Source organism: Rhinolophus sinicus, chromosome 15 (assembly GCF_057876585.1).
Source record: "Rhinolophus sinicus isolate RSI-liver-muscle chromosome 15, RSI-T2T, whole genome shotgun sequence".
Lineage (NCBI taxonomy): Eukaryota > Metazoa > Chordata > Mammalia > Chiroptera > Rhinolophidae > Rhinolophus > Rhinolophus sinicus.
Window position 1 is genome coordinate 12,020,690 of NC_142515.1, and position 1,122,022 is coordinate 13,142,711.

A 1,122,022-nucleotide genomic window follows, 5' to 3' on the forward strand; every position below is an offset into this window, starting at 1 on the left:
GGCAAAGAAACGACTTATTCATAATAATGTGACACAGTTATGTATGATTGATTGGTATGAAATAGAAAGGGACTTTGTCCTCAGCATAAGCTTAGAACAGTGTGGGCTGCTTGTCCATCTGCAGCCAGCCGGCTGAATTACTGGTCGCCCTTCTGGTAAGAGACTCAATAGATTTTTTGCAGCGTAATTTCCACTCTACAATAAACGACCAATCCCAATTGACACTGTTTTAAGATGTTTCTAGATTCCAATTCATTACAATACAATAACTTCAACCTTATTTTGGATTTTAGGAATCTCATCATGGTTTTTCAAGTTTTAAAGAAAAAAAAGGCAGACAAAATACTCCTCAATTTTGGTCTTCTACAGAAGAAAACACTACTCCTGAAAAACACAATGAGTAGTATAGAAATCTTCCTGATTTCTACATTTTAAAGCTTTTCTTTCTCTTTGCTTTTCCCCTCTCATCTCAATAGTTAGGACAGGAAAGGAAGAAAAGCGTTTCTAGTCTAGTGGTCATGCTCCACATCCTATAATTTTGTTGCTGTTTTTCCCCTAGCCAAACAGCTCCATTAATCAGCAGGAAAAATATGCAGCAAACTATCTATACATCCTAATATTATCCCCAATAGAGAACGGAGAATTAGAAAGTCGCTTCTGAAAGAACTTGTTACAGTAAAGAACTGTGGTGGCACGCCAGGAACCTGAGAGCAGTGTCATGCTGCTCTGGGGTAATTTGCACTTTGGCTGTAAGCAGGTGTGGGGAAAAGTCAATGAATTTCCTTAATGAATGAGCATTCATTTAAAAATTGAGTTTCTTTACAGCCAAATTCTTACTTCCATAGTAATTAAAGTCAGTCTGAGATACATTTTTTTACCCAGACAATGTGTTATTTTTCCCACTTTTATGAATTACTAATTCTTTAAAAAAAAAAAAAAAAGGCTAAAAACATACCTACTATACTGCTCATATTTTATACTGACTGCAGTTTGGGTTTCATATACTGTGATTTCTACTGATTGTTGTATTTCCTTTGTTCGATGAACTTGTTCCTTTGATTACACTGACTCTAACAGTCCCAGTGACTTTGATGGGTATCACATGAGTAGTGCTTTGTATTCCTCTGCCGTGCAGTGCTAAAATAATCATTTGATTGTTTGAAAATTAGTTCAAATCTTAAAATATGCATTTTAAGTATTTTGAAATAATGAAAATACTGAACGCCCTGTTTTTTCACAAACTGAATTCAAATGAATCCTGAGTCCATTACTGAATATTTAACCTAGAGATTCTGTATGATACACACACATGAAAAGACAGTTTATCAGCAAGAGTTTATTCTGCATATATGCCATTGTGTTAGTTATGCAAATAAGTGGCAGATCTCTAGTTCACATTAATATTTTAGCTACAAAACCAATAATAAACAAAAATTACTGTTAAGTGAAAAAGGCTTTATGTGTAAATTCAATCTACATATTAATAATATGATATACACTTAATAACAGATATTCATAAGACTTAGAACTAGAATGTGGGTAAATAAACGGATTAAAATAAGAACTAAAGTCATGGCTAATCCTAATAACTATTTCCCACTCTATATTTGCATATAAAATAGATTGCAATTCCCTGGTAGCTTTCATTTTTTTTCTTTTTAAGCAAAAATAATTCACTATTAAATATTTAAAGAATCAAAATAGAAACTACTTCTGAAAATGCAAATTATTTAAACAGATGGTAACCGCTACACATCTCAAAGGAGAGTTTTAATTTTGCTAATTTTTAAGAAATAAGAGTGTAAACAACATATACAAAAAAGCTATGCCATAAGACTTGCTCGGAAACTAGACCTAAGTACAGGATCTTAACATCAGTAGATATAAGGCATTCGTAAACATCTCACATGAGATGTTAAACTAATTCAATACAACCACAAAAGAAAACATGATTCTCACATTTACACTTAGTGCTTTGAAATACATGCCCAAATAAGTTTTATTCCACTCCCTCACCTACTATAATTGAACGCCTTAATGCAGTTTTAATACACTTTTTTTAGAAACTAGTGAAAATATATCTTGCTTCCTAGTCAGGATTGCTAACAGCAGAAGGACATGGGATGTTAGAATTTTGATGGCAATACCAAGTTTGACCCAAATATAAGTACACTGTTTTCAGTTGTAATGTTTCAGGCCACCAGCGAAAATGAATCCTGATGGCTGAAAGGAGATTACATACCTCCCCAAGTGGATGACTTATTTCATTCTAACCAAAACTGGCATCGGGAAGAAAACTGGCAGGCACAAACTGCTAGAAAAAGCTCAAGTGCCCCAGACTTAACTCCATAGACACATCTAGAGAAAAGTGGAGAAAACTGGCTTTTGCAGATGAAAGACCTCAGAAGACCTCTGTCAAAAGACATCTTATAAAAAGAGAAGGATCAAAATGAAAGTAAGAACCTTGTTGGTAGATATGGCACCGACAAAATTGGGTCAATAATCTGAGCGTTTCTTCCTACATGTTTGATTGGACTTGAGGTAAGCTGCAATAAAAAACGAACGACATCAGAAAGTACAGATCAGCTTAAGGGTAAAGGGGATATGAGAAGCCTGAGAACACAATATCTACTCTTTTTCCTTCCCTTAGAAACAAAATCAAACCACACAAGAACTCTTCAAGTTCCAGCAAGTAACACGACAAAAAATTATTTTTTTAAAGTTCCTATGAACCAATTCTAGATGTCAACAACTTTGACCATTCTGGACTTCACATTCTCCACAAGAATATATTGTCATGGGTATCAATCATTCATGTATCTACCATAAAGAATTGATCTGAAGATCTCTTGATCAAATCTCAGGTAGTTGATCAATTCTCTACAAGTTATTTGTTTTCCTGAAGATCTTTCTGTGCCAATGTCTGAAAGTAAAATAAAATTATTCATAAGGAAAATGAAATTCTTAATAAAGGAATAACATAGAACTTATGTAAATTTAACACAACAATCACTCTGGGCATTTCTAACTTTTATTTTTGAAAGTATTTATAAAAAATATAAATCCTAACAACCCACAGGAACATTTTTAAACAAGAAAATGTTTACAGAAAATAAACATGAAACAAAATGTAACATATTAAATTAAAATTATATTTTAACATACTTTAAAGCTAGTTATACACGTCGCCAATTAAAATAGAGCATGGTAAATAATGTGTTCACGTTATAAACAACCAAAGCAAGAGGTTAAAAGCAATTTAAAGTCCTCCCACACAGTCTGAAAATAAGTTTCCAATAATTGAATCCAAAGTTCTTGAGATCATAAAAATCTGTAATAAGGAAGTTTTAGGATCAAATATAATAAAAGTATAATTTATGCTTATCAAAAACAAAAAGCTTTTAGCATTATGACAGTTAAATTCCTTTAGTGCATTAATCCTCTAATAACAGTTTCAGTCAAGGGAATGTTGTGAGGTCAGGTTTGAATTTTGTTTTAACTTAGTTTGAAATTATACATATTCTCTTTGAATATAAATTGCTTTACATAGCACCTAGCTCTCCAGGAACTCAAAATACTTTAGAGCTTTATATCCTGACCTTAGTTTTATTCTTGTAGCTGCTTTGCTTTTTATATCTAGCACAAATCCATGTGAATAGCAAAACACTGGTTCAATGACATGTATACCAGCAAAATCATTCTTACCAGTAGGTAAATCATGGTAATCAAAAGTTAGAAATGATCAATAATGGCTTACCAACTCCAAAAATTCTACTTCTGTTTGGAGAGCTTCATAAACACTTTGCATGTCATCCTCCTTGTAAAGTTCTAATTCTTTTTTAAGTCTGTTTTAAATAAAAAATTCACCCTATTAGTTCAGCAATAAACTTTTACAATAACTTTTTATTACATGGATCGTGGCAGGTTTGCATCAGACTTTAGTTAACACGGAAGAGTGTGGAAAGAAATTTTAATTCTCTGTAATTCTGTAAGAATACATAAAATTTTGGGAAAAAATACTGCCACAAATAAAATAAGGTAGATTGAATAATAATAGACACTTAATAATTTTAGGGTAATTAAAAGAGCAACATGCTTTAGTGGGAGAAACTATAGTCTGAAGACCTCTATTGTAGTTCTTGCCATTAACAAGCTGAATAACTGGCTAAATCATTTAGCCTCTCTGAACTTCCCCTGAGAATTTTAAGTACGGGAAAAAAAAAATGACCTCTGCAATTTCTTTTTGCTCTAAAATTAAACATTAACTTTATAATACACATATATCATTAAAATATATTTTAATGAGAGTAAGTAATATCACTATTTCTTTTCCTCAATTAAGTCTTTAATCCTTTGAATACCTGAAATTACTTTTGTTCAAAAATTATTTTATGCCCATATTTAAGGTGGAAAACAGTCAAGAAGCAGTCTTCCATTACCAGCATTATGACTAACATTACTTCTGGAAAAAAAACACACATCAGCAAAAGCCATGAGCTGTGTTTGGAGAGGTGGAGAGCTAGGGCTTGAGACTGGGCAGCTAGGATGGTGACGCTGCCTTGAGAGCAGACAATACTAAGAACAATATTGCTCTTACAAACCTAAGCAATTTTTCCAGCCACAAGGGGAAAAATATAGATCAACTTGAGCCTTTGCTGAGCCCTGACCATTAAGGGCAGGCTGAAGGGATCCTAGGCCAGTGGTATTCCCTGTATACTAGCAGAAACAAAAGAAAATCCTCTCTGAAGGAAAGTTTAACATTATTTAGGTTATAGGCATCCCACAGATTAAGAGCAAACAATGAGTTTACAAAAATTACCAAGTACCCAGGAAGGAAAGCCACTATAAGTAAAAGCCAACAGAGACAATAAACAACAGATTATAACTGTAATATATGAAGAACTACAAGTCAATAAGAAAAAGACAACACAATAAAAAATGAAAACATACAGACACACTATCTCTCACCAGATTATTCACAAAAGATACCAAAAGGCTAATAAAAATATGAAAAGGTGCTCAACTTCATTAGTCATCAGAAAACACAAAAGAAAAGCACAACGTAATGCCATTACACACCCACCAGAATAGCTAAAATGAAAAACAGGCAATGCCAAGTGCTGACAAAGAGGAAAAAACTAGAATTCTCAGACATTGCTGGCATAGAATATCATTTTCCATCCTTTTACTTTTAACCTATCTATGTCTTTATTTTTAAAGTGAGTTTCTTGTAGAAATTATATAGTTGTATCTTACTCTTTTACCTAATATGATAATCTCTGTCTTCTGGTTGGTGTGTTTAGGCCATTTATAATTAATATAATTATTTATTTGACTGGATTAAAAATTTTGCTAATTGTTTTCTATTTGTTCCATCTGTTCTTTGTCCCTGTTTTCCTCTCTTACTGCCTGCTTTTGGATTGATTTTTTTTTATGACTGTATTTTATCTACTCCTATTGATCTATTTTTATACATATTTTAAATATTTTGTAATGCTTGCACTAGGTTTACAATATACATCTTCAATTCACTACTGTACTCTCAAATAATATTATACAACTGTACTTACAGTACGTTTCTAATTACTCCCTGCTGTTTTTTGTCCTCATTGTCATCACTTATTTTTCTTTTACATTTACTATAAACATAAAATATACTGCTAGTATTTTTGCTTTAGTCATTTATCTTTCAGAGCAATTAAAAATAAAAAAGGCTTTTATATTTACCTCCATTTTCATCATTTCTGGAGCTTTTATTTCTTGGTGTAGCTCCACATTCCTATATGGTATCTTATTCTTCCTGAAAAATTTACTATAGCCTTTTTGTAATGTAATCTGTTCTCAAGGAATTCTATACACTTATGTGTATTAAAAATATCTTAATTTGCTTTCATTTATGAAGTATATTTTCATTGAGATTTCTCAGTTGACAGCTCTTTCAATGTTTAAAGATGTCATTCCTTTGTCTTCTGTTCTGCATGATTTCTGATAAGTCTACTGCAATTCTTATCTTCATCCTTTGTATGTAATGTGTCTTTATGTCTTTTCTTTTTCTGCCTTCCTTCATGATTTTCTCTTTATCTGTGTTTTTCAGATGTTTGAATATAATGTATGAAGATGTTTGCTGTTTTAAAAATTGATGCTGGGAGTTCTCTGAGCTTCTTGTAGCTGTGCTTCAAAGCACTTCGTTATTTTTGTAAAATTCTATGCTTGACCCGCTGATGCTCCTCTGGTTGCTACAAAGTCCATTTTAGATCAGGTCAAGGTTCCAATTATGAAGCTAAGAGAATGAGGCAGGGGCTGGGCGTGCTTACGGACCCCCTCCCTCCCCTCTCCCCCAAGCGCCCTCTGTCCCCAGAAAGACTCCCCCATCTATTTCACAGCCAGGAAGCTGGGGCGGGACCCCAGGACTGGCTGCTCTATGGCTGTTAGTCAAGAGTTGTGTGTTGCAGTTGCAAACTCCTTCCTGCCCAGTTGAGCGTCACCAGGCTTCATGGATATTAGAACAGTATGGCTAAATCTCAAATGCATTATGCTACATAAAAGAAGTGAGACAAGAGGCTACATAGCATATTATTCCATTTATATGACATATAGGAAAAGGCGAAACTAGGAAAAGAAAATAGATCAGAGGCTGGGAGTGGGTTGTGAATTTTGATTATAAATGGGAAAGCAGGAACTTTTGGGGTAGATGGAAGTATTGTTTTGATTGTGGTGGTAGTTACATACCGTGTTTCCCTGAAAACAAGACCTACCCCCAAAATAAGCCCCAGTTAAGATCGTCAGCCAGACGGACGCATTTAACACGTTATGACGATGTTCCAGAAGATGACATGACTGTATTTGAATAAACGTAGATTGCTGTACATGAAAAAATAAGACATCCCCTGAAAATATGCCCTAATGCATTTTTGGAGCAAAAATTAATATAAGACCTGGTCTTATTTTGGGGGGAATATGGTAACTGAATGTGTTTGCCAAAACTGTATATTAAAAAGGGTGAACTTCGTTGCATGTAACTAATACTTCAATAAGCCTATCTTTAAAAAAAGACAATAACAGGAATCCAGGTTCCTATAGAATACTGACAACCACCTAAATAAAAACAATTGCTTAATAGGAAAACAAAATAATGCCACCCATAAACCATACTGACAAGCTAACTAAGAAACAAAGGATATTACAAACTTGAAATTACATGTAAGTAGGGAAATAAACATCTAAATCCAGAAAAACCACACCAACACAGAGAGTGAAGCAGCAATTAGATGGACGGGAAGAGAAAGGAAAGGGAGGTCATGGGGAGATCCTCAGAAAGAGCAAGTCCCACCCTATGTGGGAAAACACTGAGAACAAGTCTGAGGCCTCAGGGTGGAGAATACTGGCTTTTGTAGAATCAGAGGAAGTTTTTTGTTTTTTTTTAAATCAATGGCTTTTTACTTTGGGGGAGGAAAGGGGTGCTGTGTTTTTGATTTTATGACTTTCTTTAGTTTATCCATGGCCCTTAATTTCCATCTCTTGCTTTTTCCTTGTCTTTAAAGGTTGTAGCACTTTCAAGTTCTATTTCTCACCCAATAACTATAGCTGAAATGGAGAAAGTTTTCAAAGAACTATACTATCAATAAAAAGCAAAATCACTTTTAAAAACCAAATAATCCCAATACTACATATATTGCTTCAAAGTATAAAAATAAGGAAAAGTCAACTTCTTTTCTGAAGCAAATATATACCTAAACTTGATAAAGATAGTACAACTCACACACACACACACACACACACACACACACACACACACGCGCGCGCGCACACACGAAACACAGTAACGCTGTAGGACAGCAGTTACATCTGGGGTAAGGGAGGGTGTGTGGGATAAAGAAGGAGCCCACAGCTAATGTGAGTTATTGGTAATGTTCTAGTTTAGATCACAGGTCCTCATTATATTTTACTTTACAACTTACATATAGTTGCAGAATAAAAACATAATCGTTACAGGGATGGATGAGGAAACAATACCCTATATATATGAAGTTCATTGTGTTTTGAACTTCGAGGAATTTAATGGTAAATAGGAATTCTGAAGGAATGCTCAAATAGGAAAGACAGAACAAGTTATTAATTTTGAGCATTAGATGTTTACACAAGCATAAAACCTCCTGTAATAGATATTTTTAAAGGGTAAGTGGAAGGTTAAATGCAGAGCTAGAATGTACCACAGATGCTGCTATACAATCTACTTAAGGCTTCCTTTTAACATATTTATCTCTTCAAATAAAATCGTAGGGATCTTTCCTCCCAACATACCCATCAATACTTGCCCTCCTCCTCTTCAGTTCAAATGGACTACAGGTTCTGTAAGATCTTTCCTGTCCTTCAGAAATGGGTGGTGACCACTTTCGCCTTTAGTTAGCTAACAATAAGAATGAGACTACGGAAATTAAGGAGGGCATTTAGAGCAAATTATAGGAAGTATTTCACTATTCAGCATGTAATCAAGCTGTAGAATTTAGATCTGCACTTAAAGATTGCTGTTGCTAGCTTTCAGAGAGGCTAGATGATAATGGCATGAATATGAATACATTTGCAGGAGTCACAGCTGTACAACGGTAAACGGATTTCATGCTTTGGGACACAGACCGACGCCTACAGGAGTCAAGAACTTCCTTCACCTACTGTGCAATAACTAAGGGCAGTTTGCACTGGTTATTGTCACCTTTCTCTGAACAATCAACTTATGACGAGAATGGGCCAATATTGCTATTAATAGTTTAGCAAAGCCTGTGTTCCATGTATTTTTGATTTGCTGTATCATTGCAGTTTTTTTTTTTCAGTTACCTCTAAGTGTCATAGAAAAGCCTTAACCTAAAGAATACCTTTTTAGCAATAAAACTGTACACAAGCACTATTTAAGTAGAAAGAAGGAAAAATTTCAACCAAAGTCCTAGTATACAACCTCAACTGCTATTAAAATTTAGGCATATTTCATCATGGTCTTGTTTCCATAGACTAGTGATTATGTAATTTTACCTCCGAATTTTTTCTTTTGCTTAATGCTTATCAAATTTAAGATAAATATGCGTCAGTCTAAGTGGTTACACCACAGTTAACTTAATCATTCATTTCTGGTATAGCATTTAAGTTGTTCCTTTTTTGTTCTACCATAAATAACATTTCTATGAACACTTTTGTGCATAAAATTTCTTCTGTACTTGGAATTACTTTCCTTAGGAGAGAACTGCTAAGTGGAGTTATTGGGTCAAATGGCATAAACCTTTTAAAGATGCTTACAGTAATTTATAGGCTTCAAATTGCATTCTAAACATATGCAATATATACTGCCATAACAGTGTATACATTATCTCTATACCACACTCCTGCCAATTTTGATTACGGTCATTTAAAAATCTCTTTCAAAATCTGATATAAAAATAATACCCAGAGGTTTTAATTTACATTTATTGATAAGCAGTTTAACTGAATTATCTTGTCTTACTCATCGTGGTATCCCCCAGTAATGTGCACAGTGTATGGTACAAAGTAGGTATTTAATGCATGTTTGGTGGATACATACATGAATGAAAAACTATTGATTTTAATGTTTTCTTATTGATTTTTTTATCAGTTGAATATTTGATAAACTGTTATCCCGCTTGTCATAATTATTATAAATTTCTCCCACTTTATCATTCTAAGTTGATGACTTTTCTGACACATTGAACTATCTTCACGCTAAGTCTGTTAATCTTATCCTTTTTGGTTTCCTTAATCATACCAGACGTTTAATAAGTCCGCTTTTCTACTTTCACTAGTTTTTTCATGGTTTGACTTTCTTACTATTTCCCTATATTAATTAATATGAAAATTATTTTAGTGCCATTTAAACACAAAACACTGTTTTTAAAGACATAACACTGTTTTTAAAGACAAATAGGGCATCCTCTTTCACATACAATTTATTTCTAAAAGGTTTGAAAGTTGAATATATGAAAGCAGAATTTCAGTTTTCTAATTATGCCTTTCCCTCAGTCCAGGCCACCAGCAGACAGAGGAGAACCTTCACAGGTGTGTAAGGCTGAACCAGAGACCTGCTGAGAAGAAGGTAAAAGATGGGTCCTGCTCTCACCTGTGTTACCGCAAATCCTGGGTTGGGTGGATTAGGCACCTTCTTTTACCGCACATTCTCTATTGTCTTCCCCATTCCCATAACAAATGGGGTTGTTTATTAGGTTGGTGCCAAAGAAATTGCGGTTTGAAGGGTTAAAAATAATTGCAAAAACCACAATTACTTTTGCACCAACCTAATAAAGAGGTAACACATAAAAAATTAAAAAAATTTTATTGTAGTATCAAAGATACCAAGGAATTTTGAAAATGATTACTTTAATATTATATATGGCTCATATAATAAACAAAATTATTTCAAAGTTTTGGTATATTTACAATTAGGCACATTTATGTCAGACTACAACTTTTAAAATAATCAACTGATTCTACCATCCAAATTTCCCTTGTATTTACTTTGAAACTTTAATAACTATAGCATGTGCCAAGAATTCACAAAACGGGATCTCTATTAGCTTGAAGGCTACACAATCAATGCTGTAGAGACACTTCTGTTAGTGAATAAATGATGAAGTTTTACCAGAAAAGATGCAATCAACAGAAGTATTCAACAAAATACATAACTTAGAATTGTCCTAGAATTAGTATATTTTCATATTTTATAAATGTTAAAAAAAGAGAGATGGATTAGTTACAGATATATAATTATTTTGACTAGTGTTTTCCAGAAATTTTAAAACTAAGATCTTGTTACACTTGTCTACTTTGAGTTCATTCTTGTTGACAACACAGATACTACAAAGTAAATGTGCGTTTTTTTCTCACTGCAGCTTGGACAACAATTCCTACTACTCTAGTAAATGATGCTTATTCTAAATAATGTTACAGAAACACTCCCACGAGTATTTAAGGGTACATTCATTAAAATGTTTCTAATTATGACTATTTAGAAACTCTTATACATCTATCAATGGGAGAAAGGTAATGTAAATATGGTATCTCTATACATGGGCATTAAAAAGAATGAAGCTAATCAGTACAAAGTAACACGGGAAATGTCTATAATATTTTGCTACGTAATAAGGCAAATTACAGACCAGTAGTGATGTGATCTCATTTCTTTGCTACACACACATAGACACACACACACACACACACACACACACACGCATAAATTCTGGAAGGATATATGTGAAACTTTTAACAATGGTTACCCTGAGGGTTTCTAAAGTGAGGCAATGAGAGAGACTTTGATGTTTTACATTTTTGTAGTGTTTGAATTTTTTATTCAATCAACATAGCCTACTCATAATTTAAAAATATCTACACATATTTGGTAAAATAAAAAATATGTACATGTGTAAATATACATTTTTATCTCTTTTAGAGAGGTTGAAAATATTGAATACCATCATGTGTTTATGCCTTCTTATAAATCTAAGGACCATTGATGTGAACTCTATGACCAACTTAGCTGGATGACTTTTTCACTGAAGAGGCACCAGCATTGACTTACTACTTCATATAATGCATTTAGAGTGTCTCAGTAGCACTCTAAAGTTATATTAACTTTTAAGCAGTTTCCATTGTGAATAGTGCTCTTCACAAAACCATACTATCTTCAAATGTTCAGAAGGAAAATTCCCGTGCTGTTGACTTTGCAGTTTCATTTCTGAAATAAACTTCCTGCTGCATTAAACAAGCACCAATATTTGGTTATAAAAAAAAAAAAATGTAAAACCATTCTAGAAAGGAGTTTTGTGGGTAAGGAAAATGCCTGAAGGGTTTCAAGTTGTCCTAAGGTATGCTTAATTACTATTTGGAGTAAATGAAAAGTCATGCTCTAGAACTGCATTTTAGTGACCACTGTATTAGATAATAATAAAAATGATAGATGTTGGGAGTCCAGTATATAACCTTCTTCTTTCCTGTCTGAATTCTGCCCAAAAGAGAAATAAGGAAGGGAGGAAGGAGGCTAAAATGTCACAATTACTACTGATGTAGCAGATACTGGCGAATGTGGATTATATCTACAAGGAAAGGACTTACCAATATGGAACCACAGAATGAGACTAACCTAACTGACACCATTAAAGGTAGAATTGGATGCCACAAGCTTTCTCTCATTGAGTCCTACCACTCTGAAGCTCAAAGAATAGAGGAACAGAGTGCAACATATGCTCTCTCAGGCAAGCCAGCTCCAAAGAGATAGGGGAAAGGAAGGGGCTGGGTTCTCCAGTTCACCTTTCCAAACTGACCAGATTGAGTCACTCCTCCTAACCTTGAACAAGAGAGGGGAGGTGCTGGGGGGTGGGAGAAGCTAGGAGAGTTAAACCAGTCAAGTATTTTCTACATGGAAGAAAAAATCAGTAGAAAAAATTCCATCAGTCTATCCTAGTGGTTAGAATATACCATGTTTTTGCAAATAACATTGAAAATATGTAATGAACTTCTATCTTCTTTGTCTTGAAAATAAAATTACATGTAGACTCTCAATGAGTGCAATAAATATTTGGAACACTATTAGCCCCTGACTGTGCTAGATGCAGCGACTGATAGAAAAATGAACATGAAGTGGAGGGAGTTCCCAGTCCAGACGGACAGACGGATACATATAACTATCGCAGAGTATGATTAATAACAGAATTATAAGCATATTCTCTAATACCACAGAGAAAGGAACAGTAGAAGAAAGCTTTCATAATTTAGCACATTTGTTTATTTCTCCATTTATTTCTTCAATGCCTACTATATTCCAAGCTCTGTACCAAAGCACGAGACCATTAGCATACAATGGTAAACAAAGTAGACAAGATTCCTCCTCTTACTGAGCACACGGTGGAAATAAAGCAAATAAATATGTAATTGCAAAATGGAATCTGTGCTATGAAAGAAAAAATAGGGCGCTATTAGGAAACATAACAGAGGTTACACAATCTAGATCACAGGGTAAGGAAGGGCTTCTCTAAGAAAACATTTCAACTGAGACCTAAAGGATGGGTATGTCCCACCAGGTAGGAGATAGGCAGGCGAAGGAGAAGGAGAGGCGTGGACAAAGGCGCTTGGGTGGAAGACATTTTAGAGTGCTTGAGGGAGCAGTGTGAGGTGGGAATCATGATTGAAAATAACATCAGGGATGTGGTCAGAGGCCATATTGTGGCAAGGCATGAAAGCCACACAAAGGACGTCAGGTTTGCTGACATACATTACGAAGCCACTGAACGATTTTAGTAAGAGGGATGACGATTTGTATACAATGCATTGGAGGGTGCAAGAGTGAATGAGTGGCAAGTAGAAGAGAGATTGTTACTGTGATCCAGGTGAGAGGGTGGTGGCTAGAACTTGGATCTTATTAGCAAAGGAGACAGAGAATTGAAGGATTCAAGAAATATTTTGGAGATAAAAGCAACAAAACTTGATGATAGATTGGGTAGGGTGAAAATGGTGTGATTTGTGAACATGTCAAAAATGTCTACTACATTTTGGATTTGAGCAATACTCAGAAAAGATGATATGTGAGGTGGCCCTTGACAAGTAAGCTGGATTTTAGCTGATGGAGAAAAATACAGAGGTGTGATGGCCTGCTGCATATTTGGAATTCTACAAATAGCATTCCGATGTACTAGCAGCATAAGGCATGTGATAAAAATGCAAGGAGATAAAGGACAGGCAATTATGAAGACCCTTTGACTTCTGACAATTTTTGGTTTTGATTTTGTTTGTTTTTTAATCAGAGCAGCATCACTTTCATTCTATTTCTACGTTTATATTAGACTGTTTGGAATTTAGGAATGGAGCTTAGGAAAGAGGAGTTAGGGACAAAAATTGGAAATTATCTATAGAGGATAACTAAAACCATTAGACCAGATGAGATCTCCCACAGAGAGTACAAAGTAAGAAGACAATCAATGATTAACCTTTAGGAAGCCTCTCCATTTAAAGGACAAGCTGAAGAAAAAATGAGAAAGAAGCTTGAAAAGTGTGAAATCCTCATGGATAGTATGAAATAAAAATAAAATCATAAGTAATTATATAATTATATCTCGTAATTATAGAGCATTTACAGTGTGCTAAGCAGTGTTCTGAGGGATGTATATGAATTAAGTAATTTATTTTTTACGGTAATCTTGTGAGTGGGTGCTGTTACTAACTTCATTTTATAGATGTAGAGACTGAGGCATAGCCAAGTTAAATTGCTTTTCCAAAGTCACTAACCTAGTAAACAGCAGAGCTGGGATTCAAAGGATTTGTATACTTAACCTCTATGTTTACTTGTTCTTAAGACTCTGAGCTTTATCATTTCTGGCCTCCCTACACCATATGGAAAAACTAGCTCAGTCATGGTTTTACAGGCCTTCGGAAGCTTCTTAGGAATTAATCCAACCCCTGGGTTAGGTGTTAATCATAGCAAAATTCTACAAGTTAGTTGCCTTAACATGTGCTAATTAATAATCCCACAGGGTTCAATATAGAATCTTTTAAATAAACAGACATCTTGATATTTATAAATAGGGACAGATTACCTAAGGAAGAGATGATTAAACCATTATGAATGTAGTGTTCTCTACTTTAATGGATGGTATCAAAATAGAGTTCAACAAATAACCTGAACATGGCAAATTAACTTAAAAAACAACAACATACTAATTATAAAAGAATTCAGTAATACAGACAAATAAAATATGTATCAAAATCTTCTAATTACTAAAAGTAGAAATAATTAAGCTCATAGATATGAACTAATATTATTTTTTTGTAATTGCTTTCTTACTAAAGTTTAATGAAAGTATAATTATAATAACCTTAAAATAAAGCTGGTTGTCAACTGGGGACGATTTTTCCCACACCCCCTGTTCCCAGGGGCCATTTCTGGTTGTCATAGATGGGGGGTGAGAAGTGCTACTGGCATCTAGATGGTAAAGGCCAGGGATGCTGCTAAATGTCCTACATTGCATAGGACAGTCCCCACCACAAAGAATAACCTGGCTCCAAATATCAGCAGTGCCACGTTTGAGAAACCCTCCAGTAAAAATAGCATCCATGCCAGTAGCAACTAAACCAGAAAAATTAAGAAAAAGGCAACTATTACAGAATTCAGTATATATTTGAACATACAGATGAAACAGACTATTAAAAAATTTAGGGATAAAACCATTTAATTTTGCCATTCATGATAAACTTGAATAACGTCATATTGTTTCTTGCCATCACTAGCTTCTTGTTATTGCACTAATTATAAGACTGATGGACATAAAGATACATATATCTCTACAGATAAATTTATTGTTTTCAGATTTTTTGGATAGATACTCAGAAAAGGGATTGCTGGGTCATATGGTAATTTCTATTTTTAATTTTTTGAGGAACCTCCATATTGTTTCTCATAGTAGCTATACCAATGTATATTCTCACCAACAGTGTATGAGGGTCAGCATTATTCACAGTGGCCAAGATATGAAAACCAAAGTGTTCTTCGATAGATGATTGGATAAAGAAGATATGGTACATATACACAATGGAATATTACTCAGTCATCAGAAAAGATGAAACACTGCCATTTCCAACAACATGGATGGATCTTGAGATTATTATGTAAGCAAAATAAGTCAGACAGAAAAGACGAAAACCATATGACTTCACTCATATGTGGGATATAAAACAAAGCAACAAATGAACAAGACAAAGAAACAAAAACTCATAGACACAGACAACAGTTTAGTGGTTACCAGAGGGTAAGGGGGGAGGGAGGTGGTAGAAGAGGGTAAATACACCATCTATATGATGATGGAAGGAGAACTGACTAGGTGGTGAGCACACAATGTGATATATAGATGGTGTATTTTAGAGTTGTACACTTGAAACCTATATAATTTTACTAACCAATGCCACCCCAATAAATTGTTAAAAAAAATTTTAAAAGAGACTGATGGCCCTCTTTTAAAATTTTTACACTTAGTACTTGGACTCTGTTCTTCACACTTCAAATAACTTTTATAGAACTAAGTGGGGAAACTAAGCTACATACATCAAAGAATTTAGAGTGGGAATCGATAGATATCGGCATGTCAATTAATAATTGCTAAAATCTAAAGAATGGACTAGGTATATGGACTGATGCTCCTTTCTATCCAAATTTCCTCCGTCACCATCAGTGAAGGAAAAAGCACTAACAGACTCTGTGTGTTTAATTTTAACCCAGGGCAAATTTTTATGACTGAGTGATAAACCCACAAAACTGGATGTTCCTATTGGAAGCCCTTACACTACTAACTATAATGATACCAGTGGGCATTATAATTTTAAAAGTGTAAAAAAATTAATGAGCAGAGTGTTATTATGGAAACTAATTCTGTATCACACACATCACCCAAGAGATTTATATTTCATGCTTACAAAACTTATTGCAAATATTTTCTCACAATCTACTAAAATGATGGCCTAAGGCAATACATTACTAATTTGAGGAATCTGTTCAGCTCTAGTGGACAGATTTCCTATATGAGTTATGTAGAAGAAGGCTTCATTTACTTCTTTAGAGACTCAGGAATGAGGTTTTTTTGTTATATTAAGCCTAGACAGGACAGAAACTTCTTTAAAATTAAGCCTGCAAATAGAACATTGAATTGTTAATAAATAATAGTCAAATTAATAAATTGTTTATTTCCTCCTTGTGTATATGACCATGTCATTTTAAACATTAGCCAGCCATTCTTTCATTATCCAAATACATAAAAAGCCTCTGAATATTCCATACAGAAAATATATTTTCATTCTTTAGGCACAAAACCAGAATAACAAATTTCAAACAAAATATCAGACTGTGATTTCCCCCCCTGAAATCTAGAAAGATTAAAAATAATTTCAATCATTTCCAAAAGAAAAGTTAGGAACAGAAAGAAGAGTTGTGGGACCAATGCTTTTTCTTAATCTATTTGGATGTGAATAACACTAATCTACCAGATATAAGAAAAAATTGATTTCAGTATTATCAACCCAATGGATCATGAAATTTATGTGCAATGCTTTCTCGACAGTGAAGTGTTTGCTTATTAGCATGTTACCATCTAGAACTTAAAAAAATGTATGCATTTAGCTTTATGCTGAAATCTATTTGACAACTTGAAAAATTACCAGATTTTATACCAAATTATAATAGGCAATTCTTACCTTAAGCATTCAGCATCATTTTGAGGCTTTTCATTGATTTTTATTTTTTCTGCCTCGAGGTATTTGGTAGTACAAACGGCTGCATTCTTTTTATCCTCTAAAACTAAACAATTAACAAAATTCTTACAATCTTTTAAAAATAAAACATAAAGGTTGTCTGTATTCATTCGTAAAAACAATCTTCTAATTTTTGGTGCTTCATGTAAAATCTACATACTAATGATTTTTATTTTTCTACTTTAATATACTGATTAAAGGCACACAAAAAATCTTAACAAAATTTGGGACATTAAAAGAATCAGATCTAACACTGATCAATTCATTGTTTGACCTATTCCTTTTTTATACCAATAATAGCATTATATCCCAATAGGCGGATGCATTTTGAAAGAATATAACCCTATCATGTGTATATAAATACACTCATCAGCAAAATACACTAACACATAAAGGTCATACCTTTAATTTTTCTCTGCAGAGTAAATAATTCTTGCATTAATTCACTCTTTTGTTTCTGAAGTTCATTTAATGGGCCATTGTCATGTTCCATGGATTTCATTTCTAGAAACAAATAAACAAAAACCGTATTTTAAACTATTTAGGCTTTGCCATAAATATGTCAGCACTTATTAACTTTTTCTTGTGTAGTAAAAATTTAAGCAGCATGTGGTCAATTTTAAGCCTGAACTAGCTTCTCTTGGCCACCTAGGAATTGTTTCTAATAAACTGACCAAAATTAGGCTAAGCACCAATTAGATATAAAAGAATGTTAGTTGATGGTTAAGACTAGAGAGAATTCAAAAGAGAGAATTCAAAATAATATAATTATCACTAAGCAAAACAAACTTCCCAATGAGATAATGAGAAAACTATGTCCTTCATAACTAAAGCATATTTAAAATGACTCTGCATAATAATCTCTATATGGCTACAGCTTCCACAGTATTTGCTAATAATGTCTTTTCTACCTAGAATTCCTTCCTTTATTCCCAGAACAACTTTTATATTTTACATTTATATTTTTATCACAAAAAGGTATTGGATCTTATCAAATGCTTTTTCTGTTTTTTATTTTTAAAATATTTTTCATTAATCTCTTTATTATATCCATGCCATGGAGTATATTTATAATATTTATGAGAGCAATTTTAAAGTCTTTCTTTGCTAATTGCCTCATCTCTCTCATCTGTGGATATGTTTCTATGGACCTAACTTCCTCCTTGCAATGAGTTACAATTTGCTGCTTCTTTAAATGTCTAGTGATTTTTCATTGGATACTAGACACTGTGTTTACTATTTTGTTAAATGTTTGAGTTTTGGTATCTTCCCCTAAAGCATGCTGATGCCTATTATTTAGCAGGCAGTTAAGTAACTTGTAGATCAGGTTCAAACCTTGTTTTTAAAATCTTTTTTAATAGTAGGTCTAGAATAGCCTTAAATCTAAGGCTAGTTTAATTCAACTATTAAGGCAGGATTCTTCTTTTTAATGAGATCTTCCTATTCTGACATGTTAAAGTATGAATGTTTGTCTTCCTTTATAGGAACGTAGGCTCTACGAGCACAGGGATTTTTTCTTTTTCTTTTTTGCTCACTGCAGTACCACCAATGCCTATAAAGTGCCTGATGCACACACACAAAATACAATAAGTAATTATTGAATGGATGAATGAACTAAGCACATTTTAGAAATACACAGGTGATCAAAACACACACAGTTCCTGTCCTTACACGTTAGTAAGGGTGATAGACATGAATCAACTAAGTATGTAATTATAATGTTCTCAAGAAAACAGTATAAAGTCATGAGACAATATACTCAGAGGAAATGACCTAACGTGGGATGGAGGGCGTACGTGTCAGAGAAGGATTTCCTGAGGAAGTAACATTTGAGCTGCTATCAGAAGAATGACTAAATTAAATAAAGATAAGGAAAATATTCCAATAAAGCATATTCAAAAGTCCTGAGGCAGGAGGAAGCACAGCACAACCTAGGAGACACAAGAGGGCAGTGTGTCTTCAGGACAAAAAGAACAGGCCACTGGGTGAGGTAGGAAGGAAGAGAGGCACTAAGTTGTACAGAGATGGCAAAGTAAGTCGAGGAACTCGGTTTGCTGTGTTTATCATGATATTTTTAAACAGAATATAACTAAATTAAGAGGTTCACTATAATAGTTCAGTACTAATAATTTATTTTAAAAATATACGAATTTTAAATTTTGGCAATCTCAAGAAGTGAGAACAGAATCCAACTCTGGAGTTAAAAAAATAATAATTCCAAGAAGATGTCTGGCAGTGAAAAGAAACCACTCTGAAGAGTACAAAATAATAAAACAACTATGGATATTTGAAGATGAAGATTATTCAAAACCCAGTGAAACTGGATGACTATTCATAGTTTTAAGCTAAAAGCTCAATGGAAAAGTTCAGAGGTGGAAGCCAAGGGAAGAAGGAAAAGAAAGGAGAAAAATCAGGTGTCAGGATATAACAGATGTAGTGGTACAAATTAGAAGAGGGAATGGAAGAGCAACCACTGACAGGAAGGAAGACAAAGAGAACCTAAAACTGTTCTGGGAAGAAACTGGCTCTAATATCTGCTTAAAACTTGAACACCACCAGAGAAAAAAGGCACCAGAAACAGTTTCACAGGTGAATTATTTCAAACCTAAAAGGAACAGGTAATTCTACTATTTACATTTTTCCAGGTAGAGAAAGAAGGAAGCTTTCACATTCTTTCTGTTAAGTCAACATAACACTCACAAAAAGGATTAATCTCACCTATACTGATGCAAAAATCTTAAAGAAAATATTATCAAACAGAATTCAGCAATACACTAGAAGACTAAGAGACCACAGCTACACAAGGCTAATAATAGGATATTCATTAATAAAATTCACTATGTTAATAAAGTGATGTATGTATGATCATCTTACAAGGGGTGGGAAAGGATGGAGGGAAGGAGGAGGAGGAGGAGGAGGAGGAAAGAGAGGGAGAAGAGAAAGCTTCAATCTGCCATCATGATTAATAATAATAAAACTCTTCAAGTATTTCCATGAAAATTAGTAATAAAGAAGGGTATCCAACATCATCACTGCTAAAGATTGAATATTTGTGTCCCCCCAAAATTTATTATGTTGAAATTCCATTTAAAATAGTAATACTTAGAGAAATATTAGCAAGAGAAAGGCAAAAACAATTGAAATACGTATGTTGTTTTAGATAGGAGATTCACGATTGTGAAGTTACCAATTTTCTCTAAATTCATTAATAAAATTAATGCAGTTATAATTAAAACACAAGATTTTTTTGAACTTGATGAGACTCAATTTTATCTAGGAAAATAAACACAAAAGAATCAATAATAGAGTAAGGAGAGACGACTGCTCTGCTAGATATTAAATAATCATACTAAGAAACTAGGATAATTAAAAAACAAAGTAGACAGAAAAGATAGAGCACAGAAAGACACACAAGCAAAATATGAATTTAATATATAATAAATGTAGAATTTCATATTGGTTGGAAAATGGTGAATTAAGTAACCAACAGTGTTAAATAACTGACCAGCCTTTTGAAAAAAAAGTTGGATCCCTAAGCTCTTATATCAAAATAAATCAGGGATCAATGTAAAATATAAATAGAAAAAAGGAAACAGAAAGTTACCAGAATAAAATATGGGTGGTTTTTTAAAATTAATGTTCCACAGAGAAAGTCTTTCTAAGCCAGAGACAAAAATCCAGAAGCCATAAAAGAAAAGATTCCTTAAGATGACTGCAAAAATTTTAAATCTATATGGCAGACACACAGAGACATATACAGACACAGACACACATACATACACACACACACACACACAAACACACTATAAGTATAACCAAAATGTAACAATAAACTGGGAAACAGGATTTATAACACATGACACAAGGCTGACTACCTTAATTTACAAAAAGTCCGTATAAACTAGTAGGAACAAAGAAATTAAAAGATGAACAAAGAATATGGATAGATTCTTCACAGAAATAGAAATAAAAGTGGTCAACAAATTCAGAGAAATAAATCCAGTGTTATGCAAAATCAAAGAAATGCTAATTAACCCAACAATGAAAATAATATATATTAATTATTATATTAATATTACTTGTCAGGTTGGCAAATATTAAAGTTATTGATAATGCCCAGATTGGTAACAGTATGGGATAATATATAGGACAACAAGCACTTTTCTATACAGTTGGTAGGAAAAGCAACTAATTCAGTGTTTTGTTTTGTTTTTAAGTTTATTGGGGTGACAATTATTAGTAAAATTACATAGATTTCAGGTGTACAATTCTGTATTACATCATCTATAAATCCCATTGTGTGTTCACCACCCAGAGTCAGTTCTCCTTCCATCACCATATATATATTTAGGTCCCCCTTACTCTCATCTCCCACTCCCCTCCCCCTTACCCTCTGGCAACCACTAAACTATTGTCTGTGTCTATTTTTGTTTCTCATTTGTTTGTCTTGTTCTTTTGTTGTTTTTAGTTTATATACCATGTATCAGTGAAATCATATGGTTCTCTGCTTTTTCTGTCTGACTTATTTCGCTTAGCATTATACTTTCAAGATCCATCCATGTTGTCACAAATGGTCCTATTTCATCTTTTCTTACTGCCGAATAGTATTCCATTGTGTATATATACCACAACTTCTTTATCCATTCATCTGTCGAAGGACATTTTGGTTGTTTCCATGTCTTGGCCACCGTAAACAAAGCTGCAATGAACATTGGAGCACACGTGTCTTTATGTATAAATGTTTTCAGATTTTTTGGGTAGATACCCAGGAGAGGAATTGCTGGGTCATATGGTAATTCTATTCGTAATTTTTTGAGGAACTTCCATGCTGCCTTCCAAAGCAGCTGCACCAGTCTACATTCCCACCAACAGTGTATGAGGGTTCCTTTTTCTCCACAGCCTCTCCAACACTTGTTACTGTTTGTCTTGTTGATGATAGCCATTCTGACTGGGATGAGGTGATATCTCATTGTGGTTTTTATTTGCATTTCTCTGATGATTAGTGATGTTGAGCATTTTTTCATATGTCTATTTGCCATTTGTATGTCCTCTTTGGAGAAACGTCTCTTCAGGTCGTCTGCCCATTTTTCAATTGGGTTGTTTGTTTTTTGTTGTTGTTGAGTTGCATGAGTTCCTTGTATACTTTGGATATTAGCCCTTTATCGGAGGCACTGTTGGCAAAAATCTTCTCCAATTCAGTTGGTTGCCTCTTTATTTTGTCGATGGTTTCTTTTGCTGTGCAGAAGCTTTTAAGTTTCATACAGTCCTATTCATTTATTTTAGCTTTTACTTCCCTTGCCTTTGGAGTCAAATTCATAAAATGCTCTTTGAACCCAAGGTCTATAAGTTTAGTACCTATGTTTTCTTCTATGCAGTTTATTGTGTCAGGTCTTATGCTTAAGTCTGTGATCCATTTTGAATTAATTTTGGTTCATGGTGACAGATAGCAGTCCAGTTTCATTCTTTTGCACGTGGCTATTCAATTCTGCCAGCACCACTTACTGACGAGGCTATCTTTTCTCCATTGCATGTTTTTTGCTACTTTGTCAAAAATTATCTGTCCATATTTATGTGGTTTTATTTCTGGGTTCTCAATTCTATTCCATTGGTCTATGTGTCTGTTTTTCTGCCAATACCATGCTGTTTTGATTATTGTAACCCTGTAGTACAAGCTAAAGTCAGGGAGTGTGATACCTCCAGTATTGTTCTTTTTTCTTAAGATTGCTTTGGCTCTTCGGGGTCTTTTGTGGTTCTAAACAAATCTGATGATTTTTTGTTCTATTTCTTTAAAAAATGCCATTGGGATTTTGATGGGGATTGCATTAAATCTCTATATTGCTTTGGGTAATATGGCCATTTTAACTATGTTGATTCTTCCAATCCATGAGTACAGAATGTCTATCCATTTCTTTGTGTCTTCTTCAATTTCTTTTAAAAATGTCTTGGAGTTTTCAGCATACAGGTCTTTCACATCCTTGGTTAAGTTTATTCCTAGGTATTTTATTCTTTTTGCTGCAATTGCAAAAGGAATTGTTTTCTTTTTTTAATTTCTTTTTCTGAGATTTCATTGTTAGTATATAGGAATGCAATGGACTTTTGTACATTTATTTTATAGCCAGTAACTCTCCTGTATTCGTTGATTGTTTCTAATAGCTTTTTGGTGGAGTCTTTAGGGTTTTCTATATATAGCATCATGTCATCTGCAAAGAGTGACAGTTTAACTTCTTCATTCCCAATTTAGATGCCTTTTATTTCTTTCTCTTGCCTGATTGCTCTAGCGAGGACTTCCAACACTATGTCGAAAAGCAGAGGTGATAGGGGACAGCCCTGTCGTGTTCCTGAACGTAGAGCAAAGGGCTTCAGTTTTTCACCATTAATTAGGAGATTAGCTGAGGGCTTGTCATATATGGCCTTTATTATGTTAAGGTATTTTCCTTCTATACCTATTTTATTAAGTATTTTAATCATAAATGGTTGTATCTTGTCAAATGCTTTTTCTGCATCAATTGATATAATCATATGATTTTTGTCCTTTATTTTGTTTACATGTGTCACATTGATGTATTTGCATATGTTGAACAATCCTTGTGCCCCTGGGAAGAACCAACCCCACTTGGTCGTGATGAATAATCTTTTTAATGCATTGTTGTATTCAATTTGCTAGAATTTTGTTTAGGATTTTTGCATCTGTATTCATCAGACATATTAGTCTGTAGTTTTCTTTTTTTGTGTTGTCCTTACCAGGTTCCGGTATTAGCATAATGTTGGCCTCATAAAATGAGTTGGGGAGTACTGTCTCTTCTTCAGTTTTTGGAAGAGTTTGAGCAGGATTGGTATTAGATCCTCTTTGAAGGTTTGGTAGAATTCACTAGTGAAGCCATCTGGTCCCGGACTTTTGCTTTTGGGAAGGTTTTGGATGACTGATTTAGTATTAAATCTCTTAATATTTCACTTTGACCCAGCAGTTTTGTTAATAGATTTTACCACAACAATATATTCACGAAAGTATAGTGAGATATATACTCAGATAATTAGAGGTCCCTATTGATGGTCATGTAGATTGTTTCCTGATTTTTATTTTGTTTTGGTTTCTTCTCAAAACACCACCAGTCCCGCCATTTGTGTACTGCTTCCTCTCTTCTCTGGGAACTTCCCTTCTCTCCTGAGTCTTCAATTCTTCCTCTCTACTGTCTCCAGTTCATCAGCATTTAAATACATTAAAATATCTCCTATCTCAAAAAAGAAAAATGAAAAAGAATAACCCCACCTCCTCACTAAAAACCCTCTCCGGGCTTTGCATCCTTCTTGGTTACCGGACTCTATCTTATCCACAGAGAAACTTCTTCAAAGACTTGTCTACAATCATAGTCGCCAATTTCTGTCCTCCCACTGCTCAACCCATTACAACCTGGCTTCTGCCCTTCTCTTATTATTTCAATGGCCTGCTTTTCCTAAAGATCACTGGGGACCTCTAAGTGCTGATTGTCAGTCCTTTTGGTTGACAGTCTGGCAGTATTTAACATGGGTTGATCACTCCCTCAAATCCTCTTTCCCTTTCATGATACCGACTTCACGCTGTAAATGTGTCCTATCTTTATTGAAGCTCTTTCTCCGACTCGCCTTTTTTCTCTTCTTGCCCAGAAAATCCTGGTGTACCTTGAGGTTCTATTATTTTATTTCAATAGTTCTCCCTGAGTGACGCCCAAAATTTAATTGCTCCACGCCAGCCCTCTCTCTGAGCTCCTGACTTAAATACTCAACTATCTGACATCTATACTTAAATCTGTCACTTGGCTAACCCTATGACCCTTCAGAACTCAGTCTGAAGGTCACTTGCTCAGGGAGATCTTCTTTAAGGACCTACTCCAGGTTATGTTCCCTTTTTATATATTTGCATATCATTTTATACTCCTTTTGAAGCAGTCATCAATTTATAGTGATCTCATTCATGCTGTTGGAGATAAGAGTATTAAACAAAACCAATTCCCTGCCATTATGGAGATTCAAGTTTCATGTGGAAATGTTATGAAATACCTAGAGATAGACTTTCTGAAAATATAAAGAACCAACAGTATCAGGTCCATGGAAGTAAATCTGTTAAAATTAATGCATATTTCTGGAAGAAAGGACATAAATAGAGGGCTCCTAACGTATCTGTGGTATAAAGGACTTTTTAAAAATCAATTTTACTGAGGCATAATTTACATTTAGAGCACACAATTCCATGAGTGTTGACCATCATATACACCTGTGAAACCACCACCAGAATCATGAAAACATTTATTTCCATCAAACCCAAGAGATTCCTTGTGCCCCTTTGCAGTTCATCCACTATTATGTGTCTAGGCATGGATTTCTTTGAATTTATCCTGTTTGCATTGGCTGAGCTACCTGAATCTGTGAATTCATCTTTCAGCAAATTAAATTTTTTTTCTATTATTTTTTCAAATGTATTTTCTGCTCCATTCTCCTTCAGTAATTCTCCTAAATTACTCACAGACATTTTGAAATTGTCCCACAGGTTCCTGAGGTTCTTTTTTGTTTGTTTTGTGTCAATTTTTTTTCTCTTCTCTGTACTGAATAATTTCTGTTGCTCAATCTTCATATTCACTGACTCCTCTGTCAGCTCTTCTCTGCTATTAAGCCTATTCAGTGACATTTCTATTTCAGATACTGTACTTTTCAGTTCTAAAATGTTCATTTGACTTTTTAACATTTTCTATTTCTCTACTAAGATTACCTATCTTTTCATCTACTACAAGTGTATTTTCTTTAACTCACTGAGCAGTTTAAAATGGCTGCTATATTCAGACCACTGTGACTTTGACAATTCGTGATTTATTTTATTAAAATGGAATTTTATTTTCTTAGATTAATGGCCAGACTTTTTTTTTTTTTTTTTAAGATTTTATTGGGGAAGGGGAACAGGACTTTATTGGGGAACAGTGTGTACTTTGAGGACTTTTTTCCAAGTAAAGTTGTTGTCCTTTCAATCTTAGTTGTGGAGGGTGCTGTTCAGCTTCAAGTTGTTGTCCTTTCAGTCTTAGTTGTGATGGGCGCAGCTCAGCTCCAGGTCCAGTTGCCGTTACTAGTTGCAGGGGGCGCAGCCCACCACCCCTAGCAGGAGTCGAACCGGCAACCTTGTGGTTGAGAGGATGCGATCCAACCAACTGAGCCATCTGGGAGCTCAGTGGCAGCTCAGCTCAAGGTGTTCAATCTTAGTTTTAGGGGACGCTGCCCACCATCCCTTGCGGGAGTTGAGGAATCAAACTGGCAACCTTGTGGTTGAGAGCCCACTGGCCCACGTGGGAATCGAACTGGCAGCCTTTGGAGTTAGGAGCATGGAGTTCTAACTGCCTGAGCCACTGGGCTGGCCACTTGTGATTTTCTTTTGTCGCTAGGTCACATTTCATTGATTCTTCATAGGTTGAATAATTTTGGATTGCATGCTAAACTTTGTGAATTTCATGTAAAAACGTTGGATTTTTTTGAAAATAGCCATCTTTATGAGTGTGAAGTGTTATCTTATTATGGTTTTAATTTCTATTTCCCTAATGACTACTGACATTGAGCATCTTTTCATGGGCTTACTGGCCATTTCTTAGGAGAAAGGTCTATTCAAGTCCTTTGCCCATTTTTTAATTGTGTGTGTGTGTGTGTGTGTGTGTGTGTGTGTGAAGTTGTAGGAGTTCTTTATATATTCTGGATATTAATCCCTTATCAAATATATGATTTGCAAATATTTTCTCCCATTCTGTGGACTGTATTTCTACTTTCTTGATAGTGTTTTTTCTGCACAAAATATTTTAATTTTTATGAAGTACAATTTATCTATTTTTTTCTTTTGTTTCCTGTGTTTTGGTATCCAAGATATCATCAGTAAATCAATGTTATAAAGTGTTTCCCATATGTTTTCTTCTTTTCTTTTTGCCTTATCCGCTTTTTATTTGGATAATTAAGCAAGATGGAATATAATGAAGGTTTCATTCCTATAGTTCTGTACAGGTCATCGGCGTATTTGTGGATTTTCTTCTCCATCTACCACATACATAAACATTTGAATTATTTTCTTAACTGGTTTTTACCAGTTTATGTGAGTTTGCATGATCCCAGCATCTTGAGCTAGCAATTGTCTTTGCTTTTGACATTTTATACTTTAATATAGATTATTTTAGAACTCAGTTAATTTTCTAATTTTATTTGGAAAATGCTTTGGTAATAAGAAGCAAAGTGAAACATATATACTAGTACATTTTTTTAATGTACTGATATTTTCTCTTCATGAAACAGCCAGCAGCTTTGCAATGCAGTTTGATTTTTCTGTATGCCGAATTTCAAAAGCAATGAGGAGATGACCAAATTCTGCTTCTTCTAAGAGCTTTATAGTTTTAGTCCTTAAGTTTAATAATTTGATCTATTTTTAGTTAATTTTTGTAATGGTCTTAAGATAAGGGCCCAACTTTACTGTTTTGCGTGGGGTATCCAGTTTCCCAGAACCATTTGCTGAAAAGACTGTCCTTTCCCAATGAACGGTCTTAGCACCCTTCTCAAAAATCATTTGACCACGTACATGAGGGCTTATATTTGGGCTCTCTATTCTATTCCATTGCTCTACATGTCTGTCCTTATTCCACTACCACACTGTTTTGATTACTGTGTAGCATGTTAGTAAGTTTTGAAATCAGGAGTGTGAGTTTTGGCTATTTGGGATCCTTTGAGATTTCATATCAATTCAACGATGGGTTTTTCTATTTATGAAAAAAAATGCTTTGGGGATTTAGATAGAAATTGCATTGAATCTGTAGATCATTTTGGATAATGATGTCATTGTAACAATATTAAGTTTTCCAGTCCAAGAACATGGAAGGTCTTTCCATTTACTTAGGTGTTCTCTAATTTCTTTAGGATGGTGATTTTTATATGGCATACGCTAATAAATATTACTTATATTAACAATTCTCATATGCAAAGCACAATAAATTATTCATCACGATAGCTCTAAGTCAATACAAATGTTAAATGTGTTTATTATTCCCTATTTACTAAAGGCATCAAAGCAACAGTATATTTTACAAAGGCTTCCATGAAAAACTCATTTTCTATTTAATATCATTTATATTTTCATTTTCTACTTCCTCAACTCCCATTGGCTCCTCAATCTATTACTACCAGTTTTCTACCACTCTACGATAGTGCTCTTGACATCTTCTGAATATCAAATTCATGTCCTATTTTGATTCATATTCTTCTGAGGAAAATTTTTGTTTTGCTTTTAGTTTTTAAAAATTACTCACTTCTGGTTCTCTTCTTGCCCTCTTCAACTACTATAATTCCTTTCTCTTCCTTTCCTTAAATGCTATGCTTTCCTAGTTTCCGTCTTTGGTCTTTGCTCTGCCTCTATGCTCCCTTTACCTGTTCCCTCAGAATGATGTCACCAACTTCTCTGGATTCAGTCCCAAACCTAATACTCTAGCTCTGATCTTTCTTATCACCTTCACAGCCACTTCACAGCCAAATTTCCACCTGCCACCTGGGCATTGCCACCTGTTTATCCCCTAAACATCTCCAACTAAAAATACCTAAAGTCAAACTCAATCTTTTTGTACAGAAAAGGCTATAGTTTAGAAAGGCTTCTCCATCTCTGCTCTTCTGGTACCATATTCTACCAAATCGTTGAAGTCTGAAAACCGTGATTCATCATTGACTTTTTCAATTTCTGTTTACATTCATCAGTGATCAAGTCCCGTCATTCTTCCTAAACATCTAACTCACTCTCTCCTCTCCTTGGCAACTTCTTTAATTCAGGATCTTATCACAGTCTGCAATAACCTGCATTCTAGTGTTCCTGAAATGAAATTCTCCCCACCCCACTGTGTAACCTTGTTTCCTACTAGTTTAAACTGGATTGACAGTAAAATGAGTATCATAGCCCCAGTCTTACCCCATAAAAGCTTTTACAACACTACTATAAATATCTGCTTACACACTTGATTCTCCCACTTTTTAGTTTAATATCCTGAGGACCTAGAACAATGCCTATCACAGAACAGATGGTAAATATTGGATTACTGAATGAATGACCAAACGTTTATGTCACACCTATAATATTTCTAAAGAATTTGAAATTGCTTACAAAACATACATATCCATTAGGGCAATTAAGATAAAACTAAAAGAACAGCTATGCAACAGCCTAATTTGCTTATTGATAGAGTTAAATTTCTGGCAAGTCCCTTGATTCAAAATAAGTTATTTTCATTAATGTCAGATAAATGAGGTAACGTTATATATTCATACCCATTTTCAAAATGTTTGCTTGGTTTTCTAAGTCAGATATTTCAATCTTGACATTTTTCTTCATCAAAAGCTCTCTTTTCTTTGTTATTTCATACTCATTATTGAAGTTGGAAATTTCCTTAATAAATTTTTCCTCTTCCTCTGTCACTTTTTTCATCCTACCCTCCTAAAAAACAGAAACAAAAGATCAAATGCAGGTGTTAATTGCAATATCTTTCTTTAGTGATTTAAAATGCAATCATTTGAAATTATTAACAAAATATAATATTACCCTTCTTGGTTTTATCACAAAGATGCTTTATTTCTCCAGCAATATTAATAAAACACTAAAGCTATTATGTAATAACAACCATTTTCACATGAAAGATTTATTCTTAATGTTTTGGGAAAATTATTGATGTAGAAATTCTACCACTCATTGTTATATATGTGTTTGTACATTAAACTTATAACCACATATGCCATTTTGTCATTGCAATATAAATTCAGTGGTAAAATAATTCAATGACCAAACCTGGAAATAAAAATCTATACTCAAAGAAATTACTGCCTGATAGGAAAAAAAAAGAGAAAAATAAACAAAGAAGGAAATCTATTGAAATGTATAAAATGAAGGTAAAATTATATATTCACTTCAAATTTAATTCTAAATAATAGTTTACATTTTATGAAATATCAGTATGTAATATAAATAAGAATTTCCAAAAACTGTGGACAATGCTAGAACTTAAGCATTACTATATTTTCTTTTTTCTAAGAAATGTAAACTAATTATGAGCTACATTTGGAAACTGGCCGTGTCACTTATAAACCACTGACAGTTGATTTTGTTGACTTCAGATACATAGTTTTAGTATTTTAAAATGTATTTTCTTTGAAATGTCCATTAATTACAAGTCATAGTCCTAAATTGGCCCTGTCATTTAAAACTACTGTGTCTGCTGGCTCTGACTTATGATAAAGAGATAAATAAAATCTATCCTTTTACCCACATCCATAAATATGCCTAAAGTGTGAACCTCTCTGCTTTTCAAAAGCATTAAAACCAATGTCTAGAAGCCTGAGCAATTCAAATCAGTTTCACTGTTTCTTTTATGCTTATTACAATTGCAAATAATTTCTATATTGCATCCCTGCCAATAGAATTCTTTAAAACTATATTATTCTACCAATTGGTTTTAAATAGCACTGAATACTTTTCCATATCTGAACAGGACTATCTGCCAATATGCATATGGATACTTTTCTAAAAGTACACCTAAGTGTATTTAAATACTTTTGATACAGTTAATGAAATAGATTTTTCTAAGTGGCTGGAGACTTACAAAGGTTTGGAGAAGCATATTCCTTTGGTTTGTAATTTCACTGCACTGTCTTTCTAAGGCATTTTCATGAGTTTTCGAAAGCTGTAAGATGAAGGATTTTTCAGAAAACTCCTGAACCTTAAAATGAAAAGCAGAAATCAGAATGAAACAACTAGACACTTTAGGATACCTGAGTCAAAAGAACAGACCTGTATAGTATAAAACATTTTCTGTATTATCTTCAAAATGCAAAATACAATGCAGACTAAACATCTTACTTTATATACACTATCTTATAATATTTTATAAGTGCTTTACAATTACAACTTTTATAATCTCTTCCCCCAATAAGACTATAGTCTCCTCAAAGGCAGAGAATTTATTTTCTTTTTCCTTTCCAACATCTAGCACATTTCTTAGCTTAGGTACTAAAGGTTTTGACAACACACATTGAAATCTGCTTTAAGACAGCTTGTTTCAAAGAACAAGTTTCTAGTTTCATCACTTATATGAGGAAAATATGGATAAATAAATCATGCATAAAATATGACTAATAAAATAATGAGGTAAAACCTACAAACCATAAGCAAAAACCCAATCTCATGACTATAGTTACACTAAATAAAACACAAATCTGCTAAAATCCTCAAATGGGTTTTGAAAGCTCATTTTTTATTTTAGTATCTCATTTGGTTGTAACTAGCAAAAGATACAATAAACATTAATATTAGATATGTAACTGTTATTTCATTTGGGCCATAAAGAATAGCATCTCCTGAGACCATGAATACTGAAAGAAAAGTCAGGAAGTTATAATATATAAAAGCTAAAAATAATGCTGGACTGAAAATAGTCTTTCCACTACTACTTTCGGTACTGGCCCTCATAAGAAAGCATCACTTCTAGTTTGGTGCTGTTCCCATCTCCACAGAGAGAAAAAGAAAAGGAAATAAAATTCAACTTAAATTGCAGAAAGCAAGATTTATGTTAGCTATAAGAACTTCCTCAAGGTGAGAGACAGGGTGTGAAATCTCTGTCCCAGAAGACATGGAACAGTAAAGAGCTTAGAAACAGTCTCATCCAGAGGCAATGGGTTAGCCATTTGGAAATGAGATGGCTCAAAAGTCCTACAAATATTGGCATAAGAAAAACTAGCCAAAATAAAACAGAAAATACAAGCTTACATTTATACATTATCATAGCACATCTGCCCAAACCTTCAGTGCCTGGTGCTGGTCTCATCAATTCTGTCTTAAGAAAGACATTGATAGAGACAGATCAGAGAGGTGACATTTACATGACCCAAGGAATTCAGAAAGGACTTTTAAAATTGGGGGAAGGGAGAATGGGGCAGTAGTATTTTACTGCCTGACAGAAATTAGAAAACATGTGTCCAGATCTATAAAAATTATAGAAATTAGTAACAATGGCAAACAAGAGTATAATCATGAATTCTATCACATTTACTTAGAATAAAAAAATAAAACAAAAAAACACTTGAGAGCTATTTAGTATATATTATGTAAATGAGAATAAAACGAGTTCCAGAAAAGTCGAATACCTTACAAAGGTTATTAATTAGAGGAAAACCCAGGACTAAAATGCAGGTCTTCTGGCTTCTTTTTTTCTAAATCATGATGTTAACATGGAAATATTAGAACTACTTCAAAGAAATCGATATTTTTGGAACTAAAAAGGGACTTTAGTCTCTGAGAATAGTACAAATTGAAAGTATACAAGTTTAAGAAAAAAATTATCAAATACTAGGTCCATCAGAGCTTATTAAGAGAAGGTTGCTTGTAGTATATGCCTAACCTAGAGAATTGCTATTATTGATGGTATCCATGAAAACCTGCAAAAATGCTTTGAGACCAAATATTGGACCGGATAAATTCTGGTTTCATTTAATAGGGCAGTTCATGTATTACACCTTTCAGAATCCATATTCCTGAATTCTGATTCTGTTTCTGCCACTGATCTGTTGTAAAAAAACCTGAGTGGAAATCCAAAAATTATGAAACTATTACTTATCAAATGAAGAAGTATTTTAAAATAAAGACTATTAAAGAAAGCTATTAGACATATTGGCATTGAATTAGACTATTTTATCACAACCTGAAAAATGAAACCTATATAACCAAAAGTGAAAAGTAGAAAGCTGTTCAAAAGTTTTATAAGAAGGTCACCCTATAAGTTTCCTTTTTCCCTAAAACCCTGTATGAATTATCCATTTTGAGATCTTTTCTGCTTCTTTGTTTTTTTATTAGTCTACTTTTCTTCTTCATTCCCACGTTCTTATACTCTGTCTTTATCATTTACTTCCACATTTTTCTTTTAATCAACGTAAACAATCCCAAAAAGTCAACTACAAAAAAATTACAGTAACAGTGATTTTTAAATTTACTCAGGATATGTGATAAAAATACTTAATACAAAAAGGAATTGGCAAGTAAGGGAAAACAGCATAGTAGAGAAAAAAGCAGGAATTTGGGAAAGCTTAAGTCAGGAAGGTCAAGAAAGAATAGATCCTACAACACGCTGAGGACAGCAGTAAATTAGGGTTGCAGAAGCTACAGGGGGTCTAACACTAATAGAGAGCCTACCTATTTTAAGGGACTAAAGGGACAAAAACTTTCTGATCTGCCCAGTTCCTCTCTACCAAGTGTAAATTAGTAACTCTTAAGAACTAAAATAGGTTTTCATGACCACCTATTTGCAGAATGTTTCTCATTGCTCCTTTTGTTCTTTCTGCTGTCACAACTAATTTCTTAAATTATTTTTTACATTCTTGTGTTTGAAAACCAGACTTACTGATACGTAAAATTTAGGTAAACATTCCAAACATAACCCTGAACATACTGATAGGATTACACGATGAGGTCATTGCACAGAATAAATTATCATCAGAAGCCTCTTACCTCTCTTTTGTTGCAAAAGTGATGGGTGGGGATCAGAATTAAGAAGACAGAAGAAGAGATGTAAAATCATGACTTAAATATTTTTGAAACTACTGACTCTAAGTTACCCAGCGATCCTGAGGGACTACAAACAATAAAAATAAGAGAGGAAGGTTCCTAGCAGCGGTACTACAAATTTCTCTTTCTCCTCTCTCTCCCTCCTATGACTACAAATGAAGAAATAATATTTGCATGCAGTGTTAAAGCTACATTGTAGAATCAAATAGCCAAGCTTTGTCAGAAAATATTGCTGCTTTTGGAAAATTTTAATTTATAGCAGTGCCAACACTCTGGTTACTTCTGTTTCTCTCAGCAATAAAGATTTTTTTTTTCTTTCCCTATTTTATTCCTTGTAGGATATTTGATTTTTCAACGGAGCTTCCAGTTTTCTCACTGAGCTGCCTTATCTGGTCAACTAGGTCAGTTTCAGCATAGCCATGATTTGTGACTCTTTACTACTCTTGCTGCCTGGGTGCCTTTAGGTATTTTTCTACCAGAAGAACTTGAAAATTGAAAATGACTGAGGGTTTTAAATTAATGTTTGGGTCCAAGTAAGCAAAACACAAAGCTACTCTTCTTGTGGTTGCTGTTGTTTAAAATAATCTCAGCCTTTAGAAACTGACATTTTGCTGATTAAATGCTCTGCCAATAGTATAACAGGCAACTTTACATAAAAAACCACACCAAAACAAAACAACATAGAGTTATGCAGAAGATTTCACACTCTTAAGATCATAGTGATTGGGGAAAGAATGTGTTTATTCTGACTATGATAAAAGACATTTTAAACACTAGAGTACATCAATGAATATGGTATCAGTAACACAGATAAAGGTTTTTCAAAGAATAGATGTATTTTTTATAAATACATTTCCTCACCACAGATGCAATGCCTAAGGAATAACTCATCGTGACACAGTAATCCTAATATAGAAAGTAAGGAAGGATCAATATTAGGAAATATTAGTCCTCACTCCTTATTCCCTCTCCAATCTTATCTTCCAATCTTATCAGTCTCCTCAATCATTCCTCTCCAGCCACACCGTCCTCCCTGTTATTCCTGGAACACACCACGCATACTCCCCCCCTCAAGGCCATGGCACTGACGGGTCTCTGCCTGGAGATCTCTTTCCCCAGATTCTTCACGTAGTTCATTCCTTTACCTCAGTCAGGACTTTGCTCATCTTTCACCTTTTCACCAAGGGTTATCAGGACGCCTGATACGAACACTACTATTTAAGTTTGTTCTGGAAGTTCTTGTTAATGCAATAGGGCAAGAAAAAGGAATAAGATATAATTATCTGAAAAGCTGACTCACAATAATCTCTCCCTTTTGTTGTTTGGGCAAATGTCATTATTAGATACCTAATAAATCCAAGAAAATCTATTGAGAAACTGTACTGTTAAAAATAAAAAAAGAGTTTACTAAAGAGGCTAGTAACAAATACCAAAAACTAAGTATCTTTTCCGGTTACCCAGAGGGAAAAAACATGAAAAAGATCCTATTCACAATAGCAAAAACAACATAAACAAAACACATACTTAACAAGAAATAAAGAAGAGCTCATAACAAAGGAAAAAAAGAACCTTTTAGACTAACAATCTGATCTATTTTCCTATTGTGGTGATCACATATCTCCCATTCTTTCTTTTTTTCTGTCTTCTCATGGCTATGAATATTAAACCAAATCAAGACAATAAAAATTCATTCCCATCTTTTGACCTGTGAGTTTTCTTTCTCAGATAACTGCACATTGTCTTTAATTAAAGGAGAAACTGAACTATATTTAAAGCCATGTAACTAGTCTGAATCAAAGAAGCTGAGGTAGGTAGCCTTTCAACTTACCTTGAAATATTAAATCAGGCAACAGCAATGCGTAAGACCACATCAGTACCAAAGACTACATGAGAAATTCTTTCCAGTAGCACTCAGATCATAGGCACAGCTGTAGGTAAGTAGTTGGCCTTTGACCGCTTCCCTTCACCTTTTCTGAACCCATCTTGTGTTCCAAATGCCATAGCCAACCTAAATCTACCTTCCTCCAAATAACCACCATTACCCCAAACTATTCTTCCTTTTTCCTCAAGTAAAACTCCCATTCCCAGAGAACTGCTGATTAGGGAATGAGCAGTAAAGCAGAAATACTGATAGGCCAAGAACATTCTCTAATGATAATTCTTAAACTGAAAGACTCTTACCAGGCAGATACTTTGAAATACGGCGACTTCTGTGTTATTTGACAACTCAGGAGGAAGTACCTAATCTTACCTATCACCATATCTTCTTATTCTGTCAGGATATAAAATAATGGGATGCTGAGGGTAGTAATTTTTCATGTACTGCTTTTAATAGAACGGTAAAATGTCACAGATGCCTTAAAATATACATTTCCCCCTCATAATAGAAAATTTGGCACATGAGTAAGAAAAGATCATCCCTCAGTCAAGTATACTACAAGAACACCAGAAACTGGGTTGGGGAGATTCACATCAACTTGTCAACCAGCAGCTTTAGCTTTAAGAAGACAGTTCATTCTTCAAGAACTTAAGAAAACAAGAATGGGACCCAGAACAATTCATGTGCTTTATCTGTTGGCATACTCTACGTCTTAACAGTTCTCACAGCATAATGATATAAACCCTATCTAAAAAAAAATACTGTAACAGAAGAGAAAAAGAGAATTACCTGAAGATTACAGAGAAAAAAATACTGTCTCTCTCTATAATATTTCATACAGGGTACAAAAAAAAACTGTTAATCAATTACTTGATGTCCTCAAGAGTACGCAAAGTTACATCCACTAAAAAACAAGAGCAATGAAGACTTAAGAAAAATAAAAAACAACAAAAACAAACAAAAAAAACCCCACAAGTTGAAGGGCCAGCCTGGTGGCTCAGGCGGTTAGAGCTCCGTGCTCCTAACTCCGAAGGCTGCCGGTTCGATTCCCACATGGGCCAGTGGGCTCTCAACCACAAGGTTGCCAATTCAACTCCTCGAATCCCGCAAGGGATGGTGGGCTCGGCCCCCTGCAACTAAAATTGAACACAGCACCTTGAGCTGAGCTGCCTCCCAGATGGCTCAGTTGGTTGGAGCGCGTCCTCTCAACCACAAGGTTGCCAGTTCGATTCCTCGAGTCCTGCAAGGGATGGTGGGCTGTGCCCCCTGCAACTAACAATGGCAACTGGACCTGGAGCTGAGCTGCACCCTCCACAACTAAGACTGAAAGGACAACAACTTGACTTGGAAAAAGCCTTGGAAGTACATACTGTTCCCCAATAAAGTCCTGTTCCCCTTCCCCAATAAAATCTTTAAAAAACAACAACACAAGTTGGGATTAAAGTTAAAAAAAGATAGAAAATTAAAGAACTGTAAAAAAGTAAGACATTGATACAATTTAAATTTGCAGAGTATTAAATAACAGAACCAACACTGCAAAACAATGGAATCAGTGATGCAAAGTAGAAACAGTTGTACAAGACTGCTGAGAACCAGCAGTAACAGAAGACAAGAAATTCAGAGAATAAAGATCTAAACTGTAAGAAACAGGACATTTGGGAGGCTGGTTGGCTCAGCTGGTTAGAGAGCAGTGCTCATAAGACCAAGGTCGCTGGTTTGATTCCCACATGGGCCAGTGAGCTGCGCCCCCCACAACTAGATTGAAAACAATGACTTGACATGGAGCTGATGGGTCCTGGAAAAACACACTGTTCCCCGATATTCCCCAATAAAAATAAGAAACAGAGTATTTCTAAAAGAAAAGAATATAATAGTTGAGGTTAAAATGTGAGGTTCATCCTTGCTTCAGACAAAATTAATATCTGTATACAAATTTGGAATTATAAGGATAATAAAACTACAAGCAACCAGAGAAGAAAAATGAAAGAAAAGAGGTTACCTAAAACAATTTTTAAAAACCAGGCTGACTTTAATTTCTCTTCTGCATTGAAAAATTTTAGTGCTAATAGTGCCAGGTCTATAGTTTTCTAAAAACAGGTTTGAGTCAAGAATTCTTTATATACACAAACTTTCATTCAAGTATGAAAATAATAGAAATTTCAAAAGATTAATGGCTTAGAAAATCCACCATGTGCATATTCTTTCTGAAAACTTACTCAAACATAGACTCACCAAAAGAGAAATAAAAAATAAGAACGCAAGAATGAGGAAGATGAGGCATTAAAGAATTTTATAGTGAACAATTTTGGTTAATATGGCAGTCTAAGCAAATGTGGGAAGGACCCACTTTGTACTCAAATACAGAGAAATGTTGGATAAAATATAACCAATTTAAAATATGTATCATTTACATAGCTAAGCTGAAAACTAGAGAAAGAATTCATCATGCCAGAAATCATCATGCTAGAATTCAAGCTCAAGAGATATCTTTGAGATTGGATACGGGCATCAGAGACTAGGGTTTTAAATGCCCACATAAGACCAAAAGTCAAGGCCAGAGGGAGCTGGAACTGGGCTCACTGACTAAAGTCAGGAATCCAGAAGTGTCTATGCCAGTTATGCAAGTGGAGTAACAAAATTCCATCCAAAGGCTTAAAGATGTAGCATATAAGCGATCTGCCTCGATTGAGCCCTATGTGGAAGAGGAGTCATACCTGAGAAACTTCAACACCAAGCTTGAACTGTTCACAGACACAAGAATCAAATATCTCTTAACCACGCAGTGCAGAAGCCTTGAGCTCAGAAATTAACATAAAAACTGGTCCTGAACAAGTAAAATCTGCAAGGCCCTGGCAACAGGGGTGAAACTGCTCCTGAGGGACAATTTTTTTTATCAAGGGCGTATGTGGGAATCCCAATTAGAAAAGCCTTGCTAAAGATACGTTCACAATAAAAAATGTTAAAGCTCATAAGAAAATGAACCACCCTCTAAGAAAGTCATGAGATGAAATAAGCAGAATTTACAGAAGAGGAAAACAGAAAATCCTATGAGAAAAATTTCCAATTAATTTATTATTCATTCAATATTGTGTATTTAACATGTACTGTTCTAGATACCAGTAATAACGGTTGTGTCCAAAATAGATGAATTTGTATTCCCTGTGGAGTTTACATTCCACTGGGGGGAGACAAATAATAAACAGATCAATGTAAAATACATCAAGAGACATTAAGTGCTACAAAGAAAAAGCAGTGCAAAGAATAGAGGTAGAGATGGGAGGGGGTGATGCTGTTTTATATATAGAGGTCAGAGAATTCTCTACAGTCAACATTCTCAAACTTTTCGGTCTTTCAGACTTTAGCGCCTTAAACTATTGACTTGTTTTTGTTAGTTATAGCTATCAACATTTTCTGTATCAAAGATCAAAACGGAAAAAATTTAAAAACATTTAATTCATTTAAGAATAATATTAAACCCACTGTATGTTAAAATAATTTTCTTGAAAAAAAGTAGTATTTTCCAAAACAAAAAACAAATAGTAGGAAGAGTTGCATTTACATTTTTTGTAAATCTCTTTAATGTCTGGTTTAATAGAAGACACCTGGATTCTCATATCTGCTTCTGTATTCAGTATTTTGTAATACTGTGTTTTTTGGTTGAAGCAGATGAGAAAAACCTGGCCTCATACAGATGTGTAGTTGGAAATGGAAGGGGTATTTTAATACCCTTTTCAAACGATTGTGCATATTCTTCTTTGATACTACATCCGAACTTGACAAGTGGGAATTCCTTCAAGTTTAATTGCAGTGTGGACTGAAGGCATTTCAATAAACTTTTCGTCCTCTATTAAAATGAAATCCATTGGTCTATCCTGTGTTCTAAATGGGTCTTTTATCCATGCACAATTTTGTAACATTATGCACTGATCCTTTGGAAAATATTGCTCACTGAATTATGCAGGTCCTCCACACGTTGACACATTTCGTGATACAGTATTAAAAATAACGTCTATTAATATCGCCAACAAACTCATTAGAAAAATGTTTAAGTACTTAGCAAACTTCAAGCTTATGGTAACAGTGAGTCACTGTACAAATTACAGTATAGAATGAGTCTCCCAAAATTTGAATGCTTGTTTGAAAGGCTGAATATTATGATTGGTAAAGTAACAACAACACAACCACAACATCAGTTGTTTGCCTTGAAATGTGAGGGTCACCTTGTTCATTTTTGAGAAAATTTTGCCAAATACTCGAGTTTAAATGACCAGTTTGTCAATTACTCAAGGAAAAATGGGGTTTCAGAAAAAGAATAGCTAGTTCACACTGCAATTCCAACAATTGCCCAAGCACTCTCCCTGAGACAATCACTGTACTTTGGAATACAGAGGTGTTTGATGTGAACGTCTTATTTCATCACACACAACACTGGAAACACATATACTCAATGGTCAGCTTCAAAGTAATATTTTTTACACTTTAGTCAAGGTCATACAGTGAAACTGGTAGGTTTTGGTTTTTTACTGTGAGTGGATGACAGTGAAGAAGGCAATGACTAGCACACTTTGGTGCCACTGCCTTGATTTGTGTTAAGGGACCAACAATTTTACTCACCATTGCCTTTGCACCATCAATGTATATGTCAGAACAGTGAAAATCACAAATAATGCCTTTGTATTGTTAAGAGAATAGTTTAACCTCACAGACTTTCTGAAAGTCTCGGGGACACCTATGGATCTACAGAACACACTTTGAGAACTTCAGCACTAAAGTGGCAAATGAGTAGAGACCCAAGGTAATCAACCATCAATATTTGCACAGGACTCTGCATGTTAGAACAGAGGGTCTCACATTCCAGTAGAATAGGTGGCAGCTCTACTGTACTAGGAGAGACCCAAAGAAAGTGAATGTGCCTAAAACACTAATAGCTGAGAAAACAAGCATTTCAGGCTGAGGAGTGCAAAGGCCCTGAGGTCAGAGAATGGCTGGTTTACTCAAGAACAAAAGAACCCATTACAAAGGTACACACACTCCTAGCAAATCAGATTATCCCCAGGCAGGTGAGCTACTAGAAAGTGCCAGCTCTATACTAAAAGGACATCTGGTGATCTTTCTTCCATTTCCACATTTTAGGTAACCATTCATGACAAATTCATGTCATTATTCATGACAAAGGTGATAAAACTTTATACAATTACGTAGAGAAGATTAAAAGTAATCACACACTTTTTTGAAAACTGAGAACATCAAGTATTTTGAGTTTAGTAATTAGGTTAGTTAGGTTAATATAGTTGAAGTTGCTTGATGTCAAGTGTCGAATTAAGCCAGAAATTTGTTATATAATTTACTTGTCAATTATTCATGGTATGATTTAGAAGTTGCTCAATGAATGTTTGTTGAATGAATATTTATCCAATGTGTGACTGGAGACATTTAGGAGGTGAGGAATACAGTTAATTGATTTCCCAAGAAATCACAAGTCAAACAGTAAACTTCTTAAAAGGCATTCTTTTGTGCTGCATAGTTCGTACGAGGCTAGTAAACCAAATTTTAATCCTGCGCTTTCTGCATACTGAACCACACACATGCTGTTCTTCAATTAAAGGACCATTCTCTCAGTGTCCGAAAAGAAGCTTTCTTTTGTTCAAAACATTTCTAACATTTCATGTTAAACAATTTATGCGGAGTAGCTCCTTAAAAAATAAAAAAAGAAATAGAGACACGCTGGTAGATTTTACAATTAGAAGCAGTACAGTAGATTTTCCACTTTGTGGATCTTAAGTCAGAAAGTGTGCAGCTTTTGTGATTTATAAGCACCTGCAAACAGAAAGGCTATCTGGCATACTGTTACAGAGTTTGCTCTAAACTGCTATTAACGTGAAATATTTTTTGGATTTTCTTAAGACCATGAAAACAAAGTTGAGAAAAAGGAGTCCAATAAATGCTATGTATGATATTTTTCACTTCATTTAGAAATATGATCATTTCAGTTCAATTACTATTGCTACTTCTCAGAGACCATGCCCTCCTAAAAGAACTGTAACCACGTACATGACCATTAAGTAACTCACGTCAAGTATAAATGTGCCAAATGGCCAATAAGTACCTGAAAATATGTTTGACATTCATGTTATTAGGAACTGGAAATATAAACCAAAATGAGATAGCACCTCACACCCAAAGAGATGGCTATAAAACAAACATAACCCCCCCAAAACAAACAAACAAACAAACCAAAAAAAAAAACCACACAAAAAACCCCAGAAAGTAACAAGTATTGGAGGGGACACAGAGAAATCGGAACCCTCTTACATTGCTGGTGGGACTGTAAAACGGTGCTGCTGCTATGGAAACAGTCTGGCATTTCCTCAAAAAGTTAAACCTGGAATTACCACATGACCCAGAAATTCTACTCCTAGAGAATCAAAGGTTAGGTTTCAAATATATAAGTCAATAGTTTCCCAATATTGTTTAAGCCATTTTAAACTGAATTTCTGTTACTTGTAACCAAGAATACCCTAAACTGCGTCAACATAAGAAACATCCAAACCTGTAGAGAATTTTTATGAGTTTATTTGAGCCGAAAAGACAACATGCCAGGGAGCAAGATCTCAAATACTCCCAGGAATGACAGTTTCCCAGTTTCTTTTATACATTTGGAATTAAGGAGAGGCTACAAGGCAGATTACATGAAGGTGGGAGAAAGCAAGGTGGAGATTCAATTACAGGACAGTTAACAAGATTATGCACTTTTGAGGGTGGTTAAGCTTCCCAGCCCAGGAGTTTGAAAAAGAGGCATTTCAAAGATGTGTTAACCTAGATGCACAAAAACAATGGACAGGGCTTGCTTAAGGCAAAGATAACCTTTTACTAGGGAAATTCTAGGCCTGAGGCATGAGTACCCACCATGACCTGCCCAGTTAGGAATTTATGATCAGATCACCCTGCGAGGTGACTTTCAGTTAGATTTATTAGAGCCCCTTCTTTGTCCACAACTGATAGAGCCTCCTCTCCAAGGAAGGGGTAACCTCTGGCTTGACTCTAAGTACGTCGAGGGCAAAGGCCACATACTCTTCATCCTAACCTGCTGGCTGACTGATATGGATCTTTAGTCATGAGTGGCGAAAATGATTACAGGGAAACTTTTCCCAACTCAAGTTATTACCTTGCTGGCATAAAGCTACCTAACTGGTAAAGCAAAAGAACAAGGAAATAAAGCATTCTTATTAATAACTTCATTAAACATGACCTATACTTGTTAAATTTGTTGAAATAAAGCTAGGAGACTACTTTTAGTAAACCATGTCTTCAGTTTCCCGTTACTCTTAGGTTGGTGCAAAAGTAACTGCGGTATACAAGGTTAAAACAATTGCAAAATCCGCAATTACTTTTCCACCAACCTAATAAGTCTTCAGACCTTCCTATATCCTCATTGTTTCCTTCTTCCTTCTGTTTATACTATGCTATAGTGGTCAATATCGTTTTTCTCCGAAAATAAGACCTAGCTGGACCATCAGCTCTAATGCGTCTTTTGGAGCAAAAACTAATATAAGACCCTGTCTTATTTTACTACAATATAAGACCCGGTCTTATGTTACATAAGTTTTTGCTCCAAAAGACGCATTAGAGCCGATGATCCAGCTAGGTCTTATTTTTGGTGAAACATGGCATTACCGAGTAATATTTTTACTGATATATCCCCTTGGGTAAGGGAAGTAAAAGAAAAAATAAACATGAGATTACATCAAACTTAGAAGTTTTTTCATAGCATAAGAAACCATCAATAAAACAAAAAGGCAGCCTACTGAATGGGAGAAGACATTTGCCAATGATACATCTGATAAGGGGTTAATATCCAAAATTTACAAAACACTCATTCAGTTCAACACCAAAAAAACAAGCAATTCAATTAAAAAATTGGCAAGAGGACAAGAAGAGACGTTTTGCTAAAGAGGACATACAGATGGCCAACAGAGATATGAAAAATTGCTCAACCTCACTAATCATTAGAGAAACAAAAACCACAATGAGATACCACCTCACTCCGGTCAGAACAGCTATCATCAACAAATAAACAAACAAGTGCTGGCAAGGTTGTGGAGAAAAGGGAGCCCTGGTGCACTGCTGGTGGGATTGCAGACTGGTGCAGCCACTATGGAAATCAGTATGGAGGTATCTCAGAAAGCTGGAAATGGAACTACCTTATGTCCAGCAATTCCACTTTTAGGTATGTATCCAGAGAAATCCAAGATGCTAATATATGCACCCCTATGTTTATTGCAGTGCTAGTTACAATAGCCAAAATTTGGAAACAACCAAAATGCCCATCGGCAGATGACTGGATTAAGAAACTGTGGTACATTTTCCGATGTGGTCCGGAAACTGTGGTCCAAGTATACAATGGAGTATTACTCGGCTATAAAGAAGAATGAAATCTCATCATTTGCAACAATATGGATGGACCTAGAGAACATTATGCTAAATGAAATGTCAGTTGGAAAAAGACAGATACTATATGATCTCACTTATATGTGGAATCTAAAGAACTGAATAAATGAGCAAAGTAAACAGAAATAGTCTCAGAGATAGAGAGGAAAAACTGATGATTGCTAGATGGAAGGGGGTAGGGATGAGTGAGAAGGGGAAGGGATTAGATAGCATAAATTGCTACTACAATACTGCCACAGGGATATGAAAGACAATTTGGGGAATATAATCAACAATGTTGTAAAGATTTTACAGGCTGTCAGACGGGCACATGTCTTATTAGGGAGACCACTTCATGGACGGTGTAGATGCCTGACCACTGTGCTGTACACCTGAAGCTGAAGCTGAATAATGTTGTATGTCAACTATAAGTTAATATATATATATATATATATATATATATATATATATATATATATATATAGTCATGAGATATGGGGAATAGAGTCAATAGAATTGTAATAGATATATACAACATCAGAGGGGCTCAATAGATTGGGGGAGAGGAGTTATCACTTTGTGAAGGGTGAAATGTCTAACTTGCAATGTTTTGTACACCTGAAACTAATAAAAAGTTCATAAAATTTGATTATTGTTATGATGTTTACGCAGTAAGTTAAAATTGGGAGAAGAAAAAAATAAACATTACCGCAGACTTTCCTTCATTTACTTCCTCTTAAGGGAGTATGATACTATATTAGGTTTCATATGGTATGTTTATAAAGTTTAAATGCTATATGCAAATTTTAACTATATTCTTTAAAATAATAAAACTAAAAGAAAACTCTTTTAGATGCTTAAAAGAAGCTACAAATATTCTGTGAGCCCTTAATTTTGATTTGCATTGTCATCAATAAAACCTTTCCTTGCCCATCACAAGCTCTGGTATATTGGTAAGCATTAATGCAAATCCAGGGCCCGTTCTTGTCTTTCTGTTTTCATATTACCAAACCTAACCAGGCATGCTGTAGCTGTCCAATTCACGAAGTACTCATACTGTATAATCTGAGACTTTTGCAACCATATATTTTAAAGGACTCATCGAGCCCTGAAAGGCAAATGCTATCATTCAAGTTCTAATTACATGCTACCTAGGTTTTAAAGAACAGAAGAAAAATGAATACTGTACTTCCTAAATACATTTTTTGACCACAGGCAACTTTCAAAATAAACGCCCAAAATATTTTCTGAAGTATTACTATACACGGAGCTGAAGCACTGGCCTATTCAAATTATATTCTAGTTTCTCTTTTTGCTGCTTCTACTTGATACATTGGTCAATAAATGCCAAGTCAAATATTCAAGTAAATATATTTTCATTGTTATTGGCAGACATATAATTAACTCTGAGAATAAAAAACAAGAAATCAATTTATGATTACTTCTTCAGTTCTTCCCATCAGTCACTTACGTTATGATTGTGGTTCTACTTTTAAAGTCTTTATACACCTACATACACACACACCATTTTGACTATATCATAAATCAAATTATTTTAATTACAAACTAGTATTGTATGAAATGTGACCTTCTTATGTTAATTTTATTAATAAGATGCAATTGCATTATTACCCACATACACGAGCTGATTAAAAAGCAATACACATTTACGAACCTATACTAATTAGTAATTTCAGCAAATGTTTCTAAACAATGTTAGGGATTTGCTCTCCTCTCAGGTATAAATATTTGAATCTACATTTTTTATGTACATGTATATATCAACAAATTACATTTCCATTTTCCAGCAAAAGAGGCTGCCAACAAATAAAATATTACAAAGAGTAAACCTAATTTTTTTTCAGAGAAGGTATTCAAATAGCAAATCTTTTTTTTTTTTTTTTTAACATTTGCTATCTGTCAGGTCAATATCTTCATCAATCCAGGAAAAATACATTTTTGTACAAAAACTTACATAAGTGCCCTTCTAAAAATATTGCCCTAAACTCTACGCAAAATTTTCACATACGTTATATGTGAATTTCATGAAAAAAAGTTTAAGATGAGCTCAGAAATCTGTTTTAATAAAATATACTGTCGTACTTTCATTATGGTAGTTTGTTTTTAAGTTATATACCATGGATAAGTCATGTAACCTCTGTGTTTCCTCCCCTATAAAGGGGGATTAAATGATGGTGCCTTATCACAGGATTCGTGGCAGGATTAAAGGGGTTAATATAGGTGTGGTATTTAGATCAGTGCCCAGCAGAAAGCAAGTGCTGAATGAGTGGTAGCTATCTATGCATTACCTAATTGTTTTGCCTATTACTTCTAATAGCTTCTAGTTACCAGTCCTCAAAGTATATTAATTGTTTTCTAAAGAAAAAGAAAGCTAAAGTATATCATGACATTTTTAATGCTTTGCCCATCCCATCAGCTTTTAGCATTGTTAACAGCTAGTCTATCTGCTATTCAGGCAAAACAGGACCTAAGATCTTACTGAGTAATAGTTTCAAATTCTATTGTAAAAGACAGCACTCTCCCTATTATCTCATTATTAGCACTCATTAAGTCATTTAAAATGCTAATATATACTAATGCTAGGCATTGGATAAAGGCTGTGGGAATAAAAAAAATGGGTAAGAAAAAAATTCCAGCGATACTGCTCACAAAATTGAAAGATACAAACACAAACACAAGTATAAATTGTTGCTTAATTGTAAGGTGATGCACTGAATGTTATAATGAAAGAATTTTTCCAAGATGTCCAAGGGAGGGCTTCACAGGTGATCCCTGAGCAAGACGTGGAAGAGCAGAAGCTCCCCTGGTAGAGAAAAGATCTATAATTACATTATTCGAAAAGAGAACTGGAAGTTCCTCAGTGGTAAGTTAAGACAGACATATTTTAAGGCAAACAGACTTCCTCAAACAGATTTCCCATTGCACACTGCTTGCTTAGTGATCTTTAGGAGTTGAATAAATATTTTTGTATGACTGTCTGCCCCTTCTCATAGCAAGGCCTTCATTGTGATATACCTGGACGATGTTCATAGCTCTCTTCCTCCCAGAACTCAGAGAGATTTTCTGAAAACCACTTTTATCGCTCCTGCTTCCTAATCAAAAACCTGCGATGGTTTCCTCCTCTTCCCAGATATCAGTCCTCTGCTTTGGGTGACTTCTCTCCCAATATGCGTTGGGTATGTCTCCCTTTCCTTCAGATCCTCCCCTGACCGGAATGTTTCTGTCCTATTAATTTGCCTGTCCAAAAGGCACGCTTCAAAATCCTCCTTCAAGAAACCATCAGATTCCCTTGCTTCTATTTACAACAACAGAACTTTACAAATGCTACAGAAAAAGGAGAAATGCTAGTAGAAAAATTAAGCTTTTGGATGACAGGCAAGTACAAAATGTGGTAGAGAGTTGAAAAACAAAAGGCAGAGACTCATTTGAAAGCTACATTCAACTGTTACATCAACATAGCACACTGCTTAAATTATTTATTACTCAAAATGTACATAGTGCACCAACTACTTATGGAACAATTATTTTTCCAATGACATTGTGCTCTTTTAAAATGTTAACCATCCCACAATATGGCCAATGAATGCCTTATTACTTAAACTGCTTTCTTTAGGTCAAATTCATATTAGAATGGAACGTGTCACTGGATTCAAAACTTTAAATATTCCCAGGCAACATACAATATGCTAATCAGGCCAGTAACCTGCTTCCTACTTGAAGGACAACTCGTTAAGTATCTTCCAAAAGTCAAGTTAAAACAGACTTTTTCAAATGATAATGAGCACACGCCACAGGTCAGTACCTTAGTTTCCAACTTGATTTTCTCCTCATTCAGCTCCTCTGTTGCTTTCTTAAGTTTTTCACGGCATCTGTTGATTTCCGACCTGACTGTAATACAAAGTAAATCCTTAAACACATCAATCTTTCTCGAGTCCCCATCTCGGTGGCCTGTGAACAGTCACCTTTCAGCTGTCTCTCCCCTCGACGTGGAGAGCACACTCCCCTAACTGCTCAGACCACTACGCTGGGGATTTACTTCTGCTCCAAGCTGCCCACTGAAGGAGACACAGGTCCCGTGCAAACGACCCCACCGACCTTGTCGCATCAGGCGGCGACTCTCCTCCGCCCGCTGCTCCGAGAAGATGATGTGCTGGAACAAGGACTCCAAACTCATCTCCGGCACAGGCGCCTGCGGATCCTTTTTTTGCCCTTAAATATTTTATAACCGCCTCTGAAGCTCCTGGAAAGCACAATAAATAAGGATTATTCTGAGACTATTCCCATATGGACCTCCAAGTCCGGGTCCCCTGCCCACACCCAGGACGGAGCCCGAGGCAGGCCGGGGAGAGGACCCGACGGCCCAGGGGTGCCGCCCGGGCCGCCCATCCCACCGCCCGGCCTTTGTGTCCTGTTCTAACAGACAGACCCGGTGTTGCCCCCTCTCACGCCCTCGTTCCGCGTGTGAGAACCGTCTCACACTCTGCTTTTCCCGGGCTGAATGCAGGTCCCCTCAGCCCAGGCCTTGGCCCCTGTCTCCGGTTTTCGTTTTTGTGCCGGCGGGAAATAAAAATGGAGGCCCTGAGCCTTGGCTTCCGAGCAGGTCTGGGCAGCGGCCCTTTCTGCGCTCAGCCTTTACCTCTCAGTCCCCTCTCTTGGAGAGAAGGTCCTCACAGTGCCCCGCCTGTCAGCACAACCTGTCCTTACTGACGACGTCGCCGGTGGAGGCCTGCGGGGAGGCTGAGGCAGCGCCTCAGGTCGGCCCGGCGTCGCAGGGACATAAACTACGGCGCCTCCTTTGGCCCATTTGCCTTCGGGTGCTTTTGGTACCGACAATCCCAGGTTCTGCTGCTGGCCCCACAAACGCCGAAGTCCCAGAGACAAAGGTTGGCGGGAAGAAAAGGAGGTTTATTCAAAATGCCAGTCTTCTGGGAAGATGGCAGACTCCGGCCTCCAAGGCCATCTTCCCCATTTCTAGAACAGCCAGAAGGTTTGATACAGGCCTGTAAGAAGAGGCAGAACAAAGGGAAGGGCGAGTTAAGCGATTCCTGGGGCTTGACGCCCAAAAAAATCCATCCTGGGGTCCATCCAGTTCTTTGGGAGCTCATGGTATCTCCACTCAGTTGGAGGGGCGATTCATGCGTCATCCGGTGGAAAATTGCAGGGGAGTTGCAGCCTGGTTGTCCGCTTCTAGAAGTCGAAGGGCTGCAAGTTTCTTTTAAGTCCATGTTCTTGACCAGATTAATGAGGTATGTATGCAACCTTGGGAAAACGAGAGCAATTGAATCAGGGAGGAAGGGAAGGAAACAAAAGAAGAAAAAAGAAAAAGAAACTACGTTGTTAAACCTTGCAAAATACACCATCACCCTTACATTTTCCTGTGGCCATGTGTCCCCCAAAGGCCTTAGGCCTTTGGAGTCAGGGTGATCTATCTCCAAGGCACAAACACCCAGTATTATAAAGTCGGCAGTATCCGTGATTCTAAATATAAACTTTTGCAAAGTCTTATCCTTTGACTATGGCAAAGACTGCTATAAATGTGCAATGTCTGACATTCCGCTTTAATCATTCCTTTGTAATCAGGACATACCTTTTTTGTCTGCTTTAAAATTAATCATTGCCTTTTTGTAATCAAGCTGCAGTATTATTAACACTTCAATATCTGCGCAATATGTGTCAGAGACCAGAGTGGTTGCTAATTAGAGCTTAAACATGAAAGGCACCTTTGGGAATTTTTTAAATTAAAAAATAATTTTTTAGTTTTAGTAGGTCAAAATATTAAGATTATAATAAACATTTGAGTTTATTTCTGAATGTTAAATTGACATTGCTAAACTTGAAAAAGTAATTCCTGGTTAGAATGTATTTACAACAAAGTAAAAGAAGGTAAATGTAAATTCTGTCACGTCATCTGTATAATACTTAGTTAATATTTCATTAATGCATAGTATAATTGGTTATAAATTTTAACCTATTCCAAATTTCAAACTTAATTTCCATCAAGCCATGCATGCTTAAAACTTAATTTTTAAACTTTATTTGAAAATACATACTGAGAAGTATAACAAAGTAGAAAAGAATTGCCCACAAACATCTCATTCAGAAACAATAATACTTCAGTTATTGCCTTCCAGGTAGTCATCCTCAGCTTGCATTTTTCCTTTACAAACTTGAAAATATTGTAAGTTACATTATTTTTTACTTATTATTATTGTTTATTGAGTATTTTCCAGGCACTGTTCTGGACACGATATCCTTTTGAAATGATTTTCACTATTATCTTCATAGTATAGTTGAGGAAACTGAGGCACCGAACAGCTAAGTATCTTGCCAAGGTTGCTTATCTAGTACATGGCAGAGTAAGATCAGAAACCAAGAAATATGAGATCAGAGGCCATGAATTTAATTTTAGATTCTGCTCCTTTTCCCTCTTATTACATCACAAGCATTTTACCATTTCATTGAAAACTCTTCATAAACACACTTTTATAACTTCATAAATCTCCATCATATAAATGTATGTGTAAAATTTAGATATACTGAAATAAATTTGACTCTTTTATCTGTTCAAGGATGAAAAACAAAGCTGAAATTATGTTTTGAATCACTTTCTTTGAGCATTCGTTTTGAGGCTTATGAACTGTGCCACGATGGCCATCAAAGACTAGGGCTTCCAGAAGATAAATTATATTACTAATTAATATCACTCCCTTCAGAATTATTTCCCATGGACTTGCACAGAGAGTATCCTCACAAGGAGGCTGGTTTTCAAAAGCAGGCTGCTCTTTAACATTCTAATGTTATTAGTTACATTCAAACTTACATTTATTATTTAACATGTTCTTTCTGGCAGAGGGAAATTTGGGCAGCCTTTAGGGAGCCCAGTCACCTCACTCACACAGGAGTACAGACGAGAGAGCTGCTAGAAATTCTGGGAAGGAAAGGGGGTATGAGGAGAAATGGCTTCTTCATCTTCTGCAGTCTTTTTCACATCCCAGAATATTTTGGTACTTTTTTAAATCCTAAATTTGAATCTGCTTAGAGGAATCACAGCTATAGACATTAGCAAGGTTTTTTTTAATTTTATTTTATTTATTAAAGCAAACCTGATTATGCAAACCCACAACTCAAATTTTAAATGTTTCATTATAATGAGTACAAGTAACATACTAAGGTATTAAAATATTGCTATCATACATCTAGCTTTATTCATACATTTTCTATAATGTTAAGATATTTTTCTTATAGCTATTCACCAGAGCAAGAGTAGCATTACTTTCATTTATGCTGAATAAAAATGATATACAACATGGTAAAACTAGGGCATACTATTTCCTGGAAATGTATCTTATAAGTCTAAAAAAAAAAAAAAATGATTCACTCAACAACTGTTTAATGAATCTCTGCTATTTATTCAACATTCATTCGACAAATATTATTGAGCATCTCCTATGTGCCACATTAGAGAAACAACAACAGGATTTAATAAAAACGGAGCTACATAAGAAGTATGTTTCTTCCCCCGGATATTTCTAACCTCTTTGGAGAATTATTATATTTTTCAGCATTTTGGCAGCAGTATAAACAACTACTTTCAGATGTTTCAACAGATGTTCTTCAGAAAGAAAGCCAATTATTTGCATTATGATACCCACGTATGATTCTCAGATCTAAACTTTCCATCTGTACATGTTTCATTGAATTGCATACCTATGGAATATAAAAGTTAAGATCATTCATTGTCTCTCCACCTTAGACTTTTGTTCATAGTAACACTTTGTTCAACAACTAGCACCTGGGTTATTGAACCATTGATAATTGCTTTGCTAGAAGGCCTTATATAAGGCTATATTGCTCTTGTGATTTAAAATGCATTGCCTCTCCTTCCTTAGATTGATGACTTCCCTAAATTCTAAAACAGGCTTGCAAAAACCCACTAGCCGAGGGCATATATACTGCAATGAAAAGAAGAAAAGTAATTTATTTATCTTACGTTTTCCTTAGGGCATCTGCCAAAAAGAAAAAGAAAAAACATGTGGGTTCAACCAAGTTTAACAACCATTTATTGAGTATCTACTAAGTGTAAAAATCTCTGTTAGATACTATAGGAGATTGAAAGGTATAGGCCCTGCCCTCCTGGAGGTCATAATCAATAAATTGGACATAGCATGCACAATAAGTCATAGGCAGGATGTGTACAAGAGTTTCACCCTTGTGCTATGGGAATACGGCAGAGGGAGAAAGAATAAGTCTGTTGTAGGTGTTCTGGGAAGGCTTATCATTAGGGGATGAAACATGAGCTGGATTTTCAAGGAGGGTGGGACTTCAACAGATAGTGAGTAGGGGAGAAAAAAAGCAGAAAGGAAGATAGAGCTGACATTTGGACAGTGTTTAACATTTTCTCTATGTGATGGAGGAACATGTAAAGTTTTTTAGCAGGTGAATGGCATGTCAGAGTTGTTTTATGCAGTCAATCTGTGACAGTGGGTTAGAAGTACTAAAAAAAAAATGTCTTTTAGTCAATCCAACAACCCTATGCTTTTGCTATTTCCACATTACATTGGAGAACCGAGGCAGAGAGAGCTAAGTAATTTGTCCAAGGTCACATACAATAGCTAAGAAGTAGCAGAATCGGGATTTGAACCCTGATACTCTCTCAAGGTTACCCTTCACCACTTCATTTACTGCCTCCAAAAACTAGACACTGGCGAAAATGACACCATTTCAGCAGCTGTGTTTCATTTCAAGGCAGATACATTTCCTAAAAAATGCTTATTACCAACAAATTAATAACTTTTCTGAAGACGTTTTCAGGCTTCTAGAATTTGGATTAGTAGTGCAATGCATCTGTAATGAATTAAAACTAAATGTGACCTAAGGAAAAATAATTGAGAATGGATCATCCCTTGTTGTAAATGCTTATTTAACCAGCTACCTATCTACTATGTAAAACTAAAAATGAAATTTGTATACAAAGCAGTATATTAGTTTCTTAATATTTATATTAATTTCCTAGAGCTGCTATAATGAAATACTACAAATGGGTGGTTTAAAACAACAAGATTTTATTCTCATCGTTCTAGAGGTCAGAAGTCTGAAATCGAGGTGTCCGCGGGGTTGGTTCCTCTGGGCCCTCTGAGGAAGAAGCTGTTCATTGCCTCTTCCTAGCTTCTGGTCCTTACTGGTAATCTTATGGGTTCTTTGATCTATAGATGCATCACTTCGATCTCTTCTCCCTTGAGAGTTCTCCTGCGTGTCTCTGCCTCTTTGTCTCTTTTTCTCTCCTTATGAGGACACCAGTCATATTATAATGGATAAGGGCCTATCCTGCTCAAGTGGGACCTTAACTAACTACATCTGCAATGCCCCTATTTCCCAATAAAGTCACATTCTGAGCTGTTGAGGGTTAGGACTTCAACCTATTATTTTGGGGACACAATTCAACCTATACTACAGAGCTTGAAAGTTAAATTGTGGGAAATAGTTATCTGAGTTTTTTAAAAATTTAAATGACTGATTTATTTCTATTTTAATAAAGCATTTTTAGTCACTTAACAGACTTTAGAAAATATCTTGACAATCCCTTTTTTTATATATAGATATTAACACTGAGGCTGTGGTGGTTGATGGATTGTCCCAACATTGCACAGGCTATTAAGGTCAGAGCTAGGCCTGGAACTCCCTCCTAATTCCTTGTGCTTCAATGAAAGATCTTTTTTGTTCACCAGTGGCTTTCAACTACTACAGTTAAAACAACTCCTCTTTTATCTGTTTTCTATATTGAACTCTGTAGTAAGAGTTTAAAGAAAGGGCATAACAGCTAGAGTACAGAGCTGGCCTGGGGCAGTTTATCTGCTGCAAGAGGGTTTCTCCATTAAGGATATTAGAAAGACCAATGATAGGTAGGTAGGAAGCCAGATAGATATATAATAGATGCATAGATAGATAGATAGATAGATAGATAGATAGATAGATAGATAGATAGATAGATGGTAGCTATAAATAAGGAGAGAGACAGAGAGATACATAGATATAGATAAAACACACATACATACATGTACACACATACTGATATATGATAAAGTCATATATAAATATAAATGTTTAAGGTGTCAATTTTATTTTAAGTTTCACACTTTTATAATAGAAATTTAAGTAAACTCATTTCTTAATTACTGATTAAGAAAAACATACTTTTTAAGAAACACTTTCATCAATCAATGCTCATTATAGAAATTATGAAAAAAACAAACTTGTTTTGGTTGCGAAAGATACTACATAAAGAAATTCCATTAACACATTAGGAGTCATTAAATATCAAAATCTTTGGAAGAAAAAAAAAGTGTAGCGTAGCTGGTAAACTTGGACTTTCACAGTGTCAGAGCCCAGAGCCCAGCATAAGGTCCAGGAAGGCTGCGCAGGTGCCCTACCCCAGAGATTAGCCTGTTGACCCCAGAAAACAAAACAAAACAAAACTTGGAAACCACTCTTCTCCACCTTGTACGATTCATTTGTTTATTCAGTATCTGTTTATTGGGTATATACTATATGTAAGGCAAGTAAGAATTTGGAATTACAAAGATGAATAAAACATGGGGCTTGAAATCTGGTTGTATCAAGTTGTCATTTCCATGACAATAAATTTAAACGGTTTAGGATTACATAGAAAGAATTAAAAGAGAAATTTAAGGTATTTTTTTCTTACCAGTTACCTGTTTTAGTCATTATTGTATTCTGTGCCTTCCTATTTAGAACATGGTTATTTAGTAAATAATCAACTCTTTAGTTGTTCAATGGGTCCAAATTTATACCAACAATCAACAGATTCTACCCTAAATTTCTATGAATATGTCTATTAATCTGAGTGAATTAGTCATAGTGATTATTTGGAAATCTTGGATAAATTTTAATATTTCTATTACTATATATTTGTTATTCACAGTGACCCTGGAAAGTTTGAAAAAAAGTTAATGTACATATAAACATACATGTGTATATATAGAGTGAACCATAAATTCTGTTTTTCCTTAAAACAATTTTCAAAATTGCTCATTCATCAAGATACAACTACTTTACATTTCCAATGTTTAAAATGACTTTGATGGCCTTAGTACAATAGCTTAACATTATAAAAGTCAAACACTGCCATTATTTTCACAATGCCATAGACAGTTCAGCATGTTTTATCATAGTTTACATGGCTCATAAACTTTATCTTTTATTTGACATTGCAAGTGTGTTGATAATAGAAGATGGAAAATCTGTAAGATAGTTAAAGGAAACAATTAATTAACATTTAAATAAAAGAGGTCACTAAGAAACATTTCAAACAGAATAAGCTGATTATTTCATGATATTTCATAATAGTAAGCAGTTTAGGGATAGTATTGAAGGGAATAAATAAACAGAGTGAAAGGAATTTAAATATCTGAAAACAAATATGGAAATATTGCAAAATATTAGAATTACTAAAGTGGTGTATATATCATCATTTGAAATTTGGCAGTCTTGTAACTCTGTGCCTGTTCTAGCTCATTATTCTACTTGTAAAATGTGTCCATGCATGGGTTTTTTAAACTGTTTGATAATCTACCTTTACCATTTCCTTTTTCAAGGTGTTATCATGGAAAAAAGCAGAAACAGCTGAGATCCTGTACTCTATTGTAGCTTAGCCTCCAGTGAATAGATGCAAGGATTGTGCACATGGGATCCAAACACCCATAAAAAAGATTCATGGTGATATCCTTAGAAGAAATTAATAAAACCTAAGAGAACTTGTCAGAAGAATGTCCTAAAGATGATTTTATTTCGGTAATTGTTGTATTTTAAATGCTCTCATTTTCTTCTGTGATGTCTTTTATCTTACTTACAGATGCTATTACTCATAAAATATGATATTTTAGTCCAGAAGGCTGTAACTGTAAGTGAGACATAATAGTCTCATCTAGAAGTAGATAAGGGGATTCATGGCTCCTGCTTCACAGTGTAAGCTGATCACCGCAGAGGTCAGAAAACTAGTTTCCACTTCCTTTAAGTGCCCGCTATCCTGTTTTATGTAACTGGCCAGACAACTTGTCTTTCCTTTATTCAGTCCCAGCATCTGATTGGCTGCTGCCTGTCTCAGTGGTTTACAAGACAAACTGGGAATTCTGTGCCTTTAAGAATGGTGATATGGCTTTAGGGTGAGGCCATCAGGAATGACCACAAACATCATTCACTAACTGTGCATTGAAGAACTACTGTGTACCAGGCTCTGCCACAACAATGAACAAGATGAATGAGTTCTCTGCATTCATGCAGCCTATAGGGGAAACAAGAAGCAAACTCCACATTCATTAATTCAATACACATGGTGGAAGTGTTGGTATAAAATCTAACAGTGTGGGGCAGACACCTACCATAGACAGTGTGGACAACACATTTCCACTTCTACAGAGTCCCTCAGGCTGGACAGAACTGGCATCTGAAGAACAGAGAGGAAGCCAGTGGGATCATTGTGCAGATGGGATTGGTGAAATGGTCAGGGCCCAATTACGCAGGGCCTTGAAGGCAATGGAAGGAGTTCAGATTTTATTCACTATGCAGTGAAAGGTCATAAGAGGGTTGTGTAGGGGAATTATTGCATTTTAAGAATAAGAAGACAACCGCTAAGCACTGTTCCCTTGGTGGGGAAGTGACTACACATCACTGGTTGGAGATAGAGGGTGTTGACCCAGGTCCAGGGCTCAGTTTGGTTGATAATTAGCTAGATGACCTTGAGCAAGACACTGACTCTCTTTTCCCCCTATTTTACTTGTTTTCAGATGGAGATAGGAGAGACAGAGTAAAATAAAAGAGAAAATAGGAGGAAGGAAAGAAAAAAAATACTCGATACTTACAGATGGAAAGTTCAGATAGTAAATTGGAAAAACAAACAAACAACTACAAATTTAGTGATAAAAGCCTTTAAGTGAAAAGTCATCCCTGTTCACGCTCTGGAAAAGCCCAATGTAGGACACATAAAAAGAGGCTACAAATCCATTAGAATCATTGCATTGGCCATTTTGGTTATAGGTTAATATCAACGCCTTAGGGATGATGCCAGAATCCACTCTACATCTGCAGAAGGGTGTGCACTGGTTCGCCCATTGTAAAATTATTGAAATGCTCCCACAGTGGTTGGTAAACAACCTTGACCCTTGCCCTCCAGTGCCAACTTCCACCACAGGGCTGTCCCATCTCCATGACGACGCAGATCTCGCACAATCCAGCAACTAAGGGTTAACACCTGCTCAGGGTAGTTCTGATTTCTCAGTGCTTGGGCCTGTAGGTGCATTGTCTTATTGCTGCTATAACAAGTCACCACAAACTTGGTGGCTGAAAACAATATAAATTTGTTATCTTACAGTTTTGAAGGTCACCAGTCCAAAAATGGTCTGACTAGGCTAACACGTCTGACTTTGCTGATCTCAAAGGATCAGCAGTCCTTCTAGAGATTCTAGGAGATTGTTTCCTTATTTTTTCAGCTTGTAGAAGTTGCCTGCATCCGTTGGCTCCTGACCCCTTCCTCCACCTTCAAGCCAGCGATCTAGCATCCTCAAATCTCTCTCCTCTGACATCTCTGCTGCTCTCTTATAAGGACCCTTGTAATTACATTGGGCCCACCTGGATACGTCAAGATGATCTCACCATCTCAAGAGTCTTTAATCACATCTTCAACGTCCCTTTTGCCATGTAAGGTGATACAGTCATGGGTTTCAGGGATTAGGATGCAGATATCTTTGGGGGCCATTATCCTGTCTACCACAGTGATTACATATTTTAAATGTCATACCTGAGTGTAGCATTCTCATAAAATAAAACTGAGTGTGTTACTGTCAAAAAAGTGAGATGTGAGAGGAAAGAATCTGAGTGATATAGAAAAAACTTAAAGAAGGTCCATATCTCAAAAACTTTCTGGAATACTGCAGACCTTCAATTCTTCCCCTTTGGTTTAGTAGTTACCAGTATCAAATAGATGAAGTAGTTAAAAGGAGGCAAGAATTAGGGCAGTAGAAAGAAAGGAGAGAAAAAAAGAGAGAGAGAGAATGCCAATCTTACTCATGTAATGACATCTCCAGGGGAAGAAGACAGAGCATGGATCCTCAAGTGGAGGGAACCCAGAGAGAGCAGAAGGGTCTTTCAGAAACTGACGGTGGTGTGGCACCGGGTAATGTCTGACTCTTTCAGGGTCAGTTGTCTCCTAACCTGGGATACTGAGGGACAAAGGAAGTGAAAAGTGACAGTTTGATTTCCTCTGTGACTTAATGCCATGGAACTACTTGGGATTGGTTTGATGAGGTTTGGGGAGATATTAAGATGCGTATGGAACAACTGACCTAGTATAGTTTATTTGCTCTTAGAGGGCAACACCATGTCTGATGGGTCGTTGTATACCAAAGTGCTTATACGCAAATGTCCTGAAATAAGATCCAGGAGCCATAGCATGGTGTTAGCGCCACGAAGGAACGCCTGGTGGTCTTGTGTACCACGAATTCCCAGCTCTGGAAATCCCAGTGCCAAGCAAGGAGCAAGTGCCCAGTAACTCTGAGTTGAGAGAAGGAAAAAAAAATGAGTGTATGTAAAGTTTGATGCAAACAACCGTTTTTGGTGTAAACAATGAACATTTAAATGTTCCTTTTAATAACCAGTCAATGCTGGAAACCAACACTCAGTTCAAAGTACTGACATTTTGATATACTCTTTCAGAGCCTAAGTGATCAATTGAATTGAAAAAGCATATGTCTCTGTTTATAAATAGGGTTGCCAGATTTAGCAAATAAAAATACAGGATACCCTGTTAAAATTGAAAGTCAGATAAACAGGGAATAATTGTTTAGTATAAGTGTGCCCCAAATACTGCATGACAACGTAGCTGTAAAGTCACCTTGCATCGTATTTTAGATAAATGGTATCTTTGTAAAGATGTAGCATCCTTAATGATGTTATTATTAAGGATGAAAAAGGAAGTGCTTTCACTACATTGTGTTCAAAATGGGAGTGGGGGAAGGTGAAAACTGCGTCGTATTGTGTTTTAAAAGCATGCTTTTCTGTGAGCGTGTGCCCATGGAGGAGAACTGAAATTCAGCTTCTCATAAATTCTACAGAGCTACCAGGGAACAGTAATCAGCAAGGATAAAATCTGAAGGGAAGGTTAGGTAAGAGCTGCTGCATCCATATTACCTAAAGCACACACAGCTCCACAACGCAGGGCCAGGAAAGAGAGCAGGAGAGAAGAGAATCACCCCATGGGAGCGTGGTCAGCTTGCCTTTAGGAAAAAGCCCCCCATCAGCCCCAACAGCTACTTTTACTTTATATGCATGTTGTGCTGCTTAGTTCAGCATGGTCTATGTATTAAGTGGTCTGTCTTTGTAATGCCCTGTTGCTGCTGAAGTAATTCACTGTTTTTCATAGAAAGGGCATGGTGTTGCTGTGTTCATTTGTGCTTGATCTGAAGAATCTCTATTGATGCCTTTTTTTCCACTAGGCATTGCTACCTGGCTGTTAGGCCTGAAAATACCAGATGGAGCTTGGGAGCAGAGCAGACACTGTTGTCATAGCAACGAGATGCTATCCCAGCTCTATGCAGCTGCCATCTTATTTTTTCTTTCACTGAGAGGAGCTCTGATAGGAACAAGTACTGATAAAAAATATAGATACCCCTTCCCCCCCACACACTCACCCACCTTGGAAAATACATTTCAAATGTTGCACGGATAATTTGTTCATCGCTCAGCTTGCCGAGAGCCTAGAACTCTGTACAAATGACTTGATTTCCAGGTCTTCTAATCACAGTAGAACTGGGAAGCCCATGCTTTGACATCATCCTTCCTCTAAACGGCAATGATGCATTTGTCCTATCCCAAAATTAGACAATGTCCTGTGCAGACAGGGGAGCCTCAGCTTTGGCATTCCTGGAAAATGCTCCTAAGTGTCTGATCACTCTGCAGTGTCTGTACTCAGCAGGAGAACGGGGAGTGACCTCTCCTGACTCCCTAATTCCCCACAGTGGTTGGCAGAGTGCTGAGCACACAGGAGAGTTCTGATGAATTCTTGTGGCTTGAGGTCCAAGCTTGAGGGATGCAGTCATTGGCCACGGTCCCACACTGCTGCCTTTTCCCTTTAGGGCAGCAGTGGCATCCTCAAGGGAATGTGAGGGAGGTGCTCCACGTTGATGGGAAGAGGGGGCAGCAGTATTTTCTAGAGTCAAGGCTGCTGTTGTGTCCCTCCATAGTTGGGGAATGGGTTAAGTCCTAGGGCCTCGATGCTCTGGCTTGAAGTGTTGTGTTTAGCCACAGAGGACTATTAAAATTGAGGTGGCTTAGGGCAATGATGTGTGTATTTATTTCCTATTGCCACTGTAACACATGGCCACAAATAGTACCTTAGAACTTTTACGGCCCTACAGGTCAAAAGTCCAAAATCTCTTTCACGGGGCGAAAGGCAAGATGTCAGCAGGGCTGGTTCCTCCTGAGGGTTCTAGGAGAGAATCTCTTTCCTCACCTTCTTCCACTTCTAGTGTCCACCTACATTCACTGGCTCTTGGCCCTTTCTCCATCTTCAGAGCCAGAAGCCTAGCCTATTGCTTTTATTATCATTTTTCCCTCTTCTATGGTCAAATCTCCCTCTGTCTCCCTCTTACAAGGACACCAGCGATTACATTCATTGCTCACCCAGTTAATCCAGGCTAATCTCAAGAATCTTAATGTAATTATATCTATAACCTCCCTTTTGTCATATAAGGTAACATCCACAAGTTCCAGGGGTTAGGACCTGGATATCTTTGGGGTCCAATATTCAGTCTACCATCATTCAGTCCCCAAACCCTGATGATCATCAGAATTACCTGGGAAGCTTTTCAGAAATGAAGATTCCCAGGCCCTACACTAGAGGATCCTAGTAGAATTCCTGAGAGTGGGTGGGAGCCTGAAAATCTCTTTATAAGACCCTCTTAGGTGATTCTGTTGAACATTCCTGTTAAAAGCTTCTTCAGACGCCTTCCCAAACATGTGCCATGAAGATTTAGTAACACTGCGATAGTTCTTCAGGGTCAATGAGGGTGTGGGAGAGGTTTGAAAAATGTATTCGTTTGAAAGCCCGGATAGTCATACCATCCTCTGAGGTTCACACGCTCCCACAGAATGGCGTTGGCAAATGATTGTGTCACGAGATCAGGGCCTAGCAACTCTTCAATTTAATGGTAAAAATACCAAAATTGTTTGCTAATGACTCCTTAGACCTTTAATCATATGAAATACGTATCTTGATATCTGGGATCAGCTGTTGTTTCTTTTCCTTACGGAGGCTCCTCCACTTACTGCCTCAGAACGTTTGCTTCCTTCGTAGACGCTTCCTTGTTGTTCCCAGAGCTCTTAAAGTTGCCTATTTTGCCTGCTTCAAGAAAAATGGCTGTGGTAGAGGAAAAACCCCATATAGTATCTTTAGAAAAACTATAAATATTTCATCGTTTCTTACTAAACATACATTATTTACTCCATAATGTAAATATTTTATGACCTGCAACTGGCAATTTTGGAATATATTGGTATGTTTGGAGAACTGCAGTTCAGTTAAAAATCCTACACTGCATACCCAGTTCATGTTTAACTTACACAACTCTTTAAAAAGCATTTAACTTTCAGAATTAAGGGAGTAATAGAATCTATTTTTCAGAAGGGCCTTGAGGACCAAACTCAGAATCCAAGACAACACATTGGCGTGAAAGGAGAAAGTTGAAAGCTGTAACAGCCCAGGACTTCACTGCAGAATGACAGATTGATATACTTACCAGTGCCCGGGTGGGTCTAATTTCATCCAGTGGAGAGAAGGGCAGACGTGCCTACAACCAGCTCATTAGAATGCCCACAATCTGGTCGGGAGTGGAATCTGAGAAGAAGAATTTTACCACACACAAAAAGGGAGGAAATCTTCCCCAGCTTTAGAACAAGTATTTGGAGCTGGACAAGCAAGTCCTTTCATTAAATAAAATGGCTACATGTCAGAACATTTAAGCCAGATTTTCAAATATAAACCTAAACTGGAGATTTTTTTTTTTTTTTAATTCCAGTGACTCTCCAATACAGAGGTCATAGGAGCTGCCATCATTCTAAATTACAGCCCATTTCAGAGGTTGGCTGTAATCCAGGAGGTTGCATTATTTTAAATTGCCTGTCAAAAGCTGTCAAAACACTGCCATTATCAAAAAGTAGTCCTTTTAAATAATTTTCTCACTCTTTTCCCTGAAACTTCACTGGCATTGAGCCTTAACATGATAGCTTATAGGCATAGTAAGTGAAAGCCTTTCAAATGAGAAGTGGAAAAAAAAAAAAAAGAAAGAAAAACGCAAAAAAACATTCTAGGCATACAGCACACAAAATTCCAGGCAGAAAATGGAGTCAAGTTTGGAAATGCTATCTCCCCCCAAAAGCAATAGCCGTTACTAATCTACATGTGAAACGGTAACTGAAGAATACAGATTATGGGTCCTCATCATATGACTTTTCTCCCACATTTAACATATGGAAAGAATTCTACAGTTAGTCACTAGACTCCTTATTTTTTCCTTTTTTTCCTCTCCTTCCATACCAACTTTTTATGAAAAAGTGTCTCTTATAGATTACTCATGTCTGTTCCTTTCATAAATATGGAAATTGACATCGGATAGCTGCCTGATATGCCCACGGCTTCCTGACAGATCTAGGCCTGGACCGGTACTCTTTTTAACATACATTCCAGCTCTCTTTTTTTTTACTTGGAAATCCATTTCCTTTATGTTCTCTTCTTTACGTTAGACTTGACCCTACAGAATTCCCCTGCTTAGCTGAGAAAAACCTACCCAAAAAGGAGTAATCCATGCCACCTACATTCTCTCGGATATAGACCTTGATGTTAAAACTTCAATTCTAGCAAAGAATTTCAACAACTATTCTAAGACCATTTATCTTTCAAAGAGTGTAAGATGACAAAATATTTGAGAGAGACTGCTCTTATTTTCAGTCATTACAATTCAGACAACGAATTAGAAAATCAACAGGGTAATGCAGTCTTACCATCATTGTGACAGTCATATTTGTCAACAACTAGTTTTCAGAAGAAATGGCACTCAAAGAAAATACAAAGCTTCCAAATTCAGACAATGAGATAGACAGAAATATTTCTTGAAACTATCAGAGGTATAGTCTAGAGAAAATTTAATATGCAGGTGAATTCCTTTAACAGAAAGACAATACTTTGAACAAATGTAGCATAAAGATATTTCAAAATAGCTCTGCAGCTACAGCGGATGCCGGTAATATATGTAATGGCGCTTGGTCTCGTTAACAAGCAGCTCAAACTCTTCAGCGACCATAAAATACAAATCATCATCAGCACATTGTCTCAAGCAGTTTCTCTGTCTGACCTGACCTCTGCTCTGCAGTTAACAATTTTGTTTTAATCCATAAAAAAAGAAATTCTCATCATCTCTAAATTGTGCAAATGGGTTCCCAAAAGATCACATTTAAGTCTAGTTTTCATGGTGCACGCTGTTCTGTGTTCCCCAGCCATCTCAAGGACGTGGGGCTCTTTTCTTTAAAATCACAGACAAGCCATAATTAACTCATTACCAACAAAGATGACCCCAAGACCTTCCAGGGGAGGAGTCCACGAAACCCACTCCTGCCAAAAAGAGTATTTTGTTGCGTACATTTGGTTCTTCACCATCCTGTTATGAAAAATGTACCAGTCTAAAATATCTGAAATTGAGAAAAATGACATAAACAAGTATTTTTCCAAGCTGAGCCTTAAGGAACCCCTCATATCCCTCAAGATTTCCATAGGCTTTCTTTATATAAAAAAAAAAAATGAAAACAATGATTCCACATGGAAATAAACGGGAAAACTGTACATTCTACAGTCTTCTGGAGACTCACAATGCGCATTAGTTTATTAAAGGTTCTGAGACATTCTGCAACAAAGAAACCTGATTTGCATAGTGTAACAAAATGTTCCCAAACGTATTTGGCTATGATCCTTTTTTCATGAGGAGTACTTAGCCATGTTAGGGCGAATCGTGTTCTGCGATATACAGTTTTGTGGTTCAAAGCCCGGTATGGATTTCTGTTTGGGCAGCTACCAAGGACTTGGTGACAGGCCACTCAGTCTCCTTCTGGCCATTAGTTCCAAAAGTTGTGATTCTGGTCTAGGCTAGCATTTTGGTTAACTCTTATTCACCAGAGGGACAAGAGTGTATGTTTCGAACAGAGTAAATCACCTCTGATAATTTTGCTGCTAAAATGTAGGTCCCCTTGATAGTATGAAGAATGAACATTTAGGAGGCATTTAGAGCATGCAGAGACACCATTCTCAGTACTTTAATCCACACAAACATACCTCTTTTTTCCCCCCAGATAAGAACACCGAAGCATAGCAAGATTGAGATTCAGTTACTTGTCGGGGTTACAAACAAGTAAGTAGGGTTCAAAGTTAAACCATCTGGTTCCAGAATCCCTGCTCTTAATACACGATACACAAACAGACACACATACTGTGTTTTACAAATGCATAGTTGGGCCTATCTGTGCACATGAATTTTCCTAGATACCTATGTATGACCGACCACTATTTCCTATGTCCCCTCAGCCTAGGAATAAAAATAGGATTGCGAAACAAATAGCACAAGGGTATCTCACTTTCAAGGCAATAGCTACCTTTGGAAATAATGTATTGTCACCCTGCTGCTTCCACATAAGGCTGCATCTAAGCTCTCTAAGAAGAAATAACAGCTGTAATTCTCTTTAAATTAATTGATTTGCAGATACTAATAATGGCAGCTGACATCTGTTACCTCGTTTGATTCTCACAGCAATTCTGTGGGGAAGCAGCACTATTATTATTGTTGTCTTTAATTTACAGATGGAGAAACTGAGGTTCTGATGTTGCTCAAATGTGCAAATGACAGACCTGGTTCTAGACTCAAAAGCCACCACTTGGGGTTGACTTTTTCTGAACTGAGAAGCTAAAAGTATACAGCTCCTTTCTACAATTATCAACATTGTCTCAATGTCACACGCTTTTTAAAGAAGGTGAGAAGTCAGTTGTAGACATAGCCAAAGACCATTATAATGTCACTTGAAAAATTGACCCAAGATGCCACTATTTAATTATGACTAGAAATCATGGTTTTCACCCATTCTGCAGTCATGTTTATTGGCTATTGCAAAATCCAACATATCTATTATGATTTTTCTGGTAATATGTTTTTCTCAAATTTCATTATGAACACAAAGCATGGTGTGGCCCATTCCTGTCATCCCAACTTCATGGGGCTCTTTTTCTAAATTGTATCTCCCTTTTGTACTTAATTATCATTCAGAATGATAGATGACCACAAGGAGCCGTATCTTGCAACTGTTCAGATGTTTCAATAAATCACAAACGGTCAACATCTCCCTGTGGTGTACATATCTAGCTAAAAGTGAATTTGAATAGCAGGTATGTGAATGAAGTCCTGGGAAATTCTGCCACAAAGTGTATAGCCCTAAGTACTCTTGTTCACGTGTTTATTTTCAATTTGGTCTCTTCAATCAGTCATAATTTTTTCTTTGTATATTAAATAAGATGAATTACAATGTTTTGAAGCAGTTAACTATAAAAGTAAGGTACAAAAAGGTCTAGTTATAATACAGCCAAGTGAAATTTTTTCATGACTTGTTTCCACGCGAATTCATATTTCAGCTCCTTTGTAAGATATGAATTCCAAGTCAAGAGTTCAATAGGCAAATATATTTTAAGGCACGTGGCACTGAATTATGTACCTACTTCCTATTTGTAACATAGAGGGAACATTCATACTCATTTTTGAACTATTACCCACACTGCACTTCAGTGAGAAGCTTATGCTTCCTTCTGTCTTCTAGAAAGTATGCAGCTCAAAGGTTACACATTAACAAATTCTAAGACTTAATTCCCATGAAGTGACATGTTGTTTTTGAAGGGAATGTTCGCATAACAAGAGAAAGTTCTGACGTGGGGGAGGGGAGAGGCTTTGTGTCATGGCCTTTTGGGCCCAGTGTTAACATCTCATTAGGACCTCCTCCTTCTCTCACTATAATCCAACTCATGTGGTGCCAAATGGCCTAGGTTTTCAGTGAAGGAGTCCAATGCCCTTCTCTTTCCTCTTGGCAAATAACAGGAGGGTGAAAAGCACTGAAGGTCATCCCTTGGCCTTCTGGTGATATCCAATATGGATCAATATCATAAGGACAGTTCCCAAATGTTGTTAATGTAACACCTTGATGAAGAGACAAACAGATGAGGTAGGTGGTACCAGATTAGAATTTTGATGTAATGTTTGCTTCTGTGGTCAGTACTGCTTCTGGGGCACTTTTCTAATAGTTTCTGTTGATTTCAATATAATCCTGTATGCCAGGTACTGTGTAAAACATTTTTTTTCATGGATTGTCCCTTTTGATGTTCAAAAACTCTATATACATTGAATAATATTGCCATTATTCCTATTTTAAAACTGAAGTCTACAGAGATTAAGAAATTTGTCCAAAGTCACACTGTTAATACATTGTGGTGCTGAAACTCAAACTGCAAGGTCCATTCAGTTTCTGTTCGTTTGCGGTGCATTTTGTGGACTTTTAGCCAGAATTTCACCCCTCTTCACATTTCTGCATACATTTCTACCAAAGACTTGTTTTCACATAAATTTGTAATCTCTTTCCTAGCAAGGCAAAAATTTAATGCGATTTAATCTTCAAAAGATGTGTTGAATGCTAAAAAGCTACCCAGATATTTGGGGAGACAAGATAATGGAAGAGAGGGCAGAGGAATCAATTCCTGGATTGCTCCTTAATTTGATATTTATGTTAGTAAATTCTTAAAAATTATTTGAGTAATTAGCACCATCCTGCTATAACTATTTATTAAGTTTTCACAAGGCATCAATTGCATACAGACACATGTTTTTGCTCAGTGGATTTGCTCTCTGAAGTGAAACTATCCCCCACTCCAGTCCCCCCCGCCCCCAAAAAAATTGGAAGAGGGAAGAATGGAGAGAGAGAGAACAGAGAAGAAAGTTTTTCATTTTCCTTTCTTATCAAGTCTAGTTTTCCCCAGCTGAATTCAGGTGCTCTGTTTTTTTTTTCTATTCTGTCTAAAAAATATTTTTTCTATCACTTAACATTGTGTGGTCCCTGGAATCAAGGCTCTTTCTCTTATAAAAATGCAGCAACGGACAAATTTCCACAGCTAGGAGGAAAGGAAAGATTGAGAAGGTTTTCTCAATAATTGCTTCAATCTCCCCCCTTGTGCTAGCCGTGGCAGCTTGGCCAGCAACTATTAGAGAGATGTCGGATTGATTTCGTCCGTCCTCCTGTTGCCATTTCCTCTGCCTAAAACGCTGTTATCCTTCTCCTAAGTCATCACACTCCCACTCATTCTTCTGGTCAGATGTCACCTCCCCTGAGATACCTCTAGTGACACCCCTCTCTCCCCACTTCCCTGATTACTGCTCATTCCTTCCATCCCCAGCCAAATTAATCACCTTTTCCTCTTTGTTCCCGTAACACTTCATTATACCATTCTCATAATACTAATCACATTGTGCTAGTTAGCTACTTGCTTTTCTGTGTTTCCCTAAAACCTGTGATTTTTCTGAAGGCAGGGAATCTTTTAAAAACTCACTAATATGTCCCCATAAGGCCTGGTATATAAGAAGTGCATAGTACCTTTTTATTTGACCCAATTTGCACCAGAAATAGCAATCTTCACCCCCTTAGCCAGATTCCAAGGGGAGAGAATTGTCAAATGCCGCACCTTGTTTCCTGCAGTAAACAGCAGCTTCACTACTGCACGGCCTGGTGCCATGCCCACATTTGAAGCCTAGGCACGTGTGTACATGTTTTGAGCAACACATTTTTGGTCAGGCTGTCCAGGGCCCCAGCATGAGGTACAAACAAGTTTTCCTTTCCTCATTCAGCTACCAGTGACAGATTTCCATACTGGAATTATTTCAACTGGCTTAATGGGACTCAACTGAATCAGAAAACTGAGATCAGGGAAAATCACATAAAACAACAAATCCTGGTGCTTCGCAGTGATTTCGGTGGTTGAGGTGGAGTATATTTCTTAATTGTGTGTGGTAGAACACTTCCTTTTGCAGACTGCTTCCCTCACTCCAATTGCACATGTAATCGGTGGGCCTGTCCGTCAAGATTTGATCCCGTTCCCATGGGGATGGGCATGCCCTAGGTACATCAGGACATCCATCCCACTGGGCACAGTGATTGGCCAGAATGTACCTAAGCAGGACCAGTTGGTGTCCTGTGTTAAAGTTTGATATGGATTGGGGGGGGGCTGGTGGGTGGAGAGAAGAAAAAGAGAATGAGAAACAAAGACAGAGACAGATAGAGCATCGTGTCTTGTGAAATCGTCATGGAAGCCCATGAGCTGAACCAATACAAGGGGACAGAGTTGGGAGTGTGTGTGTGGAGGGGAGACGAGAGTACCTGTTATGAGGTAAGAGACTCAGAAGAGTGCTCTGGGCCTCAGTGTACCGATCAATACAAAACCAGTGTAAATTTTTTAACCAGTTTACCCTTATGGGAGCATCTGGGAAAAAACCTCCTCCTCCTCCTTCTTTCATCAGCCTTGACTGTTGGGCCCTCCATGTGGTTATAGTCAATTTGGGAATGAATCTATTCCAGAGGATGAACAGCTGAGAGATGGAGAGAAACAGACATAATCCTGATGACATCATCTAAACCCCTGGCTCCAACCTTACTTGAGCTGTCTAATAATATGTGACAATAAATTACCTTTTTGGCCTAAGCTAGCTTGAGTTTGGTTTCTGTCACTTGCAACTGAAGGAGTTCTGACCAGTTGATTTTTATAATACACAAATCTGCTTCCCATTTCCAGGTTATGGAAAGAGCACTCACTTCAAGTGCAATGATGCGGGGCCGTTGGCTTGATTTCTTAGTTACTTTTGGGACGATGTTACCTAACGGTGATTGAAAAGAAGTGAGTAGGTTGAGAGAGTTCAGATTCAGAGTCTATGAGAGCATGTCTCACCTATACATCAGAAGTTACTTCCTGATAAAATTTCGTGCCTACATAAATACGTTCTGGGCCCCTTAAGAGTGATTGCTTTGGCCTGCTAGAGTTTCTTTCCTTCCTTCCTTCCTTCCTTCCTTCCTTCCTTCCTTCCTTCCTTCCTTCCTTCCTTCCTTCCTCCCTCCCTCCCTCCCTCCCTCTCTCTCTCTCTCTCTCTCTCTCTCTCTCTCTCTCTCTCTCTCTTTTGCTGCTAAAAGCTTTGTTGTTTCAATTTGGTCCACATCATAGGAGAGGGCTGCAGGGTGGAAGGGCCTCAGGCAGAAGCCCAAGGCCAGGGGGATGTAGCTGGGCCCCGCAAAGGCCTCTGGGCTCCAAAGGTTCCTACTTGTGGTTGAAGGTGAGCCTAGCCTGAGAGCTGGCCAGCCTGCAGAGGGTAGTCAGGTGTTCGCCCATCTTCTTGATGAGGTTCACGTCCTCAACCAGGGAGTGGTTCTCCAGGGAGTCACAGAGATGGGGTCTGTGCGGCAGAACCCAGGACATGCAGATCGGAAAGGACTTGTTTTAGGCTCTTTTCCACAACCGTGGCAGCTTCCATGGCATCCTGAGTTTTACCCCACTCCCCTTGGGTGGGGTAAAACTACAGGTCCTGGAAGAAGGTGCGGCCGCCACACTGGTTTTGTATCTTCAAGAGAGACTTGGTACGCACGCGCTTCTCCGCAGCCAACTCATGGAAGAAGTGGCCCATGCCCTCTAGAGCCACATGATAGTCGTGGCTAAAATAGAAGCCCAGAGAGAGGCAGGTGCAGGAGTCCTGCAGATGCAGTTGACCGGGCGGTTGACGGTGGCCTCCACCTTGGTAGAATAATTCTGACGAACATGGGACCTCATGGTTGCTTGGCAATAAGGGGTTAAGCTCAAAAACACAGTGTTGGCTGGTCTCTCAGAGACTAAGGATGGCTGAGTTGGTTTTTGAGGGTTGAGAGTGGAAAAGAGGTTGGAGGGTGGTTGGATGCTGGAAGAAGGGGTGTCTCTCGGTCTGTTCTGTCCAAATTCTGTTAAAATAAGAGTTGAAGCAAGAGACAGATCGGGGGAATGCCGAGGGCACTCTGTCCTGCAAGAGTTTCCATTAAGGGCTGTCACTGCCTATGGATTCTACCCAAATATGCCCTTCTCCTAACACACAGTGAGTTCATATTCTAACTGGACGTCTCAGTACTTTTCAAACTATAAAAAAGATGCTTGGTATAGAAGGTTTGACATTGATGAGATTCCTCCTAGTTTGTATTGTTTTTTCTATAACCTAAAAACAATATAAAACCTAAAACCTTAATAATTTAAAATGACCATTGACCAGTCAAATAGTCCTCACATTTTCAATTTTCCTGTAATATATCATGTCTCCATTGAAGTGGACTATTATAGTTGCCTGAAAAAGTATTGTTTGATGTCTGTAAGCGCAGTCAGCAATCAATAATTTGAAATTTGTACCATTTGTACCTTTAAGTCCTGGCACATCATTTTTTATTTCATTCAATCTGCTTACTGTTGAAGAAAAAGGATTTTGAACCATTGCCACAGAGCACATTTATGTGTGAAATGGAGTTCATTTACATGGTGGGAAGTATATCATTTTGACGTTTATTTGCAATATTAATTGTATATATTGATTCAGTTTTTCAGAAATTGTAAATTTATTATATATACTACCACTGATGACCTTATTTTGGTGAGAATATTCTTCTACAGAACTTGAAAACATTTTGGAATAAGTCATGCATTTTTAAATTCAGAAAGACAACATATGCTGTAATATTAAATTAAAATTCCATAATCAATTGTTAGTTCAAGGACCAACTCGAGCAGGAAATGCATTTTTTAAAAAAATGTCTTTTAGATTAAGTATGAATGACCTTTTGCAATCAGCTCTTCTTTATTGGTTTTTGTAACTCATTTCTTGTGTTTGATCTTAACCCAAATAGAAATGTAGTGTGGAATGTTATCTTTAGCCATTTCTAAGTGTCACCAGTGTTGTCAGTTAGTAATCACAAGAGCAGCCGATCTCGAAACCCTTCTCTGCACTCCCAGAACATATCACCCCAAGCACATTACACAGTGATAGTTTTGGGGTTTGAAATAGCTGAGTAATGACCCTTATAAGGAACACTGGAGTTCAGCACACGTAGGAAGAAAAAAAGTCAGAGAGCTGCCACCCAAAAATCCGGGGAGCATCTTCGGGAAGAAGAAGGAAGACTTCAGACTCCTCACAGGAAATGATGAGTTGCTCTCAAGCTGTTAAAAGGGATTCAGGGTTTAGGCTGGGCAGGCAGGTTTGTGCCTGAAGGATTGCCGCCAGCAAGAGAGGAACACTCTTCAGAGAGGATCATTACCTTCTGGGAGACAGAGTGAAACTAGATTCTGTCCTTTCACTCATTCAACAGTATAGGTCAGTTACTGCCTTTTGCAGACATGATCATTTAAAAAAAAAAATTACACCAGACAATTTAGTGCTTGCATTTTTATCAGGCACCTCCTGTGAGATGTGATAGGTACCATGGAACGGGTGTGGGGTGGGGGAACTGAAAGACATGGCCCTTGCAACTAAGATGCCTCTAGTGTGATGGGATAGAAAAGTGAATATACAGAACTTTAAGACAATATAGGAGGAGATAAGAACTGGCAGAGATAAAGTGCTGTGAATATGTATAAAATGGAAAGATGATTTCTGTGCTAGGGAATTTGAGAAGACTTCATAAAGGAGGGGGCATTTGAGCTGAATCTTGAAGGATGGGTCAAGAGAAATTGAGGGAAGGACACGGAGCAAAGGGAATCCTATAAGCAAAAGGTAGGAAAATATATAAAGTACTCAGGAAACATTGTCTAGTATACATGACATGTAAAATATATACAGTGCAGAAGTGGAAGAGACGACTGGAAAAGCAGATTGCAGCAAACTTTGTCAGGTCAGGTCTTAAATGACAAAAACAGAACTAGAACTTTCCACTGCAGACACTGGGAGGGCACTACTGGTTCTAGGGTAGGAGAACCAGGATCCTAGTTAGAGTCTAGGAAGGTCATCCCAGCACCGTTCTTCTTGTACATGAGGATTGGGGCTGCCTGGAGGAAGACGTCCAGGAGTAATGTCCAAGGTGGTGAAGGGCTCACTCGGGTGAGGGCAGCTGGAATGGAGAGTAAGGGAGCAATACAGGAGACATGGCAGACGAAAGACGGTCAGGTCTCCTGCCTGAGTGAGGGTACAAGAGACAAGGGGAGAGGTTGAACCTGGGGAAAGAGAGGATGGTGGGAAGTGATAAATTCAATTCTGGACATATTGACTTCAAGTTTCCGGTGTGAGATTTAGGAGCAGAGCCCAGAAGACAGCTGGAAATGTGGTCGGGAGAGAGGCTAGATAAAGACTTGGGAGTGAGCCATAGAGAGGTGAGAGTTGAAGCTGTTGGATGAGATCACCAAGGAAAAACCATATGGAGGGAGGACCAGGGATGAGCAGAGAGGAAACTGAAAATGGAAGGGGAAAACAAGTCCTTTGGAGGACTGGTGAGATATGCTATATAGTAATGAGGAATCATAGAATAAAAGCCTATTATTTGGAACTGAAAGAGACCTTAGAGTCCAATCTTTTCATTTGACAGGAAGCAGAGGCTCAAAAAGGTTAAATTACAGCTGTCTAACAGCTGCATTCCGGGCTGTACTTAGTCCAAACTGAGAACCAGGTAAAGCTCATTTTCCTGTCCTCCCACCTCCCTTTCCCAGTAGGTCTTCTCAGTCTTTATTATTTATAATAACATGCATAGTAGCGACATTTGTGGAACTCTGTCTCTGAGACATGGCATAGTGTCATGATGATGGACTTTAGAGCCAGACTGCCTGGATTCCACACTTGGCCCTCCGCCTCCTAACAAACTACTAAAACTTCCAAGCCTCAGTGTCCTTAGCTGTACGTGGGGTAATAACAATATTTGTCTCATAGTTAATATGTGTAGAACATTTAGAACAGTACTTGGCATGTAGGAATCGCCAAGGAAGCATTAGTCATTATTTTATCAAGTACTCTAAATTAAGGTCACCATATCATTTATTGTTCCAACTGAGATGCTTTAGAACAGAGTCATGTGGAGAAATCACGAATACTGATGCTTCTTTTATTTAAAAGCTTGGTATTTTGTTAATCACGGATTTTTTTTTTTGGTATTAATTTAGATTTTTAAAAATATTGCCTTAAAATAGGATTTACCTTGATTACTAAGTGTCTTGGTGCCCCTTAAATTGTGCACCCTAGGGGAATACCCCACTCGCCTCATTCCCCTAGTTCTGGCTCTGTTATTAAAGGTGATATGGAGGACATTTAATAATTATGCTAGGACCGCAGACATAAATCAGTACTGTCGGGGCACAATGGGACGTGTGGCCTGCCTCACTCTCAGTGCCCCATCTGTAGAGCCCCTCTCTATTTGTAAGTGTGTATGTGTATGTGTGTGTGTGACTTATCTCCCATCAGTGTACATACTACCTTTCCCCGGGCATAGCTGTGGCCTCAGGACCAATTGGAAACAGTGTATGAAACCCAGGTGTATTCCATAAATGGTCAGCTGGAATTGGAACCTGAGCCCCAAGCCCCTGCCTCACGGAAGTTGTTGTCCTGTAAGGTTGTGGCCTCAACCTCCAATCCTTATGTGCCTGAAAACATGCTGCTGGGCCGGGTCATAAACTGCTCTCATGAGGTGAAAGTGACTAACCACTTAATGTCTTACTATTTCCTGGAGCATTTGAATAATTTGAGGGATAATATTAGAAAGTACCTCATAAGATGACATGGAATAGTGTATATAAACTACTTCGCAAAGTGTGCACCTGGTAGATACTCAATAGGTGGTAATAGCTGTTACTGATATTAAATGACGAATAATTATATAATACCTAAATAGGTGGGTATTATTACTATAGTTGAACTCTATGAAATTGTTGGTAGTCAGCAGCGTTGGACCTACAAAAATAGCAATCTCACATGGTTCAACCCACCACTATTATGATGATAATTAGAATATTAGAGTGAACCATATTAAAGTGCCCCAGGGGAGATCAAAAATGGTCAAGTATTAGCAATTTCATATGATTCAACCTAATAAAAACAGTACATGGTTGGCAACATTGAATTAATCCAAAAGGCTGAGTAATTAACAATTTTATATTGGGTAATCACGTGGACAGCTGCTTGCTTTATGAATTAGAAAGCTCTTCCTAATTATATGCTTTACACTTATCTGCGTGGTATCGTTGCATTCATTCCACAAACATGTATGGGGCTTCCCTAACATGCCAGGTATTGAGAAGTGACTAAAAGGACTAGATGTCAGCCAGGTGTAGGTTTTCTCCAGAGCACAGTGTTCTGGAGACTGGGGTTTACCTCAGATTGTGTTCTTTTAGAAGACAGAAATTACTGTCATTGCTGCACATGGTCATTTTCATATGTTAATAACTCCCAAGTTTTCCAAAAAGAGCATTAATGTTTTTCTCAGAGCCAGTGAGGTTCCCAGGAATGATATATGAGACAGGGTCAGATGGTAGATGGAAGTTTCTGGCTTTCTTCCCAGCTTCATAAGATGCAGCCCAGAACAAGCTGAGAGAAAGCGTACACACTTGATTTTGATTTGCTGACATACACTGTGAACCCCTTCTGCTCAGACTCCCTAAGTCATCCCCAGGAGAAGACAGGATTTAAACATGTATAAGCATTATTCTCTCCAGAAACAATATGGTTTAAGTTACTGTATATCAGCTAGCACGACCCATTCATTTGCGCGTTTGGAGAGAACTGGAGGAATTTGCAAACTCTTCCCTCTGTCTTTCCAAATTCTCTCTTGGATCCCAAATCCTGACTTCTTAGATTCCTCCCCCCCCATTTTATTAATTCAGCCTCCCCTGGTTTACAAAGAGTTTGGCCTCAATTAAAGTTTATTTAAAAGTAAGATTCTGGTTAAATGTGGGCCAGAAATTTGGGAATCATCAGGTAGTTGAGTGAAATGCCTACGAAGCCAGTTACCAAGAATCTACACGAATAAACAGATTGAAGATTTTCCTTGAACTCCCATTAAAACCAGTAGAGCAATAACTGGGACATGTTAATTCTTACACAAAGCAGGTGGGAGATAAGCAGGTATATGTGAACTTCAACATAAACAACTTTGATTACGGGGAAATTTTCCCCTGAAAATGGCCAAATATGAAATTTTTTTTAGAAAGAGTTATATCAGAAGAAGGTGTGTCAATGTCACTTAAAATAATATTTTGAGGCTCAATCTTTGTTTTACTGACTATTTCACTTATTAGCTATAGTTTTTCCTCTCTTTTTTTTGTGGTGAGAACATTTAAGATCTACTCTCTTAACAAATTTCAAGTATATACTACAGTCTTAATAACTATAGTCAGCGTGCTGTACATTAGATCTGCATAACTGAGACTATACCTTTTAACCAACATTTCCCCATTTCCCTCACCATCCAGCCTCTGGTAACTACCATTCTACTCTTTGCTCCTATAAACATGAGTTTTTAAGAATCCACATATAAGTGACATCAGGCAGTATTTGTCTTTCTGTACCTGGCGTATTTCACTTAGCATAATGTCTTCCAGGTCTATCCATTTTGTTGAAAATTACAGGATTTCCTCCTTTAAAAAGGCTGAATAATATTTCATTGTATATGACTGCTTGATTTAGTTTTCTTTGTCTCTCTGGGATAGAGGGGAAAGAGGCTTTCAAACTTCAAGTTAAAACTTCCTCTCGTTCCTTTCTCTCTCCTGACCCTTTCCCGGCTAAAGCATTGATCATGTGTCAGTCTGGGCCACTGGATTCTTGGATGCACAGACTACAAAATGTGTCTGTTTGCTCTCTTTTATCCTATCGCTCACTCTGAGCAGTCCCTTTATTCCAGGCAGTGTGGGATCCTCAGCTTCTCTTGGTCTGATGCTTAGTCTGGTTTGTCCTTCTAGACCAGTGGTGTCCAAACTGCGGCCCGCGGGCCAACTGCAGCCCACAATCGATTTTTTATTGGCCTGCAGAAAATTCCAAAAATATATTTAGTTTACTTAAATAAACCAGGTGAGGCAATACGTACTTCACCTCGAGTGAGTGGCCCGGCTGTTTGTGTATTTTACCGCATATGGCCCTTGGTGAAAACCGTTGAAAACAGTTTCGACACCCCTGCTCTAGACAGTATCCCCATTTCTGAGAAGGGCACTTTTTGAAGGATAAGCCACATGCTTCCTGAGGTAACAGCTCTTCTCTAAAAGCAAAAAACCCCCCAAGACCCCAAACAAACAAACAAACAAACAAAAAACAAAAAAAAAAAGAAGGGGGGAAGATTTTATTTGCAACATTTTATTTCATAATTGTTTTGCTGCCTACCTTCTCTAACACATAAATGTGTTAATTTTAAGCAAATAGTAACCCATTTATGCTTCTTTCCAAATTGCTGTTTTGTGAATTGTGTTCATTTATTTGTTCATTCACTGAATTTTTATTGGATCTCTATTTGGGAAGTATCCAGCACGTAATATATTGTGAGTTGTTCAGGGCTGTGAGTTACTCAGTGTTGTAGCTGAGAGCTATTAGAAGACGATTAAGAAATAGTTCCTACCTTCAAGAAACTTGCAATCTGGTAAGGTAAAATCATAAATATACACAATTACCTATAATACAAGGTAGAGTATGATAAATATCATCCAAATTAAGTGATTTAAGTATTCAAAAAGCACCATCCTGAATTTCTTTGAGACTCCTGCAGCGTAAAACTTGTATCTCTGACTCAAGCATTAAAAAAATTATGTTCCACCAGGCATTTAAGAAAAATAATATCAGATCTTTAAAAAGTAATTTAGCCATGAAAGACTTTCTCTGTTTTCCCTCTCAAAGAACTACAGCTTCCTAATCAATGTGTCAGGATGTAGCATTGGTCGGCTCTAGTAATTGTGAGAGTCATTCTGAAATGCGAAAACCAAGAAATCAATACAAATATTTCATCAATAACAAAAGGATGGGTTAATGATTGAAATAAATAATGTCTCAAAAACCCAGAAATCATGGCTAAGTTAAAAAAAAAAAGTTGATGTCATCAGCCCAGGTGTTTACAAATAGGTATTTAAGTATTAAACAATTCTTTGACATTCCCAGGGCTCAGCAAGGAGGGAACTCATTGATAAGTAATATATATAGATAGATTTTGTGAAACACTTAACAAAATTATACACAGCAGCGATTTCCTGCGACTTTTCAGCACCCAGCACAGGACCTGGCTCATTGTAAGCAAACAGATGAATAACCCCATGATACATAGCAAGATGCCTGGCGTACAGAAGGCACTTAACAAATATTTGTTAAAGGAATGATTGGTTAATAACTCTTGTTCTAGGTACTCAACCAAGTAATGACACCCATTTACAGTTCTCAGTGCTGGTGAATGTTCTTGTGGCAATTCCAATATCTCAGTATTTCAGGTGAAGGTGAGAGTTCACACTTCCAGGTTGACAGGGTCCTTGCTGTCACCTCCTCTTCACTTGACCAACTCTCACTCATGCTTTGAGACTCAGTTTGAATGTCAGTTTCTCAGAGTGGCTTTCCCTGACCCCTAGACTAACATTTTTCAAAGTCTGGCTCATGACCCACCTGTATTAGGTTCACCTGGGTTATTGGTCAAAGTGCAGATTCCTACGCAAACAGATCCTTGTACACCCATGTTCGTAGCAGCGTTATTCACCATAGACAAAAGGTGGAAGCAACCCAAGTGTCCATCAACAAATAAATGGATAAACAAAATATGCTATATGTATACAATGGAATATCATTCAGCCTCAAAAGGGAAGGAAATTCTGATGCATGCTATATCATGGATGAACGTTGAGGACATTGCACTTCTGGAGGGAGTGGGGGAAATGGGGAATTATCATATGAGTTTCAGATTGGGAAGATGAAAACTGTTCTGGAGATAGATGGAACATTAGATAGTTGTACAACTACGTGAATGTATTAATGCCATTGAACTGTGCATTTGCAAACTTGAAATATTAAAATGGTAAATATTTTGTTACCTGTACTTTACCACAACAAAACAAAACAAAAAACTGGGAGCATATGCCTGGCTTTGACCCTGGCCTATGAAATACAAAAAATTGAGAGAAAGATCTAGGAATGCAATAAGAACCTGCAAGCTCTCCAGATGACTCTGATATAAAAAATCGAGACTACTGATACAGAGCACATTAAATCCTCTATAGTAACCTGTAGTTTTACTTTGTGACCATGCTTATTCAATAGGAAGCTTCATGAGGGCAGGGACCATGCTATCTTGTTCCGTGCTGCCCCCCAGTGTTTAGCATAATACATGGCTCAGAGTGGCCCTCATGATATGTTGATTGAATTACTTTATTTGGACATGAGTCTCACATTCCTTGTTTGTAAAATAAGTATAATAATTATCTTGAGGGGTTGATATGAAGATTTGAGATAATACACATAAAGGACCTCCCACCATGCCTGATTCATGTAAGTGTTCAATCACCAGAAGCTGCCCTATTACGATGATGATTATCATTACTAGGAGGAGGAAGGGTATAATTATTCAGGGTTTCAACCAGGAGTTACAGACGCACATGCCTGTAGGCTCTAAGCAGATAAAGTAATTGCATTCAGCGTGCTGGTTTTATATTACCCAATAGGAAGTGATGGGAACTTTGGAGAACTGGATTTGTATATGCCATATAAAGCAGGTTGCTACGATAAGAGTACCCAGGCCCAAAGCTACCACATCTTTTGATTTTTCAAGGACATATGGATTTTTATCTGAAATTTCTCAGTTTATAAAAGTCACCTGGTTATTTCAAGGTTTTTAAAGCTCTGTGCAAACCAAACAGAACACGCTTGTCCATGGGCCACATGTTTGTATCCCCTAATCCATCCCAAGGACCAGGGTCTCTCAGATTCCTAGGATGGACTCCTTCTACTGAAAAGCGAACTGGAGTCATCCATCTTGACCTGGCCTACTTTACTTCTGGGTTTGGCAGACCATCTGGTTCAAACCAATCAAAACAGTAGGAGAAAGGGTGGTGACAAGCATCCTTATAATTGACCTGCCAAGAAGTTCCAGGGTGTGGAGGGCCAGGATAGATGTCCATGGATGCTCACAACGAGAGTTTCCAGGCAGAAATTCCCGCCCATTCTAAGGAATTTTTTTCGCTTTTGATATAAATTATGGGAAAAATTTATATCTCGAATCCCGAGATATAAATTCCTTTCTATTCTTCACGATGAATCGTTTCCACAGAGTGACAGGCGGTACTACCAACCACCTGGGTTCAAGGAGCTGATTTTCCCTATTGCCCGACCAACTTTTCTCGGGATTCAGGAACGGAAAAGTGAAAAAAATTCCCGAGAACGGGTGGGAAGTCCTGCTGGGAAACCCTACTCACAACAGTGCCAACATTACTACCAAAGCAAATTTTAAGACAATAGTGGAAAATCATGCTGTACGCTTTTATTAATTATTTTCCAGTAGGTTTCTTGGTGGACTACTTACTGCCTTTGCAGTAAGATTATTTATCTACACCTAGGAGAACAGAATTATTTCCAACAGCTAGAGGGCTCTAGCAGTCCACCTTTCAGACACAAATAAATTTGCTCTAACAGTTTCAGTTCTAAAAATGGATGACTCCTCATTGTCATCTCTAAATATTAAAAATGGATGTTATCTAAACATTATTTACTCCATATCAAATTTACTGATTTTCTTGGTCAAAATTTATTGTTTTTCCTTTCCATGAAATTTTTTTCTCTATGTAATTAAGCTTGTTGATTTTATGTTGAAAGTGTTCTTCAAATTCTCTAAATTAAGAAGTAAGTTTCTACTGATGTGGTAAATTATTGAGATGCCTGGTAATTGTATGAAACATTTAGGTTGGCATATTTTAACTCAATTTTTATCTAGCACATCTAGAAAAAGACTATATATTTATACTGATAGATAAGAAAAATAAATTCTCACTCTACAAAAATTATGTAATTTAACTATGTTAGACCCAAACAACTTTTCAGCTTTCAGGGATGCTCAACAAAATAAGATTTAAGTGGAGCTTCTAAAGTTTTATCTGCTTATCACTCCTGTTATTTTTTCTGACATTTCCACTATCAAGACACTTAAATGTAATAATTTAGCCTTAATTTCCAGTTTCTCTTTCTTGTGGCCTCCATTCTGCTCTACGGCATGTTTTAAAAGCACTTAGAGGCACTTAATGGACAGATTTAGCAAAATCTTCATCCTGTTTCTACAGCTCAATCGCATACAAAAGCCTGGATAAACTCTTTCCTCTTTCTGCCTTCATTCCCTAAAAATATTGATTATGGTCAAGGGGCGAGGCAGAGGGAGATTTCTCTTGTGTGAAAGCTACACAGAAAAAAATTTTTTTTTTGAATTGGTTCTTTTCAGATGTTAAATGCACACTTCCTCTTTCTTATCAGCCACTTTAGTGTACTACTGGAAATAACCCTACTTAAACAAGTACCCACACATATTTTAGTTTCCTGAACCTTTCAAACATCGCTCTTCCCAAATATACTGACTTTAGGAAAACAGAAAATGCGTTTTATTCCAGACCCTTCTTTTCAATTTGCAAACCCAAGAGAGTTTAAGGGAAATGCAATCCACATGTTTCTGGCCATTTCTGCTCAAATGCATTCATCTAAAGGGTTCTTTTTTTTTTTTCTTTATGAAAGTGATTTGATGTCTATGAAGCTTTTAAAATAAATCTTGGTCCCTTTTTTTTTCTAAGAAAGGACGTTTCTTTGGATAAGATTTAATTACTCTAAACCCTTTAGGATTTGACTTTGGCTTCAAATTTAAAAGTCATTTCGGTAAGGGAGGGTTCCATACTGACTTCTAAACTATCAAATCATCTAGTCCCTCATCTATTTTTACCATTCCTTTATCACATTGCTTCAGATCCTTTTTATATTGTAAATGATTCATTCACCCAACTTATATTTAGAGTGCCTACTTGTGCCAGGCCCTGTGCCAGGCCCGGGGGTACAGCAGGAGCCCTCCCTGCCTTCATGGAGCTTACAGCCTAGAGGAAAAGAGAGAGATCAAACAAGGGATTACAAATCTGATGAGAGAACTGCAGGGGATAGCAGAGGAGGCTTCCCGGAGGAAGTGTCTATAAGCCAAGACCTTCAACCAAACAAACGAGAGGCTAAGGTAAGAGCCAGGCTAAGGGGCCAGCAAGGGCGAAGCTATGAGTTTGAATAGAAAGAAGGTTAATGTGTCTGGAGCTTAGGAATGATGAGGCTGGGGCAGATCATGTAGGACCTTGTTTCCTCATCTGTCTCTTAAAATTCATGGCACAGTCAGGGCCATGAATAGGGACAAAACAGGATCCTCCCAGCCTGGCACATCTCCCAGACTAGCCCTTTGGAAACTGTTCACCTGAGTGCCACCAGCCAGGCAGAGCAAAGGCTCAAAGGGCAAGGGTGCCTCCTCTGAAATCCTTCATATCGGTAGCAATAAATATATATTCATATGTATCCAGCCATATATATGAATATGCATATATTTTTATATGTGCATATACATGTGAATATGAATGTGTCTGTCTTTTATATTTTACTAGCTTTTGAGTGGAGCCCTTCTCTCTCGCACTGCGGCTGCCTTGTTTCAGGCTTCTTGTTCATCACTCCCCTAGACTTTGAAATCACCTCTTTCGTCTCCCTACTTCCAGCCTCTCCCTTTCCCATCTCCAAACTGCTGCCAGGTTTAATAATGTCACTCCTCTAGTTAAAAATCTCCGGAAAGTTCTAGATGAAACTCTGATAAATCTGCTTTGCCCAGAATGCAGACTCCAGGGCAGTTTCTGGCCCCGATCTCCTTCATTGGCGTGGCCCCTGCCATGCCACATCCTCCCGTCCTCCCTGTACTGCAGTCATCAGCCACACAGACTTTCCTGTCTTCACCAAGTCGAGAACCTCTCCGTCTATGCACAAATCACTGGTTCCATGGGATGTTCATAGGCCCTCAAATAATTAAACATATTGGGAAATGATGATAAAGTCTGTTATGGGTTGAATCATCTCCCCTCAAATTTATGTGTTGAAGTCTTAACCCCCACGCAGTACCTCAGAAGATGCCCTTATTTGCAAATAGTGTCTTTTTGAGATAATGAAGTTAAAATGAGGTCAGTAGGGTGGGCTCTAATCCAGAATGATTAGTGTCTTTATAAAAAGGGGAAATTTGAACACAGACACCTACACATACACACACACACACACACACACACACACGGAGAATGCCACGTGAACATAAAGGCAGAGATTGGAGTGATGTATCTACAATGCCAAAGATTGCTAGCAAACCATTAGAAGAAGGAGAGAGGCCTGGAATAGAATCTCCTTCACAGCCCTCAGGAAGAACCCACCCTGCTATGATAAAAACTCAGTATTGTCAGAGAGAAAAAGCAGAGAACCATGTGATTTCACTGATATGTGGTATATAAACCAAAAACAACAAAAGAACAAGACAAACAAATGAGAAACAGAAACTCATAGACACAGACAATAGTTTAGTGGTTGCCAGAGGGTAAGGGGGGTGGGGGGCGGGGGGTGGGAGACGAGGGTAAGGGGGATCGAATATATGGTGATGGAAGGAGAACTGACTCTGGGTGATGAACACACAATGGGATTTATAGATGATGTAATACAGAATTGTACACCTGAAATCTATGTAATTTTACTAACAATTGTCACCCCAATAAATTTAATTAAAAAAAAAACAAAAAACAACAACAACTCAGTATTGGACTTTTAGCCTCCAGAACTGTGAGACAATACATTTCTATTATATAACCCACCCAGTTTGTAGCACTTTGTTACGAAACTATTACAAAGTTAAACAGTTTATTTTAGTGCAAGAGCTTTCAGAGTTTTTAATATGCTAATGTATACCCTAAATCTCCAAGAAAGGATAGAGTATCTCAAATTTATTTGACAACAAAACTCCCCCCCACCCCTTGCATTCCACGGGAATTAGTAATCTGAAGAACAAATTTTGGGAAATGCTGACCTAGGATTTGGAACTCAGCTAAGGGTTAAGGAGGAGATTATGCAGTGAGTGAATGAGTAAACAAGTCCATCCAAAGTTATAACTAACAGCCATTTAACATTCCTGGGACATTCTCCTCCAGAAAGTGAATCTATAATTGGTAGACTTTCAGGCCCTGTGGAAAGCTGAATGAAAAACTGCCAGTGGTGAGAGAGTAAGCCTTTGGGGTGACAAGAAGGTCCCTTCTGTTTTCTCTAAGTATCACCTTGACCCAGGACCAATTTTATAATTTGCAGTGCCCAATGCAAAATGAAAATTCAGGATCCTTTGTTCATAAATTATTCAGAATTTCAAAAGAGTGACAGAGCATTAAACCAAGCCCAGTGCCCTTCTAACAATGGGGCTCTGTATGACAGCACGAGTCTCATGCTCATGAATCCACTCCTGCCTTGATGGATCCAACATAAAGCTTTATGATGTATATTGCTCTCTGTTACTTTCATGAATTACATTTAGAGTATTTCTGTGTTGGAGGTCCCCAAGATGACCCCACACACCACAGTCATCATTCGATGATTCCCTAGGAATGCTCACAGAACTCAGCTTCTAGTTGTGCTCATAGCCGTGACTCATCACAGCGAAAGGAGACAAAGCGAGATCAGAAAGGGAAAAGGCATGGCGCAAAGTCCAAAGGAAACCCTGTGTAAGCTTCCAAAAGTCCTCTCCCGGAAGAGTCACACAGGACCAGGTTAATTCCCTCAGCATGGAGTTGTGACAACATATGAAATGTTGTCTACCACAGAAGCTCATTAGAGACTTGGTACCCAAGGTTTCTGTTGGGGGCTGGTCATATAGTCACACTCTTCCTAGCATGAAGCAAAATTCTGGACTCCCAAAAAGAAAGTGAGTGTTTAATACAAACCATATTGTTTTCACAATTTTCACAAACCATTTGGGCTCAGTGATCCATTTTTACCAGGAAATGACGGGAACCTCCTGAAATTCAAGTTTGCAGACTCCAGCCAGGGGCCAACCTCGTAAGAAGGCCTTTCTAAAGATAGTATTTTCAGGCCTCCTGTGTTAGCTCTTTTCTGCACAGTTCCACCGGTGTGTTTCCTAAAACTCAATAATGGATTCAGGCACAAATCAGCTTCTCTGAACAGTCTTTCCAACTCATGCTGAATGGATGCACTTGTCAATGAATTCACATTTCTTCTGCCCAACAATTTAAGATTACTTGCATAAAACACCTGTAATAGATGGCACACAGTCTCAGCCATCTGGTGAAGAAACATTCTCTTTCTGCTTCTACAACTCGCTCAGGCATCAGGTGAAAGTGAGTTAATCACACCTTTTTTTAGAAGCTTACATTCAAGCATTTGGGCACTGTTAGACATGGCTGACATCCTCCCTCACACACCAAGCTCCAACCCAACTAATGTCCTGAAGGGAGTCTCTTTTGGGGAGCTCGATGCTTATCTCCTCTAGAACATCATGTCAGGGGGTGCAGTAGCCCTTTCTCCTTCCAACCAAGGGACTATAAACTTGGTCATGGCTCAAGTGAAATTGACCAAAAACACTTCTGTGTTAACTCTTGCAAGGATGTTGATGTTTTGACAGGAGATACTAATTATATCAAAGCTTTAAAGATGGACCCTCAGACACTAACCTGCAAGGTAGAGCATCACTTTGGTAGGACAGGGAGCTGTCTTGAGGCCCCTAAATGGGCATGCCACTCATCGTGGAATGGGTAGCATGTAACAGAAGTCTCAGTTTGTCCATTGAAAGGCTAAGCTGACTTGAAATTCTTAGCCATTTCTTAGTTTTCACTTGAACAGACAGTGAGGCATATGGGAAGGGTCACTGGACTTAGAACTTGGCTCCTTGACTAAGAAGATGGGTGACCTTGGGCAAGTCACTAGACAGCTCTGAGCTTCAGTTTTCTCATCTGCTCAATGGAGAAAATAGTTTTTCTCCATCACAGAGTAGGTATAAGAATCAAATAATGTAATTGAATTTATGTGGAAGAGGTTGGTAAGCTATAAATTGTGGTGTGTGTGTGTGTGCACGCATGCACACGCGTGAGCTAAGAGAATAAGGGAAAGTGACTGCATTTAAGAAAACCTGCACGTTTAATAAATGATGGCAATAACCAAGCCCCATTATGGGGAGCAGTTACTGTCATCATCTGCATTGCTGATGGCACAATTAGCTTAATTAACACATACCTCTGTGGTGAGTCTGCTGAAATAACACTTTTCCTTTCCATATAGCCCTGCCTTGCCAGCGAGTTACCCCTAAGTCATGCATCTTCCAAGCAGGGAGGCCAGAGTGTTAAATGGCTTTGAGTTGGTAGGCAGAAAACAAAATTCCGTAATATCCACATCGTTAGTAGTGCAAATTACCTAAAGAAATATTGGAAGCCTCATTAAAATCTTGTAGAATAGGGCAGAGACCAATGCCTCCTAAAGTGGAGGTGTGTCTGGGTGGGATGGCTGTGACCCTGTGAGGAAGCCATTCTCACCAAATCCAGAATGACTTCCCACAAAGATAGCATCCTGTTCAACATGAGGTTCTAACCAAGGAGCCTGTGGCCTTTGGTCTGTCATGGTGGCAATATGGCTTTTGACAAATGAGAATGCGTCTGTGTCTAGATAGGAGCAAGTCTGTAGATGGTCCAGTTTGCCATAGCATAGACCCCTGCTGATAGTCTTGGTTGAATGCTATACAGGGCTGGAATGGGGAGAACTGAGACAAAGGGACATATAGCTTCCATTTTAGAGGTCTTTCATTTCATTCCGGATCTTCAGAGTAGTTGAAAACATCTCAGGAATCTTCCTCCCACTCTATTACTTTTTCCTTTCAAGTTTATGGATCCATTCATTTTGTACTTTTTTATCTATCTTTTCTGACTCTGTAGGGCCTTATTTTTATTTCCATTCATGTTGACAATTCATCTTACACTGCCTTACAATATTATTTGACTATATCAGACATGCCACTCATCAATGAGAGCCCACTTTCCTTCAGAGCCAACATTCTCCTGTATTTCCCACAGTGACCTAGTAGAGAGCTGGTCCACGTTAGAGTCTCAGTAAATAATGGTTGAATTGAATTTATTTTCCTTTCTTTGTCTTCTTTCGTTAGAAATTAGATGCAGTAGTTCCACCATATCAGCTCATGTATTGGAGACCCAATGTAACTGTGGTTTAAATAAGAAGTTAATTTGGCTCTCACATAATGGTATGAAGGTGGAAGGTCCAAGGTGGTCAGATAGCTTTGCTCCAGGAGGTCAGCTTGGGATTCAGTTCCCTCCTTTCTATCTTGTCTCTCTGCCGTCTCTGTTTGTCATTCTCACTTGCCTGGTCAAATGAACGTAGCACACCAAGCAACCGGATGGAAGACACTGGGAAATTGGAGAGTAAGGGTGCCCATCAGAGATTCTTCACATCATTTCTGTCACAGCTTATTCATCAGATCCTGGTCACATGACCACAACTGGCTGCATTGGAGGCTGGGAAGAAGAGTTTTTATTCTGGATGACCAGATGTCTGAATAAAAATTAGAGAATTTTAATATGCAGTAGTGGTATTCAAAGATTTTAACTATGACACACAATACGAAAGGCATTTTACATGACAGCCCAATGCAGGCTCCATACACATAGAGAAACTAAAAGTTTTTTAAAACAATATTTACTCATACTTTGTGTGATGATGCACTTTCATACTTTTACATTTTATAAAACAAGTGTTTGTGACTAACGAATGGAGCATGGCCTGTAATTTGAAAGGCGCTACTGGAGAAGGATGAGAGAAAAATCCTAGCCGGTGCTCTGGATTCTGTGCCATTGGGAAGGAAGCATTCAGGTCTAACCTTAGGCAAGATCGTTGACCCGCATTCTTTGTACTAGCTACTGGGTAGGTGTAAGAAAATAAATAAATCCACCAAAGCAACCTATCCATGAATCAATCAAGCAGTCAATGAATTCTTAGAGTATACAGGTGAATCTCTACTGACACTTGAGACAAAATATTGAAGGTTAGAGGGGACTTTTCACCGAGGGATACTCTAGTAAGGGGAAAAGGAGAAGTTCTTTGTGTCTCTTCATAAGATTGTGTACAGATGAAACACTCACACACATGTTCATCTCATTGGTCCTTCCATATTTTAAACTTAACAGATAATTCAGATCAAAACCAAATTGATCTCATTTTAATTCTTTGTCACGGTCTCAAATTTATGAACTGTGTCAAGGACAACCTCATCTACTTATTGTTATGGTGTATCTCCCAGGCTATCCTAATTCACTTTTGTGCTAGAGTAATCTATATAAGAGATTTGTCATTCCGTCTATACTTCAGATTCGAGGAAAACCTCATATTGTGTGATGTTTTTTCCTTGACAGTTTCAACTGACTTTTGTCAGATTTTTGACAGGGGAAAATAAAACCAACAACTCCAAGAACATTACACTGCATTTGTTTTCAGAGCAACAGTTTTGGATGAGTTTGAAATGACTTTTAAATGATGTCACAATAAAGGCTTTAAAACAGGCCCCAAATCCTTTGTGCTACAAACAACGTTGGCTTAATTAGTTCTGGTGGGGACATCATCATTAACCACAAGCGAATTGTCTTAGTGGGCTCATACTACAGTGCTTCCAGAGGTTTGGGCTTTGGACAACAGTGCATTTCCATGGCATTTACCGAAAGATGGCTGGGTAAGTGGCAGTGACAAGGACCATTGCACTACCGAGCCTTTCATTGTTGCAGTCAGGGCCTCCAAGCCACTCACTCCCAAGTTTTTGTTGCCTGTGCAGCTTCCCTGCTCCATCACTGCTGGGAGAGGCTCCACCCCACTACTTCAGACCTAATGAGCATCAATAGGAATGAGAAGTTTTTACTGCCTTAAAGGCTGCTCAAAAGCTTCTGAAGAAATGAGTCAGTATTTTCCGTCTTGTTTTCATTCTGCGTCCCAAAGCTCATCCGGATTGGCATCTGTGTTTGCTGCCTCCAGAGAAAGAGAGGCTAATTACTGGACAAAGCTGGGGATTAAGCTTCCCTCTTGCCCTTAGGAAGAAACAGTCCCTCTGGAACAGGGGTTAAGGCTTATTAGGAGAGTGGTGGAGAGAAAAGGTGTTTCCTTAGTGCAGCCGTACCCCGTCCTTTCTGGATAAGGAGGACTGAAATGTAAAAGGCTTTTAATCCAGCACCTTTGGCAATCACCAAGAAAGCCTTGCAAGTCCCCTGAAGATGGGGTATCTTTTGCCATATATCTAAGCAATAAGACGTGACAGGCACTTTATTTCATCAGGGCTGCACACCTTGAATCATTTTGTGGCATAAGGCCAAAGTCAAATGACTTCTACGCTCACAAAATGCAATATTGTTTCACAAATGCACTAAAATCCTTGCACTGGCTTATGAGTACTAAGAAATGAGAATTACTTGAAAACCAGGAGGAAGAGAGGTTTCCTAAGATGGGTTCCTAAGGGTCAGGCACCTTGACAAACAGTAAGAAGCTGCCATTTGCAAATAATGTTCAAAAGATGCATCTTAACATAGTCAGCCTGGACAATGGATCTGAAATCTGAGAGCAGCTGGCTCTTCCTGTATCGCCAAAGGGCAAATATTTTGAGTACACATTGGAAGGTGAGATCTGTGTCAGTGCAGAGACCCTTACAACAGCCGTCCGATTTGGATGACTACTATTTTCTCATTTTCCTAAAAGGTTGCACCAGGTCTTGTGTGTTTATAAAAGAATTTTTAACACCCTTGGGTCAAATTTGGCTGTTAAAAAATGTGCTTTTGAGGATGATGTCTCTAGGGTAGTTGTAACCTGGCCGTTCTAAATCCATTTCTCCCAGAGAGAAGCACATTTCTAGATGATTAGAGAACCTCAGGTGGGAATGTTAACTCTGCCTCTGGCTTTATGCCTTAAAATATGACCTAAGGCAAGCTATCATTTCCCAGAAATGAAATATGTCATATGTTACTGTGAAAGTGAACCAGAAAAAGAGCATTCTATTACAATAATGGGTTTTGTTTAAAAAATGTAAATGTCAAATCCCCAAAGGAATAATACCTATTTGATAGTACTATTAGAAAGCAATATCAGTAATTACATGAGGTACTTATATTTAGTATTGTTCATATAGCAAAGGGATTTTATGTAAACCTTTCAATAGAATTATTGTGTCAGAGGAAAATGAGGAACAGCATTACTCATTATTCAGGCAATCAATATACATTGGGGTGACTGTGTATCAGTCATCAGTCTAAATGTTGGAGATACAAAAAAAAAAAAAGTAGAACATTTCCTGCCTTCAAGGAACTCCCCTTCCAGTTGAAGAGACAGGTATAGCAAATAACCACAATGCAATGTCACAACAGCTGTAATAAAGATTCCAATGGGGCCATGAGAGTCGACTACAGAGAACCATTCTTTCTGACTGAAGGAATCCTTGCTATCCTTAGTGGCTCATTAGAGCTGAGGTGGGTCTTCAAATATCAGGAGAAAGCACATATTAGGCAGATGGAACAGCCTAGGCCAAGACATAGTGGCAGAAAAAAAGCTGGTTTTGCGTAGCTACAGAACTAAGTTTGTTAAACTGTCTAATATCACATACTTTGATGAACTAGTTTGAGTTAAAGAAACCTGAGTGATTTTTAAGCAGTATAATTTTACATAATGAATGTATTTTGTATTATATTCTATAGGGCCAAGGCAATGAGTATAGGAGATAAAATATTGCATGGAATAAAACTGTCATTCTCACCATGACTCATCTGTTAACTTATGAAAATACACTTACATCAAGAAGTGCAAGAAAATTGCTCACTTCACATGCTTACGGATGGATTGAACCTAATTTTGTAGCATTAAAACCAATTTCTTACTGAGAAAACATGTCACAGGAGATGGCATGAATTTTTATAATTATTAATAGTATTTGATAGTTCGATGTCACCTTTTATCCTGAGATCAATCCCGTACACATGGGAACAGATAAGCTCCAAGGAAACAGATAATATTAATACAGTAAGTCACACTGCATTTCTATCTTCCACATTCCAAAAGCTTTCTAGCCGTGCGTTTCTCTCACTTTTTGAAGATATAGTTGTAAAGCAGTGAATTTTTATTATCTCCTGCTATAAGAAATCTTAGGGTAGAGTAAGGGCCACATTTTTTTTTCTTATACAGCTCAGCTCTTCTTGGGAGATCAACTTTTGACATTTCCAATCACCTGTTCTTGGCTTCTTTGCCTGCCCATCTCCTTCTGAGTGGAGGACACACCAGCAGTAGGCTGTGTCTTCATGGACTCTTCAACTTCCTCAAGAGATTAACAACTCATCATCACCATCATCACCATCACCATCATCACCATCACCATCATCATCATCACCATCATCACCATCATCACCACCATCATCACCACCATCACCATCACCATCATCATCATCATCATCATCATCATCGTCATCACCATCATCACAAGAACTACTGCTGCTGCTTACAAAGAACTCACTTTATGCCTACACTATCCTACTGTTCTAAGAATTTTATATACGCACACATTAATTTCACATAGGGTAGCACTGTTCAGTAGAACTTTCTGTGATAATAGAAATGTTCTGTATCTGTGCTGTCCATCCAATATGGTAGCCACGAGCTACATGTGGCTTATTGAGCACTTGAAATGTAGCTAGTGCTACTAGACTGCATTTTAAAAATTTAATTTGAATTAATTTTCATTAAAATAACCACTTAACTATTATATTGGACGACACTAACACTGTCACAGTAGGTGGTTTATTCATCATCAGTAAGAGCTTAATGAGGACCAGTGTATGTGAATGGTTCTGAAATATTTTTGATGCTATAAATATTTTAAAGGAAGTCCCATATTTTATTTTGGGGAACTTCCATTCCACCCTTCCCCCAGCCTGTTACATTTTTTATTTAACAGATGCCTGTGGAATATTAGGGTAGCTCAAAGTCATTTCTTAACAAAGAACGCATACAAAAGATGTGGATGGCGTCCTTAAATAAAATCTTATTGTCATCCAACCTTCCCACAGTAATGATCGGTACTAGGTTATCCATTGAAAATTGAAATTCCAATTTCTGAATTTCCAATGGGTCATTCACCTTCCTTTTTAAAACGGAATGATGAAAGAGGGTTTTTCATGTTTCGGGTGTCCATAGAGGAGAACAGTCTTCAGATGAGCTCTTAATTCGGCACTTCTCTCACTAAAACCACTTCCCCAGGATTTCTCTGGTTTGTGTGTGAAAAATTGGGAATACACTTCTTTAAGGTAAAGAAACTGATTGGAACGTTTACATTTAAGTACATTTCCGCTTAGTCTATCTTGTAACTTAAACTGTTCCCACTTCTAGAGAGAGAACTTAAGTAGCCCTTGGTTTGAACCATCTGTCGCGCAAATGTGACATATGTTTGCTTTGTTTACTCAACAACCAAGTGTAAACTGATACACTGAACCAAAACTCGGTGTATGGTGTGACGTGTGTGTGTGTGTGTGTGTGTGTGTGTGTGTGTGTGTGTGTGGAGGGGCGTACTTGATGAGGGAATCAATCTCCTTGTACCTGCTCCCTAGGAACACGAACACAAGAGCGCTCGCTGATCGTCGGGATGTCTTCAGGGCTCGGGGCGCACATCCAGCCGCAGATACACTCTAAACAATGCGCTGCACGCAGAGGAGCCGCCACTGCAGCCTAGGGGCGCGCCAGGCTGATGTGTGGCTGAATGGAGAGCTATCCACCCCTCCTCCTCCTCTTTCCTCCTCCTTTTCTCTCCTCCCTTACACCCCAGCCTGAAACTTCAACAAAAGCCCATGCCCTTTTCAATTAACCCCCCTCGATCAACATGAGCGTTTCTTTTCTCTCCTCTGCAGCTCATTGTCTGGTGTGATGGGTTTGCAGATTTGACAGCTGGGTTCACCCAGACTTGATTCAAACTCGTTTTCCCTGAGAAATGAACTTGAACATCAGCAAGGATCCCGAATACAAGCCCTGAGCGTCCTGATGGCCATCGGCCACTGCAGGCTGTTGTTCCCCAGACCCTTCTTCACACCCAGTGTAGACTCCGGTGTCCCGGGAGCCCCCGGGCATTCCGGGGGAGGGGAGTGTGTTAAGCGAGGGGTGGGGGGGTCAGCAGCTCGTCTGAGAACGAGAGGTCACAGGGATTGGGGTGTAGGGATGTGTATATGTTGGGCTTTTAAATTTATTATTTTAAAATTTACTCTTGAAACAGCCAAAATGGAGGTCAGCTTATAAATTCCCCAAAGCCTGGTCTGACGTGGTTTAAATGCAGTGGGCTGGGGGGTTCCGCTTTTGTCTCCTTGTTCAAGCTCGAGGAGAGAGGTAGAGACTGTGTGTACATGTGTGAGTGTGTGCGCGTTGGCGCGGATGAGTGGGTGGGCGCATCCCGGGATCGCTGCTCGGAGGGCCTGGGTCTGAGTGTGTCTTTAACTCGCCAAGTCGTGAGTCACAGCCGCGAGTGATGTGGGGAAAAACTTTGTGTTTGGAAGAAGGGTTTAGTTTGATTGCACTACGGCGTAAGAAAGAGACCTCGTGCATGGTGTGTGTGTGTGTGTGTGTGTGTGTGTGTGAGAGAGAGAGAGAGAGAGAGAGAGAGAGAGAGAGAGATTGAGAGAGAGAGAGAGACAGAAAGACAGACAGAGAGAGAGAGAGAGAGAGAGAGAGAGAGAGAGAGAGAGAGAGAGAGAAACTGGTAGCGCTCGCGGTCGGCTGCATAGAGCTGCGTGTCCTGTGCGCGCGTGCTGGGTCCATCCTCGAGTCCCACCGCAGGCGAGTTTGTTCATCTGCGGCGTCCCTGCGCGCGAGTGTCGGAGGGGGCTGGTAGTGTGCTGCGGTCCAGAGGGAGCAGGAGCAGGCCGAGGTTCCCCTGGCAAAAAAATCTGGTCTTGGAACCCGCTATCCTTCGCACAGCTCCCAGTAGCCATTGACATCTCTAACGGGCATCTGAACCCTAGGGGGCTCTGCTCGGAAATCGTCCTGGCCCTAGTAGGTCCTCTGAACTCTCGAAGATTACCGCATTTTTCTTCCTAGCGCAGAGAAGTGAGCCCGGAAAGGGAAGGAGGGGGCGGGGACACCCCCTAAAATAAATAAATAAACCAACAAATTGGCTCCTTGCTGCAGCTGGGCACAGTCGGTTGAGTCCAGGTTGGTGGCATTTGGAGAGAGTTTTCTCATTCTGTCGGTTTGGGAACCCATCGCCGTTCCCCCATCCCCTTCTTCCAGGCTCCCCTCAACTTTGGGTCCCACAGGGGTTCGTGCGCCGGGCTGCACCTGCCCAGGCGCTCCGGGGCTGCGAGCCAGTGCGCTCACCCAGGGCGGTGGCACTGGAGTCTAGGGCGTTGGGCTAGTGTGTGCGCGGAGCGAACGTCGGGGAGGGAGCCGAGGACTCGCGGAGGGTAGGGGTGCACCAGCCTGGTTTAGGTTCCAGCCGGGAACTCGCTTTCCCTCCGCTCTGCTGCCTCAGAAAGAAGGCGAGCCGGGGAGGAGGGGATACGGCGATGGGGGGCAGCGATTGGTGGTTTGGGTGGGGAGGGCCGGCGGCTGAGCCAGCGAGCTGGCGCGAGGAGGGGGCGGCGAACTTCCCAGGAGAAGGGGCTCTTTCCGCGCCAGAGCTGGCGAGAGAGCCGAGGCAGCCGAGTGCTCAGACTCCAGGCAGCGGCGGCTTCGCTCACAGCGCTCGGAAAGTAACATTACTTATTTATTTATTTACTTGCATTCAGCCTTTTGGGTTGGACCCGGTAGACACCCCTTTGGACTTTGGGAGCCTGCGTCTGACCTCTCTAGCCCCACTCTGTCGGTACGGGCAGCTCCCCGGAATACACGCACACACACCCTCCGCGCCCCCTCCCCACGCCCAGACACGGGTTGGGGTGGGACCTCACCCGGGCTCTGGAAAGTCCTCCAAGGCGGGAGCAGGAGAGGGCAGAGGGGTGGGGGGCGGTTCCAGCGCTCTCAGCTCTCATTTCAAAGCACGCTCTCCCTTTCAGGTTGGGTCGGACCCGAACCCCTAAAAGCTGAACGGCCTCCCGCCCTCACTCCAGCCACCAGCCAGGAGCTGAGTCGCCCGCGGCGGTAGCAACAGACGGACCCGGGAGTTTCCTCTCGCGCTGGATGGAGCTGAACTTTGGGCGGCCAGAGCAGTGCGGCTGTCCGGGGATCGCTGCATGCTGAGCTCCCTCAGCGAGACCCAGCAGCGGCCAGGGATTTTGGGGGGGCGGGCGGGGAACAGCTGCGCGCCGGCACCATGTTTCTGGCGTCTCTGTACTTCGCGCTGCCGCTTCTGGGTGAGTCGAGGCTGCCGCTAGCTTTCTTAACCGCTGAGTCTTTCCAAGGAGTCCACGGTAGCCCACTCAAAATTAAGGAGCGGGAGCGGCGGGTGTGAGAGGGCGAAGTTTCGTTTTGGGGAAGGGGATCATCAATCTTCAACACCCCGAGCTGGGGAAACGGGATGGCGCGCACTTGCCCGCAGCTTTTCGTGCTTGGTTTTTATTTTCTGTGGTTTTTAACGACTTAGCCTGGCAGGGAATGAAGGGGTCCAAGCCCTCCAGCGCAGGACCCAGCACTCGGTGCGAGGCCAGGGGAGCTCGTGGAGACGCGGCGGGCAGGTGGGGTGAGGGCGAGCATTGGGCCTGGAGACAAACTTCGAAGGGAAAACTTTTCGCCAAATAGCAATCCCGGTGCTTCCCGCCGTGCGGGCAGCGGACCAGGGCTCGCCCGCCCAGCACCCAACCCGCCGCTGCTCTCCTCTTCGGAAGGCCCCGGGACTTCAATCGGGCCCAGCGGAGCGAGCCGCTAGGGTCAGGGGTTCCGGCAGGTGGGCCCCGGGACAGAGGGGCCGGCATGTGCGGTGGGCAGAGCTAGCTTTTTGGCAAACCGCGAAAAGCCCGCAAAGCCTCGGGGCCCGATTGGGGTGAGGGGGAGACCAAAGCAGCTGGAGGTCCGGGGGCGGGAAAATGGACTCCGGGTATAGAGGGGCGGGACCGCTCCGCTCACAGAGCTTCCCAGAAGCCTGGTCAAACACGCGCCCACCCCTGGGGTTGGGGCATCGGGCAGCTGGCTGCCCAGCCGCCCTCATGCGCCCTCTCCTCCACCCGCAGACGTGCTCCTGTCTGCGGAGGTGAGCGGAGGGGACCGCCTGGACTGTGTGAAAGCCAGCGATCAGTGCCTGAAGGAGCAGAGCTGCAGCACCAAGTACCGCACGCTGAGGCAGTGCGTGGCGGGCAAGGAGACCAACTTCAGCCTGACATCCGGCCTGGAGGCCAAGGACGAGTGCCGCAGCGCGATGGAGGCCCTCAAACAGAAGTCGCTGTACAACTGCCGCTGCAAGCGGGGCATGAAGAAGGAGAAGAACTGTCTGCGTATCTATTGGAGCATGTACCAGAGCCTGCAGGGTACGCGCCGACTGTCCTGCTCGCCCCGCCCAGCCCCCCCCACCCCCCCCACCCCCCACCAAAGGCAGGCGGGCCCCTCAGTCCCGGGTCTGGCTGACCTCATTCTCCGCTCACTTCTCCCCAGCTGCAGAATGAGGACCTTTCATTGGTCCCCAGGGACAGTGGCAGCTGGTGTTTGCTGCCTTTCCAGCAGCATCGTTGGGGCCTGCTTGTTGGAAAACCCGTGAGGGGGTGAGGGGGACACCCCTGGGACCCTGTTGACTTCTTTCAAACGTGGTCAGACCATCTAGTAGGAACCCATTAAAGGATGGGTTGCATGCGAGGAACCGGCAACTCTTCTCTAAGGAGAGTTGGCTTCACAGAATAGCAATACAAAGACTTGCACTGCATCTTGTCTGGAGTTTCCCCCTTTATTCGTGCCTTCTGTCTATTCTGACTTAAGGTAAAGAATTGCGCAAAAATGGTCCAGTAGAATCTATTCTGTCTTAACCCCCTCAAACCTGATCAAAGGCAGATGTAGGAAAAATCATTTGTCATCTTAGATTAGCTGAGTTTTGAACCAGCTGGTGTGGTTCAACGTTGGTTAACACAGAAGTGGCTCAGAGAGGGAAAGTTCCACTTGTCACAGCCCTCATTCCAATGACAGTATTTTGGTCCTCGTGTGACAGAGGTGGCTTGTCTTTGTAAGTCAAACACAAACATCCAGTATGTTCATTCTTCACTGAGACTCACACCAAAAATTTGTAATCTATAGATTTGACTTCTTAGCTGCCACTTCCTCCAGAACCTATTAATAAAAACCTATTTCAAAGACTGTTAATAGCTAGCCAGTGTACCTGCTTTCTCACCACAGCTCTGTTTCAGGAGCAAGGAAATGGGGCCCTCTTTTGAGTCACCTTTCTTTCATTGGTTCCTGGAGGCAAGCTGGGCTTGTGATGTCACTGGTTTCTTCCTCTCTGCTTTCATTCTTTTGCAAAAGTGGGAGAGTTTTCTGGCAAGATCAGGCTGGGTTGCTTTCCAGTGTTTTCATGGCACTCTGGGGAGAGCAAGGACAACGAAGGCAGAGGCAAGGAAAATAAATAACTATAGCCAAATTGATGCATTTGAAATCTTTGAAAGTTTCAGCATCTTTTTGTTACACAATCATAACATAATTAGAATTCAGATTCAGTAAGGAAAACTGCCTGAAACATGTCTGTTTTCCAGATCTGAGCCCAATCTTTCTGTTGTTTTTAGGAAATGATCTGCTGGAAGATTCCCCATATGAACCAGTTAATAGCAGATTGTCTGATATATTCCGGGTGGTCCCCTTCATACCAGGTAAGCAGATTTATACTTCCACTCTGGTACTCTTGCCTGCTTGAAATCTGTTGGCTTTCATTCTCTTTGGCTCTCAAATAGTGTGTAAGTAGATAGCTGAATGGTACAGTGTTTCTGGGAAATTAGAAATAGGATGATAATGAAGAGGCAGAATGCCTAGAGATGATTGTATGACTTGAAAGTAATTCTAAATGAAGTAATGTGGTGTGGTGGTTTGGAAGAAGTTGGAGGGAGTGACTTGGTTGATTTTTTTTTTTTTTCATATTAAAATATGATTGGCCAACTCCTGCAACGGGGGTGCCAATTCTGTCTGTAGGTGGCAATCGAATTCCCTTCTTGCTGTATAACATACACAATGCCTCCCTGAAATGGGATCTGTTTAAATGATGACACATACTACTATATGAGACGTCTGAAGATAATCTTAGATTGTTGAAGAATTTTGGATTTACTCACTTGTGTGCCTTTGATTTAAAAGATTAAGCTCTACCATTTGTTAACCGTTCTTTTGTTTCTAATTTTTCCTGAGCAAGTGTATGCGTGTGTAACAGAATGTCTTACTGCCCCGATGGCCCTTTAAAAAGCAGTCTTGCTTCCTATGGTTTGTTTTGTCTCTCTTTGCAATTCTACGTTTGGTTTGGAAGTGAATTTAGTTTAAGAATTAAATTTTTCAAAACATCTGTGTTCAGACAGCCACATAAATAATGAGCAAGGCAATAATCTCTCTGAATGACACACAGATTCCTGACTGATGTGGTCTTTATTTGTTTACAGTGAAGACATTTTCTCAAGTATATATAGCCATCACAAACGATATGTTTCTCGGTGGTTAAACATGGTGGTTAATGTGGAATTTGATTTTATGAGATGATGGTTTGTTACTGGTGAGAGCGTGCTGGTGTTCTAAATGTTTGATGTTTTCCTACAGAAAGCCGTAGAACCAAGGGAGTGTGTAAATATTGACATTATGCATGTGTGTATTCTACATACATTTGTTCATTCACAAACATCCATTGAGTACCTACTATGTTTTAGCCATTGGGATTTTGGCAGGGAGCCAAACAGATGTTGTCTCTGCCCTTATGAATTGTCGAGGCAGCCAGCCACTGATATTTATCAGGCCCTTATTACATGCCAGACACTGTGTTAAAAGCTTGACATCACTAACTTATGTAATCATCACCAAGTACTTCTTAGGTATTCTTACTTCCATTTTAGAGATGAGTTGGTTGAGGCAATGGGAAGTTGGGAAGCCAGCCTAAGAATCTCAACACTCCTAAATGGTGGAACCAGAATTCAAACCCAGATTTGTTTGATTTCAAGATTGTGTAACATCTACCCCTTGGTACTTAGGGCGTGGGCCTCAGAACAGCGGTATAGGGTCACCTGGGAGGTGATCAGTAGTGTGGGGTCTCAAGCTGTATCCCAAACTTACTGAGTCAGAATTTGCATTTTAAGAAGATCCCTGGGCTAGGTGCCTCATATGCTTGCTCATGAAGCTTGAGAAGCACTCCTCTATCTTATTTTGTCCTTTAGTTCAGAAGAAAAGAGTGTGTGTGTGTGTGTGTGTGTGTGTGTGTTTTGGGATACATTATAAGGGTACAAGTTTAGTGTCAGTCATTCAAACAGTATCCTGAAGAATGTCGAAAATTTCCACTCTAAATCCCTACTAATGCTATCTGTCCCCTTGGCCCAGCCAGGACAGTGGTCCAGGCAGTGGAAGAGAGATACACAGACAAGTGTATGTGACCATCTGGGCTGTCACGGAAGCAGGTCTGTAGGAACTAGGATGGGATGTGGCAAATGGAGTACTAGAAGTGAACTTGGCCTTCCTGGTACTTTTGAAGGCCAGTGCCTCTTGCATGCTGCCTGCCCCATGTAAGCACTCCTCAGTCTTTGTACTATTGCCTGGAAGGAGATGAACTTCTCCACTGACAGTGGGAATGAGGAAGTGGGCAAGGAAGAAAGGCCATTTGAGTTTTTAATTTCTGAACTGCTATGAGCTATGGGACTTGAACAGACTCATTTTCTCTCTCTGGGTCTCTCTTTTCTTGGTATAATGAAGCCAGTGGAGGAAATAATCTTCAGTCTTAACATCCATGATTCTGAGGGAAGATTGAGGTCATCTCCAGAATGCCTCCACGTGCTCTTGCATCATCTTTTCAATCCTTGCATTCATTCTACACTCCGAGTGGCTGGGTCATTCTCGGATACCACTGGTTTGTCTAAATTTCTTTGATGAGTATTGGAAATTCTCCTGCATGGACCAAATTTCACTCATTCATTTTTTGGATCCCACTCTCAGCCAGTTGTCTTTTCATAGCAAATGTGATCCTGAGTTTGTGAGACCTGTCGTGTGAGAACCCAAAAGTCATAATGAATTAATCAGAACCAGAAAGGCCTTGTCTAGAGCTACATTTTATATCTCAAGGGCATTGAATTTAGGTTCCAGCACTAATGAGCTTTGACCTCTGACAGCGACTCTGGGCCTTAAGTGAGTATAGGAAAGCCAAATGGAGCCCTGAGAGGTTTTAAGTTATTGAATAATGCACATTACACAGTTTGGCATTTGTAGGATGAAGAAGGACAGAGGCTCAGGATGATAAATGCTGCTTTCCATGGTTTGACTCTGAGTTTCTAGAACATCGCTTCTGTCTTGAAAATCTCTCTGAAGAAGAAACCAGGACAACATAGCCTCTGCCTTTTACAGATATGGTAGCAATTAGAGTTTCCATATTTGGATTTCTCTGCCCAATGTGAAGAGAATGTTTATCCACATACGTTAAGTGTGAGCTGAATCCTCTCACCGAACAAGACATGTTTGACATTATGTGTTTCCATTTTCTTTGGACTCTTCAAACCCATAGCCATCTTTGCCATTGTTTACTTGATCACCAGTTAAAAGGCCATATTGAGGTATTCTCAGTGGCCTGGCAGGAACAATGAAGGGAACAAAAGCAAGGTAGGATCTAAAAACTGTCATTAATTCTGAAGCTTGAGCTGCAGAAGGGAAATGAAGCCACTCAGTTAGCTGAGAACTGAGGTTGGAGGTTGGGGGGACCACTCCTGTGGAAACATGATAGCAGGAACGTTTGACCTCTAAGGCACTTTTTAAATTAAATTTATGGGGGTGACATTGGTTAATAAAATTATACAGGTTTCAAGTGTACAATTCTATAATGCATCATCCACATTTTGCATTGCGTGTTCACCACCCAGAGTCAGTTCTCTTTCTATCACCATATATTTAACCCCCTTGACCCACTCCTACCTCCCCGGTTACCCTCTGGTGACTACTAAACTGTCGTCTGTGCTCTTTGAGTTTTTGTTTGTCTTGTTTGTTTGTTGCTTTCAGTTTTATATTCCCCATATGAGTGAAATCATGTGGTTCTTGACTTTTTCATTCTGACTTAGTTTAGCATGATAATCTCAGGATCCATCTATGTTGTTACAAATGGCACTATTTCATCTTTTCTTATGGCCGAGTAAGAGTCCATTGTGTGTATATGCCACATCTTCTTTATCCAATCATCTATTGAAGAGCACTGTGGTTGTTTCCAAGTCTTGTCTACTGTGACTAATGCTGCGATGAATGTAGGGGTACATATATCTTTACGGATACATGTTTTCAGATTTTTTGGGGTAGATACCCAGGAAAGGGATTGCTGGATCATATGGTAATTTTAAGGGCTCTAAAATGTGCCTTTACTGTGGGTTGATGCCAGTGTGGTTTTTAGGGGTCTCGATCTCGACCATGAAGAATCAGGCTATAAGCAGGAGTGCACAAAGGAGAAAGTGAGCCAGTGTAGGAAGGTGTTGGAGGAGAGGAGAGAACACAGGAAAATACCTTGGGAGCCAAGAGGGCAGAGTGATGTGTGTGCTCTGAGGCCCTCAGGACAAAGCCACAACCTGGTGTTTCCCTTCTGTGTCTCTCACAGCCATGACTCTCTACTCTTTAACCTCCATTCTGCCTCCTGTTTTCTTCCTCACAAAAGTTCAAGAAGCAGCAAGAAGTAAATCATGATTTAAAAGGAAGATGAACTTGTTGGCGATGCTTTTGGACTCTCTGGAGGGGGATAACAAAGCAGAGAGAGATTTTGAAAGTACAGTAGGTGCCAAGAAAAGCCTAAGGATGGAGGATCAGAGGGAGGATATAAGCACCTTTATGGCAGCAAGAGGAAAAGAGGGCTCCAGGGTTTAAAAGTATTGATTGAGAGGTTGGATTCTGTAAAGAAGAGTCAAGAGATGCCAGACCTTCCTTGGATATAATCAAAATCGGTGGTATTGCGAACAAGAATCAAGTGGATAACTCATGGGGAAAGAGGGATGTGAGGATTTGAACAGCCTAAATCTGATTTGGTGAAAGACAAAGTTCCAGGTCTCTGGTTGTGCCATCATTCTCTTCCAAGTCCCAGGAGTGGCTTAGACCTTCCCAGGAAGGCTGAAGATCTTGGGATTTGTTCCCAAGTAACTGGAATTAATTTGTTCCAGGATGAGATGCTCCTAGACTCTCTCTTGAGTCTGGACCTTTTTTTTTCTGACTGATGTTATGAATAATTAGCCATATTTAGCATTTATGTTATAATGTACCATCATATTTATGTCACTATTAAAAAAACTTTCTTAAAAATTTTACACGTTGAAGAAGAGCCTCATCTGGTGACTCGTCAAATCACGATGAGAGAAAAGGATTTGTAAATACCAACTACTGGGGGTGTATAGTGGTCCTTTCCTTTCTACTCAGCTCTCTAAAACAGCTCTTAATTATGTTGTCCCAATATTTGAGAACCCCATTAGTTTCTTGTTATCTATTCTGGCATATGCTAAATAAACTCCTTAGCAAGCCAGCTTGGCCCCGCCCTCCTCTTCCAAGCACTGTCAACTTCCTCTCCACTCAAGCTCACTGAGTAATCCATTCCCCAGGTATGTCATGCGCATTCCCTTTCTTGTGCCTTTGCACATGGCTTTGCCTCTGTTTTGGAAGTCTCCATCAGTTCTTCAAGACTAGATCAAATTTCATTTCTGATGGCCATGCTGCAATTCCCCCTGACAGGTACTTCCACTAAGGACTTCTTCATGCTCTGTTTTGCTCTTGCCTTTATGATAACTGTTAATCACTGCATATCAAGATGACTTATTTATGTGTCTACCTGTCTCACTGGAAAGTTGGGGACTCGCTTGTTATGCTGCGTGTCTGCTCAGCACTGTGCATCTTTCCTACCCCTGAGCAGGCATCCCTTGAACCATGAGTGGTTGAACATCAGAGAAGAAGGGCCTTAGAGATCTAGTGTGACCCTCTGCTTTTACAGAATTGAAGCTCAGAGAGGGGAAGAAATGTAGCCTGGGCTATACTGCTTGAGGATAACCTCCAAGAACTTTGCCAGGACAAGGCAGTGCCCTAGGAGAGGCCAGTGTTGGCCTCCTTCTGTTCTGCATGTTCTCTGGACAAACTTCATACATTACTGGGACCTCATCTACCACTTACACCCATAACTCAGAGTCTTCCCTCCCATTCCACCCTCTCCTGATATAAGTATTTCCAGCTGAGTCTTGGATGGCTCTGTCTAAATGTATCTCAGTTACTTCAAATTCAGCACATCCAAAATGGACTTCATCATCTGTTCCCTTTCTCCTTACACCCTTCTCTTCCTGAGTCTCTGTCTTACACAATGGCATTACCTGCCTAAGTTACAAGCTTTGGGGTCATCTCCACCCCTTCCGCCATCCTCGTTCCTTCAGGTGGACCCATCACCAGGTCCTGCTGAAATTACCTGCTGTCTTTTGAATTGCTGTCTTTTCCATTCCCTTCCTACCTCTCACTTGAACTTTGCACAGGCCTTCTTAATCACCTCCCTGAGTCTAGTTTCTCCCGACCCCACCTGGCCTCCTCATTGCCAGGTCTTATCTTAGCACATTGGTGACTTACAGAAATGATCTAGCTTCAGTCTTCCTCCATAGATTCCTCTATTAGTTGATCTTCTGTCTTGCCCCAGGCACCCTGTGTCCAAACCCAACAGTGTTGACGCAACAGCTCTTGTTCCAACAGTGCTTCAGGCAGCTTCCCGTCTCCATGTCTTTGTGCACCGTGGTGCTGGAGAAAGAACACACGCTCTGGAGTTCCACTGACCGGGGTGCATCTTAGCTCTGCCACTCACTTTGTTTTGGGCAAGTCATTTGCACTTACTGTGCCTCAAACTCCTTGATTGTAAAATTAAGTGATGATAATGCCTGCCTTATAGGTGCTTGTGATTTAGAGGTGCTATGTGTAAGACGCGTAGCATAATGCCTGAAACATACTTGGTCCTTGATAAATCTCAGTCATTTTTAATGCTATACCAAGGCCATGTTAGCTATTGACTTGTTCTTGACTCCAAGACTGGGACTCTTTTCAGTAGACTGTATCTCCTGATCGTGGGCAATGATTCTATGTCTCGGAAAGGAGAGCAACCCTGAGCCTTTGGGAAGGCGGCTCATAAACTACCTTGGACAAGAAATTAAAAAACACACACACAAGTCTGTGCTCTATCTAAATGGCCCTAGAGAAAAGTCCTGTCTCTTAATAACCCAGCTTGCGTCTTAACTCCCCTTTGGGGGAAGGTCTTCCTTATTCCTGCTCTGAATCCTCCGGTTCTTCCCTTTGGGGTCCTATCCTTATGTTTTTTGGTCAGAGGTGAGTTTGCTGCATCCGGTGACCACCTGGGTGGGAGCTCTTTCTGTGCTTAAGGATTCTTGTGATCAGCCTTCCCTTCTCAGCTTGACTGATTCCCATTCTTCTAACCTCTCCCCATAAATCTTCTTTCCAGCGCCCCTCAGAGTGCGAGGAATTACTGTTCCCTGAGAAGGGCATGCCTTAAACCTGGGAGATGCTTCCGTCTCCACAGGCTGTGCTAAGTACACTTACATTTCACTTTCATAGGCCACTACTTTCGGTTTTTAATCTTTCTCTCTCCCGCCCCTCAGCAATCCATTTTTAGTGTAGAACAATAAGGTGTTACAAACAAGTGAAAAAAAGGAAAATGAATCTAAATTACCCACAGTCCCGGCTCCCAAAGATAACCACTGTTAATCTGTTGATGTGAGCATTTTCAGATTTTTTCCTATACATCTGAATGTGTGTGTGTGTGTGTGTGTGTGTGTGTATTTATTTATTTTTAAAGCAAAAGTGGAGTAAGTAATACATATACTTTCTTATTACCTACCTGGTGACCTGAAGAATCTGTGTCTTCCTGTGTCACTGACCATTTCCTAAAGACAAATGTTATTATTAAGATTATTATATTATTAAGATTAACTCTCAACCTCAAGAAGTTTTATGAATCAAGCAGCAGGTCATCCCAGTATCTGGAAGCTTATGGCAAAGGCCTAAGCATTCTAGTGAAGGCTGTGGAGGTAGACAGTCAAATATTTTGCATAGAGTGAATATAGGGCCCAAGAACAGAAGAGGGGAGATAAAACATCAGTGAGTGACAAGTAATTGCATGAACTGAAGATTGTTACAAGGTGCAAAATTATTTATAGCCAATATGTCTGTCTTCCTTCCTTCTCTTTAGTCCTTTGAAGTATTTCTTTCTGTCATCTCTTAATTTTCTGCTGGTGAAGTTTATTCTTTCCAAAGGATGTCTTTCCCTGGACCCCTTGGGGATATAGTACCAAATTCTCAAGAGAAAGTATCAAATCAGGATTGTTTGGTCCAAAGAGCATTGGTCCAGGAGTCAGGAGACCTATGTTAGGCTTCCAGCTTTAGCCATCACTAGCTGGGTGACCTTGGGCAAATGTCTACCCTTCCTGAGAGTCATCCTTTTATAAAATGAAGCCAGTGGACTAGAATGGTCTTTGACATATTTCCCGCTTTCTCTGAGGGCCTGCGTATTGAATCTTGCATTGTTCTGGACTCACTCTTTTTCTTTTTAGCATTTTCTTCACAACAAAAAACTTGTGATCTTGGCATATGTATTTTTCATATTAATAACATTTATAAAGCATGATTTATTAAATATACACCTTACTTTGAACCAGAAATTATTTATAGCATCTCATTTGAATACATGGAAGAAGATGAAACAAAATAAGAAATAAGGAAGTAGAGAACATAGGGACAAGGGGAAAATAAGAGGAGGAAGGAGAAAATGAAGCCAGGGGTGAGTTCAGTGGACAGAAATGCATGTCATAAGATTTTATTTAAACCACCAATTAAATGTTTGGAAGTGCCATGTTTATTTTACACAGGGATAAATAAGATCACTGGATTGTAGATATGGTAGGACTTTTGGAGGTCATTCTACTCTGGTCCCCTTATTTTACTGATAAGAAAACTGAGAGTGCCATAAATTTCTAGGACAGTAGCACATAAATTGTCTAGGACAGTGATGACAAGTAAAATTAGGTGTGTGTTTGTTTTTAAACTGATATTCAAAACTCTCCGTATCCTGGCATTTTCCCACCTTTTAAAAATTGTTCTTCACCTATTCAGGTCTGTGCCCCCAATAGAATGCCACACGTTGTTTTTATGCAGTTAGGGTGAGAAACACAGCCTTCGCTTTAGTTAGGAGGGTTGTTGTCCATTGTTTTGGAATTGTTTGTAAGGGTTAATTAATAGGTCTCTGCTTGGCAACAGAAACCAGTGGCTGGAATGTTAATTTTCATATCTTTTGGCCACCTTCAGAGTTACCTACAAGGGAAACTGAGAAATTGTTTGTTGCTTTAAGCCCTCCCAGCCGTCAGATTAAAAAAAAAAAATGAATCCTTCATCTGGAATTTTTTGTTAAAGAAGCTAACCGCTTCCGGTAATTTAGAGACTCAACTAGCTGGGTCAGTGATGAAAACGAATGGGTGATTTGCATAAGGGGCTAATTTATTATGTCCCCTGGGCATTTCTTTCATCTCTCTTTCCATTCTAATTAATGTTCTAAGAGGGTCTATCACCATATCAGAAATTAGGGGTGAAAGCAGCCATTGTTAACCTTTATTCTTATGATTTTTTATCTCCTGTGATCTTCTAACCATTTTCTTTTCATATCCAGGGACTTACACAGATGGGGCTGGGAGTGTGTGGAGAGGAGAGTTTAGGGGTGTGCTGTTTTATGATCTTGATTCAAAGAGTAGATTGTTGTAAAAATAAAAAGTATTCAGGATCGCTCTCCAACCATAGAGGGAGTTGCAAAACCTACAGAAGAATACAACTGTGGTTCAGAATTCTTTCTGCTCTCTGAAACTCCTATATAAACACATACACACACTCAGATACAGATACATTTGTGTATCTGCCTGCTCACGTGTACGTATATTTGGAGTGTGTGTGTGTGTGTGATTGTGGATGTCTATATTATTAAAGATTTTGCCTCAAAAAGCTCTTCCTTGTCACGTGTTTCAATTGGTTCTGGCTATGACAAAGGCAGCTGTGTGAGAGAGTGTGACACAGCTGACGAAAGGCAAAAGAACAAGCAATTTCTTCGAAAATCAATTGCAATTTACTCCTACTAAATTGGCCCAAGGTCCGCCCAGTCTAAGCATTAGCATATGACAGACTTTTAATCATTTGGTCCAATGGCCTATTTTTGGTCAAACCACAGTTTCCTCTGGGACTGCCTGTCAGTCCCAGAGCTGTGTAATCTTCAAACCTGCAGTCTCTTTAAAGGGGAGGTAAGTGTGGGGAGAGAAAAACCCCTGGGGAGCCCTTGCTGAATGCTCTGCACTGCACAGCCTGCTAAAAACTAGGCATTATCTCTGATTTCTGAGGAGGAAGCCTGGACTCAGAGAGGTTAAGTAACTTTCTCAGAGCCACACAGCTGGTAAGTGGAAGAGTTCAGATTCACATCTTGTTCCTGCATCTCCAAAGCCTGTGCTAACAGGCTAACAGCAAAGCCTCCTGTTCTATGATGAAATTTTAAGCACAGACCTGGCTCCTTTATTAAAGAGGAGATATCTAGTCCCTTCTCTCCCTCTGTAATTCTTAGTTTATTCTCCTCTGTCTTCCGCCTTAAAACACTGTTTGACAAAGGATCTTTAAAGTTGAAATATAAGCTAGTGTCTATTATTTTAATACTTATCCCTGCATTCTGATGCATTCTTAGTCGACAACTGAAATCCAGAACACGCCTGCTACTGAAACCATTCCTGCGGAACTGCAGAAATATTAACCAAAGAAGCAATTTCTGGATTGCATCTTTTTTCATTTCAGTGTGAGACGAAGACTTCTAAAGTAGAGCAGAATGCCTAGGGCTATTTTTTTGTCACGTTGTCATATAAATAGCATTACACAGTAGTAAGAAAGGAATGCATAGTTTCTTTCCACTTTAAGGTGACCTAATATGCTATTCATTTGTCTTCTGCCATGCTGGCACTACTTTCCTTCACATCCCTCTGAATGGTCTAAGAAGCACCATGCCGACTGTTACTTCTGTTGCCCTTTGCACATTACCGTTTTGTGTACAGTTAATAATGTATGAAAATAAGTATTGATTGCATTCTTTGTAAGAATAGGCCAGCAGGTTTCTTAAAGCCCATGTTTATGAAATGTTTCATTGATCCCTATAATATGAATTTCAAATAAACTCTTCTTCAAGAAGATCCCAGCTGATCAGGGAATTCTGGAGAGACTTCGATGGAACCAGTATATTCTTGTGTGTGTAGGAATGGCAAGTGGTATTATATTTGAATGGGAAAAGGAATGACCAGACTGAAACTCTGAACATATTCCCGATTGAAATGAATACCCTCCCTATGAGACCTTAAGAGAAATAAAAGCAATAATTACAACAGCTGTGAGAAGCAAGGAGCTAGGTTTTTTATACGTAATAACTTGTGTCAACCTTCTTTAGTAGTCAGAATTCTTAGCCCCACTTGATTAATAAGGAAACTGAGGTACAAGTAAGAACCTAAGAATTGGTAGAGCCACATTCTTAACCAGGAAATCTGACTCTAGCACTCAGGCTGTAGCACCATTCACGTGTACATAACAGGAGAGAGAGTCGGTGAAAGTCAAGTGTACAAACTGCATGGAGGATTATTAAGCATTTGTGCTGAGTGATACATATATGTATGTGTATGAAATATACACGTATATATCATATATTACATGTAATGTATATCATACATATATTTATTTATTTTAGAATGAAAGAAGAATTTCTCTTCTATGACCTCTGTCAGCTTTCAACATTTTTCAGTGTGATGGAATAACATTTCTGCCAAATTGTTCATCAGATACTTATTGAGGACTAACTATTATCTCAGTGTGAAGTCTAGGTGACTCAGAGGTAAATAGGACCCTGACATTGCCTTCTAAGAATTCTCTTTTTTTGTTTAGGGCGAGGTATAAACAAAACGAATTGTGATGCAAAGTGGTTGTGAATGAGCAGAAGTCCTTACAAGGCTCAGCTGTAACTCCAATCAGGAAATAACTGATGAGATGGAGTGTAGGTCAGAGAAGGCTTGCTGAAGGTGACCTTGCGTGGGGTTTTGAGGAATGGATAGGAGTTTGGGAAGTAGAGATGGGGGGAGGGCATTCCAGGCAGAGGCAACAGCAAGGGCAAAGGCACTGAGTGTCCAAGGTGCTAGTATTAATAATAAGCCACTTGCTGTGGCTGGAGCGCTAGGTATGAGCAGTGGTAAGAGAAGAGCTGGGCAGGGTGGCAAGTTTGCCACACTCAGGGGCTTGGCTTTTGTTTCAGCAGAGCTGGGGGAGGATGCTGGCTAATTTACCTCAGCATTGCAGGGATTGTTAGGTTGAATCATATGAAATTGCCATTTTTGTATGTCAACAGGGTAGACGAGCAGAAATTTCATACGGTTCATGTCATCTCATCTTGTAAAAGCATACAGAGGGCCCCTGGATGATTCTGGACTAAAGAAGGACACAGGCTTGTTGTGAATGAGGAACTCATCATCGCAGAAAGTACCTTCTGGGGAACTAAAAGTGTGGCCTGGAGCACCGTGCTATCGACCTCAGCTCCTGGTGGCCTTAGAGCAAGTGTAGGTCAAGTTCAAGTTCCTCTGTCCCAGACTTACCTTCTCCTTGGGGGGAAAGATGCACAAGGTCCCAGGATGCAAAGACCAAGTGCACACAGGCCCCCATTTAGGTAGGCAGAGGAGCAAGAGTCAGTGAAGCTGCCTGGGTGTCCCAGGGTGGTCCTGGGAAGGTGGGTGGGCACGTACAGAGCAGGTGGCAGCAGAGCAGAGAGGTGCCAGCAGGAATGAGTGCAGGAAGCAGAGTGGTGTGGAGCCAAGGCATGAAGGTCTTAATGCCAGTGGTAGGAGAAAGGCATTTTGGCTTGTGGTAGGAGAAGTGGTGTCACTGAAAATTGTTCAGTGGGGCCCCTTCGACACTGAGTGACCTGGCTGGTGAAAGGAGGCTGCCCTGGTGGGCAGTGGGATTGTGGACAGTCTTGGCTCCCCGGCTGCCTTGCTGCAGGGCCACAGTCCCAACCCCAAGGCTGCCCTCTCTCCTGGACTCAGGATGGGCTTCTGCTTTTTGACTTGGGGACAGTGGCTCAGGCCTGGGAACTTGGATCCCCAGGCCAATGTTCTCTTCCTGGCTGGGGGGTGGGGGGGAGATGGCCCTGTCAACCTCTCTCTGGACCTTTGGCACCCTAATGGGTAGCACCTGTTTGGTGGGAGGACTCGATGTACAGGTTTGTGTCTTCATGTACTTTCTATGTGCTATTCAGTTTTTCTAGCTCCCCAGTCCTGTGTCTCACTTGGCAGTTTTCTGCGCCAAATTCCCAATTTGCTTCAGAACATTTCACAAGAGAGTGTCTGAATAAAAACTCAAAGATTCTAAACGTAGGAGTTGTCTTAATTGAAAGAGATGCCCACTAACCCTGGGGAACGCCCAGTGAGGGAAGGGAGGGTTGTTGGGGCTGCAGCCCATAATTACCAAGCTCACAGAGCTGTTTCCTAAGAAGTTACCGAACCATCTCTGTGTGTCCTTTGTTGAGTTCAGGGTGTGTTTATGACAGTTTTAATGACCTAGTGGGGGTGGAGGTAGGGAGAGGAGACGCTGCTCTTCTGGGCTGCAGCTGCTCTCCGGTAGGCACTGCAGCACACTCCTACATCAAGAGCCACTAAGCAGACCATCTGCATTCATTCCAGAGACTGGGGTGGGGCTGGGGAGGGGCAAGGGATGAAGTCCTGATGAGCCTAGAAAATTAGGAAACACAGGATCGCCATGGTAAAGAGCAAAGTCTTGGGGTTAAACACACCCAGGTTTGAGTTCCGCTTTCCAGCACTTACTAGCTGTGCCGCCATGGATGCGTAGTTACTCCGTTCTAGGTCCTCTGTCTGTAAAGGGGGATAATGGTAGTATCCAATGCGTAAGGATACCGGAGGTAACACTTAGAGCACTCGCAAGTGCTCAGTAAATGGTAGGCGAGTGACTGCCAGTCTCTTCCTTTTATATACGCCCTAACTCCTTCTTCCTCCTCTCCCAATTTATTAGCATGAAATAGGAGAAGTAGATTATTTGAATGGATATAGAAAGGAGAGAGAGAGAGAGAGAGAGAGAGAGAGAGAACAATAGCCATTCGGGAAATGACAATCACCAATTTAATTCAGTGTAAAACATCAATTATCTTCTCTAAGAATAACAGTAGTCACATTCTTGACAACATACTCTGTGCCTGGCACTGTGCTAGTTGCTGGGGGAGAATGATGGAGAACCAGAAAGAAAATGCGGAGCAGAGTGGAGTGCCACTGGGGAGAGGGGAGGAAGGGAGACTAAGAGAACTTGGATGCCAGAAAGAAAGCAAGCTCTGAAAGGAGGTGGCAGAGATTGGGTTTTGGGGTGTGGGGATGGATTCCCACTGAGCCTAGTCACATTGGTTGGAAAGGAAAGGGTATTCACCCAGCCCAGAGAATTAATATTGGATATGCCAGCCCTGTGTTGAGCAGCTGTGAGCATAGTGAAAACCTAGTGTTTTTTTCTGATTATTCTCAAGAATGTTAAAAAAAATGTAATGTTTGCAAACAAAGTAGAAACAGTCGAAGTATTGTCTTCTATTAGCAGTATAAGGTTCACTGACTATGGGTATTTTTTCATTCTTGCCTTCCAAATTGTAATTTTAAAAGATGAGGCATTTCATATTCAAGAGTTTCCTTTGTCTGCAATAAATTATTCATTTCTACCCAGTTTCAGAAACAATGAACATAATACTTAATGCATCACAATTAAGCGGGTGTAGCTTCGTATAAAATTATGTTCTGTGCATTTTGGTGGCAAACAGAGCAGTGTATCCTACATCTCGTCGACAATTGTTCCTCATAAGCGAAACATAAAAAAGTAGAGACTCAGAAATGTGTTTTCTTTCCTCTCCTGTTGGGGGAGGAGTAACTTTAGACCCAAGCAGCCTTGTTTTTGACATTCCACAGCTGTTGGTGGCTATGTCACTGCAGAGAAAGTGAAGTTACTTCTATATTGTGCCTGGGGTCAGGTGGGGGTCAGAATTCTTGAGCATTAGTCATTCATCCCCATCCCCTGTGTCTGGGTTTGAGATTCTTCTAGAAGCCTCTCTTAGGGGGGCTGCGTCTAGAGATGACTTCTTTTTGGGTGTGGTGGCACCTGCTTCTTGAATGCTGGCAGGGTGGTCATATGTACCTTTTCCAAAGAGCTGGCACGTGGAAATGCCCTTCTTGTGACAACATTCCTCCTTAGGAAAATAGGCATTGCCAGCAAGGGTCGAGATTTCCGTGGAAAAGCCTCTTCAGGCTTGAAGGTTTCACTGTGACGGTCCCCAGGAGCTCAAGTCCCAGCCCTGAGGTAAGAGTCAAAGCTAGCTGCGATTGACAGAGGGCGCTGTGAAAACATTAATTGTGGAATGCCTGCTGGGTGCCCAGCAGTAAGATAGGAGATACTTTCATAGGTTATTTCATTTCATCCTCACAAAAGCCCTGAGTGTTCCCCCAGAGTTGGGGTGGGGGGAATTATTCACATCTTACATAAAAGGACACCAAAGCTCAGTGAAGTTGAATGACTAGCCTAAGGCCACACAGCTAGTTGCTGGACTCCAGCCAAGTTAGTCGGGCTCCGGGTGGTGAAGCCCCCTTGCATGCTATTCTGCTTGTTGCCGTTTTGATTGTTAGGTCAAGAGCAAAAGCAACCAAATGCAAGATGGACTCTCTCCTACCTCTGGTGTGAGCACTATTTTGTATTTGAACAGAAGCAGTGAAATCTTCCTAACCTTAGGAAGGCTTAGGAAGAAGGCCCTGCACTTGGTCAGAGGTTTCTTGGATGCTTCCCTGCCCTTCACCCTGATTTAGTTTGCTGAATGCCTGCCTCTGGCCGTCTGGACCGACTGTAGCTCTCTAAGGAGGTGGAAGTGGTCGTGGTCTCTGCTTCCATCCATGCACCAAGGCCACACCTCAACAAATTCTGCTGAGTCCCTTGCTCTGACCAGTATTTCCTGTGTGGGGTTCAGAGTCTCTGCACTCTCAAATCGAGGAGCCCTCTTTTGGGCTGCATCTATCCATCCAGCTGCCTGCTGGATAGTTCCACCAAGATGTCTTGGCTACAACTCAGACATGCTCCTTATTGAGCTCACCTTCTCTCTTAAACCTATGGAATGAGAAAGAGGCATGTTAGAATCTTGGGGAGGTATTTTTAAATGTTGGGGGGCAGGAGTAGTGCTGTTGTGGAAAGAATGTGGATTTGGAATCAGACGTGGGTTTGCATCCAGATTTCATCGTTTCATAATTTCCACAAGTTATTTAACTGCGTTAAGCCTCATTCCCTGATTTGTCAAATGTGGGCATTATCTACGCTGCATGGCCATTGTGAGCAATGGATCTGAGTTGTGAGACAACGTGTTTATAACTATAACCTACTGTGTAGGGACCTCAAAATGATAGAAGTTCTTATTAAAAATCAAGAACTCAGAGAAGGTCCAAGATGGTGGATTAGGTAAGTGCTATGCCTGCCGCCTCCCAGGATCATACTAAACTTACAAATAAATTATGGAACAATAAACCTCAAGAATCATCTGAAGACTAGCTGAACAGAACCCCTATAACTGAGGGCATAAAGAGGCCACATCGAGACTATTCAAATAGTCTCAAAAAAAAAAAAAAGTTCATCTCACCCTAATGTGGTAACACCCTTTTCAAAGAAACAGTTGAATAATTTAGATTTAAAAAATGACAAAGTGTTGACCAGGAAGGGCTCTTTATAGAGTAATGTCAGCTAATAAATGTAAAAAGAATGCTAGAATTATTAAATTACCAATTTGCAGTCCCCGCCATTGTTTCGGACATGGTTGATCAGTGTATTCAAAACCATGAGATTAAAAAGTTCTTGCAGGAAAAGATATTCCCACAGACCCACGGTACTATTTGTAAATCGCATAGGGAAACATCAGACTTATAAAATGAGGAAACCTAAAGGTCATTCTTTACACAAGTGATCCAACTTCACATCACTAATATCGTGACAAGCTAACATGTATGACTCCTAATGTGATGCTCGCCAACAAAAAGTGTCTCCAATAAAAAAAAGTAGTGTTGTTAAAAAAAAGTTTAATATAACCAAAGCTTTAGAGCTATTGTTCTGTTTATAGAAAATAAAGTAGATAGAGTTACATATTTCCTGACACTACTAGAAATCAGACAAATCTAGACTATGGGCCAGTCTGTAACACCTTGGTTTCTTCAAAAGGCAATGCCATTAAGGAAAAAAAAAGAAGGATGCATTTTATATTAAAAGCGATTAACAGAAAAGTTAAATATATATATATAATGTTGGAAACTACCTTCTGTTCAGTTTTGCTGTGAATCTAAAACTGTTCTAAAAAATAAAATGTATTAATTAAAAAATGTAAAAAACCCCACAAAAACAACACAAACTCACTCATTGGTCTCAAGACGGTTCACTGCACTGAGGGAGGGCGTGTGTGGTGATCCCCAGGCTCGTCCATCTAACTTTCTTTCAGACTTGGTGGCTGCTTCTACAGACCTCTTGCTGCATTTGTAATTGCCACCTTGAGATGCATGACCCCTGGTCATCCTGTATGCCTGTAAAACAGGGCGGCCACACCACGTGGCATGAGCCCTCTGTGTGCCACCCTTGTTATAATCTGCAGTCCTGCTTTACAGTTACTTAATTTTCCCAAACATTCCTGCGGCCTGGCAGAGCTGATGCAGTAGCACCCTGAGTGTAGGGTCAGACGTGGACTGGCTCCCCCATCTTCTTACCTTTAATGAGGAGGAAGTGCAGGGCACACAGACAGACCTTCCGGAAAGGGCTGTCCTGCAGATTCTGGAGACTGAGGGAAAGAGAGTGCTTATAGGTTCACATGCAGGGCGAGTATTCTGAGTTGAATGTAGAGCTTTCCTATTAAAAGCAGAATTAAACTGTTTTTTAAATAAGCACTCTGACGTGAGCCAGAAATGCCCAGCAAATATTTACCTTAGATGTAAAACACTTGCTAAGTTCAATGTTGTTTAGGAATCCTAAAATAGAAAAATTTATACTCAGGGTTTTATATTTGGTAATTGTGGGGAAAAAAGAAAGGTCTATTGTTGTTTTCCATTTCTTCTGAGGTGCCTTTTATAACATGGAATGGCAACAAAGCAGTGGCCTCCATGACCTGCCCCTTCCCCCCTCTCTCAGTCAGCTGTCATCTGTGTCCCACTCTCAGACACATACCTCTCCCCATCTGAGTGACTCTGGCTTTTTTGCTCTGTAAGCCCTGACCCTGGGCCTGGCCCCACCTTACAAATCTCCATAGGCCAAGTGTGGGAGGCTAGTGTTGGAAGACCTACCTCCTCACCAGCTTCTGGGAATAAAGGAATTCTATTGAAGAAGGTATTTAAACTGCTAGAGGGCTAGCTCTGGGGACTTGAGAAATTCCTTGTACGTGTTACACACCTGGGTTTGCGTCTCCGAACGTCTCATTAAATAAGGTACTTTCTTTTGCTAGACCTTTCTGTTTCTTGGGCTGAAGCAGAACACAGGGCCACACCAGTGGTTCTAACCTATTGACATCATGCACTTTGTGTCCTATTGTCCTCTGGGGAAGGTGTGTGATATTGTGCTAGCTCTCCCACCCCCACCCCAGATGTGTTGTCTCAGTTGAAAATGGTGCTACAGGTAGATGATTTGCCCAGGAACTCTACAGTTCCTACCTGCCGTGTGCTTTCCAATGCTGTGTCAAGGATCTTTGGGCCACTTCTTCCTTCAGTTAGTTCATCTGTAAATACTATCAAGCCAACGTTTTGTGGGCTTGACACTGTGTGAGGTCCCAGGGACATGGACATGGACAGGACAGATGTGGCCCTGAATTCATGAAGCTTACAGCCCAGTGGGGAAGACATAATGAGTGGTTTTTGATGGACATAAGTACTCTGAAGAAGGGAGAAGGAAAGCCCCTTACACAGGGAAGTCAGGAGGAAATTTCTGAGGAGGAAACTTTGTCCTGAGACCTAAATGATAAGGAAGAACTAGCCATTCTGAGCACCAGCGGAAGTGCGCTGTTAGTGCAGCACGAAGGTCCCCAGGTGGGCAAAAGCCTGATGCACTCTCCACAAACAGGGTGGCCTGCTGGTTGGAACGCATACCTTTTCTTGAGAGATGATCTCCTTCTGCTGCCCTGGCTGGGGGTGGGGGATGGGCAGCGATGAAAGGAAGGCCACCAGCAGGGGTCAGGAGGGAGCTGTGGCTGGGGGTTGTGGGAGCACTAGAAGGCTTCAGTGCGATGGCACCTGCTTTAGGGGGGCTCATGTATCTTACAAAAAAGGCATCCATGGCTGCCTCTCACCCCTCCAGAATTCTGAGAGGTCAGCAGTACAGCTGCCTAATCAGAGACTTCGTGTTTGAGTGTGACGGAAGCGACAAACTTTGCCCTGTTGCACTTCTGATGTATGCTTTGAAAACGTATTTTTTAATGATAGTTCTCTTTTAGGGCTAGGTGCATGTTTTCTATTGACTTGTCTCTTTTCAGACGAGATTGGGCACGTTCAGGGTGGTATGGCCGTAGACAACTTGTCTCTTTTTAAAAAGACAACGCAAAGGCAACTAATGATAGGACATTGGAGTTGAAAAAGTCTTTTATGATCTCTCAGTCCAGGCCCTTGGTGGATGGATGGATGGATGACAGAATTAAAGACTAGAATGATTAAAGGACTTGCTAGGAGACACACTCGTCCTAGAGCTGTTTCCTCTCTCCTCCTGACACACGCAGTATGTCCACGTAAGAAGTCCTGAAGGATGAGCAGAACTGGACTCCCCTTGGAAGAACGATTCTTAAATAATCAGGTCCCCACCCACTTCCCTGGCCTCATCTTGTCCCATTCTCGCCTGGAAGGATCATGAACTCTTAAGCCACTCTGCCTTTTTTCCTGCCCCTGAAGCACATCAAGCTTGTTCTGTCTCAGAGCTTTTCTCTTGCTTCCCCATTATCTGGAATGTTCTTCTCCATCATCTAGAAAGCCACATTGTAGGCACTTAGCAAATCTTTGTTGATTGAATAAATGCATGTGCAGTGATGTGAGCCAGGTAGGTGAAAACAAATACGTAACAAATTATTACTTATTTGGTGTCCAGCACTTAGGTGAGCTAGGACAGAAGAATACAAAACCATGCTGTTAGAGAGCTTACAATCTTGTTGGAGAGGTGCTGTCAGGATTCTTTGTCTTATGAAGGACAGAAAACTCACTTCTAACAGGCTTAGGTGATAAAGAGAATGTGTTACTTTTTGGAATTTGTAAGCTATCCAGAGGTAGGGCAGGTTCCGGCCCTGTCACCAAGAACATGACTTCTTGATCCCCAGCTCTTGGATCTGTCCTTTGTGTCACCTCCAGGGTCAAGAGAGTGACATCTTCCAGCAGCTCCATACTCCTCCCTCATGGCCCAAAAAGGGCCTCAACATTTGCAGACATCACAGCCTTGCATACACCATCCCTGGCTATGTATTTGGCGGTATAATAGTGAATAAGGTCAGATTGGCGTTGCCTTCATGGAGCTTAGAATCTTTCAAGGGAGAGAGACACAAATCTATCGTAAGTGCTTTCTAGGAGAGACAGATGGTTCTCTATGAGAGCCTGTAATGGGAGTCAGACTCGGTCAGGTGGGAAGATCCTTCCAGACAGAGAAGGGAGAAGCCATGTGGTGGGAGGGAACAGGCAAAGAAGAAGGTCAGTGTGAGATGAGACAGGGGAAGTCATCTTGGGCTGCTTAGGACTCAGCTGGGGAAGATCAAGCCTGCACACTCAGCCTGTGTGCTTAAACATTGGAATGTACCGTGGTAGGAACTGTGGGGCCTGCATGGTTTTCTCAGCCCATTGTCGTCATTGTCACATTTGAGGACCAACTACACCCATCTGGGAACATGAGGCCACTGGAGCACAACTGCTAGCATACTAGGGGTTTAATTCACTTGATTTTCAATGAGAACCCGATTCTCTTTGGCCTGCCCCTTAAACCTCCCAGCTGCAGTTTTCTCAACTGCAAACTGAGGGTCATATTCATACCTGCCATACTTTATAGACTTGTTGGCAGGCTTGCATGAAATCACACATGGAAAAATGCTTTATGAACTCCACAGTTGAAAACCACGTTGCTTTTGGTTGTTTTTATTTTTCTTCAGTTGTGGGAAGAGATAGGGATTCAAGACAGTTTGAAACAACGAGTCCTACAACTCTGGGACTGGAATGACCCAACGGACCTTTTGATTAGACTGTGAAAGGTGCGATATGAATTATTGAGGCTGTGTACCAGTTAGGGATTGAGGTCATCTCAAGGTTGGCCACCTGTCCTCCCTGTGGGCAGTATGTCCACTCCATGACCTATAAGGCTCCAAGGGAAGGAATAGCTGCTCCTCTTCCCTTCTGATTGGAGCAAGACTGGCATGTTTAGGTGGAACCCAGGTCTACAGACTGTAGGTAACTTGACCCAAGCCTTGCAGCAAGAGAAAGGCAAAGCCCAAGCCCCTTCTGGTCTCTAGCTCTGTGGCTGTTCCCCACTTTCCACCTTCCCTCCCCTCGTCCCACCTGGCCACATTCTGGAAGGGAGAAGTGCAAAACTACAGATCTGTCTGATTCAGCTTGTGGGACACACAATTGGCTCCCCAATTTGCCTCACGTTTTTTAAAAGGAACTCTTATAGGTAAAGTTGAAGTCTACTTCAAGAATCATTGAATAATTGATTAATTCTACAAGTATTTTCTGAGTTTCTTCTCTAAGCCAGGTGCTGTTCTGTATGTTGAGAATCTAATGGTTGAAAAGCCAGAAAAAGGCCCTGCCCTACAGGAGCCTACATTCTGTATAAGGGTAGACAGACACTAAAAGACTCTATAATAAAGACAAATTGAGGATGTTACGGTAAAGAGTAATAGGGAGTGGGCACTATTTTAGATAGAGAAGCTATCTGTTCCGATTGGGTGTTTTATGCTACCTTATCATCCAAATCGCTGATTCAGTCCTCTGCTTCATGTAATGTACTGTTGATTCTCTCTAATGTATTCTTCATTTCAATTATTGTATTCTTAATTTCTGACTGGTTCTTTTTTGTTTTCTATCTCTATTTTTATGTTTCCTATTTCTTTGTTGAAGTTCTCACTGAGATCATTGAGCATCCTTGGAACCAGTGTTTTGAACTCTGCATTTGGTAGATTGCTTGTCTCCATTTTGTTTAGTGCTTTTTCTGGTCTTTGTCCTGATCTTTCATTTGGGACATGCGTCCTCATTTTGGTTGCCTCCCTGTATTTGTTTCCATGTATTGGGTAAAGCTGCTATGTCTCCCAGTCTTGGCAGAGTGGCCTTATGTGGTAGGTGTCCTGTGGAGCCCTACCTGGTAACCTGAGCCAGGTGCTTCTGTTATGTCCCTTGTGTGGGTTGTGTGTGACCCACTGTTGCAATCGAGCCTTGATTGCTGTTGGCATGTCAGTAGGTGGGATTGATCCTCAGGCTCATTGGTTGTGAAGACTGGCTGTGACTACTGTGGAGGAGTTGTTGTGCAAGGGTTGACCCTATGGAGCAGGATTTACTTTAGTGGAGCTCTGGTGCCTGCTGAGTCTGCCCTTTGGGTGTGTCATTTGTGGAGGAGGTTGGGTGGTGCTCTGATGTGGTCTTAAGTTGGCCACCAGCTGCGTTGGTTCTGGGGCCTCTTGGGAGGGCCTCTGGTGCAGATTGAGATTAGCTGCTGCCTGTGCCCTGCCTGTGGCCACTTGGTATGAGCTACAAAGTGATCTGCAGATGGTTGCCACTTGTGCTGGGCTTGGAGGTGCCTGGGAGAGGCTAAGCTGTGAACTGAGGCCAGTTGCCGCTAGTACCAAGCTTGGGGCTGCTTAGCAAGAGGTACAGGGCATGCTGAGGACAGATGCTGCTCGTCTGGGGTTTGTGAACCTTTGAGAGATTTAGGAAAGTCCACAGCATGAGCCAATATAGGCCTTTTGTATGTAAAGCCACTGGAAGCAGCTTAAGTGGGCCCATGAGTTAAGTGGGGCAGGGTCTCAGGGAATCACCAGGAAGGGGTGAAGAGTGTTAGCCAGCTTGATGGAGTATCAGATATAATGCCTGCCTACGTGTGCAGTCTTGGTGGGGGTTGAGGGAGGCAGGCTCAATAAAGGAACAATGGCTTCTTCCAGCACTTCTTTCTGGTGCTGCCCTTCCAGCTCTTGCTCTGAAGCCAGACAACTCATTTCCTCTCCGTATGTCCCTGGCAGCTTTCAAGTTGCTGTCCCAGTACTGGAGCTCAGAACAAGTGAGTCCATCAATGGGTAAGTCCATGTGCGGGCTTTTTAAGAGGAATGCCTGGGACTCCAGTCACCCTCCATCTCACTCAGCACAATTTATGCTGGTTTTCACAGCCAGAAGTTATGGGGACTTCTCTCCCTGGCACTGGAAACTTGGGCTGGGGAGCCTGGTGTGGGGTTGGGACCCCTCACTCCTTAGGGGTACCTCCTCATCTGAGATATCTCTCCCGATTTTTAATGACCATACATGGGTGTGAGACAGCCCAGTCTTCGTCTCCGCCCGTCCTGCCAGTCTTGAGGTGTCTTTTTCTGTATATCCTTAGTTATAGGACTTCTGTTCAACTAGATTTTGGGTGATTCTCAGTGATGGTTGTTCTGCAGTTTAGTGTAATTTTGAGGTGGTCATGAGAGGGGACGAGCACAGCATTTATCTCTTCTGCCATCTTGACTGGAAACGCTGGTAATTATTTTCTTTTAGCACATTTGCAATATTACTCCCCTGTCAGTTGTATGTAATCTGTTGTTGCTGATATGAAGTCTGTTGTCAGCCTAATTATTGTTCTTTTGATTTATCTTTATTTTTCTTTATTTCTAATAGTTTAAAATTTCCATCATTTTTATTCACTGATTTCACTGATATTTAGGCATTATTTGTTTTTACTTTCTTCTTTATGGTATTAGGTTCAATTTTGGAATTGGACAAGGAATACTCATGTCCTTGTTTAGTTCTGGAAAATTCAGTGATTATCTCTTCTAATACTTCCCTTTTCTCTCAGTTCTCTTCCTTTTGAACTCCTAGTAGAAGGCAGAGTTGTTACTTGTTCCTCCACTTCTCAGAACTTTGGGTTCATATATTTCATTTCTTTATTTCTCTGAGGTGTGATTAGCTCTTTAGGTCTGTCTTCCTAGTCATTAATCCTTTCTTCTTGTGTTTCATTGAACCCTTCTATTAAATTATTTATTTCAACAGCTATATATTTGCATTTTAGATTTCATATATATATATATATATATATATATATATATGACTGATACTTTTAATGAGGTATGTTCTTGTGGTTTTCATTTCTTCCTCTATCTTAGTGAAGACATTTTTTAAAGTCTCCTTTCAGATTGATCTGTTATCTCAATCTCTAATTTGTTGCTTCTGCAAACTCTATCATGACTGCTTATTTTGTTGTATGTTTTAATATTTCAACTATATGTTCATTTCTAGTGACAGTGGCTTTCCTTAGGAATCCTACATAAAGTTTTGAAGTCAGTGTAACTCAGCATAGACCAGAGTCAAGTTTGAAGTTCTGGAACCCTGTTTTGAAAATTTAATTAAAAACAGAGATCATTCCTTTTAAACTCCATCCCCTATAAAAATCACTTAAGCAGATAATGACAACTTTTTACCCCCAAACCAATCCATCCACAATAAAACAGCCCTACGTTGCTTCTTTCATTGTTTGAGGAGAGAAGGTATCCATGAAAACAGAGTTTTCAATAACAAAGAGCCCCTTCAAAAATTGCCCCCTTTTAAAAAAAGCTTCAGAAACCACATTGAAGATCATGGGGTCTTGAAATAATCTGTATTTGCTTGGCTGAACCACAGGTTTTAGTGGGTTGTGGACCATTTTTAAGTGAATTCCTTGGCTTGGAATCCACACATCATGTAAAGAATGTTTTTGGGACTCCACACTCCTCTTTCTGTGTCTTGTCCTTAGACCAGTGAGTGGTTTTTGAGAGTTTCCTGGGCAATGGCTTGTGACCATGGTGGATACTTTCTCATGTCCCTCTCACAGTGGTTCTCAAGATGGGCTGCACATTGGAATCTCTTGGAACTTCTAGGTCCTGATGCCTGGACACCACCCTCAGAGATATTTTTAAAGCACCCAGATGATTCTAAATGTCCAGCCTAAGTCAAATATTGTTGCCTTATAAGAATATACCCAGCTTTTTTCTTGCTTTCATTTTTTTTTCTTTTTGGTTACATTACATTTCATATTTTCTCTGTTTTTTCTTTCCTTTTCCTTTCCTTTCTTTTCTTTTTCTTTTTTCTTTTCCTCTTTCTTTATTTTTCAAATTGCTGTTGGCGGGATGGTTGTATACCTACACCATATTGACTATACTGACCAGAAATGAGAAGCACCAAATTTTAACCAGAGAGCTTAGACAAAGATTCAAACAGAAGGTTTCAAGAAGCCTTCCTGGCTCATTAAATTCTTCCTGTGATTGTTAATTTCTCTGCAAAAGATAGCTCTTTTTTTTTTTTGTGCCCTCCCCCATTCATTTCTCTCAGCATGTGTGCTTATCACATATCTTTAATTAAAATGAATGTATAGTTTGGGGCTGAATTTGAGTTAGTGACATTCCCTGTTTCTCCTTTGTGATATAAATATTTGAATATATGCTATAGTTGGAGAATAGATTCCAAAATAAGTTAGATTTGGGAGGGACATAAATGTAGTAAGGTTTAAATGTCACATAAGAAATGATGGAAATTTATTTTTGGGGGGTCAATAAAGTAGATTGTTCAAAAATCAAGGTGAGGTGAAGTGATACTTAGAAGGGGGATCATTTTTCTACTTATTTCAAGAAAATATATTTGATGTTAATGCATGTGATTCCTGAAGTGAAAGGGTTCTCTGTTATTAAAAGTTCTGCTTTCACAGATGCCTTCTCCAAATAATGAAAGGATCACAATAGGGCAGTTTTAAGGACATTTTATTGTACGAGTATATGAGTTGGGTTTTTTTGGACAAATTGTCATTATCTGGCTAAGTGACATTTTATAGGGAGTGGAGTTTTAAAGGAATGATTTTGTTTGTGGTCTGATTTTCAAAACAGGGTTCCAAAACTTCAGACTTGACTCTGGTCAGTGCTGAATTACATCTACGTACAATAGTTACCATAGACGCTTGTGTTCCTAAGTGTGCACTTTCAATAGGCAATGCACAGGACGGGCTTTAAGCTGTGTATACGTAAGAACAGTGGAGAGACAAAACAATTATCTGGATAATCCAAGCCAGAAAACAAGAACCCCACATATTATATCTTCAATTTTCTGGAAATTTCAGTTGAGGAGATGTTTGGATTGAAATCTTCTGAGTAATTGCCTCAGTTTTCCACTTTACTTTGTATATGTAAACACAGCTCTTGTATGATTGACTTTTTTTTTTTTTTTTTAATTTCTATTTTGGAAATGGCCGTTTTTCAAGATCAAAACTCTTGCTCAGGAATTGTGTACTTGAATCCACTTTTCAGATCCTTGGCTATTACTTGCTGCCTTTCAGTGAAAATGGCTGCGTAGCCAGATGCTTTTCCTAACCCTAGTGTTGAAGAAACTTCTTTCTGACTCTTGGGATATTTCTAGCTAGCCTCTAGAGAAGATACACAGTAGCTTAGCCAGTGCTATCAAATTCTCCGCATAAAAAAGCTTCAGTCGTCACCTGTGTCTAACAATCACAAATAGCATGGCAAATACTCCCATGTTTAGAAAAATATCCAATTTAACCATCCTCTCAGTTCCAGATGGTACCTGCTTCTGATGAGCCTATTTACTGCCAAAGTGGAACCTCAGCCAATGCATTTTAATTCCATCCCCAAACTCACGCGCAGCATGTGTGTTATACGTATTAATACCCATTGGGCTGCCGCCTGGATCAGCTGAGGATGGTAACGTGTGGAAGGGAGACAACATAGACGTTCAGCTGGGAGGCTTCTGAGACCTTCTGAGACTGCATTTTTGCATCAGAATGAAGGCAGTATAAGAACGGAGAAATTGTGTGGTTGAGATTTGTTTTGACAGATTTGGTTCTCCAAGGCCTCTCTGTTTTGTCAGTCTCTTCCAGGCAATTTGAAATGCTCACAGGATGGTTGGACGAAAGCATGGGGACCGTGAACCTCTTGGTGACAGGTTCTTGGATATGTGTGAATTGGTTTTATCCCCTGTTGTTGTTTTTAAAAATTATTTACGTTCTTCTGGCAAAAGACGCTCTGTCACTTCAATATCTAAGAGCATTGTTTTGGAAAAACACACATTTTAGAAATCCAATGTATTATGCAATTACCCATTATGTGAAAACAGGTTTATCCATTATGTGAAAATAGGTGGATTTAAGTAAGGACTTGCTTTTGAAAATTGAGAGCCATTTTATTAATATAGTAAGCACTTTATCACAGTGGTTGAGAGCTTAAGGTCTGGAGGAAATAGTTGGGTGTCAGATCCCAACTCCATAAGTCTTGGCTGGATAATCTTAACCTCACTAAGCCTCAGTTTCATCATCTGTAAAATGGCATGATCTTAATTGTACCTACCTATGGGATTGTCTGGAAGATTAAAAGCTTAGTGACATTCCTGACATAAAGGAATCACTGTCTGCTGGCTGGTATTCATTTGTTTTTCCTTTTAGTCTGCAGATACTTGTGTGGGATGCAAACAGCTCAGGGCTAATGGGTTAGAAAAGCAGGTGAAAGTTACTGTGATACTCTGTGGTGAGTGGAGGGTAGATAGACATATCCTTCTTAGTCGTTTCCTACCTATTTGAGGACCCTCTTTTTACCCCACCCAAATGTGTTAGGTGGCCATGAAGGGCAGAAGTTCAAAGTGTGTCATTCACTCTTTAGTTGCTTCGATTTTTGAGATATGGTAGGACACATCCCCTTGAAGAGAAATCCATCTCTAGCAAAATGCCTCTTTGTAAATGTGGTTTTGTTACTGCTTATGAGAAAGAAAACAACCATGGGGCATCAAGGTTTCAGTCTTAATTTTTGCTGTGTGGGGAGATGGGCGGGGTGTTATCTGGGCACAGGAAGGGTGATGCGAGAATGAAGTAGAGTAAGTGAGCTGGGTGCTCGGCGTTCTCATCATCCAGCAAGAAACGAGCTGTGGACCAGTTAGGTCACAACCATGGGAGTGGAAGGCAAGTGCGTTAGGTCAGCCTGTGATAAAACACTGGGAGCTTTGTCCTGAAGACTTAGGATTATGGCAGCTGCTTCCTAAAACTCCAAATTCACTTGGATTTTCTTGATGGCTTGAAAAACCAGACACATAATTTAAAAATGCAATGGCTTCCCATTTTTTATAATACACCATGGCGAAATCAGACGAACACCTGCTGTAGATGTCCTTTGTCTCTCTATGCAATGCTCTGATTTCCTGGCTCTAGCAAAGCTCTAAGCGACTCACTGTGACCTTGTAGTCTGATGACCCTTAACTCACGTAACGAGGAGCCATGCTAACAGGGCTCTCTTGTGGAACACTTTCAAAATATTTTTCTCTAGTTTAACTCTTCAAAAACGTTGATAAATCCTAGGGGACGTGACTATTAGCTTATGACTTCGTTATTGTTGTTAAATTAAAGAAAAAACCCAAGTAGAAATTATCTTTTAATGAAGACCAGTAACCTTTTGTTGAAGATGATACTTATGTATCACAAGATAAATAATCATTTTAATTATTTCTGTGGCATGGGAAATGACTAATTAAAAAGAATTTTGTTCTAAATGTATGACAGACTAAATTAGTATTTAGGAAGTACTGAAAGGAATTCATTGTTAAGTTACGATTTTATCTTATATCCTATCTGACTTTCTTTCTTTAATTGAATGTTATTATTTTGGACTTCATAATATTTGCTGTGGGTTAAAATAACAATAACTCATTAGATTTACTGCCTCTGCGTGAGATCAATAACAAAATTTCCATTATTTATTTTCCCAAAAGACCTTTAGACACTGCACTTCCAGCATGGTATAAAGGAAAGGGATTTTATAATGATTTACTTTAAAAAGATTTTCACCTCTGATATATAGCTGGCAAAGCCTCACTAGAATTGCACTGTGATAATAATAATTATAAAACAAAAATGTCAAGAAATTGTTCCATCGTGGTCTCCATTTTGACTATCCATGAAACCTAAGAAACACAAGGAATGCAAAACATAACAGTGTTTAGACACAGACTTTATTTGCATAAAATTTATTAACGTGATATGTTAGGAAAAACCATAAATATAAACATTTTTAATGGAAACCAACCAATGAAGATGAATTTGTTGAGTGATTGGCTAGCTGATTTCTCTCTCTCTCTCTCTCTCTCTCTCTCTCTCTCTCTCTCTCTTTCTCGGTAAAATATGTTTTCCTATTTGCTTTTAATATAGCTGGACATGGCTCATGATATTCCTGCTTTGTTTTCTGTTCCACATTTCAGTGTGAACCCAGTTTAGGAAAGTGAAAAACACATAGCTTTAAAAGTTTCTCACTTCAGGGGAATTGCAAATACTAATCCTATCATTAGCAAGCTAGCCTTAAACATGGGCAAAAATTATAGACTTTCTTCGGTGTGTTGTAGCCTTTAAAAGGAATGGCCATTTGTTTTGCATGTCAATAATTTAAATTAAATGTGGAGGAAGAGATTTTAAATATTCTGTCTCAGAAAAATCTGTAATGTCTCATAGATTTTAGATTAACCGCATTAGATTAGAATAATTGTAGAGGACATTATTCTTTCATTGAGCAGATTACAACCAATTAAGTGGTAATTCTGAACTCTTGTTAAATAAATATCTCTTATTATCAAACACAACAGCATAGTGTTAGAGGAAAGACAGATGTGTGTTTTTCCATGCAGTTGTATACTTTCCAGAAATTGCACATGTATACGGAATATATACAGAGAATGTGGACAGGAATGGTATATGTCATGTTCTCAGTAACTTTAAGTCCCGGCCTTCCCAAGGCAGCTGTTCATATCTTTTGAGGGACTGGAAAGCTGAATGCAGATGACAAAGTTTGCAATGTTCTTCTAACACTTACAAGTCAGAAGAAGTAAACCATTCTGATACCTTGTGAGGTCGCAGGGAGGTTACTTTTCAGGCAAGCATTCCCCAGGGCCTGTACTTTTGAAAGACACAGCTTTCCTGTTGTCAAATGCTGCACCTTCCCAGCAGCTGCTCACGAAAGAGCCTGTGAAGACATCAGGTGTGTTTGAATGCACTTCATGTTGTGCATAATGCTGGTGTTACATTTACTGGACTGCTCAGCCATATGTAAAACACAGTATAAAAATGAGGCTACATGTGTCAGCTTTTGGGCACATGTGGAAGGAGCTGAAGGTTTTCAGGATGTCTGCATTGTAGAGGAAAACCGGCTGTGAGGCTCCGGAGTGAGGCGTGGAAGTGGGCAGTTTAATCCCTAGTGACACTCAGATGTGTCAGTGTGATGCCTGGGGATCTCAGCACAGGTGTTGTTTGCCCCCAGGAACTCTCTTTCCTCACTCCCTTGTGACCTTGTTGAGAAGACCTTTGGGGCTTTTGGCCAGCCAAGGTGCTGCTTGCATCCATTCCAGGATGTCCTTTATCCAGGGCTTGAGTAGGATTAAATAATGTGTGGGGACTAGGCAGGACCCAGGAATGCATGAAAACCTCTTTTTCTACTACCCTGATAATATCGGGGTGGGTGGGTGTGGATGCAATTATCTATGGGGAGGGGGGAAGAAGAGCAGTGACAGCAGTAAAGGATGGAGGAAAAAGAGCAGGATCGTTCCTCTTGCTTTTTTTTTCTTCCTTTTTTTGCTATTGGTTTGTTGGTTCATCAGTCTAGTCAACCTGTGTTTATTGAATATATGCTACGTATCAGGTGTTGTGACAGGCAGTAAATACAGGAAATTGGGTAAGAGCTTAGGCTTGCATTTAATCAACTCCAGCTTGAGCCCTTCCTCTGTCAACTGAGTGACGTTGGACAAGTCACTTAACCTCTCTGAGCCTCAGTTTTCTCATCTGTAAAATATAGTAATGTAAGCGTCCATCAATAGAGGTGTGATGAAATATTTTATGGTTCAACCACACAGTGGAATACTATACAGCTGTAAAAGTAGAGATCCCCAAGATAAGTAAAAATTTCAAAGTGCAGAGCAACTTGTATAATATGCTACCTTTTGTATAAAATGTGATATATATGAGTGAGTACACACACACACACACACACACACACACTCTTTTTAAATTAAATTTATTGGGGTGACTATGGTTAGTAAAATTACATAGGTTCTGAGTGTACTTTTCTGTATCATCTATACATCACATTGTATGCTGACTACTCAAGAGTCAGTTCTCCTTCCATCACCATATGTTTGACCCTCTTCACCCTCTTCTACCACCTACCCTTCCCCCTTACCCTCTGGTAACCATTAGACTGTTTGTGTCTATGAGTTTCTGTTTCTTTGTTTTGTATACATAAACTCTTGATGGATATGTAAGACACTAATAATAGTTACACGTGAAAGGGGTGTGGGAATTTGGACAGAAGTGGGAGTTAGATTTCACTGAATGTTTTCTTGTGTTCTTATATTTGTGGACCATATAAGTATATTACCTCTATAAAATAATAATAGTACAGCTTTGTAAGTTTGTTGCAAGGATTAAATGAGATAATGAACTTCCAGTTCTTATCCCAATGCCTGGCTGAAAATTAGCTCTCAAGCTATGTTTTTACTAACGTTATTGTTGTGGTGATGTTCAAACAAAGTTGCATCAAAGAAGTAAACTTTTCCTGTTTAGTGGAGAAGACAGATAGTCAAAGGATGCAGCCAATGTAATGGCAGGGGAAGAAATAACATGTTTTAGAAGCTCAGGTGAGGTTGTATCTTAGTGTTTTGGAAGACAGGGAGCCTCATAGATGGTGACTAGACTGTACCTTTACTTTCCTCTTTCAACTCCTTTCTTGATTAAATAAATGTTATTTAATTCTAACAGCTGCCCCTTCCTTCACATGGGATTCACATAGTGTATGTTTAATTTGTATAGATATTGGGGACTCAATTGTTTTCATCAGTTGCCTGCTTTTAATCATTTTTTCCCTCTGGGTCTGTTTTCTCCCAGGTCTCTGGCCTCCTGGAAGGCAGGAACCGTACCAATTTAGCTTTTTTCTTTTTTCCATAGTGATTTGTTCTTACTTGGAAATTTTTATAAATTTGAAACAGTATGCACTTTTCTCCTTTTGTATCTGAGAAGGTACTGGCAACTGTTTGGGGGGAATGGAGGGGAAATTTTCCACCCCTTTTTTTGCTGAAGGAGAATTGTTCCCAGTTCTGTGGTTCCTGGCAAAGGCAGGATTCAGAGATACCTGTCCCAGGTGAGAAAGGCTGGCTCCGTTTTAGGATTCTAGCCCGTTTCTCCACCCCAGCTGGAGCTCGCTGCTTCTTCATGCTTGTGCTTTCATTTCACTGGATCCCAAGATGCTGTTCTGAAGAAAGTAGCTTTGACCCTGGCCAGATAAGAATTGAATGGGTCCCTATAGCCAGAAGTTCTTCCTGGCACTTTAAAAAATTTCACTGGAGGAGAAACAAAAGCAACATGATTGTTGGCATTTTCCTTGAAAGGTAACCAACCCCACCAAACAAAGAAAAAAATAGAAAAGTGGATAATCAGCTTTGTTCTGGTTCAGCACAGAAAGCCTGCATTCATCAGGATTGTAAATATAAGTACAAGTCTACCATCTCCCAAAGAGCAGGCAGGTGTGAAATGCTCCTTCAAGCCAGGGGCTGAGGACAGAGACAAAAGGAGCCACATCCAAAAATGAATCAATCCGTCAACACCCGTTCCTATCATCCACCTCAAGGGACACCTATTATGGTAAATGACAGACTCTTCCCCAAAGCCATGTTCTGAGGAATATAATTCTCTCCCCCACTTTTCTGTAAGATAGAGTTTGTGTTGGGGGAAAAATGCAAGAAACAAGTGTGTTTGTTCAAAGAAACCAGGCATAGTACTTAGATGATTTAGTTTTCAAAGAGGAAGTCGGGCAGGCAGGAGATGCCCTTGAAGGAGGAAGATGCTGAAAGATTGGGCGCATCTGATGGGTTGTGGCCATGGGTAAGATGGTGAGAGGGGTCCGGTGACCAAGGGAAATAGGCAGGCTGTGCCTCCAGGAAGCTTCCGGTTTAACAGGGCAGAGCAGGGGAATGTCACCAGAGAGGATGGTGAACTATGGGTGCTTAAACCAAGGGGCCTCTGGGCTGCGCCAGGCCAGGCTGCAGCAGTATCCGCCCAAGCGGTCAGTGTGGGGAAATCATTAACTGTGTGGCTCTGAGATGCTGGTGAATCCTGGGAACTTCCTGAGGCAGGGAATCCTTATATTTTAATCTGCTGACGTACTGCTAGGTGTACTCAGAAAGCTAATTCAATTAAAAATAATTATACCGTTGAAGTAATAGCAAAAAAGAACTAAAGATGGCTTCTTAGAATCCTGGTTTAGGCCTGAACCTAAAGTAACTTGTTCTTTGGCCTGAATTAGCAAACTATAATTAAAGGTCTGTGGCCCCCTGAAGCAGGAAAACACATGACAGTGGGCTTCCCAGCAGTTACCTCCGAATGGGCTCATCAAAGCTGGGGTCTCAGACGGAGAACAACCCTCCAGTTGGAGGCCCTGGAATGATCTGAGGCTTTGGTGCCTCAGAATTGAAGGTTGTCCCATAACCCTCCTGAGTACTTTTTAACACCTTTGAGGAGTTTAGTGATTAAACGTGTTCCACTTCAGAAAACTTCAGAACAAGCTGTAAAAGGTAATTTGCAATTCTCCCTTTCTCCATATCTATGCTGAATGTGGTGTTTAATTACTCCATAATAGCTTTTTGTTCTGGTGATTTGTTACAAAAACAGACAAGTCCTTTATCATCATTAAACACCAGGATTATTAATTTTTTTTTTTTTTAAATTGGGAATCATTTAAGTATCTTAAAAGGTTTGAAGAAAAATGGCAGAGAACTTTTCTTGAGATATGAAATTTTAAATACAATGCCTTGATATTTACAACAAATGGATTCACTCAAATGGTGTATATTTAAAGAGAAGTCAAGGCACTAAAATACTCATCTCTTTGAATCACCCAACAGCTCTTTAAGACAAGATCCTGGAGGGCTGCCAAATTAGACTCTGTAATGTATATTCCCCGGGAGGATGAACTTGCTGGTGTTTTTGCTCACGTTACTTCTGAGTCTATGGAATATGTTTCGTTTTTAACCTGTTTATTTTAACTGTTTCCAGAGTTCAACAGCAGGCTTGGACAGTTTGACATAAAAGGGCAACACTCATACCTTAACCTTCCCACCAGTTTGATCAGATATTTGTTGATGAGAAGATAAACTGAGCCTTTGAAGAAGAAAGAGATAGGTTTGCCTTCTCCTCTCTCCTCCTTGGCTGCCATCTGCATACTGAGGTCCCGATTTGACCCCAGTAATAACATCTACTCGTCCCCTGTAGACACTGCCACCTTTTAAGGAACTCCTTCTGCCAGGGTCCTGTTTGCAAAAGGAAGCCAGGTTGATTCCCAACTCCACTGAATTCGTTTTCAATACGCTTGCGTGCCCAGGTCTTGATTTAGGTGTTGTGGAGATGTGAAGTAAGGCCTGTCACAGAGCATTAGCTTTTATATTGTAGTTAGAAGTTAAATTTATGGATATATTCCCACAGATTATTTTTCTTTGCTAAGCAGATGAGTTGAGAAAAGGTTGGCTGCTGTTTTCAGTTAAGACAAAGGTCTCCAGTTTGGAAAGGGAAAAGGGGAATACTTTTTAAGACTGGGAAATGAACGCAGTATTTAATCAAGGGAGCATTCACAACAAGAAGCTTGCACTTTGATTCACCTAACACATATGCACTGAAAAAAATACTTCATATAAATGATAGCATTTGAATCCACAATAAGGTCCAAGTTGATCTTAGGACGAGTTATTGCCACGCTTTGTATGATACAAAAGCACCTTTGCTGTGGTGTGTAGGGGCTATGGTCTGTTTGTATGCATGACCTCTGTCTAGTAGTTGCTCAATAAATATTTTTAGAGTTGAAACCAGTTTTGTTTATGTCACCAAGAGCTCTTCCCTTAGCTAGCTGGGGAAGGTAGATTTCAACTGAGAATTGACATATAGCAGTCTTTGTATAGATGTTATATTCATTGCAGCAGTTTTCAAGAAACTATTGGGAAGCAGATAGTTCCCACCTTCGGAGGCCAGGCAGTAGACTGAGAACTTGGACTTTGGCATGAGAGAGACCTGAGTTTGAATCCAGCTCTTTTGTTTACCATCACCGTGATCTTGAGGATGTTATCAGTCTCAGTTTTCTCATCTCTAAAATGGGATAATAATATTCATATTTCAGGGATGCCGTAAGGACTAAATCAGAAAATACACCTGAAGTGCTTGGAATAGAGTGGGCACTCATGATATGGTGGTAAGAACCATCGTGATGTATCAGGAATCCCTTTGGTCAGGAACCACACTTTAGACAATTTGAAAGTCCTCAATTACTCTGTTTGCCGTTCGATGATGCCCTTTGGGTGGATGAGATTAAACACTGAGACACTGAGACATCAAGGAAGTTGACAAATTGGTGGGTGACTTTTCCTTCAGATGGATGGTTGAGTAATGTATCAAATGACCAAAAGAAGCCCCTTGGGAATCCTGAGTCAAAGACACAGCTAGGGATTTGCTCCTTGATTTTCAGGGAAATCTAGGAAAGGGCAGCTTCCCAAGGGGTGCCAGATGGGAATGTGTGACACTGTAGAGCAGCCTCCTCTCAAGACAGATATTTGTATCAGTAAGAACTGGTTAAGATAAACTGTCATTTGTCCTTACGAAGAGAGGAGATGTAGAAGGACACCCACCACACGGTCCCTGCCACTGCTCGGCCATCTCCGTCATGAACTGTGCCTCAGCAGTGTCCAGGCGCTAACATACTTGTTTAAAACGTGTATATATTAGAGGGGAGGACAGTCCTACAGCTGGGTATCTGTACAGAAGCACCACAGGTCCCTGTTTTAAGCTAGGAGAGGAGCCACCTCCTCACCTTCATGAGTCCCTCCAAGTATCAATCTGCATGGAACACATCATGCTGAGATTAAGGAGGGTTGGGAGGGGCGGAGTCTTAGGAGCAAATCTCTGGGAACACCACCCTTCACTTCCCCAATCTCCTTCCACATGAGAAGAGGTCTGTCTGATTCTACTGTGGGTGCTGAGCAGGCCCCAAAGGAACAGAGACCGAGGAATCTGTAGGACCCAGAGCTTAGGAAATCAACCCCCGAGTGCCTCTTCCTTCTGTGTCGCCCAGTACTTTGAGGCATTTGTACTTGCAGTGCCCTCTTGGAATGGGCCATTCCATAGAAGAACTGGAGCTTTCTTTTGGACAGAATTGCCTAGCTGGTTGAGCTGGCTGTTCTGATTATGCCATCACTGCCCTCGTCACTTGGCCTCCTTGCCTGACCGTCCCACTGTTATGTAAAACTAGTATATTAGTTTTCTATTGTATTATAGCACTTTACCCCAAACTTAGTGGCTTTCCCAATGGAAGTTTACTGTCTGACAGTTCTGGAGGTCAGAAGTCCAGCATGGGTCTTACTCAGCTAACATCGGGAGTCAACAGTGCTGTGGCCTGTCTGGAAACTCTAAGGGAGAAGCCACTTCCTTGCTTTTTCCAATTTCTGTAGGCCACCTGCGTTTCTTGGCTCCTGGCTCCCTTTCTCCATCTTCAAAGTCATCAAAATAGCATCACTCTGACCCTTTTTCCTGTTCAAACTTCTCTCCAGGGAAAAGTTCTTTGCTTTTAGAGATTCATGTGAGTCAAATTGGCCCACCCAGAAAATTCAGGAAAATCTCCCCTTCTCAGGACTCTTTAAGTTAATCATATCTGCAAAGTCCCTTTTGCTGTGTAAGGTCACATAGGCACAGGTCCCAGGGATTAGAAGATGGACATCTCTGGGGGGCCATTATTGAGGCTACTATTGCCAGGGACGGAGCAGGCGTCATGCCATGGGTCATCCTTTGAAGCCATCCTGGCTTCTCAGGAGTCTCTGGCTGGGAGATGAGTGAGGCACCTTTAAATCTCTTCATCAGAGGCCTCCAGACTTTCGGTGGCCTGCAATACCATTTCCATCATAATTCCGTTAACTTTCCAAATCACACCACCCAGGGCTCCCTAAGCCAGCCAAATGCTTACTGACTACCGGGCCTGGGAGAGAATGGGAGTGGTGGGAGGAGAGTGGAAAATGATTACCTAGGCCCAGGAACAGTCCATCTAGAAATAGCCATGTGACAGCCCGTTCTTTGGAAACTCTAAGTCAGGTACATTTTGTAACAACTGCTACAATTTGAAGATGTATCAAGCCACAGACTAGCCCCAGAGATGAGCTTTGTTCTTGACAGCATGCTTGGCCCCAAACGCAGGCCCTTTAAAACAAGCTGATAGGCACTTACTGAGGAAGATCCTAGAGGGCAGAGATTGCGCTACATTCATCTTTGTATATGCCCAGCATTGAGCACCATGCTGGCCTGCCCTCAGTGCTAAAACAAGCTGCTACAGGGTATGTTCTCCCATTTATAAGCACATAGAAGAAACGGGTCAAGTGTGACAGGACACAGAATTAAGCACCATGTTTCCCACTTCTCCCCAGTGCAGACCCAGAAGCGATGAAGGATCCAGACGTATTTTGTCTCTGCTTTCGTAATGCACAAAATGGAGGCAGTTAAGTCAATGAAACTGTCTTCTGTTTCAGGTTACTGGAGATTCTGAACAAAAGTAGGTGCAGGAATTTGAGAATATGTCAGTTGGGGAGGCAGGAGTCTAGTATATATATATATATATATATATATATATATATATATATATATATAAAAATATATATATATATATAATATATATATATATATATATATATATATATATATATATATATATATATATATAAAATCACCCTAACCTTCCATTGCCACAGCACACAACAGGGAGTAATGCTGTGGGATGAAACAATGACAGTATAGCTCAGTGTTTATTAAGGGCGTTAGCTTTGTAATCGGAATTGTGTTTGTGCCGCTTACCAGCGTTGTAAGCTGGCCATGTTATTTCACGTCCAAACCTGCTTTCTTAACTGCATGCGGAGAGTGAAAGGCTCAGTTGATGTAGTTCTTGGGCATTGGTTGGGTAAAGAAAAAGCAACCAGATCTGTTGGTAGGGGTCTTGGCCCTGCCGCTCTCTGATAGCATCTTTATCTTCAGAGTCTGCTGCATCTGAGGTCCGTTTCTGTTTCCTCTCTTGGGGCACAGACGTTTCTCTGGATAGTTTGCTTCAGCAGAGCCAAAGTTTAGAGCTTGGCCCTGTTCTTATTGCCCTGGACATGTGGATCAAAGAGGAAGCCGGTGAAGGAGAAGCAGCAATTTCCTTAAATAAGTCAGGGTTCCCAAGTGAAGAGCAAAGGGGGAGACCCTCGCAGATGGCATGCAGAGCCCCTTCTAGATAAAACCCCTTTGAGGGGAAGTTTTCTTTTTGTGAACAGTGGTCTATCATCTCGGTTTGATCTTTAATCATTTTTCAAAAGACAACCCTTTTGATCATGATTTTTAAAGAGTTCAGAGGAAGGTTTCTGGGCCTGCCTTATTTGGGAAACATTTGTGCTTTGTGAAGGATGGGGCATGCCAATATTTAAAGGGCCATGCAGAGAGCATCTTCAACTCTAGTCCAAGGGACCAATTGGCAGAGGGCAGCAAACAAGGAACCTTTTGTGCTGCCATAATTGCCAAGCAGCAGGCATTTTATAACTGCTGAGTGGACTTCAAAGTTAATTACCATTTAGAAGTCTGCATAACATAATCCCCCCAAACACCGGGACTCAGGAAAGTTTTGATGATTTATTTATATTTAAAAATCTGAAGCAGTACTACCCAACAGAAATAGCATGTGAGCTACACAGGAAATTTAAATTTTCCAGTACCACATTCATTCAAAACATTAAAAAGCACAGGTGACGTTGATTCTAATAACATTTAATTTCACTTAATTTATCCAAAACATTTAAGCATATAATTTAATATAAACAATTATTAATGAGATAGTTTGCTTTTTTCCCTGACCACATCTTTGAAATCCATTGTCTATTTCATACTTAGAACACATCTCAGTTCAGACCGACCATGTTCAAGAGTTCAGCAGCCATCCATAGCCACCGCGTTTCACCAAAAATAAGATTGGGTCTTATACAGCATTTCCCCGAAAATAAGACTGGTCTTATATTAATTTTTGCATTAGGGTGTATTTTCAGGGGATGTCTTATTTTTTCATGTACAACAATCTATATTTATTCAAATGCAGTCATGTCATGTTCTTCTGGGACATCGTCATAATGTACTAAATGTGTCCATCTGGCTGACGATCTTAACTGGGGCTTATTTTCGGGGTAGGTCTTATTTTTGGGGAAACACGGTAGGTGTGGATGGACACACTCGGCAGTGATGATGTTGTATTTCATCTGCACTTGGTTTTCTCAGTGCCCAGTGTGGTGCCAGCACCTGAGCATGGTTCTTTAGATGTGTTCATAGCATGAAGAGCGGGATACAGTTATGAGAGATTGGCTTGCTCAGCTGTGGCCCAGACAGGTGCAGAGGTTGACAGTGTTAGTCATTAGAAGTGTAGTCACAACCCAGGATTCTTTTTTATTTTTCTTCAAACAGCTTTACTGATACTAATTCATATATCCTACAGTTCACCCATTTAAAGTGTACAGTTCAGGGGTTTTTAGAATATTCACAGAGCCGTACATCCATCAGACAATCAATTTTAGGACATTTTCATTATCCCAAGAGGAAACCCGGCACCCCTCAGTTGTCATCACCTCTCCATCCCCTCATCCCCTCATCCCCTCATCCCCTCATCCTCACCAGCCCTAGGCAACTATTAATCTATTTTTGGTCTCTGGATTTGCCTATTTTGGACATTTCATGAAAGTGGAACAATACACTATATGGTCCCTTGTGACTAGCTTCATTCACTTGGCGTAGTGTTTTGAGGTTCATCCATATTGTCGTATGTATTAGTACTTAATTTCTTTTTATTGCCGAATAAGATCCCATTGTGTGGATAGACCACATTTTATTTATGCATTCATCAGGCAATGGATATTGGGGTGTTTCCACTTTTGGGCTATTATGGATAATGCTGCTGTGAACATTTGTGCACAAGTTTTTGTGTGGATGTGTGTTTTCCTTTCTTTGGGGTATTTGCCTAGGAGTGGAACTGCTGGATCATATGGTAACTGTATTTAACCATTCGAGGACCTGCCAGACTGTTTTCCAAAGCGGCTGCACCATTTTACAGTCCCATCAACAGTGTATGAAAGTTCCAATTTCTCCAGATCTTGGCCAGCACTCGTTATTACCTTGTTTCCCTGAAAATAAGACCTACCCAGACAATCAGCTCTAATGCGTCTTTTGGAGCAAAAGTTAATATAAGACCTGGTATTATGTTATATTATATTATATTATATTATATTATATTATATTATATTATATTATATTATACCCGGTTTTATACTCTAGTAAAATAAGACTGGGTCTTATATCATATAAAACCTGCTCTTATAATAAAATAAGACCGGGTCTTATATTAATTTTTCTCCAAAAGATGCATTAGAGCTGATTGTCCAGCTGGGTCTTATTTTCGGGGAAACACGGTAACTATCATTTTAATGATCACCATCCTAATGGGCGTGAAGGGCTATTTCATTGTGATTTTGATGTGCGTTGCCCTGACGACTAATGATGCTGAGCATCTTTCCACATCCTTGTTGGCTGTTTGTCTTCTTTGGAGAAATGTCTATTCATATACTTTGCCCATTTTATAATTGGGTCATATGTCTTTTTATTTTTGAGTTGTGATAGTTCTTTATACAGTCCAGGTACGAGTGCTTTATCAGGTATATGATTTATAATTATTTTATATAATTCCATGGGTTGTCTTTTCACTTTCTTGATGATGCCCTTTGAAGCACAAAAGTTTTTTATTTTGATTATATCCAATGCATCTATTTTTTCTTTCATTGCTTGTGCTTTTGATGTCATATTTAAGAAACCATTGCCTAATCCAAAATCACAAATATTTATACCTTGTTTTCTTTTAAGAGTTTTATAGTTTCAGCTCTTTGATCCATTTTGAATTAATTTTGTATATGGTATGAGATAAGGGTCCAATTTAATTCGTTTGCTTGTGGATATTATCCCAGCACGACTAGTTGAAAATATTATTTTTCCCAATTGAATTGCATTATCAAAATTTAATTGACCACAAATGTGAGGGTTTATTTCAAAACTCTCAATCCTATTTCATTGATCTATATGTCTATACCTCACACTTCACTGTTTTGATTACTGTAGCTTTGTAGTAATTTTTGAAACCAGAAAGTGTGAGTCCTCTAACTTTGTTCTTTTTCAAGATTAATTTGGCTATTGAGTACTCCTTGTGATTCCATATGAATTTTAGAACCAGCTTGCTAATTTCTGCAAAGAGAGCTGGAATTTTGATAGGATATGTGTTGAATATGTTTGAGGAATATTTCCATTTTGACAATATTAAGTCTTCTGATCCATGAATAGGACTCTGTTCCCAATTTAATTCCTTTTCTATTCTTCTACAGAGAGACATCATTGTACTATGTGAAACTTTGCAAAGAAATCTGATCTCTGTCATTTACCTGATAATTCAGAGTATAGTAGGTTGTTAGATCTAGAGGAAAAATGGGCAGAGTAGTTAAATCACCTTTGATGAGCTAGAAGAATCAGATGTGCAGGAAACTTATTCAGGAATACGTACCTAAAATGCACAAACTCAAAAACCCTAGTGATGTATTACATGTAGAGTATTTATTATAATTTGTATCTTTGGCTAGCTACTATATATTATTAACACCCAATTCCATGAGCTCATTTTCCCAACATTTTATTATGAAAATTGTAAGCATAAGAAAAATTGAAAGGACTGTACAGTAAACACCCAAATACCCACCGACTGGATTCTACAGTTAATAGTTTACTATGTTTGATTTACTACCTCTCTCTCTCTTCTTCTTCTTCCTCTCCCTTCTAGTCACCTATACCTCTATTAAGTTATGTTATTTTTAATTACTTTCAAAGTAAGTTACAGGCATTTGTACACTTCATTACTAAACAATTCAAACACTTCAGCATTAATTAGAATTCAATATTTGTTGATATATTTTACTATGGTGAAATGTGAAAATCTTAAGTGTACTATTTGTGGGTTTTGACAAATACATATACTGTATAAGCTAAACCTCTATCAAAGTATAGAATATTGCGACCACCCCACAGAGTTCTCTTCTTTCCCATTTTAGTAAGTTCCAACCCCTTCTTCCCAGGTCCCCAGAGGCAACTAATTGTCTATTTTTTTCACCATAAATCAATTTGCCTGTTCTAGAACTTCAGATTAATAAAAATACATAGTGTGTACTTTTTTGTATAAAGTCTATGTTCATTCAGCATAATATTAATGAGATTCATTTATATTGTATATATAACTATATCTGTTCTTCTATATTATTGAGTAGTATTCTTTTGTATAAATAGACTTAAGTTTGTTTATTCTCCTCTTGATGGCCACCTGGGCAATTTCTAACTGTTATGAACATTTGTTTACAAGTCATTTTTGTGGCTATGTGTTTTCATTTCTCTCGAGTGAATACCTCGGAGCAAAACTGCTAAATCATGGTGTAGGTCCATATTTAGTTTTACAAGAAATTTCTAGACCTTTTCTCAAAGTCATGCCATTTTACACTACCACTAACAATGAATGAGCGTTTCAGTTGCTATTTATCCTCACCAGCATTTAGTATTGTGCGTCTTTTTTATTTTAGCCCTTCTGATGAGTGTATAGTGATATATTATTGTGGTTTTAATTTACGTTTCCTTTATGATTCATGATGTTGGACACTTTTTATGTGCTTATTGGTCATTTGTATATCTTTGTGAAGTGTCTGTTTATATATATATATATATATATATATATATATATATATATATATATGTTGTACATGAAAAAAGTTGTGTTGTCTTTTTATTAGTGAGTTGAAGGAGTTCTTTACATGTTCTGGATATTTGTTAGATATAGGTTTTGTGAGTATTTGTGCCCCCAAATAGCTTATTGATTCATTTTCCTAATGGGGTTTTTTTTGAGCACAGATTTTTAATGTTGGTAATTTTTTTCCTTTTATTCCTATTGCTTTCAGTTTACTGTCTAAGACATGATTCCCAAGTCACAAGTGTATTTTCTTACATTTTTTTAAACATTATGGTTTTACCATTTATTTATAGGTCTGTGACCTAAAAATTAATTCATTCTATGTATGGTGCGAGGTAGGAATCTAAGTTTGTTTTTCTCTGTATGGGTGTTCCAGTAGTATTTGTTGAAGAGACTTGCCTTTCCCCATTGGATTGCATTGGTTCCTTTGTCAAAATCAAATTATTGTAAAATTGCATGTCTGTTTCTGGCCTCTATTCTGCTCCATTGATCTGCTTCTCTGTCAGTGACACCAACTTGATTACTGTAGCTTTATTGTGTCTTGAAGTCGAGTAGTCAGTCCTACAACTTTGCTCTTCTTTTTCAAGATAGGTTTGGCTAGTCTAGGTTCTTATATATTTTTATTGTTTTAGAATTGGCTTGTCACAATATTGAGTCATCTAGTATGTGAATATGGCATATATCTCCAACTATTTAGGTCCTCTTCAATTTCCCACGAGCCCATTTAATTTTTTTCTAACTCACTTGTCCTGTTGTTCCACTGTCTCTCATTTCTACCTTTTGAGTCTTACAGTGCAGGGACAGTCGGATTGCCTGTGGGAGCTTTGGCAAATTAACTTACTGGTAAAATGAGGCTGAGAACGATATTTACTTCATAGAGTTTGGGGAGCATTATATGAAATATTTAAGTAAAGCCCTTACCATGAGGGCTCAATAAGTGTTGGCTTTGTTTAAGACTATCCTTCATGATCCAGCTCAGATTGTACCTGGTCCATGAAAACTGCTCAGAGCCTAATCATTGAAATTTTTCTCTTCTTCACAACTGTTTTCCTCTCCATGTAGAATTTAGCACTTTTTCCCTGAGTGTGTTTGACTCTCTTTTTTATTATGAGCTCTTTGACTGTAGGGTCTGGGTTTTAGCTTCCTTTGGGCCCACTAATTGCTCATTATAGTATATCAGCTCCAATGGGCACTAACAAAGTATCAGAAAATTTAATTTTATTTCTTCAGAGTGTGAGCACATCCACTATCTTATTCTTTCCTTGAAGAAGTAAAAGGCAGGCTTTAAATTCCATTACAGATGATAAAATGAAGGTGCCCCAGGAGAGACTAAGCCATGAGCTATATATAGCCAGTTAGGGCAGAGGTAGAACTAGAACCCAGTTCTCTGGACTTGAAGAATAATAGCCATGATGCTTAAAAAGAAAATACATGTATGTAGATCATGCTTAAAATATCTTAAGCTCTGTAAGATACTGGAATCCTTTTTTTTTTTTTTTTCAGGGCAAGCCAGCGGCACAAATCTGTCATGAAAATGACATTTACATTTCATGACTGTGTTGAGCCACTGAATAATATCATACAGGTTTAAAAGAATCTTAAACTGCAGAATGAATTTCCCCTTCTGTTTCTGAAAAGGTTCTCGGTAGGGTATGATCTGTGGTAACCAGATTTACTGCTAGCTAGCTCTTCTTCGCAAGGATAAAGATTTACAGCTGCAGAGGTTGTCTGTAAGGTGTCCTCAGCTCTGTCAGTGCTCTGCCTCTTTGAAATACCTGGCTTCATTGTTGAAGGGCCCAGCCCCATGTGTGGTCCTGTCATGCACAGCCATAGCATGAGCTGGTGGAGACAGTGGAGCAGTTTTAGCTACTGAGCTTGTGAGTGGGTGACTTTAAAAAATGTATTGCCTTCCCGAAGAAAGACCCGTGCTCTGAAAGATTCATAAGAAGGTCTATAGTTCACATTTAATTACTTGCTCTCAACGACTTCCCAAAAGATACCAGCACTTCTTACGTGATATAGAGTGTAGAGGTAATATTTGTAGGGCTTATTGTTTGTTCCTGTGATAAATATCGATCCGATTTCCAAAGGAACAGGTATGATTATGAGAGAATGACCAGCAGACTCTGGGATATTTCTCTAGGATCCTCTGATTTTTCAGTTTTACATTCCGCGCAAGTACATTTTACTTATCACAAGTGTAGTTCCCAGGGTGTCACAGATATTGTTGATCTTAATGATATCCTGAAACGTGTTTCTCACAAGTCTCTGTCCAAATTACCTGTTTTCCATTAAGTGCCTTCTGGGTGTCAGGCACTGTGTTAAGTCTTTTCGAGCTTGACCTCTTTAATCCTCTTAATAGCCCCTGGAACTCCCAGCGTGTCAGATGGAGACGCTGACTGAGTCGTAGGGCATCTGACTTGCCCAGTGGCAGAGCCAGGATGACAACTCAAGCGCTCTGACTCCAGGAACACGTGTCTGTCCCCTGCACTACAGCGCCTCTTACCCTGGCTCTTTCCCTCCTACCACCTCTCACACCCTCCTTTTCATGAATCCTAGTTGGGTGACAGCTGAACCAGGGACAACACCACAGTTTTTGTAGCTTAGTCATGTGTCCTTGTATGGTTGTCCATTTCCTTCCCCTCTTCTTGGAATTCTCACCTTTTCCTCTTGCCCTACATCCTCTCTCCATGTCCTTACCTGAGCTGTTGCCATAAACCTACTGAGATAGTTGCATTTTTTAACAAAAGGTAATTTATAAAGTTTTAAAAAAGTAAAGACACAGCTAGCTGGTTTCTGCAGTTGGACCCCAAATCTGCAGATAATAAAGGTACAGAAAAAGTGTGGTCGGAGTGCTAAAAATACGGTGATTACGATATTTAAAATATTATGGATATGGCTCAAGTGGTGAGCTCTCTGGGGTGTTTTGTTTTGGAAGAAATGAGGCATTTTTCTTGTTCATCCTCCCACACCTCTATCAACTGGGCCCTCAAGGAGAGACAGCGTGGTCTAGTCGTTAAGAGCTTGGGCTCCGAAGCCAGACTGCTCGGATTAAAAACCAGATCACTTGCTTCCCTGGAACTTCTGGCAACTTTACTTACCCTCTCTGGGCCTGTGTTTCCTTATCTGTAAAATGGGGATAATAATGATAGCTACCTTTTAGGGGAATTGAGAGGATTAAGGCAATTTACATGAAATATAATACTTAAAATTGTGCCCGATATATGGAAAGCTCTGAAAATGTATTAGTTATTATTAATATTAAAATATGCCTACTATACTCTAATATTCTACCCTGGACTTTGGGGCTACAGGGGACAACACATCCCTGGCATCATGGTGCTTGTAGCTTAGTTGGAGAGAAAGAGAGAGCGAAAATTATAAGTGGACATTACTGCACCATAAAGATGTGCAGGTTATTGGGAGTTTGTAGCAGAGGCCCTAGTAAAGGGTCCTGGTCACATCGTTATAGAACTTGAGAACCAGACAGTACTGTAGAGACTATCTAGTGAATCCCCCTTTGAAACCCAGAGTGCTTAAACGATATGCCCTTGTTTATTCAAGGGATTTGTGGAGAGCCTGGCCAGAACCTGTACCTCCTGAAACTGGGGTCAGGCCAGAGCGGATCACGTGACCAAACCTCCTCCTTGAATGCCAAACTTGGCCAATTTGCCGAAATGTATTTGCTCCCAGATCATTCTAATCAGCAATGCTTGATGTTGGGGGCAGCTTTTCCGAACTCAGACTTTAATTGTCTCTGGCTCCTGGAAGCTCTCCTGATAGTAATTTGTGCCAAGCCTTCAGAATAATGATGATGACCATTGTCTTATGTTTACTTTCAAGTTGTCCATCCTGGTAATGATCACCTGGCAAACAGAGAGATTTATTCTGCTGGACATTTGTAAATACCTAGTTTGAATTTAGCAGACTGGGTAATCAATCCTATTGAAACCTGGATCTCACAGACCTGCCCGAGAAACATGAATGAAATGCAACTAATCGGTTGACTTGAAAATGAAGATGAAAGAGCATCTTTTAGGAGGTGTATGTTGGGTGGGGAGGGGTAAATAGAAATTGATTCAAGAAGGCCCTGTAACCTTAAAGGTTTCAGCTGGTTTATAATTTATCTGTAATGGGAAAAATACTTTACTGCCGAGATACTATCTTGGGATAAATCTGAAATCACCAGCCGTATTGTGGATGTGTTTGTGGTTGTATGTGAATTACAGGGAATGACATTCTTTTCTGTGAATGTAATTTAGTGTGGATAAGATGACAAATAAGCTATATGCAATAAGAGCCCATTTGATATAATGTGTGTGATTTTAAACTTGAAACCATCATGTTTTAGAACTGGAGGGGACCTTAGAGATCACCTAGTACAAATCAGTTTTCAGATGGAGGAACTAAATCCCTGAGAAGATGAGTGCCTTCACCTACAGTGCCAACAAGAATCCAGATATTTAGACTCTTGGGTTTGGAGACTTTGTAGAGCATAGGGCTTAATAGCCATAGAATCACTGTCAGTATTTTACCATTAGTGGTTTTATGTCATTGCTAATCAAAGCTATAACTGATTTCTTCTGGAAGATGGACCAACTCTGCAGCCCTTTGCATATGTAGATGCTAAAAATACTTTCTGTGACTCCTAATTAATACTCAATTACATTAAGTTTAGGGAAATTAGAATAAAATTATTTGTCAACCTCTTCTTTTGTTTAAGTTCGTAATGGGGCTCCTTGTGATTTCTCAGTTTAAAAGAATTCAGAGAAAGTCATGTATGCTGTTCTTTTCAAAGAAAAACACTAAGATTGAGTTAATATAGTTCATATCAGAGAGGTTTTAATAATGCAGTCTAAAGTATTTGTACATGAATTCATTAAGCCCAAATTAGTCTTATTATAATTACTCAAAAAGGAATTCAATTGAAGAGGAAACATTTTAAATGGATATAAAATACAGTTATCTGGGAAGCCATACTGTTCTACTTTATCAGCTCCATAAAGTACTAGCAGATTTGAACATAACTTTCACAGTGTACAGAATGCAATCATAAAAAGTGTTATTCCTAAATCTACTTTTTTATGTTTTTTTCAGTAGTTAAGAGTGTTAGCCCTCTGTGCTATGAATGAGATATACTAGGGATGGAATGTCATAAAAATGTTAGGGACTTATTAGCTCATGGCCCTTGCACCGCCTTCCCACATCAGTGTAGGCTGATGGGCTATAAGCAGATGGCCTAAGATAGATGTTGGTGGCACGTTACTTAGAAAATGTAGCAGGATGATACTTCAGGGCTTTAAAAAGTTTTTTTTCTGACAAATGAAAGACATTTACTGAATGCCGTGTGCCTTCAGAGATATGGCAATGACAGGCAAAGTATTGGTCTTCATTTCTAACACGATGAAAGGTGGAGGCCAGAAGCCAGGAAAATGATAGAACTTTTCCCGGCCTGCATCCAAAACAAGAGAAGTAAAAGGAGAGAGAGAGATATAAGGCCTCCCCGCATTAAAAAATGGGTTTGTTTTTGGCATCGAGGGCTGGAACTGGAGTCCTTCACCGAGCCTCCCAGGGCTCTGTTCAGTTTGCACTGCCTGAGTATCGCTGCGGGAAGCAGGAGGGGCATGGAGGTTGGCTGTCTGAGTTGTCTGGCTATGGAGACACAGGAAACTAATCACAGCCCCCGTGTGTGGTGCCATGGAGGCCACGTAGGGACTCTGGAGGAACCCTTGACTCTGGCTGTGCTCCAGGAGAGCGCAGACCTACACCCGGACAGGAAGGGGCTCCATTTAAGTGGTTTGTTGTGTTCAAACTTTAATTTATTTAATGAAGTAGCAGAACTCTTTTCTCAGACAAATTCTTCATAGAACTGTATGAAATAGGGGTTTTTAATTCAGCTGCCCCCATGCAGTCCCTACCTCTTTTGAACCTTAGGCTTCCAGGCAGCATGACTTGAAACACTGATCAAAGCACAGGGCAGGCTGGGGGAGCTCCTTACATGGTGGCCGTGAGAAATAATGACAGGTCCAGAGGAGACAGGCAACGTCAGAAGAGTGAGTGGTGCCGAAAATAAAGGCTGGGCCCTGGGTTTCTGGAACTTCTAATCACAATCTCTTAGATCATTGATGTTTGAAGGCAGGATGTCATTGGGCCTCTGATCTCAAAGACGAAAAATAATTCATTCGTAAGGTACTATTTGAGAGCTGCCTTCGAGTTTCTTAATGGCACATAGATAGCTACATGGTAACAAGAAGAAATGGAAACGATCCTTTTATTTTAATGGATTTACTCTTATGATACATTTACAGCCCTATAGAAAGTCACAAAGGTTTTTCAAATAGTGGGCAATCAATACATGTTTGTTGACTAATAATGCTACAATTCGAGGGAGTCTTTGTGAGGAGTAGTTACTCTACACTCTTACATGCATTGCCTCGTTTAATCTCCATCACCATTTATGAGGTAACACTAAAGGTAGCTATTATTATCTGCATGTTGCTGATGAGAAAAGCAAGTCTTGGGATGGTCAGTCATTTGTCCAAGATCACACAGCCGGACATGGGACAAGCTCTGACTTTAGGACCTGAGCTCTCGGCTACCCTGGTCTACTGCTTATTAGTAGAATAACATTAACTTTCATTTATTGACCATGCACCATAAACCAGCCACCGGGGACTAAATGAGGGCTTTACATGTATGATCTTGGTTGTCCTCATGAATTCTGAAAGCTAAGTTATATTATCTCCATTCAATAAATGAAAAAACTGAGACTCAGAGGGGTTAAATAGCTAATCCAAGATGGCTAGGACGGTGGACTGGCAAGGATCTGAGCCCAGTGTTGTTTGACTCCAACGTCCACGTGGTCTGTATGGATTAAATCATCTGCCTTGATCCTCAGGGTATCCCTATGGTAGGGAAAAAGCTTAGCTCTACCACCCCCGTTTTATAGGGAAGAACATAGGCTGCAAGAGGTTTCACCCCCAGCTTTCTACCTCATGAGTAGTTGGGACCCAATCTTAGGTCGGCCGTGGAATCCGATGGCCACAATCATGTAGTGACATGGCACCAGATCGTACTGGGCAGAGAGAGGTTAACCCTGCCCTCCTTGGGAAGCCCACCTGCCATTTTTGGACCTAGGCTTTGTCAGTTCGAAGCAGAACTACTCTGGAGCGGTGCGTTTAACAAGAGAGGAGGCCCCACTTTTCAACATAGAAAAGGAAGAATGCACTTCACGCACAGAGATTGGCAGCACACAAAATCACAGACTGAATGCTAGTTACTCACTGTATCTATGTATAGAGTTTGCTGGGTTTTGAAATTTGGCAAGGAGGCAGCCTCGCCCAGCTTCAAATTGACTTTGGTTAATGATGACCATGGCCCTATTCAAGGAAGCAGTGTTCATTCCAGCTGTTCCCTACATCTCTCCCTTTACCACTGGTTAGTTGGGTCACAGCAAAATTTACAGTCCTTTACTGTAAAAGCACTTGTACTTGAAAGAGAATTTTCTTTCGATAGCTCAAACCACAGGAGGACTCACAAGACAGCTGTCTCCCCAGGTGAGACTTTTTAAATGGGAGTTAAGTGCATGCATTTTCAAGAAACTAAACTCTCCTCATATATAATTTAACCTAGAAAAGAAAGCAAAATTGAGAGAGCCGTATGATTACATTGTTTGAGAACTAGTAGCTTTATTTCCCCCAGTCTTATGGAAGTCATGCACGCTTTCACTGGTTGGCATATCCTGAATGCTGTGGGGTGGGGGCTAAGTGTGATACTGTAATAACAGTGAGTGCGTCTCTAACCATAGTTATGGACTGTGGATTGAAATAGTAAATTATTCTTAGCAGACTGAACGGGCAATAAGACTGCCATCCAGTTCTGCTCATAAAACAAAGCAATAGATAAATAAAGGAGAGCCAACTCACTTAACCTGCGTGACTCTGTGCACTGCTAATTATTAACCCCGGGCACAAGAGAGGGCTTCACCCAGAGTGTAGTTAAATCATTTTTAATAGAGGTAAACACTGGCCATGTGGATGAGCAGCACTCAGGAAAGTTTTTAATTAGCAACGTTTAGGAATCGCCCGGCCTAATTGCCACAAGTTATTAATAATAATAAATAATCGAGTCTTTTTATGGCCCCTGTCTCTGGAGGACTCAGTGCATTAAAGATCTTTGGGGTGTGAATCTCTCAATAGCTTTGGGGGAGGAGAGCAAGTATTCCTCACTGAAGAAACTGGACATTGAGTCGTATCTGAGTTCCTTCTTTCTTATTTTCTTCTTCCCACATCTGAGCCACCGACTTATACATGGCCTTTCATCTATCTATAGGACCAGAATGGCTCCAGGGGGTGGGGGTGGGGCCGGAGAACAGGCTTTCTTTGTTACCATGAAGGACTGGGGTTTGAGGCTGTCTCCCTTCGGAAGTGAGTAAGAGCAGAGCTTTGTCTGAAAGAGTTCATTTCCTCCTGAGTGTCCCTGGAGTCCTTCGGGCTCAATCTGACTGTGGTGGGTGGGCACTGGAAGCTCCCAACTCTGCGCTTGTGTGACTTCCAGTTCCTGGGAGAGCAGAAAAGATGGCGGGAGTCTAATTCACAGAGTGATTCTCCTCAGCAGCTGATGGGAAAATGTGTCAATTATCTAACTTAACCTTCCCAACACCAGTGTTGTGGAAGATATTAAACAATATCTGCAGGTCATCAACAAGAAAATGCAAGCCCAGGGAGTATAGGGACCTGTCCCTACGGTTTGGGAGATAGGGGTGGTGGATATGAACACCAGCACAGAAGATGGTAAGGGTATTTCTGTGGCTAATATCGTCTGAGGTCCACAGTTTGCGGGCAGGGGTAAAATGTAGCCAAACAGCACAGAATTTACCTTCTTCTTACTTTCTCTTCTTCTGGCTGTGAGTCATTTGAACCTGAGCCTGGATGGCTGTTTCAGTCTGGAAAAGTGAAGTTTTAAAGAAGGTACCCAAGTCACTATTATACAGAGAAAAGGGCTAAGTAATTCTAAGAACAGAGCGATTTATGCCACAGACTACAAAAGACATAAATTTAGAGTGTAAATTACAAGATAACTCATGAGCAAAATTACTGCAATATTTATACTAGTGTTTATTAAAATTTTCATTTGAGTATAAAGGTGCAAAATGTAAATGAAGCTGAAAAGGGGTTCTTTTAAAAATCTAAAACAGCTTATGCGAAAATCAAGAGTATCTTTTGGAATAGAAGATATGAATGCGTAGTACTCTATGAAAATTTGTCTGCTAAGGCATGAAATACACAGTGGAATTGGAAGGGATAAGGTTGCTGAATCCCTCCCTGAATTCCCCCCCTCCCTGCCCACGGATACTTTCCAATGATCTGTACTGAATTTTGAAGGAAGTGCTCCCTGTCAGAAGCCATGGAGAGGAGGTTGAGTATTCTGGACGGATGTCGAGATTGGATCCGTATTTGAAAGACTAATCTTATTTCAGTGATGTTTTCAAGGTTGGAAATTTTTGTCTGTATTCATTAGAGGAGAATGATAAATCTCTAATTTGTACTTTGCTAATAATAGGGATGAGCTTTTGTGCTTCATTAAGGTTAAATGAATCTCATGCAGTCCTGGCTCAGCCTTTAACGCCATGTATGACCTTGGGAAGAATCTCTTACATCTCTAGGACTCAGTTTCCCCATCTGTAAAATGAGGGGTTTAGGCCAGATGAGTGCTAAAGCCGACCAGCCCTTCTTCCTTCCCTCTTTTGTGAGAGCGTACCATGCCAGCCAGTTAGGACCCATAAAAGTGATTAAGATACCTAGCTCTCATCCTCAGGAGCTCAGGGTCTACATAAATAACTAATTATAATAGGAGCTATAATTGCAACGTGCACAAATTACTCTAGGAGCACAGAGGCGGAAACAGTGACTTCCGTCTCCGTGGGGATAGGCTCTGAGGCGCTTCACGGTGGCTGTGATACTTGAAGGCTGAGGATGAGGGCCTCTTCCAGGTGCGCAGGCTGGTGGGGGGGGGGGGCAGTTCAGACTCAATGTTCCAGGCAGCAAATGCAGGTGACAGTGGTATATTTAGAGAGCTGCGCACAGCCCTTCCCACAGTCTCTTGACAGTGTCAGGGCATGGGAGGTGAGTGACATTCCACACACTGCTCTGTCAGAATTTGTACTAACCGCTGAAGTTAGAGAATAACGTATAGCATGTATAAATTAGGGCAGAGTTAACGTTGTCCCGTAATGGTCCCAATATGGGCCGCTTCCATCCCAGTTGGCTTCCGTGAGTGTGAGAGAAAGGGTGGTGTTTTAGCCAGTTCCCTGGGAATTGCGAATTGAGTCTGTAACCTGTCTTATCTGTGCCACTGAAGTCAGTGGCCTGGGTGTGCCTTTGGGAGCATGTGTATTGCCTGTGGATAAGGCATTCCTCAAAGGGATCTCATGTGCCCCTTTGAAATGAAAACTGCTCTGCAGGTATTCTGTTCTTGCAGTCTGTTTCACTCACCAGGGGCACGTTTCATCTACATCATTCATGGCCCCTTGGCTCTTTGTGACCTCGTGGGAACTGATGGCTTAGTTGATGAATGACAGCAGATCTGGATGTTGATGATATCGTTCTTATTTATAACTTGTAAGATGAAAACAAGTTGTGTTTTAAAACTCAGATTGTAATTGTAAGGCCTGTTCATTCTTATAAATTAGAATAATGTAGAAATGCTTATATTAAATTTAAAAACTATGATATAATCCCATGGTGGAATATAATACAGCAGTGAAAAATGAAATGACCTACCACATGCTACAGCATGGGCGACTGCCTTAATCACTATGGAGCAAAGAAGGCAGACAGGAAAAATTTATACTGTATCAGTCCATTTATACAAAGTTCAAAAATAGTCAAAACAAATGTAAGGTGTTAGAAGTCAATGCTAGTGGTTCCCCTTATGGGGGTGTGAGGGACTGATTGTTCATTTATGTGTTTTGCTAGATGTGTGGGTGCCAGAGCCAGACATAGGGCTGGACATGTAGTAGCCTCTCAAAGACGCGTTGAAACAACAACAACAACAACAACAAAATTTGACCTTTTAACTGACTTTGACCTAGGATTTAATATGAAGACGTGGTGTTATTAGTTGTGAGTTAGGATGTGGAGAATTTATACCAATGTTTTGTTATATGATTTAAACATGGAATTTTAGTATTTTCATAGACCCTTCCTCTGTTCATCCTCTTGTGTGACCTTGTTGTGATTTCTAAACTGGTCAGGCAGCTTAGTAGTGGGTAAGAAGATGGTTTATGGAATCCGACAGATTGGGGTTCACTCCTGAGCCCATTATTTACTGCTCTGTGGCTTTGGATGAGTTACTCCACCTTCCGTTTCTCCATCTATACAATGAGAATGATCACACAACCTACTTTTATAGGGTTGTTGTGTGAGTAACAACCACCAAATTTTCTGCGTTTACTATGTCTTGCGCAGTGTTCTGAGCCTTTAAACCATAGGGCGTAATTTGTTTAATCGTTCCAATACTCCTGTCTGTGTGGTTTAGGGAATGTCAGCCACAGAGTGAAGAAGTATCAAACCAGGATTTAAACGCAGACAGTTAGTTTCATCCCAGAGCCCGAGACCTTCACCACTGGCTCCGAGTTGAAGGGGCTATTGTGTGACGAGTGCTTCGCCAAGTCAGCATACGTTAGCTAGGATGATCAGCATTGTGATTGTCAACATTTTTATTAATATTTTTTTCTCCTTTCTCTCTCCCCCACTCCTCCCTTGGTTTTCCTCCTTCCTGGCAGATGTTTTCCAGCAAGGTAAGTTCACTGCCTCCTCCCCGCTTTTCCATGGGCTGAGCTCTTTTGGGAACAAGTGTATATAGTCTGTGAGCAGAGGGTCGTGGGGCTTCTCATTGTCTGTGGACGTCTCATGGGGGGGGTGCTTTAGGAGGCACCGTGAGAACAATGGCCTGAGGTGACCTGAAGTGCCATCCAGCCTCTGCTTCTCCTCTGGACCATTTTCAGGGGTAAGGTGGGAACTGGACAGTTGAGTCAGGGGCACGGGGGAGGGGTTCCTGGCTGCACTCTCGTCATGGGGCAGGGATGCCGTAGGACTTGTGAGACTGGCGAGGGGCAGGTGTCTCTGGAGGGGTGAGGCGGGAGGCCCTGTCCCTTAGGACTGCTGCCTCAGGAGCAGCTACCGCTTGGTTAGGCCTCCATCTGCCAGCTCCACACGGGCATTTCTTTGCCAAACAAATGCTGTCCTGGAGGTTTGGGCAAGGCCATGGCTGGCTGGTCTCTTTGTGTCCTTCCTCACAACCCCTTCAGCTGAGCCTGTGACAGAGACAGGACCCGGCCAGGAGGTTCCTGTTTGCCAGCCCATGTCATGTGTGCCAGGGAGCTGGAGACTGAAAGCCTAACCTCGGACTTCGTGTTCTGGCTCGTGGTTTAGTCCCACTTAGGATGCACGGCCACCATGCTCTGGGAGACGCATGGGCATGAGCTTGTTGAACCTGCTAGACATACATTAAAGGGAAGCAGCCTCTTTCTCTCTCTCTCTTTTAATCACAGTCTGAAACTAGTGGGTGAAGTGGCAGCGAGTAACTGTTTGTATTCAAGCTGGGAAGTATGTTTGTAGCACAGTCTGCTTCAGTCTTTCTTAAATCCAAGTCTGGCTCAGGATAAGAGACTGGTGTAAAAATACATCTCTGCATTCCATAAATAGCTTCCAGATAATCGTAAAGGCTTGATATTTTCACAACTATTATTTCAGCCCCAACATGCAACGCGTGTTGTGGAGAATGTCTGCCTGTCCTCTCTGATAAAAGCGTTGTTGTGGCTATCAGTGAAGGGACTGTGGTCTTGTCTTTTAAGAGTCTGGAGTCATAGACCTACTTCTATAAATAATTCATAAATCCCAACGAGCTACAAGTAATAAGTTCCATTTGGCTAGAGACTAAGAGATGAGTGAAATTGAAAAGGTGCCACGAATGTTCACATACTAGAAGTGCTGCTGTCAGGGCCCCTGGTTGCCTTGCGTCTTCTTCCTCAACAAATTGGGGGTTCGGTGGGGTGCTCTGGGAGGAGAGCGTGTTTTATCCGTGAACTAGAATGCAAGCACTACCCGACACTGAATTGCTTTTCTCCTTTTTGAGAAACAGAACATTTGAGTTTGGAACATCTTTCTGGAGCACGGGGGGTGTCCTGGTTGTTGTCATCAGTATAAAAAAATGGCCTGTCAGACCGCTGATGTCACATTTGCCTCCTTTTTAAATCAGTCATGCCTTTTGACGGATGGCGTTTGCCTGTCAGTAACAGTGATATGCAGAGCAAAAGTTATAATCAGCTGCAAATCACTGGCGATCGAGACTTAATAGCATCTTCCAGAGACGGAAGCTGCTCGCTACCCATTGCCTTGTGTGACGGTGGGTGGCAGTTCCCTTGTAAGATATTCTTAGGATTTCAAATGGAGTGAACTGAACTAGCTTTTGTGAATTATTTACATGGCACTGGCCTTTTAGGACCATTTCGTATGGAGAGACATTCTTTGAAATGGTGGCGAAGACCTTGCCAGCTGGTACCCCCTCCTTACCTTTGCTTCTGGCCATGCTGCCTGTGAAATTAATGCTCAGTAAAATGTGACAGTAAAAAGGTACCAGTAACAGTCGCATCGGACCAAGACGAAAGGTTCGGTGTCTTACAGGCAGAATCTATACAACAGGATTCCACAATAGCTTTTGTGCTTGAAACTCTGTTCCAGAATTTCACTTGAAACCTGGGGGCTAAGCATTGTGCTAGAAATAAACAATCAGAAAAATATGGGGCTTCAGATGAACAGAAGCCACGGGGTCGTCTCTGAAGTCCATCCACACAGGGCAACTCTGAGTAGCTCTGGCCCTCTGACCACACCAGGGGCACCCAGGCCCTGCTGGCTTTGGCTTGTCCCAGGAGTTCTGGGACACTGGGGAAGATGCTGCTTTGCACATGTGTGCTCCTTGCGGGGAGTGAGTGAGGCCTCTTTGCCCAGAAGAGTCCCTGCATGTTTGGGCTGCTGTGCACCAAGGCAGGCAGGAGAGGGAAAGTGACAGGCTTGCAAGGTGACAACATCAGACATTCTCAGAGGAAACCCAAGTTATTTCCTCTGGATTACATTACCTTTTATTTCACTATAGATCAATCTTGTTATAGTAGGTGACAGCCCAGCAGCTACTGCTGGGCCTTTCTCGGCTGCATCCACGGTGTGTGCTCATGGGAGCATGTTTCTACCCTGCCTCTGTGCCATTTTATCGCTTTTTTTGGTTCTTTCATCTGTAAATGCCACTTGCTATGGCTGTTAGATCACAGGGCATGAGGACTGTCAAGGACCAGTGGGCCCACAGCTGGGGCCTTCCATATGCACGAGTTCCGGGACCACGGGGCCACGGTTCCTTAATTGGCCCCCATTCCCTGTTGTTCCCAGGGCTCTGAGCCATTGGCTGGCTCTCAGAAATTCCACAGTGCCATAAAATTGGTCTTCACAATATCAAATGCAATTGAAAATGCTCTAGGTGCACACGTGTCTAGAATCTCGAGGTTTAGAGCACTTTTATACAATCCTTTAATAATGAAGTCAGGAACACATACACACACGCACACACACCCTCATCTGAAGTTACTGAAGCACCTTTTGAATACTCATCCGTTGGCTCAACCTTGCTTCTGAAATCGAACAGAAACGGAGCAAGTGGCCTGGAAATCAAGCGACGCCACTCAGCAGGGTGTTTGAAAACATAAATGGGCTCAGTATAAAGATGCCACCACTGAGTTAATTCTCTGCGCTGTGCACTTAAGTCCCTTACAGACTCTCAGCCGAAGAGGCATCGTCTTTCCTCCTCCTCTGTTCTCACCTGGAGCTGGGATCTTGTTGTTGGAGATAATTTTCTCCCAGCTCAAGTCATTTTTGATCTCTCTCAAATGTAGTGCACTTGTTTATTTTGCAACTGGTAACGATGCGCCTGGCACATTCTGGGCCTTGAGGATAAGGGAATGGACAAATAGCAAAAGCCCTTGTTTTCATGGAACTGAACAGTCTAGCTAGGGGCACATTGGTGCCAAGCATGCAAATCAGTAAGTTCTGAGAGGGATACCTGCAGAGAAGACAGTGTCACAGGGAGGTGTGCTGGTGGCTAGGAGGGCCGCTTTCGATGGGGTGGTCAGAGGATGACAAGGAGCTGCTGTTGAAGGATGTGGGGGAGCAGCATGGGGACTTGCAAAGGAGAAACCCTTTAGGGAGAAACAGCTCCGTGCTCGAGGATCAGAAGGGAGCCGGTGTGGCTGGAGCTCCTGAGCAAAGGAGAGACTTGTGTGCGTTAAACAAGGAGAGGAGGACAGGACCGTTTTGGGATCGGAGGAAGGAAGTCAGTGGGGGATTGTAAGCAGAAGCGTTGCCCGGTCTTATTTACATTACAGATTGCCGAGCTGGTGCTGTGAAAATGCTCAGCAATAGAGGTTGAGAAGTTAAACCAGGACCAGGGCTGAATGCTGAGTGGGCTCCGGCAGGGCTGAGATGGGGCCCTGTCCATAGGCCCTAATGGCTCCTCTTAGTGGGTCTGTTTGGTCCTGGGCAGTGGAACGGGGCAACCCCACTCCCAGCAGCTCGCCTCTGCTGACGGCCACACTTCCTGTGGGGGGTCTCATGCCTCCGACTCACGCCTCTTCTCCTTAAGGCTGGCAAGTCATGTTCATCAAGGGCCTCACTGAAATATTTCTATGTGTGTCTTTAGATTTTAAAAAGCCACTTTTCTCCAATACATACACACATTTGCATCCTATGTATTACATATTGGTATATGTGTATATTAATATGCTCAGGAGAGTTCAGTTTGGCTCCCAGCAGGGTTGCTCCCTTTGTGGGGAACTTAGATCAGTTGCTTCGCCCTGTAGCCTCAGTTTTCCCATCTGTAAAATGAGAGTTGGGGAGATCCCTGACCCAAATTGGCCTCCTGCTCGTGCTCTATCTTGAGACGTTTTAAGTGGATTTGAGTTAAGACAGTATAGAAATAGCCTCTGCTACAGGTTTTAACTGTTTTCTAGAGAAACTGGGTGAAAGAGAGGTTTCCCTAGGGGCTGAGAATTAAGGTTAAAATAACTGTGTCAGAAGTGTAACCTACTCACGTGGCCATTTTGAAGCACCAGTTTGTTCCCACATGGATTAATAGTGGAATTCACAATGGATGGCACTGTTTTTACCCATTTGAAGAGAGCAATCAATCATAGTTTGGTTTCTGGCAGCCCAGCCAAGCCTGTTAATTGTTGGGGGTGGCTCGTGGTGACAGGGACCACTGCCATTCATAACGTGCTTGACTTAAGCTCTTCTGCATATTTCAAACTTATTGGCCAAACTGCTGGATGTTCGGTTTTCCCAACCACTTCCGAAAACCCATCTATTATAAAGCCCTGACCTTTTAGCCATGAATTATGGTCCCTCTGGTAATGTTATACATTATGAAATACTGTTTTCTTCATGAGTGTGGGATTGGCATCAATAAATTAAATCTGTTGTTACCATTTCCAGATAAAAATTCCAACTTGTCATATGATGTTAACTAGTAAACGAGAAAAATGCGTTCACATTTTCGGTGGTGGAAAGTGTTTGGTTCCCTGGTCACATTTCCTATATGCTAATATTTACTGTATATGTATATCATCCCCGTTTTGATCCAGAATCAGTAGAATATTCTGAGTCATGTAGGAAACACATCCATCTTTCCAGCACACACTGAACAACATTACCATTTAATTTTACCTAGATTCACTTTGCGTGTGTGTGTGATGTATGAGGAACACGATAACCACATTTAAATAATCACATTCTCTGAGATGCTTCATCACATTCCTTGTGGGCTGGCCGGGCAGCCTGTTCCTGGCCAGGTGACCTTGGGTTGGGTTTCTCGTTGTAGCAGATTCGCTGTGCTCGCTGCCATCAGAAGGCATGAGGTTGGGGTGAGGTTTCAGAGCCTCTCCTCCCAGTAACTTGAGTTTTAAAATTGCCACGTCAGCAAAGGGGGAAACTTTTAGATTCTTTTTCTGAGCTGGTTGGTAATAAGAAGAGCAGTTTGTCGTCTTCAAATTTTATTTTATTGGGATGATGATGATGATGATGCCAATATTTTTATACCTCAGGTGCTTTACACACATTTCTCTTTGAATCTGCCCCCAGATTTTATGAAGTAGGTATTCTAACCAATAATCCCACTTTGCAGAGGAGAAAACTGAGGCACAGAGTAGAATCAACACAGTGATGGTTGTGTAACTGTGTTGAACAAAGAATTCCCATATAGCCCACACCCCATTTCCTCTATTATTCATCTTACATTAGTGTGGTACATTTGTTATAATCAATGACCCGACATTGATCCATTATTATTAGCTAAAGTCCGTAGCTTACTCAGATTCCTTTAGGTTTTACCTAATGTCCCTTTTCTTTTCTGGGATCCCATCCAGGATATCACATTACATTTAGTTGTCACGTCTCCTTAGGTTCCTTTTGGCTGTGACAGTTTTGAAGACCTCCCTTGTTTTTGAAGACCTCCCTTGTTTTTGAAGACCTTTACAGTTTTGAGGAGGACTGGTATTTTGAGGAATACATTGTAGGATGCCTCTCTCTTGAAAGTTGTCTGATGTTTTTCCGCATGATTAGACGAAGGTTATGGGTTTTGGGAAGATCACAGAGGTGAAGTGCCATTTGTGTCACATCATATCAAAGTCACCTATGAACATGACCTGTGGCTATTGATGTTGATCGTCGCCACTTGGCTGAAGTAGTGTTTGTCAGGTTTCTCCACTGCACATACTGTATTCCCTCCCTCCTTTGCACACTGTACTCTTTCCAGGAAATCCATGCAAAGCCCACTGTGGAGTGGGGACAGTATCTATATAAATTATTCTTCTATGTGGGAGGTTTGGCTCTTAGCCCTCATTTATTAATGTAGTCAATCATTTAATTAGTTCAACATGGTATCATGGATATTTATGTTAAACCTTGGGTAATAATACAATCTAGTTTTATTTATTTTTTTGCTTTGGCCACTCAAGCTGTTTTCCAGCTTTGCCCACTGGGAGCTTTTCAAGTTGGCTTTTTATGCCCATTTGTATATCTCTTTCATTCTTTTGGAGCACTTCTGTAGTACTTACTGATACTGTAAGATGCTACAGGGTCATCTGGTGTATTCCCACCTCTGTCCAAGATTCAGCCATTTCTCTAAGGAGTCCTGGTTCCTCTTATTAGAGAATGATATTAGAAACCAAGATCTGGGTGCTGGATGTGCTTGTGCTACTGGAGTGTCATTTATTTTAAGTCCTCTCAGCTGACACAACAAATAAATATATGTATGTACATTAACCAGTGTGTATAGCACATACCCATAACTATTTCTATGTTTCATGAGGTGTGTCTATCATAAGCATGAGTTTTTACTGACGTCTCTACCTCTTATCCATTACCACATGGATCACCCTAGCTTCCTCCCCTTGCTTTCCTGTACATTCTCGCTCCCAAGATGAGATACCCGATTCAGGATTTTGAACCCAAGTGGTCTGGCGTCAGGTACTGCAATATGCTCACCTGACTTTTTGACAGCAACGTGCTATCTAGGGGCTTTTGTCTGTCGCTGGAGGGACAGTCACAGATCCTTGCCCTTCTCAAGGGCCAACATGACTGCCCAGGTTCAGAGGGGTGAGTTTCTTGGGCACCTGTCTTGGTCAGTTCAGGCTGCTATAACAAAATCCCATAAACTGTGGGGGCTCAAGCAACAAACATTTATTTCTCATGGTTCTGGGGGCTGGAAGTCCTAGATTAGGGTGCTGGCAGATTTGGTATCTGCTGAGAACCCGCTCCCAGGTTCATAGACAGCTTCCTTCTTGCTCTGTCCTCACAGGGCAAAAGAGGGAACGAGGTCTTTGGGGTCCCTTTTGTAAGGACACTGATCCCGTTCATTAGGATTCTACTCTCATGACATAGACATGTCCCAAAGGTTCCACCTCCTAATGTCATCATCACTTTGGTGATTGGGATTTCAGTGTATGAATTGGGGGGGGGGGGGCACAAACATTCAGGCCATTATAGTGCCCCTCTCTGTCCATTACAGGGCCCCTCTCCTTACACACCATACCCAGGCTTGCCGTGTGACTTCTTAGCCATTCCTAGCTCGCATGCTTCTAAGTGGGTTTGCTTTACCTACACCGGAAGATGACTGGTTAGTGCCTTGTTTCTGAGCTAAAACAATGCACTTTCTCCCATAGCCTGGGCAGGCCAGGGACAAAACAACTCATCTGTTCATGATATTCTAGCTGTTGAGTGCTTAACGTCCCCTGCACCTTCCTTAGATTGATGGTTGCTCACTGGGGTCCATGATAGACCCATTCTTTAAGTCACTGAGTTGGTCCTGGGACAGATTATGAGAGTGTGAGTGATTTCTGCATTGGCAGGAGGGTTCATGGGAGGTTGAGCATGTTGATTCTTTGGCACCCACCAGCCAATCTCCCCCAGCTTCCTCTGACACTTTGTCGCATTTGCCTGGGCTTCTGCACTGTCCCTTCCAGGCAGAAGGATTGTTCTCATGAGGAGACCTGCTTGTGATGACCGAATTCATCAGCCAGCTGATGGGGGTGCCCGTAGAGACAGGTGGTGCCCATTTGCCAATATCCTCTGCTACCTCTGGTGCACGTGGTCCCCTCCAGCCCAGCAGTCAGGGAGTGGGGACTCTTGAACCCCATGATGTCAGAGAGGTCCACTCCCGTTGTTTTTGGAGCCTGGCTTGCTGGAAGCACAGAACATTACAAACTGTACTTGATTCATTCAAATATTTTCTTCATAGCTGAAGCAATCTTTTGGGAAGCGTTTTGTGAGTTGATAGAAATGTGGGTTTTTTTACTTGATATTGGGTTCGATAATGTGTTCCCAGGCTGATGTGGGCACTTGTTGACAAGCAGCTTCTCTTAGGGGACACTAAGCCAGACCGCCTCAAGCCATGCCCGTTTTCATTTCTGGCACCCCTCCCCCATCTTGTCCCATTCATCACCATAAGGCTCTATCAGATTGATCCCTATTCTTCGAAATACTTGTCCACACCTCTGTGCCTTTGGATCTGTTGATTGCTCTATTTGCAATGCTTTCTCCTACTTTCAGCAACCTTTGTACCGTTCTGTACCCCACCCTCAGAAAAGTACCCAGGTTCTGCCATCATGGTGACTGGCCCAGGGGGGGATGCTGTGGGTCTTCAGCCTGACACTGATGCCTCCAATGTATGTGAGAAGTGGACTCTCATTTTCACGTGGTTCTCTGATGTCTTGGTATTACAATATTCACAACCATCGTGACAACATTTTACCTTGAAATCATTGAGAAAGTGCCACCCAAATCCCCTCTTAGTTATGTATGCCTCTCTTCCTGCTTTCTCTTCTACTCTCAGCTTAAGTCCTCTCTGCTAGGTTGTTCCTACTCAAGGTGGAATCCTGCCTTCCACTCTGGAGCTGCATGTTACCTTCTCAAGCCTCTGTCAGCACTTCTCTCACACTGTTGTAGTGATTGTTTAATCATGTTTTCTCACACCAGATGGAGCTCCTAGAAAGAAGGGATCTTGTCTTTTATTCTGAATCTTTAGCACCAAATGCAGTGCTTAGTACATAGGAGGTGCTCAATAGATGTTCAGGGAATGAAAGTGGATATGAAATAACAAGGCTCAGAGGAATTCACTTTCTGTACATGGTTGGTGTGTGTGTGTGCGCATGTCTGCGTGTATGTGTGTGCATGCACATGCTTCTTTTACGTTTGACACTCTAGGTCCTTTTAGTAAAGTTGAGACAGAATGTTGTCAGTGTAATAGATGGTCATGTTGCCAACCACGCCAAATCATTTCCTATCCTTGTGTCCCCACATCTTTTTCCATTGTGTGTGCCTTCATCACCATGTTTTTTGAGCGGACGGTATTTGGACTGAGAATGAGCCAGCAGATATTTGACTGCTCAGGTTTGTGCAAGGCATGAACATGAGCTTGGGATATTTAGCAGACGCTAACTATCTCAAGTCTTGATCTTCGGAGAGCTGACGATTTCACAGGAGACCTATGGCTAGTCAGTCCGTGGGCCAGTGGGTGCTGTCCTCTCCCAGTGCTGGAGGAAGTCTGGATCCCTGGGAAAGGGGGAAGCACTGCCGAAAGGGTAGTGCTGGCGATGGTTTTGAAAGAAGCAGAAGGTCTGAGTGGGACAAGGGCAGGCCTGGATGTGGGTAGAGTCGGGGAGGACAGTCTGAATGGATGTAGAGATGAAGACAAGTATGGTATTGTGTTTATGAGATGTCGAGACGGTCATGCACCCGACAGGCTTTGCTGTAGGATGGGGTGGGACCAGGTATGGAAACTTCACAACCTATCCATTGTTTCCTTGTGCTCCCCTCTCCAACACTCCCGGTATGATTGAAAAGATGTTATCTACCAAATGAACAGTACTGGGTATTGAGTTTTCCCATTTTTTATTACTCATTTTATTACTCCTTTGGCTATTCAAGGGTGACCAATCCGTCAATCAGCATTCCTGATCAGCACAATGAATGTTATGCCTCTGAGTTGATGAAATTCCAGCTCATAAAAAATCTAGCTTGATATTTCAGATAGCTTGAGCAATGGTGGTCTTGGTTATTTTAAAATCCAGGCAACAAAGTTTAGACTTGTTCTAGGATGGTCAGTAAAGCCATTATAGCTTTTTGAGCAGAGAAAAAGGATGTACCGTGCACACAATAAAGCTGTCAGTGCCGTGTTGGGTGGCAGAGGATAAAGATGGACTCTATTTCCATCCTTAGCAAGTGCCAGGTACATACATTAACTCACTGCTTCCCCAGAATAACCCTGTGCGCTTCACATACTCGTTGACCTCCATTTCTATCCGCAATTTTCAGACACTGAAGTAGATTCAGAAAGCATATAGTTTTGCTTTACAGAAGGTCTCCCAGCTAGTGAATGACCGAATCTGAGTTCAGACCCAGGGAACTGGACTTAGTCTGAATTCTTACTGCCCGCGTCCCACAGTCCTCTTGGAGGGATCCGGAGACTGAGGTGGGCTCATCAGTGGGTCAGGTTAGCAGTACAAGTCGTCATAGCAGCTTTATTTATAATAGCCTAAAACTGGAACTAGTCCAGATGTCTCTCTCCGTAGGAGAAAGGATCAGCTGTAGTGTACACATGCAATGGAATGCTACTGAAAAATAAAAAGGAGCAAAATGTTGATACAGGTAACATGGATAAATTTTAGAAATGTTATGCTGCTGAATGAAAGAAGCCTTTCTCACAAAAGAGATACTCTATATGATTCCATTTATATAAAATTCTTAAAACTAATCTTTGATGGACAAAACTCAATATCTTGGTTGCCTCTGGGGAGAGGGAAGTGGAGACTGACTTGCAAGAGGCAAGAGGGAACTTTCTGGACTGATGGTGATGCTCTGTCTTGATAGGGGTTTGGCCTTTTCAGGTGTACACATTTGTTAACACTCAGAGAATGTACACTCAAGATTCGTGCATTTCACTGAATATAAATTTTACCGTAGAAGGAAAAATAACTCTAAACGAAGATTGAACTCTGGTGAATGATGTGCACACTGAAGTATTTTGGGGCAAGTGCACTTAACGTCTGCAACTTATTTTGAAATGCATCCAAAGAAACAAAAATATGTACTGCTGGATGGGTAGGGGGTGGATAAATGGATAACTAGATGAAAAAGCAAGCACAGTACAATGTGCATGGTTAATGTAGGTGGTGGGTATGTGGGTGCTCATTGTAAATTCTTTCAACTTTGCCATATGTTTGAAAACTTCATAATAAGATGTTGAGGGGAAGAAAGAAATCCCAGTTGGGGTCCTTTATATGAATAGGGAACATATGGCCTCAGTAACCATGAATGCAGAGTTCAGTCAGAGGTTGGGCAGTGCCAGGAGAGGTGGCAGGGCCTGGGGTCTGGCTGCAGGATGCCAGGGGAGGAGGAGTCTCCGGGTCAGAGATAGGTGGACAGAGGGCGCTGGACGCTCCGCTAAGTTTCCTGGAGCTGCTGTAACAAAGTACCACAAACGTGGTGGCTTAAAACAACAGACATTTATTCTCATAGTCTTGGAGGCTGGAGGTCTGAAATCAAGGTGTCGGCAGGCTATACTCTCTCTGAAGACTCTCAAGGATCCTCCCTTGCCTCTTTCAGCAATCCTTGGTGTTCCAGGGCTTGTGGCTGCATTGCTCCAGTCTCTCATCATCACCTTGCCTTGTTCTCTGTATGTCCTTCCCTCACCTTCTGAGAATACCAGCCATTGGATTTAATATCCACCCTAATCCAATATGACCTCATGTTAACTTAATGACATCTGTAAAGACCCTATTTCCAAAAAAGTTCACATGATGAGGTTCAGGGTGGACATGAATTTGGGGGGACATTATTAACTGTTGTAGGTGACCAACCAACCTGGGGGGTGGGGGCAAAATGAGGAAAGGGCATCATGGGAGGACTGGGGCAGAAAAGAACAGTAAAGGGGCAGAAAGGGAAGAAATTCTGGGGAGGAAGGAGCTCAGTCAGATTTGGGAGGAAGAAACGAGCTTGGGAGAGAGGAAAACAAGTCAAGTAGGTTTTCGAGGAAAGGGCCGTGCCTCAACATAGGCCTCTCAATCCATTTATCTCCTGAATATCTTAAAGAATTAAAATGTAAATCTGGGAAATTAAACCACGGGCACAGTGTCAACAGAGGAGGCTTGCAGAATAGACAAAGCTGTTCTTTTTTCTTGTTAAACAGCCATGGTGGGAAACCACGTCTGTATGCACAGGTTTTATTTGAGGTGGATTAAGGTTCGTGATGAGCGGATCTCGGAAGGATTGGAGGTGCAGTTCTCATAAGCCCACAAAAGTTCAGCTCCTTATCTGAGGCTTATCCAAACCTGAGGAAACCTTTTAGGCCGGTGTGGAGTTTAGGGACCTGTAGCAGCTGAAAGTTAATATCCTGTATCAGGAAACCACCTGCACTGCGAGGGGGAGTGGGGAGAGAGGCCTATAAATTAATGTGCTCTTGGAACAGAGGCCTGCTGTGGTTTGGGGTTTCCTGAGCTCGGACCACCCACCCGCTCTGGTGGGCAGATTACAAGTTTAGCCCTTTGAGTCCTTTTGGAGAAGGAAGTAATACACACTGGTTCTTGAGAGCTTTTACCACATTCACTTCTCACGTCAGATGGAGTGGTCTGGCCCCAGGCATCCCCGGTCATGTCTCTCTCTAGTGTGTCTCCCTTTATTGTGTCCCCCTCACCTCCCTCAGTCACTTCCTCCGGCCTCCATCTGGTCTCCTGGACTCGTCATTGGAGCTCACTTGTGCCTCAGGGCCCTAGAATATTCCTCCTGACGCTGGCTACTCTTTGTTAGGCAAGCACCTTCTCAGAGCCTCCTTCCCTGGCCATGCTTGCTCAAGTCTTACGCCCTCCCCAACACTGTCCACCATTTCCTCGTTTCATTTCTTTATAGCTCTTGTAGAAAATGGGTCGTGGGTTGAAGAATGTGTCCCCGAAATTCATGTCTACCTGGAACCTCAGAATGTGACCTCATTTGGAAATAGGGTTAGTTGAGGACCTTGAGATGACATCATCCTGAATTTAGGGTGGGCCCTTAATTCAAGGACCAGTCGTCCTTATGAGGAAAGGAGAGGACCCAGAAAAGGCCACATGAAGACAGAGGCAGCAATTGGAGTGATGCTGCCACGAGGACCCCTAGACCACTCGAACTTGAAAGAGGCAAAGAAGGATTCCTTTCTAGAAACTTTAGAAGGAATATGGCCCTACTGACACTCTAATTTTCATCTTCTGGCCTCCAGAACTGGAGAAAATACACTTAAAAACATTTAAGCCATGAAATTTGTGGTAATTTGTTGCAGCAGTCCCAAGAAACTAATACAGTACTCAACACTGTTTGAAATTATTCTGTTCACTTTTTTTGTTTACTTGTTCCTCCAGCTAGAATATAAATGACTTGAATGCAAGGGCCTGGCTGTGTTTCTCATCCCTACGTTCAATGTCTAGAACAGCTCAATAAATATTTGACAAATTAATGAACCTGTGAGATTGAAATTGTCTTGATCTCTGGTTGATAAAACTGACACCCAGAGAGGTTTATTAACTTGCCCATGGTCACATATTTGTAAGAAGCAGGATTCAAACTTAGGCCTTTTGGTCCTCAAGTTCAGGTTTATTCTACCACATCGCAGCAGCTTTGTTGTTATTTTTTTAAAAATAATTTTTCGTGTCTTTATAATTTATGACATGCACCCCCCAACTAGAACTTTTCCCAAGGGGTTTTGGGTTTTGGTCGGGAGCCTGCCCGGGGGGAAGGAAGTCCATGCAGGCAGAGGTGTGCAGCTTGCTGTCACACCAGCACAGCTGAGGGTGGAGTCTCTTGGGGGCTGACCTTCGGTGAGGGAACAGACAGGATGCTCTCCACACCTTGACTGGGCGGGTGCGTATCTATAAACAGACTGGGGAGGGATTTACCGCTTGGATGGATTGGAACTCTGAGGGTCACTGCTCTTCTCTTCTCCCCCAAAAAGGAAAACAAAAAACTGGATTTGACGTGTGTTTTCTTTCCTGGTTATACGAGCCCATCTAGATCACCCATTAGGCATTTGATAGATAATTGAACGAATGGATGGATGGGTGGTTGGTTGATGAATAGCTTTACAGTAAAGACAATTCTGAAAAAAAGAACGTGTTATAGCACTTAGAAAAATGATGATGTGTGTGGCTACATAGCAGCGTTCTGTTCTGTTACAGGAGGCCCCTCTTGTATATGGTCATGGCTTACGTGTTTGAGTTAATCAGCAGTGTATTAACTCTTTGTCTTTTCTTATGTTTTCTGTATCCACGAAAGTGTGGTTGTTCTAAAATCTAGACAAAGTATAGATATAAAGTAGAATATTCACGCCATTGTAGATTGGCATTCAGAGGGCATGGGGACTTTTGGGGACACCATACCTAACTACGGGGTGATATCAGAGAAGTCAGCTTTGATGCTTGAATTTTCTCATCTAGAAAATGAGGGGATTACTCATCACCTTGAAGACTCATCCTGTATAGTCTATTAGTCTATGAAATAATGACTTCCGACCACTTCTGCTTTGATACTCTAAACAGTTTTACCTGTGTCTTTCCCTCCATTGGTATCTTCCTTCTTAACTAGATTTTAAGCCTCTCCTCAATCACTATATCCTCAGTGGCATGGTTGGCTGAGGATGGCTGAGTATATGTATTTAACCTCGCTCTAGATGAAGTGTCATCTGGAGATGGCCAACATTTTTGGAACAACTCAGGACTAATTTCTGTGAACTTGCTTCTTGTTTGAAATAGTGATATGTAGGTTTCCAAAAAGTCAATCAGAATTGGGGGGAGATGTTGAAGCCTTACTTGAAAGGTTTCTAAGCTATAGGTGTTGATCCATGCCCTGCTTCTTTGTGTCTGGGGGGTGGGATTTCCAGTGGGAAGAGCTTCAGTTGGCATCACTCCTCTTTTTCAGAAACGTTAATGCCCATCTCTTTGTCCTCATGACCCCTATTCACTTAGATTTTAAAGATAGTGTGGTAGACAGAATAATGGCCCACTAAAGATGTTTGCATCCTGATCCCTGAAACTCACAGATATGTTATGTTGCATGGGAAAAAGGACTTTGCAGAGGAGAGTAATTTAAGCATCTTGATATGGGAAGATGATCGTCCATTATCTGGGTGGGCCCAAAATGCAATCACAGAGGTCCTTATAAGGAAGAAGCAGAAGGATCAGAGTCAGAGGAGATGTGACAAAAAGAATGCAGGTAGCTCTAGAAGCTGGAAAAGGCGAGAAAAGGGTCCACCCCTAGAAAATCTGGAACGTGCACAACTCTGCTGACACCTTGATTTTAGGACGTCCAAGCTCTAAAACTGTGAGATAATAAATGTGTGTGTTAAACTACTAAGTTTGTGGTAATTTATTACAGCAGCAATAAGAAGCTAATACAAACAGGGAAGCCTTTACTATTAGATTAAAATACTAAAGGAAAGAAGGTTACTTAGGCAAGATGATTATATATTCTTTCATCCAGTGAACATTTATGGAACATTTTTTATATGCCAGACATTGTGTGAAGCACAAAGTGAGTATGTTGGATTTAAAAAAATCAGACATAGATCTGGCCCTCAAGGAGTTTATGGTTCTGTAAAGATGCTAAGACAAGTGTAAGAATAATATCACAAGGCTTAGAATGGCCAGCCGAGCAGCTGCTTATTGCATCCATCTATAAGCGGGGGTAGGGGGCTAAAACATCATCAGATATCGCTTGGAAAAGACTGTACAGGCTCTTCCTGAAAAGAGTATGAGATATGTATGGCAAACATTATTTGATAAATAGTTTGGGTAAGAAGTAAAACCGCAAGACCCTCTCTTCCTTAGTGAGGCTTAGGTTTCACTCAATAGGTTTGCAAGTTTGAGTCTGAGCTGAATTGTTGGGTAGGGAATCTGACAGGCAGGGCAATCTGAGTGCCCAACGGGTGGTCCTTTTTACCCTTCCCTGCCATAGCACTCAGTCTGCGCTCAATAAGAGTGCCAAGCAACTATTTAAAGGCTATCAGTTTGGAAGGCACAGAATTAGCAGTCTGCCTGGCAGGCCATGTATCTCAGTCAGACTGTGAAAGTAAACAAAAAAAAATAGAACTAAATCATTAGGGCAGTTTGAAGTAGAGAAAGAGTTCTTCCGGAAGGCACTAAAGAAGTCTCAATGGGGGAGGTGTTTTCTAAATTTGACCGTGAAAGAAAAGAAACTATTAATTTAGTGCAGGGGTTGACAAACTGTGGCCTGCCAGCTGGCTGCCTGTTTTTGTAAATAAAGTTCTATTGGAACACAGCCACACCCATTCATTTAAATATTGTTTATGGCTCCTTTTGCACCCGAGTGGCCGAGCTGAATGGTTTCCACAAAGACTGTATGGTCTGCACACTGAAAACATTTATCATCCGGCTCTTTGCAGAACGAGTTTGCTGACCTCTGCTTTCCTGTGTCTCTATAGCAGACATTTGGTCAGAAGCTATCATGAATCAGAAGTTTCAAGAATGGTTCTTAATCTGTTTAGGGAATTAAGATGAAGATATTGATAGAGTGATGAAATAAGTTTACCAGTGGCTTAGAGGGCTCCTAGATGCTGAAGTAGCTTCTTAATTCAGTCATGTAGCAAACACTTATTGATGCCCGGCTATGTGTGAATCGGTAGGCCGACAATTGAATCATCAAAAAGAAAAAAAAGTTTCCCAGTGGTTTTGTTCCCATTCTAATTATTGGCATCTATAGATATAGGGTGATTCTATACAACCAGAATTCTTAATTATTCAGAAACCCAGTTCTTGATCCAGCTAAGCATTGTGTTCTTAGTTAGCTATCGACAATAACTATAGCAGCATTCTTAATTAAACTTTCAAACTCCCTTTTGATTTCTTCAGGATAAATTAGAGCACAGAGAGTGTCTGCTGGGCTCATTTGCCATGAGGGGTAGTTTAAAGTTGACCCAGAAAGGTGAGCTGAGTCCACAATGATTCATTGGAAATGGCTTTGTTTTCTTGACTTTCTGGTGGGAAAGAATTCATGGGGTTATTTTTAGATATTCTATTTTTGTTTATCACTCAACTTGGGCAACATCATCGATTTACCCAAGACCCAATTTGTAAATAGTAAAACAAATTCATGGCCATATTTAGAAACGACTTTCTGCATATACAGCAGGTCTAGACACAGCAAATTATTAGAAACTCACTGGCCATCCTAAGTCTCCTCATTTAAGGTTTTATAATGAGCTTCCTTTTTATAGATTGGTAACTGTGGTAAACGGGGTGGGGGCGGGGCTCCCTGGAAGCAGGTTCAAGTGCAAGAGTACCCCCATGGGGTTGGCTTAGAGACTGCACCCCTCTGCCTGTCTACTCAGGTAGCAGAGCACAGAATTTTCCCAACAAAAGCAGGATTTGTGTCTCTTAGGAGACGGGTCCTTCTCTGCTGGCTACATCAGAAAACACAAAACAGATGTGATTGATGGTGAGGGATTGGTGACATTTCTGTGAACTTGGGACTTGATGAAACCCTTTATCTTCTACCTCGAGCATGTAGTTTTTTTCATTTTATCTCCCCAAATTGTGTTTGGTTTTCTTTTCCTTTCAATGGTAAAGAATATGTTAATAGATTTTTAAGAATCAATTGAAAAAACCCCAAATTCTTAAAAACTCTTTCTGCTTCCTTCCCCTCCCCAAACTTGAATAGACCCTGGAGAGGGTGTGGAGGTGGCAGGAGTCTTTTGTACTTTCTAAACCTGCTGTTTGTACAAGTGGCTGTTATGACTGCAGCAACATAATTGCTCTTAAAATGCTTCGATAAAAAAAATCTATTTTTATTTTGTAATCTTGAGGCTCCTCGGTTTCCATTTTTCCAGGCCACTTTAGTAACTTCTGAAAATTAGCCTGACGAATTTGGTTTCCCAGCTTGATCCAAAGAACAGCTCTTTGTCAGGGGGGCTGTGTGTGTGTGTGTGTGTGTGTGTGTGTGTCGGAGAGTTGAAGAGAGATGGAGGGGGTGGAGTTGTAAAAAGGGTGTAGGGATTTGATTCCTAGATGGCAGCTGTTTCTGCCTTCCCTTGACCGCTTTAAAGGAAGCAGAGATAGAAACATGCTTTTCAACATTCCCCTGGGACTGCTTCTGTCTAACCCCGGCTTGACTGAGAATGAAGGCGAAGGATCTCTAATTTCTCGCCCATTCTTGGTGCCTATAACTGCTTGCTGGGCTGGTCAGTTTGGATCTTCTGCACCGTGGAGGACCCAGGCACACTCATGTGGAGTTTTCTGTATGTTTCTGAGCTATGGATGCTTCTAAGAGGATGTGCTCAGGCTGAGGTCAGATGGACAAGAGCTTGTCCGCTCTGTGAGGGGTTTGCTGCTGGAACGAAGGAGCACCAGGCGGCGTCTTCTGAGTCTCAGATTCTACAGTTTGACTGTGGGTCCAGCCTCCTAACAAAGCCAGCTTTGTGTTTGCCTTGGATGATTCATTCATTAAACCATGGTGTTGATCTCAGTTGGGATGACCCTGGAAGTAGAAGCTCTCAGGGGTGGGGAAGATCACCTCAGATGAGTTTTCAAAGGCTAGTGGTGGTGCTGAGGACAGGCCTGCCCTTAACACTTGGGGGTCCATGGGCAGGCATGAAAGCAGAGGCCTTTCCTCAGCTCCTTTCGTAGGCAAGAGGCCATGGACGCTAGACACCCAACCTGCAACCCAAACTCCTGGTCTCTGGTAGGAATGAGGATTTATTCGTTTGCATTAAGATAGATATTTCTGGCCCATCGGGACAAGGAATGGGGGTGCCCATTCAAAGCAAGGACATTTTATATCAGTGCAGGCAAAGAGCCTCAAACCACTAAGAAATGAAATGACTCCTTCAATTCAATCACAGTGAGGAACAAAAGAAAGAATTCCTCTGGACTCTGCAGTGTTTGCCAGGCAACACCTAACCTCCCATTAACTGCAGACTAACTTGGATTTGTGCACAGCGCTCTGATCCCTGAAATAGCAGGCCTTGAGTTTGTCTTTTAAATGCTTTAGCTCACTTGAAAATGTTTTCAGCTATTTGGGGACTCGTGGAGACAGTATAGTAAAACCTTGTAATTTCCCCCCGGCAGTATGCAAGTGGCCCCTTCTTGTGGGGTGAAAATGTACAGTTGAAAAGGAAGTCAGGCTGTAGCATGCTATCTGGTATAGGGTGTTAGTTGTGCAAGATGTGGCTGCTGAAAAGTGCATTGCCTTGTGCCAAAAAAATAAAAAAAAAATCATTCTGATTTCATTTTGGAAAGTCTAATTGAAAACTCGGAATATACTTTCTTGATAATTATGCTTCTTATTTGGCAACATATGGTGAAAATTTATGCGGCTTATCAATGTAAAAGAGCAGAGCTGAGGCTCCAGGCTTTTATGGTGATTACTTCTACCTGTGTGGGGGCTTTATGTGCTTACAATTTGAATCATTTATAGATGCACACTGAACAGAGTTCTAGCATAACTAGTACTGTGGGGTTTTTTTGCTGACTAAATGATAGGCAAAGCAATTTTCAACAAATGTCTCCCAGTAGGCTGTCATAGAAGCCTTGTAATATTGCTTTTTAACCTTACACTGGCAGCTATCCAGAAATTATTGCATTGATACCAAACTGCCTTGCATCAGGCAGTAGCCCTTTTCTCCATGGGAACCCGGTGAACTCTCAAGGAGGTGCCAGCTCCCCCCACTCCAACTCCCTTGTTTTCATTTCTGGGAGACCTTTTACCTGTTCTTGTTCAGCTGTAGGTAGCCAGGCACACTGGAAGTTTAAAAATACAGCAAAACAATTCTCTGGATTGTGTTATTATGCCTTTAATGCGTTCAATTAACATGCAGTGCTTTGTCACTAAATATATGACGCACATCAGTGGCACAAAGAAGAAGAAAAGCATAAGGCTTTATGGGGTTTTTCTCCCCTTTAGGCCAAGTTAGATCCAGCTTCCTTCCTTCTTTCTTCCTTCTCTTTCCTGTCCCTTCCTTTCTTTTGCTCTCAGAACCTCTTGTAAATGGCTTCTGGGAATTAGTAGAGCATGTGTTTTATGGCGGGATGGGTTGAGACTTCTTAGGGAAGGCCTGAATGAAACACACATCCTACAGTTTCCCGGAACAGGAGATAGATGCTGGCAGCCTTTTTCAGGTCTCTGCAGGAAGTTTGGCTCCTGGGCCTGTACCTTCATGGGAGCTCTGGAGAAGGGTATGAATCTGGCTTCCTCCCATCTCCTGTCAGCAGAGCACTGACGGAGGTGGACTTGAGTTCCTTGGGAGCCCACTGGTCTTGAACTCCAGCAAGAGGGGCACACGGCTCATCTCTCCTGTCTAGGTTGAGAAGAGCAGACTGGTGATGACTTAGTTCTAGAAGTTTGAGTTCAAACACCCATTGAGTTCTGAGGACACCTGCTTGCGGTGTGTCATGATGGGCATTGAGCACTTCATAAGGAGCTCAGGCAGTGTGTTGAAGGAATGAGTCTTCTTCCTTTTGTTGGGAGTGTGATGGTGTCTGCACATGCCTTGCTGGCTCTGGACCTGACTCACCAGCGCTCCCCACAGCTGCGTCCCCGTTGCTGTGCTCTGGTGTCCTTCCCAGAGTTCTCCTTCCCTCTGCTTTGCCTGGGGCTCTCATCAGACTTGAAATGCCTCCCCGGGGGGCATTTGTCTTCTCATAGAGAACTATACCCATCTTTACCTTCATCAGGAAAAGAGACCTTAAAAAGAAACCTCTGGCCTAATGCATTTGCCCTGACCTTCTAAAATGATGAGTGCTCTATATGGAGAAATAGATAAAACTATGATAGATCCGTGGTTCAAAGACAATTCTGTCTTTGGCTTGGGGGGGGGGGGGGAAGCATTGTACTGGGTAAAATTGTAAACTGTAAGAGCAGATCAAACTCAAAGTGTTGAATAAATGTGTGGAAGTCAATCATTTTCAACCCACTTTCCTTATGTCTGTTGCTTAGAGGTTTCATTCATTGAGAATTAATTAATTAATTAATTAATTTTGGAACCTGTTTAAGTCGTAATTCTGCTATGATTGACATTTAAAGAGAATTAAACTCAAGATCGTTCACTTATCTAGTGGAAAATGTAAGTGTTGCCCCAAACGGTAAAACATACTTGGAGTGTGGCTGGAGGGGGTGCGGAGAGGAGTGGAAGAAGAAGGGGGGGATGGAGCTCCCTAAAATGGATAGGAAGACAAACATATAAACAAATGTATGCACCAAAGAGCATACTAAGGCTGAGGGATGTTATTCCTTGCTAACGAAACAAGACCTGTTAGGCAAGGAATCCCCTTGGAGGAAGTATTTCTTGAGCTACAATTTGGGGGGACAGAAGCACTACGTACCAGGTACCTCCTGGGGAGACACCCCCCCTTCAAAGGGTTGCCCTTTGTGGGGGAAAGATGTTTATTCAGTGAAGATGCAGAACCAAGTCTTCCTGAAGGTAGATTCATTAACTGGCCCCGGAGCTTGCTTAGGTGCATTAAAAATGCCCAATTGCTTGACCATCTTTGAAAAAAAATTGTGGTAATATATGCATAACATAAAATTGACCATTTTCATCATTTCTGAGTGCACAGTTTAGTGACATTAAGTATATTCACATTTTGTGTGATCATCACCACTATTCATCTCCAGAACCTTTTCATCGTCCCAAACTAAGACTCTGTGCCCATTAAACAACAACTCCTCATTCCCCACTTCAGTCCCCGATAACCACCATTCTATTTTCTGTCTCCCTGAATTTGACAATTCTAGGTAGCTCGTATAAGTGGAATCATACAATATCTGTCCGTTTGCATCTGGCGTCTTTCACTCTTGCCTACCTTTTTGGAGTCCAGTTGACCATAGCCAGGAGCCTACATAGCAGGGGCACCAGTTTTCATTCTTCTGAACCTCAGCTCCCATGGGCATCTCTGCATATGGTTGGACCCCCTAATCCTGCAGGTCTCATCTTAAATGAAGTTCCCTCAAAGAGGCCCCCACAACCATTCTATCTAAAGAGGTCCCGTTTCCCTTTCTACTCGGTCCCTGTATTCTGCTGGTTGTCCTATTTCTCCTACCGCAGAGTATAATGATATATAAGCTTATGGTTTTCTCCTCATTGGCTAACTGGTCTACCAAATTTGAAGCTACGAGAAGGATGGGACTTCTGCTGTCTAGATTTATATCTGGAGCATAACCAGTGCTTATCACATAGTAAGTGCTCAGTAAACACTTGTAGGGTGGAGGGAGGGGTGGAGGAATGCATCTCTGTCACCAGCCTTGGCAAGAACTATCACAAGATCATACATACAGCTGTGTTCTGAGTGCCTCAGAGATAAATGCTAACTTAATGCTGCCATTCTTGTCAGAGTCTGCACTGCCTTCACATAGATTTTCTGTGACAAATGTTTAGATTTCACACCGTCCCCCTCTTGTAGCCTGGTAAGGTTCTGGACTTTTTGGCTTTAGTCCTTCCATGGATGTGTGCTCAGAGAAGGCAAACAAATTTAATGTCAACCTAAGTAGAACACAATTAAAAGCTAAAACCTACTATAGAAAAGTCAATCCTTGTGTTTTCGTGCTGGATAAAAGGCTTTATGGATTAGCTCCTTCATTGGATTATCCAAACCACTAACTCCTAGATTGTTATGTTAATTAGACTTTATGAATATTAAAAATAAGATAGCAGTTTTCAGGCCCAGGAAATTAGAACAACTCCTTGAATAAGACTGAAGTCTTAGAGGGGCCTCCTTGAACAACTAGTTCAACTTACTCATTGTATGATGGAGAAAATTGCAAGCTGGTGACATCAGGGGACACTCAGTTCTCCTGAGATGCTGGCTGAGCAGGCAGTGGAACCCAGGGCTCTGGCCTCATGACCCCAAATGAGCTTTTTTGAAGGAAAAAAATAATATACAGATACTAAATATTCACAGACTATTTTCATTCAGGAAGAATTAAGTCTGTTTCTAGAATACGGGGTGCCTTTATTAACTAATTGCAGTCTTTTTTTTATACCTCGTTACCTTTAAAACCCTATCTTCCGTTCAAATACGTACTATGCTTTGATCGTTTACATAGCAGTTATCTGAACACACCTGTGAAAAACCTCAAGTTACTTCCTCATTGAGTTCTAATGTTAAAGTTCCCAGGGACATTATTGGTTCTTGAGAAAAGGACCAAGACGTGAACAGGTCATCTTTCAGCTTTTGGGGTAACAGCTTTAGTCGGAAAAGGACATTAACTTGAGCCTGGCGAGGGGAAGAAGCACTTGAGGTTTGCTTAGAGCTCACAGGAGCTGCAGATACAAATTGCAGTTAAAATTGGTTCTTTTTGTTTGTTTGTTTATTGTGGTGGGGGGGGAGTCATATTCCTTATAAATACAGTACTTTCATTTGCCAGAAAAAAAAAAAATCTCATTTCTTTTATGTTCTGTTCACCTGAAATGCAAATAGGAGTTTGCTTGCAATTAATTAAGCAGATGATAGATGGCACTTAAAATGAACATTCAGCATTTCCCCTCATCTGAATACAGAGTACAGAGATAATTGGATGGGAAGTGATACGGCATTTGAATGTGGATTTTTTTTGCAAGAGCCTTTCCCCTTTGACTTATATAGATAAAGAGAAATTGGCCTTTCCGAGTTGAGTAATGTCACAGACATATGTGTAAACCAATCAGTTGTGCCACATGCCCTCATTTCATAAGAGCACCCGCTCATTTGGCTGCTGGCAAGACTTTCCTTAGTGGTGCATCAGTAATTAGGGACTGCCACCACCTCTTCGTGAAGTGACGTGGCTTTTTTCTCTTGTCACTTAGTTCCTGGAGGGGTTGTAGGGAAGTCCCATTTTATCATGGGTAAAATATAAACCTATTTGGAAAGTGGTAGGGTGGTCCAGGACTGTTTTGACTGCATCGGAACCCTCAGAAGTATCTCTTTTTCCCAGGGCCTGTCATGTTGCCATCTCCAATAGCACAGGAGGCTGCTGTACCCATGTGTCATTTCCAGGTCCTGTGGGTCCTGGGCTGAGGACCTGGTCAAATCACAGAATAGCTGCTGCTGGCTGGTTCTGTGTTCTAAGGCTCTGGGAAGAAATTTCCCCTTGCTACTTCCTTCCTCAATGCCCCCACACCCTCCTTGCCCCCCCCAAAATAATACAGTAAAATAAAATAAAAGGGATTTAAAACTGCAGCTTTCCTGGAGGTACAGAGAGTCCATGCCTAGATATCAACTAGAGGAATTCAGTCTTATGGGACATTGTGAAGGGTGCAGTAATAGTTAAAATAGCAACAATAACCATGGTGCCCAGTGTTCAGCAGGCTCTGACACGAGAATGTGTGTGCAAGTGATTTCTTCAAGAAGAGATCCTGAAGATCCTGAAGAAACTAGTAAGGGAGCAGGGGGCAGGATAAAGCAGTGGAAGAAGCCCATGAAAACTCAGGTGTAGGCCTCTTGGGGGCATGTGGGCTCCTGGTGAAAGAGGTGTCCCACCAAAGAGACTCTCTACATTGGTCCTGGCTCCAGGGCCAACAACCTCCCCGTTCCTGATGACCAGGACTCTGGTTAAACCGCCAGGAACCTGGAGTGGCTGATGTGGCCAGTTTGCCCTGGGCCTCCTGCTTTGAAGACTCAATCCAGCCTCACATCAGGGCAGGGAAGATGCACTGAGGGGACCTCTTGTCTCTGCTGTGACCTCTGAGGAGATATTTTAATTAGAGCTGGAGCAGCCAGCCAGGGAACCAGCTGCGATGCTATCTCCTCTTGGAGACCAGAGCCTGGCGCACGAGAGAGCTGGTCTTCTCTGGTATCCAGAAGCCACCCCCAGCCTGTCAGGGGGTTGAGTTGGGGCTGTACCCAGGAGCTGTAGGTCCTTGCCAGACCCAGTAAAGGAACACACATTGCTTTTCCAGAGAAATGCTGTAATTCATCGTCAGCTTGGTGAGTGAAGGCATTTCTGAGAACTGGGAAGCTGATGGATGCTGGCATGGGGGCTCGGAGAGAAGGCTGCCATCCATCCTCCTGCAAGCTGTGTGGATCTCTCCACTAACAGCCGACCGGGAGGTGACCGGTCCTGGCAGCCTATGATTTTCAGGAGCTCCCCCAAGCCATCTGGGTGCTTTGGCTGGCCGCGCTTCTGTGCGCCTGAGATCGCATGCACTATTTACTAGAGGGTCAGGAAAGCTGCCCTTCTGGGCTTATCTTTCCAGCATAGGGAGATTCAAGGGTCTGTAAACTGTTCATTTCTTGAACAATTGGGCTTATGCAAAAAACAGTCCCTTTCTGAGGTTTCTAAAGCGGGGTGGGCACCACATCTTGTGAAAATGCTCCATGCAGCCTCAGGAAGCACTTTTAGCAGCCAGCACCGTGGAATGTTCCCAAGCACTGGCCAAGGCAGTGACCTTTACTCTAGCAAATTTCCCAGGGGAGGCAGTAGGGGAATGCAAAAAGCATTCATCGGGCAATCTGGAGATCTGTCCCAGGTCCTGATAGTGAAATTGGAGCATGTCTCTGGGGAAGCCAAGATGGAGCAAACACTCTCCCAGCCGTCAGGGAGCTTGAACAGAAACTGGAGTGATAGGTGGGCAGTGATGCTCAAATCAGGGGCTCTGGTGTGCTACCAGTCAGAGGAACCTGGTACCAAGATGCTGGATCAGGCAGCATGAGCTTCTGTTGCCCTCTCTGAGTGAGAGACCCAGTGGACCTAGAGAAAAAGTAGGTAAGTTAGAAGATCAGAGAGGGGAAGGGGGTGAAAGACAAGTGAGGACCAAAAGCTGGATAGCTCATCCCTGTCTGCAAGAATCCTAGGCCTTTCCCAGGGAGGAGGGAGCTGGGAAAAGGAAGAGTGTGGGGTTGTGTCCTCTACCCACCCCTCATGCCCTTATCATTTGATGGCATATGAGCACCTTGCCCTCCATCCATTGGGATCTTCCCACTCAGTGCTGAAAGTGGGGCAAAAGGGCATGATTTTAGACCAACTAGTGTTCACATCTACCTTACTCTTGAGCAAGTTAGCATCTCGTAGAATGGGGACAATAAAGGGCAGCTTATGGGTTATTGAGACGATTACAGGACATAGTGCATTTAACATCCTTAGTGGACATTGGCACATGGCACTCATGCATTCTTTGAGTAGGAGCTGTTAGAATTGGGTTGGACCCACTGGGGTAGCTCCTCAGTGTGAGGTGCTGTCCTCGTCCACCAGGCCTTATCTGACTTAAGGGGATCAGCCTCAAACCCCAGACCCAGCGAACAAAGCTTCCTTCCTCATCTTTGTGACATGCATTGATGAAATGGTGAAAGAAAAGGAAATTGACAAACAAATGCCATGCTTGTTCTCTCAGAGGAAAAGAATGCTTTTTGTTCCTTCAATATTCAAGACTTGGAAAAAGTCAGGAAGATAAAGAAAAACAAAGAAGACAAAGTGTGTTTAGCCAAACTTTTGGAAAGGCCTTTGGGTGACCTTGATTCCAAAAGACAAATTGCACAATGTTGAGTCACCACAAACCACTGGGCTGCTTTTGGCCAGAAACATGGGGAACCCAGGATCTTGAGATCCTTGTGAAATATCTTCCTGGAATGCTCAGCTCTTGGCAAGACTCAGAGGTGAATAACATTACCTTTTATCTTAGCGTTACTTTCAGAAAGAGCCATTGCTGGCTTCCTGCTGCCCCTCCAAGCATGGGCCTGGGCGTCTCTTAGAAATGGCAAAGTGATAGTGACAGGTCGTTGGTATTTCTTTCCTTTTGTGATATTGGGAACGGGGTGAGTGGGGTTCCTAGTGCTCCCAGAAGTTAGACATGAGGCAAATGGTGGTTTATTGGCTCCTGACCTGAGTCACTGAGCTGCTTCTGGATCATCTCTGGCTCAGAAGATGGGGACCAGCTTGGTCTGTTGTGCAACCAGCCTTAGCATTTGGGGCTTTCCTCGTAGTTCAGTGAATGCTGCTGGCCACAGAATTAAGAGCTTTTCAGATCTGCTCACTCAGCAACATTCCGAAGTATGTGTTTTATTAGGCTTTTGAGTTCTGGGGGTGGGGGTAGGGGAGAGAGTGCTTGCAGATACAATGACGTTCAGTCCAAACTCGACTGCTTAAAATATGTTTACTCTTTAACTAAACATTTGAGACATGTTGTCTTTTCACGGTCCCTAAATAAAATACAGAGCCAGCAAGGAAGTTATTGCTGTTATCATTATTCTTCTCAATATCATCATTAGGTCATCAGATAGTCTGAGGACTATCCCCCTTGCTTAATGGAATGCTATTATCATTGCATTGTCAGAGGGACAGCCCCTGTCTTTGGTTTATCTCCCCCCACCATTGTCCAGCTCTGCCTTCCTCCTTACACCTCTACCCATTCATGTGTTTAATCTCTATTCTTGAATATGTGTGTTTTCTTGAACAAAATGTTTTCTATGTGCCTATGTGTGTGTTTTTTTTAATACAGATATATGGCACTACCTTGCTCAGTTTCTTATTTCCACTCAAAACTTTTAAAGATCAACCAGTGTTTTTGTACATATAACTAGTTTCTAGCTTCTGCTCCAGGAGCTTTTTAATAAATTATTAGAAAAAAAAAAATGACCCAACAACTCAATGAGTTGTCATTGCGGCCATTTTACAGGTAACTAAAGTAAGACTTCCAGCATGAGGTCCTATGTTAAAGTGCATGGCAGAGCTAGGCCTTACTCTTGACTCCTGGCCCAGTACCCTTTCTACTTCTAGGCCAGTGACATCAGTTTTCTTTCGTCTTTTCAATTCCCCTGGTCACTTGAGCCTGTACCAGAGTCTGGCCTTGACTGTCTTGATGGTTGCACCCTTATCAAATCCTTGGGCAGAGGCTGGGTCCTGGGCTTTTGGCCTCTCCTGCACCCCCCCCCCATTCTCTTATTCAGCACTATGACTGTGCTCACAGGCCATTTCTACTCGTGGTTCCTGCTCTTTGCTACTCAACAAGAGAGAGCACTGCCTCCTACACACGAGAGCAAAGGCAATATCGAAAGCATGTTCTTCTTCTAGGTATAAGAATAATAGCATCTTTGTTCCCAGGTTCTCACAAATGGAGTCCAATCGGCTTATTTTTCAGTTCATTATCATCATCCACTTCAAGAGCTTCGCCAGAATCAGCTCTCTACCAGGAAACATGTTGTGGACAATAGTAGCCACGTGTGATGACTTAGAAGGAGGGGGAAGGTTGGGCTTCTGAACCCAAGGCCCTTTCTTGTTAAAACTGTGGGTCCATAAATGGCTTATAAACACTATTCAGAGATGGAACAAAGATATCAGAAAAGGGACGCTTTCTCAAAAGAGACTGCAAATATGATTTACAGAAGGGTCTAGAAAGAATGTTGTTTGGAGGGAGTGATAGTGGGAAGGACAGAAGGGGCGATGGGCTTTCAATTGGAACCTAAAAAGCAGCTCCAATCCCAGAACTCAAAGCCAAACCAGAGCCCTTAGAAACCTTAAAAGCAGAGGATAGAAGGGGCTGAAAAACAGGTAAGGAGTGGCCAATGATTGGCTATTGTTGAATGTAGAAGCTGACAAAGTTAATTTTGTTGGGAGAAAAAGTTAAGTCAGTGACAAAATCTGTAGTGACTGAGTATTGAGTGAAAGTTGATACACAACTTTAATTATATCATTCCGTTATTTGTTACTCTATTATTACCATCCTTTTTATTTAGTAACTGAATAATGAGAGAGAGTTGGTATTGATGAAGACCTTCAAGTCGAAATATTTATCATGGGACCCAACTTTCTTGGAATACGTGTCAGAGAATGCAGACTCACAAAGGAAAATTTTATATTTGTGAGGACAGTATAAGTATTTGGCTTTTATTTATGTTCTCACACGCTACACAAATAGGTTTTCTGTCCAGTATGCTGGAATTTATGCCACAGAGTCTTATTACAATATTGTAAATTGAACTACGTATGAATTTTCCTTTGGAAATACCATTATTTTTCTGTGAATGTTCACCTCAGCCAGGCACTTTAAAACCTTTGAGTCAAAAAGGTGTTGTCTGAATTAATTATGTATTTGTTCAGGAAGAAATATTTGCTGACTGGCATGGATTAGAATAATGATTATTAAGGAATCTAATTTCTTTGACAAATTGCGGATTGCCAGAGTTATAAGATTCACGGTGTAGGAAGCAAAATATCTCCTTTGCAAGGTCAGCTTGGTGGGTGACACCTAGAATCTGTGCTTTGTCTCTAGGGGATGGTACACAGGGCCAGCCTCGCTGGGCTACCGACCCCTGGAACTCTAGAGTCTGCATCCTGCCTTCCTGTAGCCAGGAAACATGCGCCTCTAGCTCTGTAAGGTGTGTGCTCACTGCCAAACCCCGTGGCTCTTCAGAGCCTTCAGGAATGGGTTAAAGTCACCTCCACCTACTGTTTAGAGGCAGCCTTTTGCTCTGTATCCAGCGTATGATCCAGTCTTCTTTCCTGCTGAGTTTCTCCATGTTCCCAACACCCCCAGCCAAGCCAGCTTCGCCCTGGTCCCCTCTGCACACTTTCCTGCCTCTCTTTCTGACATCTCTGCTGCATGGAGTGGCCTTTTCCTAGCCCTGTCTTCCTATCTAAATTCCACTCTTTATTTCAGGCTCAAGACACACCTCTCTGTCTCAGACCATTATCTTAGACTACTTGACCCAAAAGTCTGGCCCTATCTTCTGTCTCCAGTGTCGGCTCTGGTGTCTGCATGAATAAAAGGCAGTATATTGTGATGGTGAAGAGCATGGGTTCAAATCCTGTCTCTACCACTTACCGGTCATGTAACCATGAGCGAATCACTTAATCGCTCAGTTTCCTCATTGGTGAATGGTGATGAATATAGTTACCTCACAGGATTTGGATGAAGAGTCAATTAGTTACCATTTGTAAAGTACGTAGATCAGTGCTGGACATAAAATCAAATAAAATCCTGAGCTGTTTGGTACTGAGGGCCTAGGTGGCCAGTTTGAAATTGTATTTGATCTTTTCATCTGGACTATAAGCTGCTTGCAGGTCAGCCAACCTCATGCTTCTGTAACTCCTACATGAATACTGTACCGTGCACAGCAGCCCTGGTTAAGGCGGGAGCAACTGGGGTGCAGGCCATGGCTGGGGAGAGCTCTGGCTCCTACATACAGACACGCTCCACCTACATACTGAGTGTTCCAATGCATAGGGGGGCTTCAAAAGACAATCTGAGATTAGAGGATGACCCCATGGGGAAGAACCCTAGCAGAGAATGGAAGAGAAAGTCCTTTGTCTGCAGATGAGACAGGATGATGATTTCTCTGTTTGCACATCTCTCTTTCTTTTGGGACAATGTTTGGTCCCACTCAGAGTTCCCTTGGGTTGAGTATATTTACTGACACTAGCAAAGACACACACTATGGGGGACCCCAGTCAGATCAGAGGTCGAAATTTGTTCTTTTTTTTTTTTTTTTTAAAGATTTTATTGGGGAAGGGGAACAGGACTTTATTGGGGAACAATGGTCAAATTGTTGTCCTTTCAATCTTAGTTGTGGAGGGTTCTGTTCAGCTTCAAGTTGTTGTTCTTTCAGTCTTAGTTGTGGAGGGCGCAGCTCAGCTCCAGGTCCAGTTGCCGTTGCTAGTTGCAGGGGGCACAGCCCACCATCCCTTGCGGGAGTCGAACCGGCAACCTTGTGGTTGAGAGGACGCACTCCAACCAACTGAGCCATCCGGGAGCTCAGCGGCAGCTCAGCTCAAGGTGCCGTGTTCAATTTTAGTTGCAGGGGGCGCTGCCCACCATCCCTTGCGGGACTCGAGGAATTGAACTGGCAACCTTGTGGTTGAGAGCCCATGCTCCAACCAACAACTGAGCCATCCGGGAGGCAGCTCAGCTCAAGGTGCCATGTTCAATCTTAGTTGCAGGGGGCAGAGCCCACCATCCCTTGCGGGACTCGAGGAATTGAACTGGCAACCTTGTGGTTGAGAGCCCACTGGCCCATGTGGGAATCGAACCGGCAGCCTTCGGAGTTAGGAGCATGGAGCTCTAACCGCCTGAGCCACCGGGCCGGCCCCGAAATTTGTTCTTTTCTGAGCGCCCACAGCACACTGTTTCTACTGCTTTTAGAACTCAGTGCAATTACTCACTGGATATGAATCTGTCTCCAGCACCCAGTTTTGAAACCTTCGATTGCTTCCTGAAACTGCTGACTTAGATTCTCGAAGTGGTGCAGTCACTGAGTACCTGCTTTGTAACACACAGAACAGTATAAGTCAGCCCGTTCTCAGGAAGCCTGACACCTGGCTAAATGACAATGAAATAATAATACATCAAGAAGTAGTTAATTAACAGTACAAGACAGTAAAGACAATGCATACTGTGTGAGTGTGAGGGGGGAGAGAAAGCCCCCCTCACCAGCCCCTTCTAGGCTGGAATGCTTCAGGGCAGGGCTTCTGGCACAGCAAAGATCCCCGTGTTTATAATTCGGTTTTATTTGAAAACTCCACGATACCAGTTAGGAAGAAGCCAAGCCCAAACCAAATCTGTGTGCATTTCAACCTCAGGTGTACCGTAGGCAGGACTTTCCTTGCCTGCTTTTTGAAGTGTGCATTTTATAAGTGTAACATGCACACTTATAAAGAGGTCCCGAGGTACAGATATTGAAAATGCCATTGTGGCTGTAGCTAGTGGACCCCACTGTTAGTGGGTACAGCAGAATGAGCTCGGGCCCAGGTTTCTAGAGCGTCCTGCCTCTGGCTAGCATGAACCTGGGCTCTTTGGTGGACAGTGTTTCATGGCATGTTCCCTCTCCAGCTCAGGACTTGGGACATTTGGTTTTGTCCTCAGTGCGCCCAGATGTGCAGGTGTGTATACTTATTTGTCAGTAGGAAGAAATGGCAGGGGATGGGGTAGAGATGTTTAATTTATAGTGATACCATTCTGATATTCAGGAAGCGATTTTATTGTTTCATGTTCATGTAATTCATTCATTGTCCCATTCATTGTCCCATCTTCTTGATGGTACCTCAGGTCCCTATTGGAGAATGGGGAATGGGAGTGGATGCTTGGTGCCTCCTTTTTCTCCTTCTCTATACTCCCATCTACTCCCATGGTTTCAATTACCCACCTGTATTCTGACGGCCACCAACTCTGGCCCAGGCCCTCCTCCCGAGCTCTATGTCTTTTTTTCTGATGCTTCTCCCTCAACCTCCCTGGCTTCTCATGGCCCCAGCCCCAGGCCTGCCCCCTTCCCGTGTTTCCTATTGCAGATGAAGCACCATCTTGGCCCCGAGCCTCTTTCTCCTCCCTTTCTCCTCTTCTTCCTCCCTTTCTCCATTCAGCATCTGGACATTCATCAGGACCATCGATTCCACCTTCTAGGTCCATCTCAAATCCTTCCCCTCATCATTCCTGTATCTTCTCTCTTAACCCAGGCTCTTGTTATTTTGTCTGGACCATTGCATAAGGTCCAGACTGGTGACCCTAGTGACAGAGGGGAGGACAAAAAGAGAGTTTCCTGATGGGCTACTCTCTTTCTGTCCTCCCCACTGTCACTAGGGTCACCATAACACATAAATGTGCCCCGTTAATTGTGTAGTTTGAGAACCCTGGATGCTTCCTCATTGCTGGAGGAGGAAGCCTACATTTCTTATCAGAGCCTCTGATAGTCTTCATAGTCAGGCCTCCACCTTTCTTTCTAGCCTCATTTTCTCTCGCATCATCTATGTTCTAGACACACGGATATTTTTATCTTTCCCTGGACAAGCCAGATATGTTACAGCCTCTGTGCTTTTGCTCATTCTGTCCATTGGTCCCTGTCTGCCTTGTTTTCCTAGTGAATGACAGCTCACTCTTTCATACCCAGCTCAAAGTCCCTTCTCTGTGAAACTGTGCACGTGGACCACGTCTCCACTACAACACCTGCCACGCTGCATGGCCACCTCCTGCTTGTCCACTGGTCTGTTAATAGAAATTAACTTCCTTAGGGCTGACACTGAGTCTTATCTTTGTATCCCCAGTGCCTGGTCCATGGTGGCCTGACATTGTTGGTGTGAGGATGATTATAAGGATGGAAGGACAGATGGCTGAATGGAAGGAAAGAAGGAAGGAAGGAAAGAAGGAAAAAAGGAAGGAAAGAAGGAAGGAAGGAAAGGAAAGAAGGGAAAGAATGAAAGAATGGGGAAAGGGGAAAAGATGGAAAAAAAGGCATGACTGAATTCCATGTAGAATCCTAAAGTCATCTCCGTGCAGGCACTCCGGTCCCACCATCCCCAATCCCTAACGATGTCATGTACTTTTTGTTTCCTGTTCCAAATCTAACCAGGAACACAGGCGTATTTTAGGCTCTTAGTAAATATTTGCAGATTGACATGTGCTTGTGGAAAACGAGCTTTACAATTCTTGGGCTGTATAAAAAACAGGCAACTGGTTGACATTCTCTCTGCTTATAAATTAAAGATTTTGTTTGTCATCTTTTTAAAAAAATAGTGCATTTGCAGGGTTATTTGTGGTGGAAACAGTCTGCCTACGTCAGACATTAGTAGCCCCTATTTTTTTTTTTTTTTTAATCTACTTAGGAAAAAGCTAAAGGAAGGTCATTTGGTAACCAGCTGGGAACCACATCTCACATGTGGGCCTGCTTTTTGACTTACTGCTGAGGGGCTGCAAAGTTGAAGTGGACAGGTCCTTTTGGAAAAGAAAGCAATGAACATAAAAAGAGAAAAAGCAAGAAGACTTCCATTTCCTCCTGAATTTGCAAAGCAGTGCAACTCAGTTCTTTGCTTCCTTTGATTACCATATTGATGTTTACATTTTGTAACCATGGCCATGGAACAGTCCCACAGTGAGGGCTGAGGGGTAAGCATTTCCCTATGGTAGGACCATGGCAAAACAAAGGGACCCTGAGGATGGTAGAGGCTTGGGCCAGCTACCTTTACTGATTTTTCCGAAGCTTCTAATTCAGTTCACAAAGCAAAGTGAGCAAGAAAATTCTGGATGAGGTTCCCAGGCGAGCATTGTAAGGAGCATAAAATCAACAAGCATTAATCTCGCCCTTTAATGATCTGTGCATGATAATCTAACATTGCATTTTATCCCCTTCTTCTTCCGTCCTTGGCGGAAGGCAGCCTGCTGGGCTCCCACTTGCTCAAGCTTCCTGATAAATGTCAAGCCATCTTTTGGAGCTGGCACCTAGTTAGACAGCTAAGAGGTCACATATTTCCTTCAAGTCCCCCTCTTTCCCAAGGATATGGCTCCATGTCGAGGATAAAGCCCCGTGCACTTCCTGTACCAGGCAGAGAACAAACGCTATTAACCTGGAGGGAAGCAGACATTTCTGCAGGCGGCTGCAGTGTTGACATTTTATGTGCTTCCCTTGGGGCCTGACCATACCCTGCCTCTTCCCCGTGATGTGCTCAGGTGAAGCCTGAATGCTTTGTACAGGTTTTCTAACACGTTGGGGAAGAAAGAGATTTCATTTGGAGTCCTAGGACAGAGGCAGCGAGCAACACCTGCCACCTTAAATTGATTAGGACAGTGCATTTGCAGGCAGGACCCACGGCTAGGGCTTTCTCAGTTATGGGAAATGGTCAGGCAAATCTTTTGGAAAAAACTACAATAAATCCATAGCTCTCTGAGAGCCATTTATATATTGTAGTTTGCTTTCAACAGCGAGAGTGAAAAATCATGTTGTAAAGCTTATTAAAATGTTACCCATATAGATAGTTTTAAAAGATAATTTATATTAGCACTGGTGCATAACCTTTTAAATTAATAATTCAGAACTGTGACTAGAGGTTTCATAATCTCTAGTAGTATATTATCTGGCTGTTCCACTGAGAAATTAGCACTTATGGACTAAGGTATAAAATTGAAAAATCTAGCCCATTTGGTAGTCTGTTCTCAGTTAGGAGAGCCTTCGTAAATGAAAGCCTATTAGTGTGAGAACTCTGATTTCTAGAATCAAATCTGTTTTAAGTCATTATGGAGTTTTATAAAGAAAGGCCTCTGCTACTTAACAACACATTGAAGTCTTAAAAGTAGGCAGACTATTGATTTTTAGCAAGTTTTACTGCTCCAGACACTGAAGAATGATTCTCATGACTAAAATTTATAGGTTATTAAGGAGAAGAATGCAAGGAAAAGTCTAGTTGGAAGATTCACAAAATTAGCTCATTTTGTTCGTTAGAATTCACTTAGCACTCTTTCCTGAAATATAGCTATATCTGAGTCTGGAAAGCGCTTCTTGGTTACATGGTAAATTTATATAGATCAGAATATACAGGTATCATATTTTCACCCACAAGGACATAATCACTTTTTGTATGTTTGCAAAGAAAAAGAAAAGCAATATTTCTTGGAGGAGCTTAATTCATCGAAAAGATCAGGTTTGGCACATCTGGCCACTGGCAGACTTTTTTCACCTGGAAGAAAAACCTGTTTAGCCCAAACTAAATAGACACATTACAGAAAGCTTTCTCAAGTTCAGGTTGATATTTAATGCATTTTTTTTTGTCAGATTCTGTGCCTCTGTTTAGAATAGGGGACCTTTCTGAATCCGATGGGGGTGATATTCTATTTTGTGCTCTTCAGGGGGAATGTGTAGCGTTATTGACAAGGCAGTTCTGTGAAAGTAGAAAGTATACTCTTCATTAAATATGGGTTAAAATATAAAATGTGCCCTATCCCAGAGGCAGTGTAGTGCAGGAGAGACCACTGCACCAGGAAGGTTAGAAAGGGACATCTTCACTGAGCTAACGTGATACTAGACACTCTGACCCTCAGTTTCTTCATCTGTAAAGTGGGAGCCACAACACCCATCATATCTCCATCAAACACAATCTCAGAACTGTAATCCAGCATCCTATGCAGGGGCTGAAGAGAGCATGAACTCAGCAACCAGGAAAAGCACCAGCCTCATAGCATCTGTCCCTGGGAATGGAGGTGTGCTTAGCATTCAGGGCTGGGGGGATGTGGATGAAATCAAATCATCTACATGGAAGTGCTTTTAAAAGTGTATAGATAGATGTAAGAAACTGAGCAGGGAACAATTTCCTGTTGGAAAACTAAATCTTTACATTTAACACTAGGCACATAGTCTGTAGCCCACAAATGTTTGTTGTGGAATACACATATCAAAATGAATACTGTCTCCTTCACAGTGGTCCCCTGAAAAGTGCCACTCACAGCCCACCAAGGATGTTTTCATCTCGATTTTTGGTCTTCAACCTCCGGGTATCTGCCACAGCTAACCAAGGGGCTCTTGGCTTCTGAGTGTGCCCTTTCTTAAACCCGTGTCCTCACAACTGCCAGAGACATCGTCCTCAAGTGCAAATCAGAGCAAGTGGGTCTGCTTAGGCAGCAAGGGAGGTGGGGTGTTGAAACCCTCAAGTGGTCACTGCCCAGCTCTGTCGGAATAAAGTCCCTACTCTGTGGTCTGGGATACACAGCTGTGGATTTTCTGACTCCTGCCAACTCTCCAGCCTCTCCTCTTACACACTCTTCCTTCCAGTCCAGCTGGAACTACTCGAATTTCCCCAATGTGCCAGTCCCTCAGTGGGCTCCCACTTTCACACCCGTTCTCCTTTCTGCCTGGCATGCCTTCTCTGAACCCTGTTCTTCCTTCAAGAAGGGACTCAAGTGCCATTTCCTCTTGAAAACCTTTGCATCCCATCTTCCAACTGTGTCTGGGCTTTCTCCTGTTTGCCACTGACAACCTTCCTACGTCGTGCTGTAGTTTATGGTTTCTGTGTCTGCCTTCCTTACTGGACTCTGGCCATATTGAGAGTAGAATTAACATGCTTTCCTTTCTCCCCCATTCCTCCTCAGTGGGAAGCACACCATAAGGTCCCAGTAAACCCTGGGTGGGTGGGTGGGTGGAAATATGTAAGCTCTGCCATCTTACCTTTTAATTTCCAGTGTGTCATTTGTCAGGAGAGAACAGCATTGTAAAGGGATTAAGGTCTGCATATTTTATTCAGGTTTGTGAGTAATCTCAGATTCTTTTTGCTCTCTCTCCAGCAAAACGTCAAAGGCTTTCTAAAGGTGACAGAATCTGGCTAAGGGACATTGAATCTGGCACCATCTTCCAAGGGGTTCTCAGGGCTGAAGGCAGACAAGGCTAAAGTCTTGAAGTGTGTCCTCAGGAAAAGGAAGGCGTTCAGAATGGAGCTGTTGGAGGTCCGAGTGGAGACAGGAGAAGAGAAGGGGAGAAACTCCCAAACTGGGGCATGAGATGGTTGCGGGTGGGCTAGTCTCAGGGTTATTTCTTTGCCACACCTGCCTCTGTTTCTTTCCACACTGACTCCTGCAGAGTGACCCTTACTGAGGACTCCTCTTTAATAGTAATGGTGTGGGTGGAGGGGGGTGGTCATCATCAGCAAAGGCCTTGAGACCCTCAGAGACCATAGCACAGTGCATGGGAAACTGATGGATCCTTGGTCTGAGGGAAGTTTAAGGAAATCCACCACCAAGATGTGCACATGTCTGAGCACCCTGCCAATAGTCACCGTCACTCCAGCTATGTGTGCTGCGTCAGGAAGCCTTATAAATCTGGTGATTTAATTACACTAAATTACTCAATCAGAGAACTTTTTTATGCTACAAATTATTACTTTAATAAACCAGAGAGAATAAAGAAAAGTTTCTTGAATATCTTTGCCAAATCAGTCTAGGCATCCATTTTCAATTTAATAACTAATAGCAGAGGAGATTGAAAGAGATGCTATTACAGATTTTTACAAGGCAAAATATATTTAGGCAGGATCAGAAGGTTAATTAAAATTATAGTTGGGTCTTGTCATTACCCAGCCACTCTTTTTCTTCTGCGCGGTTGCTCCGAGTGTAGCGTCCGTTTGATAAAAATGCTTAAAATGGAATCCTCATTTAAAAGAGAATTATACTCAGTATTATTTCTGAGCCTGATCTCATGTACCTATGCCGGAAATAAATGCATAATTAACCCCTTTTCATGATAAATTAACATTCATTTTCCTAGGATTAGCAGGAAATAGCATAATACAGGACAGGGTTTGCCTGCATTCAAACAGTCCCATGGGACCTCTAACACTCTTAAAGGATTAGTGAAGCCTGTGAATCATTGTGTGTCTGTGCACAGGAAAATAGGATGCAGTTTCTGTCAGAGAGAGAGGTTTTCCTAATTGACAGCTTTTACAGCTAAGCATAGAAAGATTAGCCTGCAAATACTGCGAGGATGGCTTTGGAACCCTGGCCATGGCGTGTTAGCAAAAGGAAGTGTCCTATGAGTATTTAAAATTTTAAATGAATTCTTCCAGGACTTTGAGACATCAGGTTACAGCAGCCGTTGAAATCAAGGTCCCCGGAGAACAGATAAGCTTTCAGGAGGACCTCTTTGTCTGGTGCCTTCTTGTCTACACTCTTGGGGGTTTTCTTGCTCATCTGAGCCCCGTTCTATCAACTGATAGGTTTAAATGTACATAAACGGCATAGTTTGTTTCATTGGATTAATTAAGATCAGGTTAGAAAAAGCAGAGGCCTTTTGGAGAATAACATTCTGAGCCTCTCTGAATCTTTAACTCAAGATTCCCAAGGTCTCCGTGAACAGGACTGTGTTGCCATCAAATATTTATAGAGCACCCAAAAGTCACCAGATACAGAGCCTGCATTTTAAATGTTTAAGGGCAGGGGGTAGGGGGATGAGAGGATGAAAGAGACTGCTACTGCAGTCAATAACAAACAGAGTATAGGTTGCCTTTGATTTGGTCCAAAAGACAGGAGCTTAGGAGGGTGGGTGGAGCCACCATCTGTTCAGTAGCTACAAGGTCCAGGTCATATTCCAGGCATTTTATGTGAATCGTCTCAATAGGCAACTTGAAAGTCAGGAGTGAGACAATTGTGAGCAGTAGAACCCAGAGAGAGGGTGAGGTTGGCCTTTTCCATGCCACCCACCTACTAGATGCTTCCTTTTCAATGCCCATCACTTAGTAGATGCTAAAGAAAAAATAGTTAAGGATTCTCCTCCATTTGTCCTCTTTACTTGGTGGAATCCATAAGGAGACTGGCTCAGTGTCACGCTGTGGATAACCCCTGGTGACTTTCTCCTGGTCCTAACTTTAAAGTGAGCTCCTTGTGGGTCTCTAATTAGCGGACGATTAGGATCAGCATTGTGGGAAGGGGCTTTTTATTTTGCTTTTAAAAGTTTCAGGCCCCGGAGAATCTTTGGAAGGCAAAGAGTGAACTAAACTGGTCCAGTCAAGAGAACCTTGATGATCTCAGGGACGCTGGGTGAGTTTCTCAGTGTCCCGGAGTTCGTCTGTCCTGGGGTTGGAGGCAGGATCCCTGGTGGCAAGGTCGACCCACTGGATGGGGGTGACCAAGGGAAGGTGGTCAGGGAAGGGGGTTCTGCAGCCTCAAAGCTGCCACTCATTTCCCAGGGGCAAGGATCACTGAACTGTCCCATCTGGAGCCCTGTCTGAATACCACTTAGGGTTTTGTTTTCAAAGGGAAGCTATTGAAGTGCTCTGAGTACTGAGAGATTGTTTACATAGCAGAGTCACTGTGGGTTTTATTTTTGAAGGAAAATCTGGTACGCATGTAATCTGCATGCTGGATGGCTTCAAGAAACAGTTGGATCAAATAAAAGTAATGATGAATAAAACAACTCTAACGGCAGCCAATACACATGAAAGATTCAGCACCAGACCCAGTGTCTACCTGACAGACAACAGAGGGGAAGCTCCCTGGGAACCTTCAGAGAATTCCTTGCCCAGCCCCTGCAGGCTTGCCGGACCCCACCACTGGCCATAATGGGCCTGAAGGGGTTTAAGCATTTATTTCCGCAGGCCAGCACCCACACCGATCCTTCAGAGGCCTGATGAGCAGGTGGCCCGAGGCCAGGACCAAGCGTAGACATTTGGGGAAGGAAGTAGCTGACTCATAAGGACACTGGGCCAGGGCTGCCCCGTGTGGGAACTAGTTACATATGCTACAGAACCACATGTGTTTTGACCCCTTGAAAACGTCAGGAGCCAGTTTTGTCCTGCCTTGTCCTCTGTCCCGCCTTGAGACCTAGGTAAGTGGTAACATGGTGGATGGTGCACTGGCACCCAGGCCTTGCCAGAAGGCAGCGGGGATTTTCGCTTTGTTTAACTCAACTGCCATCTTCCAAGTGCCTAGAACAGTTCCTGTACTTACTAAGTCCTCAATAAGTAATTGATTTATAATCACATGTGCCTGTCTCACACACACAAAAATAAAATAAAATACAATAAAAAATATCCATGAGGTTTTTAACCACTGACTCTTCATAAGAATTAAGAATTTCATGGATCAGGACTGAATTTTGCCCCTGACCTGAAAGTTACCTCTCATGGATGTTTTGTAGCAGTGGTTATATTGTGAGTATGGATATAAAACAGCCTTCCTCAAAGCATGGCCTGGTCACTTGGAATGCTTGATAGAAATGTGGATTCTTGGCATGCACCCTAGACCCCCTGCTTCAGATTATCTGCAGGGGGAGCCTGGGCTTCTCCATTTTAAACTCGGGCTCCCTGGATTGTCTGCAGTAAAGACTGAGAGCTTTGGTTTTACAGTGGTGCCAAATGAGAGTCTAACAAAGAAAATGGGAAGGAAAAATATGACTTTGGTTACAACTAATTTTGAAAATGAACTCATTCAGCATTCAGCAGGCGTTGCATACCAGGCATTGGGCCAAATGCACAGAGATTTTAAGAGGATTGCGACAGTTTCCACCAACAAGTATAGGATCTGGCTAGGGAGAGACGATGGGAATAGAGATAACCACGCAGTAGAAAGTAAGAGGGCTATGTCAGGTGAAGTGTTCTAGGTCGGGGAGAGAAAGATGGAGGACACCAAAGAGAAGGCCTCATGGAGCTGGACCTGGGATGATAATGGGTAGGAGTCAAACAGTTGGTGATAGTGGGGAGGACAAGTTCAAGTCCGAGGAATTCCTTAGCCAAAGTATTGATATGGGAAAGTCTTAAAGAGCAGTTGGTAAATTAGGAAAACCTTGAGGATCTGGGGTCAGAGAGGGAAAGTCCATGAAGAAGGAGACAGTTGACAGTCTTCTGCTATTTAAAGGTTAAAGAAAATATGTCTGAGGAAACACTGCTGGATTTGAGATTGAGGAGATTGTTGGGATTCTTCAAGAGGAGAAATTGCAGGCAAGCTTTGACCAAAATCAGAGTTTAAGGAGTGGGAGGAACTGGTGGGTGAGGAAAGGAGACTGAAGTGGAAGCTCCTCTCTTCCTGACGCCAGGGTGTGATAGTGGATAGTTGGCAGGTAGAAGGCAATTTGAGGAGCTGAGGGAAGGTGCTTTTAGGAGAAGCAGATCTGAATGTGTTTATGCAGAGAAGAGGTCTTGGTGGAGAGAGAACTTTATTGAAGATGCAAGAGAAAAGTGAAGTGGTCCCACAGGAGAGTGTACATCTGGGAGTGAGGCCCTCCTCCTACTATTTCTCTCTCTCTCTGTCTCTCTCTCTGTCTCTTTCTCTCTCTCTCTCTCTCAAATGTGTGGTGTGTGCGTATATAAGGTGGGAAGAGAGAGAAAGAGAGAGAGAGAGAGACCAGGACCAAGCCTGTAATTGGAAACCTCACACATGCACAGAGTTCTAGAATTGTTTCGTGACCTGGGAGAGTAACAATAATCCACCAGACTTATCCTGGTTAGAAATGATTTCAGGGACCAAGGGAAATGCTGTTAATGGCCGTAGTTCAATAACTGATGTGAATTACCAGTTGAGAGAGCAGAAAGTACAATTTCATGAGAGTTACAGCCTGGCAGTGTTATTGAGTAGCGTTTTTCTCTTGGGATATCCTCAGTATTGTAAGGAGAAAAATGCACTAAAACATTTTTAAACAATTTAAAAATATTTAAAATAATTTTTTATCATCCACGGTAGGAGAAGGATTATTGAGTGATAAAAACAAAGTATTGCAACATAGAGTCTCCATATGTCTGTTATTTTGAGCATTCCTGAGATATTTTTGAGGAGTAGGATGTATTGAAGGCAGGCCAAGATATTAAGATAGAACTACTGAAGCAACATACACTCTGATTTATGCAAAACCCACCTCAGACTCAGAGATTACAGGACTGAAAGCTCTGAGAAACTCAGTGTTTCCGGAGAACACAATGTCTGAAGGAGAGTTATAAAATTCAATGACATTATCAAGAACCTTCTGTCCCATGGAAGGTAGAGTGAAAAAGCACAATATTGGAGAGTAGTGCTACTTAAAAAGAAAAAACAAAGAAACTTATGAAAATTTCATTTAAATGGTTTAATGAGGAAGAACAAAATGTCTGTGGTACTTTCAAATGGCCTTTTCTGAGAGAGGTCATTGGGAAGAAAATAAGGGCGGGTTTTAGAGGGATGCGGGTTCTGGTTGGGCTGAAACTCACTAAAGGCAGCACTGGGTTGCTGCTGTTTGAAAGGGAAGTAAAGATCTTATTTTTCAAGTGCAAATCGTGTTTGACTTTAATAGTATGAATTCTGTCAAGTAGTCTCTAGAATAAATTTGCACACAGTTTAACATAACACGAGTACATTAAACAGGATTTGGCATTAAAAGACCCAACACCGAATGGGAATCTGAAAATAAATGCCCACATTCTCCCCGAAGACCATTCACCCTGAGGCCTTGGGCATTAATTTAACTGAAAGAGGAAGCCACTGGGGCAGCTGTCGGGACCTTATTTGATTTGTGAATAAACAATGCCTTCATTTTAAATGCTGTTCACTCTTACCCAAACCAACGCAGGACCAAGAGCACAAAAGAGACTAATTGGTTACATAAAAAATACTGAAAAACAAAACATTTAGAGATATTTTGGGGGTCAGTGTTGGATTTTTATTTAAAGAAAAAATTCAGAACTCGAGAGGTGCTGCTAATTTTGAAGCCCAGTGAATGGTACTAAGCCCCAGTTTGTGTCTTCCTGTGAATTGATACAAAGCAGTCAGACATCCAGTAATGAGGAGCTGGGGTATGACAGGCCATCCAGTCGTCTAATCTTTGGGCCTGTCAGCCTGAGTTAGCGGCATTCTGTCTGTGGCCTATGGGATGCGTGTAACAAGGAGAAGGGTGGAGATGAGTGTTTGTCCTTCGTTGATCCCCTCAGGGGAAGTGAGAGGCCAGGTTCTCCTGACCGAGTGCTGTGGCCAACCTCTTCAGGAGTAGGAACGAGTGTATCTGAAAAGAAGAGCCAAGTGGTTCAGTGGACACATTTATGGAGCGTCTACAGCAAGGATTTGTTGACATCACACAAGGTCTGGTGGCATCCAATATCCACCATCTATCTCCCTGGTGCTGGACAGATCCGTTCAACTTGAAGACGCAGACCCTAGAGTATTCACTTGGGTTAGAATCCCTGAATGAGTGGGGCACGTGAAGGAAATCTGTGGCCGAGATTTGAGCCAAGTGTGAGATTCTAGTCCACCAAGATCCCCTCCCTCCATGGCTCACAGATTCAGCATGTGCATTCCAGTCTGCAAAGGGAAGGTGGTGCGAGAACCAGGACTCTCTGTTGTGGCCATGTGCTTTGGGTTCTGTGGACCTGTCTCAGGCTGTGTGATGCTGGAGGATGGAGGCAGCACAGCCGGGGAGGGAGGCCTCCTGGGAAAGGCAAAGGCATGTTTCCAAGGAGCAAATTGTATTTATTCATGAATCCGCATGAATTTCAAGATGCAGCTTGGAGTTTGCACTTAGCAACTGACAACACAAGATGAAATGGGCCTAGAAGGCACCATAGTGATGTTGGAAATCTGGGTTTGTGGATAAATTGTTTCCTGACAATGTCTCCAGTGTGTTGAGAACAAATAGGCTTGTCTGTGGTGTTGGTGGTGCTTTGGATTCTGGTGTTTCTCAGCGAGTGCCTGGCCTATGGGCACGTAGGGAACACTGGATCCAAGCAAGGGCAGTTGGTATGGACAGAAATGAAGAAGACAGTATTAGCATGAGTGCCCTTGAGTCCTTTTCCTCCCCAAATCACATGTGTTCATGGTGCATGGGGTCATGCCCTACTCATAGAATTTTACGGCATTTTCTTTCCTACAGTGCCAGAGAATAACTAGAGGTGCTTAGTGACCTTCTTTATGAGTGGGCTCCTCTTATGGGTCATTACATTGATTTTCCTCATCCAGGACCCGGGGAGATTAAGAGCGTGACACTTGGCCTTTCCCACACGGTGGACCAGGGGGTTGCCCGCCAGCTGCAGCGTGTGACATTAGAATGGTCAGCAGCCTCGTGACCATGGCGGTGAGGAGGTGACTGTCTTCCCATCCTGATCCACATGCAGGGATAGTTGCCTTTTCTAAGACAGGAGATGCAGATCTGAAATCTGTCTTTATGAATCTAGTCATATTGTCTACCCACCAAAGGCACGCACAGCCCTTGCAAAGAAATCTGTGTAAGTCAAAGTCTTTCTTTAAACAATTGAGCTATAATGTACATAGCATAGACTTCACCCTTTAAAGTGCTTTTTAGTATATTTACAAGATTGCGCAACCATCACAACCTAGAGACATTGAACAATGGAATAATTGTCTTTTTAGAAATCTGTTTTGATTGTTGGAAGTTTTCAACATGGGATATTTGCTTTCCTGTGAGCTTTTTCCATGAAGTGAAGTGCCTGTATGTGTGCACACATGTGTGTGCTTGTGTACGTGCACGTGTGCATGTCTCTGTGTGTGTGCCTCTGTGTGTGTGCATGCATGTGTGTGTGCATGTGTCTCTCTGTGTGTGTCCATGTACGTGGGCGTGTGTGCACACATTCTCTAGAGCCTCTGCAGATGAACTTCCTTGGAATGGAGTGTGAGGCCTGACCACACAAGCTTGGCAAGAAGAGAGCCCACAGCCAGCCAAGCTTGGGAAGTCTGGCCCAGGAGGCTGCCTCAGCCCTCCAACCACCTCCTGACTGTGATTCATGCAGAGCTCAAGCTGGTGGATAAAAACACGCCCTGAGCTCTGAGACTAGTTAACGCTGCTCTCATAGGAGCTCTGACCTCTGGCCTCTCTCAACCTAGACCTCAGTCCCTGGTCTCTGGCTTGACCACCTCCTGCTAAGATCCACGATATGGGCCAGACCAGGCCTGGCTGCACAGACTCCAGGTCCAAGTACTGCTGGTTATCCCAGTCTTGGTGTCCTTTAGATTCTAGGAAAGCTGATAAAACATGATGTGGTCTGCACTTGAGGTAAATTCAGAAACAAAGTTAGGAAAGATAATCCTGCTTAGAAACCTGGAGCTTGAGAAAGAGTAAACAGGAAACCAGGGGGAAAACTAGCCCCTTCTCAGCTGAGTGTCATTATCTGAGGTTGTGGCCTAAAGCAATTATAAAATTTTTAAATGGCCTTAAATCCTGCTTCTTGTTTAAACAGGGCCAAGTAACCCATTTGCAGATTGGCCTTCATTTTTTTTTTTGCACAATAGTAATAAAATGGTACATAGGACATACATTTTCAGGGCATCCTTGTAATCGATTTCCTTCTTGATATTAGTAGTTTCCAGGCTCTGTTACAGAAATGCTGCTCTTTCCAACTTAGTTCTGGCAGAATGTGGAGGGATTCATCATAAATGCGAGTCTGCATGTTTGCGAGTTGGAAGATGAGGGTCTTGGGTTCGGAACGCGCAGGAAAAACCACTGAGGAAAAGCTAGAGTGTCCAAAGACCATGGAAAGTGTGTGTCCTAGTTGAGTCTTTCCCAGACTGTACTTAAAGGTGCATATCCCTCCTCTCCTCCCTCTGCTTGGTCTTATGGATGAAGCACGGGACACCCGGGCTCACCGCTCATCTCCCAGTTGGCAGTATGGCTCTTACGCCCAAGTTCTGCCTTCCAGGCCCATCTTCTAGGCTGGAAACCATCCTGTCATTCTGGCTACCTGTGCCATCTTGCCCAGAATTCTCCTGAGAAGGAGAGTAGAGTCCTGGGTATGTCCCGGTTTCTATACTTGCATGGATTTCCTATGAGGAGGTGAGCAGTAAATTAAGATCCTGTAACCAAAGAATTAATAATTCATTGTTGTTATTGACAGGTGTCCTCCTTTCCAAGTAGTTCAGAAACCCGTGCAGATTGCGTAGAATTGAACGTGGCCTGTGAGTGGGTGGTCAGATCTATTCATGGCTGTGTGCCTGGTGGTCCCCACCACTTGGGGGTTGTCTAAATGCATGATTTGTTAAAGGCAATACATCCTTTTGTGAAACTTATATTGCCCATTAATTGGTCATTGATCTCCAGCCCATTTAGGACAGTTATTCTTACAGATAATTGTATGCCTTTGTCATGTTTTATAACATTGGATCTTAGTTTATTGCTTGTGGATTATGGTTTCATCTCAGGCACTTGAATGATGTCTAATGATTGCTTACTGACATTCATCCAGCAAACATTCCTGGAGCCTATACTGAGTGAGATGAAACACCAAGCACATGATATGCAAAGATGGATAAGTGATGTTTGCTGCCTTCCAGGCACTTTCTGACTGGTTGCGGAAATGAGACATATATCCAAATAACTATTATGGAAATGCGCTAAGCACCCTTCTTCTGTGGTGTTGGCAGGAATGTAAACCGGTTCCAACAGTTTGGGAGAGTAATTTGACAATGTCTTTTAAAATTAAAAATATTCTTCCCTCAACTCCACAGTCCTCTTTCTAGGAACTTAGTGTACAAACGTGGTACGCAAAGACATAAAATCCAGAATGCTCACTGCAACAATATTTGTAACAACAAATAATAAAAACCAAAAGATGAAAACCAAAAGCCTTTTATATCCAGGAATAGGGGGCCGGGGAATAAGTGACAGTTCTTACAAGGGAGTAGAATGAAGTTGATAGCATGGATGAGGCAGTTCCACGTGTCCCTGATATTGTGAATAAAAGTAGATTTCACACGATTCAGTTTTTGTGTAGACAAAACATTCTATGTTTTGACATTTTTATGGCTCAGTTATCGATGGGAGGTGGGATTAAATACTAACATATGATTTGTAAATTCCGGAATTGTAGGTGGTCTTCCCTTTTTGTTTTGTGAATTGACCTAAGAACAGCTTATGTGGGTGGATGGAAAAGCGGATGATGTGTGATCCTTTGGCCTCTGTGTGTGGTCACCTGGGACCCGCATACCTCAGGGAGCATCTTGTGCTCAGCAGAGCAGGACTTTTGACCCAACCCCCCCTGAAGCCACAATGAATGTCTCACTTCCTTTGACCATGGAGGGTGTGACTCAGGCAGAAGCACTTCAGTGTGTAGTGCAAGTTCAGAGTTCTCGCCAGACCCAGGGCTTCAGAAACATAGAGTTTTATGCCCTGAAAGGAGCACCTTCCTGTTGGGACGGTTCCCATGACACAAAGCTCTGCATGTCCTCTGTTCTCTTACCCATTCTATGAAGTAAGCTGGGAAACACAGCATAAGGCATTCATTCATTCATTCATTCATTCATTCACTCCTTCATCAGGCCATCATCATTGTATATGCTCCTGGGAATATAAAACTTACTAAGGTGATTCTGTCGTAAAGAAATCCCAATTTAGCAGGACAGACAGACACACGAAGAGATACTGGGAGAAGTGTCATTGGTGCTGTGAGGGTGTGGTAGGGCGGGGAGGAGGAGCCGCATTGGAGAAGGAAGGCTTTTTCTTCAACGACAAGTAGGACATCACCAAGAGTGCAAGGAGGTGCTCAAGGCATAGGGACAGTATGTTCAGAAGAATGAAGGCTGGGGCCAGCAGAGTTCTGGATTCTGGGAGGGGTGACAAGTAGGATGGCGCCCCTCATCACCGATAGTCACCAGAGTGCTGATGTGCTGGGAGTTCCCAGGTAGCTAGCTCAGAAAAGTGTCAGAAACAAAATGTCCTCCCCTCCTAGCCACCTGATGCCCAGGTCTCACAGAATTTGAATATTAGACCCTCAGAAGAAGTCACGAAAACCCTACTTTGGAACTCACATGGAGAGCAGTTTGCATGCAGTTCAGTCAGCAGGATTTCTTCAAGTAACCACTTCCAATTGTTCTACCTCCAGATTTCACTGTCCACTTGCAAGTGGTGCCCAGAGAGCTAATGCCAGAGGAGATGTTTGGATTAACCTTTCCTTAAAATTTGTAATGTTCGAAAGCACCTTTTCACTGAGTTTCCACCTTATTCATTCTACCGGGGAGAGCAATGCGGGTTGCAGTTGAGTCCATTGTCCTCTGATGGTTTGAAGACAGTTCTGCTGCTAAATCTGCAAAGTGGTTATCCGGCAGTTGAGAGTAGCTGGTTATAATTAGCCGGCACTGGCGATGTTAATTATAAATGAGGCCACACCATGCGACACCGTGGAGGAGGAGATAATGAACCCTCCCCCTAGCTTGGTAACACAGTGGTACAACTCAAATTAAAGAACAAAAGGGAAACGGCGTAAAGCTCGCAATGAAATATCATCTCTAATTGGGTTTTCCTTTCACAATAGCACAGATTAAATGCAGAGTATCAACTTAACCTTTCCATTTGCCGCCTTTATCAGCCAAACACAGATGGTTAACATGATTTATGTTTTTGTTCTTATTGTAGTTCTTAGCCTTTTAATTGGAATCAGATTATCAAAGTGTTTGGTAAAGAACCTGGAGTTTGAGGTATTTGGTTTATCACTGAATAAAATAAATAAAGAATAGGTAGGGATGGATTGTTCGATTGACCCAGAAAAACACTGCATGGGAGATGTGAGGGGCTAGACAGGTTTGTGAAACAGTTTTAGTTGTATTCCAACATTCAGCCTCCACACCATTCTTTGCACATGAAAGGTTTGTAAAATCATGTAAATAGTATTTGTCCTCTGAATGAAAGATGCAAAATAAAATTCTGGGGAAATTCTTCAGAAAACTGAAGAAAATCATTTGAACCCATAACTTAATTTGAAATTACTGCTAATGACCTGTAATTTCCTCCAATTGAAATGGTCCCATTACATTAATCAGATTGATGCAGTGGTGATAGATTATTCTCATTAAAAGCAATATTCTTTGGTCGTCCTTGTGGGTCTGCCATCTAGAATCTTGAACTGGGAATAGTCCAGAAAGCGATGGCTCCATTCCCTGTTTGGAGTGGCACACTTTGTCTGGCTTGGTTTGCTGTGGGACCTGTGTTGGTTCCTTCCTCTCATGGTGAAGGAGACCCACTTGTGAATGGAAACAGTCTCATGCGTTACCTGCTTCAGGTGACACTGATTGGCCTGGGTCACTCAGCCTGCTTAAGATGGTGGTGGTCTTTGTTTTCTAGCATTTTCTTTCAGCGGGTACGCTGGAGAGCCTCTTCTGTTGGAGGGCTTTTCCCATTCCAACCAGCCAGGTTCATAAACCCGAGTCGGTCTTTACAGCCACCTATTTTTTTTACCAAGTCCATAAACCTCAATGGCTCTGGCACTGCCTGTTGTTCCAGCATGCATCCGGCATGATGATTTGGTGGTATAGAAGCAGGGCTGTTTACACCCTGACAGCCAAACCTTCAATTTTTCATGAGGTGCTAGAGGAGTGAGTGTGCTTTCCGGCTTTTTCCTCAGCGTACTGCTTTCAGAGTTTTACCTTTGTTAACCACTCCTCTGAACCTGACTGTGTTTGAAGGGTACAAATGGCTCCAGAAATCAGTGAACTTGGGGATGAAATATAAAATCATATTTTAGAATTTCTTTTTATTCCATTAATGTTTTATCAATTTCTGGTCTTTGAAAGAATGGCCTTTGTTTTCGTCGGGGTCTTCTCTAGGTGTTTGAAGGTGAATCGGAGCAACTGACTCTCATCTTGGGGCTGGCTGTTGGCACCCCAGGAGTGAAAGGCAGTTGACAGGTGGCTTTTGTTGCTGGCCTCTTCGAAGGGTGAAAGATTTCGAGGGACAATGTGTCACCATGTTGGGAACAGCACCACCAGTTCTTAATAGGACATGGGAACAGAAAAACCTGAATTTAATCCATTTTACTCTGCCAGGCACCAGCTTTGTGACCTTGGGCAAGTTACTTCACCTGCTTTTAATCTACTTCCATGTTTTTAATATGGGAATAATAATACGTATCTCATAAGATTGCTGTGAGAATAAAATCACAGAAAAGCTGTTGACCCATAGTTCACAGAAGCTGTTGACAATAGTATTACATTACAATGGGGCTGAAAATGGCGAGTATTTTCAGCTTTACTATATCTGGTATATAAATATCCACTCTAGCAAACAGGTAAGGTCCTGGGCAGTTGATTGTACTACTCAGGATGATTCCATTTTCTGAAGAACTGGCAGTTACTTTGAATAGGGTCTCCTCTGACTAGTCTCTATTGAATAGACTCTATGGAGTTAACAGTCTCTATTGATCACTCAGCAGCAGCCACGGTGGGGAGAGGCCCAGGGGCTTCAAACGTAGACGGCCACTTAGGTGGGACCTGATCTTATGCATGGACAGGTCCTCTGTCCTCTCTGCCCCAGCCTGGGACCTGGTATATAGTAGGTTCTCAATACGTGCTTGTGACAAGGGTATTACGAGTCACTATTTTTAGAGCTGTTTATTGAAATTAACAGAATAGTGAACAAACCATAACTATTCAGCTAGATGCAATGTTACAAAGTGAACACAGTCATGTAAGCACCACCAACAGAGAGCTAGGGCAGTCAGGATCCAGAAGCCCTCTCCTAACCCTTCCTGGTCGCTGTTCCCCCAAAGGTAGCCACCACTCTGCCTCCTGTGAGCCTGGATTAGGTTTGCCCATTTGAACATTACATAAATGGGCTGATATAATATGTACTTGTTGAGACTGGCTCCTTTTGCTTATCATTATTATGTCTGTAAGAGTCATCCATGTTGTTGCTTGAAGAGACAGTTTGTTCCTTTTCATTGCTGTATAGCATTCCATCATATGACTATATCACAATTCATCTGTTCTACGGTTGTTAGACGTTTGGTTATATCCAGTTTGGGGCTATGAGTAATGCTGCAGTGAAAATTCGCCTGTTTGTCTCTTGGTGCACATTTCCGTTGAGTAAAATTGCTAGGTCATAAGAGAATACTTATATTCAACTTTAGTACAACCAGCTTATTTTTCCAAAGTGTTTGTACCAGTTGACACTCTGATGAGCTGACTAGAAGAGCTCCGTGTTCTCACTCAGGTTTGTTTTCAATTTTGTCCCTTCACTTGAGCCGTCTTGGTGGTTGTGTAATGGTATCTCATTAGGGTTTTAGTTTGCATTTCTCTGATGACTAATGACATTAAGCACCTTTCCAATTTTTGTGTTTTTTTTGGATACTTGAGTATTCTCTTTCGTGAAATGTATGTTTGGGTGCTTCACCCATTGTTTTCTACTAGGTTGTCTGTCTTTTTGTGATTGTTTTGCAGAATGCTTATAAAATTCAGATATAAATTATCAGGTAAATGTGTTGCAAATATCTCCTCTCATACTTTCATTTTTTAAAGGGTATCATTTGACAAACAAAGTTTGTTTATTTAATTTAGTCCAAATTACCAGTTTTCTGTTATGGTAAGTGCTCTTTGTGTTTTAAGAAATCTTTGCTTATCTCAAGTCATTAATACGTTTTCCTATTTTCCAGAAGCTTTATTGTTTACTTTCACAATTAGTAGAGTCACTATTTTTAAAAGAGCTCTCAAGTAAATGGAAAGCTATCCAAAATGATGTCTTAAGGTGATGGATGTTTGATTTCCAAAGCAGCAGATAACACCCAACCTGGCAGGAAATCTATTAATAGTGTTGTTTAGGTGGAATGTATTTGACAAAGCCCTGTTGCCCCACGAAGCGCCTGACCTTGACCAGGTAGCCATAGGACATTGCTTACTTTTCACAAATACCCTAGTCCTCATCTGTACAAACCTGCTCCTACTCTAGGAATTCAAGAAAGTTCTATAAGGGAAGGGGCATGGCGAAATAGTAGCCCGGGGGCTCTGGGAAAGGTTTCATCCTTTGTTCCCCTTGCTTAGCACCTCTGTGTCTTTTGAAAACCTTTGTGTTCATCATCTAAACCTGCCTCCTAGCTCAGAAACTTCGTAGATTACTGGCTTTGTAGTGTTAAACAAATCACTTAACCATCCAGAGTCTGGTTTTTGATCTGTAAAATTGGGGCAATAAAGAGGACCATTCAGTATTTATTTGTTGGATGGATGGATGGATGGATGGATGGATGGATGGATGGATGGATGCATGGATGGTCAACTGTGTTGACCATTAAATAAGACCAGGTTTATAAAGTACTCAGTCCAGCGTTGACATGCAGTCAGTGTTCAATAAAAGGACTTGTCTCCGGCTCCTTTCCTAACAAACAGTAATTGCTTGCTGAATAATAAAGTGTCATCGTCTTAGTGAATCTAGTGCAGCAGATATTAAAATAAGTCTAAATTATGTTAAGAGGTCCACAGTGCAGCTTTACCTGATGCTCATGGTAGCAAATGTATGTGATTTTGTAACGTCACCAAAATAAATAAATACGTAAAAGACACTGCCTTAAAATGTTTAAATTGGAGATATATCTGACTGCTGCCAAGTGTGTGAATATGCTGTTAGAGATGTGCTTTTGGGTGAACATTTTTAAGTGATGGATGGGAAGATGTTGTATGATTACACAGCGTGAGGTACTGAATTATTGCAGTCGCCTCCCAACCGGTATGGCTGCTGCTTCTCTGGTCCACCTTACACCGCCATGCCCCTCCATTCCCCAACCAGCAGACATGAATTGGATCATGTTACTTCCCTGCTCAGAACCTTTCAATGATTTCTCACTGTACTTAGAATAATACCCAAACTTTTCCCCATGCTTATGAATGTGTGCCCACCTGACCCTTCCCAGCTTTTCTGGTCTCATTCTCTATCACTCCCCTATCCCACTTCATACTCTAGACACATAATCTCCTTCCTGGTGTCTCCATATCTCCGGGCTTTTCCCTGTCCCTGGGCTTGGCTCAACTCCACCTTCTTGGAGACCCCTTCCCTTACTTCTCTTCCTAAAATTGGGTGGTAGAGTTCACAACTCATCTTACCATATTGTTCCCCTCATAATGCAAACTAGTCCAAGTCGATCTTGTATTTGTTTGTTTGCTTTGCTTCTCTTTCCCACTGGGATCTAAACTGTGGTTCACTTCTGGAATACCGTCGATGCTCAATAACTGCTTACATGAATGAATGACGATTTGTTATCAGCCTCTCCCCACCAAAGCCTGCCGGGTCTTCATCATGTATGTACGGCCCTGCACCCTGCTCTCACCAACCACCCAGCCTGCTCTCTGCCTCCCTCAGTGTCATTCACAAATTCCAGGTGGGGCTCCTCCTTTTATCTTGACATAGGAGCTTACAGCCTCGGACCTCCCTAGCAGATTCATTGTTTCTATTCAAGTCTCTCTTTAAATCCTATTTTATTCCGTGACAAAAGTTATTGCTCCAATCCCATATTAATGATTGTCCGATACCTCCCCCCCTATGAGAAGTGTCAGTGGTTGTAACATAATGGTTGTCCCCTCCTTATTTGGCTTTGTAGCAGGTATGGGTGTTCCTAGCATTCCTGCCAGGGGAGGGTTTTCCTTATGTCATCAATTAAGTAACATAAATGACCAAAGCTTCCCTTTGGAATGTTTCTTAGTGGTCTCTTGGTTGGGGATAACAGAAATCAACTCAACTTGCTTAATCACAGGGGGAATAAGAACCCAGGCATGTCTTACGGAAACCTAGGACCAAAACGCACGTCCAGGGCTTGTAAGGGGCCTGGCCTTGCTATTCATTCTCAGTGTAAGCAGTCAGCAGAGCGTACCAACACCAGATTTCTGGGAGAAAGGGTTAGATTAACCCATGCGGTGACCTCTGGTTCAGGCTAGGGTGGAGGACCAACTAGCAGGGGGGTGCTCTTTGAATGTGAAAACAGTTTTTAGGGAGATGTGGACTGTGCAGACACCCGGGGGGTGTCTACTGAGGAACCCATCAGAGGCATTTCCATGTCCCCTGCTTAGGAGATCACATATCGGGCGGGAACATCAGCAGGAAAGGCTGGCCGCCCCTGATCTGGTTAGCTTCCTGAAGGAAATGCAGTGTGGCCAGGGTTTTTCTTTAATGATGAGCATAGGACAGCTAAGGAGGTTGGAGGAAACTTTTTCACCAGGATAGAAGGAAGAGGAGCCCTGCAAACTCTGAATACCAAGACGGACATGGCTTGGGATATGGAGGGCTGGGGAGCAGGTGGGTAAGAGAGGAGTACGAGGCCTTCAGGAATGCAGGGGACCCAGAGCTCAGGCATCTGCCCGAGTTCAAATCCCAGCTCCACCACTTAGCCTTCCCTCACCTTTAAAATGGAGAGAACAGAGTAAAAACATGTATGTGAAGTGCTTAGTTGATACCATGCTAGACACATAGTGAACCCTTAATGTAAGTAAATATTAACTAATATAACCATTAATCTCTAGAAGACTATAACTGCACTGCCCCCTGTGAGGTAATTCTTGGAAGATGTTAAGGGTTTCTGTGTGAGGCTCTTGACCCCTGGGACCCTGATCTCAAGCTTTCAATGGTAGTGGTTTCGTTGTTCATGATGATGAGTGTTTGATAAGTGGTAAACCACACTCATAGCCTACCTAACCTGAGGAATTAAGTGACTGATTCCTGTCTTTGCAGAATGAGAAATGCACATAAGAGGAAAAGTCCTAAGTCAATTCCTTCATTGATGTCCTAAATTAACCTGCTGGGACATTAGGAGGAACTGAGTTCATTAGGGAATCGGCAGGTAGATCTACTTGGACCAATTTGAAAAGTTTGGGAATTGTGAAGCAGTCATGATGTACCAAAGAAAAAGTACATTTTCGATTTCTCAAATTATAGGTGTCTTCCTGCGGGGAGGAAACGTGTTTTCTTCCTCCAACGTGTCGTGAGCAGTTTGTGTGCACACAGCTTAATATCCCTTCAGCTATGCATTCCCTTTGATCCCGAGCTTATTAAAAAATGCAAATCTAAATTGTATCTTATTAATGTGATTCTTTGTGTTAAAGCTGTGGGGGGTTAAAAATCCGAGTTTCTCTAACCTATTTGGATTTTTAATGTGCGAAGTGCGACACGAGCCTGATTTTCCCCAGGCTATGTTTTCTAATCAACTGTTATGAAAAATTGTTTATTGTGCTGCTATTTCTTGCTTTTTTGGAATTCAAGGAGATAAGTAGCAGTGACTTCATTGTTATACCCCAAGTAGTCTCGAGCGTGTCGAGATCCTTATTAATTCGCTCTAACTTCTCCAGCACGACAGTGACTCTGTGTTAGAGGGGCAGCCTGGAAGCATGTTTGAAAGATGTGCATAATGTTGGACCTACGTCGTTGATCCGTATAATTTGCTGGAGATTCCCCTAGGCTTGTGGGGCACTTGCGTGGTGACCGAGCCCAGCCCATCGCTTGTCTGGATGTTTGCAGCAATCCTTAGATCCACTGTGCTCTTATTAGAACAATTTCTTTCCTTTAAAAAATAATGCGTTTGAAATTTAATTTGAATCAAGTTAAAAATTGATCCCCTTAGAGTACAGTTGCATTTTTCTCACTTGCCTCATTTCTAGTTTGAGATTGCAACTCCTCATTCTCTCATCCCGCCTCTCTTTGCTCTGTGCCCGGGAATAAGCTGCATCCTTGCATGTAATGATTTTTTTCTTCAGATCAAAGCCAACTATTTTACAAAAGTCATCATATGGAAATGATCATTTTCTATATACTAGTCTGTCGGTGTGTGCCCTCCAGTAAAGCTCTTTCTGGAATAGTGTCTGTGGTAGTGGAGTCGTGGCAGTGTGGAAGAAGTAAGTGAATGGTTAATGATCAAATGAAAACAACCAAGGCTATGAGCGCTTGCTATGTGTTAGGCATGTGTGATCTCATTTAATCCTCACAACAACCCTGTGAGGTCCGTACTGTTATTATCATATTCCCAGTTAACAGATGAAGAAATGGCAGAATAGGGGTTAGTCCCTTGCTGGTGGTCACGTAACTGTAGGGCTCTGTGCACCACTCGTTTTCCTTCTGTGGAAAGATTTGAGTCCTCCTGGCTCTGCCCTCAGCTAGCTGTGTGGCTTCCGGCACATGGCTACTTCCCCTCACCTTTAAATTAGAATATTGGACTGCAATTATCTCTGAGGTCACATTCGGCACTCAACTTTTATAACCCTTGGTAATTATTTTAAAGTATTCCAAGGTTAAGCCAGAAGACAAAAGGCAAAAATTTCAACTCATCCTCGCCCCTCGCCCCCTCCCCTCACAAACGCTTCTCTTTGTCCTCACTCTTGATGAAAGCACAGCGGAAAACATCCCAGGCATCACATCCTACAGTATTCGTCATTTTAGGCAGAAATTGTTACAACTCATATTCCAAAGAAAGGTTCCATGTGGCTTTTTGACACCTCCACTCTGGTCCCCAGGAAACGGATATCTGGGGGAGGAATGTGTGTAGGTGGGAAGAGTGCAGGGTCTATTTTTAACTTGAGACCTTTTGCAGAATCGCTTCCTCCTCTGTTGTCTCCAGTTCTAGGAAATGAGATTTTACCCGCTCTCATTCACTGGGACGGCATCATGGTTCATAAAGGAAAATTTCCCTTGGTTACTGTTGAAGTGTTTTACAAAAAGAAGTTTGATGTGCTCTGTGAGAACAATGGCAGGTGGCAGCTTTTTGTGTCATTCTTTGACATGTGCCAGCTGATGTGAAGTGACATGTGGTGACAGAGTCATGCTCGGCACCAGTGGTTTCTTTTGTCTTGGTAAAACAGGTACCTCTTTTTGTGGAGAGTCAGGAGTGGGAGCGTAAGCTGGTCTCTTTTGGAAGAAGGATGTGTCACAACGTGTGTTTTTAAATTCGATGGTGTATGAGGAACTGCCAGGTCCAACCAGGAGAGCACAGAGCTTGACCTTTGGTGACAGCTGTCACAAGACCTATCAGACTGCCCCACCCCCCAACAGCTGTCTACCAGTTGTTCCGCAGGAGACTTCAGGATATAAGTACACTCAGTGTTTTCTCTGTCTCTGTTTCTATATTTTAATGGAACAATTCAAATATACAAACAAATGTAAACAGAAATACAAATGTACACACAAGTACCCACCAACCCAGCTTTATCAAGTCTTAAACTTTGCCATCTTTGCATCTGATCTCTCTCTCTCTCTCTTTCTCTCTCTCTCTCTCTCTCTCACACACACAGGTCCCTTCATTACAGGTCCCTTCCTCATCCCCAGTTCCCCAGGGGTAGGTTTGTTGTGAAGCTTATGAAACTTAAGGTGCTGGCCCCTTCATTCCGGAAGCCCTAGGAGAGGCTCTAGCAATATGTTTACACGATTATATGTTTTTGTAAAAATGTGTAAAACTTGCAGAAATAAGAGCTTTTAGCCACAGTGGATGCAGATCACTGTCTCTTTCCACTCTGACCTTTCCTGGGTCACACATTACCCCCTGTGTACAGCAGGATTGGACAGGTCTCAGATACTTGAGCACTTGGCTAAGGAGAAGTTGATGTCAAGGACACATTTAGTTTGGGTTTAGCGGGATATGGTTATGTGGGTTCCAGTTACTTCCATGTATTGTTAAGTCATACTAATGTCCTAGTGGAAGAAGGGAGGCATGGCTTCCAGGAAGACTCCTGCCGCCCACTGTTCTTACCAGCAACGTGACGAAGGCACAGGTCATAGAGCAATGCCAGTGTGTCCTACGGTGCCCACACCTGGTGTTTGTGAGCAGCAGAGAAACAAAGTGTGAACTGTATAGAGCCAGAAGCTAGTCCATGATACAGATGTCAAATCATTAAGTGTATCAAGTTATACGCAAATGCTTCTACTCATATCAACACCTACTCAAACCGGAAGTGCTTTCCTATCAGGAATATGTCTGATAATGTAGCATATATAATGATAAACACATTCTATTTTTCTGTTCAAAACTCTGTATTCATGTTTTAAAAAAAAGCATCCTAAATTATATGCGCTGTGACCCCACAAAACCTGGGATCCCCATAGATATTGGATTATGTCTCCTCTTGATTTGGTGTTCATTATGATCATTTTTAATACTTATTTAAATTTAATAAAATTTATATATATATAGGTATATATATATACACATACCGTCCTATGACAACTGGGTATCCTCTTGGAAAAAGATTTGTGTGTGTGTGTGTGTGTGTGTGTGTGTGTGTATTTATTTATTTTACTGTATATGTATTTTCACTATATATATAGTACAAAAACCAAATATGTATACACACACCTGCTTTCTAGGTTTTTATTCTTTATATAAATATTATTATTCAGTATCTATACTTCTACAACTTGCCTCATTTTCAAACATTGTTTTGAAATTTATCCATCGTGATACATAGTCCTCTTGTTTATTCATTTTCACTGCCATTTACAGTATTTCATGGCGTGAATATACCATACTTTGTTTTTCCTGTCTTCTGTCAATGGGCACTTGGATTAAAATAATTATAATTGGAAGTAAACAATGGACAATGAAATCTCATACTTATTCATACATGTGAAAGATTCTTTATAGCTGTGGTCTTTAAACTCTTTTGCTCAGATATTCCCTAAAAGAATTTTGGAAAACGGTGTGCTTCCTCATACATATTTTAATTGACAGCTAAAATATTTCAGCATAAGTTGATGTAGTTGGAAATGATTTAATTTGCATAATATTTTAATATAGATATTTAAAGATAAAACTAAAAATTACTTTTTATAGAATTCAATGAAATGAAAATCGTATAACGATTTGACTTTCACTAGCATCCATTTAAATGATATACTACTAAGATTTTCCTTAATAGTTCGTGAGTTTATATCACTTCTTTTGCCCTTTGGACTTGCAATCCTATTCTTTTTCATCCTCAGAATTTTACCATCATGCAGCATATTTTTATGCTGGACATTCTTTTATCGATCACCTCATCATATTTCTTTCTTTCCTATTGATTCACAGGAGTTCTATATGATTTCTGGGTATCATTCTTTTCTCATTTTGTGAGTTTAAATATCTTTTCCTAGTCTGTGGCTTAACCAAAGGTACTTTGTTTTTGGAATTTTTTTGTGGACTAGGTTTTTCATCTTAAGGCAGCCAAATTATTCATTTTCCTTTATTGTTTGGGGGTATGTGTGTCTTCTTTAAAAATTTCTTCCCTATCTCAAGTCATAAAGATAATGTAAGTTTTCTTCTAAAAGTTTTGTTTTTCACAGTTAATTCTTTAATCCACTTAGAATTTTGTTTTGCATATGGATGCCTTAGAAATCTAATTTTATCTTTTTCCAAGGGAATGCTCAGTTATCATAGGATGGTTTTTAAGTAGTTCATCCTTTGCCAGTTGATAGTTTCTGCCAAATTGCCATATATACCTAGCACTATTTTATGCTATGAGTGTATTTGCTCTTTAAGGCTTTAACCAGAAGGGGCTTCTTCTTCTTTTTTTTCTTTAATTAGCTGAAATTATCTTGTATCCCTCACAGATAACCAGCACATTTATACCATGCCATTCGTTTAGTTAATATTTACTAACTTGAACTGAGTGTGAATGGGTAGATTGGTCTTAGAATAGTAGGGGCAATATTTATATGGTTTACCTTGATAGTAAACACTGTAAATGTTAGCATAAATCCTGTGAATTAATGAATGAATGAGCAAATGAATGAATAATAAATGTGTGATAGAATTATTAAAGAATACTTGTTATAACTTAAATTAGTATTGGCTTATCTTATTCTTTGGATACAAAAAAATTGATCCCATTAATGGACTTAGCTTTCTAGGAAGGTTTTTCTTGTAGGAGTGAAGTATTCTCGAAATGTGGTCTAGCAGAATCACAGGAAGTGTGTGTTGCCTGGGCCTCGCCCCAGATCCACTGAATCAGGTTCTATGTAAGTCACTGGTCTAATGAAATGTCATTCAGAGCCCCTATTCAAATGCTCTACAAAGCAGAGCAGTGACATTTAGGCCAGTACACCTCTTTTAGCAAAGCCATCTGACTTGCAGGTCAAGAGAACTTGGGCCTGGGCTTGGGGTCCTGGAGTCTCATAGTCCAGTCTTCTTCAGAGGGTGCTGGTCTCTTACCATGTGTCCTTACTGCGCACGTTCCTCGGTTCTCTGTATTTTAATTCCCATCTGTGGCTCTTCCAGCTTGTTAAATTGGCCCTGTTCATTGTAAGGGAGAGAGAATTGAACTAGGACGAGGAGCCCTGCCAGCTGCTCTCTCTTTCTCTCTTCATAAATCTAAATAACGTGCAGGTAGCATTTGCGATGCATGGATATTTTGTCATCAGCTCAGAGCAAAGTGATCCTTGCAGAAATTTGGCTTGGGGTCCCAGCATCGCTGCTATTTGTAAGCTGTCTTGGCCAGTCGTACCATTATGACACCGACTACCTGAAGGTCAGTAGATCCATCCTGTTATGCAAAAGACAACCAAAGAATGTTGTTCACACCAACCTCTTTAATAGAATCATTGGGCCTTCTAGGTTTTTAAGGAAAAAAACAAACAACAACAACAAAAAAACTGAACTGATAGTTCCCATTAGTCTGAGAAGTGCTTTGCCCAGTGTCCTAAAATCCAGCTTCAGGAACTGGTTCATCACAAGTCTCCAGAATAGTCCAGCTTTTCCTCTTTGCAGCAATCAATGTGAATGAACGGACACTCAAAGTATATGACCTGCACAATGGTTTTAAGCAGGGATAAAGCTGGGATCGCCCCTACCTCTATCCTGAATGGTACAATCATTTTTTTTTTTTTATTTCATTCTGCTCGGCAGTGGCAGCAATTAAAGCTCCCAAAGTATGAAATGTTTTCATCAAGTAAGGCATTAAAAATATCGGCCTGTCAGAGGGGGAAGCGGACCCGTGCTTTACTGCAGCTATTCTCCAGCTGCACTAGGGCATGACGTGGTGAAAGCGTTCATTTCATGCAGTGGAAAAATAAGACCAACTTCGGCTTTAATCTTTATTATGAGGAGTCCAGTCCCCGTTGGAATGGAATGAGTGGATGCACCCCATTTAGCTTAAAGTAACATCTATATAGAGTTGTTAATTTGTAGATAAATATGGGTTTTCTCCTATGGATGTTTCTTGATTCACACAAAGTGGTTATATTAATACTGAAACATTATTAATCAATAGTTTGCTCTTTAAAAATACATCAGAAAGACTACCCAATTACCTTTAAGTATATATCAAAGGGCACCAGGCAATCTGATGGATACTCAAAGTCCATTAGAAGCCACCAGACATATTAATTAAAATTTCTAGTTACAAGGAAGTTTACAATGGGGATATGAATTTCTGCTTTTGGTAACAATTACTGGCTAACTGAAAAGCAGGAACTTGCACATTTATTTGGGCACAGGGAGGTCTTAGGGATTTTTGCCATTTAAACCCGGGGATGAATTCATTTTACATATAAAGGGTTTCTACTCAGGACTGCGAACTGAAAGATGCAGAGAGAGCTTCTCTCCTCTGTGTGTGTGTGTGTGTGTGTGTGTGTGTGTGTGTGTGTGTGTGTTGAAGGGAAGGAAGGAATTTGAAATTAAGCCTTATCAAGTGGTACTGGCTTTCAGGTAGTGCAGGTAAAGCCTCACTAGGGGGTGAGTGAAACTGGGAGAATGGATCCGCTTTCAGTTATAACTTCAAAACAAAGCAAAACACTAAGATGTGTGTAACACAGCCCCTTCTTGGTCCTGCTGTGTGGCCAGCCATTGTTGAACTTGCTCCATCTCGTTGTGGCAAATGATGGCCATTAATAATCCCGCTCTGTGTGGTCCCTGCTCCTTCAACAGCCATTTGTCCTACTGGAGGGCTCTGAATTTGTGTGGAGAGGTAAAGAATCTTTTGTTTAGTCATTTAGCAATAGCAGGAAGCTTTCCTTTACAAACTTTGGTTCTCACTGCCAACAGCCTAGACACATCTCTCATACAAGAAGACCCACTTACCCAAACTATTCACCAGACTGGCACCCAGAACTCACTGGAGCTTTAAAAAAAAAAGTGGGAGAAGGCCAAGACACGTAGATACTCTTCCGCTCCGCAGCCCGCTGCCCTTGAGTTCTGTGCATCTGCTTACTTATTGCAAGGAGAGAGACAGCATACGCTCTTACGGGCTGGGAGGGCGATTTATAGTAATGTGCTCACTAAACAAAACTCGACAACTTGGATGCCCTGAGGAACTTGCGATAATGGTACTGGACGATTCATTTCTAATTACTTTGTCAGAAAATGGCAGCCTTATCACATCTAAAGGAGGCAGCCAAGAGGAAACGTACCTGACATCCACATTTCCACATTTAAACATCACAGACCTGCATTGCCTGTTTGGGGATATACTGCACCCCCTTCAAACCCCCTTGGCGTCTGTCCCTGGGCCATTATCCAGCACAAGGCATCCACGGAGACTGCTGTCAGGTGTAACTGATTGTCATTCAACACAAGTGAAATCTTCAGGTGAACATTAGTCACTGTTTTAGGCACGTTCGCTTCAAGTGGAAGCAGTCAATTATGGACCAGAGGTTTTATGCCTACATTATTACCATCATACTATTAGGTTTTCAGCAGTAGCATTCTGTTTGATCGATCTGTGCTAGGACATTGATGGATAGCTTTGTTCTTCAAGTGTCAAATATGTGGGACTTCTGTACTTCGTGTATTTACTAACACACTAATCTCCTGTGGATACCTTTTCTTCCTCTGCGGTGTTTGGTTTTAGTAGGTGATTGTGATTCCTTTCTTAGAAGACAGTGTGGGGTTTGTAATCACGTTTATAATTTCTTTTCTATTCTCTGTCACATGCAGAAGCACACCTGTGTTACTGGTACTTTAAAGACGTCTTCCCCACACAAGGAGGACCTTTCATTGGTGTCAAAAAAAAGATTTAGACAGTTGCTTTTTTTTTTGCTTTCTCCCTAACATGCAAATACCATACTAGAAATGAATTCCCAATTTCAGGATATAAATTAGATTTCCACAGCGTTGTGGTTCTCTGTTATGATGCTATTTGACCTCTCTTTCTTAAATCTGCATTTAATTTTGGATTTTTTCTAGATGTATCCCTAAGCCAGATCTCTGAATTGCATACACCAGAACCACCAAAATCACTACATATGGTCCCACTTATGAGATTAGACAGAACTTCCCATGTGAAATCCTGGGAAGGGCTTGTAGAAAACTCGAGGGGAATGGATCTCCTTTCAGTTATAACCAGTAGCTCTTAAATCTAGCATTAAAGATCATCTGTCCCCCACAATAAATAAAATAGAAACTGGGAAAGCCTTGTTCCCTATCGAATAGCCAAATGGACTTCCATTTTGTTTTGTTTTTTTGTTTATTTTGAGAACTTCTGGGAGGGGGCACTATGGTCCTGGGAACGCCAGCTTCCTTCCTGAGTCAAACCAGTCAGTCCTCATTTCCACCTTCACACTTCTATGTTCAGAAACATAGTTCTACCCTAGTCTCCACCTTAGGAGCATTCTTAGCTCCTTTAGATTAGTTCATTAGCTAATGGCACAGCGAGAAAAGTTTCCGGTCATTCCTGGTAATGGAGGCAGCTCTAGACACATCAAGGAAATTCTCAGGAGTTGTTCATCATTCACTTTTTAAGGCCAAAGGCGAATACCTGTGTTTGACAATAGCGTGGTATGAAGACTAACTCACAGAGGTATAAGGTCTGACTTTGTGTGGTTCTTCTTGTGTCTTAACACAGGATTTTCTGCAACACAGAGCCTCTTCCATTAGAGCAGGGTTGTTTGGGGACCCAGGCTGACCTCCAATAGGGCGGAAATTCAGCCCTGCTTTTCATCCTTCCATTGCTTCCCCACTGAAGGGCAGCACGGCTGGCCATTCTGAGGCTGGCCTTCCTCACCCCTGTCAGCCCTGAATGCCCTATCGAAAGGGTGACCTTGCACCTCTGGCATGTCCAGGGGTGCTGAGAGCAGCATTAGTAGCTGGCCTGTTAACCCCCCCACCCCCGCCAGCACTTGTGCTGAATGTCATTCTGATCTCTCCAGGCATGTAGCTGATGAGATCTTCTTGACCCCAATATTCACAATCCAGCTTCAGACTCACCCAGGGTTAAATGTAACTGTTCCACAGGCCATTTCTTACAATAACTAACTAGCGTGTCCAAAGTCCAGGTCTCCATCAGAAAAGGCACACTCTGAAGTTTAAAGGCATTTTGGGGTAAAACACTTGCATTTCGTCTAAATTGTATCTTAAAAAAAAAATAAAGAAAGAAAGAAAAAAGCTACACAAATAGCTAGGTGGACATATCAGGCCCTAGGAGCTGGGCTTGTTCTCATTCAGCCCAAGGTTCTTAATTTGTGTGTACATCAGGGACACAACAACTCCATAGCTGAGAAACTGAGGAAAGACATTCCACAAGCAGCCTGAGAATGCTGGCTTTCCCCACCTGCCTCAACCTGCCTCACCAGACTCAAGCATCCATGGACAGGAGCCAGGTGGGAGGACACCTCCCGGGGAGAGGTGGCTTGGTGCCCACAGAACACCATGTAGATATGGCTGTATTTACTCTGCAATTCCTGCGGGAGACAGAGCACAGATTAAGTTGCAGAGACACAATGGAGGTCCCGATGAAGGAATTTTAATGTAGAAATTCCAGGGTTTAAACTTAATCCTTGAGCTAACTGGTGTAATCCTTCAAATGGGGATCTAACAAGAGTTCTACTGGGGCTCAGAGGGGTAAATGTGTGAATGCATTTGGAACCAATTTAAAGATGGAAATGAAATGAGCAGGGACTCTTGCCAACACACCATTAAAATAAAACACCGAGGTTTACTGAGGCATGCACACACACCCGTTCTGCTGTCTGCTTCCTCTGCCACTCATGGAGGCTGTGAGGGATGCGGGGTGGGGGGTGGGGGCGCTTTGTGTTAGCCCACCTGGGAAGTATCTGTGCTGGGGCCACCTGGTAAATCTAGTCTAGGCTTAATTCTGAAGTCACACTGGGAACATGGGCAAAGAAAGCCCTCTCAGCAACAAGAGCTTCGTGGAATGAGGCCTGAATGAGCTGTGCACTAGAGAATGCAGTCCTGAAAATGTGACCAGAACCAACCAGAAAGTTGGGAGTTACTACGACGCTCAGAAGGACACGGGAGCTTTGGAGAAATCCAGATACTCAGAGGGTGGGACAGGACCCAGGCGTCTGTGTTTTTATTTTTGTTTTTTTAAAGTGTTTTCTCCAGGGGCTTCTGGTGTCCCCTCGGTTTGGTCACCGCTTGAAGGAACCGACTTTTCAAACACTTATAACCTGTTTGCATAAAAAAGAAATAATGTGCTAATTTTCATTAAAATGGATGACTTAAAAATCCCTTAACCAACCAAAATATTATTAACCCAACTTGACATGAAACAAAGCAAAACATCATATATATGTATAAATTATATATATGCATATATAATTATATATAAAACCTCATGCGTGAGTGTGTGTGTGTGTATAAATTATAAAATCTGAATTCACAAAATCTGTCTCATTGAGATGGCCATTCCTTTGCCCCATAATGTTCTGGAATATGACTACCTGTAACTGTAGACATTCTGTCCAGCCAGTGGCTTTTCCTCTCTAAAACCAGCCTAAGCTTCTGTCTACTATCTTTTGAGAATTCACAGCCTGCAAACGTGAAGTCCTGCTATTATTATTCATGCAGCTTCTGTTTGTCTTCCCAAAAGAAACAATTGAGCTGTAGCAGATGAGTGATGGTTGCAGGGCTGCGATGAAGGTAAAAGCCACTGCAGGTGGAGCGGCTTAATGGGGTATTAATTGGGAAGCAGGTGAAGGCAAATAGGTAGCACAGCAGGTATGTAAATAGGCTCCTGGGAGGAAAGGCATTGAATTTTATGCTCTTTAACTAAAAATAAAGACCTGATATTTAGCTTATCTTTGCTGAAAATCCTGCACTGTGAGGGCCCTGACAACCACCACGATCATCAATGATTCATTATTATCTCAGCATCATCCAGGCTACTTAATAGGATCTTCAGCCTCTTTGTTTTTCATTGTTTCAGCTGATTCTTTGGCTTTAGAATGCATACTTTTTCTTCTGTCTGTGTATATCAGAGGCCAGAACAATGTTTTGGAGACTGTGTGGTCCGAGTGACCTTTGGGCCTCCAGGCTGCCTTCTGGTGGCATCCTTTTGCTCTAGCTCATTTGAGAAACACATCCAATGTACAGTATGAGTATGGATGATGAGCCCATACATCCAAATGAATATTGCCCTTCAAAGCGGTCCCCTTATTGTGGGGCTATCCTTGGCTCCTTTTCAGGAAAGCCACTTCACTGGTTGTTTTCAGAGCCGATTTGTAAGTCACCCCTGTAAAAACATCCTTACAGATACGCGTCACTTTCTACCCCGAAGCGTTGCCCATCAGCAGCAGCACCTCGTTCATGACCATGTTTAGTGTGAAATGACATTTGGTTTTGAAAATCCATCCCCGCCCAATGCAGAGGTTTGTTGTTGCTCACAGTCGTCCAGAGAAAATGGCTCAGGCTCCTAGGGAAGAATTTCATGAAATGTCCGGAGTGCTGGCAGCCTCTTTGGGATCAGTGTCCAGCTTTCCAGAGTGATTGCTTTGCATGGCCACACTTAGAGATTTCTAAATCTGAGTGTGCTGGTGTAAAAATTCAGGCACATTGCTTTAAGACTGCCATTTTATTGAATAGTAACTTAGACAATTATGAAAAACCAACTTCCTTCGTATTTCCCTTCCACTTACCCCTCTGGAGATATATTGGTGGAACAGTGAGGAGGAACTAGGATTCTTTGTTACTTGGTTCGCCATAATTGTTGTTTTCTCTGGGGAGAAGCAGCACCAGTTTTGAAGACATGGTTAGCCCTGCACTGCTGAAATTGCTAAATACCAGTGGAGCTTGCACAGGCTAAATATTAGTGGAGTTCCAGTTTGTACCCCATAAAATGAATTAGGTTTACGTTATCAGGCAGGTCTTTTCCTGTAGCCGAAGTACTCATTAATTTTACTGCTAATGAGATGTTAGCAATTAAATACCTTTCATGAAAATCAGACAAAAGCAAAGGAAGCTCTCTCTGTCTTCATAAAAGCAAAGAAGGTCTTTGTAGATCTCATTGTGACTTTTGTCCGTAGAAGGTCCACAGAACTGAGCTACTGTGGATCAGATGTTCTGATCCAGAGAAAGTCATTAAAAGATTTCTCTTTTAGAAAATTAAAGGCATTTGTGGATGTTATAAAGATTATCTGAGATTGGGGAAAAAATACTCATAACTGAGAGCCAGTCCTACATGTAATAGCAAATTTCATGGTTGAAGATGCAACAGAATTGAGTACAATTAATAGTTCTGAAGCAGTCATTGAATTCTGGGGTAGGCCCCGAACATAATTAGATTATTAAAAATGGCCTGTCTTAGGCCAACTATTACTAAATTGAAATCCAATTATGGCTTTATGATTTTGCTGAAAAATATTTAGCTGTTTTGCTTGAGTCCTCGTGGAAGATCATTTCCTCTTTGCATCAGCGTTTGCACATGTCACAATACATTTTTCAAACAAATCTGACCTCAATTATCTCAGAATCAATCTTACATTAGATAAAATATATTTTAATGAGTGTTTTTATGTCTAATATCATAATTGTGCCTCTCTATACTTGAGGAATTAAAAGATGGCGATAGAAGACTTTTGCAAAATATTTTTTTAATGAGAGGCATGCCTATTTTAGAAATAACTGCATTGTGCCATCTTACTACAGGGAAAGGCATTATGCTCAGATATGTGCCTGAGTGTGCTGCAAGACAGGCTGGGTTCGGTTTTCAGTAATTGGCATTGGAACTGTAATAAAGCAGTTGTTTGCAAAGAAAAGGCCTCAGAAATTTCATGCGCTCCTGCCGTGTGGATTTAAATGCTAAGTTAAATATTTATGAACCCGAGATTTTTATAATTGATCATTGTATGATTTATACATAGTAATTATAATTAGGTTGAAAGATTTTAAAAAGCCAGTTTCCTGGTAGCCAAGGCCATTAAATAACGCTAAGCTGCCAAAACAAAAATTAGGTGGGAACCCAGCCACCAAGTTCTGAGCGCCTGTCTCCACATCCTACATAGAGTGAGGCACCACACCTCACCAGGCATCTCACCTGGGCACCGACTCCTGCATCACCTGCTATCATTTTTCATGCTTTTGTTACAAAACTCGTTGAACATAAACAAGTAGGAAACTTCAGAGATCCAGTGTATAACAAAAAGAAAAGGTGGAGGAGGTTGGAAAGGTTAATTAAAAATGTAATGATCCCATTTGCTGAGACAGCACTATTAATCATTTTGCAGCAGCGAGCATGTGAGTTGCACACCACTTATAGGCGGCATCTAATTTTTGAAGGTATGGCTGGGCCACAGCGTGTGCATTATGGAAATGGAAGCACTAACGGGTGAGCTGGGGGTGAGGGAGCAGGAGGCGAGACCATGGCTTTGTGGTGAACCCTGGACACTGTCTTCACCAGACGGAAGCATATTTCCAAATTCACAGGTATTGAGAATAATTCAGTCACTGTGAACCCCAGAGAAAACATGGTTACGACTTGAGGCTTACTGCAGTTGTGCAAAGTATGGAAAAATACGACGAGGAAGAAACTCATCATCGTGTTATACAATATGTCTGAAACCAGGTATGAATGATAAAAATGGGCTTCCAAGAGCCAACATGTGCTCTTTCCATGTAATTTTTAGCACCCCAGCTGGAAAAGGCCAAGCTCTTGAAGGATTGATTTCATAGGTCGCAACCTGTTTGATCAGATGTATCATCTGATCCACGTGGAAATCAGAAGACCCAGGCTGTAAATGTGAGCTTCCAGAAAAGCCTGCTCTATCCCTGTGAGCTTTTTGCCCTGTGAGCTTTTTGCCCATTTTTTTATTTGCTGGGGATCACACATTACAGAGAGCCTGTTAGTAGAATGGTAGTTACGTTAACATGGTAATTAATCAAGTTCTAAAGGAAGAGGAAACCAGTTGTGAATTCAATTCTGCCGCCCTAAAGAGAAAGACAGAAAGATACCCGGAAATTGGCAAGCATTTGTAAACAGCGTTCTCTCACTGTGTCTTGTGACCTTTCTGCTTAATAAATCCCATCTTCATTCAGGCCATGCAGATTTTAATGTATTTATTGTTGTATTCTCCCTCGTCATCTATAGAAAGGGATTTCTAGTTTCTTGCATCTGTGTTTCATCCTGAATCATTTGGACTGGTTAGTTGGCCCCAGCAATTGCCAATAACAGTGGCATTTTCTAAGTGTAGCTAATGAGGGGCTGGCGGCCACAGTGACAGCTCCTTTGATTTGGGACAGTGTAAGGATTGTACTTGGGATAAAGGCGGTTCCTCGCTCCGGAGGAATTTAGAATGTGAAAGTTTCTCCCGGTACATATTTCATCCCTGACACCTCCACATGTCCCTGTGTTGGAGGGACCTTTTACATTTGCTCTGCCTGTAGGTCAGGGTTGAAATCACTGTTGGTGCCATGTACTCTTGGCAGCAGCAAACAGCTGAGAGGCGAGCCCTGGCCTTTGAGTGTTGGGGTTTTACATTCTGGCCCTGATCACCAAGTTTTATCCTAAACACTATAATCAGAAAATGCAATTCATATTCTGATTATAACCATTAAATGAAAGAACGTTGAGGCTTGAAGGGACTTGCGATATAGCATCTCACAAATAGGGAAACTGACACTTATCTGGGGAAAACTGATTTGTACAAAGACGCTCAGGTGATTGGACCACATTTCCCCACCCCCACCCCGACCCTGGCTCCTAATTCATTGCTCCTTCAGCAGCACCTGCCCCTTTTTATTCCATGTTCTGGGAGCTGGCCGTCCGGTTGGCTATGAAGGTTATCCCTCTCATGCCTAAGAAAACAGAAAACAAGTCTGTGATTACAGCCAGAGAGGCTGAGAAGGATGATAGAGAAAGCGATACATAACCTGCAAAGTAACAACATGGTTGTCTAACTTTGAAAGGAAAAACTCGTTAAATGCATTCTCCATAATGCAGAGCTGGGCTGATGCTGGGGAGAAGTTCATTAGCCTGCACAACCCACAGGCACACACCCTCCCCCAAGAAAAAAGGATTTCTAGTAAACGCCCTTCTTTCTGAGAATACTTCCCATTCAGACAGCATCCCAGACATTCTACTGAGTTAAAGAATGAATAACAGCAGATGGAGGAAGAGATTAGAGGTGGCGGGGAGGGGGGAAAAGCAACATTTTAATGCCGAGCTCTAAAATGAGCTGTGGAGAGGACGGCACTCAGAGTTATTGTAAAGCTGTTCCGAAGCCTCCCCACGCAAGCGACAAGGTGCCTGTGCCGAGGCTGTAAAACAGGAGCCGTGCCCCTGCTTCTCCTGCCCGGTGTGAGTTGATGGAAAATTGGGTGCGACTCAAGTGGCCTCTGTTGAATCATCTGTTCATTCCTCTCTCGCCTCAAATCATTGAGGTAGCATTTTTGTGCAATGCAAGATCGATTTAATAGATACAGGGGATCCGTCTTCTTACCAAGTGCAAACTCACCTCTAGTATCTATGTTCTGTGGTTTCAGGAGTGTTGATTTTGAACTCCATTGTAACAGGAAGTGTAGCAATACCTGAGAGTTGGAGGTGAATTTGTGAGATTAAGAAGGGAAGGGAAAAGGGGGAGGGGCTGAGTTGTTTTCCATATTCTGTGCCTTTGAAACTTTTTAAAAAAGAATAGGATAGACATAAATCTATTTTTACCAATATTTCGTTTGAACATTTTCAAACATATAGAAAAGGGGAAAAAATTTTAGTCAAACCACCACCTGGATTCTACCATTAAACTCGAGTGGGATTGCTTTCCAAGTATCCATCTATCCATTCTTGTGTCCATCTATCAATCCATCCAAGTTTTTAAAATGCAGATATCAATATACTTCCCCTAAATGCTTCAGCTTACATATCATTAACAAGTTTTCATTATTTGTTTAGGTTTTCTTTTTTCCTTTTCAGGTAAAATTTATATATGTTCAAACCTAAGTACACCATTCTCTGAGTTTTGACCCAAACTTCTATCAAGATAGAGAACATTACTATCACTCCAGAAAGTTCTCTCTTGCCCCTTCCCAGCCAATCCTCACCTCCATCCCCTACAAGCAATCACTCTTCTGATTTTTTTCATAATAAAGTAGTTTTGCGTATTCTAGAACATCACATATATGGAATTATACAGTGTGTACTTTTTTGTGTAAAGCTTTTTTTTTTCTCACTCAGCATAGTAATTTTGAGATTCATTCATGTTATTGTATGTATCATTATTTCATTTGTTCTTGTTTCTGAGTAGTGTTTCATTGCATCGATAGATCACAGTTTGTTTACCCATTTACTTATTGATGAACACATGTGCTGTTTCCAGTTTGGGGTTATTTTCAATATAGTGTTATCATATTCTTGTACAAATCTTTTTGTGGACATATGTTCTCCCTTCTTTGGAATAAATACCTAGAAATGGAAATGCTGGGTGATAGGGTAAGTGTATGCTTAGTTGTATAAAAAAGCTGCCCAACATTTTCCCAAAGTGGTTGCTATCAACAATGTGTGAGATACGTTCCTATCAACAATGTGTGAGATTCCAGGAACTCCACATCTTTGACAACATTTGGGCTCGTTAGACTTTAATTTTATATCACTGCTGTGGTGTGTGTTACGCTGTATCTCCTTGTAGTTTTCATTTTCTTGATAACTAATGATGTTGAACATTTTGCATGTGCTTATTGTCCATTCATATGTCTTCTTTTGTGAAGTGTCCATTCAAATATTTGGTCCATTTTTCAATTGGGTTGTTTTCTTTTTTATTATTGAGTTTTAGGCATTCCTAATATATTTTAGATACTGGTCCTTTGTCAGATATATTGTTTTGCAAATATTTCTTTCTAGTCTGATTTGTCTGTTCATTTTCTTAATTTTTTCAATGTCTTTTGATGAGAAATTTTAAGTTAGATGAAATCTAACTTATCAATTTTTTTCTTTTAAGTTTATTGCTTTCTGTGGTCCTCTGGAAGAATGAATTTTTTCTTTGTCTACTTCCAAGATTATCTTGTTTTCTTCTGAAAGCTTTATGATTTTAGATTTTATGTTTGTCCGTGATCCATTTTTTATTAATTTTTATGTATGGTGTGAAGTAGGGGTTGAGGGGTTATCAGTTGTTGTTTTTATTACATTGATTTTTAATTATTCTAATACAGTTTGTTGAAAAGGCTTTCTTTCTCCACTGGATTTGTTTTGTGACTTGGTCAAAAATGAAATGACTGTAGATGTGTGGATATTTTTAATCTGAGCTCTGTTTTCTGTTCCACTGTTTAATTTGTCTGTGCCTATGCTGTACCACACTGCCTTGATAACTAACTATAGCTTTAAGGTAAATCTTGATGTAAGTGTAAAGTCCTTCAGCTTTGTTGTTCTTTTTCAAATTGCCTTGGCTTTATTATATCCTTTGCATTTCCAGATAAATTTTAGAATCTGCTTGCCATTCCAAAACATACGATGATTTGGGGATTATTGACATCTTAACAATATTGAGTCCTCTGATCTATGGACATGGTATATGTATTTCCATTTATTAAGTCTTCTTTAATTATCTCTGCATTGTTAGTTTTCGGTGTAGAGTTTTGTATGCATTATGTTAAAAATCATTCCTAAGTGCCGTTTATTTTTTTTTGGGGGGGGGAGATTTGTTTTTGGTGCTATTGTATATGGAATTCCATTTTAAAATTTTGTTTCCTATAATTTTTGCAGATAGCATATAAAACTATAATTGATTTTTGCGTATTAACTTTATATCCCTTCACTATGAGAAATTCACTTATTAGTTCTAGTAGTTGTTTTGTATATTCTTTAGAATTTTTCAAGTCATCTGCAAATAGAGATGTCTTCCTTTCCAATCTACATACCTTTTATTTCTTTCCATTGCTTTATTACAATGGCTAGGACCTCCAGTGCAATGTTGACTATAAATGGTAAGAATGGTAAGAATGGGCATCCTTCCTTTCTCCTGATTTTAGGGGGTAAACAGTCAACATTTCACTATTAAATATGGTATTAGATTTAGGTTTTTCATAGATGCCCTTTATAGATTTCATAGATTGAGAAGGTTCCCTTCTATTCTTAGTTTGATGAGCACTTTTTATTATGGAATGAAAGTTGAAATTTGTAGAATGATTTTTCTTTGCCGATCGTGACAATTATATTGTTCTCTTCCTGTCTGTTAATATGGTGAGTTACATTGATTTTTAAATATTAAACCAACTTTGCATTTTGGGATAAACCCTAGTTGGTCATGACGCATTATCCTTTTAACTTGTTGCTAAATACTATGTACTAAACTTTTTGGACGTATATTTGTTAGAAGCATTAGTCTGTGACTTTATTCTTTTGTCTTTGTCAGGTTCTGCTCTTTGGGTAATACTTGCCTCATATATCAAGCTGGGAAGGGTCATGTGAATGCTTTGTGTGTATGAGAATCAGAAACAAAAAGGAAATCACACATTGACCTGTGAGCTGGAAATCAATTAATAGTTTTTTGCCTCTCTAAATGTGCCAGGTTGTGCATTCTGGAATTTGTCACAGGCTCTGAAATAAAGATAAGAAGATAATGCTTTGGCAATGTTATTTATCAGTGAGAACAGAATCAGCTGAAAGTGAGGCTGAGTCACATCAATTGCTAAATGGGATAAACTTTGAGCAATTGCTTTGGCCATAAAATGGTTCACCCTATTCCCACTTTATACAGAGCTTTTCCTTCAAAAAACTGACTTTCTTTTTGATACCATTAAGATGAAAATATTTAATTAGTAGTTTCTGTATGTTTAACAACTTTAAAAAAGGAACTGTTATTATAACTGAGCAGGTTTACACTAGGCCGGTTTTAGTTTTCTTGAGATATAACTGACATACAGGACTGCATACGTTTAAGGGGTAAAGCATAAAGACTTGACTTACATGTATTATGAAATTATTTACCACAAGTTTAGTTAACATCCATTACTTCAGATAGATACAAAAAAAGGAGAAGAAGAAAGGAAAGGGAAGGGAGGAGGAGCAGAAGGAGAAAGAGAAAAGGAAAATAGTTTCTTCCTTGTGATGATAACTTTTAGGATTTACTCTTAGCAACTTTCAAATACAAATATGCCGTAGAGAAATGTTCATTATAGTCATCACGGTGTAGATTACACCCCCATATCTTGTTCACCTTATCACTGGAAGTTTGCACCTTTCGACCACCTTCATCCAATTCCCCCACCCCCTCTCCCTGCCTTTTGTAACCACAAATCTGATCTTTTTTGTTTTGAGATTTATTGTATTTATTTATTTATTTATTATTTATTTATTTGATTCCACATGTAAGCAAGATAATACAGTGTTTGTTTTTCTCTGTCTGACATATTTCACACAGCATAATGCCTTCAAGGTCCACCCATGTTGTCACAAATGGCAGGATTTCCTTCTTTTTATGGCTGAATAGTATTCCATCATAGTATGAGAGTGTGTGTGTGTGTGTGTGTGTGTGTGTGTGTGTGTGTGTGTGTGTGTCTGTGTGTTTCTTTATCCATTCATTTGCTGATAGACTCTTAGGTTGTTTCCATGTCTTGGCTATTGTAAATAATGCTGCAGTCAACATGGGTGCACATGTCTTTTTGCCATAGTGATTTTGTTTCCTTCGAGTAGATACTCAGAAATGGAATTGCTGGATCATATGGTAATTCTACTGGTAATTTTTTGAGGAACCTCCATACTGCTTTTCACAGTGGCTGCACCAATTTACATTCCCACCAACAGTGCACGAGGGTTCTCTTTGCTCTGCATCCTCGCCAACACTTATTCTCTCTCGTCCTTTTGATGATGGCCATTCTAACGGGCATCAGGTGATACCTCATTATGATTTTGATTTGTATTTCCCTAATTATTAGTGATGTTGAGCACCTTTTCATGCACCTGTTGGCCATGTGACTATCTTCTTTGGAAAAAGAGTCTATTCAGGTCTTTTGCCCATTGTTTTATGGGATTGTTCGGGTTTTTTTGCTTTGAGTTGTATGAGTTTTTTAAATATATTTTGGATATTAATCCCTTATCAGATATGTGATTTGCAAATATTTTCTCCCATCTCAAAGGTTGCCTTTTCATTTTGTGATGGTTTCCTTTGCTCTGCAGAAGCTTTTTAGTTTAATATAATCTTGTTTAACTTTTTTTGTTTCTTGCATTGTATCCAAAAAAATCATTGCCAAGACCCATATCAAGGAGCTGTTTTCCAGGCCCATTTTTCAAAACTCGTACATTATGTGGACTACTTTCAGAGGGAAATAAGTTTTCCGGACCTATTATAATTTTATTTGAAATTTATAAACATAAAACTGCAGCTCTTATTCTTTGCTTTTACACAATTATAAAAGCAATGCACACAAATTAAGTATGAACAAAACTTTAAAAACAATGAAATAATGCACGTTAATATTTATTTAATATAAGGAATGGTATTGTTTTGCTGAAGCTAAATTGATACTTACAGTCGGAATGCAGTGCTCTGTTTCGGCATGAGTTCTTCTGAGTTTGGCAGGCCTATATTACTGGGTGCCATGTGATGACTTAATTCTTCTGCCATTTTTCTCCATTTGAACTTACACGAACTGTTCATATATCACTGATTACATCATTTAAGTGTTACGTCTACGTCTGTGTCTCTGTGCCAATATCTAGCCTTAAGGGCCTAATCCAGGTGATTTAGAATTTGGTCGTATTAATTTATTTTAGATTATCATAAAAAATGCACAATTTAGAAATCTCCTAGTGAACTATAGACCTTCAAGAATATAAATCACTGTTGCCCATGGGTCTATCAGCGTGGGATTAGAAGTTCTCAAAAGAAGAAAAATCTAGAAGTGTCACTAAGGCCTGGAGGCCCGAGTGGTCTTGTCAGGGCACGTGGTGAATATTTCACTCCCTGAGTCTTAAGGAGCCTGGGTGTGAAAACAGAGGAGCCAGAGAGAAGCCGATGTGGGAAGGTCATGATGTAGAAAATGTACCAGGTGTGTTTGTTAAACCAGCAGCGGTGTACACGCAGCTGCTGGCTTCCTACACTGCTCACCTATGCAGGGCTGAGTGTGTTGTTTATTTCCTTCCACACTGAATTGTTGGATTCAGATGTCATCGGCAGAAACACGAACTTAGGGCATAGTGAAATACTGCTCGTGGTGCCAGGGTATCATTTTGTGTTTTCAGACTTCTGCATATTGGGTTTTGTTAAAGCAAGGCACATCATCAGAACAGGGAGAGTGTTTCTGTCCCTGAGATGTTGGACTTGCTGTGTGTGTCCTTTACTTATTTACTTACTTAAACGTTTTTTGTTTTTTTTTCATGATAGTAAGAATATTTAACATGAGATACACCCTCCTGACAGATTTTTAAGTGAGCGAAAGAGTATTATTAGCTCTAGGTGTAATGTTGTATAGCAGCATAACCGAAACTTTATACCCCTTGAATAGCAACTTCCCATTTCCCCCTCCCCGCCGGCCTCTGGCAACTACCATTCTACTCGCTGCTTCTATGAGCTTGAGTGTTTTATGTACCTCATATAAATAGGGTCATGCTGTGTTTGTCCTTCTGTGACTGGCTTATTTCACTTAGCATAACATCCTCATGCATGTCGCAGATGGCAGGATTTCCTTCTTTTTCTTAAGGTTGAATAATATCCCATGTGCCCTCTAGACATACACTCAATGCAGTGCTCTTTCAGTCCCACCTAACCCATCTGGACTGTTTCTTCTCTGTTGTCAATTCTCTAGTCTCGTAATTTCCCAAATGCCTTCACGGTCCCTGTTCACTGGGAGCATAAAGAGAGTGAAAGGAGGTCCCAGAATCCAAGGGAGAGTTGAGGCCTGAGTAGGGACTTGCTAGGGCCTGACGAGGGACTTCCCACAAGTGTATCATGCTTTGCTGCTTCCCTGCTATTTCCAGAGGGTCACTACCACACCTAATTATTGATTTTCCGTGGACCATCTTATAACTTGGCTCTGGAAGGTTTTCCATCACTTCTCCCTGTGCACATACCTATATCCTAGGGCTGAGCTTAATTTCCCTTGTCCACTCATCTTTTAACTTTGCCCACTGGGCTTGGCCCTGCCAGCCCACCCAGCTACCCCAGTGGGCCCTGCCCCCACCAGACTCTCTCTCCAGGTCACATGGTGGGCAGCCCAGCAGAGCACAGCCCCAGTGTCTCTGACAGCATGAGCACCGAGGGCTTGGGCAGAGGGCTGCGTGTGTTTTGTGAGATTCCAAAGGCCCGAGGTTGGTAAGCCCACTGAAATGCTGTCTAAAATACTTATCAGAATTTTTCTAATCTGCAACCTCAGTACTCATGGATCCCACATTTTGTAGGTGGTAAGTTAAGTGGAAATTGAGGCTTGTAAATTTTTATGTAATTTATTCTGTGTTTTTTTTTCCAATGGCCTGGGAGCTAGAACTTAAATACAGCTTTGCTGTAGTTGCTTCTTCCTGTTTAGAGAGCCTGGCATAATATTTTGTCTTCTGGGCTCAAATAACCATGTAATTACTCTGTAATCATATAGTAATTAGCATGTACTATATGCATTTATTACATAATTATATTCCTGGAGGATTGCATGGCAATTATACTTACATTCAGCATATCATTTCATATACTGTATAATGAACAGGTATATAATTTGTTGCTTTTTTTTTATCCTAATTTCAGTTTACCAACCAGGAGCTGGAAACTTCTTCTCCTGTTGCCTTATTTATATGTAATCGGGCAGGTGCCTGAGCTCCTTTGGCCTCTCTCACTACCTCCTAATTATACATTTAAGAGAGAGCTGGGAGCTCGTGTTCTGCCGTGGGCTCCCAGAATTTGTCCTCCTCATACTTCCTCCTTGTCCCGAACTCATTAAGTGATTCTCTTCGAAACACAGAGTGGATCAAGGGCTCCCAGTGTTGCCACGTAGAAGGGAAGGTCTCAAGGCAGGGGAGGGGTGGGCAGCCCAGGCGCCTAGCACCGTGCTCACGCCTGGCTTTCTGTCCTTTTATAGTTGAGCACATTCCCAAAGGGAACAACTGCCTGGATGCCGCCAAGGCCTGCAACCTTGACGACACCTGCAAGAAGTACAGGTCGGCGTACATCACCCCGTGTACCACCAGCATGTCCAACGAAGTCTGCAACCGACGCAAGTGCCACAAGGCCCTGCGGCAGTTCTTCGACAAGGTCCCGGCCAAACACAGCTACGGCATGCTGTTCTGCTCCTGCCGGGACATCGCCTGCACCGAGCGGCGACGGCAGACCATCGTGCCTGTGTGCTCCTACGAGGAGAGGGAGAAGCCCAACTGTTTGAATCTGCAGGACTCCTGCAAGACAAATTATATCTGCAGGTAAGCGCTCCCGGCAGCCGGGTGATTAATGAGGTGGCAGGGAGAACCTTCGCGGCTGCTTCCATGGCCAAGATTCCACTCTTTTTTGTTGTTGTTGCTATTGTTGTTGTTATTGTTGTTTTGTTTCTACCAGGGGAAGAGGTGGGAGGGAAGGACAGTCATTGGAAGGGATTGGCCAGAAACTGACCTCTGCATCTGACTCGCGATTCTTCAGAAGCTGGTCAGGCGCTCATGCTGGGGAAGGTTCCCAGCTTTTAACTCGGGAAGCTTTGAGAGGTGCTGGAATGAGGGAAATGCCACTGTGCGGGGAGGGTCCCCTGAGGCCAGGTGAGCTTGAAGGCACATGCCCACTCTGCAAGCCCTGACATGCTGCCAGGTGTCACAAGGAGTTAAGGGAGGGGCTGGGCTGGAAATACAGAGGTTCTTGACCATCAATGTCAGAACGAAGAGACCAGAAAGAGATTGAGCTGTTTCGAGCCCTGAAAAGGAGGCCTTCCAGAATGCCTGGGTCTGTTCTAGGCCCTTCAGTCATGGACACTACTGAGAAAAGTGGGCACCTTCCCGCTCAGCCATGCTTCCGATCCCAGCCTCCCTCAGAAACTCTGCTCAGCTGGGCCGTGTTGTTGAAAACAGTCGCTTCCTTGTCCTTTTTGGCCATTTATTAATTTATTTTAATGTTTGAAGGAGTCCACAAACACAGTCTCTCTGTTTTTTGTTTGTTTGTTTGTTTGTTTTTTAAAGAAATATAGAATTAGATAGAGGGAAAGAGAAGGTCCCTCTTCATGCTGCTCTCACTTGCCCCCAACTGTCACTGTCAGCAATTTAATGTGTGTCCTTCCAACTGAATTTAGGATTGGGTTCAGTTGCTGATCGAAGCAAGTATGTTGATAAGCAGACTTGAGTCTTTGCAGTCTAAGGCAATGCTGGTGCCACATACAGATGCAAGGCTGGATCCAGGGTTGGAGTTTCAGAGGCCGCATTGCACTGACACCTGTACTTTGTCCCCAGGGTAGAGCCAGGAACCTTCAAACACTGCCTCTGACAACATCCTATGCACCCCGTAAATATTCACAGTGGCCCAGCAGATGAGGGCATGCTTACGTGCCCTTTTTCTTATAGATATTCCATGTCTAAAGAGCAGGGAAAAAATGTCTGATATTCTGAGGATTCTGGTGTGCTGAGGTTCTGGTCAATCTAAGTTTTATTCTGGTAGAATTGGATCCCATTCCGTCCTTAAACTAGCTCTAATAGTGACCAAAGAAAAAGAAAAGTCCTCATTATTTGTGGAAGGTTTTCTGCTGAAAGTTTTCTGAGAGTAGTGTCCCTACACCTTTTTTTCTAAGTTGGAAGGAGGTGACCTGGTATATGAGGAAGAGCTCAGGTGACCAAGGGGGACTTGGGAGGAGTCAAGCGTTCCTGCAGTGCAACTTCTGCAAGGACTCTTACTCCCACGCCCTTTTTCCATCGGGACCCTCTTAGCTGTGGGCTAGGATCAGGGATGGGTGTGCGAAAGGGTCCTAAGGAACAGGCAGGGCCTCCAGGCAACCACACCTGGGGAAGCTAGTCCACCAGGACCCCCTGCTGCAGATGGAAGCAGTGAAGAGCAGGACAAAAGGGAGAAGCTGTGGGGCGTACGACGGGAGGAAACAGAGATCCTGACCGCTCTTCTGAAGTCCCCTGGAGCTGAAACCCAAGTTCCTGGGACCCCTTTGTCTTTGAGCAGAAGGGCTCCCTCTTCTAGGAGCAGAATTGGGTTTCCAGGGTCTTCCTTGGTTTGAAGCCAGACAGGTACAGCTCCTCTCTGTCTCTACAGTAAGATGTTATCCTGTTCACTGATGGGTCCAAGCCAGGAGGTAGCTGTACAGGGAAGGAATGGAGCTCTCTGTCCACTGGTCAGTGGCTGGGAGATGGGGCAGGGCATGGGGTGCAGCCTTTTCCTTCTCTTCTCACAAGAGAAGACCTCTTGCGCATGAGGTCCAGAGGAGGCCCCTGATGTCTCCTACATAGGCTGAAAGCCCATTCTAAGCAGCTCATTTGAATTACCTGGCTGGCTCTTTTAAAAAGAGACAATACTTAGCCGGTTAGTGTGAATTAGTCAAATTAGATTGTTTTTGTGCTAAGCTGCAGTGAGAAATAGCTGGGAGATTGGGAACTCAGGGTGTTCTGGGTGAGGTAGCAGGAGGAACCTGCAGTCACGGGATGGTTTGGGTGCCGCTTGGGGGCTCAGACTGACCTGGTAAGAAGGTTCCAGGAACTGTTTGTGTTCAGGCAGCCCCAGTAGCATAGAGTGGCCTCAGCTGACGGGGCAGAAATGAACAGGGGCCAACAGGACAGCCTTCGCCTAATAACTGACTGTGCCTGGTCACACCAAGGTTGGGATGTGCCAACAGCCACATGGAGAGCGGTGACGGTGAGCTGGGCTGCACGGTGCGACTGGAGGGAGCCTTTATGCTCCTGCCTCATTTCTGGCTCTGGGTACAACTCGGAAGCTATTTGGGAATCCAGATCCTAGACTATCCAGGGTTCCTACCAAGTGAAATTTGCCTCAATGTGATTGATGGGTTTTATACCCTGTCTTGAGTCTTCCCTGGAAAGGTGAATCAGTGACTTCCCCTGGTGTTAGCTGTCATTATTTAGCCCATAATTTCTTTCCAGAGCCTGGACTTATTACTCATGATTACCCCCTCCCTGTCGGTTGTGGTGAATGTAATTTAAGCTGCTAGATAGGCTAGCCAGCAGTGTTTGGTTTTTTTTTAATCAGATTTTATTAATCTTGTCTTTAACTTTATGCCTTTTATTCCATCCCTCCTCAATCTATCTCAGCGAGGCCCTCGTAGTTGCTAGTACCCAGAGCAGCAGCTGGTATGAGCTGGAGCCAGGACTTGTTTGCGCTTTTACCTTGCACTTGCTCTGACCCATACCCAACCAGAGGGATGGAGTGCGGCTGATGGGTGATTTCAAGCCTAATTTGAATATCCCCAAAGCGAAGGAGTGGCAAGAAGGAAAATCGCTTCCTAAAAACCATGTTCTTCGAAAGCTCACACTTTCAAATGCTCCATTTCCATCTCAACATCACTACTGAGTTGCTGCTCAGGCTCATTACAACTTCCCTGCACTTAATGTTTTCCAAGTCTCAGCACACAGGTTTCCTGCCCCCGGGGCGCTGCCGTGCCTCTGCGTCAACCCTGTCTCTTTCCTGCCTGGTGTCTTCAAACAGAGGAGCTGCAACTTTAGCTTTTCCTTTTGACTTTGTTTTTCTTTTTTCCCTTCCCTTTTAGGGAAACTGACAGATTCCGTTCCTCTCGGGGTGGTTGGGGACAGGTGAGAGCTTGTCGGTTTGGGCCTCCAAGCTTGTCTACAGAAAAGCAAATGTGGAGGTATTATTAAAAGGGTGTGATGAAATGTAAAAGCCTCCCTTTCTTCCCCAGAAGCACAGTGTCTCCCTTGCCAGTTTCCTTCTGGTTGCTTTCCTTAGTGCCTGGAAAGATGTCAGGGTTTGGCCGTAAAGGAAGCATAAATTTGATGCATGTTGTTATATATATATATATACTTTAAACTTATGCCTTACCTCCTTTCCCCCAAGCTCTGATATCCAAAATAAGGTCAGCCTTTGAGCTGTGGCAATGGGTGCTGCAAATATGTTCATATATCTTTTTTTTTTTTAAGTGATCACTCAGGTGCCTCCACTATTTTTTATTACCAAGAGTTCCAGCATCTTCCTCTTGAACATGCCCTTTCCTGTTTTCATCTAAGTATTACAGAGCTATATTCCAAAACCCGTTGTGCCTCCAATGCCAAGCAAAGAGGGAGCCTGAGGCTCCTGAGCAGCCCATCTGCCTGTGACTTTACCTGCTGCCAGACGGTGTCGCTGTTGAGAACAGCCAGAGGGATGCTCGGTGGTTCAGTGTCTGTGCCCTTCCTGCATCCTTGGTTACCAGGGTAACAACTCTTAGTTCATACTCAGTATGTAGCCACCATTTCCCAAAGTATGACATTTTGCCCTAGGGGCTGGGTGCTAAGGGGTTCCAGCCAGAGACAGTCCTCCAACTGAGCACATAGTATCCCAGACGCTCACTTTCCTGGCGATGCATCCCTAGATGGAATTGAGTAGTCCATTTGTTTGCTTTTCCTTCCCTCCTTCCTTCCTTCCTTCCTTCCTTCCTTCCTTCCTTCCTTCCTTCCTTCCTTCCTTTTTAAAATTTTATTGTGGTAAGAACATTTAATATGAGATCTACCCTCTTTTAAGTATGCAATATAGGATTGTTATCTGTAAGCACAATGTTGTACTGTAGATTTCTAGAACTCACTATCTTGCATAACTGAAATTTCATACCCACTGATCAGCAACTCCCTGCTCCTGCCCCACCCCCAGCCCCTGGCGACCACAATTCTATTCTTTGCATCCATGAGCTGGATGATTTAGATACCTCATGTGAGTGGAATCATACAGGGTTAGTCCTTGTGTGACTGGCTTATTTCACTTAGCATAAAGTCTCCAGGTTCATCCATGTTGTTGCATCTGGCAGGATTTCCTTCCTGTTTAATATAGCACTGAAATAGTACTTGGTCACAGATATCTCAGTCCTTCAAGAAAGATTCTGACAATGCTGAACCTCAAAAGGGAAGAGATCAGGGCCTCTGTGCCCTTTGTCCCCAAGGCTTACTTGACCCCACTGGAGATTAAAGTCACTCATCTTGGTACCTATCCTCTGTGTCTCTATAGTTTCCAGGAATGGTGGCTTCGGTCAAGTCACCAAGTACATGGTTCTCCCTTTCCCCAGGGATGGAGGATCCTATCATTTTATCCTAGACATCTGTGGGTTTTTCGGTTTTGGTTTTTTTTGTTGTCGTTTTTAGCAGAACCAAGCAGGTCTCCATTGGTGCAGCTCCAGAAAAACAGCATATGTAATTTTTAAAGTTCTGCCCTCGCCAGCACCACATTTTCCACTGGGGCTGACCCTGTTATACTTAGTAGAAGAAATTTGTTGTTAATTTGTTAACTGGAACAATTGGGGAAACAGCTCACAAAACCACGCAGCACGTTTCCGCTCCAGTAACATACTCGGTATGACAGTGTTAGTTTACCTTTAAAAGGTGAGGAATATTGTTTTATTTGCCTGGAATCAGATCCCTTTCAGAGAGTGAACTGTGGGTCTTAGAGATCAAGGATATTCTCCACTGCTTGGGCTGAATTCCTGAGCTGAAAACTGGGGTCTATATCACTGTATCTGGGCTTGTCTTGACATGCGGCAAGCACGGGAGAAAATGTCTCAGAGGATAATTCATGCCTAAAACTAGATGGGTAGATTAATTTGGCAGTTAATTTTATTTTATACTGATTCATTCACAAGTGGAAATCAGCAATTAGACAATGCAAACTTTTGAACCATGGAAAGAGAGGTTCGGGACTATGAGAAAAATACAAGTAAAACATTTTCCAGTTCATTTGAGCAGTTTTCATTTCGAATGATTACACGGGTGTCTTTAGCAGTGCATTCAGAGTGCCGAATGGCTCGTTTTTTTTGTTCTTAATGCGCTCCACCTGTGCGAGCTGCCTGCCACCCCATCTCGGAGCTGGAGGCGCCATGGACTCCTGCAGAGGATGCCTCGGTGCGAGCAGAGGGTTTAATCAAGATCCGGAGAGAAGAGCAAGGATGTCCTCTCACCTCTGCTGCTGCCTCTTCTCCTTTGACTCCTGCAGGTGGGGAGGAGCATACTTCCTGTTGGCTCTTCCAGGTCGCCAACCCCAGCCTGTGCCCTGAGATGAGATGTGCAGCCCTGTAGCACCTGCTAAGCAGTGTGGGACTGAGCTCGCCGTCTCCCTGGCTCGCAGGGGTAACCCGAGCTGGGAATCAGGCAGGAACCTGCTACAACTTGCTCTGTCTTCTGGCCCCGTATCTCTTTCCTTATCTCTTCTTTGGCAGAGGCGGCTGTGAGAAGACATTTGTTCGTTGCTGGAGCCTGTCACTAAAACACACTTGCCTAGCTTGACTCAGTTCTCCTCTCTCCAGCCCATTCCCTACGCCTGCCCAAGTGCAGAGTCCTTGCCTCATTTTCCTCACCCTGTCCGTCACCTGCCCACGTCCTCACCAAAGTCACTTTTGCCACTCTTGGCCCCGAGACAGAATCAGACTGCTTTTCTTTACATTGGAACATTCTGTTGATTGTTAGATCCATGTGGACAGATGGAGTGTTGGCACCAGAATTGTCTTACTGTCTTTCAGTATGAAAGTGGATGGAAAAGGAATGGGATTGAACCTACCCAGGAAGCCCAAGCAGAGCCCCATGTTTCTTTGGGGGAAGAGGTGTCCTAATGGAGGGTCTCAGGAGTCAGATTCAGACCCAGCCTTGGTGGCTGAGAAGCAGGGAGAGTCAAGTAAAATGAAGGTGCCCAGTGTTAGGGAGATGCAGTGGCGGAGATAGGAGGTGGGGCCAGAGACTGTCCTGGGGGCAGAGGGAGAAAAATCGGTGTGATACAAAGGCAAGATGTTGGGGGCCTCCAGTGTCATGTTGAAGTGTTATATTTTATCCATCAGAGGTTTATAAGAGAAGAGAGACAGGATCAGCTGGGCCTCAGAGAGCTCACAGGTGGCAGTTTGGAGGGAGGACTGGAGTGGGGCAAGGCCAGGTGGCCAGGTAGGAGGTTCTTGCAGTGGGCTAGATGAAAGGTGACCAGGGGAACAGGGTGCAAGTTGGGAAGCTTGACAGACACCATTGAGGGGAGAACTTGATGGTTTATTGAGCATAGACAGAGGATAACGTGGGCCGCTACAGCCTGGAAACCCTGCAGATGATGGCGTTAGTAGCCAGGATGGGGAACAGAGGAAAGAGGGACAGACTTGTCTCTTGGGTTGGAAGCAGGGGAAGAAGATCATGAATTGTTTTGGCCATGCTACGTGTGAAGGATGTTTTCATCTGGACTCTTTTGATCCATGATGGAAACTTAGCTTAAGCTTGCCAGGGCTAAAGAGGGAGGTTGCATTAACGCGTGGGACTTGGGAGGGAAGGTAGTCAGACATGGCCAGGACGGAGGGCTCAGTGTCACTGTAACTGCACGCTTACCTCTGCTCCCCTCTGCTTGTCTGTTTCCTTCTCTTGTACTATTTCTTGGTGAGTGCTGCCACCAGCAGCTCTGTGCACCTCATGATCCTGTCACCTCATGATCAAGGAGATAGAGACTCTTCCCCCCAATGAAACCCATTAGAAAAATCCCAGTTAAAGACTTTGATTAGCCTTGCTTGGATCATGGACCCATTCCTGGACCGCCAATGAGGACAAAGACGAAGTGTCAGCCATGGCACAGTAGAAGCCAGCGTCAGCAGAAGCAAGGAGGGAGAACGGGGCTCAGAAAAACATAGCGGATGTGCGATGCACAAGGTTGTCCACATAGAGATAGAAGGCTCAGGCAATAGGAGGCGAAGGCACAGTCCTTTCAATGGCCCCACAGCCCAACCTAAACTGCCCCCCTGCCCTTAACTGTCTGGCCTCTTCTCCAGCCATCCTGCTTCTGCTCCTTCTGCTCCAGCCACACTGGTTCCCTTGCTGGTCCTCTGGTGTACCAGACATGTCCTGCTACTAAGTCTTTGCTCTAGTTGTTCCCTCTGCCAGGACCACTCTTTCCCAGATGCCCCTAGGCAAACTCCCTCACCTCCACATCTCCTTAAATCTCATCTTACTGAGGCTTACACTGGCCACCCTATTTAATACTATAAACCCCTACACACTCCTGGTCCCCACATTCAGCTCTCTCTCTCTCTTTCCTTTTTAAAAGCATATATAACCTTCTAACACACTATAAAATGTACTCATTTGTTTTGATGATTATTTGCTTCTTTTCTTCACTGGAATGTAAGTTCCACAGTCAGCGTTTTCTATCTGTGATAATGCCAAGTGCCTAAAACTGTGCAAAGACAATGTTCTTTACTTGCTAAATATTTGATGAACGAGTAAATGAATGAATACATTTAAAACATGAATGGATCTCAGAGAAGGGGCTGGGACATAGGGGTAGATTTTAGAATCTTCAACATAGAAAATGAATGGTAGGATTTATAGGGAAAGTGGGTGAGAAAAGAAATAAGCCAAAGACTGAACCCTTCGGAACACCAGGTTTATGGTGAAAGTATGTGAAGAGGCCTGAGAGAGGTAGGAAGTTGGAGAGTTTACAGAACCAAGCAAAGACCTCAACAAAGCGATGGGGATCAGAATCTTAGGATTAAAGGATGGTGGACCTCAGAGTCAGTTACTCAGAGGGTGGAGGAGAACTCACAGTGACACTGGCTTTAGTATATAGGAACTCTATCCATCCATCCCTCTATTCATCCATCAATAGGTCCTTTCACCAATGTATTCACCCATCTGCTTGTATATCCATCCATCATCCTTCCATCCATCATCCATCCATCATTCTTCCATCCATCCATCCATCCACCATCCATCCATCCATCATCCTTCCATCATCCAACCATCCATCCATCTAGCTGGCCTGCAGTTATTGTGCCAGGAATGAAGACCTGGCTTCTCACCTACAGTGCAGAAAGGAAGGCAGCCACACACACAATCATGCCAGTGTGGTATGACAGTCCATTGTCAGGAATGTACGAAGTCCTTCAGGAGAATAGCCAACTCCACCTGGCATGTCAACGAGGTGCCCTAGAGAAGCTGACATCTGAGCTGGGCTGGAAGGATGAGCAGTGTGGCAGAGAGCAGGTGTGGCTGTCATGGGACAGAGGCGTGGGCTGTGGGCTTGAGGAAGGGATGGGAGGCAAACCACAACCCATGGGCTGGCTTTGGACTATGAGCAGCACTGGGCTCCACAGCCCACAGATGTGATCTGCAATCAGCCCAGCCGCCCTGGACAGGGTCGACCAGTTGGAGTGCTGAGCCCAGCAGTGCCCAACTCCCACGTGGAGGATTTGGGAATGAACCTGGTCTTGCTGAGTCCGAAACCTGGTTTCTGTCACTTCTTCCAAATGATTGTCTTTCATGACAAGCATACAATGTTCTTACACTGTTCAGCCTTACTGCCTTTAGTTCCAGACAGGCAGAATGATTATCCCGGCCAGCCTCCGAATCCAGACGCTCTTTATGGCTCAGTAGCTAAGACAGCATCAGCTTTAAAGACAGTTTTCACAGAGAGTTAGGACATAATGTCCATCAGAGCCTCTCAGCGTCATTTAAAAAGAAAAAACTACTCAGGTAATACATGCTCATTAAGCTCTCACTTTATCTAATTTCCCTTTGAGCACTCATTGCTTATTCTAGAGGGGTTTCTCTGTGACAGCTTAGTGATTTCACAAGTCGTTTCTTCAAATAGGAAAAAAATCCTCCCAGACCACACTGAGTTTTTATTATTATGATGAACTCAATCACATTTATTGAGTGTAGTCTGTTTGACCCCGGGGGTCCTAGATGTGTAAGTCGTGCTCCCGTTTCCAGGAGCCCCCACTCACCTGGTTGGACTCTGTAACTCCCTGCTGAACCATCACTGGAGTTCAATGTCCTCAACCCTCACCTACCCTGAAGCGGCAAGTATCAGGGACCTGGCTGTGTATCTCATGGGAGATGAATTCCTTGCTGTCACAAAGTGACAACCAGCCTTAAATAATCCATGGTTATGTCATGAGGTTGGGGTCATCCAGGTGTTTGCCTACCTACCTTCTCCTTGCCCTGTGGCCATTTCATTAATCATAGGAAAGCCTCTGTTTTGTGGATTGCATCTTGAGTGCTGCGCTGGTAAAAAGTGCAGTGGGTGAGAGACCCGGCGTCATTCCCAGAAGTGCTGAAGTGGGGGTGGGTGGTGGGTGAGGACTTAAAGGGGAGTGTCTGGGTTCCTAGACTTCACACCACCTTGTCTAAGACTGAGGACAGCTGAGAGAGACCTCAATTGATTCCCCTTGCTGCTCAGTTAAGCTGGTTCCTCTTCAAAGGGGCCCCTTCTGCTCTGCCCAGCGGCGATTCCATGTACCGTGTTTCCCCAAAAATAAGACCTAGCTGGACAGTCAGCTCTAATGCGTCTTTTGGCACAAAGATTAATATAAGAACCAGTATTATATTGTATTATATTATATAATGTTATACCTGGTCTTATAGTAAAATAAGACTGGGTCTTATTATTAATTTTTGCTCCAAAAGCCGCATTAAAGCTGATTGTCTGGGTAGGTCTTATTTTTGGGGAAACACTGTACTAGGACCCACGGAGTTCATAGGCAGGGGAAATCAGCTTCCCATTCAAGCCTAGACGTAAACATAGATTTTACAGTCTCTCTGTCTTTTTTTTTTTAAATTTCAAGGGAAGGAGATGCTTCCATTTCATACAGCTGAAATGTGTTTTATCCACTGAGCAAGGAATGGGGTCAAAAGAATGGGGAAAAGGGAGACCCCAGTATTCCTCTGGGGCTGCCCGCTCCTCCTTGCTGGCCAGCCCCCATAGCCTGTGACCCAGAGTAGTCTCAGTTTTGTGCGGGGAAATCTGCCCCATCAGTTGCTGGATGGCTGTCACGTATAATTAGTGCTCAGGTCTCACCGCCAAGCTTGGCGTTCTGTTCTACCCAGAACACTCCAGACCCCCACCCAGGCATTACCACAAGTTACGTAGCCTGCAGTCACGTTGGCATTTCCAGTTCCGTGGGCATTTCCAACTCAGTGAGTGGGAAATTGCTCTGTAATTTCCAAAAGCAATTAATTGTGCAGAAAATGTTGTATCCAAGAAAAACAAGTTTCAAAGGACAATTATTATGAAACGTACTGCACCAAGCTGGAGTTGGGACACTTTTTTTCCTTCCCTAGTTGCTGTCAGTGTGTTTGCCAGTGAGATGGACCTGGACTCGCATCCTGGTTCTAGAACGTGGGCAGCTCGAGGCCTCAGTTGCGCATCTATAAATGGAGGTTACGACTCCATCTTCACAGGGCAGCTGTGACGATTAATTGAGGTATCTGCAAATGCATGAGCTCAGTGCCTGCCACCAAACACAGAAAACTGTCTGTCCCTTTTTCTCCCTCACTCTTTCCATAAGGTTTTATCACAGAGGACAAAGAAAGCGTAAGATTCCAAATGTAACATTTCTCCCCAATAGCAGACAGAGACCTTAAAAGTAGGATTTGTGGGTGGCGGGGGTAGATTCTTACTGCTTTGCACTTGGACGCACCCACAGCATGTGGAAATGTCAACCCGTTATGTGAGGCCGTGTTGCTAAGCTTTACACATCACTGGCTTTTCAGTTTTGTACCATTAGGGAAAACTGGGGGATGGAGGCGGGGGCAGACGAAGTCCAGAGGTGTTTGGAGCATGTGTCATCTCAAGAATATTCTTGTCCAAAATAGACAATTATTGACACACAAAGATACACACAGGAGGATGTGAATGGAGCTGGCCACGAGATTGTGGGCCTGGAGTCATAGATTCACTATTGTTTAAACTGAATAGGCAGTGGGGGGACCCCTGGCAGCCTCTTGGAGCACGTGCTGCCTCAGTGACCTGGAGTAACCGTGAATAAAGGGTTCTTAGAGGTGCTTGTGGCTGAGTCAGTGGTCTGTGCCACCCAAAAGGGCAGTCACTGAGTCACTGCCACCGAATCTGCACCTTCCTCCCTTCTGGGGGGTTCTGTGAGTCATCTGGTCACCCCGTTAGGAAGCCAGCCATAACCGGAGGCAGAGTGGCTTGTCGTACAGGACCCAGGAGCCCCAAATCTGCAGAGCCAGGGATGTGGTGGCAGGAATATGTGCATGACGGTGATGGTGGTGCGGAGGATGACGGGAGAGTGACATTTACTTGACATTTACTGTGTGCCAGGCACTGTGCTGAGAACTTCACAGCAACCCCAGGAGTGGGGGCTGCCGTGTCCTCCCTATTTCCCCGATGACAAAGTGTGAGCTTGAGCAGCTTCTGCAGTCGCTCAGGTGGTGCCAGTGGGACAGAAACCCAGAGGGTCTGTCGGGTACGAAGTGTGTGTGGCTTGCTGACCGCCTGCGTGATTTTCCAAAGACACTCTGGGTGTGTGGAATTGGATACTAGACCAGTTTGTTACGTGACTTTGTTTTCACATTTTATTTATTCATTTAAAAGCAAAATTTTTAAGTAAGAGACGTTTGGATTTTGACAAGATAGGGCTTAAGTGCCCCTCCCCAAACATATTTCATTTCTCATTAAAACAGTCGTTTTCAAACTCTGTGGTTCCAGGACGCCTTCTCACCCTTAAAAATTACTCAGGATCCCAAAGGGGTTTCGTTTATGTGGGATAAAGCTGTCGATACGAATCATATTGGGAATCAAAGAGGAAGAAATATTTACATATTTATTACTTCATGTAAAAATAATACCAGAAGTTCATTACATGTTTCTATAAATGACAGAATGTATTTTTATTAAAAACCACTATATCTTCCAAAACAAAAAAATCTTGGGGAGAAGTGTGGCATTGCTTTACATTTTTACAAATCTGGTGTCTGAACAGAAGATGCCTGGCTTCTTATATCTGCTTCGGCATTCGGTCTGTTGCAGTAGCCCATGTCTTTTGGCCTTTGGAAGAACCCCATGGCACTCTCGTGACAGCATGAAAGTGAGAAGGTAAATAACAGTATGGCTAGGAAAATAGTTTGGACGTCACGGACCCTAAAAGGCTCTTTGAGATTGCCAGGGTCCCGGGACATGGCTCTGAGAACGGCTGCACTAGAAGGATGAGAATAATCTCTGGTTAGAAGATGTGTGCGCACAAATGTTCCCACAGTGCCCCTGAACTAATAAGACTGTCTGGGTGTGTGTGGCTGCCTTGCACTCATTCTGTCCCATTCCAGCAAATCAGGATGACCAGGCTGTACAATGCCAGAGGGTCAGGGTGGCAACGCTGTGGGATGTCAGTGGGAGCCCTATGCCAGAGCCCTGCCAGGTGGAAATGGGTACTGGGAATTCCAGAACTGCTGAGCTTCCTGCCATTTGTCACCGGGGGGCCACGTGGCCGCTGGTGTGCCTGGCCCAGCTTGGTTTCCGGCTCTGAGACATGCCTTTCGGGCAGACAGCCCTTCCTTCTTTTTCTTGGCACAACAAATGATTTCAGCATCGTATTCAGCTCAGTCAGGCAGAACTCTAGCTGATGTGTGAAAACCCTTTGTGTCCAAAAGGACTTGGTGCTTTTCTCTTAAGTAGGACCTTGGGGAGTGTGTCCCAGGTAAACGTCTCCTCCTTGGAATGGGATGAGGTAGCACACCTTGATGTGAGCTGTCTCAGGTGCAGCCCCGCTCTGCTCCTCCCACTCTGTGGCCATTTACCATTTAAGAGCTAAAGGATCATAATGACATCGTGCCAGGGACAACCCTTAGAATTGAAAATGCCGGGAATCTGGAAGTTCGAGATTCCTGTGAAAACGCAGCAGTTGGAATTCCTGTTGGAGAATTAGCTGCCTCCATCTAACAGCTTTGAACTTCTTAGGCTGAGGGTCAGGGGAGATGGAATGCCACCTCTCCAGGAATGTTCCCTCTCGCAAAGGACCTTGACCCTGTCCTGCTAGAAAACCTTACTGTGGAAAAAGACAACAGCCAATGGGAAACACCTCTTTCATGTTCCAGGTTCCAAAATTCAGGTGGAAACTTCAGCGTCACATCAGGTTTATGGTTTAGAACGTTTGCTTTTGGCTTAGTGTACTGGCTGGTGGTTGGTTCCTTCACTGGGTCAGCAGGACTGGAACACCAGGTGCTTTGCAGGGTTCTGAGGGCAGACATGAGTGTGCTGTAATGTAGAATGTTCATGCACAGGCAGGAGGGGTGGCTCAGGGACTTCTCCAGATGCCATCGCTGTAGGGCAGTGATGTTCCAACGCCAGCCTGCGTGGCCCCAGATGCCTGAGGTCTGTCTGGGGTGGGGCCTCCTAATTTGCATCTGTAGAACTGCCAGTGGTGCTGCAGCTGCTCTGAGGTCCACACCTGGACAGTCACGTGTCTGAGGGAATGTTGACCCGATGACTTAGAAGCTGATGGACCTCACCCAGCTCTGAAAGGGATCAGCAGAGCCCAGGTGAGGAAGGAGTGGCAGGCAGAGGGGCCCTGCAGGACACTGAGACTGAGGGGGGGACGCAGGACAGGCACCGCGATCGTCCTGGGGTAACAACAAAGGTTATATTTTTGTATTTTTAAACTGCAGGGACTATTAAACAAAAAGGATGGCTGCTACTTCTATCATTACACTTTATTGGGCCTAGTAAATATTACTTATATCCACTTAAATCGGACTTTGGCTTCTCGAGCACACAATTCCCATCAACATGGCCACAAAAATCCAGGAACTAAAATTTAAAAATCAAACATGAATTTTTCTTGTAGTGTTATTGGGGGGTAAATATAAGCTTGAGACTCTGTGGTCCTCTTTTAAAAATCGGACTCTAACTCTGCCCAATCCAAGTATCCTCCCCTGTAAACAAGGCTTATCTGGCTGGTCAGGTTATTGGCTGTGAAATGACACAGGCCCGTGACACATCGGGCACAGTGACTGTCTCTAAGTAAATGTAGCTGTTAGTGCAGGGTCTGGAACAATTGGACACGGCTGCTGCTTCTCCTTGTCTGTGCCAAACCTGTAACACCAAGATGTTTGTGATGAGTATTGATTTGTAGGTGAGTGGAGCCATAGTACGTGGCACTCAGATTCATTCATTTGTTCATTCATTCATTCATTCATTTATTCATCAAATATTTACTGAATATCTGCTTTATGCTGGCATAATCCTAAGTGCTCACCTTCTCATGATAAAGGCAAGACTCTTAACAAAGGGCAAATATAAAGCAGAAAGTGATGGAGAGGAGGTGTGGGCAGGACGGCTGAAGCTGGCACCTTCCTTGGGGCTCAGAGCCAGCGAGGGGAGTTGGTGAGAGGTCTCAGAGGGGACCCTTGAAATCACTGTGAATGGGTCAAAATAAGCCTTAAGATCACCTGGTTGAGTGGGACAGTTTATTATTAAGATGGCTTTTGTGGACAATGTAAATGAGCTCCCCTGCCCTGAAGCAAAAAGGGAGAAATGTAGTTTTAAATTTAGCTGAGAGCTTTAGGTGAAGTGTAAAAAATGGGGCTAGGTAGGGGGTAAAGGGATGGATGGGGGGGGCTATTGACAAGGGGACATTAACAATGAGAGTGCAGTACAAAGAAGGGTTAAGGATTTTCTGAAAAGGGGGAAATTATCGTCTGATGGCAGTGGAATAAGGGATTTATTCGTTTGACATATAACACTACAATTCTGTGTCTCCTGAGCAATGTCCCATGTAGGAAGGAAGATGTTAGAGACTAGGTGTTTGTTGAGCTCAGAGTCTCTGTTGACCTTAAAACAACTTGCCTGCAAGAAAAGTGACCTAGTGTATAGTTCCTATTGAGCATAATTTTCCTTAGGAAGTCGGCAACCCTATTAAAGATTAATAGGGGATCTAATTTTCATATGTTTTTGCTTAAAGTCTGTTTGTGCAAATGTAGGCTGTTAGCCATTCAGACATCCATTTACGTTTCCCTTCCCCCCGCCCCTCCGTGCCCTCCCAGGGCAGCAGAAACTGGGCTCCTTTAATGTGTGGAAGATAAATGAACATTCTGCTGAGCAGAGCTTGGAGTTTGGGGTGCAGGTACCACAGAGATTTTACTGCTTATCCTTTGGGAGTGGGGGCAAGGGGAAGAGTTTTACAAATCATCGAAGTCAAGAGAGCCAATGTAATTTTATTTTTTCATCTTCTGAGAACCTCCAGAGAAGCAAGGTTTGACTGAAGGAGGCAAGGCAGTGTTTGGGATAATTTCTAGAATTTGCCTGTTCTTCCCTACAGTAATTAGACTTCACTTTCACTGGCTATAAACATCATGATGTGAAACTCCGTTGTTAGGATGTGGACAACATTTCCTGATGCCAGCCACACCACAGTGGGCATCGTATGGGGACCACATGTAGGGACCTGCTGAATTGCCTTGGTCTATTTCCATGGGTATGATTCCATTGACTCATATAAAACACATTTCTCTTGAAGATATGGAGAACTCACATAAGAAATCGCTCCTTGGTCTTAAAGGCAGGAATAAGCCTGATGTTAACCGTGAGTTCATCAAGCATATGCAGACCTTGAACGGGTGGGTTAGTGACCTCAGGACAAAGCATTTCATATGCTGAGCTATTAGCAGATGGATTCTAAGGGAAAGATCAGTGAGGTCGTCTCTACCTTAGGGCTTCATGGAGGTCTCAAGGTCAGAGTGGACCTCCTGGGCTGGTCCAGTGCACGACAGAAGACACCAGCATTGATGAGTCTTCTCCTTATCTAGGAATTTAGAACAGTTATAAGTGGTGCTAGGTGCCAGCTATACTTAACCCTTCAGTAACTCTTTGAAGGACTTTGGGTCATTCAACCAGAGTAAATTAAGCTCCAGAGAAATCAAGGTGCTTGCCCAAAACGTCATGGTTAGTAAGTAGTTGAATTGAAATTGAAGTCCTGTTCCATTTTCAGATTCTGTATTCAAAACCTCTACTGTACTGTTTTTTAATAGTGATTTAGTCTTCTGTTGTTGATGTAACAAATTACCACAAACGTAGTGGCTTTAAACAACATGAATTTATGTTCTTCCAATTTTGGAGGTCAGAAGGCCTACACAGATCTCACGGGGCTGAAATCAAGGTGTTCACTGGGCTAAATTCTTTCTGGAGGCTCTAAGAGTGATCCATTTTCTTGCTTTTCCCCTCCCTCATTTCTTGGCTTGTGGCCTCTCCCTCCATCTTCAAAATCAGCAAGGTCGGTCCAGCCTTTCTCACATCGCATCACTCTGACTTCATCATCTGCCTTCCTCTTTCACTGTTAAGGATGCTTCTGCTTACACTGGGCCCACCAGGAGAATCTCTCTATCTCAAGGTCCACAGCCTTAATCCTATCTGCAGAGGCCCTTTTGCCATGTCAAGGAACATATTCTCAGGTTCCCGGGATCAAAGTGTAGACATCTTCATTATTCTGCCTACCACAGTAGCGTTTCTTCTGGACATCTCCTTCATTTTAATTTTGGTATATCATGAATTGTGGAACTAGTTATTCCCCTCTCTTCCCAGTGACTGCCAGGAAGCATAGAGCCAAATACTTAGCCTTTATGAAGCCAGGGGTAGATGTACGTTTTATACCAGCTGCATCTCTGTCTTCTCTTTCTGAGGCCCTCGATTCCCTCAGTAATTTTTAGTCTTATTCTGTTGTACTGAAGCTACATTGGAATGCATCTCAAAATTCTTTCTGAAGCAAGAGAGGGAATAAATAATTAAAGGAAGCCACAGATGGGTGACCTTTGCGGCCCAGGGTTCCTGAGCGGGTGACTTTGAGTTTCTTAGGTTCCAGGATGAGTGGGAGGCAGCTTCTGAAGCTGGAGGTGCCTGTAGACTTCTACGTGAAGTAAATCCACACCAAGTTGGTCTAGCGTTCTAAGCTCTGGTTCTTCTGGCGAAAGATTGGTTGAACGCCTAGATTTCTATTTTTTTGTGTGGCCCCAAGTCACAAACCGGATTTCTAAAGTTGTCCCAGCAGAAATATGAGACTTACGGGATAAGATTTACTCGTAAAGAGTTTTCGCGTATTTGTCAACGGCTGTTATCAGAAAGCTATTGGATATCTGAGAGCGTTTTGATAATTTCAGCATCCAGAAAACCTCTGATTTCTTTTCTACCTCAATTTCTTCCCGTAAAAATGAATACTGCCCAAGCTAGGTTTTCGGCACTAATGACTATGTTGAAGCATGAATAGGACAAAACAACTTTATTGCCTTGGCCACACCGCATAGGGTTGTTTGCAATGTGTCTGCGCTCCCATTATGACTTACCGTCTGCTTATACCAGGACCATCAGGGTGTGCATTAGAAAGATTGGCTGACGGGGTGGAGAGGGCTTCCTGGCCAAAGGGCAGCTCTGACGCGTCCAATGAGAGGCTGCCCAGAGCCCTTTCTAAGTTGGAATAAAGTCCCTTGCCAACTACCATAACTTGCTTTTCAAATTTGCCACATAGAGCTGAGCTGTCAAGCCCTGTCAGCCTCTCTGCCGATGTTGATTGATGGCTGTCAGTGCTGAGGCAAGGTGGCTTCGTGAGGGGAGCTGGGATTGATCAGATGTGACCTAGACTTCCCTCAGGGGGTTGCTGCAGTTTGACGTGATCAGAAAGGCTAAGGAAGTATCACATCTCTGCCCTGCAGCCTGCTTTCACCGAACCCTCACCCTGGAGAGACACCCCAAGCAAGACGCATGGAGGAAAATGACACATCACTCCACCTGTATTCCCTGAGGCTTTCCCACAGCCCTGTGGGTCTAGCTCAGAGGGCAGTGACTGCAGCCTCCGGTGACCCATGTGCTGGGCCAGGAGCTGCCAAGGAGCCAGATGAGCAACCATGATCGGGGTTCCACAGGGTGCGTGGGGAGGGGTTGTAGCCTCCCGAGTATCAGAATGAAGCTGAGTGGGGATTTGGTGGAAACAGGCATTGATCTCTACTTGGCCACGGGGCCCTGCTGGCCCCAGGAAACAGGCATTAGGCGAGTCTCGAAGGCTTCTTGGACCTCACAGCAACAGGGGGCCATGGTTTGGCTGTCACCGAGAAGCACACCAATTGGCTGAGGCTTTCATCATCCCTCCAGGAGGGGACTCCATGTTAAGGGGCTGAGAAACACCAAATGGGCAGAGCTTCGGTCATCTGCGCCTGGGACATGTGAACCTGCTCCAGGGCCTTTGCTCCAGAGTAGATGCGTTCACCCCCAGACTGGGGGAGGACCCAAGCTGTCGGAAGGGTGTTCTGAGTCTCCACAGTCTGCTCTGGGGCAAATGCTGGTCCTTTGCTCCAGGAAGCCAGCACGCACAACCCAAAGTGGGGAAGAGCAAGGCCAGAAAACATCCCTGCAAAATGTATTTAATATAGACTCTGATTTGCTAACGGATGTTTTCCAGATGTGCTCTCCAGTAGGCTGCCAGAGAAGGGCTAAGGTAATTTTCTAAAAACAGAAAGAGAAAAATCTGTTTTGTGTCACTGTACCAGAAAATTACCATTCCAGTGCTCTTGCCATGTCGTCCCAGGTCTAATATTAGCAGCATGTTTTTCAAATTATTTTTATTCTGCATAAGAGATTAGCAGTATTAACAAACTTACTGATATTTAGTCATTTTAAATGTATGTCTTTTTCCCCTAAACCCCTGAGAACAAAAGTGGCTTTTCTTGAAATGCCTTTATATTATGGGGTCGTATGACTTAAGAGGTTTTAAGTCACACCACAGGACCCCTGGCTTCGGACTTCTTACATTTGTTTTGGTCTAAGTTGCTGCCTTCAGGTTACACAGATGTAGCCCGTTCAAAGTGTGTAATAAAAGAGGCATCAGAAGATAGACGAAGATGGACGTGTCTCCGTGTTCTGCGTGCTGTGTGTTTTTGCCACAAGGGCCAAACATTGGAATGGACTGGGGACCAGGGAGAAAAAGTGAAGGGATGGGAAGTAAACATTTATTTGGCAATGTGTATTCTGGGTTCTGGGTGAGACACTTTATATAATTGTCATTTCGGTCTCACAGTAGCCATTTAAAGTGACTTTAGACAGCATCGGCTCCCTTGTCCAGGTGACGAAACTGAGAGTCGCAGAAATGAAGTAACTTGCTAAGGTGTGAGAGCATAAAAGGTAGGGCTGGGCTCAGACCCAGGAGCGTGTCACTCCCAGGCCTGTCATTCTTTGCTTCCTCTAACTGATCCGTCGAGGAAGTATTCAGAAACTACACGGCTGCAATTGAAAACCATGACTTTAAAGCCCTAACGTTCACCTTGGGTACCAAGGAAAACGCTAGTGATTTCTTACACAGCAGCTTAATGAACAACGTGATCCTGTTCCCAAGGTTCTCGGTTTCTCCTGGGTAGTCCAGTCTCGCAGTCCTGCATGGATACTGGTGCGGTCCCACAGACCCATAGTAAAGGAAGCCTAATTCATCGAGAGACCCCCTCCCTCTTATGCAGAGTTCTGTCGGCATCGTCTGGCCGATCCTGTGACCCTGCATTGCATTCAGAGTGCTTGCTGAGGAAGGCTCTGAAGACAGTCTGGCCAAATGGTGGCAGAGGGAGAGCAGTTATACACTTGATGACTTAAATAAAATCCCAGAAAAATTAAAGTCCAACAAACAGCTTCTGCACTTTCCCCTCCCAGGGCTATGACACGCACCAGGCACTTCCTCTTCCAGGGAGAGCCATCTGCCCCCACCCACCATGTATGCAATTCTGGGCAGGACCTTAGTCTCTTTGGCCCTGAGCTTGTATGTGAGATGAGGGGATCGTCCAGAAAAATCTTGGTTTCTATACCCAAAGGAAACCAAGTACCTTGACACTGAAATCATGTGTAATGGCAGATGCAGTCATAGGTAAGAGTAATAATGCTTTGAAAACAAGTGTTGTTTTTTGTTGTTGTTGTTTTTCCCCAAGTAGTTTCGAGTGTCCCATAGACTGTATTTCTGAAGTGGGAGGGAAATCCAAGAGCTTAAGTAATTAAGCAACATATTTAAGGAATTCTAGTTAATTAGTGTCAGAGCCTGGATCTCATTCAAGATCTCACAATTCTTCACCCAGGGCTCAATTCCACCAACACACAGCTTGTGTCCAAGTACGGGTTTGTCCTAGAAAAACATTTAAATCATTAGGATAATCCAGGATGAGTTAAACTGGGCATTTCTAGTGTGATTGTTACCTCTTTGCCACAACACTATTTTCCTAAAAGTGTTGCAGAAAAAGTAGGTAAATGATTTTTTCCCACTATCAAAAAACCATCTGCTGTTTGAGAAGACGCGCCTAGATTTTATCATTATAATCATTTTTCTATTTCCAGTTAGCAGCATGCTTCCTTTAATATGATATTTTCTGCATAAACCACTGTTTTCTCTTCCGCAGATTTCCTAAGGCCAACTTGGCATTTGTTGGCATTTTCCTCCTCTTTAATGGTGGGAAATTTTCTCCTTCAGAGGGAGATACGTTTTTACATCAGTGCCTATTCATTTCATTTTCATTTTCTCAGAAAAACAATCATGTTCATCACTTCTGTCGTCATGGAGATTTCATGTCTCCAAAAGAAATCCAATTGTGGATTATCTTTGTTAATCCCACACTGGATGTTAAGGCTTCCTTGTCTGGATCATTGCAGCCCAGGCAGGGAGGCCATTCAAACAGGTGACAGGCTGATTCTTAAGCCAGGGTGGGCAGCGGGGAGTGTGCAGAAGGGGCCGTCGTGGGATGCTGGGGCTGTGGGGATAGCAGGTGCTCGGGCTGTGGTGGGGACTGGACAGAAGAAGGCCTGGGGCTCTATCAGCCTACAGGACACTTGGCTCCACACTGGGCCGTGAACTCCGCACAGCCTCTCCCCAGCTCACCACCTTCCTTACAGACCTATCCTCCCTGTTTTTCCCCTCGTGACACCCCTGTGCACTGAGTGGTCGGCGCTTGGATTCTGCGCCCTCCCTTCTGCGGTCTTGACTTCTGTTCTAGTGATGCATCCCTGTCAGGGCATCCTCCTGGCTTCCTCCCCTTCTGGCCCTCAGTTCGTCCGTCTGGTTCACCGCTGGCTACAGTCTCCTGAGTAACCACTTCTCCCATCTGTGGCCAGTTTCCTGCTCTCCCCATTGTTGCTGGAACAGTAAGGGCACAGGGTAGGTTTTAAGTAAATCTTTGCTCAACAACTGAGAGACAAACCTAAGAGTCTTCCTAATATGCAAATCTGACTGTGTTGCTTCTCTGTTTAAAATCCTTCAGTGGCTCCCATTGCTTTCAGGATAAAATCCAGACTCATGCGTCATTCAAGGCTCTTTGCATCCTTACCAGTGCCATCTCCCATCATTCATCCTTTGCATCCTGTGGCCCTGCCAGCCCCAGTGAGTGATTGACTATTTTCTGGATGATACATGTGTGAAGTGTGGTGGCTGAGAATGACCTCCGACTCTGGGGTCAGATCGCATGTGGTCACCTTCCAGCTCTACCATAGAGTTCTGCCACGAGGAGGGAGATATGTCACCCCTCTTTGCCTCAGTTTCTTGATCTTTAAAATGGGACTCATAATATCACCTACTAAAGTGGTTGTGAGCATTAAACCTGTGAGTACATGACAAGCACTTAGATCAGTGCCTGACACATACAAACACTCCATTATTGTTACCCTGGGGTTATTGTGAGTGTGGTTACTTTACATTTGCTGCCTCTTTCTGCCTGAAATACTTTCCTCCACCTTTACCTAATAGATGCTACACGTCCTCCAAATTGCAGTCCCAGTATCACGGCCTTTCCGCAACCAGCTTCTGCAGCTGTGTAGTGCTAAAAGCTGGAGCTGTGGGATGAGAATGTGTGGCTTTAAATCCTGCTCTTCCTCCTCACTATTTAACACCAGTCTAAATTTGGTAGGCTGTGGTTCCCTCATCTGTAAAATTAGGATAATAAAATAAAGGTCGCTATCGTGTTCGAGTTGTCAGGAAAAAATACAAAGTGTGTAAAAACATACGTAGCATATACTAAATACTTCAGTCATGTTAGGTATTATTTTGATTAGCAGCCTTTCTTAGCTTCTATCAAGAACTAACCACTGTGTTATTATAATCTTTCTACTTGTTTCTCTCAGCTTCTAGACTGGGAGTTGTTTGAGTTCAGGGACAGGGGACTTATTCATCATTAGATCACAAGTTCTTGACACTTCATTAACTCAATGGAATGGACTAAAATCCAGCTGCTTTGTCACTAGATGTAACCGATTGCACACATTGCTGTAAGAGAGTTCAGAGGCCTGCGCTGGTAAGAGAAGAAGATATTAGGAAGGAAGAACAGTCTTTGGGGGAGGCCCGTTTCCTTTCTTTGGAAGGTACTGAAGGCTGGAGGTTAATAGGTGCTCCACCATTTCATTTGGGCCAAAGGTGACTGGGAACGGGAGAGGACACCTGTCCAGGAAGGACTGGCAGTGACCCCCAAGACATGATATATGCTTTATCTGTGGGACTGACCACATCAGATGGGTTCTTAAACAGAGTTGTGCTGATAAATATTTAACAACTAGTTCTTCAAGAGCAACACAAAGCACTGATTTGTAGTGTTTGCTGATTGCTGTGCCGTAAATACTCCCACCAGGGCCGCTTTCAAGCTGCCACTGTGATGTTCCCCAACTCACAAAACTCCTGAAAATTTACCAGTCAGCCCGTAATGAGCTGGCTCCAGCACACCACTGTATAAACTTCTTCTTCCTGCAGTTTTTCTCTCTGCAAAAATGTGACTCCTGCAATGTGACCATCTTGTCTCCGCATATAAATGTCACAAGGAGCTGGGTCAAGTGTGATGGGACCCTGGAAATGCTAGTGTTTTCGCAGTGTGACCTGTGCTCGCTGTGATTTTGAAACTCTCCTTCCCTCCACTGACTGCAATTGTCCGAGCGCCAGGATCTGTGCTGATGAGCCCTCTAAAGCCAGCCTGTCCAAGGTTCTGCTCAGAGCAGTGTTATCTAGTTTTATTCTCCCAATCAGGGTTATGCTCTCTGCAGCAGACTGACTCAATTAGCCTTTCATTCCAGAGTCCAATTGTGAGTCAATTCGGAGGTTGTTAAGCAAAATGAGTCTGGTGGCAGTCGCCTTGTGCCGAAGGACCGTAATCCACATCACGGGCTGTTCAGTTCATAGTCTCCTCGAGAGACCACGAGAAAACGGGAGACACGTAGACAGAGCGGCCTTTTGTCTGTGTCTGGGGGACAGGCGAGAGCGCAGGGCTGCCAGGTCAGAGAGCTGATCTGGTTGCTTGCAGAGCTGGAGCCTCAGCTGCCTGAACCACAGTTGGCGTTTGCAAAGTTAGAAGCCCAGTCCCGCTAGATCATTAACTTTCATGACCAGGAAGATACTTTTGAAATTAACACTCAATCCAAGCTGGATGCCGTTGGAGGCGGTTGAGTAAGCCTGAGCCACCTTTAGGGATTTCCTCCGAAAAATAAATCCTTTAATCAGGATACAGAAAATGGCCAGGTTTTATGTGCTTCAGTGTGTTCAATTAGAGTCAGAAAACACCAGCTAGGCTCAGACTGTGGGAGAGATCCAGGCGCACACACACGTGCATGCACACGTCTCCTATGGAGGATTTTGCCAAGCCACTTAGCGTCAGCACATGGCCCTGCCTGGAAAACCACATAAAGGGCCTATCTGAGGAGTGTCAGGTGCTGTGCAAAGAAAATAAAGCAGAGCTCCAGCACCTGCCCTGGGGACTCGCAATGATAGAACCAGGCACATGACAGACGGAACGCACAGATCGGCACCGATACGGAGGCTCAGACACACCTTGTTTACAAGGGTTCAAGGAGAGACCAGTCTCATGAGAACGCTGCGCAGCATTTGCAGTGGGCTGTGAACTTTGATGATTTCATCGGGCCTTTTAATCCCCTTCTAGTTGAAGTGGTGGGAAAGGGACACATAGGTGGTCCCTTCATGCTGTTTACAAACCGTTGTGATCATCACACACCCTACCTTGCTCTGTCTGCTGGTTTATATCATAAAATATGCTAAGTAAATACAGTTTATTGGGTGGAAAGACGTAAAAACAGCACTGGGTAGGTTGGTTGCCAACTCGGGGGAGCTAAAGAGAAGAAAGCTGAGACAACCGTGCATTGTCTCCCGTAATTGCCAGATAATTTAAATTCTCTGGCAGTCCATTGTGTTCTTCACATAGAAACAGAGCTGTTGTCTGCTGAGATGACCTCAGAGGTGGCCCAGCTCTCAATCAGGATTTCTCCAACAATATCCTCTTCAGACTGAAAAACAGCCAGTTAGTCACAAAGAGGCGTCTTCCTCCCCAGACCAGCGTGTTTGCCGCCCCTGTCCACGTCTGGGTCTCTGTAACTTCACCACCTCCCAGGGCTTCCAGGTGGATTGTGTTGGACCTGGGGAGTTCTGAAAGCGTAGACAGATGCTGCATTTTGATCAGGGGACCCGCCAGGTACCACCTCCAATGGCAGGCCCACCACACTCAGTCAGAGACAATGAAACCATGGCCAAAGAGAGTGTTACCTTACCCCCTCTTGCCTTTCCCTTCAGTTCCAGACAGGCAAACTCCGCCCTATTGTCACTTGCCTGAAATAGATCAGTGCCCCCTAGGCTGGTGGATGAGAGATGACCTATAAGATAGACACACATATTTTTTCAGCTAGTAGGAATTACGGGAGCAGATGGGCTGTAGGATCCTATTTTGATGCCAGGAACATGTTTCTGTATAAAGTAAATATTTTCCCAGTGTGGATCTCCCGTGAGTGTGTAGAGAAGCAGATTTCCTAAAGATGCAAATAAGTCTAGGCAGAAATAAATATTGAATGGAAACTTCAAAGCACCTTGATTTCTCCCATTATAGGCCCTGAAGACCTCTCTGCAAACAAGCAGACACGTGGGTGAGGGCTGGGGAGGGTGGGGTGGGGTCGGCTGGGGGGTGGTATGAGACAGGATGCTAACATTTTAAGAGTTCACGTTTTCTACATTTTGGGGGTTGGAGGAAGGCATCTGAACAAAGGAATAAAGAAAAGTTGTGTCTGTCTAGAGGCTCAGGATATTTTAAAACACCCTCCCCCCTTTTCTTCCTATTGCAGATCTCGCCTTGCTGACTTTTTTACCAACTGCCAGCCAGAGTCCAGGTCTGTCAGCAGCTGCCTAAAGGAAAACTACGCAGACTGCCTCCTGGCCTACTCAGGGCTAATTGGTAAGATCAGGGAGAAGCAGGACGGGAGAAAAGGCAGGTTTACAAATCCAGACTCTTTCCGTGGTAGCCTGCCACTGCCTGTGAAAGTAACAATCTTCCAGTAACCCTCTGTGCTGGGGTTTTGATGTTAGGGCTTTAGGACTCGCCTGTGAGAAAAAGGAAAAAAAAAGATAATGGATGTGTAAAGGCGGGAAGCAGGGATTACTGAGAAGCAGGAAAACAGCAGGCAGAAGACCTGTGAAACCCCTCAGTTGGAGAACTGACCATGCAGAACAAAAGTACAACAGAAAGCCTGGTTATGGAAGAGGAGAGCAAGTCAGACCAAGTTAATTGAATTAGGGAACTTTGGAAAAAGGAAACATGGAAGTCTTATTCATTCTGGGAAACTCAAAAAGGCTGTTTCCCAAAAATGACTCTTTGGAAAGAAAAACCCTAACTGCTGGGGTCCTTCTCACCATTAATGTTCTTGGTAATCCAGCTCCTCATGGGCAGGGGGTGATTGCATCTACATTTTTTCCCCCTGAGAATAGACACAGCAGAAACAGTACTTGCTGCTTTTCAAGACCTGAGGCGTTTTAGAAGAACCAGGTGCTCAGCATTCAGGAGAACAGTGCAAGTAAAGAAAGTGCCATGAGTTGGAAGCGAGCCAGAGCTGAGACAAATGTGTGCCCATGGATAAGCAGGGCAGGCAGGAGGAAAGGACGGTGCTCCAGGTACCACGGACTGCTTAAGCCTTGGTGACAGAGCACCGTCAGGACCGAACGAGGAGTGAAGGCTGTGGCGGGATGAGGGAAATCACGCTTGTCAGAAGCGTGATGTCTCAGCCAGGGGGGGTGTTCCTGCCAGGATCAGACAGGTCACCAGCCACAAAGAACCTCTCACCAAGCATGACAGCACAGACGAAACTCTTTATCACCCGTGTCTTCAGCAAGAGCCACTGGGAAAATCAACCATGGTACTTAACGCAGGGATATTACAGGTATCTGCACCCCCATCCCGACTTTTTTGGAAAGGATCCTTGTGCTCTGTTGGGTAATGGCTTTCACCAGTGATGGACCATTTTTGTGGCTATGTCCAATGAGCGTATCTTCCTGAAGTCAGTATTCCAAATTGGCATTCACGTTCTCCTTTCCTTAAATAAGTCAGCCTCTAGTGGGGATTACTTATCGACTAGGAATTTCAGGTTTACGAAATAACAAGTAATTAAGGCATGCTCATTGTAAAAAAAAATAAAGATAAAAATAAAAATACGGAGAAGCCCAAAGGAGACAACATGAAGGAACTACAAGTCTACTCCCAGATGTAATTACCACGAACACCTTCGTCCACAGGCCCCCAGGCATACGGGCTCATTAAATCCTCCATGAGTGGCCAAGGCGCAGTGCTGCCAGGCATTTCTGGCTCGGCACACTGTTACATGCCTGAGGATGATGAAATCCTCATCGTTTAAGGGAATAATCTGCCAAGGCAATGCATTCTACCGACCAAAATTGACTTCTCGCTTCGGTCCGGAGCTCTCCCTCTGCACTGGTCGCTGGGTTCTAACTTCTTTCAGGACAAAGCTTGTTCCTACTTCTTCCATATGTCAGGGGCCCACTATGGGGCCAGGCCTGCTTGGTAGATACATTTTAACCTCTTTGTTCAGTGTTTGGGGTGCCTGTTCCTTTCTCACCCAAAATTAGGCGCTCCGTCTTTATTGTGGGTCAAAGTTCTCATCCCAAGGTGTAATGGCATATAATTTCATTCAAGTCAGTGAGGAATGTAGAGCAAAGAAGATATGCCCTTGACCCAGAAGAGCTTACAAAGAAATTTTTCTTTTTCTGTTTGTGAACCAAATATACCCTGTGGATCACTGACCACCTATTACTTCTTACTTTCACAAAATATATAAAAACAGAAGGCTTCTTGGCATGAGTAGGCATTGCCTGCTGTGAGCCACCCAGAAGAAGACATTTGGGTTGTATTAAGTATAAGCACATTGTTTGTTTGTGCCCATGCACAACTCATCTGCAAAACCATGAATATGAGAAGATGTAGGCAACAGCAACCACCCGGTATTTCTTTGGGGACTTTTGAGGGCTATTGAGATAGTGGTCCAGGCACCATCAGCTTAGAGAATTTCCAATGTTTGTTTCCAATTCCTTCACAAACTGGGAGACTTTATTTCAATTAGTTAAGAGTCTGGGGAGCTGCGGCCTCATGATATACATTCAGGACGTGGGGTAACCCATAAGGATAGCGTCGAAGCTTCCGTGTGTTTCTTTGAAGAAGCCATTTGACTCTGAGGGGAGTGGATTCAAAGTCCTGAAAGGATTTTTAAGATGTGGAAAACGTATTCTGTCTGTTTATGAAGATTAGTGACATTTTCAAGAAAATGCAAGGGATTTGGCAACTCATGCATTCAGTTAATTGTCTCCTACTCCATGACACCCATGCCATTTGTGCAGAAAAAAGAAAAAAATGCCCTCAGTGCAGCTCAGGGAGTGCTGTTATAATTTTTAAAAGTAAATGTGTAAATTATTTTGTGTGCACAAGACAAATTGTCAAGAAAATGCACTGCTTAATGTAATTTCCCACTCAGCAAACATGGGGTTTGTGATTATACACAGTGCATCCACCATCCGAGGAACATTTGTTTCTTTTTCAGGCTGTAGAAAAGTTCCTGTCATCACGCAAGAATAAAACACCCTTTTACTCTTTTAGGTACAGTCATGACCCCCAACTACATAGATTCCAGTAGCCTCAGTGTGGCCCCGTGGTGTGACTGCAGCAACAGTGGGAACGACCTGGAAGAGTGCTTGAAGTTTTTGAATTTCTTCAAGGACAATTCGTGTCTCAGTGAGTTCATTTAAAACATAGGACACAAGCACGTATTTCTCTCTGAGCTCAAGCTGGACCTTTGTGTTTCTTATGTCTGTCTCCACCCCCGCAACCCCCACCTCTCTCTCATCCTTTGTTTCCTGGTCACTGATGGTGAATCCACACCATTTGGCCACACTGCATAATGTAGCATGGAACAGAGCAAGTGATGAACTGTGCGCTGCCAAGACCGAGAATCCAAAAGCCTGAGAGAGCAAGAGATTCAAATAACCGAGGGCACATTATGTGAGAGAGAACACTTCTACCCACAGATCAAATTTTGATCTTGGCAGCCAGCACAAAGTCTGTTCCAATGGTTCTTAAAACCTGGGCACAATATACCATGTGGGACACTCAGGCAAATTAGATGGGGGTAGGCCTCCGAGGGCTGTCTGAGAAAAATTAGAATGTTAACATCAATAGCCCCCTGGATGTTCTGGGTTGGCTCAGAGGAGAAGCACTTCTTGAGTGGAAGAAGCTGGCGTTGCAGCCAGCAGCCTGAGGATGGTTGGTTATCTCCGGAGAGGGAGATGAGCACTGGGGGGTCCGGGTGGAAATAGCATCGGTTATTATTGCAGTATCCTTTAGGCAATTGGAAAGCATGTTTCCCAAAGGGAGAGGGATGGAGAGAACTGTATGGGCATGAACAGCAACATTCATCACACGAACTTCAGAAGCACCGTGCCAGGTCTCCCTTCTGTCCACTGAGATGCGTGCGCTCAAGGTGACAACCCAGCTGAGATGCTTGAGTCCTTCACTCACATTTTGTGGCAGCCACCATGCATTTATTGGGTGCCGTCAACTCACTCTAGGGAGTGTAATTTATATGTTACACCTTTGCTGTAATCCGTACAAGAATACTAGGAGATGTAGCTGTTATTATCTTCATTTCACACTTGATAAAGTACTGATCTTCCCATAGACCATCCATGCCAAAGATTGGATCCAAAGGCTTTTGCAGCCCCTTGTCCCCTGTGGTTGTTTGATCATGCCCAATACTGAAGGGCCCGTTGGACAAGAATAGATACCTGAACGTCAGGGACCAGGTATGACTTCCTGGTGGCAGGTGTGGACCAAGTTTCTAGGAATCAAGGTTCAGCTAGCCTTCTAAGAGCCCTGTCCTCAAATGACAATTTCTCTATGAGGCACTGCTATATGATGGCTGATTTCTGAAGAATTAGCGAACAATTTACCACATGCACATATTACTTCTAAAACCTCCTCATGGTTTCCTTTGTTAAAAAGACACATCTAAGTGATTTGCTCACTGTGTACTTGAGCCATGTGGCTGTAACCAAATCATTAAAACTAAAACAAGCTTTTGGATTCTTAAGTGAAATTCAAACCCACAAAACTAGGCTCAAGTATGGAGACATTTGCCAAGATATTGGACATACTATGCAACTATACCTTGGGCTGATTGTTTGGTCTTGACTTAAAAAAAAAAAAAAAAAAAAAGTATGTCCTCTTTTTCACATCTTGCATGCTCCTTGGGCAGAATACACGATTTAATGAAGATAAAGCAATGACAATAGAGGTCAGAGTGAGAAAAGATTATACCTGTGCTGGCTAGAGAACCTCTCCTTCACAGAGAAGATAAAGTTGTCCCTGTTTAATAATATTTTGGTGAAGGGGAGACTAGTCTGGTATCTTACTGCTAATGACTTTTCAATAAAAATAAATGCGTTTGGTCTTCAACAGAAACCAAAGCCAGCCAGAATGTTTTCTAGTCATTCTACTTGTACTTTAAGTAGAAGGGGCAACAGCATACCAGAGACGCAGGGTTGTAAATTCAGTCTCTTGCAAAAGGCCCTAGAGTAGAAGGAATTGGAGTTTGTACATTCCAACCCAAATGCAATTACCCAATTCTGCTCTCTTCAAATTCACCAAACCTCCCCAGCTATCCCCATCACATACGAGAGGCCAACCTATTGTTTACTTCTGGTTATTGGGGAGGAAACAGTTATTTTTACACCAAAGTGCATGACAGATGTGAGAGGGAGAGAGCAGAATGAGCTGGAGGTGGAGGCGCCTGTTACTGCCATGCCAAGTCTTTCTTCAGATGCCACTTTCCATTCCCTAGACCACCTCATCTAAACTGCGGCTCCCCATTCTCACCCGGTGCTCCCTGAACGCCACCCGTGCTTCCTTTTTCTCCAAGCATTTCTCACCACCTCATGTATTGTATATTTTACTTACTTGCCGCCCCAGTTCGAATGTGACCTCCATGAGGGCAGGGATTTTTGTCTTCCATCACTGTCATTGCTATTCATTGCTGCATCTCCAGCACAAAGCAGTGCCTGGCACTTAGTAGATGTTTGATTGACATTGGCATGAATGAAAGAGCAAATGAACAAAGCAAACTGCCCAAGTGCCAAAGCCAACACACTGGGAAGCACAGGTAGTTTTAATGAAAGGCAAAGGGTTTCATTAAACGAGAAAAAGGAAGGTGGTGGTGTTCTTTTGTTGTTCTTGGTCATTCCTTGGTCATTCAAGGAAACCAGTCCCCCATATACTGGCACCTCTTTCTGTACATTTTACCCCACCAGTTGAGCAATGTAACATGGCTAGGAGCATAAAAAAGCATTTATATTAATTTGAAGCTGTTCTTTACAGCCTAAAAAATGTAAAGTTGTAGAAAACAAGCTTCCAATTTTCTGAACTTAAAGGATAACAATTCTAGAACAAAATGTCACTTCTAAGAGGAACATTAGGCTTAAATTATTCTGTCTTGTATATCGAAAAATGCCAGCTAAGAGTCATATATTAACAATTTGTTCATTCAGGTCCCAAATGGAGGCGTTTGATTTCTTAGACAATGAATATGAAATAAAAAAAATAAAAAAAAGAAATCCTAAATCCAGGCCAAATCCCTGAAGACCTGATTAAAAACTGTTTTTTATTCATTTGGGGGAGGGGAATAATACACAACCAATTTACTCTTGCCATAAAAACAATCTAATCCTATGAAATTGTAATAAGCTTTTAAAATTTTACATTGTAAACTTTTTCATTTAAGCAGGGCTGCTCCTACCTAATTATGTAGATTTTGTTTGGAAGACTGGGAACAGAAAGGGGAAAAATAATCTTACTTAAATTTTGACTATATTATTGATGAGAGTGGGGTAGATTTTTCTTTTACAGAAGCTGGTTGCATGTATACTGTGAGCAATGCCTGCCTCGTCGTCGGGGCTTGGTGGTAGTGAATCACAGTTTTTGCTGTTTGATTTCACTGCCTGCCAAATTAGTGTGAACACTAGTGAGTCACCTCAGTCTCATATTTAGGAAGGTTGTACTTTAAACAAAAAATGGCACTAATGAGATTGCGTTTAGTATGTAATTTTGACAGAGCACAAAGATTTTTTTGGAAGATGGGGCAGTGTTTCTGATCTAAAGTAACAGGTCCAAGGCTGGATTTCAAAGGGCTCGATGGATGCGTGGTTCAAGGCAAGGACCAGGCACATGTGTAAATAGGGACATCATAAATACATGTTGCCCTTCGAGCATAGCTAAGTCTCCAGCTCAGTGTTGAATGAATGATTTTTGAACATCTGACCCAAAGGCTGGCTCTCAACAGCCAGGTGGATGGGTTTTGTTCAGAGAAGTCCAGTGCTGTAATCAGAATTTCTAGTGTGCTTCTCTGGTTTTATGTAGCTTGTCTGTTACAGTTGCTGCTTGACTTTGAAATTGGATTTCCTCCTGTTTTATTGCAGAAAATGCAATTCAGGCTTTTGGCAATGGCTCCGATGTGACTGTGTGGCAGCCAGCCCTCCCAGTTCAGACCACCACTGCCACCACCACCACAGCCTTCCGGGTCAAGAACAAACCTCTGGGGCCAGCAGGCTCCGAGAATGAGATCCCCACTCATGTTTTACCGCCTTGTGCAAATTTACAGGTAAGAGCCGGGGTTGAACTCCCTGTTGGAGCTCACTTTTGGCGGGACACAGACTCCTTTTCTGAGATGCATTTAGGGATAGATCACAAATGTAAAAAGTACATTTTAACCATGATAAATGGAGACTGGCAAGTGCCACAGAGTGGAGAGGAAGATGAACTTTGGAACTGACTGCCATTTACTAGGGGTGTGGCTTTGCTCAAGGCTCCTGTATATCTGCCCTTGGTGTCTTTGCCTATAACGTGGGGGAGAGGCTGCGCAGGTTTTCGTTTGTGGGGTGGTTAAGCTGGACTGGCTGTTTATTTATTCTACTTAGTCTGTGTTCTCTACAAAGCAGTAGCATATCAAAAAGAAAGGAGCTCTTGGGATTGTACCCATCGCTGCCACTTACACTGAATATGGAGTATTTAACTGTATCTGAAGGTAAACCCGAGACAGTGTTACTGGTGAAGCATTAGCTCAAATGTAGAGTCCTGTGCGGGAAGCAAAAGAGTTTTTCCTTAGTAAGAGGAGCCGCGAGGAGCTGCCCAGCAAAACCCCTGGTGTGGACAGAATCCAGTATGACTGGCCAGAGACTGCTTTAGGTTAGTCCAGATCTCCAAGGGCAGAATCACAACGTACTAACAGTGATTTCTTGACTTTAGTCAAAGCAGAATGCTTATTCTGTCTTCTTATTGATTTTTTTCCATAGTAATGAGTATTCAGCTGGTTGGCAAGACATTCCATATTTATATGCTCACAAAGTATTTTCACACACTTTACCTCTTTGGATGTTATTCTCCTGATGGCTGCAGGGGACATGCTATTATTCTAGTACTGTCAGCCTTGTTCTTTCGTTTGACGACACAGGGGCTCAGCAAGGTAACACTTTTGCTCGAGCCTGCAGAACTGGTGAGCCACAGAACCAGCCCTGGGGACCCAGAAGCCTCGTGTTCTTTTCATGGTTCTTCCTGTATTTGGGGGGTAGGAGTGACTACATGGTAACTTCTGCCTCCTGCTGTGCTGGAGAAAGTGACGTGTGCCAAGCACTGTGCTGTCACACTTGTCACACTTCACAGTGGAGTACATCCTCCCTTCTCTCCACTTGCTCCCCACTAAAGATCAGCCTTACCAGAATGCTCACCAGATCTTTCTTTTGACAAGTACCATCTTGACCCACACCCACTTTGCTCCCTTAGAAAGTGTTGGGGCAGTTTTTCCACTTCTGATTTGCTTGATATCTTCTCACTCCAATATCTCCCCTCTCCTCCTTGGATATCCTCTATGCTACTCATCTGAGCTTTGGTCTCTGTTCTCTGTCCTTCTGGGTGTCCATTCCCCAGTAGACACCCTCGGCCATCGAGCCCAAGGTCAAGCACGTATTCTTCATAGTTTAAAGCATTTCTTGAGCACTTTCTATCTCCAACGTACTGTGCAGAAAATGCCAGAACTTGGAGGAAACGGTGGCACCTATCTGCTCCACCCTGCGTCAGGGCCCTGAGTGTCAGGGAGGGGAAGTGACTTGCACAAGTCCCACAGCCAGGTAAAGGTGGGTCTGGAGCCAGACACAGTACCGCAGAGACAGTCTCTTTGCAGCTGCCCAGTTCTTAGCATCCTGCTTCCTCCCAGGTCTGTTTTCTGTTCTTGCTGGGTCCACTCACGTTCCAGCATCAGTAAAGACAAGTGGCCAGATGAGGGATAGGACCCTGTTGTCATAAGGTGATAATAGTGGGCCAGAGGTGGTTCCTGACCAGTAGAAGAGGGAAGCTTTGGCGGCAGCAAAACCAGCTTCTTTTCTGAACACGTCTAAGTGCACAGAGCATTACTGCAGAGGGAGCGTGCAGCCTGTTCATTAAGCGCCTTCTGTGTTTGGGAAACTTCATCCCCCAAAAAATAGGCATCCCCCCAAAAATTCTCTCCTCAGTGAATTTACAAACAGCAGGCAGGATGCAGCTTGTCAGCCTTTTTAGAAGGTCAGGCTAAGTTCCTAGATGACATCTCAGAAGACTCATCACTGGACACGCCGTGGAGGTGTTCTCCTGCCCCCGCCGCTCCCAGCCCCACCTGCCAGACCACAGCGCCTGACTTCTGCTTCCCGTGGTGCTGTGCATGGCTTGGACACACGGCATTTTGCCTCTAATACAGATCTGCACAACCACCCCTCCTTGCAAGGAGGACTCTGTACCGCCGAAGAGTTGCCCTGGCAACGTCAGAGGACACCTGAGCGCTATTCCAAAGAAATAGCACCTTTCCCCTCCCTGTATTAGTGATCAGAACTCTGTCCCATAAACAGAGCATGATGTTTATCTCAGGGCTGCCATTTAACTTCTCGACAGAGGGGACATGGAGGTAGGTATGGGACTCCCGAGGGATGAGGTGACGGCCAGACCTGTCTTCCCTGTGGTGCACACACAGTCTGCAAATCTCAGAGCTAAACAGCCTTTCCCTTGCAGGGAGCCCTTCAGGGTCCACAAAACCTTCCTCCTAAGGTGACTCCGGCTTGAGCCCGTTTTTGCACATGTGAGGCAGGGGGTGAGGGCATGGATGTGATAGCAAAGCCTGTGTTCAGACCCAGGTTCCTGTTCTCAGCAGCATCGGGGCCTCTCCAAGCCTCAGCGTCCTCATCTATGAGACCAGAGGCTGGCCCAGCTGCTGTCGTGTAGAGGATTAAAGGCAGGAATGCTTCAGTGCTTGGGGCAGAGTGAACGCTCCAGAATGGTGCTTAAAAATGTCACCTGCAATGCCTGATCCCACATCAGTTGGCCACTTGTTCCCTTTACAACAGTAAACAGATGGTGGTTGCTTGTGCCTTGCTTGGGGTGGGGTGTTATGCTTGGGGAAATTGGTATGAGTTAGCACTAACAGGTGTACAGTGCAGTTTATTTTTTTTCAAAACATTTTGCCTGCTTTTTGTCCTTCAGACCATGAGTCAGGTATGGTAGACATCCTTCTCTTTTGCAAATGAGGCAACTGAGGCAGGGAAAGGCTAATGACTTAACTGAGATCACACAGCAGTTCTCTGGCAGGGTTGGGATTTCTGACTCCAAGGCCAGTGTGCTTTTTGCCTACGGTGTTTCCCCGAAAATAAGACCTAGCTGGACCATCAGCTCTAATGCGTCTTTTGGAGCAAAAATTAATATAAGACCCAGTCTTATTTTACTATAATATACGATCGGGTCTTATCTAACATAAAATACAAGACCGGGTCTTGTATTAATTTTTGCTCCAAAAGATGCATTAGAGCTCATTGTCTGGCTAGGTGTTATTTTTGGGGAAGCAGTGTAGTTTTGTGACCTTGCACAACCTGGGCCCTTCCTTAGAATTAGAAATGGGCAGAGTGGAGGAAGTGAAAAATAGAAAAAGGAGGTCATGCAGTATTTGTCTTTCTGTGTCTGGCTTATTTCACTTAGCATAAAGTCCTCCAGGTTCATGTGGAATGGAAAAAAGTCGAGCTCTGAGAAGCAGAGAGAAGATTGGTGGCTACAGGAGGGTGCGGAGATGTTGGGCAAAGGGTACAAAGTTTCCGATATGCAGGATGAATAAGATCTGGAGTTCTACAGTACAGCATGGTGGCCTGAGTTACCAAGACCGTATTGAATACTTGAAATTTGCTAAGAGAGTAGATCTTAATTGTTCTCACAACCCCCCAAAATGGTCACTATGTGACATTATGGATATTATGTTAATTAGCATGATTGTGGTAAACCTTTCACAGTGTGTACATATATGAAAACATCACATTGTACACCTCAAATATATACAATTTTAATTTGTCAATTATAACTCAACAATGCTGGGTGGGGGGTAGAATAGGAGGAAGGAAGACACTGGTTTTGAGAGAGCTGAATGCCCTACTTCTTCCTGGAGGCAGTGATGTGAATGATGGGCCCACACAGAGTTCATACTTGGGCCTGGATGTCTTCATGCCGCAGCTCCAGGATACAGAGTATAGGGAAAGGACTGACAGTTCACCAGTAAAACTTTCTGCAGCTTGGTGATCTCTTTAGGATGACTTATATTAAGAATAGTTAACAAATATATGGGGATGGAAGGAGAACTGACTCTGGGTGGTGAGCACACAATGGGATTTATAGATGACGTAATACAGAATTGTACACCTGAAATCTATGAAATTTTACTAACAATTGTCATCCCAATAAATTAAAAAAAAAAAAAAGAATAGTTGAACGAATTCCTGGAGGACAGAGGGTCAGGGTATGAGCGAGTGATGAGAGACGGGCCTCAGCCCATGAGAACGTGGTCCCCAGCACAGATTCAGGACACCTGTTTTGGCATGGAGCCCCCAGGAGATTCATTCTCCCCATCTGTCCTTCCTCTGCTGCCTGTCTGTCTTCAGATACATTACCATTTGCCAAGGGGTCCTGGAAATATCTTGGAATGGCATTCATCCCAGCCGCTTGTATCGTTCCTCAGAACAAAAGCGACTTAAACCAGCTTGGGATCCATTGATAACAGATTTGGAGAAAGTCGACTATCTTTGGCAGCTCTAAAGTTCACTTCCCTTGAGAAGCACCCTCTTGTAATATTTTAAAATATACAATAATGTGAGAAAACTCTTGGGGACTTGAGTTTCTGTCTTAACATTTGAGATAGATTTCCCCCTTGGATGGGAAGCAGTAAGAATAAACATTTTCAAAAGTCAGCTTCCAAGTGTAATTATCAACAAACCAAATACACTTCTGTTTGGGGCAATGGTGGCCTTGGGTGTGGTTCACAGTTCCTACGAAAGGCTCAGCTTTAAAAAAGGAAAGTTGATTGATTAGTATAAAATGTCATAGAAATGTCCAAGGGCTGGCTCCCTGAGGTGATAAAATACCAGGTTTTGGGTAACCTGCCAAGTTCCCATGTCAGGATTAATTGGCAGTTGTATTAATAACAAGTGTGACAAAGGCAGTGCTATTGCTGGTGTATCTCTTTGACTTGTACAAAATGGTTACATGAAAAACAAAGAAATATTAAAAATTCTACCAATTGTTTCATCATCTGTGCATTTGAGTAGTCTGGTCGCTGGACCAAACTCAGAATATTTAAACCAAATGGATCGTGCTTGCCACTTATTTAAAGTTAATATCTTTTGGGAAGCGTAAGTATTGGAAAAGCTCTATTTGGCATCACTGTATACCTCTTAACTCTGATGGCCTAAGGGGAAACCTCTTCAAGTGGCATTTGTAGGCCCCTGATTTCCAGGGTCAAGTAGGGGTATAGAATCTGGGGAATACAGGCTTTCAACTAGGGCTCAGGACCCCGGAGAAAGTTCCGCTGCCTCTGCCCTTTTCCCCTGGAGATGTGGTGGATGATTGAAAGGAGATCGGGGGCACACACTCAGAACCAAGGCTCGCAGGAGGCCGCAGGATAGTTACGGGCAGAGTGTAGGAGCTCTAGTGAGCAGTGCAGGCCGAATTCAAACTCAGCTGTTTTTTGTTTGTTTTGTTTTTTGTTATCGGGGAGCCCAGTGAAACTTATCTGTGGTTGAGACATCGAGGGCCCGTAGTTATAGTTTGAAGTTCAAGTCCCCCTCCCCCTCCATTTTAATGGGACTTTCAAGGTAGCATTCAAACTATTTTCTCAGTCGTAAAAGATGTGAGCTGGGTTGAAATGGACACCGTGTTTCCCAGAAAATGAGACCTAGCTGGACAATCAGCTCTAATGCGTCTTTTGGAACAAAAATTAATATAAGACCCGGTCTTATTTTACTATAATGCAAGACCAGGTATAATATAATATAATTAATATAATATAATACCAGGTCTTATATTAATTTTTGCTCCAAAAGACGCATTAGAGCTGATTGTCTGGCTAGGTCTTATTTTCGGGGAAACACGGTAGCCTTTGCAAGAGTGCTTACTGCTAATATCAGCAATACAGAGGCCAGCTGTCCTCTTCCGCCTCAAGGATCACATCATCCTCTTTGGTGGTCAAACCATGCTAGCCCTAAATGGGGACACTGCTGGCCCTTGGGGGCCATGGAAGGGGCATTTTCCTGGAACAGAGAACCTGCAGCATCCACTGGATTTCAGTTTCGGTCCACACCCCCATGGCCTCCTGGGAAAGCCTCAATGCAGTCAGTCCCTTGTCCTCACAGAGTACAAGCTGAAGCTTATAGAAATGAGCTGGGCACATGTAGGATATAGCACAACACTCACAGATTGGTAGGAGGTGCGGGAAGGGGAGATGGGATTTACCCGTCTCTAACACCTGCTCGTAACCCATTTAACTTCTACATATTAGAGTATTTGAGTGCTGAATTTGAATATTAAAGTACTGCATTAGAATATTGAAAATAATCTGTCTCTGAAACAAGATTTTCCATCTTGGAAGAACAGCATGCCCTACCCCCTTCACAGCCCCCTGTGCCTCAGGAGACCCAAACAAAGTCCATTTGTACCAGATAGGGGCCAGAGCAGACCAAAAGTATTTCGAAACTCTTCTCAGGGCCAAACCCCAGAAGTCTGGATGTGGCAGGAAGGCGATTATCCAAACTTGCTAAATACCCAGGACTCCACTGGCTGTGACCAAGTGAAAATTGTAAGTGTTGAGTTTGAAAAGGAAAGCTGCCAATGGGTGTTCTGTAAATCATTTGTGCCAGCAGACCGACCTCATTATGTCAGCTAATCCTGGAAATACAGGAGGTAAATTTAAATCTTCTAGCATGAAGCACTTAATCAATATTCTAAATGTTTTTCTTGCAATTTATGCTCGCAGAGCGATGGGGGGCTTTGGCGTCCCGTTAATCTTCCAGTGGAGAAGAGGTGCTTGAGAACAAGGCCAGGGTGGTGGGAATTGGCACAGGATGGCTGGTGGGAGGCTAGGAAGGTGGAAGAGGAAGGAAAAATGCTTTTTCCAAACCAGGCCCCTGGCATGGGGACGCTCACCCTCTGTACTCACTCCACCCCTTCCAGAGGGCACCTCCTCAGCGCTTTCTTTGTCACCTGCAGTTGGATGACCGCCTAGGGGTTGCTTTGCCTGGAAGAGCATGAACTTGGCAGTTAGTTGGACCTCAGTGACAGTCCCAGCTCACTTCCTCTTGCTGTGTGACCTGGGGCATGTTTCTTACCCTCTCTAAATGTGGACTGTAAAACATCACCCACCTCTGGTTTGTTGTGAGCATAAAAGAACTGGTACCTGTGTGCAAAGCATCCAGCAGAACTGGCCAACCCTCTGTGCCTGGAAAGAGGCCTCCATTCTCACCGTGACTGAATAGATGTGTGAGAGCTTTAACTGTGGACATGGGAGCCGGAAAGGAAGGGCTGTTCTTGGAGGCTGGGGTCCATGGAGGGAAAAAGATGGAGTTCCTTAGATTTTGCTTTCTTAATTTGTAAGAAGTGTTTGAATCAAGTGATAACCCTGCTAGTCCTTGTAGAAAGTCCCAAGAAGGAAGGGAAACCAAAAGGCAATAAAGGACCAGGTCTAAGGAGTTAGAACTGCCCCAAACTCCATCTCTCTGTGCCCAGAAGGAGTCTCCTGGGAGCTACGTCCTAATAATCTGCTTCTTGGAGCCGTGACAGCAGTCAGGTCTTGGTCCAGCTTGGGTACAGTCAGAGGGGGACTGTCTGCCAGGGGCCATTACCACATCTCCTTAACCAGTGCTGACATTGGAAAGAGGTGACACAATTGTAAACAGGAAACAAAGATGGTGTTTGAGAACTAGCTCTGCCTCTTAGTCTCAAAGACCAGGATTTTGCAGTCTTTCCCATGTCTGCATTCTACCAGTAGTAGTGTGTGCTTAATATTTATCTTTAAACTCAATTACTAGGTATACTGTTAATAGTGTTTGTGAGACATATGTGAATCAATGTGCCAGCTCTTCCTATGTATATGAAAATCCCTATATAAAGGTTACATTTAAAACAATAAAAAATGTTCGTATGCCACCTAAATGTCATATACACCAGTGGTCCCCAAGCTCCACTTTGGGAAGCATTATAAACAATCTAATCATAGAACAGGTCCCAGAACTATTTGCTTTGATAACTTACATCACCTCTGCTTTTTATGGGTTGGTATTAATAAAGAAAATGTGCATATAGCACTTCCCATGAGTCAAGTATTGGTCGAAGCTATATATATATATATATATATATATATATATATATATATATATATATATATATATATATTTAATCCTGACAGTAACACTATGAGGTCAATACTATTATTATCCCCCCCCCCCCTTTTGGGACAATAAACCTGAGACTCACAGAGGCTTGATGAGAAGAGGAGAAATAGAAAAGCAGCACTTTTCTCCTCTATGCATTTTACAGGGCTGCACTCTATTACCTAAATCAGAGCGCTTTACCTTTTTGTTTCTGCACAATGTTATTCATTCAACATAGATTAAACCAGACCCTGAATTCAGGTTGAACATCTGGCAGATGGAAGTGCCAGACTGATTCATAAACCAGCATAAAGAAAGGTAATGCTGCCTATTCTGACACCAACTGGTGTCCAGCATTACAACTCAATTCTGCAGCCGGGGCCTGGAATTAGCACAGACTCCACAGGTTAAGGACACGGTCCCCAACGGCACTTAATTCAGATGCTAGGTGCACTTCAGGGATCCCTGGCCACCTGCACTTCTGACCAACAAGCTGTACATTCTTCAGGGGTCCTGAGACCCCCTCAGGTTGGATGACTCAGAACGCAGGAAAGCGCTGTACTTACAATTAGTTTTATTCTAAAGGATACAAATGAGGACCCTTAGCTGAGCTCGGGGAGGGTCTCTAATGCAGAGCTTCTGTGCCCTCTTCTATGGAATTCCCCACGGAATTAGGACACATCAACTTCCCAGCACATCCCTGTGTCCACCAACCCGGAAGCTCCACTGAGCTTCCATGACTAGAGTTCAGTTGGGATCTCATTACAAAGGCGTGATTGATTGAGCCATTGGGCACGCGAGTACATTCAGTCTTCCACCCCTCTTTGCTCCCTGGCGATCAGGAGGTTGGGCTGACCTCATGTGGCTCGAAGCCCCAACTCCTTGACCATGGGTCACATGCTTGGTCTGTCTAGTGACAGCGCCCATCCTGAATTATCTCACGAAATGTAGGTGTGATCTGAAGGGCTCCTGAATAACAAAGACACTCCTATCACTCCCGAATGGAAGGGTTTAGAGGTTATCTTCCAGGAACCAGGAACGAAAGCTAGAACAATGCCTTGAGGGGCCGGGCTGAGTTATGCATTGCTTTGTGGGTCCCCATTTCCAGCGGCTTTTCTAGTAGTCCTAGTAGCCAGTGGCGCTTTGCACCTGTGGAGTAGACCGCTATGGACAAGAAAAGGTGAGGAGACCTTGTCAGAGTGGTGGTTTTTAATGGAATCTGGAGTCGGATGATTCTCCATGGGAAGTCGCTTGCTTCCCTGGCATTCTTTGCTGAAGGTGGGCTGCACCCCTCTATGCCAGTCTTGGAAACTTCGGTTAGGATTATTTAGTGACCTCTTGGCTATGAATTGAACAGTTGCTCAGGCCAGGCTTCCTCAGCCTTGGCCCTGATGGCAGTTGGTCTGGAGAATTTGTCGCCGTCGTGGGGGCTGAGCTGTGCACGGTAGGGTGTTTAGCAGCACCCTTGATGTCTATCCTCTAGATGCTAGTACTACCTTTCCCTGGTGGTGACAACCAGAAACATCCTCAGACATAGCCCCATGTCCCTTGGGGGGGCAAAATCACCCCTGGTTGAGGACCACTGCCCAGGAAATGAGGGCTGCCTCAAAGACCCCCTCCTTTCCTTTCTACTAATGAGAAAATGGAGGTATTTGAGGGTCTTGTCAGGTTTCCTCCTCCTTATAAGGGAAGGAGCACGAGGACTTGTAAGAGCCGACTGGTGCATTGGGCCGTCTTTCCTCGGAAATGCAGGCAAGGACAGCAAGGCAGGGCTGTGGTGACCATCAAGTGCTCACTTGGGGACATTTAAATTAATTTTCCCAAGGCAACCCTCGCCTCCCAGTGGGCCCCGTGAATAGCATCAAAGGTGGTGTTAATGGAAGCTACGGACCTGGTTCTTATCTAGGGACCTACAGGAGTCACGGCCCGTGGGCCCCACACCCTCACCTTCTTGAATAATGTTTTCATCCATCCAGCACCCTGGATGAGTACCGTACAGGTGACATTTCAAAGGAGATTTTTGCCAGATGACCAGAGTGGATGTATGTGTTTATACTGAATCACACTCAGGTTTTCCATGTATGGTCTTCGAGGTTGGGGAGTTTTAGGAGGAGAGGAGAGTAACTGAGAGCCGATGGCAGTGCCAGACATGTAACACTGAGCCCTGAGCACATGCTCTGAATCTAAATGACTGGCAACACAGATTCTATTTCCTGAGCCTTTTTTTTAAGAAAATGGTCTCGGTGCCGTATGTTACTTCTGGTATTTGGCTTATGGTCTTTGTGAGGTTTCCATCATTTTTGTGTATTACAGTGTTTTCTAACACCCACTATTGTTTTGGTCTCATTAAAAACATCCAAGTCTTGGCCACACCTAGCATTTCCTCTTCATAACGCTTTCCTGCTCAGAGGGAGTTTATTTCTCCACTCTGGAAGAAATGAGCTATTGGGGTGAGGGTAGGAGGGGTCTTCTCTTAGCAGAAGGGCCCCCCCACATTCCCACCCAGGCTGTTTCTGGGCTCCCCTGGAAGCCTCCCAGCAGAGCTCTGGACCCAGCTGCCAAGTGGCCTCGGGGCCATGTTGATGGGCCCAGCTACTCCCAGCCTGGAGAGGCTGCAGGTGGCTCCCTGGGACTTAATCTTCCAGGCTCCAGGTGCCAGCAGATGAGCTCAGAGAGAAGCTGCATCCCAGAATCCACCCACGTTAGCCCTGGGAGGAAAGAGGCTGTTGTAACAACACTTTTTGAAATAACTGCTTATAGAGCATTTTCAGAGCCCTTCATCCAAGAGAGTGCTTGAATTCAGAGCTGAAAATTGAGTATTACTCTGTTGAGGCTGCCATACAATCCAGCACGCCGACATGCATTTTCGATTGTGTATTCAAACACTATTGGAAATGGAAGCTTGCAGGGTATAACTGGTACTAAAAAATAGGAATTTTATCTTAGGGGCCAGGCTTCATGGTAGGCAGGCATGCATATTGCCCGGTGTCACAGAAGGCAGTGTCGTGCATTGTATTCGTTTGCTCGGGCTGCCATAACAAAATCCCATCAACTGGGTGGCTTCAACAATAGAAATTTATTTTTCACTATTCTGAAGGCTGGAAATCCAAGACCAAGGTGCCTGCAGGCTTGATTTCTCCCGAGGCCTCTCTCCTTTGCTTGCTCATGGCTGTCTCCTGTCTGTGTCCTTACATGGCCTGTCCTCTGTGTGTGAGCCTCCCTGGAGCCTCTCTGTGTGTCCAGATTCCCTCTTCTTATAAGGGCACCAGTCTGACTTGATTAAGGTCCATCCTAGTGGCCTCATTTTAATGTCAACTACCTCTTTAAAGACACTATCTTCAAATAGAGTCACATTCTAAAGTACTGGGGGTTAAGACTTCAATGTGTGAATTGTAGAGAGACACAGTTCAGCCTATCAGATATGTATAAGGGGCAGGTACTCAGTAACTAAACATCTGTCATTTTAAAAATGTTGTTTGGGACAACTTTAAGGGAGGAAAACATGCTATTCCCACAATAAGCTTTTCCTGCTCTACAGGGTCCTGCTAAGTAAGCATCATATGTGCAGCCTTTGAGCCCCACAGGAGAGGCTCTGACTCTTGGCTTGGCCTGTGGTGGAAGGAACTGGGGAAAGATACCTGGCTCGGGGAAGGGCATGAGCTCTTCCCCACAGCCTGCACACTTCAGGTGTTCTCTGTCTTGCAAAGCAGATGCTATCGGATTTCAGGCTTCTGCAAACTTAATTCGAGTAATGATTCCTTTGTGATTGGCATGTTTGCATTGTAGCAAAGTTTGGTTCAACATATTGTTAGAATACACAATACTGTAATTTAAGATTATTTTATCAGCAGTAAAGGGTTTTATAATTCATTTAAAAAGTTGTAATGGGCTCGAGCATCTTTAGTGTAGTTTAATAATATAGCATTTTATAGCTGACTGTAAAATTTCAGATTACGGTTTTAGCAATTGTGCCATTCTATTTTATAGTTTAATAATTGGTGAAATGAAGAAGAGTAAAGTTCCTAAAAACCAATTTAATGACTTAGAATAATAGTCTTTTTCGAAATCTATTGCACACCTTCAATGAACCCAGATGTCACCTCTTCAACAAAGGCAGATCGTGGCATCTATTTTTCTCAACTACAGAGCCGTCCGACTAAGCACACAGAGTACAGTATCTCTGAGTTACAATTTGTCTCCTTTTATTTCTCCTGTATCCCTAATCTATAGCTAGAACAAGCCTATTTGCCAAGTGCAAGGTGAATACCAGCTGGGCCAGCAGGAACAGGGAGTAGCTGGATCTTTCTTGAGAAGGTTCTTCATTTTACAGATAGTCCCCTGATCACACCACTTCAACCCTAGCTCCTAAGTCTAATAAAGTGTCTTATTAATGCCTCCAGGTAACCCATACTTCACCACTGTGGGACATGAGTAGCAAAATAGAGAGCCCTAAATCCTAATATAATTCAATGCTATCGTTAGGAGTACTACAAGTGTTAGCATGTAGCATTGGGGAGAGGCCCTATGTCGCGTTGTCATTGGAATTATAATCGGTGTTATTGTATTTCTGGGTTTTTCCAGGGGCGTGTTTTCAGACAACTGAAAGGGATAAAAGAGCAGGCCCTGGACCAGGCACAAAAACACAGTTACCTTGGAGCACAAGGGGCACACCTTGCAAATATGGTCCCAGGACCCTTGGGTGCAGGGTGATTCTTGGAGACCAGTTTTGGCTCAGCCCTGTTTCCATTACACAGAAATGGTAACAGTCAGGGGAAGTCCCATGTGGCTGGGCTCCTTCCTCTCTGGGGTACAGTTCAGGGGATTGGGGCTCACAGCCCGTTTCCAGTCTGTGTTATAAATAGCAGTGTCTGTGAATGGCGGGGAGGCTGACTTTGAACTACTGACTTGATAGTAAGTTGGACAAACGTCTCCCACAGCAGCTAGAGCTCCTCTCTTGCATCCTCCTGAAATGATACGGGTCCCCTTTCCTCTGTCTCCCACTCAGTTCTCTAGTGGCGTCACCCTACTTTGTCAGCTCCAGAGAATTTGTGGTGGACATTTGGTGTTGGTTGGTACAACTTAAGGCTGTCTATCCCAGTGGCATCTAAGTATCTTTTGTCAAGTCAGTCATCTCAGCAATGGAATCTGTTCTTGCTGGCCCGGGATAGGCATTTGCTCCAGGCTCCCACTGTTGTCTCTATCTGTGCCCTGCCCAGCTCATGGCATCCCCTACATTAGAACAGGTTGAGGGGTAGTGATTCTGAGATCTTATGGCAAGTGGAAGCAACACCATCATTGGTTTTATTCCCGGACCAAGCCCACTTAAAGATAAGAGAACGCAAGCATTAACTATGCCAATGCTTGACAAGGCATCATGCAGACAGTAGGCCAACACTGGCATGGTTAGTTCTCAAAGTTGCCTTTTTAAGAGAAAGGAGCCGTTGTGTGTGAAGTGTAGAAAATACTGAAGGACCAGGCTTCTGCTACAATAAAATCAAGCCTTCCTGTGGACGGCAATGGAGAGTAGTTTCATCTTCTTAATCTTGGATTCATCATCTGTAATGTAGGAGTAATGAGCACTACTGCCTAGGAGGGTTGTGGTAATTAAACAACATTTTTCAGCACAGTAACTATTTTATCATTTTTTTTATCTTCTTGGTTGGTGTATGCTGGTCATGAGACAGAAGACTGGGCTCAGGGGGCATTGGTGGTCCTTACCCCCAAATTCATCTGGGAAATGAACCTGGGCGTCATACAGGCTGTGTATCCCGCAGAAATGGGCTTTAGGTTGAACCAGTGTTTTATGATCACCCATTTAGGATATCGTCTTTTTTTTAACCACTTTTCTCAAAAAATGAGAAAAACACCTTAAGAATGGGAATAAGAAGACTAAGCCCCCTCCATGCATTCTGGGAAGAGCCATTAGGCCACCTGCACCTGTGGTCCAGAGGGCAGGAAGGCTGGCCCATCAGAGGGACAGTAATTCAGCAGTTGGACAATCGCTTAACCCAATTGCTGGGTAATAAACATGCTTAATAAAATGGAATAGAGCGTCTGCACCATCTTGGCTATAAATATGCGCTCTTGTTCTGGGTAACCTACGAAAATACCTCTGAGCCCACTTAGATCACATACTATAAATAAATCCAATTTCTTGTATCCCCCACTGACCTTTTATCCTTAGGACTTCTAACCAACCGTGCCTCCCTAAATAATTGGCTCTGCCTTGTGTTTAAGCCACGGAGCTCACAAATGGGTGGAAAAATGGCTCTGGCTCTCTTGGGGGTGAGGTTCAGTGAAGGGCTTCTGTCCCCTGCACCCCTCATATTTGAGGCTCAAGAGGAGTTCATCATGGATGAGGCTGTCTAGAGAGGAAGCTTGGGATGGGAAGGGCAGGGGGAGATATTGTGGGAGTTTTCCCCAGAGTGGCTGTCCCTTGCCTGCCCCTCGGCTGCAGGCACCTCAGGTATGACATGAGAGGTGTTCACCTCTGGGCCCCTCAGGGAGGAAAACCCGCCAGGCCGGGCTTGACCTTTGCCTTCTGGCAGAGGTCACATTTGCGCAAGTTGCCCTGGTTTCTGGGGTGAGGCTTGGGAAGACCATGTGCCCGTTGTCAGCCACTCGGTTGGTTTCTAGGCTGCCCTCTCTGCCCTACTGCCCCCTCAGCACCTTCCTTAGGAATCAGGAAGAAATACTTCCACAGGTTGATCTAAGGATTACGGGAGATGATGTGGGCCGTGCCTGGCACAAACTCAATATGCATGGGTTTGGAAGTCGAAAAGAGCTCCAGTTCAAATCTCAGTGCAGCCACTCCAACCTGTGGAACTTGGGTAAGTCTCAGCCTCTCAGAACCCCTATTTCCTGTTCTGTACAAAAGGGGAGTGGCCTCCTCAGAAAGTCCTTTCAGTCCTTGGGAGGACTCAGTAAAATGCGGCTGGGATCACTACCAGTGGAGGCTCTTATTACTAGTAATGGTCAGTTATCACTGTGAGCCTACTTGGTTTTCCTCTGTATTCTAGAATATTCTCTGTCTACAAAAAGCACTTTTTTTTTTTTAAGATTAAAATTTTTTTGCTTTCACCTTGTGTTTTGCAGCACCAAGTGTGCTCCTGAACCAGAGAGTAGAAAAAAGCCCTGGGTCCGTCATGTCTCCAGACGGCGGCGTTTTCTATCAAACCTTAGTTACCACCATAACTCACAGGGCCATTACGGGGCTGCACTCAGCTGCCCATAAATGCACAGGACAATGAGAGTCTTAATAAATATTATCTGATGGTGATGAGGATGCCTGTCGGGTGAGAGGCTTCATGCAGGCCCTTCTCATCAGGGACCACAGTGAATCTTTTCTATTGGTCTTGCATTTCTGACTGCACATTTTGAGAAAACAAATGTTAGGGCTGTCCCCCTAGTTGACTTGACACCATTATTACTGAATGTTTGCTCTATAAAACTCTTCCCCCACCCCTCAAACCCATACGTCTTTTACACATTGTTTGGCATAATCTCATTGTTAATTGGGCATAATTTTCTAAAAATACAGCTCACAATTGCTACTTATCTGAATATTTTACTAATTGAGCAAGTTAACCGTGCACAAAAAACATTTTCTGATGTAGTTTGTAACATGTGTTTGCCCCAACTTGGAGAAAAGCAAAATAGCTGTAAGATGACCCTGTGAAGTTGTGGAAAGAAGAAAGGCCAGCTCCAGTGTCGTGTTAGGCTCCCTGTGGTAGACTGTGTCTGCTGCCACTGCTACCTGCCATCCTGCCATTGGTGTTACATTACAGGCGTGGGGCTGCAGGCATCCTTTTTAGGGTGTGCTGGAGACTGACAGGCAAGCCCCAGGGACTGCTTAGCTAATGGAGGACTGTTGATATAGCTTACAGGACTGTATCTCTTTCAGTGCATTAGTTTTTAAATCCAAGGAAACACAGATCATGAGCCAGTTTTACTCAATATCATGTTCATAAGCCAAATTAGCTTGAGCTATTGCATTTTTCCCATTCCTGCTCGAATCCAAGAACGACCAGCACAGGGACCACACAGACGCTAAGAGGTCATCACAGCAGCTTGGATTTTAAAAGGACTTCTACCCAGAGTATCACATTTGATTCTCTCAACTCTGTACTTCCTCAGGAAGGCAGGGGTTCTTGTCATTACAGCTGATGGTTGAAAAGCCAGGACTAGGACCTTCCTAACCTGTGTTCTTTTTATCATATCATATCAATCAAGCCAGTACCAGGAGCAAGTACGAAATCATAAAAGAAACTCTCTTCACTGACCCTCACTTAACCAACTCACCACAGCCGCTAACCTCGCCATTCCTCTGTAAACATCAGATGCCCAAGGCAGACTGAATGCCCAAGCGTTTGGCCTTTCTCCAGCTCACCTCTGCCCCTTGCTCTGTCCACCTGAGAGACAGGCTTAAAAGAGCCACGTACATTTGCTCTCAAACTTGTGTTTAGCGTTGGGCTCACATAACTGAATGAAATATTACATGAATGATTGAAATAAGAGCACAAAAGAAAGCCGAGTTGTTTCCATGAAGACTAAGTTGAATATATTGGAAGAAGCAAACTCCTAAAAAATAAAATGCCTTTGGATTAAGTATGGGTGAGACAACTGTAAAAGACTGAGAAACATTATAAAAATGTAGAAAGTTTCTGTAGATTTGGCTGCGGGTATCAAACAAATGTCACTCCTGTTTTAAAGAAAGTAGGACTGGAAATTGTAGACCGTGGATGATAGGGGTAGCTTAACGTAAGCCAGGGAACTCCAATCAGCATACTCTTTCTTTAGACCACCATTACTTAGCTTGCAAGCACCAGCAGGCAGCTTCTTTTTTTCTTTTTTTTTTTTTATTGTGCAGAAATTATCAGGCAAATACGTACCCAGTGCACAATAGAATGGTTATATAGTGAGGACTACCCATAAAATCAGGTGTATATCCCCGTACGTCAGGTATATAATGTGTAAACAGGCGGGTTGATTTTATTAACATGCTATGTGAAAAATGCAAACTCTGAAGCAGATTCCCCTCTCTGCTCTGTTATCCTTCAGAATTCGATGCACATCCTTCTCCCTACGTTTTGTCTTACAAGAAAATGTAAGGTGTGTAGATTTAAATTGAGAAATGGGTTTGAGTTCTGCACTATTTCGGGAAGAAGTCATGTAATGATTTTCCCTCGCAAAGGTCCAATTCATGCTACAGCGGAGACTCGTATGCTAATAAACTGGTATTGACAAGTGTGATAGATGCAGCTCGGTACTTAGCGAGTGCTGGAGAGCAAAGTTGATTGCATTTTACAGTCTGTGTATTTCTCTGTTTATTGCTTGTATTCTGTCATTAAGCAAACAGGTTCCTAATATAGCAAATCTCTCTAATCAGTAAAGCAAGGGAGAAAAGAACCAGAAGCATCATTAATTATGACCATTTGGCTGCAGCCTGGACAGTCTGTTGCTATTGGATTGGGCAACTTCCTCTGGTTTAATTTTCTGGAGGTAGAGCAGAAACTGGCTTTTCTTTTGCATGGAGGAGAGCAGAGAAATGTTCCATGCCTTGATGGTTGACAGCTGCCTAAAAACCCAAGATTAAACATTGGCGTCTCTACAGAAATGGAGTCCTGGGGCAGCAAAGGCCAGGTTCCGAGTGGATGCACTTTGAAACCTCCAATCCCATAGACAGAGCAAGCGTGCTGCTCCAAAGCCTGACCCCCAGTCCCCAAGGCTGGGGAGAGCGTACTGTGGGCAGAACTCTCGTGTGCGTGCTCTGTGGCTGATGGGTGGGCTCGACTAGGAGCTATAAATGATGTGTGTGTGTGTCTGTGTGTTCTACAGGGAAGCTGTGGGCACCTCGGCAGGCTTTCCACATGCTAATCACAGGGGTAAAAGCAGGAGAGTCCTTGGTCTGACTCCAGGTAACAGAGGTTAACAGCCTCTAATGCTTTTATTAACCCTCTAGTGCCAGGGACTGGCGAGATGTGGCCCGACAATTCCAGGACCATGGAAACTCTAGTACGTGATGTGCCTGAACTTGTGGCTTACTGCCAGGGACAGTTTCATAACCCTGCTGGAGGGATAAGGCTTATGAAATGCCCAAAGAACAGGTTCTCTGGATTTCCAGAATGACAGCAAGGCTACTATTTGGGGGTGGGTTTCTCCAGTATCCTTTTCATCTCTCCATTTTCAAGATGAAAACCTCATGGTGCTGTGTTTTGGTGGTGGTGTTCCCTTTAGCTCAGCGTCAGGTAACTTGCCCCATAACGATATAACTGAGAATTGGCTATAATGAAACACTCTTTCATAAAAGAGATTAAATAATTCATTTTCGACATGCTATAACAATGGCTAAAATTGGCTTTTAGAAAAACGAATCCGTTCTCGTCTTCTTTACCCCTCTTTTTAAAGAGACGTCCTATTTTAAAGCCACAAATGGTAAGGTTTCATGTCTAGATAGGTCGGGGCTGGCGTCCCAGCACATCCAGTAATGAGCAGGGCTGTCAGGCTCGCAGATAGGACTTTGAGTGCTGTGCCAGCACTTCCATTGTTACAGCTTTGGTTTTACTGGTTTAGAACTTGGTGATAAAAGGGACTCTTCCAGATTCAAATCTACCTTATAGCTTACAAGATCTAAGACGGGTTTTTATTGTTTGTTTGTTTTTTAAACTTTCCTGGGACTGTTCCAATTTTCAACGGAGATAACATTTAAAGTATGTAAATACCTTTTGCAATGGTTGAAAGAGGGGGACACCCTGTCATTTTATCTGTTAGCATGTACCATCCCTGACTGGCAGACAGTGATAACTTTGATGATGTTTTCAAAAATGCTCAGGATAAAAGCCTTTAAAATGTAGAAGTAACATGTTGCTCAGTCTTCTCAAACGGGCTTTCAGAGCCAGATTTTCGTAGGTGGACTCTGGATCGGCATAGGTAGATTTCTGACCTCACTGGTCACTGGCAGGGTCCAGAATGCATACAGGCCTTCTAAGCATGCAGCCAGCTAGACATACACAGGTCTGCTCCTCCACCTGCAGCTGATGAACCTGAGAGGCACTGGGCATCCACCCTAACAATGCTCTCCCTGGAGTTGATACCATTCTGTGTAAGCAGGTCAGACTCACAGACCTTTCTGTGCTCTGTGCTAGATTCAAGTGAAACTCCAGGGCTGCTCTGCTCATGTCTGCAACCAGGTCTCTCGGAGGGAAATTGTGTCAATACAGAGTATTTAAAGGCTGGTGTGGATGGACTGCTAAGCCTCTGGAGTGTTAAATGCTTCTGTGGGTTGGGAAGGTGTTTAACAGGAGAGAGGGCAGTTTCTCAGAGCATCTGGAGGGGCCTGACTACACGTTGTTACTTTTGCTCAGCAGTTCATCCAGTGATGACAACCAGAATGGTCCTCCAGGCAAGATGACCGTGGGGCTGCTGCCTTCAGATTTAGTGGAGCCAGTGGAGTTAGTGGGAGACAAGGCCAGAAATTGACCATTTCCTTTACACAAAGGCCGACAAGATGCCCGCTTTGGAGGAAGACGAGCCCAGAGACTTTACGGACTTAGAGCTGGTCTAAATGCATTTTGCTGTGTGATTGAACAGTTATCTCAGCCCCTCTCAGGTGGAAGGCAAGAACCTAGGGATTTAGGCCCGTGCGTGTCTACCTGGCTGTACACAGTTGAATACTCAGGGACCAATGAGGCCCAGAAGTGTACCCATGCAAATCCAGAGTCCACTTAAGAAATCCTATTAGGCTGGATGACTTTTCAGGTTCTTTGGTGGAAGGCCCTTTTCAATCATTTAATAATAGTGGGCATTACACCAGTACTTCAACAGGTTCCTGAAATGAGAGACGTATAGCTAGCGAGTGTCTCCGATTGTGCATCCAATGAGGAAAAGAGTGCATGCTGGTGCTAATGATACAGAACAAAGTAGGAGGGGGGCCTGCCCGGCCCTTCTAACTCTTAGAGGCCACTGTGCTGCCATTTAGCTGTGACCACAAGTACAAAAACAACTTGAAGGTATAATGTGTCCCAGACTAGAAGTCAGGCTGCTCTTCCTTCTCCGCACATTTTAGTGAACTTCTTAGTTATGCAAAGGCCCTTAGCAAAGGTTTATGTCTTTTGTAGATTATGGCCTAGAAAAGAACGGACAGCATGTGATGTTTTAGGGCCATTTTGGTGTCTGGGCACATTTCCAATTTATTTCTTGAACAGAAATAAAACATGTAAAGTTCCACACATTATTCTCCGTAGGTAACAATGCAATGGGCCAGATTTGCTATTAATATAGATTAAAAGTAGGCTTTTGAGTGAGGTTCAATTCCTCCTCCAATTTCCCCCTCTGATCTTCTTACACATAACATTTAGTGACCTTTGAACAGCCTGGGGATGCTTCACAGTGTCATATTCTTGATGCCTGTTTAAAGGTTTCTATTTCATACTCACAGCTGGCATGTGCAAATAGAGGTAAAGATTATGATGCCTCCCAAGTAGGATAATGGCCAATAAATTACTCCTTGGGTGAAGATGCTATCATGTCAGCCTAGTAGGTCTTCAACGGGTTGCAAAAGTCTTCCTACAACAGGTGTCCTGCCCGTGAACATTCACAGAGCTGATGGCCCAGATACTTGATTCTGATGTGATGCTTAACCAGGGTCATCTCGTTGGTAAACGAGCTCTCTGTGTTTCGCTCCTATGTGGGTGGGGTGGGGAGAGGTCCTGGGAGGGGTTGTGTGGATTTGGGGGCAGGTAGAGCATGAAGAGGCAAGCATGTCAGGATTCCCTGGGAGAAACACAAATGCAGGAAAGGGCTCATTCTCATGCAAGAGTTGTAGAGACCTGGTCTGTATCCTGATTCACAAGTGAATTGCTGTGTGACCTTGGATAAGTCACATCTCTGCACTCTAATTGTTTACCTTTACAAAACAAGAGGGCTATACTGGGTCAGCAGTTTTCACTGTCATTGTTTGAGCAATGAACATTTCCTTCAACTCAATCCTCAGGTAGAGGCCCAGCGAAGACTTATTCTATTGTGAGGACATAAGGAGCTCAAAGCTTTTATAGCTCAGCTCTCTGTAACCTCCCTGGAAGCAGTTTTAAGATTGCTCCATGGGGGATCTCTCGTGCCCTGCGGGGGGACCCATCTGGAAGCTTCCCTGCCTTGTGCCTTAGCTCCCAAACAGTGAGTGGTTTACTCACTAGAGGGCAGCCCCAAGAGCCCAGGGACTACGTTCTTTTGGTCATATCACCATACACCCAGCATTAGAAAATAGCTTGGTGTTTTGTTGACTGGAGCAATGAATAGACAAATGAACAAACAAACGAGCTTCAGGAAGACCTATCTCTGTACGTCTAATAAGTGGGAATTTTTATTACATTTTTATCTCAAAGGCACTTCCTGAAAATTAACACTCAGAAACAGAAACGAGTTCAAATGATAAATGACTTCAAAACTTTGTCTTTAGTAACCTCACCCTGTGCTTCTTCCACTAGCCACATGTACCTACTGAGCCTTTGAAATGGGGCAGGTCTGAATGGAGATGTGCCATGTCAAATTTTGAAGACTTGGTATGAAAAGAATGTGAACTATCTCAATCATTTTTCTATTGATTGCATGTTGAAATGATACATATTATCTTATGTAAAATATGTTATTAAAATTAACTTTACCGGTAATCTCTTTACTTACATGGCTACTAGAAAATTTAAAATCATATATGAGGCGGACAGTTGTGGCTTGTACATTTCTGTAAGTGGCATTGCCCTAGACAGTTGATTAAGGGATCATCCGTAATTACTCTTTCCTATTCTGTAGGAGTGATATTTATGTGTGTGTGTTTGTCTCTCCCCAGGCACAGAAGCTGAAATCCAATGTGTCCGGCAGTACACACCTCTGCCTTTCTGATGTGAGTTCTGTTTCTTTCTGGATCTGTCTGCATTTCTCAAGACAGAGCCTTTGGGGCCCTGGGGCAGGGTATGCTGTGAAAGGTTCAAAGACAACAAGGTTTCCCGTCCAGAAAAATGTAAGGCAGCCCCTTACGTCCTTCTTTCCTCAGAACACAGTACAGTCATTGGATCCCAGTCCACAAAGTTAGAACTAAGTGTGGGACGACCCGGGAGCTTCATCTCTGAACCGGACCCAACATGAATACCATTGTCCCAATACAATAGTCACATCAAACCATCAGGCACAGATAACAGCTCTCACTGCTTACCACGTGTCCTCGATCTATAGTTCCTTTAACTGCCATAGCAACCCAGAGGTAGGGAGGGCAGGCCAAGTTACTCTCCCCAATTTACGGGTGAGGAGATGGATGATTCTATCATGATCGCAGCTCCTTGTGGTGAGATGCGGCATATGGGATGTCAGTGAGTACTGGGGTGGGGGTGGAATCATGGGTCCTAGGGAAGGACGGCTGTGCTAACTGGACGGCCAGAAACCTGGGCTGTGGTTTGAGCTCTCCTGCTGATGAGCATGACAGGCTCTTTCATCTATAAAATCTGGGGTAGAATAGCCAATGGGAGAAAGGCCACTACTGCCTGCTGTGCTGGCCTCCAGTGTGATTTGTGATCCATCTCTTTATGAACCAGTACTTGCCTGGGCAAGTTTTCTGAGGTGATTCTTCTTGCCCTCCTTCCATGATGGGGAGGGACAGCCGGCATTCCTCCTCAGTCAGTGGTCCCCAGAAGGAAAAGGGTTCCATGTTGCCTAGCTACTGGGGAATCTGGGGGTTGGGGCGGGGATGGAAAATGGAAAGGCTACCAGAGTTCACCTCCCCCCAGCCCCCAAGTGGATATTAAAATCCATAACAAGAAAATGACCAGACAGTTTATCAAAAGTATCTGGTTCTCACCCACATTCATGATCCTTCCCATAAAGTCAGTGAACTGAAGTCTCAGTCAATGGTAAAATCCTGGGTCAGCTTTGGGGAGTGGTAGAGCTAGTTGGGGGCGATGGGAGGGCTGGGAGAGAGAAAGAGCGTGGTTAAAATATACTGTCAGAGAATGAATGCATGCAGTGTGTGATAATGAAAACCTTCTTTCTTACAGCGTGATTACGAAAAGGATGGTCTTGCTGGTGCTTCCAGCCACATAACCACAAAATCAATGGCTGCTCCTCCAAGCTGCGGTCTGAGCCCACTGCTGCTTCTGGTGGTAACCGCCCTGTCCACCCTACTATCTTTATCTTTGGCAGACACATTGTAGCTGCATTTGAAACACAATATGGACATATTGTAAGAAAACAAAAACCAAGTTATCTATTTCCTGTCCTCTTGTATATCTGAAATTCCGGTTTTAGGCGCTCAGTTAAGACGTTGCTAAGACAGTTTCATGCAAATGGAACTTTTTTCCCCCCTTTTTTTTTTTTTTTTTAAGAAAGCTTCTTGCGCTCCATAGGGCATCTATGGGCTACCCAACGCAGTACTACATTCCAAACTCAAAAGGCTTTGGGATATGTTGTATTGTAAAGGGACCATTTGTAAATTTGGCTGTAAAACAAACGGGGCCATGTTTTTTCGTGATGATGATGATGATTTTTTTTTAACAATTTAACTCTGGCCTTTACTAGCAAGCTAAGGAGTTAGTATTGCTCAAGTATCTTCCATTATTTCATGTAATAGCTTTGATTTCTGATGACATAACTGCAGCCTAACAAGCTTTCTTGTCCCATGTCAAAGATTCTCAAGGGAATCCTGACGGACTTTGTGCAAACGAGCTTGTACCAACCAGTGTTCACCTTTCTACGTGTTCTAGCCTTTTCCGTGCTAATGTTTGTGTTCTGTGAACAGTTCTGCACTCTCCTACGAAACCAAAAGCACCTGTCACATCCAACTCTAGTGTCTGTCTTCTAGTCAAAACAGAGTGTGAATGGGTGTGAAACTTCACAGAACCTTGATCATTGGACGACACTCTCCTAAGCCTTACCCAATGGAGAAGCCCTTAAACTAACAAGAGTCAAATATAGCTGGAGCGTCACTGTAATACTCTTTCCATGTATGAGGCTATATGTAGAAAAAAAATTTTATTACTCAATGATTTCCACTATTGGCTTTCTATATTTTGAAAGTAATGATGTTTTCTCCATTTTTTTTTACTGATGATTTCCTACAAAATACATGGAGCTTGTTTTCCTCTCATAAGTAGTATTCGCTCTGATAGTAACTTCACGGATACAGCTCTTCAGAAGCAGTCTCTGCAGAGCCTCCTGCTTGAGCGGAAAGCTCTGTGTCATGTTCCTGTGGACGGGCAGGAGGAAACAGAGCAGCCAAGCATTGCCTTTTATCATTTCTTGAAACGCAAGCCTGCATACCTGTGAGGAAACTGGCGACCACTTGTAAATGTTTTGTGGTGTCTAATGGCACCCTCACCTGTTGACACAATTCAGTACCTTGGTTTTCACGTTACCTGACAAAGGCGGCTTTGACTGGGACAGGGGACGAGGGCATGCTGTCCTCTTCTGAAGCAGATCTGTGCCAGGATACACAGTTCTCTTCTGAGGCATTGTCTTGACTCCCGACTGCGATGGCTTGGCCTCTGTGTAGAGCAGTTTGGCCTGAAGGTCACCAGGAATCTGTTTGCGTCTTGTTCTGTATCCTCCATGATAGACCGTCACTGACTATGCGAAAAAAGAAAGGTTTGTGGATCAAGAAGGCCAATGTTAGGTCTGTGGAGATGAGATGGTTGGCATGGATACACAGAATAGAACAGGACTCTGGATGGAAGGCATCTGGCTTGTTAACTGTGCCTCAGCTTCCATCGTTCTCTTCCTTAAACAAATCGACCCTAAAAGTACACTTTTGAAGTTTGTTTGAAAGGTGAGATTCAGAAGCTAGAGTCACTGAGTGCTGGTAGCCATGTTTCTCCAAAACTGAGTAGGGAAAAGTTTCTTAATTGAGTGCTGGAGGGGGCGGCGGGGAGGGGGCACTAGTTTTCTTACATCAGTAGCTGGCGGAGGAAACCCATGGCACACATGTCATACTGATTCCCTTTTCCCTCTGACGTTTGCCTCGTAAGAAGTAGTCAAATTGCTGGGATGGAAATCTATTAAATCCAAGATGAAGGCGTAGTCTGAGCTGTGTTGGTATTTGAAGTACGTTTCTATCCAAATGTAATACACACAGATGTATAATAACTAAGTCCCAACTTTTTTTTACTTCAAAATGATTTCAAGGGAAATGCATCAAACAAATTTGATTAGTGAAGGTTTCATAAAGACTCTCACTTTGAATAAACCCATTAAATGTGTCAAAATATTTGGAATTCCAGTCATCTATGAAAGCATACCTTTTACAGGGCATACTTTATTTTAATTAAGATATCTCTGTGTATCTACACTGAACTAATTGCATATGGGTCTGACTCTATGAGATCTACTGTAGAAAGCTATTGATTACTTCTGCAGTAAACAGCAGCTCTAATTAGCTTCAGATGACCAAGAGGAAATGGGAGTTATCAGCGCTAACAAGGGTAGCCTTCAGTGAAGAAAGCGTGGATGTACAACACATAAATTAAATTTTGAAAAGCCTCATCTATCACCAACAAAGATCTCATTTTTCTTCAGAGATAGAAGCCTATTAGAGTTACCAAATCCTCAATTCGAAAACAAATTGCTGATTAAATAACCAGGGGGAAGGATGTTCAGTGACAACACATTAGAGAGATTCTTATAACATCATGTCAAGCAAGTGTTTTCTGCCATTCAGTGTGATCTCAATTTAACACAGTGGCCTGAAACACCATCATTTGCCCCAGGACTAAAGCAGACAAGTGACTTAAATCTCTTACCTGTCTGACTTTTCTTTGGCAGTGCTAAAAGCAAAAAGGATTCACTATGTCCTGTCTTTCAGTCCCTGCTTTTAGGGTACCACCGAATACAGGGGCTATCTGCTGAGGCTTGGGCCTCTTGCAGAATGCATCTCATTGTAGTTGTCTTTGACCAAACAAAAACAGTAACTTCTGTTCCTATAGACCATGATGCCCAGATCAGGTCTAGCCATGCCCTACTTATTCCAGAGAAAAAAAGAAAGGCAAGATTGACAACCGGATTAGAAGCACATTCATTCCACTTCGATGTTGAATATCTTTGACGAGTCTATGTTTGTGTATCTTTTTAATAGAGCACATGAAGGAAGAAGGGCACAATAAAGAGAGGGAATTCAGAATGCCACCTGAATATTTATTTTTCCATGTCTGATTTTTTTCAAGCCTCTAGTAGAAAATGTGTAAGTTGAGAATTACATAGGTTATTTTTCATTAAGTATAGCAAACTGTATCCAAAGTGCGATCGGAGTGTGGTTTCCATTAAAATAAATTTGTTTTAAACAACTGTTGATCCTGTAGTGAACAATGTCTTAGAAGCTGTATGTTTGAGTTCATCAAATAACAGAACGCGGCTCCTCCAGAGCTGCTGTGGCCTTTGATACGGTCTGTTTTAAGATGGTTGTTGTCATGCGTACTCTCTGAGGATGGGTCTTCTCCAGCTGCATCCCATTTCCCACCTGCCTCTCTGTACTTTAAATCAGACACTCCCAAACACTCCATCTGCTGAACCACGAAAGTGGGAGAGCAGAAGCATTTCACAGTCAGTGTAAAGTGCTCAGGAAAACGAGATGGAAGAGCCATGGGAGTTAAAATAATTAGCAAATTCTTCTCTTAGAATCCAGCATGAATGTATTACTGTTGTTATTATTTACAAGACAGTGGCCTCAGAGGAGCTGTCTTTTGGAAAATAAGTTTTCATTCATGTAGTCAGACACGTACAGTTTATTTGAGTCAATAAACCGTGGACCAGAAAAGGACTGCTTAAGTGAATTCACATTTTCTAATTCTCTTTCAACGCTGTTTTTGATCTCCTGGATTCATACCCCAGTAGTCTTTGTTACTTTTGCTCTAGACAAAGCAAGTGAGACCCATCTTTTCAAGAAAGACCAAAAAGCAGGGGCAACAGACAAGAGTAAATTACGAATGGCCCAGGCATGGTCACAGCAGAAGGGCTGTGTGCACTGACGTTGGGGCGTTTGGAGAGAGAAGCAAAACCAAGGTGCAAAAAGACGCCACCGGCCTTGGGTGAATGGATCATGCAGTCTGCCGATGTTCCTTACTGATCTGATTAGGGACCGTGTCCTGACAAAACAGCCAGAATTCCTTGAATTAGACAGCAGTGCCTCTGCAGGAAGCAATCCGGAGCTAATATCTGGGTGACAGAGAGGGAATTTCTTTGTAGAAATTCTGAAACAGTGGAACAGCTGGGAATTTGGTTGGGTACCTGAAGAAGCTACGTTCTTCTCTTATTCCTAAGGTAGTCATCTTATGTATAGATCTGACGCCTCTCGACTTGGACTTGGCTTTTAGACTCAAGTGAGTTCTAAGTCTATTGTCTAAAATTCTTCCTGAGGACGACACCTCTGAAATACATTCTCTCTGCAGAGGCCTTAAATCTGTGGGTTTTGCCACTGCCTCCCTCCCAGGATGTATTTAGTGGGACATTGCATTTCGCAAGGATAGTTGTCTTAAGGAATTGGCTGATTGAGTTTCTTTCGTATTGATTACCGATGCCCCTGTCCCGTATTGCCTAAGTATTTAACAGGGGCCCTTCCCATCAGTTCTTCATCCTAATCACCCTAAATTTAGTCCTACCCAAATTAATTTTTGTTCCATCAGATGCTTATTTTACACATAAGCCTGGCTTTTTGAAGAGGGAGAAGCCTCTCTCAGGAGCCAGGTGACCTGAAGATGATGCTAATCCCCGAGTAGGAAGTTCGACCATCCAGCCGTCCCCTGAGCTCCCTCTTCTTAGCTTAGTCTCGGCTGCGGCATCCTCCCCAGGCATCCTCCCCTGGCATCCTCCCCAGGCATCCCTTTGTTGCTCCCGGGGCTCTCTGGTGAGCTCCTCCTCCGTCCTGGACACAGCATGGACTGGTCAGTGGGAGGTGCCACCTGCACTTCTGATTGTTCTGAGACCCAGCCCAGAGGGGTGGGGAAGCCCCACAAACCCTGTTTCAATAAACTGCCTGCAGAGAACTGCTGCCTGCTACCAGTCATTGAGGTCTCAGCCCCCTGAGGTCTCCAGGCTCATTTGACCAGTGCAGCTGCGACTTCGGCTGTCTGCCTCTGGCAGGTGCCAATATCAGCATCTTGTCCCACTGCCATGGGGAGTTTATTTTTGCTCAAGGGCAGCTGCCAAGTCCAGCACCAGTATCAATAGAAGGTTTTCTCTGATTTTCTTCTCTTCATCCCAGGCTGGGCTTTCTTACCAATCCCCATTTTTATTTTGTAGAAAGTGCCAAGTGACTGGCCAGAGACCATTAGCCCCTGTCTTTGTTTTAACATCTCTTCCCATTCACCCAGCCTGATCCATGGCAGGTACTTACACAATGCTGGGAGGATGAAAAATTGGAACATTGAAGGGTTTCATTCTATAAGATAGCAGAGGACTGGTGGTCCATTTGCATAGTCTTGCTGACACCCAGCTGTTACATATGACACTGAAGGTGTCCTGATGAGGTTATTGAGGGTGACCTGGGCGGAGGGGGTGCAAGAAAACATGAGATTCAAAGCAGCTTTAAATCTGCCCACTGTGTTTCCTGATGAGAGATGAAAAACTAGCATTTGTCCCCAGGAAGAGCTGAGCATGACCAGAAAGTCCCAGAAAGGATGGGGTGGACTAATTACATGGGAAGTTAGCCAGCGAGTCTGCTGGCATTTTAATTTGCCTCAAGTGCAGGATGCTAGCAAGAAAGATGGACCACTGCACCGGTCCCAGACCAACCCCAGGGATGGCATCTGAGATGCAAACACAGGTGCTTATCATTTGGGCACATTCACTGAACATCTACTCTCGCTGAATGAACCATCATTTGGAGCTAAAGCTCCCCCGAGAGTAACTTGAGAGTGTAGGGCCCTCTGACAGCAGCTTAGAGAAACACCCATCTTTTCCAGATTGGCAGAATCCTTGACTTTGCTATCCTTTGGAGAGTCTACATTCTCATTATAAATAGTCCCCGATGTTGTTTTTCAGGCTTAGTCTCTAAGAAGTAAGTCCCAGTCCATATGCCTACAGCATCCCACCCAGATGCACCATATGGAGAAGGCACACAGACTCACCCTTGTTCTGAGCCTAAAAGGCTGCCACAGAGAACCAAATGGGGTTGCCTTCTGAGCCTCAGCGGGCCGTGAGCGTGGCCAGGTGGGCACGCCAATGAACTATCCCAACTGTCAGGTACCAATTGGGTGCGAACAGGAGACCCCAGAACTGCTTTAACCAAGCAAAGCAAGCAGTCAGCAATGCTGATTCAAAACAGCACAACTTTCAATGCGCAGTGACCCCTGATGCCTGCCAAACATGACGTAGGTCATAAGACAAAAGTAGGATGGAGAATTGGAACAACCAGTGGATGTCCTAGGTGTAGGAAACGCAGGGCTGTTACAAGTGGGTAAAGATGTGTCATCCATCACAGAGGCTGGGCCAGGGTGTCTGTCTCAGGTACAGCTGAAGATGCTCTGGGCCTTCCGGGCTATGCTGCACTTGAGGCTCCATGGATAAAGCTCCCTGTCTTTCCGTGTCACAAATGCTGCCAAGCATGATCCAGCATTATCTTCCGGGTGTGCAAAGCGTGCTTGATCTAGGTTTTAGTTTTTGATATTTTAGCTTTAGCTAAGGGCATATCTGAAATGTGGGGGGAAAAGAGAATGGCAAACGTAGAAGCAAATCACAAATTGCCCTGCCTTATTTGGCTGTGGTCTAACAGTAATCAGATATTTCTGACATGCTTTTTCTGGATTCAGAAATCGCTGACCTCAGAGGGTTGAAGACATGGTTTCAGAAACTTGAAATCCAGGGCCTTAGAGTTCTCCTAATTATCTGCCTTTTCTTCTCTCTTTGTCCCCCAAGGGAGGGAGGAGGGAAACACTTCTCACCACAGTTTGCTTTAAAGAGTTTTCTCATCTCCTGTGCATTATCCCTTGATATTGAAATTATTTTCTCTTGTTTAATCCAACTCCTGCTGAGAAGCTGTGTGAGATTTAGGATGTGGGGTTTTTTGCTGTAGTCTTTTTGGATGGCGCTGCATTTTTTACTCTTAACCCAAGGGTATCTCTTAGCTCATGTTCATTCTGTTTTCTGCAGGTTAACAATACAGGTGGAATAAACTAAGGATTTTGTTTTTTAGCATAGTTTTAGAATTCTGCCCTGGGAGAGGGGTTCAGACAACAAAGCCTCATCAGAGCTGGGGTGACGGGTAGAGTGGGCATCATTGAAACCTCCTGTGAGGAGAGGGTACAGACGAATGACTTCCCCTCTGGGTTCCATTTTATATTGCATTTCCTGAGTTTTCTTTCCACTTGTAGAAGCGAATACATTTATGCTGTCGTCTTGTGTATCTGCTTTCCTAAGGAACCTGGGTGTTCTCCCGGGGTCATTCCCACACAGCTTCCTCACACAGCTGTTTGCAGTATGTTTTGGCCAGCACCCAGGGAGGATAGTCCACATGTAGAAGTGCAGATTTTGCTCTTTGGACTTTGGAAGTGGTTTTGTGACGTTTGAATTTTCTGTTTGCATTTGCTCGAGCCCTACAGAATGTACGTATGTAGTTCCCTCAGCCACCCTCCACCCAGAATATCCTAATAAACATTGTTTTCTTTTTTTAAAAAACAAAGAAACAATTATTATGGTGTGTTTTTCTTGTATTGTAATTCATTGGGAAAGGATCTTGAAGTCTACAAACACGGAGATCCCCAGTGTCAAGATATTGGGGTTTTTACAGCAGAGAAGATACGATTACCAAGAACTGAGTGTGGCTGACAGGTGCATTTAGGGGACGTTGTTGTTGCAGGGGTGTGTGTGTGTCGGGTGGGGGAACAGTATGGAATGACAGGGGTGTATCTGGTCCTGTACACTGTGGGATATTAAGGAGCGTCCCTGGTCTCTACCTACTAGATGCCAGTAGCAACCCCCTCCCAAGACATTGTCTACCCTCTGGGAGGGGGAAGGCAGCAAAATTCCCCTTGTTCAGAGCCAGTTTTAGACCCAGTCTAATAGTTCCCATATGCAGGGAGCCAGCTGCCAGTGTAGGGCCACACCTGACATTTTATCTCTTCAACTTGGTAGTATAATGAGAGGGTAGGGTTTGTGGGTTCTCTAGATAAAACATATACCGTGTTTCCTCGAAAATAAGACCAGGTCTTATATTAATTTTTGCTCCAAAAGACACATTAGGGCTTATTTTCCGGGGATGTCATCCTGAGAAATCATGCTAGGGCTTATTTTCTGGTGAGGTCTTATTTTCAGGGAAACATGGCATGTATTGAATTATTTGTATAAACTTACAAATAATTAATATTTTGATAAAAGGTAAAAGACTTCAAGTGGTTCATTTTCCTTATTTCTGGCATCTAGTTCAGAGCCTGGCAAAGAAGAATCACTTCACATCACACGAGGCCAGATTTTATCCATTAGAATTAGAGGATGTGAAGAAAAGGGAACCCTCATGCACTGTTGGTGGGATTGCAGATGGTGCAGCCACTGTGGAAAACAGTATGGAGGTATCTCAAAAATCTGAAAATGGAACTACCTTATGATCCAGCAATTCCACTCCTAGGTATCTATCAGGAGAAATCTAAAACTCTAATCCAAAACAAATATGCACCCCTATGTTTATTGCAGCTCTATACACAATAGCCAAGACATGGAAACAACCGAAATGCCCGTCGGTAGACGATTGGATTAAGAAACTGTGGTACATTAATACAATGGAGTATTACGAAGCCACAAAGAAGAATGAAATCTTACCATTTGCAACAATATGGATGGACCTAGAGAACATTATGTTAAATGAAATAAGTCAGACAGAGAAAGACAAATACCATATGAGCTCACTTATATGTGGAATATAAAGAATAAATGAATGAACTAATAAAAAAAAAAGAATTAGCATTGTGATTGTGGTGGCTCAAAAACATGACTTCCCCCACGTCCCTGGGGAAGTTACCAAACAGGAAATTGTCATACCTTATCACTTCCAGGACATTTTAAGGCAAAATGTTAAAACACAAACGGAGTAGTTAATTTTGCCACTGTTGTTGGCCTCAGTCTGCAACGAGTAGTCAGTCCCCGAAACATCAAGAAGGTCTTGCAATTATAGGATAGGGGCTGTGTTTCACTTGAGATTCTGCAGAACACAGTTTTGTTCTTTGTGATTTCTCATTCAACTGGGTTTTCCTCCTCCCTTGCTTCCTGGGCCTGCTTTCAAATGACCAAGTGTAGAATGATGTCCACCAGATGCCAGAGTGTGGATAGCAAGTTTGTGAGCATTTGGATCTGGGCCCAGTGTTTTAGCGATACAGCAAAACCCCAGACCCAAGCATCTCACCTGACTTGGGGGGCTCTCAAGGTAGCCTGAGCAGAGATCCCCAAGTTCACTGACGGAGAAATGAGGCCCAGTGTCTGCACTCCCTGAGCCGCTGACCCCTGGGAAAGGGCAAGACACTGACTGGCCCTGAATCACCAACAGAAAAGGGGAGGAAGCAGTGTTCTGGGGCCTCTGTTTCTCCCCAGCCCCTTAGTATTCTAATCACCTTCTGACTACAACCAAATCCCCAGGACGCAGGTGATAGAAATTTTAGGAGCTGGAACAAGAAATGACTAATAAAACCCTGAGAGAAATGCCAACAAAGTGAATAAAAGCTGTGACAGAAACAAGATACAGGACTGCTTGTGTTTGGTGATATAAATAAAGCATAAACGAACACACAAGGAGGGGAAAGATAGGAGCAAGAGGATCCATAAAAGTCACATCACTGGGCAACGCTGGCTGCACGGAGGGTTTTTTTTCTCATGAAGGTGTCTCCCATCCAGGCTGGTAGACAATTCACCGTGTCTAAAAGATAAGGTGAGCGTTTGGCCTGAGAAAACTTTGAGTGGGTATATAAATAGGGACAACCTTTTTTTAGAAAGCTGTTTGACAATATGTGCTGTAATTTAAAATCCACATTCCCTTTGAACCAACAATGCCACTGCATGGAATTTACCCTGCATTCTTACACAACATGCCAAGATCCATGCAAAAGGATTTTCATTGCAGAATAATTTGTAATAGCAAAGATACTTGAAACAGCATGAATGTCCATCAACAGTGAACTGGGTCAAGAACTCATGGTGCAACTAGATGAGGGAAGATTAAGCTACTATTTAAAAGAAAAAAGTAGATGTGTGTCCAGTAAAATTGAAAGTGATTTACGGTATATTAAGTGAAAAGACAAGGTAAGGACAATGAAATGTATATGTTTCTATTTGTATACATTTTAGAAACAGATAGATAGATAGATGATTAGAGATAGATGATAGACAGATAATAGGTAGGCAGATGATAGATAGTAGACACAGATAATAGATGATCGATGATGATAGATGATGGATTGATAAATAGATAATAGACGGATGGATAAATGTTATCTAGATATGCAGTTTTTGTTGTATCTGTATATTACTTTTACCTGTTATTTTTTAAAGAATAAAAAGGAAATGAAAGATGAGCCGTGCAGTTGCTGGAACCCAGGTAGGTTTGGCACCTGCTCTCTGGAGGGAGGCATCAGAGGCAGCCCTGGCTGGGAGCCCTCCCAGAGCGAGCGTATCCTCTGCATCCAGCTCAGCCCCACAGCCTGAGAAGCAGTGAGCGGCTGCCCTACAGAACCTCTTTGGAGAGTAACTGCCACAATTTGGGGAAGAGGCACCTTAGAGGCACCTGTGTAGACTGCACAGGAGGTTTTTTAAATAATTTCTCACTCGTGGACAGACTGAGTCCTGTCCACACAGTACCCACCCAGGGGAGTTCAGTGACAGGAACCGTGTCCTCAGAGAGAACATGACAGTCAGTTACTCGGTGCTCACCAAGCACTCCAAGCATCCAGCCCAGTGCCAGGATGGATGAGCTCCATGCACACGATCCTATTCAGTCCTCACAGTGACTCCAAAATAGAAGCAATCTAATTTTGCAACTAAAGAAACAGGCTTAGAGAGGGCAAGTGACTGATGCAAAGCCACACGGCCAAGGGAGGCAGAGTGGGACTTGAATTCAGTTTTCTGATGCCAGTGCCCATTCTCTGCCCTGAAGCCTTGTAGGGAAAAAGTTTCCTGGCTCCTGAGCAGGAAAGCTCATAGGTCCACCCCACAGCCCCCCTTCATTTTCCTCCACCCACACTCAGGACCATGTTATGAGAGCAGCCCAAGCTGACATATTTCGGCATGAGCTAGTCTTCTGAAGATAATTAGATTACCTTCCTTGCCTGAAGGAAAAGAACAGCAGATTAAAAAAGAAATACGAAAAGCCATCAGAGTGCCAGGACTGCTCCCCTGAGAGTCACACGTCCATTTCTGTCCCTCATTCTAGACATGAAACCAATTAAAGTCGTTGCAACGTACACAGGAACACCAAGTGACAAAAGCCTGCCAATGTGTTTTTAAAGATCTAATTTACCCACAGACTGCCCAGAAAAACATAGCTGACCTGTCATTGTACAGTTAGAAAGAAGTGTTTGGCCCAGCGACAACTTCTAGGGGTGCCCTGCCACTCTCCTCAGATCCCCAGCAAACCCTCACTCCATGGGTCTCTTCTATCTTTAGCACAATGATGACAGCACACACTGGGAGCTCTTGTCACTGGGGAGGTGATGGAAGGCAGGAATCAGGCCCCTGGTAGCGTGGCTGGCTCAGAAAACTCATTGAGTTCCTAGTACTGGTCTCGCCCTAAATTTTGACATCTCCCACTTCTGCCCACACCTGGAAAATGTGGGGGGAAGAAAGTGGATCTGCCTTCCAGTGTCCTCAACTCAAGGACTGCTGTCCGTTGCCTGTGTCTTAGGACAGGACGGGGCATCTACTTTTGAAGTGAGCTGTCCAAGATCGATGATGGAAAGTGGGTTTTATTCCTTGATTTACAAGCATTTCATTCCAACTATAGGGAAGGATCTTCCAAAAGAATGATCTAAATTGAGAACAAAATGCAACAAGCAAGAAGAAAAATGTCGTTCCTGCGATGCATGTTTCTTCTCTAAGTTTGCTTCTCTTCCGGTCAGTTGAAAATGAATCCCTGACACCATCCATCATCCATGGGTACCAACATCACAATAGAAAAGCCACCACACTCTGATCCTCCAGGAATGAACACAAAGTGCATTTGTGTTCATTCCTGGAGAATCCGTAGAGTATTCCGATAATGCCTCCTGAACTTGAAAGTGCTTTACTGTTCACAGAGCGCCTTATTACACATGTTCTCCTTTGATTCTCCCACTGGCGGGTGGGGTAGTTGATCATCCCCATTATATGGATGGGGAAATAGAGGCCTGGAAAGGCCTTTATCCTGTCAATGGCAGAGGAGCCCCTGCAATCCAGCAGCTTTTACTCCACTCCCACCTGTCTTTCTTTTCTGGCCTCTTTCCATTAACTCAGGAATTGCAAACTATTTTGCTGAGTTTTTCAAGGCAATTTTTACAGGGTATTAAGTGTTCTTTGACTAACCCCTTGACTAACCCCTAGTACCAACTGCAGGTACTCAGTGCCAGGCTGCCAGGTGATCTCGCTGCGTGCTGTTCACTTGCTCATAAGTCTCAGTTTTGGTGGCAAACAAATGCAACAGAAGCATGGGATGGCAGCTTCCTTGTGGATACTAAAATGCCTCAAGGTCACAAACCAAGGTGTAAGGGCAGGGGTCAGTACTACTGGAGAGGTGCCAGTGCTGCCCTCTGGCGGACCACTGACCTCTAGGTGCTGGGTGAGCTGGCCTTGCCCCACCCTGCAAGGAGCCCCCACATTCAGCTTGCCTCACCCACAGGACTCACACAGAGCCAGCAAAGCCCAGATCACTCAGGCGCCATCTGGGACTTCCAGGCACCCCCGACCATTGATCCCCTTTCTATTTAGGTCCCTGTTTGCGCCTTGGCTTTTCACATTTCCAGAAGCAAACCTGTGTTTCCCCTGAGCCCTTAGTTCAGTGAGTGCTTACTCTTCTGTTACACTGACCATCACTTTGGATCTTTGCAGCTGTCCTGTGAGACAGGTGCGGCTCTCAACGTTGCTAATGAGGAAATAGACTTAAAGTTTATGTAAGTTGGCAAAGTACCACAAATCAGAGGGAACCCCAGGATCTGAACCCAGGCAGCCTGGCTCAAGGATCTGCGTTGTCACCTCAGTGTTATATTGCAACTTCCTGGCTCCACAAGAGACTTCCTGCAAATCACATCATTTTTCAAAGCCACAGAGGAATTAGATCTTTAAGGAAACCTGAGGTTGTATGTTATTACTCCTCTTGTAACGTGAAGAACCAATGTATGCATTTGGATTTTTTCCCCTTAATTTGAGATTTACTGACAGTGAAACAGAACAGTCCTTTAGGTGATGATTTTGTTGGCAACATTTGAATGAGTGCTGACTGCAGACTTTGCTGGCGTATGTCACACAGAGCTCCCCTTCCCCGGGAAGGCTGTTTCTGTTCCTCTGCTCTTGCCTTGCAGCCCAGCCCCTTTTGGAGAGCTTGTTCCTTCCCCGGCTCCCTAGCTTCAGTTGCCGCCCAGAGCAGAGGAGTCTGGGGCTGCCTTCCGTGGGCTCTCGCTCAGTGTTCAGTATTTCCAGCTCCCTGGGAAGAATCAGCCATCTCCTCAAACCAGCCTGCCCACAATAGATGTCTTCATTCCTTAGCCTCCCCCAATTCTCTAGCCTTCCTAACGTGTCAATGCCCAGAGCATCCTTCCGGGCAAGGGAGACAGCCTAGAGGGTAAAAGAGAGTAGGCCTTTCCTTTCATTGAGCTTACACAGCCATGGGAGGAGCCTTTATGATGCTTAATGAGTACAATGTGACAATGACAGTGCCGGGACTCCTTGGTGCTTGGAGGTAGAAGGTGAGCAAGGGTAACTCCCAGGCTGGGCTTCCGCCACCAGGTGAACTGTGGCCCCTTTGCAGAGGCAGGGTACGTGGGGAGCCGCAGATTCTAGGAGGGAGGGAGGAAGAGATCCAAATTCTCGCAAGTTTGGGATTCCTCGACCTCCTCAGTCACCAGCCTCAAACTCCACCATTCGTGGTCACTCGTTCCTCTCCTTCCTGCCCGGACCTGAGCAGCAGGCAGGGCTGTGCCCTCACTGGTGCCCAGCCTGCCCAGCCGTTCCCGCTGCCTCCCCCACGGGCTCTCCGCCTCCAGCCTCCCCAGACTGATGCTCCTAAACGCCGCCATCACCACGCTCTGATTCCACACTACCCATCAACTTTCTCTCCTACTCGGTCCTTACACCGCCCTCTGTCCATCCATCAACCACATTCACCTGCTGCCACCACTGACCCATCCTGCAGCCACCCTCTGGGAAGCCTTCCAAGTCACTCCAATTCACAACAAGTTCTCTCTCTTTGGGGTGCCCACTGCTCTCACAGCCCACCTCGCTGGCTTCTATGCCCATATGTGACCTTGTGCTGCCACTTAATTCTGTGCACATGAGTCTCTCCTCCCCAGTAAAGGGGAGGACCCCCCCAAAAAAGGGAGGACCCAGTCCTCTTATAGCCCCAGTGGGTAGTGAAGAGTGTAGACTCTAGAGATTAAAGTTTTTTGACAGCTCTGAGTCTCAGTTTCCCCAGTTTTAAAACGAGATAAATATAGAAACTGCCTCAAGGTGTAGCTGTCAGGCTCCTAAATTGGCAACGGCTGCTGCCATAAAGAAGCTCACAAGATAAACTGATGATGACACTGACGGCAAAAGCTGCAGGTGAGGCCGGGACCCAGGCCAGCAGGTTGTGGAGACCTAACTGAGTTTCCCTCAGACTCCTTTCTTCGCTCCCCCCCTCCCCAACAAATCCATTGGAGGCTGGTCATGCGATAGACACTACTTTGGGAAAAAGAACTATAATCCCTGCCCGCATGGAAATGTATGAGTTTCCTTTTTTCCCTCTGCCCAGGCTTCAGGGGCAGGAGAGAGCCGTGTTCACACGAGGGAGGCCATTCCATCAGCTCTGCATTGGGACACACAGCAGAGTCTACGACATCCCCAGAGACAGCTGGTTCTTATACGTGGGACTGAGATTCTTCTGGGTTTCAATGCCTCATAGACCCCCATCTATATATCTGGTTAGGAGAGGGTGACGTCTTCAGAGACTGCCCAGTCCCTTCCTATTATGTACTAAGTTCCTTTGAGACAGGCTTCTGTCATGGTGACGTGTCTGCACGTGTTCCCAGCAATTGGATGACATTGTTCCAGCACTGACTGAAAAGAAGCATATCTGTGTCTACTCACATCCTGTCACTTAATTGTCATTGTCTAGCAGTTCATTAAGGCTCCTGTTCCCTTAATTTGTTGTGAAGAGTTAAAAGGCTTTCAAATCTACTCGAACTCAAAACTAGTTTATTTGCCTTTTATGATGATTGAAACGACGTGCATTGTGAAAAACCTTATGTTCAACACTCAGCGATATTAATTTCACTTGACTTCATGACTTAAGGTCAAATATGTTAATCAAACCCGCCATCATTAGCAGTTTCCTTTTCTATTAAGTGATTATGATCACTTACTATTAATGAGACGTGAAGGTTTAATAAATTTTTGCTGGTGTGAAATTGCAAAACAGTAATTATGACACATACGGTATGGATGGCTTGTTCCATGATGTAAATTGGGCCTAATGTTGGTAAAAATACAAACGAACATTAAGTAATTAATTAGTTGCCTCCATGGGACCCAAATAAGCCTTCACCATGAAGGCAAATGGATAAAAAAGGAAGAGCTTTTCATTGTTCTTAGTGAACTGTGAAACAGTGGAATACCGGCACTCAAAAATACTGATCCCAAAATAACACCTTGACTGACGCTGAAGGAGAAATAGCTTTTCTAGAATTGTTTGGGTTGAAGTCAACATTTCTGGCATGGGGCTGATTGTATGAGGGCAGCGTGGGGCAGGAGGAGGCTTTTGAAGTTAAATGTTGATGCAGGTAGACTGATGGGAATGGGACTAGAGAATTTCAGTCTCAGCCTTGAGAGAGAACCTATAAGGATGGAACCAGGGAAGCCAGGATTCACCACCCACATTGGGGGTTCTCTGCAGAGAACATAAGAATCCCTAGAATATTATGGGCTATGTCCCCAACAATATTAATTCAGAAGTCTGAAGCAGGGTCTAGTCCTCTGCATACACTCAGGATTATCCCGCTAGAAGTGGTCCCCAGCCCACATTTTGAGAAGCAATGATCTAGAAGCCCTAAGCCACAATTCTGCAAAGCTATGCAGGAGTCACAATTCTCAGTGAGCACATACTTCGTATGTGTCAGGCCCCACATTGTAAATTTTCTAGATTGTTTATAAGTGAGAAAGGTATGATATGCATATAAATCATAAGTAGATCATCATCTAAGATTTCCTGAATACTTTTATAATGTGCCAGGCACAGAGCTGAGGGTTTTATAGGCACAATGGGGTTTGGCCTCACTACAATCTCATTTTACAGATGTGGAAACGGAGACTCAGAGAGATAAGGTAAGTTGCCTGAGGTCACACAGCCAGCAATGCCAAGCTGAGAAGTGGGCTCTATTAGGCCGGCAATATGAGTAGGCAGTGACTAAACACATGAACCAGAGGGTAACAGATTTCTCCAGTGACAGGGCCAGGCAGCAGGGCTCAGGGGCAGAGCCAGGCAAGCCCTTTGGGAGGTAAATTCAGTTGTCCAGGGCAGTGGCTTTCCAAAGGCTCCCTGGAGCCCTAGAGGCGTTGTTGTGAGTCCCAGGCTCCATGCTGAGGTTGGGGGTTAGGTAGGGCTCCATGCTGTGGCCCTCCCATTCTACACCCCATTCTTGTTATATATCACCTATTGGGGAATGCTGTCATGTAACAAAATATGTGAGAACCCCTGCCTTGGGGCAAACAAGGAAAGAGGCAAAGAATGCAAGTGTAGGCTTAAGATGCATCCGGGAAGGGACCAGATGGAAGTGGCCAGGGGTCGGGGGAAAGAGGGGCTTGTGTTGGATGTTGGGCCAGGATGTTTAATCTGCTGGCAAAGAATGTAGGTGGCAAAATCCACCTAGAGGTCAGGAGACAAGTTGGGAGGTAGGAGACTTGATATTTATTTTGTAATCACCTGTGGCCAGTGATTCCTCTACAAGGCAATGCAGCCAACCAGGTCCTGAGCGAGGCTGAGTTTTACTCCCTGGGGCAGCCCTGAGAGGTCTGTACTGTTGCCCTGGCCACATGGAGGAAAAGGCTCACTGAGTTCAAGTACCACCATCAGCATCTCAGCTACCCTCGGGCAGCACCTGGCATGTGCCAGGCCCTGGCAGAGCACTGCAGGAATCATCATCTCCTATACCTCAGGAAAGCCCATGAGGAAGCCACGAGGAGTTTCTTCATTTTACAGATGAAGCCAATACATGCATCTCACTCCTCAGTGAGCATGCTGGGAAGTGAGGGTCGCCCCTATCTATGACAACATGGAGCAGACCCGGACCATCCAAAGAATTTAACAACAAAAGACAGAGCAGCATCAGTTACAGTGTAAACTGGACAGATGGGACCTGCCAGTTATGCTAATTTACAGCCTAGCTGGGCCGTTCAGACACTTCTCAAAGCCCGCCCCAGCTTGGGGTCACCTCTGCTGCAAAGAGAGGCAGGCTGTCTAAACACGTGAATAGATAATGAGAGTCTAGAAAACACAAGTCCAGGGAAGCGGCTGCAAAACCTGGTAGAAAATGGGCAAGGTATTTCCTGTTACCCGTCAAATACCTTACGACCCTGGATAACTTGCCTGGGAAAGATTCCCCCCACCCACCCTTCCCCATCGCATACGTCCATGTGACGCCATGAGTCTTCCAAGAATTTTCTGCCAAGCGCTTCACTCACGAGTGTCAGACCTCACAACCAAGCCCACAGCGTCCCTACCCTTCAGCTGTTCGTCGGAAACCACGTCCAGTTTTGCCAAGAACAGTGTGAGAACCAAACCCAGCTGGCAACTGCTGCGAGTTTGTTCTTCATAGTTACAATCATGTCCCTTATTCCTGGCAACCCTGGTATCATCTGGTCTTCACTTCATTACGTTTCCCTCAACCTTTACCCACACAGGAGGCAACACTGATAAGTGACTCAAAGACAAAATAGTGCCAACGTGGAAACAAAAATAATGAGGTGGTAATCTGCAAAAGGCTGCAGAGAAACATACATCCAAAAAGAGAGGAGCCCAGATGACCCACTGCCCAAATTCCAGGGTGAGACCGCCTGTGATGTGCCAATTACTCTCCTGCTGAGGTCACAGAAAAGCTTGGCTCAAGTAAGTGAGAATTCACCACCTGTGGACGATGCTAGAATGGCCCCTGACTTCACTTTAATTGATGATAGCAAGCATTCAAAGTTAATTTTCGTCGAGCACTAACTATGCCTCAAGAACTCTAAGTGTTTTCCAGAGGCATTTCCTCTGACATAGGCACAGTCATCCCCCATTTTACAGACTGGCCTCGAGAGGTCATTTTATTCTGTGGTCATTGTGAGGACCGAGCCCCAGAAAGCAGTTTCCAGGCTCTCGGCCTCACATAGAAAGCTGCTGGCTCAGGTAGTAAATGGCCATCAACTGTGATTGGATGGCCATCAGCTGTGGCTAGTTGGCCGTCAGCTGTAACCAGTGAGCCATTGGCCACTAATATAACTGCTATAGCTACGCTAGCAGAAAAATGGGGGCTAGCAAGAAGATGGTGACTGAGCCAGCAAGAGCGGATTGCAGAGAGGCGGATGCCGCCAGTGAGAATATAGTGATGTGACTCCCCCATCTGTGGCTCCGTGGGTGTTCCTTTTTGGCCTCACCATATCCTGCATTCTTATGTGGGTAGCGGGAGCAGAGACCCCACAGGCCGCCCCGCACAGCACTTGTGTTCTTGTGCAGGGAGCGGGAGCAGAGACCCTGCATGACACCCTGCACGACAAATGGTGCAGCGAGCAGGGTCTCCCGCACGACAGTCATACAACCAGCAAGTGGCAGGTCTGGGTCCCAACACAGTCTGACTGCAGGGACCACCATCCCCTACCATGCTCACCATAGAGCTGCTTCTCAGGGCACAGCCGCTCAGAAACCCGTGTCCTGAAGAGGAAGCACCTGAGGAAGGGGGAGGGAGAGCAGGCTGAGTGGAGCCAGAGGCCCTCGTGCGCTCCCAGGACACATTCTGGGCAGATCACAAGCGTTAGCTTTTTGGAGCCCAGGTGTGCCCGCGAGGCCCAGGTATATCCACATCTCTCAGGGCAAGAATGCACAGCTGTCAATGCTACGGCCTCTTAGAATTAACGTAAGATGTTAACGGTGGGACAAATGGGTGACAAGTATGCTTCTCTCTCTATTATCTTTGCAACTGTTCTGCAAATCTAAAATTATTTCAAAATAAACATGTTTAAACTTTTTTTTGACAATTCCATTTTTTCACTTATTAACTTTATAAAAAAAACACACATTAAAATAATTACATAAATACATAAAAATGCCATATGAGTCTGTTTTATATATTCATGGTCCATGTAAAATTTCACTGGAAGCAAAGGATCTGTGGCTATAAAGGTTTTTAAATTGCCCTTTTCCTTCTCTAACAGTTTAGGCCAAAAAACATTAGCTAGGACTGGGCAAGGAAGGTGACCACACCAGTGGGGCGGGGACACAGTGACCCAGGACATGGGCAGGGGTGTCAGAGACAAACAGGAGTAAAGAGGACATCCATGCTGGAGAGCAGCTTTGTACATATGGTGTTGGATTCTCAAGGAGGAAGAAAGGCTACCTGGTACAGGTGTCAGCACCTGAGAAGAGTGAGGAGGGCTTCATGTGTAGAGGTGGCCCAGTGTGGGGAGTCAGTGCTCAGGACGGAGAGGAAGGCATCCGTGCAGGGAGGTGGGGTGAGGGGTGCAGGTTGGCATGGGGAAGCAGAACCCCAGACGAGTGAGGAGGGCTTCTGTGTAGGAGAGCAGTCCTCACTGGGGGTCAGAGGCTAAGCAGGATGAGTCGGACAAGTCCCTGGAGGACTTGTGTGGGGCAGGACGCCATGGCAAGGATGCTGAAGCATGGGTGGGCTGAGGAGGGAGGCTGGGCTGGGGGGTGTGGTGGTCAGCAGTGACAGGACATTTGTTACCTTAGGTTACTGGTCAAATAAGTTGGTATATTCAGGATAATAGGAGTCAAGTTTCTCACTGTCAGAGTTACAGCTAAGGAAAGGGAAAACTTGGAATGAACTATGTGGTATTGGATTGGAATTGGAGGTATCAGTGTAAGCCCATGATTTTCAACACAGAGAAATTGAAATAAACACAGATGTAAATGTATGCGTATGTATATGCATACCTACAATCCCTTGCTCTGTCCATGAGAAGGCCTGGAGATGGTGACACCCCAATAGCAGTGAACACACTTCCTGGCATTAACGTGGTTTCTAAATACCATTCTCAACTAAAAGAAACCAGGGTTGATTGGAGAAACAGCTGATTCTAGGACTGAGGACAAGATGAGCTTGGGGTATCTGATATTGCAAAGTAAGAAACTACTCCATGAAATATGGGGACATGTCAAGTGAAGAGGCAACCACCGGCCATACCTGGGAAAATCTGAATATCAAAATATATAAAGAAGAATAAAATAGAAAACCATGGGCCAATATTTATATAACTAAATGAATAGACTGAAAGTTTGATAAGGAATGGGGTGCTTAGATAGTCTCAAAGAAGCTCCCCATGAAATACTTATTAATTAAAATGGGAAGTAACATGACAGTGGAGAAGGTTGACAGGTACTTCTTTAATCTTACAGTTAGAGTTAAAATCATCAGCAACGGGACAAATCAACACTGGGTGCCACCTGATAGGAGGAATAGGAAGAACTCACAGTCGCATCTGTGACATTCCTGCCAAAGATGCGTAGCCTACGTCTAATCATGAGGAAACATCAGACAAACCCAAATTGAGACACATTCCACAGAATATCTGATCATAAGCGCCATGATCACAAGTGTTTAGGAAAGACTAAGGAAAAGACAGGATAGCAAATGCCAACACACAATCCTGAACGCAATCTTTTAGCTGTAAAGGACATTGGAATGATTCATGAAACTTAAATTAAGTCTGAGGGTCCGATGGTAGTGATAGGTCGACACTAACTTTCTGATTTTGGTGGTTGGTTGTAGTGTAGTGATGTGGAAGAATGTTTGCATATGTAGGAAACACATTTAAAAAGTATCCAGGAGTGATGAGGTGTCATGTAAGCAACTTACTGTCAAGTATGTCAAGACCGGAAAAAAAAAAAAAAAGGAAAAAAAAAGTTATCCGTCATGTGCTCACCAAACTTTGGGTAGGTTTGAGAGTGAAAATTTTCCTTAGGACACACCCCAAAACATCTATTACGAATAGGGATTGATGCCTAAATGTTTCACATCAGACAGTGTAAATGTAACACTTTCATCTCAAGACATTTTGCAATAGGAAAATTTCAAACCTATCTCCACCATAAAAACACACGACTGAAATGCCCATGGGGTGCAGTGCTGATGTTCCCACCTAAAGAGCTAGTTGCCAAAAATCAAAGCCAAGATGAGTGAATGAGGGGAGCGGCTCCAATGGTGTATTAGCTATCCAGCAATTCTTAATTTGATCTGGCGATAATTAAAGAGCAAGGCTAGTTGTTCATGAGATTAATTAGACTAGGTCATCCAGATTGATGAATCCAGGTAAGTCCCGAGCATGGTGAAGAGTACAGAGTAAATACCACTGTTATGATAGTAATGCTCATTATAATCATTATTATTGTTACTGGCGCTTCCCAGACAGTAATAGCAAACTATCTCCCTGGCATATTTTTCTATTCTTCACTGCAGGTGGACAGACTCCAAGCTCATTCAAAAGTGGCATTCAATTCCTGAGGAACCAGTTAAAAAGATGTAGATTTAAGAAACTGTTCCCCCAATGCTGGAAATTCTTAACTGAGCAGCCCAGAAACATTTGTGCTGAGACAGTGATTTGCTCAGTGGCGTCCCAGTGTGTGCTCTGGGCAAGCCTCGATAACCAGGGACTACATTAAGTTCACACATGTTGCCCTAAAATTGCCTCCAGCCAGAGAGTCAACGGCAAAGGAAAGGTCTGTGAAAACAAATCTAATGGTGCTTCTCATTTATCTCTCCAGCTGCAACTCCTGTAAAACACTGACCTAAGAAATTCAGGCCAGCTGTGTTTGGTGGATGAAACAGGCCTAGTTTCAAGTGGCATAGCCAGTAAACTAATTGACATGTAACTAGAAAAAAGGGAAAAAAAACCGAGTAACTCAATATTCATTGTCAGTAAAATAACAAACTAGATAGCTTGACCAATTTTCCCATTGAAAATAGCTAAAAACGCAGGCCCAAAATTGTAAACACCTTCTGAAGTGCATTGACACGCTGGCAAGAAAATAAGGAGCATGAAGGTAGATGATGTGAAGGTGTGAACACAAGAGGTCAGCAGAAATGTGAACAGCTTTCACCCTGGGGGCATTTGCAGGGCCAGGTATATTGAGCTTCGATTTTTCAGAGCCTCACAGAGCACGAGAGACAGAGAACAGGGTCCTCCTGGAAGGAAAGGGGTTCAGTAGGAGACCCTGCCTAATAAAAGTACTAGGACCCCATGAGCTGACCTTTCAGTGTAAAGGTGAATTACAAATAACTCCACTACCTCCTAACCTCCAATGGGACTCCTAGAAACGTTACCTCTCTTGAACCTGGGAACAGATGGAAAGAGTCCCTGAGAACTGATACCCACAAGCTGACCCACACTTAGGTTTGCAGCCACAATTCTTAGGACCTAGAGTCTGAACATTCTCAAACCAATCATTTAAGTGGTCCTAGATTAGTAGTAATCTCAGGCATTCAGAAGAAGCTAAATTAAATTATCCCCGGAGAAAGCCATGTTCGTCTCACAGATAAAGAATTCCCACATACAAAGTTTCAAAGAAAATGAGTGTCCTGCAGGGAGGCCTGCGGGGTCTCTGCTCCCGCTCCCCACACGAGAACGCAGGATACGGTGAGGCCAAAAAGGAACACCCGCGGAGCCATAAGTAGGGGAGTCATACAAGTATATTCTTGCTGGCGGCACTATACTCTCACTGGAGGCTGGATCCACACTGTCCGCAACCAGCCATCCTAACTGCAATCTGCGCTTGCCAGCCCAGCCACCATCTTCTTGCTAGCCCCCCCTTTTTCTGCTAGCATAGCCACGGCAAATATATTAGTGGCCAATGGCTCACTGGTTGCAGCTGACGGCCAACTAGCTACAGCTGATGGCCATGCAATCACAGTTGATGGCCATTTACTACCTGAGCCAGCACCTGTCTATGTGAGGCCGAGAGCCTGGAAACTACTTTCTGGGGCTCTGCCCCCACAATGAGCAACTCGTTGCTGAGCCCACAAGGAAATAAGGAACTGTACGTAAGACTCGGCAAAAACAAAAATTAGTAACAATGACCAAGGATACTGAAATGATCAGAGACAGAACATAAAAGGATTATGTTTATAGAAATAAAAGATAAGTTTGAATATAAGCAGAGACAAGGGCGGTATAAAAAATGAATAAGAAGATAAAGCTGAAGAGAGAAATAGTGAAGAAATCATCCAAATTACAGTCCAGAAATAGCAAAGGTTTGGAGACATTAAGAAAACTGGAAGAGAGATAAAAAGGTTTAGCATATGTCTAAATCAGACTGGTTCTCAACTGTGATAGTTTTGCCCTCCAGGAGACATTTTTGGTTGTCACAACTGGCAAAAAGTAGGGGGTACGTACTCCTGGCATCTAGTGGCTAGAGGTCAAGGGTACTGCTAAACATTTTACAATGTTTTGCACAGCACTGCACAATAAAGAACTGTGGCAATAGTGCTGAGCTTGAGAAATCTGGGTCTAAATTAAGTTCATGAACGGGGCAAAAGTAATAATATTTGAAGAGGTAAAAGAAATCGATCCCAATGAATCCCCCCAAAAGAAATATGCACATATGAAACTTTAATACACCAAAGAGAAAGAATAAATATTTTAAAAGCCAGAGTGCAGAAAATAATAAGGTTCATTATACTATTCTGTATTCTTTGAAATTTTCATATTGTTTTAGTCTGTTCAATACCACAGACTGAGTAGCATATAAACAATGGAAATTTATTTCTCACAGTTCTGGAGGCTGGAAATATGAAAATAGGGTATCAGCATGGTCAGGTAAGGGTCTTTTTCGGGGTTTTAGACTTCTTGTTGGGTCCTCACACAGCAGAAAGGAGTCTATTTTACAAAGGTACTAATCCCACTTTTGAGGGCACCACACCCATAATCTAAGCACCTCTCAAAGTCCCCACCTCCTAGTACCATCACAATGGACATTAGGATTTCAACATATGAACTGGTGGTGGAGCTGAAGAGAGGGGAGCACAAACATTCAGACAGAAGCACATATGAAAGACCTATTAGAAAGGTAAGCCAGAACAAAAAGACAGACCACTTTAAAAAAACTGATAGCTAATTTCTCAGCAGGCAACATGGAAATGAGGACAGTGAAATGTTATCTTCAATGCGCTGAGAGAAAAATTACTGTCAACCTAGAAGTTTATACTTAGAGAATATATTTTTCAAGAACAAGGGAAAGTCTCTTTCAGACAAAAAAAAAAACTGAGTGTCATGCAGGGTCTCAGCTCCTGCTCCCCACATAAGAATGTGGGATATGGTGAGACCAAAAAGGAACATAGATAGAAGCCATAGATAGAGGAGTTATATCCCTATATTCTCGCTGGTGGCTGGGTTGGAGACACAGGAAGCAGGAGCCTCACGATCCGCAGCCTGCCGGCCACTTCTCTGCCACCCAACCGCACTTGCTAACTGCAATCCGCGCACGCTAGCTCAGCCACGGCAGTTATATCAGTGGCTAATGGCTAACAGGTAACAGCTGATGGCCCACACAGGCGACGGCCATCTACTACCCGAGCTAGCACCTTTCCACGTGAGGCCGAGAGCCTGGAAACTGCTGTCTGGGACTCTGTCTCCAGACTGAGTTTTCCAAATAAAGATCCTCAATAAAGGAAATTCTGGAGGAGGTCCTGAGGCAGAAGAAAAAGCATTTTATGTGGAAGTTCGGAGATTAAAGATGGAATAGAGGAAAGAATATATTTACATCAAAATGTTGTCCAAAATGACAGTGATGATGATGATGATGATAGTAATGCCTTCAGGGTTAAATTATTACCAGGGTTAAACTTTTACCAGAAGAAAGCTGCTGTAGCCACATTCGTAACAGACCAAATAGACTTTGAGACAAAATCATTACTAGAGAGTAAGATCTTTAAAATGATAAAAGTGAAAGACAAAGGAGTGTGTACCAATTTTAAATTTGTATGCATCATCTCCTCACAAATGTGACACCAATGCTGACAGACTACAAGGATAAATAGACATACTTATAATCATTTGGAATATTTTGACACATATCTTTCAGCAACTGAGAGAAACAACAGGTAAAATTCAGCAAAAGTAAATAATATTTAAATTCAACAAGTCTGGTTTAATGGACATTACAGAATACTGCACCAGACAAATGCATAATACTTATTATTTTCAAAATACACATGAGACATTGAAAATTTCATCACATACTCAGCCATAAATAGGGTAACATACTGTGGGGACAGAAACCCAAAAAGCAGTTTCCAGGCTCTCGGCCTCACATAGACAGGTGCTGGCTCAGGTAGTAAATGGCCATCAACTGTGATTGCATGGCCATCAGCTGTGGCTAGTTGGCCATGAGCTGCAACCAGTGAGCCATTGGCCAGTAATATAACTGCCGTGGCTACGCTAGCAGAAAAATGGGGGGCTAGCAAGAAGATGGTGGCTGGGTTGGCAAGCGCAGATTGCAGTTAGAATGGCTGGTTGCGGACAGTGTGGATCTAGCCTCCAGTGAGAGTATAGTGCCGCCAGCGAGAATATACTAGTATGACTCCCCTATCTATGGCTCCGTGGGTGTTCTTTTTTGGCCTCACCATAGCCTGCGTTCTCTTGTGGGGAGCGGGAGCAGAGACCCCGCAGGCTTCCCTGCATGACACATACATTCTGGTTTCTAGGACAGTACCAGTTTATTTCTCTTGTCTTAAACATCTATTTAGTTTAGCACTTATCCCATACAAAGTTGTCCCTGTTTGTACATGGAATTCCATGGTCATTCTAGCCATAAAGGCAAGTCTCAGAAAATGTCAAATAACTGTTGTCATACAAAGCATGTACTCTCCATCATATAGTAATTAAATTGGAAATCAGTAACTAGTGCAACTAAGAGATGGAGGCTTCCCCTTCCACCCAGCCCCCACTCAAGGGATGGAGTCTCCACCTTGGTCTAGGCACCCACTAAGAAGCTGGGCCTGATCACCATTTTCCTGGCTGGTGCTTCCATGCCAGGAGAGCCAAGCGAAGAAGTCTGGAATATGCTGCCTTCCCCGCCCCTGCATTAAGTGTTCAGCTCCCAAAAGTAGGGTTGCCACTCAGAGAATCACCCCATCGTCCCTACACCCGGCTCCACAGTTGAAGTTCAGCATTGCAGTCAGAGTGATATTTTAAACAAGAAAAGCTGTATTCCCTTATCTTGTATCTGGGTTCAAAACATAAGAGCTTAGCACTGCACTGGGCATCCACTGGTCACACCTGGTCAGGGCCTCAGGTATGGCTTCTGCTCATGATGGACTGGCCTGAATGAATGAGTGATTTACAAAGCACCTGCCTTCACGGGAGCTCTTTCCCCTCATCAAGCCCAGGAAAGGGCTGCCCTCTAATTCCAAACATGAGTCCCCTGACTCCAGAAACAGACAGAGCCCTCCTCAGGGGCCTTCAGTCTTTTCCCCTTTTGTGCCCTCCCTGTTCATCCTCTCAAGACTTGAAAACTGGCAAAAGAGTCATCACTTTTTATAAATGAAAATTGCTCAAGTACAAGATAAAGGTTTCCTGCAAATTATAATTCAGGGAACCTGGTCCAGTGGCTTCCTCTTCTCAGAGAAGCTTCCCCAAACTTACAGGAAACTCCAGGAGGAAGCTCTCAAGTGGACAGACGGGATGGGTGACTCCAGAGGCCTGGAAAGGTCTGTTACAGTAGTTGCTTCTCAAACTCGAATGTGCACAGGACGCTCCTGCCACGCTTGTTACAATGCAGACTCTGAACCAGTAGGTCTGGGGTGGGATGTGAGGGTCTGTATTCCTTCCAAACTCCAGGTGAGGCCAGTGCTGCCACTCTATGGATGACACTCAATAGAGCTGTTAAAATGTTCCTCAGGTGATTCTCCTGTGGCCCAAATCTAGGCCGCAGGAGAATCATCTGAGGAACATTTTAACAGCTCCATTGAGACATAATTCACATACTGTACAATTTTCCCAGTTAAAGTGGTCTTTGGTATATTCACAGAGTTGTGCAATCATCACCGTAATTAATTTCAGAACATTTTCATCACTCCAAAAAGAAATCCCATATCTATTAGCAGTGACTCCCCATTTTCACCCCCATCGCCCCCCAGCCCTTGATAACCACTAACCTGCTTTCTGTCTCTGCAGAGTTTTCCTCTTCTGGGCATTTCACATAAATGGAATCATACAATGTGTGTCCTTTGTGTCTGGCTGCTTGCACTTAGCATAGTGTTTTCAAGGTTCAGTGTGTTGTAGCACATATCAGAACTTCATTCCTTTTCATTGCCTAATAATAGTCCATTTTATGGATAGACTACATTTTATTTATCCATTCATCAGATGGGGGCATTTGTGTTGTTTCTACTTTTTGGTGATTGTGTTTAGTGCTGCTGTGAACACTCACGTGTAAGTTTTTATGTGAATGTATATTTTCATTTCTCTTGGGCTTATACCTTGCAGTGGAATTGCTGACTCACATGGTAATTCTGTATTTAACATTTTAGGAACTTTCAGGCCATTTTCCAAGGTGGTTGCACAGTTTTACATTCCCACCAGCAATGGAGAAGGATTCCAATTTGCCCACATCTTTGACAACACTTATTATTACCTGTCATTTTCAGTAGAGCCATCCCAGTGAGTGTGAAGTACCTCATTGTAGTTTTGGTTTGCATTTCCCTGACGGCCACCTGGGGAGCTTTTTGAAAAAAATGTGGATTTCCTGAATATACCCTGACCGTTAAATGGAAGTATCTGGTTATGGGGCCTAGGAGATCAGTAGTTTGTATAATTCCCTAGGTGCTTCCCATGTGGTTCACATTTGAAAATTTGCTGTGTCTGGTATTAGTTAACATTCTTCAGAAACACTGTGAACAGAAGATACATACAGATCTAGAGATAGAGGCGTAGAGATAGCTGTCTACATAGCTAGCTAGCTAACTAGAGATCTAGAGATAGATACGAAAATAACTATATAGCTAGCGCTCTCTATCTATCTATGATTTATCTATTTATCTGTCTATCATCTATCTACCTATCTCTAGGTTAATTCTAAAGAATTGGCTCACATGATGGTGGAGGCTTGGCAAACCCAACATCTACCGGGTAGGGCAGCATGCTGAAGGCTCAGGGAAGAGTTACAGATCTGGTCCAAAGGCAGAATTCCTGTTGTTTGGGGAGACCAGTCTTTTTCTATGAAGGCCTTCAACTGATTGGGTGAGACCACCGACATTATGGAAGACTATCTGCTTTATTCAAAGTCCACTGATACAAATGTTAATCTCATCCCAGAAAACAACTTCATGGAAAAATACAGAATAATTTTTTACCAAATATGCAAGTACTGTGGCCTAGCCAGGTTGATGCATGAAACTGACCACCATAGGTCTCCGTTCGTTATTCAGCAATATTGACTAATCACCTGCTACCGTGTTTCCCTGAAAATAAGACCTAGCCGGACAAACAGCTCTAATGCATCTTTTGTAGCAAAAATTAATATAAAATCTGATATTATATTATATTACATTACATTATATTATATAAGACCCGGTCTTATAGTAAAAAACACTCGGTCTTATATTAATTTTTGCTCCAAAAGACACATTAGAGCTGATTTTGTCTGGCTAGGTCTTGTTTTCGGGGAAACATGGTATGATCTGCCCCAGGCACTGGGAATACTAAAATGAAGACACGATCCCTCTCCGAGGAAGGTCACAGTGTAAAACGAGGACACTCCCTGTGACTACCTCGTGGGGAGATCATGAGGAATAAATGGAAAAATTGCATGTGTGGCAACCAGCCTCATGCCTGGTGTCCGTGGGTGCCCAGAGCGGCATCTATCTACACATTAACCCCAAAGAATGGTCATACCAAGTAGCATTTTTCTAGATGAAAAGAATAGTCTGATTTTCAGAGCAATTTCATACACAGAGCCACTGCTGCCACAGCTGTCCCCTGGTGCTGTGTAAGAAACCCTCACCCCAGAGAGATTTACTGCCATAAAAAATATTGCCCTGCTGGCCAGGAAAGCCGCAGTGCCTGCTGCGCCCTCGGTGGCCTGCTGCCCGCAGCCACACACACCAATCTAAGCAGGATTATTAAAGCATAAATCCCTATCTCTTGTCTCCCTCTCATTGGGCCGAAGCATCACCATGTTCATTAGCAGGAAATGTGAGGTTATATAATCTAATTTTTATAACTCTCCAAGGATAGTGTGGGTCATACATTAGGCTGAGATCTCAACCTTTAAAGAAAAGGGGAATGTCATTTTTATTAAAAAGGACCACAAAGCATAATGAGAATTATTACCCCAAATAGGCAAAATAACCCAGAATCCACAGAAAGGAGTGTTTCTAATTCTCTCCAAGACTCTTGTCTCTGAAGCAGGAGTGCAAATGAAGCAGGTAGGCATTTGCCAGGACTGCCCAAATGCCACCGGGCCTGGCACACAGACTGAGGGAGGGCAGAGCCTTTGGATCCGGACGTCTGGCTGGCGGGAGGCCACCGGGCTCCGTCTGCATCCCCTGCCTGGGCATGTGGGGCTCTGAAAGGTAGTGGAGCCGGGGAGGGGAAGATCCTGTGACTGCGCCAGCACCGCAATTCTGGAGATGTGGGTGGGCACCAAGGAATGTTCGACATGAGAAATCTGTGTGACTCACGAGAGGAGGGCAGGCCTCTGTGTCTGCTCCAGATCTGCAAGTACAGGTGTTGGCCGCTGCTGCCTGTCCCCAGATACCATTCTCGGGCCTCTGTGAGCTGTCTGCACATATGGTAGTGCTCCCAGGATGAAAGCGCTCTAGAAGGCACCCCAATAGATAAGGACTCTGAGCCATCAACAAAAGTCACCAGCATTTGGTCTGTCTGCCCAGGTGTTTAAGGGATCCCAGAATAGGTTTCATGGCACATTAAACGTGGACAGAAGTGGCAAATCCATTGGTGGTCAGGGTGTTCTTGACACACACGGTTTCAAGAGATTCAAGAAAACATTTAAGAAATAAAAACTTTAACCTATGAATAGAATGAAGATGACTGGCTTCCCTGGTAATCCCAGCGCCGTGGGCCTGCATGCCAGTTGTATATCCCACCAAGCTCAGGATATAAGCGCTCAGATCCGGGCTGTTTCCTGTTTGACTCTTTTGTCTGGTTCCCAGCCCTGCAGGCTTGGACTGGGCACTCATGAATTCAAGTCTGGCCATCCATCCATCATCTTATTGCCCTAACTAGCCTCACTTTAGTTTTCTGCCTATCCACTGTTAAAGGTAGCCTACTTTATGTGTAAAATCTTTTTTTTTCCTGGATGGTCTCCACTTCCTTCCTTTTCCCATCTCTCACTTTCCTGCAGCTCTGCCTGTGGGGTAAGGTTGCTGTGTGCCCATGGCTGGCCTCCTTGTCCAGATGACAAACTGTCGAGGGCAGCCAACACCAAGAACAGTACCCGGCACCATCGAGCATGTCTCAGTCACCGTTTATAGGTTGATGCCATCAGAAACTGTCATAGCTGCACAAACGGGAAGTGAGGAAACAAGCTGAGCTCTTGAAAATTCATTTTCCTACATGTCCAATTATGCTGGAGACAGCAACAACCTGTCTACTCAACAACTCAGAGAGACGTTCAAGGCGCAAAGAAAAGGAGAAGAGATGGACGTCTGAGGACAAACAGGCCCATCCCAGAGTCCACCCCTAGCCCCTCACTCTCATAACCCCGGGTCACTCGGGCAGGAAGTTCTGCCTCAGCTAATCTAAATCTTTCTTGTTGTAGTTTCAGCCAATTTCCTGGGCAGTGTGATGCACTTTTCATCAAGGACACATGGGTGGCAATTATTTTTGAGAGTGGCTATTACCCGGTAAGCTTAGCAGATGACAGCCTTTTAAGTTTTCAGAAGTGTGTGTGTCTTTATTCCATGCCATATGGACTTCCTGCTCTGTTGTTCTGCATATTTAAAACCTCATCTTCTAGTTTATCTGTTTGAAATACATTTAATCCATTGGAACAGTCAGGACATCAAGTAAAACCATACATGCAGCTTCTGATCAATACCCCACCAAGGGACGTGCTTAAGCAGAGACGACTTAGGCATCAACCTCATAGCAAAACTGACAAGGGCAGAGCTCTCTCCAAAATGTACCAGACTTTCACTTCTCTAACTCCCTGAAGTCCAAAACTCCAGAGATTTCTGATGAAACACAGAGACGGATGTTTACAACCAGGTTATTCTAACCTAGAAGGTATGTTTCCTTAAAGCATTATGTGCAATTTTACAAATGTTTATAGAGTCAGCTTATCCTAACTTTGAAAGTATGTTTCTTTAAAACATTATGTGTAATTTTAAATAATATGCTCTCATGTGCAATTTAAAAAGTCATCCAAAGGGAATGCTGTAGCTGAGATTTTTGGTAGCTACTTTCCCACAAAGAAATCCGGGCTCTGAACCCAGACTCTTCAGAAATAAATATTAATGGAGAGTCTGGTGTTAAGCAAAACCTCGTGTTAGCTTTGAAAAATATCCATAGTGAAACCAAACTCTAAAAAAAAAAAAATTTACTCAATGCCTTAACATAGATCTAGATGGAGGACTGAAACTTTAATTAGAAGTGTCTACCCACCCCTCATTTAGTATAGGAGACATGTCTTCTGTCTGGGTGGTCTGCTTTGGAATGACATTAATTTTTCATAATATGTGCTTATGGGAACATCCTCCCTTCCTATCATCCTCCAGTTCTCATTAGTGCTCTGTATGAATAAAATACTCCAGTTTTAAAATGCCCCTTTGAGGCAGGAGGGATAGACAGCTCTCTGCTGATCGCCAACAATGCTCTGCTTACAACTCAAAACAACAAAAGTGGTGACAATTCACAACAAGTTTTGGGGGTTCACTAAGGCTCCTGGTCTCCAGCTGTCAAACCCACTAGACTCCCAGGGTACGGTGCTGTCCTCCAAAGCTGGAGCCCCTGTGGAGAAGATGGCACCATTGTCACTCCAAGTAAGAGAAGGTCTGCTGAGAGTCATGGGAAAAATCACATGAGCAGTCTTGGTGATGAGGTGGGAGTGGAGAGTGGCTTTTGGACCTCAGTTCTGGTACTTATGGGTCACAGAATGAAGAGCTGGAAACACACTGAACTGCAGCTTCTGTGAATGACTGACCTGTTTCCCCTAATGGTTTCATGGAACAAAATGTCCGTAGAACAGTGGCAGGAAAAAAAAAAAAAATCCTGGGCAGGAAACCACTGAGATTCTCAAAGGGGATGGGAGAAAGAATAGAAAGTGGTTATTTTCCTGATGGAGCAAGAAAGTATTTTTCATCCAGTTAACGATTCTTAAACCAAAAATCCCAATTGTTATTAAAAAGTCAAAGGATTCATTGGTCTCTTGGGAGACACCATTGCCACATTTCAGTTCTGAACAAATGGGTTTGGTCTTTGTCTGTTCCATAGATACGTGTTTAATTTTAGTGTTAAATTTTTTAAAAAATATGTATATTTTCTGGATTTTAATTTTCAATACTTTTTATTTCTTCTGGATGAGCAGCAAGTCAAAAGCCATTGAATCAAAATTTTACTTCGCAATCCCTCAATAAACCAACGCATTTCACTTGTGTCAAGTTTCTAATAGCTAAGGCTCTCTGTTAATACAAATAGAAAACATTAAAATCAAAATCATTTTATACTAAAATATTCCATTATTCCCTCTCAGCCTCTACCCCTTTCACTTTATTTTATTGTCTTTATTATAAGGAACCCAAGAAGACGTAAGATGCAAAAGCAAGAAATCCTGGCTCCAGAGAGACAATTGCATTTCCAAGCACAAGCATTGATCATCTTCTTTTCCTATTCACGCTGTTCAGACTCACACTGGTCTTTCTAATTTTAACAGCAAAAGTCAGCTTGGAAAGAATGATTTTGTGCATATTTTCACAATATGTTAACAGTTCCAACAGCGAGGAGTGTGAACAGTTACAGCATACATCATAATCATGAAGACTGCATTAAGAGGAGATAATTATGAATGGAAAAAATATATATTATTTGTGTCTAATGGCAGCTCTGGGTGAGGAGAATGGGGCTTTGCTCATGAGAACACATGTTTGGTAATTGAGATCTCATTTTGAAGATGAATTGTTCAGTGACAGCTGTCTGAGACACACTCTCTTGTCACTGACAGGATGTGTCTCCTCTGAGTCTACCCTTCCGGAGTCTGTGGCTCTGGGCCGACAGGAGAGCAACATCGAAGGACGCAGGGCCTCAGTTTTGTGGGGACCTAAGGTCATGGTTCTCAGAATATTCCTTCCTTAGGAGCTTACTCTCCCACCAGACTCTTAGAGCTGTGTCCCCCCAAAGGGTTTTTCCAAAGGTGGTGGACCAAACAAGATATGAGATTTCATTTTAATCGCTATGTAGTTACTTTCTTGTGTGTTATTAAAACCACAATTAGCATGTCCAAATGTAATTTCAGAAGTTGGATTACTTAGAGCAAGGCAAAGTAATAAAAGTTAGTAAGTTTAGGTAAACGTGAAGAATTAACAATAAGTAGCTTACAGTAACAGGTACTACTTAGACATGGCAAGAGACGTAAAGGTGATTTACAAATGACTGAGATTTGGAAGCTGCTGTTATGAACCTTTGTGTCCTCCCAGACGGACCAGGCAGAAGTCCTGACTCCTTTCCTGGGGAAAGAGGGCAGGAACGACAGAGGATGTTTAGGTTGCACGTGGCCAACCCTCTCATTGAATTCAGATACGTCAATGGTCTCTTGTGGGCTTCAAAACAATACCTGCTAGCATTCCCAGGGTGGTCAACAGGTGGTCCTCAAAATTACAATCCAGACTTGGCATAGAATCAGGAAAAACAGAAGCAAAACAATGTGTGTATGTTGAATTCTATGCCTGAAACGTGTCCCAAGCCCAGCTTCCAAGGAATCCTATTCTCCCGGATCCAGAGACCCAATCTATCATGGAAACTCAGGGATCTGTGGCAGCAACAGCAATGCCTGAACTGCACAGGGGTAGGCTCTATTCTAAGTCCTTGACCAGAATTATCTCATTCTAGCCTCCACCATTCCTGGGGGAGGGATCATTATTCCCATTTTAAAGATGCAGAAACTGAGACTCAGAGAACGAACCACTTGTACATGGAAGAACCTGGATTTGAACCCAGGTATAGGGCCTGTTCTCTTAACCATGACAAATGTTATACTGCTTAAAACATTCTGTCACTCAGTGTACTCCCATGACCAGGTGCTCTGAGATGTGAAAATTCACAATAAGACCCAAGTCCCAAGAACCTGAGCCAGGAACATGACGGTTGCTGGAGCACCATTCCTTTCACCAATTATCTGTCCCTCTCCTGAAGGCTCTGGCCCTAACGGATCAGCCATTTTTAAGAAAAAAAGGAAGGTGCTATCAATAAAAAGTGAGATGTATGCAAGAAACTGATAGGTAATTGTTTATTTTTTTTAATTTAAATTTCTGTTAAGTAAGAAATTTAATATCTGGTAGTAGCATGATAGAAAAGACTCTGACCACTATGTTTTAACTTAATCAAGGAAATGAAACACATTCAGTCTTTCTTCCTTTTTTTTCAAACTTGATCTTCTCCCCCAGGCTCCATCATTTCATGATCAGATATGCCTTTTGAGAAAACATGATTGAAGAGAGTCTACACATCATTTCTCAGCTTTTCTTGGCTATTCCCAAAGAGAGCGCCACTTAGGATGCACAGAGGTGATTTTTCAAATCTACTGTCAAATTGCCTATGAAAACGACTCTTCTTTCAAGGTCAAATTAGTCTTTGAAGAATATTTGGGACCACTGAAGGGAAATTACTTGTAGGCATCCTAATGATAGGCAATAGAAAAAAGAACTCCAATCCCTTTTTAGAGTTATGAGAATTAATCAAATGCTAAAGTTAGGTAATGAGAAAAATATGCACTGTGTGAAGAAAGACACACACTACTGGAGAGGGGTGGGTGGCGGGTGGTGGGGGGCTTTGAGTTAGTTCTGCTTTGGCACTGATGCTGGTTAATGCCTGGTTTCTGACATGCACATGGGGAAAGCTGCTAGACCAAAGGCCTTGGGTGTGTTTGCAGGTCTTAATAAACCCTGTTAGGTTGGGTTGCAGGAAACACACTTGTGCTTACCATAGGAACAAGACAGAAAGCCATTGTGATGAAACACTAGAAGCTCTCATCTGCTTCTCCTGGTTTGAACAAAGACATGAAAGGAACACTTTAAAAAAAATAAGTCAAACTGTCTGTGTAGTCAAAACAGCCTAGGAGAGAACTCCCCCAGAGCAATCAGCACAAAATTCATCTAGCTCTTGCCATTGGCATTGGTTCTCATTTTTTTCTTTCTTCTCTTCCATTCTCTCTGTGTCAAACCAGCACCAACCAATGGCAAACCCAGAACCACAACCCTCACCTTGAAACCGGGGTTTTGGGGGGCAACTAGGACAGGCTTGAGTGAAAGGCCCAGCCAGAATCATGGCTCTGATGCTGCTTTTAGGGCAGCTGACCGACACCCTATAGACCTGTCATTGAAAACCCCACTCCCATTCAGAGTGGGGTTTCAGGACAGTACAATCACTGACATCTGATTCTCAAAAATTCGTAAACTAAGAACATTCGCAAAAGTCCGTGCTAACTTCATTGTCTACACTGCCTTTCTAGCGGCTGATACGTAACGAGAGCTGATCAGAGATTCCCTCTCTGCTTCAATAATGGCCGACGTTGGCTGAACACTTACTATATGCCAGCCTCTGCCAGCAACTTTGCTGCATTATCTTATTTCTTCTATACAACAGTAAAGATTCTCGTTTTGCAGGTGAGGACACTGAGGATGAGAGAGGTTACCTTGCCTGGAGATACACAGCAAAGACCAGGCCTGCCACTTGGGCAGGACAGTAGACCCCAGAGTTCATGTCAACCATCCTGGCTAGTTCAAGTCCAACTGAAGTGGGGCCCCTGAGGGTGGTGCTGATAACCACCACCATGTTATCCGCGTCCTTCGGTAGGAACCAAAACCAAGGGCAGAGCGCCCTGAAATCCGTGCCTTTCCATTCATTAACTCCACAAATAGATAAGCCCGTGCCACGAAGCAGACCCTGTTCTGGACATTCAAAATATAGCAGTGAACAAAAGAGGCAAATTCCATTAAGCCAAGGAGCTTATATTCTACTCAGGGGTGACAGACAGATCAATAAGCAAATAGCATGTTCAATGGTTAGTGATAAAGAAGAATGAAGCAGAGTGGGGGGCATGCTGTGTCATACCGAGTGGTCAGGGAAATCCTCTGTGATGAGGTGACACTGAGCAGAGACCAGAAGGAAGCCAAGGGAGGAAGTCATGTAGGTAACAGACAGCAGAGAATTCCAGACAGTGGGAGCAGTGAGTACCAAGCTTCTGAGCAGGAGTGTTCCTGGAGGAACATCGGGGAAGGATACTGGGGTTAGGGAAGGTAGGGCAGTGGGATTGTAATGACCCCTCACTCAAATACAAGCTGAGCACCTACTCAGAGCTATAGGGTCTGTGGAGAAACACAGAGAAGCAATCCAGCTCTCCTGGAAGTCCCAATCCATTGGCGACTTGGGATACAGAAACCTGGAAGAACAACTTGGGGACAAGTGAGAGTAATTGCAAAATGTGCTTCAAGGGAAATATAAAAGAGTCAGGAGAGATCCCTGTGTCCTGGGAGCATCTGAGAAAGTGTAAAAAGAAGTGGAAATGTTCCTTAACCTTGAAGGATGGCAGGATTCAGGTAGAGAAAAGGGGGCAGGTTTAATGAGCACACAGCACAGTGCCTGGCACATAGGAAATGCCCCGTGACTATTGGTTGCACAGACTGAATAAATCAAAAACAGGGAAGCAGTGGGAGATTAAACAGGAAGGCCAATTGAGTCAGATTTTAGAGAGAGCTGAGCACCACCCTACAGCATTCCATAGAAAATTAGAGCATTTTCGTTCAAACTTAAGAAAAATTAGTAAGGTGCTGTGTAAATTGCAATTTTATTTTTTACAGTCAACCATTTTAGAATACATCTTATAGGCTGCTAGAGCTAAAAAGATGAGTTTAAAATTTTTCTTCAGAGTCTTTGGCCCAACTGCCCTTAACACACCTGGTCTATAAATGCTTGTGAGCAAGTGGCACTTTCCACAAAGAGGTGGAAGGCCAGGCAGTGCCCAAATTTTGTAAAGGAGAAACTCAAAAATGCATGCTTCAGTAACCCCAGATTCTTGCTAATGTGAAAGTTGCATGCCAGTGTAGATTTTAAGTGGTGATGGACCTGATTCTTGGGAAGTGTCTGCAGTATTTTAACACGATCTCTTATTGCACCAAAGCACTTGAAGGAGACTAGTAAATTAGATCACATTGGTTGGAGAAAAAAAAATATTTTTTTTATTGTGGCAAAGTCTCAGGGTAGGTGAACCGATCTGTTTTTCCCTCGAGAACCAGGACAGCATGTGAACTTCACAAATGGACTATTCAACATTCAACTGTCAGGAGAATTGGTTTTGATGTGAAATTGCAATTTGGACTGAAGACCAATATCTTGCATGCCATATTAAATAAAACATCACATAAAGCTTCGAAGCAGTAGGAGAGAGAGAGGGGGGAAAAAAAAAGTTCGAAAAAATTTAGCAGAGTCACAGATGCCAGTTAAACCCAAGACAGAAGCTCACTTCCCAAGACACTGTATTATGGCCTATTGCTTGTAAAACAGAATGCATAAACACGGGGAGCTGAGCCATCACAGAGCTCAGGACTATTACAGGAAAAAGTGATTTGTTTATTTGATCAACAGAACTCTCTAACAGCAGCATCTGCGTTGCAGGAGGCAATTCACAATCAGTATCACTTGGCACTGTTGCTGAATTTATTAAAAATTTTTAAAAATCAGCTATTCCTTTTGTCGACTTCTGAGAAAACAAGGCCAAGTTTCAGAATGTCAAGCTTGTGAGACGGGGTGATAACGGCCTATGAAGGAGAGAAAGGCAGAGGGTACAGAACACTAGTCTCAGCTTTGTTTTTCCATTCCCCACGCCCCCCACTGGTTCCTCTTGCCCTCACCGGCAATCTAAATGCTCCTCATACCAAAGGCTTTGGTGCTGGCTTGGGCATAAGTGAGGTGAGAAGGTTTTCTAGCTTCTTACTTTCTAGCGGCCCCTAAGATGTGGGACTTCTTTCACCCTGTTCTTCTCCTGCTTCTATCAAAGGCAAGATGTCACCTAGAAGTAAAGTCCTCACGGCTGATAGAAAACTCCCCTGCCTGTCTGAAAAAGATTAAGCACACTAAAGGCCAACAAATGAGTGCCTTCCTCTACCTCCTTAGGACAAGTCCTCAAGCCCCAAACCCAGGACACACTTGATGAATTTCCAGGAGATTAGAGGAGGGACTGCTGTGATCAATCCCCCAGAACCACACATCATTTGGGGGGGAAATGACATGTTTCCTGTACTCTGATGAGAATTTACCGTCTCAGGTCCAGGAAGAGGAAGAAAAGCTTGACCGATCTTTCTGATGACTGCGTTATTAAAACTTTTTATCTACCACCATTCCATTTCTTTCCCATTGTCTAGTGACCTTTTTTATTGGATGGTGAGGAGAGAGCCTTGTTCTGTTAAACTTATGATCTATTGTCTCGATTTAGTATTCTATTTACTCAAATACATATCTATTGCCCAGAACCTCTGGCAATATGTTGGAAATACAGATGGGAAAAATATGACTCTTATCAACTTAAGTGCTTGGTTTAAAAAATTGCCCAAAGCATTATCTAGCAGAAAATATCAGACATCATATGCAATGTGTTGGGTCTTAAGCGAAAAGGTCAAGAAAGTGGGAAGGCGGGCAGGTAAGGGGCTGCTGTGTTTTCCAATGACACTGGTAAGATCCAAATACTGAGGGTACCAAACTGAAGGCAAGCATCTTCCCAGAATATGGGTAAATCCTTGTATCTTAATTCTTCTTTCTGTGATACAGTCATCACATTTATATATTTGCTTTGATGAATTGTAATAATGGTTCCACGTGGTCCACAAGTGCTTGGAACCTATATTCATAGAAGGCTAATTTATTCATCAGATTATCTCCAGGAAAAAGGGCTTATTGACGATGTGTAAATCTGTGCACGTGAAAAAGAAGCTTTCCCCCACCCTTTTAATGGAAAATAAACATACATTTCCATTGCTGATGTATGGAGTCAGAAATTACAGGTAGAGAAATACAACTTGAAAAGTCCGGCTCTTCATAAGAATGTCTGCTGTGGAATCGAAAAATTGGAAATGCGTAATTTTCTAGTCGGTTCAGTTGAACTCCTGGTGACCTCTGGGAGAAAGGCACTGGGTCAGGATCATCATAACATCTGGGTCTGAGGGAACGCTGATCTTCGGGGGTGGCTGATGAGGAAATTAAACCCAAGAATCAAAACTCCTGGAGGTCGTCAAGCCTCTGTTTAACATCAGCTCTGACAAACGCGTCTCAAGTTCTTAAAAGCCTGTGGTAGGAGCTGCTGTGAAAACAGAAGTTCATGGCTTTTTATTGCTGCCCTCTAAGTGATTCTAGTGTTAGAGAAAAACTTACTGAAGTTTTCATTGGGGTTTCGTTATTCCCTGAATTAAGATTTGGCAAAGAGCTAGGGACAGACTTTTTCCAAGACACTTCTAAATATAGAAGACTATATTTACCACTTTTAAAAAAATTGCTGGCCAACTATCCAAATGTACTTAAGATAGCAGGCTAGGGCTGCTTTTGGAGAAGAGGATGGAAGGTAACATGGCCTCTCGTTCACCTAACCCCCCACAGGAGTCGAGCCCCTGAGACTAAGGGGACAATGTACCTCATGGGAAGATACTTGATGCCACTGAACTGTACACTTAAAAATGGTCAATTTATGTTATATATATATATATATATTTTATCACAATAAAAAGAAAAAGAAAAAATACTAGTATAAGACGTTTCCTGCAATCTTGTGTGTGATAGCCAAAGACTGGCAACAACCGAAGTGCCTGTGGATTTGGGACTGGTACAAAGACTATAGCACATGAGCTATAGCATATTTAAGAAAACGTAACCATTAAAAATAAATAGATGGCTCTCTATGTATTAATAGGAAATGATCTCCAAACCTTATTTGTAAAATAAAAACAAGAAAACAGTGTGTACTCCCAATTGTATAAATAAAAAAAGAGGGCAGGGATGATATACACATACCCAGACACACACACATAGTTTTATACATAAATACATACACACACACACAGTATTTCTGGAAGGATACAGAAGGAACTGGCATCAACAGTTGCTTCTGGGAAGGGTGGAAGAGACACCTTTCCATTCTCTGAATTTTTACCATGAGCTTTTTCATTCAAAAAGAATTGTCACCTGCACGCTAGATTTCATCCTTTCTCAGCTTTAGGGGCAACTTCACCCCTACGCTTAGCTCCTCCCTCTAGTAATTTCCCAGCTTGCTCGTCACCAGCTTCTTCCTGGCTGCCCACTGAAGAGCATAGGCCCCTGCAAAAGCCTCCGCTCAGGTCCGCTGCTTCCACCAGCAATCTGTTTTCTCTCTTTCCTCTAACTGATAACGATCCTGAAATGATGGTGATGGCTGCTGTCTACACTTTCTCGCCTGCCACTCACTCCTCAGTCTTCTGCAATCTGGCTTCTCCTGCAGTGGTTGTCTCTCCCAGCCCCTGGCTACTGCTGCCTTCTTGCCAAACCTAAAGATTTTACTTGGGGCTCCTTTTCTTCACTGACTTCCCAGCACCATTCAGTTGTGACCACCTCCCTGTTTCTGAAATCCTGTCTTCTTCTCTCATGGGGCCGTGAGTCTGGGAGCTGCTTGGGATTTTCGCATCGTCATCACCATATCCTTAGCACCAGCACGACACAGCTTTGCATACAGCTGGTGCTCAATCAAGACTCGCTGAATGAAGCATGCCCTCCTCCCTCCTCCTACTTCTCCCCCTGCTCCTTTCCTCAGGGAGAACGTCCCTAACTGGGGGTGTTCCTCAAGGCCCAGGCTTGGCCTTTCTTTCCTTCTCTGTGTCAACAACCCCCCCTGACCCCCCCCCCCACCTTTCCCCCACACAGTCACTGACAGGTCAGCCCCAAGAGCTAATCCCTCTCCTACTCCTTTGTAGCAGTCACTGCTTAGGTGGCTCCCGTCAGTTCAGCGTAAGTGCGTGTCTGAACTTATCTGCTCTTCCAAGCCAGTGACCTCTCCACTGTCCAGGAATTTTTGATTGTTATTTCTCACGTATTCCTCCAGCTAGTCAATAAGTGTGAGCGGCTGCCGGCAAGTGTTGCTCCCTCTTCCTCACCCACCTTGCCCCACTCCTGCTTCCCTGCTGCCGGCCTCAGCCCCAGTGCTCGTACCTAGGGCCCTGCTCAGACTTCCCCTGGCCTCCCTGTCTCCTAGCTTTTGCCCACCCATACGTCCTTCACATGACCATTGGATGAATATTTTAAAAACTCGTTCTCAACCACAACTGAAAATGAAGCTAATCTCTTTAAAATGCTTAATTTTATGTTATGTGAATTTCACTTCAATTCAAAAAAATATCAATTATTGAACCGGTTGTAACATCTTACGGGTTACCTGATGAATTGAGTTAAATAAAACATTCAACATGCGTTCGTAAACAAATTAAGCTATTTTACCCTCATGTAACCTTCTTAAATACTATAAATGGTTCTCCAACGCCCTCCTGACAAAGTCATATTCTTCAGCTCGGTATTCAACAAGCTGAAGAGTAGGTTGTCCCTGAGAACTTTCCGCAGTGATGGAAATGTTCTGTACGTTCTGTCTAATACAGTAGTTTCTAGACATGTGTGACCACTGAGCACTTACAATGTGACTAGTGCAACTAAAGAATTTGTTGCATTTTGATTAATTTAGCCTTAAATAGCCACATGTGGCTACTATAGTGGGCGGCGTAATCTTAGACAATCTGATGGACACTGGTCTTTCTTTCCAGGCATTTCTTCTATTTGTCCTCAGCACAAGCCCTCTTTTTCTAGCCAAGCTGGTCTCTTCGAATGGGTTATGTCACTGAAGGTTTTCATTCTTTGCTTATTCCTCTCCTTTGACTATCCTTCCCACTCTCCTCTACCTATCAAAGCCTATCCATCAGTCCAGGTCAAATGCTTATCCCATTTTCTCCCAGAAATTTGGCTGACAGTCCATTCACCTGTGCTTTTCCCTGGTTTCATTCCCAGAAGACTTCACCTGTAATGCTCACGCTGATGCTGAACGCAACTCTGCTCTTGAAGAAATGTTGTTCTCTGGATTTGTCTAGACCCTCACTCAGATCGGGAACTCTGGATCAAGAACCCTTTGTAGCATTCCGTTTCCTCTACCTCCAGCTCTTTTCCATCATCAAAGTATGGTTACAGCACAGCTGCAAAGTGAACAGATGACAATAGTGAGACTATCTGCTCCCTCTTCTGCTCACACTGACCACTGTGATGGGCAAATGAGCATGAAACGCTAAGATGAGAAGACTCCTCTGAGCTTCTATATCTAGGAGGAACATGTTGAAGAGCATCACACGTGGTCTTTATACTTTTGTCCAATAAGAGACATCCTTTTCCGTTTAAACACCGGAAGTTGTTTAATATCCCCCACCAATCATGGCATTGGGCAGGATGTAAAGGCAAATGCAACCCAAGTAGGCTCAGGTAGGTTTGTGCATCAAGCCAAGAGAAGCCACGCTTGGGGTAATGAGAAAAACAGGCGGCAGCATGTTGGTGGGCGTGTTCTGAAGGAAAACGTGGTCTGCAGTGCAATGGAATTGATAAGTATGCACTTCAATTTGAGCAAGTCCGAAAACAGAGACTGAGAGAAAGATGCTTAGCATGCTAGAGTAAAACCTGTGGGCCAGGTGAAAACACATGAGGGCACAGAGGTGCACACAGAGAACCCACAAACTCGGACGATGCCTGAGAAGCCGTATCAATCTTTGACCATGAAGTCTCTCCTCTTTTTAGCCATTTTTATTGAAAGATTTACTAATGCTTAAATGAAAAAGGACTAGAAATTAATCAGCCTTACTAAATACCAATACTAACAGTAACAATAATAATATTGATAGTAAAGATGCAGAGGAAGGGGAGGAAGAAGAGGAGAAACCCTAAAAAGAGTAGTTACAGTAAATACCCTCGTTGATTATGATAAAATACATGTAGTTTTCCCTCCCTCCTGTGGTTTCAGTTGCTCTCAACTCATTCGTTGGCTGTCTTTATAAAGTCCCCCAGTGAAAGAACATTTTCAATGTGCCATTACAGATAAATATCTGAACTGAACAAACCCTGCCTGACTTCGCAGTCAAAATCATAGTGCCTGCGAGCAGATAACAGCACGGAAGCAGTCAATTCCCCCACAGAACTGTGTCTTCACAAAGCTCATTTCTCCTGAGATAAGTGTAACGCAAAGTCTTAGAAGTGAGTGGCCCCGGAGGGTAATGGATCGTTTCTGTACTCAGAGATGTAGGGAAAGGGCGTAACCATCCCCATGTTCTATGATTATTCTGAGGATTAAAGAAAATGGAGGTCTGCTTGGTGCATATAAAAGCTTAATAAATGGTGGAGATGATAACAATGAAGATGACAAGGACGTGGCAAAGAGGTGGCAAGGGCTTTCGTGGTCTGTGACCCTGGAGAAGTGGATACTAGCTTGAGGAGTTTTGCCAAGGCTGCTTTCTGGACATTGGGCCACATCCTGGGAATAGGGGCCAAGTTATAGAAAGGAGAATCCAGAGGAAGAGGTCCCCTGCCTTAATCCTTCTCCCAGCCAGGGGCTGCAAGTAGGTCTGTTGCAGATGTAAACACGGGGCCAGATCAAGATTGCAATGCAATTATAGGTCACGTAAGCGAATGCAAAGCTAATTCAAAGAAATGCAGAAGAAATATAGGTATTGTGAAAACTATCATGACCCCTCAGGGTGGGCTCTTATTTTAGAGCTACACACACACACACACACACACACACACACACACACACACATATGCTGATGATACCAGAATTATCATTCCCAACACCCTTTTCCTCTTCTGGAAAGAGGAAATAACATTTCCACTAGCTTGGTTATCAATTTTGAAGAGGGCACTATGACAAAGGGACTCCCTGCTGAAAACAGAGGTGATCAGAAATGTGTTATGGGTATAAAGCATGTGAATCTGAAAGGAAGAAAGCCATGTCTCAACCACATGTACCACGTGGAACCTTCCATGCAAACAACCAACAGGAAGCGACAGAACCACTGTAACCTGGCCTCCTCCTCTGTCCTGTCATTCAGGTCTTGAGAACCTGTGACCCCTGACCAGATACACATTGCATCTGCTAATGCTGCTGTAACAGAAACCCATGCTTGACCCCTTTTTACCATTTTGAACGACACAGAAGAGCTACCATGTTGGGTACCAGGCCCTGCACCAAGGACTCCACTTAATCCTGTCAACTACCCTATGTGGTAGGTGCTACTGTTGTTCTTATTGTCCAGATGAGGCAGACTGACTCAGAGAGGTTAAACCATTTGCCCAGAGCCCACAGCTTCTATTAATGGCAAAGCCAGAACAGGTGGCATGGAGGCCCCTGCTTGTCCCGCTATGCTGCATACAGGGAGTGTCTGAAGGCCATTGTCATACTGGCCAGGTCCTCAGCATCACTGAATGGAGCGCCAGCCCCTGACCATGCAGCCCTGGGAAGTTGATTTGGGATGGAGGTGTGGGGGAGGGAAGGGGAGGAAACAGTCTACCTCAGTTTTCCTGCCTTTGGAGACACTGATGTTTCATATGTGGCTCAAATGACTTTGCAGCTAGACAGCTCTGATTTAGGTGTCTCTCCCCTAACCCCCTACACTGTCCTAACTCCTGGTCCACGCCAGGAGAACACTGGGAGATCTGCTTCAGTTGTCACAGCCCACACCTCTCCCCTGGGAGCTTGAAGGCACCAACTACCCAGGTGACAGGTCCCTAGGCCACCTAGGCCAAAAGCACCCTCCAGGGTCAGACTCCAGGTACACTGGGCTGAGCTGTTTCCCTGTCAGTACATAGGACCAGAGGGGAGCCAGGCATAGGGCGGCATTGCCTTAAAACTCAGAAAAATTCACATGAGGCTCTTATGAACTTTGCCTCCCAAGGAGTTTTGAATGATAAACAAGGGAAGTGAAAACTCAGTTTGCAAAAAATAAAAAATAAAATAAAATAAGAGGCAAATTAAACTAAATTGGGGGGAAAAATAGCTTCTCGGGGCCGTCAAACACCAGAAGAGAGTTTTCGAAAGCATATGATTGTAGTTTCAGGGGTATACCAGATAGATTGATTTGGTGATAAGGGGCTCCGAAAGCTATTTTCTCAGCTTGAGTAGAAGTTAACCACCTCAGAATGCCTCAGTATTTAGCTTTGCAGCTGACAGCAAGCGTGTCAGGGAAAAGCAAGATAAATGAATGAACATTCTGGATCAGAGCCCTTGGCCAATCTGTACAGCTCCATTCCCCGCGGTCCTGATTCACACGATGGCCAGCTTAGAAATCTCACATTGTTTTTCTGGGAGCAGGACAGCAGCCCAAACTCAGTGACATGGAACCTCTTCTCAGCAGCCCCACAAATGGGAAGGAAATTGTTAACTGGGTTTTTAGCCAGGCAGACAAAAGGGGGATGGGGTGGGGGCTTTTTGTAAAAATCGTCTCCTGTAAGCTACTTCTAATGCCCAGGCTCAGCCCCTAAAACACACCCGCTCACAATTCTCACTCACTTGTGCTCTGGGAGGGAAGCAAAGCAAAATGGACTTATCATGAGACCTAGCACATGACAAACCTATAAACATTTGTTTTTGCAGGAAAAAGAGAAACATCACTTCTTTTGCGACACTTGTACAACCCCACTGCATTTGTATATTTTTTGAGACAAGCAATAAAAGCTCTGCCTTCACAGGTTGCTTTGGTCTTGCCTTTTCTTGAAATAAAGGTGTTCTGGAAAACTCAGCAAGTACTCACGAATTCCAGGCAGTGCTTCGGTTCTCCCTGCTCAGCCGCCCTGGGTGAATTACTAATTTCCCGTCAGATCCCAAACACTAGATACATATTATCACTCGTCTAGCTGCCTGGGAGAGGAATTGCCTTTTATTAAAGGCCAGTAGATCAGAGTGACAGGTTGGAAGGCCTGGACGGGACTCACAAGTCCGAGTGGGTCCCTCGCTCCAGGTGTTCTGTCTACCCAGGACAGTTGTCATGCAGACCTCTCTTTGATTTCGAGACCATATAAGAGCAACGTTCCCTCCACTTACTCCTTCATCAATCAATAAACTCGTGTAGAAGGAAGATTATATGCCGTGTTCCTAGAAGAAGAAACTGAACGAGCCAGCCAAGTTCCTGAGCTGGGCCGGGTTGCAGTGTGCAGACTGGGGAGTGGTGACACTCTCAGCTTAGGCTGGTCCAAGGAGTGAGGAGAGTTTCATCATACGTGATGCTGGCATGTGAAACACGTAAGTACCTCCTCCTCTCTGTTAGCTCATGGGTGGGCTTTAGTCACTTCCTTAGACTTAAAATATACTTAGTGAGTTGTAAATTTAGGAGACAATCAAGAAATGGTCACGGATGTAGTGTTTAGAGCCAGATAGACCTGGGGTCAAATCCCAGCTCCATGTCACCTTGAGTCATTTATTAACCTCTCTGTGCCCATCTGTCCTCCCCTGTAGGATGAAAACAACAGCACCTGTGATTATTGCTCTGTGGCAATGCTGTCCAACAGAATTACACTGAGAATCACAAACGCAAGCCATGTATTTGTACGCATACAATGCAAAATTTTCTAGTAGCAACTTCAGAAAATTAAAAAGAAAAAAGGTGACATTCATTTAAATTACCTTTTATTTAATCCAAGAGATCCATACTAGTAGCTTTTCTACATATAATCAACATCAAATCTTATTACAATCTTAATATTGTGAATGAGATATTTATAATTTTGTCACACTAAGTCTTTTCAATCCCGTGTACGTGTTGCACTTACAGCCCATCTCGGTTCAGACGAGCCACGTTTCCCGTGCTCAGGAGCCACACAGGCAGAGAATGCGGTAAGTCCACGTGAGCCCAGACACATAGAGAGCCTCCAACAAATACTGGTCATTGGGACTGTCACTAATAGGTTTGCCCATGGAAATGTGGCCAAGGGAGTTAGGACTTCCTTCTTTTGTGATTCTGGATGCACTGAGACAAGGCAAAGCCCGCCCACCCACTAGTCAGCCAGGAAGGACTTACACGGCACCCCTCATGTGCTTTGCCCCTAGCTAGGTCTTACAGGGTGAAATATACCCATGACAGGAAAATCCGCCTTCTCTGTTTGCAAGAAACTTGCAATTAGCTGATGATAAGAATTAAAGAACCATAGAAATTTCTATTAAAGATGAAAAAAATAGATCTGGGAAGGGAAAGAGACTAATTTAAAGGAGCAAAGAGAGCCCAAGGCCTATATTCTTTACACATGAAACCATCAGCATCCTGTTAAGCACTTGGTGGAAAGCTGAGGGCTGCAGCCAGCCAGGCAGGGTCGGGTAGAGCTGCAGGACTCCGGGAAGTTTTACCCCTGAGGCTCGTGGGGAGGGTCTAGGAAAAGCCACTCGTGTTGGGGCCCCTTGTGATCCTTTCTCCTTTCACCAAGACTCAACTGTTTTATCCCCATTCTGGGTTGGGTCCTTGTCAGTGTCGGGTGAAGGACCAATGACTTCAGCAGCTGCCCCAGATGTAAGAAAACATAATTGTCCACAGCAGGATGAACATTCTCTACCAACTTGACAGCCCATTAATTGACCCAGAAGCTCACCAGGTTAACAGGAATTCTGGCTCTCATGCAGCCCTGTGGATGAGATGTTTGGGGTCAGGGAGTCCCATGGTCTGCTACTCTGAACAGCCTTGGTAGGCCACCAGTCAGACATCCGTCCTACTCCATTCCTGGCAGCTTAAGCACCACCTTCCTTTTTGGGGGTCAATGTTCTCTTGAATTTATGTAAGTTCTTACCAAACAATGGTGCCTCACCAGCAACCAACTACAAGGGCCAGGCAAATGTGCAGTGCTGAAATCAAGCAAAGCAGCCAGTTAAACTGAGCTCATTAAAGGGTGTGCAGACCATTAACCATGCTGCTTGACAAAGACAGAGCTGTTCAACAGCAGATCCTTACATATGCATAGTGCTTGGGAAATTGCAAAGGGCTTATTTGCACCTCACAGACACTCTGTCTGATGATGGAGCAGGTATTATGATGACCTTTCTAACGCCCAGGTGTTTTGGCTCTGACTTGCAGTGTTCTGGCCACAAGTGCAGCACAGACCCGAGTTTTTTTTTGTTTTAAACCAGATTTGGGCCATCAGATCTGACTAAGGATGTTTGTGTGTGAACTTTCAAGAACAACTCTACGAAGTATGTGAAATCACATTGAATTACACATATAACATGCTTTATGGAAAAGCGTAAGAAGGACGTTGAAAGTCAGGACTCTCCCCTAATACCCAGGCTGTGTGACTGGGGTAGTGGTCTCACTGGGTACCAAACAACCATCTGCCCAGTCAGCAGCACTGATGAGCAGTCAGGTGACCTCAGCTCTAGGGGTCGGTGCAGTGGTTAAAAGGTAGCCCTCCAATCCCAGCTCAAGGTAACCATGGCCAGAGGCTCAGGGGAACCCAGATCCTTGGGAAGGTATCAGAAGGCCACCAGAGCAACTACCCCTTTGGATCAGATCTCCAGCCTGCCCTGCTCAACCCTCCTTTCCCCTTCTCACTCAATTTGTAGGTTAAAGGAAAGAGATTAAGTCAGGTAGAGGGTACTCAGAGCAGTAAGGCCTCCCTCTGACAAGGTCAACAGAAAAGCATGACTAGCCCTGAGCAGCAGCCCTGTCCTCACCGCCCCTCACCACCCCTCACTGGCGAGTGTGCAGTGGCCTCAATAACTCAGCAAAAGGTGCAGGCTTGACCCTGGGTGATAACCGGGCTCCTGAGCACTTCCTGCTTGGGGTCCAATCACTTTTCTAGGCAATTTTGTGCTCTGTGCAAGGGCAGACCCCAAGGGACTGGAAGTATAACCACTGTGGCCCCAGTTGGGTGATTTGAGCTGCCTGGAAAGTCTCCCCGTGTCCTGGAAGGGGGGGCGGGTGCAGCTGTTAAATGACATTGTATAACACTACAAACGGATTTCCTAAAATACTCATTTGTTCTGCCACCCCGAAGCTCCAAAGTCCCCTATGGTCTACCACAAAAATTCTTTACAATATCAGAATTCCTTTTTTCAAACAGTTTCATGTAGAATCCCAGTTTATGATGGAATTGGGCCCCGAAGCACTGGCCTTGTTTAAGTCCCTCAGACTGTCCCTCAAGTACTGACCCCCTCTCTCCTTTTAGCTGCAGGGACTGAACTCCTTTTGGGAGTTCTGGGTCAAAAACAGATGCCATGACTCCCTCCAACATCTTCTCCAAAAGCAGCCCTAGAGCCTGCCACATTAGAGTCCTAGGGCTGCCGTAAAAAGTACCACAGACTGAGAGGCTTAAACAACAGAAATGTATTCTCTCTGTTCTGAGGCTGTAAGTCCGAGATCAAGGCATCACAGGGCCACGCTCCCTCCGAAAGCTCAAGAAAAGGCTCGGTTTCAGGCCTCTCTCTGAGCTTCTGGCAGTTCCTTGGTGTCCTGCAGGAGACCCTGCTCGTTGCACCATTTGTCGTGCAGGGCAGCCTGTGGGGTCTCTCATCCCACTCCCCACATAAGAACGCAGGATATGGTGAGGCCAAAAAGGAACACCCACGGAGCCATAGATAGGGGAGTCATGCCACTATATTCTAGCTGGCGGCTGGGTTGGAGACACTGGAAGCAGGAGCCACACTATCCGCAACCTGCCGTCCGCTTCTCTGCTAACCAACCTCACTTGCTAGCTGCAATCCGCCGTGCTAACTGCAATCCGTGCCTGCTAGCTCAGCCACCATCTTCTTGGTAGCCCCATTTTCTGTTAGCATAGCCACAGCAGTTATATTAGTAGCCAATGGCTCACTGGTTACCGCTGATGGCCAACTAGCCACAGCTGATGGCCATCCAATCACAGTTGATGACCATTTACTACCTGAGCCAGGACCTTTCCACGTGAGGCCGAGAGCCTGGAAACTGCACTCCTGGCTCTGTCCCCACACTTGGCTTGTCGTGACACAGCAGTATTCACATGGCATTCTCCCTATATGCCTGGGGTCTTTCTCTGTGTCCATAATAGCCTTTCTTTTTTTTTATAAGGACACCAGTCCTGTTGCATTAGGGTCCGCCCTACTGACCGCTTCTTAACTAGATCACCTCTGTACAGACCCTATGTCTAAAATAGGTCACATTCTAAATTATTGCAGGTTAGGAATCCTACATATCCTTTTTTTTTTTTAAAGTGTATTGGGGTGACGATTGCTAATAAAGGTACATAGGTTTCATGTGTACAATTTTGTAATATATCATCCTTTTAAAGAGACACAATTCAACCCATAGCACATACTCAGAAGTGTCTTTGCTTCTGTCTCCCAAACTCAGTGAACACCCCTCCCCACTCCCATAGCGGAGTTTAACTTCTTAAAGCTATGGCTTGTATCTCTAGCATCTCTATTTCAGAAGAGGGTCTCATCTGTCTTGACATTTCCATAATTAAAGGCCTCAGTTGGGTGTTTTTCCCAAAACAAATAAACCATTTGCACCAAAGGAGTGTGGACATCCTCACTTCTCACAAGACGATCACTCATTGTTTTTACAAAGGGCAGGTTGGATTTTCTTCGTTGCTTTTTAGCTTCAGCTCAATAAGATTTCAAAAATGTTAGGGTCTACTTTTCTGCTTAGGTACTCTGCAACATTAATATAAATTTATTTTATAAGTCCACGTGATTAAACGTTTGTGAATACAATGAAGCCAGTGGAGAATAATGAGGTGGTTTTGACGCACATAAAAATTTGAAATCTGGGTTTATGGAAGAAATGACATCTTACATCAGCCCCAGCATGTAATTTATTTCTGTATTTGATTTAAGTTGCATAAAATGGAGAAAATCTTGATTCATAGCAGTAAAACTGATACCATTTACAGCTTAATAGCACATGTTGCAATCTCACAATAGTCTTCAATTAAACAGCTGTGGCCAGAGTTTTATTCAGAGAATTGATCGGGTCGACAATGTGTTAAAATTTAGTGTAAAGCAAATTTGCATGTGCCTGTGTAATTGTATTACTGTTTAAAATGTGAAATTTGGAAAATTAAATTTAAATTATTTACAGAGCCCTGGAGCGCCTCTGTAGTGCCTTGGGGGTTCTCTGGAAGGACATAATTAGAAAATCTCTGATCTCAGCCAGGCCCAAGCTCACCTGCATTGCAGTTTCCCCTTCAATCTTATTCCCCTTTGCTCCCCACGTGGACACTTCCAGCTTCAGGTGGGCTGATTTCTCAGGGCCCCTGGTTAAGTCTTTTCCAGGTGTTTTGTCTACCCTGCTCTCCTGCCTGAAATCCCACCTTGCTCCTGGCTTTTGAGTCCTGCCCGTTCTTCAGGTTCAAGTCCGTCCTCTCACCACCCCTTGCTGGGTGTCAGGCATCTGCTGGAAACTGCACTGTACAGCATGGCTATAAAGACAGCAGACCACAGTCCTAACCTGTGGTGCCCAGGGGCAGGAGCACGGGGGACAGGTGTGAACAGGCACCCCACGCCGCAAGCTTGCGGCATAAGGGACACGCCAGGCATGAGGACAGGCCCATAGAGTTCAGGAAGTGCAGGGTGGCTGGTGTCGCCGATGAACACGATGAATAAGAAGGTAAGTGTGGATGGAGTCAGAGGAGGGGACCACTGTAGGCAGAAAGGTGTAGGGAGCTGGTGCCTAAAGCTTCCACAGTACAGCACAGAAGGTCACATTCGCCCTCCCAGCTTGGCATCCTGTAGGGACTCCTCAGGTTGGGTTTTTAGCCCTGGCTCCAGTGATGGTGTAGTCTCGTCCTGACAGTATTCTAACTCACACTCCCTTGAATTCAAAAGTAAGATTTTGCACTGTTAGAACAGATGTGGCCGGCCAGCACAGAGTCAGGGGAGTTCTGTTAGATGATTAACAAAAACCCTGATTTGGCATTTGCCAATTTCTGTGGTGTAAATACTCCCACCATGGCCAATTTCAAGCTACCGATGTGATTTCACTGAACAGGGTATTGGGAAGAAGTGGTCACCATCGGCCAGTGTGAGCTGGCTTGAGAATAGCCCTGCCTGGAGTCAGCGTTTCATGCAAGGGCTCGCGTTCAAGGAAGGCTTCTATACTCAAACAGGACGTTCTGTCTTTGGTAAATTTCAAATGCGGTCAAAAATAGAATATACAAGAGTTTATTGACAGTACAAAACAGAGAGACAGCCCATTGCCTTTCTTCCTTCTAACTGTTTGTAACTGGCTTACGGATGAGACAGATGAAAGCCAAGAATAAGATGTTATTTGCAAGACTCTGTGAAGGTCCAGACTCCTCAGTGTCTCATTACATTTGAATTCCAGAAGCGAAGGTTCTTTTAAGATCCTAGACAATGCAGACCGTGGAACGTGGAGCTTGTGAAAATGCAGATTTTCGTCCTATCCCTACCCCACCCTCAGATTCCAATCCAGTGGATCACCAGGAAGGCCCATGAATGCGCACCAAAGTTTAGGAACCACTAATGTATGGATAGACTTTGGGAGACATGCAGGAATATTCGTGCAACAATAGGTATGGGCCAGTCTCTGTTCTGAGTGCTGAAGAAACCGCGACAGACAAACCAGATGCAGGATTTAAGCTTGAATGAGGAGAAGGTATATTAAAACCTGGCTGGTTTCCCGTTTCCCACTCACCCCCACCCACCCTTACTTTCCCCCTCACCCCACCTACTCTTACTAGAGGATCCTTCTTCCCCAGGTGACAGCTGGACCTGCCTGCCCAAGGGCCCGAGGGCTGGACCTGGCTCTTGTAGCTCCCTGGAGCTAGTCCCAGCCCAGGGGCGGGAGCAGGTGATGTGCCCATCATCTTGCTGTGGGAGTTGGAGAAGACAGGAACCTCAGACTCCAGACTCCCAGCAATTAGCAGTGGTACATGCCTTGGAAAGGTAGGACTTTGTCAGTATGCTGAAAGTTCTTTCAGAAAGACACCATCATGCCACTGTCCCAACATCCCACCTTTGACGAGGTCGGTCTAGCTTTCTCTTATTAGCTTCATCATTTTCCCTTTTCAAGGTCACCAGTTCCCACTCACTGGGAGTAGCCTCATAGGCTGAAAAGAATTCAAAGGGACTGGGGTCTCCTGGCTACCCTTTAGTACCAAACGTATGAAAGCTGCTTGTCAGTAACAGTTGCTGCTTTGACGGATGAGCCAGCCTTCAAGGGCTCGGATTAACAGTGGCTTCCATGAGGTAGTTATTCAAACTTCTCTTTGACTCCCTGAGCCATCGGCTGCATTGATGTTGAAATGCAGATGGCAGACATTATTGTTCTGTATCCTGCCACACTCCTTAGAAAGCTTTTCCTGCCTATGGAGAAAGAAACTTCAGAGACCTGAAGTCCACACATTTAAAGGCCAGCTGTTGGAGTCCTCCTCTGACAGGCGCCCCGGGTGTGGGCACTCCTAATTTGTCTCTGTCTTCACCACTGCACGGCCCCAAATTCATGAATGGGATTCTTTGCTTGCCTCCTGTAATTAATCTCCCTCTCATTGGGAGAAAACCCTGGCTAGCAACAATGCAGTTTGTGTATCTGCAGGCAGCAGACACTACACCTCTTAAAAGTGCGTGCACCAAGTTCATTTTCCCATCAAGAACTCTCTCAGCTTTCTAAAAACAAGACAGCTGGGTGAGCAAACAAAGGAGCCTGCGCACTGCAACTGGGCCACCAGGTTCAGTGAGCAAGGGACAGGGTGCATCAGGCCGGAGGAGCGGTTTTCATTCAGAGTCAGGAGACCCCAGTCCCTTCTGCTGTGCAATGGCCTCTCTGCACTCCCCCCCAATCACCCCCCTTTAACAATAATGAGGATGCCAGAGTGGTTTTAAGAAGGTGCCGTTTTCCTTCTGTGAGCTTCATCTGTGAACTTGCTGAGCTCTGGCAGCATCCCTGGGGGTGGGAAAGTCATGACCTTGGTCATTAACTTTCCTGTTGGGAATTTGTGCTCTCTCCTTTTCTGCAGAAGAATGACATCTGTGAAAGGGGGCGCGCATGCACGTTCACGAGCTCACACACACACGGTCATCGGTGGCCAGGACATTGCTGCCCTGGACCGTGGCTGCTGCTCTGCGTCCTGACAAGGCACTGAGTGGAATTTCTTGGCTGTGGAATCTGTTATAGATGGGGTGCAGGTGAGGGGTGGAGGGTGGGAAGAAGAGGCCTTTTCAACACATGGATGCTCATTACCTGAGGCCAACACATACAAACTACCTTTTGGATGAGGATTGAAATAGTCTCCAGAGAAAGGGCTCACTTTCTTAAAACTCCTCTGGTGCCCGATGCCTTGGGTGCTTATTCTCCTCCGACCTCTGGTGATTCCCATCAGTCTTTTTCTGGAGATTCTCCCGTAACTGCCTCTGTAGGACAGCCTTCCTCAAACTGGTTGTACAAAAATGGTTCTGTGTGTACATCAGCGTGGGGAGGTCTGTGGCTTCTCCTGGAGCTCCATCAACACTTACACACACTGGGTGGACTGACTGACTTCCAGACATTTATTCCACCAGCACCTCCCCACCCCTCCCCCCACCCCACAGACGACTGCTCAAAGATGGTCATGCTCAGTGCATTCCCCTTGCTAGCGACTGGATCAGAACAGGCTTGCAGCCGATTCCGAGATAACAAAAACTGAGGGAAAGAGAAAGCCTTTAGGAAGAAGCAGCCTCCTTTCCCCATTCAGCAGAAGCATCCATGTCCCCACCCTCCTAACCAAGCCCTCCCTGGGATTGATTCCCAGACCTATGTTTTCAGTCTCAATGCCTCTCCTGAGCTCCAGCTCCCTGTTTCCAGCTGCTTGTAGGAACCTAGCTTGGTGCCATGGGAAGAGCCACGGGCTGGCACTCAGGAGAACTGTTGTCTACTTACTTTTCTGAAACTGTTTATCTGTTGGGTTGTTCCATATGACTCACGCTAGGATTCAATTGTACAATGAAATTGGACTCCCCGCTTCTGAGCCCTCAGCCCCAGCTGCTCCTTCTGTCTGTCATCTCTGTTGGTTAATGTCATCACAATTCCTTGTGTGAGGGTTTTGTAAAGGGGATCTTCTTCCCAGGCCGGAAAACTTAGGTTCCCCTAAGTTCTTCTTTTCCTTTATTCTACCACATCCAACCAATGCCCTTCCTCGTACTTCAGTCAAGCTCCTGCCCCTCCCGTGGGCTCTGCCTCCTTATATGTAAGGATAACAATGATCACAGCCCCGGATTGGAGGTGCTTTGTGCAATCTCCCTCGTGGCAAATGATCTGCCACATGAATACTGCACAGTTCCTATAGGCACTGGTCTGACCCCTGTTCAGAAACATAAAATGGCAACCCACTCCCATTAGGATAATTCTAAAACTGTGTGCATGGATGTGTATGATTTAGCACTGAATTAAAAGCTTTATTACTTGTTATCCGCTTACGTTCTTGATGCATCCAGATCCTGGATAAGTGTCCCCCCAAGATTAATTTCTTCCCAGAACCTCAGAAGGTGACCTTATTTGCAAATAGGTCATATTGTAGATGTAATTTGTTAAGATGAGGTCCTACTGGCTTAGACTGAGCCCCAACCCAATGACTGCTCTCTGTATATAGAAGGTCATGTGGACACACAGATACATACAGTGGGACCGCCCTGTGAAGATGGAGGCAGAAATTGAGGTTGTGCTGCCACAAGCCCAGGAACGCCAAGGATTGCTGGCAGCCACCAAAAGCTAGAATGGGAAAAAGCAAGATCCTCTCCTAGAGCTTTCAGACAGAGTATGACTGCTGACACCTTGATTTCAGACTCCCAGCCTCTAGGACTGTAAGGCTACGGTTCTAGGCTGACAGTCAGTGCAGGGTACTCTGTCACAGCTGCCTGAGGAGAGCGAAGGAGAAACTCTCCATAAACTGCTCTGTGTTGTCCCACCTCCACGTTTTTGCCCATGTCTCTGAAAAGTACTATCCTTCACCTCTTGACCTTTGACATCTCTATATTTCTCAAGATTCAATTGAAATATTACCACACACAGTCCTACGTGGCCAGGAATGACTTCTCCCTCCATTTCCTCATATGTACCTTGCATGATGGTTTTCTGAGTGTCTCTCCCAAGACTGGGAGCCAGATGCCCCTAACGGGGGGCCCTGCCTCTCTGGGGCTCCATCAGCTAATGCGATAGGCACATGGCTGTGATGGGATCTCAAATGTAAGGGAAAGACGGAAAGAATGAACGAGTGAATAACGTGCTCCATGACAAAACATTGTGCTGGGCTTCCTTTTGTGGAAAAAGAAGCCATGTATACGAGGCAGTAACAAGACAGGAAGGGCTGTGCCCAGTTGTGTATTCTTCCAGTTTCAGAATATCAACTAGTTGCGTTATATTGTTGTCCAAGTCTTTCATAGGTTATTTCCTTTTTCTCTGAAGGATTGAAAGAGGGGTGATGAAACCTCTGACTGTAATTGCAGACATGCCTAGTTTTCTCTGCAGTTCTTTGGGGTAGAGGGAGTGTGGAGGTCAGAGGTTGAGTACCACCCTCTCCAGGAGCTGAGAATTAAACACCACAGTCAGGGAAGGGCAGCATCTTGAGAGACTATGGGAGTGCAGGGTGCAAGGAGGAGCCCCATGTGGCAAAAGAGGCTGTAATGTCTCTTCTAGAAGAGAAGACGCTCAGCTGGGCTAAACTCTGGGCTAAATGCTTTCCAGTTCCTCTAACGCAGTGGTTCTCAGGCTGGGATGCGTGCCAGGGTCACCCGAGTGCTTGGTAAAATACAGGCTTCTGGGCCCCATTTACAGCATTTCAGGTTTTGTAGGCTGTGGTGGGGCCCAACAATCTGCATTTCTAACAAGTTCTCAGGGGATGCCCGTGATGCTGGCCTGGGACCGCAGTTTGGAAGCACTGATCTAATGCAGCACGCCTTCCTCCACTCTGGGCCTCACACCGGCTCTCCCTTTGCCTCACCCCTCCTCCACCCCCCACCGTCCCCCACCCAGCCCTGCTTAACATTTCATCAGCTTCCTGAGTCTCCATGTCTAGACTAGTTGCCTCCTCCAGAGGCTCCGAAAGCCTCCCTGTGTTTCCATGCCACATTATGCAGTGACTGCCCATGACTCGTCATCCTGTCCTCCTCCTGCACTGTCAGGTCCCTGGGCCAGGCTTCGGGTGGCTCATTCACCACTGTAGTCCCAGAGAGGAGTGCACATGCCGACATGCACTGCACAAATGACGTCTAATTCCTCAACGTCCGAGTGGTCACAACAGCCTCACCTGAGCTTTCCATAAATTCTGTGAACAGAATAATAAGGATGATGTCGGCATTTAAGATATCTGGAAGTGGGACCAGGGCAGGGAGTTTGGGGGCAATAATCTCAAACACATCTCCTCGCTTCGGAAGTTCTTCCCCGAATGCACACATCACAAGTCACAGGTTGCGTGGCTTCTTCTCACAGGAGCTGTTTCTGTCATTTCTTATCCCTTCAGGGCAGCGTCTGCTTTGTGTCGGCGGCAGCTGCCAGGTCTAAAGATGAATGGTCCAGGTTCCGCCTTGATGGATAACTGCCCCCAACAAATTGGCGCATGATCTACAGAGATCTTCTTTAGGAAATGTGACAAATGGTGACAGATGATGAAGGTGAGCTGCATGTCTACCAGAGACACCAATTCTGAAGAAGCTTTCTGTGGTGGATGAAAAATCGCCCACCAGTCAAGATCCAAAGGAAAAAAATAGCACCCAGTTCAAGTAGTGAAATTAGTCACACTATGAATTTGGATGATATTGCATGTCTCAGAGATTGCTTTCACTCAATTTTTATAATTACCAGTGAGAGAGACATGCTGGGTACTATTATTCCCATTTCCCTATGGGTAAACAGAGGCTGAAAGAAGTTCAGTGTAAACATCAAGGTCACACAGTACATGGGGGCAGAGCCAGGACCACAGCCCAGCCTCTGATTTCCCATTCAGTGCTCCTTAAACCCATTAACAGGACAGGTAGGGTGGGGAAAACACTGTCATTTATTTTACTACCAAGTAGTACAGGAAAGGCTGACTGGTAAGAAATGTTTGTGTACACATGCTTTACTCTTGAGGATGATTTGTGAGAGAGAAACATCATGGGAAAGCATTTGGTTGGAACTGGGAATTAAAAGAAATGTGCCTTTTGTCATTGCAGGTACATTGCATGTCAAATGAGCCAGCAAGACCAAGGTGAGGTGGGTGGCTGGCAGGCAGTCTCTGCTGCATGCCTTTGACATGGCAAACACCAGACGCTGGGGCTCTATCCCCATGTAAAGGGCCTTCCTGAAACAGCTTGTCTGCACTGCCAATGCCATGTGCATCGCTTTAGGGGACAAAGCCGGGGTCCATGTACCAGCCTCAGGCCAATTAAGCCTAAAACAAATTCATCGGCTGCCAGAGCATCAATAATACTTGAAGGGCCGTGGGCCCCGACTCACATTGTAAAGCCTGCTGGACGTGCCCCTGTAATTGGGCTGATGCACTGGCTCAGTGTCCACAGCTTCCCTAATGACCAAGGCTGTCGGCTGTTTGTTTAGAAGCATTTACAACGAGAAAGCCCTAGAAAATGCAGTCAGCGAGCCCACAAGCCAGGCCCCCCTGAAAACCATTTGCTGGACACACACTCTGGATTTTTCTACCACGTCAAGGGGAATGAGTAAGAAAGCAGAGATGAAAGGTCAAAGAAGCCAGAGTTATTAAAGCAAGGGCTGGGAAGGCTGCAAGTGTGAACAGTAGCCTCAACTCAGGTGGGAAAAAAATCATGGATTTTTCCATCAAGAAAACACAAGCTCAGCGTGGAAGTGGGAACAATTTTTCATAAAGCCCATGTGTTGTAAATTCATGACCTCTCATCCCATTGGAGAAAAATTCCAAATGGCAAATGGCTTCAGGGAGATTAATTTGGACTGGATTTACCTTGTGTTGCAAATGGATCAAATCCAGTTTAGAGGTTAGAAACTGCTCGTTTCCACCGATGTATTTCCGTAAGCAGCAGAAACAAGAAAATGAGACTTTAAAAGAAGACAACTTCATCTATTTGATTCCACAAATGTTTCCTGAGTGCCTACTGTGTGAGGATATGCCTGCTCCTGGGAAGAAACAAGCTCCCAGGAGTATACACTCTCGGGCAGGAGACACACATTGACCGAGCGACGCCTGCCTGGTGAAGGATCCTGACAGCCATCATTTCCACCAATTGGTCTCAACCAAGAGACACACATAAAAATACACAGGCTGCCCCTCAGAGCCAACCAAATCTGAGGCTGGGACCTGGCAGGTTTGATGTTAAAAAGCTCCCCAGGTGATTCTGCCAGACAATAATCTAGTCTAATTCTTCCGTCGTCCAGAGGTGCAAAGCGAAGCCCAGACGGCCGAGGGACAAGACCCAGGTAAACTGCTGCAGCACCGCTAGGATGCAGATTCCATAGCCCCCGCCCCCTCCACCAGCACTCCCTCTACTACACCTTCTGACCACTCACCAACATAAAGCAGACAACGACGCCCCCAGAGCTGGGCCGGCGGTAGATGGGGGTCATTCCTACTGGGCAGATCTGGGAAATGTTCTAGGCGGAGGTCAGCTCTGAGCTGGGCCTCCGACACATGGGCTGTGGTGGTAACAAGGTTGTTATAACTAACAACACCTGCCTCTCCAGCCGCCAGGCCTTAGCACACCCCTGCCAACACCTCTGCTAACTGGCCCCTCTCCTCTCTCCTGCTCTGTTGAGAGGGCTAATCTTCTTAATACAACTTGTTCAAATCAAGAGGAGAAAGGACAGCCGCTCAACTGGAAAAGGGACAAACTACATTACCAACAGTTCACAGGAAAAGAAATACAAATGACCTGTACACCGATGAGAAGATAGATGCTCAGCCTCATACATAAAAGAGAGAGAGATTAAAATTATGCTGCTGATACCATGTCTTACCTGATAGGCCAACCAGATTCTAACATCCTGTAACAGTTGGGGAACCTGTGGCAGAGCAGGTATTCTTGGGTATTTTTGATGGGCACGCAAAATGGTGTGATTCCTGTGCAGGGAAATCTGACAATGTCCATCGAAGTTACAAATTAGTTTATGATTCAGCAATTTCACTTCTGGCTTTCTATACTTCCCATATCCCACATATACAAACTCACATAAATACAGTCAAGGTTGGTCAATGAAGCATTGTTGTGGTCATAAAAGACTGGAAACAGCTAAAGAGTCGATCAATGGAGAAAACATGTCATGGCACATTCACAAGGTGGGTCTGCCAGACGCGAACGGAAGAATCAAGACCCTGTGCTGATACAGGGACATCGTCAACATATGTTTTATGAAAAAGAAACAAACTGCACAATGTATAAAACATGCTGCATTTTGTGTAAAAAAAAAAAAATGCATATTTGTATTTGATTGTGTTTGCATGGAGAAACGCTGTAAGAAGTCTCCATAAAATAATACGAGTGAGAGTGGGCATGGCGGGAGAGGTGTGATGGACAAGTATGATTGCATAAAACTTGTCTGTGCAGCCCTTCTTGTATCCTTTCAGTTTTTTTTAAAACAAAGGACTGTATTTTTTTTCTTTTTTTTTAGAGCAGTTTTGGGTTCACAGCAAAATTGAGAGGATGGTATAGAGATTTTCCCCTATGCCTCCTCCGTCCCCCATTATCAGCATCCCCACCCGACTGGTACATTGCTACAACTGATGAAGCTGCATTGACACCTCACAGTCCATAGTTTACGGCAGGGTTCACTCTTGGTGTTTACATTCTATGGCTTAAGACAAAGGTGTAATGACGTGTATCCACCATTACAGTCACATGCAGAATCGTTTCACTGCCCTGAAAATCCTCTGTGCTTCCCTTAGTCATCCCTCCTTCACCCCAACCTCTGGCAACCACTTTTCTTTTCACTGTCTCCATAGTTTTGCCTTTTCCAGAATGTCATATAGTTAGAATCACACAGTCTGTAGCCTTTTCAGACTGGCTTCTTTCACATAGTGATATGCATTTAAGTATCTGTTCATGGTCTGTTAGCTCATTTCTTCGTAGTTGTGGAAATATTCCCTTGTCTGCATGTACCAGTTTGTTTATCCTCTCACCCACCCACTGAAGGACATCAGGAAGTATCAAGCTGCGGCATGGGTCTGGGTGCAGGTCTCTGTGTGGACATGTTTTCCTTTTGAGTTTTGAACGATGTGAATATGTTTCCTCCCCCAATAATAAAATTGAATTTTAAGAAGTTCTTTCCCACCTTCAGTCCCAACATAAACCTGTGCTGTGCTTTCTGCACCTGTCCCAGCCCTGGGGCTGACCACTGCAAACAATGGGCTTCGAAACCTGAGGTGGGGGTAGCTATTTAGGTCCCTCTTGAAAGTGCTCCTCCCAACTCAAGGAAAGAGGGACCTTCCCTCTTTTTCAGAAGGAAAAACAAACCACACACTGTGTGTGCTCGGGGCAACTTCAGTGTTCCTATCAACTCGCCTTCATAATTGTAAGACGGCCTCACGGCTTGGTTTGTAATGTTATTAAAGAGCCACCCTGAGAGCTACCGTTGAGCGGCCTGGGCTGTGTGTTATCGCCACGGCGAGCACTTCCAGCACCCCCTCCTTTTATCTTTGCCGCAGTCCTGTGAGGTAAGCATCCTGGGCACCCCCATTTTAGGAGGGGAAATGGGGGCCTGGAGAGATGAATCACTTGTCCAAGGATACACGCCCATCTCAGCCCAGATCTGGGGCTGTGGGATGCTGTTTCTGCTGCCAGAGTCACGTATGACCAGCCGGTATTGAAATGAATAATAGTAATAATAACAAATAAGAGCAGACGGCACATGCCGATCTCTGTGCTACCCAACAATACACATTATCTCATGTACTCTTTAGGATGAACCTGAACAGTAGGCCCTGTCTCCTATGTACAAAGGTGGAAACTGAGGCTCGGAGAGGTTAAGAAATGTTCCTGTGGTTATAAGCGAGTGAGAGCAGAACTGGAATTTGAACTAGGGTCTGACTCCAAAGCTACCTCTTAACCAGTCTAACCCAGGGCCTCCTATTCCAAAATGTTTCTGATTTCTAGTTCTTATTCCAGCTCACTATAAAGACGGTGGGATTATGGACCTTTCTCGAAGTGACAACCATAGCCTCCCCCCTACGCCATCGTCCCCATACCTCCTGAATCCTCAGCCACAGGCAGGCATGCGAAGGTCTTTACCTCTTCTTGCTACCTCTTAATCGTCACTTTTTCTCACTGCCTCACTGACAGTCACTTCTTGTGCTGGGAGGTGAGACGGGGAGGGAGAAAAGCAAGAAAGTGGATTTAGCTACATGCCCTGACTTGGACAGCGGAAAGGGCTGGATGGAAGGGGCCATGGCTCCTCTGTGAATTCCATTTTCCCTGCATCTGTGTCACAGCAACAGGGACTGGTCCATGCCAAGGTGGACCTCAGGACAGAACAGGGGGGCCACAGACATTTCAGATGGCTTGCTATACCCACAGCTGTGGACTATGACACAAGGTGCCATTGTTTTATTGCTCGTGACATTGAAGTGCCTTATACAAGAGCCTGGGCTTGGGCCAGCCCTCATCAGTCAGGGATCATTTTTGCTTTCTTTTCCCACTTACCCTTGATGTTCTAAATTACTATGGACACACTAGGACTAAAAGGCAGAAGGAGACTAACACAAGTCTCCCCAGGATCAGGGACTGTCATAGCCAGAGCCACACCTCAGGTTCCAGGCTCATGAGAGCAGAAAGATTCTGGGACAGAGTCAGCTTGCACAAAACTGAAGAAAAAGCTGCAGCTGAATAAAAACTGCATTTGTTAGGAGAATTCATGGGGAGAGAAAAAAGTCTTCACAGGAATAAACATGATTTTTTATTAAAATTCAAAACTTGCCAAGTGTGCGGAGCTCACTGTCTGATTATCGTCCATAGGGAATTTGAAAATCTGGGGGAAAATAATGCACTGAGGAAGAAGTGCTGGGTCAGGGAAACCAGCAGAGAAGCAGCAGAGGGCCGGGAGGCTGGTCATTACCGATGCAGGAGATGGAAGGTGTCAGGGATCCGAATACCATTTGGAAGCTCCAGGGAGAAAAACTCAGACGGAGGGAAAGATGGTGTGGGACTCCTTCATGCATGTGCCACCCCCCCCATCCTGCAGCACCTGGGAGCTCAGCAACCCAGCTGGGCAAGGGCTTCTTCCCCCAGTGGGAAGGTTGGACAGCACTGAGGCCGAAAGGAAGTCACTAGTTCTACCCAAGTCCAGGAGCTCACTGTCCCCAAGAGCCCTCTCAGCTGGGATCAGATGCCATCTTTGCCACTCACGTAATAATCCTGAGCCCATTTCCTCATCTGTTAAGATGCTTCACGGCAGGTCTTTGCTCGGCAGATGAAAAGAGAAAATGAGAAGGTCTCTGGCCCAACACCTGCACATTCCAGGAATCCAATGTCTATCCGTCCGTCCATCCATCCATCCATTCATCCATCCATCCATCCATCCATCCATCCATCCATCGCCCATAATATAACCATTTTATAGAACCCTGGCGTATGTCCTACATATACAGTTGCCAAATAAAAAATTTAATCAAATAGCTGACTAACAGACTAGAAATGAAACAAACCTTATTGAAAAAAACCCTCCTTCCCAAAACACAACAAGCAAAAGTCTTAGGCAATAAGTTGCTTAAACCATTACAATTCTGCCAATTTTTTCCCCCAATTCCAACCTGTATTTGCGTGTCTGGAATATCTGTTGGTGTATGTAGTAGGAATAATAAATGCTTCTATTTGTCAAGTGCGGGCTTGAACTACAGAGGCCAAACCCTGTGAGTTGCCCTCTGTTTACTGATATAGGAAATGTGAAGATTTGCTGTCTCATCCCACCGCTAGAAGTCGGAGCCCAAATCCACAGCTTCTTCCACAGAAGACGTCCTAAAAATGCCCAGGTCACCGTGAGCTGAGCCATCCTATGGGGACAAGTCTCAGGGTGGGAGTCGAGTCTCCCTTCTCTCTCTATAACACATACTAACTCATTCTAACATTAGCACCAAACAGCTGGTTTTCCAACAAATAGAGGGTGAAATGGGTCACCCTGCAAAAAGATCAGAGCCCTGTAAAGGAGAATCTTCAAATATTAGTTTGCGAACCACTAAATGCTTAACCTGGGGTGAAAGGGAAGTGTTTTAAGCAACTCTTGATTAAGCTACAGACATTTTTAAGAAAATAAATCTGACACCATAGTGACAAAACAAAACACCCTCACACATAGAGATGCAGACATTGAAGGTTGTATAATGTTGTTTGTTTTTACTGTTTGATGTAGTATGGTCTCATCCAGGGCTCTGGGGTCCCCCTGTGGCACTAATGCCCATCCCCCATCAGCCTTCCTGAGACTTGGGCCCCACAGAGATCAGAGCTGAGCCCCAACCCACCCAGGTCTAGGGCATCAGCTCTTTTGCTTTTGTAGGTTCCTAATCATTCTACCTGACCCTCCAGCACTTTTAAGTTTTGAAAGTTGCCTTCCAGAAGGGCCTTTTGAAAGCCCTTGAGCTGACGTGCACTCAGAGCCACTTCAGACCAAGGGTTTATAAATCCCTTTTCTCAGGGAGAGGCACAGCCTGGGGAGCACTTCCAAAATTGGTGCAATTTGGGGCAGTGTGATGTTTAATCTAACAGGCCTCCCGTCTCATGAGGCAGTTGCCAAGAATAAGGAGGAATCTGGCTGTCTCCGAAAGAGCATCCTGTAAGCTTTCCTTCCCTGGGCTCCACATTCTTCTATAGCAGACAAGATCCTTAGAAAGAACTGGAAGGCCTCACCCTGACCCACACTCTCTCAGAGGCTCACCTCTGCCCATGGGAGCAGAGGGAGGCTGCCCAGATGGGGCAAGAAAGCCGGCAATCAGGAGGCAAGGGGGACTCAGCTGTTTGCTCTGCTGAGTTCCTCACAGCACTCTGTCACACTGCACCACAGATAGCAGTTGCCGCCATAAAAAGCCTAGAGCAGTCGTTTTGTCTTCTCTATCACCTTGAGCACCGTCCTGACTCCTCGGTAGGTGCTCAACAATCATCAGAATAAGGGCTGATGCTGGGGAGGGGAGGACACAGAGGTGGCAGGCTGCCTGGCTGGCCTATGCGGCAGTGCTGGAGGGTCAGGTAGAATGATTAGCTGCTCCTTTACCAGGGGTTCCCGGGAGAAGCCAGAATCCTGGGCGGATCCAGTGAGAAGGGACAGCTTGTCAGAAATGGACTTGGATAAATGGTCCATTTGCAGGATAACCTCTTCCAACAGTTGCATTGGGCGTGCTGTGAGATCATTCGTCAATGCTCATGTCATTGGTCTTTAATAATTGAATATTTCCCCATCTTTTGGTACATATTGTATATGTGTTTAAAGCCACTGAAGGCTGTGCTTCACTGTTCTTCAGTAGCCATTTCCATCAAGCCTGTTCTCAGCAGAAACCATGAGCATTCCTACCAACTTGCTGCCCTCCACACCCATTGTGTTCGAACAGGTTACCTGGGGCCCAGTGGATGAGGGCAATTCCCAGGCTAGTTTCTTTACCCATCCCACATCACCAGGGACCGTGTCACTCCAAATCCTGGAGAGGGGAGAGAGAGAGAGCATGCAGGGCTGCAAATAGAAGCAAAACCTGTTTGCTATTTTGCTAAAGCTGGAACGCGTGGGCCTCTTTCACGGAGTATAATAGACTGAAAATCAATGACAGGGTTGTCTGAAGGCTCAAGTTCCATCTTATCTCAAGAAAGAAACACACACACACACACACACACACACACACACACACACAAGAATCAGTTACTCCAATCTTTATTAGATGTAGTTCAAAGATGTCACTCGCTCTGGCAGGCAAGTGGCATAGGCTATGTATTTGAAGGATACTTGGTAATCCATTTGTTCATTGAGTTAAGCAGGTGTAGGTAACCCTGTTTACTTGGAAGAAAAAGAGGTCTTGTATTATGTGAAAGAGAAACTTTGTATGGTTTATAAAGAGTTCTGTTAACATTAAAAAGAAAATTGTCAGGGTAGAATAACAAAAAACAAGTGCTGTCCTAAGGTCACAATATTTTCAGAGGAACCAGAAAGTTATGTGAAATGATGGTCTGCCCGGGGCGGGGGGGGGGGGGGGGGGAGCTTGCTCAGAAAACTCAGAAGTGGAGAGAAATTAGTCCAAGTGCTGGAAGCAGGGTGGAGTTGGGGTTGCTCGAGTGATTGTTCCACAGTTTTCATGTTGGCTTCCTCTAGACATGAATTCTTGTGCGGAACATGAAGAGGATGTTGAAAACTCAACCATAAATATGGTAAAGTGAACTCTTACACTGCGTGAAGGAAGAAGTATGCCGGAGGAAATATTGGAGACTTGTAAAGGGTCAGACATTTTAGACAACAGTGAATTTTGGTTGCTTCCAAAATGTTCAGAAAACAAGCTACACATGGACACAGTTTTAAGTCAGTTCCTTTGAGACGTGAGCAAGGAATCTTATAAACAAATTTTAGTAACTTTTAATGGCAGTCACGTCACCATGAGCTGCAGGCTGTCTTGAAAGAAAACCATTTTGGAAGAAAACGATTTCAAAAGCTAGTCCCTAATCTTGCTTTATCATCTACCATTGGCCATCCAGAGCTTTCTGGGGAGCTTCTCGTTTGGCCCGGATGGTGGGAACAGTTGGCGTTGAGGCTACCATGTCAAGGCGTGAGAACTGCATGGGCATTGCGGCCCAGAGGGCCATCAGGGTAATGCCATGAAATGCATTTCTGGGCCCTCCTGACATAGCACCTTTCTTGAAGTGACAAGCCAATGCTGGACTACTGACCAGCAGCAAGACCACAGCTCTCTAGCAAGGAACCTTCAAAATACATCTGACTCCAACCACTTTTCTCCACCCAGATGGCTTGCATCCTATTCCAAGCAACACTCATATCTCTCAGATTGTCCCCTCAGCCTTCTCACTAGTTTATGTGGGTGTGTTTGTGTCCACCCTTGTGCTATGTCATCTGAGTCTGTTCTTAACATAGCAAGCCAGAGTGGTTTCCTTAAAATACACTTCTGAACCGAAGATGACTGTGGACCTTAGGATGTTACCTCAAAATACGTACCTATGGTCCCCAGAGGATACGTATGAGAATGCTCATGGCAGCAGTATTTGGAAAGGCCTGAAAGAGTCCACTAGCAACAGAACAGCTAAATACATTACGGCCCGTGCACACAATGACACAGCAAGGAGAACGAGCCATCTATAACCATCAGCACAACACACGTGGGTCTCACAAACAGCGCTGATAAGAAGCCAGACACAAGAGAGAACATTCCACTCGATGAAGCTTAAAGATGGACCTGAGAGGTCTATGGAGATGGAAGTCAAGAAAGGAACTACCTTTGGGAGGGGACACAGTAGCAACAGGAAGAAGCCACCAGATGAGCTCGGGGGTTGCTGGAATATGGTTCTCGATCTGGTTCTGGATCAAGAAGCATACTTGCTTTGAGAAATTTCATCAAATTGTGTGTGTGTGTGTGTGTGTGTGTGTGTGTGTAGATTATATGTAATCTACACACACACACACACACACACACAGACGAAGACCGACAAGTTCACGAACTTGTTGCAACAATGTTGCTAACCTTTTCTGACATCAGAGGGATTATTCATTATGAATTTGTACCAACTGGACAAACAGTTCACCAAGTTTACTATTTGGAAGTACTGAAAAGGCTGCATGAAAAAGTTAGACGACCTGAACTTTTCTCCAACAATTTATGGCTTTTGCATCACAACAATGTACCAGCTCACACAGCGCTATCTGTGAGGGAGTTTTTAGCCAGTAAACAAATAACTGTATTGGAACACCCTCCCGACTCACCTGATCTGACCCCCAATGACTTCTTTCTTTACCCAAAGATCAAGGAAATATTGAAAGGAAGACATTTTGATGACATTCAGGACATCAAGGGTAATACAATGACAGCTCTGATGGCCATTCCAGAAAAAGAGTTCTAAAATTGCTTTGACGTGTGGACTAGGTGCTGGCATCAGTGCAGAGTTTCCCAAGGGGAGTACTTCAAAAGTAACTGTAGTGATATTCAGCAATGAGGTATACAGCACTTTTTCTAGGGTGAGTTCATGAACTTAATTATCAGATATCTATCTATCTATCTGTCTATCTATCTATCCATCTATAAACTTTTGAGATAATTGCATAATGTAAGATTTAAAAATAGTAATGAAGATAATAAAAACTTCTATGGCTACTCATATGCAGTGAACATAGAATATTTGGTACAAATTTTTTATACAGTGGACCTGTGTGTATGAAAAAAGAACTTTTTAAATTACAGTAGTTCAGGGTTGTAAAAGAAAATTGGTACTAATAGCACAATTTCTACATGATATTTTTCACTGTATAGTTTGGGTGTTTGTACGCTACATAATATTTTTAATGGTAGTTTTTGAGGCCAACTGTTTTATAAGATAGATTGAGAGTGCAAGACTAATTTCTTGATATCTCTATTGAAATGTCACTGATACAGTGGCAAGCAAGTCAGATCACATCACTGCTACATTCAAACCCTTCCAGTAGCCCCATCTTACTCAGGGTCAAAGCTAACGTGTCACTGGGGCTGCCCAGGCCTGCGTGACGTGGCCCTTCTTCCTCTCTCCCCTTATTCACTGGGTTCCACAGACACTGGCCTCCAACACGCCAGGTACATGTTCACCTCAGGACCTGTGTGCCAACTGCCTCGCTTCCTGGAACATTCTGCCTCCAGAGTTAGGCAAGCTTTTCTTGCTTCTTTTGATTTTTGCTTGAATGTCACCTTCTCAGCAAAACCCTTCCAGATGAACCCTCTCCCCCTCTGCCTTAGTTCTCTCTCTAATCCCCATCACCTGCGATTACACCATATTATTGAGTTACTTGTCTTTATAGTCTGTCTCCTTCTACAAGAATGTAAGTGCCATGAGTGAAGAGATTTTGGTCTATTCTGTTCACTGCTATATCCTTAGTGCCTAAAAGAGGACTTGGGACATAATAGAAACAATGAGCAGGCCATATGCCAATGGGTGAAGGAATTAATGGATGTGCGGAACTGACTTTGAACCCAATATCGAACGAAGCAAACTAGTAATTTACATGACATCCTAGTCAACAAAACTGGGTTGTAAGAATTCCTTAAGCCAAGTTAGAGTCAGATTGGGACTAAGGAAAGGGGAAAAGGTGCATTTCCCTGAATATGCCCTGATCGTAGTTCTCTTACTGGGTGCTCCAGTTCTTTCTTTCATTATCTCAAAACAAGACTGAGTGACCTCTATGTACTGGGCACTATGCTTGGCACTGGATTCCAGGCTAAGCGGCACCTTGATGTAAGATACTGATGGATGATAACTGTTATTAAAGTTTACATATTATTGGCATTATCTCATTACATCATCCTAAAATCACTGCAGGAGACTAGCACCTCCTAAGTTTATATCCTAATTTTACAAATAGGTTTGGAAGGCCAAGTGACTTGCCCAGTGTCACAGGGCCTAGAAGTGGCACAGCATGGGTTTGAACCAGCCGGCTGGGCTCTGGCCTGACCTTAACCATGACTCTTGTTCTCTGTGCTGAGGAATGCGTAAACTGCCTGAGGAGTCCTGGGGCAGACAGACGTGTACTCAGCGAATTGTCATAGTACAAGTTCAGATCAATTCACACAGGCACGCAGACCAAAGAACCAAAGCATTGGTCATGGGGGTGTTGTCAGGAAATGTACTGTGGGGTTTCTGAGGGACCTTGAAAGATCAGCAACATTTCAGCAAACCAGGCAGAGGAAGGCAGGAGAAATGGTTGCAGAATCGAGGAGGAAAGAACCTGAGCACATGGCGCGCCCATGGGGCGACCCCAGGTGAAAGCAACCCCAGGAGCTCTCCTGACATCCGCCTTACAGTGTGTGTGGGGGGTGGGAGGACCATTATCAAACATCTCTGGAGACTGATATGGGTGCGAAAGGTTCTGGCACATAGTAGGCATTCTGGCACATAGTAGGCATTCTGGCACATAGTAGGCATTCACTAAATGTCAGTTTTCCTTCTTGGGGTGGGAAGATCAGCAGAAAGGACGTAGACATGGAGCATGCTCTTTCTCCTTAGCTGCCCTGGCTCTCGTGGACACGTACACTGATTGCATTCACTCAAGGTTGAAGGCACAAGCTTGTGCTCGTCAGATACTATGGTCTGAACATTTATGTCATCCTAAAATTCATGTGTTGAAATCCTAACTCCCAAGGTGATAGTGTTAGGAGGTGCGGCCTTTGGGAGGTATTGGGTCATGAGGGTGGGGCCCTCCTGACTGGGATCAGTGTCCTTACGAGGGAGACCCCTGTGACCTCCTTATACCCTCCTGCCATGTGAGGTTGTAGCAAAAAGCTGGCTGCCTAGGAAGCAGGCTTTCACCAGACACTGAATCTGCCAGTGCTGTGACCTTGGACTTCCAGTCTCCAGAACTGTGAGAAATAAAGTCATGTTGTTTAAAAACCACCCAGCTTAGAGTGTTTTGTTATAGCAGCCCACATGGATAAAGACACTAGGGCTCAACCCACTTACTATAGTTAGAGAATCACAGTGCATTGGAACTGAGAGTGGCTTCAGGTCTCTGCAAGATTCTCATCTTGCAGGGAGCACAAGAGGAGAGGTAACCGATCACTAATCACACAACTGCTTGTTCAGCAGAAGTAACTAATCCATGATCACACAGCAAGCGGCTGGCACCCTCAGGACCATGCCAGAGTTAGCTTGTGTGTGCAAATGATGGCCACCAGAGTGGAGGGAAGGTCACTGGAGGAGATGATAAAGGACTTTATGCACCAAAACATTTTTCTAGAGCCCAAACCCTCCCTACTTCATTACTGAAGTGAATAGGGGAGGTGGCAGTCCGTGACACGTGGGCCATGCCTGGCTCTTTCACTTGCAAATGGCACCTCTTAGATTTCTGGCTCTGTGTTGGAAGCTGTGGTTATACTAGATTCCACTGCGCCTTTTATTCTTTGACCATCTGTGGGTTTATGATTTTTCCATGTGACATGCATTTCATCAGACAGTTCAGTGTCCTAGAAACCACTATGTATCGATTATGTCTCATTTCTAGTTGTTTTTTCCACCACCATCTACCAGACTGAATCCTGGCCCCTGGAGAGGCAGTCCTCTGGATTGAGGCATATGAAGTGTCTCTAGAGTTTCTAACATTTTACCCACCTTCATATACTTTTGTGAGTGATTCTATTAGCTTTTTCTGAAGCAGCTCTTAGAGCAGTGAGAAGACAAGAGCCTGGCTAATAGGAGGGGTTCAAGTACCATCAAACAGAACTGAGGGGTTGTCCTAAGCAAAGAAGAGAGGAAAGGGTCCAGGCAGGAGCAGGCAGTGAAGTGTAGAGTGGCTGAGGGTGGAATCACTGAGAAGTAGGATAAAGAAAGATTTTTAAAACCCAAAGGATAAAGAAGGTGGAGTGGGGGGAGGGCCCACGGCTTTGTTATCAGGCAGACCTGGGTGTGAATCCTGCCCCACCCACTAGCCTGTGGCCTCTGGGAGTGACTTACCTCCTCTGGGGTTGCCCTTTCCTTGTTTTAACAAAGGAGACCAAGGAGACCTCACATAAAGGTGTCAGGAGGCTGAGTGGGAGATTAGTGCTGGGTGGGTAGAAGGAGCTCCACCTGTTTGCCTCTTGCCTTCCTTGTTCGAATAGACGGTGCCATTTACCTGCCTTGATTCTGTTAGCCTAGGAGTCAGATTGATTGCCCAGAAAATGGCCCCGTTCTCTGAAGCCTGTTGAGTAATTATCTCCTGTGCTGTTTCAGAGCAATCGAGGTCTTGCCACTCTCGATTTCCAAAGATGCAAAACACGAATGCATTAGAGGTCCCATTGTACTCAAGAGACCTTCTTACGTTACTGGACATTATAGAAGAACAAGAAGACCAGTTTGTGAGTTAGACTCTGGACTGGCTCTTTGGTGAAACTTTCCCAGCTTCTGAGCTTGTGAATCCTGTAAGCTGGTCCCAAGACCACTTCATAATAATAAGCAATGTCCTCACAGCACTAACCAAACATGTGCCAGGCACTGTGCTAAATACCTTATGCACATGACTCATCTCCACAGCGCCTTGAAGTAGATATTATCTCTGCTTTGCAGATGAAGGAACTAAGGCACAGGGAGGTGCAATGACTTGCCCAGGCCAATCCAGGATATGGACCCAGGTGACCTGGCTCCAGAGCCCATGTATTTAGTCACTGTGCTATGCTGCTTTTCCAAGCTCCAAGGGGCACAGGGCAGATTGGCAGGGTCAGCATGGTAGTCCAGAATTCTATGCCACCTGGGCTTCCTAGGATACAGCCAATGCCAGGGAGGAAGCCAGCTGTACCCTGTTCTCTGTTCCAGAGAGAACAGTATTCTGGAGCTGACTGCCAGGGTCCCTGCTCCCTTCTGGGCCTGTTGCCTACATGTCCCTTCATCATAAGCTCTCCATTCTTGTCAGAGCACTTTTATGGCTGTGTTTTCAGAGGAGGAAATTGAGGCTGAGGGAAAATGGTAGAGTCAAGAGTTAAATTTGCTAAAAGTCAGTGTTTCCTACCTTCTAACTCTTAGGTCTCCTGTGAATCTTATACTCAGGGGACTTATGAGTTTATTTAGCAAGGCACTTGATTCCAAGTCACGCATCCTTGGGTAGGCCACGAAAGCTCTGTTTCCTCCACTGTAAGTGGAGAATAATAGTAGCCCCATTACAAGTGACTGGTGGGAACTGAGCTGAATAAGATACTACACAGGACATTCCTAGAACAATGGCCTTATAATAAGTACTTAGTAAGCATTTGTTGCCTTTGGTTGGCTATTCTTATCATGAATATTTTTAGTCATGTATGACCCACATTCAACGAGTTCATGGTGTGACTGAGACCATTCAAAGGAAGTCAACATCTGCTCAGATCAGCTCTGCTGAGAAGGAAAGAGAAGGAAAAGTGGATGACATGAAATACAGTATGGGGGAATATAATCAATAATATTGTAAAGATTATCTAGGCTTCCAGGTGGGTACTGGACTTATCAGGGGATCACTTCATAGACTGTGTAGATGCCTGACCACTGTGCTATGCCCCTGAAACTAAAGTAGAATAATATTGTATGCCAACTATAATTTTATATATATATATATATATATATATATATATATATATATATATATATGTATATATAGTCACGAAATGTAAAGTACAACATAGGCAATATAGTCAATGGTATTGTAACAGCTATATACGATGTCAGAGGGGTAGTAGATTGGGGTAAGGGGGTGATCACTTTGTGAGGGGTGTAAATGTCTAACTATTACAGGTGTTGTTTTGTACACCTGAAATTTAAAAAAAAAAAAAAAAAAAAAAAGCAGATCCACGGTTGCCGGGGGATGGAGAGGTCCTGTGAGACAATGGTCACAGACTGACATGACGAAACTTGGAAGTAATGGATGCGTTCCTTGTCTTGATTGTGAAGTGGTTTCAGGACTTTATACATGGATCAAAACTTATCTAATTATACACATTTAATTTGTGAAGATTATCATGTGTCAGTTATACCACATAAAGCTATTTTAAAAGAATTAAAAACAAACAAACAAAAAACTGGATGACATGTCCAGCCGACTTCTCGCCAAACAGTGAGCTGAAAACTAGAGCGTAAGGCAAATTTTTCGTTCATGGTAGTCAGAATAAACGTGGCACATTGCATATAACACTTTATAAGCCACATGCATAAAAAGATAATGATTCCCCTCTAAGTCAATCTACTTTTCTTTCAAGCTCCCATTCCAACCATGGCAGAATTTTAGGCAAGTTAAGGAAAGTTGGCTACTTGAAGGTCTCTCTTAGAATTTCCAGTTATTTCAGTCCCTCGAGCCATGTCTACACTCTTGTGGGCGGGGTGATGGGAAGGGCAAGGGGTGCCTCCATGTCAGAGGGGAAGATGCTCCCTGTCCCCCACTACCTTCTATCCGTGGTGGTATCACTGGTGATGGCCACCACCCTGTTTTGCTCACACCATAAGCATCTATCCCCATCGGTACCTGCCAAGGCAGCTGGTCCTCCACTGGCCTTGGACTTGCATAATCCACAGGCTGCTGCCAATAGCCAAGACCTTAGGACCCCCAAAGGGCACGTGTGTGCCTATGCACTCCTCACACACCCTCTGATCTTAGTGTGAAGGGAGGAACAGGGGCGTCAACTCTTCATCCAAACCTCTCTTTTTCTCTAGATTCTCCCTGTCTTCCAGGTAGGTGTCTATCATCGCCCCTGTCTATGGTTGAGGATGGCTGACAGCAGGAGTCTATTGGCTAAATAGTCTGTCAAACCTTTGAGTGCTAGGTATAGGAATTTCAAAATTTAGAATTGAATAGTATTTTATATCTTTTTGTATTTCAACTGGTCTTTCTCTCTCTGGGGTCAAAGAGCCAAGGTCTGCTTTTCTTGACAATCTGTTTTATTTGGGGAGTTGCATCACCAAGATGATGGAAACAATGGAATTTTTCAATGACAAAGTGCAAAAAACAAAACAGAAATCCACCCAATAAACTCCCCATCTCAGCCTTCTCCATTGTTGAAAGTGCGCCCCAAGGCTCAGCAATGGCCGCAAGGGAGCATAGCACTGAAAGGTAAGTTGACTCTTTCCAAACAAAGGAATCAGCACAGGGGACGAGACTCAGTGCCCAGCAGAACTGGTGGCGGGAAGACGGCTCTGAAGCACCGTCACCCACCGGCAGTGGAATAAGTAGCAAGGGTGGGCTGAGTGTTATTACCACCATTTAGCAGTGAATGAAGTTTAGGAGCAGACTTCAGGGCTGAGAGCTCATTTCTGAGAAAAAGCTGTGCTTGCAAGATTGTGACAGCTTCTTCCCCCTCCTTCCCAGCAGTAAAAACAATGATTCTTCACATTAGTCGGCCTCACTTCAGACCCTCATCCATCTCCATCCAAATGGCCTGAGATGAACACTGTCCAAAGAGCTTCTTTAAAAGCCTTCCTCAGCACAAACGTGCCAATGCCAGGAGTGGCTCCTTCTCTGTGTTGGAGGTCAGGCCCCACCATCTGCAGAATTATAGCTTCTCCCTGGCCTGAGCTGTGGCCTCTGCCCACTGGCCATAGTCTCTGCTTTGCATGAGACCTTCCCGTCCCCCCTACGTCTTTTCCAGATCCATCTCATGTCTCTTCACAGTTGCTAATGACCACCCTTTATTCATTTCAGTGGCATGTTTAGTCTCCTCAGAGCATCTGCTTTTGACCTTTCTCAGTCTTTATCGTCTTGTCAAGTGGTTTTAGTGGACAAAAGTGCAATTTACTGGGCTCACTATAGAACAAAATCTGGAAAGTATGTGAGGTTGGTTTTCTAATTGTGCTTTTTTTCCCCCTACTCTGTGAGCTGTTGAAGTCAAGTCAAGCTGTGAGTGTGTGAGGGGGTGCTAATCTCAAGCTCTCCTTCTTCCCCCCTCCCTTTCCCCCTCCCCCTCAAGCCCTGCCTGCTGCTGTGGGCAAGATGATGATGGTGACGAAGGACCTGGAAGCATGGTGGGCAAGTAATTGCCTCTCTCAGCTTCCTAGGGTCTAACTTCTTATCCTAACCCAAGCAGGACCTTATTTTAACAACATTGGAATGTCATAAAAATTTCATAATCTATAATTCCATCTGTAAGCTATATTAAAACAATGAAAAGGTAACATTGCTGGATTGAAAGTTATGGCACCGGGAATGTCAGCACTATAAGGTGGCTGTATTCGTTTTCTGTGGCTGCTGTAACAAATGACCACAAACCCAGTGGCATAAAACAACAGAAATGTATTCTTTTATAGTTCTGGAGGCCAAATGTTCAAAATGAGACTTATGGGGGTAAAATTCAGTTTTTGGCAGGGCTGGTTCCTTCTGGAGGCTCTAGGGGAGAATCTGTTCTTGTTTCTTTGAGCTTCAGGTGGCTAGTGGCATTCCTTAGCTTGTAGCCACATCATTCCAATCTTTGTTTCTGTTGTCACATTGCCTTGTCTCCCTCTGCTTTACTCTTATAAGGACACTTGTAATTACATCTAGGGCTGAGCTGGATAATCCAGGACAATCTTCTCCTGCAAAGTCCTTACCTTATTCATACCTGCAAAGTCTCTCGTGCCATGTAAGGTAACATACACAGGTTTCGGGGATGGGAAGAGGGGTATCATTAGGGGACATTATTTAGCCTACCACAATGCAGGAACAGTTTCTGCCTAGATCCTACTCATGAAGTGATCCTTCCCGCCAAAGGGACTGGATGACACGAGTGCCCTTTGCCTCAGCACTGAGGGAGAACATTAACATGCCCCAAGGGCCAGCAGGTAAGGGGGAGAGCTGCAGGGCCGCTCATGTGAACCAAAACCAGTCCCTGGGTTAGCCTCTAACATAATCAGCCAGGTTTCGTTTTTCTGTTTGTTTGTTTGTTTGTTTGTTTGTTTGTTTTTTCCAAAGCATTTTGGAAAAAAAGTAATAGTCACCCAAACAAGTGACAATCCCAGTATAGATTCCGATGGATTAAAATACTTTTGTAGACACTGATAGTTGCCTACCCCAAAACAATTTCCACCTTTCTTGCTAACATAATCCTGATTTTCCCAAATTACAACATGTCCAGCCTGAGGGGATGAAGCATCATTGGTTTAAAGCTGGAGCATCTCACAATTCCTGTCCACCTGAACACCAGATTAAACACAGATTCAGATTTAGTAGGTCTGGGGTGCTTCTAATAAACTCCCCGGATGGCTGTTCTCCTTGGATCACACCTTGAGTACAGAGGGTCTAAGCCAATCATGTAATCACATTGCCCCTTGCCAGAGACTGGTCCAGGATAAGCATGTGACTCAGTTGTAGCCAAAGAAAGCTAAGAGAAGATGTGCTGAAGGGCTGGGTTGGCTTCTGAGGAAGATTTTCCTTCCTGATGACAGGTAAGAGAATTTTAAAAGAGAAAGCAATATCACCCCCTTCTCTCCCTTCCAGCTTTGTACAATGTCATGTGAGGACTGAGGCCCTGAGCTGAGGCCGCCATCTTGTGACCAAGATAAACACACTTGAGGAGGAAGCCCAACCACTGAGGAAGGAGAAGAGGGGCACATCTTTGAGCCATCAAAACCCCAGGACTCTTACTGCCAGATGTTCTTGTTAAGTGAAATATAAATTCCTGATGGTTTAACCCACTGTTAGCTTGTCTATTATTTATAGCTGAATACTCTAGAGTTCTAGGAAAGAATGTTAATTCTTCTCCTAGCAACATGTAATGTGATTTGACCTGATGCAAACCTAATGCACCCATGGTAATATCATGTTTTATTCTCCGAGAGCTTAGAATCCTGGGAAGAACTAGGTAAGCGACAGTGCAAGACACAATCCAACAAAGAGATTTGTTTGTTTGATATAAAACAAGCTGAATTCCCCAACAAAGTAGGAACAAGGCACAGACAACTGGAGTTCAAAGCAACCTCCAAAAGGTGACTAGGACCAACCAATTCTTCAGTGAGAAGCAACTTTAAATTCTATCTGAACCCCATTGTTGGGCATCTCAATGTAGAGTTACTACATAACAAGTATGCCTATAGTTCTCATTTCTTTGTTTGTAAGAGTCTCAAGAATACTTATTTTCACAACTCATAAACTCAAAATTCCCTTCCAGTATAATGATACCTAAATTGGTTGAATCCTGCCTAAAATAATTAGGATTCTGATACTGGGATTGAACTGCTAAATTATTTAAGCCTCGTTTCCTCTTTTTCTAAAGTATCTAAAAGCCCTCCTTTTATAAATTTCACGCATGTCCTTTTCGGTATGCTTATTTCAGTCTCAGTATACCACGTCTCCTGTACACATTTTCCGAATCAGACAGATGCTCCCTTAGCTCCCTGCATCACAGCAATCAGCCATAGGATTAATTAATCCTGAGTGTAATTTAAGCCACTTTAAAAAAAAAATCTCAGGCAAATAGACATAAATATCTATTTTTCTTGCTGAATTGTTTGTTTGAATTCCCTCATTGATATCAGACTTAATTATGCAATATCATAAAAATACACAAACATCTGCGATTTCATTCCAAAGCAGATCTGAAAGACAAAGATTTCAATGTCCTGTGTGGTTTCAGGAACGTGATGGATCTTCTTGAGGCTAAGGGGTAAAAAAAGAAAGAAGAGAAAAATAAACTCCTTTATTCAGATGCTATGGAATTGCAAACATGTCAAAGCAGTTAAAGGAGAAAGGACCTGGGACAGTTCATAAGGCAGATTCTAAGTTCTACACTGATTTTTTTCTTTTAAGAAGTGACTCTTAAGGAAGGTACCACCCCCTTTGGGACACGGTCAAAGTATGCCTGTAGCATTAGTGACATAACTTAATCTGGAAGATTTCTAATATGTCTGACAACTCCCCTCCCATCCGGCCCTGTCCTTCTGTTTTCTGAGTCAGCACACTCACTCTTAGCAGAGCCCGCATCTTGCAGAGCTGTCACTTCTATCAAACACAATGCCCTCAGGGTTTATGTGCATCATTAAAGAAAAAAAAAAGTGTTAGAGTATTAGCCAAGCCCAGTACAGCGTCGTTAAATTAATTTTTAGAGATGTATCTAGGTCATACATCTGCATATTGCATATAAACACACCAGCTAGTTACCTCGTATTTGCATGTTTCTAAACTGCTAGGGCCATGCTTGATGGAGAATTACTATTTATTTGGGCCCCAAATGGAGAATAATTATTCCTTTTCAATATAATCATAAAATAATTGTGATGTTTCTTCTGAAAGTTGACTGTCACAAATATATTTCCAAAAATCTTTTTAGGTGACTAAAGGACATTAACATTCCTGTCTTTATTAACTAAAAGTACCTTATATAGAATCTTTTGATGCCCAAATAATTTATGAATTCTCTACATCTCTTTTTATCTTCTGAGTAGAAAGAATGTATTTCATAAAGTCCCTTTAGAGACAAGGACGGTTGAACACACAGCTGAAACAATGAAGTCACAATACACTCTCCTTTGGGTAGAAATTAAGCTTCACTGAGATATAAAATAAGAATTTAGTATTTTGGTGGTGGCGAATTAGGAATAGTTGACGTATGATTCAAAGGATCGCTGTTAGAAAAGATAAAGAAATTGTGTGTGCAGACTACAATGCCCATTTTTTCAATATTCTATCATGCCAATCCAAAGCATAACCAGAGTAGTCCAAAATTACAGAATAAAAATTTTGACCTTGTAAATGCCACTCTTAGGAAGAATTGTGTACCATTTTACGGATATGTATTTCTTGTGCAGCTGAACTAACTTGAAGGTTCTACATTCTTCTTAGAGCTGATTTCATAAAAATATAAGACACAGTAACCCAGGTAAGCACAATAGCATTGTCACAGGTAAGAATTCAGAGAGAAACAGCCTGTATGTCCTGAGATGGACCTTCACTAGACACATGAGAAAACTGAGGGGAAAAAAAAAAAGAAAAAAAAAAAGAAAGAACCTGACTAGTCCCATGAACACACTTTAATTGAAAAGTGCTATGTCTCAATTCCTGTTATCATGGGATCTGTGCAAAGACTCCAAGCTTAGATAGTATTTATGCAGCCACATCAGAGTTCCAGGAAATAATTTTAATGCCTCTCATAGCAACTTGTAATGTGACTTGACCTGATACAAATCTAGAGCACCCATTATAACCCATGATTTATTTTCCATGAGTTTAGAATCTGGGGAAGAGCAGGGTAAGCAACAGTGCAAGACAAAATCCAGCAAAGAAAGGATTACTCAAGAAAGGGTACAGAGTAGAGGAGGGTAGTTTGCTTGACGCGATCCAAATTTAGTAACAACAAACAAGTGACTCACTGCAAGGGCCCTGACCGCCATTCCCATGACTTTTGCACGGGGTTTCCACAATCATTCCAACTACAGTCTAGAGATTTGTAAATCAAAGCAAAGAGGAATACTGACAATATGATCACATCAAAATGTAACTTGTAATTGCAAAGTCACTTTTGATTAAATCACCAGCACTTTTGTGACCCAACGATATAACGTGATTAGGTCTGAAGCCAGCCTATGGACACCCACAATGATTGTGTGATTAACTCATGGGCACAGAGGGTCAAAGGCATCTGAAAGTCTGAGGCTGTCTGGAGCTGGGTAGAGGTAGAGCTCATTTTCTTTACACGGGAGGACAATGAAAACCCCAAAAGTTTAGATTGCTCATCAGAAAAGGGAACATATCTTTTCAATTAAAAATATTTCTGTCATGAGGAGATCCAAGATGACAGAGTAAATAAACACTGTGCCTGCGTCCTTCCGTAAACATATTAAAATTATGACTAAATTATAGAACCATCAACCTGGACAACCATCTGAAATCTACTTGAACAAAAGTCCTATAACTGAAAATATCAAGAAACCACATTGAGACTTGTAGGAGGGGCAGAGATGCTGAACAGGCCCCAAACCTCCCTGTGGCAGTAGAGAATTGGAATGGATATCTTGGCTGTGGAGGTTCCCCTTGGAGGAGCAAGGGACCCCAGCCCCCCCAAACCAGGTGCCTAAGCCTGGAGTACTGGGGCCAGGAACAGGAGACCTCACATGTGGCTATGAAAAACAGTGGAGATTCCAACCATTTGGGTGGGACGGAAGGCAGCAGGAAACCTAGAGTCTGCTTAAACGGCCCGTGCACAGACTCACTCACTCGCAGGCACTCACCTGGGGCTCCAGCGGAGGGACAGTGACTCGGGAGACCTTGGAGACATACAAGGGATAGACTGAGGAGAGTGGCTTCAGGGGGAGGACTGGAGGACATTCGGCATTTTCCTGTGCAGCTGGCAGGCGGCCGCCATCTTTCCTAGGTTGAGCCCACCCCCACCGGCCAAATCTGAATCTGATTGGCCTGATGAACTCTGCTTCTCCACCCTGCTAACTCAGCTGGGACCCTGCCCCACTCAACTCGTGCACAGCCGGAGGCACTTTCTCCACTAGCAGCCAGCACTGCCTGCATTGCACTCTTTCTTGGAAAACGATCGGAGTCCACAGGCACCAGGAGGGTGGCAACTAGCTTCGGTGTGCTCTGAGACTTTTGCTGAGTCACTCCAGGCTCAGCACTGGCACTAAACCAGAGTCTACATTAACCTGTTGACCACAACTCTTCCCACTTTAGTGAGATCCTGAGACCCTGCCTCACTCGACGTGCCTACCACACGAAGCTTTACCAGTGGCTGAATCTTAAGGGAGCTGGCAGGTGACAGCAGACCTCCAGGTGTCCTGGTGTGGGGGCAGAGCCCCAAAAAGCAGTTTCCAGGCTCTCGGCCTCACATAGAAAGGTGTTGGCTCAGGTAGTAAATGGCCAACTGTGATTGCATGGCCATCAGCTGTGGCTAGTTGGCCGTCAGCTGTAACCAGTGAGCCATTGGCCACAATATAACTGCTGTGGCTACGAGGAGGGAGAGAAGGGAGAAGAGAAAGAATGGGGCCTAGCAAGAAGATGGCGGCTGGGCTGGCGAGTGTGGATGGCGGTTTGCGGACAGTGTGGATCCAGCCTCCAGTGAGAGTATAGTGCCGCCAGAGAGAATATAGTGGTATGACTCCCCTACCTATGGCTCCGTGGGTGTTCCTTTTTGGCCTCACCATATCCTGCGTTCTTGTATGGGGAGCGGGACCAGAGATCCCGCAGGCCGTCCCGCACGACACCTGGCTTTTTGCAGAACTACCCCAGGCCTGGTACCAGTGGCAGAGTCCTCAGTTCACAGCATGGCCTCTCCCACATGTCTCCAGGTTTAGCACAGGCAGTGAACAACAGCAAATTGCTTTGTAGCTCCTACCAGGTAGCCCCTGGCCTGTCACAGGCAGTGGCTGACCAGGGCCTGCATGGAAGCCCCTCCCAAGAGGCCCCAGAACCAACATACTTGGAGGTTGGCTTTAGACCACAACAGATCACCGCCCAATTAGCCCCACAAGTGGCACACACAAAGGGTGGTCTCAACGGACACCAGAGCCCACTGAGGTGACTCTCACTCAGTAGGATAAGCCTCCCGCACAGCAACCCATAAGCTATGAATGTGGTTAAACCCCACAGCGAGCCAGTCTGAGAGTCAGTCCCACCCACTGACATGCCAATAGGAACCAAGGTTCAACTATAACAGGAGGGCACACAGAAATCACACAAGGGACACTCCTGGAGCACCAGGCTCAGGTAATTAGGGAGACTGTGCCACTGGGCCCCACAGAGCACCTACAACATAAGGCTACCGGCCAACACGGGGAGACATAGCAGATCTGCCTAATACATAGAAACAAACACAGAGAAGCAGCCAACATGAGGAAACAAAGAAATACATACCAAATGGAAGAACAGGAGAAAAATCCAGAAAAAGAATTAAATGAAATGAAATGGAGGCAAGCAACCCATCAGAGACAGAGTTCAAAACAATGGTTCTAGGGATGCTCAAGGAACTTAGTTAGAACTTCAACAAAGAGATTGCAAGCATAAAAAAGGACTTAGAAACCATAAAAAAGAACCAGTCAGAAGTGAAGAATACAATAACTGAAATGAAGAAAGTATTAGAAGGAATCACCAGCAGACTAGGGAAAACAGAGAATCAAATTAGCTATTTGGAACACAAGGTAACAGAAAACATCCAATCAGAACAACAAAAAGAAAAAAGAATTAAAAAAAAGTGAGAATAGTTTAAGAGACCTCTGGGACAACATCACGTGTAACACCATTCACATCATGGGATAGCAGAAGGAGAAGAGAGAGACTGAAAACCTGTTTGAAGAAGTAATGACTGAAAATTTCCCTAACCTGGCCAAAAAAATAAACATAAAAGTCCAGGAAGCACCGAGAGTCCCAAACAGGATGAACCCAAACTGGCCCACACCAAGACACATTATAATTAAAATGGTAATGGTTAAAGACAAAGAGAGAATCCTAAAAGCAGCAAGAGAAAGGCAACTAGTAACTTAAAAAGGAGCCTCCATAAGCCAAGATGTGGAGGTAGCCTGGGTGTCCGTCGATGGAAGAATGGATAAAGAGGAAGTGGTATATATATATATATATATATATATATATATATATATATATATATATACATACACATATATACATATATAATGGACTATTGCTCGATCATGGAAGGGAATGGGTTATTGCCATCTGCAGTGTCTTGGATGGACCTGGAGGGTGTTGTACTGAGTGGAGTGTTTCAGACAGAGAAAGACAGATGCAATGTGATTTCCTTATATGTGGAATCTAAGAACAAAATTAACAAACAAAACAGAAACGAAGTCATAAATACAGAGTGGGGTTGGGGTTGTGGGTGTAAGAAGGGGAAGGGATAAAGAAGTACAAAGTACTTATGGGGATGTAGGGTACAGCATAAGGGATATAGTCAATAATATTGTAATAACTATGTATGGTGTCAGATGGGTACTAGATTTCCTGGGGTGATAGATGGGAGGGGGTTGGGTTTGCAGGGGGAAAAAGGTGAAGGGATTTAAAAATGCAAATTGGTAGCTACAAAATAGTCATGGGGATGTAAAATAAAGCATAGGGAATATAGTCAATGACATGGTCATAACCATGTATCCATGTATAGTGCTAGGTGGGCACTAGGTTAGTCGGAGGGATCACTTTTTAAACTATATAAATGTCTAACCATATGCTGAACACCTGAAATTAATATAAAATAATATCAAATGTTAAAAAAAGATCAATATGTGAGACTACAATTTTGCTAAAGTCAAAAACACGATTTCTGTCATTAGAAAGTGTGGTAAGGGAATGATAGTGGAGTTTCTGACATCAGTTTTGCTGCCATTGTCTGAAGGTTGTATGAGAATTAATCGCCAGCAGGTCTGGGGGAGGCAGCATACTATGGTAGACTCTTTCCCATAACTTCCTCTTGGGCTTAGAAAAGTTGGTGCACCACGCCTCGCTTTTCTCATCTGTAAAATAGGGGTTCTAATATTCCTGTCTTATTGGTGGAAGGAGGATTAAAAAACATGCATAGTGCCTGACACATAGTAAGTATTATTAACTACTTGCACTTTGAGAAAATGTATTTCAGAACAGGATCCTCTTTCAGCATTTGATTCCTTGTCCACTAATTAATTTTAAGGACAGATGTAAATGTAATTCAATAACCATTCATACTTATGCACGAGAACCTAGTGCCCCCATCCCCAGTCTGCCTCACGATGGGGAAGTCGGATACAACCCACAGCCTTGACAGAATCAAAGCAAATCCCAACTGAAGTCATCACACTATGTGCACTAATTATAAAGCTGAGAGGCACACTGGGCCAATTCATGCCCCGTCATTGCAGTTTTGCCACATGTCAGGGAAAGCCGAGCGACCGAGGTCAGCCTCTGTGGTCGTTGGGCACTTGCCCCAGACAGAGGATTTATGAATGGGCTTCCCTCTGACGTTCTATACAGGCAATTTTAGCACCACTGTGAAGAACAGTTCCAGGAGAAAGAATGGGGTTTTCAAATAGAGTTCCCTAAACCTGTCTGTGGAGTTCACTGGAGCCCTTATTGAAAACACAGGTGCCCCACAGCCCAGATCATGCTTATCCGAGCAGGGCTGAGAAACATCAGCCTGGTCGAGTTTTTTACAAGACAGTTTGGCTTCTGGCATCGCCCATTAGCAACATATACTAGATTGTCATTTCCACTCAAAAGTTTGTTTTCAAATGTTTACAAATCCTCCAAAGCCCTTCACGGGATCTCTATGAATTAAAATACAGGCACTAATGCCACCCCCTTGCCCAAACCCACCACATAGTCCCTGCCCAACAGGTCCAGAAATTCACACAGAGGCCACTTCAGAGACACACAAGGCCCAGCTCTCTGGCAGAGAACCTGAGAAAAGTACACTGGAATCAGGAGGAAAGCAGAGTGATTGCTCAGTGCTGTGGCCTCCTCGTTCCGATTTATTTGTTTATAACTGAAGTTCTCAAAGTGCGGTCGCTAGCCCCACCAGCCTCACATTGCCTGAGAACTTGTTAGAAATGAAAATCTCGTGCCCCGTTCCAGACCTACTGAAACACAAACCCTAGGCGTGGGCCCAGCAATCTGTTTGAACAGGTTCTGCAGATTTTGATCTACTCTAAGGTTAAGAAGCAAAGTTTGTTTTCCCACTTACACTGAACCAATAAGTATTTAACTAGTTAGGTCTCTCAAGCTTTTCTTGAGATTTTTCTATAGTCAGTTGGAGGACGGAGAAAAAGAAAACCCACCTCATTTTCACATGATTAACGTTCCTGCAATGTAGCCTTGGTGTGAATGAAGGCATCAGAGTGAGATGCTAGCACCTGATCAGAAAAGGCAGTATTCTAGTTTAATTACTTTGAGTATTTATTTCCATAAGACATAGTCACCTGGTGAAGTCATTTGTTTACACAAACTGGAGTCTAATCGCACTGTACCAGCTCTTCCAAGTTCATGGCTTGTAAGTGTTTCCATGTACGTAATGCAATTTGATTTTGCAGCTCACATTATAAAGACACTCAGGACAGTTGTCCAAGGGGTGAAAAGAATTTTAAACCTAACGCTCATTTAAAACATATCGTTCATTATTCTTTTGCTACATATATGTAAATATACCCTTACATATATATGTTCTATATTTACAAGTGTTTATAATAAAGGTATTAGTTGTGTGCATACACACATTCCATATAGAGAAATGAAGGTTGTATGTAAGCAGGTTTTAAATGGAGTTCATTACATATACACACAAACATATAAGGAAAAATCATATTACACAATACAATACACTCTATTCAAGCTTCGATTGGTTTATAAAACTCAGAAGAACATAGTAAAATGAACAGGAATTGAAAGTGCATGATGGATGCGTCCCTCATAGCATTTAAATCTCTTCCACTTGATTAAAAATTCCTAGTTCCTCTTCACTGAATTGTTTAGAGTTTTTGAGCAGCCTCTGCCCTGATTAAAACAAATTAGCATCAAAGATCCCCTGTTGAATGAGAAATCATTAATTGAGAAACATGCAATGCTCCTTAATTACCTTTAGAACAGTGAGAGAACAAATAATCTCAAGGTCCAGAGGGGCCTGGCTGCTCTGCGCTGTGGACTCATTTCGTGGAGCTGTTGGAATAAAACTCAAGTTGCAAACACTATTAGGGAATATCAATGTAAGCTTCAGTAAACACACTGTAGATTGTTTATCTAGAAAAAAAATATCTAGAGATGACTAACAGGAAGAGAGAAAAATGTTTTTGTTTATTATTTTGTTGAGAGCTTTCAATGTGTCTTACAAACACCAATATTGATTGAGAATTAATGTGAGCTCTTCTTTCTGATAAAAATTTTAATGCTTTGTGTAAAATACTTTATTTATGTAATCACCTGATAAAATTTCAGAGGCTTATGTACAGATGAGTAACTTTATCATTTAACAGTGGACCAGAAAGTGCCAAGTGTGAAACTTCAGCTACAAATGGAAATTCAAATCATGATATGGCACGTTATGCATTTCTATATATATACCAATACAATAGTTACAACAGCGTCTTCAGGTCAGTGAGATATGATGCTTCCCCCCACCTTCAAAAGCTAGAAAACATTGAATAATAACCCATGGGAATATCTTTAGGAAATCAAATTGTTACAGGTGTTATGACAATTTAAAGACTATTATTACCAAAGGTTTATAGACAATACTGTACGGACAGACTTCTGATAAAAACAGTGGTACAGGACTGCATCTAAGGTTCTGAAAACTCTATTTCTCACAAGTACCCTGGAATGAAGGAAGCAGTGTTCTCATTTTTCTACGCAATATAAATAAAACATGGTGAGGCTTAGTCATTCAATGGAGGATGGAATCTTGGTTTTCTTCTAGTTTTCCCAGGTCTCCACTTTAACCACTAGATCATGTGTTGTCAACAGTCGTTGAAAAGATTGAGAAGTGATTCAACTACCTCTATTTCCTTGAATATTTTCAGTTCACTGTATAGTTTACAGACTGGTTCAGATAAGACAAAGCACAGAACACCCAAACAATGCTGCTATTTCAGATTGATATTAATGTGCGTAAGACCCAATTTTGGAAATTTGCATTTAATTTTCAGTGACATGAGTGACTTGTTTTACAAATGGAATAAAACATTATACCAACAGTCATAGGAGACTTCAAACTTTGCAGTTGTTAATCATTATTCTTTGTCTTAAATTCCACCAAGAGGATAAACTTGACATTGCCATAATCTTTGCAAATATTATAAATAATCCCTTAGAGACTACATTATGAGGGTAATTATCAAGACTACATCAAGACTACGCAAATTAATTTGCACCAAAAAAAGGGAAAGGCTATCATTAACTGTATTAATGCAGTATGAAAAGACATGGCTGTAATATTTAAAACACTACAAAATTGTTGAGTTTTTGTTGCTCCCCAAGAGGTTCCCATAAAAGCATGTGCTTTCTTTGGACATTCTTTAGCACAGAATAATGCTCAATTCACTAATGCACAAAACGTAAGTGGTTCATATATACTCTGAAAACAAGAATTATCAATAAAAATCTGCCACATAACCATTTATTGAACATCTAGAAAAGGAATATCATGTCACTAAAACATTTCATATTGTATATAAAAACACAAAAAAGACATCCTTATATGTCTTTGCAAACTCCTAGTTTGTAGACATCATCACAGACACCACCTTCTGGAAAACACAAGGATGCTATTGGGTAGTTTCCCTTACAGAAAGGCCATTTCTTTTAACAGCCACACTGATGGAATTTTTGCATTGGAAGGTCAAATTGGAGGTGTCACTTCAGAAATCAGCAAGGAGTGGTCGTTGGATACTTACTTTATTTCCTCTTCCAACTAGCTCATAAATGTTCGGGAGACCATATTCTTTTATCCTCCCAGGGTATCGAGCTTCAAATGAACCCGGAGTTCTGACTCTCTGCAGGGAGTAGTCTTGATAAGTAGAATATCCTGTTTGCCATTATCTGTTTGTGTTGCAAGGTAATTCATTTTGGGTTGAAATCAAATTGTTTTAAGCTGAGCTGGTATTTTTATTGGTGTCCTTCCAGGCGGCCTCCTTTTTAAGTGCCCTCGTATTTCAAACAAACCGATCTAAAGGAAAAGATTACTGCTGCCAACATGCATTGTCACAAGGGAATGAAGATGTGCAAGACGTATGTTATGTTACTTATTTATTTGTAAAGTACTGATAGAGGTATGAGACTGCTAGTCTGCTGCTGGGGGAAATGAGCTGACTAGTCAGTGAAGGGTCAGGAGAGATGTGTGGTGATGGGAAAGAACAACCCAACACGATCTGTTAGTATTTGCTGTAAAATTACCATTTAGTGGAAGAAGATGATATTTGAAATATGTAATAGCATTGTAAAAATCCTGAAAAGCACAACACTGAATCACCAGGTAACACATAACATTGGTTTCTATTACAATTTAATTATTCAGGAACTTTGACACATATATGCATTCTAGTGTTACAAAAAAAATTCAAGGGAAAAATCATTGCTTGTGATTCCCCGAATTTAACCTTGAACCTTTTCAAACTAAAAGAAAACAATAAATTCTGATCTACTTTCCATTTCAACAACAAAGCCCATCACAACACCTAGGTGAGTTGGATGACCATTTTTATCCCAGTTTACTTAGAAACGGTTTAGACAACTGGCCCAAGGTGTTAGAAAAAGTTGGTACTGGAGTTCACATTAAAACTCAAGTGTGTTCCCCCACAGCACCTATTCTAAGATACCTTATGCATCACAAAGCACAGACATCTTTTTTAAAAGATATCTTTTGGGGTGACAAAAGCACAAAGAACTGTTACATGAATTTATTCATTAATGCAATTTTCCTAGGGGGTTTCTCTAGAATAGGACCTCCTATTTGACCAGGCACACAGCTGGGTTGAAAAAGCTTATTCTTAAATAGCTAACTTGCCTGAGTGAAAATTATACTTGTGCCCAAAATAAAATTTATCAAACCTTTGGACGGTGAGAATATAGCCTTTCTGCAGTGGTCTTTAAGAGGTTTGGTTTCTTGTTCAATTTGGACTGCTCCATAACCTGTCCTTGAATGGGGCACAATTATTTCAAAAGGGTGGGTGCCCTGAGAGGCAGACAGGTCAGAATTAGGGAAGGGACATGCAGTGTATCAAAACTCATCCAAAAGTATAATATAGTCTCCTATTTGGAAAGCAAAATAATACCACTTGCTATTTTCATTAGTAGGGCTGGAGAAAGGAAAGCTCAGCCCTGGCTGCGACGACCTATGCCAGAACTACAGTGCCAACCCAGGGAACTCAACCCAAAGTGTGCCAAAGAGCGAGCAGACTTTTCTAGAAAACTCCTCAGCTATGTATGGCTGTACCAGTCACAGAAAGAGGACTTGTAGCGTCCTCTTTTTTTATGTAAACACAGGACACACAGCCGGCCAGGGCAGAGACCGTTAGTGATAAACGGAATCCTGGCCACTCAGGCTTTGAGCGTGGCTTCCATTCTAAGGAACATTCAAAGTGCTCAGCACACCATTCAAAGAGTGATGTAGAAAAAGCCAACAAAAATCAAGTGAAGAGGGGAAAAGAGAAAATATATTTTGAATGTGGAATTCAATAACACAAATTTTACAACCAAGCCTTAGATGGGGGAGGAACTTTTCAGCTGTTGAGTGCTTTTTCCTTTTATGACTCAGAAGGGGTAAAAAACACCACCACCACCCCCAAAATAAAAAACCAAAAAACTGCATTGGCAGTGGGGGTTGGACGACCCACTGTTTTCATTCCAGTAATCAATCTCCTGATAAACAGCACACGATAGCATAAAGTGTTTACTTTTTAAGTCTCGTTGGCATGCACACCTGTATACATATATACTGATATGGTTCTAAGGCTTAATTTAAAAAAAAATTGAGAAAACAAAATGTTAAATGTACACTATAATGAAAGCACTGCTATAACACCAAGCAGATGGATTGTATTTCTTGGAAAATTATTTAAAGCATTTTGAGTTAGAGAGACAACTTCATTACTTAAAGAAATTCTTCTGTTGATGAAAACAGCTCTTTGGCCCAGGGCGGTGTTTCCCTAATTTGCCCAATCATAAGTATCACCGAGGTGCTTATAAAGCTTATTAATCTCCAGGGTCCAATCCAGTCCTTCTGAAGCTTAATGTCTAGAAGTAAAGGTAGGAATCTGCGCTAATCTGGATGGTTCTTCTGATCAAGTTCTACACTCACCCTAGTAAAGTGGCAAATGGCAAATGATCCCTTCTTGCCTCATTTGAATGTGAAAGTGGCAATTGATGTTTCTGTCTAAATGTCATCAAGCAGTAATTTTAAAAATAGTCTATTAAAATGGTATATATTTTGAAAGAGTCAAATGCTCTATTGACCCAAATATCAAAGTAGATTTTTGTTGTTTGTTTGTTTCTGTACCCTAGAAATACAGGAACTTACTGAAGATTTTCATGAAATCTTCATTTGCAAAAGGCTACCATTTCTTTTAACCTATGGTGAAAAGATGGATGAAAAATTAAGAGCTGGATTCATAAAGCACATGGTAGAAAAAGAGTGGCCTGGTGTCCCCACAATTGTTGATCCCAGCTGCACTGCATTGTGGGCCTGCTGTGGGGGCTTCTCCTAGGCTCACAACAGTTCTGCAAAGTGGGCTACCCCACCCCACAGATGTAGAGTGTAAGGCTTCAGAGGTTAAAACTTGCCCAGCACCACACAGCCCAAAGCTGGTCCCAACGTTCCAACATCTGTCCTCAAGCCCGTCCACCAGTCTAGTCTGCACTTCAATGACCCTGCAGCAGCAGCCCAACAGCCATGTGCTCCCTCTGTCTTACTGGAACCCAAGGAAAATGAGATATTGGGAAGTACAGCAAGTATCAATTACACATGGAAATATGTCCTATTTGAAGTTTTCCTAGTGAACGTAACATAACTGGCATACATTTTCCTTCTATGTTAATCACTGAAATAAATTTTCATTTAAAAGCAATGATGAAAATCTCAATCCTCTTAATATTTATTAAATCAATCAGTAAGCTTGTGCAGTCTTTCAACAAGAATTCTCTAGGTGTGTCCAAATGGTGTCCCCAGGTTAATTTTAAAAACTCCCCATTTTATTTAACCAAAACATTTCATATTTGGAAGAAGAATACATCCTAAAATCTAAGGAATTTTTCAAAGTCATTCTAAACTGATATGGACAGAATTCCATTAAGATAAGTTTTCAAGAGAATCAGTCATTTACTTGCTAACTTCTTAGAGAGTATCTGCATACTTGGGGTCTGGGTAGAAAAAAAAAAGGAAGCATTTATATTGAAAGTTGTTGCGAGGCATGGAAAAAAAGAACACAACACATTCAAAGTGATTATCCCTAAGGTCTTTTTCAATCCACTTCACCTGAGGGTGAAGGATTTTATTGCCAGTAAAAAGCTTTGATAAGTTGAGAAGATATTGCATAATTTGTCATGAAGTTAGCAATATTTGGCCCAGACAGGTATAGTATGACTTTAACTTAACATTGCATTATGTCCCATAATTCTCTAAAATCCAAATTTTCAAGTTTGAAGAACCTGATGGGATTCCAGGTGGATGAAGCTGGATAATTCTCTCACAGTAATACTATTTGGGTTGACGCTCTAAAAATAGAGCTGAAATAGATTGTATATACAACTCTGTATGTTTTTGTGTTTTCATTATATAAGCTTTCTCTCATGACAATCATAAACAAAGTGGGCAATCATTTTATTTTTAAATGGTTATATTTTTGTAATCACCAGTTTTGTCAATTCATTTCTCCAGGAAAAGCAAATTAACATTTAAAGGAGTCCAAAAAGAAGCTAATAAAATTGCCCGATTGTTTTTAGGAGACATTTACAAACTTTGCTCACTTTTTGAGAGATCAAATATCATAGGGAGGTAAAAACAACAAGCTCCACTCCCCCCACTTCCCCCCCAAAACCCCACAGTCTATAGATAAAATTCCTCTAAGAATTAGTCTTATTTTTAATGCATGGAAAATAGCAAAATTATCATGCCAACGTAAGGAATATATGCTATACTTCATAAATGCCTTAACTGTTAAAACAATGATATTGTCATGGTTAGACGCAACCTAGCAATCTTGTGTACAATGCAACTACATTTTGCATGATCATTCCGGATATATATTACATTCGTTCCTCATCAAATTAAGCTATGTATAAATGGCATTATGAAATAAACATTTCATATCACAATAGGGTCGTGTCCCACTACTGCACAATAGCATGCAAGTAACTATGCATTAGCTGTAAACAGTGAAGTGTCCTTACCTTCCAGAAATCCAAAGAATGTGAAAAGTACATAGGCAGTACTAAACACCAATTGTATTTAAGTGACTTTCATATTGAACAAAACTGTATTGTATAAAGCAGCTTTGGATGCCTCTTCAGTGTTTTCTACATATATCTTGCCGTCACCATGAAGTGAAGAAACTACAGTTCCCAACAAGATCTGTTCATCGTGAACTGTGGTCAAAATTAGGACACAAATGATCCTATGTTCCAAGCTGTTTTATATCATTTTCTCTTTCTGCCATAATTCAGTTTTGAGTCATTAAGAATAGACTGAATGCAGGCAAGAATGAACTTTAGTTTTTAAACTGCAGACTTTCTCTGATGACACCAACGCTCTCGTGTTGGAAATAAGATTTCTGTAGATGCTTGCCAGCCAATGCTTCTCCCTCCTTGTGTTCTCAGTGTAAGAATGGACAGGAAGGGGCCTGGGTCATGTTGTAACGTGGGAGGTGTTGCCTCTAAAAAATAGTTTTCATAACATTTGTAAAGGTAGATAGAATCTAGCTGCTAGAAGAAGAAGGCCAAAAGAAGATGACCTGTTCTTATAAAAATGCAGATGCATCACTGAGGTCTGATCCAGTGATTCCTAGGCAATTAAAAAATTACCATACTAGAGCAGAAGCTCAGACACTGTAAAAATAACCATTTCAGCCTCTTCAGGTTTGTGGTATTGGAGGCTGTGTTTGGAAGGAGGGGGAAAATTGATTGCTGGACAGGCTTTTCCATGCTCCATCAGCTCTGATAATATGTGAGGCAGTTGGCTTGGATGATAGGAGGGTCTTCTTCATTCGGAATTCTAATAAACCACCTGTGAACTTGAATGTACCATCCACCCAAATGGACTCATCTGGGTCTGCATTCCAGTTAGGTGGAAAATAGTCACATTCTCAAACTGCATTTGGACATGATGCGGTCATGTGAAATATTTAAATACATTGCCTACATCCTACTAAATCAAAATCTTTCATTTACATTTACAGTGAGCTAAAACAGCATTTAAAGCCATTGCGATTTGTTCATTTCCTGTTCATATACAAGTGATTTAAGTTTGCTTATGAGGCAAAAACTGTACAATTCTCATCATTCAGGCATTATAAAATGTCTTTCTTTAAAGTCTTGGGATATAAACAGTTTGGTTTATACCAATTATGTTATTTTTCATCTGCATTAAGAAACAATATACATCTTTCCCAGAGTAACGTAATGTTATCTAGGATAAGCCTAAGAGAGACGTAAAAACTGACTTTATCACCTGTGACCTTCAACACTGTTACTTCTATAAAACTCATAAACATTCTTTGGCCACTTGGGTCATTGCCCATTTGGAGGGAACTGTACTTGGGTCCTGGGACCATACATTTTTGCCTCCATAACAATTGAGGCCATAGACTAGCCTTAATGGAAGCCATGTGCAAAGTCAAACGGTCCAGAATATCCAGGAGCAGTCCCTGCTTCTCAGACACAAGTTCCTTGACGTGTGGAGAGGTGGTGTTTCCGATTTCGGACTCCTGAATTCTTGTCTTTACTATCTGAAGGCTTCTGTTGTGAAATATCTATTAGAGCACTGGCAATTGCAAGGCCTGGAAGGAAAAGAAAAAGGTCTTTAAATATTTGGTTAGATACTTCTGGGACGGCGAGAGTGGTGGCTTAGCACCTTATTTTCATTGTTTGACATTCAGTCAGCAAACATTTAGCTGTTTATTGGAAGTTATCAAGTAGTTTACCCTTGACTTATCATGTTTCTTAACTCAGACATATGGACTTCGCATGTGAGGGAGAAGAACAGGGATCTGATGAAGTTAACTGCCTCTGACTTCAGACAGTTGAATTTAATGTGTGACAAAATACCACAATCAGTTGTGGACATGACCCCACACTTAGCTTCTGTGTCTGAACACAAGTTTGCTCTGGATGTACAAAAAATTTCTAGGGTTACTATTTTTTTGTGTGTGGTGCTTGCAGAACAATTGTCATTGCATTACTTTTTTTTTTTTTTTTTTAAATTTAGGGCAGTTTTAGGTTTATACAAAAATTGAACCAGTACTGATACATAATTATCAACTAAAGTCCCTAGTTTACATTAGGGTTCTCACTTTGCATTGCAGTCCTATGGGTCTTGACAAATGCATAATGTCATATATTCCCACAGAATAGTTTCACGGCCCTAAAAATCCTCTGTGCTTTATCGATATATCTCTCTCCTTCCCCTGAGTCTCTGGTAATCATCACTGATTTCTTTTTTCAAATGTCTCCATAGTTTGCCTTTATCAGAATATCATATATAATAGTTGGAATAGTAAAATATGAGCCTTTTAAGATTCTCTTATTTCTCTTATTTCACTTAGCACTATGCCTTTAAGATCCAGGATATCTTTTTTTTTTTTTTTTTTTTTTTGGCTCAATGGCTCATTTATTGTTATCACTGAATAACTGTGTGAGTGGAACACAGTTTGTTTAACCATTGAAGGATGATTATGAATAAAGCTCCATAAATATCCACATGCAAGTTTTTGTATGGACATAAGTTTTCAATTCACAAATTACCTAGGAGCATGATCCTTGGGTCACGTGGTAAACCTATGTATTTTTTTTTTTTTAGCTTTGAAAGAAACTGTCAAACTATCTTCTAAAGTGGCTGTGCCATCTTGCATTCCGACCAGCAATGAATGGGAGCTCCTGGAGCTCCACATCTCTGTCAGCATTTGGTGTTTGGGATTTCAGCCATTCTAAAAGGTATGTGGCTGTGTCTCACGGTTGTTTTAATTTGCAATTGCCTAATAACATATGATGTTGAGCATCTTTTCATACGCTTTTTTGTCATATGCATATATTCTTTGGTAATGGATCTGTTCAGCTCTTTTGCCCATTTTTAATTGAGCTGTTTGTTTTCTCATTGTTGAGCTTTAAGAGAGTTCTTTTATATTTTGGATACCAGTCCTTTATCAGATATGTGTTCAGTAAAGATTTTCTCCCTGTCTGTGGCTTGTCTTTTCATTCTCTCAAACATTTTTAAGAAAAAGAAAGCACCCTAAAGATAGAGTTGGACTGTGCACAAGTAGACATGGACGAAAGAGAATCTGTAGAAATTTAGCTGGTAAATGTCTTAGGTATAAGAAAAGGACCTTGAGTATTACTAACAGAATATCGACACAAAAATAGATCTCTAGCTATCATGGGTTATAAAAGAACACTGTTTAGTTACATAGTTTTGTTCATTGATTGACAAGAACATTTGGTAAGATGTTCAGGGAGAGTTAAGACTTTCCTAAATTTGTACAAGCAATGTCTCTACCAGATGCCCTGGTTTATCACGTCTACACAGGAATCATTTTAGTTTCTGTTGAGTAAAACAAAATGTACTATACCACCATACTAAACCAGTAGGCCAGATTGCCTTCTCCAAGGTCTTGGGGACTGGACTCTGAATTGAGGTGACCCAATCTCTGAGCCCTCACAGACATTTTCGCAACGTGCTGCTCTTAGAAGACCTAACTTTTGGGTCTTATCCTAGGTAAGGTGTGACTGACCTATTTTATTCCTGTGGGTCAATTTATTCTAAGCTGGTTTATAGGGGAAACATCAAGGACAGACGTGAAATATATGTAGATGCATATGATTATCTGAGTACATGTATTGTATTTAAAGGAAAAAGGAGCCATTTGAAAACAGAAGAAAAGATATTTGTGGAGAAGGAGAAATTGACGGTATTAGTAAGGGCAGAGGGTAAAAAATTAGTTATCACTGGCTAAACTGATATTCTTACATATTTACCTTTTAAGGGTTACTGTTAAATAATCTACACTTTCAGGATATTAAATATTATCCTGAATCTCTTAGGGATAATGCAAATTCAAAGGTTTGGTCAAAGTTTAAATAAAAATTTTTCATTGACTTTTGAAGAGCATATATGAACTTCTAAAGTGTTCAACGTAGATGTTTTAACCACTTATTCTGCTGTAGAAAATAATGATTTGTTATTTCTTTAACGGAGGGAGCTGAAGCACATTATTTAAAAGAAAATCACAGACCATAGTTTTACTAACTACAAGTTCAGTTCAGACAGACCTTAAGTTCCCTCAGATCTCCTGGCATACTTCTGTCATAATTTACAACCTTCTGTTATTTCATTCCTGGCACCATCTTATCCAGAGACAGCCAAATATGACAAATAATATATGTCTCTTTTAATGTGGACAGAGACTACTTACACTAATTTCAATGATCACAGCATCCAAATATGAAATCATGTTATTCATTAAACTACTGTATGACCTAGTCCAAAGGAGCTCTGAAGAACAATTCCACTTGCATGTGGCCGCAAAGGCTGTTTTCCTTACAGAAGCTACGGTGCTAGGAGAGAAGTAAACAGTTCGAGTTGCCAAAGGAAGAGATTTTATGCTAATCCGAAACTGTCACTGGATCTTTGCATTTCAGGGAATGTGAAGTCCAAAGCCTAATTAAAGCAGTGTCTCTCACAACATATCCTGGGTTTACTAATGATTCGTAAGCTTGAAAACACAGTCGGTTGAAAATAATAAATCATAAAGCATATTTCAGTTCTTCACTTACAAATAAATTTGCACATCATGCCTAGTTTTAATTTGACAGCTTTTTATCCTTTCCTATGAAAATGGAACAATCAACTACATTCTCAGGTTCCGCATATATGGCATTGTGTATGTAGGAAACCTCGCATTCCTCCAGGCAGTGACATTTGAGTGTCCACCACGTGTACTCACAGAGGATGCCCAGAGGGCCACCTGCCCAGGTCTTGTCTTCTTGATGGGCCAAGTGAAGTTTCCATTAAGATTGAAGCTTGTGTCCGTTACTTGTGGCCACACAGCTTAGGGCGTAGCATGAGTTATTCTGCTTTATCAATTCTGTAAGTTCATTACGAACAGAACAATAATCATAATAACTGCACGTATGTGTATGTGTGTGTGTGTGTGTGTGTGTGTGTGTGTGTGTGTGCATCTTAAGTGTCAAATTGTTGGGTGTAAGTTTTTGCTGCTATGCTTGCATTTCTTCATACTTTAATATATGGAGAACTTTAAACAACAACAACCAAGAAATTGCTAGGTCCTCGTTCAATCTCCAAGAGGCCCTGGGCCCAAGGGCACACAAGAGAGACAAGGTCCCTGTCTTCCTGAATTGTGTAGTATGCGGAAGACTCATTACAAAAGAGGGAAAAAAAATAAAGTACTTTCTGTTATTTCCCTCTAACATACTTTTTTTTTGGGGGGGAGGGGTGTAGAGAATGTAAGTTTCTTAATTGATAAAAAGAAAAGTCAAGTCTTTACAAGACACAATATTACCCCCCCCTTCCCCGAAATGTAATATTTATATGTGGTAAGAGACTGAATATACCAATTGACCATATATGAAAACAGAACTCTGGCTCCAGCAACCTACCTTGGAAACCAACCCCTTATCTACGATAACCAGCAGGGGAAGCCAGCCTGCTATATTTAACAACAATCAAGGAAGTCAAATAATTAGCCCAGTTACAATGGGCCTCAGATACCCATTGTTAGTAATTGACAGTTTTCATAACTTTTGTCCCTGCTTCCAACTTAGGACCAACCAGAGAAAGACAAATATGCACCCCGAACCAACCACACAGGATGCCCCACTACTAGTCAGCCCGCCTCCAGCTCCTGTTTCCCCTCCCCCCCACCAGCCTGGAGTCAGGGCACACTTGAAAAGTCTTCTCTTTTTTCTACTCTGAAGCATTCCTACACATTGGCCAATCTTTAAGTTTCCGCCAACAACCAAGCTGTGGAGGCTGACTGCCTTGCTACAGCAAGTTCTGAATAAATAGCCTTTGCTTATTATTCGGTCGGCCTTAGTTTATTTTCTCACTGGCAAAAAAGAGATAAACATAGCTTGAGATCTTTCCTGTATTAAAAAAAAAATGGGCATCGGTAAAATAAAAACAATTTAGAAATAAGTTCTCTGCATTGCCCTTTGAGGCAAACGCTTTCTCTTGATTTAGACTTCCCTGGAAACTTTCCCTCGACAGGTTATCTGGTGAGGACCCCACATTCCCGGTACCATAGCGGGAAGTCCTTCCAACCAGTAGGATGCTGAGCGGTGGCCCATGCTGGGTACCGTTAGAGCTCCATTAAAATCAGGTCACTCCAGAAGATCATTTTTCAAAACGCCACACAAATCATCTGATGAAATCCACTTATTGTGTTCTCTAGGCCTACCATAGTACCTTGTTATCAAAGCAATACAATTAACTGGGGGAACAATTCATTACTTTAGACTGGTGGTCTAAAGGAATTTCATTTACCATGTCAAGATGATGCACAGATGCCGCAGGCTAGCAAAATTTACATCAAAATATGCCAGGAGACTCAATAAAAATGCTGGGGTTTAAATATTTATTGTAAGCTCTACCTTTTTGCACTTGTAGTTCTTAAAAACCAACCTCTATGACATTCAGATCATTTAAATATGAATTATAAATCTCCTAAGAAAGGAAGTACTATCTTCTGTTTCCGATTCCATTTTGCATGGTCTCTTGGTGTTTCTAACTGGTGCTTGCTAACGTGGGGCATCACCAGTGACGGGGCCAGCTGTGAAGGAAGCGGACTCCTTTGGAACATGGGCAGATTTAGTAGTCATTGGTTTGAATGCCAGGAGATACCACCGATATTTTGTAAAGAAGTAGAAGATGCACCAAAATTAGACATTTATCAGAATCTTAGAAAAAAAAACCACAGTATTTTCTCCCTAAAACCTAAGATCTTTGTTTCTCAATAAGCATGTGCAGATATCATGCCCTAAAGTGAAAGCAATGCAAATGTCTAACAGCTAAACATTTAAGTAGCACATATACCCTTTTAAACCACCAAATTTGTGATGAAAACCACCAAGGAGAACCATCGGGAATTTAGTTATCTTTAGAAAAACTCTAGCTTTCCCTAATGGAAGTAGAATGGTATTAGCAGACTCCAGCAGTAACAATCTATGCATAAAATTACTGATGTGTGTTTTTTTACAATTATGCAGAACAATTAATAAGTACAGTAATAAAACACGGCACATCAAATGAAATTGCTTTGGAAAGAATATTCTCACTTTATATACAAACAGAACACTTTCATTTTACATTTGAACAAAGCCTCTGAAAAGTCATTCATTTTGAAATGCTCTCCTCCCCAGTCTGTATAAAAGCAGGCACCACTATATATTTTAATTTTCCAGGAAAACAGCTTCATTAGGCGTGAAAGGTTAATTGCAGGTTTAAGTGGAGCTCAGGGAACGGTGCGAGGTCTGTAGTGAATTGCACAGTCTGCTTCGGGAAGATGTGAATGAGTGCTGTAAACTGTTTGCCCTGCTGAAATGTTTTACTACCTCATTTACTATCTGTCTTCTTTTACGGCTTGTATTTGTAGTTCTTCTAAACCTTTAATGGCTACAGTTTTATTTCACTGTAATCAGATTTAAATGGAAATACCATGCTGGGATGTTGAAATGTTTTCCCTCTGATTGTATATAGCTACATACTACCAATCAGAGTCTTGGCTATCCTTCACATGGTTAAGAAAGTGACTTTGGGAAACTTTGATATTACATAGACTCCAGCTATTGTGCAAACTTCATTTAACATTCAGAGTGGCCACCCTTGCCAATACGCAACCAGGGCTGGATGCATAATTAGAAAATATACATTTCCATTTCAATTTATCTGTTAGAAGGCCAGCACAACTGAAGTCATTATTAGGCAAAACTCCAAAGGTTACATTGTCGAACAAAAATGGAAAACTTCAAGTGCGGAAGACACTGGAATGACAAATGGACGAGTCCTATTTGTCAGAGAGTTGAAAGAGATTATTTGCCTTCACCTACTAAAAACCAATGACAGCTACAGATGTCAATGTTTAAATACACATGATAATTGTATTCTGGCTATATGTTTTTGTTTGGCCTTTAATACATCATAACATTTAAATATTTCACTTAAAGAAACACGGCACAAGTACTCTCAATGTAATCCTACTCTAGTACCACTGAGGGTGCTTTCTATAACATTACCAAGTGCTCCCTAAATTTTACAGGAACTGTTCCCTCATTGGTTAGAATGTGCTGAGTAAATAATGACCATTACTGTCTCGAGTCATTGTTTAACGCAAATCTTCATGGTTCTTAACAAGTAAAGCTTCTTTTAGATCTTATCAATTCTAATTTTAATGACATACTAGGAACTTTTATTGGTTTATTTAAAATTTAAGCCCTAGTCCTCATTAATTTAAGTTAACTGAGGTACTACTTACTGTTCACTGAAGAAATTACACTATGACAGTTTTGGAATAATAGCAATATTTTATTTTCCATTAGGTAAGGACATTGTATTTTAGCATTTCTAAGAGTAAAATGTCATTGGTTGCTTTAAATGAAATGAGATTACATGTGAAAGTATTTTTTAAACTGTAAAGTATTATACAAAGTTAATCATTTCCATAATAAAACAATCAGTTACTCATGATAATAATACAAAATCACACTTTAAATCACAAATGTCCAGAAAACTCCAAAGTCCTAAGGATCAAAAAAATTGCTTGCAAAGCAAATCACTTCATTCAACTATCACTTTTTGAGTGCCTAGTATACCTATGCCAGGAACCATTCTGGTCCCTAAGGATTGAGAGTGAATGAGACAGACGAGACATAAAAGATCCTGTCGTCACAGAACTTACGTTACACTGGATCAAGTCCATATATTCTTTTGACCAAATTATTGTGAGGATTAAATGTAAAGGGCTTAGAAACTAATAAAAACAAACAAAACAACAAACAAAAACCAAACAAATGTAAAGGGCTTAGAAAAGTGCCTGGCACATATGAGCTCAAAAATGTCAACCATCATCATCATCATCATCATCATCATCGAGTGAGAAGTTTGGTCAAATAGGAAGTAGACAAAGTAGATAAAACACTGGGCAGTCAAGATTTTGCCTCTGTCCTTTAGTTGTATTCATTCATTCATTCATTCATTCAAAAATTAATATGCCTACCACGTGGAATGCCAAATAAAGGACAAAATCTGAGAGAAAGATGGAGTTAAAGATTCAAGGAGGGCATCAATTTAGAGCAACATTGTCAGTGAGGTGATCGTATTAAATCCTCAAGCCAGAATTATTTTGATGTCTTGGATAATATAATTCAGAACTTGCTCATGAAGGTAAAGATGACTTAATGTGTGTTACCTACTCATTAGAGAATGTGAAAATAATTGAAAGTGATAACGGCCAAATAGAGGAATGACAACATTAAACAGAGGAAAACATTGTTTATATCAACAGTGTTTGTATTATTGAAAATACTACTAATAGTCAACTTTTATCTACTTTTTAGAGTTTAAAAATGCTTTTACATTATCTAGGTTGTCCCTTAAGACTATTCTGTTGAAGTGGGTCAGGAAGCTATTTCTGTCCTTGTTTCACAGATGGCCCAAAAAGGGGCACAGAGTGATTGAATGACTAGTTCAGGCTCACACAGCTGGGGGATGTGGTGGGATCTGAACCCAGGACTCCACATCCCTTGACTTGCACTTGGGTCACTTTACAGCCACTAGAACGAAACTACTGCTGTGGTACAAATGGCGAGCACATGATTTATAATCAAAAGGAAAAGAAAAACAATCATTGGTATTGTTTATTTTATCCATTTAGGCAGATAGGAGTGGAGGACAACACAATTTATAGCCATAAACATGCACTGAGGGTACGTTGCCCATAGCATGGCTGAAGGTAGTTGTTCTCAAAGTCATTAGCAAATAGCATCAAGCTAGGGCACTCAGGCAAGAGCTCCTAGGTTGGCTCACAATCGCACACAGACAAATTCTATGAGGGAGGCACAACGCATGAGGGGACGAAGGACAGGAGGGAGGTCTCTGAGATGGGTGTGGAGGTCAACAATTCCCAGTGCAGAGGAATCTGAGCTGAGGTTTGAAGGATGCAGAGGAACTGGTCAGATGAAGAACACTGGCGTGGGGGGCGTGGTGTGTTCTGGGTGCAGAGAATTCCAAATGCAATAGCATGAAGAGAAGGGTATTTGGGAAACTTCAGGACATTTGCTAGGAGTGGAACACAGGTGCAAATGGGGGAATGGTGACAGAGAAGAAAGCGAGGTAAGGGGTTCAATAAAATAGACTTAGATGCCAACCTAGGATATTGATTTTTAATCTGTAAGCCAGAATGAACCATGGCATGATTTTAAGGAATGGAGACTTTTATTGCAAAAAGACACCTCTAGTGGTAGCATGGAGGTCAGATGAGAGTGTGTGTGTGTGGGGAGGGGGCTGAGACTACTGTTATTAAAACCAGATAAGAAAGCAGCAATCAGGAAGAGGGATGAACAGGACAGATATTTAGGAAATATAAATATGGAAGATGAAAAACAGGGAGGAGTCTGGAACCACTCCCAGCTTTCTGGCTTGGGTGGCAGAGTTCCAACAAATGCTTTTCACTAGTATATGAAGGAGGAACAGGAAGAGCCAGCGTGTGTGGGAAGGTCATGTACTGAATTTGATGACCTGGGGGCATCTTAGTGGACATGTCTAATTGGATGCAGGTGTGAAGCTCAGGGGTAAAGTCTAGTCAGAGACGTAGACTTGGGGGTTATTTGCTGGATGGAAGCTGAAGGCTTTGAACTGTACAGGTGGGTAACACTAGGTGTTGCAATAAAGCCTGAAATCTCAGGGGCTTAACAAAATCGAAGTTTATTTCTCACTACATCAAGTTCAAGGTGGGTGACCCTGATTAGTGTCAGAATGTGTATGTGTGTGGGGGGGGGGAGGGGGAGGGGATGCCAGATAGCAGCATGTGTTTTACGTAGTTACTCAGGGACCCAGATGGATGATGCTCTGCCGTCTTCAATCTGGGGTTTCCATGACTGCCTGAAGCATTGACATCTAGGTGGAAGGTGGGAGATGCGAGGATAGAAAAAGGTACACTCCCTTCTAAACCACCTTGGGCCAGAAAAGCTCATGACAGTGTTCCAATGCCATCACCAAGCTCTACTACCGGGAAACAACTCTTCACTAAAGGAGGTGGGGGCTGCAAATCTAGGGTGGAGAGCCAGCAGGCTCTGTCTCTGGAGTGGATGAGGCCACCCTGGTAGAAAGAATAGAATAAGAAGGAAAGAAGACCAAGAAGAGGACTGACGACAGAGGAGGGGATCCTCTGAGAAGACAGGAACATCCACCCAGAGAGGTAAGAGAAAGCCCTGACTGAGATTCTCCACGGACTCTGTAAGACTAGTTCATGGCTATGTATCACCTGAGCATCTATGTCTGTTTGCAACAAACAGTCCTGAATTCCATGACAACTGTCAGCCAGCCAAGTCTGTGGCTTCTAAGCCTTTCTTGATTTGAAATTCACAATGTCCCTTGAAAGACTTCTCTTAGAAAAAAGTTGGAGTAGGTGGCTGCTAAGGTCACTTCTGGATCTACGAATTTATGGCTGTAGCTGCCTTTCTTCAGCAGGCCAGCGGTAAGGATCCAGCTATCACTGCTGGCCTGCTCCCCCACATACACCCTCATGTGGCAGCACAGCATCACCATAAGTCAGGGGATGGCTGGGTTCAAGAACTCTCTTGCTAGAAATATGCATTTATTGTTCCTTGTTAAGGACTTGCGAAGAAGGACTGGACATACTTCTACCAGAGTGAGAACCACACTGGTAACATTAGGTATGATTGCACTTACTGTTGGGTGTGGTTTCTATGACACCAACAGCATTTGACAAGAAACTGGCTGTAAGTCTCAGAGGAGTAAAGATACTGGGCAAGTGTCAAAGATGAGGCTGGGACTTGATCTTATGTCTTAGAATCTCTGAACAACCTATGAGAGCTTTTTTTCTTAAGTTTAGTTTTCAAATTCTTTACATTCTGATACAATTTTGTCTTTATATCTCTGACTACCCCTCTCGACTGGGAGCGCCTTGAAAGTAGAGACTATGTTTTTATTCACCTTCGTATCCCAAACTTAGTCTAAGACAGGTGGGCAGTACCTATTACTTGAAAGAGAATTAAATGATGTATCATGATGCTTTGTGCTGCTGAGGAAGTGACTTCTGATTAGAAGTCTCCGTGTTATTCTACCTCCAAGGAATTTGGAAACAGGCTGACCTTATATTTCTCCTATCCTTGTATTTAGTTGCAGAGAAAGTACTGAGTGGAGGGTGGGAATACTGCAGTGGTGCGGCCATAGTTAGCCGATTGTCCAACGTGACGCAGGAGAGGTTCCCGCCTGGTGCCACCGTGCTACTAAAATGCTTACACCCCTTCCTGAGAACTGGACATGCTCATGCCCAGAGGGTGAGAGTTATACCCGGGACATCTGGCTCGGTGTCTTGGACAACACTGTCTCTGAACAGGTTTTAATATCTGAGGCCGTGTGTACAATATTGATGACAAATGGAAACAGCTGCCACACTTGCTTGCCATCAAAGCATTAGCCATTCAGCCCTCCCTGAATGTCTTTGGAGAGACTTTGAGTGTTTTAAATCGACTTTGGAAGTCCCACTGTAAGCTGCCTTCGGTTCCTGGATGCCACCTTCCGAAAGGAAAAACCAATTCACCTTTTATATTCTGATCCTTCCCTGGAGACTTGTGCAAAGTTAGAGACAACACGGAAACACAAATAATGGTGTTTTAAGCTCAGACACTTATTTATAAGAAACCAGATTACAATTTTACATGAGGGTGAAACAGTGTTGGGTGATGACGTGAATCAATGCTTTCTGTAGCATCTACATTAGAGCACTTGAGAGCACAGGAGACAAACACAAAGCTTACCATATCATGTAACACTGATATACCTCATTGAATATTAAAAGACACGCTGTCAACTAGGAAAATTAATTTCAGCATTGTCCAAGATATTTCTTTTCTCAAGTTCACAGCAATCGATATTTTTAAAAAATTTTAACATTAAAAGAAATTGAAAATATACAACTAGGTCTGCAGTCAAAATATTATTTTAACAAACTGCAATGGTAAAGCAAATTTATGCCTTTTATGTCAACCTCTCAGGTCATGGGGGAAAAAACTAAAAATTGCACTAATCCTCATTTCTAGTCACTTAGATAAAATGGAAGAAAAAAACCTTACACAAAATCATGATTTTTCCATTAGTATTATTATAAGTTGCTTAGACCTCACCAAAAGTTCTTAGATAACTTAATGGCCAAAGGCATTTTAACAAAAACAGATGTGTCTGTAGCCAAACTGATCCTTGATAAATCTTTGCTGAAAGAAAAGGCTGTATAGCTGAACAGAGTAGTTCTCAAAACAGACTTCAAACCATTCCTCTGACGTTTGCTAAGTGACCCAGGACACCAGATAGTACACATTCTCTCCAGTAATTCAAAACAGGGACTTTTAAGAATTAGTTTGTTTAAATGACCTCCTTTAATCTAACAAAGGATAGTATAAAAGAAGACTTCATTTTCTGAAGCAATTTTGCGAATCTGACTGAGCATGTCCCATAAATGCTAACTCTTTTGAGTGAAAAAAGGAACATTTCCCCCCACTTTGTCTTTGGGAACAATCAAAGTGGCCTCTTGAGCTACTGTAAATTGAGAAGTGTCACCAAGAGTCAGCACTGGAGGGAACCTTTTAACATCTACAGGCAGGTAAATCATAGAGGGAACAGACTTGAGAGATCTGGAACTTTCTGATATTATATCCAGTGGGAAAAACATTGCCCTGCATTCACTCCAAGTTATCTCCAGACACAAAGAAAATTCTGATACCTTGGTCCCACAACCCCTGACTACACTTTCCTAAGTGATTTGCCAAGTGTACTGTAAAAGGGACAGCTTGCTAAAAAGAGGTCCTTCAAGGGGTGGCAATGAAATGGGTTAAGAGATGGATGGAGATAGAAATTCTTATTAGCACATGTTATTACAGAAGGCCCGCTGGAGAGAATCAGAATGTCATTTGTGGGGAGAGATGGAAGACTTTGCCCTCTTTATTAGGCATATTCACTTTGGATGTTATCTACCTACTTTCAGTAAGTGCCTTAGCTGGCAGGAAGATGAAAAAACTTGCTTTCAGGTCAATAAAGGAAATCTCTTATGATCAATCGTTGATGAGAGCAGGATCTTCTGAACAGTGGGCTCTGGGCTGCATTCTGTAAAGGGTTTTCAAATTAGTCTTACTCTGAGGTCTGGGCAAGGAGCCAGTTCACCATCCAGCTGCCGCTGACATTCAGCCCAATGGTCGATGAGTTCCCATAATTAGAGGAAAAGTTTTCTTTTTTTAAATAAAGGGAGAACCTTACATTTTAGAGGCATTATATAAAACAAAGTAGAGAAGTACAGCAGAGGTACAGTACTATCAGGTTTTAAAAAGTACATATATTTCATCAGATTCAGTTTCATAGTCTTACTCCAAATCCTCACTTATTAAAATTGGAGAAAAGCAGATGATAATTTTTATTTGCAAAGGTATTTATGAATTGCCCTAAAGCTATATAAAAGGGGATGTTGCAGGACAATCTATAAATGGCTTATTTATAACTGACTAAGTATGTTGACTCTCCCCAGCTTTTTTGATAAAAGACTACCTTTCTTGAAACCGTTTTGACAAACTGGGATTATGATAATCAGAACAAAAGCAAGTCCTCTATGAACAACTGCAGATTTTAATTAATTGTGTTTCATTCCCATTTCGCTTTCTAGAGTTGCAAATAGCCATCCAGTTGTTTTTATTTCTTTGCTCAAGTACTAATTGAGAGAAGAGAATGGAGAAGTAAAAGTACTGATCTTGAGCCAATGACACATCTTGTCAAAGGGCTACTACCCACTTCTTTCTAGAGAACTAGAATAATCTGCAAGGATGGAAGGTCAGTGTCCAAAAAAACAGACCCTACTGCTCATGACTAGATATTACTGTCTATCAGCATTACTCTTTGTTGCACACAGCACTCTTTGCAGCACATTATAAACACTATTTTCTAAAAAATATGGGATGAGTTGCCTGAGATAATATGGCTGTCTTTGTACAGAGCTATCTATATAGCGTGAACTGACCCAGCTGAATCAATAGCTAAACCAATTAGATCTAAAATTTAATTTTAATTCAAATAAAAGCAACCGTTAAATTGTAGGTGGCTGAATTGCCTGGTTGTTTGACCGAACTGTTCAGATTAGTATCCAGTCATGGTGGCCCTTATGTAGTGACCAGATCATGTTCTGAAGTTTATGACCCAACATGAAGGGTTATCACACTCCGATTCTGAGCATGGCCTTTTATTTAGATGTATAATTAAACATGGCAGAAGCAACTTAGGAGGAAGTGCCTAATAAGTCTCTAGAATTACTGTGGAATGATATAGATTGTTAGTAATTTTAACAAATTTGGGAAAAATCCCAGTTTAGAAGAAAGAAATGGAGCATATGATGCCACATGAAGAAAACCTTTAAGTATGGAGCACTGGCATTAAAGTGTGAACTGGATGTAGCTAATCAACCGGAGCCACATCCTCTGACCCCATGAGAAAATATTTCCTAAACTTCCTAAAATGACCAATATTTTAATATGCAAGAATCTACATACCCCATTCTATGAAAGGATTTTCGGAATTGCCAAACTTCAAAAAGTGCTTCTCTCACACGTTATTTAACCTTTGTCAAACATTTATATTGGACTGATATTTGAAAAGAAAGGTGAGCTGAAAAGGGAAAGTATGTATTTTTTCTATATAAAGCAATCTGTTCAACTTTCCATCTTTAACATAGTGACATGTGTTTTATTCTAGTATTACTCAAAATCAGCGTTATAATAAAAGCTCATATTAATTATCCCATAATATAGTCTAATCCCTGCTGACATTTTGAATGAAGATGCTAAGAAAGCCAAGATAAAAAGTAAAATGCAGGTGAGAAAGATTACATATGTTCATCACACAGTGCTTCTTCCTCCATGACTCCATTTTCTCTTAAAGTAAAACCCAGCGATGACAAGTATTGGAGGCAGGATGAATTCATTGGATTCTCTGACCTACTCGAGCATGGGCTCCTTCAGACTTGGCATTTCTCTGAGTCTTAGATGATGAGCCAAAAAGATTTTGGATGTATTTCAGTATTAATTTCACTGTTTTGCTGATTTTTATGACTTTTAGTATGACATAAAAATAAGATGGAATGTGTCAAAGACTTACACTTTAGATTTCTCTTTCACAATTTAAGTGATTAGCCTTAGAGTTGAGCATTAAATCTAATCTGGCACTACCTTTTAAATTTAGTAAACATTGCAAACATCAGTATTAAAAAACCAGACACTTTTATTATACAAAACTTCCTAAATCCCAGCATGAAATACATATAATCAAACTTAGCTTCTATAAAATTTTCCTTTTAAAAGTGTGAGCACAATTAGCCCCTATCATTTACATTTATTTAGTCAACATAAAAAATTGAAATTTCTCCTTGTTGAACTGAAAATCAAGTACAAATGCAATTAAAATGCAAAAAGCAAAAGAAAAATACTAATTTTGATTCTCTCACGTTCTTCAGGGTAAGTATTCTATAAAATGGGGTTCGCAGATAGTTATGTCAAAGAAGAACACAAGGATTCAGTGAGTTTGCACATGACTTTGTTTTTTACAGTCCCACTGAAGTGAATTTAGATCATAAAAGTATGAGAGAATCAAGCTCACAAGACACATTTCTAAAGTCATTATTAAAATCTTATCTGACTACTAAAGACATTTTCCACACACATAAACACATACATCTATGCATGGAGTTTTAGTCTAAGTACTAAGAACCAACGAGTTGTAAAATAGTCTATTAAAATTTACTGGTACTCTCCGTATAATCAATGTGAACACAAGCAAAATACTTTCTTATTTAAATAAAAACTGCTTTACTTCCAGTTTTGATGAAAATATTCAAAAAAAGAGAAAGGTAAGACAGTGATCATCAAAAACTGAATCTGAGGCCCTTGGTTTGAGATAATTAACTAATCAATAAACAAGTCTCCTTGTCAGGAACACATAGGGCCAGACATTTGTTAAGGAACTCCTCAGAGCTTCATACAAGGCAATTAATACAGGCTTCACTATAGAAAATTACATTTTAATGATGTTCTGTTCAAGTTACATGAATTTTATGTAAGCTAAAGCTTATAAAATCTAAGATTTTCTTTCTACCCATGTTATTAAAATTTGTATTTCAATATCGTTCCTTTCATCAACATTAAATCAGTTAGCTCTAATTTATGAAAAGGGACTGCAAAGTTTTACCACAATAGTTTGCACAGCTTGAATTTGCATTCATGAAAAAACACAATAAATTAATTTGCTACTTGGAAAGCATTTGACAAATGCATTAATCATGAAGAAACTAAATTCAGTTTTCTTTACTCTTTCTCTCAAAGATAGATGTAAGATAAGAGATTACTGATTTAACATTCTTTAAGCAAAATGAGAGGTAATGATAATAATGGGGATATTCTTAGGACCAGAGAACTTCAGAGCTGGAAGGAATCTTAGAAATTCGCTGGTTTAACAAATGGGGAGAACAATTCAGTCTCCCAATCTGCCCATGGAACAGAGTAGTGAATTCTTTTTTCATTTTTGCCATTGGAAACTACCACAAAAGTTAGAATTATTTCAGGATAGACTAATTGGCTTTTCAATGACTTCGTTTCCTCCTGAACCGTGTTATTTTTCATCCCCAAGGTTTTGAGAGTACAGTTTGAGCTCCTCGATGATGCTGAATCATAACATGAAACATTTATTGCAGATTTTGATTTTTTTAAATTTTAAATTTAGATTTATTAAAAAAATATAGCATGAAAACAGGATTAAAACTGTTCCCAACACCTACAATTATACTGTGCATTGATTGTTTTGACAAGTCAGTGAAATATTGTCAAATACATTTATAAGTTTGTTTCACTATGATAAAAAAAAAAAGAAACATTCAACAGCAATCTATTGTATTGTAAATTTTTCTCTAATTTTGCTATTTGTCTTTTTACTTTGTCTATTTTTGTCTTTGTTTTTCTGTTAGCATCCAACTTGTGCTATGAGATGTAGTTCAAGAACCAGATCATCCTTATGACTCCTATGTGCTGTTGGAAAGCCTTCCCTACTTACCATATTAGGTTTTCCTATGTTGTCTTCTTTTTAATTTAAATTTTGGTATTATTGAGAAAATACAAAAGGTGTTACTAAAAGCAGTAGTAATCACAATATTCTTAGCAAATGTTCAAACTTTTATTAGTCACTTCTGAATGAAATGTTATTCTAATTTTTGATCACTACACACATTATATACGTGTGTGTGTACGTAGTTTATATATGTGTATGTAGTGGAGATATTAGCCATATATTGATTACTGGGCTACATGAAGATGTTGATACAATAATTTAAATCATGGGACCATTTCATTAGAGCCATTTCACTGTTATTAGAAACATTTCAATCCTTTACGTAAAGGTTTTGGACAAGAAAATATTATAAGTGTATACAGAATGATCTTAACAAAAAATCAGAAAGATTTTTATGATTCACACATTATGTTGAATCATGGAAGTGGTTCATATTCTCCCTTTACTGTGGGGTAAAGAAGCACTAATATCTTAAGAATAGGAAGAAAATAACCCATGTGGCCTCTTACTACTACTGAGTTGTATTTTACTTGAGCTAAAAATTCTAAATTACTTTTACTCCATTTGACCTTTGTTTCTGTTGGAACAAATTTAATGTCTTCTCTTAACTTACAACTCTTTTCTCTATATGTTATTATTTATACGAAAGACTTTGCCTTATCTCTTATTTACTTGTTAGTTTTTAAATTTTAAAATCTGTTCTTATACTACCACATATGCCAGCACGAAAAACAAAATGAGGAGTGGTTTGTCTGTAATCATTTAGCTAAAACTTAATTTTATAAAATTTTCTGAAGATAAGTAACCCATCAAAATTATGGATACTTAATAAAATAACACAACACTTTTCCATATATAAATAAGTAACTGGGATAATATTCTTTCTCAAAAATCACTAAGGGTTATCTCTAGCAAAAAATACCCTTTATTGTGTGGTACTGTTCCATATTCCACAGGGCATCTAGGATCCCCATGTTCTGCCTACTGCATGCCTTTGTGGTGGCCCCAATCCTCGTGCAAACCCAGCATGTCCTACAAATTCCTGAGATAAAACTTTAGGGGGCAGTATTACCCCCACTGAGAATCACTGTTGTAAATGTTTTCTTTTGGCTAAGTGAAAAATGGCAGAAATGGATCAAAGGCTTATTCTCCCTTTTCAAAGTCTATCAAAAAAAGAAGTAATCCTCACCTAATTCTCTGCACAGCTTTTTTACTTCAGCATAGCGCATTACTCTGTGAGGTCATTGGATCAATATTATACCAAATTACACCCACACTTAGATGCCTAAAATAACAAGCATTTATTCATCTCACAGTGTCTGTCGGTCAAATTTGGAAGCAGTTTAGCTGAGCGGTTCTGGCTCCAGATCTTTCATGCGGTTGCAGCTAAGACACTGGCCATGGCTACAACCATCGGAAGACTTGACTGGGACTCGTGAATGTACTTGGGAGCTCACTCACAGGGCTGTTCATTGGCAGAGGCCCCAGGTGCTTGCTGGCTGCCGACCAGAGGCCTCAGTTCCTCATCCATGAACCTCTCCACAGTGAGTGCCCTCATGTCCCGGTGTCTGGCTTTTCTCGGAGCAAGTGTCCCAAGAGAGAATGAGCAGAAGCTGAAGTGCCTCTTATAACCCAGCATCTACAGGTGTGCACTGTAACATCTGCTTTATTCTATTTCTTAGACATGAGTCGCTAAATCCAGCCCACATTCAAGGGGAGGAGAATTAGGTTCCCACTTTTGAAGGGAGGAGTATCAAAGAATTTGTGGATATGTTTTAAAACGACCGCAGTCATCAAAGCCAGGGACAAGTTGTCACTGTCTGGAATATGAAAGACCTGCAGAATGAACAGGGCCCCTATGAACCTCATATGACATGGGTGTGGAGTGATGGGAAACAGTGAGAAAAATGGCTGTCAATGGGTCTGTTTTGAAATGAGTTAGGAAGGATGAGATTGGAGTGAGATGAGACGAGAATACTGGGGGAATATGCACATGTGAGCAGACTTTTAAGGCAACTATAAATTTCCTTTTATATAGCATCTACATGTATATCTATATATCGATATAGATATCATCTGATGTATCATCATTTTAGCACAGAACTCTAATACCTTCATCATCATTTTATCTGAAGAAAAACAGATAAAACTCACCGTGATTCCTAAATGTTTGAACTTTTTGATGACAGGTTTAGCAGGAAATAATTAGACATGTGGAAAGCTTCCAATATGCCTTTTGTACCTATCACTGGAGAAGCTCGAGCTGAGATCATAACGAGCGGAGCTGTATTAGAAAACATGCTCCACCCTGCTGCACTTCCCCGGGGCTGAGTGAACGCATCATTTCTTACCAACGATGTTCTATTTAGCATTTCAGCCAGCTTTCCAATTTAGCTCACTTTCGGGTTCTCTTGTTTACTATTTACGTGTGTTCTCAAGTAGAATTTGAACATCTCCTTTGCATAAACACAATCTGTTGACCCCTTATCTTTGGGAGATTTGTGTGCAGAAACTCAGGGCAAAGCTGAGTGCCAACTGCAAAGGTGGTGTCAGTGGGAGTATTTCCTCTTTCCACAGGGTCATCTCTGTGAAGTTTTATCGCTGAGTAAGGGCCAATCATTTTAGCCATTTACAGTAGAGTTTAGCCATTTACAATAGAGTATCTGGAAATAGTTAACACACTCATAATATGAAAGAATTCACTGATGCCCACTGCAGATCAGAGATATAAAACACTTAGGGACCATGTTTTCTCTGCCTATCCAAACTCTGTTCGTCTAACCCTCAAGATCCAGCCTAGGACCTAACTTCTCCAGCAAGCTTTTCTGGTTACCACCAACACCACTAAAATTTCTTTCCTTTTGAACTTCCTCTTTCTTTTTTTCTTTTTTTTAAAGAGGGCACAGCTCAAAGTGGCCCATCGGGGATCGAACCGGCAACCTTGGTGTGAGTAGCAACATGCTCTCACCAGCTGAGCTAACCAGCCACCCACCTTCTGAACTTCTTTAGCACCTGAAGCCTGCACTACATAATTCAACTTCTAGTGGTTTTATTGTTTATTTTTGTTTTATCAGCTAAAATTGATTAGGATCCTTAAATCTCCCCATCCCCACTATTTTTTGCAGAAATCGCTCATTGGTTACTTTTTAAAAATCTAATTATTTCCTAAAATTTAATGAGATAATGACCTTAAAATGATTTAAATTTTTCCTGAGAATTTCTTAACCCTATATTCCACAAGGAATGTAGCTAACACTACTTGTTGACCTACATAACTACTTAGAAGGCAAGGAGAAGACACTAGAAAAGAGATACGTGTAAGCTAGGACACATATCACTCAAATCTCAGATTCTTTGTTTTATAGCCAGGCAAAAAACATTTTCTTTTTGTGTTGAAAATAAAAAAAAAAAAGACTTTAAAATGATAGCATTCTTTATCTCTGGGACCTGTTATTTACTATTAACAATTATTAGACACAGGATTTTATGTAAGAAAAGTCAGTCAACTAAAGAATACTTGTTTGTGATGATTGTAATAGCAGTGATTTTTGTTGCCTCCACTGACTCGGTTGTTCCTGGTTTACATGGAGAATACCAGTTGCAGAAGCACCGAGCTGACCTGAACTATTAATAATGAAGCTCTGGAGAAAATTTTCATTCAAGCATTATTATGAACAAAGTTTGGTTATCCTAACCATTTGGTGAGCTGTTTCACAGGGTCTTTGTTCCCCACGAAATGGCATTTGAGAAAAGACAAATAAGAGCTTTCTTCTTTAAAATATTAATCAGATATGGACTTTTTACTCCACAAAAAGCCTATAATACATTTAAGTAACCCTTCTCATTGAAAACAAAACAAAGCAAACAGAAAACCACTACATACTGAGCAGGCTTTCTGCATTCTTTATCTTATCTAGTCTACACAATCACTCTAGAAGGTGGATGTCATACCCTCATCTTACAGAGGAAGTAACTTAGAATCCCAGAGATGGACCAAGGTCTCCAAGTTAGCTATTAAGCTTGACAACAGAATTAGAACTCATCTCAAAACTCCTCCAAGAAGTCCTACAAGTGCCTTTACCAAGAAGACGTTTGTTGGGTTGCCATGTATGGGGTGGACTGCATGTTTCGCCTGGCTGTAGACGGCTGCCCTCTTCATTTCTATTGCAAAAGTGAAAACTTTGGACTCAACCTGTGTGCCACACCTAGAGACAATTACGGATGGAGACCAATACTGGTCCTGGTCCTACAAAGTGTTATAAATACCCAGACAAAAGGAAAAGGAGGGGCGTTGCAGCAAGAAGTCAGGGTTATCTCAAAGTGTGACAGAAATAACTTTCTCTGAGTCAGAGGAAGCACTCCCAGCAAAAAGAATATCCTGAGCTCCCAGCGCTGCAAATTGTCCAGCACCGAGCAATTCCTTAAAGACACAGAGCAGTTCGGGAGCTGGGGTATCTAGCAGTGTACACCATCTGGATCTCTCCACCGCGGAAGGTTTCAAATAAGACTTTCATGAATTCTAACGCACCTGGAATTATAGACTGGAAATCAGTAGGCAAATAGATTTGCCTTACAGAGATTTACCGTGTAGCCAAATGCTAGAACACATAGTCTGTAAGGCGAAGGACAGCTGGAATCACGATGCTGTGTTCACTGTCTGTGCAAGTTCCGTTGCTTTAAATGTTATGTTTGCAACCATTTTTCTTATTTGCACCAGGTTAGTGCAAGAACGATGGACAGAGACTATTTCAAGCAAAAGATCTCTGAGGGCTGTGGCTTTGTTGACTTAACTTGCTGTGTGGAACACTGGTGAGAACCCAGTAGCTATTCTAGGAATTTATAACGTTATTTGGCTTTGGTAATTATGATTAGGCTAGAGCTGAAATCTGAAACAATTCGGCAGTAAAATTGAGACTAAAATGTGAGCTCATTGCCTCCCAGCAGTCACAATGAAACTACCGGTGCATGAGTGTGACACTGAGATTTTAGAGAAGGAGACTGCCCTTTAAAATGGCCCACTCATACTGACAGCCTTCTGGACAAAAGGGTGAGAAGCAGCTGACTCACTAATGCTCCTGCAAACACTGGAAAAGTGTACTTTAAATGATGCTCTGCTTTGAACAGATAATTGGCTCAATTCTTCCCTTTCTCTGTGTCTGTAACGCCCATTCAAATCAATGAGAAATGCATATTCAAAAGGACAGGAGAACAAACTTACAGGTTGAATTAATGGGATAAAGGGCTGCAGATCTTTTAGAGCTTGTGCAATTAAATTGTGGCCTCGCACAATTCTCTAGAGTCACCAGCAATTTGCTGGCCTAGGAAAGCCAGCTGACTTCGTTTTCAGAGGTGTCACAATTTGTGGAATGTATTTTGTTAGACATCAAAACGTGATCCTTCTCAACTCAAAATCTACCCCATTCTAATCTCTTCAGGACCTGATACCGTGGAGTCTGGGATTTCATTCACATGCCCTTATCACCAGCTAACATCATCAATCAATCAATAGGCAAAATCTCCATTTAAAAGTGATGCAAACTAAGCACATAGAACTATCTTATTTTTCTATAAAAATGCGTCCATGCATCATTTATATACATGTTAATTACCTCTTGTCTTTCCCACTAGAATGAAAACTCCACCTAGCAGGCGAGCTCCAACTTTGTCTTATTTATCATTATATCCTCAGCACTTGACCTGGCTGTAATTGCATAATGTTTTTAATCATCAAAACACTTACAAGTATATTTGATTAGATATTCATAAAGCCACAAGAAAAAAAAAAATGTTTGCCCTTAAACATTGCAAATGTATAAAACTCACTATTTGCATTTAAACATTTCTCTGCTGAAAGGAAAGAAAGTATTTAGTTAGTAATGGCCTACTAATTCTAGTTTCTCTACAAATATTTTTTTCAATGAATTCTCACAGCAGTGAAGTGGGACATAGTGTGTGTGTGTGTGTGTGTGTGTGTGTGTGTGTGTGTATAAAACAAATACAGAAATGGAGGCTTAGAGATATTAAATAGCATTCGCAGAGACATACAACGAGCAGAGCTGAGGTTTGAATCCTCTTCTGACTCCAAAACCCATACTTATCTCTCTTTATCTCACTGCTTAATATTTGAAAAATAAGGAAAGGAAACACATTTATAAAATGGAAAGGGTCTCCACCAGCCAACTGTAAAAAAGAGAGATGCTTACAAGGCCATCAGCGTAGAGAAGTACCAAGCAGGTGTACAGGTAAGCTGAAGGGACACAAAGTGACAAGAAGGAAAAGGCCCGGGACTGCTTGTCTGGCAGAAACCCATGACGCAGAAATCGAAGGCCATGCCCCTCACTTGCTGGCTTGCTGACAGCACAGCCAGTCTAGCTGGGTACACATGTAACACACACATTTCTCCATCTGCGGCCTATTTCTGACCCCCCACCCCAACCCCCGCTCCCCACAAATCTGTGCTCTTTGGTTACATGACCTCAAAATTTCATCACTTCTGCATGTTTTAAGAACCATCCCAGATTTGTCTCTCAACGCATCTCCTTTCCCAGTGTTTGTCCCTGACACACTACCCCTCCCAATCTCTCCAGGAAGTATTTTCAAATGCTAACCACCTTCTCAATTTGCACTTACACTCAAAATCTACATCAGCTAGGGATTCACAGTTTAGGGATATCTATCTATACTCAGTCTGGACGTCTGTAAAGATGTTCCCCCATGCTCTGTAACGTCATCTATGCCTTCTGCTCTGGCTGATACTCTCCTGGGCTCTGGAAGCTGTTTCTACCCTCTTTAAGAAGACCATGTTGAGAGTGCTGGGGAAGGTACAGGCACTGCCCTGCAAGTGGGAGCTGAAAGCCTTCTCAAGTTTAATAATAAAATTATTATTAGTAGTAATAAAATAATATCAACTAGTACTACTAATAAATAACAGTAGTAATAATAATAATAAAAAATAATAAAACGTACCATTTATTGTTGATCTGTTTCAGGTGTTGCACTAGCTAAACTGTTTAACTGGATTATTTCATTTAATCCTTCCACAGCCCAATGAGGGAGAGGTTGCTGTCTCCCTTTGACAGTTGAGAGATCTATGGCTTTATAGCAGGTAAGCTCCTTGGCTAAGGTTTTGCTACTGGTAAAGGACAAAACTGAAACTTGAACCAGGTAATCCGACCCACAGCACTACCCTGTAGCGTCTGGGTAAAGCTGGATCTTTAGGAGCTGGTGTAGATGGGAGCCATTCAAGGACCCGGGACAGTTTGTGGAGGGCACTGCATAATTAGACAGTTGGGATTATGTTGAAGATACTGATGACAGCTGTGGAGTTGAATGTTCTATAGGTGGAAAGGAATGAAAGTTAGGAATTGGTTAAAATATTATATACAGGTAACCCCCGTATAACAAGGTTGTTAGGTTCCAAAAATGCTGTGTTATGCGAGTCTGTGTTAATATGAAACAAAGAACTAATACAAAAAAGGGGGTTAGTTTCCAAAAATTAAAAAAACACACTATTATATTTGTATAATTAAGAGGAATATCTTTATCAAAGCAATTTTCACCACAAGTGTAACATATTAGTATGTATTAAATAATGTTTTCTTCGTCTTCCCTACTAAGCACCATTAACCAAGGGCATTTTCTTTTTGACAAGATAGCTTCATCCTCTGTAATACTCCATGAACAAAATGGATTTAAAATTCTAATAAATTTTAAAATTCTGCCGTCAAATCTGATACGACATCCACGCTCAAATGAAAAATTTCAAATGAGATATATTTTGCTCTTAAAAGCTCTTATTACGCTCCGTGTTGTTCGGGGATTTCCCTAATTCTCAAACCGTGTTAGAGTGAAACCGTGTTCTAGGATGCCATGTTGTACGAGGGTTACCTGTGTACACATAATACATATATGTACATACATATATACATACATATATATGTACATACATATTGCAATTGAGTTTCTAAAGTACTTTCACAGTTTCTTATCCATTTCTCTAATAATTTTCTCTCTCTCACGCCTGGACTCTGTGCTAACAGCAGCCAGCTTCCTCAGCACAAGGCAGCGTTCATATACATTGTATCTCAGGATTCCCCTGCCGAGGTAGCAGCAGAGGATGCTGGGAGGAATTGGGAGCTCTGGGCAGTCTTGTGGCTTTGCCGAGGCCACGTGATTAGTAAGTGGCATGTGGTCCTCAGCCCAGAGTTCCCTCCTTGCCTCATATATCCTCCCAAGCACAGAGAAGCTCCCTTCTTCACTGTTTCCACCACCGGGAGAGCAATTACCTTCTTCTGAGATTGCAGGTGGATGAATTTTGACATGTGACAACTTGACGTTTGTCATTAGGTATTCTTTGCAGTATTATGATATAACCCATAACTATATCATTTATGTCCATTTTTATTATTGTTATTCATCTAATTTCCAATTTCCCACTACTATAAATAAAGTGGGGCTGACCATCTCTCTGCTTCTGATTATTTGATGAAATTTCTGATTCTCTCTTTCAAGTAGATTCCTAAAAGTGAAATAACTAAGTGCAAGAATATTAACTATTTTGAAGCTCTTCATACATAATCCCCATGTATTTACAGAGACTTATACTATACCTCTACAGCAGTATTTAAATTATGCCTTGTTTCAACATATATACATATTATGTATATTTAATTTTTACTAATTTGACAGGTGATGTTTATAGTTTTAATATCTATTTCATTGACTACTAGTTAGACTACAGGTTTTTTAATGTATTTTTCATTAGTCATTGATCTATTTGTCAATTACTTTGCATATTTTGTCCCTTTTTGTATTGCTGTTAGGTTTTCCTTATTTGTGTGAGCTTCCCCTAATATAAAACGATGTTTTATCATATATGTTGGCAATATTTCCCTAGTTTCTCCCCCTGGCTTCAGCTGCCATTTGATTGATGTCTCCATTATCAGTGAAGGCCTCTGAGAATGAGGTGCCACTGTCTCCTGTAGTTCTTCCAACCAAGCTCTTCCTGACACCCCAACGGATGGAAAGCTGCTTAAGTCAGAAGCATGAGATTAAATCATTTAATAGTCTTATGTTAGCACATGGTGCGGTGGTAAAAGAAAAAAAAAAAAAAAGGAAAAGAAAAGAAAGAAAAAGAAAAGAAAAGAAAAACAGTACGTAAGGGAAGTATACGATACGGAACTCTATTAAGGTATGCAGACATAGGAAATGAATCACAAATTATGACTTTTCAAGTTTCAATCTTTCCAACTGAGCCTGGAACAAGTTACTGAAATAATAGGCAGCTCAAATAAGGAGGAAGGGGGAGAAACGCAGGATGGTGCATGGGAAAGCAAGGCAGCAGCACTCCAAGGGGAGAAACCATAGCTGTCTGCTGAAGGGTTGTTGGAGAATAGGTAGACGGACAACCATAGCCCCCTCTCCTGATTGACACCCACTGGCTCTGCTACTTTAGACAAGTCAGTTGCCCTTGTTGGGCCTCAGTTTCACCATCTATAAAATGGGTATTGCACATGGTTGGCGCCAAGATCCAGTGAGGTAATGAATATGAAAACAACTTGTGACCTATAAAGCAAAAGGGAAACATACATCCTGCATTTTCATGGAAGTTTGGCTGTAGATATTTAGTATCCTAAAGGAAAAATTCATTGGCAAGCAGGGTAAGAAGCTATAATTTTTCTCACGTGATTACTCTGGTTTATTTTCTTTCTCCCACCCCTTTTCTATCCCCCTGCCCCATGATACACATTTAAATGTCCCTAAAAAGCAAGCACGGTAGTCATGTAACTGGATTTCTATACTGGCCAGCATAGCCTGCTGAACAAAATGTTTTGATGGAAAGTCTGCAGGAAAATGCTGTTATACACACATACATCCTATATAATACATTAAAGGGGTTGGCATACAATATTCATTACTGACCTTTCCTTGCTGTGTGTGTTAGGCTATGCTGGTCATTAGGAAGAGCCTCCCAGATATGATGCTGAGTACTGACAATGGGCAGGAATTGCCTGGTGTGCAAGCGGGGCGGGCAAAAGGGTGGCAGTTCCTGGAACAGCACGTACAAAGGTCTTGAGGTGTGAAAGGGCATCACGTGGGTCCGGAATGGCTTCTCTGAGAGGCGAAGATGGGTGTTGAGGAAAACAACCTGTCAGAAGCTCATCCACTCAGAACAATCTATTTGAGGACCTTTCACACAGCGCTTAAAAAGTAAAAGAGGTCTGTGTAAAGGGTATAAGGACACCGATCGAAGCTGAGAATGTAGTAACAACAACCTCTTTCCTCTATTCTCACAGCCCTGATCCCTTGGCAGAATATTCACGTGGTTTAGGTATTCCTCCTCCATCGGAAAGTGGTTTGGGAAGATGTGATTTTATGTCAGTGGTCCGTCTGCAGTTGTCTTGGGTTGCTTTTGCTTTTGAGCAGGTAATTGGTCCTGAGGCATCAGGTGAATAAGGTGAGATGCCCTTCAGGAATACCAAGCCCTGCCCAGAGCTGACACTCTCCCTCCTCACCCCTCCCCAGATCAGGCGGCAACATCCCAAGCAGAAGCTGACTTTCCATTTATTTACTTACTCGTAACGCCCATCAAGTGAGGTAGGAACCCAGTTATCCCTGCCTCTCCCATCCACTTTATCTACGGCAGATATGGTTTAGTAAAGCTGAAAACATCCCTCTGGCCAGGAACCACTGACCACTCCACAGTTACCTCTGATTAGCTGTATGTTCTAAACTGAAATGTGTATTTTACCTGAATTTAAACACATCTGCTATATTTCTTCCCTTTTTCCAGGATAATCATTGAAATATTTTAGAAAATCCCTCTAATAATGGTTGACACTCGCTCTCCCCTTTTCCTATTTATCAAAGTGAAAACAAAACAACAAAACACCACATTGAGAGAGAACTTGAAGAAATCTCCTGTCTTTGGCAGGTTCGGGGCCTGGCAGGCAGATTGGTTCATCAGAGGGCTGTGTGCAGTGGAAGCAGGGTCGGCCAAAGCTGCAAAGTTAGGGTGGGATCAGACTTTGAAGAGCCTTCTACGCTGAGGAGTTTGGCTTTTTATGCTGTAGGCCTTTGTCTTAGGCGGCCTTGATTGATAGCTGTTTTAGAAATCAAACATGTTTTAATAAACGACAAAAACGAAACAAGGGTTCCTGAGTACAGTATGAAGTGGAAAAGCTACTGCTATTCACATTTTATATATAAGGAAACTGAGGCACCAAAAGAGTAAGGAATTTGCCGAGGACGTCACAGCCCATGGCAGATCTGACTCTGGCAGTCATCCTCCCCTGCCCCCTTGGGCACCTTTAAATGATGGAATGAGGGAGAGGAGCGGACGCCAGTGCAGGGAGAGGGAAGAGCAAGTTCACTATCAGCCGTGCACATTATCAATTCACACACAGTCCTGAAAAGATTCTTTGCATGTGGCAATTCTCTAAAAATAAACAACAACAACAACAAAAAACAATTTCCAGAAAAAAATACAGTAGTGAAAGCCCAGAGATAAAGGTGGGAACGAAAACTATCAGCATGGATATGCAGACATCTCACACATTCATCTGTGAACACTGCTCCCTGCGCCCACCAAGGGTCTATCCAAAGGGCATTATTACCACGAGAATAAAAGGAAGAGAGTGGATCATGCGACTTCCTTATTGTTAGGGTTAAGGAAAAAGTAATAAGTAGGACCGGAAGCAGCAGCAAGTTAGAGCAGAACGCAAGGCACGTTAGAGAATCCCTAGCAAGTAAACAGTAAGAGGAGCCGGACGGATGTGCCCCTGAGAATCGAAGCAGCGGACTTGGCAGTTGCTCAGGGGTCCTGAGGAATCAATTCATCTAGAGTTTGCCAAGGGCTTCAGTGGTACAGAACAACACTCCCCCCACCCCCTGATGCCCAGGTCCTAATCCCTGGAAACTTTTTACATTGGCAGAAAGAACTTTACAGATGTGATTAAAGTAAGGACTTTGCAATGGGGAGACAATCCTGGATTAGCTGGATGAGCCCAATGTAATCACAGGGACCCTTACAAGTGGAAGAGGGAGGCAGAAGAGTTGGTCAAAGTAACAAGATGGGAGACAGAGTCCACCAGACATTGCCGGCTTTGAAGATGGAGGCAATGAATGGAGAAAAGCTGGAAACTTCTAGTAGCTAGAAAAGGTAACAGAGTCTCCCCCTAGAACTCCCGAAGGAATGCAGCTCTTCAGACCCACCGTAGATTCTGACCTCCTGATTTGTAAGGTGGTAAGTTTGCATTGTGAGCCACCTAGTTTGTAGTCATTTGTTAAGCAGCTTTAGGACAGGAAAGAGCTTCCTATGTGCTCAGAACTGTCCTAGGTGCTGAGAGGGAGTCATGGGATAGTCAGAATAATGCAAACGGCTAAGGTCTCGGGTAACTGCAGTCAAAGAACCTGAGTTTTCTGGGCTACAGGCGTGTCATCGTCCTCCAGGAGTTTATGATCCAGATGGCGAGAGAATCCATCAGTCATGCCATCCTTCCCACCTCAAGCTCTTTTCCCTCTTCTTACCATGCTGTTCTCTGCTGCTTCTTATAGGAAATATTTCTCAGAGTTACAGAGTCAGACCATGGAGCAGGGGGGATAATTCAAGTATTGTATAGTACAGAAAAACACTATTAATTTTTAACAATTGGCTACTTATAAAACTCATAAATAAGACAGTGTATGCTTTCTTCTTCTCTGCCTCCTTCTACATGGTACTTGGGTACAGAGGAGCAGGCAGCTTGCTGGGTAGTTTGCCAAGTTTGAAATGAAGTGAGTCTAACAAGGCCACTTTAAGACCTTCATAGACCCTCTATTATCTCATATGAAACACAGTAAAATGCACTCACAGGAAATATAATTGTTATTATTAAACATTCGAAAAGTTTTAAGATAAAAACCATTTTAAACGCATTTACTATAGGTATCACGTATTACTTGATTTGTGGTGATTATCCTGCTTACTTAGAAATGCTAATGAAGAGGCAAATTAAACCTATGGATTATCTGCAAGTACACTAAAATGTATATGAATTCTACATTTAAGGATGAACAAATTTGGCGTTTTATTACATTTGGTAGCTATTTCTTAATTTCCATTTTGTCGTCTTCTTACTTGAAACATTTTGTTTCAGTGCTTAAACATTTCCATAGGCCCAAGGCATTGCTCTCACAATCCTGATGGGTAAAATGGTCCTGTGTGTCACCATCACACCTACAACAAACTGAGCTCTCAACTATGTGAATGCTTCTTTGATAATGTCCACATACCAAGAGGGAAGAGTTAAGGTTACTGTGGAAACCACAATACAAATTCTAGCACTGAGTTATTACTCACTCAGTCAGCTTACTACTGCAACTCCCTTTTTGGTGATTCGGTCATCACTTTCATTAGTGGGAGGTAGGGTAGTTTAAGGATCGGGAGAATGGACTTTGAAGCCTGACAACACTGGGTTTCAATTCTGGCTCTCCTGCTTACTTCGCTGTGACTGTGACTAGGTCACTTACGCTCTCTATGCCTGAGATCTTCCATCTGTGATATGGGAGTCATGATAGCAGCTACCTCAGAGGACTAATATTGACAAAGTGGGTTAATAGTCACAAAGCACATGCAACAGAGACTGGTACATAAGAAGATTTTTATTATGAATCTTCCTGCATTTTTTTAAGCAAATATGTACTCAGATCTTACTGAGCTCAGGTGTATGTCCCCCATAATGAAGATGAAGACTAGGATGCAGCCCCTTGTCCTCAAGACACTGACATTCTAGTGGGAGGCATGTGCCGAAACACAGGCATAAACAAAATCAAATCAAATGTGGAGGAATAGAAAGAAACAAAGTACTAATACACACAACATGAGGAAGTCTCAAAAACATTATGTTAAGAGAAATAAAGCAGACAAGGGAGTCCACACTGCACGATTCCCTTTATGTGAGGCTCTGTGGTGACAGCAATCGGAACAGTGGTTGCCTTGGGGTGGAGGGACATGAAAGGGACACAAAGGAAATATCGGGGGTGATGCAAATGTTCTGTATATTGATTGGGATGGGGGAGACATGAGTGAATGCATTTTTCAAACTGCATCAAACAGTTGAAAATCTGTGCGTTTTATGGTATGTGAATTACATTTCAATAAAATGTGTAGTAAAAACAACCTATAGGAAAATAATTAATTTTAAGAATGAAAACTGTTTTACCCAGTGTATAGTTGAAATTGTTTAAATCATTAGAGTATTTCAAAATATTGAAAATAAGATGAACCAAAACATTCATTCAGAGCCTACTTTGTTTGCCATCCTGTCCTTGGGGTGTGGCATTTGTTAAGTAAGAGTGGAGGGAAACAAACAGAAAGCCCAGAGGCTTTTCAGGTTTTCCTAGTTAACTCTCTCACGTCTGCAAGTCTGCAACAGACTTTGATATGGATAATTGCTCCCATTTTACAAAAGAGTTACCTGAGTCTCCAATGTGCTAAGACAGAGAAGAATATGAATCCAGATAAAACCCTCAGACTCAAAGCTAATCTTACTATTGCTGAACCAGTGTTTTACAAACTTTGTTATCAGAAACCTAACTTTAAAAGACAATCATATGCTGTTAAATGCATTATTTTCTTAGCATAAATAGTTATGTTTACAACTTTTTAAAGTTATAGTTAAAGCAATATACACTTATTTGTCAATCAATGAAAATAATGAGCTGTAGTGAAGACCACACACGTTTGAAGTCAGAGGTTATGGGTATTAGTCACAGACATAATGGTCTCAGAGCCTGATTTATTTGTTTTTCTTTTTGTTTATAGTATTTAGAAACCCTGCGCCACCCTGTTGTAAATTGTAACAGATTTTTTAACAGGTCACCTTGTAAAGCAGGCTATTCTTCAACTAAGGTGACAGAGAAGCTTGAATGATGAGTAGAAATTAAATTTTATTAAATTCTATTTTACGACAACAATTATTTATCATGCTCCTTCTGTATGTTGGGCATGGGATGCCAGGGTTTTCACAGTGCACAAGACATACGTATGTAGTTTTTGGTCTCAAGGTAAGTGCTTTGAACGGAGAAATGCTGGGTCAACATTTCCTGGGTGGAACACTTACACCCAGTCAGTGTTTTTCCCCACAGATATAAATGTATGTGGTCTAGTTAACCTCTCATGGAGAGATTTTCCCCAGTTGAATTTACACACAGGTCATGGGTTCCAGGCATTAGGTATGGGCTGACTGGCATCCTTGGAAAAGTAGAACCAAGATTTTCTCTACTCTTCTTCACTCATTCACCACTGAATCTCTGGTATGGCTTTGGTAACCCCGAGTACTGGGATAATTACGTTAGGGACTGGAGACTAGTTCCTTGTCTAGTTGGATAAGTGTGAGGCCTGGGTGTAATAATCATCTTGAGGCTCCTAGGAAGCTTTTGGACTCATTCAAAATTAGCCTGTAATTTATGAAGCACAGGAGAACTACATTGTCCAGTGATGGACAGTCCAGGATGAAGCTGCTAAAGAAATCCTAACTCCCCCTGCACACAAGAATGCCACTAGTTGGCACTGAGCAATATGAGTAATTGGAGAGCATGAACTTGGGACTTAAAAAAAAAATTGAATTCACCAGAGACCCTGATTGTAGACTTTATTTTCTTTGGACTTTAATTTGTAAAGTCATTAAATACTTGGACTTAAATTTCTCTTCAGGAATTTGAAAATGGGAGGGGGTTTATATTCAAACTTAGGGCATCTTCATATTGGCAGTCTATTTTCAAAGTATCTTAATGGTGTTTGATCTCTACAGTCTGTTATGTGCACTCTCGGAAACATGGTTGCATATAATTTGGAACGGGGAACAGGAAATGGATTTTTAGCCTTGGCTGCAGCATAGCCTTGGAGCTCATTTAATTGATATATGGTTTTCATCAATTTCAGAGCTTTTGGGGGCGGGGAATTTACACTGCCCAGCAGTGATGTCATGATTCCCAATGGAGCAGTTGCTGGAGAACAACCAGCAGGACCAGAACCGCCATGATAGTTACTGACCTCTTTCCCTGACAGCAATAGTCACACTGCAAGTGGGAAAACAAACAGCTGGGTGGGGTGGCCTAAAAAAGTGCCAGTCACTTCTACACAGGTGCCTGACAGCCCCAGCTGCCTTGCCACCCCTGTGGGCCCAGCACCATGTTCACTGATGCCAGGATTCTCCCGCTTGCTCCCCACAAATGCTGAGGATGGTGCAGCCCCATTCCTGCCTGATGTGGAACTTCCTTAGCAGCCGACTAGCTTGAGGCCTTTCCCATAGGCCAGTCCAAAGCTTTCTTAGAATTGCACCATGTCTACCCCATCCTTCTTCTTTCCTCCTCTCCTTTCACAGGTGTCAGACATCCATCCTGGTCTGAGGCTCTCCTTACTTATTAATGCTTCCTCCGTGTATCCTTCATAAGCATCTCCCACAATAAAGCTCTTGCACATCTAATCTCATGTAGGTATCAGCCTCTCAGAGGACCTGAACTAACACACTGAGGAATGTTCAGGGGGAATAAAAGCATTTTAAAAGTGTCGAGCTAAAACAACACTTATGGGATCTCTTTATTGCCATGTCCACTTCCCCCAACGCCACGTTCCTTTGGATACATTATGCAAATGACTTCACAATAGTAAGTATGGAAGAAGAAACAAACAAACATGATTTTGCTGTAAGAAGAAAATAAAGAGGATTCTTTAGGGAATTCTGACCAGAGAACATCAAGGTTGAATTGGATCCCAAGACAAAAGAGAGGATATTAAAAGTGATAAATAGAGAACAGGGATACAGTCACATTTTAAGCTACAAAAGGAGCTCTGGCTAAAGGAGGTGAATCTCTTTTGGCTCCAAAGGAAGTTGCAGGTAAGAAGCAGGGTCCTTGTCATAGTTAAGAAAGGAAGCAATTCAAGTAGGAACCATCTCGGACACATTTTCTAGGTCAGTATGACTAGTAACAACATGCCAGAGATAGTGCTAAGCAGTCATGGGAAGGGAGAGATTGGAGGCGAAAACAATACACTACTGAGCCTGGTTTTTGGAGTAAAGGAAAGTCCAGGCTAAGGAAACGGAGGGCAGACTGAAAAGACCAAGGAACGGGCTGTTTGTTACTCAGAAGGCTGTGAAGCACGTCTTCAAAGGTTAAAATCTCATTGAATTCAGCACCCACCAGATGCAAAATCAACGTGTCAATATTTTTAAAGAAAAGATGATAGCATGGAGAGCTAGTCACTTTACATAATTTAACTCCTAAGCAATTAACCAAAAAAATGAAATGAGACAAGAGAAACTCCCCCAGTTTGTGTCAGATTATGTCAGTCTAAAATTTTAAACCTTCACAAGGTACACAGGAGGCAGAGGATCGCAGATTCAGACCCTACACTAAAGAGTCAGAAGCAGTTTCCAGATTTTGATAGATTTCAGGCAAGATGTGTCGAAAGATAAACTTGACATGGACAGGCTGTCTCCCCTGAAAATTAAGCTTCTGTGTACACAGTTCCTCAGGTAACCAATTTCTACTTTCACCTCTGCTTCCCAAAACAGGTCTCACAGGACTCCGCGTCAGCAAAAACCTGTCAAGTTCCCTGTCTGCTTTGCATTACTGAACTCCTTCTGTAAGTTGTGTCATTTGTGTTAAAATAACAAATTCACGTCTGATTGATTTGTGAAGGAAGAAACTGCCTCAAAATTATTCACTGATTTTCCTTCATATACAAACAAGCAAAAAGTGTAGAGGGAAAAACACATTTGTGAACTGAGCCGTCTGCTTTTTGTGCGGCTTCTCTAGTGTACAGCATGGAGTCGTTCATTCCAGATTCCACTTTTTCTTCACTTTCTAAGAGGATGATGATGCCTCCACTCATCTCCATGTGTTCCCCTTCCATTAATGCTAATTGAAGTCCCTCTTGTGTATCAAGGGGAGAACAGACCCCTTTGTCTTTTTAATTGGTTCAATAAAACAATAAATGAGTGCACTATGTGAGTTCTATCCAGAAATAAATTTTGGTCATCCATACTATACTGCTTTAAAAAAAAAAAAAAAGATTTTTTTAAAAGACGATAATATGTAACTTCCTGGTTGGACAGTAGCTAGGAACCCAATACATAAAAAAAGTACATCAAGATTAGAAGGATAATAAGTAATTTTGTTCTTTAGGAAGATGATGTTACTAAGTGTGTCTGCAGAGCATGGGGCAGAATACAAAGCACAAAGCGCCTGTTAAGATGAAGGAATTGCAACCGCAATTTAATGGAGGACAAGAAAGCAATTAACAGTGTAAAGGCATTGATGCGAAGGATAGACCTCGAGATTAGAATCTTATTAAAACAAAGGCTGGTACAACTTGATTATAATGAGTTAAGTTGAAAGATCTCCAAAACAATCTCAGTGTGCAGATGTGGAAAAGGAAACATAATTTACCCTATTATTACGCTTTGGGCCCCATAAGCTGCTGATAGCTTTGGGATTTTTCACAAATCAATACCTTAAACAAACTGGACAGGACCTGTGTCCAGGACTTAATTTTGCAGGACTGGGTTGAGGGGCCTTTTCTCTAACACTTGCATCTTTTTAAAAATGATAGTTCAAAGCATGCATTTTAGCACTGATCTTAGGAAACTTTCTAGAACAGCAAGGCTTTTTTTTTTTTTCTTTTTTTTTCTTTTTTTAATTCTTTTCCTCTGGCCTTTTTATAATAACATCACTAAGACTGTTTTGCAGGTCAGTGTAAAGATATACAGTGGTTTGAGATGAACTGAGCTGTAATCTTCTAACACTTCCCTTGCTGATTTAATATTTTAAGATAAATATCATACAAGGAACAGTGAGAAATGAGGCAAAGGGCACCAGATTAAATGATGAAAAACACAGACTAAAACCCTGCAATCAATTAACAGTTACCATTTTGGTTTGCCAACCCCTTCGAACTGGTATAAAAATCCTTTTGAAAAACAAGTTAAATAATTTTTTCACTCGATATATGTACCATTTTTTAAAAATTAAAATAGACTTGAATGAGGCTCAATTTTTCCATTAATTTTTAAAGACTTTTATATTTTACAAGCCATTTAATAAACTCCATATGCATATTTTATAAATTGAAACATATTTGCTTCCATTTTTAATGGGGCTATTTCATGTGTTCATGTAAGATAAACTGTTGTGGTAAAGAAAAATGTGGCCTAACCGGAGGATTTTATTTCACAAAAACTTTAGACAGTAGGATCAAAATATCAATTAATTAACCCTTAATAGGATGACTTTAATATATTTATCAATTTACGGTCCTTCCATCAGTGTAGAGAACTCCATATCCTTTCAATTATTTTATACTAGCAAACTTCCTAATCCTTGTCAATCTGGTGGACGTACATTTGTAGCTCTCTGTAGCTCTAATTTGCATTTCACTAATTGCTAGTGAAATTGTGCACTATTCGTGTGTTTGCTGACTATTAATATTTCCTCTTTTGTGAAGTGACTGTTAAATCTTTTGTTCTTTTTTTCATTGCATTGTTAGTCTCTTTGTTATTTTTTTGTAGTTGTTCTTTACATAATTTTGGATTATCATCCTTTATATAAAATAGCAGAGGTAGTAAGATGCAGTGCTAAAGTGGTTAAAAAAACAGTTTGGAGCCAATCTGCCTGGGTTCAAATCCCAGCTCTACCACCTAGTGTGTGAACTTAAGTTTCTTAACCTGTCTATGCCTCAGTGCTATCTATACAATGGGGACGGCAGTACTACTTGTCTTACAAGGTAGTTGTAAAGATGAAATGCATTTGTGTGTGTGTGTATGTATATATATATGTGTATGTGTGTGTGTGCGTATATGTGTGTGTGTGTGTATGTATATATATATGTGTATGTGTGTGTGTGCGTATATGTGTGTGTATATATATATATATATATATGTAGTATTGAGTATAGTATCTAGGACATAGTAAGCACACAAAAATTGCTAAATATTATCATTTGCCAGTTGCAGGTTTTTAAAATATATCGTGTTTGGTAGTTTATCTTTTCATTTTTTTTAATGAAGTGTTTTGATGACCACAAGTTCTCCAATGTAGTTCAATGAATCAATTTTTTTCATGGTTTGAGCTTTACATTAAGGAAATTTTTCCCTTCTTTCAAAGTCATTAAAATCTTTTGTAGACTGTTTTCTAATATTTTATATTATCTTTCATATTAATTTTTTAAAGCCATGTGGCATTAATTTTGAGTTGTTATGTGAGGTAGGGGCCCAATTTCTTTTTTTTAATGGACAACCAATTATCCCACACTGTTTATTGGAAAGCCCATTCTTTTCCTACTTGTCTACAGTATCAATTTGCCATGAATCAAGTTTCTAAATATCTGTAGACTCGCAATTTCTAAAAATTGGTTTATAGACCTGTATTGGGCCAATACTATATTGTCTTAATTACTATGCCTTTATAATAATTTTTGAAATCATGATAAGCAAATCTCTGCACTTTGATTTTCTTTGGGAATGACTTGACCAGTTCTGGCTCTAAAGTCAAGTTTGTATGAGAAGACAGATATTTACTTTTTTGAGGGGGAAATTCTCCTAATGAGATTATATTATAATGCTATACATGGCTCCTGAACTTCTTTCAACCATCAATCAAGTAAAAATATTAATTATTTGCTTTTTACAAAGATTATTTATTCCAGAAAATCAAAACTATAGGAAAATACAAAAACACAAGTAAAAATTGTCGTAAGTTCCACATCTTAGTAAGACAATCACCAGCAACAATTTTTGCCTATTTTTCAGACTTTTTAATATATATATTTTCCTATATAGAGGTATATTAATATATATATTTACATAAAGAGTTTCATATTATGCATTTAAGTTTTGCTGCTTGCTTTTCTATTCACTCAACAAACACCGTAGAGATCTTTTTATGTCAATGAAAACTGTCATAATTTTTACTAGTTTTTGTATTAGTCACCTTTGCTGTAATAACAACCCCAACAGTTCAGTGTTTTATAACTACAAATATCTATTTCTTGTCTATGGTACATCTGGAGTTGGGGGCCATCTGTATGGCTCTGCTTCATGTGTTGTCTCAGTCCAGGATTCAGGCAGCCCCTATGTAGGACAGAGGCAGAGGGAAGATGGGGTGGAGACATGTAATGGTTCTTAAAGCATCTTGGACATGGTGTGTGTTACCTCCACTCACATTTGTTTGGTCAAAGTGAGACACATAGCTAAGCTGACGTTAGTAGTGGGTAGGGCAGTATACTACTTCCACAGGAGGCACTGCAGGCACACAGTGGAGGAAGGGACAATTAAGTTCATGAACTCATCCTAGAAAAAGTGCTACAGACCTCACTGCTGAATATCACTATGGTCACCTTTGCAGTATCCCCTTGGGAAGCTGTGCACCGACGCCAACGCCTCGTCCACCCTTCAAAGCAATTTTGGAACTCTTTTTTTGGAATGGCCATCAGAGCTGTCGTCATACTACCCTTGAGGTCCTGAATGTCATCAAAATGTCCTCCTTTCAATATTTCCTTTGTCTTCGGGTAAAGAAAGAAGTCATTGGGGGCCAGATCAGGTGAGTAGGGAGGGTGTTCCAATATAATTATTTGTTTACTGGCTAAAAACTCCCTCACAGACAGTGCCATGTGAACTGGTGCATTGTCGTGATGCAAGAGCCATGGACTGTTGGTGAAAAGTTCAGGTCTTTTCGTCCAACTTTTTCATGCAGCCTTTTCAGCACTTCCAAATAGTAAACTTGGTTAACTGTTTGTCTAGTTGGTACTATTCATAATGAATAATCCCTGATATAAAAAAAGGTTAGCAACAACGTTGCAACAAGTTCGAGAACTTAATTGTCTGACCTGTTTCAGGGAAGGGAAATAATGATGGTTGTACAATATTTCATTATATAAATCAGATGGTGCAAATTGCCATCTTATAAGTCAAATTTGGCATGTGTATGTATATATGATCCACATGTGGTTTTCTTTTATAATTAGGTTTCAAATCCAATTTCTAGCTCCTCTTCCAGAAAAACTGGAAAATCTGGCAGCCTAGTGCAGCATTATCTCATAGTAACAAATAGTTGGAGCTGAGAGTGGTTGTCCCTTTGGGAATGTAAATGCTCCCCACCACACTCTATTGCCTCACGCTTGATCCACTTCCCTCATTTAACTATCATCCGGGTCCATCTAGGCATTTAACTTTTTATATCTGCCTAGATAAACGGGATCTCCTTCTGATTAACATTTAGGACATTTCTAACTTTTCATTATTATATAAAAATGACAAAATCAACAGGCTTGAATCTACCCTTGAATATCTGTTCAAATATCTTTAATTCCTAAGAGAGATTAATAAAGTACATTCTACATTTTGATAAACATTGCCAAACTATGCCTCCAACAATGCAGGAGCATGTTCCTTCTTTCAAACACTGCCAACACCAGATATGAAGTTATTTCTTTTTTGCTTATCTAATAGAAAGCTGAATATATTTTCATATTCTTATATGCCATTGTTCTTTCTTTCTTGGGTAAGTATGCACGTCAATGGCTTGTTCACTTCCTTTGCCTAGTTTCCAATTGGCAGATTTATTTTGAAAAATTAATTAATCAGGACTCTATGTTAGAAATACTCTCTGTGTTATAAATGTCCTAATGTTTGGCAGTGGGTTTTAGTCTTTCACTGTGACTTTGGTTCTGAAATTTATGTGTCAGTATTGCAGTCACAGACATTAGGCTTTTACTTTGAGTCTTCCTAATTAAAAGTTTGTAAAAATGTTTACTCACATTTTGGTTTAATATAGTTATGTGAGTCTTACAATATATTCTTTCATCCACCTGGAACTTATTTTAATGTAAGGAGTGATGTCTGAATTCATATTTTTTTGAATCGTACTAGCCAACTGTCTCAATACTATTATTGAAAAATCATCCTTCCTCTATTTACTTTATCTTCTTTATTTGTTTTTTACTAAATTACCATACATGTGCTTTTTTCTGTATTATTTATTGATTTGTGTATTTAGTCATTGCCCCACATTGTTATAATTTCTATAGTTTTGTGTTTTAATATTAACAATAATTATCCTTTTCATTATTTTTCCATGCTTTTACTAGATACTATGTTTTATAACTTTATCATTTTAAATAAACAGCATAACCATGTTGTCAAGGTATCCTTTTACTGTGCTTTCTTTGCTAGGTTTTGCATTCTGGTTATACCTGCTCCAAAAATAAAAAAAATAAACAAAAAGTTGACTTATTTCTCTATGCTCTGAAATAGTTTAATTAGCATTGAATTATTTCTTGAAAATTTAAGACCAGTTGCCTATAAAATCATTTTAGGGGGTATATTTAAAATCGCTTTCTAAAGTTATTTTGTGATTATTGGTTAATTTAAGCTTTCCAACTTGTGGGTCACAAGTTACTTTTTGATTTAAACTTACAGTTCGGGCAGGACAATAATCAAAGAGTATGTGTTATACATTAGAAAGACAACAGACCACTGGATCCCTGTCTAATTGTTTTTTTGTTTTTTTTTTAATCAATCTGCTGAATGCGTTGGGGGACTGGATCAGGGAAATAGGGTTTGATGATGAAGACGATGACGACGACAATACAGAGAAATCTGGACCCCCCACATGCCTTCTCTTGGTTTACGGCATCCTTAGCCAGCTGGGTGGTCAACGCAGCACACATAAAACCATTCTTTCTGCCTCCAGCTCAAGCTCTTTCCTTTGTCTGCTAACATCTCCTCTCCCTATTTGATCCACCTGATAAATACCTTGCATCTTTGTAGACCCAGTTCAAGCACCAGCTCCTCTGTGAAGGCTTGTGATTCCTTCTGCTCACCACCCTGGGATACAATCAGGTGTGGCTTCTTCTTCTTGCCCAGGGCACTTTGTGAACATCTCTATTAGGAGTCCTTATCATAGTTCAGTGTAATTCCTTCTCAAAATGCCTATCTCCTTTATAGGACATTAACACCTCTGAGCACAGGGTCTTAGTCCTCTTTTATCTGTCTTGTATTTAGTAGTGTTTGGTATATAACAGATGTCCTCTCAGTGTTTGCTGAATGCACAAAGCAGGGGTGGTGGCTTTCCTGGGGGTGGGGTGGCAGAGGCAGGCAGAAGATGCTTCATTGGGCATCTCTCAGATGGAGGAATCATAGGCAAGAGTGGGGAGGAAGTGACCGTAAGCTCTTGCTGGCACGTCCCAGAGCTGGAAATAATGTATTCATATTAGATCAGCAGGATGAGCACAAATTGTGTGCAATGTGCTGCTGGAGGAGTAGTAACGTCTCGGCAGCTGGGACTGTACTGCACTAGAAAATACTGACTTACAGCAAACACCTCCAGGAGATTCAGCTGTATCCCCATTGGACCAGTGTGGGGTTGTTCCTTCAATACACACAACCACCTTGGACTTTGCACCCCTTGTTTAATTTCAGATCATGCAAATCTCCAGTCATAGCTGCTAAAGTTATGAAGGTAAAAACGCTCCTTTCATTTCATTTTATATTATTAGAAATGATCTTTGGAGGAACCAAGAGAACATTAACAGGAGAACGGCAATTTAAAATAAGAAGCTTTGGATGAAATTGTTTTAATTACGTAGCCCACTTTGGCGTACTTCCATTTTGCTCATTATTCTGGACCTCATGCACTCAGCAATTTGAGTTTTACTTAAGAAAACAAGTAAACTAGAATTACCACACACAGCTTTTGAGTGAAACCACAGTTACAACTGAGTGGTTAGGAGCTGTCTAATTGACCTAGAGGTATAGCAATTAACTACCGAGGGATAAACTAAAAGCTCATTTTGTGGACTCCAAGAGTCTCTACCCAAGTCCCTCATGTTATTTCCACCAGCCAGAAGCAAAAGTCATTATGGTTGCCTTTGTATAAACAGAAGAAGGTAGATATTTGTCATGGATTTTAAAAGAAATGATATTGCCACTGTCACTGTCCAGGAATGTGATGTGGTGACATCACAGATAACACATGATTTTGCTGTGTAACTTAAACAAACAGGATAATGATTTCTTTTATAAGAACATTCTTGACCATTATAACAATGCAACAATGGTCAGTGCCTGGGTAGTGCCTGGGTACTTCAAAAACTAATGTTCCTTGGGCTTTTTGGAAACTGCATGAACATTTATATAACAACCCCAGCATCTTTCAGAGGCCTGGTAAATGTCTGTAATTTCAGAGAGGGAACAAAATTCTGTTAGGTGCTACCGCCTTACATACAGCGCACCTGTCCATAGTTAATTTCAAAGCTCTTGGATTTTTGTGGAGGTGAGACTAAAGTATTATTTACTGGATCAATAGTGACAAGGCCAGCAAATTCCTAAACAAAGCTCAATGTGACTTCCTAAAGAAGAGCAAAATTGAGGAAAAGCAACATGATGGCAAAGTAGTGTGCCAGTCATCAATTTCACGGCCTTATATAAAGGAGAGCAATCTAACCATTTTCTCAGTACCATTCTTCCAACCACTTTGTGGACAGTGGGCCATCTGGGGACATCTTCAATCAAAGGTTATGCTAATTAGCGTCATTAATTCTATACCAATTACGTTCAAGGCACTGGGCTTCTTATGTCTCAGCTCAGGGTTTTTTTGGCCCTGAAATCTTGTTGAAATTCTCCTACTTGCTTCTTTCCTCATCTTGTGGAAATATGAAGTCCTTCCAAGAGTTTTGTTTATTTTTGAAGATGGTGTTAGAGGGGTCTTTTCAATTTCCTTGAATTAAGGCTTCCTTGAAAAGCTTTCCTTTGTTATGTTGACCTGGGTCCATGTTTGGTTCTTACCATAAATATATCCATACTGAGCATTTGTGAGTACAGTAGACATTACAAAAGTCATTTTTGGAGGGAGTTCCTGGGGAAGGAGTCACATTTCTCACCATGCCAGTTGTCTGTCCTATTTGCTGGCCTTCCACTGACCCCTGACATCCCTACTGCCTAGCCCCTGTCACTTGATTCTCCTTTGGGAGCAGCCAGATCTCTGAGCTACAAATGCAGGGCCACTCAGCAACCCTCAGCCTGCTCCCAAAGTGCTTATGCTAATCCACCAACATGCTCAGCAGCACACAAAGTCTTCCAGTTGGATAGCACTCAACCTTCCTAGAAGGAAGCTGAGATATAAAGAAAAAGTAAATCTGCTATAAAAGCTACATTGAATTTTATCAACTCAACAATCTTTTGAATTACGTATCATGATTTCTATTTTTTAGAAGGAACAGATAGATGTTCACGGAGTCACATACACGGTTACAAGTCACACAGTGTGCAAATCCAAAGCCTGGCTCTTTGCTCTGCACCATACTCTTTAGTAAAATCCTTCCCAGCTGCAGGCTGTCATCTTCTCTGTAACTTCTCCTTTCTCACCATTTCACTTGGTTATTGAATGGTCCATAGTCATGGTTTCCATGTTCTACACCCATCTCACTCCATCGCGTGCTAATATCTTGAAATTTAACTTTTGCTTTCACTCCTATAATGAAACTCTAATCTGCACAGTTAGCAATGGCTCCTGAGTTGACAAATCCATGATCTTTTCATATTCATTATTCTCCTCCTATTCTTGAGGCATTTGACAATTGAAACACTCTCCCTTGTTGAAACTCTTTCCTAGGTTTTCATGATATACCCGTCCACATACAATTCAACAGCATTTTTTCAAAGTCACTTGTCTTGACTGTTTCTAAAGCATTGATTTTAATAGAAACAATTTTTTTGAGCTAACATTTTATCACTTTATGAAATGTTTAATTAGATTGCTTAATTATAATACAGTAGAAATATAATTCGATTTACAAGTACCAATACGGGCATAAACAGGCTTCAGAAACAACTTGATTCCTCTTCTTTCCCCAGTAGTCTGAATTTCCTCTATCTAAATACTCTCTGATTATGAAAGGGTTCTATCAGAATTCAAATCCATTGTATACTATGAAGTTCTATGACTTATTAATAGGGGTGACTTGAGGGGCTTTGGGTCCTCCGTTGCCCATCTGCTCCCTCCCCAAATAAACATACAGTATAGTTTAAATGATATACTTGCTATGCCTGCTTTCAAAGAGTTTGTAGTCTGAATATATATATATATATATTATATATATAATATATATATATGAATATATATATATATTATATATATATATATATTATATATATATTCATATATATATATTCATATTATATATATATAATCAGCATGAAACATTGCTAACTTAGAATCCACTCTTATCATAAGGCAATAAGAAAAGTGGTATCACTTTGAATGACTGCATCACACAGAAGTTTTTAAGATTTACTGTACATGTTGAAATTACTGGTGACTAAATAGAACAGAAGATGTTTTACCAGATATATAAATTAAAATACAAGCAGAAATTAAATAATTTTTACATTACATTTTTGGAAACTATAAATCCCCCCTAACTGGGTAAATGGTCTCTTCCACAAAACTTTACTGTACTCTTTCAACAGGGAATAAAAATAAGTGGTTCGGTCTGCACTGTCTAACAGGTTTCTTAAACAAAAGCCATTGGATTCTGCTTTTTAAAAACCACCTTTGCAATGTCTTGGAATTTCAGAAATATCCTTCTGAGAGAAAAAAAAAAAAGCTTCATGTGCCCTGATTCTAGAATTAAATTGGGTAACTGGAGCAGGAAAAAAACCCAGAAACTATTTGATAGGGTTTCAGCAGACTCAGTAGACTTTTTCCCTATTCACATTCATGAGTCTTATTCACGATTTTATTCTCATCCATATAAGGATAGCTTTTTTTTCTTACCTTGCCTCTATCATTCATTAAGTAAATGTGTGAGCATGTGTGTCACGCATTTGTAATAAATTGATGAGCTGGACTAATACCGTCCTATTTAAACTGTAGAACATTCAGAAAATTTAATATTATCGGATCAATGCAACAAAACAATTTAAGTTTTAGTAAGGAAAAACAAACCCTTACTAGCTACCTGAGCAAGTTAAATATATCTCAGCCAGATAACCTAGTTGTCAAAACACAAGAAAACTAGAACTATCTTTTTTTTAGTGATACTTCAAAATTTCTGTCCATTTTGAGGAGACAAATTCTATACAAGGACTTAAGTGATCTTATAGTATTTGGAATGATACCTTTTGATACAGAAGACATTGAAGAATAACTATGTTATGAATGGATCCAAGGATAGAGGAGATCCATGAAAATTCACCTTGAAACTCAGTCATTTGCTCCAAACATGGCATAATTCTATGTACAACTGAAATTGATATTAATATATTGTCCACATGAAGTTTTTGTATGAAAATAACTAAGTGTCCCCTCATTTATTTGCAAACTCTGCACTTCACAATAAAAAGACACAACCATCAAGCTGTCCCAAGTCTGTCCTTGGGTGCAGTTCACAGACTTAGACAGTTTAGCTATGACCATGAACCTTCCCACCTCTCCTGGACTCCCAGAACACTTACATACTCTGCACCCTGACCTGAATATCTCTTTCCATAAATGTCCTCACACTCCATTTTCTCTTTTGGCCACCATGTTTTTAATATAGTAATGGAATGGATGTGATTTCACATATTGCAAACTTTCATTTGGCATTAAAAGCATAGTTTATAAATAAGGTGAACATATAATTTGTTTTATTTTTACCTAGGGAAAACAGAACGTATTTTACCATTAAACAAAAAAATCCCATTAACGCTGTAGGCTGAATGTGCCATCTCATGCCCACACACCTTGATTTGCACCTTTAAAGCCAAATAGGAGTTTCCTTGGCATTTCATGAGTCCCCTGTCTGCATCAACAGTAAAAGGTGCCATTTGAGAGAAACCAGACTGACCGCCTCCAACTTGATGACCATAACTCTAATATCCAAACTGAATATTCTTCTCATCAGAAACCTCCCTCAACACTAATTTGGCACAGAAGCAAACAGGCCATTGAACAAACCTGTAAAGCAAAGGTGTCAGATGCTAAAAAGCACCATTAAGCTGATAAAATATCCCTGCTTATGAGTAGGCATCATTATGGGGCTATATTTCTTAGTACCTAAAGTTTATTGGCTCTTTCTCGAACCTGACAGTGTCCTTCATGAACTATCAAACATATCACCACACAGCTATTAAAGGAAATAGAAAGTGTATGTCTAAATAATATTTTCCTGTAGCAGGTAAACTTAATGCACTCGGAAAAAATGTGAAATAACCAGAAACAGCAAATTTCAAAAGCTGATTTGAGGAAAAAAAAAAATCTTACAGGCGCTGTGAGCCACATAAGGGCCCTTCATACAGCACCATTAGTGCGATTTTTAACAAAGATAGGATGAAAATAGGTGATGAAAGAGAGCGTAGAAAGTTTCATACACCAAGTGCTCAATCAAGTGTCTTTGTGTTCAATAAATAACTTTAAAAATTAACCGAATTAGAGCGATGAAAAATGGAATCCTTCCGCTTCTCAGTCAGTGCTTAATAGGTTCCACATTGTTGACACCACACAGGCTGCCGCTCTTTTCCGTGAGCTTTTGTGGCCACAGCCCACAGCAATGTGGGTGCAGAGACAACGGTAGAAGGGCTTCTCTGGCTTTCCTCTGATGAACACCTTCATGATTGAGTGTTTTGACTGTACATACAGCTACGCATAAAGCCAAAGGCTGGACTTATTTATGCAAACATAGACAAATGTATGTATCAAAGGAAAAAACAACAACAAGGCACTGTGTGGCCACCGTCTCACCTGGAAACACCCCTCCCCACACAGACCAGAAGTACGTTATCCAAAACAACATTGAGCAGTTGTGAGACTATCACTTTGGCTTTGGAGTACGGAACTTAATTAAATACAGTTACCTACATTCTTTGAGATTTGCCTACAGTCTTGGCAAAATTCTACAAGCGATCCCTCAGAGTCTATTACCCAAGTGAGGTCATGGGGATCACAATGGGTAGATTAATTACACCACTTCACTACACTCATTCTCAGGGTTGATAAATATTCAGAGGTTGCATAAACTCTGCAGTGTGGCATCGTGGTTAAGTCCATAGGTTTTAGAGTCAGACAGATCGGAGCCCACATCCTGAGGCAGCTATCTGTGAGCTGTGTGGTCTACAACAAGACACCTCATCTCTGAGATAAGAATGACTATTAATATATTGCAGAATGGTTGAATGAATTATTGTATGGCAGTGTCGTGAAACACACAAACATTATTCTGAAAATTTTCATTAATATCACAGCATAGGAAGCCACAACATTACAACAAAACCTGGCATGTGTAACAAAACCTGGCATATGTGTGTGTGGTGTGTGTGTGTGTGTCTGTTTTTTTTGGGGGGAGGCCCTCAGGTTAGTCAGCGCTGCTCAATGTGTGTCAGTGCTGAGAACAGACAGCAATGGGCATCGTATTGAAATGCAGCAATGGGCTATGAAGGAAATGTCTGCTAGCTTTGTTCTACATCTGCCTTTCTGTTTCTTTTTGGTCTTTTTAGCCTCTCTGTTTTTATCTTCTGAAATCTTCAATTACTCACTGAATTAGCAATTTGTATTAATTACCAAACACATGAAAGGTTAAATATATCAATGTTCTGTAAAGATGGCCCAGACTTAGATCCTGTCCTGTTTTGGGAGTTTGTGGCTTGGTAGAGATGATGAATTTTCACTCATAGCTGGTGCTGTGCACCTTCCTGGGCATATGGGAAGACTGTACTCCATTGTCCATCCATTTATGAGGGGTCAGATTACTAGCTCCTATAGAAGTGAGATGACATTTCTGCGTTAGGACATTTATTAGACTGTGAGGCATCTCGATGCCCTGTGGCACCCTTGTCAGCTACATGCTAGGAAGACAGCCTGATAAGATGAAGGGAGTCTAAATCCCTGAGTCACTGGATGGAGGAAGGACGGATGAAGTCACTGCGTTAGTCCATGGGCTAGGGTGTGGGTGAAACTTAAACTTCTGTTTACCTTTTCAACAACTAGTGGTTACTTACACCAATTAATACAGAGAGAGAAAAAAAGGCATAGTAATTATTGTAGAAGATAATAATTAGCATATGTGAGGATTTGAAGAGGACTTCAGCTGTGAAGACCACATATAGGAGATGTCATTTTAATTCAGTCTGGAAAGACAGTTATTATTTAGCAATGTATGTGACAATGCAGAGCTGGTGGTGGTGTGGGGAGGAATTCTATACGGAAGAACTACTCATAACAAAGATGGGGAGAGAGGTAAGAACCTGTAGGGCATTGCTTATTATCTGCCAGTCCCTGAGCTAGGTTACAATGGTGGGAAAAAAAACATGCATGGTCCTTACCCTACTGGAGCTTGCAGTCTCATGGGGAAAGGGGGAGAGGAGGAGGGTGTCAGATACTACACAAAGAACCACACACACAAAAATGAACGTTGAGTTACAACTGTGACAAGTATGCATGAGAACTAAGTGGTATCCTGTGAGATCACAGCATAACAGAAATGGATCTAGTTAGGGAGGCCAAAAAGTTTTCCCTGAGGAAGAAATTATTGCATTAAGATGGAAGGAAGAACAGGAGTTAAGTAGGTAAATTACAGTGGTGGGGAGAAAGCAGGGTGTGAGAGGGCTGACAGCTTAGAGAACACGTCCTGGGGCAGGTCTGCAGGGGCAGGAAGGGACAGATCTCGCATGACCACAGACACACGTTCATCTTCATCATGAGCACAATGGGAAGTCATGGGGATGTTTTAAGGAAGATGGTGATAAGATCCACTATGTGTATCCGAAAAGTTACTCTTACCCACAATTTGGAAAACAAATTGGAGGGGGGGAGGGCTGGCTCAGGGAAACCAGTTGGGAAGATATTGCAAAATGTCCAGGTAATAGGCAAAGGTAGCTTAGACAAGGATGGTGGTAGCAGTGGAGAGGGAGATGAAGAGGGTAGGAGGGATGGGAGAGATGGTGGACTTGGGGATAAATTAGATACGGGGGTTAAGATGGAGGAAGGTTTCCCATCTGCATGGCAAAGTGAATGGCTGTGCCACTCACCGAGGCAAAGTAAACTGGGACAAGAACTAGATATGGAAAAAAAATTATAAGGTCTGTTTTGAACATGCTGAGTTTGAGATGCCTTTGAAACAGCCAAGACGACATACATACCAGGAAAGCAGTTCTATGTCTGGGTGTGGCTCTTAGAACAGCACATCTCAAAACTGGATATGCCCACAAATCATCTGGGCATCGTATTGAAATGCAGATTCTGATTCAGTGAGTCTGGAGTGGGGTCCCTGATTCTGCATTTTTAACATGTTCACAGGTGATGCCCAAAGCTGCTGATCTACACACCATACTTTTAACACTTTGTAAGCGGGCATTTTCCCGCTAAATCGCGTCGTAACGCGGGGCTTTTTTGACATTTTCTCGCCAAAATTAGACTTTCCGTAAAATATTCATATCTTTTGATCTATTTGATATTTTTCTATGAAACTTTCAGTGTTTTAGTTTAAAAAGAGGTCTCTATTTATTTACTTTGCAAAATTTTTGCCGGTTCCAACTAGAGGCGATATGACGAGTTTACTCGTTTCCCGCAAAAAATGTGCTAAGTACAAAGGGTGGGAAGGAAAAGTATGGTTGGAGCTAAAATTTATGAGAAATTAATTAAAGCCTTGGGTTTGGGTGGAAAGGCTTAAAGAGAGTACAGCGTGATAATAGATGAGGGTCTAGAACTGACCCTTAAGTAACACTAACTTTTGGTGGCTAGATAGAGGTCTATAAGCAAAGAAAGCAGAAAAGAGATAGAGAGACAGGAGGAAAACCAGGAGAATATTGTACAAGAGAAGTCAATGCAGGAACATATTTTAAGAAAGAGGGAGCAAGACCTTTTTGGTGTACGCGGGAGCCAGAAAGCAGATTGAAGTGGATGGATGAATGAATAGAAGGTGAGGAGATGCAGGCAGCGCACAGAGAAAATTCTTCAGAGAAGCTTGATGTGAAGGGGATAAGAGAGACGAGGTAGTAGTGGGAGGCAAATGTGGAGTTCCGGAGGTTTTGTTTTTAACAGTGTATTTTCAAGCAAATTCACTATTCTTCGCATTTCAGCTTAATCATTACTTCTCTGTGAGTCCTTCCTTGACTCCCACACAAACTGAGGTAGTATTCCTTTTCTTATGCTGCCACAGCACACTACGTATCCATCCATCACATAATAATCATACTCCGCAGCAGTGGTTCTCAAACCATGGCCTGCAGACCCCTAGGGTCCTTGAGGCCCTTTTAAGGGGGGGGGGGGTCACGAGGTCAAAACCATTCGCATAATGCTATGACATTATTTATCCATAGTACTAAGACAGTATTTGACATTTTCATTGTGTAGATATTTGTGTTGCTGATGCATGTGATATATTGGGTAAAATTACTGGAGCTTAAGCATGAATCAAGGCAGCAGTACCAAACTGGAATAGCGGTCAAGTATTCCTCATCTGTCACATACTCGTGTAAAAAAGTAATACCAAATAAGAATGTTTTAATCCATTAAATCTTAACTGTTGTGTACATGTCTTCCGTGTGATGAAATGGGAAGCACACACAAAGCACTTCTCCACACTGAAGAATGATGGTTGTCTCCAGGAAAGCACTTATGTGATTGTTTGAATTGCCAGCTGAACTAGCTTCATTTTTCTTATGCGACACCATTTTTATTTTAAATGAATGACTGACAAATTATGGTTATTCAGATGCAGGTATATGGCAGACATTTTCTCAAATATGAACAAATGCCTGTCACTTCAAAAAAAACAATTGACAGTATGTGCGGCCAATGATAAAATATAAGCTTTTAAGTGAAAATAAGAGTCATGGCATTTAAAGATTTTATCTATTTACTAATACAGTAAATATCAATAGATGTAATCCACACAAACAAAAGCTCTTTGGGATCCTCCATTATTTTTAAAAAGTAAAAAGAAACGTTTGAAAACTGCTTTCTTATGCAATCACCTTTCTTTTAGTGGTTGGGCTCCTTTGCGGGTGGAGACTGAGTCCTTCCATCTTTGAAGGCCCAACAACAAGCATGATGCCTGTGCATGGGGAGCTCTCAATAAATATTTGGCAAACTAAGATGAATGGGTTATTGTGGAAAATATTACAAATGAAGGTGCAACTAAAGAGAGAAACAGTGACTTGGAGAATTTGTATTCAAATTTGACAAAAACATCAAAAGCCTTAGAATGTTTACAACATTTAACAACAATTTTATGTGTAGGCAATTTCCCTAAGGAAATAATCTATTCTAAGGATATGCGTACAGATGTAGTTGTGAGAACAGTGCAACCCAAACTGAGAAAAATGTATGGATCCACTTTAAAAGAAAACTTCCTACAGACCACCCCCCCAATATTAACTTACATTATTTTTACTATGTTACTTAAATGTGTAAAAATATCAAATTACATAGTTACTATTATAGTTTTTATATAACTACACAATCCAAACAAATTTAAAACAAATCTATAAATTCAATACAATATTGACAAACAAATAAAATTCAAATCAACAGAATTAATTTGGGGTGACTGATGATATTCATTTGAACCTGGATTACTGCTTGCTATGTGAATATGATATGAACTTCTTGGGGGTCTTTTTGAATTTGATGTATCTATGCTACTGCCATGTGATGACTTAATTCCGTCACCACTTGTCTCTATTTGAATTTCCATTTGTCTTGCACACTATGAAGTCTTTTGGTTTCACTTGGTGGAACCAAGTATACCATCATTTACTTATTAAGTCGACCTCTGCCCTTTGTCATCAGTCTACAACAATAAAAGTGACAAGCAATGACTCCAGTACACTGTGAATACAGATGCAAGCTCAGGCACTGAAGCTGTCACAAGGTAATTATTTAGAAGGGATAATCTAGAATACGCTTTCATGAAAACACAACATTTAAAAATTCTCCTAGAGAACTCTCACACAGTGAAGTGTAAAATAATAACTTTTAATAATTAGTAAAGACTACCAATATTGCAGACTATTATGAGATGATGGCAAATATGGTGAGAAATAATACTTCATTAGAATGTTCATAATACACGGCTTAAAAAGAGTAGGTTACAATTCTCTCTCTCTCTCTCTCTCTCTCTCTCTCTCTCTCCATCTAGTGAGAAATTCATCTAGAAGAAACTGCAAGCATAGACAACAAAATGTTAACACTGATATGGTATTATAAGTGATTTATATTTTTCTTCTGTGTTTCTTAATATTTTACAAACTTTCAACAAGGAATATAAATTTGCATTATAATCAAAAGAAATGTTTTCTTTTTTTTTTAAGAATTCTTACACAAAGCATCTGAAACAAAACTACTGGATGTATTCGCTTAGAGATAGGTCATATTTAGTAAGACAACTTCTAAGTACTTGTTATTTGATGTACACCCCCCAAAAACAGTAAGGTGACCTACACTGGACATTTTCCTAACAGTGGAACAGTATTATCATCTTTCCACCTCCAAAAAGCTAACAGTATTATTATTAATTCTTGACATGCTATACAATCTCCCTGGGAACAATGGAATTTATAATGAGACAGGATTTTTTGAATCTGTTTATTTTATTTTATTTTTGGGGATAAGGCACAAATTTTACATAAGTACTCTCTACTCACACAGTCACTGTTCATCATTTAATTATATAGTTAATGCCACAGATTACAATAGCAAATGCACAAAGATGTAATTATAGGATAAGTACCTGGTAATTTCTATTCTCTAAAGTGAAGGCTGAATGTTAATTAGCTTTAAGCATATTACAGTAGGTGCAATTATCAGGTAATCTTTGGGAATGTGTACTTTTTGGATCAGCATTTATTAAGGAAATTCATGTAGTTACTGAGTGAGGAATGTCATAAAAAGCTGCAGACCTTCATGCACTGATAAAAGAAAGAATTAGAGAAGTTAATTCCCCTGTCACCTTACTGGTATTATTATATTCCCATTGCTCCCTCGTAATTCTGTCCCTCTAACTGTTCGGTTTTTCAAAATTCCCAGCTACCTGGGAAATGTGAAAAAGCTGTATCTGTGATGCATATCTACGTACAAATGCCTGAAGAAGCCAAGTCCATCAAATAGGACCTCTCTTCAGCCGTTTTTGCATTTAAATATGAAACCATAATGAAGTGTCCAGGTGGCAAATTTTTTTGCTCCAGCAGCTGCAGCACCGACTCAGGAATTCAAAAGCAGAAGCCCAACAGATTAACGGCTTCCCATAATATTATCTCTGTAACATGCAATTTGTTCTCAATGCTAATTAGATATTTAGAGAGAGAGATAATTAGGAAGAAGCGGCTTAATGCTTGTTGTTGTTGTTTGCTGAGAATCTCCTGACAGCCGGGATCCACTCTGGGAGGGAGAGGGTTCTGACACTGGGATCTGCAGTAACCAGCGAGGCCAAGAAATGGCGGAAGCATTCTGCGTGGTGAAGTAAAACCACCCCAAATCCAAACCTTTCTGTAGCTAACTGGTAAACCCTATCTCCCATCCTTGAAAGGAGGCCGGATTCTGCCTACAAGTGCTTCATATGCATGTATTACCAGAAGAAATCTTGGGCGAGGTATAAAGAGAAATGAGGTAAAATAACAACACCAAACCCTTTTTGGAATGGTGATGGCCCAAACGTACACGTGAAGGTAAGACCCAGATGGAAACTGCTGTTTTCTTTGGCCTGTTTGTGACAGCTGGTTCCTTTCTTCCTAAATTCCCGTATGCCTGCTAAGGGAGCTTATATCTAAATGCAATGTTTTCCCTGGAATTTTATTGACAAAATCAACCATCAGGCTCCTTGCTTGGAGCAGAATGGACACCATGCTACTGAAAAATGCAATTTCCCATGCCCACCTCAAATGCCCCACCACAGGCTGAGAGTGGAGGGTACAAAAAGATGCCTGTGCATCCGAAGGGTGTGGGCCGCCTGGGAACAGGCACCCTGTTACCCCGCACGAGGTCCAACTGAGTCACAACATTCATCCCCACAAAGTGACAGTTCTCTCTCTAGCAAAACCTTAGGAGGCTGCCTCTGCTCTCTCCTCTCCAGAGACAATGACTAAACTGACTGATCACCACTGATTTGCTGTCATTTAAAAACAACTTTATATAAATGGAATCACACAATACACACTCTCGTGGCTGTCTTCTTTGGTCCAACCTTACATGAGATTCATTGGCACTGTTGCATGCAGCAATAGTTTGTTTATTCCTCTGCTGTACACTATTCCTGTGCATGAATATACTACACTTTACTTATCCATTCGACCTACTGTGTATGGCTGCTTGGCTTGTTTCCAGCTTTTAGCGATCGCCATTATGCGGCTATGAACGTGAATATATATTTGTATCCACCCATTTCTGTTGGGTTTATACCTGAAGATAGAATTGCTTACTCACTCCTAACAGCTGAAACTCATTCACTCACATGCACGAGAGGTTTGTTTTTCTGACAGAAGAGAAGAAAGTTTGGTTGAGGAATGGGTCGGAGGTGGAGTAAGAAGCATGGTGGGAAAAGCAATGGCATCTATGTTTCTGCTGGGGCTTGTGGGCTGGCTGTGTGCCCTGTGCAGGAGGGGTACAGGGGTGCTTACGGGTTTGGATAGCTATGAGGAGAGGTGTCCAGGAGCAGAGGGTGTGCTCCTGCCATCCCGTGCTAAGCGGAGCCCAGGTCTGGTGCCTTCGACAACAGGAGTCTGGGAATATCAAGAGGCTGCCACCTTGGACAGTGACTGGCATCTCTTCCTGACAGCCCACAGCAGTGGGAGGCACGTGCAGGCGTTATGGGCAGGGCACATGGGCAAGGAACAGTTGGAGTCAGAGGATTCAAACAGCCAAAGTCACATGGTAACTGTGGTTTATTCTTTTGGGGACTTCCAAACATAATGAGCAGTCCGCTGGGAGGCAGGGAGTAGTACTTGGGCTCCCTGGAGCTGAGGTATCTGTAGACGTCTATCTGGCTAGTTACAAGGCCAGCCAGCGCACAAAGTGGTCAGTGCTACAGCAGCATGAGGAGCAAACACCCAAGAACCGGCGGGAATAGAAGACATTCCATTCCCCACTGTGCTTCTCACTCTTCAGATCAGAGCCCTTCCTCTCTGAAACTTTCTCTCTACCCCACTGTTACAAAACAACATGGAACAGTTTTAATTTTACTTTGTCAGAAACGGCTAGCCCTCAAAGATCATGAAGTGAGAGGATAGGCTAAGTGTGTGTGAGGAAGTCGCCTGAAGCTCCAGTGTGGAAGATGGGCTGGTGGAGGCGAGAGTGACCGAGGGAAGCCATTTAGAGCTCCTTGAACAACTGATGGGCACCAAACAATGCAGGTGAAAAAGCCCACGGAGCTTGGGGTCAGACGGACCTGCGTAGGTAGCACTCATTGGGGCCAAAATACTTAAGCTGTTTACCATCAGAGTCCACGTTTACAAAACAGATATAACGGATGAGAACGAGAACCTATAATGAGTGCAAGATACAAAGTACCTGTTTTTTTGAAATATGGAAATCGTCTGTGAGAAATCAGAGGTGGGATGAACACTAGTGTTTGACTAAATGTAGAGGTTGAGGGAGGATTCAAAAATGATTTGAATGTTTTGGTTAGGCAAACAAGAGAGAGCCCAGGAAAAGAAAGGGTTGTGGGAGAAAGCTAAGGGGTTAAGTTACAGCCTAGGTGCGTCTGAGTGCCTGTATATGACTTTCCAGAAATGGAAGCGCCCCTGAGGGGTGCCTCCAATGGCTGTGAGAGCCCATCACTGTACAAGAATGCCTGGAGAAGGGGTGCGTATGGGCTGAAACGCAGCTCACACTCCGGGTGCCCATCCAGAAACCCTAAGGCAGAACTGCACTTGCTCACAGGCAATAAAGGGGCCAGTGGTGACCCTGGCAATACAACAGTACCATCTGTAACTAAGAGGTGAGCAGGGAAGGAGGGAAACCCCCAGCTTCATATCGGCCTGGCATCGCCCTAAGCACAAAACTGAGAAAGCCCCTGGGAGAGGGAGCCCGCAGTCCCTGCAAAGACAAGTCAGGCTCTGAGGACACAGGTACCAGTGCAGCTCCACAAATGGATGGGGAAGGAAACCCCCCCACATCTCTGCGTAATGTGCACTCAAGGGGGGTTAGGCAATTCAGAGTCAGAGAACATCTAAGTGAGAAGCAGCCTCACAACTACCCATTGAAAGCTTGTTCTTTTCAGTTTCCCAAGGGGACAAAGAGCCTATCTTGTGATTCACTGCTTCCCCTATCTCTTCTAAAGAGTCCTTTCGCCCTCACTTACTGCTGGACATAGTAAGTATGTAAGAGCACAAAGGGCTTAACTAACAGTCAGGATGAAAATACAACACTGGTCAGACAAACGACAAGGACACAGCTGGCCTAGGTGTTTTACATTAGTCACAGTTTTCTAGGCCCCTTCCAGTCCCACTGCCTTCCTAATTATCCCAGGTCCTCTCTAGCCAGAGCCTGAGATTCCCCCACTTTTCTCTGGAGTCCACCCTTTCCAGAACCAAGCTCAGGTTGCACCCAGTGTCTCAGAAACCTGGCTCCTCTGGAAAAGAGCTTTTTAGTCTGAGCTACAGCATCTGCCCATCTAGGTGACGCATTCTACTTGAGGGCTTGAGCCAGACGACTTTATCCTGAAATAGTTTGGGTTGCTGGTCCGGCATAGGAGATGCTTTCTGTCTGAAACCGTCTTTGCCTTATTTCCAAAAGCTCTGTGGCATCATCTCGGCTGTGTGAGCTTTTCCCATCTGGTGAATTTTGACTTCTCGTTTCTGAAAATGTTCCTGGCTCCTGAACCCAGCTTTTACTGCTCCACTGTGACCCCAGGCCCCTCCACACCCTTCTTTAACTAGCACCTGCCCATCATCCACAGCCTCTTCTGGGCTCCCTGATTTACTGGTGCCCACGGGTGAGCGGAAACTCAGCATCAGGTTGAAAATGCTTTTCCTGAAGCCACTTGAACCATTTTGGTCATGACCTCTAGTGTTCATTTCAAAGAAACTCGTGGTGATTATTATTTAATTATAATGTATCTGTGATTTAATTCTAAAAGGATTTGAAGCAGCTAAGTGACTATTCTCTTTTCAGTTTTAATCGTCATGGTCAGGGTCTTCCCCAGTTACCCTCGTCCTCTATTACATTCAAAGCTCCTAATTTCTTTCCTCACAATTCCCTTGGCCCTATTTTACAGCCTCATGAGGCTTATAAAGAAATCTGCCCTCTACCTACACCTCTAGCCTCGGGCTCCCTAGCACTGTGCTAGAAGCACCGACTTGACAGCCAGATGTCTGGGTTCAAATCCTGACTCTGCTCCTCATTAGCTTTGTGGTCTTTGGGCAGGTGCTTTATCTTGGCTTCTGCATCCCCAAACTCTCAGTACCAAGTACATTTATCCCATAGGGCTGCTTAAATGTTTGTGTGTTACATGAATGCACGCACAGAGAGCTTTGTAATAATATCTGGCATGGAATGTGTAACGTATATGGGATAGCCATTATAATTTTTCTCTCCCTGATACTATTTTGGTGCCTAAAACCCTACATTTTTATCTTTTTTCATCCCTACCTCTGCAATCTTCCAATCCTTCAATCAAACCATTAATATTTGAGTTAGGAGGTAAACTTTTTTACAACTATAGGTCATGGTGCTGCTGGGCCAAGAAGTGACTTGTAGTATTCATGCGTACACAGTGTCAGGGGCACCAGTGTTAATGGAATGGGTACCAGCAAAAACATGTATGACGTATGCAGCGGAAACTATAGGGACATAATACAATGTCAAGCGGAACCTTCTTGTTCTCAGCATAAATGAAGCACCTCTCCAAGTCCCTCTAGGACAGGGAAAGAGCGAAAGAAAAGTGTCTGTAAAGTCTCTGGCTCCCACCCCAGATTAATCTAACCCGACTGGAGACACACTGATCTGATCATCTGATACTCTGTTAGCTTAGGCCCCTTTGGCAGGTTCAAGTATTTGGCTAAGATGAGTGCGCGTGCGTGCGTGCGTGTGTATACTGAGCGTTCTTATAAGTTATCCACGTATATTTCTTTCTCATAACTATAGTTTCTTAGAGTTATCTATTTCCTGAGAGAAGTATCTTCCTAGTGGCATTCTCTCTTCCCTAAACCATAGTGATACACAGATCATGCCTCTTACTGTAAAGAGCAAATTGTGCGGCGTTAGGTTTGTTGGGAAGAAGTTCTGTGTCCTTGGGGTGTGGCCAGAGAGATCTGAAGTAGATTTAGGCCGGACGGTGCCCTGCAGAGCAGGGATTCTTCCATCATCCTGCACATCAGACCACATGCAACGTGGTTTCCAAACCAGGTCCTCAAAGCCCTAAAGAGGTTTGCCTGGAGGGTAGTGAGGAGAAGGAGAACGGCAGGTTCCTTGCCCTGGTCCATTTCTACCAGAGCTGCTCCACTTTTACCTGTTGGGGTTCATCCAAAGATTTCATGGGCAGAAAGGACGCTCTGGCACCACTTGATGTCTCTCTGACGCCCAGATAAGACCATGTGTCCAAAAGGGTGAAGTCATTGTTTATCTTACTTAGTGCTGCTTACCCAGTCCTAGACAATACTTAGGGTTTTGCCTGTACTCGGTAAATATTTTTGAATAAATGTATAAAATAGTGAAATCTACTTGTTAAGGGAAAAAAACATTGCCAAGTCCTTCAAGAGCTTAAACCAACATATGACACTTCTATAGCTATGTGGTTGGCTGAAATATTTAAAGTTAATTGTGTAGATGTTGTTTACTGTTTGTATTTACTAGGATTTAAATATTCTCAAGCAATGCTTGTTCTGAAAGGCCGAATCAAATAGTCTCATCCAGGTATTCTCATAGGGGAAATATGTGCATACCAGTGTCCCTTACCACCTAGCTGTCACTAACCTATTCCTGACCTCACTATATATACAGGTAGGCACTACCTAGATTGGGCCGACCTATGTTCCCATATTCTGGAGAAAGAGCTACGCGGAGGTTTCAGTAGCTCCTCATAGACATTATTGATTTGAGCAAATCTATACTCTTCCCACTGTGTTTTCTCCAATGGTCTCCTAGGGTCTGCCCGAACTCGGGGGTATCTAAGTCTACAAAGGCAGCTTCATTTCTAGCTGTGTGTATTGGCTACAGATCTTTTTTGCAGGCTACATTCTGCAAAGGAGTGAGCTCTCTATTCACATTAATAGCAAATAAAATGACTACTATTTGGCCTAAAGTGAAGTACAATGCATGTGGCATTCTACCTTCAATCAGATAGATGCCTTCTTCTCAATTTTGTTCTTGTGCTTCTAAGAAAGCCAGGAAAGTATTCTGTGGTAATAGCAGCTAAAAGCAGCTCTATTACAATGTACCAGTTACTCATTTTAGTTTGCAAATGCTTATAAAGCACAAAAGTTGTATTTTTGGCTTGGATCCATAAGGCAGAAAATTTACTGTACTCTGCTTCTAATTGTCTACTATGACTTTTAAAGGGAAAATCATTTTAGGTAAATTGTTTCGCTGAAATGCTAGAAATGTTTTAAACAGAAAAAAATGTTTCCTTTCCCAGAACTGTCAGAACAGTTCTTTAATTAAAACATGGTAGGCTTATAGCTAAGAGCATATTCAGAGAGCAAGAGGTTAGAATTCAGTTCACTAACCACTTAAAAACACAAATTACCAAAAATGCTTTAAAATTATTATTTAATATATACTATCTTAGCAATTAATTAATTATGCTTATCACTGTCAAATCTCTGTAATTAAATAGTAATCATTCATTCATCAAACCTTAATTGAGCACACACTGAATTCTGCTTCAGAGTAAATTTACATACTAATCCCATCATCCTCCCCCAATCTAGGGATTTCACTTAAGGAGCGCCTCAAAAAGTGTGAAACACAATTACAAATTGAGAAAAAGGTGGAAAAGACTCAAGCGTCTGAGCAGCAAAGAAAATGTTGGTTATAAAGTTCATGCATTTTACTAGGTATGTAGATATTTTCATGTTATTACCCAAATAAAGATGAACCAAATAAAAGAGCAAAAGAATTCGTGATGTGTGAAGAAAGAACATATATTCTGTGAAGCACTGAATTAAGCATGTTACAGACCTTAGCTCATTTGAGCCTTTCGCTATTCCTAAGAGATAGGCAGTATTATCCCCATTTGACAAAATGAAAAAAACTAAAGCTGAAAAAGGCTAAGTGTCTTCCCAGGATCAAACACCTAGGACATGGTCCACGTGCGTCTGATTGCAGATCTGACATTCTGACCATTAAAGCATGTTGCCCTCTCCACTTAGCTTGTGCCTAGAGGTCCCGGGCAGGATAATATGAGCACTTCACAGATAGTGGTTCATCAACTTACACTCACACTTGTCCCATTTTCACTTTGTATCCATGATGCTCAGTGTCTGGTTTCCTACTTTGCCTTTCAATGTCCCGATGACTGAATGTTGCCTTAAGCCAAGGGCCCAGTCTTTAAGGGATGGTTTTATCCAGGCCCTGGACTTGGGGATTAAGCTCTCTGCAAGTGAACTCACATCTCTTCAAAACTGGATCTCAACCCATGCTGCTAAGGCTTTGCAAAGCCAACAGCCAGTCCTCTGGGCCCCTGCAAATCACCCGCCTCCCTTCTGCCCTGAAACCTCTTTCTTCTAGTCTTTATCTGCCTAATCCTGGTCATCCTTCAAGTTTCCACTGCAATGTCTTTTACTTAGGGAGGCCGTCTCTGACCGTCAAATCTAAACGGGGAATCCTCTCTCATACCACCCTGTGTTTTCCTTCACTGCAATTATCACGATTTGTTATTAGGTACATATATTTGAGTGATTGTTTGTTTGATGCCTGTCTTCCATACCAGAGAGTAAGCTTCATAAGGGCAGGGACTGTTCCTGTTTTGCTCACCCTGAGCTAACACCTACTAAATACCCAAAGCATATAAACGAAACAATCTATGCAATGTCCACAATAGGTGCTCAATCCACATTAGTAATATTATTTCAAAAAAATGAATGAAATCTACTTAGACCTTTACCCTCATTCCATGTTCCTTTACGTCTCGGGGACTGATATCTTGGTTGAAAGGGATTTCTTGTAGAATCCCTTTCTGGACTATTCTTAGAAAAACTGACCCTGACCTTGTCTCTCAATTTGTACCTCGGGATAACCTAACCCTTCAAAGCGCTATCTGACTGGCTAGGCCCTCTCCCTCCCCAAACTGTGTAATGACAGTTAAGTTTCAATTGTCTGAATGTTTTATTTATATAGATTACCTAATTTTTAATGATGCCTTGCTTCCTAAGATCTTTAGGGTAATTCCAACAGCTCATTAACTTTATTCAACTGGAAAAGAACTCTCAAATCAACCTATATTAAGAACTTTGCTATTAACATAAAAATCTCTTTAATGAGCTCACTGGTAGAGACATATAATGCTGAGATACACAAAAGATAAATGATTTATTAGTCAATTTAATTCAATTTTGTCAGCAAGTCTTATCAATTTCTACTTTTTAATAACTTTCAAATTCATCAGATACTTTCCTTTTCTACCACTGTCTGGATCCTTAACCTGTTTGGATTACTATGATTTTTTATTTTTTTTCCTGACTGGTCTTCTACTTCTAGTCCTAATCTTTTACAATTGAGCTTGTGTACTGCGGCAAAGCTAATTTTCTTAAAATCCTGCTTTTGTAGATCAGTCCCTGCTCAATGACTATAATGGTTTCCCAATTCTGACTGGGTCAAATTGAAATGCATCTTGGGAGTGAGGGCCTTCCTACCATCTTCTAACTGCCTAGCAACTCCCCTTTTCTAAGTCTCTCTGATTTTTGACTCTTCTTTGTTCTTTAGTCCCACCATTTATGTTGACCTTCTTCTATATTTATTGTCCGCCCGAATCCTGCTCCTCACTTGAAAATACCAAATTCTGCTAACTGTGTTTAACTTTTAGTGTATTGGTCTATTAGGGCTTCTGTAACAAAACATTACAGACTGAGAGGTTTACACCACAGAACACAGTTCTGGAGACTGGAAGTCTAAGAGCAAGGATTCTCCTGAGGCCTCTCTCCTTGGTTTGTCGATGGTTGCCTTCTCTGTGTCCTCACATGGACTTAGCTCTGTGTGCAGGCACCCCTGGTGTCTCTTCTTCTTCCTGTAAGGACACTATTCCTACAGAATAAGGGCCCAATCCTATGACTTCATTTAATATTAATTATCTCTTTAAAGGCCCTATCTCCAAATGCAGCCCCATTGGGGGTTAGACCAGCAACTTACAAATTTGAGGGAACATAATTCAGGCCATAACATTCAATAAGCGTTTTTCCCTCTCTTCTTTTGATCTTCTATAGAAACAGAAATTTCACACATTTATTTCTGGTCTGCCTAAGGAGATTATAGTCACCTTCAGGAAGGTAAGTATCTAAATTTTATTTTATTTTCCTAAACTTATGCATAATTAACATGAATTTCTTGCTTCAGCGGTGCCTAGTACTGGAGAAATGGACATGTAAAGGTAAGCAACATCTTCATTTCCTGAGTCAGTAATGGAAGGCAACCTAAAATAAGGCAGGGACCTGGTTACCAGTAGGTTACGCTATCTGCTTGAATTAGTACTGGTCAGTTGAGAGAGAGGGCAATCAGAGAGGTAATCTTCAAGCTGGAAGAACTCGGCACAGCAAGTCAAGAGGGCACCTCTGGCCTTGGGCTCTGAATTCTAAGGAAGCCATAGGGTGAAGGCAAGATGTAGAGGAGGATATCACTGACAGGGAGAAGATCTTCTCCAACTGGCTGTCAGAGAGACAAAAGCATCTTGAGAAGTTGAGAAGCACGGAGAGCTGCGTAGGAGACAAGGGGATGGGAAGATGAAGGCGAGGACAGTGGTGGCACTAGCCCTGGACATTATCATGCTGTCTCCCTCTGGTTCTCCCGGAGCTACTGCCCCCAGCAATTCCCACCACATCGTCAGAGCCTCGCTTTTAGTCATTCTGGCAGTTAATTGCATCTGGGCTAATGTCCTTAAGTGATCCATCAATGAATTACTGAAACCCTCTTTACAGAATTCTCAATGTCATTTTTCCTATCTGAACACTAAAATTTAGTTAGTAAGTAAAATATTGTGAAATCGTCCATACAGGTTCTGAAACTAAGCTTTGAACGAATGAATGAATGAAAAGTTGCCAGTATATTTCCTCTGCCATTTTGACTGAAAGGCTAAATATTTACCTAACAGACGATCCATGGAGTAGATCCCAGAGTAAAGTTTTGGAGCAAAACAAAGTGTTGTCTCCTTGTGGCTTAGAGGGCCCTCACTCCCCCCTTTTCCCAACAAAAAATTACCTCAACACACAGAATTTCAGACCTGAACAAGTCAGCAAAGTATTTTATGGGTGGACTAGGGTGGTCAAAAGAGAAAGGCCTTAAAGTCACAAAGTATGCAACTTCTCACACTGAACAAGAGTTTTCTCAGTCCTACTTAAGTGCACCTTTTGGATGAATTTAGTACGGTATGAAATCCTCCCAGGAGTCTCGTCTGCCTCATATTTGCTGCTCTGGGGCCTATCTATATCCTGGTTCCGGGTCATCCTTGCCTTGGCAATAGCTTTCTCTCATTGTGGCATCACTAGTGACTTACAAAACCAGCTTCTCTGCTGACAGCACAGACAGAGCTGTATGAAGGTCACAGGCAAGCAAACAGATAGGTAGACAAAGGAATATCTTTCTGAAACCAGCTATATCTGGCATGTACCGTGTTTCTCGGAAAATAAGACCTAGCCGGACAATCAGCTGTAATGCACCTTTTGGAGCAAACATTAATATAAGACCTGGTCTTATTTTACTATAATATAAGACCGGGTCTTATATAATATGATAAGGCCAGGTCTTATATTAATGTTTGCCCCAAAAGACACATTAGAGCTGATTGTCTGGCTAGGTCTTATTTTCGAGGAAACAGGGTAGGTCTCCATTGATTACACTTTCATCTCCCATTTCAGGGTACTTATGTTACAATGAGGAAAATAAAGAAAGGACACTGTGAAACGTGAGCTCACATTTAAAGAAGGATCTCTTTAAATGGCCAGTCAATAGCGCGTACAGCTAGATTTTAAGGAAGTGCAGCTAGGCTGTAATCCTTGAAGATTTCCAGAAAATCTAGGCTTCCCAGAATTCTGGCCTGATTTACATAAATAAATCAAGGAAACGTTTTACTCACAGAGTCCTGACAAATGCTAGAAAAATTGGCAAACTGACACGTCTGCCTGATTTACGCTTGCTCTTTCCGTGGAGCTCCTGCAGTCAGGATATAACAGTATCTCCAGGAAACCGCAAATATTCACTTTATTTCAATTAATTTTCTCCACACAGTCCACTGCCTCTTCAGCCAGCTTGGAAAACATGACTTTTAGTCCTGCTGAAGCTGCTTGACTTATGAGATAAGCACTGAACTCCTACCTGGTCCTTCCCTAGGAAAATTGGGTCCTTTGTGTCTTATCTGTTTACCTGCTGGTATTTATTGAACACCATTTGTGATGAGCTCTCACTTCTTTTGGTCTATTTGAATTTTGACTTGATAAAATTTATCTTTATCTTCTGATTAACACAATTCTACCTTTGTGACCTAGAGTCAAAATTTCTTTTGAATAAGCTCGTCTACATACAAACCTCGGAACTGTACAGTCCCCACTTTGGGATAAGACTTTTAAGCTGGCACAGTCCCTATTAGGCTTTTGAACTTTTAACAAGAGGAAGCTCTGGCATCTTTCTGTCAACATTTTCCTGAACCACAAATTGCTCATGCATTAGAAATTCTCTAGAAATGACATAAAAAGGCTATGAAGCAAATGTATTCTTATAGTGCAGGTCTGCAAGTCAGGGTGATTTCAGAATACACCACATAAGCCGAAAAGATGGCAGATGCAAGAATTGAATTTAACCATAGATGATAACCCAATTTTCTCCATAGTGCTGTAACTCAATAAGTCTTTAATGGCTTCTTAGATAAACAGATGGATGTCATCAAAAGGCACAGGATGATAAATCTGATTGGTGTCTGAATAATTTGCACTGCTTTATCCCCAAAACAAGTAGCAAGAGAAAAATGGGAGAACCCACCCTTAAGCCCCAGTATGGGAGTTTAAACTATTTGATTCGAAACAGTTGTATTTTCCCAGGGGCATAGTATTGAAAACAACCAGAATGGCAAAGTCTGGGAAGTACAATATATCTTTTAAATTAGGGTTCTTCTTTTGAAGATTTATATTGCTTAGTTTAGCTGTGTTTATTCTTGTTTAGTTGACTCAGTTTATTTTCTTACAGATTTCCAAATATTCAATTAAAGCTCTTTGGAAGATTATGACTTTCAATTATCCACGATGGCCCAGAGTTTATAGATGCTCAGGTCCACGGCCCAATTTCTGCTGGTCAAGCAATTCCTGACTCTTTGAACAGTTCTTGAATGCTTTTTCATTTAGTTCACTTGTTCACCAGGATCATTCAATGGATTTAGACTTCAAAAGTTTCATTGTTGGAAGTCATATACATACGAAAAATCTGACTAAGCTTTTCCAGAGCTAAAACTGTCAAATTCTAAACACACTGATAACGTCAGTGAGATTTGTCCATTTGTCCAGATAAATCTAACAGGAAGGGTTGGCAAAAAAAAAAAAAAAAAAAAAAAAAATTCTGAAAGGCAATATGCGTTTTGTTGTCCTTGCCACTGATATATCTGGATTGTGAGGTTTTGGGAAAGTTCTATGGTTTTTCATTATTAATTAAGGAACTTTCTTGCCTTAAAATAGAGGATTAGGTTTTTTTAAATGTCTGATGAAAAGTATATTTTCTCTTTCATATCGGGGGAAGAGTGTCAGATGGGACAGTAATGCTAATGGTTTTTGTCTCTAGTATAAGACATTGCTTTCAAATATTTCTGAGTGATGTAAAAGTTTACTAAGCACAGCTGTCACCAAAAAACTTTTCAGGTACAGAACCAGAATATTCTTGAGAAACCAGTTGGACAAAAGTTTTATTTTTATCCACATAGTCCAAGCAACTGCTTTAAAATATTTTTATTATCTAACATTAGATGATATATCTAACATCTTCATCTGTTGAAGTGAATTCTTAGCCACTTGAAATAATAAAAATAAGAGATTCTTATATAACACTTACCATGGACCTGAATACTAAAGAACAAGTTCCTAGTACTTTACATGTATTAACCCATTTGCTTTTCTGACAATGCTAAAGGAAAGAACTATTATTCACCTCATTTATAGATGAGAAAACAGGCACAGATATATTAAGTAACCTGCCCAAGATCACACAGCTATTAAATGGTAGAGCTAGGAATTAAAACTCAGGCCGTCTGGCTCCAGAGTCTATGCTCTTAACCATTTTAGTGTTTTATTGCCTTTCATAAAAGCTTGATGGATGTATAAAGATATTCACGATATTACCAGTAATCAAGTAGAGATGGATTGGTTAGGCCCCATTGAACATGGGGATAACCATCTCTGCTTTGGGATCTGGTTACTCAATTATGCAGGTTGGGGAGCTCAGGGAATATCCCATGAGGAAGAGTCCCAGATGAGCAGTGCTCACCTCAGAAGCATTTAGGATGCAGGTGGGTATAAATAACATAGCGCATACTATGAAACGTACCAGACATATATTGGTAAGCTTCAGTACCAGCTCCTTCATGTGCGAATGAGAGGCCTTATCTCAATTTCAGATGACTTCTACTGAACTCGGCCTCTACTGGGTCCTTGCTGAAGCTTCCGGTTCAGCAATCACTCCCTTGATTGTGGAATCTGACTGTTTCTCTATGACCCATGGGCATTTTCTTTAGGGAGGGGATGTGGCTAAGATTTACTACCGTGGTTTTCATGACATTCAAAAGGCCTCAGCTGGCTGAATATAAATTGGTAAAATTTTCCTGAAAAGCAACTTAACAACATGTATTGAAAACCTGAAAAGAGCTTCATACCTTCCAGCTTCAGAACTAGTATTATATCCTAAGGAAGAAATCAGAGATGTGGACAAAATTTTTATGTGAGAATCTTAATCACAGCATTATTTACAATACCTTCACCCCCCCCCCCCCAAAAAAGGAAGAAGCAGCAGCAGACTGGGAACAACATAAATAGACAAGAAGAGGAGACTCGAGTAATTAAAAAGTTTGCGATACATCTATAAAATGCAATAGTACACGGTAATTAAAATTATGTTTCTGAAGAATTTTTAATGACACAGAGAAATGCTCATTATGTAACATTCAGTGAAAAAGCAGAAAGCAGAATTTCATTAAAAAAAGTATGCCACTTACATAAAAAGAAAAAAAACATCTAAATATGTCTAAAGTCCTGAGAGGAAATCTATCTTTGGTTGGTTATCTCAGAGTTGTTAAGATTTTGATTTCTCTTTTCCAAATTTTCATAAATGAAGAGACATTAACTTTATAATCACAAAACCAACCAATAAAACATAAATGCCCATGAGCTACAGGGAGAACTGGCAGAGGCTGGTGTGTGGCGTTGGTGGTGGGGGAGGGTGGAAGTGGGGAGCAGCAGAAGAGAAATGAGGCCTCCTTTTCCAGAAGAAATATGTGTTCCCCTGTACCCTCCTCCACCTCCTCAGTCCTCAGCACCTGTATGTGTGTGTGGGGGTGTATTCACATGTACACGCACATATATCTACAAACACCTGATTACCAATCTCATGTAGCTCTTTCCCATAAAACTTGGAGATTCCTGGCAACTATAAACAGTCAAATTATTTCAAGGTATATTTTTAAGCAAATTACTCTGAAGTCTGATTCTGATAATGTTCCCACAATAAGGTCTTACATTCTTTATTAAAACCTTAACTAAAGGTCTTAAACTAAGCCGGAGTGTCCTACACATACCTTCATAGGTTTTTAGAATGTACTATAGTTTGTACCACTCATTGGCTCTTCCTCTTTCCTTTTTACTAAACACCAAGTTCCTGTGTATCTTCTGGCTTCCATTTAGTGAGATAAAATGAGGTAAGATATGCGAAAACACTAGCTCTACCAATGCTCATTTCCTTCCTCTCTCTGTCTTCACAGGTCAAATCCTTGTTTTGGAAAGAACATGACGCAAGAACCAAGATGAGTAGGATGTGGGCATTTGGGGAGTGCAAGAAGGACATTCCTGGCAGAGGGAACATTCTAAGGAAAGGCGTAGAGCTGGGAACATCAGGCTCCGTAGATGTGTCCGTGGTGTGAAGGTTCTGCAGGTGGGCGTAGGGAAAAGGTGGCTTGAGGCCACATCATTGAGGCTCCTCTTAACATGAGGACGATTCCAAATATCAAACCTACCAATCAAGTGAGTGAAGATGGGTCACCAAGAATATTCAAGAGAACATATTGTGGGCTTTGGAAGCAATTCAAAGGAGAAGCCAGGACTTATTTTGAGCAATGTCAGTATGGTAGGGAACTAATTGGGCTGGGAGTTAAAAGACCTGGGGTCAAGTGCTGGTTCTGCCAATAATGAGCTGTATGACCTTGGGCAAACTGTATGTCTTCTGTGGGGCTTCTGTGTTTGTACCGTGTTTCCCCGAAAATAATACCTAGCCGGACAATCAGCTCTAATGTGTCTTTTGGAGCAAAAATTAATATAAGACCTGGTATTATATGATATTATATGATATTATATGATATTATATGATATTATATGATATTATATGATATTATATGATATGATATGATATGATATTATATGATATTATATGATATGATATGATATGATATGATAAGACCTGGTCTTATATTATAGTAAAATAAGACCGGGTCTTACATCAACTTTTGCTCCTAAAGACTCATTAGAGCTGATGGTCCAGCTAGGTCTTATTTTCGGGGAAACATGATATGTGTAAAATCAGAGGGACAGAATAGATGAATTCATTCATTCATTCATTCATTCATTCATTCATTCAGCGAAGTACTGAAAGCCTGTTGTGTCAGGCAGTGTTGGACCTAGGGGACACTGTGATAAAGAAAAAAATGGTCCTTGCTTGCATGGAGCTCACAGTCTAGTTAGGGAGACAGACAGATAAATAATTTTTATCTGTGGGTTAGGGAAAACGAGAGTTCACCAAATCGCCCCCATTAAGAGTTATGGAAGTCACTGGTGATCTCAGCGGAGAGATTTAATAGAGAAGTGGCTGCTGAAGTGAGATTACAGTAGGCTGGGGAGTAAATAAAGATGTGATAATAGATGCTATTTATGAAGTTGGGCTGGGAAGAAGCTGAACGAGAAGGAAGGGGCAGGAGCTGCAGTCCACTAGTCCTATCCGTTTCCAAAATACTAAGATTCATGTCACTTGAATAAGTATATTTAACCATCCAAGGTAACAGCCTTGAAGGGGGCAGCAAGTAATTCAATGTATAAGCTCCAGTATGTGTGTATAAAAATCACTCACACAGCAGGCACATTTCAAATACTAAAAGGAAATTAAGATTTGGAAATTATTATGGTGAGAATCTGTGTAGTCTCAATCTGAGGATGTTTAAAAGCCTGAGATGGAAGCTGCAGAAGACGGAGGCTAAGCAAAATGAAGGCTAGTTGTCTGATCCTGTTATGCTAATGAAAGTGAGATTGGAAGAGGAAAGGGACAGTTCAGGGAGGAAAAAGCATACCAGGAACCCAAGCAGCCGGCAGCTTCCAGTAAGCAGGCTTTGACCTCGTGTGGTACCATTCTTTTGTGACTAAAGATGGTGTAAATAAATGGAAGCTTCCTTTGACTGTATGACATTAGAGAGATATTAATGCTTAAGCAGTTAGTTGCTTGAATTTCCTAGATGTGTTTTCAAGATGACATTAAAACCAACAAGTGACAGCAGGGAATTCTACTGTTCTAAGAAAATGTTATAGTGGAATTTCATTTTATAAAACAGCTAACATTTGCAACTAGAATTTCTGGTAATACTTACATGACCGGTTTAACTCTAATCATTTTTATAAAAGACAAATATGCTTTTATTTTTTTAAAGGATTTTTTAAAACTGTGTGATAATACAGGAATTTCAGAAAGGCAGTTACATTAATGTTTGTGCTCAGAGTTCAGAGTTACTATGATAAAGATTTGGATTTATTTTTTTCATTAGCATTTTATCGATTGGACCAATTAATCTGAGCCAGCCTGAAATCCCCAGGATTTCCTAAAACTGACATCTGTGCCTTTCTTTAGCTGCTGGTGACACACATGATGTAAATTTACCAATTACAGGACACAGAGGTGAGATAACACAGCAGCAGTGAAGCCTTGGGTTGGAATCGGAAGTGCTCTGGGACAACAGATAAAATGATCTCTGAATCTCTGTTTAAAGTCCCTTTTTTCTTTTTGCTCTTTTTTTTCCTTAAATCATAAAATAGAGCAAATTAAATGTAAGCGTAATCTATTTCACGTGTCTTTTTTCCTTTTTAGTTTTCAATGCTATATTTAATACTTCTGTTAGAGTATATGGATTAAAAGCATAAACTTTAGAGTCAGAAAAAGAATGGATTAACATTCTGATTCTTTCAGTTATAGCTCTGTCAACTATTGACAAGTTTTTGAACCTCAATTTTCCTAACTTGTAAAATACAAATAGTAGCACCTAACTTATAGGATTATTACAAGGTTAAATGACAAAATATAAGAAAACAAGTATAGCAACTAACTCAGTAAATACCTTATAAACGATAGGATTTTTTGTTTGTTTTTGGTGTGGGTGTATGCACATGCGTGCATGTGTCTTTGTTCATTTTGGGCATTTGCACAGTCTACTGAACATATTTTTTAAATTGAAAACAATCCGTAGTAGAAATGACATTTGCATTAGGAGTCCCACTCCTTATAGTTGTTCAGTACCTGTTCATGTCAACATAATTTAAAGATATTTTTAATAGAAGGAGCTTCTTAGTCTGATCATGATCTTGAGGCGCGTATTTAAAAAGTTTTCAAAAATATGGTAATACATAGTAAGTACAAATATTTCAGTAAAAGTGCATCTTGTTTTAAGCTTTTATGAACCTTGCTCCTTATGTTGCATTAGAAGTCCGACGCTTTCTGACTTACTCATCAAATACGATTTAAAGATGGAAGGCAGAATTAGAGAAAAAAATCCACAAAATTCTTAGAAGTTAATATTTTATGAATAAGGTGTTCTAATGAGTAAAATAAAGATGAACATGTAGTTCAAGAATCAAGGGAAAGATTCAAGAGGATAGCACAGAGACATCCGTAAGATTTATTCATTTGCAGTGTGTCTAATAAGGGAGTGAGTAGCCTGGCAGATGGGGCCTCAGAGACTTAACAAGAGGGCAGCTCAGCACACGAGTCACATAGACTCATGTCTAAGATCAGCTCTACAACTTGCCTGCTCTAAAATCTTCGCAAGTGAAACACTTTTTGCAAGTAAAATGACCTTTCTGAAGCTTGGATTTTTTAGCTGTAAAACAGGGATAATTTCCCCCATGGGTTATTGTAAGAAAATTAAATGGTTTTATATATATATATGTATGTATACACATACACACACATATATATAGCACCTGGGATAGTGGCTGTAAAAGCAGGTGTTCAGAAAATTGTGGCTATATCTAATGTTGTTACTTAATTATGATAAGTTAAGAAATCACAGTTTTATTTATGTATTAACATATCATATAAAAATGGGCAGGCAGATTGTCACCAAATGTGGAGGTATTTTGGCAATGGCCTGACTTAATATAAACTATGAGGAATATATGAGGTGTGATCAAACAATACAGTGAATGTTTAAATTAAAAAAAAAAATATTACAGTAAAAGACACATTGTTGTTAATCCCCCTCGCTTCAAACACACTTATCCCATCATTCTTGCCATTTTCTGAAGCAGTTCTAGAAGTCCTCTTTCGTGAGTGTCTTTAGTTTCACTGTCATGGCTGCCTCAGTGTTCTGAATCGATTCAAAACGTTTGTCCTGAGTTTATTCAAAACGTTTACCGTTCATGGTCATTTTGACTTTGGGGAAGAGCCAGAAGTTGCACAGTGCCAGATCCGATGAATAAGGTAGATAAAGACATACTGTAATATTTTTATTTGACAGAAATTGCTATATACCAGAAGTGATGTGTGACACGGAGCATTGTCATGATGGAGGATGACACCCTTTGCCCATTTCATGTTAATGTGTTGTTTGTGACCCATGATTTACAGCACACTTTAAAACACACCTTCTCTCAACCGTAGCTCACACCTGATTGACTGCACCGAACAAGCTGAAACTTGTCACACACTGTTACTAAGATCTGATGCGCTGCTTCCAGTATTGAAGATCCCTGCCTGTCCATTGGATAGCACTCGGCAGCAGCATTCACCGTATTTTTTTTTTTTTTTTATCACAATGGAAAACGCTCTGTGTCACACATCACTTCTGGTATGGCAATTTCTGTCAAATAAAAACATTACGGTGTGTCCTCATCCACCTTACTCACTGGATCTGGCACTGTGAGACTTCTGGCTTTTCCCCAAAGTGAAAATGACCATGAAAAGTAAATGTTTTGAATTGATTCAGGACATCGAGGCAGCCATGACAGCACAACTAAAGACACTCATGAAAGAGGACTTCCAGAACTGTTTAGAAAGTGGCAAGAATGATGGGATAAATGTGTTCGAAGCAAGGGGGAGTATTTTGAGGGGGATTAAGGACAATGTGTCTTTTACTGTAATATTTTTTTTAATTTAAACATTCACTGTATTGTTTGATCACACCTTGTACAAGATTCATCTTGGAAATTCTGAGAACTAGCTTCAAAGACTGTGACTGCCATTTTTTAGGCAGCTGAAACAGAGGCATAAAAAGTTCAGATGGTTGTTGATTGGGAGAGATCATGGACAGAGAAAACAGTGATTTCAGAATCTGAGCCCTGAACTGAAAGTCACAAGGACAGATACATCAAATTGCAAGAGTAAGTTTGTGACTATGCTGCTTTTCATCTGGGTGCCCCATGTAGCATTTCCTATGGTGAGAAGCAGCAATACTCCCGATGATGGTTAATCATTCTTCCAAGAAATACGGGAGAGGCCAGGAGACAGTCGTGAAAATGATCATTCTGACCACCTCTCCTCTCTCTTCTCCCAGAGCTTCTCAGCACGCTAGTCTCCCAGTCACCCACCAGTCTCTACTTTGCTAGATCCTGCACAGGAACTATTTTCAGAGGTTTAGAACTAGAAAAATCTATATCCCTAATGTTCAAAGATTGTGGTGTGTGTGTGTGTGTGTGTGTGTGTGAAGTCACGTATACAGGGACCCTCAATATGTATTGCCTATTCTTAATCCATTGCACCTCTTGCTAAAGCCCAAGGGAACACAGCCAGAGTATATTATCTGTATTCCACTATAGAATATAGTGAGAATAGTTAATATATAGATGTCCACATACATTCAAAAATTCTAAGTAAGCTTTTTGAGGGCTGGCCCAGGAACCATATAGCCAGGTAAATAGAATTCCTTGAGAAGATACAGCCTATAACCTATAGATTAACTTTTGGAATGTGACCCATTTGCAGAAGAGGTGTGAGAAACACTTTTTATGAACCTTCACTTTGAGATAATTTTAGACTTGCAGACAAGTTACAAAGGAGTACAGAGTTCTCAATTGTTCTTGCACCAGCTTCCCCTGGTTTTACATAATCGCACGACAATAATCAAAACCAGAAAATAAACACAGATAAAATACTATTGAGGAATCTGCAGACTTTATTTAAATTTCACCAGGTTTTCCACTACTGTTTTATTTTGGGCCCAGGAATCATTCAGGATCTCCACTGCATGGAGACATCATTTTAGTCTCCACTCAGTGTTAATTCCTCAGTCTTTCTTTGTCTTTCATGATCTGACACTTTGGAAGAGTTCTGGTCAGTTAGTTTTGTAGACTGTTCTCCAAATTGGATTTGTCTGATCTTTTGTCATGATTACATCTGTGTTATGCATTTAACAGAAATACAACAGAAGTAATGTTTTGCTCTTTTCAGTGCAATATGTCGGGGGTATATGATTTCTGTATGTTTTATTACTGGTGATATTAACTTTGAGCATTTGGATAAGGTCATATCTGCTACATTTTTCTACTGTAAATTTATGTTCCCCTTTTTAACTAGTAAATGTCTTGTGGGAAGATACTGTGAGGCTATGCAAATGTGCTGTTTTACATGATGTTTTCTGCCATTAATTTTAGATTCCATCATTGGATCTTGCCTTCAATACTTATTGCTGTGCTATTTGTTTAATGGTCATTTTTTCTATTTCCCTGTTCTTTATATATTCATTAACTAGAATGCTCCTGTAAGGGAGAATTGCCCCATCTCTCCCGTTTATTTATTTATTCAATTATATAACTATGTTAGTATTGGATATTAATTTATTCTTTGACTTACAATCCAATGTATACTTATTTATTTTGTTGTTCAAGTTGTTCCAGCTTTGGCAATTGGGTGCTCTTTCAGGTGGGCTCTTGTGTCTTTTCAACATGTCTTCATAGTTTTTTTTAACACTTTCTTTCTGGAACCATAAGATGTCCCACATGGCCAGTGAGCTGTGCCCTCCTCAACTAAATTGAAGACAATGAGCTGCTGCTGAGCTTCTAAAGGGGCAGCCGGATGGCTCAGATGGTTAAAGCCTGAGCTCTCAACAACAAGGTTGCGGGTTCAGTTCCCGTGTGGGATGGTGGGCTGTGCCCCCTGCAACTAAAGATTGAAAAAACGGCAACTGGACTTGGAGCTGAGCTGCGCCCTCCACAACTAGATTGAAGGACGACTTGGAGCTGATGGGCCCTGGAGAAACACACTGTCCCCCAATACACCCCAATTAAAAAATAAATACAAGAAGCCTAGGAAAGGATGAAGATTCTAAAGTGCTGGGGAAAGTGAAAAGCATTAATACAAAGACTAAAAAGACCCAGTGGAGACATAAAGGGAAATAGAACATAATCTGTGATGCTCTAAGCATAAGACAGGTTTTAAAGAGATTGACTTGGTTTTACATGCAAGAGAAAAGGCTAATAACAAATAATGCTTAACATAGAGAGGCTCAAACTGTTTGAAAATCTCAGTCTTAAAGAACAACTGTGATCCAAAAACCCGCAAAGGAGAGACAGAAGCCACATGGCCAAGCAAGATGCAGAAGCGGCTGTGCATGGATGGTCCAAACAGAAGAGGCAGAGTCTGGTGACACCCAGGCCACTGTGAAAAGTGGTAGGGACTCTGAGCCTACTTCAAGCACCGAGGATGAAGGAAAAAAACCTATGAAACATTCATTTTTAAGAACAGAAAAAGAATGGTTTTAGAAATGCTCAATGATTTTAAGAATGACCAAACAATCAAAGCGAGATTTTTATATATGAAAAAATAACAAATGACCCAGAGCAATATGTTGAACATAGAAAAAAAAGTCACATATTGCAAAATGACTAACATGACTTGTGACAAACAGGTCTGTAGGATGGGGCTGAAATAACAGCCCTAGTTACTAGTGAGGAACTAGTTGTCTTAACCACAGTAAAGTTTTCAATTCTATTTCATAAGCAAAATTTTAGGTCAGACATTAAACTGGGTTTTTTGTTTGTTTGTTTGTTTGTTTGTTTTTTCATGTTTAAAGCCTGAGAAGCATCTAGAATTAATTTATAGTTAGATACCTGTAGAAGTACAGGGACAAAATGCAGTCGAAATTATGAATTCACAGCCAGCTTAAGAGTTAGACTGTGGGAACTTAGCACCAATAAAGACAGATGAGTAAGAGAGAGAAGGAAAATAATTAAGTCAATATACTGAGCTCTACTATGGTCTAGGCACCACTTAGCCCTGGAGATGCAAAGATAAAAATAAGGGGGAAATCCTTGCCCTTAGGTTGTCTAGGTAGAATAGAGACAGTATAATAAAAATGTTATAGTAGTAAATAAAAAATCAAAGCAATGGACTGAGGATGGGTAGAGACGGGGACAAGTTTCACAGAGGAGGCGACCCTTGAATTAGCAGTTCTCTTGGAGGAAAAATGAGGTGTGGATATTGGTGTGTGGGGGAGGATAGTCCAGGCCGAGGAGCTAGCATGTGCAAAGGGACAGAGGTATGGTGTATTCATAACAAGCGGTATTTTAAAAGTCACTTTGGAATCTAGCAGTGTGAGGCATTTAATATCTCCTTAAAATCATTCTATTTGCCGACAACACAAATGGGGCACAGGGCATGAGAATCGTATTTAGAAATACAGGATTAAGCTTCAAAACTGACCTTAAAACATCAAAGAAACTAACTGAAACTAACTTCTCCCTTTTCTTGTGCAAGAAAAAATTGGGCATAAACACAAAATGCTGAATGACAGAAAAGGTCAGGAAGGGGCCGAGGAGTCCGACTGAGCTGTAAGTGGGACCGTACCCAGCAGGGCAGTGCAGTTGGTTTTAAATGAGAGGTTAGGCACCAAGAAACAAACAATGAGAGTAAAGCTGGAGAGAGCCCCCTGGGTTCTAGCACTGGTTCTGCCCATCGTCAGTGCTGAACTCTAAGGGAGATTCTTCAGGCGAAGCTCAGTTTCCTCAACTCTAAAACAAAAGGGCAGGATTACCTCTAGAGTCCCTTTCCAGTCCATTGGTTTTGAGTTCATGGTATTTGGAAGGTTGAAGAACATTCTGACAGTCACAAAGTGACTTAAGCTGGAAGATACAGGCTCTAGCAAAGCATGGACAAGCTGGGACTGGCTTGAACCTGAACTAGAGGCTGAGAGGTGATTTTAAGACTGCCCGCTGCCATGTGATACACTATGATAAGGGGCCGTCAGCTGTTCTCTATGTCTGGAGGGATGGGAACAAGAAGAAGGAAAACAAAAGCAAATGGGATCTCATTGCAGTGAAGACTGTTAAACAACAGAATGAATTCATCCTGGAAGTCATGGACAGGCCTTTTGGGAAAGTCTCTAGAAACAGTCTGTCTGTCCAAGCTGACGGCGGACAGAATCACCAGCTGTGACTGCAAGCAGTTGGATGGGCCAGATGTCATTTCAGTGCCCTTCCTGTCTCTGTGTCTCTGCAGTTGTATAATAAGATGCATAAATAGAGTAATACCAAATTACTCTACTTATACATTTTTATGTATCTATTAATATGGACAGCAGTTTCCTTTCCATTTCACTAGTAAAGTTTTGAATACAAATGCACCTCGGCCTCTCCCCATTACAGCTCTACATTCAGAGCTAAGTGCCTCACAGAACACTTAAGGAGTCATTTTTCATTACGATGGTGAGCGAGGGGAAAGCAGATGGCACCGTGATGTTATTGATTGGGTGATCCTTGCCTGGCTCATCGAATAAATGGAACTGAATGTATGGTCACTGCAGCCAGACTTTTAGGGCCGTTAAGGTTCAGTTCAAATTATGTCAGGTTGGTGGGGCAAGAATCCATTTATTCCTCCAGGGCTTCTAAATGGTGATCCCAGGGACCAGGTAGGACTCTTCAAAGCAGTTCCTTCGAGCCCTGAGGATCAGCTGAGTCTCCCAGCTCCTAAGGAAGAGGATGAGCTACCTCTTAAGTTTTGCCAGTGCTTTGTCTGCCTGACAGCTCAGACCGTACTGCCCATCAGTTAGGGGCATTGGCCCAACTGGCACGGGTTATGCTCATTTGCAAATAATAAAGTGGATAAAAGGAGGTAACTTACTTCTCACAGGGCCATTAAATCTTTCCCGAAAAGCCCTTTAAGAAAGATCATTCTGGCTTTAAGGAGTTAATGTAATTACCACACGTGGTTACCTTTGTAAGTTAGAATTACAACACTATTACTGCTGGTGCTTATTCCTCCACTGGGCCATTCATTAAAATGAAGGCATATTCAAACTCAAAGATGCCTTTGATAGGTACCATGGCACCATGCTGCAGTAAATGGTAGGATCTGAGATTAAATCAGCTGTAAGTATAACAGAATTTTTATCAAAACTTGAATATACTTCCACTGGATTTGCTAAGGGACCATTGGCCCCATTTGAGGTGGTTCCCAGAAAAATGTTTATGTGAGAAGATGGAATTCCGGGGGCCCTTGACCTATGTTTTCTTAGCATTTTGTCAGTTTGCTGGTAAGGAGACATATTTTCTCAAGTGACTTAATTTTCCCTTTTGGATCTAGGGATTTCCTTTCTGTCTGCCATTTCTGGGCCCTGGTAGCTGAAGGTACGCATTATTGGCTTCTAGGAAGAAGTGGATTATTATTTTCTTTCTCTGATGAGTTTTTGCAACATGGCATACATAATAAGCACGAGGGAGGGGTACATCTCTTCCTGCATGTGAGATACAGAGATCTGGGCTCTAGTCCCTGCTCAGCTGCAAATACACTGACCCCAGACAAGCCATCTCTGGCACTGCAGGTTTCTCTTTTGCAAAATGTGGGCCAGAACTAGATGATTTCTAAGGGCATTTCTAAAGCTACAAAAATTCTAGAATTCTTCAACATTCAGGATTACCTTTCTATTCTTGTTAAATGCAAGGGGTAGGCTTCTGCTAAATTCCTTTAAGCCTATCTAAAGCATAACGATTTAATTCACAACCAATTAAAAGTCAAATGTCTTCCTAATTGGCAATTTTATATATAGACCTTGGCATCAGTTATCACAAGAAATACTGGGGAGGGCTGGGGGGGGGGGCGCTGATTTAGCCTGTATGTTTTATTCATACCTACAAAATCTTTATTTTTTGTTTTGTTGCTTCAAAAGGAGCTTGTTTATTCCAAACAAATCTTGATTTTACCATTTGGCTTTGTAAGTTGTCGAATAAGTGTCCACCTGTTAGTTATATTCAGGACAGAAACTCAAAATATACCATAAAGGCCTCCTACCTAGTCATCCTTCTTATTTTATGGATGAGGAAACTGAGGGTCCAAGAGGCTAAAATAACCGCCCAGGGGCCCCAAGCTAACCAGTAGTGCCTTGCAGGTAGGAATTGCCAAGGACTCTGTGGGTGCTAAACCTGAAAGAAGGCTGAAGAGAGGTCAAGGAGGACCTTGACACCCCAGAATAAATGTCTGGTCTTACTTCAACAGACAATAAAAAAGTCTGCAAAGGTTTATGAGGAAGGGAGTGATATGATTAGAACTGTGCTTTCCTTTGGCGGAAGTCCAGGTACCTGAACAAAAAATGGAGGGAACAAGCATGTCAAAGGGATGTCTGCCCTATCTGCCACACGGGTGAGATCTATAGCGCTCTCTCTTTCTCTGTGGGGAGAAAGAGAGAAGAAAGCAAGCTAACTCCAAGTTTCAAACTTGAGCCACTCTGAAAACCGTAAAGTCAGGTGAGAAGAGCTGGCCTGAGGAGCCAGAAGTGGTAACAGGGGAGGGGGAGGGAAGAGTGACTTTACACCTAAATAGCAGCAAGTCCAGATGCAGATGCTATTGTTGCACAGCTGAGAGGTGTTGGCTGGAGAACCAGAGTTGGGAGTCAGCTGCTGAGAAGCTCTGCTGAGCGAGCGGAGAGGCCACAATCCTAAAGGGACAGAGCGGAGAACGATGAAAAGATCAAGCCTCGGGAGTGACTCCTGTATTTGTGGGCACACGAAGTACACACTGCACAGAGGGGAGATGCTCAACACCTATTATCTCCAAGTAAATTTGCAGTAGGTACTTGAGGAAAATCAAGGCATAGAACACCAGGGTAAAGGAAGTTTCCAGAAGTTGGAGAGGCAACATGGGGAATACTCAATGGTCTAACACTACAGACATGATAGCAAGTGAGACCTGAGGAAGGGACATTTGAATGACTAAGTGTATCATTTTGTTACTACTATAGAAAGATATGATGCTTAGCAATTGTACATCAGCTTTATTTCGCTTCCCTCATAGCACTTACTGTCTTCTCTTTGTCCACAGCATTAAAAATACTTTGCAATTATGGGTTTAGTTGCATGATTATTTGTTTCATATCTTATCTCCACATAAGCTATAATCTCTTTGAGGGCAGGAACTCTTTCCATTTTGTTCACTGCAGTATATGCAGTGCCTGGCAGTCTAGCAGACATTTTAAAATATCTCTTGGATGAATAAAGGTAGCAACTGACAGTTCACAATAACTGTATTTTGCAGAGAAGATAAAAAAAAATATTTTCTACTGTTGAGTGTAGAGCCTTTTTAATTGGCATCTTTTTGACACAGAGTCATTTATTAACAATAATCTCAGACATTTGTTCTTATCTCTGTTGTCCCCAGGGTGCTCTGCTTAATTTTGTAGTTTATTTTGCCATGAAGCACTCCCTTTTTCTTTCTTTATGAAGACACATATACTGGATGTAAGTAATATTTGGATTTGAGGTTAAAACGTAGTTAACGTGTCAGATTTTTATAATGAAGTTTTGATACAATTCTGTAGTTTTATTTCTTATTCTAGCCACCTCTGAAAAAGAGAATGCAAAGATCAGATCAACAGGTGTGTTTCTACAAGTGTGAAGATACAGTGGCAGAGTTATGGAAAAAAAACACAACAGAGTCTCCAGTGGCTTCTGGAAAATGTAAATTAGCTTTAAAAAACTGGCTTCAGTGGGAAGAAGACTGCACTGAGTGTCGGCCAACCTGGAGCCTGTCCCTGGTCCACCTCTGAGATTTCAGGGGACCTTCCTCTTGCTGGTGCTATGAGCTTCCTTGTACTCCTAAAATGGGGGTAACATGAACTATTCACATCTTTCAAACGTGCTGAGAAGATTGGGAACTAGTCCTTATTAATAAAATTATTAAGATTTTTAAAAAAAGTTAAGGAGTGGTGCTAATTATTTTTCATCACTAACAAGAAACATATAGGAATATAATTTCTTAACTGGAAAGATAAGCTAAGGTACCACTTAGAAGCAAGTTATTTGCCCTTTCTACCCCACCTGCTATGGCTTAGCATAATTTGTAGTAGAAGTGTACAGTAGGGCTGTAGCAAATGCATCCTAGGAATCTAACCCAATCCCATCTTTTATATATGGGGAAATAGGACCCAGAGACTAATGGACTTGGCCGTGGTCACAGAGCTAGTTGGTGGCAGAACTAGGTACAGGGCTCAGGATTTGTGACTGCAAGTCCGCTGCTCACACATACAAGCTTAAATCCCTTTCCGATAACTGCATGCCCTTCACTGCTACTCCACACGCTGAGTTGTAGTTTCATTAGCAGATGTGAAGTTACCATGCACATGTTTGCATTTCACAAAATGTCTGGAGTTAAATCATCGGAAAAGATAAATCTATCCTTCTTGCCCCCTTAAGCCCAATGCTTAGCAGAACCCTTCAAGTCCTTCCTCTTTGAGTCTGGATAGAAAGACTTTTCGGGAATAAGGGCTATCTGGAGTACCCCATATCTTTTAGCCAGAGAAGCACAGTGATGAGGGAGAGTCTCACAGGCTGAGGACCCAGGAGGCCCTGGGTTTGAATTCTGGTTTACTTACTCACTAGCCGTACTGGCCCTGGACAAGTCATTTAGTCTCCTGAGTTTCAGTTTGTTTTTTTGTTTGTTTGTTTTTTAAATATGAAGTGTGATAATAACAGCTACTTTTCAGAGATATTAAGAGGGTTAGACCTATGAATGTATATAAAGCATCTACATGTATATAAGGCATAACATACATGTACATAAAGCTCAGATGTATATAAAGCATGTGATGCATATAAAGCATATAATGAATGTATACGAAGCTCAAAGTTACTAGTTCTCTTTCTCTCACCTCTTCTCATTTAATTAAACCAAAGTTCTCTTTTTGTCATCATTACCCATGACACCGTGGGTGGACTATCATTGTAAACATACATTATTTCTAGATTCTTCAAAATAATCTAGTCATCCTGCCAAAACTTCTCAGCCTAAAGAAAAAACACGGAAAACCTTAGACTTTCTAGCAGCATTCTTTTTGGTAATGTTAGAGTCAGTGAAGCAGGAGGCAAGACCAGGGCAAAATTCTCCTTTTAGTTGAAGCACACAGCTCCTTTCGGCAGTGGGCACTAGGGCTACTGAGAAAAGTTAATCTGTTGCTTATTAGTAAGAATCCATAAACTATGCAATCCATAATCCTTCATCACAAAATGACAGCAACCATTATCATTTTCAATTTATGCTTCTGAAGAGCTCTATTTGCTTTGTCCACATTTCATCTTAATGTGATTCTAAAACACTTGGAGACCTCGCTGTTTACGATGATTGGAGACATGCTTGGTTGGTTAGTGTCACGCAGCAGAGTTACTTGATGTGTCCACTTTTCATGGGGACATCAGTTTTTCAACCACTTCGAGGTCAGAAAAGAAAGTGGCTGCATAGTGTACATATGTCAACAGCAGAAATCCCACATTAACCCAAGAGCGTCTGGCATGGTTGACAGGTATGCTCACAGAACAGACAGGATAACGCAGCAGGTTTCCGGGGTTGGGAAGCAGGGAAGCTAATTAGCCTGGCTCCAGGAATGCCAAAAAACTTATTTAATAATTTTTGCTTTTATTTTTCTAAGCCACCTAGAAGGAAAATTGCTCACAAACACCTAAACTCATTACATTAAGAAAAAAAAAAAAAAGATTAATGCATGGAGTAATTTCAAGGATGAATCTGCAATTTTTCTTTTGACCTCTGTTAAGATAAGGGCCATGGAAGGGACTTCACAAATTTCACAGACGCTAAAAGGGCCATGTCTAATTATTACTTGCTAAGTAGTACTGAAATACTTGCGGGTGGAAAGAGAATGAAGTCCAAAGACAATGCTGTACTTTAAATTAAGAAAAAAACAAAAAAACTAGCAGCTCCTGAAAAGAGATGACCAAAATTAGCACCCGAATGTTTCTGAGTCACTTATTTGTTAGTGGTGAAATTCAGTTTCTGAGTGAAAACCACCACACTCATAGATACTGGCGCCTTCTCCATATCCGTAAACTCATCCTTCTCTTAAATGTTCTTATTCATGGTAACGAAGAGTGTATGATGAAAAGCATCACTTGACATTTAGGAAGCTGCATTTCAAAAAAGGGCCTGATCAAAATTTTTGAGATTGGGCAAAGCACTGCAAGAGGACCTTTAATCTAATAATTAATGCTAATTAATCACTGAATAGATATGCTAACACTTGGAGACATAAAGCCTATGAGCGGGGAGAAGACTCCTGGCGCCCCGGCCTTCACACAGTGGGGGTGGGATCAGGAGCCTGTGCACGAAGCTCCTCCCCCATCTCCTTCTCTGCTCCCCAAACCTCTCACTCTGCACCAATACTGGAGGAGGCTCCTAGGAGACAATGTGAGAAACAATGAATTAACCCCAGTCCAGTTGCTCATTGCTGTTCACTGAGGCTCACAGATGGAAGGGGTTGGTTGAGCTCATGTTTTCCAGGTCTCTTATCCTCCTCCTCCTCCAAAGCATTTATGAACTGCTTTCTACATGCAGGACCCTCTGATAAGCACAGGCACACAGATGTTAAAATTGGCTGTGAACACACCAAACATCTTGATGAAGAGTGAAAATAATAAGTCAGTTTGTATATTGGTGTCTGAATTCTCCTGTTTAGGGAAAATCTACGTTAGAAAATGTCTCTCTACAGACACTGCCTTTTGGTTTTCCTAATGAAGTTCAGACTTTAGTTTTGTTTCCCTCATCTTACTATAAAAATTTTCAAACATTACCCAAGTGGAATGAATTTCACAACGAACAACAGTATTCTACCATTAACATTTACTTAACTTGCTTTAGGACATATCTGTCCATCTATCCATCCTACCATCTATCCATCAATATGTTTTTGATGTATTTCAGAGTAGACTGCAGGCAGCAGATAAGATTGTATTTTACAGTAGAATCAAAGAGTCTTCCTACTCCTATAAGGATAGCTAGAAAAATGTATTCTTTTTTTAAACAAAACAAGTTCATTCTGAATAATGCACACAGATATTCAACATAATTCAATCTATATGCACTATAAAAAGTACAGTTAAGTTTGCTCAGGGTTTTGTCTACTTGTATCCATCCTGTAGACACTTCCCATACTCCCCCAAATGGATGGCTTTGTGAAGACATGGCTATAGATTATAGAGAAATAAGCTTTCTGCTACAGAGCATCAGAAAAAAAAAATTTACCTGGAATGTTAGCAATAAGTAATTTTTGTTGTTTTGCTCTATACTCTAGTATTTCCCAATTGTTCCTGAATGTAGAAATATGATGATTTTTATACCTCATTTCCCTCACTTATAAAGTGAGTTTTACAATATTATCTCAGAGGCTCGTCATGAGGATCAAATGTGAAAAACAGGAGAACACTCTGTAGAGCCCTATGTACGGCTGAGATAGTATTATCGTTAGTGATCATAATGCATCTGTAATAAAACACAGCTGAGGTAATGGTAATGGGCCACAAGGCTACTTGGCTCTTGCAAATCAGTCAAAAAGATCGCAAAGGGTAAAGGGACAGAGTGTTGGCAGTTGCCTTCATTCTGCCCATCAGTATGTCACCTTGTCAGGGATCGAGAAGAACCTTGGAGTCTATCACACAGACTTGTTTTCATTAGCGAAGTGTTTGTTTTGGACATAAGCCCAGCCTTAAAACAATACTTCCATTAGCTGGGCACAGTACCTATAATTATCCATCTTATCTGACCAGTGCCAAGCTATTCTACTTACTGCATCCCATTTACGCTGGTGGCTCAGAAAGGAGAGGGAGGCATTCCCTCAATGCATGAGAAGGTGTGGAGGGTGTTTACTGTTTGAATAAACGCCTACAAATGAACTTTGGGTGGAAATTCCTGCAACAAAGTACCATCAGGTAACGTAATGATGAGTCTAAAGGTGATGGAAACTCTCTGTCCCCAGATGGGGAGAATTCTGCTACATGCATATCTTAAGTTTTTAAGTATAGCTTCCATTTTTGTGTCTGGCTGGACACAAATCAAGAAAGTGAAGGACAAGGTCAAAGCTCACTAGGGAACCAAGAAAAGACAAAATAAGCAGGGAGGCAAACTCATCATCAATTACTGTTACTGAGAACCTGCCAGATGTCTCGCACTTTATTTTACGCTTAAGGAGGAATTGAATAGAAAGACAGGTTTAAAATCACCCTTTCCCTCAAAAAGCATCCATTTCACTAAGAGTTGTTTAGAACAAACAGTCAGAAGGCAGAGAAATGAGAAATTGTAATCAGATGGAATAGGATATGTCAAACGAAAGAAATAAGCATAGTTTGTGATTTAATTACATGTTCAACATAAGCATATTTATAATGGGGACAACATCACAGCAATGAGAAGACCCCTTAGAGGATGCATCTAGTTGTCCCACAATTCAAAGTATGCTTTTTAGATAGGAAAAGGAGAGTCAGGGGAAAAGGAGAGGGTTCCCGGCAGCAAAAACGTATGTAAAACATACAGATATGGTTGCATCAAGCTATCACACTCGGACGGACCCGGCTAAACATGCAGGTGAGTTCCCTAATTTGTTTCCATATTTATGAAGCAAACTTCTAATCAAATTAGTAATTTCGCATCCTACATGACACACATACTGGGAGAAAAGGGTCACGAAATTGTTTGTACTGCTAGGCAGATTTCTCGTTGTAATTATAACAACAAATAGGGGTGTGTGTGAACGTACATACATGCATATATTATATACAAACACACGCACATATTCCATATGTATTTCTAAAAGAAACACTGCAAAATTTGAATTTATAGCAATGGAGCTATCTAGCTATGTGGGTAAGAATTCGTATCTTAATAAAATTATACCATACTCTAAATCAGAACCACGTAAATATTTTTTCTGTGCTATTTGGTGGTATTGTTTATTTCTTGTGTTCAGTGAACATGTTTGACTTAACTGCTGATAGCTCCTCATATAGCTTACCTGACTGTCCAGGGGGCGGGGCACCTGATGACCCACGTGGCAGACACAGGAACACAGTCAGAACAGCAGCTCTGCTTCCAGCACATGGCTCAATGGCTATTGGTTTGGGCGCCCCCTGAAAAAGAAAACTCACTTTAAATTTGCACATTGGACATGACTATTTTACTTTTGTCCTATCTACGCTTCAGTCAGCTAAACTGTATATTCGCAGTGGTTGGGACACACCATGTTGCATTTAAATAGTTTAACTAGTTTAAATATTTAAAAATAGTTTAAATACCATATGATCTCACTTATATGTGGAATCTAAAGAAAAGAATAAGTGAATGAACTAATCAGAAACAGTTTTGGAAAAATGGAGGAAAAACTGAGGGTTGCTAGATGGGCAGGGGGGTGGGGATAAGGGGAAGGTGAGAGGTTTTGGGAACGTACAGAGGGATAGTGGATGGGGGGAGGGGGGTTCACACAGTGTGAGGGATATAAATGATAAATGTCTAAGTTTTGCTTTGTCTTGTGCACCTGAAACTAATTAATAAAAAAAAAAAAAAAATAAAAGAAAAAAAAAAAATAGTTTAAATACTTTAAATAGCTTTTTTAAACTATTTTAAATCGTTTTTTGAAACTATTTGAATAGTTTAAATAGTTTTAATATTTAAAAATAGTTTAAATATTTTACTGTAGTGATATGTATTTTTTTTGTAGTTGTAATCATTAGCATTTAGAAGATATTTTTCTTTGGGAGTTATAGATTGGCCCATATTTGTATAATTATTGAAAAATACTCTTTGCTTTGATCTATTGTTAGCTTGATTTTTTTTCTTTAATAAACTTTATTTATTTTTGAGAAGTTTTAGGGTCATAGCAAAAGAGAAAGGTATGGAGATTTTCCATATAGCTACACGTGAGTAGCCTCCCCTTATCAACATCCCCGCCAGAGTGGGACGTTTCTCACAACTGATGAACCTACATTGACATATCATAATCTCCCAGAGTCCACAGTTTCTATTAGAGTTCACTCTTGGTGGTTTGGACAAATGTATAATGACATATAATATCGTTGTAGTGTTATACAGAGTAGTTTCACTGCCCTATTCATCCACCTATTCATCCCACCCCCCTCTTTTCACCCTGGGAAACCACTGATATCTCACTCTCTCCATCATTTTAGCATAGAAATAGTGGTTTTGGCTATTTTACTAAAAAAAAAAATGCAGGTGAGATATGGTTGACATATCAAAGCAACATGTATGCATAAAGGGAAAATTAAATAGAAGAACACATATCACTGCTTTAGTTATTTTTAAAAAAAATGATTACGTAGTAAAAAATGATTACTGATGACATTTGAACTTTTCTGAAGACATACAGACATACATAGTCATTCACCTGGGATGTTGTAGAATACTACCATTTCCGGAAAGTTTAATGAGGCATTAAAGATAAAATATGTCCTCTTTCATGTAAAACTTTGACTGAAATTTCTGGTGACAATGGTTTTATGTGGTTATAAAGGTTTTCTTCTTTATAGCAACATAAATCTCATGTTTTAAAATTATCCTGATACAGATATATTTTGGGGGTTTTCCATATAAAGGTGAAAGTGGCCATGATGTTGAAAGTAAAGGGCACCAAAATCATCCGAGAAAATGCTGTAGGCCACGCTGCAATACTTGTATCAAGTTACATGATTTATGGTTTTACACTTTAAAGCTTACATTTAATTTAACAGACTTATTTTTGAAAATGTTAAGTCAAAATCAGCATAAGTACATAGACATTCTCCAATGAGGTAAATATTTAGAGAATAGGCTTGTCATATTCCAAGGCTAAAAGAAAAATACTATGAATGTTTGGAACCATATTTCAAAGCTACTGAAATTTATTCTAATGTAATAAATGTAAAATACATGTAAAGGTCAATTGGTTAAAACATACTAAGAGAAAATAGAATGAATTTAGGTTTAAATGATGGTGATATATTACAAGTACCAAAATCCCTTTTAATATACCTAAGAAATAATCTATCATTTCTACCATCAGGAAAGGTTTTCTTTGCTGGTTTTTTTTTGTGTGTGTGTGGTTGGTGTTTTTTGTTGTTGTTGTTGTTGTTGTTGTTGTTGTTGTTTTTCAGCTCTGAGTGCAATAATTGGCACTATTCAAAATATCTAAAGTCATGTTAAAATATTTGATTACAAAAATTAGAAGACTTACATGATTACAACAAAACACTACAGAGAAACAAAAAGCAGTTAAGAAACAGTGGTTGTTGGTTTAGAGAATCTAGAAAAACAAGACACAATTTGAGAGGACATCAGTGGACATTATTGCCAGGCTACCTTTCTGCTTTTTTTAACAATAGAAGAAAAAGGTTTGAAATAGGAAATGCTGATGCCAAAAGCACCAACTGAAGAGAAAAATTAGTAAAAGAATAACTACATTTCAGGTGGAAAATGACTTAATGATTTAGTACTTTAAACTTGAGAGATGCAGCAACAGATAAAGACAGGGTAGTGACATATCCTGACAATGGAGAAGGAATGATGTTGCATAAAAGCCACTTCCATAAAATCTTCCTTGAAATAATTTTTTCACTCTTAATTCTACTGCTACTGTACTGAAAACTTCAGAAATTTCTTTATATTGATAAGACATATGAAAGGAGATTATAGTTCTATTTTAAAATCAAATTGGCTTACAACTTTGTCTATTTTTGGCTATAAAACTTTCATAAAAGGATAGTAGCAAAAATGTGAATTATTCATTATATTTAAAATATTAGTGACTAGCTTAGCTCTTTGACACTTCTGGAAGGAATTCACATAATTAAAAAAATTATTTCCACAGAATTTGTGACAAATCTCACTTTCAATAAAGATTTTTAATAAAAAATGAAAAAGAACACTTTCTAGCACTTGAATTTTGCAACAGAAAATAGCAAAACCCCACAAATGATATTTCTGACATCTTGATATTTGTCAGTGATAAATATATAACCATGAACCAAAATCATTTCACAATGACATAACATGCTTACTGAAGTATGCAATTTATCATGCATTTTCCATGGCTGCCTTTGAAAGAGATAAGGAATGGGTTTGTTTGCCCACAGCACTCAGCAACTGTGATTTACTTCAAGGCATTTTCATATTTGTCGTATTGTAAGAAGCTGGTGTTCGACCGTGCCAGAAAACATCACTGACAGTTATGTAATTAGCAGCCATTGTTTATTAAGCATGCAGCACTTTTTTAAAAGACTCGTTTTGTTCACTCCAGTCTTTTGAAAACTATTGCACTCATATTTTCAAGTTCTTGTGTTGAGGGGGTAACAATTCTATGTTAAACTCTTTCCGTTTTTCAGCTGTTAGAAACATGCAAATTATCAGAAAAGTTTCTACACTCCTAAGGATTTTCAAGATTACAGTTCTTAAAATTTATAATGACGTGTTCTAAAAGTGAGGCCACATTGGCTCCATCTTGGGAAACTACTGCTACAAGAACCACTGGATATTTGGAAGATTCTTGCTTGTTCCTTCCTCTCAAAGTGAGTGAATCAGTGAGTGATTCATGTCTAGAAATCACACTAGATCTCATCATTGAAAACCCTAACTCCAGTAGGTGATGATTTCATGGAATTATCTGATGTCCTTGGAACAATCATTACAATTTCAGAAGGATTTAGTGCAATACTCTAGGACTCAAAAGATAAAAAAGATGTTATTTCCGTCCTCAAAAACTTTTAGTAGTTCCAAAGTAGGGTTTGTGAACTCAAATTTCTTCAAGGGGCAGGTGAGTAACAATAGCTAACATTTAGTAAGTGCTCACATTGTGCCTTGTGCTATACTATGTGCTTACATGGGTTTAATCGTACCCCATGAGGTAGGGACCATTCCCACTTTACAAACGATGCAACTGAAGCTCACAGATTTAAGTAACATATTAAGGTTGCAGACCTACTAAGTGATAAAACCAGGATGTGGAACAATGTAGTCTATCTTCTAAGTCTGTATGCTTAACCACTATGTACCTGCCAGTAATAAGCAAGAAGACTGTCTTAACTTCTAGAATACAATAAAAACCAGTGGGTACTGCAGTGAACTGGAAAGTACAAAATTTCTTGAAAGACATTAACTCTCCAAAGTTTTGCTGCCCAAAGGACATGTCTATGGGCCAAAATGGTCTGACACTGCCACGTTAGGATCGTTGTAAACTGAAGTCCCAAATGGCATTTCAGGGTTGCCAGGCTGTTGCATCTACCCACTCATCAAATCTCATCTTCTGTTTTGCACAAGTTCTCTGCTTTAGTCAATGTAAGTGCTCACTGTTTAACAGCTGTGCCCAGAGTTTCCACAACCTGTGCCTTATTCACTCATAATATTCCTATTGTCTAGGAAATCCTTCCTACAGGTCTCTAACTTTCCTAAAATCATACACCCTCAAAGACAACTCATCCAGGAAGCCTTCCCTGGTCTGAGGGATTTAGTCTCTCCCTCTGTAGTTCTTTAATCACAACTTTTATGGCCCTCTTCATTTTCTACCTTGAATGACACTTGGGTAAATGTGCCATCATCTCCCTGGGACAAGATGATGGCAGGTCCAGTTTCTTTTTCATCTCTGTTGACCCTATACTCACTTCCTCTCTCTTTGAAATGCCTAAGTATGGTGCCTGTGCCACCTTTTGCAGACTTATGTCTCCTGCCTAATCTTTTATTACAGGTATTGATATATTTATGTATACAATGTCACTATTCCATTCCTGCTCCTCCAAAGACGGGATCATGTTGCATTTTTCTTTGCCTTACCTATAGCATCTACTAGAGTGCATTCTGCACATCGTAAGGAAATGAGTGGATGAAAGAGTAAATAAAATTGTCACATGGTAAGATAACTAATAGGCATGACTCAATTTTATCCAAATTGTAGATATTAAAGGGATAATAAAACACTGAACAATATTACTAGCTAACATCTATTGAATAGTTACTAGGTACCAAGTGCTATGCTAAGCCTTTTACATGCATTATTGTTATTTTCTTTTTTAGACAGATGAAGAATTTGAAATTCAGAGATATCAGATAATATTCTCAGGGTAACATGGCTAGTGAGGGGAAAATCCAGGACTGGAACTTAGATCGGTGGGATTCTAGTAACTTGGTTCTTAACCACTATACGATACTGCTAAAAAATATAGCTTAAGAAGTCAAGGAGTCTCTCATTCTCTCAGCTTGGCTATTAATAGTAGGAACCCAACTAAAGATATTAGTTATAAAAATGATATGCATATACTTGCCCCATTTCTGACCAGGGTCAGAATACCTGAGTTCTAGGACCAGTTCTGCCACTAGCTAGTTGTGTGACCCTGGGCATGTTCCTAAGTCAATTTCCCCAATTGGAAAATAAACAAATAGGTTGGGTAATTTTTAGGGTGTCTTTAAGATTCTGTGACTATGATTTATGGACACCCTTCAGAATGTGTGACATACCAATACCGAACACTTTGTTTAAATACGGTGAAATTTGAAATTTTCAATACTTAGTAATCTTTTTCTTGTCCAGGTATTTTAAATTGCACATCTAATTTTTAAAGCACATTATTATACCACATGATGACTATATCACATAAGAGTAAATGGCCACCATCACATGCCAAAAAAGCAATTAGAAAATTGAATCAAGGAATTAACGATTAATGTGGATATGTTATACCTGTCAGCAGTAATAAGTGTTTTGACAAGGACAGAACAAAGTCTGACAGTATGCACAAATACTAATCTGATGTATGAGTGAAACATTAAAAATGCAAACAACTGCACATTCATCACTCTAACATTTCCCTGCTAAAACACTTTTAATGCTATTCTTATGAAAATCCATCTATAAATAAATATGAGTCTTTTTTCAACAGCTTGCACGGCTTGGTATTTGCAGTTTAATGAATGTTTATATTGATATGAAATTTAGTTTTTAGTCACATTAATAAAATAGAATTAATTTACTGAGCGTTGAATGAAGTCAGCCTGATGGTTTGGCTCACAGCTAATCAAGTATGTTGATTCCACAGGATCAACACATATCAAGACTCCACATTGCAAAAACAGATTCTTTGATTTTTGTTTCGATGTGGGAAAAAAATGAAAACGAGTATCATAGCCTTTCCTTATTTACTATTTGCTTTTCATGAAGCGATAAAGGGAAAAATACATTAGCTGGCTTTACTTGCTAGGAGACTCCGTATTAATAAAAGACATTAAACTGATGGACGCTCTCAAAACCAGCCTTAAAGTGTGTTAGAAGCAAATTCAAAGAGAATGAAGTATTACATGTGGGAGTAGGTAAAGGAATAAAACATAATATGCACAGAATCAGCATGCTGCTTCTGAGGTTCCAAAGATATTCCAACTGTAAACTTAATTTTCATATAGTATCAAATATGTTTGGCTTTGTTGGAATGTCTCCATGTTCAACTTCTGTTCAAAATCTCTTACTACACACAAACACACACACACACACACACACACATGCACACACATACACTCATGTACACACATCTTTAAGGTTGATATCTACAGTATAATATCTAGTTTAACTGGGTTTTGCTGTAAGTTTAATGATGTGGCACTGACTTGGGGAGGCTAGATTGCGATGGTTGGAATTTCACTACCTATTTTTTCATAGGTACTTAGGTCCCAGAAAATGAGGATACTATCGCTTTTGAGATACATAATCGTGCTTTGCCCTGAGCTGGCTAACAAATGTGAATGTTAATAGGAGGTGACTTTGAACAGATTATCTTTAAAAATTGATTCTTGATAGTATTTTTCAAAAATTTGAAATAGATTCTCTATTAAATAATTGCCATAATTATGTTTTTAACAACCTATACTTTTCTCGATAGCTCAGTGCAGAAAGCAACCAAACCACTACACGTACTTCATGTATTAATTTCAAAATTGGGGCCACCTTCCTGACCTCAAAAAGCACTGCTAAGTGTGAGAGACAAATGTGCCTGCCAAATCAGTTGACTTTCCATCATGTGTAAGCCCAACCCTGTGCTTTTTTGTATAGGCCACTCCATCCACCTACACTACTTGCCAGCACAGACCATTTCTGCAAGATCAGGCTAAAACTTGCAAGAAGCCATCCCAGGTCAGCCTAGGCCACTCCAGGACCCCCTCTCTCTACTCTATTTCAATAATTAGGTGTAACTCATGTTTCCTATTGTAACCACTGAGAGGCAGTGCAATGTAGTGGTTAAGAGAGCAACCTTCAGCAAACACTGCCTGGAGCGGCCCTGTCTCTCATCCATCTAAAGGTGACCTAGATCAAATTGCTTCACCTCGCTGTGCCTCAAGTTTCTCGTCTGTAAAATGCAACTAACAATACCTTCCTGTGGTGTTATTATGAGGATCAAAGGAGTTAGTATCAATATATATTTATATGTATAAAGTGTGGCACACAGTACTTGGTAAAAATCAGCTATTATCATTATGCCATTCTGCCCAATTCCCACTTTGCTTTAGAACTATTTTTTGTTCCATCTGAAGTATATGCTCAATTCAAAAATAAGCAACTTGAGGGCAGGGACCGTGTTTTTAAAATCTCTATTAATGGCTTGAAATGTATTAAGAAATTCAGCTTTCAGGACAGAAGTGCCAAATCTCCCACATATGTCACGTCCACTCTGCCACTGAATATTGGCCTATCTTTCCCAAGTGTGTTCCCTGCTTTTATCAAGGAGTCTGACTCACCATGAGGGCCGTGTGCTACTCAGAGCACTTTCCCTGGCACCAAAGGCTGTGGTGTTCTATAAAAAGCTCATGTGTAAGTGGGTATTCGTTTTGTCTTTTCTAAATTATGCACAAGGTGAATCTTTAATTTTGTGGCAAAAAGGTATGAAAGGTATGACAGAGGCTCATGTATAGCAAATGGATACAAACAAGCAGAAAAGGCAGAAAATCAAGAGCATGGTGTTTACTCCCCGGGCTGGTCCATTCCAAACGCATTTACTGTATGTCATTAGTGCAAACTGTGACCTTAGCAACGCAGCTGCTAGACCAATTAAATTCAAAGGTAGATGTACTTGGCCTCCTGCTGGCAGCGGGGGATGAAGGGCTCCGCTCCGAGGGCCCAATGCCTCCCCTGCGGGAGCCTCTTTCCGGCCAGTCCAGCTGACTGCAGCGAGGACTAACTTAGAGCTAAATGCTCACAGCAATGCTCGCAGCTTTGGGGGTGGGAGTGGAGGGAGGAAGGGAAGGGACCAGGAGCTTTCCTGGGGAAGGACTTTACCTTGCAGACGATGACCGGGAGTGCACAAGGAGAGTGAGGAAGGATGGAGATTTCTGGCAGGAGGAAAAGCAGGAACACAGAGGTGCAAACGCACATGGCTCTTTGTAAAATGGCTAGAAGCTGACTGTGGGCAGAGCCTAGGAGATATTCGGTAGAGAGGGATGAGAAGGGTCCACAGGGAACACTGGGGTCCTCTGTGAAAACCAGGTCCCTCACCAGCCCGTTCACACTCTTCCTGGCCATTCCTGGGATTTTCACTTCCTGCTCAGAAAGGTATGCTTAGACGTTCAGGTGGCACTTGACAAGTGCACAGGGGGTCTCTGTGCAACTTCCTCAAGATGTGGTGCAAATCGTCTCACACGGACACCAGCAAACTTTCAATCTTAGGGACTCACAATGCTCTTTTATTAAACTATTGGTCAAAGCTGTTACATTGAGTGAACATTAAATTAAAACACTCATTTCTGAAACTTCAATCATAAAACTAAATCAAGAAGCACTGTGAAAAGTAACTGTCAGCAGAAAGAATAAAAGTGCAGATATGGCAATATTCTTAATGAGGAATCAAATGTTAATAGATCCAGCATAATAAATGACTTTTTACTATGACTATTATACCAATCACAGCCTATTATATAACGAAAGCATAGACAAAATGCTGGATGAAGAGCTTATTTGACGTGTTACAAACACATGTATGCAATTACTATGCAGTAAAACCTACCTGGATCTCTTAGAGTTTGTCATTCTGGATAATAGAGTTTTCCCAGAAAGCTGAACATTAACCCTATAACGATGAAGACTGCTATTTTAGGATTTTTTAAATTAATGTGAAATCTCTTTAATACCCATTTCTTTGCTTCTCAACCAGACTATAATATGCTAAACATAATTTAATATTGTCTTGCTGTCCCATGAATACCACTACGAATCCCAGTTTTCACAATATGCTGAAGCTACACGGAGTTGCGAATGTCTGTTTGAATACGCAATATTCCTTTTCTTTTCTTTTTTTCCCTATGCCACCAATGCCAGCTTGCTTTTTGCTTATTTGTCTCTTTAGAAAAAAGCAACTGAAAGATATGCAGCTGCCAGTGGATAACATGGACGCTTTTCTGTAAAACCCATCAATGATGCAAAGACTGAAGTGACTTTCTTCTCAAGAGGTTTTCTCATCCTCCCCAGTATCTTCTTTGCTGTTGCTATCAGTGTGCTGTGACCTACATCACCAATCCCATGGACCACAGACATCTCTTGACAGTTTGTGACAATCCTCCTATGTCTCTTGAAGTGTGTGGGCAGAGTAGCCTTTCCAATTTCAAGAAGTTTGAAAATAGTGCTTGGGTGTAATTTTACTGTAAAGTTTCAAAATACTTCATCAGGCCCAAATGACTTAACTGCATGCATGTGAAGCAGACTCAGGTTCAAATCTCATGGGGTCGTGGGCAAATCATTTGGCTTTTCTATGCCTCAGTTTCTTCATATGGAAAAACGAGTTTATAACACTAATCTTGCAAGGTTACTTTGAGGATAAAGTATAATATATGGATAAGGCATTTAACAGTGCCTGGCAAGAAGTAGGTGTTTATTAGGTCAGATAATTCGCAAATACAACCCTTATTAGTCCAAACCAATTGACTAGCAGCCATTTTATTTGTTTCCACCTTATAGTTCCCTTCCTTTGTTTCGGAGATTGTGGTAGGGCAGTAAGGGAGGTTCATATGTCCTGACTTTTCTTATCTCTCCCTCCTGGGTCTTTTCATTCCCTCAGACTTGGTTCCAAAGTATTGGACCAGTATTCTAGTCTGCATATTAAAGTTGGAACCAAGCTCTAAGTTTGTAGAGAAGATGATGGCCGATCAATACAAATGGTGGAAGGTTCAGGGTGAAAAGCCATTAAAAAAGATAAATATTCTACTAAGAACTTTCTGCTTAGACAGCAAAGAGAAAACTATCTTATGGATGGACATGCTTAGAAAAGCTTCCTACGTGTGCTTTTATGTGTCTGTGTGGCTGGGAAGTCTCTTTCTTTGCCTACTAGGTTGCTCTCCGTTATTTGCTAGATTAAAATTTCCTAAATCTTTTAATCAAGAGGACTAGGAGAGGAAAAAGATGACAGGAGAATGGAGAGCAGGCAAAGGATGCTGTTAGCAGGACCATGGGGTCCTCATGCCGTCATCCAGGTCCCTCCCAGGCTCTCGAACCCACAGTCCAGGCTTGCTTCCCCGGCTATGTCCTGAGACAGGTGGGCTCCTTGTGTGACCAAACTAAATATATCTGCATTTCTTTGGGCCTTTTCCTCAAATGATTTGATTGTGTTAACTCAACTACCTCATCAGAGCTTGCTTTAGAAAACGAAGTATATAAAAAATGACTAAAATATCTCTTCAAATCTGTTTTCAGTATGACTAATTAATGGCCAGAGTCTGTGCAATGATCCATCCCCTGGATTTCCTTATGCTGCTTTACCGACTCCCTCTTGGTCCTACTAATTATTGAATTGAGTTAGCCTTTGAGGAACCTTCTGTCGATGGGTATGGCCCATGCACACATCTGGCTCACTGTGTTTTCCTTAAAAAGGACGGCAGGTTAATTGAAAGATGTATAGCACAAATAAAGGAAACAACAAGGAAACAGATCTTGTTTGTTTCCTCACTTGGTCTCTGTAGTGGGTTGAATAGTATCCCCCAAAAGTTCATGCCTACCCAGGATGTGACCGTATGTAGAAATAGGTAGGGCCTTTGCAGATGTAATTAGTTCAGACCAAGGCATACTGGATTAGGATGGACCTGGTGTTCCTATAAAAAGAGGAGAGGTCATACAGAGGTGACACACAGAAGACAATTCCTTGTGGAGATAGGCAGAGACTGGAGCGATGCAACTACAAGCCAAGAAATGCCAACGTTTTTGGGAACTACCTGAAGCTGGGAGAGAGGCATGGAACACATTCTCCCTCAGGGCCTCCTGAAGGAACCAACCCTGCCAAAACTTTCAGAGCGGTGAGAAGATAAATCTTTATTGTTTTAAGCCACTAAGTTCGTGGTAATTTGTTACGGCTGCTCTAGGAAAATAATAGTCTCCCGAGTCACAGTCTGACCTATAGCACAATGGTCAGAGAGGATTGATTGGCTGCCATCTTTTTCTGTTGTTTTGGGAACGATCATGAAGTATAATACTGAAACTGTGACTAATACCAATCCCTCAGGGCATTGCCTCTATTTTGGGGGCATTCAAACTACTTTCATTTGAGAAATAAGCCACATATCACATAGCATGGCAAATGTCAATGGGAAAATTCACTTAGTTATGGGAGTTTTGTGATCACTGTAAAATTCATGACATTCATAACATTGGAAATAGTCTTAGCATAGAGACATAGTATATGTTGTCTGTCAGGTTTCCTAGGAAACAGATTCTGAGACTCCAAGACTTGTACTTGGGAAGTACCCTCAGGAACAACATCTGTGTGGTGTGATGGAAGCACAAATGGGCAGAGAGAGAAGTTAATCTGTGATGTGGCTGCAACAGAAGCCTCTGCCTGAGTGGGGTGGTCCTTTGGAGGTGGTTAAGGCAAGAGGCCAAGCCTTTGGATGCTCCAAGGGAGGTAGGCTGTCCCCAGAGAGGTGGCATAATATTGGGTAAATCAGCCTCTTTCAGTAGAGGAAAATTCCTGGAGAGGGACACAGCTGTGAACTGTGAAAATGAGAGGCTCATTCCTGAAGGGGGATCTGAGCAGCACATCTCAGCCCCAACATAGTACTCATAATTCTAATTAAAAATGTCCTTGTTAGCTGAGCAAGTGACTTTGGCCAGACTCATATACAATATGTTATGGTATAAATAAGGTTATTAGACACGTACACCTTTGTTCCTCATGGAGTTTTATGAAGCTGCTGTATTATTGCCATCACTAATCTTTCCATAAGAATGCTTGCTCTTCTGGACTATGTTTTTCCTGTTCATTTTCCTAGCAACTCTGGTGGTGATTTTTCTCTTCAAAAAAAGCGGGGGGGTGGGGGGGTGGAGGGCAAAATGATGATCTCACTGCTAACTCCATGGTAGGTCAATAGTCTAAAGAACTGAGTAAGTACTGCTTACCCTTCACATGTTTTTTTTTCAAATGACTCAATGTATCTCATTTTCTGTTAAGTCATGAAGCTTCCTGAGAACGGTCACCCTTATTTTGCATGCAGACACAATGGAGAATGAGATAATTAATATCACTGAGGTTTTATAAAGAGCCCACAGAAATGGCAGAGAAGATTACTTCTCTTTGCCTGTTAAATCATACTCTTTCGGTAAACTGCAAATTTATGTGCCCTTTCTCTGATAATGACAACTGTTATTAACTGAGCACTTATGATTTATTGGGCACTCCCTTGGGCAAAGGGAGTAGTTGAACTAAAAAGCAATTACTGGCCACTGTGCTAAATACCAACATATGATCTAGAGTTAGCCAGATGACTCAATTTTTTGAACCCAGAACATGATTAAGTCATATTTGGTTGTGAAAATAACTGCTACAAACTAAAGCAGCTACATTTGGGGGAATGTTTCCAGCAATATATTTAAGACAAAGATGGCCTCCTAGCACAGTAAGGCAAGAAGATACCTACCAGAGTAGAATTCATAACCGTAAGTACTGATAGCTGACAGAATGTATTAGGATGTGGTATAAGGTAACAAAATGGTAGTACTACAATGTAGATTTCTTTAGAGGAAAAGAACAAACAAACAAGGACGATGCTTTCCTAATACGGATTCCAAATCTAACACTCGCTACATGTCTGCTGGCAATCTCATTCTGTTCAAAGCAAGTAGAAACTGATCATATTACCCAACTTAATAACGTACTAGTCGACAGTTTCATTTCTTAGGCTAAAAGAATAAAGAAGCAGATATTCTGGACTGGTTCTGACCTGCACAGAACTGAACAGGAATGTGATAAGAACTTTCAAGAGCATGACCATGCTCCTTTAGAATTTATAGTGCTGGACAAAAGTAATTCATTCATCCTATAGATACTTTCTAAAGCATATACTTTGTGTAGGACTGTTTCAGTCATTAGGCATAAAGCAGTGAACAAGACAGATCGCACCTTCCTATTCATAGAAGGGAAAAGGGTGATAAAAAAAATATATATGTAACATAGTAACAAGGAAAAGTAAGTGATAAGCAATATATTCTAGCATGTTAAGCGGGATTGAGAGTGATGAGCAGTGCTATGTTAGAGAGGACATAGCCTCTCAGAGGAGGGACAGCCTCTCAGAGGAAGTGAACTTTAAGCATGACCTGAGTGAAGCGAAGGGGTGATGACGTGTGAAGATCTAGAAGCCAAGGAGAAGTAGCTCTGAAGGCCAAGGTCCTCAGGCAGGACTGGGAATGGTGCATTCAAGCACCAGCAAGAACACCAAGCTGACTCAGGAAATGTAGGATTTGTCAAAGTTGGGGGTATAAAGTTGAAACACGGGTTTTGCTCTCTTGGGTTTTGTTTTTTCTAGCCTCATTTTGCTGCTTAGGTGTTGGATTGGAGTAGAGAGAAATTGGGCAAGTTGGGTTTAACCAAGGTTAGAGTAAGTATGAGAGGTGATAAGAGTGTGAGAAAGAGGCAAAGTTGTTCAGGGTATATACAAGGAAATGTAAAGTAGGGCCAGGAGAAACTTAAGACCATGAGGGAGGTGATCACCAACCACTGAATAAATGGTAGGCTCTATGGGTTGGAGGTCTCAGTGGAGCTCAAAGAATTTTTGAAGTAAGGTTAACAGAGTTAGTAAGCTAGAAGTACAGAGGGTAGGGGTCAGAGAATAGGATAAAAAAATCAAGTTATTTGGAGGCAAAGATGGCATAGCTTCAAAGGCACTGGAAAAGCCCACCTCTGCTTCCAAGACTAATGGTGTAAGGGGTACGGGACATGCCACTTGAAAGAACTGAGGGAAAGTAGGCTCTTCAGGTTTTGATTAGAGCAAAAAGGTGAAGGGAACATTCCAATTGGCTGACAAGTCTGAAAATATACGGATTTCTTGATAACAGCTATTCTAACTGGTGTGAGGTGATAGCTCATTGTGTTTTTTTCTGCATTTCTTTGATGAGTTTGAGCACGTGCTCAGATGTTCATTGCAGCTTTGTTTACAGTGGGTAAGACACGGAAACAACCGAAGTGTCCTTCAATAGATGATTGGATAAAGAAGATATGGTATATGGACACAATGGAATACTACGCAGCCAAAAGAAAAGATGAAATGGTGCCATTTACAACAACATAGATAGATCTTTAGATTATTGTGCTAAGTGAAATTAGTCAGACAGAAAAAGTCGAGAACCATCTGACGTCACTAATATATGGGAAATAAAACTGAAAGCAACAAAGGAACAAGACAAACGAATAAAGAAACAAAAACTCATAGCCACAGACAATAGTTTTCGTGGTTACCAGAGGGTAAGTGGGGAGGGGGGTGGTAGAAGAGGGTAAATGGGGTCAAATATATGGTGATGGAAGGAGAACTGGCATGGTGGTGAACACACAATGTGATACATAGATGATGTATTATAGAATTGTACACTTGAAACCTATGTAATTTTACTAACCATTGTCATGCCAATAAATTTAAATTAAAAAAAGGGAAAATAAAATATAGGGGTTTGCTAAATGACACTGTGAGTTACTAAAGAAAAGTGGAAGAGTTTGAGGATCAAGAGCTAATTAGGCAATCATGAGATAATTAGGCAATTAAGTCATGAAAGGAGAGATGCTGAGTGTTACGGATTCAGACAGGTATACCAGTACTTAGGAAAGTGGGTGTCAAAAAGTTCAGAAAAAAATACAGGTATAATCCCAACACTAGAAAATCTAAACTGATACAGCTCAAGGGACAGGAAGGTTTAAAATACGTAATCTAAAACACAATAAAAAGGGTAAAGAAGGAATTTTGTGTAGTTTCTAATGGATGGCAGTAAGATAAGCTAAAGTATCAGACCTACCGTGGGGAGCAAGTTCTTGGAGGGGAACAAAAACGTGGGGAATCGAAGGATGAAACAGACAGCTGTCTTCTGAGAGCACAGTAACTGCAACTGATTTAACTCTAGATGGAGAAATGGTCAGTTACGGGCAAGTCCATTATGATGTATGAGTGAATGCTCCCCCGGTTGGGCAGGGCACAACCATAGAGAATCATTCCATAAGAAATATTTGCTCCCTAGCATCCCCACCGAGAATCACCCAGATATTAAACACAAGTGGTCAAGGGCAGGCACTGATGCTTAGAAGGCAGATCTTTCCACTACAGCTTTAAAAGACAATACATTTTATATTAGAATTCAAATAGATTAAATACCGGAGCAAAATGAAGTGTGCAGTTAGTACAGGACCGAGGTTACACGTTTAGCCTCTGACACAATGCTACCTAGATACAAATTTTAACTCTGCCACCTACTGTGTTAACTTGGGTACATTTCTTAACTCTGTGCTCAGTTTCTCCATCTGTAAAATGGCAATAATTATAATATCTATGTCATCAAGTTGTTGTTGAGGAGAAAGTAAGTTAATACTTTTAAAGCATTTAAGCTGTCACCTGGCATAGCACAAGTGAATAAATGCTAGCTATTAGTATTTTGTTTTGTCCTTAATGGTCTGTTTGACTTACCATTTTTTCTAAACTATAACTTATGCTTATAATTTAGTCTAAATCTTCTAATTTATGATGGAACAGCCCACGAGCTTGTCTGTGCCTCTTGTGCGAGAAAAGCTTCGAGGAAGCTCTCGCAGGCAGGTTCTAGATTCAGCACACTCTAGTATGAACAGCAAAATTGAGTTTGAATCCTGAGTCTACCACATACAGAACACGTTACCTTAGGCAACAAGACTGTTATTTTTAGGCCCAAGTCTCTTCAGGAATAATAGTAGTGCCAATAACTCACAGGATTTTTACAGTGAGTAAACTTAATAACTTCTATAAAGTACTTGGTATATTGTGCAATATAGGGTAAGCTTTAGGGATATGGCAGCTGTACTATTATTCAGCCCCTTCCTCCTCCTTTAATTAAAGATACTTTTAACTCGCCTGCTTATTATAATTGAACACCATAAATTCTTAGTTTGCTATTTCAATTTCCTTTTTTCTCCTTTCTTACATGTCCTGAAAGAATTAAAAAAAAAAAAAACTCACTAAAATGAAATACTGCATCATGAAAATACTTGTGATGGTCATTCTCCATTTAGAAGGGAATTACCTTGCTACTTAACTGCATCTCTCAACCATAGATCTTCGTATGTTGAAACTATAATTCACGTTATTGTCAGAGCTGGGGCAGGGGCAGCCAAGGGTCAGTGGTCAGATGAGAGGCAGAGACGAAGCACCAAGAAGGAATAGATATGAAGCAAGCAAGGACAGCATAAGTAAAGGGAGTCAGAGGATGGTTAACACCAGTTGAGGTTTAGAAGTGATATACATAATAATAATACGTATATTTTAGTACCTAATGTTTCCCTTTCCTGTTCAAGGTAAGTGGAAGAGCCAGGACTTCAACCCATGCTCTTTCCCTCTCTCCACACTAGCATCTAGAAGACAAGAGATGCCACAAGAGAAAGCCCAACACATGGCCATTCAAAGTCCAAGGCTCAGAATCCAGAGATTCCATGAGACTTGAAGGAATGAGACAAAAGGAAAAGAATGTCAAGTTATGAGGGAATGTAGAAGAAACCTCCAAATGGAGGTTTTCTATCTTTCCTTCAGCACTGTCCTCTGATTCTTGATGATAAAAACCAATCTCCCCAGCTGGGTTGGTGGAAGCAAGAGGTGATTGGCAACTCCTTACCAAGATGAGGCTCTCAGGCCAGAAGCCAGGAGCACCAACTAATTGTGAGAAAATCCTATGCTCTTACCTCATTTACCCTGGCTCCCAGACAACTCTCTGACCTGGACTATGGTTTTATTTTAAAATGGACCGTGCCCTGTTCCCACAGAACCTAAACATTTTTAAAAACAGAAATATAAACTAATCTCCAATTCTAGCAACCACAAGCCCTCAAGTTTCCCATGACTTTAGCTTTTACCCTTTTATTTACCTCATAAAAGGGAACTTGGAACCTATTAATCTCTGTAAATGTATTTTCTGAGATCACCTCAGAAGAACATATGAATAAGATGAAATTCCTATTTGTCAGAGAATTTAATCCCATTGCTTTTCTTGCTATTGGTTGTAAAGTTGTTTAATGCCTTTAGTTAATAGCAGGTAGAGATAGTAATCTTAAACTGTTTCCTTCAGTGATAATCTCCACAATTTTTTTTTTTTTTAAGTTCCTAAGAGTTAACAAAATTTTTTAATCTCACTTGGAAACACATCTCGTTTGACCCTTGTAGGTACTCTGTGGGGATGGTTAGAGGAGTCTTTACTAGTCAGACGTTATAAATGGCAAAACCGAGGCTCTGAGAGTTGAGTCTGAGGACACCAAATCACTGTGTAATGTTGGCAGGTGCAAGATGTGAGCACATCAGCAGCAACTCCTGGGCCTGTCGTAACACAGATACACACTATCCCAGTGAACTTGCTCTCCACGCCCCACTCCGCCCTCACCCACTGTCCTTTCTACTGGAAGAATTTTCTTATGAGATCACGTGAGCTCTGCACTTTATCATGTCCATCCATTGGTACTCATATATGAGGTACTTATTCCTGTTTATGAAAGAATAGTGACAAATCTGTTGACAAAAATTCTAGACCACAGGTTCTCTCTCCTCTAACAATTCTGTACACTACTGTGAATATGAAAGATGCAAGACTGAGAGGTTGAAGGAACCATGCAAAAGGAAGGACGAAGACAAGAGGCGCGAGGAAGGGAGAGCATCAAAAACTAGCATCCCTTGTCTCTCACACTCTTCTTCTCTCCCCGTTGCCAACAGTTAGTGATGGCACTTAGGGAAACCCCCCAGAGGCTATTGACCCACAGCAAGAAAGAGGAAACAAACAAACATCAACAAACAAACCAATCTGGGGGTGTTTCTTGGTAAACAAGGGGAAGGTGGGGGGCTTTATTTTTTTTAAAATTTCTTTTCTAGGTATTTTTTCATAAAACAATTTGTGAAGGAATGTGGGAGAGGAGACGGGTACAACAGACAGGATAGAGTATGAGGCTAAGTGTTAGCGCACAGCCATGGATTACGAAGGCAAATCCAGAACCGTTTTCCATCTGCACATTTTCATATGAACTAGGGAAAAGTCACTCAGGCACTGAGAATGGATGGACAGAAATCAGCTGACATTGGAAGAACTGTCAAGAAGCCATCCTAGCACGACTGGCCAAAGGCATTTAGTTTTTCATGAAAAATGACCAAGAAGTTTTGGTCGAGGTTCCCCAAGGGGACAAGTTCAATTGTGGAAGCTTCTTCAGTATATTTTCAAGAACCCCTGGTTCCACTTGAAACCCTCAGTGTAAAATAGTCTCACCTCTGCTCTGTGCCTTTTATTTGAAAAGTCATAGATTTCCAGATACTGCAATATTTTCTGGCAGAGGGTCTGCATCTATCTCACTTGAATTTTTTGGAATTTGTGAACACAAACCCAGTCTGAAACATCATCATCACAATTCATCCCTCAAGCAGATGGTCAGACTAAAACCTCTAACGCTTACTGCTGCACGGTCTTCATAACAAGGCAGTCATTCAATAAATGTTTATTGAGCATAGCCTATGTGCAAGATACTGTAGCCACAGCAGATTTCTTATTACTCAGTGTTCTGTTCCATATAATGACAAGGTTGGTCTTGCTGAATTCCTAATAAGAGACGCTTCAAATCTTTCTTCAACCACTTCCAACAATATGAGGAGCAAAGAAGAATGTATTCTGGTTGTAACTCTATCCCTACATATCCTTAGGTCATTTGGCCAGGTGAGCTAGTTTTTACTAAAAAGCCTTTTGTTTGTTCACTTTGTATGTCCACTCACCAAATATGTATCGAGAGCCTCCAACATACCAGGCACTGCCCATATGCAGCGAGAGCTGCAGGCTTCAGCAGTCTCAGGGCAGGAGAGTTTTGCAGTAATCAAGGATTATCACGTTGCAGGTCTACTGATAAAGTAATGGTAGCCAACCCTTCCTGCATTTGCCCCAGAACAGGGGCAGTCCCTGTATTAAGTGTTTCACACAGCATAGACCAAGATGCATTCCTACCAGGTAACTGAAATCATGGCGCAGTAGTCACATCAAGTATAGGAAAAGTGGGGCTAAGGTGGCATCACTGTGTTAGTAAATGCCTGAGGGACTATTCCCAAGGCAATGTGATAAGAGCCTGAACCGTTAAGAGTGTATCTTCTAGGGCCATCTAGTGTTGACTTTTTTCCTGCTTTCGCTCTTACCGACTCCTCACAACCAGAAAGGATAAAGTATTCCCTGGCCCTGCAACTACTGAAGTGAAATTCCTCAGCGGCGACATAGGGTCTCGGGAACGGCTATCTTTCCTTTTCCTCCTTTTTTTTTTTTTGGCTTAAAAGAATATGGTGGTGCAGGAGGGAAAAGCCATACTACAAACCAGGAAGCACTGTGCTGCTCAGCTCTTGTTGCAAACAGCAGTACTTTACCTTGTAAAATTGTTTTGAAAACAAATTTTGAAAAGGAAGCCCATTGAACCCTCCTGAAGAGACTGAAAAAGTGGAAATCAATGTAAAACTGATCATATGATACAGCATAAACGTTCCTAAAATGTCCTCTCTGTCCACCTGTGTGTCTCCCTGGCGACAACCTTTGTCCTCTTCCCTGTTAAAGCCCCACCTATGCCAGGGCTGTTCTTTTCCTCACATTCTGCATCGCCAGTCCTCCTCCCAACACCTCTAATGCTCTCAGCTCTGGCCCCTGCCAATTTTGTTTCCTGTTTTCCTTGAGTAGGGAACATTTGTAAGGATAGAGAACCATTTTGCTGTAGGTCTGGTCCTTCCCTGCATTTTTCCCCCCTCAAATGCCATGTGACACATCACTCTCGTGCTCAAAATAGTTTATAAGTCATCACCTATTGCTTCTCGTGTGATATTTATGGAGGGAAATTCTACAGATTGGAAGACTGCAGAAAAGGATGACATAAAATACTGCCCATCTGCAGAGGTTAGAACTCTATCTTTAATTAAAGGTCCTCCCTCCCCCCAAAATGCCGTCAACATATAAGCATCTTGAGGGCTAATAACATTAGGAATTTAGAGAGGGCTAATGATGTGACAATACATTTTTTAAAACAGCAATTTAGTAACACTCTTTTAAATTTACTTGAAAACTCTTACATGTGTCCTACACAGGCTGATAAGTGCATATGTATTGCACTAGTAGTTGACAGACTAGATTGTAGTGAAACTTGCCAGCCATTTAATATTCTACTGTGAAGGTCAGATTAGCAAATAACTCCCCCCATAGACAGGTGAAATTGTAATAAAATTCAGGAAGGTAAATCTAATGACTTTCATCTGAGCTTGTCCAAAGCACAGAGAAATGTAAACCATTAATAAAGCCCCAAGAAATTAGAAAACAACAACGGAAGCAGGTACAAAGCTGCCACCATGCTATGTGTCAGAGTGAGAAGCAAACACTGCAACTGTAGCTAGTCAGACCCATCTAGTCAGACCTTCCATTGCAATTGAAATGTCCTTTGGAGGAAAATAATTGACAAGCCATGAAGAATCTCCACTTTATTTCCTTGATTTCCATTTTCCACAGCGCCTTTCCACACAGCCTTCGCAGCTGTACACAGTCTGCTATTCCGAGACTCGTGCCAGGCTTGGCGTTTCTCGAAGCGTTCCCTCCATTCCACATGGGTTGGGGCCTTTGTCGATGTCCTTGCCCTCCGCTTGGTCCGGGCTGCCGCAACCCTCTGCGATCCACTTCTCCTGGGTCCCGCGCAAGGACCAGCACTGGTGGCAGTGCCATCAGAGCAGCCCCATGGGAGCGTTCTCCCCATGACTTCACTGTGACCACTGCTTATGGCCTGAGTCCCATGTTTCACCACGTACCTGTTCACTGCATCCATGACTCACTAAATCCCTGTGTCAGTATGTGACACAACACTCTTGTCATCTTACCTATGCCAACATGTGGCACATGGGAGCCAGGCTATTGACAAGGGAGTTCCTGTCCATCTCTGATTTCATATCTATCCTAGGCAGCAGTTTGGTACAGCTGTTAGCATGTTGTCGGAATTCTTTTGTCCACCAGAGAAGTGAAATCCACACCACATTGTGCCGTATGTTCATGATGTAGTCATTCCTTTGGATAATCATCAACATTCCTATCTACCAGTACCCTGCCCCTGACCTCAGAGGGCTTCGGAGGGATGCAACAGAATGTGGGAAATACAGTCTGAGGCATAATCAAGCGTATCTAAAAATTTAAAATCCCAGAACATGGGCCAACATTACGTCTTCTCTCTCCCAGAACAGTTTGCAGGGATGTGGCCTGTACACTGGGGAGTCTGGGCTGCAAAACTTTGGCTCCTGCCTCATGGGTTTGTTTACACCTGTAATAAACCCATGAGTTGGAGTCATGCTATCAGATTTGCAGACCTTGGTGGTCCCTCTAAGGCACGGACACTGTTTTCTGGAGCACTGACATTGGGCTTGTGAATGTCCTATCACCAAGCACAAGACAGAGGCAGCCATGATGCTCAGCGCCACTCAGTTTCACAGATGAATCTGTCTGTGGAAATGTCCCCGTTGATAAAATGTAGCTCCTTGATGCATGATACCTGGATAGAGGATGCCAGTGTCCAGCAACTCAAGAGACATTCAGAGATAAACACATCTGGGAAAATAAATGGGATGCTATATTGGCTGACCCGATTCGGAAAAATGCAGTGGGGATAAAATCATGGGTAACATGATCATCTATACTTTCCCCAGGAAACAGCTCTCCAAGGAACTAGTTTTAAATCATAGGTGTATATTTCATGTTAGTTCAACCTTGCAAAAGGCTGCAAGATGTGTAACAGAAAATGAACAAAAGTGAAATCAATAAAAGTTAAAATCTCAGGTCCACATACACTAATTGTTGTTTATAGCTCATTCATTCAGCAAACTTACTGAGTAACATTTGTGCACTAGACACTGAGCGCCGAGCTCACCAGGTAGAGTAGTTACAGTGAGAAAGACACCTAAGGAAACAAAGGGTCAAGATGCAACAAAGTACAGACTGTGTGAGCTTACACAGTGTGACTAACTGTTCAAGGGCTAGGGACCCTCCCAGATAAGACAGCATTTGTCTCGAGATCTGGATCTTAAAGGACTGATATTTATTAGTGTGTGTGAGATCATGAGAAAGCCTGGTGTGCAGCTTTGACAAGATGAAAATACAGGTATCAAAACAGGAAAAAGGTGGGAGATGAGGCTGGAAAGGCAGAGTGTGGGCAGATCTCAAAGGGACTTCTATGTCATTTGTAGGCCAAGGATTTAAAATTTTAAGTATCTTTTAGGCAATGAGAAGTCATGGCTGGGCAGGGGACATAGGTGTAGGGAGGGTAAGCAAGATTTTAAGTACGGGTATAGCATGTTAACAATGCCAAACATATACATAAGGTTTACCATATGCTAGATACTTTTCTAAGCACGTTACATGTATAAACACATTTAATATTTATGATGACCTATGAAGTAGGTGATTTTACCCTCTCTTTATAGAATGAGGAAACCGGAGCACAGAGAGGTGAGACAAAGGTGACAAAACTATTCCGTGATAAAAATAGCTTAACTGTAGAGCGCAACTGTTTACCATGACGCTGGACTGCCTGTCAGGTAAGGATCTGGAGAAGGTGGTCTAGAGATTATGAAGAATGGATTGGCTCGAGAAAACACTGGGACTAGAACCCTTTGCCTCTGACAGACTGTAGTAACTGCATGTGACTGAATTCAGGTCTATCTGCCTTCATTAGAAAACAAAAATCAGAGGTTGGCTATTAACTCATAAAAGTTTAAGGCCTTAACATGTATTGTAGAAAGCACTTAGTGTTTTTCCCAAAAGATGGCTCTATCTCCTTTCTGGATCCTGATGGAGAAGAATTCAAGTTCCAGGGCAGTCAGGTAATGGGGCTCCCTGCAATAAACACTGGAATGGTGGAGATACACACAGCTGGAGGAGTCAATCAATATAGTCTATTGAAACAAAAACTTACTAATCGGTACTAGAGTGAATTTGATGAAGATGACATTTACTTACGTGTGACAGAATGAAATGATAAAAAGGAAAATGAATATCGTGTTCCGATAATTTATGGACTTTCTGTCAATGTTAAAACCACAGTGATTTTCAGAGTGAGGGTCAGAGGAAGAGCGGTATCTTACCCATGCTTAAAAAGGGATTTACATAAATAAAAACAGAGCAGCCTCGAGTTGGGCTGTATTCTGGAGACCAATTCCCCCTGTGGATTTTGCGCTGCAGTAACACTGTTAGAGCATCTTCTGGTCTCATCTCCTAGTAAACAACCTCATTGCCTCCTCCCCACCCGGTCTTCTTCCTCACCTTAACCAGATATTAGGATTTAAATATTTCCTGGAAATAGAATTCTACCTTACAAATGAAAGAATAGAAAGGGAAGAAAGAAAGCTGTTCCTGAGATGAGGCAACGGTTAGTGTTTAATACAGGGTTTAGTGGTACAGGCCGGTGAGTTGGGGTGGAAGACCGTGGTAGGCTCTGCATCTCAAGCAACTGCATCTGTACTGGGTATTTTACAGAATACAATGTAATTTCACATAGAAAGCCCATGGGTGCTTTCTATGCGTGTGGGGTGCTACTGAGAGACACAGATAGAGACAGCGTCTTAAAGGAAAAGCAGTGTCTTAAAAGTATAAAGGAAAGGGCTTCCACTAAGTAGGGTGTTGTGAAGATAATGACAAAAGGGGTGAATTTGAGAGATTCTGGTGATTTAATTCTCAGGACTCAAGAATCACTTGAACCAATTTTATTAGTGGTGAGGGAGAAAGAAGAATCAAGAAAACCTCTTAATTTATTCAACACGTATTTTGAATGCCTAAACTTATTAAGAACTAGAGATACAGACTTTTTAGAAAAGTCCTCCTCATACAACTCAACAACAACAAAAACAAACAATCCAATTAAAAAATGAGGACCTGAAGAGACATTTCTCCAAAGAGGCCATACAAATAGCCAATAGACATATGAAAAAATGATCAACATCACTAATCATCAGAGAAATGCAAATAAAAACCACAATGAGATATCACCTCACCTCAGTCAGAATGGCTACCATCAAAAAGACAAATAGTAACAAGTGTTGGAGAGGCTGTGGAGAAATCTTTACACAGTGTTGGTGGGAATGCAGACTGGTGCAGCCACTATGGAAGGCAGCGTGGAGGTTCCTCAAAAAATTAAGAATAGAATTACCATATGACCCAGCAATCCTTCTCCTGGGTATCTACCCAAAAAATCTGAAAACATTTATCTATAAATACATACGTGCTCCAATGTTTATTACAGCTTTATTTACGGTGGCCAAGACATGGAAACAACGAAAGTGGCCTTCAATAGATGATTCGATAAAGAAGTTGTGGTATATATACACAATGGAATACTATTTTGCCATAAGAAAAGATGAAATAGTACCATTTGCAACAACATGGATGGATCTTGAGATTATAATGCTAATCGAAATAAGTCAGACAGAAAAAGTAGAGAACCATATGATTTCACTGCTATGTGAACTGAAAACAACAAAAGAACAAGACAAACAAATGAAGAAACAAAAACTCATAGACACAAGCAATAGTTTAGTGGTTACCAGAGGGTAAGGGGGGAGGGGGTGGTAGAAGAGGGTAAAGAGGATCAACTATACGGTGATGGAAAGAGAACTGGCTCTGGGTGGTGAACACACAATGTGATATATAGATGATGTATTACAGAACTGTACACCTGAAATCTATGTAACTTTACTAACAATTGTCACCCCAATCAACTTTAATGAAAAATTAAAAAAAAAGAAAAGTTCTCTGTCCTCACAGAAAACAGTAGTGAATATACTCTAAGTAGATAGTGATGCTAGTAACTATGGAAAAGAGTGTGAGTGGAGGGATAAACAGAGTTCTAAAGAACAGATATTTAAGCGAATGAGTTCGATTTTGAACGTGCTGAGTTTGAGGTGCCAAAGGGACCCTCAGGTGGAGGTTGTTAGTAAGCTGTTGGCAGATCAAGAGAACTGGCATTGCAGGCATTCAGAGGTGGTCGAAGTCTGACGAGTCCATCAGATCACCTCTAGGGAACAGGTAGAGTACAAAGAGGGCCTGGGAAGGAAGCATGAGTACCAGCAAAATTTAACATAAAGAACACCCAGCAAATGCAGAGGACTGAGAAGGTAGAGAAAATCTGGGTTGAATGAAGTCATGCAATTAAAGGGAAGAGAGTTTTGCTTTCTGTAATTGCCTGTTTTCTTTGAATTCTTCACTAGACAATAAGCATTTCTGGGCAATAATCACAGCTATTTTCTTCACCTTGTCTTCGCAATGACTGGCAGGGCATCTGGCACAAGGGCTGTACTTAATGTATATTTTGGAATGACTTAATAGAGGCATAACCAGCAGTACAACAAGCTAGAGCCAAGTCATGTAAGACAAGGACCGGGTTTGCCAATTAACGAGATTCCTGGTAGTGTGAGGAAAGAACAATTTAAGTGGTTGGACGGAAAGAAACATAGTATCACTGGCTTTAAAATATTAGGAATATAGAGAACGCTTATTGAGGGCATAACAAACAGTAGTTTCTAGACAATACCATTTGTTTGGACAACAGTTTCTTTAACTAAAATGGAGTTGCATTATATTACTGACTTGCTGATCGCCAGACAGATATGGAAATGTAATACAGAAGAAAAATTATAATGAAAGTACTAAAAAATAAACAACAACAAAAACTCCAGGGCATTCATCTATCGAAATAAAGCCAAATCACTTTAAAATCCTGAGGCAAACAAGCTTTAATTGTTGCTTATCCTGAAGCTGGTTTCGGAACACAGCAGCCCACAGTTGCTTACAGGGTGGCTTCACCGACCAAATGGCCACCTGTTCCAGCTCCATGTCTCTGGTTCTTATTCACACAAACTGCAACTAATGAGTAAAGGATTGGCTGATTATTTAAAAAAAAAAAAAAAAAAAATGGAATCAAATAAATCTTGTACTTCAGCTTGGACTCAAGAAATTTTGTTTCTAAACAAGCACTTAGAAGCCCTAGAAAGTAATAAAATGAAAGGCAATTTGCACAGACTAATGGAGCAGTTAAAGAAGGGAGTGGGGAATGGGGACTGTGTAAGGGAGGAAAAGTTTTGTTTTGGAATTTTGTTGTAAAACAGTCTCTCCGTGATGATAAATCACTGGTCAAGGACAGCTAGAATTTTCTGTCGGAGCCACAGTGACTTCACTGTATGTACATTAAAAGAGAAAACAATACAACATAAAATCAAAACTATACACTAAGATTTTGTATTTTGGGAAGAAGTTTATTACTCAGGGCTAAATATCTCTCAATTAAAAATCAAAACAAAACCCTACTATTTATGGGTCATTTAGCTTAGACATTTAATGCTAAGTGCTACATAATTCAGCTCATGAGATATCTTGGCAGTTTTTCTTTTTCCTTTCTTTTCCTTCTTGTAGGAGAGGTGTTTTTATTTTCCTAATTAAACAGAAAAGGTAGAAGAAGGAAACTGATGATTAATAAGGTCTACCTCTATAATCACCCTTGGTATTTATCAGTGGGTGCACACAAGTGGCTCACTCTTTGTTCAGACCCTTCTATAATTCATGTACATAGCTGTTTTTATTAGATTGTAATAACTTTAAGGTCAAATGCTGTGTCTTATTCATCTTTGTCTTTGAGCCTTGTATTTTATACATAGTGCTCACTAAATATTGGTTAAATAAACTGAATATAATTCTTTAATTCTTCTTACAAGGATGACCCATCAGGGACTGCTCACATATATAATCAGGATAGAAGAACATCTGAGGAACACATTTCCAGAATTACCTGCCCACATAATTCTGGTATGAATAGATGGTAACCATTAAACAAACCAAAACAAGCCAAACCAAACAAAGGCCTCAGATAAGTTAATCTCATGCAATTCACACTAGGCATCTAAATCATGTTTATTATTACCTCATAAATAATTTCATGATTTTTTCCCCCCAAATTTAAAGATAATAGTAGCGCAGGATAATCATATTTGCTCCCCAAAGAGTCAAAAAACCTTATGTTCTTGGTTATTTAAATTAGACCAGGAGATGGAGCTTAAATTCTTGGCTTTAGAAAAGATGTCCTTAGAGACGCTCTGTGTTTTGTTGGCTCTAGGGCCAAATCTGTACAAGGAAACATGCAGATGGAAGCATGGGGATTCTGAAGGGGAGGAGGATAATACACAGTATCTAAAAGTGGACTATAAGCTCTTTATTTCCAATCTGGCCTGGGATTTGTGTTTAGAGAATCTATTTCCTTATAAATTATCTAGTAGTGCAGTAGGAAAAAGAAAAGTTAAGTAAAAGAAAGAGTTTCTACTTGATATACCGTATTTCCTCGAAAATAAGACCAGGTCTTATATTAATTTTTGCTCTAAAAGACACATTAGGGCTTATTTTCAGGGGATGTCTTATTTTTTCATGTACAACAATCTACATTTATTCATTTATTCACGTACAAAAATCTACATTTATTCAAATACGATCATGTCCTCTTCTTCTGGAACATCATCATAACTGTCTAAACCCCGAATTCCAGCTTGAATTTCTTGCGACTCCATTTCCTGTAGAACCATTGGCCCCAATCTCTCATGTCCAGCAATAGAGCTCTCCTTAAATGAGCACTTCTTGTCCATGTAGCCTGCTCGTAGTGCATTGGCAACACAGCTGTCAGTGATTTTATCCCATTGAATTCTTCACCCAAGTCACAACCTCTTGCAGGCTAGGCTTCACAAAGTTTCCATGCTGATTTCTCTCCATTCTCTTTTCAATGTAGTCACTGATTTCCACAGGCAAATGGTCCTTGAATGGCTTGTTTATTGCAACATCAAGAGTCTGGAGATAAGCAGTCATTCCTGTGGGAATCATTATTTGATCTACTCTTCTCTCTGCAAGGAAGTTCTTCATGTCTTTAGTGCGGTGAGTGCTGACTGAATCCCAGACTAGCAGACCTCTTTGACCACCTCGCAAAACAAGTGGCAGCATTAAATCGACCCACTTCCTTATAACTGCTTGTGTGCACCAGGCTTTTTCGGTTTTAAGAACATAAATGCCTGAAACACGTTCAACCTTATCTTTCTTGCCCTTAGTGATGATTAGAGGTGGGGCTTTCTTTCCATCCAGATGAATTGCCAAAATACAGGCAACACATGCACTTTTTTAACCAATGGAGGGAATGTAGATTGACGAGGCACCCCTTTGATCAACTGTCGTTTGAGATCTTTGGCCCATAAACACTGCAGTTTCATCCATAGCAATCATGTTGGCGAGTTGGTATTTAGAAAAGTCGATGCCATCAACAAAGGACTTGAATGCAAGTGCACGTTTAATAACTTCAGTGTCTTCCAGCTTAAACAGTGTTGTCAATCTTAGAGACAGTTCATATCACTAAAAGAAGCCATCCAGCCCGTGTTGTGATGCTTTGAATTCTTCTGGGGATATTTCTAACTGTGGTGCCATTGCAAGGGTAAATGCTTGAACATCAGCCTTGCGCACAAACAAAGCCTTTGCTCTCCTGTCAGCAATCCATTCACAGATGATGTCTTCCAGCTCAGGAAATAATGGTTGCTGACTTGATCCACACTTGGGCTTCTTAGCATTTCCCTCGTCTACCTGTTGACTGAAGTTATCGTACTCTGCTCGCCATTTTCAGACCACTTAGAGATTCAACTTCTCTTTACAGAAAGCCATAAAATTCTTGCCCTGGGACTCAGCCACGATTCCTTTCTTGTATTCGACGGGATAGCTCTTTCTTTTTGCACTCATCTTGTCTGGGGGTCAAAATATTATTCCCTTTAAATGTACCATTAAATCAAGTGTTAATTGAAGACTTACAAGACAGGAGTGGCAACAAAAATGATGACAGTTAAGAATGATGGTCCACACAAAAGCGACGAAAAATTGCAGGCACCAAAATTCAGAAAACATTTCTTTATTTCACACGAGTACATTAAGTACGTCTCTTACAGCACACGACATGTTGAATTATGAAGATTCATATTAGACACAACCATGTCCATTTGTCATCAAGTGTGCACATTATTCGTATGTTGTGTCTGTATTCCAATTGGTCACTGGTCATTCGGCAATAAATCTTGAGTTCATCTGTTTACCTCTTGTCCAAAAGCGCCCGCTTAGGTATTTACAAATACTTAATTACAATTTATATTATCATTTATATTAAGTATTAATGTCAATAATATTATTTATTTATATTTAGTTATATATTAATATTATTATTTTATAATTCAATACATCCATTGTGTGTTGCAATGCACGTACTAAATGCATCCGTCTGGCTTACAATCTTAACTGGGGCTTATTTTTGGGGTAGGGCTTATACTAAGAGCATCCTGAAAAATCATTTTTGGGCTTATTTTCTGGTTAGGTCTTATTTTCGGGGCAATACGGTAATAGGACAACCAGGCCTGGGAAATACCTGCTATAATCCATGAGCAACTTTGACGTGATTCTATTCTAATTGTCGATAGAAGAGTGAAAGGTATATTACAGATCAGAGTTACTTATTTTCCACCCTACTCCCCACAGTGAGGGTACATGATATAGATGAAAGGGAACAGGTATTATAGCCAGAAATACCTGGAACTGAAATTTTTATTTAATTTTTAAAACTAAAATTGCATACATTTAAGTTGTACAACATCATTTGATATTTTGTACATAGTGAAATGGTTACCACAGTCATGCTAATTATCATCTCCATGCATCGTTATCATTTTGTGTGTAATGAGAGCACCTGAAATCTACTCTTAGCAAATTTCCAGTATTCAATGCAGTATTATTAACTATAGTCACCATGTTGTACATTATATCTCTAGACTTACTGGTCGTACATAACTGCAACTTTGTGCTTTTGACCATCATCTCCCTGTGTCCCCCACCTCCCCACCCCTCGTAATCATCATCCTATTTTCTGCTTCTATGATTTGACATTTTCAGATTCCAAATAAAAATCCTTACAACATGTGCTCCAGTGTCTGGCACACAATAGGTGCTCATGAAGTATTTGTTGAATGAATTAATTACTTAAATAAATCTGATTCATGAGCCACTGCAATGTTTGGCTGGATTTCTCATTGTTTAGCATCACTCATGTGGGGCAACAGCCTGAAGAATTTAGTGATATAATGTAGCGAGGGTTCCCTTGCAAGACAAAGTGGCAGACGGTGAGAAACCAGTTGGCAGACTATCTTGTGTGACCACAGACACAAATAATCCTAGCAATTTGGCAGGTAGAGCTAGAAGGGAAGTGATTAAAGTTTGTGCTCACTAAATTTGAGTGATAACACGGATGCTTCTTATTTTTAAATATTGTCACATTGAAGAGGGGTTTCTTGTTGCTTAAAATCCTGTTGGTTAGCCCCAGGCTGTAATTCACTGACCCTGCTTCTCATGTGTTTCCTAGAGAACATAATTAGTCCCGTACTGCATGCTTATGTGACACAGGACTGAATGAAGGTTCATGGAATCAGCCTGGCTTCCTATTTATTCTCCTACCGGGCAATTTGGGATTGAAACATAATCTTTAAAAGAATTATAAGGCACGAAATCACCGAGAAGATGAAACGTATGCCACCTACTCAGAGTTCTCATTTTCTAGCCTTTCTGAAATAGATGTGGGTCTAGGGGCTCCTCCCACTACGCCCCCTTGTTCTTGGCACACGGGACTCCTTATGTGCACACATGCTTTTGTTGTGTTAAATCCTGCCTGATGATGGGACAAAGAGAAAAGATAAGTTAAATTTAAAAAAAAATCGCTATTCTGAAGTCATCCTCCACTTCAAGACAGTCAACTAAGATTGACCTGAAAATAACTCATGAATTCAGGATATTCTAACACACACACACACACACACACTCACAGACACGAGTGTCTGCATCTGTGGCAGGGTAATTCAATAGCAACTTCATTTTTAGGTATTCAAATTACAATTCAAATACATAAACAGAGAACAGAGTAATTTTATGACTCTCAAATAATAAAACTGTACTTTTCTACAATGCAGGATTCTCACAATGCAGGAGGAGGATTTCAGCCCCTAGTTTCAGCTTGTGAATTTTTATTATTTTCAATTTGCAGTGAGAATAAGATAAGCCTGAAAAAGGTGTAGAAATGGATTATGGATTTCATACTACCAGGGGGATGACCTAGGGACTGATTTTTTTTTGTGTGTGTGTGTTGATTTGTTTGTTGGTTTGTTTAATGGTTACCATCTATTCATACTAGAATTATATAGGCAGATAATGCTGGAAATGTTCTCAGATTTTCTTCTATCCTGAATATATTAATATATATATATATATATATATATATATAACACATATATATGTAATTAATATATGTACCATTCTTTGCCATTTGAAGAAAGTTTTTTCCACAGGATTATGGAATTTGGATAGCACAGTAATTCTGTGAGGCAGATATTACCATTATATTTTTAATAGATGAAGAAACTGAGGCCCACAGAGGCTTGATAACTTCACTCAGATTTTATATCTAGTAGGTAGAAGAGCTGGAACTCACACCCAGGTCTCACGGCTAATTCCTTTGTGCTTCCTGACGAAGCTGTACAGTGACACACCTGTTGTGAACATGAGTGCTTTGGGCTGATAACCACACCACAGCTGCCTCATCCTCGTCCTCGTCTGCCTCCTTTCTGTCTTACTCTCTTGGCTAAAGGCCTTCCTGAGTTCTGAGGGCTACGGCTCTATAGTAAGTTCAAGGGCATGTTAAAGAACACTATACAATCACACTGAAGGAAGAAAACATTGTCTGCCTAGTCAAGTTAGCCAATTGCTCTTTCAAATACTTGGATCTCAACACAGCTGGTAACTCACCAACACATGTGTCTATATTCCTGGAGTGCGCCTGGCAAATTAGAAAATTATTTTCAAAAATTAAATTCTATATTTTGAGTTTAATGAGATCTTTTGGATAGGTTAAAATAATTAAAATGATTGAGATGAGCATATAATCTTAATTTAACAAAGAACCACTACAATATTCTGCTCTTTAGCCAATGACAAGTTCTAAAAAATCTTTTTGGAAATAAGTCTTTCCATTGAAAACTATTTTGGGGAGGTAAGTTACTACTGCTGACCAAATCAACATCATGATATTTCCCCCAATATGGCTGATATTATGATGACTCAAGTAGAATTTTAAAAAGTATTAAGTGATTCACTAATTATATTCTCGTGTTTGCTCCTTACAAAAATATTTAGAAGGCTGAATTAGATCATTAAGTTACTTGTTACATTTATGTGATGTTCAGGGATGAACTAGATTTTGACCTATATTATTAAGTTTTTTGTTTTTGTTTTTTAAATAGAACATAACTTTCTCTTCTTTCCATAAAACAAAACATAATTGTAGCTTCCTACCACCATGATAATAAAACTGAAACTCACCATTATGGCTCAAATGAAAATACAAATAACTCTTTTAAGATTCTCCTTTTCAGATTGCATTTGGTTGTCAAAGAATATTATTTTGTAGGTACAGGATGTTCTAAAAATGTCTAAATAAAGTTAATTAAGAGAAAGAAAAAATATACTTGAAAATGTCTGCTAAAATTATGTTTTCTATAAATAGATAAACTACATTTCTCGTCAATACCTATTACCGTAATCTGTCTTGTAAGGATGTTTAAAAACTACATATTGTTCTTTAGGCATCTATCTATCTATTATTTAGTACCATTTTACAATTGCTGCTATCTTGATGTATTAATGGTGATGAATTTTGTTGTGGAAATTTTAAAAATCCATTTAGAAAAGGTTATTTAATGCTTTGGGATAATCTAATACAAAAAGAATGTTGTTTCATGAGAGTACCAAGCACAACCAGCAGCTATCCGATTGCAATAGCATAAAATCAGATGTTGGTCTTCTGCCAGTGATAACGTATTCAGACCACTGTCAGTGAAAAACAACTGCACTGAATTTTCAACAACTCAGGTTCAGTTTTCTGAAAGTATACACATGCTTTTTTAACTTGATTGAAACAGAAATTATCTTAAAGAGAACTTTCCTTTAGGCCTCACTCTCTAAAAGAAAAATGAAACAAAATGTCTAACTACACTGTAATTAAACAAACCGTATGTAAGGAAAGGACATCCCTGCAGGGATCATTAGTTTAACCGAGATGATCTCAGGCAGGATAAGCCAAAGAACTCCATAGCAGCACTCCAAAAGGAGGTTCCAAGAGCATGACAGAGAGTGGTAGACTCTCTTGGCTATCTGGCTAGGGGCTTCTCCTTTTATTTTCTATTTTTTACTTTATTTCATTTCAGTTTTTATTTTGTTCCTTTAAATTTTTTTAAATTTTAACCACATTTTTTTTTTTTGAGGGGAAATTATATTTTTATTTTTATTTTTAATTAGTTTCAGGTGTACAAAGCAATGTAATAGACATTTATCATTTATATTCCTCACATAGTGATAACCCCCCTCCCCTCATCTACTATGCCTCTGACATCGCATACAGCCGTTATATTTCCACTGTCTCTATTCCTAATGGACACTTGTCCCATTAGGGAGACCATCTCAGGGGTGATGTAGATGCCTGATCACTGCTCTGTACACCTGAAGCTGAAGCTGAACAATAATGAATATCAACTACAATTTTATTTTATATATATAAATAGTTACAAGAAGTGGGGCTTCTCCTTTTAAAGAGAAAGACAACCTCACTTATTCTCTAGCACACTCCTATACAGAGCTTAAGTTAAAAAAGTAATGCTAATGGAACAAATGCTCAGGTGAGTACAGCAAGGTAGGGAAAGGCACTTATCCCAGACTTAAAATATAAGAAAACTTCTTAGAGGAATATAGTCTTTACTGCAATCTGAAGGATGAGCATGAATTAGTTACGTGAGGTTAAGAAACAGGTTAAGACAGGACAGGGTGAACTAGGCAAAGAGAAAAGCTTGTGGGAATGTCAGGAAGTTGTGAAAATGTGGTCCATTGAAAGAATTAGAATAAGTTTATAATGGCTAACAAAGGAATGTTGTGAAACACATATAAGACTGGAGAAGTAGGGCAACACCCTAACAAGGACCTTGTAAACAAATAATAAGGTCATAGATTTTAACTCAACCACAATGATAATTACATTACGTGTAAGTGGTTTAAACACATAATTTAAAAGGTCAAATTGTCAACTGGATAAAAAAGCAAGACCTAATTATAACTTTTTACAAATAACCCATTTAAAATATAAACGCACAAATAGGTTAAAAGTAAAATGATGAAAAAAAAATATTCCATGAAAACAGTAATTAAAAGAAAGCTGGAGTGGCTATATTAATAGTGGAAAGAGTAGATCTCAGACCAAAAAATATCACCAGAAAAGGGAATGACATTATATAATGATAAATCATTTTATCAGATAACATAACAATTTTAAATGTGTACATGTTTAATAACAGAACTTCAAAATACATGAAGCAAAAATTAATAGAATTTAAAGGAGAAACAGACAAGAACACAAGTATAATTGGATATTCTGACAGTTCTCTTTCAGTAAGAACATAGAACTAAGGACAGATCAGTAAGAAAGCAAAACTAAGGATGTTGAAGACTTGAATAATATCGTCAAAGAAACTGACCTAATAGACAATTCTAGAACTCCACACAAGAAGAGAATATACATTCTATTCAAGCGTATATGGACCATTAACCAAGATAGGTCATATTTTGAGCCATAAAGGATACCATTATAAATTCAAAAGAATGAAAATCATACAAAATTATTCTCTGATAAAAACAGAATTAAACTAAAAACAAACCACAGAAAGATATCTGAAAAATATGCAAATTCCGTGTTTCCCCGCAAGTAAGACCTAGCTGGACAATCAACTCTAATGCTGCTTGTGGAGCAAAAATACAATATAATATAATATAATATACCTGGTCTTACATAATATAACATAATACCCAGTATAATATGATATGATATGATATATGATATAATACAATACAATATAATACTGGGTCTTACATTAATTTTTGCTCCAAAAGACTTATTAGAGCTGATTGTCCGGTTAGGTCTTATTTTCGGGGAAACACAGTACTTGGAATTTAAAGAACATATTTCTAAATGACTCAAAGATGAAAGGGGAATTCACAAGGAAAATTAGAAAATGTTTTGAATAGAATGAAAATGAAAGTATAACATGTCAAAATTTGTGCAATGTAGCTAAAGAGTATTTAAAAGGAAATATGTACCTTCAAATGCTTATACTAAGAAAAGTTTCAAATTAGTGATCCAAGCTTTCCTCTTGAGATATTAGGAAAGAAGTAGTAAATTAAATCCAAGCAGATAGAAGGAAATAATAAAGAGACAAATTTCAATGACATATAAAACAGAAAATAAATCCACAAAGCTAAAAGCTATTTCTTGGAAAACATCAAACATTTTGATAAATCTTTAGCAAGACAGATCAAGAAAAACAGAAGACATATATTAGGTATGAAAGAGAAGACAAACAAATTTGACAACTTCGATTAAATGACAAATTCCTAGAAAAACACAAATTACCAAAACACACTCAAGAAGAATTATATAACCTGAACATCCCTATACCTATAAGAAATCTAATCTATTAAAGAATTAGTAAAAAAAAAATCTCCTAAAAAAAAAAACCAAACAAAAAACCAAGAAACGAAAAAAAAACCACAACCCAGGGATGAGATGGCTTTAGTTGGTAATTTCTAGCAAACATTTGAATGATATAATACCAATTCTATACATACTCTTCCAGAAAATAGATCTGTAGGGCATATGTCCCCACCCATTTTATGAAGCCAGCATCACTCTGATACCAAAATTGCACAAAAAACATGACAAATAATCAGAATTATGGACCAGTATACCTAATAAACATAGAGGCAAAAAAACTTTAAAAGAATAGCAAATAGAATTTAGCTATATATAAAAAGATAATATGTTATGACTAAGTGAGCTTAATTCCCAAATGGCAATGTCAGTTTAACATTGGAAAATCAACCCACTTCATTTCACACAACAAAGTGAAAAAGTAAACCCATGAGATTATCTAAAAATTTTCAGAAAAACATTGTCAAAGGTCAGCATCCAATCCTGACAATAATTCTCAGCAAACTAAGAGAAGGAAATTTCCTAAACCTCATCAAGAACATTTGAAAAACCTAAATTTAACATCATACTTAATGGTGAAAGCTTGAAATTTTTCTCCTAAGATCTGAAATAAAGCAAGGATGTTGGCTCTCAGTTTCAATTCAGTGGTGTATTAGAAGTCCTAGCTAATGCAATAAGGCAAGGAAAAGAAATAATGGGACATAGATCAGAAAGTGAGAAGTAAAACAGTTAATTTTCAGATGGCATGACTTTCTACATAGAAAATCCTAAAGAGTTTACAAAATTTAATTGTATTTTAGTATTCAATGACCATATATGATTGGAAATTGAAAAAAGTACCATTTGCAATAGGATTAAAAATGAAATAAGTACAAATTTAACAAACTATTTCAATACAAAATATTGCTGAGAGAAGTTAAAGAAAACCTAAATAAATGGGGAGATATTATCATGTTTATAATTTAGAAGACACAAGACTGTTAAGATATCAACTTTCCGTATAGATTCAACCCAATTCCAATCATAATTCTACATGGTTTTTTTTTAATTAGAAATTGAAAAGTTGGTTCTAAAATTTATATGGAAATGCAAAAGACCCAGAAGAGCCAAAATAAATTTGAAAAAGAAGGACATATTGTAGGATTCACAATAGGTACTTCATTTTAAGACTTACTATAAAGCCATAATAATCAAGAAATTGTGGGATTGGCATAAGGATAGATATTATATATCAATAGAATAGAATAGAGTCTGTCAATAAAATTACATATATATACTAAATGTAATTACACATATATTTTATATATATATATATATATATATATATATATATATATACACACACACACACACATATGCAGTCAATTGATCTGCAACAAAGGGGTCAAGGCAATGCAATGGGGGCAAGAAAAGTGCTGGAACAGCTTGGTATCCATATGAAAAAAATAAGAACTTGGCCCTTACTTCACAACATATCAACCAAAAAATAACCAAAATAAAACCCAACAAAACAAACCTCACAGTGCAATATAGACCTAAATGCAAAAGCTAAAGCATAATACCTCTAGAAGGAAATAAAATAAAATCTTTGTGGCCTTGAGTTAAGCAAAGATTTCTTAAATTTGACATCAAATTTTGATCCATAAAAGATAGGAAAAAAACTAAATAAATTGAACATCATCAAAATTAACATTTGCTCTTCCAAAGACACTCTTAAGGAAAAAACAAGCTATAGACTGGGAGGAAATATTTGCAAAACACATATGTGACAAAGAACTTGTATTCAAAATGTATATTTAAAAGTCTTACAATCTTATAACTTAATAGCAAGACAAATACCCCAATTAAAATTGGGCAAAAAATGTGAGTACACACTTTACCAAAATAGTTATACAAATGGCCAATAAGCAAATGAAAAGATACTCAACACCAGTAGTCATCAAGGAAATGGAAAACCAAATCACAATAAGATACCCAACGGAATGGCTACAATTAAGTTAGAAAGTGGAGAAATTAGACCTCCCATGGATTGCTGGTGGGAATGTGTAGCAGTGCAGCCCCTCTGAAAAGAAGTTTGCCAATGTCCCATAAAGTTAAACATGTATTTATCATACAACCTACCAGTACAATACCACCCCTAGAGATTTAACCAAGAGAAATGCAAATATGTCCACAAAAAAGACCTGTACACAAATGTTCATAGCAGCTTTATTCATACGGGCTTCAAACTGCCAACAAAAGTCTGTAACCCGATTAATAGGTAAATTATGGAATGTTCATACTAAGGAATTCCACTTACAATAAAAAGGAAAATTTTCTTCCTAGCACTGGTGTAGGTGTGTGCTATGCTGAAAAGGACATTTTGAAAATTTCACTAATGCAATTTTTAACATGGTAACAACATAATAGCAACATTTTTCAAATAATGTCTTTCTCAAGTATAGTTTCCTTAAATTAGTGTTAGGAAGAAAGAAAGAAAAAACAGATGAATAGGTTAGAATATTTATTTTAGCCGTTTTATTGACATTTGCTTCAGTCCCTCATTATTATTACTTAATAAAACATAATAGCTTAATAATTCATACAGCAAAGACAAATCATGTAAGACAGAATGACAAAAGGTACTACCCCTCCAACCTCCCTGATCCAGCAAAAAAACTCTCAAAACTAGGGCATCTATATGTAAGAGAAACCTGTAATTAACTGGGAAATTAAAAGCAACTTTTATAAGGAATCTGAGTAACAAGACATGCTCAGATGAGCACATAAGCACGTAATAATAAGAACAAGTAGCTATTTCAGGTATGTCACTGACTAGGCATTTACATGCAGTTCAAAAGAAGCCCAAACTAAAATTTGTTAGTGCTGTTAACTAGAGAAGCAATACAGTCAAAGCAGTATAGCCCTTAATTCCACATTTTATCTTTATTTAAATTGCAATGCATATTGATTATAGGACGAGCATGTGCAAAGACAACCACACTGGAAAGCCTGCCGTCCTCCCCAATGCTGGTAATTAAAAGGTCCCGGCCGCTGTGTCTCTTATATTCTGGTCAACTGGCAATATTCTTCCAAATATTTTTCAAGAACTTCTAGAACCTCAGCAAGAGGAATCCTTTTACTTAAAAAAACGAACAGACACTTGGAATTCAGTTCCAGTGATATCGACTTAAAAGTATATATGCACAACTGCACATGTATCTTTTGGATTCCCAGGTGAAACACTTAAAAAGTAGGCAAATTCATGGTGAAAGACTCAAAAACAATACAAATTTTAGGAGTATTTTAAAAACTTAAAATTTTCTTCTAAAGATTTGGCTTGAGTGTTTGTAGGAAGAGAAAGCTAAATTAAAAGATTTAAAAAAATTTATATTGAAGAGAAAAAACAAATGCTAAGGGTAGTCAAATGTAGCACTTAGTCAAATGTACCAGGTACCTTATGAACTCATTCAATCCTCAGATCAACCCTGTTAAGATAGATGTTATTATGATCCCCATTTTAAAGATAAAGAGAGAGGTACAGAAAGTTAAAATAATTGTCCGAATTCCCACTGCTAGATGGCAGAGCCAGAATTCAAATTCAGGCAGTCTGTTTCTAGAATCTAATTTCTTAACCATAAAGCTATGCTGCTTAGCAAAATGTTTTATCTTAATCAATTAATTAAGTAATGTCTTTTATATTAAAGTTGATCACTTTTTGGGATGGCCTTGTTTCTTTGTCAAATTTGCCTTAAGAATTAGGAACCTTCAAAGAATGAAAAAAATAACCAACTGTGCAGCTTAATTTATTCTGATGAATTTTAGTGACTTGCAACTGTAGCGTATATTTATTCTTGCTGGCCACCCCCCCCCCCTTTCATTTCATTAATTTTCTACAGGAAATTGCAAGTTAATAGAAAAGGCAGCCCTGGAACTGCCTCACATCCTATAGTTATTAATTAAAGCAAAATCTGGTTCAGTAACTTTGGAGACTAAAAATATAGAGTTAAACAAAGCTGACTGCCTCTTGAAATGAAATTTCAACTTCAATAGTCTTTCTAAAAAATGTATGCATTAAAATCCACATCTTCTCTTGAAGAAATTCTCCACAAATTTTTTAGTGAATAAAGCAACTCAATATTATCTGACCATTCCTCTCTAAGACTTCAGAAGGGAAAGGAATCTGAGAAACACTGAAATAAATTACTCAAGTTTAAATAAGTTTTTTTAAAGGCAGTTAGTCACATCACTCTACTATATTCCCATCTACAGGTTATTACCCACAACCAATAAAGCAAGAAACTGTATAAACTATCTTATTAATTTTATATAATGGTTAGTAAACTTGAAAATACTGTACTATAAAACTTTTAAATGTTTCAGATGGTTTTAGATCACACAGGGTAATTTATCGTTTTATGTGGCATAAAGTGATAGGTAAGTGGAGATCGGGCTGAGAAAATGTACATAATTTCTGAATGTGAAAACCCATTCATTGTACAGTTTTCTTACATGATATAAGGATATTATTGGGATGATTTTTAGAATCCATGTCTGTAAAAGCCCCTAAATGACAAACATGCCACTATGTCGTCAAGTGCCAGGCTGTCTGTGTATACACGTTTCATCCTCCCCTCCCCGCTGCTGGAGAAACCAGGGCACTGTCAACTTCAAGTAGTTTTTTGGTTCTGTCATATTACATAGAACTAAAGTCCTCGATATTCTCTCAACACCCCTCTAGGAAAGCAGAGGCCATAGGGATGCTGCAGTGGAGTGAAATAGATGGAAAATATGCTGAGTAATAGATGTTTGATTCAGAGAAGCTAAAACATGAGTGGTAGGAAGTTCCAGATTATCTAACCATTGTCTTATGTATTTACAAAAATTACCTTACAGATTCATAAATGGTGAACAGAGAGAGAGAATGGACCTATCGAAGTAGATAACTCCAAGATGTAAAGAGAAGAAAGAATCATGACACTATTAAAAAATACCCAAAATAACAACAACAACAAAAAATCCCAGCATCTTGAAAACAGCACCATTTGCTTTCACAGGAGAGTGAAGCACCCAAGAACAACGTAAGCATGTCCTCTTCCGGGATTGCCGAGGGAATAGGATGGACTAACAGGACTGTGACTGAGGCCACACTGGACCGTTGGGCTGAATAACAATGGAGCATCCTTTTCTATCATTAGCAGGAAGATCTGGCGTGTTTGGGTGTGGATGTGTGCTCCCTTGAAAAGTACCTTCTAGATTTTCATAGTTTCCTTGGAGGCATACAGCACTGAACTCCATCTTTACCCACTCAGCACATACATACAATTACCGGTAGCTAAGCGCCCTATCTAGGGAGTAACACACAAACACGGCTTCAGCCTGGACACCTTTGAGTTGCTCTGTATCTTGGACACGCTACTTAACCTCAGTTCTGTTCGTTCCTAAACTAACGATAACCATAGTTCCGGTAAGAATTACCAAGATAATTATTTGACGTGCCATTTTTGTCATTTCAGGCTACCTCAATGGAATACCATAGAGTGGATAGGTTAAACAATAAACATTTATTTCTCCCAGTTCTGGAGGTTGTCAGGTTCTTTGTGAGGGAGGACCCTCTTCCTATTTCCTAGAAGGCCAGTTTCTCCTTGTCGCTTCACATGGCAGAGAGAGAGAGAGAGAGAGAGAGAGAGAGAGAGAGAGAGAGAGAGAGAGATCATCTCTCATGTCTCTTCTCTTACGGTCACTAATCATACTCACTCCATCCTCAATACTCAATTACCTCCCAAAGGCCCTACCTTCACACACCATCCCATTGGGGATTGATTAGGCCTGTAACATATGTATTGGCCCGGCAGGACACAAATATTCAGGCCACAGCACACGCTCACCACAGTATCTGGCACATAGTGAAGATGAATTCAATGTCAGCTGTATGAACCTGACACATTCATTTACAATGCACATCAGTGATTAACTATCAAAAAATGTATTTCATAATTCGTACACATCCCATTGTGCTTATACTTATTGGGGAGGCCATGGCCCCTCAGTACCGACCAGATGTCCATAACTGGTGGAAAACATGAGCTATAAACCCGGAATAAGGGAATATGTACATGCCTAAGTACACCTGTTCCAACTTTGCTCTTGGGAGAGCCTATTTGTAAGTCAGTAATTATGGTTACTATTTCCATAAAAGGAGAAAAAAAATACACGGAAAAATGATCTATATGGAGAACCTCATTAGGAATCAATCCATAGTAGAGATTGTGCTTAACCAGAAAGGTCTAAAAAACCTCATTCATTTAAGATGTAAAAAACACACTACGATAAAAATTATGCCAGAGTAAAGCCCCTTCCGTATTTCTAGTGGAAAGTAGACATTGGGGGAAACTAAAAATAAAATGTGATTCTCTCTGTTCTCATTAACAGTTTACAGAGTGATGTTTTTTCTGCAAGGTCGCATAAAATCGCAAGTACAGTCTATGTAAAAATGTAGTCTTTGCTCACGCTTCAGCAATGGGTTAATTCACTTCTTTCTTTAATGACTATTGGTAGATTCATGTCACTGCTATATATTATATCCTTCAGGAAAATATGATGCACCATTTAAAAATATTAACATATAAATTTCATTGTAAGAGGATTAGGTCCAAAGTAATCCTGCCAAATTAATTTAGGTAAGTATACTAGGTAAATAAATCAGCATCCTTTTACTTCTAGAAAGCACTCCAAGCAATTTCAAGTCATTAAAAATACTTTTAGCTGCAACATTTTGCCTTTTAGTGCGGTCTTAATGGTTACACGACAGCATTTCTACTCCAGGCTGTATGGCTTTTATGCCTTGATAGCAGCAGTGTTTTAAAAAAAACTACAAAGAAAAGTAAAATCAGGAGTAATTTTTGAACAAGTCTTCTACAATTGTTAAGTCAAAAATGACATAAATGTAAGCCCTCGTAAATTCTATCTTCATACATCTTTTTGCCAAACATCCAATGGGAGATGAACCCTTCCTAAGAGGATATATAAAACAGGAAACACATGGGAAAGGAGTAGGAGTCCCCTGATAGTTCTGGAAAAATTTTGCCTATTGGCTGATTTATGAACTAGTCTTATAGGCTTGTGACTTAATTTCTCTTAAGTCTACAAATGTCGCATATAGATGGATGTCATTATGTTTCCTATCTATTTAGATTAAAAGCCAAGTCCCACAAGGCAAGAGGTAGTCAATTATTTTCATTTTATACTGTTATTATGAAATATTGCTGTTTCTAAAATGCACTTCTGGAGCATGAGAATTGTTCACCAACATATTTTAAAGTGAATTTCAGATGTCTGAATACCAGAGAGAAAATAACATAATCTCAAAATGTAACTTCAAATGAATTGTTTTTATAATGATTTTGTATTTTTTCCACTAAGTTTTCTGTGACAAAAATGATTCTTTTTTCCGATTTCTGTGTTAACAATTGTAAGCTTCTGATAGAACGCTTTCTTTCCATGGAAAAGCATGATGCTTACAGATTCTATAGGATAAAGACACAAGGCTTCTCTTTCCTGAGCAGAATTAGACCTTTCGTTTAATATCATAATACTGAGGAGAAATGGCTGCAATCACTCAGTCCCATGTTGAATAGTGACTCCCTTAAAATATCAACAAAATAGGCATTTTTAATCCTGTTGATAAGACAAAGTTGAGTTCATTGCTCACCACCATGAGGGAGATAGCCTGTCTGACATGGTTTTAGTAGTTTCTCAGAAGACAGATGGCATGTCTTACTTACTCCCTTTTTTTAGGGGGATTTGAGGGTGGAGGTTCCAGTTTACGACAGGACTTTCATTAGGTGAGGGTTTGACTGGAATTGGCTCAGGATTACTATATAACAATTTAGGACTGGTGGACACACAAGGTGAGAGTTATCAAGTGTATCTTCGGATGCTCTTTATTGAAAGTTGAGTAGTTGAATATTCCTTTAAATGGATTTGCAAAAGTTCCTGAAAGGAACAAGAAAGTTGTTTGCAATTTTTATCTTCCTGTGCAAATGTTTTTTGAATAGTAAACTCACGTGGACAAAGACAGAATAGTAAAGTCACATTAATGAAGAAAACTGGAAAGTAAAGTCATGTTTATGTAGACACATAGCGTGGTGGGTAATCATTTTGGTTCTTAACCAAAACAGTCTGTGAACAATAACCCCATCCACAAGTTAAATAATTACAGAATTTAGAAAGTGAACAATGGCTAACCACATTATTTGCATTTCAAAGATAATAATATTCCAACACTCTTATGCAAATAAAAGACAGGATGGTTTATTAAATACAATTATAAGCATAATAATCCACTGAAATTTCAGAACCTCCGGCACCAATTTTATTTCTTCCTTTTACTGATCTTTACTCTCTTTCCTTCCTTATTTGTTTCCTCCATGACAAGTACCCTATGCCCCTTAAGTTCTCCAAGTGGCCATAAAAACCGTAGTTCCTAGAGGACTCTCATTTCCTCAAGTTCAAAACAGGCAGTCATTTAAAGTCAGACAAGACAGAGGGTTAACCAGCCTAGCATTTATTACCAAAGGTCCGAGCTACTAACCAATGGAAAATACTTGGCATTAAAGTAGGAAAGGAAAGGCTTACCCTTTCCAGAGATAAGGACCAACCACGACTAGATGGAGGGGCACGCCCTGGGTTCAGGTGCAAACAATGACCAGAAAGAGAAAAAGTCTGCCATCTTAATCAAGAGCTGAAAAAAGGAATGCACCTGCCTCTGAGACAGGTCTGGTTGAGCAAAAAAAAAGGCCTTTCAAGTGCATATTTAAAAAGTAATAAAAAGCCACTGTCTTAATCTGCTCTGCTGCTGTGACAAAAAAGACCATAGATTAGGTAGTTTAAACAACAGACATTTGTTTCACACAGTTCTGGGAAATCAGAGGGTGTAGCGTGAGCATGTTCTGATGAGAACGCTCTTCCTGGCTGACAGGAGGCTGCCTGCTTGCTGTGTCCTGACGTTGGTGGGGGTTGGGGTGGCTCACTGATCTCTGGTCTCTTCTTGTAAGGGAATTAATCCCACCATGAGGACCACACCCTCACGACCTCATCTAAACCTAATCACCTCCCAAAGGCCACACCTACTAACACTAGCATCACATTTGGGGGTTAGGGCTTCAACACATTGGGGAAACACAAACATTCAGTCCCTGAGAGTTCTGGTTGGAGTCTCTGGTGTGAGAGATAAGCAGAGAAGGAACAGGGATAAAAGGACAGTTAGAAACTTCTCTTTCCTGGGCAGAATGAGAGCCCTGGGGCTAAGAAAACAGAGATGGCAACATGTGAGTACATCGTTTACTTTTCTCCTGTTTCAGACATGTCTTTCTCCCCTACCTTTCTGTTTCTTTCTCCACTCTTTTTTTCTGATCTCTTTCCTTCCTTTATGAGGAAATTATAAACATGGCATGAGATCAGACAGGCTTGAAATCAATTCTTACTTATGTCTGCCACTTACTTAGCTGTACACTCTTGGGCCAGGGACTTTTCTTCTCTTAGCATTAGATTCTCTACCAACAAAATAGAAGTATCAGTACCGAGTGCCTTACAGGTTCCCATAAGGATTAAGGATAAAGCATGAATCTGCCTGGCACAGGAGCTGGTATATAGTAAGATCTTAGACAATGATTCAGTAGAACCCTGCCATAATGCAATGGATGGTGTCTGCTGCAGACCGATTGTTAACCCATTCACATGTTAACTCCTAATGCCCACTGTGTTAGTATTACGAGTAGGGCCTCTGGGAGGCGATTAAGTCATGACGGTGGGGCACTCACGAATGGGATGCGTTCCCTTATAACAGAGACCACAGAGAGCTCTCTCCCTTCTGCTAAGTGAGGACACAGTAAGAAAGTAAGATAACTGTCTTTGAACCAGGAAGCAGGCCCTCACCACACATGGAGTCTGCCCTCACCTTGATGTTGGACTTCCCCGCCACTGGAACTGTGGAAAATAAATTCCTGTTGTTTATCAGGCATTCAGTGTACTTGAATAGCAGCTCAAAGAATTAAGATGGTGTTCAAAACATTTAGCTGTGTATAATGTGAGGTTGCGTTATTATAAGATTAAATGCCCAAGGTGAGCCTGTGCAGCAGGTCATTTGGGAGTTCGGTGTCTGTTTGATCCAAACTCCACCTACTCTGGACTGAAGTATGGCGCCACCCAGTGGTAACAATTCCAGCTTAAAAACTGATGGGGACATTGGGACCTGAGACTGCAGTGGTGATTCCAGAAATCTTCTGGTTAGTTGATGCACATTTTATTGGCCTGCTCCAAAGAGACTGGGCTGAGAGAATGCTGGGGACCTACTGCCACCTCCCTGCTTCCTGAGATAGGATTATCTAAGATTTCTCTGTCCTCCATGTTCCTCCTCTTCTTCCTGAGGAACTCGGAGTAAAGGGATCAGGTAGAGGACAGGAGCCACTTGGCAATCATTCTATGTTTGCATTCACATTATTCTAATTCGCGTTCTTGCCAGGTGCATTATTGTAGGATTTATCGTTTTTCAATAATATTAATTACACTAATGTTGAATTCAAGAAATGCGTATTAAGTACATGTTTTGTGCAAAACAAACAGATAAGTATTATGAATGTAAAGATGAATACGGGCAGGATCTCTGACTTAAAGAAAAGCTTATTATCCAGTGGGCAGAGACATATTTAAATAAAACTGAAGCCAGGTAAGTAGATCATTTTAACTGGATAGATCAGGAAACTGTTCAGGGCGAAGGTGACACTAGAATGGAGATTTGAATTATGAGTAAGTTTTCAATAGGTGTGAGACTGAAAGAATATATCCAGGATGAGTAAAGGCAGAGACATAAATGTGCGGGTTATGTTCCGTAACAGGAAATACTCAGTTCGGTTAGCATACAAGGCAGATCTTCCGGTATTCTGGAGATAACACATGCTCCTACATGCCCATATTTTGGTATGACGTGTGAAAGGCATGGGCTGGGTTTCTGAGTGAGAGGACACAATGAGCTGTGGAAGGAAGATGGGCAGCTAAAGGGAGGACAGAGAGATTTGAAAAAGAAGCGAGTTAGATACCTCTTGTAATAGGTGAGAGGTGGCAGGAATCTCCACTGGGATAACTCAATGGGGAGAGGAGAAGATGGAACAGATTCCAGAAACAAGGTAAGTGATGTGGAGGAGAGAATTGTGGTGGGGGTGGGGTGGGGTGGGGAGCAGTCAAACATGACTCTGAGAACATTGGACTTTATGCCCTGAAATATTTGTACCATTGCACCGAAGAGAATTTGCACATGCTCTTCCCTCCGCCTGCAACATTCTTGTCCTGATAGCCACACGACTGGCTCCCTCACTCCGTCTTTGCCTGAGTGTCATCTTCTTAGTGAAGGCGTTCCTCACCTCCCTATTTTAAATTGCAACCCATACCTACACCCTACACTGAGTACTCCAAACCTCACTTTCCTGTTTTGTTTATGTCACAAGACTTAGCGCTAGCTACAGCTACTTCACACACATCGTCTTTGTTGTGTCTTCTGCTTGAATATAAGTTTCACGATGCAGGGCTTTTAGCCTGTTTTGTTCGCTAGAGTGTCCCCAGTGTCAGTCCAGCAACTGGCAGAAGAAACCCTTCACGTGGTGGCCCTGTGTCTGCACTACCTCCACCCTCAACCCTGCCCTCACCCCAAGTGTGCCTCCAGGGGCTTGTGAAGATTCACACTTGCCTGGTGAGCATCCCAAGTGTAAAATTAATAGCAAATAAAAGCACTGTATGGGCCAAAAGAGAGTCCACAGAAGAAAAGAAAAAGTGTTACATTTTAGTGAAAATGAATTAATGAACAAATTTGCCAGGAAGGATGCAAACAGATAAAAGCTTGTTCCTGTCAATAACTGAAAATGAAGGCTTCATAGTTCAGAATAAACCCTCAGTTTTTTTGTTTTTCCTATACAATGCTTTATTCCAAACATCATTTATTTTCATTTTCTTTCAATGTGTTATGTTCCTTGGATGAACCATAAGATTGATCATATATATTATAGAAGCTAATCCACTTATCTGTATTAGGCAAATGGAGGAAATAAGGCATAATTCTGATCACCTATGATTTTGGCTTCTAATAAGAATAAAAGCTATGTATCTAAATTTATGGTTTCAAAATAAATCAGTTCAAATGATCAGCAATTGTAGATAGGAGACTCAACCCTTGTGAAAAAACAAGTTCATTTTGTTGTAGTCTTCCAGACATACCCTCTTTGGAGAACAACTGGCAAAACTGCTTAAGGGTCACCTTCTTCTCTATAATAATCCTCAGAAGATTTTACCAAGATCACTGATAAAACCTGGAATTACATAAGTTCTCAGCTTTCAACGCGGATAAGGTTAATTTAATAAGCATTTATTGAGTTACTTTCCTACCTCTATGTATCAGATACTTTGATAAAAGCTGAGAATGAAAAGATGTAAAAAAATATGGTTCCTTCCCCCACAGACTTCAGTCTAGTAGATGAGACAGACATGTCAAGTTAAAATACAACGCGAGCTTTCCCCCTTCCCCTTGCCTTTTGCTTCCTTTCCCTTCCCTTTCTGAACAAGTCAGTTCTAATGCCATTAGGTGGGACAGAACCAAGGGAGGTGTCCAAAAGAGGGGCAAAAGTGAAGTCATGACGTCCATCCCAGGGGAGTGAGGAGGCGTCTGTGAAGAGGGCAGATGTGAGTCAGAACTGAGTGAGGTGAAGAGGCATCCACAGGTGAGCATGGCCTGGAGTAGAGCTGTCCCATGGACAGCGATGCAGACATCTCCACAGCGAGGCAGCCTAGCATGGGGTGTCATACGGCCCAGTGGGGTAGGGGGTATACGGCCAAGTGGGGACTCAGAGCCTGAGGGAAGTGAGAAGTGTGTGTGTGTGTGGGGGGGGGTTGGGGGAAGGGGTGGGCATCTCCACGTAGGCATTTGCAGCACGGGCACAGGCAGGAGGCATCCCGATTTAGGAGTGAGCTGGAATATGAGAGCCGTAGCAGGGTGCAGAGGGCCTTCTTGGGGGGCAGGAACCAGCCCAGCATGGGTGTTGGAGACTGAGTGCGGGGAGAAAGGATTCTGCACTGGGGAGAGGACGACAGATAAGATGAAAGACTGGCTACATAAAAGGGGATTGTTTTTGTAAAAAGTAAATATATGACAAATAAGGGAAACCAGGTTCACCACCCAGTTAGAGAAAGGAGTTATAAATTTGGAGAGAGAAAAATGAACCCTGTGATCCTGGACCAGAATTAGTTATTAGTATAAACTCATGGTTTTCAGTACACAGAGAAATCAATTTACCTGTATATACGCATCCATGTATTTTCTCATTCTGCCTCCCAAGCGGCCTGGGTGCAGCAACACTTCAATGGCAAGAGCACACCTAATGCCAGACCTTGACCTCTACCTACCATTCTCCCCCAGAAGGAACAAGGACTTCTTGGAGAAATGACTGGGGCAGAGAAAGAACAAGATGAGACTAGAACATCTTGTTGAGCCAGAAAGCGAGGAAGTACTCAAAGAATATGCAGACTTGTCAAAAGGACACAGAAGAGATCTTACAGAGGCTCTCGGGCAATGTATCAAAATAGTAACAGTAATGGGTTATTATGCACTGAATAAAATAGGAAATTGTGTCATATAAATAACTAAAGAATAAGTTGACAGTTTGATGGTGAATGTGAAATTTATGCAGTTTTCAACTACTTTCTATAAAATACTTATTAATTATAAAAAGGAAAAGAGTAACTTTATATTGGAAAAACCCTGTAGACCGCACCTTAATCAAATGATTGAAAGTGAACATCATCAGGGAGGGGACAAATTGAACGTGTGCACATTTTGATAGGATGCAATGAGAAGAACACAAGATCACTTCTGTAACGTTGCGGCTAGAGATTATCTCACCTGAATGTGATCATGAGGAAATGTGGGAAAGTTCAAATTGAGGGACATTCTAAAAGCCATTATAAAATAATTCTTCGGGTGGGGGGTGGGAGATGAGGGTAAGGGGCATCAAATATATGGTGATGGAAGGAGAACTGACTCTGGGTGTTGAACACACAATGGGATTTATAGATGATGTAACACAGAATTGTACACCTGAAATCTATGTAATTTTACTAACAATTGTCACCCCAATTAAAAAAAAAAATCTTCAAAAGTGTCAAGCTCGTCCAAGTCCAGGAAAGACTAAGAAACTATTCCAGGAGGAGGAAGACTGAGTTCAATGCATGGCTCTAAACTGGATTCTTCTGCTATGATTTTGCTATAAATGACTGAGACAACTGGTGAAACTTGAATGCGGTCTGAGGATTAGATGGCAGTAATACATTAATGTTAATTCTCATTTTGATGGCTCTATTGTAGTTATGCAGGAGAATGTTCTTATTTTTAGGAAATATACACTGATATATTGAGAGACAAGAGGGTTCCAGGTGGCAACTGTATTCTCAAATGGCATTAGAAAAGAAATTTTCTCAACATGTACATTTCCTGGAAATTGTGATTGTTAAAAAAATAAAAGAATCATGTTGCCAGGGCTGGGCTTTCTTGCTCATCCAGAGTAGAGCAGACACTAATCCCAAATCCAAGTGATCTGCCTTCTTCAGAACTGCCTCATAAACTGTCAGATGCATACTTGCCTAGTTGGTCAACGCTGGCTCGAAGCCAATATTATAATCAATTTCCTTTCTTTTTTTTTTACTTCCATCAATAAAGCATTTTTTCTAAATAGCTTTACTGAGATATAATTCACACACCATAAAACCCACCCATTTAAAGAGCATGTGCATAATTCAGTGGTTTTTAGTATATTCAAAGTTGTGCAGCCATCATTACAATCTAATTTTAGAACATTTTTATCACCTCCCCCCCAAATCCCATGCCCATTAGCAGTCATTCCTCATTTCCATCCTTACTAATTTTATTTTTAGAAATTCCTTCATTTTCCACTAACACAGGATGTAATGGCACATAGTAGGCAGTCAATAAATATTTGATGAATGAATGAATTGCCAGCTGATTGATATGACAGCTATGCATGACGGGCATCTTTACGGTTGTTTTCCATTTGCTACTTTCTATATTTTCATTAATAAAAAAAAAGTGGCCCTTAAGCACTTTGTACTAAAATAAGTGAAGCTATCAGCTTCTTGAAAGTTATTTTGTAAAATTCATGATTGTAGTATTATGTTTATTGCAGTCTCATAAAATACGGAAGATGAGCTGCTATTACACCAATATGTTTGGAAAGTGTTGAGGTCACTTTAACATAGATGATAATGACCAGCATTCTTAAACTTACCTTGGCCGCACTGGCAAGCCACCATCGATTTCTATGATGATAGACTAAATAAAATTCTCCCAATGCAGGATAACTCTATTACATGATTGAACTGCAGACAGACATATAACAGGAGGCACTTCTTCCAACATACCCGTATGACAAAAAAGTGGAGTACAGATGATGCATAAGCGTATGATTCCCTTTTTTATAAACTATATTTTATTTTCAATGAACACTGTCACCAAGACCTTTTCACAAGCAATTCAATGCAGAACGCTCAAAAACGATCTAATTATTATTTTGAGGTAATGGTGAAAAACATTTAAGCCTCCACTTTAAAGTATCTCCTCAAAATTTTAGTACTTGTGTGGATATAATCATTTATGTAACTGTATTCTTCCGAATAGTACTTATTTTTAAATGTTTGGCAGTAATAAGTGTCCCAAAGCATTGGATTAATTAGCCACAGAAAAGTGGGATCTCTAGAAAGAATAATTTTGGTACAAAGTAAATTTCTGAAACTAAAAATAGATACTGCCATTGTATTTTTTGAAGTGCAGTTTTTCTGTGTGTTTTAGCCTATTTAACCTTCAATTTACTAAGCAGAGAGTATTACAATCTCAACTCTCACTTAAAAACCTGTTCTTTGAATGAAGAAATAAATGCAAAAATATTGAAGCTAATAAAGAACACTAAACAAAAAATGACTTTTTTTTTTCCTTATAAAACACTCAATGTTTTTTTCATTTTACCAAAGAAGCTCCTAGACTACGTAAGGATAATCTATTGCTTCACAACATTGGTTTCTAGTAAAACGCTGCCAATGTCGAGAGAAGGCAGAACCCTGATAAATGCTACAAGGGAAGTTAGTGTAGGTATATGGTATTACACTATCACATACTGCTTTGGATGGGGAACATGGCGATACTCTCAATAGAAGATTTAGATGCTACACCTAATATATGTTGATAGTGCAGTGATTGCTGGATCTAAGAATTCATTTCAGGGGCCAGTGACACAGTGATTGCAGCTATTGTAGAACTCAGATTATGGATGAATGATATATCTAATTCTAACAACTTAAAAAGAAAATGAGTGCTATTCTCTGGACTCTGTAGTGTACAAAAGCAAGGTGGACATTGTTCCACTGAAAACTCAGGAGAAGAGAATAATAGAGAACTTCAACTAGATGAAGATGAAGGACATTTGCAAATAGGCAGAGGTCCCAGTGATGAGCAAGTTTCATTTGCATAACCTCTGATTACACATTTTGATTGTGTATGAAATGATTGGGCACATTATCAAAACAAAATGAGATCATCTATGAAGCCGTATGCTTGCTAGAATCTTTGGAATAAATCGAAATGAAAATTGTGCCTTGTACATGTGATAGCCCTAAGCCAAGCAAAGTCACTTTGAGGATTGGGCCAGAGAACAAAGAGAATTTGGCTGTCAAGATGAGCCTGGGCTTTCCTGCTACTGGCGTGGGTAACAAATATCAGAAACTCTATAACCGCTTAAGTTTCTTTCAGAAATAAAAACAAAATAAAATCAAATAAATTACCTGCTATTTGCCCAAGAGGTATTTTGGATTCTGAGGAGTGAATTAGTTTTAGTAAAATTAGGTTACCATGATCATTTGATTTAGACCTATCAAAAGTGAAGATTATACTGCTCGGGGAATTGGGAAAGAATCTGAAAATCTAGCAAGGGTAATTATCAGAGGTTGACATAAATGCCAAGCTAGGGGATAAAATTTGGGTGGGGGTTGGGAGGCAAAAAGATACAGCTGACATAGCTGGTGAAGGAAGAGACAAGTTGGTTGAGCTATGGGTTTTGGGGTGCTCTAGAATAGGTCTAGAATTCATTGGTACAAAGAATGCCAGGCATCTTGGTCTATAGTTTTCACTATAATAAGTAAGTAAATTATGTGTTACTATTAGTGTATACAGACATAGATGCTAAAACAATAAAGAAATATAAGGGAATGATTGTCAAAAAGTCAGAACAGTGGTTCCCTCTGGGAAGAATGCATGGGAGCATCTTATTCCTCTAACCTGGGTGGTGGTTATACAGGTGTTTGGTCTAAACTGTACATACGTGTTTTACACACTGGCCTGCATGAGTGATATATTACACAAGTAAAATGAGAAAAAGCACGTGGAAGATGATAATGGGTATCGTAAAGAAAACTAAGGCAGGGGAGGGAGGTGGCTAGGAGTGTGTGCACATGAGGAAGGGGGAAACATAATTTTAAACTGGCAGACTTGACAAGAACTCACTGAAAAGGACTCAAGTAAAGACTTGAAGCAAGCGAAGGAGGAAGTTATGGGGAACTTTGGGGTGGGGGAGGATTTCCAGGAAGAGGTCACAGGAAGTTAAAGGACCCTGGAACAAGCACATGTCATAATACATTTTTCTTAAAATTATAAAAATAATTACTAGTAGTCACCTGACAGATTCTTAACTTTCATTGATGTGTTCGACTCCTTTGGATTATTTTATGTAAATCATATAGAAACTGCATTTGGTTGGGAGATGGCAGAGTGAGGGAAGTGTCCAGTTGAAAGACGAACGTTCCTTTCTTTAGTACCAATGAAGTTTCTACATGAAGCATGAAATATACGTGACAAACTGAGAGCAAAGAAAATAGGTGCCTTTTATTTGTTTTCTACTCTAAACTTATTAAAGAAAAGTAGCAGAAGACAGGAGAAAGAGAATATAGCTAACAATGCAAGTGAAATAATACGTTAAGCATGGAATTTCTAAAAACATCCAGGCTAGGTCTCTCTGACACAAACATATGTAGTTAAATGTTTTTTTTTAAAAAAGTCAAGTTACAAGTTTTTACAGCTAAATGAGTCAGAGTATTTTGTTTTCTCTTCCTTTTTCCACCCTCACCCCCGGATGACTAAGACACCTCTGGTTGAATATGTTTAATTGAGCTATTATTTCGCCACTGTGTCAGAACAGTTAGCTAAAATACAACAGTACGAGGGATGACTGCAGAGGCACTGGAGATCAGGAGGAAAGATGTAGCACAGGGCCTTTTAGATCTGAAAGATTGTCATTGTATCAGGGTCAGATTCTTCCTGGGGCAGCTTTGGGTAACAGAAATGGGACCAGCGGGTGGAAGTTACAATGAGGAAGTCAATTCACAGTAAGGAAGCTCCTTCAAACAATAATTTTTTGTATTTTTATGTTTTGAAACTAACAGGGCTGCTTTGGGAGTGCCTGAGGTCTCCTGCTAGGTAGAAGCTAGGTAGGTGACCCTTGTCAGGTTTTCCTCTGGGTAGATGACATCTCAGACCACATATTCTATAGTCCCCAAATTCACTTGGAAAACACAAATATACACAAACGCACAACTGCAATATGCTTTGGGAAAATGAAAGCAAAGAAAATGTTTAATGGAATAAAAATACCTTTATGTTCTGGCTAGCAAGACTGTTTTACACTGCATTTTCATTTAAGTGAGGTCTGCTTATTCTTCACTTCTTGTGTAATTAATGCCCTTAATCCTTCTGTATTATCCTTCAATCATTGCTAATTTAAAAAATAACCTCTTGGTTGTGTATTTATTTTGGATACACTTTTCCAGGTTTTAATCTTCAGTTGTGCTGCGGCATTTAAACTGCTCAACCGTAACAGCGGATTTGTGTTTGTTTCGACTTCTACTTGAAGGTAAATTTTTACATAGTCTTAGACATTTTGCTCTTAGCTCATAAGGCAGGAGGTCCTGACTAAAGTAAATGACTAGGGAAAATATGGGGTAGGGCAAAGAAATTTAAAAATAGGAGAAAAAATGACAGTAAATCATTTTTCCTCCTTAAATCATTAATTCTTCTGGCCTACTTGTTCTATTTTTGGAGACTTTGACCTTCCCCGTCCTTCGCATTTCCAGGCGACTGTCTGGGCACAACCCACACAGCCGAGACCTTCTGGCAGTGACACTGGGGCTGCTAGTGCGATCTGGGGCTCCCCGGGCTATCTGATCACCAGCACCATCGAGCGCCCTATAATTTGTGCTGAGTACATCCGTTTTGAAATGTGGCAGGAGAGGGAGGGATTTAGGCTTTTTCGTTTTTCTTGACAGATTAATACTTTCAGGCATTTAGGGCACTGTCTATCTCAACATCTTTTATTTTCTTGTTATTTGAGAGCTAAATTGTTTGACTTGGCTGTCAGATAAAACACATTTCCCTATTTCTACCCCTTCCCATTTACATGGAATCACCAGTTGATGGTTAGGTAACAAAGAACACAGAGCACAATCAGAATTTTATGGGACATAAAATCTGCAAGCATCTCAACAACAAAACCTGCTAACCACAGGAAGCGTTCTGCTAACAGGTGAATTCCCTGAAACATCTGATTGAAGTTCTGTTGCCTGAAGAGCTGGTCAGGTTCAGTGGAAAAGCCACCAAAAACAAAACGATGTTCCTTATATGATCCTTTGTTTTACAACATGTGAAAAGCAGATGCCGATAACACAACATCATCAAAAATCACTACTCAGAAAGGATTTCACAATATGTTAGTTAGTTCCAGAAATGAAAGAACTTTGAAGATCACCATGCCCCTGACGTGGATATAAGTTCAGGTCCAAGTTTGTGGCAGGTTATTATTGGCAATAGGGAAATTGCCCCAAGCGCAGCCCTTTGCCAGAGGTGGAAAGGCTATGACAGCACCCTCAGAGAAGGTTGCTTACAGATCCAGGTAGGTCTAGTTCATGGTTTGTTTCACTGCCTCTCATTATGATATTTCCAGATGTATTAAGTCGCCTATTACTTTCCAGAGACTGGTTTTCTGCCCAGTAGACACTGGTACCATTTTTGTGGGTACAATTTTCATTCTTGTAATTAGTTGTGGGCATTACTAATTGCTTTCCTAATTACCTGCTTGAGAATGCCAATTATGCCTTTGCCCCCATGCAAGCATATGCAATTGGCTAATTAGACCTTCAAGTAGGCAACTAGAAATATAATTAGCCATTTCGGAGAACAATTAGTTGTACCGACAATTTTGCACCCAAAAAGAAAGGAAGCTTTGGTGTAATTTGTAATGTGAAATAAAAACTGAACCTCAGGCTTTATAAAGGAATATGGATGTTTACATAGTTGGAAATCTAAAATATACCATTCAGGTAGGGCAAGATGTGCCTCTTTTTAAAAGATGTCCCTGAAATAGTCTCCCAGTTCCAGAAACAATTCTGCAGAGAAGTTCAGAGTTACTTTGATAAGCAGATTAGGTATTACACCTAAGGTTAAAGGGAAGAGCTGTTACACAAAACTCAGTATCAGCTCAGAGGGGATGTGCTTACATACAACTACTGAAAAAAATAATTATTATATAGAAATCCAGTAAGCTACATTTTTGGTAGCTGTATCTCATATCATCCAAGGAAAAATGCTATGTACGTACTTGTATTTGTTTCCTAAAGCTGCTGTAACAAATGTCCCACATTTGATAGCTTAAAACAACAGGAAAATATTCTCTTATGGTTCTGAAGGCCAGAACTTGGAAATCAGTTTCCGTGGGTTGAAATCAAGGAGTTGGCAGGGCTGCAGTCCTTGTAGAAACTTTAGGGGAAAATATGCTCCGTGTCTCTCCCACCTTCTGGCATTCCTTGGCTCGTGTTGGCATTACTCCAATCTCTGCGTCTGTGGCTACATCGCTTTTTCCTCTCCTGCAGTTGTCAAATCTCCCTTTATCTCTCTCTTATAAGGACTCTGGTGATTGTATTTCGGGCCCACCCAGATAACCAAGGATAATCTCCCATCTTTAGATCCTTAAGCTAATCACACATGCAAAGGCCCTTTTTCCAAATAAGGTAACAGTCACAGGTACCAGGGAAGAGAATGGGAATTTTTTTGGGGGGGAGGAGGAGGGTTTTAGCCTACAACAAAATCTAAATGAAATAGGAGCTTAGAGCATGTGTTCATCAAGAAACCACACCCCAGCTTATTATAGCCAGTATGAGGTAGAATTTCTAAATATAAAGATCCCTAGTACATGGATGGTTGTGAAGATCAGACAAGTAAAATCTAACAAGTGTACTGGGGACAGAAGGGGCGCCCCCCCACACACACACAGAAAGAGTACTGCTTCATAGGTTTCAAATGCTAACATAGATACATATTTTCTAAGACTCAAGCAAGTAAAAAATAATATTCTTGGAATTAGCTGCATCATGTGAAAATAATGAAAGCATTGAGTATCAGTCCTCAGTAGCCCAACAGGTAAAGCTCAGCTATATATTGATGTTGCAAATCTCTACCCTCAAGAGCTTAGGAAGTACAATGAGTTTACAGTCTTAGATATCATTCTTTTCGTAAAGAATGACCTTCAGTTACAAACAAGGTACAAGACTATTGAATACAAAGACATTTTCAAAATTACTAGCAGCTTACACATTGACTTTGCCATTGATTGATATGTTAAAGTAACAAATCCCAGGCTGGGTAACCATGGCAGACCATGTATTAAACATCAATTGACAGAATCAGCTAAAGAACCCTTGATATTTTCAACTTGAGCAAGTAATTAACTATGAACAGAAACAAAGATTATTATTTAACCACAGTCAGTAGCAGGCAGACAAATTTAGTCCAATGAACTAAAAACAATGTTTTACTGTTTGTAACCTCACCTTGGTAAAATTCCCACCTCCATATACACATAATGTTCAGATTTCTCAAAATATTGCCATCAGTCTGTCAGTTTAAAGGTTTAACATTTAAGAAACAGTTTGAAAAGAAGCAGGGGATTAGAATGCAGGCAGTAGGTTAAATGAATAAATTGTCACCATAGCAACTTTAATATCCGCACTGTCAACCAACAGAGAGGATGAACAAAAATCTGGGATCTAAAAGAAACAGTACTGAGTTGACTAGTGTCCCATGTGTCCAAAATTCATGTCCACCTAGAACCTCAGAATGTGACCTTATTTGGGAAGAGAGTCTCTGCAAATGTAATTAGTTAAGAGAAGGTCATATTTGATTACCATGGACCCTAAATCCAATGACTAGTGTGCTTTAAGAGGCCGAATGAAGTTCATGTGGTGATGAAGGCAGAGATGGGAATGGCTACAAATCAAAAAGTGATGAGGATTGCCAGAAGCTAGGAGAAAGACAAGGAAAGATCTTTGCTAGAGCCTGCAGAGGAAGTGTGAGCCTGTGGACATTTTGATTTCAGACTTCTGCCCTCCAGAACTGTGAGAGAATAAATTCCTTTTGTTTAAGCCACCCAGTCTATGGTGATTGCTATGGCAGGCCTAGGAAACTGATACAAACTTTGGTATCAGGAAGTGAGGTGCTGTTATGACATATACCTAAAAATCTGCAAGGAATTTCATATTGTGTGATGGTTGGAGCTTGGAAGAATTTTGAGTCCCATGATAGAAAGAGCCTCAATTTTCTTGAAAAGACTAATGGTAGAATGTGGATATTAAAGGTGATTTTGGTGAGAGCTCTGAAAGAAGTGAAGAGAGCTGTAGAGAACGCATCCATTGTTTCAGAGAATGATAAATCTTGTCATTAACAGAATGTTGCTAGAAATAGGAATGTTAAAGGTGCTTCTGCTGAGGTGTCAGATGAGAATAAGGAACGTGTTATTGGAAACTGGAGGAAAGGCAATCCTTGTTATAAGGTGGCAGAAAACTTAGCTGAATTAAGATAATTCACTGGAGATTTTCAAGCAAAGCATGGAAGGTTTGGCCTGTTTTCTCTTTGCTGTTTAGTGTAAAATGTGAGCGGAAAGAGATTAATTGAGACACAAACTGAAAAACAAAAAACTGTTACTGGAGCCTCGGTTATTCTTGCCCATGCAGTGAAGAATCAAAGGTCAGCAAGCTGATTAGAATGCAAGCAGGGTTTATTAGTGATACGTTCTCAGGGAAGAGAAGAGGGAGAGAGAGAGTGCCAGAGAGCTCAAGGGCCAGAGAGCTTGAGGGCCGGAGAGAGAGAAAGCCCTTGTCCCAAGGACTTAGGGTTTGCTGGGTGGGGTGAGGGAGTTACATATTGATTTGGCAGGAACAGTGGTGATTGCTCTTCCATGAAGGGCATGACGTCCTAAGATGGGTGGAGGTCTGTTGACTCAGATCCTTACCTTGCTCCAGACTACCTCTTGTTACTTGTTGATGTAAAAAAGGATACGTGGCTGCAGGCAGCTAATCAAAGCTAGTTATGAGCTTTTTCTGTAGGCACATGGACCCCTTCCCACACCTCCTCCTCCTACATTTTCTAACTTCTACCTAACAGAACCAGCACTTGATGATTTGGAAAATTCTCTCCTATCTGGACAGAAAAGATGAGAAAGCATGTTCTGGAGAGAACACAAAGTTTGTAGCTAAACTACATTTTGTTGAAGAAATTATGTGTGTGATTCATGGATCCAATCAACCAATCTTTGCAGAAGCCAGCAACAGAGATAGGGTTATCTAGGAAAGATCTGTGGAGACCCTCTTGTTTGATGGTGTGAATACCCCTGTATTACAGCAGAGACCAATAGGGTTTTTGAGAACTTTATACCAAGAGAAACACTGCCAGCTTGGACCGAAAGGGACAGAGATGGGAAGAAATGAAGAAAGAATGACTCTGAGGGCAGAGCCACAGTTGCAGAGGCCAGAGAGGGTGACCACAGGTCCCAGAAGATAGAGCATTGAGCCAAAGAGGCTTCTTCCCAGGACTTGAAATCTGATAGAACTTGTTCTGCTGGATTTCAGACTTGTTTGGACCAATAATCCATTTATTCCTTCCATCTTCTCCCTTTTGGAATGGGAATGCCTATCCTATGTCTGTCACACCATTGTGTTTTGGAATTAGATAATTGTTGTTTTCTAGTTTCACAGATCCACAGATAGAGAGAAAATTTTCCCTAGGATGGATCATACCTAGAGTCCCACCTGATTTAGATCATGAGAGTTGGAACTTTTTGAGTTGATAATTAGATGAGAATTTTGATATAGAGTTAATGCTGGAATGGGTTAAGACCTTTGCGGATATTGAGATGGGGTGAATGTAATATGCATGAATTTGGGGAGAGCAGAGGGCAACTATACTGGTTGAGGATTATTCCCCCAAATTCATGCCGCCCCCCAAAACTGATAATGTGATATTACTTGGAAAGATGGTTTTTTTAGTTAAGATGAAGTCATACAGTATTGAGGTAAGCTTTATTAAATCCATTGACTGGTGTCTTTATAATAAGAAGGCTGTGTGAAAACATACAGGGAAGAGGTTATGTAAAGACCAAGGCAGAGTTTGGAGTGGTATCGTGTTTCCCTGAAAATAAGGCCTAGCCGGACTATCAGACTCTAATGCGTCTTTTGGAGCAAAAATTAATATAAGGCCTGGTATATTATATTATATTTATATTATATTATATTATATTATATTATATTATATTATATTATATTATATTATTATATCTGGTCTTATATTACAGTAAAATAAGACCGAGTCTTATATTAATTTTTGCTCCAAAAGATGCATTAGAGCTGATGGTCCAGCTAGGTCTTATTTTCGCAGAAACACAGTACAGCTACAAGTTAAAGAAGGCCAAGGATTTCTGGTAACTACCAGAAGCTAGGAGAGAGGAATAAAAGTGTTTCTCTTGTAGAGCCTCCAAAAGGAATCAATTCTTCTGGCTTCCAGAACTGGGAGAGAATACATTTTTGTTGTTTTAAGTCACCCAGATGTGGTAATTTGTTAAAATAGCCCTAGGTAAGTAATACAAAACCCATCTTGCGGCTGACACCTTTCTTACTGATCTGTCAGCGCTGAGTTTAGGACAATTTCCTAGAAGTCTTCTCTGATCCCACTGCTCCATGCACCTTGGGTATACTTTTATTAGGACTTCTTATTCTGCAATGACATTACCTCTTTACGTAATTTCCCCCAGTGGTCTATGGATTTAAAAGCAGGACCCAAGTCTTTCCCTAGATCTTGTATCCCCAACATCTAGGACTATGAGTGGCATAAATAAAAATCTTAGCAATCCTAATAGCTAACAGGCACTGTGTGTAGTGATTAATAGTCTCTTTTATGTTTCACAACACTGCATAAAGTAGATTATTCCCATTTTAAAAGGAAAGTAAGGTTTAGAGAAGTTTATCTCTTGCTTTAGCTCACAAAGCAACTACCATGTTTCCCTGAAAATAAGACCTAGCCGGACCATCAACTCTAATGTGTCTTTTGGAGCAAAAATTAATATAAGACCCGGTCTTATTTTACTATAATATGACTGGGTATCATATCATATCATATCATAACATAACACCCGGTCTTATACTAATTTTGCTCCAAAAGATGCATTACAGCTGATTGTCGGCCAGGTCTTATTTTCGGGGAAACACGGTAAGTGAGAAAACTAGGTCTTCAGCATAGTTCTGACCCCAAATCACTTGATCTCTCTCTGTCCCTACCATCTGAGCCTAAGGGATTCCTGCTTACCTCCTGTAAGTAATTCACTGATAAGAATTAGGTAAAGAGGAACCTAGGGGCGGCCAGTTAGCTCAGTTGGTTAGAGCGTGGTGCTCTTAACAACAAGGTTGCCGGTTCAATCCCCACATGGGCCACTGTGAGCTGCGCCCTCCACGACTAGATTAAAACAACTACTTGACTTGGAGCTGATGGGTCCTAGAAAACCACTCTTAAATAAATAAAAGTTAAAAAAAAAAAAAGAGGAACCTAATTAAGAGGAGCCTAGATAAATGAGCCTGAATAAAATTATATTTGAATGTTAAAACCCAAAGGTTATCTTAATAATATCTTATATTTGCAGGTACTTGGCAATTTATACATATTTTAACCTTTGTTATCATATTTAATAGTAAAACAAACTTAGGAATTATTGTCCTATTTTTAAAAATGAGCCTGCTGAGGTGAATGAAGGCTACATGATAAGTTCATGGTTATTTAGCTAGTAAGTCTAAGGAACCTGAACGTATGCTTCTGTTTCCAAATCTGAATTATTTTTATTAGATCACAACTAAGCTCCATATCCCTATGGGTCCTTATCAGTCTAATTTAGCACGTTAAAAACATTTATCTTTTCTCTGTATTATATGCCCTCCACACACAGTTAAACATACGTCTGTGTGCGGGTGTCTGCATGTGTGTATATTATACAGACAATGGGAATTTAGAGCTTCTAATTTTTCATCCTGTGCCTTAACTATTGACAGGGGCTGAGAGTGCACCATCACCTCTACAGAGCCATTAGACTTTAGAAGTTGATAATGAATTATACTAATTGTTCACTTTTAGGAGAAATACAAATCCATGTTCAACAATACCGACGAGGTTACAAACACTTTGCATATCCTCAAATGCAGTATCTAAGATTAGGAGACTTTTGTTGTAAAAGAACAAGTCATGTGTTCTGATTAATAAAACTGCCTCCAACAAATGTATTTGATCAATTAACATGCCAACTCTCTCCATAACTTATCATCCCTGTCCTGTTTATTTGTAAACTAATGTGTCATGAAAAGATTGGTCCCAATAGTAATATCCTAGAAACCCTTTTATATAGTTATAATATTATATTTTTATGACTGGTGTTATACTAAAAGTCACTACTCAAGACGTGTCATTGGCAAGGATTATTATATAGGATGAAAATATGAAGGTCAGGAAGGTAAAATGATTCTCCTAACAGACCTAATAGGGTGACCAATGGAATCAGAAATATGATACTGTCAATTTTAACTTCACAGCACCTTGCTCTTTTCCAAACATTGAAGAGCCATGCTATAGGATAAGCTTAGTCACTTGACATTTGATCTTCTATAGTCACGTGAATGGAATCAGTTAATTAATAAACAGGGGAGTGGAATCAGATGCCAGAAGGTGACCACAACAGTAAGCAAAATGACAAACTGATTATATCAACATTTCTTCTTTTCACCATCATTATTTGAACTGAAACAATAATCGATATTAGGGGTAAAATAATGTTAACTGAATCTAAAGGAGTGATAATTTTCCCGTTTATTCCTTTGATTCACAAGTTAATATGGGTACTTCAAAATCATCCTTTGATGTGCCTGCAATGAGTCTCTAAAGAGCTTGGTTAAATAAAGCATGTCACTGAGATGGTTTATCTGGGCTCTGTGGCATATGGCTTCCTTTTACAGGCATCCCCCACTTTCTGAAAGTTTGCATTACGCCAATTTGCTTTCATGAAAGACCTACCTTAGTACCTGTTTTCACTAAGCAAAAGAAATCCAAAGATGATTTTGCTTTCATGCATCATTAGTGAAAAAAGGTACTAATGTCTTCATTATGCATCCTATCCATTAAAAGACACTTAGATTGTTTCCATATCTTGGCTATTGTAATGCTGCAATGAACATAGGGGTGAATACGAGTGTATCTTTTTTAGTTACTGTTTTTGTTTCCTTTGGGTAAATACCCAGAAGCGGAATGGCTGGATCATATGGTAGTTCTATTTTTAATTTTTGAGAGACTTACATACACTTTCCACAGTGGCTGCACAAATTTACATTCCCACAAACAGTGCACGAGGGTTCCCTATGCTCTGCATCCTCGCCAAAACTTGTTCTCTCGTCTTTTTGATGATGGCCATTCTAGCAGGTGTGAGGTGATATCTCATTATGGTTTTCATTTGCATTTCTCTGATGATTAGTGATGTTGAACACCTTCTCATGTACCTGTTAGCCATTTGTATGTCTTCTTTGGAAAACTGTCTATTCAGTTCCTCTGCCCATTTTTAAATTGAACTGTTTTGTTCGTTTTCCTGTTGAGTTGTGTGACTTCATTATATACTTTGGATATTAACCCTTTATCAGATACATGGTTTGCAAATAGTTTCTTCATTCCAGAAGCTGCCTTTTCACTTTGTTGATTTCTTTTGTTGTGCAGAAACTTTTTAGTTTAATGTAGTCCCACTTCTTCTTTATTTTCTGCTTTTGTTGCCTTTGTTTTTGGTGTCAAATCTTAAAAAAAATCATTGCCAAGACTGATGTCAAGGAACTTATTGCCTATATTTTCTTCTAAGAGTTTTATGATTTCAGGTCTTATGGTCAAGTCTTTAATCCATTTTGAGTTGATTTTTGTGTATGGTGTAAGGTAGGGATACAGTTTCATTCTATGGTATGTGGCTGTCCAGTTTTGTCAATACCATTTATTGAAAAGACTATCCTTTAACAATCCATTTATAATTGGATCAAAAAGAATAAAATACCAAGGAACAAATTTAACCAAAGAGGGGAAAGCACTGTACACTGAAAATTATAAGACACTGATAAAAGAAACTGAAGGAGATGAAAATAAATGGAAAGATAGTTGGTGCTTATGAATTAGAAGAATTAATATTGTTAAAAATGTCATACTATCCAAAGCAATCTACAGATGCAATGCAATTCTTGTCAAAATTCCAATGGAATTTTTCAGAGAAATAAAAATAAAAATCCTAAAATTTATGGAACCATAAGAGACCCTGAATAGCCAAAGCAATACTGAGAAAGAACAAAGCTTGAGGCATCACACTTCCTGATTTCAAACTATATTACAATGCTATTGTGCTCAAAACAGTATGGTATTGGTATAAAAACACACAGATCAATAGGACAGCATAGAGAGCCCAGAAATAAACATATGCATATATGGTCAATTAATTTATGACATTGGAGCCAAGATTATCTGTTCTAATCTTGATTTACATTTGGTTATTATGAATAATAACCAAACAATCTGACAACAAACATGAACAATCTTGGACATGTTTTTTTTTGGGGGGAGGCAGTGAATACTTGCACTCATTTCTGTTGGGCTTGTATCTGGGAGGAGAACTGCTTGGTCAAAGGGTATGTATATGTTTAGCTTAAAATATACGGCCAATTTTTCAAAATGGTTGTACCAATTTACAAACCCAAACCAATGTATGCAGGTTATAGTTGTTTCATACCCTTGCCAAGATTTGGTGATGCTTGTCTTTAATTTTTGCCATTCTCATGGATATGTAATGGTATTGCACTGTGGATTTAATTTGCACTTTTATGATGACTAATGAAATTGAGCACCTTGGCATGTGTTTATTGTCCATTTGGACATACTCTTATGAAGTGCCTGTCAAGCATTTTGCTCTTTTGTCTACTGAATTGACTGCATCTTTTGTTATTAATTTGGAGGAGTTCTTTATATATAACGAGGCATGAGTCCTTTGTTAGATATTTATGTGGTAAATACATTGTCCCATTCCTAGTTACATTTTCAGTCTCTTAATGTTGTCTTTTGATGAAACGATTCTTAATCTAGTTTAATATATCAATTTTTCCATTATTGCTATCATTTTTGTGTCATGTTCAAGAAATCACTAAATATTCCCAGGTCATGAAGATACGATCTTGTTTTTGTTTAAAAACTTTATTGCTTTATTTTCACACTTTAGATCTGCAATCCTTTTGAATTTGAGTTTTGTCTATGGTGTGAGATTGGAGTCCCAATATTTTTTTTTCCTATATAGATACCCAATTGACCCATCATGATTTATTGAAAAGGCTGTTCTTTTTCTACTGCAATGCAACATCACCTTTGTCATATATCATACCACACTATCCATTGGTCTCTTTGGCTATCCTTGCATCAATTCCAAATTGTCTTAATTTCTTAACTTCTTTAGGAAGTTGAGTTCCAATGTAGTTGATCTAAACCATTTTCTGATATTTAAATTTATTTAGGTATAAATCAGTTGCAGTAATAGAATTTAGAAAAAATAAAGGGAATCCATTCAAAATCTTTCTTGTACTTAGCTTTCAAGTATCAATGATCAACTGTAATATTGGTAGGAACTGAAAAGAAGACAATTCAAGATGGAGGTTTCTGGTGGGTGCCCCTAATTGTACCTATTCTTAGTATTAATTGATTTAAGATCTATATACTTTAGAGACCAGATATATGGATGATACTGTAGATACTCAATTGTAAATATCACAGCCGTCAAAGCTAAAGGCATTCCACTAGCCTTCGTTGCCACCGCTAAGCAGATGACTCCCTACTCTAAATTCTACCCTAACTTCTCAGGTGAGCTACACCCACTCTCACATTGCTAATGCTCACATTGCTAATGCTAATTGGCCATTCCACCAGTAACTCATATTTAACATGGACAAAATTTAACCCATTCCTAAATTTGTTCTTTTGTCTGTCTAATTTCTATTTCTATTAAAAGTACCCTCAAACTCCCGGATGTTAAGCTTAAATCCAAGAGACTCTCCCCTCCTATGCCATGGCATACAAAGGTGGGAGGCAAGTGGGAGCCATCTGCCATAGGTACATGCAATAAAGGGGGCATTTTCTGTGGAGAATTTAACAGCAATAATAAAACTGAATAAAAACGGGGTGGCTTTTTGTTATCACCATTTACTGGCAATGCTAAACAATGTCAACGTCCCACTGCACTCCACTTTGGTACACTACGCTGTCTGCATGGTGTTGACATTGAATCAGTTGCAAGGTTATGTCCTTTTCGTCTTAGAAATAGTTCTTTCTGTGTCCCTGGTTCACTCCCTTACTGCTTTATGATCATTTTGCACCTGGACTTTTCCTCCAATTCATCCTACACAGGCTACCAGATTAAAAACAAATAACAAAAAAGGTCTGTACGTTTCATTCCTCAGCTCATAATCCTTCAATGGCTTCCTATTGCCAACAGAATGAAATTGAACACACTTGGCGTAGTAGTCAAGGCCTTGGTGGTCTGGATCAATCTCCCTCTCAACCACCCTTCTCTCCTCACAGTTTCCAGAAAGAATCACATACTGTTTCATGTATGTCCTTTACTTTTGTGCCTTGGTTCTTTCTTAGTGTTTTCCTTACTCTTTCACTGCATCTCTGTTCACATTCTACTCATTCTTCTTCAAAGACCAACTCAGTTTTACCTCCTGCATGAATATCTTCCTTATGTATTAACTGCAAGAAAACTCTCTTCTCTGAATTCACCTAGTATTTTACCTGGTCTTTTTTATGGCATTTGCTATTTTATACTTTGTATATTACAGATTTTTTTTTCTTAGCTCTTCTAATAGACTGTAAGCTTCAACTAGCCTGGCACACATTTGTTATTTAATAGATAGCTCTAGTTATTGTCACTTGTGGCCTCCTTGAAGTTAGGGCCAAATTTAATTCATATTAGCCCTCATCACTTATCCAAATTCTTTATATGAACTAGACATTAAATAAATGCCTCTTGAAATGACGGATGGATAATATTCATCTTGTGATTATTGTTAAATATTCTGTTCTCATTCTCTCCTCTTGTTCATAATTACCAATGAAAGGCCTGTCCTGAACATTACAATCTATTCAATTGTGTTTTGTCTTTGTATCAAAACCACATGTTCTCAATAAGTTATTTTCATGTTCCAAAGGGCTTAAATAGGAACTTTTAGGTCAAGGCCATCATGATTTTTTTCCCTCTTCTGAACGCTCAGCACATATTATCTATATTATTCATTTGATTCTTCATCATATACTTCTTTGTTACACATCTTATGTTTCCAACTCATGCATTGTTCTTTTTTCCCAAGGGCTGGATGTTTCTTCCTAACCACACTGAAAGTCTTTTGTGGATGAAGGCCTTATATTTAGCTCCATTTTCTCCCTCCTAGCATCTAACATAGGGTTATTTTTTGTTGAATGAATTGTTTTGTTGAAAACAGTATGTTGGCTAGAAGTTTATACTGGGTATCTCCTTTCTTATTAATAAACTAGAGTTAAATTTAAATTTGGTAAAATTAATCTTAAAATTCATCAAATGTCATGGAATTTATGTTCCTCAATGCTACAGAATTACTGCTGAATTTGGAGATTATAGGAAATATTTGGTTTGCAAAAACTTTACATTTCTTGGTATCACAATTAAAGTCACAATTCTTATACTGAAATTAATCTTTTAAATTTAGAAAGATTTTTGAAAGAAAATTAAGGTGTTTAAAAATATTTTATTCAGTTAATAGATGTAAAAACTATTAACAATTACAAAATTACTTGCATTTTTTGAATGTTTACTAAGTGTCAGACACTTCACGTATGTTCTTACATCTACTCTATACAATAGGTATTATTACTCTACTTTGCTAGATGATAAAATGAGAGCTTAGTGATTAAACTGATTTGTCCAGGGTCATACAGACAGTATGTGGAAGAACAGGGATATGGCGTTGGTCTTTCTGATGATAAATCCTGTGGTCAAGTCTGTAGGTAGGTTGCATTCCCAACCGGAAAAAGGATTTTTCCCTTTTCTATTGATTAACCTTTTCCCCAGCAACATTTCATTATGAAAATTTTCAAGTATGAAGAAAAGTTGGAAGAACTATATCATAACCCCCATATACCTGTCACCCCAGTTCTATAACTCTTAACATTTTGCTATATTTATCACAGGTCTTGTCTATTTGTCCATTTATCAATCCATTTTTTTGAGACATGACAAAATAAGCTTTCAACAACAATACATGTTATTGCTAAAATTTTCAGTATGTGTTATTATAATTAAGAACAAGCGCATTTGTTCTTAGGAGAATTTTAATTGGATCAGGTGGCATTTTTCTTGAGCACATAGACTTTCAAAAATTCTTCAGAAATATTTTTCTTGGTGTGGCAATTCAAATCTTCACTTTCTCTACCACACCTTCCAAAATATATAGCTGCGTCATATGGAATGTGATGTGAAAATATTGGTTCTCTCATTCCTTTAAATGAGGCAAGTATTCTATTGCCTGTGTCAATTTGAAGCTGGTAGGCCAACGTGTGAAAATGGTAGGCCCTTTCTGCTATCTTTGTCCAGGTTCTTTGATATATATACATAGGAAAAAACAAAGTCTGGCATGTCTTGATGTTTCCTATCATAGTTATAATCCAAGAGCCCAAATAATAAAACAATTCATGTGTTCTGAAGTATTCCTATACCTCTGACTATTATGCACATATGCACAATACCCTTTGAACCCACTCTACACCACTGTAGTAGCTGGTTAGCTTGGTGATATTTGCCAGTCAAGTCATCTTTAAGCTGCTCTCTGCCTCCTAAGGTTTCCTGAGAGTTGTCTGGGAATTTTGTGATGGTGTTGAGGTAAAGAAACGTGACCCACATATTCAGAATGTTCCTCCCTCAGTGCCGACTCCTACCAGGACCTAGGTTTGTGGTAGTGTCTATCTAATTGTGAAGATAATTGTGGAGGTAGCTGTGCTGCTATTTTTCTAAAATGCTGCTGTTGGCTTTACTTATCAGGATTCCCAGATAATTGACCTGCTTCAGGGCTCCTGCTGCAACACTAATGCCAGCAGGGATGGGGCGTTTTCCAGTGGTTATGCTCACTTAAGGGTTACAGTGGGCAAATCCTTAATTACTTTTCCATAAAATGGGCCACAAAGGACTATTAGTAACTGAGTAGCTCAGATTAAAGCATCCGGAGTCTCATTCATTCTCCATCCCCAAGCTTTCTCTTCTATACTCAGGCCCTTTCAGCAAGAGTTAAGAAAACAGTGTCATTTAGAGTATTACTTGCTAGTGATTAGAGACGAACAGTGGTTAGAAACTCAACAGACTCAATAGGGATGTGTATTGAAATGAACAACCCAGGACTCCACTAAGATCACTGAGCCTTTCTGGCAAAAGTGATCATGAGACGAAAAGGCTAGAGTCCTTCATTACTTTTTTTCTTTACCATTAAACAGATATCACTGTTTGTAGGATTCTAGCCTTTTCACACATAAGTTTACCATCACCCACTATTCTAAGGGCCAAGGGTGTCACATTCATCCTGCCTTTGTAAAAAGGGATATTGTCCTGTTTTCCAATCTGAAGAGTTGTTGTGGGGTGGCGGGGGTGGGGTGGGGTGGGAAGGGAGGCGGGGAAGGAATGTCTAAACAAAAGATGGAAGCTGAGGATGTACTCTGTCTCCTCAAATCCTTTATTCTTTCATATCTTGGTTCCTTAACTCTCATGCATTCTTATGATGCTAACTACTGTTGCAAATGTAGTAGCCCATCCCAGAAGTCCCTGATGCAACTGAATCTGTAATTTGGTTTATCTCTGAGGATCTCTTCCAATTACTCACTCACATGCCTGGCAAGGTGATGCTGGCATTCAGCTGTCAGCTCAGCATAGGCTGTCAGCTCAGCATTGGCTGTCAGCAGGGGCCTTCATTCCTTTCCACGTGGTTCTCTCCATAGTTGGGATGTATGAGCTATCTTACCGCACGGCAGCCTGGTTTCAAAAGTGAATATTCCAAGGCAAAGGATGTGGAAGCTTCCAGCCTCTTAAAGCGTGAACGCTAAACTGAAAATCTTCATTGCCACTATATTCTATTGGTTCAGCAGTCATAGCGCCTACTCAGATTCGAGAGGAGGAAACCTAGACCCCATCTCTTGATAAAAGGAGTGCCAAAGAATTTGAAGCCAACTTTAATCTATCAAAAGATTCTTTAGCAACTGTACATTATTGTAAAGCTTCTTTACCCCTCACCAGTTCATATTCTTCCAGGGAAGCCAAATGGCACTTGTGTAGTGATATACGAGTATAATATCTATTAGCTACAGACACTCCATGGCAGGATTAACATCTGCCTTATACAACTGAAGGCAAAGGTCTGCCTTGGAGCGAGGTCTTGGAGACTGACATCAGTACTGAATATACTTTCTAGATAATACACTACTTACTCTTGAACTATCTCATTTATTTTAAAGATGTGCTATCTTGTATTCACGATTAAGCTTGGTGACTGACTAGATCACAGACTAATTGACTGCCATCAAGAAAGCAGAAGGCTTATAACGCTGCTTAAATGTTATCTCTAGCATACTGAGTTCCTTCCGTAAGAGTATTTGACTTTTCCATGGATTCACTTTCTTTTTCCTCTTAAACACTTTGCTTTAAGCATATTATTAGACTGATTCCCCCAGATTTCTTATGTATTTTGAAGTCCATATACTACATTTGTCTTTTTAAATTCAAACATGATAACTTTTCATATTTTGTTATAGAGCCTTAGTTTTATGTTTATTTTGTTATATTGGATTATGACTGAAAGCCTATAAAATCTTAAAAAGGTCCAGTTCAGAAGCATAATCCAATACTATAAAACGATACTTGATGGGTAAATACTTTCTGATAGAAGAGAAAATACTATTAATACTGTTTCCTAAAGTCAAAGGAATCTATTGATAACAAAATACTCTGAATACAATGCTTTGAGGAAAAAAAAGTACTATTTTATTTAGCTCTTTGTTTTTTTTAAAAGAAAGGTAAAATAATAATACTGTTTTTAAAAATCAGGCCAAGCATATGAAGATGATTCAACACTTTCTTAACTAAACTATTCAAATTCACTTGCCAGTAAATTGACAAGCTATGGTTGTATGTTTTAGAAGGAAATAGTTAAAGGTAAAAATTTTAGAAGTATATACTTAGACTGGCACTAGATACAATTTAGTTACTCAATATATATATTACTTAAAAAAAGTTTTTAATAGTCAATTCTGATCAAAAGCAGGATTTATCATTATATTCTAAAGTGTAACATTAAAAATTAACAGCTGATTATTCAAAATCTCAGTGCTACTCATTTCTCAGCTAATGTGACTATTAGTCAACATCATAAAAATGCCATTATTTCATTTAACTTTTCTCAATTCCTGTGGGATGGGGCTGGGAGAAAGAAAAGACAGCCTTACTTCAAAAAAATGACCTCATTTACTCCAAACACAATTGAGTAAAAGATTAGAAAGCCAGAAGATTTATCAGCAATACCTGATCTTGAAAAACAAAGTAAGAAAAAATAATCTGGGGCATTCTGTCGGTGGTGGGAAGATTAATGTACTATTAATTATAGTGATATGTCAACAAAAGATAAAGAGAAAATTTAAAAGAGGAATCAAAAAAACATTCTGTTGGATTGGACTAAAGTCAAAACATATACTACAAAGGAAAGAATATTGGCTTACAGAGCCGTTTACTCAAATTTGAATAGGTCTATAAAATCTGTTCTACCCAGAGGTGCTTTTTATAGCTTAGGTAACCAAGACTTATAGGCTTAACTTTCCTATTATCCGGAATCTTAGAGAACTTTACCCCATCCCCAGCTTTCATTAAACTTTATAAATTTGGCATAACCACACACCATCCCCATGCATCCTAACCTCAAACCTGGGTATGGGAAAATGGCTGGTTACTCTAGGATGGATGCTGTTTGGGAGGTGACAGAGAGCAATCCTTGGCTTTTTGCACCTTGATGGCTCATGAGTTAGGTATGATAAGTGGGGACCAGGCTTTTGAACCTCAGGTTTAAGGGTAAAGGCATAGGGCCCAAACCTGAAATGATAAGGTGGGAGCTCATAAATCCTATACATTCCCTCAGAAGGCAGGCAATAAAAGAAAGATAGATAGGCAGATAAGACAGATAGAAAAAAAAAATAAATTAGACAGAAATAAAAGTTAGATGTAGTGATTTCTAAATCCCCACATTAACCTAAAAAGAATTTGAGCTCAGATTTTTGGTATTAGTGTTGAGAATTTACAAGTCAAAATATTTAGATATCGGGGCTGGCCCAGTGGCTCAGGCGGTTAGAGCTCCATGCTCCTAACTCCAAAGGTTGCCGGTTCGATTCCCACATGGGCCAGTGGGTTCTCAACCACAAGGATGCCAGTTCAATCCCTCGACTCCCGCAAGGGATGGTGGGCTGCGCCCCCTGACACTGAGATTGAACACAGCACCTTCAGCTGAGCTGCCGCTGAGCTCCCAGATGGCTCAGTTGGTTGGAGCGCGTCCTCTCAACCACAAGGGTGCCGGTTCGCCTCCCGGAAGGGATGTTGGGCTGCACCCCTTCCAACTAGCAAAGGCAACTAGACCTGGAGCTGAGCTGTGCCCTCTACAACTAAAACTGAAAGGACAACAACTTGAAGCTGAATGGCACCCTCCACAACTAAGATTGAAAGGACAATGAAAGGACAACAGCTTGACTTGGAAAAAAGTCCTGGAAGTACACACTGTTCCCTAATAAAGTCCTGTTCCCCTTCCCCAATAAAAATCTTTAAAAAAAATAATAATTTAGATATCTTTAATGAAACATTTTCATTAGCCAGACTTGGAGTACATTGTTTCTACTATTATAATGACTAAAATGCGGGCTGATTCCAGGGGTATGTGGCCTGTGCAGCTGCAGAGCCAGGTGCTTCACGGGCCCCAAACTTGGTGAAATGCTCTGCTGAAATGCTTGAAATTCTCCACCTTGAAATTCTTAACAATTCTCAAACAACGGGCTCTATATTTTCATTTTGTACCACAGATTATGTAGTTGATCCTGGATAAAATCTATGATTACATATGTCCATATAACCCAGTGAGAAAGAACAAACCAAATATTAAGCAAAAATGGGGTGTTGGCTGGATTAAGACATAGAGCAATCTTTTAAAAATATCCCATTCTTTTGATGCCCCAACCTCCCAAAGCAATTTTCTTGTGCTCTTCTGGCACTGAGTCTGGATAGGAAGCACCAGACATAGGAAGATTTTCACTCCTTCTGGATTTAGAAATTTTAAAGGGAACTGATGAACAAACCTGATAAAGAAATCTAAGAGGACTGAATTGCTAATGGTGAATGTTTAGGGGAAATGTTTTTGGTGATGGATTTTTCTCCACCTTTCCTTTTACATAATACAAAATATACACTTGATTTACTTTTAATGCCTGAGCTGAGAACTATTAAAAAGAGCCACTTACCCTGCTCTTGCTGCCTACCTCGTCTTCACTTCTCATAGCAAAGGAAACCCTCTTTTTCTGCTTCCCTACAACGTTTTCTTTAATTAGTCTTTCCAAATATTTTTTGCTAGCTCTTTGTATAAAGGAGGTAGCAGGAAAACATTGTCTCCCAATCAAATACCAATTGAAACTGCCTATTGGCTGTGGCTGATTTTTACCTCAATCACTACCCACAATTTCCAAGACAATGTCCCTTTATGTACTTTTACCTACCCCCAAATCTCTCCTTTCACAGCAAAATGAATCTCAATGTAGCTGAGTCACGGAGGTATGAGTTAGCCTGCAAAAGTGTCAGTCAAAGCAAGCGAGATGTACTCTCTGGCCTTGAGTGCTCTAAGCTGCTATGAATCACAGGTTTAGTTTTTGCCAAATGAAAAGCAATTCCAGTTGCAAAAAAATATCTGTGGGGATACTTGTGGCTTTTTGCTCATAGGGAAAATGTATGGAAATTGTCCAGGTAAAAAGAGATTGTGTGTGTGTGTGTGTGTGTGTGTGTGTATGTTTGTGTTTTATAAAACCAGAAAAAAAAAGTGCCAGAATTTAGTGGATTTGCTTTCAATTAAAATCTTTTATATTTTTTCAGCTTCATCTAACGTGTTAACCATTAGACTAATAAATTGCTTCTTCAAACAGACCATGTCAATGAGTTACATACTTAATAAAGTTCAAAGTATTATAAGGGAGCAATTCAGTTAGACTTGGTTACGGAGACTTTTGTAATTATTAACAGTTGCCAAAATATTGAACAATATGATCGTTTCTCTAATTCTTACTTACAAGCACCAGGCATAGTATAAATTTGGCTTTCTGAATATTATATTCCATCATTTTGGAATTTCTGTTCTTGTCAAAGAGGAATTTCACAAAAAAATGTTAGCCTTCTTTTTCACCTTGGACTCCAATTGCACAAATTGTAAGCTGTTTCTGTTAGTGTGGCACTTCGTCTCTAGCCATGGACCACTAGAATGGTCAGAGGAGCTTTCATTTCTCGTGCGGGCTGTCTATCCTGACTTTCCAAGTGCAACTGAAGACAGCGCTCAACATGATAAGTGTACACGAGACTTCAGCTAATCCAAGACTCCTCTAAACAATGGTTATCGAGTACAGTGGCAGCCCCATTAAGCTGTCTGAAACATCTCATCTCCTTTTCCCCCAAGATTATCCTTGTTATGTAGTGTAGAAAAGAATTGTGAAGGAGTAAGCATTTCAGATACCATTTCGGATTAGGCTATTACAATAAAATCGAGCATCCCAATCACGGCATCGAACTTCTAAACTGATTTACTACATCTGTGATCTTTTATGTTTTTAACTATTTGGAAGAGACAGAAAACTGTAACTGATTTCTCTCCTGAAAGTATCCTCAAGGAAGGAACGCACAGAAAAGTGTAAAGCTGGTATATTAGATTCACAATCTGCTGAAAACATAAAAATAACAAGGACATTTTCTATAAACGCTGAGAGATGACATGACCTAACAAAATGAAGAGACAGACTGGAAGCAAGAATCCTATGAATGTTTGTCCTGGTTGTACCAACAACCTTGGGGTTATTTAATCCTGGTTTTTCTTACATTTCTTGTCCGTAAAATGGGAATGATGCATCTTATCACATGCTAGGGGAACATAGTTGATAAATAGACCTTTTCTGTTACTAATTGTGCTTCAATTTCTCTATGATACGGCTTCCTAAAAAGTTAATTGTTGCCACGCAGCAACCTACCTGTTTGTCTCCTCGTACCTGCCCCTAAAGAAAGGAGAGTCTGTGAGACGGATCCTTTCAGGGACTTTGCTTCACCTTTGTACTTATGTCTCCCTGTTTGGCCCCAGAAAGATGGCTGGTCAGCCAATGACGAGTATGATTCCCCACGACGGTGGGGGGGGGAGGGGCTGGGGAGGGCAACTCAAGCCAAGCACAGTTGTGTGGGGACCAACAAGAGAATCCACGGGGTTGACGGAGATGGGCACAGCCCCCCACCTTCCCCCAGCTAAGGAGAGCCTCTGCCTCTGTGTCTGCATTCCTTCCCACAACCTACAGGGGAAGAGATTCAATGATGTGCTCTCTATCTATTCATATGCATAAAGGTTTTATCCCTTGGGGAAGTAAATACATCCTGAGACTTAAGGTCCAGCTGCCTGCAGGCAAGGGTGATTGGCTTGAATCAGTTTCCTATTATAATGTATGGGATTCACAGATCTTGAGATTGACAAGCTTTACTTCTTTTACTTCCACACCTAACTAATAAAAGCCATGTGTTGGCCCAATTTGGGGCTCAGTCCTTGAGGCTGCAGTCCCTTGGCCTAGCTTGCACTCTATTCTTGGCTACTGTCTTTCTTAACTCTGCACTGCCGTCCTCGCTCCCCACAAGACTCGTGGCGTGGGACGTGACAGTTAATATCATCTGTTTGATAAGATTGAAATTTTATATTTTTTAAGTGAAATATTTTTAATATAGTATATTTTATTTACCTTGAAGTAGATATACACTTTTTAAAGGCGCACATTTTTAAAACACTTGACTTGTAAATCAAGAGTATTTTTCTGAACTGCTTTATACTATATTTTTCACATTTCACATCTATCAAACAGGTAGGTGTATTAAGAAAATCCATCAATAAATTCTTTTAAAGACCAAGATGAGTAATATAAATGACAAGGCATATTCAGTGGCTTTATTAAGGTTTTATGTAAACTCACTGACTGACATCATCAGAAAGATCTCGAAGTAATGTTTTCTCAAAGTTTTGAAGCTAACAATTTAAAAAAGAATACATTTTGGACTGAAGCTTATTTTTATAATAGCAGAGTTTGTTTTATTGATTTCAAATATGTCATTTTCTCAGCTTTAATTATTGCATGTGTGAGTAATAGACATTTAATTTATAATTTGTTGGAATATGCCTCAATACTCTAACTTGAAGAGGACTAATATTTATTTTGAGTAAGTTTAATCGGTTAACTTTCTCACTGATCTGTTAAAACTATTTTCCTTTCTTTCTGAAAAACAGCTTAGAAAATAGAGTATAAAATATTAGACAATTTTATGTCACTGATTACATTTCTTTGGAGTTTCACTGCCATTCTCAAGTTACCTCTATTTTCAATTTACATTGCTTAATATGCCATTTTCACTGTAGCATCATTTTGAAGTTGCATGTACAATACGTAATTTATAAAATTTGGGTTTAAAATAGTAATTTAATATACATCAATTTGTTCAAGAGATAGCATACATTTTTGGACTTCCTTCTAAAGATGTTCCTTTGAATTTTTCAGTTAAAAAACAAAACCTTCAATGTAGTAAAACCTAGATCTGGGTTTCATGAAGAGTTGGAGTTTTGGACACCCTCTTTAAGAAAAAAAAATACAAAATTAAGAATGCAGTATTAAGTACCAGTCTTTGGGAGGGTCCTGTACAAACGAAGGACCTGTAGGCTTAAGCTTCAAGTCAATTAGCTTCATAGTCAATTCACTTCTGGGTTTCAGTTGTTGTTGTTGTTTTTTCTTTTCTTTTTCTTTTTTTTAAAACTTTTAATTTATTTTCAGTATGTTTTCCCAGGACCCATCAGCTCCAAGTCAAGTAGTTGTTTCAATCTAGTTGTAGAGGGCACAGCCCAGAGTGGCCCATGTGGGGATCGAACTAGCAACCTTGTTGTTAAGAGCACCGCCCTCTAACCAACTGAGGTAACCAGCCACCCCATGGGTGGTAGTTATTTTGACTCTTCCATATTGTTCAATGACAGGCATACAAAGAAATCTGAAGCCTCAGACACTATATATAGTAGTAAGAATAAGAATAATAACAGCTATTACTTATGAGTGCTAATAATACTGTGTTTCCCCGAAAATAAGACCTAGCCGGACAATCAGCTCTAATGAGTCTTTTGGAGCAAAAATTAATATAAGACCCGGTATCATATCATATCATATCATATCATCATATCATATCATATCATATCATATCATATCATATCATATCATATCATATCATATCATATCATACCTGGTCTTATATTATAGTAAAATAAGACTGAGTCATATATTGATTTTTGCTCCAAAAGACGGATTAGAGCTGATTGTCCGGCTAGGTCTTATTTTCATGGAAACACAGTGTGTAACCAGGTACTGAACAGCCCTTTATGTGTATGATCTCATTAAATCCTCAGGACCATCCCATGAGGCTGCTGTTATTTATTTTTATGTTATTGACAAAGAAACTGAAGTCAGAGAAGTTAGGTAATTTCACTAACATCACCCAGCTCTCAGATGATACATCTGGAATATAAAACCAGGTATGAATAACTCCAAAGTCAGTGATATTCAAGACTATTCTAACCAGAGAGCTCTTTCCCCCCCTTAGAAGTCCTACTTGAAATCCACTATAAAACACAGATAGGAAAACAAAGCCTCTGGAAAAAGACTGCCTTTAGCATTATCCCTCTGCCCACACCATTTTCTCAAAACAGCATGTTCCATTATTACAATGTACCAAGCACTAACTATGTGCCAGGTCCCACGCTAAGTGTGTTTAATCCTTCCAACAATTTGATGAAGTGAGTATCACTAGATCCATGTACAAGTTGAGATGAGAATCAAACACACATCTGTCTGACCCCATAAATCTATTGGAAGAAGGGTAATTCACAAAATTTTTCAAATACTTTCATTTTAATTCCGAGCCCTTGGTATTGTTTACATCTGTATAAATTTCAGCTACAAATGTTTTGGGAACTGTAAATATCACTATTTAGTAATGCTGTTTCTTTAGGTTTGATTAGTTTATGGGAACAGTTTGTGTGATTAACAGGCATTCCAAAGAAACCTGTATAATTTCTAGTTCTAGTGCAGGAGGGGATGGCCTCCACTATTTTTACAGCTTTGAAACTGAAAACCGAGGATAAATGTCCATGTTTAAAGAAAGGATTTCCTTCATTTAATTGCTCTGGACATTTTCTCCTGTCTATGGTTGACAATGGGACACTTTGGTTAATTCCCTTTTTATTGTTTTCATGTGATTTTATAGACAAGTCATTATTTAATACTTTTTTTCATAATGTTATATTTTCTTACTTTAAAAATATACAATTTCATTTTTTCATTAGTAAGAAAAGAAAATATGAAAAAGACTCATTTAACACATAGATAACAAAGGTAATTTACACAACAACTTTTTCTGTGGAAAACAAAGTGCTTTATATTTTCCTGCTAATTCTCACAAGAACACAATACATATTATTAGTCTAAATTTAATAGAATGTTATTTCTCTTAATATTATAAACTTTAAAATAAAAGTGAGCTAAATTAACCAAAAAAAAAGTCCTCCTTTGTTATTGTTTAATGGAAATAGAGTTTCTGTTTTCCAAAATGAAGAGATCTGCAGTTGGATGGTGGTGATGGTTGCACAACAATGTGAATGTATTTATTACCACTGTACTTAAAAAATGGTTAAGACGTTAAATTTTATATTATGTGTATTTTATCACAATAAAAAATTAAAGAAAAGTATTCCCTTAAAGTTCAGTTAGAAGGAAGAAACAGCCACTTGACAACGTCAGGTGAAATGAATAGTACACATAAATTTACAATGTTCATGGCTTAGAATTATTGATGACAAGCTGTAGTGGTACATATTTCCTAGAACCAAGGGAGCAGTCAATGGATGGATGGTCAAAAAATGGGACACTCATTTGCTTGAAATAAAAAAAAAAATAATTAGATTTAAAAGACATAAAAATTGCACAGTGATTTGATAGAGCCTTGGTGTCCTGTCTTCTTAATTCCAAAAATAATGTAGATAAGCAAATCTATCAAGTCATAAAACAGAGAATCCTAAAGCAAGAAAGAAAAAGGGGTTTCCATCATCTCCAGAAGAGCAGCGAGGACATGTAATATTAATACTAATAAAAATGACAACTATTCATCAACTATTTAGCTATGATGGATAATTTATATATATTAGCTCTACTCATAACATTTAGAAACATAGATGTTATTATTCTTATTTTACATATGGAGATGCATGAGGCTTAAAGAGAACAGGTAATTTATACAAAGTCATGGAGCCTGGAATTAGAAGAGGTACGAAGCAAATCATAGGCTTTGCAGAAAATGAATAAGAAACATTTCAATATTGAAAATATCGGTCAAACAATCAATTACTGACCACGAATCTTTAGCATTCTTACAACCAAGGTACTTAAAAATTGTTAGTTAGAAAGCAAAAAATGAAATAATATATCCAATAAGATGTTCAGACCACTCAATGTCAAAACTATGACTAAGCTCCACCCAGAATTATAGTCTCCAAAGGTGGTCCTGAGATTACAGATCAAGAAAATGAACAAAATCCTCCTAAGGTGATTTTGACCTTCAGCCAGAATTGAGATTCAAGACGATACACTAAGTGAAACTGGCCAAAAAATAATAAGTGTTAAATGTCAAAGAGATCACAATAAGCTGAAATATGGAGAAATGTGAATGATATTGGCCTTGAAAGATGGTGCTGGTGAAAGAACAGATGAAGAAAATTCTAGGGCAGAGAACAATATGAACAAAAACACAGATGCAGGAACGAGCCTATACAAAGAAAGAAAAAGTAGTTAGAAGATTGAATTGGTGAGAATAATAAGGAGTGATAGCAAGAAATTATTTGGATTTGATACAGCAGCCTACAAGGGATTCTCAGAAGCTTATAATCAAAGGGAGGAGCGAACTGAAAAAACTGATAGTCTAGCATACTAAGTCTGGTCATGGCATGCGGGATCCAGGGGACAGGATGCACAACAAGGCAGATGACTGCAAAGGTCCTGCCCTGAGACTAGATAATGATGGCATTGACAAAAACGGAGCTGTTGAAAAGGAAAGCCAGTTTGGGAGAAGATAACGGTGCTTATTTAATGTACATTGAATAAATGAGTGAATGAATGAATAAATGAGTGAATGAATGAATGAATGAATGAATGAATGGTGAGAATATCTGGGACTTGCTCAGTTATGAGGAAATTATATTGTAATGATTTAAGACTAGAGTTGGAGCAAAGGTACGGTAAAGATACAAAATGCCTATGTTTAATAAATGCATGACTGAGAACAGTTTGAAGGGATTACTGAAGCACTGAGAGGAGATAAACTCTTGGGACACTATGAGTCATAAGATAAAGCAGTGGGTCATAAAACCTTCGTAATAATTATCCTAAGCCCTTGCAATTGTGAAAGGCTTAACAATCTAAAAAATTAATTCTTATAATAACTCAGTGATATAGATAGAGCAAATGTTATTATCCACAGTTTTCATATGAGTAAATTGCAGCTCAGAGTTTATGTGACTTCCCGAAGGTAACACAACTAGTAATTAGGAAAACCTGCACTCAAATCCAAGTTTTCTGACTCCAAATTTTGTTCATTAATTAACACTAATTAATATAATTCTAGAGAAGATTCAGTCCATGAAGGCATAATAGTATGAAGATAGAAAGGATCTGTAACACTTCGATATTTTAACAACAACAAAAAGAGGGCAAATAGTATTTTTTTCTAGATGATTCTAGATTTCACACAGTTACTCCATCTCTTTCCCCTTACAATGGAAAACCAAACTTAGTATCATCACTAGAATGTACAATGCCAGGATTCATTATACCAAAGTTTTATTACAATGAGACTTCATATGCAAATTAAAACTGTGAGATCCTAGTTTTCACCATCAGATTTCAAAGAGCAAAATGTTTCCTGAAGTACTGTCAAGGCTGCAGGAAACAGTCATTGTCATAACTGGTGGGAGACTCCATCAGTAGAACATCTATAGTAATGCTTCTTAACAGGGAACATTTGTGACGTCTAGAGACAGTTTTGGTTGTCACAACTGGGGGATGTTAATAGCTTCTAGTGGCTAGAGGCCCGGGATGTTGTAACAACATACAATGCACAGCCCTCCACCACAAAGAGTTATCATGCCCAAAGGGTCAACAGTGCCAAGGTTGAGATAGCCATAAAGATCAAGTTGGCAATATTTGCCGAAATTACAAAAACAGATTCCTCTTGAACTAGTAATGCTACTTCTATTATTTTTTCCTAGATAGTTCAACGTGTGCAAAATCCTTCCATTCAATAACTAGTCATTGAATATTTTTTCTAGGAGCTAGGATTATAGCAGGAAACAAACCAAAGGAAAATCTCCGCCTTTTGGAGCTAACATACTAGTGCAGGGTGGGGTGGGGATTGACAATGAAACAAACAAGGAAATACATAGGATATTAGATGATGAGCACTTTAGAGAGTAGGGAAGAGGAAAGTTAATAAGAAGAGATGGACAAGAATATTCACTGCAACATTGATGAAATAGCTAATGATGAGAAACAGTCTAACGGTGTATCAGTGGGGGACCAGTTGAATGAATTATAGTACTGTGGACACTGCAGCCACTGAAAAGGTAGTTCCTTAGATGCTAATGCATAATTATGTAACACGGTAAAAAATATTGCATCGATAACATGGTAAAAAATATTGCATCTACAAGGAAGAGAACACTAATAATAGAACTTGTATAAAACATCTCTATAAAGAAACACAAAAATCCTGAAAATAGTGGTTACCTCTAGGAAGACAAACTGGTGGCTAGGGGATGAAGGTGGGAAAATGGCTTAATGTTCATTTTTACTATACCCTCTTTGGTATCTTTTAAATTTTGAATATGAATGCTATGTAACAGGCATTTAATACCTACTAAAACAAATTCAGTATTTTTTCTAAAAGTATATTCATGCTATAAAAGGTTTAAAAATATACATACTATGTATACATGTATATATACATATATGGATATGTTATATCTATCATCCATCTATCTATCTATCTATCTATCTATCTATCTATCTATCTATCTATCTATATACACACACACATGCACACATATTCTTAATTTAATAAAAATAAATATGAAACAAAGGTTTACTTAGAAAACATCCTTGCCCTGGATAAACAAATGAGGTAGAGGTGGGAAGGGTCTCTGCCTAGGAAATCGCTCCTGCCTAGGATAAAAAATTCAGGAGCATAGGAAATTTTGTGTGTTTCTTCACTGCTGAATCTCTAGTACCTAGAACAGTACCTGACACATTGTTGGAAATCAAGTTTTTGTTGAACCAATGAAAAATGAATAAATAAATAGCCGTGCTTTCTTGCTATTTCTTTTCTGATAGCATCCTAACACTTTCTCTGCTTTCAGTCTGTTTCTTACATTTATTCCCCATAATATCACCAGAGGGATTTCTCCAGAATACAAATTGATTGTGCTCTAGAATCTTCTCCAGTTCTTCACTGTATACCGGATTCAGACATTTTGTGACCATCCACTACCCCCCGTCCTTGCCTCCTGTCATTTTTCTTGGACTCCATGTTGCAGCTATGAACCATCCCATGCTCCCTCTTGAGTCCCTTCCTGAAATGCCCTCTCTTCTTTAGGGGAACTCTTAACATTTTTTTCTAAGACTCTGCTCAAATATTGCCCTCTGATTGAAACAATTCACTTCTCCTTTGACCATAATTAGTTCCTCCTTTCTCTCTGTTCTCAGGGAATATGTACATCTCTTTATTATTATGCCACATAGTCAAATGTCTGTGTCTCTACCTCAATAGACTACAAGTGCCGCAGGGGTGAGGCCTGAGTTTTATTCATCTGTTCATATGCAGCCTTAGCATAATGCGAGGCCTATGTCAACTGTTCAATCAGTATTCTGGAATGATGAATGATTACATTAATTCGTGGATGAATCTTAACCTTTGATACAAGCTGCATATAGTAATAGGATTAAAAATATATACAAGCAACAAAAAACCCTCATTGATAAGAATTTGAGTACATTATATTTATTGCATTATAATTTTATAACCTCTGCAAATTAAACTTGCACAATCTACCTAAAATTTTATATGCTATAGAAAAGTGAAGGGCACATTTTAATATAACATCTTTATATTTTAACTTAGTGTTTCTACAGACCTAATTTTCATTTAAGTTGATAAGGAATATTTCAATAATTTAAACAAAAGTGGGTAAAGATATTTATACACACTTTTAAAATGATAAGCTTTCATTTTATAAGCCACTGAAGGAATTCATAAGTAAAGTTGTTAGAGAATTATTATTTTAATGATTAACTGTTTACATTATTTTTTTTCTCTCAATATAAATTATTGATAGTTACTTTCTAAAGTATGGAGTAATTTTTCATATACTTCTATATAGTATTTTTTTTTTGAGAGGCTTAGCTTTAGATGGGATGTAAAAGCACCCTTTCTCCCCAATTCATGTTACAATCAAGAGAAATTCAATGGTAATTTCCAGTACCCTATGTTTTTCCTTAAAAAAAGAATTTATAAGTCCTGAATATTTTTTTTAGATGAGCTCGTTATCACTGAGTTGTTTCTTTTCACATAAGTGACTATGTTATCAATGGATACTTAAAACATTTTTTTTTTATTATTAGTTTCAGTTGTAGAAAACAACATAATGATTAGACATTTACACCCCTCATAAAGTGATAACCCCACCAAGTCTACTACCCATCTGACATCGTATATAGCTGTTATTATACCATTGACTATATTCCCTATGCTGTACCTCACATCCCGTGACTATATATACACTTAATTCTAGTTGACATTCGATATCATTCTACATCAGCTTCAGGTGTACAGTGCAGTGGTCAGGCATCTACACAATCTATGAAGGGATCCCCCTGACAAGTCCAGCACCCATCTGGTACCCTACATAACCTATCAATGGATCCTTAATCTTGAACTTGTCATTATTACCTAGGAAGTACTCGATTTTCCACATTCCATTAATCTGTCTTCTCTATATATTTTCAACCATCATGGATGAGGACACACAAATCCTAGCAAGTCTGCCCAGAGACCAGGCAGGCTTTCTGAAGAATCAGCACAGCAGTTAGTCAGGAGGAATACAACTCCCGGGTTTAATAACATATCTACCAAGAGTTTTCAAAAGGGGAAGGAAGAAGAAAACTGAGGGTTTGATATATTTTTTTTTTTAATTCCTTTTTCCAAGGAGCAAAGGTCGTTCCTGCTGACCGGGACATTCCAACTGTCTCTCATATCCTCCAGAGTTTATATCCAGGTGTCTCACAGTAGGTGATCAGAAAAAGGTGGATGGATATATGCATGACGCCAATGTCAATTTCTTCCATAGGTAACTTGGACACTCTTTTAATCATTGTGGTCTTAGCTACTTCAAAGATATGGTTTTGATGGAAGAGAGAGGAAAGAGCCCGCCTGGGCACGCTTCCTTGAAACGTTCATCTTAGGAAGAGAAAAGCAGAGGGAGAGACATGTTCATTATGGAACCCCTACTTTCTTCCAGGTGTTATGCTAGGGATTTTACCTATTTTAAGCTCATGTAATCCTCACTACAATCCTAGGTAGCCACTATTGTGCCTGCTTTTGTTTAAGGAACCCAAGTTCAAGGAACCTAATTAAACTTTCCAAGACAAACGTAAGGGAAAGAGCTGGGATTTACATGCAAGACTATTCTCTCCAAAGTTTACTCTAATATGCCACTCTTTACTTAAAGTAAATAAAATAAAATAAAACCACCACCAATAACAACAAACTGTGCTTTTATTTTGCCTGTCCCTTTCATTGTAAGTCACTTCAGCTCCTTTTTAGAAATAGAACAGAATATAATAATAATGAAAGCAAACATCCTCATGCTGTCTATGAGGGCATGCTCTTCAATGTTACTTGCCTAAATGCAGAATTTGATTTTGAGCAATTATTTATTGCTGGGAAGAATTATTTATGGTGTCTGTGTCTCAGCAACACATATATACAGCTCACCAGGTGCTGCATCCTTTTTTTGAAATCGGGTCACATCCTATTAATGAATGCGTGTTTTAGCTTTTCTCACCCAAGTCTGCGTGTCTTCCCCATGTCTCAGATTGTTTTCTGAGATGACCAAGGGTACCCACACAGTGGCAAACTTACAAAGCATAATTCTCGTTTACTTAAATATGTGTTTTAATATTAATTGAGGCCAATTTCAAGCACTTCTAACAATGCATTATAATAGAAAAAAGTTTTTTTTTTAAATAAAAACAGCCTTTTGCTATCATTTTCAGCTTTCTTTTGATAATGTGAATTGATTTTTTTCTTTTTTTTTTTTTACAAAGAGCTCCAACAGCACTGTCTTTGAAACTCTACCTCAAGTAGGTCAGAGTCTTACTTCCCTGGCTGTGCTGTACTGCATGAAAGGCTGCCTGCATTTTCTCATGACTTGACTCCCCGGGGGACCACCCATGGATCATTTCTTTTAGTCAAAAAGAATCCACTGACTGAGCCTATCCTAAAGCTAACAACTGAGCTTTCCACGGGGAAACAACGGCAAATTGAGTACAGCTATTGACCAGCCTTCTGTCGTTAAAAATACAACAAACTACTTTGTCTGATTTATTCTTGAATTACTGGTCATTTTCGTGCTCTGGTGTATTACTTACTAACCTGTTAGACAAGTAGGACAAAAATTCTGGTCACTGTCTTCTGTTTTTGTTATCTGTTATGTTTTCTCTAAGAGCTAACAAAAAAACTGTGATGTTATAAATATTAAAATACATGTTTTGTTTCAAAAAAAAGTGTTTAAAATTCTATGGCTTAATTACAGTGATAACCCAACATTTATATTTGTCTTCCTTTCAATCAAGGTAATAAGATAATAAGGAATGATATGTACCAAAAAGTAATATAATTAAACTACAAATTGTTTTATTCAGTATTTTAAAATCTTATATAGATTATTTAGGAGTGTTTAATATCAGTTGTGAATTATTTTAATTTAAAATTCAATATTAATGAAAAAGATGAAAAAATAAATATATTTTTCACTCATATATTGTTTTTTAGAAGGAGGAAAGTGTCATGTAATTATAGAAAAGAAATCTATAGGATGATGCTGCATGTACTAAAGCAACAAATTAACTTCTTCTCTCCTAAATTTAATTAGTATTTGAAAAATCAAAAACAAAACTAATGAAAAGCTAAACACAAATATATTTAGTACAAATGTACTATTTTATTATGTAAGGAGGGTAGAGTAATGAGCAGTGTTTTGTGGAAGAATTAATTGAATAAATCAAATGTAATGAGGTATATGGAAAGAATTATATATAAATATTTGCCTTATTATGACTAAAATTCACATTTTTATTTCTGTAAATTTTCATCAGAACAACTTCATATGTTCAGTGTTAGAAAAGCTATTTATTCAAATATTTAGTGACTATATCATACAATATCTTAAAATACATCTTTACTTTTTTAGTATATAACACATTAATCAGAACCTAAATAATTAAAACTTCGCCATGTTGAAATTTAAAGTAGTGGTTCTCACTGGTTTTCACTTGTTCTTACAAATGTCCCATGGTTACCGTGAAGGGGACATTAGACAATGTTTGGAGACACTTTTGGTTGTCACAAGTGGATCAGAGGTGCTACTGCTATCTAAAGGGTAGAGGCCACAGATGCTTCTAGATATCCTACAAATAATAGAACAGCACCCACAACAAAGAATCATCAGCCTAGTGTGTCAATAGTGCCAAGATGAGAAACTCTGGCTTAAAGACAAAGACAAATGAAGACAAATTTATTTTAAAATACCAATTTCCTCAACAAGACACATTAGGTCTAACTACTGAAAACTTCTGTATCTGCATAAACAATACAGTAGAATGAGGGCTAATTTTCAAAACGGTGTCTGAGCTCTTTTTATTCATCTCTGAGATGGGATAGTGCAGACGCCTATCTCAGTGGGCTGCTGTGAAGACAGAATAAAGCATTTTAAACTGTAATGCTAATACTTTGTTATTGATCTGTTATAATAACAAAAAGATTCTTATAAAAACTGATTCTTCACGTGTGTGTTCTACTTAATAAGGTAGGAAAATGAACTATTTTTAACATACTTAAGCTAACCCTATAAGATTTGAAATATGAAAAGGTTATAGTCATGTTAACCTGAAAACTTTTTTGTTATTGATAATAGTATGTCATTAATAACATCGACTACCGTCGGTGCTTCTCATTTCATCATGAGAGCAGTTATTATTATCCCTATCTTCTAGATGAAAAAATGGAGCCATAGGTAAACTAATTCACCTAGTGTCATAGAACATTAAATGGAAGGAGGGAGTCTGGTTTGTCCTTAGCCTTTGACTAAACTCATATAGAACAGTTCTTTCTCTGGACAGCTGAGCTTATTGAAGAATTGGAAATGTTTCGTTTCTGTGGAATTTCATGGGTAAAGCAAATTAAATGAAAGGATGACCACCATACATTCTGTTGTAAAGATGGATCTATTCTCAGTAAAGGCTCCGCATTTTAGGCCAAGGACCCAGGGGATGGGCTTTATTGAGTTTTGGGGCGGAGTCTAGTTTGTGCTTATGTTTCCATGATCATCAATTTTTCATCAAGCATTATCTATAGATTAACTAAATAATACAGCTTGTTTATAAATGTATTATTGCATTTCGAATGTATGTACTCACATTGGGATAATTAAAAAGCAAATTCATTTTTAAAAGCATTACTGATATCATTCTAGTCTTTGATAATTATCACATTTTAGCTCAATATCTTTCCTTTTCCCTTTTATTGTCATTAATGTAGTAATGCTACTAATGTAATTAAAGAATCTCCAGAGGAGAAAAACAAATTGAATTTATTTCCCTTTACAGTACAATCTTGAGTAATAAGACTAAATGGCACACATGATTGAATAATTATTCACACATATCACTTACATAATTAAATGTTATTAATATACTTAACATTTATTATAGAAATTATTTTTAGGTTCTAAGATGTAGATGTGCTCCTTGATAACTATACAAGTTGAAATTTATGAATCATTTCTGTAAATATCCCCTTATCTACTGATGTGTCAAATATTAGTTAAGCTTGCCTATGTTTAGTAAGCTCTACCTACTTAGAGTAATAATACTACATATAAACATTTCAGAGGCTGGACAATATACCTGAGTACAAAATAATTGCTAAGTTAATTTGTATAAATATACTTTTATTCCGTTTATGGAAAAAAATAAACATTTATTGAGTACTCTCATGTGCCTAATACAAGGCAAGCTCTATGAAGCTTCTTAGAAAGTAGATACTTTATATCACACTACATAGCACTTAGTTATATAAATGTCTGCCTCCATCTAGGCAGGTGAGAGTGGCTTGGTGATAGGAATGTGCCAGTTTTCGTCATGTTGAATAAGATCTCCATGATACTAAATTTAATGGTTATTGATTAAAGGTTTTCATCTTTCATTTTATTGTCGGTAACCCTTATCCCCACTTGAAATAGGTCCTCTCTGTGTAGTTTCCCCACTGAGTCAATCCCAATTTAGATTAATTTGTTAATTCAGAGGTGCATTTTTTGAAGCTTGCACCCTTTCCCATTTTCACTTAATTTTGCTTTGTAATTATAACACATTTTTAGGGATTCAGGGTCAGATCTGCAAAATAAAGTACACTTAGAGAAGTCTACCAACCATTCTTGTTCCCTTCACGCTATTCCCTTTTCAGTTCTGTGAATAATGACTAAAAACAAAACAAAAAACCTTTTTAATTTTTTCAGTTTTTAAAAGAAAATTTGTATTTACATTCTTCCCCTTCTTTGTACATAGTAACATACTATACATACTTTTTCCCACCTTGCTACTTTAGCAATATCGCCTGACATCATTCCATATATAACTATAGAAATATTTTTTAATAATTGCTTACCATAACATTTTACTACACTTCATTCAACTAGTCCCCCATTGGTGGATATTTGGGTTGTTACCAGTTATTTTAGCTCTTACAAGTAGTGCTGCAATAGCCTTCTGTTTATCTTTGTATTTTTGACATGTGTTTGCAGGGTCTAAGGGTATGTCTATATGTAAATAAAGTAAAATTCTCCTCATAGCAGTTGTACATTTTGCATTCCCAACAAGATATGAAAGTGCCTGTTTTTCCACATCCTCTCTTTTAGAATATTGTTTTAGTTGTCTATTACCATCGTAAGAAAGGAGCACAAATTGAATAGATTAGAACAACATACATTTATAATCTTACAGTTCTGGAAATCAAAAGTCAAAAAATAGGACTCACTGGATTAAAATCAAGGTGTCAGCAGGACTTTCTTCCTTTTAGAAACTCTAGGGAAGAACCTGTTTCCCTGTCTTTCCATTTTCTAGGGGCTGCCAGAGTTCCCTGTCTCATGCCTCTGTTTTTCCTGCAAAGCCAACAATGACATTACTTTGACCTCTGCTTCTATCATCACATCTTCTCCTCTGTCTCTCCTGCCTCTTTCACTGAGAAGGATCTTTGTGATTACATTAACCTATCCAGATAATCCAGGAGAATTTCCACATCTCATAATCCTTAATCATATCTGCAAAGTCCCTTTCTGAAAAAATTCTGGGTATTAGGATGTAGACAGACAACTTCGAGGGCCATTATTCTGTCTACCACAAGTATGTTGTCAATCTTTTGGGTTTCTGACAATCTTATTGGTAAGTAATGGTAATCTCAGTTAATTTTAATTAGCATTTTTATTATGAGTGAATTTGAACATATTTTCCTATGTCCTATGCCTTTTTCATTTCTTTTCTGTGAACTGTCTATATATATATCTCTTAACAATTTTTATAGAGTTGTTGGTCTTTTTGTTTCCCTTTCATTTTAAAACCTCTTTTGTATTTTAGAGACCTCACCCATTTTCCATGATATACACTTCAAATATTTTTCACATTTTCCACTTTACTTTTTAAAATTTTGGCCATGAAAAGTGTATTAAAAATTTTACGTAGTCAATTTTATTAATCTTCTCTCTTATTGCTTCTGGATTCTGAGGCATAGTTAGGGAAATTTTGGCAATTCTGAGGTTACAGAGTAATTCGCCTTTGTTTTTATCTAGTAACACAGTGGTTTCTACATTTAAATTTTGGACCTTTTTACCTTTGATTCTGCTGTATTTAAAGATTCTGTTTTCTTTCACTCCATGTAGCTCTTCAGTTATCCTAATGCCACTTCATGAGAAGTCCATCCCCTCCCCACTGATTCACAAACCATTTATTCCATATACTTAATTTCTACACACAATTTGATCTACACCTACATTTTTTCATTCTGTTTCATTTTAGATCTTTCTTTTGAACTTTTATAATCTCTCATTAGTGTAACAATTACTTGTTCTTGGCAAACATTCAATCAAGTCAAAGTCAATGGCTGAAAGTATTTCATTGTATGTTTTCCCCAACATAATTTGAGGTGGTTGGGTATTATATTATCCACTTTTATTTCCCTAGTGTCTAGCAGTGTTCCTTGTACATTGACAATAATCAACAAATCATTATTAGAAATGTATAAATAAAAATGTTGGATAGTAAATCTCTGCTAGAATACTTTATGTTTAGGTAACCATACTGAGTTCAAACTTTATTTAATCCAACAAGAACTCTGAGTGCTGGGCATAGAAGATATTTCTTAACCTCTACTTTACAAATGAGGAATTTGAAGCTCAGAAATGCTTAAGTTGCTTTCTCAAGGTCACATAAGTAAAAAGTAGAACTGGAAGTGGAATTAAGTCTTCTGACTTCAAATTTAATGTTCTCTACATTAGAGGTAAAATGACTACATTCTTGGCCTTGCTTTCATTCCTCTTTATTTCTCTTTCAATTCTAAAATAACATTCATACACGAGACGTACATTTTACTAAGGTCTAAACCTGATTAATAATGAGATAAACCAATTATTTCCCCCCAAAAGGAGTGCAGGAAAGCTGAAATAACATTTTCAAAAGACCAATTTTAAACATTGTTCTGAGGGTGATAATATTAATTACATGTCTGAAGGTGATATTAGATAATTAAAAAAAAAACACAGAGGTTTTTGTTCAATATTTTTAGTGCTAATATGTCTTTTATTATTTTTAAACTTCACATATTTTTTACTACAAAATTGTGAAGACTAATTTTTAAAATATATATGTAATTCTGTATATTCAGATACCATCAGAAGGCTACACACAAAAGAAGCCCAGGAAATAGCAATGCTGTGTTTCTATGTACAATTAACAGGACAAAAAAAAAAAAAAAGAAAAGAAAAGAAAAAGAAAAGAAAGAAGAAGAAGAAAAGCAGTGAGTTTTCCTTATTTTGGAATTCTTGGCTCATTGTTTCTAGTGATAAAGGAGGAAATACAATAAAATAAATATGACAAAACCATGAAATTATTGTAACAATATGGTTCAAATCTCTTTTTTTTTTTTACATTTAAAGAGTATAAGATCTGTTTAGCAAAATGGCTCCTTTAATATGGTATTATATTTTAGTTTGCCAGAAAACATATTCACTAATTGATTAATTTAAGAACATCAATTTTGAATTTCAGCTCTGTGGTTTATCTTGAAAGATTCACTGTAATATTTGTAATTTAAATCAGTTTCATTGTGATTATATTTAAAATCATCATAGATGCTAATAAATTGCCTTATACATTTTATTGTTACTCTATAGATCTATCATTAAATATGTATATAAGCTAAAATGCACTTGTATTTAATAAATGAACATTCTGAATCTAGATGGAATGCTTCTTTCCAGAATTAAGGTTCCTAAGGGAGAAAACAAAATTTCTGCTAGTGGGGCTGAACATAGTGCTGTATAATCGATTGGTTCACTTAAAGGCATCAGCCATGCTCCCTTTGATGATAGATTAAGTAAATATGAGAGTAGACAGCACCCATTATGGGCATCACACAGCATATTGTAGGAAAGATTATGAAAATTGCTCCTGCTTTAGAGCAAGCAAAATGGATGAAATCCTTTATGAGAAATGTATTTAAAAAGAAATTGAGGAAAACGTTTATATTAATTATGTAAGTGATGAATAGTAGTTATATAGAGAGTAAATTAAAATCAAAATAGTATTTACAATTTTCCAGAAGCATAAGAGTCCCAGACCTTCAAAAATAGCCAAAATTTTCATATAGGTTTATTCCTTATGTAAATAAAAATTTCCGCTTGCCCATGAAATGGAAAAATCCAAAGTGCACAAGAAGAAACTACAATCCCTAACAATTTACAATAGAGAGGCAAAAATGATGCCCCTGATCACGAGATCAGCTGAGCAGGATGGCCTGTTAGCTTTCCCTCATTGTATAAAACAGCCTTAAAGCTTCAGGACAGGTTAGAGTGTGCTTGCACAGGGCCAGCTCGCTCTGGGGGTAGGTTTCTGCGTGAAACCACACCAGGAGATCACTAACAACACTACATCCTACGTGACTCACAGGCGTGACTAACAAAGCAAGTGGGGACAGCCACTGCAGGAGTGGCCTCATGCTTAGGGACTACAAAGAACAGATAGCAATCATGGCTGCCTTTTTCTTTTCTGATCTTACTGTCCCCACCAGTGATATTCACCAGTTCCTCCTCTCGCTACCACTGTAAAGTGAAAACCAAGGGTATGTCTAATGCAACACAATGCATAATATTGTAAAAATTGGGAACTCTTCATTACATATACCTTGCTTAAAATCATGCCCTTAATAAGCATGAGTGATCTGTCAAATAGCTTGAATCTATTCCCATTGTTAGTACTGAGTTACTGATCCAGTTTTCCCACCTGCAAGAGGGGACCAACACCTTGATTCCCTCTCTTTTTTAACAAAGATGTGATAAGAACAAAGAAGATAAATGCTTTCAGCGATTTGTAAGGATGAAGCACTACAGAAACTGATGGTGTTCTAGCAGCAGGGTCATCATCCTAACACCAATCTGGGCGAATGACTAGAAATGAATTTGAACTCAAAGCTACTATCAGTAGAGGGTGAGATGACACAATAGGAAAAGGCTGCAGGCTGTATTTTGTTTCCTTTCTATCCCTGATAACTATGTTCCTTATCAAAGTGAATACCAACTCCTACTGCTCATTAACTCTGTCATGTTTTTCACAGTCTCATCTGCCTTATAATTGAAATTCTTATTTTAACAGCATTATCTTAATGTTATTGCTAGCTATGGAATGTCTTGTGAAGAGTGCAACATTAAAGTTAATTTGGCCCTACATCTTTGGTAATGGATACTGTCTGGGATATAATTAACTATAGATACTCATACTTGGACTGAAATATGTCAAGGTTACTTCCCCAATTATTGTAGTTTGTCATAGGTGGCCCTACCACAGTTGCTTATCATTTTTCACATCTGACTAATTCCATGTTGGTCATGGTCCTTTGTGTTAGAATGGTAAAAATCCGACTTCCTAATGATGTGAAGTTGCTTTTTCTTTTTTCATTCTTAATTAAAACTGGTTATGCACTTCAGTTGAGTTTCCCAGTGAGAAAAATTAGATCAGTATTATAATAAGACTTAAGAAAGTACTCCTAGGATTACAGTCAACATGTAATTTTAAAAATATAATATAGTAAATAAAAAAATAGATCACGTGGCCTATATTGTTAATGTAAGTAGCACCTTCCACTAAGCAAAGCCTCCAGTTCTTATAACAATGTCTATATAACGCTGCTAAAGCAACAATATACATAACATGCTAATGTTGTAAAACAATCTCACTTAATGAGCTTTTATTCCCATTCAGCTGTGATAATTCCTCATTGCTTATTGAACAAATACATAGCAAATACTTTACATTTCCCTTTAAATAGGTCAAACCAAAAGACTGTAACGTATAAATTGGATACAGATTTAAGTTGTTTTCAGGTTCGTACATTGTTTGGAAAGAGCTAGAAATGTTCATTAATTTCAGACTTAAACTAAGCCTATTAAAATTTTAAGAGTAATCACTAAAAGAGGAGAAACAGATTGTACAACATGCAAATTAGTTGAAGAAAAAAGGGAATAATGATTTTTTAAAATCTTCAATGCAAGAGAAGGCCAGCAAGGAAGGAAAAAGAAGAGAAAATTTAGGATCAAGACAAAGCAAGGGTAACGCCTGAAAATATTACTAAGGCAGTCTGATTAATTAAAAAAAATAGGGAAAATACAAAAATTTAATAGCAATATCCAGAAGGGAAAACATTTGTAACGGAAAATTTACAAACATTTAACATATTTGATTTATAAATAAGAAGCAAATAATATTCCAACAGAAAGATGAAGAAAGATATTAAATAAGCTATTTTATCATTTTCAAATTTTCTGAAACTAATAAAGAATTTCTTGTGTAATCAAATTATTATCAAAATGTGCTATTCTTAAAATAGAAGACAAGGGAATAATGGTCAATTGAATCAACTGGGAGAAATATAAATGATTAAAAAATATGAAAATAATCAATTTCACTGGTAATAAGAAATGTGATTCAGAGAAGATAACATTTCGTGTATCAAATTAACAAAATTGTTTTAAAATTGCTTCTAAAATCATTTTTGACAAAGATGCAGTAAAACAGGAATTCTCAAACTTTGCTAAAGTTAGTATGAATAAGGACATTTCTGGAAAGTAGGTAAGCAATATATCTCGTGATCCATAAAAGGTCATAATTTTTGATCTAGCAATTTTTCTTTGATAGATTAGGATCAAGAGTTATATACAAAAATTAATGATAGCCTTAATTATAACAGTGTGAAATTAGAATCAAGTAACTGACAATAAAATAAGCAAATATGTTAGGTTGTATTACAAAATAATTAATATGGCAGTTCAAAACCAAACAGTGAAAACAACAGAATGCAAAATCACGTAGACAATATACTGTCAATTTTGTAAAATTATGTATATGCAAAAAGAAAATGTAACTAGAAGGAAACAGAAGTTCTGGCAATGAATATTTATGGGTGGTGGGATTATGGAAGATTTTAATTTAAATTTTGATTATTTCTGCATTATTTTTTTCTACAATGAAGATTTATTATCTATGTAATCAGAATATTAATGGTAATGGGTAATAAAATAATTGCAACATCAAATATCACAAGATAGCTATAACACTCTGAAAAATAAGAAACCCAGGGAAAAGTAAATAGGCTGCTCGTGCCAGCCATTGGAACTGCTGTGCAAGAAGATGGCAGGCCAGAGATGAAGTGCGTATGGGGACACCGGCTGTGCTCAATGGCACAGAACAGGGCTCACGCTGCTCTGGGAGCGAAACCAGCAATGCTCTGAGCTTGAGAGCTGTTCACTGTGTCCAGTCTTCACTTGAACTACACGGATGTGCCTGTCATTTTGGGTAAGGGATTTCTTACATAGCATACGAGGGTTAACTGTCTCATTTATATGAGTATCTGAGAAAATGGAATCAAAGAATACTATACGAACTTTAAGTAACTCTATGCTTATAAATAGCTTTACCAGAAACAAATACTCCATAGATGCATTAGGGCCTAAGACGTAGTCTCAATTTGAACCAAAATCAGCATATTTAAAGAATGGTGTGAAAGAGAAACTGTTGGGCCAAGATGAGATTCAGAACCTGAGTCTTGCTCTGCTGGTGACTAAATGTGTGATCACGAACAAAGGTCTTATGCTTGCAGAGCCTCAGTTTCCTCAACAGTAAATAGAAAAAACAAAATCTGCTTAACCTATTTTATAAGATTGACCTAAGGCTCAAATGAGATGGAGAGAATGTATGTAAATGAATTTTAAAAAAACTGTCTTAAACTCAGTTTAAACATTTCAATTGTTCCAATGACATAGGAAGTTCAAGTTCAAGTTCCTTACCTTGGCATATAAATCCTCCTTCCTACTATCTGAAAAGCTCTCTCTAGTACATGCTTGATTGACACCTAAGCATTAATACCCCAACGGTCAGGTACGTTTTCAAAAATTGAACTATGGATAAATTAATTATGGTGGGTTAAAAAGTAACAAGGAAAGATGATTCTAGAATCAGCAAAAACACATAAGGACTCATACAAACTTTATACAACTGTCAACTCCCTCTCTCCTTCCTTCCCACCACCACTGCTCCCCAAAAATCATGAATAGGGTTTTCATTCTTTCATGTACATTTTAATACATCGTCCTTTCAACGTAGAGAGCTATATAGTAAATGGTTTGTTATAATATTGTATGCTATACTTTTAGTGTGACACCACACAGTACTAACAAGCCCAGTCCAGTCACTTCAGCAGCAGTCGGTGCTTTTGCCTCCATTTCTCATGGTTTCTATCAGTTACTGAAGAAAAGTAACATATGTTGTGTTGTTTTAGAGGATATACTATGAAACAATGGGACTATTATACATTTCAATGAATAAATACAACAGAATCAGAAGTTCTAGAACTATTACAATGCTGGTCAGAGAGAAAATCATTTCCTATCCTTCAGTTGGACCTTACAAACATGAAGTCACTGTAAAGGCTTTCAAAATGAGAACATTCTTCTCATAATAACCTTACAAATAGAGTCCAGAATCTGACCACTTCTCATCGCTTCTACTGCTACCAACCACTCTGACCTTGCCACCATTATCTCCTGCCTGGATTTCTACAAGTCTTTCTGCTTCCGACCTTGACCCTGGGAGCAGAAGCCGCAGGTTGATTTCCATGGGCCCTCAGTTTCCATGTCAGGATTCCTGTTGATTTCCAGTGCCAACTTGAAGGCTTTCTTGAGCCTCCTAGGAAGGAGCCCTCCACCAGTGACTAAAGGCAGTTGGGGAATAAATGCCGTACTCCCTCCATTGCCACTGGCGTCCACATAGTCATTCCCTGACGCCCAGAGTTTCCCCAATGGGATTAAGCGCTGGTTGTCCACAGTGGTGTTGGCTGCTTCCATCGCTCTCTCATGGCTCCACTTCCCCAGCAGCTCAGTCTTCAATCCCAAGTGAACAAATGCCTTATTTCGGTGCTTGCTTCTCAGGGAATCATATAAAGCCATCTCCCTTCAAACTATTCTTAAACCAAAAGGCAGAGTGATCCTCTTAAAAACAGTCAGTTTTTTTGGTGTTGAGTTGATTGAGTTTTTTACAAATTTTGGATATTAACCCCTTATCAGATGTATCACTGATAAATATCCCATTCAGTAGGCTCCCTTTTTGTTTTATTGATGGTTTCCTTAGCTGTGAAAAAACTTTTCAGTTTGATGTAATCCCATATGTTATTTTTTTCTCTTACTTCCCTTGCCTGAGAGGATATATCAGTAAAAATAGTACTCCGGGTAATGTCTGTAAACTTTCTTCCTATATTTTCTTCTAGGAGTTTTATGGGTTCAGATCTTACATTTAAGTCTTCAATCCATTTTGAATTTATTCTTATATATGGTGTAAGGAGGTGGTCCAGCTTCATTTTTTTGCATATGTCCATCCAGGTTTCCCAGCACCGTTTATTGAATAGACTGTCTTTACCCCAAAGTAAATTCTTGCTTCCACTGTCATAGATTAAATTACCATATAGGCATGGATTTATTTCTGGGCTCTCTATTCTGTTCCATTCATCTATGTGTCTGTTTTTATGCCAGTACCATACTGTTTTGATTACTATAGTAATTTTGTAGTATAATTTGATGTCAGGTATCGTGATACCTCCCACTTTGTTCTTATTTCTCAAGATTGCCGAGGCTATCCGGGGTCTTTTATGGTTCCGTATAAATTTTAGGATTATAGTCTTATTAGGGAGACCACTTCCAGGATGCTGTAGATGCCTGATCACTGTGCTGTAACCTGAAGCTGAATAATAATGAATATCAACTATAATTTAATGTGTGTGTATATATATATACATACATACACACACACATATATATATATATATATATATATATATATATATATATAAATTATATATATAATTTATATATATATAGTTGATATATATATATATGTGTGTGTGTGTGTGTGTGTATATATATATATATATAGTCACAAGAAGCAGAGTACAGCATAAGGAATAGAGACAGTGGAAATGTAATGGCTCTGTGCGATGTCAGAGGGGTAGTAGATTGAGGGAGGGGGGTTATCACTTTGTGAGGGGTATAAATGACAAATATATAACTATCACAGTGTTTTGTACACATGAAACTAATAAAACTAAATAAATAAATAAAAATTAAATTAAAAAATTAAAATCAGTCAGAATAGGTCAAAATTTTCTCTCAAAATCCTGCAGCTGGCTCTCGTCTTCACTCAGAAGAAGATAATGTCGAAATCTTTACAATGGTTTACAAGGTCCCCCCATACCGTCTGCCTACCCTGTGTCCCACCCACCCTCCCCCCACATTGCTTGCTGTTCCGTGAACTTGCCAGCCGTGCCCCACCCTAGGGCCTCAGCTCTAGCTATTCCCTCAGCCTGGAACACTCTTTCCCTGGGAAGCTGCAGTCTGGTTAACTCCTTCACCTCTTTCAAGACCTGTTCAAATCTCACCTTCTCAGTGAGGTCACCCTGATTACCACCCTCTCCAACAGAGCACCATCTCTCTCATCTCCACAAAGCACTCCCCAAATCCTTTCCTGCTTTATTTCTTCTGTTTCCATTGCACTTATCACCTCCTAATGTATTAAATACGTTACTTTCTCCTGCTAGACTACAAACTCAGGAGGATGGTGTTTTCTATGTTCCCTGATGTGTTTCAAGTGCTTAGGAAGTGCCTGACACATAGAAACAATCCATAAAAACGCGTTGAACGAGCACCATAAATTACCATGTTATCTCTTGGTGGAAGAAAAAATGACAAATATGTACTACAGATTACACAATTACTACGAAAATAATCCTCTTTTCAAGATAACTATAAAATACACTAATAAATGTGTTTGTATATAAAGTTATACTCTAAGTGCCTTTATTAAAATGTATTTTAATTTGGCACTATAATATAGGAAAATACAGTGATTCAGAGTCCTAACAGATAATTTAGAGGGTGATTAGTCAATCTTTCTTCATTCACAAAGGGTTCGACACCTAGGATGTCACCTACACAAAGGTCCTACTCAATACTCCTCATTCATTAAAAATTACAATTAAGTTATACATAAAAATTTTCAGGAACACATTTATTTCATAGAACAGGACATGTCTGTATAGAGCAATACACAATTATCTACAGATGTATCAAAGGTAATTCATGTCATATCACATCTTACATTCTCCCCATGATTGTAAGATGTAGAATTCAGGGTGGCACATAAGAGTCAAATTTAATTTAAAAGACAGAGATTCCTTAACTTACTACATTACAAATACTCAAAAAATATTACAGAACAGTAATTGCCAGCTAACCCATAGCTTTGTGGTAAATTTAAACACTGACTTTTAAGAAAAAGCCAACAGAGGAACTTTAAAATTACTTTGATTTTTAGGTTTAAATAAAATCCTCAATGTTATTTCAGAAAAGAACTAGGTTTCAGAATTCAGTATGTACAAAAATCAATAAACCACATCCTACTAAATCATGTATATAAAAAAAGAGATTTGGGACAGCTTTGAATGAACAGTAATAATGGAAAATAAATCTCACATATATATGCATATGTATATGAATATATGTCAGCTAGATAACCTCTAATTAATAGTAATTATTACAAAATGCTCAGCAAAGAAGAAAATAAAATATAATATTAAATATTTTGCTTCTACTTCTATTGTTTTCTAAAGTATGTCAAAGAAAGAAATTAGCAATTAGCTGCTAAGATTTACTTTTGATGTTTAATTTTTACAGGAAGAAGTAAACAAACAATTTAAGCTCTAAAAATTCTACTGAATAATAATGTCTACAACTTGAATTTTCAAAAAGTTTCTAAGTTGCAAATTTAATAGAGATCACTGAATATATATGACTATAAGGAATTTTTAATTTCAGAACTCATGATTATTTACCAAGATGAAGGAAATCTGATAATGAATTTAGGATTTTGAGCATGGAGCATGGAGGTACTCAATTAACAAAAATACCACTTTAATAAAGTGAATGTTAAAACACTATATATTCCCTCAAATTCATCTATAGATTCCCTATCAAAATACAAGCGAGCTTCTTTGTAGGAAATGACATAGAGATCCTAAAATTTAAGTGGAATTCAAGGGACCCAGAAGAAGCAAAACAATCTTGAAAAAGAACAAAGTTCGGACACTCACATTTTCTAATTCCAAAACTTATTACAAAGCTACTGTCATATAATAGACCTATAGAACAACGGAACAGCATTGAGAGTCGAGAAATAAATCCTCACATTTATGGTGAATCAATTTTCAACAAGGATCCCAAGATCATCCAATGGGGAAAAAAAGTCTTTTCAACAGTAATGAAAAATTACCACATGACCCAGCAATTCCATTCTTAGTTACATACCCAAAAGAAATAGAAACATAAACCCACATGGAAAATTGTACACAAACGTTCATTGTAACATTTTTCCTGAATACCCCAAAAGTGAAAATTCAGATGTTCATGAACTGATGAATGTATTAAAAAAAAAAAAGTGCTGTATTCATTCAATTGAAAATTGTTTGGCAATAAAAAGGAATGAACTACTGATACATGCCACCATAGAGATGAAGGCTTACCACATTATGCTAAGTGAATAGACACAAAAGACCACACATTGTATGATTCTTTTATGTGAAATAGAATAGGGAAATCTACAAAGAGAAAAAGTAGATTAATGTTGGCCTATGGCTGAGGGAGAAGGCTGAGAGCAACTGGGAGGCTGGGGGCATGTGGTTTCTTTTGGGGATGATGAAAATGTCCTAAAATTAATTTTAGTGATGGCTACACAACTCTGCATATACTAAAAACTATCAAATTGTACAACTTAAATTAATGAATTGTATGGCATATGAATTACATTTTAATAAAGCTGTTACCGAAAGCACGGAAGTATTATACATGAATAAGTATGACTTGATTCCCAAACAAAGAGCTTTCTAAGTGAAACTGTGCAGGTGAATATTTTCCTTCTTTGACATTTCACTAGAAAAAAAAAAAGTGCTACAAATGAAACAGAAGCATGCCAGCTATTTATATAAATAATAAAGGTGAGAAAAATAACACAACTGCCAACACTAACATAGTAATTTATGGAATACAAAGCACTTGCACATATGCTGCCAACAAGTGACAAACTAGAATGAACCATTTGTCGCCTCCCCTACGATCAAAAAAGGAGATAACATATAAGAAATAGGAAGGTTAACTCTCAAAACATACTCAGCAAGTCATACAAAAATCTTGAAGAAACACTTGAAAAGATAGAAAGTGGTTACACCTTTTGTAGGGCGTAAGTGGTGACATGGGCTAGTAGAGGGCCAGAGTCACACTGTCCTGGATGGATTGACACCTGCAGCCAGGCAGGAAAGCAACAGAACCTTCCAGTGCCTTCCTAAGACTGCAAACTAATGACAGAAGCTCTAGAGCTCAGCTTGGGTGAATAATCCCACAACCATACCTGCAGGAAGCTAGACAACCACTAAGCACGCACTTCTCCCACCTCAACTGCTGACCTGCAATTACATCAGAGATAGGCTACCATGTGATAAAAATAATGTTGGGGAGTGGGGACTAGAAAGTTCTCCATAGTCAAAGGGACACTGTGGCAAATGAGTAGCTGTGATTGTTAACCAGACCGTACACGAAGGACAGCTTCCTCCCCTCCAACAGCTAAGTTACCTGTAAGAGGAGAATCTAGAGTCCCTTTTCTAACATGGATGTTAGTAACTAAATTAAAATATATGTACACAGAGAAAATAAAGGAGACCTCTGAAGGCTGTAAGAAGCATGAAAGACACAGAAAAATGAAGCAATCTATACCAAAGGAAGTCAACCACAATGGAAGACAAGGAGTAATATTTAAATTAAATATAGTAATGATTACAGAAAGATAAGGGAGGGTATTGAAACATGATGCATCCACAAGCAGTTATGAATAAAAACCAACTGTAGGCATTAACAACAAAATATGTAATTGTCAATAGGAGGTCAATTATTAGTGGGTTAAAGAGCAGAAAGGATACACTCTAAAAAAAAATCAGTAGGCTGGAATGCTAGGTTGAGGAATATCCCAGAGGCATTAAGAAGAGATTTTTAAAAAGTAGAAATAATGAGAGATAAATTAAGAAACAGAAACACAGATGACACAAGAAGTGTCAAGGGTATCTAGTAGGAATTTCAGGAGAGAGAATACAGTCAGAAATATTTAAGGAAAGAGTAACCAAAAATTAGCCAGAATTATTCAAAGCAGAGATCTACAGATTTAAAGGGTGCATAGAGTGCCAAATAGCATAACAACATACAAACATCAGAGAGAAATTTCAGAATATTGAGAAACAAGAGAAAATTCTGAAAGATGCCAGAGAGAAAATGGAGATCACTTACAAAGGACAAAGAATCAAACAGACATCAGATTTTAAACAATGGAGTACTGTCTTCAAAGTTTCAAGGAAGAGAACTTTGAAATGGAATTTCATATCTAATTAAACTGTTATTTACAATGTGAGGATGAAATAAATATATTGATAGGCATTTAAGGTCTCAAAGAATATGCCAGATAAAATTTCTCTTTGAAAAAATCTTTTGGAGGATTTACTCGAGTGAAAAATGAAAGAAATCCATGTTCAAAACACTAGCTAGAAAACATAAAAGAGAGTTCATTGTTATTTAAATATGCTATAATAAAAAAGTATATGTATAAAATCTGGATCAATAATTCCAAGTGATTGACATAGGGTGGGAGGAACAGAGGCGGTTTAGCGTGTGCTAAAGTATTGATTTTGTTTGAGCTCGACAGGGCAGGATAATGTATTGATAAACTTTAGAGATTGATAGAGCAAAATAAGCATCGCTATGAATCTGGAGAAGGGGTAACAATGAAAATATAGAAACAGAATATGAAATACTCAATTTAGTAGAAAAAATCAATTTATATAAAAGAAGCTGGGTGTAAGAACCACATGGCAGCAAAGCTTGTAACACCACCACACACACACAATGGAGTAGCTAAAATGAGCCTTGGTAGAATATTAATTATTGTCAATGTAAAAAGATTAAGCTTACCAATCACAAGACAGATTCACAGAGTTAGAAAATAAAAAGCTAGCAGTCTTTTCTGCAAAGAATAGGTGTAAAACAAAAGGAAAAGAAGATGCAAATAAAGGAATAAAAGAAGGACTACCAGGCAAATGTGAACGAAAAGAAAGGAGAGGGAGAAAATTTTAAACTCTACAAAATAAAAATTCAAGGTTAAAAACCATCACAATGATAAAGAAGGAAGGAAAAATCGGACAAAAATAAAGCAAAGAGATAAAATGATTAGCAGCAGGGATACAGGTAACAATACAGTACTGAACACTGTTAAGCAGCAACTGACAAACCATGGTGACACATACGTGAATATATGTTAACTACATTTGTTCTGTAAGTTTCTGAGTTTTTCGGTTCTTTGATTACTCCTTTTCCTCCTTGGTCTTTGTATGTACTTTTTACATTCATTTATTTCTTGTTACTTGAGTTTTAGCTGTATCTGAGAATGTTTTAAACAGATGAGGGAGAAAAAGTAAGTTGGATTGAAATAGGTCCAGGTTTTCTATTTGTTAAAGTTTTTTTTACTAAAGTCATTTGAAAGAAGAGGTCAAAATGAAATTAACTTTCATTTCATCATTCTGTCTCTCTTCTAATTTCTCCCCAAGTAATGGCAGATATAAACTTCCTAATGTTCTAAACTGACATGGCAACCTGTGATCTACTGTAGTAAAAAAATCAAAAGCACAAAAGCTAAAAAAACATTAATAAGGAAATGTTTTCTAAGTACTGGCCCTTTGTATAGCATCCATGAGGTCTGATTTGGTTTAATTTTTTGTCACAATAATCAAAAATGCAGTAGACAGAATCAATTATATGTCTACTTAGGTGTTTGAAAGTGTCTATTTTTACATTCTTTGCTTTCCTTGAAGAAAAGCAAAATATGAAAATAGCAACACGAAATTAGTCACATGAGGGTATTTTTATAAAAGGGAATAAAAATGTTCCACTCTATAGTGCTTCTAAATCTTCCTACTTAAACATTTTACTATATACAAAACATAAATTAAAATAATAAACATACACATACAATTAAATTACTATGCCTTAAAATGCTTTCATTAGTCACTAATTAGAATCTGTGGATTTTTCCTGTTTGGAGATTATTATTTTCAGAAACCATTTCATACATTATTTCAGGATTCTAATACCACATTTACTTGCACATAATGATTTATCTTTCACTATACTCTATTTCTGCTCTCGCAATAAAATAATACACCAATACTGTCATTACCACAAAGAAAAATATTCACTGTATTCTACAATTCTCAACATTAAACATGAAACTATGTAATTAAAATGCAACTCATCTTCACCCACCTTTTCTAGTCACCTTTTGTTAATAAAGGTAACTGTGAATTGTTAACTAAGGGGCACTGGACACTCCAGGCATTGAATAAAGGGACTGTTTCTTTCATTATACCTATATCTTAAATTCCTGGCTGTCAGGGAAAGGCTGTCAGGTGAGCAGTATGTCACTCTTGCCAAGGCTAATAGATTCTCTAGTGGCTTTTGTTGCAGCTCATGTCATATTATTAAAACTATGTGCCTTGAAAATGGCATAATATATGTAGCTGAATCTTGTCAGCTCTAGATAATCAGACTCTGTTTGGCTTCACAAGCAGATGCAGATTAGAGAAGCAATATAAATATGCAAATCACAGTGGTCCCCTTTCAGCACCACTGTTCCTACCTCTAATGGCCCTCGCAGAAAGTCTGCTTGTTCGGCTCCTACTTCCAGTGCTACGTCAACGGAAGCAAAGGGACGGCTGGCCATCTGCTGTCGTTCTCGAAGCAGTTGCTGGGGGGAATGAAAAATGATTTGTTTTAAAATAAATTGAAAACCACATTAAATTCAACAATATCTGGTTCCAGGGTGAACAAATGGCACTCAAAATTTAGGAATCACCTAATACATATATCCATATCTAGATCACGAAAAATGAAAAGTCTTTTCTCACCAAGGCCTGTGGTATATTTCCACAGAAGCTTTAAATGTGTGGTACCTGCACAGCACTTTTCCCCTGACCTCCTTGACACAAGTCTAAAGAAATGGACTCAAAAGCATTTCGGAAACTTCAGGTGAGAGGTGCTACTTAAGGAAGAAGTGCTATTATGCTAGCACTTCTAGCTCATGCTTTTGTCTCAGCTGAAAGTAAATAACAGTAAAAATGTTTAAGAAAAGATCATGAGAAGTTGTCAGAATGCATTAATAGATTAAAGGAACATACGTATACCTTCCAAAACTAAGTTTTGTAAGTTGTCAAGATTCCCTGCCAATTGCTAGGGAACCAGCAGCAATTGAAATAGGCAGCATTTATAACTTTATTCAAAGCCTCTGTGTTCATTATTTAAAATGAGGATGATTAGTAGGTTGCAAAAATTGGGGGCCCGGGCTTCACCCCCAACTATTTGTTTTTCTTTTTCCTCCTTGTGCCTATTCTGGGCCTTGGCCAAACTCACACCAATGAATGAGCAAGTCCCAACCAACTTCTAACCTAATTTATGTTTCTGCCTCTCTTTGTAATTACAATATTCATTAAGTCATGATAAGAAAAAAATGATGACCAGCACTAGATATTGCAAATCTTGCCCTTCTCATTCTATACAGCTAATAAAATTATTATTAAATTTTAAAAGTGGATGAGCAATGCCATTAAATACCCTTTCGAATGAGAAGAAAATCATATCATTGAAGAAAGGCAAAATCCTTGAACACAATAAATGGCTTCGTTAGGCACTGAGACTTTTTAAATTCACTGGCGTTAACTTAAAATGTTAACAACTGGTCTCTGAATAAATATATACAGCACTGACACATCATTCATTACAATCCCCTTTTAGGAACAAAAGCCAACACTGGACGGCAGTTTGTTATTTAACATTCTGTTTTAACACTTGTGACACAGCAGTGGCAGTGGTCATGAAATGCGCACCTAAAATATAATTGAAGGCCTTGCTTTGTTATTAAAAAGAGAACATCCACATGTCAATAGGGGACAGAAATAATACAACTAGTACGGAGTAATAGTTTTTTGTAATATATATATATATATATATGTATGTATTAGAAGCAATGAAGACATACTAAAAACTTATTTAAAGTAAAATATGATCTAAACCACCAAATTATTCTCTTTAATATAAACTCAAAATCATATTATTAAAAATACAGCTGCTGGCAGATAGAATCTTGTTTGTGCCTCTCTCAATAGGAGCGGCCAATCGATCTGAATACTGTGTCTATGAAAATACAAAGTTAATGTTATTTCAAATGCCATGGGATACTAAGTATAGAAAACACCAGGCTCTTTGTCTCTCGTAAACACACACACACACACACTCACTCACAAATATACAGCGTACCTTTCCTATAGTAATGCACAGATAGCCTTATGAAAACTGTAAATTATAGTTTGGGTTTGAACACAATTTTTTAACATTTGTATTAAAACATTTCTTCATTTATACTAGTTCTCGCTTACAAATGGCAGCTCACATATGATTTTTAACAAAATGAACAGATTTTGTTTCATCATCTTACCTTTTCCCTATACCTAAAAGGGCTATAAAATATAATTAATGAATACTCAACACCACAAATTGTGATATAAATCTATGAATATTGCAAATTCAGTATTTTTGACAAAGAATAGAATTTTCCAGAATATATTATTGTGATACCCAGCCAGCATAATAAAGAACTATCAGTGACAGTCATATTTTTGTTCATTTCTTTCTTTATAAGAATACAAAAGTATTTTTTAAAGATTTCAGCTTGTGTTCTGAGCTTGAATTTCCATCACTTTTTAAGAACTGAATGCCTACTACAGTACTCTTTACAAAAAAGAAAAACAGTGTTCTTGCCCAGGATCATGACGCTATAGTTTGTAAAACAAGATGTGGTAAAATAAAAATCTTAGGGTAGAAGGTAGTGTACAGGAAAGGATACAAACAGGGAATTAGCCAAATGAATTTATTCCAGGTCACTTAGCAGGGGACTGGTTCATGGACTCTGGCTGACTTACTGAGTTTCTGTCTTTGGGAAACTAATGTAAATGTTCTGACTATGAAACTTTGGAATGGTAAATCACTTTTTCCTGAAAACTTCTTGCTTTGATGTGATGGCCTCAAATGATAAAATGGAATAAAGTGAGATTTTCCTCGCTACTAATTTCTGGCTCTCAGCTGTATATCCTTAATAATTGTCCTCTCTCTTGCCAGTTCACATCTGTATGCATTACTTCCAGATTTCTACCCCTTCTCTGTTAGAACAAAGGAGACGAAAACTTGAAGCTTACAACTTGAATTTTGTCAAAATTTAGGATAAATACTGACAGGTGATATAGCCAGGCTATGGAGTTCAAAGGGTCTGTGCTGGAATACCAGTTTTTTCACTTACTAGCTGTTTTGAGCTTTACCAAATTATTGAGACTTCTCTGAGTCTCAATGTTTCTCATCTGTAAAGTGGGGATATTAACGGTGCCCACACCTACACCTCAGAGGGCTGTTTGCAGTCCCAGCTTCTCCACCTACTACCTATTAGACCGAAACCAAATTACCTTTTAGACCTTTCTAATGCTTATTTTTTCTCTCTATGAAATTGGAAAACCAGTACTATTGTAGGGTTGGGATGAAAGAGATAATGCACTTGGATTGCTCAACACAGAGGCTGTGCATTGTGAGCGCTCAGTAACCGTTCACCGGTACAATTATTAGGTTAAATTTCAAGGGCTAATTTTGCCTTTGAACAAGCACACAAATTGCCACAGGCCCATTTTCATCAGCACTAGTGACACATTTTGTTCTATTAGTTTCCCTTGACAATGTTGCAAATTTAGGAGACAATTGGAAAATGTCATGATTGTGGTAAAATAAATAAAAATTTGGAACTACTTTCTGCCAATTGCAACGAAGAATGATACAAACTCAACCTGAAAATTTGGAGAATATAGAGTACTTTCTTAATATGTTTCAAAAATAATTTATTTTATGATTATGATTTTTATATAAAATGAAGTTTAACATTTTGTATATCCGTAAGAAGCCATATAACAGATGATCTGTTTCATAACTAATCTGCTATTGCCAATTATTCAGTAGAAATATAAAGCCAAGCAAACAAATTGATCATAATACAACAGATTATAATCATGCTGCCACAAATATTACTGTGAAGAAAATTTAAAAATTAAACTGATGTTCTTAATATCATGTTTGTTGTTCATAACTGTTCTATTAGTCAAAATCTCTTGTAAAACAAACCAAGAAATCAAAAACAATATGAAAATCCATGCTTAAATATGGCAACCAGGAATACTCATTAAATTTCTATCAATGCATTAGGTTGATGCAAAAGTAATTGTGGTTTAATAGGTTAAAAATAATTGTAAAAACCGCAATTACTTTTGCACCAACCTAATACATACACGATGAGTCTTCCATTCAATACAACTTCTTCAAATATTGTATCATTCTCCAAATTTTATGCTGGCCACCTTTCCAACCACCACAAAGGCATACAACTAATAGAGTTTAGGAAAATAATTTAAAAAACTACATACACAAAACAAAACGGTAATTAAATGCTGTCCCCAATTATCTTTATGTCTCCTTCCTCCCGTGTCTAGGTTCTATTGATCTTTCTCTCCCATCTCCGATTATCCTTCTATCCCACCCTAAGTATGAAGTGGTCATCTTGCCTATGAATTATTTATTACATTATGCCATGTCTTTTACATTATGCTATGCTATTATGTTATGCTATTATGTGATGCAATGTCTTTATATCTTCATGCTTTTCTGAAATTTTCTTTAAGGCAAAAATTTATTTTTATTTATTTATTTTTTCCCTATCGCACTTCGTAGTTGGTAGTTAACAGTATTTGATGAATGGACAATGAATGGGTGGGTTAAAGTATATAATTCTGTAGCAATCAAATGTGAATGAAGGCAAGTTATGATAAAACTTATTTTAATTATGAATTAGCCTTTATGATAAAACTTATTTTAATTATGAATTAGCCTTTAAAATATTATATGTCCTTTAATATTTTAGAATTTATGTCTTATCCTCCAAACTAAGTGGATACTGATTTTTTTAGAACGCAGCAATTTTGTGGACCTGTATTTCAACTCAACATCAGGTTTCATATTACTCCTCACCTACCTTATTGCGACACTGAAAAGATTATGAAAAACACTGCCATAAAGTTGTCATAATGCATTCATTTATATTTTCAATAAAAATTATATTCCTAAGTTTTTGGAAAGGTATAAAAGGAGCAATTAAAATGATTTAGTATTACTCTTGAGCTTACATCATAACAGGAGCAAAGCGTTTGAATTAGAGATTAAGGAACATTTCATAAAAAAAGAGTATTTATTTTATTAACAAACACATTTAACATAGAACAATCGCTTTTTATTCTTTGAGTTAGGATGGTAGAGGGAAGTAAAGAGAAGTGGCAATACCTGGTAGCATCATTTCATTAGGAAGTGTAATATTCATCATTCTATATAATTAAATCTGCAAGGCACAGCCCTCAAACTCTTATTCAGAATACTGGGAATCTATCATTTGTCGTCTTCCAGTCTGAAGTGGTTTTTGTGGACACTGGTGTTAACATCTTATGGGAGTGGCTTGTCATTAACATCTATCTTTAGGTTAATTCAGTTGCTTTTTCCCTAGCCTCTCCAACCTTTGACTTACCAGGACTATGTTACTCTTGAAATAGCATTGTTTACTTTAAAATGAAACTTTTTCTCACAGCTTCTTTATAGGTATTAACTGAGTTTACTGAAATTATTCACTTCCAATAATTTTTGAAATTTGTCAGTTGGTATTTTTGCAATATTTGTATAAACTTGCAAAATAAATTTCAGTGACTGCCCATAAGGGTTCTCATCATTCAGAAGATTCCATTAAACCCTGAACTTATTCAGTTTTTCTTCATTATTTGACAGCAAAATGTCTTCAGTTATTAACTGGCCATAGCAGATTTTCCAGGTAGGTTGTTCAGGTATTCAGGGTTGCTGTTTGAGCAGTGACGTGCCAAAACCAAAACTTGCTTTTATTATCATCAGGCCTGCTACCTACCAGACAGAGGAAGGAGAGAAGAATGGAAAATATCTATACTTTCTGAAATAAATTTCAATATGTCCCCTAAAATGCTAAACCTTATATCAGCTTGTACACATAAACATTACACAGGCATGTCAGTATGTGAGTATGTATGAGAGTGTACTTATGACTATGCATAAAGCTATATATATTATAATTCAAAGTAAATATATTGTAAATCAAACTAAAATTAAAACTGAAACTCACACATAAAAGGCCAAGATAAGGATTACACAGTGTCAGCAAATGAGGGTCTTTGTTGTCATTGGATAATACCAAGCATATAACTGATATGACTAAGACACAGTCTTGCTACTTCCTTAGACCCACAAGGGTCCTCACAGATCCTTGAGGCCAGAGATTCTTCCACCCATGCGTATACCACAGTCCTCTAGAGAGGAAACAGATGAGCATGAGAAAGCCTTACGAATATGTCTCTAATAGATGATACTTTTCCTCAAAAATGTTTTGCAGTTTCAGTGGGTTTAATTATTTAACTTACTGCTCTCTTTGGAAGCTAATTGTCCGTCATCCAGAACCAAAATGTAACCCCCCGAGTTCCCTAAATTCTTTCAACAAACAAATCTATCAACATATATTAATGCTGAAAAATAAAACAGAATGGAATAAATTCTGAAAGCAAGACTACTTTAGAATCCCCGACACATCCCTATTTGCTACATAAGAACTTGAAAATGATCTCAAAGATAGAACGAGATCAAAGCTCAAACATCTATTTTTAAGATTTCCTTTTATTTCTTGCTTTCGTCTAGCTCAGGGGTTCTCAATCTTTGGTGTTTATGAGGTTCTGTGTGCAACGCCACCTATGCGCTGCACTGAATGACTCTGTCTCCATATCAGCCTTACATACGGATTTCGATCATAAGGTCCATGTTAAATAAGTCTTGCGGATCTCCCAAAAGTGTCAATATTCTCAAAAGCAGAGCGGCACAAATTGTACGGCCAGATAGCATCACCATCACTATCACGGAATAAGGTCTTAAAAGTTTTCTACTGACAGGAATTAAAGAAAATAGATCTCACTTTTATAAGTGTGGGCATTTTAAGTATAGGCTGTCTTTGTTTAAGTTAATTTAGTTAATGAAAGAAAGTATGACAGCTCTTCCTGACTCATATATATTCATCATTAATTAAACACGACAGGAGACAAAACCATACTTTTTACATGGCACAATTCTTCTCAATCGAAGTTTAAAGCCAAGGAAATGGAAGGTATGCCTGACAAGTCCAGATATAGATATAGATATAGATATAGATATAGATATAGATATAGATATATAGATAAAGCTATATATAGATATATAGGTATATAGCTATATATCAATCACTATAAGTTCATGGAAAGTAGGTGTGATTTAAAAGGGGTAGAACTTAGCCAAAATTCGAATTCTTTTTTTTAAATATGAAAGCTGTATCTTGAAGCATCCACAAGGTTGCTTATTAAGTCAGTTAAGTTTCATCTCATTGGACCTTGAAAAACTATTTTGTTTGGAAAAATAAAGCTGGTTTGTGGTGTAGTATAAACAAAGAAAAATGAAACAATACCTCTATGAAATCTCACATCCACTCCAGAAATAGCTAATAATCCCCAATATTTCTTTTAATATTATGGAGTAAATTAGGAAAGAATTAGTAGGTTCATAATTTCTCTTTCGTCTAAATAAAATACTAACGTTTCCCAGCATAGCCAAGTCCTGGTTTCATAAACAGTGTACCTGTTGCCTGCATTAATGAAAAATTCCATCTTGTGAATATTTTTTCAAAAGAAATAATTTGTGTCTTAAAAATAGTAAATAGTTGATCTTCCATACAAAACTTTGATTATGCAGATTATATATCTGTGTATACTTGTTTTATCTTATAGTTGTCAACATATCTTATTTTTACTAATAAGAAAAGAAGTATGACTGTATGTCATATGGTACATCTTTTCATTGACTAGCAATAAGAAAATATAGTTCACCTTTGAACAACTCAGGTGTTCGTGGCACTGATCTCCTAGACAGTTGAAAATCTAAGTATAACTTAAGTCAGATGTACAAATTGCTAACCGCTGATTGAAAAGCACAGTGGACCATTGAACAATATGGGTTTGAACAGCATGGGTCTACTTATAAACGCAAAGTAATTCTCAGTCAAGTCTTACTGCCTTGTCAAGCAATTTCATTAAGGAACAGAAGCAGATTCTGAAGTTCTTTATTTGGCATTCTAATGGATGACTCTGAAAGAGTTTGGACTAAAATCCTGGCCAGAATTTTCTGCCCACCTGTCTCTCTCTCTGTCTCTCTCTCTCTGTCTCTCTCTCTCTGTCTCTCTCTCTGTCTCTCTCTCTGTCTCTCTCTCTCTCTCTCTCTCTCTGTCTCTCTCTCTCTCTCTCTCTCTCCTCTCTCTTGCTTTCTCTCTCTTTTAAAATAAAAGCCTATCCTTAGAGCAATTTGATCAAGTGTTCTTTTATATCTTGATTTACTTGGTAAATAAGTTTGGCTGTGATCATTCATTCATCGAAAAATTTTTACTGAGCTCCAACTGTGTGTCACACTTTTCAAGGAACTGATATATGAGGTGATTCTTGATTCAATTCAGCAAGCTTTTCCATGCTATTAAAAAAATACGAGGACCCTTCTGGACCATCTACTGGAGGCAGACAACTGGGGGAACATTCTGATGTTGGAGGAAGTTTAGGCATACCTCGTTTTATTTAGCCTTGCTTTACTGTACTTCACAGATATTGCATTTTTTACAAATTGAAGGTTTGTGGCAAGTCTATCGATGCCATTTATCCAACAGTGTTTGCTCACTTTATCTCTCTGTGTCATGTTTTGATTATTCTCATAATATTTCAAAATTTTCATTATTATTATACTTGTTATGGTGATATGTGATCAGTGATCTTTGAGGTTACTGTTGTCCTTGTTTTGGGGTGTCATGAACTGTGCCTACATAAGACAGTGAACTTAATCACTAAATGCAGTGTGTGTTCTGACTGGCCATCCCAGTATCTCTGTCTCTAACTCCTCTGGCCCCTCTATTCCCTAGGACACAGCAATACTTAAGTAGGACTATTAACAACCCTACAATGGTCTCTAAGCATTCAAGTACAAGAAGAGTTGCACGTCTCTCACTTTAAATCAAAAGCTAGAAATGATTAAGTTTAGTGAGGAAGGCATGTTGAAAGCCAAGATAGGGGGAGAGCTAAGGCTCATGCGCCAAACAGTCAGCCAAGTTGTGAATGCAAAAGAGGTGTACTTGAAGGAAATTAAAAATGCCTCATTAATGTGGAGAACGTTTTAGTGGTTTGTATAGAAGATCAGACCAGCAACAACATTTGCTTAAGCCAAAGCCTAGTCCAGAGCAAGGCCCTAACTCTCTTCAATTCTATGAAAGCTGAGAGAGGTGAGGAAGCTACAGAAGAAACGTCTGAAGCTAGCAGATGTTGGTGGTTCGTGAAGCTTAAGGAAAGAAGCCATCTCTGCAAGGTGAAGAGGCAAATACTGGTGTGGAAGCTCCAGCAAGTTATCCAGAAGATCTAGCTAAGATAATTAATGCAGGTAGCTACACTAAACAACACATTTTTTAATGCACACAAAACAGCCTTATATTGGAAGAAGATGCCATCTAGGACTTTCATAGCTAGAGAGGGGTAGTCAATTCCCGGCTTCAAAGCTTCATGGGACAGGCTAACTATCTTATTAGGGGCTAATGCAGCTGGTGACTTTTAAGTTGAAGCCAACGCTCATTTACTGTTCTGAAAATCCCAGAGCCCTTAAGAATTATGGTAAATCTACTCTGCCTGTGCTCTAGAAATGGAAAAACAAAGCCTGGATGGAAGCACATCTATTTACAACATGGCTTACTGAATATTTTAAGCCCATTGTGGAGACTTATTGCTCAGAAAAAAAATAGACTGCTTTCAAAATATTATAGCCAACCAAGAGCTCTGATGGAGATGTACAATGAAATTAATGTTGTTTTCATGCCTACTAAGCATCTATTCTGCAGCCCATGGAACAAGGAGTGACTTCAATTTTCAAGTCTTATTATATAAGAACTACATTTCATACGGCTATAGCTGCCATAGATAGTGATTCCTCTGATGGATCTGGGCAAAGTAAATTGAAAAACCTTCTGGAAAGGATTCTCAATTCTAGATGCCATTAAGAACATTTGTGATTCATGGGGAAAGGTCAAAATATCTACATTAACAGGAGTTTGGAAGAAGTTGATTTAGACTATCCTGGATAATGTTGAGGGGTTCAAGACTTCAGTGGAAAAGTAAATGCAGATGTGGTGGAGATAGCTAGAGAACTAGAATTAGAAGTGGAGCCTGAATGTGACTGAATTGCTGCAATCTCATGATAGAACCTTAATAGATGAAGAGTTGCTTCTTATGGATGAGAAAAGAAAATAGTTTCTTGACATGGAAACTGCTCATGGTGAAGATGCTGTGAAGATTGTTGAAATGACAATAAAGGACTTAGAATATTACATAAACTTTGTTGATAAAGCACTGGCAGGGTTTGAAAGGACTAACTCCAATTTTTAAAGTTCTACTGTGGGTACAATGCTATCAAACAGCATTGCATGCCACACACACACAAAAAAAATCATTCATGAAAGAATCAATCAATGTGGCACACTTCATTGTAGTGCTTATTTTAAGATGTCACCACAGTTACTCCAACCTTCAGCAACTGCCACCCTGATCGGTCAGCAGCTATCAACATCAAGGCAAAATCCTCCACCAGCAAGACGACAGGGACTCACTGAAGGCTCAGATAATTGAATTTTTTAGCAATAAAGTATTTTTTAATTAAAGTGTGTACATTGTTTTTTAGACATAATATTATTGCACACTTAATAGACTATAGTATAATGTAAACGCAACTTTTGTATGCACTGGGAAACCAAAAAATCTGTGTGACTCACTTTACTGAGATATTTACTTTATTGCCATGGACTAGAAACAAACCCACAGAATCTCTGAGGTATCCAAGCTGTGTTTATGCAGCTTGGATTTGAAAACAACAAAGCTTTCCCTATTCCTTAGTGGGAAAAACCTGAAAGTGTGTAAAAATATTGCAGATTTTTTGAAGGTTACTTCAGGCAATTTTTAAATGAAAATTTGGATTCCTAGTCCTTTCTTTGTTGACATAGGTGGCATCACTGATATAGACTTTGCCAAAGATGATCTCACTTTAGGATGAAAGAAATCATGCAAAATGGATTCATCTAGAAGAGTCAAAAATTCAGCAAACGCTTGATACAAGATCATCATTTCTGGTGAGTAATAGGAAATGCAACAGACCTTTTTGCATGGCAGTATTTTATTTTGTTTTGTCTGCACTCACTGAATTTAAAACAAATAGTGGGAAAAAAATGAAATGCTTATTGCCAATTTTAAGAATTACTCTGAGCACTTAAAAATCATAATTAACAGTATATAGACATCTTGTTTGTTTAACATATACTTATGTAAAGAAATAAATAAAAATATTACAGGAAAAAAATCACTACAGGAAACATAAAATGGTTGGGGCAAAGAGAAACAGTGGTAGGGTAAAGTGCTTTAGAGTGATGACAGGTCTCTGAAGAAATGACATTTGACTTGAACCCTTGAATACTCAGTCAGAATAGGCATGCATCCCCAAAACTCAGAAGTTTAATATAGAAAAGTGTATTTCCTGCTCCTACAAAATCTTCTATAGGTCCAGGTAACTCCCCATCTGGTAACTCAGCAATATAGATGGCTTCCATCTTGAGGCTCTGCCATGTTGACACAAGGATGCCTTGAGTATAAGGGCAGAAAAGAGACCAGTGAGTCCTGCATGGACTTTTCAATGCCCCGAGCTGGAAGTCACATATATCACTTTCCAAAAATTGTCACATGGCCCACTCTAATTACACAGGGGCCAGAACATGTAGGGGGAAAGTGGAATATTAAGGGAATAGAACAAAGGAAGCCAGAAAAGACCATTTCAAGCAGTGGAGACAGCAAGTGTGAAGTTCCTGAGCCAAGTCTGAGCTCAAAGTGTTTGAGAAACAGAAAGAAAACTGAATCTTATTTAGCAAGATGGCAAGAAGTAGATGGCAAAGGACAATTTCGGTTTCATTAAGGTTAACAGAAATTGAAATAACATGTAAATCATCAGGTACTACAGGGCCCAAATAAATCTGACTGCTTATTTTTTAAAACATAATTTCTCTTCGTACTGCTCAGAGAGTCCATTCCTATAATGTGAGAAACAGCTTGGAAGAAACAGGCAAAAGAAATAGGCTTTACCATCCTCAACTACGTTATTTAAGACATAACCCAAAAAACAGCAACAGAAGTTAATCTCAAATACAATGAGTCTAGCTAGCGCTCCCAATAAGTATCAAAAGGTCAGTTTTGTATGTAACCTTCTTTAATACAAAAGGCCAGGTGGTTGTAATTTATCTGAGCAAATCAAAATGAGCAAAAGGATGAGAACTGAAAAGGTCATTTAAAAGCTAGATCCCCAGAATGGCTGCTTAATATATATTACTCCTCAAAGAGCAAAATGGAAAGCTGGATAATTTCAAATTTTGAAACCTGCACTTGAAACAAATGTTTTCCCACACAGAATACCCTCACAGTCATATTATGGACTCTATTACTTTCCCAAGTTCAAGGTCTAAGTTAAAAGGGAAACATGTCCTGCTCTCAAGAAGAGCAAATGAATGTCTTTGACGTCCAAGAGGTACACATGATCAAGTCAACCCTGACGAGTGGAAATATAAAAGCAGCTGATTACAATAGAAATGACACATCGACTCCTGCTCGTATGCCAGTAATTCATGACTGGAGGCTCTTATAACAATAAAGCTCAGATCAATCCTTCAGTGGTACCCGCCCCCCTGCTGCTTAAGAATTAATTTACTAAAGAAATATTTTTTTTTTCTCCCTGATTCTGGGAATCCATACAAAGCTCAAGATTCAATTCTGAACCACAACATGCTAGCTCCTAGGTTAAGAATTTCTAAATGCGACATAATCTCGTTAGCTTTTTCATTTAGTGGATAACTAGTTCATGTTGAATATTTAGGTAGTTTGTGACAATGATTTTGAAGTTCTTCAAGAGGTACTTAAATTTTCCTGGAGACGTAAAGGACTCAAAGACTGGCATTTTCACCTTAATCAATAGTTTTAAAGTATTTCTTTCCTTTAAGGGAAATATGATTATTTTGTTCGTAGCTAATGGAGTCATTTTCAGTTCAATATTGAGAAACTCAAAAATGGTTCTTCTGTAAAATGTTTTTTTCTTTTTTGGTTTTTTTGTGTGTGTGAAATAAGATATCTCCTAATTATAATTTCGGAAAGTCTCTATTTGGAAGATATCTATGATGTGCTTTGACTAGTGTGATAGATTAATAGGCAGTTATTTGGTTTCAACCTTTTGTGAAAGAAGATGTAATATAAATGTTTTTAAAACTAATTTCAATCCTTTTAATATTTTAAATATGAAGGGCTGTTTAAAAGCATCATAGATTACTCATGACTGATATAAATTGGCTTTTTTACGTACTTAGAATGGTGTGTTAAACCACAAAAATCAGACTGTAAGAAAATCAATGGTCATAACAGGTTCATTGGAGTAACATTCTCACAGCTGAAAAGAATCCTAGAGGTTACCTAGTTCAATTTTCCCATCAAAGCAGGGTCAAAAGTGCTATGACTTTCCTGACAGATGGTCGTCCAGTACCTTCAAATATATAGAGCAAAAGAACTACTTTTTAGCAAGGCAGTATCTTTTCCCCAAAGATTTATAACACTGTTCAAAAAGTTCAATATACTGAGTGAAAATTTATAATCTTGGGCTCTTTTTGAACCATTAAAGTTAAATAGGAACACTTCAAATCTCATTTACTAAAATTCCTTTGACTATATATTATATATTTGAAACTTTTCTCATGTCTTCAAATTAAACAATTCCAATTTCTTACATTTTTCATTCATTATTTATGCAACAAATGTTCTGGGAACTCCAGTGCTCTGCGAACAAGACCAGGCACTGGTGTTTAGGAGGTAAGAAACATAGTCCTGTCCTCAAGCTTACTCAGAGTCTCATAAGTAGGGCAAAACCATTTCTCATGTAACATGGTTTTCAACGTTTACTTTTTCAATGTCCCGCTTAAAATGTAAAATGAACAGAATACTCTAGGTGTGATCTGTAGAATACGGTAGAACTATTTTCCTTATTGTAGTCTAAATTAACATGCAGTTTTAAAATAGTTTTTTTGTTTCATTTTTAGAACTACTCTTGTTTGATCCAATCAACAATTCTATGTTTTTCTCACATAAACTTCTACGAGTAAATGTTTTAATTTAAATTCAGACCTGTCTCATCGTATTTGGTTAATTTTTCATGTTTTATAGTTATTGTTTTTAACCTATTTTTCCTTGAGTGTAGAATTCTCCTTTATCCTTTAAACTTCCAACTGACACGGGTATCTTTCCCCATGCTGTCATTTGTGTTGAGTCCCTATTCCTCTCCCTTGACCAGGTCAACACCATTTGACGGCAAAGCAGAGAATCAAGTTGCCTTACTTGCCAGTAATCCAAGGCAAACACAAAATCCTCCAAGAGAATGACTTCTGCTTTTTATATTCCAGGGCTTCCTCCATACAGTGATGTGAAAAGATAGAACTGATAAGGTATATGGGTTTAGAAATATTTTGGCTTATTTTCAGAAACTATTTCCACATTTCCACTCTGGGAGAAAACAAATCTGTGGTACCTAAGAAGTTCCATAAGAAGTTAGCAGTCTAGGAACTCTCTCTTTTATTTTCAAATCTCGTGATATTAGCCTTTGGCCATTGTAAAAATTTATCCAAAATGTACCCTCCCTAGACCATCCCGATGTAGTTTTTTGGATCATATGTTGTTGAATCCTAATTTATGTACTTTGTATACATATCATATGAGGAGTGCATCCCAAACTTGGGACAACTGAGAGAGGTCCATGCATGTTTCAGTCTTAGCCAGTCCCTCACTAATGATGACTAAACAGCTTTCTTGGCTCATTCAATCTTATGCTCCAAGAATGCGCTGAAGAACTTTATTACTTCTTCCTGTGGACGTTGTCTGTTTCACTGACCCACCGGTACATATTTTCCTGAATTTATTGGCTTAGAGTATATTTCCACGAACAAAACATATCTAGTTATATAATTATTTTCCCTGTACTAACTATATTTAAGTCTCACCAAATAAATTCTATATTCTTAACACTTAACCTATAAATTCCCTTCATTCTAATACAATGTAGTTCCCGTCTACCAATTTGCCTATAAATCTCTAAATTGTATAATTAAGCCATTTATTTCCTGGTTGATAAAAACTTTAGATGGATCAGGGGAAAAAAATAAACCCTTTATTACCTTATTAGAGCCCTTTCTCTAGAAATGGTCAGTTATCTAGCAATCGACAATGAATCTATTAAACTGTTGGGGTCTCTGATCACGTTTCCAAAAAGTAGCCCCTTCTTATCCACTTGGGTAAGAACAAGTTGAAAAATAAAAAGTAAACATAAAGGACATAATATAATCTTTATCATGCCATTTATTTTACCTAAATTTACAAAGTAAATAGTGACTCCACTTCCGTAAGGGTAGAAAAAGTAATGGGGTGGTCTAACAAAGACGCAGCTCACCGGACTTCAGCTCGGGCCAAGGCATCGAGGCCCGACTTATGATGCAGGTGCAACTTTTCCGAAGCAGGTAAGCTGAGGCAGTGATTTAATTGGAAAAGAAAAGCCTTTGGAAATTTCTTGTCAGAACCATATTTGCTATTATTAAACTGCAAAGAAGCTCCATACATATTACAGGATCCCGAGTGAGCTTTAAATAGTTAGTATTAGGTCTGGGTAAGAAGCACTAGTTCCTTTCCATAAAACTCCATTGTGGGGGTGGCCAGTTAGCTCAGTTGGTTAGAGTGGGGTGCTCTTAACAACAAGATTGCCGGTTCATTCCCCCCATGGGCCACCATGGGCTGCACCCTCCACAACTAGATTGAAAACAACTATTTTACTTGGGGCTGATGGGTCTTGGAGAGACACACTTAAATAAATAAAAGTTTAAAAAAAAAAAAACACATAAAAAACTCCATTCTGTACTTCTCTCCTAACCTCTTAATTTAAATTATCAATCACCAGCTCTCCCTCTCTCTCTCTCTCTCTCTCTCACACACACACACACACACACACACACACAAACACACACTGCCACTACTCCTCATCCCTGCTTTGTCTTCTCCATAGCATTCTCCACCATCTGCCATGCTATATATTTTGCTTATTATTTGTTTATAGTCTGTCTCCCCATTGAGAATACAATAGATTTTTATCTATGTTAAAATGCCAGCACCTATAAAGTATCTGGTACGTGGCAGATGCTCAGTAAATATTTGACGAATTAAAGAATTAATTTTGGACCAAGGAGGGACCTATGGATGAACCTTAGAATCATGTGGCTTGTATACAGGATCAAGGTCACTCTCCACCATGTGGTCTCTGGTCATCTCTGAATTGGCTAATAACATGAGAGACAATTTTTCCTTGCCAGCAATGCCATAAAGATATGCAGTTACAATAGCCACAGTGAAATAAGATGGAAATGGCTGCCAGTAAGTTAACATGGGTGCTCCCTGCCAAATGCAGTCACTTTCCATTTAGTGCTGGAGTGAATGGAAATGAAGAGGTTTTGAACATATAGTCTGGGAGAAAAGCACATATGAGTAAGATATAGTTGGGGCCAATACGGTCAGAAATTTATAAACTTTGCAAGAGGGCAATACTGTCTCTCTAAGAGATAAGTATGCATAAATCCAAAATTAACCTTTTGTTTAGAGATGCTCTTCATTTGGACTTAAGTTCACAGGTCATGCATTTTGGACAACTTGTATACACCCTGTCCTTACCATTGAGTCTCTGCTATAGAGTTTGGTAGCACTAAGACCTAGGTTTCAGCCACATCATTTTGCCTGAGATAACTCCTGTAGAGACCAAGGATGGGCCTATTTCCTAAACTTGCTGGTTTGGGGCCAATGCTGTGTATTAGTAATGACTTTACTCTTCAAAAGTTAGTCCTATCTGAAAGGCTTGACACTGAACTAATACAACTGTGTTGACCCTGAAGGAACTTTCATGCATTCTGGTGAAAAACAGACAATGCCAACTCTATTTGTGAATGGCTGAGACGAAATAGGATAACAAAATATGGAAGAATAGTTTTTGGAGTTTATTTGAAGAATTTTTAACTCATAAAGGCAAAATAGACTTCACTGATGATTTAAACTGGAAAACACATATAATCTTTTAAAATTTAATGATTTTATCCTGAAAATTTGACAAAGTAAGGAGACTATTCAATTCGGATATTTCTGTATTGTTGGAATTTTATTATTTATGTATAGTTAAGTATTTTACTATTTAATGTAAACTAGTGTTTAATTTAGTTTAATTTAGTGTTTAATTTAGTATTTAATGAGTTCCTTAGACATAATTTAAAGTTGGAAGTAGACTGGGGATGAAGTTCCAGTATTAAGTACAGAGAATTATTACTATTTTTTTATTATTAGTTTCAGGTGTACAAAACAACTTAGTGATTAGACATTTACACCCCTCACAAAGTGATAACCCCACAAGTTTACTACCCATCAGACGTCGTACATAGCTATTACAATACCATTGACTACATTCCCTCTGCTGTATTTTACATCCTGTGACTATATTTTTAAATTACAGTTGACAGTCAATATTATTTTAGTTTCAGGTATACAGCGTAGTGGTTAGGCATTTATATAATTTATGAAGTGACCGGCCCAATAAGTCTAGTACCCATATGACAGTATACACAGTTTTTACAATATTATAGGTACAGAGTATTATTGAAATTGATTAGATAAATGTACTGTTTCAACCCATCTCAGAGCTTTCTGGGTGTAAAATCAAAACTGACCACCATGGGTACCAGAAGAATACCCAAAGAAGCAATGTCAGTCTTCCCCCTGAAGGTGGGAACAGATACCTTGGCAAATTGCTATCTGCGACCCAGGGTATATAACCACTTCCATCACTGACCATAGGAAACGAGTGATGTTTTTATTGATGAATTGGGGTGCGTTCAATTCAGGTCTACCCCTCTTCCTCTTAGAACCTAATCTGCCTACAGATAATGTGAATTCTACTCAGATCCTTTATTGCATAACTTCGTATCTGGGAAGCTCCCCACTGAGAATATCATGTATAGCTGACATACCCAGTGTCCATCCATGGCAGATAACAAAAGTTCTGGAGTTCAGAATTGGCAAACTCATTAGGTTTCTATACCCAAAGCCATTTAACTGTTTAGTTCACATTTGTTTAGAATCCAGACAGAGAAAAGAGTGCTTAAGGATTGCCTCTTGTATGGAGCATTAATTATGAACACAGGATGGATTTGAATAATTCTGATAGCTATGTCAGTCACAAAGGTGACAGTCATGCCAGATCATCACGGGAAAGGCGTATCCAGTGAATGCCCTAAGCAAATAACTCCAGAGGCAGGGTGGAGTGTGACCATCTGGATGTTTCATTGGACTGCAGATGGGGGCACCACACCCAGTCCCGAGCATAAGATCAGAGCTCTCTGACAGCTCATCACCGGGGCCTCAACTGATGAGCTGACAGCTGCACCTGCACTCGCCCCAGATGGAGCACTTGGAGCCTCGCCTCCTCACCGTTTCACCAGCCCAGGCTGATGCCTGATGCTACGCTCCCAAGAACAGAAGGGCTCTCAGTGAACATCGGACTCTCCCTCTCATCCTTCTTTCATAAGACTCTGTTTGCCTTGCCTGACCCTATCACTTGCAAACCTGTGTGACCCTCCTGTGTGAAACCTCTCTACCTGGACTATTGGGGGCCGTCCTCTGGCCGGAGCCTTGGTTGATGCTCGTGGTAAACTGAGTCAGTAGGACGAGCTCCATGGCTTTATTCTAATAAAGTCTGACATTGTGGACAGACGCAAACGTGTGTGAGACTGCTACTGTGATAGTCACGTCCTGCTCACGACACCTCTCCTCTCAGAAACCACCAACAATATCTATATTATTACCCAGTGTCCATTTTTCTATCTACTTCAAAAGAACATCAGATATTGTTAAATCCTTTGCTGAAGTCAAGATACATTGTATTTGCAGCACATCCCTGTGGTATCAGCCAAGCTATCCGAACAAAAAAGAAGAAAAGTTCAATTTTGAAGTCTGAACTCACGTGGAGCTTTAGACTTGGTAACACCATTGCTTTTACTTAATAAATGAATGACTGCGTAATTAGGATGCTTAACTTTATTTTCGCCTCTCTTGCCTTTTGAACAAACATAGCTTTTCTGTAAACATTTTGAAATCCAGCTTGCTAAAGCCTGGGGTATGTACATGCCTCCCTCCTGTATTCCTTTTCCTTTCTTTTACATATTCGAAAACAACATGATCAATTTCCCATCTCTCAGGAATCCCACACTCCCCACCGGGGTGGTAGTTTCTTTCACTGTTCTCTCTACTTTCTGAGAATTGAAGCTGTCAGCAAAGAAAGTCAAGAGCAGATCCTATCTTCAGTTTTCATCAGAGTGTGCCTTCCAGCAGCTGGCCAGACGGTTACTATTCCCCTACAATTACTCTATCTTGACTTGGTGCCAGTTGTGTAATCTGTCTTGGGACAAAGACAGTTTATCACAGGTCATGCAATTATGACTGCACACACTTTCAGCTTCCAGGGATATGTTTGGAATTACATCAAGCGCAGTACTCATTAGAAGGACCATCTCTATAATGTAAATAATCTGATTCATGTACCCCATTTCCATTTATTACACCCTTACTGATTCTATCTTGTCTTACAAGTACCAATCCTCCACCTCAGGGCTATCACATGACCAAAATAAATAACTTACCGATGAATCACATGTTTCAAAGCTTCTAAATATCACCCAAGTCTCTGCATGCTTTCAATACTATTTTTATCTGTCTTTGTCTCTTAACACAGGGTGAGTGACTTCCTTCGATGAAAAGTGTGGTATATTACACTCAGTCAGTCATTAGGAAACTGACAGCCCTCCACAGTGCAAGATGCTTTGCTAAGGCTGTGGAGACAAGCAAGCAATAGGACAGACTGCCTGTCTGCCCGATTTATATTCTACTTAGAATTGAGATTTAAAGCATGAGACGTTAACTTACAATACAAGACTTTAATGACAAAATAAGTCAGAAATGCAAATGTGTGATCCATTATCAAGTGACTGGCATAAACAAATGCTATGCTCTCAGAAGAAGATGGTATTTCCATGGATTAGACTGGTACTAAGGGCCTCGAGAAGTCTGTGAGAGAGAGCTGACACTTAACGGATGTGTAGGATTTGAATGAACCACATTATGATACTTAAATAATAATTTGTGTCAGAATGATTCTTTTATTTCACAATTCTGTTTTATGAGAATAAATGGAGCCCTTTATCTTTTTCTTCACAGTACACATGCCCGTATATTCTTCCTTCTCATTTGTCTAACACTATATACATTGTTTTTCTTTCTTGCCTTCCTTCACTTGGAATTTTGCAAACTATCTCATTTGCCTTCTCTATTTCTTTTTAATTACAGTAACCACAGAAAATAAGTTTTTACCCTTCAAACACACTGGAATAAATTAGTTATACGGAATTTGAGAAACATAACTACATCTGCATCAAATATTTCTTTGACATAAGCTTTGCTCACCAAATTTTGCAATATATGGTAGTTGGGTGTACATGGTATCCAAATGTGGGACATGCCAACAAGTAGCAAAAATTCTACTGTGTTGGATGTTTTAGGCTGTGCTTAAGAAACCCTCTTATATCAATGACAATTTGAAGGTCAAGTAGGTCAAAATTCAAAAAATTATTAGATTATTGGAAAGTGAACAAATTTTTATAAATAGTATTAAAATAGGCCTGAAAATTTAATTGGTCTCTGCTACTTTCAACCAGTTCTTCCCTCCATCAATAAGAAAAGTATAAAGGATATAGCATAAATTATTACTCAAGCCACTGAATGCTACAGCTCTCAACAAAACACATGTATATTTCCTTTCTGAGAACATTAAGTAAAGGGTTATAATTTATTTTCCAAAATCATTAGCTACTTGCTTCAAAAATAAAAATGAGGTGACTAAGTAAATGTTACTCTAATTTAAATGTTGTATTGACCTCAAAAAAAAAAAAAAAAAAAAGAAAGAAAAAAGAGAGGGGAAAAAATACCATATTTTCATTCAAGTTAGAAGTTACTATAAACTCATCAGCGTAAGTAATATATACCACAGACATTAGCAAATACACACACCCAATAAGAGATTAAGTGCTACCCTTTAGCAATTCTCTTGCTAACATTTCAGCCTGAACTTACAATAACATTTATGATAATTTACTGTATACTGCTGACTTAAAACATTTAATCGGAAATGATACAAACATGCCTTCAAAAAATAATGTATCAGATCTGGCAAGGTTTTCTTTAGTGCAAACAAAAGGAGAGGAAGACCAAGCACAATGTCATAAGAAATAATGCCCTCTTACTATGAAGAGATCTCTTAACCCTTTCAAATGAATAGCTTTAAAAATGAGAGCAAGAGATTATGAATTTTAAATGTATTTTTATTACCATCTATTGACATATCTTTTTATTCAAACAATAATTCCTATAGGAATATCACACTTTGAATGTGAATGTGTCTTCACAAGAACCTTGTGAAGTCAGGTTCCAGTTTTCTCAGGGAACAGTTAAATCACAAAGCGCAAATGGAACTTGCTAAAAGGCACAAAATAATTCTAGTAAGAGATCGAGTTTTATTTTCATTGTCTTTCTATTGCAGTATTGACAACTCTGATCTATTCAAAATAAGAAGCTAGAGAACCCCAGGCTAATAAGTGAAGTATATTTTCATCCTGTAATTCCGTTCTATAATCCCTGCCATCTTTAGAAATTATATTTGTCCTCCCAAATATTTATATGCCTTTGCCACTGTTAGTACAGTAGGTTAAGCCATGAGGATTTTATATCAATTTTATTAGATATGTAATTTAAATAACTTAAGAGGAAAGAGATTCATAACATAAATTGGTAAGAAGAAAATATCAAGGGATATTTTAAACTAATTAACAAAAATTAAATTAATGAAGAACTTCAGTAATTGTATTCAGAGATGCAATAGGTTTGGCCTTTTTGGAAAGCTACTTGCTAATAGATATCAAGAACATCGAAAGTGTACATATTCTTTGACTCCATAATTCCTCTTTATAATTGTATATTAATGAAATAATCAGAGATACAAGCAAGATTTATAAATTCCTACCAAAATATAAGTCATAATAGTAAAAAATAGGAGACAATTTGTTTAAATAAACTGCAATGTCAAAAAAGTAAAATATTATGTTGCCACTAAAACTATGTTTTCAAAGAATTTTAATGACATCAGAAAATGTCAAGGATATAAATTTATATGAAAATCAGAATAATATATGTATACACATATAAATCATATATAAAATGGGAATGATGTTTACTTTGAAAAGAGATGGAATGAGGGAGGGCAAATACCACTAACTCGGTATTTTGCATGAAGTGCAAAAGAGAAAAAGATCATTGTAAAGAATGATCCTAATTATGTATCTACATTCATATTATCTATATCTACATCTACACCTATGTCATTATGCCTGAGAGGAAATACAAGTAAATTTTATCTTTAGAACATGAATTTTAATTCATTTAAATTTATATTTTCCCCATCTTTTCCATAAAAGTTTCTACAATAGAGAAAGAAGGAGAATATTAGCTATTATTTTGATGCCTCTGAATTGTTTGAACTGTCCCCATATGAATGTATGATTTGGAAAACAAAAAAAAAACAATAGGATAATAAAGTAATAACTGGTATTTTATAAAGCTGGCATATTTGTATCTATTATTTACATATGACATGATACTACAGAATAAAAGTGGGAAGGATTAGTATTCGCCTAAAATAAAACCATTAATGAAACAAGTTCTAGGAGAAATTCTGCATATAAATAATCACAATTAAGATAAATAATAGTTAATTAAACCGTTAAGATAATAGCCAATAGCGAATTTTTATCTTAATTATAACCATACTGTGTTTCCCCGAAGATCTAGCCGGACAATCAGCTCTAATGCATCTTTTGGAACAAAAATTAATATAAGACCCAGTCTTATTTTACTATAATATAAGACTGGGTCTTTAATATAATATAATATAATATAATATAATATAATATAATATAATATAATATAATTCTGGGTCTTTTATTAAGTTTTGCTCCAAAAGACATTTTAGAGCTGATTGTCCAACTAGGTCTTATTTTTTGGTGAAATATATATACGTATACACGTATACACACACACACACATATATATATACATATATATGTATATATGTATACACATACACACATACACACACACACAATAAAATATAGGAAACTTGCAAGCATTTCTCTAAAAACAAGCAAATACAGCATTGGAAGAATGTTTGTTAAATGGAAACATTAATTGTCGATGTTAGAACTAGATGAAGCAGTTAGCTGTGTCAGAGCCATGAAAGTTGCTCAAAGGACAATTTAAAGACTCTGATTGTGTGTAGTTATTCTCACCAGAAATGATCTAGGGTGGTAAAAGTCCAATTGATCCCAAACTACACGGCACTATAACTGACTTTAAATTGGCCCATTTGACTACCTAGGCTGCAAAATTAGTTCAGATTAGGATTAAGAACAGTGACAAAGTTTGCCATCTGCTGGTCGGTGTGCTACAAATCAGGTATCTTCACAATAATGGTTTATGTCAGGATTTTGAACTCGGTCTAGAAATGTGAAGACAATATTGGTACTACATACATTCATGGATAAAATTAGAGCCGTGGCAGAGGAAAGTGTATTGTGTGATTTGGTCAGATAACTGCTGTGAAAGGCTAAAAATGGCCCCCAAAGATATCCAGGCCCGAATTCCTGGAAGTTATTTTATAGGGCAAAAAGGACTTTGCAGACATGAAATTAAGGACTTTGCAGACATGAAATTAAGGACTTTGAGATGGGGAAGTTATCCTGGATTAGCCAGATAAACACTAAATGTAGACACAGTATCTTTAGAAGGAAGAGGCAGAGGAAGAGTTGAATGCAGAAGGCAGCGAAGGCACTGAGCCTACTAAAGCAAGATGTGACACTGCAGGCTTTGAAGATGGAGACAGGCCAGAAGCCCAGGTATGCAAGGAAGTGGATTCTCTCCTAGAATCCCTGGAAGGGGAGTGCCCTAACACCTTGATTTCAGCCCTGTAAAACTGATTTTGGACTTTGGACCTCTCCAAATGTAAGGGGAGAACTGTGTGTTGTTTTAAGCTAGTTTTGGCAATTTGTCTCAGTAGCCACAGGAAATTGTACAATAACAGCTACCTGGAAGAAGACCTGAGGCTGGAGTGATGTAAGTGCTCTAAGAACAAGTGTGGAAAATGAACATTTCCAACTGATTGATCCTAAATATAACCATGTATGTCAATAAACAATGCATTATTACTCAAACATTTGTAAGCCTGAAAAATGTCATCAAGTAGTTCAGAAAGAAACCAAACAGAATGCACACACAAATCTTTTCTGTCTGATCAGTGTGATCTAAGTAATTTAGAGGAATAGAACAGTGAATGTATTTATTGTACTCAGCAAGTGTTTTGGGGCTTTTCCTCAAAGCATGGCAGAAATCTTAAAGCACACACATATTTCACTAACCAATGTAATGTGATATATTTTACAATTTTAAATATTCACCAAAACAAGGAGATAGCCTGTGGTAGAGGACAGATTTAGAATAAAATAAAGCTTGAGATAAAATTCAGAAAGTTAAAAAAAAAAAGAAAAGATATCACTGGCCTGAGAAGTAATACGCAGCACATTTCTTTGCTTTATTATTTTTACCAATACCTCTATGATTTTAACTAATTCTGTTTTCTGGTAAGTGAAGAAGAAAATTTCTACATGTAATGCTAAAAATGTCTATTACTATTTAAATCACTGTAATGTGTACTTACGCTTAAAAATAGAAGTGCATAGTCTTAGTTTTTTTAGTTCTCGGGATTCAGAGATAAATAGGTAGTCTGATGGTCAAGGTCATAGTTAGGTATAAGGGAAAAATAAATTGTAGATATTTCAGAGTATTGTTTTGACTCAATAAACATTTACTGAGTTCAGACCTGATTTTGGGTACTGTGTTAGGCACTGAAAAAGGAAGACACGACTCTGTCTTTAGAACATGTGATTTAAATATGCCATGAAAGAGAAATCCACACCCACTATGGGAGCAAAAGAGAGGGTCATTTCACTCATAGTGGTCATGAGTGGATGGTGGGCTAGGAAGGTTTCCAGATAAATCTTCAAGGAGTTAACTAGGAGAAGAAGGAAGACAAAGAGAGGAAGGTTAAAGGGAGAAGGAAGGAGGAGAAAGAGAGAGAAGATGAGAATACAATAAACAGAAGGACTAGAATAGGAGACGTAAAGGCAGAGTTATAAAATATTATGGAACAACCAATACTTCGCTTGTCTTGGAACATAAGGGAATATAATGGAAATGAAGCTGGTCAGTTGGGCAAGGATTCATTGCCGGTATCACAAAAAATATTCTGTAGGAGATGGGAAATCTAGGTATGTTAGCGTTCATTGTTTGATTTAAAAATTTTAGTGCACAACACAAAACCTTTGTTGTTCATAAGTTATACTTGCTTAAAATTTTCTCCTGAATATTTTTTCTTTAAAATTAAATTATGAAATGCATGTTGAAAATAGGAAATATAACATATATACAAGGTGAAAAATAATTATTATTACGGGTTGAATTGTGCCCCTAACCCCCCAAAAAAATTGAAGTCTTAACCCCCCAGTATCTCAGAACGTGACCTTCTTTGGAAATAGGGTCATCACGGATGTGATTAGTTAAAAAGAAGTCATACTGGAGTAGGGTAGGCCCCCTACTCCAATATGACTGGTGTCTTTATAGAAAGGAGGTAATATGAAGAGGCAGAGACATAGAGTGGAGGCCATGCGAAGATGAAGGCAGAGATCAGTGCGATGCATCTACAAGTGTAGGAACGCCAGAGATTCCAGCAAACCACCAGATGCTAGAAGAGAGGCCTAAACACATTATCCCTCAAAGCCCTAGAAGGAACCATCTCGATCTTGGACTTACAGCCTCCAGAACTATGAGAGAATACATTTCTGTTTTTAAGCCACCTCTTTGTTGCAGCAGACCTAGGAAACCAATACAGTCATACAATGATCACCCATGTACTTACAATTGCTCAAGAAAGAGAATGATCGATATCACTGATGCTCTTATGTTCCCTTCCCAGATTGTATCTCTCTCCATCCAGATGATATCCTGAATATTGTGTTAATTGGTTTCTTTATTTTAAATAGTTTTCCACATATCTATGTGTGTATTGCTAAACAGTATAGGGCTTAGGTACGGCTCTTCTCATTCTTTACATGCTGTGTATACCCTGCACTTTGCTCTTCCTGCACTCTGCTATGTTCTTGAGATTTATTCATGTTGATGACTAGCTGTATAGTTAATTCTTTTTTTATTTTCATAATATTCCATCATATGAATACAGCACAGTTTGTTTATAAATGTGTATTTGTTTTAGCTCCAGGTTTTTGCTATGGTCAAGAAAAATTTTGTACATATCTCCTAGCCCACATGTGCAAGCTTCTTTAGGATATTCATCCAGGAGTACATAATGTGTACCTTCCACTTTGCTAGACAATTTCAGTTTATTTCCAAATTAGTACCAAGTTATATTCCCATTGCTCTATATGGACACCAACTATTGTCAGATTTAAAACTTTTTCCTACTGTGGTGCATGTTAAATGATTTCTTAATGTAGTTTTAGTATGCATTTTCCTAATTAGTAATGACAAGGAGCATTTTTTCATTGTTATGGATTTTATAGTTATTGACTATTTGTATTTCTGCTTTTTTGATATATGACTGTTCATGCCTTTTGCCTATTTTTCTATTGAGTTGTTGTTTTCTTATTGATTCATAGCAGTTATTTAAATATTTTGGGTCCTTTGTTGATAATATGTTTACAAATATCTTCTCCCACTATATGAGTAATTTTTTCATGCTCCTTTTGGTAGTTTTGATTAGAAGAAATCTTTGGTTTTAATATAGTTGAAGTTTCCATCATTTCCTTTATGTTATTTGCTATTGAGTCTCAAGGAATTTTTCCCTGGCAAAACACTCTATGATATTGCCCTACAATTTTTTCAAACTGGCCAGAGGCACCAAGATAATTTTAAATAGAAGTGGGGATAGAAGCCCTCCTTCCCCCACATATGATTTTAAAAGGTAAGTGTTGCACATTTTCCCAATAAGTTCCCTGTTTGCTGTATGTTGGGACTTCTGCTTTTATCTGTTGAAAGAAATTTCTTTGTGTTCTTAGTTTGCTAAGATTATGTTTTAAATCATGAATAATGTAAAATTTTCTGTATCTACTGAGATAAAATCATATGGTTTTCTTCTATAAATAATGAACACAAATATTTGTAAGTTGGACAGTTGACAAATAATGAGAAGGAATAATCATAGAGTGGTTAAAGCACCAAAACTGTACAAAGGTACAGATACTAAAGAAAGAACGAGTTTTAAACAGCAAGTATTTAGATGTAACAGACATACCATGCTCCTGATTTTTGTCTCTGTCTCAAGCATAGTGCTTCTTATTTCTCTTGATATTGTCCTTACTTGATATTACTTGATATTATCAACACTATTAAAAAATATATCTGCTTTATTGAATTCATGCACTAGTGTTTTAGAACTGAATTTGGCTACAGGTTTCCATTTCTTAAGGATTCACTTTATTCCAGAAACCATTTTAATCTTATTGTTCCTTTCACTTTCTTGGCCCTGAACTGTTCTTGTACTGATAACATTGAAGTTCAATAGGAATGCCTTGACTCTCTTATTCTGATAAAAATTTTTCACAAAAAGGAAACTAAAATTTCAGTAGACTGTAGCTGACTGCTGTTTATGAGATGTACGCCTCAGTCTATGAGTGGCACTAGATGGTCCTCACTCTACAGGACTTTTCTTGTTCCCCACATGATTCAGTGCCATTAAAATTCCTCATTAAAAAACAAAAACAAAATACAAACACGCAAACAGCAACCAAAAAGGAAAAAGATACTGCACAAAGGAGACTGTGGTCTGGATTTGCAGTTCTATTTACATTGGGTAGCTGTGTTAAAATGTGGTTAAAATTTTATTTTGGTAACTTGTCACTTCCTGACTGTTTCTTAGTCTATTTGTAACACAGAAATGCTATTGATTGATCATGTGATTAAAGAGGAGCTCCACTATCTCAAGTCAATGTCTATGAACTGCCAAATTTAATGATTGGCAACCTTAGTGGAGCTCCTAGCACTTCTGCCAAATAGCAAAAGGTGTGAGAATACTATTTGAAAAAGTCTTTTTTTTTTTTCTTGTTCCTCTGTGTTAGCTATCCTACACACATCACGGGAGCACAAAGCACAATTCTGTGGATGTGCACTGTTGATGGTCTTTTTGACATAACCTAATGGAAAAAGCACTGGACAGAATATTGCTAGTAATGGGAATTTCTGGATAGCTGCCCTTTTTGCCCTCTTAGATCGCTTCTGGATACTAGTAACAACTACAGCATCTTTCAAAGTCTACTGAACTCTATCAGCATGCCATATGCTAGGAAGGTTCATCATGCTGAGATGTCTACATGATCTCTTCTCTTGTAAATTCTGGCATGTACTCTATTCAAGGGCATTCAGACTCACCAAAAATTCATAAAATTCATGGTACCACAGTCCAGTATTTTAGTTGGAAATATTTCACTTGATTTTCCCCCCACTTAGAGTAGTTTGTTTTCATAGCATTTAACTAATTGCATCACTATTAACTTGGTAACCTCTATATCACCTCTCTCCCCTCTCTCAGGTAATATTTCTTTCTTTCCTCCCTTCTTCCCTTTCTCCCTCCCTCCCATTCTGTCTTACTCTTTCTTTCTTTTTTCTAATTGTTACTGGTAGTAACAATCACAGTTTCTGGTAGTATATTTAAACTGGGTCTATATCTCTGACTGTTTTGCAGCAAAATATACAGAAACAATAGAAATATCCATAAAGAGTTAATTCCTGCTTCTCTTTCACTACAATGAGCTGTTCAATATCAATGCGTCAAAGAGAAGAAATCAAAATACTCTGTCTGGAATTTTAAGCTCTACTCAGTGTGTTTCAAAAGGAAAAGTGGGACAATTTAGAGTTCATCAATTATATCACATTAAATTAGCCTCCATCATTGACTTGGCTCGACAGCTTTCATCTATTTTAATTTACAATAAAAAGGACAGCCAAGTACAGGACAGTAGGAATGACACAGTCAAAAAAGGGCTCTGTCTTCTTAGCTATAAAAAAGTGCTTTACTCTGATACCACTGAGATGGTATTAAAGACCTCTAACCCAAAGGAAGCTTCAAAATAGCATATAATATATCCCACCATATTTAGATTCATAAAAATTGATTATAAAGGAATTCAATATCTAGCACTAAAATTTTTTCTTTAATTAAGAAATACGTGATATGCTTGTATTACAAAGTACAAATTCCAACTGATAGTATATTAAATATGGCAGAACACAACCAGTCCTTTACATTATTTACCATTCTAGCCCTTCAGAGACACATATTTCTCATATAATAAAAACAGCATCTTACAAACATTATTGGATATCAGCCTATTCATTACACCAACAACAAGACTAAAATATGTTTAGTTTCGTTAACTAGAATCAGGGCAAATGTACAGAATAGCCAAGGCAGGTTGTGCTAATTTGTCACTGAGTTCTTGGCTTTGAAGTTGAATAATAAAGGCAGATACACGGGGAGGACATTATCATGTTAACTGACAACTCCCAGATGCAAAGAAATAGAATACTTTATAGTAGAAAACAAGAACACAGGGAAAAGATAGGCACAATCCCAGAAAGATTATAAGATGATAAGCCTTTACATATTTAAGACTAGTAAACAAGTATTGATTTAAGAGACTTTAGCTGAACATCATACTATCCGGTATGTCTGGTACTGTCTAGGTGCTGGAACTACAATGGCAAATGAGATACAGTTCCTGCCTTTTAGGAATTTTGAAACAATCTGTTGTGACATTCATTCTTCAACTATTATTGTAATACTACTAGATGGCTGGAAATTATACGGCCATGTTCAGTTAGGGAAACATGACCAAGAGAAGAAAGAGTAGTGTTGGAACAAGCATCTTCTTCATCTACTTTAAATTTTACTTTTGATCTGATCTTTGGCCACTATAGAATATGTTTAAGAAGTTGGTCATCGTAAATAAAGCTGCAGTGAACATTGGAGCACATATATCTTTACAGATAAGTGTTTTCAGATTTTTGAGGCAGATGCTCAGGAGAGGGATTGCTCATGGATGGATCTTGAGATTACCGTATTATACTAAGCAAAATAAGTCAGACAGAAAAAGGTGAGAACCGTATGATTTCACTGATACGCAGTATATAAAACTGAAAACAAAAGCACAAGACAAACAAATGAAGAAATAGAAACTCATAGACACAGACAACAGTTTAATGGTTACCAGAGGGTAAGGGGAAAGGGGGGATGGTAGATGAGGGTAAAGGGGGTCAAATATATGGTGATAGAAGAACTGACTCTGGATGGTGAACATCCAATGTGATTTATAGATGATGCATTACAGAATTTTACACCTGAAACCTATGTAACTTTACTAACAATTGTCACCCCAATAAACTTTAATTAAAAAACAAACAACAAAAATCAAAGTTGGCAGTGGTCATGAGTGGGATGAGTGGGGTGTGTGTGTGTGTGTGTGTGTGTGTGTAGACTGTGGGGATCGGGATAATGACAGGGTGGAAGTGAGAAATAGTAAAGTAATATCTAGGAAAGGAAAATGGCAAATGGAAGAAAGAAGTATAGATCAGAAACGAGTAGTATGACTGGTTTAGGACTTATCATTAGTTTATCAGAAACATTGATACTGATTAACTTTACGTGTTATATTTTCTAGTTAAGTGTCCTTTTAAGAGATGTATTTTGGTGGGAAAGACATGGGGTTGGGGAAACAGGAGGATGATAGCTGGCATGGCTGTGGCTCCTTCTGGCCTCCACCCCTTAAACACAGGAATGTTTCTTGTATTTATTTTACATCTAGTCTTATGAATAATGTGGTACAAAGGATACTGAAGTTTTAAAAAAATGTAAACACCAATGTTTTATTGAAAAACTGTAAGCCAGCTATTGGATAAACAGATTTTTCTGGTCTAATAACTTTGCTAAATCATAGGCAATGTGTGCTCAGATGAAAGTGATGAATTTATAGCTATTAGGGTATTGGTAATAACCTGAATTTAAGTCCAGTCTAATTTATGCCCATAATAAATAAGATATTAAAAAAGAAATAGGTATAAAAATCATTTTGAAATAGTTACCTCTCTGCTATTTAAATAGTCACCAAGTATCGCTATATCATAAAAACAGAGGTTGACAATATACCCTTATTTGGATAAAAACCTCTTTTTACTCTATTACATATTTTAAAAATCCAACTACCGTGTTTTCCCCCAAAATAAGACCTAGCCGGATAGTCAGCTCTAATTCGTCTTTTGGAACAAAAATTAATATAAGACCTGGTTATATTATATATTATATTGTATTATATTATATTATTATAAAGACCGGGTCTTTATAATATAATGCTATAATATATTATAGTAAAATAAGACCAGGCCTTATATTAATTTTTGCTCCAAAAGATGCATTAGAGCTGATTATCCGGCAAGGTCTTATTTGCGGGGAAACACGGTAATTTAGGGAAGACTTTTCCACAGAAATTGCTCTTCGATACATAAATGTATCAAATTTCAATGGTTTCACTATAAATATGGTAACTTGGAAGCAATAATGCTGATACATAAAGAGGCACGTTAATTTTAAGGGATATGGAAAAACAAAACACTCTGCCCTACAGATTATATCTATAGGTCAAATGACAATGATGCAAGCATTAGGCATACACTGAACAATGAGTCAAATTTTTCTTTTCTAAAATATGAACATTTTCTACAACTACTATTTGGTTTTACAACTATTTTCTTCGTATTATTTATGTTGGATCGCAGTAGGTTAAAAAATCCATTCCACAAATTTCTTATGGGGCTATTTTGAAACACTGCTTTAACAATCTAACATCTGTTGTCAAGTAAAGCCTTCCAGGGCCCATTGGCTCATAAATGTAATAGAGTAGCCTCACCTGTAACGCATCTAATACAACGTGTGCTTAGGGTTCATGGCTCCTGACTGCACTTTGCACACTGATAGCACCATATGGTAATTTATTCTGCAAGTTCCTACACTATCTTGCTTACTGACAGTTATTGCTAAACTCTTGTTTCAAGAGTCTACTAAGGGAAGAACAACTCTGATTGCAATGAGATCCTTAAAGCAATGAGGTCCTATCGGACACCTATCAGCTTCACACAATTTTAATAAGAGTTTAGCTATCTGTTAATAGCCAAATCTTTACTGGAGTTGAGGGGAATCGAGGGTTTTTTAACTGTTCAGGGACGAGAAATTTCAATTATATTATTATATGCCATTCTAGGAAAGCATCTCAGAACATTGTACATCAAAGATGCTTATTGGTGAAAGTTCAGTATTTTATATTCATCACTGATAAGGTGCTTGGATCCGTATGTAGTAGTTCCAAATGTAGTAGTTAGGGTTTCTATCAATTTTATAACATGTCCAATGAAAAAACGGAAGAAGATAATTTGGATATCAAGCTTGAGTGTGAAACTTGAATTCAAAGACTCATATGCATAATTGACATGTATTGGTTTGGTCAGTTGACTTAAAATCTATTCATTTTACAAATGTTTACTAAGCACCTGGCTAATGTGTCAAGCAGGCACCATATTAGGTACTAGGGATGAAAACTAAATAAGACAGTCTCTGCCATTGAGACCTTACATTTCAGGAATAGAACTTTGTCATTGCTGCAGAAATGTAGATTAATGAGAGTCAATGGCAGCTCTTGCAAAACTCTCCCATTCTCTTGTGCGGACAAAAGGCAAAGCTTTCATATTTAGAAAACTGAGTTTTCAAACAGGACATATGTCAAGAAAGGGTCAGACTAGAATAATGTCAAGCGGGGCGGCCTACGGGGTCTCTGCTCCTGCTCCCCACATAAGAACGCAGGACATGGTGAGGCCAAAAAGGAACAGCCACGGCGCCATAGGTAGGGGAGTCATACCACTATAGTCTCACTGGAGGCTGCATTCACATGACGTGCGACCTGCTATCCACTTTTCTGCCAACCAACCGACTCCCCTTGCTAGCTGCAATCCACGCTTGCTAGCTCAGCCACCATCTTCTTGCAAGTCCCCATTTTCTGCTAGTGTAGCCACGGTAGTTATATTAGTGGCCAATGGCTCACTGGTTACAGCTGAAGGCCAACTAGCCACAGCTGATGGCCATCCAATCATAGTTGATGGCCATTTACTACCTGAGCCAACACCTTTCCACGTGAGGCCGAGAGCCTGGAAACTGCACTCCTGGCTCTGTCCCCGCAAATACTCTGAAACAAAGTCCTTGAGGGCGCAATGGCTTTTGCTGTAAAGGAACCACTTGCAAAACTGTACTGTTTGCCTCAAAAGGCAATTGTCTTAACCATTCAAACATGTGATTGTTGGGTTTTATTCCTTGATGTGGCATGGCATTAATAATTCAAAATTAACATAATAGCACTTCCTCCTGAGAAAACAGAACAAGTGCTATGCAAATTAAAGGAAATGCAAGCTTTTTAAAGAAATGTTATCTAATTATTGCTTTTCTCCTAGTGATGCCTTACAGGAACTGCAGAAAGAGTAAATTATAAATATTGCTCTAATTTTTTCAAACTTCTAAAATAAACTACATAGAGTAACTCAATGTGAAAAAGAGGTGAAAAAGTATACGGCATATTTGGCAATCATTTATTTTTATTTGCAATAAAACTATGCAGGCTTTCATCATTGTGCAGTTGGTATGTAAAAAAGCTTTGTTTTAAAAATGTTGAAAAAAAACTAAGGAGGAAAAATGTTGATAATTACATTAAATAAAAAATATAATATAGCCATAAATTATTTTTGAGGGGAGGGGTAAGGGGGAACTTAACAAAAGCACCAAAAGCCTACTCTAATACAAAACAGACAAGCCTTAAAAATCACCAAATTATTTGCATATATAGCTGGTGTTCAAAGACAATATTAAATTTATTGCAGAAAACCGAGATATTTTGTAAAATACTTTCACATTCAATAATAATCTCATATGTCTACAAAGACTAGCTCAGACTTTATGGTAGTATATGATATGCAAATATAAGCTTTTCTTCCTTTAAAAGTGATTTTGGCATAAGAAAAATTATCTTAGTTGATGGTTTTCAGCATTATGGATTCACAGACCAGCAATGATGAAAGTAATTTTAGCTGTTTATGGAATGCTTATTATGTTCTAGAACTCTACTAAAAGTCTTGATATATTATTTAATTTTATTTTGATAAATACCCATGAGATAATTACTATTGGTATTCACACTGTATAGATGAGAAAATGATGCACAGAGAAGTTAAATAATTTGCATTAGGTCATATGGGTAGTAAGAGTTGATATTTAAGAGAAAAGAAAATTGGGGTCCCTGACAGAGGAGTTACAACTTTATTTTGCTATAAAAGGATAGTTTTAAAAACTCCAAACATTACTATTTCACTACAATTTCATAGAAGATATCTCAATCACAGCACAATTAGAAATAAAGTATTTCATGGGAATTTAGCTTTATGAAAATCTTTATTATCCTTATTTTCTAGCTGTGAAGTGAAAATGTAGCCATAGACTAAGTACTCATCCAGATTCAGGATTGGAAATAACTGATGTACTCCAAGTAGTTGGTTCTACCTATGGATAGCTACCCAGTTTTCATTTGTTGGAAATTATTGTAAAAGAAATTGTAGAATATACTGTATTCTGTGATAGCAGCTATAAATCAGTTAAAATTAATGGGGAAAATGAGGAAGAAGACTAACATTTAAGTACTATCATATGCTAGCCACTTAGGCATATAGTAGTATCTCATTTAATTTACCCAACAACTCTGTAATGAACATACTGTCATTCCAGTTTTCATAGATGAGGAAACTAAGATTCAGGGAGGTTAGATAATTGACCCAAGGTCATTGATATAGCATGCAGAGAATTTTTTTTCAGGCAAGTTTTACTCAGAAGCTCACATTTTAAGCTAAATTATACTTAATTATGAACAACACTCAATTCTATTTAAGTGAAGACCTATTAATATTATTTCTTCACATAAATATCCTGGCCCAAAAGATTAAAAAAAAAAAAAAAAAGCCTTACAGATATAAAATTGTTTGGGGGAAAATCAAAACAAAAGCTGTAAATTTTTAAACACGTTTACTTGTAATTTCATTATACGCATACAGGCACACAGACAACACAATCCTCACCGTGGTCCATTGGAAAAACAGAAAAATGTTCCCTGCTATGCTTCATATTCAAGTTGTATCACATTCTAAAAATGCACTTATTTTGGAGGGCCCAAGATAAATTATTTTCTTAGAAATATCATATAAATATTATGTAAAACATACTAAGGAAACAATGTATTGCCAAGTAGTATTTAAATTAAAAACCTTTAGCAAAAAAAAATGTTTTACAGAAATTACCAGGTTTCTAAAATAATTTTCTTTTCAATTAAATGACTATGTACTAATTAATATGGATGAACAGTATCCAAATATTGAAACAATTACCATGAACAGTATACTGGTATTGTTCCTAGGAGAGCTTATGACACATTATTAGACAAAACTGTGTCTAAAAATGTGTGTAGCACATACCTAGATTATGATCTCAGAATCTAATTGGAATAAGACACACAGTAATCAATGAAAATTTTCTTGGGTAGTACTTATTTATGTGCTATGTCTATGTTTATATGTTTATCAATGTTTACAAAACTTATAGTAACTATTTTCAGAATACTGATATTTACACAAATTTCAAGCTAGGAATCTGGTTACTAGGTTTTACAATTCTCTATGATTCATCTGGATTTCCATTTTTTGCATTCTCGGGTTTTTGGAGATAAATCTGTGTTGAATTTTCCAGGACTACAGCTTATTCATTATATAATCTTAGGGAAGTATTTTTATTTGTAAATGATCTAGTTAGTGGGGTTGCTGTGAAATTAAATGAGTAACTACATTGAAAGGTATTTAACATATGAGGTCTGACAATTAAGTTTGTGAACTTGTTGCAATGATGTTGCTAAATTTTTTTGGTATCAGAGAGATTATTTACTATGAATTTGTACCAACTGGACAAATAATTAACCAAGTTTACTATGTGGAAATGCTGAAAAGGCTGAGTGAAAAAGTTAGACAAAAAAGGCCTGAACTTTTTGCCAACAATTCATGGGTCTTGCATCACGACAATGCACCAGCTCACACGACACTGTCTGTGAGGGAGTTTTTAGCCAGTAAACAAATAACTGTATTGCAACACCCTCCCTACTCACCTGATCTGGCCCCCAGTGACTTCTTTCCCTACCCGAAGATAAAGGAAATATTGAAAGGAAGACATTTTCGTGACATTCAGGACATCAAGGGTAGTATGACAACAGCTCTGATGGCCATTCCAGAAAAGGAGTTCCAAAATTGCTTTGAAGGGTGGACTAGGTGCTGGCGTCGGTGCATAGCTTCCCAAGGGGAGTACTTTGAAGGTGACCTTAGTGATATTCAGCAATGAGGTATGTAGCACTTTTTCTAGGATGAGTTTGTGAACTTAATTGTCTGACCTCATATTATGCATGCAAAATACAAAAAAAACAAAAACAAAAAAACGCTAGCCCTGTTCTTCTCCCATACACCCTGCTTCTTTGTGTGGTTCTCTTCAATGTAGAAAGCACATTCATATTCATTATGTCAGAATATCTTCACAAAACTCCTATAGATACAGAGGTTAGAAAGAATAATTTCCTTACAGATAATAAAATTAAATCTCAGAGAGGTTAATAATAAATTCAAAACTAGCAAAGGCTTTCTTTATTATAATAATAATTACATAAGTGACAGTGTCTTTCTTTTGCTTTGTCTTCTAGCTCAGAGTCAAATCTAAAGTGTGATATATTTGTACCATTGTTGGTCCAGCATTCCATGAAATAATAGAAAAGATATTTTAATATGGAATAATGTATGTGGAAAACATGTTTAAAATTTCATTCAATTATTTACAAACATAAGTAATGCTAACACGTACCTAATAATAACCCTATGAAAAAAGGACTATAACTCTCCCTTTACCCCTTTTTTATAGAAGAAGAAATCATATCTTCTGAGAGGATAAATAACTTAAGAAAGGTGACATAGAAAAGGCAGAGTCAGGGTTCATATCCAAGTAATCTCATTCCAGACTCTGTGCTTTTCATCTCTTTGCTAATAGTGCACCTGTTGTGATATTTAAAGAAAAATGTAGTTCCTATTCTACAGATTCTTTTCAGAAACAGTGTGATTTAGCAGTCTGAAGCTGTTTGGAGTTATCAGCTGCCAACTGCTTTGTTCTGTCGGTGGGCGATTTCCAGGGTTGGAGGTATAAGAACATAAAGGGAGTGAATTACCTAGCTCCTCTCACATAATACAAATTTCCACCATCGTATCTGTTATTATAGATTGAGTACTTACTATATAATAGGCACATTTCTAAGCAGTTTTCAGGTAGTCACTCATTTGATTCTCACCACAACAAAATGAAGTACATATTCTTGTTTTTCTATTTAACAGATTAGGAAATAAAGACAAAGAATCATAAAGTAACTGTCCTAAATTTACACAGCGATTAAGTTGTGGAGCTAGAATGTCAGTCCAGTATTTAATTTATCCATCTAGCTACCAAAGAGAACAGAAAGGAAAACCCAAGAGACCTTTATTCTCACTGCTGGAGTAAGATCTAGTGTTAGACAGAGTCTTGGAAATATTGCAACAATGAAACTCTGCACACAAAGTTCACACCTTGTTTGATCATGAATCCTTCACTCTTAACCATTACATTTCAGGACCAATTTATGGAAAGCCTTCCCAAGGCCGGAAATACCTGCATTTCATGACACCTTTCCCCTTACACAGCAAAAAAATAGTTACCAAAACAAATTGGAGCAGCGCTTCCTCAAAGGAAGTGGTGAGTGGGAAGGTGCATTAAAATAACATGAAAGTATTTTTTTAAAGATACATACATCCACCCAGGTAAACATATGGAAATGGGTGGTAGTGAGGAAGGGGAAAGAGTAGGGAAGGATCTGTGCAATTTGAAAAATTCCCCTTATTCAATCATCTATCGAAGGACACTTTGGTTGTTTCCATGTCTTGGCCACCGTAAATAAAGCTGCAATGAACATTGCGGCACATATATCTACAGATAAATGTTTCAGATTTTTTGAGGGGAGAAGATGTGGTATATATACACAATGGAATACTATTCCGCCATAAGAAAAGATGAAATAGTGCCATTTGTGACAACGTGGATGGGTCTTGAGATTATTACGCTAAGCGAAATAAGTCAGACAGAAAAAATATGATTTCACTGATACGTGGTATATGAAACTGAAAACAACAAAGGAACAAGACAAACAAATGAAGAAACAAAAACTCATAGACACAGACAATAGTTCAGTGGTTACCAGAGGGTAAGGGAGGCGGGGGATGGTAATGAAGGTAAAGGGGATCAAATATATGGTGATGGAAGGAGAACTGACTCTGGGTGGTGAACACACAATGTGATATATAGATGATGCATTACAGAATTGTACACCTGAAATCTATGTGACTTCACTAACAATTGTCACCCCAATAAACTTCAATTAAAAAAAAAATCCCCTTAACTGACTATGACGTGGGAATGGGTGAGTTGGAGTCTACTAATACAAACTCTCAGGTTGGTTCAATTCAGTGATCCAATGCAAACACAAGCCTCTATCACAGAGGGGGAGGCAGTAAACAGTAGTAATTAAGAATGTGGCGTCTGGACTGAGACTGCTTGGGTTGACTACCAGTCCTGTACTTGTTCTATTACCTTGATTCAGTTCCTGAACCTTACTGCCATCAGTTTACTACCTCATAGGATGCTTGTGAGAAATAAATGAGACAATGCATGAAAAAACCTTAGCACGGTACTTCAGTGAATAACACCTTTATTAGAGTTAGTCTGTCCAATACTAAAGGTATGTAGGAAAGGCATGCAAGAGGAACTATGACAGTTCATTTACCTTCTGTTTCTACTTGCTTTAATGGAAATACCTACTATAGATACTGTAGAAAAAATGGAGGGGGGGCAGAAATGAGTTTAGTATTTACACATATCTGACATGAATGTTCCACGCGGGCACCTCTATTTCCAGGAGCTGTAAGGTATCTGACATCCCACTCTGCTAATCTACCATTTTTCTTTTCCCTTATTTCCCCTTTGTTATTCTTTACCTTAATACTTTTTCTTTCCTCTGTATGCTCCTTTCCCCTTGATTGACATTCAACTGTTCTTCATCTTTTTTTTAAAGACTTCATTATTATTATTAGTTTTAGGTCCACAGAAAATTTGAGAGGATGGTACAGAGACTTTCCATATGCCCTCTGTCCCCCACACATGCACAGCCTCCCCCATTACCAACATTTCCCACCAGATGGGACATTTGTTACAACTGATGAACCTCCATTGACACATCCTGATACCTTTCTTTTAAAAATACATATTTAACTAACATGATATAAACCAGCACATTATAAGTTAGAACATTCAGGGTTGTGTTCTCATCTTTGTGTTTACTGAACTACAGATAGGTAGAAGTATAGCTAGAGATATAGAGATAGATATCTATATGAGAGAGAGAGACAGAGAGAGAGAGATGTCTCTGTGTCTCACTCCAGGCCATGTATGATTGACCTGCCATTCTTTTCTCACCTGCAAAGTGAACTTGCAGGAAGAGTAGGATTATGTATTTGAGTAGACAATTTTTCAAAAATTTGCATAAACTATTAAGCCAAGCTATTGCTCAATAAATACATTCTTCCTCAGAAATGTTTTTGACTATCTTCTTTAATGGGTCAACCTGTGCTCTGTCCCTAACAAAATATTTCTTAAACATTTTTGTTTTTCCAGTCATGATTACTTGAAAAACTGGCTTTCTTTAGTTTTGGCAACAATAGTACATCTCAACAATCTTTCCTTATTGTCACTGTGGGTGGTTTCACGCTAGAATAAATTTCATCCGTGTTAAGAACTATCCTTAGGAAACTGTAATTAAATGCACTGTTACCTTTTTGTTATTGGTTAATAATCGCTGAAGTGACATTTCTTTCTAGAAAGAGTTTCTTTCCAGAAAGACTGATTAGCAAAATTTTGCCCCAAGTTATTTAGAAACAACTACTAGGTTTTAGAACTTTCTTCCTTGCTTAAACATTGCCAATGGTGCTGGCTCTGGTGAGATAACCTGGGATATTGGAATCCTGACTCACGGCCGAGTAGCTTACCAGCTTTATGACCTTAGGCAAGTTACCTGACCTTTCTGTGCCAGACTTTCCTCATCTGTAAGATGAAGATAATAATAACTTGTCTCATAAGGTTTCTATGAGAATGAAATTGAATAATATATGTAAAGCGCTTAAAAGACTGGCACATAGAGAGCACTCAATAAATGCTGGCTATTACAGCATTGCTAACGCCAGGTAGCCAGATATATACCTACGGTGTGTACTAAGGCAGAAGTCCTTTCACTTTTTGCATTTCCCATTCTTAGTTGCTATAATAAAAATAGCTGTGGTGAATAAAATGAACAGTGCACCTTGGAAGTTAGGATGTCTAGAGGAACATCTGTTAAAAGGACCTTCGTTATTGTGTATTTCCAGGGGAACAAGAACATAAGGGTAGACAGAAGCTCCTGGAGGGTGTGTTTGGCTTAAACAAATAAATAATATGGCTCAGAACAGAAAATAAGATTTTCAACCAGAAACTAATGAACAATGAATGCATTGTCTTCGGTTCACACCAAATGTTAATATATTTTAATTTTTCGGGTTTTATTGGATTTTGAAGTCAAAGCAGATCATCTGAGTAGCTAAGTAGCATTTTTCCTTTCACACTACAAGTCTGTAACTACAGGTGAAATTTGTTGATTTAAAAACCTTCATTAATATTAAAATCGTTAAATAAAAGATTATATAGCAATTTTAGATTCACGGATGTTGTATTTTACAGGAATGTTGTGTTTCTATTAAAGCATGTTCACATTTCAGGCCTTTTCTCTCCCTCCTCATTCGAGTAACAGTTTTAATGCAGTAGCCCTCATTCCATAAAAATAATATCAAGGATCAGTAACCGGAAGCGTAGTTTTACATATTTGTGTTTATCAAATTTTCTCCTATACTTTTGAAATCCATGATGCATTCATGAACAAATGATGCAGGTATAGTTCAAGATGCTGTGTTCACCTCAGTTCAATTCAATAGACAATTGTTGAATGCTGACGGTGTGTAGTATTTCATTACGTTCTAGCGGGGAGGGAGTACAAAGAAATGGATGCAATTTTTCACTGAGGTTTTAGCAGAGAAATGTATTATCCTTGGTGAGATGGTCAAGAAACATTTAATGAAGCGCTTGTATTTAAATTGAGTTATAAAGAGTGAGTTGAATTTTGATGAACGGAGGTAATTTGGGTCACGTTAGGCAAAGTTAACAGCATATGCAAAATCACAACAGTATAGAAATTAAGGCCAGTTTTTAGGAAAAGGAGATGTCTTTTGTGGTTGGAATAATACAAGTATGATGAGTTAAGGTCGTATTTGAAAGGCCTTGCATTCTAGGCTGAACAATTTAGATTTTCAAAGATCTCTTCTGGAGAAAGTCTGTTAGTGGCAAGTAAACAAACGTATTTAGACAAACTTCACCACAAGACTGAGCTCCTTGAGAACTGGGACTATACCTTCATCTTTGTATTTCCAGCACTTAGCAGGCACACAACAGGAATTCAATACATGTAACAAATAAGTGATTAAGTAAAATGGAATAATAAAGAAAGAAGAGAGTACATTACTCAAGAATAGTCTAAGCTTCTTCCTCCACCCTGATTTGAGAATCCAGGCTGTCTAAACCTCCCCTGATTTGCCAGGCTTTTGTCCTACGTGATCCTCTCTGCTGTGTCCAGGAAATGACATTTATCACTGCTGTTGTAGATTGGGGGAGGAGGGTCATCACTTTGTGAGGGGTGTAAATGTCTAGCTACTACATTGTTTTGTACACCTGAAACTAATAAAAAAAAGCCTCTTCTTCTGGATTAATCACTTGGCCCTAATTAACTGCAGGGAGCCTAAGAAATGTGAGAGAACATATGGGATATTTGGTGAGTGTTCCTGTCTCTGTCACCATGTATCATTCTGATCACCAATATCTCTTTGCTTTCTTCATTGGACGTACGGAAGCTCACTCACTGGTCTGGGATCTGGGTGGGGGTGACTTGGAGGCTGGGCCCTGGTGGATGTGTCAACTAGAATGCCTGCCTGTGGCCTCTTCATGTGACCCAAGAGGAAGCATCCTGAGAGGAAGCATCCAGATAGCAAGTGTTCCAAGAACCAAGGAAGAAGCTGCAAGGCCTTTTCTGACTCCGCCTTAAAAGGCACACACATCACTTGTATTGTAGTCTAATGGTTATAAATGAGTTGCTATGGCAAGTTCACCTTCACGGGGAGAATAAGATTTCACCTGTTGATCAGGGAGTAACAAAGTCACGTCACAGAAGTGCGTGTGGGATAGGAGATATCGTGGTCATCATTGGAAGACAAAGTCAGCCACAGAGTTGATGTGGGTTATATTCATTTGGTTTACTTTTACCTTAGCTAGGTATGAACCGTATTTGGTTGCATATAGTCCTTGATCTTAACTATACTTGACTTAAAGATCATTGGTACAAATGAATGGCATCTTCTACCATCCCATCTCTTCTATCGTTTCTAGAAAATGCTGCTGCCACTGAGACGCTCATGCCTACCTGACGCTGCGGTCCAGCCAGCTTTGCATGCCGGCTATTCTGTAATTGCTTCTGCTTCTAAGATTCCCAAGATGCTAGTGGGCTAACAGTGCTCTGGCTCCCACTATTCATTCCATAAGGAGAGAAATAGCATACGTGCCGACTTGAATCTTGGCATACAGTTTTCCAGGAGTTGTTAGATTCTAGTGAGCCATTACCACGATAATTTTTTTATTCAATATAAATGATTTAAAGATGTTCTTATAAACATAACTCCCTTTATAAATATTATCTAAGGAAAATTCATTACAAAATTTAAAACTAAGTTATAAATGAACACTTGGCATCTTGTGTATACTTCTATCATCCACTAGACTATAAGTTCTATGAGAGTCGGAAATTTGTCTATTGTTCATTGTTATATTTCTAGGACTTAGCTCAAAGCTTTGTACACAGCATGCCTCAAAAAATGTGTTAGAGTGAATGAATGAATTATTGCACTTATTACATGTAATTTGTATTTGTAGTGGGTTTTAAATGATTTCAGGGAACATTTCAATCACTTAATGTTCTTTATTGCTTAGAACAATTCTGTCTTATATTTATTTTTTATTACTACAATCATCAAATATCTCAGATGTGATCACATAATGATAAATGTGCATGAGAAAGGAGCAAAAATTAATCCCTAGGTCACTGTAAGAGAAATTAAAGTCAAGGGCATCTGAAATGGAGGTAAAAGAGGAGACAGAAATTGGGAATAAGGGATCTGATATTACTTCCAAAAGAGCTCTTTCCACAAACGTATACACCTCCATCACAAAAAGCTTTCTATTTCTAGAACCAAAAACTGAGATCTAAGTTGTGAGGACAGGAGAAGAGAGGTCTGAGATACATGACGTTTCCTATTGTGTATTATGAATCCCTTAGTTTTGATAAGCATCTCAGCTTTAATCGCCTGGTGTTGAGGGCTTAATTAGTTTTATGAGAGTTAGGAAGGCAACTGGAAACCTCACTATTGTCAGTTTTCATCATTGAACCAAACCTATCCTGGGCTCTTTGTTAAAGTACTGTCATTGTTGGCACATTTGTCTTTTTCTCTAAAAGACCTCAGCCCCTTTGGTGCAGAAATTGTGTTTAATTCTGTTTTTCCAGATGTTACCCAATGATTGGAATATAATCAGATCTTCAAAAGTACTCGTTAAGTGATAAAAAAAAAAAAAGCAAACATTTGTATATGTCCTTATACAGACATAGCCTAACAGTACAATTCATTATTTATTCAACAAATATTTATGTTCAAGACGGGAGCATTCTGATGGCTCAGTTGATTAGAGCAAGAGCTCTGAACAACAGGGTTGCCGGTTCAATTCCCACATGGGATGGTGGGCTGAGCCAGTGAGCTGCGCCCTCCACAACTAGATTGAAGACAATGAGCTGCCGCTGAGCTTCTGGAGGGGCAGCCGGATGGCTCAGTTGGTTAGAGCACGAGCTCTCAACAAGGTTGCCAGTTCAATTCCTACATAGGATGTTGGGCTGCACCCCCTGCAACTAAGATTGAAGGACAGTGATGGAACTGATGGGCCCTGGAGAAACACACTGTCCCCCAATATTCCCCAATAAAAAAAAATGTATGTGCAAGATACTAATCTACACAAATAAAGGTATATAACAATAGAAGGAGGTGGTGGTACATCCATAACTGCATAGTCATTAAAATATAAAACTTAAGATTCATCTGTAATTGTATATAGTCATAAAACATATTTCAAAGAATATTTAATTATGTGGGGAAATACTTAACGATATAATGATAAGTAAAAATAGCAACACAATTATTCATACAGACAGCATGATCTCAGTATTCTTTTTTTAAAAGAACCTGGTATTTAATAGGATGACCACCAAAAAACATTGGATGAATGAATAAAATACATACATATATAAAGCCTTACACACTTACCCTTACAAATAGCTCATTACGTTATTTATCATTTTTTTCATGATAATAAAGGAATGGAAAGATGTGCTCTAAAAGTTTATGGTGCCTATCTCTGAAGCTATGGGTGACTGAGATGTGTTTTTTAAATGGCTGTATTTTTTAAATTTTCAAAAGTGAACATGTGTTATTTCTATAACCAAAAATAAGCCTCCATGTGAAAAAGGTATTGTTTAAGGCATTATGGTGTACAAAGATAAATATGATTCTTGTTCTCAAGGAGCATGTGATTGAACAGGGTAAAAACACACCCATAAAATATTATGTGATAAGTACAACAAGAGAAAGATGTGTGATTTTCATAGAGGTTTAGGGGAAAGGGGTCATTTACTATATTTAGGATGATTAAGAAAGGCATCTTGGAAGAGGTAGAATTATATTCAAATCCTAAGAAACAGACAGATTGTAAAAGGGAAATAAGGAGCACAGAAGGTCTTCACGTTTGTAAACAGTACTTTTGAAGTTTGGGATTTTCATTGTATGCAAAATTTTAAAGATCTTTTAATTTTGGTTTCATAGCTTTATAAGGACAGGAATTTATTATATCTAGTTCAATGTTTATAGCATACACAGACATACGAGAATACAAAAATAAATCTAAGTCAACCATAAAGCGGGTGAGGTCTTTATACATACATACATACATATATATATATATATATATATATATATATATATATATATATATATAATTTCCTTTAAAAGTGGGCATTACATCACTCAAGTTTGAAAATACTGTCTCCAGGAAGTATTCTAAGCTCTGCCTTCACTGGTACCATCCCCTATACCTCCTGGGCTTCTCCACTGGAATGCCCCAGAACACATTATCGACATGCTTCCCTCAACACTGGGAAACAATTAACACGAACTTCTGACTCATCTCTTGGTGAATAAGAAGACCATATTCATTGTTGTGTGTTCGTTGTTGTTTTTTTTTTGTTTTTTCAAAATCAGTAAAGTAAAATGCTACCTGGATTGGAAATGAGAGTAAAGTTCAGTAAGAAGTGGCAGGATTTGTCAGTGAACTAAGTTGCTGAAACAGGGTGTGGTGGAAGGGAGGAAAGAAATACTCAAGGTTCATCAACGAAAGAAATACTACAGCATCATAAACTGAACAAGTAAAACCGCTTAATTTAATATGAACACAAAACTTCAACATGTATGAATATTCAAAAAGAGATTTCTTTCCTCTTTTTCTCTCACATGTGGTAGGAACATTGGATACAAAATAATTCAATAAATACCAAAAAAAAATGGCCAATATAACTAATTCAGCAAGTTGGAGATACTAACAACAGATGATTACACTTTTTTTTTCCAGTAATCAGTGTATTACATAAAATACATGTTTTCTACAATAGAAAAAAAATTATTGCTTTGAAAAATCTAAGAAGCTTATATTCTTAACTTCTCAATGTTCAGCTTAAATTAATACTATTGCTTTGGGTTATTTTTATGCTCTTAATCATTTTCTTTGTACCAGTCCAAATATGTTCCACATTTTTATATACTATTATCTAAAATGCTACAATTTAAGATTCAATTATGAGATTGCAAATATAGAATTAATGGGAGATGCTTCTATAAGTAATTCCTAAAATAAGCTGTGTTCTTTCCAAAGGAACATAACAAGCTGGAAAGAGAATAGCTTTGGGAGTCAACCTCCAGTGAAATTCCAGCTCTGCAACTATTTGTATGATCTGGGGCACATCACTTACCACTGCATCTCCTTTTTCTCATCTCCAAAATGAAGATATCAACAATAATTATCATGTTCCACACTATTGTTAGAATTAGATGATATAAAAACACCTAGAATAATTGCGGGTTGCCACACTCATATACTGTAATAGTTTTTATTATCAAAAGCACAGTACATTACATATAATTATATTGTTTTTAGATCTCTCAATTACTGACTTGTTTAGAGGTTGTGACCAATAATATTTACCATTTAAAGACTGTATGTAAACATCCAATGGCATTGCATTTTGTTGTCTAAATCTACATGTGAAATGTACTCAGCCATCTTGTTCTTTCAACTTACGGCCACTTGCAGCGTAATATTATATCTAACAATAACTCCAAGTACCCACAAATCAGACTCAAAAGCCTTGAAGTGAAATATAAAGTTTCAGTGATTGTTTCTTTTGGATAAGAAGAGAAAGTTACATTACTTAGAAACAAACCTCATAAACAATCTCCTTTAAACCTCTTACCCCAAAGTACCGCTTCCTTTGGAAGCTGCCGCAATTGCTCCCTGTCCTCCTGTTGAGTCAGTGGCCTATCTGTCTGTATTCTCCCTGCCCACATTCAATTACCTACACTCTAATCTTTGTCTTTACCCAATATCTGGATTGGGAAAACAATGGATCTCTTTTAGGTAGCTTAGGAAGGAGGAATATATCTTTCCTCAATGAGGCAAAAAAGTTCTTTGCTGGACAGGAATCATCTTTGTAACTCTATCAAAACGTACAGCACAATAAATACTTGTAAAAATAATATAAATACTTTTTTTCTTTTCTTATATAGTACTCAGCTAATTGGTAATTTTTTTTAAATATTATGAGCATTTATTGTGTCATTTTTTTCTTTCCTTTCGGCTTTTATCTAGTGCCATTAGCATCTCTATCATGACAAATAAAGATGAAAAGGAGAAACCATTGAAATCTATTAATTTTGTCATTTATTAATAATGCTTAGGAAAACATTTGATAGGAGATTTCTTGAAAGCTTTTGGACAACAATGAGGCTTGTAAGTCATGTTTTGGACCTCACTGATGTTCTCGCTCTTGGACCAGGAATTAAGAAACAGCATTTCGGGAAATGCAGCCTGTGCTTTAACATCCCACAGTTCTGAGAGTTGCTGTCCCACTCTAAGAATGGCTGGAAATCATCCCTGTCCCTCTCCCTCAGCATGAAATCAGTCTGTTCTGCAGCACCCTAACTTCATCTCTACACCATGTATCTGAAAAGCCAGTATAATCCTAAACCCCTTCAGCACAATACAGGGAGAACTGCTTCTAATTAAAACTAACAATAACACTGCTTTTGATTTACATGATATTTTCAGTATCCCTGGTGCTTTTGCACTAATTCTCCTATTTGATTTTTGCAATAATCACAGAAGTAGTTCACAAAGAAACTGTAAGTTACAAGGTAAGAGAACACCTCAGGATCATACAGAAAATAAACGCCAGAGCCGGGCCAGAACTCAGGGGTTCTGCCTCCTATTCCAATGTCCATTTGGCCATACCTCATTGCCTCACTGAGGAAACACGTGGGGACGCTGCGGCATACATCCACAATGGGATATTATTCAGCTATAGAAAAGAACTGGAAATCCTAACATTTGAGACTAAATGGTTGGACCTTGAAGTCATTACCCTATAACTTAGAAAAAGACAAATACTGCATGATCTCACTTACATGTGGAATCTTAAAAAAGAATAAAAGAAAGAAAGAAAAAAGAACACCACCAAACTCATAGAAAAAGAGATTGAGATTTGTGGTTGCCAGCGGTGAGGATAAGTGGGGTGTAGTAGAGAAGTAGAGAAAGATGGCCAAACGTTCAGTTACAGGATAAATAAGTATTCAGGGTGCAATGTCCAGTATGATGACTATAGTTCACCCTGCTGTATGACATACAGAAAAGTTGTTAAGAGAGTAGATCCTAAAAGCTCTCAATGAAGGATACTTTTGTTTTCTTTTCTTTTTATTGTATCTATATGAGATGAGGGATGGGAAAAACATATTGTGGTAGTCATTTCATGAGATATGTAAATGAAACCATTAAGCTGTACACCTTAACCTCGTATAGTGATGTATGTCACCATTTCTCAATAAAAATGAAAACATGAAACAAAAGGGCACTCTCTCCCAACTCTCTCTTAAAAAATATGTATCTTTTATAGTCAAAATAAGGTCCTCATCTCTAATCAAGGAGGGAAACAGAATAGTGTTACCCATCATATGCTTAAAGAATAATGTATATGTCACCCGCGAAATGGGATGATTTTAGAGACTACTTGCTTAATAGTTAAGACAATAATTTGATTTCCTAGTTAGGATGGTGTTAAAGTCTCTGGGAGTGGACACATTGCTCCTACAAATTATTATGAAATTTCCAATATCCAATATATTGTGAAACATTATGGAATATTTCATGTGGAAACATAAAATATACAGCTTAAAATATCGAATAATGGCAAATGAATCCACTGCATTCTTTCTTTTTCACTGTAGGAAAATTGAAATAAAATAAATTAACAGTGATCGGAATTAATTATGCTCAATGATTGGAACAAATGTATTTTTATTTTCTTTCAATCGTAATAATGATAGCTAACACATCTAATTTACTCTATGATATTAACAGTGTTAAGCATTTTACACATATTAACTCTTAATCCACATAGCAACCCTATGAGGTACTACTTCCATGTAGATGGATATTATTCCCATTTTTACAGAGGAAGAAACTGAGGTAGTGAGAGGGAAAGTAATGTGTACAAAGTTAAAAGCAAGTGCGGGGAAGAGCTGAAATTAAACCCCAGCCTGTCTAGTTTCCGAGTCTAAGCTCTTAACCACTATGCTAGTATAATCCCACTCAAATTATTCTATTTTTTGTGTACATCACATATGAAAACTTCCAAGAGTATGACACATTTCTAAATCAAAGAAAAAGGAAATGACAACTTATTAAATTGGAGAACTGTTAAAAACACCTCTAAGTAATAACACTTCTTGTTCTCACTTTTTATATTCAGCTGGGAATTCAGTTGAGAAACATAACAATGTATATATGTAGTTGAGAACATAATTACATATGGGAATTAAATACCTGAAATTTTACCAAAGCTTTAGAAGAAAGGGCACTTAATCAAAATCTTCCTAGATTATCAATTTTACATGGTATATCACTGAGATATTTTTGTGCTTCAGTGAATATATGGGTGATTTATAGCTTGGTAGACTGTCTCTGGCCTATTGCTACAAAGTAATGCTTTGCTGGAAAGCTCTGCACTTGTATTATGTCAATAAAAAAGTCACTATAGTTCACAAAGAAGAGATTTTCTCATGAAAGAAAATGATGGGAATATGTCAGGAACACAATGATCCTGAACATAGAATGTCAGTTACAAAAGTGATATATGCTGCAAAGTTAGCATTTGCCTATGATAAGTCATACAAATTTCTTACAGCTTCAATAAAATAACATAGTAATGTGATCTCAATAAAGAAATCTAATATTTCTGTACTAGATACACTACAATTCTAATGTGTATCTGCCACATCCCCATTTATAAAATCATATATTCTTCAGACAACTATAACATTCTACCAGTAACATGAATAAGAAACAAAAATTCACACTTTCAATGATGTGACATAAATACTGTCAAACAGTTTAGTACAAATATTCCTTAAGTCTCAGAGCAGTGCTTCATTTTAATTAAGGTTGCTAAAGAGTTTTATTTTATTTTTTGGTAGATGGCTAATCTAGATTAAGTGTTGTCCAATAGAACTTTCTGTGATGATGGAAATGTTCTCTATTTGTACTGTTCCATACAATAGCTACTAAGAACATATGGCTATTGAACAGTTGGCATGAGGTTCGTGTGATTAAGGAACTGGATTTTCAACTGTATTTAGTTTTGATTAATTAAAAATTAAATAGCCATATGTGACTAGAGGCTACCATACTGGACAGCTCAAATATTTATCTTTTCAGGGGAAAAATATGAGGTATAACTATAGCAGTGAGGCTGGTTCCTTTACGTGTTTTGCCAATAATCCTTGAAGGTAGCTCCAAATAATGTTTCAGTCATATTTTAATGGCAGAATCACAGAGTTGTAGGATTGTAGAAATATGGCTTTCCAAAGCAACCAGCCCAACTAACAATAAGCCAGAGTAATGAAAGTTAAGGAAGCCATGAATAATCCAAATCCTATAAACAAAAAAGCAACAACAAACTAGTCAAAGTTTGACACAAAATGAATTGAATATAAATAAACTTTCTCAATTAATCATAACGTCCAATATGTAGACAGTGTAGGTGTGTGGTTTCCAAACATTGGATGTGTTTTAGAATTCTTTGGAAGTTTCTTTTAAAAATATACATTCCCACCCAGATCATAATTTCTGAAGGTGAGGCTTAACAATCTATGTTTTTGTCAGTGAGACTGTAAAGACAAATATTGTATAAACTCTTTTATATATGGAATCTACAAAAATAATTTTTTTTAACTGAACAGAAACAGAAAATGATGGTTGCCAGGGGCTGAGGTGTAAGCGAAATGGGAAGATGTTGGTCAAAGGGTAAAAACTTTTATTTATAAGATGAGCAAGTTCTGGGGATCTCATATACAGCATGCTGACTCTAGTTAATAACACTGTACTATATACTTGAATTTTGCTAAGGGAGTAGGTCTTAATTTTCTCACTATAAAAAATAAGGTAACTATGTGAAGTGATAGATATATAATTAATTTGATTGTGGTAATCATTCCACAATATATACAAATATCAAACCATCACATTGTATATTTTAAATGTATGCAATTTGTTTATTAAACCTCAATAAAACTGTGGGGGAAGATAAACTACTCAGACCAAGTAAATCAGGGAGAATATGCCCCTTGAGGCTCCACCCTCATGCCCTAAGAACCTCTCAAAGGTCCCACCCCCTAAAACCATCATCTTGGGCATTAGTTTTTAAGATAAGAATTTTGGAGGGACACAAACATTTGGTCTATAACAGGGGGAAACTGTCCTGCATATTGCAGGATATTTAACACCATCTCTGGCCTCTGTTCACTAGATGCCAGTAGCATCAAGGTATAACAACCCAAACTGTATGGTGACATTACCAAACATCCCCTAGGGGTCAAAATTGCACACTGACTCCCATTCAGAACCATTTCTGTAAGGAAAAATATTGTGTATAATACCCGATGTACAGACAATTATTTTTCACAAAAGTATTACTGATTTCACATTGGCAATGTATCAGGAGGTAAATTACAGTTGTCTACAACAAGGTTATTGTCATATAAGTTCCTCAAAAAGTATCTAACACTGAGAGGATAGCCAAATAGTGCAACAGAATTTGACACAGTATTCCCAATTAAAATCTTAAAGTGTGAAATGAAAATTTTGACTCTAAAAATCCTAGTTATATGTACTCAAGTTTTATTTATTCATTTAAAATTATGAATACACATATTAAAGTTTTAAAAATAAAGTATAGAATGAACTCATCTTTTTCATCAAAAGTAACAATGTTAAGAGTTTCTTGGATATTTTTTCGGCAAATGTTGGTACATAGAAACACAAAGGTGTGTTGGTAATTTTTTTTTTAAAGCCAAAAGAGTGCTGGCTGAAAGTAATGCGATAGAGTTCTAGTCTTGGTTAATTACTAATGGGCTGGGTGCTCCTTGGTAGGTCAGTTACTTTCTCTGTGCCTCGGTTTCCTCTAGGAAAATGAGGAGTCTTTACTAGGAGATCTTTAAGTATCTTCACAGTTTTAATAATATATGACTCTGCAATATATTTCTAATAGTAATAATGCCTTGTGACTATAGTCACAGGGATGGGGAGTACAGCAGAGAGAATACAGTCACTAATGTTCACACAACTATGTGTAGTGCCAGGTGGGTACTAGACTAGTCAGGGGGATCAGTACACAAACGATATAAATGCCTAACCACTATGCTGTACATCTGAAACTAATGTAAAATAATACTGAATGCCAACTGTAACTGAAATAAGTAAAAAAAAAAAAAGAAAAAAAAAAAAAAGTCATGCCTCAAGCCCTCTCTCCTACTCCTGTCCGCCAACCGACATCAGCAGTCTTTAGCTTCTGCATAAGTTTTATTTGAATGCTGGCCACCAGAACACACACAGTTTCTCCTAGAGCCGCATTCTCTGGATTAATGAGAAACCTTTAGATGTTTTCCCATCTGGTCTCCGGATTCAGTAGCCAAATGACCCAGTACACATTACAACATTTCTTGGATAATATTCCCAAGCTGAACCAATTTAGCTGGGGCTTTAAAATTAAATAAACAAAATCTCAGAATTTACTACTTAATAATATAGATTTTTAAATACAGAAACATTTAAGAAGTGGAGTCACCTGACATAGAGCAAGGTGACCTTGATCAGGTAGGCTTGGGCAACAGATGCGATTATACTGAAGTAAAGCAGTAGGAGAAAATGCCTGCAAAGTCGTTTGGAGTCTAATTCTAGAAGTGGAAGGAAGAAAAAAAAATCTGGGTTTTTCCTACATCTAAAAAATACACCTTGAAATGTGAAAAGAACAAAATTTTACATCAAATTATTCATATAATTGTCATATTGGAAAGTGATTGTAAACCTGGAAGATAAAAATAGAGTAACTTGAAAAATACACAACTATTTCATGTCTGAAACATTAAATTGTTACAAAGCTGATTTATACACAGAGACAGGACACAAACCGTTAATAAGCAAAATAATGAGTCATTATCTTGGACAAAAATATTTTCTTTCAATATATGTATTACTCATAGAAATAGAAATTATCAAAAACTTACATATTATTCTCACAAATTATAGTTATTCACAGCTAATAGCTCAGTAAGTAAAATGACATTTGAGATTTAAAATGGAGAGATGAGTCACGGCCTTTCTCGGTCATGCCTTGTGATGGTAAAGTGTTCCCGCTACCAAAACACAAGTTCAGGGTATTTGTGCCATGAAAACCTCGGAGACTATGAGGCTTGCAATAGATGAGTACAGGGAGTCAGCAAGTGATGTGCAATTAGCCTCAGAAGCTGTCAAGTACCTAAGTAATCCCCTTAGTGAGGAACATTGGTAAACAGACCCGGAAGATCAGCTCAATGAGAACAGAAACCAGGGAAGGATGCTGTGGTAAGAAGGCTGCCTGTGGGTGGGAATACTGTATGGTGGAGCGGACCCTCCAGAACGGAACTCAGGTAAGGAATGAATTGTGGGGAGATGGTGTGGACCAAGCAGAGAGGTCTGTCAATTAGCCAAGGTGGGTACCAGGATTCCGAATGAACTGCGTGGACTATGTGAGAGCAATGTATGGGGCCACTGTGCTAAAAGTACCTACAGAATCAGAAAATGCCTGGCCTTATCCAGGTTTGCAGGGACCTTAAGCAGATGGATCTCAGCAAGTCCATTTTGTGGATCCAAATCAATTCATTACATCCATTAATGCTTAGCTATCATCGCCTCCAAAACGCTCTCCTAGGGATACATGCCATTGAACTCTTCTCGGAAAACTCCTATCAGGTTTACTATCTCCAACAAATATATTTTTTGCACATTATACCATTATATGATAATATATGTATTGCAATTGGTACCATATCATTCACTAATTATTTTATTTATGCATGTTATCCTTTTCTAGCTAGACTGACTATTCCTTGAGAGCAGACAGCTTGTTATACATTTTGAAATCCACAAGCACTAATGTAGTTCTAGGCATAAGAGCAGGCACTACAATAAATGCATTTAAAAATATAAACAAATATAGCCAATTATATTATCCATGTATAAACATTATACTTAGAGCACAAGTCAAGTGTTACAAAAAGCCAAGTATATATAATACACACACACACACACACACACACACACACATATGCGAATATATAAATACAGCACACACACCGTAGTAGTCAAGAGCATTGTCTTCCAAGTCAGACTACCCCACAGCAGAGCCCTCCATTTGCCTAGTTACCTGCCTATGACCATATCAAGTTATCTAAATACTGAACACCTCAGTTTACTCATTGGTAAAATGAGAATAGAGTAGTTGTCAGGATTGTTGTGTAGATTGAATGAGGTAATACACACAAAGCACTTGCTACAGGCCCTGATATGTACGTACTAACAATGCACCAAAGAGACAATCAGCTTAAAAAAATTATACTAAATTCTACTTTATATTATAGTAAAAACGAATCACTTTTCAGAGGAGATAACAATATTACTTCTTCATTTAACAGTTTCCAGGTTTGAGATTTCTTTAAATGTTAACACAAATTAATCTAATTTTCATCAGCTAATGGTCAAGGATATAGCAATTGTTTTCTTTTTACTTTCAATAAATAAGATTTTCAGTAAATTTATTTTTGTCTTATTTGGAGCATCATTTTTATGATATAAGAAAATCAAGTTAACAATTCTACCCTTGGAATAATCAGGTACCTGGAATTTATCTCCTCTTAGCATTTAAAACATAACTACGTTTGATGTTTTGAAATTCTGTTATGAGGGAAAGCATCTAAATTCATAAGTCAAATGGTATTCCAAAATAAGCATTTTTAACCCAAAATCCTCAAAATATAAAGTACTTTAAAAAAATATGCAATTATTCAATACACTTCAGAAAGAATGAAAATAGGCTGCATGTGACTAATCAAAGAGCACACATTCCACTCCCTCCAAAATCACATCCCACTACCACCAATATAATTAGATGAAATTTCATTTTAATTGAGTGATCATAGCAAAGCTCCATGGACTACATCGTGATTTATCATTATAGAATCTAGATTACTTCTGATCATTTATTAAATTTGAAATTTTACTATGACAGAAAACCATGTGGCTGGTACAGTCTAATCTAATGCACACAGACTTGAGTCTGTTGAAATAGGATCAATCAATAAAAAAGAACAGGCGAGATACAAACAAAAAAAAGTAGTCTGCACAGAATCATTTTATTCTTACTATTGGAACACATATATTGAAGAAGTCTTTGTCACATATCTTAGTGATATTACTTTAGAAATAATATAGGTGTTCAATTTGTCCTTTATTAAATTTAATCATATTGGTTTAAGTCATTTCTCACATTTATCACTTTTTCATTTAGTTCATATGAGAAGAGCACTACAATTATACATCAAATACTAATTTAAAACTATCACAACTGTTATTTTAATAACCGAGATGGATAATTGAAAATTGTTTCTATAAATAAAATATACAAGGAACATATGTTTGATGATTTTTGAAGGTGGGATATGTAAGGAACCAATCCTCATCTCTCCCATATATGTAATGAAATTATTGGCCCAGGACCTTGGAAGAGTTCTGAGGTAAACTGTAATTCTTTCAGCAAGCTAAAATATAGAAGATCCTAGTATTTCCTAGGTAGTATTTTACGTGCTGAGGATACAAAGAAATGCATAGGTTCTGCTTTTCAGGGCTCAGGACAGTAGGAAGAACAATATAAATTGATAACAACTCCCACCTTCCCATGAATCTAAATCTATTGATTGTTCTCCTATTTCTGCACCTGTAATCCACAATTGCTTGAATTCAGTAACATTTAAACCTCCGTAAGTCGCCTCCCCTAGTGTACACACATGCATACATACTTACGTGTGTCCTTGCATATGTACACACATACATACAACCCATGTCCCTGAGCCACCATCATAGCCATCAAAACTACAGTTGTATCTTCTTTCTTGCAGAGAAAAAAAGATACTTGAAAGTGTTGTCTATACTCTCTTTACTTTCTCACATCTTCTCCCATCGCCACCTCACCATCAAAACTGCCTTTAGTCAAAGTTTCTTTGTCAACTTGTTTCTTTCTTTGAGTCCTTCTCAGTCCTTTCTTTGTCTTCTCAAAGCATTCTTAAAATGCCTTTTCTTGGCATGTGATACAATGACATTCTTCTGATTTTCCTCCCTGGCTGCTCTATTTTAATCTCTCCTTTATTTCAATGATAACCTAATATTGAGGACTGATAAAACTATATTACAAATCCTATCTCTCCCATAAAATTTGTTCCTGCCTTAATAGGGTTATGCTAATAATATAAATAAGAGAAAGAGAAAGAGAGAGAGAGAGAGAGAGAGAGAGAGAGAGAGTAATTTGAGAAGAAAATGAATATGACTTAAAAAGTATAGTATTAAAAGTATGACATTTTTATGTATTTATTTCATAAGAGATGTGATAAAGAGAAAGATATAATTACATCATTACATAAGTTTGGTAAAATTTTGTGTTATGTTTACTTAGGAGAACTTCTATGTATTAACCCAAAGAATTCAGGAACCATGTACTGTCAGCAAGACCGTAGGGCATAAACACACCAACAAAAAAGAAGAGAGTGCTTAAACCCATTCTTAATTGGTGGAAGTGCCATCCACAGGGATGCTATGGAAATTGGTTGGGTGTGTGAGAATTTTTACAATGAGTGGGAGAAATGTCTGGGCTGGTATGTAATGGGCAGAAGCCGGAGATTCTAAAGGTCTGTCCTGATTCCTGCAAGACACTCCAATGTCTTACCAAGCATTCATCTGTTTATGATTATCTAGGCCCAACACCTATCTACAGTTTTATATAAACACTAAGTATGTTTTGCACAGTTGTTATTAACAATGAATGTTTCAGGAATGCAACTACTATGTATAATATTTTAAGAGAAGGCTGTCTCTGCTTTGTTCATAACTTTATCATGAGTTATTTATCCTTTCAGAAAATCACATCACTCTACTATAATGCTGCTCTTATGGATGAGTCACCAATACATATTGGTGGTAATTCTATGAATAGGTGAAAGCATCTGAATACTTCATTATGTCTTACAGCACAGACATATGCAAACATTTATATTAAAATATACACTGATTTTTCATAAATTACTTTCCTTTTATGTTTCTTGTATCTTACGGCATTTTACTGCTTTTTAGAATCATGGATTTATGTAAGTTACATTGGTAGTAAGTGTCATCCCATGCTAATAAAGGGGACACTACAAAGTATTTGTTATAATGGCATGGAGCTGAGAATCACTGATTGAAATTCTTGGAAGGACAGGAGAGATGTGAGCCAATAACACTGCTGGAGATCAACAAATACAGCAGAAGGTCTGGCTATTACCAGACAGTAGAGGTGCTATTCCCAGTTCTACTGGTCATGGATACCCTGACTTCTGCTAATAACACCATAATGAGAAAAACCACGTGTAAGAAAAGACTATTTAGCAGCAGCAGTACATATGGTCAGGCTCATTTTCCCTCTTATTCGATGGTCTATGGAGGAATCTAGGGAGGAATTTTTGCAGTAGATGAAAGATAAAATTACAAGGTGAAGGACTTCAGTTATCAATGAAAGAAAACGTATTAAGCCTAACAGTCAGAATACTCTCGTTCCTTCTACTGACATGATCATCGTCAGGGTAAATAAACTGGGTTTTCATTAGTTCACATTGCCTCATCATTTTAAGTTTTAAACATTAATATTTGGAAAGACCTAAGCTGATTTGGATTAACGACCAATTTGCAGCAGTTGTTGCCTTAATTGCTCTCCCTTATCTTATTGCTGCCTAAGTGGTCTGGGGTTACTCAAAAGGTGTAAAACTAAGCAAAAAAACAAAAACAAACAAAAAAAAAAACTAAGCCTCAGAACAGCGAGATGCAAATCAAAGAAAATGTTTACAAAATTCAGAAGAGACTGTTATCATAGGATGAGACAGTCGGCTTGGATTCTACGTTATCCCCTAAAATTTCATTCTTTAGAGCCCCTCTAACTTTATTCATGCCAATATTTAATTTAAAAAAAAGCATGATTTGAATAATTTGTTAATTAATAAGAAATATAAAAAGAATGTTTTGGCAACATGTGATGGTTTTGGCAAAAATAACTGTTAAAGGTATAACTCATGATCCACTCTTCTATATAATAATGACATTTTCAACATCCCTTAACAGCTTTCAATAAAATAAAACAATGATCTTGATAATATATTTCTATATTTATTATTCATGAAATAGAAACTAAACTATGTTAAACTCTTGTGTCTTACACAAAGTTATTACCCTTTGCTTTGGTTATTTATTGCAGCTTAACAAACTATACCAATATTTAATTCACAATTTTGTGAGTTAGGAATTTTAAAAGAACTTGAATAAGTGGTTCATCTCTGATTCATGCTGTGTCACTTGGGGGAACTGAGATGGACTATCCACTTCCAAGATGGCTTTTACAGTCACATGTTGGGTATCTGATGCTTCTTGGTGCCTCTCTCTCTCCGTCCTTACCTCTCTCCATCCCTCTTTCCCACGCTCCCTCCCTCCCTCCACCTCTCCCTCTCCCTCTCCCTTTCTCCCCTCACGCTCCTCATTCTACCTGCATGCCTTGTGCTTCTTACAGCATGGTGACCCCAGGGAAGACGGAGTTCCCTACATGGTAGCTGGTTTACCCTGAGCAAATTATTCTAAGAGACAAGAAGTGGAAGCTCCCAATCTCTTAAGGCCTGGGCCTGGAAACTAACACGATGTCACTTCCACAGTGCACAATTAGACAAAGCCATCCTAAAGCCCACCCTGATTCAGGGCTGAGGGGACATAATGCCACCTTTCTTTGTGAGTAATGCCAAAGAATTGTGGTTATCTTAAATTCACCACATCTTGTTTGAAGCAGTAATAAAATTTATTCTATTTCTGGGCAGTAATTCTCATACTCAGCTAAACACGAACACCAACTCCATGGAAAGCACCAAGCTAAGAACTATATAAAAGTCTCTTATTTCAACAATTTAAAAATTCCACATATGAAAAGAAAAACACAACTAAAAACAGTTAAGCAACTAGTTTTCCAGATAATATTTTAAACTAGCCCAGGAGAAAATGAGACTGATAGGAGCAAGAAACAGACTTAGAAATCCACAGATTTCACTCTCTACAATCGCAATTCCAATCTCTTCCATGAGCAGATAACTGGAAAATATTCCCTATTTTGACAAAATGTCAATAATGAAAGAATGTTTCAGACTGTGTGTACTTCATTCAGTTCTGAGGATAGATAACACATGTTCAGAGACTAATATAGTGGCATATTTCACTGTCTCACAAGAGAATCGAGAGAGAATTATACCTAATATGAATATTCAAGATACACTATCTAAACCCAGAAATGATGCATGTGAAAGATGTGATTGTAGGCACATTTAAGATTGCATTAGTAGGTGGACCTTATAAATGATTTAAAAAAAAACACACTACTGAAACAAATATTTATTGAGTGCCTGCTATGTGCCAGAGCGTTGTGCTATATTGCTTTGGACATACAAGAGTTAAGAAGACATCTTTGCAAACAAGGAGCTTCAAGTGTTGGGGAAAGAGATGAGTAAACGCAGTTCTGTAACAGTGTGACGCGTCCCATGACAAGAGTGAGTGCAGGCTGCTGTAAAAGAACATATGGGTCATACTGATCTCAGACTAAGGGGTGACACACCCAGGAAGACCCTCCAGAGGACAATGACAACCTGACAGATGAAGGTCCGTTAGAAGGATATTGTTGTCACTGTTGTTTCAGAATAGAGGCCATTTTTGAACAACAGAGGAATTAGCAGACATTCTAAACAGAGAGGCAAAGGTTGTGAACAGATCTACAAGAGATAAATCATAGTGCATTCATGGCAAAGCTGGTATGACTTTGAGAGAATCTGGGGCAGAAAACATATTGAGAGGCCTGGGGGAGATAACTATGATCAATCACATCACTTAGTGCCTTTTATTTGATGCTGATGAGTATGGATTTCATACTAAAAGCCACGAGGAGACACAAATGGACAAAATAAATGCACATAATTTCACATGAATACTTATGTGCATGGACACACACATAAAAGCATATTTGTGAACAGCCAGTATAAGATTTTTGAAAAGTCACCTATCTGAGCTCAAAAAGAAAAGCACACGAAAGCTTTTAAAGTTAGTGTCATAAATCTGAGGGGTTTTATTTATGGGCCAAATGTGTTTTTTCAGTTGCTTGCATTTATTAGATTACCTATTGATTTAGTGTTTACAGTTTTAGTGTTATAATTATTTTATGCAGTGACAAGCATAAACTATTATTTTAAAACATGACAAATACAACAGCTTCTGCTCTAGTGTTTAACTAGTAACTAACTATAATATTTAAATTGATAATAATAGACTTTCCATTTTACTAAATTGAAGGGAAATCTACATGCACTATAAACTTCTAATAATTCATCTGTAGTAAGTGACTAGTAATGATTTAGAAAATATTACAAATGCAGAAAAAGTCTATCTTTAACAAAACAAAATTTAGATAAATAGCAAACATTTCTAATCTAATGGTTTTTAGGCTTAATAATAATGTCTAAGTCAGTTATAACAATGTAACACTACAAACAAATATTTAATCTTTATACGTCCTAGGTCTCTTAAAAATTAGATGTATATAGGATGGCATGCTCTTATTCTGATGCCCTGAGAATATATGAGACCCTGAGTATACTGTTTCTTATGGAATTTGACCTTTAAAAAAAATCAATGACATTTTATTATAAATTAACAGGAATGGTTACATATATGTTTCCATTATTCTGGTTCTCTTAAATATTTCCTCCATTCTGCAAGCCATCTATCCATTTTTCACTTGTACTGGCCAGGTATATTTCACAAACTGGTGAAAAAAAGTATATCACTGACATATTAGATACAAAATGCACATTAGGACCTATTATTATTGGTCAGTGCAGGAATTTTCTAGGCATCTGCCTTTCAGCTCACATCACATTCAGTGAACTATTTTCTAGTAATTGAGAATGATGAATGATTTTATCATCTCAAATATATAATAGAAAAATACAAAATATAAAACTTCCAACTTTCCTTGGACTATATTAGATAAAGGTAAAACAAACAATGATTTCTGGCAGCTTCTTTTGGATAGAGAAATGCCATCGTTAAAACTATGAAAATACAGAAAATTATCTAAAAGTCTAAAACTGCAAATTCTTTACTAACCATTATTTAGGATTCTAGTTTGTAGCATAACTTAAAATCTATAACACAACTGTTAACAAGATGGTCCCTGAGTATATAGAAAAAATAAATTCCTATAACCTATTTTATAAATATCTTAAACAAGAAAATCATGGTTTTCTTCGCAATCAAAATGTAAATAACTAAAGAGTTCATCCAGCACATATTTCCTGCTAATACCATTTGGATGGCCAATTTAAAGATTCGTATGTAGTATGCATATACTCTTGTCACATAGAAGGGCGAGAAATTCAGCACTAACAAACCATTGGTAAATGACAAGAGAACTAGAAAAGTCAACTTCAAAGTAAATAATTAAAGCTAATTGGGCAAAGGTACCATTCCATCTTCTTACGAATCCTAACAGAAGCACATTTAATAATCCCTAGCAAGATGCATACATAAAGGTCCCCGTCTAATTTTTCATAATCTGTATGACTTTCATGAATGCCTTGGGCAGCTTTTCAAATACACCTTGTTCTTTTAATTCATGCTGACTTTGGAAACATTGATCTTCCCCTTATAAACCGAGTGGCAGCTAGTAGATGAAGTAAGGGCTTGTGGTTAAGTGGTTTTCCATGGCAAGCCAAAAGGCACTCAAGTTGGCTCTCATTCTTCCTAGAACTAAGTACACTTATTGAAGCACACGTGGATACTCTTAGACAGCTGATGTTCCGCAAGGTCAGAGTAAAAATGCTCAGGGTTATAAATTAGGAGACTTCACTGATTGGTCCAAAAAGCCTACTTACTGCAGAGGAAAATTATTCAGGTGGAAATAATCAACTAACCAAAAGGAGGAAATGGGAACAAGTTAATAAGGGGAACACCCTAACGGCACCATATTACTAAGCTCTTCTCCTACGTATGCCACTGAATTTTAATTGGCAAAAGAAAGCCAAACGACAGAAATTTTTTTCTTTTAAAAAAAGAACACAAAACAACAATCCAATCCCTTTACATTCCACTTTCCTCTTTAGTTCCTTTAAAAATCTTCTTAAATCTGCATGGTATTTTCCTATTTAAGTCAATATATGTGTGTGTGCATGTATTTACATTCTATTGGGAGTTATTTGTTTTGCTTTGCTCATTTCATTAAGTATCAAATTATCTCCCAGATTTGATACCCCTTTAATTAATAATAAATATATATGAAGTATATTATATGCAAGCAGTAACTTGATTTAAAGAAGACAGTCTCTGACCAATAAAATTTTATTTATATATAAATCATGATAAGCAAAGACAAGACAAACAAAGCCTCCATGACATGAACTAACAGCACATAGACTGAACTACCAAGATATTTGGACAATAACATCCAATTGCATCTGCTCTGCATACACTGAGGTTTCAAAGTCTTTGAACATATTGGGAAGAAGGTCATTGAAGTGATTTATTCTGCATGTGCACAGCTTAAGTACTATAATAATGAAATCACGTTCACTTGGAAGAAAATTGTCCAGTGTTAAGTTGCCAATGGCCATGTTAATAAGGCTTTCTACGTAATTTGGCTGATAGTAGCTTCCAGCTCAAACGCTATTAATTTATTTAGTAATTCTAAAACTCACAAGTGAAGAAAGCAGAAGAGATACTTTCTAAAGAAACAGAGATAATTCAGGAGGTCTATTGTTGTTCTTCATAACAATGGAGCTTTTGGTTCTGTTCTCTAATTTACTGTCACTTTATCACTTTTATCTTTCACTTCAAGTCTGTTTCTTTTATTGGACTATCCATTCAGCTGATAATTCATTTAGACTTTTGAAGTTCTATGCCATAAAAATTCCATTTAGCTGCTTCCTAAATGGTGGTTAATCTGCACAAATTTTAAATTTGACCTTAATGGAACAGCTTATTCCCGAACTTATTAGAACATAGCAAAACAGATCATGTCCTTAAAAGTGTACTTATTGTAAAGTTTTTTTTTTATCATTGACAAAATGAATTTTGCACAGAGAGACATTTGCAAAGTGCCTCCTTTGATAATAAAATGTAGAGTCATTTTCCCATTTGAATTCTTCTACACAGTTCAGAATCTCACTCAAGCATCAGATGAAGTGTCAAAGTGCTTTGTTAACAAACTTATTTCCCAGATGTGGATAGAACAGGGACAGAAGGCTCAAATGCTCTAACATACCTAACAATTCAATTACAGTTATCTTATGGTGCCATCACATATTTTTCTTCAACAATCAAACAACCTCAGCTGGAATCCTCTAGCAATAACATAAATAAAGGACCATCTGGCTAGAATAATTAAGGAAGGCTGGAAATAAAACATTAATTAGTGCAGTATTTCCAACGACCTTCAGAGGACTTATTATAAAATTATATCCAAACAGGTAATCATTTATTTCATGTTGCTGTTAAATTTAACTAGGCATGAATAAATACAAATACCAAATTTTCACTCTTTTGGTGAGGACTATTGACTTAAAATGATAATGCCATTATGTTTCATTTAAGTTAAAGCAACAATAAGTGAAACAAAAATAATACTACAAATGTTTAAAATGTATCTGACACAAATATAGAATTTTCACATTGAAAGGACCTTTGGAGATCATAACACCTCCTCAATTTATGGATGAGGAGACACAGGCACAGCGAGATTAAATGATTTTTTTCAAGGTCACACAACAAGAGAGTAGCAGCGACTAGAGGCAAACGCAGATCTGATTCTCATTCTAGAAATACTCTGCACTGACTATGAGAACTTACGCATAAAACAGACCAAAGTGTGGTGGTTGCTATTTTCCCATTTCGTTGAATTGAAATAAAATTTTACAAAACCTACTAATGTACCAAATGACAGGGCCACAATGAGAAAATACCTGAAGTTATTACCTTAAAAGAGCATGTGCCAGAGATGACCAGTGATCCACTAATAGATAAAACTACTCTTTTAGGGTAGTTGATTACTATTTCTTGCCAATGAAATGCAGCAGATATGGGCATGTGTCACATCAAGGCCAATGTTTTTAAGAAGCAGGTGGGTCTTCCCCACTGTCTATGCACCATTCTGCTGATTGGGAGACCAAGGGAGTGAAGGAGCCACAGATGGAAGGGAAAAGGTCCTTGACTCCCTAGGAGGAGGGAAATAGCTTACTGGCAGGAGCATCTACATGAAACTGGTCCGTGAGAGAGAAATAAATTCCTTTGGTTACTAACATTAGCATCATTACATTATTTAACTGATAAAGGGTCCAAAGCAGACCCGGTGGATGCTCATTTTCATGCTACAGCAGCTATTATAAAATATCAATGTACATCTTTAAAAGAACATTAGAATATAATAAAATTATACCTATTTCTTAAAATCAGTATAACTTTAAGGCCTTTTCAATAAAGATCATTCCTTGTATATGAATCTTCCATAACTTCTGATAGTCCGTATATAATGCAAGTATTTAAAGTTTGAAAACAAACATCCAGAAGAAGATAGAAAGAACGGGAGCATATACAGACAAAAGAATATTGGATCTGAAGGCAGAGTACCAATTTTGCTTTGAGATGCCCAGGACGAAGACATGTTCATCCTCACCACATTCACTCGTCAGCTTTACTGCTTCAAACACAACTGGGTTGGGGTGGCAAGAAATGGGTGGGACTTTAAGAAGTAGTTCAATAACTAACTCCACCCTGAATCACCGCCACAGACAAATAGGAGAAATAACCACTAGACAAACATTCAGAGTGTTTCTAATGTGTGCTGTTGTCAAGTCCCTCCGCCATGCCCCCCTCCACGCCCCATCCCCAGCAGGCGTAGTGGTGATCTACACGTTTCTGATGCAGATCTTTTCATCTTAATGTGTGTGGCAGGCAAGAACCCAGTTTGGTTAAATGTCAAAATTCTTAGCAAATCTTGTGGTGTTTGTATGTGCATAAAAAAGGAAAGAAAAAAAAACAACTCTAGCAGGATGTAGAGCAAACTAATAATAGTGGGAACCCATTAAGTATGGGGTGGGAACTGTGCAGGATGAGAAACAGGGAGGAAGGGAAATTTCACTGTCTTACCTTTTTGATGACATCTTTCAAGAGGGATAGTGTACTTAAATTAAGAGAATACAGTTTTTCTCTCAAGAGCAAGTTATAGGTTTAAAAGAAAAGTATCCTATATAGTTTCTCATTTATATTATAAAATCTCATCTAAGTAAAGTGTGACTAAACTGGACAAGCTGAACCCTCTTGATGTCGAACACGAAAAAACACAGGAAGCAAAGAAAATCTCATTAAGAGTGCTTTCCAGTCTCTCAGAAGAATAAACAATTCAGCCTGTCCATTAGGCTTGAGTGATGAGGCAAAAATCTTGATAACTTAGATAATGTTTCTGACCACATATTTCTCTAAATTCAACTGAGAAATAATGTCAGAAGTAATCATATCTGATTCTGTCTTGCAAATAACTAGTTCAGAGCTGGAACTTTTTCCACCTGAAATTTTAGATAAAATGCTGGGCACTTACAGTGATTTTTAAGAATGAGCCTCCTAGAACAAAGGAGGTTTCCTAAAATAATCATGCACGACAAATGCGGAAACTCTGATTACAGCTACCACTTATGGTTGGCTGCCAACATGCCAGACATGTTGCTTCTGAGCACCTTACACATAGTTTTCTAATTACCACGAAACCCCTGCTGGCTACAGATGAGGAGAGGTATCGAGACATAATAATAGTTAACATTAATTTAGTATTTACCTTGGACCACACTTTACATTCATTCATTTTTTAAAAAAAAAAATTCTCTCAACACTATGAAATAGGAACTATCCCAATTTCCACTTAACAGCTAGCAACTTGAAGTCTGCCTGACTCCAAGCTGGTATACTGTAGGATGAATTTAGATCGGTTTTTCAAGAAGTCCTAGATATGAAATTTTTACTTGTGTGTCCTTGACCAAATTACTTTGCCTTTTTGAGATTCATTTTCCTCATCTTTAAAAATGAGTTTAAAATACCTACATACAATATTCTTTGGGAATTAAATGTGAGAATGTAGCAGTGTTTGGTGCAGTGGGTGATTCGTGGTTGTTTTATTAGTTAAGGGAAGGTGGACTGTCGTAACAAAGGGATCCAGCAAAAGATGGATTAAAGAACAAAGGAGTTCATTTCTGTATCACAAAACAATCTTAATGCCATCAGTGCAGACTGCTTAGCTCTTATAGTCAATCAGGACAATCAGATTCCTTCCAAGTCTTGGTCTTTTGCTCTCTTAAGCAATAGTTCTCAAACATTTTAGTCTCAAGACCTCTTTTCCTTTAAAAATATACTGAGGTTCCCAGAGAGCTTTTTCGTGTACTACTGCTATAAAAATTTACCATATTAGAAATAAAAACTGAGCACTTGAGAAAACATTTCTGAATTCGTTTAGATTGGCAACAAGAATGCATTTTTATAAAAAATAATTTTTAAAAAAACATGAAACTTTGTGAGGACAATGTCATTGTTTTATATGTTTGCAAATCTCTTTAATGTCTAGCTGAATAGAGGATAACTGAATTCTTATATATGCTTCTGCTTTCACTGTGTTATGAAGTTTTGGTTGAAACATGTAAAGACAATTGAGATGCACACAGATATGTAGTTGGAAAGAGAAGCAAGTGTTCTATCTATTTATGTATTTCACTTTTATTTTTGTTAAATAGAAGGCTGAGTCAGGTTTTGTTATTTTTTTAAATTTTGGGGTGAGGTTTTTTGAGATGTAACTTAATACTGTAAAGTTCACCCTTTAAATTCCAGTTTTATGAGTTTTGATAAATGCATACAATTGTATAAAAACCACCATAATCAAAAAATAGAACAGTTCTATCACATCAAAATATTCTCTCATGGCTTTTTTTAAGCGAATCCCTCCCCTATGATGAGCCCCTGATAACAACTGATCTACTTTTTCGCCACACTTTTGTGTTTTTCAGATTTCATATTAATGTAATCAAATAGGACTTTTGAGTTTATTGAGCTTCACTTCTTCCACTTTGCAAAAACACTTGGGATTCATCCCTACTGTTGTATCAGCAGTCCTGCTTTTTCCTTAGTGCTAAGTGGCACTGCATTGTGTGGCTGGACCACGCTTCATTTATACATTCACCAGGTGATAAACATCTGGACAGTTCCCAGATTTGGGTGTTTGCGAATAATGCCACAACACATGTTTACAGACAGCTTTTGTGTGCACATAAATTCTTATTTCTTTTGGGTAAATACAAAGGAATGGGATTGTTACGTCAGGTGGTGAGTACATATATTGCTAACTGTCTGTTTTTTCCAAAGTGATGACCTTGCCTTCCCAGCAGCAATGCACGGGAGTTGTAGTTATGATAACATGGGTATCTGCATATGTCCAAACTCATCAAGCTGCATACATTATATGTGTGCACTTTTTTGTATGCCAATTAACAATAAAACTTGGAAAAGTACATTATATAGTATAATACTAAGAGGTTTCAAAATCAGTAAGTTTAGCAAGATCAGAGGATACAAGGCCAAAACATAAACTCAATGGTATTGCTATATACTCTCAATGAACAAACAGACATCGAAATAAATAAAAAGAGTGACATTTACAATATATCCAAAAAACATTAAATATTTAGGCAAAATTTAACAAAATACGTGCTGAAACTACAAAATGCTGATTAAAGAAGTCAAAGAAGACCTAACTAAATGAGAAAATATACTTTTATCAAGGACTGAAAGAATCAGTATTGTGAAGATTTCAGTCATTCTCAAATTGATCTATAGATTCAACATAATCCTAATCAACATTCTAGTATATTTCTAATATAAATTGATAAGCTGATTTTAAAATTTATATGGAAATACAAAGGAACTAAAATAGCCTAAACAACTGTGAGAAATGCAAAGTTGAATGGTTCACAACAGTTGATTTCAGGCTTATTCTAAAGTAATTGTTCTTTTTTTAAAATTTCTGAAAGATTTCTATTAAAACACAGCTAACATATAATATTATATTAGGTTCAAGTGTACACCATAGTTATTCAGCATTTATATACCTAAATACGCAATGACCATAATAAGTCCAGCAACCATCTGACACTGTACCACACTATCACAATACTATTGACTATATTCCCTATGCTGAACATTATATCCCCAAGACTTACTTGGTTTATACCTGGAAATTTAAACCTCTTATTCTCCTTCACAATTTTTCCCCCTTTTAAAATTTTTAAATTATAGTTAACATTCAATACTATTTTATATTAACTTCAGGTGTACAGCATAGTGGTTAGACATTTATATAATTTAAGAAGTGATCCCCCTGACTAGCCTAGTACCCACCTGGCACTATACATAGTTATTACCATATTATTGACTATATTCCCCATGTATAGTAATTATTACTAATGGGACGATTTTCTACACCCAGGGAACATTTGTCAATATCTGGGGACATTTCTGTTCTCATAACTAAAATGCTACTACTGGCAATGAGTGAATAAAGGCTAGAGATGCTAATAAACATTTACAATGTACAGTATAGTCCCAAACAAAGAATTATTCAGCCTAATAATTAGGGGTGAGGTTGAAAAATCCTGCTCTAAAGCTACAATAATCAAGACAGTGCCCCTACTGGTGAAAGGATAGATGAATGGAACACAGATACACCCACAGAGATACAGTCAAGTGATTTGTCACCAAGATAAAAAGGTATGCCAGTAGAGAATGGAGAAACACTTCAACAAATGGTTTTGGAACAACTGGACATCATATGCAAATAAATAAACCTCAACCCACATTTCTTGTTCATACGCAGAAGAGATTATAAACCTAAATTTAAAACCTAAAATCACTATATATCTAAAAGCATGGAAGAAAAATCATGTGACCTAGGTTGGGGTAAGATTTTTTTTTTTAGATATGCTTTCAAAATCACGATCCATGAAAGAAAAAATTGATAAACTAGACTTCCTAAAAATGAAAAGCAAACCACAGATTAGGAGAAAAGATTTGTAAAGCACATAGCGGATGAAGAACTTGTATCTAAAACAAGCAAAGAATTCTCAAAATGCAAGACAACAAACAATGCAATTCTTTTAAATAGGCAAAAGACTTGAACATGCAATGCAACAAAGACATATACATGCCCAATAAGCACATGAAAAGATACTCAATGTCATTAGTCTTAGAGAAATGAAAACAATATACTACTGCTACCTTTACTCCTACTGCTGCTATTGCCACTACCAGTATTGCAACTGCTACACAATTTCTCTTAGTAGTAGTACTACACACACACTGGGCAGAAGGGTCTTCTTTTTTAAGGTTGAATAATATTCCATCATATGCATACACCACATTTCTTTATCCATTCTTCCATCAATGGAAATTTGGGTTGTTTCCGTATCTTGGCTATTGCAACTCATGCTGCAATGAACATGGGCGTGCAGATAGCTCTCTGAAATACTGTTTTTGTTTCCATCAGATATATGAGTATACCCAGGAGTGGGATTGCTGGATCACATGGTACTTTTATTAATTGTTTGAGGAATCTCCATGTTGTTTGTTCAAAGTGGTTGCACCGTTCTACATCCCCACCAACAAAGTAAAAAGGTTCTTTGTACTACACATCTTTGCCAGCATGTTATCTCTTTGTATATATATAAAGGATGCTAAAAAATGTATACACATTTTAAGAAAGGAAAAAACTGTATTAAAATTGTAATACTATATACTGATAACAAAAGATGAATACAAGTCATGTGTATCCATTTTTTTTGGCTCTGCGGCATATATATATCATAACAGGTGTGAGGTAACATCTCACTGTAGTTTGATTTGCTTTTCTTGATGATTAGTCATGTTGAGCACCTTTTCATGTACGTGTTGGCCATCTGTATGTCTTCTTTGGAAAAATGTACATTCAGGATCTTTTGGACATTTTTTAAACAGATTATGTTGGGGGTTGTTTGGTTGTTGTTACTGAGTTGTAAGATTTCCTTACATAGTTTAGCCATTAACCCCTTATCAGATATATGGTTTGCAAATATTTTCTCCTATTCTGCAGGTTGCCTTTTCATGTTGTTGATGGTTTCCTTTGCTGTGCAGAAACTACCTAGTTTGATGCAGCCTCATTTGTTTATTTTTGCTTTTGTTGCCTATGCTTTTGGTGCCATATCCAATAAATCAATGCCAAGAAAATGTCAAGGAGCCTTTTCACTATGTTTTTTTCTAGGAGTTTTAGTTTCAAGTTTTATATTCATGTTTCTAATTCATTTTGATTTAATCTTTGCTAGTGGTGCATGATAGGTGTCCAATTTCTTTCTATTGCATGTATATATCCAGTTTTTCCAACATCATTTATTAAAGAGACTATTCTTTCCTCATTGTGTGTTTGGCACCCTTCTCAAATATTAGTAGACCATATAGTCATGCATTTATTTTTGGGCTCTCCATTCTGTTGACAAGTCTCTTAAAAGTAAGACAATAGATCCTATTACACTCCAGCCCAGAAGACCATCATAGCTCACACAATGATTAGACAATCAAGTTGAAATCATATTTTGAAAGGAGGCTGTAATTACATGGGCAAAGAATAAAAAAAGCTTTTAGATTAATTCGGTAATTATGCACAATAATGGACTATCTTACTGTCTCTGCTGACTTTTTAGTAGAATTGGTTGCATTAATACATATTTTTTAAATCTGGTTACATTGGTTCATCTTTCAGAACAGTGTAAAATAGTACTAGTTGTTGCAAATAACTGCATTTTGTTCCTACTTTTAAAAAGCACACTTTTTAGCATTTCTTCATATTCTACTGTATGTGCATGTGCTTTAAATCATGTCAGTGCTGACACTAGGAAGGGGAAGTCAGTGACAAAAGTAGCTCAAATTAAAGTCTAAGGCCGATGGTAAAAGAACCAGCCTGAAGTGGTGAGAAAAGAAATCCTTGTCTCGTTCCTAATCTAAGAGGGAAAGCACTCAGTCTTTCACCACCTAGTATGATGTTAGGCATAGATTTTTGTAGATGCTCGTTATTAAGTTGAGGTAATTCCGCTCTATCCCCAAGTAGGTGATAGGTCTTTTTAAAATCATGAATGGGTGTATAATTTGTATGTTGATTTTTTTGTAACCTTTTTTTCTTTTTCTGAGATTTCCTACTTTTCATCTCTTAAAGAAAATTTGTACTTCATTGTTGAAAATTTTCAGGTTGGCTGCTTTAAAATCCTTGTTTTATAATTCCAACACCTGATTCCTCTGTGTTGGCATAAGTTGCTTATCTTTTCTTACATGAGCTGTGATTTGCTTGGTTCTTGACAAAAGGAGTGATATTTATTGCTTTCTGATTATTTTGTATATTATGTTAGGAGATTCTGGATTCTATTTAAATCTTTTATTGTAGCAGGATTTACTCTGCTAAGTTACAGTACGCAGACCTTGGCATACTTTTGTGGGTTGTGGTTCGAACAGCAGTTTAATTTTCAGCGTCTCAGCAGTCTTATTTTGGTCTGGTACCAGTTAGAGTTACCCAAGAGGGTGGAAGGGAATGCCAGGCCTGGCCCCAGGATGTCTCTCTGTGAGATAAGGACTCAGTGAGGGCCCTATTGGTGTCTCTAGACTGTCTCCACGTCTCCATGTGACGCTGGAGAGTATCAGACCTGAGCGGACAATCAGGCTTCTAGAATGAGTCTCCTTGTTGGTGACTTTTGCTGGTGACCTGCCTGAACCAAATATTTTTAAAAATTTTTATTAAAGTAGAAAAATACAGAAAAGTCCATAAGACATAAGTGTACAGCTCAATTGATTTTCGAAAATTGAACGTATCTGTGTAACTAGGATCCAGAACACTATCCCTCATATGAATAACTATAACCTGACATAACATACTAATTAGTTTTATCTTTTTTAAACTTTAAATAAATTGAATCATACAGTATTTATTGTTATGTGGTTTTTTTTCCCTTACGGTGGTCATTATAGTTGTGAAATTCATCTATATTGTTAACTGTTAACTAACTGTAGTGGTTCACTCATTTTCTTTCCTGCATGTGCCACTCTACAAATATACTATTATTAACTTTTTGAAAAGTCAAACTGTTGATGGGTAGCTGAGCAGCAGGTTTTGTCTTTTACTAATAATGCTGTTATGAACATTCTTGTATGTGTTTCCAGCAAACTGATGTATGCATTCCTATTGGGTCTATAACTAGGAGTGGAATTTATTACTTATAAGATATGCGTATGCTCAGCTTTAATAGATACTCCCAAACAGTGATCTAAAGGAGTTGTACCAATATGCACTCCTTACAGCAGTGAATAAGAGTTTCAATTGCTACACCTCCTTGATAGTTGTTGGTATTGTCTATCATTTTTTAAAAATCCATTTAGTAGATATGTAGTACTTACTCATTATAGTTTTATTTTGTATTTTAGTGACTAATGAAACTGAAAATCTTTACATATGCTTATGGGTATTTGGATGTCCTCTTTTTGTGAAGTGTCTGTTCAAGTGTTTCTTTTCAAGCCTTTATCTCCTTTTACGCTAGGCTATCTGTCTTTTTTGTTGATTTGTAGAAAGTTCTTTATATAGTCTGAATATGAGTCATTTGTGAGCTAAATGCATTAAAAATATACTCCCACTCTGTACCTTCATTGTTTTTTTTACTATCTTCATCATTGATGAAGATAAGTCACTAGTCTTAATAATTTTAATGTAATCCAATTCATAACTTTCTTCTTTTAAGGTTAATGATTTTAATGTCCTGTTTAATAAATATTTGCTACTCCGAGGTCATGAAAAGATGTTTTAATAAATAATAAATATTTTTCACATTTAGAAGTATAATCTTGAATTGATCACTTGCATCTCCTTTTTAAACTCATGAGCATAATGTTTACTTTTATGTAGGAAGAAATCAAATAGTTCAAAATATTATAGATTAAGCATTTTTCTAAATTTTATTCAAATAGCAAAGAATGATGATGATTTTCTAAAATACAATTTTACTTAAATCCTCCTTTGGTTTATGTAGAATATAACTACATTAGGCTTAATGGTCTACTAAATTATAAAATTTTTGACATCTTATTTGCTTACTATCTGGTGATCAATTAAACTCATTGTTCCAGTATGAATTTTATCACCCATAAAATATTTTTACCAGAATCTAAGACTATCAAAATCCAAATATATGTATTGCTATTCTTTGAAACATCCGGGAAATAGGTCAGTGCTTAATATGGTTGATTGCATTCAAGTGCCATTATAGTCACTAATGAATTGCTACTGTGTAGCATGAAATAGAAAATCTGTTTCAAAGTAGTGATTTAGAAAATAGTAAGGATAATTTGGCAAAGATAATAAAAGTGTATAATAATCCTGTTATATTGTATATATCAAAAGTTAAAATTATTTAAGGTATTTTATTGGATAAATTTAGTTTGGTTGATTTTATCAGAGACACTAATTTTAATTTTCAGATCCTAATATCATTCATATTTCATTATCAAGATATTACATATAACACTTGCTGCCCCTCTATTCTCTATTACAGTAATCATGACAGTCTTCAGTATAATTTAAAAAATACAGATAATAAAGGTAAATTTATTTTATGATAAAAAAATGTTTACCCACAGTTAACACCAAATATACATCTTCTCTCATAACTGTCAAAGGAAATATAAAAAGACTCATGTTCTAAGGCACCAGTGGTGTCAAAAGTACTTCAGGATCTCCATGTTTGATTGTTTTGAGAGTATACTGGACTTGTTGCCAAAAGTGTTAACAAAAAACAAACAAACAAAAAACACATAATAGTTTCACTTGCAGTATCTACAACTTTAAAATGCACATATCACACATGCAAATAGGATGGCTTGGAGGTCAATGCTAATAAATTATTATTCATTCTATTTGTCTTAGAAACAATTATAAATAAATGCAAATAACCATTTATCTGTAATAATGAGTGGACTTGTTTTTTACTCTAAACCCATCGCTACATAGTCTGTCACCAAAACATTTCAATTCATGCCTTTGAAATGATTCTGAAATCCTACAGAAGAAAAGAATAAGCTTGTCTTCTTATACTGAAAATTTATAGACCATATTCAGACAGAAAGGAACTAGCCAAGATGATCTAAAAACAATGAACCCTACAAACTTATAGTGATAAAAATACTTATTAGCATAAGCAGAAGTTATGTAATATTCATACATCTGTATTTCATAATAGAAATTGTTTTCCCATTAGAGATATATGCATTTTTTTTCCAATGAATAAAGGACAAGAGGTCTAGCTCTTGAAATTTTAGCTTTAGGGCCTATAATTTATATTTATAATATTGATTCAGTATCTTCACACTTGGTTTTATATTATTTATGTACTGCGGCTTATCAAAAACTTGTGTGTATATGAGATATTCTCAATATTCTCTACCAACTAAGATTTTCTAGTATAATAAATAACCAATAAATAATGGAGAATATTCCATCACCAAATGAATATTCCCTTTATATTAATGGCTTTTGACAACTCTCAAGGAATACCAAAAATATCACAAGATGGAGAATTAGGTAGCTTGCTAAGATAAATAAAATCAGCTACATATTTGATTGAATAAGAAAAAGAGTTGCTGTTCTATGCCAGAGTCTTTAAAAACTCTAAAATGTTTATTTAAAGAAAGAAACATCTTCTCTCTGATCTCTATTTTTGTTTTGAATATAACGTATAAGGAGTTCTTACATACAGCCAACTTGCTTATTTACTGAAGATCACAGAACAATAATCAAGCATTATTTTTTTTCATTCATTCTTTATCTGAGTCATAAAAATATAGTAACTCTTTCCCTGGAGTTTAGACAGGTACAGGACTGCACAGTTAAAGCCCATATTTCTCAGAATCCTTTGTAGCTAGTATTTAATTTTGAACAGCAGAATGTAAACAGAGTGATGGCTGCAATTTCTGATACATATTCTTTAAAAATAAATTTCAATAACATCTGCTTTCTCATTTCTCATAGTCATATGCCTAGATGATGGCTGAATGCCATCTTTAGCATGTAACTGAGGACAATAACCTAGAGCACAGCAAAGAATGAGAGAGACTGAGCCTTAGTTCCTGGATGAGCTTGTGGAACCGAGTTGCCTGCCTGCTCTAAACAATTCACCAGTACTGGGATACTATGGGAGACAAATACATTTCTATCATGTTGGTGTTTTCGAGGTCTCCATTATAGCACTCTGCCACTACCCTAAATAATATAAATTATATGTGTATGCTATGGGACATCAAGATGTGTTTACTATAATTTTGTTAAACATGTACATGATACAAGAAACTTATGCTAGCGAAAGGAATCAAGTATTCTAAATGGATAAATTATCCCGATAATCAATTAGAAAACAGTAGATCTGAACACTATAGATCAAATAGGCCTAACAGACATATACAAAACAATCTATCCAACAATAGCAGAATAAACATTTTTCCCAAGCACACATGGAACTATATGTTAGGCTATGAAACAAGTCTTAGGAAAGTCAAGAAGACTGAAATCATACCAAGTATCTTTTTGGACCACAATGGTAGGAAACCAGAAATTGATAATAAGAAGAAAACTAGAAAATTCACAAATACATGGCAATTAAACAACACTCTCCTTAAAAACCAAAGGATCAAAGAAGAAAGTAAATGAAAAATAAAAGACGTTTCTTGAGACAAATGAAAATGGAAACGGAACTTATGGATTACAGCAAAAGCAGTTCTAAGAAGGAAGTTTATAGTAAATAAAAACCTATATTAAGACGCAAAAAAATCACAAATGAACCTAATTCTAAGCCTTAAGGAACTAGAAAAAGAAGAACAAACTGAGTCCAAAGTTAACAGAAGGAAGGAAATAATAAAGATTAGAGCAGAAATAAATGAAATAGCGAGCAAACAATAGAAAAGACTAACCAAACTAAGAGTTAGTTCTTTGAAAAGATAAACAAAATTGACAAACTCTTAGCTAGACTAAGGAAAAAGAGAAGAATCAAATGAACAAAATTCTAAATAAAAAAGGAGACATTACAACTGATACCACAGAAATACAAAGGATCATAAGAAGCTGCTGTGAAAAACTATATGCCAATAAACTGGAAACCTAGAAGAAATGGAAAAATTCTTAAAACATACAGCCTACCAAGACTGAATCAGGAAGAAACAGAAAATCTGAATAGACCAATTACTAGTAAGGAGATGGAATTCAGTAATCAAAAATCTCCCAAAGAAGAAAAGCCCAGGACCAGATGATTTCACTGGTAAAGTTTACCAAACATTTAAATAAGAATTAATAATATTTCTCAAGTTCTTTCAAAAAATTGAGGAGAACAGAACACTTCCAAACTCATTTTACAAGGCCAGCATTATCCTGATACTAAAGCCAAATAAGGACATTACTAGAAAAGGAATTACAGGATGAATATGGATGGAAAAATTCTCAACAAAATATCAGCAAACTGAATTCAGCAGCACGTTGAAAGAATCATTCACCATAATCAAGTGGGATTTATCATTGGGATGCAAGGATGGTTTGACATATCCAAAATCAATCAATGTGATACATCACATTAACAGAATGAAAAAAAAGAATTACATGATCATCTCAGGAGATACAGAAAAAGCAATTGATAAAATTCAACATTCATTTATGACCAAAACACTCAATAAATTAGGCATAAAGGTAACATATCTTAACATAATAAAGGCAGTATATGAGATGCCCACAGTTAACATCATACTCAGTGGAGAAAGATTAAAAAGTTTTTCTTCTAAGATCAGGAACAAGACAAGGGTACCCACTCTAACCGCTCTTATTCAATATAGCACTGGATGTCCCAGATAGAGCAATCAGGGAAGAAAAAGAAATAGAAGGCATCAAAAGTGGAAAGAAAAAAGTAAATTGGTCTTTATTTGCAGATGACATAATTTTTATATATAGAAAATCCTGGTCAAATGTATGGTGATGGAAGGAGAACTGACTCTGGGTGGTGAACACATAATGTGAGATAGATGATATATTACAGAATTGTATTCCTGAAATCTATGTAACTTTATTATCAATTGTCACCCCAATAAATTTTAATTAAAAAAAGGAAATCCTAAAGACTCAACAAAAGAACTGTTAGAACTAATCAATAAATATGGTAAAGTTGCAGAATTCAAAATTAACATACAAAAATCAGTAGCATTTCTACAGACTAATAATGAATTTTCTGATAAGAAAGAAATTGGTCCCATTTACTATATCATCAAAAAACAATAAAATAATTAAGAATAAATTTAAACAAGGAGGTAAAAGATCTCTGCTTTAAAAAGTATAAGACATTGATGAAAGAAATCAAAGAAGACACAAATAAATGTAAAAGTATGCCATGTTCATGAATAAGAAGAATTAATATTGTTAAAATGTCAATACTACCAAAAGGCATCTGTAGATTCAATGCAATCCCTATCAAGATTCCAATGTCATATTTTACAGAAATAGAAAAAATTTACATGGAATGACAGAAGACCCAAAAAGCCAAAGAAATCTGCAGAAAAACAAATAAAGCAGGAGTCATCACACTTCCTGATTTCAAGCTATACTATAAAGCTATAGCAATAACAATAGCATAGCACTGACATAAAAACAGACAACTACACAAGTGGAACAGAATCAAGTGCCCAAAATAAACCCCAGCATATACAGTCAAGTAATATTTGACAAGTGACCCAAGAATAGTCAATGGAGTAAAGACGATCTTTTCAATAAATGGTGCTGGCAAAACTGGATATTCACACGTAAAAGAACGAAATTTGAACCCTATCTTAAATGACTCACAAAAATTAACTCAGAATGGATTAAAGACTTAAATGTAAGACCTGGAATCATGAATCTCCTAGACGAAAATATAGAAAAAAGCTCCTTGACAAGGGTCTTGATAATGAATTTTTGAAAACTGCACCTAAAGCAAATGTGACAAAATAATAAATAAGTAAATAAGTAAATAAATAAATAAATAAATAAGTGAGACTACATCAAACTAAAAAGCTTTGGCACAGCAGGAAAAAAACCATCAATAAAGTAAAGAAACAAATTACAGAATGGGAAAAATAAATCTTTGCAAACCACTATCTGATAAGGCTAATATCCAAAATGTATAAAGAACTCATACAATTCAACAGCAAAAAAACAAATAATTTAATTCAAAAATGGGGAAAGGACCTTAATAGACATTTTTTCAAAAGGACACCAAGTATATGAAAAGATGATCAACATCACTAATCATTAGGAAAATGCAAATTAAAACCACAATGAGATATGACTTCATGCCTGTTAGAATGGCCATCATCAAAAAGATAAGATGTAATAAATTCTGGCGTGTATGTGAAGAGAAGAGAACCCTGTACACTGTTGGTAGGATTATAAATTGGTCCAGCTACTACAGAAAACAGTATGAAGGAACCTCAAAAAATTAAAAATACCTAGAACTATCATATGATCCAGCAATTCTACATCTGGGAATATAGCCAAAGGAAACAAAACACTAACTCAAAAAGAGATCTCCACCCCCATGTTCATAGCAGCATTATTTACAATAGCCAGGACATGGAACCAAGCTAAGGGTCCATCGATAGATAAACAGATAAATGTGTGAATGTGTGTGTATAATTCAGGTATGAAGAAAGGAAATCCTATCATTTGTGACAAGGCTCTTAGAGGACCTTGAAGACATTATTTTAAGTGAAATAAGTCAGACAGAGAAAGACAAATACTGTATGATCTCAGTTGTATATAGAATCTAAAACATTATTAATCATTAGGGATGCAAACCCAAAGCAGAATGAGATACCACTTCACACACACTATGATAGCTATAATTTAGAAAACGGAAAATAAAAATTGGTGAAAATGTAGAGAAAACCCTTATACATTGTTGGTGGGAATATAAAATGTTCGTTCTGGACTGTAGAAAACATTTTGGTGGCTCCTCAAAAAGTTAAACATTGAGTAACCATATTAACCAGAAATTCCACTCATAGGGGCATAACCAAAATAATTGAAAACTAGAACTCAAACAAATACACACGCATTCATATTCACAGCAGCTTATTCACAACAGCCAAAAGGTGGAAACAGTCCAAATGTCCATCAATGGATAAGTTATGGTACACACATAAAATGAAGTGCTGATACATGAGATAACATGAATGAATCTTAAAAACATTGTGCTAAGTGAAAGAAGCCAGACACAAAAGGTCACGTCACCTATGTGACTCTATGTATATGAAATATTCATAATAGATACATCCAAAGAGACAACTCAGGTTGGTGGTTCTCAGGTTCCTGGTGGTTGGGGGAAGAAGAATGGGAAGTAATAGGTACCGAGCTTTATTTTGTGGTGATGAAAAGTTTTGGAAGTAGGTAGAAGTGCTGGTTGCACATCCTTGTGAATGCTCTAAAAGACACTGAATTGTTTACTTAAAAATTGTTAATTTTAAGTTTTGTGAATTTCACCTCATTAAAAAAATATTTTTAAAAATTGCCTCATTTATCTGCCTAATTATATTTCTATCATCAAAGCATAAAATATGGAGGTTTATGGAGGCAAGAAATATGTTAAACATCAGAATATGAAAATATGTAAGTGCCAAGGATTTTCAAGTGTGGATAATTGTGGCCCATGCAGCAGCCTACCCGTCTGTCTCCTCATACCTGCCCCAAAGAAAGGAGACTCTGTGAGAGGATCCTTTCAGGGACTTTGCTTCACCTTTGTGTTTGCACCTTATGTCTCCCTGTTTGGCACCAGAAAGATTGCTGGTCAGCCAATGACGAGTAAGATGCCCCACGGGGAGGGGGGGCAACTCAAGCCAGGCGCAGTTGAGTGGGGACCAACAGGAGAACCCACAGGGTTTGTAGAGGTGGGCACAGCCCCCCACCTTCCACGGCTAAGGAGAGCCTCTGCCTCTGTGGCTGCATTCCTTCCCAAAATCTGCAGGGGAAGAGATTCAATGATGTGCTCTCCATCTATTCATATGCATATAGGTTTTGTCCCTTGGGGAAGTAAATACATCCTGAGACTTAAGGTCCAGCTGCCTGCAGGCAAGGGTGATTGGCTTGAATCAGTTTCCTATTATGATGTGTGGGATTCACAGATCTTGAGATTGACAAGCTTTATCCTCACCTAACTAATAAAAGCTAATGAATAGGACCTTATTAGGTGCGTCCAGTACTTGAGACTGGGGGTCCCTTGGCCCTGTTTATAATCTATTATTGACTACTGTCTTTTCTTAACCCTGCGCTGCCCTCCTCCCTCCCCACAACTCTCGTTGCGTAGGACACGAGACGGATAATCATGAGTATACTGTATCTATTGATTTCTATATGACGAAACGACTCTTACTTAGAGGGGCTAGATGATAGATTCCCTCCTATTTCTATGTGAGCCCAAAATAATGTCATAAATTGAATTAGGGAAAATATTTTTTATATTATATCTATCTGTAAATCACTAATAAAATATTTTCCTCTGTGACAATTCACTTATTTTTGTTTCAAATTCGACCTAATTTAGTTTGTGTGCTCTGAGAAACTGATTTGTAAGTTCACTGTTAGTATCAGATATGGATAAGATGAAAAGCAGATTTATTAAGAACAACTTAAAATAATTTAATTTGCTGCCAGTATAAGGGAGTGTATTAAATATTGTCCAAGGGCCACTTAGAAAATCTATGGCTTTATCTCATTATTGTAACAGAACCAAATATGCCAAACATGAACCAGAACATATTGAAACATTACAAAAACTAATTCACGGACAGATGCTTAAGCAATATAGAGACCAAAAATAAATTATTTGAGTTAAATTACTGTTAACTCTAAGTGTGATAATTACCAGAACAGCTGATGCTTCAAATGAACCTATGCTGCTTTGGCTACTGAGCAACTTATAAAGTATAATTATTTCTAATCATTTTCATTCACTCTGGAAGAAAACAAACATGGGGAAAAATCATCCCACAATTTATAGGTTATGTATGTCATCATGTTTAAGTTTTCCTTAAATATAATCAACATATTCTTAACAAAACTAGCATAATGTGTGTGTGTGTGTGTGTGTGTGTGTGTGTGTGCAATTGATAATAAATAACTAACCTAATTAAGAAGGGTTTAGCTCTGTTGGGTATTAAACCAACAGGGGTATTAAACCATGACCAGTCTCAGGCGGAATGGAGACACACTATGTAGTAGGAATTAATTAGATATTTGCTCCAGAAAACAGGCTGGGTCAAATTCAGAAGGTGAGAGGGAAGATACGGGGATCAGTCATTATACAAATGGAGGGACAAGTTGGGGCTGCTTGAGGGGGTTCGATTTAGGGACATTGCAGTTTCCTCTGGAGAAGGAAGATGTGGCTCATAGAGGAAGAAAACAGAAGTACACAGGGTCATCCCTCTCTTCCTCAGCACCCATAGCCTAGGTTCCTCCTGATTAAATTGCTCTCCAAAGCAGGAATGAGTCCTGGGAATTCGGGAACATGGCACTTATCTTGAGACAGTTTTGGTACCACACAATGGAAAATACTACAAGTAGTAAATAATGATTGTTAGAATATTGATCCAAAAGGCAAAACTTTCATCAAACACTAAATGTATACACAGTGATATTAGTTGTAGATAAATTGCATACGAGTAGATGCTTATGTGAAGTAGATCCCAATTTTGACTTCACGCTACGTTCCTTTTGATACTGTCACATTTTTGTGAGGCTGAATTTTCTACAGTTGCTATGATAAAAAGCAAGAATCACATGAAAATCAATATGAAACAGGAATTTTGCATTGCACGATCTGAATCCACAGTTTGAAAAGCTGTGCAGTGTCCAGCAGTAAATGACAGGGGTGATTTAAGAATGAAAATATTTTTTTCTTTTAATTTGTGTGTATTTTTAAACAGCTAGTAAGTCATATATAAATACTTGCTAAGCTATTGTTAAGTATTTTAATACTTAAGCTAACTATTACTAGTTAAACTTAATAGTTTAGCTAACTATTTCATAAATGAAACTGCTAGGTACTTCTTTGGGGCCAGGAGAACTGGGAAACAGCGGTGGGGACTCTAAGGGTCCAAGCACAAAAACATTTCAGAACCTTACATTTGGAAAATACAGCTCTCATGAAAGTTTCCTAAAACAAACAAACAAGCAAAGAAACCCAGCTTGACCACGGAATCCAGTCAATTAAGAGATAAATCAAAATGAAAGAGTCAGCTGTGGTAAAAGGACTGGTTGTGTGTATGAAATCCATCATAACATATATACATAACTAATACTGACCAAATGTAGGAATTCATAGAAAACAAGGTGAATCTTCAAATCAGGACAATCTAAGGAATACACAAACAAGAAAATTGGGAGGATGGCATGAAAGCACTAACACTCTCTCTTTTCAAAACATGGAATCAAAAGATTCTCTCTAAAGCTAAAATCTCGCAGTTAAAAAAATCCATTTGATTCAAAATTCTTAACATTTTCATACTTTCATACTTTCTTATTTGAATCTTAGAGAAATATTTTAGGAATTAGTATCTCTTACGATAATAAAATTTTTGTAGTTCATGAATTATTTTGGTTTCACTTTAGTTTCTATTTATACTATTGAATAAAAGTAAAATGAAATAAAATTATTTTCATAAAGGTGGCAGACATATTTACCATAAATCTTTCTGTCTGGCTTTTGACCTTCGTTCCTTTCATCCCTAAGTTTTTCTATACATAAATACCTATATATGTAAATATAGAAAAATGCCTAGAAACATATTTCTGATATTATAGACGATACTTTCTAGACAGAGATATTTGGATTCTTCTTTTTTTTCTTTTACTCTTATACTTTTTTGTTTGAATATTTTCAATAAACATGTATAATATTTTTGGCAACAATAGTGATTTGTTTTAATAAAGAAGCAAAACCGTAAGTACTTATGTTCAAATATTAATCACAATTTAATTGTGGGTGTAAAAATGTGGATGACTGTTTGTTTGGTTCTTTTAATTTTTACTGCATTTTTAAAAAATTTACAAAGCAAAAAAAAATCAGGCAATCGCAAATTTCTATCAGCTCAAGAAATTTGCACTGATAATTATCCTCTTTTCAAATTCATCTACACAACTTCTAGCTAAATTGTGATCATCAGTGTATGCAGCCACTGAAGGCACCTGACTTAAAGAACAAAAATGTACCATTTCAAATATATCAAGATTTTTCTCATTAAATGTGAAATTGAGAATTCTCAGGATTTGATTTGGGATTACAGCTTTAGAAACCATTTTTCTTTCCTCTCTCTACACCCCTCATAGACCCAGACTTTCCCCCAATAATCATTAACCCCTGAGGCAGCAGAAGACAATAGCCTGGACTGACTAATGGTCACAAGGGCTGAACCTCTGGTAAGCTACAGGTAACATCTAGACCTACACTAAATTATGCTTCAGCTCCTGAGCCCTACAGTGGAATGACTCCCTGGTTACTTTCCCATTAGACTGGACAGAGGGACGCTAGAGCAGACCTCAGAGTTGTCTTCAAGACCTAAAGAAATAAACCACTAACCCAGGGTGTCTTGTGATTTTGTCCTATATAATCTGTAATCTACAGGCCATCGGGGAGTAGGGTCTGTTAAAGCATGAGCTCGCAAGCATCCTGGATTAGCCAATTTTATAATAAACTACGTACTTCCTTTTTTCACTGCAAACTCTTGCTGTTGCATTTCTTTGGGTCAGTGCACGCAGGTGGACGGACGAAAACATTGAGGTTCAATAACAAATGCAATGACCACCAAAACAGTAAAATATCATATAGGTCAACCTTATAAACTAATTGAATTTCTGCCCAGATTTTGGGTAGAGTATGTGATTTTGTTTCTGCCATTCTACACAGCTTGTTCCCCAACCCTCCGCTCCATAAAGGATCTCTTTGAATTTCAAAGGGCATACCTGTTTTGGTTTTCATTTAGTATTGTAGTAGTATAACTATTGCCTAAAAACATTGCAAGCTTCTAAAAGGAATTAAGTAACTCTGGTTACAAATTCTAAAGATAGAACAGATCCAACTTCTTGACACCGGCAGCTTAATGAAAACGATATATATATATATAGTAAAAAGAATTACAAGTTATACAAACAACTAATCTCTTTATCCTCCGCTAATTATGTTGTATGGTAGCATTATACAAATGATTTTTATGTATCTATATTTCATACAGTGGTATGGTAGTCACTGTTTAACACTCAGCTCTCCAAAAAGAGAGAGAGGAAAGACCTGATTTGCAGGGTTTGCATATTTCCATGGTATAAATACTCCCACCACAATTTCCATGGTATAAATACTCCTACCATGGCCCATTTCAAGCTATCAAAGTGATGTCATTGAATGCTGAGTAGGAACAGATGCACACAAATCAGCTTCTGCCAGCTCCTGCATACCACTGTGAGATTGCTTTCATATCTTATATTTATTTTATAATGGAATACGGTATTACTTAATAACATGTTCAAAATGCCATTCAAATAATGTTAATATTCAAGTCATATATTTTATAACTGTATGAAACTGTCTATTGGTGACAATTTACTTTGCAATAGGAACAATTAAAAATTGATTCTGAAGAGGACCTTAATAAAATGTTATTTAATATATTGCCGTCTACTGTTACAGACATAATTTAAATATGTAGTTGCAAAATATATTAGTTTCATTTATCTAGAGTGAATATGTAGAATAAGACTGCTGGATCATACGGTAAGTGTACGTTTTATATAGTTAGTAACTGCTCAGATATATCCTCATATTACATTTTTTTCATGCATTATCAGACCTTCTCTCTTCTGTCGCTTTTCTTTTCTCTGAAATATACAGCTTTTAGTATTTCAATTAGTTGGTATAAAACTCTGAGTCATTAAACATGTCGATTTTGCTTTCATTCCAGAAAGATATTTTCACTGAGTACAGAATTTTAAATTTTAAATTAATTTATTTTTCAAATTTACAAGTTCTATTTGGTTATATTTCAAATCTGCTAGGTTCCTTTTCATAGATTTTGGTTATTTCCAAGATTTTTTTCAAACTTCTTTTCATGTCTTTCAACATAGTAAGCATGGCTGTTTTGTAATATGTAAGCCCTTCATTCCAATATTTTAAATCTTCAGGTCTGTTTTACTCATGTCATTGTATTCCTTCTGATTCTTGCTCAAAGAACTTTATTTCCCATGTGTTTGGTAATCTTTGAATGTGTGCTACTTATTTTCTTTAAAAAAATATGTTGGGAGATTCTTTGAATCTCCTGGTTGAAGGTGTGTTTCTTCATAGAAGATTTCCTTCTACTGTAAACTAAATGCATGGTTCAAGATACTTTTGGATCACGTAGGTAACTAAGGGATAGGCTGTCACAACAAACGGGTGGGAGCATCGCACACTGACTTCCAACTTACCCTTATCCTGAGTGTGCATCCCTTTGAGGTTCCACCTTAATCTCGTGATAATTTTTTATTCAATTCTTAATGCTAGGTAGGGACTGTGTCTTCACTTATTCTCCCTTACATTCTGAGGTCAACAAATTCAATGTCAAGTTTGACTTTAGGGACAAAAGCCTACAGGGCAAAACTTCCTGAGTGCTCTTCTTACTCTGCATTTTCCCTCTACTAGTTTTTTTACCTTATAATTACTATGTTGTTGACTTAGCTTTTTGATGCTTTTAAGAAATTTGTAAAAATTGTATCCAATATTTTAAAATCCCATGGAAAGATTGCTTTGATTAACCAATCCTGTCAATAGTAGTCCCTATATCACTGGCTCTGATTTGGGGAGTAAGCATTTTCCTAAATTACAAAATACAATTCAAATAATTGTAATCAATTGATAGTAATCTAAAGTTCTTTATGCTTATATGCATTAGATGATAACTGATAGCATTTAATTAAATGTATCACACCATTTAGCTATTTAAAATTGTGCTTTTTGAAGTCAATAAAGAGCATGTTATAAATATGATACTTCTTTCCTCATTACATAAATATTTATATTGGTGTACAGATAAACACCTGAAAGACAGGTTTCAGTAGACTGAAATCCTTCATGAGTACAACTAACTTAACCATAAGCTAAACCTCTTGAATTATATAATCCTCAGATGATATACAGTGGCCCTTCTACCAATATGTCCATCTCTGTTTAACTTTAAATGCTTTATTTTTATAATATCCAACAAACGATATATGAAATAGAATATAAACAACCTGATACAAGTAAAATAAAAATTTCTCTCCAAACAAAGTATATATATTTTATAAAACCAAAAATGCAACCAATAATTAAGAATTGTACATTAGCAACAAAATTGTTTCCAATTTTTTTATTATTTCCCTTCTTTATGTTACTTACATTAATCTGCTTATTTAACAACTCAATCTCATGGACAATTAAACAATACCCACAGTGGTATGCAATGTCCAACCCAATCAGTCACATCTGATTAAGCTCTTCTTTCACTATTTCATTGTACATAGTGAAAAAATCCTTTGAGAACTACTGTGCTATTTGGAGAAAATGTATATTTTTGACACTCCGTCATTTTATAATATATCATCTACATATATGATATATTTAAAAAAGGTAAATGAATATATTTTTAATTTTCTTTTCGTGGTAATCTTCATTAACTCAAAATGTTACGATAAAATTAGTCTTCATTCTGACACTTTGAATGCTACCTAAGTATAAAATAAAAATTGATATTTAAACTTTGTTAAAAACAGAATTAACGTTGGATTCCCCAATTTTGACATGTAATTCTCTTTAACACTAATTGCTAATTAAATAACTTAAGTGTTTAGACAAGGCAAGCACTGTTCTAGGAACTTTACATGTAACCATTTATATACTGTTCATAACAATTACACGCTACAGGTACTATTACTTTTCTTAATTCCCAGATAAGAACCCTGAGGCACAGAGAAGTTTAATAACATGATGGAGACATGAATTCAGACAAACTGGCTCTAAGCAGCCATGCTATTCTAACTCTCTCAATTAAAGGTTAATCATAACCAAAATTAATTTACTTATAAAAGTAAAATTATAAACAGTTACAACTATCATTGTCAGGAGTCCTCAGGAAAAAATAAATAAAGAAAATTCTTGAGGCTTTGGCTCATCATTTCTATAAAAATGAAGCTACCAAGAGAAAGAAAACAGAAGTCTTTCATAGACATATAGATTCTATAATATGAAAGGATTTTCATTTGTTTATTAAATCTGTTCTATTTGCTACTCACATTCGGTTTTATTGCAAGTTTGGAAAGGCAATAGTGTACCAGAAAGTAGCAGTTAAGGGCACAGTTTCTGGAATAATGACACCCTGAGTTTGCATTCTGGCTTCTCCATTACTAGCTGTGTCATCTTAGGTAGTTACATGACCTCCACAAGCTTGATTTATAAAATGGAAATAATAATTTTATCTACTCACAGGTTCTGAAGAAAAAAATGAATAGGCGTTTTTAGTAGGCACTTAACATAGAATCTAGCATAATAAAAGGTAAGTAATTTCATTACTTTTGCCACTTATGTCCACCTGATTAGACTTCTAACATCTCACGGGATTAGCATGCATATGACCTGTTATCCCAGAAGCACAGAGGGGGCCACGGATCACTTAAGTAGAATCGGTTGTCCTTGCACCTTTATTAAGGTCACTACAAAACCCCAGTTCTTTCACCTTCAATCTCTGCTTTGTGTAACCAAACGTTTGACTATTAGATTTACCCCTTTCTGCCTTATATCGACGGTGCCCAAGTGTGAGATTCAATCCTGGGCCTCCCTCCAACCCCACCCCACATTGCACATTTCCCCATTTTCAAGCACTGTGCCAAAAATGAACAGGAAAAGGCAGGCAAAACAATCACTCTTGTACTCAGGTGTAATAAAATACATTTGTGTATGTTTCTAAACATAGAAAATAATCTCCTCTCTTTTAAAATATAAGCTCCTAGAGAAGTGACACAATTTTGATGACGATTATAAAATAGTGCTTCACAATCAAAGATATGAGTCATTTTTTAAAAATTCAAAATTAAACACTCTTAATTTATAATGATAGCTTATGTTACCTAAACTCAGAGGAGAGGGCAAGATTCCCTGTGTAGGTCAGAGAAGAGTCTCTGGATTTCACTGGGGTCTGCACCAGCACTCACCTAGCTACACACAGTCAGCATACATTCTCGCTATGCCACTATCAGTTACGCAGTGCGCCCCTCGTCGTATCAACAGGGTGTGGGGAGACTGAAGAAGCAGTGATGCTTGTGGACAAACCTATACAATTTTGGTTGTGTGAAGCCTCTATGCCTTACTAAAATTGTATACTTTAAAAAATTTTTTTTTTCAGAATTTTCACCAAACTAACTCTTAGGAATTAGTGCTATTCAATTTTAATAACATTAACATAAGCATTTCAAATTAACTTCTATGTTTAAAGATATCTGCTTTCTATAATGTATTGTATATTAATAGTATAAGTATTTATACTATATACTTATACATAACCAGTAAACTCACTTTATTTATGGTGGCCAAGACATGGAAACAAGCAAAATGTCCTTCAATAGATGACTGGATAAAGAAGATGTGGTACATATGCCTATACACAATGGAATATTACTCTGCCATAAGAAAAGATGAAATAGTGCCATTTGCAACAACATGGATGGATCTTGAGATTATTATTCTAAGCGAAATAAGTCACACAGAAAAAGTCAAGTACCATATGACTTCACTGATATGTGGGCTATAAAACTGAAAGCAACAAAGGAACAAGACAAACAAATAAACAAAAACTCATAGACACAGACAACAGTTTAATGGTTACCAGAGGGTAAGAGGGGAGAGGGGTGGTAGAAGAGGGTAAATGAGGTCAAATATATGGTGATGGAAGAATTGACTCTGGGTGGTGAACACACAATGTGATATATAGATGATGTATTACAGATTTGTACACTTGAAACCTATGTAATTTTAATAACCATTGTCACCCCAATACATTTTAAATAAAAAAAGTTAATCAAATAAAAGTTTGAAGCAATTTTTTTCAATTTTGTCTACTCAGATGTCAAATTATTGAGGAATTCATTACTTCCAATTAAAAATCCAAATCATATTCTTTTGAAAGTGAAAACTGAGAAAAACTAAAATGCGTAGCTTTAACCTGTGGACACTTTTGCTGAACCTAATCCTTGTAGGAACTTAGGTTTCCACAATAACAAAATAAGCTTGTAATAAAAATTCTAGTTACTGCCCATTTATCATCATTTAAATGAAAATATGAACGCATGCTTTTAGTAACAACTGTGAATCCCCATCACATACTAGGGCTACTAAAACATAAGGTTATAATTATTTTTGTTCAAAAGTATCTACCTGAGTACAAAACATTCCTGATTGCTGTTATTTGTACAACAGCAAGGAGCTTTCAAAATCAAAATTCCGACACAGAATTTCATAGTTTAGATCTGCTTTTCAAATTACGTCTTGTGACTACTTGTCCTGATCGTGAGGATTTCTGAACAGCATGGTTCAGATTTCCAAATTATACATTTTACTCTTTTAGACACTTCATTGTCAAGGGAAGTAATGGAAGTTAATTGATGCATATAACATAGCTAATAATACAGAATTTAAAAGATTTACAGAGCTTGCTTTGAAAAATATCACTGGATAGTCTAATTTTCAATGAAACTGAGTCCTTAAAAAGTCTAAAAATGCTATGGGGAAAAATTACCGACCATTTATGACATATAGGTAGACTGTAATTGGAAAGACACTTGCTATTAAACCAATAACATACATTGGTTCCTATAAACCAATATATTGAAATTAGCCCGTGCAAACATTTGTAATCAATATGGGCTCTACTCAATGACACAATATCATCTATGGTAAATGAAAATCTACGAACAATGGCACCTCTGATCTGAGTAAGTATTTCTCTTGGAAAATGCATATACATGAAGGAGGACAAAGGTTGGCAACGAGCCACTAAAACTTTGTGAGCAATGAAGTAACATTGCTTAGAGTGGTGATTTAGAAAGACTAATTCAGAAGTAGTGAATATTTCATTGCAATAGTGGTAACTTTTATTCTATAAAAACACATTGTGATTTTTATACCAGTGATATTCAATCTTCAGATTGTCAGTAAATAGAAAAAAATAAGAATGGAATAGAAGAAAGATACTGCAATTGAAGTAGAAACCCTGGCCTTAATTTCAAGCTGTGTGAGCTTGGGGTCCTAACATCCCTGAACCAAATTTCCTCATCTGTAAAATGGGGCTAATATTTTCCAGAAGTATCTACCACATAGAATTGTTTTCAGGATGAAAACAAGTATTGGCTGCACAAGCAAGTTATAAACTTTAAAACACTGTATGAATAATAGATGATTCCTGAATAAATAGAATGAATGAGTGGTTATCACATTAAGAATTATTATTTTATAAAATAAATTTCATATTCATTGAAATTATAAACAGTAAGAGAATTTAAACAGATTAGAGAAATCTGGAGTTCTACCTCAAGTCACATCTTCATAGTCAGCAACAAAACAAACAACAATGACGTTTTATTTATTTTAAGAGATGAATTTAAAAATCAGTGAATTTTTAAAAATATAATTAAAGGTTAAAAATGATAAATTCTTCTTTAAATTGCACCATATACTTGCCTCAAAATTGAGAAAGTACCCAACAAACTTAAGGAAACAGGCTAAGATGGAAAATATATTGATTAATAAACAAATTGTTGAATCTCATTATTTTGACCTTGAGTAAAAAGTCATTGGGAAATATCATCACTGCATTAATACATTTAGCAGTACAGGAAGACAATGTCCCTCACACGTTATCACGCATCACTGAACTGTAACAAATGCTGACAGTTAGAGAGCATATCTCTAAACAGTCTGACACCATCTTAGTGACAGCTAAAGAAGAAGGCTGAGTACAATCATTGTTTCATATTTACTACCACAGGCAGGGCTAGAAAATATAAAATAAATAGATTCAAAGCATTCGGATAAACATTTTTAATTCTGGCACTACAGAAAAAAAATAAAATAAAAAAATAAAGTTGGGTGCATTTGTTTAGTCTTTTACCACCAGAAATTTATCTTCAAGCCTTATGTATAATGCTGTCATAGACACATCTATTTAAAAAATAGTGCTCAATAACCTTACTCCATTACAAAGCAATTCATGACAAGGGTCTTTTGCAATAGCAATGATATTTGCATAATAATTGCAAGCACAGAAAAATGCTTGAAATGCTACGACCATATTCCAAGAGTTTTCTTTTTCATAAATTAGATTTCCCAAAAAAGAACTTCAAATGTCAGTATTTATTTCTGAAATTTGTTACTTAAACATTCATTTTTAATGGAATATAATATTCTCTTGTACCTTGAAAATGGAAAACAGATAAGAATACTTCTTAATGAACTGTTTTTGATTGAATATATTGAGCAGAAAGGGACATATTTTTAGTGTAGTACTAAATTAAGCCTGCCGTTCTCATTAGCAATTTTGGCAGCTGTGCATTTAATTCTATGAGTACCATACTGAAAATGTACATTCCTAGAATCAAATATGCAAAGCCTAATCTGTATAACTGCTACTGAACTTTTGCCTCTCATTTCAAGAGTTGGTGTAAAAAATATTTCTGAAAAACACAGCATCACACATTTACAAAATGACAATCCAAATCATCACTAATTAATTGCAATTTACTTCAGAACATTCAATGTCATGAAATAGATTTGGACTTTAACAACACATGAAGATATGATAAACTCAAAAAAAATATCCTCAGTTTTCTTCTTTTTCTCCCTCCGTTTTTTGTTCAACCATTATGTACGTATATTTCTTACTAGCGTAGTAAAGATCATGACATTCTAATTTTTATTTAGAAAAACTAAGTTATATAGTAACTCAGCCTGTAGAAATTATATAAAATTAATTTTGAAACAGATAGCATAATATAAAAAAAGGATTCTGGATGAATGAGATCAACGGATATGTTGCCTGTAGATTTCTGTATATATATCAAAAAACACATGAATATTTAACTATTCACTGCTCTACCATTAAAGACGCTTGAAACATAAAAATAAGAATAAATATATTTAATCTATGTAAATGTGTATCATTAAAATATTCTCTTTCTCTTTCACTCTCTCTATATACATACAAGCATATATATATATACACATATATGTATGCTCTGTAACTACAGAGCATTCTTATTATTAGTACATAGTTATATTTGTACATTCCTCAAGAGGTAATCCTAATCCATCATCAAGAACTAGCACATTATTTGTAAGTAAGGCAAATTACTACCATCAAATGGAGAGGGCTACCAATAATCCTGTTTTATTTCCAGGGGTCAGAACTATTTCTCCTGGTGAATAAAACATAAGAGCAACATTAGGCCTGGAAAAACTCTGTGAGACATGGCATTATAAGGAGATAATAACTGCAGTAAATAAACATTTAAATTTATGTATGGTTTTAAAATTATATAATAGTGACACTAAATATACATATCATATTTGGTGAATAGTTTCCATGCATATTTAGCCATCCCCTAACATAATATCTACATTATTTCATGTAAAAATGTTAACATTTTTAAATAGTACAAAATGATACAATTCTTTATTACTTAGCATCTTTCTGCAAAGCTCACAACTTAGGAGATGTATCTTGGATAAAGTTAAACAGCAAATTAATATATCCACAGTTGGCCACGATTAACAGAAATCAGATTTATCCTCCTGACAGAAACTAGAAAAGAGGATAGACTATATGAAAGAATTGCTTCTAGAGACTGGACAAGAGGCAGAAGAGCCGTGAGATTGCTGAGAAAAGAGAAACAAACAAACTGAGCCAACAGCTGCCATGGTTTTCTGTCAGGCAGCATATAACACCCTGTGGAGCAGGATGAGAATTCTAATGAGAGCTGACTTAAGGAATAAAAGATCTAAGTTCAGGGAGGCTGAGGTGGCTGCCAGTTGTAGGACTCTATCTGGATATATGCAGAAGAAGAACTCCAAATATCTCCTTAAATTTTCACTGAATACTAAAAAGGACAAGTCTAGGAAAGCAATAGCCAAAGAATGGTGAGTTGCACTGTTTTCTGAGCTCACAAAGGACAAGAAGACATTTGAGCTCCAACCAGCCAGGGTGCAGGGTCTTTGTTGTTCATTCACAGCATTCAGTGGAGAACACAGAAAGCCCAAACCTGAATCCTAGAGAAAAGGCTAGTCTAGGTTGCTGGAATACAACTCAAAACAAGCTCAAAAGGACTAAACCTAGACACAAGTAACTTAACTGCTAACCAAAACAACACTCAACACCTATTAAAGGAACAACAAATCCCCCAAACACAACAATGTAAAATATACAAAGTCTTGAATTAAATATTTACTATACATGACTAAAAACGGGAAACTGACTGTAATGATGGACATACAAATCAGTACATAATAACAGACCCATAAATGATATCCAAAGAAAATGACACATTATGTGTAGATGAACAGAGAAAAGACAGACATTAGATTTTTGTTTTTCATCAGAAACTATGCAAGGAAGGAAAAGGAAAGGCAATTTTAAAGGGCTGAAAAGAGGTCAACATACAATTCTATACCTATTGAAAATAGCTTTGAAAACTGAAGGCAAAACATTTTTTTTTTTCTCAGATAGAGTGGAAAGCATTTGTTGCCAGCAAATCTGTACTACAGGAAATATAAAGAAAGTTGTTTAAGAGTAAGGAAAGTGACACTAACTAGAAACTTGGGTCTAAACAAAAGGATGTGGCGCACTAAACATGGCAAATAATTAGATAACTATAAAAGATAATTTTGTTTTAAAATTTATTTTAAAGGTAATTAATGCCTGTGTATCATAATGCTTATAAAATATGCCTGAGTAAAATGTATGACACACCAGCAAAAGGGATAAGAAAGGAAAAATAAAAATAAATTGTTGCAAGGTTCCTACATTATATATGAAGATATAAAATATAATTTAAGGGTAGACTGATAAGTTCCAAATGCATATTGTAAATTCTAGAACCACATAAAAAAGAAAATTACAGCTAATAAAACAATCATGGGGATAAATCCAAAAAGCATTCACTTAACGCAAAAGAAGGAGGGAAAAGCGAGCAAAGAAAAGAAGGAATAAAGTATGGGAGACACAGTATTGATGATTATATTATGATACATAGTCTAAAGAATGCAATTAAAAATGAAGAGATGATTGTGTTCAATAAAAAAGAAAGATAACTATTTGTTGTCTGTAAGAATTCACTTTTAAAGAAATATATTTAAAGAAAAAAGGAAAAATGATATCATGCAAACATTGAGCATAAGAAAGCCATAGTGGCTATATAAATATCAGGAAAAAAAAATACACTCCAGAACATATATTATTACCAGGAATAAAAAAGAATGTTTCATAGTAATAAGGTGTCAATACATAAAGAAGTCATATCAATCTTCATTGACATTGCCCCTAATAACAAAGCTTCAAAATACATGAAGCAAAACTGAAAGTAGAAATAGATAAATCCACAATTATAGTTGGATATTTCAACATTTCTAATGATAGAATCAGTATACAGAAAATAAGTAAGAATATAGGAAACTTGACACCACAAAAAACATTATCTAATATAATTAACATTAATACAACAACTGCATTCTTCTTTAGAATACATTCATCAGTGTAGGTTAGATTTTCAGCCATAAAACTGGTCTCCATAAGCACTGAAATCATACAAAGTATGTGATCTGACCAAGGAATAATTAAATTAGTAATCAATGTCCAGAAATATAATTAGGAAACAATACCAAATATTTGGAAATTAAACAACATATTTTAAATATCCCATGGGTCAAAGAAAATATTATAACAGTAATTAGAATATATTTTGAAGTGAACAAAAATGATAATACAATATATCAAAATTATGTGATGCTGTGAAAGCAGAAGAGAGCAGAGTAGGAAATTCAAAAGGGAGAGGATATTGTTTTCAACAACGTTCTGAAACACGTGGATGTCCTCAATACTTGAAAAAAAATTAATCTCAATATTTATCTCACACTATACTCCAAAATTAACTTGAGCTGCCCATAGACCCAAACATGAAAAACTAAAACTATAAACTAGAAAAAAATAGGAGATACATTACTGTGATCTTCAGATAAACAAAGTTTTCTTAATAGTATACAAAGCACAACCATACAAAAAAATTTTAATAAATTTCACTACAATTAAAAATGCACATATTCTGAAAGATTTTAAGAAAACTGAAAAGCAAGCTTGTAGACTCGGAGGAAATACTTGCATTGCATAAGCCTAACAAAGACTTGTAACCCAGAATATATTAAGAACTCTTAAATCTCAATAAGAAAATTTAAAAAATGTAAGTGAAAAGAATTGATGACACACTTGACAAAAGAAGATAGACAAATGGTAAATAAACACGTAAGATGTTCAACACCATTAGCCAACAAAAAATAAAAATGAAAACCACTTTATAATTACTAAAATGGCTAAAATTAAAAAGACTGACAATACTACATGTTGACAAGGATGTGGAACAGTTGGAATTCTCATATACGGCTGGCAGAATGTAAAACCGTACAAATATATTGGAAGAGAATTTGGCATTCTTGAGTGAAAGAAGCCAGATAGGAAAAAAAAAAAAAAAAAAAAAAACACATACTGTATGATTTTATTTATATGAAATTCTAGCAAAGAAAAATAAAATTTATAGTGGTTGAAAGCACATCGGTGTTGGTCTGGAGTGATGAGTGGGGCGTGTATGAAGGGGCATGAGGGAACCTTCTGAGCTTATAGAAATATGCTTTATCTTGATTGTGGTGGTGGATAAGTGGGTGTATACTTTTCTCATAATCCATTAAACTGTACAGTTAAAGTTGTGTAGTTTATTGTATATAAATTATGTTTACATAAAATTTATTTTTTTTAATATAGCAAATTGCTGTAGAGCAACAGTTCTCCTAGGGTGGAGTATAGATGGTAGGTTGTTCTCGAGAATCCTTCTGAGTGTCCACTAATTCAAAATTGTTTTAACAATAATTCGAAGATGTCATTTGTTTTGCACTGATGGTGCAAAAGCAAGGGTGGGTAAAACTGCTGGACCTTGGCACAAATCTACTACAAGTCACTGAATTCTTCGCTGCCATGCGTTTGCAGAACAGCAACAACAACAAAATACAGGTTTACTTAAAATTTTCCTTGAATCAGTAAAAAAATGTTGATTTTATTAAATCTTGCCTTTTGAGTGCATAAAATGAGAAGTAAATATAGCATTTCTATGGAATGGTCTCCTAGAAATGCACTTGGGTGATTGAGTTAAAAGCGGATCTAGCTGCCATTTTCATGGAGCACCATTTTTACTTGAAAGAATGATGGACAAACTATTCAGACAGGGTATTTTGAAGATATTTTCTCAAAAATGAATGAAGTCGGCCTGTCACTTCAAAGAAAATCACTGACTATATTTGTTAGCAATGAAAAAATAGGAGATTCAAACAAAAATTATAATTTAGGAAAATTCTATTATACACTGTGAGCTTGACAGCTTTCCAATACTTAAGAACTATTTTTATTAAATTGGTGGTGATGTTTTTTGATATTATAAAATGAAATGGATCAATTTTTAGAAGACTTGCATAATTCCGTGAATCAGTATTCTCCCAGTAACCAATGCATGGTGCTACAATGTCATACATGGGTACAAAACTTTCATTGCTATGAAATTTTCCGATTGCATACTGAAACTAATTTAAAGAAATTACCACTTGTCAGGTTTCAATGAAGTATCAAAGAAAAATATCCACAATTAACTGAAAAGACTTTAAAAATATGCCTCTCCTTTCCACCTACCTAGCTGTGTGAGGTCAGATTATCTTGTATACTTCAACCCAATCAATATCAGAACAGATTAAATGTGAGAAACAGGTACGAGAATTCAGCTATTTTCTGTTATTTTCTATTAAGCCAGATATGAAAGAGATTTGTAAAAAGTGAAATAATGCCAGTCTTCTCACTGATTTTTAAAAATATAGTTATTTTTCTTAAAGAATATGTTGTTTATTATAACAGGTATGGGTTTTTCATTATTATAAATAAATTCTTAAACTTAATTGAAAGTTAAATTTTCCTCAAGTTTACTTTCTAAAATGGTAAATATCTATAGCTATATGTCACATAAACAAAACCTCTCTGAGTCTTTAACAGTTTTCAAGCATGAAAAATGGTCTTGAGACCAAAAAGTCTGAGAGTTGCTATACTGAGTGGAAGTATATTGCAGTCAATGTAACGATGCTGTTTCTTGCCTGGATTTGTTCTCAGCCTACTTCCTCTCCATTCCTTTCTTCCTCTTATCCCATGCAACAATTTGAAAAGGTTCTATTAACCCTTAGTACTCTTTACACATGTATCCAGTGGGTAAACTTTTGCTTTTTGCTGAACTTCAACTCCTAATGGAGTGGGCCATTCCTGATTGCTGAGAGGTAGAACAAAAATTAAAGAAATTGTTATTCCACTTTTACAGATGAGAAAACAAGATAATGTATGATAGTTAGTAAATATCAGTGTTAAGACTGATAAACAAATAAATAAATTTACATGGAAACTCTGAGTGTAAAACAATAGAAAGTGGTGAGATCAGGAGTGAGCTAGAATATTTAGAATATTATGTAGCCTGTTTAAGTGGATTGGGCACTATTCACCTCCAGCGAATTTGTCATTTGGGATTAAATCTATTGCTCCTATGTCTTATAATTTTTTAATAGCAGCTGGAAACCTGAATTTTTATGTGAAGTTTCCTCATTTTTAAAACCCTGTTTAGACCAACAAAAAATGTTGGCAGGCTTAATGTAATATATACACAACTAGGTTGCAAGTTCAGTTACATGAATATATTTCTCCCTATTACAGAAATTGGACAATAATGTTGGTTAGAATATCTTTGTTTAAAGAGCTCGCATAAAATGAAATGTTTCAGATCATGTTTTCAAAATATTTTCTGATATTTTATAATAAATTTTAAACAAACTGTATTTGTATTAACTTATTATTTTAATTAACATAATAGGTAAATATTTAGTAAAACTAAAATGTTTTTTCTAAAATTTTGTCATGAAACAGACAGGTGAATATATAGATACTACTGTACATTACTACTGTACATACTACTGTACTACTGCACTCCACCTTATTTTAAACAATTCAAAAAACTAATAATATTTTATAATTATGGCTGTATTCCTATTTTAACTGCTTTTGAAATTTACATTTAAATAATACTGGTGTTTTAGAACTTACACAATTCAGTAGCTTAATTGAGAGTCTCATATTATTTTGATAAAACAATGAAAATAAGAATTAATTCCATATCTTTTATTGAAAAATATATTTTCTAGCAAATATAGAGAAAAAAATTATCTTACTTTTAAAATAATTTAAATGACCTAGTCTTTGAGAAAAATGTATTCACAATGTTTTACTAGACCACTTAAGCTAAATTAAATTGGTTTAGGGCTGAAATACTTGGTTAAACATGAGTTATGAATACTAAAGGAAATTAATGTTATAGTGAAGGATATTTTTTTTAAAAATCTTTTACTGTTGCTGTTCATATTTATTGTTAACTAACGAGATAAATAAGAAATAAATGTAACATAGTTACTTATGGTATATAACAATCAATTGAACTTGATTTTAGAATACTAACACTTTGGTCCTTTTGACAAGGAAAGATTGATCTTTGAGATATATTATTTAGAATATTACTTATTCCGAATTACATTCTTAAAACAATATTTTTAAAAAGAAATTAATAATAACTAATAATTTCATTCTACCTTAGAGCTTGACAGTAATTCTTCACATACAATCTCATTTCCTATGCCTATCATGTTAAATAACAATTCAGACATTCACTGGTCTCCATTGCTGTCCTAGTCCTACCTTTTACCAAATTTCAACAATCCAGCCTGCAGAGATCTCTTCAATTTAAGTCAAGTAAATCAGCCCACTTGCTGAAAATGATTGCTGCTTCTACCCTTTTATGCTAGCCCATTCTCTCTACTATAAAATGTGTGATGAAATTAAAAACAGAAAAAAGTATAAAACCTTTTCATCTGCTAGTCCTCTTATTTACTTATGAAGGTCACTGTGATTGGCATGAGTTGAAAATAGTATGTGTATATATACCGTGTTTCCCTGAAAATAAGACCTAGCCAGACAATCAGCTCTAATGCGTCTTTTGGAGCAAAAATTAATATAAGACCTGGTATTATATTACATTACATTATATTATATTCCATGAGACCCAGTCTTATTTTACTAATTTGGGCTCCAAAAGATGCATTAGAGCTGATTGTCTGGTTAGGTCTTATTTTCGGGGAAACATGGTATTTAAATGACAATTTAGGCCTATTGACTCAAATGAGAACAATGAGATTACTCAGAAGTGACTCATTTCCAAACACAAACACAATATAAATATAAACTATTACCACTGTTACCAATAGCACTTCTAACTCATATCTGTTTTCTACTTAGAAGATCACAAAAAGAAAAAATTACAGCTTAACTTAAAGACAGTGTTCTCTTCAGAATTGTGTTGGATTTTTTAAGATTGATGATGGCCCGATAGATTAGTGAAATCCTCAGACCATTCACGCAGCTTCACAATATATATACTGACATTTTGGTTTCAAATTCAAATTATCAATTGTTAGTGTTTCATTATGATTAATTCTAACCTTTCAAATTGAGGGCAAACTGTAACATTTCAAGTGAACAATAAATCAATTCATAAAATGCTGAGTCATAACTATAAACAACTGAACAATGGCCCCATTTCTATTTTTATGTGTAAAAAGATTCAAATGAACCCAATGTTATTGTGATAGCTAAATCTTAAAAAAATAAAAAATAGTTCCACCTACTCAGTAAAATGAATGGGAATGTAATATATAAGTGCTCAAGGAAATGAAGAAAAACCCCTATATTCTATATAAAAATTGAGCTTTTAACTATTCCTTAACAATTTTCTTAACATATTGACCAAATAATAATTTAAATCAAAAATGAATAAAGTACTCATTTAAAGGTAGTAGTACAGCAACTTTAAATACCTATTTTTACTAGATAAAATGCATTATTACAAATCTAATGAGGTCTATATTCAAACAAAGTAGAAACATATTTCCTTTATGTTTGTATTTCCCATTTGAAAATGGATGATATTACATAAAGTATATCAGTGTCTCTTATTTGACCCCTTTTAAAGTTAAAAAAAAAAAAAAGGAAAAAAAGGAAGGAAGGGAAAAATATTTTCAAACACCTTGAGTAACCACAAAAGAGTTTAATTAAAATGTCATAATAGTCATTCTTTTGGAGAGGACTGTATTTGGACTTTTTGTGGTGCTTCATTCCTTTTTGTAAATGTGTATGGATGCTGATAACCCATGAGTGTTCATTCTGTGAAAATGCATCAAACTATACACTTCTGACTTATTTATTGCTCTGTATACAGATTCTACCTCAGTAGAAAGTTTACCTAATAAAGAACTAATAAAGAAAACATACATATTTTAAATCAGATAAAGAATTGCTAAGCATCCATGATTAGAGACTTGAAAAGATGGCTGAAGAAGGATGACATGTTTCTAAGAACTCTGCTTTGCTTTGGAGCCATAAACCACCTGGTGATGTCTTTGAGGACCTAGAGAATTTCATGGAAAAAGGATTACTGAAGAATTATTTTCTTATCCTGGACTTCCTGCTGAGGAAAAGCAAATTCACTCTTCTGCTGCTACTTTCGGATATGTTTTCCCTGTGGCTTGCACTATGAACAAAGATGTTTTGTATGCCACGTTGTGTAACATTCTGTAATAAATTTTTTATGTCATCAATGCCATTAGATTTTAATTTATCTATACTTAAACCTAGTGGATGCCACTTAGTATGTTTTGAGTATTTTTTGCTAAAATTCAATATAATGTTATTTAATGTTATTTATTACCATATAACAAAGGTTTAAAACAAAAATAATGTCATTTATGTACAAAACAGCTCAAAAAGTTATTCAATGCGTAAAATAGTCAAAATTCCAACTTCTTATTTTTTGTGGATTTTTGACACACTTTGAAAAACAAAACTTGATCAATGCAGTGAAAGAGTTAAGACCCATCAGATTGATACTGCCTAAGATTCTTTATCTAACTCAAATGTTCACATTCCTTAAGTAAAGTTTTGAAGCAAAAGTGCAGTTTCCTGATGAAAAAAGGAAAGGCCCTAAAATTTAGCTTAAAATTAAGCGAATAACAATAAAATATCAATTTTATACTATGTGAAATTTAAGAGGGAATATGAAATATTAGGTACTTATTTATAATATATAATTCAAATATGATATATACATATTTCTCTCTATATAAATATGTATGTACATATATAATATTTAGAATCTTGATGCATTTATTGTTTTCAGATATCAACAATGGGGTAAATGTTTCTTCCTCCTTTAGGAGGAATTATAATCACTCATAGTAATATATGTCATATATATACATACACACAAACACATACACACACATATATGTATATGTGATTTTATATATGTGTAATATATATATTACACATATATAAGATCACATACCACCTGGGAAAAAGGTAAGATAATTAAATCTTCACTGTGAAACAGTAAGTATGAGTAAAATATTTTATAAGACAAAATTACCCATTTAACAACATCAGAATGATTGCAAGGAAGTGTTGACACCAATCTTGTTTCAATGTAAATTTTAGGTATAATTATTACAACTCTATCATTAAAACAGAGATATGTTGGAAGTGTTTATGATATTATTTTGATTGAAAAAGTAAACCTGGTAGTACTCTGCTAAAATCAAAGCTTTAGAGTCACTTGATTTTCTGAGGAGCTCTCTGGAAATAAAATGAAATTTAGATCATTTATGTGTCCCCAAACCAAACTCTTCACTCAATAAAATTTATGGACTGGCACATATTCAAATATTTGTAATAGTCTAATATAGCAAATGAGCTAATGTTTCTTAATGGATCTCAGGGAAACTACTTTATAAAACAAAATCATACCGTATTTGATTCAGAAGCTAAATAAATTTCAAGGATGTTGATTTTAAATATTCCCAATAATCCAATCATTTGCAGTGTTTCATTGTCAATATATCAGCTCACATGAAATAAATCTTTAATTACATGACAGAAAAGGAATTATTTTTCTTGTAAGACTATCAAATGTAGCTGCAAATCACATAGAATATTTTGAAATAGCCATTTAGATACTGATCATTTCATTTTCTTAAACTGTGAGTTGCTCATCGATACAAAAGAAAAAGAACCATGTATTCTTTCTTTCTATAGAAGATAAAGTTATTGATCATAAACACTCCTCTTACCATCCACTCCTCTCATGTGTCCTAGGTGTATTCTTCTCATTCTGTTGATTTGGGGCTTGATCATGTTACTTGCTTTGGTCAATAAAATATGTGAAGACATGATATATGCCATGTCCTGAAAGAGCTTTAAATGCAATCTGAGGTTTGACTTAACATCTCTGTTATTATTGCCCTTTGCCACAAGAACAGCATATCCTCTCAGACAGGAGGTTGCGCCTACAATCAAAATTTTAGGGTGAAAAGAACATGGAACGGACTCACATTGTGTTGTGTTGCAAGGAGCAGGGCCACATCATATAACATAAGTGGCTTTTGTTAGCTACAACAATGGGGGGGGGGTTGTTACTACAAGAAAAGCTGACTACAAAACAAAACAAACAAAACAGTACCTGGAAGTTGGGTGCTGTTACATTAAGCTAAAATACATAGCATTGGCTTCAAGGCTAAAAGATAAATAACAGGTCAGTATGACTGGAGACTGGAAAAAGGCAACCCTTGTTATGCAGTGTTAAAACGGTTAATGAATTTATAACCTTTGAATGTATAACACCCTGTTTAATCTACAGTCACCATGTGGTTGTGGACAACCAGTTCTCAAAAGAAAACAGTACTGATGTGAGCTAGTCATTATTGCTAAAAATGATAAGCTAATAGAATAAAGAAGTGAGCTCATAAAAAATGTCCTGTTTTCAGGAAAGGATGAAAGAGAAAACAGAGAGGTCAGAAATTCAGTGACTTGGCATGTCTTCTGTTAAAATCTGTGGTTAAGTTAAGTTATCCCTAGCAAATCCATTCATTTGGACAAAATATCATAAAAAGATAGATAAAAAATATGATACCAAAAAAGCCTGATAAGCACAAAGTACCTATAATTAGATAGGGAGGGAGGCAGAAAAAAAGGAAGGGGGGAGAGAAAGGGAGGGTGGGGAGAGAGAAAGAGAGAGAGAGAGAGAGAGAGAGAGAGAGAGAGAGAGAGAGAGAGAGAGAGAGAGACTCAGACACTGGCATTTCCTGTAAAGACTTGTGAGTAGGCATGTGTGGCTGACTGTAATCAACTAAACAGACAGTAGCAACAACACAAACAACTATATTTGTGAGGTCACTGTGCTGTCAAAAGTGTCACCATCCTAGATAAAAAGAGACTATGACTGATGAAGAAATAAAAAGACCGTGTTTAATATTATTCAACAATAAATAGGATGAAGTACTGACACGTGCTACAACATGGACGCATGTTGAAAATACTGTGCTAAGTGAAAGACACCAGCCATGAGAGTACGTATATGATTTCATTTATATGCAATGTCCACAATAGGTAAGTAATCCCATAGACAGAAAACAGTACAAGTGATTGCTGAGGGCTTGGGGGGCAGAAGAGAAGGGGAGAAAATGGGGAGTGACTGCTAATAGATACAGGGTTTCTTGGTGGGTCATACAAATGTTCCAAAGTTATGGTGACAGTTGCACAATTTTGTGAATATATAAAAACCACTGAACAGTACACTTTAAGTGGGTGAATTATATAGTATGAGTTATATTTAAAGAAAGTCATCATTAAAAAAAAAGGACTATCTTTGGACCCCCAGCCTTCCAGGCAGAAGACAGGCTGAGAAAACTTCTCAATATCAGGAGACAATGTTCCATGTTTGTGCACAGTCAAGGCTTTCTAAAATAAAGTTACTTGGCAACCTTGGTTAAAGGATGATTAAATAGCAAACAAATCTTGGAAGTTTAAGATAGAGACCTCCATTAAGATTTAGGGACATCTCCCTCAGAGATAACTGTTTACATTCCAGAGCAAAGGCCCTTCTCTCCATCTCTCCATATCCAGAGCAAAGGGGCGCATGTGCCAGCTGCACTATAGAAGCTCCAAGATTGCATGTGCAGAATATATCTGGTTGTCACTGTGCCACCCTGTGGGAATATGAGGCATAGGGAAATGACACAAGCTGCTATGTGAGCAAGAAGTCTGTCTCTGAATCAGAGTTCTCAAGATTCTGTTAATATATGTGTGTATGTGTACATATACACAGAGTGGGGCAAAAAGATGTATAGGCATTTTAAGAAAGGAAAACTGTATTAAAATTGTAATACACAATATATACTGATAACAAAAGATGAATACAGATCACGTTTGACTTCTGCAATTACAAAAGGTGCTCAAAGTGGTTACCATCAGAGTCCAGACACTTCAGATTACAGAGAACTACTGCTTGAGCAACGTTGACCGAAGTATCCACTTGTGTACTTTTTTTGGCACCCCCGGTGTATGTATGTGTGTATAACAGATATATTAATGTAGATACATATATATGTAGTACGTATCAAACCCTTCATAGTTTCAGATTCAACACTCAGATTCCAAACAAGGTAGAATCTGCAATGCCCTCTTTAGAACTTACCGAGCAAGAAAATGGCAACAAAAGGGTTTCCCAGAAGGCAGAGGCAAGAGCCATGAACAACAGACTGGGAGTTGCTCCCAGAAACCTAGCAAAGGTTTCCTACTTGCAGGGAAGGGGATAGGAAAACATTTGACCAATAGGAGTTCAGAAATGCTATGTGTTCAGGGACTTGGTGTGCTTTCTATTGTTCCCTTTCCAATGGAAGCATTTACTATGGCTGCCCGGTCCCAGTTCACCACTGAATGCTGTATTGTGGAGAGAGAGGCAGCTAGATAGTTGGCATTTTTACTTCAAAGATATTAAATATAATTAGATGAGACATTTGAGATTATTCCTGCAGGAGGGAGCTGGGCAGTGAAGTGTATTTTAACATATAAAAGAAAGCGAAGTTCCTATGGGTGAGAAAATGGTCTGGAGTAGATTTTAATTATTGTTCACAATTATTCTTCTTCTTCCTTTCCCATTCGGTAGGAGGTGTATATCTTCTTTTTATATATACTTCCTTATTGTACAAGAAATGGATTTATAACATAAATAATGGAAAGCACAAACAAGAACATATTAGCCACCAAAGGAAACAATCATTAGGCAATTAAAGGTTAATAACACAAAGAAAGCAAAGAACTTAAGACCATGATAAAAATAGGGTGACACTGCCGATACAAGTCTGTTGGACATGACGAACAAAGTACAGTCCCGTATGAAAAAAATCAGCCTGCTAATCTCGTTAGGATATGCATTCATGTAAAATTAGTCTCTGTATCTCTGTCTGAAAGAAGCACTTAGACCTTTCTAATTATTTCTGTCTATGGCAGTAAATAATTGTAGTCATTTATCAATCAGATTCTATGCAATTCAGATTTGTTCTCAAGGCTGGTAGAGTCAATACTTTCAATTTAACCAGCACAACAATGAATTCATTCATTTTGCTACAGTATATTCTAAACTGGGAATTTCATAGCTAAAGTAAACTGCTATATTAGAGTTTTTTTTACAGAAAACCAACACCAAGCTGTGTCAGCTATAATTTAGTTTCACACAGAAAATGACAAACAGCAGCAAAGGCTGTCTGGCCTATTGCCAAATGGAGTTGTCTGATAAGACGATTACTGACCATGGACTCCTGACCTTTCTACTTGAAGGTTAACAGCCTCATCTCTCATCAACATCCACTCTGACATTTCTGATTCAAAAGACTTTGAAAAACATTACGTGTTACATAAACAAACTTAATTCGAAAAAATGTCAATCAAAGTTAAAAATCAAAACTGATGACAGTTGTTAAATCTTTGTCAAAAAATATTGCCCAAAAGCCACAGGTATGTATAGATAATCTAGGCCCAGGAAATATCTCATCCTAAACACTCAAACAATAAAGAAGACAAAGAAACTTCATTTTTTTAAAGCATTTAAAAATAACCTTTATACAGTGAGAATTTAAGACCAGCTGTGTGAGCTCTGGAGCTCTTCCCCAATTACTGTCAAAGAGCCAGATATTGAAATATAGCCCCTATGACAATTCAATGTGCTTTCTTCATTAAGCAAATGAGAATCCAATGACAAAGCAAGGATATGATGAAAACAGACTATGGATAAATATGATAATTCCCGTACTGATACAGGTAGCCCTTTTGAAAGATAAGGCCTTTTTGCCCAAGATTATTGCTCAAAGAGTAATTGATTTTAAATAGATCATTTAAATATTTCTCTGGCTTCATATAACTAATAACCACAGCACACAATTCTTTGATGTTATTGGCAGAATTTAGCTTGTGCTTTATTCATCATGAGCATGCTAATAATCTTTAAGGATATTTTACTATGTTATGTTATAGTTGTGGCCTAATTTTATCCTAAATTATTTACTTTGAGATACGCACCTTTCCTTATGTTTCTTATTTTGCTTGCCATTTCTCACAATCACTACTGTTCAATTTACTATGAGTTGGCATGGAGCCACAACTTCTTTTGCACTCGGTATTAATGGTCCAATCATCTGAAAAAATGTTCTACATGGAAAGTAGTACAAATGCAACCAAATCACTTGTAGTTGTTTTAAGTCTACCTGAATTCTACACCTAGGATGTTTGCAAAAATTTAGTTGCAACAAGTAGATGTCATTAACATGCAGAAAGAAAAAAAGGTTTCCAACATTTGTAAAACACTAGGAGGAATGGAAAATGGCTATGTGATCAACAATGAAAAGACAGTAAAGCACATTATAAAACATTTTGAAAAATACTCCAGATGTCAACAACTTTAAACCTTCAAACATTCAGATAATAATAAATGCAAGAATGAACTCAGAGTTTGCCTCACAACTTAATCCTAGTTAGGGCAAAATTCTGACACAATTCTCTGCTCACTGCAAATGACCATGAATGCTCTTTAATGAAATGCATTCTATTTTAAAAGTTTTACTACACACATACTTGCTCAGGTCTCTGTTCTAGCTCAATAAACAAAATGACTTGAAAGTGGATAGCCCATTAATAATATACATTTTCTAAAAGTCAACATTAAGTGGGAAAAGATGAATATGTATTATACACTCCACCTAAATCACTTTCTAAAATCTGATTTTTTAAAATAGTATAATTTATAAATTCTTGAGATTAAGAGTATTTAAACACTTTCCATCAAAATAATGAGTTTAACAGGTCAAAGAAAAAAGCAGCAATGTTTATTACAATTATATTTTGAAATGATACCTATGAGTTACACTGAATTATTCTCTTTAAGAGTCAGACCTAAAGTGGTATATATTGTTTTGAAATATTATCTCAAAAAGTTTCCACAAGTTACAATCATTTCAAAATGACTTACACATGCTTATTTAGCAATTTTAATTAAAACATTCTTCTAAGTACTTACAAAGAAAAGAGGGGATGTCTGAAATAAATAAGGAAAAGAGAGATGGAAGTTTTGTCCTAGCACCCTATTAATAAAAAAAATGTTTGTTAAGAACAGGGTTAAGAGAACTCTATCTAGCTTTGATAGCTAGCATTTGCCAAGGAATTTCTGGGGCTACTGGAAATCTGCATTCAGAAATCAATTTAAAAACATCTAAATTAAAGCAGGAATCAAAAAGCTCCCAATTAATAAAAGCTCAGGACCAGATGGCTTTACAGGTGAATTCTACCAAACATTTGAAGAAAAATTAATACCTACAATTCTTAAATAATTTCAAAAAATTTAAGAGGAAGGATTGTTTCCAAACTCATTCTGCAAAGCTAGCATTACCCTGATAACAAAACCAGACCAAAAAATTACCGAAAAAAAAAAAAAAAAAAAATTGCAAGCCAATATCTTTGATGAAATTCTCAAGAAAATATTAGCAAACTGGATTCAACAGTACATGAATAGGATTATACACCATGACCAAGTGAGATTTATGCAGGGATGCAAGGATGGTTAAATACTTGTAAATCAATCAATGTGATATAGTGCAATAAAAAAAATGAAGGATAAAAATCACATGATCATCTCAATAGACGCAGAGAAATCGTTTGACAAAATTCAGTATCTCTTATGATAAAAACTCTCAAAAAATGGGTATAGAAGGAACATACTTCAACATAATAAAGGCCATACATGACAAACTCATAGCTGATATCATATTCAATGGTGAAAACTGAAGGCTTTTCTCCTAAGATCAAGAAGACAAGGTTCCCACTATCACCACTTTTATTAAGCATAGTATTGGAAGCCCTAGACACAGAAATCAGACAAGGAATGAAAGGCATCCAAATCAGAAATGAAGGAGTAAAACCATTTTCAGATGACATAACACTGTATATAGAAAACCCCAAAGAATATACCAAGAAACTATTAAAATTAGTAAATGAATTCAGTAAAGTTGCAGGATACAAAATCAATATACAGAAATTGGTTGCATTTCTACACACCAATAATGAACAATTAGAAGGAGAAATTAAGAAAATAATGCTATTTAAAATTGCATCAATAGCATAAAATACCTAGGAATAAACTTAACCAAAGAGGTGAAAAGACCTGTACTCTGAAAACAAAAAAACAGTGAAGAAAAAAACTGAAAAGGATACAAATAAACATGGAAGGATATACAATGTGCATAAATTAGAAGGATTGATATTGTTAAAATGTCATGACGACCTAAAGCAATATATATAGATTCAATGCAATCCCTCCGAAGTATCAATGCTACTTTCCTCTGAAGTAGCATTCTTCTCAGAAATAGAACTAATCCTAAAAATTCATGCAGAATCCAAAAGACCCTGAATAGCCAATGAAACCTGAGAAAAAACAAAGTGGGAGGTATCACACTACCTGACATCAAACTGTACTACAAAGCTACAATAATCAAAACAGTATGGTACTGGCATAAAAACAGATATGTAGATTAATGAAATAGAATACAGAGCCCAGAAATAACTCCTCACTTATATAGTCATTTAATCTTCACAAAGAAGGCAAGCATATATAAAGGGATAAAAAGACTCTTCAATAAGTGGTGATGGGAAAACTGGAATGATACTTGAAAGAAAGAAAGAAAGAAAGAAAGAGAGAGAGAGAGAGAGAGAGAGAGAGAGAGAGAGAGAGAAAGAAGAAAAGAAAGAAAGAAAGAGGAAAAGAAAGAAAGAAGGAGGAAAAGAAAGAAAGATAAAAAAAATTAGACGACTTTCTTACACCACATACAAAAATAAAATCAAAATGGATGAAAGACTTATATTTAAGACCAGAAACCATAAAACTCCTAGAAGAAAACATAAGCAATAAACTCTTTGATATCAGCCTTAGCAATACCTTTTGGATATGTCTCCTCGGGCAAAGGCAATGAAAGAAAAAATAAACAAGTGGGGTGGGGTGACATCAAACTAAAACATTTGCACAGCGAAGGAAACCATCAACAAAACGAAAAGACAACCTACTGAATGGAAGAAGATATTCTCAAATACATCTGATAAGGGGTTAATATCTGAAATATAAAAGGAACTCATACAACACCAAAAAAGAGAAAAACAAACAAACACCCAAACAATCCAACTGAAAATGGGCAGAGAACCTGAACAGACATTTCTCCAAAGACAATGCATAGATGGCTAACAGATACATGAAAAGATGCTCAACATCATTAATATCAGGAAAATTCAAATCAAACCCACAATGACGTATCACCTCACACATGTCAGAATGGCTATCATCAAAAAATCAACAAATAACAAGTGCTGGAGAGGATACTGGTGGGATAGTAAACTAAACTGCTGCAGCCACTATGGAAAACATTATGGAGTTTCCTCAAAAAATTAAAGATAGTGCTGCCATATGTACAACCCACCAATTCTACTTCTGAATATTTATCCAAAGAAAACAACAACACTAATTCAAAAAGATATATGCAACCCTGTGTCATTACAGCATTATTTACAATTGCCAACATATGGAAACAACCTAAGTGTCCATTAATGGATGAATGGATAAAGAATATGTATTAATACACACACACAGACACACAGACACACACACAGACACACACAGACACACACACACACACACACACACACACAAAATGGAATACTATTCAGCCATAAAAAGAAGGAAATCTTGCCATTTGCAACAACATGGATTGACCTAGAGAGTATTATACTAAGTGCAATAAATAAGACAAAGAAAGAAAAATGCCATATGATTTTGCTCATATGAGTAATCTAAAACAACAAAATAAATGAACAAACAAAACAGAAACAAACTTGCAGACACAGAACGCAAACTAATGGTTGCCAGATGGAAGGGAGCGGGGGGATGGGCAAAAAAGGTGAAAGAGATTAAGAAGCACAAATTGCCAGTTATAAAATAGTCATGGTGATGTAAATGACCGCAAAGGTAATATGGTCAATAATATTTCAATAACTATGTATGGGGTCAGATGGGTACTAGACTTATCAGGGCGATTACTTAGTAAATTATATAAATATCTAATCACTATGTTGTACCTGAAATTAATATAATATTGTATGTCAAGTATAATTGAAAAATAAATTTAAAGAAAGCGAACAGAAAAAAATAGACTAAGAACAGTTTCCAGGGGGAAAAATGGCCCCTAAACACAGGAAAATATTCTTGACCTTTTCCTTACTTAAGAAGTGAAATTTAGAACCACCCTGAAATAGCATTTCTCACTTATCAATTGGCAAAAACCCAAAGTTTGACAACATTCTCTTCATGCAGTTGGTGGGGAAATACAGTAGTAAAACTGTACCTTCTGGTAAAAGGTATAAAAATGTAAATGTGATTACCATTAAGCCAGCAATCCGATTTGGAATTTATATTGCTGTTATACACGCAACACATAAAAGATGGCCTATATACAAAGTTTTAAAAACTGAAAAGAAAGCAAGTGTTCATTTATAGGAGCTAAATAAACAAGGGTACAATTATACTATGATATAATATGTACCTGTAAAAACATAAATAAATAAAGGTCTTCAATGGAAGATACTGAGGTTATATTGGTAAATGACAAAAGTGGTACGCAGCAGAAAATACATACCATATTTCCTCATTCTAAGATGTAAATTTTTTTCACATTGTAATATTTCTGACATTGTGATGTAGTTTATAATCAATGTCATGTCACAGTTTAATCATCAGCATTGTGTCCTTCTTGGTGATACATAGAAATGTTGTACACTACATTGAATGATATCTTGGGTTTGAGGAAATATGGAAATATACTATTTTTGTGTAAGGAATGAGGGAAATAAGATCACATGTTTGCATTTGTTGATATTTGTATTAAAAAAAAACCTGGAGGGACAAACAAGAGACAGTGCTCTATAGAGCAGGGGATTTGTATTAAAAAAAACCTGGAGGGACAAACAAGAGACAGTGCTCTATAGAGCTGGGGGTGAATGGGTGAACAAGGTTATAGTTACATGTGACAATTCTCAATTTGTAAATTTTTATTTTGTTCTAACTTTTGAACAATGTAAATGTATTATTTGTCTAAAATTTAATTAAATTAAAATTAAAACATACACTGCAAAATCAGTTTAAAAATGTTGTTTTAAATAGTCTGTACTTGCTTTTTACTCACCACATCACATTCTTGCTAAGATACAATCTGAGTTTTGGCCAAACATTGGGAATTTGCTTCATATTCAGGATCTAAATTCTGGCCAACAAATTTAGGGTAACATCCAGTTCCTGTAGACATGATCGATATATCTTTACGGTCAATACTAATTGAAACTATTGCTACCAAAATGATGTTGCTGGAATTTAAAACCTTTAATACAACAGAAAGCTGGAACATGACTTTAGTAATTAGATACCCTATCGTCAATGGAGATACTTTATTTTGTTAAACGTTCCTGTATTGAGATTACTAAATTCACTTTCATTATTAAATTTTTGACATGAAAAGGTGAAGCAATTAGAATTTGTTCCCTTTCTTGTGAACTTCAATATTAAGAAAGGACTTATCATTATATCCTTTCCCTCTCGCTGACATCATACATATTACCAAGATTTAACAGCCTGCACAAAGGGTGCTGGCCACTTACTATGTATGACAACAACCTCTGCCAGACATGGTTCTACGTACCCACACTCATAAAAAGTTATTCCACTCTTATCGTTAACTGCCAGCTTTCAGCATCAAAGTCACCTTCATTTGAAATGCAACAAACATTTATCATAAGAAAAATAAAAAGTAATTCTAAACACAATAATGAGGCATATTAAGTAGAGTAACAACTAGACAAAGGATGACAGTATGCAAGCTGCCACCAAATATTTCACTCATCAGGTAGCAAGACTATAAAGGTTTTATAAAGGTTAAACAAAAAGGAATCACGGACATTGTAATTGTTCCTTATTATGCATTATTCTTCTTGCAAGCACTTTCTGGAGAATTTATTTGGTTTTCACCATCCTAATTAAACTTACTGTTATTTGAAAACCTCCCAGTTGTTCACTAATGAGCAGGTAATTTGCTAATTAGAAGATGTAAAAAATGAGTTAAGTCTTAACAAAATAAGGAAAAAAATATGTTCTTGCATTAACTGAAATTATACCTTGACACCGAATTTGAATCAGTATGTGATTATACTTTTGAATTAAAAATCAAGTAAAACTGTCAATAGAGACATCAAAGTGAAATGAATCTTAACAATCCTTGATATTTTAATAGGTTGTTGGCAGGTATGGCATCCCTGAACAATTCATCTGAGATATACTTTTATTTAATATAAAATAGATCCATCAAACTTAAATGGGAAACAAATTTAATTAAGCAAATCCTAATTTTGCATTAAATCTGTAAAACAAAATGAGACGTTTTTATCTGGGGGAAAAAAATGACCCCAGTACATCTCAAAGAATTATTAAAACACAGTAGTCCATTTTCCTGCACATATTAAAGAAAAAAGGGCTGGCAGTCTAAAGCATCTTTAACTCTAATTTGTAAAATGTTAGGATTACTAAACTATGATTCAAGATATTAAAATTCTGGACAATAATCATCTAGCCACATAAGTTTCCAGCCACCACAAGATTCTACACTCAATCTTTAAAAAACTATGAACTTTTCAAAGTTTTAAAATGAAATTGGGTAGTTGCTAAACAACATGTTAAGCAAATAAGATGTTGTTGACAAATGTTTTTTGCATGACCTAGCTAACAGATGGGCACACCGTTTACCATGCCTCCTCCAAAATGGGATTTCAGGGGCCAGTAACTGAAAAATGGTTGACCAACTAGTGTGTAATTAATTGGTTAAAAATGTGTTTCTGCCCTCACTTCTTGGGCAGCCTCCAGAATCAGTGTCAGAGCCCCTGGGCACGACGCCTGCATTCACCGTCTTACCTACTTACCTCAATGCATCTTACAAACTCAGTTTTTAATGTGTACCTTGACAAGAAATAGGCTGGGTAGCATGATATGGTAATAACAGCATTATTTTTAAATGCAGTATATGTAAAAGAAAAAAAGCAAGTTCTTTGGCAGTTTCACTTGTTTCAACTGATTGATAAAATAACCTATGGTAGTCCACAGATGTTATAAGTTAGCTTCCTTACACACTCCACCCAGACTCCTCAAATATTTATAATAGTCTCAATAGTATTTAGCAACACAACCGTCTTAAAGAATAGTGCATTTTAATTATATTTTGCATTTCAAAGCATTTTCTATACAGAAGACAATTTTATGCACTTATATCAACACTCTAAGATAAAAGAATAGCCAAAGGTTATATGTAAATTACTAATTATCTAAAGGAAGCAAAACCGATTTACTGCTTAATTCATGTTAGCTCATCTGTTAGGCAAATAACTCTTCTGAAATAAATTGTCCACATCTATTTGAGATATTATATATTCAGTGATACAGAACTAAACCAGCTTCTCTCGTTTTGATTAGGAAACCATGGGCCTTATATAGAATTGTTTAAACAATTGTGTACGGTTTTTGAAAGTCAAAGCTGGTGTTCCAATTAGAAACCTCACTAGAGTCCACAATGTCGGTACTTCAGGATGTATTAAAAGAAATAAGCAATTAATATTTCAGTTACAGGCCTTAAAAGAAATACATTAAGTAGAATCTTGCTAACTTGTATTTTATTGAAATTAATGTTATTCTACAGTAATAACTTGGCATTTTTAAGAAAATACACTTTTATACTACTAGAAATATTTGATAGAGAACACTGACTAACAATAAAGATAGTCAAGAGGAAAACTTCAAATATAAATGATGACTTCTGGATATTTATTTATCATATGCATTTTATTTGAAAATACTGACCATGTGTACATTTTAAATTTGGATGTTATTGCACTGTAAATTATCAGAAGTTGGAGAGTTTGTATTTCAAAATCATTGTAAGTCACTTTCCTAAGTAAAGAGTTAGGGCCAAGGTAAGGAAATACATATTGCTCTAAATGCACTGTGTGGAAGCCAGGACCTGAGTAACGAACTTTAGCACAATGAAATGCTACAAATTTATAACTGCGTGATACGATGACTATACAATTATAGAGTTTTTCTACACCAACACAAAACATTATTATTTATATAGATTGATTTTTCCAATTTAAAGGAAGGAAAAGGGAGAAGCCAAATTTTATTATTTTTCCATTTCTTCATCATAGTTCACAGATTTTTACAACATAGTCTACAGCAGTTTGCCAATATTTTAATTTAATTTTCTAAGATTATAATTTAGCTTGCTGTGCCTTATATGATTTTCCTTATATGATTATAAACTTGAGTGAAAGCCATGAGTGTTTGAGAGGTACTCCAGTGGAGTGTGGTTTTAAAAATTATTTCTCAGAATTACATAGCTAGAATGGTATCCTGGAATTCTTACAAAAATCTCTTTGAAAGAATATTCTAAGTGCATGACTGTGCTTTGGAAATAAATAGTAAAGAGAAAAATATACATAACAAATGGTCAAAATGGGATATATCGTGAAAATATTAGTTCATACATTTGACTTCTCATTAATATGAAATATTTCTTTTAAGATAGCAATAATTTACAATTGCCGGAATTTATTAAAATTTAAAAAATAAATGCTACAATATGCCAAACAGGTAGTATAGTATGCTGTAATTAAAGTAAGTAATGTGGAAAAAGATTGTGTGTTCACATTTCTTTGTGTATGCATAAAATAACTTCAAAAGAATGCACACACACAAAAGCTGATAACATTGATTGGCTCTGGCGAAGACACAATTGAGAAACCAGGAAATGGGGTACAAATTTTCAATATTGAAACAGATATATGACCTATTTAAAATAGATAGTAAAACAAAATGCAATCAAGTAAAAGAACAAAAATCACGCTTGATTTGATAGCAATCTGCCTGTTTATTTTTAATAGAGAGGGTGACTTTGAAAAAAATCTCTTCCACTACTAGAATAAAGTTTTGTGATGTCAAATTACCAAGGACTATGGAAAACATGTCTAAAAAAAAAAGGAGGAGGGAAACAAATCATGCCTGCCCCTAGCTATTCAAGGAACAAGAACAAACTGGCCACACAAAATGAGTTTGAACGGGTTATGGGAATAAAGAACGACACTTTGATTGCCTGCCCTTGTTCAAAGTATTGGTTATAATACAACAGTGGATTTCAGATCAAAATAATTAATATATTAAAATAGCTAACATTTTCAATATTAGATTCATAAATGGATCTAATACCATATTCATTCAATATACTCTAATGGTTTACCTCAATATCACGATTAAAGTATATGAATCATTTCAGTGAATGACAATAAACCAAACTAGGCCATAATTATGCTGGTATGAAAAGAATTTAAAATACATAAATACAATGTACTATGTGGTAAGAATACCAGGTAATATCTTGATAATGACAGTACATGTCAAGTGTCAATTTAGCACAACTTTCAGAACAGCTGAGATTTTGGGGGATGAGAAAGTAGAATTCCTTCTCTAAAGGGAATTTCAACTGCAACCAGAGTAGGCTTTTCCAAATTGTATTATTTTGAAACGTCCTCTTTGGTTGAAAATCCCTATTACAGTGAACCACTACTCATGATGGAGGGTGCACAATATCTGGGTGGTTCAATTTCTTATGTATTTTATGTTCCTTATAATATAGTTGAATTATTGAAAAAAACAATTCTTCAGGATACTGATATTAATGTAAAAGCACTTTTATTCTGGAATAAAAATACAAAGCAAGTGATTAAGATAATTTTACACTGTTAGATGACTAAACTAATCTTTGGAAAATTATTAAGGAATGCAGTACAATAACTATGTCCAAGCCATAATAAAATCGTTTGGCTGGAAGCAGTTTTTTCTTTTCAATTAGAACCAGTAGAATATATTTTAAATGCTCACAAAGAGAAAAAAAAAATTTAGTTCATAAAATTATACATACTGCTCAGTTCTGAATTAGGTTTAAATGTCTCTATAAATGTTAACAGTAATCGGCTCGCAAAGGAAAAGAAAATGTACAGTGTGGGGGGACTGTGGTGTTAAGGGGAGGGACTCTCAAACACATTCTTTAAATGGGGGCAATTCTGTACTTTAAACAATTTACAAAATATGCATGATGTTGATATGGAGGGATGGTAACATTATCATGCATACACTCAACTTTTCATGTGTCAAATCCTGTATATTAATACGATTCAGAGAAAATCTATTTCTATCATTCCACAACAGATCACACACCATGGCTTTGACAAAGATATTATTTTAGCAAAAGCAATGCAAAATTAGGTAAAAGAAAATTTCTTTTTACTAACCAGATATTTAGATGTTAAGATAGAGAACATCTAGTAGATATAAATAAAACAAAAATGGATTTCCCTTTTAAACTTCTATTTTCTTGTTTTATTTTGACCCACATAAATGATTGTAAATGGGAAAGAGTTACATCAGACTTCCAGGGTGAGTTGTAGTTTATTTGATTTGCTGTACTATCTTAAGACTCCATTTACATTACAAACCACCAAAACTAATAACCAGTTAGAATGTGTGATTTTTCTGTTTTGCTTAAGTTCAGTCAACTTTGTGGTTGCCTTAGCTACATAATCCTATATGTAGTGCACAAGTGGAAGGATTAGTTTTAGACTGAAGCATTTGAAATCAGCTCCTCCACAACGAAAGGCAAGAATGTCGGATATACATGGTTTACAGGTATAAGACTCCATTGAAGCAAATATCCTCCTAAGAATTATCTATACCAGCTGTTTTAAGTTCTCTCCTCCTACATATGAGGTCGGAAAATTAAGTTCACGAACTTTCCACTGTGTAAGCGCATGTATTCTCTCTCTCCTTCCCTCCCCAACCCTTCATTGCTACATTAAGATATTCACATATAATACAATTCACCCATATAAAGTGTAAATTGAATGGTATTTAGTATAGTCATAGAGCTGTGCAATAATTGCCATAATCTAATTCTAGAACATTTCCGACATCCCAAAAAGAAACTCTGTAGCTATTAGCAATCACCCCTCATCCCATTTCTCACTCCTCCTACCCACCTGCCACCGGCTACCCACAGCCCAAGACAACCATGAATTGACTTTCTTTCTCTGCCTAACGTTGGCAAGGTTCATCCAGTGTTTAGGATGCATCAGTAGTTCATTCCTTTTTAATACAGAATGCTATTCCATTTACAAACATATCACATTTTACTTGTCCCTTCGTCTGTTGATGGACGTCTGTTGATTTCCATTTTTGGGCTATTATGGATAATTCTGGTATGAACATTTGTGTATGTGTTTTCATGCGGAACTATGTTTCTATTTCTCTTCAGTGTATACCTAGCAGTGAATTTTTGGGTCATGAGAAAACTGCAAACTTTTGAGGTATTTTACATACCCAATAACAATATATGAGAAATTAAATATCTCCACATCCTCACTCCATTTATTATTGGTGACAATTGGTGATATTATTGGTGAATATTGATGACTAGTTATAATTATTGGTGCATAATAACATTATTATTGATCATAACCATCCTAGTGGGTGTAAAGTGGTATTGCATTGTTTTTTATTTCTATTTCCCTGATGACTAATGTTGCTGAGCATCTTTTCATGTGTTTACCAGCCATTTATAAATCTTGTATTGAGAAATGCCCATTCATAATCCTTTGTCCATTTTAATTGTCATTTGTCTTATTATTGAGTTGTAAGAATTCTTTATATATTTAGATACAAGTCTCTTATCAGATACATGATTTGCAAAATTTTATCTCATTCTTTAGACCGTCTTTTCACTTTCTTGATGGTGTTCTTTGAAGTACAAAAGTTTTTAATTCTGATGAATTCCAATTTGTTCTTCTCCTTTCGTTGCTTATGCTTTTGATGCCATATCTAAGAAGACTCTGCAAGGTCAGGTAAATGTATTTTATAGTTTATCTCTTACATGTATGTGTACTGATACCTACTGACTTAATATCTGCGAATGGTGTAAAGTACGGGGGCAACTTCATTCTTTTGCATGTGGCTATCTAGTGGCCCAGCATCATTTCTTGAAAGATTAATCTTTCCCCTACTTAATTGGCTTAGCACCCTTGTTCAAAATCAATTGACTGTAAATGTTACGGGTTTATCTCTAGACTCTCAATTCTATTCTATTGACTTGTATGTCCATTCTTATGCCAATAGCGCACCGTATTAATTACTGTAGCTTTGTAGTAAGTTGAATTCAGGAAGTGTCTTTGTTCTTCTTTTTCAAGATTGTTTTGGGTATTCAGGGTCCTTCAAATTTTTCTTATGAATTTTAAGATCTACTCATCAATTTCTACAAAGAAGCCAGGTGGTGTTTGTTTAGGGATCATACTGACTCTGTAGGTCAGTTTGGGAAAGATTGCCATCTTATCCATATAAAATGTACTAGTCTATCAACTAAGAATATCTTTACATTTATTTAGGTCTTCTCCAACTTCTATCAACATTATTTAGGTCTTCTCTAACGTCTTTCAACTTGTTTTCAGAGTATAAGTTTTATACTTCTTTTGTTAAAATTGTTCCTAAGTATTTTATTCTTCGATGCTATTTTAAAATCACCTTTTGTTAATTTTATTTTCAGTTTGTTCATTGCTAGTATGCGTATATAGAAGAATTGATTTTTGCATATTAACTTTATATCCCACAACCTTAGTGAAATCATTTATTAGTTCTAATAATTTTTAGTGTTTTTTTTTTTTTTTTTTTTTTTCTTATAAGGATTTTATTTATGCTATATTTGTGTTTTTGTTTTATTTCACATTACAAATCTTTCATTTTTCTTTAATCAAGCTTGTGAGGATATATTTCATGTTATTGTTCTTTTCAAAGTATCTAATTTTAGATTTATTTTTTCTTTCTTTTTTTTTTTTTTTTTTATTAATTAGTTTCAGGTGCACAAGACAAAGCAAAACTTAGACATTTATCATTTATATCCCTCACACTGTGTGAACCCCCCTCCCCCCATCCACTATCCCTCTGTACGTTCCCAAAACCTCTCACCTTCCCCTTATTAGTGTTTTTTTTTGAGGATTTTTATATACAAAATATGTCACCTGCAAATATAGTTTTACTTTTTTCTTTCCAATCTGGATGGCTTTTATCTCATTTCCTTGTCTAATTGCCCTGGCTAGAACACCTAGTACAATGCTGAATAGAAGTGAAAAAGTGGGCTTCCTTGACTTATTCATAAATTAGGGGGAAGGATTCTTAAAGTATGATTCTAGTTATGGGTTTTTCATAGGTGCTCTTCATCAGGTTGAGGAAGTTCCCTTTCATTCCTAGTTTGTTGGGTGTTTCCATAATGAAAGGGCATTAGAATTTGTCAAATGCTTTGTCTATCATCTATTGAGATTCTTATGTGGTTAATGTCATTTATTCTATTGATATGATGTATTATATTGACTGATTTTCATACTTTGAACCAATCTTGAATTCATGAGATAATCCCACTTGGTCATGGTGATAACTCTTTTGCTAGTTTTGGTTTGCTAGTATTTTGTTGAGGATTTTTTTGTGTCAATATTCATAAGGGATATGGGTCTGCACTTTTCTTGTTATATCTTAATCTGTACTTGGCCTCAGGATAATATTGGCCTGATAGATTGCGGTGGAAAGCATTCCTTTCTTTTCTAAATTTTAGAAGAGTTTGTGAAGAATTGGTATTAGTTCTTTAAATATTTGGTAGGATTCACCAGTTAAGCCATATGAACTAGACCTTTCTTTGTGAAAAACTCAAATAAAAAAAATCTTTATAATAGTTTTATATTTATAGAAAAACTCCAAAGATTTTTCAGAGAGTTTCTGTATATTCCACACTAATTTTCCCATTAGTATTATCCTATAGTAGTATGGTATATTTGTTAAAAGTAACGAACAAATATTGATGCATTATTACTAACCAAAGTCTATACTTTATTCAGATTTCCTTAGTTTTTAACTAATATATTCCAGGATCCTTTCCAGGACATCACATTACATTTAGCGACCAGGTCTCCTAAGGCTTGACAGTTTTGAGGAGTCTTTTCTAGAATTCTCTTCAACTACGACTAGTCTAATGGTTTTCTCATGATTAGATCAGGGCTATGAGTTTGGGGGAGAAAGACCACAAGACTTAAAATCCCATTCTCATCATTTCACACCAAAGGTATATATTATCACCAGGACTAATCTTTGTTGGTGTTGACCTTGATTGCCTGGCTAAGGTAGTGTTTGCCAGACTTCTCCACTGTAAAGTGACTAATGTTTTACTCTTTTTACACCATTCTGTATAGTATTCCTCTTAAGAAAGTCATTATGTTCAGCTCACACTTAAGGAGTATAGAGTTATGCTCCACTTCCTTAAGGATGAAGTAGCTACATAAATTATTTGGAACTTCTCTGCAAAGGAAAACATCAATTATCCTGCATTTATTTATTTATTCAACGACTTGTATGGGTTCACTAACACTTATTTTATACTTTGTGCTATAATCCAATAGTATTTTATTTTGTTGCTCAAATTGTCCCACCTTTGATCATAGTGAGATGTGTCTGGTGGCTCCTATGTCACTTTGACATACAATGTTGTGTGTGTGTGTGTGTGCGCGCACGCACTCACTTCCTTACATTTTGACACTGCAAATACTCCAAACTCAGCTTGTTTATATATTTTTTTCTATTCTAGAATTAGCCAATTCTCCAAGGAGTCTTGGTTCCTTTTCATTTTTTTTTTATTTTTGGGAAAACTGTATTAGAAAACAAGAACTTGACACTAGATGTGATTTCTGCAGACAGGATGTTGATGCATCTAGTGAGAAATTTCAAAATTACTAATGCGACATTTACGCTTCTTATCAGTCTATTCAGATTTTCTATTTCTTCTTGAATCAGTTTGCCTTTCTAAGAATTTCCCATTTCATCTAAATTATCCAATTTTTGGCATACAGATGTTCATAGTGTACCCTCAGAATACTTATTTCTGGAAGGTCAGTAATATCCACTCTCTCCTAATTTTAGAATTTTGAGTCTTCTCTTTTTCATTCTTGGTCAGTCTAGCTATTTTGTCAATTTGTCAATCTTTTTAAAGAATCAACTTTTGTTTTCTTTGATTTTTTTTTCCTGTTTTTTTCCTGTTCCCTATTTAATTAATCTCACCTCTAATCTTGTTTTTGTATACTGTGTTTTCATTTTCATTCCTCTCAAAATATTTTTTAATTTCGGCCAATATTTCTTCAAATATTTTTTCTGCTCCTCTCTGTCCTTTCCTTCTGCACATTGTGCATATACTGCTCACTTACTGCCGCTCCATATTTTTCTAAGGCTCTGTTTACTTTTCTTTATTCTTTCTCTCTGTTCTTAATGTTTCATAATCTCTATTGACCTACCTTCAAGTTCATGAATTCTTCCTTCTGCCAGTTCGAATCTATTGTTGAGCCTCTCTAGTAAATTTTTCACTGTGGTTTTGTACTTTAATTTCCTGATTTTCCGTTAGGTCCTCTGTTTTTATAATTTCTATCTCTTTAGTGATATTCTCTATTCGGTGATGCATTTGCATCCTACCTTCCTGTACTTCTTTAATCAGGGTTTCTTTTAGTTCTCTGGACATGTACACAATGGCTGCTCCGAAGTCTTTGTCGGTTGACTCTAACAGCTGGGCCCTCTCACAAGCAAGTTCTCTTGCCTGCTACTCGTCCTGTGTATGGGCCACAATGTCCTCTTTCTTTCCATGTCTGACAATTTTTTTGTTGTTCTTTAAAAATATTGACATTTTAAGTGATAGATTGTAGCAACTCTGAACAGTGATTAGCTCCTCTCCTCCACACAAGGCTTACTGTTGTACACGCTTATTTGTTTAGTGACTTGATTGGGGTATTTTAATGAAGCCTATTTCTCTTCAGTGCAGCCTGTGATGTTGCTGCTAAAACGGTGTAGCTTTGTGATGTGCACAGTCAGCTGAGATGACAGTGGTTTTATCAGGACTCTCTTTGTTTCTTTCCTAGATCTTTCTGTTAAGCTGTCCACCTCTTTTGGCACCACATCCAACCATTTGCCTCCATGAGCTGCTGATTAATCTATTCTTTTTATAATGCTCTGGGGCTTCAATTGCTCCCTAACCTGATCCAATTAACTTGGAGCCCCTTGTAAAAGCAATATTTGACACCAATGTTTGATGTTTTTTTTTACAACCCCAGGAGGGAAGCTTCTTAACTTTCTCTATCCTTGGATCTTCCTGGTAAACTTCTAACTGATTTATAACTTAGCTTCTTACTTTCATGGAGATATCAGTCTCCTCTATAATGCTTACCACCACAATCTCCTTCCTCTCCTCCCTCCTCCCCCACAAGAGAATCACTGGGGTTCAACTTCTCCACAATTAGTTCCAAACAAAGTCAGTTCACTTAGAGGAAGCTTGGCGCTCTCTGTTCTTACAATGTGCCTCTCCCCCTGGGAAAAATTTCAGAGCCACTTCTCCAGAGCTGGTGGTGGGGACAGTTCCCCATATCTCTCTTAAATGACTCACCTATTTTACGTGGGGGTGCTAGACAGGTGTGGCAGCCTCTTGTGTTTTCAGATTATCTCTCCTGGAATGAAATCTTTACTCTTTGACCAAGGTGTGATGAGGACAATTGGGGCCCTGGTATTCTCAGCCTTCTGTTCCTGAGCAAGAGTTTCTGTCCTACAAGGAGGGGCTTGGTGAAAAACAGAGAGCCTCAGATCTCAGCTGCGTTTACCTGGAGTAGAACTACTGCAATCCAGACCTGGGCAGGGGTGGGATAGGGGGTGAGAAATGCTGGTCATACTGAGCTGAGAGGGGATAGGAAGAAAGGAGACCATAGCTCAAGTGATACCGACTTGCTTTTTTGTTGTTGTTTTATTGAGATTTAGTAGATTTCCTTGAATAAACGTTTCTTTGTTGGCTGCATACAGCTAGAACAGATTCCAAAGATTTAAAATGGATGTTTATTTGTTTTTAAAATAATGTTCACCAGTTATGGTTGTCAGTTATGACTGAATGTCTGTGGAGCTGCTCCTCTTGCTGCCATTCTAGAAGTCACCTCCCATTCTCTCTTAATCGCACTTCAAGTGAGCTCTTGCAGCCATCAGTCCATTAAAATTGCTCTTGTCAGAGTCATCAATTATTTCCAAGTGGTTAAATCCAATGGTCAATTTTCAGTTATAATTTTACTTTAGCCAGCAGCAGCCTTTAAGACAGTTTATAACTCCATCCTCTTTTATACAGTGTTTCCTTAGCTTCTAGGAGCCCACCATATTCACTTAGTTTTTCTCCAACTTCACAGAATTCTTTGCTGATTGTTTGTCTCCTCTCTGACTTCTTAAGTGTCTTAGTCAGTTCAGGCTGCTATAACAAAATGCAGCAGCTTGGGTGGCTTAAACAAGAGTCACTTATTTCTCACAGTTCTGAAGACTGGGAAGTCCAAGATCAAGGCACTGGCAGATTTGGTTCTTGGAGAGGGCCACCTTCCTGGCTTTGAGATAGCCACCATCTCTCTGTGTGCTCACGGGACCTCTTCTTTTTGTGCTAGCAGGGCAAAAGCACTACTGTGTCTCTTCTTCTTATAAGGGCACTAATCCCATCATGATGGCATGAACTTCATGTAAACCTAAATACCTCCCAAATGCCTCACCTCTAAATGCCATCACATTGAGGTTTAGAGCCTCAGTCTATGAATTAGGAGGGAACATAAAAATTCAGTACATAACATTAAATTTGAATGATGCAGGGCTTAATCCTTCTCTTTTGGTGGGATCATCCAGTAGCATGGCTTTAAATGTTATCTCTATACTGAGACTCCCAAACTCATCTCTCCTGATCAGGTATGTTTCCTCATGCAGAGCCAACTCCTGCCTCCTTGGCTTGTCTCATTGGAACTCTAGTAGATATCTGAAACATAACATGTAAAAGTTGAACTTTTATCCCTAAAGCAATTTTACTTGCAATCGCCTCCATCTCAGTTGATGATAAATTTATCTGTACAGTTGCTCAGGTGAAACCTTGAAGTCATGCTTGGTTTAATTCTTTTGCACACCTCCCCATCCATCTAATCCTGTTACTATCTTCAAAACACATCCAGAATCCAATCACTTCTTGCCATATCCACTGCCACTTCTTACTCTAAGTCATCATTATCTCTCACAGGCATGGTACGTAGTAACCTCCGTAGTAACCTCCATAGTAACCTCCTTACTTCTCTAGTTGTCTATCTATGATCTATTCTCAACACAGCAGAATTATCAGTTTGAAATCAGATCCTTTTAACTCAAATCACTTAATTCCTCTGTTGAAAACCCTTTAGTGGTTTTCCATCTAAGAGTACAAGCCAAAGCTGAGTTTCAATACCAATGGTGCATATTAGAATCAATTGTGGGATTTAAAAATCAACACATTAAGCTAATCCTGAATGAAATTTTGACTTATACGTCTGGTGTGGGTGGGACAGTGAAGTGGCACCCAAAGATATATAAATAAGCATATTTTAAATATTTATAGATGATGCTCAGGGCCTACTGGATTGAGAAAACATTGTGTCAGTGTCACTCTGGAGGAGAAGAATCCAAGACATACAAGAGTTGCTGCTACTAATATTAATGCATAATAAATTGTTCTTTATATTACATATTAACAACAATAACAGCTACAATTGTGGAAGTCTGGTAAGTAAAAGGCAGTGGAGTGAGCTCTTAGCATGCACACTCATTTAGTAATAAAAAATCTTATAAAGTAGGTGCTACTTTGTATTTTATCGATCTAAGATAAATTTTGTTTTCACATTTTGATATCTCTGAAATCTGATGTGTTTCACAATCAATGAAATTGTACAACCACTGCTCACCAGATGGCAGTTATGATATAGTTGTCATTGCCTGCAGACACAAACTTGATTATTCTAGTCAATGATGCTATGTGAAGCAAACAAAACATTTTTACCTGAGTCAAAAAGTGATTTATGAAAAGGTGGACTATGAATGTGAACAAGTTTTAATAATACCTTAACCGATTTATTTTGCTTCTGCTTTCCTTTCAGCATATATATATGTGAATTATATATTATAAAATCTATATCTAAGGAATTCTATAAAAGTCCTTTCAATAAGTATAAAATAAATATTCTTGGTGGTAAGAGAATACTCTATCATAGTTTAATTGGCACTCTTTTTTCTTCCTGTTACACCAAATAATGATTGATTGTGCCACAACAGTAGATGAAATACAGCATATTCCCTCTACAAGAGATTCATAGGTTATATTGCAAGTGGTCAATTAGTGAATCCAATCTGTTGAAACTCAGTCTATCCTTGATGTTCTTTATATGGTTCAGAGAGCTTGAATTTTGGAATCTGACAGACTTAATTTAAAATTATAGCGCTTCCATTTACTTTGAGCACTGCACTAAACGCTCAAAGTGGAAAAGTAGGTAGGTATATATATCTTTAGGATATATTCCTAGAAATCTAATCATAAACTTTGAGCACTGCAATAAACTCTCCTGAAATTCCTTACATAGCTAAAAGGGGAATAACGTATATCCTTTCTAGTGTGAAGATTAAATACTATTTTTGTGTAATGCCCAACTCCAAAATGTAAGATCATGTTTCCTCTGCTTTCCTGAAATTTAGTTATTTATTTTTGTTATAATTATGAAATAACACAATTATCTTTCTTTACCAAATAACAATTCCAGAAACCAGAGATAAACTTGGAGATTCTCTTAGAATTTCCATGCATGTAGTGCATATGTTTATGTTTGTGAATGTGTGAGTGTGTTTGTGATTTGCACAAATACAAACATTACCCAAACATTACACAAATACCAAGCATTACCCCCCCCAAAAAAATATATATATATATATATCTTTAAGGTCTGTAACCTTTTGAGGGCCATGATTTTTGTTTGATTTGTTCACTGCTGTATTCGTCTGAAAATGAGCTTGGAACAATAGTAGTTGTTTAACAAACATTGCTGAATGAAGGAAAAAATGTTTCATTTTACACATATCTGTCTACCACATCCTTAGTTTTCAGTTACATAATATCCCATCATAAGAAAACAGAATTATTTCAAGAATCATTCTGAATGACATGAATTGTTTTAATATACAAAAAATCCTCTATAAATATCTTTGTACGAATATACTTTGAAAAAGTAGGTTGGTATATACATCTTTAGGATATATTCCTAGAAATCTACTTGTTGTGCCAAAGAGCTTTTCTTTTCATTTTAGTAGATAACACCCAGAGTAAACATCTTTTATTTTTGCTTGTCCAGTATAACCCTTATTTGGAAAACAAATCTCCATTTTACTTTGGAAAAGTAGTTCTTCATTTCTCTCTCTCATTCATGTGGATTTTGTGGGGTTGAATCCACCCCTCAGCTCCAGGGTGAGTATTTGTGTTGAAAATAGGGATGCCAGATTAAGCAAATAAAAACATAGGTCACCAGTTAAATTTGAATTATAGATAAACAATGAATATTTTTTAGTATAAAAACACATACACACAGATATTTTTGTGTATATAAGATTTTATATAAGATCGTGTATATAAGATTTTAACCAGATAAAATTTATTGAAAGGAAATCAATATTTCTAGCCATTTCTTAATCTAGGTAAATAACTGGGTCTCAATTAAAGATAATAACATGTAATAATTAAAAAATTATGATTTTAGGCAATTTTTTTCATTTTGTATATATGGTAAAAAACTACAAATTTTCTTTTATTTTTAGAAATTAATTCTATGTATAGTTATGCAACAGTTCACATTTACTTTTATTTCTAATCCAACTTGCAGAAAACTCTTAGTATACTATATCTCTACTTACAAATGACACCACAACAAACTAAATTGAGATGTTCCTTTGAGAACTGTGTATATATGTGTGTGTGTGCACGTATGCAGGTGTGCATCTTTTTTAAAATGTTGGAAATCTATGACTTCCATAAAACTGGGGTCTTCTTATTTATATCCATAGTATTGGCCAATCTTTCTGGAATATTGCAAAGGTTAACACGTCTTTGATGAACTGAGCAGAATGGAAACACTACATCTACAATAAGACATCTGGGAACACATTTATGAACAAAAGTCAATTAGCCTTCAAACCTTATGCTCCTATACATATTTTCCATCTCAATTCAAATTACTTTTAAGTAGACTTATGCTGATTTTTAAAACTATTATAACATAAATAAGCACGCTGAATACCTGCAACTTTTAATCATATAGGATAAAGTGAAAAAAATTAAAGCAATGGTAATCATTATATTTTACAATTCAATAACAGAAAATTATAAGTAAAAATGAGTTTACAGTGAGTCCATTAACTGAAAAGATAAGACATTTATATGAGTGCATTATTTAATAATGGTTTAAAAATTTGCTTTTTTCACATTCAACACCCACAAGATTGCCAAGAGGATACGAAAGACAGTTGGGGGAATGTAAAATAATGTTGTAAAGATTTTGTAAGGTATCCGATGGGCACTTATCTTACTGGGGAGACCACTTCATGGACGGTGTAGCTATCTGACCACTGTGCTGTACACCTGAAGCTGAAGCTGAATAATATTGAATGTCCACTATAATTTAATGTATATATATTTAATATATATATACATACACATTTAATATATATATAAATTATATACAAATATAGTTATATATATAATATATATATATATAATATATATATATATATATTTTATATATATATAGTCACAAGAAGCGGAGTACAGCATAAGGAATAGCGACAGTGGAAATGTAATGGCTGTGCCATGTCAGAGGGGTAGTAGATTGGGGGAGGGGGTTATCACTTTGTGAGGGGTATAAATGTCTAATTATTATATTGTTTTGTACACCTGAAACTAATAAAAAAAATTTTTTTGACAAAGTAACTTGTTTTACGTAAAGCTTTATGTAGATATTAACATATTTGAATATTATATAAAATACAGATTCTTAAAGTACTAAGAAATTCTACAAGAAGTTTCACATAGCACCTAATTAACTTTAATTTCTTCACCCAAAATAACACTTCTCATTACTCTCCTCACTCTGAGCCCATTCTCCTCACTAAATAAGTTATGTACCTAAGGAGGTAGAATAACTCATTTTGTAAAACATTGCTGCATTACATTAATGATATTTAGATGAGAACCCATTTACTACAAATTTAACATCTCAGAAAATATTTTCTTATTACTACATGACATGTCCTTAGCAAAGTATAACTTAATGATATTATTATTTCTTCTGTTTTTGTACCCATAAAACAGATATAGAAGGAAAGAATTAATGTACTTGTCTCTATAAAAGTAGCTTGTTATTGAGAGCTACTAGAATCCTACTTTTAGTTTATTATTCTAGTTGGAGTTTATTAATTTAACTCAAATTTCAGGTTCATAATGCTAAATTAAAATCTAGGTTTTATGCTGTGTGATTATGAGATGTGCAGGAGAGTTATAATACCTATTAAAAACTCAAATTTCAATCAAAAATGCAGATTATAAAGCATGACAATATTTCAAGAGATTCTTTTTATATACTTGCTTCTAAAAATGTTTTTGAGATGTAATAACTTTATCTAAATTTGAATGTGCCATTGAAAAAATGTTTTCAATACCACTATAATAAGCATAAGATATAAAAATGAACTCATTTTTCTAGTGTATTTTAATATTTCCACTGATCAATATCCACTTAATTAGCATAGTCCCTGCCCCTCCAAAAATTCCATATTCTTTATAGGGCTTATCATAGGAATGAGTTTAGAGTTCCTATATGAAGCGGTAATATTAAAACTGAAGTCCTCTGTAGTTTCATTTCTGTATTTTTAAGTTTCCCTGAATTCTCAGGGGTGTTATTCAAAAGGCATAACATTAATAATAGCCTTCTGATGTTAAAATTATACTACAAAAAGGAGTCATGTGTGTGTTTCTGAGAAGCCAAAGCTTCAAATAGTTAAAAAAAAAAAAAAAAAAAAAAAAAAGGCAATATGTCTGGTTGAATTAACACTATATTAAAAAATGTCCAAAGATTATTTCATTTTAAAATAGTCCTTATATTTATAAAAGCAAGTAGTACAATTTGTGTAACAAAATTACAGAAATACTAAGATGGGAAAATCCTTTAATTAATTTTCATTTACTGTTACAGATAAATTGTCATTCCACTCATCACAAGGGTCCTCTGAGGTTTAAATAACTGGTATCTTAAGGTTTTAGAGAAAATAACATATCCACATTAAAAAAAAAAAAATACTGGAATCTTTTCCTTTGGGGAATATTAAACTTAATCTAATAGTTAAAACTAAATAAAGAGAAGATCAGATAAAAACACATTTTTACTTTCATTCACATCGAGTCTATAATTGGGATTATCAAATCAGGTACAACCAGTGTAGTTAAAAGTCTTTGGGCCTCTAAGACCAAAATGACAAATAATCTTTTAATAACATAAAAATTATTATCTAATAATAGATTTCTGGTAGTCATTTAAATAATACCTTTACTTTGGGCATAAACATATGAATGGTTTCTAAGACATTGAGAATTTTGTATTTAAAGGATTTAATAACATTAAATTTGAGGAAATTCCTCACATATTTTTTAACATATTATATTGAAATATGCATGACCTTTCAACAAGACAGATTTTTCAGATTTTGTATATCAGTAGAGGTAGCAAATTAAATGCAAACATTGTTATCATATTCTTTAACAAAGACAATCTAGATGAGTTTTGGAGAGAAGCGCACTGCACTGAGGGAATCTCCAGAGCACAGATTAGAACTGGCCCAGTGGTTCCTAACCTAGCTTTCCCTTCTATTTTTCCCTTGTTCTCTCCATGTGCAACATGTATTTGGAAAGATTTTGACTTTCAATCAAAAGATAAATTCATATTTTTATATTTAAATTAAGGTAATAGCTTCCCAGTGCTTCTGATAACAGGCAGTAAACATTACTACACTGAGGTGATACAATATTAACCAACAGCAATTTGTCATTTTGAGAAATGTAAGTTGTATAGGTACAAAAAACGCTTCACATTAGTTTTCTCAAATACTTAATACTGTTTCAAAACATTGGTTGTTACATATAAGCATTTCTAGAATTCTAGGACCCTCCAACTGGGAATTAGTTACATAGTACAATCCTTTGGCTTTAGAGGAAAGAAAATTCAGTTAGACCACGTAACCACATTCAGAAGCCAGTTAATGTCAGAGTGCATTGATCTTTTCACAAGGCCACATTTATACAGTTGCATTTTATAAACTTTAGAAATCAGATATCTGAATGTTGCTAGTCATAATGAAGTGGGAACCCAGGATCCCTGATTGATCCTGACTTGTTTTCTAATGATTAGAGACATAAATGCCACTCGCCCTATTCCATTATAGAAGGTCTTCGTTCACACCATCTGCCTACCAATTGTTTTTCCCTTCATGAATCTATCATTTCACCTTAATAGACTGTCTAACATGCCTAATCCAACTGGTTATCTCCACACAGAATTCCACTTCTTGCCAAATGTTTATATATTTATATTTAATAAGTTCCTTTTCAATTGGATTACTTTTTCATAAGGTCATAACAAGTCAATTCTCAGTGATGTCACACTGACCACATAGAAATCAGAGAGGCAGGACTAGGATGACACATTTACTCATGGGTGAGGGGTGTCACGTTTGTAAATATATGACAGGTAGGCCCTGAGCCTTGACAGATGTTTGAAAATAAAAGAATAATTAAGAAGAACCCATGTCATTCACTAATTCTATAATTTAGAATACTCTGGATTGCTTTTAAATACCTTTAAATATAATCTTTTTGCATATGGCAAAAAGAAGGTAAACAATTATATCACTGTTTTACATTGTTGCACAAAATTATACATATAAAAGTATAGTAGGAAGTACAACAGCAAACAAAATACTAATAATACCAATAACAATACCAATAACAATACTAATATAATATAATACCAATAAAACAGAAATTTACTTTATTATATGAGGTATAGAACAACAAATCTGAACACTTATGTTCCTCAGATTATATTTCTTTGTTTCCTTCACTTAACTAATATACAAAGTTAAGAAACTGTATTTATCTAATATGTATATTTATATCATCAGTTGTTGTGTAAGAATATTACTGTTTTTATTAATTTTAGAATTATAAAAATATACATGGTTAATTCTGATACAGAACTGTATCACACTGAAGTGTACTTCAAATATACTTGTATTATCAGATTATCATGAATTGGAAAAGACATGATTACCAAAAACAAAATTCTAGGAGATAAAAATCAAAAGTAAATATTTGTCATTCAGAATTTTCTTTCTAATTGCAACAGAGACAGTAATTAAAAATAACTTAGTTTTATAGTATAACTAATTACCTAAATTAAAGACATTGCAGGTGATTTTATCAACAGAATTAATATTTGTATTCACTATTAATTCTAACACTATTTTTAAAAAAAATTTGTAACTAACCTGTAACATATTGACTTAAAAAGTCGGTGGTAAAGTTTTTCTGAAGCTTAAAAAACACTACGCTGATTATTTCAATCTTAATAAATAAAATTGATTTGAAAATCTGTATTTGAAAGGAGAATGTTCATTATGCAATAAGAGATCTATATGTTTGCTGGAATCTTTAAATAAAAGATTAAATGCTATTACTGATACCTCTCTCCGTCGAGAAGCCCAGCATGTTTGTTTGATCTTCCATACCACAGCAGCCACCAATAATAAGGACAAAAAACAACTGGAAAATAAAACATAAATTATTTTTGCTTAGAATATTTAACATATGTAACAAAATAACAAAAGAATATGTAGAGGATTTAAAAACATATAGAAGTTATCACTGGCTTGGTAAATAATTTAAAGCAAAAAAAAAAGAGTAAATTAGTGTTTAAAATGTTCTCAAGTAAAACCAAAGTATACAAGTAGGGAAAAAAAACTATATTCCTCGCTATACATTATAGTTTATTTTTAAGATTTTCTGTCAGAAGAAATGTATATTTATAATTCTACTGGTGTTTTGATGCAACAGCAATCTGTTTAGAATTGTTATTGAGTTATAAAACACTGTAGTTTTTTTTATAAATGTAAATATCACATGTCCATTCATTTTATCTTCATTAGTAACTATTGTAGATATGAGAATATTTCAGGGGTTCTCAACTGAAGATGATTTTGCCTCCTCGTCTACCCCCAGGGGAAATTAGACAATGTCTGGAGTCATGTTTAATTATCACAACAGGGAGGGAGATGCAACGTGGAGCCAGGGATGCTTCTACACACCCTGCGATGCAGAGGATCACCCCAACGACCAAAGAACATCCAGTCTGAAAAGTTACTAGTGCTGAAGTTTAGAAACCCTGCTATACTCTAGTGTTTAAAATAAGAAACAATCAATTACGATGGTTATACATGTGGTCTATACATATTAGGTACAATACTCAATATGCTATGATAACCCAGGATACGTTGCTAGCAGTAATTTGAGAGTGACAAATCTCAAAATAACAGATTTATGTGAATTTGATTAATCAATCCCAACCCTGTACCAATGCTTGTTTTCTCTTCCTTTGCTCTGTAGTGAGAGATCGTGCTGTGAACAGACCCAGAAGTGACCAGACCTGGGCCACCGCAAATTCATTGGCCACTGACAACTACAAAAAGCCTGGTCTTCATCCTTAATTTATAATCCTTGTATTCGTTAATTGGTTCACTCATAAGCAGTGCAGTTGTTGACACTTTCTACTCTCGTCAAGTCCTTAATATGTATTTTTTCTCCTTGCCTCACTGGAAGAGATCTTAGAATATACTTCAGTGAAAATGACAATGACATTATAACACCTATCCATTGAGAGCTGAACACACTCCAGATACTGTGCTAGATGCTTTACATTGATGATTGAATTTAGTTAAATAAGAACGTTTCAGATAGTATATATTACTCTTATTTTAGAAAAGAAAACATCTAATGCTCAGAGTTCAAAGTGAATTGCATATAGACACACAGAGTATAAGTGGCAGTGCCAAAGTTCAAACGTAGCTACAAAAGCCTCAAATTCTTTCCTCCCCATCTGTTGGGAGCTGAGAGCTTACCCACCATCTCAAAAGTCATATTACCATATCCATTGTCTAATCCTTTCTCCAGTATCAAAGGAAGTGGATTTAATAAAAGAAATAAAAAAGCCTGTGTGATCCTAACCTTTCCAATCACTGAAGTGACTTTTGTTTTTTACGTTATTATGTCTTCCCCTAATATTTACAAATTTTCTATTTAATCTTAATCTGAATTTAACAAAGTGCTCAAGTCCTATGTCTCCCCCAAAATAAAAAACAACAGCCCTACTTTATTGACGCTGCAGCTTCCTCAGTTTACTGAGCAAGTGATCAATGTAGCCACCTCCATGTTAATTTCCTCATACTCCAGTTTTACTTAACTCCTTGTAATGTAGCATCTGGCTTATATGCTAATAAAAATGTTAATATAAATAATGATTAATGTTTAAATAATATTCAACACTTTAAAGGATACTTTCTCCACCATGACTTTTGAGTAATTAAATACATTGGTCTTTTCTCAATCAACTTTCACTTCTCAAATGACAATACCAACCAGCCAATCATGAAACTCCTTCTGAGTACTTTATATTCCTGATTTCCCCTCACCCTTCCTGACACATGACAGGGTCAATGAAAGTAGACTCCATTCCAGATCCCCTCTTTTAAATTTCGACATTCCTTAAAACTCCATTCACAACAACCATACTGTTATCTTCTCAAAGAGAGAAGATATTTTCATGGCTCAGTTATTTTCATGGCTTCAACTATGATCTCACTTGGAATGATTTTCAAATCTGTACCATTAAGACCTGCCAAAATGAGAGCATCTTATCATTAAAAGAGATCTAAGAGATCATTTAGTTCAAACTTTCTCCCAGAAAAGAAATTCCCAGCACAATTCTGATAGTGATCCAGCCCCTAATTTAACACTCGTAGCTGAGAAGCTGCCTTACAAGCCAGTGCAATGCTATTTTCAGCAAGTTTGAACTATGAAAATATTCTTCTATTGAGTTGTCTTTATTTTATCAATCAGTGAGTGCTGCTTCTGTTTTCCAGGTCAGTCAATTCCTTCTTCTGTATACTAAACCTTCTTTATATACTTGAAGAAGCCTACATGATTCCCTCTACTTCAGTAATTCTCAATCAGGTGAGTTTTGCCCTCCAGAGGACAGCTGGCAGTGTCTGGAGACATTTTTGGTTGTCACCACTTGGTGGACATCTAATGGGAATCAGGTAAGTATCCTACAATACATACACAGGACAGTCCCACCCTCCTCTCCACGATATTTTTCCAGGTCAACATGCCAAACAGTGCTAAAGAAATGCTGTTCTAGGCTAAATTATTACCATAGTGCTTACACTTCTCCTTATATCCATTTTGACATTGTAACTGTTTTAATATGGTACTGAGATTGATACTTTAGATATAGTACAAAGATCTATTTATCTGAACTTCAGTCCTACACTATATCCTTACGAATTTTAGCATTATAGATATGAATATCACATCAAACCTACCATGTCCAAACTGAACTCCTGAATAACATTCATAAAAATAAAACCAACTAACATCTATTGAGCAATATGCACCAAGCACTATAGTGTTTTACATGCATTATTCCTTTCATTACCACATTCACACATGATATGCCATGTGTACTATTATGTACTCATTTAAAAAAATGAGAAAGCTGACTTGGAGACTATAAATAAACCGCCTGAGTTAAAAAGTATTACGTTGCAAGTTCTCCCCTTTCTCCCAATGTATTTGTTTTACCATTACTTTCCAACTAAAATGAAAAAACACATTCAATTTTATCATCCCTTATACTCAATCAGACATCAAATCTTGTCAACTGTTTTTTTCATAGTGTCTGCAGTAGAAAACAATAGTACATATAACAAACTTCATTTATTTTTAATAATTAAAGACAAATTAAATACCAAAGTGTACTTTTATTTGATAATCTATAATTCACAATATTTCTCACCCAAAATAGTTACATGATAGAGATTCAATTTAAGATGATGAAGACTGCTGACTTTCTCCATGAGGAACTTATATTCTTTCTGATCTAAGTTTTATGACTCAAGTAAAGAGTGCCACTTTTATAATGATGCAGAAATCCAGTATAAAAATTTTCATTTTTCATAATTTCAACTTCTTGAGAAGAGGAGATATATACTTTAGGGGTTTGCAGCAAATTCTATTCTAATTCATATTAGGTTAGAGCTCATGATGATATAAACAAATTGGCTGGTAAAATCAATAAAGTGAAAGAAAACATTCTAAAAATCTCCAAAAAATATTAAAAACCCAATAAAATATATCTCACTTCCTGGCACATAGTAGTTGTCATTAAACTTTATCTAAATGAATGGAGTTGGTTCTTTAATTGATTTGAACATCATTTTTCTGATATTGAAAGTTTCATTTGGCATTATTAGCCTTATATCAAGGTAATACTTTATAAAAGTTCTTAGTTTCTAATAAACTACATTGCAAATGAAAGTTAGAGTTCTTTTTAAAATATCTACATAAAAAACAAAAACCAGTTTATTAAGAACACTTGCTTCATTAAAAAGCAAACAAACAAACAAAAATGCTTGACAAATTTATCCAGCATAGTTGAAAAGTTACACTCTTTTGGTGACTAACAGAAAAGGCCAGTCTCTAATGACAATCCCGGGAGCCTAAAGAATGATAGAATTTTCATCAGTGTGAATTCCTTGAGTGCCCTGCATACCACTCTGTCACTTCCACCAGTTCCTTTTGCCCACAGAACTTTAATTGAGTGAGGAAAAAGCTTTTATTACATAAAATGACTGAGATTTCTCGGTTTATCAGTTCCAGTTAGCTTTTCCCTAGTATATTTCTTAAATCAAAGGTCTTAAGAGCCATGTCAAATGTTAGCATTCTATCATCTGGTATTGTGGTAAGTTTGTCAGAGAAAAATGAGTTTCACTGCTTTCTTTCTGCTCTCCTTTTACTATTATATTATACAACAGTTTTTATTGCTCCATGTTAGAGATATCGGGGGCAGAGGGGCAATGGGATTTCTTGTTTTAAAAAAGTTGTGTTGTATCGTAGTGTCAGGAGATAAGGTTCATCACCCTTCAGTAAAATCCCCTGATGAAATAGGAAAAAAGAAAAGAAACATAACAAATGCAAGTACATGAGCAACAGGGACAAAAAACGGAAGCATAGGAACTTAGGGAGAGATATTTAAGTAATTTGATTTTAACCTTCATAAAACGATCATTATGGGAAGGATTCTTAATGTGAGAAAACATGGAGCTCATTAGGTATTCCCATTTCGGGAAAATTAAAGAGAATTCAATAAAAGTAGCACAGTGTGGTATGAGGCTATATTGTAAAGCAGGCTTCTAGCAACAAAGAAATACCCTCTGGTGATAATCTCGTTGGCCAAATGCAAAAAGAGATAGTATTGTCACTATTTTATAGCAATTTGAGGTTAATTGATCATAAAAATCAAGTCTTAAATACATTTTTAAAAAGATGGCTTGGGCATATTAATCTTTTATTTTACATAAAAATGTTATAAACTAGAGAACTGTGTTGAAACACGGAAATATATTATTTTACAAAGTAATTTATCTCCTAATAACTGCTATTCCAGAAAATATCTTTCAAAGGTTTTAAAAATACCTTCCTAACACTGAAGGATATTTTTAACTAAGTGAAATATTAACTAAATAAATCACTAACTTAGAACGCAATAAAAACTGTATATTCCAAAAAAAAAAAACAATTTACTTTTTTCAGTTATCAGATTGACAAAAAATGAAAAACGACATAGCCCAGTGGGTGAAAGTGAGGAAACAATATGTTCATAGCATATATTGGTACAAACTTTTTTGAAGGTTATTAAGCAAGAGTTAACTACACCTTGGGATGTACTATCAGTTAAGATGATTACAAATGCAAGTCACAGAAAACCTGCAGCAAAATGATATCAACAATATTGAGGTTAAATGGACTTTATATTCCCTGCTATGAATTGAATCGTGTTGGCCCAATTTGTATGTTGAAGCCCTAACACCCAACATAACTATATTTGGAGATAGGGAATTTAGGAGGTAACTAAGGTTAACTGAGGTCATAAGGGTGGACCCCTGATCCAATAGTATTAATATTCTTATAAAGAAGAGACAGACACCAGAGAGCCAGAACTTTTTCTCTCCTTTCCTCTGGGAATACACACACTGAGGAAAAGCCATGTGAGCACACAGTGAGAAAGGGGCCTGGCCCCTGCCAGCTGAGAAGAGAGCCTACGTCGGAAACCAACCTTGCAGGAGCCCTGATCTTAAATTTACTTAACAAGCCTCAGAATTGTGAGGTAACACATTTCTATTGTTTAATCCACCAGTCTTCGGTACTCTGTTGTGGCAGCATGAGCAGGCTACGACAGATTTTGGTACCAAGAAGTGGGTGCTGCTGTACAAATACCTAAAAATGTGAAAGCAGCTTTGGAACTGGGTAGTGGGTAACAGCTGGAGGAATTCTGAAGTGCATGGCCAAAAAACCTTAGACTGATGTGAAGAGACTCTGAGAGAAATATGGGCGTAAAAGGTGATTCTAGTGAGAGAGCTCAGAAAGAAACAAGGAAGGCTGGAGGGAGTCTCCGTTTCTTAGAGAACACATAAATAGTCCCAGACAGAATGCTGATGTACATAAAGAAATTAAAGGCCACTCCGGTGTGGTCTCAGATGGCAATGAGGTCCAGGTTATGAAAAACTGAGGCGAGGCCATCATTGTTCTAAAATGGCAAACGAACTTGGCTGAATTGTGTTCGGGTGTTTTGTGGAAGGTAGAACTTGCAAGCCCTGAAACTGGATATTTAGCATAAGCGATTTATAAGGAAAGCACTAAGTTGTGGCTTTGGTCCTCCTAACTGCTTATGGTCAAGTGCAAGAGGAAAGAGGCGAGTTGAAGAAGGAATTGATAAGCAAAAAGCAACCAGAACTTGGAATTTGGGGAAAATTTTCAGCCTACACATATTGACAGAACTGAGAAAGCTTGTTCTGAAGAGAACACTAAGGGCACAACAAAGAAATGATGGCCGCAACTCATGGATTTAATCAACCATTGTAGCAGAAGCAAGGAACAGAGATGGGATTACACCAGCACAGACACTTGCCAGTTTGAACTACAATGAACAGAGAGGGCAGGAGGTAATGGAGAAATTCTGTTAAATTCTTGGATTCTGTAGGATGGGACCATAGAGGTATTCAGTTGGGAACAGGCTTTATCCTTCTAGAACAAGGGAAGAATGACCCCAAAGCCCATTCAGAGATCATTAAGGCTTCAACGCTTACCACTTCAGATATCATTTATGTAAAATTCATCGAAAAATACCCAAATGAACCTCCCTAAAGCTTCAGATTTACAAATCTACAGAGCATTTTTGATAGCTCTTCAATCTTATCCTAAAATATTTTACAGAAAATTGAGTGCTCTAAAGCCTCCCTGACAAGGTATTAGGAAGACAAACAACCAGTAAGGAAGCTTTTGCTGGTTAATTTCTCTTGTTACAAATAATCTACCTGAGTAATAGCTTAATCTTCCAAACTTGCAACAAAAATGATAAAGGTCAATGTACACAGTGTAACTTTTCTACATTCACGTTTTATTTAAAGGGTACCTTTTGAATTAAAAAACAGTAAAACAATGGTGAGGCGCCATGCAATCTGATTTTTGAACGGACTCCCAACATTGTTCAAGCTCTTGCATGGCTTATCAAGAAAAATAAATGAAATGGGAGAATAGGCAAAATTCACAATGAAAAGGGAAGCATAATTCTAATATAGGAGACATTTGAGAGTATCTATATTGGAAAATATATGTCAATAAATTTGAAAAATAAGATAAAGCAGACAATTTCCTATTGAAAATTGTCAACTCTATCAAGAAAAATAGAAAATGTGAGAAGACATAAACATTAATGAAATTTATTCAGAAACTGAAAAAAATCTACCCCCCCCCAAATCAAATCATACAAAAATTTAAAAGCCATACCAAATTCATATGCTTTTGTAGGTCACTTCTATCAAATGTGTAAGCCACCCACAAATCTTTGTGCCAACCATGAAAATGTGCCTCTCTGACCTCTGACAACAGCGAGCACAATTAACAATGGCTCCAGCTACTGTGCTCTAAAATCCATTGTGTCCCTGGCCTGTGGTGGTAAGACCTATCATAGTGGGAAAGGCCAAATGGCAACCTCTGAAACTACCCTCCATCTGGTCAAGATGGTAAATCAAAGACATTGTGTCATCCAGTGGGAAAGTGGGAAAATTAGTACCACCATTAAAAATCTAAAGGGTGCAGGGGTAATGATCCTGACTGTATCTCCATTTAATTTACCAGCCTTAACTTCTTTTAAAATAATTGTAATTCAGACGTTTCAGATTCACGCAGACTTACTTTTCTACTTTGCACACCAGAAAAAAGGTGTTTATATAAAAAATAATTTTTCATTTTCTAATCATTGACTATATTATGCCACAGCCTCTAACAACAACAACACAATTCTGTAATTCTACATATGAAAAGACTGGGATTTAGAAACACTAGGTGCCTACTGATAATGGCATAGAAAGCTAAGATCAGAGCCAGGCTATGTCTATAAATGATCTAATACTGGTCCAATTATATTTACCACAAGACTATGCCCAGTATGTACAGCTGAAAACAAAAACTGACAAGAGTTTATGAACAGGTCTCCATCAACCACGGCTAAACCAAGTACCTGACACGTTTACCTCTGCTACTTTAATAACTTGGTTACAAACAGCAGGAATAGTGTCCTGAGTGAAAGATGTCCACAAATGCTGACCTGTTTGAAACACTTAAAATTTAGCAGTGACCTTATTAAAAAAAAAACACTAAATAACCTTCAAAATATTCTAAGTTTTTTTCTTAACAATGAGACAATTTTAAAACAATTTTACATTTTATTACTGAAAGTAATTTAAATGACAAAAAACCCATCAAATATATTTTATCTCACACAATGATTACAATATTTTATTTCACTTTGCCCATGATGACACCATAATAAATAGGCCCATCTCTAAGACACGGTCCACATTAGCTCTAGCTTTCTTTTGTTTAATAAAAGAACTATTACACTTAAATAAGCACACAAATTCAAAAGCTTAAAATAAAACCTTAAACATTTAAATAATGTACATAAATATTCAGTTTTGTGAATTTTTGCACAGAGCTAAACTGTTCAGTGTATTTCCATCCACACTATTCTGCATCAAAAAAGTTTTATTTTGATGCATTAAATAATACTCATTCAACTGTAACTTCTAACACATTCTAAAAACATATTGTAACCTAATTAATAGCCTCAAACTCCATTTACATTCTGAAGTAAAAAATCATACAAGATTAAATATATTTAAGATAGCTCCTCAATTTTTTTAAGAGACAAATTTAAAATATGAATAAACTTTGCATACATGTTAGTGATAAATATGTTTATAGCATTAAATTCTGTGAATTACAACTTTTTAAGGTATATAAACAAACATGATTGTTTTCAGAAGGAAGTGAGAGATAACAAAGGTTTGGACAACAGAAGTGGATAAATGAACAGGGAATGTGTAAATCTGAGAAAAGAGTTTAGAAAATTGAAGGGCTATAAGTGGAGATGAGAGATTAGCTTTGTTCCGTATGGGCCCATGTGGATGAATTATAGGGAGATGGATTTCACCTCAATTATAAACAACAATTAGTGAAGACAGAAAACACTATCTCAGGAGATGGTGCATTTCCCTTCATTAAACATGCTCAGGTATAAGCTAGGTCAGAGGTGGGGCAGATTATGTCCAGACAGTATTCAGCCTACTGGCTGTTTTTATAACACAGGTTTATTGGAACCCAGCCGCTCTCATTTGTTTCCACATTGGTTGTGGCTGCTTTAGCAATATAGCAGCAGAGTTGCGTATATGCAACAGAGGCTGGAGAGCCTAAAAATCCTAAAATATTAACTGTCTAGCCCTTTACAGAAAATGTTTGCTGACCCCTGTGGAGAAGACATTAGGAATTCAAGTACTGTATGGTTGTCTGGATAACCAATCACAGTTACTTTGGAGTTTAGGAAAGTGCTTGGCATGTCATTCGTGTCAAGGATTGGGTTGTGTAGGTTCTTTGTTGTACAAGGCAGCACAGCCAACTTGGTGAGGGGAGGTCAAAATTCATACTGCACTATGTTTGAAAAGTTGTGTGCCGTGATGAGGGGCTACGTCTGCCAGAAAAAGGACACACATTTGTCTAATTTGCACAAGGCACCCAATGGACCTGTAGAAGCTGTACACGTATAATCATGTCAGCAAAAATGACATCCCTTCCAATCCAAACAATCTAAGATTCCATAACATTGAAACTCAGCTTCTTCTCCTAACCTAGTGTTTCTTTATTTATACGACATAAAAATGAAAATAAATGTTCCCTGAAAAGAGTTTTCATGTTTTATAAATGCTACAAACTCTACTGTCTCTTTTAGAAAGATTCATTGCAAATTAGCATAGTAAACACTGACCAAAAAAACCCCCAAAACCTCTAAGAAGTAATGCCAGATAAAAACAAACTAAAAGAGCCCTATTTAACTTTAGTATACACAACATTTTCCAAAGGTGCTTAATTATGAAACCCTTTTTAATGAAACTACTGTTAATATCTCAAATAACTAATGTTCTAGGGAACGATTCAAAGTCATACAAGTATTTAGTACTTTGGGATTATAAACTCTTTGAACACAAAATACACACTCGTACTTTTTCTCATCCCTTACACATATTATTAGCACATTGCCAAGCACATATATAACTACCTAAGAAATTACTGAATTGATTTAATTCTAGGAGATGTAACTACACAATATGGTGAATGCATTGTTAATTTCATTAATTAAAGCAGGCTTTAATTACTTATGTGACAAGTGAACACAAAGTTATCCTCTTTCCATTGAATCCTTTATTAAATATCGTAACAGCAAAATGACCTTCAAAAGGTATATTTCAAGTATGTTTTCTCTGCTCTGTAGTATACAGTTAAGCATATAAAACTATTTGAGACACACTAGATGATATTTTAAGGTTAAAGAAATGATAAATTATCTAACAAATTAACAGAACATATATCAGAATACAGGTTTAACAAATTCAAAGTCAGTAAAAGCAAATTACCTGAAAAAGGTGACAAAGAACTGCACAAGATCCATGATTGTATTGTGTTGTGAGAATGCAATCTGAAAAATAAAAATAAAAGAATGTTTGAAACTTGCTGAATCTATGTTTTCCTCCAGCATGACATTTATAAATCATCAAGACATTTGGATAACCATATTAAAAATCATAAATGCTGGAATCAAAATTTTATCTAGAACACTTAATCAATTCAACTACTCAGGATGACCTGTGCATAGGCTATAAAATTAAATGGTTTAAGAAAACTAATACAAAATTACTTTAGGAATGTACGCTATGAGTTTCATGTGAAATACTGATATATTAAATGTGCCTAACTAAATCATGCAAATGAGTTTCTTCATCTAATAATGATTACATTTTCTGTTAATACAATGGATAATTGCTTATAATCCAAAAATAAATTTCAACTCCATTAATAAAACTGAAGGGACTTGTTTTTTCCTATATATTCTTGTCTAGGGAAGCTGCACACATACACGCAACTATTTTGTTACATACCACTCAAAGAATACAATATGTCACTACATTTTATAACTTTATGTTAATAAGAAATGAATTTTGAGAGGTGAAATTAGTCAATAAGCTAAAGTTGTTCTCCCTTTTTGTTAACATTATTGAGATTATACTGTAACATGTTTCTTGAGGAAGTATTATACAGTTTATTAGTCAACAGTGCAGTACCTGAATAAAGAATATCTGATTTTCAAATCCATGTTTTCTATTACTAGGTATAAATACTTTGAAAAACTGTGTTACCTATTTGTGTCTCAGTTGTCCCATATGTGAATGGTAATAATAAAAGCACCTACCTCATGGAAGAAAGATTAACTGAATTAACAGAAATAAATTCTTGCCATAATGTCTGGCATATAGTAGGTATAACATAATAAATATTATACTTTTACATCATGTATAAAGGATATGGTCAGTATAAGTGACTTCTGCCAGATAGTTGAAGAGAAATAGCTAAGCTATAGAAATCTCTTCTTCTTTCAATAATCTTTTATGAAAATATTTCAGAAACTTGTAATAGAATTTCCACTTCCAGTGAAAATAGATTAATAGTAATAATATTTCTCTCTTGTCTAAAATAACTGAAAACTATATAAAATATATTTGAAAAAACATTTTCAGATATTGGACAAAAGGCAAAGGAGGATACCATCCATGTGTGAAGAAAAACAAAGGATATAAGCCTTACAACTGTCCCGGTTTTCAGTGGAAGGTAACAACAGTAAGGACTTTAAATAGTATTCTAGAAAATGAAATCAGTGTTGTTTATGTAAAATAAAAAACTACTGTCATTTGAGAAGATGGTTCAAAGTTTGAACCATTAAAGCTTAAATAGAGCAACATTCATTTCCAAAAAGCATTTGAAGAATTGCACAGCACTTATATAGAAACCGAGGAAAGATCATTGCTGTAGGAGATTGGTTATAGGTGAAAATGTCTTAAAAGATTTCACAAAAACATCTTTTAAAATGGAAAAGATACAAGTTTATTTTCTGCCCAGTTACTGTCCACAAGACTGTGTTAGAAACAGAGCTTATCAAACAATATCATCAACAGTACCTAAATCCATGACAAGAGCATTCTGGATGCAGCAATTGAAAACTAACTGGATAATCACCAAAAGGATAATTATTTTGAAATCATAACAAATAAAACTGGTTTGATTATTATAAATTAGAATAGAAGGCAACCTTAGACAGTGTTGCAAAATATCTAGATGAAAAAGGGGATAAAAGAGCCGCAATAAAGGCTTGACTAAATTAGCAAATGTGTGGAAAAGAACAAAGAGGAATAATACATGTAACATAAAAATAAAGGACTAAGGTAAAGAATATAAGCAATTGCACTAAAGATGAACAGACTGAATCCTCACTGAAAGGCAGAGATTTCCACAGTATATTAAAAAGCATAATTCAGCTTGATGTTTAGCTACACATTCCTAGGAACTAGCAAAGAACCTAGCATTTTAACTTATATGTGCTTAGTGAATGAACTGCAGTAACTTCTAGTGATATATATATATATACCTTAATGTTCTAAATAGAAAGCCTTACAACAGTTTCATTTTAACTAAATGTCAAGCTGTACAAAAAAACAAAAATCACATTTACACCAAAATTTTGTCAGCTAAAATCTGCAGAACTTTATATCTACTTGTCCAGAGAGTATATTACCTGAAGTTAAAGGATATTTTTTCAAAAACATTTCTGTTTGAAGTTAAAGGAAATTATTTTTTCAAAAGTATTTATAAATCCTAAAAAATGAAATCGAACCTTTAAAATGACATGATAGAATTTGCATTTATAATGCTCCTGATCTTAATTATAATATTAGCATATTATGAGTTTTCTTGAAGAGCCTCAGGTTTTAATTTATAAATCAAAGATATATAACAGCAAGAGTAATGGTTAATGTAGAAATCTATGTGCAATTTATGCTTATAACACCTTTTTAGAAATTGTGATTTTTTTTTCACAGCCTAGCTTTTCCTCAATAATTTGTTAAGTTGCCAAAAGCGACCTTCCTTTTATTTTATAGAATGAGTCACTAAACCATCTTCATCATCTAGGCCTATCTCTAAAAAGTAAAAAATCAGGTTTATGTCTAAATCCTCGCCAAAAGTAGCAAGTATAGCCAACACACTTGGTAAAGAATGATGTAATATTCAAATGTCAATTTTTCACACATATGTATCCTATTAAATAAGTAATAAAACCATCTGCATTCAAACATACATTGATAGTTAAGGGGAAAAAACAAAATTTCAAAGAAATCTATATATATAAACAATGTTTGATACTTTGAAAGTTAATTCACTATACTCTTCTCTCCATTAAACCTAGACTAATGAAAAAGAATGCAGTAAGGTGCCTTCCAGAAGAAAGCGTTTACAACGATGATTTAGTAGGTCCCCACAATTGCTCTGTTTTTGCTTCTATGTGGATAGATTTCCATTTTTAAACTGCATCAAAAACAATGGCATCACAGAAGCTAAGTTTCATTACAATAAAAAACATGATAAAATTTTAAAACCTAAATTGATGGGTCATGACTTGGCAATAAAAAAAATCATGAAATCATATGGTTATTTGATGTAGTTGAAAATACAGTTAAAAATTATGTGATGTAAGATAACATTGGGGGAGTTTATTTTTAAGTCTTCTAAATCTTTTCAACTCACTTTTTAGCAGGCCCTTTATTGGGCAAGAAAAAATAATAGGCAATGAGATAAAAAAATTAAATAGATCAACACTATCAGGCAGCATATTTTAATATTATATAAACTTTAGAGTATTATTTTCTTAAATGATTGGTAAATATAACATTTAAGTTGAATCCAATGTATGAAATAAAATCAGATGGTGTGGAGCCACGTTCAGTCCCAGATCTGGTATTAACTGCACAGTAATAAACCACTTTGCTCTTTGAGGAACTTCTTTAGATGACTTTTCACTCACTCATGGACACGTTCATGTTTTTGTTGATTTTTTTTCAATTACATTCGTTGGATGTTTACTCTGGCTATAATGATTACAGATCCACATAGTCTAACTAATATAATAATATAGATTCTATAAATAATGCAATTTTGATGTCACGTGAGTACAATATTGCATCTGATTCATTGTGAAGTTCTAAGTAATCAGTCTTTCAATGCCAGTTTCTCCATAGGAAATTTTTAGGGTTAATAATGTTGTCCTTTTTTATGGGGCTAAGTTTAATGTCTTTTATAGGGCTAAGTCAATGTCTGTACAAGTATACACAACAAAAAGTACCTCTAAGTAAACCTGGAATATCTATGAAAAATTGTAATATTTCTCACATTAGAAAAAGACTCCAAACTAGGATCTCAAACTTCAAACCAGTAAACCAGGATGTTTCCAACTTTCCCACCGTTTTTCACTTGGCAAAGGTCTTGGCCAGAGTAAGAAATTATACTGAAAGATAGCATCAAGGATAAAGTAGAGGAAAACATAGTATGAACCTAAACTAATGTTAACTCTTACAATGCAGCGCTTAACACTTCTTTTGGACTGGGGTGCTTTGATTTGCACTGCAGGCTGTAAGTACAAGGAGTTACAGATTGGGGTTAAGAGGATGTTTGCGTAAATGAGAAAAAGCAAAAAGAAAAATAGTTGATTATGCCAAGTGGCAATTTTTAGTGGCTATAATTTAAGTATGCCAATAGGAACATAAAAGTCAGACTTATAGAAGATTAGTTTAAGGAATTATATACTACTGATAGATCTCCAATATATTTTCTACATGTGCATTAACTTATGAATAAAACCTAAAATTATGTATATTTATTATTTTTATCTTGATTCACTATGAATAATTTATGGATATTTTAATTTTATTTTGGCTTCAACAGGTTTTACTTTAAGGACTTGAATGTTTCTATTGATTTATATTGTTTACTACATTCTTGCACTTAACCTCCTAGGAAATGGCTGAAACAAAATAATTCATGCATCCATATTTGAAATTGGCTCTTTAGGGAAAATGATAAAACATGAATGTACAGCTCTGTATTATTAATTCTTTAAATGAGTACTAAATAATCTCAAGGATTTTGAGATTATTATGCTAAGCAAAATAAGTCAGAAAAAGTCGAGAACCATATGATTTCACTGATACGTGGGATGTAAAACTGAAAACAAGAAAGGAACAAGACAAACAAATGATGAAACAAAAACTCATAGACACAGACAATAGTTTAGTGGTTACCAGAGGGTGGAGGGAGTGGTACATGAGGGTAAAGGGGATCAAATATATGGTGATGGAAGAACTGACTCTGGGTGGTGAAGGCACAATGTGACACATGGATGATGTATTACACAATTGTACACCTGAAACCTACATAACTTTACTAACCATTGTCATCCCAATAAAGCTGAATTTAAAAAAAAAAATGAGTACTAAATAAATTTTTTTAATTAATGAGTTGAAAGGATTATTTAACTTGTAGTATGACTTTCATTTATACCATTTTAATTTTGGATTTCAAGCGAATATATGGGAAACCTTCAGAAGATTGCAATTTAATAAGAGATTTTTCTCTCTTAAAATATGTTATCATCTACTACATATTGTGCAGACATAAATATTTAAATATTTAATATTTGGAAGGAATGTAACATTTGAAATACATTAGTAAGTACAGGCCAATGATGCCATTATTGTGTTATAATTTAAACACAATAAAATTCCACTTTAAATGCATATTTTGGTGGATTTGGGTAATTTTTACAAAACCATGTAATTGCAACCACAATCAAGATACAGACCAGTTTCATCCAACTAAATTGTTGTCATCTGCCTCTCTGTAATTGAACCCCTCTCGAGACCTTACATTTTGTATCTACTTTCTATCACTAGAGTTTTATTTCTTTACAATTTCATATAAACGGAATCATAGGATATGTACTATTTCATGTTTGATTTTTCTTTAGCATAGTGTTTTTAAGATTTGTCCATATCAATGTTTGTATAAATATTTCATTTTATTTTATTGTTGAGCAGTAGTACATTGTATGGATATATCATAATTTGTTTATCCACTCACCAGTTAATATAATTATGGGTTGTTTCCAGTTTGGGGTTTTATGAATAATGGTATTATAAGTATTTGTGATGAAGATTTTTTGTGTGGCCCACTTTCACTTCTCTTGTGTAAATAACCAGGAGCAGGGCTACTGGTCATATGCTAAATGTGGGATAAACTTTATAAAATAAGAACTATTGTTTACAAAGTCACTAGACATGTAACATTGTCACCAATAATGTATTTGAATTCCAGTTACTCCAAATCCTAGCCTATATTTGGCATTTTCACCATTTTTAACATTAGCCTTTGCAGTGGGTGTGTAGTAATATCACACGTGGTTTTAATTTAAATGTCCCTGATGGCTAGTGAACATTTTCATATATATACCACATACAATATTTATTGCTACATTATTTTTTAAAACTTTAAATTTCTAACAATATATAATGGAAGTACATTACCTGATTTAAAATTATTTCAGTATTAAATATAATGAAGATTATAGAAACAAAATTGTTTGCTCTACGTTATATAAAAATCATAGTTGATAAAATCAAATTATATTATAATGGCAAATATCTATGCAATTACATTAATATTTAATAAGAATGCATTAAAATTTCCAAAGAGTTTAATTAGATTTAAAAGAGAAATTAATAACATTTTTAAAAGTACCACTATATAAGTGTTAGGCTGTGGAGAAAAGGGAACCTTCATACACTGATGGTGGAAACGCAGATTGGTGCAGCCACTATGGAAGGCAGTGTGGAGGTTCCTCAAAAAATTAAGAATAGAATTATCATATGACCCGGCAATCCCTCTCCTGGGTATATACCCAAAAAATCTGAAAACATTTATCCATAAAGATATATGTACTCCAATGTTCATTGCAGCTTTATTTATGGTGGCCAAAACATAGAAACAAGCAAAGTGTCCTTCAACAGATGATTGGATAAAGAAGATGTGGTAGATATACACAATGGAATACTACTCTGCAATCAGAAAAGATGAAATAGTGCCATTTGCAACAACATGGATGGATCTTGAGATTATTATGCTGAGCGAAATAAGTTAGACAGAAAAAGTCTAGAACTATACGATTTCACCGATGTGTGGTATATATATATATAACTGAAAACAAAAGAACAAGAAACAAATGAAGAAACAAAAACTCATAAACACAGAAAACAGTTCAGTGGTTACCAGAAGGTAAGGGAGGAGGGGGAATGGTGGAAAAGGGTGAAGGGGGTCAAATACATGGTGATGGAAGGAGAACTGACTCTGGGTAGTGAGCACACAATGTGATATATAAAATTGTACACTTGAAAGCTATGTAATTTTACTAACCTTTGTCACCCCAATAAATTTTACTTTTAAAAAATTACCACTATAAAGAATTGGGAGAACTTCTTTAGTATTTAGATTTATTTTACAAATGGAAAGATTGAATAGCTTCTATATGTCATTTTCTTAGAAAACCGTATTTTACATTTCAGCCATCTTATCTAATTCAAACAATTTTATAGCTTTAAAGAATAGCATTAGTAGTAATATTTTTTTAAAGGAGTCAACAAACTTTTTTTGTTAAGGGCCTATAAATATTCTGTAAATATTTTCTGCTTTGTGAGCAGTATGGTCTCTGTTTTTACTACTCACCTCTGACATTGTATTGTAAACTTGATATATCTTTCTTCTCTTAATCTCTAGAACATTTGCACCAATCCATTTAGCTCTATAACAATGCTTCTTAAGTATTACATAATATGTTCCTCACATTTATGTTTTCTGATTAGTATAATTGACATATTAGTTAAAACAACTCATAAAACCAATTAGCGATTTCAAATACCACTATTTGAACTTACTCCAAGCTAGGTTTAATGAAAAATAATTGAAGCTCAGAACAAAAGGAAAAAGTATATTTTAAAATATTTATGATAAATGCCTCTAGCTTATAACTATTTAAACAACAACCACAACAACAATAATCATAATAGAATGTGTTCTTCTAGGTATTTGGGGGGAAAATTACACAAGGCATCTTTATCAGCACATTAGTATTACAGCACTTACTTTTCAAACCATAAGCATTACGATAAAACTTCCTCTTTACCTCAATACCTATTTACCAAATAGCTTACCATCTTAGTTTGTGCTCAAATGGTTCACTTCTATGTTCAAAATACTAACACATGTGTGATGAGGATAAACAGACATCAGCATTAGGATTCCGTTCTTTTTCTCTTTGATCTGTGTAACTTAAAGTATTATTAGTATGGGGAATATCACCTAGGCTACTATGGAAATTAGAATTGCAAATTGAAGAATGATTCCTAGCATTATTCTCATAAAAAAATCAAATCTAAATTATGACATCAGTTTACAGGTTGACTTAATAGTGAATTACCAAATCCCATTTACTCAGAAACAGGTAATTTAGATTCAAATTAATTTAATTTAATTTAAACAATGATGTATATGTGTTGATGAGCAGCACTATGGCAGGAGAATACAAAGTACTAAAGTTCAATGCCATCTTTCTGTTTCTCAAGTTATTAGCATTGCAGTTTTAGTAGTATATTTGTTGTTGTTGTTGTCATGATTCAACTGCATAGCATTACAAATCATAAAGAATAAGTGTTGCCAAAATAAAATCTCACTTTAGAAACTGATGCAAATCAACTGATTAGCATGATTCCTAAGATTCCAAAAGAATAAAAAATATTTTCCCGTTTAATTACTAGACTATTGACGTTATTTATCATATAACACTGCTGCTATGTGTCCCAGTCACAGTTAGAATTTTTAAGAATACTTGAATGCTAAAGTGGTTGGGATTCTAAAACATAAAATACTTTATCAAAAACAATGAAAACAATTTGTTTAAAACAAGAATGGTTTACATTAAGTTGAAACACCTTAAATACATAAATTGATCAAATAATATATTAAAATAGCACAGGTTCTCAATAGGCAGATTAAAGTCTGATTATCTGTGTATAAATTTCCTACTCTGGTAGGTGTATTATGTATCTAACAGAAAAAAAACACTCTTGATTTTCTAGAATCCCATTAGTAAGTATAAGATTTATGATACTATAAGAGTTAAACATTTACAATACATTAACTCAGTAATAGGAAGTAAAAGGAAAAAAAAAACTTGGTATATAATACTTACAAAAAAGTAAAATAAAAATTCTCAATAAAGGTGTTTTGTTTCTCAAATATTTTCATTAACATTAGAAAAACCATGGAGCTAGTGGATTTTGGCACTAAAGATTCTTTTAGAACAGAATTCATAATTTGCCTTTTAACTTAGCAATTGACATAGTCTTTATCCACAAGTGACCTCTATACCATAAAGACTAGTTGTTTGTCAAGTAATTCACACTAAAATGTTTTATAGACTAAAAGAATTAATTAAAAATAAATTTTAAAATGTAATGGATTGAGGAATGGGACAAAAGATAGTTAAAAAACAAGAGATAGGCATAATACAAATTGTAATAAAATATGCATTATTAAAAAGCTACAATTATTTTAATGAAAATAATATAAATAATATTATTTCACTCAAGATTTTTACTATACAATAAAACCAATTTAAACAAATTTCTGTTAATTTTTACTTTTACCCAAAGTCTAACGATAGTTAAGATATAGATACACACACATATATTTTACATAGATATATAGGTAATATCCAATATTTATTGATATGTATTTATAATAATCAATCCACTAATTGCCAAAAGAATTTGCAATAGTTTACTTTTGCATTCTCAAATTGCATTTAAACTATTTGTATTTCATCAACTCTTACTGCCTATTTAAAACAAAGAATGCAAGTGACAGTGGCTTCAAAGTTTCCAACAAGAAAATTTTCATAAATCAAACACATATTGATTATTACAAGCATGCTTATAATTAAGCGATACAAAAACTTTCTCATCTGTTTAAAATGCAAAATATTATAGTGTGATTATAAAATACAAAATCATGAAGTACTAGAGACAGTCAGAAAGCCACATATTTCTCCTCTACAATATTTATGACTGTAATAAAGTCTCTACTCAATTTTGAAAGTGTAATGCTCACCATTAAGTCTGGCAAGCCACCGTTTAGGATAACTCTATTCATTTAGAAATTCTGCCTTAAATTGCACTATATTTCTCTACTTCATCTACTGATTTTCAATTCCACTCTAGAGTTCCACAGAGATAGTTAAAATTCTATTCCATATAAAAGTTCCAATTTATTAAGCCTTCTTCATATTATATAATTCCTATCTTTAGTTTACACTTTCTAGATGTATCCCAGTTTGTCAATGTCCCTGTTAATAAGTGGCAAATAGTACTGAAAGTCTTCTATATGCTTACAATACAATGGAATAAAGGAGGTTTCTGAGAAAAGATCATGGACTACATTTGGGGCATATCAACAAGGTAAATGGATATGTATGTCTAGTGTTTATGAAAGAGGCCTGGGTAGGCTGAAGTATAAATTTGGAAGGAACAGTTTTCTAGTGCGCTGGAGATTTCCATCTTAGAGATTTGCAACATCCCTTCTCACATCAGAGTCATTGGGTCTGACACAGACTGGGGCCCGGTCTTCCCCTGTATGCAATACTTTGCAGAGTAGCCAATAATTCGAGGCCTGAGAAATTCTTAATTTGAAATTCTTATGCCCAAGAATTTCAAATTATCCTTATATGTGTATTTGAAAAACAACATAAGGAAAAATATGAGTAACATGAAAGGAGAATCAGAAAACATTTAAAAATAAAGTACATGGAAAAAAAATAGAAGGATGGATATATGAATACAACAAATTAGCAAAATGGAAGACCAGATTGAGGAGGAAGAAGGAAAGAAAAAATAGAAAATTTAAAAGAAAAGCTAAGAGAAATGGAATATAGAAATAGAAATGTTATCAGACAATAAGATTCTCAGAATGTCAAAGAAAAATGTCATGCAGGAAGTATTTGAAGGCATAATAGAGACACATTTCCTTGAATTAAAACACATATACATATGTGAATGACTGAGAACCCCACATCTAGACACATTAGAGTAATATTAAAGAATATGAAATATAAACAAAAGTCTTTTAAGGAAGAGAATAGAAAATTTCAGAGAGAAAGAGTATATCATACAATTAGTAGTAAGCATATTACAGAATAATGTGGCATTATTTTCAATAATTAAATCTGAGTTGACATCTTATTAATAAAATATATATTTAGCCTATCATCCAGCCAGGAATTACTTTACAACTTCTTTACATTTGAAGGCCAGTTCAGCTTCAGGTGTCTACTTTTAGTGACAATCAAGAATTTTGCCTTTAAATAACATTAATTATAGTTAACACTGACTAAGCATTTATTACACATTTTGTTTGACAGGCAATATCTTTTTAACATGCAAAACTACCCTAAGATAGTGTGGTAGGCAGATTTCTGAGACAGCCTCCAATATTCCCAGTCCCTGGTGTACACACCCTGTCTATCCCTTCCCTTCAATCTGTAAAAATGATGGAATAGACACTCCCTTGATTAGAAAAAAATGGTGGATTTCCCCCCACTCTTTCTGAACTTTTGTGGGAGTTCCGTTTTTTGCTCTTTAGACCAGAAGTAGAGGGTTTCTTCTGCATCTCACTTTCTCTGTACCACAGTGCTCACTAACGGGGTTGGGATTGTCTTGAGTTCCAGCTAGGGAATTACAGGAGGGAAAAACACTAATCCCACCACCACTTCAGTGGAACTTTGAATTTTTCTCCAATCTACGTACTGAGGATTACTTTTAAGAGATCACAAAATGCTATATCAAGCATTCTATCAAGATATTTTTGGTTGTTTTCAGTGAGAGAGAAACTAGCTTTAGCAATTGTTCTAAATTGCCATGTGTTTATTCCACCTTACCTCTTACCTGGGACCAGAACACTTCCAAGGACTAGTCCAGCAAACAGTCTTGCACTAGTTTTTTTAAAAATGTTCCATGTGTATTTCCGAAATATGTCAATTCTGTCATTGTGTATTATGTTCTCTTGTATATTTATAAACATAAGTATGTATATTGTGCTGTGTACATCTTCTTTTATCTTAGTGATACTAAGATATTTTATTCCTCATTATTCTATTAGCTAATGAGAGTTAAAATTAAGTTAAAGTCTCTGCAATGATAACTGTGAATTTGTCTATAGGTAAATGCCACAGACTTCACAGACTTCTTTAAGTCATTAACAAGAGAACTAGCAAGGTATTAAGAATGGTTCAAAAAAATGCAAAGTGGAATTGCAGAGAGAAGTATTCATAGTAAGAGAAAATTGCATAGAAGGAAGCATGTATAAGTGGCTACAAAGAATTTTTTTGAGTAAGATTGTTAATTTAAATGCAAAGTTTGCAATGTCTCTAAGTCAATAAAACTGTAGGGTCTGTCTTTTCTACCAGACTGAAATCATTTGTATTTTTATAGGACAAAATTCATTTACACTACTGTTAGACAAGAATCTTTTGTGCTGTTAGAAGACAAAATCATTTGCATCTTTATATTTAAGTATATTTACAGGTTAAATATACTTAAAGAACTATAAATGATTCCAAACAAGAGCAAATCATCAAAGGTACCCACCCCTAGGGAATTAAACAACCCCTTGGGGAATCTGCTATACAATAGTTAGCAGAATACTGAAAAGTTAGACAGTAATCACTTTTGCCTATTTCCAAGTTTTGGACAATCTTTAAACCATCTACCTTCACATCATAAATAATCTCTAGAAAGTATTCTTGAGTGCCGCCGCCAAGGTGATTTCATGGTGTTTTCATGTAATTAGTTTATATGGGCTTAACAAGAACTGTTCATCAATGTACCATCTCCGTGTAGGTTCATCAAATCTAAAGCCATTAGGCATTAAGTCACTACTAAGTCAAGAAAATTAATTACTGTCTTGAGATTCCTTAGGTACCTAGGATTGGATATTCAATAGCCTCTATTGTTCCAAAGACTTTTTAGCTGATTTTATTTGCTTTTCTATTCTGAGGCTAGGAAACCAAATCCAAGAAATTCATCTCCACCAATTCCATCTTCAGCCACTAACATGTGAGTGAATCACTCTTTTGCCAAAGTGCTCAAACCGGTTAAGTATCCTGACTTTCCAGGAACTGATCCTGACTTCTAAATGTAAGACTGGGATCCGATAAGCCATAAAACACTTATCAGACAAGTCTTGTGAGAGGGCTGTTTAGGTAATGATTTCACATATGAATACAACACTTTTTCCTTACTAGTGGGTTTGACATACACTATGAAATAAAGTTATTCTCAAATTTAACATCCAAGGGAAGGTTTGGTTAACCTATTTGTCCAATTACATCCTAGTAAAAATGAGAACATACTTATTAAAACTGAAATAAACCTGCATACTCAGATGTGTGAGAATGAATGCTTGTTATAATCCAAGAAAGAGAAGTAAATGTTAGGTTAAACGAGAAGAAGAGCAAAGGAAAGAGCATGACGTAAAGCCCAGAGTAGAATAAAAGCCTGATGCTTTCAAAGAATTGAAGAAAGTACAGTATTACTAGATTGTAGAGCTCAGAGGCAGGCGTGGCAAAAAATGATGCTAAACTCATGGACAAGATTGCCCATGATGAGATTGTGAAGGGTTTTATAAGCCATTTTCAGCAGTTTAACTTGATTATAGGATTCTGAAATGCCTTTGAAGGTTTTGAGAAGAGGGTGTGAACTGATTCAATTTGCATATTAGAAATAGAATATGGAGTACAGTGTGGAGAAACGACTGAAAGAAAACAACATTTAGGGGAAAGAGGTTGGTACTACAGTAGCACAGGAGGAATGTGATATTGATCTAAACTAGCTTGGCAGTAGGTGGTTGGATAAACAATTAATGGCTTCACTAGATATTTAAAAGAAAAATGGAACACTGTCAGTGCAATTCATGAAAAGTGTGTGTTGTGTGCGGGTTCACTAAAGAATAGATTGAGGTCAACAATCGAAACCCAAGTCTGGTTCAAGCAAAAAGATGTGGGTCATGCCGTTTCCGGAGACAAGCAGGATAAGTAGGTGTATGAGATACACCAGAACTGGCCAGTGACGTCAGGGCTGGTGACGCTGATTTGTAAATAATTTGCATAGAAAATGACCGTTGAAGCCATCATAGTAAATGAGACCAAAATGGAAAGTCTAAGAGCAGAATACATAGGGGTACCCCTGAGGAACACAGGAATCTAAGGGGTGACAGAAGTAAATAATTTCAAAAGTAAACAAAACTTGGTGAGAACAGAGGAAGGAAAAGTAGGAGGAAGGACTGACCTGGGGATCAAATAAAGCTGTTGATAGGTAAATTAAGATTGAAGCAAGAAATTTAAAATTCAGTGTTTGTGAAGTATTGGTTGGTGCAAAAGTAATTTCGGTTTTTGCAATTTTTAACCTTTTAAACCACAATTACTTTCACACCAACCTAATATCTATAACCTAGGCCTTAGTAGTTTCAAAGGAGCTGTGTGGATAGAAATCAGATTGCAATAAAATGAGGAGTAAATTATAAAGTCTTTGAGAACATGGATGACAGTTATGTATTTCCTCCTAATAAACAATACAGAGCCTCAACACACTAGGCATACAATTAACATTTATTGACTCGAATAAAATGAAAGTGAAAGAGAGTGCAAAAAATTTTTTTTAATTCAGAAATACTAGAAAAAAAAATTTTCTTTTCTTTGTGTGGGCATTTTGAAATTCTTTGATCATTGACACAGAGCTATCAAACTGTGAGCAAAGTACCATATTTCCCCGAAAATAAGAACTAACCGAAGAATAAGCCCTAACATGTTTTTTTCAGGATGCTCGTAATATAAAATAAGCCCTACCATATTTCCCTGAAAATAAGACGGGGTCTTATATTAATTTTTGCTCCAAAAGAAACATTAGGGCTTATTTTATATCACAAGCATCCTGAAAATCATGCTGGTGCTTATTTCTGGTTAGGTCTTATTTTCGGGGAAACACGGTAACAGAAAATTTCTTACTAAGTAGTAGCATCCTCTCTTAGAATATGTCAATATGAATCTTGCAGGTGACAGTCTTACTATTTTGGCTGTTAATTCAGAATATACAAAATTCCTTTTTTAAATGTCAAATTTTAAAAAATAAACACAATTAAATTTAATTTTCATAAAATTCTTTCCAGTCCAAACCTTTGGCCAGATGTTGTCCAAATATTGTTCCTAATATGCACATTTAATGATTAACTCCAAAAATACTTTATCATTTGGTTCCAAGGAAACTTTCCAGCCATGTTTCCTCTCTACTTTCCACCACTCTTATCATCCCACACCACCACCCCAGTCATCCTACACCATAAGTTTTCCATCACGCAACCTGTTTTCCAGCCATTAAAAAATCTGCATTGCTCCTGATGAAAATTCTTCCTAACTTTGAAAACCCATTATTCTTGTTTAGAGTTCCCTCTTATGAATTAGGTCCTTTTACTGAACTCCTATTCATCCTTCAAAATCTTGCTTCCATATAACTCTCTCCAAGAACCTTTCCTACTTCAATGTCACCACTGTAACAGTAACAGAGGTAGATATATAATCTAGACTCTCCAACTCATAAATACCATTCACATCCATGTCAGCCAAACTGAATGGCTCACAGAACATTTTCTGACCTTAAAAAACCCAAATACGCCCATGAGACTACATAAAGGCGTTAAGAGAGAGTCTTTTTCCTTTTTCTCTCTGGGATGACTAAATCAGGACGCTATACACCGAAATAAAATAGAATAGAATACAGTCAATATGTGAAACAGAAACTAGAAACAGGGAGGCAACAATTACACTAGCAATTACATAATGATTTGCATAACACAGTATAAAGAATGTCAAGGTATGCAGTTTTAGATCAGAGGAGGGCTAGTTGAGGTCTCAAGTTGCCAAAGACATTTCCTCTGGATGCCATTTTCTAAGCCTCTAATGTCCCTTGTTTTACGTTAAAGCTAATCTAAAGTTGGTTTTCTTTATCTACAACTGAAAGAATGCTAATATATTTTATGACTTCCATGAGAGCAGAGACTACATTGTATGCTATTTTATCCTCTAGAAAAGTGTCTTATATGTGATTGAGGCACAATAAATATCTGCTTGAAAGTGTAGCCAAAAAATATAAATAAATGTTCAATATCTGCTATTTCTATAAGAAGCACTACTTTATATTAGCCTTTGACAGATGATACTGAATAAATAACAACCATTACTATGTCTTTTTATTTTGTTCAATATTTGTAGAAATGTACAAAGATCTGTTATTATGCTAGAGTGTTTTATTCCACTAATAACAACATTGGACTGAGTTTGGATCGAGCCAAATGAAATATTTTTTGACTTTCTTACAGATCTGTAAAAACTTCTCCTTATTCATGTAATGCTTTTTTGAGATACCTAATTTTTTTAATTTTTATTAAAGTTACTAGGGTGACATTGATTAGTAAAATTATATAGGTTTCAAGTGTACAATCCTATAATTCATCATCTATATATTGCATTGTATGTTCACCACCCAGAGTCTTAAATTAATCTATTCAATCTGTTCAAGTACATACTAAGAAAACATTATACCTGTTAAGTAGTCGAAAGTGTTGGAGCAGTTTTTCCCTGCGAACACAACCGTTAGAAGCTTTCCCGTCCCCCTCCCTCCTCCAATATCTTATTGGAGCAGTTTTCCTGCGAGCACAGCTGTTAGAGGCTTTCCTGTCAGAGCAGTTTTCGAGGGATCACAGCTGTTAGGGATTGACCTCCCCAGCACCCCGGCCAGCTTTAACCAATCCCTTAGCGCCGCAATAGCAATGGCGCGAATTCTCCCCAACCCGGAAGCCTAACCCTATAAAACAAAGCACCCGACCCCAGTAAGTGCTCAGTCTTTTTGGGAACGATCCTGCTGAGCCCGCCGGCGAAATAAAGCTGTGTTCTCCCTGATCTCTGCATGCCACTTGAGTTTCTCGGTCTCTGCCATTTTCCGCAACAAAAGAACTGTGATGGAAGAAACTAAGCACCACATAAAAGTATGAAAATACTTCTGATATTAACTGAAGCAAAATCTTTATGAAATGTTTAGTTTACAGAAAGGATATAATACAAATAGTCTCATGCAAGCAATAGCTAAATTAGAGTACCAAGAAGGCAATGCCTCAGGAATGGAAAGATCAACCCTAGACTAATTGCTGATTTATTCCTACCTAGCAAAGCACAAAACTAAGCCTTGAAAAGGCCCAAATTTTTCCAAGTAAATTAACTGCATCCTAGAAGAAAGCTAAAACTTCCATATCAACATTGATAAATATCTAGCACCCAAAAAGGTAAATTCAGAATGTCTGGCATCTAATCAAAACATGATACATAAGGAGGACCAAAAAAAAAACAATAGAAAGAAACTCAGACATTTTTAAAAAATGACAGAAATTGTAGAGAGGGCATTTTAAAAACTTAACAAAATTCTAGAGATAAAAAATATTATTTCTGAGATGAAAAATATGCTGGATGGTATTAATATCACATTACATCTTATAAAATAAAAGCTTAATGAACTTGAACATATAGGAAGAAAAAATATGCAAAATGAGACACAGAAAGAAAAAAATAATGTATTAAAAAACAGGAACAGAGCATTAGTGAGCCAAGGAACAACATCAAGCAGTGTAACATACACATAATTGGAATTCCTAAAGGAGAAGAGAGGAGTGGGAAACTAAATTTTGAAACATAATGGCTGAAAGATTTCTAAATTTGGTTAAAATTGTAATTATATGATTTATGAAGCTCAATAAAACCCATGTACAAGAAATGAAGCAAGCCACACTTATGTGGATCATAATCAAATAGGCCAAATACATAATAAAGAGAAAAAATTTTAATGCAGAAAGAGCAAAAAGACCCATTACACACAAAGAAACAATAAGGTTAAAAGTAGATTTCTCATTCAAAAAAAACAAAAACCAATGGAAAATTATCTTTAAAATGATGAAAGAAAAAGCTACAATTTAGAATTCTTTAACCACACAAAAAGTGAAATAAAGACTTTTTCAGAAATACAGCCTGATATAATTTATTGTCAGCAGATCTGCATGTCGGTGTTAAAGGATGTCCATTTGGCAGTAGGATAATGGTACTAGATATTATTATTCTGTCAAACACAATGGGTCATAAAATGAGTCTCAGTAAGTTTAAAAGAATTCAAATGATTTAAAATATGTTCTGTGACCATACTGGAATTAAATAAGAGATAAGTGACAGAAACATTTCTAGAAATTCTCCAAATAGTTGGAAATTAAATATCCCACTTCTAAATATCCATAGATCAATGAGAAAATAAAAAAGTAAATTAGAAAGCATTCACCTTAAGAAACCAGAAAAAGAAGAGTCAAGGTAAGGAAAAGCAAGGGAATAATTAAAGAGAAGAAATTAATGAAATAGAAAAAAACTAAACAAAAGAATGCTTCTTTAAGGAAAAAAAAAATCAATAAAATTGATACCTCTTTAACCAGGCTTATCAAGAAAAGAAAAACAAATAAAGAGGAGAAAAAAAAATTACCAATATTAGGAATGAGAGAGATAATACCACTGTATAATATATGAATATTATTAACAATCTTTTGCCAAAAAGTTCTACAAATTAGATGAAATGGGAGAGACAAAAATAAGAGACACAAACTGACAGAGCTCACTCAAGAAGAAATACTAACCAGAAAAGCTCTAAATGTATTTTAAAAAATTAAATTTGCAGTTAAAGCCTTCCAAAAAGAAAATGACAAGTCCAAATACATTCAAAGTTGAATTCTACCACAATCTAAGAAAGAAATAATATCTACTCCACACAAATTCTTTCAGAAAATTACAGAGGAAGGACTACATCCCAAATCATATTATAAGGCCAGCAGTGCCATAATACCAAATCAAACAAGATTATAAGAATAGAACACTGCAGACTAATATCCCTCATTAACATAGGTATAAAAATTCTTAACAAAAATTTAACAAATCAAATCCAACAACATATAAAGGAAATAATGCAAAGTGACCAAGTGGAGCTTATCCCTGAACAGCAAGGGTGGTTAAATATTCAAAAATCAATTAATATAAGTCAGTTCTATTAGCAAATAAATCTCAATTTAAATAATTTTACTATTTTATGTTTAATAATTGAAAGTTTATAATAGTCCTACAAACAAAGATACATACTCATATACCTTAATGTAGCAGATTCCTCATGACTAATGTAAAGATTTTAAGCAGAGTAGAAACTAGGCTCTATCTATCCTGACCATCACAGTTATTTTCCACATTTTATTATTTTGAGAGAGTGGAATATTTCAGCTTTATTACACGAATTCTGGTTTGGCATCCTGAACATATTACTAGTATGCTCTCAAAAGAAAATCCTATTCAGAAAGTTAGTTTCTAACCATTAAATAGTCACGTGCATTCTAAAGTAATTACGCAATTTGCTTAAAAATAAAATTAAATTAAATAACAAAGAAATAAAGGGCATGAAACAATTAAAAAACAACAATTATATCAATTATAATTGCTATTTAATAAGCTCTATAGATGATCCCTTTTGTCTCCTTCAATCATAATTTAAATAAACCAAGTGAAATCTGATTAATATTTCAGTATAAATCTTAGAAAATAAAATGTTGCATCCAGCATCCTCAATGTCAAAAAATTTAAAAACTATATGAAAATATTTCTGGCATTTTCTGACTGTATTAGCATCTAAATCAATCACTATATAATGAAGAACTAAATCTGTCAAGTTAATTTCCATTACTATTTACTGAGTAGTAATTTGTACTAATATTCTTGAACAGTTAAGTAATTTCCTTAATTTAGATGTTAAATCAACCTTATAAATAAGGAGAAAGAATTTCTCCAGTAAACATGATTTTAAAAAATCACGCAGTCCTCCCACAAATCACACAGAAATTAATATAAATAAAACATTCAAAATTTCTAGTCACAGATCATAAGCTTTCATTTATTAATATAAAAAGAAGGAATGAACTGCATATTAAAAAAAAAAAAAAGTTAAAACAGACTGGCCTACCATCAGGCTTGTCACATATGAGGCATTCAAAAAACTAATTTGAATTCAATCTAATCAAACAATCATAAAAGAATGAATGAACAAATCCCAATATTACAAAACATAGGCTTTTCTTTCATAAAAGCATAAGTTAAGAACATCAATCTTGACCATTTCAAGATATAAAGAACATCTGAAATATTTCCTAGCAACAAATCTGAAGCCTTTAGCAGCTTATCACTAAACAATGAAACATACAACACATATATACCTTAGATAAAGATATCAACAATAAGATGTAGTGGGTCTTAAAGAACTGTTAAGTACTGCTAATCCTAAATTTTTAATGAAAATTTAAATTACGTTAAATATATAATAAAGCAACAATGAGATCACTAAACACAGCAAATAATTTCAAGTGGGGTTGTGAGAAAAGTTTATCTACTTAACCCTCAGTTAAAGTATACAATGAATCAGAAAACCCAAATATTTGAGTTATTTCAAGTCTGATGCATTTTTTAGAATACAATTTCACTAAAAATTAGTACATTTTTTGGCTGACTCAATATTATTTGTATGAATGTTTATTATGGAGACACTGATCATCACAAATGTTCATGTACCCTTTTTATCAAGGGTCCTTACATGTTTTCATATTGTTCAAAACAAAGAAATTTATTTCATCACTTGGAAAGAAATGGCATTCTTTTTGTACTGAAAATACTCAATGGTCACTAGATTTAATACTATTAACTCTTACCTGTATTTTAATAGGCCAGGAAAAGTTGCTGACGTACACATAGAATGTAATGTTAGGATTGCTTCTAAAGTTAAATTTTTCATAGGAAAAACTATCTCTGTATTCCTTTATATTAGTCTTGGAAACTATAGGGGTCTCCTCCCCAGATATTGTTCCAGCTAAAATGTAAATAATAACAACAAAATTAAATAATCCATATTAGGAAATAGAGATCTTTATGAACTTAAAAACATATATCATACCCACTTATTTTTATAACTGTATTTAAAAGAACATAATTAGCAAAATAAACTCATGTTTACAATTAAGAATGACAAGAAAAAATAAGATGTCATAAATAAAATGAAATAGATTTAGTATAAAAATTCTTTTAAAAAATGATACCACTGATTTTGTGCTATGTACTAGGCACTGGCTTAGAGACTTGATATTCTTTTCTGATAATAATTTTATTCTAGAGGTGTTCCATCCCTATTTTTCAAATTAAAACTTAAGTGTCAGAAATAGTAAAGCTCTTGCCTCAAGTTTATAGCTACTGAAAGGTAAATTCCTCTTTGGATCTCAGGTATGTTTGGCTCCAGACACTGAGTTCTTTTCTATTTACTACTCCCCAGGGCCTTTCAAAATAAATCAGGCCATATTTAGCATTTCTCAACTGAATTAAAAAATGGAGGGAAAAAACAGTTTATTTGTCTTATTGCAAACTGAACCATCACTACTTTGAATAAACTGGGAGGAGGCTATAGTTTAAAACATGAGCTAAATGCTCAATTAGTTAAACAAATACTGGGTACTCAATAAATGTTTGCTGAAATTAGCTAAATGAAATAAAGCATTTCCAACAATCTTACCAAGTCCTCCCCCTTAACAAACAGTAAAAATAATTACAATTAGTATATTGAGCAAGTGAATTAATTTCTAACTGATCATTATTCCAAAATTGTCTTGGATGCTTTTTTAAAAATTCAGATTTCCTGACCCCATCTCCCAACCTGATAAATAAAATTTTCTGACATTTCGTTCTGGGTACCAAAAGCTCCAAGTGATTTCTTGCATACTAAAATCAGTGTTCTAAAGTGATTACAGAGGTTTCACACATTTTTGTTGAAAAATTTAAAACTCTTATAGAGCCAGTTTATTACACAGAAGTAAATTTCCAATTAGCTGTTCAAGTTATCGTGAATTCTTAATTAATGAAACTCATGGTACTGAGATTTTTACTATAAGTTTGCACTATTTTAACAAAATATCTCTATGTTTACCTGAACTCCTCATTTTTGACACATGTTTAACATAGGTTTTGGAACACCAAAGACCTCATCACACTTGAGTTCTATGTTTTCTTGATCCTACATATTAAAATAGCATAATAACTTTATTTTAAAAAATCAAATATGGAATAGTTTCATGAAAAAAGTTTCCAGTACTTTTATGCAATAGTATATCTTTGATATAGAAAACAGAAAGCAGAGGAATTTCCTAAAATGTAAATATAAAACGTGAGCTTTTGCAAAATCCAACATATACATTTGTACTTCTTAGTTATATTTTTTAGAAGTCAACAATTTCAACTTTATAAACCTTATTATGGAAGACATATTAAGTGTAGGTTTAAGTTCTTTTTACCCTCTCTCAATACCAAAGCTGACAAGAGTGGAAAGGGTATATTTCTAAGTTTGAAAGTAATAGATAAGGTGCTAGTTTATCATCATTCACTGAAGAATTCTGTTGTTTTATATCAATATAAGTTTAATAATTAAATTTATAGTTTCAACAGTGAATCAAATAATTGAAATCTGTCTCTTTAGATTAAAAAAATCATGTTAATTGAAATCAACAATTCATCATACAGCCATTAAAAAAAATTAAGTAGTGTACAACATTTGTTACCTATCTAACTTTAATTGAGTAAGGGAGAAATTTAACAAAGTAATGAAGTTTTATTTATAATGCTACTCATTATTTTTACTTGAAATAGCACAATGATTGGGTATATAACATTTTTTTAATTTCAATTATTTAAATCAATAGTAAAAGGTCATGTTAAACACCTTCTATATACAAACAGATGTGAAAGGCACATGACAATAAAATTCTCTTACCTGTTGAACCGACTGACCATGTAATGTTGAGATTAAAGTTGTTTGACGCATTAATTGAAATATCCAAATTTTTGTTTGACTGCCAAGAAAGAAAATATTAAGGTTAAAAAAAAAAAATCAAATTATACTAGACAGATATGTTCAATGTTTTAATTATGCCCATGCTATTACTGAATAACTAGATGTCAACTGTACTTTTTAATAAAAAAATATATATGTTAGATTCAAAGGTAGATTTAAGGTTCCCATTTATCTTCTCTACTAAAATTTGGCTTTCTATGTGTATAGCAGAGGCTACTGTAATTCAATATTTGTATTTTAATTTTCTTTGCTTATCTGTAGTTAATATTTAAATGATACAAGTTTGGGTTAGTCCAATAATTTTATACCATTATATGACTGTTTCATTGAAAGATTTGGTTTCATATTGTATTACTATATATACTTTTTCTAGTTAAAAAATGCTTAAGATATTTAAATTAAAATTTTAGGTAAAAATAATGAGCATCCAATGAAAAAAGAGGAGATCACATCATTTAAACATCTGTAGAGGAACACTGAAGAATTTATGTCAGTCGGCCTGTTTCTCGTCATTCATTAGTAGAGTACAGACCCTTTCCATTTAATTTCAAGGGAAAAAACGTCTAAAAGATTTATTTAAATATTATTTATTATCTTACTCCAAGAAATGAGAAAGAGAAAGTACGTATGATTATAACTAGTGGGTCCTGCAGAAACACAAAGAATGATAGTTATATCGAATAGGTTTAGCTTCAGATATTGAGTGTGTTATGCTGTGTTTTAAATATGCAAAGACTTTACAAAGAGCTATACTACTAGGTGAGACCTGGCTACTAAAAAATAAGTAAATAAATTACCTCGTGTTACTATTTTTTTCTAAATAAGATAAAGCCGGTAAGCCAATAGAAAATACATCTCTAATTTTCTAGGTGGCTCTTCGAGAAAATAAGTCTGTAAGCAATTAAGCTCCCAATTAAGCAATTAAGCTCTAATGTTAACAGGCTTAAAGGAAAATTGACTAAAGGACATGGTCCTTCCTTGATGGACAGGAGTAGAAAGAAGGAGCAGCGCCACAAAAGGCAACGGTTGCTGGATGATGTGTGATAGTCATCTTACTTAAAAGGTACACTAAGAACTAAGTTTTCACCTCCACATAGCATCTATTTGTAATGATTGCCATAGTGTGACAGCTGGGTCTCTAAAGAAAAATTATTAGTAATTTTCCATAACTATGAGAAGGCATTCTCTTCACAGTTTCCAGGAAGAAAATATAGATTCAAGAAGAACAGTCATCTCAAAAGAACATGCAAAATTTGTATGATAATAAGGTTGAATGATTGTCATACAGATGTTTCAGGGTGGTGCTCGTTAACACTGCAGAGACAGCATCTGAGAATTCAAAATAATCAAAGAAAAATAAAGCCTGGGACTTTAAATACATATAATATTTCAGAAGGATACTGTATTATCTATCAAGTCATACTCATAAATGACCATGAAAGTAAGAAGGAAGCTAACTTATTGAGTTCTGTTGATAAACTGTTAAGATATCTTCCACAATATGTACCGCAAAAACATCAAATTTCTTGAGACCGTCCTACTTCTTTGATAATATGAGTGAAAACATCTGACAAGGATTCAAGATAATGTCACTTCTAATGACTCTAGTAATAAATACAAAATGCTTTTATGTAAGCACGTTAATAGGTCTGTTCGATACATTATATTGTCAGGTCTGGTAAGCAACATCTATTTCAACATATACAGAGAGTACCAAAAAATGTATACACATTTTAAGAAAGGAAAAATGCATTAAAATTGTATATATAAATATAAATTGTATATATATATATATATATACCAATAACAAAAGATGAATACAAGTCACGTTTGACTTCTGCAATTACAAGAGGTGTTCAAAGTGGTTACCATCAGTGTCCGGACACTTCTGATTACAGCGAACTACTGCTTGAGCGACACTGACCAAAGTGTCTACTTGTATACATTTTCTTCTGGCAGCCCCAGTATATAATGTTGCATGAAGAAGAAACATTTCTGGTAACAAATATTGATTTATGTCATCAGAATGAACTAACCAGACCTAAAAATCAATCACTGCTTCATATTCATTAAATCATGTTCATGAGGCAATGAAATTAATTAATGAACAGTATGCATTGTTTAGTCAGATGACCTTGGGTTCAAATCTTAGCTCTAACATATGTGCGGATTGGTTTAGGGAAAGCTACTTGTCCTTCCTGAAAAATCAGTTTCCTCATCTCTAAAATGGAGATGTGATGACCACCCTAGAGAGTTGTGAACACTAAACCAGATAATTTCTTGAAAAACAGCATAGTTACAAGCCATACTGCTGCTAACGGTAGTGTTGTTGGTATTATTAGGTCTAATGACACAGGATGTCTCCTTTTCCTCTTTTTCCTTCTTCATTTTCACCAGAGAACCTGGAAAGAGGGCATGGTTGCCAACATCTGAGAAGAGTTTTTTTTTTATTATTAATGAGTGATTCAAAAACAGTTTCTTCTTTATAAAAACAAAGTAAGGTAGAAACAGTGGACTTTCTTTTTCAAGAAAGCTTAAATCATTTTTATCTTGACATCACATCTTCATGATTATGTGCTTCATTTGGGGTAGAGGAATTATGAGAATAACTGCTGTTGTTGCTAAGAAGGTTATAAAAATTTCCAATTGATATAGAAAACTATAAAACTCTTCTTGAAATTTTAGTTCACGCTCTATCAATTCCAAGATTAGGCATTACTGAAATAAGTGGTACCATAACTAAAACCCTATAAAATGCATAGAAGGTCAAGACAAAACAATGCTGCACTGAAAGCAGCAATATTGTAATACCATAGTAAATGACAAAATTAGTCATTTAGAACATGGTTGGTTAGATGTGGATAAATTAGGCAAGATCATGTTATATAGGAAACTACTCCAGAAATGGTTCACATGAAAGCACTGGCTAGAATTAAATCTATTGTCAAAATGAATGAAATACATAAATAATTAAGGTAACTATTTTTTATTATTTATTTTTGTAGGATTAGTAGGAAGCCCTGATCAATACTCCATGATTTCAGAAACTGCGTTATGTTGAATAACTCTTTAACTAAAAAATGATGATAAATTATATATAACAATGTTATAAGCATTCTTCATGGCATCTCATGATAGTTTAGCATCCTACACTTTCAAAGAACATATGTCTGGGCTATTGGCTTCAATTGGACAAACTGAAAGCTGTGACATTTGGAAGCACTCGAGGATTACTGGAAATTGAAGAAGGAAGGGACAGTCAAGAGAGAAGCAAACTAGAATTATGGCTAATCTGGACCTATGTGCATGACACTATGGATAATAATGGGGAGAAATATTATTCACATTCACATTTTGAGTCAGATAACCCACTTATATTAAATTTCTTATACCCTCAAAAAAACTCTACAAGTTTGTAATTACTATTAAACATTTAAGAGGCCAATGGTAAAGAATGAAATTCTGACACATGCTACATCATGGATCAACTTTGGAAACATTAGGCTAAGTGACATAAGCAAGACACAAAAAGACAAATGTTGTATGATTACACATGAGGTACCGATAACACACAAATTCAGAGAGACAGAAAGTAGATTAAAGGTTAGCAGGGCCTGGAGGGAAGAGACGAATGGAGACTCACTGCTTAATGGATTTACAGATTCTGTTTGGAATGATGAAAAATTTTGGTGATGGATAGTAGTGATGGCTGCACAACTTTGTAAATGTATTTAATGTCACTGAATTTTACACCTAAAAATGGTTAGAGTAATAAATTTTATTCCATGCCTATATTACCAGAATAAAAAAGTCAATAGTGATTATAATGTACTTATGAAAACTTTCATATCACACTGATGAGTGCAGTTTCTGACATATTTTTAATATGTCTTTATAAAAACACATATCTGTGAATAGAAGATTATACTTGAAACACCTTTAAAAATCACTACTTCAAAGTCAAAGCATTAAATGTATTCCCAAGAATACAGCCATCCCTTAAAATCTAAAGACTAAAGAGCAACATAAAACGAACTGCTGCATTTTTTGTAAGAAGAGATCCTATTTTACTAGAAAAGGAAAATTTAAGAAATCATATTACTTGTTGGCAAGTCCAATAAAATATTTTAGAGGACAGAAGCTAGCAAATGTCAGAACACTTTTTGCATTTTCACCTATTTAAAAAAACTATTAAAATACATATGGATTTAATAAAAATGATTACTATATAATAAGAATACAGCAATAAAGAATATCATCAGCAAGATGGTACGATAGGAAATATTAGCCCTCATCCCCCATAAAAACACCGATTTAAAGATGACATGTGGACCGAAATATCTATATGAGAGGAACAAAGTCCACTTAGGAAGTAGCAGTACCAAAGATGAATACAAAACCGAGGATAGTCACATCATAATGGGTAAGAAGAGCAATTTCACTTTACCCACATGAGCCCTTCCTCCAGCCATCACCACTATCTGTCACCACTATGTTCCCCCAGCATAACTCAGAATCAGAGAGATCACCTCAGCCTATAATTTATCCCTCAGGGGAAAAAGACAGTGTAACATGCATCCAACATCCTTGGTCTTCATGGTACTACCCAAAAGACCCCAGAACTCTGAGAGAACAAACATAGTGCAGACATCTGATGGCAGTGAAAAACAAAGGAAATAAGTGGGAGGCTTACTGCAGCCAACATTGAGCAGCAAGACTGGGAGAAGGCATACAATCCTGATACTTCTCCCCCAAGAGGGAGGGAGAGGAATGGGACATACATCCTACATCCTAGATTTTCTGTGCACTGCTCATGGGGAAGTGGGTGCACAGCTCACTATGGCCATCATTGCTCTGTAAAATTAAGAGAAGGTACATGACCCTAAAACTTCTCCCTGAGGAGGGAGGGAAAGGAGTTCAATGTGCCACCAACATCCTGACCTTTCAGGGCACTACCCTTGGGAAAAGGGGTGAGCAGTTTACTGAGGCCAATATAGCTCTGCAAGACTAAGAAAAAGCACAAAACCCTGAGACTTCTCCCCCAGGAAGGAAGAAGAGTAGAGTATGATCATCCATAGAAAAGGTGTGAGATGCTCCCAGTATCTCTAGCTGGGCTGACTGGCGAAGGTCTTTTCCTTTTGAAGCCACTCAGACTGGAAGAAGTAGCTATTTCTTCAAATACACAGACACCAAGGCAAGCTACAAGGAAAATGAAGAATCTGGCAAATATGACTCAACCAAAGGAAGAGAGTAAACGTCCAGTGACTAACCCTAAAGAAATGGAGCTCTAGAATTGCCTGACAAAGAATTCAAAATGATTGTATTAAAGAAGCTAAAAGGGAATGATAAGAGACCACAGAAAGAGAACTAAATGCAACCAAGAAAACGACACATGAACAAAATGAAAATACCAACAGAGATACAATCACAAAAAGGAACCAATTATAAATTCTGGACCAGAAGAATGTAACTAAACTGAAAAATTCAACATAGAGCTTCAATAACACACTTGACCAGACAGAAGAAAGATCAATGAATTTGAAGGTAAATCATTTGAAATTATTCAGTCAGAAGAGCAAAAAGAAAAGAGAATGAAAAAGAGTAATGAAAGCCTAGTGGACTTATGGGATACCATCAAAAGAATGAATATATGCATTATGAGAGTCCCAGAAAAAGGAGCACAAGAGAAAGGGGCAGAAATCTTATTTACAGAAACCCTTGTGCACTGTCAGTGGGATTGTAAATTAGTGCAGCCACTATTGAAGACAGTATGGAGGTTTCTCAAAATTTTAAAAATAAAACTACCATATAACACAGCAATTCCACTCTGGGTAGTTGTCCAAAACAACCGAAAGCACTAACTCAAAAAGCTGTGTGCATCCACATGTTCACTGCAGCATTATTTACAATAACCAAGACATAGAAGCAACCAAAGTGTCCATTGATGGATGAATGGATATATACAATATTGTATAATCATAAAAAAGGATATCTTGCTAATTACAACAATATGGATGGTACTTCAGGGCATTAAGTGAAATACATCAGACAGAAAAAGACAAATACCCTATGACTTAGTTATACGTGGAATTTAAAAAACAAAACAAACAAAACAAAAAATCAAAAACAAACAAATAAACAAAAACCCAAGCTCATGGACACAGAAAACAGATTGGTGGTGGCAGGGGTGGCGAAGAGGGAGTAGGCACATGGGTGAAGGTGGTTAAGAAGTACAAACTTCTAGCTATAAAATAAATGTCATGTGGATATAATGTACAGCATGGTGACTATAGTTAATAATACTATATTGTATATTTAAAAGTTGCTAAGAGAATAAATCTTAAAAGACCTCATCACGAGAAAATATTTTTATAACAATGTAGGTGAGTGATATTTTTACTAGACTTATGTGGTGATCATTTCACAATACATATAGATATGAAATCATTATGTTATATACCTGAAACTAATATAATGCAATTTGTCAATTATATCTCAATTTCTCAGCCTTAAAAAAAGGAAATCCTGCTGTATGTGATAATATAGATGAACCTGGAGGACATTATGCTAAGGGAATAAGCCAGTCACAGAAGGACAAATACTGCATGATTCTACTTATATAAAGTATCTAAAATAGTCTAACTCACAAAAGCAGAAAGTAGAACGATAGTTGCCAGGGGCCGGGGGGGAGGGGAAAATCGGAAGTTGTATAATGGATATAGTTTCAGTTATGCAACACAAGTTCTAGAGATTGCTGTACAAAACAGTACCTATTGTTCACAACACTGTATCAAACTCTTAAAAACTTGTTAACAGAGAAATCTCACATTAAATGTTATAACCACAATAAACAAAAAAGGGTAATTCTAATATTTCACAAAACACCTTCATTTAGAAAGAGCTATTTTCAGTTTCAAAAGAACTAAAATTCTCTCGAAATAAACTATAAGGTTGGTATTTCCATCCCCTGGACTTTTGTTTAATTTTATAAAGTCTCAAATGGATAGCAATATGCGTGTTTTATTTTTAAACCAACTTAGAGACTTTTCTCGGATTTATAGTTTGATCTTATATTGACAATCTTTCATACATTTAAACTTCATAAACTTATAACATTATATCACTGATGTGATAAGTTGTTTAAAGATAGCATTGCATTATGCTAAGTGAGTTAAGTCAGACGGAGAAGACAAATACTGTATGACCTCATTTCTGTGTGGACTCCAAAAAAGCCGACCTTGTGAAACCACATAGCAGAATGGTGGTTACAGGGGCTGAGGGGGTGGGGGAATTGGGGAGATGTTGTTTAAGGGCACAGACTTCCAACCAGCAGACAAATAAATCCTAGAGATCTAATGCACTGCATAGTGATTACAGGTAACAATACTGTATTATAAACTTCAAAGGCGCTAAGAGACTAGCTTTTAATTATGCCCGCCACAAAGAAGAAATGATAATGATGTGACACGCTAGAGGTGTTAGCTATATGCCATGATGGGAAATATATTGTGATATAGAAATGTATCAAATCAACATATGTACACTTTAAGCTTACACAATATTATATTTCAATAAAAATAATTAAGAATAAAACAAGCCAGAGTTCATATAACTTGGATTTAGAAAAATGACAATGAAAACTTACTATGTAATGGTGTAAAAGAAAAAGAAAATACATATAGTATTATAGCATGTTTTAAATGTTGAGTATTATTTTCAAATAAGACTACTCCTAGTTTACAAGCATAATTATAAACATAAACACTGTGTTTAAAAGTTATTAATAGAAATATTAATAGAAAGTCATAGAAATAATATATTGTTTAAACTGTATGACTGTTCACAATATCTGAAATATCGAACTCACGAAGTCTCTGAATCACAAGGACACCTAAGTTTTATGAAAAGAAGAATATTAACAGGATTAATCGTTCTACAAAACCCCTACAGTGTGATAATTCTGAGGTAAAAGTTACAATGAAATATGATGAAAAAGTTGTATCCCTTCATATAAATATAACTATATTACACAAGTTAAATTATCCTCTCACCTGTTCTGGGTTTGCTATGAAGTTAATGGCAGTATAGTGGCGGTCGTCCTCCTGTAATAAGCTGAAGGTGAACTGATAGTCAATCAAAAGGCTGTCTGTAGGGGAAAAAACACAATACTGATGTGTATTTTTAAAAACTGATAAACAAAAGTTAGGTGAAAAAATACTGTATATCAGTATTGAAAATTATTATCATTAATTATTAATGGCCTATTTAAGACTAGAAAATACATAAATTTGGTCACTAAACAACAGAAAGCAAAATATAAATATGAAGAAGGCTTAATTCTTTAAAATGTATTACTTCTGTTGTCATTATAAAAGCTCTACGAATATTGTAGACATTCTGGAAACCATACAAAAGTAAGAAAATACAAGTCATCTATAATCTTACAACTAGAGAAAAATATAGAACATATTTTGGTGCATTTTATTCCAGTTAAATTTTGTTAAATAGATAGACATGCAGACATTTTGATATCCTACTATCAAAAATTCAAAATTGTTTGAAAAAATGATTTTTAATAGTTAAATAATATTTCATCATATACTATAATTAAATTATTTATTCCTTTATTATTGTAGTAATTTTTACTTTTAGTAATTTTAAAATGACTGTGGTAAATATCATTCTACAAAAGTGACTCTCATTAACAACTGATGAAGAGAACACCGGGGTAAATAATTTTTATTTTGTCCAGGTATAATGCTGAAACCAAGGTGAACCCCTTGAATGTGACAGGTCATGAGTAGCTTCCCAAGAGTGAAGTAGTACTCATAATATTAAACTGCCACCTTTATAAAAAAATATTTCAAATTATTTTAAATGGAAGATTTCTATTTTGGGGATACAGACCTTTCATGTTATGCCCTCAGCAACTAAACACTATTAAAATAAAAAGTAAAGATAAGAATAATATCACTGGACTTACTGTTAAAAATATCAAGGTTTCATCTTTGATGTCGCTTACCATGCATACTTTACAAGATCCACTCAATGTATTTCTTGTATAACTTAGTGTAAGGCAATACTTTGTGTTTCTACGAATTTATAGGCATCCTTATACATGACAATGAGAATTATACAATGCCCATATTTCCTATTTTCATTTGACTGCCAGACAATTCAATGGGCCATTGTTGTTCTAGGCTCTGGAGATAAAAAATAGAATTTTCTATTTTTATGCAACTTACAGTCTATTAGTTGCACATCGAAAATTAATAAATAATTTAAGTATATAGTACAAAAGAGGATGATATGTCTTGGACAATAACAAACCAGTGAAAAGGAGAGAAATTGCCATTGGAATATAAGTGTGCTTACAGTTTTGAGAAGGAACATTTGAAGATCAAAGATAGTAAGCCATGGAGTTTAGTAGAGGAAATGTAATCCAGGCAGAGTAACAAGTACAAAACCTCAAAGAAAGAACAGGCCTTAACTGTGATTCTTGTAAAGAGGCTGTGGCAAGAATACAGGCATGAGTTGATGGGCAAGGGTTGTAGCCATGGAGGACAATAAAAGAGGTCAGATTCACAGAATGTATTTGGAACGTAAAAACAAATAGGATTCGCTGAAAACAAATGCAGCATTTGAAAGAAAAACAGGTGAAGTTTTCAGACCCAAGAGCAAGCATAATGTCAGCATTAGCTGAGATGGGTAAGAATAAGTTTTATTCGTTGGGAGTTGGGAAATAATTAGGAGCTTAGTTTTGAAGAAGTTAAATTTGAGTTACATATTGAATGTGCAAGTGATATGTTGAGCACAGGTCTAGAGCATGTCTATTAGATAACATTTAAAGCACTTTAGCCAAACGAAATCACAAGTTGTAAATAGAAAAGAGGTCTAAGGGATGAGCCCTGAGGCATACCAATGTGAAATAAACAGCTGCTCAGGAGGAGCCCACAAAGGAGACTGATAGGAATCAAATCAGACTTTAGTATCATGCAGCCAAGTGAACATAGTGTTTAAGAAAGTGAGTAGTAGAGAGATCCAAGATGGCGGAGGAGATAAATACTGTATGTGCTTCCTTCAGTGAACACATTAAAATTACAACTAAATTATGAAACAATCAACCTGGTGAACCATCTGTAGTCTGGCTGAAAAAAAGTTTTATAACTAAGGATATAAAGAAGAAACCATATAAAGACAGGCAGGAGGGGCAGAGCTGTGAAACAGTCTGGCCCCAAACCTCCACATGACAGTTAGAATCAGGAAGGGTACCTTGGATGCAGAGGTTCCTCCTGGAGGAGTGAGTGACCCCAGCCCCACACCTGGCTCCCGAGCCTGGAATACTGGTGCTGGAAATGGGAGCTCCCACAACATATGGCTGTGGAAACAGTGAGGATTTCAACCATCCAGGTGGGATGGAAGGCTGTGGGAAACCCAAATGTCCTCATAAATGGCCTGCGCACAAACTCTCTCACTCCCAGGCACTCACCCTGGCCTCTGGCAGAGGGACGGTGACTCAATGACATTAGAGGCAGGAGTGTGGTGTCAGTGCGAGAGCTGGAGGACAGTAGGCATTTTCCTGATGGGGGTGCTCTTCCCATGCAGCTGGCAGGTGGGCGCTGTCTTTCCTATGTTGAGCCCACCCACACAGGCCAACTTGGAATCTGATTGGCCTGGTGAGCTCTTCTGCTCTGCCCTGCTGACTCAGCTGGGACCCATTCTGATGCAACTTGTGCACCACTAGAAGCACTTACTCTGTGAGCATCTAGCCCCACCAGCATTGTACTCTTTCTTGGAAAACTATCACAGTCCATGAGCCTCAGGCAAGTGAAACTGGCTTTGGTGTGCTCTGACACTTTTTCTGAGCTGCTCCAGGCTCAGGACTGGCACCAAACCAGAGTCTACATTAACCAGGTAACCACACCTCCTCCCACTCTAGTGATTCCCTGAGACCCTGCCTCATCCAACTCATGTACCACAGAAGCTTTATCAGTGGCTGAACCTTAAGGGAGCCAGCAGATGGAATCAGGCCTTGGGGTATCCTGGCTTACTGTGGAGCTACCTCAGGCCCAGTACTGGTGACAGCCATCCTGTTCTCAGCGTGACCTCTCCCATGTGCCTCCAGGGTTAGCACAGGCAGTGAACAACTGTGGATCACTTTGCAGTTCCCACCAGGCAGCTCGTGGCCAGACACAGGCAGTGGCTGACCAGGGCCTACACAAGAGGCTCTCCCAAGAGGCCCCAGAACCAACATACTTGGAGGTTGGCTTCAGACCACAGTAGAGTATCGCCCACTTAGCCCCACAAGTGGCACACACAAAGGGTGGTCTCAAAAGGCACCAGAGCTCACTGGTGAAAATCCCACGCAGTGGGGTAAGACCCCCAAATAGCAGCCTACAAGCTGTGGATGTGACCAAACACCACAGCCAGTCAGCCTCAGGGCCAATCCCACCCACTGATGTGTCAACTCAACCGATGTGCCAGGCTCAACTATAACAAGAGGGCACACACAACCCACAAAAGGGACACTCCTGGAGCAACCAGAGCAAGTGACTAGGGAGACTGTGTCACTGGGCCCCACAGGACACCTACAACATAAGGCCACCTGGCCAAGACTGGGAGATATAGAAGATCTACCTAATAAATAGAAACAAACACAGACAGGCAGCCAAAATGAGGAAACAAAGAAATACATTCCAAATGAAAGAACAGGAGAAAATGCCAGAAAAAGAACTACACAAAATGGAGGCAAGCAACCTACCAGAGACAGAGTTCAAAACAATGGTTATAAGGATGCTCAAGGAACTTAGTGAGAACTTCAACAAAGAGATAACGAGCATAAAAAAGGACATAGAAACCATAAAAAAGAACCAGTCAAAAGCAAAGAATATAATAACTAAAATGAAGAATGTACTAGAAGGAATTACCAGCAGACTAGATGAAGCAGAAGATCAAATCAGTGATTTGGAAGACAAGGTAGCAGAACACACCCAATCGGAACAGCAAAAAGAAAAAAGAATTTTTAAAAAATGAGGCTAGTTTAAGAGACCTCTGGGACAACATCAAATGTAACAACATTTGCATCATAGAGATACCACAAGGAGAAGAGAGAAAGCAAGAGACTGAGAACTTATTTGAATAATGACTGAAAACTTTCCTAACCTGGTGAAGAAAAGAGACATACAAGTCGAGGAAACACAGAAAGTCCCAAACAAGATGAACCCAAACAGGTCCATACTAAGACATATTATAACTAAGGTGGCAAAGGTTAAAGACAAAGAGAGAATCTTAAAAGCATCAAGAGAATTGTCACTAGTAACTTATAAGGGAGCCCGCATAAGATTGTCAGCTGATTTCTCAACAGAAACTTGCAGGCAGTAGGGATTGGCAGAAAATATTTAATGTAATAAAAAGTCAGAACTTACCACCAAGGGTACTCTACCAAGGAAGCCTATAATTTAAACTATAAAGACAGATAAAAAGCTTCCCAGACAAGAAAATGCTAAAGGAGTTCACACCAGTATTACAAGGAATGTTAGAGGAACTTCTTTAAGATGAAAAATAAAATAATAAAAATTATGAATAATAAAATAGTAATAGCTACAAATCTATCAACAATTACTTTCAATGTAAATGGATTAAATGCTCCAATCAAAAGGCATAAGAGGGCTAAATGGATAAGAAAACAAAACCTTTACATATGCTGACTACAAGAGACTCAATTCAAACTGAAATATACGCAGAGAAAGAAAGTAAAGAGATGGAAACAATTATTTCATGGAAATGAAAATGGAAAAAAAAAAGCTAGGGTAGTAATACTTATATCAGACAAAATAGACTTTAAAACAAGAGACAAAGAAGGACCCAGTAATCCTATTTCTGGGTATTTATTTGAAGAAACCCAAAACGCTAATTTGATGGGATCTGTGCATCCATATGTTCACTGCAGAATTGTTTACAATGGCCAAGATGTGGAGGCAGCCTGGGTGTCTGTCGATGGAAGAATGGATTAAGAGTCGGTGGTACATATATAAAATGGAATATTAATTGCTCAACTCATGGAAGAGAACGGGTTCATGCCATCTGTGGTGGCATGGATAGACATGGAACGTACTGTGAGCAGAGTGTCAGACAGAGAAAGACAGATGCAATGTGATTTCACTTATATATGGAATCTGAAAAACAAAAACAAACAACAATAACAAAGAAACAAACTCATAGATACAGAAAACATTTTGATGGTTGTCAGATGGGAGGGGGGTTGGGAGTTGGGGGTGAAAAAAGAGGAAGGGATTAAGAAGTACAAATTGGTAGTTACAAAATAGTCATGGGGATGTAAAGTAAAGCATAGGGAATATAGTCAATAATATGGTAATAACTATGTATAGTGCCAGGTGGGTACTAAACTAGTCAGGAGGATCTTTTCTTAAATTATATAAATGTCTAACCATATGTGGCACACCTGAAGTTAATATAAAGTAATACTGAATGTCAACTGTAATTGAAAAATTAAAAAGTGGAGGGAAACATGAAGGGGAATAAGAGGTCCAAATTTCCAGGTATAAAACAAATAAGTCAGGGGAAATTAATGTACAGCACAGGGAATATAGTCAATAATATTGTGATGGAGGGTACAGTGTCAGGTGGTTGCTGGACTTATGGTGATCACTTCTTTAGGTGTATGAACATTGAATAACTATAGTATACACCTGAAACTAATATAATATTGTATGTTAGCTATATTTTTGATTAAAATCTTTAAAACAATAAAAAGAGAGTAGTGATCACCAGTCAGTTGCAGTTGACGGGGATTCAGAAGTAGGGCTGCAATACTGGGAAAAGATCATATTTATTAAGAATGAAGGACAAATACTACTAAGAAAAAGTAAACACTTCAAAACTATTTTCAAGAATTTGTCTGCATAATTATCTTTACTTTTTTCTAGCTTGAAACTAAATATTAAGAAGTCAGGAGTAGATAACCTTCAGGAGGTAGGGTCTGGGTGACCTGGGACACCTGGGCAGCTTTGGGCAAAGCTGCAGTGCCCCGACCCTCTGGAAACTCTTTTGCCTTTTTGGACTCTCCTCCTGTGACACAATTATGTCCCACCAAATTCTTGGCAAGGCATTCATGCTGGATTTCTCTACTGTTATTTGTTACAGTTGGAAGTATAAGATCAGTATGATGTATATTATATATGGTAATGATCAATTCTAATGTTGGTTGGGCTAAAAAAAAAAATAAGCCTGACCTGGAACTAAATTAGTAAGAGTGTTACTCAATTCATGACTAATAAGAGCACCACTCAGTGAATATGAATTATTATAAATTGAAGAAAGTTTAGACTTCTACTCAAAATGTTTCCTTTTAAAGCTGTCTAGAATTAAAGTCTTCCAGAAGCCATCTACAAAGTTCTCCACTTACCCACATGATGTATTTCTCCCCCAATTTAAATATCATGTTGGTACATTTTTAGGGGTGTTACAGATAATTAATTACCTGGCACTTAAAATATGTACCTTAATCCTGAAATTTACTCTGAACTTCTCAGCTAAGTAGGGTACAGGACATAAAACATTAAAATTTAAAATACGTCTCAAGTTTATGCAAATGTACATATTTAGAAAATAAGTTTTTGTACTGCTTTAATGAACCACTTTATTATGGTATAAAGAAAGAAGTCATGTTTGACTATAAATCAACTCAAATCATTTATTGCATTATGGTTAAACAGAGAGAAATCACAAAGTAGCAGGAGGAGTAAGTGTGATGAAAAACAAGCGAGAGAGCTTCTTTTTAAATTGGGAGACACAGCATTTTTTTTTTAACAATTTGGCATAAATAAAAATTTAGTAGAAAAAGAGAAATTAATGAGTCAAGAAAAATTTCAGGCCAATGTCCTTGGGTAGATAAAAGGTCATGACCTTGGAACACAAGGGGATGATCTGTTGTTGAGTTCTCTGGGTTTGAGGGTTTTTGGTTTTGTTTTTTGAGTTTGTTTTTATTATACTTCCTTATAACCCCACCTGGGAGCTAGAGCATCTGCAATCAGAAAACACTAACAAATTCCTAACAACAAAAACAACAGAAAAAGCCTTAAGAAGACCATGCTGCTGACACTGTAGGGAGGAGCCCTGTAAACCATAGCCCTTCCCTGCTAAGGTCAGCAGAGGCGGAGCCTGTGTTGATGCCACAAATGAAATGAAGAGGTAAGCTTTATGAAAGCTCAGTGGCAGGTACACAATTTTTACATTATATTATATATACCAAAAAAGTATATGTACTTGTCAGCATAGTTTACATTTTCATAATGAAAAAAGATAAACTGTATTCTGCATGTTTAATTACATTACTGACAAGAAATAAGTATTTAAATACTTGTGAACAGAAATACAAGCAAAAGATATATGTTTCAAAGCTTTAAGAAACCATGACACCATATACATTAATCCTCTCGTTTCACCGTCTGAGCCCTGACGATTGTAACAACTGTAAACAATATTGGTAGTTCTTAAACATTTTGGTCAACAACCAGCAAGCTATCTCTGATAATTCCAGGAAATTTAGAGGTTGGCAATTAAATTTCCCAATGGAGCCTACAAATACGAGTCAAATGGATACACAGAAGAGCCACTTTGCTTTACACCTCTTTACTTTGCATGAATTTGCTAGACCTTAAGGTGAATATGAGGCTGTTCGTATTCTGGCTCCAAGTTCTAATTGTATAGATGAAACAAAGTCGTGAAAACAAAGAGAAAAGAAAGGTTGACAGCTTTTGTTTTGTTAAGTAGTTTGATTTATATAGTGAGAAGAGAAAAAAATATTTGATCAACGATAAAGTATATGTAATTATTTAATATGAGTAAAGTGTTTAATCATTTAAATTATCTATGTAGTATGCATCAAAGGAAAAAGAAAATCTAAAAAAAAAAACAGAAAATTACAGATGAAAGATAACACTGAAGACTACAACAAAGAGAGCTAAGTAAAAACTAAAAAGAAACAAAAAAGTAATGATATAATGGCAACATTAAATATAATAAGAGAATCATAAAGTAAAATAATTAAAACAACATAAGACTGAATCAGTCCTATGCATGTCTAATCTGAAAAAGCCTCCCATATTGAACAGAGATGAAAATCACTGAAGAAGAATAGACAGCAATTTTCAATATACATGTGACTAATACTGTAAAAGCAGATATCATAACAAATAGAAAAGAAGCACATATATGTTAAATATATGACAGAAAAAAATCTGACGACAGTTGACTGAAAACTAAATAATGAAAGGAAATACACTGTATAAAAGATTTAAAGAATCCATCATTATTCATGAGTCCAAAAGTAAAAACAACGCAAATGTTTATCAACAGATGAATGATACACAAAATGCAGGATGCCCATAGAATGGAATATTATTTGGCCACAAAGAGGGATGAAGTACAGAAACCTGCTGTAATGTGGATGAACCTTGTAAACATTATGATAAATAAAATAAGCCAGTCAAAAAAGGCCACATATTCCATGATATCTTTCATGTGATATGCCAAAGTAAGAGCTGCAGGTGTTAATAGTTTTATAGTATATCTGGTTACATACTGAAATTGTTTATTGTTTTAGTATCTTTTTAGTTGTTTTATATTTCTTGGTAAACAATCTGATTTTAGACATAAAAAGATAACATTTTATTCAACTTGAAATCTGTCATCTATTCACTGCCAAACCTTTTTACTTTGGTATTTTCATATCTGGATTTGTCTTAGTTGTAGAATGTGTATGCATGATTTTTTTCAGGATGAGTATGTAGTTAATATACTTTTAAGACCTTTGCTTGTCTGAAAATTATCATTATGTTGTTTTATATTTATCTTGTTTTTCTATGTAGACAGCATGGCTGAGTTCACATATTCCATAAATATTGTTCCAGTCTTTTGATATATATTATCTTTTGATATATATTATTACTTAAGAACACTTGGTATCTTGCCTTATTTTTCTTTGTAAATAGCTAATTGGTTTGTGTGTGTGTGTGTGTGTGTGTGTGTGTGTGTGTGCGTGAGCGCATGTCAGCTTGTGCATGTGTGCACATGCCCACACTGATGTGCCTGGATGTCCATACTGTATTTTAAATAACAGCTTTATTGAGATATAATTCACATACCAACAATCTCACCCTTTTGAAGTGAACAATTCAGTAGTTTTTAGTTATGCACAGAGTTGTGCAACCATCACCACTATCTGATTTTAGAACATTTTTATCACTCCTAAGAGAAACTCTGCACACACAGCAGTCACTCCTAATTCTCCCATTCTTGGCTTTGTATCTCTCTGGATCTCAGTGAAAGGTAGCAACAAGGAGAGGTGGAATATTGCTTCAAAGCAGATAAAATTTTCAAACAGGTAAAGCAAAGCAATTATTTGTCAGTGTCAAAGGGAACTAAGCAGATACTATTCCCATGTCTAGATTCTAAGGTATCAACATCGGGGGGAAAAACAGACAACACTTCTCTTAGGGGACAGCCAAATTTCAAGATAGAACAAGCTTCAGTTAAAGCAAGATAACAGAGTTTCAAAAAGAGAATAAAAATACACTTGGTGATTTCATTTTTAAGGTAACAATTTTTTAAGGAAAGAAAGAATAATACTCCAGAACCAATAAGCATACTTTATTCCCAGATTTTGGTTTCTAAGTACCATTCTTCAATATAAGGAACCACAGCTTCTCGGAAAAAATGGTTAATTCCATAGCTAGGGCAGGAAAAGTATAAGGTAAATCTGAAATATTTTATAGCACCAGAAAATAAGTATTCAAAAAATGATGGAGAGGGACCAGCCCGGTGGCTCAGGATGTTGAAGCTCCGTGCTCCTAATTCCAAGGCTGCCGGTTCAATTCCCACATGGGCCAGTGGGTTCTCAGCCACAATGTTGCCAGTTCAACTCCCACAAGGGATGGTGGGCACAGGGGCAACTGGACCTGGAGCTGAGCTGCACCCTCCACAACTAAGACTGAAAGGACAACAACTTGACTTGGAAAAAGTCCTGGAAGTGCACACTGTTCCCCAATAAAGTCCTGTTCCCCTTCCCCAATAAAAAATGGAGACATGTCAAAGGGACACAATTGGGCTATTTTACGTAGGTTAATTAAGCTCAATGAGAGTCACTGTTACAAAGGGGATAAAACTCCTTATCTCTTATGATTGCTCTGTGAGTTAAACATAATTGTGTTAGTGTGTATTTGGCTAAGAGAAGAATATCTTATGAAATAAAGGCATTCAATAAATGTTATTTCACTTTTCCTTATTCACTACATTGGCTCTGAATGAACTCTAGAAGATTTCAATAGTCAGATTTTCATATGTGTATTTATGTACACTTAGATATTTGTTCATAAATATATTAGGTCAACGTCTGATATTTAGAAAAAGATGCATGTAGGTTTGACAACAACAGTAAGAATCCAAATCTGTTTTAAACAACAGCACGCACGTACACATAAGTACGTGAACTTGCCGACGTACAACTGTTTAGTAAATGATAAAGTTTACATGAATATAAACTCAAGTACATTCACAGTCTCAGTATATCATTGTCATACAGTAAGTCCTCACTTAACACTGTCCATGGGTTCCTGGAAACTGCGACTTTAAGCAAAAGGAGATATAACGAAACCAATTTGACCACAGGCTACTTGATACAGACAGAGCTAAGTTCCCACAGCATATTTCTGGTCACAAAACAATGCCAAACTTCTAAATACAGAACCAAAACACTTTTAATATTAAACATTGAAATTAATGTGAGCTATACATACTTTAAAAAGATTAATAAAAGCAAGTAAGATAATTATTGTGCATCCCTCTTATTCCAGTTCAGGGCCTCAGGTGGCCTGACAGTCTGCCCCTTCCATCGTCGGGCACACCCGCATGCACACCCACCCTCACACACACTGGGACAACGTAGACACACCACTTCACCTAATGTGCACACGTGTGGGATGGGGGAGGAAACCAGAGGATTCGGTATACATGGGGAGAACACATCAACTCCACAGTTTCTCCCACCAGAAATTGATTTTTTTCTCATCAACATTATACAAAACAACATTGAACAAAAAGATGTTATTCGAGGACCTGCTGTATTTAACATGCAGCTCCACGAATATGCCTCAGAAGTAAACTACAATGGATTCTTTCCTGCTCAATTGCCCTCACCAAGCTGTTTGGCACAGTGCAAGTAGACTGATTATTTTTTAATTAAAATTTAACATTTTACTCTCCTCAACATTTGTCAAGGGCTTCCCATTTTCCTTACAATAAAGACCCAAATTCTTACATGTCTATCAGCACTGCGTGATCTGGATCCTGCAGAGTTCACATCCCTCATCTCCTACCTCTCTTCACCCAGTTCTGTGCGTTTCAGTGTTAGTATCTCACATGCCGTGTTCGTTCTAACCCCAGACCTTTGTGCCTGCTGCCCCACTGCTCCCACTTCTCCCATCCTCCCCATCAGCACTCCACTGTTAAGTCATCTTTCACATCAAAACTCCATCATTGTCTTGCTGCACCCACTTCTACTCCCTATTTTATAATTGGGTCAGGCTCTCTTGCAATGTATTTCCAAAGCATCAATAATTCTCATGCAGAGTTCTTATGAAAATCACATTGAGGTAATTGTATAACAAGTTTACTATCTATTTTCTCTACTAGTTTATAGGCTTTGACATAGCACAACACATTTTATTCACTGTAATATCCCCAGAGTCCAACACAATAGTCAATAAGTATATGTTGAATAAGTCAATAGAAGTGGGTCCATTCCAACAACCAACACTCTTTCCAAGCTCCAACAGTGTAACTCTTCAGTAAGTAAATTAAGGAGAAAAAGTATGTCACCCTTGTGAGTATTAAATGAAACACTATTAAATTGCTTTCACGTAATATTCAATAAATATTAGTTTTCCTTGCTTGCTGAACATTACTATACATACTTACAGTAATTAATTAAGAATTTCTATTGAACTTGGAACATTTAGAAAAATTCCAAAGGTAAAATCTGTGGCGGGAATTTTGCAAGTTGAACATTTGCTAGATATAATATCACGAAAAAAGCACAGAACCCTTTATTATCCACACTCTGGAAATTACTGATTGTGTAACCTAGACTATACATTTAAAACTCATTGAGTCTTAGTTTTTTCATCTTCATGAATAAGAGGATGGACTATGATCACCAATGCCTATACATCAATGATTCTAATTAGGGGTTTTCATATAATATGCCATGACCTCTTCAGAAGCTACCTTCCTTAAAAGTGCCTCCGCAAGTAACTACACTTCATTATTCTGGAATGACATTTGGGAATCTACTTAGATATTACTTGAAGCAAATGTGTCACAAGCTAAGTAAAAAAAAAACACACGCAAAGCTTGAAACTCATTTTTATTTAAATGAATGGCTGATTTTTAAAGTTTTTCAATGATGAATTGTACTACTTTGTGTAAATAAATTGAAAAATAAATATAAAGCAATTTTTACTTGATAATCTATAACATGATCTCCAAATATTTTTGGTCAAACACCCCATCAATAAACACACCTGCACATACAGCCACAATACATGCATATTCATTTATTAATTGATAATTTGTATGTGTACTACCATTATATATTTACTGAAAGCCTGCCTAAGAATCATTAGCTTTTCTAACTATGAGTTCCAACATGAGAAAGTCCTGGGTTCAGAGACTTTCATTTTGGTGAGTAAAGAAAATCCACATTTAACTAAACAAACAAGTGAGATAATGTCCTACTGTGGAAGTGTTAGGATGGGGGGCGGGGGAGAAGGTTATTGAGAAGTGTGAGGGGGTCTATTTTAGCTAGGAGTGGAATGTTACCTAGAGATTAAATATTTAAGGAAGAAATGCAAAAGCCACAATCTAAGATAAAATTTGAGATATAAGACAAGCAGATTAAATCGTTAAGAACTTGTATAAAACTGTCATATAAATTCTCAAATGTTCCAATCTAATCCTAACCTTTATTTGCTCATTGATTCCTACACCAGTATGGGAACCAGTACAGAGTTACAGTATGTTTGAATATCCATATTCTTTCTTACATAATTTTACTGAATATTCTAAAAGTTTATTATTTAAAATAAAATTGAAGGTAATTTATTCTAACGCATACCCTTCAAAAAACCTAACTGAATGAAATCCTAACTGAAACTGCATAAAATTTATAAATATTGGTAAGTATATTTTTATCTGAAGACTTCTCATTTGAGAGGATGATATGAATTTTTCATTGTTTAAATCTGTTTTTATTTCCTTCAAGATGATGTTTTTATTTTATTCAAATAAAAACAACTCCTGTGTTAAATATATTGCTCTAGTTTTATCTCCTGTGGTAAAGAGTGTGGGCTATAGAACCAGACTGCCTGGATTGAAACTGGCTTTGCCATTTCCTAGCTATGTGATCTTATACAAATTAATTAATTTCTCTGCTCTGTTCCCTTAAATAAAAAATGGGGATAATAAGTGTATCCTTCTCAGTTGAGGATTAAGTAAGCTAATACAAACAAAAAACTTAGGATAGCCTGGCACACTAAATGCTCAATAAAGGTTAAGTAGTATTTGGACAAAGTTTATGTTTTATTTCGTAAATGATGCTAAATAATAAGCTATAAGTTGTGAGAAAAAAAGTTTGAATAAGAATATTACATATGTTATAACCTCCTTTATATAAAAAGTTCTCAGAAAGGCTTGCAGTGCCTTCTTTAGCCTATTCAGCATTTTTATACAAATAAGGAACTACTAATACTAACCCTTGCTGAATGTAGATCCAGCCCCACACCCGTTCCAGGCGTGGTGAGAACAGTGAGCACAGCGTGACAGCCCTCACACTCTACCTTGCAGCCAGTGCCTTGGCAGAGGACACAGAGTACACAACTCCACTTGGGAGCCCTGGTGGGAGATCTTCAGACATTTTTGTTTTCTTCCTTACACTTTGTTGTTTTTATAAATTATTTTTACAATGAGTCTGTTATTTACATAACCAGAATAATATAACACTTAACCATAAAATACATGGTCAAATAAATTTTTATCTCTCTCTAGATTAATTCAATAGCAATTTATTTCAGCTATTTTTAACTTTCTCATAATTGTGCATATTGTCAATTTTAGAATATGCAAAAATATTAAATAATTCTGAAATAAACATCTCAAAATATTAGGATATAACTTCCGGAAATTTAATAAAAACACTGATGAATCAAAGAATAACGTTAAACTGCCAACCATGTGGCTCATTAATGTTTTGTCAGATAATCTTCAATCCATTATGTCTTCAAACTATGAAATATAAGAATTTAGAGTGTTCATTAAGGTCACTTCTGCTCAATTTGCAGATGGATCAGCCAAATCCTATTTAAGTAGCTATTTATATTCAATGATTAAAAATCATATAAAACATTAACTAACAAACAACAATATATTTAGTTTAAAACAGAAAAAATTAATCTGTTTTAGAACAAAATACAGAATAATTACACTAAATATAAGGTTAATTCAAGTTTTAACTGCTTTATTGTTTTCTATGACAGCATTTTAATTAAACTGAGATTGATATTTGCTTTTTTCCTTTACAGCTACAGTAATGTATATTAGAAATATTGTCTCTCATTTATCAAACAAAAGAAAAATCAAATCCAATAAATAATATGCTTATAAATAATGTCTTTCAGTTCAAACCATAAACATTAATTAAATAAATCAATAATAATTAAAGGGTTTACAGTGAGATGATGGATAAATATTTCATTTTTTTTACTAATATAAAGTAAGATGTAATCAGTGGTACAGGTGATCACCATGTAAGTTGTAATTAAATTCCTTACTCTCAAAAAGACAAAGTATTATTATCATCACAGAGTTACATCCTGAACTCTAAATAGCAATGGAAGAAATTCAAAATAAAACATTAATTTTTCAAAGAATAAAAGGTGAAATAAGCCAAAATGTGTTAGATTACTTGGAAATGTACTAAAGCACAATAACTAGCAGTTTGGGTATTACATATAGTTAAAGAATTAATATAGTAGTAGCCTAAAGTAGATGATTGCAGAAAATGACTTTCTGTACTCTGATTTCTACTCGTTGAAAATGTATCATCTATGTAACATTTGCATAGTCCAGTTTTTCATTTTGTGTTTAACGTTTTCTTCGTTATAATTGTTAGCATAATTAAAAACAAAGCATTTAAGGAAAAAAGGAACTACAAAACTTTGGGACTACTACTTTTTATATTTGCAGAGATAATCTATGTAATTCAATGTTACCCAGGGTCAATCAAATTAGGTATCATTGCTAGAAACTTTTCTTTTTTTTCCCATAGGAGTTATGACAGCTTTCTAACATACTTGGTTTTTGGTTTTAAACTGATGTTTGAAAAACTTACTAGGACTCTATAGGATACAACCACTGGTATATTACTTTCAATTAACACCATATTGCACTCAACTGCTTTAAGTAAGTTACAGTGTGGACCTGCATTTCAAACTTCACTCTAATCTTTAAAATTCAGAATAGTTTCCATTAACACTATTACAAGAACTACTGACCTTTTCTTCTTTTAACACCATTTTTTCCATAAACATCTATTAAGCCATAAATATCTTATAACAAATGACAAGGCTGCCATCTAGTGCTTTATGACTATTCCTTTAACATTTTTAAAAGAGTGAATATCCTATATAAATCTAGAGATGGGCTATCCAATATGGTAGCCATTATCGCATGTGGCTATTGAGTAATTGAAATGTGACTGATTTGAATTGAGATTGCTGTAAATATACAAGCTGTATTTCAAACACTTAATTTGAAAAAAACTTTAAAAAATATATTTTGATGATTACTATACGGTTGCATGTTAAAATGACATACCTTAGATATGTAGACATAAAAATATTAAATTAATTTCCCCTGCTTTATTTTACTTTTTAATGTAGGCAGTAGAAACTTAAAAATATGTGGCTCACATTAATTTATATTGGACAGCAGTTATCTAAGAAAATGTACCTTAATCTTAAACATAAACATATGCTTTTAAACAATAGTATATTACTTATTTCTAAAAAACAGAATATAATTTAAATGTGTGTATAATTGTAACTAGTTACTACTTTGGTACACAATAAAAGCTAAAGATTCAAGAAGAATCAAAGAATTTCTAATTTAAAAATATCAGAAAAACTGTATCTCTATAACATCCAGGATGTTTGAAAGAAGAAGAACAAAATGAATGTGGAAAGATAGAGAATAAAGATAATTTAAAAGACATAGAAAATAGACAATTTGAGTATCAGTAAGGATAATAATTGCAAATGGATTAAAACATTTTGAATATGCACATGTGTTCATATGTTTATGATACAAGAAAAAAAAACAAAAAAAAATAACCAGTGGTCAACTTTGAGAGATATTGAACAAACAATTCCTTACTTTGAAAACTTGTAAATAAAAATACTATAACATTTATCATAACTTTTCTATATGAATTATAGCAATGAGTAATCAAACATATGAAAGAAAGTTGTTTTTACAGAGTTTTCAAATCAAGAGATAGAGAAGGAATTGGAATATCACAGTTTTGCAACCCCTAGACAATTATGTTCTAAACACTGACATTTAGTGCCTGCTAATAATGTAAAAGGAAAGACTAGGAGGCATTATGCGCTTCTGCTAGATGAAGAACACAAACCACCTATGAAACAATGTTTCTTCTAAAATCAAATCTGAATCTGATTAAACCTCTAAATCAGGGTTTCTCAATCTGAGCACTGTTGAAATTTGGGGCCAGATAATTCTTTGTTCTGAGGAGGCTGTCTCGCACACTGTGGAATGTATAACAGCATCCCTGGCCTTTATCCCCTAGACGCCCTTAAGACCCATGCCCCATGCACGGTTACGATAAGCAAATGTCTCCAAACATTGTCAAAGGTCCCTTAGGCAACAAAAACACCTTAATAAGATATGGTATTTTATGTCGCATTCTTAATAAAATTAGAAATATCATTGCAAAGTGGTATTTAAAATACTTATCAAAGTTAAGAAAATTCTTACATAGACATACAACAAGAAGGTAAGAATTGAACCATAAACTATGTAGAAAATAATTTAATAAGAAAACGTATCAATTGTAGGCAAAAACAACATTTTTTTAAAAATTACTAATCAGTGGAAAGAATGAATAAACCCCACCTCTCATGCTGTAATATGGCAATAAATAAATAAATAAACAAATAAATAAATAAACAAACAAACAAATACGATGAACAAAAAAAAATTTAAAAAGCATGAGAGATTTTGATGGAATTTAGCTAATTTTCATGGAATTTAGAGATTTTGATGGAATTTAGCCAATTTTGAGGTTTACTTAATATTTTTAACTATTCCTATTTTAAAAGAAGATAGTAACCTCAAATTCATTTTCAAAAGCTATCACCATACTTACAAAATATGAAGATAAGAAAGGAAAGGTAAAAAATTATAGTCAAAGCTTATTTCATTAGAAAAAAATAATGTAAAACTATAGTCCATATTCATTTATATAGAAAATAATCCCAAATAAAATATAAAAAATTAATATTTTGTGGTATTTCAAATAATATGCCATGACTATGATTCGTTTACCCCAAAATGAAAAGTTGTTGAACATTAGAAAGTCTATCAATGCAACTTCACATTTAACAAGATAAATAAAAATGCATTCATGATGAAATCCTGCAGCACAATAATATAGACAAGAATTTTATTAACTTGATACAGGGAATATTCCATAAACTATACCAAAATCTTGACTTAATGGTGATATCTACTACCATCATTTTGACTCAGTACTGAAATAAAGATCCCAACCATCCCAATAAGAGAATAAAAGAATTGGAAAGTGAGAGAAATACCTGTCCTTGTTTGCATGCAATATAATTAGCTACATTTAAAAATAAAATGAATCTATGAAACTAGAATTAATAGTTAATAGAAGCTGATAAATATCAGATCAATGTACTAAAAAGAATTTTAGTTTTAAATATCAAACACAAATAGAAAATGTAATTTAAAAAGGTACCATTCAAAATAGCAACAAAAGTATTAGGAAATTACTATTTTACACATCTCACAAAAACATGTTTGAGACACGGACACATGAAATTGAGCTCAATATTATTAGTCATAGAGAAACGTAAATTAAAACCACAAGATACTACTACGCCTCTTCTATAACAGCTATAATAAGAAAGACAAAATGAAGTGTTGGTGAGGATATGAAAAAAATGAAATATCTATAAATTGCTAGTGGAAATGTAAAATGATACAGCCATGCTGTAAAATCATTTGGCAGTTTCTTTAAATGTTAAATATAAGATTACCGTATGATCTGGCAATTCTACTCCCAGAAATCTACCTAAAAAAACCCTGAAAATATATGTCTACACAGAGACCATCTTAATGTTTATATCAGCACTTTTCATACTAACCAAAGCCTAGAAATAATCCCTATAGCCACTACCTGGTGATTGACAAAAAAAATGGTATATATAATGTTATACCATTTGCTATATTAACCAAGTATAATCAAAACACCTAAGGATCATCTCAGTTGATACAGAAAAACCATATGACATAAACAAACATTAATTCCTGATAAAAATACTATGCAAAGTAAGAAGAGAAGGGAATTTCCTCAACCTGATGAAGGCATCTAGGAAAAAAACTACATCATGCATAATAGTGAAAGACTGACTGCTTTCCCTCTAAGATCAGGAACAAGACAACAATATTTATATGCTCATCATATTTTTTCTCGGAGTAGCAGACATAGTAGCCACTCAATCAGGTAAGAAAAAAAAAGGCATCCAGAAAGGAAAAATTCAAATTCCATTATTGGTAGAACACATTATTGTCTATGTAGAAAATACAACAGAATCTACAAAAATGGTACTTGAAATGAGTTTAGCAAATCTGAAGGATACAAAAACCCATATTAAAATAATTTTTAGTTGTAAATAAAGACACAATTACACATGAAATATTAAAAAATAATGTTTACAATAGCATCAAGAATATAAAACATGTAGGTATAAATCTGACAAAAACTGTGAAAGGCCTGTACAGTGAAAACTACCAAATAAAAAATATTTTTTTCAAAGGATACATACTATGTTAATGGATCAGAAGACTCACTATAGTTAAGATATCAATTCTCCCCAAACTGATCTGTAAACTAAAAACAATCTCATTTCAAATCCTAGCATGTATTTTTGTGAAAATTGACAAGCAGGTTCTTAAATTCATGTGAAACACAAAGAAAATAGAATAGCCAAAATAAGTTTGAAAAGGAAGAACAAAATTGGAAAATAAATATTACACAGTTTCAAGACTTATTGTAAAGCTAGAATAATCATAACCGTGCTATAGTGGCATAAAAATAAACAAATTAATTAGTGGAACAAAACAGAAAGTCCAGAAATAGTCTTATATAGTCTTATACACATATGTGGACAACTGATTTTCAACAAAGTTGCAAAAACAATTCACTGGTTAAAAGACAGTCCATAAATAAATTGTGCTAAAACATTTGGATAGCCATATGGAGAAAATTTTTTTGATTGATTCCTTAAAATATGTATAAATATTAACTCAAAATATAAAATTTCTAGAGAAAAATATAGTGGGAAATCTTTTTACCTTAGATTAGGCTAAGATTTCTCAAAGGAACAAACTGGTAAATTGAACTCCATCTGAATTAAAAACTGCCATTCAAAAAAATACTCTTAATAGAATGAAAAGACAAGCCACAAACTAGAAAAAAATATTTGAAATCAGATATCAGATAAAGGACTTGTATCTGTAATATATAAAGTACCTTGAAAACTCAATAATATGAAAACAAACAATCCAATTTTAAAAAGTAGGCAATGGATTTAAACATATTTCATCAAATAAAATACAGATATGGCAAATAATCACATGAAAAAATGCTTACAATATTAGTCAAAAGGGATATGCAAATGAAGTGAGAATTAGAAACCGTTACACACCTATCAGAATGCCTAAAATTAAAAAGACTAACCATACAAAGTATTGAGAGACTTGGAAGAAGCAAAACTCTCAAACACTGCTGGTAGAAATGTAAAATGGTACAACCATTTGGGAAATAATTTGGTTGTTTCTTACAAAGTTAAATACACATCTACCCATATGATCATTACCCAATGAAAGTATCTTTAAATACAAAATCTATGCAGCTTTTTAATAATGACCAAAATTGTCCCCTGCAAAAATCTATCACAAAAATTTTTATGTTCAAAATTTAATCATAATGAAAAACATTGCATTAAAATTCAGCTAAGCATACTCAACTTCTGCTTTTTGTTCCATGTGCAGAACAAGATCTATTGCCACATTAAGCTTCAGAATAGGAAAAAAAAAAAAATTGCACCAAATACAATTAAGAAAACATAGCAAAAATACATTGATTGCCTTTCTATGGAGCTGTATAATAAGATTTCAGAAATAGAAATGGTAACATAATAATGACAGCATCAGTTATTCATGATGAATTTTATTATATGCAAAATCACCTAAAACTAATAACACACACCAATTAATTAAAATGAAAAAATGCAAATACTTACAATAACATGTTCCTCTAAGTGGATTACCAACATAGCGATTTTCAGAATCACATCTGTAGAAATACAAAAACTCATTTACTATTAAACAATAAAATTCAAAAGTCTCGTTTTTTTCAAGCAAAAAATTAAATTGTACATTAAGACATCTTTAAAAACTATTGCATTAATTGAAGTTTTAAAAACAAATCTTCAAAAGACTTAATGTAGAGAGCCAATATATCAGTATGAGTGAGAGAAGAAATAAGTGGAGAAGACAAATCAACATATATGAGAGGAATATAGGGGATGTTGCAAGGCAGATGGGATAGATTATGAATTTGGGGATATATAGCATTCCTTAATAATATGAGAAGGCATTAAAAGTCTGGGAAAATATACAGTCATTTGTGGGCCAAGAAAAAACATTGTGTGAATTCATAAATCCAAATCATTTTTTCACTTCTGGTATTCTTTGAAATTGTCTAACATAGTGCTACTTCCTAGAACATCCTCCAAAATAAATTCTTATAAAATGTATACACAGGATAACTAAATAAAGTGACTTAATATTTACATTATATGTAAAAGTTTAATAGATGAGAAAGACCTTCTAAAATCGTCTTCATTTTTAGTAGAGTTAGTTAGAACAAAGAAATAATTTTAATGCATACATATTTTAATTAATGAAGAACAAAACAGTTGAGAATAATAATCTAAATAATCAGGTTACATACTAAATGCATCTTCAGCCATGCTAGTTTTTGTATCCATGCAAAAAATGAGTTGAAGAGTAAATCTTTTTCTGTATTAACTACAAAATTAAAGTAGAAATACCTCTTTATACCACTAACTTCGGGAGTTAGGTTTTTTGCTGTGACTTCCCCAAATGCTACTTTTAAAATATGTGATATATAGTGTTTTTCTAGCTTTAGAAAATCATCATACTCATTATTGCTGGGTTAAGCACTTCACAATCTATATTATTCCTATACTATTGTTCCTTCCTTTAGGGTCACCTCTTTAAATCCCATCACTTTGTACCAAGTATATACATATGTGGTCAGACAATTAAGTTTGCAAACTCATCTTAGGAAAAAGTGCTACATACCTCATCGCTGAATATCATACAGCCCCCTTGGGAAGCTATGCACTGACGCCAGCACGTAGTCCACCCAGAAAAAAAGGAACTCTTTTTCTGCAATGGTCATCAGAGCTGTCATTGTACTACCCTTGATGAGGGATTATTAATTATGAATTTGTGCCAACTGGACAAAAGTTAACCAAGTTTACTATTTGGAAGTTCTGAAAAGGTTGCATGAAAAAGTAGACAGAAAAGACCTGAATTTTTTGCTTTTTGCCTGAACCTCTTGCATCACGACAATGCAGCAGCTCACATGGCACCATCTATGAGGGAGTTTTTAACCAGCAAACAAATAACTGTATTGGGACACCTTCTTTACCCACCTGATCTGGCCCCCAATGACTTTTTTTTTCCCGAAGATAAAGGAAATGTTGAAAGGAAGACATTTTCATGACATTGAGGACATCAAGGGTAATATGATGACAGCTCTGATGGCCATTCCAGAAAAAGAGTTCCAAAACAGCTTTGAAGGGTGGACTAGGCACTGGCGTCAGTGCATGGCTTCCAAAGGAGAGTACTTTGAAGGTGACCATAGTGATATTCATCAATGAGGTATATAGCACTTTTTCCAGGATGAGTTCGTGAATTTAACTGCCCGACCTCATATTATAAATATAATGAACTGTTATATTGAAATGTTTGGCATAGTCATTACAGAGTTTCATGTAACTTATATAATAATGTGATCTGGAATCAAGATTATCATAATCTTCAATTTCATTACAGACCTTATAAATAAATACATGTTAAAGTATCAGAATGGAGGACCTCACAAACAATTATTTTAAACAAAAGAAGAGATCATTATTACAAAGAAAATTCTACCACTATGGAAGGCAGCATGGAGGTTCCTCAAAAAATTACGAATAGAATTACCATATGACCCAGCAATCCCTCTCCTGGGTATCTACCCAAAAAAACTGAAAATATTTATACATAAAGACACGTGTGCTCCAATGTTCATTGCAGCTTTATTTACAGTTGCCAAGACATGGAAACAACCAAAATGTCCTTTGTTAGATGAATGGATAAAGAAGTTGTGGTATATATACACAATGGAATACTATTTGGCGGTAAGAAAAGATGAAATAGGACCATTTGTGACAACATGGATGGATCTTGAGATTATAATGCTAAGCAAAATAAGTCCGACAGAAAAAGCAGAGAACCATGTGATTTCACTGATACGTGGTATATAAACCAAAAACAACAAAAGAACAAGACAAATGAGAAACAGAAACTCATAGACACAGACAATAGTTTAGTGGTTACCAGAGGGTAAGGGGGGCTGGGGGGTGGGAGGTGAGGGTAAGAGGGAATCAAATATATGGTGATGGAAGGAGAACTGACTCTGGGTGGTGAACACACAATGGGATTTATAGATGATGTAATACAGAATTGTACACCTGAAATCTATGTAACTTTACTAACAATTGTCACCCCAATAAACTTTAAGTAAAAACAAAAAAGAAAACGGAAAAAAAAGAAGAAAACTCTAAATTATTTCTTAAGGCAACTTTGCATATATAAATACAAAATAATCAGATTAATAAAAAACATTTTAAACTGTGTTTTATTCTGTAACAGACACTGTGTTTTGTAATACAAAAGTAAAATTTATTTCTTGACTAGAGATTCCCTTCATAGGTTAAAAGCACTTAAAGTATGTATTACGTATTTAGGGCAGAAATATATAATTCAGTGAACAAAGATATATCTGCACTAGTTATCTAATGCAAGTAAGAAGTTACCACAAACTTAGTGACTTTAATTAACACATATTTACTATCTCATAATTTTTGTGTCAGAGTCTGGGCATAGTGGGTCAGGAGTCTGGTATACTTGGGTTCTCTGATTCAGAGCCTCAGGGAGGTGCTCCAGGAGGCTGGAGCAACGGTCCTCTGCAGAGCTGCAATCAAGGTGTCAGCTGGAGTTGGGTTCTCATCAGAGGCTTCACTAGGGATGTACCTACTTCTAGCTCCCTCACGTTGGTGGCAGCATTTATTTTCTTGCAGCTATGGAACTGAAGGCCTTTGTTTCTTATGAATGGCTAGAGGTTGCCCTCCGTTCCTAGGATGCCATCAGCTCCACCTACTTCTTCAAGGCCATCAGGGAAAGTCTTTAGAGCAAGTCTTTTGGCAAGACAGAGACTTAAAACATACTCTTGGAAATGACATACTATCACCTTTACCATATAATGTAACACAATCATAGAATTGATATCCCACCATCTTTGTCATATTTTCTGGTTTAAAAGCAAGTCAAAGGTCCTACCAACAGTCAAAGGGAATGAAAAATAGTGTGAATACCAGAAGTCAGAGATCATTGGTAGTCACTTTAGGGTCTTTCCACCGTAATAGTTTGGTTGTATGTAAAATTTTAAATTATAACAGTATATTTATTCTAGATATGAACATGTACTAATCTAATTCACATAACAAATATTTTGAGAAGTTAAATTACATGATCACAAACTCAGATTATAAGAGGTAAAGAGAATATGAAGGGAAAAGTGTAGATATAAATAATGCTTTAAACAAATTAATATTGCACTATAAATTACATTAATATTTCTGATACACAAACTAAGTAATGTTTTTCACATTCAGAATCCTTCTGTATAAAGATTAGATACAAATATTAAAAGCCTTCAGAAGTCTTCTACATAGCTAAATTTAAAACATAACTTCAAAGTATTTCTGTGTCTAAGCAAAGAGATAATTATTCTCTATTCCCACTAAGCAAATTAAGCAAACAATCCGACATTTTTAGAAACAGATATAGGCTGAAATATTTAGTAGGGACTTTGAAAAGGTAAATATTGTCATTACTTGTCACCTAAATAATCAACCATTTACGTGAATGATCATATTACATTATAAATACTACTTTTTAGAAAACAAAATATAAAATAACTTCACATTTTTGAGTGTTAAAATACAGCATTTCATTTTGTTTCTGTTGATTTAAATATTTAAATGTATATACATATTTACACAACACACACTCATCATGAGATACAATTTTTCTACTCAAAAACTAGAAAAGGAAGAAGGACAGCTAATTGCTACAATTTTGAAATATCACAACACAATTTAAAACAGTTGAGAATCTGATAAGTACATTCACATTTTTCATGAGAAATTCTGAAAATTGCACACAAGATAAAACACACTTGCTTTTGCTTTGTTCTTCCCCTAAACAAACTCATAAAAATCAGAGCATATAATATGAACAAAAATATATTAAGGAGTACACAGTATCAATAGTGATACCATACTTCAAAGACAATTATTTTAAAAACATAAAATTCAGACATGAAGGTATGGTAGTAAATCCTCAAATAGTACAGGAGGCACAGGTTCTAAAGTTATAAGGCTGTTTATGGATTTCAGAGTCCAGTCATGGTAAGTAGAACTAACTAAGTAAGGTGAAGACAACTAAAAAAGGTCAATTTTTATTTTTAATGTTTTAAGAGCATTGGAGAGAAAAAGAGTTACCAAGAAAGGTAGAACACTAGGTTGTTGAATCATTTGGGGGATCCCTTTGTCTCTGATTATAGATGGGAACAGTATTTCACAGGAAAAATGATTGGAGTCTAGGTCCCCCCACGGTTGGTGAGCTAATTCCCAAAGGGTAATCTTAGGAGTAAGTACACAGAAAGACTTTCCAGAGTCTGCAGATCTACTTTGAACCACGCTTATCCCTGAAAATGCTTAAAGTACTACTGCCCTCAGGCACACAGGAAAATTAAATTCTCTTTGGAGAAAGGTCTCAAACTATCTATAAATATTTTACAAATATGATATCCCGTATAAAAGAAAAACTATTCAACCCTGGAAACCAATAAGAAAACAAGAACAGGAAGCAGCAAAAATAAAAGATGAAAATAGTTATGGGAATTCAAATATTATCTAGGAAAAGACACAGGCTTTAAAATAACTATCTTTATTATATGGGAGGAGATAATAGGCAGAATTAAAAATTTGCATTAAAAAAATTGAAGACTATAATAGATAAAGTTGACAATTTAGTCTAAAAAAATTGGACATTGAAAAAACAAAATGAAAATGCAACAACCAAAACTAAGAACTGAATGGATGAAATTAACAACAAATTAGACACCACAGAAAAGTAAACTGAAAAATGGAAAGAAATTCCCAGCATGGTAAATGAAAAAACAATAGTAACCAAGCACATCATAGTAAAACTGGTAAAACAAAAAGAAAAACAAATTTAAAGCCAAAGAATAAAATGACATAAGAAGAAATTAAAAATCTGAATAGTTTACATCTTTTAAAGAAATTGAATATTTTAAATCTTATTTTAAAGAAATAATTAAAATATTTCTACAAAGAAAAATGTAGGACCAACTGGCCACCCTGATGATATTGCCTAATAATGGGGGAACAAACCCCCCCAAAGGCACTGACCATATGGGAAAGACTGATATATTGGTTATATTAAAATTAAGAACTTCTCCTTATCAAAGACATAAAAATAGTATAAAAACCCAAACCACAAAGTGGTATTTACCACACATATCACCAATACAAGACATGTATCCAGAATGTATAAAACATTATTAATGACTGAGAAAAAGAGAAAAACACACTTGAAAGAGCACTGTCTGTTAAAAGAGGAAATTCAATTAATGATTAAACATATGAAACTTTTAAAGATTAAACCTTTAAGAACTAAAGACTTCCTTTAGTTCTTAAGAAAATGTAAATTCAAATTACAACATATCAATTGCACACCCACATCTGATTCCTTAAACTTAAAATGTCTTAATAACACCAAGTATTGTCAAGAGTATAGAGCATTAAGAAAACTCATATGGCCCTGGAAATAGCATAATTTGATATAACAATTTTACAAAAGAGTTCATCCTCTAAAATTAAAAATATGGATATCCAATACATACCCATCAACAATGTATGCACTTGTGAACCAGGATACATATATGAGGATACTCATAAGCTCATTAGTTGTAATGTAAAAGAAAATAAAATAAAACTACGCTTGTCAAGTAGGAGAATATGAGAATGAGTAATTGCAGTGTGATATATTCATACAAATACAGCACGGAAAAGGATCAAATTACAGCTACATAGATCCAACAATCTGGATGAATACCAAAACATTATGTTGAGTGAAAGACACTCGACACACAAGAATATAGCCATAGACACTACACACCTATTAGAATGATCCAAATCCAGAACAAACACTAAATGCTGCCAAGTATGTGGAATGTGGAGCAACAAGAAATCTAAGTCATTGCTGGTAGAAACGTAAAATGGTAGAGCCACTTTCAAAGACATTTTGGCAGTCTCTTATAAAACTAAATATACTGTTAACATATGATCCAGCAATTACACTCCTTTGTATTGACCCATAGGAGATGAAAAATTAAGTCCATACAAAAGCCTGCACATGTTAATTGCAGCTTTACAGCAGTTTTATTCATAATTAGTAAAAATTGGAAGATACCAAGATGTCCTTTAGGACGTGAATAGATAAACTGGTACATCCAGACAATGGGATATAATCCAGCAGTAAAAAGAAATGAGCAATCAAGTCATGAAAAGACATGAAAGAAACTTAAATGCATATTACTAAGTGAAAGAAGCCAATCTGAGAAGGCTATGTACTGTATGATTTCAACTATATGACATTCTAGAAAAGGCAAAACTATGGGGACAGTAGGAAAAAGAGTGGTTGCCAGGAGTTAGGGGAGAGGGAAGGACGAATCAGAGCTGCACAGAGAATTTTTAGGACAGCGAAACTACTCTGTATGATACTAATGGTAGATACACATCATTACACATTTGTCAAATCCCACAGAATGTACAACAGTAAGAGTGAACCCTAAAATAAACTACGGACTCTGGGGTCATCAATTGTAACAATGTACCAGTCTGTGGTGATGGGGGAAGCCAATGCATGTGTGGGGGAAAGGGGTATATGGGAAATTTCTGTACCTTCTTCTCAATATTGCTGTGAACCTAAAACTGCTCTAAAACATCAAGTCTATGAAAAAAAAAAATCCAGTTTTACAAAACAAGTCATTGAAAGGATAAAAAAATAACAATTTGATGTCTTTAAAATTAAAAAATAATTAATGGATCAAAATAAAATAATAATTGAAATTACTGATAATTTATAAAATATTTCACATTGAAAAATACAAACTGAATAGTGATTAATCTGAAGTTCACCACAGTTATCATACAATCAATCTCTACATCGTGTAATGTTTCTCCTCGGGGGAAAATACAGTATTAAGAAGTTTTGCTACACACAAAAAAATTTAATTTTAATTAAGTAATTACTAAATATTTTACATTAGAATTTGGAAATTAAAAGGTAGGATAACATATAGTTCATAAACACTATTCATACATTTTCTGACAAATTCTCATTAAGAGAAATGATATATATTTTTTTCCATCTGGACATAATGCTTCAATTGTTGCCAATTATTCTCCATAAGAAATGATATGTAAACAATAGGCAAAGAGCACTGGCTTTTTAGTTACAGAAACCAAGGTGGAAATCCTCCTCCACCACTAATTAGATTGTGGAACTTGGACAAATTAACTTTCGTAGGTCTCAATTTCCTTTACAGCAAAATAGGGATAAAAATATTACCTACTTTATGGAATTGTTGTAAGAATTAAATACAAGTGCTCAACCCAGAGACAGGCCATTTAGTAGCGTTCCAAATGTTAACTACGATAATGATGACGTGGACAGTAATGAAGGAGAGGAAGAACATTAATAAAAATAGAGGACATTATATTTGCATCTGCAAATGTCAGGGCAAGACAAAAAAATTATTTGAGAAAGAGATTGCACTGAATTATTTTCAATGATCTATCTTTTGTTCCCTAGAAGGAAGATTGCTGAATTCTACAACGTAGCTACTGCACGGGGGCACCCAGAAATGAATCAAACTGACATAACAGTGTAGAGCAGTAGTTCATCTTCTAACATCTTAAAAGTTTGATAAAACATCCACATATATACCAGATGTATTTCTATATTACAATGTTGAAATTTACTGTAATTTATTTCTTCACAGAAGGTTACGTTGGACATATTAGGAACTATTTATTTCATCCTCTGCTATTTCAAGATAATCTTTAATAGTAAATATAGAAGACTGGCCAAAATCAGTTGAAAGTTTAAACAGTCTTCTCTTTCTTTGGCATATTAAGTCTGTTTCTTTTTGTGATTATTTCCAAAGTATAATTAGTACATCCTACACCTTAATTCCACACTGTTCCTTACGTTGCACTTACTTTGTACCAACAATCCCAACAATTCTATACGTGTTATGTGACCTATTCTGACCATCTGGAGTTAAAACCACTTAACTTTGTTTTGCCAGATGTTAACGTAATATAATAATCAAATTGGAGATCAAGGACTATGCTGAAGTCTCCTAAGAGACAGCCTTCAATGAGAATAGCTCTAATAAAAGAGACACAAACGTTTGCCAAGGTTTTAAGAGATGAATGGGGATCAAAAAATAATTTAACCCTAAACACTCCATAGACAGTTGACTAACCTAACCCCAGAAGTCACACTTAATGAATAGGTCATTTAAGGTAATTTAAATGAAAGAACAACAATCAAGAATGTCAAGCGAGGTGCCCCAGGAATAGTAATTCCTCCTGAAAGGGTATGCTAACTCCTGCAACAAACAACCTTGAAATCTCATTAGTTTTACACACTAAAAGATTGTTGGTAGCTTAAGGCACCGCCCAGTGTAGAGGGTGGAATTGGGGACGGGTCTTGCTCCATACAGGATTCCAGGACCTGGGCTGTCCTGAGCTCTGCAATCTTTTAGGTCCTCATCTTCCTCGCCACTGAACTGTTGAATGGGGAAAGAGAGAGCATATGGCATAGAAATGTTTTATGAGCCAGGCCTACAGTGGTGGACATTACTTATACCTATTGGTCAGAACCCAATTACGTGACCTCCAAACTAACTCTAATAGAAACTGGAGAAACATAGCCTAACTGTGTTTAGAAAGTTTTCACAATTGATAATTAAATGAAATTCAATCCAGTACAGTTCTGGGGGAAAGACTGATGGCTTAGAAAGACTGATGGCAGAGCTAATAGATTCAGAAGTGCATTCCTAAAAATCCAAGAATAATTATATATAGCAAGGAAGACATATAGCAAAAGAACTCAAGCATTTACTTGACATGGGAAGTTTTTTTGCTCAAGTTAGACTTCTTACCAGGAGAGAACCTTCCTAAAGAACAGGAGTTGCACACTACCAAATCTGGTTTCATATTGGGCAAGCTTAAATTGAATTACTAACATGCTTTCTGAACTGGTATTTTGAGATTTATGGCTTTTGGTACTGTCTTATGGCCTCTCACTGAATATTTTCAGAATAAAGCAAGCATAGGAGTTCTTCAAGTATCTTATTTCTCAGATATCAAGGCTGCCTAGCTCACCGGCACACATAAACCATTAGCCCTGTCTGCAGTTGCAACTGCAGTGGGCAAAAACAACCTAGAAAAGCATAACAATATTTAGTGTTAGTATTTGAAGACTATATTCGCCAGCTGCTTATCCAAACGTGTTTATGAAGCTGATAATCTATATGCAAATTAGATGCAGTACAAAAGGCAAGTTGTATAGCAAATGATTCCTCTGTCTTCTTTGTATATCCATTTAATGTAGATTAAAGCACACAGATGAGAGAGGTACTGTTTTCCCCCATTCCCAATATAGAAGACAAAAAAAAGGAAAAAAGGACAGGAATAATTGGGAAAAACAAATATCCTAAGATATATTCCTTTATATTTGTTTTATAAAGCCCCTGCTATGTGCCAAAAGCTAAACTAGAAAAGGTGGTACAAGTTTGATCTTCCTAAAATGAAACAGTTATTGGCATCATCCTCTTCCTTTCACCCCACAAAAAAAAAAAAAAAAAAAGACCATACATATCAAAATAGATTAAAATGGGTAATCACCTTAGATATTGCTGACCTAAAGGTGAACTAGGGAGGAAAAATGCTCAGGAAGATCCTAAAATGGCAACATTTCTCCAAGTGCATCAAGTACTATTATTTCACAGTCATTTCAAACGCTTGTAGGAAAGCAAAATTTTGGTCCTCATCCTAGCATTTAAGTCACTATAATCCAGGAGATTCTTCTTCACGCTAATTTTGAGAACCAGTGTCTTAAGCCTAACATAAATAGCTTTGAAAAAGTTGGGGTCAGTAAAGATGAAAGGCATAGGAAGATAAAAAGGAATTCAGTTATGAATTAATTTCCTAAACTTACAAGATCCTGCTTAGTAATAGTGCCATATATCTCAGGCAATTATATTTGTAATTCCAAATGCTTTTGAGAAATGTTATCTTCAATTGACCATGGATAAAAAGTAAAGCATGATTATGGATCAATTCATCCATTGTGATTAATGTACCAGCATAATATCTAACAATACCATCTATCTACTTTGTTTCCCCGAAAATAAGACATAACCGGAAAAGCATCCCTAGCATGATTTTTCAATGATGACATTCCCTAAACATAAGCCCTAATGTATCTTTTGGAGCAAAAATTAATATAAGACCTGGTCTTATTTTTGAGGAAACACGGTATCTACACACACACACACACACACACACACACACACACACACACACACACACACAATTTTCTCCAGAAGTCAGTAAAATTGCTGTAAGATTGTATGTGCCATAAATGAAACAACAAAATGTTTTTTGGCTAGGTAAAGCAAAACGCTAATTGATGAGGTCAGGGGTTCTCACTGGGGACATATGGGTGGATAACAATCGGTTATCTCCATAACTATGGAGTTCTAATGGAACTTGCTGAGAGGGAGGCCAAGCATGACAGACATCCTGAATGCACACGGCAATCCTGCAAAACAAAACAAAAATGATCCAAATACCACACTACTTTTGAATAACATGGCAAATGGACAAATTTTTTTGTTCATAATTATATATTAAAAATTATTTGTGGGTTCCCAATTGTTTTTCAACAGAATATTCTGACAATGTTCCCAGAAGCCTACAACACAACTCTACTGGCTCTTGTATTACGAGAACTTTCTCTATTCTATCCTCTCTTTCCTTGTGTCTAAGAAATGATATAGTTTCCAAGGTCTTTTAAAGTAACAGAAACTGCATTATGCCTTGATATGTGATGGGGTTTTAAGACAGAAAACATACGTTGTGACATTTCATCATATTCCTGTTGGTATTTTAACCTAGGGAAATTATTTTGGCACCAACTTACAAATAAGATCCAGCTCATATTTGAGAATATAATACTACTTCATTTTCTCCATTTTTAACAGTCTGTTATTTGTCTTGGCATGAGATGTCTCATTTCTGATTTACTACCCTGACTGGGTCCAGAGTGAATGGGAGGGGTTTCAGAGATTTCTTCCACTTTAAGGAGTTTCAGAGATTTCTTCCACTTCTTCCTACCTTAAGGACTCTTTTACCACAGATTACACAGCCAATCTGAGGGGTCTGCCAGCTGCTACATGTATCCATTCCAATTATGCATTTAGGGGCAGGGAAAATGACCACAGAGTGAGTTTGCACACGCAATGTACTCAATTAAACAGATTTGGACCAAAGCTCCATTTACTACCTGGTCTCCATTAAGTTCCCATGCTGACAAAGTGGCTATGACTTCATCTCTATATGCTGGTAGCACTTTCTAATTTAAGATAATTAATTATGAAAGTCCATAAAGTTTTAGAAAGTGCTATTCCACCTCCAGTGAGAACCACTGACCTAATAAATTGATGTTTTTCTTTTGTCCAGCCAAAATACTTTGAGCTTCATATTTACTGTGTACAAGACATAAGAACATTTTATTGACCTCTGTTGGAATTCAAGTATTTTCTGGTAATTAGATTAGACAAGGTCTAATCAAGAATCAACCCAGAAACATGTTTTTCAATTGTGTTTGTTTATTAATTCACATACGGGAAATGTTATGACAAAATTTCTCAATGGTGCCTTCTGAAATATTAATACGACTCCTTAATGTATGTAGTAACAATACACAAATTTTTAAGTGAATAAATTAATGTTAAATTAATGTTATTTTAGTGATCAATATCAGTCAAATACCTTATCCAAAAGCCCTTCAAAAGTATGTACATTGCCTTTCCCAGTAACTAATTATCTGCTAACTGGCTTGAGGTCCCATTGGAGACAGAGTGGATGAATATTTACTATGTATATTGATGAGATGTAATGGGTATTATCTTAAAGATACCAAACCTCTACTGTAATGGATAGGGTTTGGGGACCAGATTCAGAAAGAGTTAAGAGTCACAATTTTCCACTGGCTGGGGTAGCTGACATAAACCTTCTGCTTATTGGTTCACGATTTTTTTTTTCTGGTGACATAAGTCAAAGTTGGCTGTCAATTCAGCTCACCCCTCAGAACTCCCATAGATATTACCACACACCCTTGCTAACCAACACCCCCTGTTGGCTTTGCTGACTATTAAGGTAATGATATCTACATTTAAGAATTAAATGCCACTCACTCCCTGGCTTCTACGATACTGGAATCCTGACATACTCAATGACACTAGGAAGCCCAGTTCACCGGCAACATTTTCAACTGTCCACTAGCCTACAGATAATAGCCTCCACTGAGTTCCACAGGCTCCAGCGGTCCCCTTACTATTGTATTCCTTATTGCCTTTAGGGAAGGAAGTGTTCTGGAAGACCTTCAAGAAAATATGGTTAGTTAATAGGCTTTCTGACGTTATGAAGTACGTGTGTTCCAATACACCCAACTTTCCAAGGTGTTTGACCCCAATGCTCAAAACTTCCCCAAGACAGTCCCAGCATCTCCCCACCTTATTTACTAGAGGCAATCATCATGCCTACACTTTAAAGAGCCATCAGCAACGCCACGGGTACTCTCTAAGACAGGACATACTGAATCACGGGGGAGCCATATCAATGAAGTCTCCCTTGCCCAGTCTTACATTTCATGCCCACTGACCCAACGCTCTCATGACCACTCTGACATGTGCACTACTGATTACTGCCTCTGCACACCTGGCAGGCCCTGTAACTCTCCCAGTGAAGAAGTGACCTCTTCCTACAGCAGAAATTGTGAGCTCCCACCCACACCATGCTGAGACCTGATAGCTCTTACTGATCTGAAGACAATGAGTGCAAGCAGGGGACGCTCCGGCGGAGGACAAACATGTTGTTATGAAACACAACCCTCACGCGAAATCTTCACCTTGTCTCCACGGAAAGGGAAGCTACTCTACTCTAGCAAATGACAGAGGACCACTTCTTCCAGCCTGGAGTGTTCAAGGACATGTAAGAGTCAGGGTTCCAAGGTCATTCATAAGTGTTGCCATTGTAGGCCTCAAAGTCCCACTCCTCATTAGGCAGTGACTCTGGCATGGGCGAAATGTCACAGCTGAGCCTTCCGTTTCCTTTGCAGGCAGCCAACCTTACGATTAAATCCTGCGCATAATTTTCAACATACTCTGCTCTCTGGCTGCAGAAAATGAGGGTCTTTAAATGCTGTCACGAAGGCCTTCTGATGTTCAATAGTGTGCCCCGAGTGGATGGAAGGTTCCTTCTTTAAGGCTTTATGACAGTTAACGAAAACCAGCCAAGCTCACAATGATAATTACCATCTCCCCATAACTTTCAAGTACTAAAGTTGCTGCATAAACCAGCATTTCTCCTTCAACCTATACTTGATCCTATCAAACTCGGTTAATAGTCTCAATAATCATTACACTACAGCACACCAGGATATCACTACCCCCACTTACAATCAGCACTGTGGTGCTTCCCGCCATCTGATAAGCCACCCAATAATAAAATCCTGTACTGCAGGTCTGTTATCTTGAGCCACTTCCAGTAGCATCTGCCTTAGTTGGAATGACCTCAATAGCAGATGCTGAGATAAGCACTCGGATGTGGGTACTTGCCAAGGGCAGTTATCTCGGGAAGTGTGACTGACAAAGTGGGAAATGTAGAACAAATTCCCACTCCTCACTGGTTAAGTGTTAACCACACTGGCATTAACTGTCTTACACTTACTTTCTGGTTGCCCCTGGGTGGAAATGAGTAGCTTCAGAACTAAATGAGGAACAAAGATGCTTATGCTTTATGTGGACTACTGGAAAGGACAATAACTGTCCACTACAGCTTTGGTGGAACCATGAGAGTCAAGGGAGTTGGCAAAATGCATTGTAAGTATCTGCCACAACCTTTTATCAAATAAACTTCTTTCACCTATTTTTATCCTATTCCCTTGATTTCCCATTGAGGGTCATCAGTTTCGAATATAAGAGTTGTTAGAAGGTTAAAAGAAAATAAATACTACTGACCTTCTTTGCTCTATTACTTTGAAAATGAATGTGATTGAGTGACAGACACTTTATTTTACAGAATGCAACTATGTGTTACCTTCACATTGTAAATTTTACAAAAATAGGTTGTTTTCTTTAAAGTCCACATGTTGCTCCTGAAAAGTAAACAATATTAATAGAGAACACCACTTTACTCTCTACATATTTATATTAGAGCTCATATATTCATTAAATTCATTTTTTGTTACCAACTCTGAGTTCCAACTGTGTTTTAGGCCAGGGACAGAATGAGAACTATCATTACCTTGGCAAGATGAATAATTTGGTGCCTCTTTTAAAAGAACATTTTGATCTCATTATCAAAGCTCCACCCACTGTGTCTGCCATTTCTCCCCCAGCCCCAGCTTATACCACAAGAAACACATTCTTAAAATTTTCTCCAATTTTTCCATGAGCAACTGGTGGGGTTTGTGAAAAAGAAAATTCTGAAGAGAGTGTGGACTCCACCATTCCTGTGGCCCAGGAGCTTCACACTCTCCTGACAGTGCGCACTTCAGCATCAATTTATTAACCACCTCAGCTGAATTCTTAAGTTTCCAGGAGGTTTCACTCTAGGTAAGCCAATGGACATGGCCCATCTTCCCTTGAAAGTTCTTGTTTCTCTTTAGCTTTTTGGCCATTTGGTTACCCTGTTACCTCGACTGTCCAATGGCTTCAAGAAAACTCATGAATTTGCAGTTTGCCCAGCTTTTATTTCTTTCATTGTAAAGGTGGGAGTGATGCTCTTTCTAGCTCTCTATGAGGTGTGATCAACAAATACAGTAGATGTTTAAATTTTAAAAAAATTATAGTAAAATACACATTGCCATCAATCTCCCTCAAAGTATTCCTCCTCGCTTCTAACACACTCATCCCATCATTCTTGCCACTTTCTGAAGCAGTTCTGGAAGTCCTCTTTCATGAGTGTCTTTAGTTGCGCTGTCATGGCTGCCTCAATGTCCTGAAATGATTCAAAATGTTTACCTTCCATAGTTATTTTGACTTTGGGGAACAGCCAGAAGTCACACGGTTCCAGACCCAGTGAATAAGGTGGATGAGAACACACCGTAATGTATTTATTTGACAGAAACTGCCATATGAGAAGCGAAGTGTGTCACAGAGCCTTCCCATTGTGATCAATACATAGGGTGAATGCTGCTGCCGAGGGCCACCCAATGGAAAGGCAGGGATCTTCAATATGGGAAGTGATGCATGGAACCTTAGTAACAGTGTGTGGCAAGTTTCAACTTGTTCAGTGCAGTCAGTTGGGTGTGAGCTATGGTTGAGAGAAGGTGTGTTTTGAAGTGTGAATCATCTTCCATCATGAAAATGCTCTGTGTCACACATCACTTCTGGTACGGCAATTTCTGTCAAATAAAAACATTACAGTGTGTCTTCATCCAACTAATTCATGGGATCGGGACCATGTGACTTCTTGCTCTTCCACAAAGTCAAAATAATTCAGGACATCGAGGCAGCCAGGACAGCGCAACTAAAGACACAAAAGAGGACTTCCAGAACTGCTTCAGAAAGTGGCAAGGATGATGGGATAAGTGTGTTCAAAACGAGGGAGATTAATGGCAATGTGCCTTTTACTGTAACACATTTTTTAAATTTAAACATTCACCGTATTATTTGATCACACCTTGTACATCCTTGAGCAAACACTGGAAATGCTGTGACCTTTTTCATTTTTACTTTTTTTTTCTTTACTATTTACTATATTCTCAACCCAGAACAATTTACCTCCTCATTCAAGTTCCAGCTCAAATATCCCCTGCTCAAATTTCCCTTATCCCACCAAGATAAGTTACTCACTCCCTTTTCAGTCCTCTTTTGATATTCTCTTCATTCCATTCCATTAAATAAATTTACTGAACACTGACATTGCGGTACTGATGCAATGGTCCCCAAAGAATTCACTCTAGTAAAGGATCAAGGCAAGTACACAGATAATGCAAGGAAAAAAAATTAACAAATAGGAAGAGAACCAATTTCAGTTTGGGGAGCTTATGAAAAATATGCAAGAATATGTGATGTCCAAATATATACTTAAAGCCAAACAGAAATTATCCTGGGAAGAGGGAAGAGTTGATAAGCATCTCAAATTAGTACATTATTATATATTTTGGCTATGTCTGCACTGCTAGCCTGAAAGGTACTCTAAGCAATAACCATGTGTTATTTATCTTCATTAATAATACCAAGCACTCATTTCATCACTATTTACTGATTTGAATGACTAGCTTTGCTCCTCACAAGAGCATATTTTCCAGTGTAAGCACACCATAGGAAATAACTGCTCTAAGAACCATGGCCTGTCTTTCATTGTCCCACACTCAAAAGCTAACTAAATAAAACAAAAAAGTAATGAATATAATTCTATCCACAGTAACTCTTTACAAATTAGTAGTCAATTTTTCCTCAGCTTATAAAAAGTCATAAATAAGAACTAGGGTGAAATGTACTTTCATCATTCAGAACTATATAATTTATTTTTTGAATATTTCATACACATGCCAAACCCTGCAACTCTGTATATCTAACCTTACAAGCCCATGAGTCAATGAATTAAAATACTGCTCTCTCTCATCTGGAGAAAAAAAAATATGTTACTAAGCTACGACACCACATAAGAGATAATTATTATGGATGGCTATATCATTTATGCAGAAATGCAGTACAAATTTAAAATGTCAGTGTTAATAATCATGATGGAATCTCAGAACAAAAATAAAACATCTGTTGCTTGTGTCCAGGAACTGCTACATAACTCATAGGAAAACAAGGAACAGTGCAAAATAAAAATGTAGGGCTCTTGTTAAAAATTTATCAAGAATTTCAAGATGGCGACAGTAGAGCATTAAACCCATTATGATGCCCTTCTAAGCATGAGGTCCTGTGCAAATGTACAAGTCACATGCCCAAGAAGTTGGCCCTGCTTAGGACAACCAGTATATAGTGATGTGAAATACTAGAGGCATCCTTCTGTCTTAGAGCAAAGGACTCTGATTTAATTGTGTTGGTGTTGAGACCAAAACAGGTTCCCTTAATACCGTGTTTCCCCAAAAATAAAACCTACCCAGACAATCAGCTCTAATGCATCTTTTGGAGCAAAAGTTAATATAAGACCCAGTCTTATTTTACTGTAATTTATTATTTAAGACCCAGTCTTATACAATTATATAAGACTGGGTATAATATAATATCATACCAGGTCTTACATTAACTTTTGCTCCAAAAGATGCATTAGAGCTGATTGTCCAGCTAGGTCTTATTGTCGGAGAAACAGGGTAGGAATTTCCCAATAATCTTATGTTTTGATCTCATTTTTAAGTTTAGAGACTATGGAGAAGGAATAAAAACTGGTTCTGCTCACCTTCTCGGAACTTGAAAACCTATGATACCTCAGGCAAAGATATGAATGAACATCGAACTTAAAATGTTTAGGATAATTCTATAGCAACAAATATATTTATTCTAAATAAAAACAAAATGATCATTTTCCATTGTTAACAGACTTCCGTGGATGTAATTTTTTATATAATTATAGTTTTGGAGAATACTTTATTAATTTTTATAAATATAATTATTATAGTTGGCATTTATGGTTTGTGTCAAATATAGTATATTTATATATAATATAAACATAAGTGCTTGCATATATGTACAATTCAAAACTATAAAAGCACTTTTAATAATGTATGGTGTAATCAAATAAGAGAAAAGAAAAAATTAAATAACATTAAACTACTGCTTCTTAAAGTTACTTTGGGGGGGATAAATCTTGAGAATAATAACTAAATTATAAAAAGACAAAAACCACTCATAAAACTACTGAGAATACAGTAAAATAAAAGTAGGCTCATGTGTACTGACTAACAGAGAAAAAGAAGATGCATATAAGAAACGACTTGAAACTCTTAAAGGACTACAAATATCAGAAATAATAATGAAAGATTCAAAAGAAAGAAAGGCATAAAAACATTGAATTTGGAAAAAATTCTTTAACAAGATAAGGAGGAAAATTATAAAGATAACAATGCAGATTTGATGTGTAACGTTTTCCAGAAAAAATAAGAATATTTCTTTTTTTAGAGAGATAGAAAAGACAAACATATTCTATGGGCTCTGTTTTACAGCTTCCACAAAACTGTCATTTTAAAAGGCTTAATTTTTTATGAGAATTGATAGAATGCAAGCAAACATAGTTTACCAAACTACAGGTTGCTTAACTAGCACAACACTAAACATAAAAGGGAAAACCTACAAAAATTAGTTGTACAGCACAAATTCAATCCATGTAAGTTCTAAAAGGTTGTTTTTACTTACAGTTGGCATTGATCACCTTTTATTCCTTTAGTTGTGCAGAAACATTTTCCTGTGTGCATATGACAAATATTTGCATGTCCACTGCATGTACAAGCTGTAAGTCAAAACCAAAATTATATTGAATATTCTCCGTCACAAACACGTACCTTGCATTTCTGGGAAGATTTTATTATCTTATTTTTAAACCAAGTATTTTCCACTTGCCATCCAAATGCTAGGGTTGCTATGTGTTATTTTGAATTAAAGGGAAGTAACTTATTTAAAAATTTTGTGGAACACTTTAAAGTCCTTGAGGTATTCTTAAGTCTGGTATGGATCTGAGAATTTTTCCCATTCTCCTTTGGGCTTCTTTCCACTTCTAATTTGGACATCTACTTAATGAAATGATTCCCAAAGAGGACAAGAGCTTTGGAGTCAAACAGTTTAGCTTCAAAATGTACATCTATAAACACTAGATATATGACCTTAGGCAATTTATTTAACCTCTCTAGGCTAGTTCTTCATCTGCAAAAGGGCAATAATAATATTTAACTCTCAGGATTTATGTGAGAATTAAATGAGATAATGTATTTTAAAATACCTAACCCATATCGAGCACTTAATAAATTCAGGTATTACTTCTAGCACTATTCCGACAGCCAACAATAATAAAAACATAGTGTAAAAAAATGCATGTCTGTTTATTTGCTCCCAAAATCGTTCTTTTAAGCTTCTGAGATCGTTTTCAGTTTTGTTTTCCAGACTATTAACTGAAACACGACATAGTATAATAGTTACACACGGTCGATTTGGTTCCCAGGAACTGGCCTTGTTTTCTTACTTTGAATTCCTTGTTAAATAGCATTCCAATCATTTAGGACACAAACCTCACACATTATTGTGACCAACAGACAATCAACTGGTTGGTTCTAGTTCTTTTTTCTTTTTTAATTTTTATTAAATTTATTGGGGTCATATTGATTAGTCACATTATATAGATTTCAAGTGTAAAATTCTACAATCATCCATACGTCACGTTGTGTGTTTACCACCCAGAGTCAATTCTCCTTCTACCACCATGTATTTGACCCCCTTCACCCTTTTCTACATGCACGATCTCTCTTGTGTCTGTCCCCTCCTTTTCATTATGACAGCCATCATTCAAGCACGGTCATTCACGTGTTCTCACTGACACCAGTACAATCACACGTCTGATCTTCCCACATTCAGTGTTTCTAGGCTACAACTCCTTCTCCAGTCCAGAGACATATTCTAAAGAGACATGGCTGACCATGTCACTAGCCCTTTTAAAAACTTTTAAGGAGAACAATTGTGTTCCTGCACACCACAAGCTAGTTAAACCATGCTATCGAGAAAAATGAAATAATGTGATTTTTTCCTGATTACATACACATATAAAAATAAGCCAATGAGCCATTGATTTTAATCAAAATATAAAATATTCTAGAACTCTACGCTCCTTGCTAAATGTTTATGACTATTTGCTTTGAAAAAATAATTAATGTAAAGTAAATACACATACTCCTAAACATGCATAAAAAATAAGCTGGTATTAGGTAGATTGTTAAGGACCTGTTTGGTTTTTGTCCTAGAAGAAATTTCCACATAAAAGTGTAAATTTCTCTTCATAAGGAATGTTTAAATAAATCAGCATAATTTTCTTTTAGGTTTATAGAATTAGCTATGGAAACACAAAATGTGAGAAATACAGAAATGAATGAAAATGTACAGAAATGCAAGAAATAAAGGAAAGTACCATCGAGTAATAAAGGGACATTAAGATACTCGTATACTGACACCATATAACTTCATAAACAGGAAATGAATATACCATAATATCTTTTAATATTAACTTGCAGAGTTTCATATTAGTACTGTCTTACATTCAGAACTTCACTAAAAATGATGTTCATTAATATTTTAAAACTTGGATGAACCTTTCATTTATCCTTTAAGGCAGAACTGGATAAAAGTTAACACTTGCACAGTTTCTTAAAAGAATTATCATTTTATAGTAGCTTTAATAATTTCTGAGACCAAAAAATTGTGTTAAAATACCTTTTAATGTAAGCTCATTTTGAAAGTATTCCCTTGTGGTGCTATACTTCAGGCTAAAATGGCACAAATGTATTTTAAATTCAATTGTTTAAAATTTATACTTCATGAGTGTTCAAATTATTCTGTGGCTGTCAGCATTTGAGGTTATCTTTCTATGCTGAATAAGCACCTATGAAATCTTCATACAGTAGCTGTTGTTTGGCAAATTTTATATGATGATGATGATGATTTTATAGCCGAGACATACACGAGAGGGACATTATGTTATCACATGATATTTCTGTCCCCGATAATAAAAGTTGCAATGTCAAGTTATAACCAAAACTAAACAACAAGAATAGAAAAAAAAAAAAAATGATGCTATAAGGGTTATTCGACACTAACCAAATGAGTTGAAGTCAAAGTTTAGTTTAAGTTAAGATGGAAGGTAGAACTTTGTGCCAATTAAACATAGGAAGGATGATGTTAAGGAGTAGGTTTAAGGAAGGGGCGAAAGGCAGCCAACACAGTTGCCCAGTACTCAAAGGTTCAGTGACTATGTGTCTAGCAGTTTCATGAGACCCAGCCCACATGTCTTTTAAAAGACGTCTAACAGGAAAAGCAGGATGTGTCTTCTACTACCTCCACTCAAAGGTCACCCTGAAACACCTGACTTAGTTCAGTGCCAAATAGTTTGCGTAGTCTCAGTTCTTCTTGCTCTTGTAATTCCTTCTAGTATGAGAACCAAAAGGATGAAAAGATCTTGAGAAACTGGAGTAAAGAAAATTTAGGGTAACAGCATCTGAGAGGAACACTTCACCAAGGAAACAAAGGATTTCAAAAAATTAGTATAGTGAGAGGACAAACTAGCTAAAAATATTGTAGAAGCTAGGCAATGAAGCTTTTTTTTTTAAATTATGTACTTGAAATAGGCAGCTCTACGTAATTTAAAAAGGCTTTCTTGGTTTCAATGTGATTAAATTTATATAAAAATGCTCTTCTGAACAGAATCTTTGATCAAAGCATAATTTCCTGGCTATATCATATACTAAATATCTACATATAATTATTCATTTAGTGGCTTCTCTTTGGAATACTTAAGATCTCAGGTTGGCTTTTCTCTGACACAAAGGATAATAATGTATACTCAGAAAATGCAAATTATTAATTTTGTTCTGTCAAAACAACTAATAAAACCAAGATTTCCGTGTCAAGTGATTTTCATTTATCTGCATCTTTAGATTATTCAGGTCAATGCTCCCAGTTTGAGAGAATTAAACTTCGTATTTTTATATTAAGAAATGCTCAAATTCATTTGGTTATAAACTTTCTGCTTCTATGAACAATCTGCAATATGTGAGAAGAGTTTAAAATGAAAAAAAACCTCCCATCCTAGCAGAGAGAAAGTTCATTATTCTCCCTATTGACTACTCTCTAGTCTCAGGGAATATTTGTGTCCATGCCGAGTGTATTTGTTAAAGTATCAAATATTCTATAAAAGTTGCTATGGACAGATATTCTTAATATGCTAAAAAGAAAAACATAAATTTTGCTGATAAGAAACAAAGGTAAAAACACAGAACTGTCACTATGCTGAAAGAACTCTTTTTTTTCCTAACTGGAAAATAATGAGTTTCTTTGTCACTATTAAACATACCTCTATCTATGTATATATTTATACAGCTATATAGAGAGAACATATATAGATATATATAGAGAGAATATCTACATATATAGATAGAATATCTACATAGACATATAGATAGATATATAATATAAGGTAAGTATGATATATAGAAATATCAGATGATTATACTACTCAAGAACCAAAAGAAAGAACAAAATGAACTAAAAAAAATAAATTAATAAATATAGACTTTAATAAATATAAACTTTACTAAAATCAAGTATGAATAAACTGTTAAAATATTAAGAATTTATTCATAATTACAATTAAACACCTTGTAATTAAACAAGAAGAGTAAGAACTAGATGAAGAAAACTATTACTCATACAAGACTGCAGTTTTTAAAATGTCTGTTTATCCCATTATTTAGAGAGGTTTTTTCCTATAGTATGTCTTTTTTATAAATAATTGAATAAAACATACATGTAAAGATATTAAAATATGTTTAAGATTAATAACATTATAGCTTAGTTATCTTATATTTAGAAGAAGTTATAATAGAAAACACGCAATTCATAATAATCAGATAAAATTGAAAATCATAAATTGCCCTCAACTCTCAAGGGCTTACCCAGCTCCTTCCATCAGAATTAATCTCTTTGTCCGTGATGCTATCATTCAATTTCTTCATCACACTATTATAACACCCACTCAATGTATACAAATTTAAGTCCTGACACAGTAACCTGCACATAGTTAAGTACTCAATAATTGTGGAGTTCAAGGATAAATCCCTCATTGCACAGTAGTGTAGTCCACTGAATGTTGAATCAGTGCAGGATACTGAGCTCTTCTTCTATCCAAGGAAACGCTCACTTACTTTCTTTTACTACAATTTGTAAGTCAGACTGGAGATAATATGATAAAATACTACTGCCAAAAGTCTTAATCATATACTTTTATTAACATACTTAAGCCCACTGATGCTATAAATAATACTATTTGCAATAATAGTTAGCATTATAGAGTTAACATTTGCCGGAAAGATAGATTATTTCATATGTAAAGTGACTCATTTAAACCTCACAATAAATTAAATTAGCCATAGTTTGCAGGTGAGGAAACTGAGACAATAAGAAGTTAAATAATACCCAAGGTGACATTGGAATTGCTAGAATATGGACCCAAGCAGTATGATTCCAAAGCCCAAGCTCTTAACAGTTTTATTCTTTCATAACTACAAAGATTGATGGATGAATGGATGGATGGATGGCAGCCCCAGGGCAAGTTTTTGTCAGAGAATCTGATTTTATTAAAATGAGAAATTTTAATAAAACACTGAAAAATTCATTGTAATAATAGAATAGCCATAAATATTCCATAGTCTAAAAATAATCTGAGGAAAAATTACAAGCATATTTATATAATATTGACATTAATGTTAAATTGGCTTTAGTAGACCAAATTTTAAAAACAGTGTCTAAATCTGCAGTACAGGTTTAAAATCTCACTATTCAAATATAAGTCTATTTCCTTCTTTCCCCTAATATCATCATGGGCTCTGGACTTTAACACATGCATCTAATAAAAATAAACTCTTCTCAATAAAGTGAACTGAAAATGAAGAAATAGTAAGAAATATATACTTCCCATGTTTTATAAATTGATTTTAGCCAAAGTTACCTTAAAAATAATTCCCCCGTTGTGACATATTGTTTATTTAGTTGATGGAGAAACTGACCTAAAATGGTTCCCTGCCACGTGGAACTGACCTAAGATGGTGGCCGGAGCAAAGAGAGAAGTCCCCAGCCTAAGCCCCAGCCCACTTCCGCATAACCCCCTCCAAGCCACACCCCGAGCCAATCACCAGATGACACCTACCCCTTCTCCTACTCGAAGAAGTCCCCAACCCATAAAAACCTGCTCAAAACCTTGCTAGGGGCTGAGTCTTTTGGGAAGGATCCCGCTGAGCCCACCAATGTAATAAAGCTGACTCTCCTAACTCTCTGAGTGCCGCTTAGGTTCTTTCCGGTCCTGGTATCCATAACATAGTTAGACAGTTAATGTGGTCTTAAGAAATAAAAATGACTTTCATAGATCACATCACCATAGAGAAATCAGACAGCATAATATTATCTTGCCAACTTTAGAAAACAAGGAAACGATAAGGAATTATTTAAAGCTTCATAAACTACCAGAGACTATGCAACAGTGAGTAAGATAGGTGTTTATCTTTGATTCCCTTCAATTTCCCATTGCATTGTGCCTCAGCTTGCCAGATGTGTAATGTCAGTCAGAAAAAGTAATATGGAATAACTAAACTAGTCTTAAACCTAGCAGAGAAGTATCATCTCCAAAGGGGGACATATTTCTAAAAGCACTATGACTATTGGAATGATAAAACTTACTACCATTCTAATTTAAAACATTTTACAGCTAATTTACTTATTAAAATGGTGCCTATGTTGGCAAAACATTAAAATAATACTTTAATCATCTACATGATATTGTATTTGGCAATGGATTCTTAGGTATATACTAAAAGCACAAACAACAAAAGAAAGAATAGATAAACTGGACTACAGCAAAATGTAAAACTTTTGTATTTCAAAGGCCACTATCCAAAAAGTAAAAATTTCTTCCATTCTTATAGACTAAGGGAAAATACTTGCAAATCATGTATCTGATAAGGGCTTCATATCCAAAATATATAAACTCTTAGAATTCAACAACAATCAGTAACAAGACCAAATAACTCAATAAAAAACAGGTGAAGAACTTGAATAGTCAATTTTCCAAGAAGATATATAAATGGCCAATAAGCACATGAAAAGACTCAGGGACTCAAATAAATATTTGCACACCCATGTTCATAGCAACAATATTCACAATAGCCTAAAGGTAGAAGCAACTCAAGTGTCCATCAATGGATAAATGAATAAACAAATTGGTATATAAATATACAAAATGCTGAGTAACAGAAGCCAGTCACAAGAGGTCACATACTGAATAATTCCACTTGTACGAATATCCGGAGTAAGTAAATCCATACAGACAGAAAGCAGATTAGTGGTTGCTGGAGAATGGAACAACTGCTTAATAAGTATGGAGTTTTACTTTAAGGTGATGAAAATGTTTTGCAACTAGGCAGAGGTGAGGGTTGTGCAATATAAACAATCTATCTAAAAGAAACATTTTTGTCCAGTGGAAATTCAGTAGTAAAAAGCTGTGAAAAACAGATGGCTCCAAACCCTTGATCTTTTTACTTCATAAACATAAAATAACAAATACTATGACTCCTAATAGGTGGACTCTAAATTCTGTGGATTCCATTGTGCCCATATCTGCTGCATCTTCTGTACACACTGAATACAGCATGAAGCTGTCTGTGGCTTTTGGCTAAGGGCTACCTGGATCCCCCCTGTCCTACTAACGTAATTCTGCGGGAAGAGTTAAGGGCAAGGCCTACGAATCACACATTTCCTTCCCCCACCACCAGTATGATCTTTGGTATTTTACTTAACTTCTTTGTGTATTTGGGTCTGTATGTAAAATGGGAATAAGAGTAATATCTCCTGCACAGCTGTTGCAAAGCTGGGATAAAATAATGAATATAAAGCTATGAGTACAGTGGCCTAGAACATAGAAAATAAAAAAATATCAGTCAATTCATCTGTATCAGCGCTTCAAACAGGTCAGAGAATTCCATATCTCAAAACTTCAACTGTTTTCAGTTAGCACCAAACCTGCTACTGTCTGAGCAATTTTGGTGACTCGAAGGCTGAGCCCGTCATCTCCTGTGTTTCTCCACCCTGAGTGCATGTGAGTCATTTGAGAAGCCTCAGAAAAGAATCAATGCCCAAGAATGACCCTATAACCCCAACCTAGATACTGATTTAATTATTTTAGGGAATGGTCCAGACATCCATATTTTTAAAAGACTCTCCAGGTAGTTTTAATATGCAGATAGTGTTGAAAATTTTATCTAGACCAAGCTCAGGCCCAACTCCCTCTAAAGATTTCTCGTTTCATAGCCAACAGCTAAGGCCTTTCTGTGGGTGCTACGTAGGCAATCTCAATTTAGAAAAAGTAGATAAAAAATTTAAAGGCTGGACAAAGACCAACATAAAGATAAAGAAGGATTACTATAAAATTACAATATAAAAGGAAAGACTTCAAGGAAATACCAAAAATTCTTTTAAAAGTAGGATAAAGAAGCAGTGGGATAGATAGGAAAATAGAGAAAAGTCGCATTTAGTGAATGAAAATGTGAAGACCATAGCTAGCATTTAAATGCTCTTTGAATGAGCTCCAATTCCTATTACCTGGTGCCACTATAACACATGATCTCTTTTGAGCTTTACAACCATCAAATGAAGTATTATCATCTCCCTTTCATATGAGAAAAAGGAGGCATTAAGAGGTTAATGAGCCAAGGTCATACATATAAACAATGGCAGAGTTGGGATTTCAGCCCAGGATTAACTCTAAATCCATTCTCTTAAACCTTACACTATACTACCACCCTATCCAAAAAAAACAAAAAAATTACCTGATGTAAGACATGCACAAACCTTTAATAATTCCTTATTTCTAAAGTCAAAACAATAGGTTACTATTATTAAAAAAAACTATCAACAGTGATTACTTTTGAATAGTAAGATTATAGGTAATTTTTAATTTTAATTTATATGTATTTGATACATTTTCTATAATAAACATGTATTCATTTTGAAATAAGAAAAAGTAAGATTTTTTAAAGCAAGTATAACACAGAATTTTTAGTTTACATAATCCTTATACAAATTCCCTTCCAAAAGTATTGACACAATGAAAACACTTTATTTAATAAAATATATTGTCCACAACAGGTTTATCTTTCTCAATTTTTCATTTCTGTAGGGGGAAAAAAACACGTAAGTAAAAGAAAAGAAAAGATAATTACCTGTACACTGTCCTCCATTGGTTGGATCTCCATAATATCCTGGCATGCAGTCTTGACACTGTTTTCCTGTGGTAAGATTTTTACACTGTTCGCACACGTTATTATTGATGCAAGTGCTATGTCCATTACACTGGCAAGCTAAAGAAAATAATAAAAAAAATATTACAAATATATACAACAATACCAATTATAATAAATATCATGACAAAGAACTGAACTGATTTTAAAAATCTGAATGGTAGCAAAGTCCAAAAGACATTTCCCAAGTTGTTTTAATGTCTAACATATGTGGCTCAAAATATTAATGCAGGATAATACATACAGTAAATTCTGTATTGAAATGTTGCCTTACACTCTGTAAAATGTAGGGTTTAGAGATAAATTTGAATATTAAAGTTATAGCTAAGGAGGGAATACTTTTTAATATATTCCTTAAAGATTCGTGTGAATATTATGTCTATTCAGTTACATAAACACAAGAGTGAATAATACAGATTTGATAAAGAATGCTAAAATTCATCTTAATTATATTCGCACATAACAACAAAGGATCAATAAATATAGAAAATTGTGTGGCAATAGGTCCTTACTTCAAGAAACTACATTAGTATAAAATGAAAAAAACAGAACTTTTAAATTAATTTGCATAAATATTTATCTTCTCTGGGCAGGAAAAGCTTCAAGGCTTAATTGAAATTCTATGTGATTGTGAACTAACAAAATCAGATTTCAAGCATGAGTTTTTTTGTGTCTTCAGAATATGAGTTTAATACATTTTTATATTAATATTACAACAGAATCCAAAAATTTCAGATGAGAGATAAAGTTCATATATGAAAGCTCATGCCTTTAGTGCCTATTTACATCATAATATTGACTTACTTTACCATGCTTATCCAAACATCATCCTCACTGTCCCCTTCATAATCATTTTCATCCTCATTACAACTCAGCTGGCATTTAACTGAGCTCTCACACTAGCCAGGAAAGCCAATGTTAAGGCTATTCCAGTTGTTTTTGTCACTGGCATCTATTTCGATTGGTCTGTTTATAGATAGCATCAGTTTTAAAATATTGTAAATACCACCGCATTGCCATATAGCATACTAGACGGTATACATGAATTATACATGAATTTATTTAATCGTTCACTCCTCACAACAATTCTACGCGGAAGGTACTATTTCTAGAATCATTTCTAAGACGAGGAAGCCTAGGTTAAGCAATGACCCAAAGTCCCACAGCTTATCAATGGCAGAAACAAATGCATAATCAGGATGTATGAATCAAAAAACCCCAGACATTAAATCCCATACCACTTGGGATTTGAAAGTGATAGGAAAAATCCTATCACTGTGTGGAAAATTTGAAAGTGATAGGAAAAATCCCAAGAGACTAACATAAGATCAACATCAGTTAACATCCAATTGTGGAGACATAAACCCACATAAAGAGTGAAAATCAAATACCAGTACCTCACAGAAATTTTCAGAGGCGTAACTCTGTTGTAACATAGCATAGAAATGACATGGCATCATCATGGAAAAATGTTAAATACTCTTCATCACCCTTTTTATGCAATTGAGAAATATAGTTTTCAAACTTCTATTATCATACATTACATTATGAAACAGCTAGGAGAAAATTTAATATCAAAGGAAAATGTTCATAATAAATTAAGTGAAATGAAGATACAGAACATTATGTTTAAAACGATCACAATTTTGTTTTTAAATATATAAATATGCCTATGGAAAAGTTAATGACGGTTATCTTAGTTTAGCAAAATTTTTCTGCACCATCAATTTCCTATAATACACTCACATTACTTTTATAATAAGAAATAATAATGTTAACTTTAACTTTTGAACACTGTGCTTAAAAGTTTAAGGTCTTGTTTCACAGAAGGTCTTGTTTCAATTTTATGGGAAACCAATAAGGTTAATTCACTCAAGTAAAAACAAAATTTATTGAGTGCTCACTACATGTAAAGCATTACCTGAAAAATTCAAAATGAGAGATGGGTTACTTTAAGTATTTTATGAAATTCCTGGCTACATTTTTCCATCAGAAAAACAAATGCTTTAACTACTGAATAAGACGGTGAAATTTATCAATCACATTTAATTTCCTCCTCACAGATTACCACTGAAATAATAAGAAAACTTGTCAACAGCCACAAGAACTTGGGTGTGGTGACAACTACACAAATAAAACTGGAAAGTAGTAACCTACAACACTTCCAGAAATGAAAACAGGACCCCTGGCTTAATGCCACTCAACTGTCGCTTTCTGAAAGTGAGAAGTTCAGAAGACAGAGCTGGGAAATGCAGCAATCAAGAAGCATATCACACAGTTGTGTAATATGTGTACCACTACACAGCTGCTGGAAAGTGTGATACAGGAAAGGCTCACATTTCATGTCATGAATATACCACACAGAAAGCTGGTATAATGTAGACTTAACTGCAAGCAAAATTTCCAGCCAAGAGTAGAATGGTCATTGTCACAGCTTGTAACTGATATAGTAGCAATGGCAAAGGAGAAAGGATGTCACAGAAAGTAAGACCAAGGCATAGCGGCTGTATCAAACAAACAAGAAAAGCACACACTGGGAATGCTGTGATTATGTTTTATTCCCCACCGCTATCAGGTTGGATCAACAGGTAATGTCAACTTGTACCTTGTACTTCTCCCAGGATACTTACTTGAAAGGTTCTAATAATAACCTGGCTATGGAACATGAATAAAAACTAAAAAGAAGCCATCCTTACTGTTTTGTTTAAATTTTAAAACCTGCCCATATGGCTCCTCATCTATGGACACACAAACAGAAAAAAAAAAAAAAAGAAAAAAAAAAAAAGAAAGAAAAAAAACATAATGAAAAACTCACCATTTGATAGGCAAATAAAGTACATATTTTGAAAATTATGAGCTCTCTAAAACAGATGTAAACCATTTAAAAATATCTGCTTGACATTCTCAATAAAATTCAAAACTATATATACGCAGAAAAGCAAGGCTAAAATTTATCCCCCCAAAATGTTCAATACATAGCCTACCTTAAAAGAAAAGGCAATTATTATTGCTAGAAATAAAGCAGGAATTCAAATTAATGTTAAAGATAAGTTTGAGCTTCTGACAGAATTTTGCTATACATGGGGTAGACAAGCAAAAGCTAAGAAGCATGGGTTTTAAAACTCAGCAGGACCAGGAGATACAATCTCTGGCATACTCTACCAAGGGAACTAAACTGAACCATATTCATAAAGTTTGAAGCCTTCAATTGTAGCCCCTATCTGTGAAAAAGATACTAAATCGCACCACCAGCCCAAATAAGCAGAAAAGAAATCTTAAGTCACTACGTATCTGGATGAAAGAAAAAAGTCACTTGTGAGAAATTAAAGCCTGTACCAAGCATATGTGTTTGGTTGAAATTCATACCAACCACATGGTAGAAAAACCCCAACATCAAATATTATCGTGAAACCTGTTCTATAAAAGGATTATAAAGACACATTATAAACAAATCTATGCCAATCAATGAAATAACCTAGATGAAAGAAGACAGTCATAGAAAGTCACTACCTATCAAAACTGACTCAAGAAGAAACAGAAAATACGACTAGGCTATACCAATAAGGAGATTTAGTTAATAATTAACAAAGTGCCAGAAAAGTATAGCCCAAGATCAACTGGCTTAACTCTTGAATTCTACCAAACGGTTAAAGAATAAGAATCACCAATTATTAAAAAGCACTTCTAAAACACAGGAGCAAAGGAGAGACTTCCTAACTCAATCTGTGAGGTTATTATTAACCTAATACAAAACCAAACAAAGTCATCACAAGAAAATAAGATGACAGACTAATATCTCTTATGATTACAGATGCAAAATCCTCAACAAATTACTAGCAAACTGAATCCACAAGCACATAAAAAGGATTATACACTATGACTAAGTGGAATTTATCCCAGGACTGCAAGATTGTTTAAACATGAAAATCAATCAAATAATACAGCATACTAATAGAGAAAGGGGGGGAGGGGGAATCCCACATGAAATAAAGGGGAAAAACACCCACACAATAATCTCAATAGATGGAAAATTCTAAAATAGGAATAAAATGGAATTGTCTCAACTTGATAAATGACATGTATCAAAAATTCATAGCTAACATCATAATTAATGGTGAAAGAATGAAAGCTTTCCTTTTAAGATTGGAAACAAGACAAAAATGTTCTCTCTTGTGACTTCTATTCAAGATTGTAATGGAGGTTCTGGATAGGGCAATTAGGCAAGAAAAAGAAATGAAAGGCATCCGGATTAAAAAAGAAGATGGAAAACTAACTCTATTTGCAGATGACATGATCTTACTTATAGAAAACTCTAAAGATTCCACAAAAAATTATTTGAGCTAAAAAATGAGTTCAGAAATGTTGTAGGATGAAAGATCAATTAGTATAGAGAAATCCACTTTATTATATTTCTATACACTTACAATGAACAATCCAAAAATGAAATTAAGAAAACAATTACACTTATAATAGCGTCAGAAAGAATTAAGTACTTAGAAACACATTTAACCAAAGAAATGCAAGACATGTACGCATATTGTGAAAGCTATAAAACATTGGTGAACTAAATTAATGTAAAGATATTATGTATTCATGGACTGAAAGACTTAATATTATTAAGATAGCAATTCATTCCAATTGATCTACAAATTGAAAGCAGTATCTATCAAATACCAACAGATCTTTTCATAGACATAGATAAGCAGATCTAAAATTCATATGAAATTACAAAGGACCCAGACTAGCCAAAACAATCTTGAAAAGGAAAAGCAAAGTTGAAAAACTGGCACTTTCCAATTTCAAAAGCTACTACAAAATTACAGTAATCAAACCAGTGTGGTATTGGCATACAGATAAACATATACTAGATCACTGGACTAGAATTAGGTCCAGAAATAATCCCATGCATCTATGGTCAATTGATTTTCAACAAGGGTAAAAAATCATTAAGTAGGGAACACATAGTCTTTTCAGCAAATGGTGCTGGGGTAACTTGATATACACATGCAAAAGAATGAATTTGGACCCATATATCACATCGATGTAACAGTTAACTAAATGTGGATCAAAGACCTAAATGCAAGACCTAAAATTTAAAAAATGTTAGAAGAAAATATAGATGTAAATATTCATGATTTTGGATTAAGTAACGGTTTCTGAGATATGACACCAAAAGCACAAACCACCAACAGTAAAAAATAGATATACTGGACATCATCAAAATAAAAAGCCTTTGTGCCTCAAAGAACACTGCCAAGTAAGTGAAGAGGCAACCCACAGTATAGAAGAAAATATTTGAGAATATTATCTCTGATAAGGTCTTATACCCAGAATACATAAATAACTCTTAAAATTCTTCAGTTAAAAAAAATATAAATGAACAAAGGATTTGAAGACATTTTCAAAAGAAAATACATGAACAGCTAATAAGCACAAGAAAGGAGCATTATTAATCATAAGGAAAAGGTAAATCAAAACCACCGTGAGCTGCTTCACACCCACTAGGAAGGTAATAATCAAAATGATGGACAATAACCAGTGTTGGACATTATGGGGTAATTAAACCCTCATATACTGCTGGTGGCAATGTAAAATGGTAGCTCTGGAAAATCATCTAGCAATTCCTCAAAAGGTTAAATATAGATTTATTGTATGACTACTAATTCCATTCCTAGGTACAGACCAAAATCAACAAATAAACAAAACAATTCCACACAAAAACTTACAAAAAATGTTCATAGCTACATTATTCATAATAGCAAAAAAAGTAGAAATAAGCCAGAGATCCACCAACTGATGAATGTATAAACATGTGGGATGCAACTGAGTATTACTCAGTTATAAAAATAAGTAAAGGACTGATATATGCTATAATATGGATGAACTTTAAAAACTTATGCTAGGTGAAAGAAGCCAGACACAAAAGGAAACATATTATAAGGTTACATTTAGATGAAATTTTCAGAATAGACAAATCCATAGAGAAAGTAAATTAGTGGTTTTCACATGCTAGGGGAAGCAAAAATAGGTACCAACTGTTAAAGGGTATGAGATTTTGTTTGGGGGCAATTAAAATGTTCTGGAAGTATATAATGATGATAGTACCACACCTACTGATTATATTAAAAACCACTGAATTGTACACTTTAAAATGGTAGATTTCAGGCCATATGAGCTATGTCAATAAACAAACAAACAGAATTAATGAGATGAGCTGAAAAATAATTTGCACAAATTTTGCCATCTATGTACCGGTATGTACAACATTCATATTGTTACTTTCTCCTTGCTGTCAACAAAAAGTGGGACTTTTCCCACCCTTTGAACATGGGGTGGCATCTACACTGTCTCAGAACAATAGAATGCAGAAGAAGTGATGGTATAGAAATTCTGGCTTAGGCCTCAAGAGCCATCCATATTCTGCTCCCTTCTTCTTGGAATTGTACTCTGAGAATATCATGTATAGAAGCACAGTCTATATACTGGAGGGTGATAGGCCAAGTGCAGCAGAGAAGAGTCATTTGCAGCTGAAGACCCCTAGACCAACCAGCCAGCTCAGAAGTGTGTGAACATCTGAGACACTCTAAAACCAGTCAAGCTGCCAAACAGCAGCTACATGAGAAAAAACAGGAGACACTAGCAGAAAAGCCCAGCAGGATTCAGCAAAAACAGATGATGCAGAATCATGAATAAAACCCATTTAGTACTTTAATAGTGAGCTTAGGGTGCTATGTTCAATAGTAAGAAATAAATGAAACACAGATTTAAGAGAAAATTGGAAACATCTAAAGAAAAAATTAGTGAACTGAAATACAGATCAAAGGAGATGCAAGGATATAAAATATAGAGAAGACAGTAAGAAAAATTAGGGACATAGTGAAAATGCCTAACATAAGTGAAGCAAACTCCAAGAAGTAGAGGACAGAGTGAAACAATGAGCAGATACAATATTTGGAGAGATAATGGCAGAAAACTTGACAAAAATGATGCAAAACAAAGCCACAGAGTAATAAGCCATACAGTTCACAGTCACAATTTAAAAAATAAAACTGATACTTAAGTATATCAAATTAAAATTACTGACATCCAAAAACTAGGGGGAAAAATCTATTTGAAAAAGTCAGAGGGAGGAAAAAGACATACTGCTTTCAAAAGATAAACAATAAAACTGATAGAGAAATTCTTAAGAGAATAACAGGAAACTAAAAGAAAAGGAAAGTACAACTTTAAATTACTGAAAAGTATATCTGTCAACTTAGAATGATATTTCCAGTAAAAATATCCTTCAAATCTGAAGACACACAAACACATAATAAAAACATTTTTCAGATACACAAAAGCTATGATAATTTAATGCTACAATGGAAAAACACAATAGTTAAGTTAAAGTTCATCAAGCTAAAGTGATATTATAGCAGAAGGAAATTCAGATCTATAGGAAAATATGAAGACCACAGGAAATGGTCAATCTATGGGTAAATAAAAAAAGATTTTTTTCTTATCATGATTTCTTTATAAGAAAATTGTTTAAAGCAAAAATAATAATGTATTGTGTGGTTAATAACATATGTAGAAGTACAATATTTGGCAATAATTATACAAAGGACAGGAAGGGAGCAAACGGAATTACACTATTGTAATATTCTTACCTTATACATGAAGTAGTATAATATTGATTCAAGGTAGACTGTGATAAGATAAAGATGACTATTACAATCACTACAGCAGTCACTAAAAAAAACACAAAAGAGGTATAGCTAAAAATCCAATGAAAGTGATAAAAATGGACTTAAAAAACACTCAATTAATCCAAAAAAGGCAAAAGGAGGAACAAACAACAGAGGGAAAAAATAAAGGAAAATTCTTAAACAAATACCACAATGGTAGGACTTAAACTCAATAATACCAATATTACATTAAATCTTAATGGACTAAAACTCTGATAAAAGACAGAGACTGTCAAACTAGATTTAAAAAGAAAAAAAAAGGCAAGACCTGCACACTATTTACAAGAGATTAATTATAAATAAAAACACACACATAGATGACTTCCACTTCTGCCCACAAAGGATTAACCACTCTGATAATTGACTTCTAATGGTAAACAACAAGAAAACTAAAGCAAACATATGAAACAATCACTTTCAGATATAATAGGCAGCTCAGGGATGGCATGCCAGAGAGAAGGAAAAAAAATATGACTGCTTGCTACCTGGAGGCAGATATGAGGATGCATCCCAGGGAGGGAAACCCAAAGGCCAGAAATGTCACTTAGTTGGGGAAACAAAGATCAAAGTTCAGGGAGGCCGTGGTGGCTAGAATTTGTGGAGCAAAACAGTACAGAAGAGAGAGCTGCACACAGTCATCTACAGAGATGAATCTCTGACTGAACAATGAATTGAACACATTTTGAAACTCCACGAAGCTGGAGAAAGCACCAGCAGAAAACAGTAAGTCAAACAATGCCGGTGTCTCACTTAAGACTGGAAACAGTTTGTATTCCCACTAGTCAAACTGGGGAGACCTCAGATACAATGAGCATTGTATAGAGACCACAAAAAGGAACTCACATAACTGCATGCCAGAATAAAGTTCAACATACTAAAAAAAAAAAAACACCAAATCATAAACTACAAAAATTCACAATGTTCAAGATACCATCAAAAATAAACAAGCTAGAAAATTTGATCCATAATCAGTCAAAAATATATCAATAGAAACAAAGAAATGGCACACAGATGGAATGAGTAGAGGATTTTTAAAACAGCTATTAAAAATTTTTCCATATATTCAAAAATACAGAGAAAAAGAGAAACGTAAATTATAAAATGACTAAATACCACTTCTAAAAATGAAAAATAAAATATGCAAAATGAAAAATGAATTCAATGGGGAAGAAATAGTCTTTTCAACAATGATACTGAGACATCTAGATACCTGCAAAAGAATTAAGTTTCTATCTCACGCCACGTACGAAAAGTAACTAAAACAGATCAAAGACTTAAATGTAAGAGCTAAAGCTATTAAACTCTTAAAAGAAAATATAGGCACAAATATTTGGGATCTGGGCAAAATATAAGGTTTCACAGGAATGACACAATAGCACCAAAAAAATGGAAAAAAATAGGACATCATCAAAATTTAAAACTTTTGTGATTCAAAGGACACTATCAAGAAAATAAAGACAACTCACAGAATGGGAGAAAATATTTGCAAATCAATTTTTGATAAGGGATTTGTATTCAGAATATATAAAGAACTATTACAGTTCAACAACAAAAAGTCAAATACTCCAATTCAAGTGGCCAAGAATCTAACAGACATGTCTCCAAAGAAGACATACAAATGGCCAATAAGCACTTGAAAAGATGCTCAACATCATTAGCCCAATAAATTATTTATCAAAACCACAATGACATACCACTTCACACCCACCAGGATGACTATAATCAAAATATGTGGTTGGCAAGGATGGAGGGTAACTGGAACCCTCATGTACTGCTAGTGGGAATGTAAAACAATGCAGCCGCTTTGAAACATTATGGCAGTTCCTCAAAAGGTTAAACATAATTACCATTTCACCCAGATATTCCATGCTCAAGGTAATGAAAATATGTCCACACATAAACTTGTACTGAATGTTTGTAGAAGCATTATTCAAAACGCCAAAAGTTGGAAACGCCCAAATGTCCATCAAGTGATGAATGGATAAACAATATGAGGTATATTCTTATAATGGAACATTATTTGGTAATAACAATGAAGTGAAGTACTGTTACATGCAAAACATGGATAAACCTTGAAAACATTATGCAATGTGAAAGAAGTCAGTCACAAAAGACCGTGATTGTATTATTGAATTTACAAAAAATGTCCAGAATAGATGAACCATAGAGATAGAAAGATTAGTGGTTGTCTACGGCTGACAACGATAGGTGGGGGTTTAACATGCAGTGACTGCTAATAAACGTAAGATTTCTTTGGGAATGATAAAAATGTTTTTAAATTGATTGTGGTGACATTGCATAATTCCATGTAAATACGAAAAACCACTGAGTTGTACATGTTAAATGGGTCAATTGTATGGTGTGATGGTTAGTCTTATGTCAATGAAGCTACGTTATAGTACCTAGTTATTTAATCAAACACTGATGGTCTTCTCTTGAGTGCAGTATGGAGCTGTACATATGACGAGATTATCACTTTGATGATTCAGTATGTGACGTGGCACAGTTGAGTTTAAGGAAGGGATGGACCCAATCAGGTGATCCCTTACAAGGAACTGGTATCTACTTGAAGAAACAGATTAAGAGTGTGAGAGATCCATTCAAGGTTTTGAGAGTCTACAATGCTAAATGAACCTTTCTATGTAGGCGAGAAGGTGAGCCTTCTTGAGAAGCTGAAGTGGTCACTAGCTAAGAGCCAACTAGAAAACAGGCACCACAGTCCTACAGCTGCAAGGAACTAAACCACAAGCAATCTGAATGAGCTTGGAAGCAGATTCTTCTCCAGAGCTTCTGAACAAAAACTCAGCCTGACTGACACCTGGATTTCAGCCTTTGTGCCCTGAAGCAGAGAAGCCAGCCAGGCCATGCCGCAACACATGACATACTGTGAGCTATAAATGGGTATTATTTATGCCTCTAAATTTGTGGTGATTTTTTATGCTGCAATAGAAAACTAATAAACAAAAACTCATAGACACAGATAATAGTTCAGTGGTTACCAGAGGGTAAGGGATGGGGGTGGTAGATGAGGGTAAAGGGGGTCAAATATATGGTGATGGAAGGAGAACTGACTCCGGGTGGTGAACACACAATGTGATATACTGATGATGTATTACAGAATTACATACTTGAAACCTATGTACTTTTACTAACCATTGTCACCCCAATAAATTTTATTTTAAAAGAAATAGGAAAGAAAAATACTACACTCTCCAAAATAAAGCACTGAGAGAAAAACAAACTGGTATAGTGCCAGCTACACAAATCAAAGTAGAAAGTGGTAACCTCATATAGTATCTCTGGAAATGAAAAGAGGATCTTTGTCATACACCACTAAATCATCTATTTTAAAAGTCTGTTATTAGGTGAAAATATTTAGGAATGTTAAGTCTTTTTGATGAATTCAACCATTTATCTTTATAAAGTGAACCTTTTTATTCCAGGTAATATTTTTTGCTCTGAAAAGTATTCATCTAATATTAGATTAGCCAATTCAACTTTCGCTTGATTTGTGTTAGCATAGTGTATCTGTTTCCATTCTTCCACTTTTAAAAGGTCTTTTTATTTTAAATGGGTTTCTTATAGGCAGCCTATAGTTGGGTCTTGCTTTTTTTAGCTAATATGAAAATGTCAGCCTTTTTGTCAGGGAGATTAGATAATTCACATTTAGCACAATTATTGAAATGACTGAAATTAAATCTATCATATTTGTCCCATCTGTTCTGTATTCCTCTTTTTCTCTTGTCCTGCCTTCCTTTGAATTAATTATTATCATCTCATTTTACCTGTTTTCTTGGCTTACTGGCAATAGATCTCTGTGTTATTTTTGGAGTGTCAAAGAATTTGTGGATATATGCTAAAACCACCACAGTAGTTAATAAATATTTTTGAGGGAGATATTTGGAAGCTACAGAAATATCCTGTTTCACCTGAAAGTTTTACCCACTGATTTCAACATTCTGAAGTAGATTATTCTTACAGCCAATTATTACTGTGAGGTTCTGACTGATTTTTTTTTTATTTCCTTCATTCCTTCTACATTTGTTATTTGGAATTTTTCTATAAGGAATATTTGTCTATTCTCGCCCATTTGTTATTTATTCAATCACTAAATCAGTATGAAATCATGGATATGTGTTTTATACTTTGGGTCACAATCCCAAATTTTTTGCCCACATGTGATGTATTGAGAACTCTTCTAGGTTGGCTATGCATCCCTTTGACATGTTCTCATCTCTTTCTTTCTTCTTTTTTATTTTTATTTTTTTTATAGCACTTTCTGGCACTAAACAATGCTCCAGGCTCATCTTGTATTCTCCCTGCCTTAGCCCTAGAATCGGCTGCTTCATTGGAAAACAGTATTTAGAAACCAAGACATGGGCACTGGATGTACTCATTGTTACTGGAGCGTCATAGCTTCTAGGCCCTCTGTGTAAATGGAGATAGGATATATGTATATATACTAACCTATGCACATACCTATATTTACATATGTACATGAATTCATGCTGTTATCTCCGACCCTAACCCAACACTACAAGGTTCTTTGTAGTCTTCACTCCTTGCTTATTTTTAACTTCCTTCTCTGACAGTCGGAAACCTGGCTCACATTTAACACTATATTTACTTATTTGTCCAAACCTAGTAAACATATAAAGTATTATTAGAAGTATTAACTTGTACCATGTGTGAGAAACAAATTTACTAACCAGAATACAGTACTTAGGTATAGTCTTTTCCTTTACCATTATAGTATCCCGTCAAAACACTATTTTCCAGTATGTACTTAGGTCAGTTCCTTTTTTTTTGGGGGGGGGGGCGGGTAGGGAGAGGGATGAGGTTATGGCATTTGTAATACAGTTAAATTTACTTGTCACAGTTTGTACTGAATCCTTCCATCCTAGGATACCCCGGTATCCTGATTGACTTTTTGTTTTTTTAATTTGCATTCAGGAAAGTTCATTCTTTGAGGTACACAATATGGGTTTTGACAAACGCAGAGTCATATGCCAACTACCACGGGATCATAAAGAACCGTTTCATCACCCCAAAACATTCCACTGTGAGGCCCCCTTGAAGTCAATCCCTACCTTTACTACATCTAGCAAATAACTGATCTGTTTTCCATCCCCATAGTTCTGCCTGTTCCATATTGCTTTACAAGGGAAACAATACAACCTGAAACCTTTGGGTCTGGCTTGTTTCATTAAGCAAATTCATAAAAGATTCAGGCACGTTGTGTGAATCGACAATTTGTTCCTTTTCTGTTTTCATGAATTTCAAAGTTTACGTAGCAGGTATTGTTCCACATGCGCCCCATTCCCTCGGCCCATCTGGTTTCGATGCAGCACACTGTCAGCGCCACACGTAAAGCAAGTTCTGCCATATCGCTTCACTTTTCCACAGCAGAATTTTTGCTGGTGCCACGGAAAGCTATTAATCAGACTGGCGGGCATAGCTCAGAAATATAACACCCCAGAGGCATCATTCAACCAATAGGGGATGAGAGTTGGTAGATAGCTGCCTCGCCCTCCCAGTTCCTCTGAGGAGCATTCCACATGGTTGTTCACTGGTTCCTAGTGGGTCTGATTTCCAAGTGGGTCTGGTTCCATATTTCCCAGTATAGTAGCCAGTTTAAAATGCACATGTTACTGGTTTTCTCCCTTCTTTGAAAGTCTCTGTTACCTCAATTCTCAATTGTGCTTCCTAGGTTCACCTCCAAATAAACCATCTCACCCAGTCCTGTGTAGGCTGCTATTGCTTCTAGAATACTCTTTCCCCAGATGTCCCCAGGATTCACTCCCTCATCTGCTTGAGATGTTTATTCATTGTCACTTCTCAGTGAGAATTTCTCTTACCACTCTATTTTAAATTGTAAGCCTATTCTCCCTTCTTTGCCTTATTGTTTAAATAACACTTATCACCACCTAACTTCATTTATGTATGTGTATGTGTAATTAATTTTATAATTTCAATTAAAATACAAGCTCCATGAATGGAGTCATTTTAGTCTAATCTGTTAATTGTTGTATCTCTAGCATCTCAAATACTCCTTGGCACATGGTAGGCACTCAACAAAATATATATTGAATAAATTACACTTTCAAGAAGGTTGATTTTATTCTGTATAAAAACAGAATTTCTATGGGAGGGAAACCTAAAAACTACTGACCTTCACAATTGAATGGTAGTGAATACCAATGGCAACTTTCAAAATGAGACCAGCTCACTCTACCATAGACAGAGTACATTCCCATACTTAGCATGACGTTTGACACAATCCTTGGAATTGCCTTTCAATTCTAAGATATAATAATACTATAAACAATAAAAGACTATACTATGGGGTGAAAAATAGGCACAGCGCCAATATTTCTTCCTCTTAACAGGTGACATGAAACCAAATCTAATAATTATAACACTATGCATCTGGTTAGCCTAGTGAATGATTCCAAACAGAATACTATCTAAACAACAGAGATGGATGTAGGGAAGAATATTTTTTTATCTTTGAATTTTGAGTCTCATTTTCATTGTTATTTTTTTTCTGAATCTTTATTTGAAGCAAGGACAAATCATTATGGGTTTTGAAATTGTTCGAAAAACAATTTGATTGAAGAACTGAATTGTTTGAAAAACTGAAATTGTTTTCATCATATTTTTCTTACCTGGACACTGGATAAATGACCACTCATAGTTCTTTTCTTTAGGACAAAGACCGGGTTCAAGAACCATCTCATTATTGTGCATTCCAACAAGCTTCATTGGCCCCCGTGAAGATCCTTCAATGCAGTGCCCTCTTCCTGTATTACTAGGATCATTGCACCATCCACATCCAGGCTGTTCCAAACATTGTCCACAGGTTCTCAATCCAGAACAATTTTGAGCTGTGTAACAGGAACATTAACAAATATGTCATTTGACTTCATATTCAAAAAGAATTGTAAGCTAATAGAAAAATAAATATGATCTGGAAAAAAAGACTGCAAAAGGTCATCTATAGTTTATTTAAATATTTTTATAATAATGCATAAGAGACAGCAACTACTTAAAGCAAATAAAACATACATCATGGACAAAGAGGAGATAAATGGACACTCTGGAAGATTAAAAAGGTGCAGAGACCATGACATGGAGAAAAATGAAGCCAGCTCTTAAAGACCCCTGAACTTTGTCACTACTGGGACTTTTGGGGAGCTGGCCCAGGGGCCTCCAGCCCACATTTATCATCACTGTCTGTGACGTAGAGCCATGTTAGTGTCCTGGTTGTGCCTAGAGAGGCCCTTCAAGGTCAAACTCTGCATCTGCCTGTGAATGTCCAGTGTAAGTGACGCCTATCCATCCCCTGAGGTGGCTGAGCCCCATTAGGACTGCCTCTCATGGACAATGCTCTTTCCAAGGGTCCCAGATGCTAGCATTTGGCTATCCTGTGATGAGTAAACTCAATCTCGCCCAAAGAGCCAAACTGAATGGGAACGTAAGAACCAGATACTCCGCCTCAGCCAGGGAACCAGCGGCAGAGGCTCTCTCTGACTTTCAGGACTGCAGAATATCACTCCAAGACTCACTCAGTAAAACTCCACATTTCATGTTTAATTGCTGTATAACCTATGACCCTCAACAAAGCCTATCAATACTGTAATGCCTTTGCTAAGGATGACCACATTATAGTCTGCTACCCTATTTACAGTAGTTCCTATGTCAGGTTTTGTATTTTTTGTTCAAAATCAGAGCATCCTATATTGGGCTGAGCTTTCTTTAACTACTGTTATTGATTGTTTTGCTAGAACACACACTCTTTGTCTTGGAACTTATTTATCCACAGAAGTAGTGATATAGGGAAAAGATACCATGAATAATGTCTACCAGTCACATTTTTTCCTAGAGGGGAAAAAAATGGTAGATTTCTGGCAGACTCAATTTCATCATTATGGTGGTATTAACTTATTTGCCACTCAGTGTTTTAATACTACTGGGAACAAAGATATCCCTCCGATTGTTGCAAACAAGATGACACAAGCATCTCAGTGACCATCCGGAACTCAGTGCAGAGGACTGCGCAGGGCTTGCAGGATACTGGATTCAAGAATTCATGCATTATACTATGATTCATTGTTATGAAGTTTTTACATGCTAAGCATTTCAGAGACTGAATGTAAGAAGGTGGAAAATGAGCACCGTCTCCTATTTTTCTTTAATGCTAAATTTAAAAAAGAAGAGTCACTGAACACAAGTGACTAAAATGAACCCTGTAGAAAATTGATTCGTTAGCGTTTAATGCTGACTCAAAAACTGACAGACTCTTGCTTTGTTTTTTGTTTTCTTCTTCTTCTTACAGGAAACAATAAAAGGAAAGCTTTTGTAGGCTATGCTACTTTTCTTCAGTCAAGGATAGGATAGAGACTATTTATGAACTACGAGTAATTAGAACAATCATTTATTTTATTGTTATTTATTTATTTTTGGCTTTTTGAAAGTTTAAGTTGTAAAATATTCAATATGGTTTTTGAAATGTGTAAGAATTTGAAAAATCAATTTGTAAGAAATTATTATGTCAGCAAATGATGACTAAGGAGTTGCAGTTTCCAGCCAGCAGGTAAGGAGCTTGTAAGTCACCACTCCAACCAAACAAAACGGAAAATGCAACACAAACTGAAAATCAACAACTCTTCTTAGATCCATCAGAGAAGTGAGGTTCCAGGGCAAACCACTGCCCCCCAAGTTCGAGAGACAGACAACAGGTTACAGAAAATCATGATTTATCAGAGTAGGAACCAGTGCCAGGGAAAGAAAACCTGAACTGTAATTGAACAACTGCTGGGACAACTCACTGTGGACAATTCTGAGTTTAAATCTCTAGGGGGACCCAGTCTTAGGAGGAACCCACACCCCTGTGAGTTTTACCTCCAGATGCTCTACCAGGTCCTCACCTCAGTGAGCATCAGAGAAAAAGCCCCTTGTGCTTCCGGCAGAGGGGAGAAGAAAAGAAACCATTTGTAAATATGCCACAGCATTCTGTTCTTAATAAAGTCTGGAGAAACTGTTAAACGTAGCCTAAATTGCTGGGATTTTATCAGAGCCTAAGTGACCTGGTTAAAGGGAAATAGCCAACACTAGCTTGGGTAGGGGAAGAGAAATACACAACCTCCAGCTGCCTCCAGCCATCCTATCCCACCTAAGAGAGGAAAAATAAGCTGAGAAGCACTGGTGAGGTTCACAGGATAGGGCACAGGCTCACCGGAAGACTGAGACCTAATCCCCAAGCCGTAAACTACTTCCCCTCCGCCCAAACCGTACCACTACATTACTAAGGGCAATTTACAGCAGTTTCTTTTCCATAATCATAACTGGCTATCAAGAAAAAAATTATAAGGCATACCAAAGGCAAAAAACACAAACTGAAGAGACTGAACTAGCATCAGACCAGACATGACAGGGATACTGGAATTCCAAGACTGGGAATTTAAAACACCAATGAGTAATATGCCAAAGGCTCTGATGGATAAAGCAGACAGCAGGCAAGAACAGATGGGCAATGTAAGCGAAACTACATGTAAGAAAATCCAGATGACCCTGGTTTGGTGATGATGTCTAGTGACAATGCCAAAGACACAATCCATGAAAGAAAGAACTGATAAACTGAACTTTGTTATAATTTAAATTTAAATATTCTGCTCCGCAAAATACACTGTTGAGAGAATGAAAAGAGAAGACATGGACCGGAAATAAATATTTGGAAGAGACACATCTGATAAAAGACTGTTAACCAAAATACACAAAGAACTCTTAAAACTCAATGTAAGAGAACACACAACCCAATTTAAAAAATGGACAAAAGACCTGAGCGATCCCTCACCAAAAAAGCAAAGATATACATATGGCAAGGATGAAAAGTAGCTCCACATCATATGTCATTAGGGAATTGCAAACTTAAACAAGATACCACTGTACACCTATTAGAATGGACAAAATCCAAAACACTGACAACACCAAATGCTAGTGAGTATTTGGTATTTGAAACAACAGGAACTCTCATTCCTTGCTGTGAAAATGCAAAATATAGCAACTTTGAAAGACAGTTTGGTGGTTTCTTATAAAACTAAGCATCCTTTACCATACCATCCGACAATCGCATTCCTTGATACCCAAGTAAACTAAAAATGTATGTCCACACAAAAACCTGCGCATGGATGTTTATAGCAGCTTTATTCATAATTGCCCAAACTTGGAAGCAACCAAGATGTCCTTTAGTAGGTGAATAAATAAAATCCAGACAATGGAATATTATTCAGATCTAAAAACAAATAAGCTATGAAGTCATGATAAGACATAGAGGAAATGTAAACGCTAATTATTAAGTAAAAGATGCCAATCTGAAAAGCTTATATACTGTTTGATTCCAACTATATGACATTCTGGAAAAGGCAAAATTACAGAGACAGTAAAAATATTAGTGTTTGTGAGGAATTAGGATAAAGTGAGGGCTGAATAGGCAGAACACAAAGGATTTTTAGGGCCGTGAAACTACTCTGTATGATACTATAACGATGTACACATGCCATCACACGCCGTGGATCATAGACACATGATACATTGGTCAAACCCCACAGAATGTTCCACACCAAGAGTTAACCTTAATATGGACTTTGGGTAATGATGATGTGTCAAATGCAGGTTCATCGACTGGTTTTAACAACGTACCCCTTTGGTATCTGGGGATGTTGATAGTAGGGGGAGTTGTGCATGTGTGGGGACAGAGAATATCTGAGAAATCTGTACTTTCCTCTCAATATTGCTGTGAACCTAACAATGCTCTAAAAAATAAAGCTTAATTAAAAAAAAAATGTTTACCTTCCCTAACTGCCAAAAAAAAATGTTTAAATTGAGCATGTACATAATCCTGTAAAATACTGAAAGCAATATATATTTGTGAGAAATATACTAGGATATTGTAATGTTTCTTATTATTCCATTTTGATCAGATCAATTTAATTGCATTTTTATTTGCACTTTTATAAATTAAGAACTAATCTTTTATTATTGCTTTAAATAATCCCCTTGAAATTCATTTTTACAAATAGAGTATCCATTAATTATTAATAATTCCAGTTATTAACAAAGCTTTCCTAGAAACCATTAGGCAAAATTTGTCTTAAAATACATTTTTCTTCAATTTGTGAATTTCAAGCATCAGTATCATAATATTATAACTGGAAAATATTAAAAAATATTGAAAAATCCATATTTGTTTCTCATTTGCAAAGAAAAATTTCCTTCAAGTTCCATTTACCACAAAACCACAAATGATCATTAAAACAACTTTCAAAAAGCAACATAAAGTCCAGACCATTTTATTTGTAATACGGCTTTATTTATAACTATCAGAATGTTTTTAAAAACTTAACTATTGTCAAATATTTAGTGAATAACTAGACATGTGTAGTAGAAAATGATGATGTAAATCTAGTACATATAATTTATACTAAAAAGACATCAAGTTAAAGGCAAAAGCATGACAAAGCCATTGTGAAGAAACTGACTTCTTTCAAGCAGTAACACTCAACCGCTTTTAGCAGTTGGATTTTAAGCAACGATAGCATCAGCATTCCTAGTCCCTATTTTATTACCTGACATTTTCTCACTGCTCAATAAATATTTGTTAGTTGAAAACATGAAACAGAATTAAACAGAATAGAGATGAAGTTTGTTTTTCACAATGAGTGGATCACTGCCGGGTAAATACTACATCTAGAAAGTACAAAGTCTCCCTGAGGCAAAGCACATGCGCATCTTTCCCACCAGGATGCACAAGGCACATAATTTTGAAAGATATGGGACAAAATAACTGTTATTGGACATCATCAGCAAAAATGAGCTACATTTATAGCCATGGGGAAGACAAATGTGACAATAGACAGAAGAGTGAATGAAAAGACCGATGGAAACGAAAAATCCAGCAGACTAGACTACTCAAGGTACAAATTGTAGACATAGAAAATAAAGCTGCTACAACAATCAAGAAGCAAAAGATCAAAAACAGGAAACACAAAAGCAGAGTGAGAACTGACCTACACACTCCTGACAACCCCTCTAGGAGTGGTTGTCATGATTTAGTTCATCAGCGGTAAAAATGCCATCCATACCTGGGTTTAAACAGTTAATCACATTTAATTTACCTTCCAAAAAATGCAGTTACAATTTTTATAACAGAATTACAAGGTGCTCAAAATTCCCTTTAAAGAGAAAAAAGCCCCAAATTAAAAAATCCACACAAAAAGGAAAAATATCTGGATTGTAGCAGAGATGAAAAGTACAAGTGAATTTAAGAAATATTGAGATACATCTAGAAAGTCCAATAACTATTTACTGTTTTTGACTCTTTACCCTTTTTGAAAATATTAAATAGAAAAAAAACAACAGTCTAAGACATTAAATAACATTTTTAACAGGTGAAGAAATACTTTTCAGATTGGAAGATAATGAGAATCAATTTTTAAAATCCACATCAATTACGGGAAAACTGAATTTAAACAAACTGCAAAAATTTGAATGCCAAGGATAAAGAGAAAAAATTTTTAAACTCTCAAAGTAAAGAAAAAAAACAAACGTTCCACAAAGATATGAAAATGAAATTAGCATGCGAATTCTCATCCACAACACCCAATGTTAGAAGTTCTGAGGAAAGAATTATTTAGAACTCCACATTCCAGCCATTGTATCACTCAAGTGAACATGAAAAATACGTTCTCAGACATGGAAAGTCTCAAAAAGTTTACCAGCCACAAATTTATCTAGAAAGAACTACTGAAAACTTCTCCAAAAGATGAACAAATAAGAAAAAAGGAATGGAGTAAAAGAAAGATTTGTGAGCAGAGAAGACAACTAGACTTAAGTCAAAATAATTTTTAGAAAGTTCTTAAGAGTATTAAAGCTTGGAGATTTTCCAAGCTCTTTTTTCCCTACCTTTAGCCTCTTTTATTGTAAAATACAATATACATACAGAGAAGTACATAAATTACCATATGGAATACAACATTTATGGTAAATAAATACTCCACACCTGCACTCAGCCTGGAAGTGGAACATTGCCTCCCGTCCCCTTTTCCTAATCGGCACCCCAATCATTTCACAGCAGTATCCACTGACATTTATAAGAATAACTTGGCCTTACTCTGTAGTTTCACCACCTAACTATTCGTTGCTAAAAAATATAATGTAGCTTTGACTACTTTTGAACTTTATGTAAATAGTCTTATAATATGTAACCTTCTGCGTCTGGCTTCTTTCATGAACATTAATGTTTGTGGCAAGACCAATACAACATGAGGCAGGAGAGGCTGAACACTGTCTCAACCCCCCCAAGTCTCCAGTACTGGTATTCACTCTCCCAGGCAGCTGGTTGCTAGTTAAAAGATGTTTTCTGTGCCAACAAGGTCATCTTACGCCTGCAACTACCTCACTGTCACATACTTGATCAGATAAATCAGCATTCCTTATTAAAGTTCCTAAAAATTGATAGCACAGGGAGCTTAATCTAAGACACATCCAGCCATGCCCATCTCAGGAACAGCTCTCACCTGATGCCAAGAGCCTGGGGAACAAATGTATGTCACAGCCAACAGCCTGGAAGTTCTAACCTGCATTGTAACACTTACTGCTTTGTCTCAGTCCTCAAGCCACACTGGTGCCCAATAAGGAATCAATATGAGTTTGGTGGGGTCCTTAGGGCTAAAAGACACCCTCCCTGGGAAGGATGCAAGGTCTGGAAAAGGCAGTGAGTCTCTGCCCACACTGTCTTCAGCACATGGCTACCTCTAAATGAGGTCACTCCTCCAAGCAAAAAGGGCTGATAACTGACTGGGTGACCATGTTGGCTGAAGGCACTGGATCCCAGGAGCAAGCCTCAAAATGGTAGATTCACCACCAAAAGGATCTCAGCACTATGAAGCTGCTTTTAGAGGAAGCAGCTTGTCCTCTCAGAAGAAAACCAGGAGAGCTCAGAAGAATGGAAGGAAGAGTGGATGGGCAAACAATGCATGTTCCTTAGGCGAGGTATCTGTTCCTCATCACAGTCATGTTGCCAGTGGCTGCTCCTATGGGAGGAATGCTAGAGAACCAATGGCTCATAAGAAAACCCAGAGCAAGCCGTGCTGTGGCCCACACTACCAGGAAAGCTGCAAGTGGCTGCTTCCATGACAGATGGCACCGCTAGCAAGAAGCTAACTGACACCAGTAGCTTCTAAATTCTCCCAAGTAAGGGCCGCTACACATGGTCTCAAATTCCTACAAGGCCACCAGTGCTATCAGCAACATGATGCAGTTTTCTTGGCCGTGGCACTCTGATGCAACTTGTCATTGCGAGAAAACTCTCTCTCCGAACCACACAGGACCTGGTGTCACAGACTCAGGCAGGTGCATCTTCATCCCACAGTTCTTATGAAACCTGAGACCGACGAGGGGCAGGAGCTTTTCCTCAGGCACAACACCCAGCGAGCCCAGCACTGAAAGGCTGACATGACTCGCCATGGGATGCGCAAAAGGGCATCCTCCCTTTGTAGGCGATTTGCCACCAACGGTATGACAGTCTTGCTAAAAAGATGCTTAACTGGAATCTAATCATGAGGAAACAATTAGACCAACCAAGTCGGGAAACTAACAAAACAACTGGTGTAGGCACTTAAAAAAAAATCGGTCATGTAAGCAAAAGAAGGCACAGGGGCTATGAGAGGTTACAGAAGCACAACGCAATCTGTGATCTTTGACGGGAACACTGTCATGAAATGTCATGCAGCTTGCAATATCCACTCAGAGTTGGGGGCAGGACGAATGTGGCAAAATGTTAATATGCAGGGTAAGTAAGATACCTCGTGGAATTCAAAATGATGGGCTAAAATAAATCAGGGGCTTACAGCATTAAGAGGGTTTAAAAAGAGCCGTGACAACAGTTTCTCTCATTTTCTTAAAATTTCCTCAAATGTTTAATTCCTCAATCCATCCCAGAAAAGTGATCCATGTGGCTGTTAAATGAAAAGTCACTCCAGGTAAATACTTACGGGAGCAGGTCGCAGTTTGCCATTCCAGACACTGTCCGTATGGAAAAGAAATTATATACGCATTAGAGTCGACGCAGCGTTTCGTGCTGCTGCACCACATACACTCCATGCCGTTGCTTGTACAGTTGGAACACGACGTCCTTAGAGAGCATGGCTTTTTGCATGGCCTTGCGTTTTGATTTGGACTGACTGGAATAAATCCACAGACATAATTATTTTATTTGCAACTGCATTTTAACACAAGTTAATGGGTTTGAGTGTTTCGCTATTTAGGGTATGTTGCAATTTAGCCAAGTGTGGGATAAAAATTACAGCAAAAAATACACAATAAGGTAAATGAAAATGACGATGATATGTCAATACTTCTTAAATTTATTATCGAATTTGAACTTTATAATTGCTTGGAAATTTTTAATCCTTTACAATGTACATAAAGTCACATAATTTAAAAGTTATAAATAGAAATATAATACATGATACAGTTTTTCTATTGGCTAAATGATTTGTACACTATCATTATTTACTTTTCTAGCTACTCTGTAAATATTCCACAACTTTATCAAAGCAAATGGCCTGTCAGTGAATATGTCTCTAATATAAACAAATAATAAAAATAAAACAATTGACTAAAAATCTTTATATGAAATATAATATTTTCACACCCATTAGGATGACTATTATTTTAAAATAGCTTTGGAAGGATGTAGAAAAACTGGAACCCATGCACAGTGCTGGTGGGAAAGTAAAATGGTGCAGCCTCTATGGCAAACAGTATGCATAGTCCTCAAAAAATTAAAAACAGGATTACCATATGATACAGCAATTCCACTTGTGTGTGTGTGTGTGTGTGTGTGTGTGCATACACAAAACATGAAAGCAGGAACCGGAACAGGTATTTGTATGCCTATACTCATAGCATCATTATTCATAATAGCCAAGAGTTGCAAGCAACCCAAGTGTTCATCAATGGATGAATAGAAAAACAGAATGTGGTACAGATATACAATGGATAATTATTCAGTTTTCAAAAGAAATTAAACTTTGACACATGCTACAACATGGATGAATTCTGAAGACATTATGCAAGGGAAATAAACAATCACAAAAAAGGGCATACATCTTATGATTCCACTTACATGAAGTACCTAGAGAAGTCAAACTCGTAGAGAAAGAAAGTAGAAGGTGCTTGTCAGGGGTAGGGGATAGGGGTGTGGGGAGTAATTATTTAACGGGTATGAAGCTTCAGTTTGGGAAGATGAAAAAGTTCTGGAGCTAGATGGTATTAATAGGTGCACAACAATGGTATGTACTGAATGACAATGAAACTTACACTTAAAAATGTTTTAAAATGTCAATTATATGTTATTAAAACTGAAAGAAAAAAGTGGTTAAATTGGTTAAATTTTATGTTATATATTTTTACCATAATACAAAGTATAATATTTAAAAGGAGAAAAGTATTCAATATTCCTTTCTCACTTAACAAAAATCCATTTCAAAAGATGTGATAGAAATGATTCTTTTTACTTGCTGACTGAAATAAATAGTAAATCTGCAAGATTAAAGTGATTCTAAATTGGTTGTTAATCTTAAAGACAAATGTTGCCTTCTAAAGACTATCATTATAAAAGACATTAACCAATTAAGAATAGATTCTTAGTATACTGAATTAACTACAACCATATATTCATAATCTCACTATTTCAACTAACAAATAAAGATTGTATAGAACAACAAATATTTTTTATTTTCACAAGTTAATGGGAAGGTCACTAACAGTAAGTGGGTAATGTGGATAAAGAAAATCGGCATCACAAAAAGATGGCGAAAGTTACTACAGGCCCACAGACTATCACACAAAGGAAGGAGGTGATGGGAAGAGGGGTTACAAACATTATGGTTTTAAATACTGGTTAACTGGACTACTTACCAACAGGTTTTTCACAGACAAGGCCATCTGCCATAGATGTACAAGGATTAGCTTTTAAGCCTGCCACTGCAGCCCTTTCTAGATATGCACAGAACCCAGAATCATTTGGTTCACCAGGAAGCCACTGAAGTGTTGTGTTTGTAAATGGAGACATGTCTTCCCATCCCCAGTAGGATATATTGATCTTGCGCAAGCCAACCCAAGGTGATACTTTCTGTAAACAACAATAAAGGGGGCATTAAAAAGTTAGATGTAAAAATACTCATCATATTCCTTAGCAAATAGCTCATTATCATTAAAAATTACATTGGAAAATATACAGAACTGCCTTTCTAATGACTTCTACTACCTAGATAATGAACAAGTACAGCACATTTTGGATACCAATGCAGAATAGAACACTATGTTTAAATATGCTGGACGGACGGGTGGCTCAGTTGGTTAGAGATGGGCCAGCGAGCTGCACCCTCCGCAGCTAGAGTGAAGTCAATGAGCTGCCACTCAGCTCCTGGGTGGCCAGATGGCTCCGTTGGTTGGAGCGCAGGCTCTCAACCATAGGGTTGTCAGTTCGACTCCTGCAAGGGATGGTGGGCTGCGCTCCCTGCAACTAACAATGGCAACTGGACCTGGAGCTGAGCTGCACCCTCCACAACTAAGATCAAAGGACAATGACTTGACTTGGAAAAAGTCCTGGAAGTACACACTGTTCCCCAATAAAGTCCTGTTCCTCTTCCCCACCCAAATAAATAAATAAATAAATATGCTTTGTGTTTAGCTAAATGATTGTGGTCACTTATTTAGCCCTTGTGAACCTTAGTTTTCTCTTCTATTAAATAGGGATATAAATATCTATCTTATGAAGCAAGATTATTAAAGAACTTAACATCCTGTTGCTGTTACCACTACTGCTGGCACTGCTACTATTGTTATTAGTACTACAACTACCGCTACTGCTACTACTACCACCACCACCACCACTATCACCACCACCACCATCACCATCACCATCACCACCACTACCATCACCATCACCACCACCACTATCACCATCACCACCACCATCATCACCACCAACACCATCATACCATCACCATCAACTCCATCACCACCACCACCACCACCACCACCATCACCACCACCACCATCACCTCCACCACCACCATCACCATCACCACCACCACCACCATCACCTCCACCACCACCACCAATCTAACCAGTTATGGAGCTAAGAATCTGAAGATAAATTGGCATTATATGCACGTGAGAAAATAGAAAACTAAATCAACAAAAAGTATATAGAGGGTGAGTGAAAACTTTATAATAGGTTCACAAAAGAACTAGGAAGAAAAACTACCTCTCTCCTAGTTCAGACCTCTACTAGTACATTAGGATTTTCAAGCAATTTTGGATAAATTAATGGCACCTACCTCCATTATTAAAGAGATTAAGAAAGCTAATAAAATCTCTGACTCTTATGCCTAAAATTTAACTAACAGAAGTTGGCAAATGCCACAAAACTAAATATTCTTAGTGCTCTCAATAATATTTAAAAACTAGCTTGAAAACAAAATATATTCTGTATTCATATATCTTATTTTAATCATTACTCAATTTTAAAATGTTATTCTTACGATAATCAAAAAAATATTGATATATTCTTGATCCAAGCTACTCTCTTTACAAAACTCTATTAGATTAGAAACACCTCCATCTTTTTTTCCTCTTGTTTCTGCTTCAGTTATGTTTTTTCTGAGATATTATTTTTTTTATTTTTTTCTAGCTTTCTCGAGTAATAATTGACAAAAATTATACATATTTAAGGTGTACAAAGTGATGCTTTGGTATAAGCATACATTGTAAAATGATCACCACAGTCAAGCTAATTAATACACCCAGAAACTCGTATACTTTTTTTGTGTGGTGAGAACATTTAAGATCTACTCTCTTAACAAATTTCAAGTATACAATACAGTATTGTTAACTATAATAACTATGCTGTATATTAGATCTCCAAAACTTATTTATCCTGCATATCTGAAACTTTGTATCCTGTGTTCTACATGTCCACATTGCCCCATCCCCTAACCCCTAGCAACCACCATTCTACTATCTCTGCTTTTATGAGTTTGACTTCTTATAGATTCCACATATAAGTGAGATCATACAGTATTTGTCTTTCTGTGTCTGGCTTATTTCACTCAGCATAATATCCTTCACCCATATTATTGCAAATGGCAGGATTTCCTGCTCCTTTAAGGCTGAATAATACCCCATTATAGACCTCATATTTTCTTTATCCATTCACTTAGATTGTTACCATACCTTGGCTATTGTGAGTAATGCTACAATGACCATGGGAGTAGGTATCTCTTCCAGATACTGATTTAATTTCCTTTGGATATATACCAAGACCTGGGATTACTGATGATTCTATTTTTAATTTTTTGAGAGACCTCCATAATGTTTTCCAAATTAATTATACCAATTTATATTCCCACCAAGAGTGCACAAGAGTTCCCTTATCTCCACATTTTTGCCAAAACATATCTCTTGTCTTTTTGCTAATAGCCATTCTAACAGGTGTGAGGTAATACCTCATCGTGGTTTTGATTTGCATTTCCGTGATGATTGGTGATGTTGAGCTTTGGTTAATATAAGTATTGGTCATTTGTATGTCTTCTTCGGAAAAATGTCTATTCATTTCCTTTGGTCTTTTCTTAACTGTGTTATTTTTTTTTTTTCTACTGAGTGGAGCTCCTTATATATTTTCAACATTAACTCCTTATTTGATGCATGGTTTACAAACATTTTCTCACATTCCAGTGGCTGTCTCTTCACTCTCCTGATTGTTTCCTTGGCTATTAGTTTGATGTAATCTCATTTGTCTACTTTTGCCATTGTTGCCTGTGCTTTGGGGTCATATTCAAAAAGTCATTGCCCTGCCCAATGTCAAGAAGATTTTCCCCCATGTTTTCTTCTTGTAGTTTTACAGTTTCAGGTCTTACATTTAAGTCTTTAATTCATTTTGGTTTGATTTTTATATACGGTGTGAGATAAAGACCCACTTTCATTCTTCTGCATGAGGATATCTAACACCATTTATTGAAGACTGTCATTTCCCCATTGTGTGTTCTGGGCATCTTTGCTGAACATCAATTGATCATAGTGCATGGATTCATTTCTGGCCTCTTACAATGTGTCTCGGTGAAGAAATTGTTATGTTAAACTATTTGAGGTTCTTCGGAATTCATGGATCTCAATGTTCATGTCCCTTTTCATATTTGGGGAGTTTCCTGTTATTATTTCTTTAAACAACTTTCTGTCTCTTCTCTATTCTGTGCCTTTTGGGACTCCCATAATGCACTTATTATTCACATATGGTCCATCATAAGTCCCATAAGCTTTTATTCACCCTTTTTCCTCTGAGCTCATCGGTTCTTTCCTCTGCGTGATAGAGTCTGTTGTTGAAGCTCTTCACAGAATTGTATAGTTGGGTCATTGTGTATTCAGCTTCATAATTTCTGTCTGGTTCTTTTTTATGGTTTCTATGTTTATGTTGAACTTCACATTTTGTCCATGTATTCCTTTCTTAATATCATTTAATTGCCTATCTGTGTTCTCTTATAGGTCACTGAGCTTCTTTTAAATGATTATTTTGAATTCTTTTGACAGGCAGTTTGTAGATCTCCATTTCTTTAAGGTTGCTTACTGGTGCTTTATTTCATTCTTTGGTAGTGTCATGTTTCACTGATTCTTTTCCCCCCCTTCTTCCACCTCCGGCCCCCACTCCGGTTCAAGCCATTGTTTTTCAGTCTAGTTGTGTAGGACACAGCTCCCTGGCCCATGCTGGTATTATGAGCCTTGCGCTCCCCGAGTTGAGGCAGTTAGTCACCGATTGTCTGTCAGTCGGCGGCTCACAGCAGTTCTCACCAGCTGCCAGCCGCTCAGGCTGGTCCCCAGCCGCTCATGGCAGCACCCAGCAGCCCACGGCAGCACCCAGCAGCCCACGGCAGCACACAGCAGCCCACAACAGCTCACACCAACCTCCAGGGAACCCAACTCCAGGGAGAGCCATTGTTCGCAATCTTAGCCATAGAGGGTGCAGCTCACTGGCCCATGTGGGAACTGAACCTGCGACCTCGAGGTTAGGAGCACCACGCGGCAACCACCTGAGCTACCAGGCCAGTCCACCCTGAATTTTTATGATCCCAATGGCCTTCTGTTGGTGTCTACACATTTGAATAAGTAATCACCTCTTCCATTCTTTACAGACTGGTTTCAGTAGGGAAAGCTCTTCAGTGTCAGCCCACCCAGAGATTCTGGTGGGCTATGTGATGGGGTCCACAGTGGGCTTACTGCTGGAGTCCTTGGGTGGACTGGCCTGGTGTCCACATCAGGAAGTGACCAGGCCCTTCACCTGGGTCCAGAGGGGCCTGCCTGATACTTGGATCCAGAGGGGCAAGCCTGGAACCTGAATCTGTGCGTACAGACCTAATCCTGGGTCTGTGGTAGCCAGCTTGGCACAAGGGTCCATTAGGGTAGGCCTAGGGGCTTGGTCCACATAGGTGGGTCTTGAGCCTGAATCCTTAGGGACCAGCCTGGGAACTGAGTCCACAGGTGTGACCCTTGGCCTGAGTCTGCAGGGGCTAGCCAAATTACAGCGTCCACTGGCACAGGCCTGGTACCTAGATTCATGAGAGCGGCCCTGGCCCTGAGCCCATGAATGTGGGCCTGGTACCGGGGATTACAGGGACAGGCCTGAAGTTGGGTCCATAGAGGAGGGCCTGAAGCCTGAGTCCACTAGGGTGGACCTGGTCTTGGGTCCACAGGGACTAGCCTCTTGCTGGGGTCTCCTAGGCTGCAGGGGTCATCCTGAAGGCTAAGTCCTTGGATGCCAAACTTGAGCTGAGTCCATGGGGGCTAATCTGGCACTGGGGCATGCCTGGGGCCTGGGTCCATGGGGTCCAGCCAAGCACCAGGGTTCTCTAGGACAGACCGAAAGCTGGGGTCCATGACAAAGTCATTCGCTCACTTCACTCTCCTTCCCCTTTGCTCAGGGCATTTCTCATATGCTTCACTGCTCTGCACAGCCCTAGGGAAAGGGTGATGTGGGGAATATCAAAGTGTCCTTGCTACCCTCTTCAATGAGGCTTTTCGTATTTCTGTGCTCTTTCCAAGTGCTGTAATCTGTCACCTGGATTTCTTACTCTTGTAAAGTTATTTTTGTACATAGGTGGTTGTTCAAATCAATGTTTCTGTGAAGGGATCAGCAGTGAAATCTCCCATTCTGTCATCTTCCTACCATCATTCCTAAGCACTTCTACCTTAATATACGTGTCAACACATTTATTTTCTAAGTTACTAAGCTAATAATATTATATTACAATGGTAAGTGGTTTCAAAACTCCACATCATCCTTTTTTTAACATTATGGACTCTCAGGGTAGAGAAAAAGAGGTCTCTCCATCTGAGTCTTTAACAAGATAGAAATAGGAGATACAGATTCAGTATTAATATAAATATGTTATGCAAATGGTCCTAGTTAACAGTTGGCAAATATTTCTTAAATAAAATTAAAATATCAGATGGAGAGACATATTTTTCTCTACCCTGACAGTCCATTATGGTAGTCGATTTCATATAACCTAGTGGAGTATTATACACATAGTAGGTAGTCAATAAATTTTGGTAAACAAAGTTCATTAGAACAGAGTAGTTGTTTTCTACTATCCAATTCCTGAGATAGAGATAGTACTTAATAAACAATGTTTCTAATTATAAAAATACACATGCTGCTATGCCTTGCGATCATCATATATTTCATACATTATTCATATAACAAAAAACCTATAACATTTTTACAGTTCTTGATAACAGCAGGAGTCAATCCAACATAGATATTTCAGATTAATGACTGTGCTTCACATTGCAGCAACTCTGCCTATATTTCCGAACTATCTATAGTAAAGACAATTCATTTAAAATGAAATATTACTCCCTAACTAACTCATCATGATAAGAATCTTCAAGGAAGACGAAAAGAACAGAAAAATGAAGCAGTTGATAAAACATTTAAAGTAACTATTACCCAGGTAATGAACTGGACAGACAGTTTAAAATGAAAGATAAATTACGATATTATGAAAATTTACAACAGCACACCATAAATCACTGTAACATTTCATTAGCCATTTCTGATAAGTAAATGATCATTTGACCCAGGACATCTCTGTAAAGTGTATGAATTTGTTGATCTTTATTAGCCAAGGAAGGGCTATCTTAAGCTTATACAACTGCAATAACTCAGGATATATAATTCATTTTATATAAAGATGTGCTCAATGGAATGTCACCTTGCAGAACTTTCCACCTTTGAAATTTTGCTACAGCTCAGCTTTCTGATAAAACAAAATATTCTTCATTTGCAGAGCATGTCAGTCCACAAATTATCGAATCTAAGTACATCTCACATCCAAAGTAATTGTTAGTTCAATCTTTATGACTTACAATAATAAGCAAGAAAACACAAGCAACTGATACACGTAATCCTAAAATACACAACTTCTAAAACAGCACACTTCAAGGCTGTAGTGTAAGAAATAAAAATAATGTTTTATAAACAAGGAAAGAAGCAATAAAGCCCTAATGCCAAATATTATGTATATAACTCAGAGAATGTGGATTTACCAATTATAAGGTCTTTATAAGTGATACATATTTGGTAGAACTCATTTTCAAATGTTCATTGGAAATTGTCTCGAAATTTTATAATTAAGGAAATGAAGCTCCTGGTATCACAAGAATATAAACAGATCTTATGTTGTATGCTCAACGTGACTAAAAGTAAAACTTTACAAATATACCTTGTCACATTTTTCTAAACTATTAAAAAATCAAAAGGTCTCTCCTACATGACACCACATACATCTTATCTTTCAGCCATAAGGCTGGTAGCTCTCAAACTAACTAGATTTAGTAAATTATTTCAAAGTGAAATAAGTCAGACAGAGAAAGATAAATGTTATCTCACTTATATGTGGAATCTTGAAAAAAGAAAAAAAAGACAAGTTCATAGACAAAGAGAAAAACAGACTGGTGGTTACCAATGGCAGGGGATGGAGGGTGGGCAAAATGGGTGAAGGGGATCAAAAGGTACAAACATCCTGTTATAAAATAAATAAGTCATGGAGACATAATGTATAGCATGGTGATGTTAATAATTCTGTATTGTGTATTTGAAAGTTGCTAAGAGAGTAGATCTTAAAACTCATCATCACAAGAAAAAAATTTTTTTTTTGTAACTACGTTTAGTGACGAATGTTAACCAGACTTATTGTGGTGACCATTTCACAATATATACGCAAAATATCAAATCATTATATTGTAAATCTGAAACTAATATGTCAATTAGACCTCAATTTAAAAAAAATGCCCCCAAGGCATTTCAATTAAGTATATGGACTAAATAAGGTATTTCAAAACTAGATTTAGTAAATTATTTCCAAATCTCTTCTTTAATGGATTCTTAAAACTTGACTACATTTAACATTCCAACAATAGAAAAAATTCCTCTGGAAATTTCTTACAAAATGGTATTTTGATACCATTTTCAATGAAATATTCCATTTTCTATGGAAATATTTTCCATAAAACTGCTCTCTAGAAAATTGAAACTGTTTCCCAGTGCTGTATACTTCAATATCTTCCATATACTTTAAAAATTGGTTTTAGACCTACTAACCATTAGTATATTATTTCCAGCAAACATACCTAGAAAAATAGCATAATTCAAAAACTTAATTCACAATGCACACACACAGACACAAACACACACACACAGACACACACACTCACAAAATATACATCTATACAAATATAGCCAATGTGTTGGTCTAGTATTTTCATTAAGAGGGATTTTTCAAGTTACAAAGTAATTGCACTTCAAAATGAATTCTTAAATTAATGCCATGTTTTTTTAAGTATAGTCATGCATATTAGATGAGTTCCTGGTAAGATAATGCAGTGGTTTACAATGCAAAATATGAGATGAGTAATTTAGAAAACCTTATTACTAAATATACATACAGAATGAGTCCTCTGCCAGTTCACTCTGCAAATAAGTTCTACTTTTACTTCCAAGATTTAGTAAAAACAATGCATTAAAAAACAAAATTATTACCAATAACTATAGGATTATCAGCATACTTCCATAATATAAAATAGTTGTTACCTGTTGCGTATACTTCTGTATTTCATCCAGAACAAATTCTACTTCTTTTGAGGTTGTTAATGAAGCAAGATTTCCACTAAGATTATAGCAATAAAGCTTTGCATTGTCATAGCTTTCTCTGCTGGAATTGATTCTAAGACAGGCATCCCCAATATGATTCCATCCTTCTCCACAAAGATGAGCTACTCAAACAAAACAATTTATTTTTAGATTACCAAAAAGCATGTGTATTTTTTCATTTATTTCAGAATTCTAAATATAACTTCTGTATTTGTTTAAATAATTTTAATAATAAGATATTTAAATATATCAATATAATATACTAAAATATTATCTAATAGTTTTGCAGGGAATAGGAACATAAAGTCTTAATTTTTTCTTTAATTCTTAAACATAAGTTAAACTATGGCTCTATAAACCTGTAAATTTAGTGTATTGGTATATGATATCTCAACAAGTAAAATCACTACTATATTTACATCCCAAGGTCCAATTTACATAATACAAGATCACTCTGATAGAAAAGTAACCAGCAAATAACGAAAGTAATTTTAAAGTTACTCCTACAAGTGTAGCTACTTGTCCTCCAAATCTAATTTCCATAGCCCAGGTGTGCTATTTTGATATACGTTGGATTCTTTGATTCTTTCATTATAACTGTGGAGAGAGAATTCTCATTTCATTCATGTTTAGATAAGAAGCTATAATCTTTGCTGTCTAACATTTATTTTTATACAGCTATTCAGGTCTTTCTAAAATGTAAACACACTATGCAGTAACAGTGATTTATCCTTAGAGTCCAAGTTAAACTTAAACTAGCACCTATTTCTACAACACCGACTTATAAATACATTATAAAGTTACGCTCTAGTGTGCGCTAAGTAATAATGCAGTGTTTCATTATCACACGGACCTATAAATTTGAACTACATTTTAGTTTCCATATCATATTAAACATATCTGGGTCTCCTGCCCTTTTGGCCTTAAGTGCGTTAGTGTCACCTTTATGGAACTGTTCTAAAGCAGTTGTTCGCAAACATTTTGCTCTAAGATTCTTTTAACTCTTAAAAATTATTGAACCCCACAGATCTTTTCTTTATGCATTTTATATCTATTGACTTTGACCACATAAAAATTAAAACTGATCATATAAAGAAGTATTTGTTTATTCATTTAAAATTATAATTTAAAAATCCATTACAAATACACTCTTCCAGTTTCTTGCCCCTTCATACTATATTCAGACCCGAAGGAGACGCGTCATCAAATTCTCTCCCTGAGAGACAGCGGCTAACAGTTCAAATTAGGCCCCTGGCATCAAAACATTAGGATGTACTGATGAATGAATAAAGGAATGGATAGACAGAGAGATCAAGGATAAAACAGAGTAAAATGTTCACTGTAGAATCTAGGGCGTGGGTATTGAATATCTCCTCTAATAGTCTTTCCATTTTTCTATTAATATATGTTTGAAATTTTTCATAATAAAATGTTAGGGGAAACATTACAACTTAAAATAAATAGCTTTTTTTTTTTTCAATTATGATCTCCAAAACAAAAAACAAAATAGTGAAAAATGTGGCACTGTTTTACACTTGTGCAAATCTCTTCAATGTTGGTTTAATATAAGACAATTGTATTCTCATATCTGCTTCTAATTCAATCAATTGGAATCATGTATCACTCAGCCTTTGGAAAACTCCACAGTGAACCCATAACAAAATGAGAATTAAAAAAAGCAAATAACATTAGTGTTATTAGTTTTGACCTCATGGACCCACTGAAAGGGTCCATGAACAGGAGACTCTTTTCCTTTAAAAAGGATTAAATTGGATACCACGGATAACCCACCATGCCTGGAACATAGTAATCCATCAATCAACTGCAATTATTATTTAATAAGATTGTTTACAACATCTTTGTTTTCACTTTCAGGCTCTTCCTTGTCATCTAGAATCTGAAGAGCCAAATCATGTTAAGGAAACAGTACAAAATTTTTATTAAATTTTGGCTTTTTCTTACCTTATTAGATCAAGGAAGGATTTAGATGTATTTTTATTTATTTATTTATTTTGGGGGGAGGCCAGTCCCCTTTTCTTTATTTATGAGACCAAAAATACTGGGTTGACAAATGGCATAAATAATAAAAATGTATGGGCCTTTGAGAATAAACTAAATTATACCACTGAATCAAATGTTTTGATGTTTCAGGCTTTTGGAGTATTGTGCATCAACTGAGCTTTAGAGGTAAAAGGATAGCAGTTAATTTTTTGATGAGTTTAGTAAACAAATTCAAATTGCCAAGTGTATTAAAAAATGCAATTCACAAATTTTCGTAGAAAAGTGCAACTGCTATAGACTGGGCCCTCCATTTAGAGAATTCACTTCCTTCAGGGAAGCTACATGGAAACCCAACTATCAATATACCTACTTGATTGCTTAGTAAATATGAACACAGAACAAGGGAAGTTAGTGCATAAGATAATACTATATTGTATTTATTATATTGTATTTATTATCTCCACAATAATAGCCTGGTCAAGTGGGTCCCTTATACCAAACCAAATTTTTTTTTCTGGACAATGAGTAGGTAGGTCCTACCAAATATAACTTTACTATTATTTTTCAAAACTTCCACTGGTTACCAAATCCCCTTCTTATTGAAGTAATCTTCCTTTATACGTTCCTCCAGTCATATCATATATTGGTCCAGAATTTACTCTGCCTTTCTTAGGAGACTTTGTCAGTATTTTCACTGCTCTATGTGTTGACTTTAGAGTTTACCAACTCAGAAATCAATAATATTTTCAAGTTCATTGTTATTTCATTATTAATGCTCTTAGCCTACTGCATTAGTATATTCTTAATTTACTCAAAGTGAACACACATGCATATATCACTATTTAAAAGCTTTAAAGGTCAATATACAAACAAAATTCATAATTTGAGTATTTTAAACCTTAATGGTACTTTTAAAGGCAATCTAAATTTTATTTAATTAAATTAAACTTATAAGAAAAACATAAAGCCTGTGATTAGATTTTCCAATTCTTTCTCGAATTACATAAGTTAAAAAATTTTACTATGACCAAAAAAAATAAATAAAATAGAAAAAGGCTAAAAACTGAAGGGAGAGAGGACACTCAGTTAAAAGTCACGTCTCCCATTTACAAGCCATGTACCTTTGAGGGAGTCATTTAACCAGTGTGTGTATCTCAGTTTATCCGCATAAAAAGAAGATGGAACTGGTTAAATATGTATATTACTTTTCAATTTTCTGATTTTTCTCTTTTATATTGAAAAAGAAGAGTAGTTAGCGTCTACTAAGAACAGTGTGAACTGTAAAAAAATAAACTGAAATTGCTTTTTAAAACGAGCTTTGCTCTCATTTGCACAACTTAGATGATTAAGTCATATAATACTTTTTATAAAGGTTACAATTTATGATAAAATAGCAGTCAGTAAAAAATAGTTCCTGCAATTAAAAAAAAAAAGGGCATTTAAAAAAATCAAATATATCAAAATGTTAGCATTTGTTCAATTTGGTTTATAAGTCTGAGTGCGATTTATTTACTAGGTTAAGATCTACTTTTGTAAAATTGAAAAGGATTCTGATCAAGTCAACAGTATAATACAAAAAACTTTGAACATCTTAAGAGAATTGGAAGCAAACACCAACTTTTTTGTAGCAACAACAGTACTATAATTTCAGCATTATTGTTTATATGCTGTCTATTAAATTTTATAAAATGAAACGTTCTTACTAAACGCCCTTCACTATAATTGTATGCATCTGTGGGCTATAAAACTAATTTACCAAATTGAAATTGTTACCTGGTAAAGCCTGGCATTCTTGTTGTCGCTGATCCCACTGGCAATTCAAGTTTAGTGAACAGCTTTTACAGCTCGTCAGTTTGTTACAAATCTGCTCATTTCTCACATGACATTTGGTGTAGTTTTTTACAGACTAGAAAGTTAAAACATAAAACATGTTATTTTTCACCTTTCTACGGCAAGGATTCTTAAACTTCAGTGTATACATAAATCACTGGTGAATTTTAAAATGCAGATTTCTAACCCCAAATCCAGTTGTACATCTTTTGATTCTGAGAGAATAAGAATCTCTTTATTCATTTCTTTAAACTACAGTTCTTGGAATTAGAATGTGTCCTTATCAGAAGAAAAAAAAAAAAAAGAGCAAATTACACGATTTGAACCAGAAACTATCTAAAGAAAAGCTTTTCTACTAAATTTTGTAACAGGCTTCCAATTCAATAAAAAAAGCTAATGCACAAAGTCAATTCTCTTAATGATCACATGAAATAATTTTAGTCATAATAAAACTATCACGCAAGTCCCTGGGAATGAAGTAGAAATAATAAGTAATAAAAATTAAAGAGATGCTTTATCAAAATCTAATACAATCTAAAATGATAAATCATTTTCCCAGTAACTCAGATTAATTTTATTTCCACAGACACTAAATAATGATTTTGGTTAATTGATGTTTCTCCTGTATGTATTTGTCACATTGCCTTTATCTAGGCTATAAACAACCTGCCAAAATTACATTTTGATCAATCCAACAACCCGATGTAATCATACTTCAAAACTAATTCCAGGACTCAGAAGTAAAGGTCAAAAAGGGGATAAAAAACAGGCAATAGAGGGACTTTGGTGGTAGTTACCTACATACACCAAGGTTCAGATATTTCACATAATATTATCAATATCTATGATAAAACCTGCCTCATGAAAATCAGACACTACAATTTTTGGTTCAGTTCTTCCTGTGACTCTTTGAAAAAAAAATCCATAAGGACTTAATGCTGCACTCTGGGCCTCACTTCAACCATTTTTTCCTCTATAGGTAGACATGCTTACCTCAGGCTTTCTCATATAAGGGAGCTAAATATTTCTTGTCAGTCAATAAACAGTTAAAATTTAGTTATAACTATCTCACATATAAAAATAGTTGAAGCAATTTTTATCTTCTTAGATACTTTAAATGTCACTCACCAAATTTTTATTTATAACCTACTATACCTTCCTACATAAAATACATTGCCGTCATCTCCATTCCACAAATGTTAATTCTTTAGAGCAAAGTACAATACCAGGTAACAGATTAAAAGTACACAGATACTGTTTCTCTTTATTCATCCTAGAAAATCACTGAAAGATGAACTTTTTTATATCTCAGATTACTTTGTGACTCTTATTGAACCATCGCATTTTCATTAGAAACATATTAACTTTTTTATTGCTATCTTTTTCTGATTCATAGCTTTTTGCTTTCATACAATACATAAGTGTTAATATTATTCTATATGATCATTAGAGTACAGTTCCAAATATTCGCAGCTAACTGAAGAGAAGCAAATTTACTTGAATCATCCGACAAATAGAATAACCTATAAAAACAAGAGAATGGCTAAACATCTTAGAATGAGAGAAAGAATGACAGCTTAATGCCAGCTCTTGGAATAACAATGGTATCATTCAAGCCATCATCCAAATAACTATACAGCTATTCATTAAGAACAGTATAGTTATCTATTGGTACTGAACCAGTACAATAGATGAAACTATATTTCAGTTACACACAGGGCCAATTTAATTAATTATGGAAGAAAGCTGACTGTTATTCTGAAACATGGTTGCATTTTTTGGCTTAATGAACCAGATGTACAGTAGTAAACAGACTATGAAGACTAACCATTACTCTACTGATCTTCACTCTAACATATTTAGACGTAAATTTAAAATGAAAATCTGTGAGAAGTAAGCAGGTTATTTGAGCTATTAGAGCACAAAATATGCAACTTGCAGTAAATATAACTAAATAATGAAATAGGATATCAAAGGACATCATTTACACTAAAATCTCATAGACCTTTCTGTACCCATTAGCATTTGGTTTAGCTTAATTACCAGACATTGTGATAAAACTGTCTAAAAGACACATTAAATCAAAGTCTAAATTACAAGTGAGTACCATCTGCTCGCTTATACTATCTCACCCACTGCTTTCCTTTTTAACACATCATTATCAAAAATAAAATATAAAGCAAAATAAAAACCACTTTATAAACTGAGTACTTGATAGCAATTTATATAACAAATTTTTAGATATGTGTATTTTCACTCAGTTTAAGTGTCTAAACACAAATGAACTCCGGGTTATCCAATAAAGCTTTAAATAAAATCTGCTGCAATTTTTATCGAACAACATTCTCTATTTCAGTCCCTTATTCCTCCCATGCTTCATTTCACTTCCTCCACTCCGATTTCCACATTAGTTACTTTAACTCTCATTAGATGAATATTAATGCAAGTATAAAAAGGCAATTCAAATTTTCAAAGAAGAGTAATGTCATATTAACATTAAAACAAATAAAATTGAAGTATACATTATTATTAAAGCAACTTATACCACTGGAAACTATATACCAGCATAGTAAGTATGAAAGCAAAATGGTTCAATCTGATGAGTCAATAACTGAACATTTTCCTCCATTTTAAGTTTTGAATATTATTTTAGCATAAAATCATAAAACTTAACATTTTGAAATACGATTGGTTACTAGAGAAAATTTTTAGATGATACAATGCAAGTTTTTTACTTAGTTTTCAAACCCCCTCTTCTTTACCTTTTACCTCTCTGCCTGCTGTCTTGAAAAACAGTGGATACTTCTGATTAACGAAAGTCAGAAAAATTCATGTACGTTATACTTAGTTGAAAATCTGTATGTACATTATTTAGTTACTTAAGCTATAGCCCCAAAAACCGAACATGTAATTGTATTAAACACATTTTGAATACTTTTTAAATTTTTCTTTCAATTTGTTGACATCTTCTAAAAAAAGCATGGGATTTATTTTACTACCCACTTAAATTTTTTACTGCTCTTAATCCATTTTCATCTACCATAAATATTAATTTTACAATTTCTTCCATAGTCTACCTACAGTAGGGTTTCTCAACGTCATCACTATTGACATTTTGAGCCAGATAGTTATTTCTTGTGAGAGGGTTATTCACACAATGCAGGATGTGTCGCAGCATCCCCGGCCTCTACCTCCTAGATGCCAGCAGCAGCCTCACAGCCATCACAACCAAAAACATCTACAGACATCACCAAATGTCCCTTGGGGTACAAAACTGCCTCTTGTTGAGAACCACTGATCTCAAGACAGATAAAAAGGAAGCCACCACTGTCAATACCTCAGGTTAAAGTAACACAAAGTACATAAACAAATCACTAGACCATACCACTATTAATGTGTGTCTGACAAGCGTCCCCTGGAAATGATTCCAATACTTACTGTATGATCCTATTTCCATCAGCACAGAAGACAGTGTTTATACTTATATACTTATTTAAAAATCTGTTTTGTAAGAATTTTCCGTCTCATCGTGAAAAGAAGTAAAAGTTACTGGATTCAAAATGGATTCTACACTGACAAATTTCAGTAACAATCTACAGACAGAATTAACAACATACCAAGAACTGAGTGATTCTCTACATATTTTCAAACATCTTGATGTGTTAAGTGCTATTTTTTACAGTGTTAATAAATGATAACGATTACAGAGCAGCAATGCTAACTACATCACCATTTACCCATAAGTACTAACCATACTGCAGTTACTATTTGCTGAAATGCATTTCTTGTCATCACACCATTGGCACCCATTTGTATTGGCAGTACAGCTGGCACAATCTGCATATCTGTAACATCTGTCATCAGAAGCAGCTATAATACAAATGCAAGATAGAAACACATCAGGATGAAAAAGAAAATGTCACACTTCTTGATTCACACATTTTTTAACATCTGTTTAAGAATCACTAAGAAATTTTTAAACCATAAATATGACCATCCATATCAAAATAAGTTCTTCAATATGAAGTCACTTTGTTGTTTAGTTGTTTACAGAATTTAGATACCTCTTACCCTCATCTTAATCACTGAATCTGCCGGGATGCTACAGCCATTTAAAATGTACACTTGGAAAGGGGAAAAGCTTCACAGATAATTTAGTGAACAAAATATATTACTGTACATCTAAAAGAAAACATTATAACAAATACTTATTGTTTATCATTCTTCATAAAGGATATTTAGAGACATCTGAATTACTTTGATTAGCAAAACTTGCAAATCTATTTGTTAATTGCGGCACTGAACATGTACAAATGCCCACGCACTTACAGAAAACTGAACAATTTTTATCCTGCTAATTTGTTCATAAATAAATATTTACTAGTAATTTTTCATAAGTTTGATTTATTTATTCAATATTTCCTAAGAAATATTAAATAGAACATTAGTCATCAAAATTATAGAAAAAGTTTTAACTTCGTGGTCTGACTTGGCAATAATTCAGGAAGAAAACTACCAAAGGCAGAATAAATCACTTCATTTTATTTCTTTGAATCACACATTATTTCTAGAAAAGATCACTTAAAAACATTTTTTACTTACATAGGAAAACAACCCATATACATGACCGTGTTATGTATAAAATATTGACATGTACTATTACATATCGATTTTTTTAAAAAACTAATAAATAGCTAGTAAGAATATGAAATATTAATTGCTGCCTCGTTCAAACACTAGAATCCTAATTAAAGGATTATAAATTTTTAATTTCTGAAAGCTACTAAGGTAATTCTTATGAGCAGAATGCATTTCTACTTCTAGCCAAGAAGAGGTTTGTGCCAGATAGAGGCAAAAGAAAAAACTTTTACCTGTTTTAGGTGGGCACTTTGCTCTAAGAATATTATTCATATTCCCAGATTCCCAAGATTCACAGTAATTTTTATTCCAAATACATTTTATTCCTGGACCAGCATTTTTACAAACTTCTTCATCTCTGAAAGCCTTGCAATTTGGAGGCTTGTACACAAGGATATCATTAAGGAGAACACTAGAAAATCCTCCAAATATATACATGGACCTAGTAAAAACAAAACAAGTATCTTAAGAAACAATATTAAGAGAAGTCTCTGTCTAATGTATTCATTTTAAAAATAAATTTAAATATATGTTTCACATTATTTTATCAAGGTAGGAAACAAATTTTTTTATAAATAGATAATAGCTATACGTGGATTATAAGACATACTTTAGAATTGCTATTTAAAATTATAATTTTTGAAAACAGACATAGAATTAGAAATTAGATACAAAGGTCTTCTTATAGTGTTTTATTATAAAATTTTTTAAAAAGAGTACAATAATCAAAAAGATTTTCAAAATTTCAATTTGAAAAGCCCAGACAATTACTGAATTAATTAATAGTACCAGTGCCAAAAAAACTTGACATGCCTCAAAACAGTGTAATTATTAATATAATAAATGGAAAAGATCAGAAAATGCTTCAATAATACCTTTTACTATTTAAGAGAAGTAAAAGAAAAATCAACCAAACAATTTTTCAACAGAAAAGCCTAGAGGTTATAAGTTTACACTCTGAATTTCACTTAGTACTATTTTGAAAGCCAATTGATTTCAGTTACACAGCTTCACTGTAGTTAAGTTCTATCTGCTTTTACTACCATATTGGAGATTTTTTTACGTAACTAGACTAAAATGGAAATAAAATGAACTTATAAACATGTTCACATTTTAAGTTAATGAGCTTGCATATTTTTACTGTCACTTGACTCCACATTACCAAATTTTTGCTATAGAAATAGAAAACTCATATTAACTTAAATGTGGGAAGTAACTTAATGATCACACAGTCCAAATCCCCAATGGATTTAAGGATATTAAAGTACAGAGAGGTTAAGAGACTTGTCGAAAATCTTGCATGTAGTTATTGACAGAATTAAAATGAAATATAATTCTTCTCACTTTCCTTGTTCTCCTTTACATAAATATGGGGCTAGCCTTTCTATCACTTCAGTTTAATCTCTGGAAAAAACGAATGTAGATAGGATGACTTTTTAAAAAAGTATCTAAGGTTTTATCTCAGCACCTTTCCTTTGACTCCCACCTTACACTTTAAATATATTTAAACAAAAAAGAATGAAGGATATGGTTAACAAACCAAAAGGTATTCCACAGTAGAGTAGGGAGGCATAAAATCCAATCCCATTAAGTACAAACAATAATTTTTAACAGAATATGCAGATAGTAAAACTGATAAACGTTATTTCTTTTACCCATTAATGACAACTGCAGAGTGGCCAAATCTGTTGACATCTCTATGAAGATTTGGTTTGGGTAATATTTTCCATTCATCACAAGCTAGAAAAAGAAAACAGCAAAACAGAAAATGAAATAAAAGAAAAAATTAAGACAAATACTATAAAACAGGCCAAATTAAAGATGCAATACTGAACAATCGGAAGCTTTTCATTAATTTTTCATGACCTACAGTTCAGTACTATAATTCAACTAGCATTATTCCTTAAATAAAAACAGTTTCTGCCTAAAATTCCCACAAACAAATTTAAGTGTATAAGAATAAAGGAAATGAAATAAAATAAATTAGGTATATTTTATATTGGAGAATGACTTCAATGGCATATCTTAATTAAATAAACCAAGATTCACATAGCAAATACATGAATGTCATGTATTAGGCAAAGCTATTAGAAAGTTAAATCACTAAATCAAACTTTACATAGACACATCCAAAATTAAATAGAATATATAATATTCAGTGAAGAAATGTCTAAAAACAGAATCATCAAAATAAAATATAAGTGTGGAACCAGAAGAGACTCTGAATAGCTAAAGCAATCTTGCGAAAGAAGACCAAAGCTGGAAGTACCACACTCCCTGATATCAAACTGTACTACAAGGCTGCAGTAATCAAAACATTATGTACTGGAACAAAAACAGGCACAAAAACAGATCAACGGGACAGAATAAAGAACCCAGAAATAAACCCACACCTATATGGTTAAATTAATTTATGACAAGGAAGTCAAGAATACAAAATGGGGGGGAAGTCTCTTCAATAAATGAAGTTAGGAAAAGTGGAGAGCTATGTACAAAAGAATGAAATTGGACCATTTTCTTACTACGTATACAAAAATTAATTCAAAATGAATTGAAAACTTAAATGTAAGACCTGAAAGTATAACTCCTAGAAAAAAAAGATAGGCAGTAAACTCTGACATGGGTCTTAGCAATATTTTTTTGAATCTATTTCCTCAGCCAAGGGCAACGTAAGTATAAATAAATAAATGGAACTACATACCGTGTTTCCCCAAAAATAAGACCTAACCAAAAAATAAGCCCTAGCATGATTTTTCAGGATGACATCCCCTGAACATAAGCCCTAATGTGTCTTTAGGTGCAAAAATTAATATAAAATCTGGTCTTATTTTGGGGGAAACACGGTAAAACTAAAAAGGTTTTGAATACAGAAGGAAACCAACAAAACAAAAAAGTAACCTATTAAATGGGAGGAGATATTTGTAAATGATACATCTGATAAGGAGTCAATATTGAAAGTATATAAAGAACTCATGCAAGTCAATATGAAAACAACAAACAACACAATTAAAATGGACAGAGGATCTGAATAGACATTTTTCCAATAAAGACATACAGATGGAAAACAGACACATGAAAAATGCTCAATATCACTAATTATCAGGGAAATGTGAATCAAAACCACAAAGAGATATCACCTCACACATGTCAGGATGACTATTATCAAAAAGACAACAAATAACAAGTGTTGGCAAGGATGTGGAGAAAAGAGAACCCATGTACATTCTTGGTGGGAACGTAACTTGGTGTAGCCACTATGGAAAACAGTATGGAAGTTCCTCAAAAAATTAAAAATGTGACTACCATATGATGCAGCTATTCCACTTTTGGATATTTATCCAAAGAAAATGAAAACACTAATTTGAAAAGTCATATGCACCCCTGTGTTCACTCAGCGTTATTTATAATAGCCAAGATACAGAAGCAACCTATGTGTCCAATGATAGATGAATGGATAAAGAAGATGTGATATATATATATACATACATACACACACACACGTATATATGTAATGGAATATTACTAAACCATTAAAAATAAGATCTTGCTATTTGTGACAACATGGATGGACCTAGAGGATGTCATGCTGAATGAAATAAATCAGACAGAGAAAGATAAATACTAAATGCGTTCACTTATATGTGAAATTAAAAAATCAAAACAAATGAATAAACAAAACGAAACAGAAACAGACTCACAGACATAGTGAATGAACTGATGGTTGCCAAAGCTTGGGAGGATGAGTGAAATAAGTGAAGGGGATTAAGAGGTACAACAAACTACCAGTTATATAATAAATAAGTCACAGGAATGTAATGTACAGGTGAGGCCTGTAAAGAGTGGAAATGGCACAACAAAACTGACTGGAAATTTTGTGCTTGGGTAAGACATCTTGACTCTAAATTCTTTTCTTTTTTTAACTTTCTCTTTTTTCCCCAGTTTTATTGAGATATAACTGACATGTGGCATTGTATAAGTTTATGGTACAGAGCATAATGATTCTTTTAATTTTATTATTTTTTATATTCGTTTCAGGTATACAAAACAACACAATGATTAGTCACGTACACCCTCACAAAATGATACCCCCCAAGTCTACTACCCCGACATCGTATATAGCTGTTACAATACCATTGACTATATTCCCTATGCTGTACTTTGCATGCAATGAATAAATAAATAAATAAATATATATATATATATATAATTATAGTTGACATTCAATATTATTCTACGTCAGCCTCAGGTGTACAGCACAGTGGTCAGGCAACTACAGTCTATGAAGTGATCCCCCTGATAAGTCTGGCAGCCTACATAATTTTTACAACATTATTGATTATATCATAATGATTTGACTCACATATATTGTGAATAGATTACCACAATAAGTTTAGTTACCATCCATCCTCTCAGGTAGATACAAATGAAAAAAAGAAAAAGCATTTTTTACCCCACATCTCTGACTAACAACATTCTGGACCTAAGTGGAAGAAAAGAGCTAGAGGTTTCATTCTTATGTATACTTTAACGTAACCCCACTGTTTCCAAACTAGTACTTACACCCTCTGCCATGTTCTGAGCACACAGTACCTAGGTCAAAGAGTAACTGCAAAGAGTAAAACTTTGTCTTCCAGCGGAGTAGAAGAAGGGCATATACTCATCTGCACAAGTTGAGGAAGAACATATGGGGATTTAATGGCTAATTGTTCTAATCGAACTTTCTGTCTTCAGGCCAACAATCACCTCCATTTTCAGAATACTTAATAATTCCAATTTGAAAAAAAGTACATGAGAGATAAGCAACTCCAATTCAATTCCCAAAGAAAGAGTGCACTGGGAGCTGGTCCAAGATTGTGAAATAGTAGGATTTGATGGATTTGACCACATACTTACTGCTCAAATCACACAGCTAACATAAATGAGCAAGGCTCAAAACTCAAAAACATTTATTTGGCTTCAGATTTTGTGCATTTTAGTGAGTTTCTTTCTATTAGGATAATACGTGGTGCATATCTGAACATCTCAGCTTAGTAACCACGCTAAAGATCAGGGAGTTACCTTCTGAATGTTCTCCAAGCCATATTGTTTTCATAATACCATGTCTTGAAAAAATAGGACAAAGAATAAAACACTAATTTAGATTGAAAGGGAAACTAAGAATTCTTCAACTGTTCTCAACTAATAGAAGGAAAACAGATGAAATTTAATAGATTTAGGTAAGACGTAGGAAAAAGATCATCAATATTTAAGTAATTCAACTGAAATGTAATGAAGATCCAATGACACAATGACATCATGAATATAAATTAAGTAAGACTGAGTTTCTGCCCTCAAGGAATAACAATAGGATGTGATAACTATTAAGAGAGATATACAAAGAGTGCTATGGGAACTCAAAAAAATGAAAGGCACAGGCTGCTTCAAATTGTTAAATGTTTAAAAAAATTATTATTATAACACTATATAAAATTAACTGAAAAATTCGTAAAACCTTTTATAATCTTTTTAAATAGATAGTTTCCTAGTATAGGTGGTCATGACTTTTACCTAATAAAAATAATATGCTAATTGCTTATCAATGCTATGTACTATTTCTCAAAACAACTGTAAGGAGTAAATATTTTTGTCACCATGTCATTCATATATATATATATATATATATATATATGTATATATATATATATATATATATGAAAACAGTCTGTAGAGGTTAGCTTGAGTTCCTTAAAGTCATTAAATGGCAAAATCTATACTCAAAACTAGATCGTATTAACTACTACAGTACGCTGCCCCACTACACCAAACTATTCTTTTTGATATAAACATTAACTTCAGGAAAATAAAAAATATAGTATTGTTTTAAAGCACACAAGTTTCTGCAGAAGAGAAATATTACAGTACACTAATAAAAATTTAATTATACATACAAGCAATTGATTCGGACAAATAATAATACAATTCTACTGCTAGGAGTTCTTTGCCTTTTAACCTATGTGGTGCTAGGAGGTGACGGACATTACCTTCAATTCGACTAAAAGTTTAAAAATAATTATGTACAATAGTGTGGTAGACATGGTTGTTTTTCAACAAATATTCCAATTATCTTCCTCAGGCCCATGGTAAAATTATACTCCCACACTCCCTAGAAGTTGGACATGACAATATGACTTGTTTCCGTCAACGCAATGTAAGCAATAGTGACATTTCCATTTCTGGATGGAACCATTTAATTACCAGTGATGGAAAAGGCAATTTCAGCCTGCATCCCTAAGTGATGAAAATGAACAAATCTGCCCTTCCAACCAACACTAGACGTGTATCATGAGTGAAAAGTAAACTTCATTACTCTTAATCCTCTGAAGTTTGGAGATATGTGGTAGATATGGACATGTGCTCCAAGATCATTGCTCAAGGGATGATTATCCGTGATACTAGGAGTGAACAGTCATCAGGAATTGCCTAGTGGCAGAGGCCACTTCACCCAAGGACACATCTTTCCAAGATGACCACATGCAATGGCTGACCAATGTGGGGTTTTAAAGCCCCTGCCATTTCAGCCCAACATAGGGCAATTCTGACTGACAATTTTATCTCCAGATATCCTTGTGGGGTTGACTAAAGTACTCTGACCAGCATTACAATTCAATTTCACCCTTTTCCAATCCTGCTTCCTCCCTCCACCTCTTCCAAAGGCATTATCATAAGGGTACTCCAATGAACAACATAAACACTAAACTCTATCTCAGAATCTGCTTCCCAGAGCATCCATACTATTATAGTTGGTGTTAGGAGTGGGACAAGAAAACAAGAAACAAGATAAAGTTTGGGAACTGAATCACACACTGCCAGGTCAGCAATAAAAAACCCATTATTTGTGGTGGGTGGAGCACAGAGAAACCCTGGCACAAGGTGGCCGTTAATTGTTAAAACTTAAACCACTGATGACATAAGGCGGCCATCAAGTGTTAAAACTTAGTGAGTACTCTAGCAGATGTGAAGTATCAGATGTTCAAAAAGTGTGGGGGAAATGGTAACTACTAATACAGTGGAATTGCTTAGCCCTACTGAGCACTAGAAAAAAACAATGAAAGGCTGAGAAAGCCAGAGGCCACCTAGCGTCATATATAGAGGCTGCCAATTATAGGTCTGCAAATTAAAGAACATCTGCTATTCCAAAGCCAATGCCCTGACGGGAAGAGAATGAGACCTTGACACATAGAATGGGGATATCTGAGTTGTTGCCCCTGAAAAATCTCCCCAAATTTTGAGTTCCCACATTTTCATGAGTCATCTGAGAATGGAGAAATGGTCCATCCTATTAAGAGACAGTACTCAGCCTTGCTGGAACACAACACAGAGGCTTCTCTCCAGGAAGATGTGCCCCAGCTCAGAATCTGTGTCCACCTTCCCTATTGGCCACTGGTCCTCTGATTTGGCTTAGAATAACTCAGCCAGGTATAAACGGAACTACTGGAAGGAGCAGGACTACACCCGGAAGGGTCAGTCAGACCTAGTAGACAGCACGTATCGGCAGACATGGGAGGAGTACACTGGAACTAGGTGCTGAAGGAGCAGAACCTTACACTGGCTTAGAACGAGTTTATTGATTTAAAAGCACACGCCCAAGATGGAGGGTCTATGCCCTAACAAGAAACCCAGGAGATTATGTGAACTCACTATTAAGATGATTCTCACGCACAGAAAAGGAAATCATCAACAAAACGAAATGGCAAGCTATGGAATGGGAGCAAATATTTGAAAATCATATCTCTCATAAGGGGTCAATATCCAAAATGTATAAAGAACTCATACAATTCAATAGCAATAAAAAACAAACAATCTGATTTTAAAAATGAGCAGAGGAACTGAATAGATATTTTCCCAAAGAATACATCTAAAAGGTTAACAGGTACATGAAAAGATACTCAACGTCACTAATTACTGGGGAAATATCACTTCATACCTGCTAGAATGGTCATTATCAAAAAACAAAAAAGTAACAAGTGTTGGTGAGGACAGGGAGAAAAGGGAACCCTTGTGCCCTGTTCTTGGGAATGTAAATTGGTATAGTCAATTTGGAAAACAGTATAGCGGTCCTCAAAAAAATTAAAATAAAAGTACCATGTGATCCCATAATTCCACCTTTGAGTATATAACCAAAGGAAATGAAACAGGATCTCAAAGAGATAGTACACTCCCATGTTCATTACAGCACTATCCACAATGGCCAAGATGTGAAAACAACCTAAGTGCCTGTCAATGGATAAAGATGTCACACACACACACACACACACACACACACACACACACACACACTCAAATATTATTTAGCCATGAGAAAGAAAGAAATCTTATTACTTAAACAACATGGATGGACCTTTATGGCATTATGCTAAGTGAAACAAGCCACACAAAAATACTAATATGGTATCACTTATATGTGAAATCTAAAACAAATCTAAAACAAACTCATAGAAACTAAAGGTAGAAAAGTGATTGCCAGGGACTGGGGGTGGGGGAAATATGAAGGGGTTGGTAAACGAGTACAAACTTTCAGCCATAAAATGAGGATTTAATGTATAACATGGTGACTACAGTTGATAACACTGTATTGTATAATTGAAACTTGCTCAGAGCATAAAACTTAAGTGTTGTTACCCAAAAAATAATTAATTGATTAATTAAAATAAATAAATAAATAAGTAAACATGGGAGGTGATACACGTATTAATTAATGAGATGGGGGAATCCTTTTACAATGTCTACATATATCAAATCTTCATGATGTACACTTTAAATATCTTATAATTTTACTTGTCAATTATATCTGAACAACGCTAAAAAAGAAGACACCTAGAAACACGGAAAAACACAGCACATGCTAAGTAAGGTCAAAATGCCAGAACTGCCATAGCAAAGAGTAAAGGCAGGGATTCAAAGTCCAGCAATGTAAGCATTTTTAAGCGGCTATAATGTCAGAAAACCCAGCAGGTCGTTAAATCTATGGAAAGGGCCAGAGCTCATGCCATCTCCCAAAGCCATGAAGAAGCTGACAGTGAGAGGAACACAAGCATCACTAAGACCATGAGGCCAAAACGGATGGTAGGACAAACTGTAATAGAACTGAGCTCAATGATGTAAATAATAGGACACCAGAAGCCAACTAGTGACACTTAGCCATCAGAATCCAATCTAAGTACAGGTCAATTACTGCAACAAGCAGCAAGGTTGGAGTGTCAGTCAAGGGGACTGACCCATTGAGAATTATAGGGATGCTTAACAGAACACAGCATCCCTAGACGCAGCCAACAAAGATACTACCTAATTGATGTCATCAGAAGTCAAGGATGGATGATCAGGAGTCTGATGGTAGATGCTACAAGAAAAAGTCACAATTTATTGCTCGATTTCTAGACATGAGCCGTTTTTGAAATCCAGCATTGCTTTATTTAAAATTCTGGGGCCCAGGAGGAAGGACCGTGCAATACCACACCAAGTGTACATGGTAATAGTTCCCTTAGTTGTTCCTCAAAGGCACCCATCGTCATTTCATTTAGTAACTCTAGTCTAGGGGAAAAGGCAACACAAACATTCCACGTGCTACTGGACACAAGGTCTGAGTTGACAGTGACACCTGTCGATATGAAGTATCACCGTGGCCTCTCTTTTTAGTAGGGATAGATGGCAATGAGGAAATTAATGGCATCCTGGCCAAGGTCCTGTTCAAACTGAGTCAGTGTGTCTGCAGGTCCATGCAGTGGTCATGCCCTGGACGTGTAACTGAAATAGACATCTTTGGCAAATGGAACAACCCCACATTGGGTACTTGGCTATCACACTGGAAAAGTTCAAGTGAAATCCTCTACCCCTGGATGACACAGAAAATTTTAAAATAATGTCACATCCCAGAGGGAGTGAGTGGCAGGAATTAGTATTACCCTAAAGAATCCAAAGAGTGCCAGGATAACAAACCCCATTAAATCTCCATTTCTACCACGAGTCTGGTCCCTGCAAACTAAACAGGGCCTGAGGATGGCAATAGCCTTCTACCTAGTAGTAGCCCATTGCAGGCACCAAGATGTGTATCTTTGTTAGAGCAGCTCAACATGGCCATTTGGGGCAAATGTGTCCTTTGCTTACCAGAAAAGAGAATCAAAAACAGTTTGCATTCATATAAAAGAGAAAATAGAATCCATTCACAATTTTACCTCAGGATTGTATTAACTTTTCTTCCTCTTGTTACAACATAGAACTTATTTGGTCCAACTGGACACTGTGCAGAGAATTACAATGTTTCAATTAGAATGACATCATTCTAATCGTGCCCGATAAGCAAGAATGGCTAATATAATGGGAGCCTTGTTAAGACCTATAGGTTTCAAAGAGTGGAAGATAAAACCTACAAAGATTCAGAGACTTTCCACATTAGTAAAATACTTAGGAATCCAGTAGTCAACAGCATTCTGAGACGGTTCACCTGCATTGAAAGACCAATTATTACATTTTGCATCTCCCATCACAAAAAAGCAAGCAAACCATCTGGCAGGTCTCTTTGGGTTCTAGAGACAGCATATTTCACTCCTGAGAATACTGTACCAGCCTATGTACTGGAAGACATCAAAAGCTATCAACTGTGAGTGCATACCAGGGCAAGAAACAGCTCCACTACAGGTCCAGGCTCCACTGCAAGCAGCCCTGCAGTCAGGGCCATGTGAGACAGTAGACAGTACAGTTATCGGTGGTATCACTGCTGGAAAAAGTAGCATGTGGGTTGTACAGAAAGCCCCAGTAAAAGAGTTCCAAAGTAGACCCCACACACATGTCAAAGGTCATGCCACCTGCAGTGGAAAACTTTACACCTCTATTCCTGTCATCCTGCGGGGCCCTGGTAGCGATGCAGTGCTTGACAAGGGTTGCCAAGTGACTATGTTCAGATATTGATATCATGAGCTGGCTCTGTCACCAATAATCATAAGAACGTAAAATGAGTGTGGTTCCCAAGATCAAGCATGAGCAAGACCACAGTGCACAAGCAAAAGGCACGAGCGGGCAACCCTGCCACCTACCACTGCTGCACCAGGACCCATTCCTCCTCTTACAACTATGGCCATATAGGCAATCCTCTATGCCCAGATAATAAGAGGAAGGAAATGCAAATATGTCAGCTTGATATGTGGGCATAAGTCAAAAATAGGCATCACTTACAAGAAAGCCTCACTCAGGAGTGGCCTTGAAGGACAGTGGGAAAGGAAAAAGCCTCCCAACTGGGCAGGCCTTGGCAGTGGGCCTCAGCCACACTGTGTGGAAAGAGGAATGGCCCAATGTGACAGTAAAGAGGCAAGTACAGTAACCCAGACAACGAGGTATGTATTGATCAGGGGCTCACATACCTAGGGGTGAGGGTCTGAGTCATGGCACCAGGTGAGACATACAGGCCAGAAGAGGTTCTAGCTGAGGATAAGGGATATCTACAAAGAATAATGGAGGAGGGACACGATGAACATCGCTTGCCAGCCCCAAGGCCAGCTGCAAAAGGCAGAGCAATAACCTAGGTTTTCCCCAGGAAGAAAGGCCACTGGAAACCTAGAGGAGCTTTCAACAAATGTATTTGAAGAAGTAGACTGAGTGACTCAAAGAATGATCTGTGCTGAACATGGAAATGTGCTGCCTGAATACACCGTTAGGGAAGGACTTGCCCCTGCTGCTGGGATTGCCATCATCGGACTCAGTCAGCTACCAGCCCCTGCACAGATTGCTTTAGCTGCAGAGAACTTCCTCCCCCAAGGTCCCAGGCTCCTGGGAGGGACCCTCCCACAGGCACTGATCAAGGCCTATTTCATCCGAATGAGGGACGACTGTGATGGGGCCCTTAGGTTGGCTTGACTTCTCCCTCTGCCCAACCCGTCTTCTTCCCCTTCCCTTTGACCTACTAAGTACCCTAAACACTAAACTCGGTCTCAGGATTTGCTTTCCAGAGAACCCAAACTGTGACACGGTTGTTTGTTGCCACAGTATAACCTAACCTGTACTGACTGATACAATAAATGCCAATTTTCCTCTGTAGTTTCTTAAAATAGCTGGCAAATTGTTTTCACCTACAAAATTGTTTAGGAAGAACAGAATTTAATTTGAAAGCTTATGAAAAGCTAGCTGAGGTAAGCCATTTTTGCATCTATATACATAATATTTCATGTTTGCAGATATTGGCCCACCTGCCAGGAATTTTTAACAGAATGGGATGAGAAAAAGATAGTAGAAGTGGTTACAAATAAGCTTTGCACTCAACCCATCCAACTTTTTCAACAACTACCAAACAGAATGCTGGGCTAGATAAATTCTGTTGCTGAGTTTTCACATTCTTGATCAGGATTCTCTATACAACATAGACTGCTTCTCCTGAAAGATGTAGACGTTATCAAATGCCTTAAAGCTCAATATTAAATTAATATAATTTGTTTACAGGTAGTCTGTTCCCATTCTTACATTATAAAAATCTCTTACATTATTAATCTGTCTGACTGCAATCTATAATTATATTTTTTGCCAAGAAGAAAATATACTTCCAGAGCATGCAAGTAATTATTACTTCACAAAGAGTTCACGGCTAGACAGATTAAAGCAAAATCTACACAGTTATTGACGTCATGAAAACAGACAGAAATACCATTCCATAACAACAGAAAAGCCACACAAGAATAAAGAACAAAGTAAAATATACATTCTGGAACACAGATTTTTTTTTAAATTCTCTGCTATGAGGTACTAAATATTAATTTACAAACTATACACTCAATGCAAAAATTAGAGTTACTACTCTTTCAAACCCAAATGTCAGATTTCAGAATATTGCGTTGTCATACTATTTCCCTATTAGGGACCACATAAGTACATTTAAGAACTTATGCTGAAATGTAGAGACTGGTTTCTCAATTATGCATAAATAGTACAGGTAAAAAAATATACATTCATTAGCAAATTTTTCTACAAATACTCATATTTTTCATGGAAATATACATCGGTAATGCTTTAAGAACACATTTAAAAAATTCTTTTAATATTCCACTTGAAGTGCCAGTTCATAAGTCAGTCTTAATTGCATACTTGAAACACACTAAAAAGATCACAAAGGTTGTGTATACAAGACTTAAAACTAGATAGAGAGAAAACTCCTATTAACCATTTGAATACCTTTGTAATAAAAACCATTTTCTGGATGTTGCCGAAAACTTTTTCCACCCGCCCTTTAAATGATGGTACTTCACTGGGATTCCCACCCCCCACTAAGTCAAAACTTCTCTTAATATTCTAAAAGCTGCACACTTGTCCTATTTATTGCATTTACTCATATACCCACACCTTCTCTCAGATTGTGTTCCCTGGCATTCATTCAATAAATATTTATTTAGTTTCTTATATTTTGCCAGGCAAAGTGGGCATCATTATTTAACCCTCAATCTTAATTGAAATGGTTTTATAATGTTTTAACATACAAAGCAATTTCCTATTGGCTTCAGTAAATAGTCTCTACGTAATATATTTATACATCCCCTGATAATGAATCATACTTGAATTCCTAGAATAAATCCTACTTGGTCATGGTTTATTATATTTTTAAAACACTGTCTCAAAATTCACTTCAATTTTAAGGTACATTTCAATTCATGAAACTCTCTCACTTGTGAATGTTGAAATCCTCAGTCAAACCACCTAGTGACACTTCAGAGACGTGAAAAACAAACAACCTGATTCCTTTTTTCCCATTGACCCTAGAAAATTAACGTTTATGACAATGTTCACTTTCCACAACCAAATAGTTTTAAAGTGTAAGTATGTCTAATACCTGAAATCCACTCAGTGAGATATATTTTTCCATTGTATCTTTACCCTCATTATGTACTAAAAGGTTATCTTTACCAGAAAGATCATTTTAATCTTCAATCAGGTGCAATAACAATGCCACCAACAATAACAAAAAAATTAAAGTTTTGAGATTTAAAATCTGACTACAAGCTAGATTTTCAAACTGGAACATTAAGTAACATATCATCATATATGTTACAGTCAAAACAGTCATATTCACCAGTGGTGTCTCTATTATTAGTTGCACTCAAGTCACCTTTTAAAATGTAGATGTGCACAGTGCCTAATCTAGGAAAATCAAATTACATAGGTCTGTTTTCTTATTCCCTACAGCCTTCAAAGGAGATATGCCTCTATATCTAGTATGTATAATAGAATGCAAACTGTGAACGCAAGTTATATCCCCAAAGATTAATGATATTTGCTGTATAAAATTTTCTATGGCACTAAGATTGAAACAGTACAATTTACAGCAATGAAAAATTAATATTAGCACAAATATTCCTACTTTTTCAAACATGATATAACACAGAGCAATCAGCTTATGTGTTCAGGTACTTCCCAGTTACATATGCCATAAAAATTCTAGTGTATTGTACTAAAGAGAAAAATTAGCAACATGACTTTTTTTTTCCAAAACAGATCTATTTTATGGTCATATCATTATACAATGATTGTATTTTATTTCCACAAAATATACTGCACAAGGAGAACAATTATTTTGGAAGGCATTTCCTAAAATGTAAAAAATACTTTTCCTAGGAAAATATTCTAACACTTGATGCTACAAACCAGGGAGGATAAATACTGATTTAGGGAGAAGGGGGAAGCGTATTGGGAACGACACATTATTAATCAAATGAGATAAAATAAAAAACATTTACTCTATGTTGAATTGTATGGTTGTATTATGTTTTTGTTAGTGGCTGCACATGGCAAAAAAATCCTGTTAAAATATAAAACTGTTTAAAACATGTGATTCTTCCTCCAATCTGAACAATTTGCTTGAAAAACTTAACTGATATTTGCTTCTATCTTTCCATAACATTAAGAAACATCACTAAACATAATGTGTCTCACAATCTGTTGCCAGAATAAACATACAAAGGACCCAACCAAATAGCACGATGTAGTCAAGCGGAAAGACAACCACAAGTTTTAGGAATTACAAAAGTTAGATCTACCATTTAATACCTGCATGGCTTGGGCAAGTTCGTTTCACTCTCTTCTGCTTAACATTCTGGAAATAAGTTTGTTAACACCTTGTTACACAGTTACTAGACAGGTTACAGATTTTGTGTATATAAAGCCCTTAGCTCTTAGCATAATACCTAGTACCCAGCTCTCAGAAGACACTTAATAAAGAACAGAATAAAGATAATTTGATCTCTCTCTCACTCTCTCTTTTTATGGGAAAATAACACCTCTAATGTTTTTTCACCTTAGGTTTTTGATACATAAAACCTAAAACATGATAATCATGAACAATATGGAAGAAGTAAAAATAAATTACCAATATGTGAGCTATAAAATATCTCAACATTAAATTTCTTCATTAAAGTACAGAAATTGGGTGGAAGCTCCTGGAAAAAATCTTTACAATAGTTCAAAATCTCACTTTGTAGATTTTTAACAATAACAACAAAATTCTACACTCTTCTTAGGATTATTTTCTTATAAGAAAAACAAACAAAACTTTCATCTACCTCCAGAGAACTAAGCTTACTGTCTCATCACCATAGGCAAAATAATATACTGACAGTCCGAGCCAGGCAATAAAACTTTATAATAAGCAGAGACAATCCCATTTTCATCATAAATCATCACTTCCAATTATTATTTCAAAAAGTAAATATTTAATAATTTAGGATCTAAAAACCCTAAGGACAGTGGATGGATTCTTTTTAATTATTATTCACAGATAGACACTCATAGCTTAGAGTTAAAAAGCATGTTTTACTTTATTACTAGGAATTTTCTTCCAAACAAACTTATAATAGTATAAAGATCAAAGTGTTTATTAAGGGTCATAATTTTCTTTATATGCTGCCACTTGAAATAATTTTTCAAAGTAGATTATGTGTCTTTATGACATTTAATAGCAAAGGTATACTTCTTATATCTATTAAAGGTGTTATTCTTCGGTCCCTTTTATTTTTATCAAAATGTTTCTTAATAACTTAAAAAATATGTTACTGTACAATAACAATAAAATGTGCTCTAAAGTACTGCTAAATATAATAAATATCAGCTATGTTTTATCTGTAATATGATACAGAGAAGAAATGTTTTCACTATGTCTAATGCATAAATTTAGTATTTCAATATATCCATGTAATATTCAGAAATTGATAGGACTATAGATAGCATAATTAAAATTGAGTGAATTATATTAATGTACTGTATTCCTGGTTCTCTGGAAAAGATTATTTAGTTACTTCCATTCCTAGTTCTGGGTTTCCATTTTGTCCCCAAAACTTATTTCATTAACTCTACTTTCTCTACATTCATTTCTCTAGTTCTACAGGCTTCCTATACCAAGTAAGTATAGCTGGTAAGTTTAATTTAAATGAATCTAATCTCCACTAAATCTAAAATGCTTAAAGACTTGCATTACTACTATTTGTAATTTAGATAATTTGACAGTGCTCTGTTTTCCACCCATTATTAAAAATAATGGTAATAGTCAAACAAAATAGGCTGATGTAGTGCTCACGTGGATATGATATATAAAACCCTTCAAAAAGCACATTCAAACCCAGATTTGTCAATTCCTCTGTCTCTACCAGCTCACCCCAATTCATCTGTTCTCCTGGCCATGTTCTACCACTATGCTGAATTTAGAGGGAATTCCATTCATAATCTGTCACTGAACTTATCTCCCTAAAATGATATGTACACATGCTGTCAAGTAATGTATTTGAGAAACTCTACATGAAAAATTTCTGATATTTCCTACTTTGTATAATCCTAACAGATACATACCTATGTCATATGCCAGGAAATCGGCAGAAAAACATTTTGCACCGTTACTCAAGGAAGTGTCATTATGGGTATTTCCTCCAAAAATAAGCATAGCTCCATTGATAAGAACAGCTGAATGAAGGTATCTGGCAAACCCACTTTCTTTCAAAATAGTCCTACAGGATAAAATTTAAAAATGTATTACAAAGGATAAAAAGACCTCCCTGATTTTATATATATTATATAAAGGATCTAATTTGCATATAGTATTTTCCTTGGAATTGTGAAATAACATGCTTAATTTTATTTAAACATAAATGTCCTCTAAACTTCAGTATTTTAAAAAATATATATGGCCTCTAAACTTCGTATATTTTTAAAAATCCAGATTCATAGTACCCTAAAATGCTTTGAGGAAACACAATATTACACATAATTATTAATGATTTTATAATAGTTTATATATCGAATGTTGGTTTTGAATTATAAAAGTAGGAAACAATTCTTCTTAAGAGAGGACTGATATTATCAGTTTTAAATAACAAAGTAAATAAAAGTTAAATATAATAAATTTATTCAGAACTACATAATTCCGTTAAAACTACATAAAACTACATAATTCATATGGATCCCATAATACACTTTTTAACTTTTAAAGTATAATATAACATACACAAAAGTGCACTTACCATAACTCTAACATTCAATGTATTTTTCTCAAGGTAAACACAACTACATAACCAGCACTCAGATTTAAAAATGTATGTATTACTACTATTCTGATTCTAATAGCAAATATTTGTATTGCTAGCTTTGTACTTTACAAAATGGAATCATATAATGTATATTCATTTATACATTCTCTTGCTAAAGATTTTGAAATATACCCATATGTTGTATATAACTGAAAATCACAAAGCATTTTTGAGAAACATTAAAAATAAAATGAATGTTCTTTTAATTAAAATGTAACTCTGAGAGACATACTACCAATATATTTTCACAATTATATTTCACCTGAATGAACTGATATATAATAAAGGTGTACGACAGATTGAATCAATGCTTCATAAACACTCTAAATAAATCAGTACAAAGAATCAGTATGTAAACACAGTTAATGTGTATGGTATAGTTTGTAAGGTATATAATAGTGTCTCATAAGCCATGGATTATAATACCAGTTAACGCTAAAACAATATGGAGCAACTTTCAGAAAGGCAATATAAGGAGTTCCACAAACACTCTCCCCAGGGAAGGAATTATAATTGGTAAAAATTATAGAAAACAACTATTTGGGTCTAAAAATTCTCACTAAAAGCAACAACAAATAAATATTAACTCAAGAATATCAACTAAATTTCAGTAAGAACAGCAATAGTCCATCATATCTAACCCATTACCTGCTCCAGTCCTTCCCTTCACACCCCCCAAAACACACACCCAGTTCAGCAAGACAGAAGTTCACCCCAAGTCGGCATGTAAAGCCAAAGAATATAGACCCCTTCACCCGTCAGCTCCTAGTCCAAGCCACTGACATCTAACCAGGAGCAGTAGATGACCAGGACGACTCATGCCCCCTGCTCTGGGTGGCAGAATCTCTATTCAGGGAGACAGCATGAGGTCCGAGTGCTCATCCTCTACTAGCCACCACTCAGAGGATGGAAGCTATACACCGGGCCTACCAGGTTAAGAACACAAGGGCCAAAAGGTCTTCACCCCACCTCACTCATAGGGCAGAGGTTCCTTGCCAAAAGAGGCAAGTTGAAGAGCCAAGGCTATCATCCCCATCCAGTGCCCTGCACATAATACGGCAGTGGTGTCACTCCAAGAGGAACAGGCTACCGACCCCACCTACAATTCCAAAATTCTGGCACAGAGGTTTTCCCCCACAGAGAGAGGCAGGCTGAGAAAAGAAGAGTTCCAAAACTCTTAGAAGAAAACGGATGAGATTGAACAGAGGGAGGGAAACATCAAGCCTTACGGGAACTCTCAAAAACAATGGAGGTTTTTGTGGTAAGCAATTAGGAGATCCACCAGAACAATAAGCTAAAACATAGCAAACTAAAAGTTACCAGAGAGAACCTGCGGAAAAGACAGCTAATAAAAGCCCAACAGGGGTCAGAGACTCCATGACTGGCCGCAAAGACTACCCGAGAAGGGCTGAAAATGAATTCAAACAAACTGTGGAGCAATTTATGCCTCAGAGCATTGTTGAAAACAATAGAGCAACCCATCGGCACTTAGTGAAGAAGGTCTGGTGGGTATGATATAAACAGAGGCACACAGCTGAACAGAGAGGTTAGAGGAAAACGCCAAGGAGTCCTGCCAAGGTTACTGTCATCCCAGGGTGACTGTGGGCTACCTCAGGTAGCACCCTCTGAGGAGCAATGTGAGAAACATTTAGAGGAGGAAAGAGACTTCAATATGAGTTCAGCCAGTCACTAAACAAATAAACTTACAACAGGCTCAGAGAGGGAGGAAAAATCAGAACCCAGAGTTGCTACAACATATTATCTAAAATGTCCAGTTTTCAGAGGAAATTATGACATGCAACGAAATAGGAAAGTGTGACCCATACACAGGAATAAATTGAGTCAACAGAACGGCCTTTGAGAGGGCCCGGATGTAAGAGAAGTGCAAAAGACTTCAAAGCAGCTATTAGCAATATGTTCAAAGAGTTATAGAAAATATCCTCTGACAAGATGCTAAAGGAAGTTGTTCAGTCTTCAGTCAGCTACTCTCATCCAGAGTGCTAACAAAGTATGAATACATATTTCTTTTTTTTGAATACATATTTCTTGTCCCTTTTTTCCTAATTGATTTGAAAAACAACTGTTAAAACAATATATAATTGCATTGTTGGGCTTATAACATATAGAAGTGGAATATAGTTGACAATAACAGCACAAAGGGATGGATGAAAGCAAAACCGTGTTCAAGTAAGGAAATGATGCCAAATAGTAACTCAAAACAACAGGAGCAAATGAAGAAAAAAAGCTCACAAAAATATTCAATAACAAGGTTAACATAACAAATATATATTTGCTCTACTCTCAATCTCTTTAAAAAATACTTAAAATTCGAGGGCAGCCAGATGGCTCAGTTGGTTAGAGCACAAGCTCTCAACAAGATTGCCGATTCAATTTCCACATGGGATGGTAGAATGCACTCCCTGCAACTAAAGATTGGAAACGGGGACTGGACTTGGAGCTGAGCTGCGCCCTCCACAACTAGATTGAAGGACAACGACTTAGAGCTGATGGGCCCTGGAGAAACACACTGTTCCCCAATATTCCCCAATAAAATTTTTAAAAACTTAAAATTATATCAACTAATAAGTATAAAACTATATTGTTGAGGTTGCAACATATATGGATGTCATACATATATATATATAGATATAGATATAGATATAGATATAGATAAAATTATAAAACCACAGGAAAAGAGCGAAGATGAAATAAAGTTGTATTATTGTAATGTTTCTATATTTCACAGGAATCAAGTTAGTATAAATCCAAAGTATATTCTAACATATACAGAGGGTGCCAAAAATGTATGCACATTTTAAGAAAGAAAACTATTAAACTTGTAATAATATATAAATAACAAAAGATGAATACAAGTCACATTTGACTTCTGCAATTACAAGAGGTGCTCAAAGTGGTTGCCATCATCGTCAGACACTTCTGATTACAGTGAACTACTGCTTAAGCAACACTGACCTAAGTGTCCACTTGTATACATTTTTTGGCACCCCCGGTATATATGTATCATATGATAATTCCTAGAGCAAAGATTAAGAAAGTAACTAAAATAATTGCATCTCTTAATTATAGAAATTAAAATGTTACACTAGAAAATATTTTACTTAATGCAAAAAAGCAATAAAAAAAGAATAGAGTAACAAAAATACGAGAATGAAGAAATAATAAAGATTAGAACAGAAAATAATAATAGACTAGAAAACCAACAGAGAAAGACAATAAATCCAAAAATCATTTTTTAAAACAATAAAAAAATTGACCAACACTTAGCTATACTAAACAAGAAAAAAAAGAAAACTCATATTATTAAAATAAAAAATGAAAGAAGAATCATAACTGTCAATCTTACAGAAATATAAGCGACTATAATGCAATACTAAACTGTAAGCCTTATGAAATTTACAAACAACAGTATAAAATGAACAAAGTCATAGAAAGATACAAACTACCAAAACTGACACAGGAAGAAATTGAAAATGTGAATAGACCTGTAACAAATAAAGAGATTTAGTTAGAAATTTTAAAACTATCCTCAAACAAAAGTGACAGCTATATGGCTTCACTGGTGATTTCTACCAGACATTTAAAGATGAATATGAATTCTTCACAAACTCTTCAAAATAGAACAGGATGGGAAACTACTCAACTCATTCTATGAGGACATTATAACTGATATCTAAACCAGACAAAGATATCACAAGAATAGAAAACTATGTACTAATATCTTTGATGACTATAGACATAAAAATCCTCAACAAAATACTAGAAAATCAAAACCAGCAATATATAAAAAGGATTATAAAACATGGTCAAGTAGGATTTATCCCAGGATTGCATGGCTGGTTTAGTATCTGAAAAATCAATAAATAAAATACACCACATTAATAGAATAAAGGAGAAAACCAAATTATCATCTCAATAGATATAGAAAAAGATTTTGACAAAAATCTTTCATGATTAAAAATAAAACAACAACAAAATAGGGACATATAGGAACTTCTTCAACCTGAGAAGGGCTCAATTGTGCCCCACTCCAAAAGTTGCATCAATGTCCAAATCCCCAAAATCTGTGAATGTTACCTTGTTTGGAAAAACCGTCTTTGCAAATGTAATTAAATTAAGTATCTTGAGATGAGGAGCTCATCCTGGATTATGCAGCAGACCTAAGTCCAATGACAAGTGTCCACGTGAGAGACACACAGAGAAGAGGAGCAGGTAATGTAACTGTGGGGGAGATGCTGGAGTGATTCAGCCACAACTCCAGGAATACTGACAGCCACCAAAGGCTGGAAGAGGCAAAAGGAATTTCCCCTAGCACCTCTGCAGGGTGCATGGCCATCCTTACAATTTCAGTTTGGATTTCTGGCCCCAGCTCTGTGAGATAATACATTTCCATTGTTTTAAGCTACACAGTTTGCAGTAATTGGTGTACAGCAGCCAAAGAAAACTAATGCAAAGGACATCTAGACACACACACACACACACACGCACACAGCTAACATCATACTCGATGGGGAGAGACTAAATGTTTTCCCCCTAAGATCAGGAACAAGACAAGATGTCTGCTTTTGCCACTTCTATTAACATTATACTAAAAATTATAAACAGGAAAGTAGGCAAGAAAACTAAATAAAAGTCATCCAGATTGGAAGGAAGAAGTAAAAGTCTTGCTATTTTCAGATGACATGATCTTCTATAAAGAAATTCTAATAAATCCACATACAAAAAACCACTAAAACTAATAATGAGTTTAGCAAGTTTGGAGGTAAAAGAATAATATATAAATATGAACTGTGCTTGTAAATACCAATAATGAAAGATCTTAAGATAAAAATAATAAAACAATTCAGTTTACAACAGTATCAAAAAGAATAAAATATTTAGGAATATTTTAACAAAACAAGTATAAAATTAATACTGTGAAAACTATCCAGGAAAGAAATTTAAAACAGCCTAAATAAATGAAAGGATGCCCCATTTTGATAGATTACACAATATATTGAAAAAATGACCATATTCTCCATCCTGATTTAGAGATTCAACTCACTCCTTATAAAAATCCCAGCTGGATTTTTTTTTTAGTTGAAAAACTCATCTTAAAATTCATGTGAAAATTCAAAAGACCAGAATAGCCAATGCAAACAATTAGAAATTCAAAGGAAAGAATATTCTTTTTAGCCAACAGTACTGAAACAACTGGATATCTGCATATAAATGAAAAAAATTGAATCCCTTCCTCACAATATATACAACAATTAACTCAAAATGGATAAAAAGCCTAAATTTAAAGAGCTACAAGCATAAAACAATGGAACAGAATAGAGAGAAAAAAATAGATCCAAAAAATGTAGTCAACTGATCTTTTGACCAAAGAACAAAAACAATTAAACAGAGAAAGGATAGTCTTCTCAATAAATGATGCTGGAACAACTGGACATCTACATGCAAAAAAAAAAAGAAGAATTTAGAGAGACCTTACATATTTTATAAAAATTAACTCAAAATGGATCATAGATATAAATGTAAAATGCAAAACTATAAAACTCCTAGAAGATAATGTAGAAGGAAATCTGCATGTGCTTGAGTTTGGTGATGATGTTTTAGATATAGCATCAAAAGCGCAATTCATGAAAGAAAAAACTTGGTAAGTTGGATTCCATTAAAATTAAAAACTTGTGCTCTGTGAAAGACACTGTTCAGAGATCAAAACAATAATCCAAGTACTTGGAGAAAATATTTGCAACAAATATCTGATAAAAGACTAGTATATCCAAAATATACAAAAAACTCTTAAAACTCAACAATTAAAAAAAAAAAAACGCTGATAAAAAATTGGCAAAAGGTTTTAACAGACACATTTCCAAAGACATACAGATGGCAAAATAATTATATGAAAAGATGCTCAAGATCATGTCATTAGAAAATTACATATTAAAACAACTATGACATACCACTATACACCTATCAGAATGGCTAAAATTCAAAACACTGACACCAAATGCTAGCCCAGAAACAGACCTACACAAATATAGTCAAATGATCTTTGACAAAAGCCCATATATTGTATATTTCATTTACATGAAATATCGTGAACAAGCAAATCCATTGAGACAGAAAGCAGATTCACCATGTCCAGGAGATGGACAAAGAGAGTATAGGAAGGTATGGAATCTCTTTTGGGGGTAATAGAAATATTCTGGAATTAGTGATGACTACATAATATTATGACTATACTAAAAATCAGTGACTTGTACACTTAAAAAAGATTAAAATAAAGAATTTTATGTTATATGAATTTTATATCAAAAAAATTTTTTTTCAAAAAAAACAAAACATAGAAACAGTCACAGGAGAAAGATACATTTTGGTAGAATACCAAAAATGCAAAACCTAAATCTAAGCATGAGGAAACATCAGACAAACCCAAATTGGGTACATTCTTCAAAAGAAAGACTGAGATTATTCCAGATTAAAGGACAATAAAAAGACTTAACAACTAAACATGTGCATGATCCTGGATATAATCCTGGATTAGGAAAAGATACCCAAACCTGGCATAAAGCCCTGAGAAGGGCAGTAGAAGAAAGAAAAACTACAGGCCAATTTCACATGTGAACACAAATGCAAAATTCATTAAAAAAAAAAATTCAACAATAAAAACATTCTATTTTTTAACAAAAAAATATTAGGACAATTGGAAAAATTAAAAAAGGTCTACAGATTAGATTATAAAATTCTATCCATGTTATTTCCTAAATTTGATACCTGCATTGTGGTTATGTAAGAAAACATCCTTGCTTTTTAGTAAATACATTAATAATATTTAGGCTTAAGGGACATCACGTCAGCAACTCACTTTTAGTTCTGAAAAAAATAGATATTATAGATAGATAGATAGATAGATAGATAGATAGATAGATAGATAGATGTAGATAGTGGTAGATAGTGCTTTCAGATAATTAAAAGGAAAAGGGAACATAACTACAGATGTTATTAATACTAAAGATTCTAAGAGAACATTATGCACAGCTTTATAATAACTTTACTTAAGACATTGATTTCAGGGATAAATTCCTGAAAATATATCTTATGAAAACTTACTCAAGAACAAATAGAACATCTAAATATTTTTATAACCATTATATATACAGAGAGGGCCAAAAAAACTGTATATACATTTTAAGAAAGGAAAACTGTATTAATACTGTAATACTCAATATATACTGATAACAAAAGATGAATACAAGTCATGTTTGATTTATGCAATTACAAGATGTGCTCAAAGAGGTTACCATCAGCGTCCAGACACTTCTGATTATGGCAAACTACTGCTTGAGCAATGCTGACCAAAATGTCCACTTGTATACAGTTTGTTTGGCACTCCCAGTATATTGGATGTAATATATTTTTACACATAAAAAAGTTGTTTTCTAACAACATGACATGAAGGTTATTGCCATAAAATATTCAGGAAAAAGTGGTTCCAATCTCATATATACTGTCCCCGAGTATGAAAAATACTCCCTAACTCATTTTATGAGCCCAATATAACCTTAACACCAAAGAGCTGACATGAATATTCAAGAAAACTACTTGCAAATCTCACATACTAACATCAATGCAAAAATGCTAGTCAAAACATGAGCAAACCAAAAAAACAAGTAATACATTTTAACTAAGTTTGCCTTAACCCTAATTAGGTTAATAATAAAATAATTAGTGTAATTTTCTACATTATTTAGTACAGAAGTCAGATAATCATCCCCCAAAAGTGCCTTTGATAAAATCCCACACCCGTTCATATATAACCCTTAGCAAACCAGCAGAAAGGGAGTTCTTAATAATGGTATCTATAAAACCCAGTGACCATCATTTTTACTGAAGAAAACACTGAAAGCATTTCTTCAAAGCTCAGAAAAAATAACAGATGCCTTAGAAGTTATCACAACTTCTTTTCAACATTAAACAGAGGTTGTTGCTGAAATGATCAGGTAAGAAAAATTAAAAGTTGTCAAGACCCAGAAAGAAAGAAACAAAAAACTGCCATTATTTGCATATAATCTGATCATCTACTGTAAAAAAGTGAAAAATATCTACAGGTAAATTACAAAAATACAGCAAGTTAGATAAAAAGTATTACAAAGGTCAATTGCATTTCCATATAGCAACCAATGAAGAAAAAAATAAATATAAAGAAAACATACTGATTGAACAGAGTCCCTCCAAACTTCATGTCCACCTCAGACCTCGAATGTGACCTTATTTGGAAATAGGGCCTTTGCAGGTGTCATTCACTAAGGTAAAACGTGGCCTTACTAGGTTAGCGTAGGCCATAAATCCAATGACTGGTGTCCTTGTAAGGCTCTGTGAAGTCACCCACAAACAAAGGAAGAAGGCCACCTGAAGACTGAGGCAGAGATGAAGGAATTGATGCAGCTAGAACCAAACAATGCCCAGGATTGCCTGGAGCTACCATATGCTGGAAAAGTCAAGAAAGATGACTAGAGAAAGGAGATGTGGTACATATACACAACGGCATATTACTCAGCCATAAGAAAAGATGAAATACTACCATTGCGACAACACGGATAGAGCTTAAGATTATCATAGTGAAATAAGTCAGACAGAAAAAGTCAAGAACTATAACACTCCACTCTTATGTGGGATATAAAACTGAAGGCAACCAACAAACAAGACAAACAAAAACCCACAGACACACACAACAGTTTAGTGGTTACCAGAGGGTAAGGCGTTTGGAGGGGTTCTAGAAGAGGATAAAGGGGGTCAAATATATGGTGATGGAAAGAGAACTGACTCTGGGTGGTGAACACACGATATTATATATAGTTAATGTATTACAGAAATGTACACTTGAAACCTATAATTTTACTAAGAATTGTCACCCCAATAAGTTTAATAAAAATTAAAAAAAGGAAAAGAAAGGATTCTTCCCTTGAGCCTTTGGAGGGTGCATGGCCCTGCTGGGCCCTGCTGTCACCTTGACTTTAAACATCTAGTCTGCGGAGTTACTAGAAGATAAATTTCTGTTGTTTTAAGCCATCAAATTTGTGGTAATTTGTTATTACAGTCTTAGAAAAAAACAATACAGATTTCATTTAGAAAAGCATATAAATTATCAATTACCTAGGAATACTTTTAACCAAAATTTTAGTATCGCATTCCATTACAAAATGGACTTTTCATTAAATTGTTCTGGGACTCCTAGATGTCCACATTAAAAAAATAACAATAATGGTTTCCTACCCAGTTGGATTAAAAATGAAATGTGAAAGGCAAAACTATAAAACATCTTGAGGGAAATATAGAAAACACTGAGATAGGGAAGTATTATTTAAACAAGACACAAAGCACAACCCATAAAAGAAAAGATTCGTCACTTCTATATTAAAATTAAGTTCTGTTCAGCAGACATCATACAAAAAGCACAATGAAAGTCCACAATACGAGAGAGAAAATGTGTGCAAAATAACAAAGGATTAATATCAAAACAGTACTACTGTGACAAAATGGGCAGAAGACTTGCACAGCACTTCAAGGAAAGAAATGTGGACAAATAATCATGGAAAGATGTTCCATCTCATTGGTAATCAGGAAAATGCAAATTAAAACCAGAAGGGGACACCATTTTCATACCCATCAAATTGGCAAAAATACCTTAAAAATTCAAACTCACTTAATTTTGGAGAGTTTGTAGAGGAATGGGAACTCCCAGTCACCACTGGTGGAAGTGCAAATTAGTAAAATAATATTGGAGTGTAGCTGGGTGCAATTGAGCATGACAACCCCTTTAACCAAGCATTTATTCAGTAAATAGCTTACAGAAACTTGTATATGAAACAACAGAAGACTAAATAAGAATATTTATACTATAATTGTTAATAATAGCAAAAATTGGTGTATCCAAAATATCCATCAACAGTGGAACAGAAATTTTTAAAAAGGATCTAAATATGTTCCCACAATAGGAGCCTCTCACGCAGGACAATTCTTCCAGCAATCCTACCATACTTCCCTAACCCATCCGCTCTTCCTCCTTCCTAAACGATCGTTTCATACTTTATCTTCTCTTGTCAAACCTCAGTCTTCCAACAAATGTCCCCCATTCTCACTCCCTACTGATCACTTTCTATTTCACTAAAAATACAAAAAGAATCAAAACTTGCACAAACTCTCAGCACATCTACGCATTTAGCTGCAACTGTATTCATATAACCTGCCTTCTCTCCTAACCCAGGGAATAAAATGTCTGTGCTCCTAGAGGCTACCCTCTTGATTTGTTCACCAGATCCTCCTTCTGGTTTTTTGTGTTTTTTAATTAAATTTATTGGGGTGACAATTGTTAGTAAAATTACATAGATTTCAGGTGTACAATTCTGTATTACATCATCTATAAATCCCATTGTGTGTTCATCACCCAGAGTCAGTTCTCCTTCCATCACCATATATTTGATCCCCCTTACCCTCATCTCCCACCCCCCACCCCCCTTACCCTCTAGTGTACATTCCACTAGCAAATTCTTCCCTCTCCTGCATCATTATTTCTTCCGTCACCTTGATCTTTCCTATCAGCCAACAAATAAAATAATTTCTCCAAACTTAAAAAACAAGAAACCTCTCTTTCCTCCATTACCTTACTTATCTATTTCTCTGCTTCCCTTAAAACTAAACTCCTCCAAAAACTTGCCAGTACTTTTCTCCAATTCCTCTTCTCCCATCCTGTCTAGAGTCCATGCCAATCAGAATTTAACTCTGCCTTGCCACTGAAACTTCTCCTGTCAAAGTGAGCAAAACACTCCAGTTTGCCAGATCCCAAGACCATTTCTCAGTTCTCATTACTTCGTCTGTCAGCAGCTTCTGACAAACTTTCTCCTGTGGACACACTTTGGCTTCCATGACACCACATTCTCCTGGGTTTCCTGCTAACTCATTTACTGTTTATATTCAGTCTCCTTTTCTGGTTGTTTATCCTTATCTCTCTGACCAGAAAATTAGCGTCCAGGTCCCCAAACTCTTATATCCAGGCCACCTATTTAATACCCACCAGGATGTGGAGTGTGTATCTCAAAGAAAATATATCTAAAACTGAGCATCTAATCTCGTGCCAACACTAAACCTACTCCTTTCAAAAAATGCATCATCTCAGTTCATGCCATCTCCATGCTTTCGAGTCTTCAGGCCAAAAATCGGATTCATCTTTCACTCCTCTCTCTCCCACTCAGTTTCCAATCCCTTTGTCTATCCAATCTCTGTTGGTTCTACCTTGAAAATATATTGAGAACTCAACCAGTTCTCATCACCTGCACGTTGCCTCTGTGGTCCCAGATGGTCCTCTTGATGCTGCTCTTATATCATAATCACAACACAGCAGGCAAAATGATCCTGTAAAAGTCTAAGTCAGAGCATCTCACATCTTTGTTCAAAACCCTACTAACTTCCCTTGTTAGAGTAAAAGTCAAAATCCTCATAATGACTCTATATGATAGGATTCCCAATTACCACTCTAAGGACATTTTCTACCACTTCACACAACCCACTCTAAGACACTCTACTCCAGCAATACTGGCTTCCTTGCTCTTCCAAATGATAAGCATATTATCATCTCAAGGCTTTTGTACTAGCTTTCCCTCTGCCTGGAACACCACCCCTTGGATACTGCCATGGCTTATTCTCTAACCTCTTTCAGGTTTTCATTCAAATGTGTTCTCAGTGATGTCTTTTCTGATCACCCTATTTATTTTTCTTAATTAAAGTATATTGGGGTGACAATTATTAGTAAAGTTACATAGGTTTCAGGTATACAATTCTGTATTACATTATCTATATATCACATTGTGCGTTCACCACTCAGAGGCAGTTCTCCTTCCATCACCATGTATTGGATCCCTTTTACTCTCTACCATCCCTTCCCCCCTTACCCTATTTAAATGTAACGACCTAAAGCTCCCCATCCTATATCCATGCTTTCTTTTTCCTTGGTAGCACTTATTACCATTTAAAATACATTGTAAGTATTTCCACTTCTATTGTCTGTCTCTCCTTATTAAAACATATCTCTAATACATAAAGTTGATTTTTTTTAAAAACTCTCTAGCGAAAGCATACAAAGTTAGACAATACATGCAAAATTAAAAAATAGACAAGCTAAATAAATGGTTTGCTTGCAAACACATATAGGAGGGTAAACAACCAGCAATGTAAAGCAAGGGAATAACTAACACAATAAAAAGAACAATGGGGGCAGACAGGTGGCTCAGTTGGTTAGAGTGCGAGCTCTGGGCAACCGGGCTGCCGGTTCGATTCCCGCATGGGCCAGCGAGCTGTGCCCTCCACAACTGGAGTGAGGTCAATGGGCTCAGCTCCTGGGTGGCTGGATGGCTCAGTTGGTAGGAGCACAGGCTCTCGGCCACAAGGTTGCTGGGGGACTCCTTGACTCCCGCAAGGGTTGGTGGGCTGTGCCCTCCACAACTACTATTGAAAGGACAACAACTTGACTTGGAAAAGTCCTAGAAGTACACACTGTTCCCCAATAAAGTCCTATTCCCCTTCCCCAATAAAATCTTAAAAAAAAAAAAAAAAAGAAGAAGAAGCATGGTTACCTCTTTGGGAGGTACTGAAAGGCGGGCCAACAAGGAGGCCCATGAGGGCTTATTGGAGTACTGTAATGTCCGCATTCTTAGCTCAGGTAAATAGGGTATTTATTTCACCATTGTTCTGAAACTATATATGTATGCCTTCATATTGTCTTTTGTCTTGTGCAATATTTCCAAGTTTACAAAAGAGCACTATGAAAAGAATAAGTACTACACATCTTAAAATTACCTTAAAAGGTAAAGCTATAGAGTTTAGTATTTCTTCAAATGATCACAATACGTGATTTTAGCTAGGCATTCCAAAATTCCAATCTTGTAACACATCATGCTGTTTATAAAGACAATAATAATTTTTGTTTATGTAAATATTTTAATAAAATCACTCTGCTGTACTACTTCATTATGTGTGTATTTCTATTATTCCCCACATATACATGTACCATAAAATTTTAAGTTATCTGTCTCCCTTACTGAGAAAGTCTTAGGATTATTCCCAACATAGTGGTAGATACAAAGTCAACAATTTTTGTTGAAAAGATTTCAGAAACTCATTATGCAGAGAAATAAGCAAGGATGAACTTGAATAGCATGTTCATCAGTAATTACTAAAATGTGCATTAACTAATAACATATTTATAAAATTGTCCTATTTCACTTTCCAAAATCCCTGACACCTAAGTTTTTAGAGAAATCGCAAAAACTCAATAATTTAATAAAATAACTTTGAAATTTTTAATGTGAAAATAACTCTTTGTATCAAACTTAAGAAGCTAGGGGAAAAAAATCATCTCATGTAATCAGCATCATTATGAAAACATGTTCTAAGTATGTGTGATTTCAAATATTTTTTAAAGTACAGAATTAAAATAGTACCACAGAAGCTTTATCATTATACTCACTACTAATCTTTTTAATTTATTTGAGTAGTTGAATTTTTCTCACTTGAAAAAAATGGAAAAAATTATCAAATTTAAAACTACAGCTGTAAATTGTAAATTTACATAAGGAACGTTTAATATGTTCCTTATGTGTTAAATTTATTGTGCTTTTTCACAGGTTAAAAGAATACAACCATAGCGGAAAGGACCTCAACAACAAACAAAAAGAAAAATCTGAGGACTCTACTATCACAGAAAAACCTTGACAATGAAGAACAATGATAGCGTAAGCTTTACAAATTATATATATATATATATATATATATATATATATATATATATATATACAGATATATACATATATACATATATACATGTATATAGATATATATAGATATATATTTAAGCTAAGAAACCAAGATTAAATGGTCATTACAGCAAAGTTAAAGTCTCTTAGCAAAGGATAATACCAATTATTAAAACATTCTGACAATACAAAAGGAATCATTTTTGAGTAATAAGAAATCCTATAAATACAGGATGTTTGCTCTCTCCTATTCTTTAAATGTAAAGAAACCAGACTCAACTAGGCCTGACATAGTGGGGTAGCAGCAATGGCTCTTGGTGTATCTGAACTTTTATGTCTCAGTCGTTTCCAACATTGGCCAACCACTCCAGTAACTTCCCTGCTGCCCATCCCAATCACTAGTCAGTTCTTCCTAGCCTAAGGCAATCCCTAGCATAGCTTTTAAGACCATAAATTAGTTTTTCCCGGTGCTAAATTTCATATAAATGAAATCATACACTTAATTATTTTTTGTCTCAGTTCTTGTGGTCAACATTATTTTGGTGAGATATCAACTGCACGGATGCCTGCAGACAATTCTTTCACTTCGATTACTGCATAGCGTCCCATTAATTAATTGCATGGTTATATGATTAATTTACTTACTTGAACTAATGACGGATATTTCATTTGTTTCCAATTAATGACTATTACAAATGACACTGTGATGAATGCTCTTCCATATGACTGTAGTACACACATATATGCATTTGTTGGATATATAACTAGAATATTTCATGAGGTACATGCATTACAAATGTGTGAGTGAATGTATTGAAATTGAACAGAAACTGTCAGAACTCTGTTCAGAGTGCTTCTACCAGTTTATGCACACTTGGTATTAGCAATCTTGTAAATTTTAGCTATTTAAGTGGACATGTAGTGGTATCTCAATGTTTTAACTCAAACTGCCCTCATGACTAACAAGTTTAAGCACCTTTTAAAATGTATTTTGGCCATTTGGCTATCCTCCTTTGTGAAGTACCTGATCAAGTCTCTTGCCCATTTCAACTGAATAGTTTGACATTTTTGTATTGATTTGTAGTACTTCTCTGTATTTTCCAGAATAGAGTCCTTGGTTGGCTTTGTTGCAAATATCTCCCACACTGCAGCTGGCCTTTTGACTTTATTATTGATATTTTTAGATATATATAGTTCAGTTTATCATTTTTCCTTTATTAATAGTACTATTTAAGTATTAAGTCTTCCTTTACTAATAGATATAAAGGTATTTGCCTCTGTTATGTTCTACAATATTTATTATTTTACCTTCCATATTTAGATCTACAATGGATCTAAAATTGATTTTTGTGTGTGGTGTGAAGTAGGGCCCAAAATTCATTTTTTTTCTATTGTATATCCAATTGGCCCAGGATAATTAATTGAAAACATGGTTCTGCAGTGCCAACTTTGTCATAAACTAAGTGTTCACAAATGCGTAGGTCTGTCTGTGGAATTCCTATTTGCCGCATTGGTCTATTTCTGTATCTTCGCAACAAAACTTAATTACTGTAGCTTCAAAGTCATAAGATCTGGTAGAGAAGTCCTCCAGCTTTGTTCTTCTAACAGTTTGTATTAGCTACGGTTGGTCTTTTGCATTTTCATATAAATTTTAGAAGAGGCATGTCAATTTCTTGCTGCAAATTTGACATTAAATCTATAGATCAACTTAGGCAGAATATACATTTCTACAATATTGAATTTTCTACAACACATTTCTACAATTTTTCAATCAATTATCAGAATGTATCCTCCATTTATGTAGATCTTCAATTTCTCACAACAAGCTTTTATAGTTTTCTGGGTAAAGATCCTGCATATATGTCATTGTATTTCCTCCTTAGGTTATTGTCCCTGGTTTACAGAATTACACTTTTTGCTTTTTACATTGACCTTTTATCTAACAACTTACTGTCCATAGGTCTTTTATATTTTGTTATTTTATGTTATTTTAATAGCCTTATTGCACTAGCTGGAAATTCCAATACAATGTTGAATAGAAATGGTGATGGTGGGCACCCTAATCTCATTCCTAATCTTAAAGGGAAATTTTTCAACAATGTTGCAATACAGTTTTTCTGTTTGTACCTTCTTCTGCCACATGAATAGTTTGTTCCTATTCCTACTTTACCAGAATTTTTACCAAAAATATTAAATTTTATTTAAACTTTACTGTGCATCTCTTGAGATTATATAACTTTACTTCTTTATTCTTTTCATGTGCTAGCTATCCTGGTTTTATGAATTTTTAATTAACATTATATCTTTAAAATGAACCCAAATGATGTATTATCCTTTTCATAAATTGTTGGATTCACATCACTGTTCTTGTATCTATGTTAATGAAAAAGTTAACATTGTAATTTTCCTTACCTGTAATATCTTCTTCATATGTTTACATAAGGTTACGCTAGCACCATAATTTCAAGGTAATTATTTCTGTTCTCTGCAAGTTTATTTCTTAAATATTTACTTTTTAAATGTTTGGGCAAATTCACCAGTAAAGTGATATGGGCCTGGAGAGTTTTTGGTTTTGTTTTATCTTGTTTTGTATGTTTCCTTATTAAGGTACAGGATTTCAATTGCAGATTATATTTCTTTGATGTAAGATTATTCCAATTTTCTATCTTTTCATGTGTCAATTCTGGAAAGTTTTATTTTTCTAGAAACTAGATATGGCCATCTGATCTTTTAAATTTACAATCATACTGTTGGCTTATCATATGCTCTTATTGTCTTTTACTATCTATAGGATCTATAGTGATGTTTTCATTTTTATATAAGGGTTATTTGAGTATAACCTTTGTTTCCAAATCTGGGTGGGGATTTACTTATTTAGTACTTTTCACAAACAACCAACTTTGTTGACTTTGGGGGGCTATATGAATTATCTCTATCATATGCTTGTTTTCTAGTTCATTAATTTGTGCTCTTATGTGATAGTCTCTTGTGTTTTATCTTTATTTATCCTTTCTTTGGAATTAATCTGCTGTTCTTTTTCTGACTTCTTGAGGTTATGTTTAGAACGCTGACTTTGAGGCTTTTTAAAATCTTTTCTTATAAATGCATTTAAAGTTATAAATGTCCCTCTTGACAGCCTCATACATATCTTGATGTATCATCATTCAGTACAAAATATTTTCTCATTTTCAGTATGTTTTTTGACCAACTACTTTTAAGGATTTTATTAATTCCAGACATTTTAGGGTTCTTCTAGTTACTTTTTGTGTTCATTTCACTGTGATTAAATACTTTGTATGATTTCAAACTTTTTAAAATGTTTTCTTAATTTTTCAGTTACAGTTGGTGGACATTATATTAGTATCAGGTGTACATCATAGTGATTAGACATTTACATAACTTATAAAGCAATCTCCCTGATAAGGCTAGTCCCATCTGACGTCATACAGAGTTCTCACAGTATTAGTGACTGTATTCCTTATGCTGTACTTTATATCCCCATGATTGTTTTTATCTCTGGAAATTTTTACATCTTAATCTCCTCCCCTCTTTCGCCCATCCCCACTCCTCTCCCATCTGATAATCATCAATTTATTCTCTGTATCTATGAGTTTGTTTTGTTTGTTCATTAATTTTGTTTTTTAGATTCCACATAGAACAGAAATCTTTTAAAATTTGTTGAGACTTGCATTAAAAGCAAGCATATGGTAAATTTTGGAAAATGTTCATATATAATTGAAAACGATATATATGTCTGTAGTCATAAGATAATATTCTCTCAAATATCAAAGAACACAAGGTTATTGTGTTCAAATCTTTTATATCTTTAATTTTTTCTTTGGTCTCTTTGTATTATACTATCAGTTTTTACTTTATTTAAAACAGTGGTAAAGTATATATTAGGTTGCTGCAAAAGTAACTGCAGTTTAAAAGGTTAAAAATAATTGCAAAAACCACAATTACTTTTGCACCAATCTAATACTTTCAACTTTTCCAAATAATTTTATACTTTTTGTATCTTTTCTAAACTGTATATAGCTATACAGCTTTTATACCCATCAAAAACTATCAGCTTTTCATTGGAATTATGTAGGCTCTTGTATTTAGTGTAATTAGAATACTTATTGCCTTACATTTAGTGTAATTATGACATATTTGGAGATAAATACACTATCTTACTACTTCCTTTATAGTCATCTCGACTGTACTTCATTGCTTTTCCATTGCTTTCTTGTCTTCTTCTAAATCCATTAAGTAGTATTCTCAATTCCCCTCTATTACCTTGTTAGATATACAGTATATTACTTTTATTTTAGTCATTACCTAGTGATTACAACATAAATCTTTATTAATGTCTGCTATCAATTAATTATTTTATCAATTCCCACATGATACGAGGACCTTAGCACTTTTAAATACCATTCACCCACCTTCCTGACTTATGTGCTGTTATTTTCATACATTTCAATTTTGTATATATTTAAGACTCTATTATTATAGTTTATATAATAAATAATCACTTAGATATACCCTTTTCATTTTTCCCTTACAGTATCTAGTATCATTTTCTTCTATTTCAATAGCATTTCCTTTATTTATTTAGGATTTCCTCTATGGCAGGTGTCCTGTTGTCAAATTCTCTCAGTTCTTGTTTTGATGAAAAGTCCTCATTTTTTTTTTTTTTCTCATTTTCTAAGGGTATTTTACTGGGTGCAGAATTATAGGCTGATTATTTCCTTTCAGCCATATGAAGATAGCATGTCTTCTAGATTCCATTTTTTCAGTTAATAAATCAGTTGTCTGTCTTAGTGTTGCTCCTTCAAAGGAAATATGCCTTTTCACCCCTCTGGATGCTTTAAAATCTTTCTCTTCCTTTTTGGGATTTCATCACTTTTACTGTAATATTTCTAAGTGTAAGTTTAATTGTACTTATTCTCCTTGGTGCTCATGGAACTTCTTTAATGTGTGGCTTGATCTCTTTTGTCACTTTTGAAAATTTTCATTTATTGAGATTTCAAATTTTTCATTTATTGAGATTTCCTCTTCCTCTGGACTCCACTTACATTATGTTAGACCATTTCCACATGTCCCTTATACATCTTTCCCGCTTCTATTTTTCATTCTTTGTATTTCTCTATTTCAGTATGGGTATTTCCTTCTGACCTATAGTCTATCTTATTAATTCTCTCCTCAGCTGTGTCTAATCTGCTATTAAACCCATCCAAGGAATTCTTAATTCATTTAATGTATTTTTCATTTCTATAATTTCCATTTGATTCTTTAGTAAAAGTATCTAGTTGTCTGCTAATATTTTCCACATTATATTTTAATTCCTTGAAAATAAATTCAAAATTATTTTAAAGTTTCAGTCTGAAAACAGCATTGTCCTATAGGTGTGTTTCTAATGGCTGGTTTTTTTTTTTCATAGCTTGTATTTTTCTAAGCCTTACTTTTTAATTTTGTAGCAGATATTGCATACGATGTACTAAAGAAATAATGTCTGTGTAATAGCGTCTTCCTCAAGAGAGATTTATTTTTGCTTTGTTACCCAGTTAAGACTGTGAGCAGATCACCATAATCCTATGAAAGAATGTGATAATTCAAAGGTGGGTTTATCCTCACTAGTAGGTTCAGAACTTCAAGGACCAAACTAAATCCTTAAGTGTGTAGTAAGGCCCCTTTTCCTTGGCACATTTGGAAATCCAATTTTGGTTTTTCTTATTGATAGATGTTCTGCTCAGTTTCTCACATAGTTTTCAGGATTTATAATTGTCTCAAGAAAAAAAGTTGCACAAAATGCCAATCTTACCTCTCTTTACAGTCTAACTCTCCTAGATCTTGACCCGCAAATTCTCACTTCCTTGATAGTTCTATGCTGCCTTAAAAAGATGTAATTCCTAATTTTTCTCAGTGGAAGTAACAGTCTAAAATCATCTATTTCACCCCTAAAAAAAAATTCCTCCAAACACTTATTTACTAATATCTCAGCAAAATAACCTATTTCTTAAATTATATCTACTAAAAAATAAAATCAGTTCCAAGGTGATAAAAGTTTTAAATTAGTCTGTACAATGGATACCTAAAAGTGACATTTTAAGATTACAGAACATTTGACAAATAAACCTGATACATACTGTTATCCAAATATAATAGCAAACTTGAAAAAATATACTAACAAAAAGCATCAAAACTTTAAGAATGCCATAAACTCTAAAAATAACAGAAAAATATCATTTTAGTGCTCACTGATAATTTTACTGATATTTTTTTTAAATGCAAAATCCACAAACAATAAGTGTTGGTGAGGATGTGGACAAAAAGGAACCCTCATGCACTGTTGCTGGGATTGCAAATTGGTACAGCCACTATGGAAAACAGAATGGAAGTTCTGCAAAAAATTAAAAATAGAACTACCTTATGATACAGCAATTCCACTTCTGGGTATTTTTCTGAAGAAATACAAAACACTAATTTGAAAAGATATATGCACCCCTATGTTCGGTGCAACATTATTTACAACAGCCAACATATGGAAGCAACCTAAGTGCCCATCAATAAACGATCAGATAAAGAGGTGGTCAGTACATACAAGGGAATATTACTCAGCGATAAAAAGGAAGAAATTTTAGCATTTGTGACAACATGGGTGGACCTAGAGGGTATTATGCTAAGTAAAGTCAGACAGAAAAAGATATGTGTACCATGTGACTTCACTTGTATGTGGAATCTAAAGAATAAAATAAATGAACAAACAAAACAGAAACAGACTCATAGATACAGAGAACAAACTGATGGCTGCCAGATGGGAGGGGGATTAAAGGGTCAGGTGAAAAAGGTGAAGGGATTAAGAAATACAAATTGGTGGTAACAAAATAGTCACAGGGATATCAAATACAGCATATAGTCAGTGATACTGTAATAACCTTGTATGGTACTAGGTGAATACTAGACGTATTGAGGAGGATCACTTTGTAAACTATATAAATGTCTAACCACTATACTGTGCACCTGAAACAAATATAAAATAATACTGAATGTTAATTATAATTGAAAAATTAAAATTAAAAAATAATGCAAAACCCAGCAAAATAGTAAAGCATCATATGTATCTACAACATATTTTTAATGAGGTCTTCAAAATAATTTACAAATTATTTTATTAAATTCTCATAAAGGACAAGTATACAATGTTATTCGTGCAGATGCTAAAATTACCAAGATTGGTAATTACATCCTGCTATGCAGAAGTTCACGATGGGAAAATATGAGGTAGGTAAGCATGTAAAGTCTGAGAAACTTTCATTCAAGTGGTAAGCAACAACTAACTCTCCCATTTTGATTTTACTCGATGTACCCATGGTCTCTCTCTTGTCCACTCACTTCTATTAAGATCCTTCCCTGAGGATTGTGAGATTCATTATTATTACTGTGAACTATACTTATACTGCCTCTTTCATACAGCAGCAGTTACCTTTCTTTTTGGTATGAATCAATATCTGTAATATATGCAAAAATATGTTAAGCAAATTGATAGTGCCTTAATCACTACACCGCAATTCATCGTGTTACCATAGCAAAAACTCAACAAGAAAAATGCTAGAAATATTAAAATAGAAAATAAAATGCAATGTATAAATTATATAAAACAAAAGTGATTCATTAATTTTAATGTTTATAAAAACATAAAGCATAATATTACATTTTATTGGACTAAAAAAATGACAACAAAATTACTCAAAGGAGAAATCTTAACTTTTTAAAATGCCATCATTCTTTATAAATAAAGTAAAAAATATATTTGAAAGTGAAAGGGGTAGAACAAATCACGATTTGGTAGAAAACTGTATTTCATTTAAATGCATATCAGCACTGATAAGTATAATTAATGCATACAGAGTAAGTATATCTACAGGATCAGTAATTTCACGCTAAAAGTTTAAAAGAATAGGTAGTGTCTTAACAAAGAAATCATTTCCCAGGTTTTACAAAGAGAAATGAGTACAACAAAAATTCTACTTTAAAACTCACATACCTAGAAAAATTAATAAATAAAAAATTAACAATATTTCAAACAAAAAAAGAGTCTTGTCATTATGAATAGACAATTCATTAAACAGGAAACAAGCAGCAAATGACACGTACATTAAAATATCAATATCATTTACATCCACTGAGTTGGCAAAAGGAAAATATCTTCACAATTACCAAGTGTTTGTGGGACTATGAAGAAACAGGTACACTCATTCCTGCTGGTGGAAGTAAACATTACCTCAGTGACTTGAAGAGCCATTAGGCAACATGTAGTAAAGTTGAGGATGGGAATATCCTCAGACACAGCAATTTCATTTTTAAGTACAAACCATCAAGAAACTCTTGCATGTGTGCTTGAATAGACCACACAAGATGTAAAATGTAGCATTTTTAAACAACTAAACGGAAAATCTACCTAAACACTACAAGTTTTGCATTTCACAGGAAATGAGATGATGAAACTAAATAAATGCTTTTAAAATTTACAAATGACAATAAGAAGAACAAATCTCAAGCCAAATAATAACGAAGTTAAAAATTATTTTAGTAAGCAAAATTGCTTGTCTGAATGAAATGTAATATAGGCATTGGTAAGTTCAACTAATGCATACAGAGTAAGTAAGTATATCTACGGGCTCAGAAACCATTTTAAAGTCAACCATTTACATTAATGATGGCTACACAGAAAATGTATTCTTTTTGCCTTTGCTACATGATGGAATGTCATTAGTTGAAATAGACAGGGGGAAAGGCTAAGAATGTCTCCCTGAAAATACTTAATAAACACTACTATTTTACAAACATAAAATACAACAGTGACCAATTTTCTCATCATACTTCAGTCTAATCTACTCACCAAGTCTTAGTGTTAACTTCGTACTTATAAAGATCATCAACCAATCCATACTTGTTGCCTGGCAGTGCTTTATAGCCTCCATGAACATAAATGGACTTTGTTATTTCATCATACACACTGGTATGACCATATCCACCTTGGACAATAGCTCCTTTAGTTTCTGGAACAAGCCAAGTGTTTGATGCTGTAAGAGAAAGAAGATAAATCATGAATTTCAAGTGGTAGTTAAAAATATAACTAATGTATCACTAAACTCCAACAAGTTAATTCTAACACCACATTTTTATGAGCAAAGAAAGTATACCTAGTATTCATTTAATCAAGAAACTATTATTAAATATGCACTAGTTACTGTTAGGTGGTAGAGGTTGAGTTGAGTAAGACTGGTCTTTCTGTAGAGTAAATTAAACTGTGAAATATTGAAACTGTTAATTTTTGTGTGTGCAAGAGAAAAAACAAAAGTTTACTCTCACATACATTTCTGTATCTGTAAATAATCCTGAAAAAATTGTAACAAATAGTTTATGAGAGTCCACTGTGTGACAGGCTCTGAGTTAGTCATAGATATTATAAAGATACAAAAGATAGGATCTTTGCCCTTTACAATTTTTTGCACATGCTGGTCCTTAATCTCTTCAAACAGAAATGAAATGATAAAAGAAGGAATTTTGGACCATCAGAAAAGAACAACAAATAGAGTAGAAATATGAGTAAACACAATAGACTACCCTCCCTGAGGTTTATAAATCATATTTAATGAAGGAAACAAAAGTTATAACATCATCTGATACTCAAGACAATGACATTAAAAAGTGGGGATGAAGAAGGGATGTAAACAAAAGCAAGGCTTCCACACTTCACTTGAAGTTTTAAAATGTTGATACTCAGAAATTGTGATAATTCACATATATATCTTTTAACATCCAGAGCAACCTCTAAGAAAACTACACAAAGAGATACACTCCAGAATACTATAAGAAAATCAAGATGAAATTCTAAAAACTGTTCAAGTAACTCACAAGAGGTAAAGGGAAAAAATTACCAAAAAAAAAAAAAAAAAACAAAAAAACACCACCACAAGAAACAAACAGCAAACAAACAATAAAACACCAGAGTTAGGCACTAACATATCAGAATTACCTTAAATGCAAATTGTACATTTATATAATATTCTGGAAATGACAACATTATAGAAATAGAGAACTGATCGGTGATTTTCAAGGGTGAGGGATGAGAAGGGAGGGTAGAGGGAAGTGGGTGTGGTTTAAAAAGGCAATATGAAAGATCCTAGGTGATAGAACTATTCTGTATCTTGACTTGTGGTAGATACATGAAACAACATGCCATAAAATTGCACAGAACTAAATACATACACACATGTACGCACAAATGAGTACAAATGAAACTGGGAACTCTGAATAAGATCAATGGATGGAATCAATGTCAATATCCAGGTTCCGATATTGTACTATATTTTTACAAGAGGTTGCCTCTGAGGAAAACTGCATAAAGGGTACACAGGATCATGTGTTATTTCTTACAAGTGTATGTGAATTGACAATTATCTCAAAATTGAAAGTTTAATTTAAAAAGATACATTCACCATACTAGTAATGGGCTATTCATCATGAAATACAGTATTTCACTCAACTCTTTGCAAACATCTTTAAAAAATTAAAAGTATGAGAGCTATGACACAGGTCTAAAACAAAAGTGCATGTATTCTTAAATACTACAGCTGTTATTTCTCAAGATTTAGTCACATGCAATTCAGCCAAGGAACCCATAGGTGATAAGGCAGATTCACATGAAAAATTAAGAAAATAATTTTCTTAAAAATACAGGTGACAGTGAATTTTACCAAACACTCAAAAAACAACTGTCACCTATTCTCCTCAAACTATTCAAAAAAACTCCAAAAGGAGGGAGGGCTCCCAAGCTCATTTTATGAGGCCACTATCACACTAATCTCAAAACCAGACAAAGACATTACAAGAAAAGGAAAACTATAGGCCAATATCCCTAATGAACATAGATGCAAAAATCCTCAACCAAATATTAGCAAACCAAATTCAGCAATACATTAAAAAGGTTATACACCATGATCAAGTGGGATTCATTCCTGGTACGCAAGCAAGGTTGGTTCGATATCTGCAAATCAATTAACATGATACACCATATTACCAAAATGAAAAATAAAAATCATATGGTCATATCAACAGATGCAGAAAAAGCATTGACAAAATCTAGCATCCATTTATGATAAAAACTCTTAGCAAAGTGGGAATAGAGGGATCATACCTCAACATAATAAAGGCCATGTATGATAAGCCCACGACTAATATCATACTCAATGGGGAAAATCTAAAAGCATTCCTCTTACGATCAGGAACAAGACAAGGATGTCCACTTTCACCACTTTTATTCAACATAGTACTGGAAGTTCTAGCCACAGCAATAAGAAAAAGAAATAAAAGGCACTCAAATTGGAAAGGAGGAAGTAAAATTGTCATTATGTGCAGATGTCATGATACTATATATAGAGAACCTAAAAAATTCCACCAAAAAACTATAAGAACTGATAAATGAATTTAGTAAAGTAGCAGGACACAAAACTAATATTCAGAAATCAGTTGCATTTGTATACACCAACAAGAAACTATCAGGAGCAATTAAGAAAACAATCCCATTTATAATTGCTTCAAAAACAATCAAATACATAGGAATAAATTTAACCAAGGAAGTAAAAGACCTGTGATCAGAAAATTCTAAGACACTGAAGAGAGAAATCAAAGAAGATACAAATAAATGGAAACATATTTGTACCTCAAAAATGGGTACCTCAAAAAATTGAAAATGGAACTACCTTATGACCCAGCAATTCCACTCCTGGGGTCTATCCAAAGGAATCCAAAATACTAACTTGAAAAAATATATGCCCCCCTATGTTTACTGCAGCACTATTCACAATAGCCAAGATATGGAAACAAGTGAAATGCCCATCGATAGACAATTGGATAAAGAAGCTGTGGTACATTTATACAATGGAGTATTACTCAGCCATAAAACAATGAAATCTTACCATTTGCAACAACATGGAAGGACCTAGAGAATACTATGATAAGTGAAATAAATCAGACTGAGAAAGACAAATACCATATGATCTCACTTATATATGGAATCCAAAGATCAGAATAAATGAGCAAACAAAACAGATATAGACTCAAAGATAAAAACTGATGGCTGCTAGATGAAGGAGGTGGGATGGGGAAGAAGGTGAAGGGATTAGAAAGTGCAAATTAGTAGTCACAATATAGTCATAGGATATGAAATACAGTATGGGGAATATAATCAATAACGTTGTAAAGATTATGCAGGATGCCAGCTGGGCACAGGACTTATCAGGGGATCACTTCATAGACTGTGTAGCTGCCTCACCAATGAACTGTGCAACTGCAGCTAAAGTAGAATAATATTGAATGTCAGCTATAATTAAATACACACACACACACACACACACACACACAACGAGGTCTGACTTGAAAAAAGTTAATTATTTAATAGCAGGACGTATTCAGTCAGCGTTCAAATTGTTATTATCTTCTAAACTTCCTTCTTTTTCAAGGATTGCTAGAATCATGATTTAAATGAGATCCACACATTGCAGTTGGCTGATATGTCTATTAAATCTCTTTTACTCTACATGCTCTTCATCCCTTTTTCTTATATTGCCAATAGTTTGCTTGTCTGTTAATTCCTTGGATGAAAGCAAAGAAGTTGCACATATTACATGACCTTTGACTCAATAAAAGGAGGAGTTAACTAAACCTTTAGATACAAGAAATACGATCAAAAGCAACGATGGGCCGAAACTATTTTAACAATATTGTCAAGCCCTTCACTGGGATTGCAACATTAAATAGAAAAGTACAAGATAGAGTGTACCTCACTTCAAGGCAAGCAGTTACATAAAAAACAAAAACAGAACTAAGTAGGCAGTTTTGTTGTCTTTAGACTAGCTGTAAGTCAACATAAAAATATCGGTATAAAGTATAAATTTAAGTTGCATTAAAAATATTAATAAAGGGGCAGCCGGCCGAATGGCTCAGTTGGTTAGAGTACGGGCTCTCAACAAGGTTGCCGGTTCAAAAATAGTGGGCTGCGTCCCCTTCAGCTAAAGACTGGGAACGGCAACTGGACTTGGAGCTGAGCTGCGCCCTCCACAAATAGATTGAAGGACAACGACTTGGAGCTGAGGGGCCCTGGAGAAACACACTGTCCCCCAATATTCCCCAATACAATTTATTTTAAAAATACATATAGTATATATATGTAAATAAAATATATCTATAACATATATTATATAAATAAATAAATAAATAAATAAATAAATAAATAAATAAAATATATATATATATATATATATATATATATATATATATAAAATATCAACTGTAGAATAAAGAAAAGTAATAATCTCACATTAGGTAACACACCATGCTCTATTAAGCTCTGCTAAGTTTGAATGGGTCATTCCAAAGGTATAGTTTGTCTAGAGAGGGTGATAAAGGTGGCACAGGGCCAACTAAGATAATGTGCATTTTGTATTTATATATTCTAATTCTGCCATTGACTAGCTGAGTGATCAATGGCCAATTGTGTGAGGCATCTGTGCCTCAGTTCCCTTATCTGTCAAATGGGGAAAAAATAGCATATCTTTGCAGGTTCACTTCAAGGACTAAATGAGTTAATATGCATAAAGTGCTTACAAGTTCACCTCACACAGAGAACGGCCTCAATAAATGTTAGCTTCTGTTGTTATTATTATTTAATATTATTCAAAAATATCCTTTATATCATTAATGTCCCTGTTACTATAAGGCATTATCAATAAGATCTGAATGAAAACGTTGCTGTGAAGACTGAAGGAACTAGGGATGCCTGCCGAAACAATAGGAGACAAATGAAAAATATCTCAAAATACCTATAGGGCCAGTATGTGGAAAAGTGATTAAACTACACTTGTACAGTCATGAAAAAACAAGTACAAAATTACAAGTGGATATTTCTTCTAACTATAAATTTTTAAATTTTAAATATGTAATATCATAGAAAGGCTGCTTTTAAGAGACTGATATCTCTATCATTGAAAGAATGTTAAGCAAAGCCAGAAAGACCAGAATTTTCTGCATCCATTTACTGAAACTTTTAATATAACTAATGCATATTTTTAAATATATATATTTACTTAGCTTATGAAGTTTTAAAAGCATATGGTTTAATAATTTCACTTACCAAAAATCAAATCTTTCACATTTTCTGAAATATTTATGAAATATAAAAATGTATACAATCTTAACAGCAGCCTTTGTCACACAGACATAGCAATTTATTAAAACAACATTTTGCCCATCACATTAAAACTGTGTCACTTTACTTAATTAGTCATGTAAAATTGTTCACAAATGAAACTCCACAGCAAATGCCAAGCCTAATTTAAGCACAATAAAAGTCTGTGCTTAATGATTCCTATGACTGAATTATTTTTAAAGGGGAGACTTCTTCCATTAAAAATTCACAATTCCCTCCACCTAATACACACCTGTTCTGTAGATCTATATCTTCAAACACCAGTTTGCTGAAAAGCAAAGTCCCATTTAAACTTGAAATTCACCACAATTTTGAAAAACATGATGTTAAGTGATAAAGAGTCACGCGGTATCACTATGCTTATAGAAGAAAAAAAATTAACTTCCTAAAAAAAAGAAAAAAAACCTATTTGATGGTTTTCAAATCAAAAGGAAAAAAGTTAACATAAAATGACATTAACAATGGTTTCCAACCTCTCAAATTCTAAAAGCATGAAAAAACACTAAAGCAAATCAGTAATATTATACTAACCTTGACACTCACATTGAGATTCTTAGAAAGTTTATGAGGTATTGCTAACCAAAACTGAAATAAATTTCCCTCAGGACTAACCCAGAAGAGCTTTATGGTCCAAGTTAGTAAAACCATCCAGACAATTCCACTCTGAGATTTACAGATTCCCTAAAAACCATAATTCTAAGTATAGCAAAAAGGATAAACTGATGTTTCCTTTACTGCCAGAGCAAGTTCACAGGAAATCCTTAAAATCTCAGTTCAGATATATATACTATATAACCTAATATAAAAAAATACATTTACATCCTCTAATATTTTTTAGCATTTTATTTGAAAATAATTTTGAAGGTACAAACAAGTTGCAAGAGTAATCAAAGGAGTACCATCTACCCATTACTCAGATTCACTAATTATTAACATTTTGATGCATCCATTTTATCATTAGTGTTCTCTCTCTCCTCTCTCTCTCTCTTCCTCTCTCTCCTTCATACACACACACACACACACACACACACACACACACACACAGTTGTATACATCATTCCTATTACCCTAAATATTTTGGTGTATGCTTTAAAAACAAAAACTTTCTTTTTACATAGCCATATTAGTTATCAAGATCAAGACAACTTACTTTAACAACTTAATTTATGCAATGCTTTTAATGCACATGTATGTTTCAACTTGCAAATTGAGCCAATACTGTTCTTCATAACATTGTTTCATTCAGTATATTATAGAATCCAGTCTTGGATCACCTACAAGCACTCAGTGGCCATGTTTCTTTAGCCTCCTTTAACCTGAAACAATTTTCAGCTTTTGTCTCTCATGACACTGACTTTGAAGAATAAAGCTCTCCTCCTTTTAAAATAAAAGGTTCCTCATTTGCAGTTTATTTGATATTGTTTAATGGTTATATTTAGGTATGCATTCCCACTCAGAGTACTGTAAGCCAGGGGTAGGCAACCTATGTCCCGTGGGCCAAACCTAGCCAGCTGCTCATTTTTGTAAAGATTTACTGGCCCACAGGCATATTCATTTGTTTACATATTATCTAAGGCTTGCTTTCAAATTTCAGGAGCAGAATTGAGTACATGAAACAGAGACTGTATGATCTATAAAACCTAAAATATTTACTATCTGAATCTTTACAGAAAAAGTTTGCCAAACCCTACTGTAAGTGATGTTTCTTTCAGCAGGCATCATATCTGGAGGCACACAATGGCCACTTTCCATGGTTTGTGATGTCAGTTTTGATCACCCAGACAAGGTACTGACAGGTTTCTTCACTACACAGTTACTAATTTTCCCCTACACGCTATAGATAACCTGTGGGAAAGATACTTAAATACCACGTGCATCTCATCAAAAATTTGTCCCGACCCCCATACATTTAGCATCCATTGATGATTCTTTCCCAGACCAATTTTTACTATGATTTTTCAACTCCAGTAATACCAGTCAGCATTCTGTGTAAGAAAGAGGCTTCCCTTCTTTCCTGTTTGTGTCTGTCTATCTGTCCATGATCAGCGTTAAGTTTATGGATTCTATTTTTTCAAGTTTATAATTTCTCACTTTCTTAAATTACTTATACGCTCAAATTATCCCAGATTTTACCAGTGGGACCCCCTTCAAGATGATTCCTGTGTTACTTTGACAGGACCCATCATTTTCTTGAGCACGTCAGTAATTTGACATAACAAGATGTACCAGGCTCATCTTTAGTTTCTCTGCTACAGCCCTACGGTCACCCATTCCTCCAAGGAGCCCTGCTTCCCTTTCCATGGGGATGTTATTATTAATAGAAACTAGATCTTGGAATGTGGGTGATCAGTGTGCCCACGGCTACTAAGCTGTCTTAGCTTCTAGGCCCTTTCAGAAGGATCTACATCTATAATGGTCTTTTTTTCCATCTATCTACCTATCTGTCTATTTACCTATCTGTCTATATCTATTCATCTGTCTGTCTATCTGTCTATCTATCTATCTATCTATCCAGCCATCCAGCCATAAACTCACATCTCCAATTCCAGTCCATTCAGGCAGGATTCTTCCTTGCCCTCCCCAATTCATTTTGTATCTCCTGTCTTCCACATTGAGAACTTCAATTCCCAACAACATCGAAGCATTTGCTCATTTTTTCAATGTAACAGTACACCTAAAATAACTTCAGAATGGCGCCAACAAAACCTTCAAAACACAGACCTAAAAGATTTGTTTGCGTTTCTTCCCCACTTCCATAGCTAGACTGAGAGCATACAGTCACACACTGTGTTAAAAAGTCACTGGAAGCAGTTTTCTCCTCCTTCCAGAGTGACTGTGTTATTCATTTGAAACATGGTTGGGTCCAATAAATCTATCTAGTAATTACAGATAGAATATTCTATATTATATAAATAAATAAGAAAATGTTCTTGTTCTTCTTTGGAAAACTTCTAAGAAAGAATGGCATGTATGAAACAACAGTCTTCACCAATAGTTAGGTTTGCTCAAAAAAGAAACTGAAAAACTAAAATTGGGTCCAATAGGCCCGTACAGAATACCAAGCGTTAAACAGTACATCTTGACTCCTACCTATCACCTCTGCAACAGTCCATGTTCTTTTTCTGCTTATCCAAACACATAATATTTGCATACTCGTCTGAAATTAGATGCATGAAATGTTCTCCATCAGTCTTTTACCTGAAGTGTTTGTTCCTATTTATCTCTCCCTTAGATGAAGTTTATTCTCTAGGAGAGGGGTTGGTCAATTACAGTCTGCAGTCCAAATCCAGCCCACCAACTGTTTTGTAAATCAGGTATAACTGAAACACAGCCATGCTCATTCATTTCTGTATTTTATACAGTTGGCTGTGTACAGCTTCAATGGCAGAATTGAGCAATGACAGTGGAGACTGCATGGCCTACAGAGCCAAAATTATTTACTATCTAGACTTTTACCAAAAAGTCTGCACATTTCTATTCTAGTAGATGTCTCGGGTAAAGACACATATATATGCAGAATGACCTGAGTTTTGCCATGTCCAAACTGTTTTTTTCTATAGCCTTGACATTCAAAGGACAGGTTATAGATATAGCCTATATTTTCTTTCCTTGGGTTTCTTAAAAATTTTGTTCCATGTTTACCTAGATTTGTATGCTGCTTTTAAGAAATCTGATACTAATTTAATCTCTTGCCCTTGTAAAACATTTCACCTTTCTACCTGAAGAGCCTGAGGATTTTTTTCTTTATTTTTTAAAATATAATATTTTTTTCAAGATGTCTCAAAATTGCTGCTGTGGGTGCATTTTACCATGTACCCAACAGTTCATGAACAGGAGAATGGATAAGTGAATTGTGGTAGTCATACAATGAAATAGAGTAATGCAAAGAGTTAACTGCAGTAATTTATAACAACATGAATGCATCTTAGAAATATAGTGGTGAATGAAATAAAAGAAGGCCTCAGAAAACTGCATAAAATATTACTTCCTTTAAAAAATTCAAAACAAAGAAACAAAACAATATGCCATATAAGTATACATATATACTGGTACATGGTGATGACATTTTGAAACAAACACATAATAAGAAATTCTGGATTTCAGAATAGTGGAGAGAGAAATTTTTTTTTTCATCTAACAATTTTTTAATGAATATGATTATAAAGAGAAAATTAAAGGAATAAAACAAATGGTTATGCTTTTTAAAGTACATATCCTTTCATCAAATAAACTTTGGGAGTGATTTGCTAGTAAGACATGATTATGTTGATGACATAATAAACTAATCTGATGACATAAAATTGAGTTAGAGTAAACATAATTATAGAGAAAACACTTAAAAAGAATACCCAACAAAGCATTGTCTTTTCAAAAAATAGAAATGATACATAGGTAAAGAAGAGTGCTGTTTATAAAAAAAAAATAGCTAATGCTCTTTAAAAATGTTAATATATCAATCTTTAACATCAAGAGAAAATAAAGTACTACAGATGACCACATAGTATTAAAATTTAAAAGTTCAGGAATAACAGTAGTAGAAAAGAAATGTTGCTGAAAACACTAGTCATTTCTCTACAAATATTAATCAAACATCTAATACATGGCACTTTACTAGAAAGTACACATACAAAGAAAGATACAGCAAGATTCGTGCTCTAAAATTAAGTTCTTAGAAAAAGAATATAAATACAAAAAGAATACCTCTAAAAAGCAGTATATGTTTCATTGTCATTTATAAACAAAGTGATACAAAAATTTAGAGGAAAATTAAACCACTTCCAGAAAATGTAAAAGGCAGTAAATATAGCTGTAGAATAATAAGAGTCTTTTCATGACTATACAATTATAAAGGCCTCCTCCACATTGTTAAATAAAAGTTTATGGAGCCTTTACTGCAGGCTGATCTCTACATTATGCATTTTCCTGATTTTTCCAATAATTTTGTGCCTGAAGCTTGATTACTGTCACTCCTAAGCCATACATCACTTTTTAAAGTCTTACTCTAATGTGTCCTCAATGAAAAATTTCCCTGTCAGATCTGCTTGTCTGTGCTCCACATAAGTTATTTTCTTAAGGACTCTGTTGTTGTACATAGACACACATATCCCTATACAGTTGGCCCTTGAACAAGGCGGGAGTGACAGGTGCGGACCCCTCGTGCAGTCGAAAATCTGTGTGTAACTTCTGACTCACCCAAAACTTAACTACACCAGTTGTCCCTCAGTCCATGGCACATTGGCTCCAGATGTTCCCACAGACACCAAAATCTAAGGATACTCAACTACCCTATGTAAAATGGCACAGATCAATGCATACAATTGGCCCTCTGCATCCATAGACCCCCAACTGTGGATGGAAAACAGCTCAAGTATTTATTGAAAAAAATCTGCATATAAGCAGACCCGCAGAATTTAAACCTATGTTGTTCAAGGGTCACTGTAAATCAATCACACTGAACGAAACATACGTTCAGCTAAAGTATGGACATAGCCCACAGGATTCATCAACTAACTACAAGTGTAATAAGGCCGTCTTCTCATGCCTGTATTACTTCTCATTGACCCTGAGTGTCACCTGCACTCTCCCTAATAACAGTCTTTCTCTTGAATCCTTATTTCATGGTCTGCTTCTGCGAACACCCAGGTTTACAAAGATCCTGTATTTCCTGCCAGTTGCTACTAATTCCTTTGCTTCCCTTTACTAGCAAATTTCCTCAAAAGAGTTGACTGTCCCTTGGAAATACTCTTCTCACTCCCTCTTAAATCCAATCCAGTCAGGCTTTGACCCACCACTGCACAAAAATTTCTTGTAAGATTGCCCATGACCTGCACAGTACCAAATTCAATAGTCAAGCCTTCATAGTGATTTTGCCAGCCCACTGGCAGAGGCGCATTTGGTGCAGCTGATTACTTTTCTGTTTAATCATCTTTCTTCACTAAGCTTCTAGTTCACCACACACACATTTTCTTGTTGATTTCCTTCTTTCCTCCTCCTTCTTATCACTGGAATACCCTGGGGCTCAATCCTTTTCTTCTTTTGTATCTACCGTACATCCATTTCTTCAGTGATCTGAACCAGTCTCCTACCTTTAAACGCCATCTACTCCCCAAACTCCTAAATTCGCATCTCCAGCCCAGATCTCTCTCTAGAACTCCAGACCCGTACATCCACAAGCCTACTTGGCATTTCCACTTTACGAGAACTCTATGAGCAATATCTGACTCTATCAGAAAGAACATTATAAGAATAATGCGTATACCAGAAGCAGAGAAAGAGAAGGGAACCAAGAACTTATTCAAAGAAATAATCGACGAGAACTTCCCACACCTATGGAAAGAGATGAATCTTCAAATCAAAGAAGCAAACAGAACACCTAATTATCTCAATCCAAAAAGGACTTCTCCAAGGTTCATTATATTAAAACTGTCAAAAAGGAATGACAAAGAAAGGATTCTGAAGGCAGTCAGGGAAAAGAAGCCAGTAATCCATAAAGGAAAGCCCATTAGATTATCATCGGATTTTTCAGCAGAAACCCTACAAGCTAGGAGAGAGTGGAATCAAATATTCAAATTATTGAAAGAGAGAAATTACCAGCCAAGAATAATGTATCCAGCAAAGTTATCCTTTAGATATGAAGAAATAAAGACTTTTCAGACATATAGAGGCTGAGGCAATTTACCACTACAAAGACCTGTTATTATAGGCAATACTGAAGGGGATTATTCTACCTGAAACAAAAAGACAAAAGGATATAAAACTATGAGTAAGAAGACTAACAGACAGAAGCAGGAAACTGCAACCTTTATTCAAAATCGGGTATTATACACTTAAACATGAGTGTAACATAAAGATCAAAGGAGGTAAAAACATTAAAAAGAGAGAAGACAATAGCTACTGAAATTTGGAATTGAACTCACAGCATAAATAGGGATAATTTGTGACAACAACAACATAAAGGGGAATGAGGTAAACGTCTGAATTTGCAAGGGGAAATGGAAGAAAGATGTCTTCAGAAGAAAAAGGACTACTGTATACAAATATATTAAACTTTCTTTTGCATAAACCACACACAAAAAATCCAGAACTGAGAAATCATTTGGACGTACATCATTTCCTAAACAATGTAATAAAACTAAAATTAATAGAAAAATCAAAACATAAAACAACCTTTCTACATAGAAAAATTTGTAACTCTTGCTTAAATAACTCTTGGGCCCATCTGTAAAATTAGAAACGACAGCCACAATGGCTTCCACGTTATCATGGGTTTGTTATGACGATAACATGTGTAAGCAGGTTGATTCAACACAGAATTGCTTATTAAACATTACACTTGGTTCCCATCAGCAGAAATTCTCCTTAGATTACTCCTATTTTCACAGTAAAATACTAAATAAGGTCATCAGCTGAGAGTTACGATGAAAAACGAAGTGTCGTAAGTTTGAAGAGAGAGAAAAATTTATGAAATAGTCATTACGGAGAGTTGGAAGCAAGATTGGTGATTATGAACTTAAAGCTCAGTAAGTTTCAAAGTATGGACAAGAGTGAGTAACAGATGGTTAAAAACTGAAAGGCGGCTCAGTGAACTAAAGGCTCTGGTAAGGTTGAAGAATTCTCACAGTTTGGGTACCAGAAGTAGGAAGCTGGAAAGATCGGTGGTACTTGAAGAGTAAGATACTTGAAATGGAAATTACGGGACTCGCTGAAGGTATGACAATGGGAGAAATTAACTCAAGTAGGATGGCAAACAAGATCTTTGGGAGAGAGATCAAAAAATTGAGCGACCAGGTATTAGAAGAACTGTTTAAGTAGATCCTGAAATCGTCAAAACATTGGACTAATGTATATGTAATGTATACGGTATTGAGTGACAGTAAGCCAGAAGCTACATCCTTCAAAGAATGAAACACATGGATCGGAGAAGCAAGAGAAGACAAGGAGAAGTAACAGGTGGTACAATATGATAACATCAGATTCAAAGCTGAGTGAGTCAAAGGAGGAAGGAGTGAAAACAGAGTGGAAATGGCAGTAAGAAGTACAAAAGATACATATCCGGCTTCCAGCCCCGCTATCATGGAAATGCAGAAAAGAAAACAGAACACTTGAAAGGCCTGCAGGGAAAACAGTGGAGTAGAGGGAGTCTTCCTCTGGGCACGCAGGCACTCTCTTGCTGCTGCCAGTGGTGATCTATCTGCAAATGAGTTTTCTCATTAAGACTGCACAAGGACCCTGGATAGTTGCATACCGTTGGCTGTACACAAAAAAAGTAAAAATCTTGAGTTCATAATCTAAATAGAAACTATAGAGCATATATACCTGTAGACAAATTTTTTAAAAAACTTATAAACTATTTGAAAATGTCATAAAGAATTTAAAAAAATAAAGTACGAGAAAAACAAAGAAGAGTATATAAGAGCACCGTTCAGAAACTCATACATAGACTGTCCCAGTCACCTTCACATACCAGATAATAATCTTGTATAGAAGCCAACAGACTAATACATACATAGAGACATTGCAATAAGATTAGGAACAAAACCCTGAAAAATGAAAAATCCTGAAATCATGGAACGCATAGCAAAGAGACTGAGTTTTAGCTCTTGGTCCATAAGTAAAATCCAAAGAAATAGCACCATCTATTGGAATTTCTCACACTTAGATATATTCTCAATTCTTGAAAAATGTGAGTACTGGGTAACACTTGCCCACAGTTGGGTAATAAGATAAACTTAAATATTAAAGGACAAAAATCTAACACAAAACCAAAAAGCTTATATTAAAAATTATTAATTCTTGGTTTATAATTCTGATTTCAAATAACTAACCATTATGACTAAATTCATACGAAGATTTTATTAAAGATAAAAATATTCTCAACTAATAAAGAAAAGAGTTTATAGTTACATTTTCAAAGTAACTCACAAATATGGTATTCCTGTATGCTGCTTGTGTAACCATATATTGCAGAATATCCGAATATTATGATCATGACAACATCTCTACTATCCAACTCCATAATATGTGCTGAATGCCCCTCCACAGCGTACTGCTGACCATGGCCAAGAACTGTGGGAGTTTTTGTGCTCCATGACTGACTATGTATGTTAAAAACCCATAATTCATCTGTAACATTGCCATCATGTGTTTCAATTCTGCCTCCATACATAAAGATGTTTTCCTGTAAATTAAAAAAACATATATTAAAAAACAAAAGTTATTTCTTAGCAATACATATGCATTAAAAATAAAGCCTAAATTTAAATATTAAATTTCAGTTTATCGCTTACGACATGCACAACACATAGCTCTTATTTGTAAAAAGTCAAATGGGAACACCTGAGTAATAAAAAAATTAATGTTTTTACTTATAAAAAGAGGAGGAAATCACGCTTTTGAAGAGTTACTTTAAGATATTTTATTTAAAAACAATTAGACTACATAGTCGATTAACCATATTTTTTATACTAGTTGCTGAGTCCCTGGTTGTTACATTTGAATTTTACCATTTCTATGTACTGTTTTGTGTTATTCTTGATCATCCATTGCTCTCATCAAGCACTGTTCACCAAAAAGACAGACCACATTTGTGTATTCTGTGGATGGGGTACATTTTTATTACTACTTCTCATGGCTATTGGTCGATTCCTTACAACACTTATAAATTATGCAATAACTTCAATCACATATGACTGAAATGAATGACATAAATCATTGTTATTTCAACAACCCAAGAACAGAAAGGAATTTCTTCAACACAATAAAAATCATCTAAGAAAAGCACATAGCTAATATTATGCTTAATGACGAAAGACTAGATGTTTTCCCGCTCAGGTCAGGAACAAAACAAAGATGCCCACTTTTGCCACTTATATTCTACCATCATACTTGAGATTTTAGCCAGAGAAAATGGGCAAAAACTGAATATGGAATCAGAAGGGACCCAGAATATCCAAACAATCTTGAAAACATAAATGAAATTGGAGGACTCACACTTCTCTGTTTCAAAACTACGTACAGCATAAGGAATATAGTCAATTAATACTGTAATAACTATGTACGGTGTCAAGTAGGTACTAGACTAGTCAGAGGGATCACTTTGTAAATTACATAAATGTCTAACAATTATGCTGTACAGCTGAAACGAATAAAAAATAATACTGAATGTCAACTGTAATTGAAAAATAAAAATTAATTTAAAAAAACTTAACCACAAAGCAAAAGTAATCAAGAGAGCGTGTGACTGGCCTAAAGATACACACATAAGTCAACAGAATTGAGAGTCCAGAAATAAATCCATACATCTGTGGCCAATTGATACTTGACAAGAGTACCAAGACTTTTCAATGGGGAAAGAACCGTCTCTTCAAATAATGGTACCGAGAGAGCTGGATATCACATACAAAAGAATGAACTTGAACCCTTATTGTACACCATATATAAAACGTAATCCAAAATGAATCAAAGACCTAAATGCTAGAGACAAAATTATAAAACTTAAAAAAAAAAAATGGAGTAGCTCTTTGTGACCTTGGATTTGGCAGTGGATTTTTGCATATGAGACGATAATCACAAACAACAAAAGAAAAAAGTGACGAATTATATTTCATAAAAATTAAAAACCTTTTGTGCTTCAAAAGACACCATCAAGAAAATGAAAGTGCACAGAATGGGGGAAAGTATTTGCAAATCATGTATCTCATAAGGGACTTGTATCTAGAATATATAAAGAACGCTTACATCTCAATAATAAAAAGACAAATAACCCAATTTAAAAATGGGCAAAGGACCTGAACAGACATTTCTCCAAAAAGACTACAAACAGTCGATAAAAGCATGAAATGATGCTCACCATCATTAGTCAAAAGGGAAATGCAATCAAAACACAATGATACAGCACTTCACACCCACTAGTATGGCTATAATAAAAAAGACAGATACTAACAAGAGCCAGCAAGTATCTAGAAATTGGAGGCTTTCTACATGGCTAGAGGGAATACTCGTATAAAATGGTACAGCCATTTTGGTAAACAGCCATTTTGGTAAAAAGCTAAATACAGAGTTACCATTTCACCTTATAATTCCAACCATATGTATACACCCAAGAGAAATGAAAGCATATGTTCACACAAAAACTTACACATAAATGTTCATAGCAGTATTATTCATAATAGTTGAAAGGTGGAAACAACCCAAATGTCCATCAACTGATGAAAGGATAAACAAAATGTAGTATTATATACATACCCATACAATAGAATATTATTTAGCCATAAAATGAAGTACTGATACATGTTACAACACACCAGTCATAAGGCATATGGTATATAATTTCATCTGTTTGAAATGTCTAGAATAGACAAATCTAGAGAGTTAGGAAGTAGGTTCATGATTGCTTAAGGCTGGGAGGATGAGGAGGTTTCCGGTGATAGCTAAAGGATACAGAGTTTCTCTGTGAGGTGATGAAAATGTTCTAAAATTGAATACACAACTCTGCAATTTTGCACAAATATGCAAGAGATGGTTTCACAACACTGAATACACTGAAAACCATTCAACTGCACACTTTTACGAAGTGAATTATATGGTATGTCAATTATATCTCAATAAAGCTGCTACAAAAAAAATGAAATAAATCAAAAAACTAAAAAACAAAACTAAAAGAAAGAAGCATATACGCATTATATCTATACATAGAGATTTTTATTTTATTTTTAAAACATGCATATGCAATAAAAAAATTGGTAGTTTATTCTTTACATTACTCCTGTATTTCCCAATTTTTCTTAAGTAAGCTCAGAAAATGCGTAAATTCTGATTTGAAGGATCTAGTCACAGACCACAAAATGCATGAGTCTTTGTTGATTCAAAATAAAAACCTGTTATGCAGCCTGTCATTTTAATCATGCTAAATTCATGAGTCCCTCAAGTACATAAAAATAACTGATTACAATGCAATCCCTATCAAAATCCCAGTAACATTTTTGCAGAATTAGAAAAATCTATCCTAAAATCTACAAAGAATCGTAAGGGACCCTGAATAGACAAAACAAACTTGAAAAGTAAGGCAAAAGTTAGAGATCTCACACTTCATTTCAAAACTTACTACAAAATTACAGTAATCAGAACAGTGTGGTACTGGCATCAACACAGACATATCAGGTTGGTGCAAAAGTAATTGCAGTTTAAAAGGTTAAAAATATTGCAAAAACCACAATTACTTTTGCACCAACCTAATAGAAATAAACCCATATATATATGGTCAAATGATTTTGAACAATGGTGCCAAAACCATTCAATGGGGAAAAGACAGTCTTTTCAACACATAATGCTGGGAAAACTGAATATCCACATGTAAAAGAATGAAATAGGTACGACCTTTACTGTACACCATAAACAAAAATTAACTCAAAATGAATTAGAGGCCTATACACAAGAACACTTTAAAACTCTTAAAAAGAAAACATAAGGAAAAGGCTTCATGACATTGGATTTGGCAATGATTTCTTGGATGTCACACCAAAGGAACAAACAGGTTAATAAAAGAAAAAACAGATAAACTATGTCAAAGTTAAAAACTTTTGCACATCAAAAGCCACTATCAACAGAGTAAAAAGACAGCCCAAAGAATGGGAGAAAATATTTGCAAATCATGTACCCAAATTAGGGGTTAATATCCAAAATATATAAAGATGAACTACAACTCAAAAACAACAAAACAAACAACTCGATTGAAAAATGGGCAAAGGACCTGAATATAGTACGTTTCTCCAGGAAGGCATACAAATAGCAGAGAAGCATTTGAAAAGATGTTCAACATTACTGATCATTAAGGAAACACAAATCAAAACCGCAATGAGACACAGCTTCCACACTCCTTAGGATGGCTATTATTAAAATAAGAAAAAAAAAATCCGGAAAATAACAAGTGTTGACAAGGATACGAAATGGAACCCTTGTGCACTACTGGTAGGAATGGAACCCTTGTGCACTACTGGTAGGAATGTAAAATGGTGCAGCCACTGTGGAAAACAATACAGCAGTTGGTCAACAAATTAAAAATACAAGTATCATATAATCCAGCAAATCTGGCTATTTACCCAAAAGAATTGAAAGCGGGAACAGGAGCAGATATCTGTTCACCCATTTGCACAGCAGCATTATTCATGATAGTCAAAAAGGTAAAAGCAACCCAAGTGTCTATCTATGGATAAAGGGATACACAAAATGTGGTCTATACATACAATGGAATATTATTCAGGCTTAAAAAGGAAAGAAAGTCTGACATATGCTACAACATGATGAACCTTGGAAACATTATGCTGAGTGAAATAAGCCAGTCACTAAAGGGCAATTACTGTATGATCCCAATTACATGAGGTACCCAGAGCAGCCAAATTCACAGACATAGAAAGTAGAAGGATGGTTACCAGGGTCTGGGGACGGTGGGGAACACGGAGTTATTGTTTAATGGGTATAGCGTTTCAGTTCTGCAAGATGAGAAAAGGTCTGGAAGTAATAGTGGTAATGGTTGCACAACAATTTGAATGTACTTAATTCAACTTAAAAATGGTAAAATGTGTACTTTACCACAATTGGGGGGGGGGGGGAAGTGACTGGCTTGATGACTAGGTATAAAGCCACAGATAAAACTCAATCTTTATTTCTTCCTTCTCATGTGCTATGGAAGATTGTACTAAAATCTATTTTGTTTACTACCCTAGTATATGAGTCTATAACACCTCAAGTTATTGTGATCCGTATGATCTATTGTTCTCATTAAGTGTTTGAAATAAATCTGAGATTTAGTATTGTTTTTCTCTAAGGTAAACTCAAAAAATGATTAAAATTTAAAAAGCAGGATCCATACCTGATATAAAGCAAGAGAGTGTCCATATCTCTGGAGAGGTCCCCGTGACAGAGTTCCTACATTCCATATACTGTTTTCTAAATTGTAACTAAAAACAAGAAAAAATAACTTCATAAGCTAAGAGTCACTTTTGCTCTTTTATTCTGCATATGCTTTCTTCATCTGTATTCAAGTATTCATTCAATTCAAAACAATTAGAATAAACTCATAATTTCATGGACTATATTAGGTATTTTTAATAAAGACGCTCAAGATATACCTACTCTAAATTAAGATTCAATAACTTAATTGTGTAATATACATTAACTTGACAAGGCTATTTATTACTGGAATTAATTTGTTCAATTGCTTTAACAACTTCAACCAATTGCTTAACCTAAACAATAGGGAGCTGTTCTGCATTTTTAGATTTTAAAAAAGAAGGCAGCTTTTTCTTTTGGAAATAGATGGAAATTCTCTCCATTTTTACAACAGCCATTTGCTTTACATATTCATTTTTATCCTTTTACACATATTTAGCTTAGCATTAATAAATTTACCAAGAAGTATTTATTTCCTGCACAAATACACCTTGCTTACTAATCATTTTTTTGGGAGAGTGTGTAAAATGAATCTATTAAGATAGAAACTTTTGTAAAACTAAGGTACGATTTGGATTACAGGATAAAAAAATGAAAATTAGGATTTGTTCTTCGGTCTGAAAATATACATATGAAAACAGAAGTTCCAAACCATGACTCTCAAATGCTTATTATCTAACACAATTCCAGTTCAGTTGTCACCATTACTCTACCTTAAGTCTCTTCAATTTGCCAAAACGTACAAAAAGCAGCCCATAGTCAACAACTGACTAAGACCTTGTTTAAGAAGCTCACCATCAATTATTATCTCGCTGCTTCTCTTTCTTCCTCCAACTTATTAGGAAAGGGAAGGAAGCTCCCTCCACAAAAAAATAAAGGGAAGGGTAACAAAATCTCTTTCCACCATTATGTTTAACTTATTTCCTACACTGGAGTTATAAGATACACGTGCATGATACAAATGAGGAAACATAATCAATCAGAACATAAATTCCACAGACTCACTACTGTGCTACCTACCTACAAGTACCCAACACAATGCTTTCCACCAAGTTACCATAAATTAGGACTCACCAAACTATTTCTGTAAAAGGGCCAGATAGTAAACATCTCAGACTTTGTGGACCACATTGGTCTTACGTATTCTTCTGTGTTCTTTCTTACAGCCCATTAAAAATGCGAAAACCATTTTACTTGATTTTCACAGGCTTTTCATTTTCAATAAGCATAGTTAATTTCCTTTTTGTTTTCACATTTAAATCTCATTTCTTCAGGTTCTTTTCACATCTTAGCAATTCATTTTAATCTTACCAACTCTCTTTCAATTATTTCTACTATATTTTATCCTTCATATTTGCATTACAGAATTCTAATTGTTCACTTAAATATTTACTTAAAACTCTTCCTCTCTCCAGAATTTATTTTAAACTTTAATTCTGATCATATTCAATCACAGTTTTAAAGCAATCTCCAATTATAAGCAGAATTTTTAAATACCCCAAATTAATAGAGCTAATATTTTTAGTGGGTAGGGTTGCCGGATAAAGCACAGGATGCCAGTTAAGTATGAATTTCACAAAATGACAAACAATTTGTTAGTACAGGGAGAACCCATGCACTATTTGGGACAAAATCAAAAAAGAATATTGCAAGGGGCTACTTACACTAAAAAATTATTCATTGTTTATCTGAAATTCAAGTTTTACTGGGTGCCCTGTGTATTAATCTCCATATCCAGCAACCTACTGGGGACACACCATTACAGTATACTCTCCAGGGTCAGTTCTGACTGGCTGATGCCCAGGTTACACTGGTTATTACATATTATGAATATGACCACTAAAAACAACAATGATAATCAAATTATTCTTCCCATTTCCTCTTTTATACTATTATTGAACTTTCATAAAATACAATCACCAGCTGAAAAGAAATCAGATAAAGCTGCCATCCATGTGATTCCCCTTATCATCCAATCATGCAGAGAACAATCTCTATTGAGACAACAGTGAATGAATGATCTATTTTATAATGCTGGCACTGTTATCCCAACAAAAGCTTGTAAAGCTAATTCAAAGTAAAAAAAGTTCAGGTAAATTAATTTACAGGACAAATAAAGTATTTTTATATAAGCAATTAAACTTCATTCTGAAGAAACAAAATGGGACAGCATTCATAACATCTAATACAGACCTGGCCTCCCTTACTTGAAGTTAATATTTTCTACTTAGAATTTATTAAAAGCACTCTAGACAAGCAATGAAATAACTATACAAAACAATCCTATATGCACAATGGCAAATATTTAACTACGGATATACTGGATTCATAGATTATCAAATCACTTCCACGTAGCAAATAGATACTATCACAAAAAACAAACATTCATAAATTTAGAAAGCAATAAAATAGACATTTAGGATAGTCTTGCTACCAAAAAAATCCAGCTTAAATAATAGATTGTGAAAATCTGAAAAAGAAAAAAAACTTACTTCAGGACCATTTGAAAAGAACTGTAGTTAAAAGTATATCCACCAATCACCCACATAAATTTTCCATGTAAAACTGCTTTATGGGAAGCCCGACCTACAGAAGGACTGAAGGGTTTAACATTTGGCAGAATCCAGTAAGACTCAGTGGAAGGAACATTCAAAGAACAATCCGGACCTATTAAAAAAAAAATCAAACAACACAGTGCATTAAACAGAGAACTTAGCTTAGAGAAACAATATGTGGATTAAGAGAACTAAAACTTCAACGCTCATCATATTAATAAATGTACATAATAAACCGTCTAAACTAACTTACAAGAAAAATTCTAACACAAAATGTAATGCCTATGGGAGAGGGGGCTAATCATACACTCAGACGGTCAAATAAATTTAACAATCTGAAAGAATCATTGAAATAATATGAAATTTCGTATTTACTTTACTACTAGAATATTAGAATAGAAAGCAATGTACTTATATCCCAGTTCTGTCACTTACTAGAAGTGTGACCTTGGGCAAGTCTGTTTACCTCTCCCATCATCATCAAGCCTTCATCTATAAAACAGAAATAACAACCTATCCCCTAAGGGTTATTATAAATATTTTTTTTTAAAGACAGTGGAAATGAAAGCATTTGTAAATTGTAAACTACCAAACAAATATAAAAATAAAAATTACATTTTTCTTAGCATTATTATTATTATTATTAATAACCAAAATTGGCATCAGTAGGGAGGGCTTATTATTTTCAAAAAGAAAAATTATTATGCATAATAAAATAAAAATATGAATTAGCTCAAGATAACTTAAATACTATAAGTTGAAAACACTGCCTTTCCTTTCCATATTCACAATGTTACCCATGAGTCTTGCTTTCCTCATCTGCAGCAGAATAGCCTAGATTAGTTTCTCAAACTTAAATAATGGAAGGAATGGTCCTAAAGAAAATATATTTTCACCAAACTTAGAAGGCTCATAAATGATTTTTAATTCTAATAAAACTAAAATATGTTTGAACAAAAACTAAACATAAACTTCTTTTGTTTAAAGTTTTTATAAACACAAAACATATATGTATAAATTATATGATATATAAGCAAACTGATAAAACCAAAAAAATTAATGTTCACTTAATATGTAGTTGGTGCTGTTTTGCTCAAACTAAATCATTGGTCCCAGGTTGAAAATTATTTAATTCTTATAGCATCTTTTCCATACATCTAGGATATTTACATTATTTTGACAACATAATCTTCCCATCACTTCTCTTTCCTCTACCATTCATAAACCTTTTTAATTCATATAATATGCCATATCATCATTTGATCTTCCATTGTCACAGAAGCATCAGTACACTTCAATAATTTCCTTTTTATCCTATAATACGGGATACCACTTGGTCCCAAATCAACAGTCAACACTAACGCTCGCACTGCAGTCAAGGGGCATTTTTACCCAATTATAAGATCAATCATTTTATCTTAAATTTGGTTATATCAAAAAGTTTTAGATTATCATTGAATCACAACACTTTAAAACTTCCAAACAGACGCTAATTTGAGAAGCATTAGCCTACACAGTTTTATTTGTTTATGTTCACTCACCCATACATTCATTCATCTTCAAAGTCCTTTTCAAAACTTACATTCTATGAGTCTATTTTTCAGGTACAAGTCGGTAACACCCTAGATTATCTCTTTGATAATGATACATTCTTTTAAATCAGATATAGAAAACTGTATTATTTCTGAATGAAAAGACTGTGAACTATTCCTTGGTAATCAAAGAAATTAAAGGAACACACTGATTTAAAAAAATTTTAACTACAATTCTAACTTACTTAGAATTCATTTAACTTGGGTTGGCAAACAATAGCCCATCAGTAGAATGTTAGTAATAGGTGAATCTGGGTAAAGGACATTCGAATATTCTTTGCTATTCTTATTCTTGCAACTTTTCTAATTATTTGAAACTCATTCTAAATAAACACTTAAAAGCAGTTACCACCTACAGACACTGAGTTGGGTGCAGTCAAATAATACTAGGGGGTTACTTGACAAAGAGTTTGATAGGGAACAACGGTCTATAAAATTCTTAACAGAATCAGGGATATATTTAAATTAGTAGTATCTCTATGGAATTTGCACTAAAGCAAAATATTTCAGAGCAGTTTGTGGAAGGCTGAATAATGGTCCCCTAAGATATCTAGGTTCCAATCACTGAACCCTGTGAATGCTAGCTTACCTGGCAATAGTGACTGTGCAGATATAATTAAATTAAGGGTCTTGAACTGGGGAGTTTATCCTGGATTATCCAAGTGGGCTCTACACGTAATCACAAGTGTCCGTAAGAGAGGGAGATCTGACTACAGAAGAAGAAAGCAACGTGACCACTGAAGCAAGATGCTGTGCTGAAAGTTTTAAGGACAAAGAAAGGGGAAAAGAAAGCAAGAAATGAAGGGACTGTAGCGCTGGAAGCTGGAAAAGTCAAGGCGTAGATTTTCTCAGAGCCTCCAGAGGGAGTATGGCCCTGACAACACCTTGACTTTGGCCCAGTGATTTCAGACTTATAACCTCCAGAATGGTAAGTTTGTGGTAATTCATTATAGCAGTTATAGGAAACTAACACTAATAACTAAATGTATTAATTTAATGAATTTATTTAAACTAAATATTATTTAATACAGAAAACAGAATACCAGAATTTTTGTAAATTTTACTCCAAAATCTAAAATATCTGATTTTCTACACGAAAGAAAATAGCAGTCAAAATTTTTCCTATCTTTTTTTTACTACCACATGTTATGTAACTTCTAGAACTTATTAGAAGGATTAGTCTATAGCTAAACTCTATAGATTGTCTTTATTTTACTACAAATTAATAAGTATAAATAGAAGGAAAGATTTATGAGTATGACTTATTTTAAGGACAATTAGATGTTATAATTTGTAGCTTTCTGCATTCTACAACTAAAAAGATTTAAAATGTAAATTCATACACTGAACATTAATTTAAAGCACAACTATAAAGAACACTTTATATACACACAGCCTTCGTCATCCATTAAAAATCTAACATTGAGATCTACTTTTAAGGCTCTCTAAGACTCCCTTTGTATAAGAACATGTCCATGAGAAATTGTCTACCATTGTATAACTAGCCCCTTATACAAGATCTCTGAATAACTCTCCCTGCATAACTTCTATCAATCAATATGGGAATCTCCTCAAGGTAAGCGGATCTCAGCTGTCTCAAAAAAGATATAATAAACTAATCACATTACAGTGGGTTTTCATGAAAGTTCAATATGCTGCCTTTTCCACAGGTTATGTATAGTTGAATAATCCAAAACTAGGAATAAATTTCTAATGTTGTAACTTTGGGCATTAGTGACAGGCTGCTGAGAGACAGATGTTTGAGGGTAAAAGGCTGTCCCATAACCATACGATGTAGAATTATACACTGACCCCTCTCAAATTTATATCTCCAGCCCTACAATCTCTCTTGAATTCCAGACTCAAAGTCATACCACCTACATGACATTTCCACTTGGATACCTAATGATCATCTCAAACTTAACATGTCCAAAACTAAAATGTTGATGTTTCATACCCCACATCTAATCCACCAACAAATCCTAGACTGACATTCATCAGGTATGCAGGGCTACACATTTTCCAACTTTTAAAATATGGAAACGCTTCAATGAAGTAGATGCTGCCTCACATACCCAAGTACCCAGCCTGCCCTTCCCAGCTCCCCTGGCCCTTCCCCTGACATAACCCAGACCTCTCCACAATCAACAGCTCAAGAGAAAATGCCAGGTATAGGTATAGCACGGCTCACCCAGGATTCTGTTCCAGAACTAAGGCCAGCATCCATTTTGATAGGTTGGTGCCTGTACCTTACAATTATAAATATTTTTCAGTTCTGTCACCCTTACCACACTCCAACCACTGATCCCTTCCTTTACAACTACTATCCTAGTCCAAGCCACCATTCACTCTATTGCAATAGTCTCCAAACTGGTCTCCATATTTCCGTTTTTGCTCCCTTCCGGTCACATTCAACTCTCCACAATGCAACCATAATGATTAAAAATATAAATCCTTCCGATCATTCCCCTATTCAAAATCTTTCAATAATTTCCCACCAAACTTAAAATAAAACAAAAAATCCTTAATTTAGCCTACAACCTCTACATGATTGGCCTCAGGACACATTTATTGAATGAACGAATGAAAATAACCATGGAGCTATAAAAAACTAAGAGCATGAGCTATGTAGCCTAACCTACTGTGTTTCCCCGAAAATAAGACCTAGCTGGACCCTCAGCTCTAATGCGTCTTTTGGAACAAAAAGTAATATAAGACCCATTCTTACTTTAGTGTAAGACCTGGTCTCACTAAAGTAAGACCAAGTCTTATATAATATAATATGATATGATATATGATACGATATAATATAATATAATATAATACCCTCGGGTCTTATATTAATTCTTGCTCCAAAAGAAGCATTAGAGCTGATGGTCAGCTAAGTCTTATTTTTGGGGAAACACGGTAGCTTTCCTACTTATTAGCTGTGAAACCTTGGATGAGTTAGTTAACTTCTATAAGCTTCAGTATAATCACTGAGATTACACCTAGAAAAACATAAGATTCTGGGAAGATAAAATGAGATTGTACTTAATATTTAATACTCTAATAAAAGCTTCATAATAGTAACCTTATTACACCAATGCCCTCACTTTATACACAAGGAAACTAAGTATAATTAAGTCCACAGGCAATCTAGGTTAATGAAGACTAGTATTATGAGTCATTATAAATATATATTGCAAAAACACAGTAAATTTTTAAGTACAGAATTCCTATAATCACAAATAAATCCAATTGAAAAATAATTGTAAATAACAAAACATAGAATAAAGAAAGTACTACAAAGTTTTGAAAGTTTTTCTAAAGCAATTCCAGAACTACTGAATTACACTGTTCCTTTCTTCCCCAGGTATTCTAATTATTTTACACTGGAAAACGTTTTTCTAAAGGAATCCATCTCTGATTTTATAATAGAAATCAGTACAAAAAATTTTATTTGCTTTACACAAATTAGATTTATAAAATAACTTTGCTTCCATAAAGGATAAAAATTTAAAGTCTTCAAGTGAGTTAAACAGCAATTCCCCAAAAGTCCCCCAAATTTATGATTAAATCGATATACTAATTTCTGATGCTACTAGAAAAACTATAACTGCTATGTACAAAGATGCAGAACGGGAAACCAAACAGTAAAATTTTATGTCCTTCAATAATGAGGCACTTGTCCTCTTACAGATTCACATTTTAACAGCAAGCTTTAATTCCTCAAAGCAAGAATTAGTTTCTTTATATCACTTAAAGCAGGAAAAGAAACCAAAAAGTGATCAGGTCAGATAAGAGATTTTCTTTAAAAATCTTGCTCCAGAGTTTTAGAATTCTTTTCAATACAGTTTTGGCTCAGACCTTTAATTCATATATAATCTACGCCATTAAATATATATATATATATTTATTTTACTATTAGGTACATATTTAAAACGCCAAATTTTATTTTCTCTTTGCAGTTCTCAATTGAGATTACATAAATACTGCTAACTTTGAACTACATCAAATGCAGGTTGTTAAATTGAATTTCTATAAATAACTCTATACTGCTGATACCACTTCTGATATTTTAAATAAATGCAATAACAGAAAAATATATATACTCTCTAACTGTATCTCTAGGGTTACTATAGCAGTTAGATTTATTTGCTTGTAAGCCACAGAAACTAATTTTGGCTAGGAAAACTGGGAATTTATTGGGAAAATATGGGTAATTCAGAGAATTCCAAAAAGAGGCTGGAAAAATCAAGCTTAGAACAGAGAGGTATCCGGATATATCATCCCATCGAGACTCCTCTCAATGAGTGAAAAGCAATTTCCCAGAAGAAATTGGGTTGCTAATAGGAAATGGAAAATATGCTGAGAAGGGAGATTTTTTAAGACAGGTGTATGTAACTTACTGTAACATTCCAGAAATAGTCTTATGATTTAATGTGTACTGAGTCTGAAGTTCTCCAATAACAGGCAAAACAAGATAACATCATTGCAAGGATCCTATCTTCTAACATCATTAGAAAACTTTTATTTTGTTTCAGTATCTAAATTATTCTAAACATTTTCTAGGCCATAAAAGCAATTTCCAATGGCCAGTTATCAATCTTAGCATATATTAAATGTCCACAGCTGTTTTGGAGTTATTTTAATTTTACAGAATAATGAATTGTGTGAGTGGTAAACACCATACTAGGTCTACTCCAAAAATACTTGGTTCTCACAGGTCAGTGATGCTATTACAGAATGGAAAGAAACTGCTCTCTCTATTAGCAAAAAACAGTGGTTTCCAACTTATTATTTTTGAGTTGTGGAATGCTTAAAAGAAAGCTTTACAGATTTTGGTCCTTGTTAGTTGAAAATGACAAATATAGAGCTAACTACTTATCTAAGTCAGAGGCAACAAAACAAGTGGTTGTAAATATTTCAACATGAGGTAAACTTCTATAAGGAAGGAACTATAAGTCTAGCACAGATAGTCTGTGTTCTGTACACTGTGCTGTGACCCAGAGCTCAGCCCTCTTTTCTACTCTCTATATACTCACTTCCCTGGTCATCTCATCTGATATCATGGCTTTAAGTACCATTAATAGTTTCCAATTTAATATTTTTAAGTCAACCACCCCCATACCGATAGCTCTAGTACAGACCTCTCTCCACTAATCTCCAACTGCCTTGTCATCATCTCCTCTTAGATGTCTAAAAGACATCTCAAACTTAATATACCAAAATCAAACTGATCTTCCTCCTAAAATCTTTCTCATATCAGTTGATAACAGTTCCATCTTACTCTGAGATCAAAAATCTTAAAGTCATCTTTGACTCTTTTCTTTCTCTCATCCCCCATATCCAATACATCAGCAAATCCTATTAACCCTGCCTTAAAATTACATACTGTATTCACACAATTCTCACCCCTCCACTGGCTGCCCACACCACTACCATCTCTCATCTAGACTGTAATTACAGCAGTAGACTCTTAACTGGTACTCTGCTTCCACAGTCTATTTCCAATAAAGAAGTCAACAGGATCCTTTTCAAACCAAGTCAGAGTATACCAGTCTTCTGCCCAAATTTCTTCAACGGCTCCCCACTTCACTGAGGGTAAAAGTCAAAATCCTTACAATGCCCTACAAGATCAGGCTTAGCTGATCTAGCTCCATTCTCCACAGACCTCCATCACTCCAACAACCCCTTAACTCCATATCCCCAACCACCTGTCTTGCTCTGTAACTTCTCTGAGCTTATGTCTGACTAATCTCCCCTTCAATAATTCAAGCCCAGACATGCTGGCCTTTTTTGCTTGTCCTCAGACACACCAGGCTTGTTCCTACCTTTGCAGGTAGGGGCTTTGCAGTGACTGTTCTCTCTACCAGGAATATTCTTCTCTTGAATATCTATATGGCTAACTCCCTCACTTGCTTCATGTCTTTGCTCAAATGTCACCTTTGCAGGATGGCCTAACCTGACCATTCCATTTTAAATTGTAACTTCCATCCCCAGATCTATCTATCCCCCTTTCTCAGCTCTACTTTATTTTTCCACAACTGTCATCCCTTTCTACTATACTATACTTACCACATATATATTTATCATTTATGATCTGTCTCTGACTTGAATGAAGATCCACAAGGATCTTTGTTTTATTTGTTCCATGATTTATCCGAAAGACCTAGGATATGTCTAGTACTTAGATGCTCAAAAAGTTTTGTTACATAAATGAACTAAATAAATGAATGAATTAGCAAATAAGCCTTGTTTTATATACATACATTCCCAGCACTACTTTTATTTTTAAACAATCAACTTTTCAAGTAGGTCAGGAATAAAATTTTTATCGGCTCTTGCAAAAAGGTGGATGTGCTGTTTTTGCTGGGTGGGGAAATGAACTAAAAGAAAAGAATTGAATCTAGTATATTACATGTCTCTTGTCTCTCCACAAAGTTAAATAAAGAGATCATGTTTATTATTATTAAACTTCAAAAAGAAAATAAAAGCTATCCTGTGAAATTCTTCAAATCAACCAGTACTTATACACTATCCTAAAGTAATTATGTCCTAATATGTTATATGACTAAGACAGAAAAAAATACTTTACAATAAAATATTCATGAGTTTGAGTTAAAAGATTGTGTATATATATATATATAAAAGATTGATAATTTTGCTTATTTAAAAAATATATATATATATATATATATATATATATTTTTTTTTTTTTTAAATAAGCAAAATTATCAATCTTTTACAACTTGAATAATGCCATGGAGTTTAAGTGTGTGCTCTGATAATCAATACTGCCACCCAGTGGCAAATATTAAAATCTAAAATCAAAGGTTTGAAACAAATATAAGACAAAGGATCCAAGAACCAGGTGCTCACATTCAATTTTTCTCTCAATGCTTAAAATTATGTTTTGTATACCAAGTAAATTACATAATTTATTGGAGTGCTAGTCTTCTAAAACATCTATATTTGAATGTTCATATATCACTATACTAGCAAACTAATACATTTCTAATTCATTCATTCAACCAAAAAAGAAAAAAAAAAAAATGAGTGCCTACTATTAATACATGTCAGGCTCTACAGAAGGTGCTGAGGACACAAAGGTGATCAAAACATAATCATTCTCAACTTCATGGAGTTTACATTCCAATATTAAAGATAACCAAAGGATCACACAAACATAAATGTGATAAATGCAATAAATTAAAAAGGCAGAGTCCTATGAAAGCTTATAACAGGGGGATCTGACCTAGTCTTAGAATGTTAATGGGGTGAGGCTATTCTAGGAGGAAGTTCAGGAATCAGAAAGGCCTTGAAATAGTAAAGGACGAAGAAGATGCAGGAAACTGAAAAAAGTCCAAATAAAGTGTGACTTTATCAGAGGCACTGATAAAAACACCAAATTACATGATTTACATATTCAGATACTATCTTTTAATCAATAATGTAAAGGCTGAAAACAACCAACTCCAATCTTTATGTGAGAACTGTACCTGAACTGGACTGAAAAGAAATAGTGAAAACATAAAGAATATCCTAAACACGTTTAAAAGGATTGAACGATACAACTGAGCTGGGCATTCTGGAATAGGAAAGGAACAGGGACAATTTTTAAATGGTTAAGCAACAGTCTTGTATATAATAGATGAACCTGTTTTTCATATCTCTGGAAGAGGAAAAAAAATGTTTTGTTGTAGTGGATTAAGAAAAAAAAATTGTCCTCAGAAAGCTACTGGTTTATCTTTATAAACTGTCTACTCCTACCATCTGTTTCACGTTGCAAAGTTTTTCTGAGAGGAGAGAACTACTTAGGCCATTCCTTGTCGATTACAGCAACAATCTATACTTTAAAATATTTCATTTAAACTTGTATTTGTTTAGGAGATTCCAATCACTTGAACCCCTTTCTTCTGTTTGGGGAAATCTCACAATGTGTGATTTTTCTTTTTTTATTTTCTTTTTTTTTTTTTTTCAGAAACAGGATCCCTTCCCACTACACAAATGAGAAAAGTCAAATTCTCTATTTCTATATCTTAAGGCAGCGAGGTATAGGGTAAGCTGAGGTTCAGCCAAGCAGATGCTACTAAGCAGGACTTCAAATCTTCACTCGTGATACAAAGATGTGGGCACAATAAAGGACTCTCTCTCCATGCCTGCAGCATGCAGTACCCATAGTGAACAAGCCAGTGGTGGCAGTGACAGGAATATCCTAATCAAACATTCCTGTGGCTCCATCTTTGCTGTGAATCTACCCACTTAGTCTTCTGTTGTACCTCCCCCTTTCCAACCCAGGTTTTTCCAGCCTTCCCATCTCTTTTGTGAGCGACTCAGTATCCTTTTGTATTAGGTTACAGGTTAAGAGAACCAAAAATAAGTTGCTTAAATAGGCTAAAAGTTAATTTCTCTCTCATGAAACATCCTTGAGGCAAATGGGCAAGTGCTACTGGTTACTATAGTTATTGTCATTTACTAGCCATAGGGGAAGATGTCAATAGTCTAAAATTTCTACACAGCACTTCCACTTGCATCCTACTGACCCAAACTTAGTACAGTAGCCATACTAGCTGCAAGGAAGACAGAAATGTGGTTTGTAGCTGGAAGGCCACAGGCTGAGCCAAAAAGCTCAGTGAATTCTATTATTAAAAAGGTAAGAACGAATGCTGGGACATAGTGGTTACTGCCATACCTTCCAGTAACTACCTTTTCTGCTCAAGTTAGCCAGACAGTTTCTGTTGCGTACAATCAAAGACTTCCAGGGATTCCGATTTTTTTTAACATTATGTAAAAGATAGAAACCTGGTGCCACTGTTAGCAAGTTGATTGTGGGATGGGGGAAATACCACACTTTGGAGTCTGCTTTGAAAATTAACGTTTTACAGTATTCTTTACATATGAACATAAATCTAATTTGTTATATCTTGATTTTGATGTCTTCTAAAACTTCTTTATCCCAATTTTGGAAGCCATATTAAAATAAAAATTCTTTTCAAAGTTGCCTTTTTCCCTCCTGTGACTTATTAAGACAAAAAAAAAATTATTATGTGACAAATGCCACAGAACACAGAAGCAGATGAGTACACACAGTGAGTACACACTTTAAGTAATCTATTTAATATGCATATAGCATTAACAACTATGCATTATGACAAAATTAAACATTCATTATGCAGTGAACGTGTGTTTTTCAAATGTTGCATTTAGTATTTTCTAATTTCTCTATTTTATTTTTTTTATTTTTATTAAATGTATTGGGGTGACACTGGTTAGCAAAATTACATAGGTTTCAAGTGTACAATTCTAAAATACATCATCTATATATTGCGTTGTCGGTTCACCACCAAGTTAGTTCTCCTTCCATCACCAGCTATTTGGGATTCTCTACTATTTTAGCTTTCAGTTTTTGTTAAGTGGCTTCTATAGGAAAAGAGGGACAATTGACTTTAACGGTGCCATCTACCCTTAAAATATACATCTATGTAACTTGGAAAAATGTTTCAAAAGGTTAAAAAAATGAAATTAAATGGTTAAGGAAGAAAGATGAGAAAGTTAAGGGGGTGGGTGGAAGTACAGTGATGGTTGAGCAGATGTCTTAGGCTGTGCTACACAGAAAAACTAATTTAGAAAGCAAAGAGACAGGAAGACCAGGTAGAACAAGCACTAGAGAAATGTTAGGAAGGGAATCCAAAACTTAACATAAAGCTATGCTTTTCCTCTATTCTCTTAATAAAATCTCAATTTCTAAAAAACTAACACTTTTTTTTTTGGTATAGACTAGCATAGAACCAAAGAGAATAACTAGAGTTAACCAATATAAAAGAATAAAATAGAATGAAGGTAGCAACAGCCTATCATTTTTAACCCAAAGAATACAGTTCTAAATAACATATTACAAAAAAACTGCCAGCCATTTACGGTCAAGATGGCGGAAAAGGTAAACTCTGTGCTCACTTCTCTCATGACCACATCTAAATTACAATTAAGCCACAGAACAACCATCACTGAGAATCACCTGAAGTCTAGCTGAACCAAAGCCCTACAACTGTAGACATACAGAAAAAGCCACCTCGAGACTGGTAAGAGGGGCAGACACAGAACGGGCTTGCCCAAAGCCCACGTGTGACCATTAAAAATCAGGAGGCATATCTCGGCTGCAGTAGGACTCTCCCAGAGGAGTGAGGGGTCCCAGCCCAATGCTAGGCTCCCCAGCCCAGAGTTCCAGTACAGAGGGAGAGAAGTCGCCATAATTTCTGGTTGTGAAAAGCAGCAGAGATTGTGGCTTAGTGAGATGGAGGTCAGCTGGAGTCGCAGGTGTACCTCTTAAAGGGACCATGCACGGACTAACTCACTGATGGACTCACTCGCTCTGATCTCCAGTGCTGAGGCGGCAGCTCAAAAGGTGCCAGGGACATATGCAGAGGAACTGAAATGTCTGGTTTCAAGGTGAAGGCTGAAGGAGGAGTTCCGTCGGAGGAGCGGATGGAAGCCATTGTTTCTTTGTTGAGCCTTCCCCCTTCTCTGTGTGCAGACGCAGGTATATGTAGACATCATATATGAGTCTCCATTAAATTGGCTACCACCTTTCTTCTGCCCTGCCCTAGTAATTCCTGGAGACCATGCCCCACCCAACCCAAGACACTTCCAGTGGGTTTTCTGTACAAATAACCTGTCTTAGCTCATGCTGTGGACTTTCATAAAATGTCTCAAAAATTCATAAAACCCAAATAAGCAGCATTTGGCTTCAGCATGTCCCTTACCTCTGGCTGAGCGGCCCTAAGCCCAGCACTAGTGACAGGCAGCCTCAGTTTGCAGATGGCCTCTTGAGGTACCTCTAAACCCAGAGTGGGCAGCAGCCATCTGCACATTGCCTTGTGGTTCATACCAAGTGGCCCTGGGCAGAACACAGGCTGCAGCTAAACGTGGCCTGCAGCAACACCGCTCCCAGGAGGCCCCAGGGTTAGAACACCTGGTAGTCAGCTTCAGATCATGCTGGAGCATCACCCAGCTGCCTCTAAGGATGACACACCCAAAGGGCAGGCTGGGCAGGTATCACAGACCCACTAAAGGGAACCCTCCTCTGCAGGGTCAGCCCCTGCACCACTGCTCCTCTGCTGTAGTCACGGCCAGTCCTCACAACCAATGAGCCCGAGGGTCAATCCCTCCCCCTGATGTGCAAACAGAAACCAAGGCTCAACTACAACAGGAGGACAGGCACACACAACCCATACAAGGGACACTTGGAGCACCTGGCTCTGGTGACCAGAGAGACTGCACCACTGGGTCCCACAGGACACCTACTACAGGAGGCCACTCTACTAAGACTGGGAGGCATAGCGGCCCTACTTAATAAATAGAAACAAACACAGGGAGGCAGCCAAAAAGGGGGGGAAAAGAAACATTTCCCAAATAAAAGAACAGAACACAGCTCCAGAAAAAGAACTAGACAAAATGGAGACAAGCAATCTACCAGACGCAGAATTCCAAACACTGTTTATTAAGGTGCTCGATGATCTCAGGGAGAACTTCAACAAAGAGATAGAAAACATAAAAATAGAGATAGAAAACATGAAAAAAGAACCAGTCAGAAATAAAGAATACAATAATGAAAATGAAGACTGCATTACAGGGTATCAACAGCAGATTAGATAAAGCACAGGATTAAATTAGCAATTCAGAAGGTAGCAGAAAACACCCAATCAGAACAGCAAAAAGAAAAAATAATCCATAAAAATGAGGAGAGTTTAAGGGGCCTGCGGGACAATATCAAGTGTAGGGTACCAGGAGAAGAGAGAGAGCAAGGAGTCGAAAACCTGTTTGAAGAAATAATGACAGAAAACGTCCCTAATCTAGAGAAGGAAACCGATATACAAGCCCAGGAAGCACAGAGAGTCCCAAACAACATAAACCCAAATAGGCCAACACCAAGACACATCATAATTAAAATGCCAAAAGTTAAAGACAAAGACTAAATCTTAAAAGCAGCAAGAGAATAGCAGTTAGTTACCTACAAGGGAGCTCCCATAAGACTAGCAGCTGATTTCTCAATAGAAACTTTGCTGCTGGCAAGAAGGGAGTGGCAGGAAGTATTCAAAGGGATGAAAATCAAGGACCTACAAACGAGATTACCCTGCCCAGCAAAGCTATTGTTTAGAATTGAAGGCCAGATAAAGAGCTTCCCAGACGAAAAAAAGATAAAGGAGTTCATCACCACCAAACCAATATTACAAGGAATCTTAGAGGGACTTCTTTAAGAAGAAGAAAAAGAAAACAAAGATGATCAAAAATATAAATAATAAAAAGGCAATAACTACGTATCTGTCAACAATTACTTTAAGTATAAATGGATTAAATGCTACAATCAAAAGACATAGGATGACTGAATGGATAATAAAACAAGACCCTTACATAGGCTGCCTACAAGAGACTCACTTCAGATTGCAAAGCACACACAGACTGAAAGTAAAAGGGATGGCAAAAGATATTTCCTGAAAGTGGAAACAAAAAACAAACAAACAAAAAAAGCTGAGGTAGCAATACTTACACCAGACAAAATAGACTTTAAAACAAAGGCTGTAGTAAGAGACAAAGAAGGACCCAGGAATTGTACTTCTGGGTATTTATCTGAAAAAAACCAAAATGCTACTTTGAGGGGGCATGTGCATCCATGTGTTCATTGCAGCATTGTTTATAATGGCCAAGAGGTGGAGGCAGCCTGGTGTCTGTTGATGGAAGAATAGATAAAGAGGAGGTGTTACATATACCGGGGATGCCAAAAAAAAAAAAAAAAATGTACACAAGTGGACATTTTGGTCAACGTTGCTCAAGCAGTAGTTTGCCATAATCAGAAGTGTCTGGATGCTGATGGTAACCACTTTGATACCTCTTGTAATTGCAGAAATCAAACGTGACTTGCATTCATCTTTTATTATTGCTATATAATGAGTATTACAATTTTAATACAGTTTTCCTTTCTTAAATTGTGTATGCATTTTTTTGGTACCCTCTGTATACAGTGGAATATTGGTTGGCCATGGAAGGGAATGGGTTCTCGCCACCTGCAGTGGCATGATGGACCTGGAGGGTATTGTGCTGAGTGGAGTATGTCAGACTGAAAAAGACAGATGCAATGTGATTTCGCTTATATGTGGAATCTAAAGAACAAAATAAACAAACAAAACAGACACAAACTCATAGATACAGGAAACATTTTAACGGTTGCCAGGTGGGAGGGAGTTTTGGGGTGAGTGAGAAAGGGGAAGGAACTAAGAAGTACAAATTGCTTGTTACACAGTAGTCATGGGGATATAGGATACAGCATAAGGAATATAGTCAATAATATTGTAATAACTATGTATGGTATCAGATGGGTACTAGATTTATTGGGGTGATAGATGGGAGGGGAATTGGGGGACAGGGAGAAAAAGGTGAGGTGATTAAGAAATACAAATTGGTAGTTACAAAATAGTTGTGGGGATGTAAAGTAAAGCACTGAGAATATAGTCAATAATATGGTAATAACTATGTATAGTGCCAGGTGCGTACTAGACTAGTCAGGGGAATCACTTCTTAAATTATATAAATGTCTAACCACTATGATGTACACCTGAAATTAATATAAAATAATGCTGAATGTCAAAATAAATAAAGTGTAAAAAAAAAAACCTGCCAGATTTTGAATCTTAGCTCTCATTTTCAAATATTTCTAGGTCTTTGATCATTCCTCAGATGTCCTAGAAATAAACCTTTCTCTGTATCCCTCAATGATTCCTCCGCATTCTACACATCTGAAATAAAAAACTCACTTCCCCCCCTAATGATTTTGGTCATAATCCCAACTACTGTAAGCTATGCTTCCTTAAATATAGAATCAGGGATCAGGTTTGGAACTCAAAGGAACCAGTCTAAAGAAGCACAATATCTCTTTCACCAAGCACTCTACCCTCAAAACATTCACATCAATTCAGAGGTCATTTCTGTAATTATTATAATTAATAATGGTATAAAATGCATCTGATTTCTGTACATTTTATAATTTATTTAAATATATATATATATGCACACACATATATGTATACATATATGTATATATATATAAAACTACACATATCATTTTGGTTTTGCTTCCTCATTTCCATTTGCTTATAGACATGTAAAAATCAGGAATTTTTATGATTTGAGGCATTACTAAAGAGAGTATGTGAAAGGCCAATTAACAAAGGACAGGGAAACAAAAGACAATATTATTTTAAACCATATTACAAAATAAGCTTTTTCAAAGAAGGACTGATAAAAGAACAAAACAACAAGATATGTTCATAAACCACAGTGTTATACAAATGTATTCCCCTTTTCCTTTCACAATGGTTGGAACAAAATGGAGATGAACAGCAGTTGAAGAGCAGTTTGAAATCATTATGTGTATAAGCTACACCTCTATTTCTCAGGCCTTAATTTAAATACATTCTTATAGCATTCTCTTTAGAAAGGACATTATTTTAGTTTCAAGACTAAAAGGAAAGAAAAGATACTTGAGGCACTTTTTAGGAGAAGAAAGATCACAGATTATTAAAATAGCCACTTAATAAAATACATGACAGTATAATTAAAGAACACTAAGAAATTTGTATCTGTCATCATCATACTAGGTAATCAAATTCAATTCAATAAGTAATCACTGGTATTTTGTGTGGCTGGCGTAACTAATTTTTTTAATGAGATAACATGGGTTTAAGATGGGTATAATTTATACGAAGCCTGAAATAATTCTTTGAAGTACTCAACAAACTCAGTAACATGTTTTTAAAAGTTATCTCAAGAGTGAGGAATACAACTGTGTGAGGACCACATTCCCTTTGGTTTTTACTTAGATACCCTGTTTCCCCCAAAATAAGATCTATCCGGGCAATCAGATCTAATGCATCTTTTGGAGCAAAAATTAATATAAGACCCGGTATTATATTATATATTGTACTGTATTCTATTCTATTATATTACATTGTATTATAAGACCCAGTCTTATATTATAGTACAATAAGACCGGGTCTTATATTAATTTTTGCTCCAAAAGATGCATTAGAGTTGACTGTCGGGCTAGGTCTTATTTTGGGGGAAACACGTAGCACTATCGCTATTATTGCTACTACATTATAATAACACATGATCATGTAACTTCGGAATATACATTTGCTGATTACCTGAGTCAAAGTTCTTTCTATCAACAGGATTAATACACTGGCACAAAGTACGCTCTCAATATATAAGTATAGTTAGTACAAAGTAAGCTATAGACCGGCAAGTGTATGGATAACAGGCCTAACTCTCATCTTAATTCCACAGTGACACAATTTATGATTTTATATCCATATTTAAGTCAATTAAAACTCTTCAATGTAATTTAAAATTAATCTTTAATGATAGATATTTGTAAAAATGGTTTTGAAATTCTTCCCCAGGAATCTTTCGCAACGAACAGCTGAAGGATTCTTCTATTTTCTAAATATTCTATGTTCTTTTAAAAATAGCCACAAGAGGTCACTCTTTCCTAAGAAATAAGTTTAATATGCTGCAGTACCTTGAAGATACACATTTATTTTCGCAATGAATTATTTATGTTACCCATCATAAATCAAATTTTAATCCACCACACATTAAAGTCAGTCATCAAACCTTTGGGGATTCAACAAAGAATTACAGACGATCACAATGACTGTACAGCTACAATTTAAAAAGAGCTTCACATTTAACGGCACTTGAGTCTCAAAACAGCATGTGGATTAAATCTTTACCAGTTCTATTTATTAAGAAGCAACCTATTAAGAAGTTGATTGTTTACTAAACATTCTAAAAACAAAACAAATACATGAGACTTGAGCGTTACAAACTATAGCAAAACAGATGAGTGTGGATTTGTATTAATCTACTAGACATACGAATGAATGTTTCAAAAGCCATCACACCATACATTCTTACCTTGCCAACTATCGTTGCAGACACACAATTTTTCTCCTGTTAGGTCACAATAACCGTGATCTGGACTGCCGCAGTTGGCTTTACAGTAAGGAATATCACAGGCTTCACCCTTCCAGTATTTATCACATTCACAATATACTTGACTTGGAACAGAGCTACTAGTTGTACACTTCCCATGACCAGAGCAATTGTTAGGACAAGAATTGATTCTGTAAAATAGAATTCACATCTATTCAAATTCAAGGTCATTGAAAAAGAATTTTGGTTGATTATTTTGTAAGCTTTATCATTTTATGTTGTTTTATGTACTTCATTTAATGGAATTTCACAATGAAACTTGAACTAAACTCTGTACCCTTTTACCCCTAATGCAATTCAGTTATATTTACTTGCCACAGGCCTTAGTTTATCCAAAGTGTTTACCTGGCTACCAAGACTCCAAACCTCCAAGGACTATACACTCAACATCTGCAGAATATATACTATTCCAAGCACAATGCGTTGTAAAGACTTAAGTACTCAAATGTTTTGAATATATATTTCACAGAAAAATAAATAAATTCATGAATACTTGAAACAACATGAGAAGCCAAGATATAACTTGGTTATATAATATTTAAATAGCACGCTATCACCTATGTGGTGTTACAAAGAAACGAGGTGTTTGCCGAATTTTGTTTTAAGGCCCTTTAATCAATGATATTCTTTCTACTACATATTTATTCTCCTTTACATACATACCTGAGACAAATAAATCCTATAATAAATTGTTGATTCTAGATATTTAGAGTATTTTATTTCTGGTGAAAAATTCTCTGGTTACCATTTTTCTACATTCTAAAGAAAAGAAAAAAACCTGTGTCTAGTTGCTCTGTGCCACTCCTGTGTCTGTGCCTTCCTGTGAAACCGTCTCTGGCTACATCACCTCACCCTGCACTTTCAGATTAAAAAAAATTTTATATAAAGTGTACGACACAGCATAGATTCTCAGTAAATACTATTTTTCTTATTTTAGAGGAGACAGTGGTAGAGCCATCTCCCTTATCTCTTAAAGCCTCAATTTCCTCCTGTGTAAAATGGGATAAATTCCCACTTGACAGAACTGTGACGAGAATGAAAGAACACAATGCACACAGGGCCTCCAGTACAGTCTATGGAATATGGAAGGACTATGAAAACTTAGCTCCCATACCTCTCTTCAAATTAGGAGTAGCATCCCTTAGAGCACAGAAAGGCAAGTGACTGACTCCCTGTAATACTCCCATACAGCTGTCGCTACAAGTGAAATTACACTATTTCATATTTGTTTACTTAACCATTTACCAACAAACAATTTTAAATTTCATAATTTTTAACCAACATTAACGTGCTAGCATAACGTCCTGAGACTTAGAATGTATCCTAATACAAGCTTAGACAGTATTTGAGGCAAGTTGTTAAGATGTTGTCACTTAGGAAGAGATCCTGTATATTTTGAAATTTAACACACTAGTTTCTAGCCTGCTCCTCATATATAAGACATTTACAAAAAAAAAACACAGTAAACTCTTCTAAGTCGAACTATAAGAACCATTACAATATGAAATTTTTAAAAATACTTACGAATAAAAAATGTTGAAACCAGTTAGATTATATGCAGCATCACTAAAAAAATGTAAGAGTGCATAGCCAGATGTTGTAACAACTTCAGGCACAGTTTCATTTCCTCTTATTTCAGGAACTATCAAACCACTGTAAGAGAGCAAAATTGAACGTTATGTATATTAATATACATATGACTATTAATCACATAACATTTACTCAAAAATGTTCTTCTCATGATCACTAAGTATCTATATTGCATTAAGCAACAAGAAGGAGACTAAATCTGAAACAAGGTCCTATCCATTTCTCATGCAATTAGCTCTACCACTGCTGTCAACAGACTAACGTCCACTTTCATGCCACCACTCTCCTTTTTTTCTTCTCACCATTTAGACTTACTGTCCCATTTCTCCCTTTTGTGTTGTTATCCATTCTCTCCTAATACTATAGGGTGGTCTTTTACTTAACTCTTATAGACCTTCACTTACAGCCACCTTGGTACTCTGACCTTGTAGCTTTACTTTTTGCCACTAGTTGCTAATTCTGATGAAGCCTGAAGGAACACTTCACACCAGCTAAGTGACTACAGTGATATTCTAGTTACAGTTGTACACTTCCAACACACTAACCTAGGTGTTTCAGGTCATCTAAAAATATATACTTTTTATATTTCTTTAAAATTTTGCATTCTTATACAAATGATACTAACATAGGACTATTCCAAAAGACAATCTCAACTTAAGTCCATATGCACACAAAAGAAAACTAACTTTGTTGGGGGGATATAAATGTGCAAAAGCAAGAGTTGTGAGTTAATAACTGGTACTTCTCCCTTTTTAAGGCTACTTGTTCAGGGGGGGAAATTACATATCTTCATTTACTTATTTCAAAGTACCCTTTCTAAATCTGTGAAAACATGCAATATGAGAAAGAAGCTGCTAGCAACAAATACACTACTCAAAATAGTCAATTTGTTCAGGCACTGTAAAACTTATCTTGAAGCACCATCAGGAACTGAATTCCCTCATTCAAATCATATTTGCCAGAACAAAAAATATTATAGTCAAGCAATTTATTTTCCAAACATAGTCTCAAAAGCAAACAAATTAAAAAGTAATCAGCTCTTGATGCTTTAATAATTATTATTACACCTACTGGCTTATGTTTGTGAAGGAACAAAAGACTTATTACAGAATTCAAATTCTATAATAACAGTCTTAGTTACACATATGTATTTTCATTGTAGTGAGATTATATCAAAATGAATACATTGCTAAAAATAATATTCCCACGTCTTTATAACAAAGTTAATCTCTCTAAAACAAATTAAAAGAATAGATTTGTTTGCCTGGTTGTTTGTTTATAAGTATTTTAAAAGCATTACATGCAAAATGGTTTCCACTTCTTGCATAACACACCAAGCAATTTGGACCAACCAACCCTGCCACTGACGTCAACTAGAAAAATGACAAAGTTTATAAAAACAAACAAATCTGCTTTAAGGCACTGGTAAACTAAAAAGATGGTGAGCCCAGACACTGGGGCCATTTCTCCTCAAGGGCATTTTATGATTGCAGAGTTGGAGGTGAGGTCTGAAGCGCTAAGAAACTAGGCTGTATTACAGAGCTAGGAAAACAAAAAGTGGAAGCCAGGGCCCTCACTTTGACCTGGGACCGCCAACAAGTAGGAATAAAAGTGAACTAGTAAAAGACAGGCGTCCAGGGGACCGCACTGCAGTGTGGGTGTGAATCACCTTGATACCTGAATTCGGATTCAGTTGACTGTGGACAGCTAGTGTCCCCAGGCACCTCCTGTAGGAATATAATGTCTTTCTACATCTCAAATTATTACTACATATGATTTTACAAACATCATGTTTAGCATATGACTATCCAACACACAATAAAAAAAAATAGCACTTCTCCAATCCAATCCATTCTCCACATTCTAAAATACCTTGCCTATATAATAAAGTCCAATTAATTTAGTGTGGTACACAAGAAAACAATACTACAGCTATCGAGGGATCACAAAACCTGAGCTCATATTCTGAGTCCATCACTTACTAGCTAGGCAAACTTGGACCACTCTCAGAATCCCTCTGTGCCTCAATTCTCCATTTATAAAATGGCAACAGTAATACCTAAGTAAAGGGTTATTGTGAGGCTGAAATGACGTAATGCACAGAAAGAACTCCTGCACACTGCCTGGCATAGAATGAGCATTCAGTAGATAGTACTGATTGCTGCTGATTCATTAATCTGGCTCCTACATATTCCTTCGCATTTCCTGTGATCAAGTTACTCATAACTGCTTACTATTATCCCACATACAATGTCCTTTGGTATGACTATGCCTTTATACATATGTTTTTCTGTACCAAGAATATCCTATCTGGTCCCCAGACTTTGCCTATCATTCTACTACTCGTGATGAAATTCACCATGAAGAATTAGTCACTTCTTCTGAAGTCATATAGCAGTCTTTCAAAACTTGATTATAATACTTATTGCATTGTTTTAAAAGTCTGTTAACATGCTGCCACCAGTGCCTAAACTCCTATGTAGTGACACAGCTTCAAATCCTTAGGATTTCCCAAGTGATAGGCGCATCTCTACTATTCATGGTGGGCCCTGACAGCTTACGGCAATGAGGACCCATGGTGGGCTGCTAGATAGTGTAAGCTATGAGGTGACTCAGGATAGGAGCTGGCCACAGCAGAAAGACCAACATGTAATTTAAAGGCTTGGGGCTTTGACAAGAAATTAATGTGACTTCTAGAGAGGAGAGGCGCTAGAGATTGAGTTTGGCCTTGTTGCCAAGGAGCCAATCAATCATGCCTCCATGATGAAATCCCAATAAAACCGCTGCACACCTGTAGGTCAGGTGAGCTTCCTGGATGGTGATACACATTAATGTGCTGGGAGGGAAACACGTCCTGAGGACACAGAATTTTTGTTTATGATCCTTCCAGACCTCTCCCTATGTGTCTCTTCATTTGACTGGTTCTGATTTTTACACTTTATAATTAAATTATAATAAGTACAGTGCTTTCCTAAGTTTTGTGAGTCATTCCAACAAATTATTGAACCTGAAGGGGTAGTTGGAACTCCTAAATTTGTAGCCAGCTGGTCAGAAGTGCAAGCAGCCTGGGACCCCTAACCTTGCAGCTGGTGTGTGAACTAAGGATAGTTTTATGGAGGTCTGTGTACTTAACCTATGAAGTTTGGCCCAACTCCAGGTCGTTGGTATTTGAAGTCACTGCAGTGGCCTATATCTTATTCCTTATTACATCCTCCAGACTTACGAAGGTCTCTGGAATTGAGTAGGTAATCAAAAGTGGTCGATGAGGATAAACGGGATCAAATATATGGTGATAGAAGGAGAACTGACTCTGGGTGGTGAGCACACAATGTGATGTACAGACCGTGTATTATAGAATTATACACTTGAAACCTATGTAATTTTACTAACCATTGTCACCCCAATCAACTTTAATGAAAAATAAAAAAATTAAAAGTGTGTTAAACAGCAAATACTTACACAACTGGAATAATTTGTACAATTAGATTCTAAGTTCTCAGCAAAGTGAAATACAAACAGTTTACCTTTTAAGTCACGAGACTGTCAAGTCCTAATCCTGGCTCTACTATCTATTATATGTAAAACTTAATTTCCCTAAGTCTCAATTTTCTCAGCTATAAAAAATGGGGATAAAAGTAATTCTTCCACAAGATCCTTGTAAGGATTCAATGACATTTAAACTGCCTACCACAGTGCTTAGCATCAAATGGACAGTCAATAAACTTGAGTTTTCCAGCTCCCACGGGATACCTAACAGGAACACCTGCTAATGAAAAGTCACTGCTTCCATCTTCACAGTCATATACTAAACCTCATCCTGCTAATTATCTTACAAAAGATTCCTTAGTGTCAAGAAAGGGTTGGTAACAGTGTTAATGGATCACTATTCATTAATGCAAAGTCATTTCAACTACTAGAAAAACAAGTGAAAAGGCACACATCTAAATGATGATGAGTCAACAGTGTCATTAAAAACAAGAGCAATGAGAGCAGAGTGACATCTAAATTGCTGAAAACAAACGTATGAACCCAGGATCTTATCCACCGTACAATGTAACTTTTCACAAGGCTCTACTCCATTTTATATCTATTGTCCTTAGATGAAGAGCTATTCGTGGCTACCCTTCATATAATTTTCAAACAACTCAAAAATTAAGTTCTAAAAGTATTTTGAGCAATAGCAATATCACAGAACAAGTGTCTAAGCTTCCAAGGAGTCATTTTGAAATAGTAATTTGGAAATACATGTCCTTACAAGTTTGTCCAAAAAAATAATAGTTCACATTCCCAATAAACAGACTATTTGCAACATAAAAAGTAAAAATAAAAAATAAAATAAATTTTGAAGGGAACATTAAACTTTTATCTGTGTTTAAATGTTTAACAATGACTGAACATATAAGAGATACTGTATAAATAACAAAAGTAAGGAATAATGTCACTCTCATCAACAATCACATTAGTTAAATTATACACAAAATCCACACCACATGGTCAAAATGTTTCCTATGTCTATTTTCTCCTATTCACAAAACATTCTATAGTTTGTACATACATACATAAAAAGATTTTTAAATTGATAATGAAGATGCTGTAATTTTAAAATTGTCTGACTACCTGACTAACAAAAAAATTTTGAAGAAACCAAAGTTCTCAAATTTTGAGAACTGATAGACACACCCTCTTTATTAAACTATTACATAAAGCGTAACTTAACCTTTTTTAAACATACAAAGTTTTATCATTTCGCTAAAATAAAAACAGTTATAAAATATATAGATAACTGTCTATTTATTTCTTTGTCATCTAGAACTCACATTAACCTATCCAAACAGTTCTGAAAACATTCAAATCACTTTAAAAGAATAAGCTATATATGGCAAGAATAAAGGATATTTATTAAGAAATCTACATTTCTGATACAGTAATTCTTTATCTTTGCTATATCAATATTTTATTTAAGTTGACAGTCACGGTATTCAAAATAGTATTACAACTATGTTTGAAATTTAGCCATTATAATCTCCACAAACTTTTTGGTAGTACAGATCAGTATATACTTAAAATTAATAAATTATACAATTACTTTTCTGCAATTATAAGTTCATCAATTAAATATAATCACTCACCTAAGTACAGCTATTAAAGGTGCATATATTGAGTCTCCGTCGTAAACATACATATGATCCCAACTACATTCTGTAGCAAAATGATTGAATCTTAATCTTAACACTGCGTTTGGACTGAAAAAGATTAAAATATTTTTAAATTAGTGTGTAATACGCAAATCAGTCTGAAGAAATTTCAGATAGAGAATTTTATTAAAAACCTCTTTACAAACAATTTTACTTTAAATCCTTAAGTCACCAGGGTAAAAGATTTAGAAACAGTCATATCTGATTTGTAAAAATGACCTATAGATTAAGAATCTATTAACAGGCCATATGTATGTATCATCATTTTCTAAAAATTTAGTCAACAGGAAATGTTCTATGTCTTGATTAAGGCAGAGGTTACAGAGATTGTATACATTGTTGAAACTTAATTGAACTGTACACTTAATATGGTTGGATTTTATTGCAAATTGTACTTAAATAAAGTTGATTTTTAAAATTCAACACTCAAGAAGCAAGCATTCTTATTTCTACACAACCCTTAACTAGAGGCTCTAATAAGGTCTTCAAATTTTAATTGAAGGGTCTCAATATGATACACTATTTACAAATAAAAAAAATAAAACTGAAGGAGCATAGGGAATTTATAACTTTTAAGTTCAAAAAAAAATTTTTAGATACCCCCCCCAAAAAAAACTAATTTTCCCAATACACTCTTTAAAAATCATAAAATGGTTCAAAACTAATTCATATCAATTCATTTATGAACCATTCACAATATATTTAAATAGATAAATTCAGTCTCAAGTCCTCATTACTGAAAAAATACTTTTAAAAGGATAATTAACTCTCTTCTACAAAAAGTTCTTTTTTAAACACACTTAGAATTAAAATGCTGAGTAGTATGAACCAATGGCATAATTCAGTATGGAATATTTTTATACTTTATGGAGTTTTTAAATTCCATAACAAGATGTTTAAAACAAGCCAAAAATGCTTACTTGATTTCATGCCACACTAATATAACTCAAAAATAAAATATATGTAAAAATTAAACTGTTATCACAAGTGACAGGTAATTTATATTAAACATGATATTTAAAAAGTTGTAATCCTATAAAAAATACTGTGAATAAAACATTCAATTGCTTCTAATAAGAAGCTTCTAATAAGAAGCAATTGAATAAACTATGTTATATAAAGGTGTTATATTTTAATGCTTTAATATTGATATGACCTCCTTCTTTATCATTTCAGAATAAAATAAATTAATTTAACCCAAATTGTATACTTACTAGCCTTCAATTAGCCATGTACATTTAGTTTTATACTTATAGTTAATTGGACCATCTGTTAAATATCCAGAAGGTTCTGTTAACCTAGAAAACAAAATCATGAAAATAATCACCTTAAAGTAACTTTAAGACATATAGTAACATAAGAAAATTAAAAAGACATCAAACCAAAAGAATGGGGCGTGGCTATTTCCAGAAAGAAGAATTTATTTAAAACTTAAGAAAACTTTCAAATTGCCATGTATGTCTCCTTACCTCAAAAGAAATTCATTATGTATTTCTGTAAACCTTGATGTATCATGACTGTTTCATTTTACATAGTGGGAAAATGCACTGAAAGATTGAATATTATATTGATGGGTTGAATGTTGATGCAAAATATATTAAGTTAAAGTTCCTCTGCACAAAAATTAGGTGGAGGAAAAAGGAGGAAAATCAAACACACTTTAAAAGGTGCCCATCTGTGGAATACAGCAATAGTATACATGCTTACCACTTCCAGAGTTACACTGTTAGCTATAGTTGGTTGTTTTTCATGCACCAGGACTGTGAAAGTAAGCCGTCATCAGACGTACTAAGTTTGGCTACCTGCTTTTATTGTCATTTTCTCTTGTCTACTTTATACCTAGTCCAAGAATTCAATCAACTTTCAAAATAGGGTAAATTGAAGGTTTTATAGTTATCTTCTATTTTAAACATAAAAAAAGATAATTGGAAAAACTTCTGATTTTCAGAATTTAAAAATATTTAAAACAGGATCCCAATTCCATTTCATTTTGTTCTCCTTAGCTCCAGCCCAATTATTTTACCAACGAAAGACCATATTTTAAACAATTACAATAGCTTCCCATTTAGTCTTCATGTATTTATATATGCATACACACACACACACACACACACCAGGGTTCATCCATCTTTATATAATCACATATACAACACATGGATACATACATACATATGTGTATAGAGACACACACAGATACCAGGATCATTATCTGGTTTTAGATAAAATTAAATTTTCCTTATATTAATAGAGTTTTAAAAACATTAGGAAAAAAGTTATCATCTACTTAAATCAGGGTTGACAGAAAGGTCAATCAATATGAATGTTATTTATAAATCTTTCATAATCCCTGCCAATTACTTTGGGCAACAAAGGGGTTAATTCATGCTTAAAAAGTTTTTGAAGAACGACAGACAAATTCCAAAGTTCTCACATTAATGAGATAATAAATTGAGCATTTTCTAGGTATCAGGTACTACTATAAGCACATAACGTGATTACAGCTTTTATAAATCTCAAAAACCTTATGAGATAGTAAGTAGTTATTAATATATTATATTACAGATGAGAAAACAGCAGCACCGTTTAAATAGCAGGTTAAATAACTTATCCTGATTTTTCACGTCCAATAATACCAGATGAAGTAATTCAGACAAGCCTCCCACTGAACATAACTTAAAAAGCTAAGGAACAATTTTAAAATCTTAAAAGCAGTCTATAAGTAACAAAATGGTAAGATCTACCAAGCCAAGACCCAAGCTCCAACATCCTTTAAGAGGAGCCAGACATTCAGAACTACTTTTGCTCTGGCGAGATTTGTCTTTAGAGGACACTGCCAAAAGGCTGAGAGAGCTTTTGGCGGTCTCAGGGAGCGAGGGGGACACAAGGTGGAGGCAATGACTCACAAAAGGTAGGGGCTCCAATACACAACCTGGCACTTTGAATTGGGAGACAATGACTCGCAATTAGGTTAAGGCTACAGCAGAAGTAAACCAGCCCTGATGTGGGCTGCAGCCTAGCTATGAGTCATCCAGGTGGCAGGAAATCCCACGATTTCCATCTGGCTTAAGGTGATACCAGAACTGCCAGCATGTGAAGGCTCCTAACAGGAGATACAAAAATACTCTCTAAAGGAAGATAACATTATCCTAGATCTCAAATCATTTCTACCAATATTCAAGTAAAATGCCTAGCATGATCAAAAATAATTAGGCATACGAAGACACCAGACAACAAAATAAGAACCAACAGACAACAGGAAGAGACCTGAAGATATTCCAATTATGGAGATTACCAGATGTGTCCTATAAAACAAATAGGCTTTACTGAGCGCAAAAAGACAAGATTTTACATTTTGGTGGTTAATTGAAAATTTTTAAAAGTAACAGAGCATTTTGAAAAACAAAAAAATGAAAACTCTAATACTGAAAACTGCCCTAATCAAAATTAAGAATTGAATGGACACAACAGGATGTGAGATCCAGAAGAGAAGTCCATAAAAATATCCAAACTACAGCAGGATGACCGAGGATTCAGCCCGCTGGGTTTGGGTTTCTTGACCAGGGTAAACTCGAAGGAACTGAGCTTCTAGATGAGGGCAGGGAACTACAGAAAGGGGTGTAGACATCTATTACAGTCTTGTAACAAATTATAGAAACAAGGAACATAACAGCTTTTCATAGTTTCTATTTGCTTGTTACAGGTATATCTTCCCCTTCACGTTTTTACTTTATATGCAAGTTGTTGTAAGTTAACATTTAGACTTCAGATAATGGAATAGTCTGTGTGACCATAACTAAATATGAAGATTAATTAACATAACCACTGACAGGCACATGACTCTTGGAACTGTGTTTCTCTTCATTCGGGACAAAGTGTGAGAACTTCTTCACCTGGAATAAGCGTATCTTCTCAGGTAGAAATATAGTGTGGTTTGGTTGTTGGGGAGCTCCTATATGTTTAGAAGGGAGCACACAGAAGCTAAGTAATCAAAGGGCAGACTGTGCCCGTGATCCACTGCCTCTCACCGCAGAATTCCCACTATTGGCTTACTCTGTAGGTCTGGGCCCTTTAAATATTGTCTCTGCCAGATGCCTGATGGTAAGCCGGCATGCTTTGTCAGCACTGGAGAAGACTGCAGGAGAAAAGCTTCGCTTCCTGGTTCCAACAAACTTACTCAACAAGCTCCTGCAGCTTGTTGGCTTCGCCAGCACTAGGCTCCTACAGTACCAGACATCCACACCCGGCCACTCACAGCTTCGCCCCACACTTCCCCTCAGGCAATTTCGCATCAGAGCGCCTCCAGTGAAACACTGCCACAGGAATAGCTTTCCCCAGCATCCTATAAGGTAACCATGGCAACTTCCAAAGGGCAGATGTCAAGCAAGTCCCATCAGCACAGCATTACAGCAACTTTTCTGCCACATCCCGGCCCTCCCAACAAGGCCTGGATCTCAGGCCAGGAGGCGAGGGCTGGGATTTAAGGGCTGCATCTCAGCCAGAAGGGGAGTAGTGCTTGCTCCTTACATGACTATTGCTGTTTTGCAGAGTCCTCTTTACTTCAGAGCCAATTTCCCATTACTCCAGTCTTTGTTACACTCAATAATTCTTTACGTTAAACTCTTCCCATTAAAATTATTGTGTGCTTCTCTTTCCTGATTGGACCCAAACCAATCAATTATAATAATCAAGGACATGCAAAATAAAATCACAACAACATACCACTATGCACCCAACAAAATGGCCAAAATTTTAAAGACTGACTGATAAAGTATTAGCAAGGATGTGGAGAAAAAGAATTCTCATAGGACTAAATCATTACAACTTAAGAGAGTAATTTGACATTATCTTGCATAGTTGAAAATAGACATACTTCTGTGGTGGCCGGCAGTGTTAGAACTACACCCCTATCCCCTCAAACCCCCTTACCTATTTCCATACGCTCCAGCCTGATTCCTCAGGCCAGCACCTGCATCTTTGCAAAGGACTCCCCTCTGGCTGCCGGAACCCCCCTTCCTGTGCATGTAGCAGGCAGAGAGTGCCTGTGATTCCACACCCTCCCAGGGGCAGCCCTTAGCCAACGCATGATTTGGGTTAGAGAGTAAATATCCCAAGCTTCCTTAGCTCTTTGCTGGGATAAGACAGAAGTACATTCCCCCCCAGCATTTCCCTGTGGAATTCAACTCCAGTCACCCACTGTGGTAGCTGACTTGACAACACACCTCATATTGGCTCCCTCTCTTCTCTGTATCACTTCTGTCAGTGCCCCTGCATCTCCCAAGACAGGGAGAGGATCCCAGTAAGGTCCATGTGCTCAGTTCTTGTCTCAGGTCCTGCTTCAGGGTGGTGGAGGGGAGGGTGACCAAACCAACAATTAGTACCAGGAACTAGGACTTCAGGATGGGATTCTGGGGTTGGCTCCTCACTAACCAGATGGCAAGAGCAGCCACACTGAGCATGGCAGACAGAGTGGTAATCCGCCATGGCTTGCCATAGCATCACAAGACGAAGACTTCCACTCGTGGGGAACTGAGATGGGATACCAGCGGAAGGTGATGCACTGACTAAAGCAACAGGCTTATGCAGTATCTCTAATACTTGAGGAACACAGTAGCAAGGGCAATTATAAGGAGTGTGAAATGCGTTGACTGCTATTGAAAGCCATTGATATGCTAAAGAAAGAAAACCGCAGCAGTATGCCTATAGTGAGACACTTCCCCATGAACAACTTTCATCAACATCTGATAAGACTCAATTAGCCAACCACTAAATTTAGATACAGTGTAAAAGCCACGGGCTCTGTAACAATGAAAGAGACTACTCCTAAAGCCAGAGGGTAAATCAAGCTGAAAAACATGCCCAGGACCGGACTATGAGAGGAGCAGAATTACATAAAAAGTTTAATTCACAGCCTGCCAAGACTTTGGTGCTACAGATGGTGCTCCTAAAAGAAAGTGAAACCCAGACACCTAGGAGGGTGTCATCTGGGTGGATGCCCTAAGGACCCTGACTCCCCCAGATTTTTTTGAACACTATGGGCCTGCAAAAGTCTGTCAGAAGCCAGGGTTGACAGTGAGAAAAATAAATTCCCACCCTCTTTAAATGAATGCTTGTTCTTAAATGATAGCAACAACAGCAGAATTGAATTAAATAAATACCATCAATCAATCGAAACTGGCTGCAGTAATCTTGCATCCAAAAGCCATACAATCAGTGACAGCCTCATATACAGTGAACACACAAAAAAGATAAATTAAAAGATCTTCAAATGTTTGAAAATTAAGCAAGGCTTCTAAGTGACAAGGGCTATTAGAAAACATTTTTAATTGAATACCAAAACCACAACATATCAAAATTTATGAGACAAAGCTAAACCAGTGTTCAGAGAGAAATGTATAGTTCTAAATGTGTATATTAGAAAGTTGACAATCAATTATCCAAGATTACAACTCATGAAGCTAGAAAAATAACAGTAATTAAGTCACAAGAAAGTATAAGAGAGGGAATGATAAAGAACAGAAATCTCTGAAATAGAGAACAGTCATATAACAAAGAATGTTAACACAATTAAAAATTGACTTTCTAAAAACTAATAAAATTAATAAACCCCTAGCAAAACCAGCAAGAAAAAAGTATTAACTACCATTATCAAAAAGGAAAAGAGGGACACCATTCCTGTTGATACAGAATGATTAAGAACAACTTCCTATCAATGAAACTGACATTTTAAATGAAATGCAAAAACTACTTTAAAAGTACAACTAACTTGACAAAACCAATACAAGAAAAAATGGAAATTACAAATATCCCTCATATAAAAACCCTAAACAAAATATTATCAAATTTAATCTGGTGTGTGTGTGTGTGTGTGTGTGTGTGTGTGTGTGTGTTATATAAAAAAAGAATAACATACAGCAGTCTTCCTGAAGAAGTCTATATAAAGGCTTGGATGATCATTACATAGCATGGTATTTTAGGGAACTGCAAGTCACTCAGTGGATCAATAAGGAACGTCTAAAGGTAAGACCGTACAGGGTAATCCACAGGACAGTGGTTATAAGAATGGAGAAGATGAATTTAGCAGTTCTTCAGATTAGTTCAAATAGAGAATCCATAAATGTAATTGTGCTCATCCCTTGAGCAACTGAAATTTCCCTAATTTCTTTGGATTAAATTCACAAAATCATTTGCTGATACAGTATGAAAATCATCCCACTCCTAACATGAAACCCCTTCAGGGAGAAAAAGCAGCTAGACAGAATATATTCCTCAAAAACAACGAAAGGCAAGTATGAAAACCCCTGCAGCCTGAGGCAAAAATTTAGAGTAGATACAAACAATAGATACACCAAGAACCAGGGAGGAAAATCTGCAGAATGAATTCTTTGAAGAATTAGAACATTGCAAAGCGATCTAGTGCATGAGCCTGGGAAACGTGGGAAGCCATCTGCATGCCCAGGGCAGACTACACGCTCAGAAAAGACCTGAGAAGACTCTACACTTTCACCTCTGGCAAATTTTTGGACCCAGAGAAAGAAGGAAGTCAAGGCTAAGGCAAGGTCCTAAACAACATAGCGAGGCACTGAAGGATTGCCAAACAGAGTCAATCTGCAAAGACTGGGAGGGTTTTTTATTTTCTCTTGGTTCGAGGCATTCCAGAAAATCCATGTTGAAACACTACGTGACCACAAGCTGAAGGAACAAAGACTTTAGAGACCCCACACACAACAAAGAATACAGTCATTACAAAAATAGTTTAGAAAAGTCACTTAACAAATACACAACTATAACCTGCATAAGCAATAGAAATGAACCCAGAGGCGGGGGAAGAATCTGATTTTTAGAATTATCACATTGAAATAATCAAATGTCCAGTCTCCAACAAAAAATTATAAAGAATGCAAAGAAACTAAGAAGTATGGTCCATTCATTGAAGTTAACAGAAACTGTCCCTGAGGAAACATAGACATTGGATTTGCTAGACAGACTGTATCAACTATTTTAAATACACTAAAGAGCTCAAGCAAATCAGGAAAATGATGTCTCAACAAATAGAGAACATGAGTATAGACTTAGAAATTTTATTTCACAACCTCAAAGTCACTCTTATTTCCATTCCTTCAAAAAGCAACGTAATCCCAGAGGGAATCCTGTATAAAAGTTTCCTCTGGATCTAAGCCTGGCAGAGATCCGTCAGTGAGGTCCATTAAGAAATCCTTCTCCCTAAGTTTCTAACTTACAGTTGCAAGAAACTCTTGAAATCAAAATATTGCTAATTTAAATCATAAAAACTTCCAAAATCAGGGCTAAACCTAACGATACAAATTATCAGATACAAATTAAGACTGTGTGACAACAGATTAGAGCCTCAGGGACTTGATGGTTTTTAAAATTCTGATTTGCTCCATGACCGTACACAGCTACTTCTGTTTCTACTTCTTCTATGACCCAAGAATAGCAGCATAACATATGCAAAAAGCACCTGAATACACAGTCATGCAGACATAACTCATTTTATCAGGAAATGTATGAGCAGGCAGTCCTGCTCTACAAATATCACCTACAATATAATCCACCTCCCCAGTAGGGAATACATACGCCTCCCAAACTGCATAGGAGGAAACTGCTTCTTCTCTCTGCTGCCACTGGGGTTTCTTTCCCAAAACCCCCCTATTTCTCTACCACCACCCTTTCTCCAACGGACCCACTCCTGTCCTATGTTTCTCAACTCCTTATTTTTGGTTTAAAATGTATCTTCCCCCCTCCGAAGAAACAAACTCTGGAAGGTGTATGTAGAAGGAGTAGATAGGGCTACTCCTATAGCCCTATCTTCCACCTAGAAGAGGTGACGTGAAGAAACTGTTACGCTTCCCCACCCAGGCTGCACAACAGGAGTACATGGAACCACTCACTCTGTCCCCGTCCTCTTCAACTCCAGGGGCACAATGACACACACTTAAAAAAAATCTCTATTCACCACAGCCCCTCAATTCCTTCTCAACCTTCATCCCCATTTCTACCCCAAAGCCCCTACCTGCCTCCATTTACTGCAAAGTTGTCATTTCCTCTATTAGAAACTTGGGGGGCTGACACACACCAAGATAAAAGGGATGGAAAATTCTTTCTCACCACCAAGAGACAGGAGCAGGGGGCAAAACCCCTGCCACATCCACAACAAAAGCAATTCTCCCTTTGTAGTCGCTGGACCTCTCCTTCAACTGACAACCTTCACCTCCACGCCACTTGAGCAAAGCACTCCCAGCACAGGCTCTGTACACCTTCACTGTCTGGAACTGCTCCTCTCCTAAAATTCGGAAGTCGTACACCCTGATCACAAACACCCAGTTTTCAATCTTTTCTTACCTTCTTACTCCTAACACCCTCACACTTCCACCAGGTAGCGATCTTCAGAAATTAGGTGGCATATAGTTCAGCTACCTAAAAGGTAAAATGGGCTTCTCCCATTAACTACTATTTCTACTGTTGTTTCTATAAGGCTTTCTAAGTTTCAAACAATTAACTTACTTTTAAAACTTTGTGGCAACCCTGTTCTTGACTTGAGAGCCATATTGACATGTTCATCGAGACCAGGGCCCCATAAATGACTGGCCTGTACCCTGTCTGTGCAAGTGAAGTTTTCCTGGAACATAGCTACACCCATTAGCTTACATCTGCCTAAGAGTGCTAATGTGCTACAAGAACAGAGCTGAGAACAGACCACCTGGCCTGCAAAGCCTAAAATACTCTCTGGTCCTTTACAGAAAACATTTACCAATCTCTGTCTTAGACACCTGCCACATGCCCATATGCCTTGCCAACCTCTCACCTACCAGAAATTGCCCAATCTGGAGCCCCTGACCAAATGGGCTGCTTAGAACAGGAGTGACCACGACTAAATGCAGGAAAACCTGCACAAACTTTAAAGCACAAACTTTAAACAGAACTAAAATTAAATCAATCCAAGTGCTGCCCTCTATCCTGGCTATGAATACAAAATTTGATTAAGACATTATAAAAATGAGAAAATTCAATAGTTTTAATATTACAGCATCTCTGAAACAATAAAGCCTGTTTATCAAAGAATACGGTTTTAGCACCGGCATAGCCAGGCTACAAGGAACAGCCGCTCAGGGAAGGTCTTGATGCAGGACTGCCTTTGTAAGCCATCCGTACATGGCAGTCTTTTTTTAAAAACAGTGTTTTTAATTAAGAGATTACTTAACAGTTTACTGATTCCTTTTAAACAAAATGGATGGCGAGGACTTCTGGATTACATTCACTGGCCTTCATGCCTTCCTCTCTGCACATCGATACATTATTTTACACACTGTGCTGAGCTGCATTTCTTCTTGTTTCCTTCACAGTGCATTCCGCATCCCCCTCTGACAGTCCCCCTGAGCCCATATTTTTTAAAACTATACATACATAGTGACCATTATTTGGGTTTCATGCCTATAATACAGTGATTCTTACCATTTTGAGATCTGAGATCAGTGCTGAGAATCGTGTAAAAGCTATATACCCTCCTACCTGGGAAAATTCATCTGCATCATTTTTATATACAAATTTGGGGATGCACCAAGCACTCCCAGTCCATCCAGGCACCTGACATTAAAAACTCCCATTATACTATGTATTCATATAATCAACAAGCTTGGAAAAAAATAAAATATTGCTACATCACACAGAATTGTTTGATAGATAAGCTCAGACTTCTCTTTTGGTATCTTTGTGTCCTGTAAAATGCACCCATTCATACTAACTTTGTAAAGGACAAGTAAGAACTCTAGAACATTCTCTCTTCACTGACGAATGAAAAAAACATGACTGAGAAAATGAAAGTAAAAAGCAAAACTTTAGAAGAGCTACAAGAATGTCAGCTTGCTCACTTAATAGGTATGTTACTCAACCTCCCTCAGCCTCAGTTTTCTTGTGTATAAAATAGTTATAACAATGGAACTTATTTCACAAGATTGCTTTTAAAATATGAGATAGAACATATCACGTGTTCAGTAAAGCAGCAAACAAATCCATGTAATGTTCATGGTGCACTGGCAGAAACAGATCTCAAACCTATTTCTATCAGTTTGGTACCAAAACTCATTAAGTTACTCCTATGCTATCTGAAAATCATAAGATTTTTGAGTTTATAATAAAGGAGAAACTTCTTACTGAAGAGTGAAATAAAAGGTGGCTTGGTATAGAAAAAGGGCCAGACAGAGAGGTTTTAGCAACTCATTTGTCACTTAGTAGCAATCATACTTTCCATAAATAATTGCTAAAGGTCTTTCATTCTCTTACTCCTACTATAAAATGAGAAAAACAATATCTACTTCACAAGATTTTCATCAGCAATAAAAAAGGTAGTGTGTGTGTGTGTGTGTGTGTGCGTGTGTAAAAGCTTTTTCCACCACATTATACTACTTCTCCTCTCAACTCATAATTTAAGTTTTGAAATGCTAGCTTTAATGGTATTAACATTTTCTTACATGAAATAGAATAATAAACTTTATTTTCTAGAAAGATTCACTATCAGCATAATTATATTGTCAAAAAAGTACAAATGAAGCCTGGATTAAACTTAATACATCAAAACACGGCAAATGCTCTTACATTTTCTATTTTTCTATGAGACATAGAGAATCGACTTGGAAGTTTCTAATTTACACAGTGCTTCTATTTTCTAAATGCTTATATTTTACCTATAAAAATAATAAGTATCTCCCTGTGCCCACTGGGGAAGAATGTGCAGGTAGTCCCTTCAACCATCCCTGGCTGTTACTAAGCAAGTATCATATCAGCAAAGAGGTAGCACCCCTGCCCTTCTTCACTTGGGGTGCAGCAGCTGCAGAGACTGTGGGGTACACCATCTCTGCCTTGCACTAAGCAAATAACAGCATACTCAGAACCCCTCATTTTCCTAACTAGAGAACGGAAGAATCATCTCAAATTAACGATCTAAACTTTTCATCTTAAGAAACTAGATTAAGAAAAGCAAATTAAAACCAAAGGAAGCAGCAATCAATGCAACTGAAAACAACAACAGAAGAATAAACAGCAGGAATCAAGGAAACCAAACATATATTCTTTGAAAAGGACAATAACATTAATAAATGTCTAGCCAGATGAACCAAGAAAAAAGAAAGAAAACAGAAACTACCAATATCAGAAATGGAAGAGGAAATATCACTAATGACTCCACAGACTTTATAAGGATAATAAGGAAACATTACAATAATTTTATGCCCATAAATTTGAAAGCTTAGATGAAATGGACCAATTCTCTACAAGACAAAATCTACCAAAACTCACTCAAAAAATAGATAAAATGAATATCTGTATATCTATTACAGAAATTGAATTCATAGTTGCAAGCCTTCCCACAAAGAAAATTCCAGGTTCAGATGGCATTACTGATGGATTTTACCAAACATTTAAGAAAAAAGTAATATCAATTCTACATAAATTATTCCAGAAAACAGAAGAGGGAAGAGCACTTCCTAACATTTTATAAGTTAACCAAAGATATTACAAGAAAAGAAAATTAAGAGCAGTATCTCTCATGAATATAGAAGTAAAAATCCTCAACAAAACATTAAGAAATCAAATCTACCAATATACAAAAAGTATAATGTATTGTGACAAAGTAGAATTTATCCCAGGAATGTAAGGCTGATTAAATATTTGAAAATCAGTCAATTTAATTCACCAATATCAACAAACTAAAGGAAAAAACCAAATCACTATCTCAATAGATACAGAAAAAAAATGTGTTAAAATCCAACATGCACACATGATAAACTCTCAAAATTAGGAATAATAGGGGACTTCCTTAACCTAATAAAGGGCATTTACAAAAAAGCCTGCAACTGGCATGATGCTTAATATTTAAAGACTGAATGTTTTCTACCTAGTACTGGGAACAAGGCAAGGATATTCATTCTTATTTTCTTATTCAACATTAGGCTAACGATCATAGCCAGTACAACAGAGCCAAAAGAAAAATAAAGGGCATATATTGGAAAGGAAGAAATAAAACGGTCTCTTCATGGACAACATGATTGTCTATGTAAAGATCCCAAGGAATCTACAAAAAAAGCTAAACTGAAACTAAGTGGGTTTAGCAACACTGCAGGATACAAGGTCAATATACATAAATCAATTTTATTTCCACATAATGAAGATGAGCAAATGGAAACTGAAATAAACACTATCAATTACAATAGCATCAAAGAATATAAACTATTTAGGCATAAAATCTAACAGAATATATGTGGGATCTGAATCTGATAACTACAAAACACTGATGCAAGAAATCAATGAAAACCTAAATAAAAGAAGAAATATATCATGTTGATAGACCCGAAAACTCAATATTGTCTAGATGTCAATTCTTCCCAAAATGATCTCTTGAGTCAACACAACTTCAGTCAAAATCCCAAAAGAATTATTTTTTTTAGAAATTGACAGACTGAATCGAAAATTTATGTGGAAAAGCACATGAACTAGAATAACCAAATGAATCTTCAAAACAAAATTAGAGTTAGAAGAATCTCACTATCTAATTTCAAGACTTACTATAAAGATACATTAGTCAAAAAAGAGACAGATTTCCAAAAGGATAGACATATGGATCAATAGAGTAGAAGAGAGTAGAGAAACATATAGAGATTGAAATATCTAATTGATTTTCAACAAAGATGCAAAGATATCAATGAAAAAAGTATAGTCTTTTCAACTAGTGGTCATTTCATAATGAAAAGGGATCAGTTTTCAGGAGGATACAATATAAAAATTAATGCATCTAATAACAGCTTCAAAATACATGAAGCAAAAACACATAAGAATACAGAAAGAAGTAGACAAATACAAAGTTATAATTGAAGCTTTCAATACCCCTCTCTCAATAACTGACAGAAGCAGACAGAAAATCAGAAAGGTATTAGAAAACCTGAACAAACTATCAACCAACTTGACCTAATTGAAATTTATAGAACACTCCACACATCAACAGCATAACACATGTTCTTTTCACATGTACAAGGATATTTATCAAGATGGACAATATTCTGGCCAATAAATGTTAACAGATTCTAGTCTATGGTTCTACACATATTAAATAAACTTGTAGTTATACGTATATATTAAATAAATTGAATTTTTATTAAATAAATTGAATTTGAAGTTAAAGAAAACTCCAGGCCTTGAGGGATTCACTGGTGAATTCTACCAAACATGTAATAAAGAAATAATGCCAATTCCACACAAACTCTTCCAGCAAACTGAACAAGAAGGTACCAGCTCATTCTATGAGGCTAGCTTTACTCTGACACCAAAACTGGACAAAGTTATTACAAGAAAAGTACAGACCAGTATCTTTCATGACCATATATATAAAAATTCTAAACAAAATTTTAATATTTTAATAAATTAAATCCAAATAATGTATAAAAAGAAAAATATATCAGATGAGGTTCATCTCAGGAATGTAAGGTTGGTTTAACATTAAAAAATCAAGCAATGTAATACATCACATCAATACATTTTAAAAGAAAAATGATACAGAAAAAACAGGTGCAGAAAAAGTATTTAACACATGCAATATCCATCTCTAATAAAACTCCCAGCAAACTAGGAATAAAAGAGAACTTCCTCAATGTGATAAAACGGATTTACAAAAAATTTACAGATAACATGCTTAAAGGTTACAGATTAAATATATTCCCCCTAAATAAGGAACAAGATGCAGCTGACCACTCTCACCACCTGTGTGCATCATTGTAAAGGAGTTTCTAGCTAGTGAAATAAGGCAAGAAAAAGAAATGAAAGGCATCCAGATTGCAAAAAAAAAAAAAAAAAAAAAAAAAAGGAGTAAAGAGATCTTAATTTACAGACAACACAAACATCTATATAAAAAAATCATAAGGAATCTACAAAAATCTACTACAACTGGTAAGTGAGTTCACCAATATTAAAGGATACAAGATTAATACACAAAAATCAGTTGTATTTCCATATAATAGCAAAAAATAGACACTGAAACTAAAAAACACTTATTTACAACAGCATCAAAAAATACGAAATACTTAGGGAAAAATCTGACAAAAAAAGTTGTAAAACCTGTTCACTGAAATATTTAAAGTACTATTGAGAGTTTAAAGGAGACCTAAATAGATATACCATGCTCAGAAAACGCAATATTGATGAGGTGTCAACTGTGCCCCAGATTGATCTACAGATTAAACACAATCCCAAATAAAACCCCAGCAGGCTTTTTTGTAGAAATTAACAAGCTGATTCCGAAATTCATATGAAAATGCAAAGGACACAGAGTAGCCAAAGTAATTGAAAAAGAACAAAATAATTGAAAAAGAACAAAATTACACTCCTTGAATTCAAGACTTACAAAGCTACAATAATCAAGATATTTTTGTCTTGACATACAAATAGACAAAGAGATCAATGAAACAGAAGAGTCCAGAAATAGACACACAAATATGTGAACAACTAGTTTCAACAAGGGTACAAAACCACTTTAGCAGAGAAAGAATAGTCTTTTCAACAAATAGTCCAGCAACAATTTAATATCGACATGCAAAAACAATGAATTGAGATGCATACCTCTCATTATAGGTAGAAATTAATTCAAAATGGACTATAAACCTAAATGTACACTCTAAAACTACAAAAACTTCTAGGAAAAAGAAGTCAAAGAAAATCTTTGGTTTAGGGAAAGTTTTCTTAGATATAACACTAAAAGCACAATCCATAACAGGAAAATGATAAACAGGAATTCACCAAATTTACAACTTCTGTTCTTGGAAAACACTATTAAGATAATGAAATACAAGTCCCAGCCTGGAAGAAAATATTTCCAAATGTTATACCTGATAAAGAAATAGTATCCAGAATAGGTAAAGTACTCATAAAAATCAATAAGAAAAAATAAACAGGGTAAAAAATGTGCCAAAGATTTGAACAGATACCTCACCAAAGATCTACAGATGGCAGGTAAGCACATGACAGGATGCTCAACCTCATCAGTCATTTGGGAAATGCAAATTAAAACCACAATGAGATACCACTACACACCTATTAGAACCACTAAAATTTAAAAGACTGACCATACCTAGTACCGGTGAGAATGTGAATAAACTAGAACATGCTTTGCTGGTGGGAATGTAAATGATACAACTACTTTGGAAAACAGGTTGTCAGTTTGTTAAAAAGTGCAACATGTATCTACCATATGATCCAGCATTCCACTCTGCTATTTACCCAAGAGAAATGAAAGCATATGTCCATACAAAGACTTCTCCATAAAAGTTCACAGCAGCTTCATACAGAATAGCGAAAAATTGGAAACACCCCAAATACCTATCACCAGGTGAATAATAAACAAATTGTGGTGCATCCGTACATTGGAATACTACTCAAGAATTAAAAAGAATAAACTTCTGATACACCATTAATGAATCTCAAAATAAATATGCCATGTGAAAGAAGGCAGACAAAAAGGAGTACATAATACATGAGTCCACTTATATAAAATTCTAGAAAATGCCAACAAATCTATAGTGACAGAAAGCAGCTCAGTAGTTGCCTGGGAACAGGGAGAAGCAGCAGGAAGGAGAGAAAGGGCCCTTGGTAACAAGGGTCACGTGGAACTTTTGGGTGTGATGGCTATTTTTATAATCTCGATTGTGGTGATACTAGTCTCAGGGTGCATACATGTCAAAACTTTTTAAAATTGTACAGTTTGTTGCATATCAATTATATCTCAATAAAGCTCTTGAAAATAATTTGAAGAAAAAATTACAATTGCAATTAAATAATTCATTTTGAAAGTACTAAAAAAGGAAAACTAGTGCTATAAGAGTACATAATAAGGGGTAATGTGGTCTGAGGAGGCAGAAAAGCCTTCTTAAAGATACTAGCATAAGCAAAGATTTGAAGGGTATTTGGTAATCAGCCAAGCAAAGACCAGATAGGAAAGAGGGTTTAGAGACCTGTAACAGCATGTGTGAAACACCCTGAGGCCAAAAGGAATGTGACACTTTCAAGGAACTTTAAAAGACCACTGCAGAAAAACAGGAGGGTGAGTCTAATCCGTTAAAGGAACCAAATCATTCAAGTACATGGTCTTGAAAACCATGCTACTACAAGTAACTTTATCAATTTAGGATCTTAGAGTGACTTAATTTATTTTAAATTTCTATTGTGTGATTATATGTTTTAATAATATAAAAAGAACCCATGGATATATATTGCCTATTACAATCTTAGTTTGAAAAAAGGACAACCTGAGGAGAGGGAACATTCAACTTAACTTTATAGTTACTGAGAGTTTCCCCACTACTAATAATAAAAAAGGATGACAGATATGTGTGTGTGTATGTATATACACGCACATTTTTTTTTAATAGTAGCTTAGGAAAAATATTTACACATTTAACCCTGCCCCTTTTTGTTTACAATACAACCTCATTCCTGATATATCCTCACTTAGCTGTCACTAGAAATAGAACAGTTCCATTATAAATGTGTGAGATTCAGTATCTATAGCTAAGAGGTTAAAAAAAATCTATATACATTGAACATACAATAAGATTTAAAAGATGATTTTAGGAAAATGTTCAACAAATGTGTTTTAATAATAAATTTACATTTACAAATTACTCACAATATAGTATTTTCCAATCTCAGAGCGTTAATTTAGGTTCTTTACCTAAAGAAGTCATAGGTTCCTAATTCACATTATCAAGAAAATATACAAGTCTGAACACAAACTATAAATTTATTTAAATACAAATCTCAACTACTCTGCAAAATAACTAAAAAACTAGCTTCTAAAAGAGAATGTCATTTATTCAAACATTTTATAGCAAAACGTTTTCTAGCCTGTTACACTAAGCTACTCAAGTAAATACTATTTGAATTAGCATATATCACATCCTGATTATTACATTTCAAATTGTCACTGCCCTTTCTGATTCTCAGTCCTAAATCTTTCAGTCTAGCTTTAGTTGAAGATCAGTGTTCACCTTGTTTTACCTATGTCAGAAACGGCTTATAATTCTGAATGTTTTATGCTCTTCAGATGGAAACAGACAGGAGACTGGAATCAATGCTAAGAGAACTGAAGTACCACTTTCGATATCACATTTGCTTCTGCATTTCTACTCCCAATCATCAATCTTCCATTCTAAAGAAGCATTTGAGGAACACTCTTATTCCCTAGTGAAATCCCTATGGTAGAAAAAAAGCTAAGTTACCATGGAACCAGCCAATTAATTTTGACACCTGCTTACCAAGATTGATCATTTTTGATGTCTGTTTGTTAGGTTGCTATCCTCCAGTTTAGTAAAAGATTTTCAAGATAATTAATGAAGTGAGAATTTCCAGTTAAAGTCTTTCCCACTGTGTTATTACTTCAAGCCATTATTCTCAAATAAATCTTTCTTAGCTATCATGTACTTTACCAGGAAGAATTCTTTTCTTCTAAATTGATTCTTCACTTTAACATTAAATACCACGTTTTCTTTGCCCCTAAGAGTATACATAACAAAACACAGAGTTGTACCAGTTATATTTATTCTAATTAATAGCTTGCATTCCACAGAGATATGAAATGTATTCTACTTACCAACAGAATACAATAAATCATAGGAAATAAGCTTCCAAGGAGATGATGAACGTTTAATGTTAGTTCAGGGCTTATTGATATTTAACTATATCTATATTTAAAAAGTTATTCCTCTTATTAATGTATTATGTTTATGAAAACCATGTATGTTATTTAAGGTAGTTTTAACTTGATCTGTGATCTTCCCTAACTGGGCCATCTACTAGTGAGGTCACAGGCTGCTGATTTAGCTGATTAACAAGTTCCACTGCCATAAAATGTAGACAGGAGCTTCTCAGGACTGTAGCAATTTTTTGTCCTTAGACAAATGGAGCAAATCCACCCAAGCAAAGGCCAATATCCCTAAATTACACATGAATCAGGCAATCTTCCTATTTATGTATAAAAAGGTGTAAAAAATGGATGTGGCTTTTTTCCATTGTTGCTGCTAATTTATATGTTCAAAAATCTCTCCTGCAAAATTCAATAATCTCCTGCACAGTTCCTGGTCTTGAAACACTTTTTGAAACTTTTAATTAGCACTTCTCCCAAATTAAAAAATGTATTTTAAAAAAACTATAATACTATACTAATTTCTGAAAGTGTAAAGCTAGGAAACATTTTTAACCTACGGCTACAAATGAATTCCATAAAATTTCATTTTGAGTTTTCACTTCCAAATACCTGATGTAAATTGATTAAGTAGGAGCTACCTAAAATTAAAAAGTGCCATTTAAAAAAATACATTTTTACAATGAGTTTTAAGGAGCATTGTTTTAATCGGCAAAAGTCAAAAAAAATGCTGTGTTTAGAACTCTAAGGAAATTTTCCTATAATACATTAATAAGGTGAACCATATTCCTGCCTTTGCCTTAGCGCCTAAGAGACATTTCACTTAGATGTTGCTATCATGCTGACAATATCAGTAATCCACATAGTGTAATTTCAGAGCCACAAACCAGCCAGAAAACTTCATGTTAAGTATCTAGGAGACTAAAAGGTTGACTTAATGACTTACCTGCAAGTTGTCAGGTAGCTACCCTAATGGCCTCACCTATCTCATTTGCTGCTCCCTACATTCACCTGTTTCTTTTCATACCAGGCAAGAATGCAATAAACGTCAACCAATAAATAGGGAGACAGCATCTTTACGGTTGGAAAGCAAACTGCTTAGGGCCTGGAGCTTCAGCAAAACCAAAGTGATGCTCCCACACAACAGCCGACAGTGAAATAACCAGTTAGGGAAATCCATTCTCTTCACCACATTAAAAAGTCTGGGGATTTCATCCTTTCATCTAACGCAAAGTCACTCTTTAATGTCTCAATTCAAGACTGTCCTAGCAAATTCAACATAGTATATTGGCTGAAAGTAAACAATGTCGAGTTAAGCTGGCTGATTTGTAATCAAGAATCGGCCCTATTGTATAATTTTGGGCAAATTACTCAAATTAATTGCCTCGATTTTACTCTGTAAATCCATTATAATAATTCTATTATCATGAAGTTGTTGTAAGAAACAAAGGCGATAATCCACGGAATGCGCTTAGAACAGTGTTTGGCACATCGTAAGCCCATCATCAACTACTTATAATCATTATTACTAAATAAACTCAAATGTTAGCAGTGGTTACCTCTAAAGAGAGGAATAGGATGGAGCGGAGACAGGACTGGAGGATCCTAACTTTTAACCTTTACACTTCTGTACTGTTGGAATGTTTCACAATGTGCAAGGACTTCATGAGTTACTTGCATAATTTTTGATTAAAAAATAGTGTCCTAACAAAATGGTGTTTGGCACCGTAACTGAGTGTGAAAATGTTGATCATCAGGAAAGGCTTCGCGTTCACGGGCTCCGCGCGGGCCGGGGGTCCCGGAGGCTGCGGGGCTGGAGGGGGCAGCGCGCCGCAGGGGTGAGACCGCGAAGGGTGTGAGGCAGGGCTGAGGTTCGGGATCGGGCGAAGGCACTTACTTGAACCTGCCCTGGCAGTGTTGGCACTGGTCCCCCACCCAGCCCGGGTCGCAGAAGCAGGTGGAGTTGATACAGCGGCCGGAGAAACAGGAGCCGGTCCTCTCGCACGGCTTGGACTGGGACACCTGCGCGTAGAGCGCCAGGTAGAGGAAGCCATAGCAGAGGAGCCAGTTGTTCCCATCCAGCAGCCAGGAGGAGGCGCCCCCGCCGCCGCCCGCCGGCCGAGCCCTACAGAGCCCCGGGGCGGGCGGCTGCTGGGGGCCAGTGTGGGCCGGGCCCCCCGGCTCCATCTTGCCCAGCGCCCCTGCCCGCCTGGGCTGTGCTTGCGGGCGCGGACAGGGATGCTCCTAAGGGGAAATCCGGCGGGAGAAAACCGTGCCCCCGCCGCCGCCGCTGCTTCTGCTCCTCTTCACCGGCGGCTGCCCCAGTCCAGCTCCCGGGTCAGGAGGGACAGATCCCAACCGCGTTCGCCTCCACCAGGCTCCCTCCAGTCGCACGCGAGCATCGCCTCTCCGTCTCCTGACCTTGTCCTCAGCGGGCCGAGCCCACCGCCGCGGCGTCCCGGGCCGGGCTGGGGGCGGGGAGCGGGCGGCGCAGGCTGCGCGGGGCGCTCTGGAGGGGACTTGCGGGAGGGGACCTGCGGGAAGAGGAGGGGACCCCGCGCGCGGCCCCGCCTCGCCCGCGGCTCGCGCCAACTGCCTCGGCTCCCAGCCCCGCGCGGGGAGGGCGGGGGCCAGCTGGAGCCCCGAGGTGGGCGCGCCCAACACGGGAGGGGGAATTCGGGGAGCTGGGGTCAGCCACGCAGCGCCCGGCCTGCGGCTGGCGGCCCCCCAGCAGCCATTTTCTCTCCCGTGCCGCTGGCCAGTCACCCGGGCTGCGGCTGAAGCCCGCGGGGCGTTGGACTCGCGCCTGCCCACGATCCCCCGCCTCGCGCCTGCCCACGATCTCCCCACAGGCCCAGCGCCGTGGTCTCGCCCCGTCCTGACTAGAACCAGGGACTCCCCCGCGTGCGCCCACCCGGCCGGGCCCCGGAACCGAGGGGTGAGTGGGCCCCCAGGTGTGGCCCGCGTGCCCGCGGTGCCCTTCCCACGGCGCGCGGGGGAACCCGGACCCACTCGCACCACGCGCCGCCTGAGCCCCACAAACGAAAGATCAGCTCGCGCCCGGCTTCGCAGCTTCAGCAAAAAGAAACCCTTCGCGTCCGCCGTCTACAGCTGCAAAAGTGCAGCGCTTTTTTCCTGGCGCTTCCCCTTCCTCCGCCCCATCCTCCTGCCTATTTCTTTTTTTTCTTAAAAGAGAAAAACTCCAACAACACACAAAGAGCTGAGCATGTGCAGCAGGCAAAAGTCTTAAAGGCACCGCAGTCCGACCACGTTTTGGGGTCCGCAAGAATTGGGAGGGGCGGGGGTTACGGACTGCGAGGGTCGCTAGCCGCCTTCGCCGAGGGACCGCTCCGAGGGGGAGCCATTTCTTCCACCGATATAATGACACCCCCTTCCCCAACAAAGAGCTCAGAGGTTCAGAACCCCCGGCGCGCCACCCCTTGCCTATGCTGCCTCGGAACCCCAGGTATCTCCTTTTTTGCTTGTCAGTGTTTCCTCCTCCATCTGGGACAGTATTCTGCCTTGAAAAATATTGCAACATCGGGGCTTTTTTCAGAAGAGCAGAAAAGATGCCCAAAAAGAGCCGCTTTCCTTCCAAAGCATCAATCTTTCCTCCTTTAGATGACTTTCCAAGATTTGATGGCATTTGCTGAAATATTTGCTTTGTACTTTTATGCCTTCTTTAAACAGGCTATTCGAACCCTTGAGAATGGAAGCAGAACACAAATTGCAGCCATGTATACTCGAGTTTCAGCAAGGTTACTGGATCCCCACCAAAGAAGAGCAGGCAGTATGAAAAAGAATTTGCAATCTACCAAAGGCATTTCTGACAGCAAAAGGAGAAAAGTTTTCGTTGTAACCACAGAGTCATAATATTATTGTTAAGATTCAACTCATGTTTATTTTGGGCATAATGCAACCACATCATCTCTTTTAATCTCTATGATCCCCACTCTGCAGATGAAATCCTCCATTAACCCCATTTTGCAGGTGAGGATGCAGCAACTCAGCAAGGTTTAAAAGATTTGTCAATGGCAAGTTAGGAGTAAGCAGTGAACCAAGTTTTAAACACAAGTCCTCGGACTTCTGCGCTTTTTCCACTGTTTACCAGGCTGTTTCAATTAGCAGATGCTTTGTTGTACTTTGGTGAATAAAAATTAAGTGTTGGCTTGGTTTGCAAATACCTCAGCAGTAACTTGAGGAAAACAAAGGTCCAGAAAGAGGTGGCTCCTTGGAAAGTAAAAAATAAAAAGGAAAATGATTATTTTATTCACATAACAAATCACAATTCTCCCATATTACCAATACCAGAAATGTCATCCTTAAAAATTAGGACAGGCCCCGTCTTCCTATCACATATTTTCTATAGCAGGATGCTCCTTAGAGTCTACTTGGGATAGGGGACAAAGTGGAGGAAAGCATTCTGCAAAAAACAATAGAATGGAGGATGTTGTTCTAGACACACCTTTTAATTTCCATGACTATAAAATCTGGAACTCTTTCTGGTATTAGCCATACATGAACAATCTCTGCTGCCTTCTCCATTCTTCTCCTCATGCCAGTCAAAGTGTAAAGTCAGCCACATCTTTCTCACAGCTAATGTAAAGTTGCTTTCAGACATGTGGCAAGTGCCCAAGCTCTCGAAACCACCACTAGGTGTGAAGGTAATTCAAGCGGTACACTGGAGCCCCTTTAACAAGAGAGATCACTACTCAGCCACATACTGACTGTAGCCTATATTCCAGCTAAGGATTTGCCCATTAAAATACATCTCTTTAAATCCTGTAACCACTATAATCAGCTCAGTACTTCATATTGCCCTGAAGAACATACAACCCCATAGGCCTCGTATCAACATTGCCTTAAGAATCAAGCTGACTACATTACATTTATATAAAATTATTCTTGTTAGAATCACAGGATTTCCACTTGCCGTACATCCTATTTTTCTTTGAAATTTTTTTAGTCAACTCTTACTTATTAGCTGTTACGAATTTGAGCAAGAGAAAAAACAAAGATGAATAAAACGTGATTTCTACCCCTGGATAAGCTTATCTTCTATTAGGCTCACTGGATTGTGAGTTCCTTATAAAGTTGATTTTATGTTGATTCGTTATTTTACAAATGTAGGTACAGAAAACTTGAATGATTTACAATGGTCACACAAAAATTCAGTGATAAAGTTGCCTAGAATCTTGACTAATGTTTCAGCATCTTCTATGATCAAGAAATGTTAAAACTCCAAAAGGATGTTATCTCTTTTTCCAAAGAAGTAGAATCAGCTCCCTAGCAGTGCTATAGCATTAGCAGCGCTAAATGACCCTACTAATACTAATTCATAGTATTAGTAACAGCAGTCATAAATCCAGCAGAAAGGTGAAAATTTACTCCAAAGATGTAATGTGGGAAAGTCCGTTTTACTGAACTAGAAGAAAACTTACGATCGGAATTATCTATTAAAATTTCTCCAAGGGGAAAGATAATAAAGTATATTTGTTTTCTCTACAATTAACCTTATCTCAGAATCTTTAGCTATTTTGAGGAATGTTTTGTTTCCATTCATCCCACTTAACAATTGTACTATAATATGATGGGCAACAATCTATTTGGTACATTACCAAATTGAAGAAAAGTCAAATGATATGATCATTGATCTTTTGATTGCTTCTCAAAGCATCCCCTCCTCAGTTGAATGACTGAAGAATGATTTCTACTCTGGTTATTTGTTCACAATTTGGCTCCTATGAGGCTTCTGAAAGAAGCCAACACAGATAGCTTGGCCCCAAGAGCCAGAAATGCATTCATTCAAAGGGACACTTTAAGACACTAATAGAGCATGAATAGTCTGTGAGATTAGACAGTATAGGAAAAGTCAACTTTAGATACTCATTAAAAATTATTGAAGGTATTAAAAATGTTTATATGGCAATAATGTGAAACACACACCCCTACCACCAAAATCTGACACTCTTCTTTCACTTGGATTCATTATTTTCTTCTACTGGTTTCTCTTGCTGTCACACTTGCAAACACACACATACACTCTGATCCTGCCAATTTTTCTACTTAACACATTTCAAACATATTGTTATAAGTAAATCCAAGGAAATAAACCCAAAGAGTCTAAATTCACTATGTGGGGCTAATCCATTTTTTTAAGTGGGGAATAAAATGAGCATCCTTAAACTTTGCATCCTTAATATGCAGACTTGTTACACAAAAAACAATTCATTGCTAGTAGTCAACTGAAGAAATTTGACTTTTGTGAAATTTAATTCAATAAAAATATGGCTAGACCTTCCTGTTAAACACAGTGGACTATGCATGTACATTGACCTCTGTTCCAAACTCTACTTATGTGACAGGAAAAAAATTTATTTTAAAAAATGTTTTTAAGGTATAAACTGATAATGACACCCCCCCCCAAAAAAAAAAAAAGAGAAAGAGAGAGAGAGAGAAACTACCTAGTGAATGAGAGATGTCAATGCATTTGGAAGGCGGAAAGTGAATGGAGAAATGGTAACTAAGATATACATGCCTGCAGACATGAGTAACAGGAAGAAAAAAGCCTGTTTCTCCTGAAAAGTGCAGGAAGGCCTCAGGGCTCAGAGGCAAGAGACACTAGGGAAGGTGGAGGTAGGGTTGGTGGATGAAAATAAGGAGAATAGCTGAGGGCAATATAAGGACCAACAACCCCCTTTTTCACCCCAAGTAGTTAAAGACTACCCCAGACCCTACTTTGACAAGAGGTTTAATCTCTTGGAAATTGAATCAGAGAGGTTCCAGACTTAGGGCACCAGGCATAATGGAAGGAGGGAATGAGGTACAGACCTGAAAATGGAGAGATTAAGTGAAAATCTATATACATATTGAATGGTAAGATTTTCCTACCTGTTTCCAGAACACCTACAGCCAGCTGAATAACCCCCAGGCAGAAAAGTGAAGGATACTTATCTGTAGAAATTGAACAATCCAAAGAAAAAAAGATGCTGTATATGGAGTCCCCCAACCAAAAAGCAAGCCAGCCTGTGGATCACCTCTGGATGACCCTGCCAGTCAATAAGCTTCACCAATTATTTCTTTTTTTCATGACTCCCTCATAAATGGAAGCAGTAAAGAATCATTACAAATAAAAGATAGAAGCAAAGACAGAGAAAAGGAAATTAGAAGAAATACAGTCTAGTGATAAGGGAAGATTTTGCAACCATGAAACAAGAACTGATACTCTTTAAAAAAAAAAATTCAAAGAACAAAAAAAATTATGTTTATTAAAGATAGAGTAGCCACAATTAAAATGGAATAGAATGTTTGGAAAATAAAGTGTAGGAAATCTCCTAGAAATTAAAATGAAAAAACAAAGAACTTTCTCGTCTTATCAAGGAGGGGAAAACCAAGAAAATTAGAATATTCATTAATGGTTACACATAATAGACACTATTTTAAATTAAGCATTTATAATATGTGTATATTTATTAATGTGATGGTACATTAAGGCACAATTCCTATGTACGAGAAGACAAAATAGGTTTGTATCAATTTCTTCAACATAAGAAAATTTCCCAGAACTTAATTGAACCTCCAGATGAAAGACCCACTATAGCTTAAAACATTGAGTTAAAAAAAGATTCACAAATGGAGAAAAAAAGAAGGGCAAATGCAATACATTGGAAGTAAAAATAATATTAAAAAATTCTCAACAGCAAACTTAGATGATAAAAGTAAATAAACATAGGAGGGAAATTATTTTCAAACTAGAATTATATACCCAGCCAAGCTATCAATCAAGTATGAGGACAAAGATATTTTCAGACACATAAACATTCATAAAAATTTATTTCCTTTAGGAAATGCCTGGAGAATGGAAAAGAGACTGAACATAAGTGAATTGTAGACCTATCCTAGGATGACAGACAGCTGTGCCCCAAGCTGACAGAGCAACAAGTCCAACCTGGAACAGAGGGCTGGGGAGAGAGTTAACTAGTAAAATAATGGATAGGAGTGCTTGGAACTGTTTGAGCTTTTGGAAAAAATATTAATAACATGAGACAGATGAAGTAGTTGGAAGGAAAGTAGAATAAACACACAGAAATCTAAGCAAATGAACAAAATTAAACAATCGTTGACTAGAAAATAAAAACAAAGAAAGCCTATACGAGATGGCTCAGCAGTAAATAATACTTATATAATCATAACAATGCAAATACTAACTATGGATTTAACCAAAAATTTATGACTCTATTAAAAAGATGGACAAGTGTAAAGATGGGTAGTGATAAACCCTTAACTTCTTAATCAGAAGTAATTGCATGTCCCAAACTGATAAATCCAGAAATAACAGTATAAGCATACTATATGGAAAAAAGAGTTGAGAGCTGCTTTCTCTTAGGGGATAGGGAAATGAGGCAGAAAAATGCATGATTTCATTATTTAAAAATGTAGCTGTTAGTAGTCTTTGACTGAAAATTAAAAATTACTTCTAAAAAAAAAACCTAAACAAATAATAAATATATGGGTTTATAATAAAATAAAGAAGGTGGAATGTGACCTAAGACTCATAGAAACATGGATTTGCTTTCTAATTCTGCCACCTTTACCTTTGGTTACTGGTTACCTTTGTATGAGCCATTAAACTCTGGGCCTCAGTTTTCCCACCAATAAGATGGGAATAATGAAACTACCTGTCAATGAGCATTTCATAGCTGAGATGAAGATCCAAACAATGTCTGAAAGCACCTAGTAGATGGTAAAGCACTGTACAAACTTTGATGTTTAATTTTCATCAAAAGTTACTCTTAGGAACAGAATTAATTCTACCCCCATGTGAGGTAAAGCATTATTGAAAGAGATTTGAGTTGATACAAAGCACCAATACAAAATACGAAAACACAAAGAAACAGGCAGAGCTATAATAACGCCATGTTATTTTAAAGATGGATCTAGTCCATTTTACAGATGAGATGCTGGCACCCAGAATAATGAAGAGTCTTATCCAAACTCACAAAGTGGCAGAGCTAAATCTAAAACCCTAGTTCTCCTGATATGTAATCCAGTTTCTGTTCTGGTTTTTGTTGTTGTTGTTGTTTTGTTTTGTTTTGTTTTTTGTTTTGTTTTTTGTTTTGTTTGTCCTATACCTTATACTTCAGGCTAAGAGAAGAAGTTTTCAGGTTAATTCAGTCATTCAAACCTAGCTCCAGAAAGGCCTTCCAAAGCTCAATAAAGATAGTGACTTGCCCGATATCACACAAGTTAGTGACAGCAGAGGCAAAACTAAGCCAAACACAGGACAGACAGCCCAAAACGTAACCTTGAACCAAAAACTTGGGACCAAATGAAAGTTTGCTAGCAGTGCTAAAGGCATACGTTAAAGCCCAGCTCAAGGTCTGACACATACACATTATCAATCGATGTTAGTTAATTGGCTGATTAAAGTTCCTGTCTAAGTATGAACAGAAAGGCCAGAGAGGAAATAGGCATGTCTTAAAAAGAAAAAGAAAAAGGCAATTAGACAAGCCAAGTCAGCAGCAAAATTCTTCTTGAAAATAGAGATATAAGAATTTGATTTACTGAATGGGAGAAGGATGTGAGAAAAAGAGAAGAAAACAGAGGAAGAAAGGGCATGGACCAGTGATTGACAAAATGTGTCAAAAAAAAAAAAAAGGTGCCTAACTTTGGAACTCTCTGAGCTATTGCAAGACATCTAATAGGCTTCCCTCTCCTCTCCTCATTGTGATAATGTTGAAAGAAATGAAGACATGGGAAGATTAAAAGGCCAAGGTCCTTTTCTCCATTCCATACCCAGGAAATCATTTCCTGGCACTTTCCTTCATGAAAAGAGAGAACAAAACTCTTTGAAATACAGCTCTGTCAATAAAACTGAACAAAAGTTCAGTTTGACTTAGGCAACAGAAAAGAAACTATCACACGCCTTACTTTTCAGAAGTTATAACTTTTCTCCAATATGTAATTCTAACTGCTCAAGATGACTCTTATTAATAATCATTGCTTACATCTGAATAAACCAACTTTAAGAAGTGTCATCCACTGAAAAATAGTGTCATCAAACACAAAGAGGTACTTATGATTTTGAATAACAGAAAGGATTGTTTTAATTGTGAGAAAGTCCAACAACTGCTACAATCAAATTCTTAAAGCATTACCCATATATAGATAAACCAGGTAGAATTTCTGTAAACCTTAAGTTAAGGTTTGTTTCATGCTCCCTCCATTTAAAGGAAAGGTGAGTCACAATAAGAAAAACAGAAAGTACTTAAAAAACAAAAGCTCCCGAGCAAAATAAACAATTCATAAAAACAATAACATACTAGCTTTTAGAAAGCTATTTGAGGTCATGACACAGGGAAATATGTTTATGTTTACAAGGAAAAGAGCATGAAAGAGAATTATGGACCCTCTGATCAGGAGAGACCAAGCCATCATGATGCAGCCAGGGTTCCTTGAATAGAGCTGAGAGACAAAGAAGAACCAGAAAACAGCACACATATGAAAAAAAAAAAAAAAATAGAAAGAAAGAAAAAATATCTGACAAATGATAGCCAGGCCCCACAAATCCCGATAACACGGCATTCTACTTATTAAAAACATCAGTCTTGGAAGACTCCAGGCACAGTAATTTTGAAAATGTACACAAATAAATTAAAACCAGCTTTATGATTCTTCTTACTGTAAGTCCCTCACCCATATCCCTCTGCAAAGCTGAACTGAAATTTTAAATTAAATGGAAAAAAAAAAAAAAAGTCAACATGAACAGTGCTGAGTTTAAGCAAGAGCCCCAAGTTCTCCATTTTTCAATTAGAGTGTGGTCTGGGAGGTGTTTCTGCACATGAAGAGGACATATATTTTTCTAGGAAAATTGGTTCTACAGTAAACAGAGAAAATGTTATATCTACAACTAGGAAGCAGGTGAAAGAGTTATATTTATTAAATTATCTAAACTACTTGGTAGCGGCTATTTTGGACATGCTTTGTGGCCATGTTCTTCGTCACTGGACACAGTCCTTTAGTTTATGGAGGCAGCACACGATGGATCCTAGACAACTGGACAAAGAGCCTGGAGACCCTGTCTCCACAACAAAACAGTGTGTGCCTCACTCACCCTCAGTTCTTTCATTTGTACAACAGCAAAAACTATTGGCCCTCCCTGAATGTGATCAGGAGAATCAACATTCCAAATGAGATGTCAACATTATTTTAAAGCTGTGAAGCCCATTTGAATGTGCCTGCTTCTTTTGCTTCCTGGAGAACACCACTGTAGGACCCAGTGGGGTCAGGTGACACTAGAGAGCCATAAGGCAAGCTCAGTGATTCCTCTGCATCTGATGCCTCATGGCCTGTCTCTCAGGGGGCAGCCACTCCACAGCCCCACGCCTTAGGCATACACCTAGGTGAGGTGAGTGACCACATGTGGGAGGTGACTGTACGGCCCATTGGAAAGCACACTGAGGGTTTGGGGGCACTTGTTCTATTACAAATGCCTTTGAAAGGCTAACAAATTTAGTTTGTACCAGTCATTACCATCTCAGCATGAATAACTTTTATCTATTCCTGAAAGTTTTGATAAGGAATTTAAGAAAAGTATAAAGACGTATCACCTCCCTTACCACCCCCAACAACCAACCCCCCACCCAGAACCCACACGGCACACACAGACTGTGAACATTCTTTGACTACTACTTGGCCTGTTCGAAGAAAAATGACCCTGAGAGGTCACTAACATGCTCTAATAATTTTAATATAACATAAAGTCCATGGAGAGAACGTTTATATATATATATATATATTTTAAAGAAGACCAATGAGGGAACAAACACAAAGGAATTAAATATTAACAGTGGGATTTTAGACCGAGTGGTTCTTAGATGAAAGATTTGACCTTTCAAGTCAGTCATGGTGGAGGTTGGACTAGCAGTGGTATTTTGGTTTCTCTGACTACATGATGAATGAATTTAAGGGGAGAATTAGAATGAAAGGGTAGCTCCTCACTGAGAAACACCCTCCTCAAACTGCAGTTTGGCAGGAATCATCAGCAACAGTCCTGCCTATTTTTAATGGCTATGAGGATGCTTAAGGAAACGTCAATCTCTGAGATTACCCCAAGTCTCTTCTGCATAAATAATAACATCATTACCGACAGATTCTTGGCTCAACCGGTCTTCTTTTAAACATGCAGACTAGTCCAAATGAAATACTTATTAGAGAAAGACTGGAAAGCGTGAAACTGGAAATGATCACTCAAAATAAAAATAAAAAAATCAACCTCGTTAAAAGGGGAAAAAAATATGGGCATTCTTAGCTAGCCAGATACCAAAAATGTGTATGAATAAACAGCAGGGCAGCGATACTGTGTTGGTATGATGCCTTTTAGGGTGCAATAACCCAAGGGAAACCACCGGAGACGCGAGTGCAAACCCCCAGCACATGCTCAGAAGTCTTGTAAATGCCCGAGAGTCCCGGTGAGTTGACAATATTATATCAGGTGGGAATATTTCCTTTAGCATATGATCAGTGTGTGCCCTAAAGCCTCAAGACTTGCTAGCGCTCATTATTTTTAATCTAACTCTGTTTCTGCAAATGCTATCTTCATTCCTACTCTTTCTGAACCATCCTAATCTGTAGCAATTATCCTGTGATTAAATTTCCAAAGTTAAAAAAAAAAAAACCTTTTATGAGTTAAAAATTTTTCTGCTTTTTCATTTTATCAAGTGTCCTTTTAAGTCCTTCATTAAAAAATATAAATAAAAGTGTCCAATTATCCTTCTCTTTAACTTTTATTATTGTATAGCTCTTATCAGATTTCTACTATTTTTCACCCAACTAAAAAGTCCTTTCCATTCACCTCTGGGTTCTGTCTTGCTACATTGGCTGTAATTATTTCAGCTGCCCTTGTCTAAATTATTTTTTATCTAGCTCAGTCATTTTTGAGATGAAGAAGATAAAATGGAACAGGCCGTTCAAAATTAGGATGTGCACTTTGTAAAAACAAATATAAATTTGTCACATTATTTTCTACAATCCTTTTTAACCACGATAGTTTCTTATTTACTTATTTGATTACCACTGCTCTTTGCGATGTATTCTTTGAACTATTTGTGATGGTGTCTGCATGCTTTTTCAAAAGGGTTAGAACTAACTCAATACCCATGAGGATATTATTTAAATTATGTCTTTCTTAGATGCATTAGAATCATAGAACCCCAAGGCAAATTTCTACCTTTAGTGTGTTCATCTATTTGATTAAGTAAAACATCTAGATACTTCTAGATTTCCATGATGGTGGGTTTTGAATAATCTACTACTCCTTTATCATCTGCATTAGATAATTATGATGAGATAAGCCTTTAACTTCATCTGAGGAAAACTGTCCTTTCCACATCCTCCACTGATCAAGCCTACTTAGGCAGCCATGTTTTATACATGTGATTCTGCTCTCCTCAGGTACTGATAATTAGCACAGAGGTAAGCACCATCCTGGGGGCAGCCAATCCTTAGGCTCACCAGCAGTTTTACAAGGTGACTTGGTGCAAAAGCTCTAATTAAACAGGAATGAAACGGGGCAATCGAATTCTCACTTGTGGGAATTTGAATTAGGAAATATAGGAATAATTAAGCAATCAAGAGCAGAAACTAAAGCTGAACGTTTGTGCAGAAAGAGATAAGACCATTGGGAAGAGGAGGGGCAATTTATGAGAAGGTCAAAATTATGAGGGAGAAAAAATTACAGATAAGTTGCAATTATGACAAAGAGAAATGATAGAGTAGAAGATGAAGAGACTTCTCTCTACTAGTAATTAGACAAAGAAAAAAGCAGACACATGGAGAATTGTTGAGTCATATTGCTAGCTGAACAGCAGAGTGATGAGTCAGGAATTCCTGCTGCTGAAGATTCTAGGGCTGCCTTAGATTCAAATGGCCATTGAGTTCCTGTCTCCATGGTTCCCATTCATGGATGTCCGTGAGATTATATCTTGAATATATATTTATACAATAATCATATTATTTGAGCTGGTTTGAGTGAGTCTCTGATCCTGGAAACCCCAAGAGCCTAACTATAGTTCTCACTTTGAGCTCTTTTTTAGCTCAGGTCACCTTCCATTATAAGCACTTTTTCCAGATTATGTGACCGTCCTTGCCTTGTGCCCCCACTCTGAATTCCCATGCATCTTCCACATATATGACATCATTTGTTGTTATATGGTCTTCTCTAGACAGTGAGCCTGTAAGAAGCAGTCTTATTACAGTGCTGGAAAATAGTCAGCACTTGATAAACATCTGTGAACTAAATGAATACTCTATAATCTATACTTTTAATATACATTTTTGTCCTCCAAATTATTAATGAATGTACTCAACTTAGAAGTGAGTATTAAAACATAAGCAATCTAATTTTTAAATGGGGAATAACTTGAATAGATGCTGCATAAATGAGAGTATCCAAATGGCCAGTGTGGAGTGGCTATAAGATTTTTCGAAGGATGTGGGAATTTTCACACATTGCTGATAAGAGTGTAAACTGGAACAACAGCGGGTTAAACACATACATACATACACACACATTTGTTAATCACGGCATATTCATGCCACCGAACATCACAAAGCCATGAAAAAAATCATCTATGATATATGCAACCATGGATAACTCTCACAGATAGAATATTGAGCAAAAGAAGCCAGGCACAGCACACTACATATTGTATTATTCCTTTCAAATAAAGTTAAAGAATGTGTAAAACTAATGTATGATGATAGACATCAAAATCATTGTAACCGCAGAGTGGGAGCAGTTACCGGGAAGCTCTGGGGGGCTGGAAATGTACTAGCACTTGATCTGAGTGGTGGTTGGACAGAAGTATAGAAATGTAAAACTTCATTGAGCTACATAGTGAAGATTTGAGTATTCTGCTGTAGGTTATACCTCAATAAAAAGAGGGGAAAAGTGAGCACTTGGAAAGCAGAAAAGTAGCCTGTTTCCTAGGAAATGTACTCTTTGCTCGTATGCTTTGTAGATTTACTACACATATTAATGTTTAAACCTTATAGAGCATGTTTTGCTCAAGAACAGCGCCAGTCCTTATAGCCAATAGCATGGTGCATTGGAAAGATTTGGGCTTAGAAGACCTGAGTTCCCCTAGCTACATAAACTTGATCAAGTTCATGAATCTGAATGTCAACTTTCTTCACTCTTACTTCCCTGAGAAGTAATGAGAGGAGATAACAAACAAGTGAAATAGATAGAGTGCTGAGAGAGAGGAATCAAGAAACAGAATGGGAAGGTCAGGAGCATGAGAGAATTGTGATTTTAAACAGAGTTGTCAGGGAAGTGCTCCCTGAAAAGGTAACATTTGAGCAGGGGTGACCAAAGCATTCAGTTGGAAGAAGAGGGTCCGAGATGAAAACACAAGCAAGTGCCAAGCCTCTGAGGCAGGAACGTGTGTGGCATGTTTGAGGAGAAGACCGAGTGCCTGGAGCAGAATGAGGAGCGATAGCATAGCAGTAGATGACATAGTATCCTACAAACCAATGTAGGAACGTTTACGTTCATGAGAAGCCACTGGAGGGTTTTTCATAAATCCATAACATGATCTGGCTTAGGATTTTAAAGTTTTTTAGGCAGCCATTCTGGTTGCTTCATTAAGATTATACTAATGGGGGTGAAAGGATGGAAGAAGGAAGATAAATTAGGAGGCTGTGATAATAATCCAGAGAAGAGATGTTAGAACAACGTGGTAACTGTAGAGGTGGAGAAAAGTGGCCAAATTCTGGATATATTTTGAAGTTAGAGGTTTCAGAATGTGCTAATGGATTGAATGCAGGGTATGAGGAAGAGAGGAATGAAGGATGACTCCCAGGTTGTTGGCCTGAGGAACCGGACAGATGGAATTTCCATTTACTGAGATGAGGAAAACTGTAGGAGCAGCAGCTTTAGGAGGGAAGTTCAGAGCTTCACTTCTGAATGTGACAAGTCTGAGGTGTCTATTCGAAATCCAAGAGAAAATGTTGAGTAGGCATTTGGATGTTAGCGATTGGGGTTAGGAGAATGATCAGGGATAAAGATATAAACTTGAAAATTGTGAGTATATAGATATAGTATATATGTATATAGATACAGAGTAAATGTGTGTGTGTGTGTGTGTGTGTGTGTGTGTGTATATATATATATATATATATATATATATATATATATATATATATTACATAGTATTGTATTTACATTTAAAGTTTCTGAAATAATGAGATCACTGACAACACTGGATGAAGTCACCCAAGTGTGAAGATAAATAGAGAAGAGATCCAAAGATTATAGAAAATAATATGTATAAATTCTGAACACAGTAAGTGTAGATGTCTGGAGATTTGACTTCCAACTCTCTAAAGCATCAGAAATTATAACCTGATTGGTCAGATTCCAGGACACTGATTATTCACACTAATATTCAGGATCACTGTGTGTGTAAAAAAAAAAAAATAATGCATACATGGACATGGCAGTCTTTTATTTTTCCTGCTTCCTCTAACCAAGGAGCTAGAGCAACAAGATGAGGGCCCACTTCCCCATGAGAATAAAAGAGAAGTCATCATTTCTCTCTCTTCTCTGACCAAGTATGGTTGTATTCTCTCATCATTTTTTATCTAAGTTGCTTGCCATGGAGTGGCTGTAAGATTTAGACTTGGGCTTAGAAGGAAAGAGAGATTTCCCTCTCTTCCTCCCATCCCACCTCCTTGGCTTTGTCTCTCAGCCCTGTAATCCAGTCCGTTTTACCAGCAAGTTCTGCACTGAAGTGTGGGGCACAAACCCAGAGAATGATAAAGTGGTACTTTGATTTTTTACCTATATCTATATATCTATATCTATATCTATATCTATATCTATATCTATATCTATATCTATATCTATATATACATATATATCCCTCCTCAAACACCTCAAGGGGAGGGATGGCTGTAGGATGAGGTAGGATTTTAGTATTCCTGAATCCCAGGCGACAATATCATCAAACTAGTATTAACCTCTATTAGTAGTCATTTAATATGCTTTTTTTTTTCATTTAACAATCCACAAATTCCTATGACAGGACACTGAGCTACAAATAAAAGGCTTGTTAATAAATAGAAGACTTGCAATTCCTTTAGTCCTTCATTGTTAGACCAACCCCATTCCCAACTTGCCTCCAGGGTCAGAACACCAGAGACAACAGGGAAAGAGAAGCAAGACAATGATATAGATGAAGAAATTATAGGAAAACTAGGGGAGTGCTTATATGCATGTCTGCCTGCTTGTCACATCAGTACTTCTAGTTACTTAGAAATATGCATATGACCAAATCTAGAAAAAGAGGTGCAAGAATCAGGGGAGAAGGGCATAAGGAAGGCTCTGAGGCACACTTCTAGGAAAAGCTTCATCAAGGGCCATGGTGTCGGGGGACATCGAAAGCGAGCAGAGGGAAAGCGGCCTCCCACTGCTCCTGCCAGCCACCCCCAGTGTGTTCGCCATGTAGACTCCCACGACACGTATCTTGCTGCCTTCTCAGGCTGTCTCACCAAAGACTGAACTGCTTCAGTTCTGTACAAGCAGAATGCCCTGCCATCCTCACCACGGTGCCCAGCATTGCTGAAGAGCTACCTGGGCCATTTGCAGACCTGGTTCGATTTTCTATTGTTCTACAGAGCACTCAAGTCTAAGTTTTCATCCTCAATGGGTTACCATATAGGGAGAATGCAAAACTTCCTATATGGTAGTTTCAAATGCTTTATCAACGTGTCCTGTATGTGGAGTCATTCCAATGGCCCTCATTCAAGGAATACATTTATCAGCTATGTAGCCCCCAGGCCTCCACCTCCCAGGCCAGAATCTCCCTGCCCATAGACTCAGTCCTGCCCCAGATGCCAGACAGAAAGGACTCTAGTAGCCCCAGCCCCTTAGCCTAGGAAGTTTACTTTTGTTGAATTTAAAAGCACTATCCTAGCAGTGATTGCTGGGCCCCACATTTAGGTGGCCCTAAATGCCACCCATCCTGCCATGCCACAAGTAGACCTAACCAGCTCATTCCAAGATGTCAGTTGATGGATGAAATAACTGCAACGTCCAATTAGCTCACAGAACATTTGTATTTCAAATTCAATTTCAAAGTCATATGTTGTTGTGTTTGCTGAGACCCTACCTCCCAACCTGACTCCCGCAGATTCCAACATCTTGGATAGGTTCCCCCGTTGTGACTACCTCAGATTTGCGGCAAAGATTTTTCTGTCAAAGAAAACTGACATATGTGCTCTTGAGCCGAGATTTAAATGTACGTCCCAGGCAGCATTCTGAGTGCTCCCTTCTGTCTCTGCCTCAGTATTAAATCTAACTCTTCCTCTCAACAGCTTTTAGCCCCTCAAGACACTTAGTCTCATCTTTAGTATTCATGACTTAACAATAATAGTAATTTAAGACAGTGTTGGTCTAATTTTTCCTGTTTTAGAAGATTTTTTCAAATCAACTATATGCTCACAATAAGAAATACTGAAGAAAAGTTTTCTTTTTTGTGAAAAAAAATGTGACTGTTTTTAATGTTTGCCATAATGTCAATATATTAATCTTAGACTTAAGGGATTGGATGGGGATGGTTCCTTGCCTTTTTGCTAAAAACGAAAAACAGCAGTTTACTTGTGAAATATAAGATTTTGACTCATATTCACAAATGTTTAAAAAATCAAAATTTCGCATAGAAGCTCCTATATGATCAAAAGATACCTTGCAATTGAAAGAACAATTATTTGAAGTCTGAACTTGACACAGGCAAGTATTCAGTGATTCCAGGGCCCTTTCAACTACATGATATTTAGATGTCTTCTGATACCATAGTTAAAAACATCTTTGACCAAAAATGCCTCATATAAGTGGTATTCTTTAAATGCAAACTAAATTCATATACTTGAGAGTTTAAATAAATACAATGTGCTTATCAGGGATTCTTTAATTTTGCTACTTACTGCCAGCTCTTTGCATGTTGTTCAGACCTTTGGTGATGGGCATTAGCCATAAATTAGAGAGAACATTTAAGACTGTCCAACTAATCAATGGTCCACTTTGGCCTCACTATCTAAGATCTTTGCTTCTTTGTCAACACAGAGAACATTTTCCAGCCATGTAGGAGCTGTGTCAGGACTTGGCTAAAAGTAACATGTTTAGATTCAATGCAACAAACAATAAGAATCTTTCAGTTGTACTAAAAATAGAGAAAACCGGAACTATTCCAATAAATTTTATAAAAATCTCCAGATGTGAATATGACTTCAGAAGACAGTCTGTTCCTAATTTTCAGGGATTTGATTTGTTTTGCTATTTTACTGCAGAAACAAATTTCCCCTGGCAATCGGGGTTGATATTTCCTTAAACTATTTTTTTCTTAATTTTTCCTGTGAAGGGAAAACTATTTTAATTGACATTTATCACAAGACAGATAAGAATCATTTCAGTTCTAAAATTTTGGAAGAAATGTCTCCCATCTGTTTCAATAACCCAACTGGCTAATTACATTGCCAAGAATAATTTGTCACAAACAGAAAGACCATTCTTTGGAGGAAAAGTCTTACTGCTTTACCATACATCTCATACTGACTGATGAGCAATTTATAGAAAACTTATGATACCAGCTGATGACATGGATTTATTCCATGAATTAGAGTCGAAAAAGAATCACAGAGTGCTGGTTAATAATTTACATTGCTTTAAAAACAGGGGATGGAGTCTCTTGGTTTGTTCCAATTATATCGGAGAAGTTGCATATATTAGTCGTCTCGTGCGTTGAAGGTGTAGACCACTGGAGTATATGAATGGCTCAGCCTAACAAGGAGGTGAGAAAATGCAGGCAGTGTGTCTGCAACACCATCACTACCATATTGCCCACAACATTGCAGGTGGGCACTATGGTGGTAAACACTGCAGGCTCTGACGCCTGACTGCCTGCATTTGAACTCCAGCTTGAGCACTCACGTGTGTGACAAATTGTATACATTTCTGGTGCCTAAATTCCTCATCCACAAAATAAGTATATTAATAATAATAGTAACTATCTTTTGAAGTTGTTGAGAATTAAATTAGCCAATACATTTAAAGCTCAGTGAATATTAGCTATTAGTATCAATAACATTATAGCTGTTATTATTAATATTTTTATTATACTCCTTTGGGTGTTACTAGTTTTATGGTCTTCCAGAGTTCCATGAAAAGTAAATTCTCCCTGGGAAGGGTCTCTCCTGGCACTTTCCTTATCACTGTGGTTCTCAACCCTGGCTGCACATTAGAATCACTTAGAAAGCTTAAGAAAAAGAAGAGATTAAAACAAACAAACAAAGCAATGCCCAGGATCTACCAGGAAGAAATTCTAAATTAACAGGTCTTGGGTAGGGCCCAGGCACCCATTTTTTTTTTTTTTTAAGTTCCCCAGAAGTTTTCTAATGTACAGCCAGCGTTGAGAACTGCTGACTGCTGGATCTTAGCAAGGATAGCTGAAAGTCAGGGAGCAAACCTTAGGAACACGCACACTAGTTCCAGAAAGGCAGACAGGAAGAAAGTGCTGAAGGCCAGGAGAGTAAGAGAAACTGGGGTGGGAAAACCTTCCAATGTTGCCCAGCAGGAGCCATGCTAACTTCCTGGCATCTTAGAGCTCGTTCCAGCATAATTATTTCTTGATGTGACCCTGAGATTAGGCTTGAAAACCAAATCTCCTGTAACCTCTGCCCTTTCCTCTGCCTCCAACTGTGCATCTTACTTTTGCCTTTTGGTGTCCCCATTTTAAAAACATCCGAAGCCTTCTTTGGACATTCAACGTGTAACTTCCAACAAGGAGCCCCATTTCTGTAGTGATAACTTATACCTCAGACAGCTGGGGTGCAGTTACCGTGATGAATGGTTTCAGCTCAGGGGATTCTTCACCACTAAATGGATGTGTTTGTTCTTTGGAAGGAATAAGAGGCTCCAAATCTTGAGGATGAAGTAGGTTGTTGTTCTTGTTTTGTAATAGTTTCAAAAGCTCATTTTACTCTAAACTAAAGAGAAGGGCGGGGAGGATGGTAAGCATAATACCCACATTCAAAGAGTCAGAGAAATGGGCCATGTGGAAGGAACAGGGAAAAAGAGTCTTAGCACTTCTGATGCTTTATAAAAACCTGACATTCTGAGTGATCTTCTCCTTTCATTTCTGTCTTCACTCCACATATTCATCATAGAAAAATTTTGAAAAGTGGTGAAAAGCACAAAAAGGAAGCAAAAATGACCATGATTTCAATATTTTTTCTTTCTTTTTAGTACATAAAATGAAGAGCGAAAGTCTCCTTTCCTCCATTTCTTGAAAGGGAAACTTTTCCCCAAATGTTTTACATGTGCCTGTTTCCTAAATACCAACTCACTAATATTCTCCTACAAACACCAGTTCATTCACTGACCACAATGACTCTATGAGGTAGGCATTATTACTATCCCTATTTTAAAGAGGAGGAATCAGAGGCCTAGAAAGTTTGGATTAACTTGCCGAAGGTCACACAGAGAATCGTGGCAGGACCAGGATTTGAATCCAGGCAATCTGGGTCCAGAATCCACGCTGTTACCCAGTCTACTACCTGCCTCATTTTCAAACCCACGCTCTCCAGTGAGCACCAAAGTATCGGGACGTTGAGACTCATACTACTCCCCTCATTGTTACAGTGACCATATTCTCTGAACCCAAATTCTGAATTTACAAGTTCACGCTATTAAAGCAGAAAGATAATTAACAAGCATATGAAAATAAACATAGCGACTGTACTGCAATTTGTGTGAATAAAATAAATACTCACAGATGATCTTCCTATACATGTAAGCTTCACAAGGTCTATGGGATTTCCTCTTTCATCAACACCTCTTACTTCTGAAGCAAACGAAACTTAGGTTTGGAACGATAAATGTTCTTTATGTTCAATGTAAGAAGTACATCATTAGGCCTCAGTAGGCTTTGAAATAAAGTTGAAAACACTGTTTAATGATACGGTGCAGGAACAGACGATTAAATTTAGGGCCTAAGAACTGAACAAAAAGTTTTAATGATGGTACATATTATTCTGAGAACTTTCTATTTAAGCAACATGACATGGTGCAAGAGATGCAGATTGGATCATATTTTACTTCTAATATTTTTGGATAAGCCAAGGCTAATGAGCATATAAACTAGGTTTAGGTCCATCAGCTCTGAAGTCTTTCAGCTCTGACACCTTTCTTTTGTTGATTGTTTCCTCTTTTTTATAGAGGATTTTCAGTTGCTGATTGTGATTTAAATACATTTAAAAAACATACTGTAAATTGGCAGTATATCCTGCTTTTCTTCCAAATTTTAATTTGTTATGGAAGCCATATTAACATCTGTAAAAGGAAATTTAAATAAAAAATATCATCCACATCCATATTATCACAGCATAATCGTTCTCATTTTTCTCTATATCTGTCTAGTCTTTGTGTATAAGCTCACTCATTTTTTAAAAAATCAACAAATTTACATTTAAAGGAAGAATTGGGTCACTCATATATAATTGCGTAAAGCTATGCCACACTGTTAGGTTGGTGCAAAAGTAATTGAGGTTTAAAAGGTTAAAAATAATTGCAAAAACCTCATTACTTTTGCACCAACTTAACAGGTACTCTCTAAATATGGAATACTTGATATGCTTAAATCACAGTGTGGTAGAGCTGAAAGGACCCTGAGACTATCTGGCTCAACCCCTGCCCTGTAGAGGTGGCTCTATTGCTGGAATTGTCAGTCTTAGTATTTAGTTAAAACAACTGCTGCCAGTCATGCAACATCAGGAAACGTGTGCTACATACTTTCTATGTATTACTTCTGTTTTTCCTGGAAATTATGTAACGAAGTGAGTAGAAGTGATGTGAGTTTGAGTCCTGTCACATGGGGACAACAATAATCCACCTGCTAGGTTTATAGAGGATTAATGGAGGTAACATATGTAAATCCCATGGCATGGCACCTAGCTATTTTTATTATGATTATCCATTTTTATTTTTATTATCATTACCCATTTTTCAGATGAGGAAACCGAGGCTCATAAATGTTAAATAACTTGGTCCCATGGTTTGTGCGCTTTAGTTTTTCGCACAGCCATCTGAGCTAGCACCTAGGACAATGTTTCATAAGCATATTCAGTGAACCACGTTTCAAAATCACCTAGGATGCGTGATGAAAATTCAGTTTCTTGGGCTCTTCCTCAAACTGGCTCAATCAGACACTCTAAAGTAAAGAACAGGAACATGCATTTTAGAAGCTCACTAGGCGTTTCTGTGCAGTAAAATTAAGAACCAGTGAAGTTCAGCTCTCCAAACTCACCAGCCCAGGTCCTGGGCTCTAGCCCAGGTTTTCCCCTCTGTGAAATGGGAATAACATTACCACCCCTCAAACTTATTAGGAGGATTAAAATGGTGTATTGTATAGGAAAGTGCTCTGCAAACTCTAAAAGCATGATTGTTTCTCTCCATCTCAGTCAGACCTTTGCCAAACAGGGAAGAACAACGCCCAGCGTCTCCAAATGAATAATACCATCACAGACACAGTTCATGCTAGGCCGAATAGGATAGCAAATAAGGTTGTGCTTCATTTGTTTTCTCCCATTGTTTAACTCTTAGCCTTAACTAGATAGACACTGTCCTGAAGATTTGGTGTCACTCCCTTCCATTATCCACCGCCGTGGTCTGCCCAGACAAAATTGGACATTGCCACAATTGATGTGAAATACTGTTCTTCACTATGTTCCTCCCTTGCCTGTTCCAGGAGAATTCCAGTCCTATTTGTCTGTGGGTGATGAAAAAGCCGGCAGTTCACTTTGGACTCCATGTACTCAATATCCTGAGCTATTAAAGTCTGACATTTTCTTTTCCAGGTGTATGATTATGAGTTAAATCGGCACATAATCAAACCAGCCCACTGGGCCAATGCCCCTCGTTAGTAGAGTCGTTTTTAGGGAAGGGAATGTGAGCAGCATACAAAGGAAAGAAAATGAGAAAGCCCAGAAGACACAAGGGGAAGGAGTAATGTGTGAGCTGGGAGAGGACTGGACTAAAGTCGCTATAGGATGGCAACAACAATATGCCCTAATGAGAAACATTATGAGTTGTTTACTTCCTACTCTCTCCCACGAACCTGGCTTCTCCAAGGAAACTCCTCACACGGAGAACGGAAAAATTTCAGCAGGAAGAATGTGGGTTTTCATCTGCCTGAAGGAAAATGTTGAGGCCATTGAGCCTCTGGATGTCTGCTTTTCTACCATCACATACTATAATGTCAGTGCAGATCTGTTGTTTTCTGTTTGACTGGTTTCTAATTTGCTCTGTTCCTGGGAATTCTGTTGGAGCTACCAACCCTAGTTCCGAATTCCCCTAACTCAAAGGGCACAGTGGGACATGGAACCCAGGCCTAGCCAATAAATGTTCTGCCCTCGAATTGTTTTACACTTTGAAGTTAGGGGAGAAGAAGCCTTATACTCTTGGACATAGAGCTGAAAAGGTGAGACTTAAGAGATATTGTCAGTTATCATCACTACCGTGGCGAGGAGGTCTATATGCAGAAACAGAGAATAAAGCCTTGCATAATTCAGAAGAATTGGGAGTGAGCAGAGAGACCCTGCTTCCTAGTCCCTGCATTACCCAGTACCCTTCTGCTAGGCTCCCTTATGGAAAGTTAGGGCTTACATTAGTCTGAATAGCTTCTTGTCACGTGCAAGCCGGAGTTCTCATTGAACACTACCGTGCCCTGCCCCAGTTCCCTCGTCTCCTCACACTGCACCTGGATCGATAGCACTCCTCAGTTCCAGACTCCAAATCTATATTAAGTCCTCTCTACATGTTTCTCATCTCTATGAACCATCCTTTTGGGAAATAGTATGAAAAGGATAGTAAACTAATCCCCTTGAGGTAGCTCTTGACTAATCCTGGCTTAATGTGCTCCTTTCCCAGGTTATCACTCATCTTAATACCACTACTCCTGCTAATAATTGCAACGAGAGCTACTATTTATTGAGTGACAGGTGTTGTACTAAGCACATACAAGTTCAGAAAATTAAGTTCGCGAACTCATCCTAGAAAAAGTGCTACCTACCTCATTGCTGAATATCACTACGGTCACCTTCCAAATACTCCCCTTAGGAAGCTATGCACCAACACCAGAGCCTAACCTACCCTTCAAAGCAATTTTGGAACTCTTTTTCTGGAATGGCCATCAGAGTTGTCATATTACGCTTGATGTCCTGAATGTTATCAAAATGTCTTCCTTTCAATATTTCCTTTATCTTCGGGTAAAGAAAGAACTCATTGGGGGCCAGATCAGGTGAGTAGGGAGGGTGTTTCAATACAGTTATTTGTTTACTGGCTGAAAACTCCCTCACAGACAGTGCCATGTGAGCTGGTGCATTGTCATGATGCAAGAGCCATGAATTGTTGGTGAAAAGTTCAGTTTATTTTTGTCTAACTTTTTCACGCAGCCTTTTCAGCACTTCCAAATAGTAAACTTGGTTAACTGTTTGTCCAGTTGGTACAAATTCATGATAAATAATCCCTCTGATATCAAAGAAGTTTAGCAACATCATTGCAACAAGTTCACAAACATAATTGTCAGACCTCGTATATGTATTAATTTATTTAATACTTACAACAACCCTAAAACTTTATAGATAAAGAAACTGAGATGGGGTCAGGGGAGGAGGAGACTTTTAACCCAAGGAAATAATCCCTAATAGTATAATGTCAGGAACTGTAGCTAGAGGACATCTGCCTATCCATCCTTAAACCTGTATCTACCATCCCTATTCTATAGCTCCCCATGCATAACCAGTCAGGGATGCAGGTGGGCAGGGGTGGGCAGAGAGACGTGATGGTTAAGAGAGGCCAGAGTTCATCATTTGCCAGATGGAAAGGAAAGTCATGTGCTATCTGTTCAAAACAAGCAAAAAGCAGGCTAGAAGCCAAGGAAACCTGGCCCCAAATGACTGGGTGAGAGAATATTCACCAACTATCACCCACACAGGGAGCACACAGCTGAATAACTCCCCAGAGGAGAGGGATTAATGACATTAGGAAGGTGGTTCAGAAAGATGAGTCAGTGTTTTCCAGCCAAGGCTCTTGCAAGACCGAACATTGCTAAGCTAAGGACAGGACAAGCTCTACCACGAAGCTTTTTTCTCCCCTCCCTTCCTCCTTCTCTTCCTTCCTTCTTCCTTCTTTCTCTCTCTCCCTTTCTTCCTTCTTTCCTCCCTCCTTCCCTTCCTCCCTCCCTCCCTCCTTTCCTTCCTTCCTTCCTTCCTTCCTTCCTTCCTCCCTCCCTCCCTCCCTCCCTCCCTCCCTCCCTCCCTCCCTCCCTCCCTTTCTATCCTGAGACAGAAAGACTTCTTTAATAGATATTTAGTGAGTCTCTACCATAAATTAAGAGAAGATTCCTACCCTTGGAGAAGTTATTACTCATAGGTAAAACGGGCAAAAAAAGCTAGCAATAACAGCAGAGTATGGAATGTGTGGTGATATGCTACTAGAAAGAGCATAGGCTTAGGAGCCAAATAGCTTTAGCTCAGAATCATGACTCTGCCTCCTACTGTAGATATGACATTGGGCAACTTATTTAACTATATGTGCCTGCATTTGCTTATCAGTAAAATGAGGACAATAATCATATCTATTCAATAGGGATGTTGGGATGATTCAATGTGATATATCATCTATGTAAAACGCTTGGCATAGTCTCTGGCAAGTACTAAGTGTTCAATAAATGTTTCTGCTACTTCTCTGCAAGTGCTTGTCTTGAAGAGGCAAGCTGGAAATCAGGCCTTCTTTGTTTCTGATTTCATTCAAGAAGTATTATTAATGAAATAATAATTTCAGGAAAGAATAAAAGCATATAAGACGCAGTCTCTATTGTCAAGCAAAGGAACAAACAGATGCATAGAAAACTGTGTTTATTTAAATACTAAGAAGTGTGATTCAAATAATAAATGTCCCTGGAGAACTAGAGTGATCAGCAAATGTTTCCTGGCAGAGGTGGACTTAGAACTGGGCTTTGAAAGAAAGAATGAGAGATGGTGAGCAGAAGGAAGGTACCCACGGTGGGGAAGCAACATGAGTAATTACTCTTTTGGGAATGAGGTGGGACAACCTGGCGAGGGTTTGCTTCCTACTGAGAGTCAGTAGATCAGAGGGTTGGAAAAGTCTGCGGGGTCCTGTGTACCAGGCTGGTGAGTGGAACTTAATCCTGAATTCAATGAGTAGCTATCAAGGTTTATATGCTGGAGAAAGGCACAGTTTGAGCGCTGCTTTAGAGTATGAATTGCTCCACGCATGCAGGGTAAATTACTGGGTACCAATTTCCAAGGGGATGGAAGCGGAGAAACCCTGAAGTTTGGTAACTCCAATTACCCACACATGGAGCAAGGGAACCTGCATGGGCTGTGGCAGTGAGGAAGCAAAGGAAGCTGACTGTAACACACATTTTTTATCCTAGTTTTTTTTAAAAAACTGTGATAAAATACTCATAACATTTGACTGTTTTAACCATTTTTAAGCACACAGTTCAGCCATGTTAATTTAAGTACATTCACACTGTCGTGTAACTTATCTTGAGAATGTTTCATCTTGCAAAACAGAAACTATGTACAATAAGCAACAACTTCCAATTTTCCTCTTCCCATAGCCCCTGATAACGACCATGCTACCTTCTATCTAACAGACATTTTATATCATGTCGAACTCTTTGGGCTTCAAGAGTCAAAGAACTTAAACTAACATGCAAAGGTGGTGAGAAGGGATTTATTACAGCTTTCCAACAAAGGATCAGATGCTTCAGAACAGGAATGCATCTGGGCCTCTGCACCGACTGGAATGCAACCAGAAAGGTGTCCTGCTTCTCTGAACTCGGGTCTGCTTTTCTCTGCTTCTTCATTCTCTCTGCGCAGGCTGTCTTCCTCTGCTTCTCTCTCCACTGTGTAGAATATTGCATCCCTACAGCCCTAAGTTCATATGTTACAGGTCTAGCCACATGCAGACTAAAGGGCTGTTTTTGAATCTCAAAGTGAAATTCTGGAGAGAAATAGTAGAGAGAGGGAGAATTTGATTGGCCCAGTTTGTGGCAATTGTCCAGCACTGTTCCAATCAGCTATTACCTCTGAAAGAGTTGTGAAGTACACATATAATTGCTGGGGCTGATTCAAGAGAGGGCAGTGGTCTGTAAGAACTGGCAGACTCTCAAAAAAAAAAAAAAAAAAAAACTATTAGGTTGGTGCAAAAGTAATTGCGGTTTTTGCAATTATTTTTAACCTTTTAAACCAGAATTACTTTTGCACCAACCTAATAATATGGCTTGGTAACTGATTGGTGGAGTCCTGTGGCACGGGAGTGGCTGGGGCGATCAGGGAGGAGTAAAGATAGAGTTGCTACCTTAAGGGGCTCACAACTTAATTGGGAAACAAGTCAAAGAAGACCACTTTGACTCATAGAGTTGACTGCAGAGAACTCACCCATTTTCTACAACAGCCCCTGTTGCCGCCGTCTTCCAGAGGTGCTGCTACAGCCTCATACACTGAACAAGATATTACTGCACTGGGCAAGGAACCTAAACTATATTGTTTCATGAGAAACAGAAGAGAAAGCACCTTCACCTCTAGGGTCATTGCAAAAGGAAAGTGGACACGTCTCAGGCTATAGCCTAATGGTTGAGAGTTATTGGTTCTAATTTATGAAATTGCCTGCAAAACCAGAGTAGTTTCAGTGGCCTTTTTATAGCCTGGCTTCCTGGGAAGATTTTTGCAAAGACACAGTTTGTTCCTACTATTGAGGGGGAAAAACAGACAAAAATGAAAAGGCGGAGTTCAGAGAGGACTGAAAATTAAAAATAAAATTCAAATCAAATAAGATTCTGGTACATCCTGAGCACCTCCCACAAACCATTCCAGACTTTGTTATCAGCAGACGGGTAACTCCAGCTGCCTTTAAAATGCAATAAACAGAATTAAATATAGGATTCAAAAAGATAAAATGATACAGTCACAAAGCTACTGGAGGTTTCCTTTCTTCAAAATGTTTAAGCTCCAGCTTCTTTAAATTTAATTTTACCTGAAAATTTCAAGAAACCCGTTGAATTCTTTGAGATTGCATATTCTGCATTAGATAAAAGCTGAGTAGTTCGGTGAATTATATTTCAACTCATTGCTCCAGACATCGGTTACCAGAAACCCTTTTAATGAAAGCTTTGAGGATTGTCTGTCCATTATGCTGCTAAGGAGGCTGAGTCAGCGAACTCATTCAGATTTAAAAATTTAACTGGCCCTCATCCAATCTTTAATCAAAAGCTAATGTACTTTTCCAACCTAAGTCTTTTGCATTCACTGCCTAGAGAGCATGTTGGACAAAACATTCTCGGGAAACAGCTGGTTTGGTAGGTAAACTGCCATCACAGTTGCTTTGCGGTAATGTTGTGTGACTGTGTGCACATGTGTGTATTTTTTTTCTTAAAAGGAATGACCTACAGACGGTCCTCATTGTCCTGGAGCATTAATTCACCTTTGTGAGGTCAGCCTTGCCAAAAATGCCGTTACTCCTGCACAGAAACTGGAAAAAGATCCAGGGCTCTTATCAGTGGACAGAATTAACAATTGAATGGGTTTGAATAAAGGCCATAGATACAGATTCCGCAAAAATCAAAGTTCCTTCCCTGGAAGATCTTTGCAATAAGGCTGAGTATATCCTGGAGGGCAAAAAGTTGAATATACAATTCCCTGAGCTTAAACTGATCGCAAACGAGAGAAAAATTAGCAGCCTTGGGGCCTTGGGAAAGCATTTAATGAACTATAAGTGGTAACTACCGTGTTTCCCTGAAAATAAGACCAGGTCTTATACTATATTTCCCCGTAAATAAGACTGGGTCTTATATTAATTTTTGCCTCAAAAGACGCATCAGAGCGTATTTTCAGGGGATGTCTTATTTTTTCATGTACAAAAATCTACATTTATTCAAATATAGTCATGTCATCTTCTTCTGGAACATTGTCATAACTTACTAAATGCATCCGTCTGGCTGGCGATCTTAACTGGGGCTTATTTTTGGGGTAGGTCGTATTTTTTGGGGAAACACGGTTCTAGATAGAACCCTGGCAGAATGACTTCCCCAAGGATGGAAGAGGGGTTCTCACAGAAGGACTCTTCCCTTCCCTTTGGTTCACTAAAAGACTAAAACACAATCCAGAGTGCTTTTAAAAGCAAGCCTGGGCACTTATCTTAGTACCTGTGCTAGGTGAGATTTTATGGCAAAGCTACCACCCTGCACCTATACAGAAGGCCAAAGAGGTCTTGACTGTCCACTTGAGCCAAGGTAGTTTTTATCATAAAGAAAAAAATATTTCTTAATAGGCTCTCAATGACTTAATTAAAGACATAGTGTCTTTTACGCAGTTTCTTTTGTCTTGTTTTTATATTGGGAAAGTCAGTCTGTTCTTTTAATTGTGTAGATTGTATTGTTTGTAGCTTAACGAATGATTTCCTTGTTACACGTGAGCACAGAAACTGATAGATCAGTCGATTGCAACCAATCCAGTGAATTCTTTACATGTGCTGAGAAAAAAAAATCTCAGTATCGTAGTACTTGATATCCCTTTGTACATAAGCCAAGAGCCATAACACATATAAAACATTTACACTTGAGAAGCACAGCTCTCATTAATAGATACATATTAGCAAAGCCAACCATTGCGCGAGAGGAAATTGTGTGTGAATGACTTACAGGAAAATTGTACAAATTACCGGTGGATTCAAAACAATTATGCAGCAAAATGAGGGGGCTTGTGAAAAGCAAGGGTTATCTGAGGCGCTCAGCTTTCTCATTTCTCTCTCATACTCTACCACAGGCTTTGGCACTATGGCAGGGGATGCCTCCTGGGATGCTCAGGACTACACTCTTCCAGGTAATGGCTTGAGGATTCAGGCACCGCCATTCCTGTGGACAGTCAGCAGAAAACAGGACTGACTTCTGAAGGAAGGTCATGAAAGAGAGTGGCTCCACTCCTGAGGCTGCACTGCATGAAGCCAACTCCATGGACGTGACAGCCTCAGTGGTGTCGATTTCAGTGCTGGGCCCTAAGCAAACCATTTGGAGAATGTGTGAAATGCCCAAAGCACAGCTCTAGAATGTCCCACATTTAGGCCTCTCTACATTCCAGGGGCAGCCTTGTTGGTGTTGGTTGTAGTAGGGGGATGCTTTACCTCCAAAGTGTAAATAAACATTAAAACATGTCAAAACAATCAGTTTCTAGAATGGCTATACGAGGTCAGACAATTAGGTTCACAAGCGCATCCTAGAAAAAGTGCTATATACCTCACTGCTGAATATCACTACGGTCACCTTCAAAGTACTCCCCTTGGGAAGCTATGCACTGACGCCAGCGCCTAGTCCACCCTTCAAAGCGATTTTGCAATTCTTTTTCTGGAATGGCCATCAGAGCTGTTGTCGTATTACCCTTGATGTCCTGAATCTCATCAAAATGTCTTCCTTTCATTATTTCCTTTATGTTTGGGTAAAGAAAGAAGTCATTGGGGGCCAGATCAGGTGAGTAGGGAGGGTGTTCCAATACAGTTATTTGTTTACTGGCTAAAAACTCCCTCACAGACAGTGCCGTGTGAGCTGGTGCATTGTCGTGATGCAAGAGCCATGCATTGTTGGCGAAAAGTTCAGGTCATCTTTTTCATGCAGCCTTTTCAGCACTTGCAAAGAGTAAATTTGATTAACTATTTGTCCAGTTAGTACAAATTCATAATGAATAACCCCTCTGATATCAAAAAAGGTAGCAACAAATGTTGCCACAAGTTTGCGAACTTCATTGGCAGACTTTGTAGTGCACTCGGCCTTTCCTTTTCCATGGGTGCTTCACCTAAGCTAGAGGGAGGACACTGGGAGCATGGCCCAGTTGGAGGAGGGGGAGACTAACATTTGTTTACTTGGTTTCTTTGGTTTAGGATGATCTGAAGACATTGTCTTTCAGGACGAAAAATAAAATGTAAAACTAGGCCGTCCGTGCAAACAAGCCACCAGTCCCAAGGGTCAGGAAAGGCAGGAAATCACTGGTGTGAAGCAATCGGAAGAGAGAGAACCACAGGAGGAGCCCAGCTTGGAAGCAATCCTGTAAAGCTTTTTACAGGGCACCTATAGCCTCAGGCACAGGCTGTCAGTGAGAAGGTCAAGGCAAGCACCAAGCTCCTAAAATACGCAGAGCACCCACTAGTGTAGTTCCTGTGTTCTTTCTTCTGTGTGCTTCATTGGAAGTATTTGCAAAATTTAGGCAAACATCAAAGAAAACCATTTTTAGTCTGGTATAGGGGCCTTGTCCTTGTTTGGTTAGCCCTACCCCCACCCTAGTACACACTCCTTCCTCTAAAAGGACTCCACTACCACCTCAGCGACAGGCAGGTGACTCCCACTGGCTCAATCCTAGCAGCCCAGTCCCTTACCCCTGAGGCACCATGCACCCTGACCTCTCTGTGTTAAGGTTACAGGAGCCAATATATCGTCCTTCTTGACTCAGGTTGCTTTGAATTGAGTGTCGTCACTTGCAGTCAGAGAGTACTGAGTAATACACGTGATCATCTTTTTTCTTTTTCTCTCACACAAAGAAAGCTGTGCTTATCAAAAACACACGGCAGACTACTCACTATTTATACCACTATGATTACATAAAACGGTTGTCTCTATATCTGGCCTTTTACCATAAGAACTGAACCCCTATAGGAGCCTAGCGTGGGTACGGGTACGGAGAGGGAGTGGGAGAGGAGACAATTAGCTCCCACAAGGTCTGCTATTTGCTATGGGGCCTCTGACGGCCAAGAACGTGTTACCAGGTGAGGATGTAAATTTGCCTCTCTGGGTCCTCTTTGAGCTGCTCTGGGGATAGAACCATAGCTGCAGGTAGAGCTAAGTGCTTTCTCTGGTACCCCCATGGAGATGTTTGATGTGACTGGGGAGTAGCTGGGGATCCAGGAGAAAACTGAGCCATCAATCAATGAATATCTGTTGTGTACTTCCTTTGTGAAAGGTGCTGCTAGGTATAACATCTACAGATGGACAGAACATGGTCCAACACCCTTGAGAAGACCACATTCTATTTGGAGAGATAAGACACGCACACAAACAGACAATTACCCAATAAAAGGAAGCAAATACTAAGGCTTAGTCGGTGGATTAGACAGGAAATGCTGCATAAATTCAGAAGCAACAGAGATCACTGCGAGCTACTGTTTTATTAGTTCTCTGGTTACAAGGAGACACCGGCCAACTTAACTGAAAAGAGGAATCTAGTGAAAGGGCAGCTCACAGGACTGGGAAAAGGGAATAGACCTCTGGGAGGACAAGAACTACGGTATCCCCTGAAGACCTGCTTAGTGGTCATGATAATGGTGTAGATGAAGATTAAGGGATTGGACTAGTGGGAGGCAATGAGATGGAAAAGGGATCAAGGACAAACACATTTAAAAGTTCTCCTGTCGCATATGTACTTCTCACTCTTGGAGACTGGGAAAGACAGTTGACCAGATGTAACTGGTTCCGGGACCTAAGAACCGGGGGAAAGATCTGGATATATTAAGGGCACAAATATAGTAGTAGAATCTGTTATAACCCCAAATTCTCCAGACTTGGATTAAAGACCAGCTAGGGATTTTAACCACTTAAAAACCAAGACTAATATTCCAGAATAGGCCGCCTGGAAAGGGCTTCTGTACGGAGAAGTCTGACTCAGCAATCAGTACGCAGAAAGGAACGCTTGGCCTTGTGGCTTTATTGAGCACCATTGACAGGGCCAAGCACCCATGACAGCTAATCACAAAATTCCAATGAGCTCTTGTCTCCTAGTGCCCTTCCTTGGGGCTTCTGCTTCCCAGAAGAAATGGGCACACACTTGGACCGAGAGAGGACCCCACAGAGAGACAGAGAACAAGCAGCCCACATGCTGTGGAAGGGTTACATCACAGAGCAAACCATACAAACGTCTGACAATGAACTATATTTTATAGGAGAGGAAACACATTTTAGTTTTTAAATACACAATTTGAAGGCAGTCTTACGGCCACATGGTGGGGAGTTAAGGAGTGGGCGTGGAGTTACAAAGTTGACAAAAGCATACACAGCAGCCACAGATGGGGCTTCCTTCAGCTCAGTCAAGTGGGAGGCAGGAAGAGTTGAGGAGAGACTCCTTGCGATCCCTGTCTTCCTATTACTAATAGAGATAATGAGTCTTCACTGTTAAGAGGGAAACCATATTCTCCCAAACTTCGCATTTCCACATTCCTATAAAGATCCCCAAGAGGGTAAAGCTTGGGATGAAATGAATTCTTGCCCCCTTTGCTCACCACCTCACTGGCTTTGTCTAGAATGAATGATGTGACTGTTCACTCAGGAAGGAGGACATGACCAGCTGTGGCTCCGTACCACTCATGCTCTGCTTTTTGAAGTGGCCTCAGCCAATTTTCTCCTCCACCGACATGCAGTACGGCTGCCTTGGGGGAGAGACAGTGTGTCCAGCTCTGCCAGGGATGAGGGGTCAGTCTCTCATTCAGCCATACAGTATTAGGAAGCCCATTGTGGTCACACACTTAAACCACATCCCCAATCCACTTGATATTTCATCCTCATCTGTCGGACTTGTGCATCTAACTGAACTGCTTCAGAACTCAAGGCAAAAGGAGAGGAGTGGGTATCCCAAGGACCCAATATTCTTTATGACCTTTTACAGAGGTCAGAGCTATTCATCCATGGTGTTTACTACTCTAAGTAATCATGCTAATACTTTGCATTTGTGTGGAACTTTCCAATGTTATCTCTATGTGTTTCGCAAAGTCCTATGAGGTAGACAGAGTAGGTATTATTTTAGTTTTAAAGTTTAGAAGATTAAGATACAAAGAAGTTGAGTAAATTCCCCAAGTTTATCCAGTTACTAAGTGGTGGAGTCAGGAGTCCAACCTGGCATTGTCGCCCTGACTTTTGTAGAAATAGATGGTTGGGATGCAGTTTTATAATGTAGAGTTAAAAGCTGTGTGGATATGAGTTCTGGCCCCAGGAAAGTTAATCAAGTTCTCTAAGTTTTCCTTTCCTTATTCTACTAGATGGGGATAACAGATTATTTTGAAGATTTCAGGGGATAATGGCAAAACCACTAACAAAGTGTATATTAAGATTCAGTAAATGTCAGCTTTGCATTACAGATTTAAGTCAGTTGAAAAAGTAATTTGTTTACTAACCTAACTTTGGTACAGATCAACCTATAAACAAATCCAATGACATTATTTTAAAGTGAAACTGAAAGCACATTACGTTTCTTTATCAAACACTTCCAATAGATCATCTATGACAAGGTCCTTCTGAACAGACAGGCAAATTTTTGTAGTTTTTAGTAGTACTTTCTGCAACATATAACATACAATGTAAATTGACATAACCTTTAAAATATTTGAGCCCTTTATATTAAAAATCAGAAAAATGTTCTGGGAAAGTATTTAAAATCCATAAAAAGCCATAATACACACACACATAAGCACATCCACGAAGATGTTCATCGCAATTCAAAATTGTAAAAATAACCAGAATGCCTAGCAACAAGTTATCATTTAGAGTTCCCTGGTTGCAAAGAACAGAAAGAAACTCCATCTCAGCAAAAAACAGCATTGGAAAGATTGAGTAGATTCTTGATCAGTGGCCTCAGGAAGACGGGAACCAGAGTAACTCCAGGAATTTCAGTCTAATGGCCTCATGGGCAGTCATTCTTTGGGGCACTGCTATGAGATGACCCAGCTTCAGTCCCCTGCTTATCCACCAAACTTTGAGTAAGGTAAAACCATACTCAACACTCTACCTGGAGTGGTGGGGGGTTGTGGGGTGGGGACTCGTTCCCCCCCCATCCCCAATCCCTGGGGCCATTTGTAAAAACAAAAATAGAATAATAAAAAAGATTCCACCTGGAGATCATCTGTAACTGGCCTGGCTTGGGTCATCTGCTTACCTCTCGTTGAGGCAAAATGGGGAGTGAAAAAAATGTGATCAATTGTCTCATCCAGGTCACATGCAAAGGCGGAGCAGCATTTCCCAGAAATAAAGAGAGGCAGTGAGCAGAAAAGAACAGGTGTCCACTACTACACAGACTGACCAAATAAATGATTACATATCAATGGAAGAGTATTTTATTATCTTAAGAATCGCAGTTATAGAGACCATATAAAATGTTTATAATGTAATTTTAAATAAAAAAGATAGGATATTCAAATGTGTGGGGGGTGTACTATACTATTGTAACCATGAAGGAAAAAAGATACTGGAAAATGATTGGAAGAAAATTCACTAAGAGCCTTGAGAATGGTTGTGCTTCTTTCTGATCTAGGCCCACGCAGTTGGGGCACTTCCATCATGAACTAAAACCAGAGAGACATCTGGGGCTGAAGGAGTGGTCTCCAGTTACCAAAAGAGGGGAGAACAAGAGGACTAGACCAACTAGAGGAAAGGAGCATTACCCTTGCACTCGGCTAAGTCAAATCAGGTCCTTAGAACTTGAACCAAAACAAAGCCGAAAGTCAAGAGCTGAGAACAAGTTGGAGAAAAGGAAGACAGAGGTCAATAGCTTTGATCTGATCGGGACTGAGTTCCCTGACCTGCAGAAAAGGCACAAATTCAAAGGAGATAGTTGGAGAGAGGGAAAAGTGGGTGATTTTCTGTCCCCTCCTTCTTTTGAAACCTTTTGTGATGATTTGAAAATTTAAATGTGAATAAGGAATAGGAATAGAAAACACATTACAGTTTTAAATTGTTGATTCATCCTATTTATTTTCTTCTTAAATGTCTACTGTGACAGTACCTCTATTAGCCCAGTGAAGGAAGCTTTAAATTTGGAATGTGTGAAGTCTATTAAACTCAACGGCTGTCAATATTCCTGAATTGTAAAATTTTACTCGTTTGACTTCCAGGTTACCTAGCTTTATCCGAATCTCAAGATGCAATCTTTCTAGTCTTCTATAACTTAATGATCCAAGAGGAAATTTTGCTTATGCTTAAATGTAATGACTTCACAATTGGTTCTCTTATAGGTTCAGTAATCTGTTTTTATAACTCCCCAAAGATTCAGGGCTGAAAACATTGCCTGGAGCTTTCTTTAAAATTTCTGCAATTTTTCCCTTGATAATACAAGGCCAAGGAAACTGTGAATAACATATTACCTTTCCCAAAGAGAAGGGACTCAGTGCAAACTGGAAGTTTCTGCATTTCCTCTACCTGGTTGGGGATAGGGCACCCCTCTTTCATCTCTCCATAATAAAATAAAATACATTGGTCCTGGTGTCATGCAAAAAATTTTCTAAGTTTCTGGGAGGGGAGAAAAAATAATATGTGGAGAAAACACATTCATGATTAGGTACAAATGTTTAAGAATCTGCAAAGAGTACGTATGTGTGTGTGTGTATGTATATATATGTATACACACACACACACACACACGAGTTATCTGACTGCTTATATTCACATTTTGAAATACACATTCTTTAGAACAGGAAGAAAACAACAACAACTGTATTTTACAGAAAGACTGCCAGCCTATTGTACAAAGCTATTTAACACTTGCACGAAGAAAGGATGCATTCTAAGTCAAACGAACTTCTAAAGTCATATCATGAAATTCCTTTGATTTAAAACTGTGTCCTCTATACCCTGACATTCCTTCAACCACAGAAAACAATGTTTCTTTTAAAAAAAGCTTCTTACAAAATATAAAGAAAATTTTAAGAAATACAGGTTATGAGAGAAGAAGGAAGCCCAAATATGCACAGAATCCTTTGCTGGGCTGCGAACATCTTGAGAAGAACCACGCACTTTAATCTTCACCGCTGTCATCTTTTGTTTGTGATAAAAGCTGAAAATCTTAGAATGCAAACCAAAAGGTTCCAAGGAAAATTAATTTGTTAAATTAGAGGGGGAAAAACCCACCACAGCTTGTCATTTGAAATAATAAATGCCATAATTCAGTGCTTACATGGTCTGTCTTAGACTTAAATATGCAAATATACCCGTTGGGTTTTGAATGGACTTTTATGCTAGCTGAGCTTTCTTTTCTAAAAAGGAATGGGAAAAATATAAAACCACCTTTTATTCTCTCCTCCCCACTAGCTATCTTTTGCAAGTCTGCATATGTGACCGTGACCTTCAACAAGTTTATAAAGGCTCTGGCTGCCCTTTAAATCTCCTCTGGGACCTCATTCTGCCCTTGCGCCTGCATGCACACCCCAGCAGGCCCGACTTTTCTGGATGCTCTTCGGTAATAAAAAGAATTCTCTTATCACTTCAAACTTCAAAACATGGTCCTGTTTTAATAATTAAAATATCCAGTCCCAATGCAGTCAAAATATAAAATGCTTTAAAATTAAATAATAACATTACAGTTTTAATTTTAAAAGGATTCTCTTCTTCCTCTCCCCCAGCTCAGGCCTGTGGCAAGGGAGAATCCTGCAATTGAGAAAGGAGTGTAAGCTCTGGGTCTTTTTTCCCCACTCAGGGTTTCTCCTCCTCTTCTCACTTCTCTCTATAATCCTAGGGTTAGAGGAAAGGGAGGAAGAAGAGATAAAGGGAGCGACAAATTTCTTACAAGTCACATATCTTGGTGGTGACTTAGTATCACAGTTTTCTAAGGATTGACTTGTTGTGTGTGTGTGTGTGTGTGTGTGTGTGTGTGTGTGTGTGTGTGTTGGGGAGGGTCTTAATTGTTAGAGACACCTCCACTCTCCATTACTGGGGATCTTCCCTGTGTCACTCTCTCCACAGGGTGAATGAATCCAGGTACCAATTAATTGCTGCTACTCCATCAGCACAGAAATTACCTCCAGCTTCTCTCTGCTGTTGGGTGTTGGTTCCTCCAAGGGCACCTCTTGCACAAGACCTTAGGCAATCATCAAGAGGCCTTCCAGGGCAGGCAATCTTGACTCCACAATCAAAGCAGCCAGCCATCCTATCTCTCCCCCTTTAGCTGAGTCAGAAACCAGAGTATTATGTTCCCTAAGCAAGTCTTCCCTTAGTCACCTCTTGAAGAGGTCCTGTTAGGGCCCTTTCCAACCCTGCTTGAAGAGAAGGACAGGCCTCCCCTAGTCTATGTCCATGGGGGGAGGGGTGGAATTCATTCAGAGCAAACCAACACCTCTCTCCAAAACTGCTCTCCTCCTGAGTTCCAACTTCCATCCTAGATACTCTCTTATCAAGTGTGAAATACTTAAGAGTTGTGAAGCTGATTTTCTGCTCTCTCTTCCCCCTCCCCCATACCCCTCCCACACACACAATTTTAAAAATCCTATATAGTGGTCTGGCACTTATTTTGGAATCTAGTATTTTTATTGTCTTCAGTCTTGATTTTCACAGAATATTCTAGTTCAATCCTAAAACTGCAGAGACGGCAGATATATGTCAGGTGTTGGATGCTCCAGATTTTAATAAAAGCTACAGATCCTCTGTCACCCAGTGGTAATACAAATGTGATTATAAATTCAGTAATGCGAAAGAAAAATATTAGAAAGGCAATGCCTACAAGCCACTTATGGTTCTACTACTGTCCTATTAAGCAAATTGGTATCAAAGATAATATGTTGAGAACATGTTCACTGCAGAACTTACATACTTTTATCAAATGGCCATTGTTTTCATGCCTGTTTATCTTCTTAACACTATAATTGCTGCCTCCCCAGAGATAGCCTAGTCAATTATATGGTATTCTTTTCACACTTATATCAAGGCCAAGAGTAAACTGTTCCAAGCCTAATGCAACAGCCCGTTTCATTTGAAGCAAATAAAATAGGACCATCGTTTTCTTTTTTCTTTTTTTTCTTTCTTTTTTTTGCGTGAAAAGTGACAGGATAAGAATTAGGCTAAAGAGAGAGTCATGAAGAAACATTTTCTTCCAGTGGGCTGAACAGCATGATCTGAACAATGCACTTCCTGATGGGTAAAGCAGTGAGTTCTTTTGTTTACGAAAAGACCTCAATCAATTTTTCTTTTAATGTCTTTCATCACCACCACCTACACAGCGCTGAGGGACATTTCAGTCCTGAATCTTATCGTCCCTCATGTCCGTTATTGTTCAGGACAAGCACACTGGGGTCGTGTGAGATTCCTTATTAACTGTAACTGAAGCTTAACGGATATAATTAATGGATTATTCCAACCCTCTCTTTCGTTCCTCAGTTCCTTTTATTCTTAAAAAGATGAATTCTAATAGTGGCATTATCAGATTCTAAATACAGTAGAGACATATTAGAAGAATGAAATGCCCCATATGACTTACAAGGTGGCTTATTAGAGTAAGAGAATAAAAGTCTATCCAGAGGGACATTGTTAGATTTTTAGCACTTCCCCTTTGACTTTGCTGAGACTAGAAATCCGGATTCCAATATCCTCCCAAACTCCTTACTAGCTCTGAGATTGGCAAGGCACTTATCCTCTCAGTAATGTCATCTGCAAAATTCTTCCAGCAAGAAAATGTCTAGCTCGGGTAATTTCTTAAGTCAATTATGCTTCTCCAAACTTTAACCTTCAAAGCTACACTGTATTGGTAGCATTTACCTAGAAGAAATCAAAATGTATGGTACAATTATGGGTAAATTTTACTTTATTCATTCCTTTATATATCTACCATTTTCTAAGGTTTCTACAATGAACAAGAATTACTGTTACAATAAGAAAAAGTTATTAAGAAAGAACAAGCAAAAGAATAATTAACAAAAATACATTTTGGTGTCTTACACATCTCCAAGCCTCATCTAGTTATGTTTTAAAATCCAAAATAACTTAATGTATAGAGATCACCAAATATATTTAAGAAATCTAATCACAAGAGTCCAGATGTAGCATTGCATTAACTTTTAATGACATTGGTTGGACAACTATTTGTGGAAAAAGCGTATGAGGAAAAAAAAAAAAAATTTTTTTTTTTAAAGACAAAGCACATGCTGTATATATCCTGGTTCCCAGTGCTCTGGACTGTGATCAGGAAACCAGGGTCCAACTCAGTTTAGTTTAATCATCATGTATTGAGTCCAAGGCATTGAAGAATAAAAATGAGATTATGGTACAGTAGACAGGATAGATACAACTCCAAAACTACTCAGACTGGCCCATGTGCTAAACAGAGGCAGAAATGAGACCCTGGAAAATCCTAATTAATTCTGATTGGAGAGATCAAGCCTTGTATGCTATGCTAAGGAGTTTGCATTCTGGGGTGGTCTGTGCTCTCCTCTTGAACAAGTTATTTAGCCTCCTTGGCCATGTTTTTCCAGATGAAAACTAAAGAAATTGGCTTTGTAAATTTCTAATCACATCAGTTGTAAAATTCTAAGAGTCTATGATTTTGTAACAATGATGAGAATCCTTGATCTAGTGTGGCTTTTAACTTTTTAGTCCCTAATCTCTCACTACCATTATTGAGCCTTGAGCCATACATCTATTCTAACTAAATTGAGCCTAGGGTTATACCGCTCCCTCTATTCCTATTTCTTTCTATTCTACTATGGAACTCTCCAATTTGCAGTTAGAAAACTCAGTATTTGACCTGGCTGTGTACAATAAAGTAAATTTGATTCAGAGCTTCCCTTCACTATTTCTCTTTACGGGTTATTGATTAAATGCTATGTGGGGCAGGAAGCAAACATAAAATCCTGTTAAATAAGCTATTTTTATAATGAGCTGGTTTTGGCTGTCATTTTAATTTAAAGGCATGCAAAGAACTCATACTTTCTCTTTAGTCATAGTGACTTTTCAAGTTTCTGTAAATCTTACACACTAACCTTGAAGCCACATGCTTTTTTGACATTCTTTAAATTCTTTAAATAGATCTGGGGGGTTGGATTCAGGGCTGGCTCTTATTAGCATTACACTCTCAGAAAATCATGGCCACTCTGCTTTCTTTTTTTTAAAGAGCATGGTTATTGGATCCATTCAAAGGGAAAAGCATGTAGTCTGCATTTGATCATCTACTCAAGACAAAAACAAGAACAAGTTATATGTCTATGAAGCCATCTTCCTGTTATTTATTAAAACATATGCGAAAGTAATGTTTTAATTATTCATCCATTGAATTAAAAAATATTTATTGAGCTCCTGCTATATGAAAGGCAAAAAACATCATTTAGTAAAATGACCCATTCTTTCATGTGAATTTATTCCTTTCTTGTGATATTACAATGATACGGTCCTTTAAAACTTCTTCAGAAACATCTGGGGCAAGAGACTAATGGATGAATCCTAATGTTGAAAAGATAACAACTGACTGGAATGCAAAGGGAAAAGGAAGGTAGAACAGGGTTTCTTAACTTTAGCACTACTGACATTTTGGGAGGGATAATTCTCTGTTATGGGGGTGCTTTATAGGATATTTAAAAGCATCGCTAGTTTTCTACCCACTAGATGCCAGTAGCAACCCACCCACCCCCACCCCCAGTTGTGACAACCAAAAAACGTCTCCAAAGGTTGCATTGTTCCCTGGAGTCAAATTCACCCGGGATTAAGAACCACTGAGCTAAAAGGATCCTCTCTCTGATAAGTGCCAGTCTCTACTCACAAGTTTAGTCCTTTTACTTCTTAGAGTTGCTAGCAAGACACGCGCACTTTAACCTGTATAACATTGAGATTTCACGTAAAAGCCAATCCAATTCCTGTGCCTTTACCTCTGTCACCAGCGGTAATAATAATGGGTGGTCCCTTCAAGAAAATGACTGAAAAGATGACTGGCCCCAAGTCAGGGTTAGAACTTTGTTTTCCTCGGTGGGGATGAGTTTGTACTATAATATGCAGACTGACTCATGGAATCTCTGTCGTGACTAATGTGGTATGAGTGACATGGGGAACTGCGATGGGGTGCCTCCAGGAGCTTAACAATACAAGTGCCTTGGGAATTAAATTCAGAAGTTAATATTTTTATGTACTGAGTGGAGATGTGCAAAGAAACCTTCAAGCAGTAGTCCTCGCACTGTTGTGGGTCTAGAAATCACCTAGCAGCTTGTTGAAGATGCAGATTCCTGGCCCCACCAGCAAAGAATCTGATTTAGCAGATCTGGAGAAGGCCCAATCATTTGTGTGTTTAAGATGCATCCAAATGATCCAGAATGCATATGGTCCATGAACTTCTCTTTGAAAAATAGTACCTTGGTGTGGCCAGATGGTTAGAGCACGAGTTCTGAACAACAGGGTTGCTGGTTCGATTCCCACATGGGCCAGTGAGCTGCGCCCTCCTCAACTAGATTGAAGACAATCAGCTGTCACTGAGCTTCTGGAGGGGCGGCCGGATGGCTCAGTTGGTTATAGCGCAAGCTCTCAACAACAAGGTTGCCAGTTCAATTCCTGCATGGGATGGTGGGCTGCACCCCCTGCAACTAAAGATTGAAAATGGCGACTGGACTTGGAGCTAAGCTGCGCCCTCCACCACTAGATTGAAGGACAACGACTTGGAGCTGATGGACCCTGGAGAAACACACTGTTCCCCAATATTCCCCAATTAAAAACAACAACAAAAACATCAGAGAAATACAATGGCGTCTTTAAAAAAAAAAGAAAAAGAAAAGAAACACCATTAAAATAAAAAATAGTGCCCTGAAGATGAAGAATAGCTGCCAGGTTTTGAGTATAACCTGATTAGAGGCATTGCCGTGTGTTAAGAAAGGGTAAAAAGGAAGGGTCAGCTATAATCATGCCAAGTAAGGAGAGTTTCCTGGGAAAGACAGACAGTGCCCATCTAAGGTTCAAGGGAGAGCATGTATCGGCCCAAGGACTCAGCCTGTCCCTTCCTAAGACAGCTGGTATCCCAGCTGTGGAGATCGATACTCTGTCATCTTGGTCTAATGTCATTAAACATTCAAAATGTATAACTAGCTCCTTTTACTTTCCCTTGGGGTATGTCCTACGGCAGCAACTCTCCTTGTTGTAAATTAATAAGTTGACATTCTGATTATATATATATATACCAACCTGTGAGCTTGGGTAATAAGAATACTTCCCAGAAAAAATGGCTCTACTCTCAGCATGCTGATACATCCAGGTTTCTAAGGCTGGAGTCAGAACTTGAACTGTGATAAATTAACAAAGGTAAGACCAGTGGTCTGTGGGTAAATTTTTAACAGACAGCAATCCAGCAGCGGGGGAGGGGGAGCCTGGATTTGTAGCATTGGTCAGTCTCCATGGTGCAAACACTCACACTTCCACTATGGCCAATTTCCAGCCACTAGACTCAGTCGGTCTATGTGGAGCTGGGGAGAGGGCACCAGTTTTGTCACCATATGTATACAATAAATGTAAATAATCTCAAAGCAGTAAAATAGTTATAAAGGGAAGAGTGTGGAGTAATTATTATATTTATTTTTATTTTATTTAATATAATTGTAAATATATTTATATCATTTTAAATCATAGCTGTTTTTAACAACCAGTTTATATTTCTGAAAGTTTAACAACTGGCCCTCATGAGCTGGTATAAGTTTGCTCCAGCACAGCCCTGGAGAATATACCTTTATGGACTAGTTTGGGTGAGCGTGTCACCTTCCCCAGATGGCACCTTTGTTTCAAATGTGCATATTCTATATGGACACAGAACAGGGTTAATCTTACTACACAACTGAGCTTAAAATTCATCAACCTGGTTTCATTAATCCCTTAGATGTGTCTAATTCTTTTATGATGTCCAAAGAGCTATCATGCACATAATTTCAACTAATTTTCATAACCATCTCATGAACTGGGTATCATAGAAATTTCCTCATTTACAGAAGAAACTAAACTGAGAACAGCTACATTACTTGCTCACAATTAACAGCTGGCATGTGGCAGAGAAAGAAGGAAACTGCCGTTCATTGGCTGTCAACCATAGATCAGACATTGACATCTAGTCTACTCCTCAAAGCAATGCTATGAAGCAGATGCTATTGGGCCTATTTTAAATATGAGGAAACTGAACGCAAAGAGATTATGTAACTCATTCAAGATCACATGCCTGGGAAATGGAAATCAAAACCAACTACACAGTACTTCTGAAATTCTAATGCCCATCAGAATCACAGGAGAGCCTGCTAAGATAGTTTCAGGGCCCCCCACACCTAGAGATTCTGATTTCAGTAGGTTAAGGGTCAGACCCAAGAATGTGTATTTCTAACAAGCTCCATGGGGATCCCCAAGACGCTGGTCGGGTCAGCCCTCTAAACAGCCCTGACCTGTGCCATGCAGTCTATTCATTGCTTCCTGGGAACCCAGGTGTCCGGACTCCTGTTTTTGTACTCTGTCCATTGCAATGCATTGTACTCAGTATTCTAACTTCTAAACTAACCATACAAAGGATCTTACTGTGTATATGTTTGTAAATATATATATTTACTTTTAATCAAGTGACACAACGTGGTGGTTCTGAGCTTGTCTATGATTGATGTTATATAGAAAATTGAATTGTCATGAAAACCATTAGATGAAGACATTTGTAGAAACCTCTTATTGCGGTTTATTATTAAGGTTCTGGACAGTCCCAGAAATAAAACTTTTTAAGAACATTTTGTTGTCAATAGCTGATGTAGGGAAAAAATTATGTATGTAATTTTATAAAACCTCTGGAATCATATATGGCAAAATAAGCTCCGAAAACTTGCACTTTCAAATTTCATTTTTGCTTCAGGGAAAACTGACTTCTTGCTCAGCTGATATTTATACTTGGAAGAACAGCACTGAAGCTATACTTAATGATAACATTAATTAGAACATGTATAAGACATCTTTCCATGAAGCAGTCATGTAATAGTTTCCTCAGTATGGGCTCAAGACAGAGACAGAATTATCAACTCCATCTTAGAGACAATGAGCCCGTGATTCTGCACTGACCTTACGTGTCTTGCTGAAGGTCACTGACAGACGTAATTGTAAAGAGAGAATCAGAACCTAGGCCTTGGGAATCCTAGATCAGGATGGTTCCAGTTACACAACCGCTCTTTAATTTAACAGAGGAAAAGTCTCTGTACATGAGGGTCAGGGAAACCGTGAACACTGAACAGTGACACTCAAGCCACACAGACGTGGTTACCTGGTAACGGCTTAGGTAAAAGGAGAGCAGAAGACAGTCGCATTATTGGCTACAATTAAACTACTGGCTTGAATTACTCATTTCTCTTTATTTCTCATTACCATGGAAAAATATGAGTTGGCATTTGTTCTTTATGGCTTTTCAAATCTGACCTGGGAGACCCGACCCGAGCTTCTGAAAATTGATGTTTTATTAAAATAGCTTCAGTTAAATGTATCATATTTGCACAGGAACATTTAGGAGGTAATTCATTTTTAAATAATAAGGGCCGCATGAGTGCTTGCTCAATTAAAATAATAATTTAATTATTTTCAATTGCAATATATGATTGGGAGAGGTTTATTTAAGATTTTTGCTCTACCTTCATGCCCCACCCCCATTCTTCCCCTTGTCATCCTTTTAAAACACCAAGTATTCCTGGTGAGTATTCGTTTTGCCCTGCTCAAGGGTGGCGCATCAACTTATGTATCTCTCCAGAATGTTCATTTCACGGATGACTGAAAATAGTGATGCTTGTGGTACCGCAGGTGCTTTGCCCCTTCCAAATGATGGGCAGCTTTAGGAGTTGAGGACCTTGGGTTCTTTTTGTGGTTCAGGTCTCTATAGAAAGCCTGAGTCACAGCCAAGGAGTTCCAAGGCCTGGGATCTGTGTTGCTGCGAAGTCCCCCAATGAATGAGGAGCCTGAGTCAGTCCCCGGGGCCCCAGGAAAAGCCTGGGGGCACATCCACAAGTGCAGCATTGCCTGTGAATTGGGGAGGAGGCTGAAGTCTCAGGTTTTGGTGAAAATCTCTCTCAACACCAACCTCTCCTTCCCCCTGGACAATCTTGACTGTGGGATGGTGGAGAAGCTGGAGCTTTTGGTACTGCCTTTCGTATGAGCCTTGTCTCGACTAGTACTTACTCCTTTCTGCTTCCACTCCACGCTGTACATACAGAAATAGAAGCAATAGGGAGGATTTGGAGAAGAGAACATAGTTACCGTGTTTTCAGGGGCCCAAAGAGGGAGGGCAGCTATTGCGTTACGTCCTTATTGTTTCTTGCTCCCTGCTCACCCCCTTCTGACAACTGTGAGGATGAGATGTGATTATACAGCAAAGCACTTAGCCCAGCCCTTGGCACAGAGTGAACACCCAGGAAATGCTTCCTTTCCTTATAATTCCGGGAGGATGGCCATGACCTGCAAGCCTTCCTTTCCCCAATGTCAGAGCCACAACGCTGACCGACAAGGAAGGTACATACTCAAGGGTCTATACAGGAATAATGCCTCAGTCTTAAGAAGTTGCTCCAGTACCTACAATAGGTCCTTGTGAACTTCTGCCCAGTTATTTCAGAGCCCTTAACAAAGGGATACAGCAGTTATTAGAGGGGGAGATCCTTATTTCACGGCAGCACAGCCAGCTGAGCTCCCCTGCCCACAGGTGCCCATCTCCCAACCTCTCTCTCTCCTTCAGCAGCTGTGAGTGTCGGGGGAGGGGAGAGAATAGAAGACTGCGGATTTGCCAGCCCTTGGCAGGAGCCTTTCTATTTCATTTCATTTAGAGGACTGCTTCCACCAGGCTTTGCAGCTGGGCAAAGATAAAGGCATAAAGCCCTGTCTCCATGATTAAAAGCAAGGTTACTCAGCACAGTTTTCATCAGAATGAGGTTTCCTTCCAAAAGGTGAAGAAGCAACTCTATTATTGTTGGCAATGAGTGTGCGTGTGCTTGTGTGTGTGTAAGATAGACAGGCAAATGGGAGGGGAAGGAAGGGGATAAAGTGTTCCCTGCATGAACACAGAAAATTTAAGCCCCCTTTTACAATCCAGGTCCATACCCAAACACCATGTTACGAGGAGACTTTCTATGCTTCTCCCCTCTGTGAGTATTTCATTTCCTCAGCCTGCTGGGCAGTTATTTGAAGAGCATTCTCCAAAGAGGATGATACAGCACAGTAAATGGCCCAAGGGGCTGCTCTGTTCAAACCTAACTCAAAAGTCACTATCTGATGGCTATTTGGCCATCTTTGTGAAAGGAGTTCACAGCAGCAGTTACCTACCTCCTTGGCTCCTCATAGTTCCAGGCCACTAACCACGTCAGGACTGAACTGGCTACTGTGCCAACAGCTTTAAAGGTGACCAGGGGAAGCCTGACTCACACTGCCACCCCTGGAGAGCCACAACTTCAGAGAGCACACAGTTTGAACGGGACCCGTGGCCTGACATGCCCAAGCTGGGAGAGTGGGCCAGAAGGGTTTGGCTATCTGTGAATATAAGACTGTCTGGTCATCATACATACCAGGGCCCCCAAATGTCTGCTCTGAATCATTTAGTTACATCAATAGGTTAAAATAAATGAGCAAATACTCTTGCTCTCTTCATACTGTAATATAATTAAAATATCTCAGAATGGACCAACAATTACATATACTTAGCTGGAGGCATATGTCTGATAAATATTAACTGAGTATACATTGCTGGCTTATGAAGTGAATAAGGAAGACATGGAGAGAGACAGTGAACAAATAACTAAGTAATATAATTTCAAATTAAAATACATCTGAATTGTGGCAAGTACTATGAAGGAAATTAAGGCTAAAGAGAGAGCAACTGGGAGCGATCATTTGAGGCAGGGTGAGAAGACATCTGAGCTGAGTCCTGAAGGATGGGGGAAGCAGCTCTGTGAAGAGGTGGGAGAGCAGGAGTAAGGGCTTGGTTCCTTAAGGACCAGAGGAAAGGCTCCATCCAGTGTGTCTGGCATTCGGTAATCAGAAGGGGGGAGGTGTGAAAAGGAAACACAGAATAAGACAGAAAGGGGTGGGGTAGGAGTCAGGGCAGGTAAGCCCTCCAGACAACTGCAAGAATGGATTGAAGGAACTTTCCAACAGTTCCAGCCATTCAAATGGAATGGGCTACTTTGTTGGGCACAGAAGTTCCCAGCAACTAAAGCTCATCTCTGCTGTTCCCAAAAATGTGATGCTAGATTCTTTGGGTCTAGAGTTTGGCATCACAATTATCTTATCACATGTTGTCTTGTTAGATTCAGTCCCTCCCTCCAGCCTGAGGAGCTCTTTTCAAACAAGCACGCCTCCAATGTTTTCATCTGAAAGCCATGGATGGAAATAGACTACAACAGGGCTGAGGACAGGACCGTCCCCACCTGGTCACGACACCTGCCCTCCAGAGTAGCTAGAGGCCATTCTTAGGGACGCAATGTAGGGGATTCAGGCCTTCAGGAGATGACTTTAACATATTTGCTATTCCGGAGAGTTTGTGAGGTCCGTGCGAATTCATTACAAAATACAGCAAGCAACCTAGTGTTAGTGGGTGTTGACAGGAACTTGTCTTTACGAAGATTCAGGACGTATATCTGGGGGAAGCAAATTTCTTTTTGTGGCAGTATTTAAGTAAGACAATGTTTATTATAACTGATCAATATTCCTTTTTATGCCAACAAAATACTTCTGAAAGTGTCCAGTATACACGGTAGCTTTTCCGCATCTGGTTCACCATTTGGCCCCTGGCAGATGTTATGAAATACACAAAGCCATCCATCCCCTCATCAGCTAAGAAGAAAGCTGTGTGACAACCATTGTGCACTGGGTCCCTTTTTAGCCCAGAAACACTTTTTATTTTTGCTACCATTAGAATGTTCCTATTTAAGGAAGCTAGGCAAAAAAAAAGAAACCACCAGCATTTCGAAGAACCACTTACCTTAAGCATTGAAGCACAGCAGGCAGAATGAATTCTTTTTTGGAAAATACAGAGCATTCAACAACAGATCGATACGTTTGCACTGTGGCCACAGTGCCCCTACATTTCCACGGCTGTGACCACCTGGAGCTGGCAGCATTCAGCTTTGGTACCTTGTCCCCCTAAGTTCAGATGTTGAGGAGTTTGTTTTCTTAGTCACAGAACTAGAGATGTGGAATTCATCTCATAATAAAAATGGTAACATTCAAATAACTGTCTCCCGAAAAGACAGAAGAGTGAGAGAAGGAAGCTGCGAAGGATGCCCAACAAGAGCCACACAGGACCATGATGGTGTAGACACGGCCCTGCTTCAGAGGGGACTGCGGCAGCCACTCAGGGTTCTCACCGCCTGTTACAGAAAAAGTCCAACTAAAAGATCAAAGATCCCAGAAAAAAGGCCTTAGAACCTCCGCCTCTTGTGTTAGATACTCCAGGTAAGAAATGGGCTGCTTCTGTGTGATTCTGAGTCTCTGAGCGTCATCCTCGGCTCACTGGCGTTAGAATCACATGGGATGGGTGTGTGTGTGGGGGGGGGGGGGGGGCTTGTTTAAAGTGAAGTCTCTCCCGGCCTCCAGCCCAACCCACTAAATGAGAATCTCTGAGGAGGAAACCCAGGAATTTACTTTATTGGATAAGTGACACATGTGTCTTGCAGATAGACTCAAGTTTGAGAAGTACTGGTATTGGCTTCTCTTGGTCAATTTTTTATAGTCAAGTAATAAAAAGAACGGCAATTAGCATTTACTCTATATTATTCATCACTCTAAATACTTCTCTTTATACATTTACTAATTTGACCCTTCCACCAACTTTACCAGGAGGATATATTGTAATCCCCTTTTTATAGAAGAGTAAACAAAAGCACTGAGAGGTTAAGTAGCTTACCCAATATCACACAGCCAGGCTTCAAACCCAGGCAGAGTCTGGTTTCAGAGGCCACACTCTTCACCTGAGACCAGGCTATTTCATACCATGGCTTCCTGTCATATGCCCACATGCTCCATGTCCATTCCTCTAGCAAACACCTCTTCTTTCATGACTAGGTTAGCATGACTGCCCTTGGTAACCCTTTCCTTACACCCATGAGGTAGAATGCCTCCTTCTACTGCGTGTGAGAGGAGAGCTGGGGACACAGGCAGGTGCCAAGCTGCAGTCCTGTCTCTTAGCCATACCCCTGACACTGCAACATATACCACTTGTTAGCACTGGCCCCAAAGCACAGTTCTTAGGTTAATAAAAGTAACCATTGCCCATAAGATTCACTGGCATTGAATTTACCTGTCAATCAACTTGAAAATTCATGACAGATTTGTTTTAGATGTGAGCTGAAAGTTCTCCTTGTTACTAATCACAGCAGCTTGGCATGAAAGGCTGACCCAGGCCAAGTGCCAGTGACCTCCTAATACGGGGCTAAGCCTTTCATCATGTTTCCAAATGCCCAGGACAGGCAAAGAGTTTGATAGGTGTTTGTTGAATGAATGAATGAATGAATGATGTGTGACTCTGTGTCATTTTCTGTTAGTAGTAGAAACAAGTTTCCTCTCCTTATCAAATCTCCCCTCCCTCCAAAACAGTGGTCCTACTTCGCTACGGAGGGTCATACGTTTGCTTGACAATTGGAAATGTGCTGACCCACATGATAATGCCTCATATTTATGTAGTGTTTTTACATGAAGCAGATTGCAAATCTTTGAGCTGTCTGACCCATCCTCCTTAGGTATGCAAATCCAGTAGAACTGAGGGAAGGTTAAGGTCACCACATGTGAGCCGCTCAGCCAACCTCAGAAGCAGACTTCCTCACTCACTGGCTGGCCCTGTTCCACCCTGGGGCCCTTCCTGCTCTCTTTACCTCTAGTGCCACTTGCTTCAGTGCACATCTGTGAGCTCTGGTCATTTATGCATTTCCTAGTATCTGGTGTATTTTACTCCCCACCAAGTTCATTTCCAGTGTGGCAATTACTGCATCAGCCACTCCAAGCAAGAGGATTTGAAAGGAGGGCCACTATTTTCCACGAGTACAGTTATTTATGTGCACAAATAATTGTGCACATAATTGGCTAATGGAGAGTGCAATCGGCCACATGTGGGCATAATTAGTCACTTGCCCATCATTTGGAGGGTATAATTAGCAAAGCAGGCAATTTTATATCTGCAGATAATTGTACGTGCAGAAGAGAATGACGGATAGGAAATCTCGTCCTTAATTACTTTTCATGTCATTATTTCTAGAAAAGTATTTTAAGATAAAGGTAACCTTCTGATTCCAATTGTCTACTTGGATCAAACTATCAGAGCCAGTTGTGGTGAGGAGGCAGAGAACAGGACCTAGGAAAGAATAAGCCAGGATCTCGTGTATCAAGTCGAAATCTGATCTTTCTCGCCAGAAAAACCCCAGTAACCAATTACCCTGGACATTACACTGAGGCCCACCTGCTGGCCAGCCATCTGCCTACACAGACAATAAAGCTCAATTTTTATCCCTCTCCACTATTATGTATCATTTTTGCTTTAGCAGTTTTAATGTTTTCCTCACTTTGTGGTTTTATAATCTCAGAAACGCCAGTTGGCTTGGCACAGTAAGTGATTTTGTTCACTGCTGGAAGTGGGTCATTTAAAATGCTTTAACAATACCTTTAACTAGTCTTTCAGCTGGGGATGTACACAGAATAATAAATGGAGAACACGTTTCTTTGTGGTTTTTCCAAAACCTTACATGGCAGAGATTTTACACTCTCTGCTGTGCCCCCTGCATTCTGGTTTAAACAGCTCTGCAAAACTTTTCCCACTCTCCCACTCAATCACACAAAAATACACTTGCTAACAGCAGATCCTAAAAATACATGTCACATGCGAGCACAAGGGAAATTATTTTTTAACATGAATTGACTCTTTAGGAATATGCAAGCTGAGTCATTTTTAAAAAGAAACTCCAAATCTCCTATTACACCATCCTTTGTCTCCATCATAGTATCACCTTTAATGGGGGGGGGGGCAGTGTGCACAGTGATTGAGGGGCAGGGTTTTGGCCTGAGAAAAGCCTGTGATGCAGGCTGGGCTCTGCCACTTGTCAAATGCATGACCTTGGATGAGATGTTTAAACTTTCTGACTCGGTTTCCTCATCTGTAAAATAGGTTTGCTTTGAAGATTAAATCAAATGCAGGTAAAGTACTTAACACAATGCTAGGCACATTGTAAGGGCTCAAATAAGTGGTATCTGTAATTAATATTAAGAGCCTCATCTTTTAATCTACGGCATACCTTATCTGGACTAGTCACATGACACTATATTATCCGTGTACTGGCTTTATTTCCCTACTAAATGGACAGGAATGTTGTCTTATACTTGTTTATAATCCACAGAGCATCATGCCCATAGCAGAGGCTCAGTGACTGGTGATGGATGATGAGCCATAGCATCACATGACATCTCACTCTAACATCACTGACCTCGAGCACAATGTCACACTTCCTCTAATGGCTTGGCACCTGGCCTCCAACTCTTCCTCCATGGTCACCCTCATAGATGTAGGGGTCCTTTCTAATCTGTTTTCACCTCTTCATGGCCTCTGCAGTTACTCTTCTTCAGCCACTCCTTAGATGTCAGTGTCCCTCAGGCCCGAGACACCTCAAGATCCGAGTTTTCGTTGACCTTGTTGATTTCACCTTTCTTACCTTCCACCTTGCTGGGGACCCACTGTACACATCTATTCTGAGCTCTGCTTTCAATGACATCACACTGATAGCTTGAAACCAGTCATGGTGGAGTATTTGTACCATGAAAATAAGCAAATGCTACACATGAAGGCTCCTGCCATGCCCAGGAGAGCCAAGTGCTTACCATTTTTCAATATAACACGGCATGTTTCCATATACCTATATCATAAGCCCTAACCTAACTATTCTGCATCATCCCCTATTGATTTCACTTACCTTCCTATTTTGTACCCCAAAGTCAGCTCTTACAATACATGTAATACTCCCCTTCTAGTTTCTAGTTATGGGTAACTTGAGTGTTTCCTTTTCTGATCCCATTTATCCTTCCCCTTACTTATCTCTCAAGACTCCTAATGTGTACCCCACAGTTGATATTCTTAACCTTCAGCTCCTGACACCTGTATTATAGGCAATGTTTTAAATATAATTGGCGACTGTCTCACTGTATTTCTTGTTCTGATAGTCAACATTATCTCTTTAAGAGAGGGAGGGAGGGGAACCATATGCAGGTCTTTTCATGGCTGGCCCATTGGTCCCTTTAGAATTTTTGTAACCCAGTTTTAATACTAATGTAGCCCTTCAAGCAGTGACTTTCGTGTGGCATTTGATGCTTTTTTTCACTCACTTCAAAATGGAATTCTTTATTGTGCATCACTGCACAGCTCTCTTTATGTGTCTCAGCCTTGAAGTGTTTACCAAAACTGATATAAGATCTTCCCTGGAAGAAGCAAATCATAAATATTGCCTTTTTTAAAATTAAAAATCTACAGTGAGGTGCTTATCACAAGAGTAATGTGTCTCATACTGCGCCTGCGATTGACACTCAGATTTCCTCTTTCAAATGTTCACTGACCAGGTCTGGGACTGGAGGGAGAAGAAAGGTTACAGGGAGGCAGGAAAGAGGAAGGTATGGAATGAAATGAAAAGGGATTATGACGAAGGCCACTGAGCGCTGCTCTCTGTGCCGGTGAAAGGTTTTCATGCGGCTGAGAGACTGCAAACTAAGCTGCGTACATTTGGTCTGTGCGGTCCTTTTGGAAATTTGAGAGATTTTACACAAAAATTGAGATTTCTGGCTTTTCCTGAGAAATCTTCAGTATTGGCCATTCCCTGCATTTCTACATGGGAACACAATTGGCTGGAAATGAGTAGCAGCTGCCCCTTTGAAACAGGCACGCACTCTCCAGCTGGAAACCGTCCACACCCCCCACCCACCCACCCATAATTGTTTTATATCCAGCCAAAAGCACTCATTTATGTTGTCAGCTGGGCCTCTGCAGGCATTTGAGTTTGTGACTTCTAGCCTAAAAGAAACCCTGGAGTTACCCACATTTAAAAAATTCCCCTAAGTGACGGTTTATAGGATATGGTAGAACCTCAGTGTTTTATTCCTCTCTGAACCTCCATAGTGTCTTGTACAAAGTAGGTGCTCGGTTAACGAGAATTAGTGGACTCGAACATCCAAGCGCTATAGACCCTTGGTGGCCTTGCTGAAGCTCAGGTTCACTAGTGCTGCTGGGACATGAGCAGCAGAATGTCACTTCCAACATCCTGGGTTCTGCTCTCCCAGCAGTGGGGGTGAGAGGGGGAAGTCACCTCCAGATGTGTGTATAGGACACAAGCCCTTTCAAGAACTCGAGTTAGAACCAGTGGGTTAGGGAAGCTCCTTTTATGCAACAAATGTATTATTGGATCAAGATTTCAGTGCCTAATAATGATAATAATAAACTAGAGCACTACTTAGTTATTTAATCCATAGTTTACCACTGTAGGCATCTGTCTCCTCATTAGGAAGGCCAGAATTTTGTGGCAGAGTGAGCATCCTCTGCCAGAATTGCATTCTGGATACTCCAGAAGAGGGGTTGGTCAACCAGAGTTCATCCCAGCACCTTCACAGTAAATGCGTTTATCATTAAGCTTCTTACTGACTTTAATTTTTTATTTTTTTAATTTCTAGATTCCAATTACAATGATCAACTTTGTATTTCCGATGTAGAAGGAAGCGGGAGATTGTGAGAATGCTATTTTCTCACCATCCGGACTTGTTCTTTATAAAACCTCGCTGAGCTTGGTTATGGCTGCTCATCTGTGACTGCTCATCTTTCTGAGCTGTTACTTCCAGCCTAGACATAGTAGAAGCAAAAATTCTGCGCAGAGATTAATGAAGACCGTGTGATACCGCCTTCAAAGCATCTGCCTGCACTCAAAGTCATGTACTAGCTCTTATACTAATTAGAGTGGAACAAAATGGGTGCCTTTCCTTTTTGGTAGGAAATGAAAAACCAAGAAACTGTTTCCTCCCCCCTTTGATGTAATCTGACACCACTGTGCATTTGAAGCATCTCCCATATTGAAATGAAGGATCAAGAGACCAAGGTGCTAATTGAATTCATGTCTCCTCCCCTCCCAGAAGCCGGAAAAACAGAACTAACAAAGCAGTCTCAGTTCTTAGAATTTAAATAACCCAAATGGACCCCTTCTCAAATTAAAATCCATCTTAAACATCTGAAACTGTTGCGAATGAGATTTGGTGTTTAATATTGCCATGTAAAAACTTTGTATGGAAGAAATTCCTCCCACCCCGCCCCCAAGAAAGCAAGAATATTATTTTAGCAAATAATTGGTTTATGCCATAACCAATGACATAAAATCTGTGAGGGCTTAATTAAAAACTGCCAGAAGCATTCACATCCAGTCTAAATAAATGAGCAAAAATGGACTTAAGGGTGGCTGGTTAGCTTAGCTGGTTAGAGCATGGTGCTGATAACACCAAGGTTACTGGTTCGATCCCCGCTTGGGCCACTGTGAGTTGTGCCCTCCTTAAAAAAAAGAAAGAAAAGAAAAAAAAACCAATAAGACTTCTTAGATGAAGACAGGTATGACACATTTATATCATTTCGAAGCTCTTGAATCATTGAAACTATATAAGTGAATTTGAACATTTTTATTAAATAGTTGTAATACAGAACTGTAACTTTTAAATAAATATTCAATAGCAGCTACTACTTGTCAAGTACCTGTTCCATACCAGATACTATTCTCAACATTTTTCATAAGTTTATTCTTCTCTGTAAGCCATCAGTATTCCATCTTATATATGGAGAAATAGAGGCTGAGAGAGGCAAAGTCATTTAATAACTCTCCTTGTTGGGATTTGAATCCAGATCTACCTACTCCAAAGCCTAAGCTTTAAATAATAAAATCATTTAAGATTACAAATTTGACAATAAGCACAGCTTTAACCACATCCTATAAATTAAAAAAATTCACTATTCTTGATATTTTCTAAATTGTCTATTACAGTTTTTATGTCTTCCTTTTCAGACATATCTCTTCAGGTCTTTTTTAAAATGTACGATTAGAAGTTGTTATATTGTAAAAATTATTAGCTTTCTTTGTTTGTCATATCTGTATTTCTGAATACTGCCTGAATACTACCTGTTTCATTCTGGACGGGAAAATTAACAGATAAGAGCAGATAATTATGACATGATGGAAGGATGTGAGGTTTAAACAGACTAAGCAATAAAGAAAACAGTGGTATTTGTGTGGGTAGAGTGCAAAATAAAATAAAAGGTTTTAGAGGAAGTTAACATGGCAAGGTTTTAAGAGTTCCCAGGTTTTCTAGTAGCTCTTAACAGCTGTTTATAAAAATACCAATGCCTTTTATGTATTTATTCATGTGTTTAATTGTGAAAAGCAATTCATATCATGCTTCTCCAATATAACATCTAATAGGTCCTACATCAAACCTTTGAAAGAACTGATTAAATAAAGTCAATGATATTTATCGCCATGGACGCTGATATGAACACCATTGCCTAATTGTACTTTTCTGTATGTGTTTTGGTACTTGTCTGTTCACTTTTCTCTCTCTCTACTTCCCCAGTGAGCAATTTAAGGAAAGCTACAGTGTTTACTTACTTTAGCATCCTCTGTGCCTAGCACAATGCCTAACATAGAATCGATACTTGGTAAATTCTCATTGAATAGATATAGACATTGCCTGGAAATCCTCACTGAACATTGGATTGGACCCCAAAAGCTAGTATTGGCCCAGGACCAGCACAACTTTTCCAAGCCCTTTTAAACACCAAGCGAACCCTAAGGTTCTTAAGACTTTGATTTAGTTTTAAATCCTAGCTCTAGGAAACCTCTCTCTTTCTCCCTTTCTCGCTTTCTCTTTCTCTCTTTCCCCCTCGCTCTCCCCCTCTCAAAGACCTAGCCTTTCCCCTGAATAATCAGCAACCCCCGAGCAAAAGACAGTAGCCGGGACCTGACTAATGGTCACACAGTCTGGATATCTCTCAGGCTCAAGACAATATCTTGACCTAAACTATGTTTCAGTTCCTGAGCCCTAAGGTAGAATGCCCCCCTGGCTACTTTCCCCTTGGACCTGACAGATGGACACCAGAGCTGTCCTCAAAACCTGAACAAATGATTTATTACCCTTACCTCACCTCTGACCAATCAGTCCCCTGCACAACCCCAAACCCCTAACCCCTGGTGTCTGGTGACTTTGCCCTATATAATCTGTAACCTACATGCCATCAGGGACTCAGGTTTTTAGAGCATAAGCTCCCTGCCTCCGAATTGGCCAATTCAATATTAAACTATTTTTTTTTCTTTCTATGCTGCAAACTCCTGCTCGTGCCTTTCTTTGGGACAGTGCATGTAGGCAAGCAGACTCAAGGCAAAACATTGGAGTTCAGGTAACACAAGTGTAAACCTGCAAAGTGCTTCTGCCTGGAGATGGGTCCATTTTCCTAGCCCTGGCCTGACCTACTTTCCGCTTCCTCCTCTGCTCCATCAATGTCTTAGCAAAACCCATGTAAAAGGATGCATGAATTATGATACCAACTGTCCAGCCACTCTGAAGACATCCTAACTGAGGGGATGCTTGAACACTGAGTAGGGTGCAAAGTGAGAAGCATGAAGTCAAAACTGGGAAGGTAAACAGGGGACAGTCAATTAAAAAGGGAATTTAAAATATTCCCTTAAATCTGCCAATGAGATTGGAGATCATTAGCAAATCTTTGCTACATAATTTAGGAGGTAAGAAAATGGAGACAGAGGGTATACAGATTTGCTAAAACCTTTAGGGGAGGGAGGGAGGGAGGGAGGGAGGGAGGGAGGGAGGGAGGGAGGGAGGGAGAGAGGGAGAGGGAGAGGGAGAGGGAGAGGGAGAGGGAGAGGGAGAGGGAGAGGGAGAGGGAGAGAGAGAGAGAGAGAGAGAGAGAGAAGCTGGTGGCAAACCAGGGTCAAAGATTTTGTTTGTTTTTGGCTTTTGTTTTGTTTTAAATGCTTGCTAACAATACAGAGACAAAATCTAGAGCAGGGGAAGACAGAGCCCCTCACCCTCAGAACTCACGTTGAAAGGAGGCCCTAATAATTTAAAAAGTGATCTAAGTCAGCCGTGACATAACCTTCAAAGATTACACGAAATCAGGAGGAGAAGCCAAGGCCTTCAAGAATGTGACTGTACAACTAAATGTCATTTTGACAGTTTCTTTCTTGGAGGTACATTTAAGATTATTTGAGTTGTCATTTTCTCTAGGAAGCCTTCACTTTAATTATACAAATATTGAATATTTTTCAAGATAAAAAAGGTAAAGAATTTGCTTTGAAGTCGTTAGCCTTCAAACACGATGATGTGAAATCCTCATTGGAGAAACAGTGAGAAGTATGGAAATAAGGCTATCCAGCCTCATAAATAAAGAACCGTGAATGTTAATGGTGCAGTTTCCCGTGAACCTTTCAAAGGGCCAATGGAGAGGCTTTATTATTTCAAATATCACGGATCTGAGGGCTCCCTAAGGGAAATCATGATAAATATTGATAAAATGCCTATAAAGACAGCCAGGCAAAAATAAGCCTAAAGTTTGACTTGGCTATTTAAAAAGCTGCCTAACCTTTCATTTAATTGGCTTTTCGTAGCAACCCAGAAAGGAGATCTGAATGCAAAATGTGCTGGTTACCCCTGAACAGACTCTGAAATATCTGCTATGAGGGGATTTAAAGTGCAATTGCTTTGCTCTCAGCTTGAATGCAACCAATTGAGGAAAAATTGAATTTTGGTCTGCTAGTGGACTGCGGCAGTGTGTGTCTGTGCAGGGGTGGGGTAGAGGATAGAGGGGGGTCCAAAGAGGTGCAGCTGTGTGATGAGCAGCCTGAAATAGTAGAAACAGCAAGCCATGCATTTCAATGCCAGCTCTTCCATTCTGTGGCTGCATGAGTTACCAACCCTTCCTAAAACTCATTTTCTTCATCTGTTAAATGGTTATATTACTATCTAACTTAGAGACCTATAGTCAGGATGAGTAGACACCATTCATTCATTCAACAAGCACTTATTGAATATGATATGCCAGGCTCTGTTCCAGGCTCTGGGAATACAGAAAAGTGAACAAAACAGGCTGACATTTTAATGCAGGAAGACAGACAACACAGAAAATGAATAAAGTCAATTAAACAGCTTGTGAGCTGAGAAGGAGAACGTGAAGGAGGTGTGGCAGGCTGAATTGTTCACACATGGCAGCAACAATCTCTCATCCCACAGGCTCTTATTTCCAATGTGACTTTGATCCTTCTCCAATTAAGAGATGGGTTCTTTGTTTCCTCCCCTTGAAACTGGATGGAATTTTGTGACTTTTCAACCAACAGCACATACTGTGTTTCCCCCGAAAGTAAGACCCAGCCGGACAATCAGCTCTAATGTGTCTTTTGGAGCAAAAATTAATATAAGACCTGGTCTTATTTTAATATAATGTAAGACAGGGTCTTTAATATAATAAATATAATATAATATAATAACATAACACAACACAATATAATACTGAGTCTTATATTAATTTTTGTTCTAAAAGATGCATCACAGCTGATTGTCTGGCTAGGTCTTATTTTGGGGGAAATATGGTATATATGCTGCTACATGAATTACAAGGCTAGATCATAGGAAACAATGCAGCCCCCACCTTACTTGGAATATTCACCTATGAAGCCTGAGCCAACACATAAACAGCCCACTGCCCCGAGGCCACCATGCTGTGAGGTAGTTGAAACTAGCTCCCCTGGGGAGACCACCTGGAGGGGCCCCAAAACTACTGCATATGGAGAGAGAGAGAGAGAGATGCAGCCAGCTCCAGCTGCTTGAATTCTGCATTGTTCCAGTTCTAGCCCCGATCTGACTACAACCACATGAGAGATTCCAAGTCAGACCCCCTCCAGCAAAGCCCTTCCAGAATTCAGACACCAGGAGAAATAAAATGCTTGTTGACGTTTTAATCCAGTAAATTTGGGGGGAGATTTGTTACACAGCAATAGGTAACTGGAGCAGTGGATAAGGGGAAAAGAGAGCACAATTTTACATAAGGGAGAGAGAAGACTTCACTGAGACATTTGATCAACAAATTTGGGGAGTGAGGGGAATGAACTAAGTTATCTGAGTGTGGGTGTGGGAGTGGGGTTCCCAGGTAAAGAGGGTGTGCCCGATGTACTCAAAGGTTAGCCAGAGACCAGAGTGTGACTGGAGCAGGTTAAGGGAGGGAGCTTGGAACAGCAGGTGAGGTCAAAGACCAGGTAGTCTGGGGTCTTGCAGGCCATTGTAAAGACCAGTCTACTCTGAGTTGGGGAGCTACTGAATGGCTTTGATCAAAACAATGACAAGATGTGATTTATGCTTTAACAGGAACACTCTGGACTCTCCACTATAAATGGCATCTTGATTATTACTTTCATTATAGCATCTCTATAAAAAGCAAAGATTAGTTCAGTAGGGTTAGGTAATTTATCCTAAATCATCACTAAGCTACTAACGGAAGAGATGAGACACAAACCCATATTACCATTTCAAGTCCGAAGAGAATGAGTTTTACGAAAACTTAACACCCTACCGTAACTTTGGGGTTGCAAGTTGGCATCACCTCAGCTCTTGTGCTGACCCCTGTGCAGATGAGGTAAAGCATACTAGTTATGAGCTTAGACTCTGGAGCCAGACGGAGCTGAAATCCTGGCTGTATCACTTATGAGCTGTGTGACATTGGGTAAGTTACTTAACCTCTCGGTGCCTCAATTTCCTCATCTGCAAAATGAACATATCCATACCTGCTTTGAGAGGATCCAGTGAGGGTAAACAGACAAGCACCATAGGCACTTAACCCAGGGCCTGGCACATAAGTGTTTAATTATGCCACACTGCTCATAAGCACAGGGATCCAGGGCTCCCCAAATTTGTCCCCCCTCAACTCTGCATTAGAAAAATTACCACCCTACCCTCAAACCTTTATCCCCTGCCCGACCCCCACATCCTTCTTCCTTTTCGGATCAAGAGAACTTTTCCTCATGATGGGCTAGTTAGAGCTTCTAAACTTACACTCTGCATCCTGGGGAATGCTACTTTATCCCTCACTGTGATTTTTAACTCCTCCATGACCACTTTGTCAACACCTCCTTAGGAGACCAGGAGACCTTACAGGACTTGGTTTTCGACTACCTCTTCCAGACTCTCCTTCCTCCTGCTTCACAGTAATGGCTGCTCCGGGATCGTCCTCACCGACTGCATATTCCACCTGTTCCCCATTCGCTTCTACCACTGGAACCCTCTCCCATCTTCTGGGATGTTTCTAGATCCTGGCTCATGGTCTTTTTCTCCGTTGTTATTCTGGAGGTCTTACAACATCCCTGCTAATTGTGTCCCCCACGCCCTGGGCTCATAGTTTATCAGACTTCATTTTTTATGACCTTTATCTTGGCTTCCTGTCAGTCATGTCACAAGTGTGACTATGGCACAGTTCTTGTGGTTTCTCCGAGTTGCATCACCCCTGCGATTATATTAGTCTTTCAGGCTGCTGTAACAGAATACCATAGGCTAGATGGCTTACAAACAAAATGAATTTATTTCTCACAGTTCTGGAGGCTAAGAAGTCTAAAATCAAGGTGCCTGTAAATTCCGTATCTCATGAGAGCCCACTTCTTGGTTTATGCACTACTGTCTTCTCACTGTGTCCTTACGTAGTGAAAGGGGTGAAGGAGTTCTCTGGGGACCCTTATATAAGGGCGCTAATTCCATTCATGAGGCTCTGCCCTCATGATCTAACCTCCTGCTAAATGTCCTATCTCCTAACATCATCACATTGCGGGTTAGGTTTCAACACATGAATTCTGGAGGGACACATCAATAGCAGTGATTTATGGGGAGGAGAAAAAAGCACTGGCCTAAGAACCCAAAGCCCTGACATCACTGCCAATGGACTGGGGTGACTTGAGAAAGTTACTCTCCATTCGGAGTCTTAGTTTTTTTCACCGAGGAGCTGGGAACCTTAGTCCTCGCTTACCTGCGTGACTGTCTAAGCTTTCTGAGCTTTATTAACTTACGAGGTGTGATTAAAAAACTATAGTAAATGCTGCTGCCGAGTGCCATCCAACAAAAAGGCAGGGATCTTCAAAACAGGAAGGAGCTTGTCGAACCTTCATGACAGTGTGAGAAGTTTCAACTTGTTTGGTGCAGTCAGTTGAGCTACGGTTGAGAGGTATGTTTTATAGTGTGACATAAATCATGGATCACAAACAACGCATTAACATGAAATGAGCAAACGGTTTCATCCTCCATCATGACAACGCTCCGGGTCACACATCGCTTCTGCTATACAGCAATTTCTGTCAAATGAGAACGTTACACTGTCAAATGAGAACTTATTCACTGTATCTGGAACTGTGCGACTTCTGGCTCTTCCCCAAAGTCAAAATGAACATGAAAGGTAAACGTTTTGAATCGATTTAGGACATCGAGGCAGCCACGACAGCACAATTAAAGACACTCATGAAAGAGGACTTCCTGAACTGCTTCAGAAAGTGGCAAGAACCACGGGATAAGTGTGTTCAAAGCAAAGGGGAGTATTTTGAGAGGGATTAATGACAATGTGTCCGTTACTGTAATAAATTTTTTTTAATTAAACATTCACCATATTTTGTGATCACACCTAGTATCTGTAAACTGAGCTGTCTGGAGTGGAATGGTTATTGATGGTTCCTACAAACATGAAAACTTTATGTTCTCAAAGATGGAAGCTTTTTTGGATCCCCTCTTTTCCTTCCTGGTCTCCTACTTCCTCACGCTGACTGGAGGAGGTTTTTGTGCTCATTGTGGTCTGCAGTCTTCATCTCTGGTCTTTCTACCCCCTTCCCTATGCTGAGCCATGCCGGCCCACTCACGGTTTCCAGTATCCATACCCTCTCCCTCTGCTTTTTCTCTTGCTGTGACCTTAGTAGGGAAACCTCTTGCCCACTTCTCCTCCAAAACAGCTCTGAAAAAAGGGCTCCAAAAAAGGGCTCCAAAACAGCCCTTTACGATGCAGCTTAGGCCACCTCCCTGGAATCCTTTCTGGACACCCTTGTATCCTTCCCTATAACTCCCTCTGTCATAGCTCTTATGCCATGAGATTGTCTATTCAGCTTCGAGACCTAGGATGGTATCAAGTGTGGCACGTGACACTTGGAGAACTGCTACTCAATGAGTGAAGAGATCCCAGCACACCAACAAGGCTGCATATGCCATTAGGTTATGTGCTACAGGATTTGCATTCTCAAGACCATACTTAACATCTCTATTCCTTCATTTTAAAAGGCATACACTTTTGATGACACATCTCCTTTACCGTGTTTCTCCGAAAATGAGACCTAGCCAGACCATCAGCTCTAATGCGTCTTTTGGAGCAAAAATTGATATAAGACTGGGTCTTATTTTACTATAAGACCAGGTATGATTGATATGATATGATATGATATATGATATGATATGATATGATATGATATGATATGATATGATATGATATGATATATGATATGATATACCGGGTCTTATATTAATTTTTGCTCCAAAAGATGCATTAGCACTGATGGTCTGGCTAGGTCTTATTTTCGGAGAAACAGGATAGAACACCTAACCAGGGTATCATGCTCTGTATTTCCAGTGTTGAATTCACCTTCCCTTCCATATCAGCCGTTTTTATGTACTCTATTTTTAAGTAAGCATTATCTTCTGTAGGCTCAGACCTTCAAACCATCTTTGACCTCTGCCAATGTCCTTATCTTGCTCTGTATTTCCTCTTTCCTGAAGTTTCCCACTGGTTTTCTAACGGGTCCCTGATTTCTCCTCTATCACATTTGATTATACCTTACAGATTAATCTTCCAAAAGTTCAATCATGATAGTGTCATTCTTCTTTCTAAAAATGTCTTCTTCCCGCTAAATAAGATCTAAATTCCTCCAGCTGTCATTCAAGCCTTTTATGATCTCATTCTAACCTCACTTTCCTAGATCAATGGTCCATCAATGGAAGGCAAAAAAATATTGTCTCAAAGTTAAGGGACTACAGCTGGGTCTTGAAAGATAGATAGAATTCACATTGGTTTGTGCTCAGAGCTATGAAGATGTGAAGATTCCTTTTTTTCTTTTTAAGAAGGGCACAGCTCACAGTGGCCCATGTGGGGATCGAACCGGTAACCTTGGTGCTACCAGCACCATGCCCTAACCAACTGAGCTAACCAGCCACCCCCAAAGATGTGAAGATTCTTAATCACACTTCTGTTACTTATCATTTGAGTGACCTGCACAACCACTTCACTTCTCTGAATCTTAATTTTTTAATTCAAAACAAGAATTATGACAATTTTCCTAGATTCTACCAAGGCAGAAATGTTCCCATTTGATATGGGAACACAAGTCCTCGCCTTCATGTACCTGATTTTTTTTTGGTCAACCAAGTCTAATATAATATACCATGGGGTAAAGTTTACATGTTGGTTTGTTTGTTTTCTCCCAAGAGAAATTCACTGCACAGGCAGTAACAGGAAGTCTCCTTGGAGAAGACCTTCTTTGTCTTGTAACTAGTTTCCTGAGTGGTTCCATGGTTTATGAAAATGCAGGCAAGTAGGGACCCATTATCCTAGGTTAAAGTTACATAACATGGTATTTTTGTCTCTTGGTATAAGAGCTGCTTCCGGCTATGAAGAACTTTGGAAAGCAGAGGTATGCTTACGCGTATTTGTAAAAGAGTACAGGAGGTATTATGGGTTGAATTGTGTCCCCCTTATTTGGAAATAAGGTCATTGCAGATGAAATAAGATGAGATCATACTGGAGTAGGGTGGGCCCTTAATCCAATATAAGTGGTGTCTTTATAAGAAGTGGAGGAGAGGCACAAAGACATAGACACAAGACACACAGGGGAGAACACCATGAGATGACAGAGATGGAAGGGTTTCAAGTCAAGAATTCTAAGGATTGCTAGCAAACCACCAGAAGCTAGGAAGAGGCAAGGAAGGATTATTCTCTGCAGATTTCAGAGGTAGCATGGCCCTGCCAACACCTTGATTTTGGACTTCTAGCATCCAGAACTGTGAGAGAATAAACATCAGTTGTTTTAAGCCACCCAGTTTGTGGTACTTTGCTATGGCAGCCCTAGGAAATTAATACAGGGGCCCTATGGAAGTAAAGGAACTCCACCTTGGCTCCTAGGATTGCAAATAATCCCATTAGTTGATTAAAGTAAAAATATCCTTGAAACATAATATCTTGAAGAAAGAGAGTGTCAAGAATGATTATCCAGCTCTTTCACAGCTCCAGAGTGGAGGTGGTTCTGGTATGTGGTTTACTCTGGAAGCACCTCTGAATTCAGTCCCATTCAGAACAGTTGGGGTTCTTTGGGGTAAAAGGGCTGACGATGGATATAGGAACTAAAAAGGACTGTTACCAGGACTAATCATCAGCTGGTACTCTCTATAACTCTATCCGTGCTTATGAGTGATTATTCAATGCCCAGGCCGTACCAGCATTTAAAGACCTTGATATCATGCCTGCTGGAACTTACAAGTTAAACTGCAGACTGAGCAGGAACTGGGCCTGGCAAGGGCACCACTATTGATTGGACCAGGGTCCAAAGATCTACATAGGACCAATTTTCAAAAGTGACATTATGCAGATGACAATGGCTCCAGTTCTTTCTCTCTGCACTATTTAGAAATAAGACAGACAGGTTACAAACCCAGTAAATTCCTGGACTGAAAAAAGGAAGTTCTCAAGAAGATACTGGACTTCCTGACAATGAGGAAAAGTGGGAATTCAAGCAATTAACTAGAAAAATAAAAGAGATTTTATTCTAATTGTACCCCAAGTTGGAAAAGCAGGGCAGAATGGCAAACACAGAACACAGTGAACAACAAAACTATCTACATGCTTGGCTGTGAAGGATGACGTGTCCCAGGAATGATAGATGAGAGTCTATTATTGGAAGGTTCAGAAGAGATTTTCTGAGACCTGTAGCCCAGCTTGTTGAACCAAATCTCTGAATGGACTTCAAATGAAATCTCCTTTCTACAGAAGTGAAGCTATTACTCAAAATCAACCAAGGGCAAAAGAGCCACTTTACAGCAATAGAAATTGGTCAGCTGTTTTCATGCAGAACCGATTTCAGAAAAATATTCATTTTCTCAGCAACAGCTTGTTATCGGCTATAAGCTCTGCTTAGAAAAAGCCACGTGATTCTCACAGTCCAACATTCCATGCCTGTAAGTAACATGGATGCAATAGCTACTCCCCCATGAGCAACATAGACAAGTCAGCAAAAAGCCATGAAGGGAATCATTTGCATCTCCTGTGTACTCAATTGGATGGAGCAGTGCTTAGCTATTCATGCCACCGGCTTCAGCTGGTTTCTTGGTGGGATCTGCTGAGAATAGGGCATTGTGGATTTTCTGAGTCAAAGTGAGAGCTGTGTGTGTACATAATCATATACTCTTAGAAAGTCCTCTAAGAACACTGACTGTTGATGTTATTGAATGTATAAATGAGGATTTAAGTGGACTATTATACTCCTAAGGGTGGTAGGAAACAAATATGTTCCTACGCACAAGATCCTAACTTTAGGGAGAGCAACAAAAGCTGGGGTCAAAAGCTGGGAATCAGAATCCTCTAAGCAGTGCCCGGGGATCTGTGCACTGTTTCTTTGCCTCGTTGCAGTCACTGTTGATCTGAGTTTCACCATCTACATAATGAACATAGCAGCCCCCCTTATCTCCAGGGATAATGGATGCCTTGCTGAGTTAATGTCTCCTATGTGAATGTAAAATAAGGTAACTAAACACGAAGTGAAGACGGATTATTACTTACCTTGCCCACTTTCTTGGATACTACTGAATAAGAAAGTATGCTTTTTGTATGTATTACTCTTATTTGCCCCTCCTTTTCATGGTTCCACTTTTTCTTTTCTCTTGATCTCTTTTACACACAAAAGGCTGTCTATATTTTTTTTTTCTTTTTGACAGGAACTCATACAGTCCCCTTCAGGGCAAGACCACAGGAAAACAGATTTGTTCATCTATTTAACAAATGTCTACCCATTGCTTTCTGGAGATAAGGTACTACATTAGCTACTGTGGAAGATAAAAAGTTAATGTAGAGCACCATTTCTGCCTTCAAGGAGGGTAAAAACTTTGGGGGCATATAAGGCATGAATACAAATTACAAAAGGAAGCAAGTATTTTAATAAGTGCCAAAAAGATTGGTGATACCAAGTTCACAGACTTGCAGAAAAAGCAAAGCTCTTCTTGAAATGTGAGCTACCGTAGCTTTTAAAAGTTAGATACAGAATTAGACATGGGAAGATGAGGGCAGGACACACACTGCAGGGAAAGGTAACGGTGTGAGCAAAGGCTTGGGGGGGATGTACTTGATTTCCACTGGTGACAACTAGTATTCCAGTTTGGTTAAAAACTGTGTTGTCTAGAGTTGGCTAGTGGTACATTAGGCCGGAGTCATTTAGGGTTTGGTTGAACAGGGCATTCATTATCAGGCAAAGGCTTAAACAGTACTTTTCAAAACTTTTCTTTCTTAAAAATATTGTTATGAAATGGGAGCAGCGCTGTCTGGCTGAAGGGCTTCTTCTCATTACACTGACACTTTTGGGCTTTGGGGGAACTGCATCTAACCCTGAGGATTCCACAGAGTTCTCAGCAGTTTGCTGTGGCCAGGGGTGTCCAAACTTTTTTCAACGTTTTTCACCAAGGGCCATATGCGGTAAAATACGCAAACAGCCAGGCCACTCACTCGAGGTGAACTACGTACTGCCTCACCTGGTTTATTTAAGTAAACTAGATATATTTTTGGAAATTGCTGCGGGCCAATTAACAATGGATCATGGGCCACAATTGGCCCGCGGGCCGCAGTTTAGACACCCCTGGTAGGCCAAGGGCAGCCACTACATGCTTCTAAGCATGCAGGTGACAAAATTAGAAAAGAGTATGCTACATATACATCTGGCAACACTTGAATTGATTGCCAGGGGACAAACTAGAGACAGGAAAACAAAACAAAACAAAACTGTGCTGGTAGCATGTTTGGCATATAGTAAGCACTCAATACATATGTGCTGAATGAATGAATGATAATAACAGTGAAGGAAAGACAGAAAAATATTGTCAAGGAATAATTGACAGTATTTGCTGATTGATTACGGGAGATAACAGAGGTTGTGGTGAAAAAAAAGTCAAGGTTTCAAGTCCTGGCTCTTGGAAGAAGTGTGGTTGCACTAACAGGAAACAGGAAAAGCTCAGCAGAACTGATTTGGCGGGAAAGACTGTATTAGATATTTAGCAGATTAAATGTATTAGAGAGATACTCAATTGGAAATGTCTAGGGAACATTTGGAAATGGGAGACTGGGGCTTAAGAGAAAAACCAGACTTACTGACATAGATATAATAATGCAATAAAGATACAGTGCAGACAATTTGCAGACAAGAGAAGTCAAAGAGGTGAGGACAATTCTGGGAAATGATGACATCAATAGGATGGAAAGAAGAAGGGAAGCTAAAAAGATAATGGTGTGGTCAGAGAGTGAAAAGAAAACCACAATCATTTCATGTCATAAAAACCATGTGAGAAACACTTTAAAGGAAGGAATGACCAACACGGGCAAATGCTCCAACAGAACAAGAAGGATGAGAATGGAGAAAAGGTCACTGTACTTGAGACTTTCAGTCCCCTTCCGAGAGATGTTTCATGCAGTGAGGAAGGAGGTCTGATTATCCTGGACTCAGGAGTGAAGACATAGGGAAGAAACAAAAATAATGGCACAGGCCGGGCTTTCAAGAATTGCAGCAATGAATGGAATAAGGGAATCAGACAGTAACTAGATGACAAGAAACTTTTTTCTTTGCTTTTTAAAGCCTGGGAGAGTCTTAAGCATGTCGATAGGCAAATAAGCAAAGGAGAAAGAGTTGATTGAGGGGAAGCTGATGGCGGGAAAAAAAAATTACAGTCACATTAAATTTTCTGAGCGATTAAAGCCCTACTTATCAAAATTGGAGACAGAGTTAGTGAAAAGAGAATGGCTAAAATAGGAACGTAAGTCTTGTAACTGGACAAGTATTGCACAGACGTCTACAGCTTAAGAAATCCCATGAAATATGCTTTACCTGAGGAAATGCTCATGCATACCCAATTAGTCATCTGGCAAGAGACTGAGCAGCAGTTCTGCCAGTTGGCACAGAAAACACAGACGCTCACTACCTTGAAACACTGTTATGAGCCATCATACAGCATTAGGCTGTTTGTGCAAGTGCTTGAATATACCGAGCTGCAATGCTTCAAGGAAACTACGCGAAGCTTCTCAGACTCTGCAAAACAGCAGTTAAAACTCAGTCCTAGCCAAGAGGAGACTAAGCAGACATGGAAATCTAACATGATGTGCTATCCTGTGGGCTCCTGGAACAGCACAGGAGCTCAGGTAAAAACTAAGATCTGAATCAAGGATTGACTTCAGTCAGCAAGGATATATGGTGTCGGTTCATTAACTGTCACAAGTGCACGATACTAGTGTAAGATGCTAATGATTACGGACCCTGGGTGTGGGGTAGATAGGAACTTGGTACTGTCTTCTCCATTTTTCTGTAAGTCTGAAACTGTTCTAAAGAATGAAGTCTACTGGGAAAAAAAATAAAAATAAAACAAAACGCAGTCCTAATCTCGGGGCCTCGACACCACCTTAACCGAAGTCATTTTCATTTTGTTAAGACATCAGACCATAAATGCGTGGACTGCCGGGAGAATGCATGGGGCTTTCCCATTCAGGGATACACACGAGCAGGGTACGTGCATCACGACACAATTTCTCTGCCTAGGGATTGTTTTAGTTAAAGTGAGGTCTGATCAGACTTTCTGTTTTGGCTATTGGGAAACAGAGTCAGATGTGGGGCCCACTTCAGCAGCCACCGATGGCGCCGTTGCTCACTTCGGGCAGCAACTGAGAACATGGGCTCTGGAGCCAAGGTCCAGGTTCAAATCCTGCTTCCACCACTTTTCAGCTATGAAATTGGCCAGCTGCTCAGTCTCTCTGGGTCTGTTTCTCATCTGTAAAATGAGGACAACAGTGCCTGCCTTAGGGGGCTACTGTGAGGATTAGAGCAGGTATATTGTAGGAGCTCAGCAAACATTAGCTATTCATCGGTCTTGTATGTTAGTCTTATCCTTTTGCTTTATTCATTCATTGTCCAGCCCTGATTTTGCTTGTGCCCCAATGTCCTCACTTATCCCTCTTTATTCTGTCCTTTTGGGGATATTTCATTATGCCATTGTGAGTCTTTAACCATGTCCATGTTCCCTCACGTAATGGACAGTTGATGGTGGAACTGTTGACGTTTTCCTTATTAGCATTTTTCCTATGTTTTTTGTTGCAGCAAAATACACATAACATAAAGTGCACTAATTATCTTGACCATTTTTAAGTGTACAGCTCCGTGGCCTTACGGACATTCCCCTTGTTGGCAATCATTACTACCATCCATCTCCAGAACTCTTTTCATCTGGTGCAACTGAAACTTTGTACCCACTAAGCAAGTCCTTATTCTCTCCTGCCCCCAGCCCCTGGCAACCACTATTCTACTTCCTGTCTCTATTATGATTTTTTTGACTCCTTTAAGTTTCTTAAGTGGAATTATACGGTATTTGTCTTTTGTGACCAGTTCATTTCATTGAGTGTGATGTCCTCAAGATTCATTCATGTGGTAGCATATATCAGAATTCCCTCACTTTTTAAAGCTGAATAATATTCTATTGTACGTAGAACCACATTTTGCTTCTTCATTCATCTGTGGATAAACACTTGGATTGCTTCCACATTTTACCTATGGTGAACAATGCTGCTATGTACATGGGTATGCAAATATCTCATCAAGATTGTTTTCAATTCTTTTGAGTATATATCCAGACGTGAAATAGATAGATCATATGGTAGTTCTATTTTTAATGTTTTGAAGAACTGCCATATTGTTTTCCACAGCAGCTGTACCATTTTACATTCCCACGACAGCGCACAAGGGATCCAATTTCTCCACATCCTCACCAACACACACACACACACATATATATTTTAAAGTGTCCTCCCTAATAGGTATGGGATGGTATCTCATTGTAGTTTTGATTTGCATTTCCCTAATGATTAGTGATGTTGAGCACCTTTTCATGTGCTTGTTGGCAATTTGTATGTCTTCTTTGGATAAATGTCTCTTGAAGTCCTTTGCCCATTTTTTGAATTGAGTCATTTGATCTTCTTTTGTTGAGTTTTAGTTCTCCCATTACGTGGGTTGACTTTTTCTTCTATTGACGGTGTCTTTTGATGTACAAAATTTTTAATTTTTATAAAAGTCTAATTTGTCTTTTTCTTCTTTTGCTGCATGTACTTTTGGTGTCATATCCAAGAAACCATTACCAAGTTCTAATCAGTAATTTTTAAAACACAAAAATACAAATGTTATATGCATGGCTGGTGTTAGGATACAGTTCTGTACCCTGACATTTAGGACTGAATTTTAATTATTTTAAACATGTGTGTTTGTGTGGATGTATTTTTTCAAAGCAACAAAAATCAGCATGATGAAGAACATAGTTAACATAAACAAAATGTATTATTTTGTTAGGCTGAAGCCAAGATCATTTTGATATGCTAAAAATTTCCAATATAAACTGCATCTGTTGGTTCAATATGCAAATTGCATCACAAAAGCCATCAAGCTAGAATATTCTACAAAGTTTGCATGGTGTTCATGGCTGTCAGAATTAGCTCAACTTTAACTCTGACCTTCCCCCTCCAACACACACACCCCCCACCCCCAGCAAAGAACTACCAATCTCCTGGTCCTGCAGGTGTAAGGTTTAGATTTAATAGGGCCAAAAGGAGTGGTCCATCAAGTTTTTAAATATGCGAGGCTCCTACATTGAATTGGCAGATTGAGTTCATCGTTTGTTACGTTCACTATCAATGCTCCCTTAGGGAGTCAATACAGAATTTGTTAAAAAATGCAAGTATTTATGAAGTGAAAATGCTTTGAAAAACTGGGTGTTTTACAGTTCTGCGTCTTCATCTGATTAGTGGCATGGTTGGTTCCAGCAGATATTCTAAAACCATTTTTTTCAACGTATTTAGTATGCACAGAAATCTTTTATCCATCTCCGGTGTGTTTAGTTTAAGAAATGAGGTAGGGAATAAGCTTATTTCTTCCCTAGTGACTAGCCTATTATCTCAATATCAATTATTGCATGATCAATACTCCCCCACTGGTTCACTCTGCTACCTTTATTTTATATTAAATTACTTTATGCATTTTAGTCTATTCTTGGGCTTGATGTATGAATCATTGATCTGTTGGTTTATTCCTGGACCAGTTCAGATTTAATTACTGTCACTTCATAATACATTTTAATATTTTGTATTTTCCATTACAGAAATTCGATTTAACATTTCCTGGGATTGGGATCCTTTGCTGCACAACACGAGGCAGGATTTACAATGTTGGAAAAGGATCAGGAATACATTTTAAGCCTCTCATAGCACCAAGCGTCTCTTCGACAGAGTAGCTTTTTTCTTTTGCATTTAAGACAGTTGTGATTTTAGAGAGTGAGTAGAATGAAATCCTGGGTGTTCTGCCAATGAACTGCCTGCTTACTCTTTCTCTCATTCTGTCTTCATTGTATCTTAATTATAAAGCTGAACCTTCAACTTCGTTGAGCTAAATATAGTTTGGAGGAGACAGGCAACCATTTCAGGTAGGCGCAGCACTTGCCATGGTTTTACATTTATTTGAGTCTCCTCTTAATTCTACTCATGGCTCTGTTTACTCAGGAAGAATCAGATTAGAGCTCTCTATAAATTTTATTCCATAGAAATATAACATGAGTATAAACAGTATCTATTTTTCTCTGCTGTTGTTTTTCTAAAAATAGGTCATTTAGGTTATTGTTTTGTTCCTCTTTTTGTTTTCCTTTGCCCTGTCAGTTTTTAATTAAGAGTTAGGTACCTTTTCATTGCTGTGAGTATACTACCTAATTTATACACTCATTTTTACCATGAATTTTTAGCTATTTTAATTCATTCCGTAAAAAGTAAGTGGCTTCCGCATTTTTCCATTTCCAACAGAGAGGAGGAAAAGGCAGACATCACAGCATAATCAGAATAGGCTCTGAAGATATAGAGCCCAGAACAGAAGGAAGGACGGGAGGGAGGAAGGAAGCAAAGAAGGTGTTTATACCTTCCCTGCTGACTAGTTGCCAGGAGGGGTGTCAAATCCTTCCAGGCTGCCGGGAGTCTATCCACTGCAGGGAGAAGAGCTTTCCATCTGCTCCCTCTTTCCTACTAGGAAAGGGCCCTGTATCTTGCCTTGCAAGGAGAGAATGACTTCCCAGCACATGGTGTGCTCCAAACTCTGATTCTAACAAAGAGAAAAGACTTGGCAAAGATGGAAATGTCATCCATGGGCCCCTGGAGTCAGAGGCCTTCTTGTGACAACTGTCAGGACGGACCGAGTGGCTCATGGTTCCTTCTAGTGAACCGGCCTCTGAGTAGAAGATGGTGACAGCACGTCCTAGGAGCCTGGCTCCATGTTGGTTGGACTGCAGAGAGACGGGGACCTGACAGACTGTGAGTCCCTGAAGGAGGTCAGACTCCAATGTCAATGAACAGATGCAGAAAAAGCAGCCCTAGGGAGACAGAAGAGCGGAACTCGAGTTTCCTTGCTCGCTGGCAGCTGCGAGGCCGCTTCTTACAGGAAGCCCTCTCTGACCCATGGGTTGGACAGGGCAGCTCTGAGTTCCTACAGCCAGAGGTTCCTCCACCCTCATGTGGATCAAGCTTCACCAGTATGTCTCTTCCATCCCTCCGCTGTGCATCATGGGCACAGACTATGTCTGTTTCACCTCAAGAACTTTCGGAGCCTAGGTCCAATAACTATCATCCGCTACTCAAGCCCAGAGGGGCTCTTTCCTTCTCCTCTTTCCTGGGTCTATGTTGGGTACACATTACCTTTATGCACTATATTTGGACATTGCTTTCAGCAAGAGAGAAGTGGTCACTCTGCTCTGTGAAATACTATGAAGTATCAAAACATTAATACTTTGCTACTGACATGCAGTGAAAAGGCAAGACATGTTGGACAAAGAATCTGTTGGAAGCTCTTTATTAGAAGAGTCAGTTAGAACTACGAGGTAGTAAGAGACCAGTGGCCTGATGACAAGAAGTGAGCGCTAGTCAATAATAGTCAGTAAAAATATCTGGTTCTTTCTGAGTCAACAGAGCTGTGAGTAGAATTAAGAGGAAATTCAAAGAAATGTAAAACCATGGCAAAAAGGTAGTCAGCAAAAAAAATAGTGTGTGCAAAAATATGCTTTAAATCTTGGGTTAGAGAAATGAATAATTTGAAAGAAACACAATATCAGCTATACTGAATTATTATTATTATTAGTTTTGCAGGAATAAAAAAGGAACCAGAGAATATTCCAAAGATACTCAACTGTTGAAAATCTTACTTAAACACACTGTTTCCAAAATGAATAGAAGCAAAATAACAAAATATAAGATCTGAGAAAACATAATCAAACATTTCTCTGAAGAATTTCTGCACAGAAGCCCTTCTTTTTCATATATGGCTAAAAAAATCTCCCTACATTGGGTTGTGGAGCATTTTTGTGGAGTATGATTTGGGAGTTACACCACTGGATATATTGCCATAAGTGCAACAGTAGACAAAAATTTTTTAAAAAGAGCAGATTTATTCTACCAGATTCATTTAGGAATAAAAACATAAAGGTGGTAACTGAGATCACTGACAACTGTCCCTTTGTGCAATAGGTTAGGACATTGAAGATGTGGATCAGCTCTGCATCTTGGAGTTTCTCTAATTTCCTGTTGGAACCACGAAACTTGGACCTGGGCTGAGCACACAATGTTCAAGGGGCACGAAGGCCACCCTTGGCTGCCATCAAATTGTTCTTCCAAGAGAATGGACATAGCTGCCCAATGCCTTGTTGTAGCTCATTGGTCTCTGGGTACTAGGTGATTCCAAAGAATCATTTGCTGTTTGACGCAAAGGAACATGACTGCCAGAGGGAAGAAAGAGAGTCAGCTGAGCTGAAATCAGCAGCATTGAAAGACCTGCAAGACATGAAGCAGGAAGCAGCCGCCCCCGAATATGCTGAGCAGATACGACCTGACTATTGGCTCATCCATCCGTCACTCTCTTGAATCCCCTATCCAAATTCTGACCTGTCCCATTCAGTATGGGATTAAGCCAAAACTACCGTATCTTGCTACCAGACTTGAATACAACTTGAATTCTAAGTAACTTTGGCAAAATCAAATGAGATAATGCACCGAAAGCACTGAATACTAACCCTGGCATAAATAAAAAGAACACCCAGTCAGGAGATAAAAATCATGGCTTGTTCTGCAGCAATTAAAATAAATCCTTATAATTAGGATAAATCTTAAAAACCTAGTTGAGTGAAAAAAGAAAGATATATAAAAACAGTACCATTACGTAGATTGATAATACAGTTTTACACAATCAGTAAGAACACATACAAAGAAATGAATACACATTCAACATATTAGGACAATTACCTATTGGGGGCGGGGGGGGGGTGGAGGGCGGTGAGGGGCGTGGTCAGTGAGAGAACAGGAGAGGGGGATAAATACACGAAACCAGAGCAAGAACTGAAGACATGACCATGAAAAGGTGCCATGAACTGAGGAGTGTAATTAACTCAAACTTCCTGCATGAGGTTAAAAATAAAAAGGTAATAATAGTTATTATTAATATTCCCAGACCTTTGACATCGTTTTAAATGAAAATGGAGTATTCATCAGATGGCACACTTCCTGCACTTGCTCAGGCAGGGAGCATTTTCCTCCTGCTTTCTGGGTGATTTAACACATCAGGGCATAAGTCTATAAAAAGGCACAGTGCTTTCCTGTGTAGCCATTCTGGACTTCAGAGCTAAATTGCAAAGCTGGTTCTACACATGTGATTTCATCTATGAAATTAGGGCAAGGCTGGAAACTGACACGGAAAAAAAGTGATTTATTATATCGTTACCATCCCTTCCAAGCGTAGGGTCAGCTGCCTCTTTTTGTCCATTAGTTTAGGGCAAAATCAACGTTCACATGGCCATGATCACATCCCTTTAATAGCACATTTCCCCCTCTGCACGTACAGGGAGTTACCGCGGCATCTTGATGGTGCAAACTCTCGCACTGACCCTGATCAGTGCTGGCACAGCAGAACAGAATGGATCGAAAAATGTTTGGATTTCAAAGGTAACAGAAAGAAGTTGGAAAACAACTACTGGCCAAGCTGGAGAGGTTTGGAGACAGGGGCGGAATTGTATTTTTCTGCTGATAGCTGAAAATGAGCCCTGCTCCCGGGGAGCTGCTTTCCTTCCTTCCTCAAGGTTACCACACGACTAACGATTGGCTGTCTTGGGAAAGCAAGAAAATGGATCCTGGAGCTTAGGTTTGTTGTTCTATTATCCATTACAGGACTGAAAATATATTGCCCACCAAGTTTCCTGTTTGTAATGACAATCCTCACTTCCAGAAACTACTGCGTATGCACTAGTATTATTACCAAGGCCAACACAGACTTATTAGCCCCTGAAGGAACCCCGTCCTGCCACGTCCAACAGCGCTGGCCACTGACTTCTTGGAAGCAACATGTCAACCTCCTGGGATCCACTACAAAGTCCTGTCCCGTTCTTCTCGCTGTTTCTGATTGACTCTCTCTTTAGTGGCTCATTCTGTTCAACTTTCTCCTCTCACTCGGCAAGTCAGAGACATTTGTGTATGTGTGTGTGTGTGGTCAATCTGGGTATAGATACAGATCAGCGAGCACAGAGTTTGAGTGAGCAGAGTTTGAAAACAAAGGGGCACTTGGTCCCATTGCTTTGACTTCAATCGCAGTACTTAACACAACTTGAATTCTAAGTAACATTCAGGGAGGATCGGAGTTCTTGTGCTCATCAAAGAGGATGCGAGTTTTTCAGGAAGTCTAAGAAACTTAGCTGTATCCGTAGGTATTTTTAAGGGTTTAATTCCCAGCTGGTGATCAGCTCACCATCTCTCTGCTATTGAGATGGGTCCAGGTGCCAAAACTCAATGTATGTGAGACAGGCAAGGTTAGGGGGAAAAGCCCACGTAAACCTCACATCAAAGACTATTAAGGGCAAACAACAGGAATGTTCTGAGGACCCAAAAGAATGCGTGTTTTACCGCCTACCACTGCATAGGTGCGGGAGAAACAAGACTGTTTCCATGAGAGTTTCTAGAGAAGCCGAGTTATAGTTAAAGTAAATGGAATGTTGCAGAAAAAGGGTAGAAAGAAATCATTACAGATCCTTAAAACCTGATGTGATTTCCCAGTTTTCCAAATTTTCATGGTACTATATATAGATCCCTTTTTAATTTTGTCAAATTATAAGATATTTCAAACATGCAGAAAATCATGGACTAATGTTATAAATACCCATATACCTACCCCTCAGCTTTACTGTATGTGCTTTTTAAATGGCACCTACTTATGTCGTATTATTATTTATTCACTTAATTTTTTTGTATTACAGAAAAGTGCCTGAAGGTGGGGGCTCACTCTCCTCTTTGTATCTGAGAGACCCTTCACACACACATTAGGTCCCCTAATATTTGCTGAATTGAACTGTGTTTCAGGAGAAAGACCTCAAAGAGACCTTCAAGAGAAAGGAAAAGTGTGGCAAGCAGCAGATACTATTCTCACAGATTTGAGAAGCTGCAGCTATTTTTAAGGTATATTAATTCAGAAGGAATTACTGTAAGTGAAAATAGGGCAGCAGCTGCATCTGTAGCATATGACAGTGAAAATGTATTTCATTTGCTGACATACTTGGCCAATATTTCTGATTCTGAACCAAAGCCACAGGCAACCCAAATCCTAGCTTTCCTAATAGGCCATCAATTTCTGTGCCCTCCTACATGCTAACTTGATTTGGTTATTTAGCCAATAACAAAAATTTACCATCATCTAGAGCAGGTTGATTATTAAACAATTTTTACACTTTTTGTCAAGTCCCAGTTGCTGTGTTTTCTGCCCTAACATGCCTTTGACCTGCTGCAAACCACAGGGAAGTGTTGTACTGCCTGATATATTAGAATTTTTACCATGTGGCTCCTGACACAGAGCTACATCAATGACTTACCAGAACTCCCAGCATTTCCAGAAGAATTTGCCAGACACCCCGGTAAATGAGGCCTTTGGTAGGAGCAAGGCCCTCCCCGTGCTTCTCTCCCCACAGGCCCTGCAGGGACCTGGCAGTGCGGTGCGTGCTGGCGCCCAGGGAGGCGGCCTTCCAGGAGGCGCTGATGCACGCCTCGGGGACTGTCCTGCTGGTGGCGCCGGCCACAGGCGCTACGCCACGTGAACCTGGGCCTCTGCGCGCTCCTGGCCGAGGCGCCCTTGGACGCCCAGGCCAGCCTCCACCAGGCCCGCCGTCGCCACCTGCAGCCCGCTGGGCCGACATCCCTGACGGGATCCTGGACGTGGGCTGCGTGGGCCGCTGGTGGGTGCTGGAGGCCCGCATGCGTGGCCACGACGTTAACAACTAACGATGAATTCCTCCACCTGCGGGCACATTTGCGCAAGGTCCGCCCCCATCAGCTGCGCCCGGAGGCCAATGACGGCTCTTCAACCAGAAATACCAGCACGTGGTGCTCACCGACCTTCAGGTGGACCAGATGCGGTGGGAGGAACAGATTTTGCCAGACGAGCGCGCCCTGAGCGCAGAGCCAGCCCGACGCCCTGGTGCAGTCCGGTCGGGGTGCAGTCTGAGGGCCCCAGAAGCCCAGTGAGGCGTGGGTCCCGACCGGCCCGAGCTCTGACAGAAGGTTTGTCCGGGATTGAGCAGTTAACGTGAATGAGCCTCGACTGCAGAGTGAGGGGAATAAATTATGTGCAGAGTTCTCTTGCTAGGTTTTTCCATTTAGGAGCCTTTCTCCAGCTCACCTTGTTCCTTGTCAGCTGAAGCTAATTCAGAGCTTCCTTGGTTTAAGAGTTGGGGGGAGCACAGCGAGAAGTCCGTATCATATTTGTCGTGCGGGAGACCCTGCTCGCTGCGCCATTTGTCATGCCGGGCGGCCGGCGGGGTCTCTGCTCCCGCTCCCCACACAAGAACGCAGGATATGGTGAGGCCAAAAAGGAACACCCACGGAGCCATAGGTAGGGGAGTCATAACACTATATTCTCTCTGGCGGCTCTATACTCTCACTGGAGGCTGGGTCCACACTGTCCGCAAACCGCCATCCACACTTGCCAGCCCAGCCACCATCTCCTTGCTAGCCCCCATTCTTTTTGTCTCCTCTCTCCCTCTCTCTCCTAGCGTAGCCACAGCAGTTATATTAGTGGCCAATGGCTCACTGGTTACAGCTGACGGCCAACTAGCCACAGCTGATGGCCATGCAATCACAGTTGATGGCCATTTACTACCTGAGCCAGCACCTGTCTATGTGAGGCTGCGAGCCTGCAAACTACTTTCTGGGGCTCTGTCCCCACAATATTCATCACTGCCAGAGTTAGTCAACAGCCTTAGACATTGGGCCTTGCAGTCCCCCTGAATGTAGGGTACCACATTTGTCAGTTGACTCCCAAGCACTCCTGAGACCATTCAGATTTTCCTTTTAAACTTTGAACTGCCACATTTATACTCTCATTTTCATGAGGAACATTCTGTTTTAATTTTAACTTTTTATTTTGAAATAATTATAACCTCAGAGGAAACTGGAAAAATAAGAGACATCCTGTGTACCCTTCCCCCAGTTTCCCCCAAATGATAACATTTTGCATAAGCAAAACCAAACTAGATTGACATTGGTATGGCTATGTGGATTTTACAGGGAAACTTTTTGCAAAAAAAAAAAAAAGATTACTTTGACCATATATGTATTGATGGTGATGTTAAAGTGACTTGGAGGGATAAAGCATTTTCTGATCTGGAAATCTCTATGGAACTATAGATTCTAGTAACCCTGAAAGCACAGAACACTATGGAAAGGAGTATGTTAGTTACACAGCTGGTACTCAGCTAGGTTATAGTAATCATAGTTTTAAAACTAACTATTAAAGGAATGAAACTACCTCTGTCACCTCACCTAGGTGGCCTGTGGCCAGTTAATAAAACCAGTAGATAAAACTACAGCAAGAACAAAAAAAATAGTAGTGACAAGCTTCCTGGTTAGGGTGACAGTGGTCATCTGGTTTGTCCTGGATGGTCCCAGTTTATACCGTGTTTCCCCGAAAATAAGACCTAGCCAGACCATCGGCTCTAATGCGTCTTTTGGAGCAAAAATTAATATAAGATCCTGTCTTATTTTACTTTAAGACAGGGTCTTATATAATATATACCATAATATAGGACCGGGTCTTATATTAATTTTTGCTCCAAAAGACGCATTAGAGCTGATGGTTCAGCTAGGTCTTATTTTCAGGGAAACACAGTACCTGTTGTTGATCAATTAAGGTCTCAATCATTTTAGCATTCCTCTTTTACTCTCAAAAGCATCTGGGTCTAGATGATAAATTACAGTCACCCTATTAATCCCGCCACCTAAACTTTTTACATCACATGACTGCCTTATGTGGGTGGGACTTACATTTTATTTGTGCAGTATCCTGACAAATGAATAAGGTTCTGCTTTGTTATAGGAAGACACACTAGACATCACAAACAAGTCTTTATTTTTGGCAAGCTTTCTGAACATAGCAAACTAAAATAAATCCATTTTCCCAGATGTTACCATCACAAATTGTGCCAACACGACATAACTGCCTTTCCACGGCGAGAGTAAGCCATCAAAAACACAATAGGAACTAAAATTTAAATTACACAGTGAAAATGGTCAACATTTAAAGTCTAGAACTGTGCTTACTGAATTTAAGTCAAAACCAGCTTTAATTTAAAAGACGACAAAAATCCAGTATGGTTTTTTATTATAGACAGGATCTCTCTCTCTTTTTTTTATTTCATTGGTATCAGCTCCAAAACAAAAACAAAAACAAAAACATTAGAATGAGTAGTTATAACTATATTTTCAGGCCAGCAATTGCAGCCCAATTTTAAGCAGTAACGTTTCATTAGAATCAAACATTTTCTAGATGATTTAAAAACACAATGGAAACCTGGCACTTTGGGAGCTCATGTGAATACAGCTTTAACTTCTTATTTTCAAAGAAAAATGAGATTTAACTTTTAAAAAAATCTAGTGTTATCCCCAAAGGTTCTTTAAAAAAAAAAACAACTCAACCTGCTGTACACATTAAATAATTCAAACCAATGATTCTTTTAAGCCCGTAGCAATGCATGAACCAATGGGGGAAAGCAATCTAACGCTTCATGCATTTAGGGGATTGCATTAGAAAGACTTTTAGTCTGTTTCTGCTTTTATGAATGCAAATGTATGCAGAGCAGACAGACTGGGATCTGTACAATTTAGCAATGATCAAAACTTGTAATTTTTGAAAATGGGACAGATGTCCAGACTAGTTATATTAAGATGCTTCTTATTGAAGAAGAAACCAAACAATCCAATTCTACCTCCTCCTTAAAAAGGAAACAAACATACAACAACGCTACCACAAATTAGGATAAGTTGTATATCATCTTGTTTCTTTCACAGATTCTTCAAGTTGAAAGGCAGGTTAGGTAGAGGAATAAATATTTCTAGCATGCATCATCATTGCATTACTCATCTTCCTGTGCCCAAAACACAGCAACAGGGAAACGTTTCCCCATCCAAGGACCACTGATAGGCTAAAGGTTAACTCAGAGATCAGCTACATCTCTGACTCTGTGAACTATGCTCTCCTTGAACTACAGGCAGGAAAGCAGGCCAGCCAGGCAGTCTTCTTTAAACAGTCAATAAATATGTGCTAAATGAATGGCCATCTTTCTTCACTCACTTAAACTTGTTCAGTGCTGATCTTCCCATTCTTAGAGCATCAGGACTTCCAAGGTGATGATACTGAGTATCTAGAATGTGCCAGGCACTGGGGAAATAAAGATGAAAACGTAGTTTTTGCTCTCAAGTAAAGTGAGGAAGACAAATAAATGTATGATTAAAATGGGGTGCTAAGCATGTAATGAACGTTTTTGTATGAGGTGCATGGCGACTGAGATGAGGATTAATGAACTCTGGCCAGGCCATCAGAAAAGACTACATTGCTATAAACTCTTAGTCTTGAAAAATTGCTGAGTGGACAAGGGAAAAAAGCCCCCTTCTGGGTAGAGGTAAAGTAAGTGCAGAGGCACAGAGAGGCAACTAGGACAATGGGAGGCACGGAGATGTCATGCATTCAATCACATCGTCATTGGAAACTGTCTATATGCGAGGCAACGTGCGACGCTCCAGGGATATGGCCCCAAAGAAGAAACGGGCCCTGTCATACTTTATTCTGTAGAGGCTAAGAATGTCAACAGAGGAATGACGTGATCAGCTCGTTCAGAACAGCCACTTCAGAATCGAGGTGCAGGATGATGACAGAGAAGAGACTGGACGTGTGGAAGCCTAATTATAGCTACTGCAAGAGCTCAGGTAAGAGGTGATAAGGGCCCAAGCTGAGACAGTGACCCTGGGCTGGAGAAAGGATGTCTGGTCATGAGGTAGACTCAGCCAAACTTGTCCACCACTCGGCGTCTGCTTCATTTTCAGACAGCTCCAGTTGTTCCAGGTTCCTTCCTTGTACCGAGCTGGAATCGGCCTCCCTCTAACTGCCATTTGCTGACCTCGTTGTGCATCCTGGAGAAATTCAGACATGACAGCTCCTCAGTTACTGGGCCTGCGTTCATGCTTGATTGCCATCAGTGACATTCAGATAAAATATTCATATTCCTCTAACAAACAAAGCAGCAGACTTAGGGTGTATGTTCCCTAAATCTCTTGCCCTAAACATTCACCTGCAAGACGAGAGGTTAAAAGAGAGAAAGTGGTTTTAAAACATCTTTTTTTTTTTTAAACTTCAGCTTCATAGATGTTTGAAATATTTCACTTTACTTTATAAATTGCCCCCTCTTCTTGCTTTTTAAGCTCCTAAGGGAAACTGTGTCTTCATTCAACAGAATAGGCCTTGGCTATTCTGAAGGCCCCTAGACCTCTGCTCAATGGCCAGTGTTTTCCAGGAACAAGGCACAGGTCAGCAGGAGAAGTCAGTTGTTAATGGTTCAGCAACCCTGCTCTCTGCTTTCTCCTCTGAAATGCTACCTTCTAAAGCTACCACTACAGGCCCATGATTCTAAGAATTTTCTTGAATTTCTATCTACAGTTTTAGAAAGAGTCCTTCAGCCCAGCCCGATCTACATGGTCAGAGCAAGGCAGTAAACTGAGACATTTATCTCTGCCATCGTGGGCCCGAGTCAGCCAGACGTCTGCCTGTGTGGCAGTCATGCTCTTCTCTTCAGGGAGGCCAGGGATTAATACACTACTGAGCTTTGTTCAGGAAAATATAATTTTTTTACTATGAAAGTTTTCAAACGTACATAAAAGCAAAGAGTGAAATGAACTCACATATTACCTTCTTTCAGATTCAGCATAACCAACATTGTGCCCCACTTGCTTCATTTATCCTTTTCCTTCATTTTTTTTCTCCCCACCTCCTTCCTTCCCTTTTTCTCTTTCTTTCCCTCCTTCAGTTTCTTCCTTCCTGCCTCCTTTCCCTGCTGTAGTATTTTTAAGCAAATCTCTTACATCATGTTGTTCTCCCCCGATGTTTCATGGTAACTCTTAAAAAAATGACATTTTTGTATATAACCACAATACTATTATCACACCTGAACAAATTAATATTAATTCTCTAACATCATCTAATACCTAGTTCCCAGGGAAGTTTTAGAAGCCATAAGGCTTGAGATTTCTACTGCTTCTAGGGAAAAGCTATGCCTAATAATCTATAGCCTTAATAGATTATTAGGAACATTTTCTTTACACTCAGCTTAAATTTCCATCCTATTACTACACAGCATACCCCCATGTGTCATGCTAAATAATTAATCTCCCTTTTTAATGCTTACACATTTCAAATATTTGTATACATTTAGCTTGTTTTTCCTTAGTCTTTACTTAGCTGAGCTATACATATTTAATTATTTCAGTCTTTCCTTATTAATCAATGCCATCAGCCCTTTAATCATTTTGGAGCTTTTCTTTGAAACTCATCCAGCTGGTTTCCATAAGCTCAGTAATGAGAAGCCAGAACCAGATGCAGTGTTCCAAGAGTAGTCTCACCCAAATTGAACCACTCCCCATCTCTTCTCTGAATGCTCAATCCCAAACCACACGAGTCTTATTTTCTGTCCTATTATAACAGGAACAAATGTCTTGTTTTCTGCTTTTATTTCCATTTATTTTTTGGCATTACAGCATGTGTTTCATTTCTCCCACTAAACATCTGTGCTTCAGATCATTTTCCTCCAGATGTGATATAAACAGCCTTTTGGAATCAGAGATCCAACTCTGCCATTTGGGCTACGTGACTCTTGGCAAGTCACCTAGTACTCAGCGCCATTCAAGCTCTTCTGCAAAATAACAGATATAGACTGATCCTTCCTCCTCCACAGGACTGTTGGAAGATCAAGTGAGATGATGTCAATGAGAGGGGCTTACTAACTTTAAGGGTGTATGTGTGTGTGTGACATTTAATATACAAAAGGTGAACATCTACGTTCTCTAAAGATTTGTTTTCAATGTGTAATCCATATCCTATTACACCATTTGATAATCTTTGCTGTCAGGAAATTCTTTGTTTCAGCTCAATTCTTCCTACCACAACAATTTCTAATAAAGCATGTTTGAAACATATACACTGATTCCATAAACCATCAGACTTTCAGATGTATTCTTCTCTTATATATGAATCAGGCATGTGGCATTTGCTTCTGTTTACTAAGTTCTAGGAATCATGCTAAACACTTTACTCAGATGACCTAATTTAGACTTCATCATTTTATGGAGACACTATTAAATTCCCCATTTTACAAATGAGGAAACTAGGGCTCAGAACAGTTAATTAAGTTGCTTAAAGTTAATAATAGCTGATGAGAAGCAGAAACTGGAAAACCTGCAATTCTAAGGCCATGCTTTCAATCATAGGCATGATTTAGTATTTCAAATAATAATTGGGAACCCCTAACTATAGATTAAATTCAGCAAACCTACTATACGCCAGGCACTTTGGAGAGAGGTGAAAAGGCATGGTTCTTGGAGGCTCACTGTTTGGTCACGGAGGAACTCGTGGCTGTTAAGAGGAATAAGCATGGTGGTCACTGCTATCATAGGTAACTCCGGAGAACGTGCTACTCTTATACCCAAATTCAGATTTCTTCCCTTAAAGAAAAACTATTGACCCACTGTTGCTAATCATTTCTTCCTCCAATTTCCTGGCCATCAGTTGTCTAATAAATCCCTGAACACCATCAACTGTCCATTCAAACATCCATTATCTGATAACACTCTAGTTCGGAGTTTTTAATACCTCAATCCCCGATGACTGCACCAGACCCAATTCCGACTGGCTTCTCTGCCCCTTCTTTCTGCCACTCCAGTTCTTGCCACATACAACACTGCCAGATTAATCTCCTAAAAGGAAGGCTTCCGTAAGAACAGTCCCTCCTCTAAAGCCTTACTTAATTCTGGCTTTCAAGGCTCCAAACGATGTAACTAACGCCTGTCTGCCCTCCCAACTGCGTACTGCTACGACTGTTCCTCTCCATCCAGACCTTGCCTCTCTTTCCTGACTGCATATGCCCTAGACACTGCCATCTGTGCTAGAACTATTCTCCCATCCCCCGAACTGCTCTCCTTCCTCTTAACTCTTGGAATGTTACCTGTTGTTCAAGGCTCTCCTCATCCGTGCAGCTATCCTCAGCTATCCTGATCACCATGTTGTCCCTCTTCTGTCCTCAGTCGGAGCTGAAGATGTTTGCAGAAATTAATTACTGCTCCACTAAACAACACTAGCACTTTTTGGCAACACCACTCACTGCTACTCAGGTATTATCTTGCACCACTACTTATCTTTTTATATGTACATTTCTTGAGTTCCCATCTGAAGTAAGTGAAAGCTTAAAGGCCTGGAGGATGTCTTCATGACTTCTTTTGTAATGCTATACATTGTTTCCCCGCATGAAGGCACTCATGAATCTTTGACAGTTGACACATTTAAATTATATGGGATAAAATCACCTCGTCACCACCATTAGATCATATAGCCAACATGTGAACCAAAAGATTATTAATGACTTAAGATATCTGACCTCTAAGAGGTGTCCTTACTAATGCATTAATTTGAAGTTGGGAAAAGTTACTTTTCTGTGCCCTAATTTTCTTAGTTACAATGGAAGAATTAAAAGTCAAAATAATCAAAGCACCCTGAATAGATGAATACTAATGTGTTAAATGCTTTGCCATTAGTCAATGGATCAAGAGATTATTTTCTAAGGATATAAAATTAGCTACAATGTTATGGTGTCACAAGTCAGTTAAGGTTATCTAACTACTCTGGTTACAAAGAGTTCCATTTCTAGCAAAAGCAGTGGACAAAATAACCTCAAAACCCTCACAACTACTAATGCTAGGAAAAAAATAGTAAAGCATTATTTAAGGTGATGCTTCTACTTAGGATGCAGAAAGCTTGAAGAGAATCTCAATCCCATATTAATAGCAAGAAAAAGCTGGATAACTTCTTAAACCCATCAGAGAGTTGAGATTGCGAGGTAAAATAAACTCAGAGGAAACGTGAATTGTTTCACTTTTGACATAGTACCAAAGGAAGAGGCAGTCATCATAAAAAGTAGGTTAAAATGAAAGCAATTGATATTGTAATGAATTCTTAAAGGCCTAGAATGAAATTTTGGGAGCCCCAAACACTAAGGAGTCCACTTTCCTAGTTTCTAGGCCTAGAAGTACATGAGGCACAAATATTTCTTTAATATTTTGATTAAAATGAAAATAAAAAAACAGTACTTCAATTAGACTCTGGGAAGAAAACTAATTTGTTTTTGGATGAGTCTTGAAATTTTAAGAGCATCTTGATCGGTTTCAGCTGCTGATGAGAGTTAATATTTTAAAGTTAAAAAAATTTATTCATACTCATAAATCTGACAACTATAAAAGGTGAATAATTATTAAAATTAGTTATTTAGTTAGCAAAAATGAAACTAAAAAAAAAAAAAAAACAGGCCATGAAAATACTTCTACCAAGTATTTACTGCATTAATAACTCATACAAATGTATAAAGAAACCATTAAGACATTTATTTATATAAATAAAGTATACAGAAAAGTTACACAAAAGCAAATTATTAACAGAGCAGTTCTGAAGTCCCTTATACTTATTAAATTAGCAACAACTATAAAACCCCAACTCAAAGCTGTAAACTTAGTGAACTGATAATACTCAAATGGTGACACTGTAAAATGGTACAATTCTTTAGGAAAGCAATAAGGCAAACATATTAAGAACTATAAAATTGTTCATATTACTCCACTTAATAATCCCAGTCGCAGGAGTTTATCCTAATAAAATTGGAAATAATTGTTCAGCAATAAGGAAACAGTTTAGATAAACTGAATATGAAGTAATATTAAAATCATGATCAAAACTAACTACATCGGATAATATGAAATGAAAACATAGTCCACTGAAAAGTATAGGTGTCTTAAGACTGCAATCATGTGGACAAAAGAAAAAAAAATAGTAACATAAAATTAAAATTCTGAAGTCACTGGATCAGGATGGTAAGGTTTATGGGTAATTTTTCCATTTGGCAAAATTTTCTTCCATGTTTTCAATATGAAAGAAAAAGATTGGTTACCGTTTTAAAAAGTCACTTGTCTTTTCACATAATCTCTTCTCTTCCCCATTAGTAAATTATACATGTCAATTTTTAAGTTGAGAAATAGACCAGAAATGCCCCAGTTGTTTTCTAAAACCTAAATATTCCTCTGTTTGGACCTTAGCTGGCAATGCATGAAGACATACCCTAACCTATACCATTTCAATACATAGAAGCAGCCTAACATATTAGTTTCCCAAAACAAAAATATGAAGCACTCATTATATATGAAACTTACTATTTTGTAATGTGATTATACTTTCAAAATTATGTTAAAGAGGGATAGGAAACTTTCAGTAGGCTGTTTGAATGAAAACGTTTGAGAGCAACTGTTTTTAAATATTTAGAGCAGAAGAAATTAGCTGGAAATGCAGGGCAGCTATAAATAGCATTTGAAAGAGCAAACTAAAAAAACAATGTCATTGGGATTAATGCGCTATAAAAAGGTATAAATACTATAGAAAAAAAGGAATTTTTAATTAAAGATACATTCTTTAGCTTACTTTTGAAAAATTATGTTATATAGTAATTTGGTACAGGGTGGTCGACTGTGTTGAAAATATCAGGGAAAAAATCTTATAACTGCCAAAATATAAGCCATTGGACTGTCCTTTGCGCTAATGGGAGAGTGGAGATGAATTTAAAATTTAGTCTTCCATTTACATCCCTTTAGTGGTAGCAGCAATAATTTGGTTCAATTACAAATATTTATTATAAAAGTTTATTAGTATCCGAGATCTAAACAAACACAGCTATTACCAAATAAATGCACTCTTGTCAAAGAATGTGCTTAATAATCATAAACATAAGAAAGTTAAATAATGGCCTTTTCAAACAGAGAGAATTTCAATACAATAGAGAGACCAGGAAGCCAAAATAAAGTCAAAGTAACACTAACTTACATTCACCTTTGTGACACCAAAGAAACATGTAGCTCGTATTTCTTTTTTCTTTGATTAGAAAAAGTGTTCAGCTTTTTCACAGGAAAAGACTTTGAAGCAAGATCAAAATCAGAAAGTTGATTTTCCTGAATCCAATCTAACAATATAATACCATCCGAAAAGACCATTCCATAGTATGGGAAAGAATTGAACAACTGCAAGGCTGTGTATAATGGACAGCAGGTAAACTGTACACTAAAGAAACTGGAAATGGTGGACCTTTTTCTTCATGCCAAAAAAAAAAAAAGGAAGAGTTGTTTGCCTTTTGCACGGAGCTTGTCGTTCTGCACACAGGATTCAAATGTCAACCAAAAAATAATGACCCAAGCCAATCTTAACATGACTTAATTACATCATCTTCTCTCTTTGTCTCATTTAGAGTTATATATTCACAGCTCAAAACTTGTTCATTAGACTCCTCGGGTTTTGATTTTTTAAGTGCCAACTCTGCTGGGAGAAGAGATGAGCAATGCTCAAGAGACTGTGCAATGTCATCAATTGTCCATTTGTCTTCGGGAAGGGCATGCTCTTCTAGTGTAAATGGTCCCTGTTTGGTTCGAGTCAGCTCAAGCACATTGGCACAGGAAGAGAGTTCTACAGCAACGAGAGGTGAAAAGAACGTCCACAAGATAAATGATGCAGTATTTCTCAGTCTAATTTTTCAAATGACAGAAGAACTAGATTAAACCTCTCAAAATCATTCCAAATGTAAAACTCTAATAATCCAATATAAGAACCAAGAGCTTTGAGATTAAGAAATGATTAAGTAGCAAGATACTTAATAACTCACCTTAGATACTGCTTCAAAGGCTATACGGAACTTGCACACATTTTCCTTATTTAACCCATGAAGCAACCCCATGATGTAACTATTACTTTCACTTCACAGATGACGTAATATGACCTGTCCAGTGTCACAACTGCCAGCAAATGGCAGAGACAGAACTGCAACTTTCTGGCTGTTTGTAACACTATATGGTATGGCTTCTAGTTTTTCAAAAATTTGACTTGCATTAATGAAAGTAATTTTTAGAAGGATGAATCTTTTTTCTTATCCCTACTTTGGGTGAAAATATTTTGTACTTGAGAAAATATTGGTCCTTACATTCATTATTCCCATCTTCATTTTCTGTGCCTTTCTCTTCTCTCCCATTTCAAACATTTCACTGAAGCTGCTGATGCTGGTAATTATATGCCATAAACCTATAATGCTTCTGAAGCTGAAGGAGGCAAGAGTACAGTTCCTAAGGCCAGGACTCGGAGAAATGACAAATAGAAAACTCCCTCTTCCCATCAAAAAGGAATATTACTCTCTAAATGATAATTCACAATTCATCTTTATGCTTACCTTTGCCAATGTCACTGACCAAGCTTCTGATATAAAAACCTCCTCCACATTCAACATCTGGAATGTTAACAGTGACATGGTAAATTGCTAACCTCCTATGAAATCCACTTTACATAGAAATGATGCCTCTAAACAAATGTAAAAATGCACTATGCAAACAACCGAGTGATAAAATATTTATATGCTAAAACATAAATTATTCATCCAGCAGCATATGTGTTTGTGAGATTGAAAAGTCAGAGTGTGGAGAAAGCAAACAGCAGAAACTCATGAACACATTTTAAATTAACCGGCAAGTCACACCACTTTAATACATCAGCCTTGTTCATTTAATAGGTTTTAAATAGTTAGAAATCTCAGCTTTGCTATCATGAGCTATAGATTTAAAAAAATATTTCCCGATTTCTATGCCTTGTTCATTTAAGATGTTTTTAAATGGTGAAACATCTCAGCTTTGCTATCATGAGCTGTAATTTGAAAAATGTTTTCAGATCTTTACACTCAACGAATACAAGGAACAAACAAAAACCCCCTTTTAGGAACAGGAATTATGTTTGGGGTAATAGACCACACGGAGAGCTCAGAATACTTGAATGTTCCCTCGGAAAAATTCCTAAAGAAATCATAAAATAACTGAAATTACACAATGTCCCCAAACTGAACGCATATCTAAACATCTCCTTAACACAAGTTTATTGGTTAAGAGCAGGGATGTGGATTATTTTTATGCATCCACAACATCCTGAGTTTCCACACAAAAAGACTACATTCCAGCTGTTTCTAGTCTTATCATACAAATAAAGCCATTTGAGGGAATCAATCAAAACTGGCTACTGGGGATTTTCCTTCTTTTTCTCTTCCCATTAGCTCAAGAGTGGGGGCCACAGCTGAGATAAAAACATGAGCACTAGGACCAAACGCAGGTGTGCTAACATTCTTGCCCTGTATTTCACTCTGGTGAAAAGACAACTCTCTTGGCCTATCATAAGCTCCAGTAAACAAAATAACGTATTCACAGCTTAAATGCAATTGGAAAAATTTGAGTTTTTCTTACTTTCATGGATATTACCTACTATGCCAACTCAGCTGCTGCATTTTCATGGAATGGAACAAAATATCTTCCGGTATGTTTTTCTCACTATTTGTCAAACATTTTAGAATCAGAAAACTAAAGGAAAGGAGTGACTTTTTTTTTCAATTGTACCAAAAACGCATTTTACAGGGACTTAATACACAATAGATAATATGCCAAAGCAACAAAGTTTAGGAAAAAAGGTTTTGAGAAATTACTTCTAAAAGGAATCCTATTTAGTATGCATGGGAAATTAAGAGTAGGGTCAATTTAAGGGAGCCTAAGAATTCAGACGAACTACATACAGCTGTTATATGTTCAGGGTGTCAGCTACTACTTTCCGCAACTAGGAGATCATAAAATTTCCAAACAATCAAAGCAAACATTTTGTTTTTTTAAATTTAGTTCAAATATGGATTATAAATTCAAATTGATAACCTGCATTAAAATTTACCATGTCCAAGAATATATTTCTGCCTTGTGTATGTATTATTTCCAGATTTTCATGATCTTTAGCAATAATTAGAGATAACAAAGAAGGCAGGAAAAAATAATCACTCCACTCTTAGATCTCTTGTCTAAAAAATAAAAATGCTTTGTTTTAAAAGAACAAATTAATATGAACTTTAAAACTGAATGTAAACTACCAGATGTAGCCAAAATGGGGGGACTAGTATCCACAAGACAACAAGAAACAAAATGTAAAATTCTGAAAATGTATACTTCTTACCTACTCTTTCTCTGTAGAGATCTAAGTTATGTTACAAGTTTATCATAAGATAATATAATACAATGTATAGAAACACTCAGCCTACTTAGGAAGGCATTTCTGAACCTACACGTGTAGGTATTCTCATTAAATGTGTTATCAAAAAGGTATTAACAAATCTGAACCTTCCTTAAATTCAAATTTTTAAAACTCTCCAATATCCTAGGGACCATTAAAATCACACAAAAGTAGCCAAATACAAAATAAAGGTACCTGTAAATACAAATGATTTCAAATTTCTCTAGCTTACCTAATGTGAAAAATGGTGGCTGGAATTTTTGAAGGGAGAGACTGTACACAGTAACTGGCCTGGCAGGCTTTGCTTCCACTACTTCACCTCTCTTCATCAAAGTTGAAAGTCTCTGTCCATCTTTCTTTAATGCAGAATAGCTTACAAAAGAGGGAGAGAAGAATTAAGAAAGAATGAGGGAGAAGAATTCCAGATTATAGTGTGGAAAGGATAACTAGCAGCCCTTTAAATGGAAAATTCTTCTAAAAAATGAACTAGTTTTTTTTTTCCTTTTATTCCACTCCACAATTGCGTCAGGAATAGCTTTCCTAAATATCTTTGAGACTAATGTACTATAGCTCAATCTGGCCCCGATAATCTTATTTTCTTCTTAGCCACCTTCCTGGAGACGGCCTCTTCACATCTTCACAAGTCCTCATGCTGGAGTAGGGCCTCAGTCATCTCAGCTACATTTCCCTGAAACAATTTCCATTCCAATAATATTCATTTTGATATGAAAAGTTACCAAAATGTTTCTAAAAACCAAATGAGCAAATAATGGACTTAACAGATCTTAGCTTTGTGTGACAAAATTGTATTAGGTCACAAAATCTCTGGAATAATCACAGAGAAGAAGATTCTCAAACAGTTCTTATAAATAAATATGAATATGTTTATTTTAATAATAATGATCCAAAGTAATGTTTATTTGTATCCTGCTAAAACTTTTAAATCTTTACATTTGAGGCAAAATTATGAAGAAACATTTCCCCATAGCTATTTCGGTGTTGAAAAAAAAAATTCTTTATTACAAAAGAAATTCTAAAAGAATTGCCAGTAACTTATCCTGACAGATCTAATAGCCATTCAGCCATTTAAAAAAAAAAAAAGCAATTTGCTTGAAATAGTAATGTGCACAAAAAAATGTGGTTATGTGGTAAACCAATATTCTCATACTTTTAATAAGTTATAACTCTCATCTGTTGCAGAGAATTGGGAAGCGTAAGATTCTGGGCCCAAAAGGAATGGTCCCAACACTGAAAGGAAGTGCTAACTAGACTCTGAATTACAATTCTGACACTCGTACTAGACTGGACGGGTCCCTTCACGGCAATTCTGGGAAAAGTGACATTTCTGTGCTCCAGAACTGCCCTGATGTCTTGTAGACGGAATCAGAAAAACTGATAAACACTAGAATAGCATAGACGTCAGGCTGTGGCAATATCCAAGGACAGAGGAGACCACATCCCACTACCTCTTAGAAAACGTGAGAAGTGCTGCATCCTGTCCAAATCAGGTTCACCTTTACGTGACCATTTGCTATGTCAGATTTCAAACCTGTCTCACCACAACACAAAAAGAAGACCGTTTTTGTTATTTTTCATTCAAGTGATGTGAGTCATTGGAAAATAGAATTACACATTTATTCAAATTCAGTAGTTGAACTTACAGGGGAGGTACCTGCATTATATTCCCAGTAAATTTCTGTAAAATGCCTTCAATATCTTCTTGTGTTATTTTATCTGCCAAAAGTGGAAAAAAGTGACACTAAAATAATCATAGAAATACATGTGCTATTTTCACAGCACTGAAAGCTCTGAAAATTCATTAAAATTTTTTTTCCAACAAAACATATACTATAGTGTATGTTTTATACACCAAATTCTATCTTGTTGAAATGAATAAAATATACATTAGTGAGATAAAAGGAGGAGAAAGTCTAATATAGTTTAATATTAAGACTAAATTCCTTTGCTTCAATTTTTTCTCCAATAAAAGTGATTCAATCATCTTATATCCAGTGAGTTCTTACTATGGCCTTTAGAAGAACTGAGAAAAAAGTTGCATTAGCTGTAGAAATGGTCCTGCAGTGATCAAAAATGAGGTGATCAGAAAGTAGAAAAAAAACCATAAGTTCTTTTCTAAGTTTCTCCAGGCATCAAATATTGTATATAATGCAATATTGAAGATTATCAAATATTAAGCACATTTAAAATTTTACCCGATAGGTTTCAAAACTGTTCTATGGCATGGCATAAATTTTACACAGCCACATTCAATTTTATCCCCAAGTAAAGTTGTATTTATGTGTCTCCTTCCCTCCCTCCACTGCTCTTGAAATTTCTCTGTTCTTTTAAATGAACACTCTGTCAGTAGTCTGACTTTTGCCTCAAAAATAAGCCGGTGCAAAAAGAAAATATATATAGCAAGGATTTTAGCATGATTACTAAGCATTTTTAAAAACGATTTTAGAAAATTTGAATGAAAACATAAACACAACGTTTAATATCTGTTACTTGGTCATGTTTTCAGCTTTTGTTTGACACTCTTTCAAAAAAAATGATGTAATATTAATGTACAGTTCTATAATTTTAACAAAAGAAAATTATAACACTGAAATTAAACATTTGGGATTTTTATACTTACAGATGACTCTTTATACATATTTCATATTCAATAATAAACTAGATTATAGACATATTCTATAACTTGTTTAGGTCACAGTAGGAAATTTGTAGGAAATTTAAACTTTTTATTCTAGTATAAACATATTACATTTGATTTCATTTGAACAATATTAATAAAAACTAATTAATGTGCTTTGAATTCCTGTTCTATCACCAGAAGAAAAATTAAAAGACAGCATGGAATACTGTGCCCAGGTTTCAATACCAACACAGCAAGACAGTCTTAACCTCACTGTGACTTTGATCCTTACAAGCTAAACATGAACAAAAGACCAGAATCTACCAGACTCAAACAGAGAAGAACTATAGAACTGAAAAGGATTTCTCCAACACCTAGCAGCTCCCAAAAGACAGATCTCAGATGGCTATTCTGTTCATACTGTTTTTCAAACAGATGTAGCTCATGATACAGATGAAGATTTTTCCATAAAAATGTTACTCTACTGCAACATTAAAACATAATTACTGGTAGCACCTTAGTTATGCAAAACTGACAAATCTAGACAACCAATTCTACCACCATACTGACAAGTGCTAGAAGAAATACCATTGTGGATAAAATTGCAACAGCTCATAACTTAGCCACGCATTTTAAAAATAAGACCAAACAGCTTTCTACTGTTAGGTTGGTCTCTTTACTGACATTCCTGCCAATGTATATACTCCTTTGTCCTGCTTCGATGGCTCTCTTTCACTGAGATTCCCCCACACAAGATGACAAGACATGCTCTTTCTCATTCTATGTCTGCCACGCTGTCTCTTTCTCTGACTTAACATCTCAGGCATTTATGCTTTGTGCTGTTCATTCTGTAATTAATCATACAGTTTTTAACTGTTACCTATGATTATATACAGGTATTATCTCACCAATGAAATTCTAAGTTCCTTAAAAGCAAAGACAGTTTTTCTCCTTATATAATGTACACAGTTACGATGGCACTCAAGACATTCTTGCTGAATTTAATTTGCTGAGGAATAAAAGATCTCAAGGACTAAAGGACATTAGAAGTGATGCAGGCCAATCTTTCACCTGATGTTTGAATCATTAGACAGAAAGCCTATGCAGCAAGTTATTTTATAATAAAAGTGAACACCGTATTTTAGAATAAAAAGTGAATATAATAAATGTTATATTCACTACATGAACATGCAGTGAAGCACACTGGCTATATCTAAGACATGATGTTAGTCCAATCCAAATAATAATAATTGTCTATAAGAATAAAGACTCTACTTGCATAGGATTTAAAAAGAAATGGGGACTAAAATTTCCAAAGCAAGTATATCCCATAACTAGCCGTAAGAATTACATTTGGTAAAAAAAGATGGATATAAGTGCCATAGGATTTGGGTAGTTATTCTTTGTTTACCAAACTAATAAATCAACAATGAGACAGCATTCATTTGAAATTAATTTTTTTAAAGTTATTCTCATAAAATTAACATATACAAGATCATGTTACACATTATTATTTGCTTAAAATTTATTGACTCTTCCAGGAAACTGACAACATGATAGTTGGTACTTAACTGAACTATGAAGTAAAAACAATCCAATGGAGTTAAAAACAATATTCAGCCATGACAGGGAAACTGTTACTGGACAAGCTCTGCCACCATAAGCAGCTGTTTAACTGGAAAAAATGTAATAAACAACTGTTTTTTAACATTAGACAACAGACAGCAAGCACTGTGATCCCTGACAGAAGCGAAAGAAACAAGGCAAGGCCCACGATCCCTTGCTTTCGCTTGGAGGTACTTTCTGAACCTGGGGTGCAGTGAAGGGAATTCCAAAGCACTGTGATCTCACTGAACAGAAATCAGACTCTGGGGAAGCAGCAGCAGCTGGAATTTGAGAGAACTACACAGAAAGAAGTCTATAGGGGTCCACTGGAGACTTCGGCTACATTCCAAGCTTCACGTACGTACAGTGAGTTGCCACAAAATTAACCAAAGAACTGCTACCAAAGCTCTTACAAGGCTGAAAGATGTTTGAATTCCAACCATCTGGAATGAAGAAACTGTTGAATGCCCAAGACATTCGACAGAGATTCCAGGAAAGCCATGTCTTAAGCATAGGGCTAATCTAGACCTGGAAAACAATCTACTTGAGACCCACCCTAACAAGAAATCTACACAAAAGCGACTAGAATTAATGAGTTTGGCAACGTTGAAAGACATAAGACCAGTATACAAAAATCAACTCCATTTCTATGTACTAGCAATGAACTATCAGAAATTGAAAAAATTTTTAATCCAATTCATAATAGCATCAAAGTGATGCTATTATAAGCATCAAAAATAAGTGAAAGATCTGATTACTGTGAAAAAAGTGAAAGTTCTATACATTGAAAACTACAAAAAATATGGCTCTATTTTTGCAACTTTTCTCTAAGTCTGGTATTACTACTTCAAAATAAAAAGGTCATGAAAGAATATAATGAACAACTTGATACTAGCAACTTTGAAAATTTAGATGAAATGAACAAATTCGTAGGGGAAAATTATTTATCATGACATAAGAAATAAAAAAATATTAAGTTCTGCAGTAAAGAAATCCAATCCACGTTTGAAAACCCTCCTAACTCAGAAAACTCCAAATGTCTACCAGTAAATTCTACCAAACAGTAGGAAAAGAAATAATGCCCACCAGACACTAATTCTTCCAAAGAATAGAAAAAAACAGACTACTCTCCCACCCACTTTATGGGGTCAGCATAACTTTGATATCAGAGCCAGTCAAGGACATCAGGAGAAATGAAAAATACAGGGCAATCACACTTATAGATGAGGATGCAAAACTCCTACACTAAATCCAACAATTTATAGAAAGGATAACATACCATAATCAATTTCGGTTTATTCCAGAAATGGAAAGTTAGTTTCATATTTGAATAAGGACAAAAATCAATAGACATAGAATAAATATTTGATAAAAGTCAATGTCTGCTCATGATTTAAAAAAACACAGCAAATTAGGTATAGAACACAACTTCCTTACTTTGATAAGAAAGCTACAAAAAATACCTACAGAAAACAATCTGTAAGAAATAAGATAGGAAAACTTGCTTTTTCACAGATCAAGACTTATTCTAAAACTATAGCAATAAAGATAGTTTGGTATTAGCATGAGGATAGACACACAGACCAATGTAACAAAAGATTTCAAACAAACAAATGCCTATATGGTGCTCGATTTGTGACCATGGAGGTGAGGAAACGTGCTGGGCTAACTGGATATCCACATATGAAAAAAAAAGAAAAAAAAAAAAAAAAAAAAGGTGGACTGTAGATGTAACGTGAAAGGCAAAGCAATAAAGCTTCTAGAAAATAAAAAAATATCTTCATGCTTTTGGGGTAGGAAAGGTTATTTTAAACAGGGCACCAAAAGGACTAACCATAAAGGAAAAAGACTTGATAAATTGGATTAAATTAAAACTAAGAACTTCTGTTTTCCCAAAGACACACTGAAGAGCCGTAAAGACAAGCCACAAAGTGAGAGAAGATACCCACAATGAACATAACCAAAAGAAGAGCACATATCCAAAGTATATAAAGATCTTAAATCAAAAATTCTTTTTTAAAAAGACAACTCAATAGGGAAAGAAAAAAATCAAAGACCAAAAACTGGGCAAGAGACCTGGGAAATACACAAAAGAAGATGACTAAGGAGCCAAAAAACACGTAATAAAGTGCTGAATCTCATTAGTAATTAAATTAAAACTACAATGAGGTATCACTACACAGAATGGCCAAAATTAAAAACACTGTCAATACCACGTGTTGCCAAGGATGTGAGGCAAATGGAACTTATTTATTGCTGGTGGAAATGCAAAGTTATACAAACACTTTGAAAACTGATCATTCCTAATACAGTAAAATACACACTTTACCCGATGACCCAGCAATTCCATTTGGGTATACTATACCCAAGAGAGATGAGTTCACATAACTACCAAAAGACATGTACAAAATACACATAGCAGCTTTGTTCATAAAGGCCAAACAGGGGTCAACCCCAACTCCATCAACCCCAACTACATCAACAGAAGAGTGAGTGTGTGTGTGTGTGTACACATACGTGTGTGTACACACATAATACACAGCAATTTAAAAAAGTCCAGAATACTGATACATGTAACAAAATAGATGAATCTCAAAAATACAGTCAGTGGAAGGATCCAGACACGAATACATATTGTTTAACTCCATTTGTATCAAGTGCAAAAATGGGCAAAACTCTACTATTGTTTTAGAACTATCACCATAGTGCTGGAAGTTTGCACAGTAATCTTTGGAGTTGTGACTGGAATGGGGCATGAGAAGGGTTTCTGGGAATCTTTGATTTCTTCACTTTTCTTTATTTGTGTAATACTTTATAATACAAAGGCTTAAATACAAAGAAAAGGCACCATAAGAGGATTGATACCAGACAACATACTAGCTCTAGTACAGTGTACCCTATTTATTGAAATCACAATTTGACACCCAAGTCAATTCTTCAGCTTCGTCCAGGAAGAGTGGGCAGCCAAACCATAGCCCAAGAGCAGCCGCTCCCATCGACATTCGCTACCTCACTGGAGAAGACCTTGGGAACACCATGTCTTGGGACTACGGGAGGGGGTTGTGTTTCGAACAGAGGATTAGCATGAGATACCAATAAAAAAGCCACAAGAGAGAGGAAAATCCAGTCCCATCTCAGGAGCAGTTAGTCGGGCCTTCACAGAAGCTTGGCCCACATCTAAGACAGCCTGGGAAGCCATGGCCCTAGTGTCCTGAGCTCCGTGGAGACCCGATGGGCGCAATGAAGACATGTCCTTAGAGACACTAGCAATTGTACTTGAGACTTACTACCTAGATGTGGACGAGAAAACAACAGCAGAAGGTAGAAAGATGCTTTGCTTTTCCTGTGATGTAACTGGCAGTCACCTTCTTTGTGAGTGCCTCTACCGCCCGTCTTACTTACTCATATACTAAATGTTTTGTTCTACATGCCACACACTGTTCTAGACACCAACAGTACAGTGAGGACCCAAAGAGACATGGTGTCAGCCTCACAGCTTAGGAATTAACGTGCAAATACACATTCAGAAAGGGTGAAAAACGCTACTTAGGAGTAACAGAAGGTGTTATGAAAGAAAATAAGGCAAAGGGCCCTATTAATAGGATTTGAATTTTGAGTCTACTGAGCCAGACACTTGTCTTCTTACTCCTCTGAGCTAACTTTCAGCTATCTGAACAAATGGCTGAAAATAGTATTTGTCTCGACAGGACAAAAATGACCTAAGTGCATTCATTTGCCATTTACCTGCATATTGCCTCAGTTACTTTATCCATATGTCAGTCGTTCCCAACAGGTCAATTAAGAACTGCATTTTTTATTGTTACAGTGATTGGGTGGAGTGGCAACGTTAGCAACACTTAATAGATGAGGACCAGGGATGCTAGGTATCCGACAATTCGCAAGATGGTGTGGCACAGTGAATTGTCCTGTGTACTACCTGACTTTTGGATGTCTGCCGGATATTTACATGGGTGAAAAGTTTGTTTAGAATCACCTGTGGCTAGAACCCAACTCCATTTTCTATTTAAACGCAGTGTATTTTGTACTGTTTTTCATCTACTAGGTTTGCCAGTACTGTCATCAACACCACACACCTGTATCAGTCTGTATCTGTGCTTGTGCATTGACAATGATTTATGTATAAGTGTAAACACCTGACTACTTCATTAAGACTTTGAGTGTAGTAATACCTGTGCATTTACATATCAATGTACCCTTTTATTAGAAATTACTTTTATTTCTTCATTATGTTCCATTTACTGCATTATATATATTTTTAAATGTGTAGGTAAATTAGAGTATGTCTGAATTTAATTTCAGGACAGTGAGGAAGGCTTTACAAAATACTGGTTTTAGGTCTCGGTATTAGGTCTCAGAGTGTTGAGCACTGAGGCCCTACCTCGTTCTCCATTAGACAGAAGTTCCTTAGGGACACAGGCGAGAATGTATACTATTTATATTCCCCTTGTACCTGCTAGAGCAGCTTGAACAGATAATAAACATTTCCTGACTCACTGAAATCACACGGAAAAATCATGTCAATCAGCAAAATTCTCTGAGCTCTCATTTTCTGGGGCTACAAATACTAATTAATCAACTGCAGGGAGCTCTCCTTTTTAGGGTCTAAATCAAGTTAGTTACTCCATGATTTATTTCAACATCTTAATGAAATGATTTTTAACAAATGAAGCTTTCTTTAAGATAAACAATGTTACAAATTACACAGTACAGAGTAGTTTTTTAAAATTCCAAAATGCTTAAGGGGAGGAAGGGCATGTTTAAGCATTTTCATCCCCCTGCTCCTCGTCCAGCACCCCCAACTCAATGAATTGTACCACCACGTAACCAGTTTTAAAACCCCCAAACCTAGGGCATGGTTGACAACCTCCTCCTCCGCACCACCCCACCGATCAGCAAGTCTCACCAATTTCACTTCTTCACCATTCTTCTCACTATATGTATATTGACATACACTTCCGTTTGCCCAGTGCCTCTTTAATCTTAAAAACCTTCTGGTTGAAGATCCTGGTTGGGTTTTCCTTAAGTGAGCGTCTGCTATTACTTCCTAATAATCATAATTTCAAGGATAATTCAACACCTATTTTTAAAAAGATTCAAAATCAATCAGGGATTTTGTGTGTGTGTGTGGATTATATTGCTAAATTAATCAAGCAAGAGACTAGCTACATATAAATAAATATTAACAGGTCACGTGAAGCTACTATGAACAAGGAAAAAAAGCGGATCTCAGTCCTGGGGCAATATGAAATATACAGTGAGGACACTCAAGCCAAAACCACAGGAGAGCCAGATGCTGGATTGCCTACCACTAAATTAAGAAGAGGTAACATTAAACAGGCAAAAAACCAACCCCGAAAGCCTACAAATAATTCACAATTCATGACATCATAGTATAGGTGAACTGACTGTACAAAAATGCGACTGCGGCATTATAAATAGCATGAGCACTGTGAGAGTTGCTAGGAAACCATTTCATTTATCTATCCTTTCTTAAAGTAGTGAAGAAAGGAATAGTAGAAAAATTGAGGTGGGCCCAGTGAGTTCTGCCTTACTTCCAGACAAATAGCTTTCCCTTTGTCGTATCTTTACATACTCCAAAAGCAAAGACACATGATTAGCTTTAAAGCACTGAACCTGGTACATTTATTTCAACAATGAAGAAATAATTGTAAAATAAACAAACAAAAAGATAGCAAGACAAAGGTAAAAATCTAACAAGTCTCTCTGCTTTGTTTCTTTTTTACTAGGAAAAATGCCCTAAATCCTAGCTACAAATGTTTTTTGGAAAGGGATTCGGAAGAATTCTGAAAAACACTGGACATAGGAAAAGAGGCAATTATAACAAATCTTCATTAACACACTAATACCAAAGAAATAACAATGTGATAAACCACTTCCAATCTTATTAATGTAAAGAAATGTAACAGAACTAAAATCACTGGTCACACCAAGTAAGAGATTCATTTTAAAATTCTGGATTCACAGAAACTTTCTCTAAATGCTAAAAAAGAGGAGTGTATGAGATGAACGTCATACCGTAAGGTTTTTCTTCTGTTATTCTCCCTGTAGAATCTAGCGTGTCAGTGGCTTTCCCCAGCTCTCCAATGGCAATGTACCTCTAGAGGAAGAGAAGCAAGGGAGAAGTATAGGCCATAAGGCAGAGAAAACTGTTAGCAAGTTCACACAGAATTTTACTAATACTACCAACTCGATACAAAATAAAGACAAAAATAATAGACTGCAAGTGTTTTGCTAGTTTTTAATATGTGGGAAGTAGTGTTTAAATTGAAGAACATTCATAAACTTCCCACACCATCCAATATGACAAAGTCAAGTCTGACTTTATTGATAATTATAGCTTATAAGCATATTGTAATTGCAAACCAATTTCTAAGACCAGTTTTGATTTTGAAAGAAAATTATTAAACATGTTTATGAGTAAAGAGAATGGTACAATATACCTCTACATGGCCATCACAAGATTCAACAATTTTACCACACGTACAGTTAACATTAATTTTAAAATAAATCCTTTTACTCTTTTTTATAAGAAATACTCAAGAGTATTCTTTGTGACTTGATTATGCATTTAAACAAACGCTAACTACGTAACTCTCTGAAAGGAAGCAAGTCGCTTATAAGAACCGACCATTATCCACATGTGAAGAAGTAGAGCATTCCGAGTTAACTGAGGCGTGTTTTACTTCTCATCTCGGGGCACGCTGTGCTACTTCTGTATACTCCTCTCATATGGTCAAATTCAAATTTTGTTTGCAGTATCACATGAAATAGTGAGAAAAATGCAAGGAATATAATTCCCACTGAAAAGAATATGTAGTATTGTGAGCCATTTTTAAAAGAGGAAGCTCAAATAAGAGTTTATTAATGACAAGCTTATTATGCTAGTAAAGGGACGGGAGACAAAAATGAAAAAATATTAAAATTTCAAATTATCATAAGCAAACAGACATTTTATATCAGCCTCAGTGCCCTTTGATGAAATCATCTTCTGTTATATAGCTCAGAATTTTCTTTTTTACAGATACAACATAAAAGGGAATGTTCCAATGCATTTGAATGAACTTCTTTACATTTTTCATTAAATTGACAAAAATTAGTTTCTTGTAACTAAACATTCGGTCTCATCACCTGCAATGCCCACTCCTGCTTCTATCTTCTGGAACAATCAACCTTGAGACGCACAGCAGGTAAGTGGCAAGAGCACACACGCAAACATTTGAAGCCTCACTCCCCCACAACTGGTAAAGTACTTAAGTTTTAGCCTTTCCTGCTGGAACCTCCTTTCCTTTATCTTAAAATGGGGAAATAACAGTACCTCCTGAAAAGAAGTAAAGTTTAGAGCCACAGTACCTCACCCTGGTAAGCAATGGAAAACAATACTATTATTTTAAAAAAATGATAAAGAATGAGTCACAGTAACAATGGTTAGAGTGACTCATCTGGTTACACTGAGTTCCCATATGGAACAGTAAAAGGACAAATGCTCTCTCTGATTTTTATCTTCTGATTTTTATCTTCTGATTTTTATCTTCATCTGTCCAGTTGCATGAGAAAAACACAGCGCAATCATCCAGTATGCTGTGCCTTCAGTGTGTTTCCACTGTTCTGCTACGTAACAGGTTTTAACTGGGAACCTGACAGTGCTTCCCAAGTAGGAATGCTCATTCTAGTCTCTGAACTACGGCGTCCTCGGCCTTGGCACATCGTACTTCCCTGGCCTGCAGCTCCCTCTCTTCTCTAAGGCTCAAACTTGTTCACCTTTCAAAGCTGCCGTTAATGCACCCCAACTGCCACTCACCCATGCCCACAGCATAGCTAAGAGTAGGTGCTCAATACAAGTTTCTTACATAAAAAGAATGAAGGCCTCTATCAAATCAACATCAGATATTCACTCATTCAGTAGCATGCTCACGTATTCAATTATGTTTCTTAAGGATGTGAATATACAGAGTTCTCCTATGTACTTGTGAGAGATACAGACATATACTACAGAGGGCCCTGCCTCTAGGTCCCAGTGGAACAGGCTAAGGCATCAATGACAGCAGCCTGCAGAGGGGAAGGGTGTGATGGGGACAACAGACAACCTCTGTTCCCAGTAGTTCATCCTACTGCGTGCTCATGCCATATTGCCTGGCACACAATTACCTATAGATGGTCACTGCTTTCCTTATCTTCCCAAATTATAAACTGGTACCTTGGATTTTGCATTGTCCGTCTACTGTTTCTTACTAGATGGAAAAGTCCCATCAGCAACGCTGGAGAAGTTCCTATGTGTGCAATGCTTCGCATTTCACCATAGTTTTGGACATCCAGGATGCACCCGCCAAGTTTCAAACCATTCTAGGTTCAGCAGTTATACAGAATCTGGCCACATGCTGGATTCTTTTTAGGGGAAATAATACCTAAACCGGCAGTTCACAAACACTGTGGTTTCAGAACCTCTATACATACATGAAAGTTATTAAGAAACCCTGGCACAATTTCTTTTCATATGGGTTCTATCTGTCGGTATTTACTGTATTAGAAATTAAAACTGAAAAACGTTTAAAACACTAATACACATGTACACATTCCTTTAGCCATCAGAGCCATGACAACATTGTTCATCAGGTAACCTCTGAAAAACCCCACTGGGTACTTGTAAGATTGCAAGTAAAAAAAAGGCAACACTATGAAAATAGTTTTGCCTTCAACAGAAACGCTGAAAAAGCCTCAGGAGTCTCGGGTCCATAATCTATGAACTATTGATCTAAATCATAGTTGACTGCCAGTTTTCCCTTGTCTTGGAATCTAGCTATAATTATCTTTCAATTCTATTTAATGATCCACAGACTACTTAGGAAAACCCACCCAGACAGTTAAGCCTGCAGCTGAAACAAAGCCTCGCCACCAAGAAGTTATGGGATAGAAGAAAAGAGACATGGGAATGTGTATATACAATCCTACCCTTTTATCTTATGGGGTTTAAGATACTTTTCACTGGCCTAAATTCTACACAAAAACAGGGTTTTAAGAGTTGTTTATTCTCCATGGTATATATCTATTAATGTATTCATTGCAATATAAGTCCACTACAAGAAATGGAAGTCCTGTAGAATTTTTAAAGAAGTTTCCATCGAACAGTGTGCTCTTTGGGATTCCTGGTTTCTCGGTGATTCTGCTGTTACTCTACCCTCTACTTCACTCATCTTCAAGCTCCCTGAACCCCACAGCAGACAGTAACTAGATAACTTTAAAAGCAAATTGGTTCTGTACTCTTTAGGAGAAAGGAAAATGTTTGCATTACAGAAATTGTACACAACCATTTCTACCTTCACTAGGCAATGGCTTTTTCTGAAGTTTGATTTTGAAAGCTTATGATTCAAAGTTTCACAAACCGACAAAGGAATATTATTTAGAATGAGGAAGAACATTTAGAAACAAACAAAAAAGCCTCACCAAACCAAAAACGTGTAGCTTTGAATGTCTTCATTAAAAAGGAGTAGCTTTGTACAGTTCATAAGTGTAAGCTCTTCAAAATTTTCAATATAGTACTTATGAAATGTTAAGATTATTAAGTGTAAAGAAAAGGTACAAATTGGACTAACCTCTGGAGAAAGTGGCTTAGAAATGCTCAAATCGTAGATAGTTGGCTAGGTTTCGCGGGAGTATTACTCAAGTCACACTTTAGAGTTGACATTGACTGGTTACCCTAAAAATGCTTCTGTGTTCTTGGGATACATTACTGTCCTTTGAATACATCCAGGGTAGAAAAGTTTGTACACCCCAATGATAACACTTGTAGGGCACACAAAGCTGTTTTCTGAGCAAATGTTGGCTTTACTTACAGGTATTATTATGGTGTATCTCCACACAGATAAGGGAGTAGCCTTGTATCTGGAAAATGCTAGTTAGAGTCTTTATATGGCATCACTGATTTCATAACAGAACATCAGCCCTTCCATCTGCTCATCTGGTTTCTAAAGCACACATACGGTAACCAACTTTAATAAGCAATATAGAAACTTAATAAATACTCAAAATCTCATCAAAGTCTGTTGCTTCAAAGTACATCTGCTATCCAGCTCTGCTCGATGACTGGCTCAAAGAAAGTATAGTTTAGGGGAGATAGAAGAGGGCCTGGCTATGCATCCATTGCCTTTTTCCAGGTAACCTTAGATCAAGTTAGGTCAAAGGGAACCACTGGCCTAACTTCTCTCAGAATCATTTCACTTGCTATAGTTCTGTAGATCTACATGTGTTATAAAACCATTTTTGAGTACCACCACCTATCTGTCATTCAATAGTCCTGACTGTGAGAAATGTCTTTCTGACTTTGATGCCCAGAGAAACCGTTACTCCCTTAAATAGCTGGCATGCTTCCTTTTTCTGTTGAGTGCCATGCTTTGCTCAGGCCACCAGAAATCACAGAAAGGAATGAAAGGAATGAAATTAGCTGTATTCAAGATTTCCAACAGAACCTGCTTGGAGAAAATAAATATCAGGTGTCTGTGCAACATGACGTTAGAGATCCAACAGGCCTAGAACTCAAGCGAGAGAGATTTGGGGATTGGTGAGACACTTAGGAATAGTAATAACAGCACTTACCGAGCAACTTCTGTATAAAAGCGCTGCCCAGAAACCTAGCTGCTTGTTATACACATTATACACGTAATCCCAAAAGGGAATGAAGAGGGAAAAAATGAAAGAAGCAGCATGCTCATTGGCAGAGCAAAGCTTTCCATAAGATGGAGACGAAGCTAACGAAGAAGACCAGGAAAGACTCTCCTCTTAAATCTTACTCTCATCTGAAAGGGAAAGAATGCGAAAAAGGAGTGGTGGGGTCTGAATAGTGTCTGGTCTTCAAAACGGAAGCAAACTAACCTCATGGTCTGAAGATTTTACTGAAAGGGTCAGCACCCCACCCACTAATTGACGGTGGTTGTATGAAGTACATTACGATGAACAGGCTTCTGAGCATGTTTCTTGGTTCAATTAGCAGGGTCTCTAATTGGGACGGGAGGATGAGGGAGGTGTGGACTGTGACATGCACATCGGACAGCTGCCATCCGAGGACTAAATATGTCTACTCTTGAGGTAACTCCACCCGACACACGTCCAAGTCTGTCTGTGATGCAAATGAAAATTCACCTATAAAAGTAGGAAGTGGAAAAGAGTAAACATTAGGTCAAACAGTAGGTCTGTGTCCAGTTAGGAGGCTGCAGGCACCTTTTTATAAAAAAAAAAATGAAATAGAAGGAAAGATATCAAGAGTACACTATATATAGTGTTAAAGTTGTTTGATACAAGTTTTGTTTTGTATACATGTATGTGTATATAGGGTCCTGATGTAAAACAAATTCCTTACTATGGGTCTTGGTCAAAAAAGTTTTGAAAGCCACTGTATAAGAGGATCTCTAAGATACCTTCCAGTGCTAAAAATAAAAAAATGAATTTTAAAAAATTCATTAACAGTTTTCGATTACTTTTGATAAAAATATAATCGTCAACATAAAGGTAAAATTTAAATGGTTTAATTTTCAACAAATACATAATCTAAAATTAAAAGTATAAAAAACACAAATAGCTAATGAGATAATAATCCTGTTTTTGAAATGTGAAACACCCACGAACTAGGTTTCTGTAATGAGGGATTTTCTATTTAAGTTACTGAGGATTACTGATTTCACTGTATGCCATTCAGCTTTCCGAGCTGAATACCAAAATGGTTTGTGATAAAACTTAAGCCATAGCCAATGATGTACTTACATTTCCAGTTGTCATATTTCTGGAAATACACCTGGAATTTACATGCAAAACCTTTCAATAACATACAGTGTGTGTTTTGTGTATTTGTGGTTGGGGGTGGAAGGGTGGATAATAAACATTCCAATGAACTCAACCTATTTTATCTTAGGAAAACCCAAATAAATTCTTTCATGTAAATGTATCTTTTTTGTTATTCTAAAAGTCACTTGTTCATTGTAAAGATTTTGGAAAATACCAAATAATGTTAAAAAACAAAATAAAAATCAGGGATAATCCTGTATCAAAATTACCAAGGCTTATATTTTGGAGTTAAGAAACAAGTATTAAGCAACTGGCAAAAAAACATGTCTCAGAAAACAGATTCTACACCCTGTGTGTCAGTATTTAAGCACAGTGTACAAATTTACTGTAAAACAACCAAACTCGTCCATGCTAACACAGTTTTTGTATTCTGTGGTTTTTCAACACCAACATTCTGAAGACTGCAGAGCAAGTCACACTGAAATTTTTCCATCTAAGGCATTAAGATTCCTTCCAACTGAAAGACACAGGTTATATGCCAGTTAACTAAAATGTGATGTCAAAGGCTGTATGCTCTCTGGGGCTTTTTATCTTAAGAAAAGCTTACTTAGACTAGTGCCACTCAAAGTGTGGATGCTGGTTACAAGGGCAAGCATCCACGAAAAGTTCAGAAAATGAGGGTATTTAGAAACTTATTCAACAATTTGGCATTGCCATAACATTTTAATTATATTTTGCAAAAGTCATCAATTAGTCTGCAATGAAATGAAAAAAATTTGTAATGGTGTTTGACCACATTTTTTAAAAAAGTAACAATTTAGACAAAAATCACGTTACCAAGTATCTACATCCCACTTAGAGCAAGGGTTTTGAAACAAAAAGTTCAGCCCAGGTGCTTGCTGAAATTCTTCTCTACCTAATGGCTTACTAATCTTCCTCCCACAGGCATTTTCACTGGCCCCTAACCCCAATTATTATAACCTGGTTACTAAGTAGAATACAGGTATTATTATCTCTTTTAGAGCTAGAAGAGACCCCTAGAGAGAATTGAGTCATTTTTCCTAAGGAAAAACAGAGAAACCCAGAAAGGTCAGCCACTCTGACATCCTGCACCAGTGTGCCCCCCACCCTGCTCTTCCCTCCTGGGGGTCACTCACTGAATGCCCGAAGCAGTCCACAGGTTTAAGACCGCCCCAGGGTCTGCATAACCCCTCCCCCTCACTCCTTTCAAGCACCTCCAAAAGTGCTTTTGAATTCAGTCAAGGCTGCTCCTACAGATGAATGATGTAACTCATTGAAAGAAGCCCAATTCTTTTCTTTAGCAAATATTTGCAACCATTGAACAAAGCATGTCTTTTGTTGAAAAGTGCATAGTTTACAAAATGGTATTGTTTCTATAAAAATTCCAAGGTTTAAAGATTATCTGCCAGCAGAATTTAGGATCTGTAAGTTCTCTTTCATCTAAGACATATAATTATATTAAAAAACTAAATATAATTTTTTAAAATTATGGGCACTGTCGAGTTTTTCTTCTATAAGTCAAATTTGTTTTCCAATTAAGAATTCCAGTGTATAGTCTCAATATATATATATATATATATATATATATATATATATATATATATATATTTTTTTTTTTTTTTTTTTTTTTTTTTTTTTTTACTGGGCAAGGGGAACAGGACTTTATTAAGGAACAGTGTATACTTCCAGGACTTTTTTCAAGTCAAGTTGTTGTCCTTTCAATCTTAGTTGTGGAGGGCGCAGCTCAGCTCCAGGTCCAGTTGCCATTGCTAGTTGCAGGGGGCACAGCCCCCCATCCCTTGCGGGAGTCAACCCGCAACCTTGTGGTTGAGAGGACGCACTCCAACCAACTGAGCCATCCAGGAGCTCAGCGTCAGCTCAGCTCAAGGAGCTGTGTCTTAGTTTCAGCGGGCGGAGCCCACCATCCCTTGCAGGACTCAGGGAGTTGAACCAGCAACCTTGTGGTTGAGAGCCCACTGGCCCATGTGGGAATCGAACTGGCAACCTTGTGATTGAGAGCCCACTGGCCCATGTGGGAATCGAACCGGCAACCTTGTGGTTGAGAGCCCATGCTCCAACCAACCGAGCCACCTGGCCACCCGGGAGCTGAGCGGTAGCTCATTGACTTCATTCTAGTTGCGGAGGGTGCAGCTCGCTGGCCCATGTGGGAATCAAACTGGCAGCCCCGCTGCCCAGAGCTCGTGCTCCAACCGAGCCACCCGTCTGCCCCCTAGTCTCAATATTTTGATTCTCAGTTATCATGATTATAGGCATTGTGATTACCACTCAGGACTGACACTCATTCATGCAATTTACATAGCTTATTTTTTAATTGATAAAATCCAACACATGGTCATTAGGAAAAACATTCTAAGAATGAAAACCAGAACGATTTCAGTAATCTTACCTTGGACCCTGACAACATGCTGGTCAACAGTTTGGTTCCCCTTCCAATTCCAACCACTACAAATCAAAGAAAGAAATGTTATGACACTCTATTCTGAAAAGCAGTTTTCAAAATCTCTACATATTTTTTTGGTCATGATTTCTTGGCATATGTAACAAAAGAGCATATATTTAGCATAATTTGAGGGCTCCCATTACTCCAGTCAGTGGAACTTGTCTCGCAACTAAGAAATTCCGAAGAAGGAATAGGAGACTTTTTTTTTCTTTATCAAAGTGTAAAAACATGGTAGAAACCTCAACCCAGTCAATTAGATAATAAAAAGTTTTAGAAAACTCTCAAAGGACTCACTGGGATTTTTATGGGCATCAGTGAAAAATCCATGATACAATTAACCATGGTATGATGAAGTCTTTTGACAGAGTTCATTATTAAACAAAGAAAAAACCATCATCATAGCTAACGAACCATTTAAAGATGATTAGTGCCCAGCAGTATACAATCAAGAAAAGAGAAACATAACAAATCAACCCAAGACAAAGAAGAATACAGAGTAAATGAGAGCCTGGAGAATGTACTTGCACGTAGACCACATACTCGTATAAAGTACAACGGCCCACCTGTCTCTTCAATATCAAACATTGTTTATCCTTATGACCACACATTTCGCCAGGTGAGGGTGAGAGGATGGAGTCAACTCTTCACTAAATAGCAAGCAAATTTTTGTAAGAATTGAAGTATTTCTCATCAATGGAGACAATTTTGTAAAAGGACACATATAACCACAATTCAGAATTCCAAGAAACAAGGAGAAATGATTGGCATGCTGAGTTACCATTAATATTTATAGCAGCTATCGCTCACTGAGTTTACCATGTATTAAATTCTATTCTAAATGCTTTCCATGCATTAGCTCATTTAATCCTTTTAACAACCATAAAGAAAGGTAATACTATTACCCCTATTTTACAGATGAGGAAATTGAAGCAGGGAGAGACTAAGAACTTTACCCAGCATCTCACAACTAGTAAGAGGCGGAGGTCAAATTCACACCAGGCTGCCCAAGAGCAGACGCCCTCCCTTTCCCTCCCCCTTGCCACCGTACTCATCTCAGCTCTCTTCCACTGCCACCAGCCTGAATCAGCCTAAACCATTGCAAACCTGGCTTTTCTACTTCCTATCCCTTCCCCTTCCAACGCATACCATTCCATAACCACTTCTGAAAACCTATATTGCACACTACAAACCCTGCCCCCCATGGCCTACAGCACCAACTCCCTCGTAAAGTATTCAAAGTCCACCCTTTGAAACCAGCTCAAATCCCAACTCCTTCATAGTCTATCCCAAACCCCTTCTGAGCTTCCACGATAGTCATATTGGTTTAAGGACTAAGAAAAACACTGTCTGCTGTTAGTATCCTTATTGAGCACAGTATTCTTCCAACAGTAGCTGCTAACTGCCAAGACAAAAACTTTGTATAACAATAACATTCAGTGCAATTTCATCCCGTTCAAGAATCCCCCAATCAGTATTTCCTGAGCAGCTACTAAGCACACAATCCCAAGAATGCTTTTAATGGAACAGCATATTTCCTGACTTTGAAGAAGCTTATAACCTCATAGGGAAAACACAGACAAGGGAAATCACAAGAGCTCAGAAAAATGTGGTCTGAATTAATAACACTAAATAATGATAGTATACGATTAAGTGTCAAAGTGAATTAAGTGTCAAAAGACAATAATTGCTGTAGGAGGTAAAGGAGGAAGCACCTTAAGTGGCTAAAGAGGGCAGAGGACACTTCATTCGACACTTCATTCGAGCATCTCAGACAGACTTTGAGTTAGGCCTCAAAGGATGTATAGGATTTGAACACAGAGGAGAGAGAACCATGTTCTAAAGAAGGAACAAACTGCGCTAATTTTCAGATACAAGGATGAGCACAGTGGGTTTATCAGTCAGAGAGCAGGGATTTCTCAAGAGCAGGCTGACGTGTTCAGGTTAGTCATGGTTGAAATGCTGAACTAATGATGCTTTCTCTGCTAGTTCAGTAACCCAGAATAGAACTTAAAACAAGACGGCATCTTCGAGTTACCTATCCTAATCCTCTAATTTTATATCCAGGAAAACCAAGGCCCACTGAAGTTTGGCGATTCCTGAGAGCAGAATTTGGGGAAGACCAATACAGAAGTGGCATGTAGAAAATTATCTGGAGTTGAAACCCAGCTAACAAGCAGCTTTCATGCAAGGGACCCTTTACTGGACAACAGTTTTACTCAACTTTTCCCCATTCAATCATTCAAAATTTTATTCAGTACTTGTTGTATAGGTACAGGAATAAGAGTAGTTTCAGCCCTGTGAGTTAACAGAAACAAAGAATAGAATGAAGTTTTACATTAACAAGATAAAGAGCAAACGGGCAGGCTTCACAGGTAGGAGACTGCATTTCAGGGGAATCTGGAAAGATCAGCAGGGTCTCCATACAACTAAAGAAGACGGGGATTAGGAATTGATCTGAAAAGAAAAGCATGAGCAAACACACAACAGTTTGAAAAAGTGTTAAGAATTAGGAGAATGAATGAATAACAGGGTTTTCCAAGCACTATCTCAGTTACTATTTTCCCTCTCTCAAATTTTCTGATCGCAAATGTTTCTTAGTAAAAACATTCACTATCTCCAAACCTATCCAAATGGCCTAGTACTCTATTCTCAATTCATAAAAGTAGACTTTATTTATGATGAGAGCCACATTAGGACAGGCAAGGGTATTACTCATGTAATTCCAAAGCTTTTTGCAGTTGGAAGCTTCTACTACCATTTATCTAATTCTAAGACACCCTTGCAATCATCTTAAAAGACCTGTATTTTCTAGGAATTTATCTTAATAATCCAAAACAAAGAAAAAGTTTTATTCATAAAGATGCTCCTCACAAAATCAGTTCTACTAACAAAGCTCTCATAACGTCAAGGACTTCAAATAGGGAAACGGTTAAATAAATTACATTTTATCCATATGGCAGCACATTATGTTGCTATTAAAAATAATGTTTACTTCTGTCTCAGAACTGCTTTTGTTGCATCCCATAAATTTTGCTATGTTGCACTTCCATTTTCATTTGTCTCAAGGTATGTCTTGATTTCCCTTTGATTTCTTCTTTGACCCATTGGTTGTTCAGAGTGTGTTATTTAATTTCCATATATTTGTGAGTTTTCCAGCTTTCCACCTGTTACTCACTTCTAGTTTCATATCACTGTGGTCAGAGAATACTTGGTATGATTTCAACAATTTAATATATTCAACTATACTTGTCAGTTATTTCTCAATAAAGTAAAAAAAGAAAAAACACTTACAAAGAGTCTTTTAATTAACATAATAAAATGCTTATGTTATTATGTAAGTGACAAAAACCAGGATACAAATGTACATGCAGTAAAACAGCTCAATTTTTACAATTTGCACAGACAAAAAGCAGGAGGAACTAGGGCAAAAATATTAACAATAATTATTGTTTGACAGGGGAAAAAATGAATAATTTTTATCTTCAACTTTATTTCCTAATTGTCCCACTGTGATTTTATAACTCCTAAAGTTAAAAAATAAAAATTTTTAAAGTGCTATATAGAAACTCCGTTTCCAGTTTAAGTAATTTATAATAAACGTGCGTATTAGTTTGCCTACTTAGCGGTTATTGTCCTAGTTCCGAAGCTCAGAGGTCTGAGATGGGTTTTACTAACATTCAAGGGATCAGCACGACTGTGTTCATTTCTGGCAGCCCAAGGGGAGAACCTTTCTCTTGAGCCTTCCTAGGGCAGTTTCCTTGCTTGTTGCCAGCTTCGAGAAGATGCTCACATTCCTTGGCTTGTGACCCCCTTCCCTACTCCATAACAGCAATGCAATCAATCCAATGCACCTCTTCTCTCTCCTGCCTTCTCTTTCACTTTTAAAAACTATTTGTGATCGCACCAGGCCCACTGAGGTATTCCAAGAGAATCTCTTTAAGTCAGCTGATTAGCAACATTAACTTCCTCTCGTGATGTAACCTAACATATTCATAGGTTCCAGAGAGTAGGAGGTGGATACCTTGAGGGGGCCATTATTTTGCCTACTACAAGATTTTGGAGAATTCTGCAAGCCCTCTTTACAGAATTATATAGTAGATTTTATATATATATGTGTATATATATATATATATATATGTATATATACGTATATATATGTATATATGTATGTATGTATATATATATATATATATATATATATATACACACTATATATATATAATAGATTAACAGAATTATAAACCTGAATTGCAAATATCTTAAATTGCCAGCTAAATTCTTAAATTTTTTCCATTAACATTACAAAGAAAAAAACAGCAAAAACAATCTAAAATATTGAAAGTAAAAGTATTTTTTTTCATACAGGTCCAGTTGTTTTGTTTTTTTTTTAAATACCTTTATGAAGAACTTCAGATTACAGTATATAGCTCTATAATATTTCATGAGATAATTCAATAAACCTTCTGACAGTTATGGTAGATACTACCCTTTTTAAGAGATAAACTGAAATTCATAGAGGTTACAGGATTTGCACAGGGTGTGTGTAATCAGTAAATAAAGCAGACAGTACTCAAACTCATGTATGATCAGAGCTGTGTTTATTTCACCATGCAACAAAAATCAACTTCTCTTAACAGTCTCTGCAACTGCTAACTTAGACAAAAAATATTTCGTATGCTGTGACTAAAATACCTACTATTCTTTTTTTTTGTTTTCACTCTATTCTTTATTGGAAACTTTCTTATTCATCAGTTTTACAAGATAAATTCATAAATTTTACATATGAACATAAATTATCATAAAGGTTCCTGTGTGCTCAAATGTAAATTAAGCTTCCAAATGAAAAATTATTTGCAATACAGTCTCTTCTACTTACTCAAATCTCAGTCAAATGCCACCTTTTTGTAAGGCTGAAATGTAAGTTTTGACAACATCCCATAGGTTTAGAGTAAAAAATAAACTTATTTCACTAACTGCCTAGAATATCACCAGCAATTAATAGAATCGGTCTATTCATAAATAAGCAGCAGATCTTATCCTCTCTTTTCTTACACTTACGGTGCTGTGCCTTGGAAAACAGTAGAAGAGAATGGTTATGACAAATCAGCTTCAACTCAAGGAGTTCTGAAAGGATGGGAACTGTAAAGCCACAACTAGGACCAATGGCAAAGAATGCTGTGATGCCTGGGAATTCCTGGGGTGGGGATGGAGAGTAGGGAACAAAAGCAGGCGTGCCAGGTGTGTGCCACCCCACTAGGGCAGAGGTTTCGGAACTAAGTGACATGGGTTCAAATCCTGACTTTGCTGCTCACTAACTATGATAATGCACACGTTATTTTATCTCTGGGGTCTTCGTTTCTTTTGTAAAATGGGGATAATAATACCTACCCTGTAGTTTTATAATAAGGATTAAAGTATATAATTTATAAATGTGCTAAGTACATAGTAAGTGCTTCACAAATGGATATCATTAGATATAGTAGGAAATAGTAACATTAAATTGTCAGAATTTGCCTATTCGAGTTCTCTAATTCAAGAAAATGGATTTCCTTTTTTTCTATTTTACCCTTAAGATATTTTTGTCAACATGAGTTAAATAAAATCTGTAATTTTAGAAAATGCAAAATCATACTGATAATTTTCCTCACCAATTTGATCCTTTCCTTCTAAATAAGTACTCTTTTCCTTTGGATCACTTAGATTTGGTTCGTTGTTGTTTGTTTTTTAACTAATTTTAGCTCTAATAAAATGGATTGGATACTGTAGCACAGTTATAAACCATGAGTCACAACCCATTAGTGCATAATTAAATCAATTCAGTGGATTATGATCTGCATTTTAAAAACTGAAATAGAATAAAATATGAAACATCATAACATGTGAAAAGGTTAAGTATTATTCCATAAAGTTTGTTTCTAGTATATGGAGAAAGAGGAGAGTAGGGGAACCCCAATGTATATATTTCTGTGACAGAATGTAGTTACAGAAAAAGTTTGTAAAGCATCCCTAGCCTGTTGATACACACTTTTGCAGTGCGTAAAGATAGATTTCAGAACCTCTACCTGATGCCAGAATAAAAAGGATAAATGATTTTTCTCCCCTCAATCAATTCTACCATTTTCCTCCATAAGCACTAAAATGCTCAAGAGAAAGTGACTTCTCAGGAACTATAAGGTTCACCTTCTCAAGAGAGCTGATCTCAGAGATTAGATTCAACACAGACAAAAAACAGAGCCATGTACCTTTTTGTGAGTCCCCAAGACCACTCCATGAAGGAAAATTCATACACGGCTAAGACTTACTACAGTGACATAGTCAAGTTACACAGCTGTATCACATGGCGAAGACACTGGAGAAATGCATGCCCAGGTTTGCTTATCTCTCCTATGGGGGTGGGGGGCACTTGAGTACGCTCCTTTCTCCAATAATGAGAAAAGCGATAACATGTATGCAATCTTCCTGCTCAAAGAAACCCATTAGAAACTCAGCACCCAAAGTTTTTATTGTGGGAGATGAGAGGAATGGTCACTCAGGCATCCTCTACCTGCATGGTGGGACAAAGTTCCAGACTCCAAGACGGAAAGCAGGTGTCTGGTATAAACCCAGTGTTCACACAGTGGAGGTACAGCAAACCACCCTTATCAGACAGGGAAGGGTGGGAACACTCCCCAAACCCCAAATTCCCAGATGCCAGCCAAGGGCAAGACTTGTTACTTGCTAGCAGGGTTTTTAAAGACAGTAATTTTGGGCCTGCTTTGTCAACTCTTTTCTGCACAGACACAAACCCTTTCTCAAAGTCCTATCCACACATGAAAGTGTCTACTTCTAATCGTTTTGTATACCTCATAATATTTAAGGGCTTCTTTAGAAGATGGCACTATAAATCCAGCAGATCTGAAATACTCCACAGTAGACTGAAAATGGCATGGCTTTTTCTTACCTTTGTTCAATCAATAGTCTTTCTGATATTAAGTAACAGTTACATTAAACTTCCACTCATATTTCTTACCCAGAACTCCTCGGGCTGCACTGTCTAGAGTCCCTCCATGCCCAATTTTCAAAGTCTGCTTTTTCCTCTTGGTCCATTCTGGAGAAGGCATTCCAGCTTCTATGAGAGTAATTGGAAGAAAAAATGTAATTACCAAGATGAATGAAGTAGAATCTCCATAAATATGAGGGGGTGGGGGTGGATGGAATATTCAAAACAAATAAAAAGTACTGTACAAACTTAACACATGAAGATTATGACAATATTATTAGCAACATTACTAACAAAGATGTAAAAATATATAGATACTCCCTAAATTACAAAACAAAATAATATTCCAAAAATTAGTGATCTAGAAACAAAGATTCATTTTCTTGGGGGGAAAACAAAATTTAAAAAGTGGTTAAATATCCAGGCTAACCCACCAAAATCTGGTAAACTGCTAATAGCAGTGGGCTGTTAGGGACAGAGGGAAGTTAGTTTTCCTATAGGCAGCTAGTTTTAAAAGTCCTCAATTTCATTTTTAAACCTATTTCATTTCCTCGTGTATTTTTCCGGCACCCCCAGGGACCCAATGTTGGGAGCACATCTCATACAGGGCTACTCCTAAGAACACTAAGTCCCCAAACTATCAGTATTCGTTGTTCTCTTCTCCTACTCAAAACTCTCACTGCCTTAAAGAAGTTAATCCCAACAAAAGGTTATGTGGGAAATAGGTAACAAAATTGCTTCTTAACCTCCAAAGCATTTAGATTAAAAAAAAAAAAAAAAAAAAGGATGCCAGCCTGGCCCTATCTCATATTCCTATTATAACTATTATAAAGATAAACTGAAATAATATTATCTGAAAGTGCTTTGGAAATTAAAAAAACAAAAAAAGCACTGTAACAGTAAGAAATAGTAGTAGCAGCAGAAGTAATAGTATTAATAGTTATTGTTGTTGTTATTATGGCATATAACAATATCCTGAGAGAACACTGACCGGCCACTGGACTTCAAATGAGAAGAATCACTGTCTTGGGCTGTATTGATCTAGACTGCCCAAGCCCGTCAAACCTTCCTTATTACCACTGACACAGAGAAAATAGAAAATGGAGCAAAAGAAAATGAAAAGCGCGGACAGATAAAGGAAAAGGGGGAAAGCAAAGATGTAGTGGAAAAGCTAGATTAATTGGCAAAAAAAAAAAAAAAGCGCTGGGTTGCTCAGCCTCACCATGTAATGACCTCCAACCGAGACAGAACCACGGTATCTGGAACAGTCCTAGTGCCTCTCTCTGAGTAAGACATCACCACGCTTGGAAGGGCACAGCTGTCTGCTCTAATAGACACCTAAAAGGCCACACCTAGGCTTCCAACCCTTCTCCTTTCACTTGCAACCCATTATGGATCTCTCATACATGAAGTTATAGATAACTTTTGGGGATCTCTCTGTATTTTCAACTTGACATTCCTTGGAGTGTGAAGGCCTATAAATTTGCTAATTGTCCCTTTGTGTTCAAATTTACCCCTTTCAAGTTTGAGGACATACCACCTCTACTATATTGGAGTTTGGTTCACCCCACGGGTACCATTCATGGAAGAATTAATAAGGTCTTTTCTAGCTATAAAATGCTGATGTTTCAGGCCTTGAAGGATTCAAACGGACAAAGAAGAGCAGGGATTTTAGTGTGACATGAATCGATGTAAGGGAAGGCAAGGAATGTTAACACATAGAGGCTGTGACCACTGACTGTGGTTGTCCAACCTGGCTGGCATTAGAATATGGTGCCCTGGAATCTGTATCTTTAAGAATCTTCCCAGGTAATTATGACAGCGAGTCAGAAAGGCATTTAGGGATTCCTGGTCTAGCTAATATAAATATAGAATAGGCCAATTACAAGCAATATAGAAATGGAGAGTAGTAATAGCAATACCTATATTTGAGTGAGTGGCTTCCAGAAAATGGCTCAGCAATAGCCCTGAAACAATCAGTTTTAACCAAGTTTCAAGAAGAAATTTCAGTTTTTGGAGACAGATTAACCAGAAGGCCAGGATACGGCTTTGGTCCTATTAGGAACTGTCTGAGAGAAAGAATGGTAATCACAACCTTTAGGATCAAAAAAACCAGTCTGGCTAACAAATCAGGCCAAACGAAAGCAGCAATTTTGTGAAGGAAACAACTGTGAGAAGACACCGCACAGCTTGTCCTTGTGCAATTCCTTCTTTCAACATCCACTGTATCACCCATCCCTACAGGTAACAAAAGTGTAGGGACAGTTTAACAAAAGAATGAGTAGATATAACACTGGAAATAAACATCTGCAAGAATGTACCTATTGCCAAAATGCATTTTCATCTGTATTGTGTAAGTTTCAGTTAACAAATTTTCATCAGAATAACTTGTTTTTGCATAAAATAGGTGTCAAGTTTGCCAGGGGATACAAAACAATGTAAGAAGGCAGTTCCTGTACTGGTTTAATAGAAAGACAGACCAGGGCCAAACTCTGGTGGGCTTTGAATATCTGGCTAAATAGTTTTACCATCAAAGGCTGCAGAAATTACTAGGTTACCAGCTTAGTTAAAGGAAGAGACAGTAACTTTCATCGTCACATCCTTCTAAGCCAGCACAGACCTGGCTAATTGTAGGTGTTCAACACAGCTAAGCTTCCCTGATGCCACTGAAATATCTACTGAGCTGATGAACTGAAAGATCCCTCAGGCTTTTCTAATATTCTCCCAGGGTAGATGAAAAAACAAACAACAAAAAGAATGCTCTTAGAGAAATGACCGAGTTAAATTCCGTGTTCCTCAAAATGTGGTCCGTAGACTATTTACAGCAGAATTACCTGGAGCAAGTTTAAAAATGCAGTTTCCTAAAAATACCCCCGACCCTCAGAATCACAATCTCTGGGACTGCAGGGATTAAGAACCTGCATTTGTAAAGGGACTTGAAGTAATTCTTATGCCCCTACGTGAAAACCACTGTATTAAGTCTTGGTTAACGAAGTAATATCTGCATTTCCAACATATTTTTAAGAATGCAACTTTGGGGGTAGAGTCAGTGCTTCCTTTGCGTGGGGTTCATCTACACTAAACAAACAAAAAAAAGGGGGGGGGGCTCCTGAGGGGTGAGATTACAGAAAATTGGCTGTGTGCCCAAGAGCTGAGGTTTATTTGTGTATAAGTGGGTTTTGTTCCCTTGAGAGAGACAAGTGCCAACTAGGCTACAGGAGTTCACGTCGGGGCAGGTCCAAGCGCCAAACGCCCCCGATTTCGGTCCAGATCTAATTCAATGGTCATTCTCTCTTAACCTTCCTTTTATCTCGAGCCATGAGTGCGCACAAACCCAGAGCTGCCTGCGGCTTCCGCTGTCGCGGCGACCGCCTCAGCCTGGTCCCCACCCCGGCTGCAGTACCTGCCAGCAGCTTCTCCTTCAGCCGATTCAGCAGCTCGGCTGAAGTGGGCCCTTTGGGCTTGTGCACCGCGAACACGCCGCTCAGGGACAGCAGCTTAGTAGCCATGGCGGCCTTGGAGACCCTGGCTTCAGATCCAGTCCTGGCCGCTGCCGCGACCGCCGCGGCCGCAGCTGTCGCTGACGAGGTGGCGGCCGTTGCTGCAGCTGTTCCTGCAGTTCGAGGGACTGGGGCTGTGTCTCTTTCCAAAGAAGACGACGACACCACGGCAGCCTCGACAGCTGCCATACTTTTGTAGCCCAGACCTGTATTTGTATCCCAGAGTCGCACGCTAATGACGCAATGAGGCGTGCGCCCGACACCCCATCATCTTTCCCAGACTTGGAAGCTATGCTGATGGGGTGGAGGGTCGCAAAGGCTTGTGGGAATTGTAGTCCGTAGCCTTCCTGTGCTGGCTGAAAGGTGGCCTTCTGAGGGCTCTGATGAGACGATTGGTTTTTCTGCTATAACCCTGTCTGCTTCTTAGGTGGTGTTAGTTCGGTGCCACAAGTGTAATTTAGAGTTATGTAACCCGAACACTGAGACTGTATATTTTTGGTGGGAAATCGTGTCACATTCCACCTGCCCGGTCCCCTTCCAAGAACTAAGAAGACCCAGCATCCAAGAATAGAAAACTTAAAGTTCTGACTTTTGCTGCGGCTTGTGAAGAATTGTGGCTCTCTTGGTTCACTGCTTCAATTTATTGTGCTGTTGGATTCACGGTGCAGAATTAAAATACACCTGAATGTAAGCTCTATTAGACCAAGGAACGTATTGACCTCTTCGCTGCTGTGTCATTTGTTAGTGGCTCATACATAGTAGGCTCTTAAATAACTATTTGGGAATGAATAAATGGATACAAGTTCTTCAAATTCCCCCAAAGAGATTTCTAGGCCCAGCCAATACTAAATCACGTGTGCTTATTTGGATGCCCGTCATGCACCCTGGCCACCCTCCAATCCCCACGTGTAATTCTCAACAATTCCAAGATTTTTAATACTCACTTTTCTGTGGATTGCATTCCACAGTAACACACTGCTTAGATATCAAAAGACATTATTGCAATTCATAAAATTAAATTTTACTTTCGATTTGAAACCTCTCTAGAAATTATTCACTGCCCTTCAAAATTGTTCTAATCCTAGCACAAGGCAGCGTGGAGAAAAAGTCTTCATTTTACTTCTGTGCCAGATACATTAAATGGTATTATTAGTGTTGTGAGACAGATAAAGTTGGTCTTCATTGTTTCCCCAAGTTTCCCTACAGCCATCCTTTTTCCTCATCATCCTCTTGCACATTAATATCTAGTATCCTAGTGATGCTTCTTAGCTGCTCAGAATCACCAATTTTGGGACCCCATTTGATCTTGCCCCGTTCATTCAACAAATGCATGAAAGAACAATGTTTCAATGACTGTTTATTTCTTCCTGTATTTTCACCCCATTTCAATCAGATCACCAAACTCTAATTAAACCTTTGGGGTGTACAATGATGCAAATGTACTTAATACCAAAGAACTGTATACTTAAAAGTGGTTAAAAGGGAAATTTTATGTTGTGCATATTATACCACAAAATGAAAGGCCAAAAAAAAAAATCTTTGGGGAGTTTTTGCTGGGTGGAAAGCTGAAATTTGTACAAGGGAGTCACTTACTCTTATGGTCTATTATAAAAAAAAAAAAAATAGCCTAAGCTAACTGAAAATATTATGCATAGGGGTGCCATGGAGTACAGAAAAGAGAATTAATTTGAGAATAAGGAGAGAGAAGCTGAACAGGTTCCCTGATTAGTGAATCCTTGAGCCTGCTTCAAGATTTTTCCATTTCTAGGAAAGTGGCATGACTGCAGATGGGATGGCAACACCCTAGGAAGCAAAGCATTCTTTAGCCTCAGCCAAGATTTCTGTGCTCTCCTCTTGGCATAGAAGCAGAGAGCTAGGGACTTTCAGAGAAAGTTTAAAGCAGACTTGAAGAAGGATACCTTGAAGATTAGAGTGCCATTTCCCAGTTGTCTAGATATCAGTAAGCTTCCCTAATTCTGTTGTGACTCTGGGGTGAGGGGAGTGGAGGGAAGGTAGAACCAGTGGTGAAAAATAATGCTTCCATTTGAATTTTCCACAAGCCCAGTACAGAATCAGACTTAACTTGATTAAAATAAAACACAGAAATGAACATTTCTTGCACATTTTACTTCTGGAATGCTAGGGAACAGCAAGATTAACTCTGTGGTGATATATTATCTGTATTCTTGGCATTAGAAGCACAAAGCTCTAATTTTCTAAGGTAACCAACTTCTCCTACATTGGGCAAGCCTTGTATTTACAGATTATTTTACTTAATATATGTATGAGGTAGGGTTCTTTGGTTGGGAGTGACAGAAACTGAGTCATATCAGCTTAGGACGTATCAGAAGGATTTTAAAAAAATAATTTATCAGCAGTATACTAGAATATTATGCAGAACCTGGGAAGTTCTCTCTCTTTCTACTTGTCTCTCTCTTTCTCTCCCCACACCCAGCTTTTATGCTATTCTCGTATGTATTCTGCATTCTTCTTTTTTCATTGTAACGGGGTTTTTGTTTCCACTCCTCATTCTACATTCTTGGTTTAAACCATCCTGTTTTGATCTGATTCCAAAGACATTCTGGACAAAGTCAGTCCTGGCCACGTACAGGACATCGAGCTTCATTCATTTTATCCCTCAGCCACAGCACTTTCCTCACTTGATTTCCTGCTTGATTTCTCTCCATAGCACATTTCATCTGGCGTACCAAATATTTACTTACTTTGTTTAATGTCATATTTCCTCCATCAGAATGTAAGCTCCATGAGGAATTTTTGTATTTTTTTACCCATTGCTATATCTCCAGGGCCTGGAATAGGGTCAAATATAGCACTCAATAACTAGTTGTTGAATAAATGAATGAATAAACATGGCAGCTCCAGGGAAGGTAGTGCCAGTTCCTAGAAAAGTAGAGTGCTGAACACATAAAATAATAGATGTATATTCCTAGTGTAGCTTACCTCATGTGGCCTCAAATGCTTTTTATCTCTATGTTATATGTATAGAACTGAAGCAAAGAGAGAATATGATTACCTAAAGCTATATGACAAGAGTCCATCTTTCTACACCAACTTCTATGTTGCCCTCAACCACCCATGTGCTTCTAGGAGTTAATTAACAAAAATTTAAGGTTTTATTCCAAATTTGCCACTGGCTCCTCCATGGTTAAACTCCTGAGGCACTTACCAGATCCTTGCCATTGGCCTGTGTGTTTGGGAAAGCTATTCTTTACAAATTCTCCAGTTGTTCATCTGTGCAACTTCCTATAGAAGGTATAATCATAGAAAATAGTGCTTGATGAGAACTTATAGACCATATAGTCAAAGTGCCTCATTTTACAACTGAAGCACAGAAAAAGTGGTTTTGATAACCAAGCACGGAAAGTTGGGGATGCTTGAATCTATATCATGGACTTAAGAAAGGCATATTTTTTTAACGTTCAGAGAAAAGATGGGCATGCTTCATTGCATAAAATTTGAGAGAGCTGGAAAACTCTCCAAAAACAATCTTCTGTCTATGCCATTGTGAATTATCTTGATAGGGAAGGTAATTAAAACAACCAGTGGTAGTCTGCATATGGAGTTTTGCTGTGAACTAATGTATCTGAAGGAAATCTATAGTTTCTATAGAGATAGATTTCTAAGAAAATGTGCTTTCTAAGGTATAAATATTTAATGTTTTAATTTTGACCATACATATATTTTATAATTTAGGAAAAATAGTAGCAATAAAATAAAATTTTAAATTAAGCAAATAATTTTTTGAAAAGGAAGGGTAGATAATAAAAGATTAATACTAGAAAGTATCATAAACATGTAGGAATAAGGCCAGAAAAACTAAAGTTCAAATGACCTGGAAATAGGAAAAAAAAAAAAAATCCCAGTGACATTTAAAGAAAATAAAAAGAAACTTTAAATGAAGATCAAGAAAGAGGTCGATTTACTGCTTGAGGCCAATAGAATGGCAAAGTGCAAGCAAAGCTCCTACGTTGCCTGACTTCTCCATCAAGGAGAATGATTTTTGGATGAAATGGGAACAGTAAACAATTGATAAGAGGAGAATGATGTCCATGTGTGGTGAAAAGATTGGAAGAGGACATCTCTGCACTAATTGAGGTTAGATTTTCTAGTTCAAAAATTATATCTTGGGGTAGAGGAAGAGGTAAGATATGAAAACTTACAAAAGGAATTGCTTAAAGGAACACTTTTGTTGAATATATATAGATATGCTGTGTGATAATGCTTTACATTTTCCTAGAATTTCTATAGTAACTTTCAAATTAGGCTTGTGCAGAAAATAAAGTGTAGGCTAGGTGCCAGAACTTCACTACAAGGCAACCATTAATAGTAGCAGTAGGTAGTGGTAGTAGTATCATCATCCTCATTTACAGATGAGGAGAATGAAACTAAATGAGGTGAGGTCATTTGACCAAGAGTATATAGTTAGCATAGAGTAAATGGATGTGCTCTGGTCCCCAAGGCCAACCTCAGACTAGATTTGCTAGAAGGACCCACAGAGTTCAGAAAAGCTGTAATATTCATGGTTACAGTTTATTACAGCAGAAGCGTACAGATTAAAATCAGCAAAAGGAAAAGGTACACAGGAGGAAGGTGCCAGAATAAACCAGGCCCAAGCTTCCAGTTATCCTCTTAGTGGAATCACAAGGGCAGTACTTAATTTTTCCAGTAATGAAATGTGACAACATGTGTGAAGTGTTGCCAATCAGGGAAGCTCACCCGACCGTTGGTGTCCAGGGATTTTATTGGGGATCAGTCATGGAGGCATACAGCTCCTGCATGACTGACTGTAGCTGCTCAGTCTCTAGCCCCCAGATGCCAAACTGATACCATGTGGCCCAGGGCGGCAGGCATACAAAAACAGATGTTTACCATAAGTCATCTTGTTAGTATAAACTGTCTTGTCGAACTGCCACATACTCAAACATTCTTATCAGACCTAGGGCTCAGAGATTATCTCCCAGGCACCATTCAAGGGAGTCTTTTCTTTGCAATGTGCAGAATTAGCACAATAACTCATGTAACCTACATGTAACTCATCTAACAACACTGAGAAGTATTATTGCCATATAAAGATGAGAAATTGAAGCTTAAAAAGAATAAGCAACTTGCTGAATGTTCGTCCAACAACTAATAAGTAGCAGTTAAATTTAGTAGAATCCAGTTTTTCCTGATTCCAAAGTCTATAATTGTAACCTATACTCAGTAACCACTCATCAGTACAGATAGGCTAGAGAGCTAAGCTGAATTTAAATGAATCTTTACAGAGATGAACATTAAGTCCCAGACTATAGATGCTAAGAACCAATTTTCAAAGGGACAAGTCTTAGAAAACATGGTCTAGAATCAACGTAAAGGAAAACATTTGGGGAATTTCAACTTTCATTGAGCCTTACATGAGTGCAATATAAAATGGCCACCAGAACAGCTAATATAATCTTGGAAGCAATAGCAGAATTCTTATGTATAGATGGAGGGAGGTATTATCAAGTCCTGATAACATGGCTGACTCTCGGCAATACTTCATACTCCAGATCTTTCCCTGTCTCAAATATTTCTGGTCTGCCCTCTCCTCAGTTTGATAACAAGGTAATCTGATGAACTATCCCTAAGAAGATACGTTGAATGAAATAAAACTATTATACCACTTGGGTAGGTCAAAACATCTGCATATCAGCAATTTCAATCTAATATTAACACCTGATAATAGTTTAAGGCATCACTTCTCTAGAGGTATTTGTGTTTTAGCAGAGGAATCCCAGAGACCGCAGTCCAGATTAGGAAAGGGAGACACTTGTGAACATGGAGATTCTCATGCTTGCAAATCACACCATACCCAACCTACATTTTCCTAACACTTGTTCCATTAAGCTATACCAATATCTCTCTATGGCATTGTCAACTCATATCCATTCAAATACATTAATATTCCCATCTCAGCGGACTCATTTGGCAATAAAAGCTAGTTCACCTGCCAATGCATTAGCTGACTCTCATGACATTTCTATCAAACCCCCCCCCCACAATTTCATATTAAGAAGCAAAAAAAGCAGTATATCCTCCATCCCCCAAACTAGGTGTTGAGCTTAAACAAATGTGATAATTGTAAAGGGCAAAGAAGTGGAAAAAAGGGGACATGATACAGAAAGATAAATGAGATGATAGAAATATTTTACAATGTATAAAATAAGAGTACTTGACATTTTTTACCTTTTGGATCCATTAGAGATTCCTGCAATTACTCCTGAGTTCTCATAACATTTATTCAAAGGACGTATTGATTCTACTACAGTGTTTCCCTGAAAATAAGACCTAGCCGGACAATCAGCTCTAATGCGTCTTTTGGAGCAAAAATTAACATAAGATCCAGTCTTATTTTACTATAATATAAGACTGGGTATAATATAATATAATATAATATAATATAATATAATATAATATAATATAATACCAGATCTTATTTTACTATAAGACTGGGAATATAATATAACATAACATAATATAATATAATACCGGGTCTTATATTAATTTTTGCTCCAAAAGACGCTTTAGAGCTGATTGTCCAGCTAGGTCTTATTTTTGGGGAAACATGTATGCAATGTTATCAAGGTATATTAAGGACATTTAATAAATTCTTTTGTTAAACCAGTATATACAATTATAAATATTGAATTTTTATTAAGTAGTATTAGCATATAAATATTTATAGTTTAATGTAAACTAAATATATGTGATCATATATAGTAAGTAAATTACAAATAGAACAGACTACTGTGGGTTTGGTCAACTGTTGTTTTAAACGCTGCCAAAATAACACAGTAGATCCCATTGTTTTTACATTACTTAACATTCATTTGTTCATTCACTGGTCCAACAAATGTTTATTATGAACTTGGCTCTGGGATAGGCACATGAAATAACTTTCATATTGACCCTGCAAATAAAGTCATTTATAAACAGCTTGAGAAAGTATTATGAATATTTGGTTTTAAATAGGCTCTGAAGATTTGGAATGTTTAAAACCATTCTATAGCAGATTCATATTCTAAAGCTAATGTACAAATTGTCTTATAAGCCAGGGAAATATCGGTTCTGTGATTTCAGTTTTCTTTTTAACATGTAATAATGTTCTCCACTTGAGGAAGGGTCTGAGGCTGGACTCAGAGACAGAGGTGATGGATGTTTCCCATTACCAGGTTGAAAGAAAAGCCTCTTTTTTGGCATGGACTATGCCTAGTGGCTAACAGAGGAAGCAGGCTTTACTCCCATCATTTGTTATCTCAAAAGTCCTGAAGGCCTCAACCTTTCCTATTACTACTTAATTGAATTTGGAAAATCATGCTCTTCCCTTTAAATATTTTACACGTTTTTAAATGTAAGGTTGATTTTTTTTCTTTTTTTTTTTTTTTTGCCTGGAGAAGGTTTGGATACCTTCCTCCTACTCTGTGATTTGGTATCTATTCACAATTTAAAAAAAAAAAAATTTGAATGTTTTGGCCAACTTAGAGAATAAAAATATGTTCTCATTTTTGGAGCCAAGGCATATCTGCATAAGTTTTTTGATTATGCACATATGCTTTGCCTCCAAAATTTCTTGATACTTGTGGTTAGCCTTAAGTAAGGAAAAACAGTTCAGAAAAAGCAAAGCCTGAGTATGAAGTCCTAAAATTACTTTTTACTATTTAACATTGAATAACATATACATGTATTACTCTGTAGAATTTATAGTAAGAATTTCCAGAATAAGTTCTGGCCTATACCCATATCTTACATCCACAATATTCTTTTTTTCTTTCCTTTTCTTTTTTTCCTATTCTACTCTACGACTTGGAAGAAGTACTAATTAACCATGATTGCCCTGGTTATTCTCCCCAGAAATAAAATTTACTTCTACTTCACAGCATTTCTGGAAGGAAAGAAAACAATTCTCTCTAAGTTCAGTTCAGATCGTACTCAAACTCAACGTTGCTGGGCCAGGATCTGTTCCTTAAACTGTAAGATGGGAACGTCAAGTTCATATCTGGTTTGTGAATTGACCATGACCTCAGTCAATGGCTGAACTGATTTAGCCTACCCTGTTAAAGGTTATATTCCACCTGTAGGAGAGTAAAAAAAAAATTGTCTTGACCCTCTTAGGATCCCTGGCTGGGTCTGAAAATTAAACTGACAAAGACAGATTAACAGGAGAAAAGCTTACACATTTTATGGAATTTTTACATCTATAAGGGAGCCTTCAGAAGAGAAAGAGGACCCAAAGAAGGGACCCGACAAAGAAGCAATATATGTGTGAAGAATTGTCAAGACAAAGTGATTTGAGCGAGGGGTAGTAAATGGTGTAGAAGTAGCTAGAAAGATAAAGGTTAGTTTAACAAGGTTTGCTTGAAGAGATTCCTCACCCCCCAAATTCCCATCTGTGGTGATAAGAAGGTCTTTTTTCCTCCCAGTACTGGGAGAGGACCTTTCACGTGGGCGATTTAGCTCCCTTTTCAGGGAGAAGAACTGGTGGGGGCTGGGAGGTCTGAGTAACTTTCCTGCTTTTACCATCTATCACATTCCTTCAGCTTCAGATATTCAATATGCCAACGGGCCGTATTTTGGGGTAACATGTCCTGAACCCCACCATACCCAACAAATTTATCTTTGACAATAAATAACTATTCCAGGGGGGACATCTCCCCTTCTCTCTATCTCTCTCTAATATATATAGTTTTTAGAATATTGAGATCCTGCTATCTATATTACAAAATAATATTCTATATTTTATCAGAAAGCTGGGGTACTTATGGTATTCATAAAGCTGTCAGTCTGGGTAATTCATCAAATAGACAAGAAAACCCATATATGAAATTTTAGCCTTGATTTATTTCAGAGTTTAAAACAGGCCAGCTTGTTTTATTAAATATAGGTATCTAATATTTATATATTTCATGTGTATAATTCCATTTTGTGATTACTGTGAAGGCACATTTAGTTCACACTCCAGCATATCACAGATAGGGATGCCAGGCAAGAATTTTTAGACCTGATGTCCATTTATTGAGAGATATTTTCTTTTCTGATAAATGGCTTTGAACGCAGTTATACAGCCTTTCCCTTTCCTCATCTCCCCCACCTTATAGAATTTGTCAGTGCACCTTTGTAACCTGCCTGAAGAGAATTATAATCTGCCGTGTGACTTTGCCAGCCATTAATCTTCCTCCCATTTTAGAGGACTGAGAGAAGAAAGCACTAGAGCATGTTTTCCCCTGGTCTCTGCATCATCCTGTTAGCGTCTTTAGTCACAGATAAAAGAGCAGTCTTGTGCTCTTACTGCTGGCCCCTGGGGGCGCGGCCAGCCACGCAACACGATTCCTCAGATTCTTCCATGAAGGATTCATGCTTGTCACCACCCAGCAGAAAATCAACCCTATCAACTTCAGTTAAGGTGTCACTATAAGCGGAAGCCGTTTTCGTGGCCAGAATACAGCTCTGAAAATAAGGAAATGACACATACAATTGAAATCTGAAATATATCATCGTTCAGGGTGTGGGGAAAGATTTCTCCTAAAAGCTTTCATAAAATAACATTTTCTGCCAGCAGCTACATTTTATCATCAGTTGCAATAACCAACTTCTTAAATGAATGAGTTCCCTTAGAAGTCAGGAATAAGCCAATTCTGATTCCTGGGTACATCAATTGTCCAGGATATCTCCTCTAAGTACCAAATTGTATGTCGATATTCTGCCCACAGAAGAGCCCTGAGATGGTCTTATAGTCTTGTATTGTTCCCTGAAATACTCACCAAGGTGGGGGAAAAAACACAACTCTCAATCAACATAGTGTGTAAATGGCACCACTTGAAAATATCTTCAACGTCGTCTCTTAGTCCTGTGATCAGAATTACTGGAAGGTTTATGGAATTGTCCACATTTGATTCTTTTTTCACCAAGAAATATGAGTTAAAGCTCAGCAGAGACTTTTACCTCATGGGTCATTGGTCACCAATTATTCCATTCAACGTCCATCCAGCACTTCTTGAAAACTCTCTTTGTCCCATGCCTGTGCTCCCAAATCCCACAGTAACAGGTCCAGTAATCAGTGAGCAGTTCATCAGTGCAGGAAAGAGAAAAGATCTATTTTGGGTATCCTAGTGGTGTGCCTGGAAAATCATATTGGTATCATGCTAACATGATTTAGATTTTGCATATTTATATTCACAATAACCAAAACCAGTACTTCTCAAACTATGTGTAGGGAAGGCCAGTTTTTTTTCAAATGTCCCGTCCACGTGGGCTGGTACTTCTGTAAAACAATAAAAATGAACTACTAGGAAAATTAAATTTTAAAAATTTCTCAATATATAATGCTGTGTTATTACATTATTTTATTGTATATTATCATATAACTATTACTAGTACTCAAATTACTATAAATGTTTCTAAATGCTTGGTCTCCATTTCTGTATTTATCTCATCATAGGCTTGTAATACGTAGTTTACCTATTAGCACTGGTCTGTATATTAGGTTTTAAGTAGCACTGACCTAAACCATAGCCTTTTGTGTCTTATACTATCCTTATGTGCTTTTAATGTTGCTTTCATTGATTGCAATTAAACTGAGATGCACATTTTCAGAGAAATCTTCCCTCAGAAGAGGAAAGATCCATTGTTAGTGCAGTGGTAAATATTCCCCAACCCAGAGCTCATCTTTTCCTTTCTAGGAACAGATTACAATTGTGGAATAAACATTGGCTTTGGATCTAAACAAACCCAGGTTTGAATCCCAGATCTGTCATTTACCAGCTGTGTGATCTTTGTCAAGCTAATTAACCGCTCTGAGCTTTTTTCCTATCTGTAAAATAGGATGGTCAAATGACTTCCATTCAAGATTGTTATGAAGATTAAATACAACCATGTATAAAATGCACCTGGGATAAATTATTATACAAGGTGGCTCACTGAACTCGGAGCTCCTTCGAAGCAAGTTGGGAAAAACACGTCTCTTCCTTTGTATATGCCCCAGCTCCCATCTCAGTACTGGCAAAAAATATTTACGGGAGTAAATAGAAAAGAAAGGGAAAGGGAGGTGAGTACATAAGAAGGAAGGAAGAGGAGAAAAAAAGAAAGCAAAAGAGGAAGGCAAGGCCAGGAGTGTTAATTCAAGGTTTTTCTCCCATTAATGAGTTTCAGAAACTGCTTCATTATAACTTGCAAAAATGGGAATGGATGAGACATAAATTCCTTGGTTAGCTGCCAATGAGAGTTCAAAGTAGGGTCACTATCCTTCATTTGGCATTGGACACCTACTCTGGCTAATCTACACTGCACTCATTGAACAATCCATCAGTCAGCGGTCTTTACAGAGCAACATAACAGCATTACGCTAGGCACGCAGAGCAGAAGGTAGCGTGACTTCCAGGACACACCTATTTAACTGGGGGGAAGAAAAGATTACATAATTTGATATCCTCTTGAAAACTAGAAATTATCCATAGCTTTGAAAAAAGACACGCTTAGCTGTATTTTTACGAACAAATTTTGAAAAAGCGTATCAGTAGTTTCTAATGTGTCAGTGAAGTTGGATATCATTATTCAGAAAGTCAGTCTAGTGGAGCAGAGCTTGCTTTGCAGACAGAAGTGGCAGTGTAGGCTAAATAAGGTTATTTATAACCTGCCACTGTTCAGGGCTCTGACGGAGACTGCAGAGTACTATTTCACTTTGCAGATGACGTCAATTATTTTGGTGCATGTTCTTGGAACGTGGTCTCTTCTAAAAGGTTGTTAACTGGCTGCAGTTATGATAGGACATGATATTGGTCTTTGGCCTTTTGCAATTACAGTAATAAAGTCTGTAACTGGGTATTAGTCTTCAATGATTCATTTTAAGACTACAGCTTTTTCTTCACTCTTCTTTTGTAGGGAAGAATTGCCATGGAAGGAACTACGTTTTGCTCTTTCAAAGAAAGAATTGGCGTTTTCAATATTCCCTAGAAGTATATAATACAACATTCTTTTTCTTGCACTTGCAAAAAAACCTTTTCTGTGATTGTTTAAAGTACTTAACTTGGTACTTCCAGTAAGAGAAAGATTTTAGTTTTCACTGAGGCTAACATAAAATGTTCACCTATCAGCAATACTACAATGCCGTGAGCTGTGAAAATACTTAGTATGGTAATTACTCCCCTGAATAGAATTGATAATGGCCTCTTTTCTCTGAATTAATTCTCTTTTATTTCTAAGGATAAGTAAGAGAAAAAATGTAGGCTTACCAGGGCACTAAGGAATCAGTCTCCATCCCTCCAAGAAACTCTAATTTTCATTATGTTGAGTTTAGGAAGTTCTTTGGTGTCCTTTAACTTTGATTTTTGAAACATTAATTCTTCAGTTGGACAAATCTTTCTAAGATAAATCCGAGAAGATAAGTCCTAGAAGTTGATAAATGAAATGGTAGTTAATAAAGGCCTTTTCTCCTCTGACACATTAAACATTTGTAAGCATCAGAATTCTATGTGTATAATTAGTAATTTACAATGTAATGTCTCATCTTGAATATCTGCATATTTCAGTCCATTATAACAAGACAGCAGGCAACGCCTGACATTAAAAGAATCACACTGCCCTGGTGAAAATGAAAGAAATACATTTTACAGTCTTTTGATTTCCTCCTAACTCAGTGGGGCTTTGATTCCTGGTTTAAATTTATAAGATTTATTATCATTCTACTTGCAATAAAAAATATTTTCCAAGTAGTGATACTCTAAGAACTGAGGAAGAAATTACTGTAATACAGTGGAATGTAGAGCTTTAAAAGCTTTCAAAAAATTACCAATATAAACAATTGCTTATTTAAGGCCAATGAGGAATCGTTTTTTTGTTCTGGCAAAATATAAGAGAAAAATCACTCCTATGGTTATCTTCCTTTGTCAGTGATAAACAAGGATGGAGATTAGGACAGATCTTGGCATGTGTACACACAATTCCCAGTGAGTCATTTATGAAAACCTTGGAGCAGAATTTGGCTCTATATTGAAACTGTGATGAGCCCCAGCTGAGTGCCTTAAATCACCTAAGGTAACTGTCCTGTGTTTAACACCATCTCCCAATCTTTTAATGATATTTGAAGACACCCAAATTACACCCTCAGGATGTGTCTCCAATGACCCTCTTCTGACCTTTGGTCCTGATGTAAGCCTTCAAAACTGAGACACACTCAAGATGATTTCACAATGTTCATCAGAAGATTCAAACTATTTCTCTCTTTCTCTTTATTGCATTCTCCCTCTCTGAGACCTGGGCTTAGCTGTTTTGTTGTCCTAATAGGCTGAGATACCATAAAAGGTGTATTTTCATACTGTTGTTCCTTTACAATCTCTGCATGCAAGGCCCTGGGAGAATGGTGAATTTACAGGCTTTTGTGCTTTCTCTCCAATGCTGACTGCTTCACACCCCTTCATTTATAGGTCGTACTATTCTTTTATGTCCTCTCATTCTCTATGAAATTTTTCTTTGGATCTTCATTTATGCTGAGGTTCAAATAACTGATAACAACCTAAAGCAGTGGTTCTCAATCCAGGGTGCACATCAGAATACCACGGGGAAGAAAGCTTCATAGGGTTTAGTTCTGTTTCAGATTTAGCAAATCAGAATTACTAGGAATAGGAACCAGGAACTTTTATTTATTTCAAAGCTCATAAGCATTCCTGATTAAGCATTACTGACCTTCCATGGAGCTGCATTTGAATAGGTTCAAAACTTGCAACTAAAGCCACTATGCTCAAGTGAAGAATTTTAAGCAGCTATGGAAGAGAAGTGCCGAAAGCTGAGAATTCCCAGGACATAGTGGGTGGAGGGCTTTGGCTTCAAATTCTTTGCCTATTAACAACTGCATTGTTCTAACAATAAAATAAAAAAAAGTATTTATAAAGTTTCTTTTTTTCTGACTAAAAACTGCAAGTTCTTTACAGAAAACAAGAAAAAATATAAAGAAGAAAATTAAAACTATGTTTATAAAACATAGAACTATTAACATTTTGGCTACTTTCCTTCCATTCTTTAGGTGTTTTTTTTTTTTTTTTTTTTTTTTTTTTTTTTTTTTTTTAATTTTATGTTGTTACAAAATTGGCATGGTCTTTTTTATATTCTTTCCTGGCAATAAATATTCACTTTATTCTCTGTAAGGTCTATATCTGATTCTCTCTGTTTCTCTCTCTCTCTCTCTCTCTCTCTCTCTCTCTCTCTCTCTCTCTCTCACACATACACACACACACACACACAGTGACTTTAATGTTTCATGTACTTAACAAACATATTCAGACTGTGAATTTGGTGACTCAGCTTTGGACTTCTTTCTGGGCATTCACAGAAACACAGTAACAAGTATTATAACGATTTCTATTCCTTGCTTTTTAAATCAGCTTCGAAAGATTATATTTTTAGGGTAATTGTGTAAAAATATATAAAATAGAATTAGTAAGTACAATTTGAGTAGCTCCTTGCTCTTTCAAAGTAACTAAATGGCAATCTTTAAATTTGAAAAAAAAAAAAATCTGTCTTCTAAGAAATAAACCTTCTGCTTCTGTCTTATTTCTTTCAGAGTATCACTTATAATGACATTCAGTAGCTATAACAGTCAGGATTAGGTTTGGTTCCATATATAATAGTGGCTTAAACAAGAAACAGTCCAGAGAAGATAGTCTAGTGCTAGCATGGTGGTTCCATGTCAGCTCCTTCTTTCTTTTGACCTACCATCTTTTGTGTGTATCTTCCATCCTTAATGTCTACTCATAGTCAAATATGGCTGTTGGAATACCACCCATTACAATCATATTCCAGGCAAGAACAAAAAGCAAAGAGGGAAGGGGAAAAGAAAGAGCATCTGGGCTGAGTTAGTGCCCTTTAGGGAGCAGTTCCAGAAGACACACCCATCAATTTCTGTTTATACCTCAGTGAGCCCTAGCTTCAAGGGAAGCTGCGAAATGTGGTCAGTTGCTGTGAAGAATACAATTACGGTTCTGTTAATCTGAAAAACATGGACAACAGATATTGTATAGGCCACTAGAAGTCTCTTCTTTCACAGCAAATTCTCATGGCATTTAACAGTTAAGATGCTTTGGCTGCAAATAACAAAATACTTAACAATTAGCGGCTTAAACAGTCAATTTTATTCCACAAACAGGCAGGGCGGTTCAAGGTTGGTTCAGAAGTTCAAGGATGTTATCAAGGCATAGGCAGCTATCATCTTTTTGCTCTGCCATTCATAATATATCAAGAATATATTGATATATTGTGCCTCCCATTACAACATCCAAACATTGGAAGGGGCAAGTTCTCATGTGTGTTCTTTTGGGGAAGAGACCTCCCAGCTGACTCACTGGGCACCGCTGCCCACACTTGAACCCATCATGAGGAAAAGTAATGGAATTACAACAACTGGTTTAGAGTGATGAATCAGCAATTTCCTCCTGGGGCTGAGTATGTGGGGAAGTAAATATTTGAACAGAATCAGGGCTCTGCCACCAATGAAGAAAGGAAGTACAGTAGTCAGGGCTGTGGGAAGAGTGACTGTGGGGATTTCAACATTTGTGTCTGCCATACTTTGTTTTGCAGAATGCAGTGATGTACAACTGTTCTCCTGAGTAGTGTATACTTAGGAAATTCCATGATATCTCACTCATTAATTAAGTAGCATTTTCTTTCAAAAGAGCAAAACACAAGCTTGAGATCAGACAATGAAGCACTAAACATTAACACATAGGAACAGACTTCTATTTCTATAACTGCAGAAAAATAAAAGTAAAATTACCTTTTGATGAATAGTATAGTTACTCATTAAGTGTTAGACTTAGCATTACAATGGCATTGGGAAAAGGAGATCAAAGTTCTAATTATTCTAAAATTCAAATAATAATTTGTATTTCTCTCACATAGATGAAAATACATTTTTATTGGATGTCCCAGTTAAACTACTAAGGACACTAACTGGTCAAAGAAAAATTATCCTTTATTTCCCCCCAATAACATTGTTTCCATGCCCTATTAAATGTGTTCCCCCGCTCTTGCCCCAAATAAAACAACCCAGCCTTATATGTTGAAGATTTGAATTGCCTTAGTTGCAAGAAGAAATATTTGACCTTAATTCTCAAAACTTAGGCCTATAAGAGATTTCAAACCTAGATTATCCTGGATTGGGGGAAGGAGTGTTTCTGGGGGTTCAGGAAAAACAAGAGAACCTCTATGGGAGAGTTAAATCCCCTGAGGGTGGTAGGATGTGGTGGCAAATTCTACAACGTTGTGATCCACTCCCACCCAGCACTCTAGAGGTGACTGGTCATCTGATGGAGTATCAGCATGGATGCCTCTGTGGAGGCTGAACCTCTAACACTGTGGCTTGTAGGGTAGGCTCCGGCCAATAGATTTCTGTGGTGGCATTCTTGGATCCCACCCCGAAACACTATTAATGTTTATCCAATATTCATTCCTTCTTACTAACACAACTGCTATGCTAACAGAGGCCACCACACCTGCCTTAAAAACTTCATTTCCTAGGCTTTCTCACATGTGACCAACGAGAATTAAAAGAAGTTGAGAAGCACTTTTGAGAAAGTTCCTTTGCTCTTTGGATTTTCCCTTCCTCCTGCTGGGAATGAAGAAACCATGGATATCCACAGCCATTTTAACCTGGAGGATGGAAATCACTCATTAAAGATTGCAGAGTGGAAATGTAAGAAGAAGTGCCTTGGTTTCTGGTGACTTCCTAGAGTGTCCATACCAGCTCAGGGCAGCCTCCATCAGAATGGTACATGAGAAATTAATCCTTGTCTATTTGAGCATTCTCATTGGGTCTCGTTGGCAGAAACATCACCCTCCTAACCATATAGGTGTCACAAAAACCTTGGAAGTATTATGACTGATCCCATTTTTTTTACATAGTGAGATACTGATACATCATGGAGTCAGAATTCAAACACAGTTTTGTCTAGCTCCAAAGCATATACTTTTAATTATCAGCCTCTCTGTAAATCAAGCTGGGACAGACAAGATTCGACAAGGGGTAGGGGTGGAAAAGGAGCAGTGCAGAGGCCAAAGCAAGAATCAGGTAACTAGAAACCAGGGAAGAACCCTTGGAGGGGTATGTGTGTGTGTGTGTGCGTGTGCACGTGTAGTATCAAGGCCCAAGAAATACAATCACGATACTGAGTGCTGTTCCATCTGCTTTTTAGCCCTGATCATTGCACTTGAGGTATTTGGGAGCTTGAAACCTGAAGCCAGAATTGGAAATATGCCTAGTAGTTAGTCCTCTAATTGAGTTAATGTAGATGACAATCCTGATAAGTCAAATCCGGAAGAAGAAATTTTGATCTGAATTAACTAGTTTAATTGTCTGCGAAATCCAAATTGACCAAATAATTACAAATTAATCCTTTCATTTAATGCTGTGTAGATCCTCTCACCCTGATTGGAAACGTGCTATTGGTATCCTTAGAGTTCTCGTCTCTATGTAACAGGTATGACTCCTTTCACCAGCATGGAGTGCAAATGTCAGGGCACATTTGGCAATGTCTAGACACATTTTTGGTTGTCACAACAAGGCGATGTTACTGGCATCTAGCTGCTGGATGTCAAGGATGCCACTAAGTATCCTGCAATGCACAGGACCGTGCCCTACAACAAAGAATTACCCAGGTCAAAATGTCAATAGCGTTCTGCTGAGAAACCATGCTCTAGTCAAACAGTACTTAGTGAATGGAGAATTAGGCACTTTAACCTGTTAATGACAGCCCAGTTATTTCAAGCTTCCAAGTACCGTGTTTCCCCGAAAATAAGACCTAGCCAGACAATCAGTTCTAATGTAGCTTTTGGAGCAAAAATTAATATAAGACCCAGTCTTATTTAACTATTATTTTACTATTTTACTTGCAGTAAAATAAGACCGGGTCTTATATTATATACATATATAAAATATATTATATTATAGTAAAATAAGACCGGGTATAATATAACAAAATAAAATAAAATAAAATAAAATAAAATATAATATAATATAATATAATATAATATAATATAATATAATATAATATAACATAGTATAATACCTGGTCTTATTTTACTATAAATAAGACTGGGTCTTTAATATAATATAATATAATATAATATAATATAATATAATATAATATAATACCGGGTCTTATATTAATTTTTGCTCCAACAGGAGCATAAGAGCTGACTGTCCGGCTAGGTCTTATTTTCGGGGAAACACGGGTAATAGTTATACTTGGCCTCTTGATTCATCAAATCAAGTGGTAATTGATCATAATCTGTTTCACTTTTTTCCATTGTAGATAAAGCCAAAAAGTTAGCTGATGGGTTTCTAAAAATCCTTCATCCTTTCTGTTTCAAGTCTCTGTGTTTACTGGAAGGTCATTAAGTTGCCTGGCTTTAGAAGTCCATTTATTACTTCTAAATCTAGTGCAGTCTATTTACTCTTCCTTAATGCTGTCTAGTGAAACATTAATGAGACCCTCACGCATAGTCATAGAATTTGTCTGATTACCTTATTAATTTTTAATAAGTTTGCTGCTTACACTTCAGGACAACATAACAGAAATTGGATAATGTCATTCTTGCTGGGTGGAGTGCCCCTAAATTTGGCTCTAAATTATTGATCATGTAGGCTGAGGACATTAAAGAGTCTTTTGCCCATAAATTTACCTAAATCTTTGACTACATAATTTCATTAATATATTCGCTTCCCAGAAATTTCTTTAAATCAATTATTGTGGCTGAAAACATTCAATTTTCTTCAGTGAAGTCTTCAGAATTTGAAATCTGAGAAATCGAGCTTCATCATAAGATTCAGACATGAACCTACCATTAAGGAGCATTATAATTACATCAGTTTCTTAAGAAGAAAAGTGAATCATTATTTTAAATATCAATTTGTGGCTTCTAGAATCCAGGAAATATCCCTAATTCAATCTATTTCTGTACCTAGATCATCTAAGTTTATTATACATTGTTTTAAAATTCTCGTCTTATGGATTTGGAGCATTAAATTTCATTAATATTCTACTAGTTTTGCAGCTATTGAATAATCTAAGTCCCATGGTGGAACGATTATAAGATTACTAGGCCAGTAAAAGTTTATTTTACAATTAGAAACATCTCAGTACAATAAAGATTAAATTAGTTGTTCTAGTCAATAAATCTAGAACTTCTGCAGCCCAACCCTTTTCTAAGAGTGGTGGCAATGAATTCTTTCCAATAGAGCAAGAGTAATAATGAAATTCAGACTGTAAAAACTATGAAGATTCCTATATAATTCTGACTCTAAAAGTCCTAACTACCCCATACCAAAGAAAAAAGCAAACAAACTAATTTCTGTCAATTTATGAGAGCTACAAATCAATTCAGGCTGTGTTCATGTATTTGGCCTAGAATCATCATAAAACATTACCAAAGAAGCATTCTACTGAGTTAATCAGCCTCATGGCAACAGCACAGGAGTGCAATGAGGATGATGAGTACTTCCCAGCCTCTACTAACCCAGCCATCATTTCTCTCAGCCAGTACCAACTGGTATGACTGAAAGCTAGAGTAAAGTTTCAGTGCCACTTTGCAGGACCACTTTGCAGCATGGCTTTAGAGGAAACGCAACAAATAAGGCAGTCAAGCTGGTCATTTTGGTCATGTAGACCAAGTCACTGGGATGCCAGGAACCTAATTCGTCATACCCTTTTGTTGAATCAGTTGAGAAATAGACCCCAACGTCAAACGGAGATCCAAATACAAAATTTGATGCTAGTAAAGCTGGACTAGAATAAACTGCTCAAAACTATGACAAAGTCAGACATTCTGTTTTTCTTTCCTGAGATGCACACTGAGGGGGGACCCTCTGCAGAATAGGGAGGACCTTATGCTTGTCACCTGAAGAGCAGAATGTGTGTGTCATGTGGACAGGCTAGTTGAGAAAAGATGGATGCCAACAGCTCAATACTCTTCTAGAAATCCCACCATGGGAAGAAGCCAGCAAAAGAAGGAAGGCAGAAGCTTCCATCCAATACTTCCAAGAGCCTGGAAGTTCCTACTTTATGAGTCAAGAAGAAAAGGATCCTCGACTATCCAAAAATCTCACTGGTTTGCAAAACAAGGGATTTAATGTTTCAGTTTTCAGTAGTCAATCTTTAGGTATAAAAATAGAAATAATCTTTATCCTTAAAGCAGACTTTGCTTGTAAGATCATTTGAAATAAACTATTGAATCGATGGCTCAGACAACCTTGAATAAAATATTCAGCTTCATCAATTTAGGCTTTTCTGTGGAGATGACCCAATTATATTAACCTGAATTATTGAGTAACTCTCCAGTGTCTCTTGCCTTTGATGACAAGGTTAAGATTAGACACTTAAGTAATAGTGTGGTAAAGGAAGCTTGGAAATCATTTTGAACAGGGATTCTCCACTCTGCACATTAGAATCACCTTATGAGCTTAAAAAAACTATGAATCGCAGTTTCCATTCCCAGAGGCTTTGATCTAATGGGTCTAAGGTGTAGCTCAAACATCAGTATTTGCAGAGTCCCCAGCAGGGCCTCCAAATTTGTAAAAGTCTCTCTCTTTCTGATAGATGCAGCCCCCAGCCAGGGGCTGTGCTCAGGCTGTGCTCTGCCCCCCATTTCTTTGATTAGTACAAATTGCACGAGTATTCATAGTGGCCCTACTCCTGAGGCCACACTCCATAGATATGGAAAGTAAAGCCCTGAGATGGGGAGTGAGTCTGGCAATAGGGAACTGAACTGAGTAGAGCCACAAATGTGCTGAATTAGAAGTGGCAAGCTTGGGGCGCCAGTCTGAGGTCTGTAACTTAAAAAGTGTGCAACCTCAGAGACTCCGCTCTCTGGGTCTCTGTGCCTTCCTTGTTAAAAAGTATAATGGGAGAGTGTTAAGTCTCTGTTCCAGCTCTGGGGAACTTTAGAGCTGGTTTTATTCCATCTAACCCAAGTATTAATGTGGGGAGTGTATTAGATTAAGAGCTAGTTTTCTAGTTCCAGAGGAGGGGCTACACACAGATTTCCCCCCTCAATATGTGACCTTTTACCCAGAGACACAGATTCACAGAGCAAAGATAAAGAAAAGCAAGGTTTATTACTGACCCTCATCCTCCAAAGACCCAGTGAGGGAGAAAGAGGATCCCTGACCCAAGAAGAGGAACAGAATCTCACCGCTCCTGGCAGGATTTGGGGCATGCTCAAGGGGGAAAGGATGTGTGTGGGAGAGGAGGTGGGGGGGGGTGGGGGGGGGCTGCTCTACTTTTCCACAGGGATCCCAGGGAAACTGCCTCCTTCTTTGTTCAAGAAGAGTGGGAACAGAACTTCATTCCTTTGACAGATCTCAGGAAACATAGAGCTGTAATCAGACTATTGCTTCACCAGTGTTTCTCAAAATTCAGCGTGTATCAGAATGACTTAATGGGAGCATTGAAACCCAGATGGCTGACCTCCGCCCCCCAGAGTTTCTGACTTAGTAGGTCTGAGTGGGGGCCTGAGAATTGGCTATTTCTGCTGGTCTGGGGACACACTTTGAGAATCCCTGCTTTAGGCCATCTTAAAAAGAGCCACTAAGTGCACCATCTTATAAGACAGCTGCAGTGCCTTTGGTCCACTAATATCCTTCTGAAAATTTCTAAATCCACTTGTACTTTTTTTGTGTAAAAGATATGTCCACTCTTTAGTTTGCATCAGGATTAATGTACAATGTTGTTGTTAACCAAAGACAAATTTGTCATTCTATTAAGCTATAAACACAAAAGAAAAAAAATCCTACAAAAGTTGACCTTTTATTGGACAGATTAATATCAGAGATGAAGATCACTTTGAGATTTGCTTCTCCACATCTTCTCTGATAGTTTTAAAAATTCCATATGCTGACTTAATTAGTACACATGCCCTTTTCTCCACTTGTAGCCAAGAGACTATTTAACTTTTTGGCTATTACAAATAAGGCCTCAATGAACTTATTTAAGTATAATTTTTTTCCCCAGCATTTCAGATTGCAAATACAGCTACTGTCATGCTCAGTGACATAATACTTTATGCATTGTATTAGCCTGGGTTTTCCAGAGAAACAGAACCACTAAGATATAAAAGGCGATTTATTATGAGGAATCGGCTCATGCAATTATGGAGGCTGAGAAGGGCCCTGGTCTGCCATCTGCAAGTTGAAGACCCAGGAAAGGCAGTGGTGTAATTCAATCAGAGTCTGAAGGCCCTAGAACCAGGGGAGCTGACGTCACTCTTAGTCTGAGGGCAGGAGAAGATGCATGAGATGTCCCAGTTCAAGCAATGATGCAGAAAAAAGGGGGTACGTTCCTACTTCCTCTGACTTTTGTTCTATCGGGGCCTCACCAAATTGGACAATGCCACACTGGGGAGGGTCATCTTCTTCACTCAGTCCACTGGTTAAATGCTAATCCTATTGAAAATACCCTCATAGACACACCTAGGAATAATATTTAACCAGATATCTGGGCATCTCCTGATCCAGGCAAGAGGACATATAAAATGAACTATCACATGCACATTTAAAAAAATTCTCTTCCCAGGAAATGGTTCTAACCATCCCTCCAACGTCCAATCTTGTTTGATCGTGGCTACCCTAAATAGTCCTTCATTCAAACAGTATTTATTGAGTACCTACTATAGTTTTGTGCTAGATGCTGGGGATACAGTGGTAGACAAGACAATCATGGTCCTTAATTTTATGGAGCGTACATTTTTTGAGAGAGGGAGAGAGAGAGAGAGAGACAGAGAGAGAGAGAACAAGTAATTGCAAACTATAACACCTCCTATGAAGGAACAAACGAGGTGCTGGGATAAAAATTAATAGACATGGGTGGTCACCAAGCAAGTCCTCTCTTAGGAGTCATTTAAGGTAAAATTGAGGATAGAGAGTAGCTAGGCATGCTCTTGTGGGGAGAACATTCCACCTAAAGAAACAGTACAAAGGCCCTGTTGTGGGAAAGAGTTACAGGCAGAGAATCGTAAGGAAGAACAGTGCAGCTAGAACCAAGGGACAGAGAGGAGAGAGGCAAGATTCAATGGTAAAATGCTTTGTAAGCCATTGTGAAAGGTTGGGGTTTTATTCTCAGTGAAATGGGTGGTGTTAAGCAGGGGAGTTCCATAATCACATCTTTGTCTTAAAATCACTTTTGCTGTTGAGTCAAGAATAGATTAGAGGAAGAAGAGTGGAAGTGGGGAGATGAATTTGAAGGTCATTGTGGTATCCAGGCAAATGAAAGTAAAAATTGGACTAAGTGAGGTTATGGGCATGGTGAGTAAAGGACAGATGATTAGTAAAGAAAATGTAGTTGGAGGTGAACTCTCTGGGATTTCCTGATATGTGGGGATGAGAGAATGAAGAAGAAGGAAGAACCAAGGGTGACTCCTAGATTTGTGGCTTGAGAAATGCAGGGAGTAGTTATATAATTTACAGGCCCGGGTGAGACTTGGAAAGTGACGACAAGATTGCCCGTGAGGCAAAGAAGTGGTGATTCCAGAGCAGTTTTCAGGCTCCCCCTCTAATGAAGCCGGCCAAGGGGGAGACTGAAAACAACACCTGCTTATGATTTTTAATATGAAAAATAATCACTGGACATTCTGAATATTTGTTGTCAATCTGGTCAATGAGTGTTTTCCATGTGGGCAGGCTACATGGGAAATCAAGGTAACAGACACTTGTTTGGAAAGAATGGAGTAAGCTGGAGGTGTGGGGATGGGAGGCAGGAGTTTTACCATTTGGACATTTGGTGGCCTCCACCCTGGACTACACAATAAGAAGGCAATTAGAAGGCCTCCATTTGTCAAGATAGCACTGCGAGTCTTGTCTCTAAAAAGTGATTTCTATACCCTTGACTCACCAAATCTTCCCCTGTACCAATTATTTAGGAACATATTAATATTTTCAATCTGATGAATGTCTATTCTTACTGCCTTGGGAACCATTTGGTCCCGTTAAGGCACTTACGAATCTCAGCTCTGATCCATAGGATTTCATTTAGAGTTTACCTCTGAGAAGGCAACTTCATTTCCATGGTTTTGAGGAAAGTAGTGACAGCTACACTGAAGAGATTGTGTTTTTCTTCAGTTCATTTGCCTTCAAAAGAACAGAGAGAGCAAATTCTGATGGATTAGAGGGAAGGGAGGTAAAGGTCCCAGCAAAGGGGCTACCTTGTTGGGACAACAACACACTACAAATGCTCAGGAATGTGGGGACATGATAGGAAGACTCTAAGGAAATGAGAGACAATGAAAGTGAAGCCAACGTGGACTTTGCATTTCCCCCTACAGCCAATTCTGACAGTATCCTTCTACCTCTTTACAAAGAACAGCTAGTGAAAACTGAGATGACAACGATTTTTTTTTTTTTTTCTTGTAAAGCTGGGCTCAATTTGAGATAGAATATTAATGGCAAAAGGCTCAGTATCTCATTACCAATCCCCATGGACAGATAGTCCCCAGAAAAGATAAATATTTGAATAGATGATGATAATTTGTATGATAATTTGTAGTCAGCATTCCACATGCATTTTCATTGAGTCTTTTATTTTAAACTAGTGTTTCTGAGTGAGATTTGCAATGATTATATACATACATATTTTGAATTCTGACTTCAGGATTTGAGGATCATTAAGCCCAAACACGGCTTCGAAAAAGAGCAGCATTCTTATTGATTTACCCAGGACTGGCAAAACAATGTCTAGATTCTTTTCCCTTTTTCATTCAGTTCATTGAGTAAATATAGATTGAGGCTCACACCAGTTTTCTTAAAATTTTGCTTGAAGGTGAACTTGAGGCCACTTGAATAGCTAACAAAACCCTTCTTATTGTCAAGCTTGGAAATCTTTCCCCAATTTTCTTTTTGAAATTTTGTCTTTGGGGGAGCCTTAGCCTTCTTCTGACTTCTAATTAGCTTTTTTCTTCAATAACAAGAGTTCAGCTGGAAGTGAAAATAGTCGCAGATATTGCCTAGAGTGCACAGGTTGCAAAAGTAATGGGACACTTCCTCTGAAGCAGTTCCAGGGATTAATGTTGTTGTCTTTAAATATTTTTTGGAACAAAGCCTCCCCAACAAGATATTGATATATAGGAGCAGACACAATTTGCAAATGGGCCATTGGTTGATTTCTGTGGATCCATGCACCTACCCTCTCTCACGTGTGTCTTCAATGACAACTCTTACAAGATGAGTCATTCTTATAGGGATTCTTCATAGACAGCCTGTTAGAGAGCTTCCAATCCCTGTGGTCAGTGCATTCTGGAGCTAAGTACTTTTCCATGGTGGGAGGTGGTGGGGGGCGGGAGTTCCTCAAGCAGAAAGGGAATTTTCCATTTGTTTGGAAGTGGGATAAGAATGACTGGCAGAAGATACACGGTCTCAAAATTCTCCATTCCAAAAGAAGTTCTATATTTTCACATTGCTAAAAGACACAATTCAGTGATTTTTGTTTTTTTAAATAAAGAAGCAGTTTTTTCTCAAAGATACATTTATTTATCCTTTGATTTATTCAATAAATATTGAATGGTATCAGTGTGTATGTGTCACGAAAAAGTAGTACTAGATTTAAACTATAACTTTCATTCTCGTAGAGCTTACTTTCTAGTGACTAAGAGGAATAATAAGTAAGAAAAGACACAAACAAACTCAGTAGTTTCCAACAGTGATAGGTTTCTTTAAAAAAGAGGTGAATAGGATAATTGAAGGGTAACTGGGAAAGGAAACTGTGTATAGGGTGATCCTGGAGGGCTTCCCTGAAGAAGTGATGATTTTGCCATAACCAGAAAGACGAAAAGGAGACAATCCTGAAAAGTGAAGGGAGAGTCTTCCAAAAAGAGGAACTATCAAGAGCAAAGATCTTGAAGCCAGAAAGAGCAGAAGTGGAATTTTCAGAACAAAAAAGAACCATGATGTCTGACTGAAAGTTAGATAAAAATAGAGAAGTGGGTGAGAACTCTACTGTGGGAAACCTGGAGACTGTGGTCAAGAGTTTGGATTTTTCTAAGCAGTGAGGAGGCATCAGGGGATTTCAATCATGTGAGTCACATGGTCTGACTGAAAGGTGATCTTTTCAATAAATTTATCCATTGACCAAAACTTTGTTTTTTAAAGCCATTTATAATGTTTAGATCAACACATAATTGATTTTACCAGCCCATTTTTGCAGCATTTCAAATTGAATATAATAGTTTTAACAGCTTTTGATGATTGCTGTGAAGGTTGAGACGACTGGTTCTGTTTTGTTAGCACCATGTTAAGGAATGGTCAGATAGCTAGCCACCCTGCATTATAGAGCGGTTTAGTTTTCTATGAATATATTGAATATTACAAATCAACTGTAACCAACGCCTTACTATTTCAGTTAGGAATTTTTCTCTTTGTACTGATTTTTAATTCTTTTTAATGTCATTTTTAAAGTATAATTTTGTTTTTCTAATATTTTAGCATTTTAAGATACTTTCCCTACATTTACAAGTAACGCATTAATGTTTGTTATGTTTAGCTAGCCACAGCGTGAATTTATTATGTGATGTGATTGTTCTTGTCACTTCTTTGTTCATTTCTTGATTTAGCTTTTTAAAGATTTTTAACCCTTGTTAAAATTCTTCTGGTTTTTCTTTTCTTTTCTTTTTTTTTTTTTTTTTTACAATTTCATGTTTATGGTTAAGGTAACTCAAGTTTGAAGTATTAATCATACAGTACATTATGCTAACCCCTTTGAGGCATTCTTTCCAGAGTTGAATAATTTCCCTTTTTCTCGTTAAAAAAAGTCTTTCTGCAAATTGCTACCGAGTTTATGTATATAATTTTTCCTGGGTAGAAATAAAAATAACATTTAACACATGGCAGGATTGTATAGCTTACTTCTCATTTGTGTGGGATACTTTTTAATTTGATGTTAATTTACTGTTTGAAAAGTAAGAAATAATATTGAGTAATTTTAATAAGACAAGTTTTTTTTATAAACCAGTGAATCTGATAAATTTAGAGACTTGGTCATTTGGTAAATTGTCGTTTGGTGAATTGAATTTCTGAAAACTGGCATTTGGCAAATTGATTTTCAGATAATTCACCCAGGAGAGATTCAATATCCATTAAAGAAGAAAGAACACTGACATAAATGTAGAAAATGTATATTGAATTCAAACCTCTGCCTTTTGAGAAAAACACCACCTGCTTAGAGAAATCAATTTGGTACTTTTTAAAGCTTCCAGTCATGAAAGTTACAGAAAATCTTGAAGTTCACTCTCAACTCGGCATCTCTTTATACATGGTTCTATCAAACTTATTAAGTGGCATTATTTTCTGCTAGACTTTCAAGGCAGACTTTTCAAATGCTCACCTTTCATAAATAATTCTTTTCTAGGCTAAAAACTCAATTACTAAGGAGAATAGACAGACAGCTTCAATACAACAGAGACATGCATTTATTAGTGTTTCTCATTAAATGTCTTCCTGGATTTTTTTTCTCCAGCAAAGTTCCTGGTATGCTGCCGGATGACTACCCCAAATGATGTTACAATTGTGGGATTTTATGATTTAAAAGTAATTTAAAAATCAATCCCTCTTGCCATTTACTCTAAGAAACACTCACTTACTTTGTATTGTTTTGAAATGTGGTCAAATGAAAGAAGCTTTCTTTGGTCCTCAGCATCCTCCAAGACAGGGGTTCTGTCTTCCTCTCACTCAAGTCCCGTTTTATGAGAACGCTGCTTTTTCCCCCTTCCTTTCTGAAGCAATGCTAGAAGCTACTTCTGAATTGTTGACCACTTCTACTCTGCATTATGCTCAAGCCGTTCTGTCTTTTCTTGTCTTTGTCTTTATTTCACTTTTCCACACTGGCCAGAGCGCAGTGTAAAAATTAAAATGAGTATATTTTAAGAAAAGTTTGAGCAGTATCAGTTCAAGCCAATGTACTTGAAATCCCAGTGTCCCTTCCTTACCTAGGATAAAGTGGAATGACAAACATCTGAGTTAGAGGTACTTTTGCTTAGAAGACAAACATTTCCTCTAAATGGGTGACTTCAAATTTTACATTATTGTTATTACAATATTATTTGGGCAATACAGGTTTTTTGTTGTTGTTGTTTTTGTTTGCTTGTTTGTTTGTTTGTTTTGTTTTAAGGAATGAGTACACTGGTTCAATGGTAGGCTAAATAATAGCCTCCCTAAAGATGTCCATGTCTTAATTCCGGGAACTGTGAATTTGAACTTTATATGGCAAAGGGATTTCGCAGATGTGATTAAACTGAGTTTGAGATGGGGAGATTATTTTGGATTATCTGGGTGGGCAAATGTAATCACAAGGATGCTTAGAAGAAGAAGACTAAACTCATAAAAGGGGATGTGATGATTAAAGCACAGGGTGAAGTGACAACATTTTGGAAGGGGGCCAAGGAATGCAAATTGCTTTTAGGAACTGGAAAAGGCAAAGTACAAGAGTCAACCCTAGGACCTCCAGAAGGAATACAGCCCTGCTGACTTATTAGTTACTTCTCACCTCCAGACGATAAGATAATACATTTGTGTTGTTTCAAGCCATAGGAAACTAAAACAACTGGACTGTAAAAGGGAGGTTTGAATTGGAGTCTTTTTTAAAGAGGTAAGTTCTATTTAAAGAAATATTTTTACATTTTTTGAGGACATAAAATCAACTTGTCCATAGTCATTCCTCATAATTTATCTTCCCTTCGAGAATTCTGACTCCCAAGACAAACACTACAATCTTTGGACAGCAGAGCAAATTTAGGTAAACTCTGAAAACTTTTTTAAGCTTAAAGCACTGGCCCATGGCTCAAGTGTGTAAAAGGCCCAAGGCTTCAGGTAATGGTGTATCTGAGAACTCAAATTATGTCATTAGGCTGTATTCTCTCCTCATCTCTTAGACAAGCTGTCTTCCATGTGTCAGGCCACAGAGCTCCAAGACACATCTATCTAATTAAGTTAGGAAGGAAGGAGAACTCAGGATAACTGTGGCAGAAAGGTCAGGAGGACTCTGATTAACCCAGCTTGGATCACATAGTAGATCCAAGTCATTGAGGCCAGGAAGATGCTATACTCTGATTGTCTCGTTTGGGAAATGCACCCACACCTGTGGCAGGAAGCTGGGTCAGACCCAATAAAACCTCAAAGGATGGGTTCCCCACCGAACTGAGTTAAAAATTAATTATTGGATTTCTGGTCAACATGGAAGAATAGGTAAATGCTCTGCTCACCTCCTCTCAGGACCACGTGAATTACAACTAAAGCACAGAACAACCATCACTGAGAATCACCTGAAGTCTAGCTGAATCAAAGCCCTACAACTATAGACATACAGAAAAAGCCATCTCAAGACTGGTAAGAGGGACAGAGACCTGGAACAGCCTGGTCCCATACCTGCATGTGACCATTAAAAATTGGGAGGGATATCTCAGCTGCAGAGGTACCCTCCAGAGGAGTGAGGGGTCCCAGCCTCATACTAGGCTCCCCAGCCCAGGGTTCTAGTGCAGGGAGGAGAGAAATCTCTATAACTTCTTATTGTAAAAACCAGCGGAGATTGTGGCTGAGTGAGACGGATGGTGGCTGGAGTCTCAGGTACTCCTCTGAAAGGGACTGTGCATTTACTTGCTGACAGATTTACTCTCTCTGAGCTCCAGCACTGGGGCAGCAGCTTGAAAGGTGCCAGGGACATATGGGGAGGAACTGAATTGTCTGGCTTCATTGCAAGATCTGGAGGCGTAGCTTTCTCCTAGTTGGAGCTGCTGACGGAAGCCGTTGTTTCTTTGTTGAGCCCTCCCCCTTCCCTGCGTGCAAATGCAGGTAAACGTAGAGGCAGACATATCTGAGTCTCCATCAAACTGGCAACCACCTTTCCTCTGCCTTGCCCTAGTGATTCCTCTGCCCTACCCAACTTTTGGGCACACCTAAACCACTTCCAGTGGCCTTTCTGTATAAATAACTTGTCTTAGCTCATGCTGTAGACTTTCATAAAATCTCTAAAAAGGTTCACAAAACCCAAACAAGCAGCATCTGGCTTTGGCATGTCCCGTACCACTGGCTGAACAGCCCTAAGCTCAGCACTAGGGGCAGCAGGCTCATTTACCAGATTGGCCTCTCGAGGCACCTTTAAGCCCAGTGTGGGCAACGGCCATCTACACGTTGCTTTGTAGCTCATACCACGTGGCCCCAGAAAGAGCACAGGCTGTGGCTAAACTTGGCCTGCAGAAAGTCCACTCCCAGGAAGGCCCAGGGCTGCCACGCCTGGTAGCCAGCTTCAGACCAAGCTGGAACAACACCCAGCTGCCTCCAAGGATGAAACACCCAAAGAGCAGACTGGGCAGGCACCAGAGCCCTGCTAAAGTGAACCCTGCTCTGTAGGGTCAGCCCTTGCATCACAGCTCCTGCATTGTAGATAGCCAGTCCTCACAACCAGTCAGCTAGAGGGTCAATCCTTCCCACTGATGTGCAAACAGCAACCAAGGCTCAACTGCAACAGGAGGGCACACACAACCCACACAAAGGGCACATCCAACTCTGCTGACCAGAGAGACTGCACCATTGAGTCCCACAGGACATCTACTACATAAGGCCACTTTACTAAGATGAGGAGGCATAGCAGCCCATGGAAACAAACACACAGACACAGCCAAAATGGGACGACAAAGAAACATGTCCCAAATGAAAGAACAGAACAAAGCTCCAGAAAAAGAACTAAACAAAATGGAGACAAGCAATCTACCAGATGAAGAATTTAAAACACTGCTTATAAGGATGCTCAGTGATCTCAGGGAGAACTTTAACAAAGAGATAGGAAACATAAAAGTGTAGATATAAATCACACACACACACAAAGAAAAGTCAGAAATAAAGAATATAATAATGGGAGTAAAGAATACATTACAAGGAATCAACAGAAGATTAGATGAAGCAGAGGATCAAATCAGCAATTTAGAACATAAGGTAGCAGAAAACACCCAATCAGAACAGCAAAAAGAATAAAATAAAATAAAAAGAGAGTTTAACGGGCCTCTGGGACAACATCAAGTGTACCAACATTCACATCATAGAGGTACCAGAAGGAGAAGAGCGAGAGCAAGGAATTGAAAACCTATTTGAAGAAATAATAACTCACTGAAAACTTCCCTAACCTGGTGAAGGAAATAGATATACAAACCCAGGAAGCACAGAATCCCAAACAAGATGAACCCAAAGAGGCCCACACCAAGACACATCATAATTAAAATGTCAAAGGTTAAAGACAAAGAGGGAATCTTAAAAGCAAGAGAAAAGCAGTTGGTTACCTACAAAGGAGCTCCCATAAGACTGTCAGCTTATTTCTCAACAGAAACTTTGCAGGCCAGAAGGGATTGGCAGGAAATATTCAAAGTGATGAAAAGCAAGGACCTGCAACCAACATTACCCAGCACAGCTATCATTTAGGATCTCAGGACAGATAAAGAGCTCTGAGACAAGAAAAAGCTAAAGGAGTTCATCACCACCAAACCAGTATTACAAGGAATTTTAGAGGAATTTCTTTGAGAAGAAGAAAAAAACCAAAGAAGATCGAAAATATGAATAATAAAATGGCAATAACTACTATCTGTCAATAATTACTTTAAGGGTAAATGGATTAAATGCCCCAGTCAAAAGATAGGGTGGCTGAATGGATAAGAAACCAAGAACCTTGCATATGCTGCCTACAGGAGATTCACTTCAGATTGAAAGGTGCACACAGACTGAAAGTAAAGGATGGAAAAAGATATTTCATGAAAATGGAAATAAAACAAACAAACAAAAAGCTGAGGTAACAATCCTTATGTCAGACAAAATAGACTTTAAAAAAAAGACTATAGCAAGAGACAAAGAAGGACCCAGTAATCCCACTTCTGGGTACTTATCCGAAGACACCCAAAACGCTACTTCATGGGGACATGTGAATCCATTTGCTCATTGCAGCATTGTTTACAATGGCCAAGATATGGAGGCAGCCTGGGTGTCCATGGATGGGTAAATGGATAAAGAGGAGGTGGTGCATATATACAATGGTTCATGTATACAATATACATTCCCATGGATGGTAATGGGTTCTTGCCATCTGCAGTGGCACAGATGGACCTGGAGGGTATTGTGCTGAGTGAATTATGCCAGACAAAGAAAGACAGATGCAATGTGATTTCACTTATATATGGAATCTAAAGAACAAAACAACAAACAGGTAAAACAGAAACAAACTCATTAGATACAGAGAACACTTCGATGATTGCCTGATGGGAGGAGGATTGAGGGTGAGTGAGAAACGGGAAGGGATTAAGAAGTACAAATGGTTGTTACACAGTAGTCATGGGGATGTAGAGTATAGCGTAAAGATTATAGTCAATAATATTCTAATAACTATGAACGGTGTCAGATGGTTACTAAATTTATCAGGGTGATAGATGGGAGGGGGCTTTGGGGACAGGGTGAAAAAGGTGAAGGGATTAAGAAGTACAAATTGGTAGTTACAAAATAGTCATGGGGGTGTAAAGCATAGAGAATATAGTCAATAATATGATAATAACTATGCATAGTGCCAGGAGGGTACTAAACTTGTCAGGAGATCCCTTCTTAAATTACATGAATGTCTAACCACTATGCTGTACACCTGAAATTTATGTAAAATAACATTGAATGTCAAAATAAATAAAGTGTAAAAAAAGAAAAAATTATCAATGAAAAGCAGAGATAAAAAACCATGCAATTATGGGAAGAGGTTGAAAAAGAAGAAAAGAGGCCTTGAGATTTTAGATTTTATGATTTTCTAGATCTTTGATACAATCCATCATGATACCTAGCTATATTACTTGCTCTTGCTTTACACAAGAGACTCTGGTAGCCTTCCAATAAACTCTACCCTTTCCTTAAGAGTATTTATATTCTTGACACTTACATACTTCCTGATGAAGAAAGACCACAATAATGTATCCTTAATGAACTAATGTGCAAGGTAATGTTTTATTGATGGTACATTTTTGAGTTGCTTAATAATGGGGATATTTTCTGAGAAATGCATCGTTAGGTGATTTCATCATTGTGCGAACACTATAGAGTGTACTTACACAAACCTGGATGGATATAGCCCACTACACACCTGGCTCTACGGGATAGCCTACTGCTCGTAGGCTACAGCATGTTACTGTACTGAATACTGTAGGCAATTGCCACATAATGGTATTTGTGTATCGAAACATAGAAAAGGTACAGTAAAAATACGGTATAAAAGATCAAATGTGTGTGTGTGTGTGTGTGTGTGTGGGTATGTGTATTTGCATGAGTACACATTGAAAGAGCAGTGGGGGGGCTGTGGAGGAAGATGCCCATTGAAAAGTACATGTCAGGAGGAGGGAGGGAAACAGGGAGAGAAAGAAGGAAGAGAAAGGGAGAGCAGAGATTAAAAGAGACCCAGAGAGATAAAGCATGAGAGAAGAAATAATAAAAGGGAGGGGGGATGAGAGAGAGTTAAAGAGAGAAAGATGGGGGGATGGAACAGGACAGGGAGGAAAGAGAGCTAAAGAGAAACAGGGAAGGGAAGGGAATTTGTGGGCATGAGTGTGCCTTAGATGTGTGGGTGAGGGTAGAGGCCAGCAGGACAGCTTCCAGCCTCCCCATGCAGGTGGACAGCATGCTGACCCTCCTCTGTCTGTTGAAACCACTCAAAGCTAGCAGGAAATTCAACATTATAGTTGGGTTGAGCATTTTCTTTCAACTCTGCAAACAAACCTTTTGCTTTTAATCCATTATAATGTGAAGGGACTACCCTCGTCGTCCTGGTTTATGTGGTCTGTTGTTGATCAAAATGTCATTACGCAGCACATGATTGTAATATTGATATCTGTAGCAGGATCCTTTCCCCTGGTAATAACCCTCTGATTTTCTTCGGGAAAATGCTCTCAGTTCCTGTTTTGGGTGGGCCTGGTCAAACCAAAGTTCCTGGGGTGAGACTTGTGATTCGGAACATTCCAATCAGCATATTTCATCCTCTTGGCCTCTGTTCAGGAATAGGTAGGTGATCTCAAGCTCAGGATTTTTGTGGCAACTGTTGAGAGAGATTCTTTCTGCTGAACTTGCAGCTGTGAGGATATAAGACCTGCTGGAATCCATCTTATCAGCATGAAGAAAAAGCCTGCCTGTGAATGAAGGAAAGAAGGTGAAGACAGGCAGAAGGTAAGCTCCCTGGACCTTGATGATGTAGTTTGAGCACTTGGATGTAGCACTTGGATGCCTAGAAGACTCCTAGACATTCCCACTATGCAAACCAAGAAATCCCCCTTTTTCGTTATATTAGGTAGAGTTAGGTTTAAGTCACCTACCACAGAAAAAGTTCTTATTAATATTTTAAAATATTTTTTCAGTCATTATCTCAGTTATATTTGCATCTGTTATTTATTGCTGTGCAACTAATCACCCTAAACTTAGCGTCTTAAAGCAGCAGTGATTTCTGATTTTCATGATTCTGTGGGTTTGATAGGTGAGGCTTCTATTTTCTTGCCTAGGCTCACCCACACAGGTGCATTCCATGTGGTCGTCCATCCTCACGGAGGCTAGATCAGGCTTCTTCACATGGCAGTCTCATGGCAGAGTTCCAGGGGCAAGCCTCAAATACAAATGCTGTCCAGCTTCTATTTGTATCACACGTGTAGATGTCCCGTTGGCCAAAGTAAATCTATCACCAAGCCCAGACTCATTGTATGAAGGCACCAAAATAGCATGAATATCAGAAGGCTGATTCACTGACAGGACATTAATGCAACAATTTACCAAATCTTTTCCAATTTCAAAGTGCTTTCAGGTACATTTACTTCCTTGAGCACCATAATAATTCTGTGAAATACTCAGAGCCAGTATCATCAGGGTACATTCAGGAGATAGAAATACCACCAGCAATTTTAACAGGAAAAAAATGTAATATAAAGAATGATTAATTGGTAATAGGGATGTAGCAACTAGGAAGAGATAAAAGAGACTCTGAAGAATAACCTAGGGGTCAGGGAGCACACCCAAGAACAGAACAATTTGGAAGGTAGGCTCAGATTCGGACCTCATGGCGGGGGTGGGGATTGATGCCTGTGGAGAAGTTTGCTGAGTTGCCCCAGGCTAGAGCTGGTTACCAGCTCGTTAGCTAAGGCGGGTGATCCAGGAAACATGGGTCTCTCACCACAGTACCAACAAAACGTGCAGGACTATGAGTGTCCCTGTTGTCTTACATGCATGCCATTTGCAACCATGCCATAGGAGCAAGAAGAAAAGACTCATACTGGAACCAGGAAAAGAAGTTCCTCCACCTTCAGTGTCCCTACAGCACTTTCTACTGACAAAATTTTACATTGTGCCAGCTGACAAAGGAGAAATATTTATAGGGTCCAGCTCCAGAATCACAAAGAAGGGCAACAAATGGAACCGAGAAGCAATAAATGGATAACTTGGTACAGTCCACTCTTTGACTTCTTTTCTTCCATACAGACTTTTCCAGACATTTGAACTGCTGTACAACAACAAAACACCTCTACATTCCCTCTAACAAGACAGCTTTCCTTTGTAAAAGTGAGGAAATGTTCATCATTAAATGATCCTTAAAATGAGGAGACACACAGTCCCAATGGTCAGTCTATCTATGATTAACTGTGTTAAGAACTCTCCAGGTCAGTCATGGTCCCAACGAATATTCACATTACCTAAAGACTAAATTATAAAGTTAACCTCCAACAATTTATATATAAAATAATAATGGGAAAGAGAGAACATGTTTACCATATACAAATAAATAGATATATACATAGAACAAGATATGCAAACATAGAGAAAATATGCAAAGCTACTACAGTCCTCATTTGTGTAATGAGACCATAGTTGGTCATCTATGACTTTTTTGTTTCCACAGCCCATTTCATATTGACCCTCAGGCAGAACCTCAGATGGTCAAGGTTCTTTAGCTGGTAAAATGACCCAAACCTTCAATCCCTAAGGGTCTGAGTCCTTAATTATCCTGTTTTTTGTTTGTTTGCTTCCATAGGTTTCTATTGACATTACTATCGACATGAAAGTACTAAGGGGCACTCTAGAGAATCCTGTTTCAGACATGGTGCTTCTCGACCCCATCGTATAAGCAGCAACTCAATTTCCCTTTGATAATTGGGATCATTTTAGCCAGTAGAGCAACAGCTTTATCTGCTTATTGGCTCAGTGACAAAACAAGCCCAAAATGGCCAGGTGGAAGTCTCATCTTCCAGTAAGCTGCAGTATCACCAAACATGGCAATGAACCGTGCATTTGGACCAGAATGATAACAATGAATTGACAACTGGCATGATTATCTCTGTTTCACAAATGAGAAAATGATGGTTCACAGAGGTTGACCGATGTGCCTATGTCACCGGCTAACAAGCAGCAGGGTCTCAGGTCTTTGGACTTCAAATCTGAGTCTCCCTTTCTGCTCCTTTAACTGCAGTACTTCCGGGAGGTTGGATCAAGCACCAGACCTGGGTCTGAGTTCTACCATTTCCTCGCTGTGAGACCCTGGGCAACTCACGGAAGTATTTTGAGCCTCAGTTTTCTCAGCTGTAAAGCCAGGATAATGGTCCCCAACTCACAGGGTTAGAATGAGAATTGAATGAGGTAATGGTCTATAAAAGCACTATGTAAACTCTAGCAGATTTTACAAAGGTAATGTATCGTTATTAAGGATGGTACAGACTCTCCATTGACTGCTTACTCACTGAAAATTTTGATTAATTCCTTAGCACCTCAGGGTTGATGAAGAATGGCCTCGATTAAGGGGAGTTGCTGCCACTCCGACAGCACACGGGGTAAATTCTAAAATCAGCAAGAAACATAGAGCACGTGGGCACAGTCTGGTGTGGAAGAAATTGATAGAGATCTTTGTACCAGTAATCTCTGAATCACAATTATTTTTTGCCAAATATTTCTTTCAAGTCATTTTGGGAAATGGCTCACTGCCCTTTTCTATTTTATTAAATCTAAGAACCTCATTAAGTCAAACTATCAGTGATGCATTGTCAGCAGCGAGAAAAGGGAGAAAATCCTCTTTCAGTGTTTGATCATGAAAACCTTTCTAACAAACCCAAGACAAACACATTTCCCTCCTACTGCCTATTCATACGAGATTAACTATTGTGCCTGTTCACAATATTCAATCATCATTTCTTACCCATTTAAGAGTTGCTTGCGTGAATTAGGAAACGGAGACCAGCAGGCTCCAATGCGACTTTCCACATTCTGAGCACTAGAAATATGGCTTCATAAATGCAATTAGGACATTGACACAATTTGTATTAAGAAAAGGAACAGCTAATGCTCTCTCTCTCCAAAATAAAAAGATAGTGGAAAAAATTAAAATTTATGCTTCTACTCTCTAAAACCAATTCCAGGCTGTTCCTACGAGTATTTTTCTCTTGTTCCATGTTACATTATTTGCAGTCCTGCCTAATAAACACCTATACTTCACTTCTTGCATTTGTTTGCTACATTGATGCTTCCCACTAATAATAAATAAGCAGTTGAACATGTTTGAAGGGAAAAAACACAATTTCAGATGCTCAGAGCAATTTATGAAAATGTCTTTTTCCACATGGTTTCCAGGGAAGGGTCACAGCAGCAGAATGGGACCACTCTCCTAGTAGCTGAGTGCCTAATTTGGTGTCTGGGGCGTGGAGGAACACACAAATGTTTGTTGAATGAAGTAGGATTTTTGGATTCTTGTCATGGCCAGCTTAACCTGTGAAAGAATCTTATAAGGACTCATAAGGAAGTCCTAAACTTTCCATATGGTATTTAAAAAAAAATGGTGTAGTGCTAGAATGCTAAATCAAGATTTTTTTTTTTTTTTTTTTTTTTTTTTAGAAACACTCTTTTTTCCTCATTATAGAAATGGTACATAGTCATGACAGATTTTTTGGAAAATAAAAAATAATGATAATGAAGATAAAAATCACCTATAGACTCGAAATCCAGATGTAACAACTTTTAACATTTGGGTTTATTTTCTTTCCAGTTTCTCTCTCTCTCTCTCTCCACCTCCCTGCCTCCTTCCTCTATCTTTGTTTCTCTGATTCTGATCATAAAATACACCATCTTGTATTTAGCTTTCTCACAATACATTTTGAACACTTTTATAGTCTTCAAAAATAAAAATGTAAATGAATTTTTCATGTTTGTATATATATGTATGTATACTCTCTAAGTGTGTATATACACAGATACAGAGACACATGTGTGTACACGTGCACACACACATGCACACACACACACACACACACACACACACACACACAGCTGAATTTATTGCTTACAATATAGTAAGGGAGAGATATGCTGGTCAGCCACAATCTCATTAGGCAGAACAGACTGATACTTATATAGGGTTTTCGGGAAGTGTAGAGTTCAGGATTGGCAGATTTCCAGGGGCAAAAGTAGGTTGGCATCAACTCTAGAAATGTGGTTATTCTAGTGAGACTGCTGTTGATTGGTTGGCATTGAGAAGCTTATTTATTGCACTAACTCCATTGCTGACTGGCTGACTTTGGGACATGCAAGACTGTCAGTTATTGGTTGGTTTGCCAAAGCATGTTCACTGAAACGAGTTGTGTTGATCAATAGAAAGGATTTAAAACCGGTTAGAGCAGTACTTGTTACCATGATTACAGAACAATCAGCATTTTCCCAGGAATATGAGGAATGTTTGTATCCTCAATACCATAATTTATTTACTCATTCTCTTACTGTGGGATAATTGGATTATTGACAATTTTCCTACTATTATAAATAATGCCGCAGTGACCATCTTTACCAATCTTTGAGCATACCTCTGATTATTTTCTTAGGAAAGATTCCTAGAAGCAGGTTGTTGATTCAACAGATTTGAAAAAAAAAAAGTTTTATAAAAGTAATACAAGTTCATTACAGAACGTTTAGGAAATATAGATGCATAAAAAGAAGAAAATTAAAATCATCTATAAGCCATCCCCTTCCCCACCATATAATAACTGTTTAATGTTGGGTGCTTGTCCTTCCAGTGCATTTTCTGTGCTTCTGAAGAGCTACACAAATAAACACAAGTAAGAAATCCTGGTAGTACCTTTTTCCAGTTTGCTTTCTTCACCTAATTAATTGCCATCGATAGCTTTCCTTTTCATCATATAATCTCATTTAATGGCTGAATAATGTGTGTATTTTATATCTGTATATAACACAATTTTTAAACTTGTTTCTTTTGTTGGATACTCAGGTCTCCTTTCCACCTTCTTTTTGTTCATGCCTGCCTCCCTCTCTTCCTGCTTCTTAAAATCATTTTATTATAATTAGTATAATTATATTATTTTTTAAAAGGCTATTATGAGCAGTGACTTATGGCACATATTTTTACTTAAATGTTTGCATATGTGTATGTTTATAGTTTTAGAATTGATTCGTGGAAATTGAATTTCTGGGTCAAGCAGTAGAGACAAGTTTTAAGATTTTTAATAAACATGCTGCAAAAATAATCTCCAGAAAGATTTTAAAATTTAGGCTCCCACCAGTAGTACATGTGGGTGTCCATTTTTCTGCACCGTCTGAAATACTTTTTGTTTTTATATTTTTTGCTCTTTCTTTGCCAGTTTGATAGAAAAAAATAAGATCATATTGCTATACTGATTTGTATTACACCGAGAGAGAGTTATAAAGTACTCCACTTTTTATTAAAAATTTGTTTTTTTCTTCTATCAATATTTTGTTAGTAAACTATGTTCTTTTTCTGTAGGCTGGCTTATATTTTGATATGTGGTTATGAAAATACTTATATAAAATATATTCACCCTCGTGGCATCTCAGGTTTCTTAGTATTTGCTTTAAATTTTACTTTTAGTGTCTAAAAATCTCTTTGCTATGGACACTTTCAAAATTTATTATATTCTGTATTTGACACTAGAGAGAATAGCATAACGAACCTCTGTGAACTCATTAGCCAATTTCAACAATTATTAAGGTCCATCTTGTGTCTTTTATTGTGTTGTATATCCTCATCCTCCCTCTCACACTCTGGATTATTTTGAAGTAATTTCATCTGTAAATACTTCCTGTATGCATATATTTTTAAAGCATAACAACAGTATCACTGTCACCCCCCCAGAAAAAACCCTATAATAATTAATAATTCCTTAACATTATTAAATATCCAGTCAGTATACATATTTTATATGTATTTTATACATATTTTATATGTATGTATGTATATATATATATTATATATTTATATATATATATATATATATATATATATATATATATATATATATATATATATGTAATCACAAGGCATTGGATTGTCAAGTTAGGATCACAATCAAAGATCTTATCCAGTATCAAACAGCACAAATAATTTCAAGAATAGAGGCAAACTCTGGACTAAAGAGGACAGTCTCCAAGTTAAGAATAGAAGTTATCACCCCAAGGAGTGTTTCGAATATGAAACCTCTCAATTTTCAGCCTACATGACATTGTTCAGAAAGCCATACCTAATCATTCATGGATTCTCGGTTTATTTACTCTCAGTCTCAGCAATACGTAACCAGGGACATGCAGTTAAGAACATTCCAAGGATAAAGACCTACCCCTAGTATATACCATTGGTTAATTCATCTGGAGGTCTGATTGTCAGGTTGACAAGGACATTCGACTGGACGTCTTGACTTCTCTTTTTCCCTGCGAGAGTCTCCCAGGTAAAGGAAGTGAATGGATCCCAGACTAGCTGCTTTAAAAATTCGTTGGTTTTAACTGGGATCTAAAAGAGATCTGTACGTTGCAATTGATTAATACATCTCTCTAGTCCCTTTTAATTTATATATTCCTCCTCTGTCTCACTTTTTCTTTTCATTATTTGAGGAAAAGAATGTGGTAGACAGTGTCCAAAAAGCGTTGCCATCATTTTCTCCCCTCCCTGTTTGTACATGCTATTCCTGATATAAGAGGCTGAGTCTGGGCTGGCTTAAATGACTTATTTGAACAACAGACTGTGGCATAAGTGTCTTTCTATGACTAAATCATAATAAACATTACACCTTCCCCCTGTCTCTTGGAATCCAACTACCATATGCTATGAGCAATCCAAGCCACATTGACAAGCCATGTACCAGTTCCACAGCCAACAGGCCTAGAGCTAAGCTCCCAGGCCGAAGCCAGTGTTAACTGCCAGCCATGTGACTAAGATACATTAAATGTCCAGTCCAGTTGGGACTTCAGACCAATTCTAGCCCTAGCCACCATCTGCAACCTCATGAGAAATCCCAATTTAGAAGTGCCCCCCTGAGCTCTGTTAACCTGCAGAACCACGAGAGACAATAACAAATTGCTGTCTTATGCCAACAAGTTTGGAGATTATTTATTAGGCTGCTAACGATAATTCGAACCAAGAAATTGAGTCATTTGTCCTATAGATGTCCCTGCAATCTAAATTTTGCTGATTGTATCCCTGTGGTGGCACATAAATGTTCCTCTGTTCCCTGTAATTCCCATACATTTGTAGTTATGTCTAAAGACTGAGTGGATTCCATTTTAGTTTTATTTCTGGCATTAATATTTAATAGGTTGTTACACAGCCATGAAAATGTGCCTTTCTTAACTTTGTGGGGAGTCTACTTGCCTGATCTACAAGGTGTGCATGAGAAGGCCACACTTCCCATGTGCTGGCTGCTTCCAGCCAGTGACTGATTGTAGCAGGAATAGCAAGGCAGGCTCATTCTGGGAGTCACGGGGCTCAGTGAGCAATTTGGCTCAAAGACCGTCCACTGACCTTGTCAAACTTTCTTAGAACTGCACTTCAGCCTTCGGCTCTTTCATTTACCTCCTTCCTTCCTGCTCTCCTTCAGGGTCAGATCTGTATCGGGGTCTGATGGTTCTCCCAGCTCCCCTTGGTTCTCTCCCTTTCCACCGTAGACATTTCCCCTAACGAATCACTTGCATGCCTAACCCCATTTTGGCATATGCTTCTTGGAGGACTTGGACTAAGACAAATGCTCATGAGAGTGGTCTGAGAACACAGTCACCCAGGAAGCAAAGACAATGAATGTCATCTCATCGCTAAGTGTGGCGTGGACAATCTGTTGCACAGGTGGCGGCTCAGTTACTAAAGATTTCACCTGTGGTGACCCGGAAAAATGTGCTGGTAGAAGGAATGAATTTTGAGGGTGAGTGAGGAAGGGAACAGGAATGTCAGACTAGAAAAGCAAGAATTCATTGATGTAGGGGCACTTTCTCGGGACATGGGATTTAATTTATTGCTATAGGGAAAACACACTGTTTTCCTTTCCTCTCACACTACCACCGTACTCACACTTCTGATGTCAGATGTGTATCCACACAAAGCGATTCTGCGACACCAGCTGGGTGTCCTACAGTTCGATTCAGTTCTGACACTATCTACCTGGAGTTCGCATCAGATCCCACAGGCTAAGGGTTTAGTCCCACACGACTGCCTGCCTTCAGACACCAATCATCAAGTCCCAGGTTGTCGCGTGTACCTCTGACAAATTGGCTGTAAACAGGGGTTCCCATGACACCCTCCTTGTGTTTGATAGTTTGCTGGAATGGCTGAGGGAACTCAGGGAAACACTTACTTACACTTATTAGTATATCATATAATAAAAGATCCAGGTGACCAGCCAGATGAACACATACATAGGGTAAGGTCTGGAAGGGCCCCAAGCTTCTGTCCCTGTGCAGGTGGGGATGTGCTCTGGCACATATGAGTACATGTGTTCACCAACTCGGAAGCTCTCTGAACCCCGTGCTTTAGGGATTTTTATGGAGGCTTCATTACACAGGCATGATCAATATTGTTTCATGCATTTCACATGTGTTAAATCATTTAATCATTTAATGCAATTATAATGTAAAAATGTAAAACATAATTATTGGTATCGTTATTTATGGCTACGACTGTGGTCTAGCTTGGAAAGGAGTTGCTTTTCTGTACTGAGGTGTTTCTGGATCTTTTGGATGGTATTCACACAGTGTAGTAATTGCGACAATATGCACATATATAAAAGTATCTACTTAATCTGGTATATATACCCCCAAAGGACAGTGCTGTGGAAACTTACAGAAAATGACTCAATAGTTTCCATCTGTGGTGCAAACCTAGCAGCTCTAGGAAATGCATGAAATTATGGCCTTTGGGTCAGACAGATTTATGAGGATTCAAACCCCATCTCTCCCCCTTACTAGCTGTATAATCTTTAAAGAATTCTTCTCTGACTCTCAGAGCTCTCATTTGTAAAAAATAGAAGATCTCATCTACTTCGCAGGGTTATTAAAAAACTACGTGAGATAAAGTCTGTGCTAACACGCCATATTTGGTCCACAGTAGACATTCAATAACTGTTACTTTTCTTTCTTTCCAAGAAAACTTTAAAAGACCGTTTATAGATAAAAACAAAATAAAAATAACTAGTCAATAAGTACTTACTGAGTATCTACTACCATGAAGGCTAAAGTATCTTGCTGGTATTGGAGAAGCAGAACTGCCAAGTAATAGCTGGTGACCTTCTGTGAGTGACTTAACCTCTTTATGTTTTGGTTTCCTCATCTGTAAAGTGGGGATACTAATAATAACCATCACAGAGAGTTGTCTTGAAAATTCAATAATTTATAATATGTGATGTGCTTAGACTAATGCCTCGTACCCATAAGCGTTTACTGAGTGTTGACGGTTCCTCCTGTATTGTTGTTGTTTTTATGTGACCAAGGTGCCTACAGTAAGCATTAGAGGGGATATTAAGATGCGTTATACCACCGCCATCAAGAAGACTGTGGTCTTCAACCTGAGAAGCCCCTTTAACTGAAACACATCCGTGTCACTCTTTTATGTTGCTAGGAAGATTTCCTTTGACAATCAATAATGACAGGCAAACTATCAGGATAAATACAGCCCTAAGATACCTAACGTACCATGGTAGCAACACCTGGTACCTTCTCTACACTCTCTGCTACAGGTTATATTCAAGCCCTAGTGGAGAGAGTATGTGGGTCTTACAATACCCACAGCTACAAAGAGAAAAATGAGGGAAAATTATTCCTGAAGGGGCTTCCGAAGATGCATCAATGCAATCAGTGTAAAGGCAACAAAGCTGGACTAATTAAGTGTCATGAACAGCATGGGGAATATGAACAAAGTGAATCATGATTACATCTGAGACAAGATTGCAGCACAGCTGCTTAATTCTACCTTGGCTTTGTTGGCATAAAACTTTTTAGTTTCAAAGAGCTGGACATCAACACCAACATCCGTAATTAATATTGACTAAGTGTCTAAAGTCTGTTGGGTACTGCAGAGCAAGAATAAGTCCTAGCATTAAGATGAAAAGAGGACAGAGAGAAAAGGTCACTCTTTTCATGTTCATTTCCCCCAGGAAGGCGTGCAGTCTGGGAAGCCATTGGACTCCTGTAGGGGCATTCTTATGAGAAAAAAGATACAATCACCAAAATGATGATATTTGCAGCTCTAGCCATGTGTCAGGTACTGTTCTAGTACTTTACACATATTGAGTCATTTAATATAGGTTTCAGTCCTCATTCCCTAATGGAGAGAGAAATGGGGCTAACGTTTATTAAGTGCCTAGGAAGTCTCTGGGACTGTGCTATGTTCTTTGGCATTCAATATTATTTGTCTTAGTTTAAGTGCAATGGTTAGACATGTATATAATTTATGAAGTTACCCCTTGATAAATCTAGTACCCACCGGGCACCATGCATAAGTTGTTGCAATACCATTGACTATATTCTCTACGCAGTTCTTTACATCCCCATGACTATTTGGTAACTACCAATTTGTACTTCCTAATCGCTTCACTTTTTCCACCCAGACCTCAGACCCTTCTGTCTGGCAACCGTCAATTTATTCTCTGTATCTTTGAGTCTGCTTCTGTTTTGTTTGTTCATTTGTTTTGTTCTTTAGATTCTACATAGAAGTGAGATCATATGGTATTTGTCTTTCTCTGTCTGACTTATTTCACTTAACAAAATATCCTCTAGGTCCATCCAGGTTGTCACAAATGGTAAGATTTCCTTCTGTTTTATGGCCGAGTGATATTCCATTGTATGTATGTACCACATCTTCTTTATCCAATTGTTTATTAATGAACACTTAGGTTGAGTTCATATATTGGCTATTGTAAATAATGCTACAATGAACATAGGGATGCATATATCTTCTCCAATTAGTGTTTTGGATTTCTTTAAATAAATGTGCAGATGTGGAATTGCTGGGTCACAAGGTAGATCTATTTTTAATTTTTTTGAGGAACCTCCATACTGGCTGCACCAATTTGCAATCCCACTAACAGTGCATGAGGGTACTGTGCTATATTCTTTTATACACAGTCTCATTAAATCCTTAAATGGTCATTTTTCTCAGCTGAAGAAAAACAAGTTCAGAGAGTTTAAGTTATTTGCTAAAGTCTCAGCACCGATAAATTGCAGATTAGTGGTTCAAACTCATTTTTGCCTGATCCCCAAAAAGTCATACTCTTTCTTACCACACTGTATGCTTCTGGTAGCATTACAGAAAAAGTCTCAAAGTTTAAATAGTAGATGTCTTTCGTTGACATTAACTTTTTGTCCAGAGAATATCTTCTTTCTCCTGGGAAGGGTTCATTCTAGCCATGTGGGAGTTACCATCTTTATACAAATCCTACCTCCTTGGTCTTCCTCATCATACCATAAAACTTCGCATAAATCAGCTTTGTTCTTAAGCAAAGTCAAGTTGAGTTTCTGACACTTGCATTCTAATGTATCCCAACTCAACCCCCACTGCAGTTTTAATGATGGGGCCGGGTGTTAGTTCATTCTTGGCATATTACAGAGTGTGATGGATGTATTACTCTGCACATGATACAACTGTAATCAGAGGGATCTTTGTCTGTGAAGGATGGAAACCAGTCTCTTTACTATCTAGTTACACCGTTTCTGAGGATAACATGATTTGACCTATAGTATAAGAAAATCTGTTGTGTCATATGTTAATTTGGGATGGAATGTTGCATTTATTTTCATCCAGTACAGACCATTCAGATGCCTCACCCTTTTTACTCTCAATTAGAGGCACAATCAAAAAGCGTTTAATAGTGAATCACTGGGGTTGTAGGGGGGTTGTGTGTTGGGGAAGGGTGTTGTAAAAACATGATGTCTTTGAAGTCAAGGAATTACACTGTAGATGGGCAGGTAAGATACACAGGTGCCAAATGATGACAACCCAATTGGTAGAGTCACATTCTACATCTTATCAACTGGTTGGTTGTGTTCCAAAAGTCCCTTGGAAAATTGATTGTTTGAAACTTGGAATATTTTCCCATAGGAAGAATGTTACATAAATAAGGTTTTGCTAGTCCCAGGTGCCATTTACAAAAACAATTTAACCTTGTAATATCACAAAATGATCCCAAATCCTCAGCCTCCAAGGCCTTCCCCAGCCTGGCTCCTGCTCTCCTTTCTAATCTCTCAACTCTCCTCCTTACTTTGTCCACTGAGGATATCACACTGGTCTTCTGTAAGTGCTTCCAATGCTCCGCTCTGTCACAGACCTGCCCCACTTCCTCGGCCTCTCCCAGACTGCTCTTTCCCACCCCAGCCCCACCTGGCACCTTCCTAACCCTTAGTCATCCTTCTGGATCCAGCTCAGATGCAGCTTGCTCAAGAGGTGTTTGCTGGCACGTAGACCAAATATTCCATTCAAACTACTGCAGCATCTGCTGGCGTGTCATTTGTAGTCCTTACTGCACCAGTAGGAATTTATTTCGTCTCCTCTCTCTGAGCCTGTGTCCTCATCAGTAAGATGGAGTACGTACCATGTGGCGTTGTGATGAGGACAAAAGGAAATAATGCAAACCAACAGCATGGCACACAGTCGGTTCTCCAACCACGTGAGCTCCTCCTGTGCTGTGAAGAGAACAGACACGCTAGGGGCCCTTGGCTTAGACATGCCTGCCCGAGGCGGCTGCTGAAGCTTCTCTGGCTCCTGGGAGGCAATGAGCAGTCGCTGCCCAGCTGAGGCTGCTCAGAAAAACCCCAGGAGCAACTGTTGTGTTCACCGGTGAGCAGACATGTGCACACTGCGGCACAAGGAGCCGATTCGGGTCAGCAAGCCCTAGCTCGCCACTCACATTCAGGCCAAAGAGGAAGAACCACAAAGAGCCTCATTAAAGGAAAGCCATTACAAACAAATAAGCAAGCAAAATACATACACACACACACACACTCACGAGTATGATTTAATGACTAGGTCTTGACTGTCTTAGAAATGGATTGGCCATCTGGGCTTACAATAAACCTACAAATAAAGCAAGTCATTTTTGGTCCTTCTAGGAGGGAGAGAGAGGAAGGGAGAGAGAGAGAGGGAGGGAGGGAGGGAGGGGGGGAGAGAGAGAGAGAGAGAGAGAGAGAGAGAGAGAGAGAGAGACTATGTGTCTGTGTATGTGTATGTGTGTGCCTGCCGTGTACATGTATGCACACGTATATGTGTGCGTGTATGTCTAGCTGAGCTCTGAGCTGCCCTAGAATGGTCATTTTGGCAGGTCCACTGGGCGAGCCATCCTTGAAATGTACCAATCCTCCCCATTCTTCCTGCAGAAGATGAGGCACTGTCAGACTGAATTTGTGGTGTTGTAAACCCAGGTTCCACAGCTAAATGACTGGGACAAAAGTCTCTGAAGTTTCTTACATCCTGACAGGCTTCTCTAAAATATTGAAGGCCGGAGGCAATAAGGGAAGCCCAGGGGCAAAGGCCCAAACTACGACTGGCCAGCTGGGTAATCTGGAGTATAGCTCTTAACTTCTCTGTCTCCTCTCTTTATCTGCAGAAAGTCTCTTTAAAAGCCCTGTCTCCCTCATGGGGTGATGGCAAGGAGCCACAATGCAATCACTGTCTCAGCCCCTGGAAAAATGATAGACAAACAACTGGGATTGTTTTTCAAATATTGTTCCCATTTATATTCCTTATCCTTGAAGGCTTTTGGAAAGCTCTCTAAGATTCTGTGACCTAGAAATCAACTCGTATTTATTTGTTGGGAAGCTTCTGTAAATCAAAGGCCTAAAAAGGGACTCAGCTAAGGAAAGCATTTCTGCTCACTGGGAAAATGAATTTCAGGCCCCGTTAGAGGAGCTGGGAGGCTGAGAATTTTCAGGCCTGGTTACCTCACTAGATGCCCACATTGATTCAGGCACAGTGATTGTTTGAAGTCTCCAAGCCATCCTCTGGCAAATCAGGAACGTGCCGCACGTTGGCAGTTTGCAATTGTTTCCAGGGATTTCTGTTGTTTTTATATGTGAAAGTTTCCCCTCATCTCTGTAAGAATGGAATTTCCATATAATAATTGAAATGGCCTTTTACAGAAGTGAAGTCTCTGTTGCAGCAACTACAAAGAAAGGGAGATGGATTGACGGGGAAATGTATAAGGGTGTCCTCTCGGAAACAGAGACTTTTATAGTGCTGCCCAAATGCCAGTCCAATGGGCTACCTACGGAATCACCAGGGTACTTCTTTAAAACACAGATCCCTGAACCCAACACAAAACATGCCGATTCCCTGGGAAGGGGCTAAGGGATCTGTGTTTTTAACAAGCCCTTCAGGTGATGCAATTGCCCAGTGAGGCTCAAGAAACAGTGGGCAGGAGCTTTCCCTCGGATGTTCAGTGCTGAAAGGACCCTAGGCAATTGGTTGGCGTAATCCAGGACTGGACCTGAAGGAGTCGGGGAAGATGGACCATTTGGCCTCCTTCAACCCAATATTCTTTAAATATGTATTCCACACCTGCATCAATAAGAGACACCTGGTGTTAAGTGGGGAATACATTTCTGTCCTGCCTGCAGCAAATCTGCTCTTGACCCAAACGTGGAAACTTCACTCTGCAACCATGTATTGTAGGAATCCCTTTATATGAAATGTCCAGAATAGGCATATCTAGAAAGACAGGAAGCAGATTTGTGGTTCCCTAGAGTTGGGGGTTGAGTGGGGGAATTCAGGGTGACAGCTCAGGGAATCAGGGTTTCTTTTGGGGATAATGAAAATGTTCTAAAATTGTGGAGATGGAAGCACAGCTGAATTTACTGAAAGCCGTTGAACTATACACTTTAAATGCATGAATTGTATAAGGTAGTACCTGAATTACATCTTAAAAAAACTGTTTGAAGAAACAAAATCTGACTGAAAAACCAAAACCCTGCAGTTGAACATGCCCACTGCTCTTTATGAGGCAGTTGAGGAACCATGTGTTGATATTGGGGGGAGGGGAAGGCCCCTTCCCAGAGACTCAGTAAATCTCGTGTGGGGCCCAGATGTCTAGGCAAGTGCTTCTGGTGATTTCGATGTAGAGAGTATACACACATATTTGGGAACTACTATAAAATGGTCAATTTCAGAGACAATTTCCTGTATCTTTACCTTTCTAGACAAAATGTTAACGCCCTGTGTGTGTGTGTACTTGTATGTATGTGTGTGTTAGCATTGCATATGTGCTCATTTGCCTATACTTTAGTGTTGCTCTGGTATAACTGCACTTTATAGATGAGATTACTTCCCATCTCTAAGCTGATTTTGGGGCCACCTAAGTCAAGTCGCAGGAGAAGGAGGTAAATGGGGAATGAAGGCCTTGCTGGGTTTCTTGGAGACACTCTAAAAGGATGTTTAAATTTATGAGTGTTCTTTAGTTGTCTGATCCTACAGTAAGACCAGGTCATTATACAGTCCTGGGCTGCCCGAGATTTCCTGGCACTGTGGAAAAGAGTGAAGGCTTTGGCTGCTTGAGTTCAAATTCTCGTCTACGTTCAATAACTAACTGTTACTTTACCTCTCAGCCTGTAGATCTGGAAGTTTCGTACCTTGCTCACAGAATGATTCTGAAGAGTAAGTGCAATAATAAATGTAGAAACCTGGCACATACTATGTGCTCAGTAAAAAGTAGTGAAAATTACTTTTATTTAACTTTTCATTCCATGTATGTTGCGTTTCCTTACTTGGATTCTCAGCTCCCTTGAGGGCAGTCCTTTGATTCCTACACAGCTCTTAACATAGTGTCTCATATGCAAAAGCCAAGAGAAAGCGGGGTATTGGGGGGACACCCAAGTACCTCCTGCTGAGGCTGCCCTTTCCTAGGAGCTCTCCTGACCCCGCCATCCATCCTCAAGGATATAGAAGTGGGTCCCAGGAGCTTCTATAACAGTGTGACCTCCCCCCCACATCCCCTATTCTCAGCTACAATTGGTTGGACTAGGTGAGGACACCCAACCCAAGCTTGGCCAATGAGTCTCTTACATGGGAATTTGTAATTGGGTCCAAGAGATTCCAGTCTGTGTCTCCAGGCCTCTTGGAAAGAGAAGATGTAAACCTAACGACAGTATGTAGCCATTTTCTAGTGGAAGCATAAAAACAAGGTCTACGGTGAGATGCAGGCATAAAACAGATGCTCTTGTGTTCCGCTGTAGTGGTGTGATTTGAAATGTACTCATGTGGTGTGGTTCTAGGCAGCCATTCATAACGCTCTAAAGAATATTTTAAAAGATAAGAAAATGCTCCTATTATGTTAAGATAAAAAGGATAAAACAAAATTATGTTGCGCTCACAAATTTAAATCTATATATATGTATAAAAAACTGGAACATGAACATGTCAATAGAGATAAAGGGGTTGTGGATGATTCTATTTTATTTTTTAATACGTTCTGACTTTTCAAGAAAAGTCTATATGCAGGGGGAAAGAAAGCCAGTGTAAATTTTCTTCCCCCTTCCCTTTAAAAGCTTAGTTCATTTGGCCTCAATTTTCTCAGAATTCCAGCTATTTTGATACCTGATAAACAAATTTGCACCCAGCTGTTAATAACTGGGTAGGTCTCTAAGGATGTTCCTGAAAATGGACTTCCAGAGGCATGATGATTGCATGCCGAAGTTCTCAACCACTGCTCCTTTCCAGAGCTTAGCTAAGCAGTTCTACCTTTAAATCAAATATCTAGTGATTTCCCAATTTGCAGAAGAAAACATAAAGATAGAAATTTCTAAAATTAAATTTTTTCTCGATACATTTTCCCTTGAGTGCACATTAGAATTATTGGGGAGCTTTAAAAATATGCGAATACCACCGCTCCATCTTCCAGAGATTCTGATTTAATTGGTCTTTTGTGGGTTATGGACAGCTATAGCTTTTCTAGCTTTTAAACGATTCTCATCTTCAGCCAAGACCGAGAACCACTGACGTAGTGTATCTGATTGAATGTAAAATTCTATATATGCAGTTGTTTTGTTGTTTAAATCTTAGTATACCCGTATATCTCAGGATTTCAGAAGCAGCTTCACGATTTCCAAATGCCCTACTACATAATTGCATGAATTTGGAATCTCAGGGTAGAACTCACCCACCAGGCAGTAACGTTCTTGGTGGGGAGAGAGACTGTTTGGAGACATCGCCCTCCAGTGGCAACACTTGGTAATTGTTTAGCCATGCCTCGGTTCACCCTTCTTCCCATGGATTGTTTCTCCATAAACAGGCCCACAGGCTGCTCTGAGCCTTGCTTGGCAGAGCCTCCCAGGGAGTCTGCATCCTTTTCAGCCTGTGACTGACTGGCTGGGCGTGGGCCTGCCCTTTGACAGTTCCTTTGAATTAGTTACACACTTGCTCCTTCCTGATATGTCAGCAACAGACTTGGAGCCATGAACCTGGGACAAAGTTTCCAGACTGATTCTGAACTGTCAGGAGTAACAGTTGTAGATAAAAGCTGCAGTAACAGTTGTAGATAAAAGCTGGGAATGCTGAGCTAAGCTAGAACTATTCCTATAACTTTATAGAAAAAAACAGTCACGTCAACAGTTACAGGAGAGAAAGTGCAAATATTTAGCAAAACAAACTCTTAAGATTCTGTTTAGCTCTTACCCTTGTGTGGGTGCAGAAGTCCAAGGTAGGTGGGGTGCACTGCGGGGAGGGGCAGCAGAGGAGAGGAAGTCGACAAGGGACAACGGGCCATATTGCAGACCCAGGTCCTGGAGCTAGTGTGTGGGGAGAGATTACTTCCTGTGAAGAAAGCTTGATTGTATATCAGAGCCACCTGGAAAGCTTGTCTGGAAAGCTCCTGCTGAGGCCTGTTCCACCTTAATGATTCAATCAGCCGAAGAATCTGAGGGGATTTTGAGAAGTAGTAGAGGGGCCCACTACTTGGTTCCAGGTGCGGTTCTACAATATTAAGTTCTTACAACAACTCTCTGAGGTAGATAGTACCACTCCCATTTTACAGATGAGAAAACTGAGGCCCAGGGAGGTAGTGGTAAGTGCCTGAAGCCTCATATCTGGGCAGTGATTGTTGGAAGTTGGACTGTAAAACCAGGTGGGGGTTAGTGCAGGAAGCTGATCACAGGAACAAGTCAAATGCTTGAGTACTAGGCCCGGTGCCAAATGTGAGAGCAGGACCAGAGTTTAGGCGGACCTGCAAGCTGAGTCCACACAGCTCCTTGGGGACCTTCTGTTCTCCTTGAGGACAGGCGTGGACCCAGAGCTTGGGATGGTGCCCAACCTATCCTGGTGGTGAAGAAAATGCTGGGAACGAGTTAAGGCTGTAGGGTGGAAGAAAGCAGACAGTAGAGGGAAAGGAGGCAGGGCCCAGAACCCAGGCAGAGGGCTACAGCATGAGAGGGGAGCGATGGAGGCAAAGCTCTGGTCAGCTGGATGCATGGGGCACTGGCGTCTCCGATGTGCCTCCCTGCCACCCTTTCTTTCTTCTGGATCTTTCCATGTTCCTCTCTTACTTCTCCTACATCCTTTCTTCCTGTTTCGTCTCTTCCCTGTTAAACGAGGGGTTTCATCTTCCCTCGCAGATCCAAGGCATGTCCTCGCAGCATGTCACATACTCCTCACAGGGTGTCAAGAACAATCAATCGTTTAAAGAAAATCAGCAAAATCAGATCCACATGAACTCAGAGTCCTCGCCAGGCTTGCTTCCCACAGCGCACACAGCCTCAGCTGGCCCAGAGCCCTCCTCAGCCGGCGCCCTTCCCACGGAGCTGAGATCATCCTGGGATGCGGAGAGCTGCCTCTAATTCCCTGCAGCAACAGCACTTATCAGAATCTCATGTTTAATGCAAGCGAGCTTCTGAGACGGAAAAAGCTTTCAAGATACAGCTTAAGATACAAAAACGCTGCCCTTTACAGAGCAAACAGAAATGTACATAACCAGTGTGGGTTTTCCTATTTTACGATAATTGTATTCTCATCTGTACAGATTTAAGCAAACCAGTTCTGTCAGAAGAAAGGAAAATCTATATACAGAGACTTTGGGGCCTGGAGAGGCCTAGGTCACCTCCACGTTTTGAGTCTCCCAGTAATTTTAAAACAAAGAAATGCCAAAATCAGGTTATATAAAAATGATCGTTGATTGTAAGTGCTTATCATTAGCAAGCTAATATTTTTCACACTAAAGATACAATGCAATGTAATTGTTCTAGTTATAAGCTAATGACAGGATTTGTAAAAAGTAATAATTCATAGTGCACCACAGGTAACGGAATACAGGTGTAAAGTTATATTTTTAAAACGTCCTTCATTCCTGTCAGTATATGATTCCTTTGGAAATAACATAGAAAGTCTAAAATTGAAATCTTTTGTGTGGCCATATTTGAGCTAACAATATGGGTGACTGTGGAGGTTTCCCTTCTGATAATGTGGCCACTCTTTTCTCTGTATAACTTCTACCTCCCTTCCCGCTCTGTCATCCATTCTAGGTAGTTCTTTTAGTAAATCGATGCCCTAGCCTGTCTTAACAATGCTCAGGTGGGAAAGGTTTTAATAATATTCTACTCTTAGTCCCACAATCTTTCTTAGGCCACGTGGACCCCAAGCAGCATGTCAAGTCAATGCATTACTGCAGAACTCAATGTTTTTAAATGGCCCTGATTGCTCCTTCCAGAAACTGCTGATTCTAGGACTGGGGCAGTAAACACAGGAGCCTGGGGCATCTAACAGGGCCAGAAAGTAAGGAAGTGCTCAAACACAAACAAACAAACTCCTACATTGATGAGGATACATCAAAAGGGCGCTGGAGCCAACCAAAAGAGCTCCCCATGGCCAAAGCTAAACAATTTGAGCAACAGAATTAATGAAGCAGCATTGGATTATAATCCAAAGTATACAATAAACACCCATGTGTCAATATTGCTATCTATGATTGAACCAATAAATAAACGAGGAGGGAGAAACAAATCTTCCTTAAAGATTCCTTCCTTCCTCTCCCCCTTCCTTCTTTCTTTCCTTCCTTCCTTTCTTCCTTTCTTTTCTTCCTTCCGTCTCTCCAATCAATTTATGTAAACACACCACCCTCAAGAAGATAGAGTGTAACTCGCCAGTTCTTAAGTTCTGGGCTACACATAGTAACTTGGTTCTAAAGAAGACAGTATGCAAGGAGGTGGGGAGTAATTTTATTGTGGGAACGGAGTCGAAAGATGATAAAATATAACATTAAATCAGGCCAGATGTCCTTGTGCGTGCTTCTCTGAGTCTGGATTTCATGTGTTTGCTCACCCAGCTGGAAGTAGCTCTCGGTTGATCTAATGAAATGTATATTCAATGGTGGCCTACATTCAATGAGTTGAAATGCCGCAACTTCCTGGTGTAACTTAGAAAACTAATTCAAAGATTTATATGGGGCATGAATATCCAACCATATCTCCTGATAGAGACCAGATGACAATCTCTTCACTGAGGTATTAAGAAATGTATTAGTGAGGAGGACACCGGCATCCTTCAAAAGTTCTGTAGTGGCTATCCTCCCCAGGCCGGGGTTAATAGGGGAAGATGCTTGCCATTGAGATGTATCCGGACAGGAAAATAGAAACTGTATCATAAGAGATTTCGGCAGAGAGAATTTAATATGGGAATTAGTTACACCAACGTTGCAGGGCTGAATGAGGAACGACCATCGTTCACTGAGGTCGTCCAGAAATAATAACCCCGGAAGCAGCTACCACTAGGGCCGAGAGAACAAAGAAAAGGCTGGGGTTACAGACCAAGAAGCACGGAGGAAGGGCCCTAGAAAGCTGTCCCTCAGAGGGGACACTGCCATGCTGCTGCTGCTGCTCGAAGAGCCCTCATGAGGCTGCTTCTGGGAAAGCTGAAAGAAGCCAAAGGCTGAAACAACTGCTGCACAACCATTGCTGAGGTGCTATGTCAGGACCAGCAAGCAAACTCAAGGAGAGAAGTTCCTTCTCCCCTCTGCCTGCTTCCGCTTCCCCTCCAGACACCCTGATGGACAAAACCTAGGGGAAAGCCAGCTAGTAAAGGAGAAATCTAGTTTGTGGAAGGCCAGCCCAGTATGATGAAAGCAGAATACAGAAGAGTGGCTTGGACCTGAAGGGCAATAGCTTAATAACCTTCACAGAACTTATCCTCTCACTTTGAAAGCAAACCTCTTGAAGAGAGGCACTTTCTAGAAATCTCCTCTCCTTGCCATGGCCCAACAGGGTTTTAGTAAACATTAGTTGAGCATCCTGGGTGATCCTGTGACAATACAATCCGTTTGGAACCTCCGACCTCGTCATTCACGAACACAGCACCCCATTAAATGTTGTATGTATCTGGCTAGAAAGCGTTTTACAGTCCAAGCAGGATCATTTTGCAGAGTCCTATCGGGGAGCAGAGACTCATCTTCTGTGTAAGTGGAGTTGCCTCTGCTGTCCGTGGTCCAGTGAACAGAGGTACTGAGGGCATCTTACCTACTGTAAAGTCATTGTAAGAGGCAGGGATCAGCTTCCATGGTGATGTGCGGATTTCTGAAGGGTTTGCAGATAAAAGAATATATAATGGAGGGGCTGAGAAATTTGCAAGGTCTTTCTAAAAAATAACTCAGGCACCAACCAGGAGAGAAGCTCAGCATTTACACCAAACCAACATCTTTCTTCACACAAAAAAAGGCTTGATAGTGAGGATTTTACTTCGGAGAGTTAATGGTACCGTGTTTCCCTGAAAATAAGATCTAGCCAGACAATCAGCTCTAATGCATCTTCTGAAGCAAAAATTAATATTATGTTATATTATTATATTTTATATTATATTAAAGACCCAGTCTTATAGTAAAATAAGACCAGGCCTTATATTAATTTTTGCTCTAAAAGACACGTTTGCACTGATTGTCTGGCTAGGTCTTATTTTCGGGGAAACATGGTATTAGTCATCACACAGCTCAAAACACACAGTCTTATATCGGCAAGCACAGTGATGGCAAGCTATATGAGGACAAAGACTTTTCCTAATCGCCTTAAAATGGTGTTGATACTGAGGTGCGCAGCCCGGGATTATCTATGTCAAATTAATTACACTTCCCTAGTCTTCTTTCTCCTGAAATAAAAATGATACTAAATGAGCAACACTGCTTGGTCAGACAGGTATCAGCTTTTTCCTTGAAATATTCAGAATTTAACGAATATCAATTATATTATATGCAATGCCTGAAAAGACAGCAGCCATTAAGAACTGTGCAAAATTATTTTTATTTCAATGTCAAATTCCAAAGAAAAACACCCAGAAATTGCTACACACAAATGCTTTTACAATTTTTAGGATGTGGTTTTGAACCCAAATTCCAGGGAGTCATGTGCTTTTGCCAACAGTATTTTAAGGGAAGGGTTTACTTGAAGCTGCATCCCATTGGATCATCTTAAGGAAAATGCGGGTCTTTATAAAATGGAATCTGTTTATGTCAAGGAGTCCAAAGTACGTGGACTATTGAGGTAACATTTATATCCCCAAAGGAGATGTTTTCTTCTCAACTTCCATTTCTGTTGGAGCCCAACACCCGTGTGACTGAAGAAGATGGTCTATTTTCTAATCATTTCTCAAACAGGATGGAAATAAAGATCACAGGGCATTCACTTAATCGGAGCAGCCACAAAATAAAACGCTCTGTGACTTGCTACAGTGTTGATAAGAGCAACAGGATAAAGAGATTTAAGAAGGAAGACCTGTTTTAAACATGGAAGAAGAATGTTTGAGTGGCTAATTTGTTTTTCTCTAGAAATGTTCAGGACGTGGTCCTCTAGGGAAATCTAATCAATTAAAACCCTACATGCTATTCCACTTGTGAGCAGAACGAGGAATACATTTCTCGTGCTATTACATAAATGAATCTCATCTTCGGGGCTTTGAAATATAACTTGATCCAGACTATAGTGAATTTGTGCACCATCTCATCTTTCTGCATTACAGTGAAATTGATTTTATGATTCCTTCCTCATAAATTACAGGCCTGAGGCGGTCACAGACGTGGAGATGCTTTTGCTTTGTCTTCCCTCATCTCTCAGCTCTCTCTCTCTCTTCCCCTGAACCAGAAAAGCTCTTCAAGCTTGCAGTTCTACACCTAAAAATGTGTTTTGAAAAAAGAGTGGTCTGTTAAAGCCCAGGATGCATTCTTGGGCATCTTCGGATCCTCTAAACTGAATTATTATCCCTGAAGCCTTTAGCATATCTTTAGAACTAAACATTCTGTTAAGAATTAATAGAATGATCACTACATAACAGAATGCACATAACCTAGGCACCAAAACTCAAAGGATGTCTTCCTTCTCTCCTCACCATCACCTCCTCAAGTAAGAGCAAAGTACTCTATGGTCGTGCTGGAATTTCTGACAAGTCCCACTGGGTCCTACTTACAAGTCAGGATTTGGTTGCTCAGTCAAGAGAATTATGACATTAACACTTCCCTTAAACAACAACTCTGTTGGTTCCTTGATGTACTGACTAGTCTAGAAGGAAGAGTAAGGTCATAATACAAAACTATACAACACACTGAATTTCCTTTAATTCCCCAGACTCACCCTTGGGAGATCAGGTGATTCCTTGGGGTCACCTCAAGGAGACTAAGGGTAGGAAAGGAAACAGAAGTTAGGTCTCTTCCTCTTGCTCCCTGGCAGGTGTGACCCCTAGCTTTACCGCAAGCTTCAATTTCAGGAATGGAGGGGAGTTATGGGATAAGAACCCAGTGGAGGTTTACACATTCCATCTCTTCACACATATCCAGCATGTGCTTCTGAATTCACCTGTCTCCATCAACCCCAGTCAGTTCTCTTGTTTGGATATGCAGCCACCTTGTGCCCCAACCCAGACGAGAATAAAACTTGTGGTCAAGGGAGTATTGCGTTAAAGCAAGAAGAAAGGTTTGGTTCTACAAGTATTTTTTTCTAAACTAAATCTTGACCCTAATGTTTGGGTCATTTTTAATTATTTTGGTTTTACTATTTCCATTGACTTTTTGCCTTCTCTACATAATAGTTCTAGAAAGACAATTTAAATCAGAAGTGTTAGTTGCTCTTCATCAATTGAGAAAATATAGGCCCCAAAGCACAATTGTTTGGGCTGGTGCTTTGTATCAACCTCAGCCTGAAGGTGAAAGGAAACAGTTAATCATGGTAAATATAATAGGATACAGAACAGTTGTCCATTTCTGGCTGAGTTGACTTCTTGTTCTGAGTTCTTACGATAGCTGGCATATCAAAGCTCCCAAGTAACGTACAATTCAGTCAAGACGCGAACTGTAGATTTTCCCTTTAGATGATCTGCAGCCCTGCTTCCTTCTCCGTGTTTCACACCACCTTAGTTCCTCTAATAGTGCTCACCAATGTGGATTGTAATGTGTTTGTATAAACGCACGGAAGCCTCACTGAGACTGAGTTCCTGAGGGCAGAAATTGCTTCTTGTTTTCCTACCACCTGAAAACCTGGTTCACAGAAAGTCCTCAAAAAACATTTGTTGAATAAACCAAATTATTGTTTCATTTTGCTTCTAGATGATGTGTCATATTTCTGATTCGTTTTTAGAAATGTGATTATAACACAAGAAATCTCTAATGCGCACGTCAAACCATAACAGTAGTGAGTGTATATGAAACAGGCCTAGATCAATCTCCCTGATGTGGACAGTGGGCTATATTTATGAAGAAATTAACCAGTCTCCTATGGGCTAGGCCTATAGGCAACGACTTTCCTAATTGGCTTAAGACCATATAAAACGGATTCGATTTCCTTCACGGAAACTTCAACATCAAACTCATGCAGTGTTTTTGCTTGATTTTTTTTTTTTTTTTTTTGAGAAAGCAGTATAGCTTTTACTTGAGACTTACTCTAACAAAATTTCAACCTTACCAATTTTACATTAATTCTTTAAATTCCCTTAAGATAACTAGTTTTCCGAATGAAACACTACAAAATTCTTAACAGCAGTCCGAACCAAGTTTTTGATCTGGGAATCTAATTATGCATTCCTAAAATGAAGTTTTCTTTTGAAGTAGCTCAAGGCAAGGAGGGTAAAGTCAACTCTTCAACACCTAACCCTTACCTACCTCCCTGCATCCTTTCAACCTGTTATCCTCTTTATTACCTCCTAAAACTATTTTGAATAACACTGGCTGAAAAGAATCATGGGTAGGTGGGGTTAATAACTAGGTTTTTCTCTTTCTGATTGTGCCATGTATTACATGTTTCTTTCAGTTTCCAATAAAGGGACTTTGGCAAATACTCAAATAAATGGAATAAGCTTAGAGTCTAATTGTTTTAAATGTCAGTTAAAAAGTCTTTATATGTGTTGTAAATAT

The 1,122,022-nt window shown here is 38.3% G+C and overlaps 5 protein-coding genes and 2 pseudogenes across 9 annotated transcripts; 2 read left to right on the forward strand and 5 right to left on the reverse strand.

Moving 5' to 3' along the window:
• Positions 1–2,887: 2,887 nt before the first annotated feature.
• CCDC172 (coiled-coil domain containing 172) lies at positions 2,888–48,360 on the reverse strand. The gene is made up of 8 exons (XM_019725305.2): positions 48,282–48,360; positions 47,989–48,074; positions 30,906–31,022; positions 29,581–29,746; positions 17,686–17,787; positions 17,227–17,329; positions 3,758–3,845; positions 2,888–2,923 (listed from the first exon to the last, which is right to left on the reverse strand). The coding sequence occupies exons 1-8, from the start codon at positions 48,358–48,360 to the stop codon at positions 2,888–2,890; spliced, it is 777 nt and encodes a 258-aa protein (XP_019580864.1).
• A 21,264-nt stretch (positions 48,361–69,624) lies between these two features.
• Positions 69,625–70,131, reverse strand: LOC109443870 (ferritin light chain pseudogene; annotated as a pseudogene).
• A 23,810-nt stretch (positions 70,132–93,941) lies between these two features.
• On the forward strand, positions 93,942–288,406 carry GFRA1 (GDNF family receptor alpha 1). Of its 3 annotated transcripts, none has more exons than XM_088791844.1 (11): positions 93,942–94,080; positions 94,384–94,680; positions 95,494–95,787; positions 97,024–97,107; positions 151,402–151,416; positions 229,223–229,559; positions 255,127–255,236; positions 257,940–258,074; positions 261,809–261,990; positions 283,926–283,979; positions 285,124–288,406. In XM_088791844.1, the coding sequence occupies exons 2-11, from the start codon at positions 94,641–94,643 to the stop codon at positions 285,277–285,279; spliced, it is 1,407 nt and encodes a 468-aa protein (XP_088647970.1). In that variant the 5' UTR covers positions 93,942–94,080; positions 94,384–94,640; the 3' UTR covers positions 285,280–288,406. The 3 variants fall into 3 exon arrangements, with proteins under 3 accessions (XP_088647970.1, XP_019580797.3, XP_074195095.2); XM_019725238.3 differs by having other exon boundaries at positions 94,011–94,193; XM_074338994.2 differs by lacking the exon at positions 151,402–151,416 and having other exon boundaries at positions 94,012–94,193.
• An 89,027-nt stretch (positions 288,407–377,433) lies between these two features.
• On the reverse strand, positions 377,434–943,019 carry ATRNL1 (attractin like 1). Of its 3 annotated transcripts, none has more exons than XM_019725236.3 (29): positions 942,321–943,019; positions 922,944–923,027; positions 921,664–921,777; positions 916,469–916,597; positions 914,867–915,075; positions 897,255–897,429; positions 894,683–894,770; positions 889,738–889,993; positions 875,446–875,629; positions 852,014–852,168; positions 836,824–836,908; positions 835,402–835,610; positions 834,282–834,400; positions 830,474–830,606; positions 826,640–826,821; positions 818,410–818,623; positions 816,480–816,668; positions 808,095–808,313; positions 793,622–793,759; positions 785,013–785,106; positions 766,135–766,187; positions 745,483–745,577; positions 737,351–737,429; positions 735,249–735,406; positions 714,806–714,867; positions 704,189–704,267; positions 570,989–571,096; positions 465,048–465,162; positions 377,434–379,625 (listed from the first exon to the last, which is right to left on the reverse strand). In XM_019725236.3, the coding sequence occupies exons 1-29, from the start codon at positions 942,608–942,610 to the stop codon at positions 379,501–379,503; spliced, it is 4,140 nt and encodes a 1,379-aa protein (XP_019580795.3). In that variant the 5' UTR covers positions 942,611–943,019; the 3' UTR covers positions 377,434–379,500. The 3 variants fall into 3 exon arrangements, with proteins under 3 accessions (XP_019580795.3, XP_088647971.1, XP_074195096.2); XM_088791845.1 differs by lacking the exon at positions 942,321–943,019 and adding an exon at positions 939,781–939,799 and having other exon boundaries at positions 379,363–379,625; XM_074338995.2 differs by lacking the exons at positions 377,434–379,625; positions 465,048–465,162; positions 570,989–571,096 and adding an exon at positions 696,184–696,374 and having other exon boundaries at positions 942,321–942,752.
• Positions 942,668–944,069, reverse strand: LOC148755160 (uncharacterized). Its single transcript, XM_088791996.1, has 2 exons — positions 943,638–944,069; positions 942,668–943,528 (listed from the first exon to the last, which is right to left on the reverse strand). The coding sequence occupies exons 1-2, from the start codon at positions 944,067–944,069 to the stop codon at positions 942,668–942,670; spliced, it is 1,293 nt and encodes a 430-aa protein (XP_088648122.1).
• A 75,503-nt stretch (positions 944,070–1,019,572) lies between these two features.
• Positions 1,019,573–1,020,175, forward strand: LOC109443869 (mitochondrial import inner membrane translocase subunit Tim29 pseudogene; annotated as a pseudogene).
• Positions 1,020,176–1,030,407: 10,232 nt separating this feature from the next.
• Positions 1,030,408–1,062,598, reverse strand: TRUB1 (TruB pseudouridine synthase family member 1). The gene is made up of 8 exons (XM_019725235.3): positions 1,062,271–1,062,598; positions 1,058,898–1,058,996; positions 1,051,835–1,051,890; positions 1,043,653–1,043,734; positions 1,035,014–1,035,086; positions 1,033,585–1,033,724; positions 1,031,494–1,031,550; positions 1,030,408–1,030,739 (listed from the first exon to the last, which is right to left on the reverse strand). The coding sequence occupies exons 1-8, from the start codon at positions 1,062,554–1,062,556 to the stop codon at positions 1,030,480–1,030,482; spliced, it is 1,053 nt and encodes a 350-aa protein (XP_019580794.3). The 5' UTR covers positions 1,062,557–1,062,598; the 3' UTR covers positions 1,030,408–1,030,479.
• Between the last annotated feature and the right edge of the window lie 59,424 nt (positions 1,062,599–1,122,022).

Bases quoted from the DNA above. Each gene is read 5' to 3' on its own strand.
- LOC148755160 (XM_088791996.1), bottom strand. From the start codon at position 944,069: ATGCCATCAAATCTTGGAAAGTCATCTAAAGGAGGAAAGATTGATGCT. The intron at 943,529-943,637 runs GTGTGTTGTTGG...TTGCAGCTGTAG, and splicing joins CTGCACATGCTCAGCTCTTT to ACGGCGGACGCGAAGGGTTT.
- GFRA1 (XM_088791844.1), top strand. From the start codon at position 94,641: ATGTTTCTGGCGTCTCTGTACTTCGCGCTGCCGCTTCTGG. The intron at 95,788-97,023 runs GTACGCGCCGAC...TGTTGTTTTTAG, and splicing joins CATGTACCAGAGCCTGCAGG to GAAATGATCTGCTGGAAGAT. The intron at 258,075-261,808 runs GTGAGTTCATTT...GTTTTATTGCAG, and splicing joins CAAGGACAATTCGTGTCTCA to AAAATGCAATTCAGGCTTTT.
- CCDC172 (XM_019725305.2), bottom strand. From the start codon at position 48,360: ATGAGTTTGGAGTCCTTGTTCCAGCACATCATCTTCTCGGAGCAGCGG. The intron at 31,023-47,988 runs GTACTGACCTGT...TTTCATTTTAAG, and splicing joins AAATCAAGTTGGAAACTAAG to GTTCAGGAGTTTTCTGAAAA. The intron at 3,846-17,226 runs GTAAGAATTGCC...TATTTAAAACAG, and splicing joins AATGATGCTGAATGCTTAAG to ACTTAAAAAAGAATTAGAAC.
- ATRNL1 (XM_019725236.3), bottom strand. From the start codon at position 942,610: ATGGAGCCGGGGGGCCCGGCCCACACTGGCCCCCAGCAGCCGCCCGCC. The intron at 897,430-914,866 runs GTAAGAATGTAT...TTTTTTTAATAG, and splicing joins CTGCAACGATAGTTGGCAAG to GTCCGGATTGTTCTTTGAAT. The intron at 737,430-745,482 runs GTGAGAGGATAA...CTTTCTTGGCAG, and splicing joins TCATAGCAAACCCAGAACAG to TCAAACAAAAATTTGGATAT.
- TRUB1 (XM_019725235.3), bottom strand. From the start codon at position 1,062,556: ATGGCAGCTGTCGAGGCTGCCGTGGTGTCGTCGTCTTCTTTGGAAAGA. The intron at 1,035,087-1,043,652 runs GTATGACGTTCA...CACTTTTGGCAG, and splicing joins AACAGAAGAAAAACCTTACG to ATAAAATAACACAAGAAGAT. The intron at 1,030,740-1,031,493 runs GTAAGCATAAAG...TCGTTGCTGTAG, and splicing joins GGTCAGTGACATTGGCAAAG to AACTCTCTTCCTGTGCCAAT.